The 1,153,433-nt window shown below is 38.5% G+C and overlaps 1 protein-coding gene and 1 long non-coding RNA gene across 7 annotated transcripts; one reads left to right on the top strand and one right to left on the bottom strand.

Annotated features, from left to right (window-relative positions):
* The first annotated feature begins 78,958 nt into the window (after window positions 1–78,958).
* On the top strand, window positions 78,959–168,739 carry LOC125174893 (uncharacterized). The gene is made up of 2 exons (XR_007155595.1): window positions 78,959–79,502; window positions 164,809–168,739. It is a non-coding gene; the product is annotated as an uncharacterized LOC125174893 (long non-coding RNA).
* On the bottom strand, window positions 100,563–828,488 carry RBMS3 (RNA binding motif single stranded interacting protein 3). Of its 6 annotated transcripts, none has more exons than XM_047874915.1 (15): window positions 827,731–828,488; window positions 681,569–681,738; window positions 618,182–618,240; window positions 533,310–533,401; window positions 379,344–379,501; window positions 363,908–363,987; window positions 254,123–254,229; window positions 234,436–234,482; window positions 220,316–220,412; window positions 218,022–218,072; window positions 173,938–174,048; window positions 166,471–166,518; window positions 125,412–125,492; window positions 122,173–122,300; window positions 100,563–107,042 (listed from the first exon to the last, which is right to left on the bottom strand). In XM_047874915.1, exons 1-15 carry the CDS (start codon window positions 827,803–827,805, stop codon window positions 107,036–107,038), a joined length of 1,311 nt encoding a protein of 436 aa, XP_047730871.1. In that variant the 5' UTR covers window positions 827,806–828,488; the 3' UTR covers window positions 100,563–107,035. The 6 variants fall into 6 exon arrangements, with proteins under 6 accessions (XP_047730871.1, XP_047730869.1, XP_047730873.1 ...); XM_047874913.1 differs by having other exon boundaries at window positions 681,569–681,741; XM_047874917.1 differs by lacking the exon at window positions 166,471–166,518 and having other exon boundaries at window positions 681,569–681,741.
* Between the last annotated feature and the right edge of the window lie 324,945 nt (window positions 828,489–1,153,433).

The raw sequence follows: 1,153,433 nt of genomic DNA on the forward strand, positions 1-1,153,433 counted from the left end.
AATAACAGAAATTGGCTGACTGAATGCTTCTAAGAGGTAGAGAGTTAAGGGAGCAGTCAACGATGAACTGAATTTTGCTCTTGAGACATAGGGAAATATTGATTCCATGAAGAAAATGAGAAATACAGACATACATCTAAGTTTGAGGTGAAGATAATAAACCTGACTTTAACATGTTAATTAAAGTCCAGGTTCTGTTAAACAGGACAGAGTTTTTCATTAGGGTGGTGAAAGGAGTTGAGCCAACTGGAAATATTAACCAAAAGACTTACCATGTGGGGTGCGTGGCTGGGTCAGTCAGTGAATTGTTCAACTCTTGATCTCAGGATTATGAGTTTGAGCCCCACATTGAGTATAGACATTACTTAACAATAGAATCTTAAAAAAAAAAAAAAAACTTACCATGCCACTGCTCACCTAAAGAAAAGAGAATAAGACCAGTAACCAGAATTCTAGGAAAAGAGAGGAGGGGAAGAAGTCACATCAAACAGAAGCATATGCTAAAGCATGGAGGCAATCAAACAGAATGCAAGGAAGTGAGGTGGGAAGGGAGGTGGTCATTGAAACCTAAGGGTGGAAATATGAGACTAAAGCCAGGACACTTGTTTTAGAAGGACATTGGTGGTTTTGTCCAGGCTGATGGCCATAAGGGAGCTAGAAATGGACAAGGTGCTAGTAGAAATACCTTGAAGGAAATACCAGAAAACTATTGACAATGCAATGCTGAGTCATTAGTGGTTAAGGTTACAGATTTAGACTTTGGGGCTGTTCTCATTGAGATGATATTTGACATCACTGATGGTGAAACACAACAAGGAAAAGGCGCTCCCTCAAATTAATGGGGTATAGTAGACAAATCAGTGAATGAGACTTAACAGGAGGATTCTGGGAGATAAAGGGACAACAGAATAACACCATTTACTGCATGAAGTGAAGAAAACTGCAGGTAGCTGGGGGTAGTTGACAACATCAAATACTGTTGGAAGGTTGAAGATGAGATTGTTAAATGACCATTGGGCATTGCTAACTGAAAGGTCATTTGCCACTAGTGACTTTCAAAGAGAAAATTTGAGTAACATGACTTGAATAGAAGGAAAAAGCTAAGGGATTGAGGAGGTCACAGATGGTATTAAGAGAGTCTATTTTGGGCTTCCGGCTTAATCAGTAGGCAGAGATCAAAAGTCCAAGCTATTCTAGTTCATATTTCTTGGCAACCGATGCCCTCCTTCATTTTCCTGAAACACATTTTTTTTTGGCCTTAGAATAATTGACTTCACCTTTCATTTGGTTGAAAGGTAAGACCAACGCATTTAAAAATAACATCTGATCTATTGAACCAGGACGTGAAAGAAGGTGGAAGACTGAAGGAACACCATTCCTGCCAAGGTGATGAAATAGCTCGAGGTTTCAGTGCTTCTAGGGTACATATCACAAGATGCAAGAGCTCAAGAGGCGAGAACAGGAGGGTATTTTCCAGGAATAGCAGAGTTAAGAGCAAGTTTAGACTATCAGGTTGATTTTTCTCGTAAAGGCTTCTATTTTCCCATTCAACAGTGTAAGTTTTCAACAGTAGTGAGGAGTTAGGGAGATGGAGTTGGCAAGAGATTGTAAATTTGGGGGTCAGGGAAGATTTTAATTTCCCTTTTAACCTTGTCTAGAGTGCCCATTTGGAGGCTGGCCAAGGACATATATTATCCCAGCTCCCACAGGCTCCCTCTGGGCAACATAAAATCAGATAATTCTAAAACGATATAAGCCAGACTAGTCTCTGTCTTATGTCAAATTACCATGGAAACATAGTACCCCAGCAATGGCACTGAAAAGGAAGTCCTTTAATAGCCAGTGTTAGGAAATGAAGTCAAATGAAATTTATCTTTCCTTATGTAGGTAAAAATACATGTGTATATGCAGGTGTATGCCTCTGTACATGTACACAGACCTGTTTTGCTTAGAAGATTCTTCCTCAAGAATTCTGCAGGACTAATCCCTTTTCTCCACTTGGGCATCAGCCCAAATGTCACCTCCTCGGAGCATTTCTGAATGCTTTCATCTTCTGAAATTTTCTTATTCATTCTTTTTTATTTATAGTGTCTTTCTCTCTGTGTCTCCTGTGTCTCTGACAGCGTCTGGAACATAGGAAGTGTCAGGAAATAATTGTTAAACGAATTGGGATTATGGGATGATGCTGGGGGGAGTTGAGAGAATAGTCTTTCTATTATAGAAGAGAATGGGATATGTTATAGATGAAAAAGAATATACTGAGGATAAAAGTTACCTGATACAGTGAGAACAAGAGGACTGGGTTAGCTTTAGAAGAAAGAAGTAAACTTATTCAACCCGAGGAACTGATGAGAACAAGGGTGAAAATAAAGATTAGATCAGGTCTGAGGTAAGGGGAGTGAGATACTGGAGAAATTGTAAGAAAGAGGGAATTTGAACAGTTCAAAAATTTTTTTTTATTGTTGTAACACCTCACCTCGACTAGTTTTTATGTTCTTCCTTTAGGAAAGGAGCTGTGTAGTAATTGGGGTTGATATTCATAGGATGTGGAGAAAACAGGAACCCTCTTGCTCTGTTGGTGGGAATGCAAACTGGTGCAGCTGCTCTGGAAAACAGTGTGGAGGTTCCTCAAAAAATTAAACATAGATCTGCCCTATGACCCAGCAATAGCACTATTAGGAATCTACCCAAGGGATACAGGAGTGCTGATGCATAGGGGCACTTGTACCCCAATGTTTACAGCAGCACTTTCAACAATAGGCAAATTATGGAAAGAGCCTAAATGTCCATCAACTGATGAGTGGATAAAGAAATTGTGGTTTATATACACAAAGGAATACTACTTGGCAATGAGAAAGAATGAAATATGGCCTTTTGTAGCAACGTGGATGGAACTGGAGAGTGTTATGCTAAATGAAATAAGTCAAACAGAGAAAGACAGATACCATATGTTTTCACTCTTATGTGGATCCTGAGAAACTTGACGGAAGACATGGGGGAGAGGAAGGGGGAAAAAAAAAGTTAGAGAGGGAGGGAGCCAAACCATAAGAGACTGTTAAAAACTGAGAACAAACTGAGGGTTGATGGGGGGTGGGAGGGAGGGGAGGGTGGGTGATGGGCACTGAGGAGGGGACCTGTTGGGATGTGCACTAGATGTTGAATGGAAACCAATTTGACAATAAATTCCATATTAAAAAAAAAAAAAACTAGCAGGTGCTCTTGGGTTCTCTCTCTCTTTCGTCTCTCCTTTTTCTGCAAGTAGTCCGGAAACTCGATGCTGTTTTCTCCCCAACCTTTGTAAAAGGGTTCCCATCAGGCACCCTCCTGGAATGAAACTAAGAAATGCCGCTTCTGTTTGCTCTGTTCCACAGTTCACTGCCTGTGGAAAGACCCATTAAACACCACCAATAGCATCTGGAGGGTGGGATTTTTAAATAGAACCTAATATGTAACTGTTGTCCTGTTTGGTATCTTAGATTTGGTGCATATTCAGCAGTGTACCTGTCCTTCCCTGGTGCAACAGTCCCATTCTGCTAGATTCATTCCTTGCATTGTGCCATACAGACATCGTTCTGTGCATGCATACTTATCCTCCTCTAAATTTCAAGGCCTTTAGAAACATACTATGGCTTTTAAAATTCCATCCATCCTCAATATTCCCTATACCTATAAGCCTAGAAAATGCTTTGCATATATTTTATTCTGAAGAAATGTGTCCATCTAATGAACTGTAAATAAATCAAGGTCTTGCCCAACTATTGTCTCCACTGACTCAGGGCTGTCAAACTGCAAGGGACTATTTCCATCTTGATCATGGGAGAGACTATCTCTTCATACTACCATCCCCTTTAAAGAATCCTAAATCCCTAATAGTATTAGTCAAACGTGTATATAGGGTAAAAAGAAACTAGTAGGGAATCTTGCAGTTTCCCCAAAACTAGTGACAGTGGAAAGCCATTACCAAAAGGAGAAAGAGAAAGATGTTTTCAGGCCATAGAGAGAGTATGGACTGAGTATGCGGATCCCCTCAAATTTATATGTTGAAATCTTGTCCTTAACGTGATTATGTTTTGAGGTGAAACTTTCAGGAGTTTATTAAATCATGAGGTTTGAGCCATCATGAATGGGATTAGTGTCCTTTAAAAGAAACTCTAGAGAGCTCCCTACCCTCTCCTGCCATGTGAGGACACATAGATAGATGGCCATCTATGAACCAGGAAGTGGGATATCACCAGACATGGAATCTGCCAGTGCCTCAATCTTGGACTTCCTATCCACCAGAGCTGTGAGAAGTAAATTTCTGTTGTTTATAGGCCACCCAGTCTATGGTATAATGTTATAGAGGCCCTAATGGGCTAAGACAGGCTGTCAACCAGAGATGTGATGTTTAGTAGATACCCCCAGCCACTCTACTAAAACACACAGGAATACACACCTGAACACTCTCTGATTTTCTGCTGTTACCTGCATACCCAATGAAGAAACAGAAGTCAAAGGAGCCATTGTGCATGCACCTTTCATGTCAGCCTCCGTGGACAAGCATCAAGATGAAGAAGGTTGAAGATTGGATCTGGAGGGGCAAATAGGAAATATCTAGTATACACATCCTCCATTGAGGGGTGCTTACTTCTGTTCTGGACTGGAAAAAGACTGGAATGAAAAAGACTGAGACTGGTAGAACCATTCCAAATTGAGTTATTGACACATGAGACCTACTGATTGTGATTGGCATTTTCACAGGAAGGCAATATGGAGGACAATTTAGAGGTCACTTAGCTACTAAAGCCTCTTGGCAATGGTCAGTGCTTGCTCTGGAAGTGTCTCAGTGTCATGCTTTCCTCTCCATGTATCCCTCTTCCCTACCCCAACCCCCACCCGCCTTCTCAAACCCAGGTCATTTTTCACTCACCTCTGAGAGAAAGTAATTTTTCTAAGCAAACTTGCATCCAAACTTTTGTTTTTCATTTCAGCCAGTAGTTTGTGTCTCAATAACTGAGTACTTTTTAGCCTTTGTTCTAAGTTCACAGTGGGTAACCTAGGTCGACTACAAAAGGGCCTTGGAACACACACAAAAGAAGGAATTTGTGAGGTGAACAAAAATAAACTGAGACCTCAATGCATTACCATCCACATACATTTTTATAGTAATAGTAACAAAAATGTATTTGTGTTATTGAATATTGAAGACAGAAGAAAGCTTCCCAGATGACGACATACTTTATAACCAGGGTGATGCTCTTGAAATTGAATACTAAACAATGGTGCTTGCCCCTCATGTTTATGAGTGACTCTGCATGAAAATAAGAAGACAGGAATGGTTTGTCTTTGGAACTCCCAGTATGATAATCCATGTTTAAAATTAAGGCTAAAAGTAAAACCTAAATCTTTAAATAATGGAAATTCTCTTTCTGTTTATAAATGTGGAATATGGCCATGGAAGTGATTCTCTGATTAGCACACAATTAGTGTGGAAAATAAGTAGTAGGCTGTGTTAATACAAGCATGCTCCACTCTGTCAACCAGCACCAACAGCTGATTTCCGCCATGCTTCCATGCCTGAGTTCTCCCTTTCAGTGAGTCTGAGGTACTCTTTATTCCACCACTTCTCCTTTATAATCCCTTCTTCCATTCTTTGAAATTCCACATCCCATTCAAGATTCAGTAAAAATTTCTCCCATGTATTTTCACAAAGACAATGCTATGAATTTTGTTTATGATCAACCAACGAAGACCAATATCCTCCACCTGTGTGTGTAAGGCGTTGTTTGATGTCATTCTCCTTGACAGATAAGAATCCAAGCAAATAGTCTAAGGCAGCGGTACTGAACTTGTGGTCCAGGAACCTGTAGCATTTGCATCACCTGGGAGTTGGTTAGAGGGTAAATTCATAGGTTCTACTTGGAATGATGGTAGGAAAGGTTTGATGATGATTTTCAGTGATCAGTTTTTACACCACTTAGTTCTAGAGGATGTTTTTAACTGAGAAACTATTTTCTTTTCTTTTTGTCCCCCCATTATTTAATATCTACTCTCAAAATTTACTGCCCAGCATGCAGTTCAGTGATGGGGTTAGTGGTTTCAATACAGCTTGCCATGGCCATGGGTAAAATCAGTCTGGCTTATTGTTGTTGTTGTTTTCCAATTTGATCATAGCCCTAATTGACAGAGAAAGTACACACAGATCCATGAAATATTAGAGTTAGAAGGACCAATAAAACTTCCACTGAGGATTCTGAAACATAGTCATGCAAAGGGATTTTGCCAAAGTTACTTCGTTTGAACACGAGCACTATTATATGAATAGTTCTCATAACAACCCTATTATATGAATACTGTTATTCTATGCATTTCACAGATAAACACAGAGATGTTAAGTAACTTATCCAAGACACACAGTGAGTAAGTGGTTTAAGTGACATATAAGCCTTGGCAGTCTGCTCTAAGTTTCTAGCCTTACCATTATGCTCTTCCCAAGAGGCAGGTTTCAGCTTTCTTTTTACTACTGCTCCTGAATTTTCTAAACACTGAATTCAAAATAATTAATAATCTATATTCACTTAGTGAAGTCACTACGTTAGCTGAAGTTCTGCCCAATGCTAGGCAACTTATGTGGCTGAGCTGACTAATGGCACCATACATGGGGGCTTTCAAGAATAAAAGAATCAAGGTGGGGAGTCTGCTAAAGAGAGAAGGCTAAGAATACAATATGGTGTCTCTATACATGTTGAGTCCAAAACAGTGATGAACAGCAGACAGAAGTCAAAGGTGATATTATCATAAGTGACTTTGTGAAACACTGGGCACAGACAATGCTTATATGTTGATGTTTCATTTGATGTTTAAATGTTGACATTTGACATTAAAAGGAGGAACAGTGGCGTTATCCTACTTCTACATGGATTACTATTCAGCTTTGGCAACTAAGAGGTCCTCAAGATGTCATCCTCAGAAGTTTGGAGCAATCTGGAGATGGCAAACTTTGCATGGGCATCACTGGGGTTCAGGAGCATCCTCATGGGCGCTGGAAACCTTGGAAGTCATATGGTAACATTAAGAGAAGACCAGCATGGCAAGTACCATAAGGCAGAAAATATTTTTTAATGATCTCACTTGGATTACTTGATGAGGACTCGTGGATATATTTGGGATGTTACATTCAAATCTCAGTAAGGTTTCAGTCAAGAAAACAAGAATGACTATGCATTCCAGGCATAACAGGGGTTCATGTGGTAGTGAGAAGTGTGAGAGTCAGCAAAACTACTCAGAAAGGACAGGGGAGCTATCAGAGAAATTGACACTGAAAATCTCAGACTGAAGCACCACATTTGGTAATTCCTCAACATTTTTCTTGAGAGTCACTGAGAAGCTCCTACCGTTCTCTTTAGTTGAAAAGTGGCTCATATTCTGGAGCTCACCAGGAAGCTGTTATGAATTGCATCTCCGTACGTATCTGTTTATACCCGCCTCCAAAAATGCCTTCAGCTTTCCTTCCACTTTTCAAATCAGACAAGAGTTCCTTTCACCAGCAAACACCAACCTGAGACCGTAAGTTGAAGAAGAGTCCAGGAAATATAGTTCCTACTCTTAGAGAGAAGTGGTGATGGTACCAAATTAACAAGAGAAAAGCTAGCTTAGTCTTGGAATTGCAATAGCAACGAGACTCAACAAACTAGTTAATAACTGTTGTTTTGTTTTGCTTTGAGAGAGAGAGAACACAAGCAGGACAAGGCTGAGAGAGAGGGAGAGATAATCTCAAGCAGCCTCCATGCCCAGAGCAGAGCCCAATGGAGGGTCGATCTCAGAACCATGAGATCATGAGCTGAATTGAAATCAAGAGTGGGATGCTTAACCGACTGAGCCACCCAGGCACCCCAGTTAGTGTTAATACAATGCCAGTTCTAAAGTGTCTGGGAGAAGCTGAGATCACTTATATAGAAGAACAAATTAAAAAAAAAAAGACAAAATAGTCTTGTTGTTATCTAACAATGATAACAGTATAGGTGAGTAGAGTAAATTTACAAGTTGGAAAACAATCAAAGATAATTTTGAAATCAATCAGCATTTTAAAGAAATACTATAGAAATGCCAAAAAGACCACAAAAGATTAAGCATTAGGTTGATTATGCAAAATACAAATAGAAATTTAACTTTAACTTTTAGAGTATGCATAAAATCAAGGCATTCAGTTTGAATAGATGCCAAAGGAAATGAAAAATAAAACTCTTAAATGTATTGACTGAAGAATAATTTGAAAGTGACCATGTGATGAAAATAAATTACATTTTCTCCTGGTTTTTGCTGGATGCTGAAAAGAACAGTTTATTTCAGGAAAATTCCTAGTTTAAAAACACTATTTCTCAGAACCAGGAAAGAAATATTTAATTTGGGGGCTACATGTCTTGCATTATGAGCTTTAGAAATGAATTCTAATATGAATGGGAAAAATCTGTACTCTAAGGCACTATTGTTGTTGGCATTATTCTCATCCTAGTGCATAATTGTATTATCTATATTTAATCTTTTATTCACTTTATATCTCCACTCTGATTTCTGTTGCAAACCAATATTGCCCTTTGTGCCAAGCTGAGATCTCAGATGGATGCCTATTGTTTTCTTCCAATAAGCCAAATATGTTATTTCATGGGCAAAATGGTATTGGAAGCAGCTTCCCTTGGGGAAAAAAAAATTCCAAAAGCATGCACCTGTGTTTCATCACCTCCTTGTGTGTGCAAGTGATCAAAAAGCAGCATTCTTATGTTTTTCAATCAATAGATCTTTAACATATGGGTTTGGGAAACATCTTCCTAATGAATATATGTAAGAAAATATTAAAAATTAGATATTAGAAAGCAGCTAATGCTTATAGTGTTCTTTCCATGTAGTGAGGACTATTCTACAAGCTTTCAGGTTGACTGACATAATCCTTCTGACTGTCCTTTGTGATCAGAGATGTTATTATTATTCCCATTCATCGATTAGAAAACTGAGGAAGACTTATATGCTCAGAGTCACAGAGGTGATATGTGGAAGAGTCAAATGCACACCCACGTATTTGAACTCCGCAGACTGCACTGTCACCCACGACTCTATCATGCTTCTCAAAGGAAATGGAATCGAATCAGATGTTGTCAAGAGGCAGGAAAGTGACATGCTTTAGTTACACAAGATAAAATGGAGAAATCATTTTTTTAACTCTCCCAACTAAAAGCTATTCTGCTTCCAGTTAATTTCTTTCATTTTCATTTATTTAAAAAAACTTTTTTTATGTATTTGAGAGACAGAGCGTGAAAGGGGGAAGGGCAGAGAGAGAGAGGGAAACACAGAATCCGAAGCAGGTTCCAGACTCTGAACTGTCAGCACAGAATTCGATGCGGGGCTCGAATCCACAAACGGTGAGATCACGACCTGAGCCAAAACCTGAGCCAAAATCGGACGCTTAAGCGTTGAGCCACCCAGGCGCCCCTCTTTCGCTTACATTTAAAAATCAATTGGATGCTTTTGTTTTGGCCGTTTATGTTTTGTCTATTCTGTTCTATTGATCTAGGTGTCTACTTCTCCACCAGTACCACATACTCTGGATTACTGTAGCTGTACAGTAAGTCCCACCTTATTCTTTGTCAAGAATGTTTTAGATATTCTAGGACCTATTCCCTTCTGTGTAAATTTGGCAATAATCTTAACTATCTCTTGCTAGGATTTGGAAGGAATTGCACTAAGCCTATAGATCAGTTTGGGGAATTGACATTGTTAATATGTTGAACCTTCCAGTCTATGAACACGAATGCTCTCTTCTTCAACAGAAATTTGCAATTTTCAGCATACAGTATCTAGACCTATTTTAGGGCATGCTTAAGTATTAGAACAATTATAATTGTATTGTGTTTTCATTTCAAGTTCTGCATTCCATTGTTAGTATATAGAATGATTAATCTTTGTGTGTTGATCTTCTATTTGGCAAGTTTACTGATCCCACTTGTTAGTTCTCAGGTTTGGGGGTTGTAGCTTTCTTGGAATTTTCTTGTTTTTTTTTTATATATGAAATTTATTGTCAAATTGGTTTCCATACAACACCCAGTGCTCATCCCAAAAGGTGCCCTCCTCAATACCCATCACCCGCCCTCTCCTCCCTCCCACCCCCCATCAACCCTCAGTTTGTTCTCAGTTTTTAACAGTCTCTTATGCTTTGGCTGTCTCCCACTCTAACCTCTTTTTTTTTTTCCTTCCCCTCCCCCATGGGTTCCTGTTAAGTTTCTCAGGATCCACATAAGAGTGAAACCATATGGTATCTGTCTTTCTCTGTATGGCTTATTTCACTTAGCATCACACTCTCCAGTTCCATCCATGTTGCTACAAAAGGCCATATTTCATTTTTTCTCATTGCCACGTAGTACTCCATTGTGTATATAAACCACAATTTCTTTATCCATTCATCAGTTGATGGACATTTAGGCTCTTTCCATAATTTGGCTATTGTTGAGAGTGCTGCTATGAACATTGGGGTACAAGTGCCCCTATGCATCCGTACTCCTGTATCCCTTGGATAAATTCCTAGCAGTGCTATTGCTGGGTCATAGGGTAGGTCTATTTTTAATTTTCTGAGGAACCTCCACACTGCTTTTCAGAGTGGCTGCACCAATTTGCATTCCCACCAACAGTGCAAGAGGGTTCCCGTTTCTCCACATCCTCTCCAGCATCTATAGTCTCCTGATTTGTTCATTTTGGCCACTCTGGCTGGCGTGAGGTGATACCTGAGTGTGGTTTTGATTTGTATTTCCCTGATAAGGAGCGACGCTGAACATCTTTTCATGTGCCTGTTGGCCATCCGGATGTCTTCTTTAGAGAAGTGTCTATTCATGTTTTCTGCCCATTTCTTCACTGGGTTATTTGTTTTTCGGGTGTGGAGTTTGGTGAGCTCTTTATAGATTTTGGATACTAGCCCTTTGTCCAATATGTCATTTGCAAATATCTTTTCCCATTCCGTTGGTTGCCTTTTAGTTTTGTTGGTTGTTTCCTTTGCTGTGCAGAAGCTTTTTATCTTCATAAGGTCCCAGTAATTCACTTTTGCTTTTAATTTCCTTGCCTTTGAGGATGTGTCGAGTAAGAGATTGCTGCGGCTGAGGTCAGAGAGGTCTTTTCCTGCTTTCTCCTCTAAGGTTTTGATGGTTTCCTGTCTCACATTCAGGTCCTTTATCCATTTTGAGTTTATTTTTGTGAATGGTGTGAGAAAGTGGTCTAGTTTCAACCTTCTGCATGTTGCTGTCCAGTTCTCCCAGCACCATTTGTTAAAGAGACTGTCTTTTTTCCATTGTATGTTCTTTCCTGCTTTGTCAAAGATGAGTTGGCCATATGTTTGTGGGTCTAGTTCTGGGGTTTCTATTCTATTCCATTGGTCTATGTGTCTGTTTTTGTGCCAATTTCTTGGAATTTTCTTTTTTTTTTTTTTAAATTTTTTTTTTTTCCAACGTTTATTTATTTTTGGGACAGAGAGAGACAGAGCATGAACGGGGGAGGGGCAGAGAGAGAGGGAGACACAGAATCGGAAACAGGCTCCAGGCTCTGAGCCATCAGCCCAGAGCCTGACGCGGGGCTCGAACTCACGGACCGCGAGATCGTGACCTGGCTGAAGTCGGACGCTTAACCGACTGCGCCACCCAGGCGCCCCAATTTCTTGGAATTTTCTACGTAGATCATCATATCGTCTGCAAACAGACAGATTTACCTCTTCCTTTTCAGTCTTTATGCTTTTAAAATTTTTTTCTTTCCTTATTGCAGTGGGTAGAACTTCCAATACTATATTTAACAAATTATGAGAACAGATATCATTGCCTGGTGTCTGTGCTTAGGCGAAAGCAGTCTTTGACTATCAAATCCGATGTTAACTATAGGGGTTTTGTAGATATTTTCTGTCAAGTTGAGATAATTTCTTCCCTTACTAACTTGCTAAGAGTTTTTATCATGAATCAATGTTTGATTTTGTCACATGCTTTTTATGTACTGACTGATACGATTATATGATTTTTCTCCTTAGCCTGTACATTGATTTTCTTTTTTTTTTAATTTTTTAAATATTTATTTAATTTTGAGAGAAAGACAGAGAGACAGAGCAGGAGTGGGGAAGGGGCAAAGAGAGAGGGAGACACAGAATCTGAAGCAGGCTCCAGGCTCCCAGCTGTAAGCACAGAGCCTGATGCGGGGCTCGAACCCACAAACTGTGAGATCGTGACCTGAGCCGAAGTCGGCCACTTAACCAACTGAGCCACCCAGGCGCCCGATTTTCAAATGTTGAGCCAGTTTTGCATGCCACTTGGTAATGGTGTATAACTTTTATTCATTATTAGATAAAGGGGGTATAGCTCAGGGGAGGAGCATTTGACTGCACTATTAGATTTAGTTTAATAACTTTTTCTTAAGAAATTTTAAAATCTAAGTTCTTGAGATATGTTGGCCTGTAGTTGTCTTTGAACCTGCATCTGATTTTGGTATTAGCATAATAATGGCTTCATAAAATGCATTGGGAACTGTTTCCTCCTATTTTCTGGAGGAGATTTTGCAAAATTGTTATTCGTTCTCTTTACAGTGTTTTGTAGAATTCTCCAATGAAGCCGTTTGGGTGGGTCTGGAGATTTTTGGAGAGAGAACATTCTGTATTAATTTTTTCCCAGCTTTATTGAGATAGAATTGACTATGTGTGGTTTAGTTTGGGGATGTGATACAAATGTAGGCACGAGAATGGAGTGTGATACATGAGGCAATGTTTTGCCTCAGGTTGGGATAACAGACACATCAATGTTCCACCCCTTTTATTTTTGACCACCTTACCATTTCTGCTCTTGGCAGCCTGTCTTGCCATGGCCCACACCTCCATTTTTGTTGGTGAACTGCTGTAAATCCACTCGGCCTGCGTGTAAATCTGATAGGAAGAGCTGAGAATTTATACGTCCCTTCCCTTGGAAGTCCTTGACCAATCAATGACTGACAGCTCTAGGGGCAAAAATGCACCAGATAACAACTGAGGATTGCATTTTGCATCATTTCCAGAGACTGTCCACAAGATTAAGCCCCAGTTGTAGTTGTCCATATGGGAGCCAGCTTTCTAACATAGCCTTTATTGTCTGCTTTCCTTCTCTGTATCTCTTTTCCCCTCATCCGCCCATGTTACTTGTAATTCTGACAAAATGCTTATGTCCAAATCTGAACAGAATCTGTTCGCCTCAGAATCTGTTTTGGGGGAAGCCCTTCATAAGATACTTGATATGATATGTGAATGTTTCATGCATACAGAACATAATGATTGCAAACTGACACTATAAATTGAGAACAAGAAAACCTTATAAGGAAAAACTATGGAATTTATATTAATATCTTATATTTTAGGCCCTAGATGCTTTTGTGTATGTATGTGTGTGTGTGTGTTATGCAAAAATGATCATTCTATGAGATGCATTAAAAGTAAATTTAGTGGAAATAGTGTGCTATTTCAAATCACATTTAAATGGGATATCATTCCAGGGCTCCAGCTATGCTCTTGGCTGCCTTTGGGAACTTTTGTGCAGGTCCTAGAGTGGAAATTTACTGAACATTAAACTAAAATTTTTCCCTAGTCTTTTTCCTTCCTCCTTAGATCGCATAGGAAAATCAAAAGAACAACAAAAGTACCAATAAAGAGCACTAGTGGAAAGGCAATGAGACGGCTGCTTAAAAAAAAAGTGTAAGACATTAGTTTTTTGGTTTTTGGGGTTTTTTTTTTGTTTTTTTTTTTTGTTTTGTTTTTTTTTTTGGTTTTGCTTTTATTTCTGCACTAAAATTACATGGATTACAGACTGGAAACTTGGTATGCAACTTGGTTATTTTCCATTATAGAAAATAGAAAATGTTTTACCATAAGTGAAAGTATGGATAAAAATGAAAATTCTTGGGGCACCTGGGTGGTTCAGTCTGTTAAGCATCCAACGCTTGATTTTGGCTCAGGTCCTGACCTCACAGTTCATGAGTTCAAGCCCCACATTGGGCTCTGCGCTTGACTATGTGGAGCCTGCTTGGGATTCTCTCTCTCCTTCTCTCCCTGGCCCTCTCCCCTCTCCCCTCTCCCTCTTTTTTTTTCTCTCTCCCTCACTTTCTCACTCATACACACAAAGCAAATAAGTAAAACATTTTAAAAAATGAAAAATCTTTGGGTGCTTCCTGCCCTGAGCACCCTTATATATACAAGGCAATCATGTGTTTCTTGCCGGAAAAGTAAGGATTATTAAAAGTTGAGTCAAGGAGGTGGGTAGTCACTGCAGTTTTTGGAGATGATGAGATCGTTCTTAGGGAGATGCGAATGACCAGAATGGGTTAACATTGCAAATAATTGATCATCCGAAGGGTCAACGCTGAGAGGGTAAATGTAGGAGTGGAAACAAGTGAAAAGACTTTCAGAACAAGTGGAGAAGACAAGGAACATAAGCCAAGAAATATGAATCTTGCCTCAGTGCCTGAGCCTGTGCAGCAAGAGGCTACAATGGCTTTGCCTAGAAATTCCTGTAGACTCAGTATCGGGTGGAAACTGGGATGAATGTGGATGATCTTCAGCAATACTTTGAAATGCACGTAAATCTCCAAAAATACAGATGACTTTCCTCTTACCGCCCCCCACCCCCCGCCCCGGACCTAGAGCTGTTTAACAGCAGGATTTCAACCATATGCTTCCATATCACTTCTTCCCCTTGCAACTCGGACTTTCTTCTCAAGAATCTTTTGACTTTCTCATCTTTTTTTTCCTTCAAGGTAGAATTTCTATCTCCAATATGAGTAGAATTTTTTTATTTGTATAGAACTAAAGTTCACAAGTGATTTCAAATGTATTAACTAAATGATCCTCACTGCAGCTCTCAGTAAGTACAATGGATTCTCATTACTAGTATACAATAGATTAAAAAAAGGTAACCTGTCAAGGAAATTCGTTTTAAAATGCAAATGTCTCCAGGAATCTTAAGAAAGAAAAGAACACTGGACAGGTGCTTGTTTGAAATGCAAGTGAAAAGAGATTATTAGGGCATGGAGGATAGGAAGGTGCTGGAAAGCTGTGAACTTCTTCGTAATTTGCCTAAGACCATCCTTAAGTGAAATCCAGTGCCTGAAGGCAGAATCACACCAAAAGTCCAACACTTTCATTGTGACTTCCTCAGGAATTCCCCAAACATCTCTCCAGATTCTCCGTTCATGCCTTATGAAGTTCTGCAAAAGAGGAAGAAAAAAAAGAAAAAAATTGTCTCCCCCTTGCATGTCTGTACTATTTAGGTCAGGATGATTTGGCGTTGTGTTTAATTCAATTACTATAGAAGGCTTGCTTTCTCCACCTAGTGGCCAGGAAAAGGAGATTTTAATCTCTTTGGAGACAAAACATGGCCAGACAGAAAAGGCAACAGAGCACGCAGAGTAACAGCAACTATGATTTGTTAAGTATTTGTGCAGGTATTGTGCTAAGTGTTTTATATACGTTACCGAGGTCCATATCTGGGAGACAAGAATCATCATTCCCATCACGCCGTCTTACTGAAGCAAAGAGAAGGTAAGTCACAAGGCTAACCTATGTGACTTGCCCAAGTTTACATAGTTTGCATGTGGCATAGCCAGAATTTTAACCCAAGTATGTGACTGCAAAGCCAGAGCTCTGCTTCATTAATAAGTTTGCCTCTGGAACACATGGATGCCATTCTGTGATCTTTTCTGTAATCAAGTCTTATGACACGTCAGTCACCAGGTTTAGCAGTAAGACCAAAAGACCAAATAGAGTGGGAAGAGGACATAAAACTGAGCACAAGGAACTCTAACCCGTGTGTGTGTGTATGTGTGTGTGTGTGTGTCTGTCTGTCTGTGTGTGTGCGTGCGCACACGTGTGTGTGTGTGTGTGTGTGTGTGTGTGTGTGTGTGTCCAAGGCAGGGTCTTGTTCTTTATTTCAAAATTACACTCTGTCAATTTTCATGATCAATTATAGTATTTGTTCCTCTTTCTTTGATTTGTCTCCCAAATAGAACACCTTAAAATAGAGTACATTTCAAACCAATAAAGCACACATGTAGGCCTAATAGATTCCACAGAAACCTCAATAAATAAGGGGGTTGGGGCGCCTGGGTGGCGCAGTTGGTTAGGGGTCCGACTTCAGCCAGGTTACGATCTCGCGGTCTGTGAGTTCGAGCCCCGCGTCAGGCTCTGGGCTGATGGCTCAGAGCCTGGAGGCTGTTTCCGATTCTGTGTCTCCCTCTCTCTCTGCCCCTCCCCCATTCATGCTCTGTCTCTCTCTGTCCCCCCCACCCCCCCAAAAAAAGAATCAGAGTTAAAAAATCTAGGGAACCCTGGGTAACTCAGTCAGTTAAGGGACCAACTTCCGCTCAGGTTATGATCTTGCAGTTCGTGGGTTCAAGCCCCACATTGGGTTCTGTGCTGACAGCTCAGAGCCTAGAGCCTGCTTCAGATTCCGTGTCTCCCTGTCTCTCTGCCCCACCCCCACTCACACGCTGTCTCTCTCTCAAAAGTAAACAAATATTTAAAAATTTTCAATAAAAAATCTATATATCTACATCTACATATCTATCTATATATCTATCTATCCTCCATCTATATTTTTACGTAGATTGTTCATGATTTGTATCCAATTTGCAGACACAAAACAAAATGATAGGGCACATGTGATGGTGGTTGCTTCAGATTCAGGAGAGAAAGATGAGATAGATTTCATTTGTTCAAATCATCGTCAAAACCTCTATTTTTTCTTAACGCAGTATGGGGCATGTGATAATCCATTCTGTGAGTAAGTAGGGAGATAAAGGGGGAACAAAGCTTTTCTCTCTATCCACATGAAACTTTATTGATTTGTTTGATAGCTTCTGAAACTAGCAAATGAATGAATGAATGAATGAATGAATGACCTAAGGTACATTAAAGCTAAAATCCTGAAATGTACTTACTCCTTTCCTGGATATCCTCCTGGAAATACCTTTCTCATTTTGCTAGTGTTTGATACAGAGCAATGGAGTTTCTTGGGGTGGAGATTTTTCCTAAGACAAGTTAGGCTCTTCATAAAGTAGGCACATACAATTTCCACATTGGATTGCATTCACAACATAACACTTTACTTTTAGCTTCCTCTCCCTCTGCCCCACCCCCACTCGAGCATGCTCTTTCTCTCCCTCTCAAATTAAAAAAAAAAGGCAAATCTGACATTTTTCATATTGAGGTCAGTGGTCTTCAAAGTGTGGTCTAGGATCATCAACATCAACATTCTTAGGAACCCCGTTAGATAGGCAAATTCTCAAATCTTTTTTCCCTTACCACATCTATTAAATCAGAAGCTCTGTGGGTGAAGCCCAGCAATCCAGGTGATTCTGATGTCCACTAAAGTTTAAGATCACTGCACTTTATGCAGTGATGTCATCTTCCAAAAGTGAGGGACAAGGTCTATCAACCACAGATGACATAAAGGAACAAATTATTCTCCCAATATTTTAAGTAATCCAGACATCAGATACAATCCCAGATAGGGGAAACCACAAATGAACTGTGATGAACTTTCCACCACCATGTGCAGGGTAGAATGGGTGCTCAAAGGAAAATTAAATTGAGTGGGAGAAAAATAAAATATCGCTCTTTGCACATCTAATTTTGTAGTTTGAGATTGTACCTGTCACACTGTATTGCCACTCCTATTTATTGGTCATTAAATCTGCTGAGCCCTGGAACTTGTCATTAAATCATTGCAAATCCCATCTTACTGCTGCAAAACAAAACAACACAACAATGTGTGAATATGATGGTGAGTAAGTGACCCGATCATTAAGAATGCATATCATGGTGACATAAATGCGGATATTTCATTAAAAACACATCCAATCCTCAACTACAAATCTTTACTGGGCTTTCAGTTTAAATGTAACAACATGTCCACTGTCCCCACTCTTGGGTCTTACTGACATTTTCCTTAGTATGGAGAAGATATAATTATTTCCCCTTGTGATTTACGTGTCAATGCATTTAGAAAAAAAAAGCATTTAGAAAAATGCAATCAAGTATTAAGTTATTAATTTGATTACATGGACCAAAGTTACCTCCCTTCCCCCAAACCTTAACCATCCAAAGATACAGCCTTGGCCAAGTTTTTTTTGAAAACCTTCAGGGAACTCACTCATGGGAAGTGCTTCTCATCTTAAAAATTTCAACAAGTCACAATTTTATGTCTTGTTTTATAGTATCTAGCATTTCCCCATATTTTTTCTCTCAGTAAATCCACACTAAGTCCCTGCTCACAGGGTATCATAATTCACGTTTTACAAATGAAAAACCTGTGATTTGAAGAATTTGTAAGGTGTCTTCTCTAAGATTGCAAAGTGAATGCGGGCAGAGCCGAGCCCATCTGAGAGAAAACTGGTTTCCATGGCTATGTCCTATTCTTCACAGGGTGAGTACTTGGACCAACACTCTAAGTGTTTAGTTACCTACTCCTGCATAACAGGCCTCCCAAACTGAGTGATGTAAAACAGCCACCATTGCTTACTAGTATTATTTCTCATGTTTCCGTAAGTTGATTGGGTGTCACAGAATGGCTGATGTTGGAGTCATCTTCAAAACTTCTTTACTTGCATGTATGGCACTTCAACTGAGAAGACATAAATAGATGAAGGTCAGAATAGCTGGGGCTCCCCAAACACCTCTCTATATTTGTCTCTACACGGTCTCCCTGCATGGTCTTGCAAATATGCAGCTTCAGTAGCCAGACTTCTTCCAGAATAGTTCCACCCTCCAAATGTGCATGTCTCAGAGAGAAGTGAATGAGGAGACCTAGACCCACCTGTTATAACCTAGCCTCTGAAGTCATCAAGTGTTATTTCCTACGTTTGTGAGAGCCATGTCAATAATGCCAGCTCTTATTTAAGGGGAGGGAAATTACACTCCACTTCTTAACTGGAAGAATGTCAAATATTGTACAGACAAAACCACCATAACACATATTTGAGCCAAGTAAAAGACAGCAATAAAGAGGTGTCTTTCTATGAAAAAAAAAAAGGATTTTGAGAGCATATCTACTTGGATTCTACCCTAAAGTAAATATGCTCTTCAAATTTCTACAAGTGTTTTGAGCTAATTTGTGATTATTCTCTTCATTTTCCACAGATATTGGAAATCCCTCTTCCTCTTGCCTCCCCATACTAAAATTATAAAAATGGTGTGCAATTATAAGAATCTAGAACACAATTTTCTTAAAATGGTAACTATGGGGGGGAAGCAATTATATTTCCCATGTGTAAGAGTAGGTTGTGCATCAATCCAAACTGGATGAAATCATTGGTTAAGACATTATATAAATCACTTATAACCTTAGATCCTTTTCTGACCCCAATCAGCCAGATTATTACCCTCCTCCTCCCTCAAAAGAGATTCCACATTTATTCTCTGGAGCAGTTGAACTAAAGATGTTCTGGAGTTGAGACATGTGGGAAATGGAGAATGGACATGGAACAGAACACCTGCATGTTCAGAAGAACATGAATAATAAGTGTTCTGAGGCCACATTACAAGCTGCTAGGCATATGCCACTCGAGCAGGAACTGGTAGCACCATCTGGAAAACGAGAAAGGTCCCTGAATAAAGACCTTCAGACTGACCTTTGAATGTCTCTCAGCCAAAAGCTGATGCAAAGCAATCACCTTATTTTGAAAACCATGTCTGTACTCAATGCTTCCAAATAGCTTTTTAGTGCCTGGCTCTTAAGTAAGAATGACTGTCAACCATTTGAAGAAAGTCTTTGACAGAGGAGAAAGAATCCAAAGCAAACAGAGATGGAGAACTGTGTCTAATCCAGAACTCAGATCTGCTGGGTACTAGGCAGTTTTCAAAGAGCTATCAAGACTGTGTAGCTCTTATTTTTGCAAGAAACTTGCGGCCGTCACTTCACACCCATCTAGCGATAAGGAGACCAAGACATAGGGTTTTAAATGACTTGCCCACAGTCATCGGCCAAAGTCATTAGAGAGGGGACTTCAGTTCCTCCCCCCAAAGCTCTCTGAATTCTGCTTTATGACTCTATCCCATGCTCGCCTCTCCTTTTCTAATTTTCTTGCAGTGATTATACTTCCGAAATAATTAACACATTATGTAGTGCCCTGTTTCCTAATTGCCTGTGCAGAACTCAGTTCTTTGTCATGTCTGCATACAATGTTGGGGTTCAAGTAGTGTATTTTGAGTTTAATTAGTAATTCTATTGCAATAGACTCCATCGCTTTACTTCTTCAACTGATCCAGGCTGGAAAAGATACCATTTTTTCAGCTTTCCAGGGAAATCTGGCCATGAGGTTTTATTTAATTAACCTTGGCCATTATATGCAGATTAAACCTTCCACTTTTCTAAGAGAATAAAGAAAAGAGTCCACTTGGGGATTAGTGAAGCTAGGTAAAGGCCTTTAATTGCTTCAGTGGTAGAGCAGATGACTATCCCCGCCCCCCCCCCCCAAAGAAAATAGACCTGGTTCTTCACTGGTTGGTGAATAAAATGAGAGAAAAAAAAACCTTTGTGGCTGGAAGTGGCATTTTAGTTTAGCAGGAAGCAGATGTCTCTCTTCTGAATAATCTCAGGGACCAAGAAAAGAAGGATCCCCCTGCAGGAAGTAATTAAAACTTGGCAGTAGGGATAGAGGCAGACTTTAAAAACTCCAAACCAGAATTATGGGCCAAATCTCTTGGAAGTAAGTTGAGACAGAGGCTAAGATTCACTATAATTTGTAGTAGTCAATATTGCATTTGATTCTCTCTGGAATTATTATCATTTAAAAATTTTTAACTTTTTTTTAATGTTTATTTATGTTTGAGAGAGAGAGAGAGACAGAGTGTGAGCAGGGGAGGGCAGAGAGAGAGACACACACACACAGAATCCGAAGCAGGCTCCAGGCTCCCAGCTGTCAGCACAGAGCTCAACACAAGGCTCGAACCCACTGAATGTGAGATCATGACCTGAGCCAAAGTTGGGTGCTTAACTGACTTAGCCACCCAGGAACCCCTAAAATTTTTTTTAATTTGAGAGAGAGGGTGTGTGTGAGCAGGGAAGAGGGACAGAGAGAGAGAGAGAGAGAGAGAGAGAGAGAGAGAATCCCAAGCAGGCTTCACACTCAGGGCAGAACCCCATGGGGGCTTGATCCCACAACCCTGGGATCATGACCTGAGCTGAAATCAAGAGTCAGACACTCAACTGACTGAGCCACCCAGGCACCCCTTGCCCTGGAATTATGGAGAGAAGATCTATGTGTGTCTTCAAGAAATGTGTTTTATTGACTCTAAGGTACAATCATTTCAGCTATGATTATTTTAAATCATATATGTAAGCTTAATTCTATTCATCTACTTAATTGTCAAAGAGAGGAAGTGCCTTCCAGTTTAGAATTATGTGATTATGGTACATGATTACTTTCCAATAGCACCATGGTTGAAATAAATCCTGGGAATCCAACTCAGAAAAAGTACTAATTTCTTATATTTCTATAGTACATTAAAACTTATTAAGTGTTTTGCCACCATTACCTTCATTAATCATCAAAAGAATCTTGTGAGCTCAATCTAGAACTCCCTAAATTAGGTCAGTATCAATGAAGAAAAATCTAAAGTGGTTATAGCATTGCCAATGAAATATAGGGAATAAAAATACAGCAAATGAATATATAAGATATGCATTTAAATTTTAACTTGGGTAACTAATAAGCACTTTTTTGGGTATAAGTATGTCTCATATAATATTTGGGACATATCCATAGTAAAAATGTTTTGTATTTGTTGCTGAAATTCAATTTTAACAAGGCATTCTCTATTGATTGGTCAGCCTTCAACTACAACCAACGAACAGATGTGATAAATATATTTTAAAAAAAGAAAATATTTGCCCCATATGTCTTTAGTAGAATGCCCTTCTTCATTCCTAATTAGTTTGATTAAGATCAAAGGCTGGGCATGGCTAAGACCTAGCCAGTCAGAGGGTTTCATCATCTTGGCCTGAGTAATTACTCAGTGATAAACATGTGATCCAAGCTGGACCGAATGAAGAACCCCTCCCCTTCCCCCCAAGATATTCGTGAAATTTTCTCATCTCTCATTGGATTGATAAAACCAGGATAATGCAAGGTGGTTTTTTTTTTTAATTGAAGAAAAAATAATGGAAGCAATTCAAGAGTCCACTGAGAGATGAATGGGTAAATATGTGGTATATATATATATATATATATATATATATATATATATATATATATACAGTGGAATATTAGTCATAAAAAAACGAATGAGGCCTTGCTACCTGCAACAACATGGATGGAGCAAGAGGGTACTATTCTTGGTAAAATAAGTCAGACAGAGGAAGACAAATATGATTTCACTGATATGTAGAATCTAAATAAGAAAACAAATGAGCAAGCAAACAACAAACCAAAAAACAGACTCCTAAACACGGAGAACAAACTGGTGGTTGCCAGAGGGGACATGAGTGGGGGGAAGGACACCAGAAGTGTGAATTTTTCTGAGGCAGAATTTTGGATATGATGGAAATAAGTTCTCCTCAGACCAAACTAGCTGCCTGACCTCCATACAGCTCCCAAACCATTCACCTGAGACAGAAGACAGCAAACTTTTTCTGTGACGGGTGAGATAGTAAATATTCTCACTTTGTGGGCTGTATGGCTTATATCATAATAAAGCAACATCATTGTTTTAGTGTGAAAGCAGCCATGGCCAAAAGTAAATGAATGGGTGTTCTGGTACAAGTTTATTTACTGAAACCGGCAATGACCTAAATGTGACCTACAAGCCATTGTTTGCTGACCCCAAAGAGATTCACCGAAGGGCAGGATCAAATATCAGATAGGTATTCTCAGATGATCAAAATATTCCCATGGTAATAACTCAGCCACTTCTGAGACAACTGAGAGGTTTATACTTTTTATCTCCTGGGCCATGTGCAGAGCTAGGCAGAGCCCCAGGTAGGCCAACTTATATATCTTCTTAGTTTTTGTTTTGGAATGTGTGGACTTTTATCCAAGTTTAAGTAAGAAACAGATGTTTTATGTATATTTAAGTGACAAAATACCCCATTAAAAAAACCTATTTCCCAGCAAGGACCTTTGAAGATATGGTCTAGAATTTGACCATTCTAAGGTGTTCATGTATTATTTGTATTTCAAGCTTATCCCATATTGACCAGATTGTTCTTCAGGACTGCTTATTATTTTGATTTAGAACAATTTTTTGACTATCCATTGCTGTGTAGCAAACCACTCCAAACAGTGATTCAAGGCAATAGCAATCACTTATTTTGCTCACAAATCTTTAATTGGAGTAGGTCACTGTGGAAAAAGCTCATCCCTGGAGTGTCTTGACTAGAAATTGGGGAATCAGATCCTAAGAGAGCTGACAAGTTGATGCTAGCCATCAAGCTGAAGGATGGGGTTTTAGCATGTCTTTAAATTTTCCTCCCCATGTGGCCTGTGCTTCCTCATATTATGGTGGCTGAATTCTAAATCCCACCCCAAGAAAATGAGGCAGACAAAAGTTGTATCACATTCTATAAGCGAGGTTCAGATTTAAATGTCATCATCTGTGCCGCATTCTATTCACTGAAACCACCAAAAAAATGCACTTAATTCAAGAGAAGGGAACATACACTCTAACCTTTTTTGGGGGTAAAATGGCAAAATTATGGTAGTGTAGATTGGATCAGAAATATTACAGAAATGTTTTGTAAAGGGAAAACATTAATTTAATTAGAGTTTGAATAAATGTTGCAAACAGAAAACATGTTTAGAAAATAGAATATGGCATAACACAAACAAGAGAGAGAACAGCCAAAAATGTGTGAAATAAATATAATAAGGTGGAAAAAAATGTTGACCGTCTCTTCATCCAGCGTATAAACAAAAGATCTAAAATTCATCATTTGCACTAGTATAAAATAAAAAAAGGAATGTTTCTGCTATCCTAACCATAGAAACACTCTTCAGCAAAACTTTAAAGGTCAGAATTGTATTTTATAGCATTGAATACCTTAATTCTAACTTTTCCACTGAAACAGACACGGCTTATGCAGTTCAATCTTACACTTGAAAAAAGAAAAGTTTAAGCAGCAAGAAATAAATATTTTACTAATTTGCGGAAAATGAAATCTGTCGCAAACACCAACGATAACAACAAATGTTACTGGCGGTAGGAGCATCTTTAAATATATTATTCCATAGACAAAGGAGATTATTTTATGGATGAAGAAATAATTCATTCAACAACCATTTATTGTATGACTGATTTGTAATGAGCACGAGGGGTAGAAACGTGCAGGCCAAGATGAACCTCCCAGGAATGCAGTTCAAGGGTAAAGTAGGCAAGTAGAAAACAGCTACAATGCAGGTAAAAACCATGAAATCAAATCTAGAGAATTCTAGGAAGGCTTCCCACAGGAAGTGGTGTCTAAATTGAGTCCTGGGATAATAGGAGCTAGCCAGGGATGGTGGGTGTGAGAATGATGCGCAGAGAATGGCATGTGTAAAGGCAGAGAGGCAAACGACAACGTGTAACGATAAGGAGTACATAAACAGTGTGAAATAGCTCTGATTATGTGCCTGTGGTGTGGAACTCATGCAAGGCTGTGGGCACTCATGCAACTGATAAAGTCCAATCATGAAGGGTCTCTTTGCTATGCTCTAAACTTTAAAAAGTTGGAATCATCAAAGCTATCTTTTTAAGCAGTCTTGTAGTGATATGGCCATATCTAAATTTTAAAGATGTCCCCTGCGGAGTCAGTAAGTAGCAATTTTAAAGATGTCCCCTGTGGAGTCAATGAGTAGCAATGGTCAGAAATGAGAGCCTGTAGGAAGGCAGTAGCAGTGGTGGCCGATTCAGTGTCATGTATGGGAAAGAAATGACCAATCTTGGTGAACGATTAGATGTGGAGAATAAAAGAGTTGCAAATTTTAGCCCCATGTTCTATTTACCTAAATATACTGCCTCAAACAAGAGCAGGCTGGAAATTAATTGTGGAAAAAATGCTGCTATATCTGAGATCATAAGTGGAGTTTCAAAATGCTCTGGTGGCGCCTGGGTGGCTTGATCTGTTGAGCATCCGACTTTTGATTTCAACTCAGGTCATGATCTCATGGTTTGTGAGTTTGAGCCCCACATCGCGCTCTGTGCTGACAGCACAAAACCTGCTTGGGATTCTATCTCTCCCTCTCTCTCTGTCTCTCCCCTGTTTGTGTGCGTGCACTCTCTCTCTTTCTCTCTCTCTTTCGAAATAAATAAACATGAACAAAAATAAAATTCCAGGAACAATATTGGCAATAAAAGCTTAGACTTGAACATTGGAAAAATTTGAATTTTATTTTCTTCTGTTGTATTACTTGTTTTTTGCTTGCTTATTTGTTTGATTGATTGCCTGGCTAACTGATTCATTTGTGTCTTTTATTTCAGGGAAAAATGCAAAATAAAAATTGGTTGCATTCTCCTGTACTTATGCATTAGCTTGGGCATATTTTCCTGAGTTTTCAAAATCCACTCATTAAAATAAAAATTCTCTTTCTTGAAACTCAAAAGAGCTACAGCGCTGCTATTTGAAATGTCAGGAGCACAGGTACAATAGGTCTCCTTTCTTAGCAAACATTGGAAGTCTTAATTACCGGAGTTAATTAGCAGATTTCAACTCTTAACCAGGTGAAGATGTTAAGTAGGTTTTTCATCATTGAGACACTAAGAAGGTGTGATAGACTGAACCAGTTGTATTTTGCAAGCTGTTTAAAATAGGTACATATTTTCGATTTGGCATAGTCTCAATTTATTGCACAGCATCACTTCTTTTAACCAAAAATATTCCTAAATGTTTAATTTTATTTTTACAAGCATTCCTATCATTCATAAAATAAATAACAAGTATTCCTATCATTCATAAAATAAATAAATATCATTGAATAAAATAAATAAACCCTTTCTTATTAAATTTGCAGTTTTGCTATATGATTTAACATAGAAAATTTGTGTCCAAACATCTTTAAAATTTAACACATGCAAACTAACATTTATTATGTAACTATTACGTAGCAGAAAACGTACATATATCACTTCTTTTCATTCCTCCCCAAAGCCTATAAGAATGTGATTGTAATCTTGCCTTACATAGGAGATAAAGGAGGCTCAGACATATTATCTGTTTCAGCCTCACCAAAAGTATAAGTGAAGAGAGAAAAAGATTCTTACTCAGGTTTTCTTGTTTAAGATGCCACTTTCTTTTCTCAGGACTCTGTGCCCTTCAACTTACACTCACTCCTAAACTTTCTTCAGTAAGAAGCAAATATATAAATATTCTTTATGCTTCTTTTCTCTGATTTATCATCCCTCTATTAGGGCTATAAAATATTCAGATTTTAAAATTTCACTACTATAATTTGTATCTTGTTCTCTGACAGAAATGCAATGTTGGAAGGAATCCCAAAGGCTATCTCTTCAATTTTTTGAGCTAAGGAAAGAGCTCTGCATCAGTCTTTATATGTGATTGGCTCCTTCTGCTTTGAACATTCCAAATTCTATTTTCAAGGCACCTATTGCATTTGGAAGGCTGGTTAGAAAATGTTTCTTCATACTGGTCTGAATATGCCTTCTATATTTTTTTCTCATGGTTCTTGCTTTCTGGAACTCGTATAGACTTAGATCTGCTTGATTTCTTTTATAGTGTGAAATAGAAATGGTCAGGACAACTCAAGACTCAGATAAAACAAATTTCATTAATTTTTCCTACCATTATCTTTCTTTCCAAAATCATTATCTTGGTTTCTCTACTTTCCATGACCTAGTCAAAGCCAATCTCTTAGGCTTATCACCTACTCGTCTTTGGACTTGAGGTCATTCACTGTTTCCCAAAATTGGCTTACATATTTCTGCTTTTCTCTTACCTCTTCTAGGAATGTCCTATTAGTCCATACCCTGCCTCTCAGAATCATGCCAACACATCAAAAAGTCTTTTAAAACCCCTACTTATCCATTGAGATTATGTGCATCCCTATCAAGCTAATGGGATTTTCCCTCTTGTTTAAACCTCCATAGATCTTGCATTCATTTTAAGGAACATAAAACCATCAATATTTTGTAAACAACGTGTTCTTTGCTTCTATCCATTGACAACAGACTCTGATGCTAGAAATACTATATTGCAAAGCCTGGTGCCAAGTCTTGCATGTAAAAGAGTACTCACCAAAACATATAATTGTTGGACTTTGCTGATGTAAATTCACCAAAATTTAAACACAAAAGAGAAAATACGCTTTAGACAAGAGGGAAAAGAACTGTAGCAGGTTGTCACTGTCCGGTTAGATTTTTTTGCTGTTGTTGAGTTAGCTGGTTGTGCTGGTTACTTTCTTTAAAAAAAAAAAAAAAAAAAAAAAAATTTTTTTTTTTACATTTATTTATTTTTGAGAGACAGAGAGAGACAGCATGAGCAGGGGAGGGGCAGAGAGAGAGGGAGAGACGGAATCAGAAGCAGGGTCCAGGCTCTGAGCTGTCAGCACAGAGCCTGATGTGGGGCTCAAATCCACAAACCGTGAGATCATGACCCGAGCCGAAGACGGACGCTCCACCAACTGAGCCACCCAGGCCCCCCTGTGCTGGTTACTTTCTAATCCTCCCTGTACTGCCTAGCCCATGTCCACTCTCCGTTCTTCTCTGCCTTTTTCCATGGCTCCTCCATGGTGCCCACACTCACTGGGTCCTGGTAATACTGTCTTTTATCCTTTTTTTCCTCAATCCTAGTGGTGGAAACAGCCTTTATTATGATAGTCATATCATTGCTTTATTATTTTTTTTATTGTTTGTACCCCAGTCCACACTTTTGAAAGTGGTCCTTTCATTAACGTTGTTTACTTGAACCATTTGATTGATGTTTGAACGTTGATGGGTATGTTAATTAAATTAGTAAATTAATTTTGGGGGAAAAAAGACCCATTTTCTCTCTATTAATGACAAAAAGTGTTGAAAAACCACCCCATGTTTAAGCATGGGATTTTTTCCTTTGCAAGAACATACCTAATCCTCTCAGAAATTTGAAAGCCCCATGAAGATAGTTGTCTAGAGAAAGGTCTAGGACATTTCCTAGGACAGATAAGGGTTCAGCAACAGGGAAGTTACTGTGCTAACAGGTCCCTACATCTCAAGACAATCTATAAACAAGGTTTGTAACATGTCAAATAGGAAGTCTTCAATTAGTGGCAATCCAATTAAATTGTTTGAGAAAGATGTAGCAGGATTGGGGATTTAAAAAATAGAAGGAGGGGCACCCGGGTGACTCCACTGGTTGAGCAACCGATTCTCGATATCACCTCAGGTTGTGATCTTGTGGTCATGAGATGGAGCCCCAGGTGGGGCTCTGGGTGTGGAGCCTGCTCGGGATTCTCCCTTCTCTCTTTGTCTCTCTCTGTCCCTCCTCCATACACACACTCATGCGCGCGCTCTCTTTAAAGAAACAAACAAACAAACTTATTAAAAAAAAAAAAAGGAGAGTCTGGACCCCGAATCAAGATGAAACTTGATCTGCCACTCTTTCATACCCTTGAGCCCTTGGAGATGCCCCGCCTCAACAAGTACCCCGTACCCTACAGAGAGGACATACCTCATTTGCTCCCTTACTCAATTTTAAGACCAATCAGATGGCCGCAGGAAGTGTTGTTTCAGACTTTATGTCATCATCATTTATGCGCCAGTCCCTGGAGAAGGAGTAGGGTATGTTTGGGTCCATTACACTAGAGATAGAAGAGAGTAGCTACATTTGTTGCAGAAGGAAAGTCAAAACCAAAAACGGTTTGTAAAGTAACTGCTGTCACTAGAAGCAACCGAATCCAATCCCTTGCTGTGTCCACCTGTGGTATTTCTTCAACATCCATTTTATTGAAAGGAAGTCTGGAGTGTCCTTAGACCGCTTATCCTCAACGGCTCCTCCTCTTTTTTGACTGATTTCCTTCAGGGGTGCCTGCGTGGCTCAGTTGGTTGAGCGTCTGACTTCGGCTCAGGTCATGATCTCACAGCTCTGCGAGCTTGAGCCCCACATCGGGCTCTGTGCTGACGGCTCGGAGCCTGAAGCCTGCTTCCGATTCTGTGTCTCCCTTTCTCTCTGCCCCAACCCACTTGCATTCTGTCTCTGTCTCTCTCAAAAATAAATAAACATTAAAAAAATTTTTTTTGAACTGGTTTCCTTCAATTCTGAAATCACCTTTTTATATATGTAGATCTCTTCTTAAGGACATTTTAGACCTGAGAGGGAAGAGGAAGCTTAAAAATTACAAAATCATTTAGCATTCCTCAGAGGTCTTAAACTTTTATTTCATTAATCTGTTAGGTTACTGTTTTCCATATTTTCTCCTAATAATAGAATTGGTAATATTTTTTTTCTGGAAGATTTAGGAGGGTTCCCATAGGAGGGGCTTGAGGCATCTGGGACCCTCGGGTGATTTTTTTCTACCTCACATCAACAAAAGGGATTCAGAGTTTTCTTCTTTATTCTCAGAGTGAGTTATATCATTGCCGTTGTGCTATTTTTTTTTTTAAATAGACGCTGCATTATTTCCTGAAGGAAGTTGTATAACATCAGCAAACATCCTGCTTAAAGTCTGTTTGTATAGTGTTATTTGTTTGAACTTTTTGATAAAGTAGGGAAGAATATTTGAATACAGAAAAGGAAGTTATAATTGCATTTCAGTGCAATCCCTGCGATTTCTATCAGAAACAGGCTCACCCTTGGCTGGAATAGGGACCTAGAGGGGCTCTGTAGTCTGCTTTGGGCACAGTCACGTGGTATCTATTTCCAATCACTGAGTGGCAAATGCCAGCCCTGGGCTTTAAGACCACATTGAGAACTGAACAGTTCCCTCCTTGAAGCCAAGTGTTGGAGGCAGAACCACTAATCTATGGCTATTTAGTAGGAAATAGAAGCCAAGGGAAAGGTTTGGACTTACCCTCTACTCTTTGTCTTCTGCAGTTTTCATCTTACTGCGATTAAAGGAAATGAAGCACAGTCTGAAAGCGCCCTCTCTGGCAACTGCTAACTGCTAAATCTCTCAGGAGCACATGGATAGCACTTGGTATAGGAGAAGCCATATCCTTTCTCTTCAGTTTACAAATCCCATTAGCCTATTAGCATTTCATCACTCTGTGCAGAGTTGACTCTTTCTGCGGTGGGGTGAAGAAGCAACGGTGTGCTTTATGCAGACAGTGGGAATTCTCTCCAGCCCACAGGGGCTTTGGGGTTGTCACCATCAGCTGGTGGAATCCTCCATGGTTGCTTTCAAGTTCTCTTCCTGACTCCAACTCTAGGACTGACATTTCCAGTGCGGTGTTGAACGTTGTGTTGAACTTTCATGTTCTCTGATCTCAAGGGGACCATAGTTGTCTGAGAACTATTCATGGAAAGTGGGTTGTGCAGAGAGGCACAGGCACATCAAATCTGAACATTTTCAGTCTCTAAAAGAAGGGCATATTCTTAGGATGTAAACTGTGAACACATCCAAAGCTGCTCCTCATGGCTCGAACCTTTTTTGAGATTTATAGTTAGCATTTATTCACTGAGCATAAATAAACATAGCTCTATATAAATTAATATAACTTCACATACATAAGCTCTATGAGAGCTTCTGTTTTTGAGCCTGGCTTATAGATTTACTCAATGCAACCCCTTGCATCACAATGAAATTTAGACTTGAGAGACTGCAGATTAAAATTCAGAAAAATATTCCCCCCCCCAAAAAAAGCTAGCCAGTTAATTTCAGAGTTGGCAAGTGTGAACTTGTCTAGAACTTCCCAGGTTCTTTATTTTCATTAGCTGTTGATATGGTATTACCTGGGCCAAAATTTTATTTGTTTCTTTTTCTTTTTTTTGGTGATCACATCACTGAATCCATCCTCCTGGAAGTTCTTTTTTTTTTAACTTTATTTTTTATTTTTTATTTATTTATTTTTTAAACGTTTATTTATTTTTGGGACAGAGAGAGACAGAGCATGAACGGGGGAGGGGCAGAGAGAGAGGGAGACACAGAGTCGGAAACAGGCTCCAGGCTCTGAGCCATCAGCCCAGAGCCTGACGCGGGGCTCGAACTTGCAGACCGCGAGATTGTGACCTGGCTGAAGTCGGATGCTTAACCGACTGCGCCACCCAGGCGCCCCTATTTTTTATTTTTTAAAATTTACATCCAAATTAGTCAGCATATAGTGAAGCAATGATTTCAGGAGTAGATTCTTTAATGTCCCTTACTCATTTAGCCCACCCCCCTCCCACAACCCCTCCAGCAACCCTCTGTTTGTTCTCCATATTTATGAGTCTCTTCTGTTTTGTCCCCCTCCCTGTTTGTATATTATTTTTGTTTCCCTTCCCTTATGTTCATCTGTTTTGTCTCTTACAGTCCTCATATGAGTGAAGTCATAAGATTTTTGTCTTTCTCAGACTGACTAATTTCACTTAGCATAATACCCTCCAGTTCCATCCACATAGTTGCAAATGCCAAGATTTCATTCTTTTTGATTGCCAAGTAATACTCCATTGTATATATATACCATGTCTTCTTTATCCATTCATCTGTTGATGGACATTTGGGCTCTTTCCATACTTTGGCTATTGTTGATAGTGCTGCTATAAACATGAGGGTGCATGTGTCCCTTTGAAATAGCACATCTGTATCCCATGGATAAATGCCTAGTAGTGCAATTGCTGGGTCGTAGGGTAGTTCTATTTTTAGTTTTTTGAGGAGCCTCCATACTGTTTTCCAGAGTGGCTCCACCAGTTTGCATTCCCACCAACAATGCAAAAGAGATCCTCTTCCTCCACATCCTCGCCAACATCTGTTGTTGCCTGAGTTGTTAATGTTAGCCATTCTGACAGGTGTGAGGTGGTATCTCATTGTGGTTTTGATTTGTATTTCCCTGATGATGAGTGATGGTGAGCATTTTTTCATGTGTTGGTTGGCCATCTGGATGTCTTCTTTGGAGAAGTGTCTATTCATGTCTTTTGCCCATTTCTTCATGGGGTTATTTGTTTTTTGGGTGTTGAGTTTCATGAGTTCTTTGTAGATTTTGGATACTAACACTTTATCTGATATGTCATTTGCAAATATCTTCTCCCATTCCATCGGTTGCCTTTTAGTTTTGCTGATTGTTTCCTTTGCTGTGCAGAGCTTTTTATTTTGATGAGGTCCCAGTAGTTCATTTTTGCTTGTTTCCCTTGCCTCCAGAGACGTGTTGAGTAAGAAGTTGCTGCAGCCAAGATCAAAGAGGTTTTTGCCTGCTTTCTCCTCGAGGATTTTGATGGCTTCCTGTCTTACATTGAGGTCTTTGATCCATTTTGGGTTTATTTTTGTGGATGGTGTAAGAAAGTGGTCCAGGTTCATTCTTCTGCATGTCGCTGTCCAGTTTTCCCAGCACCACTTGCTGAAGAGACTGCCTTTATTCCATTGGATATTCTTTTCTGCTTTGTCAAAGATTAGTTGGCCATACATTTGTGGGTCCATTTCTGGGTTCTCTATTCTATTCCATTGATCTGAGTGTCTGTTCTTGTGCCAGTACCATACTGTCTTGATGATTACTGCTTTGTAGTATAGCTTGAAGTCTGGGATTGTGATGACTCCTGCTTTGGTGTTCTTTTTCAAGATTCTTTTCAGGGCCTTTTCTGGTTCCATCTAAATTGTAGGATTATTTGTTCTAGCTCTGTGAAGAATGCTGGTGTTACTTTGATAGGGATTGCATTGAATATGGAGATTGCTTTGGGTAGTATTGACATTTTAACAATATTTGTTCTTCCTATCCAGGAGCATGGAATCTTTTTCCATTTCCTTGTGTCTTCTTCAATTTCTTTCATAAGCTTTCTATAATTTTCAGTGTACAGATTTTTCACCTCTTTGGTTAGATTCACTCCTAGGTATTTTATGGGTTTTGGTGCAACTGTAAATGGGACCGATTCCTCGATTTCTCTTTCTGTTGCTTCATTGTTGGTGTATAGGAATGCAACCACTTTCTGTGCATTGATTTTATATCCTGCAACTTTGCTGAATTCATGGATCAGTTCTAGCAGTTTTTTGGTGGAATCTTTTGGGTTTTCCATATCGAGTATCATGTCATCTGTGAAGAGTGAAAGTTTGACCTCCTCCTGGCCTATTTGGATGCCTTTTATTTCTTTGTGTTGTCTGATTGCAGAGGCTAAGACTTCCAATACTATGTTGAATAACACTGGCAAGAGTGGACATCCCTCTCTTGTTCCTGACCTTAGGGGGAAAGCTCTCAGTTTTTCCCCATTGAGGATGATATTAGCGTTGGGTTGTTCATATATGGCTTTTATGATCTTGATGTATGATCCTTCTATCCCTAGTTTCTTGAGGTTTTTTATCAAGAAAGGTTGCTGTATTTTGTCAAATGCTTCCTCTGCATCTATTGAGAGGATCATGTGGTTCTTGTCCTTTCTTTTATTGATGTGATGAATCATGTTAATTGTTTTGTGGGTATTGAACCAGGCCTGCATCAGACCCCACTAAAAAGGAGAACTATTGAAAAATTTCCCTGATGAACATGGATGCAAAAATCATCAACAAGATATTAGCCAACCGGATTAAACAATACATTAATAAAATTATTCACCACGACCTGGGCCAGAATTTTAAAGAAAAAGAGCAAGGATGCAGGTATAAAATGATATTTCCTGGAGGTTTCCAACTGCCTAATCTTTTCTGAGATAAAGCTTTCAAGAACCTTGGGTCAGGGTCAAATTAGTAAATTCACATACGAGGCAGCAGCCTAAATGATATGATTTATAGGAGACCAAAAGCCCTTTCTCTTCTCAGGATGTAAGCTGTTTCCCTAACACTATTGTTGCATTACTCCATTGGACATATCTTGCTCAAGCATTTTACCCTGAGAGTTCTTACAGGCCTAAAATTACCACTTGGGAGAAATGACGGATGTGAAGGAATTTTTTTTTTTAATATTGGTTCCATACAAATTTTAGGATTATTTATTCTACGCTTGTGAAAAATGCTGGTGGTATTTTGACAGGGATTGCATTAAATGCACGGATTGCTTTGGATAGTGTAAACATTTTAATAGTGTTTGTTCTTCCAATCCATGAGCATGGAATGTTTTTCCATTTGTTTGTGTCCTCTACAATTACTTTCATAAGTTTTCTGTAGTTTTCGGAGTACATATCTTTTACCTCTTTGGTTAGGGTTATTCCTATGTATTTTATTGTTTTTGGTGCAATTGCAAATGGGGTCAATTCCTTGATTTCTCTTTCTGCTGCTTCATTATTGATGTATAAAAATGAAATAGATTTCTTTTTTTTAATTTTTTTTTTATTTTTGGGACAGAGAGAGACAGAGCATGAACGGGGGAGGGGCAGAGAGAGAGGGAGACACAGAATCGGAAACAGCCTCCAGGATCCGAGCCATCAGCCCAGAGCCTGACGCGGGGCTCGAACTCACGGACCGCGAGATCATGACCTGGCTGATGTCGGACGCTTAGCCGACTGCGCCACCCAGGCGCCCCAAAAATGAAATAGATTTCTATACATTGATTTTATATCCTGCGACTTTACTGAATTCGTGAATCAGTTCTAGCAATATTTTGGTGGAATATTCTAAACCTTTCCAGCACAAGGAACCCTGCTAAGACATCTCCCATCCTTGATATCTGATCAACCTTGATATTTGATCAAGTTCTTTATCACAACTCCAACTTCTGCCTTTGATTTCTAAGTCCTTGATCTGTCTTTCACAAGAATCATGTTACATCAGTTTAGCAAGAATCTTCCTAACCCTTGGCATCTTCTCTTAGCAATTTTCCAGACCCTGACTCTTTACTGTACTTCTTGGCTATAAATGCCTGGCTGTCTTTGTTGTGTTCGGACTTGAACCCCATCTTTCTCCTCTATTGCAATACCCCATCACAATAGCCTTGAATAAAGTCTTCTTTATATTTTAATAAGTATCAGTGATTTGTCCATAACACGTGAAACAAGTATGTCAGCAAACAAACAGAAATCAGCATGAAAGGTAAATAAACTAAAATTTAGGGTGATGACAGGACTGTCAGAGTACCTCTCCTCCCCTATCAAACTTTGTGCCCTCTGTCATCCCTTAAAAAGAACACCATTTCCTTGAGATCTACCACTTGGAGGGTGCTCATCTATGCAGTAGTTTTACAGTCTACTATTTTATTTTAATAGTCAGCCAAATTGACTATTAAAACACAATAGCACATTAAGACCATTGCTGCACTGCTGGAGAAAAACAGAGGAAGAAGAAGGAAAAAGAACATCTTCTAGCTATTGGCACAAAGTAGCTCAGCCTAGTAAGAGAAGCCATGACAGAACAGAAGCAAAATATCTTTGCTTACATTAAGGACTAACATGAAAGAAAAAAAAAAAACAACACTGGTCTTCTAAAGCAAGATGGCTCTGGTCTCATTGGAAAAATTCCAACTAAATATTCACAACTTAGAACTGAAATACCAAGAGCCATTTAAGGGGAAAGATATGAGAGAAAGGTAAAAATAAGACAAACAAACATAAAAAAACCATCTCCTGTTTATTCTATTATTAGATCTGATTTCAGGAAAACCTTCAATTATCAACTTATTTTCCTATGCTCCACCATCCTGACTTGACTACTCCAAAGGTGATTGTTCTATGAGGCACAAACCACTCAACTGCATGGAACAGCTAACCCCTTTTAACAAGTTTCTAAGTTTTGATACCTGAAGATAACTAGACCTTCCTCAGTGCACCCCCACAACACCCCAGCCTTAATCTACTGGTCATTGGTCAGAACTTCTACCCTGTTTCTCACCTCACTGGTATATTCAGAGGGCCGGGGGGGGGGGGGGGAGAGTTTGCCTTAAGAGGGATCTTTTCCCAACCTCAAAGAAATCCTAGCCTTGATTTCTTGTCCCAAGAAAGATCCTAATTCATCAAGGAAGAATCTGTTTTTCACGTTTGAAATACCACTGTAGAGAAATCTGAGGATCTGATTCCTAACCCAAGATCCATTAATAACTAGCTATTCCATATGTGAAATGCCTAGGTACTTTGATATGCTGATTCCACTTCTAGGAATTTATCTTTCAAATATTCTCTGACATGTAAAAAATGCTATTTGGACAAAGGTATTAAATACTACATTGTAGCAACAACAAGAGTTATGAAACAACACAAATTTCTGGCAGTATAAGGCGAGCCAAAATAATTTTGCTACACTAGTATATTGAAATGTTTTGCAGGTACTAAAATGAATAAAGACATTCTATATACAAGAAATAGTGTTGTTTTTTTTTTTACTTTTTTAAAGTTTATGTATTTATTTTGAGAGGGAGAGAGAGAGAGAATGTGAGTACAGGAAGGGCAGAGAGAGATGGAGAGAGAATTCCAAGCAGCCTCCATACTGTCAATGCGGAGCCTGATGCAGGCACTAGATCACACGAACCATGAGATCATGACCTGAGCCAAAATCAAGAGTCAGCAGATAAACTGACTGAGTCACCCAGGCACCCCACAAGTAGTATTGTTAAGTGGGAAAATTAAAGTGCCAAAGAGTAAAGTGTCTGTTTCATTTATGTTTATATAATTATCTCTTGGGGAAAAAAATAAAATAAATAAATAAATAAAAGAAACCTATAATAGTGCTTGCTCAGGGGTAAAAACAAGTTAATTTTTATGTTTCAAACTTGGTATTTTGCGAATACTCCATACTATTCATTACCTATTCAAAAATCTATTAAAAATATAAAATAAAGTAAAAGTATTATAACATTACTTTAAAATTACTATAAAAGATAACTCCTTATTTTCTGAAATATGAGTAATTTTAGCCATATTCACACAAAAAAGAAAATGATAGACCAATCTCATGTATGAACATATTAGATTTTATTATATGTAATTGCTGATTTTTGACTATTTTTGAGCTACAAAATTAGCCATTTCATGTGGTTCCACCTAATAGATAAAAAAAATTCTAAATAAGATTTCAGCATATAGAATTCATTAATATATAAAGTATATAATATACTCTGGCCAAGCAGATTTTTTTAACAGGAATGCAAAAAGAATTTAATAACCCCAAATCCATAAATTAAATGAGAAACTCATATGATCAAATCAAAATATATTAAAACACCTTTAATAAAATTTAACAGCAAACCTAAGAAAGAGATAAGATAAGCTAGGAAGAAAACTGTATTTTATAAAGGCTATTTAGGTAAAAGCAAAAATACAAAAAGAGTAAAATTATTTAAATTAAGATCAAGAACTAGATAGGTATGTTCTTGTCCCCATTGATATTCATCATTGTCTTAGAAGATCTAAGGAGAGAAGAATATAAAATTTTCAATTAAAATTGAATAAATTATATTTTTTACTGTAGTAAAGGAAATGAATGAGAATTGTTAAGAGAATGTGGTAAGTTTGCCTAATATAAGATAAATATTCAAAAACCAACAACAAGTATCTAGAAATTAAAATGGGAAAATAAGTCATTATGAGAGGAACATACAAAAAAGCAAAATATGTAAGAATAAATTTAATAAAAGTGGAACAGGACATATGTAATAAAAAATATAAGGTGGCCTTCATTTGTTTCAGTAAACTATAAACATATTTAATTGTAAATTAATTATCAATTTTATTTTATTATATTATATATTATAATATATATTATGTGTTAATTTTCATATTATATATTATAAATATATTCCTAAGAGAAAAACATTTAGTAATAAATGTAACAAGAATGGAGAAAGATATATATATAACAAAAACTATAAATATCGTTAAAGGACACAGAGGTTTGGAAAAAATAGGAATATATTTCAGATTTTTGTAGAGCAAAAATTGTCAGTAAAAATGTCATAGAAGTGTCAATCTTCCATAGTTAATATGTAAGTGTGATTCAACTGCAATTAGAATCCCCAAAGGTTATTGTTAATTAGGAAAATAATTTTAAAATTTATATAGAATGAAGGCCTAGGAATAACTAAAGAAAGATTTCAAAACAATTGTGACAGAAAATTTGCTATGTCAACTGTCAGAACGTACAACAAATCTGCCCTGATTAAATGAACCTATGTAACATAATATTGAATAAATTCAAAAACATAAAATAATAGAAAAGATCAAAAAGGAACTCCAGTCATTTGATATGTACTGAAAGTGGCATAGCAATTCATTGGGAACAAAATGTTTCATAATTAGTGCTGACACACCTCACAATGCATCTTGGACAATATTAGTTGGTCCTCTCTTGTATATTGCATGCAAAATAAATCTCAGATGAATTAAATCATTGAATACATAAAAAATTAAGTAATCAACATTTTTACTGTTTATTTATTTTTAGAGAGATATTGTGAGCAGGGGATGGACAGAAAGAGAGAATCCCGATCAGGCTCTGTACTGTCAGTGTGGAGCCTGACGTGGGGCTTGATCCCAAGAACTGTGAGATCAGGACCTAAGCCGAAATCAGGAGTGAGACACTTAAGCAACTGAGCCACCCAAGATACCCCAGTAATCAATATTTAGAAGAAAAATCAAAGTAGTAACAATTTCACATTGAGATCATTTTAAACACGAACCCACAAATGATACTAAAGCATATAATAGATGTTTTAGGCAAAAAATATTTAACTCTTTTGTCTATCAAGGGAGATATTATTTTAAAAAACAGTAAACAAATAATAGATTTGGGGCAAACATGCTATATAGAAGAATTTATAAATGACTCTCTTTGAAATGGACAGGAGTAAACGAACCAATAGAAAATGGGCAAAAGTATGGGAACATCTATTGAAATATCACCTTATGATTTTATCTTATTTCTTAAAATAAGCAAAAGAATATAATTGGCATTTTAATAAAACAGGTATTTGTGTCTTTTCATCCTTAATTGGCCATTTGAAACATGTGTAGTTACCATTCCTGGATTCGGATGGCTCTGAGTGGTTAAATCCTTGAGATGCTCTGTGTATATTGGTATTCCTTGGAAGGGTAAATAACACCAATAGCCCAAGAGTTTTTGTGAATGGTCTGCCACTTTTTTTGTCCTTCAAAATGCTTTCTTGTCATTGATGCCCAGAAAAGATTGTATCAGGCAAAAATATTTGACCCCATTGCTCAATGTGGACTTAATTTCTTGAAAAGAATGAAGTTTGGGGGTTTCTTGATCTCTACTCTGGCGAGTGGTATTTTCCTTCTTGTGACTTTAGAAAATCCATCTAGTCAAATGACCAAAACTAAATTTGCCTTTCCTAACGTGAGAAGAAAATGGCAGACAAGTAGTAAGGGGTGGTTCCACTGAAGGACTTGACCTCCTTTGGCGATAAGAGCAGAGGATTTTGGAGTTAAGAAGATTTGTGTTTTAATCCAACATTTACCACTTACATATCGAGTGACCTTGACCAAGTTACCTCACATCTCTAAAGGTTGGTTTCTCCAGCTATGTAAATGAGGAAAATGCTAGTCCTTCATAGGATTATTGTAAGGATTACATGAAATAATGTATGTAAATCTCTTAGCAGGAAAATTAGCTGAATTCAAAATAGCTATTATTTATCGACACCGTTACTATTGGTCCAGATGTCGTAGTTGCTATAATCGTCCATGTTTTTGCTATTTAGTATATTTTAGTAAGTATGCATTTACTTTATAACATATAGTTATTTCATATGTTATATATATATCTTTAAATTATAAATTGATTTACAATTTAAATATAAATTTATATACTCATACAATTTAACAACCTTAATAGGCAAATCATATTACTGTATGAATAACAAAATTAATTATAAAAATGACTATTATTATAATATAAAATGTATTATACACATACTACACACACACTGAATACATATATCTCATATTCATATGAGACGTAGAGATCCTTGCCCGGGTTTCCTTTTTCTCGGCCAGAGTCGTTTTCCCAGCTCATGTGGCTGCTGCTGGCTATCTATTTTTCACACACACACGCATACACTCGAACTGAGAAAGAAAGAAAAAAGAAACAAAGAGAGAGAGAGGGGGGGGGGAGGAGGGAACTATTGGCATACTGATGTCATTGTCTCTCCTAAAGTCAGCCTGTCCTGCTCACCTTGACTAGCTGTTTACAGCTGGCAGGAGGAAATGTCATGTGCAAAGGCTAACTGTTCCACTATTCACTTCAGCTGGAGTCCTGGGTTGGCCAGACCTGTTAGGAGCCACAGGAATCAGTATTTGGCACCAGTGTGTTCTGGGCCAGGTAGGGGGAGGAGTGAGAGAATGATGGAGGTAACATTTGGCCAACAGCTACTATTTTGAAAGGCCAGAGGGAGGTCCTGCAGGTTTGGCTCATTTTCCAATTTTGGAAAAAGAATTTCCACGTGTGTGTGTGTGTGTGTGTGTGTGTGTGTGTGAGGTAATCTTTGTAGAACTAAAATAAATCTCTGAAAATAAAAATATAAGAAGGATCAGGATTTCATTTTTATTCTTGGTAGCAAAACATGATTCAGGATAATGATTATCTACCAGATCAAAATACAGTGCTTCATAGTTCAAAATCATTTTTATGTACATCATCATCTGACTTAATGGGACTTCCTAACATCTTAATAATGAAAGGTCAAGAGAAAGTTCCTGTCATAGCCATTTATCTGTTTGGTGTAACTGTCTATATTGGAAGTTAAGCTGAGGGCCGTGCGGGTGGCTCAGTCAGTTAAGGGTCTGTTGATTTAGGCTCAGGTCATGATCTTGAGTTTCGTGAGATTGAGCACCACGTGGGGCTCTGCACTGACAGCTCAGAGGCTGCATGAGAGTCTCTCTCTGCCCCTCCCCTGCTTGCATGCCCTCTCTCTCTCTCTCTCTCTGTCTCTCTCTCTCTCTCAAAATAAATAAGTAAACTTAAAAGAAAAAGTGAAACTGAGAGTGAACTTCGCCTGTATGGACCATGCAACCAAAAGCCATGATGTGCTTCAGTGTAGCAGCAGCAGATGCCGTCCTACTGTAGTGGAGATCAAGGGCAGAATTTGGTCCACCTTCGTCTCATTCCTCAAGATTCCTCTAAGATCTTTACCTTCTTGGATAGCTTCCTCAAATTCTTTGAGTTACCCTTATATCCCTTCCCCAATACACTGAATTGGCAACATTGAGCCTCCATAATTATCATGAAAGTGCGCATTAAGCAGATTTGGGCTTGCATACACAAAATAGTTTATGTTTGTGAATGGAAGACTTATACCTGCCACATGAGTATTTTTTTAATGTTTGTTTATTTCTGAGAGAGAGAGAGACAAAGCAAGAGCCGTGGAGGGGCAGAGAGAGAGGGAGACACAGTCTGAAGCAGGCTCCAGGCTCTGAGCTGTCAGCACAGAGCCCCACATGGAGTTCAAACCCACAAACTGTGAGATCATGACCTGAGCCAAAGTCGGACACTTAACCGACTGAGCCACCCAGGCCCCCAAGTATTTTTTTATAATACTTGGGAGAGATAGCACGGAGAAAGCTAGTCAGATGACATTTATTCCCAGAAGTAATTTTTAATATTATAGTGCAGTTTTTATTTTAACCGGTTTTAGTCAATGATCAGGATCCTGAAGATACAACCGGAAAGCAATTGCTTTTGTTTTTTCACCACTGTCCCATTCACGCTACCCTGTGATCTCTTGTTTTCCAAACACTGTAGGCAGGGGCTGGCTGAACTTCATGAGCTATTCCAGTGATTATTATTATTAATTTTATTAAGTTTATTTTTTAAGTCATTAAAAATTCCAGTGCCCCCTCAGGTCAAAGTTGCAATTTCTTACTACATTTAAAACTACCCCAACCTCTGGTCTAGGCCTCATAGTAGAGAGTGGGTCTCAACTTTCTAGCTTGCTCCTCTCTTCTTCTCTCTCCTATATTTTACCGCTCCTGCCTCCTTCAGTGGTTGGCCAGTTGGTGGAAGGAAAGATAAGGGACAGATGCACCTTACTTGTGAAGCACACTTCATACTCTAGTGCCTTCTGGGAAAAATCAACTCCCTTTGAAACAAACCTTGCTTATTTGTAAGGCATTTTTGTGGGTTCTTACAGACTCTTAAAGCTTACAGAACATTCCACTGACAGCAGCGTTTTCAAGATAACTACTTAACACTGTCCCTCACCCCAGCCACTGACTTCCTTGTGGCCCAATCCTCTCACAGGTCCTGATGGATAGAGCTATTTTTAAGACCACGCACATCTAGCTCCCTTCTGGGCCTACATCTGGCCTTCAGGATGTAAACACACATCCTTGACCTATCAAATTTTGGAAGTGCAAACCCTTCTCAGAGCACTCCGGTCTCTTCATTCCACAGCTCAGGAAAACACTCTATTTTTCTTCTCAGATTGAGATGTTTTAGTCATAAGGTACCAGCCATTTTATTCCACAGTTTCTAGGGAATATATGTCAGGTTATCTGAGGGGTTCATTCGAAGTCCCTGACCACTTATGGTGAGTGAACACCTCTCCTCCCTTACCTCTAAAACATTCTCTCTCTCTCTCTGAAGACTCTTCTACCTTTCTCAAATCTCTACTGAATTCTTAGTCTTTTTTATACTTATTGGGAGAACTAATATTGGTATAACTGGCTCTTAAAAAATGTAGCTTTATTAAAGTCTATTTTACATATAATAAAATGTACCCATTTGAAGAGTATAGGAACCAACCTGTAACCACCACCATAGTCAGAGGCAAAGAGTATTTTCACACTTAAAAACGTTCCCTCATACCTCTTGACAATTAAACCCCAACCCATCTATCTCCAGGCAAGCACTAATCTGCTTTTCTGTCATTATTGGTTAGTTTTTACCTGTTCTAGAATCATATACATGATACCTGTTCTAGAATCATAGAATGTATATATTCCTTTGTGTTTGTCTTCTTTCCCTTAACACAATGTTTCCGTGAACCATTTATGTATTCTTGCATGTTTTAGTAGTTTGTTCATTTTTTATTACTGAGTAGTGATCCATTTTTAGATACACCATACTTTGTCTATCCATTCACATGTTGATGGAAATTTGCATTATTTTCAGCTTTTAGTGCTATGAATAAAGCTATTATACACACTTGTGTACAAGTCTTTGTATGGGCATATGTTTATACTTCTTTTGAATAATAACTAGAAGAATAATTACTGGGTCATAGGGTAAATGTACATTTAGCTTCTTTTTTTAATGTTTATTTATTTTTGAGAGAGAGCAAGAGAGAGGGGGGAGGTGCAGAGAGTGGGAGACAGAGGATCCAAAGCAGACCCGGCATTGACAGCAGACAGCCCGATGCAGGGCTCGAACTCACAAACTGTGAGATCATGCATGACATGAGCTAATGTTGGATGCTTAACCAACTGAGCCACTGACTTCCCGAATTTATAAATTCTACAGATACAATCTTGTACCTTACTTAACATGAGGTTGCTTAGCCCCTAATAGTCTTAGTTCGGGGCTCTTAGTGGATACTCTGAAACAACAGGAACATTCATATTTAATTAACACATATAACAATCAACTTAACATTTTTCCCTTAAACTACAAGATTGAAATACTTGAGAAGGTAAGAATCATGTCTTATTTATTCTTTGTTCCTCCAGGTACCGTAACTGGTCACATGGTAGTGCCATAGAAAATATCAGTAGAACTAAAATTTAGTGGCTTTAAATGCACTGAACACTGCTTGAACCCCACAAATACAGTTGTGTTGGTTATTACTTCGGCTATGTAAAATTTAATGATTTAAACTTGAAGTTAGCAAAATCCATAAACCCAAGTCAAAAATGGCACTGCTATGTATCCACATTTCCTCACTGGTCAGCTCTAAGACGTCTTTTCAGTTCCCGAGATAACTGAAGTAGAATACCCCAAGTAGAATAAAATAATAAGACAAAAGGGAAAAAGAAGAAAAGTTGACAAAGGTACATTTATTTTATTTTTTCTTCCTATCTTCTGGACCTCTGAGGCTGCACCATGAGTTGGAACATGTATTAGATTTGGCACGCAGCCATTTTTCTCCCAGGCTATAATTTCAGAAAGCCTTGTCTGGGGAGAAATGACCTTTCAGCCACTTCAAAGACATCTCCTCCCTCACACCTACATGCCGGGCTTACTGGCACTAAGACAGTCCTCTCAATTAGAAAGAAGACTTCTAAATGGTATCTCCTGGGGTCACCTCAGGCTTGCGTGGGTGACCTCTGCAGCCAGAGGGAGAAATGCGACTACATACGAGTCGAAAGTTGAGTCATGAGGCTAGAAGTGAACAGGAAAATGAAAACGAGAATACCACCACATTTCAATGGAGAATATTTTCTGAATAGTGTACAGAGAGTTCTGAATATACCTGGAATAGTCCAGTTGGTCAAACAAGTGGCGGCTGGCTGTTTCTCGAGACTTGGCCCTGTAGTTCTCTGATCCCAAAGGCACTTAACCTTTTCAAAGATCAAAGGCATCCTATTTTTTTTTTCCCTTAGTTTACCTTGCCTTGTTCTTTCTTTTCTGATTTTCCATCCACCCTTCTACGGTATCACTTCAGCTTTAGCAGGGAGTTGAGAAAGGTAGTTACTGGGGAGACAGGCAATCTTACCACAATTTGATCTGTTCGAATAAGCCACCCTTTATCTTATTCTGCCAGTTGTAGTCAAATGCAGCTATTTAGTGTTCTATCACATGTGACATTGATGGGTAGAAAGAAAACAAACAAACAAACAAGGGATACTTTTATCTTACAAATGTGATGGAGGGACCCTCACCACTGATACAACTGCCTGAATTCCCCCAGGAGAGACGTTGAGAGGCTATATTACTTTACTCAGATTTCTGGTTTCTATGGCCAATTTAATCAGTGCCCTTACAAAGATTTGTACAAACAGATTTCATTCAGTGGGCTATGCAAGGAAAAGTGGTTAATATGTTAATAGGAAAAAAAGAAAGAAAGCTAGCTTAATTTTTTACCCTCCGCCATATTCTTATTTTAGAAGTGTGAAAGAATTAGGGATACAAAACTAAACTATTCTGAAAATAATGAAACATGGGTTTAAAGCTGACCTCAGGGTGAAGAGGAGGAAGTAAACTTAAAAGCAAAGGAAACAAGCACAAAGAAAAAGGCAGATTAGGTAAGACTATGCACCACTGTAAAAAACTCTGCATAAAAGACGATAAGGAATTCTAGGAAGTTGGTAAGAAAGAATATGGTAAAGGCGAATGTCCTAAAATGGCAGGGTATCATGTTTAATTAAAAAAAAGAAGATGCCTATAGAACCATTGTGTTCCGTAAAAATTAAATATATGCACATGTGTGTGTTATTGATGGTATAAACCATATATATCATGGACTTTTGTATGTTAATTCAGTGATGGTAATTGCAACTCTAGTTTATACATTCATGTATAAGATTCTATAATAAGTTTACATTGATAAAATGATGTTGATGGATTTAACAGACTTTTAATTTGGCCAGTGGTATTCAGATTTTCATTACTATAGTGAAGCTTTTCAGAACATTCTCTTCACACCTATCCTGAGCATTTCCATAGGATAAATTTCTAGAAATGGAATTGCTTGTCATAAACTTAAGCACATTGTAAAAAGCTTCCTGTGTACTCCCTAAAACAATCTCCACCAGCCCTGAACCAGATTATACTCTCACCAGCAAGGCATAACTGTGATTCCCTAAGACTCTCTATCAATATATTTTCTCATTTTATTATAAATTTTAATTTGCCTCTGTGAAAGCAAAGAGGCCTGTTGATACACTTCGCCCATTTTAATTTGGTGTTTTAAGTGCATTTCTTTCTGGGACATCTGGCTGTCTCAGTCTTAGAGCATGCGACTCTTGATCTCCAGGTTATAAGTTCGGGTCCCACGAGTCCCACATTGGGTGTAGAGATTACTTAAAAATAAAATCTTAAAAAAATACATTTCTTTTTGATCTGTGTATCTGTTAAGGATTATATTTGGCTTCATTTAAAAGACTATCCATCATACAGTGCCTTTGGTAAAAAAAAAAAAAAACCTTTTATTTTTCTCTTATAAAGAGAAGTCTACATCCAGGCTCCTTTCTTTCCATTCATCTATCCTTAGCTCAGGGCTTTTGATCTCTTGCTTACTTCCCTATTGTCACAAATGTCTGTGCCATCTCCAGCATTGGGAAAGTGCGCCAGGTATGAAGGGGGAAAGGGCAAAAGCAAAAAGCCTGTGCCTGCTGAGCTTGCTCCATTTTCCTTGAACCCATCCTCCAGCCTTCCCCCCCACACCCCTCCAGCCTCCCCCACACATACCCCTCCAGTCTCCCCCAACACATACTTCTCTAGCCTCCCCCACATCCCTCCAGTCTCCCCTAACACATACTTCTCTAGCCTTCCACACATACCTTTCCAGTCTCCCCCTCCCCACATGCCCCCTCCAGCCTCCCCCAACACACACCCCTCCAGTCTCCCAACACCACCTGTGACTTCCACTAGCTTCCTATTGGTCAGAGCTATGGCACATGGCAACTCTTGTCTGAAAAGGAAGATAAGAAGTAAAACTAGAAGTACATGTTGCCTTCCGACACCCCCAAAATTAATAAATAAGTAAAATCAAGTTTCTCGTAATGGAGAGAACAATGGATTTTGGCTAGCCACCGGTAATGTTGGCCATACTTTCAAAATATTCTTGCATACCGAAGGTAGTTTTTGTCTTTTGTTTTTAAATGTCATTTATTCTTTTATCAATATATATTTGTGAATATTTCGACAATTTTTATTTACTTTTACGATTGCTATCAAATTTTTAAATCTTTTCACTTAGAGATTTTTTTGTCTGTTTCCTTTCTGACTCTATCTTTCTCTGTGTAGATATATTAATATTGTTCACCACATTACTGGTTTTCCCCACCTCCAAGTGCACATAGCAGGGTTGTACCTCCCATTAGTCTTGAGTGGTGCCTATGACTATTTTTGGTCAGTAAGTTGTGAGTGGAAGTGTGTTTGCAATATTAAATACATGCATACATATTTTTCCCAACTGTAATCTTTACTTATGTATTCAGTCATGATCTGTCTAGGTATGATAGGCTGGATCATGCTACAGTAACAAATAATCCCCAGCTCTTGGTGGTTTAAATCCACAAAGGTTTATTCCTCCTCAAGATAAAGTCTACGGTGGGTTGACTGGGGCTTTCACTCTGTCAGATTGCTCACTGGCTCAATCCCTTCAGTGTTCAGCGACTCGAAACCCTTCCCGAGTCATTTCGCAGGCCACAGCAAGTAACGTGGGTGGATGCAAACTTCTTCAGGAATTAGGGAAATAGAGTTCTATCAGTCCCTAAAGATGGAGAGTAGAGGTGCCAGAAATTGACGAATACAAATATAGGATGCCCAGTTAAATTGGATTTTCGTACAAATCAATAATTTCTAGTATAAGCATGCCCCCATGCAATATTTCAGACATGTTTATAGTTTTTAAAATTGGCTGTTTTAACTGAAATTTAAGTTTAACTGGGTGTTCTTGGTTTTATCTAGAAACCTGAGCAGAGAATTATTAATATTTAGTGAAGAGCACGAGTAACAACTATAGCCTCGCTTTCTTGCCATAAGTTAGAGATGTGGTATTATGCTGCTTTTCCCTTCCCCGATGCAAGTTTCTAAGCATTCCAATATGCTTTTGATTGCCTTCATTATATTTCTTAATTTGTCAGTCACATTCTTGTAACAATTATAACCATGAACCTTTTATAACCAGTTTTTTCCTTTTTGTGTTAGGGTTTCATCAATATCACATCTACTGACTTTTGATGAGCATATCAATTGGAGATTTTTCTCTAGTTTGTCTAAGTTTTCTTACAATACTTCTTTATAGTAGTAGAAAATTTGCTTTGACTCACTATATTCATTAATTGAGTATAATTAATCAAATTACATACTAATTTAAGCATAGTTTTTTAAATGTCTGACCTGTTCTTCTGTGTGTTCATTCTTACAGTAAGAGGTTTTTTTTTCCCCAGCAGTGGGATTAGAGATGAGTTTTATAAAAGGTGATAACTGATGGGGGCCATTTTTTCACTCATTCTGTAAATATGGAGGAAGAAGGGAAAGTTTATTTTTGCTGGACTTCGTTTTGGTTCTGCAGCAGAATGTAGAGGAAGGGAGTGGAGAGGTATTTTTGCTTTCATTTGTTTGTTTGACTTGTTTTGGCTTGGAGTAGGGAATTTGATATCTCTGCAGAAAACTTTTCTTTGTGTATTATTGGCAACCCTGAGGCAAGCGGGCAGGCAGGGCAACCCCCTTTCCCTGGAGAGCTCCTTTTTCCTGGAGGCAGCCTTGGCCCCTCCTTTGGCACCATATGCAGGTACAGAGTGTTTGCCATTCTAGGTCCCAGCTTCCTCTAGCCTTGAGGCACTGGCAACCTGTTCCCGGGCATAAATGAAATTGAAATGTGCCTCTTTCCTCCTCCCCCTCCTCCTCCTCCCCCTCTCCCCCTCCTCCTCCCCCTCCCCCCCTCCTCATCCTCCTCCTCCCCCCTCCTCCTTCTCCTCCTCCTCCTCCTCCTCCTGTTCATACTCTCCTGCACTTCTCAGCAAGCTTTAAATTAGGGAAGGCAATGATAGCCTTTGGCTGACTATTCTTCCCATTACTTAGCATCTACAAGCAGCATGATGAGACATCAATTGTTTTTTCTTTCAAATTAGCACCCTTTGCATCTGAAGTGGATTAAGGGGTAGCCAGTCTCAACAGTTAGTCAGAGGTGCCTCATTGTGGAGCAAAAATATCCCTAGAAACCAGTGATGAGGTGCAGGACAGGCTGCTCCAGAATGCTCCACTTCAATGTGCAGATTAGTTCGAGCTGAAGACAATAGGGCCCAAGGAGATTTGCCTCTCCCTTAACTGCCTAAAATTTAGAAAGCCTAGTCCAGGAAGAGAACTATCAACCAGAGAGAGCCACAGAGTACCTGCTAGGTATGGTAAACTGGGTTTTGCTGGCACAGCCTGATTCTTCAATTTCTTCTCTGTGCCCCATTGTCTCTGAGTGGCGTGCCAAGCATTTGTTTACCAAGCATTTGCTCTTCCCATCTTCCTGTGAATTGCTCCCTTCCCCTTTGAGGCTCCAGACCCCACAAACCCCCTTCTCCTTAGCTCAGGATGGCACAAAAACCTTAATTGCCCGACTGAGTGTCGGGGCATCTCAATCTTTGGAGTTTCCACATCATATCTTTGGGGATCCTGCACGAATGAAATTAAAATTTGTTTTCCCCATGTTAATCTGTTTTGTGTCAATTTCACTATTAGACCAGCCAAAGAACCTAGAAGGGAAGAAAGGAAAAGTTTTCCTCCCCTATGCATGAAAAAAAAATCCTGTATTTATCATATATTAATAAATGCTTCTCATATATTAAAAATAGGGGTTTAAAGGGACACCAATTTACTACCCTGCCCAGTGTTAGCATGTATCTTGGTCTGGTCCTGATCTGTGGTTTTTTTGTAGAAATTCCTTGAAGTTTGAGCTCTGGGGCTGGGACCATTTTTCTAAATTTCAGGGCGGATAGAATACCTCCACTCTTCCACTTTTATATTCACTTGAACTTTCCAGTGTAGATCTAAAGATTTAATCATATGATTTTTCAAGTTGCCATACTATTTGGATCTATCTATCCACAAGCTTTAAAAATGTTGGCTTTCATATATAAACCTTGACATGCATTTCTGACCCCAAAATGAATTTGTCTGCCAAGTTGTTTAAGCTGTATTTTTTATGGCCTGTTGATCTATCTGAAAAGTCTCATACAGGTTGTCAGCATTGTAGGCAGAAGTTCTGAGCATGGCTGGACTTTGATGTTCCCAGGTTTTTTGTGTTTCATCACAAAGGTTTAAAATCACCTGAACTTGTCCTTTAGAAATGTAGGGAGTAGTGGGACAAATCAAAGAATAAGTATAGCCAGACAATAAATCCTAGCTCCAGTATTTTATTGTAAAGTAGTATATATAATACTTGGATAACTCCTTCATTCCTAATCAGCTCAAATTTCTAATTTGCAAATTGTTGTAACTATACCCACCTTAGAGTGTTCTTCTGAGGATTAATCAGTAACTGACAGACAGGAATTCTCTGTAAGTGGAAACTATCATTCCTATCCGAATTTTCATGCGGTGGTATGATTTCAGAGTTGGTTTTCACATCAGCAGGTGCACCAAAAGTCACCCAGAAACAAATAATGCTACAAACAATGGCACCAACAACTCAAAAATCCATTGGAATGGGCCTGTGACCTTGACTTGATTAACACAACTGCTGGACATTTTCCACCAGGAAGCCCCCTTCCAGCATTTAACCAATTTTCAAATCAAATAAACCAAACCATGTTCAAATTTTCCTAGATATTTGCAGATATCCAAGAGTGGCTCTGTTTGAATTTTTGTCAGAGCTGTGAGTTCTCAGAACCGTGCTCAGAATAGCTGCCTCCATGATTACATCCCGCCTTTAAATTCCTGCCATTCTTCTGTCGCGTTGACCCCATCCTCTATTGTCCTCAGGATCATCTCTTCCCCTGTGGGGGCCGTGCTCTGCCTTGGGTGCCCAGAGGACCCGCAGGCTCAGCCTCACCACCCCTTCCTAGGCAGCCTGTCCCCCATGATGCTGAACAGCAGCTTCACCCCGACTTTTCCCTGCTTGAAAGCCGCTGCTGGTTCTTTCACATCTGAGGGCACACATAATGAGAAGCACTGATTCAACCCAGTGGGAGGATTCAAAGAACAGCCTGAGGGAGAGGTCAATGAGATAGAACACAGGAGCCTTCTGGCTTCATTTAACCTTCCCTCAAAAATCAGGGGCAAGTTTCTTCCTACTAGAAGCAACATGATTGAGGTGGTACTTTTAGATATGATAAGTTTGTCCTTTGAATGATAACACATCAAAAGGTCATTGTTGAAGGCTTCCTAAAACAGGAAGGTTTGTGTGCGGGTGACAGAGGGATAATGAAAGAAATTCCTATTCCAGTAAAAGTTAAAAGAGAAATATGACTAATAGAGTCTTTAAGAAGTTATTCAGTGGCTCTCACCAATATTTCTAGCACTAAAGTTCTGAAATTATCAGATTATTAGCACCTCTTGGGAGTGAGTTATGCCTCAGGAAATTCAATTAAGAGACAAGCCCTCTGGATATATTTAGAATTTATTACAAACACGTATACATATATTAGGTGTCAAATACAAAATAAAAAAGGCTCTTGGATCTTATGTATTATGAAAATGCATACTACTTTTGGAGGAAAGGAATTAAAGCTCACCTACACACACACACACACACACACACACACACACACACACACAGCCCATTTGGGAGCTTGAATCCAGTGCCCTTCTTTCATTTGATATTAAGTCTTTAATGGATGTGCTTATTTTCTTTATCATATCCGCAAACTGCTCCTTTCCAAGAATTCCTTATCTGGGAGGGAAGCCATCCTGGTGGAATACAATCATCTTCCACCCAATCACAGAAGCCAGAAATGTAGGAATTGTCAGAAATGTAGGATTCCAAGCCATCACTGCCTTCTCCATCCAGTCATTCACCAGTGCCTGCTCACTTTAGCTACTGAATAGCTTACAGATTCACCCACCCTGTCCTCTTTCTGACATTGTTCAGTCTGTCTCAGTCTTGGCTTGGATGACCAACAGAACCCTAACTGAACACCTTGCTTTCAGGTTTGTTTCATCCAAGCTCAGCATCATTTACACATGACAGCCAGTCACTCTTCTAACACAGGATGTGGTCAAGCACTTAAATAGCTTCTTGATGGCAGATAGAGAAAACGAACTCGGCAGGACTTGATTTGGCCCTTCCTGGCTTTCTCATCCCAATTCTTATTACCACGCTCTTCTGCTATTTACATTATACTCCATGCTAAATTACCTACATGCATTTTATTCTCACATGGATCTTGCTTGCTAAGATCTTAAGTAAGTCCAACTCAGCCTACAATGTGAAGTAATGTCTTTAGCAGTTCTTTTCAGATGTCTCCAGACTGGGTCAGAAGGTTTTCTAATTTCTATGTCCTCCTAAAGCATTGTGTGTTTCTCTCTCCCGTGGTAGTTTGTTACTATGACAGAACAATCTATATATTTTCATTGCTAGACTCGAGAGCAAGGTTGATGTTTTATTCCTCTTCAGATCCCTGGATCCAATGCCTGCTTGGCACATTGAAGGATATTAACTTAGGGCTTTGCACCAGCTGGTCCTTCTGTCTTTAACACTTTTCCCAAATAGCTTCATGGCTAATTCACTCGCCTCCTTCATATCTTTGCTTAAATGTTACCTCCTCAATGAGGCCATCTCTGACAGAAAGAGGGAGATGACAAGTAGAGTTGTGATTTAAGCATAAAACTGATAAACATAAGGCAAAAAGAAAGCATTTATGTAATCTCATTTATGAATATAAATATCTTTAAAAGTGGTAAACAAAATTCAACAGCACAAAAGGAACAATTCATTCTGAACTCAGAAATGCAAAAGATATTTTATTATTTAAAACTTAATAATATAATATATAATATATAATTAACAAGTATAAGTTTTAAAATATAACTGTCTTCGTAGATGGTAGAAAAGACAGTAGTTTAAATTTAACTCTAATTCCATGTAGAGATAATTAATAAACTAGAAAGAGAAGGATATTCATTAACTTGATGAAAATATTGGCAAATCAGTAGGCAATATTATACTTGAAGGTGAAAAACTGGGGATATTCCATTAAAACCAGAATCAGGGTAAAAATGTATAATATCATTAATATTTTCAACATTTTCCTGGTAATTGTAACCAAAACGAAATCACTGGTGTATATTCAGGCTTTGTATTTCTCTTTGATGCAATGTTGGTAATGTATATGCTTCTAAGAATTTATCCAGTTTCTTTAGGTTTCCAGTTTCTTGGCATATATTTGTTCAAAATATTCTCTTATAGTCTTTTTTTTTATTTCTGTGGCATCTGCTATAATGCTTTGTCTTCTGTTTCTGATTTTGTCTTTTCTCTCTTTTTGTTGTTGTTTGCTTTTGTTTTTAGGTATTCTAGATAAGAGTTCATTGCTTTTGTTTACTTTTCAAAAAAGCAACTTTTAGTTTTATCAATATTTATCATAATTATAATACTACATTTCCTCTAGAGAAAAACATTTTAAAAATGAGAATGGCTATGTTTAAAAAAATGAAATCATAAGGATTGGTGTTAAGCAGGATTTGGCTGCTAAAGAAGAGTACAAACAATTTTTTTTTATGGAGACTTTATTTGGGGAAGGCAGTTTTTGGTTCACAACAAAATTGAGGGGTTGGTACAGAGATTTTCCATATGCTCCCTGCTTCCCCCGATACACAACCTCCCCTAGTATCCTCATCCTGCACAGAATGGCACATTTCTTACAACTGATCAACCTCCATTGACTCATTACAATCACCCAAAGTTCACAGTCTATGGGTTTGGACAAATGTGTGATGACATGTATCCACCATTACAGTATCACAGAGTGTTTTCACTGCCCTAAAACCCTTCTGTGCTTTAACTGCTCATCCCTCCCCTGCCCTCAGACCTTGGCAACCAAAGATCTTTTTGCTGTCTCCATAGTTTTACTATGAAGTTTTAATAATGAAATGCCGTAAGAGTGTGGACACACATTCATGAAGCAACGCATATCACTTAGTTACCCACTCTAATGCATATTAGAATTTAGAGCACAGTAAGCCAGGTAAACAAATAAGTGAGAAAGAGGAGAATTATTTTGTAGATATTTTTCAGAATATTGACTTGATGTTAATAAAAAAAATAAAATAGTAGAAATTGATGACAACCACAAAAAAATTTAAGTTCTCACCTTGCATCAAAGTGAACTCCAAGGTAAAAAAGAGTAGTGTTTAAATTCAATCATAAGACATATGTCTTATTATGTATCATTTAAGACTTATAATGTATTACTATATAATGTCTTATTATGTATTTATGATGTATTATTTCATTCACCTCCATAGAAGAAAAAATACAGTCAACTTAAAGATGATAGAGGAAATAAAAAATGAAAATATCTTTTGATTTAAATATTAAAAGTAAATAACTTCTACTTATCAAAGAAAACAGATAAAATTTTAAAACAAAAAATAAATATTTACAGCAACTATGGCAAAGGAATCATTATATGACTAATATAGAAAGAGCTTATACCAAATATGAATGTATGGCAAATTAAAATAAAAGCAGATAGCACTGCATGACTGCCAATAAAATATAGAAACCGTATAATCTCAGGGGTAGTAAAAAAAAATTCAAATAAAAATACAATGCTTGCTTATTAAATTGGTAAAGAGTAAAACATTCTAAAATGCAACTTCAGTAGACCATTATTGAGACATGCATCCTTGTACTTAACTAGAAGTAGAAAATTGTACACTTTTTTTGAAAATCAATTAAAACATCCCTACTCTCTCATTTAGTAATTTTCTTATTAGGGATTTGCCCTTGGGAAAGAATCTGACTTACAGATAGAGATTTATTCATTGCTTACAACAGTGAACATTCAGCAATAACTTTGGGAAACAGCTAAGAAAATTATGGTCCATCCATGAAAGGTAATATTCTACCCAGAAGTCACAAATTCAAAATAAGCAGAGGCCACTCATATAAGTGAGTGAAGCAGGCAGGCAGATAAAAGAAAACCCTATTGACAAGCCAATACCCAGTCTAAATTGGATGTTGCCACTTAGCTGCAAGTATCAATTAGGGGACATTGGCTCCCTTTCCTAGAATTTCCTGTTTTTCTGGAACAACTGGAAGTCTGAATTATATAATGTTAAAGTGTTCAACTTAAATGACTGGCAACTCATTTAAACATGTGTCTATAAGCAAAGCGAGTCAGCTGACTCAATGTAATGAGTGAAAAATTGTTTTAAGTCCTCTGTTCCATAGCCATTAAAATTAATTTTCATGGGAGACTTGTTTTCATAACAAGAGGAAATGCCCATAACATAATATTAAGCAGAAGATCAATAGATGGAAGACTGAAAACTGTCTGTAGACAAGAATGAGTAGCATTGATTCACGTCAGTCTTGCCTGCCGGGTACCTAGCGTAGTGTCTGGAACCATCTAGGCAGCTACTAAACAAACATTCAAACAGTTGTCATCAAATGAGAACACAAAGTCAACTGTAAATAAAAAATGCATAAATTGAGTGATAGAATATCTATCAAAATGCCAACATTGACTGCTTCTCATTTTCTTTATCTGGTTTTGGAACCAGTACAAGAGAGGAAAAGTACAGATTCATTCTACTTGTTAATGTTTCATTCATTTAGTTCATAAATATTTATTGAGGGTCTGGTATTTGCTAGGAACTGTTTTAGATAATGGAGATATAGAAGTGGGGAAACACAAGCAAAATAAATTCCTGCCTAATGGAACTTGCATTTTAGTTGGGAAAGACTTGTAATAAACAATGTAAATAAACTGTATAATATATTATATACTAAGTGATAAGAAACAAGAAATAAATGTTCTAAAATTTGTATCCAAGATTTGCTTTCATCATGTATGGTAAGATATGCAGACGTGGGAATGATTGTCATGAATAAATAAGTTTATACTCATAGATTCTTAAAAAGAGGAGGCATGGCATGTCATGCTGGGCCACATGGGGGGGGGGCACCAAGGGCAATCAAGAGGCAAAAAGGACAGGAAGGCAGAGAGAGGCCTTTATAGGGGTTTCTGTGGGAAAAGCAAGACAGACCAGGATAGAAAATATAAGACTGGCTGGTTTGAATACTTTCTGTGGGCTTTTGGGCAGAGATACTATCTCTAGTCTGGTACCTGATCCAGGTTGATTTATGGCAGGAGAAATATTGGCTTGATCTGCAAGAGTTTGATAAAGGTGATGGTTAGAGTTGTGGGTTCTGGATCCGTTAGTTTGTACATGCAAGATGTATTTGGGTGAGCGCCTTGTTCTCTCTCTGAAGCTAGATCGAGGAGAGACAGCCTTAATCCAAGTCAATGATATCACAAATGCCAGAGCATCAAGAATACAGAAAATTTAAAAAAAAAACATAGCTAATAGTAAAATACAGCAAAGAGAGGGGGTAGAGAATGCTGAGTGGGTATGTTGCAATGTTAAATAGGAATGTCAGGAGGGTGTCACGAGAAGACGGAGCGTTGGATAAAGTTGGTGAAGGCATGTGTGTCTGAAGGAAGACCCTTGTAGGCAGAAGGAGCTGCAATTGCAAAGGCGCTTGGGTGGGAATATGGCTGATGGGTCTAGGGTCAGAAGGAAGGCCAGAATGGCTGGAATAAAAAAAGTGCATGAGGAGAGAAGAAGAAAATGAAGTCAGAGATACTTGGCGTGGCGCGACGATGAGCTGTACTATAGACGCTTGTAGCCATTGTAAGGAATTTGACTTTTAGCTAACTGTATCCAACAATGTAACTTCTAATGGCCAGGTATGGCTTATCCCAAGAACACAAAGATGGGTTAAAACTAGAAAAAACGTTACTTAATTTACCATACAATAGACTAAAAAACTTAAAAAATGAGACTCATGTGATTCAGAAAAGGCACTTGATAAATTTCAGAACTTAGACTTAAAAAAAAATCGTCAGCTGTTTAATGTTTGGAGGGAACCTTTTCACTTCACAAAGATCAAAGATCACATGAAAATTTTATAGCATACACTACTCTTAAGCAGGAGACCTTAAATACATCCCCATAGTTTTTGGGTGGCTCAGTAGGTTAGTGGGTGGCTCAGTAGGTTAAGCGACCTACTCTTGATTTCGGTTCAGGTCATGATCTTCTCTCTCTTCCTATCTCTATGCTCCTCCCCTACTCTCTCATGCACTCTCTCAAAATAAGTAATAACATAAACTTAAAAAAAATAACTGTAAGACTGGAAATGAGAGCAGTATGCCCACCATCACTATTGCACAATTAATGCTTAACATGATTCTGAAAGTCCTGGCCAACTGTACAAAGAGAGAGAGTAACAAGAGCAATGACGTTTGGTGCAAAAGAAATAAAATTGCCATTATTTATAATATTTATTTATAATAATATTATTATTATAATATAATAATTGCTTCTAGATTTATATTTATATATTTATATATATTATATATATAATATATATAAATATATTATATATATTTATATATTTATATAATATTTATATATTATATTATAATAATATAATATAATATTATTTATAATATTTCTATAATATTATCTGCCTTCAAACATAAAAAACAGGAGTTATTCTTTTATTAAATGGAATAAGTTTTAGCACGTTGCCATGCTCACACAAAATTTAAATAAAAACTCAGTAAACAACACTTCCATAGAGAAAAATGTAAATATCTAACAAAGTGCATGAAATACAATTGGAATTTCGGGGGGGGGAGACAGTTTTTAGCCTTAGATAAGACAACTTAATATTATAAGAATGTCAATTATACTTATATCAACCTACAAATTTAATTCAATACCTTTTGACATTTATTTCTATTTTTCAGAAACTTAATAAATTCACTCCAAAATTTACATGGCAGAATAGGTACCCAGTAATCACTAAGTAATCTTAAATGAGAGAGAAAAAAGAGAAGTGAGTAAAAAGGTAGGCACATATAAATGTGGAAATTTAATATACGGTAAAGATGCACCACCGAATCAACGAGGAAAGTGTAGATGACTGGAAAAACTCTCTGAAAATCGGAATATAAAAAAACTTTTCCTCATATACCAGTCTGTATAAAACTTGATTCTAGGTAGATTAAAGACCTAAATGTGAAAAACAAATCTAGACACTCTATAGAAGAACATTTAGAAAAATATTATTGTAAACTATAGGGAGGTAATTCTGAAGCATAACACATAACGAAAAAAAGAAAAGGAAGGGACAAATGAAAACGACATCAAAATTAAGAATTACCATTCAAAACATGAGATCATGGATAAAGGTAATAGGGTAAGTGACAGAATGGGAAAAGTAATTTGCAATTTTTAAACCGCCAAAATATTAACACCTAGAATATAAAGGAAACTCATACAAATTTGTAAGAAGATAGAAAAACAAGGAGAAAATAGGCAAAAGGCAGTTTATCAGATAAATATATAGTTTCATAGAAAGGACTTCCAAAATTAAGCATATGGAGTCATAGTCCAAATAATTTTTAATTGGATAAATGAAAATCAAACATTAGTGAGGTACTGCTTTGCACCTAGAAGAATTAGAAACCTGAATGGTGCTGAGCATTGGTGAGGATGTGAACCTCTCCCACACTGCTGCTGGAAATGCGGATGGGTGCAGCCATTATGGAATGCAACCTGGCATCAGTAAGGCCAAAAATGTATGTGTATCCTATCATCTAGAAATTCCAATCCTGGGCACATGTTTGTGGAACTCCATGCTATTAATCAAATATTCCTGGCTTTCAACCTTCCAAGCGTAGTACCGTTGCACTTACTTTCTCCTCCAGCTTTGAAGGTGAGTGTAGCCATGAGATTTGCTTTGGTTAATGAATGTGAGTAGATATGAGGCATTTCACTTCTGATGAATGCTCTCTTCCCAATGTTCCAGGGATAACAGAAAACAATATGCCAAAATGGAGTCTCTATCAACCTGAATCTGTGAGTGACTACCATGAGCATATCCCGTATGCTGAGACCTGTGTTGTATCATTAGCATGTGCGAGAAATGAACTTTTGTTATGTTAAACCACTGAAATTGTGAGATTGTCTGTTACTGCAGCACAAGCTGGCCTATCACAGCTGATACAATATCTCAAGGAATATTTCTTACAAGTACATAAGGAGATTTGTGGAAGAATTTTCCTTTTAGGGTTATTGATAGTCATGAGAATCTAGAAGCAATTTGAGTCTCCATCTTTGGGAGAATGGGAAAATGTGGTAGATACAAACCCCCAAGCATTAAACAGCAGTGAAAAACAATGAATAGTAGGTGTGCACAGTGATGTGAATGGGAGTTATTAGAGAAGTGTTGAGTTCAAAAAGAAGAAATAAAATGAGATCTATAACACAATACTATTTACATAATTTAAAAACACAGTAACATGGGGAGCCTGGGTGGCTCAGTTGGTTGAGCACCAGACTCTTGATTTTGGCTCAGGTCATGATCTCATGGTCGTGAGCTTGAGCCCCAAGATAGGCTCCACAGTGAGTGTGGAGCCTGCTTGAGGCTCTCTCTCTCCCTCTCTCTACCCTTTCCCCACTTGCGCGTATGCTCTCTCTCTCAAAATAAACATTACAAAATAAACAAAAACAAAAATTCAATAACAGAAAACTGTCGATACATAATTAGGAAGAATACACACAAACAGAAAGATACACACTTAAAGATTCAGAATCATTACCAAAAGTGGATAAGGGAAGCAATGAGACTGCTTTGTGAGGATTAGAGAGAAAAGGTTAAATACACACATTATAAAAGTTATATATATATATATATATATACACATATATATATGTTATATATATATATATATAAAAGAACTTACATGGACTAATGGTATATAAAAATTATATATATGTGTGTGTATATATATATATATATATATATGTATATATATATATGAGAACTTACATGGACTAATGGTAATGATGTGACCCAACTGAGGATAATCACTAACTTAACTCAGAACCCAAGATTTGAAAAAGGAAAAAACTGTGATAAACTTACTGTCTTTACCCTCCAAATACAATGAAAGACAAATCATAAAATCAGAAGACCACTTGGTGTGATGGCTAATTTAGGCATTAACTTGACAGGGCTACGATGTCCACGTAGCTGGTAAAACATTATTTCTGGGTGTGTCTGCAAGGGTTTTGCTGGACCCACCTCACCAATGTGGGTGAGCACCATCCAGTCCACTGAAAACCCAGATAGAACAAAAAGGCAAAAGGAGGGCAAAGTTACTCTCTGCCTGAGTTAGAACATTCACCTTCTCCTGCTTTGGGTCATTAGAACTCCCAATCTTGGGCCTTCAGACTCTGACTGGGAATTATACCATTGGCTCCCCCAGTTCTCTGGCCTTTGAATTTATACTGCACTTACACCACTGGCTTTTCTGGGCCTCCAGTTCTGTCTGCCCTGCAGACAGCAGATTGCGGGATTTCTCATCCTCCGTAATTGCATGAGCCAAATTTCTTGTAATAAATCTCTTTCTGTATATCTGTCTATATCCTATTGGTTCTATTCCCTGGAAAGCCCTGACTAATGTACTTGGCTAACATGAAATTAATAATAGTAGATTCAGTAGAAGTCTGGTATATAGGAAAATAAATTTTTAAAAAGAAAACCATTGATTCTCTTTGGTGGGAAAAATACGTATTTACCACTCTTAAAAGTCAGCACTTTTTCACAATATTTTATGCGTCTCCTCCAGAATCACCCAGGAATACACTTTTTCTATACACTTTTTAAAAAGATACATTCATATGACTTCAATCATATGTTGAATTTAAGAAACAAAAGAGATGGACATAGGGAAAGGAAAGCAAAAATAAGATAACAGAGAGGAAGGCAAACCATAACAGAACAAACTGAAGGTTGTTGGAGGGGTGTTGGGGGGGAGGATGGGCTACATGAGTGATGGGCTTTAAGGAGGACACTTGTTGGGATGAGCACTGGGTGTTATATGTAAGTGATGAATCACTAAATTCTATTCCTGAGAACATTATTACACTATATGTTAGATAAATTGGATTTAAATTTTTTTAATTAAGAAATAAAAAGTAAAAATAAATAAATAAAAAGGTTATTTCATCTATGGAACCTGGTAGAATGGATAGCATAGATCTATTCACTACCCCCTCCCCAACCACCATTTCCATGAGAGGAATGTTCTCCACCCTTTGACTTTGGACTTGGCCATGTAACTTTTTTCAGCCAATAGGATGCCAGCAAACATGACACAGTCAAAAGCATGAACCGTGCTTGCATGATTGCGCTTGTTTTCTCATACCTCCACATTTGTCATCAGAGGTGGTTCCCCTACGTGACTGCTGTCTTTTCAGCTGGGCCCCAAAGTGAATACACATGTTGCTGACTGAAGCAAGTGGCAGAAAGGAGCCAAGCCCAGCTGAATTCTTAGCTTGAAATACACCTGCACAGTCAAGCCCAGTGTAAATCAGCAAAACCCCCACTAATTAGCAGATGCGTGTGTTGTTTTAAGACACTGAATTAATTTGTTACATGGCAATAAGTAACTGATACAAAAACGGACATTAATTGGTACTTAATGATGCTATTGTATTTCCTCTGATTTGAATTCACATCTTACACCCTTCAATTCAGAGTAGGAGTTCCAAAACTAGATGACTTTCAGAAAGAAAACCAAGAGTATTTATCCACATTTAGAAGCCGACTCTTAGAACCAACCAATTTCTCGTATAGTTAAAGAATCTCGGGCGCCTGGGTGGCTCAGTTGGTTAAGCGTCTGACTTCAGCTCAGGTCATGATCTCGCGGTCCGTGAGTTCAAGCCCCGCGTCGGGCTCTGTGCTGACCACTCAGAGCCTGGAGCCTGTTTCGGATTCTGTGTCTCCCTCTCTCTCTGACCCTCCCCCCATTCATGCTCTGTCTCTCTCTGTCTCAAAAATAAACATTAAAAAAAAAAAAAAAAGAATCTCAGGGTCTTCCACAAGGAAAAGTTTCATAATGGCACAATCCTATTTTATATCTTTCTGTATACTCTCATAGCATCATGTGGTTTTCCATTTTGCATATGTAATGTTTTATAATTATTTAATTAGTTATACAATTTCCTTTTATTTTTCTCTGTAATTCAAAAGCCTAACACAGTCCATGTCTTAGAGAAGGTGGTCAAAAAATAAACATTGACTCTGGGAATGGCTCACTAGCCTTGCTCACAGGCTCTTTGAGGCCATCCCCAAACCTGAGACAATATAGAACTTCCATGTGCCCTCCCAAGGAATGTTACAGATATCAGTGTCATCTGAAATACACCAAGCTTTATGCAGCCAGCCAGGAGGTTAAACCACAGGGTGATACCTTAGACAAGAGAAGGGGCAGGTAGACAGGAAATGCAGGCTCAAGTTACAGTTCTTTCACTTAGGAACTGCATGACCTTGGACAAATCACTACCCCACTCTAACTCTGTTTTCTCAAACTGTAAACCGCAAATGTTGAAGGATTCAATGGTATTTCTCTGTGGACATCCCTTGTTTTGTTGGCTCCAAACCCGATTTCTTCTGAGAACAGCACCCATCTTATTTGGTGTGCTCTTCTGTGTGCTACACCCAACCAATTCTCATAGGAGTGTCAGGTGTCCTTACTCCTCTCACCCCCAGCCCCAATCGTTAGCAAAGCCTTTCCTCTTGATTTTTTTTAAATTAGAAATGAAAGACAACAACAGTCCACACAGCTCTAGCAGTGGCGTAAAAGAAAAGAGAATGAAATTGGAACTCAAAGAATAGCAAACATGAGAGGCAGAGGGGAAGTCCTTTTGGCATTCCAGATGTTTCTGAGCTCAGTGGCATTCTTTCCCTGCCTATGGCTTGGTTTTTAAACCAAATACATCCCTCCCTTTGAGCTTAAGCTATATAAAATTGACTCTCATTCATTTAGAATCAAAATAATACAGGTCTCAAGCAAGACTTCAAGGTCTCTAGATTTTCTACTTCTAAAAACTTTAAGAAATGAACCTAAGACTTGAAGAGCCATAGATCGTTCTTAGCACACAGAAGACATTTTGAAACAGACAAATAAACCTATATCTGGTAAAATTTCTATAAAAAATGGACTTTGGTCTCTGACTGGAACCAGCAGAAAATGAAAACACTTTCTAAACTCTAAAGTACTTTATACTTTAAAGGATAACAATTCTTTTGTTTACCTAGCAGTTGTAGTCAATCATTGAAATGTAATTTTTTTCTAGTGCTATTAAGTTATTCCCTATAATTGATAATGTAGGCTGTTGTGTAACCCACCTGTGCATAAGAAATGGAAAATCTCTCCCTAAAACAAAACTCAGTCTTTGGGAGGGGGGTGGGTGCCAACACGATCAGGCTCAGAGCTGAGATAAAATACCAATGAAGTTTTTGTAGAGAAAGCACTCCAGACTGTTGCTTCAACGTCCCGACCCTGTCTTCGGACTTTAGGTAATAATAATCCAAGAAATCATGAATGAAGTGTTTCATTCTCTTCCAAATCTGTAGCCATTGATTTCTCTACCGAAGGGCAGAATGTATATATCTTCCTGAGTCTTGAGAATGTTTCTAGGGCAGATTCATTATGGTTCTGGAAAATGGCTTGTCTAGATACAAATTAGTTCATAAGGAAATTTACCATTCTTCTTTTTCTCAGTGCACATGACATCCTGAGGGTCCACCCTGAGGTCCATTCTGAAAGTTCAGATATCTTAATATGTCTGTATGTTGGTTCTCCCTTTCAATTTAGACAGTACCTTCTTCTAGTCCTGCCAGTGAAATAGCTAAAATCGTCTACAGTAATAACTTGAAGGTTTTTTTCATGCTGTTTATCACGTATACTATTCACTGCCAACGATAATTATGCCTCACAATTTCTTCCCCAGAATTTCAAAACTCAGGAAAAACATTCATCATCTAACACTTAATAAGTAGATAGCACCTAATTAGTTTTAGTATCTTGAATGCTTTAGAAGAAAGGCAGCTTATTAGTCGGAATTTCTAAACATTTAGTAAGCCTTACTATACCCTTGTGAGTGCTGTAAACATTTTAACATTTTACTACGCGTAGCTGAGAGATCCAGAGTTACTTACTGCACCACTAGACAGTAAGTTAGTAAAGCTGGGAGTGATTTCGATACCTCATGTTCAGTCCATTGCCTTCACTGCAGAACTTTGTATGATTCCTTTTAATGGTGGACAGAGTAACAGGAAGCAATCCCTAGACTGTGATGGGATCTGATGCTTGATGCAGTACCTATTATCTCCTGTGCCTGTTGCAGTTCCCTGGTCATTACAATGGAAAATATTGACAATCCAATGCAGAGATGTGTCCATTCCAAAAAGAAACACATGCGGAAGTATCAGGACTGAGTTAGAAATTCTGTTAGTAAACATTACTGGCAGAGTACCTTACCCTAATTAGCAAGCCAAACTCCTACAGCTTTAAAGCGGGTGCAAATCTGGGAAAGCTTTCAACATTTCCAAACAAATCTGCAAGATTTAGAATTACAGAAGTCTGAATCTTTCTGAAGGTGTTTCCCAGTTATCACGACAGACTGACATATCCAAAGGTCACTTTTCTATCAGCTATTTAATTGCAGTTTCATGTGCTTTCAGGCATGAAGTTCCCTCCAGGCAAAATGAGACTGATCAATAGCCACAGACCAAGCCAGGAGACTTGGTCCCCAAATACCATCCAAACACAGCACCTCGAGTTTTAAGAGAAGTTTAGAGAGAAAGAAGAAAATCAAGTGATTAGCCCTTTTCCTTCTGAAGCCCTTTCCTTCCTTTTCCTTCCTAATGTCAAATGACATTATTATTAATTTTTTTCTCTTTTTCCTGGAGAATCATTCATTGAGGACCCTACAACCAATGAAGTCAGCCAATTTCTACATACTCAAAAATCACACCAAATATGTTCTCCTATGACTTATCTGACTTCAGTTTTTTCCACGTATTATGGAATATTTCAGATAAAGAAGTATGTATAATATAATGCACTCACTATGTTAATCCAAAAGAAAATGCTACTACAGTTAAAGTCCTCTGTGTATTCCTATTCGCATCACCTCCCAACACTTCTCACAGGGATAATTGCTGTATTGAAACTGACGTTTTATCGTTTCTTATGTGAGATTCATCCATGTAGACATGTACTTCATTAATATCATTGCAGGACTGCATTCCATTGCATGAAATAGAATTCCACACCGTAGTTTATTCGTCCATTGTCCTATTGTTGGACATTACAACTATTCTCATTAAGAGTCACTAAGAACAATGCTGCCAAATGCATAAGTGTATATACATCTGCTCATACATAAGAGTAAGAGTTACTTTAGGGCGTATAACTTCTTTTTTTTTTTTTTTTTAATTTTTTTTAACATTTATTTATTTTTGAGACAGAGAGAGACAGAGCATGAACGGGGGAGGGGCAGAGAGAGAGGGAGACACAGAATCGGAAGCAGGCTCCAGGCTCTGAGCCATCAGCCCAGAGCCTGACGCGGGGCTCGAACTCACGGACCACGAGATCGTGACCTGAGCCGAAGTCGGACGCTCAACCGACTGAGCCACCCAGGCGCCCCTAGGGCGTATAACTTCTAATGAATTGTTGTGTTTTAGGTCATGCATGTCTGTAACTTCATTAGATTCTGATACACTGTCTCAAAAGTTTATACCAAGGCAGCTTTTTAATAAACTTAGAATCATCAAGCTTTTTAATTTTTCTAGTACCTATTAAATGGATCACCTTTTCAACATGTTTGATGGTCTTTCTCTTTTATGAATAGTCTTTTAACATTTTTCCCATTTTTCTCTTCTTTTTATTGATTTTAAGCATTATTTAAATATTTTAGATACTAAAAACAAATAGTCCAGATTGGTACATCAATATGGAGGGCTTTAAAAAGAAAAGTGCCCCCCAAATGTACCTAATTGAATGTCTAATGCATTTCTTTATAGTGAAAAGAATATTTGATTCTTTGAGGATGTAGAAATAAATTTGTGATAGATATATAAAAAGATGAAAAGTCAATAAATAGAAGTTTTTATTAAACTTCAGAAAAAGGAAAAAACTTGAATAAGAAAAGAAATATAAGGGGGACTGGGTGGCTCAGTTGGGTAAGTGTACGACTTTGGCTCAGGTCATGATCTCATGGTCCATGAATTCAAGCCCTGTGTCGGGCTCTGTGCTGACAACTCAGAGCCTAGAGCCTGCTTCAGATTCTGTGTCTTCATCTCTCCCTCTGCCCTTTACCCGCTCACGCTCTGTCCCTATCTCTCAAAAATAAATAAACATTATATATATACACAAAAGAAAAGAAATATGATTAGTATGCTTTTTGAAGATCAACTTTGAATAATATTTATGGAGTAGTAATAATGTAAATACCATTATTGATTTAACCAAAAAGAGTGGCCTAATTTTATGTCAAGTAGAAGGTTTGTGTGGAGGTGTGGGATATAACAGAACTTAATCTTCCTTTTCTACAGTACAAAGTGAGTAGATAACATAAAATTTTAAAAATCAAGGAATAACAGTACAAGCATGTCATTTAGAAATATGAAGAACAACAATTATATAAATCACTAAACAACTTGAAAAGCATTTATTTCTTTTGAATACTTAGATTAAAAATTAAAATTAAATTAAAAATACTATTTATATATAATAAACATAAAAATAACATAGGAAGCCATGGGAGCAGTGTTTGTATTAGGGCAACAAAATTATAAGTGGCATTTATATTCTGATTAATACTTTCCTGAGTGTCCAAAATTTCTAAAACACATACATAGTCCGTTCCTTAGAGGAAAATTGGTGTTATTGATTTTCAGCATTAAAATGATATATGGTTGACCCTTGAACAACAAACGGGTTAAGGGCACTGACCCCTGCACAGTCAAAAATCTGTATAGAACTTTTGAATCTCCCAAAACTGAACTGTTAATAGCTTACTGTTGACTGAAAGCCTAACCCATAAAAAGTTGATTAACACGTATTTAGTATGTTATATGTATCATATATTGTATTCTTATGATAAAGCAAGATAGAGAAAAGAAAATGTTATTAAGAAAATCATAAGGAAGAGAAAATACATTTATAGTACTGTACTAAAAAAATCTATGTATAAGTGGACCCACCCAGTTCAAACCCATCTGGCTCAAGGGTCAACTGTAATTATGAAGAACAAGTTCATCCTGCAAAGGACTTCCAGCAGACTGGGAAGGAAAGGAGAGGAGACTACCAGCAGAGAATGATCAGGAGACCACTGGAATTGTGCATGCCAGAAACTACAAGGGTCTGACCTAGAGAGTCTCCGTGGAAATGTTAAAAAGCTCAAATTCACATGGCGTGGTGAGAGACTGGATGTAGAAATAAGGTTGGGGGATAAGCTTTGAGAGTCTTTAAAGTTTCTGGTTTGGGCAAGTTGGGTCCCATTCACTGAGATAAGGAAGTGTAGGTGGAACTAGATGAGCTTTGTTCTGGAGATATTGAGTCCTTCGTTATACCATAACAATCCCAACAATCTAACTGCTGTAACCAACAACCCAGTTCTCAATGGTCTAACACAACTTCTTACTCTTTCCTGAAAAATGGGGTATGAATGTTCCAGGCTGTTCTCTGTGCCACTATCATCTTCCAGTGTCAGAGAAGAGAAAGAGCATAGGAGATCATGCAGGGCATCCTAGGGACCAGAAATGGAAGTGACCAGTATCAATTCTACCCATACTCCATTGGCCATAAGTCTGTCACATGGCCCCAGATAACTACAAGGAAGGCTCACAAATATGTGCCCAGTAAAATACAAAAAAGAAAGCAACAGTTTTGTGGACACATAACATTGTCTCTACTCTGACCTCTGGGTAGGAAAATTCAGGAGGCAGAAAGATGAGTTTGAATCTCAGAAGTCTGAACCAGAGAAAAGACTACAAAATTATTATATAAATAGTAGTTGGACTCCAATGAGGACACATAGGAGATGTATAGATTGAGGAAGAAAGGATAAAAATGAAACTCAAGACAATGTGTAAGTGGAGGCAGAGGAAGAGGAAAGAGGCAGAGAGAAAATGGTCAGAGAGATGGAGTTATAAACAACAAAGCGAAAATCATGTGAGTGAAGACAGGCGGTCTGTGATGCCAGACCTTACAGCTGGCAAATCAAAGAAGGACATTATGGCTTCTATTGACCTTGGCAATCAGGAAGTCATAGATTACTTTACCACAAGCAGTTTCAGCCAAAGCTTGCAGGCAGAAAGCAACAGTTGGGGGTCGTGGCGGAAATGGGAAGTGAGAAGTACAGATAACAAATGCTTCTTTCGATTCCTTAAAACGGAGGGAGAGAGACAGCAACAAGAGAAGGGGTGCATAAGTGTTGAAGACCACTGTATTTTTATTCAGCAACTATTTCATGTCCTATTTTTATTAGTCAGAAATACTTAATTGTCAAATCGATTCTGATCAATGCAACCACACTCTGTTGCTATGATCCCAATGCAAAAGCATGTACTGCTTTACTCAGACTGAATATCCATGTCAAGGGCTTTACATTATCAGTTACAACTTATCCATCTTCCTTACTATTTATGTTGAAAGGGAGCCCCCAGTTTGAGAGTTCACGTTTCCCATTAAATTGCTCTGACAGGTGGCAGTCATGAATTCTCATGGTTAAATTCCATAGGGGGAGGATTTAGGCTTTGCAGAGGACATAAAACAGTCTACGATTGGACAAGATTAGAATAAGGAAAACATGATATTGGGGGTGAGGGGAGGGGACCCAAGAGAAAAGTTACATTTGCTAACAAAATAATTCATGTCATGTGGAAGGTCTATTAGTTACATATGGAAATGACTTAGTATTTCCTTAATTGCTATGTGAGAATAGAAAGGATTATAATCACTATCTAGAGTCCTAGGGAAGATGGGTATGTGCTTTAGGCCTCAGATGCCCACCCAGCTGTAAAGCCATATTAACTCTATGAGACACTTGTCAGTCACAAGCTCATGGGATTATCCCAAGTGATTGCGGAAACTATATTAAAATCGGGGCGTGGCTTACACGGTTTAGAAGCATGTGGCTTTTTCCCCAACTTAAGCCTGAAAGCCATCCCTTGCTAAGCGTAAAAAGTCAGAGTCTGGAAACCTGATGCCTTTCTTACTTTTAATTTTTTCTCCCAGCATCACCACGACAGAAGTCCTTTGTCACAGGCTGGGAGACACAGTTAATACTCCTCAATGGCCTAACAAGAAGTAACAGGGGGAGGGAAATCACATTTTCACATGAGAAATTATGATCAGCTGTGATCCCTGCCAGCCCATGAATTTCAAATGGCGCTCCATTTTCAAACGCACTATTTCAGTCCTCATCAGCCAGTAGAAGGCAGCCGTGGGGGTTATACTTCACACGCACTTTGGCTTATTGAACACTCACAGGAGCCTGAAAGCAAGCTTTCAGCTCATAAAATTTGCCCCTCAGAGTACAAAAGGAGTACAAGTAAATCTGTCTTTCCAGGCCAGCATTTGAAGCAAACTGAAGCATTTGGCTGTCAGAGACTCAGGGCAAAGCCTGGATTTTCAATACATGGCAAGCAGGGGTATCATCTTTACTGAACAAGGCAGAGATTTGTCAGTGTGCTACTGGTTTGGAAGTGAATGGATATGTATAAATGCTAGAACCAGAGAAACATCCAGGGAGTCAGGGCCTTACTTCCTTGTAGCTTCCTTGGAAATTAGAACCTATGATAGTTTCACAGAACCCACAATTCCAAATACTTGTCCAGGATGAATCCCAACAGGTGAAACTGTTGGTGGACTTCATCATGGGGTTCCTGTGGCAAAAAGTTTTCTAAGAGCCAATTTCTAAATAAATAACCTTATGGAAGTACATTTATAAACGTAAGATTTTGCCTATGTTTTCATATTTTCCCCCATCTGGAGGGTAAAATGTCAGAAGGGTATAGAGTCAAAGTAGCGTCTCAACTATAAATCCTACCGTATTGAAAAGTCAATAATGCCCATTTATTGATCTTAAAAACCTATCCTTGGTACAAAAATATAAAACCTACAAATAGCTGCTTTAGATTATTGTGTCTATGTACCCAGGCCCTCAAGCACGGTTGCTGGATTGTAGTCTATGGTGCCCTCTGGTGGAAAGAAATCGATATCATGTCCTCTAATTCTTTAAAGTGTGCTTTAAAAGTCTGCACTCAGTTTACGCAACCCTGTCCTATGATTTCAAAGACTGCCAGGAGGTGAAAAGCCAACAGCTTTTGTTTCTTTTCTTAATGGCCAGAAAGTCTCTTACTTTTAATACTCTTTTCTTTTCTATCTTCGTTTGTCTAGAATTTGAGACTTCCGTGGATTGATTTTTGAGATGTTCTCATTTTTTTATTACATCAAAATAATTTCCCATAATTCCAATACGATAATTTGAAAAGTAGTCTTTAACAATTTAGTCTTATGATTTGTTTGGTGCTTTAACCAAATAATCCAAAATTTTCTGCCAATAAAACCGTGCCTAATTAAATGGAACCATAGGAAATGATGATGTACAATTAAGCAAATGAAACAATGACAACAACAAAGGATGATCTATCAAAGTTTGCAGTCTTGATTTACAACACATTTGCCCATTTTCACAATGATTGTAGGTTTAGGCTGTATTAATAAATAGATCCTTTCTTTCTTTCTTTCTTTCTCTTTCTTTGTTTCTGTTTCTTTGTTTCTGTTTCTTTCTTTCTTTCTTTCTTTCTTTCTTTCTTTCTTTCTTTCTTCCTTGAAGACATACTTTAGAAAATTAGAATACTAATTTCTTCACCAAAAGTCAGCCATTCCCCTTTACAGAAGGACACCCTTGAAACACAATTGAAAAAAAAAAACATATTCCTTTATGCTTCCTAGCTTAAGAGAAAATTATCTACTTTTCAAAATCTTTGAACCTGATCAGAAAGGATTCAACAGAATATGACAACCTGAGTTACCTCAGAAATGCAAAGTATGCTTTTGAGAGTGTGACAATAATAAAGGAGTTTGGCCAAACACACTTGGAAAGATTTGAAATAAATAGTATAAAAAGCTATTGCCTCCAAAACAAAAGTGTTAACCAGAGAATGTGCTAACGGAGAGAAAGGTTACATACAATTGTCTTAAGGCTCTGGACAGATAACGGCAGTCTCAGAGAAGTAAAGCATCTTGGGCCAGGTCTCTCAACAGAGAATCCACCGTGGGATAGAGCACCCGGGTCTGATACTAAAGCTTGAGCACTCCTCAAGCTGCCAGTGTTTCTGTCAATAAGTATACAGGCTTGATTGTCTTTGAACAGGAAGGTGTGCATGAACCTCTGCCTCAAGTTTAGGTACACACGCTCACAGACATGCCACTCTACCTCATTATTGATTTCATGGTGTGTGTATATGAAAAGACCATCATATTTTCAACCAGTGTGAGAGTGTTTTGAAACAGTATAATATGATGATGAGAAGTCTGAAGATAAGGGCTCACTCACTGAACAGGGTATTGATTTTACCTTGCGTACAAACCCACCCTGCCAGGCAACCATCATGGCAATGGCAGATCACTGGTCACACACGGAGATCTTAGGCCGCTAAACTTCCAAATATTATCATTGGTTCAACTTTTATGCATCTATTCTCACCCAGGAATACTTTGATTATAATATTTGTCTTTATTTTCTCTAGAAACAGAAGTCTTATCATATGGTCATGAAAATCCAGTCTCTGTAATGGATGACCAGTGTAATTTCATTCAATAAGTTAGCCTTTGGCTTTGTATCAATTTATTAATTATTTTACACATTCCCTTAGTATACTGCTGTCTGAATACATGTTTTCTACCTTACCGCCAACAGATCCATACAGATCATCCAGAAAAGAAATATATATATATATATATATATATATATATATATATATCCCATGCCTACAACATCACAGGAGGTAAAAGAAAATTAGAATCTTCAATTTACATGTAAGAAACTCAGGAGCCCACACAGGGGTGAATAGTCAAACAGAAGTACAAAGAAAAGAACAGAGGGCACTGGGACACTAATGATGGTGAAAGAAGACAACATCCTATCCTCTGTCTGTCTCTTTCTTCCTGTTTGTCTCTCAGGTCACTCTGGGGAAGCCAGCTGCCATGTTGTGAGGACACTCAAGCATCCCAGTGAAGCAGCCAACACAGTGAGCCCTCCATCTAACACTCAGAGAGGGACAGAAGTCTTCTGCCACCAGCTACAGTAATGAGCTTGGACGAGGATTGTCCTGTGGTAGTGAGCCTACAGGTCATAGTGATTAACCCACTTAAGCCACTGTTGAATTCCTGACCCCCAGGAACTGTAATATAATAAATGTTTGTGATCTTAAGCCATTAGGTTTGGGTAATTTATTATCCAGAAATACATAACTAATATATGGTGGATCAAATGGAAAGGATTAAAAGTGTCAGTCTGGGCAAAGCACTGTTTCTGAGAGAGAGCTATTTACATGGGGAAAGTCCTCCCTTGGATGCATAACGGGAAAGGGAAAGAAGAAAACAAGCTTATAAATGAAAGGTTTTACAAAAACAAAGGAAAATTACAAAATCTACTATTTGGTTTATAAAATTTAAATACTATTCCTTGCCTCCCACATATTACCCATTCAGCAGTCAACACATTTGTTCATTTTTTCCTTCCTTTTTATAGTTTGTGTTATATCTACTTCATCAGAACAAATAGCAATTATTTGCTATTCTTCCATCCTGTTCCCACCATGTTTTACTTTTTTAGAATAAATTTTATTGTGGTAAAACATGCATAACATAAAATTTACCCTCTTACCCATTTATAAGTGTATAGTTCAGTAATATTAAATACATTCACTACCATCCACATCCATGTGTCAACACTCATCCATTCATTTGTTAATGGACACTTGGATTGCTTCCATGTTTTATCTCTTGTGAATAATATTGCTACAAACATGGGTATACATCTTTGAGACTCCACTTTCCACAATTTTGGGCATATACTCAGAAATGGATTTCTGGATCATATGATAACTTCATTATAGTTTTTGAGGATATACCATACTGTTTTCATAGAGGCTGCACCATTTTACATTCCCACCAACAATTGGAACAAAGAGTTCCAATTTCTTTCTTTCTTTCTTTCTTTCTTTCTTTCTTTCTTTCTTTCTCTCCCTCTCTCTCTCTCTCTCTCTTTTGATTTACATTCAAGTTAGTTAGCATATAGTGCAACAATGATTTCAGGAGTAGATTCCTTAATGCCTCTTACCCATTTAGCCCGTCCCCCCTCCCACAACGTCTCCAGTAACCCTCTGTTTGTTCTCCATATTTAAGAGTCTCTTCTGTTTTTCCCCCTCCCAGTTTTTGTGTTATTTTTGCTTCCCTTCCCTTGTGTTCATCTGTTCTGTGTCTTAAAGTCTTCATATGAATGAAGTCATATGATATTTGTCTTTCTCTGACTGACTCAATTTGCTTTGCATAATACCCTCTAGTTCCATCCATGTAGTTGCAAAGGGCAAGATTTCATTCTTTTTGATTGCTGAGTAATACTCCATTGTATCTATATACCAATCCTCTTTATCCATTCATCCATCGGTGGACATTTGGGCTCTTAGCATACTTTGGCCATTGTTGATAGTGCTGCTATAAACATTGGGGTTCATGTGCCCCTTCAAAACAGCATCCCTGTACCCCTTGGATAAATACTTAGTAGTGTAATCCTGGGTCATAGGGTAGTTCTATTTTTCATTTTTTGAGGAACCTCCATATTGTTTTCCAAAGTGGCTCCACCAGCTTGCATTCCCACCAGCAGTGCAAAAGAGACCCTCTTTCTCCACATCCTCACCAACATCTGATGTTGCCTGAGTTGTTAATGTTAGCCATTCTGACAGGTGTGAGGTGGGATCTCATTGTGGTTTTGATTTGTATTTCCCTGATGATGAGTGATGGTGAGCATTTTTTCATGTGTTGGTTGGCCATCTGGATGTCTTTGGAGAAGTGTCTATTCATGTCTTTTGCCCATTTCTTCATGGGATTATTTGTTTCTGGGGTGTTGAGTTTGATAAGTTCTTTATAGAGTTTGGTTACTAACCCTTTATCTGATATGTCATTCGCAAATATCTTCTCCCATTCTGTCGGTTGCCTTTTAGTTTTGCTGATTGTTTCCTTCACTGTGCAGAAGCATTTTATTTTGATGAGGTCCCAATATTTCATTTTTGCTTTTGTTTCCATTGCCTCCGGAGATATGTTGAGTAAGAAGTTGGTGCAGCCAAGGTCGAAGAGGTTTTTGCCTGCTTTCTCCTCGAGGATTTTAATGGCTTCCTGTCTTACATTGAGGACTTTGATCCATTTTGAGTTTATTTTTGTGGATGGTGTAAGAAAGTGGCCCACGTTCATTCTTCTGCATGTCGCTGTCCAGTTTTCCCAGCACCCCTTGCTGAAGGGACTGCCTTTATTCCATTGGATATTCTTTCCTGCTTTGTCAAAGATTAGCTGGCCATACGTTTGTAGGTCCATTTCTGGGTTCTCTATTCTGTTCCATTGATCTGTGTGTCTGTTTTTGTGCCAATACCATACTGTCTTGATGATTACAGCTTTGTAAAATAGCTTGAAGTCTGGGATTGTGATGACTCCTGCTTTGTTTTTTTTTTTTTCTTTCTTTTTTTCAAGATTGCTTTGTCTATTTGGGGTCTTTTCTGGTCCCACACAAATTGTAGGATTGTTTGTTCTAGCTCTGTGAAGAATGCAGGTGTTATATTGATAGGGATCACATTGAATATGTAGATTACTTAGGGTAGTATTGACATTTTAACAATACTTGTTCTTCCTATCCAGGAACATGGAGTATTTTTCCTTTTGTGTGTGTGTGTGTGTGTGTGTGTGTGTGTGTGTGTCTTCTTCAGTTTCTTTCATCAGCAGTTTTCAGTGTATAGATTTTTCACCTCTTTGGTTAGATTTATTCCTAGGTATTTTATGGGTTTTGGTGCAATTGTAAATGGGACTGATTCCTTGATTTCTCTTTCTGTTGCTTCATTGCTGGTGTATAGGAATGCAACGGATTTCTGTGCATTGATGTTTATATCCTGCAACTTTTGCTGAATTCATGAATTGGTTCTAGAAGTATTTTTGGAGGAATCTTTTGGGTTTTCCATATAGAGTATCATGTCATCTGTGAAGAGTGAAAGTTTGAGCTCCTCCTGGCCGAATTGGATGCCTCTTTATTTCTTTGTGTTGTCTGATTGCTGAGGCTAAGACTTCCAATACTATGTTGAATAACAGTGGCAAGACTGGACATCCCTGTCTTGTTCCTGACCTTGGGGAAAAGCTCTCAGTTTTTCCCCATTGAGAATGATATTAGTGGTGGATGTTTCATATATGGGTTTTATGATCTCCAGGTATGATCCTTCTACCCCTACTTTCCTGAGGGTTTTTATCAAGAAAAGATGCTCTATTTTGTCAAATGTTTTCTCTGCATCTATAGAGAAGATCATATGGTTCTTATCCTTTCTTTAATTGATGTGATGAATCACTTTGATTGTTTTGCCGACATTGAACCAGCCCTGCATCCCACGTATAAATCCCACTTGGTTGTGGTGAATAATTTTTTTAATGTATTGTTGGATCCGGTTGGTTAATATCTTGTTGAGGATTTTTGCATCCGTTTCATCAGGGAAATTGGCCTATAGTTCTCCTTTTTAGTGGGGTCTTTGTCTGGTTTTGGAATCAAGGTAATGCTGGCTTCATAGAAAGAGTTTGGAAGTTTTCCTTCCATTTCTATTCTTTAGAACAGCTTCGAGAGACTAGGTGTTAACTCTTCCTTAAACGTTTGGTAGATTTCCCCCTGGAAAGCCATCTGGCCCTGGACTCTTGTTTTTTGGGAGATTTTTCATTACTAAGTCAATTTCTTTACTGGTTACGGGTCTGTTCAAATTTTCTATTTCTTCCTCTTTGAGTTTTGGTAGTGTATATGTTTCTAGGAATGCACCCATTTCTTCCAGTTGCCCATTTTATTGCTGTACAGTTGCTCATAATATTCTCTTATTATTATTTTTATTTCTGCTGTGTTAGTTGTGATTTGTCCTCTTTCAGTCTTGGTTTTATTTATTTGGGTCCTTTCCTTTTTCTTTTTGATCAAACTGGCTAGTGGTTTATCCATTTTGTTAATTCTTTCAAAGAACCAGCTTCTGGTTTCATTGATCTGTTTTACTGTTTGTTTGTTTTTGGCTTTCAATAGCATTGGTTTCTTCTCTAATCTTTATTATTTCCTGTCTTCTGCTGGTTTTGGGTTTTATTTGCTGTTCTTCTTCCAGTTCTTTAAGGTGTAAAGTTAGGTTGTGTATCTGAGACCTTTCTTCCTTCTTTAGGAAGGCCTGGATTGCTATATACTTTCCTCTTATGACCACCTTTGCTGCATCCCAGAGGTTTGGGGTTGTGGTGCTATCATTTACATTGACTTCTATGTACTTTTTAATTTCTTCTTTAATTTTCTGGTTAGCCCATTCATTCTTTAGTAGGATGGCCTTTAGTCTCCAAGTATTTGATACCTTTCCAAATTTTCTCTTGTGGTTGATTTCGAGTTTTATAGCATTGTGATCTGGGAATAGGCACTGTATGATCTTGATCTTTTTGTACTTGTTGAGGGCTGATATGTGTCCCAGTATGTGGTCTATTCTAAAAAATGTTTCATGTGCACTGGAGAAGAATGTATATTCCGCTGCGTTAGGATGAAATGTTCTGAATATATGTCAAGCCCATGTGGTCCTGTGTCATTCAAAGCTATTGTTTCCTTATTGATTTTGTGATTAGATGATCTGTCTATTGTTGTAAGTGGGGTGTTGAAGTCCCCTGCTATTTTGGTATTATTATCAATGAGTTTCTTATGTTTGTGATTAATTGATTTACAAATTTGGGTGTTCCACATTTGGAGCATAAATGTTTATAATTGTTAAGTCTTCTTGGAGTTCCCTTAATTATGATATAATGCCCTTCTTCACTCTTGTTACAGTCTTTATTTTAAAGTCTAGCTTGTCTGATATAAGTATGGCTTTCTTTTGTTGACCATTAGCATGATAGATGGTTCTCCATCCACTTACTTTCTTTTTTTTTTTTTAATTTTTTTTTTCAACGTTTATTTATTTTTTGGGACAGAGAGAGACAGAGCATGAACAGGGGAGGGGCAGAGAGAGAGGGAGACACAGAATCGGAAACAGGCTCCAGGCTCTGAGCCATCAGCCCAGATCCGGACGTGGGGCTCAAACTCCCGGACCGCGAGATCGTGACCTGGCTGAAGTCGGACGCTTAACCGACTGCGCCACCCAGGCACCCCCATCCACTTACTTTCAATCTGAAGGTGTCTTTAGGTCTAAAGTGGGTCTCTTGTGAACAGCATATAGATGGATCTTGTTTTCTTATCCATTCTGTTACCCAATGTCTTTTGATTGGAGCATTCTGTCCATTGACTTTTAGAGTGAGTACTGAAAGATATGAATTTATTGCCATTATGCTGCTTGTAGAGTTGGAGTTTCTGGTGGTGTTCTCTTGTCCTTTCTAGTCTTTGTTGCTTTTGGTCTTTATTGTTGTTTTTTTTTTTTTTTTCGTCTTTTCTCCCCTCAGAGAGTCCTCCTTAAAATTTCTTGAAGGACTGGTTTAGTGGTCACAAACTACTTTAATTTTTGTTTGTCTGGGAAACTTTTTCTCTCTCCTTCTACTTTGAATGACAGCCTTGCTGGATAAAGAATTCTTGGCTGCATATTTTTCTGATTCAGCACATTGAATATATCCTGTCACTCCTTTCTGGCCTGCCAAGTTTCTGTTGGATATGTCTGCTGCTAACCTGATCTGTCTTCCCTTGTAAGTGAAAGACTTTCTTTCCCTTGCTGCTTTCATGATTCTTTCCTTGCCTGAGTATTTTGTGAGTTTGACTATGATGTGCCATGTTGATAGTCGGTTTTGGTTGAATCTAACAGGAATCCTCTGTGCGTCCTGGATTTTGATGTTTGTGTCTTTCCCCAGGTTAGGAAAGTTTTCTGCTATCATTTCCTCACATAACTTTTCTACCTTTTTTTCTTTGTTTTCATCTTCTGGGACCCCTGTAATTCTGATGTTGTGTCTTTTAATGAGTCCTGATTTCTCTAATTCTTAAATCATGCTCTTTTGCCTTAGTCTCCCTCTTTTTTCCTGTTTCATTATTCTCCATAGGTTTGTCCTCTGTATTGCTGATTCTCTGCTCTGGCACATCCCTCCTTGCCGCCGTGGCAACCATTCGAGATTGCAGCTCAGTTATAACATTTTTTATTCCATCCTGACTACTTTTTACTTCTTTTATCTCCACTGAAAGGGATTCAAATCTATTTTTGGCTCCAGCCAATATTCCTATTATCATGATTCTAAACTCTGGTTCAGAGATCTTGCTTGTATCTGTGTTGGTTAAGTCCCTGGCTGTTGTTTCTTCCTGCTCTTTCATTTGGGGTGAATTTCTTCATTTCATCATTTTGAAGGGAGAAAAGGAATTAATGAGGTAAAAAAATTAAAATTTAAAAAATTAAAATTAAATAAATTAAAATTAAAAAAATAAAAACAACACACACACACACACACACACACATACAAAATCAAATAAATGATGCTAGATCCTAGGTGTGTTTTGGTCTGGGTGTTGAAAGGGGCTTGATAGATTAGAGTAAAAAGGGAAAAGAAAGAAGGAAAAAAAAGGAAATCATTTGAAAATTTGAAAAAATGAATACAGTGAAATACAATAAAATGAAATAAATGATGGAAGTAAAATTGAGTTTGAAAAAATTTACACAAAAGTAAAAGATACAGTAGGAAAAAATTAAAAATATTTTTAATAAAAATTGAAAATAAAATAAATTTTTTCTCTTTCTGTATTCAAGAAAATGAAAAGAAACGAAAAAGAGAGAAAAAGAAAATTGAGTAGCTGGACCAGCGAACAGACTGAAGCACGACTGAAATTATTTTCTTTTCCCCTAGAAGTCTAACTATCAAGTGCTTTATAGTCCATAAACTAAGCAGGTGGAGAGACTTGTGTTCCTGATGAGGGAGGTTGGCCCAGTTGGGCGGGGCTTAGTGTAACGGCTCCGTCCCCCACTAGGTGGCGCTACTTAGCTTCCTGGGATGGATTGTTGTGGTGCTTGTAGGTGTGTAGGCGCATGCGCAGGAACTGTAAAAATGGTGTCCTCCACTTACTCAGTCTCTAGTGCTCCCCGACCAGCAATCGCGGACCCGTCCTTTGTCTTCGGCTTCCGTCCATTCCCCGCTTTTATGCTGTCCGTGACCAAGCCCCAGGCAGCACCTCCCTCCTGAGTTTTATCTCAGATGTGGCTTTGTTTCCCAACCCCTTATTTCTGAGGGAGTGCCGCTTTGACCCGCTCCGCCCCTCTGCGGGAGGGTTTCACCAAGCCGTGGCCTTGCCGGCCACACCCAGGAACGTTGGTTCAGGGAAACCGTGCTGCTGCAGGTGCCCAGAGACTGCGGCCGGTGCCAGCCAGCCCCAGTTAAAGTTCGCGAGATAGCGTAGCAGCAGCGTTTCAGGGATTATGGAAAATCACAACACACGTCCGGCGCCAGGCTTCATCCCCAGCGACCTTGTTCCAGCACCAGCGAATGTGGTTGTTCTCCGGGGCCCACTGGCACCTTTGCCTGTGGGGAGTCCTCCCAGCAGGGCAACCGCCTCTCCCTGTGTCGCCCCAAGACCCCGGACTTGACTCTGCTCCTGGAGATTCGCCTTTCTCACCAGAGCTCCACCAGGTAACGAGCTGCAGAGTTTCAGGCTCTGTTCCCCCTGTTTATAGAGTCTTAATGGAATTGAAACCCTCTCCTTTCTCCTTTCTCCTTGTTTTGTTCAGGCCCTGCGGTCGTCTCCACTTTTCCACTTTCTCTCCAGCTGCTGTAGGGGGGTGCTTTTCGAGTACTCTCCCCCCCCCCCCCAAATCCATCCTCTCTCTGCAAGCAAAACAGCTTCCTGCCCTCAGCAGCTTCTCTCTCCCCCAGTTCACCTCTCTGCGCCGCGTACCTGCTGAGTTCTGTGGTTCAGGTGGTGCAGATTGTTGTTAATCCTCGGTCAGTTTTCTAGGTTTGTAGGATGGGTTAGTGTTGATCTGGCTGTATTTCATGGATGCGAGACGCAAAAAAAAACTTCCATGCTGTTCCACCGTCTTGGCTCCTCCTAAGGGTTTCTATTTCTCTGCATCTTTGCCGACATTTGTAATCTTCCGATTTTGTTAGCGTAGTTATCCTAATGGGTGTGAGGTTATGTGTCATTACAGTTTCGATTTGCAGTTCCCTAACGACTCGTGATGTTGAGCATATTTTCACCTGCTTGTTGGCCATTTGTAGATCTTCTTTGAAGAAATGTCTGTTCATGTCCTTTCCATGTTAAAGCACTGTTTTATTGTTGCTGAGTTTTAGGAGTTTTGTATGCAGTTTAGATGTTTATCGCTCACCAGATAGATAATTTGCAAATATTTTCTCACATTCTGTGGATTGCGTTTACTCTGTTGATAATAGCGTCTTTGTTTTCACAAAGTTTTAAAATTTTTAGTGTCAAATTTGTCTGTTTTTTCTCGTTTTCCATGTGATGTCAAAAGAGTAATAGAACGTTGACAAAGAATGTTTTAAACTTAACTACTGTGTAAAGAAGGAAATTATACTAAAGCCTATACTTTGAAAAAAGACCAGCCAGTGATTGCATCAGACTCTTAAACTATAGGTTAAATGGAACATGCATCAACCAAAGGAATAAGTGAGATGCTCTGATTGGAGGGTGATAATTTTATTTTCTTAAAAAAAATTTTTTTTTCAACGTTTATTTATTTTTGGGACAGAGAGAGAGAGCATGAACGGGGGAGGGGCAGAGAGAGAGAGAGAGACACAGAATCGGAAACAGGCTCCAGGCTCTGAGCCATCAGCCCAGAGCCCGACGTGGGGCTTGAACTCACGGACCATGAGATCGTGACCTGGCTGAAGTCGGATGCTTAACCGACTGCGCCACCCAGGCGCCCCTGGAGGGTGATAATTTTAAATGTATGCTGCAAATAAGTAAGATAAAGTTTAAATAGTTCATTGAGAGGAATCTCGAAGTTAAATATATCAGATTTCTCTTGTGTACCTCCACCGCACCCTCTCCACCTTATCTCTGAGTTCACCGTTGTCTTCAGCATAGTTCCAAATGAAATTCAACTCCAATATGTATAGCACGTATTTTGCTTTTTGCCCGTGATTCCTCTGGTTGGTCTGTCTGGAGTTGCACAAGAGTTAACACATCCTAGCACAAATTTCAACCAGCCGGCTACCGGAGCTGGGAGATGTTTCTCCTTGGAGGTCCTCAGCTGGGAAATTATAAAACTGATTATAAGTGCTCCTCAAAATATCTGCTTAGATGGAGTGGCCCAAGGTGGTGCTGAGTTGAGCTGGTGGCCCAACTCAACAGCACAATCTTTCTTTCCTTCTTTATTGTACTTTTACTGGTTCCTAGATCCTGCTTCCTAGAATCAGCCTCCAATGAACTACCTGTAAGACTTTGCTGCAGACTGGGTTTTGGGGTGGGGTAGGGGACCTAAACTAGGATAGTCATCTATCAAAAAGTTCCACCCTTCCTTAGTATCCAACAAATGTAAAGAACTTGTAAAACTCCACACCCGAAAAAGGGAACAATCCAATAAAAATGTGTATTTTTCCAAAGAAGACATATGGATGACCAACAGACACATGGAAAGATGCTCAACATCATTTATTATCAGGAAAATGCAAATCAAAACTACAATGAGATATCACTTTACACCTGTCTGAATGGCTAAAATCTACAACACAAGAAACAGCAGGTGTTGGTGAGGATGTGGAGAAAAAGGAACACTTGTGTACTCCTGATGGGAATGCAAACTGGAACAGCCACTCTGGAAAATAGGATGGAGGTTCCTCAAAAGTTAAAAATAGAACTATCCTGCACCCAGAAACTTCACTACTAGGTATTTACCCAAAGAATACAAGAATACTAAAAGGGATACATGCACCCCAATGTTTGTAGCAGCATTACCTATAACAGTCAAATTATGGAAACAACCCAAGTGTCCATTGATGGACAAATGGATAAAGATACAATGGACTGTTTCTCAGCCATAAAAAAATATGAAATTTTGCCATTTGAAACAACATGGATGGAGCTAGAGAGTATTATGCTAAGTGAAATAAGTCGGTCAGAGAAAGATAAATACCATATGATTTCACTCATATGTGAAACTTAGGAAACAAGTGAGCCAAGAGTATAAAAAGAGAGAGGCAAACCAAGAAACAGACTCTTACCTCTAGAGAACAAACTGATGGTTACCAGAAGGGAGGTGGTTGGGAGGATGGGTTAAACAGGTGATGGGGATTAAGTTGTGATGAGCACTGGGTGTTTTATGGAAGTGTTGAGTCATTAGATTGCACACATGACCCTGTACATTAACTAACTGGAATTTAAAAACATAAAGAGAAGTCCCACACTTCCTTGTAAGTGGTGGAGAAGAACTTCTTTTGTTTTGTTCTGTCAACAGCTGTACCTACAACCTGTCAGGCTGTTTTTTGCTTTTTTTTAATAATCTGTTGGCGAGAAGTCATCTTGTGTTGCTTGAGCCTCAACACATGCAGTCCTCCTTTTTGAATAATAACTTACACAAATATGCATAACACTCTTTGTGGAGATTTATAAGAAACATATTGTTCTGCATCCCGTGCCAGAAGTATGGTGTTAGAATTTCCTATGGTCATTCTAATGCTCATCCATGATTGATAACCATTGATCTAGAGAACTCAATCTACTCTCTTATCTTTGCCCTCCACCTTTTTCATGTACGCCTTATTAACCTTTCAGTACATACTAGGCATTGTGCTAGAAACTGGGGATAGGACAATGAACGGGAACAATGAACGGGTCCCTTTGGAGGTTCCAAACTTACCTTGATTGCAACTGCTTCCAAGAAACCCTTTCTGATAGTTCTACCAGCATCAGTTTTAACATTGTATTTCTGTGCCTATAAATAAGAAAATCATTTTTGATTTTCTTCCAATAGCTTGGACTCACCTTGATACAGAACTTATCACACTGCACTGAAATGGTTTACAATTCTGTTTCTTCTGCTCTACTGTGAGCTGACTGAGGCCAGGAATTGTATTCATTATTGTGATATGCCCAATAATGTTGCAAGTAAGTGAAGGATAGTAAGGGAGGACAGGAGCTAGAGAGGAAAGCAGATAGCCTGTCCTGAATGTCCCAGACATTATCCTTAACCTTGGCCTTCTGCAGCATGCTTTAATTCAGATGGAAACTAGTATCTATTTATGAGTTGGATACCCTCATATTTAATTCTTCCAACAATCTTGGCTTATACATACTATCATTTCCCCTTTAAAGACAAATAACCAGTGTTCAAACCAGTGAAGTATATCTTGCCCAAGGTCACACTTCTTGTAAGTAGAGTATCTGAGATCTGAACCCAAAGCTCTTAATGAGAAAAAGACCCAGAATTTTTCTGAACTTGCATCCATGACTGCCGGCATGTGTGCATATATGTGTGTGTAGACTTTCTACTCCATGGAAACTTTTCAAAGGCAGAAATAATATTTGTTTCATCATTTCAGTAAAAGAGTCAGTGTTAACAAAGTTACCATCAGGAGAGGAATAAATTCTTCAAGGGACTGTTCATCTGCTTCTTTTGATTTTTGGCATTAAAGGTCTCTGTAGTCCTGCTAGAAATTTTCCATCAAGGTTATTCTCCAAGTTCTTGTGGATGACTTTGAAATTTAAATTTTCCCATCATCTTCCAGAATGAAGGCTGAAGTTTAAAAGCATATTTCGTTTTTCTCCTTTTCCCTATGGCCTTCGTGTCTCCCTTTTCTCACCATTATCCTTCCCCTTATCTGTGATCTATCTGAGAAATGTTTTGCTTGTATCTTCAGCTGACTCTCTTCCTCCCATGTCTCAGTGCTTTAGGTTTCTAAAGCTGCATTTTCCCTGTGGAAATTATGCCAACTATAATTGCCCTGCACTGTTTGGGAAAGGCTTAGATTTGCTTCATAGGTTGTTTCTTTAGCCTTAATAAGTACACTTATTAGCTGGCCACAATTTCATTCTCCCCTCTGTGGGTTGTATTTCCTTGCTCGTTAATGTGTAAATCATAGATTTCTCTAATTACATACTGGTGCCTTTTCCTTTCTGCTCAGAGCTCAAAAATTAGCAAAGGGCTGGGACTCTGATAGAAATGTCTGGAATGGTTTCTTCACACACACTTGAGGATGCCACTGGCACAGAGTAAATTTAACTTCAATGTGTGCATGTTTGTGTGTGGTTGACTTCCCTGAATGTTGTTTGTCTCTGATTCAAGATTAAGAATGTGCCAGCCAGAGTGTATGGAAAAGACATACCTCAAGAACCTGAGACTTGCAAACTCAAAACTAAAAATTCAAATGAAGTAATCAAATATTTGGTAAACACTATAATAATTGTGTCATTTCTCATTAATTTCACTTATCTTGCATCTCCTTATGATCTCTCTCAGATAGTACCAATCTTTGTAGTAAAAAGCTGGAAAGAGTTTCTATTTGATCATAAACTTATTTGATTTGAATTGACTGATAGAAAATATTTGAAGCAGTTTTTAGAGAAACATTACATATAAAGCTGATTATAATTAGGGTTATTTTTGAAATTCTTCTCATGAATGAGAACCCAAAATACATTGTGTGTTCCTGCGTTAGCACCCCAAGGTGTAGTCCTGGGACCAGCAGCATTGACCTCCATCTCAGGCCACTCCCCTCCCCCTCAGCCAATCTGGACATACTGAACCATAGTGGGTATATTTCACATGTGTCAAGATCTCTTAGCGATTCCTGGTCTTCAGATTCTCTCAGTCCAGGTGCTTCCCCAGCTAGGGCATCAGTCAATGAGAAAGCAGAGACAAGTCATGTTGGTTACTCGCAGGTAGAATTCTTGACCCACATGATTATGATCAATGAGCATCATAAAGCAGCTGTTTTAGGTCACTATTTTTTAAAGTGATTTCTTTCACAGCCTTAGTACTCAAACCACTTTTTGTCTTCTGTGTTTCTACCCATTTTCTCAGAGCCCAGACTTCTTCTATGAAGTATATTATACTCCAAAGTAATTGCTGTAAATACATAGAATTTTTATTCTGAGTAGGAGTTTAAACCGTATTGAATCCAAAGCTCCCCCAATTGAGTTATTTCCACAGGTGTGTTTGCATAACATCTCTACAAATATTATTTTTTTCAACTCTTTTTACTACTTAGACTTATCCTAAGTGATACTCACCATGATATCAGAATTTTGATAACTTACTTTGCTTTTTCTAATATTACAAATATTCAAAAATAATAAAAATAAAAGCATACTTATCATTGCTTACTACCAGTGTTACATGTGTCCCAGTTCGGAAAATAATGGTCTGATAGAAACCTGTTAGGGGACAGACTCCCTTTGGTCATAGTCTAATTGTGTCCTTGGCCCTTCTCATTTCTGAACTCAAAGAAGGGAAATTATTCCACTGTTTGCTAGTTTCTTCTTGTTCTTTTGCCTGCCTCTCAAAAAGTACTTGTTGGCTTTCACACTTTGTCCGAATTTCTGCATTGTACTCATATCACTTCTACTGACTAAATTCTATACCGTGCCCACCTCCAGTTGGAGAGTCCACTTGTGATAACTGGTCCCTGGACTCGTCTTTACAAAACTTGCCCCTGCCTGAACCCAATTAGAAGGAAATAAGGCAGAAGTGACAAGTGGAATGGATTTCTATACATATAAACAACGGGATGGGTTATATAAACTGTTAAAAATACAAAAAAATTGATGTTGCAACATAAGGCAACTCAAAGTGTGGTCTAGGGAACATGTATCAGTCGATGAGCTATTTATGACTATCATGAGATGAGTTCAAAAACTGAGAATAGGCAGTTAAGACTTTTATAGTAATTTGACATTGTAATGTATTTTATTTAAAAATTATTTATTTATGTATTTATTTATTTTCACAGAGACAGAGACAGCATGAGCAGGGGAAGGGCAGAGAGCGAGAAAGAGAGAATTCCAAACAGGCTCCGATCAAGAGTCTGACACTTAACCGACTGAGCCACCCAGGCACCCCTAAGAAATTTTTTTTAAGCTGAAAAACTGGTTCTTTACTACAGATACTCTAAGAAATACTTGTATGATGAACTAAATAGAATAGAAAATGTTATTTTTTTAAAAAAATTTTAGTGTTTATTTTTGAGAGAAAGAGACAGAGTGTGAGCAGGAGAGGGGCAGAAAGAGAGGGAGACGCAGAATCCGAAGCAGGCTCCAGGCTCTGAGCTGTCAGCACAGAGCTGACGCGGGGCTCGAACTCGTAAAGGGTGAGATCATGACCTGAGCTGAGCCACTTAACTAACTGAGCCACCCAGGCACCCCAGAAAATGTTCTTTTAAGTAGATCTCAGGAAATTGTAATGGATGGATTTTTTAAAATAATACATCGACATTCTAAAAAAAATGCAAAAAAGGATTAACATCATCATATATCTATATTCTAGCATTTTTGGTCATTGAATGGTAGGTCATGACCAAAAAAATGCATACCATAGCACAAAATTATTATGAAAGAGAGTGGAGATGTTTCTTTTCCTATTCTTGGCTTTTCTACTCTTTGCTCTCTACTTGAAACTCTGTCAGAAGTTCGGCACTTATAAATGCAAACACCACAGTCTCAGCAACTTTTACAAATTGCTTCTGACTGAATTCTTTTATTAGAGAGCTTTCAATTAAATCCAGTGTTGCTGGAACATAATATTTTTAAACCTTTAGGCAAAGCATAATAAGGCTTAAAACAGAGCTAGAAACACGTTTTGGCATGCTTTGATACTAGATTACCTAAATTTCTGCTTAACAGATGCAATAAAAGATAGTTACTGCCAAGAGGCTCTTGTCTGCCTTCAATAATCTCCAAAGTGATTCTCATAGATCAAATGGGCTCATGAGATACTCAGACATGGAACCCTACTCACACATAATTGAAATTCCACTTCGTAGCCATTACCAATATGATGTAATGTAGCTGAAGGAATGATGGAATTTGATGCCAAATTTAAAGTCAGAGTTCGAATGTGAATTCATCTGCTACTTCTACCTTTACGATTGTTTTAAGAATTCAATATTAGGTATGTAAGAGCCTGAAGACAGATTTTATTTCATATATAGGGTTTTAAAGGAATCCATAACATTTTGTTTAAAAAATTATGAATGCACTTTAATGGAGGAAACAAATCTCCATTTTATATGCTATTCCATTAATTAGGAAACGATTTTACATTAAATATGCTACTCCGTTGTATTAAGACCAGCTTGTGGTTGAGATACATGGATATCATTACTAGTTTAAGGATACATTTCTGACCAAAGTAAGATTTCCTTCTCAAAGTTACTAGTCAGCCTACTTGCAATCTGGCTTTTACACAAACCCACCACAGCAGTATAAAATAGTTTTGTTCTATCTCTTGATAGAAGGTGTGTCCTTCCAAACAAGAGAGAGCACAAAGTTAGGAAACAGTGGCCCAACCTACCGCGCATATCACATATTTCTTACCACTATTCTTTGTCCTCATTCTAAAAGAGCATTCTTATATCATTACTAATTATGTTTGCTCAGACCGCCTCTTCTCTGGTCTCCGGCCAACTCAAATCCAACCGCTATGATGCAGCCAGAGTGCTCAACAGAAAACACAGATCATAGGATGTAACATCCCTTCAGTACCTCAGCAGTCCCCATTGCTACCAAATAAAATCTGAGCTCTTCAGCAATGCTCACAGGATTCTCCAATGCATAGTCTCTCCTTCCTCTCCAATCTCATCTCCCCCTTTTCTCTCTTGATTCTGCACTTGAGGGAGAGTTCCCTGTGTGTTGCAATCCCACAGGCTTCCACATTCTTCTGCTATTGCTCACATCATTCCATCTCTGATGCATTCTTTCCTTTCCTTACTCACCTGGCACATTTGGGGGGGGAGGGGTCAGAGGGAGAGAGAGAGAGAGGGAGAGAGGGAGAGAGAGAGAGAGTCTGACTCTCAAGCAGGAGCCCAATGCAGAGCTCCATCCCACAACACTGAGATCATGACCTGAGCTCGCATCAAGAGTCTAATGCTCAACCAACTGAGCCATCCACACACCCTTCACTTGGCACATTCTTGCTTGTCCTTTAAGATACAGCTGGGACATAACTTCTGTAGAAAGTCTTTGGATCCCCTCATACTGGCGTACCGCCCCATCATAACCTTTACACTATGTTTTATTCAATGGGTTGATCCAAAGTTATTACTTTTTCCCAACAACAGGGATTCTCAATATACCCTCCTCCGAGAGAATCTAGGGATACTATTTTGGGAGTCTGAATGTGAGTGGTAAAAAATTTCTTTCTTTCTTTTTACTAACATCCAACAGAAATTTAACCTTTTCTTCAATTATGATTTTAAGCAACAAACCACAGGACTGTTGGGAGTACTGTGTCACCAATAGAAGTTGAAAATAATTCCATACCCCCACACTACAATTGTTGCAGACAATTTAAAATTCCAGAAGTCATTAGACATGCCATTACATCTTATTTATGGTATTTAATGAAGATCCTCTTACATTACTGTAGCAATTCTTGTAATTTAAAAATTTGATAGTTTTCCCCGATATGCCTGTTTTTTTGTCCTTGAAAACATTTTCTGAGAGGGCATTACCAAATGTTAAAGAGGTGTTTGATAATCGTAAAATTAAAAACCCTAAATAATGCTACTCTTTTGGCAGTTTGACTGTTTTATTGCAGAGTACTAGAGAGTTGAAAACATAGATGCATATTTTTGTCAAGAATACTCAGCTCTTTATTATTTTCTTTTAATTTAAAATGTTTTTAATGCTTATTTATTTTTGAGAGAGGGAGAGACAGAGCATGAGAAGCCAAGAGGCAGAGAGAGAGGGAGACACAGAATCCAAAGCAGGCTCCAGGCTCTGAGCTGTCAGCACAGAGCCAGACGTGGGGCTAGAACTCAGGAACCATGAGATCATGACCTGAGCCGAAGTCGGACGCTCAACCGACTGAGCCACCCAGGCGCCCCAGCTCTTTCTTATTCTTTAAAACTTTTCATTAGTGTTTATTTTGTATGTGGTTTTTAAGAAGTAACATATTCACAAAATAAAAATGTAAAAAATATAAGGCTACATAATAAAAAGTCTCCTTAGGAAACTAATTTTCTTGGGGTACCTGGGTGGCTGTCATTTAAGCATCAGACTTTGGCTCAGGACATTATCTCACAGTTCGTGAGCTTGAACCCCGCTTTGGGTGAGTTCAAGGCCAGCTTAGGGTGAACATGAACCACGCTTCTCTGTCTCCCCTTCTCTCTCACTCCTCTCTCTGCCCCTCCTCACTCATTTGTGCCCTCTCTCTCTTAAAGAAGAAAAAAAAAAGGAGAAAAAGAAAACTAGTTTTCTCCTGTAGAATAAACCAGTGATGAGTTTCTTGTGAATATTTTCAGAGACATTGTATCCCTGTGGGTGTGGGTATGGGTGTGCATGAATGCAAAAGCAAAATAATAAACATATATGAAAGCACATATATGCACACACCAGATTTTTCTTTTTGCAACTCAGTTTGTGCTATACCACATGTTTTCTGCGTCTTATTTACTAAATAGTAACCATCTTTCATTAATTTAAAATTACTGTTGGAGATCAAAATAAGAACCCCTTCACATTCAATTTTACCTGTTCGTTTCACACTTAAAATAAAATTGTAATCAAAATGAAATAAAGAAAAAAGAAACCTAAGTATAGCTTACCATGCATCATCTCAAGTATTATTTTTTCTTTTTGAGCCTGAAATCTTCAACCAGAGTCTGAGTGCAATGGCCAATAAATGTAAGCAGCTTAAAGTAAATAACATGAAGCGGTGTTCTGGGCAAGCTGACTTTTTTACCGAAATACTTTAAAATTCAGCTTCTCAAAAAGTAAATTGCCCATCATTGCTCAATACCAGGGTTTATCGTATTTTCCTAGTTTTACTAATTAAAACCATTGGTAGATTATAATACGTCTCCTGAGGAAATTTAATTCAGTGTTTAAAATGGTGCAATTAAAAGTAATACAGTGACAGTGCTGGTAAAATAAGTGAAATTATAGAGGTGCCTGGATGGCTCAGTCAGTTGAGCACCGACTTCAGCTCAGGTCATGATCTCACGGTTCCTGAGTTCTAGCCCCACATCTGGCTCTGTGCTGACAGCTCAGAGCCTGGAGCCTGCTTCGGATTCTGTGTCTCCCTCTCTCTCTCTGGCCCTCCCACTCACACTCTGTCTCTGTCTCTTTCTCTGTCTCTCAAAAACAAACATTAAAAAAAATTTTTTTAAAGAAATTATACAAAATTGCAAAGTGTTTTAAATTGCATATAACAATGAGTCCAAGAAAATAAATTTTCCACTGTGAAATTTATGGTAGGTATTTATTGTCTTCTATAAATCAGTTTGCATTTTCCAGAATTTTCTATAATTATGAACAATCAGAAAGATGAGCAAAAACATTCAAATGAATCAACAAAACTCCAAATTGACCGTGCCAAAGATGCAGAGACAGAAAGGCAACAGACCAGAGAAGTTTTATGAAATAACTAAATATAGGCAGAAGTAAAAGGAAGCAAATAAGAAACTCATTCACAAAGCAGACTTGTTTATAGCAGCTGAGACTGCATCCAACTCCCTAAACGAGACGGTGAGAAGTATCGACAGAGAAGACGCCCTGTTTCAGCTGTGTGTGGCAAGCATCCCTCATAGGCCAGTGTCTAATACAGAGCCAGATCTGAGCGGGCGGGGAGGAGAACTCAGGACTGCGGCAGACAGATTTTTAAATGAGGAAGATAGACACACAGCCAAGCCTCAGGAAAACAACAGCCTCCGATGCTTGCTGAGTACTTACTATGTACCAGTCACACTTTTAAAGGTTTAACATGCATTAATTCATTTCACCTTCATAAAATCCATGACATGGGTACTATCACTTTACTCATTTTACAGATGAGAAGAGCAAGATTTTCAAAACTGAATTGTGGAAATGGGAGGCTCAAATACAGGTCGTGTGACCTGAAAGCCTGCACTTTTAACTGCTGTCTCTACCTCTGCTGCTGTGGTTGAGAGGGACACAGGGGGGATTCTCACCAGATGACAGCCTGGTTTTATTACTCAATGTGTTTAGGTCCATTTCTTTTTTTAGAAGCATAGTAGACATCTTGTGTGTGAATATGGGTGGCTGTGTGTGAAGATGATTAAGCTAAAGTTTATTTAAAAAAATTTTTTTAATGTTTATTTTGAGAGAGAGTGAAGGCATGAGTGAGGAAGGGGCAGAGAGGGCGAGAGAGAATCCCAAGCAGGCTCTGTGCTGCCAGTGCAGAGCCCCACGTGAGGTTTAGATCTCCCAAACAGTGAGATCATGACCTGAGCCAAAATCAAAGTTGGATGCCCAACCGACTGAGTCACCCTGATGCCCCAAGTTGAAGTTCATTTTAATTCATCATAGTGTATAAGACAACCTTACTTTTGTAATAACCTAACTGAATATGAGAGAACACCTAAAAATGTCAAGACTTGGAGGGGAAAATATTTCTGAAATTTTAGGTACAAGTCCTTGGTTATATAGCAGGATCTCTTAGAATGGAGAGCTGGATAGTGTGTCCCAATCACAGCTAGAAAGAACCTTCAGTCGTCAATAGACTTCTGGTTTTTTGCTTTGCATTCCCTGCCATGATGACTCCCCAATGCAGTAAGTGGATTTAGCAAGAAAATTGTCTCAGGGTGGGCTATTCCCATTAGAAATATTGGCACAGGTCTTCCCACAATAGTCTTGCCCACAGGAGATGGCTGATTTCTTCAACACCCATACCAGACGATGGAGAGTGGGACAGTATAGAGCTCTTTGTTCTTGTACCATCTTTTCTTTTTGTGATTTGTGTTTTTTGGTTTTTTTGTGTTTTTTTTTTTTGAGGGGAGTGGGTTCAAAAGATTGGAAAGCAGTTGGGAAACAGAAATTACCGCTTAGAGAGGCCAAAGGTCTTCTCTTTTTGCCTCTTCCCAATTAGCCTTGGAGTACAATGTCTCATTTAAGAAACTTTGTGTAAGGTTTTGAAATGATGAGTGAACATAATTGAGGATTCCAGTTTCAGCTCAGACATGTAGAGAGCTGGAAAGCTCCCCCACATACATCATTGACAACGTTGAAAAGGCTGAGGATTCATGACTCTTCTTGAAACCCTCCGAAAACTGAAGTCACGGGACAACCCACTAAAGTAAAATCTGGGATAACAGGTACCTGTTAAGGAAACCAGCAAACAACCATCTGTTTGCTTAGAGCAGATTCTCTGGATGTTTCGTTTCCTAAAGCTGCTGTAACCAGGAATTGCAAACAATAGAAATTAATTTTCTCATGGTTTGGAGGTTGGAAATCTGAAATCAAGGTGTCCGCAGGGCCATGCTCCTCCGAGTTTCTACAGAAGAATCTGTTCCACACCTCTCTCCCAGCTTCTGGTCGCTTTCGGTAATCCTCAGCATCTCTTGGCTTGTAGCTTTGTGTTTTCAATTGCTGCTTCTGTCCTCAAGTGACTATCTTCCCTTGTGTGTGCCTCTGTGTCTAAATGCCCCTTTTCTTATAAAGGTATCAGTGATAATGGATTTAGAATTTAACATAACCCAGTATGAACTCATCTTAACTTGAATACATTAGAGATGCTGTTTCCCAATAATGTCACATTCGTAGGTTCTGGGGGAGAGGAGTTAAACATATCTTTTTGGGGATGGAGTGGTATTTGGTTCAGCCCAGTATACCACAGAAGCCCCATAATGAGATTCAGTTAAGACTTCAAAATGAGTTGCTAAAGACCCCGTGGGCTACAGCGAGAGTGTGGCCCTGTTGGAGCTGCAGATGTAATGGGATTTGTACCTTCTTGAATGCTTTTCCTCCCTGAACTCCACCTGGGAAGATGAAGGAGTCTCTTGATAAAGTGTCCTTTGTCCTTCACGGTGTTGGCTGGGGGAAAGAAAAAAGCCTCTGCCATAAGTTCCATCCATACCCATCTCTCCTGTGGGGGAAAACAATAAAGAACAAACAAAAATCATTTTCTTTTTTTTTTTTTTCTCCATTCTAGGGGGTAAGTCTAGGGAGCAGGTCCTGGAATGGGTTCCTCTCTTTAAATTACCTCAGCCTCTGAGTAAGTACTATCTTACTCAGGTTAGTAGAGCAGGAGAGGCATGCTGCCTTGTCTCACCTGCTATTTGTGTTTGTTTCAATGCAAAGAGGCCAAATGAGGAGACTTCCATTGGTGATCCATTGGAAGAGACTTCCATTGGAGATCCTCCCAGAGGAAGGGACATGGGGCTTGCTTGCCCACTTTTTTTTCCTTCCTTGCCCCATGTTTTGTGGTGGTGGAGCCAGGATGTGGTTACAGATATGAAGGAAAGGGTCAGAGTGACATCCTTTGGGCTGGGGATGGAGCATGTGGCTGAACACCAAGCCTTTCAAGGTGGTCCTCCCCAGCATCTGTAGATGGCTCCTTCGGGGACTGGTGCTTTTTATGGAACAGAGGGTTTAAATGGTAAAGGTAAGGAAGCCTTCTACTGCCCTCTTGGCTGAAGCACCTATCTTCCCTGGTTGGGAAGCTATTAGAACAAGCCCCAGGCAAGCAGCAGAGGAAGCTACTGGTCCTAGGATGTCCCTTGTGGTACATGCTGGAGTTGTACCGGCATTCAGCTGACATGCTGGGACAGTCTGGAGAACTACACAACTGGGCTATCATTGAGAGCCTGGTAAGGCCCTCGGCCATGCAGGAAGGCATTTCAGAAGCCTCTGGTGTGCAGACCCTGAGCTTTCCTGAGACCAAACCATACTAACTATTCAGAATCACCATGGCTTCCCGCCATCTACACCACTTAGCTTACTTCCACCTCTTCTGCCACACGGAGCTTTTGCTCCAGGGGAGCCAGCCCAACCAACCACTTTCCTTCTTCAGGAAGATGTTCCTCACAAGTCAGGTTTCCCTGACCACCAAAGCTGGACAGAGACACATATCACACAACCCATGTGGCAAAGGCTCTGGAGTCACAAGTAGTGCTGAGTTCTACAACTCTACTTCCTGTGTCAGCAGCCAAAAGGTAGTGAGGTTCCTGAGCTCTAGTGACATGGCCTTCTTGTTACTCTATTTCAATAGCACTCACAAAAAGTGTCTAGAAGGCCAAACTTCCCCAGAGGCTTGGAGGAGTTCATGGAAAGGGACATTCCTCTTGCAGAGGGTCTGGAAAGCAGGTAGTGTCATGCCTGAGGTTCCTGGCCCTTCCCTGGAACATGAAGGACCTGAAACTAACCAGGGTCCCTCAACCCTTTCCACATCAGCTTCCGCCAGCTGGGCTGCAGCCACTGGATCATTGCTCCCCATCTCTACACCCCAAACTCCTGTAAGGGAACCTGCCCTCAGGTACTACTAGGTTGTAGTCTCAATTGTACCAATCATGCCATCAACCAGAACCATGTTAATGAGCAGGTAGACCAGCGTGTCCCTCACCCCTCCTGTGTCCCTTGTATGTTCCCATTAGCATCCTTCTGATGGAGGCAAATGGAAGTTTCTTGAAGAAGGAGAATGAGGATATAACTGCACATGCAACTGACAGCATGGTGCAGCTATCCCAGGGTTCCTGAGAAACTGGAGAAGAGTTTCTCCATTAACAAATATCAAAGTTAGCACCACAGTGATTCTCTGTCCAATCTGTGGATTCTGTTCCTTGTCTTAATTGTTATCTTAAGTCTTTCCCCCCATTTATGAGCTCCTCATTTTATTAAAAAAAAAAACCCATTTCTGTTACCAAGCCTCAGTAGGTTCTGGCCCTACTCAGAGGTAAAGTGTTTCTTTGGAAATGCCCTTTCTATTTTCTTGTCTCTTTCATTGTGACTTTGCCAAAAGCGACCAATCCGTGATAGCAGAATTTTAGGAATTGTCCCACCAAAGCTTGGGGAAGGTGGGATCTTCTTAGCATCCATCTTCTGAGGCTTGCTAGCAGAGCTGATGAAGAGAGCAACTTGGGTTTTTATCCTCCTTTTCTGTGCATCCTGTAGCCTCAAACTTAGTACCTAATCAGAAAGGCTTTCTGCCTCTGTGCTTGGCTGTCCTCCAACTCTAATACAACTTTTCTGGAACGAACCAGAAAACTTTTTGGCAAAGATCCCCAGAAACATCTTTTAGGGCAAGAGAGGAAGGAAATTTTTTCCTAAGCTATCAGGGCTCTTCCTCTCAGCCTCTGAGCCTGAGGAAGTATGCAGATTCCTTCCTATCTTGAATGAGGACAGGAGCCTTCAATAAGGGCGTAAGGAAATGAGTGTGGAGCTGGGGGCCTTCCCTTCAAAACCGCCACATCTATGAACAGAGGAAGAGTGGTCATTGCAATCAGGGTTATGTGTGTGTAGTGGGCAGTCATTTAAAAGTTCCTATACAACAACAAATTCCACAGAGTAATCTCTTGTTTTATGTGATACCTGTGTGGGGTTAATCACCTCACAAAGGAAGTTCCCTGGTGGCTTAGAGGCTGGGAGGTGGCCTGACTGAAGGTGGAGAGGGTAGAAGACTGCAGATGGGAAGCTGGATGGTTGTGACTGGTCTGTTTTGCGTTCAGCTTGGCTCTGGGCATGGGTCTCTGAGGGAGATGGGTCTGCTGTCTTGGGATGCATGGAGTTCTGCCCTGAATGGAATGGGTATTTGCAGGGTAACTCTTCTCTACTGTACTAGTGTGAAGTGATGGAGACTGGGCCGTGTTGCACATAAATCATTTTGTTGTTGTTAACAAACAAAAAACCTAGAGCAAAGGTATACATTTTGATAGATAAAGAAGTTCAATTTTAGAAAGGAAAAAATGTTTAGCAAAGGGTAGGCCTAAAGTGAGGATCCAAGATCTTTTCACTGCTTGTCCAGCACTTTCCCCAATATTTTGCAATATACCTGTAAGAATAAAATTATATTGGTCAAAGGCCAGGTAATAGTAAAGTTATTTTGGATCAATAATGTATCTTTTCAGGTCATATCAGTGGCCCCAGCACGATATAAGAGGCAAATCTTTGGCTTTGTATATAGCTGATTCTGAGCTTGGATCCTATCTATATTAGGAAAACATGGCCAAGTCATGTAACTTTTCAAAGCCCCAATTCCCTCAGGTTTAAAATGTGGCAGGACCAAGGCACCCAGTGGCTCAGTTGGTTCAGCATCTGACTGTTGATTTTGGCTCCCAGGGTCATGGGAATGAGTCCCGCATTGGGTTCCATGCAGAGCATGGAGTCTGCTTGAGATTCTCTCTCCCTCTCCCTCCCTCACCTTCTGCCCCTCTCCCCCACTTGCTCTTGAAAGAAAGAAAGAAAGAAAGAAAGAAAGGAAGGAAGAAATAAAGAGGCAGAACCTGTCTTGCATGATTGTGGAAAGATCAGTGGTCATAAATAATAGATGCTACTAGATTTATAAGCAGCTCAGAATGGCAGATTCCATTCTCCTTGATGTGAAAAGAGTTGAATGGCCCAGATGATTTGGGGAAAGGGTAACAGTAAAATTTTCGACCACTCTACTGAGGAACCAAATTAGGGGAGAGGCAACAGCAAGGGTGTTAGAAGACCTTCCATGTGTGTGGATGGGAGAAGGTATGACTGCGTTCAGATCAGGAAGTTTTCCGTCTACTTTGCATCAAGCCATGGGAAGATTAAACGTAATGCTCAAATAATTCCCTGATCTTATTTCATGCTAAAATGTTGTCATAAACCAGAACCTACTAGAATGTGACATCCTTGTAGACAAGAACCATGTCTTTTCTATTTATCATTAAAATATTTATGGAGTGTCCATGTGCCAGGGACTGTTAAATGAATGAATCCATGAAAAGTTATGCCTATCTATTTGGTAGCTAGATCCTTTCTTTCCAGAACAAATCACAGAGATGATTGAAACAGCAAGTTATTTCTGGGATGGAAAATGTGAATTGTGTTGGGTTTCTGTGACCAAAGTGATTAGAATGAACGCCCAATGTCCTCTTCCACAGAAATGACAAAATACCAGGCCATGTAAGATAAACATTTGAAAAAAAAATGGGAAGAAAATTACCTCTCACATTGGCATTTCCCAAAGTCATTGTAGAAGAGGAGACCTAAGAACTCAGGGGTTAAGAGTTTGGATCTGTTTTAATTTTTTTAACATTTATGTATTTATTTTGAGAGAAAGAACACATGTGTGCAAGTGGGGGAGGGGCAGAGAGAGAGAGAGAGAGAGAGAGAGGGAGAGAATCACAAGCAGGCTCTATGCTGTCAGCACAGAATCTGATGTGGAGCTGGAACCCACAAACCACGAGATCATGACCTGAACCGAAATCAAAAGTTGGACACAACTGACTGAGCCACCCAGGCCCCCTGGATCTGTTTTTAAAAGCATACTCTAGCCCTTCCTAGATGTAAGTCCATGGTTAGATCATCTAATGTTCTAAGCCTCATCTGGAAAATGGAGGCAGTGGCAGCACCTGCTGCAGAGCAGTCTTGTGAGGGTTGTGTGACCTCAAGTATGTGGGGCGTGTGGCACAGATCCTGGCACAGAACACAGGTTCAGTGATGGGGACTCTTGCTCTTACAGCCATACCTCATGTCATTGGTTCTGGTAGGAATGAGGGGTCTGGGGTGTGGGTGTGGAATCCACTGGAGACTAATTCCACAGTGCCACCTGGTGACTGCTTTATCACAAGAGTAACCTGCAACGTCCTAAGGGTAGGAGAAAATTCTTGAGAGGTAGGCAGCTCCCCCCATTTCTGAGGATTTAAATGAAAAGATAGCCTTTTGATATATGGAAGACATTTTCATCATTATTGTGAATAATTTTCACTTACTGAAAATCCAAACATAACCCATCTTCTGAGATTAAGTTTGAGCTATATTACTTTTCACTTCACTAACTTTGGAAATCAGAGAAAGAATTATCTTTCTCAGCATCCCTTTACAAAAAAGCACTATAGAATGTTAGTTTTATTGAAATTGTTGAGAATTGGAGGAACACTCACTTCTTTGAATAAGTTATAAAGTTTATAATTTGTAAACTATAAAATACATAGATATGAGGTAAAAAAAAATCATGGTTATTTAATGCACCAGGGACACCATTATAAATGTAGCTTGTTTCTTCATTCTCTGGTCTTTTTTTGTCTTATCTTTATGTTTTGAAACCAAGGATTCTTCAGCATACTTTCCAGGAAGTTTCTAAATATCCTGCAATTTGAAGTGAACATTTTGTGCATACAGGTAGTGGTGCTGGTATTATTATCTTCTTCAAAATCTGTCATTCCTAAAAAACAAACAAGAAACAAAAAGGAACCATTGCGGGCCACCTGGGTGGCTCAGTCATTTAATTGTCAGACTCTTGACTTTGACTCTGCTCATGATCTGACCATTTGTGAGTTTGAGCCCCACCTAGGGCTCTGCTCTGACAGTGCAGATTCTCTCTCCCTCTCTCTCTGCCCCTCCCCTGCATGCACACTCTCTCTCAAAATAAATAAAGTTAAAAAAATAAAAAAGAATGATGCTCTAAAAAGAACTCTGATGGAACATAAGTAAAATTAATTTAAAGGTCTTCATTCCATTTTTATTTTCTTATACTCTCCAATAATTCCATTCTTGTAGGTTTCTCTTCCTTCTTCTTCTTCTGCCAAGAAGTACAACATGAACTGCTACTCATACAGGGAAAAGTATATATGCAATACATTCTTATATCCTGACACTGGTTCATTAGCTTTTTCCATATCCTCTCTTGGATGCTTAGAGTATAAAGTATGAAGATGTCATATGAGAAATGACCTTGATGCAGTAGGAGCCTTTGTGTACATTGTCATGCAAGTTATACTAGAGGTCACAGAACAGAAAGGGTCACAGGTCAAATGCTGAAAGCAAGGGCTTATTAAATCCATTAAAAACCCATGGCAAGAAGCAAGAGGAAAGCCACGGGTAAGGTTAACTCATTGAGGATAGGGTTCAAGAGGAGTGGAAGGCCACAGAGTTAAAAGTTCTGCAATGTTCAGGGGCACCTGGGTGGGTCAGTCAGTTAAGCATCTGACTCTTGGTTTTGGCACAGGTCATGAGTTTGTACTGTGTAGGATCAAGCCCCGAGCTGGGCTTTGTGCTGACAGCATCGAGACAGCTTGGGATTCTCTCCCTGTCTCTCTGCTCCTCCCTTGCTTGTGCTCTGTCTCTCTCAAAATAAATAAATAAACATTAAATAAAAGAGTTCTGCAGTGTTCATATATCCCACCTCTCCCTCCACTACATCATCCTTCTCCACTGATTGTATGTTGCAAGGCAGGCCACAGAAGGAAGAAGCTAGTGAAATAGGCTCCATCTGAAAGAAGCAAGGGCAGGTAATTGAAATTCACCAATTTTCTGTGCCCGAGGGTGCTGCTATCTGTGCCCGACAGGCTGCTATCTGTGCCCGAGGGTGACTAGATTAAGACCTCAAAAATATTGAGTGCCTCATATTTCTTATGTATATTTAGTGTATCATGAATACATGGTACTTCATGTATATTTAGTGCATCATAAATATATAGTGTTTCCTTGATCTTTCCATTTCTATTTTTGTTCATGCTCACATACCTTACTTATTTTATGTCTTAAAGTCTATTTTATGTTTACTTCATTTGCTGTGTTTAACACATTGTATGAATTTCATTTAACTCACTTGTTTCCTTGTGTTCTGTAGAATTAGGTATTCTCGAACAACAGCAGATACGTATTACAGCATGCGATATTTGTGGCCCTTGAATAGGTTAGCTTAGATGATTCTGGGCCACAGAAGTATAGTTTCTGCTATTTGCTCACCAGTGTTCTCCATCACGTGAGAAATGGACACTTTTTAAAAAAGAATTTTTTTAAAGAATTTTTTTTTAATCTTTATTAATTTTTGAGAGACAGAGTGTGAGCAGGGGAGGAGGAGAGAGAGAGAAGACACGGAATCTGAAGCAGGCTGCAGGCTCCAAGCTGTCAGCACAGAGCCCCATGCGGGGCTCTAACTTGCCAAGGGTGAGATCATGACCTGAGTTGAAGTCGGCCACTTAACTGACTGAGCCCCCCAGGTGCCCCTCTTTTTTTTTTTTAATGTTTATTTATTTTTGAGAGAAAGAGAGCAAGCGAGCACAAGTGGGGGAGGGGCAGACAGGCTCCAGGCTCCAAGCTGTCAGCGAAGAGCCAGACACAGGGCTCGAACTCATGAACCATGAGATCATGACCTGGGCTGAAGTCAGATGCTTACAGATGCTTAACTGACTGAGCCACCCAGGTTCCCCTGGACACTTTTGATCTTGATTGACCTGGATTTAATCATTGTAGGGATACAAACCGCAGATGTCAAAAGGAATTTATTATGTATAACTCTGTATCTCCTGGCCTGGACAAAAAATGCACCAGGTAGTTGGCAGATGGCAAGAATGTTTGGAGACAAGAACTGGACTATCTCTAAAGCAGAGAGTAGGAAGAGTGTGTGAGGTTAGGAAGACCTAAATGGTCCCCCCTGCCCCCGGCCAAGCCCCTGAGTAGGGATTTTCTCAGTCCGTCGCGTGAATAGAATGCTCCTTCCTCTTTCATTTTTTTTGTTACCAGGGATGTTCTGTTTTAGGCATTCTGCTGGAATCCAGCAGAATCCCCAATTGAGACTGCTCCCTCTCAACAGTCCTTACTGTACCCCATCTCTGGAACAGTGAAGAAAAACACAACAGTCTTCTTGATTGATTTTATTTTCATTTTTTATTGAAAGCTTCATCAAAGAAAACAGAAGTTTAAACCTAACATCCACTGATCTACAGAAAGCCCAAGGAATGGGGGAAATGGTAGCTAATTTGACTGTGGTACAGATGAAAAAATTAAAAATAAAACCGGAAACACCATAGAATTACAGAACTTTCCATGACAGAGACAGCAGTACAAAATGCTCTTAAATAAAGTCAGAATTGAATGATGTTTCAGAAATTCCATGAAGTCAAATATGGCCTAAAACAAGGGTTTTAAAAGAAGCTGTGTCCCATATTTTTTAAAGAAACTGGGTATTTTATAGCAAGTACACTTTTACATGTATTTTTTTTAAATTAAGGTTCCAATTATATTCCACTTCTTTTCAAATCAATGGAAGAATTAATTTCCAGAATGGAGAAAACTTTTTCAAGCGTCTCTTTGAAATAGTTTTTATAGTTCCTGAAAAGTATGAAATAACTCATTTTTCCATATATGAGGAAATGAAACGTTTTGGGGAGGAGGACAGAGCATCTTTCTCAATAATCTAAGACCAGAGGATTAATACAAAGCATAACACTAAAGTTACACTTTGGACACTACTTAAATTTGAAATGATCAGAAAAAAATCCACTGGAGTGTCCAGATCATTCAGCCTTAATACAGTGATGCAAAATAAAAAAAATAACAGAATGATTCCTTTTTTTTTTTTTTGCCAAAGATTTAAAATAGGGATGAGTGTATATTTAACCAAGAGATGCTATTGTATTCTCATAACTCAATTTGGAGTTGACCTTTTCATCTGGTTAAAATTTCAATACTGAACGAAACCAAAACAGCTTTCTTTTGAGAGAAGCTAAATACTTTGCTACAGTTGTTGTTGTTTTTCCCCCTTTGCATTTGCAACAATACAGCCAACTCTCAATTATTTGTGGTGGATGGAAAAGAGACTTAGGATAATAAAACTCCAAGGTCTATAGTACACTGATGGTTTTACCAATGATTTTAAACTCCTTCAGTAAATCAATACTTAACAAAGAAACAGACTGATTTGAATTTGATTTCCAAATGTTTCTCTTCCACCTGCAGGGTAAAATGTTACTAAAAGGAAAGAGAGCCCAAGACCTTAATAGTTGAGAAGACAGAACCAACCTACAGGGTAGACAGCCCTTCTAAAATTGAGAGTGATTGTATTTCTGCAAAACTCAGTTATCAGGGAAGTTAACTAACTGCAGTGAATAAAGTGGAAGAGAAGTGTGACTCAGTGGCCTTGAGGTTCTTTCCACAGACTCCAAGCTCGATCTCAGCTCTCCTCCAGCTTTAAAGCTTCCTGAGTGGAAGAAGCTTTTCTTAGAATGTTCGTTTTCCCTTTCAGCAATACAAAGAAAGGACTATTGAGAAGCTATCCATCTTTTTTGTGTGTGTGACAGGGAGCATATGTACGGGGGATGACACCAAAGATAAAAAGAAGCCACCAATCTGGGGTGAGCTCCCTTGTCACATCAGAAAAGGTCCTGGGGCCACACATGAAGTCTTGTGTTTAGCTTTGTACTTTCCTGAACTCTGTACAGGCCACAAAGGACAGCTATGACCAAGTGTGCTTGAATTAAGGGACTGATTTCATATTTAAGAATATTGGGTAAGAAACATTAATTTGAGTTAGACTCCACCGTCTTCCAGTGCCACAGTGGATGTCATGTGTAACAAACTGATTCATTTCTGAGATCCCATTATCACTCTGCCATAGGAAGGATACTGTGTACAGTAGTCAATGAGCCTGTTTGAATTCCATTAGTCCCTCAGATTGGAGTGATATGCCATCAGTCTCCGTGAGCTCAAAATTCTGAAGGATGCCAGCCACAACGGTACAAAAAAACAAAATCCCATCCTTCATTCCCTACTGTGGACAAGATAATGTAGATCAAGGCTCTATGTGTGACATGTTTAAACTTTGTTATGAAGTGTGACTCCTCAAATGTGCTGAATGTTGCTTATACGTGTACATAAATATTACCCTTTATTTGATTTTATAACAATCTAAAAACACGTATCACTGAAACTCACTTAAGAATTTCTCTCTGCTGATCAGCTCATCTGTAGTGGCTTCTACATGCAAATTAAGAATGAGACTGAATTGTCAAATGTATTTTTAGTTTCCTACTAACATTGTAATCTGTCTAGACAGTCCATTGAAACTTCTGAGTTATGAAGACTGAAAAAGTGCTATTTAAATCAAAGCTTACTTTTCATTAATGGGGAGTTTAGGCTGCTGTAAAAGACATAGAGGTATATATAGACATCCAAAATATTCAAATAAAAAATTTTTTTAGGAAAAAATCTATTATTTTTTTGTCACGTATGAATTGAAATGATTGTAACGCAGTTTTGCGAGGGGTTGATGTATTCTGCACTAACAGTGAACTTCCTGCTCCATCCAACCTTCTTCTGCTCTCAGCCTTCCATCTCTAACATGAGTGCTTTTAATACCATGGGGTTTTTCACTAGAATGGGTGGAAGTGAGTCTTATGTGCTGTCGAATGTGGCAGATCTGTTAAACTCACACGAAGAATTGATTCAAGTGAAGCATGGAGACAAGGAGACAAACTAACCCTGGCCAGACTGAAGTCAGTAGATGATTTTTGTTGTGAGAATATTATGTCACTTGCAATAATCAAGACGTGCCAGTCTTGGACAGTCACCAGCACCTGCTCCCGTTACTTTTAGGTTACATAGGGTCTAAGACGTTTTCAGAAGACATGGCCATGTATTGAATCACTATGCATAATCTGTCTCCCTGACAAGACCTTATCATTATTAAAAGAAAACCCTCTGCTCCCCTGACCATGTAACTAGAGTTTGGGTAAGATAACATTTATCCCATTTGGACTGTGGCTTTGGTTTGTTTCCTGATGTTTAGAAGTCTTGGCAATTAAGTTGAAAGGAAAAATGTTAGTATCTGAATAAATGTTTGGGAATCTGATGAGCTAGAACACTTAAAAAAAAATAGAGTCCTAAATAGGATTAAAATCACAATATAGATTGCTGATGAAATTAGGATTCTGATGTCTGCATGTATTGAACACGTATTTTGGTTTGTTTTATTTTTCATAGAATATAATGCTGCTTACCTGTTGATGCTTTTTTTTTATTCCCCCAGACTTGACTCTTAAAACAATTATAGGTAGGATGACAGATGCAAATTTAAACATGTGTCATTTTTCCTTCTTCTTTTTTTTCTTTTTGGTTTGAAATAAGATATTTCCTAGAATGGCATGATATAAAAAATCCAAACATAAAACACACATGGACATAAAATGACAGGTAATTTCCTTGTGCCTGAAGTGGCTTAAAAAAATTGAGATCATTGAAATTTCATAGTTGAAAAAAATGTTTCTTAATGTATAAATAAAGCAGTAGTTTTGAATAGAAACAGGAAGTTACCTAGGCACATTCATCAGCCACATGGTAGCTACCTCTTAGCCTCATTGTTGATTGCGTAAATGAGACTTTCTTTGTATCACATTAAGGTTTTTTTTTTTGTTTTTTGTTTTTTTTGGTTTTTTTTTTTTTTTGTTTTTTACAGAAACAAAAGAAAGCATGTTGGTTTCATATTCAAATGAATTATGCCCAGGATAATCCTTATTTATACAAAGAGTTCAGAGACTGAAAAAGAGAAACAAAAAAACACAGTTGCTACACATGTTCGCTTTTACCCCCTGTAACTCAGGGGCCCACTTCTCAAAGGTAAAACTTAAGTGCCACCCTTGAAATACATGAGAAGCTGAAGGATGGAACAGAAGAAAGTATAAATCTAGGATTCTCTCTAAAGCATGGAAAACCATCAAGGATGGGTGTCACCAGATGGAATTTCTCTGTAGCACATGCTATATTTTCTTGGATACATTTTTGCCTCTAATTTGACTGCAAAGATAGGGAGTCACTCCCTAGACTCAGGCTTCTAATTCATGGGGTTTCAAATAAGAGAAATGGGCCCATTTCAGCACGAGGCCTCTGTTAACAGATCATAAATAGTGGAATATTGACAATGTCATACAAGCCAAACTCATTACTGATATTGACCTAACGGGGATATGATTTGCCTTTTAAAGCTTTTTTCATCTTTAAAAGCCTACCCTGTTTTCTTTTACAGTGCACTTAATGCATTTCCCTCCTCTTTCTGGACTAAGACAGGTTCTCTTGACTTAATTTGTGAAAAGACTTTCACCTATTTGATTCTAATGATCCATTCGGGAAGCAATTCTAGTGCATGGTTCAGTGAACAAAGTTCCATTGGTCTTAATCTCAGGTAAAACCATAACGGGTTGAACATGGGTTCCATGAGTCAAATATGCCAAGTTGTTTGTTAACTCAATTCATTTTAGGCAAAGTTTTGCATCATCTTCAATGCAAATATATCTCCTTTGGCTTTAATGATTGATCAAACCCAACTCTTTTGGTTCTTATTAATATAAATCATACAATTTCTTGATTGTCAACTAGCATTTTAAAAGCTTACCTAAATTCCACTAATAGAATCCTCAATCTTATTGGTCCTACTTGCCTCAGAGAGTTAAATTGAAATAAAAAGGTCTATTTTTGTCCTTCTTCTGACAACACCAGGGTATGGGAATACAATGAAAGGAGGCAAAAAGAAGATATCCCCTCCCCAATTGCAGAATCAAGGTGGCTGTTCATGGCAAATGATAACAAAGACTGAGGTGAGAAGATAAAACCTAGAGGTGTTGGACTTGAGAAGGAAGACTATAATTACAAATGCAGTGAGACCTTTTCAGGAGACCACTCATCACTTCACAGAATATCACTACGCTTTTTTGACAAGTGACTTTCAGACCAGTTCGGGAAGTATCTTTAGTTGAGTGTTCACATAAAGGAATTTCAACCTGTTAATCAAGTGTCTCAGCTTACTGGTGGCCATCAATACAGGTGTCATGACTCAAGAGAGCTAGTAAGGAACCAAAAAAGCTCATGGAATGAATATACAGCCATTTGGCTCTGTCAGTTGGTATCCAGAACTCTTCATGCTCAAACCGCTGAACACAGCAGGTGCAAGCGTTTGCGTATTATCAACAAATGCATATTAAAAGGAAAAACACAAACAAAACCCCTTTTTGTTTTGTTTTGCAGTATGTAAAACACCAGTGGAAGGTAGTTTAAACAAACAACAAAGTAAGAACTGGTCCGGCCATGTAGGTCAAATAAAATTTTAAAAAGAAAAGAGAAGAAAAGGAAAACAACCTCTATCTTCTGGACTGCAATAGGGTGCCACTTCATCTTTGGTATAAAATAGGCCATCCATAGGCTGAATTTGATCACAACTAGGAAAGACTACAGAAATTGTCAACAATTTCTCTATCTATTGCTTTTTTTGTTTTTTTGTTTTTTTGTTTTTTTGCACTTTTTGACCATAAGCTCCTATCTACTTAAGTTTTTTTTTTTAATGCTCTTAAGCTAGGTTTTGCAATGTGACAAGCAAAGCTGACTAAAAACTTTGTAAAGCTCATAAAAAAGACTGCAGATAAAAAGCACTAATGCTTTTGCTAGCGATCACGCTTTGTAAATTAAAAAAATCTGCATTCTGCCCCCCAAACACGCATTATTTCTAATGCAGTTGTTTTTAAACCAACATTAATAACTTTACCGTAAAATGTTTTAGCCTTCTAGAATGATTCAACACTTAAGACAAAGTTCATGAAAAGTCCCAGCATTTTCCCAATTCTTGCAGTTGCCATGGTTTCTTTTATCAACAAATTTTCTTCAAATGAAGAAAAACATTTTCTTTTAAACTGTACAGTTTTTTTTCACCCTAAAAACTCATAGTCTTAAACTTCTGTACCAGTTAAAGCCGGCACAATATTTCAATTCTTTCTTGAAATTTTTTTTAACAAGACGTTGACAGCTTGCCTCGAGAGCCTTTGACGTCCTTAAAATTAAGGCAATTAAGATTCAAGATAAATCTTACCTAAATATTTCTAAGAAAAAAATAAAATAAAAAACCAAGCCACTAGATTTAAACAAAAAGGAGAAAAGGAAAAGTAGCTTAATTACAGAGGAAGACAATTTGTTTCCATTTCTGCTTTGCCCACCTCTTGACATCTGATTTTCTGTTTATAAAAAAAAAATCTATCTACATCTTCTGGTAAGTTCTGAATTCAAATGTTCTTCCAGATAAAATGTCAACCTTCCATGTTTTGTTTTGTTGTTGGTTTTTGTTTGTTTCCTCTTCTGGAATTTTTTCCTTTAATTAAAAAAATGGCAAAAATAAACCGTCAGACCACATGAAGGAACCATTTGCACAGCACATAAAAACACTTTGTTTTCACTGGGTAAAGTAGAAAATTAAAAAAAAAAAAAAGCATTCCATCGACGCCTGTGCAAACTGGAAGCCAACTTCCTGTTCAACGAAGTTTCTTCATTCAAGGCAAAGTTTCAGACAAACATTCTTCAGTCTTGTTTATGGTCTGTAGAAACAATTGAGTAAGAGTGGTCATTACAACAAAGCATCTTTGAAATCACCTTGCGTGTGCTCTTTTCCAGTGAGATCTCTTTAAAAGATACCATGCTTTTTCAATATCCAGAAAACTGTACAGGTTTTAAATCCTGCCACTGTCATACAAATATATATTTGAGCCAGAGAGTTTGTTCACATTAAATATCAAAGCTAAGAGATGAAGAATACCTTTCAATTTAAAGTATTAAGTATTACAAATATACCCAGATAAGTGATACTCTCCATGTGCAGAAGAACATACGCCTGGCTTATGTTGTAGGGACTCAAGAAACTCTTTAATTCTGTCCCTTTAAAACTCTCACTGGGGAGTGCCTGGGTGGCTCAGTCAGTTAAGCATCCAAGTTCAGCTCAAGGTTCATGAGTTCGAGCCCTGCCTCAGGCTCTGTGCTGACAGATCAGAGCCTGGAGCCTGCTTTGGAATCTGTGACTCCCTTGCTCTCTGCCCCTCCCCCCACTCATGCTCTGTCTCTCAAAAAATAAATAAACATAAAAAAAAAGTCTCATTGGATTCATCACAAGTTCTGTCAACAAATATGTGAGCCCCTACTCTGTACCCAAGATATAGCAGTGGATTGTGTGTGTTATCCCCTGGGATTCTCCAACTATATTCACATAGCCTTATTGGCTCAATAAATAAGACAGTTAAGAGGTAATGGATTTTGTCCACTTTCCCTCTTCTCCTCTTCTTCCTTGCTCAGCTATCTCATCAAGTGCCTCTTGAGGGGGCACTTGGGTGGCTCAGTAGTTTAAGTGTCCGACTCTGGCTCAGGTCATGACCTCACAGCTTGTGAGTTTGAGATCTGCATCCCCACATTGGGCTCTCTTCTGTCAGCACAAATACTGCTTTGATTCTCTGCCCCTTCTTTCTATGCCCCCCCCCCCACCACCACGCTTGCTCTCTCCCTCTTTAAAATAAACTTAAAAAAAAAGATGTTTAATTCTTGAAAACAGGGACTATATTCTATTTCTACTTTTTACTGTCCAGGAATCTGACAGATAGTACGTACATAATAGGTGGTTAACTAGAGAAATACTCTTTTTACTATATGCCACTTTGCCAAGCCCAGCCCAAATAATTACCTCTGCTTCAGCCCCGTCTACACTGCAGGTCTGGTCTTCCAGTGGGTTGACCCTTACACTTAGTTCTTCCACCCACAGATTAGAGTTTTGTTAAATAATTTCAGGGGGCATGCTATAAAATGGTTTTTAAAACTATCTACAGTTTTAGATAGTTTTAGTTTTAGTTTTCATGTAGACGAAGTCCCCTTCTCAGTGCTTTGCAGGTTCTTGTGATGCCCAGTTGCTTAACTTAGTAAGAAAACATAGGGTTGCTAAGGTTTTACAAGTTGTTCATTATACAAGATGGATGGCTGGGGGGGTGGGGTAGGTTGTGGGGGCTAAATTCCCACCCACGGTCTGTTCCCCAAGCTGTGTAGTGTGGTGCAGGGCTGTATTTGCTCCGAGCAAGTGGGCTGTATTCAAATTCACAAAATGCCCTTAAGGATGTCTTGAGCTATATGACGATTGGACTAGGATGATCTAGGACAAAACTTTTCTGGGAACAAAACTTTTTATTTTTTTTTGGTTTGGTTTTGTGTTTTGTTTGTTTTTTGGGTCGGTTCTTTGCTCTCACTCCCACCTTCCACTCTAGTATTGTTAGGCATTTAGCAGAAAATGCCTACTTCACCATGAATCTCTGTAACAGAACGGTATCTGGACTACATTGACATAGAACACCCACACCGCTCAGGTATGTCATGTGCACTGGCCTTGAAGCATCCATTTTTATGAACTAGGCCATAGTTACTTTCAAGTTTCATAATCTTACACAAATGTTTTCAATAGCTCCTCCCACAAAGTAGTCTCGTTACATGAAAACAAATGCTGAGAAATAAATGGTTGTCCTTTGCATTTTTGTGGTTGCTAGCTGAAGTTGGAAGGGAAAAGGTGTTTGCTATTTAATAGAACCGAATTCACTCCTGGCCACCTTCTCTGCCCTAGATGAGGTGTGAAAGTGTGCATTTACATAATGTTTATGTATTGCACTGATATCCATAAAAAGAGAAGCCTTCTAAATTTCCAAGGTTGTGAACATTAGCAACAATAACATTTTAAGTTGGATGGTGAGGCTCTTTTAGAAATAACATGGGTTGCAATTTATACAGAGGAATTTATGTAAATGACAATGAGTAGGAAAATTATTTGCAAACTGTAAAGTACTGTGCAAATAGAATATATTATTATTTACAAGCTTAAAGGGCATGTAAGAATGGTAATCAAGGACATAATTTGCACACTACTGATATACTGACAATGTATAGGGAACTGATGTTCATGACAGTTCAGTTAATCTGAGCAACTGGAAGAATAAAAAGAACCGGCCATACTGAAGTTGAGATGAGGGCCTTCTAAGGTCAATGTGAATGCTGGAAGACTAGAGTTTGGCTAAATTTAAGATCACAGAGTCATTTTGAAACTTCTCATCCTTCCCTGACCTCCCACCCCCAAAGAAAGCAGAGTGAATAGATTGGGAAGTAGCAAACCATAATCTTAGAATTCTAAATTTTAGAGGTGGAAGAAGTCTTAGGGATCATCTAATGATGCAGTGGCCCCCAGGGTCATTCCTGACAGATTAGTTTCATGGGATGCCATGTGAAAAGAAGGATTCCATGGTCCAGAGTCTGGGGAAAACTGCAAAGTATGCTCCCACTAACTGGATTACCCATAGGTAAACTAAACTTATGGGTAAAGCACCAACAAAGAAGGGTATTCAATATCAAAACAAACTTGCTTTTGGAAGAATGCAATCTTTTAAATTAGTATCAAAATAATCATCATGTTGACAACATTCTGTTTAGTTCTTTAATAATTTAAGATGTGTGAAAAAAACTCAGAATTCCCAAGTAGGAAGTGCAGCCTCTTCTCTAATCTTACAGGAAGTGAGACATTTGATTTATCTGGCCCTCTAGGAGACCATGGTCATTAGCATTTGTATGGCTTTGAAGAGAACTGCAATTAAGAAAGCATTTCACTTAGGTTAGAGGGTGCTTCCCAGCATTCCTTGTGAGCACCACCCCACCCCCAACTCCTGGGAATGGTGCTAAATCCTCCCTCAGCACTAGAAACCTAATTTGTACTCTTTGGAGAACACTGATCTAACCTCTCACTCTAAAGAAGAGGACAAGGAGGCTCTGAAGGGTTGAGCGACAACCAGCAGGTGGGAAAGACTTTACATATTAGAATTTAACTTTGCTTGAAGACACATACTTTTCAAGCCTTAGTCATTTATAAGATTTCTTAAATAGCACAAAGAAAAACTGATGAAAATTTGGAGAGGAATTGGAATTTCCACAGAACTTCCAAAATAAACCACAGGTATCATGTCTGCAGATAAGAGCCCCAAAGGGCCTCTTTTAACAAGAAAAAAACAAAACAAAACATGAGTACAACATGTGTAGAAATGTTTTTTTTAGCTTGAAAAGTGTAATTTGGAATATTAAAATATTTACTGACAGATCCTAAATATAACTTTTTTATTCATATGCACATCATTCTACTTCTCAAACTTTCCTCCTGCAACCTCCTGTTGTGATGTCTGTAATTTACTTAAAAAAAAAAAACAACCTTTAGCCTAGATGTTATGGTGAGTTAGGTTACTTTTCAAGGACACTAGGCTAACCCTGGTCAGAATTTCACACCCCACAGGAGGTCAGCTATCACTTAATGAGGAAGGCCAGAGGTTTGTTTGCATGAGTACTTTAAACTGTCCTATCTCAATTAGCATCATGATCATTAGAAATGGGTTGCCTGAAGAAAGTAGTGGCATGTTATGTAGTGCAATGATGCTGGATATAAGCTGCCATTTGTGAAATCCAGAGTATTCGAGATAACGTGGGTTGGCTAAAATATTTTAGAGATCACCTCCACTCTAGGTGGAAGATACAGTGAGGCTGTAGTCCTGCCTCTCAAAATGGTCAGATCTAATCTGAGTGCATTTTTCATGTTAAGTATGTTTCTGTTACTTACAAAGAACAGAGCTGGGCCTTTATCAAGTATACAGAGCAAGCCATATTAACTTGTTTGTGCCTGCTTTCTTCTGAATGCTTCCTTGATAGATGTCTCTGTGGGTACTCTTGCATCCCTCGAACTCTTCCCAGTGAAGGTTATATAAGTAATAGAACCCAGGTGTTTACATGACCCACATGCTTACCTCCATTCCCAGTGTCTTCCTTGAATGGTTCTATAGAATCTCATGTCTTACCATAACACAGGTCAGGTTCCCTTGGCTGAAACTGATAAAAACTTGGATAGAATCGCATTAATTTCTTCCTTTTTTAAAATTTCAGACTAGCTTGTCAATCTATTTGACTTAGAATAATAACAATATTATTGTTAATTGTTAATAATTTTTGTTTTCATTCAATATTTTATTGTTGTTATCTCAAGTCAAAAAAGTTCCTGGCATATGTAGCAGGTCAGAGACAGGAAGTTGAGAATGTAAATAGGACCTGTTAAAATTTTTCTCCAGGTTTAAAGAAATGTCCACAAGGCGATGCAAACATTTTTACCATGTCACACATTTGAAATGTTCCACATTTCGGGGTGCTTTCATGTCTGGCGTGTTGCAACAAATGCACTCTGTGGACCATCCTGGAACATACGTTCCTGCATGAGTGCAAAAGAAAATTCCTTCAAATGAGGATTCCTTTACCATGACGTTTACTGCTGTAAGGACACCTGTGGAAGGTTTCTTTCTTTGGTACTTATTATCTGTGGAAAGCTCAGCATTCTCAGCCATAAGAATCCATGGCTCAAGGACATAACCATGGCATGGGGTAGTTTTAAAAATGTTTAAACACAACGCTTTACCTGGTCAGCCTCAGACTTCCTCTGATATTTCAAGGAATAAAGCTTGTTTGAGTTGACTCACTCTAACGATAGTTAAATTCCTTGTCTTTCTCTACAATTCAGGCTCTCTTTGGTTTTTATCTCATGTACCTCTGTTAGTAGCATCAATAACTCTATAGTTGTATTTGGCATTGCAAAGCCCTGTTTTCCCTTTTCCAGTTGCTTCAGTCTATCCCCTCCCAAACTCACCCCCACCCCCAACCCCATTACACACTTGCCACAGTCTTACTCAAACCTTTGTTTCCTCTTGTCTGCATCATTGCAATAATAGGACTGTTTCCATTGCTTCCAAATCCACTGTCCACCTTAGTTGGAGGAGCACTTGTAGGACAGACGACATGGCATCCAAGCACCTCAGTCTGGCATCTGATATTAGAATCTGGGTCCAGTCTGCTTTTTTACACCACTGTCTTATTCTGAATCCACTTCTCAAAGAAGCACTCTGAGCTTTCCCACCTCTGGACTTTGGCCAAGCCTTTACTACACCTGGAACACTGCTTGACTATCTGTAAGACCCCATTCGAGTTGCTACCACCTCCACCAAAGCTCACCCAGTTGAGAAAAATTAAAGGCATTCTCCTATTACTACAGTATTTATTTTATTTTTTTTAATTTTATGTATTTTTTTTTTGAGAGAGACAGAGAAAGTGAGTGGGAGTGTGGCAGAGACAGGGGAAGCATGAGAATCCCAAGCGGGGGCTCTGTGCTGTCAGCAGTGGTTCCTGATGCAGGGCTTGCACTCCTGAACCAGGAGATCATGACCAGAGCTGAAACCCAGAGCTGGGACGCATAACCGACTGAGCCGCCCAGGCACCCCACTAGGGTATTTTTATTTTTAAAGAGCCCTGTTCATTTTCTTCCTTGCAGCATACATATCCTGCCTATGTGTATACCTAAATCTCATACTAGATTGTAAACTCTGGAGGGCAGGGGTCCCGTCCCCTAGCATAGAAACTGGCATGATGCTGGATACTCCAAGTGTGAAGGTGTGTGTGGAGACTCTCACGGGCATCTGTTCTCTCTGGGTCAGGCAGAGCATTCCCTTCCTCACTATACCACACAGTAGTCACGAAAAGGTAGCACAACCCTGAGAAAGAAGAGAACATCCCATTGTGGGCTGTAAGTGGAGGCAGCTGAAGCTGACTGAAGCAGGCAGGGAAAAGAAGTTGTTCCAAGAAGGACAAGAAGGGGGAAATTTGTATCCTGAAAGCCATCCTTGAAACACATCCCTCCATACTCAGACTCCATTGGTTAGTAGACTCCTTGAAATAAAACTCAGTTGCTAGCATTCTTTCTCATAATGCCTTCCAAAACTTTCATGGCTCTCTTCGAATAAAACTGAGAATGATTCCTCTACACAAAGTCAAGTATACAAGTAATAAAGGCTCTATATAACTGCCTGTTTGACTCTGTCTCCTACAGTTCCCTCAAATTCACCACAATCCAGTTGCAGGTCCCACTCTGGACCTGTGGACTTCCTGTTTTTACTGCCTACAAAGTTTTTTCTTCAGATCTCTCCAAGATTAACTTGTAATTATCTTTCGGATCCAGGCCTCTGTGAGAGGCCTTGCCAGATACTAAGTCTTAGCTATTTATCCTGTCACTTTCTATCACAAGAATCTTTTAAAAATTTTTTTTAAACATTTTTATTTATATTTTATTATTTTAATTTACATCCAAGTTAGTTAGCATTTACTGCAACAATGACTTCAGGAGTAGATTCCTTAATGCCCCTTACCCATTTAGCCCATCTCCCCTCCCACAACCCCTCTAGTAACCCTCTGTTTCTTCTCCATATTTAAGAGTCTCTTATGTTTTGTCCCCCTCCCTGTTTTTGTATTATTTTTGCTTTCCTTCCCTTGTGTTCATCTGTTCTGTGTCTTAAAGGCCTAGTATGAGAAAAGTCATATGATATTTGTCTTTCTCTGACAGATTTTGCTTAGCATAATATCCTCTAGTCCATCCACCTAGTTACAAATGGCAAGATTTCATTCTTTTTGATTGCCAAGTAATACTCCATTGTATATATATATACCACATCTTCTTTATCCGTTCATCCATCCATGGACATTTGGGTTCTTTCCATACCTTGGCTATTGTTGATAGTGCTGCTATAAACATGGGGTGCATGTGTCCCTTCGAAACAGCACACCTGTATGCTGTGGATAAATGCCTAGTAGTGCAATTGCTGGCTCATAGGGTAGTTCTGTTTTTTAATTTTTTGAGGAACCTCCATACTGTTTTCCAGAGTGGCTCCACCAGTTTGCATTCCCATCAGCAGTGCAAAAGAGTTCCCCTTTTTCCGCATCCTCGCCAACATCTGATGTTGCCTGAGTGGTTAATCTTAGCCATTCTGACAGGTGTGAGGTGGTATCTCATTGTGGTTTTGAACTGTATTTCCTTGATGATGTTGAGCATTTTTTCCTTTGTCAGTTGGCCATCTGGACGTCTTCTTTGGAGAAGTGTCTGTTCATGTCTTTTGCCCATTTCTTCATGGGGTTATTTGTTTTTTGGGTGTTGAGTTTCATGAGTTCTTTATAGATCTTGGATACTAACCCTTTATCTGATATGTCATTTGCACATATCTTCTCCCATTCCATCGGTTGCCTTTTAGTTTTGCTGACTGTTTCCTTTGCTCTGCAGAAGCTTTTTATTTTGATGAGGTCCCAATAGTTCATTTTTGCTTTTGTTTCCCTTGCCTCCAGAGAAGTGTTGAGTGAGAAGTTGCTGTGGCCAAATTCACAGAGGTTTTTGTCTGCTTTCTCCTCGAGGATTTTGATGGCTTCCTATCTTACATTGAGGTCTTTCATCCATTTTGAGTTTATTTTTGTGGATGGTGTAAGAAAGTGGCCCACGTTCATTCTTCTGCATGTTGCTGTCCAGTTTTCCAGCACCCCTTGCTGAAGTGACTGCCTTTATTCCATTGGATATTCTTCCCTGCTTTGTCAAAGATTAGTTGGCCATACGTTTGTGGGTCCATTTCTGGGTTCTCTATTCTGTTCCATTAATCTCTGTCTCTGTTTTAGTGCCAGTACCATACTGTCTTGATGATTACAGCTTTGTAAAACAGCTTGAAGTCTGGGATTGTGATGACTCCTGCTTTGGTTTTTTTTTTTTTTTGTTTGTTTGTTTTTTTTTTAAGATTTCTTTGTCTATTCGGGGTCATTTCTGGTCCCATACAAATTTTAGGATTGTTTGTTCTAGCTCTGTGAAGAATGGTGGTGTTATTTTCATAGATACTGTATTGAACATGTAGATTGCTTTGGGTAGTATTGACATTTTAATAATATTTGTTCTTCCTATCCAGAAGAATGGAATATTTTTCCTTTTTTTGAGCGTGTCTTCTTCCATTTCTTTCATAAGCTTCCTACAGTTTTCAGTGTATAGATTTTTCACCTCTTTGGCTAGATTTATTCCTAGGTATTTTATGGGTTTTGGTGCAAGTGTAAATGGGACCAATTCCTTGACTTGTCTTTCTGTTGCTTCATTGTTGGTATATAGGAATGCAGCCGATTTCTGTGCATTGATTTTATATCCTGCAACTTTGTTGAATTCATGAATCAGTTCTAGCAGTTTTTTGGTGGAATCTTTTGGGTTTTCCATATAGAGTTCTTGCCATCTACGAAGAGTGAAGGTTTGACCTCCTTCTGGCTGATTTGTGTTTTATTTGTTTGTGTTGTCTGATTGCTGAGGCTAAGATGTCCAATCCTATGTTGAATAATGGTGGTGAGGGTGGACATTCCTGTCTTGTTCCTACCTTAGGGGGAAAGCTCTCAGTGTTTCCCCATTGAGGATGAGATTAGCGTTGGGTCTTTCATAAATGGCTTTTATGTTCTCGAGGTATGATCCTTCTACCACTACTTTCTTGAGGGTTTTTATCAAGAAAGGATGCTCTATTTTGTCAAATGTTTTCTCTGCATCTATTGAGAGGATCATATGGTTCTTATCCTTTTGTTTATTGATGTGATGAATCACTTTGATTGTTTTGCTGATATTGAACCACCCTGCATCCCAGGTATAAATCCCACTTGGTCGTGGTGAATAATTTTTTTAATGTATTGTTGGATCCAGTTGGTTAATATCTTGTTGAGGATTTTTGCATCCATTTCATCAGGGAAATTGGCCTATAGTTCTCCTTTTTAGTGAGGTCTTTGGTTTTGGAATTAAGGTAATGCTGGCTTCATAGAAAGAGTTTGGAAGTTTTCCTTCCATTTCTATTCTTTGGAATAGCTTTGAGAGACTAGGTGTTAACTCTTCGTTAAATGTTTGGTAGAATTCCCCCTGGAAAGCCATCTGGCTCTGGACTCTTGTTTTTTGGGAGATTTTTCATTACTAAGTCAATTTCTTTACTGGTTACGGGTCTGTTCAAATTTTCTGTTTCTTCCTCTTTGAGTTTTGGTAGTGTATATGTTTCTAGGAATGCATCCATTTCTTCCAGTTGCCCATTTTATTGCTGTACAGTTGCTCATAATATTCTCTTATTATTATTTTTATTTCTGCTGTGTTGGTTGTGATCTGTCCTCTTTCATTCTTGATTTTATTTATTTGGGTCCTTTCCTTTTTCTTTTTGATCAAACTGGCTAGTGGTTTATCCATTTTGTTAATTCTTTCAAAGAACCAGCTTCTGGTTTCATTGATCTGTTTTACTGTTTGTTTGTTTTTGGCTTTCAGTAGCATTGGTTTCTTCTCTAATCTTTATTATTTCCTGTCTTCTGCTGGTTTTGGGTTTTATTTGCTGTTCTTCTTCCAGTTCTTTAAGGTGTAAAGTTAGGTTGTGTACCTGAGACCTTTCTTCCTTCTTTAGGAAGGCCTGGATTGCTATATACTTTCCTTTTATGACCACCTTTGCTGCATCCCAGAGGTTTTGGGCTGTGGTGCTATCATTTTCATTGGCTTCCATGTACTTTTAATTTCTTCTTTAACTTCCTGGTTAGCCCATTCATTCTTTAGTAGGATGGCCTTTAGTCTCCAAGTATTTGTTACCTTTCCAAATTTTCTCTTGTGGTTGATTTCGAGTTTCATAGCATTGTGGTCTGACAATAGGCACAGTATTATCTCAATATTTTTGTACCTGTTGAGGGCTGATATGTATTCCAGTATGTGGTGTATTCTGGAGAATGTTCCATGTGCACTAGAGAAGAATGTATATTCCATGGCTTTAGGATGAAATGTTTTGAATATATCTGTTAGGTCCATTTGGTCCTGTGTCATTCACAACCATTGTTCCTTATTGATTTTCTGATTAGATGATCTTTATATTGTTGAAAGTGGTGTTGAAGTCCCCTACTATTATGGTGTTATCATCAGTGAGTTTCTTTATGGTTGTGATTAATTCATTCACAAATTTGGGTGATCCACATTTGGAACATAAATGTTTACCATTGTTAGGTCTTCTTGGTGGATAGACCACTTAATTACGATATAATGCCCTTCTTCATCTCTTGTTCCAGTCTTTATTTGAAAGTCTAGATTGTCTCATATAAGTATGGCTACTCCAGCTTTCTTTTGTCGACGATTAGCATGATAGATGGTTTTCCATCCCCTTACTTACAATCTGAAGGTGTCTTTAGGTCTAAAGTGGGTCTCTTGTAAACAGCATAAAGATGGATCTTTTTTTCTCATCTATTCTGTTACCCTATATCTTTTAACTGGAGCATAGAGTCCATTGACATTTAGAGTATGTACTGAAAGATATGAATTTATTGCCATTATGTTGCTTGTAGAGTTGGAGTTTCTGGTGGTGTCAGGTCTTTTTTAGTCTTTGTTGCTTTTGGTATGTATGTAGGTATGTATGTATGCATGCATTTTCATCTTTTCTCCCCTCAGGGAGTCCTCCTTAAAATTTCTTGCAGGACTGGTTTAGTGGTCACAAACTCCTTTAATTTGAATGACATCATTGCTGGATAAAAAATTCTACTTTGAATGACATCCTTGCTGGATAAAAAATTCTTGGCTGCATATTTTTCTGATTCAGCACATTGAATATATCATGCCACTCCTTTCTAGACTGCTGAGTTTCTCTGGATAGCTCTGCTGCTAACCTGATCTGTCTTCCCTTGTAGGTGAAAGACCTTTTCCCCTGCTGCTTTCATGATTCTTTCCTTGCCTGAGTATTTTGTGAATTTGACTATGATATGCCTTGTTGATGGTCGGTTTTGGTTGAATCTAACAGGAGTTCTCTGTGCTTCCTGGATTTTGATGTCTGTATCTTTCCCCAGGTTAGGAAGTTTTCCACTATGTTTTGCTCACATAACCCTTCTACCCCTATTTCTCTCTCTCCATCTTCTGGGACTCCTGGACTTCTGGGATTTCTGGAATTCTGATGTTGTTCCTTTTTAATGGGTCACTGATTTCTCTAATTCTTAAATCATGCTCTTTTGCCTTAGTCTCCCTCTTTTTCTGCTTCATTATCCTTCATAAGTTTGTCCTCTATATTGCTGATTCTCTGCTCTGCCATATCCCTTCTTGCTGCTGTGGCATCCATTTGATTTGCATCTCAGTTATAGCATTTTTTATTTTATCCTGACTAGTTTTTACTTCTTTTATCTCCACAGAAAGGGATTCAAATCTATTTTCGGCTCCAGCTAGTATTCCTATTATCGTGAGTCTAAATTCTGGTTCAGACATCTTGCTTGTATCTGTGTTGGTTAAGTCCCTGGCTGGCGTTCTTCCTGCTCTTTCTTTTGGGGTGAATTGCTTTGTTTCATCATTTTGAAGGGAGAAAAGGAATTAATGAGGTAAAAAAAATACAATTAAAAAAATTACAGTTAAAAAATTAAAATTAAAAACTTAAAGACAACACAAACACACACAAAAAATCAAATAAATGATGCTAGGTCCTAGATGTGCTTTGGTCTGGGTGCTGAAAGGGGCTTGTGGATTAGAGAAAAAAGGGGAAATTAAAAAAAAAGCAATCACTTGAAAATTTGAAAAAATGAATACACCGAAATAGAATAAAATGAAATGTTGGAAGTAAAACAGAGTTTGAAAAAATTTACAGAAATGTAAAAAATACAGCAGAAAAAAATCAAAGAACATTTTTTAATAAAGATTGAGAATAAAAATAATTTTTCTCCTTCCGTATTCAAGAAAAAGAAATGAAAAAGAAAAAATAAAGAAAATTGAATAGATGGACCAGTGAAGAGACTGAAACACGTTTGAAATTAGGTTTCCCTTAGAAGTCAAATTATGAAGTGCTTTATAGTCTGTATACTAAGCAGAATGAGAGATTTTTGTTCCTGAAGAGGGAAGTTGGCCCAGTTGGATGGGGCTTAGTGTAATGGCTCCGTTTCTCACTAGATGGCGCTGCTTAGCTTACTGGGGTGGATTGTTGTGGTGTTTGTAGGTGCGTATGTTGCATACGCGGGTGTGGTGAAAATAGCGTCATCCAGCTAGCCAGTCTCTAGTATCGTTCTCCCTGACCAGCAATCGCGGACCCGTCCTTTGTCTTTGGCTTCCGTCCACTCCCCGCTTTTACACTGTCTGTGATCAAGCCCCAGGCAGCACCTTCCTCCTGAGTTTTATTTTGGATGCGTCTATTTTTCCTGACCCCTTATTTCTGAGGGACTGCAGTTTTGACCAGTCTGCCCCTCTACAGGAGGGTTTCACCAAGCAATGGCTGGGTGCTGGCAGCACCAGGAAGGTTGGTGGGACCGTGCTGTTGCTGACACCCGGAGACTGTTGCTGGGTGACATCCTGCCCCAGAAAAAGTTCACATGATCGTTTAGCAGCAGCATTTCAGGGATTATGGCAAATCACAACTGATATCTGGCTCTAGGCTTCACCCCTAACGACCTTGACCAGCGAATGTGACAATTATCGCAGGTCCACTGTGGCGTTTGCCTGTAGGGAGTCCTCCCAGCAGGGGAACCGCCTCTCCCTGTGGCCCGAAGACCCCAGTCTTGACATTGCTCCTGGGAATTCGCCTTTCTCACCAGAACTCCACCAGATAATGAGCTGTAGAATTTCAGTCTCTGTGCTCCCCCTGTTTATAGTGTCTTACGGAATTTAAATCCTCTCCTTTCCCCTTTCTCATTTTTAGTTCAGTCCCTGAAGCTGTTTCCAGGTTTCCATTTTCTCTCCAGCTGCTTTGGGGGTGTGGGGTGCTTTCCCCATACTCCCCCCCCACCCCACCCCCATCTCGGTCTGCTCTCCGAAGGCAAAAACAGATCCCTGCCCTCTATGGCTTCTTTCTCCACCATTTTACCTCTCTGCACCATGCCCCTGCTGAATTCTGTGGTTCTGCTTGTGCAGATGGTTGTGTTAATCCTCAAATCAGTTTTCTAGGTGTGCAGGATGGTTGATCCAGGATAGTGCAGGATAGTGTTGATCTGGCTGTATTTCATGGATGCGAGACACACAAAAAAACTTCCATGCTCCTCCAGCATCTTGGCTCCTCACAAGAATCTTTTTTAAATATTTGCTTTGCAATTCTGATTGTTTGATGATTGGTCTACTGTGAGTCTACTTCTAGCGGGAAGGAAACCCAAGCCAGTAGGGAAGGCACCTGCCTCTTTTAGTCCCTGGTGTCTGGAATTCTGTCTGTCACATAGGAGGTACTATTTCAATAGTGGTTGATTTGGCGAATGAAAGAATCTTTTTATTTATTTATCTAAATTTATTTATTTTTGAGAGAGAGAGAGGGAGTAACAGTAGAGCTGTCAGCACAGAGTTAGATGGGGGCTCGACCTCACAAACCATGAGGTCATGATCTGAGCTGAAGTTGGACACTTAACTGACTGAGCCACCCAGGCACCCCAAGAATCTCTTTTATGTATGCAAAGAGCAGTAATTGTTACGAAGAAGGGTGTAGGATCACTAGTTTCCTCAGTATGCTCTGAAATAGCAAAAGCAAGCTTCACCTACTCTCCAAGTGTTTCTGGCAAATACATTAGCTCTCATTCCCACCAGTGTCTCTCATTGTGCTTCCACACATCCTCCACTCCTTTCTCACATATTATTACCCTCTGAACAGAATGAAAATATTTCAGTATGCTTGGAACAGACTATCAGAGACCAGCATGTTGTTCAGTGTGTGTTAAAGTGATTCATGTAGGCTATAGGTGAATCAAAAATAAAAACAAAAAACAAAACACAAACTGCTTTATTCTTATGAATCTTTCCTGAAAGTTGTTATGTGATAGTAATAACAATAATAATAATAGTAAAAGTTAAGTCCCATTATGAGCACATTTAATTTGGAGGACTGCCTTTAGAAGCTAAACTAGGTCTGGAAGACTCCATTACCATGATTAATCTTTCAACAACAAACAAATATCTGCATATTGAGATCAAAGAGGAATGATCAAGAAATGGGAGCAACACTCTGCAGACAGGAAGGAGCTCTTAGGAATTCTCTATCCACCAGGGCTTTGACTGTTACCTACCAATTAGAATAGTTTGCATAGCAAGACATCTGTATATAGACTGAATTTTTGTTAATTCCTTTGGTTTCAAACCTCTCAAGTTTTAGTCTACATAATTAGTCAACACAAAGCCAACTGTACTTTACAAGTGATTTAAAGATTTGCAAGAGTAATTCTGATACATGATTTTTGTTTTGTCATTTAATTCCTGAATAGGTCTCTACATTGTTTTATATTTTACAGTACCCCTTTTCATGAAGTGCTCTGCTGGGTGTTCAAGGCAACTCTGCAAAGGGAGTGTTATTGTCTTCATTTAAGAATACAGGCTCACTATCTAGTTTCAGGGGGGAATATTGGAGTTTTTCCAAAATATGTACGGTAGATTTTTTTTAATGCCCCTTTCTGTATTTAAGGCTTGGAGGTGAACTCTTACATTAACTCTGGGCTTGACCATGTGACTTGATTTGGGCTATGGGGCAGTAGTAAATACATCACAAACAGATTGAAAAGTGCTAGTCATGATGCAATTGCTTCCATTATTCAACCAACAGACAACACCCAGAAGCAGAGCTGTGAAAATGACCATCAGCTGTCCCAGGTGCTTGAGCAATTCTAGTCAAGACCAGAAGAATCACCCACCTGAGACCAGCTCAGATTGCCAACTCACATAATCATGAACTAAATACATGCTTGTCACTAAGTTTGGGATGGTCTGTATTGCCACAAAAGCTAACAGATACAACACGAGAGAATGGTTGTCAAGATGCTTGATCTTGAGAGAAAGAGTTTAGTGTAGCCCGAACTTACTTAGACTGTTGGTAAGAATATGCAGGTGCATGTTCGTTGGATGTGTCCACTGCTATCTGTTGCTGCTGACCACTGGTGTCCTGGGATGAAGGTGCCACTGTCTGGGGAGAGGTATCAGCAACAACACCCTAAGGAGGCAAATAAGAACACAAAAGCCTTACTGGCTTTAGCAAAGGGCCTTTTTCCAGATGGACAATAGGGAATATCCTTCTTCTATTTGGCTTGAACGGAATTGCACTCAGCCAAATGAAGCCACAAGAAGTACTCAAAGGAAAACCACAGCACATTTTGATAAGAGCTGAGAAATTCACTCCAATCTGTCATCAAGAAGTTTTGCTTTCAGAAGTCCCTAGAGCAGTTGAATCGTCAGAAAATCACCTTCACCATACTTAGAACTGTTTTTTTTTTAAGTTTTTATTTATTTATTATGAGGGAGAGAGAGAGAGTGTGTGTGTGTGAGGGGGAAGCGGCAGAGAAAAAGGGAGAGAGAGAAAGAATCCTAAGCAGGCTTTCTGTTGCCAGCATGGAGCCCAACGCCGGGCTCTAGCTCACTAAACTAAGATTATGACCTGAAGAAATCAAGAGTCAGACGCTTAACAGACCGAGCCACCCAGGCTCCCTCATACTTAGAACTTTTAAACCTGGTTGCAGATAGCTGCACTAAATAATAATTTATTCATCAAAAATTCATGCAGGATTCCTATAAAAACATATATTCAAACATTTCCCTGGAGTAGTGCAGTGTGTCAGGTTTCTATGATCTGGCAAAAACAGTGGACTGTGACCTAAACAGACCACCCAACAACAACAACAAAAAAACCTGCAAAAAAGCTTGGAATTCTTTCAAAGCAATACTGTTAAGTAGGCTTTCCTTTCAGCAATTTGATTTATTTTGTTTTGTTTTCGACAACATGAACTAGGATTCATTTTGAGGTTTCATAAAACAAACACAAAAATATCCTTAATTTTGATTTGCTACTTCCCTCACCTCTCATTTGTCACAGATGCCAAGAAGAAGTTGATCAGATGTCTGATTCTGAGAGAGGCACAGGTGGTTTTATTTGATACATGGTAGGAAGGGCGTCTCTCTGAAAACATTCTCTTGGTTTTACTCATAGCCTTGGACACCTGCAGGGATGTCAGCTTTCAAACATTCTTGACCAACTCTCTGTCCCTCACTAAACGTCCCTAAAATTGTTCCTTAGAATCTAAAAATTCTCCCTATATTACCTCAATCTCTTTTTCCCTAATATACTATTTGGTATTATACATTTTTCTGAACCTCCCATAAGTATTTATTTGTGTGGATGTTGGTGAATTTTCAGTGTTTTACATAGAGAATAAATAGTTGCTTTAACTTATAAGCACAAATTCAAAGCAATGTACCTGCATTTTTCTTAATGAAAGGTTGTTTTTTTGTTTTTGTTTTGTTTTGTTTTGTTTGGTAATCTCTATGCCTGGTGTGGGGCTTGAACTCATGACCCTGAGATTGAGTTGCATGCTGCATCTACTGAGCCAGCCAGGTGCCTTGAAAGACTTTTTGTAATGATAAACTTCTTCTTGAACTATAATTAGACTGTTTCCAATAAGTCACACTGTCAGATGTGTCCCATTATTTTATAGTCATCAAAATGCTCAAATTCTGTAGATAAATATATCCATATGTCAATGTAGACAAAGAGAAATGCAAACATGCTCAAAGTGCCTAAAGTATCTAGATTCATTAATTGATGACCTAGATGCTTTTTGATGGCCAAATATAGCAAAAAAAACCCTAAAGCCCAAACAAAGAAACAAAAACCCACACGTATTTTAATCACATAGTCTTTTGAAATTCTGAAAAGCCAGTTAAAACCTGTTTAATACTGACAAATTCTTTGGGGCCCACAGGTTTAGAGCACATAAAAGATTTAAAATTGGACCTCCCTGGTTTCCTAAATTACACGACATTGTCCTCTTAAACTTCTGTATTTCCCAAACTTTGGTACTGGTAAACATCTGTCACACCCCAAAACAAATATGTCAAATGTTTTGTAAAATCCAATTCTGCAAAGATTTTCCCAAACTCTGTCACTCCAGAGGTTGAAAATGTCATGGTAGACTTCCATGTGGAGGGGTGCTGACACCCTAGTTTCTGGCCAACTCATGAAGTAGCAATAGCATGGACTCCAGAGAAGTCCCAGCTGATGGGAAGCAACACACTGTGACCATAATGGCAAATGTCATCAGGAGATGGGGATGAGGGGCAAGAGACAATAATGGCTAGAACTAGAGAGAAATATACATGTCTAAGTGTTTTACCACTAGCTCATAGCTGTATGCTCCCTCCCTTTCTATGTAGCTTGCTGGCTCTGTTGAGTAAAATAACATGTACTCAACATGTTATTGGATTCAACCCAATGGAAAGAGAGAAGAAAAGGGACAAAGCTTCCCTTTGAGTCCAAAGTCCCAAAGACAAGATGACTTCATCATTTGAGGTATTCAGAACAGTAAGAATGGTGCAACTTTTTTATTTTTATTTTTTAATCTATAGGAAGTTACAAGGTTGCCAAGGCTCATTCACTAAAGCAGTGGCTGTTAGTCCTTGATACATATTAGAATCACCTGATATTTAAAGAAAAATCCTGACATCCAGTCAATACCGCAGACAAATAAATCAGAATCTGGGGATAGGACCCAGGCGTAAATATTTTTTAAAGCTCTCTAAACAATTGCAGAAAATAATAAGCAGGAAAGTTTGAGAACCAGTGCACTAACGTGAACGTAGATTCCCAAGGGATCTTGTTAAAATGCAAATTCTGATTCAGTAAGTCTTGGTGGTGTCTTCAGACTTTGCATTTCTAACAAGCTCCCTGGTGATGCCAATGATGATGTTGGTCCAGGGACCACTCTTTGAGTAACAAGGCACTAGCAAACTCATTGAAATAGTTGTCAACTTTTTTTTCTCTTCCCTATTTATGAGTATTTGTGGTTAACATCTGAGGGGGTAGTGATTTGGTCTCTGAACTTCAAATATACAAATGATACTCCCTTCTTAACTCTCTATAGCAAATCAGATAATTTTGTGTGTGAAGCAAAACATAAGCATGTTTGAGTACTTCATATAGTGAGCTTGCAATTTCAAATTTTAGAGCAGCACAAAACCACATGTCAGGATTGCTTGGGTTATAGGGGACCACAGTATACGTGGCTAAGATTTATCATCCCTACGTCTTTCTAGAAGACAGAGACAGACTTACTTCAATAGAAACAGCTGTCGGAGGCACAGGCGTGTACTGGGGAATGTAGGTCCCTTGCATAGGAGCCGCAGCAGTCATATACTAGAGGGAATCAAAGAAAAATGCAGGTGAACTTGAGATTGCAACCGGCAAGAAAAGTAGATTATCACATGAAACTGTTTTACATGTGTGGCCCACAGGCAGTGCGCCATTAAACTCTATTTTGATAAAAAATGAGGCAGTTCCTATCAGCATAGAATGGCCTTTGCTTACTGATTCAGTGCCAACAGCAGTCCACAGTATCATCCCCCTTCCCTCATTTTATGTTCTAAAACATTCTACATTAGATCCCAACATTTCATTATCACATCTCAAACATACGTTCCATAAGGGCAGGGAGGATGTCTGTTTTTGTCTTCTTCTCATTTTATTGCTAGCACCTATCACATAGTAGGCTTTCAACAAATCATTTGTTGAATGAATGAATCATCATACTGTTAGCAAACATTTCTTTTCTAACTAAAAGAAAAATAAAAATAGAGGAATAATGCAAGAACTATGTGTGTAGCAATATTAAGATTTGGTGCATGTTCTCACTTTGTCATTTTCATATCACCTTTTTTAGGTACAAATGTCATAGTATTACAGATTCTGGCAAAGTCTACTTGATGTCCTTCCCCCATTCCATTATTGTGTCACTGTCAGTATTTCCTTTTCAACTCCTTGAATTAGCCAAATGTTCCTCACTTGGATGGACAATGAAACAGTCAAACCAATTCTCACTAAGTTGTAGTATCAGTAAAACATGCATTGGGAATAACCTGCATTTTTGCATTTCAGAAAAGGAGCCCCAAGAAGATAACCTGCTCACCTACATGAGCAAAAATTCCATATTTGCATTTCTAATACACATATCCTTTGCAAATTCAACAGTCTACTCTCTGAAAATAGAATTTTCTATGGAATCAATTGTATTATGGAGCTTCTAAACTTGACCAACATCACAAAACATCAGAACCAGAATCATCTACTGAAGACAAGTTTTCTCCATTCATGAAGGTTAGAGAAATGATTTTTATGGAAAATTGCAAGCCTCCGACCCTTTATTCTTCTAAATCTGCTGAGTTCAAAGATGAATGCTATGCATAAATATGTAAAACCTAAATTACTATATTTTGTGTGCATCTTGGTACTTTCGTATCTAAGCAACATGATGCTTCTGAATCAAGGGAAATATCTGAATGGAGATGAGCTCATCAGTTGTTGTTGTTTAATATTCATGAGGAATGATAGCAATTAAGCAACTTTGGAATAAATGTATCTCCATCTTAAACTCAAAACCATCCTACTGTGTCTATTTGCTAAAAATAAAAATAGCCTTAATGAAACAACCCTAGATCAAACAAACCAACTGTTCTCTGTAATCCATATGTAGCAACTGATAACTGTGTAACACTAATAACAACTAAGTTCAATTCATATCTATGCAAAAGAACCTTGTAACTTAGACCAAGAGCAACTATTTGAAAGGTCTAGAGATATTACTAATTTAGCTTTATACTTGAAAATCACCAGAGATTCCTATACCCTATCCTCTGTGTTCTCACAGCTTCCATTACTTTTCTATTGAAATTGTCCAGACTGTCATCTCCTTAAAGGGATGGGCCAAACTTCACATCTCTGTATCTTCCAACAAACCACACCATGCCTGATGTTGAATAAATAATTGTTCAATGGCTGAAGAAAAAGATACAAGAAGAAAGCCTTCTGTTTCCAGTTATGAATCTTGCATGCCCTTCCCTTAGCTGTTAATAATTCTGGGCTAATTTCACCATCCCCATAATACATTTATATAACCTTTAAACACACACTTGAGCCAACTCTGCTCATCATTGTCCTTGTGTCTTTAAGTAGACATAAGCATCCAGGTATCCAATGGTTATCAATTTTTCAAATAAGCATAGAACTCTGGAGTTACATTTCAGCAAACATTATTCCACATCTAGAGCCCTATGGCAGGTATCTGCCTTGCCAACAAAACTGCTCTAGGATGTATTTTGGGAATAACAGTTCATTGGCCATTTCAGATAGATGGTTTGCTTATATAGGTTAATAAAGTCTTTTAACTGAGCATTCTCTTTATTATTTTTGAATGCTAGCTCAACTGAGAAAACAGCTTTCTGTTTTCCAGTGCATTTTGGCAATGCTGGAGAATGTGTCTTCTTTTGTGATATTGATGTAGAATAAAAACTTTGAGAAATCAAGTTTTAGAGCAGCCTATTTAAAGCTGATTAAACCAACCTTCCTTCCTTCCTCCCTTCCTTCCCCCCTCCCCCTCCCTCCCTCCCTCCTGGTAGCCACCTGTTCATTTTGCTTAGAACCAGTGCTCTAAGGGGCGCCTGGGTGGCTCAGTCAGTTAAGTGTCCGACTTCAGCTCAGCTCGTGATCTCATGGTTCGTGGGTTTGAGCCCCATGCAGGTTCGAGCCCCATGTCCAGCTCTGTGCTGACAGCTCAGAGCCTGGATCCTGCTTCGGATTCTGTGACTCCCTCTCTCTTTGCCCCTCACCCGCTCGCTCATTCATTCATTCATTCATTCATTCTCTCTCTCTCTCTCTGTCTCCCTCTCTCTCTCTCTCTCAAAAATAAGTAAACATTAAAAAAAAAGAACTAGTGTTCTAAGGCACATACTTTGAAAAGATCCTTCTTTAATTGAATCTCAGAAGTCTTAGATTTGTAGCAAGGGAGAATATATTTTTGCCAACTATGAATTTTTGTAAGACCAGAGCTGATCCTATGGAGGCTCATGTTCTACCTTCTGGTGATGGTTTTCCAAGATTTATAATACACTAGTAAAAGAATACCTCACTGACTAGGTATTTGCTATTGCAAAGTTAGTGGTTCTAAACTTTACAAATGGGCCTAATACATGAAGAGTGTATCCTTTCCATGAAAATAGGACATCACTAGCACTTACCTATAGGACTACTTGGATCTGTCCCTGCTCCACTGTCTGTAGCCCTCAGGAGCCATTTCTGTGAGCTAGAAATAGGGGCATGGCCTGGGTCATTTGGAGCAATGCTTACTAGTTTTCTAGCTCATGGGTTCACTCTTGTCAAACTAGAATTTTCAGGCAGCATAGTTAATGAAAAGCATTTTATGTGATTCTTAGCTAAGCTTCTTCAAATAACTCAGTAATTCAAAACCTAATCTGTGTTTTGTCCAGTAGAACCGAATTAGTATATTTTCACAACTCCCATTTTATTCAGTGAAGTTGTTAACATGGCCCAAACAGAACTGCTGAGGACACAAATTCATACTCCTCTTGTCTTTAGAACACTGCTGTGAGCTAGGCAGCATGGTTCACCCATGATCTTAGCTTAGACTGAGAAGTGAAGACCCACGTAATGGGAATAAAGCTCAGGCTTCTGACCCATGATTGAGATACTTGTCTACTTCTTTACTTTTGAAATTAAGTAAATAATGCCCTAAGAGTCTCCTTTTGATTGTTCCCATATTCAAGTTGGTTTTGTTGTTGTTGTTAATGGCATATAGAAACTGGAGATCCAATTAAGAAACATGGAATAATATGCCTTTGGTTAATATTTTTATTGCCATTTAATTTATTTTACTTTATACTCAGAATACCTAGTTTCCTTCCAGGAGGGCTACTCTGTATGTTTAACTTATTTCATAATTTAACTTACATTTATGCTGCTTCTCTGAACAGAACCAAGAGAGATTTTGTAGTATAAATGACATCAGCTCGGTTCAGTGTGTTTTGTATCTTTTAATGAAAAAAAAAATCTTTCTGGTTGCCTTGTTTTTTTTTTTTGATCACATAAAAGATAATAGAGCTTGAGAACATTATTTGGAAATTAGGGATAGGCTTACTCTAAACAAGTCAATACTGTGGAGTTTTATGCCCCATAAGACTATTGTTTCTGGATAAACTTTTGTAATAAAACTCTTCAGTAGTAGACATGTATTTCTAGGGTGAAACCTCAAGAAGTGACAGCTTTGTAAAATTAGGAGCAAATTCTTACAGGAAATGGCTACAGCTGTGTGTAAGATCAACTCTCAGCTTTAGGTAATTGGTGACAAATAACTCTGAACTTTCTCGGCAAGCACAGTTTGATTTCCTTAAGAGCATAGATCAACTACAGTCAGACTTAATAATCTAGGCTGCACAAACACTGTTTAGATCTGGATGCCTCAGAGACTTCCTTTATTTTATCCAGCTAACAAATGACAAAAAACTAAGAGAATGCCCTGTGATATAAAAAAATCTGCCCTTTTGACTTGATAAATTCCCATGGATTACTTATTAAAACCATAACAAGAATGGATGCATATCCTTCAGGCTAATGTCTTTTATTGGTATGTCTCAAAAGCTAGAAAATATCTGCAACCATTCTTTCACGACTACAAATTATTTTGCATTTTTTTATACAATGGGGGATGGGAACCACATTCCAATGAGATGATATGGGTAAAATGGATAAGTCCATACAATATTTCCTTGTTGGTAGCAACTCAAAGTTTAGAAATTGATGGAGAAATTTTATTTTCTTGGTAAACAGCTTGATTATTTTTATATATTCTAAATCTAAAAGCACTGGATTTTCACACGTAAGCTTGAAGGAGACCTGAATAGCCATTTTCAAACCCACAGAATAAATTCCAGACTCCATTATTTGTTCCAAGAAGTCTAGACACTGCATCACCAAGATAGTTATACAAAGAGAGGAAAAAAAATGGTGAAATTGGAGAGGAATTGTGTTTTTGCCTATTTAAGTTAGAACAAACTGTTTCTGTTACTGTAGAATCATTGATTATTTCCGAGGAAACAAAACTCCAAATTTTCAGTTCTGGATCTACTTTATTTTCCCCCACCAAAGAAAAACAAATATGTTTATGTATTTCCCGTGAGGAAATTTTCATTTAATAATTTGTAGAGCAAGGAATTTCCTACATTTGAATTTTTGAAATTTCCTAAAATAATTTATCACACTTGTTCATTTGGAGTCATCTTTACACTGCTTAGATTTTAAATTGGTGCTTCTATTCCTTGCCATAAAATTCTTAAAGCTGCTTAACAAATTTCAGAAAGGGGAGTCGTCCAGGTACTATCAAACCTGGAAAGTCAATAAGGATACGGGAAAGTTGCAAAAATGTGTCTCAGAAAGGAAGCTGAGCAGAAGAAAGCAGTATCATGGTAGGTAATGCTAGCAGAATGCAGTATGAATTACTTTCAAGGTCATTTGCCATAAAGTTTCTTCTAAAAAGCTTGAGGCTATAGGAAACAACCTGGGTTGGGTAAGTGGCTGGGGGAGATGCATGGTGTTGCCTCATATAGAGGTATTCTGCAGTGCGAGGGCCATGTTTCTTAGATTTGTAAAATTCTATCATCTCAGAGCTGGGGAGAATACCTGGACCCAGGATGGCAAGTTGGTATCATTTCACATGCTTGCTTTGACTAAGTAGAAATAGCTGCCTGGAGTGAAAATCTAAGAATATCTTCTAAGTCTCCATGCTACTCAATGAATGAAAGACCATCCATAGAGAGAAGGAAAGCTGGAGAAAGAGTGCCCACTTAGGGCATGAAAATCCTGGACTCCTACATGGACTCCCGCTGTGCATCCCTCCTATATTCTTTCTACTTTTGGAGAAGTCATTCTGGAGAATGACATGAATCCTCATCCAGAATAATAATAATGGATGCTTTCATAATGTTTTATGTTAGTATTAATTTATAAGGTAGAAATAACAAAGTAGACAGTTGTGTAAAATTAAATGTCCCTGAAGTGTAGGTGGAGGTGAATACAGATAGCAACATATACTTCATTTACTAGGAGTAAAAGCACTCAAGGGGGAAAGATGGCCAGTGGATGGCTTGATAAAAATGGAAGCCCAGAATTCTTAGGAGTATTATCTCACCCAGTTCTTAGGAGTATTATCTCACCCAGTTCCCAGAACAGTGCTAAACATAATCCAGAGAGAGGTGTGCATTAAACTATTCAATGAAAAATAGAGACTGTCATCATTGTAGTCTGGGGTGGTGCTGTTTTTTGTGGCACATAGCAAAGAGAGTAACAAGGAAGAGACTTAGAGGTTGTTCTTGTCTTGGAAATTTACAAAACCTCACCCCTCACAACAGTGAGAAGTAGTCCTTCCCATATAATCACACAGGCTAAGAGGCCTTCATTTTGCAGAGAATGGGATTTTCATGAATGTATTAGAAAAATCCAAAGCCCATTAGGTTTTAGCCCATTTAAGCCCATTAGATCTGTGCACAAGATCACCAAGGTAGTAATACAAATAAGATATGGTACTATGCAAATGTAGCTGATTAAGAAACTGTGTCTTAAAATTTGAACTTGAAACAATTCTGTATAGGCACCATGAATTCTTTCCACCCCCTCAAGTTTTTAAAAATATTTGTTTTAGTTGCTTATTTAAAAAATAATTATTATAATTAATGAAGTTTAGCAGGGTTGCTGGATATATGTCAATAAAAATTATTTCTATATACCAGAAGTTAAAAATGAAATCTAAAATGATACATATATAGAGAGCATCAAAAAATCAAATATCTAGGGGCGCCTGGGTAGCTCAGTCGGTTGAGTGTCCGACTTTGGCTCAGGTCATGATCTCACAGTTTGTGATTTTGATCCCCATGTCAGGCTCTGTGCTGACAGCTTGGAGCCTGGAGCCAGCTTTGCATTCTGTGTCTCCCTCTCTCTCTGCTCCTCTCCTGCTCACACGCTGTCTCTCTCTCAAAAATAAATAAAGATAAAAAATTTTTTTAAAAAAATCAAATATCTAGATATAACTTTGAGAAAAGGCATGAAAACTTCTATACTGAAGACGAGAAAGCATTGATGACAGGATTTAGATAAGACTTCAGTAAATGAAGAGATATACATCACATGCATGAATTAGAAGACTCAATATTGTTACAATGTTAATGCTCCTGAAAAGAATCTATAAATTCAGTATAATTCCAGTTGAAATCCAAGAACAATCCTGGTAGAAGTCAATAATTCACTTTAAAATTTTTATGGAAAAGCAAAAACCCAGACTATCCAATACGATCTTGAGGAAAACAAAGATGAAAGATGAATTTAGACATCAAGATTTACTAAAAAGTGATGGTAATTAAGATATTGTGGTATGGATACGTGGATAGAATGTCACCATAATGCAATTTCAGCAAGAATGGTCTTTTCAATACATGCTGCTGAATCAGCTGGATATCTCTATAGGAAAAATGATCCCTGATCCTTACCTCACACCACATGAGATAGATCAAAGGTATAAACATAAAAGGTTTTTAAATATAGTTTTCTAAAGAAAATAGCAGGAAGCCTTCATGATATTGAGAATAGCAAAGATTTCTTAAACATGACTGAAAAAGAACTGAAAATAAAAGAAACTATTGATAATTGGGCTTCATTAAAACTAAAACCTGCTAATTATCCAAAAACAGAGCAAAAATATTTATAATATATATATCTGACAAGGCTTATACATAGAATGTGTGTGTGTGTGTATATATATATATATATATATATATTCATATATATATATTTAAATATATATATATTTAAATCCACAATCAATAAGAAGACAGAACACAAAATTTTAAAAAATGAGTTTGAATAACTATTAATATACACAATAACTTAGATGAATCTCCAGGGAATTATGGTGAGCAAGAAAAAAAATTCCAAAAGATTAGATACTGTGATTCCATGTATATAACATTTTCTATATGATAAAATTTTAGAAATGGAGAACAAATTAGTGGTTGCCAAGGATTAGACATGGGGCTGGGAGGATAAGATGGCATAGTTATAAAAGTTATAAAAGTTCAACAGAAAGATTCTTGTGATACCGAAATTGTTCAATATCAATTGACTGTGGTGGCGGCTAAAAAAATTATATAGGTAAACACTGTATAGAGAATATACACACAAGATAAGTAAAACTGGGGGAATCTGGATGAAATATGTGGATTGTATCAATGTCAATTTCCTGCTAGTGATATTTTACTACAGTTTTGTAAAATATTACCATTGAGGAAATTGAGGCACTTGTCCAAGGGATCTCTCTCTCATATTTCTTACAATTGCATGTGAATCTACAAATATCTCAATAAAAAGTTCAATTAAAAAAACAAAACAACAAAAAATCATATAGTCACTCAGACACTTCAGTAAAGAGAATATCTAAATTCCAAATGGCCAGTATGCATATGCATACATAACCTCATTCACCGGTCATCAGGAAAATGCAAGCTAAAAGTATTATGATATGACACTATGCTCCTATCAGGATGGCAAGAATGAAAAAGACTGACAAAAGCAAGTGTTGGAGAGAATGTAGATAACTGGAACTCTCACACACTGCTGGTAGGAGTATAAATTGGTACACCCACTCTGTGAATCTGGCAGAATGCTGACAGAATCTCTGAACAAGCAACCTCTCTCATAGGTATGTGCACAATAGAAATTCTTTCAAATGTATACTATTTGGAGCAGCATCATTTATAATGGCTCCAAGCTAGAAATAACCTAAATGTCCATCAACAGTAGAATTAATAAATTGTAATATATTTATATTGTATGATAATATAAACAATGAAAAAAACCCTTGCTCTACAAATATGGATGAATCTCACAGATATAATTTTGAATTTTGAAAAAGGCCAACATAAAAAGCTTCATACTGTGTGATTGTATTTAAAGTTCAAAAAATCAAAACAAATCTATGCTGATAGAAGTCAGGGTTGTGGGTACTTCTGTGGAGATAACAAAAGGGTAGGGACACAAAAGAGGCTTCTCTAATAATAGGACCTTTTATATCTTGATCTAGGTAGTAGATACCTGAATATCCACCAATTTACGCTTTCTAAAACTTACTGATCTGTAAACTTAGGAAGTGTGCATTCTTCTGAACATATTTTATACTTCTATAAAGGAGTTTACAATAAGAACCAACAGAGAAAAGGAAAGGTTGATCTTAGGGGAGAGCAAGGACAACTTACCCATTTAAACAGACATGATTGAATGGATTCAGACACAAGAAGTTTGGGAGATGTGTAAGGTAATTACGTTTTTTTGCTGTTGTTTCCATTTTGAGAGAAAGATGTGAGGTGCTTGTGAGAGGTAGTAGGTTTGGGAGAAGGTATGACATGGTTGTCTTGGCCAGTGAGAACAAATGGACCATGCACAGGCAGGAAGATTTCAGGGAGTGCCGAGGGCCCATTTAAGTTGTGTGCTCATAAAATTAATGTGAAACTCAGCAGCATCGGTGGCTTGCTTTACTCTTGCCATATTCAGCTGCTCACAGGAATGGAGCAGAATGAGAATTGGATGCAAGCAGGATCCAAGTATTACCAGGAGAGGACAATGGAGGAAGAGTGAGCAGGGGAGGTGAGGACACACGAAAGAAAGGGATTGCAATGTTCTACTATGAGATCTAAGCTAGGTGTGGATGTGAGCAAATGAAGGAGAAAATTGATACTAAGTGGCAGGCAATAAGCAGGTAGGCAAGCTTAATGGTGTCAAAGAATTATTGCAATAAGGGCTGTTCAAGTAGTCATAGAAGGAAAGAGGTGGTAGTCAGAGAATTCCTGTTTGAAATTGAGCTATTATTCCAAATTGAGATTTTGAGTTGGTGCGGTGATTGCTACTAACAAATTCTAGGATAAGGGTAGAAAAAAAGATCAGCAGAAATGAGGAATTCCGGAAATGAGAGGTTGAGGTGCTCTATTATAAAATTCCAATGATAGAAATTCTTTTAAAAAATTTAATGATATATATGCTTAATTACTTATTAGCAACATTCAATAAAATTTTACTGAGCCCCTTTTACATGACAAGTTTTAAGTGAGCTTATATTATAGGGTTACAACATGCATTGGGTCATAGGACCTGACAAAACCTAGAAGAAAAAGATTTTGCTACTAACCCATTGCAAGTCCTGGGTAGTTTACTTGTATTTTATCATCTTATATATAGAAAGCTATTTAATTTTTATGTATTCATTACTGCCAATCTTACATTCACCACAGTACCCTAGAATAGAAAAGCTACTCAAATCCTTGCAAGTTGATCTTTTGTATTATTACTGCTTCCTTCTTAGTCTTTCACTTTGTGTTTGAATCTCCTGTCTGGTTATACTTGCCTTGTTGTTTCTTAACATTCTATTGTTTTTGCATATAGTATGGTTTACTGATGGTAGAGAATTAGAACTCTCTGTAAAGTAGTGACCTTTTCAAATGAGAGAAGCTATTGCACTCAAATCAACGTTTATTTAAATCAATCTCTATATTTGAAAGAATCAAGAAGAAACCACTTTTAACAAATGACCAGACCTATTATCTAGATGGTTCTTTCATAAACTTATAGGAACACAAAGCCCAACAACTAAGGTCCTCGGCTTCTCCAGACTCATTGAATCATTTCTCTAGGAAACCAGGTTTTTAAATTTTTTAAATATTTATTTTTCCACTTTGGAAATGAAAGAACTGAAGGACTTTGTCAAGAAGAGAGACAAGTGAACTAAGAAGTCCTCAATGGAAACTCTGTTGTTTCCTGTTGAAGGCTGTGACTAAAGCATTAATTTGGGCTAAGTAAAGACACGTTGAAGGAAGGGAACTGATCCAGGGTGCCACACACACTGTAAATTCTATTTGTACATAAAACATTTCCTCTCAACCATTTTAGGCCCACACATTGTGAATGCCAACCATCCCAATGGACCAGAATAGACACAACAAGAGGAAAGGTTGAGAGTGCCCCTCAATATCCTTTGAAAGAATCCAGTCTCTAAAAGAGTCAACAAACAGGTTCTTTTTTTCATCATGTTTGGTTTTCAGGGAAGAGACCTTCAGAGATGGAACTTGACCTATCCGGCTAGTTAGAATATTCAGATTAGAGTTTGATCCATATGGATGGGGAGCAAATGAAGGTGAGCAGGGAGGAAGGGGGAAAGAAAGGAAAGAGAGAACAACATTCTAAATAAGGAGGAAAGAAGAAAAAGCAACAGTGAATAGGAAACTGCACAAATAAGGTGTGAAACTATCTGAGAAAAGTTCTTCTAGGAACTATTCATATTTAGGCAAAAACAAACAGATTTACATGGTACTGCTCTATCCATGTGAGCATATTTAACTTTTGCAATACAAAAACAACAGGAGGAGTTTCTGCCAGGCTACAGATATTACCATTCTTTCCTTCAAGGATGTGAAGAGTTCAAATTAAAGAGCCAAGTGCAAAAGGCAGGAAGACTGGAGGGAAATAGACCTTCTGGTGGCAAAGTCCAGATTCTACTCCTCACCTCAAAATATGAACAGTTTGTTTGATGACAACTGTCAAACAGGGGAGAGACAAAGAATATGATTTTGGCATGAATTTCAACCCACTCTCACTGAGTTCTTAGAATCACTGTGACCCACATCATCTCACAATCTGCCTGTTCATGGTGACGAGTACTCCTCTGGTAACTTCCTTCCTCTGTGCTTTTGCTTTTCACTGTGTTCTAACCTCTTTGTATCCATTAATGACACATCTAAAACCTGTTTCTCAAACTGAGTCTGGATGCTAAATTCCTATATGAAGCCTTGCTTCCATCCCTGATTTGGAAGTGATAACCTTCTCTCCTGATGCCCAACAGCTCTTTATCTGTACTTCTGCTATAGCTCTTGGCGGTCAAACTGTGGAAGCTCCTGGAGGCACCGTGCCTGATTCATCATGGTTGGCACTTAATATGAAAGTATTAAATGAATGAGCGATTGCAAAAATGGATGAATAATTCAGCACTCTGGATGAAAAACTCAAGCTCTATAACCCACATGAGCCATACAGTTGTCCACAGAAGAGCACAGAAATCCTAATCCTCTTGATGCCTGTGATGATTAATTAACATTTGAATTGGTAATCTCTGTAAGGAAGATTACCTTCCCAAAGTGGGTGAGCATCAGCCAATTCCCTAAGGGCTTGAATGGGGGGGGGGGGGAAGTAGAGGAAGGGTGAATGCTCTCTCACTCTCCTTAAGCTGAGAAATCCATTCTCCTTCCCTCAGACATGGGAGCTCTTGGTTCTCTGGGGGGTTTTTGACTCAGAGACTTACACCATTGGCTCCCCTGGTTCAGATTTAGACTGAACTATATCACCACCTTTCTTGGTTCTTCAGCCTGCGGATGCAGACTGTGGGACTTCTTGGCCTCCACAAGTATGTAAGCCAATTCCTGTAATAAGTTAACTCTTAATGTATTTATCTATCTGTCTGTCTACCTCTGTATCCTATCTATTTATCATCTATCTATCTATCTATCTATCTATCTATCTATCTATCTTCTGTCTACCTACCTACCTACCTCCCTATCTCCTCATGGTTTTGTCTCCATACAGAACCCTAATGCAGTGTCTATGCCATAAATTAAATAGTAGACAAAATGTGCTTATTGTGTGTTTTCAAGTTTGGCATTTCTTTGGAAGCACATTATGGCATAAAACAAAGGTAATGAAAATTATTATTCAGGGTAGAGATGAGACTTTCCTAAGACCTACCAAAATTCTTTAATAGAAAGTACTCAATATTTGTGGAGACTCTTGATTAGGGCCTTCACATGCTGGAAACCCCAAACTGTAAGAAAAGGCCAGGGACACTCAGGAATCCAAACTGCAAGGATCACTTCAAGCCTGAGTGAAAACACCTCAAATGCATTCAGTGGGAATTTGGCACATGAATAGAAAACCATTGGATTTTTCAAGGAGAATACCAGAAACTCAGGGAGAATAAGGTCAGCATGCTTGTGAACAGAAGGGCAAGCGAATGTAATCTTTTCATTGCAATAGGTCGAAAGGTGACTATTAGAAATTGTTTCAATAGAGAATTAGGGAGAGAGATGACTCAGGATAGAGGAAAAAAAATCCAAGTCCCATTATTATTATTATTATTATCATTATCATTATTATTATTGATGGTAGTGAGGGTGATGGCAAGAGAACAGTTGAAGTGATACACAATGGTTTCTTGCCTGGAGAAGGAAAGAAATGGAATAGGGAAGGTTGATGGCTGCAACAGAAAAAGAGAGATGCAAGAAGGAAATGCTGATAAACAAGTATGAAGCCTTTAAGATTTCAGAGGGGAAGCCATTATGGTTAGTCCACAGTGTGTGGCCTTTGACATTGGTGACTGGAGTTGCATAAGGTGAAGGTCATTGGAATCAAGCAGGTTAAGGGATGTTGACACTATTATAATAATGAGACAGGAGTTGGAGGCAAGAGGAGACAAATGAAAAAAGGCCATGCTTAACGTGTGGGTGTTGGCAAGGAGATCAACAAAGGATAGCAAAAAGAAGGGGAAAAGACTAACTAACATCCTGTGGGTGTTGTCATTAAAAGAAGGAATTTGCACACCATGTACAAGAGGCAACAGTGATGTAAAAGACTGCTAACACCTCCTTCCAGCTCCATTGGTCACAGGCAAAAGTGAATTCTCTATCCAAGAGTGTTGTTGAAGAAAGACATATGCTTAGGACAAAACAGACTGTAGGTGAGACATGCAGAAGAAATAATTTTTTGTGAGGAGCATGAGGACATATAGGAATTTATCTTTGGGTTTTATAAAGCACTTCCAGGAAGACACTGAGGAAAAAATAGCACTGGAGGTCAGCAGTAAAAAGGTGGTCCATTGGGCAAGCAGTATGGAGTATCTTGAGAATAAAGACTATGAAGGCAGAAGCCCCAGCAGACTGAATTAGGATGGTGATTCCAGAGATGAAAGAGAGAGTGAGAAACTTATTGGCATTTGCTCACCTCCAGGTTCCAGCCTGGCTAGGTGAGATCTCAGATGGTTTCACCACCTGATATATAAATGTCTATAAGTCATGATAAAACTGTTATCTGTTGGATATATAAATATTCTTTGTTCTTTTTTTTCCAACCTACTCATTACTAGAGGCCATCCACTCTAGAGAGTTGAAAGAAAAGACTGTACATTTGAATTCAAGTTCAGTCTAAGCATTAGCAACTGTTCCCTGCATGGAACTATACAAAATGAATCTTGAAAAATGCTTTTCAGAGACAATCATCATATTATTGTTTACTCATGAGTGCTTTCACAATTTCTTTTTTTTTTTAATTTTTTTTAACGTTTATTTATTTTTGAGACAGAGAGAGACAGAGCATGAACGGGGGAGGGGCAGAGAGAGAGGGAGGCACAGAATCGGAAGCAGGCTCCAGGCTCTGAGCCATCAGCCCAGAGCCCGACGCGGGGCTCAAACTCGCGGACCACGAGATCGTGACCTGAGCTGAAGTCAGACGCTTAACCGACTGAGCCATCCAGGTGCCCCAGTGCTTTCACAATTTCTTAAGGGATAGAAATAGTTATGATTACTGATAATAACTCTCCTTATAATTGGTGTTGATCAGAAAAGCTTCTCTGAAAGATAGCCAAACCTTCCATTTATAAAATAATCTAACAGCAAAACTGGAGTTCATTTCTTCTGGTTCTGTTTGTTCTGTTTCTTGTTCTTTGTTTTTGCTGTTTTTATTGTTTTGAGTAAGTTAATTATTATGTGTTGGGGCATATTAACACATTGATACAGTATTTTTGGTACTCTCTAATTTAGTACATAAGAAATATCTTTATTTTATGAATGTGTTGTTTGTTTTACTTGCTGGCATCTAGATGTTTGACGATAAACTGATTTGGGGGTTGATTCATAGTTTACCATATTAGTTTGAGGAGCATCTAAAAAGTAAATTACCACTAGGCTTCAAATTTAGCAAAAGAATAATAAAGATAATGATGTTCGTGGTAAATATGCATGTATTCAGGAATAAAAAAAATGGAAACCTCATTTTTAGGTACAGTTGTTGATACCTATTGCCAAAGGATCTCTCCATTTGAGCATGAATATAAGATTACATAAGTATCAATATATCTTTTTTCAAGATAATTGTTACCTATTTAGCGATAGGGGTTTAGAAGTAATTTTTCATTTAAGATTTTCAAGGCAACATGCAAGAAATTTCAAGTCTCTGTAGAATTGTAACGATCAATAAAACTAGGAAATTATGTCTATGTGGTTTAGCATGATATTTAAGAAAGAGCTAAGCTTTAATCTACTATAAATCTCAGTTTTCTTGTAAAATAGAGTCAAACATTCATTCTTTAAAGGTTTCTTTATATAAATATTAATGAAATAATGCATACAAGGACCCTAGCATAGGGCTGGGTACCTACAAAGAACCTAATAGATAGGATCTGTTATTATTATTGATTTTATTTTTGTTGGTATTATCATGATGACAAAACTTTCTTTATCTTAATAGGATCAGAAGTAAGCTTAGGCAGTAAATGCTCATTTATTTTCTCATAGAAATTACATTGAAATACCTGGGTTGGACACAGAGCCCTAAAGGCATGGGTGACAGACACTTACCCTACATGAAAAGATAGTTATAAAGAGGGGAAGTGGGAAGAACTTACATTTTTTGAGAAATAGGGAGAAAGAGGAAACCTGGATGAGCCAGAGGAAATGAGGTAGGGGTAGGAGTGGGGGTGGAGGTGGGGAGAGATGCCCTTGAGCAACATGAGCCTAAGCACATAGAGGGGAAAAGCTGGTGAAATCCCCCCATGAGGAGGTAGCAAAAGGGCATTTCAAGCACAGGGATGCATCTGTACAAGCCCATTATTTAAATGCCCATCATGTGTCCATTACTGAACATGCCCAAGTGTTCACTAATGTTATTCTGAGTAGGATTTTGTGTGAAAACTGGAAAGGGGGTAAATTCACATCTGAATCAATGCAATACAGCATAGAGAGAGAGCAGACAGAGGTGCCTATAATGCCCTAGAAAAGTTTACCTCTTTCAGAAAGCTGTGTACTTCCAAAGGGTATAGAATTTGGGGTTCCAGCCAATCATATCTGATTTCAAAATATTGGGGGACTCAGTAACATCTGAATAACATTCTTAAAGAAGTTCAAATTGAATATAGTCAACCTGAAAAGGTGGAAAAGTTACCCTCAATTTTAATATTTTCTGATCCACTGGAAAAATAAGAAGGGGTTTGATCATGGACAGAGAAGGTAAGAAGCAGTTCCAAAAGAAAACTAATGGATATAGAAAGAAAATAAACAAAACAACCAGAAGTGCACTTTCTTAGGTGGTGGTATAGAGAAAGTAAGGCAACCAAAAGTAAAATAGAAAGAAAAATCAATATAGATATCACACTACTCTTAATTTTTATCTCCTGACTTTCCTTGGCCTGGTCACACTTAGTTCATCTGTTCTTGATTTCTTTATCCTAGAAGACTTTAGTTTCTATTTAGGGCCTGGAGACACTCTTTCATTAACTCACAGGCTACTATGGGCACTATTTTCCTAGAACATTAACTACAGATGTTTCTAGAATTTTGGGCCTGTTTTTCTCTTTCCTTTGACCCAAGGAATTGCGTTTCCCACATTCATTCAAAAATATTTATGAGAGGCAACTATGCTTACGCAACCTCCTCCTTAATGAATTTCATGCCCACTTATGGAAAATAAAAATATACAGGTTTGAATTTCTTTAAAATGACCCTTAATTCTTATCCAGAGGATATTTACAAAACAAGAAGAGAAATTTAAAAGGAGGGATCAATGACTAAGCTGTGACTCGAGATCACAAGATATGACAAATACAGATTCTAGAGAGTGTGATATGAACAATGACAAGAAGGAAAGTGCAGTGATCATTTTTTTTCATACCCACTCAGCATCCATTCCCACTTCTCAATAGTAACCCATATTTCCTTTGAGAATCCTTATGTCCCCCTTTCCCAACCATGTAGTTAGAATGTGGTCAACTCCCCAGCAAGTGAATTCTGATCCCTGAATGAGAGTAAACTTACAGAGCCAATGAGACTACAGAAGATGTTTACTGGAGCTTCTGGTGAAGGAAAACATTCTTGTGTGTGGGTTTTTTGTTGTTGTTGTTGAGACTTCTAGAAATGACCTTTTCTTTTCCCTGGCAGAGGACAGTGTGAGTATGTGCGGTCATTGCTGGGACAGCCACTCTGACACCATGACAGGGGAAAGGGGCTGGGTTTGCCAGATGCAAGGCTGTGGAATGTAGATGATGTGCAGCTACGAGGAAAGGAACATCATTTGAGCCATTAAATTAAATCGTTGTGAGCTGAATGTTTAAGTATTCCTGTGGTTGGGAGGTCTTATGAATTTAAAAGAGGAAATTAGGCAAAAGAGAAAATGAGTTAAAAAACAACAACATTATCAGTTCAGATAGCACTGACAAAAACAACAGCAGGCCAGAATAAGAGGTCTCCCTGCTACCTTGCCTGTTAGGCATTTTATCCTTTCTTATCCTGTCAATAAAGGTTGCTGAGGGAAACTTCTGTGACATTGGCTGTGCAACCACATTCAGTTTGCCTAATTACTTTAAATATTTTCATTACTATTTACAGCACCTCAAGAACATTTCCTAATTAGGAGACTCTAGTTAGTGGAATTTTCTCAGATCTCTGAGGAAGCTCATATGGGAAAATGGCCACCACCATTCTGCATCTGGTTGCAGCTTAATGTGGAAACAATCCGCCACAGGGCCTGACATTCCAGTACTGGGGTTAAATGTTAACACATTCAGAAATTAGTATTTTACTGTATAATAGGCCTTCTGGAAGGAGGTGAGGGAATCCTGAGAAATGGGCTCAGGTCGGTTTTGATGACACAAAGAATTGTAAGACTCGTCTACTGGATTGGATAGGCCCCAGAGATCCAAAAAAGTTCTGAGGCAGTTCTTAGAAAAGCTTAGCAGAGGAGAACATAAAGCGGAGTGTGATTTGTACTGATTCTGCAAATGCCACTAAATCTTAGGGCTATTGTATCCTGGAACTTCTTCTGCTATCGTATCACTCAGCTTTGCTACCTGACTGGATACTCCATACCTTCCCATAACTAGGTATTTAGTAATACCCAGCAACCACTCTAGATATGACTGATCCAACTCATTTGTTCTATTAACGTTCTATTTAGTTTTATTTTTTTTTTGAGACAGAGAGAGACAGAGCATGAATGGGGGAGGGTCAGAGAGAGGGAGACACAGAATCCGAAACAGGCTCCAGGCTCCGAGCTGTCAGCACAGAGCCCGACGTGGGGCTTGAACTCACAGACTGTGAGATCATGACCTGAGCCGAAGTCGGTGGCTCAACCGACTGAGCCACCCAGGTGCCCCCATTTGTTCTATTAACCTTGGGAGACTGATTTGCCTAAACTAAATCTTACATATTGCTTGTGACCTAGGTATCCTATTCCTAGCAGATAACTTGTGTAATTTCTGAACTCTAATGTTACCCTCAATACTTAATTTGATTTTTTTCCTAAGTTTTTATTTTAGTTTCAGTTAGCTAACATACAACGTAATATTACTCTCAGGTGTATAGTATAGTGATTCAACATTTCCATACTTCACCTGGTGCTCATCACAACAAGTTCTCTCCTTAATCCCCATCACCTATTTCACCCATTCCCCACACCTACCTCCCTCTGGTAGCCATTAGTTTGCTCTCTATAGTTAAGAGTCTGTTTCCTGGTTTGCCTTTCTCTCTCTTTTCCACTTTGCTTGTTTTTATTTGTTTCTTAAATTCCTCATATGAGTGAAATCACATGGGATTTGTCTTTCTGTGACTGACTTACTTCACTTAGCATTATACTCTTTAGCTCCATCCATGTCATTGCAAATGGCAAGACTTCATTCTTTTTTTATGGCTGAGTAACATTCCATTGTGTCTATATACCATGTATTCTTTATCCATTCATCAACTGATGGACACTTGGGCTGCCTCCATATCTTAAGTATTGTAAATAATGCTGCCATAAACATAGGGGTGCATGTGTTCCTTGGACTAGTGCTCTTGTATTCTTTGGGTAAATATCCAGTAGTGTGATTGCTGGATCATAGGTAGTTTTGTTTTTAACTTTTGGAGGAATCTCCATACTGTTTTCCAGAGTGGCTTCACCAGTATGTATTCCCACCAACAGTGCAAGAGGGTTCCTTTTTTTCCATATCTTCACCAACACCTGCTGTTTCTTGTGTTGTTGATTTTAGCCATGTTGACAGTTGTGAGGTGATATCCCATTGTACTTTTGCATCTCCCTGATGATGAATGATGGTGAGCATCTTTTCATATGTCTTTTGGCCATCTCAACAGGTTCTTTTAAATATAAAATGCTACATAGGAGTGAAGCAAAGCTGGATGTAATCTGGTCTTTAATAAACTTTGCAAGAAAAGCCTTCACTGTGGATTCCTTTTATTCAGTACCTTCCAAATTATATTCCACCAAAGGAGTGTTCGAAAGGATTCTTTACAGGTGTTCCATATGCAAAGTTATCTCTGAGTAAACAAGTTTAAAAAATGAGGGAATAAACCAGTTATATAGACATTTTGGTTTTTCATGGTGTGGGGGGGGAGGGTCGTTTTCTCTCCTTTCCTCTTTTCCTTCTTTACATCTACCATTCTCCCCCCCCCCCCCCGCCCCCCCCAACCCCTGCAGGACTTATCAGTGTTAAATGGGCAAATATTCATTGTGAATCTGTAAACATCTTTAGGAAGACAAATACAGTTTGCGACATTTCCTAAATGTGTAGAATCTTAGAACTTTCTTTTTTTCTTTTTTTTTTTAAGTACATTAACATTTCATGAGCCTAAGATGCATTCTCAAGGACTCTGGTTTTTAAACTTGGCTTTACATTGGAATTGTCTGGGCAGCTTTAACAAGATACTGGTGCCTAGATCCCACCTACAGATAGCCTGATTTAATGGGTCTCTGGAGCATGTCCTGGGTGTTTGGATATTTAAAGCTCCCCTGATGATTCTAATATCCTACAAAATTTTAAATCTGCTATCCTAGGAGCTGTTTGGGAAATTATGCTTAAATATGTTCCATAAGGAAATCTATATTTCACATAATGACCAAAGACTAATCAAGTTTAAGTGATACATTTAAGTTTTGTACTCTGGATTTCTATCATTCTTCCTTGGAGTTTTATCTTGCATTAAAAACAGGAAAGTAAAACAGAAACATATATGTGTGTGTATGTGTATGTATATATACACGTGTATATGTGTACATGTATATATACATATATATGTATGTACATATATATATATATATATATATATACATATGTGTGTGTGTGTGTGTATCCCCAAAGAATTGAAAATAATTGTAAAGGCACGAGATGTAGGTAAAACATATTCTTCCCAATTGTACACAGAATTCATTCTGTAGCACTGGCAAAAAGAGGGTGTGGGGATTCATGGACAGGAGGAGAGAAAAGTCCAACTGCCTTCATTTGTAGTGAGTCATAGTGAGTCTATAGACCATGAAGGTCAACCTGGGTGTGAAATTGGGGACACAGTTGAAAGCTCTGCTTTTACTTTTTCATATTTTAGAAATACAAACAGTAAATAATCAGGATTAAATGTTGCCAGTTACAAAAGAGCATTAATATCCAAGTACGGTGTAATCCTTTTGTATCTGACACCAGTGGAAAATAAAAAGGGCCAATTTAGTCACTGTTCTAATTACTACAGGCTCAAAAGAATGTGGTAGTGAGGCAGATGCTTGTTGACAGGGTATAATTGCATATGTGCATGCATTATATATGCATATATAATGCATATGAGTCTTGGTCTTTTCACAATAGAGCTTTAAGGGGCACCTGAGTGGCTCAGTTGTAAGCATCAGACTCTTGGTTTCAGCTCAGGTCTTGATCTCACGGTTCATGAGATCAAGCCCCACATCAGGCTCTGCACTGACAGCATGGAGCCTGCTTGGGATTCTCTCCGCCCCCCTCTCTGCCCCTCCCCTACTCTCCCTCTCTGAAAATGAATAAACTTAAAAAAAACACAAACACACAGAGGCTTAACATTCCTACGACCTTCCTGAAGTAACCACATAACCACCATGCCGTAGTGGATGTGCACACTGTGCCAATTCGTTTCATTTCGTTTTCCTAGGATTTCCTAACCCTATCCTCATATGCTATGAATCCTGACAGTTTGCGTATACTGCAGAAACTCACATAGGGATTTCTCGGGTTCTCCTCAAAGGGACCCACCATACTCATATTCCATTCCATGCCAAATTATGGAGTTTTTTTGCTGTTTTTTTTTTAAATGTCACGCAGAAGGAAGGAAATTGTACAAGGCAACAACAATGTATAATAGGATTCTGGAAGAAAAGAACTTGAACAATGGAGGAAATTAACGTTCTCCTTTTCTTTCCACCAGCAGTTTCACTCCCTTCCTTTGTCTTCATTAGTCTATCCTTCCCCCCCCTTCGCCTGCCTGTGGTTGGCTGACTGGCTCGGAGTGGTTCTCAGTCTTGAGTGAGCATCACTGTCACCTGGACAGCTTGTAAGAGATGTGACTAGGCCTGAGCATTGTGTTTTCACACGTTCTTAGGAGGTGCTGGAGCCGCTGGTCTAGGGCCACACCTTGAGAACCCATGGCAGAGAACTGAAAATGTGAAGTCATAAACTTGGAATCCTAGAAAGTTAGTAGACTGAAGGCCTGTTATGACTATCGGAATTTCTCACTGAGCTCACACCTTATCTCCCTGTGGGGTATTATCATTATCTTCATTTACAGATCAAAAGGCAGCTCCAGGGAGGCCACAGAGAGAGAGCACATGAAGGACGGGGCTCTAAGTGCCGATCTTCCTCAAAGCTAGGTTCATTCCTTCAGTGAACCTAGTGCCCCGCACTAGCACTGGATGAGGTACTTGTGTTGTACTGTCACCTTCTCATGTCTTCTCCTTCTGTGTGGTCACCGACAGTGGACCACGGTAAGGAAAAGTGATGACGGGAACTCACTGCAGAAATGAACACAAAAACTGCACTTCTCCATGCTTTGACAAGAGCACTTGGGTTGTATTACTTTAACACTCATTTTTTATTTATTTTTAAATTTTTTTAAATGTTTTTGTTTTTATATTGTTTTTTATTTTTTTAAAGTTTATTTTTGAGATAGAGACAGAGACAGAGAGACAGAGCATGAGCAGGGAAGAGGCAGAGAGAGAGGGAGACACAGAGTCTGAGGCAGAGCCCAATGCATGCTCGAACTCATGAACTGTGAGATCATGACCTGAGCCAAAGTTGGACACTTAACCGACTGAGCCACCCAGGCGCCCCTATGTTTTTATTTTATTTTTAAGAGAGGGAGAGAGAAACAGAGCATAAGCAGGGAAGGGGCAGAGAGAGAGGGAGACACAGAATCCGAAGCAGACTCAAGGCTCTGAGCTGTCAGCACAGAGCCTGACGCGGGGCTTCAACTCACGGATGGTGAGATCATAACCTGAACCGAAGTCAGATGCTTAACTAGCTGAGCCACCCAGCTGCCCCAATGCTCATTTTTAACACACAAATTAGTGAATATAGCAAAAGGTCTATGCAATTGATTTGCTGTGCCGTGGCTGAGTGGCTGCATTCCCCTCTTGATGAGATTACTACAGAAAGGTATTTTAGAAACTAGGCCTTGTACATGCTTATGTATTTTAGCCTCATATGGCATTAGTTCTTCAAATGAACCTGATGTCTAAATAGCTTGGGTGATAAGTATAAATGCCAGTGGTGTGAGCTTTAATGCAAACAGATACCTTACAGTATAAGCTAGGGGCCAAATAATTCAATTGAGTTTAAGGGATTAAAAAAACAAACAAACCCTCAAATCTTGCCTAAACTAGCCAAGTTCAAGGCCATCGAACAAACATAATTTCCTAAAGGAACGAAAATAACAGGGGAGTTTTATCTGCATGAATGCTAAAAGAATAATAATAAAAAATAAACCCAAACAGAATGGCTGCTTATTTTACATTTATAGCCAGTTTTATAACAAGAAAAACCAAGAGGAAAAACATCTCTTTGAGAGTAAGAAATTCAAGCAACTAAAATCCACAGATAGGAAAAATCAAAGAGAAAAGTTTTCAAAAGACAATTTGATATTTAATCCCTATGTACATTGTTAATCTGCAAGAATTTTCAGTGTCATTTAGAAAACATCAGTTAAGTTCCTTATGGACTGCTAGGATAAATTAGGACAAAATAAAATGAGAAAGAGAGACAGGGAGACAGCACAAACTTTCCTGCTAGACAAAAGGGTGCCTTGTTTGATCATGGGTGAAAATCCTATTTAAGGGAAACGAGCCCTGTGTCCAGTGGCTGGCCACCTTTCTTCAGTAAGCTCTTAATACAATAGTGCACCACTAATGGATTGGCTATGGTGTTTTTCCATTGCATTAATAAAAAAGAGCTAAAGGCCATTCTTGCCCTGATTACCAGTCACAATCAGTGTGGGGCACCTGCATGCATGTCTTCTAGGCAATCTGCAAAAGGTATGACACAGGCCATTGAAGAATTAACACGCACTCACACACACACACACACACACACACACACACACACACACACACCAAAGATGCTATGTCATTGGTACCACTGTGTTTGCAGTTGTGTGCATGTGAGGGATGTGGGCAACAAAAAGGGTCTGAAAGTACTTTCAGAAGGTGACTCTGGGGAATCAATTATAATGATGTTAGAAAGATAAATGAATATGATGGCTATCTAGGGAAAACAATTAACAAAATGAAATCTTCCAGCAATCTTCAGCATTGCTGAAGGGCAGTCATATTTCTAACAATCACACTGTGGGTTTCAACTAACATTTTAAATTATTTCATTAAGGCTCCTTTCCCCAAAATCCTATTACCTCCAAATCTTTTCACTTTTTCTTCCACCTTCTTATTCATGAGATTTTTCTATCCCATTCAGAAAGCTCTCTAGGCTTAGTTGTTAATTCAAATTTCCAAAATTTGGGGGGAATTCTGAGTCTGTTTTCCTTTTAATATTTTATTGTTTTTGAAGTTACAGTTAGGATTGTATAGGTGTGTCTACCAAATCAGCATTATTACATGTGACCATCATTTGTTCAGTCAACAAATATTTATCAAACACTACCCAGATGCTGCTGGGTCATGGGGAAATAAGGCAAATATGAGTAGTCTCTGCTCTAAAAGACTTTATAGTCTGACTCTAGAGGGAAAGAAAGATAATTAATCAGAAAATGATGATTCAGTGTGTTAAACGTTATGATGAAGATACTCTGCAGTACCTAAAAGAAGAAGAGAAAGTGCCACCTGTAAGACAAGATAGAAGGATGAAGGACACATCCAAGAGAAAAAAAAAACCCTCTGAGACAATCCCTGAAAATAATCCCGAATTAGCAAATTGAAGCGTAGAGGGAAAAGCATTAGGCATCTAGACAGAAGGGATAGCTCGTAGTTATATTTTCACTTAGGCAAAGACCCTGGAGGCTTGGTCCATCCTGGAAACTGAAAGTAATTATAACTGGAACACAGAAGTAGTGAGAGATGAGTGTGGAGAATAGACATGGGGATCATGAAGGATGTAGCATGGGCTAAGGACTGAAAAGGATGTTTTGAAGGCTGTGGAAGGATTTGAAACAGTTTTTGAAAGATGGCGCTAGTGCTTGTAAAGAGAATGGATTGGGGTGGGGCAAGGCTTGAATCAGCAGGACCAGTCAGATGGATGTCAGGCTAATCCTGTCAAGAGATGACAGTTAATTAGAGTAACGTTCTGGGGGAAAAAATTGTCCAAAATTTTAGGCCTATTAGAGAAAATTCAAGCAAGAAAATTCAAAATGTATAGCCTTCACATTTTGTCTTCCACATTTATTTGGAGTAAAAGTCAACACTGAAGCCTATACTTGAGCATGAGGCCTCATTTAAAGATTTTTACTTTCATCAAAAATTTGAGCTTTAGAAAAAGTAGAGATAATGGGAATAGCACAGCTCTTGAACTCCAAACCTCCAGGGACCTGCAATCTAAAGATGGGGGTGGAGAAGTGTCGAGGAATGTACAAATGTCTATGCTGTCAGATGGAACACAACAGGTGCGAACAGAGGACTTTGAGGTTTCAAAATAAAGTGACATCATACCTGGCCATGAAAATTGGGAGAAGATGCATGGCAGAAACACTGTTAAAGATGAGGAAGATATGAGTAGCAGAAACTGCAGGTAAGGCAGAGATGAAGTTCCAGGTAGAACGTCAGCACAGGCCAAGCAAGCAAGAAAGTGCCCACAGCCAAACACATCCCACAAACAATTATGACCAGTGAAAGAACAGAATTCTGGAGGGACATGGTGGGAAAAGCACTGGAAGGGTAGCTTGAGGATTCTACCGCGGCAGGCCTTGAACACGAAGTTGACGAGCCGTCCTTAATTCTTGCAAACTTTGAGTTGTGGCTCGTGACTCAGAATTGTACGCATTAGGAGTCTCCACTCACTTATGTAATTATAGCTCATCTTGCTCCCCAAAAGGATTTAAGGTGGCTTCCAAAACTGTGTAAAGTGTTGTAGTCTCAAATAAGTGAGAAAAATGAGACGAAGGGAAAAAAGTAAGATGAAGTGAACAGAGCTAATAAAATCTGTACCCTTAAAATTCATCAGAGTTAGTTAGCAATGGATTACATGATTCACCATGTCTATTAGGTAAGAAAATAAATCAGATTCATAGATGAATAATTCCCAGTATGGAAGCAAGAGAGAAATTTCTCCCATGGGTCAGAAAAGAGCAGATACTGTGTAGTCTAAGGAGCAAAAACTTTAAAGTAAGCAAAGCAAATTTCCAAGGGCTGTTATTATAGTGTCCTTCAAATGGAAGTTAGTGGCATTGTGCCAATGCATACTTGAGAAAAAGCTACTTTTCAGGGGGTCACTGGGACACAGAATTCCAAGTAAAACAACTTCTTCAGCTTAATGTAGGCTTATAATTTAGAATAACTAAGGAGAATGGATATACTGCAGATTATCCAAATAGTCCTCCAAACATATTATGTTCTTTTAGCCAATGTTCTGAAAGGTATGAGCGTCAGGGACTTTGGAATTATTGTACTTTTTGACAAGGACTTGCAATATAGCTTTCTTTGCTGTTGGTAACACATAAGCCCCAATGCTGAACTTGGCACTGGATAGATAGAGTCAAATTGAAGAGGCTAAGAATTTCAGAAAACCCACTCACTCCATCAAAAATAAACTTCCCACTATTTGGAGGTTAGCTTCAGGAAAGATAAGATTCTTCTCAGAAAAAGTTTAGGTCTGCACTCACAAAGAGACCAATGAGCAATCATCACACTGTGGTTATACAGTATGACACAGTTTTAACGCCCAGGTCCCTGTAGAACAATCTCTGTAAGCCATCTATCACTTTGAGTAGTGTAACATTTCTGGTATGTACTAGTATGCAAGTTTGAGTGTTGGTATTAGAAAAGTTGCCTTTAGACTCAGAGATCTAATCTGTATCCTCTCCCTGACAGTGAAAGAATAGAGTAGGGATCAGTATTTACTAAGGTAACTCTCAGTTGTTACCTTAAGATCACATCCTTGCAGATCAAGTTAAAGTAAAAATGTTAATCTCAAAGTTTATTCAGGCATTTGTGTGAAGGCTGAATAAGAAACGGAGAGGCCAGCTATTGACATTACAGTAATAAAATTAGAAGGTAGCAGTGACCCAACCTGGGCTGGGGTAATAGAATGGAATGGGATGGCAGATTCCAAGTATATTGTGAAATTTATAAGAAAAATGAAAGTTGCATGTAGGGAAGAGTGAGCCAAAATGTCTCCAAGGTTTGAAGTGCAATTGCTTGGAAGAAAAATGTCTTGTCAGTTTATAAGAGATTTTCTATTCTACTCCAAGCTCAGTTCAGTATTAAATCATGTGGTTTTCACCCAAAAGGAAGAGCTGTACTCCAAGCCACCATCAAAGACCATAGCAATCCTAAACTCATAGATACACTCAATGTTGAAAATCTTGTCTTGGAGAAACAATACTGATAATGGTTTGTTCGAACCCTAGGGAAGTCTGTGGGAGAAAGTAGACTGGGAGGAAAGATTATGAGTCTTGAATTGTGAATATGGAGTCTGGGCTTCAGTGGGCCAGCAAAGGGTGGTGTAAGTGGAAGGGGAAACTTTGGGGAGGTATCTAGAAACAAGGGCACAGAACTCAGAGGATGGGATGAACAGTAGAGAGTTGGAGGCCATCTACGTGACAGTTAAAGCTGAGGAGGTAGATGACTTCACTCAGAAGAGAGGAAAAGCAAAGTGCCCTAAGACCAGCACCCTGGGAAACAAGATAGAAAGGACCTACACCGTTTTGTTTTTGTTTGAGCAGAGGAAATACCACCAATGGATAAGTATATGTTGAAGAAGGTGTGTGTGGGATCACTGCTGTAAGAACGTCAGAGGATAAGACACAAAAACAACACCGTAGAAGGAAGGGTTAACATTGGCAAAGACAAGGCTATGACTTGACAAAATACAGGAGGACAGGAAGAGAGGGAGAATGAAGAAACAGACATTTGAACTACATCTGTGGGGGATCAGATCAAATATGGTATCCATCATCTCATAAAGGAGAAGGTAGCCACATTCTGAGCATAAATGGCAAGACTGTTTGGAACTTGAGAAGGTTGCAAAGTTTAAAACAGCTGAAGGAGGATAAATTTGAGTGGGGGTCCAGCTGAGCTTGTGAAGAAGCATTTTGTAGAGGACACAGAAACTTCCTTACTGGATGGTTGTGACAATCAAATGTAACACATCAATCCACGTTAAGTACTTAGCACAGCACCTTGAACATAAGGTATTCTTCATGTACATAGATTCATTTTTATATTAGCAGTACATTCCATATACACTCAACACTTATGATAAACAAAACACATTTTGACCTTTCTCATGTTTGTATTTACATTTTATCAAGGCCATTGAATGTTCTATTTTTGTCAGGCAACATTATAATTGCCCTTTAGATAAGGAAAGAATTTATGGAAATCTTTCAAATGATCTTTAATTAGCTGGTAGCTATTAGCAAGGTCATAGTATTCCCAATTAAACAATTTTTGAGGATTATCAACAATTATCAGACAAGAACAGTTGATGACTGGGGGATAAAAACAGAGGGAGGCAAGGGCATTTTGCAAACCTAAAAATAATTAAACACCTCCTTTTTCTGCCTAACGTGTATGACTACTGCATCATTACCAATGGCAACTCCAGCTTTCTTTGTTCCTCTCCCTTAACAGACAACACTTACTAAGACCCCCAAGCATTCACTTGCCCCCGCTTCCTGATAGCACCCACTGCAGAATAAACTGTCACTTCACGAAGCCCTTTCCCACATCATATTGTACAAGCTCGAATCTTTTAAGCCCCTCCAAACTCCCTCGTCTGAGATCCTCCATGGTTCACCTACAACTTCTCCCCCATTTTTCAAGTTAGTAAATCTAATTTGACTCTAGTTGGTCTCTGGTCTTCTTTGGCTAGTAGGCTTTAATCTTCCAGAACAAATATCTCAAAAATCTCAATGATTTTTTTAAACTAACTCCACATATTGGATTTGCTAAAGTAACTGCTCAATTAGGAATGAAATTCCCATTTCCTGAATCTGGAGTCCTATGCTTTCCCAGACCTAAGTCTCTTGGGCAGCCTGCTGGATGCAGGCAGGCACATAAAGTAATTAAATTTATGCCTTTTAGTGGCCTGCAATCCATTATGCTGAATCCAACTCGGTTTGGTTGCCAGCTGAAATATGTCCATTGCATGTAAATTAAAGGGCACCATTGGTTTGAAATCTTTTGAACTTCTTGTTTTCCATTTTTAAGGAAACTTGATGGGAAGTGGCTATAGGTTTTGATATGTAGTATCTAGGTCAGACAGCTGATGGCTTTCCAATCAATATTGTATCAAAGCTAAATCATAGTGTACCAAAGTGCACAGTTCAGACAAGTAAAAAAAGGACTGGACTGATAAGAAATAATATGCTTGTTGTGATATGTTCCACATTATCAACATGAATACAAGTTAGTGGTAGAAAAGCAGGATGTGCAAGCAATATCTTGGGTGGCAAACGGGACCTTGAAAAATCACCACCATGATTTTGGGAGGAATAAATATTTTGTGATCTGCAGCCTGACAAACAAATTGCCTCCAAAACCAGGAGATTTTGCTTTAAATGTACATTTTTAAAGGCATAGGCACATACATTTTCATGCATAATTTTATATTTATATATATAACATACATAATTTATGGAAGTTAGACTTAATATCCACATGTAATTAAAGTCCATTATGTATGGCCCCAACGTCGAAAATATTTTCTCAATTCCAGAAACCACAAGAGACTGGATTTTTCCCATTAAATAAACTGAGAAGGTTTTAGGTTGTTTCAAGTGCTGCATGCAAGGGCTACAATATATCGTTTGAAATGCGATTTCAATATGGAAAGTGTTAAAAGCAGCAGTCAAGTGGTTGCGGAGATACTCCTGGTCGGTGGAGAAGGAATTCACACAAACAATTAAGACTGACTTGAGACTACAGAATCGCTCAAAAATTCTATGCCACTTTAATCGAGAAATATGTGTTCTCTCAGTTCCATCATAAATGCCACGGTGTTGAGATCTAATGAATAGAAGTGGGGAAAATTGCAGAGGTCACTACCGCTACCCCTGCAGCCCATATCATTACAGTCATCCCTGGCATCATCTTTATATGAATCCATTCATGTTTTCCTGGTCTATAAAATAGCTCCCAGTATTATATCTATTGAAAGACTGTGCTATTAAAATTTTAGCAAATGATAAAAGTTTAAAAAAAATTTTTTTTTATTGTTTATTTACTTGTGAGAGAGAGAGAGAGAGAGACAGAGGGTGAGCCGGGTGGGGCAGAGAGAGAGGGAGACACAGAATCCGAAGAAAGCTCCAGGCTCTGAGCTGTCAGCACAGAGCCCGATGTGAGGCTCGAACTCACCAACTGTGAGATCATGACCTGAGCTGAGGTCGGATGCCCAACTGACTGAGCCACCCAGGTGCCCTGCAGATGATACAAGTTTTAAAGAAATATTTCACAAAGCTTAGGAAAAAATTAAAAACATATGATAATCATTTAATGTACTCTTTTAGTTTCACGTGCATGTTTAGGACTCAAAATCCTTAATGGTTGTTCAATTCTTTCACCTTTTTCACTTTATAAATATTATTTTTTCAGGATGTTAAAAAAAACCTTAAATTTTATTTATTGTATTGATTCAACTGATAATAGTTCAGATAATAGGGAAGAGAGATAAACCCCTCTAATATTTCTCCTATTGTTAGATATTGTAGCTTTGGTTCAGTCTCTTATGGCAAATGTAAGGTAAGTGATGCTTCAAAAAGCCTAACATACTTCTCTGAAGGCAGGGAAAGGAAGAGGAAAGGAAGCTTCAATTACTTGATATCTATTATGACCCAGGTAGGTAGTGAGTACTTTAGATCATGATCTCAATTAATCCTTATAGGAGTTTAATGCGCTATCTGTACTTAAGGAGAGGAAGAGTTAAGCTTCAGAAAATTTAAGTAGCTGTTATTGTGAAATAATTATTAAATAGTTGGACCAGGAATCACGTACACCTTCTTGGTTCTGAAAGCCACTTCTCATTATTATGCCACACTTTTTCCTATTCAGAGTTGCATGGGTGTGAATGAATGAAAGCAGTGCCTCCTGGCCAATTTTTAGATCAGATGAACACATAATCACAATCATCTTTTATTTTATCTTGCCACTAAGACTATAGCACACAAACTTCCCTGAGCCCATTAGTATTTTTTCATTTTTTTTTAACCATAAATGTTAGAGCTTTTGTATTTCCAAGTCAAATCTGGGAAGGGTTTAAATAATGAAGCACTATATTAAAAAGCACAATTAAAACCACCAGTAATCAATGAAGAGTTGAGAGCAATCAAGAGAACATGCTTGGGGCACCTGGGTGGCTCAGTCAGTTGAGTGTCTCACTTCGGCTCAGGTCATGATCTCACGGTTTGTGAGTTTGAGCCCCGCATCAGGCTCTGTGCTGACAGCTCAGAGTCTGGAGCCTGCTTCGGATTCTGTCTCTCTCTCTGCCCCTTCCCTGCTTGTTCCCTCTTTCTCTCTCTCTCTCTCAAAAAGAAACAACTACTAAAAAGAGAGAGAACACGCCACCGGGAACATTTGGAATATACTTTATCTGACTCGAAGTGCCCTGATGGCTAAGGCCAAAAGGGAAATAGATTAAGTCATGTGTTTTAGAATGTGAGTTAAAAGAAGGATATCTGTTCATCTGGAGAGAGATACTTGCCGAGGCACTGAACTCAAGCAGCAATTCATCATGTACTTCTTTATATAAGGAACATTTGGTAAAATAATGGACAATTACTTCCACTGTAGTGTCTCCAGAAAGCTAGTGATATTAAGTGTCTGTGTCATGTGTCACCCTTCTCAGAAAGAAGAGGTTAAACATTACATTTTAACTCTGAGAAAGCATTTCTATAGGGATGTGCAATCATACGGTTCAGGTATTTTGCTTTCTGATAAACTAATTTAACACCGAGTCTAGAGAAATGTTAGCACGCCTGTCAGGCCGTGTCTCTCCGGTATCAGATGTCTCAAGCCTGCCTCTGGCAAGTGCTGAATCACAGTCGATTCAGGGCTGGATTCTCTGGCAGGAACCTCGCGTGCCCACTTTATGCTGTTGATTATATGTACCAGATGTGCTGATTCCTGCACACGCAATTAGCTTCCTTTAAAATTGATCCTTGCCTCGCAAATGCTCTCTTCCTCTGCTGCCATTGCAGAGTATCGCCTCTGTAGCTGACTGGAGTACTAAGTGACACTAAGAGCTGTGGTTGGGTGTGCACTGAGCCCATCGCTGCTCCTCAAGGAGGATTCTGTCGAAAGGAGATAGCATTTTGGATTCTGCCTTCGCATGCCACGTGTGTGCAGCATTACCAAGTGGAATATTCTCTGCCCCTGCCACAGAAGGTCAGTCCTATCTCCAGCCCCCCCCAGGTCTGCCCTATGCAGTGTTAAATCTTCGCACAAACCCAGGAAAGCTTCCCTGAGAGCAAAGCTGGATACGGTACTCGGGGAAGTGGTTACCCAGGGGGAAACAGGATTAACTAGCTAGTGCTGATAGATCAAGAATGACTTCAGTGGACACCAATCAACCACAGCAGCCATGAGAATTCCAGCCTCGGTGGTGTGACAAAGATGTAAAATACATTTTTTTTTACTACAAATCTGTTGGGATGACAGATCTCTTACCTCCTCTATAAATTTCTAGAAGCATAGAATTCTAAGGCTGTCAAGAGGATATTACACAGGATATATATTTAATTTTCCTGTTTGATAATCCTCCATTGCTGGTACAAATAAGTCCCAGGAAACCAATATATGATGAGTATGTGAAAAATATAAAAGGTACTTCTAGTTTTAATACTTCAGTACCACAAACTATGCTGCACACACTAAAATACTAAGAAATGTCACTCTCAGTCTTTATCTCAACCTCTCCTATCTCTGCCTTTCTGATGTTTCATGTGCCTTTCATGAAATTAAAAAAAAAAACACACAAAAAGCCAGTTTTAAAATGAAATGTCCTTTGTGCTTATTGTGATGTCAGTCATAGCATTCAATTTGGAATACTTACAAAAACAAATTGATCAGAGCAGGAATGGGCAAACTACATAGTCCATAGGCCAAATCCAGCTTATTGACTGTTTTTATAAATAAAGCTTTATTGGGATATAGCTATGTTCATCCATTTACACATAGTCTGTGGCTGTTTCTGCCCCTATGGCAGAGTAGAGTAGTTATGATACACTGTATGGCCATCAAAGCCTAAAATATTTGTAGTATGGACCTTTACAGAAAAAAAAATAACTTGTTGGATCAGAAAATAAGGCATAAAACTTTGCAACCTTCTACCCCAACTACCTCCATACCCATTTCCCCCCAAAACTGGGTTAAATTAGTGATGTTTATACATCAGAATAGTCTATTTGCTTAAGCTCCCTTTAGTTATCAGTTACTTGAATAAAGCAATAAAAATTGTGGCCCCACAGGAAAAGTCTCTAAGGCTTTATGGTTGTAATGTAGTGAACAATATAAATGCACTAGCAGGAACGCGGTACAGCATGCACATGCCTGTTTGTCAATTACTCATCCAAAATATGTTCTGCAAACTGCTTTTATGGTGTCTGTGGCATGCTGTGCTATACGACAAGTCTTTCCAACCCCGGGCTCTGTCGTTAGATTCTATGTTCTTCGAAGGCAATGGGTACATTTCTATTTTATGCCATCTAGCCTTGCTTCCTTGTAGCGCTATAGGAGCTCAATAAATATTAGCTGAACGAGTGAATAATAAGTAGAACAAAGTCTTATTAGAATTTATTGAAAAGAAACCAGCAATTAGTACATTTAAACAAATGCAATTTTGTAATTAAAATAGATGTGCAGTATTTGAGCAAAGAAACGAAACTGATTTTCATGCATGGCTTGTAGGAACACATAACTCTGTGTCAGGTCTTTTACAGTAAATACAATTTAATGGCTAATTGTTGCTAATTGGAGGTACTAATGGACCTAATTTTTAATTAAGAGATGGAAATCATTTGTAATTAGCTCGTGGTAGCCACGAAAACAAATTTTGTTCAGAGAACAAATGGTGTTTTGTTCTCTGAAGGGGCTTGAACATGTCCCCGCCCCTAATTATGGGCTAGTTTTAGAAAATGATTCCCACCCCCCTCCCAATAATAATAGTGGAATTAAAAAAATTAAAGTGATTCCCACCCAAGAAGAGGCAGTGTATAGATAGGCTTCAACCAAATCTTTGGGAGAGAGCATCACCAATTCCAAACTACTGAGGCTCTCCAATGCAAACTGATGCTATTGGCTAGCGAAAACAGTGTGCAACAAAGCTGTGTGCTGTTTTAGCAATGAATTTGTCCTTAATCTGGACAAGTATCCCTGGGAAGGACTTCACTTTTTAAAAAAAATTTTTTTAACTGTTTATTTATTCTTGAGAGATACAGAGAGACAGAGCAGGAGCAGGGGAGGGGCTGAGAGAGAGACACACACAGAATCCAAAGCAGGCTCCAGGCTCTGAGCTGTCAGCACACAGCCCAGCAGCACGGGGCTCGAACTCATGTACCACGAGATTATGCCCTGAGCTGAAGTCAGACACCTAACTGACTGAGCCGCCCAGGCACCCCTGAAAAGGACTTCATTCTTAGAGCACGACTCCCTGTCCAGAAACCTGACTCTTAAGGACTTCGTATTTGACTGCTGAGTGTAACTATATTATGATTTACATATGCTTTTTCTGTGAAACCTCATTGTAAAGTTGTCCTGATAACACTGACTATTCTCAGCCTATTTTAGCTGGCATGTAGAAAAGATATGACAGGAAATGAATATATGCTCCATAATTGATGCATTCCTTTGCATTTTTTGGCTTCTTTTTTCTTTTTTCATTTTTCCCAAACACAAGTTCAAATTTTGAACTCTAAGGTTTTTAGAAAAGAAGAATGGAGGGGCACCTGGGTGGCTCAGTTGGTTAAGTGTCTTACTCTTGATTTCAGCTCAGGTCATGATCTGACAGTTCCTTTGTTCAAGGCCCACGTCGGGCTCTGCGCTGACAGCATGCAGCCTGCTTGGGATTGTCTCTCTCTCTCTCTCTCTCTCTCTCTCTGTTCCTCCCATGCTTGCTCTCTATCTCAAAAATAAACATAAAAAAATTAAAAAACAAAAAAAAAGAAGAATGGATTTTGTTTCTACTTCAGTTCTCTGTCCATAGCAGTCTTTTGCTTGATTTCTTGATGATGTCCTTCAGAAAAATTCAGGTAAGAGCAACTGGAATAGAAATTTGACAACAAATTTGACAACAAATGGGAATTTTCCTATGTTCCTCCTAAAATCCAACGGTGCCTAGAAAAAAAATGATGTTGTATTCTCCCGTTTTTCATTCAAATTTGCCTAAAAGAGGAGGATATTTTTAAGAGGTTACAATCATTAAGGAAAAGAAACACTACCAAGAGAACAGGTTCCTGTGATTCTGCGTGAAAATATACAGGGTAGTTCCAGCCTTCTGTCTTCAGTCCTTGAAATGAGCTCAGTAAGGTGGAGCAGAGACTTGGACAAGGAACGGTGCCTCCTATGAAGGAAATCTAGGACTCCATTTCCCAAACGGTAGCTACTTCTCTTCGACATCGCCACACTTGCCGTACCCCTGTTCTTCCTGAATTACTGTTGGTTTACTTATTTATGTATGTATTCACAGGGCGCCTGGGTGGCTCGGTCGGTTAAGCGTTCAACTCTTGGTCTCAGCTCAGGTCATGGTCTCATGGTTGGTGAGTTCGAGCTCTGCGTTGGGCTCTGTACAGAGCCTGCTTGAGATTCTCTCCCTCTCTCTGCCCCTCCCTCACTTTCTTTCTTCTCTCTCTCTCTCTCAAAATAAATAAACTTAAAAAATGTATTCACATTTTAACTGTTTACCTTAAACTTTTCCTCAGCAAAGCATCCCTTGAGCTATGTGTTTGATGGACTTATTCCACATTATTCAAATTCACATTGAACTAACCATACAGCTGCTGGAGCAAAACTATCAAGTTTGAGTCCCTGCACTCCTAAAATCATGTGAGGCATTATAGTGATACACAAATCATGCCCTGAAGAACACTGATCCAATATACTCTTCTCCCTTTAATTAGGTCTGTATTCCAAGTGTTCTGGAAACAACTTCATTCTTTAAAATTCTGAGGGGAAAAGTCTTTAGGGTTTTTGTAATGTGTTCCAGAAATGTTCTATCAATTCTTTCAGTGATGGGCCCACATCTTATTAGTATCAAAAAACAAAAAAAATTCAGGCATACAAAAGTACTTCAAAAGTGGCCTCTTCTGTTCCTACTACTTGATTTCTTTAACTGTCACCTTCACCTCATTTCCACCTTTTGGCCACTTGCTCTCATGACCTTGACTTTGCTGAGAAACAGTTCATTATCTGTAATCTGAAATCCATCTTCCCTGTTTCTCCCTCTCGCCCACCCCATACAGCCCTCTATTCTCTTTCTATTGATCTGGGAAACTGCGGTTTGTCACTCAATCACTCTCTTCCCAATATTGGCAGCACATATTGGCCTTTTTCTCACTGCAGTCAGTAAAGCCTTAGCCCTGGATTAATCCACCTGTCTGCCTTCCTGGCCACTGATCACCACAGTGGAAAATCAAACATCCTCACAGATTGGCATCACAAAAATCCATAATCTTTAGCTTCTGATGAACTTACGGTACTGCCCCTCAAACTTTGTATGTGTTGGTAATTGGCTTTCTTACTCCACAGTTTTCCAAATCTCTCTTCTCTTAGATCCTTTCCCATGCCATTTCCCACCTGCTCTCAGAAGATGTCACTTAATACTTCACATCCTAATAGTATTTATCTCATGAAAAGTCATTTCATTTCCTATTCCTACTTTTACGGACTTATAGGCACAAACATCGTGCCTTCCTCCCGCCCTCCCACATTCCCACAAGAGATGTCTGCCTTCCTCATTGACCTAGTTCTATCACTCCTGCCTTTTATGAATTACATCTTCAGACTTTAGAATGCTTTCCTGGCTTCTTTCTGTCATGACCAAATATTTCCCACCTGAAAGAATCTTAAAAAATCAGTACATCAATCAATTCCATTCTCCATTTGTTTGGTTTTATCTTCTCTACTCTTTTTCAAAGCCAAATCTGTTCAGTTTCTGGCACTTGCTACATCTACTTCCTTTAAGGATATTCACTATCTCTGCCCTTCCCCTTACCACCACCCCATTAAGTGCTCTCTATGTAACTACATCCAATGACTTCTTTTAAGGACTCATCTTACTGCACAGTCCTCTCTTGAAAAACTTTCAACTTGGGGCGCCTGGGTGGCTTGGTCGGTTAAGCGTCCAACTTCGGCTCAGGTCATGATCTCACGGTCCGTGGGTTCGAGCCCCATGTCGGGCTCTGTGCCGACAGCTCAGAGTCTGGAGCCTGTTTCAGATTCTGTGTCTCCCTCTCTCTGTGACCCTCCCCTGTTCATGCTCTCTCTCTGTCTCAAAAATAAATAAACGTTAAAAAAAAAAAAGAAAAAAAAACTTTCAACTTGCTTTGGCTTCGTTTGAAACCTTATAATCTTGGTTTTCCTTCTGTGTCTGTACTTGTCTTTCCCAATCTTTATTTTAGGCTCCTTTTTTCTGCACGCTTTGTATTTTCAAGGATCTGCCTACTTCTCTTCATTCTAAGCACATTCTCTGGGTGACGTGACTTAATTCCATGGTTAACTTTAAAAATCATCTCTAGCTAAGAGGTGTCTTCTAAGCTCCAGACACACATATCCAAATATTCATTGATTATTTCCATTTGGATGCCTCATAGACCTCTCAAGCTCAACATGTACTACATTGAACTTGGCTTCTTTCCTGCAAAACTTGATCATCTGTCCTCTGGTTCAGATCTCAGCAAATGATACCTCAGGCCATTGAGTTGCCAGGAACTTAAGGAACTACCTCAACTCTTGTCTATCCTTCTATTCTGACAGCCAGTCAGTTCATATGTCACAAGTTTGTTAACAATCCATTCTCATCTCCACAGCTTGAGCACGTGCTAATTTCATTTCATACTTGGGTTCTTGAGTTCTGATCCCCTTTTCTAGTTTTGTGTCTCTTAAATGCATTCACCACACTGTATCTAGGTGGTCATGTCAGTCTCCAACTTAACACCTTTTAGTATTTATTGCCATCAGGATGCAGCTCAAGTAACCATATCTGTTGATTTTGCTCCCATCTTATTTCTCCAGGCTTGTATTCTCTATTCCCCATCTCTCTTTGTGTCTCTGCCCCAGTGGACCATCTCTAGTTCCTTGAATTTGCCCTACCCTGCTAACCATAAGCCTTTGTATATGCTGCCCCCTTGGTCTGAAGCTTTTCTTCTCCAACTTATTTTTTACTTGGATAATCCCCACGTATTCTTATGTCTCCACTTAGAGGTTTCTTCTCCTTTTCCTGAATTCTCTACGGTATGTTGATGTTTCTCTTTGTGCCACCACAATACCTTGTAACAAGAATGATTAATATACTTGTTGCTAATAACATTTGAACACTTATTTTATGCCAGCATCTGTTCTCAGTGGGCTATGTGTCTTAACATCTGTAATGCTCACAATAACCTTATGAGGTAATTGTTTTTATTTCTTCAGATAAGTGATATAAGCTACAGAGAAGTAATTTTCACAAGGTTGTACAACTAGTGACATATGTAGATTTTTAACTCAGGCACCTTATTGAAGAATTTACAAACTTAAACATATTTGTCTATATAGAAACAATTTTGAACTGTATTGTAATCATCTGTTTGTACCTAAATTCCTAATTCAACCCTAGGATCTTAGAAGGAAGCTGTATCCCTAGCCCCCACCACAATGATGGCCACATAGTATGCTCCCGGTAAATATTATTTGAATAAATAAAAGAACAAGGTGACCTGTGACTCAAAAAGAGTCCTTGCCTAAAATCAGATTTACCCTGACCTAGCCTATTCATCCCCAAAATGCCAGGTAACTGACTACCAGAAAATCACCCTACATATTTTTGTCTCCAAGACTTTACATATCCTGTCCTGTTCCCTTTGTGTGCCTTTCCCACTCTTGTTCAACTGCTCAAGTCCTATTTGCCCTTCCCAATCCAGCTCAGAATTCACCTTATTCCTGATCTTCTTTTTAGATTCTAGATTTTGGCTCCTTCATACTTTACACATTGAAACATCACAAGCAATGACAACCACCATAACAGCAATATTACATTAGACCATGATTTTTTTTTTTTTTTACCATTGGTCCATTTTCTAGTCATCTTTGTATCCAGGTGTAGTGTTTAGCACTCAGAAGGTGTTCAATAAGTGTTTGATACTCGGTTGACTAAATGATATTAGGTTGGGTTATGTCTCTGTAGATCACGAAGCAGATGCCTTGAACTCAGATACATTATGGCAGTTGAGTCAGCTCTGGCACCTGCCAAAGAACCGATTATTTGAATTGTCCAAAATGGGCATATTGGGAGATATGAGAGGAAACTGTTACAACACCTCTGTCTGTTTTATGTGACTGGTTTGGTCAATGGTTGGACAAAGGATACACTATTTTTCAAAAGTCATTCAAGTTATGCCCACTGGATAACTGACAAACTCTTGGAAGGGAAGTCTCTTTTTATTTAGCTGTAGACCAAAGATGCCAAAGATGTCCATGCAAATTGGTAAAATGTCAAACCACCACTCCAAACTTGTAAGGGGGAAGTGACTGTAACACTCCCCACTCCCCATGTTATTATTTTCTATTACGTCTATATTAGTCTCTTCCTTCATGCTCTACAGCTGAAATGTCATCATTTTTTTTATTCTAATGATATCATATTTGGCTTTGCTAACTATTCTGTTATTGTTTTTCTGTTCCTTAGGCACACACAAAATTGCCAGATGAAGTTTCTCCAAGCACTACTTTGATCAAGTTATTTCTCTGCTGAAGAACTTTCAGTGGTACTTGTCTATGGAGTTACGTGGGAGCTCCAAGCAGCCGGGTGTCCTGCCTCAACTGATCTGTGTAAGAGCCTGACCGATGGCTGATACCTAGGAAGCGCTCTTGATGTTTCCTTTTTGTTGTTGTTGTTCACTTAGTTCTTGAAAGTGAAATCAGGAAACTTAATTGAAGGAAGTTCCAATTTGTGTCTTTCACCAAGATGAATATTAGAGAATTATCAAGAGTGGAAGCCACATGTTAAATAAAGACTCTATGCATTGAACAAAGTATCTTCTCAGGGATCCCATATCCTAAATGAAATAGGCACATTAAGATATGACAGGTAATACACTTTGGGAAAGATAAGTGATATTTAATTAATGACAATTTGTAGAGATCTTCAAGAGAAGCAAAGTGACTTTACAGCTGAAAGCTAACTCGTTGTTTCTCCATTGGATTTCTGAGATGAGTATTCAGCCATGAGCATAATTAAACAAGTCCACAAGACATGAGAAATGGATTACCCTTCAGATTCTGGGTCAGGCAAACCAGGTGGTCAAGAACACAGTGTTCTCTGCTTGAAAACTACTGTTCGGTTGCCAGACTTCACTGCCCTTTGGGCTCTTTCGTTCTATTTCTGGCCTTCGTCTCTTGCTCTGTCACACCAATGCCCTTCTTGGTTTAGATTTTATGTCCTCATCATCTAACACATCAAAGGATCAAAGAGTTCAAATCTCCTTAGGCTGCCAGTATTTTATTTAGTTAAAAAAATAAACAAAAATGAAAAATTATGCCCATTTTCCTCTTTGCAAGAAACCAAAATTCAAAATTAAGGCGAAAGCACAGAGGAGGAATCTGTACAGTTCAAAACAAAAAACGAACCTCTTCATATACATATACCCTCTTACAAACTGGACCGCTGAATTTTATGAAACAATTTAAATATTGCTAATTAAAATCCTCAAGATGCTAACGCATTCTCAAATCAACCTCTGCCACTTTGTTGTACGGATACAACATTGGCAGATTCTCTTTCAATATCCAAAATACCATTTTTGGAACAAACTTGACCTTTTGATTCATTCAACAAACAATTATATTAAGCACCTACTATGTGTCAGACACTATGCTGGGTGCCGAGCAAGCAAAATGGAATGACTTTCTGATTTCAGCAGAATTCTGGTCTCTAAAGCAGTGCTTCTCAAACTATTTTTTATTAAGCTGTGCCCTCTTTTGATAAACATGAATATCCTTTCCCCACTTCCCAGAAATTGTGACGAACCCTCCTAACAGTGAGAATCACTGATACACAGAACATAGACTCTATTTTCTGTGTATTCTTCACAGACCAAATATCTTTGAGCTTTTACTTTTTATTTTAAAAACAACATACTTATTTTCCATATACAAAACTGGATTGGAATAGTAAAGGTACTTTTTTCTGAACCACATAAACTACCCCACTCTCAATCCCAGAGCTAAAATTTAAATTCCTTGTACCCAGCCCTATTGAGAATCACTGCTTTAAAGAGTTTTGGAGAAAACCAGGCAACCTCCATCTCTCCCCTCCAATCAAATCTTAAAGGAATTAGAATTTTCCTACCTGACACAACAGCTGGTGGAGTATCATAATCCTGTCTTGGGACTGAATCTTTGAATGAAAAGAGCATGAGAGAGAATGCAATGAAGTACAAAAGAAAATAAAATAGAATCTTAGCTCTAAAACGTGGAAGTGCCCACTGTATGTCATATGATTGCCTAAGCCCCCTGCCTTGAAACACTCAACTAGGGACTATGATCCCTAGTTTATAGTTGATACAATGGTCCCCAGTACTGTCACATGGTACCTGTTGTTAGGCCCCGTTGTGACCTGCCAGAGCAGTACATGCTATCCTAGAACGCTGTCAGCTTCCTCAGTGCGTCATCATTTGGGCCCCTCCATTGGGAAATCAATGTGGCATTTTTACCCTCTCTGGTTGACACAAATGTTCTACAAAGGAGCCCATCTGGAAGGGGCCCAGAGCACAATGTGAAACGAAGTTCAGGAGAACAAAAGAACTGAAATTTTAAAAGAGATAAGTGAAAAATTTGTAGACTCCCACACTCTATGGAGACTGATGCACTTTGAGACTAGGATTTTGTTAGTAATCACTCAGCTCTGGCTCTGATACCAGTGGCTGTTGGACAAGGCCAAGGAGCTTCGTGTGCTGCAATCGTGAGAGCAGAGATAAATAGAAAAGAATCCATTCAGCAGATGATTGCCATCTTTTTCCAAAGTGTCATAGCATTGGAAGTGGCAAATAGTAGGGAAAGGTTAACTTAAACTACATCGCATCCATGTCAGACTTGCAGGTTATATGAAGCCAAATACATCTGTGTTTTGAAGATGAAACTTTGGCTTAACACAATTCTTTAAACCAAGCATCTTAAAAAAGGTAAGTGGGACATGGCTTATGGCCCAAGGCCCCCCTTCTAAAAATGGCCCCAACTCCCCTTAGAGAGGTAAACTGTGTAAAAGGGATCAGGTAGTGCTCATATTCAAATAAACTTCTAGAACATGATTAAATAAAATACATGCTCTTGTGTGACCCTTATTCTATTCACATAACCAGTATTCATTGCATTTTTAAAAACTAAAACCTCAAACTTTATTTTCCTATCTTTCCCCATTTTATCTCCTTGCCACAAAAGGATGATGATAATCCCCCTTTCAAAAGCAAATGGCATGTGAGAAGATACAATAAAACTTGGACATTGCAAGGCACTTTGGACCAGCAAAATCCAACATGGATCAAAGATTCAAATGCAAATAAACCTTGGGCATGAGTTACTTTGTGTCTCAAAACAGGTATGTGAATGTGAGTTGATCATAATAATCTCCAAATCTGGAATAAGCAGAATCATATTGAAAGGGCCTTCAAATATTTTATTCATAGTGGTAGTATTTCCTAATACCTTTAAAAAAAAACTGTAATCACACATTATTACTACGAACTAAAAAAAGTTGATTTAAAGACCATGTCACTAGTCATTTCCCAAGAATATATTTTTAACATTTAAAAATAAATCATAAAAGTAAATCATGCTCATTGTTGAATACTTGGAGAATGTAGAAAAGTAAAATGATTAAAATAGAAATGATCTCTAATCCCATTATCCAGAAATAGCCACACTTATTTTATATTTCTTACAGCCTTATTTCATAAATATTTTGTTCATAGTTGATACTCCACACGTGAAAATTTACATCCTGCTCTTGGACTTAAGATTATAAATAATACTTTTCCCATCTTAAACTCCTATAACTTCATGCTGCCTCACATTCTGGTTCATGGATGGATTATGATTTATTTAATCATTCTACTTCTTAGACATTATAAAGAACACTGGGCCAGATACTTCTTAGGTGTAAAGGCTTTTCTGTTATTTTAGAGCATTTCCATAGGATACCTTCTCAAAACTGTAACTGTGTGGTGAGTCGGCAGAGCTGTTTTGAGGTGTCTTGACTGTCCACTTTGCTGTTCAACAGACACTTTTACAAATTTAGATTTCTATCATCACACCATCAGTGATTGAGAATGTTCATTTCCTCACACCTTCATCAGCAATATGTTTTATCTTGGTAACATCATTTAACGGGTTATGTGTATGGGTCCATTTGAATATTTGATTAACTCACTGTGTCTTTAATTACTATTTTTTCATATGCTTTTTGGCATCCTGTTTCTTCCTTCATTACCCTATTCATGTTATTTGGCATTTTATCTATTGGGGCTTTGTATTCTGTTGCTAATGTATTTGAATTCAGAATCCATTTTTTATAAATAGTAAAAGCTTAATATTTGCAAATAAACTTTCACAGTATTTGACCTTCACTGAATGCGTATTTATTGTTTCTAAGACTACCATTAGAGTGCATCTATCATATGCTAAGACTAAAACAAATTTTTAAAACCACTTGCTTTTATCTGTATTTTCTTTCTTGTATCTGACCATTTTTTAATTAATCGATACTTTCCCGGCAAGTATACTCACTACCACTTATGAATTTATAATACTATTTCCTAATTCTGAGCCCACCTAATAGCGTGTGTTGCTTTTTATCACTGTCAGCCTTAATACTCCTGTTCATAGCTAGTACTTAAAGAAAGACAATCTCTAAGCAAAATTAATAATTCAGGATTTTCACCTGAGACCATTAGAATTTGACAGCAGTAAGAATGAAATGGTGTGACTGAAAAATGTAGAGAACTATGGTGAATAATGGACTACAATTAGAAGATTATCTTTGTGAGTGGCTATGGTGACACCATGGGAAACCAGTGACCTCACAAATCACCAGTGGTTTGGAGAGCACAAACACAACTGCAGATAAGGAGCCTGCAGAACAAAAACTTTTTACTTCTCTGAATAGATTCTGGTGACATTGGAAGCCACTGGTGACCACCAACTGAACAAATGAAAAGGAGATAAGAAACTTGTAAAACAAGATTGTCATGCAATTTGGAGGTTCTCATAACACAGCAAAATCCCCAGTGGTTTCTGCGAAAGCTCACAATAGACTGATAAGAAGTTATGGATAACAGTGCTTTGGTTCTATAGAGGGAATCCTGTGACAAAAAATAAACAAAAGCAGAAAAGCTAGAGAATTCTTCAAGGTCATCAGAGCCTTGGATAAAAGTTACACTGCTTGCATACAATTCGTTTCTTTAAAGGCCTGCAGATTCTGTCTAGCTTAAAAATGGGTAGAGAGCCATTTGAGGTGGCAAATGGTAGAGATAAGTTAAATAAACTACATGGTATCCATTTTAAAATTGGGGGTGATGGGGGAGTCAAGTATATCGAATTTTATGAAGGTAAAGAAAGAGGCTTTGGCTTAATATACTCCTTTACCTCAGGGATCTCAGAAAAGTGGAACATGACCTATGGCCTAAGGCTCCCACAACTGCTCACACCTTGTTTTGCAGAGTTTCAGTGAGCTCAGAACATCTGAAAGACTCTGAAAAGTTACAGGTAGGACAGAAACATTGGTCAGATAATCTTAGATTGCTTGTGGCAACATGGTAGAAAATGGATTGGAGCAAACTAGGGAGGTAGAGACTCCACAAATGTGGGGGAGCGGATGTATTTGACAAACGTCTATGGGACAGAACTGGTGGATCTTTAAAAGTTGTAAATGGTGGTGAGGGAAAAGGAAAGAACCTAGACTGAGTCCTAAGTACAGCGTTTGACTGCCTGGGTCATGGGATTAGCTTGAGAAGGAATAAGGAGCAGAAACCCATAAAAGGAAGAGGGTCAGTGGAAAGGAAGTTCAGGGAAACTCATGAAATTAGTTTGGGTTGTACCGACTTTGAGATGTCAGAAGGAGATTTACGTGGAGATATTTAGCAAGTTGTTGGTTAAATGATTTTAAAAGTCTAAGATGAGGTTAGCATTGAGGACTCAGATTTAGGGATTTTCAGCATAGAAGGCAGAGTTCAAAACCAAGAGGGTGGATGAGCTTGCTTAAGGAAATCATGTTTGAATGAGAAGTTAAAAATGAAACCCTGGCTCAGCATCTTGTGAAAGAAAAGAAGAAGCAATGGCCAGAGATGTCAGAGAGAATGAGGAAAACAGTGGGCAGAAGTCACAAACTAAGAGGACTTAGGACGAACTGGTCTGATATTCAAATATAGGGAGATTTTCTGTTAAAATGCAAATAATTAGCTTAATCTTAAAAAACTGGAAGGTGAGGCCACCTTCGGTCCTTATGTCCATGTAGCAATAACTGTCTAGAGTTGAGCAGGGGCTGCCCTTTAGGACAAGGCATCTGTGTCCCAGGCTGCCAAGGTACCCCCTCTCCCTACGACTGACTCCTCTAATACTCAGGAAGAGATGATGTTATCATTGCATGAAAATATCTCTAATTTAAAATATACTCTCCAATATAATGTGTATTTATATTGCATGACTATGGCTGTGACAAGAAGTATAGACCAAATTTGATTATATATTTCTAGGGTTTCTTGCTTGAACTTAGTCAACTTTATTCATTCATGTGACCTAGTTGGTTTCTCTGGACTTTTGGGTTTACAACCCTGAAAGAATTAGAAGCTAAGGAATAGAAACTCGAAAGAACTAAGTGGTGCCAAATGAAATAGAGCAGGCCAGAGAGTTGTTCTATGGCCTTGGTGGTGTTCTACCCCCTTCTGGTGACTTGGACTAAATTCCCACGTTATGAAGCCACCGGAGATAGTGGGGTAAAGGCAGCTCATTTGATAAGCATCTAGTGGGTATCACACTGTATTAGGTATATTACATATATCATCCCACTTAATGCTCACAACACCACTGCGATGTAAATACTATTTTCCCCCTTGACAAAAGAGGAAATAAAAGTTCAGAGAGGTTAAGAAACCTAACATGCATAGCTAATAAGGGGCAGAGCCAGGCTTTGAACTCAAGTTTACCTCCAATGCCCACTGTTCTTTCCGTAACACCAGCCTACCTTCCGAGCAGTAGATAAAACAATTGAAAAGATGCAGTAAGGTGGAGAAATTTGACTAAAAGAACCAATTAAAAAAAAAAAGAATCAATTTCAATTGCATAATATCCACTACAAATGCCAATCAAAAATTCAGATGAAAGGAATCTACGACAGCATATCCAAGTATAAGACTGATAGTTTGAGAAAAGAGTATAACAGTATTCTGGACACTAAACATCAACAGAATAGTAATGTTTTCTCTCTGCTTTTCCAGAGCCTTATGGAATTTTAACCCTTGACAAAATATCTGTTTACACAAAGTTTATGATGTACCTAAGCATGATTTAATATAAACGTGAAGGGGGCAAAGAACGAGATAAAAAACAAAACTAGAAGAAATGTAGTGTTCAAAATAAGCCACCTGCTTAAAACTTCTGCTCTCGAAGAAAGGGAGGGGGTATATATTATTATTAAGTAATTTGGCTATTACTAGCTGGGTAAAAATTATGATCTCATATGAATGTGTTCTTGTTGAAAATGCTCAAATACGAATCATACTTAATATATGTTATTGAATCAGCAACTATTGTAATTCTGAATCTATTCTACATATTTTACCTTATTTTTCAATTCTCTAAAAGATTCAGTCATATTCTCAATTAACGTAGCTCTTATATTTTTTCTAGTTGGCAAATTTGAACTTCAGCAACTCAGCTGGTTTTGCTTTTAATTCAAATGAGTAGGGTTTATACAGTGTTTGTGTACTTTGTGTTATAATTCACTCTTTTACCAGACCCGAGACTGTCGTTCAATATAGTAAGAGTGCATTACTTCACTTGTTCAGAATTTATGCTTTCAAGGAGAGGAAGGCTGATATGAAGGGAAGTCAACAGGGCGGACACGATAAACTTCAGTTTCTCCCAATAAACTTGGAAATTGCTTTGTTAGTAAATGAGCCAAGTGAGTACAAATAACACTTACACCTTACTAAAAAATATCTACCTGATGAAAATTAGCTGTACGACAATGTAGAGTTAAATGTAGTCTCAGACATGACATTTGAAAGCCTAGGTCAGAGACCTGAGAAATTATTAGATCCAACGACTGCCTTCAGACAGGTAAGGTATCATCAACTGCTTTTTAGAAGTTCAGCAGCTGAAGTCTTCAAGATAGGTACTTTGTTTACGCTAATAAAACTGAATGTCTTTATTGAAATAATGTGACTCTTTCCTTTAGGTATATGGACTTTCTTCCTATTTAGAGCAAATTTTTGTGGGCTCAGTGGACATGTCAGAAACTTCTTACATTCCAAAAAGCCTATGAGTCAACACATCTATGTGACAAGGAAGCCATTGCTTTAAGGTACCATTTCCCAAATATGGCCAGTGTACATAGATATTTGGAGATGAGGCCAGCATAACTGAGAAGAGTCACAGAAGTGGTGACTAGAAGACATGGGCTTAAAGCCACTGAGGCACATAGTCAAAGAGCCCCCATATATCACTATGTTCAGTACTTTAGCCAGATGGAGAGGGAAATTGAGACTGGAAGAGATTATTTCCCCGAAGACAGAGTGAGAGAACAGTGCTCAATCGAGGTTTGAATTCAGTACTCCCAAATCCTGGTCCAGCGCTCTTTCTATCATAATTAAGCTGCCTCAATGACAAAAAAAAAAAAAAAAGATTAAAAATATTTCTACATCTTTAAAAAATGAAGAAATTATCTGCACTAACGGTTGTACAAAATAAACCAATAGTGTCACATGAGAGATTGACTTTGATGTTTTCCATTATTATCTAAAACGATATTTAACCAAATTGTAAGTATTCCAGGTTGTATTAGACATTTTCCCTCTTCGCCATTCGGGGAGTTGCCTTTGAACAGATTTTTAAAAATCAAATAAAATTTTGTTTATTATTTCAAATGCCTGGTTGATATAAATCAAGGCTGTAATAAGCATTTTTTATATACTTTAGTTCCCTAAGGAAAATAATGGGTAGTCAAAAATATCCAAACCTATTAAAAAAGATCAAGAACAGTAGAATCCCTTCTTTTTTGTCAACATCATGTATGTCTACATATTCAAAACAAAGATAAAAGAACTGGATCGTGTCAAGTTCTCAATTACTTTTCATTGATTTAAACACTGAAAGTAAATTAACAAGCTCTATGTATTAGTCATAGTCAAGGTTGGCCCCTGACTTATGAATGACCGGGGAGTAATACATTAGCTGAAGTGGTAAGCATCTGGGAAAAGAAAACCAGGCTCAAGTGTATTATGTTACAAGTTCTAGATTTGCAGGTGCATTACACAGAGACACCTTTCCACAGACAGACATTATGCCTGGTACACTGTGTCATATGAACACGAAGTAACTCAAATTTCAATGCAACACAGTGGAAACTTCAGCCTTGTCAACATGAATGAATGTGTCCCTACGCTGAATACGCATGCACCAGGCAGCTTATTCATAATGGAACCTGAAATGTGTGTCAGTCAATGGCACGGAGCCAGTGTTACCGATAATGCCAGTAACAACAGACAGCATTGCGTCTTATTGAAGAAGTCCAAGAAAACAAAACAAAACCAACTCTTCCACTCACCGTTCCTGTTGTGCCCAATGAAAGATGATTCATCTGTTGTGTCAGGGGGCCCATCATGTTTGCTGCCTGCATTGACATAGGATGGTCCATTGTCGGCGTAATCACAGCACCCTACAAGCACACACAATGTCCATCTGAAAACAGGTTCCACAAGGAAGGAAACTTAAAAAAAAAATGAACACAGTGAACTGTCTCAACATCAAATGCGCTTGCTTTTTAATGAAAAGGCTAAGCTCAAGCATGTATGATTTTTACATCCACCCGTGCCAGTTTGTGCTTGTCTAAATAGACAGCACTACTGACCTCTTTTTCCTCACATCTGTATGTGTCTAAAATATTTATCATTTACAATTCTAACACTGAATATAGAATGTTACAAGATACCATATGCATCTTCTTTCATTGTTCTAAATACAAACTTCTCTAACTGAAAAATATTAATACTATGGAGATTATCTAGTTTCTCTTGATACTGACTAAGAGTAACTTTTGGCTGATGCCTTTATCCATGATTTATATGGTTAACTATTGATCACCTCTATCCAATCTACTATCAGGAGAATAATGCTGGCTCAGATGAGTCTCTTGACTGGATCTCTTTGAAAGACAGATTAAAATCTAACATAAATGATATAAAAATTAGACCGACTATTTTCCATGTTTTTTCCTCCTAATCTTTGACCTACTTTCTATCTGTGCTTTTGAAACAAGACAGAATACTGAACTCTGTTAAATGCTGGTCAAATGCAAGGCTGCTAAAATATTAGTGGAAAAGACAGGTCAAGCTTTTCATAAGGTGTTAGGAAAGGCCTACTTCTAGAATATGCTTTTTGATTTATTATAACTTGGGAATGCAAAAAGTAACAGACATTTTTAAAAACTTGTGTTCGTATACAAAGTTGCACGTAGATAGTAGAGCAAAGGGCAAGCCCTTTCCTTTCTTCATCCTATTTACTCTACCTTAATTGACTAGCCTGGAGAACAAAACAACATATATTTTTTTTAATTGAAAAGCTAGGGCTGGATAGAATCTTTGGGATTTCAAAGCTGTATTTTAAAGATGGTAATACAGATAGAAGCTCATGGTATGGCAACTCATTTAAACACCTAGTGGTAACAAAATGATTATGTATCTGAATGCTATTTTTTTTTCTGTAAACATTTTTCTCACTATGTGACGTTTCTCCCCCCATATAAGTGAACATTTTGAAGAACTAAAACGAGGACAGATTCACGTAGATGGCAGGATCTCAGTTCCCAAATTACCCACAAGCAAATGTTTCTTAGGACGTTTCCTCAGGATGATCAATTCCTCATGGTATGTATTATCCAAATCTAATTTCCTGACTGTATCTGTTAAAAGATCAGGTTCTCACTCATCCTTCCTTTAGGGGCTCCCCTTCGTTAATATGGAGGGAGGACAGAAATTGAGCCAAATAGTTGGAAATGCTTGATTTTCAGAGCCAACATCATTTACAAGGACATGTGCACACGAGCTAGCATCAATCAGAAAAAATATATGTTATTTTATAGGTCTGTAGCTTATAAATACGCATCCTGTTCATTTTTGTTGTTTTGTTTTGGTGTATCCATGAACTGTCATTCATCAGTACGCTTCTTGAATTGAGACATAATAAGATAAGCTTTTACTTAATTTTTCTTTTTCTTCCTGCTGCCTGAATTTCTTTAAACAAAACCACCTTACTTTTTCCTTAGAAAACAACAACACCACCAAAAATTCTGGCCCTTATTTCCGGTATTTGTTGTGCTAGACCAGCAGTAAACACTTTAAGAAGAACCTGCTCCTTCTTAAATCACTTAGGGATAAACTATAGAAAAACCTCAGAGCAAAGACAAAGTCCTAGAGCATTGTTTTTCAAGCAAGAAGTGGCATTTTTCACAACATTCTAATCCTTAGCAGGTGCAAGACTTCAATACTGTTCCCGAGCTTGAAACTTAGACTACCTTCTTAGAATTTTGCCCCTAGAAGTTCCAGCAGCTAAACTGCCACCAGCCCAGAAACCCCTCAATTGTCATCAGCTTGCTGTAGCTACATAAGGATTGTTCATCATAAATCAGAGATAAAGAACAAATTGTGTTTGGCGGAAAAACTTCCTTCTCTGTGCCCTAGAGGTGACCTCATTCTCCAGTGGGGCAAGAGGTAGACTTTAGTCTTCGTTTGGGAGGCAGTATGCAAATGAGATATGTGAGCATATGACAGAGGAGTCAAAATCCACGCATGGAAAGAATACAAGGACTGAACTGCCTGCATTTGGAATTAATTTAGGAAGGATTGTCTGGACTCCTCAGAATCCTTTCTCATCAAGTGTTTGGGGACTCATTTGATTACAGATGACACAGAGTGAGTGTTGCTTCTGTGGACAAACCAGAAACTGACAATCAAAGGGAAGAGTAGGAAGAGATTTCTCATAATTTGGAATTGTAAATAGCAGCAGTAGGCATAAAGTGGAAAACAATTAAGGGGAACATTCCTTTCCTAACCAGGCCATTTATTGCAAATAAATGAACAATAAAATAAGGATTCTTGGGGAAGGACATGTATGAACATGCATTCTTGTTCATATTCAGTAAACATGTTCAATGAAGAAAGGATTCCTGCAAATTATTAAGAACATAGATTCCTTAACAGTTTCAAAAAGAAATTTACAATCAGTGGGTAAATCAGAAGTAGGAGACAGGAACCCCTTGGAGAGACTTTACTGGGGACAGACAACTTAGAGGGTTTGAAGTACAGGTTATCTGTAATCAAGACAGGGGTCTGTCAGCCACTTTGCTCATCAGAGATTACAGAATCTCCTCTGTGTTGTGCAGGGCATTAAACAAAAGAAAACAAAACAAAACAAGGAAGAGAGAAAGAAAAAAGAACAAAAAACCCTTACGTTTCTTAAGGCAAAGCTAGTGCCCCCAACCGTAACTTTGCCTCATTGAATATACTGTCACATCCATTCTTATCCAATGCATTTAAGCCATAGATTGAAGAGGGTTTTGTGACAGATGTTGCCAACACATTAAGAGTAATTTCGTTTACTCCAAATGTATAGAATGTGCTATCTGACAGAGTTCACTTGGCAAATGGCAAAGCAAGAGGAAACAGATTTTTCATTTTAGCATCTCCGGATGTCTGGGTTTGTTCAATGTTTAAGCTGCAGAGAAAAATACTGTAACGTGCTATAATTCCACTAAAAAGCACAATGACCAAACAGCTGATGGGAATGTCTGGTCTACTGTAGCCAGTGTCTCTGTAAAAACAAAGCTGTTCACACTCAAGAGATGTGGGGCGGATCTGGTCGCCCTAGTTCTGAAATAAACAATTTCAGCAGTAATTCGGACAAAGTTCCCAAAGATCATTGATGTAGAGTAAACGTATCTGAACTGAGGCCAGAAAAGCATCCGTGTTGTGAACCTTCCGCCAATAGTTTAAGGAAATGTTAAGTCTCGGAGAGTTCATGAGTATTTGAATTTCTCAACTGAATTACAGGATCGGTGTGAAATCAGGGGAAACATGTGCAAGCTCTCCCCCCTCAAGAGCACACACAGTGGGCTATACTCAGGGCAGAACATAGAGGGCAAGGAGAAGAGTTACCTCTACGAATACACCTGTGAGTGTTAGTGTTGTAGACCAGTGCCACGTCAAGGGTGATCCGTGGCCTGGCAGCACGACCAGACCGAGAATTGGAATTAGAATCTCTGAGCTTTCGGGTCTTGAAATCTGTGTTTCCATAAGCTTTCCAGTGGCTTCTGGTGTCCCCTGAAATTTGAGAAGTGTGCTCTTGCCTATAAACTGCTACTGTATAGGCCGATGTCATAGATACAATGTAAAACGTGGTTTTATTTTATTTATACTGTTACCCGATTATTTGCTTGATACCAATGTTGCGATAGGGCATGATTATAGCCATAATAACATTATATCTTACTTAAAAATGCAAAAAGGTCAAGCCCGAATTTTTGATGAGCTGCAATGGGGCCACTGTCTGAATAATTCAAGTCTAATCCTGATGACCTGGCACGTCTCCATTTGACCCGTGTGGCTTACGCTGTAGCATATTTGAGAATTTACCCTATTTGGAACCTTAGTAAGCCTTGAGTTCGAAATCATAATAATGTAAAAGGTAAGAAAACTATTCGAATCATGTAAGTGACAAAAAAGAAAAGGAAAGAAAAGAAATACCACTCTCTTTTTTTCTCTTTCTCATGTCTAGAAGCCTTAGGTCCAACTGTTGGTGCTCCATTGCACACTCTTTTCCTATAGTGACTTGTGCAAAACCCTAAGGCTTTTTAATAGTAATCCTTCAACATGACTTTAAAAACCATGGTTTAAGGTCACTTATCTTCTTTCTCATCTGTATGTTTTCTGCTTCTCTGTCAGTTTCCAATGTTTCTAGAATAAATATGCAGTCAATTCTATGTCCACCAACCCTATTTTAGTGCATGTAAAATGGAGTGCGGAGAATAATACGAGCCCACAAGGAAACTGGTTAGCAACAATAATTTCATAATATAAATAGCATGAAGGTATATCATTTAACTTGGGGGAAAAGCTACCCAACTGCAGTGTCCTGCAATGTTGGTGTGCCACATTCCTTTATTTATTTATTTTTTTAGTGTTTATTCATTTTTGAGAGAGACAGAGACAGGACACGAGTGGGGGAGGGGCAGAAAGAGAGGGAGACACAGAATCTGAAACAGGCTCCTAGCTGTCAGCACAGAGCCTGATGCGGGGCTTGAACTCACAAATGGTGAGACCATGACCTGAGCCGAAGTCGGATACTCAACTGAATGAGCCACCCAGGCACCCCAACATTCCTTATAGTATATGTACAGATGTTTAATATTTTCATCTGTTTATGTTGTCATGTTTTTCTTGTTATTGTTTCTTTTTATTATTTTCTTTCTTTCTTTCTTTCTTTCTTTCTTTCTTTCTTTCTTTCGGCAGGTGCTTGGCATGGTTTAAGAAAGGCTGCTGCATAAAGAAAACAAAAAGGGAGCAGGAAAGGCCTCCATCTTTAGAACACTCATTAATCCTCAACTATCTTGATAAATTTCAACTGGCTTGGAGGGAGCAGTCTGACTTTTCAAACAATTGTGTCTGAACCCCAAAAAGCTGTGGTGAAGCTGGTAGACAGGACTTCAACCGTGAAAGCATTTGCAAATGACCTCTGACAAATGTTGGAGGTATGGAAAAATGGCCAATAACCATGGTTAAGCCAAAAGCCATGCTGCCCCAGGACCCCATTTTAGCATTGAAGTGCTTCCTTTTTGTTATTATTCTCTTTTAATATTTTCCATCTAAGAGGGCAAGGGTCATGTTTATACACCTTTTATAATCCTTATAAATAAGAATTGCAAGCTCTAGGTACTCAAAACAGTTTTCATGTATTAATATTATATATCAGCACCACTCATTGTTCAGTTGAATTAAAAATAGCTAACATTTACTGATTTTTTAAATTTAGATTGGTCATACTAAAGGGCCTACATCACATCTGCCTGTTCACCACTATCTTATTGCTGTCTACAGTTTGAAGCATATGATGCCTGCTTCAGAAATAGTGGTTGGAAGAATGATATAAGAGCAGAACTCTAAATCAAAGCATACTTAAAACACTACCTTGAGATTTCTAATCAAAATGGAGCAATCCAAAGATTTGGAGGAAACCTGTTCTCACAAGGGGCAGCTCGGTTTTAAAATGATGGTCTGCCTCACCGATATGTGCGTTTGTTAATATCATCAACCACCATTTCCTTAAAGATGAGATCTGAAATTAACTTGTAAAAGGTTCTAGCATATTAATAGGAATTTTTAAAATAAAAAGTATCTGTGTATGTGAATATACCAGTGGCTCTCAACAGAGGGAAATTTTACATTGTCTGGAAGGAACATTTGGCAATGTTGGGAGATATTTTTGGTTGTCACCTTGGGGAAGGGTAGTATTGATACCTAGTGGGTAGAGAGGCCACTGAAGTCACATCCTACAACACGCAGGACAGCTCTCCACAGCAAAGGATTAGCCAGCTGGAAACATCTTTAGTGTTGAGATTTAGAAACCTTGGTGTAAATGTGTATGTATGTATGTATGTGAATGCTTTTACACACACACACACACACACACACACACACACACACACACACACACACCATGCATACAAAATGAGGAAGTTGTGAAACTGCAGTAATTAGAAAAAGAGTATTAATCCACTTTCTGCTTTCTACCGCTAACAGCAAACTTTAGATTTTATGCTGAGACTTTATTTATGATATAAACCAATTTCTGAAAGATCAGACATCTAAATCGATTGCCCAAATCCTATAATTCACCAATGAAAGGAGGCAAGACTATTATGTGACTTTCAATGGCTATATGAGTATTTCTGAGTTCAAATTTATGCTACTATTTATTTTGGAAATATGGCTGACAAGAGCTGAGTTTCTCTTTCCTAAGTTAGACCCAATTCAATTGGCATAATAGTTGGACTGCTTCCTAGAGATGTGTAGCTGTGGGCTAGAGGTATCATATTTGGAAGTAGGGCATTTTACATTGCTCTGTAGTCAATTTAAAAGAGTTGTGTACATAGGTTTTGTAATGAGAGATATCTATTAACTGTAAAAATGGATTTTTTTCTACTCTTAAATATTCTTAATTTCATGTTGCTTTTTGATTCAGTTACCATTAATTGGAAGTGTTTTTTTTTAAATATGTAGTATTAAAAGACACCAAAAACCAAATTAGTTTTTTACAATTGAGTCCCCTTTAAAAGAATCCTAATTATATACCATGCCTATTCAACTGTGAATAATGGTTTCAATTATTGGTTAAGTACCTATTTATACAATAGTGTCATTCTGAATGAGAATATAAATATGTCACATTGAAGTATTTCTTACTGAAGCAGGTATATAGATAATTAGAATTCTCAACAATGCTTTACTGAATTCTTTAGAGTTTTATGCTTAAACTAAAGAAATTTGTTCAGCAGTGACTTTTGATGTTTTCAACAAGCTTCTTTAGAATTCTAATAGAGCAAGATGGCTTTTAAATATGCTACATTATTGAGAGAAAGTTGAAAATTTGAAGACTTTGGGCCCTGATGTCAAGTGGTTTTGTTGACTGTGAAATAGAACAATTAGTTCTTCATCATTAAAGATTTACACCTGGCTAAAATTATAAAAGGAATTTCATAATGCAGGTGGGCTATCATATTCTTTTCCTTTCAGATGTCTTACTTAAAGAGATCATAGTTGCTGAGCCAATGGAAACGTTAAGTGTGCATAGAAGGATCCTGGGGTCTCTTAAGTGAGTTATGATTTCAGCAGCAATGGGTGAATTGGCATTCATCAACCTTCTATTCCAATCACGTAATCAGTGCGCGGCTCTCAGCTAGGGGGCATCTACCACATACAAACATGTGTGCCATACAAATCCATGATCACAGAGATGTGGTATAGACATGACAAAACCACACTATCTTTGTGGAAAAACTAATGGTACAATCTAAACCATTCGTCTTCACTATGAAGGGCTCCTGTGGTTATATGCCTTCCTCACACAGACATACAGGTCCAAAATTAGTTTCAAGAGACTTGAGGGGAAAAAATGGGGTGCCTGGGTGGCTCAGTTGGTTGAGCATCTGACTTTTGATTTTGGCTCAGGTCATCATTCCAGGGTCATGAGATTGAGTCCCAAGTTGGGCTCTGCACTTGAGCACAGAGCCTGCTTGGGATTCTCTCTCTCTCCCTCTGCCCCCTCCCCTGCTTGCTCTCTCTCTCTCTCAAATAAAAAATAAATAAAATCAAGAGATGTGAGAAGAAAAAATTAAAAACCACAAAGATATAATATTTACCAATAATATTATTAATTATAATATATTTCACCATCTTTACTACTTTTTAAGATACAAAGACCCCCCCCCATATCTGCTCACCAAATATATTACACAGTAGAAAATTACATTAGACATATGGAGGACAGCTCTTAACCATTTTCCTATGTCAACAATGGTAACAACAACAACAAAAATGCATATCCCTTTAAAGATGAGCAGAACTGATTTTTTTGTTGTTGTTGTTGGTTGTTGTTCCACGGGTGATACGGGAGAAATCATGTCAAACCGCCTTTTCTACTAAAGTACAGCCTAGCTCACATTTTTATACCTGAGTTAGCATCTTGAAAAATACTATTTCACAGTAGGAATGTCACATGTGGAGGACACTGGTACTGCTAAGCCAATGGCGATTATAAGTTAATGTGTAACAGAAGGGAAGGAGGAAATAGGGCAATTCGGTGATGGAAACAAAATATTTCCCATTCCTCTTCTCCTCTACAGAAGCCATTTAGACTGAATGGACAATAGGGTCACCCATGCGAACGTGCCCCCCACTCTGTTTCCACATTATCTGAGCCCAAACGAAGGCTCATCTAGGTAGGTCCAGGACGTCCTTTTTGCCATAGTACATCCACTCTGTAAAGATCACATGGCTTCCAATTTACATTTCCTGTCTAGTTCCCCAAGACTATCCACATGAAGCCTCTCCCCTCCCCACACTGAAGTACTCATCTTCCTCTGACCCATCTTGCTTGCTCACCCTTGGGGTCTTTGCCCAAAGTCCTGGGCACTAACAGCAGCTTTGCATGCGTACTCTAAGATTCTTACCAAATGCTACATTCTAGGGAACATCTCTTGCGTCTGACCCAGGTTGTTGGCCATTTGTTCCTCTCTTCTTTCACAACTTTTGGCACATGCCTTGACCATGATCATACTTTATTTCTCCTCTGGATTCTTTTAACTGTGCCATTCATGATGTTTTCTGTATTTTCTAATGGTTCCAAAGCCTAGCACAGTGGAGATCATGAAACAGGTTGTAATGGTGCCGAATGACTAAATGAGCGAATGGCACTTATTTATTAGCCAAGGCTCCCACGTCTTTGAAGGGATGCAAAACAGTAACAGCTACTCCATGCTCAAATTGGACAAGAGGATTCCCGAAACGGAAGCACCGTCTTGATTGGAAACTGGATGGTCCTTAAAAATCCACCCATCCACGCTTTCCTTTAAAATGTCTCTGTCTGACCACTGCCACCTTGATGTTCTTGTCATTGAGTATGAGAATTGCCAGGTTCTAAAAGCCACACACTACCCAGGGAAATTTAATGTTGGAGTTCACCACTTGATTTCCATCCTTTAGAAGAATTCTATGTACCTGATTCAATGCTACAAAGTTTCTTTTATATATCACAGCCAAGGCACACAGCTACCAATGCAGTGTAAGCTCTTTTATTAGGGCTTTCCTGTGCCACAAACTGTTTTAAGAGTCATATATCTGCCCAAGATTCTTGTCAGACCTTGTGATGGGATAAGAGAAGAAATGCTTTATTCACTTGTACACCAATCACTTTGTATACCTCCACGTAGATTTTCAAATGCAGAGAGTTTAAGATGCCCGTCAGAAGCAGTATTCCAGGCCAGCCTTCTTCCAAATGATAAAGCAAATAGGGTTCCCAGCAGATGTCTGAATATTTATGGGCAGGATCTTTTGTCCTGGTAAAATGTTTATCTTGCTTTAACTAGCACTCAGGACCGGGAGCTGTCATAAAGCTTCTCATTAAAATCTTCTCCTTACTGACAAACAGGCCAAAAAAAAAAAAAAAAAAAACAAAAAAAACAAAAAAAAAAACCCAGTAAAAAAAAAAAAAGCTGGTTGCAAATCATTGTCAAGGTCTTGTAGGATCCTATTGGTGAGTGGGCCTGGGAAATCATTTCTCAAACCACAGGAGTGATCAAGAGGAAAAGTTGCCTGTTATCTTACTTATGGCCATTGTTTATAGTGCAAATTGCCTAAAAATGTCACAAGGCACTTTGATTTTTGTCATTACTAGGAGAATAGCGATTCCTCGTCCTGCAATTTGCTACAAAATGTACTTTATGTTGTGGTCCCTCAGAGGACATTTCTGGGCTATTTGTTTTCTCCTTTAAGACATTTTTAGGAATTTGCCTGGTTAGAGCTGGCAACGCAACCAGACCTAAGGATATGAGTATAAAGTCATGACCCTATTAAAAACCTAATTTACTCCCTTTAAAGTACCCTTGCTATTAGAACTATTGTCACTGACATGTCTCCAAGGTGGTATATATCCTGTGATGGAATGTTTTGTAATATAATTCTGAAATAAAATATGACCTAGTGGAATGGCCATATCCTAAGGTAAAATTTACATATTAGCATCCAACCAAGATACATTCTCTGGTCTGCAAGATGTTAGTTAAAAACGTAAAGTTGTCCAGTAGATGAGATGAAAAACAGCTTTGTGTTTCTATTCTTCAGTGTCCTATTTCTTGTGGACTTTGTGCCAGAAACTTAGTTACGTCCTTTATTCCACTTAGATTTTATGGCCACTTCTCCTAAACAGTAATGCTATGTTAGTAATTTTGGATTTTTCTGTTGAATGACTTCTGCTAATTAACAGCACCTGCAAAATACTGGTCTTAAATTCTCTAGTACGTTCTTCCTCAAAGCATAGTCGGCGATCAGGTAGGATCATCTGGGAGTTTAATGCGGACTCTCAGGTCTGGCCCCACCCCCACTGAATCAGAATCTGAATTTCCATAAGATCCTTACGTGAGTCATATCCATGGTAAACTTTTGAGAAGCTTTGCTTGATTTTTTTTTTAATTTCTGTGAGAGATTTATATTTCTGAAGAGATTTTTGGTTTGTTTCTTAATCAGTTTGTTAAATCCTTTGTCAGTGCACATTTGAGGGTCAAGTAGCTTCAAATAATGTTGGCAACATTAATACGCCTCCTTGTTATAACCACAGAACAGCCGGTAACATTTAGTTTCAGTTCCTCAATAGTCTCTACACGGCTTCTCCTTTTCTCCATAAAATCTCCCATACAAAAAAAAATTTCCTTTCATTTCCTATGACATGTTTTTAAGGCAACTGTCACATTGAAATCTCTATTCTTTCCAAATAATATCTTCTGCTTCACCAATGAGTTTGGAATAATGGCTATTACAGTCATGTGTTAAATGAGATGCTATAGGCCTTGTAAAGTATAAAGAGTCAACATCTAAATATTCACACATGCCATAAATATAAAGTGTTAATAAGGTATCAGAAATAAAATTCCAAAATACTGTTACTTGCCAGGCCCTGATGGAATTAACAAAAAATGCCAGTCAGTGTAAAATCAAAGTTTTTAAAATTAGTTAAAAACTAAAGTTTTTGAAAAATTTTATCATTACTTTTATTTTTGAGAGAGAGAGACAGCGTGTGAGCAGAGGAGGGACAGAGAGAGAGAGAGGGAGACACAGAATCTGAAGCAGGCTCCAGGCTCCGAGCTGTCAGCACAGAGCCCGACGCGGGGCTCGAACTCACGGACCGCGAGATCATGACCTGAGCCGAAGTCAGACGCTTAACCGACTGAGCCACCCAGGTGCCCACAAAATAAAAGCTTTTAAAATCTCTTTGTTGTCTTGCCCCTCTTCCTGAATTCCTGAATCAAATTTCCAACAGCTCACTAAATCTAGAATCACAAGCATCTCAAAACAACCGTGACCCATCCTGAATATTTTCTCTTTTTCGATTCCCACAACATGTTCTTTCTCTTCCGTTTGATCCTTGAAAAAATAAAGAAAAGTCCAGGCCATCCTTGCCTTTTCCTCCCTCATCATGCATAACAAACCAGTAGTGAGTCTTGTCACTGCTCTATCATAAATATCTCTAAGTTTCTATTCCTTCCTTTCAAGTGCTACCGGCTGAGTCGAATGCTTCACCAGGTCTCATGAGGATTAATCCAATTACTTCCCGTGGTATACCTCCCTCAGTCAGGGCATGCTGTAGACATTTATTTTTTAACATTCCCTCCACATGTTCGTAGTCTCCCACAAAGTGTATCCTGCTTTTTCAACCTAGAATTGGGGGAAAAACACCCTACATTTCTCATCTGTTACATATACATATGTGACTTCTACTAATTAGAAGCACCTGCAAAGACTTAGATTTGCAAAAGAAGGGGTGGGGAGGTGGGGGGCATGTGGCACCCATTTTGCTGGCCAGGTGGTACAGGGGTATCATGATTGCATGGGTCCCAGAAATGTTGGTCATTTTTCACCAGAGCAGAGCAGTGTGGTTTGCGGTTAACAGAGGTAGCAGCACCTGATTTCGTCATAGAACAGGAGCTCTAGAAGTTTATTGTCTGCTAATAGCATTTATTTGCTATCAGATCAGTCTATCGTCAGATTTCTCTTTCTATAGCATATTTGTGCGATAAAATATATGCTAATTTCATTGTTTGAAATTTATTTTCATTTTTATTTAATTTGAGAGAGAGAGAGAGAGAGAGAGAGAGAGAGAGAGAGAGAGAGCATGGACCAGCAAGGGAGGGGCAGAGAGAGAGAAAGAGAGAATCCCAAGCTGGTTCTGCATCATCTTTGCAGAGCCCCACACAGGGCTCAATTCCATGAACCATGAGATCACGACCTGAGTCGAAGTCAAGAGTCAGATGCTAACTGACTGAGCCACACAGGCGCCCCCAAATTTATTTTTAAAGGTAGATGTGATGAGAAACTAATAATCTATTAAAAAGAGTTCACTCAGATGATTTTATTATTTTCTTCCATTCCTGGAAGGAAAACAAATAGGACTTTCTGTCTGCTAACTGGAATTCAAATTTTGAAATGTCTGTCATCCTATGCCCTTAATGACATACCATTTTTATAGTAGCTTTCAAAACTTCTATACAAAATAACACGGGGTTGCAAACACATTAAAGTAAACTTCGGGATGCCTGGGTGGTTCAGTCGGTTGAGGGTCCGACTTCGGCTCAGGTCATGATCTCGCAGTCCGTGAGTTCGAGCCCCGCGGAGGGCTCTGCGTTGACTGCCCAGAGCCTGGAGCCTGTTTCAGATTCTGTGTCTCCTTCCCACTCTGCCCCATCCCCACTCATGCTCTGTCTCTCTCTCTCTGCCAAAAATAAAATAAAACATTGAAAAAAAAGTTGAAAGTAAACTGGGCTCCAAATGCTTTTCCTGAACTTTCAACCACCAGCGGAAATTATACTATTGTATTCAAGTTACTCAAGAGAAAAATATTCAGAATCCGTTTTCTCTCCTAGTTTTTGTCCCACCCTTTTCTTCCAGCCCTCCCCTCCCTCTCTCATTGATTATATGTGCAATCGGCAGGGAAATGAACCTTCAGCAAAATCAGCCAGTTTGACTAGCATCAGAGGGTTTCAACATACACTTTTTGCTTTATTTCACGCAAGAGCAAGCCTGAAGCCATCTGCCTGCCGCCAACTCCATCCTTCATTCCCCTTGTGGAAACAGAACCCCCACCTCATCATTAAAAGGCAATCTTCAAAGGGACATTGTTTTTGCTTATTCTCATTGTGACAGATGTTTTATATCATCTACCTCCCTGCAAGGGACTGCCCACTCTGCAGCCAGCTGTGGAAATAGCTCCTGTGTCATCTGTGGCAACAGCCATTCCATTCTTCTGACCTCACCAGAGACCACATCCAAGAACAGGAAAAACAAACAACCCCGATAACTTCCTTGAAAACACTTCCAGGGCAAATCGCTTCAGACAAGAGCTCTTTACGACGTACCGGAACAAAAGAGAGACAAGCTTATTGGAAACACTCAAATGTCACCAAGCTAGCCAATCAGGGTAATCCCCAGATTAAGGAATAAGGAAGCAATAGCATCTGTGGCCATGATTCAGCTGAAAACATCTGGTCAGCCCAGAACCACTTCAATTAGCTGAAGGATGCATTTGTCAATCATTTCGTTTCTTTTGATTGTGTAAAGTTCCCACGGGGAAATGTTTACACCACCACCTCCTCCAGCTCTTGGAAACACTGTGAAGGGACTCTTGACACATTTCTAAAATGCAGAGACAATTAACTTGACTTGCTCTGTGGTGACACTGTACCCTGATAGGAGAACATATTTTTAGGAACAGAGATTAAAAAATCCATCTTGGTTTGCTAGAAACTGAAGTAAAACTTTTACTACTAAGAATTACATCACTTTCTAATATTGAGGAGGCTGCCTAAATTACAGTATATATGTCAAAGTGTCTGCGACGGGAGAGCCTTAAGAGCCTTCTCAGGGATATCTGGCGTGTTCCGAGTTTAGGATCAAGAATATTCATTAATTTATCCATTCACTAATACCTACGGAGCATCTATTATGTTTTGTCCTGTAAGAACGAAACTTAGAGTTTAGTAAATGACTTTAATAAGCTATATTAAAAAAATGGGTTTCCAAAATGTAATTTAGACAAGGTGATCAAAGACATTAACATTTCCCACAGAAGGAAACATCATTGGTGATACCATGTCAATTTCTGTTTTCATTTGATCTAAAATTTTGGCTGGCTGATTGCTAACACTCAACGCCTGGAGTCCTAGGTGGGGCCAGCGACTTGTAATAAGGCGTTTTGTAGGTTAAACAAGTCTGGATGTTTCCCTGCAGCAGGAAGGCAAGCGGGTCCCCCGGGGCACAGTCTGAGATCAAACAGTAGGTTGAAGAAGAGACTGTGAGAAGGGAATAGTCCTGAAATATGAGGGAGAATTGTAGATTAGGACACACATTAGATTGTGTCTAAACATGGCTCAATTGTTATCTTAGTTATCAGGATCAAAAATCCCTTTAGAGGCCCAGAGTCCTAAAGTCTCAAGGGATGGATGGCTCACGTCTAGAAGAACAGCCGGCCGAAATGTGTTCATTTCTGTTGTCAATCTCAGCTCACTTACGGAGACAGCTCCTGCCAGCCTCAGCTCTTTCCTTAATGCCAGTTGTCAACCCACCTGGGAACTGACTGGTGCTACTTTGTCGTGTCATCCTCCTAAGCATTTTGCCTGCAGCCCAGAACAACCACTCACTTGACAGTTTTTAGTATTTGCATGGCAATAGGAGAGCAAACAGCTAAACCACACATTTTTTTTTTAATTTTTTTTCAACGTTTATTTATTTTTGGGACAGAGAGAGACAGAGCATGAACGGGGGAAGGGCAGAGAGAGAGGGAGACACAGAATCGGAAACAGGCTCCAGGCTCCGAGCCATCAGCCCAGAGCCCGACGCGGGGCTCGAACTCAAGAACCGCGAGATCGTGACCTGGCTGAAGTCGGACGCTTAACCGACTGCGCCACCCAGGCGCCCCTAAACCACACATTTTAAGTGGCTACCTATTCCGACTATACTGAGTATTTTGTAAGATTAAAAAAAGAAAGAAAAGAATCAAATTACATACAATTCCATGGTTTCCTTATAGGATAGACCTAACAAATAGTAACATCCAGTGTTCTTGGGAGAAGGCCTAACTTTAAAAAAAATGATTTTGACACAGGGTACAAAATTCTAACTTTGGTAAAAACAGTGAAACTTCATTGGTTTGTAATAGTTTCTGTGCTTTTTAAAACAACCATTTCTTTTCAAATATATTCATTGGGGGACATTATATATCAGGAAATCAATTATCAAAGTTAAAAATAAAAATTGTAGGGGCATCTGGGTGGTTCAGTCAGTTGAGCCTCAGACTTCAGCTCAGGTCACGATCTCACAGTTCCTGAGTTCAAGTCCTGCATCGGGCTTGCTGTCAGCACAGAGCCCACTTTGGATCCCCTGTCCCCATCTCTCTCTGCCCCTCCCCCTCTCATTCTCATTCTCTCTCTCTCTCTCTCAAAAATAATAAATATTTAAAAATAAGTAAAGAAACAAACATTGTGTTCTAAGAATGCCATAGAGGAAATCATGGTTTCACCCCACAATACTTGGTATGCTATACTGTTAACTGAGATGGGTATAAAATGATCTTTTTAAAATATTTTGGGGATAAAGGTAGTATGCAAGAAGGTAGTGTGCAAGAATTTCAGAAAAGAATTCCAGGAAAGACAGAGAACTATTTTTAATTTACCATGGTTTCTGAAAACAACAAAATGCAATGCTGAATTTGGCATCGTATTGATGCCTCGATTGTGAAGAACGGTAATCATCTTTGTCAACCTACGTCACAAAATTTTCACAGGAGTAAGAAATACGCAACCCCATTTCGAATTCCCAAACTTATCAGCAAAGGTGAATGACAGTCTAAAAAAAATGTTTTCTGTCCAATTTATCTATTTTGATCTGGTTTGAGTTGAACGCCTAAGCCTTTTTTTGGCAAGTCATTGGGGATCTTGCTTCTTATTCCTGACATGCATGACCTAATTCATGAATCGGACCTCCAGGGGTGGTGGACATTTTTCACATAGGTATGTCAAAAACAACTTAGGTCAATAATGGAACAACCAGGCTTTCTGAGGAATTCTGGGGCTAACACTCTAAAATCACGGCAAATCAGCCAAATTTGTCCATGATTTTTTCCTTAGAATCTATGAGTGGGGAGAGGCAGGGAGATGATGTGGAAAATGCAGGGTGGAAAATAAGGAAACAAGATTCGTGAATGTGGCAGCAGAAAAGTTGATGATTTACAGAGCTTAAAGAAGCAGGTGCAGCTGTCTCTAGCGATGACTTTAATTTTAGGTAGCCAGGAGCCCTATTTTAGAGAGATGTAGCCTGCAGCTACCTAGAATTTCTGGCACCTGAATCTATTCTGGGGGGATTCCCTAAGCTTGCTTCATGGAGGCATCCAACGCATTAAAATAAAATTGTACACAATATCTGCTTATTTCAATTGCAAGTACTAAGAGGGAATTAAATAATGATATAAAGGGATAGTTGCACATTATAGCTGGGATCAGCACCTGTGGCAATTATGAACGCCACAAGCCGCATGAAGCAGGTGTTACATTCACCTGTGCAGAAAGTAGCTGCAGCAGTTTGCAGGAACCAAATCAGAGATTCTGCAGTACTGACAGTTGCATTTTCCCCACATGAAAACTTCACTCCTCCTTTGTCATCTCTGACGAATTCGATCTTCCTCTGATCCCTTATTTTACCTACGGCTGACATTTTACCTCTTCTTAGAAGAGCGGCTGCAGTCACCCATGCAAATCCAATACTGACTGTATCGCCCACGAGGAGTAGACTGGTACCCACCCTTGTCTTTCACCTTTAGCAAGTTCAGAAGAAGGTCAGTGAAACCCGCTGAATTTGTTTGCAAAATATTAAAATATCAGTGTTTGACAAATTCTTCTCAGTTCTATTCATTAATGAAGGTTTTTAAACAAAAACCTCCTAGGTAGTTTAAAAACTTAATTTAAAGGCACCTAGGTGGCTCAGTCAGTTAAGCATCTGACTCCATTTCAGTTCAGGTCATGATCTCACGGTTCATGAGATCGAGCCCCACATGGGGCTCTGCACTGGAGGCACAGAGCCTGCTTGGGATTCTCTCTCTCTCCCCCTCTCTCTGTCCCTCCCCTGCTTGTGCTCTCTCTCTCTAAAAATAAATAAATAAACATTAAAAAACAATTAAAAAAAATGTTTATTTTTTGAGAGAGAGTGTGAGTGGAAAAACACTTAATTTAAAAAAGAACCTTAAATAACAAGTAGGAAATAGTCCATCTTTATTAGTAATTACTTTTTTATTTTATTTTTTAAAAATATGAACCTTTATGAAAGGGAAAATAAGGGATTATCTTTGTTGGTTTTATTTTTTAATGACTTTTTATTTTCCTAATTAGATACCATCTAATATAAGGGAATGATGAAATATTACTTTAAAAGAAACTATTTAGGTTGGGTTTATTTTTTTATTTTTATTTTTTTTAGGTTGGGTGTAATACAGAATTCTTTCATCTTTTTGAATTAATATATGGGGTTTTGAATAAAGTAAGAGTCTGGTCTTCAAAACAAAATTAAATCAAAATTATTATACAATGCTCAAATTACTTGAATGCCTCAATAATAAGCTATCTTATATGTGAAAAAATTACAAAGGATTTTAGCATATAGTTTGAGACAATGCTCTAGCTACCATAGACTTAAAGGAACACAATGATACATTTTTCGTATTGTGCTTTCATGGAATATTGTCATAGTTACCCATTACGTGCATTATCTAAGCTAACCTGTTTGAAATACAAAAGTGTCATTAAATTGATTACCTCAAATATCTCTACAATATTTATAATAATGATATGGACCATTTCTAATGATTATGCAGATTAAAAATAGGGTATATATAACTCAGACATATCATCCAGCATTACATAGTTTTGAGCTAAAAGTAATTAAATTACGGTACTCTTTGGATGAATGTGCCTGTCAAAATCAAAGCTTTTAACTTAATCATACAAACTCCTTTCTACTTAAAATATAATGATGGGGTTGCTAAAAGATTAAAAATATCTTACTCCTTAGACTAATCTAATCAGCATTGATGGCCATAGATAACTTACTAATATTTGTATTCTACATACATGAGGACACAATCATAATTTTTTATTAATCTGTCAACTTGATATGCTCTGGGTTAAATTGTGTAACCTGAAATATAAAAATTTAATGAAGAATCAAACCAGATATAATGAAATGGAATTGGTGCTAACTGGATTAAAACATACCTGTCCCTGCTCTGCCACCAACATGTGTGATATTAGAAAAGTCAATTAACCTCTCTGAGCCTCACTGCCCTCATCCATAAAAACATTATTCTATAACATTCAGGTTTAACTTTCGCGAGAGCATATATAACTACAGAGAGCCTCATAAGAAGCCAGAGCAAAGGACTCCTACATAACCTGAACAGCAGGGCATTATTCCAGAGACAGAAAACTGGAACTCCAAATACCAAAGCACCTGCTTACTGATGCCTGGAATTCTCTACAAAGTTGACAAATGTTTCATTACGTAGTAATAGAAAAAAATGCTCATACTCAAGCCCATTTACAACCTCATCCACACTAAGATACTAGTGACCCAGTACACTTCTTCAGAAGAGGTTTTGAGAAAAGCACAGCACACACTGTATTAATTTAGTTGGACTGGAAGGTGGTTTACTGTTTCCCATGGTTCTTCTCTAGGCTCCCACCAGACACGTGTGAGTGCGCACACACACACACACACACACACACACACACACACACACATAACGTCATCCTAAGTCAGAGCCCATGGATATATGCAACCAGATTCCCGTGAACCTTTTTTTAATCGAATTTATGACAAGTTTATTTTCATATCCCTTAATATACTTACTTAATTGATTTACCTCTTTCTTCTCCAATATACTGTAAGTTCCATGGGGGCAGGGACTACACCTGTGTATTCTGCACTGTATGCTTGAACATGAAACAGCATACAGTGTCTACCACATAGTGGGATTTCTATAATATTCTCTATAAATATTGTTCAAATAAAAAAGCAAAAGACGAAAAGAATGAGCTTTTGGAGTATCTAAGTATCTTGAAGTAAAAGTATTAAGGAAAGGTGGGAGAGGATGTTGGTAATAAAGGCTGGGGTGCCTAGACAAATTATACCTTCTTGAAAATTTTATCAAAATCTGGCCTTACATATTTAACATGCTTCTTGTTAAACACCTTCTTTATTATTTTATTAATTTCCAGCCTACTGGAATGCAAGTTCCATAAGGGAAGGAACCAATACTATTTTTACTTTTGTATTCCCCAAATAATATCTGGCACATAGCGGATCGGATGGCAAATATCTGATAAATGTCTATTTAATGAATGAATTAAGAAATGATTCTGGTTTCAGTTTTGCAATAAGTTTACTGCCTTAAAAGCTGATATATTTACGGGCACCTGGGTGGTTCACTTGGTTGAGCATCCAACTTTGGCTCAGGTCATGATCTCACAGCTCTTGAATTTGAGCCCCATCTCAGGCTCTGTGCTGACAGGTCAGAGCCTGGAGCCTCTTCAGATTCTGTGTCTTTCTCTCGCTCTCTGCCCCTCCCCCCCCTCAACAATAAATAAAAAAATTTAAGCTGATAATTTTAGTGTTTCAAAAGGAAAGACTGGATGAGGAATATCTACCTTTTCATTGCTATCATTCTTCCAAGGTACAGGCAATGGAAGTATTCTTGATTCTATTAGAAATATTCCAGAAGTCAATTACTTACACAATAATTGTAATTTAAAGCTCTTGAATTTCTCTTTGGAGGATTTTTCACTCTCTTGGGATTAGTAAAATTTAAAATACATTTTTCTCTAAGGAATCTCTTTAAATTTCAAACGCACATACATTTTTATGGAAATATAACCTACACACTCTGAATCATTTATACTTGTAATGTCCTATCACAATTTTGGTCAGACTTAAGTGATAAAGAAAAGCCTATTTTAGGACAAATATGCTTCTCTTGAACAACCAATAAGTATGTTTTCTAATGAAAGCAATATAAGGAACATCCAATGACTTTCAGATAGTTCAAAACCATGATTTTTGAGGAAGTTTAATTATTCAAAATGAAACAAAACACACAGTATGTGTTCTCTAATGGATATTCACTGGAGTTTATTAAGCTTCATAAAATCAAGAAGCAAAGATTCACCTTAAACAAAAGTATGGTGAGATTGAGTAATCATCAAATGAATTTGATCTATATAAGACCAAAAGTAAATGGAGAGAGAAGGAGAGAAAGATCTATCAGAGAGTAGACGAATATAAGTAAAAATAAAAGGACTTTTCTTATTGCATAATTTTGACTCTGCTGGGAAATCAATGCTGTAACAATTTATTTCATTTTCTAGGACAGCTGTAAGAAGAAATTGTGCCAGCCAGAACATTTCTCATCATATGCCTCGCCATGTGTAATAGAAACGGACATGATCAAATGATCGGGCCATTCTGATTTACGTGGGATTGTCTACATAACTTCACAAGCAAGGGTGATTGCTACTAACAGGGCAGCCTTGGTGAACCATGGCAAATCAGAATCATAAAACACTGGGAACACATTCTAGTCCATCACAAGAGAAAAAAAAAAAACTGAAGCTACATGCTCTTGCCTTAGAAGTTTGCTCCAGGTACAGAATTAAGAAGAGTCTCTTGTTTTGTTATTGCTGTTGTTGTTGTTAGAATCAAAAAAGAAAAACTTGAAACATTCTTGGGTACTGGCTCAGATATCAGTAATTAGATGGTGCAGATTGAAGGTTTATATTTGAGACATTTGATCCTGTTGTATTATAGATAATATTCCACTAAAGGGCCCTTTTGTGGATTGACTGCCACTGAATCATCATTCTCATCAATTTCAATGAAACTTTTTTTTTTTTTAGAAAAAGACATAAAAGAAAGGTAAATCTTTGAGCCACAATTCAATCTGTTAATACTTGTCTAGAGATGTGGACCTACTGGTAGGATTTCTTAAGAAAATTATTTTAAACTTTCTGCTCTTTGAAACATCAAGTAGGAAGGGGAGAAAACCCTAAGAAACAGCATGTATAAAATCCTCAGGCCATGGGAGAACGCCACAGGAAAATAATGTGTTCTTCAGTAATTTACCTCTTAAATTCCCTCTATGTAGCTTTTTCAAGTGGGCCATTTGAAACACTGGAATCCTTCAGTCACTCTGAACTCATACTTTTATGGTCAGTAAAAGTGGTTCTTCTTACTAGCATCAACCATAACATTAGAGAAAAATACAGCTGAAAACCTCCAGTGCCAAGGATAGGATAATCAGTAAAGCCTGAAATAATCTATTCCTGTCGGTACAGCAAAAGAAACACAACAAAACAAAACAAAACATTGTAGGACTCTGAAGAGCCCACCCTATTCTATGTAAGTGGTGGGAACCCTCTGGTGGTAATGGTTTAGGGTTTATAGAGTTCTTATATTCACAATGACTAACAATGAGATAAATAAATCTAAATATACACAAGCCTCCTTGGGTGTTCTTATAGGCTTGACCAAGGAGCTGATTGCTTCCTTCATTTGTTTGTACCAGGCAGGGGTGGTTGTTGCTGTGCTTTTCAAATTTTGTTGTTCTTCCTCACCCTGGATTGGTGGCTACAGAGGAAAGGTGATTTCATTAAAAAATATCTTTCCCAAATGTTATGCAGAAGTGAAATGAAATGGTTTTGCATGAATATATATGATGGTTTTTCAAATCTTTATATCAACCCCTAAACTTTAGTGGGAGTTAGATTAAATGACCTCTATGATTTCTTCGAATTTAAAGTATCTATCTCTATTTTCCAATTTATTACTGTAGTCAGTTCCCTAAATGGAAAAATCAGGTGCATATACTTTAGTTGATTCAAAAAGGCTTATGTAATATAATACATAATTATCCTGGAAATTATAGGTGTAAGCAGAATTATAATTAGGTTGCTAAATAATCTTGCTTGCAAGGGGCATAGGCAAGCACTTGATTTAGTGTATGTAAGATTAGTACACTTTAATATAATGTCGTCATATGCATATTATTCCCTATTCCTAAGTTTGAGAGCTATTGCATAGATCAAGCGTGGTAATTACCAGTTAAAAGTAAATGGATTGCTAGAAGCCTATTTATTCTCTCCAATGGGAATGATGGCTCTGAAGTCTATCACTGCCACTGCTGTATGCCAAACTGTATTTCAAGCTATATATTGAAAATCTCTATTTGGCTCCACAAAATCAACATGCCCAACAGAAGTTGCATGTATCGGATATTGAACTTATTCCTTCTCTTACACATACTAATTCCGTTTAAGGACACCACCTTCTATCTAGCCTTCGATACTACAGTGTGCTAGTGTCAGATTTGATCCATGCATCCTCCATATCCTTTCTCTTCCTCTTGCTCAATTTTTCTATTTCATCCCCTTCATACGCTTTAGTCCTTCTCCTTTTGTTCTAATTTATACCATGAATCTCAACAGGGTTTAGCCCTCTTTTCTTTCCTTTGGTATTGTAGAAATGCAACTTTGAACGTCCTCATATAAGCATTTATTTGTATTATAAGTATAGATCAGTGTTTGGGCTAAACAGTATCTATAGTGGAGATCAGCCCATGTGCACAGAAATATGTACATGGTATCCATCCAAGCTACATACATACATACATACATCTGTCCATGCAATGTAAAATAGAAACTATTCCTTGAAATAAACTCCATACATGTATTTCAAAAAGTTAAAAATGATTTTGGAGTCATGTCAGTAGAATCTAAGGATTTATACACGTAGCATATAACACAAACTTTAGCATCATGATGACTTTTTAGTATTAATTAAAACTACTTGAGCTACAAGCCTCAGGAGATAAACATCTTTATAGGAAAATAAGAATTGATTTTTAATACACACCATTGTTATGCAGGACCGGTTCTGAAGTGTATTGATTAAAAACTCCTTAAGGACAACCCTTTGATAAAAGGTCTCTTCGGTATAGAAGTTTTAAGATTATTGTTTAGAACTCAAGTTGGTAATTAGGCTGATTTCCTCTGTGCTAAATGAGAATTAAAAACTAAAAAAACAAGAATAGTATTCTTTTTCATGTGGTTAAGGATTAATCCTTTTTCTTGACAGGTTTCCCAGCTTGTTCCTAGCTTCTATTTTGTGCAATGAAGTTATACTCATGTTAAGTGATGTAAAAAGGGACAAGCACCGTGTACATTTTAATTCATGATATTATGCATAAGCAGTGTGATAGCAACTGAGATCCTTGTATGTCTTCCTTCCAACATCAGCAGGAAGGTACATTTTCTCTTCCCCGTTGAGGACATGGTTCTCCCAGCTGAATGTGTTGAGTAATTATGAAAGATATAATGGTTTGGTATTGGCTGTATCTAAAACCAGATTGATTTATGCAGATATTATTCAAAATTCTCATAATCCGTATAAAATAATGCTAATCTATCGGTTCAGTTTACTACCAAGAAGTACATTTTACACCTGACTCCTCTTGGCAACAGGTGAGACCCTACTACTGCTAACAATCATGAATACTTCGTGGGCCACTGAATGATGAAGGCCAGTTAGTCTCACAACTATCACCAATATTTTAGGTCAAGTTTGCCCATCAAGCCTCCAAAGGCACCGAACAATAGACATTCAACTTATTACATGTTTAGGCTTTTCTGAAAGACATTCTTGAGACTTCTGGCACAGGCTGAGGATAATCTTGCAGCCCCCTTCAATAAAGAGGTACAACAGACTTTATCTAGATAATACTGTAGGTCAGATGGTATAAAATCTTGGCTGAGACTTGGGAAATTTGAAAGGCCAAACAAGCTAAATGCTAACCAACCGGATTTACTAAGTGGCATTGTTATATCAAGCTAGATCATTAGAAACGTACGTATCTGGGGCTCCTGGGTGGCTCTGTAGGTTAAGAGTCCAATGTCGGCTCAGGTCATGATCTCACAGTTTGTGAGTTTGAGCCCCATGTCAGGCTCTGTGCTGACAGCTCAGAGCCTGGAGCCTGCTTCAGTTTCTGTGTCTCCCTCTCTCTGCCCCTCCCCTACTCATGTCCGTCTCTCTCAAAATTAAATAAACATTAAAAATTTTTTTAAAAAGAAACTTACGTATTTGAAGAATATTAATTTAGCTACTCTAGGCATTTCATTACAAAAATTAAAAGTTAACATTCGTTTGGTTTTTATTGAGAGTTAAGAAAAGAAATGACTACAAGAAAAAAATGTCTCCCTCTGCATGTTTAACTGCTATCTAATAAGACTTAAGGAATGGCAATAACATATTATAATTTTTTCCTTAGTATATAGCAGCAGTAGCCAAAAAACAAAAATTAAAACAAAAATGAAAACCTCTCCTAGACATCTGATACTTCCTTCTATCAGAGAATGAAACATATAATATTGTTTTTCTTTTTAACCATTTTGGGCTTGGCTTCTAAAAACTCAGGACACAATTTCAATATTCCACTGTAGTAAACTACCCATAGACAGCCTAAGCATTTAATAAATCTATTTCCTCTGCTCTGTGAACATTTGTTCCTTCTTTAACTTAACTGTGTTTTTTAGTATGTCTTTAAATCGTAAGAAACCTCAGCTGTTTTCAAACGGTGGGCAAGGTACAAATCCTTATATCTCATTCTCCCAGGGCCTGAAGAGGTGTATATCTCTTTTACTCCAATGAATATCAATATTTAAAAACAAAAAAAAGAATTGCTGGGAGAAAATTAGGTCACACAGGAAGGTAGAAGAATTGAACGTGTTCAGATCTCAAACTGTACAAGTTTCTAAATTTCTTCTTTTATTCTCTCCACGAAGCATGTGTTCCTACGTCGTGGTAAAACAAGGGTTCCTGCTTATCCTAACAAGTAGATCTGATTTTTCATCTTTTTAACAAGGAAAAGAGGATGGAGAAAAGACAGGCAGAATAACCTTCACTACCTTTGCCTATATTGATCAACCATGGCCAATAACAGCATAAACATATCACAAACACTGCATTCTGGAACTTCATTAGGGGCATTCAAGAACTCGCCAACCCTTTTCAGGCTTCCTCAAAAGTGGGTGAGAGCAGAGATGAGGAAACAAATATACCTGGTGAAAAACAGAGTTGCTTAAGCTCATATTAGTAAATCTGCAACTAAAAAGCAAATAGGATTCTGCATTATGAATGCAAGAGAAATTTTCTTAAGTTGTTTTTAACAAACCTATTGATGGTCAATGCCAAGATTTAATGATCAAATATACAAAGACAAATTTGACATCAGCATCAGTTTCCCTTAAATGCTGGGATTGGGTTAAAAGAAAATGCACACTTTTGCTTTCTTTAGAAACCTTTGTCAGCATCCTTGTCTAACAACCCATGCATACTTGTAGTGTCTCAAGATGTGCCAATGCAATGAAGTGTAGCCTATCAAAAAATATTTATAAAATTTTTTAAGTTTATGTATTTTGAGAGAGAAAGAGAGAATCCCAAGCAGGCTCCAGAGCCCAATGTGGGGCTCAATCTCACAAATCATGAGATTATGACCTGAGCCAAAATCAAGAGTCAGATGCTTAACCGACTGAGCCACCCAGGTGCCCCAAGAAATATTTATTTAGTAGGTATTCTATGCAAGAAGCAAAAAGGGAGAGATATTATGAATTATACATGCTACGATCTCAAATAATAAAATTATACTCTAGTTAAGAAGGAAAAAGTAGTCATATGCCCCAGGATATCTATCTATCTATCTATCTATCTATCTATCTATCTATCTATCATCATCTATCCATCCACCCATCCATCCAACCATCCATCCATCCATCCATCCATCTATCTATCCATTTATCCAAACATCCATCCATCTATCCATCCATCCATCATCGACCTACCCACATCCATCTATTTATCTGCTTATGATTTGAATATAACCAGATTAACTTGTTTGTCTTGTATGATTAATGAATTATCTCTTAAAATTATTCCCAAAGAAGAAATTTTTAAATGTCCTATTCTAAGATGATATCATTGGAAAATGCCTTCCACAGTGATTTCCATTGTAGTAAAAAAAAAGAGGCATATAGACATATAAGAGAATTCTGGTATTTCTTTTTAGAGTGTCAGCCCTCTCACTTTATTGTTTGAATGGACTAAAAATGAAGCATTTAATAACAGTCAAGTGATAAGACAATAATCATTCTTGGGGCTCTTGGAAGATGGGGATTCTACTTCCAGTCAGGGTAGTCAGAGAACTGGGCTTACATTAACCCAGTACAGAGATTGTAATGATTATTTTATGGCATGCAAGTGATATTAAAAACCCAGAAATGAACCCACAACTATACAGTCAATTAATCTCTGGCAAAGCAGGAAAGAATATTCAATGGAAAAAGACAGTCTCTTCAACAAATGGTATTGGAAAAACTGGACAGCAACATGCAAAAGAATGAAACCGGACCACTTTTTTTACACCAAACACAAAGATAAAATCAAAATGGATTAAAGACCTAAATGTGAGACCTGAAGCCATAAAACTCCTAGAAGAGAACACAGGCAGTAACCTCTTTGATATTGGACATAGCAAGTTCTTTCTAGATATGTCTCTTGAGGCAAGGGAAACAAAAGCAAAAATAAACTACTTGGACTTCAAAACAAAGAAAAAACTATTGGGACTTCATCAAAATGAAAACTTCTGCACAGCGAAGAAAACAATCAACAAAACTAAAAGGCAACCTTCAGAATGGGAGAAGATATTTGCAAAGATATATCTGATTAAGGATAAGGATCCAAAATATATAAAGAACTTAAAAAACTCAACATCCAAAAAAATGAATAATCCAATTAAAAATGGGCAGAAGACATGAATAGACATTTTTCCAAAGAAGACATACAGATGGCCAGCGGACACAGGAAAAGATGCTCAACATCACTAACTGTCAGGGAAATCAAAACCACAATGAGATATCACCCCAAATCTTTCAGAATACCTAAAATCAACAACATAAGAATCAAGAGGTGTTGGTAAGTTTGTGGAGAAAGGAGAGTCCTCTTGCATTGTGGGTGGGGATACAAACCGGTGCAGCCACTCTGGAAAAAAATATGGAGTTTTCACAAAAAGTTAAAAATAGGACTACGCTATGATCCAGCAATTGCGCTAGTAGGTATTTACCCAAACAATACAAAACTACTAATTCAAAGGGACAGATGTACCCGAATATTTATAGCAGCATTATCTACAATAGCCAAATTATGGGAATAACCCAAGTGTACATCAACTGATGAATGGATTAGAAGACGTATGAATATGTGTGTGTGTGTGTGTATGTAGTTTATATATATGTGTGTGTGTGTATATACAATGAAATATTACTCAGTCATTAAAAAGAATGAAATCGTGTCATTTGCAACAACCTGGATGGAGCTACAGAGTATAATGCTAAGTGAAATAAGTCAATCAGAGAAAGACAGATACTATATGATTTCACTCATATGTGGAATTTAAGAAATAAAACCAAAGTAAAAAGGGAAAGAGAGAGAGAGAGAGAGAGAGAAATCAAGAAACAGACCCTTAACTGTAGAAAACAAACTGATGGTTACCAGAGAGGAGGTGGGTGGGACGATGGCTGAAATAGGTGATGGGGATTAAGGAGCACACTTGCCATAATGAGCACTGGGTGATATATGGAAGAGTTGAATCACTATATTGTACACCTGAAGCCAATATTACACTGTATGTTAACTAACGAGAATTTTTGTAAAAACTTCAAAAAACATGCCCTGAATATTTCACTCAATTCTGAGTAGAGTTTGTGAAGGGATACATTGGGTGCCAGATGTTGGCAGTTCTCTAGAAGGCACCATGTTGAACAGCTCTAATTCATGATTAAATGACACCTTCTGTGGCATACTATTGAAGGGCATATGGATGCCATGCTTAGGGCAGGTGCAGCATTACAGGCACTTGGTAACTTATGGAAATACCTTGCACTCTCAGATGCTCACCAGATGTGACACCTGGTGTACAGACCAAAGACCTGGCTGAAAGCTAATGTTTGCTTTGCTTAGAACACCCATCTTGCCTGACACCCAACACTTGTCTGACTGAAAAACTCCTTTATTCTTCAAAACCGAATTCAGGAGTTACCTCCTCTGAGAAGTCTGTCCCTATTCTCTACTCCCTGACACAATGAATAATTCCCTACTTTTTAAATATTTTTATAATTTACACATACATTCACTGCTACCTGTAGCTAAATACATTATAAATATATGTTTTCTAACAGGACTTTGATCAAGGGGGAAACAAATTATATTAAAACAGGGATGTAAAACATAAAATAGGTCCTAACTTTGGTAAATATTCCTCTTAAGCAGAAGAAAAAAACTCTGAAGGCCCTTTACTGGTATTTGTGTTAGTAGTTTGAAAAATATTACTCTAAATTGTATAATTTTTGACACTTGTTACTAAAGTCAAAATAATGTTTTCCCTTTCCAAAGCACACCTGATTAAATTGTATGTATGTGTGTGTGTGTGTGTGTGTGTGTGTGTGTGTGTACACACACACACACACACACACACACACACACACACACTCCTCCCCCCCCTCCCCCCCCGCCCAACTCTGGTACACTCTAATTGGTTGCTTAACAAAATCCAAGCTCATCAACTGTGTTAACCATGACCCTGAATGATAAACATAGCACTGAGGTAGAAATAACTAGCTTCTTAGGTCATAGCTAAGGTTAACCTTTAAAGCAAAATAGTGTCCCAATAACATTCTGAGAGGCAAGAAACAGTGAATAATATCTTTTGCTATTTAAAAATCTCTCAATATTTGAACCTATTCATGACCATTTACTTAATGAGCATCTACATATTTCAAATACTGTGAAGGTTTTAGGTATGAATGGGCATTATTCCAATGTGTTCTGAAAGAACAAATAGTTCCAGAGACTATCTGTGCCCTTATCCTCAATCCTTCAGTGATTTCATAAGTAGTTTCTGTTGCCCTGGCAACATTTATAAAATAAATGATTTACCCTATCTCTCTATGATTGTGTTGCCCTGGTAACTTGCTGTTATCTAGTCTGACATGGATTTTATTTTAGCTGTGTGCTTGCTTTCTCTAGAGATAATCCATAGAAAATAAGCCTTCACTAGATTAGATATTTAACATTGTGTTTCTATTTAAGTACATTTAATATGCTAAATAGCTATTAAGGATGTCATGTTGTCAATAGTCTTACAAAGGGACTGGCAAATTTTGATGTCCTGATGATGCAGTGATGGAGAAATTCTAAGTACTATCCGAGGACACATTGGGGGTCATGCACGATGGAAACTTTTTCTCTTAGCAGCTGTGTCAGTCTTATGTTCAGAATGCTGTGCCTGCAGTTCTAAAAAAGTAACACGTTATTCCACAAGCTATTCTCTCCTTTTAAAGGTCCACAGTAAAATAATACCAAACCACATGTCAAAAGAGAGGTCACATGCACACATCTGGATTGTGAAAAACAATGCCGTGTTTATGGGTTATTCTAGCCACTCCTGTGCATAGGAGGCAGGGATATTGACCAGGCAATGTTTTCTCCAAGAAGCTTTCAGAAACTCTACTTGACAGATGACCATTACTTCCAAAATTATTTCTATGGATAGAAAATGACTTTATGCACAGCGACTGTGTAAAATGACATCTTCATAATGCAAAAAAAAAAAAAATTAAATATTTTCCCATTCATGACTGGTCCATCTATTCACTGGAAATTACGACTTTTTAACATACCTCAGTGACATAATTTAGCCTTTCTCCAAAGTAAACCTAAATTCCAGACAATAGCATTTGGACCATCAAACTGATTTAAAAAAAAAAAGCGTAGTAAAATGTGCCAGACTGAATAATAAAAAGTTGTTCTTCAATAGATCACAATTTACCTTTCCAATAAAATCTTTCCCTTATTCCCTAACACAAACCCATCACTTAATGCAGGCTATTTGCCTCTTGGCTCCTTGGAATAACTTGAAACACAACCCCCAATATTTTTGTGTGTTATTTTCACCTGAAATGTCATCTTTCTTTTCCTTTAACACCACAAACACCACCCATCCTTTAAACTCACATTTATGTCTTTGTTCTTCCCTGTCCTTAACTGTCATGGGCAGTGTTATATAATTGGTAAACTTAATAACTTCTCTGCTACAGATTTTTATTATTTTTTTTAAATAATGTATTGTCAAATTAGCTAACATACAGTGCATACAGTGTATTCTTGGCTTCGGGAGCACATTCCCATGATTCATCGCTTACATACAACACCCAGTGCTCATCCCAACAAGTGCCCTCCTGAATGCTCATCATCCATTCTCCCCTCTCCCCCACCCTGACATGAACCCTCAGTTTGTTCTCTGTATTAAAGAGTCTCTTATAGTTTGTCTCCCTCTATGTTTGAATATCCACAATTAGGTTGTATGTCTTAGGATGGATTATTTCTTTTCTTCCTCCCTCATTTCCAAACATTCTTAAAAATTCCAAGTTACTGATCAGCAACATAATAAGCAAAAGTTGTTATTACACAGTTGATGATTGATTTTTAATTTGCATAATATTTAACATATGTCCTAAAAGATCAACAACTGGTCATGGAGTAACTAACAATGCCAATTGATTAAGATCATGCCACTGCAAAATATAATTGTTTTGATCACTTAGCAGCTATCAACTATGTAACAATCTGATACAGCACTTCATGATTATTCATGCTGTTCATAAGCCATAGTGCATTATAGTTTTAGTCTTCTGAGAACATATCTGATAGGATTAATAAATTATTTTTAATTGAGTTGGTTGAATAAATGTTTCTCTTACCAAAACCCAAGATAGCTTCACATTTGTCTTTTTTTAAATCTTTAAAAATAGCTATGCATAATTATATTTAAAATTGTTCCAGAATTTAGAGAAATGGAATATTTCTAAATTATTTTTATAAATCCCTTATAATTGTGATATTCAAATCTGACAAAAATAGTACACCTAAAAGATAATAGCACTTAATAGTTTCTTTCATTAATAAAGACTGATGTCTAAATCATAAATAAAATGTTAATAAATATAATTGAGGTATATGGTTTTAAGAAGTCTTTATCATGACCAAAAGAAGTTTATTTGTAGAATGGTTCCACCTTATAAAACATTTACTGAAATCAGTTAAAATATAATCAATTATAAATATATTTTATTAATGTAAAATATAATAAATACAATTATTTATTTTTTAATAAATATAATTATATCTAATAAATAGTGTATCTAATTATCTAATAAATAAAATTATTTTTTATATAATATATAAAATAAATAAATAAATAAAATTGATACAATAATTTTATAAACTCAATATTTTCTCAAAAGACCATTGATTCAATTGAAAAAGAATCACTCAAAGAATACACTGTAATACAATTGGGCAAGGAAAAGGATTGTGAAACATAAATACTTGAAATGAGGTGGAAAGTAAAATTATTTTATGGCCTGGGAAACCCACGAATCAATGAAATTGTCTACTGGAAGTAATTGAAAACTTCAGAAAAATAGTTGGAAATAAAATCATTTCATATATGGGGCAGATTAAGGGGATAGATAACACCATGAAGATTCAAGTAGACATTTCTCAAAGGTGGGATAGTCTGCAAAATAGCTAAGCAGAAGCACAAGAGAAAAAAAACTGCTAGATTAAAATATACTAAAGGATACAATAACCAGATATTATATGCAGTAATTAATTATTTAGGTAATCTAGCTTTATAAGTTTATTTTTTGGATTTTTGAGAAAATTTAATCAGAAAAGAGAAAAAAATTACTGACATAAGAAAGTGGAGATTCTTAGCTGAAAATTATAGTTTAAAAATAGCATGTATTGCGTGATCTTATTTTAGTGAAAGATAACACATACATATGTGTGTGTGTGTGTGTGTGTGTGTGTGTGTGCATGTGTAGATTAGATGTATAAATAGATATAAATATAGATACAGCCAGAGGCCTGGAAAAATACACATTAAATATTAACTGGAATAATCTCTGGGTAAGAGAATATTGGTGTTTTTATATTCTAATTCTGACTCATGCATACGTTCTAAATTTCAACAATGCTTTTGAATAACTGAGATGTTTTTACTTTAAATTAACAATATTAGTATGCAAAAATATGTTATATTTCTATACACCAAAGTGAAAAATAAGAAAATACAATTTAAAATTTTCATAACTATGGTAACAAAAGTATTAAAATGCCAAATAAACATTTGAGAAATGTAAACAGCATGTATGGAGGAAAATTTACTACTCTATTAAGGGACTCAAAAGACATAAAATATTTCTTGATTAAACAACATGCTACTAAACAAAAACGAGTCAAAGAAGAAATCAACAGAGAAATAAAAATTATTTTGAGACAAATGAAAATGGAACTACAACATAGCAAAACTTATGAGATGAAGTAAAAGTAGTTAGTTCTAAGGAGCAATTTCAAACAGGTAAATCCCTACACTAAGAAAAAAGAAAGAGCTAGAATAAAGAACCTACCTTTGCACCTCAAGGAAGCAGAAAAAGCACAAAGCCTAAAGTTTGAAGAAGGAAGAAAATAACAAAAATCAGAGCAGAAATAAATGAAATATAGACTAAAAAGATAACAGAAAACATCAATGAAACAAAGAGCTGGATTTTTGAAAAGATAAACAAAGTAGACAAACCTTTCGCTAGATTTACCAAGAAAAAGAGAGGACTCAAACAAATAAAATCAGAAAGGAAAGGGGAGACATTACAATGATACTCTGCAAATACGAAGGATCATAAGAGACTGCTATGATCAATTACACACCAAAAAATAATTGGACAACCTAAAAGAAATGATAAGTTCCTAGAAACATTCATCCTATCAAGACTGAATCAGAAGAAATAGAAAATCTGAATAGACCAATTATCAGTGAGGATAATGAATCAGTAATCAAAAGCCTCCCAACACACAAAAGCCCAGGACCACATGGCTTCACTGGTGAATTCTACCACACATTTAAAAAAGAATTAATACCAATCTTTTCCAAGCACTTCCAAAAGAGAGGAGAGGAAGGAACACTTCCAAACTCATGTTACAAAGCCAGCATTTCCCTGATACCATACCAGACAAGGACATTACAAGAAAAGAAAATACAGGCCCTATCCCCAACGAACAGAGATTCAAAGATTCCCAACAAGGTATTAGCCAAATCTAACAATACATTAAAACGATCATATACCATGATCAAGTGGGATTTGTTTCAGGGGGGCAAACACAAGGCTGGTTCGATATCTGCAAATCAATGAGATATATCATGTTAACAAAATAAGGATCAAGATCATATGATCATCTCAACAGACGCAGAAAAACTATTTGACAAAATTTCGCATCCATTCGTGATCAAACTTTCAACCAACTAGGTATAGAGGAAATTTACCTCAACATAATAAAGGTCACATAGGGGTGCCTGGGTGGCGCAGTCGGTTAAGCGTCCGACTTCAGCCAGGTCACGATCTCGCGGTCTGTGAGTTCAAGCCCCGCGTCAGGCTCTGGGCTGATGGCTCGGAGCCTGGAGCCTGTTTCTGATTCTGTGTCTCCCTCTCTCTCTGCCCCTCCCCCACTCATGCTCTGTCTCTCTCTGTCCCAAAAATAAATAAAAAACGTTGAAAAAAAAATTAAAAAAAAAATAAAGGTCACATATAAGAAGCCCACAGCTAAAATGATATTTAACAGTGAAAAGCTGGAAGCTTTCCCTCTAAGATCAGGAGTAAGACAAGGATGCTCACTCTTGTCACTTTTATTCAACATAGTACTGAAAGTCCTAGCCAGAGCAATTAGGCAAGAAAAATAAAAGTCTTCTGAATTGGAAAGGAAGCTGTAAAACTCTCTGTTTGATGATGGCATGATAGTATATACAGAAAACCCTAATAACTCTACCAAAAACTGTTAGGAATAATAAATAAATTCAGTAAAATGGCAGTATACAAAATCAACATGCAAAAATCAGTTGCATTCCTATACACTAACAACAAACTATGAGAAATAGAAATTAAGAAAACAATTCCATTTACAACTTCATCAAAAATAATAATTTTACCTGGGAAAAATGTAACCAGGGATGAAATAAATTGAAGGAGACACAAATATATAGCATGATATTCCATGATCATGAACTGGAAGAATTAATATTGTTAAAATGTCCATACTACCAAAAGCAATCTACTCATTCAATACAATCCCTATCAAAGTTCCATTTTTTAATAGAAATAGAGCAAATAATCCCCAAATTTGTATGGAACCACAAAGAACCCTGAATAGCCAAAGTAATCTTGAGAAAAGATTTACTTTCTGATTTTGCACTATATTACAAAGCTATAGTAATTAAAACAGTATTGAACTGGCATAAAAACAGACACAAAGATCAAGAGAACAGAATAGAGAACGCAGAAATAAACCTATGAATATACAGTCAATCAATTCCAACAAAGTTGCCAAGAATATACAATGGGGAAAAGTCTTTAATAAATAGTGTTGTGAAAACTGGACAGCCACATTCAAAAAAATTAAACTGGATCGCTATCTTTCACCATACACAAACATCAACCAGAATTGGATTAAAGACTTGCAATAACCTGAAACTGTAAAACTCCTAGGTAAAAACATAAGAGGTAAGCTCTTTGACCTTGGCTTTAGAAATGACTTTCTGGATTTGACACCAAAATAGAGGCAAGAAAGCAAAAATAAACAAGTGGGACTCTATCTAACTAAAACCCTTCTGCACAATAAAGGAAACTAACAACAAAATGAAAAGGCAACTTATATAATGGGGAAAAATATTTACAAATCATATATCCAAACATGTAATATCCAAAACATATAAAAACTCATACATCTCAATAGTGAAAAACCAAACAATTCGATTTTTAAAATGGGTAGAGGAACTGAATGGACATTTTTCCACAGAAGAATACAAATGCCCAACAGGCACATGAAAAGATGCTCAACATCTTTAATCATCAGGGAAATGCAAATCAAAACCATAATGAGATATCACCTCACACCTGTCAAAATGACTATTATGAAAAACACAAAAGATAACAAGCATTGGTGAGGATGTAAAGAAAGGAAACACTTGTCACCTGCTGGTGGGAATATAAATTGATGTAGCCACCACTGAGAACAGTTTGAAGATTTCTCCAAAAAATAAAAAAAAAAAAACAGAATTAAATATGATACAGATATCCCACTTCTGGGTATATATTCAAGAAAATGAAAACAGGATCCCCAAAAGATATATTCACGTCCATTTCCATTGCAGTATTATTCATAATAGCCAAGATCTGGAAGCAATCCAAGGGTCTGTCTGTGGATGAATGGATAAAGATGTTGTATACACATACAGTGGAATATTATTCATTCGTAAGAAAGAAGGAAATCCTGCTATTTGTGACAACATGGATGGAGCTCGAGGGCATTATACTAAGTGAAAAAAGAGTGGCAGAGAAAGAAAAATACTGCACAGTATCACTTATACGTGAAATCTAAAATGAACAAATACATCAATCAATCAATCAATCAATCAACCTAAACTCCTAGAAACCATATAAGAAAAAAAATGTTTGCCAGAGATTGGGGGTTGGGGAAAACAGGAAGAGGTTGGTAAAAGGGTACAAACTTATAGTTATAAGATGAATAAAGTCTGAGTATCTAAGTATATGATGACTTTGAGTTAATAACACTGTATTACATAATTGAATTTGCCAAGAGAATAGAACTAAAATGCTCTCTTTCTCTCATACATACACAAAAGATAAATATGTGAGATAATGGATATGCTAATTACCAAGATGGTGGGAGTCCTTCCACAATGTATATCAAATCACAACAACACATACTTTAAGTATTTCAATTTTATTAGTCAATTATACCTCAATAGCTGGGGGGGGAGGGAGAAAAATTTTGAATAAAAGGAAAGACATATTTTTTCTTAGAAAAATTCAGTGTAAATATGTCATATTTTTAGATTTCCTATTATTTAATATATTAATTCAAAGTTATCTCAAAATTTTGGTGGAATTCTTTAAGTTGATCAACTGCTAGTAAAGTTAATCTGAAAATGTAAAAAAATAGCTAGAGAAATTCTTGAGAAACAACAACAACAAAAATGTTGGGGATTAAGTCATGTCAGGTATATATGGTATTATAAAGTGATAATTCAAATACTAAAGTAATGGTCAAAAAATGAATCAACAGAATAGGACTGAGTCCAGAAATACACCAAAGACATAAAGAGATTTATCGTATGATAAAAATTGGAATAAAATCTTTTATCAGTGGATAAAATACAGATGATTTAAATGGCAGAAGTTGTTATGACAATTGGTTACCCATTTAGGGAAGAAAGCTGGACAATAATCTCATACCATATTACAAAATAAACTCCAAAAGTAATAAAACTTGAAAATAGAATTTACTATACACACAATAATAAGACATATGGTGATACGATGTTATATGTTAATACTATCTCAATTTTTAAAAAGTTATTAAACTCAAAAAAACAAGAGCAACAACACAAAAACACTAAACAGGGTGCCTGGGTGGCTCAGTCGGTTGAGCATCTGACTTCAGCTTCATGATCTCACAGTTCCTGAGTTCTAGCCCCACGTCTGGCTCTGTGCTGACAGCTCAGAGCTTGGAGCCTGTTTCAGATTCTGTGTCTCCCTCTCTCTCTGCCCCTGCTCCACTCACTCTGTCTCTCCCCAAAATAAATAAAAATGTAAAAAAAAAAACATAAACAAAAACATATGGTGTTTTATTTATTTTTAACTTATGGTGTTTTAAATCTTATATTGAATAAGGTATTTCATGTGGGAGTCTAGATGCTATACAGTAGGGGCTGGAAAAACACAATCTATGAACCAAATGTTCATACAGAACCTGTTTCTGTAAATAAAGTTTCCTGAAACTCAGCCATGCCAATTCATTTATGTATCGTCTGCGGCTGCTTTCACTCTACAACCATAGAGAAAGAGAGCATCCAGCTCACAAAACTGAAAATATTTGTTGTTTGGATCTTTACAGGAAAACTTTGGTGAGTATTGCTCCTAAAGGAAAAACTAATAAATTCTAGACACATAATACTAAAGTTCTGCATGATGACACCAAAAAAATTAACAGTAAACGGAAAATATCTAAATTATCTATCTATCTATCTATATCTATATATATATATATAGTTTTTTACATGTATTTATTTTTGAGAGACAGAGAGAGACAGAGCACAAGTAGGGAAGGGTCAGAGAGAGAGGGAGACACAGAATCCAAAGCAGGCTCCAGGCTCCGAGCTGTCAGCACAGAGCCGGACGTGGGGCTTGAACTCATGAGCTGCAAGGTCATGACCTGAGCTGAAGTCGGATGTTTAACTGACTGAGCCACCCAGGTGCCCCTCTAAATTATCTATAACAACATTAACTGACTAATTGCAAGAAGATCTTTTAAAAATAAAAAGAGGGGGAGCCTGGGTGGCTCAGTCAGTTGAGCATCCGACTTCGGCTCAGGTCATGATCTCGCAGTTCATGAGTTCAAGCCCCGCGTCGGGCTCTGTGCTGACAGCTCGGAGCCTGGAGCCTGCTTTGGATTCTGTGTCTCCCTCTCTCTCTGCCCCTCATCCTGCTCATGCTCTGTCTCTCTCCATCTCTCAAAAATCAATAAATGTTAAAAAAAAAAAGAGAGAGGGGCGCCTGGGTGGCGCAGTCGGTTAAGCGTCCGACTTCAGCCAGGTCACGATCTCGCGGTCTGTGAGTTCGAGCCCCGCGTCGGGCTCTGGGCTGATGGCTCAGAGCCTGGAGCCTGTTTCCGATCCTGTGTCTCCCTCTCTCTCTGCCCCTTCCCCGTTCATTCTCTGTCCCAAAAATAAATAAACGTTGAAAAAAAAATTTCTAAAAAAAAAAAAAAAGAGAGAGATCAATGCCCCAAAAGAGAAATAAGCAAAAGCAAATGAAGGACGTGGAGTTCAGAGAAAAAAGAAAAATTAGTCAGTAAAGACATGAAAAGCAACTCCACTCCACTAGGACTCAGAGAAATAATAATGAAACATCAGAAAGATACTGTTCATTATTTATCACATCAACAAAGTATCTGAAATCCGAGAATGCCCAGTGTTAATTGGGGCCACGGAGAAATAAACACTCACGCTTGGCGTGCCAATCTGACTATAATGTATATCCAATCTTAACACACACATACTTTTTGTACCAGCAATCTATCCTGCAGATATTTTCTTACAAGTGCTCAATATTACAGTCTTGAGTTTATGAGCAAGTACTAGAAGCAACTTAAAGAACAGTGAATGGGGGCGCCTGGGTGGCGCAGTCGGTTAAGCGTCCGACTTCAGCCAGGTCACGATCTCGCGGTCCGTGAGTTTGAGCCCCGCGTCAGGCTCTGGGCTGATGGCTCGGAGCCTGGAGCCTGTTCCTGATTCTGTGTCTCCCTCTCTCTCTGTCCCTCCCCTGTTCATGCTCTGTCTCTCTCTGTCCCAAAAATAAAAAATAATAATAATAAAAAAAAAGAACAGTGAATGGGAAATTGGTTAAAATGCCTTTTGGTGCATTTATATAATGGCATATTATGAAGTGTTTAAAAACTGACATAGATTTATATGTGACTCATGCAATGACATCCAGGACATTCTGTTATTGGGGAAAAAGAATGCAAGTTGCAATAAAATATTTGTAGAGTAATCTAGTATAGATGTTAACAATACATATACATTTATGCACAAGTACATATAGATTTTCGTATGCATAAAAATTGACTGGATGGTGACACGGAAGTTTATCCTAGGTTTTTTTCTGGAGAATAGAGCTGATGAGTGAAGGGGTCCTAAGTGGAACGTCTTTTATGCTCTATGCAGTTATAATTTATGAGCCTAGAATTTCATTGCTTAATGGATTTTTCTTTATTTTTGAAAACTTATTGTAGAATTTTGAAGTTAAATTTAACATTGCAAAGCCAGCACTACTGTTTTTTTTTTTAACAGTAGTTACACTAAGAGACTTTCTGTGGAAATGGTTTTATTCATAGTCACTTTAGCCCAGCACTATATCTAAAAGGAGGTGACACTCAAGTTACTCCTCCTAAGCTTATTCTCATTCAGTTTGAATTCTCTTCCAGGAGAAATGGTATAGATGGGTTAGAGTCACTGTTGTTTCGATTTTGCTATGTAGTTAAAAAAAGATTTGGCCTGTATATATGCACTTACCAAGTTAACTCCTTTGATAGCAAAAGCATTTTGACTTTGTTACTTTACTAATGAAACTATGAGATTTAGGATTTTTGCTCAGCTCAGCTTTCTGAACAGAATTCAATGGATTTAGATATTCTTTCCACATTAGGTGATATGCTTTTATAGAAAACACAGCTACAGATTTATAGGATACAACCTCTAACATTAAGTCTTAGGCCTAGTCTGTTTGCTGGTAAGGGATGACCAAATCAAATGTTCTAGAGATTTCTTGAACAGCCTTGTTGCAGAGGGAAAGTTTATATTCCCTATTCAGCTATAAACTTTAGGTTTATTAATCATAAAAGTCATAATTTAGCCATGCATGGCCACAAATCATCCAATGATTCAATAGGGCATCTTGCATTTCTAAGAATGCTGTAATTAGATAACCAATTTGTAATTAAGTAAAAATGAAAGCTGACCTTTCTCCTTGAGAGAAAATAATGCTAACTATATGAAGAACAGAAGATTTATGATTCAAATGAGCCTAAATACAATTTAAGGGAACAGGACTATGCTTCTTCTTGGGAACTATCATCTTTTCTCCTTGTCAGCACAGATTTAACAAAATATCCAATGTGTTGCAACACAGGAATTTCAATTGTGCATTCATATAAGATTCCGATGTAACATGACGCTATGCAGAGTAGATATTTGGTGCAATCCATCATCTATTAAAATTCTGTCAGTGAGATGGGGAGTTTCAGAGTACAGTACAGAGCTCTGCACTGAGAAGCAGCAATGAATAAGTGATTGCACTGACAAAGTCAGCATTTTTACTTCTTTACAGCAAAAAGTGAATTCCTAATCTCGTCTAACAGTGCTTTCTCCCGAGTCTGTTCCGGGGAACAATGACAAAGTGCGAACAGAAATGCTCTTGCTGTCCTAAGTGGGGTTTGACAACTTTCCAGGGGACCCGATAAGGTCCCAGCATCCACTGACAGAACTGTTTTCTTGCACAAACACCAGAAGGATAGTTATAACACAGTCAAGGAAACTTCTTTCCCCTTGTCCTTAAGAGGGAAAGTCCTCTCAGAATCTTTTTCCAAATCTACAAAGAAGTACAATACACAACAACTTAGCAAATTAAATCTCTAAGGAAACAAACTAAAATGGCACACTTCAGTTTTATGCTTATGCTTTTTGTTCTTCTCTTGGCCCTTACCTACTCCTTTTTCTTCTTTCCATCATTTTATTTCTCTCTTACTAACCATCACCTGTCTCCTCCTCCTTCTCCCATTTTAACCATTCATCCTGATAAAGACCAGAGGCACGGTGTTCTACTTTTAAGACTTTCCTGAAGTCTCTTTGGATACAAGCCTGGTTGAAATCTTTGGAGTCCTTTGAATCAAGCCCGAAAGACAATTCAGGCTTTAGGCTCCATTTAGGAGTCTGTGTGCATTCACAGTGAGCAGGAGAAACATGCTTACACTTTGAGCTTATACATGAGATTTTCTCAAAATGGCAGAAGAGAAAACATGAGTAAGGAGAAAAGTTGCAAGCAAATAATAATTATGGGCAACATATTTGAGACATGTAGATATTGACGCCTTGAATTTATTTGTAAAGTAGGTTCTAGTTACTGACATAAAGGGCGCACCTATCAGGCCTTTTTTCTTAGTATTAAGTATTAAATGGTTTAGTAAGTAAATGAAATAAGTACCAATCCAAGCAATTTATTTGTAGCCATAGAAGCTATCTCCAAAAACTCATTAGCAAAGTAAGTTAAATAAATAGTAAAAATGTAGTAGAAACAGGTGATTATTCCTTATTCTCAACTTTCTTCCTCTACCTTTCTTCCTCCTATAACTAAATAATAATAATAATAATAATAATAATAATAATAATAATTTGCTGAGTGTTTGCTATTTGCTAGATACAATTTAGGAGCTTTAATTCATTATTTCCTTTAATGAACACAATACATAATTATTTAGGCATCAGCATGTCTATGTTACAGATGAAGCAACTATGGCTAAGAAAGTTTTATTGACCAGAGTTCCATAACAGAGAAAGGTTTCCTATCTCAAAGACCTTAACCAAGAACTCATGCTGTTAATCATCAAGTCGTTCGTTTGTTCGTTCATTCATTCGTTCATACATTCATTCATTCAAGATCTAGGTATTTGGTTTATCTGCTTTAGATTGTTTCAGTATTTTTGTATTTAAGTATCATTCAGTGATTAATTTAACCCCCATTTTGATGATGAGACTAAGACTAGTTGGGTATGGTTGTTTATGCAATATAGACAACTGGTAAGACTGTTACTGGGAAAAGAATGCTGGCACAAACTCTGTTTCCATGACACTGCTTAGCCAATTTTTCCATGTTAAACACAACAAAGTGGTGGGTGGCCCAGGCACTCGTTTTTCCAAGAAACTTCCCTGGTCACAAACATTGTATTTTAAACCAAGTGACCTAAACACAAACATGATGCACTGTCTAGTTATGGGAACTGATGAGACATCAGTGAGCAGTAGCCATAATGAGAAATATCTAAGGGGATAAATTCACACACACACACACACACACACACACACACACACACACAAATACACACACACAGCTATTTCTGGAGGAAGATGTATGAGAAATAATACCTCCAAAAATGGGGCTGAAGCCATGTTGGGATGGAGGGCGAGGGGAAGAAAAATTTTGCTGAGGTCCTGAGTGACAGACAGTGGAAATAAAGCCACATACAAACACCTTCCCTTCTACTTATAGTTCTAGAAGTTCTGTTAGAACCTTAAATATTTTGACATCTGGAAAAATATTTAGATTTCTGCCAGACGTGCATTCCTTTTGGTCACGATGAGATGATCCTTCACCTCAGTGTGAGGACTAAGCTAGCATTAGCACCTTCTAGATGAACATATTACTTGTTAGAAGGTAGTTGTTTCTTTCTAGAAAGTCTCCACTTTAGAACTTGGCAGAACTTCTTCCCTTTTCCTGTATTGGCCCAATCTATGCTATACATTGGTTTGGCAGTGTATACTGAACTTTATCGCATGAATTGGATATGAAAGTGCAGCCTGGATCCTTTGTACGGTATGATTTATAGAACATAGACCAGATGAACTCAGGAAGCCCCCAAGGTGTGTAGATAAGAGTAAATAGAGGGATTTGCAAAATACGGTCTAAAGTTCTGCTGTATTAAGCTATATAGATTTTATTCTTTAAATAAAACACAAACTATCAAAACATTAGGAGCAACATGGAATGTTTCTTATTTTTTAAAAATGGGCAAAGCTCAGATATGAAAACCAGGTGCTATGATCCTTTGGGTCAAAGAAATGGATGCCTGTGGATTTAGTTCCCTGATCTTTAATGTGTGCTACTTTGTTTACAGTTAGCTTTGAAATGGGTTAAAATGTAGCACTGCTTTGTCTCTGTACAAGAATACATTCTGTACTAGGAAGGATAACGGCAATAACAATACATAGCATATTGTATTTTAAAAGCTATTTTCACATATGCTCTCACTTGATCCTTCCAATAGCCCTGTTAATATAGTGACAGAAAAGGAAACAGAGGCGCGGGTGCGAGCATGCCCCCAAAGGATATTCACCACAGACCTTGTCACACAACTTCCTGTCTCGTGCTCTATCCATTCTCATGAATATATTGCTACTGAAATCGCTCTATTGTACTTTGACAGAGCTAGAAAACCTGGAAGACCGAGACAAAGATAAATGGAATCATTAGCCTTCAGTCTAGATTCGAATGAAATATGTAATATTTTCCCATGGGACTGATGTAATATTGTGCCACAAAATGGGAAATATAGCAAGTAGAAAATAGAGTTTGAATATTTTTAGAAGAGATTTTTCCACTAAAGAAGAAGAGAATGGCTCTAGTTAGTTAATATTAAAAATATATATCTAGCAGCCTTGCTTTCTATCTCTATATCTCCATCTATTAGTAGACAGCTTTCTTCATATTTCAAATATATTGCTTTGAGTGAACACTTGGCCACGATACCAAAAATTGCCCCCAAAGCATATCAAACAGCATCCAAAGAGAACAAAGCATACCAAGAGAAGGAAAACAGAAAGGCTTTCCCCCAATAATGGATTTAATTGTCCAGAGTTCAGAATTCCTGTGTGAAGTCGAAATTCCCCATTCATGACAAATGGCAGACATCGGCTTAGGAGGTTGACTATTTCCTCTAATAAAGTTTGTTCTCTCTCTGTCTGTCTTTCTCTCTCTCTGTCTCTGTCATCTCTGTCTTTTTCTTTCTCTCATCTCTCTCTCTAACTCTACTATCTATCTATTGTACATGCTTTTGTAGAATTTCAGGAACAGCTTTTCATCTGGAAAATACGGCTGCCTGAAAGAGGTATGAAATCTAACAAAAGCTTTACCCCAAAGCTTGTACGCATTACAAAAGCTTGCACTCGGATAATAGAAATATTTAGCCTCAGGTGACTGAGAACACTTACTGTTGGTTGCATAACGTATGGCGGATGAGGCATCCATGAAGTACTCTGGACCTATGCATCAAACAGCATTTATTAGCACAAAGCAATCACAGAGAGAACTTGGTTCTTGTGTTCAGTGGAGTCACACTAGGTCATAAGAAAGTGGAGTCCATCTGACTTTACAGCTAATTAGTGCTCAGAACTGAGGAGAGAAAGGAAATTCTTGGACCTGATTACCAAAACATAGTAAAATATAAAGCAAACTCCTACTTCATAGGAGCTGGCTGCGGTGCCCATGTGGACCAGGCTGGGCCTTGGAGCAGATTTTGAGGTTGGTGGCGGAGGCTAGAGTCTTAGGAAGCCTCAGAGACCTCCTACTCAGGGGTCAACTCCCAGGGCTATGGAGCCAGTAACAAAGAGTTGACAGCTAAAACTTCCTCTTTTACTTTCATCCATTCTAATTTCAAATTCTCAAGTGATCCCATCTTGGAAACAAATCTAAGTGGTAAAAGTTGGGGTAAGAATTAGAAGAGATCAACCAGAAATTTGGGGGGAATGCTTTGGGTTCACCCCAAGTTAAGCAAGTTTGTGATCTTTTTTTTCTTTCACGGTAATTGGTATGGCAAATAAAAATGAGAATCTGAGCCAACCAACTGTTCTGAAATGTGCCTTGTCAGCCAAATGAGAAAGTCAGCTTACACGGGCTGATGGTCACATGGAGAACCCTGTAGGACTTTGTTTTCAATACACTCACACTAACAAAAGCGCCAATGCACTTCAGGTTTAAAAAAAAAAAAGTGGTGAAAGGCGAGAATCAACAACATAGGAAATTGCTCTGATTCCTTTTTTTCAGAAAAAAGGAGCTACAGTTAAATTCCACTTATGAGCCCTCCCAAGTGAAATCACTTTTCTGTGGATATTTTATTCATGTCACCAAAGTGCTCTACACTGGGGCTCAGTGGGTGGTCTTGGCTGAAACATAGGCCAGGATTAGAAAAAATGGGTTAAAAAAAAAAAAGAAAAAAAACACACAAAAACACACATTACAACCAGGCGGGCCCTGCAGGAAGAACAAAAACCGAACAGCACCTGCACGTAGCCTCATGGGTCCCGAGGAAAAGCGATTAAGAAATCATCCATTCTGAGACCCTCTAGTGCAATTCACATGCACGTCTATTCCATTCACCCAGCGACATGGACCAGGATTCTAAGCGCAGGAAAAGAATGAAAATCATCTGCTTCAGGGGGAATCAGTTAAGGAAAAATGTATATAGTCTCAAGTCTGATGCTCTGAGAGCTGGGACCCCCTGAAATGAAGTATGTAATGGTTGAATAAGGTGAAACTTCACTGAATTGGTAGCAGTCAGCAACATGACAGTTTTACCCTTTGTGAAACCTCCACCCCCGCCATCTGCAACATACAAACACACGCGTGCACACACGTATACTCTCTTGCACTCTTTCTCTCTCCAAAGTTTGAAAAGGTGACACTAGATACCCCCCACAGGTGGCATCTATAGGCACTGTCTAATTAGAATTAGAAGAATTGTCTGAAGAACAATGTGAGGCAAAGAGAAGCTGGGAGTAACAGCATATTCGTGACTTAAGGGAATAAGACAAGGAGTTATTTATGGAGGGAGAAGTTTGACTCTTTTGATCCACCTGTGTACTTAGAATTAACTCGCTGTAACATCTGCTTTAGGACACACACTGAGTCTTGGATTTGTGTTTGTTTGTTTGTTCTTCAACCTGTGGAACCCGTGAGGTCTCTTTTGACCTGTTTGGGACTGAGGATGAAGTCAGAGCAGGAAGTAGGAATAACTTTTTACCACTTTGATGGTCCTCCCTCTTTCTCGGGGATAACGATTTAACAGCTGTCCATGTGGCTTTGCATGGACGCACAGGACAACTGTGACAAAATGAGATGACAACGGTAAAATATCCTGGAGTGAGGGAGGGGAATGCCAGACGTGTGCTTGTAGAAAAGACACAATAGGGAACAGACAACCCAAATAGCAGACAACCAACAAAGTAAGTTCTCAGTGGCAAGAAGGCTGCACTTGTGTTGGCTGGAAAGGAGCCTAATCATAAAAACTCAGCAGGAAGAATGAAGAGCACAGTGGACCTTATTCTTCAGTGAAATAGATGCAAACAAGCCCTTCAAAGTGTAGGCGACACCTTGAGGATTATTACTTTAAGGTCGGACTGAAATGTCTGAGGGCTATTAAAAGAAAACTTGCCCTGTGTCCCTTTCGCCTTTACACAGTCTACTGGCAAGAGAGACGCTCCCTCAGGTGCAGGTAAATCGGACATACCTGGTATGTGGAGACAGGGGAAGCAGCAATGAATGGCGTGAGAGATGTCTGTGGAATCATGCGGTTGGTTGCAATACTGTACGGTGAAGAATAAAATCTGCAAACAGAAAACAACAAAAAGAAGATTCATAAAGCTGCTGCAATGCCTGGGTGCTGGGTGCTACCCAGCGCCTCTGGGAAACACAGAGTTCCACCCTCGTGTTTTTCCACCAGCTGCGAACAGGAGCATCCAGGAGATTTACAGTGTTTGATTCCACTAAGAGAAATAAATCATTCTGAACAAAATGACAGATTGGACTCATCTTCTAAAATGGGCTGCACAAGCCGCTCTGGAAAACAGTGTGGAGGTTCCTCAAAAATTAAAAATAGATGTACCCTATGACCCAGCAATAGCACTGCTAGGAATCTACCCAAGGGATACAGGAGTGCTGATGCATAGGGGCACTTGTACCCCAATGTTTATAGCAGCACTCTCAACAATAGCCAAATGATGGAAAGAGCCTAAATGTCCATCAACTGATGAATGGATAAAGAAATTGTGGTTTATATACACAATGGAGTACTACATGGAAATGAGAAAGAACGAAATATGGCCCTTTGTAGCAACGTGGATGGAACTGGAGAGTGTGATGCTAAGTGAAATAAGCCATACAGAGAAAGACAAATACCATATGTTTTCACTCTTATGTGGATCCTGAGAAACTTGACGGAAGACCATGGGGGAGGGGAAGGGGGAAAAAAAAGTTAGAGAGGGAGGGAGGCAAACCACAAGAGACTCTTAAAGACTGAGAATAAACTGAGGGCTGATGGGGGCTGGGGAGAGGGGAGGGTGGGTGATGGGCATTGAGGAGGGCACCTGTTGGGATGAGCACTGGGTGTTGTATGGAATCCAATTTGACAATAAATTTCATATTAAAAAATAATAAAATAAAAATAAAATAAAATAAAATAAAATAAAATAAAATAAAATAAAATAAGATGGGCTGCACAAAATCTCTTACGCCAGGTGAGGGTAATAGTATGTTTCACCAACAGGGGGAGAAAAGCCATGGGCCTCTTTTTAGTTTGTTTTTGTTTCCTTTTTTCTTCTTTTTACTTTTTTTTTATTTTTAAGGAAATGCCATTGTAAAGCTCTTTGAGAGAAAAGCAAAATGATAGCACCAAGCTTTATAAAGATGGCCAATGTTATGTGTACACAAATTGCATCTATCTCTTCATTCAAGAAAGAGGGTCAGCTCCTAGAGAGTTCTACATAATTTGTGCTAGGCAGAAGTCCATGCACTCATGCAGAAACAGAGCTAAATATTTTCTCCCTGAAAAGAGAAGAAGGTGAACGATGTGTGGGTTGTGTCTAGCTGGGGACAGGAATATTTTCTGGATTCAATCAAGGCATTGGTGGGGATTCTAGACCTCTGGGATATAACCCAGTCCTACAGTCCTGTAGACTGTAAAAAAGCACAGAGTGTCGCGTCTTTCGGGGCCCTCTGTCAAACAATTATAAAATGGTGCTGGGCGAGATCAGGGCTTCACAAACCAGAGGAGGGATGATCCTTCTATAGATCTTTCAAAGAGAAGCTTCTAGGTACTTAAATCAGTGATACACCCATCTCTGCTCACTCTGTACCCTAGAGTTCACAAGTTACCTAATGCTCAAATTCGTCAGCAGATTTTTCAAATCATGTTCCTTCCTTCCTGTCTCACTGGTAAGTGAAAGGCCAGAGGGCCAGCCACAGAATGAAAAAGGCCAGGTTGCCTTTGATGGATTATTTCACTGATGTGAGGATAGATTGGGAAAATGGGTCTCAGGGGTAATAGAATCATTTTACTTTGCTGTACTCTTAGCAAAAATCAACTACTACTTTTGATTTTTTTTTTAAATTTTTTTTTCAATGTTTATTTATTTTTGGGACAGAGAGAGACAGAGCATGAACGGGGGAGGGGCAGAGAGAGAGGGAGACACAGAATCGGAAACAGGCTCCAGGCTCTGAGCCATCAGCCCAGAGCCTGATGCGGGGCTCGAACTCACGGACCGCGAGATCGTGACCTGGCTGAAGTTGGACGCTTAACCGACTGCGCCACCCAGGCGCCCCTGATTTTTTTTTTAAATAGCATAACTGAGGTTGGAGTTTTGGAATCAAAAGCTTCATCATCCCTCAGAGGTCACTGATATTTTGAATAGAGACTGTTACGGGTTACCATTCTAAAGAAGCATTCTATAAGCCCCCTATTGAAGGGCGAGCTGGATTTCAAGGCTTCCAGGACTCAAGGAGTACATTCTTTAATCTTAGATTCTATAAAAGTCTTCAAGCAAGGATTGGGGGACTACAGTCTTAAATTTACTTTATCCAGCTCTCGACAGGGATTCTAAGGTCATGTTCTTTTGGTTAAAAAATTGCAGCCGAAAAAAATTACTGTGTTACATATTATATCCTTACTATCCATACCCACCAGACATCTAAGTTTAAGTTGTGCAATTAAAAAAAAATTATATAGACCGCATATGTATTAGAATGGCAAAAAAAAAGGCACAAAAAGAAAGAAAAAGAAAAGAAAATCCTATGCTGACAAGGATTTAGAGAAAGTGGAATTTTCATTTGTTGCTGGTAGAAATGCAGAATGGTATGGTCATTTTGGAAACCAGGTTGTCAATTTCCTTATAAAGTTAAACATCCACATACCTTATAACAATAATCCCAGTGGTAGATATTAACTCAAGATAAATGAAAACTTACATTTATACAAAAACCCTAACGCACATGTTTATAGCAGCTTTACTGACACTTGCCAAAAATTGGAAACAAGCCAAATATCTTTCAACCGAATTGATAAACAAATTCTAGTACATCTGTCCAGTGGACACTATGAACCAATAAGGAAAGAGCTACCAATACATTTAACATGATGAATCTTAAGCCAATTATGCTAAATGAAAGAAGATTCAAAAGACTCTATATTTCATAATTTCATTTATACTACAACATGAAAAATGCAAAACTCTAAAACAAGAAAATAGATCAATGGAGGCAGGTCAAAGGCTGAGCTTGGGGGATGGAACTAACTATAAAAATGCACGAGGGAATTTTGGGAAATGATGTGACTGCTCTGTCTTGATTGTCTGGCGGTTCTACAACTTTATGCTTGTCAGAACTCATAGGACTGGGGATGCTAGGTGGCTCAGTTGGTTAAGCACCTGACTCCTGATTTCGGCTCACGTCATAATTTTATAGTTTGTGGGTTCGAGCCCTGTGTCAGGCTCTGTGCTGACAGCATGCAGTCGGCTTGGGATTCTCTCTCCCTCTCCCTCTGCCTCTCCCCTGCTCTCCCCTTCTCAAAATAAATAAACAAATAAACATTTGAGAGAAAAGAACTCACCGAACTGTACACTATAGTGACTATATACTCTATGTAGATTATACTAATAAACCTGACTTCTAAATAAAGTCAATGGATGTGTACGTAAACAACCATCCTTTCACTTCAAAAAAAAAATTAACGAGCATTTACAATGTGTACCAAAGATCGGTAAGATTCTAAAACATTCCTTAGAGTTTCTCCATTTAGCCACTTAAATTGTATCTTATCTGTACATTAATCAGCCTAAAATCTTCCAATGGCTTTTCATTGCAATGAAAACAAAATCTGAATTCCTAGTATGGGCTAGTACAAACAGGCAAACACCTATCTCTCTAGTACTTTTCTCGTACCCTCTAAACCAGCCAGCTAGGTTCCAGCCACACTGACCTTCTGTCACATGGTTCTGTTATTCTCACCTCCATCTTGGGCCATTAAACTTATAATTCCCTCTACCTGCAATGCTCATTTCCACAAGTTTCCCTAAGGCTACTTCTTTCTCAGTATCGGTCTCACTCAACTTTCTCATCTTCAGAGAGGCCTGTAGTAGCTAAAGTAGCAACCACCATCTCCAACCTAATAACTCTCTATTCTTGGCCTGTAATTTACTTTTTTTCTCCATCATGCTTATCACCATTCAAAGTAGTGATTTCTAAAAATTTATTTAGGTATGTTAAAGACTGAATGTCTGTGTCCCTCCAAAATGCATATGTTGAAGTTCTAAATTTCAGTGTGTCTATATTTGGAGATGGAACCACTTTGGAAGAAAGTAAGGTTAAATGGGGTCAACAGCGTGGGGCCCTGATCCAATAGGATTAGTGTCCTTATATGAAGAGACACCAAAGAACTTGCTCTCTCTCTCCACAAGCGTGCATGGAGGAAAGGCCAGGTGAGGACACAGTGAGAAGGCAGCCATCTACAAGCCAGGAAGAAAGTCTTCACCAGAAATCTAATCAGCCAGAACTTGATCTTAGACTTCTAGCCTCCAGAACCGTAAGAAACTTATTTTTTGTGGTTTACTGCAACCTAAACGATGGTATTTTGTGATGGTAGTGGTAGTGGAGCTAACACAAGGTACTTATTGACTCTTTGTCCCTCTAGGATGTCAGCTTCAACAAAGTTGAGGACATACTGGCTTTGTTGCCTAGAAGAGAGCCTGGGGCATAAGAGATACTTAAGAACCATAGGTTAGGGTGCCTGGGTGGCTCAGGTGGTTAAACCTCTGACTTCAGCTCAGGTCATGATCTTATGGTTTGTGAGTTCGAGCCCTGTGTCAGGCTCTGTGCTGACAGCTTCGAATTCTGTGTCTCCCTCTGTGTCTGCCCCTCCCCTGCTCGGGTGCTGTTTGTCTCTCAAAAAAATAAATAAATAAACATTGAAAAAAAAAATAAAAAAAAAGAACCATAGCTGGAATGAATGAATGAATGAATGAATGAATGAATGAATACAGAGAAGCTTAGGGAAGTAAGTAGTGATTACAGTACCGGCCAATACCAATACTTGGCCAATACCAAGATGGCAGGAGCATAGAAGATAGGTCCCTGAAACCATAGGAAGCTGAGGGGTGAGAGCCCAAAGAGCAGCCAACATCACATATTAGTAAATGCTCAGTGGAGGCCTAATCGATACTTACTTTCTAAGCATGGATAGTATTAGTAACTAGGGAAAACAAGTCCTTTTTTACAAAAATCATGAATTGCATTTAAAAATCCCCTTTAGGTCTTATCCTTGACAGATTTGATTTATGAAGAAGTGAACCAAAGGACCTATTCTTTATTCGGGGCTCATGATGACCTCACTCCACCCATGACTACTCCATGATCGCTCTACAAACATTTGTTTCTCATTTACCATGCAGTGGTTTAATTTCTGTCCGAAACCCAGTGTCAGCCTCTTCCACCAATGGAGTGAATCGTGCATCGCATTTGAGCGTGGCTGGCTTATTTTATAAAATGTACCAACTGAAGTATTAAATATGACGGCAACGAGAAGTGGATTGGCAGGTAGAGTTTATGGGGGATTTTATGGGGAGAACAGAGAGCAAAAACCTAAAGAAAACAGCCAAGTAAACTGATACTTACAAAGGGAACCCTTGGGGGAAAATTTAATGCATTTTGTTCTATCTGCTCTAATCCTATCCATCAAATAAGAATTATAGTTCATGCTTCCCAGCAAGTTCCAAATCCTGCCACTCAAGTCGGAGAGTCACTTAGAATGGAAAATGTACTGGGCAGAAGAGACTCAACACACCGTGTTGATCCCCTAATTCTGATATTCTGCAATGAGCTCTTCCCAAGACCAAACATAAACCGGACGAATTGACAGGAAACCCTAAGAGAGTCTGCTATCACACTGGCGGCTTAGAGGTGCCATATCTAAAGAAAATGCACAGAGCCAAGCTCTGTGAGAGAAGTGCAGGATGAGTTCCCAGTCTCTTCACCTCTTCTTAGTCCCTGCCATGTATCTATTAGGGTTTAAAAACACTTCCCTGTGACATTAAAAAAGAATGAAAGAAAAAAAAAATGAAAGAAAACAACAACAACAACAACAACAACAACAACATCCAAATAGATGCTCCAGGCATAGGTGTTATCTTATGGGGGAGCATGAAAGAGATGACTGACAGAATATTTTAGCCATAATAACAAAGCGAAGTTAAGTCTAAATATGTAACTTCATGTTTTTATATCTTATAATATACGCCTTGAAAATGCTATTATAGAAAATGGGAATTAATTCTTAAATGGTTTTCCTGGGAAAAGTTTACTCATTTAAGATATATAAAGTAAATGAGTAAAGTTTACTCATTTAATCTATCTATCTATCTATCTATCTATCTATCTATCTATCTATCTATCTCTATATCTATCTATCTATCTATCTATCTATCTATCTATAGATATATATATCTATCTATATATCTTTCCCCAAAATTCACATGGCATTATGTGTATGACAAGTGTTCCTTTCACACTTTGTCCAGTGGTTCTAAACTAGAAATAATTTTGCTCCTCAGGGAACATTTGGTGGCAGGATCTAGAGATAGGTCTGGTTGTCACAAGCGTGTGGGTCGGCTGCTACTGGCCTCTAGTAGATAAAGGTCTGGGATGTTGCTAAGTATCTTACAATGCACAGGGCAGCTCCCACACTAAAAATTATCTGGTCCAAAATGTCACAGTGTTGAGGATGAGAAACCTAGCCTTAGGAATAACCAGTCACTTCTGGAGAGATGTCATATGAACAAAATACCAAATGCCACAGTGGCTAAGAGAGTTAACTAAGTATGATCTATCTATAGAACGCTAAGCTGGCCTTTGCAAAACTTTATATTTTTAAGGAACGCGAAGAGTTACTTGGTGCTCTGGCATTTAAAGCAAGTGGGCTCCAGAAGTTCAGAACATGCAAGTCTAGGTCACTAATAGGACATTATCTTGCCTGCAGGAAAGTCATCTTCAGGGATTTGGCCGTCAGTAGTAATATGGTGAAATCTTATTTCACTGACAATAAAAATAACATGAATATATCAATAACCCCAGGGTAGAGTGTTTTTTTACTGTAGAAACCCACACAAAATCCTATTTGCACACGGAAATAAACAGCACCGGCTCGTCTTTCATGTCCGCAGGCAATATTGTTAGAGTCAGAACCACGAACACTATCCTCAGGGTAACACTATCGCGCAAGATTAATACGTTATTGGCCATTTTTATTGTAATACCACCATATCCTTCACATTAGATTCCTTTCCTAGTGTAATAAGATAAGGTTTCGGTATCACTTAATATCAAATGCCCATATACAACAGCTGGCAAACCAATGCTATAGAAAACATTTTTTGTCCCCAAGTCTCTCCCAAGAATACATTTTATTCAAATAAAACAATCCGAGAGGTCTTCTACACGGCGGCTCTTACTGAAAAGGGCACTGGAAAGATGGGATTTTGAATATGGGGAGTGATTATTTCCCACCTCCCCCACTCCTATTTGAAAGTGATGGAATTTCAGATTGGACTGCTAAAAAAGCAATAGGGCAGTAGTAATAACAAACTGTAGAGTTATGCCAGACGGCTCTGAAAGAAGAATAGGTAATTTTATTCTTGTAAGTTAGCCTGGAGTAAAAAGTACTCAGATTTCATTTTTCCATTGTGATCCAGACATGTCTTCCCTATAAACTTTAAAGCCTTTCACAGATGAGACATTGAACTAATTTTTTTTTAAGTGATAATTTGGATAGATTCAAGCAGATGACAGAACTGACATTTTCTACCGTCTAAATTCAAACAGGGTAGATCCACCATGGTTGCTATTTACACGTTTGTTCCTCATTAGCTAAACTTGAGCTCAACGTGGAGCATTTAGTTCAATGTCATGTTGCTGTATTAATGCAGAGGTTATGGAATTCAGAGCATATTTGACTCTCAACACAATTTAAGCTACTGCCTACAACCCAGCCACATACTCAGAAAACTCTAAGGCTTAGTACAGTGAGTACAATTTCCCTCTGTACAGAAAAACACAGGATCATAAAATATGTTCCTTAGCTGTGACATGGGACATCTCGAAGAGGAAACGCTCATGTCAATGTTCCATCAATAAGCCTTCCTATTACCTCATTAGAACACAAATGCCTCTTCCTTGTGGTTCTATGACATTAATTTTATTTTTCTTTTTGAAAAGAATATAAAAATATAAACAGTGAAAAATAAGTATCTCTCTCTCTCTCCTATGTTGTAGTACCTCAGTGCCCCCCCCCCCAGAGAATTACTGTCACTATTTCTTGTGACAGAGAATTACTGCCACTATTTCTTATTCTTTCAGAAAGATTTTGTAGAAATTAAAGTTTATACATAAATCTCATAGTACCTTGGGCTTCTATCACAGTATCATTTGTATTGTATCTTGTCTCTGCTATAATGTAAGATTTTTCCTTTTCAAATTTGCATCACTAAAATGATTTTAAACAGTGTAATAGAAAGACATTCAAAAGAAAAAAATGTTGAATTAAACTGAGTCAGCATTAAGCAACGTTTAAGAATGTTAACCGGATTAGAGTAAGTTACAACTGTATCTCTAGATACTGATCGTCTTATGTAAAATGAGACCAGTTTCCTTCCTACAGCAGGAGACATTTCTCTATCTGTAAAGTGACGGCTCTCTGAGTTAGGCTGCCAGCATGATCGGATACAGAAATGTGACTAGAGAGTGGCCTACTCTATCCTGGACATTCATATTGGATCCCTTAATGAGCTGAGTAAGTTTTCTAGATCCACTTCCACACCTCCAAGATGCACATGTTAATGCTAACTCAAAGGATGGTAGGCTGGGAACACACTTGTGGTTATCTTGACATCTTACATGCTTAGAAATTATTGTTCTAGTATTCCCTATTATTAAAATGTCATCCTATGAGGCAATAAAACCAAAGATGAACAAAGCACTTTAAAAGTCCTCTATATGAAGTATCAAATGAGTAAGGTTAATTTACTACAATTTTCCTATTCTTCCCATTTCATCATATAAAATTTCTGTCTTCTTGTTACCAACAACACAATGGACAGTCTAAGCCTTCTAAAACTCCATTCTTAACTCAAGATGTGATAAATTCATGGGCGGTTTGCAAACTTTGGGTGAAACGAGAGGCTGATACTTAAAGAGAATCAGATTAAAGTGTTACATGGGGACAGAGTAAGTTGGTGCTGAAAAGGGGAATGGCTTCTCTAATACCGATTTGCTGGGGCCAAGCAGATGTCATTGGTTACATTTCCTATTTCTGATTTAGCACAATACTGGGTTTAAACAGTCTATAAAGATGAACAAAGCATGCAACTCGCCTTCACTGAGTTAACAGTCCGGCAGGGAAATACATACTGTGTCAATGGCTACACGGTAAAAAAAGACTGCAAACATACCATGGTAATATGAAATATAGTGCAACAATAACATCAATATTTACACTGATGATTACAGTGTACCATACAGAGTTCCTTTAATCCTTACAAAGCCTTACTGTCTTCTCCATTTCACAGAGGAGCAAACTGAAGCACAAACAACTTGCCCATGTCTGGTGAATGACAGAGTTTGGATGTGCGTATCAACAGCCTGATTCTGGAGTGTGCTCTCTTAACCACTGCTTATACGGTTTCTCTTATGACTAATCGTGTAAGTAGTTCTACCTGGAATCATTTGATGTGCCTTTTAAGGGAAAGTAGTATTGAAAAAAAAGACAGACGGAAAGAAAGAGAGGAAGGAAGGAAGGAAGGAAGGAAGGAAGGAAGGAAGGGTGGAAGGAAAGATGGAAGGAAGGAAGAAAGGAAATCACTATTATCTTGGGGGCAGATATAATTCCATGAGCAACAAGACACAAAAGTGTCAAGTAGCATGGAATGTCCTGGAAGGTTCACAGAAGGTTCACGTGATTTTTAGGAACCAAATCACGGATTTGTTTTTGTTTCTGTTTTTGTTTTGTGGATTTTTCGGTGCCATTCTTGGAAGTCTGAGTTTTGTTCTACAGTTTAAACTCTGCCTAATGCTTTAAACCAGGCAGGGAGGTGATTGCTGTGATTACATTTTTATTGTCTGTTTTTATTTACTTATTTGTTAAAGTTTTTTTTATTTATGGAGCACTCACTTTTGAATGTCCCCTCTGTGTAAAGAGAGCTTTCCTACTATTCTTCCTTTCTAATCTTAGATTCTAACAAATTTTGCCTGTTGCTTAAAAATAAGTAAGTAAATAAATAAATAAATAAATAAATAAATAAATAAATAAAATTTATTTTGAGAAAGAGAGAGAGAGAGAGAGAGAGAGAGAGAGAGACTGACTGACCAAGCAGGGTAGGACAGAGAGAGAGGGAGAGAGAGAATCTGAAGTGGGTTCCACACTGTCAGTGCGGAGCCCAATGCGGGGCTCAAACTCACAAAATTGTGAGATCATGACCTGAGCCAAAACCAAGACTTGGAAGCTTAACCAACTAAGTGACTCAGCTGCCCCTACATTTTGATTTTTTTTAAATATTCAAAAAACAATATGAAAATGTTTTACAGGTGAGCTATACTAGAGACAGGTAAAAGGTTAGTACAGGTAGGGAAGATGATCGAATAAACCCAACCAGTGGCAAGAAGCAAGTGCTGGGGTAAAGATATAGTTTAAAGGTAAATTGAATTAAGTCTTAGTGACCAATTTTATCATTAAGAATATTATAAAAGAGAGAACCCAGAAACTGGAGTTGATGGCCTAAATGGCTTTAAAGTGAATTACGAATGGGGTGCCCAAGTGGTTCAGCCGGTTAAGCTGTGGACTCTTGATTTCAGCTCAGGTCATGAACTTACGGTTCATGAGATAGAGCCCCATGTCGGGCTCCACACTGACAGTGTGCAAAGCCTACTTTTGATGCTGTCTCTCCCTCTCTCTCTCTCTGCCTCTCCCCACTCACACTTACTCTCTCTCAAAATAAATAAATACACTTAAGAAATTCTTAAAGTGAATTATTAAAAAAAAAGAACAAGTAAATTTCATATTTGGTTGTCATTTGAACTTGTTTGGCTTGTATTAGGAAGCACTGATAAAGTTAATGATCTCAGTTTGGGATAGACAAAGATATCCAAGAGTAATATTACCTAATAAGCAGTTAGAAACACAGGTGATAGTGCCCTGCATCTCCTTACGAACTTTAAGTGTCAGCTTGCGTGTTTTAAGGTCCCCAAAGCAAGAGGAATGGATGAGATCAAACAGGAAAAAGACAACATCCTGAGAAAGATTAGTAAAAGTGGGCAAAAGAGGAAGAATCAGAAGAGGCCAAGGGAGTAAAAAGGAGTACAGAGCAAGCAGGATCAGCAGGGAATGGAGCTATGGGACCCATGAGATAAGAAATTGCCAAAAAGGTATAAATGGTACCAACAACGAGTTGAGTGGAGTGAGATTTCAAATGATAGAAGAACTAAAAGGGTGTCAGTCACAACAGACACATTTGGACATCACTGGGAGCATTAGCAAGGGAAATCCCAGTCAAGTTTGAAACGAGACTTCATAATTTAATAGGCATCTGAAAAAAAATACGGGAAGGGGGCGGCTGGGTGGCTCATTTGGTTAAGCCTCCAACTTCAGCTCAGGTCATGATCTCATGGTTCATGAGTTCAAGTCCCGCATTGGGCTCTCCGCTGTCAGCAGGGAGCCCGCTTCAGTCTCTCTCTTTCTGCTCCTCCCCTGCCCCCTCAAAAAGAAATAAACATAAAAAAAAAAGAAAAGAATATGGGAAGACCCTGCATACAGACAACTGAAGTTGTTTAGCAGTGAAGAGAAGGCTAAATTAGCGAGGTCACTAGAAGTGATGTCATTGGTATGAAAGAATGGTTTTCTTCTACTCCCTCTACAGGTGGAAAAGACTTGAGCATTTCTTTAAAAAAATTTTTTTTTGGATGTTTATTTATTTTTGAGAGAGACAGAGACAGAATGTGAGTGGGTTGGGGCAGAGAGAGAGAGGGAGACACAGAATCTGAAGCAGGCTGCAGGCTCCGAGCTGTCAGCACAGAGCCTGACGCGGGATTCAAACTCACAAGCCGTGAGATCATGACCTGAGCTGAAGTCGGACGCTCAACCGACTGAGCCACTCAGGCGCCCCAAGACTTGAGCATTTCTATAGCCTGAAAGGAATATTCAGTGGACATGAAGGGATTGAAGAAAAAGACTAATTGATGGCATATGGTTCTTTATCAATGAGAGTAGATCAGACGATAAAATCGGGAAGATGGGTATCCTCAGCATCTTAACTAAAATGTGTTTCATGAGGGAAATATTCACTGTTGGAAACGCTTAAGTGGGCAGCGAAAAAGGGTGAGCCATTTTTGCAACTCTTCCAATCATGTGAAGGATACCGTGTTGCAGTTAATATAAGGTACAGATAAAGATATGTCATAGAGAGGGTGATTAAGGTGGACAGATGTACCTGCAATCATTATGGCACATGGGCAGTGGCTTGAAATGTGAGGTTAAAGTCCTGCAGGAGGGAGAGATGTTCACTGTGTACTACTGTGTCCTCATAGCCTCTAACATGGCACTCCCCAAAGCTCCCCTTTGGCTGCTCAGATTAGGAACTGAAATACCTTTAGTTTTCTCTTTAGGTTTCTGATAAATCAGCAAGAATACTTGGAAAATTACGTCTTTAGAGAAGACAGTCAGATTTTAAATTATGCACCGGAAAGACCATTGATTGAAGCGATGCAGAGGGAGTGTCATCCTCCACTCTGGTCCAGGCCTAAGTCACTGCTGTATATCTAATCCTTCACAAAGAGCTTTGAGTAAGAAGGACTTTATAATAGATGTATGGCTAAATGTTACAGATGGGAACATACAGTATGCAAAATATTAGCACCTGTTGAATCTGGTTAGTGAACATATTCAATTATTATATAATAATACTATTCATTATGCATATAATTATTATTCATATATTCATATTATTCATTATTCAATTATTCAATTATTCATATAATAGATATATGGCTAAATATTACAGATGGAAACATATGTACATATATAGTATGCAAAATATTAGCACTTGTTGAATCTGGTTAGTGAACATATTCATTCAATTATTATTTCTATTTTCCATTTATGTATATACATTTCTACTGTAACTCCACATATTTTTACATGCATTTGACTCTGAAACAATGCATGTTAAGTTACAAATATAAACTACTTGGTGCATGGTATGTGTTTAATACGTGTTATTTCCTTCCATTAGAACACCTGTTTTCTGTCACCGTCACTTAGCATATAAGGCCTCGTTCTGTACCTTTTGAGTTAACTATTTTATTTTTGCAAATATACAATATGATTCTTGAGGACGTTCTTCTCTATTTCTTCTTTCTACTCACCAAGTTTATGGTGCCTTATTGGAAATAAGAAAATGCTTATTGGATAAACCCTTAAATTTCACTCCTAGAGAGGAGTTTTAATCAACAAGAGAGAAAGGACTAGACTCCTCCCTTAGCCTACCATCCATGTTTACTCTTTTATGGGAGGGTAGACTATGAGTTCCTTGAGGCAAAAGCCCTGTCTCAGATACTGTCTTTTAAGTCTGGAGAGCAGAGCACTCTGCTTGGCATACCCACTGGATGTTTACTGAATGAATGAATAAATGATTGCCTAAATGAATAACTATCAGAACAGAAGATATTTAAATCCTTTCAACATCCCACAGATTTTCATTCGAGGCAGCTGACCAAATAGAAAACAGTTTGCATTCTTTTATCCTCTACACTGATCTTAAATGAGGTCTTCATTCTGATTATTTAATGAGAGTGTAAGACAGAAAACTGAAAGCCGTGGAGAAATCCAAGATAGAAGGCTGTGAAAATAAAAATAACCAACCAACCAAAGAATAATTATTGTCAATTGCAGGACAGCCAACGCAAAGAGAAGATACTGGAAAGTGAGTTCAACCAAAGATACTCAGAATTACAGAATTTTTGAGAGGTCAGATCATGTAGTTTAAGTTTTATTTTTCAAAGGAGGAATCCTAGACTCTGTGACTTATTCTAAGTAAGAGGCTACAAAATTTCTAGATGCTTATTCAAATGAAGAGCAAAGACACAATCACCAGGTCACTAACTTGACTCTGTCTGTTACAGTGGTGAGACATGTTTGGTTTACACTTTCTCCTTAAAGATTTAAAACAAAAGAAAGACAGTTTTGAACATTTTTCTTCAGTACTGATTTCAGAGATCAAAGATACCTTAGCAATTAAAATAGAGAAAATGTGGTCTACTTACCCATTCTGTATGGCAGCTGTGGGGTCATAGGTCAGAGCCATGCCAGCCTGTATACAGGGAGGAAAGGGGAGAAATCAAATCTTAAAACACTTTTATCTCGGTGCCCAAAACATTCAGTCCACACAAATACTTTTATCTTTACTTTCCGCGATTTAAGTTTATTTTATCCTATACATTTTTCCATTCTTACTGCCAAGACTAGCATTTTTACTACCCACACATCAGAATCCACCAGCGAGTTAGGAGGTTATATTATATATCCAGACAAACCAAGGAACAATGCAGTTTGGATGATTTCCATATCTACTTCATAAACCATCCTCTGTCTAATCTGGTATCCTTATGATTTCTCACTATTGTCAAGAGCACCTATTGTACATCTCGTGGATGAAAAAAAAAAAGGAAGAATAAATCCTGTGGTCAGGATAAAAATAAAAGCTACTTAAAATGCATTCGCCCTTTTAGAAGGAAATGTTAAGAAACATTTATTTTAAAATAGGTGGTATGCCTCAGGGGTGTGTAGGTAATAAGGGGCAGTGTGCTTGTCCGATGTACTGCTAGTGCCTGTCCTACTAAGAATGGTAGAAAGGCAAGGTCATTTACACATGAGGGAAATTTTAGACCTTGTAGTTAATCAGGAGCTGCTTTCGTTCTAAGTGTACTTCTAAGAATACACTCTCACCTTTGAAAAACTAAACTTCTGTAACTGGCAGTAGTTTCAGAAAAGAATAATAAACTTCATGACTGCTAATTCACAGCCTACCTCCTTTCTTCATACACATATCACATCTAATCCTCACAAAAACCCTACGGAGTAGGCGGGAGAAATAGCTTCTCCATTTTATCGATGGAGACCCTGAAGCTTGGAGAGGTCAAGTGATTTGCTAAAGGTCACATATTTAGAGGCAGAATTAGATTGTAGCCCATGTCTTCTGATGCAGGCTGCCTTCCACTACCTATGACACTGACTGAGGGTCTGCATGACACCTGATGATCATCTCTAGCAATGTGGGAGAACTTTTTCTGTGCACGTCTGGTCACGTCACCTTCATTTTTGAACTTAAACGTTTTTTAATGTTTTATTTATTTTTGAGACAGAGCGTGAGTGGGGGAGGGGCAGAGAGAGACAGAGAGGGAGACACAGAATCCGAAGTAGGCTCCAGGCTCTGAGCTGTCGGCACGGAGCCTGATGCAGGGCTCAGACCCACTAGCCATGAGATCATGACCTGAGCCAAAGTAGACGTTTAACCAACTGAGCCACCCAGACACCCCTATCATACCATCTTGTGTTTTCCAACACTGTCTGTCTGTTTACTGCTTGTGAGTATAAACGGAATGTGGAAGGAAAATGGACTAGGTTGTTATCAGGTTAGCTTTTTTTTTTTTTATTTGAAAGTAAATCAGACCAATGTCAATTTCCTGGCTTTGATAGTACACTATAATTATATAATATATAACCATTGGGAGAAATGGGATGAAGGGTACACAGGGCCTCCTTGTACATTTCTTTTGCAACATCCCATGAGTCTATAATCATCACAAAATAAAAACAAAAAAAATGAATGAACTTTGAGGACTTTAGTAGAAGACAAGAAAAATCATAAAAACTTCAGAGAAAAGAGAGAGTTGTTTTGTGCTTGAATTTTCTCCAGTGTCGGTGAAGGTAGTTTTCCTACTGGGCTCATTGAATTCCTCAGATTTAGCACATAACTGAAATGGAAATTCTCAGGCTTTCCAAGATAGGGTCTGAAGTTCAGTATGCCCTGCTATAGTCAAGCTTAGATTACATGCATTATTTTTCCCAATTTTAAAATTGTTATTAAGATTGGTATAAAGAACAAAAGTGTAGAGCTGTATACGAATGGGACTGGCATATTGGGAGCACACAGAAATGGAAACAGAGTTTGCAAGCAAAGTTGAGATGACTTTCAGAAGTTAACAGAAGTGCACTGAGAATACATGTGTAATGATAACTGCGTCTCACTCATGTTAAAGAAACATGCAACTGATATTAGGACAAGGTAGGGGATTGGAAAATAAGAAGAGAGTAACAGAGCAGAGATAAAGATAGGCTTTCTCCCCCTCGGGAGAAACAAATGTCGTGGTGTCAAAAAGAGATCCTAAGTCTAAAATTTTCCCAAGATGGGGCCTATGCCATGTGACAGACAGGAGGCTGGGTCCAGGCTGAAGACTCCCCAGAACGGGCCTATCTGGGGTGCAGCTGATACTCCGTGGTTCTAGATCCTGGAGAGGGCAGTTGTATAAATTGCCCATTGGGCATAGAACTCTTTCTTAGAAACACTAACCTTCTTTCCCCTAACTTATTCAAGATGTTACACCAGAGGCAGAATGAGAAGAATGGGCTTTATACTCCATAGAGATATTGCTAGTTTGTGAGTTTAAGATGAAATCATACCTTCAGCCTCCTAACCACCCGAGACTGTTTAAATCCTAGGGGACTTATAGGATGCCTTTCCTAGTCAACCTCATGTTTTCCCCTTTTCCTTGGACTTATTTTCCAATAGTGCTCGGAGACCAATGCTATCATTTCTTGATAGCATTTATCATTCATTTATCATTCATTTATCATTTCTTGAATGACCAATTATCTTGAACATTCTCTTCTCGTGCTACGTTTATTTGTCCTGACAACATTAGGTAAGGACTTTTTCTCTCACCTATTACTTGAATTTCTTGTGGGTTATAGTTAACAAATCAGCCCCAACTAGGAACACAGTAATTATCAATAAACTCTACCTTTTTGTTGAATATGCATTTGATAATCAGGAAGCCTAAGCTGGCTTCTACCTACATCTGAAACCTCCATCCATCTTTCAGAAGATGGAAAAGAACTGAATAGATGGCAATATGGTTTTGTGGAAAGAATATATATTTTGGACCTAGGTTCAAGTCTTAGCTCTGTTATTTCTGGCAGTGTGACCTTGGGCAAATTATTTAACCTGTTTCAACCTCAGTTTCCTCAGCTGTTAAATGGTTAATACGTACCTCATCAGATTGTTGTGAAATTTAAATGAGATTACGTTTGTAAAGTATCCAGCACAGTGCCTGGAGACAAGACACATACATGAATATTATAAAACAAAGCAACACGTGGTGAGAGCCATCTGAGTGGTATGGATGGGTGAGGGATAGAGGAGAGAGGCTGGGGGTGACCAGGGAAAGCATGTGGAAGATGTAGAGATGAGTGGAGCCTTGAAAGACCATTAGGATTTCCATAGATGGAGATGAGAGATGGAGGCCGGCTCAGACAAAAGGAATAGCATGGAAAAGACAAAGAAATAAAAAGGGCAAGGTGGGTGACTCATCTGCAGTAGAACATTGTGGTGGGGGGTGGGGTAGTGGGAATTCAGAGTCAAAAGAAAAGGAGGGAGAACCTTGATTGTCTGGCTCCTCTTAGGGAGGCATGGGATATTTTTTGAGCAGGGCAATTACACAATCAAAGAGGGATTGTCCAATCCCAAGAAACAGCATGAGCCCCCTGGAAAACAGAGGGTAAATCCAGAGCAATAAGCAACTGGAGTAGGTACTCGGGGACAGGCAGGTGGAGAGGATCTCAAGTGCGACTGTCATCGCAAGAGGGTAGGGAATGAACACAAGATTCACCTACTTCCTGATTTTGCCTAGAGACAGTCATGTCTCTGAGCACCTTTGGCAAGAGGAGACAAGAGATAGTTTCAGGTCATATACATTTGGAACATTACGGGTAACAAAACAAGGCATGGGTTAAACAAAGGGTTGTGTGAACGTAGCCCACTGGCTGAATATCATAGCACAATAACTAACACTTGGCTGCACCTGGTTTTCATTTCATGTGTAACAGATTGTTGAGTTATAATTCTAATATAGTCTTAATGCAGATTTTGCATTCAATTTCCTTTTGTTTCTTACCACAAAGGTACAAAAGAAAATCAATTTTGCTGCCCTGTCTAGCCACCTTTACACTAAGTGAAGAACCATGAAATCATCATTATGTAATTACCAAATTTTATGGCATGTTTACAAACTCCAGAGTCACACAAAAAGTAACTTGGAACAAAACAAAAATGTCACACCACATATGGAGGGAAGTGATGTTTAATCCTGTCTCTCTGTTTCAAAAGAGCTTACGAGATGCACAAATATTTTCCATTTTTCAAGTTTACATAAGTTGTGCATTGGAAGTGTTTGCAATTTATTTAAACGAAAGGGGGCATTTTTGTCATTTTCCAGCAGCAGCTGAGTTTTTGCTTAGTATTTCAACCATAATAGGATATTTCTAGTCACCCCGGCAGAATCTATACTATAAGAGCCAAACAGTTTAGAAGAAATTTTAAAATACAGTTTGCTGAATTAAGGTATCTAATTATTTTCAATAAATATAGAGATTTCATTAAGACACATCAGTTTGACTTAGGAGCTAGATATTTGATTTGTATAACTTTAAATGATTAACAAGTTAAATGAAGAGGTAATAATCATGGAAATACTGCTCAAAATATGCTCAGTAGGGAGTAGGCATTAACACTTCAGAAAGAGTCTTGGACTGTAATGCTTGGTCTTTCCGAGGAGCAGAGGATCATGGACTGTAACAAAGCTAATGAGAAGACAGGCTGATAGAACTGATTTTATCATTTTTGAAACTATTTTTTAAATTTATTAACATTTATTTATTTTTGAGAGACAGAGAGACAGAGAGACAGAGAGAGACAGAACATGAGTGGGGGAGGGGCAGAGAGAGAGGGAGACACAGAATCCCAAGCAGGCTCTAGCCTCTGAGCAGTCAGCACAGAGCCCTAAGCAGGGATCAGACTCACGGACCCTGAGATCAAGACCTGAGCCGAAGTCAGACGCCTAACTGACCAAGCCACCCAGGTACCCCTGAAACTATTTTTATATTGTCATGTAAATGGGGACCAAAAAGTTTGAGGCAATAAACTTCATATGGACAGACATACACTGTAATTACTGGAAAATGGAAACATCAATGTGTTAGCATAACACTTCTCTTTTTTTCTAAATTCTGTCTTGACAAATGATGCATCATAATTGTATAGGTAAAAATGAATAGTCACAAGAATTTCCAACTTTCTATGATCAGATATAAGGCAACACTTTAGTATATACATAAGTAAATACTATAAGTAATAATAAATAAGTACATATTGTATATTTTAGTAAATATTGTGTACTGAATTAGCACAAGATAAGTTCAGGAAGCCAAATAAGAAAAGGATAACATAATTTTCTGGATATTATTTTTTTAAATGTTTATTTACCTTTGAAAGAGAGAGGGAGGGAGAGCGTGAGCAGAGGAGCGGCAGAGAGAGGGAGACACAGAATCTGAAGCAGACTCCAGGCTCTGAACTGTCAGCACAGAACCCAACCCGGGGCTCCAACTCACAAACCGTGAGATCATGACCTGAGCCAAAGGTGGACGCTCAACCGAGTGAGCTACCCAGGCGCCCCTGGATATTATCTTTGAAGAGTGTATTTCTCGCAATCAATGTTAACAATATTTATAACCGTCAGCGGGTTATGGTTAAAAATTCCATAAGTAAAGTAAGGTGGCTTAAAAAGTTATGTGTGTGAAAGGGTTTGAAAATTATAATGTGTTATAAAATTTGGGGTTCTGTTATTGTAGTGAAACCTCACTTAACTTTGTTTATATTTACTTACCAATATTTCTCTTTAGAAACATGTCCCTTAGTGAAGAAATCATGATACAAAATTATGTGTATGATATGGGTCAAAAATATAAAAAAAATTAAAAAAATATCTCTGACTAGAAATAAATTAATTTCAATAATGTTAAATGTCAAAATACTGGAGTGGTATAACCATAATTTTTTCCTTTCCTGTATTTTTTTTCTGACTCTTTTGTAAGCTATATATAATTAGAATTACTTTATAATGGGAAGTAACTTAAAGAAGTGTATTATATGAATTGTTCTTTGAATTGTTTTTAATTTTTAAATTCAGGAAGAAAAAAGGCATATCATTTACAAAAACCATACAGATTAGAGGCCTGACTTACGAGTAAGCCCAAAAATGTCAGGAAGCATTTAGCTTTGCTAGGTCAGTAGAATACAGACGATCTGGGATCAAATGGGAGTTGCTACAGCCAGAAGGATCAATGTGAGAATGGGAAGGAGGTCAAGAATAAATACTGACAATTCAGGGTTAATCATACGCTGATCCTAGTGTTGGAAGCTAGTAAGAATTCATAATTACAAATGGCCATACTGGCTGAGAAACTGAGGATTTCATACGCGATAGCAGAAGTGTGGATGTCCAAGATATTCAGAGGAACCGATAAAAATCACCAGAAAAACCACAACATGGTCATAACCAAGTACAGTTTTTGGCTAAAAAATAATTACAAAAATTTTTTTTAATGTTATTTATTTTTGAGAGAGAGAGAGAGATAGAGTCTGAGCAGGGAGGGGGGCAGAGAGAGAGGAAGACACAGAATCTGAAGCAGGCTCCAGGCTCTGAGCTGTCAGCACAGAGCCTGGCACAGGACTCGAACCCACAGACCAAGAGATCATGACCTGAGCCGAAGTCGGACAGTTAACTGACTGAGCCACCCATGTGCCTCAAGAAAGGATTTTAGGGGCGCCTGGCTGGCTCAGTCGGTTGGGCGTCCGACTTCGGCTCAGGTCACGATCTCGCGGTCCGTGAGTTCGAGCCCCGCGTCGGGCTCTGAGCTGATGGCTCGGAGCCTGGAGCCTGCTTCTGATGCTGTGTCTCCCTCTCTCTCTGTCCTTCCCCCGATCATGCTCCGTCTGTCTCAAAAATAAATAAACGTTAAAAAAAAAAAAAAGAAAAGAAAGGATTTTAAACCTCTTTCCTGTTTAAAAACAAAAAAAACGAACTAATCCTAGGAAACAATATGTATGCTCAGGGCAAATTTGCAGGCAGAGTGTTGTAGCACCTACTGAAAAGGAATGTGAGAAAATAGGGCAAGCGGTAGGGTTTTGCCAGCATTGGCTCTGGTGTGGTCAGGTGATTACTGAATGGTGCGTTTCCCCTGGCACAGGAAGTCAACCATATAAAGCAGGTGTCTGCTCTCGCCTGCTCAAGGCATGTTCCCTGGGCTATGGGCAGCCAGTCCCTCTCCTAAAGAGAAGATGAGGGACAAAAGAGACTGTAGACAGGACACTACCAAAGTCTCCCAAAGAGAGATATACAGTCTGGTCCTGAGATCAGACAGAAACGTCCTTGTTAACTGTTCTGTAAAGCATGCCTACCAACCTGTGCAGTGGCTCATACAATACTCCTAAGTTTCACAATTTCTGAATCTAATGGAGATATTTATTCTAAATCATATTTGGTTAGTATGCATCATTTGACCAGTGATTTTCCTCTTCTTTCAACATCCCTTTCGTTGCAATTCTGTGAGCCTGCTTTTCTTCTGACTTCTCAGAGAGCAATTTCTCCTTTGATGTTACTCGGTCCACCCTCTTCTTTCCTTCTGTACAGTAATGACATTCACTTTCAGATCCCAAGTATGATTTATGTCCCGGTGATTTCAGAATCTTGGTCTCAAACTCAAGTATCTATACTGAATTAGAGGCAGCCAGAAAACCTGGAGGACCCTCTTATCCAAGTTACTGACCAAGAGTAGGGAGACGATTATGAAAAATCATCTTGATATCTTCAGGGGTTTGTCAGGAATCATGCAAATGAAATGCAAGGAATTTATCACTTAAAAAAAACTAGGAAAATAGGCAGAGAATAGAGAAAATTCACCTCTCTTTGTTTGGGAAAAGAACATCAGGGGGAGTCATGCTGTTGTTTATACACTATGTCATCACAGTATTTCTCCTTTTTGGCTTCAGCTAAAGCATCCTAGTCAGGCAGAGAATTTCTCCCTTTTATAGCAATGAAGAAGGACAGGCCAAAAAGATGCAGACAGAATTAAGCCTGGACGACTGGAAAAGCCAATGGCTGCACAAAGAAAGCATCGTCAAAGGAGAAAGAGAAGAAAAGGTATGATGTAGCTAGCTCAAGTTCTCAAAGCTCTAGTCTGAGTTTGTCATTTCCAAAGTTAAGTTAAGCCTTTATTGATAATCATAAAATACACAAGAGAACACTACCATATTTTATGTACACACTTCTGATTTTATTTCAATCTAAATGGCTGACTTTATAGATTCCAAAACACAGTGTGTGTGTGTGTGTGTGTGTGTGTGTGTGTGTGTGTGTGCACTTCACATTTTAAAGTCTGTGAAAATTGGGGCTTGCATGATAATTGATGGCATTTGAGTTTGGCAACTTCTCTTTTTAGTGACATTTAAAATAATATTTCATCTTTAATTGATGGTATCTTAGAGTCGGTGATGGAGTGTATATACTGGTAAACCTCACTATAACATACTAAGTAGGATGAAAAATATAAAATGCTGAGGTTGCTACCAGGGTGGGTCTGTGAAGCTGAATAGGTGGGAGTTCTAGGTATCCGGCTTATTGATCCATATTCTCCCAGGTCCCTGCTGCAGTTTGATGGTATGTGGAGGTTGTAAGCTGTGGTTTAAATTTCGATGGGGATAATTCTGAGCCTTATGGCAGGCTGGAGTTGCCAGGACAGCACCAACAACTCCAGAAACTCCCTAGTTGGCTGAGGCCCCACTTAGTTGCCATGGAGACTGGGTCAAAGGTATCAGAGAACATGGAGATCAACCATCAGTCTTTCCCCTTATAATTGCTTGATATAATTTTTCCATTGTTCAGCCCCTCCTAAACCCCATATCCCTACTTTCTCCCCTAGAACATAAGTATGTTTTCCCCTACTCTTCTTTGAGAATGGAGACTAGGGCAGATGATCGGAACTCATCATCAAACACATTATATCCAAAATTACACTATTATAGGAATTTTCAAGATTTACTTTTTATCTTTAGTGATCATAGGTTAGAAAATATGAACCCAGCAGTTTTAAAATAAGAACACTTACCTGAGTTAGAAAGTCTATAAGCTAAACTACTGCAAATTCAAGTTCTTGGGCCAATGGGAAGATTTTTTTGAGATTACAAGTGTCATTCACCTTGAGCCTGCTCTCTAAATGGTCAGTAAAGCACATGAAATAAATAAGATTACATTTGATGGGCTGGCTAACAAAGTCAATCGCAAGTGTTGTAATGCATCGTAAGAGCCAATCACTTTTTTTAAGATCACATATGTAAAGTCTCTTCTTCAGTTCAACATTAAAAGAACTATTTTCAAAACCTGGCAATGTTGTTACATACATCTTAATTTTTCCAAAGTCCCATTAAAGAAAATAATTGGACAACTAAATGCCAAGCATGTTGTTATACCCAAGGGAAATCATGAACTGTATAGATCATTCTTCCCCCTTCACGGAATATGGTCAAAGATAACATGGATCTACACCCTTTTACTGCTAAGTTTTGAAATAATTCTTTAGATAAACTATTGTCTTTAAAGTATTTTTTTTATTTCTAATGGTTTATTGGGGGCAACACTTCAATTCCATATCTCTGAGACATAAATTTTCTAATGTTCAGTACTGTAAAATTAAATTACAGTCAACATGGCTCCAAAGCTAGTAGAAATGATATATTTCTGGGCCTTGTCAGGTTCTTCAGATATTTAGTAAGAAGGATGTTGACTGGTGACTGATCAAAGAGTTGGTGTGCAGGGTGCACTGTTCCAAACAGATCCAACTGAAGGCAAGAGGGCCACATGGTTAAGGTGCATTTTTGTCTTCATCACTGCTAAGAATGCCTCAAAGCATGTGCTTTAAGTAGCATTGGCAACAGCCAGTGATAGCCAAATGCTTTCATAAACTCAACAAAATATTCCTTTTGAATGTTCCTTATAAATGGGAACCATAGGGATAATCTCTTCTCTCCAGATTTTATGCAGCTTGTTTGTTATTACTTCCATAGCCATCTTTGTGCCTTTGAACATCAAATATTGTCCATATCAATGTGACCCACTGGGGTTTCTAAAGTCAAGGGCCAATATAGCTTTTTCTGTCATATGCAGATAGGTGGGTAAATAAGAATGTTCTAAGTGATAGTAGAAATAATTCAATGTGTTAGGCTGATGACTTTGTATTGCTAAGGAAGATATATGAATTTTTACACTGGGTCCAATGTTTAGTGATCTTGATGAAGTGATTACAAGCCAACTGGTCGCTCATAGACTCATTAAACTCATGAAAATAGGACCAGAGCTTTTCCAAATTCCTTAGAAAGTTTTACATTTTTGGTTGAGTAAAGAGTAAAGAGTAAAAACTGTTGTCTTTAGATCCATAACAATTGATAATTGACTCAAACACAACTTTTTACATAAAGACAGTTGGTTGCATGAATCAGTACATTATTTTTGATACCCATGGACATTGGTTTTTTAAATCAATGGAAGAGATACGGACTTGACCAGTAACTGGCTCCCACTCAGTAATAATAATCAGAAAACAAGACACAATTCTTGTTATTAGCAGCAATTATATTCTCTAAAGTCACCATGAACACTGAATTAGGAATATTGACTCATTACTCCTAGAAGAAATTCAGGGTTAGGTTCTGATCACAACATTTTCACCAACTAATTAATACACAACATTGCCTTAGCTGTGTTTCTGTCTAAAGACACCTTATTAATATTTTTGATTCATCAACAATGAACTCAAAGCCAAAGCACTATAAGTCATGCTTGCGCAAAGATGATCTCCATTTTCTTTTCATATTGTCTCCACAAGGCACAACATAGATTCCTTGCACTTAGGAACACAAGGCATCATGTCAGCACTATAGTTGGGGGCATTTTAAAAAGTGAAATCACCAGTGAAAAGCACAAACATGGAAAAATGTGGCCCTACATAAACCAAGGAAAGGACACGTGTTTATAGTGTTATAGGTTGACACAAGACCCTGCCTTGCTCAATCTTGAGAGTATGCATGTTTGGTGACTCAGACTTTTTTTTTAAGTTTTTTAAAATTGAATTCCAGTTCAGTTAATACACAGTGCTATATTAGTTCTAAGTGTACAATTCAATACCTTACACAGTGCTCTTCATGGTAAGTATACTCTTTAATCCCCAGGTGACTCAAACATTTTACTGCTCTGCACAAATGACCATGAAGCCACCATGAATGTTGATTCTGGGTTATAAACAAATTGTAGCAAGTACGTTAAGTGTGCATGCAGGGAACCCATGAATAATGAAGATCCACCGTATCTTTTTTAACTGATAATTTCATGAGTCTGAGTCTTTCAGTAAACAAAAGGAAATTTCATAAATGGCATTAGTATTAACTTAGAAGGATCCTAACAATTCCTTACACAAAAAAAATTGGTAACATTACTCTTGAAATAGATTAGGGCATTCAATAGATTATTGGGCAATAGATTACTGACATTCAGCACTAGGGAGCCATAGAATATGCAAGAAAATTCTTACTTCCCAATTATTTGTTAAATCCAGCATTCCCATCAGGACGCTGCTTTTGTCAAAGATAATTGCTTTGAAGAATGTTTGAAAGTACTTGATCATGAGGAGTATTTTTCATAGCCACAGAGGTTGTGTGAGCACTTTTTGCATTCAAAACTAATTGCCATTACTTGCCGGAATAGGTAGGTTAATAATTCATTTTCTTTCTCTTTAAAAACACTAACCATGTAATTCATCAGATCTCAATAGTGGCTCCATCTTTTCCTTGGTATCTAGCTACAGTTCATGTTTTCTTTCAATATTCTTTTTTTCTTTTTCTTTCATCTTCTCCATCCTTCTCTTTCCTTGCCAGCCCTTGGCTTTTATGATCACACGACCTTCAAGAGAAAAGTGGCTACAAATTTGAAAACCATCTAATGCCTCAGTGCTAAATAATGCTTGGAATGCTGATGATGATTTGGAATGTGATCTTATAAAAACCTTAATAAAATCTGGGTCAAAGTAAAAATAAATTAATTTCTACTTGCTTTATAATATACTTTATTAAATAAGTGAAAAATTCAGCTGGAAAAATAATATTGGTAGCAGATGTCTTTTCAAATAAATGTTGTATCATTAAAAAGAATTCCCACTTGGAAAATAAAAGAGACATGACATAAAATTGTACACCAAGGAATTAAGCATTTGAGTCATAAGAAACACATAGCAAAGCTGGCTTTCAGATTAAAATGCCCTGACTTGTGTTGATGATATTATGATAGTTATAATAGCTAATACTAGAGTGATTATAGTTTTCCAGGAACTGTGATCAGTGCTTTATCCTCGGCACCTCATTTAATCTTTCCAATCACTAAATATACACTTTTAACCATTCTCATTCTACTGATGAGGAGACTGAAGCAGAAAAACGAAAAAACTTTCCCAAGTTTGTCCCTCAGCTAAAAAACTGTGGATCTGTGATGGAAATGCTAGAGTTTCCTCCCTAACTACTGGAGTGTCTGATAAAATATGAAGAAAAGCCAACAGTATTGTGCACATCACAGATGCTGACACATGTGCTTCCTTAAATTTCAGAAGGAACTATGATCGTCAATAGTTAGTAGAGTACTAGAGAAGGATTCAAGATGTATCCTATCCCACCCAAGCTCAAGTTGCTCCTCTAAATATTATTCTCTCTGCGCCAACTCAGTACCCAAGGGCATAGGGGACTCTACTAGACAAGTAACAAGGTGAAATTTTCAACTCTGGGATGATTTTCTGGCTTGTCAATGCATATAAATCAGTTTCTCCGTTACCTACCCTGAAAAACAAACAAGCAATCAATCAGTTAATGGTTAGTAATGGGACAAGTCTGAGCTGAAGTTCTTGTGTTTGATGCATTTGTCAGTTTTATTATTTTTATTTTGGCTTTGGTTTTCTTTCACTGTTGTGTAGGTTAATAGCCAGTTATCATCAGTGATTTTAGTTCCACGATATAAGTTATATTCTATCCAACCTTTAACTGCCTACTCTACAGAGAAGATCTTTGCTGTTTTAGGTTCCCAGGGGGTGGAGAATCTGTCTGTATGTTTATGTCATGTCCATTATCCCCTGTCTTGTGCCTCCCACATAGGGGATGCTCAGTAAGTGCTTGTTTGAGGACTGAATGCTTTTTGTTTAAGCTGTTTCTTCTCCAATATTACTTTAAAAAATGTATTTCAAACAGAATTCTCTTAAAGAGAACATTTCTGCAAGAGGTAGTCCTATATTGAGAAAGTAAGAAAGGAAATAGGAAACACGAGGAGATAGAAAGGTTCTCACGGTGTATGTATATTTCTAATATACATCCAGGGCAAGGGTCACTCCCTACACTTCATTATGTCCTTGGGACACAGCACAAAGTATCAGTCATGGAAGGAACAAATGCTTTTTGACAACAAGAGTACTGATGATTATGGTGATGGAGTCACAGTGGAAATCCAGAATTATGACGCCAACTCTGCATGCATTAACTTTCTCTCAGAAAAATAAAAACAAAAGCAAACATAAAAATCAGGACATACCCTCAAGGAAAATGTTTATCTGAGTGAGAATCTAGGATGGAACTATTTTGTTATTGATTATGGGTATCTGTCTACTCAGAAATCTAAAAAGACATCTTTGTGTCAATCATAAATGGATTTAGTCGGAATGAATGATTACTCCTCATGCCTTGTGGCACAATGAGGAGGAGGCCGGATGTTTGAAATCAGGTTCATCAACTATGCCTGTACTTGGCTATGGACTTCATAACAGCACGAGAAACCCCATTTCTCCCACATGACCTTTGCAGGCTTTCACTCACTTACTGGCACTGAAGAGAATTTTTATTAATAGTAGTTCTAAATGGACAAGAGCTATAAAACTTTACAGCACAGGAGAAGTTTTCCTCCATCACTGAAAACAAGTTGATTTCAGGTCTGAAAATAGACAACCTATTATCTGGGTTATAGGTCATAACAAATCACTTGGCTTACTTGGCTGTGGTAAAACTGGAACTGGAGCTTTCAGCTCACTCATAGTGGATTTTGTAAGTGCCTTAATGAGATCTAATTAAAGCATACTCTGTCAGTTTATTCCATCTCTTAAAGGCTTTGAAATGAACATGTCCAGGCAGCGCCAGTAGCACTGCACTACAATAAGGAGCGCAATTTACATCTGGTTTGTGTGAATGGCACCCATCCCCTTGGTATTACCAAGTGCATGTACTGTATTCCTATACCCAGAGGCTTGTGTCTTGGGCAATTAAAAATGCCCTCAAATAAAACGTCTTCAAGATATAATACATCATCATGCCTTATCTAAAATGTGTTTCTTTCCTTGGGAGTAGGTGAGAATTTCCAAACCTTAGTATTCCGAGAATGCATCCCCAAAAAGCTTACTTGATTTTCTCTTCAACATAACCTGTCAACTATTCCTGGGAACCTGAGTGCTGATTGTTAACAATACTATATTAGCTCTGTTAGTTCATCTCCATATCTAGACCGTGAAGACAATCTCGTAAAATGTTTCCCCAGTAAGGAAAAATATCTTCAGAGGATCACACAGAGAGAGATTATTTGTTACTGCTCATTGCTTTGAAATTGACTCTAGCAGAGAACTGTAGATCAGATAAAAGCAAGAAACACCATTTTATTTGTTTTAGTTTTCATAATAAAAATCTTGGCGTTTTTCCACTAGACTTTTGAATACCTTATGGGGTCACTTCTTTGTTCAATTGCTGGGTCTCTTGTTTGTGTCCATAGCCAAAATATTATTTCTTTGAAGTGCAATTCCTGAAGCAATTGTTATCGATGGCGTTTAGTGACTCAATTACTATAGGACTTGTGAAGATCTTATGAAAGCTAGATTAGAGCTTCAAAGCCAGTGAGAAATAGTTTGTTTATGGTATTTGCATACTTAAGGATAATGTCCCGACATGACAATTTGGTGAAACAGCACCGTCTTCCATGATTTGACAGTTAATGTTCACTTACATTTGAAAATTCTGAAGGAGACCCAGAGGCTAGTCACAACAAATGTCAACATAAAGTAATTTCAAGGTTTGAATGACTCTCATCATTGTTGTAGAAGCATCCATCATCTTTGATTTCAGCCAGTCATCTTTACAACATAGCTGAATGTTTCTGATCAGTTGTACTTATTATTTGGGCATAGATTCCAAACAAATCTGGGGCTTTTTGGTAATCATTGGAAAAGCATTCTTTGGAAACATAGGAAGAAGCAACAGGAATTCTTCTTCATGTTCCTGATATGTGTATTTGTTGTTGTTGTTTGTTCATTTGTTTGTTTTTTAATTTTTTTATTTATCTAGAGTGGACACACAATGTTGTATCAGTTTCAGGGGTACAAAGTAGTGATTTGACAAGTCTATATGTTATGCTGTGCTCACCACACATACAGTTCCCATCTGTCACCATACAACCCTATTACAAAACCAGTGACTGTATTCTTTATGCTGTGTCTTTTATTCCCATGACTCCTGATGTATTTTTGGACTGATATGCAGCATTCCTGATTCCAGTCCAATCATTTGGGAGAACACTAACACGATCAATTTTGGGAAACATTTTGCCTGAAGTAAAGAATATGCCTTCAGATGTAATGGGCTATCTAGCTTATGAATGTCATGAAAGTCATACTGATGATACAGTGAGACCATTTCTGAGCTAGGGGTGACATTAAAAACATCTCACCACCATTATGTTGTAAGCACCGGCCAATCAGAACATAAATGCCGGGGTAGGATCCTGGGGAACTCCTGCAGTGCCAGGTAGCACCCCATTCTTGGGAGATGGTAAGACGTCCTGAGGAGCCACCAAAGTGGAAGGGGTGGAGGGGCTGTACTGATGGACTAGTGCCGGTGGTTATTTACCAAATGAAACAAATATGTTTTACTATTTTAACAAGCAGCATGGCCCTTCTGGTATATGGAAGTTGAATATGAGCCCTGTCCCTGGCTCAAGCTTCTCTGGGACGGTGGTTCTCAAAGGGTGGCCTAAGGACACTTGAGGGTTTGGTGAGATATTTTTAGGAGATCCACAGGTTCTCCCTTTTTCAATGACATGTCTGTATGAAGCTGGATTTTTTTTCATATGATTAACTCAAACAAAATATGGCAATAGGCTGGATGCTGATGCAGATACACAAATCTGGTCATCTGTTAATAACCTAGACAGTAAAGTGATTTGCAAAAAGGTAAAAGAATGCCATTATTCTAAAAAAAAATTGACTTCAAAAGATATAATATTTTTGTTAACAAGGGATGGTTTATTCTTTTTTAATGAACTAATAAACAATCATTTTTAAGAGTATGAAGGGATACTAAGACCAAAGAGTTTGTGAATAGCTATATGAAGAAATAAAATGATAAGATTTGTAGAGCACTAAGAGAAGCCTAATAGCCCCAATCCCTGATCATTCTGTTCAGAGTTTTGCTTGTCACTTGAGAGATTAATTAAGAACTTTAAAATATCCCTGTGTATTCCACTTATGCAAAAACATGTCCAGCAGCATATATTTGTATTTCAAAACCTTGCTAATTTACACTAATTTATGTGTGTAGTTTTCATTACTAGATTTTTTTTTATAAAAAAGTGCATTTCACCATGCTAAAAGGAACTGTTATGAAAATGCCACTCAGAAGAAAACAGCTTTACACAATACATTAAAATTTTAATTAGCTTATCAGTTGTCATGCTTTAGGTACTTGTAAGAGGCTTAAACATTTTAGGAGAAATCCTTTTCACACTATCATTTTTTTACCTGACTTTCAAGAGAGGCAGAGAAAACATGAGTCTCAATCTGTGCTACTATCTCAAATGCTGAGGCATTGGAATTGAAATTATCATCTTTCATTTTATCTAGGGCAACAATGGAAGGTTTACCATCATCTCATATAAAAACAACAACAATAACTGCAACAAAAAACCAAGCAAAAACAAACACCCCAAATGATCTCCTCATCAAGTTGGTACGCCAAGGGGCTATTAAAAAAAAAAAAAAAGAATGGACTTCAAGGTAAGATTTATGTCTCAACCTTAATACTGGATGAAGGAAGGGCACAGAGAAAATCTCTCCTAAGAATCTGACCCAGAGTCCTTGCTTGGGTTAGAGTTTCAATTCATGAAGTCAGAGGGGTCAAAGACCAGCAGAGAATGTAAATAGTGCTCCCAGATGACTAATGAGAGCAAATGCAAATTGTCTTCTCATAATGCCATTGATTATAAGAGGAGAACCAATTTCAGCAGTGTTAAAATGTGGAAAAACAACAACAAAAACATGGGTCTTGGAAACAATGAAATACAGTAATTAAAATTTCCTGGTGTATAAAAGTTCACTGAATATTGCTTACATAGGAATAAACTACATTACGTCAAACTTTATCAACCATGCTAATACAATTTAGCAAGTATAATGCAAGCAGAAATAGAAGCAAATATATCTATATACGTCTAAATCTATATCTGTATCTATATCATCTATATGTATATAAAATGATAGGGACACAAAGTTATCCAACATCCTTAGAGTATCTACACCTAAAACCACAATCGAGGTGTAAACATTAATATGCTTATCTCAAAACCAAAATATGTGATAAGCATATTTTTAGTGCATGCCCTTTCTTTTCCTAAGTTCTTTCTTCTGAATGTATCTACATACTTGGAATACATTTTTATTGGTCACAGGTAAATTTAATTAAGCTCCTTTGATCTTCACAGTTCAACATCAAAAGGTATAACTCTTAAAAAGCAGCTTTTGACAACAGAGATTAGGGATGTATGTTTAAAACCTACAAGTAAATTACAAGATGCTCCGGTTGCTAACGTTGACACCACAATGCTTCTGTGGCAATAGCACACATGGTCTTTACCAAGATCTAAACCCAAAGCTCTAGATTCGTCTACAGTAGCAAAGTGGCAGCTTGCAGTCTACATTTCTTTTATGTTGACTGGCTTGATCTTGAGAAATGTGTAAGAGGGGGGTGTCTTGCTGCATGCAACTGGCAAGACAGGACCTTAAGGATGTGATAAGACAGGACCTTACAGAGACAGGAACTGAGCTTTCAGTCATCCCAGCTTATCTGACTGACCGTCGAGGCTTCTTGGTTATGGTCTGCGATCCTGAAATCTCTCTCATCAGTGGGCGTTAGATTCAATAAAAATTTAAAAGATCAAATGAGTCGTTCTAGACTACAGATGTTTGGTATGGGATGGATGCCATAATGCATGCTATCAGAAATGAGATGTAGGGGCGCCTGGGTGGCTCAGTCGGTTAAGCGTCCGACTTCAGCCAGGTCACGATCTCGCGGTCCGTGAGTTCGAGCCCCGCGTCAGGCTCTGTGCTGACAGCTCAGAGCCTGGAGCCTGCTTCAGATTCTGTGTCTCCCTCTCTCTCTGGCCCTCCCCTGTTCATGCTCTGTCTCTCTCTGTCTCAAAAAATAAATAAACGTTAAAAAAAAAATTAAAAAAAAAAGAAATCAGATGTCTTCTGGGGACGATGGAGCTAACTGCTGATCACTAGCCCAACCCTAAAAACACAAGGGTCATTCCCTTTCCTCTTCCTTTTTTCAACATAACACAGACTGCCTTTCTAAAGTTGGGATATTGAAACTCTTTCCTTTTTCATTAGTTTCAGGTGTTTGATGGTGATTCTCTTTTTCATGTCTTAAAATAAAGAGTTATAGATTATACAATACTTGAACACAATTTATACTTTAAGAGGGGTTTTGAGACCTGTGTGGAAAAACTCAAAACAGACGACAGTCTTAGTAAAAAAAAAATGGCTAAACGTTTTGCTGAGGAAAACCCCACTCTCTTTTCCTTCAGTCTCAGTACTGAAAGTGTAAAATGCTGCATCAGGTGGGATGCCTCCTAAATGAGAAATAGATGAAGTGGGTGCTTTGAATAGAAATACAAAATAAAGCTCTTCTGTTGAAAGTATGGCCTTGGTACAAAATAGCATTTATTCAAGTCATTCAAAAAACTCCATTCCTTTTCACAGACAATAAAACATTCTTAGAAGCCCAGATACCTTTTCCTTGTCTTCTTACAGCGAAAATAAGCAAAAGGAATTCATTCTCAAGTGTCACTGGATGCTTACACTTGCTTTTCTACTGTTTTGTGTTAAGAGGGTAAGTGGATCATTAACTGTTAAATGCCTTTCTTTTTGTTGTGAAAAACAAAACCCTGTGTACATCAACTTTTCTTTCAATTTAAAATTTTATTTCAATATAAAAAATGAAAATGTCATATCTTATGTTGATATATACTTAGGTAAAATACGTATCAACAGATTTATTAGCATATGGAAAAATATATAAAACACATATATGTGCAATGGTAGATCCCAATAAAATAAATCGAAATTTTTAGTTTTTTCCAAGTACATAAACATTCAACTCTCATTACTGATTTCACTGAAAATATTTTTTAGGTACTATACAATTATGGATCAACTCTTTGTGGATAAGTCTTTCAGCGAGTATGTATCAGGTTAAGGTTTGGTGAAAGACAGAGGACTTATTGTAGTACAGAACTGAGGTCAATTATGAATTCCTACATTCCTCCTCAAGTAATTTTATCCTGAGCACATTAATATAGGCCTACTCATTTGCCCTCTTCCAAGCGATTTGGTTTTCTACGAGACCTGATTTCATCAGGGCCCCAAATGTCTGTCTTGCCGCCATTTTGAGGAAAGCATGGGGCTATATTACTGAGCAAAAGTCAGTCAGTACTCACTCACCTCTCCTTCCCTGGGCCAAGGCCTTCCATTCTGGGTGTATTTGCTTTGATTCTGTCGCTTCTTTTGTCCTCCATCAGCGAATTTGCACAGTAAAGGCTCACTAGGGGCTGGAAAGATAAGAAACCAATTCTACATTAGCAAATCCCCCTTAAAAACAAGTGATTATTTGAGTCACAGTAGTGCTTTGTAATGCGTATCTTTGAAGTTGTCTTGCTTCTGGAGAGATATTTGGCCCCCTTTTAGTCTCTATTATGTTGGCTGTTATTCTATCTAACTGGGCTTCGAAAGAGCACTGGCAGACCATAAAAGAAAACAAAAAATATTGTTGAAAAAATAATCAGTTGAAGCAGAAAGTGAACTTGCCTTAGAAGTAAAGAGGCGAATGTCAACTCCTTCCAGTTATGTTAATGCTAAAAACCAGACAACGGGTCCAAAATGGAGTCACTTATGTGAAGTTTCATGTCATCAGACCAAAACCTAACTTAATTAAAGTTTTGGCTCTCCCAGAAATGGAAGTTTAAACCAGTCAGTCAGGAGTCACCTGATCAGCACTGTTGAGGTAATTTACCTGATAGATCCCGGGCAATCCTCTGTAGGAAAGTGACTTTGCCATAACCAATCCATTTTTTTTGCCAATACTTTTGTTCACACTCCCTTCTGCCTATAGAAGCCTCCAATTTGCACAGCTCCTCAGAGTTCCTTTCTACCTGCCTGATGGGATGCTGTCTGATCCATGAATCCTTGAATAAAGCCAATAAGAGCTTTAAAATGTACTGTCTCATTTTGCTTTTTGACATTAGAAACTTATTCATAACCAGTATTTGTGTGAAGATAAATATTTCTCCTCAAAGTTGCCATGTTTTCACAGTAGAAACTGTAGGATTCTATTTTGGAAAAAGATCCTTAGGAGTTTCCTTCTAAAATGGGAGCTATTTTGCTAATTGCAACCAAATTAGTTTTTTTCTCATTAATCCCTGCAGTTTCAAAAAGGCTAGAAGTTGATTGTCCGTTGAACCTCTTTCACTCCAATTTCCCAGTGAAAACTAGTCAGTGTCTCAGGGAGAACAATTACTTAAATAGTAAATGAGCCCACATGATAAAATCTAGACAAAGGATATGGCCCTAACAAATGAATCCCGGACTGGGGGGAAATGTGGTGATCCTTGGTGACTTAACTAAACTTATTTGACAATTTTATAAAACACAACAGGAAGAAACTTATTCTTTGAGAATTCATGCTCTCTCCACATCCTTACTTGACTAGAAAAATTGCTGATTATTAGCACAAATATTTTTAAAACTGAATGAATAAAATAAATCCATATTGTCCTGAAAAACGTGGTCAATACATTAACATGGCTGGGAGGATTTTTGTTGTTGTTTGTTCATTTGCTTGGATAAACCATATACTAATTTGTAAGTTTACAATCTGAAAACTAAAATGGACCTTTCCTCTTCCAACCCACTGGGAAAATGTGTTCTTCTAAAATGTAATTGTTTAGGGGCGCCTGGGTGGCGCAGTCGGTTAAGCGTCCGACTTCAGCCAGGTCACGATCTCGCGGTCCGTGAGTTCGAGCCCCGCGTCAGGCTCTGGGCTGATGGCTCGGAGCCTGGAGCCTGCTTCCGATTCTGTGTCTCCCTCTCTCTCTGCCCCTCCCCCGTTCATGCTCTGTCTCTCTCTGTCCCAAAAATAAATAAATGTTGAAAAAAAAGATTTAAAAAAAATAAAATGTAATTGTTTAATGTTTGAAGGGAAGCAGAATATACCATCCAAAAAATATGTCTCTTTGGCATAAGCATTAGCTCAGGCTGATTATTTTTAAGAAACAGCAGATAGAGGAAAAGCTCTGAAAACTGACTAGAAGTTACCCTTTTGTAAGAGACGTTTACATTTATAAGGGAAATCTCCATTTGTAACAGTGTCTCCCTCTTTGTATCTGGAAGAAAAGAGTATTCTAGATCTCAAGAAACTTATCAGTGGAGAAGCGAGGCTTTTAAATCTGTGTAACAACCTTACCCTTGTTTACTGTGCTTTTTCTGGTAACCTCCCATTACTGGCCTCATTACCCCTCCCCCAACATCTTTTGTCTTTAGCTAAAGATGATATTTAAGATGGTGACTTGGACCATTTCAGAGAGTTACAAGGTTTTCCTGGATATCTCCATGAAAGAGATATACAAGTTATTAAACTTCTATTTGCTTTTCTCCTGTTAATATTAACATGTCTGTATTATGGGGGGGTCCCAGTCAAGAACCTAGAAAAGTAGAAGGAAAATTATTTTTCTTCCCCTGCATTATGTTAATTCTTTATCTCTCCTTGTATTCTTGCCTTTGACAATGTAGTGTCATTGAGTCCTCTGCCTCTTGGTCTGACCCCATGTGAATTTCTCTAGACAATGAAATGTTAGCAAATGAGGCACAAGCAGAGGATTGAAATGTTTTTAAGCATTGAGGTTTGCTTCTTTTGCTTTTCTGCATAGCTACGTGAATATGCCCAGCCTGGTCTGCTGCAGATGAGGTACTACTGTAGATGAGTCATCCCTACCATCAGAGCCAAGGCCAAAGTAGATCATCCAATGACCACCACCCGGACATGTGTGTAAACTCATCTAAAATCAGCAGATGTACACAGATAACATGCAGGTGACCACAGAAAAATGTATAAACCCAGGTGAGGTCAGTAAGGCCATCCCACAAATATGTAAGCTAAATAAATCTTTATTGTTTCCTGTCACTAAAATTTTGCAATTGATATGTTATAATCTTAATAGATAATTGATACCATTTTCCCCAACATCCATTCCTCCCCATTTCTACTCCAGCTAGGTTGCTTGCATTTACTAATCTGGATGAAGCAGAAAAAAAAAATTAAGGGATTCATGAGACTTTCAACTGTCTCCAGAATCAATAGTGGAAAAAGAAATGAGTGGGTATCTACAAATAAATATTTGAAAATCATTTGGCTTTAAGTGGCAGTAGTATTTACTCAATCCTTTAGTTTATTAACAGCAGAATTCTATTAATCAATATTGAAGAAAATGACTCAAGTAGACAGAAAGTCACAATTGGCCAGGCGAAATGAAAAACAAAATGTTTTGCCTGTCCTATAGAGCAAGCATAGAATACGTAACTCCTCCTGGCTCACAACGCAACCAGTATCATTCCTCACCAAGCACAAGTGGTTCCCAACTGTCTGCTTTTAGGAGCCTCCAACATTGGTGACTTTGGTGAAGCTACAAAAATCACACAAAGGAAAGGGTGAGTCATAAAACTTCTGCAGAAAGTTGCTGCCATCACATTGAAGTATTTAAATTCTTTCTCCAGATGAAGGACTAAAAGACTAAATGCAATAAAAGACCCTAAAATTCTGTGCTAAAGAAAATTTCCTGTGATATTCCAAAAGCATATGCGTATATATATTCATTCCTCACTATAGGGTATTTTTTCTTTTGTCATTTTAAAATTTCAAGGTATGTTCATCCATTCAAATGGGTGGTCATGCTGACACATGAGTTTATCACTGGCAATACTACAGATTTCTCACAAAAGACAAATAAGAAATACCTTAAATTTCCTGCTGTAAAAATTGTTGATTCTACCTTTTATGGTTCTTGGGATAATAACTTTCATGAGTCATACTTTGTACCATCTGAAGCAGGTTTCTCTTTATCTTCTCCTAAAATGGATCCTTTTAGTGTACATAATATACTGGTTCTAATAGTCTAGAATATGATAACAACTTCTCTTGAGGTCGTTCGTGTTTCTGCTTTAACACTTAGTTTGGGTGCATTTCAGTGTTAGGGGTAGCGGTCTGCTTCCTGGCTTCCTGACTTACCAGCTACAAGACACCAGGCACTTTTTAAATTCTTTGAGGGTAATGATGTTCCCTACCTCAGACAGCTGTGAAGATTAAATAAATTAATGTGTGAAAAGGGCTTAAAATAGTATATGGTACATAAATGACTATTAAATCCACGTTTGCTCAACTCTCACTATTGCTTAGCATCTTCATCAGCCACTGTCCATGCATCAGCTATGGAACCTGGTTACTTGGCAGAGTCTGAGTGTAGAGTGTTTAATCAACTAGGCTTATTGTTTACCAGCTCTGTCCCACTTTTAGCTCCTTGGTGGTTTGGCCACAGAACTTGCAACTGACCTCCAAGAACATCTAAAGATTTGCTCATTGAGAGGATCTGCATTTCCAAAATGGTTCTTGCTGACTGCAGCTTGTCTCTGGATCATCTGGCCACTACAGCCCAGGTTCCTCTCCTGAGTCATCACTGAAGTTTGGTTCCCATTATCCCTTTAATGTGATACAAGTCATGTTCTCTTACGTGTGTTTATATGCAATTGCCTACACTGAATGCTCCCTGTTCCTTTTTTTGTTGTGGTTTTTTTGTGTGTTTGTTTGTTTTTACTATTTTTTTGTTATTCATTTGCAGGAGATCTATTGACAGTTTAAATCCATTGAATCTGTATTTTGCTATTAGGATAAATACCATGCTGTTACACACTGTAGGCAAGAAAAAATTTGCTGTCCAGGGGTGCCAGGTGGCTCAGTCAGTTAAACATCTGACTTTTGATTTGGGCTCAGGTCATGATCTCACAGTATATGAGTTTGAGCCCCCATGTCAGGTTCTGTGCTGACTGTGCAGAGCCTGCTTGGGATTCTCTCTCTCTCTCTCTCTCTCTCTCTCTCTCTCTCTCTCTGTGCCCCTCCCACACATGGTTTCTTTCTCTCTCAAAATAAATACATACACTTAAAAAAAATTAAAAATTAAAAAAAGAAAAATTTGCCACCCCAAAATGTGTCTCTTTGGCATGTATACACACACATATGCATGCACATGCACATACATATTTCAAGATCTTTTTTGTGAAACCTTGGGAGATATGGAATTAGCAGGGCAGCATTGGCAGGAAAAGAAAAGGCTCTGAACGAATTATTAACCTTAGGATTTCTTCTACCTACTGGCATAAAGAAATTTTACAGAAGGATCCTTGAAAGAAATTTTACCAAGCAACAATATTCTAGCTTGCCGAGGATCAATTATACATAGAATTTAAGATTCTGGGTTCTAAACCTACCTTGAATATTTTCATTATTGAAAAGAGAACTTTCAAAACAATATATATATTTTTTATCTTAGAGAGAGAGAAGGGGGGTGGGTAGGGAGAGACTGAACGTGTGTGAATGGAGATGAGTAGAGGGAAAGCAGAGAATCTGAAGCAGGCTCCATGACCAGCACAGAGCCTGACCTGGGGATCGACCTTATGAAACGTGAGATCATGATCTGAGCCAAAATCAAGAGTCAGAGGCATAACCGACTGAGCCACCCAGGGGCCCCAAAACAATTATTTTTAACACTGAGGAAAATTTCAAAAGCTATAGGATAAGACTTTACCTTTCAACAAATCTTAGCCACCCTGGTATTTGAGGATCTTCATAAGCTGTTTCATTACGGATGTTAGTAATGACCTATTTATGTTTCTTGACATTGTGAAGTTGAAACATTTGCTATTACTTTATTGATTTGAAGGGGATTATGATGGGAAAGCAGACAGGGTCACAAGTTTATTAAATGAATTAAAAAAGTAAAATCCCAGAAATAAATTTTCAAATGTGTCATTAAAAAAGGATGAAATAGCCCTAATATTATCCTTGAATTTAGTTTCCCAAGGGAGGTGGTGGGAGTGGATTTCACTGAGAGTGTAAGAGAAAATACTGAATTAGATGAATTAAGATCATTTTCTGGGGCACCTGGGTAACTCAGTCAGTTGAGGGTCTGACTCTTGATTTTGGCTGAGGTCATGATCCCAGGGTCCTGGGATTGAGCCCTGAATTGGGTCCCTGCTGAGCATGGAGCCTGCTTAAGATTCTTTCCCTCTCCCTCTGATCCCCTCCTCTCCTCCTGAGCAGACACAAGCTCCTTCTCGCTCTCTCAAGCTCACTCTCTCAGGAAAAAAAAAAAAAAGATTTATATTATCATCTAGTTCCTGGTGATTTCTAAATACCTGCAAGATAAAATCCAAACTCCTCTACTAGAAGAGAAGAATTTATACCCTTGATCTTATCTTTTGCCAGACTCCTCCCACTCCTGTGGTTTAAAGTTCCCTCACCTCTGAATGCCTTTCCCCCTGCCTGGAATTTCCTTTCCCAGTTTCCCAAATACACACCCTCCATCTGGCAAACTACTAATCAACCTTTAGAATGTAGCTCCTATGTCAAGTTCTGCAGAAAGCCTTCCGTGACTCTACCTCATCTCAATTCAGAGAGAAATTACCTACTGCTTACTTGGCAGGCTTTCATAAATTGAATGTGGTTTCTGTTTGTGTTAAGTCTTTTAACAGTAATAATTAATTTCTAGGCTTGAGGTTGAAAGGGGTTATAGCAAAGGTTGGGGGGAAGTTTCTACATGCATATGTGTGTGCATGCACGCACGTGTGTATACTGTTGACAGCATTTTGCACATAGGTACACATAATACTTGAAAGTGATGCTACTCGAAGTGTGGTCCAAGTACCAGCAGCAATGGGATCAGTACTTGAGAGCTTGTTAGAAATGCAGATTCTTTGACCCTTCCCAAGACCTACTGAATCAAAATCTGCATTTGAACCAGATCCCCAGGTGATTCCTCTGCATACTTCAGTTGGGGAAGCACTGATTTGATTGGGACTGACTTTGTAAGGAAGAAGGAATGCATCTTAGATGTTAAACATGAATCCTTTGATTAATGAGATGACTTCAGTAGCACAGAAATATTATATTGTCTACAATTTCCTTATTGCGCTATTATACTACCAATTAATTTTGTTTAGTCTCTTTTCACAGTAGTTAAAATACAGACTAAATGAAGAAGAGGCCTTTGTGGAAGTGAGAGGCAGTTATAAGCCACAGATTGTAATGTGCTAGAAGACATTATGGTCTATCATGAAAATGGGGAGTATTTAAAATATAATTGTAACAATGCATGGCGATAAAGTTGCACAGTAATTATGAAGGAGTAATTACTGTTTGTTTGCTTAGTGGAGTATTTCTAGCCATCCAAAGTTTGTATTAAACATGAAACAACCAATGCATAAACCGATAAGATAATCTTATGGGGCTTACAGGATTTGCTGTTTTAAGCAAACAAACAAAAACACCACCACATATTTTGTCTAACAAAATTAATATAAAAGTTCTGTGATTTTTATCGGAAACTTAACATACTTGATTCTTCTCTTCCCTTGTGGTTTGATAGCCTTCTTGAATGTTATGCTTGGATTCCTTTTTATTTTTTTATGTATTACAGGCTTTTGATTTGTGGCTACCGTTAGGTTCATATATAATATCTTAGGCATGTAGTAGTCTATATTAAGTAGTCTGTATCAAGCTTAAGCTTGAACCCATTCTAAAGGCACTAAGTTTTTACTTCCGACACCCACGTTTTAGGTATACGATGTCTTACTTTACAGCCTTTTATTTTGTGACTCGTTTGACTTATTTTTGTAGATATAATTGATTTTTCTGTTTTTGTGCTTTAACCTCCATACTGGTTTTATAAATGATTAATCTACTACTTTTATTATATGTTTTCATTTACCTGTGAAATTCTTTCCTTTCACAATGTTCTTATTCCTGATTATGGCCTTTTTTTCCCCCCCAATTTCCCTTTTAAGTTTCTTGTAAGGCTGGTTTAGTGGTGAAATGTACGTGAAACATTATCCGGAATAGATCACAAGTTAGGCCACAAAACAAGTCTGAAAAAATTCAAAAAGGCTGAAATTATATCATGCATCCTTTTTGACCACAATAGTGTGAAAGTAGAAATCAATCACAAGAAAAAAATCTGGAAGAACAAATACATTGAGGCTAAACAGCATGCTACTAAACAATGAATGGTCAACAAAGAAGAAATGAAGAAAATTTAAAAATGCATGGAGAGAAATACAAATAAACACACATCCAGTGGTCTAAGATCCTTGGGACTCAGCAAAAGTTGTTCTAAGAGAGAAGTTTATAGCAATACAGGTCTACCTCAAGAAGCAAGAGAAAGCTCAAATAAACATACTAATCTTACACCGGAGCTAGTAAAGGAAGTACAAATAAAACACAAAGCCAGTAGAAGGAAGGAAATGATAACGATGAGAGCAGCAATAAATGATACAGAGACCAAAAAACCAATAGAAAAGAACAGTGAAACCAGGAGCTGGGGAAAAAAAACAAATAATGAAAGCTTATCATGCCTTCATTTTTACGATTCACTAAGAATGTTTTCTAACATCATATTTTACAAGTAGATATTGATATACCTTGTAGCTTCTATATATCAATAGTAGAATTCCTGTTGCCCCTTCGAGAAATGAACATTTTCAATTTTTAGCATTCAATTTATTTCAACTCTTCAGGTATTTATATTGGATTGTGGTGATGGTTTCTTAAAATCTCTCTTGTTACCATAACTCACAGGTCTGGTGGTTTAAATATTAAATCTAAAAATTCCTCACTCAGATAAATTATAAATTTTACTTCAGGAAAAATAAAAAGGAAGGGTAGGAGGAGCTGAGTAGAAAAGAAGCTAATGACAAGAGAAGCAATTTTTGGAGGTAAGCTTACAAAATCTTGGATTGAGTGAGAGAATGAGATAAAATAACCAAAAAAAGAAGAATTCTATAACTAAGTTAAAGTTTAAAATTTTACTCTAGGAATTTTTTTAATTGGTGGACATGGATTTGTTTTCAATAAAAAAACTTATTTCTGTGATATTCAGATTGACTTGTACATTAAAAAGCTGCTTCATGCTAAAGAATTCAAAAATGATACCAATTGGAGAATGTTGAACTTAGAAACATTTTTATCAAATTCATTCATTAAAAAAAACCCAAAACCAAAACCAAAAACAAAACACAACCTCAAATCTATTCAGCATCCGTATGTGTAGCAATACCTTCGACTTTGCCCTGACAAAGTAGTCACAATCTAGAGAGGAAGAAAGACAAGAAAAGGAAACTTCTAGCAGCTTGCAGTGGATACTATAATAGGAATATGGATAGGTTATTTTGAAAGCATAAAGTAGCTATCACTCTCTAGCACTATAGAATGTCCTCTAGCTGAGAAATCATATCCAATACCCCACAGTTTCACGTGTCACATGCATGCCCCCCCTTGCCCCAAGGCTGATTGCCAGATCATGAATGAGCACATGAAGGACTAATACCAGGTGTTATCTAGTCTGGCTAAAAACAGGCTTTTATTAAATGTCTAGTGAATGAAAATATGAATGAATGAGATGGACACAATGATAGGATTTAGCTGAAATACTTTTAGAACCCGTGGGACTATACAGACCCTAAGTTGTAATATGGCAGCCTGACAACAATAAATATGAACTCCTTACAGCATTTGCCTTAATTCTCCACAACCCTTAGGCTTCCTGCTATCTTATACCTAAGCAGCAACCCTCATTTCCTTCCAGGTGGCAGACAGCATGATTAGTCTGTAATGATTTGGAATAAAGAATAATGATGTAAAAATGATAGATATAAGTGTGTTTCTAAACAGCTCTATGTTAAAACCCATGTCCTTATCTTTCATGACTAATTCCAAAATACTTGCTGCAATATCCAGGAAAGTTTCACAAAAAATGTCCTCTGATTTGTCTGCAAAAGATTTGTCACTTTCTCTTCCACAAAGGCCCTATACATGATGGACTTTCTATGTATGTAGGTATGTATCTCTATTTCTATACGTATTTGTATACCTCTATCTATATCATCATTCTAGATGTAGAGTGAGCAATACCAAATTTAAACCACAATTTACATGGCAAACACTACTTCAACTTTACAACACATAATTATTATATTTTGGAGTTAGAAAGCTTTAGACCTATGGCAGTGTGGGCTATTTGGTTACATTTCCTTTTGACTTCTAACATCTTGTTTACCATTTAATTATGTTTTGTATACTATAGTAAGTTAATTGTAGTTATTTGGGTAGTTCTTTTTTTTTTAATTGGATACTTTTCAGTTGCAATAAACTTTTATCCTGGAAGGCATATACATGTATACACATGTACGTATATACATATATATATATGTGTGTGTGTATATACACATGTACGTATATACATATATATGTGTATACATATATACACATATGTATACACATATACATATGTGTGTGTATACATATATGTATACATATATATACATATATATGTATACATGTGTGTGTATATATATGTATACACACACATATATAATATATAGAGAGATAGAGTCTCTGTCATCTGATCTTAAAATTTATTTAATTCAAACCTTTTATTTTACCAATAAGGCAAGTGACGGTTTAATGAATTGTCAGCTAATTTGTGTAGCTGGTGACAAAGTCACACCCAGAATCGTGTTCTCTGGGTTTCTAATCAACCATTCTTCGACTGCTTACTTTCTGCCTGCCTTACCATCGGAAGTAAACAGAAATGAGTTTCAGGCAGCTCTTGTGATTAACTTCATAATTTGGGGATGGAGCAAAAAGACTGAATATTCATTAGGATATTATTACAGTGGTTCTCTGCCCACAGGCTATAGTTACAACTGAACACTAGGCAACCAATAAGATCTCCTAAGATGATTTATACTGCCATTTTAATGGCAGTTTGTTTTTAACAGAATAAACAAATCACATGGGTTATATTTACAAGTGTCAGACACATCTTTACTACTATCGTTTAGGCCAAAATGAGCACAGAAATAGAAACCCAAGGATGGAAATACATAAAAGTTCATAAATCTTAAATAAAGTGTGATTTGCAGGTACATTCCCAATTTTATCTTTCAGTAATGGATTAATGCTTATATTTAGTTTCAAATATAATTCTCTACTATGCACAATGGCCATACAGAAACGGGAAATGCCCCATGGTGATAATAAAAGCAGAGAATCACTGTTTGCCTAGATATAAGATAGAGAAAATCACTTTTTGATAGGCTATATTATGGCCTAAGTAATTATTTCAAGCTCACCTGTCTGTTTTAAGTATTAAAATACCATCTTTTTCTGTGTTTGTAACAATTCTCTGATAATCCTTTTCATATAGGAAGGGATTATTTTTAGGAGAAAAACCAAAACCTAAAGGGCGATAAATTAAATGAGAAAGTTAATGTCTCATGTAGATGTGACACAGAGTATACACTGAATGTTAAATTTGGTTCATTTTATAAGGAATATGACTAAAACATTATCTGTGCTGAATGAACACGATGTTTTGACACCAGGAAAGTAAAAAGGATCAGCACTTCCAAAAAAGCATCAACTTGCTTACCTACAACTGACCCAACTACCGATTGGGGGACCTCTATGCTGGCAGGCAAACCATTAAGGGAAATGTTTCTAAGATAAAGAGTCTAAGATAAAGAGTCTTTCAAAACAAGAGAATCTTGGGGCGCCTGGGTGGCTCAGTCGGTTAAGCGTCCAACTTCGGCTCAGGCCATGACCTCACAGTTTGTTGGGTTCGAGCCCCGCATCGGGCTCTGTGCTGACAGCTCAGAGCCTGGAGCCTGCTTCAGATTCTGTGTCTTCCTCTCCCTCTGCTCCTCCCCTGCTCTGACTCTCTCTGACTTTCAATAATAAATAAACATTAAAAAATATTTAAAAAAAAAAAAGCTCAAGACCTCTTCCCAACTCCCCTACTCCTTTTTTGTTAAAAATAATTTCTTCCAGGAAAATGCATAAATATATATTTATTAATCCACTTGTCTAGCTCTGGCTTTTTTGTTTGTTTGTTTTTGTTTTGTTTTCCAATTCCAAAGAGGGCACTATTGCTCAGTGTGTTGGTTTTATTGTTTGTGTACCTTAATTGTGTATGAAGAGTTTTCCATATTAGCACATATAACCCTTCTGAAATGCTTCTCAGTATTATAACATAATTATCATGCACCATAACTTATAAATGTCCATCAAGAGGGAACCCACTAAATCTCATTAAATTTCCACAATGCATGTCCATGCTCTTTCCACTATTTAAAAAATTTTTTTTTAATGTTTATTTATTTTTGAGACAGAGAGAGACAGAGCATGGATGGGGGAGGGTCAGAGAGAGAGGAAGACCCAGAATCCGAAGCAGGCTCCAGGCTCTGAGCTGTCAGCACAGAGCCCGACGCGGGGCTCGAACTCACGGACCGTGAGATCATGACCTGAGCCAAAGTCGGACGCTTCACCGACTGAGCCACCCAGGCGCCCCATGCTCTTTCCACTATTAGGAGAATTTGATGTGATGGAAGTCAGGAGCTGGGTCCTTTGCTTAGAATCCACCCAAGTGGTCTCACAAATAGTCTGAGGATAATACACATTTCATTATCTGTTGATCAAATTATTAAATAAATGCAGACAGACAAAATAACTTTTTAAGATTCCTGACATTAATAAAATTTTAAAGGATTGGAGAGTGAGGGCACAACCTTTTTCTCTTTTAAGAGAGCATAGAGTCCCAAAATTTTCATATTTAAATACAACCAGCCTTCCTACTGGAAAAAAAATAAAAAATAAAACAAACGAACAAACAAAGAATTCCAAGTCCTAATCCCAGGTGTAATTCCAATTTCTTGTAGAACTCAGGACAACTGCCCTAGGAAAAAACAAATGGAAGGAGAAAGGTAGGGAAGAATCTGATAATGAAAACCATCAGGAGTCTTCCTTGTAACCACTTAAGTTCCCCCAACCAAGGAAGGAAAGGCTTATGCACCCACAAACTGAACTCCAACTCAGGTCAAGAAAATATATCTCAATTTCCCACATGCTGTTCCTAAGCATATATTTCCGGTGCTAGAGACGGAGAGAATTCCCAAATGCAATGAACTGCATTAGTAGAAATAAATATAATCCAGTTTCAAAGTGAAAGCTGTATGTTACACTGTAGGTATCAGTTAACAAGGCTGGAGGCATCAGCTGGGAAGAAAACCTCACCTTCAGTAGGTGAAGGATTTATAAGGACAATGGCTTGAGACTAAGCTGTTTCTAAGGAGTCATTCAAGGTACCAAAATTGTGATAATTTGAAGAGTGCTTTCATGACTAAATCACTTACTAATCAATAGTAAATAAATTTAATCCAGATTTAAGAAACTGAGTTTTTCAAAAAGGTGTTAAAGACCACATGTGCTATAAACTTCTATGGATAAGTCAATCTTAGAAGTCATAAAAAAATAAATACACACTGTGGCAACCCCCCCTATGGAGGAGTTTACTGTAAAAACAATGCATACAAATGGTTCTAAAATGGAATATCTGTTTGTTCTTGTTATAGAAACAAACAGATAAAACTGCTTAGGCAAGACTACCCCAGGGGAAGGTTGGGTAACTGTCCTAAATTCATTTTTCTTAGATAGGTACCAATTCTTCTACTGGGATTGAAAACTAAAGGTATTTTATATGAACTGCTTACAGATCTTTCTAAAATGCAATCTTTATCATGTCAATTCCCCACAGGTCCACCTACCCAATAAAGTCCAAGCTCTCCAGCACAAAACACCATCCAGCTTCATCACCTAAATACACACATCTCCATTTGCACTCACATCACTGCTCCAAAAAAGGTTGAGACCTTTCACATGCTTCCAGATTTGCTTATGCTGCTCCTTCTGTCTGGATGTGCACTCTTTTCCCAGTTGATCACTCTCACAGAATCTTTCCCGACCTCTTTTCCCATCCCCCAAGTTCCCATAGAGAAAACTTACCACTAATTGTTTAATACATTCATTCAGTTTACTCATTCACCCTTGCCTGAAATTCATTCAAAATGAATTTGAATCAGTGCTACATATCATGTCTTGTGCAAACCATGAAAGATTTAGGCAGTGAAAAAAATGGACACAGTTCTAGCCCTTAATGACTTTTCATTCTGAGGGCAAAGCGCACATTAAGCGAGTAATAAACAAATCACAAGTCAATTCCGATCTCTTCCTTTACGCATTTACCATATAGACATCTAATTTGGCATATGGAAGACACCTCAGCTTACTCATGTTTACATGTCTTTCTCTACTAATTCTAAGGCCTCTTGGGGGTAGGATTTTTACTTCATTCATCTTTATATTCCAAAAGCATAATGCAATTCCTGGAAGATAGCAGATTACACACAGAGACAATTTTAGTTAAGGTTGCCTATCCCCTCCCCTGCTTTTGTAGGGCAGAAGACACCCTGAAAACTGTCTTATGGCTTAAGAATGGCAGAGAATGCTGCGATTGTTCCTTCTATATCCTCTCAGTGGGAAACATAAAAACTGCACTTTAATCTAGTTGGGCAGGAGATATAGTTCTCAAGTTTTTAAAATATTTCTACATAAAGAGAGTCTCTGAATTTCCTGATAATGCATTTAAATTTTTTTAAACGTTTATTTATTTTGAGAGAGAGAGAGAGAGAGAGAGAGAGACAGACAGACAGAGCATGAGTGGGGGAGGGGCAGAGAAAGAGGGAGAGACAGAATCCAAAGCAGGCTCTAGGCTCTGAACTGTTAGCACAGACCCCGACGTGGGGCTTGAACCCACGGACTTCAAAATCGTGACCTGAGCCAAAGTTGGATGCTTAACTGGCTGAGCCACCTAGGCACTCCAAATGATAATGCATTTAATGTTTAATAAGTCTGTAAAGGCTTTCTTTTCTTTTTTTTTTTTTTAATTTTATTTTTTTCAACGTTTATTTATTTTTGGGACAGAGAGAGACAGAGCATGAATGGGGGAGGGGCAGAGAGAGAGGGAGACACAGAATCGGAAACAGGCTCCAGGCTCTGAGCCATCAGCCCAGAGCCCGACGCGGGGCTCGAACTCACGGACCGCGAGATCGTAACCTGGCTGAAGTCGGCCGCTTAACCGACTGCGCCACCCAGGCGCCCCAAGGCTTTCTTTCCTAAAGTAGGCACTGGAAAGCTTTTCCTTATTGCCTAAAGTTCACTACAAATTTGGCTAGTCACTTCTTGGACATACTTTACGTAACTGCAGTTTGGTAATATGTTCATTTTTACCTAAAGATAATCATAATCAAAGAAGTAAATATTTTGCATTATGCACAGTGTGTATTTGCTGGGCATGATGATTAGGCATAAACATGTAGAAGTCACCAACTAGGAATATATAAAAGATTTCCTGAAAGAGAAAAAGTCATACCTGATAATAGTTTTCACAAACTGAGGACAGGTGAAGGGATTATTCATAGGATCCTTTTGCTGATAATGGCTTTTACTTGTATCTCTCAATTTTACCATTTATCCATTGTAAAATCTTGGAGCAGCTACTTAAAACTTCTGGAACTTACTTATAAATTGTGGCTGCCCCTGACTCATGCAATTGCATGACTTCCTGTTCAGCACTTAACCTCAAACCTGGGATATAGTAGCATATAGTAAATATTTGTTGAATCAATAAAAGATTGGGAGTAATTATATGACCATTAGGTAAGACGGGCAGAGGAATAGCTTTCATGAACTAGGAAGCAGACAAAATAAATGGTAGGTGTTATTAATATTGTTGGGGCACACATAAAAAGTGTTACATTTAAAGCCATTATCCTGGAGATATCCATACCTTTCTTTTGCCCACCGCCCCCCCACCCCGAAATAGTACAGTCAATTGAAAATAGACCTGAAACTCCAGAGGCATCACAGTGATGAATTTCAGTAGTGATGAGAGTTCAAAGGTTCTATTTTAGACTTTATAAAACCTAAAGTGGTAAGAAGGAGAGCTTTCTTTTTATATGGATTATGATCTGTTTTACCAGGGTCGAATTGTGAAAGACTTCAATATGCTACATTACGATAAAACGCTCTGCTTTGTTTCACTCTTGTAGACAAAGCCCATGAGAGACCCTGTCAAATTTGCCAGAAGATATAAAGGACAAAGTACTACCATTCTTTACTTTTTCCATTTCAGATGCTCTTAAAGACAGTTAGCTAACATGAAGCCAACATCTGTCTTCCTTTCTCTATGAGAATGCAATGAAATAATCCTCTTGCTAGATCTAGGAAATTGCTTCGGACTCGGATTTGGGGTATTGGGCAGATCACACTATAATGTTTGGCTGATACCCTAGGCCTTCAGAGGAGTAGAGAGGAAGTCTTCTGAAGGGGGCTTCTATCTAGAATCAATCATGTGGCTGTTCACATGGGAATATTCTAAAGCAGAATATTCATATATAAAATCAACCACCTGGTTTCTCAAATGGGAAGCTGGTTCTGAGAAGACTGGTTTTAGATGGTCAGGAGTGGGGAACACTCCTTTTTTCCAAACAGGAGAACCGATACATCCGAATATTCTCCCGATTGGCAGATATGAAAGTAAAAAGAAAATAGCAGTTTGAGATTTGATGTAAACTGTAAGTTCTAAAGAACAAATGAACGTTTGTAAAGTGAATTATATGGATGCTAATTTTGAAAGGAAATGTTTTATATCCTTGACATTGTGCTAAATGCTTCAGTGCATTATCACCTCCCCCTTACTTATCATAATTATCACAATCCTGAATGACTTACAGTTTTTTTTTCTCAACAGTGAGGGAAGAACATTAAGAATATTCATTCATTCAATACTCATTGACTGAGCACGTATGATGTACCAGGCATTATTCTAGATCCTGCAGAATTAGACCAGTGAATAAAATGAAGTCCTTACTGTCACAGAAATTCTACTGTCGTAAAGAGAGACAGCCATCACATAAGATACTTTATAAATATGACTTCATTAGTACAAAGTGCTGAGAAAAAATAGTGAAGGCGATGTAAGGGGCAGCAAGTGACAGGAGAGGGAATGGTATTTTAGATACAGTAATCTGTAAAGGTCTAGACAAAGACCTGAATGAAAGGAAGGAGCAGGCTTTGGAGACATGTGGAAGAATAGTGTTCCAGGAAAAGAGGCAGAAGTACAAATGCCCTAAGGTTAGTGTGTGCATTTGGCTCTTTGGGAGAATGGCAATGAAGTGTGGGGTCCAAGTCAGGAAAGGGGAGGGGAATGGGCGGAAACCAGAGAGCTAGGACCCCTTTTGTGCCAGACAGAGTAAAAGGGGAGCTGCCATCATTAGAAGTTAGCAGGATGATAGCAAGGGAGCCTCATGAGAAGCATCTCATGAGATGGAAATCAAGTCTCAAGGTCGAGTTGTCCCTAGTTAAGTGGAGATATTTCCATTGCCAAACCTAAATAGTTGGGTTTTATTTCTTTGGAAATCCCACTATGGAATAAATGTTTTCATTTTTAAATGAGAGTGCTGAAGGAGGGGCTATCTAAGACCCTTCACTCTAAGAATCAATGAAAGTCACTCTTATTACATCTGACTCCCAATTCTCTAGAGACAATGGGGAGCAGGATAGAAATTTCCTTTAGTTAGTCTCAAAGGAGAAAAGTAGCAATAATATAATCTCAAAGGAACCAGAGTTACAATGGTACAGAGGACGGAAGTGGAAAGATGAGAAGACGGTTCCTCTGTCGACATTCATTCTTGTACTTTCAGTGAACATTAACCAAGAAAAATGGGTCAAACATTTAATTTGTGAATGATTATGTAGCAATAACAAAGCCAGACTCTTTTATGGTCCAGTCTCTGCATGGAGTCAAGTGCAAAGACAAACAATTAAGAAATATTAAAAAGCAGTTCAAGTCAAGAAAATAGCAAAAAGATCTCATTAGAAAGTCCTTTTCTCCCTTTTTTTTCCTACTTTTTATGAATAGCCCATCTTCCCCAGGACTTTCTCAGTCTTCACAGACTCCTGTCTTTTTGCACTCCCCCCTTCACCTAGATAATCTAGGATCTAATCTTATTTCTTGTTAGTATTGTCCTGAAAGGGAATGTTGCTAGTCTGGCCCAGGTCCTTCTAATCCTTCCAAATTTGCAGCTCTGCCTATGAATTACCTTTATCAGAACAACACAAGACAGATATATAAAATATTGTCTGGGAAGCAAAGGAGGAATAAAGGCTGCAAATAGTCAGGAACTCATATTTTTTTTATCCCCAACATAATTGGTATGTCTAATGCTAATCCCTTCAGTGTCTGGGCTGCAACCTCTAGATCCTTAAATTAAATGGAATTAAGATTTTTTTTATTATGAAATAGGTGGGATTCACTCTAACTTAGCATTATTATTACAATGGTCATCAAGTGGAAATGCAGTATAAATTGTTTCCTGTTTAAAATATATAAAAATGTAGGATCTTTGTTGGTTTTGCTCTTTTATTGTTATTGGACTTTCCCCATTTCTTTACTAACAGCACAGTTACATATATACACATATGAATTTGAAAGGGAATTTGCAGCATCACCTGATGAACCCAAATGCTTTGATAAAACAATCCCTTAACCCACCTGTTTTTCAATGTGAAATGTACACAAGCATACATTCCTTTACTGGCTGGGGTGAAGGGATTCTAGGAAGTGTCTGTGTGTATGTGTGTGTGTGTGGTGGGTGTGCATGTTTATATATGAAAGACTATCTAAAAAAAGGAAGAGATTATCTATCTCATTCTGTATTAGAGGAAAAAATATTGGACATCCGTAAAAGGCTGCAAATACATTAGCCATCACAAGAGTATCTTCTGTGATTTTCTGATCAAATAAAAATGGTTCCAATTGTACTCCCAGGAGTACATTCCATCACTTGCAATGTGAAATTGAAAAGTGTCCTAGAATTGCAGTATTTCTTTCCCTTAATCACCACTTAGGTTTTAGATTGTTCTCTTACATTCCTAAGCCTGGCTTTTCAATGACACGAAACTCCCTAAACCATCCCCCTGGCAAAAAACAAACAAACAAAAACTAAAACAAAAAACAAAAAATCCTTCCAAACTGCACAATCATCTCTATATGCCTATTGTCATTTATTTATTTATTTTCAAAATAACTTCCTTTTATGAAAATTTTCAAACACACAGCAGTGGAGAGAATAGTATCATGAATCCCCATGTTCCCTTCACCCAGTGTCACAGTTACTCATTGTATACCAATATGGTTTTATCTAACATTCCTCCCTCCAGCCCCCATTTTTTGGCCATAGTGGGTTTTTTTTTTTAGTAAATTCATGGAATATATAAAGGCTTTTCCATAAAAGCCCAAGATCATTTTTTTAGGTCCCTGGACTTTCCTTGGACTTCCTTGTTGGACTTTCTAAGTTCAACAGTTGTTGGGGAACCTACCCCTGATCAAAATCTAAATCCCATTATAACTATATGCATAATTTTCAAATAAAAGAAAACACAGAATAGATACCTCTGGGCTGCCATTAAATATGAGTTATAACACGGGCACCTGGATGACTCAGATGGTTAAGTGCCCAACTCCGGTTCAGGTCATGATCTCACGGTTCGTCAGTTTGAGCCCCTATTCGGGCTCTGGGCTGACAGCTCAGATTCTGGAGCCTCCTTTAGATTCTGCGTCTCCTTCTCACTCTTCCCCTCCCCTGCTTATACTCTGACTGTCTTTCAAAAATAAATAAAGCATTAAAAAATATATATGAGCTATAATAGAGTAAGGCAGCGCTAGAACAATGCCACATGGCATAGTTCATAAAATCTAAACATTTGAACAAAGCGACTATGGCATATTGGAGAAAGATGCTGTGAATGCATTCTGATGGCTTGTCCATGTGCCCTGACTGCTGTGTAGACCTCACAGAGATGTCGTTGGAGGGATGGACTTCTGTGAGCTGTCCTTCTCTCTCTTCTTGAATGATCATCAGCAACTGAGAAACAATACATTTGGCCCTTTCATCACAGACCCAGGGAGACATCAAGGAAAAAGAAACAAGGAGTTGGCTCTAGTCTGTATTGAGAACAGGTGTCCTGGCACTTTACAAAACATGAGGAGGAAAGCCACATCCCACCTTGTGGATTTATAGTGTTTTATTTAAAACACAAAACTAAAGTGGTCCAGATTTATCCCATTTACTGAACTTAACAGATTTACTAGTCTGACTGCTTCCTGAGAAAACGAATTTTAAATGAGTCACTGATACCTCACTTTACTACCATTATGGAACCGGTCCAAGACTTAATATAGAAAATTGTAGACTTTGGCCCAGGGTAATTTTAATCTCTGCCGATAATAACAGGGCATCAGCTGCCAAAAGCAAGGCCTTGTGTGCTGAGATTGGAACTCTGACCCTGAGATACAAAGTCATAAGTAGTAAGCACAAAGAAAGATTCTGAACTTGCCAGCATTACATATCAATAAAGATGAATCAGACTATTTCTCCACACAGTGTGCATCTTCTACAACATTGTATCTTGATCAGAGAAGGTCCTCCTGCTCCATATAAACTATTTTATTGGACATGATTGAAAAGATAAAAAGAAGGCTTAATTCATCATCTTACATGGCTTCATCCATTTATCTCTCCCAAACAGGCTTTCCCAAGATTGTGTCAGGTAAGAACTTCCCTGAAATGACAAATGTATTTACCCTATGCTGCTTGTAAGCATGCATGTCATACAATATGGCCTCTTGTATCTCTCATTTTTTCCTGGGTATTACATCAGTTGGGCATGGAAGTGGTAAACTACAATTAAGCTACTTAATTGACTCAAAATTCCAACCTAGGGGGAGAAGAAAACACCTTAGTTCTTTTTCAGATAAGAAAGCTATACGAGCCTATTGTAAGTAAATACTACTCCTGCTTCTTGACTAGTGGAAGAATCCTCCATTGAAAAAAAAATTCTGTTTCTGACCCTATAGTAAAATTTATTTGTGTGGATCGATAAGTCTATTTTTATAAGTTCTGTCAAATGTTTCCTTAGAGAACACGTAGGAGCTTTCAAAGTAAGCTCTAAACTTTCTCACAACAGGGCAGGCACAGTAAGGGAAAGATACTGATTCATTCCATTACTGAATTGCATTCATAACAAATTCAGAAATAAATACAATCCTAAATTAATATTGTTACATTATTTGAAAGGGCAAAAGATCTGCATATAAATGAAAGCCAGTCAGACATCTAAGAGGCATATCAAATGTTACAGGTCTAGAATGTCTCCCTTCACATCCCTGATTTTCCATGAACAAGTCAGTGTCCTTTCTAAAGCAGAAATCAGGTCGTGTCCCTCTCCTGCTTGAAAACCTCTGCTAGTTTCTCATCAAACTTAGAAAAAAAGAATCAAACTCTTCATAGGCAAATGTCCCTACTTGTCATTATGGCCTCATTTCTAACCACTCTGACTATTGCCCACTTTGCTTTAGTTACAAGTGAAAGAATCCAGGTAGCTCTTGCTTGGGGACTTTGTACTTACAATTCTGCCAGGAAGGATCTTCCCCCCAAATATGTTTGTGCCATTTGAATCTCAGCTGAAATGCTGCTTCTTCAGAGAGGCCACTACTGACCAGAAAAAAATGAAATATTCACCAATATTTACTATAGCTTCCTATTTTAATACATCCATAGGAATTATGATTTGAATTACACAGTTCATTTATATTTGCTTGATTATTGCCTGTTTCCCTCTTCCTTGTCCCAGAATCCAAACTTCATCAAAGTAAAGAACTTGCCTATTCTGTTTGCTGTTTATCCCTAGGCTCGAGCCTATAGTGGACTCCTTCTTCTTCTTTTTTTTAATATAGTGGATTCTTGATAAACACCTACTAAATGAATGATTAATGATTGTATATAACTGCCACAAATGGAAAAACTAATATTTTAGTAGTTTATAAATGCCAGAAAGAATCAAGAAATATTATCACCATTACATTAAAAGCATATATATACAGGTATTTAATTGGTTTCAATTAATTGATAGACAAAACAAAGGGGAAAAATGCATAGTAACAACAAAAGGCATGATGTACTGCGTGGTGGCCCTTATAACATTTCATTTAGAACTTTTTTTTTTTAATTTTTTTCCAACGTTTTTATTTATTTTTGGGACAGAGAGAGACAGAGCATGAACGGGGGAGGGGCAAAGAGAGAGGGAGACACAGAATCGGAAGCAAGCTCCAGGCTCCGAGCCATCAGCCCAGAGCCTGACGCGGGGCTCGAACTCACAGACCGCGAGATCGTGACCTGGCTGAAGTCGGACGCTTAACCGACTGCGCCACCCAGGTGCCCCTCATTTAGAACTTTTAACAGTCTCATGAGGTGAACCCATTTTACAGTGGAAGAAACAGAAGTTAAGAGACTTTTTTTTAAGTTTATTTATTTATTGAGAGGAGCAGAGGGGCAGAGAGAGAGAGGGGAAGGGAGAGAGAATCCCAAGTGAGCTCCACCCTGCCAGCATGGAGCCTGATGTGGGGCTCGAAACCAGGAACCGTGAGATCATGACCTAAGCTAAAATCAAGAGTCGGATGCTTAACTTACTCAGCCATCTAGATGCCCCTAAGAGAATTTTAAAAGCTTGCGCAAAGTCATAGAGTTAGTAATGGATCCTTAATTATAAAGTGTAGTAACTCTAAAATAATTATTATGATGACAATGATGAAATCAAAGGCAATCACTAACATTTGTTGAACTTTTTAAATTATGTGCCAGGCATCTTGCTAAGCATTTTAGATGCTGTAGACCATGTTTCAAATATCCACATTCCCAGGATTTCAACGTTTCCATGTCTCCCTGGCCTATAAACTAATAAACAGTAAGTGACATAGGTCATGTTTGAGCCAAGCCTTCAGGGATGGTATGCCTTCTCATCTTTGATCCTGTGTCATCGCATCCTTGGATGTCATGTGTCCCAGAGTCACTCACACTCTCTCAGTGACTGTGTGTAACAGAGCTCCCAACAACCTAACTTTATAAGATGAACAGGGGGCGCGCCTGGGTGGCTCAGTTGGCTAAGCGTCCGACTTCGGCTCAGGTCATGATCTCGCGGTTCGTGAGTTCGAGCCTCGTGTCGGGCTCTGTGCTGACAGCTCAGAGCCTGGAGCCTGCTTCGGATTCTGTCTCGCTCTCTCTCTGACCCTCCCCTGCTCATGTTTTGTCTCTCTCTGTCTCAAAAATAAATAAAAACATTAAAAAAAAATAAGATGAACAGGGGATAACACTTCTTGGGAGTTAAGCCACTATTTGAGAATATATTTAGTAGCACTATATCATACATCCTATCTGGACCAATTCAGATACAATATCTCATTTAATTCCTAAAACAATCCAATGAAGTACAATGATTTACCTTAATTTTCCTGATTGAATAAATAAGTCTCAGTGACAAATAAGTCACTGAAAATCACACAATTAATGAGTGGATGAAAATGCCAGACTATTTGAATCCCAAGTCTGAACCTTCCAGTGAAGATTATACTCAGACACTTTAGTGGAATTTATTTCTCCAGAGAAATGGTTTAACAGTACTGAATGGTAGGGGTGCCTGGATGGCTTAGTCAGGTTAAGCATCTGACTCTTTTTTTTTTTTAATGTTTTATTATTTATTTTTCAGACAGAGAGATAGAGCATGAGCAGGGGAGGGGCAGAGAGAGAGGAAGACACAGAATCCGGAGCAGGCTCCAGGCTCTGAGCTGTCAGCACAGAGCCCACTGTAGGGCTTGAACCCACAAACCATGAGATCAGGACTTGAACTGATGTCGGGAGCTTAACCAACTGAGTCATCCAGGCACCCCTAGCATCCAGCTCTTGATTGCAGCTCAGGTTCTTGATCTCATAGTTCGTGAGATCAAGCCTGCTTGGGATTCACTGTCTCCCTCTCTCTCCACCCCTCCCCACCCTGTGTGTGCGCACACACACACACACACACTCTCTCTCTCTCTCTCTCTCTCTCTCTCTCTCTCTCTTTCAACTCTCTTTCAAAATAAAGAAATAAACAAACTTAAAATTATTGAATGGTAATATTAATCATATTGCCTTATTCTGCATAACCTCCTAGAAAAAGTTTAGGTTAAAAAACAACTAAAAGTACCAAGAAATATGACCAAATTACTCATTAGTTGACAGCAACATTTCATTTCTGTACTCTATGTTCCCTAACATCTTACATACAACCCTCTAATAACTGATTGTGAGATTTTATTGACTAGCCCCATTTTAATTGCTTTATAATTTTTAACTCCTTCATTGTTCTCCATTTTATCTGAAACCATGGGTTGTGCGAGTCCCCTTGGGAACCAATTATAGGCAAAGCAATGCAAAGAGTCTTCTCAGCCTATATCAGTAAAAATGGTCAGTTATTTTACAGTTAGAACAATATTTACATCAGCAAGGACTCTGTACCGTATCTATTCGAATTCTTCCTCACATACACAGAATTCCATAGAGTGGAAAATGTAAAACCACATATTTTTAATACGGACCAAAGGAGGAATGCAGCCACGTATTTTAGCCCATATTTCCCCCCACCCTTCAAAGGTATAAATTAACTTTCTGTGAACAGGCTAATTGAGACCGATCTTTAACATTTGGTTCTTTCTATTCTAAGATGCATAAGATAATGGCAGATGTAATTTGCTTTCCATTAATGAAGGACAAAAACAAAACCTTAGTCAATGTCCATGGGTTTGCTAAATTATTTGTATGTTATAGCAAAAGGATTTTAGTTATAAATTGTGAACAATGAAATACACCTCAGTAGCTTCTGGAATAAATACATATAAGCTAAACATAAACCTACAAACAGTATTTCAATAATTTCAGTGTTTTAAGATCATACCTATGCTGGTAACATAAAAACCACTGGGTCCTGCATGGCTTATGTTCAAGACCCTGTATACTTAAATATTAAACTAAATTTAATATTATTTTCCAATAAAGAGGGGTTAAGTACAAAGTTTGAGAGCAACTTGTTGAAAATTGGGAGCATACTTTCCTTTGTATTTAGATTTATATGACAAAGACAGGGATGCCTGTCAGCTGTTTTTTGTATATACTATAGAAGCCTATCTGCTCTAGCAAAAGAAGGGTTGAACATAAATGTGAAGTCCAGGGGCACCTGGGTGGCTCAGTCAGTTAAGTGTCCAACTTCAGCTTAGGTCATGATCTTGTGGTTCATGGGTTTGAGCCCCGTGTTGGGCTCTGTGCTCACAGCTCAGAGCCTGGAGCCTGTTTCAGATTCTGTGTCTCCCTCTTTCTCAGCCTCTCCCCCATTTATGTTCTGACTCTCCCTATCTCTCAAAAATAAATAAACGTTAAATTTTTTTTTTCAAAAAATGTGAATTCTGTATACGATCCAGTCTAAGTTCTAAGCACTACCCTTGGGTGCTTGATTCTAGAGGCAACATCTAGTGTCACAGCATACAGAAATGGAAGTAAAAAGAATGTCTTAGATTCCTATTGCTGCTGTAACAAATTTGCACAAACTCAGTGGCAAACAATACAAGTTTATTCTCTTACATTTGGGAGGTCAGACCTCTAAAATCAAGGTGTCGGCAGAACTCTGTTCCCTCTGGAGGCTTCATGGAAGCATGTTTCCTTGACTTCTCAGCTTCTAGAAGCTCTGTATTCCTTGGCTGCAGCCCCTATGCCAGTCTCTTGCTTCTGTTGTCTCATTTCCTGACACTCTGATCCTCTGTCTCCCTCTTTAATGTTTACTTTTATTTTTGAGAGAGAAAGAGAGACAGAGTGTCAGTGGGGGAGGGGGAGGGGGAGAGAGAGAGAGAGACAGACAGAATCCGAAGCAGGCTCCAGGCTTTGAGCTGTCCGCATAGAGCCCAAAGAGGGGCTGGAACCCACAAACCGTGAGATCATGACCTGAGTGGAAGTTGAACATTTAAGTCCGACTGAGCCACCCAGGCGCTCCTCTCCTCCCTCTTGTAAGAACCCTTATGATTACATTGAGCCCATCAGAAAAATCCAGGATAAGCTTCCCATTTCAAGAGATTTAACTTAGTCACATCTGCAAAGTCTCTTTACCATGGAAGCTAATACATTTATAGGTTCTGGGATTGGGATAGATATCTCTGGGGTGTTGTTATTCAGCCTGTCACAGAGGGAAAGAAATGAAAGACAAGGCAAAAAAGATAAAGGACTTGCAAATATTGACATAATAGTGATTAGCAATAATAATGATAATAATAGCAATTATTATTATTGATTCATTCACCAAACATCTACCTGAGCCATTAAATCATATCCAATAAGGTCTGGTACATGGTAGACAAACTCTAAAATAGTGAACCTAAATTAGCTACACTGGTCATCTATCCAAATGCTTATGGCCTGTCTATATTTGGCTGTTCAGAGTTAATATTAAGAAATAAGTCATATACTTAACAAAGCTTCAATGACAAGTCTTTTATTTTATATTTATTTTTTGACAAGTCTTCAAAAAGGTTTTGTCCATTAGGTTCCCTCAAAATTCAAAAAAAGTATATATATATATTTTATATTAAATTTAGTCCCAGGATGTACTTGATAATGACATAATACGGACAGTGCACAGAAATAGGCCAATTCAAAACAATAAGTTCAAAAAGTTTTAAAACATTTTGTTACTGAGAATAGATGCAAAATACTGCAAAGAATGGGTCAAAGGTAAAAGTATGACCGAAGGTCTAAGAACCGCCATTTTAAGAGAACATTTTCTCCTTATGAAGATCTTCACTTTTGCATTCATTGGCAAAAATAAGAAAAGAAGACACTAAGTGGTTGGATGAAAAAGACAAGTAATTACTAAGGTCTTCTCTTCTATCCCTCAGGGAAAATTAGGGCTGGATTTCAGATTGTGTCTCTTTTTCCTAACAAGAAAATGGACACACTTAAGACAGTAGAACAAATTTTGCCTCAGGACAATTTCAGGAATTATTATAATTTGGGAATTCATCTATTTTGATACATTATGCTAATCGCACAAAACATAATTTCTTGATGATCTTTGCAAAACCACAGAGTAGTCTTTAAAGATTTCTACATTGAAATGCATTGTATTGAGGATTTCTAATAACTGGAGACAGAGAAAAAGGAGTGCTTAATTAATGTTACTACTAGAAGCTCCCAAAATATTAAAAGCCATGGGTGAGGGGTATAGTCTATAAAATTTGGACAGTACTGGAATTTCAGATCATCAGACTGAGAAAGGTCTGATAAAAATTGTGAATGCATTGATCGGGAAAAATAGGAGGCATACAACAAACCAAGGCTGAATCTGGTTAGCATGCAGAGCTTTCTTATAAGAAAAGGAAACCCCAGAGCAATACAAATATTCATTTGCAGAGCAGTTTATATCAATAAAGCACATTCAGTAAAACAGAATACTATACAGCTACAAAAATAAAATACAGCTATCCTAGGTTAGCAGTTCTCAAAGTGCCGCCTGTGTTTCAGAGATCTTTTGAGGCATTCACAAGGTCAAAACTATTTCATAATAAAACTAGGATATTGGTATTTTCTCACTCTTCTTCTTAATTTTCATTCTCAACAGCACAGTGTAGATGTTTTAGGAGCTACATATTGTGTGATATGGCAAATGCAGAAGATATAAAAATTCAGCTGTGCTTTATTAGACCAAATATCAATGAGATTTTCAAAGATGTACAACAATTCTATCCTTACTGATTTTTTGTTGTGGTTGTTTGAACCACTAACCTAGGCCAATTCACTGTTTCTCAACAGAGATCTCAAATCTACTCTTTCTCTAACGGCTTCATATATAGAAGTACAGTTATATAGGAGGAAGAAAAAAGGAGAGGATATAAATAAGAAGAACACGTGCGCACACAAGAATGGAAGTGACATAGAAGTGAAAGTATTCCTACATAATTTTGGAAGTATATGGAATAGTAATAGTAACTGGTATGACTGTCATAGATGAAATTATTACAGTAATATTATATAGTAAAATCTTTGAAAATATTCTTTTTTTATTATTTTTCTTTGTGTTTATTGTTTATCTATACAACATTCACTTTACCTTTTAAATAATTTTTTGTAATTATCAATTTTTTTATAGTGGTTGCAAAATACAGGACACCAAGAATGCTGTAACTACTGTTGAGACCAATGACGGTTATCATTTTGTTGTATGCCTTCTGAGAATTACCCAATGATAATTGAATTATTTATGAAATAAAAATGAGTTTATTTTTATTACTTTTTAGGTTACATTTTATTAAAATTTTCAATGTTATTCCAATTATATCTCAAAATGTTTCCTCATTAATAATTTGTAGAAATATACTCCTATGACATTTTATAAGAGTTTGATATTATTTCTAGGATAATAACCTAAAAGGGGTTCTATGAATGAAGGGAGTTCTATTTTTTTGAAAGAGAAGCTGGGGCACATCAAGGAGAATATTGGCAGCAGATGTTGGTGGCTCTAAGACCACAGAAGCTTTCCTGACTCTGAGAGTCATGGCAGGGAGGCCTTGTAACAGAGAATAAATGATTAGCCCAAATGTCACTGCTGTCAGGAAATTCTTTGGGGAATGACAGAAACCTCTCAGAAATTTAAAAATGTTCCCTGCACCACACAGGAAGAAAGCCATCTGTGCATTTCAGCATCAGGGGCCAGTTAAAATAATTATTGGCTGTCACCAAATTAATGGCTACAGATGAAGAACTTGGGCTACCTGGAAGGAAGTATTAACAAATCTACTCATTACAGTTGACACTGTAGTCCTGGAATGAAGGATAATTATTCACTTTAGTAAGACCTTACCCTTTAATGAAGAGGGCTTACAAAAGATAATTCCAATAAAAGCTGTACCCCTGGCAGCCATTATAAGAATGGTAATTAACCTAAACTAGTGAATTTCCAACACTCTTCTCATCTTTGGTTATACCTGTATTCTGAAAGCTACCTAGTGGGAACCCAATCTCACAGAATTTATGGCCCTGGTTTTGTTAGATTGTTATACCAAACAAAAACATTCTAGTTGACAAGAGAAATATAAACTTGAGACTAATAGATAATTATATATGTATTCAGTCCTTCTGGTCAATTGATTTTATTACTGCATAAGACCAAGACTAATAAATTGTCAATTTGAACTAAATAATTGGCTTTATCAGAGTCAGGAGATATTCAGCATTTACAATCCTCCAATGTTAAGGTGCATCAAAATGGCTTAGTTACATGATACTCTACATGGAAAACCCAAAAGACTCCACCCAAAAATTGCTAGAACGGATCCATGAATTCAGCAAAGTCACAGGATATAATATCAAGGTTGTATTTTTATACACCAATAATGAAGCAGCAGAAAGAAATCAAGGAATCCATCCCATTTACAACTGCACCAAAAACCATAAAATACGTAGGAATAAACCTAACCAAAGAGATTAAAGATCTGTACTCTGAAAACTATACAAAGCTTATGAAAGAAAATGAAGAAAAAAAGAAATATAAAAAGAATTCCATGCTCATGGATTGGAAGAACAAATATGGTTAAAATGTCAATACTACCCAAAGCAATCTACATATTCAATGCAATCCCTATCAAAATAACATCAGCATTCTTCACACAGCTAGAACAAGCCATTCTAAAATTTGTATGGAGCCAGAAAAGACCCTGAATAACCAAAGTAATGTTAGAAAAGAAAACCAAAGCTGGAGGCATCACAATTCCAGACTTCAAGCTATACTACAAAGCTATAATCATCAAAACAGTATGGTACTGGAAAAAAAAAGAGACACATAGATCAATGGAACAGAATAGAGAACCCAGAAATGTACCCGCAAATGTATGGCCAACTAATCATCGACAGAGTAGGAAAGAATATCCATGGGAAAAAAGACAGACTCAGGGTGCCTGGGTGACTCAGTTGGTTAAGTGTCTGGACTCTTGATTTCAGCTCAGGTCATGATCTCATAGTTCATGGAATCGAGCCTCACTTTGGACTCTGTGCTGAGTGTGGAGCCTGCTTGAGATTCACTCATTCTCTCTCTCTCTCTCTCTCTCTCTCTCTCTCTTTCTCTCTGCCCCTCCCTCCCTGCCTCTCCTTCCCCTGCTTTCACTCTCTCACTTTCTCAAAATAAATAAATAACCTTAAAAAAAAAGAAAAGAAAAAAAGACAGATTCTTCAGCAAGTGGTGCTGGGAAAAGTGCAAAGCAACATGCAGAAGAATGAACCTGGACCACTTTCTAACACCGTATACACAAAGAAACTCAAAATGTATGAAAGAACTAAATGTGAGACAGAAAACCATCAAAATCCTACAGGAGAATACAGGCAAAAACCTCTTTGACTTCGGATGCAGCATCTTACTATGAATGTCTCTAGAGGCAAGGGAAACAAAAGCAAAAATGAAATATTGGGATCTCATCAAGATAAAAAGCTTCTTTCTGCACAGCAAAGGAAACAATCAACAAAACTGAAAGGCAACCAGTGGAATGGGAGAAGATATTTGCAAATGACATACTGGATAAATGGTCAGCATCCAAAATCTCTAAATAACTTCTCACACTCAACACCCAAAAAAACAAATAATCCAGTGAAAACATGGTCAGAAGACATGAATAAACATTTTCCCAAAGAAGACATCCAGATGGCTAACAGACAGATACATTCAGGTGGGGCCAAAATCAACAAAATATTAAAGAATGCATTATTACTTAAGAGTCAAAGATGCTCAACATCACTCATCATCAGGAAAATACAAATAAAAAAACCTTGATGAGACACCACCTCACACCTGTCAGAATGGCTAAAAGTAACAACTCAGGCAACAACAGATGTTGGTGAGAATGTGGAGAATGGGGAACCCTTTTGCACTGCTGGTGGGAATTCAAACTGATACAGCCACTCTGGAAAAGGGTATGGAATTTCCTTAAAAAATTAAGAATAGTGTTACCTTATGACCCAGCAATTGCACTGCTAGGTGTTTGTCTAGAGAAGACAAAAATGCTGATTCAAAGGGGCACATGCACCCCAATGTTTATAGCAGCACTATCAACAATGGGCAAATTATGGAAACAGCCCAAATGTCCATTGACTGACGAATGGATAAAGAAGATGTGGTGTGTGTGTGTGTGTGTGTGTGTATGTGTACACACACACACACACACACACACACACACACACACACACACAAAATGAAATACTACTCAGCAATGAAAAGGAATGAAATCCTGCCATTTGCAACAACGTGGATGGAACTAGAGTGTATTATGCTAAGTGAAATAAACCAATCAGAGAAAAATAAATACCATATGATTTCACTCATATGTGGAATTTAAGCAACAAAATAGATGGGACACCTGGGTGGCTCAGTCGGTTAAGCGTCTGACTTCAGCTCAGGTTATGATCTCACAGTTTGTGGGTTCGAGCTCCACTTCCAGCTCTGTGCTGACAGCTCAGAGCCTGGAGCCTGCTTTGGATCCGTGTCTCCCTCTCTCTCTGCCCTCCCCCTGCCTTGGACTCTGTCTCTATCTCTCTCACAAATAAACATTAAAAAAATAAGAAACAAAACAGATGAACATAGGGGAAGGGAAGGAAAAATAAGATAAAAAGAGAGAGGGAGGCAAACCATAAGAGACTCTTAAATACAGAGAACTGAGGGTTACTGGAGGGGAGGTGGGTGGCGGGATGGGCCAAATGGGTGATGGGCATTAAGGAGGGCACTTGTTGGGATGAGCACTGGGTGTTATATGTAAGTGATGAATCACTAAATTCTACTCCTGAAACCATTATTACATTACATGTTAACTAACTTGGATTTAAATAAATTAAAAAAAAATAACCAAACAAACACAACACTACCACAGGGATTTACTCAGCAAAATCCAAACTATGGGCAACTCTACAGGACAAATAACTAGCTTTTCAATTAAAATAAATGCAAGGAAAAGAAGAAAAAAGATGAAAGGGAAGCCTATAGATTAAAAGAGACATAAGAATCGTATCAACCAGTTCTAATTCTGGACCTTAGATGAATCATAACTACCCCCTCAAATAATGCAAAAGATAAAGAAATAATACAAATAAATGAATGAAGCAATCAGATAAAATGGTTTAGTTAGATAAAAATATGGCTTATGGCATAAAACAAATCAAAATACTTCAAAAAAGTTAAGCAAAAGTTTACAATGTAATAGGTTTCATGTTCTCATCAATTTCAATTAGACCTATTTTACAGTTTTCCATTTTAGCCTATTTTACAGTTTTCCATTTTAGCACGTACGTTTGAAATGTCCTATTCAGGTGGGGCCAAAATCAATAAAATATTAAAGAATGTATTAATTTCTTAAGAGTCAAGTGGGCTCAGCGTAATCAAGATGTTATTAATGGATAATGGATAAATTTGTAGTAGAGAGTATTAGAACTCTTTTTACAGAGTGGCCATTTTAAGATTTAAGTACTGAGAGTGAAGGATTAGACTGAGAGCTATCAAAAGCCTACTCTCCTACATAAGCTTAGAAAATGATAATTTGGTACCTCTCACATTACAGAAAAACCCATGGGAGTGATGCCTTCATCAAAGCTCTGTAGTATTTTCTTGTGTTTATAACTTGAAAGACCTCTTGCAAAACGAAGGAATGCAAAAGAACATCATTTAAAAGAAAATGGCTCACCAGATATACCCAGAAGAAACATATGGCCATTGAGACACAAAACCAATGAGTCACATCATACTTCTCAGTCACAAAATTACAAATTTGCTTTTTGGTGGCTCAGGTCATTATCATCATGGCTTTAGATTTCATATTTCCTTAAAACCAAATGTTCATTGCTTTGTTGACAAAAGATCCAGAGACAATTCTGATAACAAAGAAATTAAATAACTATTTCTATTTTGACCTCTATCTTGACCTCATAAGCTGTGGAAGCAGAGATCTCCATTATGGCAATTTTATTTTCTTTCTTGGAACAAAGATACCACTCATTAGTGGGATTAATTAAATGCATGAGCAGCGACTTCCAAACCAGGGGTACATTTCATCCAACTTTGATTCAGATATTGATCTGTACCTGTGTGTAAGAAGGACGCAGGGCTAAAAACCTTGGGAAGTTTGACGAGTTTTGGTGAATAAAATAATAATCAGGGTTTAATGTTCCAAATGTATACCATTTATAATTAAGGTATGTAGAAGGAAAGCAGGAAATTAAATTCAAACACCCATGACATAATACATATAATCCATAATAAAACCACAGTAACTATAATGGATTAAGTAATATTAATAGACAACAATAGAAAAAGTTAACAAAAAATATTACTCTATGTTCACTAGACTACAGCTTCCATTCAACAGACTCATAATTGCTGATTGTGGAGAAGAATCACTTGTATTAGAACTATCATTATAGTGTCAAGACGAAAAATTACTAAAGCTTTTTTCATTAATGATGATTGGCTCAATCTTTCAGTGTAACGGACACCATCATTGGAGGACAGCATCGTTTAAGGGTTAGGCATCAAAGCAGAGACTAGACTTACAAAGTGATTTCTCTTGCTTCTGCCTTACTACATGGCAAGATCATCTGAAATTAATGGAAGGACAAAGACCAGGCAACTTTTTGAGGTCAGACAGAATAGGTTATTTCTTCTTCTTATATATAAGTTAATATAATTAATAGATTTACCACCTAGCGATCAGCTTGGTGTTAAAGAAATAATTTGTATTTAGGCGAAAATATACAACAAGTCTTGCCTGCACCCCCCACCCCTATATCTCTCACAGCTTACTGACAGCACTTACTAAACACTTCCATATGCCAAGTATGGTGTTAAAGGCATTATGTACATTATCTCATTTTGTCTTTACCAACATCTTATGAGGAATAGCTTAGCATTACCTCCATTGTACAGCTGAGACTCAAACTTTTAGAGACTTTGGTTACACAAGCTCTTGTGCTTAGCAGAAACAGCGTCTGTCTGCCTCCAGAGCTTGAACTTTTCATCAATCTGCTAATTTTCTTTACAGTGAAGTCCATCAATAGACTTCATATCTACAATACCATTTTGCTTGTAATCACCAGTCAGTTTTAACACTAACTGAAGATGAGTAAAGATACATATTCCATCATTATTATTTCTCTATTTTTCTATTAGCCCCTGCTTCACCATTTTGAAGAATATATTCATTGAATTATTTTAAAGCGAGGTCTCACGAGATCATTAATATTAATAAAGAAAAAAATGTAGTGAGTGAGCAGAGGAAGTAGAAGACATTTGGGGGCAATCAATTATTCTAAGTAGTGTATGCCCCATTTTACAGATACGGAAACAGGATGGGAGCTATTAAGTAACCTGCCTAAACTTATTGGTAAACACAGAACTAAAGATGTTAAGCTTATATCAAATCTAGTAATGGTTGCTATACTCCATAAAGCAGATTAAATAGTGCATCTGTAAGTGTCCAAGAAAAAAATGACATTTTAATTTTACGTATTTAACATGGTACTGAATAGAGAGACATACAACTCCCTCAATAAATCTATGTTTCTTAATAACAGTTATAACAGGCCATGGTATTAATTTCCACTCCATTATTTCTGGTGTACAAAGTGATAGAAAAACACAAGGGAATATTATAGAAAAAGAAAAAAGGAAAGGTGAACCATACAATAAAATAAGCCATTTAAAGTCATACTCAGCTCATAATCACAGACCAAAGTTTGAACTTAAAAATGAATTTTTTTTCCTAATTCAAGATATTTTGCACTGCAACTAAAGGGTATTAAGAAGATAACTGTTAATAAATACAGATATTTAGATACAAAACTACTCATTCTGTTAAAAATAAATTTGATGATCATCCATTAGGAATTAAAAAAAATCCTTCTGGGTATGAGGAATATAAAGGTGATCAAGACAGACATGGTCCCTGCCCTAGTGGAGATTGCATTCTAACAGGTAAGACACACAGAATAATTAATTACACCAGTTTTCATTTTGTTGAGTTTGTGATATTTGTCAAAAAGCGTTCTCCAATGCTAATGAAATCATGTGGGCTGAGAACCCTCAGAAAGTCTTCCGTGAGGATGGGAGTTTGAGCTGAGCTCTGAAGTCTGAGCAGAAGTTAAGAGGATAAAGAAAAAGGGAAGAGGGTTTTAGGCCAATGGATGAACACATACAAAGTTATGATGAAAAAGGAAACATTGAACATTAAAAGGGAAGGAAAATGGCCATCATGATTGAATGAATGGGAAATGAGGTAGAAAGTGATGAGTGAGAAGTGATGACACTTCTAGACTCTGGTAAGGATTTGGGTGTTACAACCAAATATTTAGAAACCCTTTAAGGATTTTTAAGTATCTAAGTATTGAGGAATCAGAATGATATTTGTTTTTAAAACAGATTAGTCTGGTTCCAGTGTGGAAAATAAATTAAGGGTAACTAGAGGACATGTTGGGGAGGAAGGAGGATAGTTATTTCTGTTTTAATTTGATCTAAGAGGAGATATTCAATAAGCTATACACATTTGAAGCTCAAAGCTGAAGTGAAGACAAAAAATGTGAGAGTATTATATGGATATTCAAGCCTTATCGTAGATTCAGTTGCCTAGAGACAGAGTATATGACAAGAAAAAACATGGTTTTAAGGTCTACCTTGAAGGGTGCCATGATTTGTAGGGTGAAAAAAATAATGTGGTTACAGAGACTTAGGAATGAAGGAGGGAATGGACAATGGGTTTGGATGCCAGTGAGTAAAATGAAAACCAGAAAATGAGCAATGAATTTAGTGGCATGAGATCATTAGTGACATTGACAGGAGCTGTCACAGTGAACTGGTGGGGGTGGAAGGCAGACAAGATAGCTGATGCATGCACAGGAGTTTCTTCACCACTCTCAAGAAGTATGCTATTAAGAGATGTGGTAGATAAAATAAAATGAGACTTAGGGATGTATTTGTTTCTTTTTTGTATTGTCCTGCTTTGCTTTTAATTGAGAAAATTGATCCTACATCACCTGATGAGATGAGATGAGAAAGATCCAAAATAGAGTAAAGCTACAGGTGGTAAAAAGGATATTCATTAATGAAATTTATAAAGAATAGGGAAAGGTGGATTCCAAGGCACAGGAAAATAGAATCATAAAGGAGAGACACATCTTCAGTTTTAATGGGAGGGAAGGAGACAAGCTGTGTTCTGATGATAGATTTGTAGGTTTGATAGCGGCAGGTTGACGGAGTTCCCACTGAATGACTGCCACCTGCTAAATTAAGTGAAAGTGAATGTGATCTGCTGAGTGTCTGGAGAGGTATGGTGGTGGCAATTTCAGAAGGATGAAGGTAATTTGCAACAGCCATAGAGAATTCAAAAATGAGTTAACCAGTGAACCTAGTAAGATTTTTGAGGAAATCCAGGGACACAGCTGAGGTTGCTGATCATAGCGTTGCAATCGACTTTTCTCTCGTGATTTCCTTTGTCCATGGTTTATGTGGAGACACAAAGAAAGCAAGCAGTTAAGTCCATCCAAGGTCAGGATTTAATCAGATACCATAGGGCCACAAAGGATGACAAGCCAAAGCTAGTGGGTGGGACAAAGAAAAGGGAGGACGGTCAATGGACTGGACAGGCCCAAGGGGCTGTGGAAAGGTCATTAATTGAACAACCATGATGGAAAGTGGAAGGTTGTGAGAGTAGGATGACAGTAGGATGAGATTTCTTGATTTTGGAAGAAGAGCAGTTTCATGAGGTTGTATAGTCTTGAGTTTAATGCTGAGGGTGAATGGCTGAAGAGAAATTGAAAAGGATACTATTGTAGATAATGAAGTAAAGAAATTGAGAGGCCATGCGCTGAGCAGTGACCACATCAATTCAATACAGAACAGTTCAATATAATGGTTGTTGAAAACATCTGAAGTAATGGCAGGAACTGGGTTAGAAATGAAAAGTTATCCAGATGCCAAAAATCTTCAGTGACAGAACAAATTATTTGAAGGCCAGTAGATGATAAGTAGAGACACTTGTCTTGAGAGCTTTCAAGAGCCTCAGAAAAACAAGCAAACAAAAAATATAGTATTCACAAATAGGAGAAGGAGCAATAATCTACAAGCCAAAAATGAGCATGAAAGCCACCATCCCAGCGAGAATAAATAGAGCACAGCAAGGTTGGAGATAAAGTCGTGTCTTTGGGGGAGAGACTAAATTTAATGCTGGTAGGTGGTAGCAGAAATTCTCTGTATGAAGTCTAAGGATATAAAGTCTTCGGTGATTATGAAGCAGTGGATACAGGCATACAAGGAAAATGCAGAACAAAGTCCGGTGGAATAAGAGGGTAGACAACATGGCAAGGGGGGCAGGGAATAAATATTTCACTTCAGGTATTGACCACTTCAAGAATAAGACTTCAGGGAAGGCCTCTAGGAAAGAGGGAGCACTTAGCCTAGAATATGGAATTCCTGACCTACCAGGTTTAAAAAAAATTTTTTTTGACATTTATTTATTTTTGGGACAGAGAGAGACAGAGCATGAACGGGGGAGGGGCAGAGAGAGACGGAGACACAGAATTGGAAGCAGGCTCCAGGCTCTGAGCCATCAGCCCAGAGCCTGACGCGGGGCTCGAACTCACGGACCTCGAGATGGTGACCTGAGCTGAAGTCAGATGCTTAACCGACTGAGCCACCCAGGTGCCCCTGACCTACCAGGTTTTAAATGGCACCAGTAAGTTCAGCCCTGGAAATCTGGAACAGCAGAATCTTAATTACTGAGCTAGTGGTTCACCATCCCACCAGAGCTGATTTGGAATAACGCTTATCATATATGAAATACTACATCCTCCATTACCAATTCTCCCACCTTAATTTATTAATTTGTTAATTAAGGTGAATGGGTACTCTCAAGGTGAATCAAAAAAGTGTTACTGCTCTTTAAAGACTCTGTATCAATATATCCTCTAGAAAAGCAAGAGGCATATTCAGGCATCCTTTGGTAAATCAGGATCTTATATAAAATTTTGAAGGGAGAGAATTCCTCTAACAGATTTTCAACATTTTTGTTGTTTCTCAGTAAAAATATTTGAAGGATTTCAAATATTTATTCTACATTCCATGTCAGCAAGTTTTTAGAGAATATGATAATTAATTATACCTAATACCTAAGATTACTCATATATTTATATTCCTTTTCTATGGTTTAAAATGGCCTGTATTAAAGATCTTATTGTATGTGTTTCTTGAATTATGGATTATGTAAAAATAATTTTGAGATGTAAATACAGAATTTTCAGAACTTGAAAAGAACTTGCACATTATTTTTTTCCTCTACCTTTGTTGTGTATCTACGAAAACCGAGGTGCAGAGAGATTCCACCAAGAGGAATGGTGTCCAAGGTAACTTTAAAAAGTTAACTTTAAGAAGACAAGGACTGAGGGGCGCCTGGGTGGCGCAGTCGGTTAAGCGTCCGACTTCAGCCAGGTCACGATCTCGCGGTCTGTGAGTTCGAGCCCCGCGTCAGGCTCTGGGCTGATGGCTGGGAGCCTGGAGCCTGTTTCCGATTCTGTGTCTCCCTCTCTCTCTGCCCCTACCCCGTTCATGCTCTGTCTCTCTCTGTCCCAAAAATAAAAAAATAAACGTTGAAAAAAAAAAATTAAAAAAAAAAAAAGAAGAAGACAAGGACTGAGGGGCGCCTGGGTGGCTCGGTTGGTTGAGCATCCAGCTTCGGCTCAGGTCATGAGCTCGCGGTCTGTGAGTTCGAGCCCCGCGTCTGGTTCTGTGCTGACAGCTCAGAGCCTGGGGCCTGCTTCGGATTCTGTGTCCCCCCCACCCCTCTCTCTGCCCCTCCCCCATTCATACTCTGTCTCTCTCTCTCTCAGAAATAAATACACATTAAAAAAAAAAGGCAAGTACTGAAATCCAAACCCTTAACTTCTACTCAGTCCCCATATGGAGGATTTCATCAGCATATTATGAACAAAGAGACATGTCTTGCTCTCTAGTGTTTCCTTTTTTTCATTCATCTTTGACACCATTCAACCTGTAAATAAAGATTAAAGTAAAAAGCCTATGGTAGCCATGTTTTAGTTTCCTTATATATGAAGGTTGTTTAAAATGCACTCTGAGCAAATTCTCTGGCAGTCAAAAGCTTTCACAAAAGATCTGTGTTATTTTAAGAACGGTGTTTTTTTCACCAATCCCTGAAGAACTAGATACTTAAACATTTATTGGTACAAGGTCATTGCTTTAGTGAAATAGCTTTAAGTTAACATAAATCAACTTAGCACCTCTGTATATCCCTACTCTAAGGAAGGACAGAGAAATCTGAAGTTGAAGGTCAATTTAATTCTTGCTTGTCTACATTTATTGAGGTAATATTCCAGCTCCCTGTGCCTCTATTTCATGTTGGGTGTTTAAGATCAAATGGTATTGCAAACATTGTTGGAAATGAATACACAAGTGGCAAAAAGACTGAAATGCAATGTGTTAGCTAAACAAGTTGCTTTTGTATTTGATGTGTTCACCAGAAATAAAAATGAAAGAGTCCAAAAGCCATAATTTTCAGTTAAGTACTAAAATTCTCATCAAGAGAAATTCTCGAGGGGGCTTTCGGGACCTGTGTGTATATTATATACACAGCCACTCTATGTATTATATTTTGTCAAAGCTTTATGAACAAAGTGGTCCATTGACCACAATCAAAAGGAATTGTGTTTTGAAATATCTCTCTTTTGTTTTTCAGTGCTGGTAACAGCCTGCCCTGTATCTTTACTGCCATTACTTGTACTTTGTTGAGTTTATTTGTGGGATAAGTGTTAGAAGCATCGCATATGATCAAAGAAGAGCTGCAGATGGGATTAAAGGGGCTGTCTGCTTGATATCTGCCCCAGGAAAAAAAAAATCTATCTAAAAACCAAAATGCTCCATTCTTGAATTAAACCTTTGTCACTTCACGAGCACCATTTCATTTAGTCAAACTGTTAAAACTTAACGTTTTTAATACAGAAAAATAATCCTTTTAAGTTGCCCCCAGCAAAACTTTTCCAAAAATGCCTCAAGAGAGAAGAAACAAGGAAAGAAAAAAGATTGTCACCCACTAAAAATATCTACAGTATATAATGAGTTGATCTGCATATATAAAGGTAGCCCAAAGGAAGAGTATGGCTTGGTAACAAAATAGACTTCTACTTAACTGAAATAAGGAGGCTTTCACAAGCAGTTCAAAAATGAAGCGACATTTTTTTTATTTTTTATTAATTCCCTTGACTAAAGTAGTAAAGAGGGACAAAGAGACAGGAAGCTCCATGCTATTCTGCAAGTTCTAACCAGATATGCTAGTGATCTGAGCATGAGAAATGTGGCTGGAATGCAGTGTGAACAGAAAATCTCATTTAGTGGAGGCAGTTTCTTCTTTGTGTTTCCTTCCAGTTTGTCCTCTGCTATGAGTTTTTTGGAAATCATTCTCACACTCACATTCCATCTTTTTCTTTCTTTCTTTCTTTCCTTTTTTTTTTTTTTTTTTTTTTTTAGTATAGCTGACACACAATGTTACATTAGTTTCAGGTGTACAACTTAGTGATTTGACAAGTTTATACATTATGCCCCGTTCATCACAAGTGTAGCTGCCATCTGTCCCGATATATCACGATTAGAATACCCCTGACATCTTAAAGTCTGATACTGAAGTAGGGGACGCAACGGAAAAATTTTTTTAATCTGTTGTAAATTGCTTTCAACACAGCCGCTTTACCAAAGTGTAAGCTTTTATCAGTATCAACTCTAAGCAGATGACAAATATCGAAAAAAAAAACGTAACACGCTCAATGCTTGCTTAAAACGGCTCCTTTTTTCCCCTCCTGTCTTTACTCCCACTCTGCTTTGGCGATCTTCACAATGTTCCAAAATATAGTGAAGATAAAAAGGAGACTGTTGGGTTCACAGCTCTGGAGAAGTGAGATGGTGGATTTGAGTCAGATGGCTCAGGGAGAGGAAATTCCAGCTGAGAGATGGGAAACCTATCTGTTTTATCTTAGCAGGATGTTCAGCAAGTTGTGCATTAAGAAATGAGAAACGAAACTCCAAATGAGCACCGTGGACTACGGCACTTGGTTGCTAACAGCAGGCTAATGCCAAAAACACACAGCATTTCTTGACCCTTCTTCCCACTATGTGAGTTATTACCGAACAGACAATTATGTTTAGGATGGGAAGAAAAACAAATGCTTGAGCATGTAAACTGATTGCAGAGAATGCAAATATTTCCATTCTGCTTTGCTAAGGCTATTAAAAACATGCACAGGGAAAAAAAAAGTTACTTTTTCACAAATTAATTTTTCTCCTCTAGACTGTGCAGTTTCCAGTGCAACATCTGTTACCTTTGCTGGTCTGTGATCTGCCAGAGATCGTTCTTTTTTAAGGCTTGTCTAGAGAAGTGTGAAATTCATAAGTTTAACTCTTTGAATGTTACATAATTTTTAAGTATACATTTCTTATTTAAGGAACTAGGTCATGTTGGGGACAATACTGTAATCTATTTGAAGGAAAGATGTACGTTCTGTCCTCTTGCACATTTAGGGCTTGGAAAAGAGTAACAGAAGACAATGCAGTTAATATATGTTTTTTTCCCTTTGTTAGGAGCTACTTAGTGCTAAACACCTTTCAGAAGGGTAACTAACCATGCATATCAACCTAGCAATATATATATGAGGTCTCACAAAATACAATCAAATGATGTTATTACATTAAAACAAAATAAATAATAATGGTAATATAACTAGGAAGGGGACAGGGAAAGAGCCTTCAGAAGGAAAGAAGGGTCTATGGGAGAGCAGCAAGTCAAAGCTCCTTGGGGTATGAGGACAGTGAAATTTCATATGACTGGAAAGTGATTTCTGGAAGAATGTGGTCAAGAGATTTGGGTTGGCAGCTGAACTGTTAAGAAGTATTCAGAATTGAACTACTCCTAAAAAGTCAAGGGTAAAAGCAAGGGGAAAGGAAAGAAATGACTCACAGCTTCTGGATGCTGTGAGGTTACCATCAGGCAAAGCATTTATGATGACACAAAAGATTTAACAGAGACAGAACCTAGTTATTCCATTTCCATATGCCTTTTCCTATCCTCTTCTTGGTCTCCTTCTTCCAGTCTGCGAACTTGCTGACTAACTTGTAGTTACCTGGTGAATAGGCTGAGTTTGGATCCATTCATTATGTTTCTTTGTTTCCACTATGTGCAAGTTCTAGTATGATGTTCAAATAATATGTCACCTGTGGCCCTGGTTCTACAATTTTACCCCAGTTGGTCTAAAAGAGGTAACACGGTATGGCATTAAGACAAAGTCTCTGAATGTAAGTCCCAATTCAGAGTCCCAGCCCTGAGTCAGTCACAAAGGAGATATGTGATCTGGAGAACCTTTTCACATTCCAGGGTGTCAGCATGCATATTTATGAAATAAAGGGGAAAGATGAGATAAAACATAATAACCCTGAAGATTCAAAACTTCTATGATTCCGGGGTATTTATTCCAGTAATATATTTGCATGAGAAAGCAAGACAATAATTATCACAAGAAAGCCACTGACCACAGACTGAGAGTACTATCTTGACAGTCATATGACCTTGAAAGAATCACTGAATCCACAGGTTACATTCGCTCTATTGTTTTCACTACAAATTATTCTGCTGACCTTGACTAATGGCAGTTCAAATTCAAATAGCATGTACAAGAATCTTCAATGGAAAGTCCAGGAGAGCTCCATATCTGTGACATTATGGAAGGTTCTCTATCACTGAAGAAAGAGGAACTATTTCTAGCTCTCATGACCACATGGCCTCACTGACCACAAAAGTATGATTTGAGGTCAGGCACTTAACCTATCATGAATAAATACAATTCTTTACTTGTTGGAATGCAGCTGGGTATACTGGAGGTCTATTCTAATTCCAAACTCTGTGATTCTTAGACCACTCAACTTTCCCCTTGCTTCTCTTTGCAGTTTTGTTACAATCAAACAACTTGGTAAAGATAAGTAGCCTGGTTTGGTATGCCTGAAGAACGACATGTTTTATGACACTTTATCACTTACCACTTTTCTTCCACCAGCTTCTAATCCTTGTAGCCCTATTGCACTATAGAGAGAAACAAATCTCAGCGAACTAAAGTAATTGCACCCTCAGATAAATAGCAAAGTTAAGTATAAGTGAGCCACACAATGGACAACCACGGAAGTGTTCCAAGGAGAAATATACCAACTCCTTCCTGTTCTATTAGAATAACTTCACACTAATTTCAGCATCGGAAAATCTATCCCTGGTTAAAGTTGACACCAGCATATCTACTACTGATGGGGAAAGCTTTATATGGGCAAACTTGGAAATTAGTTTGCAATTTTGTAAGCATACATAACAAATTCCAAAAAAAAACTAGTTCAGAAACCAAACAGGACAGAAGAATCCTAGTTTAAAGAAAAGAATGCTGTGTTCGTTTTTAAAGAGATATCTACAGATTGGTGATGAACCAAGGAAACAAAAATTCACATCAAAGAATGTGTGATTAATTTCACACAGAATGTTTTTTGTTATCATCTGGGCTTTTCTGAAATTCAATTAGGCTAGTGCACCTAACACACTTGCATTATTTTCTATTTTCTCACCCTGTTCATTCTCCTATCAATACATTTCCACAGCACCTGCTATTCTTAGAATATACTCTGAGAATCAGTACAATATCACCAAGCATTCTTTTTTTGAATGGCTGTCCATTTTGACTCATTCTCATTGTTTGTCAGGGATGTAAATGGTAGAACTCCTAAAGCAGTGAACCAACTTAGAGATAAATGGAAAGATGAGAATAAGATATATTTTTTTAAATTTATATTATTATTTGCCAAGGGAGTAGGCCATTGAAATCTGGGTGTTTCATCATAGTGACAAGGAACAAAATAACAGCCTAAATGAATTGAAAGCCTCCTTGAGGGTTCACATTAGAAGGTCTGGCTGTGTTTCCTCAGACCTTGCTTGCCATTAAAACTCATGCAAACTATGCTGTTGTGTCTAACAATGTACATGCATCCTTGTCAATTCTGTTCTGACTTATCCTGTCATTACCACTTCAACATAATTCCATGTGTGTATGATTTTTCTATAAGACATTCCACATTAATTTAAACTTAGAAGGTGGTGCCTGGGTAGCTTGGTCGGTTGAGCGAGTGTCCAACTTGGGCTCAGGTCATGATCTCACTGCTCATGAGTTTGAGCCCTGCATCGGGCTCTGTGCTGACGGCTCAGAGCCTGGAGCCTGCTTAGATTCTGTCTCTGTCTCTCTGCTCCTCCCCCGCTCATGCTCTGTTGCTCTCTCTCAAATATAAATAAACATTAAAAAATTTAAGCTGAGGGGTATATAAAGAAGCACCATAATATACTGCATCTTAAATGTTTGTTTGCTTGCTTATTTTTGAGACAGAGAGCAAGAGCGAGCGAGCAAGAGAGAGAGAGAGACAGAGAATCCCAAGCAGGCTCTGCACTGTTGGCAAGGAGCTTCATGAGGGGCTCAAATTCACAAACCGAAAGATCATGACCGGAGTCAAAATTAAGAGTCAGAGGCTTAACCAACTGAGCTACCCAGGTACCCCTAAAATACAATGCATCTTTTAATTGAGGTCATTTTCTTTTATGTTCTAAAATTTTATCTAAATACTTTCATTACTTTCTTTTTAAGCCATTTTACCTTAGTGATATTTCAGAGTCAGTTGGTCTTGCCATTTATCTGCCTATCTTTTGAAGGCATCAATTCAAAAATTACAGGGTTAAAAAAAAAAGCCTGTGACATACCAGAGGCAATATGATAAATATGCCAAATATTTTCCCAATATGACTGGGAAATTTTAAGAATCAAACAACAGTGGAGTAGACCTGTCTCTTCTAAATATAACAATAGGGGCGCCTGGGTGGCACAGTCGGTTAAGCGTCCGACTTCAGCCAGGTCACGATCTCGCGGTCCGTGAGTTCCAGCCCCGCGTCAGGCTCTGGGCTGATGGCTCACAGCCTGGAGCCTGTTTCCGATTCTGTGTCTCCCTCTCTCTCTGCCCCTCCCCCATTCATGCTCTGTCTCTCTCTGTCCCAAAAAATAAATAAACGTTGAAAAAAAATTAAAAAAATACATATAACAATAGATATATGTGGGGACTCAAAAACTGGGTCCATGTTCAGAATTTCCCACCACTTATGGTTTTCCAGATAGCTGTAATGAACCTCATTGGTATGAAGTTTAGACAAATGATAAGGTGATAAGCATTCTGTCAATTAATTAACCTTCAATTAATTTTGCAATACCTCATCCAAAAGTAATAAATTGTTTTAACCCCTGATTTCTTAGGTATGCTAGTCAACTATTTCAAATATAGTGTTAAAACCTCATATACAGGTGCATTTTTAATTGTTCTAGCTATAAGCTTAAAGAAGCAAACACTTTCAAGTCATACCATTTTTTAAATAAAATGTATATCTCAAACATGTATCTTAGACACTGAAAAAGTTTCCTTCTCATACTCCCTAAATTTTCATGATACCGTGTTTCTCAAGGAATAGAAATCTTGCCTTTGAAGAAACTGCTATGAATCACTTCATCAGAAGTTAGTAAGCATCTTGGGAAGAGACAGAGTCCCAGCATAATATTTTCTTTAATGAATACCCCAAAATAACTAATACATTCTGCTATTATCATGAAAAGGGTGAGGAAAAAAAAAGAGTAAAGAGAAAGAAATATTACTTTGGCTTTCTCCTCTATGTTGTTAGGTAGATTTTTATTAATGCCTTTTTATAACTGAAAAACAGACAAGAACAAAGAACTTACTTCTCAAGGACCCTGTGGCAAGTCCATTCAATCATTCATTCTGTCACTCATTCATTCGTTCATCTAGCCAGCTGGTCACTCACTTATTCATTTATCCATTCTTTCAAGAGAGACTGCATTTTTTCCCTTTTAGTCTGGCCAATGTACCTCCTTGAAGAAAAAGCCATGTTTCTGAAGCATAGTATTGATTGTAAAAAATTTCAATCTCTGATTTGGACCAGTGCTTCCTGAGCAGATTTTACTGTTTCCTATAACCCGGTTCCATTAGCCTGGTGGCAGGTCAGTAATACACTTTCTTTTTTGATTCCATGTAAACAATTTTACTCAGAGCCATGCAGAGAATCACACTAAATCCTACTAATAATGTACAGAGAGGCAATGAGTAAGCTGAGGAAAAAGGGCTGGTCCAGGAGTTAGGAGACCTTTGGTCCAGTTTCTCCCCATTAATTCAACATCTTCAGATACCCGGATGCCACAGTAGATTCCATAATGGTTTCTTCTACAGCTCCTTTGGTTTTTTCCTCTTCCCTATAGTATTGTCTTTCTGGAATGTGCTATATTTAGAGAAGAGTGACATTTATAGATACAGCAGCACACTTTCTCTAGAGGAAGTGAAAGAAATGAGGTCCTTCTCAAACACGTTTTATCTGGAAGTCACACAGGAACATTATAGAAATGTGACATTGATTTAGGTGGGTTTTCTAGGAGCAGAGGAAGTGAAACCTATAAGGAAATGAGGGAAGCAGAACAGAGCAGGGGGAGAAGCTGAACAAGGATGCTATCCCAGGTGTGAGTTTAGCCTCAGCCTGATCTCTTGGGGAGCTAAGGAGTATGAATAGCACTACCCAGTCATCCCTTATACCAAGAGGGCTGGTCTTTTTTTTTTTTTTTTTTTTTTTTTTTTTTGGTACCCAGTGTCAGTTAACCATTGGCTGTTGACTTCCCTTAGGAGAAGGGAAGAATCTCCAAGAAATTTCTGGGGAAGGTAGTTCTCTGCTGTGAAAAGTAATTCTAGGCCATTATAAAATTGCTACTTTCTTAATCAAATCAATGAATAAATGTTTTTAAATTTGAGAAAACTTGATTTGGGACCTAAAATGTAAGTTTCCCCCCCCCCCCCCCCATTTCCCCATTTCTGGAATATCTAAAATTATAGAAATGAAAACATCTTAACATGAGATTTTAAAACTTTTTAACTAATAGAACTCTTGTAAATACAAATTCTATGTGGCAAACAAGGAAAGACAGTTTCCCCCATGACATATGTAGGTAGGCTCTTATAAAAAAAAATATTCATTTAGTGAATAAGGTAAAAGTAAACCTTAGTTGAAATAATGAATATCTTCAAGGTAAAATACATTAACAAATTGACAATTCCTTTAATTTATGAAGTGTTTACTCAGTAAGTTAAAGTAAGAAAAATGTATTATGATGTCACTTTTTGATTTTTCATTTGTGCTAATTGATCTCATTACTTGAGTTTTTAGAGAGAATGAGTACAAAAGGGGGAGGGGCAGAGAGAGGGAGAGAGAATCTTAAGTAGGCCCCATGCCCAGCACACAGCCTGATGTGTGACTTGATCTCACTCTAATAAGATCATGACCTGAGCTGAAATCAAGAGTTGGACACGTGACCAACTGAACCATTCAGGTGTCCCTGATTTCACTCCTTTTAAGAGTACTGGTTCTTATTTTAGCTTAGAGCTTGTTAATGTCTTTACCGATGGGTTATAGTAATTTTTACTTAGAATTATACATTTGTGATTTATAATACCTAGTACTCAGTTAATTATTAATACAGTTTTCAACTTAATTTCCATTTGAAAAGAAATAGTTAAATTACAGATGACTTTTTAGTTATTTTGGATGATGCCTTTACTATTTCTAGTTGATACCAAAAGTTATTTGAATTGTTTTTGAACATAGAATTGTTTTGTTCATATAAATGGACGTATAATTTATTTTTGTGGAGATTCTCGTTAACATCATTATTAAAATATCACGAATATTTAAAAAATAATAAAAGCAATTCTAAGGCAACCAACAGGGTCTGTAAGGACTTTGTTAGGTCCTCTTACAGTCCCTCATAGGGGTACTGAAAAAAATCAGATAGAAAAAGAATTATTCCTAGTTGATTTGTGAGTTCTCTGGCTTGTTCTGAAGAGGAGGAAATCAATGTAAGGCTCTGTGGACAATCCCGTGCCTAATTTTCACAGTGAGTCCAGCATTTAGCAGAGTGTGATGGTAAGTGGACAACCTTGGAAATGATTTCACTCCTCCAGATACCGTTTCTTCTTCTGTAAAATGTAGAACTCTTGCTAAGCTCCCTCTAATTTATACATTAAAGCAAGTTGTCTTCAGATCTTAAATTGGCCTCTGAGGATGAAAATTTTGATCAAGTTTGAAACCACAAAACGAACTCATAGGGTTGTGGGGCTAACATAAAATTGGGAAGTCTGATTGGTAGATCTGAGAAAGGCTCCTTTGGCAAGATGATGGGAAAGTACCGGAAGCACAATCCATTTTCTCTGTTTCATCTTTTATCCTGAGCTAAAGGAGTTGTCTGTTTCCATTACTAGGATTTTTTCTTCAAATAGAATCCAAAGAAATAGAAACTTAACACTTTATTAATTTTGGTCAGTTGAAAGATAAACTAAGACATTCTTCATTGCTCCAGAGTCTTCCAACTACTTTATCATTATTTGTTTGTTTGTTTTTATCACTGTACAGTTGAACATAGTTGTAACACAATGTCACACTAGTTTCAAGTGTACAACATGGTCATCTGATAACTCTTTATGCTGTGCTCATCACGAGTGTAGCTACCACTACAAGTGGTACCATCACGAGTGTAGCTACATAGCATGTAGTCACCATGCTATTACAGTGGTATCAAACTACTATTGACTCTTCCATAGGCTGTACCTTTCATCCTCGTGACTTATTTTATAACTGGAAGTTTGTACCTCTTAATCTTCTTTATCTATTTCACCCATCCCTCCACCTCCCCGCCCTCTAGCAAACACCCATTTGTTCTCTGTATTTACTGGTCTGGTTCCGCTTTTTTATTTATTTGTTTGTTTCTTTTTATAGATCCCACATATAAGTGAAATCATATGGCATTTGTGTTTCTCTAACTGACTTATTTCACTTAGCATAATACCCTCTGGAGCCATTCATGTTGTCATAAGTGACAAGCTTTCGTTCTCTTCCTCATTCTTTTTTTTATGGCTGGGTTATTTCTATCTATCTATCTATCTATCTGTCTATCTACCTATCTATATACATAGATATGTCTGTCTGTCTGTCTACCTATCTATCTATCTATCTAGATATCTATGTATACAGATATACACAGATATATAGATATACAGATATATATATCTATAGATAGATATCTATAGATAGATATCTAGACAGATAGACACACAAATATATATATATATATGTATACACACACATATATATAGGTATATACACACATATATAGATATAGATATATATACACATATATAGTATATATAAAATATACTAAATATAATACAAATTATATAATATATAAATATGTTATATGTAAATATATTATATATAATATAAACTTTGATATATAATATAAATGATATGTATACGATAATTTATATATCTCACATCTTCTTTATCCATTCATCTACCAATGGACACTGGGTTGCTTCTGTATCTTGGCTATTGTAAATATGCTGCAGTAAATATAGGGATGCATATATCCTTTCCAATTAGTGTTTTTGGTTTCCTGGGTAAATACCCAGCAATGGAATTACTGGATTGTATGATATTTCTATTTTTTTTCAAATTGCTTTCTAAACTAAGCTAAGGTACACCATTACTCATTTTTGCTTGTTTTACATACCTATTAACTAGTTAAGAACTTGCCTTCCAAAATAATGTAGCATTAGTTCAAATCCCAGTTCCACCAGCTATCACTTGCAAGACATTAGGACATTTACGTAACTATTCCAGGAGTAAGTACCATCATTACTTTATAGACAACACTAAGAATAGTATCTGTTTTAAGGAATTCTGAGGATTAAATGACAGAATGCTTAAAAAGTCCCATGTCTCTTACACATAGTACACATCAAAAGTTTCTTATTTTCATTTACATGTTCTTAGTCTGCTATACATTATTATGATGCTCTTGGAATTTTTGAAAAACTGAATGCTCTTCTTGCATCTTGTTATCAATTTGGCCATTTAGACCCTAACCTACTTGTCATATTGATGTGTCAACCTCAGAGATAAAGGCTATAATGGTGAATTTTAGTTATCACTACAGATACCTTAATTTGCAAAAATATTGATTAAAACGCTGGTTGTAAGTTCAACTGTCACAAGTCATGAGTCTCCTATAGTCATCACTCCTTTTAACATTTCATCGGTATGACTGTCCAATTACCGTACACACTGTATCTTTGGCTTGAAAGGATCTTGCCATGTATCTCTACAAGACTAAATCCAGCTCATCTTTCCATGCCACATCAAATACATCTCCTTCATGAAAACTTCTCTGTTCATCCAATCTAACAGGCTCTCTCCCTCATTTCATATATAACTCCCATGTCATTTTTTTTTTTTTTTTTTTTTTTTTTTTTACTTTTGACTTGCTATATTCTAGTTAGGTATGGTATTAGTTTTCTCTTGGTATAACAAATTCCCACAAATGTGGTAGCTTAAAACACAAATTCATCATCTTATAGTTCTGCAGGTTAGAAGTCTGATATGGGTCTCACTGGCCTAAAATCAGGGTGTCATCAGGGCTCTATTCTTCCTGAAGGCTTTAAGAGAGAACACAACTCCTTGCCTTTTTTTTTTTTTTTTTTTTTTTTTTTTTGCTTTGCTAGGGTTGCTCACATTCCTTGGCTCATGTCCCCATTCCTCCATTGTCAAAACCATCATCAGTGGGTCAAGTCCTTCTCATTGCATTTCACTCTGATTTTTTCTTTTGTCTTCCTCTTCCACTTTTAGAAGAATCCTTGTAATTACATTGAACTGACACAGGTAATCTAGGATAATTTCCCTATTTAAGGTCAGTTGATTAGCAACTTTAACCTTCCCTCATCACACCTTTGTAGGTTCTGGGTATTGGGACTTGGATATCTTTGGGGGGGAGCATTATTTTCCCTGCCAGAGTCATGAACAGAAGAAACATGTCCTTACAATCATTAAATTTATAACCTAGTTTTGTGAGAGAGAGATACGGGTAAGGTAAGTAAACAAATAGCCAAATAAATGACTGTAAGTAGTGATGATATTTGAAAAAGAGAGAAAGCAAATAAACTGTTAGAACATTAAAGGTGAGGGTGTATAGATGGGTAGAGCAGGTATCACTAAAGGGGTGACATTAAAACATGAGAAACAAGAGAGAAGATTGGTGCTCATGTGAATGGCACACAAGGTAAAACCAGGAAAGGCTGAGAAAGGGGAATGAAGCAGAACTTTCCAGACAGTAGCCATGAAGGTACAAAGTTCAAAAGGCAAAAAGAGAAGCTGGCTTGTTGAATGAACCACGGAGAGTTGTATAATGTAATGGGCTTGGGGGAGGGTAGAAGGTGGTGATACTGGAATAGTGACCAAAGTCATATTACTTTGATGAGATCCTGGCTTTTATTGGAAAGACCATGGAAAGTTGGTAACAGACTTAAAGCAAAGAGTTACTCTTACCTAATTTGTACTTTTGAAAAAATCTGACTCTTTTGTGAAGACTAGATTGGAAGGAGCCAAGAATGGGAGTGGGATGAGTATGGAGACACCTATAAAAGTCAAGCCATTAATGGTTAACATTTTTTTAACAGGCCATACCAAGTATTATCTAGGATGTGGAAAAACTAGAACTCACATACACTGATGGGAATGTAAATAAGTCAACTAAACACAACTGGTAGAAAACTGCTTGCAATATCTACAAAAAGCTAAGCACATGCACACTCTGTACCAAGCAATTCTACTCCTAGGTATTACAGAAATAATTCCCAATAGAAATGAGTACATGTGTTCACCTAGTGATGTTCTAGAACTGTGGTATTCAATATGGTAGCCACTGTCCAAATGTGACTATTTAAATTTAAATTAATTAAAATTTGCTAAAATTAAAAGCTTATTTCCTCAGTCCCACTAACCACATTTCAAGAGTCCAGTAGCCAAATGTGGCTAAGGCTACCATATCAGACAGTACAGATACTGAATATTTCTATCATTGTAGAAAAGTCTATAATGTGGCATGCTAGAATGTTCATAGTGGCATTCATAGTGGCATAGTGGCTAGAATGTTCAGTAATGGGCAAAAGTTGGAAACTGTCTAAGTGCCTGGCAACATTAGAATGGAAAAATTATGACATATTCACCCTAAAGGGTACTATGCAACAATGATAATGGATAATCTATATCTACAGGGAATAGTATGGGTGAATCTTACCAACCTCTTTGAGTAAAATATCAGATATAAAACAGTTCAGATTATAAGATCCCACTTATATAATGCACAAAAACAGATAAAGCTAGTCTGTGTTAAAAGTTAGGATAATAGTTATCCTTAGGGGGTGGAAGGGTGGTGACAAGGAGAGATCATGAGGGGTCATTTTGGGGACTGGTAATGTATTGCTTCTTGTGGGTGCTGCTATATTCAGCTTGTGAAAATTTATCAAGCTATTTATACTATGCACAGTTTTCTGTAAATATGTTATACTTTAGTACAATAAACTTTAAAATATAAACTGCAACTTTTTTTTTTTTTTAGAGAGACCATATGCAAGCAGCGGGGGAAGAGAAGGAGAAGGCAAGAATCTTAAGCAGTCTCCCTGCTCAATGCAGAGCCCAGCTAGGGCTCGATCTCATGACTGTGAGATTATGACCTGAGCTGAAATCACGAATCAGATGCTTAACCGACTAAGCCACTCCAGTGCCCCTGCAACATAACTTTTAATGTAAATTAAAAAGTAAATACTAATTTCCTCTTTATTGCTAGAAAAAGTAAGGTATTTAATTTCTTGATTTAAGCAACAAAATGCAATGATTCCCCCCAAAACCACACTGTACTAAGCTGTTCTTTTTCACTTTTTCAAACAGGGCATGCAAGGTACCTAGGTGACACTGGAGGGGTTTAGAGTATTTCTTACCACCAACCCCACCATCTCACACCAGAAGATACCTCACAGGTAACACAGCAGCCATGACACCATCACAGATGGACAGGAAGGGTGGTACAAATGAAGGCCCGCTAAGGTAGCACAGTGTTCCCAATGTCACATAGCAAATCAGTAATGGGAAATCAAATCAAATCCGTATCTTCTCCATGCACTCTTTTTAGTATATTGCCTCACCTTTCTACTCTGAGTTTTTGGATCCAAAGCCAATAATTTATGGCATAAATTGCCATTGGATACAATGAAAAATGTAGACACATCAAATAGAGAGTGGAGTGTTGGAGAGAAACTCAATCTAAAGCCAAAATTAATCGAAGTGTCTCGGAATCTGACATTGCTAGAAGAAACATTACTGTGACTCTCAATTTATTCCACCAAGAAAGTGCAGCGTAATATGTTTTAATGCACTTTCTGTAGGTCTGAAATGCAAGTTTGATTTGTTTTTCCCCGAAGCAATTTACTTTTAAATTCCAAAGCCTCAGACGTCATTGAAGAATGTTTTGGACTACTTAATCATGGCAACAGGGATTAAACCGAGAAACTGGCAGAAATAGTTTGTTTAAAATTAGGCATTCACTAGTCTGAAGGAAGGGAGGAATAAAACTCTCTAATACTTGCAGTCACATACTCGGACTTGGAAGTGGCAAATGGCACAGAATCTTCTGATGAATGAAGTGTGTCTAAGCAAATGTGCAAAAGAGAAGGGTACCTACTGGCCTGATAAAATGCACACAAGAAAGCCTTAAGCCCGGTGACTTAAGGATTATCTCCCTTGCATAGCTTGTAGAATGACAGTCATATATTTGAGTTTGAATTAATGACTCATGAATGAACATGTAATGGGGAAATAATGTTCCCTAGGAGCCAAGTAACAGTTGAGTTTTGAGAAGCACAGCCAGCCATAGTCTATTCTTGATTACTTATTTCAGGTTTCTATTTCCAAAGAACAATAAAAAAAGGTACACTTTCTACCAAAAGTCTGATGTGGCCAGAAGCAACGAGAATGAAAAATAAAGTAAGAACTTAATGATAAATGCAAACACTCCCAGTTATTTTTTCTTCTATGGCTCTGATGTCAAAAATCTCAGAATTAGCCTTAGTTGTCAGCCTGCTTTTCAGTGTCTCAAAAATATAAAATGTTCTTATTGTTCAGATCTTCTCTTGAAGTTGTTCTCCACTTTCCAGAGAATAATTCTGTAGAAAGCTATCCTGATATCCTGGCTACACAATACATAAAAAAAAAAGTTGTAGTCTCTTACAGATAGTTTGCTTACCATGTAATAATGAAAACATCACCCAGTTGTAAACAGAAATGATGCTTAAATTTATGTCCCTTATTTATAAGTCTGTTTGCTGGCTTTGCCGTATGTACTTAGGCATTGAGTAACTATTGTTTTGGCATGTGTTGGGGTCATGTAAAAACACTGATTATTTTCCAAGAGCTTTGTAGACCATTTTTAGATATAGAAACAAGCCTGAAAAACAGATTGAAATACCAGGAGACTTAGAGCTTACATATGAATTCATGGTTATATAGTACATATACAAACACAAAATTCTAGGACCCATTGAAAATAGCAAAAGTTATAGATAATGAATCAATAAACTTTTTATAATCTAAGCAAAATTTTAGAAAATGAGAGAAAAATCAAGTTGTGCCTAGATGCTTGTATTTCATAACAACTTTCTCTGAAAATACCTATCTATGATCAAAAGTAACAATATACTTTGGTTGTTGGGATAATGCATTTTATTTTGGTAGAGAAGTGATAAGGGAAGACATGAACATGTGTGTTTCATGTGTACTTCTGCAGGAAGCCAATCTATTCCAATCACAAAACACAATTGGTCTAGGTGCTGGATGTCCCTGGAAAAGGGCTGAAGAATCTCATGAGAGAAGTAGTCAAGGGAGAATTCCTTTTTTTTTTAAAGTTGATTTATTTATTTTGAGAGAGAGAGAAACAGAGCACACAAGCGGGGGAGGAACAGAGAGAGAGGGAGAGATTGAGAATCCTAAGCACACTCCTGCATTGCCAGCACAGAGTCTGATGTGGGGCTCAAACTCACAAACTGTGAAATCATGACCTGAGTTGAAGTCAACAGCTGGACACTTAATAGACTGAGCCACCCAGGTGCCCCAAGAGTTACTTTTTTGTGTGTATTCTCTTATACTCCTGGAATTTTGTAGTATCATGTGCATTATTTCAGAAAGTATCACTTCCACTGTCTATCCATTGGTAGTTTATCTGAATTATAGGCAAAGAACTCAGAAGGATATAATCTTGCAGATCAAACCTAACTGGTGACAGAAGAGTCTTAGGTCAAAAAAGAAAACTTGTATTCTGTTTTTATGAATCTTGAATAAATGCTATCTTTTCAGTTAGCTGGCTTGAACACAAGAGGAAACATAAAATTAAGCAAACATAAAATGGTACTTGATTGAACCACTGCAGAAATTATCACGGAAATTATCAAAGTCCTTGGCAGGAAAGGTCTGTGTTTTTCAGCCAGAAATAATTCAGATTTCTACCTTTAAAAATAAAGCCTGGGATGCCTGGGTAGCTCAGTTAGTTAAGCATCAGCCTCTTGATTTTGGCACAGGTCATGATCTCACAATAGTGAGGCAGTAAGATTGAGCCCCACATCAGGCATGCCACTCTGGGCATGGAGCCCATTTAAGATTCATTCTCTCTCTCTCTCTCTCTCTCTCTCTCTCTCTCTCTCTCCCTATGCCCCACCCCCCTCAAAAAAATCCTCTGTGTTCTGATAGTATAAAAATTAAATATATCAATCACAGTGTTTCAATTCACCATTTTCATTATCTAATATTTAATATGAGGGGTTGGGGAAAAAGAGAATAGCCTCAACCCTTTGATGCTGTCCAGATTCACCAGTAAAGTTCACTGAGATTTAAGCTATCCCTGATTTTCATCTATTAGCACATGTCTTTTGAGCTGCTAACTTAGATACACAGAGTCTGATAAGTATTCTGAATACCACTGCAGTACCTTTGGGCATCTTTTGCACATATACACAGGGAAAGAAGATAAAGAATGATCACTGCCACTATGCTGAAACAGTGGAAAACTGCAAACAAATAAATACCCATCATTAAAAGACAAGATAAACAATTTTACATTGCATGTTAAGTGAATGAATGAGATCGACATGTACAAATATAAATCTCAAAACCATGATGTTCAGAGTAAGAACATGCCAAAATATATTTTGATGCTATTACAAAATTTTAAGAAACACACCAGCTAATACTATGTATCAAGAGTTGGCCACAGTTGGCCTGTGGGCCAAATCTGGGCTGATACCTCTTCGTAAGATAAAATTTTACTGGAACACAGCTACCTCCATTCATTTACACTTTGTTGATGGGAAGAGTTGAGAAGGTACAGCAGACTATTTATGGCCCACAGAGCCTAAAATATGTACTAGTGAGCCTTTAGTAAGACTCTAGGGATGTGGTAACGGAAGATAATCGATGAGGGCAAAATGCTCGCTCCATTAGGCGAGAGGGCAGTTGTCCCTGGAGAAAGAAACAGGACTAGAACACGTGATGTTTGACTTAACACTGTCAATCCAGGAACAGGGTACAAATCTCTGATATTTTTTTTTTATTGTGTTGAGTGACAATGGAATGTATTTCCTTTTTTATTTTACTAAAATTGCCTGCTTTGAAATTTAGTTCTTCAGAATTACTTAACACAATTTTAATTTAAACTCCACTACATCACATTCTAGTTATGTAAGTTTTAGATAGTAAAACTCAACACTCATGCTTTTGAGGAAGGCAAAGGTAACTAGTATGGAGAAAATATGATTTTCTGAACCGTTAGATTAAAAATAACTACTTTAGGCTTACTCCGCATGAGGCCAAATAAGGAAGCCTATCATGTTTTCAGAGGATGCCAAGTAAATAAGAGGCGTACTGATAATTATTTACTAATCAGGTTTGGATTTCTCAAGAAGTTAATCAATATTTATGGTATGGTTGATTGACTGTAGCCTAATAAATAGTGTTTTGCTTATCCCAATGCAATCTTTGTGTAGAAAATCAAGTAAATTGAATTTTATTTGCATTTGTCAAAGCATCTATGTTTACAGATTACCATTAACAACAAAACTTTTATAAGTGCATGGTTGATATCAAAATGAAAGCCTGGATTACTGAGAAATGCCATCAGCAGCGTTTAAGTGGTATCAAAGGTCACCTGGAAAAATCAATAAGTTTTAGTAAGAGAAAAATCACAGAAAAAAGGCACATGTGAACAAAGGATATGAAAAAAATACACAACCTCACAGTTATAAAAAAATTACAATTAGGATTATATTTTACCCACTAAGTGACCAAAACTTTTAAACTGGTAGCTTAAAGAAAAGATAGAAAAATCTACTGCATATAGTTGGCAGAAGACAAGATTGATACAACTTTCCTGGGAGGTAGTTGACTAGTTCCTGCTCCAAGTTAAGTTTTTTCACGAAAAATAACAAAACTTGCATTTCAAATAAGCTTTTCATTATAAGACAGTACAACATCTAATGTTTTACTGATTGAATTATATCTTTCTCATTATTTATATCCATTTACATATCTCTGTATACGTAAACCTAAATCAAAAACTGCTAGAACACTGAACCTAATATTAAGGAAAACTTTCTGTAACAAGATCTAACCTAATACTGAGCGTTACATACACCAGGTATGTAATAAATACTCACTACATGGATGAAATAAGGAATGGATGGATGGTTGTGTGGGTGGTTCAATAACATAATGGCTTCAAGAGCAGTACTGAAGTAGTTTATCGCATCTATGATGACTCTGCTTATTTTAATATTCTATTTCTTTTCAAAATTTATTTCAGTTGGTCTATTCTCTTTCCCCATTGGCCCATATAGACCTATTTCTCCCTAGGAAAATCATCTTCCAAAATGGAAGACGAAATTGTATTAATAAACCTACTTTTCTATATTAGGTATGCTGAGCAACAGCATTTCCTGTTTCTGATGTTTTCTTTCCCAAATGCATGGTGAGTTCTACTTTCAGATTCGATCAGAAGCAATAAAAATTTAAGAGAACACACAATTACTAAATTCAGTTTCTGTCTTCAAAATACACTTTTTAAAAATTTAGAAATGCAACACATTTTAATTAAAAATAAAGAGTAAAATAAAGATAACTAAACAGGGATATTTGATATCTTATTTATTTTCCACTTACCAGTTCTTTATTCTGTACATTAATTTAGGTGCCAACTGGGGCCAAACATGACTCATGTACTCTGTGTCAATTATTATGGCTCATGAAAGATTTCTGGGTATAAAAAATAACTATTTTTAAATGTTCATTTTTTTTTTGGTAAAAATACAAAGCGCTATAAATTTTTAGCATTTGTAACAACATCTTTGTATTAAATTGTTTCCAATCACTGCAAGACCCTTTGATTTCTGGATTTGGCTTTGTTAAACTTCAACAAAGCAAACAACCGTCAAAGGAATGCTTAGAGGTTGTGCCAATTAACAAAAATATGTTGATTTTATATCCAAGTGATAATCACAGCAGAGGCTTGCTGAAATGTTCACCAACATCTGTGTTCTCTTCCTCCTGGGCATACAAACAGATTACATTTCCCTGCTCTTCTGCATTAAGAAGATTGGGTCATATGATGGATTTCGGTCCAGCGAAATGTGTGAGGGAGGATGTGCATGACCTTTGGGTTTGCAACTTAGACAATGTTCCATGCTCTCTCTATTTCTTTGCCTGCAAACTGGAAAGAAGAGGATACAGCAAAGGATTGAGACGGCCTAAAAATGATTAAGACATCAAATGGAAAAGGCCTGGATTCCTGAAAGTGGGCATTTACCTTGCACCCTGATCACATGGACCATGACATGGTTAAAAATTCACTTCTACCGAGTTATGACAGGAAACCAGTAATAGCCACAATAATAGCTAATGCACTATCCAATTTAAAGCTCGCAGTACTCTTTAATGTTCATTCTAACCCTGTTACAACAAACTCAGGCTTTGAGGGATTAAATTAATTGCCTTCAACTTTTCACCAGATGTTGCTTCAGTCGGTACCCTTTTTTTTTTCTTTTTTTGAGAGCGCACATGCACTCATGAAGGATAGAGAAAGCAGAGAGAAAGGGAGAGAGAGAATCCCAAGCAGGCTCTGCACTGTCAGCACAGAGCCCAATGTGGGGCTCAATTCCACAAACTACGAGATCATGACCTGAGCCGAAATCAAGATCAGAAGGTTTAACTGACTCAGCTGCCCATGCATCCAAATCTACACTCTGATACATAACAGTGTATTGTTTTCTACGGAGAAAGATGAGGAAGAAAAAGAAAATATGACCATGGTTGGGAGTGTTTAACACTGAAAATAGATTACAATTAAGAGTAGTTGCAAAGTAGCTGAAGCAGGTAATCTCAGGGTTTGGATATGCGTGGGAAAGAGAAGGCAGGTAGGAGGCTTTGCAATCAGGAATTACCTTATGTGACCAGGTGGATGTTTGTTCCTGCATCTAAAGTAAAGTAATGTGACCATTAAATCTGCTCTAAGCTTATGCTGCAGTTGGAGATGAGACAAAATGCACCCCTTTCCTTATCTGTGATGATAGATTTGGATTAGGTGGTCCCTAATGATTCTTGCATGCTTTTGTAAAAAAAAAAAAATCACAAGTAGTTTAGGGAAATAAATGCATATAGAGATTAAATAACTTACTGTTCACTCCTTAGTGCAAATATTGACAAATTAAATGTGATTCTACTCTAAAATTTTTTTAATGCTGGGGGTTGGGAAATGGAGATGAACAGGCATCTAATCAACTGTGCCTGGACTTTAGTACCAATACAATAGTTGATTACTATACTACTGCTCATGATGTCTTTTTTCCAAACAAAGAGATTCAACCAGTGCTTTTAAAATCTAAAAAAATAAAAATAAAAATAAAAATAAAAATAAAATAAAATAAAATAAAGATATTTTCTGGGAGCACATAAATAATAAGACCAATGAAAAAAGACAAAAAGAGCTTTTAAGGTTATGAATAACACTGGACCATACTCTCAAGTGCATCTGGTCCCAAGAAGTTATTTTAGGTTACTTTAGTCTAGTTCATTTGGGAAGCATCAAAGCTAACAGGTTCTTTTGGAAGGATTTTCTAATGATGGAAAGATCCTGAAAAATTCATCTCTATGTTTATCTATAAAATCATGAATACTTCTGAAATTAAATATTCCAGTTTTAAATTTTCTATAAATTGGAGAGACAAATGAGCATAATCTATCTATATGTTAAATGTGTTTACTCTATGACTCTGTAATTCTAGTGATCAGAATAAATATATGTGTGTGTGTGTATATATATATATATATATAAAATCATGTTCATGTAAAGATATTCTTTGAAGTATTGTTTCCAATTTTAAGGGTGCTATAGGGTATAAATGATATACATATAAATAACTTAGGCTCTCAGTAAATGGAAGTTTTTAAAATATAAATTTTTATTATAGTAAAAATAGGGAGATTGCCAAGTAAATTATACTGTATCCATGCAACTGAATACTATGAAACCATTCGAAAGAATGAGTTGGATCTATCTTACATATTGTCAACCAAAAATAAGTTGCTCAAAATATTTACATAATCTAATTCCCTTTACAGTTTAAATCTATATGTGCTTAATAAGGCATAGAAAAATGTTTGGACATATAATTTACTCCATATAGTCCTGATTATTCAATTTCTTACAGTGAGAATTATGTAAATGAAAGATAAATTTTATAACTGTAATGTGAAAACTTTTTAAAACTACAATGTTAGAACCAACTCATTGCCAAGGGCCTAATCTCATCTTGCTTTAACTAGGCATACTTACTTTCCAAAAAGCCACTTGGGTTTTTCAAGGAATACTCATTGTGAAACTATCTTCTGCAGCAAGGAGCACATAACAAAGAACTATGTATGTATTAAACATCTGCCTTCTTAAACTAGTATTAGTTACTTCTAAGTTCGTATGGCTCACTAGAAACTCCACAAAATATGGGAAATAAGATACAAAATTTGAATCTTTGTATAGCATAACACGGTTTTCAGAGGGACCGATACTTTCTTGAAAGATGTCCTAACTCATGCATTTTTTGGGCTGCTGTGCAAAGAATCTTATATAAATATTTTTAATAACATGAATAAAGTTTTTCAGAGTTGGTTGTAAAATATTTACTACATTTTGAACTGGTATCTGGCTCTCAGTTATAATATAAAATATATTAAAAATAAAGAATGACTGATAAATTTAACCTAGGCAAAAAATTGAGGACAAATGCATATATACATATATATGCATATGTGTGTACATATGGGAAAAATGTACATTGTCAAAGAAATGAGTTTGGAAAAATATACACAACCAAAAAGTAAGTAATACATTTCAATAGGGAAAACTTAATACTTAGGTGTATTTTCTACTGGTTTCTGAAATAAATAATTAACATGTTATAAAAATTAAAAGTAATAAAAAATAAGTATCGGTATATTATGAATCTGTTATTTGGGATGAAAAAAGTTTCAAGAATGATAAGAGAAATACTCATTTGCTTACTTTAATCCTTATTATTGTCTTATTTGAGAAAAAAAACTTATAAACACACACACATATACACACATACGTATATACCCATGTGTTTATATGTTTGTCTGAAATTTCACCCTGAAGAAGATTTGTGAAATGCGAAACAGTTGCAAGATAGTTTGAATATTTCAACCACTTACTAAAGCAGAAATAACCTGCTATGACATGTAAGTATATAACGCTTCCTAGGCAACACCAAGAAAACCCAGAAAAAGTTTAATTTAAATTAGAAATAAAATAATTTTAACTGAAGATACAGAGAACATTAGAGCAAAAAGATTACCTACCTCAATTTAGACCTTGCTTACCACATCTCTCTCTCTTTTTTAATGTTTATTTATTTTTGAGAGAGAGAGCAAGAACACGAGTGAGGGAGGGGCAGAGAGACAGGGGGACAGAGGATCCCAAGCAGGCTTTGTGCTGACAGCACAGTCCATTGTGGGGCTCAAACTCGCAAACCGTGAGATCATGACCCTAGCCGAAGTCGGACCCTTAACCGACTGAGCCACCCAGACACTCACATCTTTTGACTTATTCATCCAAATCACCTTGCCAAGATTAATATCTTTATAAGGGAACATTATGTTAATTACCATCAGGATGAAAAGAATAATTTCTATTGGCTTAGTGTACATTATAATCTAGGAACTATGCTATTACTTTACATCTCTAACCATAACGGCCTATTGACTCTGATAAAGAAATTTAAAATATTTCCTGAATAAGAACACAAGGAAATCCCTTAATACATTATGTTAACACCATAGTAAAATGAAATAAACAGAACCTGAAAATGTCTAACCAATGGAAGAAACACTTCAAAACCAACATGGGGGTGGGAGCAGGGAGAGAATCATTATTTTAAACAGATGCTGCTGATGCACTTTTTTTCTCCCTCCAAAATTCCTAGGATGAAAGCTCTTTTCTTCATTTACTAGAAAGCATTTCAGCTTCGCAATGGTGTTTTCACAGGAAATAGCAGTATTTTACTAATCATTACAATCATCAAACCTTAAAGAGGACTGTCCAGAAAGTGGACATTGTCCTAGTCCCTAAAAAATATGTGACAAGTTAGGAACACTCTCAGAAAAACAAATGATGTCAGCTCTGAAATTAGCTGCTTCCCATTGCCTTTTATGAAAAACAAAACAAAACAAATTCTTAATCAGTGACATAGGAGATAAACTTTTAACTTCAGTAGTGACAATTGGCCATAAGTATTGACATAGTCAAAGACCCATTACTAGCAATAAATCAATGATTTATTGTCTTATCCTCAAATAAAAAGTTATGCACACATGCACATGTACAAATGGTAAGATCCTATAACACACAAAACATAGATGCATGGAGTGTGTCTAGGAATTTTTACAATTATTATTACTGATAGATCGATAACACTAAAATAACGAGAAGTGAGGCACCTGGGTGACTCAGTCAGTTAAGCATCTGACTCTTGACTGCAGCTGAGGTCATGATCTTGCGGTTTCTGAGATCAAATCCCATGTTGGGCTCTGCACTGACAGCGTGGAGCCTGCTTGGGACTCCCTCTCTCCCTCTCTCTCTTCCCCTCCCCTGCTCCTGCTCTCCTGTCTGAAAATAAATACATAAACTTAAAAAAAAATGAGAATAGATTCTTAGATGACAAATAACCAAATCCATATTTATAAATATTTAAGTATGAATTTCTTTAATATTTTCCAAAACCTTACATTTAATATTGTTTTATATACACTTTAAACACGGATTCCTCTGTTCACTTCCAATTTGGGGAAAAGAGGACGAAACTCATTGAAGTTAGAGTATAGAAATGGAAATTTAAAGACTTCTGATATATCAGTGCTATCATCATATTCATATCTTTTTGTGGAGAAAACAAGAACAAAATCATGTGAAAAAATAGTTATACCTAAGTTATACCTCCCATGATCCAAAAATATCATGATGAAATGAAGGGAGTAAATTTCTGAACAGTAACTGAATTTTTAGGGAAGAATTTTAGGTGAATTTTTCATTTCTTTCTTTTTTTTTTAAGTTTATTTATTTATTTTTGAAGGGAGGGAGAGGGAGACAGAGAAGGAGAGAGAGTCAGTGAGTGAGAGGGAGTGAGCAGGCTGGGGCAGAGAGAGAATCCCAAGCAGGTTCCACACTAACAGCGCAGAGCCTGACAAGGGGCTCAGACACACAAACCATGAGATCAGGACCTGAGCTAAAATCAAGAGTCGGATGCTTAACCAACTGGGTCGCACAGGCACCCCTCTCATTTCTTTCATTGGTTTGCCAACAAACTTTTGGCTTTTCTGTTTTCTTTTCTCTCCTCTTTCCTTCTTTCTTCCTTTCTTTCCTTCTCCTTCTCCTTCCTTCCTTCCTTATTCTCAACTTTTGAAGACGGAGATAGTGACAAATGACTCTCTTGTGACCCTTAAGTTTTACTTTATCTTCTGCAGGTTTATGACTGTCAGGAAATAAAAGTAAATCAATAAATAAAAGTAAATCACTAGCTAGGTCTTTGAATCACTCCACAGATAAGGAAAACTAACAGGAATCCACATTGAGGTTCTTTTCTCTCGCTGTAACAAATCACATTTGTGATCAACATTTCCTCATGACAATTTAATTAATGTCTTTGATTGAACAGAATTCAGGAGGAATTGTTAATATACCTTTTTAAATAAGAGTCTTAACTTCATTAAAATACCAGAATTGCTACTGTCATCTACTAATCTTCCCCATTTCTCGGGCTTTTTATATTCTTTTCTCCATTTATGATTTAATTCTCAAAATGGCAGAACAGGTCTAACTGACAAACAGGCAATAGGATAAGCCGCACTGTGATGTCTTATTATAAGCAGTGGGGTTGATCAGATATTAACTTATTTAACCCATTCTTACAGTGATGCAGGATTAGGGAATCAGTCTTATGCTTGGGTGCTTTACTGAATAGCTGGTAAGGAGACCTGCTCCAGATATTGTGAAAAATTCTTCCCTGTAGGAGGGAAATGAATGTGTTACACCATAAGTTCAGCAATGCGTTCTTATTTCATCCCCTGTGTTTCAAATTGCGAAATCCTTCGGCATTTTCCTTTTCATTTGTCACTGGCTTTAGAAGGCAAGAGATTTCCTGGAGCACATTCCACTGCATGGTTGACAATAGCAATTCTACATTAGATACATTAGCAGGCAAAAAGAAAGAGAGAAGAAACCAAATTGGGTATAAATAATTAAATTTGTAAAAGGTCAGTGAGCAAATAGCAGGAAGGAGGAAGGCCGAGGAAGTTATGGGGCTTTGATACTCATCCACAGAGGTATTAAAATATGAACATTATCTGCTAAGATAGCTAGCAAAAAGAATGAACAAAAAAATGGCCCTGACTTGCCACAGAAGATCCTGAAGTGTGGTGATAACCAAGTGATGTCCTGTTAATTGTGCTTTAAAGGGGGGGGGGGGGGAAAGTCAAGTGATACAAACCATGCATTCCTATGTTCTACAATAAACCAGTGTTGGGATATTGAAACCATCCATATTTTAAAATACAATCAATGTGATATGTGGGGTATAACAGCTCTGACTCAAATTTTGGTAGCACTAATTTGGAAAAACTGCATTTGGTTTTAGATAAACAAAAACCAAATATGAGAATTAAAATGTAGGGGAAAGGAAGAAAAGGAATAGAATTTCAAAATGGGAAATTATTATTTTTCCCATATAACATGTTGAGAAACCAATATATTAAAATATTTTTAAATGTGTATTTATTTTTGAGAGACACAGAGAGACAGAGCATGAGCAGGGGAGGGGCAGAGAGAGAGCAAGACACAGAATCCGAAGCAGGCTCTAAACTCTGAGCTGTCAGCACAGAGCCCAATGCAGGGCTCGAACTCATGAACCGTGAGATCGTGACCTGAGCCAAAGCTGGATGCTTAACTGACTGTGTCACCCAGGTGCCCCTAGAAACCAATATATTTAGATAGCTCATACACACACACACACACACACACACACACACACACACACAGACATACGTGCGCACACGTTCATATGGTATTTTATTTCTATGGTGAGACTGAGCTACATCTAGAGATCTACGGTCTCCTTGCTTCCCATTAACAACATGCAGTGGACCATCTTTCCAAGTTGTCACATTTGCTATTTCATTCTTTTTTTCTTCTAGTTGCCTGCATAGTACTTCATTGCTAAGTTTAAAGAAAAACATTTAAAAATCACTTTTTGAATTGAAAGACATTTGAGTTGTAATACCAGGTTTTTATATTGCTAACAATGTTGCAAGAATGTCTTTGTACAAATATCTGTATGCATATATGCTATTATTTCTGTAGGACAGAGCCCTATATAGAAGATTGTAGGGTCAATAGGTTATACATGTTTTAAATGTTAATACAGCAGTGCAAAATCATCCTCCAATAAGATTTTATGTCTGGCAGAGATCATATAAAATATTTTATTTCATTTAGTTTTGTTTATTAATGAATTAGAATCCCTGCCTCATTCCGGAAAGGATTTGGGAATGCTTACAAGCCAGATTTATGCAGAGCAGAAAAAGACAGTGGCTTAGTCAGTGAGGCAGTGACATTTTTGTCATGTTGTGATATGAAAAAGCAATCCTGATGCTGACAGGTTTATGTTTTTACTATTTTATTACAGATGCTTGTAACACTCCCCACCACACACACACACACACACACACACACACACACACACACCCTTTGGACACTCTATAACGCTGTCCTCTTAAGGAAGTAAAACATGCCATTTATTTCTCTGCTTCTACAAGTTTTCCTGCTTAATTGTCCATTTGCAAATTAAAGCATATATTTTCACACACACTCGGTTTACAGCTTAATAATGCATATAGTCAAAATTGATGAATTTTGACATTTGAAAGTGAGTACAGATGTTCAAGATTCAGATATGTATAAAATTGAAAAAAAAAACAAATCCACTTCAATTGCATTGCAAAAGAATCCAAATGCTTTACAGAAACTCACTGGTAAATACTTAGTTTGGAAAATGCAATAGCATTAAAAAGCATAGCTCCTTGATCAACATTCAGAACTCATTGCAGAATGATCAGTAGGTGCTAAAAGAAACAGAATTCATGATGTGCCTGAATAAAGTAAGAGAGAATATACGCTGGTCCAGAAATCTGACGTTACCTTGTCGTAATTATTAACAGTCCATGATAGACTAAGCTGGATTCTATAAAGAGGCCTGGTGAAGAAAGTGAAGTTCTCATGATTCCTCTAGTCTTTCTTGCTCCATAATATGTGACATTTCTTTGTGGACTCTGTGTTAGGTCTTTGACCAAGTGTGAGAATTAGCGAAGCAGGTTTAAAAATTGGGCTGTCTTCCTTCATTATTCACAAAAGATCTGCCAGCTGGTATGGTCAATAGGAAATGCACAATAATCCTAAGTTTGCAAGTTATCTCTTCTACAAAACATCATACATTCTAAAACAGACTTCTGTGTGTGACTTTTGGATTATCTTTCACATTAGCCCACCTCTGTCTGTTCTTTTGCCCTAACTTAGATCATCAAGAGGACAGCACATGGGTGAGGCGTTTCGTCATTTGCCGGGTTTGAAAAACTTGCACAGGGACCAGGTGATATCAGAATGACAGGAAATAAATGAAAAAATGAATTCTGTTCTTTTAAAATATGGTGCTATTTCTTTCCTTGGGTTCTTTGTTGGAGGGTTCTGATTCTGTCTGTACGTTTCCAGTTCTCTGTTTGAGAAGAGAAATATGACACTAGGATCAAAGCTCTGGTTTTTAAAAATATATTATGCTCGGGAATGAAAAAGAACAGGCTACTTCTCAAAGTCATTCCTACTCCTCATACATTTAGAAGACAAATTAGCGCTGAAAACAGGTACTGGAGGGCAGTTAAACTGAAAGGGAGAAAACTTTCAGCCGACTTAGAATATATGTGAGGCAACAAGAAGCTCTTTGTATTTGCCGGTTGTTAATGTGCTTAGAAATCTAACAATCCAGTCACAGAACAGATAGTAAACAAAAAGGACTTAACACTACCAGCAGCTTCAGAATCGAGAATTAATACAATTCAGTATGTATCCCTGGGAATTTCAGCAGAATCTGCCACAAACATCACACACACACACACACCACACACACACACACATACACACACACACACAATGCATACACACAAACACCACAAATATACCACATACACATACACCACACACACAAGCACCACACCCATACACAAACACCATTGACATCACACACACATACACATACACACACACACACACACACACACACACACACACACACACCACATACCACACATACCACACACACTGGTCTTTCCCAAGAAAGCATGGTACACTGTAGTAAGATATGTTATTAATTAGACTAGATAACACATCTGGCATCTTCATTTGTATATTGGAAGAAGAACATCACAGATTCATTTTGTCATTTCTTTAAGGCATAAAGCAACCAGAGGTTTCATTCCATGCTCTGAAAGAGAACAGGGGCGCCTGGGTGGCTCAGTCAGTTAAGCCTCTGACTTTTGATTTCGGCTCAGGTTGTGATCTCACGGCTGTGAGTTCTAGCCCCACATGGGACTCCACACTGACAAGTGTGGAGCCTGCTGAGGATTCTTTCTCTCCCTCTCTCTCTGCTCATACTCTCTGTCTCTGTCTGTCTCTCTCTCAAATCAATAAATAAACTTTAAAAAAATAAAGAGAACTGGCTTTTCTACAGGAAAGAAATCAGAAATAGGGAACTTCCAAGAGAGAAAAATGGCCTATCTTTAGATTCTAGACATAAATATTAAGAAAATGAAGCATTATTAAAAACATAAAGGTCAGAGTGTTAGAAGTACAGCCATTGCATCCAAAGTTTTACTATTTCTTAAGAGTAATAACAGTCGAGTTGAATCTCAATTACTGGCATATGGCTTATCTAATTTGGAGAGTTTCTGTGATTGATCTTAAAACACAAACAGCCTTCTATTTTACCATTAGTAAGCTCTGGGTTATCTTTGAATTACTTGGCATATATTCAAAAAACATTAACCCAAAGAGAATATAAGTCTATGTACTGGGAAACTAATTATAAATTATTTGGGCCTGTTTTGTGACCCTGTTTTTCTCTGTTAATTTCCTGGCTCAAGTCAAAAACAGATTCTAAAAGTGGCTTCAAGATTGACATCTATGTATGTATCTTTCCTGTCAGAATTTTCTTCTCAATTAGTTTTACACCAAACATGAACACCACTAAGTCTTTTTGAAAAGAAAAGACACAGAAAAAATTGTAGTCTTGCTTTTCTTTAAGACCAGTGATAAAAAGACCAGGATTTCTTAAATTTAACCTGAAGTAATTTACATGCAACCTGGCAGTCCAAGGCAAATGAATTAACCAGGCATGAGTTTCCTTATCTGTGATGATAGATTTGGATTAGGTGGTCCCTAATGATTCTTGCATGCTTTTGTAAAAAAAAAAATCACAAGTAGTTTAGGGAAATAAATGCATATAGAGATTAAATAACTTACTGTTCACTCCTTAGTGCAAATATTGACAAATTAAATGTGATTCCACTCTAAAATTTTTTTAATGTTTATTTATTTTTGAGAGAGAGAAAGAGAGACAGAGTACAAATGTGGGAGGAGCAGAGAGAGAGAGAGGGAGACACAGAATCTGAAATAGGCTCTAGGCTCTGGGCCATCAGCGCAGAGCCTGATGTGGGGCTTGAGCTCGGGAACAGTGAGATCATGAACTAGGCCGAAGTCGGATGCTTAACCGACTGAGCCATCCAGGCGCACCTAAATGTGATTCTACTCTTAACATTACTCATTTGATAATAATACAGTAATCACCACATCTTGAAGATATACTATGGCAGCAACGGACTCTCAAATGACTTAAAAATATGTTCTCTGTTGTTGCAATTTCTCTGTAGTTTGAGATTGTCATATATATGAAATTGTGTCAATGTACCGATGAAATACATTTTCTGGATCTATTCTAAGAAACATTACAGCCCATCAGTTTGCGATCTATAAAGAGTACATTAAGGTGATGGATGTTCCTATCAACTACAGCTTTCACCTTCAACATTCTTGCCCACAAACTTCCTCTCAATAGAAACCATTCACCTACCACCTTGGTGAGCAGTGGGTGGAGGCACGGTACTCTATCCCACCATTAAAGATAATTCTTTACATTTATGCAATACTGTTGAATTTTTTGTGAAGCATCTTCACAGTCATTATCTAATTTCAATCTTAGACACAAAGAAAGCAAACTAAAACAAAAACCCAGGAGGTTGAGATGAAGACCAACAGTCCTTCAAGCATGGTGTATACAGTGCAAATGAACCACAATGGGTTCTTAAAATTATTTGGACACTGAGCTCCATTGCTGTTTTCATGTAAGATACACTGTAGGTTTGGTTCTTGATTTGGTTTCAAAAAAATTATGTTATCCTTCATTAACAGGCTTACTATTTATACAAGTTTTTTCAATATTAAGACTATAACACCACACTTATTTATTTTGGTTATAGGTGAGGTGGGGGAAAGGGATCAAACAGGTGAGTAAATAAATAGGGAGATATTAGGTGGGCAATTCCAGAGCATTCTTCTCTTGACAAGCCCTGTAATAGATTCAAGTATTGTGATGTGGAAAAATGTGTACGCGCCCCAAGTATAATTCCCATAAAATGTCTACTGGTCACCACTAAAACATTTTTTTTTTATAATTTAACTTTACTATTACTTAAAAATAGACAATATTGAACATACATAAACTGTTCTGGCTCCTCAAAAAACTAATATTGCAGTTTTAAAATTATATTATAATTACTTATGAATATAAAAGTATGTATTATAGTATACTTCTAGTTTATAACCCTTGAGATCTGATGATCTTACGCTGTAGAGATTTTTTTCACATAAATAGGGATATGGGTGATTGCCAAATAATGAGATAAGATTTTCTGTAGAAACGTCTCATAAATTATTTTATTCCTTTGATTCTGTATCACTGAAACTGTATTTGCCACTCCCCACGTGTGTGTGTGTGTGTGTGTGTGTGTGTGTTTAATAAAAAAAAATATTAGAGAAATTGTTGGGGAAGAAAAATTCTCCTTCTACCCTTCTTGATTCTTTGGCTGGTCTAGTAATCAAAGCCACATAGGATAATTTAACAAGAGAGAATGAAATATAATTATGTGTGCACAGGTCATCTTAAGAATATGCAAACCCAAAGACCAGTCTGGCAACTGAAGCTTCTATGCCAGCCTGAGCTAAGGAATGGGATAGGGACCAGGGGCTTCAAACAGGAGAAGGATAATTTGCAGGACAATAAGAAGAGCAGATGATTGGTGATTAGATGTTTGCCCTGTCATACAGGGAGGTCATTCAGGTAAACGTTATCTCTGATAATAGCCCTCTCTCTGAGTCAGGTCCCTTATCTAAGTTCTTTTAGGTAGTAAAGAGAAAGAGAAGCTTTTCGTGAATCTGCTGGGTCTTGATTGCCTTCACCTGAAAATAATTCACATGCCAAAGTGGCATATACGGGGGCCACATACTCTGCTCTCCTTCAAAAGCAAGTTCCTTGAAAGAGAGGCCTCAACAGAGTGTCTTCAACTGCTAAATTGTTTCTGTCCCTTCCTTTCCTAGTCTTAACATTTCTAAGCTTAACACATTACCACATGGATGGGGAGGGAGACAACGTTATAATGGTGAAAAATATTATCTCTTTCTCCAAAACCATTTAGATCATCAGTTAACAGAGTTCAAAAGCATAGGGAGTGAATAAAACTGGAGATTTTTTTCCTGCACTGCATGGGATGAGCTCACATTGATTAATTTTTGAGAAGTTATAACTCATTAGTATTCTCTGTGCTGGCTTTGATTCCTAGATGTCATTCAGTATACCTGGTGCATCTATTATATGATGTGAGCAGAGGGAACTAAAAGGGACATGCAGTGACTACAAATATGGTTACAAGTGTTCATGAGGAACATAGGCTGTGGGGAAAAGGTTTTAAACCATCCTGGCTAACACTGTCCACATAGTCGGTGATGTAATGAGAGCTCTCAATGGGCCCATTGGCGTGGAGACGCAGCTAGTAATAAAGCACAGACAGTAACAAAATTCCAGGGTCAGCTTTATAACAGCTTTTATTTTGCTTTCCATCAATGTAAATTTCATATGTAAACGAGTGTAGCTCATTTTAATGAAGTGTATACTTTAAATGTATTAAAATGAATTATTCAAGGACACAGCAGGAAAGCAACAGATGTACCCATCTGAGGGGGGTCATGCTTAGTTTCACTTGATGAATGTTTGTTTTGTTGCTTTGAAAAATTAATGCAATGAAATATTTAAAATGAATAAGGAGGTTTTAAATTGACTTGGAGAAAAAGAGTTCTTTCCTTTCCGATTTTTCCCGATGTGCCAGTGGCATTAAGTAGGATAGTATTAACATAGTTTGTCGTGATGTGCTAAGAAAGTTGCAGGGAATATTTAAGTGTAGATATATGAGTACCCATTGTGCATTTAAAGACAAATTTTGAAATGTGGAAAATTCAAGCATATGCTCTCAAATAACTCAGAAAAAAGTTAAGAGTTGACAGTTTTGAAACTGGTTATATGGTTGAGGAAGACAGGATTACAGAATATTAGAATGGCTTCAACCGTCGGTGTTTGAAATTCCTTCAGTGATCTTCTCATGTTGGAACATAGTTTAGCATTAAGTCAACTCCCTTTATAGATCATTGAAAGGCATTCACCATTATTTCCTTAATGGAGATTGGCTTCCCTGATTGGTAAATCAAAGGCATTTCTTAAGAAAAAAAAAAGCCTGAAATATTTGCAAAATACTTAAAGAAGTTACAGATAAAGATAATAACAAAATCTCCAACTTTAAGAATCATACCATCCAACATGCTTAGAAAAAGAGAAGAAAACAAAACAGAGGATACACATCATTACAACTGATGTCTTACCGAAAACGTGTATTTAACAGATTATGGTTTCAAAGACCCAGATGATGAACTACTCAACTCCACAGAGTTTCAAAGAATTCCGCTGTTGCTACAATATTTGATGGTACTCATTTGACAGCACTTGGTTATTATAGCACAGACACCAGTTTGCATCTCTATGTCATTTGTGTTACTTAATTTTAAATAAGCTAAGGTGAGGGTTCTATAAAACTAAACCTTTTTAAGTTTCTCTTAAGGCTTAGTAAAAAGTATAATATGTAGGCAGCAAGCAAATGTCAGTCTTAAATTTCAGGTAACTACTTCATGTTTCATGTCTGTATATGTTATGGAATTTTTGTTGCCAATGCACCAGGAGACAAAATTGATTTCTGGACAATGTTGACACCTCTCCCTTCCTCTTTCCATTCCTTACTCCCTCGCTCCCGCCTTCTCTCTTTTTTTTCTTCTTCTTGTACCTCCAAATGAGATATAAAATCTAAAATTCAACTTAGATTCCTCATACGCCTTTCTGGACAAATAACCAGATTTATTTTGAAAATTTTCATTTGCACCAAATGTTGCCTCTCTCCCAGCAATAAACACCCTGTTTGACAGCTCTCTTTTTAGACACAAATATTCTAAGACCTTGCAGAAGATTTAAGCAGCATGAAATATTTAGCCCTGCAAGTTTAGATGTTCTTCAAATTTTCAACAATCCGTTTATGAAACTAGTCAAATGGGACAGGGATAAAGCATGGCACAACAGAAACATTTATTAGGGTCAAAAGATTTTACTCATAGTCTAGCTGTATGGCCTTAGCCAAGTCACTGTAACTTTTATAGATTTTCTTCTTCTATCAAAAGCAAGGTAATAGGTAGTATTGTACTAGATGATTATGCCCTAGAGATAAAATCTGAACTCTTTAATGTGCACAGTCCATCACCTCTGACCCCCATCTTGCCTCTCCAATTTTCCCACCACAGATAGTCAACGCTCCAGCCTTGTTAAAATTTCCCCCACTTGTCAATCTCACATGCCATTTCATAATTTCATGCTCCCTCCTAATGGAATAATCTTCTCCAATCTTTCCCCCTTCTTAACCTAGAAAACTGTCACTTACCCTTTAAGAAACAGTTTATATAACACTTATATGTGAAGACTTCCTAAGATTATCATAGTACATTCGTCATCTTTCTCTCTTTTATTATCATGGTCTATTTGTTATATAAATTTCCCACCCCTCTGGAATTGACTAGTATAGGAACTGTGTTTTATTCAAATTAGGGTGGCATATAGTAGATGCTAAACATAATTTAATTATTTTCTATAGAACTCTATTAATTTCTATTGAATCAATTACTCAGTGAAGCAGTAAGGCAGAATGGATTAAAATGGATTATAATGCAGAATTATAATGAGCTTTCACAGGTCATATCTCTGTCTCCACTACCCTCCTCTCTCCCAGTTTACAAAGGAAAAAGATGAGTCCAGAAGACGTCAAGAAATGTACATAAGATATAACTTCCTAATGATGTATCATGGATGAGAATCTAATTCCACTACCATTTATCTATTACTTAATTCAGCAAACATTTGTTAAGCTTCTACTAGCCATACAGTTTAAGGTTAGAGCTATAACAGCAAATAAAACTGAAAAGTTTTCTTGATCTCATAGAGTTGCTGCTCTAGTGCAGGAGATGGGAACTAATTAGTAAGAAATCCAACCAGATATGAAATTGTATGTTAACAATGATATAAGAAAAAAATAAGATGCACTATTTTATCTTGCCTGTCATGTATGAAGTTAGCCAGAAAAATAAAAAGATGTATTTTATTTTATTATTTTTTTTAAAGTAGGCTTCACGCCCAGTGTGGAGCCCTATGAGGGGCTTGAACTCATGACCCTGAGATCAAGACCTGAGCTGAGATCAAGAGTCAGATGCTTAACCAGCTGAGCCACCCAGGTGCCCTCAAAGACATTTTTATTTTATTTTATTTTATTTTATTTTATTTTATTTTATTTTATCTTATCTTATTTTATTTTATTTTATTTTTATTTTTTTGTATGTGTGTTGAGAAACTTAAATTTATTTCCATGATGGGGCTGAAGGATCTGGAGCTAGAACCTGGTCTCTTGCCCCTTTCCCTCTTGTCCCATCAAAGACATATTTTAAATGAGTACTCAGCTTTAAGGTTTACAGAGATGCCTCTGATGTGCTTCCAAGATAGAGTATGAATTTCAGGGGGATCCAGACTCCCACTTTCTGTGAGAGCTCACACGCTCATTTATCTTCTTTAATTCCCCTCCCAGGAACTCCTGGATTGTTGACAAGCATTTACAATCATGGCAAAAGACAGAAGTACCAGCAAATGCTATTTTGTTCACTAGGCTTCTTCTGCCCTTTTCTCAGCCCCATCAAGACAACAACTCAAATGATGGAAGAGGCAAGTAAAGAAATATTCTCTGTGATAACACACGTGCAGTCTAGCGAATTCAATGGAGTCCAATAATAACAAAATTAAAAATGTCAACAAACAACCTACAGCCTCAAATGAATAGCATTCACAAGTTAAGAATGGAAGACAGAATTGTGCTGGCATAACGTGTATGTTTTTTAAAGGGAGCCCTTTGGAAAAAACAATGAATTTAATAGATTCTTTTTGCTTCATCCCCTTTAGCGATGTTGTTTTGCTCTATGCCTTGCTCATTATCCCATGTGGGTGGCTGCATACCAGGCACATGGCCATGTGCACATACACACATAATCACATAATGAATCTCCCAAACTGAAGGGTTTCAGGGCAGTCAAAGAATCTCTTTAGAAAAAGGCAGTGCTCTCTAGGCTCAGCTCTAGGCTCGTGATTCACTTGTGGCCTCAAATTGTTACAAAGTCCTGTGCCAGAAAATCCATTTGCATCAATGATCAATGGCCAGATCATATGATGCTGTTTCATAGAAAGGGCTAAGGGACAGCTAAAAGGAGTTTCCTCAGTAGGAGTGGTCTGTCGACAACATTGGAGGGTTGAATAAAATTCTACATTCACTGTGAAGGACCAAAAAGTGACCACACATCTTTGACCCAGATTGCAATCACATTCCTCAGACTAAGTAAGCCTCATAGAATTCAATGAGCTCATGGTTCTCAACTGACAAATCAGTTTGATTGAAGGGACTTGACTCACTTCTTTACAACTCAAGGAGTTGGAGTTTACTGCATGTTTAATGAACCAAAATTATTTGTAGTAGGTGCTTCAAAATAGAACACATGTCTAGGAGCGCCTAGGTGGCTAGTCAGTTAAGTCTCCGACTTAAGCTCAGGTCATGATCTCACAGTTAATGAGTTCGAGCCCCGCATTGGGGTCTGTGTTCTTTCTCTCAAAACGAATAAACATTAAAAAAAATTAAAAAGAATAGAATACATCTCTAAAGTTAAGATAAGACATCATATCCATCTTAAATGAGAGAAGATGCAGTTTAGAGAAATGAATGCCATCTACAATTACTTTTTTAGAAACTGTAAATGTGACATGCTCTTTTCTTATTTAGTCACTAATTTAATGATTAATTCAACACATACTAAATTATTTGCCAATTATCATTCAGACGATTAATATGCAGCAATGAAAAAAAACCTGACAAAGAGTCTTGCCTTCCCCAACCACTGCCCACAAAAGCTAACATTCTAGGCCAAATTAAATTCTAAACTCACTGGGTTTGTTTGTTTGTTTGTTTGTTTTTGCTTTTGCTTCCAGGAAGCTCAATTACAGTTCATTTCAGATCTTGATCTAAACATCATCTCCATGCTTTGAAGACAGTTTAATATCCCTCCTGTTATTACACTTTAATATGCTTTGCTTTGGCTCCATTTATCCATATATTCTATTTTATTTGTGACTAAGTAAACACGAATGTGTTTTTGTTAAACTTGGAAGTTGCTGGGGGTATAATGATACTTTTTAACTAAAGAGCAAATGATCAAAGAGAACAAAGTATTTTTCTTCCATATTTTCCTGTTTCATTTGGCCAGACTGATTCTGAAGTCAGATCTTAGCTGCTATCAAATCCTGGCCTGGCCACTCACTATGTGATTGAGGCAAATGTTTCCGATACTCTGAAATTCAGCTTAATGAGAAATGGCAGAAATTAAGGTGTAGATTTTTGCAGGGACAAGACGTAATGTTCCATAAGCACTTAGAAAAGTGCTTGGCGTAATTAGTGTTTTATCAATGTCAGTTCTGTTTTCTTCCACCTTTCTCTGTTTTATTTTAGTGAGCAACAGTTCCTGCCAAAGGGGGATGGGAAACATGCAACGATGCTCACGTATAGCAGGCCAAAGTGGGTTTTCTACCACAAGAGACCTATTACAGCCTCTGAGCATGCTGAAGATAATATATGAAGATAAGATAAACTCACAATATACTGAGTTCCTATAGCCACCATTTAAGCAGTAGCTCACCTGTGCTTATTCGTAATTATGAACACACTATTTAATTGGTCTTTAAGTATATATTATACATATGTTGTAAGAGCCAGCAACAATGGGTTTTACGTATCAATAGCTCGTTGGATTTCTAAGAGAAGCTTCTGGAGTAGGCACCATTATTCCCTTGATGCAAAAAAGCGACTTTGCCCAGGGTCACACAGCTGTGTGTGTGTTGGTACCATGGTCTGAATCCATGGTTGAATGTCAGTACCTACCTTCTGAGTCATGAACTAGGACCACACAAAACCGAGACAACATTATTGAGTCTGTCTGTGCTTGTTCAAGCTCTTGACAGTAAGTATGTTGCCTGTTTGGGTTGGTTTCCAATTAAAGAGGAAACACAAGCAGAGATGCAGACACGTTCAAACTCATGGAGGCCTTCCTCAAAACTAGAACCAACCCTTTATTTAGAAAGGAACATAAACTTTCCACAGAGGTCCATTTTATCTGTTGTCAGAGACTCTTGCTTAAGAGTCAGTGCTGGAGTTACAGACCAACAGCCCACAGATGAGGTTCGTTGGGGCTGCCAGAAACATTTTGGTAAACTGATTCCTGTTTCAGATAAATGTTTAATACACACCCATTGAGAGAACACCCATAACTCTAGCCTTACCCCCCTAAGGAGTGCTTGGAGAGTGTGTATACTATTTATTTATTTATTTATTTATTTATTTATTTATTTATTTATTTATTTATTCATTCATTTATTTACTTATTATCAGTTTCCAGAGAGTTCTTGCACACATGGCACTTCATCATCATCCTTGGAGATGGCCATAAATTATTGAGAGACCCTGCGTTTTCCCTTTGCATCACCCTTTGCATGCACACACACATTCTCAACCAAAATAAGTCAAAATAATTGCTTTCTTTAATCCTTTCCTACATTCCCTCATCATTTAAAAATGAAAATGTTTTCTCCAGGTAATTCTTTTTCAATTTTTTAAAAGAGCATCTTTAAGGGATTTAAGAAATAATTTACCTTCCATGTGGCAGAGAAGCTTTTCTTAAGAGAAAATTTTACAGGTTGTGTGAAATTCCCTTGGAGAATGTCATATAAACAGAGGATTCAAGTGAGCACGTGGCACCACCACTGGGGCTTAGCACAGTGCCTGGTGCAGACAAGGGGCTCCAAAAAGTATTTGCTGGACAAATGAGAGAAGTATGTGCATGCATGTGTCTAGACAAAGGGGAAGAAAAAAGTCAGTCCTCAAACACCAACGTGCAGGCTGATGTTTTCCTCCCTTATTTCTGATCTACATGTAAATCAGCAGAGCAATGAAGCCAACAGTGAAGCATAGTCACGTTTATTAACTGTGTTCCCGACAAATGAAGCATTGTCATCTCTGCCAGGGAAGTGGAGTGGCTCCACCAAGCCACAAACAAACAAGCAAACAAAAACTGTGAACGAGGGTCTCTGACACTCACAGACCCTTCTCTGTATCGTATCAAAGAGGTGAGCCACAAGCCTAAATCTGATCAGGAGATTTAAGTTTTTACTAAGCACTTGGCCAGAGTCAGGTATTTTAATGATTCTTTATATGATCCTTTTATTGAATCTTCAGGGTGTCTACAGTGACTCTCAATCAGAAATACACATGAGACTCTTCGGCTACTTTGAAAGCATTTTCCATTTTTTTTCTTCCTTAATAGATGATGATACCAGCTATTTGCATCTATAATGTTCAGTAAAATCTGTAATATTACTTACCTCATTAATCAGAGAGTCGCCTGAGATTCATTCTGAACACCTTCATTTCCCCCAAAACTAATATGCAATCTCTCACCAGGTCCTGCCTCTTCTACCTCCAAAATGTAATTGTAAATGTAATTAACAATATGTAAATATAATTTGGGATATGTCTGTCTCCACTGCCCCCCAGGCCACCATTAGCTCTTTACTGTGCACAGCAGCAGCCTCTAATGGTCACCCTGTTTCCACTCAGTTGTTTAGAATCCAGTTTCAAGACATGAACCAACGCAATCTTATAAAGATATAGATTGTCCTATCTCACTCCCCTGCTTAAACTTCCAGTGCACTTAGAATCTACTCCTGGTCATCAATAAGGTCCTAAGGCCCAATGCTCTGACTCAGCCCAAGACACGGCCCAGCTCTCTCGCTCCCTGTGCACCAGGGTTGCAGTGCTCAAACACCTCCCCTCTCCTGCCTGAGGCACTTTGTACATGGGTTCCTTGTGCCTGTAATGCCTTCTCCCTCCCACTCTTCACCTGTCAATGTCCATTTCAGGTCTTGAATTAAATAGTCAACTCTAGAAAGCCTTTTTTGATAACTAAAATAGGTTCTATCATATTCTCACTCATTGTATTCTGTTCTTTTCCTTTATAGACTTATTTAAAATGTATAATTACACATTTGGGGGTTATTTGATTATTGACTGTCTCCCATCCAGACAGTAACCTTTATGAATTCAGGAACCGCAACTATTTTTTTCGGACCATGTTTCTAGTTCCTTGCGCTACATCTGATTATTTGCTGAGTAAAAGCATAAAGTCCAGCATGGACAGAGAGTTTCACTCAAGTGATTTCCCAAAATACTTCCTTCCTTTTTTTAAAAAATTTTTTAAAGAGTGAGAGTATGAGTGGGGGAGAGGGACAGAGGGGGAGAGAATGTTAAGCAGGCTCCAGGCTCAGCGCGGAGCCCAATGCAGGGCTTGATCCCACGGCCCTGGGATCATGACCTGAGTTGAAATCAAGAGACAGACGCTCAACTGACTGAACCACCCAAGCGATTCCCCTTTTTTTAAAATTGTCTTGCCTACTTTAGAATGTAATTAGGGCTGCTAATAAGGATAGCTATCTCTCACTCCAAAAATCTTAATGGCAGAATTTAGGAGGTGCTGAAGCAAGGTGGCGGTAAATAAATAATATTGGCCTCTATCTGTGATGAGGATTAGGGTAAATATTATTACGATACCAGATATTTATTGAGTGCTTACTTAATAAATATGACTCTATATTAAGGGCTTTACATATATATCCTCATTTAACTTAATAATTCTATGAGGTAGGTGCTATCATTGTTCTCATTATATGGAGGAGGAAACTAAGTCACAGAGAGGTTATGTTTTCCAAAGTTCATACAGTAGTAGGTTGTAGAGATGGGATTCTGATCCAGGCAGTCTGGTTCCAGAGTTTAGCTCATGTTGACTTCTTTCCAGAATAGCCAAAAATATGTGCACATGACAGTAGAGGGCAAGGCTAGGAAACTGGGTGTCAGGGACAAAGCAAAAGCATGAGGAACCCTACATTTCAAATGAAGGACTTCATATGAAGTATGAGGAACAAGAAGTCACATATATGAACTCCTTTCTTAGAAACTGAAGTATAGTTTGGATTACTTATTTTTTGACAAGTGGACCTGAGACTAAGAAAAATAAATAATACTCATGGAATGAAGCCAGGAACCTTGGTTTGGATATTCAGTTACTTTTGTCTCCTCTTTAACCCTCTGCCATTTTTAGACAGAATACCAGAGGCACAAAAGAAAAATCATAGCATTCTGTGATAAACAACAATGATTATGTAACAATGAATCTATGCATCTATTTTTTTATTTTAATAAATTGATTAAAAGGTAGAGCTCATTGGTGTTCTAGTCAACTGAGTATGTTTAATAAACTACAATAGGATTTAAGACACATTTGGAGATTGAGATTTATTATTATCTTTATATAAGAGCATCTGGTCATTTTAGTGAAAAAATAGATTAGTAATGATTCAGTGTAGGCATACCTATCATATGCTATTGCCCATTCAAGTTTCCTATTTATGTGCCCAAGATAATGTGATATAAATGCAAAATACATTGTCCTATCTGTCACTGCTTTTGTTAGAGGAAATCTTTACTAGGATACCCACAAATAAGCTTGAGTGGGCAACACGAGGATGTCTTAAGAGAGGAGAAGAATCTGTCTTGGCTGACAGATGGAGTTTCAGACAGGAGTAGAGTTTTAGTCACTTAATGTACAATCTCTAAGTAAGAAAATTCTCCACTCTTAATGATGAGCAGTAAAATCTATTCTTTATACACCGGGCCTAGCTCAAAGCCATCTTCGAAAAATGGATTTTCGGGGGGGGGGGGGGGGGTGGGGGAAAGAAACAACAAAAAAACCCCAAACAAAACAACTACTGAGAAGCTATTCAGGTAATGATGTCACCTATGTACACAGCCATTTGTTCTTTTTATCATCTGTTTGTTAGGGTTTTTTTAAATGACATCTTGAATCTCCAAAGATGATAGATAAGAGGTTTTTAAGCAGCATTCCAACATCTTTGGTCAGTCACTTTCATTTTGTAACACGGAATTTCTGTTAAAACAGCAATACATAAAAAATAGAATTGACTTCAAGGCTTTAAGATGTGAGATCAATGCAGGAAATGGAAATGAAATTCTACTAGGGCGGCATTTACATAACAGCTTTCTTTGAAAGGAATCAATGTTATTCACCTATTCACCCCACTTGTATATGAGAGGCTTTTTACAAAATAAATAAATAAAAGGACTTCTAAAAGCAGGATTTCACAAACACGCTGGTACAGAGGAGTAGGATGTACATTCTATCAGGAGGTGGGGTGTGAGGGTTTGCTCTGATTTTCTTCCCTGTCTCCCAACAGGTCTAAGGCTCAGGGCAGGGGAGGAACCCAAGCAAAACAAACAGAAAGGGTCTGTGGAGGGCAAGGTCTCAGGGGACATTACCAAAAAGAATGAAAAGCTTTGAAAAGTAAATGGAAATCAAATCTGTATTTCAAAGATCATGCAATTTGGGAAATTTCACTCAATATCAAAGTAAATATGTTTTACTATTTAGGCTATAAAAAAATCTCAGTATTTTCAACTTTAAAATCTCTGTAAATGATTCAAAAAGCAAGAAAATGGGGCAGGCATAAAAAAAAAAAAAGCAGTCCTTTTGAAAATTAAGTAATTCTCCTGAATGCTTCATCTTCCTGTAGAACACTTGGTAAATCACAGTACCAGAGAAACAGAGGAGGAGGGAATCCAAGCCTGGGTCATTTTGGAGAATCTCCTACATCTGTGTAGGCTCATTCCCAACAACATACTTCTGAGAGCTTTGATAGTCAATGGAAAATAATCAAGGCAGGATTTTCTAATGACTCTACAAGGAGCGTGGGTTACAGATTACTCATGACTGAATCATGCTCTCTGGAAAGTCAGAGTCCAAATCCACAAAGCACATTAATACATCCCATCTACATACACTAAGGGGAACTATGCAATGTGGTCCGCATGACGGCCTACCCTACTTAACAAAAGACCCTTCGCAAAATGAAGTTGTGCCATGCCAGTGTTTTCATTCTTTAAATATGAGATTTAGCCTTTATAGCCCAATTACCATTTGTTTTGGTACAATGCTTCAACTTTCATACACGGCTCTTCTTCAATCATTTGTTTTTAGAATGAATTCTTTAAATTGTGTTTGAAATGCTGGGCAAGAAATGCCTTCTGTGTGTCAGTGTAGGAGAGAGATATTGATTTTAGTAAAAATGTGTTCACAAAACAGAAAACGATCTCAACATGGTTCGTTTTTCTGAGCCTGGCCACCTGTAAATATTCAAAGTTATAAGACATTGTAACACCTTGTGCCATTAGGAGTCTGTCTTGGGAGAGGTAGAAAATGGATAGCATTGGCCACAGACTGGAAGTGACTTAAGTTCCATTTGAAACCACTCTGGAACATGTGACTGTCATTTGAAGTGGGTGCCAGATGGTGTCATAGTTTTGGTAACAAGCACTCAAAGTTGAAAGTCTCCTCTTGAAAACAATGGGTTTGTCTCATTTAAAATTATAAATGAACAAATCATAAAATGACCATATATTTTTGAGGAGTAGGTAAAACATAAATTCTAAAGTTATTATGAAAAAATAGGTGGGTAAAAACAAACAAAACACACATGCACGCATGCCCCCCCCCCCCTCCTCGGTGTGTTATTAAAAAGAAGAGAAATGTCAGAGAAATGCCAGGGTGGTGGTGAGGCTAGCTCTTCCATATTAAAATATCATATAAAATACTCATTATTAAAGTTCTAAGTTAGCATATGATTTGACAGGTAGATGAATAAAAACAGTTGAAAAAACAAGGAAATTTAAAAATATCACATGGTTATTTAGTAGATGAAAAATGTAGCATTTGAATTCAATTAGAAAAAAAATGTATTATTCAATAAGTGGTGTTGGAACAGCTGCCTAACCATAAGGAAATAAAGGAAAATAAAGCTGGCTTCTCTGTCTTACAATTCAAGCTGAAATAAATTCTAGATGATTTCAAGGTTAGCTTTTTAAAAATTGTAGAGAAAAAAATGGCATTTTAATATTTTAGAATGAGCATTATTTAAAATATATATGTGTGTGTGCGTGCATGCATGCGTGTGTGTGTAACTTTGAAAAAAATGGGACATTCCAAAATAAAAGCCCACCATGAGTGAAGGCAAAAGATAAGTGATTTGACAAACACCAACTTTCTTTAATGCAATAAAGTACCTACAAATAAATAAGAAAAAGGCTACCAGTCAGGTTGAAATATGGGCAAATGACAGGAACAAGAGTTTAAAACAAGAAAATCTCAAAGCCGTAAAGACATGAAGACATGTTCAACTTTAGTTCACATTTACTGCTATTTTGATTAATACATGGTAAATCTTCACCTATTATATTGGTAGGAAAAAGATTCAGAGTCACTGTGTTGGCCAAAGTCAGGAGATGACTTCTTATACTGGCTGGTGTAAGTGTTACTTAGGACACCGATAGGAGGAGCAATTAGACAAAATTTATCAAAATTCAATAAGCAAGCATGCATTATTCTACCTAGCAAGTCTGCTTGACATGTTTTTCCTGTAGTTATGCTTGGATCTATGTGAAAATAGGCACAAACATAAATTTTCTTCTTTTGTGCTATTTGTAATAGTAAAGGATTGGAAACAGCATAGATATCCATAACCTAGGAACTTGGACTATTTTTATAAAAAGTATTCCACATCTATAAAATAGAATACTATACAGCCATCAAAAATGGCAAGATGGTTTTCCTTGTACTGTTAAGAATGAACTCCAAGGTACACTGTTAAGTGAAGAAAGTCAAGGTTTAGAAGAAATGTATACTTGCCACCAATGGAGTGAAAACATAAATGTATGTTTGGGATTCAGGAACCATCTCTGGGAACATAGGAAATGCAACACACATTCTTCTGGGGGAGGAAACTAGGGTGGCTGGGCCACAGAAAAAGGAGAAACTACTTTTCACCGTGAAGCTTTTGCATTTTGTAACTGTTTGTACATACTACCAACTCAAAATATAAAACAAACCAAATGTACATTAGAGAATTTGTCACAATGACACTTTAAGTTTCTCGGTAGCATAAATGGCTTCATATTTTAAATATAATTACATAAAAGACAGCAAGCAAGTCAAGGATCAGATGATGATTACCTGACGCAGATAAAATTCAGGGTCCACTCCTAATTAATGTCACCAACATAAAACAAAACAAAACCACAAACAAAACAAAACAAAACAAACAAAAAAACCCCACACTGATTCGGCATTATAGATGGGTGCTTTATTGTATTCAGTTTCCAGAAACTCATCGCAACCCAAATGCTCTTCAACTGGAGAATAAACAACATATAAAGTACAACAATTCAATGAACCACTCAACAACAAAAAACAATGAGCGAATGACAGATTCAACAACATGCGTGCATTTTAAATGCCTTATCGTTAGTGAAGGAAGGCTGTTTCCGAAGCCTATACACTATATGATTCCATTTAGAGAACATTCTGGAAAAGGTAAAACTATAGGAATCGAAAAGAAAGCTGTGGTTTTCAAAGGTGAAGAGGAGAAGGGACGGTTCCATAGCAAAGGGGCAGCACAGGGGAGTTTCAGGAACTACCCTGGATCTTGATACAGTGCCCTAATAATAGAGCATTTACGTTTTATAGAAAGCTGGCAAAATAACTGCAAAGTAGATCTGGAAAACAGAAAAAAGGAATAGCTAAAAATTAAATAATCATCATTTGAAAGTAATAGCTAGAGCAGGGACTTGTTTTGTGAGATAAAATATTTTATAGGGATGCGTCGGTGGCTCAGTCGCTTAAGCGCCTGACTTCTTGATTTTGGCTCAGGTTCGATCTCACTGTTTGTGAGTTCGAGCCCCATATTGGGCTCTGTGCTGGCAGTGCAGAGCCTGCTTGCGATTCTCGCTCTCTCCCTCTTTCTGCCCCTGCCCTGCTGGCACTGTCTCTGTCTCTGTCTCTGTCAAAAATAAATAAACTTAAAAAAAATATGTATTTTATAATGACTGGATACATGTATTTGTATGACTGTTCTGTAAAGCAAGCACTCATATCACAGGTAATTAAACTAGTTAATATAGAAAAAAGGTGATATAAACTAGTATGAAAGAAACGGATTCATTTCTAAGGGCTGTTGGGATACCCGATTAAATAATCAATTTAGATACTTATTTGATACCAAATGTGCTAATGAGCTAAATGTTGGGAAAGAGTTACATTAGTGAGTGTTAATGAAATCTCTTACATTTAAAGTGATTTTTCAAATGTTTGTTTTTGAGGGGCGCCTGGGTGGCGCAGTCGGTTAAGCGTCCGACTTCAGCCAGGTCACGATCTCACGGTCCGTGAGTTCGAGCCCCGCGTCGGGCTCTGGGCTGATGGTTCAGAGCCTGGAGCCTGTTTCCGATTCTGTGTCTCCCTCTCTCTCTGCCCCTCGCCCGTTCATGCTCTGTCTCTCTCTGTCCCAAAAATAAATAAACGTTGAAAAAAAATTAAAAAAAAAAAAAAACATCAAATGTTTGTTTTTGAGAGAGAGAGACAGAATGTGAGTGGGGAGGGGCAGAGAGAGAGGGAGACAGAATCTGAAGCAGGCTCCAGGCTCTGAGCTGTCAGCACAGAGCCCAAGACGGGGCTTGAACCCACAAGCTTTATGGGGTTGGATGCGTAACCGACTGAGCCATCCAGACGCCCCATAAAGCGATTTTTTTTTTAAAAAAGGAACAATGGAAAACATGATTTCTCGTAAAAAATAAACTATTATTGGTAAAAAAAATGGAAGTCAAAGTCAAACAGTAAGCCCCAGGAAAAAACTTGCAGGCGAAATGCAATAGATGCTTAATATACCAAATGTAGAATGCACTTCATTACAACAATAGGTTTAGATCAAATTCATTATTATTTTTTAAAAATCTCAACTGGATAGAACATACCCCCGAGTAGTTTAAAATCATACCCAGCGAAACCAAACCAGCTTCACCTAGTTCTGTTCAATTCAAAGGGCTCATCAAGATCCGGTCTGGTCATCTGCACCTGATTTTAACCAGCACTAATTAGCTCTGATCAATTTAAACTCAAATATATTGATTGGAATTTTTATAGTATCAAGAATTTCCAAAGGCATCAGCTTGGTTCTGCTTAGTGAGGATCTTCCAATCTCTATCTTTTGATGTCCTCTAGAATATTTATTGATCCTTCTCCTCTAGGTGACACTGATCATTCCCTCTTTTTACTTCCAGTCCCTGGCATCTTTATGACACCTCTTCCACTGTGTGCTTATCCCTGAAAATATATCCCTATGTCTAGTCCACACTCAAATTAAAAATATGTGCTTAATGGAATGAAGAAAAAAATCACATGTCTACTAGTATAAAGGATATTGAATTGCCACAAGGTAAACTAGGCTCTCAAGTATTCTACGTTTTCTGTGTCTTCAAATCATTGAACTATATGGATTTTTCTACCATGTCATTAAGATTTGATTTTTTTTTAGCCTTAATCTAGGATTGCTAGGATTGTTTTCACCCCAGTAGATATTACTTTCTTTCATGACTGAGATTTGCAGCCTCTTTGTAACCACAGGAGGAATTCTATTCAGTTGTCTGAATTAGGTACCTGTGATAAAAGTTGTCTGAATTAGGTACCTGTGATAATTGTTTTTCTAAGTGGTACTTCTCAGCCTAAAAAAAAAAAAACACAGTAATGATAGCAAGACATTTTCTCTCCAGTATCTCAGGAATGAAAGGAATAAAAAACATGATCAGGTTCCACTTAGTTTCCATGGCTCCTTTGGCCCATCCAGTGAAAGGATAGCATATAGAAGGAGAAAAACCTTCTTCTCACTGAAGCTTCTTAATAATGTGCCTTTTCTTCTGGACCCAGCTATTAACACTTATATACAGCTCAAAACAGAAAAAAAAATTCTACAGCTTAGGTTTTGAAGAAAGATTGTTTCTCCAAAGGAAGTTTCTACAAATAGGTTACCTTTTCTTTACAACAAAAGAACCACTTATCAGACTCTAATACAGAAACCAAGTGCATGGCTTGCTGAAGGTGATAGCCAAATATTTCCACTCTTCTAAAAACCAGAATGAGTATGAAAGTAAGCAACTGAGTCTCCAGGAAGAAGGCTCTGAATAGACTAAAGGAATGAAACATTTAACTCAATACAGAATGGTAATATTCATTCTGTTTCGCAAATAAGGAGGAAACCTGGCCCCCCATTTGGGAATGGAGGGGAAAAACATGACTGGGAAGAGCTACTGGATTTCTTGCTGATCTCTTCTCCTATAATACTTCCCCCCTCCACTCAAGAAAATTAGAAAAGACATTACGATTCAGTATAACCAATAAGTAAATAAGTGTAACCTAAATAGCTCTTAGTACTTATTAGGCACATGACAAGAGCTCTATTTAGTCTAATTTATTTAATCCACAGTCACCTCACAACAATAGTACAGAAAGGAACTATGATTACTTCCATTTTACCAATGAGGAAATTGAGGCACAGAGGGGTTGAGTAATTTGCCCAAGGTCACACGCCTAGTTAAGTGGCAGAACTACATCCTGGGATCAATGAGCCCACTTACCGGGTCTGTGTCTGGGCAATTTACATGAATTCTGTAAGCGTCAGTCTCCTCATCTAGAATGGAGCAGTGTGCTTTCCCTAAGGGCACTTTGAGGATGAAATAGAATAATACACACGACACTGAACACCATGTTTGGCATATAATAACCCTTGTCTTTTCTCCTGGCACTAAAAATGTTCATTGCTAAGACGTGGAGACAGCTGAACAAAGATATTCTCTGGCTCTAACTCTATCTTTTGTTCCTTCAAGCTTTATAGAGGCATATTGGACATGTAATGTTGTGTAATTTTAAGGTGTACAAGGTGTCGATTTGATACACAAACTGCAAATTTGATGCATGTGTACTGCAAAACATTTACCACCCTAGCATTATCTAACACCTCTTCTGTCTTTTAGGAGACTTTGGTGTCAAAAATTGAAACTGAAGTAATCACGTATAAAGAATAACAAGAGAAATACTCTACAGGCAGACAAAGAGCAGAAAGACAAATATGGAGAAACTGGAAATGCTTCAGTCTTGAAGTTAAAACAGGAAATTCAAAGACAGAATTGATCTTCTCTGCAGAAGTCCAAATAGTGTAAAATAATTCTACGGAATCCAGGATGAATATTTTTCTGTGCCAAACCTGACAAAGGCAGGAAGAGATTAACAATGCAAACAAAACAGCTTGATGAAAATTTTCTGAACGAATGGATGACAAAGGTCAAGGGGAGAAACTCTTGGTGCTATTGATAAAGGACTTCATTAAGCCCTCAGGGAAAACGGGTATAAATATTTATTCGAACGACAATTCAAATCAATATAAAGGTTAATGAATCCATTCTGTCCATGGCACGGGCACTAGAGCCCCCATGTGCTACAAGGACACAACCTGCAAGCTTTAGAAAAAGAGACCTTTAAAAAACTACAGCTATTTTCTGCAATGATTTTAATCAGAAAAAAAAAATAGGTCGAATTGCTAGCTATAGAATTAATTGTAACAACCAATAGGATAGTTGGTATTCCACCCACTTATTTTATATTCTTAATGTTTCTTTTAATTTCCAGAGGCCATTGCTTTTTTTGTTTTTGTTTCTGCTTGTTTGTTTTGTTTGTTGTTTTTTGTTTGTTTGAAATTCTGGAGACAGGAGCAATGGAAAATAAGAAGTAGAATGGAAAGAGAATTTAATCTTGAGGAGAAAGAAAAGGATTCTTGTGCTTTTGAACACTGTCTTCCATCCCCAAAGAAAGCTTTTGACGTTTAAATGTTTTGCAATTTACGAAGAGGAAGAAATGTAAAAATATTTCTATATGGAGTCATCATATTTGACGATTTCTGCATTCATTTTACAAGCATTTACTAATTGAATGCCTTATTAGGAGACAATTAAGATAGCGTTAAGAAATCACACTGGATCGGGGCGCCTGGGTGGTGCAGTCGGTTAAGCGTCCGACTTCAGCCAGGTCACGATCTCACGGTCCGTGAGTTCGAGCCCCGCGTCGGGCTCTGGGCTGATGGCTCGGAGCCTGGAGCCTGTTTCCGATTCTGTGTCTCCCTCTCTCTCTGCCCCTCCCCCGTTCATGCTCTGTCTCTCTCTGTCCCAAAAATAAATAAACGTTTAAAAAAAAAAAAAAAAAAAAAGAGAGGTCGGCGGCAAGATGGCGGCGTAGGAGGACGCTGGGCTCACCGCACGTCCTGCTGATCACTTAGATTCCATCTACATCTGCCTAAATAACCCAGAAAACCGCCAGAGGATTAGCAGAACGGAGTCGCCGGAGCCAAACGCAGACGAGAGGCCCACGGAAGAGGGTAGGAAGGGCGGCGAGGCGGTGCGCGCTCCACGGACTGGCGGGAGGGAGCCGGGGCGGAGGGGCGGCTCGCCGGCCAAGCACAGCCACCGAGTCTGGCTTGCAAAAGCGGAGGGGCCTGACGGACTGTGTTCCCACAACAAGCGCGACTTAGCGTCTGGGAGGTCATAAGTTAACAGCTCTGCTCGGAAAGCGGGAAGGCTGGAGGACAAAGGGAGGGAGAGCTGCTGAGCCCCCTGACAACAGAGCTCAGTTTGGTGGGGAACAAAGGCGCTCGCCAGCGCCATCTCCCCCGCCCATCCCCCAGCCGAAATCCCAAAGAGAACCTGTTCCTGCCAGGGAACTTGCTCGCTCCGCGCAAACACCCAACTCTGCGCTTCGGCGGAGCCAAACCTCCGGCAGCGGATCTGACTCCCTCCCGCTGCCACAGGGCCCCTCCTGAAGTGGATCACCTAAGGAGAAGCGATCTAAGCCTGCCCCTCCTGCCCCCGAGCACCTTGCCTACCCACCCCAGCTAATACGCCAGATCCCCAGCATCACAAGCCTGGCACGGTGCAAGTACCCCAGACGAGCCACACCACCCCATAGTGAATCCCGCCCCTAGGAGAGGGGAAGAGAAGGCACACACCAGTCTGACCGTGGCCCCAGCGGTGGGCTGGGGACAGACATCAGGTCTGACTGCGGCCCCGCCCACCAACTCCAGTTACACACTACAGCACAGGGGAAGTGCCCTGCAGGTCCGCACCACTCCAGGGACTATCCAAAATGACCAAGCGGAAGAACTCCCCTCAGAAGAATCTCCAGGAAATAACAACAGCTAATGAGCTGATCAAAAAGGATTTAAATAATATAACAGAAAGTGAATTTAGAATAATAGTCATAAAATTAATCGCTGGGCTTGAAAACAGTATACAGGACAGCAGAGAATCTCTTGCTACAGAGATCAAGGGACTAAGGAACAGTCACGAGGAGCTGAAAAACGCTTTAAACGAAATGCATAACAAAATGGAAACCACCACAGCTCGGCTTGAAGAGGCAGAGGAGAGAATAGGTGAACTAGAAGATAAAGTTATGGAAAAAGAGGAAGCTGAGAAAAAGAGAGATAAAAAAATCCAGGAGTATGAGGGGAAAATTAGAGAATTAAGTGATACACTAAAAAGAAATAATATACGCATAATTGGTATCCCAGAGGAGGAAGAGAGAGGGAAAGGTGCTGAAGGGGTACTTGAAGAAATCATAGCTGAGAACTTCCCTGAACTGGGGAAGGAAAAAGGCATTGAAATCCAAGAGGCACAGAGAACTCCCTTCAGACGTAACTTGAATCGATCTTCTGCACGACATATCATAGTGAAACTGGCAAAATACAAGGATAAAGAGAAAATTCTGAAAGCAGCAAGGGGTAAACGTGCCCTCACATATAAAGGGAGACCTATAAGACTCGTGACTGATCTCTCTTTTGAAACTTGGCAGGCCAGAAAGAATTGGCACGAGATTTTCAGGGTGCTAGACAGAAAAAATATGCAGCCGAGAATCCTTTATCCAGCAAGTCTGTCATTTAGAATAGAAGGAGAGATAAAGGTCTTCCCAAACAAACAAAAACTGAAGGAATTTGTCACCACTAAACCAGCCCTACAAGAGATCCTAAGGGGGACCCTGTGAGACAAAGTCCCAGAGACATCACTACAAGCATAAAACATACAGACATCACAATGACTCTAAACCCGTATCTTTCTATAATAACACTGAATGTAAATGGATTAAATGCGCCAACCAAAAGACATAGGGTATCAGAATGGATAAAAAAACAAGACCCATCTATTTGCTGTCTACAAGAGACTCATTTTAGACCTGAGGACACCTTTAGATTGAGAGTGAGGGGATGGAGAACTATTTATCATGCGACTGGAAGCCAAAAGAAAGCTGGAGTAGCCATACTTATATCAGACAAACTAGACTTTAAATCAAAGGCTGTAACAAGAGATGAAGAAGGACATTATATAATAGTTACAGGGTCTATCCATCAGGAAGAGCTAACAATTATAAATGTCTATGCACCGAATACCGGAGCCCCCAAATATATAAAACAATTACTCATAAACATAAGCAACCTTATTGATAAGAATGTGGTAATTGCAGGGGACTCTAATACACCACTTACAGAAATGGATAGATCATCTAGACACACGGTCAATAAAGAAACAAGGGCCCTGAATGAGACATTGGATCAGATGGACTTGACAGATATATTTAGAACTCTGCATCCCAAAGCAACAGAATATACTTTCTTCTCGAGTGCACATGGAACATTCTCCAAGATAGATCATATACTGGGTCACAAAACAGCCCTTCATAAGTTTACAAGAATTGAAATTATACCATGCTTACTTTCAGACCACAATGCTATGAAGCTTGAAATCAACCACAGAAAAAAGTCTGGAAAACCTCCAAAAGCATGGAGGTTAAAGAACACCCTACTAACGAATGAGTGGGTCAACCAGGCAATTAGAGAAGAAATTAAAAAATATATGGAAACAAATGAAAATGAAAATACAACAATCCAAACGCTTTGGGACGCAGCAAAGGCAGTCCTGAGAGGAAAATACATTGCAATCCAGGCCTATCTCAAGAAACAAGAAAAATCCCAAATACAAAATCTAACAGCACACCTAAAGGAACTAGAAGCAGAACAGCAAAGGCAGCCCAAGCCCAGCAGAAGAAGAGAAATAATAAAGATCAGGGCAGAAATAAACAATATAGAAACTAAAAAAACTGTAGAGCAGATCAACGAAACCAAGAGTTGGTTTTTTGAAAAAATAAACAAAATTGACAAACCTCTAGCCAGGCTTCTCCAAAAGAAAAGGGAGATGACCCAAATAGATAAAATCATGAATGAAAATGGAATTATTACAACCAATCCCTCAGAGATACAAACAATTATCAGGGAATACTATGAAAAATTATATGCCAACAAACTGGACAACCTGGAAGAAATGGACAAATTCCTGAACAACCACACTCTTCCAAAACTCAATCAGGAGGAAATAGAAAGCTTGAACAGACCCATAACCAGCGAAGAAATTGAATCGGTTATCAAAAATCTCCCAACAAATAAGAGTCCAGGACCAGATGGCTTCCCAGGGGAGTTCTACCAGACGTTTAAAGCAGAGATAATACCTATCCTTCTCAAGCTATTCCAAGAAATAGAAAGGGAAGGAAAACTTCCAGACTCATTCTATGAAGCCAGTATTACTTTGATTCCTAAACCAGACAGAGACCCAGTAAAAAAAGAGAACTACAGGCCAATATCCCTGATGAATATGGATGCAAAAATTCTCAATAAGGTACTAGCAAATCGAATTCAGCGGCATATAAAAAGAATTATGCACCATGATCAAGTGGGATTCATTCCTGGGATGCAGGGCTGGTTCAACATTCGCAAATCAATCAACGTGATACATCACATTAACAAAAAAAAAGAGAAGAACCATATGATCCTGTCAATCGATGCAGAAAAGGCCTTCGACAAAATCCAGCACCCTTTCTTAATAAAAACCCTTGAGAAAGTCGGGATAGAAGGAACATACTTAAAGATCATAAAAGCCATTTATGAAAAGCCCACAGCTAACATCATCCTCAACGGGGAAAAACTGAGAGCTTTTTCCCTGAGATCAGGAACACGACAAGGATGCCCACTCTCACCGCTGCTGTTTAACATAGTGCTGGAAGTTCTAGCATCAGCAATCAGACAACAAAAGGAAATCAAAGGCATCAAAATTGGCAAAGATGAAGTCAAGCTTTCGCTTTTTGCAGATGACATGATATTATACATGGAAAATCCGATAGACTCCACCAAAAGTCTGCTAGAACTGATACATGAATTCAGCAAAGTTGCAGGATACAAAATCAATGTACAGAAATCAGTTGCATTCTTATACACTAACAATGAAGCAACAGAAAGACAAATAAAGAAACTGATCCCATTCACAATTGCACCAAGAAGCATAAAATACCTAGGAATAAATCTAACCAAAGATGTAAAGGATCTGTATGCTGAAAATTATAGAAAGCTTATGAAGGAAATTGAAGAAGATTTAAAGAAATGGAAAGACATTCCCTGCTCATGGATTGGAAAAATAAATATTGTCAAAATGTCAATACTACCCAAAGCTATCTACACATTCAATGCAATCCCAATCAAAATTGCACCAGCATTCTTCTCGAAACTAGAACAAGCAATCCTAAAATTCATATGGAACCACAAAAGGCCCCGAATAGCCAAAGGAATTTTGAAGAAGAAGACCAAAGCAGGAGGCATCACAATCCCAGACTTTAGCCTCTACTACAAAGCTGTCATCATCAAGACAGCATGGTATTGGCACCAAAACAGACACATAGACCAATGGAATAGAATAGAAACCCCAGAACTAGACCCACAAACGTATGGCCAACTCATCTTTGACAAAGCAGGAAAGAACATCCAATGGAAAAAAGACAGCCTCTTTAACAAATGGTGCTGGGAGAACTGGACAGCAACATGCAGAAGGTTGAAACTAGACCACTTTCTCACACCATTCACAAAAATAAACTCAAAATGGATAAAGGACCTAAATGTGAGACAGGAAACCATCAAAACCTTAGAGGAGAAAGCAGGAAAAGACCTCTCTGACCTCAGCCGTAGCAATCTCTTACTGGACACATCCCCAAAGGCAAGGGAATTAAAAGCAAAAGTGAATTACTGGGACCTTATGAAGATAAAAAGCTTCTGCACAGCCAAGGAAACAACCAACAAAACTAAAAGGCAACCAACGGAATGGGAAAAGATATTCGCAAATGACATATCGGACAAAGGGCTAGTATCCAAAATCTATAAAGAGCTCACCAAACTCCACACCCGAAAAACAAATAACCCAGTGAAGAAATGGGCAGAAAACATGAATAGACACTTCTCTAAAGAAGACATCCGGATGGCCAACAGGCACATGAAAAGATGTTCAGCGTCGCTCCTTATCAGGGAAATACAAATCAAAACCACACTCAGGTATCACCTCACGCCAGTCAGAGTGGCCAAAATGAACAAATCCGGAGACTATAGATGCTGGAGAGGATGTGGAGAAACGGGAACCCTCTTGCACTGTTGGTGGGACTGCAAATTGGTGCAGCCGCTCTGGAAAGCAGTGTGGAGGTTCCTCAGAAAATTAAAAATAGACCTACCCTATGACCCAGCAATAGCACTGCTAGGAATTTATCCAAGGGACACAGGAGCGCTGATGCATAGGGCCACGTGTACCCCAATGTTCATAGCAGCACTCTCAACAATAGCCAAATTATGGAAAGAGCCTAAATGTCCACCAACTGATGAATGGATAAAGAAATTGTGGTTTATATACACAATGGAATATTACGTGGCAATGAGAAAAAATGAAATATGGCCTTTCGTAGCAACGTGGATGGAACTGGAGAGTGTGATGCTAAGTGAAATAAGCCATACAGAGAAAGACAGATACCATATGGTTTCACTCTTATGTGGATCCTGAGAAACTTCACAGGAACCCATGGGGGAGGGGAAGGAAAAAAAAAAAAAAAGAGGTTAGAATGGGAGAGAGCCAAAGCATAAGAGACTTAAAAACTGAGAACAAACTGAGGGTTGATGGGGGGTGGGAGGGAGGAGAGGGTGGGTGATGGGTATTGAGGAGGGCACCTTTTGGGATGAGCACTGGGTGTTGTATGGAAACCAATTTGTCAATAAATTTCATAAAAAAAAAAATAATAAAATAAAATAAAATAAAATAAAATGTTAGAAAAAAAAAAAAAAGAGCTCAATCTAAAAAAAAAAAAAAAAAAAAAAGAAATCACACTGGAATCATGAGCTCACCTTTTTTTTTTTGTTTTCTTAGTTCAATTCAGTGTCTCTGTTAAGCATCTCCTATGTTCAAATGCCAGGCATCGGAAGAGACACAGGGATTCAAAAAAGCATAATTCTGCCATCCAGTGGGGTAAGGTAAGTATACAGTGACTGCCATAAGAGACTACATATCACAAATGGACAACTACTGTAGGAGAAAGCAATTTGATGTGATGTCCTGAGAGTTAAGAGTGGGGGTGAGGAGTTGGGAGGGTTAGAAATTAGGAAAATCTGCATGAAAAATATATTTAGTGGTTAGCAGGATTTCTTTGGGAAATGAGGGTAGAGAAAGGAAATTCTAGGCCCTGTAAACTGGAGGTACAAAGATATACCAAGAAATAATTATAAGAGGTTTGTGATTATACATGTTTTTGCAGTCCTTTTACCTAAAGTAAAGACTCTCTGCGTTAACAAGACCATGTTGGTCCTATCAGAAGTGTGACAAGTGTTTATGGATAGGGGAGTCACTAGAGCAAATTTCAGGTAAATATATATCTGTTGCTATACTATATTCTTTCCAGTCATCCCAGAAAACTATGGGGCTCCAAGCTGGACATTTTCCATTAAATGGATCCCATTCGAGGCTGAAATATGGCAGCTGTGGGCAAATGGTGTAAGATTGGAGGGTGGTCTTTACCTAGCAAAAAGGGTCCATGTACCAGGTAATGCCCATCCACGACTATCGTTCATAGACTTCCACATTTAAATGTTATTTCCAGCCTAGAGAATAGATTTTTTTTTTTAATTTTTTTTTCAACGTTTGTTTATTTTGGGGACAGAGAGAGACAGAGCATGAACGGGGAAGGGGCAGAGAGAGAGGGAGACACAGAATCGGAAACAGGCTCCAGGCTCCGAGCCATCAGCCCAGAGCCCGACGCGGGGCTCGAACTCACAGACCGCGAGATCGTGACCTGGCTGAAGTCGGACGCTTAACCGACTGTGCCACCCAGGTGCCCCAAGAATAGATTTTGATGAATTGATTTTCATGATGCTAACAGGTGCTACTAATAGCAGTAATGTCTCCCACTTCCTGCCAGAACTTCTGTAGAGCTTTACAAAGTTAATCCTGGTAACACTTTTGTAAAGGAGGCACTATAAACATCGAATGCAAACAGTGGGTTCCACGAGGAACTTGACAAAAGGCTAAATAACTTGCTCCAGGTCAACAGGTAAAGAGACAGAGCCAAACTCTAACCAAACCCATCAGTCTCCATAGGACAAGATGGTATTCTCGATGGTACACGTTCTGTCACCACTTAAATTCAGAGGAAGAAGAGTATCCCGGCCATGAGGCTCTCATAGAAAGCACAGCCCAAGCTGGATGGGGGTTGTTCTTTAACAGTGTATAGACCCAGGAAAGACGTAAAACACTTTCCTTGAGTTGAGAGAAATGAAGAGGCTGTCGAGGGGTATAAGCAAATATCAAATTATGTCTTTTCAAAACCAATCACAGGAGAAATTTTACCTTAAATTTTGTCATCTGTTACATGGATATGTTGGGTTAAAATCATAACAAGTTATGAAGGATGTCTAGAGGGTGCTTTTCTTAGAGGTCTGTCGTACTAGGTTAAGATCACAGAAATCATGATCTAGGGACTACCTAATCAGAGACTTTACCATTTCTGAAAAACAAATTAAGACTTTCTGTGAACACTAAGTACATAGTGTTCAATTAGTTACATGTTAGTGTTTACAGTATCATAACTATTACTATATTAGTATTATTACTTATTACAACTAGCAAACCTGGAAGCCTATATCCGAGATGCATCCCACACAGAACTCCGTGGTGCGGTCCAGCCATGAGATGAGCGCTGAATGAAATTAGCAGTGAGCAAAAGAAATGACACAGAACAGCTCTTATGATGAGAGCTCCCATGTCCTACCTGTGGTTAGCCTTGTGGCTCTTAGATATTCGCCTTAAACTCTCCCTAAATTCTGGTAGACTCACGCACCACTCACAAATTACAGTCATATGTCCGCAATCTCAGCGTAACACACATGCTGCGTATACACAGTTTCCATAAAACATTCACATAGTCTGTCAAACTATATATTGTTTGCTAATAAGACGGTCATGTAAGTGTTCAGAAGAATAACCAATGACTCTGTATCTCAAAAGACCCCCACCAAAACAAACATTCACTACAGCTTCAGTAATCTGCATGCTTGTTTTCGAAAAACAGTAGTGTAGGGGCACCTGGGTGACTAAGTTGGTTAAGCTATTGACTTGATTTCGGCTCAGGTCATGATCTCCTGTGGGGTGAGATCACGTCAGGGCTCAGCACTGATCTCCCTCTCGCAGGCGCTCTCTCTTTGTCTCAAAATGAATAAATAAACTTAAAAACAAACAAAATAAAACCAGTAGTGTAATTCATTATTTTTTAATTCCTCCACTGAAAACAGCTGTCTAGAACACATCCAGGTGTGCAAAATAAGTTCAGAAAGATGAGAGGACATTTTATTTATTTAAAAAAATTTTTTTTAATGTTTATTTACTTTGAGGGAGAGAGAGACAGAGTGCGAGTAGGGGAGGGGTAGAGACAGAGGGAGACCCAGAATCCGAAGCAGGCTCCAGGCTCAGAGCTGTCAGCACACAGCCTAACGCAGGACTCAAACTCACAAACTGCGAGATCATGACCTGAGCTGAAGTCAGACGCTCAACCGACTGAGCCATGCAGGTGCCCCAAGATGAGAGGACATTTTAAACTTCACCTTTACCCTGGTTATTTTCCTTAATCTTTTCTAATTCTGAGAAGATAAAAGGGCTTGATTCTGAATTTCTGCTTTATATCCGTGGCAATCAAAGTTGTGTCTGTTTGTTTATTTGTTTTTGTCTCAGGACCTCCTTACGCTCTTAAAAATTATTGCGGACCTCAAAGAGCTTCTGTTGACACAAGTTATATCTATTGATATTTGCCATTTTAAAAATCTAGTTAAAATAGCAATAAACCCACCATATGATAAGTGACACATTTTTATTTTTTTTTAATTTTTTTTTCAACGTTTTTTATTTATTTTTGGGACAGAGAGAGACAGAGCATGAACGGGGGAGGGGCAGAGAGAGAGGGAGACACAGAATCGGAAACAGGCTCCAGGCTCCGAGCCATCAGCCCAGAGCCCGACGCGGGGCTCGAACTCCCGGACCGCGAGATCATGACCTGGCTGAAGTCGGACGCTTAACCGACTGCGCCACCCAGGCGCCCCTATTTTTAAAAAATCAAAAATTAAATAAAAATAAGTGTTGATTTGGTTCATATTTTTGCAAATCCCTGTAATGTCAGGTTTAATAGAAGACAGCTGAACTCTCATATCTGCTTCTTCATTCAATGATATCACACATCACGTAACTTCTAGGAAACTCCACTCTATACTCATGAAAGAATCCGAGTGAAAAGGGAAATAATGTGTCAGGATTATGGAAATATTTTGACCTTGCAGACCACCAGAAAGGATCTCAGGAACCCCATAGTCTGAACCACTGTTTGGCTCAAACCAACCATGCCATCTTAAAGTGATTGCACATAAAATAGGTTAGTTTCAATATTTGGCTTTAATGCTTCTGTACTTTAAGAGCTTTTGTATGAAAACCTCATTATCTTATATACTGGTACAATTTTGATTCTTTTGAATGGACCTTTATCAAGACATACGATTAGCCAAACCATCCTACCAACCAGTGGTCTACTCACTCACAGGACATGGGATTGCAATTCTATCTACCCTTGCAAATGTTTAATCAGTAGTCAACCTGTCCATGCTTTTCCCAGAGAAGCCTATTACCCATCAATAACTGCTATCTCACTTGGAGTGTGTCTAGTGCGTTCATCTTCCGGAAAGCCAAGGAGACTTTGGAGATAGTGTATGTCATACTCTGGTGTTCTCATCAGGAGCAAAAGAACTGGGGTATAGATACCCCAACACCAGTCACACATTAAGGGCTGCCTAACCACAAGAATGTAACTTCCTAGGCACTTCTGACTCTCTTTTTGATAGGCAAATAGGCTGCTGCAACCAAAAGCCAGTCCACCTACAAGGACAGTGGGGTGCTGGCTGACGGCCATCAGGCAAGCACCCTGGGAGTGCTAACACCTGCTCTAATAACAAACAGCGAGAAATTAACTTCGACTGTGGATTCTATTTACTTTCGGGCATTTCAGTGACTCAACTAGTGTAGCTGTTTAATAAAACTTCTGGTCCCAAATAAGTCCCACTCTCAGTTCACGAGGAAAAGGCTATGTTTTCACACTAACAGCCTCCTGACCTGCTTCAGGGTTGCAGTACACCTTTAGCTGAGAAATACATTTTTTGTAAAGTCACTGAAAGTTTTTTTTTAACACCTTAAGTAGTAAGAATTATCTATGTATCTTTGTTAACTGATAATAAGAATCTAGTTACCTCCCTAGATTTTTATTTGTGTCTCAAAACTAAGTTTTCAGATGGGACTCAAGAATTAAGAGCTTCAGGATACCCTTTATTCTGTGGGGCAATAAGTTGGGAGTAGGAACATCATCTATGCTTTAGATATAATCATCTAAAACTTATAGCTGATATCTGCTATACAACCTCTATGATCTCTTCTAAGCCATAATAATCTTTCAATAGCATGGGGTGCCTGGGTGGCTCAGTTGGTTAGGCATCTGACTTCAGCTCGGGTCGTGATCTTGTGGTTCATGGGTTCAAGCCCCGCATCGGACTCTGTGCTGACAGCTCAGAGCCTGGAGCCTGCTTGGATTCTGTGCCTCCCTCTCTCTCTCTGCCAGTCCCTTGCTCACACTCTGTCTCTCACTCTCTCAAAGGTAAATAAACATTAAAAAAAAATCCTTCAATAGCAGGAACAATTGAAAGCAAGTATTAAAGTTAAAACCTAAGAGATACACATTTGCATGAATTTAGATTTACAAGTGGTATAGTTTCCTTGGCATATTTTATGGAACCAGATAGTGTGAATTAACACGTGATTTCTTTGAGTCAAAAATAATGTGCTCTGAGATCTAAGCACCCACCCCCAAAGACTCTCTTTTAAGATGTCCAACAGTCATCCATTTTATATATCCTGATGAGAAAGTACAAAGAAACTGTAAAGTCAAAATAATTAACAAGATAGATTTTCCCCCTCTGTTTAACATACACACAACCCAAATGAAACAAAGAAGATGAAAAATAGGAGAAACTAAGAAAGTTCTCCAGAGGCTGTCTTATAATGTAATTTAGAAATAGGGTGGTGATACTCAGTTGAAAGAACTTCTGTATTAGTGTATTAGTTTTCAGTTGCAGTAGCAAACTAACAAAAAACTTAGGGGCATAAAACAACACAAATTTACTATCTTACAGTTCTGTAGGTCACATGTCCTACACAGACCCCACTGGGCTGCAATCAGGATGTGACTAGGGCTGAGTCCCTCTATGGAAGCTTTAGGGGAGAATCCAATTCCTTGCCTGTTTCAGCTTCCAGAGACTGCCCACATTTCCATCTTCAAGGCCACCAATGGTGGGTCAGGGCCTTCTCAGACCACATGACTCTGATCCCTTCTTCTGCCTCTCACTGCTGTTCTTAAGGACCCTTGTCATTATATAGGGTCCACCTTAAATAATACAGAATAATTTCCCTGCTTTAAGGTCAGTTTATCAACAAGCTTAATTCCAAATGCAGCCTTAATTCTTCTTCACCATGGAACCTAACGTATTAACAGCTAGTGAGGAATAAACAGAGATATTTGGGGGAGAGGGAGCATTATTCTGTCTACCCCAAGCAGTTATTTACTTATTTAACAAATACTTATTAGTACTCTTCTGTGACAGGCATTGGTTAGACGCTTGAAACATAAATAGCAAGGTGCAATCCTTGCATTGAAAGAGTTGATAGGCTAATTGTTTAAGGGTAAAGGGAAAGATAAACATCAAAGTCCTTTCTTAGAAAAATGTATAATCTAATGGGACAGATGTGCCTTTGAAATATATGAAGTCTTAAAAAAAATGATCACAAGCATGCCAGTTTCCTATGAAGGGGTTTTTTACTGTACTGAAAAATGACTAAAATAATAATAAATGAATTGATTCATCATTCCCAGGCTTAAAGAGGTAAGAAATCAGAGAAAACAGTTGTCAGGTAAACAAATGATGGCTGGTTCAGGGCTTGCCTAATGAATGTCTTCATGTATATTCCTCTTAAAACATTTTCTTAAATTTTGCAGACTTTTCATTGTAAATATTAGGTCATAAATAATGAGCTGTGTGCATGGTAGGCTTCTTGATGGTTACTGGGACAGAGTGGCAAGTATTTAATTCAGGATACCATCCATTTATCCAAATTTGGCTAAAATGCACTTTTAAATCAATCCTATTAAATGAGATTCTAGATTTAGAAATGCACTTAATTATTCAGAGCTTCATTTCTATGGCTTGTGTCTTAATTGGCCGTAGGCCACTCAACCCTTCTGCTTGCTAATAGAACTCATTCGGACAGACACTAAATGGTTTAACGCTCATTAGTGATGCTGACAGAAGGCAAAGCCCAACAACATCTTTGAAATAAAATTTAGGTTTTGCAATTTATTTTTTAAGTTTTTACTGTGAAATCTTTAGTGCAGAAATTTGGAAGACCTGAATGGATTATTTTGGAAATAAGAGATGGAGATGGTTTGTGACTCTGGAGATGCGTAGAAAACCTCTTCATTCTTCCTCTCTATTGAAATTATAGTTGCTTTAAAAAATCAGATTCTGGAGCCAAGTGGCAACTTCAGACACACTCTGCTAGCACTTGTTGGTGCTTATACGTAATTATGGAAAATACATGGCCAGCAAAGCATAGTGACCATATTGTATTGATTAAACACAATAGATTTTTCAATATTGCATTATAGTAGGAATAATAAGCCAATGTCGTACTTCCTCTGGGCAGGGAAAAGCAACATTATGTCAGCATAGAATAAGATTGTCTGTTTATTCTCAAGATATTCACTTTTTTTTAATGTGAAAAAGAGAAAAAAGAAAAAGGCAACAAAAGGACAGCGTGGGAATAGTGCTTAATTAGATCCAGTGGTGCAAAGTTCAGAACTAGACCTAACTTCAGTATAAGTTAGGCAGGACCATTTGCCATGTGAGAACACAGAATTAATCATTGTGCTGTCCAAGAGTCAATGAGTTCTTCAAAGAAAAAAACATTTAGACTGTCAAGATAATACCTTAAAAAGCAGTCTTGGAAAAAAAAAAAAAGAAAAGGCTTTTCAAAAAGTGACTAGAGTCTTTTTCCAAGTAAGTTTCCTTTTCTCATGAATATTTAGCATTCTCTCTGTATATTTCGATATACATGTGTCACAGAAAACTTTGCTAACAATTAAGACAAGATTCGAAGGTTTATCTCAATGTTTTCCTCCAAGTTTGATGATGCACAGAAGCTGTGTATCAACCCTACACCCTCAGGAAGTTCATCAAAATGAATACAAGCATGAGGGCCATTCAATTCGTGGAATTGTACATCAACACCAAAGAACATTTACCAAGAATCTACACTGAGTTGAGCAATAGCTCTTGAAGCAGCAAAAATAGAAAAACAAAAACAACAAAAACGAACAACACCACCACACCCCAGTGTAAACAACTCAGAATGAAATAAATAGACAAAAAATTACCTCAGTACTGCTCACACTTTCCCACCTGCTCCAGGGCAGATTAGAACTTCAGAGAAAGTCAAGGAAAGTTAAGTAAGTGAATCTCCAGTGTTGCTGAAAACTTCCAACATTCTAATCTGAAACCTCCAATTGTCCAGCTAAAGATCATCTCTGTTTCCCTTACGCCAGCTACAGCCATCCTCACACTGGACCTCATTATCAATGCCTACCACTCCACATTCATCCAGGACCCAAACCTTACAGGTTCCTTTCTCTGTGGCCCTAATTTTCTATGCTTGCATCCCACCTCCACTTTGCTGGCATTTTGACTATTGTCTAGTCTTCCATTCTCTCCACAATTTCAGCCACCATCCACCTCTTCCCATCCTCAGTTATTTTAAGGTCAGCCACGTCACTGTGTCACTGGTGGCATTTTGTCCTTACCTTCTTCCATCCGTCTCTTGTTTAACTGAATCCCGGAATACCATGTATCTACTACTATTCATCTTTATCTTCCTAAGTATGTGGTACATAAGTGCTGGTGTTAAAAAAAAAAGTCACTAAAACAACGTATTTTGTCTATCAAATTCCCTTTACCACTTTAGCCCGTCTGTCTTCTACAGTCAGAATTTTTTTTTAATTTGTTTGTTTTTTGTTTTTGTTTTTTTATGGAGGCAAAGAGAGCAAGTGGGTCAGGGGCAGAGAGAGAGGGAGAGAGAGAAATCCCAAGCAGGTTCCAAGCTGTCAGCACAGAGCCCCAATGTAGGGCTCAAACTCATGTACTGTGAGATCCTGACCTGAAACCAAGAGTCGGATGCTTAACCAACTGGGTCACCCAGGCACCCCAATGGTCAGAAATTTTAAATCAAAATACAGTTCCCCATCACAATTCTGGGAACACCTACCTTAATTTGACTTTTCCCAAATCAGAGCTTGGGACAGGGCTGTAGTTTAATTGGGAGCTGACACCAGGAAGAAGATATAATACAAAGGGAAAAGAAAGGCAGAGATGAATGAAAAGCCAATAAAAGACATCTCACTGAGCTTGTGTTACCACTGTGGACAACCCCCTAAGGAATCTTGCAGAATGTGACTCGGAATAGTCCCTCCAAAGGATGAGAGGCTCGATCTTAATCACTGACTCCCATAGCTCATTAATTGAGGGTTGTCCCCAGAAGTGATAACTCTCCCAAAGTTTGCAGAAAACCTATGCTGCATTGGGTGAGCTTTTATAGATATTGCCCTGAGGTAGAAAGATGGAGAGATTCAGTAGACGCTCGAGATGGAATGCTTCCAGGGTGAACAGAGGCTGCCCACTTCATCTGCAGCTGTAATCACGTGGGGGGAAGAGGTGAGCATGGGCCACACTAGCCACTGCAATCCTTTCTAACCTTCTGAAGATGAACCCTTTACCTTCCCTGTCAGGCTTCTCATTTTCCACATTTAGCAATTTAATCATCTTTGCCTACTTTCTCCCTTATCTAATCAGTAACCAACTCAAACTTTCACAGTATCAAATGTGGCTCCGTAGGAAGGTTGAGAAATGATTGACCAAGTCTACATCAAAGAATTCATACAGATTCTAAGACTCTACTGATGATGTCATGGTCAGGCTACTCTGCAAAGTTCACTAATAATACTCCAACAGTGTTTCATCATGAGGCAACTAACTATGTATTTGGTACCTAGAAATAATCAAGAAGGTATCCCTAACATTATAAATGAGAGGCTTCCCAGAAAGTAGCTTCTGAATATGGCAAACATCCTCTTATTAATGAGAAATCTAAACTGACACCCAGTTGGGGATTGCAGTATTTACACAGTTTATCATGCCAATGATGTTTTGGTTTCACAAAGATGAAAAGCTCAGAGGTAGGCAATGCTTCAACCAAGTAAAACCATAAAAATATATTTTTGCTAAAGTGGATACCACAATACTTTTCTATTTTTTGCCTCTTACACAACTACCATATTTGTTACATCGGTGCTTAAGAGACTGGTATCACTGAGGAAACACTGATTGTAAGGGTCTGCAACATCCTCTGATCAAAATGTGCATACTATTGCTCAACTATTCAGAATTTTGTATGTCTTTAGGTGAATATAAATTTCACTTAAATACATTGCTAAGATTTTACTTTGGGGAAAGTTTTAAATTTAAACAAATGACATTTATTTTCATGTTCTTTAAAAAACAATTAACCAGACCTTAAGTATTTTTCCTCACATGCTCCCTTGAAACATACATATATATCCACAAACATACACATTTTTCATTTACATAAACACAAAATAGTACAATTTATGTCAGAGCATCCATAAGGCACTTTTATTTATTAGAAAAATATGATTCCTCTATCATTCATGCGGTTGTCTAAATTTCTGCTGGCCACAAGATTTATTACAATTAAAAACATCTCAAAATATGGTGAGCTCTCTCTCTACCTTTTCCTACTTCTTGAAGTTCAATTGGGGCTAGAAATAATCATGTAAAGAGTAAGAAAATCATACCAAAAGTAGATTATTCCATTTTCTTCTGCAAAGACTGCTCCACTGATAGGAACATGTGCTTACAGGCAAAAGTCTAGTTTGAGAGCAAAACATGATTTATTTTTCTACAAACTAGCCTGCGTGTTCCATTCATCAATACATGTCCTTACACGTGGAAGCCTTTCCACATGGTGCATCACTCTGCTCCGGGGGCTCTTTGGAAGCGAATCTTTCAAGTTTGTGCCCTACAGATCCCCGAAGTGTCTGGGAACTTACCCTTTGCTTTTGCCAGAGGTTTGAAAATGAAATGCTTTGGGCCTGCACAATGTTGCTATGCAATTCATTATGGGACAAAGAAACGTCTGGGGTTAGGCAGGCAAGCAACTAATGATCCTTCATTTTGTCCAGAAAATATCAAGATCGATATGTAGGACATGCAACATTTATGGAACACTGTGTTTTCTTTTCCCTCTAGGGGAAGGAAAAAATACTAGATGATCACTTTCTGCAAGATGGCTACATGATCGACGCTGGCCTCTCCTTCCTACCTGCTAGTAGCAATGCAGCCACCTGATCTTTGTTAATTTCCTGTACTGTATATACCAGAATTTAAATAACTTGATTTTTTGGCATGCATAGTTTGCTTCATTGATCCAGGTAACCAAAATCTGGAGACAAGGTCATAATCCCAAGAGAACAGAACTGGTTGAAGGCTCTCATATGCATCAACGATCCGTGATGTATTCATTTAAATTAAATCTTTTTATGAACAAAACGGAGGAGCCCAGAGAGAGAAAGCATGAACCAAAAGAAGATAACTGCAGTTTCCTTCCAACTCACATAATCTGTCAGCAGGAATCAAAATTAAATACCATCATAAATCATAGTTAATGAATAAACTGTTTCTAGACTGACAAATCAAAATGGAAGCAGCAACATAAATGTGGTCAATGTTATATGTCCTTGCGAATATCCCTAATGTTTTTAGAATTTGAAAATCAGAGTGATGCCAGAGTTTTGGGTTGAATTGGATTTGTTTCTTAATCTCTTATAGAAATGACCCAGTAGGGGATTTGGAAACTAGAGGATCATCTCAGGAAAATAATTAACTTTGTATCTCCTTTAAGAGAAATCATCGTCAAGGGTAACAGAAACCAATATGGCACAGTATTTGCCCAGTGACATGTAGACATTTCCCCCAAGTCATTCCTAAACAGAGAAGTAAAGAATACAAATTTGGAACCAATTGTTTTCTATTTGTTTACAGTAAGATAAAAGCAGGGGTCTAGTATAGGATGACTGACTTAACATGCAATCCTTTCTATAGCTTTCTTAGAGCCTGAGAATCTCAGGTGATTATTGGATCATTGTGGGGCCATCAATCACACATCCTTAAAGCATTACATTGAAATCTTCAATGTGGGTTCCATAAAACCACAAACTTTTAAATTCAAAGATACCAAATCTTGATAATGTAGAACACTGAGATTTTTCTAATTTTGTGAATTCTACTTTAGTTGCAGGTGGGTCAGATCACTTATAGGTGGTTTTAATTAGTACACCCACAAGCAAGGACGGTCTCTCTAAAGCTATGTTAGGATTTAAAAAGTTAGGAAAGTGGTCATTTCTTTTGAAAATATCAAAGGAATCATTTCCAATTTGATATCAGGGTTCATAGTGACATCCCACTTGCAGTCTTCAAGATGGAATAGAAAATTGGATGAAGATATGAGTTTTTGAAAATAACACTTCAATCATCCACAACAAATAAGCAGTGAGGACCAATAAAGGCAAACAGCATACACTCATGTTTGATTTTACCCAGTTTGACTTAATAAATGACCCAATGAGGGCATTTTACTCCTGTACTTAAGAAAATACCCACATTTTGCATTATGTCTTATTTTATTCCATATCAAACTTAAATACCAAAGATGAAGTATCTTCTGTTAGTGTTGAAACCTTTATTAAACTTTGTTTGACTCCCAATGCATAAATAACCAAATTCAAGTACTAATGATGATTAATGTCATATATCTAATTCTATTACGTGGAGTACAAATCCGAGAAGCATAAACTTGTATCTTTAAGAGTTTTATAACTGAGCACAATTATTTTGCCTCTTGTGTTCCCATGAGATAAAAGTGAGTGAGAAACTCATAACCAAGTTCTTGCTATTCACAATGTTTCCATTGGGTGTAGCTATGATATTAGACAGGTTGATATCACAGCCTGCGTATTCAGGAAGGATGCCCAGACATTGGGGGATTTATAGTGACTTTCTTTGTCTGTATCATTAAATTCTATTAGTCAGCTATGTTCTATGGGGAAAACCAAATAATACAGTTTCAAATCAATCAAGTCAAGAAGGATTTCAATGTCTTTTTCTGAAAATGAATAAATGTAAAAAAAAAAAAACAAACCCTGAGATGTGATAAAACTTGAGTCAACAATAATTTCTACATAATTTGCTTATTCTTAATTTTTATATAACCATCTAATTCACACTTAGTTTAAATGCCTCCTTATAGATAGGCATCTGTTGGATAAAGTGGATAAATAAGGGGAGAATCTTCTAACAATGCAACCCCTTTATTCAATGATGGGTCTGAGTAGTGTCTTAAATTGCCTTTTATGCTAAAAGGAAAAAAAAGAAAGTATTTCTCCTCAAATGCAAGGGCAGATTACATGCTGAGATGAAAACTGCTAACTCTTTGCTTAACAACACCATATGTCTCCAATTGGATCATAATGCAGTTGGTTCTCAAGGGAACGTTATGCATGGAAACTAACCAGATCGAGCCACAGGCTTAGCTAGCTGTGTGTGCACTCTCTGATTAACCAGAAGATGCGACTTTGGATTTTCCAGATTATCTAAGTGAGTGTCTGAAGGGCCTTTCTCCTTTCCCAACACCCTCCCCGAACGAACCCTGACTCGCATCCCTCTACAAAAATATTTCTCTTTTTGTTCAGATTTCCTCTTCCGTGTAACCTCAATACATTTTAAGGAACTGAAATGTTCAACCCCTGAACTCTAACCATGGGTTTTAAATAGTGAATACATTACATAGCAAACATTATAGAAGCCCAGCATAAAAAAATCAAAAGGAAACTATTATAAGACTGGAGAGGTCACATTTCCCCCCTGAGAATCACCAAAAACAAAAGAGCAACCAATAGACCAATATGCATTACTCAGACATTTCTTTATCTACTTATTATAATTCTTTCTTTTTAGCCCTATGTTCAATCTCTAATAGTTTTATGCATGAGTAAGATATATTTTAAATTTACTTACTTGTTATTAAACACTTGCCATATATACTACTGGCAGATTAATATCAGGTTGAGGCATTGCTAGCTTAAGCCCTAACACATAGGATGTATTCAATGCTTTATGCTGAGTGTAATCTTTTAAAGCATACATTTATATCATCTTATGATGTACATAAAAGCTTAAGAATTTTGCCATGGCCAATGTGAAATGCCCTGGCAGAGTCAAGATTGGTGCTTCTCAAACTATCTCTGATGAAGGGACAATTTTAAAAAACATTCAAAATGTCAGTAACTTGATATGTTTTTAAATATGAGATTATGCATTCAGATTTCATGGCAATGTCAAATTGTTACAAAAGTTTCTAAATGCTTACTCTCCCTTTCTCTACCCTTCTTGTGATGAACCGGTAGGAAATGTCTGGATACTGGCATCAGTCTGTGTACTCCATGGTGACTATCACTGTTGAGATACTATTGACTATTGAGATACTATTGAGATACTATTGACACTGTCGAGATACTATTGAGATACTATTGATCATATTGATGATCAATAGAAATCATATTGATACCATTGATCAATAGAAATCATATTGATACATATTGATACTATTGATCATATTGATGATCAATAGAAATCAAGATACCCACATGAATGACAGGAGTCCCAAACTGCCTTCACTTGAAGTGCATTTTACACTATGATTTGCTGTGTTTTTCTTCTAATTCACTGTAGGCAATCATCAGCAGAGATTCCAAAGAAAGGCCAGAGAAGAAACACCAAGAAGGCTTTGGTAGTTTTGAGAAGAGGAGTTGCTACATACTATTAAAAAACACAGTTACCAAAGCAACCTTTCCTTTCCAGTGACCAACCAAGGGCTTTCCCATGTACTCCTTCTAACAATAACAATAAGCCTAGACACAATTGCATGATTACTTAATGGTATTTCTTACCTGGGATGCCTGGTGGTGTTTTCAGATATTTTCCATTAAAATGTTGAATTACCACTTCACATTTTTCAGTAGACTCCATTCTGGAAAAGGAGGTAAACAGGAGATCATATACTTTCATACAGTTGTGCAGTTCTGGAAGAGTACATAAAAATGAAAAGGAAAATAGGCAAGCCGTGGAAAAGCTTGATTTGAGAATTCTACTGGAAGGGTCACCGTGACCACCATGATTAGGTGACAGAGTATCACAAACTCGCCATTGCTAAGACTATGATTTACTGCACTGAAAGTTGCCTTGGTGGATGGCTCTGTGCGGAGTTCTCTCCCAGAGGTAATACTGAGGCAGTATCTTATGTAACCCACAGAACACTGTCTGACAATTGAAAGTGCTGTAAATATCTATGGAATGTCTGAGTTAGCAAACCTGAAAGATAGGTCTTTTGGTTCTTCACAGAGAAGGCTCCGAGGCTTACATAGATGAACTACCTTGCCAATAAGGGGCAGAGTTGAGATTTTAACTAAGGCTTGTCTAACACCAAAGCTGAACTGCAGCTACTAAGCAATTGTGCTGAGGACTCCACAAAACGAGTTGACGACATGTGCTGTATTTCCACCGCCTGCAGTGTAGAGCGATGATTAATATGGTGGTATTATCAGCATCTTTGACGCTTTTATTGAAAATGCACTGGGTGAAGGTACAAAAGGCAATCATTAGGTGCCCGGAATGTGAGAGGAGAACATAAACACGTAAACTTCAGGTCCTGAACTTCCTTCATTTTGAATTTTGGAAAGTCCTCTATTTTCTCATGCTAGATATCACGATCCCTAAACTAGGTTTCTGGGGCCAAATGTTGCCATCTCACTTGCAAGCTAATGACTGAGCATTTTGAACTCTACCACCCTAATGTCAATATTGGCAGGGTTGCCCTATCCTAAGTAGACTCGGATTGGCAACATTTTCTAAATAATTAACTATAGTTGGGCTTTATTATTTTATGACAGTGGATGGGGAAGATAAAAATTAAAGGGCTGGTTCTGATGAAAGCAAATTAAATCCCCCAAACAGTACACTAGAGGCAAATACAAATTTGAAAAGCAGATCACACACATATGAAAGATGTGTATGAAATGTGTGAAATTTGTCTAAAAGGCAAAGTATAATTTTGGATTTTATGCTATTATTCATATGAGCTTTCTTCAAATGGAGCCCTTTAGCTCAAGTTATAAAACTTTCCTACACCTAAATTTTCTGTGTGTTTTCAGGAGCATGTTACATGCAGAGGAAACAAGATAAGGAAAAAAAATATGCAAGCAAATGCCAAATAAGTTATACAATTATTATAGTTACAGGAATTCAAATGTGAGAGGGATTCCAGAAACCAGGGAAACACTGAGAAGTGGGCACAGAACGCCAAAAGGGCCCTTAGAGAAGTCATGAGGGCAGGGGGCTCGCCTGACCCTGCGTCCTTTTAGAGGAGGTGAGGTAAACAGAACACTGTGCCTGAGTGGAAGGTTCCAGGGGCGTGAGGACACCAAACTCTCAGAGATAAGCTCAGAGATGCAGACAGAACATCTGAATTTTCAGGTTAAAGAATTCTAGATACTATCAGGAGCATGTTCCAATCGGGGGCTATAATTATTTTCTGATTCAAAATTTAAAAAAAAAAGATCTTTTCTGACATACATTCCTATGAGGCATGGGATGGAGGCACATTTTTCTGTATTGATACACATGGCAAATCTCTACCTACCAAGCAACAATGACTTCCCAGGTATGAGATGAGTACAGAACGACAGAGCCAAAAATTTAGAAGAAGCCTGTACTTGGTTTAAAACTCTGCTGGCACCATCTTGGAATTCTTAGTGACTTTCTAGTTAGGGGTCCTGCATTTTTATCTTTCCCTGGGTCCTACAAATTATGTAGCTGGTCATGGTATGACAAGAAAGTACAGGAAACCAATCTGACTCATTAGAAAGTGCAGGAAACAAATAGGTTATTATTCATTTATCAAATGATCTGATGGTTCCACATAGGCGTGATTTTATAGAACATCTGAAGAATGAATCAATTTTATGACTCTTTAAGCTTAATAATCTACAATTTTCATAAATAAAAATAAAAACAAAGAGAGCATTTTATTTACTGCTTAATCACAACTTCCCCCAAATCAGATGATATTTGGGGTTAGGAAAACAAGATGAATCTTTCTCCATTCCAAATATTTAGCAATAGCTAAGTACAATTTTCCTAACTCCTTCAAGGTTTTCTTTTGGTGGAATCTTTTACAGTAAATCTTCCAACTTGTTATTGTTATCATTATTATTATTATTATTATTTTGGAAGTAGGAAACTTCCATTTCTAGGAACAAAAGAATTCTAATTTTGCTCTTTCTATCTTCCCACAGGATCTACTCTCTATTGTCTCTTAGGAACAATAACCTTCCCTCCTACCAGAGACATGAATGGGAGAGGAAATGTAAGCCCTTAATTACTACAGATGTTACTTTATGGAATTTTTATTCCAGGAGAGCTACAGAATGAAAAGCTTATACCCTAGAGCCCCCTCCCTGCTCAATCTCTCTCTGGATACTCATCTAGATAAAAGGCAGTTAAGAATCTAAAGCTTGGTTGCATGAGTCCTACAAATCAAATCCTTTCTCTTTGTCTTAAAATGACATGGAATTCTAAATGAAGACTAAACTAGATTGGGGTGTGTGTGTGTGTGCACAGGCTTGTTAATTCTATTTAATGTGTTTTAGGAAATACAGAGGAAGCCAAAGTAGAAAATCGGGTGGCTCACCCACTCTACCCCCCTAAAGTATTTTTGCTCTGGATTGAAAGCCTCAAGTCTTCCCTTTTGGATTCTAAGTATGATCATCTTTTCTTAAGACTATTTTACAGCCATATCAAGCCGGATGGGGGCTGTTTCTGGTAACACAAAGACAGCGGCGTAGATTGTTCACTTTGGCTTCATTCAGATTTAACTAAGTGAATGTCTGCAGTGAGCCTTTAGAGACTCTCGTCTCTGAAAGAATAAATGCAATAAAAGTCTGTTTTCTGTAGCTGCCGGCGCTTAGTGTCAAACCATGTTATGCTGCACCACCCAGCAGTGACAATTTCATTTTAATACACGGGGCACATTTTAACAAGGCAAAGCAGTCCCAGCAAAGGTGCAGATAGAGGAGCTATCAAGGGAAAGGCTCAGTGTTCCTCTTGCATTTTATGTGGGAACAGAACAAAAGTGAGGCTGGAGCTCTAGGGGGGAAGATACTGCATTTGAATAGCCACCTTTGGAAGAATGTGTCCATTCTCTTCGCAAGTTCACAATTAGCCACTTTGAAATGCCAGCTCAAGCTATCTGCAATCTGGCCCACGCTTCAGTTGAAACTGACACTAGCATTATGAAGTGAGTTTGAAAAGGCAGCATGCCAGACAAAGCTGCCTTTACACGTCGCTTTCAGACGGGCCACTGAATCACTACAACCACATCTATTCTTCCCAGGCGGTACCTGAACCCCCTTGAGTACCTCGGGACAGCTCGCGTGCCAGGCCAACCATTCACCCGAAGATACATTAATTAGGTTCCTACAAGGCTCCAATCATTGTATAAAGCTTCAGGGTTTTCTGTTAGGTCTGATGTTTAAATATAAATACACATTAAAGGTCCCGTTTGACATTCTTTCTTGTCTCAGTGCCTAGGAACCTGGCTTCAGTGTCATTCAAAACAAATCACAGAATTGTGATTAAAAAAAAAAATTCTTTTTTTTTTTTTACAACAGCTACTAAGGGGAACCAGTTTCACAGCCAATACAATTCCCACAGGCAAATTACATCAGAGGAGAGCTTGATCCAGTATTAGTAGAACGTTCTGGGTCAGACTTAACACACCAAGGTGGAAGAGAACTTTGCAAAATCATCTGCAGCCTATCTATCTCACCTCAACAGAGCATCTCTCAGTTTATGATCTTGAAGCAATAAGCATTATTAACCATATATTTAAAACAAATCCACCCCGTCATTTATTTTGGTTAATTAGAGGTTTCCGCTATTGTGAAATTTTTGTGGTTTTGCAATCACAGGGTCTGTACAAATTATTGGCAACTTAGAATATCCAACATTGCAAGCCAGTCATCCATCTAAATCCGGTTGGAGTTGCGCAAAGGGTCAATATCAACAGATTTTTTAAAAGTACTAAAATGTGCACTCTTTCTGAGATTTCAAAAATAAATTACATCATTTACTGCTTCGTCTATTGTAATGGAAAGAACAACAGTTGAGTCCCAGGAACAAAGATTGAGTGAATGAGCTGAATTTTCTTCTTCGTTTTTGCAATGTGTGCTCTAGTTTGTGCAATCTGTGCTCTACCTGCCAGGTGCTTGACATTCTTAGGATGCAAGTGTCATAAATACTTAAAAACGAAGCAGAGTAGCCTCCTCCCATTGTCCTTTGCTGACACCCAGGCATTTGGGTGATGTCTTATTCAGCATTAAAACACATTCCTCTTAGGATACGGAACTATGGATAATATTTGACTAATTAAAACCCACTCCAGAGTTTTAGAATCACACAATTTCAGGACTAGAAAGAGCCATGGATATCAACTTCTAAATTGTACAGATGAAGAAACTACTACTAGTTGCCTTTTCTAAAGAGTAGTCAGTGGATGAGCCTGAAACAGAATCTTTGTCTCTTGACTCTCAGTTCAGATGGCTTACCTGGGAGATGTGGAGCTCCATTGCTGGCCTCCCATCATCTGATTTCCCGTACTTGTCTACTTTAATGCATCCTGATGCTGGAAAGATCTTGCTACCTCCATTCCGTTCAACCTCTACTAACTGGCCTGTGATCTAATGTCACAAGAAGGGCACTTCACATCTTTGGGAATCTTTCCAAAAATCTATACATAGTATGGATACTGTCATGAGAAAAACATCAGATAAACCCAGATCTGGAGACATTCCCCAGAATACCTGGCTGGTACCACTTAGGAAAAACAAGGAAAGTCTGAAATTGTCACAAACCTCAGCTGACTGATCAGGCATGATAACTACATACAAAAATGGTACCCTGGATTGGATTCTAGGACAGAAAAAGGATGTCAGTGGAAATATTAGTGAAATCCAAATAAGTCTGGAGTTTAGTTAATAGTTATGTACCAATGTCAGTTTCTTAATTTTGACATATGTACCATGGTAATTAATGTAAGGTGTCAACAATGGGGGGAAATGGGTGTGGTGTATATGGGAACTCTTTATTACTTCTGTAACTTTTCTGTTAAATTAAACTTATTCCAAAATAAAATATTTACTTAAAAATGACTGTAGGGGGGCACCTGGGTGGCTCAGTTAGGCATCCGACTCTTGCTTTCGGTCCAGGTCATGATTTTGCAGTTTCGTGGGTTCAAGCCCCACCTCGGGCTCTGTGTTGGTAGCACAGAGCCTGCTTGGGACTCTCTCTCCCTCTACATGCCCCCCCACCTCTCCATTAGTGCTATCTCTGTCTCTCTCAAAATAAATAAATAAACTTAAAAAAAAATAAATAAAAGTGACTGTAGGGGTGTCTGGGTGACTCCGTTGGTTAGGTGACTGACTCTTGATTTTGGTTCAGGTCACGATCTCATGATTCATGGGTTTGAGCGCCACAATTGGGACTGGCAGCACAGAGCCTGCTTGGGTTTCTCTCTCTCCCTCTCTCTCTCTCAGCACCCTCCCTCAAAATAAATAAATAAACTTAAACAAAAATAAACAAAAATGACTGTACATTATAATTATTACCAAACTATTTTTAAAAATATCCATTCTGGGCCCAAGCCCAGGAGATTCTAACTTAATTGCTTTGGCATGAAGTCCAGGGACATATTTTTCAAAGTTACCCAGGTGATTCCAGTGTGTAGCTAGGGCTGAAAATGACTGTTCTGGAGCTGTTTGTCAATGTCCCAAACTGGATGTTTTGTCTGGACTTCAGAAAAGTTCTAAAGATTCTGAAATGGTTGTCAACATTTAACGACTGGGAGACTTCACATGGAAATCTGGATTCCTGATTCCTCTTGAAAGGTAAGATGATCTATTCCATGTTTTCTGCATTGGCAACTAAGGTACAATAAAAATAAATTTAGACTTTGCCCCTGGTTTCTGACATAGAACTCCTAAACTGGTGGTGATAGCAATATCCTTTGTTACTTATAATGAGGCCCTTTTGGCTATACCTGAGTTTATGTTAATGAGATGACTCAAGACGGGACCCCTAGATAGATCCAGAATGGGGCTGATCACCGCAAAGACCAAATGATTGGAGGTTTGGAGACTTCAGCCCCACTCACCACCTCAGGGGTTGGGAGAGGGGTTAGAGATTGAGCTCAATCATTAATGGCCAGTAAATGAATCAACCATGCCCATGCAATAAAACCTCCATAATAACTACTAAACAACAGAGTTCAAACATGAGTAAAGTGTTTTCATGAGTTCTGTGGTTGTTCTAGTGAATCATCAAATCTGAGGGGGTCAAGGGAACCCATGACTATATAGTTGGCTTGGTAGAAATGTGAGTAGCTCTTGCTATTTGGGGCTGGGGTCTGAAGTGGGGACAGTCTTGTGGGACTGAACCTTTAACCCATGAGTTCTGATGATAACTCTACAGAGTTAGTGTTAGAATTGAATTCAATTCAATTGTTGGACACCCAGTTGGTGTCAGATAATTGGAGAATTGGTATGGAAAAACAACATGTATGTGTTATTAGAAAAAGCCACATGTTTAGTTTGAAAAAAAAGACATCATGGCAACCATGAACTAAAGTTGAATAGCTGCTTTCTTTTTTTTTTTTAACTTTAGTGTTTATTTATTATTTTTGAGAGAGAAAGAAAGAGTGTGAGCAAGGGAGGGGCAGAGAGAGGGGGAGACACAGAATCCCAAGTAGGCTCCAGGCTCTGAGCTGTCAGCACAGAGCCTCACACGGGGCTCGAACTCATAAACCACAAGGTCATGACCTGAGCTGAAGTCGAACTCTTAACTGACTCAGCCACCCAGTCACCCTGAACAGCTACTTTCTTTAAACAGAGCCAATTTGCCATCAATCCTACCAACCTCTATCAACTGCCAATGTTGAGGTAAAGTAGCAGATGCTTAGTTATCGTTGACTACTTTTTCTTTGCTTTATTTTTTTTCATTAGTGAAGTCCAGGGGAAAGAAAAATAGTGAATTTATCCATGAGTTTTCTGTTTGCCCCTCTTTATGTCTTCTCTGCTCTATGCCTCGAAGAAGTGATCCATCTATGAACAGTATTGTCTTAGCTCTTTTATGTGATAACTTTTCATGGGGTTCAGCCACTGGGGGCCTGGTAGGAGTAGAGAGAAGTCTGGCCAGCTCCTCCCTATTCTCTCTTTGCTTTGGCACTATCTCTCTGGCCGGGACTGCATCTCTCCCAGTTTCCAGCTGCTCCAGGCAGCCCCTTCTCCAGGGCTCTGGGTCTTGCTGGCCCTGGGAGCACTCCTGTACCTGCCTTCAGCTGTCTCAGGGCAGTAAGAGCTTCCTTCTGGTCATCTCTGGGTTTCTCAACATCCTTTGTCAGATCCCTGCCTTCTCCCCACACTTTTGTAAATACTGCTTCATTCTAGTCTCTTTAGATGAATCATTTGGGGTGAAATTCTGTGTGCAGCCAGCATGCTGATGGCTATGCCATAAAACTATCAACGCTCGAGGAACAAAATCATCCTGGAGGCTCTGTGTTTCAAGAAAAATGGAAGGGGGAGAGAAAAAAAAAAAGGTTTCTTTTACACTCAGTCTGGGAACTGCTTGTTTCTTAGATTATCTGCCAACATCCGGTGGACACCATAACCTAAATCGGTCTTTTACCCATAGGTTAATGTTTTCAAAAGAAGTTTAGATAAAGAAATGAAAGAAAATTACATTAAAAGCCTTAAAACTGAGATAAAGGAGGAATTGATAAGTATAGTATGTTCAGATCTAGAAAAATCCTACCACTAAATGCCACTGGAATTCATAATCACTTTTAATCAATCTCTTTGAGCTGCAGGCACATTTGATTCCTAGATATTATTATCTGTTATATATCTTTTCTGTCCTCTATGAAATAGTAGCTTTGCCTTTTTTCTGTTTCTTAAACATGCCAAACTTGGCCCTACCTCAAATCCCTGATTGCCTTTTCCCTTTGACAGGATTCCCTATCCAACCTTACCAAGAGCCTCTTATGCTGGTTCCTTACCATCTGTATCTCAGCTTATATGCTGTAGGGGAGCAGCAATGGTTACTGCTTCCAACTTCAATGTAACAAAGTTCTCCAATTTTAGTTTTACATGAGTAAACAATATTCATAACTCTCCTCTCATCCCACAGAGGATGATCTTTGGGATCCAGTCATTTCGTTTCATAATGATAAAATAATAGAGTATATGTTTTCCCTCCTCTAAATTTTTATAAAGCCATGAGTTGAGTCCAGGAGATTTCAAAATTATAGATGATTTGATGCAATTTTATTTATTTGCTTGTTCATTTGGTTAGTTGACTGGTTGGTTGGTTGGTTGGTTGGTTTGGGTCTTGAAATCCAGGGCTCTGAAAACATGGAAAAGAAAGCAGCAGAATGTTCTGCATGACTATCTCTAGTCATGATCATGATTTACTGATGGTGAATGAAGACAAAGAGACAATGGGTACAAACAGTACAGTACAGACAATGGGTACAATGGGTACAATGGATATAAATGAAGAAAAACAAGATGAGAACAAAGATCAAGAAGCTGACGGATGGACCAGGAGTTTACTCTCCAGTGGATCACATTTGCTGGCAATTAGGTGAAGAATTAAAATTACTGAAAGGAGTTGGAGCACTTGGGTGGCTCTGTAGGTTAAACATCTGATTCTTGATTTCTGCTCAGGTCATGATCTCAGGGTTCCTGAGATTGGGCTCCGTGCTGCCAGTGCAGAGTCTGCTTGGGATTCTCTCTCTCTCTCTCTCTCTCTCTCCCTCTCTCTGGCCCTCCCATGCTCTCTCTCTGTCTCTCTCTCTCTCAAAATAAATAAAATAAAGGTATAAAAAGTAACAAACAAAAAATAAAGTTACTGCAAGAAGGAAGAGCTTTTATTCTCTTCAATCTTGGCAAACACCATAACCTCTTTTTGTGCAAACACACCTGTGGTTTGGAGACCACTAATCACTAGATTCACACTTTAGAGATTTTCTCAGCTCACATTTGATGTCCTTGTTCCATACAGGTTTGAGGTAGTAAGGGCAGAACTATTGCCAAAACAGCAAGGGGGGAAGTTTTAACACAAAGATGGACTCAAGGTAGATATGATCAAAACACATAGTTAACAATGAAAACACAATGAGATAAGCTTGATGGTCATTTTACAGGATCATATATTTGCCTACAAAAGAAGCATTGGTATTTGCTTTGTGATCTTTTACATTCCCATCTTTTCATTATGCTTACTCTGAATCAAAGTTCCTCATATTTCAGGAGGTGGGAGCAGATAGGGAGCAAGAAGTATCAGGGAGTAAAAGGTAAATCAATAAAATTGTCACAATATTCAACACTAAGAAAAAACACAGAAAGAATATTTGGAGCCTGATTCTTAATAATTCCGGTTTTTAATAATCAGGCTGGCATCTGTCTGCCTATAACCACAATTATTTATTTATTTTTTACTTCATGAAAAGAAAGAACTGAAATTATTTAATTGGAAAACTCGTTCATTCAGTATGGAGGAGGCAGAACACAGGGCTGGCTGCCCATATGTTAAAAGTCATTCAAACAAAACTCCATGAGAATCAAATTAAGAGTACTGAGGAGGGGTGAAAAATACTGCAAAATACAAAGGTCTCTGTGCTCAGCAGTCTCACGCTCTTTAGCTCACCAGGGGACAGTAAATGCATTTCTTAAAGAGGTTCTATGTTCCCAGATGTTGAAGCCGGATTAATTGTGAATGTTTACCCCCCATCCCTTCTGCACTTTGAGTCATTCTTCACCGGCCTCACATAACACTCTCTCAATGTGATTTTTGTTAGACAAATGGTCTCATGTTTCTGGGAATGGGAAACGCATAACGTGAACACACAGTCATGTCCCTCTAGCCTCAGGCTGATTTATGTGCTGATCCTCACCCTGGAAGGCAAGGTAGTCTGTTGGCACCCGTGAGCTCTGCAGCAGTGGGTCTGACTTGTCTGACTGTCAGCATTCCCACCATAAACTGCTGTTTTTAGAGGTTTACGACTTGGCTATAAAATGTTGCCTAGAGGGCGGTGGATCTTGCAAAATTGTTTTAAGTTACAAGAGAGTAGAAAAAAAAAGAAAAAAAAAAACCCACAAACATAAAGAAACATAAAAAATAAAATAAAATGTCTATAATTTCAGACATATATCTCATGCTTCTGGAACTTTGAAAAGGCTATAATTGTGCTGTCTGTGCACCCTACTGGCATTCAAATCTATGCTTTGAAGTTCAGTGTTTTAAATATAAAATGAAGATACTACCTTTACTTTGAAGAGATGGTTATCAAAGCAGATTAGTGTATAGCTTGCAAGTAAAATAATAATGGTGGGGGGGAGCTTTCTAGTTAAAGAATTTTAGGATCTCTTGCACATGAAACAAGGACCACATCTGGTGGTCAGAAGTGACCACTGGTAATATTCAAAATGAAGCCTTCTGAAAAAATTTATTCAGGTTATGTAAATTGAGAGAGTCATAAATTCAAGAGATATATCCAATTTACCAGGCACAATTACATGACTACTGCTCTTCCAATCAAATAAGCATTTTCTTTTAATAGTGCCTGTGGCGCTGTGAACTTTTAGAAGAAACAATTTGTAAATCAATAACAGTTGAGCTGATTTGACTGTAGTTTGCTCTAAAATTCCAAGACACCCATCTCAGAAGTGGCTTATTATCATCAAATGCTACCTCCCTGCAAACCCTTATAGTCAAAAACAAACAAAAAACAAAAACAAAACACTTGAAGTGATCTCATTTGTTTATCATCAAAAATTCACTGAAGATCAATCATGTGTCAGACAACATTCTAGGTGCTGGGACAGGCATGAAGAAGAACACAACATGGTCCCTACCCTTGAAGAACAGGGAGGGAGGTGGGTTCATGACTAGTACATGTGAGAAAGTGCTGCATTGTGATAGATGTATCAACAGGAATCAACTCCATCAGAAAAATTTCTAAGAATGAAGTCCAGCAGTTTGAGATTTCGCAGGCCTTCCAGAAGATTTGAGAACCAGTCCTAATGCCCTAAGGCTATGCTCTTCCAAGTTTAGAGAGCACGAGAGTCACCTAAGACATCGATTGTGAAACCCCAACCAGCCCTGCTCATTGCTGATTCAGTAGGTCTGGGATAGGGCCCCCAAATTGCATTTCTAATAATTTCCCAAGCAATGCTGAGGTTTCCGTCCTGGAAACTAAACTTAGAGAACCACTGTCCCAAGGCATCCATTGCAATATAATCCATTAAGTTCTCTCACTAACTGTGCACTATCTTGGGAAGAAATGAGAAAACAGTCACTCGAGTCATCTCTGTTTTGTGCTTCAGAGACAGAGCTCCAAATGAGAAATGGTGGCAAGAAAAAAAAGGGATATTTAAAAAGGAGGAGGGGCGTCTCTTGATTTCGACTCAGGTCATGATCCCAGGGTTGTGAGATAGAGCCCTGTATCAGACTCCGTGCTGAGCATGGAGTCTGCTTAAGATTCTCTCTCTCTCTCTCTCTCTCTCTCTCTCTCTCTCTCTTTCTCTCTCCCTCTGTCCCTCTCCCCAACTCATGCTCTCTCTAAAAAATAAAATAAAATAAATACACACACATACATAATAAAAAAACAATAAATGAATAAAAGAAGGAATACTTGTGCAAGAGTTAATTTGTGAATGATCGTGCTTATTGAGGCAGTAGCCACAGTGATTTGAGAAAATGCAGAGCAAATGTCCAAGTGTGAGGAAAGAGGAATTTGGTCAGACTCACTTACCTATGATATAGCTAAGATTATTTTCTCATGTATTCAAATTAGGTAAATTATGTGGGATCCGCACCTTGGGATTTCAAGTCTAAGACACACGGAGAATGAAATACTGATCTTTCATCAGTTTTATGGCTTCTTACAAAAGAGGCAGGGCCATAGTTTCTTTTGATTTCTTAGGAATAAGAAATCACTGCCTTGATTTGAACCTATGTTTTCCTTTTCAGTTCATGTGCTAACTTTCTGAAACTGGAAAATACCATGATTTAGAGTGTGGAGACCTGAGTCTCAGTATTGGAATGTGACTGATAATTCATATTCAAAGCTTAAAGTTTTAAAATGCTACTGCTTGGGGTTTAGTCATTGGGGAACTCCATAGAAAGGTAATTACGCTAACCACCCTCCACCCATCCATCCTTCCAACAGTGAAAAGGAAATATGATTTACGCAAATGTTGAATCCAGTGGGTGAAGATACAAATTAAATAGTGAATTTATTATGGTTTTGATAAATTTTATTTGGGAACACAACTCTGACAGGAGCTGTGACATGACCATCTAACTTTGGAGGCTGGAGTTAGAGGTCAGTAAAGGGTTCTTTGAAGAAAAGACATTTAGGCCAGTATCTGGAGGATAAATATGCAGAAGCCAGGGTAAGAGTCACGACAAGTGTAACAGTCAAGAAGGGTTTCTTGTGCCCAGCATACAGGGCAGGAAGAGAGAAGGCCAGGAAGTCGAGTGATGTCACGGACAATGATGTCAGGAATGATGTCGGCAAGGCTGGGAAATCCAATCGCTCAGGCCATATGGAGGGATATATGGAGGCCATATGGAGGCCCCTGACATGTTCATATCTGTATTTTAAAGAATCATTTAGAACCTCTCTATGCAAAATGCACCAAAAGAGGAAGGCTGCCTTCAAAGCAGGCATAACAGAACAATTTAAAATTCCCACTTTCGAACCCTCTTGCACTGTTGGTGGGAATGCAAATTGGTGCAGCCGCTCTGGAAAGCAGTGTGGAGGTTCCTCAGAAAATTAAAAATAGACCTACCCTATGACCCAGCAATAGCACTGCTAGGAATTTATCCAAGGGATACAGGAGTACTGATGCATAGGGCCACTTGTACCCCAATGTTCATAGCAGCACTCTCAACAATAGCCAAATTATGGAAAGAGCCTAAATGTCCATCAACTGATGAATGGATAAAGAAATTGTGGTTTATATACACAATGGAATATTACGTGGCAATGAGAAAAAATGAAATATGGCCTTTTGTAGCAACGTGGATGGAACTGGAGAGTGTGATGCTAAGTGAAATAAGCCATACAGAGAAAGACAGATACCATATGGTTTCACTCTTATGTGGATCCTGAGAAACTTAACAGGAACCCATGGGGGAGGGGAAGGAAAAAAAAAAGAGGTTAGAGTGGGAAAGAGCCAAAGCATAAGAGACTGTTAAAAACTGAGAACAAACTGAGGGTTGATGGGGGGTGGGAGGGAGGAGAGGGTGGGTGATGGGTATTGAGGAGGGCACCTTTTGGGATGAGCACTGGGTGTTGTATGGAAACCAATTTGTCAATAAATTTCATTAAAAAAAATACAAAAAAAAATTCCCACTTTCCCTCAGTTCCTAAAGAAAACAAAACTTTACAGGTTTTTACTCTTTTATGACGACATATACTATGATTATAGTTTTGCCTCTTACAATGTACATTACTGGCTTCTGCACTAAGAAGAATAATCTTCACTGTAAGCAAACTGAAAGCATATAGGAAAGACAAAAGTGAGAGAAAAGATCAGCCCAATCTCTGGATTATACGCTGAACTGTGCCTCCCCCTGAACCAATTCCTATGTTGAAGTCCTAGCGCCCAATAGCTCATACTGTTACTGGATATGGAGATAGGGCCTCGTAAGGGTGGCTCCTCATCCAATCTGATTGATGTCCTTTTAAAAAAAGGAGATTAATACGTAGACACAGAGGGAAGACCGTGTGAAGACAAAGGGAAAACAAGGTCATCTATGACAAAGCGAGAGGTCTCAGCCAAACCTGCTGGCACAATGATCTTAGACTTCTCTGGCTTCTAGAACTGTGAGAAAATAAATTTGTGTTGTTTAACCCACCCAGTCTCTTGTATGCTTTATGGCAGCCCTTGCAAATAATACACTCTGTACCAAAAGCCCCTTGTTAAAAAAAAAAAAAAAAGTCACCATAGGAGCTTATACACTATTCAAGATTCATTACACTGGCAAAATTCAGAGCCCCAGGCAATGTGATTAGCTCTGCCTAGATGACACAAAGGAACAGTTGCGAATGATCTGGAAAAAGTGAATGCCTCAAGGATACATTCAAGCCAAGGAGATTTTCTTCCCTCTGCTTACTTGTCTTCAAATCATCATGCATCTTGTATGTCTACCAGTCTACTAGAACATGGTGGGGAATCAGAACTTTAACGCATGGTCCATGACTTCTAGGAAGTCAAGTTAGACATCAGTTCATAGTTAATTTCCAATTTGTTATCTTTCAAAGTGGGTTAATAAGAGTTGGTTTGGAGTGGTGTTCCACATAATGGCAGGGTTCGGTATAAAGGGACACACCTGTCTACAATGGGCTGACTTCCAGATGACACGAACATCCATCCACTCATCCATGTGAAGTCAGCTGGAGACCCATAAACACACCAAGCCATGGAGTCACAGCTCTTACTCTCATTCTTTGTTGTTAAGCAGTTTCTTTCTCTCTGAGGTTTCTTGAGCTTTGTTTTTCATGAAAGCACAGCAGGTACAACCATTTTAACTCTATTCCTGGCTGAGATCTTCTTTTGTAAACATTCCCTTAAAGTTAAGATGAAAACTACTTTTCCTTTTCTGACAACGAAAAAAGTACAATATTCTTTTTTCTGTGCTGTGTAAAACATCAAAACCACACAGCTAGGGCCTCTTAAATGCAAATGCCCTCCTGACCCCCCTTATTTTTCTGGGTTCCTTGGGACTTTCCAACAATTCCTGTTTCTCAAATTCTTTCTTCTCTTCCTTCTCTTGACTGAGAAATTCTATCGTCTAATTCTTTGGAAATCAATGCAAAAGCATTTGGATGCTTTGTTCACCACATGGGCTCTTTAGCTTTGGGGTACTGGGCATTTATTACCACTAGCAGAAATTGGCAGCATCTGATTTTGCTAATCTACAGGCATAGAGAGAACTGGGAATTGGGTATGCATATCATTATGACCCAAGACACATATAACCATTCTATGTACATATTTTAGCAAGCACAACATATTTATAATTACAATGAAATTCTTTGGAGCGAGGCCAAGATACAGAGTCGGTTTGAAAAGCTACTTTTTTTGGAGGGGGGGGAAGGGGTAAAAACGTTCTATTGCTGTGGGCCTTATGCTAGAAAGGAACGGAATTAAAAGGGAATCATGAGGAAAGACAAGTAACACACGCATGTAACAAGTGTTTTACCTGGCAAAGCCAACGCCTCTGCTGACTCCATTAGCATCTCTTAGTATTCTTGTGGAAATGACATGTCCAAAGGGTTTCAGCATATTCTCAAGCTCCTGCTCATCCATAGAAATGGGGAGATTTGAGATGTATAGGTTTGTTGGGTCTTGCTCTTGTTGCTAAGGGGAAGAAACAAACGCATTAAGTTCTGAATACTGAAAAACTTATTCCACAAATGGCTAAACTTTTGCATGAACGGCAATATAGATTCCAATCTCCAACACACTCTTGAATGTTCCTTTTCTAAGGGTGCTACCTCTTTTTCGTGAATTCCCTTCCTGTGGAGTGTTTCTTATAGAAACAATGTCATAAATGAAAACCAAGCTTTCTATTCAGCCTCCTTAGAAACGAAAAACAAACTTTTATTGCAAAGGAACTAAGGAAATGTGTATTCTCTTTGATTACCACTAACTACCACTGTTACTACCCCTGTGTCAACCACCATCACCACTAGTTACTAATGTTGCACTCAGTGAGTGCTTACAACAGGGCTAAGCATTGTTATTCATAGTTAATGTGCATTATTTGAATCAACAATAAATATGATTGCTACCATTTTGCAGATGACAAAATTGATCCCTAACTTGTCCAAGTTACACAGCTGGTAAGTATCAAAGCCAGGGCTGAAATGTGGGGCTATCACCAAAGTCTATGGGCTATCACCAAAGTCCATAGGCTTCACTGTTCAGCTGCCTTCCACTAGACCCATGGCTGCGGGAGGAGGGGAGTCACATCAGCCTCAGCATCATTGTGGAATTTGCTAAACATGAAAATCCTCAGGGCTTACCCCAGAACTACTGAATTAGAAACTTTGAGGGTGGGACAAGCAATCTGTGTTTTGACAAGCCCTCCAGGTGATTCTGATGACTGCTCAAGTCTGGAAAATGCTATTCTACACCATACATGAATATTTATACATGAATGAGATAATGATGTCTATCATTTTCTAATCCAACAGCAATAGTGCTAAATAAGTTTCCTTAATAGAATGAGAACCCAAACAATTGCTAGCACTATCTCCATGTGTATGGACGCTCTCTATTTCACACACTGAATTAATGTTGGAATATAATTGTATATACGTTTCAAGATAAAACAACTGTAAACCTGCCATATTATAACCATATCAAAATATATCATATATTTAAGTGCACCGTTACATTTTAACCAAAGCAACAACCTTAACTTCAAGGATAAGTGAGATTACATTAGAAAAAAAAGTCCAAAATCTATAGGAAATGACATATGTAATCATAAAATATCTTTTGTGAAGAGATACTACATTCTGTAGAATATGTGAGGTTTTAAGCATGATGAAAAAAATACAATGAACAAGATTCCAAGTATTATTTCAAGTCAGAAAACCAGTTTTGGTATAAAACAAAACTATTGTTTTTAGTCTTGTTTTTTGTTTTATTTGAGAGACAGAGAGAGTGTGAGCAGGGGACGGGGCAGAGAGAGAGAGAATCTTAAGCACGTTCCATGCTCAGCATGGAGCCGATGTGGCGATTTTTCCCACGACCCTGGGATCAGGACCTGAGCCGAAATCACGAGTTGGACATTCAACTTATTGAATCCACCTAAGCTACTGTTTTTAACTGCACTAAATATTCATACAGGTCATAATATTTTTATTAAGCTTTCAGATTAATAAGTTCTATCATTAGGTTAATTTTTTAAAACATAGTTTAGTTTCCAAGCTTTTGTATCACCATGGAAAATGGTGAACATAAACATAGAATCAATCAGAAAAAGACAACACAGCTTCAATATTTAGGAATAGTGTCAATGCAGAAACTATGCAGCTGTAGTCAGTCTCTTTCTCTTCCTCTCCCTCTCTCTCTAACACACACACACACACACACACGCACACACACACACACACACTAGCGTGATCCTAGAGAGAAACAGAGATGATATTATCTGTTATTCATTCCTAAATGGTCATGATTATGTTTGTTTTTTGGTTGGTTGTGTGCTTTGCTGGGGTGGTGGAAAGAAAAAAGAAAATAAAAAGTCGTGTGTCAGATATGTTAATAAAGAATCTTATGCACATACAATGTTTAAACTATTTCACTACCCACCATTTAATTTTAATCTTTATATTATCACTCCAAAGGTAGCTTGGCAAATATCATTATATTCATTGGATAATGAAGAAACGGAGCCATGAAGATTCATCATCTTGCCCAAGGACAATCTGATAATTAGTGACAGGGTTGGAATTAGATTTAGCAACCGGTTTCCTATCTTCCAGCTCAGTGTGTTTCTCACTAGCCCAGTGTTTCCCAAGACTCAATCACCTGCATATTACCTGAGAAATTTTTGGCAGCCATGTATATTTTTTTATTTGCTTTCTTTAAATCAACATACCTCTGGCCTTAAATAAGTTCATTTAAAAAGTAATTTATGTTGCTACCAAACTAAAAAGCTGGTATTACCTGGCATACATAAATTACTGTAAGAACAGGAAACAAATCAGTGTTATTAAATTATAGCTAGATGCTGTTTGTTTGCAAAAGGCATTGACTCTCGTGATTGACTTTTTCTGTTACAAATGAGATGCGTAATTAAGACAGGAGTGAAAAGCATGCTAACAGCAGATGGATTCTTTTTGTTCTGGGAAGAGTCAAAATTGAGACAGAATTCCAAAAAGAATAATTTTCTTATGATGCAATTTCTGGACCCCACACACCTAGATTTGCTTAAGTTCCATGAGAGAGACATGTCCCACAGATTGGGAGTTCTGACATTAACCCTGAATTTCTCAGAGGGGGCACACGGTAGTCCCATGAATAGGTTAGAATTTGTCCAGTATTCTTCACCCCTTTGTCATCGATGAGGCTAAATAACCACAACCAGCCAATCCACTATCCCAGGGTACTGTACAGAACTTTTCATTTTCTCTAGGCAAGAACGTATTAGTTTATCCTGATGCAATTTCATTTCCAAATTCTCCAAGTGCAGAATGCAATGAAGCTTCTCAAAATCATGTGTGATAATCACGCAGAGCTTAGTTCATAAGGGGGTGGTCAGTAAGCTATTTTCTGAATCCAAATTCAAACAGCAAGGCTAACTCCTTAATTTGTATTCACAGAAAGAATATAATGTTGGGCAGTGTTATTTATTAAGTAATTCTGTCCTTTGAAATTCAGTATTAGTCTTGAATATATTTGTTGACTTGACAATAGAATTTAACTTCCGCATAAAATGAATTTTAGAGTAATACGTACACTCCTATTTTTACTTTTAATGTTATCTATGTATCAGGTTTATGTAAATTGATGGCAACTTTCAAAAGCTTCTTTGGCACTATGAACTACTAAAGAGCACCTGACTTTTAACTTTTCAGAAAAAAATTCTCATGTGAGAATTGAAATCTAAAACAACTTCAAGAAAAAAAAAATTTTTTTAACTTTTTAACTTAAATTTGCATGATCATTTAGTTCGAGAATGGACCTTAGGGGACATATTCTTCAATCTGATCATTTCATAAATGGCAAAAAAAAAAAAAAAAAAGTTAAAGGGGCAGTTATAACTTGCTCAAGTCCACCCAGCTAGCAACAGGCTAGAAATAGAACCCTGGTCCTCTTTACCTGACGTGATGTCCTTACCAATTCATGACACTGCCTATTCTCTTAAGAAACAACGAATAACAGATAGCAGGTTGTAGTTCAAAGGAATTATTAGTACAGGCAAGAGTTAATACCTCTGAATTCCCTATTTTATTCATTTTTGCTTATTCATCAATTAACTTTAGCTATAGAATTAATTCTATCAAAAAAGAAAAAAAGTTCATGGCATTGGTCAGTATTTTTTACACACTCACAGAATGAATATCCTGCAATGTAAACTCATTTGTAAAAGTATATGACTACAATTCACATACATATTACACTGAATTGACCAGGTCACCAAAAGTAACTCCCCATTTTTGGTCTGCTTCTACACCTTTTCATGCAAGGATTTCTTGATTTATTATTAAATTGATTTTATTATTAAATTAAATTATTATTTAATAATGATTAAATTAAATTATTATTACTTATTATTAAATTCATTTAATTTTGTCATGAGATTGTGAAACAGCAAAGTATCCTCTCCATTATGAATGAAAGCAGAGACCTGTCATTTCACTCGAGAATATGTAAATAATTCATTTCTTCCTGAAATGACTTCCTTTTTCTTGCATTTTTTTGTATATGTAAATTGCCAAAATAAGATTTATTGGCACTCATTGGCTCTTTAACAGTAAGACAACTTCAGAGTTTCAGAGTATTTCAAGGTGGCTAAGGAAATGAATACAAATGGAGGATAATAATGGTCGCCCTTATCTAGATCAAAGGTTACATCTGTTGGGGAAAATCACTGTGAAGAAAAAATGTGATCACTGGTTGATCCATTAGTTGCACGTGGGCAGTTGGAGGCTCCTCACCCCCTCCCCTGTCCTTGGAATGTGGATTCCCCTTGCTTTCTCCACTCCCAGAGGCTGCTCCAAGGACACAGCCTTGAGATAATGATGTGAGGATGAGACCATCTGGATGGTATGCGTGATTGAACCCAGTTAAGGCTTTCATATAAACTTTTCAGATTTGGCAAGTGGGTAGAGAGATCTAATCATTTCATCACTGCCCAAGGTAAGCCTTGTATGCAAGTTCCTTTTACTCATGAAACCTGCCACTTACCTACCTGACTTGACTCTTTCCTTCCATCTCTCCCCATCCTCTGAGTACTGGGACCAGTTTCAGAATACACCTTGGAAGCTCCAAAGGAGCTTGTAAACCAACAGTATCTAGAGCTGTTTTTGGATACGCATGATGGCTGTTACATACACATGATTCTGAAAAAGGTAGTTAGTAGAACAAGACTTCAAAACTTAATCTGATAACACTCAGACTTGAAACTATTTAAATATTTAGGAAACAGCTTTAGCATTAGAGACTTTAGAACAATGTTTATTAAGCCATCTGGGGTGAAGACTGTTTTTATTTTCAATCTGTGATGGAGCAATATTTGTAAAATACAATGAAAATACATTAACAGAAAATAAAATAAAGTTGAAAGGTATGCAAAATAAAGCTGCTTTTTATTATTACATTTGATAGACCAAAATTACATTTGAATTAAATGTTGTATTGATGTGAAATTGTTACATAAGGTTTTAAATGCTTACTTACAATTTCTGTTACTTATTTCATTGTGAGCAGTACCATTTTGTGGACCAAACTTTAAGTAATAGTGTTTTAGGGGACTATGTTCCTTTTTTTTTCCATCACAATATAATACCCTATAGTTATTAGTTTTTGTTTACTTTGTACACTGTCAAGTCCTATTTTTAATCACAAAATTGTGTTACCGATTTATAGTCATTTTTGGACAATTACACAAACATGTCTCAAGATGAATTATCTGAAGCAGGGGTGACAGAACATCCAGAAATATCCTGAGGAAGTTTGAAATAACTTTAAAGCAACCATGTGACAATATAATACTTTAAAAATATGTTGGGAGGGATGTTCATACAGACTGAAGATAATAATATATTACCTTACAGAGAGCAGAGTTTCACAGTATTCAAAGTGGTTCAGGGTCATTTTATTTCATGTGGCCCTTTGTACTAATCCCACGAGGTAGGAAAGGCAAGCAAGAGTTATCACCTCCTTTCTACAAATGAAAAAACTGGTTCTGATATCTGGGAAGGGTGACCAAGGTCACATGGCTTAGTAGGCAAATAAACAACATCATAAGTGGTACTTTCTGACTCTCGATCTGATACTTTCTACTAGACTACACCAAGTCTGAGGATTGCCTAGAAATACTGCAATTCAATGGGTCTCCCCTATAGAAAGGAAAATCAATGGGGAGACGAAGGAGAAATTTTTTTAATGGAATAGTCTATTTTAAATGTTGTAGCAATTTAAAAGTTAATAACATAAACTGTTTTCTCTCACCCTGAAACAGAAGCAAGGAGTCAGAGCCTCCCATGTAAACAACCGGCCTAAAGGCATCAGAGGTTTTGGAACTAGTTTACCACTAACTTTGTATAAAGTTGTCTAGTAATATTCTCAACACGTTTGGTGCATGGCTGTTGGAGTTGTGGCACCTCTAGACAAGGCCTGGAGGAAGCCTACAGTTCTGGCCATATTTACTTCAGAACCATACATGTATCTCCTGGTTATTTTACATGCCAACTTCCCTGTGCCACGGGGGGCGCAGATGGTTTGGTCAAACATTATTCTGGATGTATCTGTGAGGATGTTTTCTGGGTGAGTTTAACATTGGAATTCATTGACTGAGTAAAGCAGACTGGCCTTCTAATGTGGGCAGGTCTCATCCCCTAAGCTGAAGACCTGAACAGAACAAAAAGACTGAACTCCTGAGTTAAGAGAGTATTCCTCCCATCTGAGGGCCTTCAAGCTAGGACCATTTAATTTTCCTGCCTTCAGGCTCAAATTGACATGATGGTTCTTCCTAGGTCTCAAGCCTGGTGGCCTTCACACTGGAACTATATACCCATCAGCTCTCCTGGAGCCTTCTGCTTGATGACTGTAGATCTTGGGGCTTGCCAGCCTCCATAATCATGTGAGTAGATTCCATATAATAAATACATACATACAACATATATGTATATGTTATAAATATGTATCTCTCCTATTGGTTCTATTTCTCTGAAGAACTCTAATACAGTGGGTTGTGTCAAATCTGTATTGCTATGAAACAATAAGGACACATGGTCAGCTCTGACCTTCACACTAGGACTGCTGTACTCCTTACTTGCAGAGCCATGGCCTTTGAGAGAGGCACCGCCTTTCCCTAAATGCTCCAGAATCCTACATCTGAGGTAACACATTAAAGAACAAAGGAAAAAGTAAAGAAGGTCTTCCAAGAAGTAGGCTTTTACCCCTACATGGTGGCTAATAAACTCTGTCCTGTTTGCTAAGTGGTGAAGGGTGTCACCCTGGGTTTTCAATCACCTTCTCCCTCCACTAGAAGAGAAAGGGTGATTTCTCTTCCCCTAGTTTCCCATGGTGATGGAGTTGGAGGAGGATGAGGCATATCAGTTTTTCCTCCCAAGGCACCAATAACAACAATTTCCCTAAAATAAGAATCAATAAGAACAGTTTCTATAAGGAACACATGTTTTAAAAGAAGCACTTAATTATTTCAGATTTAATGCAAGCATAGCATTGGCAACTGGAGTTCATGTCCTCAAGTTCAGCTGGAGGGTTTAATTCTGGAAAACAAACTCGGCAGAGGCCTGACTGAAACCATGCCAGGTGCTTAAGACAACCTGCACCGCTGGTCATTTGCGCTATTCTTTAAGGCTTTTATTTCTAGATCAATTGAGCAGCCTCGAGTTGAGATGAGCAGAGAATGATTAAATGAGCCTCTCGAGTCTTTATGACTGAATTTGAATTACCTGTGGTCCTGGAACAGGTGGCCAGATTGGATTCCTGGCTTTCCTTGACTTCTCCCTCCACATGCACCTCATGAACTCGAGCTCAGTACCGCCCGTTATCAGCCCTGACGTGATGGTTTCTCCTGTGAGAAAATGCTAAATTAACATATTACAATATTGAGATCTCTCTATAGTTTTATTGTAATATATTACGGTATCACAAATATGTATGGTTTTGTACTCTGGGTCCTGACAGTCAGAAATTAGAACAGGAAACCAAACTATAGAGAACTACTCAATATTGTAAACAAATCGCACCGCGTTTTCTCAGAGTCCAATCCACCTCTCTGAATGGGTTCTCTGGGATGTCTATTTTATCAGCCTGTTGTGAACTCTGGGACAAAAAGTCATCGCTTTATTTGTTGACAATGACTATGATCCTCTTTCAAACAACCGGAAGCATGGAAGTGGTGTGAACACAGCTATACGTTTACCATGTTATCCTGTTACTTTCTTCTGGAATATCTGCCACGACACATATAAATAGAGAGCAGGGCAAACCATTTTGTATCTTCTGCCTAGGACGTGGCAGCTTAGATTTGCTGAGGCTCACATGAACACGTGAAATATACACGCATGTATCTCTGAGATGTAAAGATGCCAGGGATGTAGAGTTCCACTCGAGGGCAACCATTCTCATTGTCTTCCATGTAGATGACAGCCCCAGAGCACAACGCAAGTGGTCACTCTTAGAACTGTGCAAGAGTGCTTGCGTGGCTAACACCATGTCTAGGAAATTTTAGGGAGGCCTGATAAAATAAGGATACCCTGTTAAAGGTGAATTTCTGATAAATTACAAATAACTTTTTTAGAATAAGTATTCACACATATTGCATGGGGCACACCTATACTATAATATTCACTGCTACAAGGGATTAACATTACTATCATATTATGTAAATTATTTGCTGTTAGATAGAATTCATATTATTACTATTTTATGGTAAAATAGTATCAAATATTTCCTTATTTATTGATCTATTAAAGTTTATTTATTTGTTTTTAGAGAGAGAATGAGAGAGAGAGAGAGAGACAGCATGAGCAAGGGAGGGGCAGAGAGAGAGGGGAAGAGAGAGAGAATCCCAAGCAGCCTCCACAGTGTCAGCGCAGAGCCCGGCGTGAGGCTTGATCTCACAAATCTTGAGATCATGAGCTGAGCCGAAACCAGGAGTTGGACACTCAACCAACTGAGCCACACGGGCACCCCAAGAATTTAAGGATACATGACACTAAAAATTTAGTACAGTGCCAGCTACGTAGGGGAAATTCAGTAACTCATTATTCTTTCTATAATTACGATTAAATTAAAAATAAAGAAATTTAGGACATGGCAAGAGGACAGTCACTAACTAAATGTAATCATGTATATAAAAGAACAATTATTACTATTTAGAACCTGTCCCTCTGCATTCCTCACAGGTGCAAACTTACTAGACATTAAATTATGTGGAGGTGGATATGTCCAACCGAAAGGGAGATCCTTAAAATGTGGCTACTTATCAGCAAGAGAATCTAGAAATATATCATGGTGGGGAAGGGTGAACAGAACAATGCTCCTATCATTTATGAGCTAAAAAGATTAATGATTTATTACGAGGCTCATTAATCAAAATCGTATGGCTTTTTTTTCTTTCTTTCTTTTTTTTTTTTTTTAGGGAGCAATTCCACTGTTCAAGTCAATTAGCCCACCAAAGCTATTACACCAAAGAAGCTGGAATGTTATTCAGACTTCCCTGGGAGTATTTAGAGTATAAAATAAATGCTATTATTCAGAAGATACCAAATTGCTAAGCTTCTTAAATTCATACAATTGGGAACCTGCAGTACATTAAAATACTGAAACTCATTAAGAGTCTTTTCTTCCCAGCTTTAGAGTCATTGGCATTCTCAGCACAGTTAAGAACAATAAAAAGCTCCTGGCTTCCTAGAAAAGAGTGGCTTGCACTCCTCCAGCTCCACTTCAATGAATCACTGAGGCAGAACTGGTGCCCAGCCTTCGAGACAACATCAGCTCCTGCTGGATTACCCTAATACTTGAATAGGACTGGAAAATGAGCTAACATGCTACATTAAGAGGAGAGAAAAGAGCAGCTAGCTTATAGCCATCATTTACCTTCGTTAGCGCTCTATTCAAAGCATTTGAGCATAAATATACAAAATGTTAGTAATGATTTAACTCATAAAATAAGAATCGATGAGTCTCTGCTTATATAAGTGAATGACTAATGAGGGATCCTTTAGGCAGAATGGAAACTAATAAATGTAGAAGGGATGTTGGAATTGCAAAATCACCACTCGGCAGTCAGAGTAATAATAATTGACTGATCTAAGAATGATCAACGATCAGTGTATGGCAAAAGAAGTGAGTGAAAGTTTGATGAGAAAGAAGAAATGGACATAATCTCAAAGAATTTCCCCCTAATCTCAAAGACTCTCCCCACCAAATATTTATTAATTACAAGGGGAAAATAGTAACTTTTCCATGGAGGTACTTAGTAGCCATTACTTTAAATGATCAAAGTAGCATCACCAAAATGGGAGAAGTGAACACCACGTGCCTCCTCATATGATGCACTAGAAGGCATTCACTGTGGCATTCATTCCACCAACGCATGCCCGGACTCTACCCATTGGAAAATATCAGACAGGCCCAAGTTGAGGGACATTCTATACAATAACTGGTCTGCAATCTTCAAAATGTCAAGACGAAGAAAGACTAAGGAACTATTCTACATTAAAGACACTAAAGAGACACAGTATGTAAATGTAACAATTGATCCTGGATCCCACCCCTGTAAAATGTGTGTTTACTATAAAGAACATTAGTGAGAATTGACTAACGTCTATTGATTAGACCTTTTTAGTGTATCAATGTTAATTTCCTGATTTTGATCATTTTACTCTGTAAGAGTGCCCTTGTTATTAGAAAATACAGTTGAAGTATTTATGCATAATGGGGCATGATGTCTGTAATTACTCTCAAGTATTTTAGAATAATGAGAATAATATGTATATATTTATGGAGAAAATGATAAAAGTAAATGTGAGAGATGTTTAGTATATGGAAAATCTGGATAAGAGATTATACTATTTCTGCAGCTTTTTGTAAGCTTGAAATCATTTGAAAATAGAAGTTAAAACAACTGCAAAAATAAAATAAACAAGCTATTACTCTTGATAGCTAAAATCCCCCCAAAATAAATATTCATCTTAAGTACTTCACCTTATAAAAGAAACATAAGGCAGTACACATTCTTTGTCTTGCATTCAGACTTACTCCCTCAAGACAGAGAGAACAAAAACCATGGAATTCAGCATCTGTGTCCCTTGATACAAGGTGATTACCATACTCAACACCTTGGACAGTGTCCATTTGTCCAGCTCATTAGCATACTTTTAGCTCATGGTCTCTGCTAAGAGTTTTAGTAATATATCTGCTTGGGTGTTTGAACAGAGACAATAATGATGGAGACTCAAACTAGATCCCAGGAATCTAGAAAAAACAGTGCATAAAAGGAGAGTGAGATGAATTCACTTTTAAGTATAGACATAATTCTCCTCCAACACCACCATGCTTCCTAACACCCTGGCAGATTTTCTTCTCATTATGTAGCCTATATATGCAGTATCAGGATTATTTCCTCCTTCATATACACGAAACCGATGATTTGGAGAGTAACTTGTAATTTCACACACAACATGGGGTGAGTCAGTGGTCACTCAATTTGAATAATGCACAGATTAGTGAGGCATCTGAGGGCAATTTTGCCCCCAGGAGACATTTGGCAATATCTGGAAACATTTTTTTTTGTCACAACCGTAGTGAGGGGGCTGCTCTTGGTATCCCACAACATACAGGAAAGCCTCTTACAACAAAGAGTTATCTGTGAAAGAAAATATCTGTCTGGCCAAGGTTGAGCATCCTGGTATCAACCCCTCTAAAGAGAAAAAAAAAATGTATACATATACACATATGTGTGTGTGTGTGTGTGTATACACAATATGTACGTATATGTATAAAAATATATATATATACACATAATATATATGTATATACACAAAAATATGTATACATAAACACACGTGTGTGTATATACATGCACATATAAATACCAGTATTAGATGTCTATCACTCTATATTAGTAGATATTATGTTTTATATAAATATACACAGTAGACTTCCAGCTTTGACTTGGTTGTTTTCATTAAAGAGAACTCAAATATATGCAAATGCTTAATTAATGAGGTAAAAATGCCTCTGTTTGTAGCTCGTATGCAACTAGTAAACCAAATACACTTTAAAATTGCATAAACGCAAAGTTGCATAACCAATACAATTTAATTAAAACATTAATTGAGTATCACGGATGATGTTGCTTGCAACGTGAATATGTTTTTGACTGCTGCACATCAAATATTTTTGAAATTCATGGGCTATGTTCTCTTTGCCATGTGACACTGTGATCCTTCACCACTTCCTTGTATTTGCATTACTATAAAATCTTCATCTGGGCTTAGCTTGCCAGGCTAACAGCTTTCATGTGGCTTGAAAGCATCATTTACTGATTACATCTGCCTGGTTCTTTCCTCATCAGTCCCAGACAATGACAGTAGGCCTCTTTGGCACAATGTGATTATAGACATAAATACAGACACAGGCAGTGACATCAACTGGTCAGCCAGATGATCTCAAATATGCTTTCATAACCTTTTAAACTTAGAGTCATAGGATGGAAATCCCCAAGTTTGCAAATTCTCATAGGGAACTCATGAATCCTTAAGAATCACTTCCATGGACTTTGTTGAGAAAGATGCCAATACAATGAAAAACCACCAGGGATTTCTGTGGCCAATCTGGTTTCAGACCCAGATGTATTACTTGCATATTAGCTACAGGGAAGCATATATATACATTCATACACACATCCTGTAATTCTGGGCTAGTGAGTTCACTTCCTTAAGCCTTTGTCTCCTCACCATTTAAAAGGAGGATACTGCTACCATAGAGTTAAGGTGAGGGTGAGAGTTACAAGGACACTTTATAGATGTTACTATTATAGATGTTAATATCTATATCTTCTCCTCCTCTTAAGCTACCATACACATTCACTGGTTGCCTGGCTATATTTTCTTCTCAAGTAAATGAGAAACAAGATAAAATTAAGCACTTGAGGAGGCATGTAACCGTCAATTTTAGAAGCCTGTATTAAAGAAAGCACTAAATAAAAATGTACCTATTTACAGGTAAAGGTATTTAATTTATTAGCTATTCTGTGAAAACTACCTTATTTAGCATACAGCAAATCAGAAATCAAAGAAGACAGGTAGAAAATGGGCAAGAGAACAGAAATCACAGCTTCCTTTTATGTTTTTTTTTTCCATTTCCATTTTATTGTGAGCATTTTAAAAAGTGCCAGATTATGACTGACAAAGGTTAAATATGATCAGATTTACACAGAGAAAGGATTGATGAATTTCAAATTAACTGAAAGGAAAACATTACAAAATCCATAGAATTCAAAACATTTTCCAGGCAGGTGGAAAAGCCAAGTTCCTCAGGCAGGAAAGAGCTTCCTCTTCATGAGGTCAAGGAAACAGGCCAGTGGATGGGACACACTGAGTAGGTGGAGGCATGAAATGACAATGTGAAGGTATGTGGGGGCCATCAGTTGGGCATTGTAGGCCATGCCGAGCTGCATGATGGGAACTGGGATCATGTTCTTATGTGTAATGGGAAAGCACTGAAGAAGTTAAGGTGGGAGTGGGGTGGGGAAAACATGACCTGATTTGTTGAAAAAATAAATCTGGAAGAAAACGGAGAACTACGAAATAGGGTAGGGTTCCCATTAGGTGGGAAGCTTTTGCAATAGATCAGGAGAGTGATTATGGATACAGCAGTGGAGATGATGGTAAAGTAGGTGGTTTAAACAAAATCTGTTTTTAAGGTCAATTCTATATACTTCTGCATGGCTGCAATATGAGGAATATGAGAAAGGAAGATTCAAGGATTATCTCAGGGTTTTGAGATTTGCATCTTCACCCGCAAAATTACTATTTATTGTGGAAGAAGACATGGAGAGCCAAATTTGAAGAAAGAAATCTAGAACTCTCTTGGATACTTTAAGTTTAGATATCTACTTAGTTTCAAGAGTAGTGATGGTGTACAAATATAAACACCCAAGAAACCTGGAATCTCCTAAATCCAATTTTATAGACTAGCATGGCCAAGCACATTTATAGAACTAAGAAGACAGGAAACATATTTTCCTTGCAAGCAAAGGAATGCACACATCCGATCATAAAATATTACTTCAGAATCCAAGGCATCTGAATGATAACCATGCCCAAGATTTTCTCGGAGGACAGAGAAGACTTGCCCAACCTCCCAAATCAAGTCTGGAGCTGGAAATTAGATTCTCCCAGCTGCTGATTCAATATGTCTGTCTTTAGGAAAATTTTCCAGACTCTTATAAGGAATATTTTCACAATGCACAAGTTCCCTTCAAATTATTTAGTTGTGGAACCTTGTAGTCAAAGCATGGCTTGTGCATCAGCAACCGTTGGTGGTTAGAAATGGAGAAAGTCAGGTGCTACCCCCGACCTGCTAAAGCAGATCTGTATTTTAACAAGATCTGCAGGTGATTCATGTGTACATAAGAGTTTGAGAGGCACTGTTATAGAAGTTAAATCACTCTTGGATTTAGGGAGGATTATTTAGCAAACCTCTAGATTCACACAGTAAAATGAAGACAAATACTGGCATTGTTCTCACTCAAATGATCATCTAGCCTACTCTAATATTCAGTGAGAAAAGCTGCCATTGAAAATAACAAAGTACTGTGGGCATGAACTGACTTGGAAATGTATCCAAGGTACCTTGCTGATTTTTTTTAACAAAGCTAGTTAAAGAACAGTATGCAGGGCAGGATTGTAGGTGATGCTCTATGGTCATAGGGCTCCACAGCACACCCCCTCGGCCCATCTGACTACAACACATCCAGCTGGACGTTCACAGGCACCACTGCCAGTCCCATGACAAGCAGGTGCTGGGGGTCTCGCCACTCTGCCTTTTCCAAAGCTGCAGAAGGCTGCTCAGTGCACATAGGCATAGCCCAAGGTGCAGGGTAGTTCACAGCCTGGGGACAAATTCCAACCAATGGGGTATGGAAGTTGAACAATAAAAGCTTCAGCCTCCTCGTCTGATGTGCATTCTACATGGCTCCTCAGAGTTCTCCAGCAAAAATGAGCTCCAATCACCAAAGTCTGTTTATTAGAACATCCCTTTTGGACTTTTCTCCCATCTCCAACTCATATTCTTCATTCCTTTACTTCTATTTTGTGGATCACTTCCCAAGTAAACTAATCAAATCCTTGTCTCAGAATCTGCTCAGGAGGAAGGAAACTAATGCTATGTTTAAAGTGTATATAATACAGGGGCATTTGGGAGGCTCAGTTGGTTGAACATCAGACTCTTCCCTTTGGTTCAGGTCATGATCTCATGATTTCATGAGTTCGAGCCCTGTGTCGGGCTCTGTACTGGCAGCCTGGAGCCTGCTTGGGATTCTCTCTCTCTCTCTCTCTCTCTCTCTCTCTCTCTCTCCCCCCCCCTCTTTTTCTGTCCCTTCCCCACTCACACTGTCTCTGTGTCTCTCAAAATAAATAAATAAACTTAAAAATATTTTTTAAAAGCGCATATAACACAGATATGTTACAGACACAAGCATACGGACAAATGCATGTCTATGCACGGGGAGAGATGAGGAGACTTATCTAGAAAAATGATGTTGGTCTCTATGGGTAAATTTACAAGGGGCTCACATTGACATTTCTGTAGCATTATGTATGATAACTATTATTTTACATTGGATGCTATTTTGATAAACTTAAGAAAAAGGGAAAAATGGAAAACATCAGGAAGGGGCCTGTACAAAAGAGAGATAACACAATCCAGTGCATATAAAATTATATACTAGGAGCTGTCATTTTTGATTGTCCCTCTGTGGCTTTCCTTTCCCAAGAGAATCTGACTGATAATGACGATGGGTTCCTTCAGAAAGAGTGGTTCTTCGTCATTTTTATGAATTTTTTGTCCTGAGAAATACAAAGTGTCTACGCCAAATTTCAAAATCAAGGATCCTGAAAAGACAGTATATAATGAAGAGATCTAATCAGGTTATTATCAACTTGCCATGCAGTGAAATCATTTTCTGCCTCTCTTCCTTCACTTTTGAAGTCTGCGCTAGAATTACCAATTCTCAAGGTTATTGCTCATGAGGTGAGTGAGAGCACTGTAAGAGTTCAGGCCCCACATTTTTGTGTAGTCTTAACGGGTCAATGGCCTCATTACCATACACATTCAAGAATGGTGCTAACTTCCCCAGAAATAGGAAAATATTTTTTTAAAAATCAGCCATGTATTAGTTCTAATTTAAAAGACACAAACCCAGATAGATCCCCAAAGCTGGATCTCATGATTTTGTCATAATTTTCATTTTAATGCTAGTAATTTAAAATTCACATTTGAGGAATACATGGGGTGGGGAGGAGGGCAGAAGACAAAGGAGAAGTGAGAATGTGATTATTACAAAAATGAAGGCATAAGCTTCGTACAATGCATGGCAAAGGAAAAGAATATTGACTGGAAGTGAACAAGCGTATGTCAAAAACCAAACTAAACCACAACTATAATATCAAAAGAACAGTGTGAATAATGTGCAGTGAGTAACAATACTAAGGATGACTACACTTTATTAAGCTCTTCCTTTGTGTTGAGCACCATGCCTTGCATTATCTCTAATACTTATGTTTAGCAGTCACAGTGGGTATTATTGTCATCACTACTTTAAACATGAAAAAATGGACACTATGTGAGGGTAAAGGACTGATCTAAAATCACACCGTGACCAGAGTTAAGATTCAAACAAGACCTGGGACTCTGGAGTCAAAGCTCTAAACCGATAGCAGATTACCACCAATAGCATAACTTGTGCCAGCTCAAAATATCCAAAAACATGTGCCTTAAAATCAAGTGCTATGGCTGAAATGAAAAGAAAAAAATGATATGCGTGAGATACACATATATTGATAATCACTTCTTGCTTACTATACCAGCCATAAACATGACTTGCCATGAGAGAAACAGATTAGGAGATACTGATCCATATTTTGTTAACAAAACTTCAGCAAACCAGAAGCTACTAGGACATGTGGAACAAAGAAATTAATGAAAAGGAAACACATACCTACTTTTTTGGCCTGCTACCATCACAGAATAGTACTTAAAAGCAAAACTAGAAAAAAAACCCTAAATATCCTACAAAATGGGAAAGCTTAATTTACTATATTTCCATAAAATGGAGGATCTTGTGGTTATTAAAAATGATTCTCACAGAAAGCTTTGATAAAAGAAAATATCAATGTCATAAAGTTATATGGGGAAAGCAGGCAAAAAACAAAAAAAAAAAATGTGTTGGCACATAACACATTTGCACAGAAAAGAACCAGAAGAAAACATCAACTTTTTAATAATGGTTATCTCTGAGAGGGGGGCATCAATAACACACTTTCTGTTTCCTTCTTTCTTACTTATCTATGGTTTCGAATTTTTTAATATAGAAAGGATAAGATTTGTCACATTACCAAAATAACAAACTTAATATAAATTCAGAACTGAATTTCTCTCTTGTTTGCTTTCAGAAAGTCATGGATGACTCCTTTGCTTTTCAAGAACAATGCAATAATCAAATATGTTGACCCAGTTATCTCCGTCCGGATATCTTTATTCTGGTAGCTGTGTGAAGATGTCTAGAGGATACACTTCCAGAAGTAGAATAATTAAAGGGAATACAGATTTAATATGTTTTAGGTAATCCCCCCAAGTTGTATCAATTTATACCTCTGCCAACTGTATTCAAAAGTTTCATTTCCTCACACGTCTACTCTATCAGCATGACCCATCTTTCTAATCTTTGGCAACCTATTTGCTGAATTTGAGGGGCACTTAAGACTTCTGCTCTTAGAGTCATTGAAATTCAAACATTATATTTCAAGATCCTTATTTTTATGTATGTATGTATGTATGTATGTATGTATGAAGGTAGTATGTGGATGTATTTATTTTACTTCATAGGAATTATAAGCCAGAACAAAAGATGAAAAAGGCATGAAAGGGTATTCAGACTGGTTTGGGATTTGTGCAGGGGAAATGAGCCTACATCGAAGAAACATGCACAAATAGGATAAGGCATCTGATGCAGTAAACTGAACAATTCCTTCATCGAACACTCACAATGCCCCAGCAGGTAGTATACTTGCAAAAGAAATGATTTGTTACTAGAGAGCTGAGATCACGGTTTTACCTTTGACCTTGAGACTGGGTTTTCACTTCTCAGTTAACAAGTCTGTAAAACAAAGGCCGGTGACAGAAACAGCCACTCAGCAGGCAATGATGAGTAAGGAATCTGCACACAGAATGTACAAGGGGCTTCTCCAAGGGAAGATGGTGCCATCATAGCGCACTACTGAAGTGTGTCTCAGTCGCATGATTGGAAGACAATGTGCACTGATTTCAGCAAAGTAACAGCAGGGAGACGCATAATTTTAGGATGATCTACACGGCTTATGCTATAGGTAGAAATTTTGGAAAAGTGTGGAAAGTAGAGCTGCGAGGAAACACAGTATGGCCTACAGAGAAAACAGGGGAGTTGAGTCAGAAACACTCATTTTCCTAGTTGACCAGTTGCCCAGTCTCTCTGAATTTCATCTGTCTCCGCCATAAATGAAGCTCGTTCTACCAATATCATGGAGCTGCTGGGTGAGACAGGTGAGGACATTTATGAAATACCCGTAAGCACAGTGTTTGACATATATGGGCAGCTCACCCAGCCCCTGGATTTCACACAGTTTCGTTAAAGAAATAAATGCTTGACCGGAGGCCATTATTTTACAATTCACAAAGGACAGGGAAATCACCTTCTGGAAAATGCTCTTGAAAACCAGCATTTCAAACAAAACCACTAATTGGGCAGATGTAGTGTGGGTGGGGGTGAGGGACACGGAAGAATGGAATTATCTTCAAGAAGTTATGACTTTTAATTGTTTCCCCCCCAAAAAAAAGATTAAAACAATTCGCTATTATCTATCTGATGAAATGACACAAGATCCCCTTGAACTTTCTAACGTAGAAAATATACAGAACATCTACCTAAATAAACAAACCTAGCCCAAGGAAGAAAGATTTGCCTTAAGGCTGTAACTTCTGCTATATTTATCATGGGCTAAGTTTCAAAAAAGAGCCTATTCAATGCTGCCCCCATTTCTTCAGAGCTATTACCCGAGTGCTTGTGTGCATGTGTGCGTGCATGTGCGTGCCAAAATACCTAAAATTACTTTCTATGACCTAATCCTACCTGATATGTTGAATGGAAAAAAAAAGTAAGATAAAGTAACCTACTAAATATACTTCATCTTTGTGCTTCTAGGAAGAAGAGAGCTGAATATCCATTCTCATCTATACCTTGTGTTCCCTCCCCTACGTGCGATCCCTACCAAGGTTATCTTACCAAATCTCATGAGTTTAAAATCCAACCCAGGTCCACCTCCACTCCTGTCCTTTCCTTTCATCTCTAGACTCCCATCCCCAACCACCTACTGAACATTTCCATTTGTATGTCTCACAGGCTTGAGACATACAACTCACTCCTGCCCCAGCTCACTGCTTCCCAGCCCTCCTCACTTTGTAATGCTAACTCTTCCAAGGCTCAGGTCACAAAACTTGGAAGTTATCCTTGACTCTTCCTTCTTTTATCTTTTGCATTCCATCACTGACCCCTATTAATTCTACTTTCAAAATCATTCAGAATTCAACGGCTTCTTCCCACCTTTACTGCTGCCCACTGCTCCAGTCCACTGTGGTCTCTGTGCCGGGTTATTACAATCACCTCCTAACTGGTCTCCCTGCCTCCACCCTTGCCCACCTATACAGTTAATCTCAACTCAGCAGTTCCATAGATTGAGTAATCCTTGCTAAACTGTACATTCGGTCATATAAATTCCCTGCTCAAAATCTCAAGGGTTTCCATTTCAGAATAATAGCAAATGTCCAAAAAATGACCTAGAAGCCCTAGTCTACCATTTCTTCTGCCTCTCGCTCACTCTACTTTAGCCATTCAGGCTTCCCTGATATTCCTCACACACTCAAGGAATTTTTCTGCCTTAGGACTTCTACACTTGGGGTTTCCTCTGCTTAGAATCATCTTGCTCCCAGAGTATTGCCTGGCTCTCTCCTTCACTTCCTTCAGATCTTTGTAACAATGTCACCTCAGAGAGGCCACCCCTTAGTATTTTATTTAGAATTGCACACAGATATCTTTACCTCACTCCCTTTACATGCCATATTTTCCTCTAGAACAATACGACTTACCATATTTTTCTTATTTTGTTATCTTTCTCTCCTAGGATAGTATAAGCCTCATGGAGTAGGATATATATATATATATATATATATATATATATATACATACATATGCATATATTTGCTTTATTCATTCATGTGGCCCTGGCTCCTATAAAATATCTTGGCACATAGTAGGTGCTCAATAAATATTTGTTGAAAAAAAGAATTGATTTTTAGCAAAGTTTTGGAGCTGGTTTCACTGCTCTAAAGACAGTGTACGTGCTTAGAGGAAGCAAGGATACGGTGTGTGAGCATGCATTAGGGGAGGGAGCCCTTTCTCATGTTTTTTTTTCCCTAGCATTTAATTAATTTATTTGTTTGTGTTTGTTTACTTAGAGAGAGAATGAAAGAGCGAGAGCGAGAGAGAGAGAGAGAGAGAGAGAGAGAGATTCCCAAGCAGGCTCCCTGCAGTCAGTGCAGAGCCCAATGTGGGGCTCGATCTTGTGAACTGTGAGACCATGATCAAAGCTGAAATCAAGAGCTGGACACTTAACTGACTTAGCTGCCTGGGCACCCCTCTAGCAGATTTAAAGAGAAAGTGAAGTGGAGGGGCAAGGACTAGAGAATTTTCCTATGTCAGAAATCTAAACAAGATACAAGTATGATGATTATTCTCACTTTCTCGATGGTATACATCTCTTTTGCAGAGTTAGTCTCCTCTCGAGAGGAGGCAGCATAGGATGTGGCCATCTAAGTATGTGGTATACTCACAGAATCAGGAAGAAACAAGTCCTCTAGGGACTAGGCTGCCTGTAGGTTTGCATCAGTCTCTTTTTTCACTCTAGGACTGATATACCAGGGAGCCTAGGAGAATGGCACAGTACATCTTATATTTCTCTTCAGTGTGAAGGACCTTATTATAATATCTCTTAAGGGTTTTAATAACACTTATATGGGGTCAGTAGGCAGACACCTGAGCCAGGAGAGGCTGAAGAGATTCTACCAAGGCCTGGATGTGAACATTAATGAAAGAGACGGGAAGAAGAAATGCCAGGCAATTGATAACTTTTCTACAGATTTTACCAAAAAAATATGCAATCTGTGGTACAAGGGGATTTGCTTGAATCGCAATATTTAATAAAAGCTCAATACTCAGTATTATCTAATAGATATTTGTAATAGCAACCTGTCACGAGGAAGGTTATAAGTTTCACTGTTGCCAAAATCACATCCTCATAAAAAAGTTAGGGATGACTTTAAATCTCCCTTTGTGAAAAACAGAAAATAGCCTTCTCCTAGATAATGAGCCACAAAAAACAAATTAAGGGGGAAGTTTCTGATCCTCTAAGCTGTAGGCTTTACTGTGAGGGAAAAAATACTGTATCATAGTTAAGCACATACAGAGGAGAAAAGGAACAGCAAGAATATAGTGCTCTTATTCACAAGCCACCCAAAGATAGAGGAATTTTTTACTCCTTTAGTAGTTATGCTAGTATTTACTTTTGCATTGATAAATAATACACTTGGTTTGCCTGATTACTTTCCTTACTAGGGTTGAGCCACACAATCACAAAAGACAATAGTTAATCCTCATTAAAAACATTTTTTTACATTTATTTATTTTTGAGAGACAGAGAGAGATAGAGCACAAGTGGGGGAGGGGCAGAGAAAAGGGGACACAGAATCCAAAGCAGGCTCTAGGCTCTGGGCTGTCAGCACAGAGCCAGAGGCGGGGCTCAAACTCACAAACCGTGAGATCATGACCTGAGCTGAAGTCTGACACTCAACCAACGGAGCCACCCAGGTGCCCCGATCCTCAATTTAAACCTTTCCAAAGTTTACAATCATCCGTCCTATTTATTAGACTAAGAGTGAGGCACGCCAGAGGTTAGAGCCTTGTACGGAGCCATGGGAAGAGGGTGACCCTTGGAGGAGAGAACTGGATTCCGGCCTGGCTTTTGCCTCCAGCTCATTCTGAGACCCTGGGTTAGTCATTTGACCCCTTTTGGCTCTGGAGTTTCTGCATCTGCTTGAAATGGTTGGATTAGGTGGTTTCTAAGGTCTCGTCCAGTTCCAAATTCCATGACTGTATTCATCAGGCAACCTCTTGGGCCATGCTTCAGGCTCCTTCAAAACCAGGAATGCAACCCAGTTATCCACATTCAGGCCAAATCCACAGACACAAAACATCGAAACTCTCTTCCCAAATATATTCAGGACCGCTTAGAGTGCCAACAAATGTGGAGAAAATCATTTCCAGGAAAGTCTAAGTGATGTGTTCAACAATTGGCCAAAATTACATGTTAAATTGGTAGAGGTGGGGGTCATGAATCTAATCCAGCTCCAATAAATAGGAAGATGACACTAAGCTTTGGACAGGGTTATAATGAGGATTAGTTCTTTGTGGAACTGGCTGCTATCCGAGCTAATGTGTTGAGAAGAATGACCCAATATTTGGGAACGGTCATGGAAAAGCTTAGGGCTTAACATCTTTGTGTATTTAGCTGTATCAATTGGGTTAAACATACTGAATACAACATTTTGGGGAAAAAAAGATTGGAAATAAAAAAAAAGAAAGTAATCATTTACATGTTTTAGAACACTTTAAAAACCATATAAAGCACATATAATAATCACTGCTACTTATAACAATGGAAAGTTCTTCTGGGTCATGTTAATAGGCAAATGCATGCCTCAAATCCTGCTTTTTTAGATACCACTTTATGTTGACCCATGCATTTTTTTAAATAACATTTTATTATTTTCAAGGCAGAGATAAGGAAAAATGTTTTCTTTAGAAGAAGTAAATCCCTTTTATTTCAGAATGTCCTCAGGTTAAGAAGGTTAGCAGCTCATGGATAAATTCATTAAAGCAAATTATAATAAATCATTCCCTAGAACTCATATTGCTTGCCTCTCTTCCCACAAGAAAATAAACACCATGAAAATAGATACAATGTCTGTTTTCTTTACTATTTTATATTCAATGCCTGGCACAGTGTCTAACACCTAGTAGGTTCTCAACTATTTTTTGATGAATGAAGTAATTTCCCTTAGCATATATTATAATGGCTATTATATAAACAATTCTTCACATTGAAAAATAGAGAAATGGAAGCATTCCCATAAGGCATATAATTACATTCAAGGCCAAGTAATAAAAAATATGAAAGGGGCAGCCTGATTCTACTTAGAAGTCTCCAAGGAGAACAGTAACTCCTTAAACTCAGTTTCAGAGGTTCCAAAAAGACCCCAAAAAACCAAAAAACAGTGACGTGCCTAGAATGGAAGTTAAACTGCATGAAGAGCTAACACACTACATTTTCACTTGAAGCTGAATTTTATTCCTTTTGATGACACAGAGCAGCCATCCACTACTGCTCAGCATTTTGAAAAGAGTACAGATGTCAGAGGCAGGCTGCCTGACCTTGAATTGTAGGTACACTACTTTCTACTGTGTGACCTTTGGTGACTTACTTAGATTTTCTGAGCCTTAGCTTCTCATAGGTTTAACGTGAACTTCTTCACAAGACTTCTGGAGAAACAAGGAGAAAATATATTTGAATCACTAGAATAGGCCTGGCCAAAAAATATATGTGGGGTGCCCGGGTAGCACAGTAGGTTAAGCGCCAGCTCTTGATTTCAGCTCAGGTCATGATCTCATGGCCCTGGTTGGGCTCTGCATTGACCGCGTGGAGCCTGCTTGGGATTTTCTCTCCGCCTCTCTTTCTGCCCCTCGCCTGCTGGCACACATACGTGCTCTCAAAAGGAAGGAAGGAAGGAAGGAAGGAAGGAAGGAAGGAAGGAAGGAAAAAAAGATACATGCAATGAAACATAGCTCTTACTATCACTAAGATACCATTATTTACTACCGACTAAGGCAGAAAGAGAATGTTTAAATTTAGTTTCCCTAATGAGTATCTCCCTTCAACGAGAAAAAAGAAAAGTCCAAGTAAATTCATAAAGTCTGAGTCCTTTTTATGCATAAGTCTGAAAAGGCAAAGAAATAAAACTTCCAATAGCAAATGGGTAAGCTTTTAAAATAAAATTGCTTCGTTTAAAATTTTCATACATGCAACAAACAAGTTGGAATAGGTAATGTCAATTTCTCACATGAATCATCCTCTTCTATTTTACTTGCAATTGCTAAGGAAATTATAAATGCAATGTGAGAAATGGCAACTCATTTTCCCCCAAGTGCCTTTTAACTCTCCCTTCACTCAATTGACTCCACATTCACTCGACTGCTTTTCAGTCTTCTTTGTGACTGATAAAATACCAAAAATATGACTTTTATGGAAGATACTATTTTATCTTGATGATTATATATGATTACAGCTTTCTTAGAGAAAGAATCAAATGTAAATATAGTCTTCTTTTCAATTATCCACAGGCAGTTTATTTAAAAGTTATATTTTTAAATGTGCATTATATGAGGCATTTGTATTCAAATGTAGGAAAAAAGTACTTAGGAAAAAACATAAATGATGCTGGATAATTCATTGTTTTAGTTTTTCTTGGCCACCACTGCCCTCCATTGCAGATAATTGAATTGGCAGCATCAGTGAGTACTGATAATGAAGGCAATAATTCTTTAAAATCTTAAATCAAAAGGGTAGAAGTTTTTTTTTAAGGAAAAAATTCATAGGACTATGCACATAACTCAAAAACTGTATAAAGTATGGGGCGCTTGGGTGGCTCAGTCAATTAAGCATCTGAGTCTAGATTTCAGTTCAAGTCATGATCCCACCGTTCATGAGTTCGAGGCCCGTGTCAGGTTCCACACTGACAGTGCAGAGCCTGCTTGCGATCTCTCTCTCTCTTCTCTCTTCTCTCCTCTCTCTCTCTCTCTCTCTCAAAATAATTATATTAAAAAATACTGTATAAAATAAAAACAAAAATTGAACAACAACAAAACTTGTGCATACGCTAAAGCCAATATACATCTCCCTACATAGAATATAGTCTTTTGATTTTCCCCAATTGTGTAAGAGCTGACAACTAATTGCAGATGTAAAGATACAGGCTTGGGGCCCTTCCTTCAACTCATTCACATAACCTTTCTATCATTTTAATATTAGTTGTGAAGTTGGCTGCATTGCTAACAAGACTTATCAAACACAAAACAGGATTACAGTCCTGTAAGATCACTGGCCATTGTAACTGCAAATAATCCAGTAAAGAATCCTGGATGTGTCTAGCTGCATGTTGGCTGCATCTTGGATCCCTAGGGAAGCTGACCCTGACATGGAGTGCAGAAAGCATCTTGTGTATTAAGGAAAGGCTCTGGGATTGCTACCTGGAAAAGGGAATGCAACGAGGCCTGAGTGGACAGAAGGAGAAATTGAGCCATGATGCATGCCTTACCTCAGATGGCCCCGTGGGAGCTCCAGAGCTAAAATAGCCCTTGGTTGTTCCGATTTGAGCCACGGCGGTCAGGCATTAACACCACAATACTGATCAGCCTTTGGTGGTGGTCCACCCCAAGAAAGGCATGACTTCGGGCCAAGTGGCCCCCTGCACCGGAGCTGACACCTAAAGGTTATCTATCAACAGTACTCCCAGTGGTTGGTGCAGTAAGTTCTTCACTAAAGGGGCATTTGGGTGGCATGTCCGGTGTCATCATATCCTTACATACCTCCAAGGTTAGTTAGCTCTCTTACTATGATTGCTGATAGATTTAGAAGAAACAAGTGTAGGGGATCCCACCCATAATTCTTAGCTTCTCATGAGAGGTGAGTGGCTTGTATCCAGCCCATCCCATCACTGATGCAACAGTGGTTACTGCTAGAATCATCCCAATCCCCTGAGACTTCCCTTGACATCTCAGTGGGAATATCAAATCTAGATAATGACGATGAACAAGAAATTAAATTTGCACAGCTTTTATTACATTAGCAAGGAAACTTATTTATTTCCCATAAAATCTGATTGCAACTCTGTAGGGATTACCCTACTTATTATTTTATTCTTCTCTACTAGAACACCTGTTGCAGTCAACAATTTGAGTAAATTCTTAACATTCTTGCCTACATTTAGAACCCAAACTAGCCATGCCTCCAAAGTAGTGGCTACTTTTATGTCTCAAGACTTAGGTCAGTGACTATTCAATAACATAATCAGCAGGCTTCCAAACTTTCCATTTGATATCTAAATGAAAAGAAGAGATAATCACTACTGAAGGTCATATTCAATTTATCCTCTCGCCTCTTGAATTCTAAAGAAAGGGCGCTTTAGAAATTGACCTCCTTGTATAAAGTACCATCTAAGACTGTCAAGTGTTAAAGAATTAAAAACAAAAGCAGCATACGTTGCTGTCAGTCAGGAGGGGCTTTGTTCTTCCCTTTACTGTAAAAGGCATGATGCTCTCTGAATGGAAGGAGCAATCAGCCCATATCAAGCCTGCCACCAGGAACATCTGACACTGTCACACTAGAGGGCCATCCCACAGGCTGGGCCAATCACTGGATGTTCAATGGAACTTAACAATAACACACACCACAATAAAAGTGTCCTGGAAGCATCACAGCATATGGCTCTAAGCTGTTCTGTATTTCGTAGGATTTCTAAAATGAAAAACCTTGACCTGTCTTCTCTCAAATGCGCTTACTGGCACTTGACAGCTTTCCATTGCTCCCCTTGTTTGGCAAGAAACACAGTAAGAAATTGTCCCAATGCGGAGAGAAATGGCAGGGGACCAAAAAAGAAAAGTGTCTTTGATTTCTGTAAACACGAATTGTGTCTAGTTTGGCCTTATGTGAGTCTGAAGAATAGACAAAGAAAAATCAAGGGATACTTTTTCATATGGGAAAAAATAGGGAAAAAAGTCAGCTTTCCCCCCCCCAAAAACCAATTTACTGGTTTTTCTTGTTAGATGTTTCTTTTGTTTTTATGTTGAAGACAGTGATAATTAGCTCATTGTTATACTTATGAAAAGCCATTTTAACACTGGACTATATTTCTAAAGCGAACAGGTCCAGGAAAGACCTGATTAAAAAATTAGAATTAGGAAAAGACCTTTGGTTTAAAAAAATATGGAAAATGTCATTATTAATCCCTGATATTACATCTAAATGTTTTAGCTATGAGGATGAACGTGTTTATTAACTCAATCAGCAAAATCTACCTGGGCACAATAGTTAACTCTGGCTTATTTCACACAGCTTTCTTCATTTCTCACAATAATAATCTTTAAAAGAGAAACTGCAGGCATTGCCATAATTTGTTGCAAATATCTGTGATAAAACGTTATATTTTATGGTTATTTGTGAACAGAAACATTAATACAGAACAACATTTTCCAGATGCGAAAAAGCTACCTTTCATGAAAGACATTAATTCTAAGCAATTCCTTCACGTCTCCTGGATGCTTTAACCATATGAAGGAAGAGACAATTCCTACAATATGCCTTACTTGAGTTTTACGCAACATGCCTCTCACCATTTATTTGCCATCTCACAGAGATGCAATGGTGCCCTCTCCGAGGTCTCAGAATTCTTTCAAGAACAGATAAGTGGCAAGCTATCTGATCCAAGAAAATAGATACGAGGTAACTCTGGGATTTCAGTTTTCCTATCACCGTCTTCTGTTCTTAGGATGATATGGAAAAGCAATAAGAAAAATGTCCTATACGTAAAACTTTTAGGGAAAAATACATGAGCCGCGTTAGTGTTGCTAAAGCATCTCTCTGTTAGATACAGAACATTTAAATGATGGTGACTGACTTTGTGAGCGTTCTTTCCATTCATGGCTCCATCCCTGAAGATCTGGAAGTGTTTCAAGATGTCACTGGTTGTTCTGCATGAAGATTCTCTGGTGGGAGAGTGGTGTAGTGGGGTACGTGTTTTCATACTGTGTGAGCTCTGCCAGATCCTGAATCTAAGCTTCACTCAGACTTCCATGGAGATGTCTTTTGGAGATAGCTCCCCTTCACCCCAGTGCTGCCTGTGGGATAAACAATGAGGCGTGGCAACTGAGCCTGCTCAGACCTGGAAGTCTTCATTATGTGTCACTCTTGGTTAATGTCATGACAATATCACAGCACTTCTTCCAGAACACAGCAAATCAGGAGAGATACTTTAGTCTTTTCAGAGACTTTACTAGAGGTGGGGGAACCGTAAGTATCGATGCCGAAAAACAGAATATTGGGGTTATGCTATAGAAAGCAAGTAATTATAAATGTCAGGATGAAAGTCTCTGTGAGAGGGGTTTTCATGACAATTTTAGGCATACTGTGGATTAGTGTTTATGATTTATCTTCCTGACATCAAGTGGCAGAATTCTTGCAATCAACAGCATATGCTTCCATTGTACCAGGGACCAATTATTCTGTCACAACAGACTGGAAGGCTTCAGCGGGTGACATCATGTCCTTGGAGCTTCAATGGCTGACAATTGCTAGAACCGGCTTGATGTGAATGACAGTCACGGAAGGGAATGTAGAGCCCGTGCTGGTCCACCTGCTGCTTTGTTGAAGAATGAGGGAAAACTCAGCCAGTACCCCTTATTCTCTTGTTTTCAGGCAGTAAACAAACCTGAAATTAGCATAATTCCTTCCGTGAATAGTAACATAAACTGTGTGCAGTGAGAATCATCCTAATTCTCAAATCTGAATAGTAACACTAATACCTGAATCTCCATCCTCACCATAACCTTGTGATGTGATTATACTTCTCTGTGAATTAAGGTTGGCTTAGGTTTGATTCCATGTAGGTAATGACTGAAGAAAATGTAAAGGGTAAAACAAATGAATTCTAATTATTCACAACAAGAAAAAATAAACTCTGGTAAATTATTGCATTAATTAAATCCCATTTTTATTTATTTATTTTATTTTTTAATTATTTTTTTAATGTTTATTTATTTTTCAGAGAGAGAGACAGACAGAGTGTGAGCAGGGGTGGGGCAGAGAGAGACAGAGACACAGAATGCAAAGCAGTCTCCAGGCTCTGAGCTGTCAGCACAGAGTCCAATGTGAGGCTCGAACTCACAAACTGTGAGATCATGACCTGAGCAGAAGTCGGGCACTTAACCGACTGAGCCACCCAGGCGCCCCTAAGTCCCATTGTTAAATAATTACCATGTGCAATTTCATGGTTTCAATCTTTGTGCTTAAGGGCTATAATTAAAGGCTCTCTTATGCTCTGGAGGGACTTCTCTGGCCTCAAAGAAAAAGAAGAGCTCCTACAAAATGTGATTTGTCATGTTACAAGAGCAGAAAGGGAGACTAATATGAACTTCATTTGCATAATGTGCCACTTTTAAGGACTGTGTCCTGATCCAAAGGAAAAGTGGGGGGATTTACCTCATTTACTTGTTTTTGCATGAAAATTACTTTTTAAGCTTCATGCAAAATACTAGATTTAAATGAGACACGCATGAATGCAGGTGCTAGGAAGTCTTTCAACTCCTTACCCTCCAGTGTATTGGGATTGCCATTCACTCTGGACATGACTGAAGAAGCTATTTCTTCATTTGGTGAGTCAATTAGCCCCTTTCTAGCTGAAACCCACTGTGTAGTAACAAACACAAGGGAATTGACACCAAGAAGCATGTCCCCTTGGAAAACCATAGGGTCACCTTTTAATATAGCCAGTCGTCATGTGACAAGGGTCTTGCTAACTTTACACATTTGGAACTCAGCTCTAACATTGTCAAGCAATGGTCATAGCTAATGAATGTCCTGTTGGCCTCTTCTATAAAAAGAAAAATTCATCTTTATGGGTAAACTCTGCGAACTCTTGGGTACAGACAGAGTAGACTGGAATGTTCCTTTTTTTTTTTTTTAATCCTGTCAAAAATCCAAATTCTCCACTCGGATCTAACATTTTTTATTGTAGCAAAGTGTTCTTCATTATTCCATTTCTAGCAAGTCAATCACTACACAATCGGTAAAAACTCACCTTATTAGGTTAGAGTTATCAGATTGAGAGTCAAGATTCCAGATGCCCAATCTTATTCTGAAAGGTCTGTATAAATTTTAAATATTCACTTAATTTTTGCCTCTGTTTCAATGTATAAAATAATAAAATAAAATAAAATAAAATAAAATAAAATAAAATAAAATACATCTGTATGTTCCAGGAATGTATTGGCATATATAGAACTTTTCATTGTATCGGTGTACCCAGGAGAGAAATATAGATGCGTTGTGCCTTTCCGTGAGGAAGGCAGTACAGCCTGAAATGGATGCTGGAAGCAAACTACCGGAGTTCAGGTTGTGTTTCTACAACTGCCAAGTTCTAGGCTGCAGAAGTGTAGTTCAACCATGCTTTGGCCTAGTGTTGGTAAGTGTCAATGAGGACGATTATAATAAAGACATACACCTAAAGGAGTGGTTTGAGAGTTAAATCTAGCACCGACACACTCATAAACATGAGTCATTATTAGCCTCCCTAGGGGGCTACATCAGTCTTGTCAACCTTCAGGTGTGTTACTGAGTAATTCATTCTCTTGAGTTGCAGGAAGTGGGGTTTTAGGTTGTTTGGTTTTTGTTTTTAGGGGGGTGACATTCCCTAGTTAAAATTTTAACTTAAAATAAATTTTTTTCATATTTATTTTTGAGAGAGAGAGAGAGAGAGAGAGCAAGCGAGCGGGTGCAATCCGGGGAGGGGCAGAGAGAGAAGGAGACACAGAATCTGAGGCAGGCTCCAGGCTCTGAGCTGTCAGCACAGAGCCTGATGTGGGGCTTGAACTCACGAACAGTGAGATCATGACCTACGTAGCTCTCTAACTTCTTCACCCTTGTCTACAGTAAAATGGTCCCTATCCCCAGCACACACACACACACACACTCACACACACATAGACAACTCATGACCTCTCCCTGTATCCTCAGGACAGATTACTTACAGTTCCTCAATTTGCCTTTTTGTTTTTCTTCTTTCCCTTTTGAATCTCTAAATCTTCCTGCAGAATATTCCCTCCTTCCAGAACCCCCTCTCTCCTTTCCCTTGGCTAATTTATACCTTTGTCTTCAATTTTCCTGGAACACAGTCCTAAAATATTGTGTTATGATTCCTTCCTCTGTGCCTACTTGTAACTTACTATAGTATTTACCACACATAAAGTTCTATAATTATAATTATCTTCCCTGTCTAACCTCCTAAACTCTAAGACCCTTGAAAACAGGTATAATTTGCTATTCATCCCTATACTCTTAGAGCCAGCCAACCAAGTATCTGCATAATGAAAAAAAAAAAATGGGTACATGAGCCCTGCAAAGGATGAAGGAAACATGTATTCCAGGGAAATTCTGGAGCCTCATCAGGTCTTTCCCATGACCTACATCACTGGAAGAGCTTCAAACACATCACAGTTTGGTGTTGATTCAACAGCACATGGGGTAAAATGAGGAAGAAGCCCTTACCGTTGCTGCCTTCACTGAGATATTACTCCCTAGCCTATCACAACAAAGATCCTCTACATTTTGAAGTTTAACTGTAACCCACCTAAAATAGACCTAAGGGCAGATACTGAACTGTTAGAAAAAACTGTCCCTTGGATCAAAGGGCTCAGAGGGGAGAGAGGATATCCAGAGGCCACCTGGTCCGGTGTGTAGCATGTAAGTACTCATGCTAAGTCCAGCCCCCTTGTTCGATCTCACAGGAAGTAAAATAAAATACTGGGCCATGATCATCCCTTACATAAGTGCTTTTTGAAGAACTGTACTATGCAGGCACCAGCAGCAATGGCTCACTGGGGCATCTGTCAGGAATGCAGAGTCTCAGGTCCTGCCCCAGATCCACCAAATCGTCATCAGAAGGAGGTCTCGTGCACGGAGAGCATCGGCATACGTGGAGTGCTGTTTACATTACAGATCACAACACCTTTCCTTATTGGCAGTGTATCAATATGTGTCAGAAAGCGTAATGTGTCTATACAGTATAGAGAAGTTGTTAATTATAATCTGACAGCATTATGCAGGCATCAAGATGATGTTCATTGAGAATGTTTTTGAAAACAGGTAATACTTAAACCACAATGCTAGCTGAAAGAAGGCTACAGGAGTCTACATCTTTACAACAATCTCTGCTTTTAGGGTTGCGGGTTTGTGCAAACAGAACGAAAACTGGAAGGAAAGAGGTTCATAGTGATTAACCTTTATTCAGTGATTACCCGAAGGTAATCACCTTTGGGTTATTTATAGGTTATTTTTATCTCCATCTTTGCACATTCTGAAGTTTAGCCATTAGGAACTGGCGGTGCATCAGAATCAAAAGTTACTTACAGAAAAATTCTTTGTGTATGCTAAAGGCTCTTCCTTAGAGCAGTATTTTCATAACAAACAGCTGGAAACAAGTCAATTGTCCACCTATTTTGAACTTACTTATGAAACTGTGATATATTCACAAAATGGAAATCCATGCATCTGACAAAAATGAATGGGGGATGTTGACATGTGCTATTGTAAAGGGAGTGCCAGGACATATTGTTAGGTGAAGAAAGCTAGATGGAGACAACTATGAATAGTATGCTATCATTTGTCTTTTACAAAAATGGGGATGGAGTGGAAATACACACACATTATTTTTGCCTATAATAAAAAAAATAAAGGATAAGCTGTAATTTAAAAATATATTTATGTATGGAAGGAAGGAAGGGGGTGGAAAGGGATACAAATAAGACTTATTTGAATATACTGTTTTATAAATTTTACTTTGGAACCATATTATCATTTTACATAATTATCATAAAAATTAAATAAAGCCGTCACACACACACACACAAATGAAAGTAAAATAAACAAACCCAAGGAGGATACAGTTAGTGTCATAAGCACACAGAGAAGATCCTTACAAACTGATTTGAATAGACAGTAATCTTGCTACAAATCTCAATTGGGATATACCTTAAGGGAAATAAACAAAGGACTGCAAAAATAATTTAAACTTTCAGTATCATACTGTGGGTAGTAAGATTTTGTTGTTATTCTAATATTCATTTTGCAAAAGAAAAAGAAGCTGATAATGTCCTTAAAAACTAAAATTTTTAGGGACACCTGGGTGGCTCAGCCGGTTAAGCGTCAGACTTTGGCTCAGTCATGATCTTGCGGCTCATGGGTTTAAGACCTGCGTGGGGCTCTGTGCTGACAGCTCAGAGCTTAGAGCCTGCTTCAGATTCTGTGTCTCCCTCTCTCTCTGCTCCTCCCTCACTCGCACTCTGATTCTGTCTGTCAAAAATAATAAACAAACATAAAAAAATAAAAATAAATAAAAGCCAAGATTTTTAGAAAAGGGATATAGACACAAACTCAGTGAGGTTAAACACACACACACACACACACACACACACACACACACACACACACAAATAGTCCTGAATTTGAATTGGAAATGTGTTTATGAAATCATGATGTATTTTATCTTGGGGAAAAAAAAAATCCTGTTTCTGCCCATTAAAACAATGACCAAACCAAAAGCAGTGAGCACATTGAGTGCCCAGATTTTGCGTTTTAATTACCATTTTCCACTTACTAGCAAAACAACAAAACAAAACAAAACAAAACAAAACAAAACAAAACAAAACAGAACAAAACAGAGATCTTTGAAAAATTAGCTGACTCTAAGGCCAAATTAGGAAAAGTATAAAATCAGTTCAGCATATCTTGCCCGACCTGGAAGCAAATAAACCAAGAACAGCAGGATTGTGTCAAAAAGACTGCCATGGACTGAACTGTGTCCTCTCAAAATTCCTAAGTTGGAGCCCTCACCCCCAGTGTGATGGTAGTTGGAGTTAGGGTATTTGGGAGATAATTAGTTTCAGCTAAGATTCTGAGGGTGGGGCCTTCGTGATGAGATTAGTGTCCTCAGAGAAAAAAACGCCAGAGAGCTTGTATTTTTTTCTCTCTTTCTCAATGTGAAAATGTACCAAGAGAGATGATCTTCTGCAAGCCAGAAAGAGGGCTCTTACCAGAAGCCAGCCATGCCAGCATCCAGATCTCAGAGCTTCCAGCCTCTAGAACGGCGATAAATAAATTTGTTGTTTAAGCCACCCAATCTATGGTATTTGTTATGGGAGCCAGAGCAGACCAAGAGAATGACTCAGGAACCCATATGAAGAGGTTTCCAAGGGTCTCCTCAAGTGACACAATTTAAGTGTCAGTAAAAGATATAACTTGAGTGAGTGAAAACCCAGCAAATATATTTATTTCCATGAATTCGCAATGATCTTCAAAGCAAGATACAACAAAACATAACGAAAAGAACTTTACTGGTGCCCTTTCCAAAATTCTGCATTTGACTATAAAAGACTTAAACATGTATCCTGCCTTTTACATAAACTGTGTTACAGGGTCACTGAACACTTGAAAAGCAGTAGTTTCTTTTTACGCAATTATCCTGTCTAATAAATGAGAAAGGAATAACAGAATTAGAATATCGCCATTTTGCCATTCCTAATGGATTAGTAGATCCTGACAATAATCCTCAAAGGTTGGTACATCACATACAAAGAATAATGACACAAACCAAACATTACATCCCTCTTGATGGAAGTGCATTCCACTACTTACAAAGTAATCTTTCCCAACCTCAAACTTTATATATCAATTCACAAGGATCATAGGGTCTTAGGAGCATATAAAATGACACCATGGGGATGCTATAACAAAATTCATACTGTAGCAAAATCTATAGGACAAGTAACTTGGTTTTTTTTGTATATATTTAAAAGAAAATAGTTTGGTGCAGGGGAAGAGATGAAGAGATGACCTATATATCAAACAAGATTTAAGAGATATTTCATCTAATCACATGTGTATACACTATTTACATCCTGATTCAAAAACTTGTTTGAAACCTTTGAGAGAAATTATGAATACTGAACATTTAATGATAGTAATGGAGTATTAAGTTTTAATGTTGGCATTGGGCTATTTTTAAGGGCTTTTATAAAAAAAAAAGGTTTATTTATTTATTTTGAGAGAGAGAGAGAGAGAGAGAGAGAGAGAATCCCAAACAGGCTCCACACTGACAGTGCAGAGTCTGATGCAGGGCTCGATCTCCTGAACCGTGAGATCATGACCTGAGCTGAAATCAAGAGTCAGCCACTTAACCAACTGAGCCACCTAGGCTCCCCAAGGGCTTATATATTTTAAAAATGCATGCAGAAATATTTACAGATGCTATAATATATTTACAATTTGCTTCACAATGATCTGGAAAGAAAAGGAATGGAATTATAAGTGAAACAAGATTGGCCATAAGTACATATTAATTGGGTGACAGGAGCAAAGGTCTGCATTACACTATACTCTCCACCTTTGCGATGTCTAACATTTTTATAATAAAAATGGAAAACACTTAAAAACCAATAGAAAAATGAGTAAAGCATGTGGATCTATAACTCTCAGATTTGAAATGGCTAATAGACATATTTTTAAAAGATTAATATCAGCATACAAATTAAATCAATTAAAATCAGAACTTAATTTTTGCCTATAAATATAAAAAAATAAAAAGAAAGTTAAAAAATGAGATTCTGTGTCACTTGATCTACTAGTCTAAGATACGGAAACAAACCAAAACCTTAGTTTCTTCTATGACACACTTGCCTTAGCAAACTGCTTCTGAAATAAGATGTCAAGGCCTCATTAGGATTGGGATAATGAGTATGTTGAATACAGTTTAGAGCAAATGTCCATGCTGTCACAAACCTTGGTCCTTAAATAATCACCTAGGTCCTTCTCTAGGGTCTACTTTTTAAGCATTACCTTATATAATTGCCAGTTTCAAATCAAATTTGTTGAAAGTGAGATATTTTTCTCTTTGTTGCTGCATGAGGAATGGCATGATTCTGAAGCCTTAGAAGACACTATAATGAAGAGAAATGTGAATTACCCATACTATGGTAATGGGTGGGAAGAAGAGAGAGAGGGAGAAAGAGAGACAGGTTTAAACTATTTTGAATCCTTAATCTTTCCTCAAAAAACTACCAGAGTACAGACAGTGTAGCTATAGAACCAGGGACTAATGGAGATTCAAAGAGTCGCATTCATTCCTGTGAACAATGGAGTTGTTCTTTTGGTTTGTTCATTTATAGGTATGTCAAGGTCATTTCATTACATTATATCCGGCTCCATCCCATTAAATACTGTATCTAGAAAGTCCAACACCACCATTCTTATTTTGCCTAAGCCAACTATAGTAGCATTTGAAGATAGATGTTTTATGATATTCTTTAATATGGTGATGTTAATTCTATACAACTTTGTTGCAACAAAAATGTGTAATTACATGCAAGCTGTCAAGACAATAATTAAGAGTAGGCTCTGTGTATTGAATAGAATGGCCCCTCCTTAATAAATATTAGATATACTAGAATCCACATGGAGTTCTTCTCAAATTTTTAATATTTTGAAAAAAATGAACGGGAAGACTTGAGAGATGGTATTAGAAAATGATTGTACTTATTTTTATTTAATGTGTTGTTAGAGACACACAAATTCTCTTCATGCTCACGTGAAACTGTTTCACTTAAGCCCACATCTTCACCAAGGATCCATAAAAATAGGCACATTTGAATAAGTAAACAACGGAAAGCATTGTACCCAGGAGAAGTCAAGTTTTCTCCAAATATTATAATTTTCTACTTACCAAATTCATGACAGTGTCCATTATATCCTGGCTATAGAACTTACATGAAAAAGAATCTGGTTTACAGCACTTTCAGACACAAACTGTTCCAGTTTTATTATTCTAATAAAAGCAACGGATTGTTGATTCTCTATTTTCCTCTCTCACCAGGGATTACATTTTGCGAAGGTTGCATTTGCTGTGTATGTAGAATTCTATGCATTACTCAGAACTTTCTGGACACTTATAAAACTGAAGCCCTGTGGCTATAAATAGAAAAACAGGAGTCTGAAGAAGGAACATTAATTTCCTAGGAATGTAGGCACAGTCACAAGCCTGTCCCTTCAGGGAGCCCGCATAAAATGAAGCACCAGGTATGAATATTTCTGTGTTGCTTTTCCCCCTTCGTTATTAAGACCGAGGTGTACATGGAACATGTCAGAAGAGTAACAATTATCAGCAATGTAAAAAAAAGACAAAAGCTGGCAGAATCTGCAAGTGAATGCGCTACTAAGCAGATCAGGTAGCAGAGTAGTTATCTAAGTTTTCGTATAATAAGTTTCATTCTTTGTGAAGCAGAATAATAGGTTAAAATAAACCCTGCCCTGGCAGTTCATGGATAACATATTGATATGCAAAGTAGTTCTGATGGGTAGATAAAAGAATGCAAAGAAAGGGAATCAGGGTGAAGTTCTGGTCATGCTCCCCCAAAGTTTCAGAGAGCTCAACAAGCACGGTGGGGGGGGGGGGCAAAACAGAGAGGTAGCTATGCGGTGTGCTCATTAAGAAGCAAATGTGCAAGGATTGATGGTGTAGAAGATGTCTAACATGCCATAGGCGCATTATAGCTTTTGTTTACCAAAACTAAGTATGTTTCTACATCAAATTGCAACGTAAACCCATTATATCCTCAGGATTATATGTGTAAGAAGGATCTCATTAAAACCTCCCCAAAATCATACCAATAGTACTCTGTAAGTAGTTAAAACAGGTGCTTGGGTGCCCATTTATATTCCCTCCTCCTTTCCACCACAGGGGACACAGGAGCAGCATTTCCTTCTATAAGGACTTCCTTGGCTGGCCAGAGCTACCTTGTCCTGCACTAGCAACCGAGAGTGCTGGAAAACTAACAAACCAATATGGGTGGCCACTAAGTACTGACAGTCAGGGGTTAATGGATAAATACCCTAGTTTCCTTGCCCCTCGGATGTACTAATTCAGAGGTGTGCATCCTGCTTTTGGTTCACAGAGTTGCCCTACTGGGACTGCGCTCCAGTCACCTACATGGTAGTTGGCTTATTGAGGTCCTCTTCCTTGCCAATCCCCCACCCCCACAACTCCACTACTGGTGTTTCCTTCACACCCCAAATAAACTACTTAATCTTGAATCTTTACCTCAATGTCTGCTTCTCGGGACGCCCAAGTCAATGCAGTAAATACCAAGTATTATAAATGATGTGATCTTATATACACATCTAGCTTTCCATCTTCTTGTGGCCTTTGTTCAGGAAGGAGAGGCCAGCAGTCACCTGTGACGCGGTGTGGCTGATATAACAAAAGAACTCTCCTTCCCAGTTCTCAAATAGTGTGTGGCATTGCTTCTCAAGGGCCTTTCGGCAATGAAACTTAATTGCTGAGTAGTTTAAATGATCTCAATTAATTAGCTTGCAATGATAATGGCAGCTATCATTCATATAGCGCTTACTATGTTCTCTTCTGGTAACTACGTGCATTTATTTTACCTATGAGACAGGTACTACTGTAGTCCTCGTTTTAAAGACGACACAGCTGAAAGCCTGACTCACACAAGGCTGCACAGCTAGTAAGGGCCAGAACTAGCCTGAGAAGCCAAGACTGCTCAAGTTGGATATCTGCAAACTTCCATAACCAAGTGTCCCCATCCATCTTGATGCTGCACATCAAGACCCTAGGGTGTTGTTTCACAGAGGACAGAAAGAATATTTTAAATGTCAGTGCCTTGAGGATCTTCATCTAAAGCAAGTAGGAAGACAGAAAATGGAAATCCTAGAGATAGGTCTTGGTTTAGGAAGCACATAGTAGCCAGAGACCCCTGGGTGCTCTCTTTTGTCCCATCACCGTCTTGCTGCTTAGTCTGACCAGCTCGGTCAACAGAAGGACAGAAAAGAAATAAAACTCGAATTGAAAATTAGTAAAACTTTTGCTGTGGGAACTGGTTTATATTTTGGGGGGGAAACTATGTTTGGGACTGTTTGTGAAACTAAATTAAGCAAGAGTTGGCAATGTATACAAAGCAGAGTTTGTTCTCCAGTGCTGCCTACATACAATTTCCTAACAATAAAAAGAAAATTCATTATCTGTCAGTAAAAGTTAGTGATTTCATAACTTCCTGGAAAGACTGTGATACTTCATTACTGTTAGTTTTTCACATGAAATTGTTACCTGAGGACTGTCTGAGAGTGTTAAAATATTGCACTGGGGAAGAAAGAAGAAGGCAAGAAAGGGAATCCAGCAGAATAAACACTCTTGAAGAAAGGAGCTAACATCTCAAGTCAAAATAATAATGAAGCATACACTCTATATATGGAGTGACATGTCCCTTCCTCAATAAACATTAGGATTAGCATAACTGACACCACATTCTAAGAAATTAGAAGAGAACTTACATTTATGAAATTCCTACTCTATGTCCAGCCAATTGCTCACATTCGTTCTCTTTTTTTTTTTTTAAGTTTATTTATTTTGAGAGAGACAGTGAGAGAGTGCACAAGCAGGGGTGGACAGAGAGAGAGGTAGAGAGAGAATCCCAAGCAGGCTCCACACTGTCAGTGTAGAGCCCAACTCAGGGCTCAATCCCGTGAACCGTGAGATCATGATCTGAAACGAAATCAAGAATCAGAAGCCTAACCCACTGAGCCACCCAGGCACCCCACGCCCACATTAAGTAGGTACAACTTTTATTTTTTTGGTAAATTAAAGATCATCTGGCTCAGACCTGAAGCTATGTTATCTTGTCTTTTACAAGCCTGTCCTATTTATGTTTTTTGATATTAAACTTTTGTGCCATGAGATCCTAATATGCACGAATCCCACTTTGGTAGGAGTAATAGGAAAACACAAACAGGAAGCTGGAATCATTGGTGTCCTCTGACCACGGGTATTGTCTCAAACATAAACCACTGCCAGACTTGCTCTCAAAATGAAAAGATGTGTGACGAGGCAGTGGGAATCACAGTGGGCACTGAAAGCTTCCCAAAGGCCTGAAGCAGCAGTGAGTAATAGCAGGCATACCTGGGTTACGAATAATCACACCAGGAAAGTTCTTCCATATACTCTGTGCCCAACAATTGTTACCTGATATAAAGTCATCTGCCTTATTTTCTTGTCATTGTTTTGTATGCGTCTTTTTCACTTTGCTAGATTTTTAAATTCAGGGGGGTGGACTGGGCAGGAACAGTTGTTTCTGGTTTTTATTTGCTTATTCCTCAGTAGCCACAACATCTAGGATGGTGACTTCCATAGAGAATGAGTCTGGAACATAACTGAACACTAACTTTAGGCGAATCTTGTATAACCTAGAAATTCAGAAACCACCCGAATTAATTAGAATTTAAAAACACAAGTGGGAAAGTACTGTGGCCCCTTGATTTTATGTAAAGATTTCCAGACTAATTTTTGCCAAACTAAAAATTAAGTTTGTTTGTTTATTTATTGAGAGACAGAGAGAGAGAACAAGAGAATAAGTGTGGGAGGGGCAGACAGAGAGAAAAGGAGAGAATCCAAAGCAGGCTCTGCACTGTCAGCGCAGAACCCGATGTGGTACATGGGGTCTCAAACCCACAGACTGTGAGATTATGACCGGACTGGAAATCAAGAGTCAGACGCTGAACCAACTGAGCCACCCAGATGCCACAGAACAGAGTACTTCTAACTAGTTCTATAGTAATAACTTTTTAATAAGTAACTGAGTCAGCCTTATAAAATGTTTTTAAATTATTTTATTCTCACAGATCAACAGTGGTAATCAGAGATTTCCCTTTCCATTATAGGTACTTGTCTTCCCAAAACTGTATATATACTATACCTGCATTTATATAAAACCTGATCATAGATGAAGGAACAAGGATTCAACCATTTGGGGTATGTTAATGAATTGACTGAAAATTCTTTTTTGATCTAAATACTCTAGGATATGCTTTTGAAACACAATGCAATTAGACTTTTCTCTGTAGATCACTTCTAATAATTTCAGTATCTCATGTCAAATAGCTAACACTGGTACTCATTTCTAGAAAGCTACACACAAATAGATATCCCCATCAAGGCATTCACATGTGTATGTACACATGCAATTAGTAAATGTCATTCTTCCTCAGGCAGTGCATTACCTTAAAATATCTTCCTAAACATGCAGAGAAAATTATAATCATGAACCTAAGATCTATATATTAGTCTAAATTTGCCTTGTTTAGCATTTAACATCACAAAAATGCATCCTAAATGAATGTTTTCTGGTGAGTGGTTGCCTTTAATTCATTCTAAATTTGGGGGGAAAAGAAAAGAAGGGCCTTGTACCTTTATCACATCAGATGCCATGTTGATCTGTCATGTAGGAAAAGCATCTCAGCAGAACATCACTTTAGTCTCAAGGTGATTTTGCAGAAGTGCTTTTAGTCATTAAGCAGAATGAGTTACAGTATATGCTTATGGAAATATGCATGTGAATCATGATGTCTAGTCAGTGACTTAAACTATATTGAATGAAATGATCTTGTAAAGCATCCTTCCATGTCAAAACAAAAATGAGCACAATACAGCTTTTATAAAGCAAATAGAAGTACTGAAACTGAACACTGATCACTAATCCTAAAAAACAGAGAGCATAATTATTTCCAATGTTATACTATGTTGTCTTTTTTGTCAAAGACCCATCTTAACATTCAAGCCCTATGGAGTTACCAGCATATTAATTACTGTTATGCAGAAGCAATACAGCTTATTTGCATTTGCATGTAGTTTGCATTAATATCATTAGGGGATCTATCTAGAGGATCAGAGAAATGACACTATCACATACCATCTTCTCTCCTTCTGTTTTGCCATTGAGGTCTGAAAAAAAAGCTATGGATCACATTGAATAACATCTAAGAAATGATACGAGGGGAATATAGTCAGTTATTCATTGGGCTATCAAATAAGTTCTCTTAGTGTCGAGGTTAAAAGAATATATTGAGGTGATTCTGGTACATTTCTCTTGTTCTGCTTTCCATTTTTAATGTCAACCAGTCAGGACACTCAAGCATACTCACATTCAACTCATTAAAGCTTTAAATGCTTACTGTTACACTTCATTGCAAACAAGGTGCCAGACAATGAACATTGACAAGTAGTACCAGAATGCTAAAGATTATGCCTTTTAAAGTCTTAGCAAGTGGGGCTGAACGGTTAGATATGCAAAATAAATTTAAAATGGGACATATGGCATTTTAAATAATATAATGAAGGGCCACACATAAATACAATGCTTTTTGTTGTTGTTGTTGTTGTTGTTGTTGTTTTTAATTTATTTGATTGCTACCAACTTCTAACAGCTATCCAGAGACTGCTAGTAGGAAATCCACATTGTTTTATGTTGGAGAGAAAGATGGTTTCTATAGATAAAAACATGCCATTTGCTTTCAACAAGTGTCGTTTCCATTAGATTTAACTCTAGGGCAGGAGTCTGAGTCTTTGCAGAGAAACCAGATCAAAAATAAAAATTAACCTGGTGGGTATACTTCTTACATGACAGATGAAAAGAGACTCAATAAATCACAAGTGTCAAGAATTAAGCCATCTTGTTTGGTTTCGTTTTTTTCCTCTGAGGTATTTCTGTGGGACTTCTTGACTTTTCTTCCTTAGATGAGTGGAAATGAAGAATCCACTAAACAAATGATTGGCTATTGTAAAGAACCACTTGATTAGTGTTGCCAGAAACCGACAAACAAGTCATGAGAGAAGTAACATGAGCACACACTATTATTTCTTAATAGGAGAGCAGACACAGAGGTCATTTTTGAGCCATATTTTGGGTCAATCATATCAGATGAGAAAATTATACCTCAGATCAAGGGCAGGTATTTTGGGAGGAGGTACAGAGCCCTAACCATTTGGTCCATTTTCTTCTTGGTGCTTTTGTGGCCTAGAATGGTCTATAAATACAAAAGAAAACTTTTGCTCTGCAAAATACTTACAGGAACTTATCCCTCAAGATTAATGCTGGATTCCCTACATTTTGATGGAAGTGTCAATACAAGACTGTGATATCAAAATATAACTGGCATATTTGTGTACTATCTCTTCCTGCCTGTGATTCTGTACAGTTGAACTTGCCTTTCAAACCACAAGATAATAGGACTCCCTCTGGTAGATCATCTTTTCTGGTACCTAAACCTGTACGCATATATAAACTTTGCCAAACGTTGCAAGTGGAGAATATAAAAACCTTTTAAAATAGATGCTAATTATGAAATTACAAAAAATATTCCTATTCTTCTGGATTGATACACAAAGGGATTTTTCATTTAATGACCTATAGTGACATAGAAAATATCTAGAAGAACACTCTTATCTACTCAGTGTTCCCGTGTTAAAACAAGTCCAACTATAAAAATTTTAGCAAAAGGGCAGAAAAGTAAATGTAGGAGTTTAAGAACAGGGGACAAAGGTCAAACTGTTTAGAAAAACAAAATATCAAGCTGGTATTGAGTGTGTGGCATGGCATGGAAGTACCAGTATGGAAAGTACAGAACTGGAAAGAGGGAGGACTCCGGTCTTCTCAAGTTTCTCTTCAGTACAGCGCTAACTAGTAGCAGTTACTATCAAAACTCTTTTGGTGATGTGAGTACAGAAATCATTTAGCACTTTAATATTGTCAAAACTGAGCATGACAATATACAGCCGATTTCAGGGGCTCCTGGGTGGCTTAGTCAGTTAAGCATCTGACTCTGGCTCAGGTCATGATCTTGTGGGTCACAGATTCACAGAAGCCCCGCTTTGGGTTCTGCACTGACAGCTCAGAGCCTGGAGCCTGCTTCAGATTCTGTGTGTGTGTCTCTCTCTGTCCCTTCCCCCATAGGCTTTGTCTCTTTCTTTTTCTCAAAAATAAACATTAAAAAAATAAAAAAAAACTAAAACCATCGAATATACAACCAATTTCAAAGAGAGCACACATACAAAAATCAATTGATTCAAGATTCCCGGGAGGTGAAGGGCAATTTGAATCAGTTATGAAAGTAAAACTGAAACAAAACAAAACATATTTATGGCATTTTACTTTCTCTCGATCATCTCTATCAACATCTTACAAGTATTAGTTATGCCATTCTATGGGTCATAAGAGATGCAAAGAATAGAACTCACACTCCCAAAGTGCACTGGAGTATCAGTATCTTAAGCAATGTGCCTCACTCCCAGGTTGGGGGGGGGGGCAGTGGCTAGGTTATCAAAGAAGCAGTCATTTTATAGCACCTCCCTGTCAAGAGATTCTCATCATGATGTAAAATGAGGCTGCAAAGACAAAGATTGCTCTGTAATAAAAGTTATTTTCTGCCTCTTTCTTGGTCTAATAACCCAGAAAATAAAATCATTTGCCTACTGCTTCCCCTCAAGGTAAGCATTCAAGTTAACCAGTACATATAAACAAACTCTATTGAGGGATCCACTTTGCCAGCTTAGGATAAAATATGTATATGTTCCACCTGGCTTCCCTCATAAAATTCCCCTAATGAAATGTTGTAAAGCCTACAAACCATCAACTCTTGTCATATGAGTAAAATTAACTCCTTGAGAATATCAACTCTTTTATTTTCTTATTAGTCTGATTTTAAATATTCAAAATGTACAGGTCAAGAATTAAGCTTCAGGCTACATTTTATCAAAAGTTAACTTGTGTATTTTAAAAACATTATAAAGAAAAAAGAATCCTAAAACATTTCCACCTAAATCCTTCTCTATAGGCCTGAAGAACATAGAAGCAATGACAGAGACAAGATGTAGATCCTCTTAAAAGTAGGCGTTTTGATTTATTTTAAGGCAAGAAAAATAACCAACGGGCATTCTAAAAGTAAGTTTAAATTTATAAAGCAATCCATCCTTAAAAAAACACACACAGAAACAGTACTTGAACCAAATTCACAAACTCTAAGGGAGGCAGGAAACCAACATAATTAAAACAAAGATTAGCTCTATGAACTTTAGTACAGAGTTCATAGATAACAGAGCTATGAGACTGTCCCACACAATGCCTGAATCATGATCTCTCCACAAATTCCTGGTTCTCTGATTTCCCTTTTCACAGCAAATATCTCTGTAAATCTCCATCAGGAAACATCCTGTGACTTTCTGTTCCTGACTTGACCATCTCCATTAATCAACATACAACATCTTTAATATATCAAACTAAAAGTTAAATTAAAATTGTGGGGAACCATACCGTTCCAAAAGATATAGGTGGGAATGTATGCAGCCTTTAAAAGCATTCTAATTTGTGGACAGGAAAGTATCCCCTTGTTTGTCCTCTTCTAAACTGACAAAAGAGCTCTTATCAATAAGAATGCATTATGCCCTTCACCTTGCAATAAGGATTTTAGGGAACCACTGAAGAAGCAAATGATCCCTTTATCCTCAAGAAAATGGAGAAATGAAACAAATGCGGCTGAAATCATTGGAAGACTATTAGTTAATTGAGAATATGGTACTACCTATGTATAATAGGAGGTGAAAGAGAGCTGAAGAATCTATCTTGTCAAATAGAAAGATGACCCTTGCTCTGAGAAAAGCACCATGTAGTAAGTGTGAATCTAAGTGAAAACAAAATTCTTCTGAATGTTCCATAAAACTGATAGTAATTATTCTATCTACTCCATGAAGTTTCCTCAAGTACCATTAAATAATAATGTGACTGTTATCCCTTCTGGCAAGGAAATACTAAAACACCTTAATCTGGATGTATTCCTTTTTTTTTTTTTTAATTTGAGAGAGAGAGAGAGAGAGAAACAGAGACAGAGGGAGGGAGGGAGGGAGGGAGGGAGGGAGGGAGGGAGGGAGAGAGAGAGAGAGAGAGAGAGAGAGAGAAAACAGGAAAGAGGCAGAGGAAGAGACAAAGGATCTTAACCACCCTCCATGCTCAGCATGGAGGCCGACTAGTGGCTCCATCTCAGGATCATGAGATCACGACCTGAGCCAAAATCAAGAGTCAGAGGCTCAACCAGCTGAACCATCCAGGCGCCCCTGGAAACATTCTAATGTGTGTATACATTACTCTACATCCCACATACTCAACTTCAGTTCATGGGGCTAATAATCCTTTCAAAGCTAGCTGTCACTACAATTAAATGGGCAGCATACCCTTGATTATCTTTCACAACTTATTTTTAGCAAATTACAACTGTAAAAATATTGGTATTTTCCCAGCAGCCTCTAGACTGGGAATGTAAAGTTGGATGGCCCCAAATATTTTTCCTCCAATCAATACTTTTACAATAAATGTTTTACATTTAAAGAAGAAACATTTTCCCATGTTTGCCAACATAGCATAACACCAAAGCCTTGTATCTAATTATCAGTTATCATTGATGTAACAAAAAATAATTAGCTCAGTGCCTGTATAATGAAATAAAATGGGGATGAAATTAAGACACCTCATGTCAAAAATGAAACACATTCTTTGCTCTTGAGTTCTGAACTAAATGTCTTTATGTCGGAGGAAAAAGAAATCCTGCAGATAACAATGTTCAAACGCCTAGATGACTTTGTCAAAACTAACTAAATAACATGATACATGTTGCCTATGACTGAACTCTTTGAAGATTCTAGCCTTTTGATTATTTGCAGATGATTATATGGCTTTAAATATCCAGGTCACAAGACAGATTCTGAAGGGACCGGATTAAACAGAAAGCTAGCTGTTCCGGGAACTTAGAAAAATCCCTTTATGTTTGGTGGCTTTTAAAACCACTTCTACTATCTGTAACTGTGTTCTCAATTGACACAATTTACAAGATTCTGCATAAGGGTGTAAGTGAGACCTGAAAAAGAAAGGAAAAAAAAAATCTGACTCAAAAAGAAGCCACGCATAGTGAAAATTCACAAAATATGCTGCACTTTCAAAATGGATGACCTCATTCTTTCCTGGAACTACTCTGAATGCAAAATAAAACCAATGATATATATATTTGTATGTATTGTGTAGACACTTAACCACTGCCTGCCATTTTATGTCAGAGAAAGAAAGATAATGGCCCCTCGTAAGGATAGTAGGCCTCTAGTCCTTAAATGCAAGAATGAATTTGTTTCCCCCACACCCCAAAATATTGTTGCACACAGAAACTGAAGGGAAAATAAGACAATAAACATTTAAAAATTAACTTGTCTAAAGTTACTCCCTATTACTTTGGAGTTTGGAGTTGTGTAAAATAAAGGGAATGTACACGTACACATGTAACAATCATTGGTTCTTATATTTATTTTGTATCCTTCCTTGTAAATTCATCTTTACTTAAAATATTAGAGCTGTTCGTACTATTCTATCCAACAATGGATATACCAGCCTCTTCGCAGACTCCTTGAACTTGCAAAGATGGAATGCAACAGTTCTTGATATAGACGGACTCCAGGAGATGACGTTTCATTGGAAATACACAAACGATTAGATTAAAATGTGCTCTTTAAGGGAATAGAGATGTAGTCAAGATGGAGCAAGTGAGAGCTCAAGGAAAAAAGAAAATCTCCGCTGTCTGTCTAAGTAGCCAGAGAAAGGCTTGGGATGGAACCTTCCTGAATATGTACTAAGTGCCAGTTCACAATCACTTTTCGGTGTTGCCTGTCTGAGGTCAAATGTGCTTGACCGGGCAGAGTGCTTGCCTCTACCTCCAAATGAAGCCCTGGAAAGGGATGGCGATGCCAAGCCATTCCAAACCGGGCCCCCTAAACTCCTTTGGAACGAGTGCTGGTAAAGTTCATCAGAGGGAAACCCACTTTAGAAGTCTTGTTGATTGATCCAGCTGCAGAAGTGGGGTGATGATGGCACCGGTAGTGATGCAGATGGTGAGGGTGAGGTGGGGTAACCGTGACAGGGAGCGCTCATGGAAGGCTTCCAGGAAAGGTCATTGGAGTTCCTGTCATAGTGAAGATGTCGGTAAGACCTATACAGGTCCTGAAATGATGCATAGAGGCCTTTAAAGAAAGTTCCTTAAACAAACAATTATTTCCTGGCCATCATTCCTCCTAGTTCAAGATCAAGTTCTGTGGTTCATGTCTATTGTTTGTGCAAATGATTTCTTTCTCAAAAGATGTATACACCTTTTGATATATCTACTTCTCTGTCCATCTCCACAGCTAAGGGAGGGAGACAACCAGCACTCACCTATCTGTGCCAAGTAGTGGCTAAAGAACAGTTGCAACTGCTTTATTTTTCTTTTAAAAATCAAATGGAAAAACAAACAAACAAACAAGCTTAGTTTTGGCTTGAATGGATTCCCATGGGACAAAGAAGATGGGACTTGGAATAGAGGTGAAGCAGTGGCCTGAGTAACATAGTGAATGTATAAATGGACAAACAAAAAACAAAAAAAAACCCAGAAACACTCTTGTTTTTACTCTTGTGACTAGTGAAATCTAAAGAAAGTTATACAGACACACACATACACAATAAAGGGAAAATTTAAATCTAAGAAAATAAAATACACAAAATAAACCTAAGAGAATTCTGTTGGGGTTTACCAAGAAACACAGACAGTAAGAAGATAAGGAAGTATTACCCCTTAAAGTACACAAGACAAGCTTGCTCACCTTACAGTGTGTGTGTGTGCGTGTGTGTGTGTGTGTGTGTGTGTGTGTGTATGTGTGTGTGTAAAAATGAACTTTAAGTTTTAACTATTTGAATTTTGGTCCATAGTCGTACATACTTAAATTTTTAAAAATTTAAAAATATTCTCTGATGTCGGAAGCAATGCAGGATAATGGCATTTGAATTTGGGATAATACATAATGTTAAAAAAAATGTTACTCTATGATAAAAGAAATAGAAGGATGCAATTATATGTGAAATATAATATCCCAGCACTGATGAGAAAAACTTTTGCTCAAAATTGCCTTTCTCTAGCAAACAAAAAACTAACAAAACAACTCACTGCATGAAAAACAGTCCTTCTCTAACTCTCCAGATGTAATTCTATACATAGTAAAATAAATCCACTGGAAGTGACCTTTTACCAACCACGGCTAGTTTTATTGATTCTATGAATACTATAACCACACAGAAAAACTTCTTATCATATAGCTACCTAGAGAAATACATGTATATACTTCAGTTCACAGATCTGTATGCTTCTGAAAACCTCACCTATTTTAAATCATTAAAGTGCATTATCATATGGCATTTGAAATTCCTCGGTGTCAAGAATACCAGAGAAATGCATCAAAAGGCAAAATCTAAATATTAGGACTCACCTTCGAGGAGTGAGTATGGCATTTATTTTATTTTTGAGTTTTGAATGAGGGACCGACCACCCAGCACAGCCTCATACTATTAAAATTGCTGTCCAGGATGTCATTAGGTGTATATTTTAATGCACTGAGAAAATTCTGTGTGATGCAATATTCAAAATAGAGAAGGCACCATACCTTTAACACATCGTGTGACTAATTAATTGGCGTCTCACAAGAATATACTTTGTGTCTCGTTTTGTTTATTACACTATTCACACCTTCCCTGGAACAGGTAGTTCTCTTCTCTGAGAGCTGCATAAATCTAGACAGGAACAAACAGCCTCCATACGACTGACACCCAAACTGTCAAGCCAGCCGCTCAGGTGATGGTCATTCTATAAAACTGCTTAGTCATTCCTGTCCAGCCCTGGGATGGCCAAGTATCAGCTGCTGAGAGGCCATATCATGAAATGTTAATTTGGCTCTTAAAGATAACATGCTTTTAAAAAGTGATAAGAAAGAAAAGTTGAGCTGGGTTCAGACAGACTGTCTCTGTTCCCAAGTTCTGAAAACGCACTCCCAGAAATATTTTCTGTAGCCTTATCAGCAGCAACATTCCTCAGTAATCCCGATGAAATAAAAATTTTCTCCCGTCAAGGAGGTGGAGTATGTGTGTGTCTCCCCCTGTGTATTTCTGGTCAGGAGTTAATGTGAGACTTGGTGAGAAAACATACCCTACAGGCATGTGCCCTTCAACTTCACACTTCCCCGAAGTTATTCCTTTAGCTTTGCTCTCATCTGAGTCCTCCCCCACCATTTCTTCCCCGCCGCGGCTGTTCAATTTGCAGCACATTTATGGATGCAATCTTTATGAGGCCTGCCATGTGAAATAAACTCACGCTCTATTCTCAGCATCCTCCTTTCTCTCGTATATCCCCCTTGGAAAAATGTGATAACCTTTGTTTTCGAAAATACTACTGACTTGTGGGTGTATTTGCTTTGAAAATTGAGTCTTTGAAAATGATCCTGAGCCAAGCAACTCACACTTGGGGAACACTGCAGTGAAGAGACAGATCACACAGAGGCTACGAGGAACAAAACAAATCGTCTTGACATCTGCCGAAGTGTTATAAATAAAGCCGGCTAGTAAAAAGATGAAAGCAAAGCTTGATTCTTCACCCCTCCATCCTGCCCCCACATGCTAAGAATAATCTTGATTGACCCAGTATCGCTTTGCTTCTTAGAGAAAAGCAGTAAAGTTGAACTGGGTGTTATTATCCCACAGCAGCAGTGATTCAAATATTCAACTACTTACACTTTTACACTTTGCAAGAGGAAGAGTAATTCGTGGAGTGTATCAGCCTTAAGGCAAATAGTGACACATTTGCATTCTTAGTATGGTAGAATACATCAATTTCTATCTCTTTCTCTCTCTCTCTTTTTCTCCGTCTCTTTGATTCTTTTTTCCCCCACCAGGAATTTTTAAACCCCATCTAGTCATCCCTTTTGTGATTAGGACTGTTGGCAAAGGAACACTAATTATTTTAATAAGATACAAATATGAACTAGGACAGAAACATTTTGGAGTGGAACTCAGTGTCCTTCTATCCTTGTCAGTGCCGGGTTCAATCTAGAAGAGTTTTTGGGTGACTACATGGAATAGTTCAGGGGCAGACTCAAATCTAGCATATAAAAGGGATGACATTCCTGAGGTTACTTTCCAGCTCCAGCTTCTACCTGTGGGGGACATCGGTAAGTAATTGCAGTACCTTCCCACCCAGTATAGGCATAGCTTCGGGATCCTTCTTGACACAGCACTCCCAGCAACCATCAGCCATTATCAATGAACTAGAGCTGGTTTGAAAAACAGCATCTAATTGCCTTCTAGCATCTGGACATTCTTCCTTAAGATCAGTAAGCATGGCAGAAGCTGTGGATCAATCAGCATGAGTCTATTTACTTTCATTGGAGGTGGTCTTGAGGGAAGCTGGTTAACTTCCACTCCCATGTATCCTTGTATTCTTCTACTAACTGTGAGGAAGCATTAGAAATTTTAAGAAATCATGAGCTAAGTGCAGGGTATGTGAGATGGCAATTAGACTGAGCAGCATGTCATTTTCATTAAGCAAGTGGGTAGAGAGAAGATAAACATGTCAGCCCCCTCAGTTACCATGTGGAACCTAGGGGACCCTGACTATTAAATTAAGAAAAGGATCAGGTCTAGCAGTATGTACACATTCTTTCAGACATATGCACATTAATTAATTTTAGTGTGATGGCAACGCTCTATCTGGGCTCTGGGTTACACAGGCGGATACATTTGGCAAAGCTCACGGAATGGTGTACTTAAGATTTGTGTATTTCATCGTATGGAAGTTTCATCCCAAAAGAAGAAATACATTGAACTACAGTTAATGACATGCGTGTTGAGTGCTTAGAAGTGAAACACACGGATGTCTGCAACTGATGTCTTATTGAAAAAAAATGATGGATTAATGAATGGATAGAGCAAAGGGTATTAATAAAGCAAGTATAGTGAAAGAGTAATTGTGGAATCTAGATAGTGAATTCACTGTAAACTCCTCTCCATTTTCTGCATGTGTGAAAATTTTCATAATAAAGTGTTGGGGAAAACTACAACATATTCCTAATCTTGTTGTGAAATGCTCGAGACCTGGCTGTCCTTTTACCTGTTTCTTTCTGACTAGAAGTAAGACATAGTTCAATTAAGTGAAACGACTTGTTACTGAAATGTCTTGATTATTCTACTTCACAAAGAAGCACTGGGAGGCACCTATGCAACTCTAGCCAGGAGAGAAAAAGACCTAATATTTTCCTCAGACTCCACTATCCTCATCACATCCAGAACAGGAGAAGTGGTCCACACCATGAATCTTAATATAGCACTTTTGCTAGGCAAAGCATCATTCAAATGTACATATAAAAACACACTTGGGGGGACGTGGGTGACTCCGTCCGTTAAATGTTCAACTTTGGCTCAGGTCATGATCTCACAGTTTTTGAGTTTGAGCCCCACATCGGGCTTTGTGCTGACAGCTCTGAGCTTGGAGCCTGCTTCGGATTCAGGGTCTCCCTCTCTTTCTGCCCCTCCTCTGCTCACGCTCTGTCTCTCTTTCAAAAATAAATAATAAAAACACTACAAAATTAGACACACATACACACACTCGCCCACCTTGATTAGAACATCACCGACCTTATTTGTCCTTTTCTTTTTTGCCCCAGAGCACACAGACATTTATGCTGACTTGGCAAACCATGGCTGATAAACCACTGCTTTGTCAAATCTGCACTGGGGATTTCAGATTCGAAATGATGGATATTGTGTGGCACAAAGTATTAAAACCTTGGGTTTTTGTAAAACAAGTGCAGAGAGCTCAGTATAAAACCTATGACCACTGGCAGAATGGAGGATGCAACGAAATTTCAATTATACTTCTTTAGTGGTTTAAGAGCAGCTGGACATGGCATGTTGAAACAAGGGCATTTTTTAACAAACAGAATTAAGAACAGAATATTTAACCTACACTATTAATTCTCATAGCAATGTGAGAGCTAACATGCCCTGGCAATAATTTATAACACAACCAAATATATATGTATATATATAGATAGATAGAGATATATAGATATATATAGATATACATAGATACACACACACACCTATACACACCTATACACACACACACACACACACACACACACACACACACACACACACACTGTGATCTTTCTTTCCCCTCACTTGCTCTGATCTGGCTTTGGGAACTCGAAGTCCCAAGGATCGGGATGATACAATACGGCAAATGAGCATCAGTGAGCACACCGCAATACACTTCGAGGGGTCACTGCTCAGCTTGTGATTCCATACTTTTTAATTTCCGTGTGCAAACAATGAACTGAAAAATGGGAAAATCCATTTGGCCAGTCTGAGCTATAAATTAAATCCTTGATTAAATTTTGGCAATTACATCTCCAGATTGTTTCCATTTCAACATTTTAAATACACTGGAATGAGCTTCTTAATCACGATCTTGGCAAATCTATTGTATGGCAAAATGGACTCTAATAAATACTATGAAGAGGTTAGCTGGCAAATAGAAAAACTGAAGAAACAAATATTTTATCCTGCTTTTAAGTTGTCTGCATATAAGCATAAGTTGCTAAGAGGCAGAAAGTAAGTCCAAGAATCTCCTGCATGTTCTTAACCAGTTGCTTTTGATTGCTTTTGAGCAATTAAAATCAGTGGTTCTCAAACTTCATTATGCATAAAAACCACCCAGAGGGCTTGTTAAAATGCTGAATCCTCGGACTCAACTCCCCAGAGACGGATTGAGCTGGTTTGGGTGGTACTCATTAATTTGCATTTCTTTTCTTTTCTTCTGTAATTAAGGTATAGTTAATATACAACATCATATTAGTTTCAGGTATACAATGTAGTGATTCAGTAATTCCAGTGCTCATCAAGATAAGTATACTCTTCATCTTTTTTGCCTATTTTGCTCATCCCCCACCCACCTTCCCTCTGATAACCATCTGTTTGTTCTCTATAACTAAGAATCTGTCTCTTTGTCTTTTTCCTTTTTTTGTTTCTTAAATTCTACACATGAGTGAAATCAGATGGTGTTTGTCTTTCTCTAACTGAGTTACTTTGCTTAGCATAATAATACCCTCTAGCTCCATCCATGTTATTGCAAATGGTGAGATTTCATTCTTTTTTAATGGCAGAGTAATATTCTGTTGTATCTACATACCACATCTTTATCCATTCATTTATGGATGAACACTTGGGATACTTCCATAACTTGGCTATTGTAAGTAGTGTTGCAATAAGGGTAGGGGTGCAAATATCCCTTTGAATTAGTGTTTTCATATTTTTTCGTAATATACAGTCGAGTGATTACTGGATCATAGGGCATTTCTATTTTTAACTTTTTGAAGAACCTCCATAGTGATTTCCACAGTGGCCACACCAGTTTGCATAACCACCAACAGTGAGTGAGTTTTCCTTTTTCTCCACATCCTTGCCAACACTTATTGTTTCCTGAGTTTGTTTTTTTTTTTTTTTTGGCCATTCTGACAGATGTGAGGTGATATCTCATTGTAGTTGTGATTTGCATTTCCCTGATGCTAAGTGATGTTGAATAGCTTTTCATGGGTCTATTGGCCATCTGGCTGTCTTCTTTGGAGAAATGTCTGTTTATATCTTCTGCCCATTTTAAATTCAATCATTTGGCTTTTTTAGTGGTGAATTGCATCCGTTCTCTACATATTTTGGATATTAGTCCTTTATTGGATATGTCATTTGCAAATATCTTCTCTCAAGCAGGTTGTCTTTTACTTTTGTTGGTTGTTTCCTTCACTGTGCACAAGCTTTTTATTTTGATGTAGTCCCAATAGTTCATTTTTGCTTTTGTTTCCCTTGCCTCAGGAAACATACTTAGAAAGATTTTGTCAGGGCTGATGTCAGAGAAATTACTGCCTTTGCTCTCTTCTAGGATTTTTATGGTACAGTTAGATTCTTCATTCATTTTGAGTTTATTTTTGTGTATGGTATAAGAAGGTGGTACAGTTTCATTCTTTTGCATGTAGCTGTCCAATTTTCCCAACATCATTTGTTACAGGGACTATCTTTTTTTCCATTGTATATTCTTGTTTCCTTTGTCAAAGATCAATTGACCATAACATTGTCAGTTTATTTCCTGACTTTGTATTCTGTTCTGTTGATCCTTGTGTCTATTTTTGTGCCAGTATCATACTGTTTTTTTCTTTTTTTAATGTTCATTTATTTTTTGAGAGACAGAGACAGAGCATGAGTGGGGGAGGGGCAGAGACAGAGGGGGGAGTCACAAAATCCAAAACAGGCTCTAGGCTCTGAGCTGCAGGCTCTAAGCTGTGAGCACAGAGCCTGATGTAGGGCTTGAACCCACGAACCGTGAGATCATGACCTGAGCTGAAGTTAGATGCTTAACTGACTGAGCCACCCAGGCACCCCAGTACCATACTGTTTTGATTACTACAGGCTTGTAATATAATTTGAAAATTGGAATTGTGATACCTCTGGTTTTGTTTTTCTTTTTCAAGATTGCTTTGGTGATTGAGAGTATTTTGTGGTTCCATACATATGTTAGGATATTTCTTCTAGCTCTGTGAAAAATGCTGTTGGTATTTTCATGGGTATCACATTAAATATGTAGATCACTTTGGATGATACAGACATAACAATATTTCTTCTTCCAATACATGATCATGGAATATCTTTCCATTTCTTTGTGTCATCTTCAAATTCTTTCATCAATGTTTTATAGTTTTCAGAGTACAGGTCTTTCACCTCTTTGTTTAAGATTATTCCTAGATATTTTATTATTTTTGACGCAATTGTAAATGGGATTGTTTTCTTAATTTTTCTTTCTGCTGTCTCATTGCCAATAGATTTCTGTACATTAATTTTGAATCCTGTGACCTTACAGAATTCATTTATCAGTTCTAATAGTTTCTTGGTGGAGTCTTTAGGATTTTCTATATATAGTATCATGTCATCTGAAAATAATAAAAGTTTTACTTCTTCCTTACTAATTTGGATGCTTTTTACTCTTTTTTGTTGTCTGATTGCTGTGGTTAGGATTTCCACTACTATGTTGAATAAAAATGGTGAGAATGGAGATCCTTGTCTTATTCCTGACCTTAGGGGAAAAGCTCTCAGTTCTTCTCCATTGAGTATGATGTCAGCTGTGGGGCTGTTTTTCTTTTTGAATAAGTTCTTCAGTATGTTGAAGTATGTTCCTTCTAAACCCACTTTGTTGAAGGCTTTTATCATGAATGGATCCTGTATTTTGTCAAATGCTTTTTCTGAATTTATTGAAATGATCATATGGTTTTTATTCTTTCTCTAATTGATGAGATGTATCACATTGATTGATTTGTGAATACAGAAGCACCAGGAATATGTTCCACTTGATCATAGTGAGAACTTTTTAACGTATTGTTGAATTTGGGTTGCTAATATTTTGTCAAGGAGTTTTGCATCTATATTCATCAGATGTATTGGCCTGTAGTTCTCTCTTTTTGTGGTGTCTTTATCTGATTTTGGTCCCTGGGGAATGCTGGCTTCATATTTGAAGTTTTCCTTCCTCTTGTATTTTTTGGAAAAGTTTGAGAAGAATAGGTGCTAACTCTTCTTTAAATGTTTGGTAGAATTCACCTGTGAAGCCTCTGGTCCTGGACTTTTGTTTGTTGGGGAGGTTTTTGATTACTGACTCAGTTTCACTGCTGAAAATCAGTCTGTCCATCAATGTAAGTGGGGTCTTAAAGCCCCCTATTATTATTGTATTAGTTGATTATTTCCTTTATGTCTCTTATTAATGGTTTTATGCATTTGAATGCTCCTTTGCTGGGTACAAAATATTTACAATTGTTATATTTTCTTGTTGGATTGTCCTCTTTATCATTATATAGTGTCCTTCTTTGTCTTGTTACAGTCTCTGTTTTAAAGTCTATTTTGTCCAATATAGACTTTATTTTCACATCCATTTGCATGATACATATTTCTCCATCCCCTCAGTTTCAAACTGCAGTTTTCTTTTGGTCTGAAGTGAGTTTTTTGTAGGCAGCACACAGATGGGTCTTGCTTTTTAATCCATTCTATCACAGTATTTATAGGTACATTTAGTCCATTTATGTTTGAAGTAATAGTTGATAGGTATGTATTTATTGCCATTTTGTTTCTTGTTTTGTGGTTGTTTTAGTAGTTCTTTTCTGTTCCTTTCTTCTCTTACTCTCTTCTCTCACAGATTGCTGGCTTTCTTTAGTGATATATTTGGATTCCTTCCTCTTTTTTTTTTTGCATATCTGTTACTGATTTTTGATTTGTGGTTACCATTAGATCTTTATATAGTATCTTCTGTATATAACAGGCTATATTAAGTTAATGGTCTCTTAAGTTTGAACTCATTCTTTTCCCCTGCCCCTCACATTTTGGGTGTATGGTATCATATTTTCATCCGTGTGTGTGTGTGTGTGTGTGTGTGTGTGTGTGTGTGTGTCCCTTGACTGAATTTTTATAGGTATACTTATTTTCAGGGCTTTTGTGCTTCCTACTTTTCTTATCCTTACTTATGGTCTTCCCTTTCCACTCAAAGTCCCCTTTAACTTTCCTTTGAGGGGTGGTTTAGTGGTCACGAATTCCTTTGACTTTTGTTTGTCTGGGAAACTCTTTATCTCTCCTTCTATTCTGAGTGACAGCCTTGATGGATAGAGTATTCTATCCAGGGTTACAGACTTTTTTAGAGTATTCTATCCAGGGTTACAGACTTTTTTTCTTCCTTTCAGTCTTCTGGCCTGCAAAGTTTCTGTTGAAAAATTGACTGATAGCCTTATGGGGTTTCCCATGTATGTAATTGTCTTCTTCTCTCTTGCTGCTTTTAAAATTCTTTATCACTTTAAATAAATATCACATATTTTTTGCCATTTTAATTGCTATTTGTCTTGATGTGGACCTCTTGGATTGCATTTCTTGGGGGAACTCTGTGTCTGCTGGATCTGCATATCTGTTTCCTTCCCCAGACTAGAAAAGTTTTCAGCTATTATTTCTTCAGATAAATTTTCTGCCCTCTTTTCTTTCTCTTCTTCTGAGATCCCTATAATGTGAATGTTATTATGTTTCATGGAGTCACTGAGTTCTCTAGGCCTATTCTCATTTTGCAAATCTGTTTTTTTTCCCCCTCTAACCTGTTCAGCTTGATTAGTTTCCACTATTACTCTGTTCTCTAGGTCACTAATTCATTATGCTTCCTTTTGCCCATTTATTCCATCTAGTGTGTTTTTCATTTCATTTATTGTGTTCTTCATCTTTGATTATTTTTTATCTCTTTGTTAATCATCTCACTGATGTCCTCCACTCTTTTCTCAAGTTTAGTAGGTATCTTTATGATCATTACTTTAAATTCTCTATCAGGTATGTTACTTATCTCTGCTTTGCTTAGGTCTGTTCCTGTGGTTTTTTCCTGTTCTTTCCTTTGGGATATGTTCCTCTGTCTCTTCATTTTGCCTAACTCTCTGTGTCTGTTTCTATGTGTTAGGAAATTCAGCTATGTCTCTTGAAAGTATGCTCTTGAAAGTAATGCCCTTATGAAGAAGTCCTACCTGTAGTGCAGTACAGTGTCCCCTGTTCACCAGAACCTGATGTTTCAAGGGTGTCTCCTATGTGCATTGCACGGACCCTGCTGTTATGTGTCGGCCACTTTTTCCTTCAGTCAATTTGTCTGCAATGGCTCTCTTTCTTTGCCTGTTGTGGGCAGCTTTTGTTTCCTGTCATATTAGTAGACCACCCTGAGGCTACCTTGAGCTTGAGTTGAGTCAGACCCGGTGTTCACCAGAGACGCAGTAGCACTAAACTGCAGGGTGTTTTCCCTGTGTTATGCCCTGAGAATCTTTCACTGGTTGGGAGGGGGGGGTGCAATCAGACTAACTGCCTGTCTCCATTCCACTGCTGGGGCCAGAGTCTGACTGGTGGGTGTGGTTATCTTCTAGTCACTCTAGGACATAAGTCACTTTGGAGTGGTGCTGGCCCCTCTCAGGGCTGCTTGCACACAGCCAAGCTTGTGGCCTTGGTTTGAATGGGCTCTCGCCAAGAGCATATTGGAGGGGTTGCAAAGCACAGTGCCTGTAAGGTCTGCACACAGGTGAAAGGGGACGTGTTGCTGCCACTGGGCCCATGCCAGTGGGGATGGAGTATGCAGTTTTAACAAGGTGCACACTGGTCTGCCTGGAAGTGAGAATTACAACTGTCCCTGGGACTGGGGCCGCTGGGATGGATCTGCAAAGCTTACTTGGGCAGGGTAGGGTATATAATTTTAACAACGTGTGTCATCTTCTGTGGTAGGAGGCCCGCCTCCACTGCTGCCATTGGGACCAAATCACCACAAAGCACATGGGTCTGGAGATGGGATGTTGTCAAGATTTACACATCTTCTAGGGGGCCAGCCCACAGGGCAGAGACTGAGGCAAACAGGATTGGAATGGACAGATCTACCAAAGCATGGTGGGGTAACTTGGGGCTTGGTGTAAACAAGTTAGACAGGGAGCGTTAGTGCTATGCTGGTTCTGGCAGATGTCACTGTGTTTATGCTGGGGAATAGTGAGGGAAATGGAGCCTGTAAGCGCTTTTGTTCCTGGAGGAGTCTCCCAGTGAAATCTGTCCCTCAGGGACAAGCTCTGAGATGAGTGAACTACTCTCCCTCCCATATGCTTCAGACGTTTTTCAAACTACAACTTCCAGTATTTTATCTCCATGGGCTGTTTGTTGTGCTGTCTCTTTAAGGGCAGGGACTCAGCTTCCACTTGCCCTCTATGTTCTCTCAGAACCAAGCCCTGCTGGTGTTTAAAATTCCAGGCTTTGCGGAGACTGGGTGGTTCATTCAGTTAGGAGTCTAACTCATGATTTCAGCTCAGGTCATGGGATCGAGCCCCATGTCAGGCTCTGTGCTGACAGCAGGAAGCCTGCTTGGGATTCTCTCTCCCTCTCTCTCTACCCCTCCCCCACTTGTTCTCTCTCTCTCTCTCTCTCTCTCTCTCTCTCTCTCTCTCTCTCTCTCAAAAATAAATAAATACACTTAAAAATAAAACAAAATAAAGTAAAATAAAATAAAATAAAATAAAATAAAATAAAATAAAATAAAATAAAATTCCAGGCTTTACGTCCCAATGGGTAAAAGAGTTCATGAAATTTGGCCCATCTAGTTTTCAAAGCCAAATGCTATGAGAATCTATCTTCCCTGTGCTTTATGCCCTGGTGTGACTGTTTCTTGCCCTTCTCAGCTATGTGGCTACCTCCCTCCCATGGACTGCTCAAGGTCTGTTTAGCTCCCCACTGCATCTCTATCCTTCCTGCGCTCTTCGATGTGTCCTCTTCTCTACCTTTATTGTGGAAGTTGTTCTGCCAGTCTTCCAGTCCTTTTCTGAGTCATCTACATTGATGTGGGTGTTATCTAGTTGTATGCAGGGGACCTGGGATGAGGTGAGCTTAGGGACCTCCTATTCTGCCATATTCCCAGCATCCCTCCAAATTTGCATTTTTAAAAAGCTGTCAGGTGATGTTGGGACCATTTGGAGCAACACTTTTCCAACATTTTTGATTTGTGCAAGCACAACTAAATGGTTGTTGTAAAGTTCAGGAAATAACATAAGATACCCATAAATCATTTGTCCAGCTTTTAAAGATATCCAGAAATGTGACCTCATCGGATGAAGTAATAATCAGTTAGTGGTTTACAGCTCCTACTGAGGGTTGGATTTCAGTACAATGGAGAGATACATGGGCCCCCAGACTGCACATACTGTACTCTTTCCCTGCTGAGGTAATGTTAACTCCTTGCCCCTTGAAGAACCCCATATCCTGTCAATCCTTTACCCGATGTCAATCAAAACGTTTTTTAGGAAACTATCAGCTAAATCATTCTCTTTTCATTGTTGTATTACCTCATGGATGACAGAATACTTTGTTTCCTAATCGAAACAATAACATTTTAATCATGGAAATTACAGCATCAATCCCTGAGATAATGGGAAGCATTGACAGAGTAGGGGAACAAGTAGCCTTTCCTAGTCCCTGAATATCACAAGTGGATGGCCCCTCCCAATAAGGAAGTCCAACCCTCCTTTCACTGTCTGGAGATTATTCTGATATAACTAAAGCCAATTTTCTTTGCCCTATAATCACTAGAGACAAAGAATCTCAGCTGGTTATTAATCTCATCTGTATCACAAGTAGTAGAGTACTAAATCTCCCCTCTGACTTTTCTTCTCCAAGCAAAATCCTATCAGCTTCCTTAGTGTTTGGTATAAGGTCTGCTTCCTAACCCCTAATGATATTATAAATCTCCTTTAAATTCTCTCAAAATTGAGTGCATGTAAGTACTTGAAAGCCAAGTTCCTATGTGAAGTATGTTTTAAACCCTTTGTCTTTACCTCTCTCCCACCATCCCCGATCCAGTAGAATATTTTCTATCAACCAAAGTTGCAATGAATCATGTGTTGAAAGGGTTGAAGAATGGGAGAGGGGGCAGGAAACCCTTAACACTGGCTTCACCAGAGCTGAGAATAGGGGCAGGATTGCTGCCAGATTATAATCCTGTATACATTAATTTTAATTGAGCTCTATGGATGCTTCTAAATAAATAAAATGACAGTAGGTAGCACTTCTATTTATGGTTCGCATGTAACTTACTTATAGCTCTGGCTAGGTTATTTATTTAATTCTTGCTACAATTTTGTAAAGAAACTGAGATTCACACTTTCGGTATTCTAACGGGTCACAGAGCTAGCTGGTTTGTGACTGGGTTCCAGGTGGTTTTGCCATAACCATCCTGGTCATGGACACCTTTGCTGCAAATATTTTTGTCACAGACATTTTTGTCACATAACTAATGGGCCATAGAAGATAATTCTGCCATAAAAGATAAACTAACTGGTTGATAGTTTGGTTTCATTTCTCCATTGACGAATTGACCACCATTGACAGAGTGAAGGTTTTGAAGCTACTAGTTGTCAGTTTGTTTTCATTTCTACACTGACAAAATCCTCAGTTTTATATTATATAAATCTTAGCTAGCCCTCATGATGATCTATGCAGTGACAGGCAGGTGTGGCAGTTTTAAAATGGTAGATGGTAACAACTATGTATTCAACACAATAGAAAATATTGTGATAAAACTTACTGGAAGCATGAAATAAGAGAGTTGCAAGCCTATATTGCATACTATGTTGTCTTCGTTAATAGCATAACAGTGAAACTATCATATTACCATGAGACCAAAAGTCACAATGAGACCAAAGCTCGGTTATAAAGGTGTTATAGAATTAGCATTTCTTCCACAGTTTCTATAGATCTTTGGGACGTCTTTCAATGCACACGTGACGATATGCCAAGAACAACAGTGAGGAAGGCTTTCACAGTGCGACACAAAGCTGTTACCAGTATGCATCCCACTATTTGGAAAACTGATACCTCTCTTAATGAAGGAAGGGATTAATAATTAATTTTATTATTTTTTTATGTTTCATTATGTCCTTTTTAATGTCCCTCTTTTATTTTTCATTATTTTATCTTTGACGCAAAATTGCCTTATGGCAATTTCATTAATTTTTTTAATGTTTCATTATGTCCTTTTTAATGTCCTTCTTTTATTTTTCATTATTTTATCTTTATGACAAAATTGCCTTACAGCCAATTAGTTACACGGTCAAAATGCTTGCGGCAAAGATGTCTATGGCAAAGATGCTACGGCAGGAAAAAAAAAAAAAAAACTAAAAAAAACCCCAGACATGATGTGACAGAGCGGTAGTTCAAATTTGGCCCAAGCCCCACTGTGGGGTTTTTCTTATTACACCACACTAACCTCGAAAGTGCAACATGTCTTATCAGATTATCCTTTGTTGTATCTAGTTTTCAAGAAAACTGTCTTAGATTGCCTGTGGAAAAGGGCATGTTTTCTAGAAAACCCAATAAAATAAAGAATAAAAAAATCTGGGAAGCTGAGTGGATCTATAATAAAACTGAGAAAACACTACAACTCTAGACAACAGATGTTGACATATATCTGCCAAATGCAGAGAAATTTGGAATGGGAAGTAGAATGCATACTCCTGAAAACAAGCCACAGATATAGTGGATGAGCTTTAGGAAAACCACGGCAAACAAAAACACTCAAAGAGTTAATTAAACATTTCTAATATGATAATAATAATAATAATAGTAATAAAAATAACTTTCATAAACATAAATCAGAATGGAATACCACATTTTAGGAAAAATGCAAAAGAAGTGATGGCATTTGGATGTCAGGGATAGGAAAAGAACTTTTGAGACATCCATCCTGAAAAAGAAATTTAGCAATCAGGTAGAAAATCAGACTAATGTAGCGACACTAACACCAAGGAAGAAAGAAAAAAAAAAAAAGCAAAGCAAGCATAAACAAAACAAAACACTTCAGTGCAATGACATTTGAAGGGAGAAAATGACTTACAAATTTATACCAGTATAATTATCATTCATGAATAAATGTAAAAAAAAATAGAGATTCTGAAATGTGTACAGACATTAGACTATAACACTCATGATGGTTTCTCTATAAACTACAAGTCTATGGAGTTCAGAAAACTGTGATATAAATAAAATTGTGAATTCAAGAACTACATAGCCATTAAGCCATTATATAAAACTACTGAAAATGAATACTGATTTTATTTGAATGCAGAACTACTAATCCTGAATGATTTGGGTTATGATGGTTTTATAATAAAATGTAAATATTACAAAGTTGTAAAAACAGTAATATAAATAATTGAATTTGGAAACTGGAGATGAGAGGTAATGGGGGGAAATAAGTTTGCTAAGTTTCTTTATTTTTAATAACTGTCTAAATTATACACGTATCTATGTTTTAATTTTTAAGAGCAACCTGTAGAAGAGGTAAAATAGACTCAACACTTTCCAAGTAATCAGAACATGCAAGAATAGCAACAAAAAACAACGAAATGCATCGCGATACAAAACAAGTAAAACAAAGTAGGCCTTTAAAAACCGGATACATAAAATTGTGATGTTCTATTGAAAAACAGCATCTTTGAGTAGAACTTTACTAAATAGCATTCAATAAAGGGAGTTCCATTTATATTATTGCCAAGAGTAGACATGGATCCAGGCCTGATTTCTAGGGCTATGATAATGACTACCACAAACTGTATGACTTAAATAACAGAAGTTTATCGTCTCTCCGTTATGGTGGCTACAAGTCCTAGATCAAAGTGTCAGAAGGGTTGGCTTTTTCTGGAAGCAGTGAGTAGGAATCTGTTCCCTCACTCTCCCCTACCTCTGGTGTTTTCTGGGAATCTTTGGCATGCCTTCGGGTGCAGAAGTATCACCCCAATAGGCGCCTGTGTCTTTTTTCTTTATTTAGTCTTTTAATTTTTTTAATTTTTATTACTCAAAAAACTTTAAGTTTTAAATTTAGCATTATGGCTCTGTGCTTGTGTCATCAACACTTTCACAACAATTTCATGTTCCTCAATGCAGAAAGCATCCTTGATCCTGTCACAGATATACTTAGTACACACGAAACCACCAAAGGCCCCATTGACTTTTTTTTGTTTTCATTTTATGTAAACTCAGAGGAGCTTTAGGTCTCATGGACCAAACTACCTGAAGTTGGTCTGGGCACATGCCACATGTAGATTTTGGTGTTTTCCCAACTTTTTTGGTATAAAGGTAAACAATTCTATTACTAGGGGTTCAGGATAACCTAGTTTTGGTTAGAGGACATATTGTAGGACAGCCATATATCAAGTGCTGGACCATTTTAAAACAATTTTTTAAATGTTTATTTTATTTTTGAGAGAGAGAAGCAGAGCAGAAGTGAGGGAGGGGCAGAGAGAGTGGGAGACACCGAATCTGAAGCAGGTTCCAGGCTTTGAGTAGTCAGCACAGAGCCCCATGTGAGGCTTGAACCCATGAACTGTGAGATCATGACTTGAGCCGAAGTTGTACACTTAAGGCACCCCAAGTGCTGAACCATTCTGAATGCCACTAGACAATGACCCCAGAAGAGGAAAAAGAAAACCCCACCTTATTTTCACATGGTGTTTTGTGTGCATTGTTGTCTCCAAACTCCCCCTTTATATACAGATATCACTCATAGTGGATTAGGGGTCTGTCCTATTCCAGTACGACCTCATCTTAACCTAATTACATCTGATACAACCCTATTCTCAAAGAAGGTCACAACCTATGGTACTAGGGAACTTGGGTTTCAACATTTGAATCCCAAGGGGACAAAATTCACCCCACAATAAGGTCCTTTTCTGCCTCTTATACAGTTGGAAACGTATTAAATATTATTTCCTGTTTATGAACATTTTCAAACATTACCAGAGACCAATCAACAATTACAAAGCATGACTTTGCAGTCATTCTGCATTAAAGAGATCAGAAACTGGCAGGAAAAAAAATACCCCAAAATAATGCCAAATGGCAGGCTAAATAGCCTTATATAAAACACTGTAATTTGAAGCTTGGCAAAGAACATCAAGGCAGAATGTCTTCAGAAAGACAGCTAAGCATGATTCTATGAAAGGGCACTTGCCACTAGAGTCTAAGTGAAACAATGCTGGGTGGATACTGATGTGTTCAGTCAGCTCCAGTAAGAAGCCAGTCCTTTTCCTTGGGCATGGTTGGTTTCAAAAATGAAAACAAAAACACGAGCACTGAGTATGGGAAGGAAATAAAAAAGGAGGAAGAAAGTGGGATGAGGAAAGAATCTAGAATCATGTCAAGGCTTAACAAATCACCCACAGAGCCCTCATAATGGTCTGGGAGCCATTAATCTAATACTACAGTGAGATCTCTGTTCTCAAACTGTTAATTTTTATCTGCTGGCTACTCTGGACTCCCATTTTAGTAGGTCCTAAGGGAATTACAAAGACAGTAAAAGTGGTCCTGAATTTCCTTTATTTTGCTGAGCTTACTAACAGTGACTACTAGGGTCAGTCACTAGAGTGACTCTAGGGTCAGAACGCTAGGTTTATTCCCAACAAGCAATCTGATCTTGGACAAGGTACTTAGATAGATGGCTTTCTGTGACCAAATTTTGTCAACAGTACAGTGAGGCAACTCATGTGAGGCTCAATATTAAGGCATGAAAAAAGAGTAGTGTCATAGGTTGGTGTCCCCAGAAGCAGAGCCTAAGACAGATATCCAAGTACATATGGTTTACCAAGGGTGATGCAAGGAAAAGGAAGCATGAGAGAGAATTAGGAAGCACTGAGCAAAGATGTGGTCTCAGGTGAAGCCCAGCCTTGGTCTCCTCTAAGGAGGGCTCTGCAGCACATTCCTCACCATGGGCTTGAGACAATGGGGATGGCCTTTCATACTTCCATATCAACCCATCAGCTCAGCACCTCCCCCTGAGTGTGTGAGGCAACTCCTTTCAGCCCAGGGAAATTGTCAGGAGATATGGGTAGTTGTGAGCCAGTAGCAACCAACACTCCCAGCAAGTAGGGAAAAGCGATTAACCTGGCACAGGGGAAGTAGATGGGGCACAACAGTATCCCAACAGTACCCAATAGAGGTAGGGATTTAATCTTCCAACATCATTTCCTGCCACTGCTTTGCCTTTACTTTATAACGAACTTTCTTCCTTTCAAAACTTTAGTTCCATAGCTGAAGAATATTAAAAAAGAAAAAAAAAATCACAGGTAGAATGCCAAGGATCACTTAAACTCTGACATTCTGTTTTAAGATGTGTCCTCCTGCCCGTGTGGGTCATTTGCCCCTTTTCTTTCAGCTTCACTGTGTATTCATCTGCATCCCAGGGGCTAGGACCCTGAAAATGACATTTCCTGGATTTTCCAGCTGACTTCTGGTTAGGTCTGCCAATGCCAAGAACTAGTGGGAGCCCGGAATATACAAGGAAGCAAAAATTCTTTATGTCTCATGGCTTCTGTGGGTGTCACCAGCATCAGTGGCCAACTATAGGTTGCAGCAACCTTCAACAGCTCCCATTCAGCTGCTACCTCAGGGACTACTGCCTGAAATGGCAGGGCCAGCCTGGGCCAGCAGGTGCATCTGGCTGCTCTTGCAGCAGGATCGGCAGCAGTTTCAACTGGAGCAGAGTCTTACAGCAATGCTAGAGGTAAGTGTGCCCCTGTGACCTGCTGACACCACCTCCTAAGTTTTATCTGGCCTGCTGAAGGGGTAATAGCAGTTTGTTGCTCAGTTACTTCATCTTCTTTCCTTTCTTCCTTAAGTCCTTTTAAGTTTTTTTTTTAACTTTTTTTTTTTGTAAAGAGTTCTTGTATTAAAGATCCTTAGTCTGAAATACTTAGAGTGGTTTGTTTTTTTTTCTGTCTCTATTCTGACTGATACGATATCAAACATTATGGTTAATAATGAGAATGACATCAAAGACACAGAATAGGTGGTTAACTGCATAGCTCCAAAACAACAAAGGAAACATCTTGCGGGACATCTGGTACCCTTACTCTGATAGGTTACTCTTCGTCCTATTTCCTAAGTCAAAATCTATATGGATGTGATTTAAAAAGAACACTTGTTTTGCTTCATGTTACAATTTTTCATGAATATGATTTGCTATCCTTAGAGGATCACTGAAGATTTATATTTAATGTTTACTTTTTTTTACCTTTTATCTTACAAATTTAAATTGACAAATATGAGTGTACAGAATTCTGCAGATAAAAAAAAAACCCAAAGACCAGAGAAGGACCATGTCAATGCTGGAGATGTTCATAATTAATGTTAATGTGTGCTAGTAGAGTGTCACTGCAAAAGGCTTTCCTTCAGAATCTTGCCAGTTAGTATCTTCAGCATAATTTCTTCTATGACAGAAAATGTGTATTTCGCATCATTGTCCACCCCCCAACAACACATAGCGCATTATATGAAATATTGGCTCTATGCCTATTTACTGGAATAGGATCAATCTTTTTTGTTTTTTTGCTTTTGTTTTGTTTTGAGAGAGAGAGAGAGAGAGAGAGAGAGAGAGAGAGAGAGCGCACACACACTATCAGGGAAGGGGCAGAGGGGAGAGAGAGAATTTCAAGCAGGCTCCACATCCAGGTCAGAGTCCAACTTGGGCAAGATCTCACGACTTGAGATCATGACCTGAGCTGAAATCAAGAGTCAGACGCTTAAGGAACTGAGTCACCCAGGTGCTTCAATCATCATTTCTTAACTATTTGCATCAGAGTCACCTTAATTCAGACGTCTGAGATGGGGCCAAGAATTTATATTTCAAACAAGTTCACAAAAAATACTGATGCTGTTGGTCTAGGGTCCCTGTGTTCAAAACTTATGGGATAGATTATAAAATCTCTGCAAGTTAAATATGACCAAATGATGGATTCTCACCAAAGAAAAATAGGTATTTTCCAACCTAGGTCAATGTCAGCCTGATAGTAGGTAGAGAGCTTTAGTTTTCAAAAGTATATTCCATCACATACAGAAAGCCAGACCTCATTCATTCATCACCAATGTTTTCCACCTGTTATCTTTCCAATTTCTTTGGGAGAGAGGGAACAAGCACATTACCCAAGTTTTGTTGAGGCGGAAAAAATATTTGGCTAAGTATTAATTTACACATCCAGATAATTTCAACAACTGGCTTACTGAGTACAAGATAGGGCTGTAAAACTTTTTTGCATTCTTATTTGCCCTGTTCAGCACTAGCAGGATAATCCCTGATCTTAGTAGATCATTAAATTGAACAGATCAGTAGGGCTTAGGTAAATGATTGAACTGCAAAGCTAAAAAATGTTTTGAGGGCTAATAATTAATATTTATGATGGTCTAATTCCTATTTGTACAATGATGCTAAATATTAAAACTATTTCTATACGAAGTAAGCAACTTGAATGAAAAATGTTCTCTTGGCAGCCTTATATAGTTATTAGTAAAAAAAAGTTATGGAATAATGTCAGCGAGGCAAATGACATATGTTCAATTATATTAATATTCAACTAATAGGGAGAATGATTAAAAGATAGAACTGACTTTACATAATCATTCTCAATTGTGTGCCATTCATTTTCATTCAAGTATAAAAAGGAGTCAACCTTTCCTCTGTTCCCTATTTGCCATGCCAGATTCTAGAACCCCAAAACACACATTTCTACTGACATAGTGAAAATGTTCGAGAGACCTGTGAAAATACAAAATGCATTAAGTATGCATTTATTCACTCATCAAACACATATTGAATACCCACTAGGTGCCAGGGGTGGTTCTGTGCCCTGGGCTTATAGTGGTGACAATTACAAAGATCCCTTCCCTCAGTGAAGTTTCATTCTAGCAGGTAGAAATAAACAATTAAAAAAAATGAGTTATTTAATATATTGTAAGCACTATGAGGAAAAATAGCATGGAGATCTAACACAACAAAGACAAGGTGAGGATAGGAAGTACTGGAATAGAGGTGATATAATTTTCAATAGGGTATTCAGGAAACTCCTTTTGAGAAGGTGACATTTGAACTAACACTTTAAAGAGATAAGGAGGCAAATGAAAATTTGGGAGAATTACTGGTCCAGGAAGAGGAAATGCCATGTGCCTGTGCTCTGATACACGAGTATGCCTGTGGAGCTCCCAAAACAGCAGAGAATCCAGAATGAGTGTAACAGAGTATGCAGGGAAAAAGGGTAGGAGAGATGAGAAGAGGGTTAACTATAGACCAGCAATAAATATTCTAAGGCCTTGTTGATTATTCTAAAGTCTGGCTCCTACTCTGAGTGAGATGTGGAGCCATTGAAAGGAATCTTATTAAACATTAGATATGAACTGGTACTTTCAGATAATAGCACTGGTATTTAATTAAGATTAGAAACTTTATCTGTATTGCACAGTTGGAAACTTTCATATAGAATCCCTACCACAGTACCAGATATGAGTGAATAATTAATACTTTTTTTTCTTTTTTGAGCATTTAAAACATTTGAAATGAAAAAGATCAAACTGCTTTTAACTGGTGACCAACAAGTTGTTCTCAAAATGAAATGGGTTATGAGTAAGTCATAAAACCACAAAGAAGAACAGAGAACTTAGTGCTTACTTATTTAGATCAACTGTTTATGCTGCCATCAGTTCTGTTTGCAAAGAAGAGGCTACTATCAGAATGTTTACGTTCAGGATATCATTCCTGACAAACTGACTATTTTAACCTGGGAGGGACAGAAATTGGGGAGGAGAGGAGGAAAAAGAATCCTAAATTGTTGAAATATTTCTTTCATGTAAAATGTTAGGATCATTAAATCTAACTAAGGCTAAAATGTGTAAACTATTTTACTTTTAAAATATATTAATGTCTTACAAAGAAAAAAAATGACAACTCAATTATGACAAGTCATTGATATATAATGGGTTCTATTGTCTTCTGGGTGATGTAGAATTTATTTGTTCTCCAGTGGCATTGTGTTAATGAAATACCAATAAAATAGGAAAGAAAAGGTTCGATCCACCAATCCTTTCATGCACAGATTAGCTAAATATTTAGCTCCTGTTATTTATCCTACCAGAAATCTGGTAAAAGCTGGTTTCTAACAGACTAGAAATGTCTTATTCTGGTTACTAGGGTCTTCACCAGTTATTGTAAGCATTTCTTTAGCTGGTATTACCTATAGACAGGTGACTTCCACAAAGCATTATTCTGCACCATTACTTCTACTCTTCCTACTCACAGGTGGGCTTTAAATACTATTCCTTTCTTTTTCCTCTAGCCGGCTTAGATAAGCACCTTCATTCCTTTTTTTCTTTTTTTCTCCCCCCCAATGGATTTGTGCATTGTGCAGAAATCCACAATGATTGTAAAGGTGGCCTGTATGAACTCTTTCCTGTTTGGTGTTCAGAAATAACATTAACCTAAATGTGTTCTAAACGATGCTTCAATCCACATGTACAACTGGGCTTCAAAGTATTTAAGTATCTTCTAACATCTATGGCTCCAAAGAAACAAACTATTTTCTTCTGATCTGAGGCTATTATCAAGTTGATGTTTGGTTAAGTGAGATTTTCTAGATTCAATTCCATGTCCCTGAGTAATGCTTTATCATTCCACTTTCATTGGGCTAACGTATTTAAAAAGAACCATTGTCTTAACTTTGAAAAACAATGACCAGTCATAGAAGTATATGCAGGCTAAGAGTAACCTTGATGAACAAATATACTTGGCATCCAATTCCCTCAAATATCATATTTCTGGATGGAAATAAGAGATATCATCCTCTTCCAGTCTTAAAATTAGTGAAATTCATGGTCAGAGTACTAGATAATTTCACCATTTTCAAGAGGGCTCATACTTACTTATAGATCAACCCAATTGCAGTATTTAGTAGAAAACTTTTCACAGATTTTACTTTAAAATTTCTATAAAAATTTGGAAATTGAATCCACAGAAATCATCCAGTTGAGTAATTAATCCATTCATTCATCCAAAATATTTATGGAGCTCCGGCTCCTCCAGATACTGAAGAAGTGGCACTGGGAACATAGCCATAAACCAACAAAGACTTGCTTCCAAGGAGCATATGAGCCAACCAAAACTTTATCAATCTCTTTAGCTTAAATATGATTGTTTTAAAAAAAGAAAGAACCTATGGATATCACAGATCATAATAGATTCTGAGGAGCTTCCCACTGATGCCACAGTGTGGTCAGCCTAATCACAGGAGTTGTTAGATCAGTAGAGATCTCCTGAGGCTATTGGAGCTTTTATCTCCAAAAACTGCCCCTGGTGACTATCCAGTCTTTAGCTCATTAACTGACTCCTCAGTGCTGTTGTATATATTGTGTTATTCCAGCCTCCTGAAAGACTTTTTTGTCCCTTTTGGCAGAATGTTATCAAATTATTAGGAGAGTCAGAAAAAAAACTTCATTAAAGGCCACAATTATGTCTTCATGCTACTTTGATAACCAAAACCATAGAAAATTATTCCTTCTTCGTGTACTCTGAAATGGTATTACTGATAATGTTTACTACTACTACTTACAATCGTTAGATATGTTAACATTGGCTACTAAGAAATTTTAGGAGTTTTTGGCCATTCGTGTATTTCATAGGATATGACAGAATTAAATCTCTCTCTCTTGAAATGTTCATGGGGGTGTTTAAAATCCTAATTCATTCTTTGTTTATTACATTGTAAGTCACAAGGGGGAAGTGTGGAGAGACAACATTAATTCAACACACGTTTTTTGAGTACCTACTCTATGAGAGGCATTGTATGACCAAGGCAGTTAAAGAAAATGAGGCACAGCTTTTGTCTCCAAAAAACGATCCATCAGGCAGGAACCTCTGCCTCCAAGGACTTCTCTGTCTTCCATCTTGGTAGATAACAAACTTATGCCAACAAAAATCCCAGACATTTATCAAAACCAGCTCAGATTTATATTCACAGCTAAATATATTCTTGGAAGGGCCAGATGTTTTATATCATTTATATTAATAAATAAAATGTAAAGATAGTCCAGCACAAGCTTTCTATGATCAACCTATTGGTGGATCACTCCCTTTTATTTCTGTCTTTTATACTTGAGTTCCCATGGAGAAGAAACCTCTAGAGGGGCAGTTAAAGGAGTGAGAAGAATCACAAGGGTAGAAACCAAAGATTACACTTGTTTGGAGATAGGCAGAGCCATCAAACAATTAGTATTGCACCTTGAGGTGCGAAGCATCCACTTCTGATCCTTATTTCCCTGTAGTGCTGGAATTTTGTGTGTCTGCAGTTTGCATTGACAGCTTGGCTCCATTATTAACTTTTGGTCACTTTACGAATGCTTGCTTGTTTTTCACAGTCAGATTTTTTTTTTAACACAGGAATCTGGGTTTCCTCTACCATATACATTGGAAATGGGTTGGTTAACACATATAAGGCACTGCCCATTTTTCTAGAAAAAAAAAACCCTTTTTATTTATTGTCAGTTAATTTTCACATTCCCTTCTTTACAGTGCTTAGAAATAGGTAATATAAATTGGCACTTTTGTTGAATACACTAGGAGATGGCAAATTGCATAAATACGCTCCTTCAATGCTTTCAACTCTAAAAGTGTCATGATTCCTGGGGTGCCTGGGTGCCTCTGTCAGTTGAGCATTTGACACTTGATTTCACCTCAGGTCATGATCCCAGGGTCATGGGATTGAGCCCCACGCTGGGTTCTTCACTGAGTGTGGAGCCTGCTTAAGATTCTCTCATTCTCTCTCTCTCTCGGCTCCTGGGTAGATCAGTTGGTTAAGCGTCTGACTCTGGATGAGCTCAGGTCATGACCTCACGGTTTGTGAGTTCGAGCCCCACATCGGACTCTGTGCTGACAGTGCAGAGCCTGCTTGGGATTCTCGGTCTCTCCCTCTCTCTCTCCTCCTTCCCCCACTCATGCTGTCTCTCTTTCAAAATAAATAAATAAATAAATAAATAAATAAATAAATAAGTAAATAAATAAACTTAAACAAAACAAAACAAAACAAAACAAAAAGCTTCTCTTTCTCCCTCTGCCCTTCACCCCTGCTTGTGTTCTCTCTCAAAAAAAAAAATGTGTCATGACTCCATATATATATATATATGTATATATATATATATATATATGACTAATTATGATCACATTTATCATATGCCTTTCTTTTCTCCAATAATATGTGCATTGAGGGTAGACAGTGGCTATGGTACATTGTGATAAGTAGGGGCTGAGATTTTGGTAAGGTGGGAGTTCTGGGGTCCTAAACTGTGGAAGCTCCCTCAACCACCTCTCTGGGTCACAAGCACTGTACCATTCATTATGGACATTTATCAGGACACACGCAAGGAGAACAAAGGGAAAGATGGGAACCAATCCTGTGTCTTCAAGTCCAATAGCAGGCCATTGGCAGCAGCAGCCAAAAGCTTAACACAGCCTTAAAACTCCATTAAAACAAAGATAGGTTTATTTTGAAGGGGGAGAAGAAAAACGGAATATATAAAAAGATGATCAACAAAAATTAAAGGATTCAAATTCTGAATAATACATAACTCTTCACAATGACATACATTAAACTGGACAATACGTTGCTATGTGGACAATTCGGGAGAAAATATGGATGCTACTAATGGAAACAGTAGTGACCTAAATTAAGTAATCTGGAAGGAATCCCCAGACACTGCTCTGAAAAAGAGATGAAACAAGCTTTACCAGAAACATTAGCCAAAAAAGGCTAGACAACTTAAAAGCCAGTTACTGTCTTCCATTTCAATTTCTACAAGAAAACAAAACAAAACAAAAACAGCAAATAAAGCAGAATATCAAAAAGTCTCATTAATATTGAAGCATATCAATCTTGTATCATTGGCCCTTAAGACCACATTCCTGGCCCATACCCATTCACAGAGCTAATTAGCCTTTGACAAAGATCCTATTTCAAAATGTACACAAATGGAAAGTTTCAAGATAGTAAAACATAAATAAGGGACAAAAAAATATTCTGTAATAAATTTCTTTCCATAGGCAGTAGAGTGTAGTGGCTAAGAGCTCTATGAACAGACAACCCCGATTTGAATTCTAGGCACACCAGCCTAGGACACAAAGAACAACGGCACAGGACACAAAATATGACACGAATGAAATTTTGGATCACTTCTTTTGTTCTTTACACATCTGGGTCAATATCATGTCTTGGCTCATCGTCACTTACGGAAGCTTGTCAGATATTTTGCATTATGAGGAGCTCTTTCTCATCACCTGCCATGAATCAAATGACCATATTTATAAACAACTGATAATCCATACTTAGATAAGTATACAACTATAAAGCTTAGCTCCTTTATATTCAAAATGTGTTCCATGGACCAGCAAAACCAATATAGTCTAGAAACTTTAAGAAATGCACACTCTCAGGCTCCATGACAGACCTAAAGGACCAGAATCTCCATGCTAACATGGTGTTCAGGAGACTGCTATTATCATGGCATTTTAAGCATTGTTTTAAACCATTTTTCTCTGTAAGAAGATGCCTGTCTTCTCTGTGGCTTATCAAGTGCTTTGGACTTGCCATGGATTGTCATAAACTCTTCCCAAGCATCATCTTATCGATCCTCATAACATCATGAGTTCTATTTCTGTTACTGTCTTCTTTTTACAGAAGAGGAAATGGAGTTTCAGAATTTACTTGCTGAGAGTCACAGACAAGAGTTGGTGTGCCTAGGATTTAAGTCTGGGCGGTCTGTCTACAGAACTCTTAGCCATTACACTCTATTGCATGTAGATAGATAATTACCATAGGGTATTTTTTGTCACTTATTTACATTTTAGTATCTTGAAGCTCTCCATTTTCATGGATTTTTGAACAGAAGCTCTGTCAAAGGTTAATTAAGCCTATGCTTTGCATAGATTGCCAATCCCCGTGACAAGCACCTGCTTGGGTGGATATGTGTGCATCTTTTCATTATCATTTATCAACCATTAACAGTCACACCTTATAAAATGTGCTAAAAGAGGAAGATCATTTGTATTGTTTTGTGTGCATTGATTAGTATTGACTGCCTACACTAATCAAAGTCACTATAATTTCACAATACTTAATCATTTTATTTTTACATCACTCCAGAGACAACCCACCCCCCGTGACAGTTTCAGAATAAAAGAAAATTAAAAATAAACGTATTTTTGGATTTCTACTCAGGCATCAAAAACTTCCACCACAGAAGCCATAGCTAAGGAAATCATAGTCACTGTCAGTTCTTACTGACAACAGAGGTATTCAAACTTAAACACTCTCAACACTCAATGGAGAAAAAAAATCCCCCTTCAAAGCAGTAACATGGAGAATGATGTATTTAGTATACGGAAGGAACAGAAAGACCAAACAAAACAAAACCTTCAAAACAGCGTACAAAATGTTTGCCAGAAAACCAAGAAGCTAACATGCTAGCTGCAGAGATGCAACAGAATGAAAGGGAATCACATTATCTTCAGCGTTTTGTGTTAAAGAAATCAACCATATACGTAGCAGATGATAAAATGAAAGGACAAATGTCAGGCTTGGCAGGGACTACTGGCTGATCAAAATGACTTTCTCTTCATGCGGCAGACTTGACTACATTTCCCAGTCACTCTTGTGTGGCAGCGTGACTGTGGTCTAGCCAAGGGAATGGGAGCCAAAATGGTATGTGTTACTTCCAGGCTTGGCTCCCAGTGATCTTCCAAATGTAATTCACTACATTCTTAGCCCACTTACCAGCTAATGGGGAGGCCCAGAGGGTGAGGGAGCCATAGCATGGAAGAGGCCTGGTTTTCTGAATTATTATGTGAAATGCCACTCACCAACCAAGTATGTGAGAAAGAAATGCACTGCTATTGGGTTAATATAATAATGTTGGGTATGTTTCAGTGGTTAGTCTACCCTAACATACTAGGTGTGTGAGAGTCCAGTGGTAAAAAGACAATTGGATTAGAGTATAAAAGTGGGTTGTGAGCCACAGCCTTCAGCTCACCTGCTATTTCCCATCCACACCTGCTCACCCTTCTCCAAAAGATAAAAATTCACAAACTTGCACAGTGAGGGGTTTGCTCTCTTTCAAATTACATTGCATACTGAGTCTATAGTATCATGCAGACAAAGTCTCAGCATTCCCAACGCCCCTTCACAGTTCACCACAGGAGACAGTCATGAAGAAATGCTTTCAACTTCTCCCTCCCTGGTTCCCTCTTTCTAACTCCCTGCAGACGGGGAGCTAAATGGTCCAACTCTCTTTCCATGAAAGCTCACATGATTCAAGTGCTATTAGTATTCATCAGCCATCCTTCTTCCACCCAGCAAGAGGCACTTAACCAAATGACCTCATTAATCTTCACATGCGCCATGATCCTTGATCTTTCAGAGGCAGAATAACAAATGCTCTTATCCCTATTTCACAGATGAAGACACTGAGGAAGAAAGAGTGTGAGGAAAAGGCTATGGAATAGAACAAAAGGGCTGTGGTTTAATTGCCACATGAAGAAAAGTATATGGATCTAGAGGCAGCACCCTAATCTTCTGAGGCCACATGGTCTATGAGGCCAGGTTTTGGCCAGTACTACCTTAAAAAATAGCTGCTAATGTTTACATGTCACACACACACACACACACACACACACACACACACACACCCCAATCTGCTTATTTCAGCTTCTCTTAGAAAATCATATGTGGTCACACATAGCCCATGTCCCCACATCTCAGAAGAGCTTACATCTTCACCTAAGTAGTGGTGTCCCCCTACCCTCCAGGGTACACTCTCTAATTTGCTACAGTGTCCACATGACAACCTTGTTGCCAATAATCTCTGGTGACCCTGAAGGTATATGAGCCTGTGGCTCTATATTTCCTATACATCACTGAAGAGTTAGAAATCTAGATTCTTCCATCACCAAATTCCTCCCTTGCTACCTCCTAGTTTTATCACGAAAACAATGGGTTTGAAAGAATCAGAATTGGCATTATACACAGTGTCTTTCCTGTCCATCTTTCTTATACTTTCTTTTCAGTATTGTGTCTACAACGGCAGCTGTTAAAAAGAGGGGTGGGGCAGAGCCACTAGCTAAGTGGCACTCGCAAAATGACCCACTGCCAATCTCCCGTCTCACAGGGATGCAATGCAGGGAGGAAGACCACTCAGAAGGGAGGCGAGACAGCACAACCTCACAAATTCGTGAGCTCAGAAGAGTAAACATGTGCTGAATGAGTGAGTTATAACAAGTTTTATGAAGACCCTAAAATTGTGGCTTCACCAAGCCAACCTTGGAGTTGAGGGCTAAACAACTGTTGTTCTGTGGAAAACATTAGATGTTCCCAAGCATGGTATTGGAGTCAAGAAACTTGACTGGGGCCAAGTCATGAAAAGCAGAACGTGACTGGATGATTACAAGAGATATACTGTGGTGTTTGCTATCGGTGGTTTAAGGAGTAGCTGCAGTGCTTATTGGTGAAAAAATGTACCCATAACTGACATGGGGCCAATACCACAATGAAAGTGTTATGCCTGCGAGAGATGATTATGTTAATTAAGGTCTGTGTACAATGACCACCTAGAAACCCACAAACATACATTCTCACTCATCTCAGGTCATGATCCCAGGGTCCTGGGATGGAGCCCCACATTGGACTCCACACTGAGCATGGAGCCTGCTTACGATTCTTTCCCTGTCTCTCCCTCTGCTCCTCTCCTTCTGTCACATGCTCTCTCCCTATATAAAATTAAAAAAAAAATTTGCTATTCAATACCTGTAGCCCTCAAAATAACCATGCAACGTGCATGTGCTTATCCCCATTTTTCAAAGGAGGACATACCACTTAGAATGTAGGTAATGAGCAACACATCTGGAATTGAACACTAGGTTTATATGGATCGAAATCTTTGCCATAATGCCACTATCACAAAGATTTCTAAGCAAACTGTAACAAGTTATTCCTCGTGAGCACTTTTCTTCTTCTTTTTCCAAATAATAAATCTTTCCCAACCAGTATCTCCAAATATTTTATATCTTCTCAATCTACCCCTTCATATGGAATTTGAATTTAGAAGTTGATTTCCGGTCCATGTGTCCACCTACCTAAATCCTACTGCTATCTGTTTCCTTGCTTCTACAAATTCTCTCTTCTAACCTTCATGTATGTTTGGTCCAAAGACAATAGGCTTTGCAATTTAGAGGTCGGCCTCAAGAGGAGAAAATTAATACCGTGAAGTCTGCATTTCCTTAGAGTTCACAAATTCACAAGAGAACATGTGGTTTTTTCCCTGGGAATCTCTGAATTTCAGAGGGCTTCTGTCTTAAAACAGACCCGAGAGATATTTAAGAAACAAAATTCGAAATATCTTGCCTATTCAAACACCATGAACCACTTGTTTTTTTTCATCACTTGATCTAGACAACATCCCCAAAGAACTTTCTTTGCAAAATTATTTTGTCTCTTATTCTACCTATATGAGTAATAAAATTCTGCCACAGCCTCTTAGGAAACTCTTTTTTACACGCATGTCAAGCATGTAAATTGTAAGGTCTCTAGTAGGGGAACCTAAAACCACTGATTTGTGATTAAATATTAAATGGCTGAAGTAGGCACAGAAATTTAAAATTTCGTTGGTTTTCTTATCTAATCCTCTGTTTATCTGAATTCCATATATTTTGATGACCATATATTTTGGTCACCATATATTTTGATGACCACCCTGGTGATATCTTAAATAATTGCCATTTATGTGGGTTTTTGTCTTTCTCTTTATTCCCTCTCCCAACTCCCTACAAGGATATGACGTTGTGGAAAATTTAGAGTTTGGTAGAACTTTTTTACTAACACAGGAATATGTATTTATAAAAGCCAGATACGATGGCATTGCTGCTGAGGAAGTTAAGACAGCATTTGTCTTCATGTGTTTCGGATGTTTTAGGAAGATGTTGGAATTTGGAAACACTTGCAATTTCTACACTTTGCAACTGTTTGGGATCAAAGATCTGGCATCTTCTGACCACTGTCATCAAAAAAAAAAAAAAAAAAAAGGGAGATTTTCTACTGTCTCCAGAATTTTATGGCCAGTGATGATCCAAACTAAAAGAAGAGAATGTAATTTCTTATTTGTGTATGATTGGGCAAGAGTATGCTAGAGTAAGTTTTTAAGTTGACTTAAAAAAGAGATCAAAAATTATCATCTACTTTTGAAAAATCCTAAATAAGTACTCTAAGTGAAATTATAGTGCTTATTCTTAGAACGTATTCAAAATCATGATATGAGACATGGTAACTCGTATCTAGGCTTGAGTTGAATGAGATTTTACTAAGCTACCAACAACTCCACCTGTCATTGCTATAATCATTCAGCTCTTTTCTTTGAAAGGGAGAAGCTAAGTAGTCAATAGGGATTACATCACTGCAGGACTGGGTGAAAAAGGTCCTTATTTAGGATTATTCAGAAGATTGCCATTTTAGGACTGACAGTGGTCAAAAACTAACCAACTTTCAATCAAAATTTGTATCAATGTTTATATATGTGCACTTGTATATGTGTGTTTTATTAATTTTGAAAGCTAATATAAAAATCAAAGTGAATTTTCTGCTTAATTTCTGATTTTTCACATGTAAATCATAGGTGAAACTTCAACTTTACAGTTATCACGACATGTGATTTTGGAAAGCTTTCTTCAGTTGTGCCAAAACCTACCTTTCCACCTTGTTTAAAGAATAACAATCACCTTCAACACCTTTAGTTCCCACTCCACAATAAAGCACACTGTTTTCTTTTGAAACTGTGTTGAGTATGTTTTCAGTTTTCCCCGATTTTTTAATCATGAAAATTAGACACTCATGATATGTAAGTAGCACATCCATTGTGTCTTTCACGTATCAGTCTTCTCAAGCCAGTTGGAGGCCTATGCAAGAGTCCTAGTCTGATTTTTTGTTCCCTCAAATCAGTAGTCTCTGAGGCAGGGGAAGCATTTGTTTCTGTGCCAAAAAGCTTGTTATGAAGTGAGTTTTGTAGCCTTTCATGTGACAGGTTGGGAGCCTATTGGTTTGATACTGTAATAAATTGATTTGGGTTTTTAAAAGGCAATATCAAAAGAAATCAACAACAAGGTAGTGGGATTTATCCTGGCATGTAGAACCACATCAAGATTTCAGGTTCTGTAAAATAAATTGTGTTTATACCCTGGTGAATAAACTATCATTCCTAAACACAACATGATGTTTAATAAATATCTGAAATGCACTTAAGACCACTAGATTTAGTGAAGGATTAGAAAATCTCACAAGAATATAGATTTAATAAAATGGACACTTCTAGGGAACATATCTGAAAGGCAACTTCCGTGCTGCCTTCTAAGAACTTAAGCAGTTTCTTACCCAGTAATCAAGTTGCCTTGTCTAATTCGATTCATTTGTCCACTGGGAAAATACCTTATCAAACACTACATATAATTGATACTTTGTCTGCCATAATGGAACTCTCATTTCAAGCAGAAAAGGCAAGGGTGTGGTTGACGTACTGGGGTTGCAAATATTGACTAGACTTCTTCTAGAAAAGTTCAAATACACTAACTTTTCTGGGTGTTTCCTTTCCTATTAGCAAAATGAGAAAACCGTTGGTCCTTTTTAACTTTCAGACAATGTCTTCAAAATAAAATCAAATAGAATGCATGTAAGGAGGCTAACCTAAATACAACGTAAACCACTCTCCTCTGACTAATCCGTGCAAAGCTTACATGACTGACTTGCCGACCACAAATCCACTCTGATGGGAGTGGCCAAGGGGAAACGGCCTTTCTGAACAGGAGTGCTGGTCTTGTGCCATGTGTCTCTACCACCTTGATGACAGTGCTAGAGTTCAAGGTGGAGTCCGTGGCATCCACGGGCAAAATCATAGGTTTGGTGACAGACCGCTCCGAGGATTTCCACGTTGGATCTTGACTGACACACTCAAATTTATCTTTTAGGAGTATCTGAATACACACAAAAAGGTAGTCAAAAATCGCTTTTTGGTGGAAGAAAATACGGTGTGTGGACTTATCCTTCTATCATGAATGACAATGTGCCCTTTCCACCCCTCCAGTTTCATAAACATTTCAGACTGCGATGTTAATTATACTTGAATTGATAACAATTAATTGATTACAAATAAAGTTTAAAAAAAGACTAGCTTCTGGTTCAGAAGCAAACAAAAATCAAACCAAAAGAACGAAAATAAATTTAAAAAACCCACTTCAGAATGGTAGCCTCTGAGACCCAGCATGACTCTGCAGCTGCCAAGAAGGTTCATTACACTTCCTCAGTTTCCATATATGCTTATAATACACACCCATCACTCACGCCAGCATTTCTTTTCCTCACAACTTGTAAGAACCCAAGATATACACAACTTCACAGGCCACAAATCTTACATTTACTCTACTCACCTACCTTGCCCAGTTAGCCAAACTGATGCTAAGAATGTGCTTGTAGGAGTTAAAAAATGTCCCCTGTTACAATTGGATGACACAGTCAGAAATGTACTGATAAATTCACATGACATTTGGGCAACTCTGAATGGGAGAAGCCACACGGCAAGACTATCTGCACTTCAGGAGGGATGTGGTCTTTTTATTTATTTGTTTATTATTTTTTTAATGTCTACTCACTTTTGAGAGAGAGAGATAGAGTACGAGTGGGGGTGGGGCAGAGACAGAGATGGCGACACGGAATCTGCAACAGGCTCCAGGCTCCCAGCTGTCAGCACAGAGACCAACACGGGGCCGGAACTTGGGAACGATGAGATCATGACCAGAGTTGAAGTCGAACACCCACCCGACTAAGCCACCCAGGCAGCCCTATTTTTTTTTTTTTGAAGGTTTATTTACTTTTGAGAGAGACAGAGTACAAGTGGGGGAGGGGCAGAGAGAGAGGGAGACACAGAATCTGAAGCAGGCTCCAGCCCCTGAGCTGTCAGCACAGAGCCTGACATGGGGTTTGAACCCATGAACCGTGAGATCTGACCTAAGCTGAAGTGGGATGCTTAACCGACTGAGCCACCCAGGTGCCCCAGGAGGGAGAGAGTCTTAATGATAGTCAGGAGTGAGAAAGAGACATGTCTTCACATTTATTGCCATGTGAATAGAATGTCAAAAAATAAATAAAATTAAAAATTAATTTAATTAAAAGTAAAGAAAAAAACATGGCAACACGTAGTGTTTACAAGAAAGGAAGGAGGGAATGAGTGAGTAACAGACTAACAGATCATGAGAGCCTTGGACCAAACAAGTTATGTTTATCTAAAATCACAATCAGCTCTAAAGCTGGGGACGAGCACAAAGTCATCATGTAAGTTAGGCCCAAAGACCCAAGGGCACCTTCTATATCTCACAACAGGGGGTGAAGTTGCATTGTTTCCTAGGAGATTTCCCTAAAGTTGGGAAGAATGAGACACCTCTTCTGTACTGGGTGTTTCAGTGACATGAATTAGTCTCATATGCAATTGAAAAATAAGAGAAGGATGTAAGGGTAACATGAAAGCCTTGTTGGTTTTTCTGAGATTCTTCCAAGCATGTTAATATATTGAAGTGACTAGGAGTAAGCTTTCTTACAAGAAAAAAACAAAACAAAACAAAACAAAAAACAAAAACAAACAAAGAAAAACCCAGACATCTTGAGATGCTTAGGGAAAAGCTAGGAATGCTACAGAACTGCTTTCTCTTATTGCAAGGTATTTTAAAAGCTTCAAGAACCTTAGCCACTCCCGGATTCCAGACTTAACAAGACTGTGAGATAACAAAGGTTATTTTAAGCTACTAAGTATTGGGGGAATTTGCTATGTAGTGGTAGATAGCCAATATGGGGGTGGCAGAACTTCACTGCAAATGGAACAAGTGGGCAAAGTTGAATGATGAGTCCAAGTTTTCAAAACAGTTGATGGATGGGAGTGCATTCTGGTTATAGAGAAAGCACGTGCACGGCTCGCTCTGGGAAGTGCGGTAGGTTAAACATTGCTAACATGTACAGTGTTTGTGGAGAAAGGTAGCAGACAAGACAGGAAATGTAAGCAGCAGGACATTCACAAGAGATTTGAGGATTTAAGAAATATATCTAATAACATATATTTTAAGAGACTGGAAAATTGTTGAAAAATTACGGCAATAGTTCAGTTTAAAAAAATTATTTACCTATATATCAGAGTGCTATGAAATTGCCAAATCTTACATTTCAGGTTTGTCAAAGCATGTTTTTGAAACAGGTCACCTCCTGCTCTGAATACACAGCTGGAGAGGAGTCAAATATGCACCTAATCACCCCAGGTTCTGGAAAATTCTACACTTTTAAAGACACTAGTGAGTTTCCTGCATTTGTTTCCACACTAAATTATTCCGACACATTTGGTTATTCTGAAGCCCCTCCCCCCCCCATTTAGAAACCTGAGAATGGAATATTCAGTCTTCCTCTTTGTGATTGTCTCATAGGAAAACTTTGAACCTTAGACAAGTGTTCTTTTGGAGTTTGATGAGTCCCAGCTTTCAAAGAGAACACGGAGAGCTAGAACACTTCTTGGCAAGGGCCACCACAGCCTCATGGACATTCAGGTTCCAGAACTTGATAGAAAAGAGAGGAAGGATGCTTCAGAACCTGATATTTGCACTCCTTCCCCCTCCGCCCCAAATCCTACACATGTACATACACACACACATTCACAAGGAGGAAAAGAAGTGCGAGAGATAGCTGACCTGCCCCAAAGTGTCTTCACTTAACCCTAACCAAGTGGGAGATTCCAAAAACAGAATATCTAGCTTAAAAGGCACACTTAGGGGCACCTGGGGGGCACAGTTGGTTGAACGTCTGACTTTGGCTCAGGTCATGATCTCACAGCTTGTGAGTTCGAGCTCCCTATTGGGCTCTGGGTTGACAACTCTGAGCCTGGAGCCTGCTTCAGATTCTGGGTCTCTCTCTCTTTCTTTCTCTCTCTCTCTCTCTCTCTCTCTCTCTCTCTCCCCCTCCCTCCCTCCCTCCCTCCCTTCCCCACTCACACTCTGTCTCTCTCTCCCTCAAAAATAAATAAATATTTAAAAAGTTTTTTTTCAAAAGGCACTTAAACTTAAAAAAGGCATTTAACTCTCCTCCCTTCCCTCCCTTGGACAATATCATTAAGACAGAATTGCAGGAACATGGAAAGAGAAAGGAAAGGGAAGGGAAAGGAAGAGAAAAGAAGGGAAGAGAAAGCTGTAATCACAGGAAGGGAAAAGGAGGGGGAATAATGAGCTCTTACCTGGTATGGTGTAGACATGGCTTCATATGAAAGGAAAACAGAATAATTGCTAAGAAACTTTAACCAGTAGTTAGAAGTGAACACATTTGTAAGAGTCATTAGGTGACATGTTAAGAGCTGTGAAATAAAAAGAACTTTCAAGTGGCTGTTTGCCCTGTTCCTTTTAAAGAATTTAATACGACGAACATTTCAATGATTTCACTTAATTGCAATAAGAACTCATGATGGGGGCAATTACAAGTGTGTACCTTCTGAGAGTCTCAGCCACTTTTATTGACTTTGCTGTTTCTGGTATTGAGCCTGGGACTGTATGGCCATGATCGCTCTCTGCCTCTAAGTCAATGTAGACACTCTCCTTTGCCAGTTTATCAAGTATTCAAGGAAGCACTATCCTGAAGTGACAGAAATGTTCTATACCTGCACTCTCCAATCTGGAAGCCACTGTTTACATGTAGCTATCGAGCACTTGAAATGTTATTTGTGCAACTAAGAAACTGAATTTTAAATTTTGCTAAAGAGTTAATTTACGTTTCAGTTTAAACAGGTACATGTGGCAAATGGTTCCTCTACTGGGCAGCACAGATTTAAGGAAACATCAAATACTTTTATAAAATTCCAATGCATGCCCAACAAGACTGCAGAAATAGGTCAGAGCTAATGTAGGACTTTGCAAGAATATCCAAATTTTAGGCCATGACAAAGGATCGTGTAAACAGACAGTATACATTTAAACCACTATATCAGGATTAGAGGAAGGTTTGGATAATGGCCAATAATAACTCATCCAAACTGCCAATACTCTTGGTATTATCAAAGATACTGAATGATGCCAATATGGAAGACATGCCATCCATGTTGCAAAACATCAAATATCCCCTTAGACATTTTCAATTGTGTAAGAAAGAGAAATGATCAGAAGCCTGAAGCAGACTGTCTCCAAACTAAAACATGTTACATTAGTCGACTTTTTAAAAAGAGAAACCAAATCAAAGGTGATAGGAAATAAATAGTATTAAAATGGTACAGTAAAATGGAAGATCCCCTCAATGGGTCAACACTTGGAATCATTGTCTCATTGTGATTTAACCAAAGTTCAAAGTCGAAAGAACTCTTTGTGCAGAAACGAACTTGATCGAGGACAGGCTGATAATTCATATATGGCAATAATGGAATTTATTATTGTTCTTTATATAAAGACCCTTTTGTCCTGGGACATTCCTTGGACAGCATCAGAAACCCTGGCAATGAATGAATAAGACACAAAGCTGAACTTTTACAAAGCTCAACTCATTCAGCAGGTATTAATTTGAACAGAAGAATCAACAGTGTATACTGATTTGCAGGTCACAATCGCTTGCGTAATTCAAGATCTAGGGTTTAAAGCAGAAAAAAGAGTGCTACGTTTGCAAATACCTAGAGGTTTCACTGCTCAGATAAGCTCTTAATATGCAGCCTCCTTTGTGTATCTCCTGCATTCCTGAATCATTTTAACTTGCATTGAGAAATAGCCTTGAGAAATGTAAGAACTGATGTTCTTTTTATTTCTGCCAATTATCTACTAAGAGATGCTGGGACCATTACAAGACATCACTATAACATCATTCTTTTTTTTTTTTTCTCCTCATCTTGATTCTGTAAGAAGTGAGCTGTGGTTAAGCAACCTTTCTGTTGGGATTAGCCGCCGTGGCATTAATTTCCCATAAATGTTTTCACGTTCTCAGATGAAAGTTGTTAAATAAGGTGATGTCCTATTGACATGTTTAGATGTAATTTCTCTTTGGTAAACATTTCAATTAACGATCTAGAGAATACACTTCACCCGGACCGAAGTACACATTCGAACTCACGGAAGCGCGGAAGAAAGGCCCCACGGATTACACTTCAGATGCAACTCTATACTTTCATCCGTCCTTGAGAGTCCAACAACTATACAGCTCGCAACAGTCTAAAACTAGGGTTTATTTATAGTCTTATTGAACTACTCAGATTAACTCATATCAATAGTTTCTGTGGGACCCGAACCTGGAACACATGAGGGGACAAACATAATTAGGAAAAGCAACAGTGACTCTGAAATCAGTCTGCAGGCCCCACCCCAGACACCCCAGCCTCCAGGCTCACATACTTCCGACCCCAGGCCCACATATACCAGCGATGCAGCAGCGGTCTCCTTGTGTGCTGAGAGGCATACCCCGACGATACAGCCCCTAGGGGGTGTACAACTCCCACAACCACAGGAATAAAAACATTTTAAAGTCCATGGGAAGTTTCATCGGAGAGAGTGCAAACGGTGGTTGAAACCTGTTCGAGATGGCAATGCAACAATTTAACACAGCACTCACGTTTCCTCTTTTTTTTTTTTATGGCGTTACACCTCATGTGTTACGTTATGGTGGCTAGAGGCTACTTGGGAAGCCCATTCATCACAGAAAACTTTGGGAGAAATTACGATAGGTGATAAACCTACTGGTGACTGGAGCTTCCCTCTGTTAGATTCAAATATTTGGATTCCAACTGGCCAAGCAGTGATTATGCAAAGTTGGAGGAATGTCCAAAACATAGGACTAAAAGAAAAAAAAAAATGCCTGGTATATAAGTATAACGATTTTTCAGAGATGCCTCAATTTGGGCCTGTCAGAAACCAATGAACTTGAAAAACATTTTGATTTGTAGAAATAATATGAAATTACCCTAAATGGAGGTTTTCAGAGAAAGAAAATGGCAGAGTATTAATTAACGTGCGGCCACATGCTCTCTTGTTCGTTAGACATACCTTTTTTCTCCTCTTTTTTTCAATCTTTGTATTTCCTATTAAAATTGTGATTATGAAAAGGTTGTGTGATCAATATTGCCTACAGTTTGACATTCAGTACCACTGACTGAATATCAGTTAACTGTCTCTTTTCTCTTGCCTTTTCTCTCTAAAACCTCTATCACGATAGAGAAATGACACACAAAATAGTTCACAAAAAAACAGTGCTTTCGTTGTAGAAAGGTAACTTTTTCACGCCCCCCCACCCCACCGACTGTGTAGCGTTCTTTAATTTATTCCTGCATGAGAAAAGAAGCAAATGGATCCAAGAATTCAACCCCCTTCTTCTGCTGTTGCATTCCGAAAGGAAGTTCACAAGCTTGTCAAACTTAGAACTTGAAGCTGCACTTAGACCATCTTCGTAATGAAAGGAAAGGCAGGAAGGAAGGCGGGAGAAAAAGAACCCTGAAGAACCCACTTTGGGGGAGGTCAACAAAGAAATCACACCAGCATGAAGCTCCCCAAACCCACGCAGACCAAAAACCTTGCTCCTAAAAGCTCCCCATGTGTGGCTGCTAATGCACAGGAAATGTGATTAGCTGCCTGAGAAAGGCCTAGAATTACTCTCATTCTGACTAGATTACTGGATAATTAGATTGGTAGCACTCTTCCCTGACTGTGGCTGTCAGATTAAATCTGGCTGGTTCTCGTCAGATAACTGTCATGTCCCACAATAACAAACAGAGGCTGACACAGTGAGGGCTTTTTAAATGTTCAAAGAAACCAAAGTGCCTATTTTTTTCTCAATAATAAAACATGAGAAATGTTCAATGGACTTCAGAGTTTATTCAAATTGTCATTATATTTAATTAAGAAAATGCTACCAGACGAAGCCTGGACAGACAGGCTTCATCTGTGTTGGTAAATGGAAATCACCGTCTTTGGGATCTACTGATGGAAAATCAGCCTTGAATTACCCAGAGAGCGAAGCGTGTGGTTCTGTTTTAATGCTCTGAGTCTCTAGCCCTTTACTGTTCCAATGAAGTTAAATAAGATATGTTGAGCCCCATCTCGGAGCAGTAGTTGAACCTCTGAAGCTCTTCTCTCTTCCCTTCCTTGACAAGCACACACACCCTCTTTACTGTAATGGTTGTCTCCCCAGTTACTCCTGGGAAGGAGACAGAAGAGAATCAGAAGGAAGATACTAACAGGAGAAAGCACAAAAGCCCCAGGTTGCAGAGTTCCTACAGTCTTGTCCTGCTGTCCCGAGTGACTGTGTTTTATCTGTTAGGGAAGCTAGGTTGTGAGTGATGCTTCCCCAGATGTGATACCCTGTCTCTGGCAGGAGATGGGAGGAGGGGGGTGGGATGTGATGCTTTTAGGTGGCACACCTAAAAGCATATGTTTTTATTACATTTATATGTGGCAAATATTAGTGATTTTCCAACTACGATAGAAAGTTTCGTTTGAAACATAACTTGAGAAAATAAACATAGGAGCTCAATTTAAGGGAAAATAGCATGCAGATATGCAAAAATTGCAAATGTAAAGAAGACTGAAGGTTGAGAAACACAGATGTAAAAGAGAGTGAGCCTGTCACTGTTTGCATACTCAACACATGAAAGCACTTATGGTTTTTAATAAGGGAAAGTGGAGTTCTTTAGCTCTTTGAAATATTCGAGAAATATCAGTTCCCTCTGGGTGGGACTTGTCAGACTTCCTTGCTTTTTTTGAGTCCATTTTACTTGGGAGAAGGACAGCTACAGGAGGGATCCCCTGTCTTCTAAAGCTTAATGTGCATTGTCAAGGGCCCCAGAGGAACAAAGCAAATTTCAGTGGCCTTCATCCTGCTTAGATATCATCGAATTTAGCTTTCCTTATCTGTATACTCCTCACCCCAGGCAATGTGCCTACCTGAAGTAGTAGGGACTCAGTAAGTGTCACCTCAGTGAATGTGACAATTTAAGAAGTAAAAAAAAAAAAAAATCTTTAAAACATTCAAATACTTATGTAATATACACGAAAAAATAGCCATTTTTTTCAATCTCAATAAAATATAAGCAAAAGCATTAAAAGCCATTGTTGTTATTTCTGGCAAAAAAAGAGAATGTACCTATTGTTTACAGAGAACATTTCATTTGCTATTAGAAGTGATGATTGGCACAAACTTTCTGGAAGGACTTTAGCAATACATAATAAACATGTATTAAACACATAATAAAAATATACCATTTGGTTCAGCAATTCCCATTGTAAACATTGATTCTAAGGGAATAATTATAAATATGCACAAATATTTAGTTATAAGAATAGGCAGTGAAGCTTTCTTTAAAAACAAATGATTTGGAAACAGCCTATGCAACAATATGGTATCATTTCTCCCTCCTTCCCTCTCTCTCTCCCTCTCTTAAAAATAAATAAACATTAGGGGCGCCTGGGTGGCGCAGTCAGTTAAGCGTCCGACTTCAGCCAGGTCACGATCTCGCGGTCCGCGAGTTCGAGCCCCGCGTCGGGCTCTGGGCTGATGGCTCAGAGCCTGGAGCCTGCTTCCGATCCTGTGTCTCCCTCTCTCTCTGCCCCTCCCCCGTTCATGCTGTGTCTCTCTCTGTCTCAAAAATAAATAAACGTTGAAAAAAAAAATTTAAAAAAAAATAAATAAATAAACATTAAAAAAGCAGGGGGCCTGGGTGGCTCAGTGGGTTAAGCATCCGACTCCTGATTTTGGCTCAGGTAATTTGTGGGATTGAGGCCCATGTCAGGCTCTGCGCAGAGAGTGGAACCTGCTCGGAATTCTCTCTCCTGTCTCTTTGCCCCTCCCCTAGCTCGTGCTCATTCTTTCTCTTTCAAAAATAAACAAACATTTAAATGATGTATGATGCTTCCTCATAAATGGAAAAACATGTGGTCCCTGGAAGTGGTGCTTTGGAAGTACATTTAATAACAGAAATCATTTAGTTTATATAAAGTTTAATCATTTGATTATAATGCAATACGTATAAGAGAATCTTCTTTGGTATATTTTGTTTAAACAAAGAAAGATGAAAAGTAACCAAAATGATAGTACCTCTAGCCTTTGATGTAAACATTTATATGATATTTATTTCCTTCTTAATGCTTTTTATTTTTCCAGAAGTTTCTATTATGAACAAATACTAATCATAGTTAATGTAGTTTGTAAAATTGGGTACAGATTATGCTAAGCCCTTTACATGCATTAACTCGTGTAATCCTCACAAAGCCTTATGGAATAGAAAGCATCATTATTCCCATTTACAGATGGATAAACATACTGCAGAGAGAGACTATAACTTACTCAAGGTTACACAGCAGTAAGGGGCAGAAGTGGGCTTCAGACACACTTTATCTGACAACAGAAACTGTATGTTTTGGGCTAAATACAATACTGCTTTGTAAATATTATTTTTTTACTAGGGAAAACGTCATCTTTAAAAGAAGGGAAAGAAGCCATGAGTCACTGTATGATTGATAGCAAAAAGAATAGTACAGATGAATATAAAATCATTAAAATGTTTTTTCCAACTTTGAACCCATGGAATCTATACACGATCCAATAGTTCAGTGTAAATTATTTTGTGTAGAACCTAGGGATTTGGTTGTAATTATGACTGACCAATAAAGGACTTTCTAAAATGTTAAGTAGTATAACATAGCTCTTGGTGCTGTAGGATTTTTAAAACAAACAAAAAAAATTAATGTTTATTTATTTTTGAGAGAGAGACAAAGAGAGTGCGAGCAGAGGAGGGGCAGAGAGAGAGAGGGTAACACAGAATCGGAAGCAGGTCCAGGCTCTGAGGTGTCAGCAAAGAGCCCGACGCCCGGCTCGAACTCACGAACTCACAAACTCACAAGTCTTTGTGAGATCATGACCTGAGCCCAAGTCAGCCGCTTAACTAACTGAACCACCCAGGCACCCCATGTACTGTAGTATTTTAAACTGAGTATTAGGGGCGCCTGGGTGGCGCAGTCGGTTAAGCATCCGACTTCAGCCAGGGTCACGATCTCGCGGTCCGTGAGTTCGAGCCCCGTGTCGGGCTCTGGGCTGATGGCTCAGAGCCTGGAGCCTGTTTCCGATTCTGTGTCTCCCTCTCTCTCTGCCCCTCCCCCTCCCCCGTTCATGCTCTGTCTCTCTCTGTCCCAAAAATAAATAAACGTTGAAAAAAAAATTAAAAAAAAATAAACTGAGTATTAGCTTTGGCTTAATTTCTACCAAATTTAGAACTTCTCTGTTGACAAACACCTGCAAATTATCCTTATTTTTCCAAAGTTTGATCATTGTTTCCCCTTTGTTCTATAGGTAATATATGCCCAATGAAGGAAAGCAGCAAAACAAGACATAAATCACTTTTAATCTCAACATACCGTGATAACCTTTTTTGCCTCCTGCCATTCATTCTTTAGGTCTTTCTCATAGCGTGTACACACACACACACACACACACACACACACACACACACGTGCTGCCAAAGTGTCAGCTGCATGGGACTACCCAGATCCTTTAGATTTCTGGTGTCACTCTTGTATTTGTGCACATAACAGATGGCTACACGTTTGCATCTGTTATACTGCATCATTCTGATCTGCCAAGGTTTTCTTCTCTCGGCTCACATCAGCATGCCCATGGAATGTACGGGTGCCTTTTCTCTTGAGTCCTCTGGAGCATGTGCACTGAAGGTTAGGGCATGGGAAGGGATTACGTGGCGGTTCAGGGCTGTGCCGTACAGCATAGGGTTTAACTTTTAATAGTGGACATCCCTGGCCTATGTGTCTTGCTTATCCTCACCATCTGGAATACCTCACTGAATAATCACCTGACCCTACAGCCTTAGTCTCTTGCTCACTCTCCCTTCCTTTTCCTTTTAAATGTACCTGTCCTTGCCTAAAGGGATACCTGAGGCACTTCCCTGCAATCTTTTCGATTTTGCTTTGTCTCATGCTCGTCCTCCTCTCAAGCAGTCACTTGGCCTTCCCTCTTACATCCAAGTATTTTCCTAAATGAAAGGAGGACTTCTAAGGGCAGCTTTTATAAATGATACTTTTATTTCCTCCGTGATGCTTTCTGATAACACTGTCTATACAGTTTTATATTCTGTTTATATGTCATTAAGTATTTTATGGTGAATATTTCCTTATTATAAATTCTTTAGAAGCAGACTATAACAGTTAAATAAAATCTTACATTAGTGATGTAATACTGAGATGTTTCCAAAGTTTGCAGAATGATAAGAATCACCAGGGGTATTTATAAAAAATATATACACAATTTCCAGAAACTTCCCCGTGGAAATTTTTATTGGATAGGTCTGGGATAAAATCTAGGAATCTGTACTTTTTACTACAGAAATATCTCCAAATGATCTTTCCTGTACATGACCATTTCCTTTCTCTTATATATGAAGGTCATTTCCAACTTTTTATAAAAGTAGATAAATAATATTGAATTCTGTAGCCTTTCATGCCCAGATTAGTTAAATCTTTTAGAAATTCTGCTGAGGTGGACTATCTAAGCATTCCCCAAATGCCACTCAGTCTTCTTTCCCCTAGTTTGACTGTTTCTTACAGTGGCATTTTTGCATCTTTACTTTACAGACCAAATGGAATAATTAACTTTCAGGATATCTGTGAGCCTTCAAAATAAAAGACAATGAGGGAAAGTTAGCTCTTGGGGCAGGGATTGACGTGATTCATATTTCTTAGCAGACAAAGGAATCTGAAAGTGTTTTCAAATTTCTCAAATTAAAAAATGTGATTTTTTTTACACTGATATATATTAAGAAAATTTCTAAGTTTGGAGTAAAATCTGGTAAGCAACAAACTCTGGATTCATTTGCAACATGAGGAACAAACAACCAAATAGTCTACTCTAATTCGGCTCAACATAAACTAATTTGGTAATGTCTAAACAGTAGTACATTTTTAACCATTTCCTACCATTTTTTTTTTGTCAAGAAATGTCTAGGAAGAAATTTTAGAGTAGGAGAAACTACAGACAATATTGGCCTGTCTCTTTTCTGTGCAGATCTTTGCAGACTTCAAATGCTTTACAAATCATTCACTTGAAAGGCAATTGAATATTTAAGGATTGATGCTATCTTTTAGTTGATCCAGGATGAGACAAGAATTGGGAAATATACTCTAATAGTGACTATGAGACACCCATCAACAGCTTCTGAGATGTGCTGGGTACCAGAAGATGATGACAGATAAACTATCAGGTAATTTTGCAGCTGCAAAAGAAAATCTTGTAAGCCACATGATCCAGGGAGATTAAATGAAATTCTCAGGATAATATCAGAGTATCAAAAGTTATGAGTTACAGTTTTGGTAGATTAATGATTTTTAAATATATATCCATCACCTACTATGCGATAGACTCGTCATCTACTGTTGGATTGAATTTTAATACACGGTCTTACTCTAGAAGCATCATAGGCCCCCTGATCTTGTCTTGGCAAGTTTTCCAAGACAGTTACAACAGGCAGAAAATTACTACTATGAAACTCAGAAACATTTTGTTGGCAGTCATATTAAAATTATGTTTAGACTCTGATATCTTTTGTCTGCTGGGAGTTGAGGGTGGTGACTTTATCTTCTGGTGCTTTCTAAGAACATGCCCAAACTGCTTAGCATATTCATGTGTCCCTTTACCTACATGTCCTAGCAAAATAAACCTAGTTCTCTTAGACAGGGTATCCTTTCACAATCCATGACTCCTCTGAATGGTATGAACATTCAATAAAAGATGGATAGCTGTGTTTTATTTTTGTTTTGTGTTTTTGTTTTGCTAGTGGCAATGCATAAAGAAGACGGGCCCTAACTACCTATCGGTGGCTTCTTAGGGGTCTTTAAATATTTATGGTTACCTAAACTAAATAAATAAATACGGTTTTTACATTTTTTTTGAGAGGGAGAAGGGGTAGAGAGATAGAAGGAGAGAAAGAGAGAGAGAGAGAGAGAGAGAGAGAGAGAGAGAGAAAGAGAGAGAGAGAGAGAGAGAGAGAGAGAGAGAGAGAGAGAGAGAGAAAATCCCAAGTAGTCTCCATGCTGTCAGCGCAGAGCTCGATACAGGGCTCAAACTCACAAACTGTGAGATCCCAACCTGACTGACAAGAGTCAGACACTTAATGGACTGAGCCACCCAGGTGCCCCTGTTTTTGTTTTTTTATTGCTGTGAAAGCTATTACTTCCATTTTATGGAGAGAGAAGTGGTCTGCTGTAGTATCCATATTGTTATGGGTGTACTAAATGTTTCATGAATACATCCCGGTAATAAACGCTCCATAATGAAGAAACGAGAAACGAAAATGAGAATACTGAGCTAGTCCGAGTTCCTTCGTGCTTCCCACTTCTACAGGAGGAGAGCTTCCTTAACTTGCCTGGTGATAAGAACAACTTGACATTTTTGTTAGAAGTACAAAACCCAGGGCATCACCCAGGCCTTCATGAACAGAATCTCCAAGAGGAGAATTTTTACTAAGCACATTATCTCTTATAACCAGGTAATTTTTATTTTTTTTTAACATTTAAAAATTTTTTTCCAATTAATGTTTATCCCCAAGACAGAGAGAGATAGAGTGGGAGTCGGGGCAGGGCAGAGAGAGAGAGAGGGAGACACACAGAATTCTAAGCAGGCTCCAGGCTCTGAGCTAGGAGCACAGAGCCTGACGCGGGGCTCGAACTCACAAACCATAAGATCATGACCTGAGCTGAAGTCAAACGCTCAACCGACTGACCCACCTGGGTGCCCTGTAACATTTATTTATTTTTGAGAGAGAGACAGACAGACAGACGGACAGACAGACAGACAGTATGCAAGTAGGGGAGGGGCAGAGAGAGACAGGGAGACATAGAATCTGAAGCAGGCTCCAGGCTCTGAGCTCTCAGCACAGAACCTGACGTGGGGCTCAAACCCAACCAACCGAGCCACCCAGGCGCCCCTAAACCAGGTAATTTTTTAAATGCTGAATTATAGAAAACATTGGAGTTCTGAAAAGGTTACATTTGAGAAAGGCATAATGAGAAAGAACCCTTTCATTGCTCCTAACCCAACCTTAATGAAATTAACTTGATCGTTGTGTCTTTGGGGGCTGGTGGTGGGCAGAGATCAACCGAGGTTCCAGGAGGGTTTTAAGTTTCTGCCTCTGGAAACGTAAAATCACCAAGAAATCCAGCCAGCACAGAGCTCCTGTTTGCCCAGCCTTCACTTGCACAGGAGCCAACAGGAAACTGCAGTCCCCAGGGATGTCAATCTGGCATCTCTTCGGATCAGCAAATTAAGTAGAAATAAACCCACAAATGAGCAACATGAAAAAAAAATCAAAAGCGCTGCTTCCTGCTGAAACAAACTTTGAGTGGCATCATTGAAATGAAAGGCCAGGATGCTCCTGCGGGAGAAAGTTTTCCCAGCTTTAGTAGGAGTTTCCACGAGGCTAACAACCTGGGGCTGAAATTAGAAATGGTTGCATTTCACACGTATGTGATAAGTTGCCTGATGACTCCCTGAAATGACCCGTCTGCTACTTCAACAGAACTTGGACAAATAGTTTGCTGCTATTTCTATACTGACAAATCTTTTATGCTTGGTTCATCCAGTTACTTTACTCATTAAAGAAAATAAAAGCTAATTAAAATGGGGATCCATATACCTATTCAGAAAATCGCCTCTTCTAGCAGAAAGACTGAAGTAACTGTGAATTCATTTACCTCCTGAGGTCCTGCTGTGCAAATACGTTTACACTAGAGGTGACACTCACATTTTAAGCATTTCCAACACAAATGCTCACACCGAATCTCTTTGCTTCAAATACTCGACCTGCCAACCAGAAGCCTATTAAATGCTTCACATTTCATTTCCAAGGGGGAAACTTGTTGGGTATTCCATAATCCAAAAGCCAAAACAAAACAAGACAAAATAACAATGAAATCCTAAACTCGGTCCCACTCCTTAACACCCCACCCCCTCACGCACACAGTAATAGTTGTAGCGACAGAGCATTCATTTACCAGTCTTAGTGAGTTTGATTTCCTTTCGGAAAATTTTTATTTGCACTTTACAACTATCATTAACTTCAAAGGATACTGACAGTTCTCAAGTTATTAAGTTAAAAGGCAGCCAACTTTCAGCTGGAGTCACTGCAAATTAATTCTGTCTTACAAGGCCACACTGGGTCATTTCCTGAGCTGATGGTAATAAATAGCCCTTATTCTAATATAAAAACAAGTAAGTTCAGTAATGCTTTTCTGATTAAAATACTCAGAAGTGGGCAGGGCCTAGACTCCGTGGAAACCACAGGTGATTTTACAGCAGCCATGGTAGAAACTGGTATTTATCTATATAGTGTACATTCTCGCTTTCTTCTTAACTGACCAAAGGGTGGGGAGTGTGGGAAACACCTGATTTTTTTCATGGCAGCAACAAAGTCCCCTAAAAACTTGCATTTCCCAGCATCCCTTGCAGCTAGGGTGGCTGAGTGACGCTGACCAAACAGGACCCAACAGATTCTGGCTTTTTTTTTTTTTTTGGAGAGTTTTTCTTTCTAGCTATAGGTGTTGTTTTTTCCTTGCTTTCTTCTTTTTCTTTTTTTCCTGTCTGGGGCACAGGGAGGGGGTTTGAGACACAACATCTTGCAGAAGAAACCTGAGATGTATAACTCCTTAGAATTACACCTTAAAATAACCACACTTTAAAAGCTACTAAACTTAAGCTTTACGAAGACAAGAACCACATGTATCTTGTTATGTATATATCCCCAATGCCCAGAACATGGCTGACACAGAACCAAATGCTTAGAAATATTTGTTGAGTGAATGAATACATTAATGAAGTAACTAATTAATGTGGCTGTAGGGAAGTGAGAGAGGGGAAAGCAGGAGAAGATAAGGGTCAGAGTGATATGTAGAACTCTTCACATCAGCCTGTGAAGGAGATTGCAATGATGCCAGCTTTTACCCTGAGTGAGACAGGGATCCACTGTGTGGCTTTCTGCAGGAGAGGGCCATGATCTGACCCAAGAGTCTTCAAGGAGCTCTGTCATCCTTATTGGGAATAGATGTAAGAAGGCAGGACAAGGAACAGAAAAACCAGGAGGCATAGCAATCCTGGTCAAATACGATACTGGCTCATGCCAGAATTTTACCTGTGCAGAGGGTGAGAAGTAGTTAGATTCTCGAACACAGTTTGAAGTTAGGCACATGAGGATTTCCCAATGGATTGGGGTGGATTGTGAGGGGGGTGGGGAGATGAATGAAGCTGTCTCTAAAGTTTTAGGTCTAAGCAACTAGGAGAGTATAGCTGCTATCAATGGAAATGGGGAAGGGTGCAGAAAGAGCAGGTGTGTAGGGGGAGACTGGGGTTCTGCTTTGACATTTTATATCTGAAATGTCTAATAGTCACCCAAGTGCAGATGTCAAATAGGTAGTGATATCGAAAAGAGTGGAATTTGAGAGAAAGGCTTAATATGGAAATACAATTACTGGGAGTCAATAGCATAGATATTTTAAACCGTGAATCTAGATGATATCAATACCATAGTGAGTGTAGGAACTTCTGAAGGTATTTATTTATTTATTTATTTATTTATTTATTTATTTATTTGAGAGACAGCGAGCAAGCGAGTTAGGGAGAGAGACAGAGGGGGAGAGAGAGAGAAAATCTTAAGCAGGCTTCATACTCAGAGCAGAGTCCAATGTGGGGCTCGACCCCACAACACTGGCATCATGACCTGAGACAAAATCAAGATCATACAGTCAACCAAAAGAGCCACCCAGGCAGCCACCTCTGAAGATTCTCAAATGCTAAAACCCTGGAACCAGCAGATGACTAGTAAAATTTGTCTGGCAGTGGTTGATAAGATTATCTAAAAGGTACATAACCTAGGGGCGCCTGGGTGGCTCAGATGGTTAAACATCTGACTCTTCATTTCTGCTCAGGTCACAATCTCATCGTTCATGAGTTCTAGTCCCACCTCGGGCTCCACACTGACAGTGCCAGGCGTGCTTGGGATTCTCTCTTTCTCCCTTTCTCTCTGCCCCTCCCCCACTTGTATGTACAATCTCTGTCCGAAAATAAATAAGCTTAAAAAAATAAATTAAAAAGTACATAACCTAGAGGTAGAGAGTCTTTAGAGGCACCTGGGTGGCTTAGCCGGTTAAGCATCTGACTTTGGTTCAGGTCATGATCTCATGGTTTGTGAGTTCAAGGCCCACATCAGGCTCTGTGCTGACGGCTCAGAGCCTGGAGCCTGCTTCAGATTCTGTGTGTCTCTCTCTCTGCCCCTCCCTGCTCATGCTCTGTCTCTCTCAAAAATAAATCAACATTAAAAAAAAAAAGATTAAAAAAAAAAAGTCTGGTTAGAATGCTACTAAAGTAATCTAGGCAGAAGTAGAAGAAGACCAGAACTAAGGTGGAACTCAATGTACAAATATTAGTGACAAATTGAATACTCAGCAAGGGAAGGGAAAAGGTGATGTTTTGGAAGAATGCTTATTTTCTTTTCAACCTAAATGAAGAGGTTGTATTAGAAAAGATTATTTTCTCAGTTGGGACTACCACAGAAACAGACTTCAAGATAAGGATTTCAGTACAAGTAGATTATTGGCCAGATGACACTAGGAAACACCTAGAGGAGGTAGGGTAGTAAATCAGGGAAGGAAAGGAAGTGAATAGAGTATATTATCAAGTGATTCTTCACTGTGGGAAACCAGGAAGCTCTGAGATGTGGTGTCGAACACATCCCTGAGAACCATCCCCAAAAAGGGGCACCTATTTAATTATTTGTTCTCCCTTTATTAGTGGCTAAGAGCTATGTTCCAGAGAAAAGCCTGCAAGTAGAGAGAGCCAGGTGTTTGCAGAAAGCTGCCTTTAGTGTCTAGAGGAGCACCAACAGCATCTGCTGGGTCACTAAACTGCAGAAAAAGAAGGGGAATCTGGCTTATGAAAACAATCCATGATCTCTTCTCTAGATGAGAAATGGGTCCATATTAACACAGGTAACTTCACATAATATATCTCTGCGTATTAAGACAATTCCAAGAGTGGGACAAAGTGCTATAATGCCCAAATGCCCAGTAGAAACATCCACCTCAAAGAGAAGCAGCATCAAGGAAAGAATATCTCTTTCTCCCTCTTTGGTATATCCACAATGCCTAGTGCAATGCTATAATACTACTGGTGACCATTCACTGTCCAGTAGAGCATTTCAGTTACCGTGTTGATATAAATACTTTCCTTTATCAGAGGCAGCCATGAATACCGCAAGTGTTAACACATTGCTGTAAAATTTCTTCATGAAACATTGCGGGCTAGTTGTCTCTGTATTGCCCAATGCTCTTGGAAAAGTGTGAAATTATTGAGACTATCAAATGAAGTCTTTGCATACCCAGATCTATTAATATTCAACAAATGTGGATTCAGAACACCATTGTGTCCAGTCTCAATCCAGCTAGGAAATCAGCCAAAAGTACAAATTGGATTTCTCTGTCTGATTACAGCAATAAAGCAAGGATTCTGGGTGTTCATCTGTGAGCTAATCTCTCTCCCTTACTCCTGGGATCTCAAGAAGATTAAGAATTCTCCCTCTGCTTGCTCTCTGGGTAGGGGTCTATGGCTCAAGGAAGTTTTCAGGTCACAATCAGGTTTTGGATATTGGCCAAACTACCAACTGCTCAAGAAAAAACAAGTCTGGGGGGAAAAATGTCCTTGGGTCATTTACAACACTGAATGGGAATAACAAGATAACAAGATGGTATTTAGATGCCCAAGACAGCAAACTTGTATTTAGCACTAATTTTGATTTTGGATTCCAAAATACAAGACACCAAAAAGGAAACAGTAATATTATATTACATAAAAATAATGTGGTAGCCTCAATCCCCCCCCCCCCGACTCATGATGCTCTTGTACAAAGTTCTCAATTTAAAAGCAGATGGTGAAGTTTACAGTTTCAGTTGGATGAATGACAAGAACAAGCCCATCCAATCTCTAGAGTTGTTATCTAGGGAAGATATGGAAAAATGCCTTATGCTTACTCTATTTATTTTCCCTGCTATTATGCTTTTATCCTTTGTACAAATAAGTCCCTTGATAAGGTTATCTGTAGGTTAAGTAGAGAACTGGAGTGTCAAGGTGTATTTCTAAATTTGACCAAAAGTTTCAAGTAGAAGGCTGACTCTTTTATTTCTTCCCTCTCGAATGTCCAAATTTTCAGATATCTATTTCTGAGTATTGATACAGGGGGCTAAAAGAAGCTGCTGTGGTATGAACTGTCTGTGTCCCCTTGCCAAATGTGTATGTTGACACCCGAATGTCTGATGTGACAGTATGAGGAGATGAAGCTTTTAGGAGGTACTTAGGTCACAAGGGTGGATTTTCATGGATGAGATCAGTGCTTTTATGAAAGAGACCTCACAGAGTTTCCGAGAAGCTTCCAGCTCATGAGGACACTGTGAGAAGGCCCTGTCTATGACCCAGGAGGAGGACCCTCACCAGAATGGAACCATGCTGGTGCCTTGGTCATGGAATTCCCAGCCTCCAGAACGGTGAGAACTACATTCCTACTGTTTATAAGCTACGCAGTCTGTGGTATTTTGTTATAGCAGCCTAAATGGACTAAGACAATAGCTATGGATAAAAGGATATGAATTTGACAAAAGAGGCAGAGGCAGAGATCACGCTTCAGCAGGATGAGTATGCGGAAAACCTGTAACTTATTTCCCTGGCACGTGTTCAGATATGATTTATAGAAATACAGTACACAATTCATTTGGAGATCTTTACCGAATTGCTTTCAGCACACAGTAAATCTCATTGGGATAAAAATGAAAACAGTTATACCATTTATTCAGAGGAAAATAAAAAGTGTCATTAGAAAACTGTACAAAGTGTTGGGAAATAAGCAGAAAAGGAATATGCACGGCCTTGCTCTTGTACTGTCCAGAGAAAAACCTCTTGAATTCAATGTTGGGAAGAATGCACATAAAAATCCATTCTTTGCTTGTTAAGTTTTATACATTCCTAAATCTCATTTCAGAGAAGTTACCTTACAATGTCTCTAAAATGTGCAAAGACCCACTTAGTCATTTCCCTCTGGCTTTTGGATAGAAAAATGCTATTTACAACACTGAGCATTTTCAAAGCCACCACCAAATCCTCTTTATAATTATCACCCAAAACACTAGCTGCTCTAGACAAGGAAAGAATAGAATTCCCAATCCCAAGATACATATGTGCCCAAGTGTTTAGCAGCGCTTAGTTTTGAAATGAAAGATAGAATTTGAAAACCTTCTAGTATGCCAGCTAAAAGAAAAAAAAAACACAAAAAACAAACCCTTGTCAGTATCAACCACTAAATCTTAAGTAACTCTAAAGCATATTCAGATGGAAACACTCTTTTACCATTTCGTATAGTCTCTTTTTCCACCAAGACTATTTAAGAACTTGGCAAACAAGAAAAAAAGAACTTAATGCAGAACAAACATAATTCCATATATACATATATATATATATATATATATATATGTGTGTATGTGTGTGTGTGTGTGTGTGTGTGTGTCTGTATATACACACACACACACACACACATAGATAGATAGATATAGATACATTTTCTTTCTCACAGTGGCTATTTAAATGGTTAATAGCCTTGGGACAGTTGTTACCTCTTTGGATTGTCAGGTTGATGTGGAATCTACTTTACTGAAACCACAGGAGGAAGAGTGTTGTCAAAGCATATGCCCAGGCTCTGAACTGAATGAACTGGCTTCACAGAGAAATACAGCAGACACCAGTCTGTACAAGATTAAGAAAGCATCTCATCTCATTACGATTCCTTTGCAAGGAGGTGTAACGAACAAACTTTCCTCCCCACCCATTTGCTCTTTTGGGTAGTGTGTGCATGCACATGCATGCATTTGTTGCTCTTCTCTGTGGCTGGGAAGTATTTTTGGAGGTGAGGGGGGCTGGAGGAATGTTGGAATGGGGAGGGAGGAGAGTCAGAGGATAATTGCTTCTTGCTTACCATTCGCCCAGAGTAAAGAAGTTTTGAAAAGTTAACCTTGCCTCTCCTCGCCTTTACTGTTTAATTTGCACAGATCATTAGCAAGAGAAAGGTGCTCTGCAAACAGAACAAAATAGGTTTTCAGATGGACAAATAGTGATTTACAAGGACTCAGAAAAAACATGCTTAGACTGGGCTATTCATTGCAGAAGATCTCATTATAAGCGAATCAATAATCTATTAGTGATACTAGACCGGTGTGATTATTTTGGTTATGGTCAACTTTTGTTCTAGTGGGATTCTGGTGTTTGACCTATCGTGTATCAACATGCCTTACTGAAAAAAAGTAATAACATTCTAAAACCACTGAAGAAAAATCTCTCCTTGCATTCCTACAAATGTTAATCACAATCTTACATGGGAATTTGAACCTCTTATTTCCTCTGGGATTGAGCTATCAGGTCAGTCAGTAATGTTTACTATTTACAATGCTTTATCTGATGCAACCCTAATAACAAAGAGACACAGACATGAAATGGCAGGACCAAATTTCATGTCTAGAGACAGAAAATGTGCACAAATAGAACTTGGGAAGCTTATTATGCATCACTTTATCATACTGCACTGGAAAAAAGTTAAGACCTTAAAAAACGCTCTGGTTTTTATATGATCATATATATTCATTTTAAAATAACTTATTATTTGTTATCTCTACAACAATAGGTAGAATACAATTAGTAGAGCTAGAAAAAGTTTGGGACTTTCTGAGTCAGTCCTCTTCTCAATCAATGCCAACTTAACACCTTAAAAAATGCTCAGTTTCCTGAGCACTGGAGACTATTAAGTCATGAAGTCAGGCTAAAATTTAATTTTTTCCCTGCCCAATGGGAGGTGTTAGAGAACTCTGGAAGAAGAGTAAAATGATGGGTTTTGGAACAAAGCCAAAAACAAGAAAAGTTCTTCTGCATTCATTTTGTTGCCCAGTATTTTTGTAAAAGCTTCTGTGAAAGTACTATTGGCCTGCAGTATTTTTTTTAATTGTCTGAGCGTTAAGAATCATCAAGAGTGATAATTAGAAGTATAGATTTCCAAGCCTAGATCTTGGAGATTTGGATTCAGTGGGTCTGACTGGGGCTCAAGAATCATATTTCTGACCATAAACGTAGGTGATGGTGTACATATGATTAAGCCAGGAGCTTTGTTCTATTGGTATGATTCAGAAAGAATTCAGCAATATTCTCTGATTAGCCAATTTCTTTGCTCTTCCTTTTTCCCTCCTATTCTTACTAATTTGCATGACAGTGAACAAGAATTTAATGAACGTTCTGTACAAGACAGGCACTGTACTAGGCACTGGGGCAACTGGCAGTAAATCTGTACCCAGCTCTTGCTTCTGGACTGCTCATTGTCTGTTTTTGGAATGATAAAAATTTATAACAGCATAATATGCATACGAATCAGTGGTGATAAACTCAACTTCTGCAAAATTCTCCCAATTTGAACAGGAGCTATTAGGAACTTTACAAGAGATTCTATTCTAGGAGAAGAGGGAAAACAAAACTAAACAGCACTCAGGGGAAGTCCTACTTTACATTTTGTAAAAGGGGCTAGAACCTGTTTCTTGCTCCATGGGAAATGAGATTCCTTTTCCAGATCTATCAGAAGTTTGCAAGGTTAAGAGGCAACAGAAATCAAAAAGAAAAAGAATAATACCGAACGTAACCAGTGACCTCCAAGTTTCAGTCACTCCCTGGGAGAAGCTATATACTGCTTTTAGTTTCTGCCTTCCTATCTTTTTCTGTTTCATAAAATGAAAAAAATGATGATTTCCTGTGACTTACTATGAGTTTAATACAGAATCAACACCAGGAATGAGAATGCTAATCCTTTGGTTTGAAGTTTCAAGACTTGTACTGGAGGTGGAAGTCTTATTACGCTTACAGTGGAAGATGCATGTTAGTCTAAAACAGATAAGAGCCTTAACAGGGCAACTGCATTTTAAGCCATGATTTACTCTCTGACTTAACATTTGTTTAAAAGTTGGACTGAAAGGGGGTATAGGGAAAAGAATAAAACCCATTCTTTGACTTACTGCTGATAGACCATTTGACTTTAGCCAAAAACCAAATTCTTGATAGGAGGAATAAAAAACGAAAGTCAACAACACAACCGTGGATAGGTTCTTAGATAAAATATATTCAAAACCCAGCTATTTGATGGTACCCATCATCTTCAAAACTAACCCACTCATCATTAAAACATAACAACTTTATCAATTTTAGCTAGCAGGCTCCATGTGGAACTGTCACATATAAAGTATTCAGATGCATAGAACACCAGTTTAAACTAAGCTTTTGTCTGACAAAAAATAAGAAAAAAAATTTTTGTACCATGACTTAGAGCACGGACATTTGTTTGTATTCATTATCCCCGTTAATCCTTTAAGACGTGTTACAGATGAGGAGACTGAATCTCAGAGGAGTTAAATACTTTACCCTCATTATAACAGCTGGTCGATAAAGGAATATGAACTTAACTCTGCCTGGCTGTGAAATCTATGTACTTTCCACTCTGAATTTTTTCAAGCCTTTGAAGTAGAAGAAAGAAGACAGTTCACATCATGAAGGTGTGAATTACTTATTTCATCAATTCTAAAATGCACATTTCCCCCCCACATGTTAATGGCTCTGAAATTAATGCTCCTTACAGTAGCTGCCAGCCAGGTACAATCAGGACAAGGCCATCATTGCATGCATATGAGCCTCAAAACACCCAGTGTGGGTGATATAGAAGAAAATGTCAGAGACATCAGTGGAGAATCCTTCTAAGGAATGTACATCACCAACATCCTTGATGGCACACAGGAGCCTTCTGTTTAGGGAAAAACATGGAGTATGACAATTATTTTTATTTATTTATTTATTTATTTATTATAATAAATTATAATAAATTATAAATAATTTATAATAAATATAAATATAAATAAAATTTATATAAATATAAATTATAAATTATTTATAATAAATAATTTTATTTATTTATTTGTTTGTTTGTTTGTTTTGAAAGAAAGAAAGCACGAGCTGAGGAGGGGCAGAGAGAGGAGCATAGAGGATCTGAAGCAGGTTCTGTACTGATAGCAGAGAGCCCAACTGGGGTTCAAACTCATGGACCACGAGATCATGACCAAAAGTCACTTTGGCCAAAGTCAGATGTTTAAGAGACTGAGCCACCCAGGTGCCCCTGGAGTATGACAATTCTTAATCATAAGGTTATTCAGAATCAGATTCTCATTTTGAAAAAACTGTTTAGGATTACTTCAACAGTTTAATTTACTTATATTTTGCTTTTTTTATAAATGTGTACAAATGATTTCAAAAATCATTTAGGTGAGAGTGGACACGCCTGTCGTGTTCCTGATCTCAGGGAAAAAGCTCTCAGTTTTTCCCCATTGAGGATGATGTTAGCTGTGGGCTTTTCATAAATGGCTTTTATGATGTTTAAGTATGTTCCTTCTATCCCGACTTTCTCGAGGGTTTTTATTAAGAAAGAATGCTGAATTTTGTCAAATCCTTTTCCTGCATCGATTGACAGGATCCTATGGTTCTTATCTTTTCTTTTATTAATGTGATGTATCACATTGATTGATTTGCAAATGTTGAACCAGCCCTGCATCCCAGGAATGTATCCCGCTTGATCATGGTGAATAATTCTTTTTATATGCTGTTGAATTCGATTTGCTAGTATCTTATTGAGAATTTTTGCATCAGATGCTCAACGTCACTCCTCATCAGGGAAATACAAATCAAAACCGCACTCAGCTATCACCACATGCCAGTCAGAGTGGCCAAAATGAACAAATCAGGAGACTATAGATGCTGGAGAGGATGTGGAGAAACGGGAACCCTCTTGCACTGTTGGTGGGAATGAAAACTGGTACAGCCGCTCTGGAAAACAGTGTGGAGGTTCCTCAAAAAATTAAAAATAGACCTACCCTATGACCCAGCAGTAGGACTGCTAGGAATTTACCCAAGGGATACAGGAGTACTGATGCATAGGGGCACTTGTACCCCAACGTTTGTAGCAGCACTCTCAACAATAGCCAAATTATGGAAAGAGCCTAAATGTCCATCAACTGATGAATGGATAAAGAAATTGTGGTTTATATACACAATGGAGTACTACGTGGCAATGACAAAGAATGAAATATGGCCCTTTGTAGCAACGTGGATGGAACTGGAGAGTGTGATGCTAAGTGAAAAAGCCATACAGAGAAAGACAGATACCATATGTGTTCACTCTTATGTGGTTCCTGAGAAACTTAACAGGAACACATGGGGGAGGGGAAGGAAAAAAAAAAGAGGTTACAGTGGGAGAGAGCCAAAGCATAAGAGACTCTGAAAAAAAATGAGAACTGAGGGTTGATGGGGGATGGGAGGGAGGGAAGGGTGGGTGATGGGTATTGAGGAGGGCACCTGTTGGGATGAGCACTGGATGTTGTATGGAAACCAATTTGACAATAAATTTCATATATTAAAAAAAATCATTTAGGTAAGTCTAAAAGACCTATATGAGAATATCCTACGCTATAAGATCATGCTGCCATCTTAAAAGGTAATGTTTTTTCTTTCCTTGTGATATACAATAATTTATATTAAATTAAATAAAAAGATTATTCAGACCTTTTAAATCTTTTAAATAAGGAAAGTTGAGGGAAAGGTGGTTGCTAATGTACTTGTTTCAACTCTTGGTTGGGGCGTCTGGGTGGCTCAATTAGTTAAATGTCCGACTTTGGCTCAGGTCACGATCTCATGGTTTGTGGGTTCGAGCCCTGTGTCGGGCTCTGTGCTGACAGCTCAGAGCCTGGAGTCTGCTTTGGACTCTGTGTCTCCCTCTCTCTCTGCCCTTTCCCCACTCACACTCTGTCTCTGTCTTTCAAAAATAAATATTGAAAACAATTAAACTCTTGTTTACCCTCTGATGGTTGGGGTATGACAAGTGCCAGGTCTCTAGAGAGCCCATGTACCTCTCTCAAGTTTACTATCACTGAGATCCATTACGAAGGGTGGGTAGAGACCACTAGTTTGAGGAGAGAATCACTGGCATATCCAGTTCCATGGGAGGAAAGTCTCTATCACTCCCTTTCTCTGGGGAAAAATGTTTCAGTTGCATTGACATTAACTGTGGAATCAACCCTTGTTTTACTATTGTCTTGACAAAAAACATGGACTCATGGAACAGCTGAGGCAGTCTTCTCCATTTCAATAACACTGCTGAGCATTCATTAACCCAACTACAGTTGAGCTATGCTGGGAGTTCTCACTTATAAAATATCCATTACTCCCTCAACATCCCTCTGAAGCAAGGGCAAGTTCTAGGTCCTGCTTTGTTCCTGAACTCTACTATGTGAGGACCAGTGGTGAGTAAGACACAATTTCTAACTAGTAATTATGTAAATAAGCAAACAAGATAAATCATTATCTGCAGACAAACATACAGGAGAGACAATAATGGGTGCTCAGGAATGCTTTCTCTGGCTCCAAGGTTTAATCCCTTAATCTCAGTGCCGTAGGATTAGGATTCGTTTCCTCTACCACACTTGGTGATATTTACTAAACATTGGTATTTGCATCCAAATCTACTGATACTATACTTTGTATTTTTTATTCCTCAAATTGATGTTACTATTACAACGTTTATATATTCCCACTGTATTGTTCAATGATTAGCAAAAGAGAGTGGTCAAAATACTATTCATGCTCTAACAATGAATCTGCTTGGCCACTACTTGGGATAAATAGTTATTTTCTAATGTTTCAGATGTAGGTCACCTGCAACAACTTATTCTCAAATTGTATCTTCCATGGGCTAGAAGAGCGAATTAAGAGAATGGAGAGAGTCTGATCACCTTTTGTTAAAATTCATAGTTTTCTACCCTAAAGCAAAAGTTTCTCTCTCACATTCTTTCTCCTTGGAATCACACACTAATTTTTGATAAGGGGGTGGACCAAAATTAGTCTTCCCATTTTACCAATGACCCTTGGAACTCACAGACATCAGCTAATTTGTCCAAGATCCAATAAGTAGCTAATGGCAAAGCTGTTCACCCTACAGGACAATGTAGCACACAAAGATATTCAATTTTGTTTCCAGATCAAGAAAGTTGCCATTATTTCCTCTTACATCAAATATCCAGGCCTATGTAGCCATGCAATACACACATCTTATTATATTTTGAAGGGCTTTTTGCTATTTTTTATCACTCAAATCTGTAATTAGGTGAATATTCTGAAAGTGCTCTTTTCCCAATGACTTCGGAGAGGGTGCAGGGGGCACATATGCCCAGGATGACTGTCTTATATATCAACAAATGAACTGGTTTATTGACCTTCTTAACACCTGGACAACATATTTGCCATTCTGGAAGAGTTTACACTTTGTCAATTAAGCAGGGATTATTGGCCATAGATCACAGAAAGCTGTCGAAGCTGATGAATGGTGGATCTACAAAGGCTTCACCAAGAAAAGATGTCTTATCAAACCGTCTTTCCCAAGGATGAAAGGTTTTGCTTAAGCTTGCTTTAAGTTGATTCCATGGCTCCATGGGGTCTTGTTACACCAACACCACAGAGATGTAAACAAAACAACTGTGTTTAGTAGTGTCAGAGTTGGCTTTCAATGCTGAGAAATGTAAATAATTTGTAGTCAATAGTCAAAGCCAAGGGAAAACCTGATAGGATCAAGAGATATATCACTTTCCCTAAAAAAATATCATACACTGAACATTCTTCAGGCATCAGAAGAATATGTTGATATGTATTTATGCTTATATATTAGCTCTATGTATTCTTTTAAGTTGTTAAATGAAGATAAGAGGTACATAACTATTAGAAACAAAAATGGACTCTAGCTTGGGGCACTTGGGCGGCTCACTTGGTTGAGCAACAAACTCTTGATTTCAGCTCAGGCCATGATCTCAGAGTTCATAGGATGGAGCTCTGTGCTGACAGCATGGAGCCTGTTTGGGATTCTCTCTCTCTCTCTCTCTCTCTGTCTCTGCCCTTCCCCTGCTCGTGCTTGTGTTCACTTGCTCTCTCTCTCTCTCTCTTACAATAAATAAATAAACTTAAAAAAAATGACTGTAGCTCTTTGGGACTCTCAACATCGTATATTGTCCTTTACTCTTATCTCCCTCTCTGCCCAGTAATCAGAGAAAGAGTACAGAAGATAATGCTACAAGACAGGAAGAGGAAGAGAAAGAAACTCTGGTTAATTAAAGACTAATAGATGTTCACAGGCCCTATTTTCGGGATATTCAAAAGTGAATTTTCAGTATTTTCAGGATTTCTAGCCCAAATGTGAAGGGAATAAGCAAAGGTATTTAACTCTTTATAGCCTTACTTTATACGACTATTTTTTTTTTAATTTGGAGGGGATAGATTTCTCTATCACTGACCTAAGGAATAAAATTATGAATAGATTGTTTGTAGTCCTATTTAAAATAGTTTAAAAATGCTTTCTGGAAACCATCATCTGAAATGATTACTATACACATTGTGGCTGAAGTTTAACTGTGGCTCATCATACATGCTTAGTTGAGCATGTTTATAAGTAACTTGGGGTACACTCTGGAAGCTTTTTTAAAATGCGGGGTCACAGAAAAAAGTTAGACAGTGATGTATCTTCTGGGACTCGAGGATTAAAACAAAACAGCCTACAATAATAGTCACACTGACTGCTTTGTTTCATAATTTAAGTGAACTACACTCTACAAAATTAATTTACCGGACATATCATATAAACTTATCTATTCATTCCAGCAGATAATTTGAGAAAATGTTGCAGTAACAGCCTGTAAAACTTGATCTTCATTCATATCCTATGGTCCATTGTCATCCAGCTACAAGTCTATCAGTCCATTGACATCTATTGTGAAGGAGGCATTTCACTTTCCAAAACAGTGATGAAGGGCATTTGGGTTATTTTTCTTCTAGCTGAAGTTTTCACTGTTTCTTTCAAGCACAATTCATGTGCTTTCAGTGTAGCCCTTCAAAAAGTGACTAGTGTAACACAAAGAGTCATAGACGAAAGGAGGGAGAAGGAGAACTGTTTTGTATGATGTCTATTCATTATCATAATGTTCAGTGCATATTTAATGGTGGTGTTTTTATTACGTTATGACCAGCTTAAAATTGGTTATGTTAAAATAGTTTATTAACAAAACTCAGAATTCCTAAAATAGTAGATTATCCCATGAATCCTAACAGGAACTTTATAAAGTAGGGACTATTTTTTTAACTCCATTTTACAGATGTGGACACCGAGGTCCAGAGAAATGAAGTAACTTGCCAAAGTTTCCACAATAAGTGGCAGAGATGGAAAATAAATGTGGCTGTTCTGGCTCTATAATCTGTGTTTTACATCACTACCCATTGATTTTCCATGAATAATAATACTTTGATGGCACTTATTATTTATATAAGCTTTAGGTTCCCCCCTAGGCACTTGCTAAACATTTATACCTTGGGTGCTTCCATTCCACTGTGTGGGGCAGGAAGGTTAATAGGTTAATTTCATCGTACATGTCATCTGGTAGTTGATTGTTCTACTGGATACTGGATTTGTGAGTCCAATTTTTAAAGCTGTCTCCCAAGATCTCTTGATTCATTTGTTTTATGAACTATATTTAGATTCATATTGGAAAAAGCTAATTGCACATGCACAGTCTCAAAAACATCACCTTGCCTTCCAGCTCTATTCTGATAATACACACTGCTCTCCCAGGCATGATCACATTATCCTATGTGCTGCTCTTACTTCACTGAATTATTACTCTCTAAAATTATATTGTATTCTTCTTTTTTTTTCAGGTTCTGTTTCCCCAGATATTAGCCCCATAAAAACAGAGACATTACCTGTCTTGTTCACCCAATCACCAATACCTTCTGCATGGTTCCTAAATCACAATAAATATTTATAGAAAGAATAAATGAATATATTTATTGATTTTTCCACAGACTATCAGAGCTAGAAAAGTTTAGAGAGCATCAGTTTCTTTTGTATCATAAACTAAGGAACTATGGTCTGATAAATAAAGAACATAAAGCCAAATCTTTGTTTTTACTTCATCTCTAGAAACTTGCACAGTGCCTGGCACAAGACAGGTGTTCTGTAAATGCATGCAGATTTTACTATGGCAGATCCCAGGCTAGATCAGGCATCCCAGCTTCAGGATTTGAGCTGACTCCATAAAGTACGTTTTCTATTTTTCACAAGTATGTGACGTCTTTTCAATCAGGATTTCCTCTCTTATCTGAGAGATTTTCTTTTTCTTGTAAAAATGGCATAACACTTATACGTTACTGCCTTGACAAAGTAGAATGCTTGAACCAGGCAACCTTAATTTTGGCCAAATCAAATATGATTTTCAGTATTAAGTTGTCAGGAGACTTTTCCAAAAGGTTATAATTTGTCCTCCCAATTAACGGAGGTAAAACGCTAGTCACTTTTACTTAAGGGTTTAATAAAAAATACTATAGATACACACCTACTTTTTGTGTTTATCATTCTATTGATGACTTAAAGGACATCAGATTGAATCCACAGAGTTCATGACAGTCAAGAGCCCATGTTCCAACCCCACCTTACCCACAGATCCCTAAGCATCCTTCTGAAATGGATACAGTTTTCTAAAGTTCAACATTTATAATTGCATGAGTACCTATAGATTTATGTTTCTATCCCACCTTCCCCATGTTTTTGGAGTAGGTAGGAGTTTAAATTTCTACTCCACTATTTATTATATCAGCTACATTTAAATAAGTGGAATTAGCATGCTCTAATTCACCCAATAGAAACATAAAGAAGCAGTCATTTGGAGCAGAGACATGAATAAATAACCCCATTAAGACTTAGCAAAATAAGGACAAGAGTTTCAGAGAGCTATACTGGCTTAATTCCCACATGGGCTTGCATTTTCCAGCAGCCCATAACAGTTATGGGTCCCCTGAATGTGACAGCAGCATGCTTAAAAATAAACAATATTAAAAATGAACAAATAAGGAGACTATAGATGCTGGAGAGGAAGTGGAGAAACGGGAACCCTTTTGCGCTGTTGGAAGGAATGTAAACTGGTGCAACTGCTCTGGAAAACAGTGTGGAGTTTCCTCAAAAAATTAAAAATAGATCTACCCTATGACCCAGCAATAGCACGGCTAGGAATTTACCCAAGGGATTCAGGAGTGCTGATGCATAGGGGCACTTGTACCCCAATGTTTATAGCAGCACTTTCAACAATAGCCAAATGATGGAAAGAGCCTAAATGTCCCATCAACTGACAAATGGATAAAGAAGTTGTGGTTTATATATACAACGGAATACTACTTGGCAATGAGAAAGAATGAAATATGGCCTTTTGTAGCAATGTGGATGGAACTGGAGAATGTTATCTTAAGTGAAATAAGTCAGGCAGAGAAAGAGAAATACCATATGTGCTCACTCATATGTGGATCCTGAGAAACTTAACAGAAGACCATGGGGGAGGGGAAGGGGAAAAAAAGTTACAGAGAGGGAGGGAAGCAAACCAAAGAGACTCTTACTACTGAGGACAAACTGAGGGTTGATGGAGGGTGGGGGAGGGGGAAAGTGGGTGATGGGCAGTGAGGAGGACACCTGTTGGAGCACCCAGTGCTCACTGGGTGTTGTATGGAAACAAGTTTGACAATAAATTATACTAAAATCAAATCAAATCAAATCAAATCAAATCAAATCACTGGACTCCAGGAAATTACCATGCCAGTCTCACTCGTTATGAGTCAGGTAAAACTAAACTCTCTACTGGGAAAAACTGGTATTCACTATGTTTATAACCTGAGTTTCAGACAATTGCGTAACCGGAACCTACTCCTTAGGTTATAGAATGACCTGTTGAGTTTTTGCATCATCCTGGAGAAGCCCCTTGGCCTCTTGTTTCTAAGGCCAACCTGAAAGTCTCACTAGTGCCAGTGCCTGAATTATGTAGGCAGTCATGGCAGATACTTCCATACGGAGGTCTGATACCATTGAGCCTCTTATTTCCTCTACTATATTCATTTATTTTTTTAATTTAAAAATAATTTTAATAATTTTTTTATCTTGTAAAATAATACCCAGTTAATGTAGAAAATTGGAAAAATAAGAAATGTAAGAAGTGAACCTGATAGAATCACAGGTCAAATTTTCATATACATTCTTCCAGCATTTGAAATCCATGTACACATAAATGCACATGCAAGGATATATGTGTGTGATATACTTTATTACATTATGGGGCTCATGCTGTATATATACTTTATGTTCTATTTTTATGTAAATTACACGTGTGAAATTTTGCATTTATAACAACTTCATAATATTTCATTTTATAGATGTAATTTTGTTTTTTGTTCTTAATTTTTTTGATGTTTATTCACTTATTTTTGAGAGACAAAGAGACAGAGTGGAAATGGGGAAGGGGCAGAGAGAGAGGGAGACACAGAATCCGAAGTAGGCTCCAGGATCTGAGCTGTCAGCACAGAGCCTGGCTCGGGGCTCAAATTCACGGACCCGAGCCAAAGTTGGATGCTTTACCAACTGAGCCACCCAGGTGCACATGTAATCTTGTTTTTAACCATTCATCTGTCATTAACCTGAATCTCCATTAACAAAGAGAATAGCAGAGTTGAAAATAACATTTATACTATTGAAGAAATAAAAAAGGAGAGCACTCAAACAAAACAAACAGAAAAAGAAATAAGAGACTCTTAAATACAGAGAACAAACTGAGGGTTGATGGGGAGGGAGGGTGGAGGAGAGGGGGAAATGGGTGATGGGCATTGAGGAGGGCACTTGTCGGGATGAGAAGTAGGTGTTGTATGTAAGTAATGAACCACGGGAATCTACCCCCAAACCAAGAGCACACTGTATACAGTGTATGTTAGCCAATTTGACAATAAATTGTATCTAAAAAAAAGAAATTGGAATAAAAAAATAAGCAATATTAAATTTTTTGGACTTGATAAACATATTGAGATATTAAAATAATTGATGTGTGTTTTACCACAATTTTAAAAATAATAAAATTCGTTCACCAAAGTATTTCTCTTTTTTCAAATTCTTTTTTTAATGTTTTATTTATTTTGGGGAGAGAGCTAGAAAACGAGCAGGGGAGGGGCAGAGAGACAGAGACAGAGAGACAGAGAGACAGAGAGACAGAGAGAGAGACAGAATCCAAAGCAGGCTCCAAGCTGTCAGCACAGAGCCCAATGTGGGGCTCAAACCCACAAATTGTGAGATCATGACTCAAACCGAAGTTGGACACTTAACTGATTGAGCCACCTTGGCGCCCCTCACCACAGTATTTCAATTGTGAGTAAAGACACCCAATTTAATTCCCTGAAATGATGACCTTTTTAATTTTTTTTTTAAGTTTATTTACTTATTTTTGAGAGAGAGAGAGGGAGGGGCAGAGAGAGAGGGAGACAGAGAATCCCAAGCAGCGCCATCAACGCAGAGGCCCATGCAGGGCTCGAACTCATGAACCATGAGATCATGACTTGAGCCAAAATCAAGAGCTGGTCACTTAACCAGCTGAGCCACCCAGGTGCCCCAATGACCTTCTTAAAAAGAGCAAACCAGTTACCTTAGATTACTGAAAAAAGCAATCCAAGCAGCCAGGGTCTGGCTCCTAGGATGACTTATTAACTAACATCTCTAAGAAAAAAGTTAATTAAGCATCCTCTTCCTCCCTAAATGAAAGTTGTTGAAAGAATGCCAAAGATAACTTAGAATTTTGTTAAAGATAAAATTTTAATTAAGCCCCATTGTTTTAAATGTAGACATGGAAATTAACTATGCAAAGATAAGATACTTATAGATATTTTGTGATTAATTGATTTTTTACAGCATTTATATTGTAAACAATCCACTTCAGTTAACACCCTATATCATATGAGCTTTACCTGAAATTATTTTAGATATGATTTAAGGTGACTGGTGACTGATAGCTGGCTTCAATGAAAAATGAGATGCCAAACATAAACTCGAACATGTGAAAGATCACCAGTACTGAAAGCTAAGACTTTTTCAAAAATCATACAAAGAAGTCGTTGGAAAATAGTCAGTAACATGGAATATGTAACCCTGAGTCCATGAAAAATGTGTTTTAATACCCTAGAAATACTAGTAAGGGGCATGTACATGGATGCCCATAAAAATACGAATGATGATATGCAAATCTAACTACTCAAGGGCCCAATTTAGAAGACAAAATGTCATGGTGGCCAAAGAGTGCATCATTAAATGCATTATTAAGTGGTATTTTCCAATTTTTCCATTTGTTTTCTGAAACTGTTAAATCTCTCTTCACCGTTATTTACCCTTATTTTTATTTATAGTACAATTTTCTCAGAGCTCAAAAAGTTTATTTGCATCCAGCCAATTTTCATTTTCTAAGAACAAGTTCATAGACTTTGAGTAAATACAACCGAGAGGTTGAAATATTCAACAGATAATACCAAGAAGGCAAGAATAAATAGCCTTGCTGGCAAAAACACTTCACTGTATTGGAACGTACCACATTCAGCAACTTAATTTAAGTTGGGTATAACTTAGATCCTATCCAAAGGGGTTTGTTACAGGTGGTATGTTAATAATACAGTTAATAATACAGTTATAATACAGTATTTTTAGTATTATTATAATACAGTATTATTATAATACAGTATTATTAACAGGTGGTATGTTAATAATACAGTTAATAATACAGTTATAATACAGTATTATTAGTTAATAATACTAAGAACAAGTTCATAGACTTTGAGTAAATACAACTCAACATACCACAATTTCTTGAGAGCTTGAAATATTCAACAGATAATACCAGGGAGGCAAGAATAAATAGCCTTGCCAGCAATAACACTTCACTGTATTGGAACGTACCACATTCAGCAACTTAATTTAAGTTGGGTATAACTTAGATCCTATCCAAAGGGGTTTGTTACAGGTGGTATGTTAATAATACAGTTATAACACAGTATTATTAGTATTATTATAATACAGTATTATTAACAGGTGGTATGTTAATAATACAGTTAATGATACAGTTATAATACAGTATTATTAGTTAATAATACAGTCCGGGAGCAAAAACTCCCTATTAAGAAATCCTTCATCATGGAAATGTTGGCGTGTTCACTGAATCAAGTGAATTGCATTTGATAACTGTTGAAGGTTAACTAGAGCAATGTGCCCATTGTATAGATGGATATACTAAGGCCTGGTGAGACAAGAGACTGTCCCAAGGTCAGCAGAAAGTAGGTTCCTTCTATCCACTGCTTTCTCCACTGCCACACTGCCCACCTGGTCTTTATAAACATCTCCCAGGCTCATGCCTCTAACAACACGAGCAAAGCACAAAAGAAATAAGTGCATGGCCCTCCCCATCAAAACCCTACAAATACCATATCTAACATTGTGATTTAAGCAATCTACAACTATCCTTAATCCTAATAAGCACATCATAGTTTACTGAAGGAGTTTCTTTTATTTTTTCCTGTTCTTCCTTTTTTTTTTTTTTAAGATTTTATTTTTAGGTTATCTCTGGACCCAAGGCAGGGCTCAAACTCACAACCCCAAGATCATGAGTTCCACACTTTACCAAGCCAGCCAGGTGCCTCTCCCTATCGTTTTTTAAATAAAATAAAAAAATATTTATATGTGCATTTTTTTTTCTCACAGGAAAACAAACAAACAAACAAATTAAAGCACCATCCAGCTGCTTGCCATAGTCTGCAATGATAGGTATTTGCTAAAATTATTGTGGTATTTAAAAATGCTTGTTACGTTATCGGACATTCCTGATAGAAATCCCTAGAAACGAAAATATTTTTCGTATTATGCATCACATGAAAATAAGCCTTTATCTGTCTAAAAGTTGACTCTTTTGGACTAGAATATCTTAGACATCTCATCATTATGCCATCATCCAACTGCTGGTCACAAAAGACCAGGACTATTAAGAAATGACAGGGTAGGGGCGCCTGGGTGGCTTGGTCGGTAAGCATCCGACTTCAGCTCAGGTCATGATCTCATGGTCCGTGAGTTCGAGCCCCGCGTCGGGCTCTGTGCTGACAGCTCAGAGCCTGGAGCCTGTTTCAGATTCTGTGTCTCCCTCTCTCTCTGCCCCTCCCCTGTTCATGCTCTGTCTCTCTCTGTCTCAAAAATAAATAAACGTTAAAAAAATTAAAAAAAAAAAAGAAATGACAGGGTAGAGGAATTTGGGCTTGGCTCTGTGGTATTTTTAAAGAATATATTTAATTTCCTAAATAGCTAAAGATTCGCATGCTTCAAAAATTCAAGACGTATTAGGAGGTGTTCTGTGGAAAGCCTCCCACTCCTGTCTCCCATTTCCCATCACCAAACAGGTGGCCAGTATATTTACAAAACAAAACAAAGCAAAACAGGTGCCTGGGTGGCTTGGTTCATTGAGCTTCGGACTCTTGATTTTGGCTCATGTCATGATCCCAGGGCTGCGGGACTGAGCTCTGCATTAGACTCCATGCTGAGCATGAAGCTTGCTTGAGAGTCTTTCTCTCTCCGTCTGCCCCTCTCCCCAACTTGCGGGCTCTCTAAAAAAATTAATAAATTAAATAAAATAACTTTAAAGAGGCAAAAACCCACAAAAACTTGTTAAGATGTTTACAGCATCATACAAGAAAATACAAATATATGCTCCCTGCTTTTTTATAACATAACAAATGGCTTGCATTATTTAAGGAGCGGATATATATACCCACATATACATCCATCCATCCCCACTTATGACTACCTCAGGTAAGACATTAGAATGTTATTGGTAACCCAGAAACCGCTGTACTCTTTCCCCGTGATTACCTCTACACCTAAAGGTAGCACCTATTCTGATTTTCTCTCCTATAGCTTAGTTTTAACAATTTTTGGCTTCATGTAAGTGAGATCATAGTGCACATCCCTTTTTTGTGTCTGACATCTTCTAACTTCACATACATGATCACATCTAATTATTAAATCAACTTTGTAATATTGACCATATCATCCCCCTTTTATAAATCACAACAACAAAGTTCAACAAGGTTGAGAGACCATAACACTAGTGTCAGGGCTGGGTCATCTCCAACATTAAGCCTGAGCTCTTGTGGGCAGTGGAGTCTTGCAGGAACATTCTTTCTCTTCTAGTCCTCCAACTTTTGGAAGGATTACCAGCGAGTGACCTTAATGTGGTCTTCCTCACTCACCTATCTTCCTTCAATAAGCCATCTATCCAACTCTCCACCCATCTAGTGACCTTGCTGCCTCTAACATGTATTGCAGTGAGAATAAAAGTGATTTTCGAGCCTGACAAATGTGCAGGGATCCATCTAGGAGTTAATATTTTTAAAAACTGAAACTTTCTGAAACTTCTCCACCTCTATATTTTCTCCATCTATCAGCTTGGATTTTGAATGATAAACCTAGGATTTTTGTTTTGTTTTCTCTGGGCTTGGATTGGTCTGGTCTTTTGGCTTTACTATTACACAATCTAAATTTTAAATATTGTCTCTTCTATTTAATTGTTTCTAATTATTATTTTTTAATGTTTATTCATTTTTTGAGAGAGAGAGAGAGAGAGGGAGAGAGTGAGTGTGTGTGTGGGGGGGGAGGGGCAGAGAGGGAGACAGAATCTGAAGCAGGCTCCAGGCTGTGAGCTGTCAGCACAGAGCCTGACGCAGGGCTTGAACCCAGGAACTGTGAGATCATGACCTGAGCCAAAGTTGGATGCTTAACTGACTGAGCCACCCAGACACCCCAATCATTTCTAATTATTAAATGAACGTGGCCAGTTAACTATAAAATCTATTCTGTTTATTTCCCCAGGAATACAGAGAACAAGTATACTGATTTTAACAATCTCAAGGGACATAGCAGGTAAGCTTATTTTGGAATGGGGAAAGACATCATCAAGTGTGAATGTGCTGTAGGGACAGAACAGCTACAGAAGAGCACAAGGACACATGTCGGGGAGACAGAGGTGGCCAGTACCCTGACTCTGGAGGTGGCCTCACAGTTGTATGCACCTATCAGAATGCATCGATTTGTATATTTTCAATGGATTCCAATGGATTTGTTGTGCATAAACGATACCTCAATAAAGTTGACTTGCGAAAAGAAAACTGGAAGAGAAGATAACTGGCTTGATTTTTCTCCACTCCCTCTCCCCCTCGACCACCTCTCATCTTCTCTTTGCGCTGTCTTGTCTCCTCACCATGTTCACACAGGAGAAACCTCAGCTCCAAGCGCTCAAGCCCGTTTTCCCCAGCCAAAGTTGCTTCAGTTCCTTAAACCCCCAATCTGAAAATCCACAAAGAAACTACTTATGGCCCATTTTGAAAATTACGGTTACCTTCTATCATTCTATAGCTTTTTATCATTAAAATAAGCAAAACATAAAGATACAAGACAGACTTTTCATGTACCTGAGGGATTGATAAGAGAAAATAAAACCTGACTGTTGTTCTAGGAGTTTGTCACTTTCTGTTGACTCTCTCTGGGTCACCTAGGAAATAGATTTTAGAATGACAGAACTCTGTGTTTGCTGCTGAAGATGGCAACGAGCTGTATGTCCTCAATATATCTAATTTACAACAACACCTAGGGTTTGGATAAAACTTGGTATTAACTCCATGTGTGACCCACCATTGAACACTTGAACAGTCAATCACTCTGGGCCTCAGTTTTCTCCCTTATAAATGAAGATCTGGGAATAAATGATCTATAATATCTTTAACTGCAATAAAAATAAATCCTTAAAAAATGCTGTGGCCCTGAAACATAGGCTTTTGGTCCGGCAATTCAAGGCTGACATTCTGTTCATCCAATATAATATTTGCTGTAGGAAAGTTCATATATTATATTTATCCTAAAAATGTCAAATATGTTAATTATTTTGTTTTATTTTATTTTATATTATTTTATTTATTTTGAGATAAAGAGACAGAGAGAGCTGGGGAGGGGTAGAAGGAGAGGGAGAGACAATCTTAAGCAGACTCTGACACGGGGCTCAATCTTACCACCATGAGATCATGACCTGAGCTGAAATCACGAGTTTAATGCCTAACACACTTGAGCCACCCAGGCACCTCAAATATGTTGATGTAAAGCTTTAATTTAAAATTAAGTTAATTTAATATTATTTTGTATAATATTTGGACTTTGTTAATACAGATGTGTGCACACTATGTATATACATCATGGTAAAATCATAAATCTATAATTTAGTTAATATTTTCATTTCTGTTACCTTAGGCTTATCAGATACATTATTTAAAACATAAAACTTGATTTAAAATATATCTTGCCCTACTGCATTCTATCAATGATATGTATGAAAAGCCATCTATGCCACACCTCATTTTTTAGTTTATTTTTTAATTTATTTTTTAATTTTTTTAATGTTTATTGATTTTGGAGAGAGAGAGAGACAAAGATCATGAGTGGGAGAGGAGGAGAGAGAGAGGGAGCCACAGAATCCAAACCAGGCTCCAGGCTCTGAGCTGTCATCACAGAGCCTGATGTGGGGCTCGAACCCACGAACTGCAAGATCGGGATCTGAGCCGAAGTCTGACGCTTAACCGACTGAGCCACCCAGGTGTCCCAAGGTTTGTTTTAAATTGTAGTTTTTGGGGCGCCTGGGTGGCGCAGTCGGTTAAGCGTCCGACTTCAGTCAGGTCACGATCTCGCGGTCCGGGAGTTCGAGCCCCGCGTCGGGCTCTGGGCTGATGGCTCAGAGCCTGGAGCCTGTTTCCGATTCTGTGTCTCCCTCTCTCTCTGTCCCTCCCCCGTTCATGCTCTGTCTCTCTCTGTCCCAAAAATAAATGAACGTTGAAAAAAAAAATAAAAAATAAATTGTAGTTTTTGTTGTTGTTGCCAATGATGGTCCAGGTATTTCATATAGATAATCTCATTTAATCTTTTTTAAAAAAATATTTGCTTATTTTGAGACAGACAGAGAGAGAGAGAGAGAGAGAGAGAGAGAGAGAGAGAGAGAGGGAGGGAGAGAAGGAGGGGATGGGACAGAGAGAGAGGAGAGAGAGAATCCTAAGCAGGTTCCATGCTGCCAGAGCAGTCTGACATGGGGTTCGATCCCACACACCATGAGATCATGACCTGAGCTGAGATCAAGAGTCAGATGCTTAGGCAACTGAGCCACCCAGGCACCACAATCTCATTTAATCTTGAAAAATTTCTATGACATAGATTTTATTATTATCCTCATTTTACTGTCAAGAAAGTCAAGCTCATGGAGGCTCTTAAAATCTCAAAGTCACAGGCTTCAGACTTAGACTTTGAAGCAAAGTGATCTAATCCCAAGATCTGAGCAGCTCTCATCTTCCACAGCTGTTTGGAAAATCCATCTTTAATTGCTTTTGATTTCCACATCAGGTAGGACAATCCAGTCATGGAATATTATGGTGGCAATTGCCTCTAATTAGAACCATTTATCAAAATGTGGAAGGAAAATCTGGACTGGAGAAGAAGGTGGCAAAACTGACTCAGTTCAAGGTCAAAGTTGGTTATTAATGTTCAATGCCATTGGGTACAATTATTAAATTTCCCTGAGATTCAGTTTTATTTTTAAACTGGGATTAGACAATTAGATCTCTAAAGTACATATCATCTCACAGAATGAGCAACTTCCCATTTGACCTAATACTTTACGTGGGGAAATAATTTTGTCTGAGCATAGTGATGTTCTGCCAGAGCCTTATAGAATATTCATTCAAATAAATGCAAAGCATTTTTATTATTCAGAAAAAAAAGATCACTTTGAAATAGATCTATATCAAAGCCTCATTCATAGTTATTTTCTCAGAGCTTTGTATCAAACATTTGGCTGATTCACTTTTGCTGATATCCAGTATAGACATTTAAATTATGCCATCTTTTCAGAAATGAGGCATGAGCACAACCATGGAGCATTTCCCAACAGATAAACAAATAAACAAATACACTGATGATATTTCAACAGACCCAGTCTAATTGATAGGAGATCTAATTGTTGCTGACTAGGGCTTGCTATATGACCTGTGGGGCCCAGTGCAAAATTAATATAAAGGGCCCCTTGTTCAAAAATTGTTAAAACTTTCAAGATGGAGACAACAGGGTATTAATCATGCATGGGGCACTACTAAGCATGAGGCCCAGTGTGATTACATATGTCTCACACCCGGTGAGTGTGAGTGTTGTTAGTGTTGGTGCTAACAAGGTGAGAAGAAGAGAATATGAAGTTAAAGTTGACTGATCAACTTTACTATAACTATAGTAAACTTATACTATATATAAGTTTATAAGTATACTATAACAAAAAACTAACCTGATCACTTTACTATAAATTTTAAAATAATATGATTACAAAAGTTGTTTGCAATAGTTTTTTGTTTTTTGTTTTTTTGGTTTTTTTGTTTTGTTTTTTGTTTTTTTTAGACTTCAGTGAAGTTGTATGTTTGGAAATGGCATTCTTCCCTTCAGCCTTGGTTTATGGTATGTGACTACTGGTCAAAAAATTAAAAGCAATCACGTGCTACCAATTAAACCAATTTTGTGACTTCCAGTGTAGCTTCTGCTATTTGGGTCTCTTTCATAGTTTCTTTTTTCTTCCCCCAAAGATCAGGCCCTAAAAAGTCTTCAAAATATCCCACCTTACATGACAGCTTCCATATTTGGGTGAAAAGAAATATGTGGCAAAAATTTTGTTTCATGTATTATGATAAACTACTAATATTTTTAATACATATGCCCATGGATCCACTTCTATGCATTTATCCTATAGGTATAGTATTACAAGAACACAATCATACACAAAGATGCCATTATTACATTATTATTATATCACAAGACTGGAAAAAATATAATCATCAATAGAGAACTTATAGATTAGTTATGGTATATCCATGATATAGAATTATACACAGTGATTTCAAACAAAGATTTATGTATACTAATATGACAATGTGTCGGAGGTATATGCCCAAAAAAGTTGCAGACCAGTATCTACAGGTGTATATTTCATAAATATGAAAAAAAACATATGCACCTATTTATACACTTTTGAGATTTAAATAGACATTGTTATTATTCATAATAACAAAAATAATCAATGGTTAATTTCACATGCTTCTTCAATAAGATAGGTGCTCTTCTAAGCTTCAAATACCAGTGAATCCTCATAGCAACCCTAAAACATAGGTATTATAACCATTTTTATAATACAAAGGAGGAAATGAGGAAATTGAGGAGTAGAAAGGGTCAGTAACATGTTTAAGGTCACACAGCAGGTATGTGGGTCCCCGGAATTAGACTCCAGACCTTGCACCCATAACCCCTGAAATGTCCTATGTCTCAGGTGTGCATGCTGGGAAAGGTACACCTGTGTTTGGATATGCACAGAAAATGTCTGGATATATACACGGATGCTGTCAACAGTGATCACCTCTGGGAAGGATGAGGAAGGAGGGCTTACTTTATGTTTCATAACTGATGGAACTTTCAATTTTGTATATGAAAATATACTCCCTAAAAATATTTTTTAATGTGCAATATGTGCAAAACTTGTGGTCTTCTGCCCTGAAGCCTGAACTGCAGAAATTTGAAGTTGCTTATGAGAGCTTCTGCCCTCTAGTTTTAGCTGTTGAAAAGATTAACTTGGATTACAAACTTATAAAGATTGTTTGATTTGCTCAATAGTGGGGTTCTTCTGGTACCTATGATTGACTTTTTACTGCTTTGTAGAGAATGCAATTTCATAAAATACACATCAAACTCATCCAAATAACCAGTCATTTAGCAGTCTGTTTCGTGCACTCATGCATTCTGTCATGTACTGTGAGCAAAATACAGCCGAATTTGATCAGGCTGCTGTTTATAATTTAAGACAGAGACCTCTAAATGACTCCTTTTTGGTATGTTTCTGAAAAGGTCAGGCACTAACGTGTTTTACCAAATAAAACTCAGGTTTGAAGAATATGCCTTCTAAACTGATTTTTACTACCTGGACTGTAATAAGTTTTACAGGGCTTCTTTGTTAAATTGCCCTGACAATTTCCATTTCCAGTTGCTTCAATCATATTAACAGAAGGTAAAGTTCACAAATAGTAAAATATGTCACTGCACTGTGTTTGGATTTTCAGAAATAGATCACAAAGCTGACAAACACAGAAGACATAATGTTTGGCATTCCAATTCATGTTTGGTTGGCATATCTCATTTGGGGCAGGACAAGACGTCCTACCACAAACGGAAGTATCTCATTACTCAGGAAATAAAACATGTTTGGACCAAAGACTTGACAATTCCTATTAAATATATCAAAAGCATGATGGGATTTTTTTCCCCAAAGAAAAGCAAAAAGGTCAGGGATGTGGGGTAGAAAATATGTGTGTAGAAACATTTGTTCTTGTATAGTTTAAGAAATATATGTGTGGAATTCCACCAGAATGCTTGACTCGTTTACAGAATAATTTCTCCTCCCAAAATACGATGTCCTGCTCTATCCGTAGCTGTGCTCTGCAAAAGTAGGAGCAGGTAGCATTTTCTAGGAAATTTAAGGAAGGCCAAATGATTTTTCCAAGTTCATTAATAGACTGACAATCTATTATTTATGTTATGAGTCACGATATATTTCTTGAGCCTTCATATACCAAACATGGGGCTAACATCATGGAGAGACCAGAAGAAAAGAGGCTATCATTTGACAGGATAATCATAGAAGGCTGAGAAGACTCAAGGACAGGACATACAACTGAACACAAGTGGAGGCAATGTCCCTCAAAGCGGTCCTGAAAGAAGTGTCATCTATGCAGAGATCTGAAAAACAGTTTTGCGTTACTTCACCACGAAGGGTAAGGGTAGGTGGGAGAACGAATTTTATACATAAGCCTGGACTTCAGAAAGAACATGACAAATTGTGGTGACTGCTGTATAAAATGTATTTCTTGTGGGCATTTAGCCCTCTATTACTCTGCCCCTGTTCTCTAGCTGATGTTTATGCATTAATCTGTCATATTCATTCTAGACTGTACATGTATTAATGATAGGGTCCACATGTGTCTTGTATCTGCTTTCGTCAGTTAATATTCCATATCCACCTTGGTGGCTGTCCTCAGATAAAGAAAATAAATCATCTAGAAAATATTTAAAATAATGTTTTTAAAAATAACTTTAGAATGGGCTTTGATCCAAAGTAAGTTTGAATTTTTTAAATTAACATGTCTACTTATGATTTGAAAAAAGCCAAATTTTTAGAGCTGCAAACATGCAAATAGATGAGGTCGAGTAAAGAGAAAAGCTCCATGTGCACCTCTGAGCAAATATGCACGAATAATCCTTAGACATATGCAAGGTTTTGAGAACAATTTGTTTACCTTTTTTGTGCTTATGTCCTGTCACATCTGATTTGAAAAAAACTTTTCACATACTGATGCTGACATATTATTTTCAGAATCTGAATTACCATGGCTTAATAAAAAATTTAAAAGCGCAGCATTCCTTCTACAAATCTCATTCATTCAGTCACCCATTAACTCAATAAATACTTATTCATCATCTACTATGTGCCAGGTCTTTTGCTAGCTACAGGAGCAACATCAGGCCCCTTTTCTGCCAGGGTCTGCAGAAAGTGAGATGTGAAATGCCGTGGGTTTTCCACTGATGGGTACTGGCATGGTTTGTGAATGGTTGCAATGGTTGTTAACATACTGAAATGCTTCCATACTTCTTGAACAATAGTTTGTGACTGAACCACCGTACCCCATCCCTGCCAAGTGTACCCAGACTCCTAAAAGCTGGTACAGGTAAGAGGGCATCTGGGAGATCCTCTCTAGCGCTTTGGTTGGGGTCTGGACTCACTGGTCAGTGACAATGCTTTCTGGCAATTCAATATTGTGACTGTCACCCTTGCATACAACCCTAGTCATCCATCCAAACATAGTTTGAGATGCAAGCACTCCGTTATGCCAACACTCTTCAGTGAATGCTGCATAAAAAGAATATGAATGAAACTTACAAAGAATACATAAAGCAAGCATTCTATTAGCAGACGAGAAGACTCCTGGCTGATTCTAACATTCTCCCCCACCAACAAGAAACTAGGAACAAAGACATAGACACACACACAAAATTTGCCACTAAGCACACTGAATTTCTATGGTGACTTGGGGAATACTTGGATCTGTTGCCTTTTACTTCTGGTTAAAGTGTCAGTTAAGCAGCGCTTCCCTCATCAGTTCTGGTGACTGTCTTCAGATGCCTGTTCTTGCCTTGACCACATTCTTCTCGTAGCCTCAGCAGCTTCACACAGTTTATGTAGACATCCAAAAATGTGTGCAACTTAGCTGAGTGACACGCATAAGCGGAAGACGACATTCTTGTCGTCCAAACAATAGCATAACAGAAGCAAAACACCAAACCCAAGGAGATTAGCTTCAGAAGTTTTCCACAAAATTGTGTAGTCTTGACTTTGAGCAGCATATAACTCGGAAACAATCAAACTAAGAATGTAAGAAGAAATGTATCCTGCCTTATCCTTTAATCTCCTATGAGAAATTTTACTCTCAGGGGCGCCTGGGTGGTTCAGTCGGTTAAGCGTCCGACTTCAGCTCAGGTCACGAACTCACGGACCGTGAGTTCGAGCCCCGCGTGGGGCTCTGGGCTGATGGCTCAGAGCCTGGAGCCTGCTTCCGAATCTGTGTCTCCCTCTCTCTCTGCCCCTCCCCCGTTCATGCTCTGTCTCTTTCTGTCTCAAAAATAAATAAACGTTAAAAAAAAAAAATTAAAAAAAATAAAAAAATAAAAAAGAAATTTTACTCTCAGTCTTTAAGGCTTTTTTTTGCTAGATAATTTTCAATTATTTGATAGGAAAGACTTAAATTTGAGTTTAAATGGGGGTACTCTATCAAACTTACGAAAATGTTCCCACAAATATTAGAAAAGCTCCTAAAAAATAACCTCAGTCTGGATGGCCATTTCATGGGTATATACATATTCTCAGTTGTTAGAAGTAAATGGTTAAATATTTACAGGTAATGTGATGTGATGTCTGGGATGTGTTCTAGTGGTATGAGGAAATTGAGAAAGGGCTTGGCTGAAATGAGATTGGCAGTAAGTAAAAGCTGAAGTTAGGTTATAGACGTGTTGAAGTTCCTTATGCTATGTTTGCCATTTTCTCTGCTTTTGTATATTTTTAAAATATTGTATGATAAGGGTAAAAATATAAAAAAAATGTACATGCCTATATTTTTCCACAGAGCTTATCTTTTCCATAAAACTAGCAGCAAGACATTAATATGTGAATAATAAACTAAAACTTATAAGTAACATATTCAAAACAATTAATTGTTACAGATATCAGTTTTCATATGATGTGATTGACAACTTCAGGCAAGGAATAATGTGGAAAAGAGGAGTAAGACATGGAATTTCTGAAAGTGAAGTAAAAAGGTAAAATGCTTAAATTTTCTATCTAGTAAATGTGTGTGGAAAAAAACAAAAAAACAAACTTCAAAGTCCAGAACAGTAAAAATAGGCAATCTATTTTTTCCAATTTTAAGGTAAATAGAAGGTGACTTCAAAATTAAATTAAATTTTAAAAATTACTACTTTAACATTTACCTCTTTCTACTCATAAATATAGAAAATTTGTACTGAGTTGACAAAAAAAAATTTACAGTATCTTGGAAATATATCCAAAACAGCAATTTTGGAATCCCAAACAGATGTTTGCCATTTTCCAACACATCTTAGCACACAGACTTTAATAGTCCATTTATGTTGAGTCAAGCTGTGAAAGAAATTTTTTCTTTTCCCTTTCAAATTATTTTACTAATTTATCTTGTATGATTTGCCTCTTGCTTGGATTGTATATTATAGAAAAGTTGTGTTACTTGTGAATGAGTTCTGCTCTAAATTAATACAGTGGAGATTTTTCTTTCCCAATTTAGAGAAAAAAATTGTACATTGATGGACAGAACGCTTTCCCCCCATGTATTTTCCTTAAACATTGGCACTGGCAACATTTGTCTGCAAGTGAGCTCTAGAAGATGAAAGAATGAATAAACAAATAGAAAAGGAATAGTACAGAAAAACTCTGAAACAGATGTGAATGTTTAATCTGGCTGCTGGTTTTTCTCATGTCCACTTATGCCTGGTTATGATGTTAGATTGCATACATAAAATACAGTCATATGTTCTGCTCATAAAATCAACCATAGTTATTATAAAAAAAAAATACACATGGCGGCTTTTCATAGATGCTTCGTACTTCAACAGTCTACGAACAGATTCCTATGATATGATCAAACCATCTCCAGCTCCAGGTCTGATGCAAGATTGTACCTGTTACTGAAATCCTCTGGGATCTAGGAAGATTTGTACTGATGTCCAAAAGAAGTTAAACTCACTCAAACACCCTCGAGAACTCCTTTGGTGTGCAGATGACCTGGCCAGAATTCTATCAGCTTGTAAGCCTGGTCCTGATCCACATCCATTTGCCTATCTATACCTCGTTGTGAATCAGGTCCCAACAATATGGTCTTTAACCATCAATACATGACCACCCAAAAGGAGTGCCGGAACACCACTGAGTTCATTTTGAACAAAAAGTAGGAGAAGGACAGTCATTCCTGTTCTAATTTATCATTACACAACCCAAAGATGACAGAGGAAGATAACCCATAACCTCATAGTACTGGTGGATGATTTAACAAAATTCCTCCTCACCTATAAACTTTTAAACCTGAACCTTGTAAACTTTTCACCAAAGCTGGTATCTTAACTCCTAAGATACCTAAACACTGCCAAGCAGCAAAAATGGAACCTGCCTTGTTTTATGTCCTAACAAAACGAGAAAGCGGGGCAAACAGCAAGACCATACAACTTACCTACACTGCAAAACAGATCAGCTCCTAACTAGTTATTACGAAATCTTTGGAAGTGCAATGAGCATGCTAACAGTCGTAGAGTAAAAAGACATATATCATCGATGCCCGTACACTGGACGTTGCACATTATGCCCACCCATGAAAACAGAATTAGGGAGAATATTGAAAAAGGATCAAAAAGCTGCACTGGTTTTTCCCCCCCTGTAGCATCTGAACTTCCAAGACAGACACTCATGTTGTAGTCTCACTAGTTCATCAACTTGTGAGTCCACATTAGATCATCTTCCATTTTTACTCTCTCCATATTCTTCTTGGCTAACCCTTGTTATCTGCATCCAGTCTCAATCTAATTTCCTCTTCTATAAGGGTCTGCCACGAAATACATTGAAGTACATAGGGGGTTTCTCAATCCACACTGTGATGTGGAATCACTGGTTTTAAGAGTAACATAGAGCTTTTAGGAATTCACCTCATTTAGAATTCTGGAAAAGACAAAGAAATTCCTGTAAAAGTACACACTATTATTCCACAGATTGAAATGTACAACAATCTGGGAATGGAGTCTTGCCTCTATTTAAACACTGCATCCTTAAGCTCGTGCATTGACCTTTTTACTATCAGGTCAGGTTAATGTCATCAACAATTAAACATTTGTAGTACTTTTCATTTTTTTCCCCTTCAGCTTAAAAATTTGTACTCTGCACAGGTGTTCCACTCAATTTACAACTTGTTTTTCAAATTGCATTTTAAAGAAGGAAAAGTAAATGAGGATAAACAATTTATAAGAAAATATAAGCAGAATATAAATGTTATGCTAAAAATATTTAGAGAAGAAATAGAACCATAATCTTCAATGCAAATTATAAAAACTATAATAGGGAAGTTGTAATGTATACACTGAGGGAAAAGACCTCAGAATCAAGTCACCCACGTGAAACTAAAAGGGAAAGAAGGTCTTTACGAGGTTTCTTTTGCTTTATTTTGGGAGAGTATTTCAGCCTCACCAATATGCCAAAAGGTATCTGAAAGCACTTGAATTTTAATTTATCATTATTTTCTATCCTTTTTGAAAGACAGGCTGGTACACAAATGCCAATCCGATTTTGACTCCTCTAGTGATCTACCCCTGAGGGAAAACTAATGATCTCTAACTACTGAGACAGATCTTAAAAACATAGACAGGAATTTTCTGGGAAAATCCTAACATTCATAACAAATTATCCAGAAAAATCTTAATCATACATGATTTCAGAACTCTAATGGAAGGAATTTTTAGCGATCAAAATTGATTATTTGGACCCATTTGCAGGTACTGCAGTGTAATAAGTATTTTAATCAGTTGGTCTCTGCTTTTCGGCAGACTTAATTGTTCAGCCTTTGCAAGAAAATTAACTTTCTTGGAGTCGTCCAACAAAAATGTGATGGCCCACCATGAGCAAAACTCTCAGGGAAGTATGGAGATGAATCAGGCATAGACTCTGGCCCCATGGAGAACATGGTCATAGGACTACAGTGAACAATGGAAGAGCTGAAAAGGCTTCAGGCTGAACTGTGATAGAAACTCAAAAGGAAGGAGGTATGACACATTATTATTGTTAACTATGACATGTCATTGAATGTATTAAAATGTTAATTTGTTTCCAGTACATAACCATATAGTTCACTGTCATTTAACAAGGTGAAATATCGTAGATAAATAGTAGATAGGTGGATGGATAGGTACTATTTTATTGCCAACTACGATCAGAAAACGAATTGAGGACCATGAAATTAAGTGGGATTTTAAAAATGCAGTGATGACACTGTGATAACCTGGCATTATCATTCTAAATAAGGGTTTGCCAACCTCAACATGATTGACACTCTGAACCAGGTAATTCCTCATTGTATGTGTGTGGATAGCGAGGGGTGGGGGTTTGTGAGATCTTCCATGCAATGTAGGCTGTTTAGCAGCATTCCTGGCCTATACCTACTCACCAGATACTAGTAGCAACCACAACCGTGACAACCAAAAATGTGTCCAGAAATTGAAGCTGAGAACCACTGCTCTAAATCATCCTTCAAATGTGAATTTAGCTGCCACTTCCTCCGGGAAAGGATTCCTGAGCATCCCAGATAAAACGTATTTTGCCTGCACTGTGTGTGTATACCTCTAGATGACTATACTTACGTACTTACATGTGCCTCCCTATATACCTTAAGTTTACTTTCACCTGGAATTGTGTTTTATTTACTGTAGGTTCTCCACACGTAAGGCACTCTACGCATATTTGTTGAGCAAATTAAGGAAGAAAAAAGGTAGGTAACTGAACTGGCCAATGTAGTGAGGGAGGGCTCTTTCATGCCTCACAGGCTGCCAGTAGATGCCAGTAGCACCCCTTCCAGTAGTGGCAAAAATGTTTTCAGACATCTCCCAGTGGTCCATTGGGGGTAAAAATGGCCTCTGGTTAAGAACCACTGCACTGAAAGATAGTACAGAGAAACAGTCACTGTTTAGTAAAGTTCAGTTTTGTTAAAAGGAAAAATAAGTATTGGGATACTTTCATTACCTTACTCAATGAAAATAATTCAAATACAGTCATGGTTTTAGAGTCAGATATGAGATGGGATCCTGACATCATTTGGCTGTATGACTTTAATTAGGTTAAACTTTTTGAGCTTCAGTTTTGTTTTGTTTTGTTTTGTTTTCATTTACAAACCTGGGAAAATGATTACCACCATCTAGAGTTCTGTCACTCAGCAAATATTTATTATTCCCTGATACCTGCTGGACAGATGCTGTACTTAGTTCAGAAGGCACACAAGAGTGGGAAGAACTATTCTAGTCTTTGTACTTATGAATCTTCTTCTCTAGAGTAGGAGAGGGACTGTATCCACAATCTCCTACCATATAAAATTTGAATTACAGATTGTGAACGATTCTATGAAGTTATATGAGATTCTATAAGAACATATAGAAAGAGCAGATGACCTATACTGGGAAGTCATTAAGATGTCCCTGAGGAGCTGACACCTGAATTCTAGCTTGAGGGATATGTGAAAGCTAACTTTGAAAGGGGGGCAGGAGAAGAGCGGAGAAAGTAAATGAGGCAGCATGTGAAGGCACAATAGCACACAGCTGGCTGATGCTCTGTAGAAAACCAGTGACGCAAGCAATGGATTTTAAATAGTCAACACCATCACTGACAAAATTAACAGATAGCAGGAGGACATGAAGCAAACTGGCGTCTGATTTCATATCTTTCTTACAACTAAATGCTATTCACAATTCATTATACAGAATTCTAACTAAGATATGTGACGATATTGTTAAAATAAAACTATCTTTTTGTAGTATAGAATATTGGTGCCTTGAACATTTTCATTTTCTGGGTATACAGTTTTCCATTGTATTGTATAGTATGGTTAAATTCATCAGTTAGGAAACAACATGGATTAGCACATAGTCCAGTTAATAAAGCCGTACTACTATTCCACTGTGCTAACAGTCCCTTAGAGAACCCTGCCATCAGTTACACAAATCATTTGGCCAGGAATGGAGCATTTACCATATGTATGAGTTACTAATTTCCTGGATTTTATCAGCCATTAGCTGGTTTCCTGTGTCCCAGCAAATGCTGAGGTAAGTCTTGATTGCCAAGATTGCACATTTCAAACATTAATCCATGGACCATTTCCTTCATCTAAGATATACTAACATTCTATCTGTAGTTCTATTGTCAAGTACATATGAGAAAAGGCCAGAAAGTTCAAGTGAAGGGAAATGTGTAAAAAAGAAAAGCCAACAGTCTACTAGTGTAATTATGTGGGTGAAACTCTTTATTAAAATTTTGGGAATGTGTTTGGCTCCAGAGTGAGTACTATGGAACAGAACGAGTTACCAGGAAACTCCCACAAAGCATTTAGGGATTTCCTTACAACACAAAGTGTGTCCAAATGCATAACCATTGTCCTTCCTTTCCTTCCTGGTCTACAAGTATTGCTCTTTGACTAACTAGAATTTCCAAGTTGGGGAAAGAATACGCCTTATACATCTTAACGCTGCTCAGAACTTCCCTGCTATGTCACCACCACCTCTCCCTCTATTTTATCTTGGTGACCTCAAGACATTAAACAAAAATTAAAAGGTGAACTATCAGACAAAAAAGACCGAGAGTCTGAATCAAACAAGTGACCAGAGCATCATTACTTTTCGCTGTCAGTACTTGAATCACTGACTTCTTTAATGGACAGGATACCATTACTAATTTATTTACAATTAGAAATTATTTGCACAGTGAAACATCTGAACAGTCTAATGAGGTAGTCTGTGTTTACTATCATGAGCGCTACTGACAATATGCTATTTAGGTGAAGAGCTGTTCTTAACTTTCAGCATTCATACGGAGACTTCACTATTTGTCCTTGGCATATCATTCCGTCACTCCAAATATTTTTGGATTCTCTTTATGTTCCCTTCTAGAACAAATATCTGTCTCTAAATAGAGACTGTTCAATGACCTTCAAATTTTGACAAATGATGTCGTTCATTTAATCATAGACATCCATTTAGAACTTAATAGTTCACTGGCTATATTACAGGAGAGGGGGAGCAATTTCATAATTTCAAACATGTCATAACATACTTTTATCATGTTGAATGGCTACAAGGAATTATTTTCCTATCATAGTTAAATTCTGTCATGCAAACATCAGAATGATACTTTCTAGGTAAATATTTTCTAGTTCAAAAACACAGCATTGTGCAAAGATAATCTTCATATGTTTATGTATATTTACATATTTACATGCATTTGTTATATGTGACATATAACTGTGTCAAATGCATATATATGTTACATTAATTACATTATGCTATTAAGGCAGGCTCAATTGTCGCAATGAGTCCCTCATTAAAGAAGATTAATTTCATTTGCTTTTGATCAAGAGAGTTCTCATCATTATTCATGCTCTGACAATCCATTAACCAGGACATGTTCCCTGAATACTCAGCTAGGTGAATTCTTTACAAATAACATTTGTTGTATATTTTTTGTTAGATATTGTCATTTTTTATTACAAAATAATCATTGTTCTTTCTAGAGAACTGGAAGACACAGGTGTGCTTACTGAAGAAAATAAAAATCACTGTATTGTCTATCTAGAAATAACCATGGATAAAATTTTAGTTTATTTCCCCTTTTTTGGGTATGTTTTTCTATGCAAACATAGGGTAATATTAATGATCATTTTCTACCTGGTTTTCCAGTTGGTACTATACTATAACTGTTTTTCTCTTAAGATTAAATATGCTTCAGGAAACACCATTTCAGTGGATTTGTCATAACCTATCAAACTACTACTCTATAAAACCTATGTCTACCAGGATTATTCTTTCCTACTTGATATCATTCAAATTTTTCACACTTAAAATTTATGCTTAAATGGCCTCAGTCTGCATGCTGGATTTTTTAAAGCTAAGTATCTAGGAAGAAGTTCATAATTTAAACTCAACAAAGTAATTTCTGGAAAACTCAAATTCACATTTTAGCAATTTGGAACTTTACTGAAATATTATATTTTAGTTTTAATTAGTACAAATTTCATAGTAAAAATGATATATTTTGCTTACATTTCTTTAATTACTAGTAATATTTATGATAATTTATAATGTTATTGGTCCTGTGTATTTCTTCATCTGTGACTTATTTGCTTGTATCTTTTCTTATTTATTATATAATATATATTATATTTGGGTTTTAGTATATTTTCTGAGATATGTGTGTGTGTGTGTGTGTGTGTGTACATGAAGATATCAGCCTTTTGCACTTCAACTAGATAGTCTTTCTGTGGCTTCATTAAGAAGTATGAATATGAAGGTATGTGGTCATACCTTCAACAATGAGTAACCATTATCCATTGTCTTTTGACTTTTAACCCTATGGTAAATATGTGAAGAGAGCTAATTTTTATTTCCTTTTCAGTTAACCAAGTGTTTTCCCCCCTGCTTTATAGATGTCTATACATTTTTGAAATTTATTTTGTTATTATTCCTTTTTATGTTTATGTATTCTTGAAAAAGAGAGACAGAATTATGTATTCTAGAGACAGAGACAGAGTGTGAGTGGGGGAGGAGCTGAGAAGGCGGGAGACGCAGAAATGGAAGCAAGCTCCAGGCTCTGAGCTGTCAGCACAGAGCCTGTTGCGTGGCTCAAACTCTTGAACTGCGAGATCATGACCTGAGCCCAGGTTGGACGCTTAACCGACTGAGCCACCCAGGTGCCCCCATACGTTTTTATTTTTAATTTTAGCTGTTTAAATTATGCCAAAACATCCTTAAATATACGTCTTTTCTTTTTGCTTGGAATTTGGTCAAACTTTCATGGAATATGTCCAACTTCCATGAAGGGACATACCAGCTCTGGAGAGTGGCTTCAGTTTACATATTTGGTTATTGCTTCCATCTCAGCTACCCTTATTTCTTCTTCTGGATGATATATCAGCTGTTACGTTGGATCTTTACTCTCTAGCCTGCATGTATAGCATATTCTCTCTCTCTATAATTTGACTCTTTTCTCCCCTGCAAGTTGAGAGAGCTTCATTAATCAGTTCTCAAGACACTGACTTGATTTTCTATGGTCTCACTTCTGCCCCGAAGTATCACCGATATAGAATTTAGTTCTGCAATGCGCTATTTTTTCTTCGGAATATTTCCTCAGTTCACTGTATACTGTTCTTCTCGTCTTAATGTTTCTGGATTTTATCTTACTAAATATGCTCAAATTTGTTCCCTCCTTGTAGATTTGACTTCTTTTACAGCATCCTTGCATCCTCCAGAGAAGCTGATCACAAACACATGAACAGCTCAGATATTGCAGGTTTGGTTCCAGACCACTTCAGCAAAGTGAATACTGAAATCAAGCAAGTCAACTGATTTTTTTTTTTATTTCTCAGAGCATGTAAAAGTTAAATTCACACTACTCTGTAGTCTATTAAGTGTACAATAGCATTAGCCAAAAAACAAAAGCAATGTACACACCTTAATTAAAAATTACTTTATTACCAAAAAATGCTAACCATCATATGAGCTTCCAGAGGCTTTTGGCCAGGGAAGGGACATGCCTCCATGTTGATGGCTGCTGGCTGATCCGGATGGTGGTTGCTGAATGTTAGGGTGGCTGTGGCACTTTCTTAAAAAATAAACTTTGCCGCATCAATTTACTCTTGCTTTCATGAATAATTTCTCTGTAGTATGTGATGCTGTTTGATTGCATTGCACCCATACTAGAATGTCTTTCAAAATTGGAAGCAATCCTCTCAAATCCTGCCACTGCCTTATCAATTAAATTTATGTGATATTCCAAATCCTTTGTTGTCATTTCAAGAAACCACCGTCTTTGTTCATCCATAACAAACAACTCATCCATTCAAGTTTTGTGAATGAGGTTGCAGCCATTCAGTCCCATCTTCAGTCTCCACTTCTAATTCTAGGCCTCTTGCTGTTTCCACCACTTCTGCAGTAACTTTCCGCACTGCAGTCTGAGCCACTCAAAGTTATCTGGGGGGTTGGAATCATGAAATCATACTTTCGTAAATCAGTAGTTTATTTCCTGGGAGTTTAGAATATGTAGAGATTTTTGTGTGCCATATCCAATCCAAAGTCTTCCCTAACAGAATAAACTCCTACTTTATTTGATATTGTATCCTTAAAAAGGGGTGATATTTCCTACATTTCTGATTAGGGCTGCTTCTGAAGCCAGATCCCTAAGGATACATGAGTGGCTGTATTCCTGGCAGCACGCAAATTAATTTTTGAGTGATAAGGATTTCAGTGATGTCTATCACTTTACCAGCAATTTACCTTTGAATTATAAAATATCTTAGTCTAGAGGTTCCTGCGTTGCTCAGTTGGTTAAGCATCTGACTCCTGATTATCAGCTCAGGTCGTGATCTCATGATGTGTGAGATCAAGCCCCACATTGGGCTCTGCAGTGACAGCACAGAGCCTGCTGCAGATTCTCTCTTTCCTTCTCTCTCTCTTCTCCTCCCATGCTTGCTTTCTCTCTCAAAATAAATAAACATTAAAATTTTTTAAAGAAAGAAAATATCTTAATCTAAATTTTACTTTGCACTGGACTTATCAAGCAGTTCTGTTTAGTTACCTTAAATGTGAACACCAGGAAAGACAGTTTATGTTTGACATATGAATATAATTTCCACATAGATCATAAAAGTTTAAAATCTTTCATCAGTGCAAGAAAAAAGGCTAAATGTTATTAATATAAGAAAATGAATCTTAGTATAGCTTCATCCAAGTTTATCTCTTTTATTGAAATGTGCAAAATTGCTAAAGTCATTTTTCCAGAGATGTTAAAAAAAAAGAATTTCAATAGGAAAAGGAAGTCTATATTTATTTTGAATTTGATCATTTTTCTGAAGTTGAATATTCTTTTTGTTTGGAATACCTCTTAACATGGAAAAGGAGTAGATAGCTTTGCTTGCATAGGTTGGAATGTCAACTCCCACTGTTCTGGCCAAGGGACTCTGAATGCCATGGTGTGGTTGAATAATTCAAATAGTGGGTAAAATGTGTGTCCTGCAGGTGGAAAGGACCATCAAGTTGAACATGATGCCTAACTCATTCACAGCACTCAAATTTCCATTTTTTCTTCCAGTGAAATGCATTTGTGAATAGTTCCCATAAATGTCTAAGTGATACAAATCATAATGTAATAAATACAGGATGCACAGAAAGCCAGACATCACAAAGACCTATCATTCAATTACGTTATTGTTTAGCTTTAGGCTCCATTTTTAAACAAAAGACAGACATGCCGTGGAGCTGTAAAAGATTTTTTGTATTTATTGAGTAACTGCATGGAAAAATCATAGCTACTTGTGATAAGTAATCATCTTTTAAAAAGATATATGCTTAGTGGATATATATGGATGCATATACACATATGCAATGTATACCCACTTCATTTAAGGCTTCTACAATGTAGGAGTTTCTGATTTTCATTTTCCAATCCCTGATGTATGTTTTCTCAAGAAACAAAGATGTCCATCTTGTCCCATTACCAGTGCCACCAGCACCACCATTCCCCATCAGTAGTTGGAATGATTACCTTCAGCCATTTTTGGTGGGCTCAGGGATTACATTCTCCCAGATAATTGGTTAGGACTCAGTTAAAGAAATATCCCTCAGCAAAAGTTAGTTTGCAATCACAACAGTTTATCAGAAGTGAATTGTTACAATAACCTATACTGATTATTCATTCATTCAACAATGATGTATTAAGTTCCTACAATATAAATCAGGAACTCTAACACACACACACACACACACACACACACACACACACACACCCTCTGTGTGTTCCTGATGGTGGTGAGAGTGAGTTTGGGTAGACAGCTACTGAGCACACAGAGAAAGCCAAACCCAAATCTGTGGGCCAAGAAGACACCACAAACTTGGGTTTCACCTACACTCTTGAGAAACCAAAAAGGAGTCTGTCAGCACCTAGGTTGGTGTGTTGTAGTTTCCAGAAGAGGCATACAAGCTTAAGAATTCTGCCACAAGAGGGAGCAAGAAGCATGGAGCAGGCATATTCAGAGAAAGTCTAAGGAAGCCTCAGAATCCCTAGCAGGGCTAATAAAAGGTATTTCCTCAGGTCAGTCAGTAAAGACTAGAGGAGATGATTGCCACTCCAAATTCAAGGAACATAAAAATCAAGGAAACATGACACCACCAAAGGATTACAATAGTCTTCCAAGATCTAACCCTAAAGATATGAAGATCTGCAATTTACCTGATAAAGAATTCAAAATAGCTGTTTTAGAGAAGCTCAATGAGCTACAAACACAAAATGATGGGGCACCTGTATGGTTCAGTCAGCTGAGCTCTGACTTCAGCTCAGGTCATGACCTCACAGTTCATGAGTTCAAGCCCCACATCAAGCTCATGGCTGTCAACACAGAACCTGCTTTGGATCCTCTGTCCCCCTCCCTCTTCCTCTCCCCCACTCATGCTTTCTCTCTCACAAATAAATAAAACATTAAAAAAACACACAGAAAGACAAAAAACAAAACAAACACACACAAAAAGGCAATTCAACAAAATCAGGAAAACAATAACTGAACAAAATGAGAAGTTTACAAAGAGATATAAATCATTAAATACAAACTACACAGAAATTCTGGAGATACAGAAAACAATGAATGAAGTGAAAAATTCAGTAGAGAATACCAAGATCAGAATGGATCAAGTAGAAGAAAGAATATATAAAGTAGAAGACAGGACCTTTGAGATTATCCAGTTGAAAGAGAAAAACAACATCAAAAAATAATAATAATGAATTTTTTAAAAAAGTGAGGGAGCATTTATGAACAATAGAAGACCATCAAAGAAACAATATGCAAATTATTGGAGTTCCAGAAGGAGAAGAGAGGGAGAAAGGGGCAGAGAGCTTATTTAAATAATGACTGAGGTCTTCCCAAATTTGAGGAGAGATTTGGATACAAGTTCAGGAAGCTCTTGGGCCCCAAACAAATGTAATTTAAAGTGATATTCTCTAAGACACATTATAATGAAACTGTCTAAAATCAGAGACAATGAGAACCTTAAAAGCAGGTAGAAACAAAAGCTTGTAACTTATAAGGGATCCTCCATAAGATTATCAGTGGATGTCTTAGCTTAAACCTTACAGGCCAGGAGAAAATGAGATGATATATTTAAAGTGCAGGGCAGAAAAAAAAAGCCAACCAAGAATATTTTTTTTTGATAAAATTTTCTTTCAGAAATGAGAGATTAAAACTTTCCCAGACAACATAAGCTTGAGGTAGTTCATCGCCATTAGACGTGCATTAAGAAATGCTAAAAGGAGTTATTCAACCTGAAATGAAAGGACACTAATTAGCAACATGAAAGCATGTTACTTTCACTGGTAAGTGAAATATGGTAGACAAGACACTGGTAAACTTAAGTATACCGTCAAATTCAGAATACTTTAATATTGTAATATGGTGGTGTGTTAACCACTTAACTCTTTAAAGGTTAAAAAACACAATAATTAAAAATAATTGTAATACAAATACAAATATAATAATTTTTTAGTGAATACACAGTATCAAAAGAGGTAAATTGAGACACCAAAAGTATAAAAGGAGAGAAATAAAAGATTTTTTATATGCAATCAAAATTAAGTTGTTATCAGTGTAAAATAGACTATCATATCTACGAGATGTTTTATGTAAGCTTCATGGTAACTACAAAACAGAGTACAAACACAAAAGATAAAGAGAAGATAATCAAAGTGTACCACTGCAGATAATCATCAAGGAAAGGCAGCAAGAGAGGAAGAAAGGAATATGGGAAGTATACAACAGCCAGAAAACAATGAAGATGATATTAGTTAAGTCCATATGTTATCAATAATTATTTTAAATGTAAATGGGTCAAATTTTCCAATCAAAAGGCATAACATGGCTGAATGGATTAAAATCGAGAGCCAGCTATAAGCTGACTATAAGAGATTCACTTCAGTTTTAAGAACACACATAAGCTGAAAGTGAAGTGATGAAAAAGATATTCAATGCAAGTGGAAATAAAAGGTGAGCAGGGACATCTATACTTACATCAGACAAAATAAACTTTAAATTAAAAATGGCAACAAGAGAAACTGTTAATTGAGACAAGGTCATTGTATAATGATAAAGGCATCAGTTCATCAAGTAGATACAACAATACAATAATAGTAGGGAACTTCATTATTCTACTTTCAACACCGGATAGATCATCTGGACAGATAATCAATAACGAAACTTCTGATTTAAAATATACCTTAGATCCAAAGGACCTAATAGACATATACAGAATACTCTACACAATAGCAGCAATATACATATCGTTCTTAAGAACATACAGAACATTCTCTAGGATAGATCATATGACAGGTTACAAAATACACCTAAGAAAATTTAAAAAGGTTGAAATAATACTAAGTATCTTTTCCAACCATAATGTTATGAAAATAAAAATCAATAACAGGAGAAAAACTGGAAAATTCACAAATGTGTGGAGATTAAACAACATACTCCTGAACTATCAATAGGTCAAAAGAGAAATCAAAAAGGAAATAAAACATATCTATCTATCTATCTATCTATCTACATCTCTCTCTCTCCCTCCCTCCCTCTTTCTTTCTCTCTCTATAAATGTATATATATATAACCATGTATATATATATATATATAAAATCGTGTATATATATATATATATATATAATCATATATATATATATATAGTCATATATAAATGCATATATATAACCATATATATACATATATGTATATACATAAAACCATACACACACACACAATTTTGATGAAAGAAATTAAAAAAAACACAAATAAATGAAAAAATATCTCATCCTTATAAACAGAAATAATTAATGTTAAAATATCCACACATCTTTTAGTGTGGAGATAAACATACCAAAACCTATTGGATGCAGCAAAAACAGTTCTAAGAAGTTTATATAAATGCCTACATTAAGAAAAAAGAAAAATCTCAAATACACAACCTAACTTTACACCTCAAGGAACTAGAACAATAACAACAAAATAAACCTGAGTCAATCCAAGGAAAGAAAAAAACAACAGCAACAACAAAAACCAAGGCATATAGATGAAATAGAGACCAGAAAAGCAACAAAAAACATCAACAGTACTAGGAGCTAGCGTTTTAAGAAATATATAAACAAGATTGACAAACCTTTATCTATGAAAAAAAGAGACCCAATAAATAAAATAAGAAATGAAAGAGGGCACATCACACTTGATACCACAGAAACACAAAAAAAACATAAGATACTACTGTGAACAATTATATGCCAACAAACTGGGTAACCTAGAATAAGTGGATAAATTCCTAGAAACAACCAATCTGCCAAGACTGAATCAAAAAAGAAAGAAAGAAAGAAAGAAAGAAAGAAAGAAAGAAAGAAAGAAAAGAGAAAGAAAAAGAAAAAAGAAAGTATGAACAGACCAGTAACAAGTAAGGAAACTGAATCAGTAATCAAAAATGTCCCAACACAGAAAAGCCCAGGGCCATATGGTTCCCCTGGTGAATTCTATCAAACACTTAAAGAATTACGGCCTAACCTTCTCAACTCTTCCAAAAATTTAAAGAGACAGGAACACCCCCAAACTCTTTACTAAGGCAGCATTACTCTGATACCAAACCCAGTATGAATTATGTAAGAGAAAGAAAACTATAGGCCAATAACCCCGATACATACGGATGTAAAAATTCTCAATAAAATGCTAGCAAACCAAACTGAACAGCACATTAAAAGAATCATACACCATAATCAAGGGGGATTTATCTTTGGTATGTAAGAATTGTAAATGTAATACACCACAAGAATGGAATGAAAAATTCACACCATCATTTCAACAGTTGCAGAGAAAGCATTTGACAAAGCAATATTCTTTTATGATATAAACTCTAAACAACATGGATATAGAAGGAATATTCCTCAACATAATAAAGGCCATAAATAAATGATAAGTTCACAGTTAACATCATATTTAATGGTGAAATGCTGAGGAATTTTCCTCTAATATCAGGAACAAGACAAGGATGCCAATTCTCACAAGTTTTATTCAACATAAACACTGGAATTTCTAGTCAGTAATTAGGCAAGAAAATGAAATAAAAGGCATCTAACCTGGAAAAAAATAAGTAAAGCTGTCTCTGTTTACAGATGACATGATCCTATGTATAGAAAATCCTAAGGATTCCACTGAAAAGCTTTCAAACTAAAACAATTTCAGTAAAGTAGGTAGGATACAAAATCAACATACAGAAATTGGCTTTTCTATGCACTAACAATGAATTTTCTGAAAAATAAGGGAAACAATCCCATTCAGAGTAGCATCGAAAGGAATACAATACTTAGTAATAAATTTAACCCCCAAAATGAAAGATCTGTGGACACTGAGAGCTACAGCTTTGATGAAAGAAATTGAAGACACAAATAAATGAAAAACCATCCCATGCTTACAAACCGAAATAATTAATGTTAAAATATCCATACTACCCAAAGCCATCAATAAATTCAATGAAATCCCCATCAAAATTCCAATGGTATTTTTCACAAAAATAGAAAAAAATCCAATAATCATATGGAACCACAAAAGACACTGAATAGTCAAAATAATCTTTTTTTTTTAATTTTTTTTAACGTTTATTTATTTTTGAGACAGAGACAGAGCATGAACAGGGGAGGGGCAGAGAGAGAGAGAGGGAGACACAGAATCAGAAGCAGGCCCCAGGCTCTGAGCCATCAGCCCAGAGCCCAACGCGGGGCTCGAACTCACAGACCGTGAGATCGTGACCTGAGCCAGTCGGACGCCCAACCGACTGAGCCACCGAGGCGCCCCAATAGTCAAAATAATCTTGAGAAAGAAACACAAATCTGGAGGAATCATACTTTCCAATTTTAACTATATTACAAAGCTATGGTTATCAGACAGTATAGTACTCACATCAAAATAAACACATACACCAGTGAAATAAATTCTAGAGCCCACAAATAAACACTAGCATTTAGTCTGATAATCTTTGACAAGGATCCAAGAATGCTCATTGGAGAAAGTACCTTCTCTTCAATAAATAGTGTTGGGAATATTGGATACTCACACGCAGAAGAATGAAATTGGATATCTATATTATGCTACTCATAAAAATTCACTTGAAATGGATTAAAGACTTAAACATAAATCCAGAAACCATAAGACTCAAAAATGGATATATGGGTTGTAAAAGCCCTCTTTACAATCAGGGGTTAATATCCAAAATATATAAGCACCTCATGTAACTCAACAGTAAAAGAAAAAAAAACACTTTATTTAAAAAATGGACAGAAGAACTGAATAAACATATTTTTCCAAAAAGAACGTTAAAATGGCCAGTAGGTCCATGAAAAGATGCTTGACATCACTAATCATCTGGAAAATGCAAATCGAAACCTCATGAAATATTGCCTCACAAATGTTAACATGCCTCACATGTTAAAACAGCTATCATCAAACAGACAAATAATAAGTGTTGGCAAGGATGTGGAGAAAACCCTTGGGCACTGTTGGTGGGACTGTAAATTGGTGCAGCCACTACTTAAAATAGTATAGAGTTTCTTCAAAATAGTAAAACAATAGAACTACCATATATGATCCTGCAATCCCACTTCTGGGTATATATTCAAAGCTAATGAAGGCAGGATGACAAGAGATAGCTTCCCTTCCATGTCAATTGCAGCATGTACAATAGCAAAGGTATAAAAACAACCTATGTGTCCATGTATGAATGAAGGGACAAAAGAGATATGGTGTATATATAAAATGGAATATTATTCTGCTGCGAGGAGAAAGGAAATCCTGCCATTTGTGACAAGTATAGAACTTGAGTGCATTTTGCTAAGTAAAATAAGTTCAGATGAAGAAAGACAAACACAATACGGTATCATTTATATGTGGAATCTTAAAAAGCTGAATTCACAAACACACAGCATAATGGTTGCCAAAGACTGGAGGTTGGGGGAAATGCCTCCAAATGTTGGTCAAAAGATACAGAATACCAGCTATAAGATAAGTAACTTCTGGGAAACTAATGCAGGGCCTGGTGATTCTACTTAATAATACTGCATGACATCCTTGGGAGTCTCTCAGAAGGTAGATCTCAAATGTCTTCACCACAAAAAAGAAATGGTAATTATGTGAGGTTATAGTGGTGTTAACTAATCCTACTGTGATAATCATTTTGCTATATATGAACGGATGAAGCCATAACATTTTACACCTTAAACTGACACAGGGCTTCATGCCACTTATATCTCAATAAAGCTGGGGGATAAAAAGAAATCGAATAGCCAAGCACCACTAGACTAGAGAGAAACATTAGCAGCTTTACAATTTTATTTGATAGAACAAATCTTGGGAACCCAATAGGTTTGGGTTCAAATCTAGCATCACCATTGACTACCATTGTGAACTTGGGTCATCCCTTGTTTCTTCATCTGTAAAATGGAGATAATAATATCTACTTCACAGGATCCTAGTAAGGATTAAATAGTACAATAAGTATAAAAACACTTATTTACTAGCAGCAGGTAGAGGGTATCACTCTAAGTGAAATAAGTGAGACAGAGAAAGACAAATACCATATGATTTCACTTATATATAAAATCAGAAACAACACAAACCAAAAAAGCAGACCCATAAATACAGAGAACAAACCGGTGGTTGACAGAGGGGATTAGGGCTGGAGGGTTGGGAAAAATGGATGAAGGGGAGTGGGAGGTACAGGCTTCTAGTTATGGAATGAATAGTTCATACACAGGAAAGGTTTGGTGTGGAGAATATGATTATATCAACGGTATTATAACAGTGCTGTATGGTGACAGACGGTAGCTACATGTGTGGTGAGCACAGCATGATATAAAGAGTTGTCCCGTCACTATATTGTACACCTGAAGCTGGTTTAACATTGCATGTCAACTATGCTTCAAAGAAAAGGAAAGAAATGCAATTTCCTTTACCCCATACGTGTTGTCTGTTTCCTTGCCTCTTTTAGAATAGACACAGTTAAAGGCCTTGCAGACAGTCCCACAGCACGCCAGTGGTAAATGCAGAAACAAGGTAGGTCACATCTGTCAGTACTGAGGGGGTTTCTCCACGCTAGGATGTTAAACCACTAAGAATAAATATATAACATGGATTTCTAACATTCAAATTCATGCAGTAATTTTCTTTAAGGTACACTACAAAATAAGATAGAGAAAGCAATTAGAGTCAGCTAGCCAGGGAAGCGTCCATCCCTTCTCAAGGTATTTTCATGTGGTAGGAGAATGGTGTAACACTCCTGGCCTTTTTCTTACTTGTTCACTTACTTAATACTCCCAGATGGGAGGAGTAATGATTTACCTGAATGGTGAGTTCAAGAGCAAGAACTCAGCAAGGGTGACTCATCTTCTCCCTCCATTCTCATGATCCAACAGACAACACATTCACTATATTCTTCTAGGTCTACTGCCATAACCCACCTTTATCCCTTTGCGGGGAAGCCCATACTTCTCCAGCACTTGCTGTAACTAGATGGGATACATCTAATTTTGGCATTCACTATTTGAAGACTCATTTTTCTCATATACCTAAGCCACAGTTTCCTAATGCAGTCCTTCCAGTAATTGAATCAATAGTTGTTTGTTTTTTTAATTTTGATGTTCATTTATTTTTTTCAATGGGATCAGAATCTACATGGGGACAAGGTGATGCTTTTAATTAGGTCCCTTCAATCCACACCAATGCTGACCGGAGACAAGATCTTTTCCATCCAAATTTAAGAACAAATGACTAAAGCCATGAAAGGAGATTGTTCATTATTACTTCTAAACAGTATATCAAGAAATGAGCCATGGATTGTGATCAGCCTGTGGATACATTCTGTTCAGAGGTAGGACAAGAGTTGATATTCTTGCAAATTGAGGAGAACTTGTAGTCCACAGATACCCTGCAGTAAAATCGTATCTGGACGCCTGGTACAGACCTCGATTTACAACCCAAATTAAGGTAAATTTTTTCATTGATTTTTGTTTTTGTCAAATGCTAGGAAAGAAGGAAATTCTATTAGAGCACAAACCCACCATTTCACCAAAGAAAATATAGTGGAGTCCTCGCAGAAGCACTGGGTAGCACCCACCACCTGATTATGTAAATCGTTTCGTAGAAGCTAATACAAATATTTAACTGCAGAGGATTCTACCTCAAAAACTTTAAATAATTAACAAATAGGATTAAGATCAACCCTGACAATTTCAATATTGGGTTTTGTATCTCTGCATTCAGTATTAGGATTAAAAAAAAAAAGGAGCCAAGTCGTCATAGCCAACAAAGCAGACACTCACAAATATTTTACAGCCATGTAAAAGACCAACCGCTAGTATTTCTTTTACTGACAAGTTCAAAAATCTCCATCATGAGGAAAATAATACTCCATGTTTGGGACAGATGTTCTTCTGTTGGAAATGTCTTTCACAAGAGCATGTGACACAAAGATTCATTTTAGGAAATGACACAGAGCAAGGTTTTCATTACATGGCATCAGTCATCCAAGAGTAATGAACTGTGTTAAAACCAACATTGGGCTGCCATTCTTTGGAATTACAGTTATTTAAAGAACATCTCATAACAGTGGTGTAGGGTATCTTGTCATATCTTTATATCCACCAGCACAACAGAACCACAGGATGTGACGAAGTATTGGAAGGAAATATGTACAGACTCAATTAGAATTTGGTTCTCATGGAAAATAACTTCTGAGAAATGCACCATTATTATAGATTGAAACCAGAGACTCCCACAAAACAAATAAAGGAGGAAGTAATGGTGATATATCCGACTCTTCCATTATTGAGAAGTGTGGGATAGAGATAACAAAGCCCAAACATGCCAGCTCGCTGAAAAGTCTGCTTTATTTTGAATTACTATAGAAAATTTTTTCATAAAAATCTCTTGTTATGCGATTATACTATAATTTGCTCTCTTCCTTTCTTTTTGATCTCTCTTCAGATACCACCTCATCAGAGAGATTTTCCCTGACCACTCTACTCAAAATGTGTCTCGACCCAACCTTCAACCACCATCCTCATCTCCTATATATTTAGTATCCTTAACCTCTTTTGATGGTCATAGAACCACTTCTTTCTAATCTATTGTAGCTCTTTGTTTATTTTCTGCCTTCTACCAGAAGAATGTGATCTTCATAAAATGTTGGTTCAATACCTTTAGTATGTAGAACAGCCTTGGTACCTAGTAGGTATTCAACATAAATGCACTGAAAAACTAAGAGAATTAAAGACATTTCTGGGGCGCCTGGGTGGCGCAGTCAGTTAAGCATCCGACTTCAGCCAGGTCACGATCTCGCGGTCCGTGAGTTCGAGCCCCGCGTCAGGCTCTGGGCTGATGGCTCAGAGCCTGGAGCCTGTTTCCGATGCTGTGTCTCCCTCTCTCTCTGCCCCTCCCCCGTTCATGCTCTGTCTCTCTCTGTCCCAAAAATAAATAAACGTTGAAAAAAAATAAAAAAAGAAAAGACATTTCTACCTAAATTATAGGCTATATCCCTTATCACCCCGAGAAACGTTTTGGGATATGGACAAATGATAGTAAATAGGCTTCTCTGATCCCCTGATTTTGTTGAAAAAACAAACAAAACAAAAATGCCTGGACATTATTCTTGGGATACTAGCATCCCCAGACAGCACTTGCCCATCATTATGTAATGTGTTGATCGACTTTCCCACACGGTCTCAGGAAGCAACATCAACCCTATTGGCTACTGAACTTGCCTTTAAACAATTACTCTCTCCTTCCCACATAAGAAGTTTTGAGAAGCTTCCTTGTTTGGCTGAATTATGTGTAGGCCTGACCCCACTGTGAGGACCCATGGACATCAAATAACCTGCTTGCTCTCATATACCTAGAGATGGTAAAAGCAGAGGCTCTTAACAGGGCCTTTGATGACAGGAGTCTGGCATGTGCCTGTGCTTTCATAAGAGTAGCTTTGGTTGATAACAAGCCACATCATGAGGCTAGCAGTCAAACTTAAATTTTTTTTTCTAGAATATTCTATAAAGTAGGCCTTCTTCCATTAACTAAAATTCTCCTATTAGAATATAACTGTTAGGATTATGTAATAACCACAGGGGTAATGTATTTTCAACTAATTTTATGCATATACATATTTGAATTTACAGAATCATTTTCCTATATTGATTTTTTAATTTTTATCTCTCTTGATGTCAGATGAATAAAATTTCATTAATTTTAATTTTTTTCCTTAAAGAGAACTACTATTAAGGTCATTGATTTATAGGAGAGAATTCCTTTCCTCTGGTCCCAATCTAGTTCTCCGCCATAGTTGACATGGGATTTAAATACTATCCCTGATATGCTTAACATCCTCTTGGACACTTGGTCTCTTTTGTGATCACTTAGCTTTGATTTATTCTACATATCCCACAGTGATGGGAATCACCTTTGGTAATTGGAATGGCAGTGCTAAGAGCAGACCTGATAAAACCTTTTTTTAAGGGGCCTGAGGAAGGGGCGAGTCCTTCTCTGTGGGCTATTCATTTAGAAAGAGATGTGCTCTGTTTACTTGAGTTTGAAATTGATAGAAAATAAGAAAGAGGCCTGCTAAACTTGAGATAACTCAAGGTTTGGCTGGTAATAATTGTTGACTGTTCAATATGTAGAGCCATTCCAGAATCTCCAATTCTATGTCCAGGAAAACTCAGTTTCTAGAGCCATATAGCCCTCTAGTGAGGCCTCCGTGACACCAGGAAGAATAATGGACAAGAAAGATCTCTCTAGAAGGCAGACAGGGATTATAAGACTGGCTAACCAGTGAACTTACTGCACTGCAAAGCTAGAATTCTATTCCTGCCCCCCAGTAATCAGCAATTGCAGCTGGTTACCCATTCTCTCTGTTCCCAAACAGTGGTCTTCCTTTAGTTTCATGTATCCTATTTTTTCTCTATTGTTATATGCTGTGGAAGATGGGATAGATAACCTGTCTTTTAAGCTTATGAGTGCTAAGCCAGGAGAGGCAGCCGTGTCTGAGCCTGTTGGGGATGACGGCATCACCAGCTGTGATTAGAGTATGAGGCTTTGAGGTATGCTCCTTTGAGGAAGGAATGAACGCATGCTACCCAAAATGTATAAATGGGAAGAATGGTGTTAATGGATGTTGGACAGCCAAAAAGATGAACTATTCTTAATTTTCTCTACTAGAGGCAACAAAGCTAAATTATTCATAATCCTAGGCTCTTTTGCAGCTAAGGAGAAACCATATGACTCAGTGTGGGCCATTATGATATAAACACAAGTTCCTAAGTTAGGATTCTGGGAAAGCTTTTAAAAGGACCAAATCAGTCAGAATGATCCATCAGCTTCAGATTCTTTTGTTTTTCCTGGTTAAGATGGATAGCATATCTGGGCTTTAGAAACAACATATGCAGGGGTGCCTGGGTAGCTCAATTGCTTAAGCATCTAATTTCAGCTCAGGTCATGATCTCATGGGTTCATGGGTTCAAGCCCTGCATTGGGCTCCATGCGGGCAATGTGGAGCCTGCTTGGGATTTCTCTCTCTCTCTCTCTCTCTCTCTCTCTCTCTCTCTCTCTTTCTTTCTCTCTCTGTCTCTGTCTCAAAAATAAACATCCTTGATCCTTGAGGGCACCCCAATGCATTTGCTCTTCATTGCCTATCTATGGCCTTCTTATTAATAAGAAAATAAACACCTACAAGGTTAAGCTATTCTTAGATGTTTTTGTTTCTCAGCTCTTTTTACGCTTACAGAGACACATTCCTTAGCCAATGATTTTCTTCTAAATACACTGAAGTTGGCAAGAACAGTAATAGCCAATATCCTTAATCCAGGGCAATCCAGTAGCAATCCCAGGAGAAGGACTAAATATTAAAAATCCAGAATAAGAAAGAAGTTTTATTCAACTTGATTCTCCAACACCTAGCACAGTGCCTGATACTTAGCAGGTAGTATTTGCTGATGTTATTTATTTTATTTCCCAAAAAACTGTTTTATAATGACATACCACTTAAAGCAAACATTAGAATTCATAGAAGGTTCAGTAACAAATTTGAATTTAATGAATAACAACATTCATTGAATAATTAACATTTATTGAATTCTTAGTGTAATCTAAGCACTATGCTAAATTCTTTGTGTATTATTTTAATTAATTCTGACAGGCATCCTTAGTTCAATAATGTTAAGTATTATTATTATAGAGTTTCAGAGATATTTAAATTATTTAGCCAAGGCCACACATTCAGGTGGTATCAGAGCCAAAATTCAAGGCTAAGTTTATCTCTCTCCAAACCTACACTCAACCACTATGTATTACTAGAATATTCTAAATCTGCTCTCTTCAAAGGAACATTTTCTTTGATCCCTAAAAACTCTTTTTCACAGAACAGCAAGTATACAGAAAATGTTAGTTTGTGTTAATGGCTATACATTATTAATCAATTACCACTTACTGGATGATTTATTGTTTGATTCTTCTTATTTGACAAATCAGTTGAATTTTTCATATGCACACACTGGAATAAGTTAGCTAGAGCGATTCCCTTGGACAGCTTTGTGAACACTCCAGGTTGCTACTGGGAACCTAGATTATTTGTAGCCTTTTTGCTTTAAAATCCTAGAGTCTTTAAAATGTAGCACCACAACCTGCATGGTAGGATATTGATAGGAACAAGGATGCAGGAGGCGATTCAGTAGATACTTAAATGGCAAAAAATATAGTGCAAGTTTCACACACCCTGCGGACTGCAGGTTTATATGATAATAAATTATAGTTATCACCAGGACAAAGGGAAAAAAAAAGGCCATGAAATCCAATAGCTCAGTGAGAAATCTGCTAATACAGGTGGTCAAGCTTGTTCCATTTCATTGTCAAAGGGAGGCTATTTATTTGCTTCTGGGTAGTTAAATTACAGAGCCATTTACTGCTGAAAGTTTTCTAGTACGCAGATGTGGATCTAAGGCTCTGGGCTTTAGATTCAAAGTCTGAGAGAAAAATAGAGGAATAAGAATTTACTCCACAGACAGCATAATTGATAAGGGAGAAATCTTTCAGCAACTCCAGAAATAAAATAAGTGTTTTTAAACATTCTGATTGGAATCTCCTTACATTGAACATTGTACAGTGAACATCGGGGACAGGCTGAGGGCAAAAACGCTGGCTATAATGAATAACTTTTTAGAAGCTCTTTAAAATATATTCCCTTTGATAGCCTCCTATTTAGGTAAGAGGTCAGTGATTGGTGTACGTGTGTGTAAGAGAGAGTGAGATAGAGACAGAGATTCCTTGTGTACCAGAATGCTCAGAAACAGAGGGAAAATAGCCATGATGGTTCTTCAGTAGTTGTAAAATCAATGCCAACTTTCTTTGCCTGTTGTGCAAGAGGATAGGGATTTTTATCCAACAAGTAACACTACACATACATTTATATATATTTTTCCCAGAACATTTCCAAAACTTGTTAGTCCATCAACAAAATAAATCAAAGATACTCCAATAACATTTTCTTCATAAGCATTTTTATAATGATTTTCTTGTCAGTTGCCTTTCAGTCTATCTGCCTGTCTCCAGCAACTATATTTTACCACTTGTTTCCTGGGTATTAGATTGCTTGCTTAAGTTGCCAGGTAACTTAACTCTTTGCCAAGTACCCCTTAAACCAAGACATGTATATATTTCCCTTATTAATTACAAATATTGATTTCATCCATCTTAGTTCATGAGCAAATTGGAAGCTCCAGGCACACTCTTGATGAGGAATACGTTACACAGCAGAAAGAATTCAAATTCCAATTTATATAGCCTTGAAAAACAACTAATGTGTTGTAAGAGGGCTATGAGTCCACCAACATAATCTATGTGGAAAGTACCTACAACCAAAGATTAACAGATATGAGTGGTATCAGCTTACTAAAAGATATCTGAAGACAAAGAAAACCATATACCCTACCTCTGGTTATCTCAGGTTGAAACTGAAAAATATTATAAGGGGATGTTAGCAGTCATAACAAGATCATAGGAGCGAAAATTTGATGACTTGGTCTTATGGGGATAGTTGAATTGGCCCCATACATGAATGTGGCCCAAATGCATTAGGTCTGAATTTCATGATCTGTTGGCTTTTTTAGCTGACTTTTGAAAATCCAGAGACAAATTAATTCAATAGCAGCAATCAAAAAATTATTTAAAAATTTTAGGTGCATGTGAATAAATCCAAAATGACCATTAATTGGAAGCAAATACGTAACAAGCATCTATACGCTATAAATAATTTTCTTAAACTTTTTATTTGAAAATAATCATAGATTTACATCAAAGTGTAAAGATATTATATGGAGATCCCATTCACTCTTTACCCAGTTCCCTCCAAGTTTATCTTACATAATTACAGCAAAATATAAAAACCAGAAAACTGACATCGATATGCATGTATAGTTCTATGACATTTTAACATACATGTATAATATTCTTGTAATCACCACTGCAATTAGAATTCAAAACTATTTAAAATGATCGTATTTATTTTCTTGAGTATAAACATGCATTATGATTCCAGTGAGAAAGATCCAGACTACTGTTTTACAAAACAACGAATGTGTATTGAAATTTATTAATATCTAGGAAATTATTATCCAGTAAAACTATACATAAAGGTCAAAGTGAAATTCTAACAATACAGACAATGTATGCTTTCTTAAAAAATGTTTATTTTTGGGAGAAAGACAGAATGCAAGCACAGGAGGGCAGAGAGAGAGAGGGAGACACAATCTGAAGCAGGCTCCAGGCTCTGAGCTGTGAGCACATAGCCCCATGAGGGGCTCAAACTCAGGAACCCTGAGATCATGACCAGAGCCAACTGGAGGCTCAACCAACTGAGCCGCCCAGGCACCCCCCAGACAATGTATGCTTTAACTGAACTCATTTCCTTACATAGACCAGATAATCTCATGATTCAGCCATCAGCTGTCCCCAACATAACAGTAAATAATTTTTAGCACAGTTTAACAATGACAACTTGCTGAGAATTATACTACTCCCAAACTCTTCACTGATGAAAGCCCTAGACACACACACACACACACACACACACACACACACACACATACACGCTTCCTTTTTCAGGCAAAACAGAGCACTTTACAAGTGCCCTTAATGTGCTAATGAGGTCACCATAACAAAAGAGCATATTAATAAGTATACACAAAGAAACAATGAAATAAACCAGCCAGGATTTTCCAAACCAAACCTATTATAAGGCGCCTTGCCTTCCCTAACAACTAAATGTAATTCAAATCATTGCAAACTCCAGTTCTGATTCAGCTCACAGCCGTGGAGAAATAGACGATCACAAAAGAAAACAAAATCTAAACGTCAATCTTACCTTGGCCATCTGTGCCTGCACGCCATTTGCCTTGAGAGACGCTACTGCTTTCTGTGCGGCTGCAGGACTGTCAAAATCCACAAAACCGTACCCTGTGAAAGTACAATACCCCTTGTTAGTACTGCATCTCTATCATACAGGGGGACGGTGTGTTTGTGGCCACGCTTTCATTCATAACTTCTGGAATAACCATAAAGGCTCTCAAGCCATTGGCCTTCATATGTCAGGAGAGATACCACGATACCATTAAATGTAAAATTGTAAGTCTCTTATTTTCTGGAGATTGGGTATGCAGTCAGCCATCTGATTTGGGCTAATTGGACGAGTAAGGTAATACATTATTTAACCATGACCCTCTTCAATGAATTTGCGGCAAGGATGAGGAGGACAAAATGCTGAAAACGATAGAAAAGTCTATATCTGAAGTCAATTTTCAAAACCTCAAAAAAGCTCATGTTAATAAAAAGCCTCGATAGATCAGTTTATTCAAGTGATTACTCACAACCTCTACAGTGCCTGGCACCCAGTAGACATTTAATATAATAAATGTATGTTGACTGTGTGAATGAATGAAGGTTGCGAATGTGAGTTAGGGTCTCAACCCAGTTCCAGCTGATACGTAAGCCCATGCTAACTCACCACAGAACCTTGTCTCACTTGATGACAACATCTTTTTATTTAAGTTTATTTATTTATTTTGAGAAAGAGAGAGAACAAGCAAGTGGGGGAGGGACAGAGAGAGAAAGGGAGAGAGAGAATCCCAAGCAGGCTCAACTGTCAGCACAGAGTCTGATGTGGGGTTTGAACCCACAAACTGCAAGATCATGACCTGAGCCCAAATTAAGAGTCAGACACTTAACTGAGTGAGCCACCCAGGTACCCCTCGATGACATCTTAAATAAGACTTTTTCACTCTTAAGTGATGTGAGATTGAATAATTAAATAGTCAAGCTTCTTTTTTTAAAATATTTTTTAATGTTTATTCATTTTTTAAGAGAGAGACAGAGCATGATTGGGGGAGGGCAGAGAGAGAGGGAGACACAGAATCAGAAGCAGGATCTGGGGCTCTGAGCTGTCAGCACAGAACCCGATGTGGGGCTCGAACTCATGAACCATGAGACCATGACCTATCCGAAGTTGGACGCTTAACTGACTGAGCCACCCAGGAGCCCCTCAAGCTTCTTTAAAAATAATTTAAACAGTGACCGGTGTCACATATTTGTTACTGAAGTATAATCTGAAAAAGGCACAGAAGTTCCCTCTACTGTTCTCTGCCCTTGTGCCTGTGTAAGTGCATATACAGAGTGAGGTCAGGGGAATAGCTAGAATCAATGAAACAGAATCAATGGAAAGGCGATTCTGTAGGACCATTAACTAGCTGATATTAGTCTGGGGCTTTAGCCTAACTGTAATGTCAGCTGCCCTAAGAACATCTCAAAATTAGAAAGCTCAAGCATGAGTATGAGGGCAGCTTTACCTGGCATGTCTAACAAGCCCATCATACGTATCCTCTTCTTACCTGTCAGTCACGGATTTGCTCTGCACTCTCATGCTTGTTCCCCAGAAGTCTGGAGGTGAGCAAGCCTAGTAACCATGCTCTGGGACCCACCCCGCTATCGCCCAAGAAGAGCGCAAGGGAATTCAATTACCAAGTTGTTTCTTTTAATTAACTTTTTAATTTTCTCCCCTCGAATCCCTGCTTCTTTTTCTCCCTCCCAGCATGGTATCCTAAAATGAACTTGTTACACAGCAGTGTACCATAAAATGCTCTTGAAAAGCTGGGCAGAGAAGCTGCGAAGTTCGTGTTTCTAATCCAAAGGGAAGCCCGCTCTGTAAGTACTGCTAATTCTTCTCTTCCCACAAAATTCAAACTATGTGAGTAATAGCAGTCTTGCCACCCACCAAGATGAGTCAGATAGGGGAAAATAAAAGCAGAAAGAGAAAGGGGGAGAAAAGAACAAAATAAGTCAAGAAGTAGGGTCAGGGGAGCAGAAGGTAAAACTAAAGTGTAGATATTATCTCTTATGTATCAATGTGTCGTGCTGGGTGGTTGACATGTTGATAACTGGTGAAATGATAACTTCATGTATCACTGGCCTCGTGCCTATTCATGATACATGAAGAAACAGAGGCTCAAGCCAAACGGCACAAATACCCACTAATTTCAAGCTGCCTCATTGCCAGGTCCAGGATTTGAAGTGAAGTCGTCATAAGCCCTTCCCAAATGCACCACACAATGAACTACTTTATAACCCCACTTTGCACATTCTTTAGAGTAGCCCCTGAAGCCTACCGGGAAGAGGACACAATTCTTGAAAATTGCTTGATTTTGAAGTTAGGACACAGAACAAAGCAGTTCCACAAGTGGATTCAATGCGGTTCATTTAGTCCGTACATTTATTAATGGTTGAATTTCCAGTAGAACGGGCTAAGTGATTTTGACAAGGCACCCCCTTCCACTAAAGGCTTTGGTCAGTTGTCCTTATCGATTCACATGCTCATTCTTTCATTCAATAATGAAATTCTGGGGTGCCTGGGTGGCTCAGTGGGTTGGGCATCTGACTCTTGATGTCAGCTCAGGTCATAATCTCACGGTTCGTGGGGTCAAGCCCCACACTGGGCTCTGTGCTAACAGTATAGAATCTGCTTGGGATTCTTTCTCTCTTTTCTCTCTCTGCACCTCCCCTGCTCATAGGCTCGCTCTCTCGCTCTCTCTCTCTATCTATGTCAAAATAAAGTTAAAAATTTTAATTAAAAAATGAAATTCTATTTCAGGCACTTTGCCAGGCACATGAACACAGCAGTTAAAAAGAATGGTCCTACTTCTCACCTTTGTGCATTTTTAGATTTGAGAGATGAACAGGAAACAAATAGCCACACAAATGAATCTACAATTACCAAACAGCAGAACTGTCTTGAAAGAAATGAAAGCATATAATACAGAATCTGACTACTGAGTGTTCATTATTCAAAGTCTTAGGGAAGCAGTGGCACAAAATGATTTGCATTTCTTAAAATATCCTGGCTGAAGATCGAGTTGTTGTGGGAAAGGTGGACAGCAAGAGTGTCATCGGGAGAAGAGTTAGGGGCTATCACAGCAACCCAGACAAATGGCGGCTGGTGATAAAATGGAGGGGATGAAATGGATGGTTTGAATTATATTTTGGAGGCAGAATTAGCAGGACTTGATGATAGCTTGGCCGGGTTGGAAGTAGGGGAGATATAGACAACAAGGATTACTACTGATTTTTTTGGCATAAGCCACTGGGTGGGTGGAGATGTGATTTACTAAAGTGGGGAGCCTGGAAGAGCATCCAACAGGGGAGAAGGAAAATTAAAATATCACTTGAGTCAGAAATGTCTGTGAGACATCTAAGTAAAAATGTCAGAGAGCAGTTGGATATATTAGGCTAGTGCTCAGAAAAGAGGATAGGATTGGGGATATAAATTGGGAGGTCAACAGCATAAAGATGTGATTTATAGAGATGGAAAGAGACAAAAATGCCTAGCGTAAGTAGAAACCAAGGACCCAAGTTTGGAGCTTGAACAACTTCGGCATTTAGGTGTCAGGTGGGAACAAGAGATTGCAAAGGAGAATCAGAGAGGGAGAAGGGAATGAAAAGGGAAGAGGATGTCTCAAGAACAAGGGAAGAAGCTGTTCCAAGGAGAGAGAAATCAGCTGTCATGTGTCACTGACGGTGTAAGTGAGATGAGGGCTTGCAAATGTCCAGTGTGCTTAGGAACGTGGGAGTCATGATCATGATTTGCTTCAGGCAAGTGGTAGGGACTGAAGCCTGTTGGGTAGTTAAAGAGTAACAGCAAAGAGGGAGAGGGGGAGAGAGTGTTTGCAGGTCTCCTTGTTATCTTGCTAGGAAGGAGAATTAAGAGATGGTCAGCGAGAGGGTGATACAATGTCAAACGAGCTGTTTTGGTTTAAGATAGGAGATACCAAGGCTTTTAACCTTCACTGCACACTAGAATCATCTTGAGAGATGAAAAAAAAATACTAGTGTCCATTTCTCACCCCCAGGAAAGTAAATCAATATCTTTGGTAATATGGCCCAGGTGTTTATACACACACACACACACACACACACACACACACACACACACACACACAATGGTGCATGTGTGTATGTGTATATGTGTGTTCCTCAGCTGATTTTAGTGGGAAGCCAGGGAACTACAGAGTATTCATTCAAGGCATTCAACAAATACTTATTTGTTGCACCCACTATGGGACTGTTTTTGGCAATTTCAAATCGGGATAGGAATGATCAAACAGAAAGCAAAAGATCAAAACTTCCAGAGGGCAAGAGGATAATTTATAGAATAATGTTGCTGAAAAGTGATGGAGTGAGAGCATCTAGAACATATGTGAAGTGCTGCCTTTACTAAAAGAGGGATCTTTGGGGCACCTGGGTGGCTCAGGTCCAACTCTTGGTTTCGGCTCAGGTCATGGTCTCATGGTTTGTGAGTTCGAGCCCCATGATGGGCTCTGTACTGGCAGTGCAGAGCCTGCTGGAGATCCTCTGTCTCTCTGTCTCTTTGCTCCTCCTCTGCTCACTCTCTCTGTCTCTCTCAAAAGAAATCAATAAACATTAAATAAAAGAGGGATCCTTCCCTTTACTCATTGCAACTTGAAGGAAGAAATAAAAGAGATCACTCTTGGTTAATCATTGTTATTTATTATACGTAGCCAGTCATTGGGACTGTACTTAACACATAGCGTGTGCTTCATAAATATTTGTTAAAGTGAATTAAAAGCATGTGTAAAAGATGCTAATACTTCACGGACTACAGTGGGAATTAACCAATTGAAATGTCTACTGATACATTTTGACTATAAAGAACAATACAATGCCAAGTGGTCCCAGTCTGGCTCGGCCATGCTCCCACCCAGCCAGGCAGCCGAGGTGTTCAGGACTCTGCACCTCGGTTCCAGCGTGGCTTCTCCTCTAGCTTCGTCCCCTTCCTTCCACCCCAACACATTACACACGATACGACAAAATCACAATGCTGATCTCCAGGGCTCAGCTCCAATCTAAACAGGAGAAATCTCTGTGAGGGTATGAGACACCTGAGCTTTCTCTGAATCAGGGAGGGAATGAGTGAACTTTTAGAAGAATGTGTTTGTAGAGCCGTCTTGCCCACAAGGAGACACAGTGGTGTCTTTGTAAAAAAACACCTCCTCTACAGAAGAGTCCACAACAATAGAGGTGCCCAGATCCCGTGACACAAAGTTATAAAGAAAGAATAAGCCACCAGATAGGAAATACTTCACTGAGCTATGTGTTTTCCACACATATCTACTCAATTTAACTAATTAAAATGAAAAGTTCAGAGGTAAAAATGTCTCAAGCAATCCCGGAAAACACTCCGACTGTAGAAATACGCATCGCACTCCTGACGGCTCATACTCCGGGCGACCAGAAGAACAAAATAAAACGCAAGGTTGCTCCTAGAGAATCATGACGCATTTCCTACAAAAGAAAGCAACTTCAATTGGGTTTCAGTTTGCTTTCCTTACTGACAAGTCATCAAGCCTGGGACCCCTGCACCTACATGTGGAGAGGGGCAGGGTGAGGAGATGAGTTCAGCTCCAGCTAATAGCGCTTTGCGGTAACTGCTAACCTCCTCGAGGAAACACTGGTGAATGGTCACCATCGGAAACTCCAGCCCAAGTGGCTGCAAGTGCACCAGTCTCGCTCCCTCAATTACATAATTAAGCTTGGCAACAGGTTCAAATGAATTAAAGCCGAATGTGGCTGTTTTCTCCACACACCCCTGTCCTTGTTTTTCTTCCTTGTCGGGGGGGGGGGGGGAGAAGGCGAGCAGTTCTGCAATTAGCGGGAAGCAGAGCAGTGAGAAAGAACCAGCTCCATACTAATTAGGTCACTCACCAAACGCACTCATTCCATTGGCAGATAGAATCAATGCTTTCCTGAAATGCTTTAAACTTGGTGTGTTAATTTAAAAGTTTTACTATTTTTATCGGTCTGCAAGCCCGGTGGCATAAGAGAAAAAAAAGAAAAAAAATGTTTATGTACACTCTTAGACATTGTAACTGAGTTCTACGAACAACGGATTGGCCCAGAGGGCTCTGGTTTCATTTCCTTCAGTGCATTTGTAGGCGACTTCTCTGTGACCTTTGCCATTCAACCAGACCGCTGTGTGGCAACCCATCTGAACGGTGTTAAAAGTCTCTTGACCATCTTCAACAGCCTATTTGTACTTCTCCGGTGCTGCCAGCTCTTTGAAGTTTCTACTGCAACTGCTTACCTATCTATCAACACCGGGGTTGTACTTTCTAGGGTAGGGGGAGGGCAATGTTCAAACCAGAACTCCTCGTTCGGACCCATGGTGGCATCTCGCCAGCTGAGGGAGATTTGCTCTCAGAGTGAACCCTATGCCACATTTCACAACGTTTGCATTGCTCTTCCTCTTCAGAATGGCTGTCATGAAAGCCCACTTGAAACACAGATGGCTTGATGTAACACCCAACTTCTTTCAGAGATGATCCAGCTGTGAGTCAAATGCGATTTGTAAACGGAGTAAAAATCTAGGAACGTGTCTAGGCATTACACGTTCAAGTGAAGTCCTACTCAAATTTGACAGTGGAAATGTTTAAGAGTTGCCCTCCCATAAATTCCCCCTCCTTCTGTTTAGACTTAACAATAATCTGCGGCTGTCGTGTCTGAGCTCAGAGCAGAAAACCTGAGCCTCAGGTAGGGAAGGTGAGCAGCAGGACGGGAGGAATGCTTTGCAGGCTTCCTACAGGTCCCGTGGAGTCTAGGCTACCTCCTTGCCTCTGCATTTCTGCTAATTGCTCCTGCATCTCTAAAATGTTGAGTGATGGCTGAATGCCTTTCCTTTTATTGTGCTTCCTAAGTCACTGCATTATGTGATCAGAGAAGGGTAGCAGGGTAGCAGTGATGAATTCTTGATGACTTGTATACTTATAATACCAAACTAACCAGAGACCCCGGTCATTACTTCAGTATCTTCTTTGCAGCAATTGTATAATGAGGCAAGGGTTCTATGGAGGAACCATAACAGCCATCTGGCCAAACTCAGATGTATGAAAACAAAGGCAAAAGATAAGTCCTGCTAGAATGCAAAAGCCAGCAACAAGAATGCTTATTTTGAGGGAAAGAAAATCTAAGTCATCAAAATCTGAAATCACCTATGCTTTGAAACATCTTCAGAAAGTAATTTGGAATGATTTTTACACAGAAAAAAAAGCACGATGTGTACTTCCTCTGCAAAGGGCTGTGGCCCTCAGATATTTAGCAAATAGAGGTAAATAAGAAGGGAAATGGTGTCCTTTATACAGTAAACAGATTGCTTCACTACATTCCCCTGATGTTTGAGCTTAATTACCTAAACATTCTGATATTCCTGTGCCAGAAACACCAAAATGAGACATCAGTGTTTGGAGCAGGATTTACCGTTACGGGGAACATTTTTTAATCATGATGTGACTTTCCTGTTACTTAATTTACTAAACGTCTACTATGTGCAAGAGAGATAGCTCGCTAGATGGTGCAGAGAAAACAAAGACACTCTAATGAGGTCCCTCCCCTCAGGCAGTTCAACGGTCTAGTCGGGTAGATAAGGAAATTTAAATACCATAGAGACTCTTCTTACACACAGAGGGTTATGTTAGGTGAGCATATGAAAAATGCCATGTTTTCCTTCAATATAGTATACGTGGTTCTGCATCTACAATTCTGCTCTTGGAGCTCAATGCCTGATTCAACACGCCCAAAGTCCTTCAATGAGTTGCATGATGGTAAAATTACCCACATTCTAAATTTATCTATGTATGTATTATTCTACCTCTCTGTTGGGCATTTTTGTGCACAGCAGAAATGAATTAAGTTAAATACAAATGAATTATGGAGAGGGATTGGCACCACATAAAAAGTGAAAGAAAAATGCTAGTATTCGAACATGGCAAATATTTCTTCCAGGTGGGGGCAAGCTCAGTACATTTTGTGCACAAATGACAAAAGGGAGCACCGGGAAAAGAAATTAGGTCCCACATGGCCTTTCCCAGCAGAATAGAACAATTATGAAGACTGACAAATTTAGGGAGCAAAGTACTTAGTAGTATGCCACTTAAAAATGGGACACTTTCTCATCCCATTTATGTTGCACAAAAAGTCTTATTAAACCAAACACAAATTCAAATCCCAAAACTCACTTCCCGACTCACCCCATTCAATTGATTTTTAAACAAGAGAAATTGCTTCTTTATACTGAATAAAGTCAAAATTAAGATCAGGATCATCATTTATGGGCTTAAAGAGATCGCTATGCTTTATTAAGATTAAAGAAACTCACTGATTTGCCAAGGTCTTCGACTAGACCAACCATTATTTTATTATAATATTGCAGAGATTAAGGAAGCAGTCTGCTTGGCTGCAAATGGGCAGATTAACCTCTGTGAATCATCTTGCAAAGTCTTCCTTTGCTAAGAGGCAGTGTTCAAGGATACACAGAAAATACACATCTTGTCTGAACCATTGGTCCTATGTGTCTCTGCGGTCAACAACAGCGGGAGGTACAAATGTGTATTGCAGTGTAGCTGCGGGAGCCAGCCAGGGTACTGGTAAAATAATTCCACTGAGTTTGTAACTATGATGGAAGCAAGCTGTAACTGAACACTCTAATTATAGCTCTACAATCCCAGTGCACAGTAGGATAGGCAAAACTAACTATGATTTCATTCCTGAGTGCCCATCCTGCCCTCCCTCTCCCTGCTCTGGTCCTATAGACATGTGGAACTATAGACTATTCCTCCATCAGAAGAGCAGAGATGATTGTCAGAGAATCCATGGGAGGACAATCCCATGCCCCCAACCCGCAACCCCGAGGTGTTTCAATGCACACTTTCAATGGCTCCAGTTAATGGCCTAAGAAGCATGTGGGTAGTCTTTTACATCCTTCTAACAGAGACATCACGTGACCCACAGCCATTCATCTTTAGAGGACAGATATTGTAGCAGAACCATCCAGAAAGATGTATTAGGTAGCTTAGAGCAAAAAGGAAGGAAGAGTAAGTGAACCCTATATACAGGTCAACTGTCTTTAAGATAAACATGTATTATCTACAAGTCTGTTTTTGTTACACTGGACATCTAGATATTCGCTCCACCAACTTGTCATTTCATGTAAATTTCTGCACAAAGCCTGGCGTTCCTTTAACCATTCTTACTTTCCTGGGAAAGGCTCCATGTATGATTTCCTCCTCCCAAACCTTTGACAAAACTCACTTTGAAACCCTCAGGAAGCTTCTGTTTAACAAAAGTCATGCATTTTCTAATTTATACCCATATTTTACTGGATGCAGTCTTCAGTCATGTGGCTATAGGCTTTATTCCAAATATTTTAAGTAAATGTCCATAAGTACTGTCCCTATCACTATGAGAAATGGTGTCTTTTACATCCTGTTAGACCCCAAATTACTTCTTTTTATCCCACCTGATGTAACAAATTACAATTCTAGTTTTGTATTCAAATTTTAAAAATAAAGAAACTTAGGTATATATATATAAATGAGAGTAACAGAATGCATGGGGTAATAAATAAATAAATAAATAAATAAATAAATAAACTAAAAAAATCAAGCCAAACAAAATAGTATTCACTGAAATAAATGTAAATCCCTTTCTGCCTAGACCTTAGAGCTATGGTCTACCTTCCTGAGAAACTTTCTTATGATTCCTTCTGATGTTCTAACTTGAAATATCCACCAAAAATAATTCTTGAGCTCTTACTATTATATGCATTAGAAGCACTTAGGGATTTATAGGGTAATAAAAATTATTCTTGCTATCAAAAATCATGAAATGAAAAATATTTGTAGTTAAGATTTTGTAAATGGCTCCCCAACTGTCCATTCCCCCCGCAAAAAAATAAATAGTAGTGTTATTTTCTTCTAATTTTAAAAGTTATATAATTTTATTGAGGAAATTTCAGTCAATATGGAAAGAAATTAGCCATGACGCCACAGCTCAAAAGTAAACAAACTGTTCATTTACTTTTTTTCTTTATTTTTAACCCACGTGGTATCAGATTATGCAGTTTTATAATCTGCCTTTTTTTTCCCTCTTACTAATGCATGTGGCTACCATTCCTGGTCAATATATATGGATTGTTATGATCCCGTTAATCATTATTTTCAGCATCCAATTGCCTAGCTCTTTCTTAAAGATTTCTGAGCTTTACATAATGCCTTAGCCAACTGATTTGCAAAACTGATTTTATGCCAACATCTTGAAAGATTTTTAAAATTAATAAAATCAGAATAAGCAATACTCTTAAAGCCTCCTAGTCATTAGTGACTTTTCCTGAGTTTTTTGTTTCTTTGAAAGTTACTTCAAAGAAACACCCTAAATGCACTGCAAACCAAAGATATCAGAAGCCAGTTAAATCAAATTCAAACAATGCCCTCCCGAAACACAGGAGTAGGAAGCCCACTTTCCTTCTCATTGCAATTAGGCTGGACTCATCTCAAAGGAATTTTGGAAATACATCGGTACCTTATGAGGCACAATTTCAGATCTGTGATTCAGAAAGGATGCCAAGAATTTGAATGGTCAAGCCATTATACTCATGATTGCTCATTTATTTAGAAGTTGAAAGTGAGTTTTTTTTTTTTTCTCAACAATGAAAGATATGTTTTCCCCCAGGAAATTTTACTGTAATATGAAAACTGGTATTCTGGCTGATGGCACCAACTCTTCTGTGTCCCTTTCATAGCTGCTGATCCATAACTTACAACTCAGGTCTCCTCTCTTAGAGACAGAACTCGCTTGAAGAGTTTTAGCTGCCTAAAGACAATGGGATTTCAATGATCCTAGGACATGCTGGTTAAATGAACTTTAGAGAACTGCGACCTGGATGGTTAAGTACAATGTCCTAACTAAGGTCAGGACCTGGTTCACTAGGGAAATGGCACTGTAAGTGGAGATCACAAAGGCTTTTCTTACTCTACCTGTGGTCTGTGGACGGGCAGCAATGACATCACTTGAGAGTTGGCGGAAATTCAGCGTCGTTTGCCCACTGCCAATCTACTCAATCAGCCTCTACATTTTGACAAGATCTCCAGGTGATTATATGCACATTAAAGACTGAGACACCCTAGTCTCCAACCGGCCACTCCTCAGGTCTGGACTGCACCTCCTCTGCTTGTAAAATTGCAGGGAAGATGGGGATCTTCAAGTCATCTCTTCCAACCTCTATCTGGTCTGCCAATATCTGTACAGTCCTGTGCCAAGCGCTCTTCAGGCTCCACTGGACAGTGCTGATGTTAAGAAAAACACAGTCCCCAAGGTGGCTAACACTGGACAACTGTATTTAACAGAGAGAACTGTTCGGTGTGACTGAAGGACAATTATGCCAGCATCATACAGTCTAGGTTCAAATCTTATCTCTTCTGGTTTGAGAGCAAGGAGTCCAAAGGCACAGAACACTAAACCAAAATTAAGGGTAATAATAATATTACATTAATTATATATTGGCTCTGGGCAATGAATGAATTCAAAGCTCCTGGCCTAGTGCCTAAGGCATCCTCTCTCTCTCCAACTCCCTCACTTTCTTAGATTGTGCTGAAACCAGGCACCCTGATGTAATCCACTGCCTTAACTGCATTCTAAGAGCCAAGCCAGACAAGTGTATTCCCTTCTTCACGTAATAAATCTCAATGTTTTTAAAGACAGCAGTCTTTTCCTTGCTTGTATTTGCAAAATTAATATTTGGAAATGCAGGATCGGGGCTATTTTTATTTAATAGCCAATTTCAGAACAAGTACATGCCCTCCTTCTCTCTCTCTCTCCTTTATGTTTGTCCTTCAGAGATAGACCTAATTCTGTTTAGTTACAAAGTTCAAATTGGCCCTACATTAATATATCCCCTTAAAAAAGCAATGTTCATTTGAGGAAGCAGGTAGCCAATGTGAAGAGTGATTATACAATAAATGTATTATGCAAATTCCAGTGAACATTTTATGCACACTGGATAAAGAATCAAATTAAAGTCTCATAACCCTTGGAAAATTAGAGTTAGCAAGCACAGAGGTTGATTTGCCCTTGAACACAAAAACTGCTAAGAGCAGACATTCCCCCATCATTTCCACAAAACTGAACCATTTCTGAAGGTTTCAGATTAAAATAAGAAATCCCCTAGGAGTCATAAAAATCAGCTATTTTTACAGAAATAATTTGGAGTTGCAATTTTAAAGTGTTATGAGTTGGAAGGAATTGGTGAACTTCTGTGTCATATTTTGAAAAGCTAATATTCCAGGGAACCGGCCAGTTGAGAACACGCAAAATTGCATAGGGAGAGGGGACGCGGGAAGGGGAGAAAAGGCTTCTCAAGAATCTGCACAGGAGGGCTGATTTACAGAGCTTTCCCTATAAGAGCCCAAGAGTGGCAGTTATGCGATAGACCACTATGCTCCTTCGATTTTCCTTCACTCGAGGTAATAATGGGACATAATAGCTGCCTTCCTATTACACTGTCGTGTCCACTTCTTTGCGGCTTGCCAACACTGATTCTACCGCTGGCCTCTCTACAGAGAAATAATGGACCATTAAGAAGGAAAATGCAGAGAGGGTCTGTACAGCACTTTCCTATTGGAGAACAGAGAAACTATCACAAGCATTTCACTAAATCAATAAGCAAGTATAGGTGTGAAGGAGGTAGGTCGAAAACCCATTTTGCCCCCAATTTTTACACATGGAGCCAGGATGTGGGCTCCAGTGCCAAGAAGTCTCCATTCATTCATCAACCTCTGGAAATCAATGTTGTTTCCTGTTCATCCTTTTCGGGCACCAGGCAGGATGTAAATATGAAAATAGTGCTATTGATTTAACAAGTGCTCAGTGAGGTCCTTTTATGAGTCCTGAGTGAGGTAGATGCTTTGCGGGGGTGGGTGGAGAAAAAGACAAATGAGACACAGATTCTCTCCTAAGGGAATATGTGAGCCCAAGGAGAAACAGCCAGCCTAACACTGAGATGCTCATTAAAGGCTGTACATGGTGTGCTTGTCACAACCACCAAAACCTATAGCGCATAACGTGATGGTAGAAGGAAAGCTTATGTCTGAGTCAGGGAGAGATGACGGAGAAGACAAATTTGAACTTCTTAAAAACCGTTCTTTTTTTTTTCTTACTTTATAACTTTTTAATCAACTTGATTGAAGTATAATGTACACATAATAAATGCCCATTTCAGTGTCCTGTTTGATGAATTTTGCAAATATAGTCACTGTCGAATAGCAATCAAGATATGGAACCCCTTTATTCCCACCCCCAGAGCCCCTCATGCCCCTTTAGGGTCACCTCCCCCCGCAGCTCCTAGGTCCCAGCAACCACTCATCTGCTTCCTGATGAATTTTATGGATGCATCTGTTTTTTCTAGAATCTCATACAAATGGAAACATTTTCCTTTTTTTTTTTCTGTTTTTGTTTTTTTGCTTAGCATGATGATGAAAGGGAAATGGCATCCTACTTTGAGCAAAGACTTAAAGGCAGGTAAAGGGTAAGTTTGAGAACTTAGCAAGGACACCTAATAGAGACCAAAGAGCAATTTATAAGGAGATGTGTGAAATAATAAGGGACACATAACATGACTGGACCATGTATTATGTAGAACTTTTGAACAATTTTATATCGAAGCTCATGTGACCCTCCTGCTCCCTCACTATACTCCAGCTACGCTGCCTCAGGATTGTTGTACCTGCTGTTTTCTCCTACTGGGATATCTGACCATCTTCCAGACTGTATAGAAGCTGGTTTCTCTCTCCCCTCCATTAGTCTCTATCAATAGATGTTCCTAATGTCTTTCATTGTACTGGGCACAATCTGTAGGTTAATTCATTTGTTTATAAGATGATTGTGTTTTACCCCAATGGACTGTCAGTACCAAGATAACAGAGAACTGAATGATTTTGCTCAGAACTGGACAGATGAGCACGGGACAGGTGACACTTTATGGCTCATATTAGACACTGAAAGAGTGAGTGAGTGAATGAGTAAATTCATAACAAAAACTTCTGCTTTTATCCATTCACATACAAAACTTTACGCGTTGTAACTCACATAACTCTTTTTTAAAATTTTTTTTAAAGTTTGTTTATTTTTGAGACAGAAAGAGAGAGACAGAAGGCAAGTGGGGGGCGCAGTGCAGAAAGAGAGGGAGACACAGAATCCGAAGCAGGTTCCCCGGGGCTTGAACTCGTGAACCACGAGATCATGACCTGGCTGAAGTTGGACACTTAAGCTACTGAGCCACCAAGGCGCCCCAACTCACACAAGTCTTTTTGACAAACAGTTCTTCACCCCTCTCCTCCTAAAATGCCCTTTCATTATTACACAATTTAAGGAGCAAGACAGAGTTTTGTAAATTCGCAACACCAACCCTAACGTCGCAACACTGGCCTGATTTGTGTTTATGCACTTGTGGGGGGGGCGGGGACAAGGAGACAAAGTATTTAACTTCCAGAGAGACCTGCAAGATGTTGGATGTAAAAGGTCACCATAACTAAAAAATTAGTAATCGTTACCTTAATAAGGCAGGATTCTCTTTTGTCACTACGTCAAATGTGCACTGAAAACAAGGATGGCGAGTGTTTGGGTGTTAATGCTTTGGCTGTTTTTGAGGAATTGGAGTTGTATGCTATAGGGTTTTAAGGTGAGGTTGGCACAGCACGGTTTTCAGATCAATAAATGACTTTGTGTCAAGGGCCTGCTGGTTGCTTGTCTAGTTTATTGTGACTTAACAAAAGAGCTCGGGAACAATATTGCTCAGCAAAAGAAAAAAAAATTAGGGGAGCTGATGGCTCATCCAAAAGCGACAGAAAAATCCAAGATCAACTATGTTCACAAAGGAGTGCAGTCGAGAGAATGCCAGGACTCTTTAGTGGAACAGGGTAATTGTAAAAGTAGCGAAATCACTGTTTTCAAGTCATACGTTTAGAAACTTGACCTTGGAAATGTTTTCAAACACACAAGGATTCACAAACAGTGACACAAGCCAGTGTTTTGTTTTGTTTTTTTCTGACACAGGAATACCACACTAATAACTCATTTTCTATACCCTTCTGAAAGCTCTCCTTTCACTCTCCCCTAGGGTCTTTTAGCCATTTACCAAATACCACATACAAGAAAATAAATGTTTTGACATATAATTTAAGTTTCATTCCCCAAAACTGCTGGTGAGGGGAGAATAAATTTCCATCTTCTTCATTTTATATTAGTATCTTCTGCTGATGAACAGGAAGCTTGGAATTCCTCATGGGGTTGAAATACACATTGAAAAAAAAAAGATTGGCCTAAGAGAGTTTGCTTTTTTTTTCTTTATGAAGAAAGAAAGGATGAAAATAATAATAATCATAATCGTCATCATCATCATCATAAGATTCAGGGAAAATCCTGATACCCAAAGCATCCTCTTCTAGGAAGAAAGCAGCAGACTTTCAGTAACACCAGATATTTTGAGATTGATTTTTTTTTAAGATATTCCTTTCTTGGAAATGATAGAGGTGACCTGTATCTAGGCCCAAGCTGATGGCATTGTCTTTCCAGAAGCTGACAAGCCTTAAGCTGAACAACAGGATGATTTCCATCCTGAAAAATAAGGCGGGGCTGCAGAATAGTAGTTCAGCAATTTTCCTGGCAAGTTTCTGTAAGGTGCTTTCAAAGTTCTGGCTTCAAGTAGACAGAATAGTCCATTATCCAAAATATCAATATAAATAATTTGCATAGTACTAAAAACAAAAGCATCATATTCTACGCTGTGCACTAAATTTTTTCACACTTTATATCATTGAGATCTCATAGTAGCTTTGTAAGTTAGGTACCCTTACTCCAGTTTTGAATACGAGGCAGTCTAGTCTCCACTGAAATGTTCTCATTGCAACACACCATGAATTGAGTCAGCGTTGTCAAGGTATACAGCTGGTACTTAGGGCTAGAGGCTCCTCCTGTGTTAACAAGGAACAAAGACGTAAGAACTTCCATACTGATATATCCTGGCTGAGAGTTCAGATAGGTGTTGGTTCACTCCCGGGTTCTCACCACCTGCAACACTGCCTAAAATGTAACAATGATCAAAAACTACTGGTTGAATGAATGAATTAATGAATGGCCTTTAAAAGGGTGAGGGACAGACCCAGGACTGTCACCAGTCTAGGAGTGCTCTTGGGAATAGGAGATACCAGAGATTATGGGTAGAAAAAGCAGTCCTCTACAATGATCTCCTTTTCTTTTCCTTTTTTAAAAAAAAATTTAATGTTTATTTATTTTTGAGAGATAAAAAGACAGAGTGCAAGCAGGGGAGGGGCAGAGAGAGAGGGAGACAAAGAATCCAAAGCAGGCTCCAGGCTCTGAGCTGTCAGCACAGAGCCTGATGTGGGGCTTGAACTCACAAACTGCAAGATCATAAACAGAGCCAAAGACGCTCAACCAACTGAACCACCCAGGAGCCCCTATGATTATCTCCTTTCCTAGAGGTTTCTATATCATCTCACAGGTCAGTATCACAAGAGACCTGGTCCTGCACTATCTGTCTTGGATCAAACTGTGAATCAATAACCTTATCAACACTTTGACTTTGTTTCTTCTACCTCCCCCCGCCCCAGCCCACACACACCCCTTTTAAAAAGGCTTTTCTTCCAGACATGTATTTGTCCTTCAGTCCTTTAAGTTACATTTTTAAGCCCAATACACAAGGAAACTATCTAGGTGGGTGGTTGATCTCTGAAGAGTGGCTTCCCCTGAAGGAACCATATTTGTAAAATAAGATGATTTTCCCTAGTGACTGATTTGGTGTTTTGCTCAAAGGTGACACACACTCATGATGGATGATAATGGGCCAGAAGAGGACTGAGCCAAGCTGTGATATGTGCACAACGTACGATCTATGGAGAAAGTAAAATGGTGGTAACAACAGACCCTCCTCGTAAGGAAATAAAACCAAAGGTAGATCTTCAACACATCTAACAGTATACTCGGAGTCTATACCCAAAGAAAGCTTATGCCAAGTAGTATAAGGTGAGTTGGAAGGAAAAGAAATAGTTCCTTGGTTGTGTGGACAGAAAGAGAGCAAGTGGTTAAGGTGAGCTTCTGGAACATCCCCCGTAGGTGGTAAGTCATCACATTACATAGGTCACTCTGTACTGAAGCTGTCATGGCTTCTTCCTTACAGACCAATGGCCCACGTAATAGAGTCAGCCCAGAGATGTCATCTCTTTAGGTTACACAGTCTTAACTATATATCTATATATCTGTACCTATATCTATATCTATATATAGATAGATTTCATTGCAATTGATTTAATGTTTGAAATTATTTAACTCAATTCAAATTTGAGAAACTTCAGATAAGAACATGATCTCAGCCTCTGTTTAACAATCACAAGATTGGGTGGCAACGGGTCCATGTGAAAACAGCTGACTGTCACCGAGTAGGAGATGCTACTTTTGGTCTGGTCATAATTGCATCAGTTTGCCATAGTGCCCATCTACCCACACTTACTTCCGTTTCTTGCCTGGAGGACCCCTGGCCAGTGCAAACAAACAAAAATTAGACCCAAAGCTGGATTTCTCTACTTTTTTAACGTTTATTTATTTTTGAGAGAGAAAGAGGGAGAGGGACAGAGAGAGAGAGCACGAGTGCAGGAGGGGCAGAGAGAAAGGGAGTCACATAATCCGAATCAGGCTCCAGGCTCTAAGCCGTCAGCACAGACCCCGATGCAGAGCTCGAACTCATGAGCCGTGAGATCACGACCTGAGCCGAAGTCAGATGCTTAACCGACTGAGCCACCCAGGCACCCCCCAAAGCTGGATTTCTGATAATCTAACGCTCGCAGCTCTGAAACCTGAGAGTTACAAGATAATGGAATAATAGTCAAGGAAAAAAAAATTTACACAGGCTTCTCTCCGTTGTCACTGAATAATACACTATCTTCCCCATACACTGGGCCAGGCTGTTTCTAGGAATATGTGTATGTGGATTTCAACTTCATGTCCAAATATATGTCACAGAGAAACAACTAGCAGAGCAGTTCGGTTATGCACTTGAACTCACGCCAAATGGTTTGGTGTCAAATCCTGGTACTTAGTGTCCATATCTCCATGTCCTCATTGGAAAATGGGAATAATTAATAGCGGATTGCAATGATTAAACGATTTAATGCATGTAAATCACTTAAGACGGTGTCTGGAACACTGTTAAGTGCTATACTGTAAGGTAAACCGTTTTATTATTATTTCTTGTCAGTAAAGACCTCAGATAACTTTTGATTAAAAACCATACTTTTAGTTACTTTAGCCGTTACAAAAAAGAGTGTCCCCAAATAAGTGCTGCTTGTGTGACCTCAAGGGATCAAACCAGTGTTTCTATACGATGAATAAACAGCCATGGTTAATTAAATTCTATTCTCTTCTAAGTCACTAAAAGATTCATCTACAGTGTAAACCTAATGGGGCTATGTTTCATTTTCTGTTTATCAAAGGAAAATAGGAATGTTTTTAAAGTATTTTTATTTTTTTTATTTTTGTTAAGTTTATATATTTTGAGAGAGAGAAAGAGCACTAGCAGGGGAGGGGCAGAGATACAGGGAGAGAGAGAGTCCCAAGCAGACTCCCTGCTGTCAGTGCACAGCCCAACATAGGGCTTGATCTGAGGAACCATGAGATCATGACCTGAGATGAACTCAAGAGTCAGACGCGTAGGAGAAAGAGGATCTCTTTTGCACTGCTGGTGGCAATGCAAACTGGTGCAGCCACTCTGGAAAAGAGTGTGGAGGTTCCTCAAAAAATTAAAAATAGAACTACCTTACGACCCAGCAATTGCACTATGAGGTATTTACCCAAGGGATACGGGTATGCTGTTTTGAAGGGGCACATGCACCCCAATGTTTATAGCAGCACTAGCAACAATAGCCAAAGTATGGAAAGAGCCCAAATGTCCATCAATGGATGAATGGATAAAGAAGATGTGGTATACTCTCACCACTGTTGTTTAACATAGTGTTGGAAGTCCTAGCATCAGCAATCAGACAACAAAATGAAATCAAAGGCATCTAAACTGGCAAAGATGAAGTCAAACTTTCACTCTTCAGAGATGACATGATACCCTACATGGAAAACTTGACAGACTCCACCAAAAGTCTGCTAGAAGTGATACATGAATTCAGCAAAGTCGCAGGGTACAAAATTAATGTACAGAAATCAGTTGCATTTTTATACACCAATAATGAAGCAACAAAAGAGAAATAAAGAAACTGATCGCATTCACAACTGCACCAAGCCATAAAATACCTAGGAACAAACGTAACCAAAGATGTAAAAGATCTGTATGCTGAAAACTATAGAAATCTTATGAAGGAAATTGAAGAAGATACAAAGAAGCGGGAAAATATTCCATGCTCAAGGATTGGAAGAATAAATATTGTTAAAATGTCAATACTACCCAAAGCAATCTACACATTCAATGCAATCCCACCCAATCAAAATTGCACTAGCATTTTTCTCAAAGCTACAACAAATAATCCTAAAATCCGTATGGAACCACAAGATTCTGAATAGCCAAAGTAATATTGAAGAAGAAAACCAAAGTGGGAGGTATCACAATCCCAAACTTTAGCCTCTACTACAAAGCTGTAATCATTAAGACAGTATGGTATTGGCACAAAAACAGACACACAGACCAATGGAATAGAATAGAGACCCCAAAATTGGACCCACAAATGTATGTCCAACTAATCTTTGACAAAGCAGGAAAGAGTATCCAATGGAAAAAAGATAGTCTCTTTAACAAACGGTGCTGGGAGAACTGGACAGTAACATGCAGAAGGATGAAACTAGACCACTTTCTTACACCATTCACAAAAACAAAGTCAAAATGGATGAAGGACCTGAATGTGAGACAGGAAACCATCAAAACCCTAGAGGAGAAAGCAGGAAAAAACCTCTCTGACCTCAGCCGCAGCAGTTTCTTACTTGACACATCTCCAAAGGCAAGGGAATGAAAAGCAAAAATGAACTACTGGGACCTCATCAAGATAAAAAGCTTCTGCACTTCAAAGGAAATAATCAACAAAACTAAAAGGCAACCGAGGGAATGGGAAAAGACATTTGCAAATGACATATCGGATAAAGGGCTAGTATCTAAAATCTATAAAGAACTCACCAAACTCCGCACCCGAAAAACAAATAATCCAATGAAGATATGGTCAGAAGACATGAATAGACACTTTTCCAAAGAAGACATCCAGATGGCAACAGACACATGAAAAGATGTTCAATGTCACTCATCATCAGGTAAATACAAATCAAAACCACACCTCACACCAGTTAAGTAGCTAAAATGAACAAATCCAGAGACTGTAGAGTATGGCGAGGATGTGGAGAAACAGGAATCCACTTGCACTGCTGGTGGGAATGCAAACAGGTGCAGTCACTCTGGAAAATATTGTGGAGGTTCCTCAAAAAATTAAAAATAGAACTACCCTATGACCCAGCAATAACACTGCTAGGAATTTACCCAAGGGACACAGGAGTGCTGATGCATAGGGGCACATGTACCCCCATGTTTATAGCAGCATTTTCAACAATAGCCAAATTATGCAAAGAGCCTAAATGTCCATCAATGGACAAATGGATAAATAAGATGTGGTTTGTATATACAATGGAATACTACTTGGCAATGAGAAAGAATGAAATCTGGCCATTTGCAGTGACTTGGATGGAAATGGAGGGTATGCTAAGTGAAATAAGTTAGACAGAGAAAGACACATACCATATGTTTTCACTCATATGTGGATCTTGATAAACTTAACAGAAGCCCATGGGGAAGGGGAAGGGGGAAAAAAGTTACAGAGAGGGAGGGAGGCAAACCAAAAGAGACTCTTAAGGACTCAGAACAGACTGAGGGTTGTTGGCGGGTGGGGGAGAGGGGAAAGTGGATGATGGGCAGGGAGGAGGGCACTTGTTGGAATAAGCACCAGGTGTTGTATGGAAACCAATTTGACAATAAATTATACTTAAAAAATAAAAAAATAAAGTGATAAAGTAATAAAAAAAGATGTGGGGTGTATGTGTGTATATATGTATGTATGTATACATATATATATATACACATACATACATACATACAATGGAGTATTACTCAGCAATCCAAAAGAATGAAATCTTGCCATTTGCAGCTACATAGATGGAACTAGAGGGTACTACACTAAGCGAAATCAGTCAGTGAAAGACAAGTATCATATGACTTCACTCATATGCGGACTTTAAGATACAAAACAGAGTGAACATAAGGGAAGGGAAGCAAAACCAATATAAAAAGAGGAAGGGGGACAAAACATAAGAGACTCTTAAATATGGAAAACAGAGAGTTGCTGGAGGGGTGGTGGGAGGGGGGGTAGGCCAAATGGGTAAGGGGCATCAAGGAATCTACTCCTGAAATCACTGTTGCACTACATGCTAACTAACTTGGATGTAAATTAAAAAATAAATAATTTTTTAAAAAAGAGAGACGCTTAACCAACTGAGCCACCCAGGGGTCCCTAAAGTGTTCTGATTTTTTGAAACATAGCATTCCATATTAAAATATTTGGTTTTCATCAACTCATTGTGAAGGAAATGCTTGCACTCATTAAGACATTTTAAAAATATAGTTGATATAATAAAATGACCATCTTTAATTCCAGTCACCATAGGGGGCCTTCTCTTTCAAAATCATAGCATCTTTTAATTCTACTATATGTTCCTAAACAAACTATTTTGGGGCACTTGCTATATATGCATTTTACAATCTTCACATGAAGATAACGAATTTAAATTCTATTAATGATTTCTTCCTTATTTCAGAGACTTTTATTTCATGTTTCATCTTGGTGATGTATGTATGTGTGCTGGGAAGATTGCTGTTTACATGTGAGTACCTTCCATACTATTTTCATTGTGAAGTTATCAAGTATTTCCAATTATTTTTGCATATTTTTGTATAGCTCATATAGTTGAAAATCAACACTCATGAGAAATTCTATGATCTAACGTAGGAATGGGATGGAAGGGAGCCTTTACAGTAGGAAAAAGAAAAAAAAGATTCTTTGGCAGAGAAAATAATTAATTATAAAATTCCAGATGGGCTCTTCCTTTTGGCATATACTATTTGTTTGGAAATGCAGTGTCATCAACTTTCAAAAAGCAGGAAACTCCATCTGGTATTTGTATGTTTCTGTGAGAGGATGCTTGGGTTCTTTCATTGTCAGTTTTCACCCACACTGAACAAAATTCTCACTCTTAGCTATACAGTCATCTATGAAAAGTGACTTAAATCTTTTTGAAGGCTGAAATAAATGAGGAAGTGGTGAATTAATAGCGGGCTGAGATGGGACCCTGTAAAATAAAATACCTGTACACATCACCAAGTGCCTTTCTCCCAGTAGGCACTTCATTTTGCGAGCAAGAAGAGAGAGAATCCCAAGCAGGCTCCACAGCCCAACACAGGGCCCAACCACAGAGTTCGTTTCCATGACCTGAGTCGAAATCTAGAGGCAAGCACTCCATCGACTGAGTCACTCCAGCATCTCCCCTAGTAGGCACTTTTAAAGTTTGCTCAGGAATACTTAAGGAATGAGAAATATAACTACATATAAATAAAGATGCTAAGGGCCTTTGTGAAGGAAACCCTTAGTTTAGGTTCACCAACAGGAAAATATTAATAAATAAGTATTCAATATGTATGAGCCAATGATTCATTGATTTATTGGTTGCATTCATTCATTCATTCATTCATTAAAAAAATGTCAAAGAGTAGCTGACACAATTGTATGGGCTCCTTATTCTGTATTTTCTGCAAAGTTTTATGGACACATAAGTTTGGAAAATAATGTAATGAGGAATATTTAACATTGAGACTTTTCAGAGCCTTTAAAATGCTAATGTGAATCATCAGATTTTAACAAATGATAGATGTGATGAAAGCTTCCATGGTATAATGACAGAAGAATTCACAGATGGCATTTGACTCAACAGAACGGGGGAATTGATAGGAACTGCACTGAAGATGCAACATTTGAACTAGGTATTCAGGAGAAATTATTTTCCTTTTCCTCAATTAATTATTAATTAATATTAATTAACTACCGCAAGCTCATTTAGAAAATACAGAAAGTTCAGGGCACCTGGGTGGCTCAGTCGGCTTCATCCAGCTTCGGCTCAGGTCATGATCTCGCAGTTGGTGAGTTCGATCCCCACGTGGGCCAGCACAGAGCCCACTTCAGGTCCTCTGCCCCACCCCCCTTTCTCTCTGCACCTCCCCCACTTGTGTGCACATGCTCTCTCTCTCTCAAAAATAAACAAGCATTAAAAAAATTTAAAAGGAAAATACTGTAAGTTATAAAGATGAAAATTTTAAAAATTAACTATTAAGGGTATGGTCTAGAGATAATCACTAACTATTTTTGGACTTCCTGTCATGGTTTATTTGACATTGCTGTCTCTCTTTTTAAACATAATTCTTCTTATAGTTAAAGAACATGGTACATAAAGTCTTATGTGAGGACTAATCTGTGCAGTACTGAAATATCGGGATTTTTCAATAGCACTATAATAACTCTCAAAAATATTATTTCAGTGGATACAGCCATGTAATCATTCCACTGTAGATGAAAAATTGTGTTATTTTCCTTCCAGAATATTAGTTAATATAAAACAGGGGTTCTGAGTGTGTGGTTCCTAGACCAGCCACATCAGCATCACTTAGCAAATTATCAGGACCCATCCCAGACCTACTGAACCAGAAACTCCATGGAAAGAACCCCTCATATAAATAATTTGGATTATTATACCTTTATGTCAGTCTTTGCATCTAGTCGGGATCATCATTTTTATGTCTATACACAGTTCATTTCAGTTTATAAAAATTCACACTGTTATACACTCAGTGTTTAACATGCTAGACACATAGTAGGAGCTTATATCTGTTAAATAATGAATTAAACAATAGCTTTTCTACATTTGCTTCACCATCCTTTGGACTTTTGTGATGTCAATAATTCTATGATGCCCAATTAATACCAATCCTTTTATTTATTTTTTTTAAATTTTTTTTAACGTTCATTTATTTTTGAGACAAAGAGAGAGACAGAGCATGAACGGGGGAGGGGCAGAGAGAGAGGAAGACACAGAATCAGAAGCAGGCTCCAGGCTCTGGGCCATCAGCCCAGAGCCCGACGCGGGGCTCGAACCCACAGACCGCGAGATTGTGACCTGAGCTCAAGTCGGACGCTTAAACGACTGAGCCACCCAGGCGCCCCAATACCAATCCTTTTAGAGATAACTTGGATATTTCTTCCAGGATGCTTGTCATCCTTTTTCTTTATAATTAAACACACACACACACACACACACACACATATATATATATACATATACATATATATATATATATATATATATATATATATAATCAGGATATGTGTCTCATTCTCTGAATAGTTTTGCCTAGATCATGGCAGACGCCTGCCATCTTTGCCCTCCCTTTTCTCTCAAACCCCCAGATTTGGAGAAAGGTTCTTCACTTGTGTCTTTCATTATTATCTTTGTTCCAAATAATCTAGTGTCCTTCCAAAACATTTATAATTGTTTATTGTATCTCTTTCATTTGTCCTGTATATCTGTCATTTCCTTTGATATCACTTTCTTGTGTTTTTCTTTGTGCTATTAGGGTGCGCGCGCGCGCGCGGAGGGGCTGACTCCAATGTGATTTTAATTCTGCAATTCTTGTTCTTGTCTCTGTGCGTCTGTCCTTTATCTCACCGAGCTCCCATTTCATCCTAGCTTGTTGCCTTGGCCTCACATCCTGTCCTCTTTTCATTTCATCCTGTTGCCCCTTCATCTCAGCTTATTCTATTTTGTGGCTTTCTTTTCCTGTTTACCAAAGGCAATGTCTTCTTAAATCAGATTAAGTATGACAAATAGTCTTCTAAATTTTTTCTGGTTCCCGTTATAAATAGCGTCCAAAGGTCTGCTCTTCCTCTTGTCTTCACGATATTATTCCCCTTCATTTTGTGATGGGATGGCTGTTGTGGGTTACTTTCTTTTCCCTACTTACCCAAAACAAGAAGCAAATTACCCAGAGCTTGCATTGATAAGTAGAGTTAGTGAATTTCCCTTGGTTCACAATGATTCTTTAACTAACTGGGTTACAAATCCAGTCAGGTCTATACGTGGATTGTAGCTGGACAACCCCAATGTCTAACAGTTTGTGTGGCTGTCCTGGGCAGAGGTCAGCACTTTCACCTCTCTGTTGTTTATGGAGTCTCTGAACCAAGCAAACACAGTAAAATCTGCAGTTCCTCGTATGTCTTCTCCCTATGTCTCCCTTTCCATCTTCCTACAGATAGCATCTTACTTAAGGGAACTAGACTTCCAGACAGGGCTTGGGCTCAGCAGGTCTTTTTACATCTTTGAACTGTGATTGTTCCTTGTGTATAGAAAGAACGAGGTTGGCAGAAATGATCACAGTGCCTTGGGTACCTTCAAACACAAGAGCTGCACAGGTAGCCTGGTTTTGCTATTCCTATAAATCTTATTTACTGGAACTGTATGCCATTTCAGGTTCTTGGGAATGTTCTGTTTCATTATGCTTATCCCTCTCAGGGCATATTTGCACAGATAGAAAATTTATTAACCCAGAATATATCTTTAAAAAGTTGACTATAGGAAAGAGATACTTTATGCAACAACACTATTTTTGGCTTCCCTAGAAGTACACTTCAGGACAAGTATTTATATGAAAGTCATTTATTAAGCAAATGCTACCAGAACAACCTGTTTTGGAGTTACAGAAGCAGGCAGCAGAGAAGAAGCAAATCAAGGGTATGATTTTGGACAAAGTTTCATGAAGAAGAGCTTCAACCTAACTTTGCAGATGGATAGGGAATGTATGTCACACCTCAGAGTTGTCCCAACCCAAGCACGTGAATTGGGTTTTCGTATTCAGGCAGCAAAGGGTCACTGGGTATCTGGCGGAAGGGAGCAGCACTTTGGCTCTCTGCACCTGTACGCAAAGTAGCATTGTAGCTGAGGGCAGTCCCAGGAAGAAGAGTCCCAGATACTAGCAGTTGGAAATAAGCATCCCCCTGGGGAGATGTGTGAGAACAGATAAAAGAAAGGCAAGGGCTTCTGTGCAGAGAACTTGACAGTGTCCGTCTAAACACCTTGCTTATTACTGTTTACTCCCTTACCTCTACCCACCCCACCCCCCACCTCCAGAGGCAGTAAAAGCTAATTACACCGACGGAAAAGTTGTTAACTCCGGCCGCAAACTATCAAGTAACAGTGCATTGATTAAAAAATGGTTCTCAGGTATAATTTTGTCCTCTAAAAGCAGAAAACATTTACCCGGTCATAAGCTTATTCTTTACGTAAGTTTATAGTAGTGGACAGACTACTTCTGATTGTGGCAGAATAATAAAACTCACCCTCCAAAATTCCTAATGTAGCCAATCACTTTCCATATGTCTTCAAACTAAAACATGTTTTCACAAGTGATATATTTCTTTTTAACATTTATTTATGCTTGAGAGACAGAGAGAGACAGACCATGAGAGGGGAAGGGCAGAGAGAGAGGGAGACACAGAATCTGAAGCAGGTTCCAGGCTCTGAGCTGTCAGCACAGAGCCCACCATAGGGCTTGAACTCACAAACTGTAGAGATCATGACCTGAGCTGAAGTCGAATGCTTAACTGACTGAGCCACCCAGGTGTACCTACCAGTGATATATTTCAAACGTAATCCGGTTTTATGGTTCTTATTGTTTGTCGAGTACTTGGTTTAGCTGTAATAGCTAGTGTGTAAGAATTACTATTATTACATTACTTCTGAAAAAGACTTTAGAAAATATGTCTTGTTCTTTTAAACAAAGCATGTTTTTAGAGCAGTGACTCATCCGTAAGTCTGGAATCTAAGTGGTACAGTAACAACAGCCTGGTGTCTTGTTGTATGCCTGAGTGAGGACAAGGGTAAGTGCAATCCAAGAAAGGAGGCAATGGGAGTGGGCATCGAATCCCTCCCTAGACTGAGAAAAATAGCGTTAAAATGCAGAGTGGCATCTAAAAGCCCTTGATTGCTCATACAAGTGGGGATGTTTCAATAGATTTGGTAAATGAATGCAAAATATTCCAAAGTGTTCTAATTCCTCCTGATCCTCAAATAGACAGACAACTTGGCCTATGTATTTCACCTGGGTTTGGAGTTCCAGGTCTGGATTTTGCTTCTCTGTTTATAGATAGAGGAAGAAAACATAAGAAGATCGTGCTGACCCACTCACTGTCTTTTCAAGGTTTGAGATAAAAAGTCACTTGGAGGGTCTGTCTAGTCTCCTTTGTGGAATGTCACTTGGTGAGAACTTAATTGTTCTATATGTAGTGCAGATGCATTGACTTGTAATCACCAAATGCTATACTTTATTCACAACCAGATTGGGAACTCAAAAGTGCAGATTGGGAGGAACTCAGCACTGATTCACCCATCTTGCCTAAAGTAGGCTCCGATTTGTATTTGTTGGATAGATGGATAATTTTAAATAGATCTTAATCTTTAATAGCCCCAGGCCTAACACCCTGCTGGATGATTGCATATACATGAATTGAGAAGAAATGAAGGAAAGAACAAAGAAATGAAATAATAACTTAATAAATTTTCCTTAAACTAGTGCAGTATCTTTCTAACTAGAGCACAAGTCCCCTGTCTATCTCTCCAACCAATACATTTTTCATGTTAATGCCAATGACTTCTTCTGAAGCACTAACATAATGATGGTATTCTTCTGTTCAAAAGCACCTTTTTACTTACAGAAGAATTCAAACTTTTTAATATGGATGCCAAACTACTGGAAAATATGACTCTAAATTATCTTTTCCATCACCTCTTCATCTCCTATAAGCCACTGTAGCAGATGACTCATGGTTTCTTATGTCTGTAATTACTTCTACATCCCCTTTTCTTTTGGCTCAAAATTCTCTGATCATCTTTTTCCCTTGTATAAATTTTACTCACCTTGCAAAGCCTAGCTTAAAATCTTCCTCCTCTATGAATCTTTCCCTCCTACACAGTTAGAAATAATCACTCCTGTCTCAGCTCTACCATATCACTGGCCACGTTTTATTATGTGGCCACTCATTGATATGACTGTGCCTCACTTCCACTGAGGCACAGATTGAGTATTATCATTGTTATATATGCCCTTTACTCTAATATGAGCCAGCACTGACTGCTACTGTTTACTGAATTGATTTTCTGAGTTCAGAGTTTTAAAATTTATAATATGATTTGATAGGGAAAACCTGGAAACAGGTTGAAAGTCAAATAATAAGAGAATGGTTAAGCAATTTAGAATAGAGCAACTCACTGGAATGGAATCTTGTGTTTCTATTAAAATGATAATTGTGAAAGTTAGTAGCCACCTGAAAATGTTTAGGCTATAACGCCAAGTTAAACAAAAAATAATGAAAAACATATATGTACCGTAAATGTGTCTATGGAAAATACATCTGCATATTAAGAAGGATAATAAAGCAATTAGAAAAACTACAATTGATACCTTAGCATGCAATAATGAGATGTACATTTAAAACCCCCTTTATTTTTCTTATAATGACAGTTATGCCTTGGAAATGAAAACAAAACAAAACAAAAACTCATAATGAGCTAGGCTTGGTAGAAGGTTAAAATAATTATAAAATGTTCAAACATTACAAACTCAGAGACTGTATGTACAGTATAATGGGATGACAAGCTGAAACGTCAAAATTCACATGGTGGATTTTTCAGGCTATGAGGAGGCAAGTGCCTGGGGGGATAATGTTCTTTTTCATTGGGTTGACCAGTTCACTTGATATTCTAAGAAAATTGCTCTACGTTGTTTTCCATCTGAGCACGGCATATCTATATTAAAGCACATTAAGACACTGGTAACAGCTAAAAATGTTACTAGTATATATGTACACATGTTAGTTGTAGTGATGGGCCACTAGATGTCCCCTTCAGGACTGAGGGGCTCACTTCCCTCACTGAAGTTCGTGGCAGCCGGCTGCCAGATGAGTCCACCTCTAGGCAGCACCCATAGACCAAAACAGCCACCCCTGGCCCAAGGTCATACCGCCACCCCCACCAGAGCAGCAGCCTGCATTCAGACTCCTCAGTGTGAAAGGATGTAAAAAGGCCTGGTCCCCTCTCCCCAAACTGAGACAACCTAGAAAACCATTCCAACTCGAGAGCTTCCCAGGAGATCAAAGTGTCCTCAAGGTCTGGTAACAACCCAACTTCTCCTGCTTGTTCCTCCTTCCTTCACTCCCTACTACTGTTGACACCAAGGGGACTCCCCGATGAACTTCTGCCCACAAATCTCCACCCCATAGCCTCTTTCCAGAAAACGTGACGACCTCAGGCAACTTTTTTGTAATTAATTCTGGGGCGCCTGGGGGACTCACTTGGTTGAGCATTCGACTTTGGCTCAGGTCATGATCTCACAGTTTGTAGTTCTGAGCACCGTGTTGGGTTCTGTGCTGACCGCTCAGATCCTGGAGCCTGCGTTGGATTCTGTGTCTCCCTCTCACTCTGCCCCTTCCCTGCTCACTCGCTCTCTCTCTCTCTCTCAAAAAAACAAAATTAAATAAAAAATAAAATGTTATAAGTAATTCTGTCTAAAACCTAGAACGTTGAAAATAATCAGATATAGGAAAAAATGTGTTCTGTGAGGTATTCTTTGGTAATTTGCAAATAAAATCAATGTTTCTTTCATATTTTCTAAGAACTTACGTGTGAAAGCACAGCGGGTGCCAAGCATTTCACAGATATTAATATGCTCAATGTTCATCATAACCCTGTGGGGCTGATACTGTTCCCTCATCAGGCTTTTCTGCAGTTGAAAACCTAAGCCCTAGACAGTGACTTAACCTGCCTGAGGTGACACCACTAGTTAGTGGTAGAACAAGGTTTGGGACTCAAGGGTGTGTAACTGCCAGGTGCTGTTTCTCTCTCCAGAGTGCAGTGCCCCAAGAAATAACACGCAAAGAGAACACTCAGATTTCCCATTCCCATTTGGTATCCTGACCACCTAGACATAAACAAAACTCTTCAGTTCTGAGGTAGTAAAGCACTGTGATTTTTTCCCCCTTTTCTTCAGATGATATCCAATAAAAATTGTGGGCAATAAGTGACTCAAAGAAAAACCATTAGGATAACACTACTGCTATTCGCTGTTTGCTTAAAGATGGTGATTGTTGCCTCTTATCACCAACTAACTTCATTCTCATTGTGTTTTAAAGAGAAATAAAATGATTCCTGTGCACGCTTCAGAGATTGCCAAAATCAGGTGAAAAGAAGACGAGGCCATTTTCAGAGTCATCCTGGAGGGAAGATTCTAGACTACAAAGAGTATTTTTTTTTAACGTTTATTTATTTTTGAGACAGAGAGAGACAAAGCATGAACGGGGGAGGGACAGAGAGAGTGGGAGACACAGAATCTGAAACAGGCTCCAGGCTCTGAGCAGTCAGCACAGAGCCCGACGCGGGGCTCGAACTCACGGACAGTGAGATCGTGACCTGAGCCGAAGTCGGATGCTTAACCGACTGAGCCACCCAGGCGCCCCTACAAAGAGTATTTTTAAAAAATGTCTTTTTTTTTATTTTTGGTAAATGCCTGCCTTGACTATGGCTGCCTACTCAGAAAGGGTGAGTGTAGCAATTTAGATCTTACAGCAAACCTCTTGAGACTTTGAAATAATAACTACAGCCTCCAAACAGGGCAGGAATGTGAAACATGGAGATAACATGGTCCCAAGCACAGAAATATGTTTTCCTTGTGATGTTCTGACCAGACTTGTCCACCAACCCTCACAAGAGTAAACATTCCTTTCACTACCCAAAGCCATGCTGGGCTGTGTCAAGATTTTCATTTTCAATTTCAATATTCAGAATGCCATCAATTAGCCCCTGAAATATAACTATAGTTTGGCATCCCAGGATAACAGAAAGATTGCCAGGTAGTGTTTCCTTTTTTAAGCATTTAAGGACCTGAACAATGTTTTATTTGTAGATATTGCAAATATATCTCATTAAGTCAAATGACAGTTGGGTCAGCAGGTGCAGCAGGTACTATGGAGTAGTGAATGAGAACCAAAAGCTTTCTGTCTTTCTTTTCCAGGAGCAAGAAGCCTATTTTTACAGTGGTATGTATATCTTTCAAGATGTCTGTGATGAGAATTCCTTTTCTATTCGTATTTGCTGAATGTTTCTAGAAAAGAAATAGATTTGTATGCTTCTTCAGATTGCAATTGTTGGGTTACTTTTTAATTTTTTGCAAAGTAAAAGGTGCTTTTCTTTCTCTTCCAAGCTGTCTCCTATTATCCCTCACGTGATTCAGTAACAACTACATATGTCCCCTGCAAAGAAACTCACTGCTTACAAATTACTGAATTCACAACAAATATACAAGGTAAAAAATTAAATATAATCAAGACTGGTTATTTTCTTTATCCCTATACTATCTTTGTAATTTTTTAAAAAAATTATTTTTTAATATTTATTTTTGAGAGAGAGACAGAGACAGAGAGACAAAGAGAACACGAGCAGAGGAGGGACAGAGAGACAGGGAGACACAGAATTGGAAGCAGGCTCCAGACTCTGAGCTGTCAGCAAAGAGTCCAACACAGGGCTCGAACTCACGAGCCTTCAAGCCCTGATACCATGATCTGAGCCAAAGTCAGCCACTTAACAAACTGAGTTAGCCAGGCACATCTATAATTTTATTTTAAAATCAACCTCCCTTCTGGCAACTACCAGTTGTTCTCTGTATTTAAGACTCTTTCTGTCTTATCTGTTTGTTTGATCATTTGTTTTTAGAACCCACATTTAAGTGAAATTATATGATATTTGTTTTTCTGTATAGCATATTACTTAATACCCTTCAGGTCCATCCATGTTGTTGGAAATGGCAAGATATCATTCTTACAGTTCAGCCATATTCCATGTATATATATATATATATATATATATATACACACACACGTATATATACATATGCATACACATACAAATATATATACAAATAAATATATATGATAAAGATGTGATCTACCTATCTATCACATCTTTATCCATTTGTCTTTCAGTGGACACTTGGGTTGCTTCCTTATCTAGGCTACTGTAAATAATGCTGTAATAAACATAGGGGTGAATGTATCTTTTCAAATTAGAATTTTCATATTCTTTGATAAATACCCAGCAGCAGAATTATGGGATCATATGTACTTCTATTTTTAATTTTTTGAGGAAATTCCCTACTGTTTTCCACAGTGGCTGCAACAATTTACATTCCCACCAAGAGTGCACTAGGGTTCCTTTTGCTCCATTTTCCTTGCCAACACTTTCTATTTCTTATCTTTTTTGATACTAGCCATTCTGACTGGCATGAAGTGATACCAACGTTGTGGTTTTGATTTGCATTTCCCTAATGATTAGTGATATCTTCATGATTTTTAAGGTATATATCCAAAAGTTCCAGAAACTTTGGATTTCTTAAATCTGATAAGACCACCCCCCATTTTTCTTACAGCTGGTAGCATAAACTATTAATATAATATGGGGATTTGCCATCTACTTTTGCAGGCTATAAATTATCACTCTTGACAAATTTACCTATAATGCATGATGCTTTTTCTCCCAAGGTTTCTAATCATCTTCATAGCATATCAAGTGTCAATCTAAAATTAAGTCCTCTTTTTAATAAGAGAACAGTAGAGATGATGAACAAACCTTGAGAGATTTATATTACAATCAAAGTGTTATCAGCAGAATGATCTCTGGCTTTCTTATCTCCAATGTAGTATTTATACCATTTGCCCATGAAATGCCCGTTCACTTTCCCTCAGCCTGTGTATTCAAGTTTTAGTTTAGATTCCATTCCCAACATGCCACATCTAGTGGAAGAGCTTGTTTCTTCCTTTAAAAGCACACAGCCCTTCCAGACCTTTCTGCTGCTAGGTAATCACTCTCTTCCCTTTACTAATGTACAAGTATCATTGGGTGAATGGAATGTTGACCTTTAGCGGTCACCAATTATCCATGAGCTATCCTTAATTCCCAGTGTCCACTGCAGTCAGACTGATGCCATGTGACCTGTTCTGGCCAATAGACTATGAGCAGCAGTGATATATATATATATTGCTTCCAGGCCAAAGAAGATAAAGTGCCAGTATTACCTTCCCATTATTTCCCCCTCTTGGCTGCTGTCACCTTGGAAGACACTTGCTGAATTGTGTAGGGCTTCCAGATAAAATATAGGGCTCCCATTTAAAATCAAATTTCAGAAAGACAGCAAAAAATTTTTAATGGAAGCATGTCCCCAATATTGTGTGGGATATACTTATTGTAAGAATTATTATTATACAAAATTATGATGCTATTATACTATAATACTACCCACTTTATACCAGTATCGTATTTATTATACAAAAGTATTATACATTATATGGTGGATTATATTATTATACTATTCACATATTGAAAACACATACTATATTATACTAATTTGTTTTAAACATTGAACTTCAGATTAAAATCAAATACTTTTTTTACTGTAACTATGTGCCAAGTATTGTCTGGGACATCCTTATCCAAAGAAAAGTATCTAGCTGAAATTCAAATTTAACTGAGCATTCTCTCTTTTATGCTAAATCTGGCAACCCGATGAAATACAACATCACAAAGTTGAGGGACGCTTGATCTCTGATTTACTAGGTGAAAAAGAGGGTCTGCTGATCTGCCTCAGACCATGTTGGTGGGAAATTAATGGTCTCCAAGCTTAATTGCACCAAGATTAGGGATGTAAATGTCATTGCTACAAATCCTAGGCTCTCCTGACTAATAATACAGCACCAGTAGAACATAAAGTTTGAAAGGGGGTATGAGACTAGATATTAGAAAGCTCAACTGGTAAGGGAGATGTTTTTATTTGACTCCGATGTGTTTGGGAAGCAGTGAATATTTAGGGTACAGACACCACCAGAGCTTTGCTATTTGTGTGTGTGTGTGTGTGTGTGTGTGTGTGTGTGTGTGCATGTGCGCGCCAATGGATAAGATAGAACAAGCACCAGTACAGAATAAGCAATAGGATAAGAGAGTAGGATGTAATACGAATGCTGTCAGAGAACTTGGTTGTTGGGCCAATAAAGCTAGAGACATGATTTTAGTACCTAAAATCCAAGAATCATATATTGGACTTTTTTTCTCCGTGGCCTAATACAGGCACCAGGCTTGGTAAACATTTCATTTATTACTGCTAACTTGAAATATTTTTTGACTATTTTGAAATATTTTTCCTGGTTGATGTTTGTAAAAATCAATCCAATGGCATTCTCTTTTTCTCTGTGACCTAAAGTAACCAGGCCAAATCTGCCTTTTGCTCTACTTTGCTTCTTCTCTAAAACCAAGGACCAATATATTCCTTCTCCCTAAATCTTGTATCTGCCAGATCCCACTGAGAGCCACCAAAAGGTGCAAATTTTAGCTGTGGGAAAGGAAGAACAAGGAAAAAGTGAGGAGGAAGAAAACAGAAAATGAAAAAAAAAAAAAAGAAATGTGAGTATTCATACAGATGCTGCAGTCGAGGAGCGGATGGGATGGAAAGAAAACAGAACAGAAGCAGGAAGAAAAAGGGAAGTTTTGCCCCACGTACACATCTTTGTTTCCCTAATCACTCCTTTGGCAATTTATATCCAACAGGAAGAACTTGCTCAAATATGAAATGACTTTGACTCTCATCCAGCGGCTTTCACGTATGAGAGGTTTGCTATGAAAATAATAATCATCGGCCAAGACCTTCCATATCTATAAACATCCGATGTTCTAGAGCTTGGCTAGTGTCTTTTCTGGTTCTCGCTGGCGCCAACCTCATGTAAATAATTTGCTTAGTAAACTAGGAGGATTTTTTCCTTTCTAGAGTGGTTACAGAATGGGGAATAAGATGCCGGTAGGGGGCAAGGGGTAGTTACATGCACTGGAGTACTTGTAGTTCTGATACCAGATGGCAACTTTGGAAGCGGACAGATGACCCTTGTCTGACGTGATACAGTTTTTCCTTTTTCTTATAAAGTTTTGAAAAACTTATAAGAACCTCTTCTTTTTTTTCCTTCATTAACTTTTTATTACTGGATCTCTTTCTTGAGAAAAAATTCAGTCATCAAACAATCTTATCTAACAACCATGAGTCAAATGGGACTGACTCTACTCTAGCAGATCGGTATTAACTACTCTCTGCAAGGGTTTAGACTCAAATAAATGCCAAGTATTTTCTTGAAAATGTATATTATTTTCAATTATTCTTTTTAAATTGGTCATTTTTGTGTCTTGTATTTGTGGCCAGTGGAACTCTGAATTTAAAAAAAAACAAAAACAAAAAAACAAGGGGCACTTGGGTGGCTCAGTCAGTTAAGTAACCGACTTCGGCTGAGGCCATGATCTTGTGGTTTGTGGGTTCGAGCCCTGCGTCAGGCTCTGGGCTGACAGCTCAGAACCTGGAGCCTGCTTTGGATTCTGTGTCAACCTCTCTGTCCATCCCCCCACTCATGCTCGCTCTCTCTCTCTCTCTCTCTCTCTCTCAAAAATAAATAAATAAAAATTCAAAAACAAAACTCAGCAATAATGATAATTTTATATACATGTATATCAGGAGTAGACAGTTTTATATTTCTTTCTTTGCTAATGGAATTTATAATATGAGGGGATGACACTATATTTCAACTGTTACTGCCAATGACTTATGGGAGAAGAATGATAGACCAACTGCTCAGAATCTTGTTGAAAATGAAAAGCAGCAAGTCATTACCATTACTGATCAATAGGGAAATATAAACCGTCACCCACAGTAACTGAATGACTTTCTGAATGGCAATGAAGATGAAGAAGGGAAAATTCTGTGAAAAATGTAAATGGGGTAGGGCACTAATAAAGATAAAATTTAATGAGGTAATGACATCTAAACAAAGTATACTTTGTTATTATTTGAAGGCATTGTCTAAGATTTCTAGATACAGGCAGTACCTTCTGAAATTATAAACTTGTTATCATCAATTATCTCTGATTCAGGTAGGAAAGAGGTGTCAAAGTCTCCTAGGACACCCTCAGTTCCATTGAGAAAGAGTGTACTCCAGTGAAAGAAACGTTTATTTCCTGTTATTTAAGCAGAGAGCCCTGCCTGTACCCCAGCCTGATGCCATTCAGGACTAGCGAAACCACATCTACCCGAAGTCACCACCATTGTGCCGCTGGCCCAGATACATATTTACGTTTTGTAAAAAGTTAGTTCAGCGTTTCAAAAAGCCATTTTTTTCCTTCCTGAAATGGAAGGTAGGCACATCAGTTTGTCTGTCTGAGTGACTGACTGATGGAGGTACACATGAGAAGTGGTACAGGGCGGACTGTTTTGCATACTGCGTCTTTACCATTGTTCGGGCATGCTTTTCTCATAACGTAGTGTCAGACAGCTGGGGAGGCTACATAGCAAGTCCAGTGAGGCAGCAGGGCGAGATGATTAGATCACAATCTATCTGAGTTCAAATCCTAGCTCTGCCCCACGACTAGCAGTGAACCCGTTGGCAGTGCACTTGATCTTTCTATGCCTCAACTACTTTGCCCGTAAATGAACAATAACGAATAATAAGAGTACCTTTTAGGATTGGCATGGCATTAAATGAACATATATATACATGTATATGCCACCAAGGGGTTCCAGCAACATGCTAAGCACCAAATAAAGCCTTTTCTAAAAAGTTGCTAATGTTTTCTGTCAGTGTGTTTTACTCTGGTAGAATTCGTTGCTACCTATGGGACAAAGCTCTTCTTAGGAAAACTGACATTTTGGACAGACAGAATGCAGTGATAAAAAGTGTTCATAATGAGAATATAATTTTATAGCTTAAATAGAAAAACTTGGGAGGACCACAGATCTGGGGATTTGGACTTCCAAGCTCCTCTTTATCCCCCAAAACTCAATTCATAAGTTATCTTAGAATATTATACAGCAAACTTGTAAAATACATCCTTCTCCAAGAAAGACAAAAACAACAACAACAAAAACACAAAACAAAACAAAAAAACCCCTTTTGATTGGCAGTGATCATAATGGTGTTCAAAGACAAGAAGAAGTTTTGGTGTTTTTTCGGACAAGCTAAATAACCCTGGGTTATAATGTTAAATACAGCAAGCTACTCCTTTATAAGTGAGTGTGGACAGTTATGGATATCTTCAAATCAGCTGCAATGTCTATTTCTTTGAGCTTCTGAGAGTCTGAATCTCCCCTGTAAAAACTAAACAGATTGCATTAGAGGATTTATAAGGATATACAATATTTTAAGATTTTATTAGAAGTATCTAGTCCATCATAATTGAATAATCTTTTTTGTATTATACTTTTTTTTTTACAAATTGTAACACCTTTGCTGTTTTTATTCTGATCATGAAAGTAATACACTAAAATGCAAAAACATCAGAGTACTAAGAAAATGAAATTACTTCTATTCTCGTTATTTAAAGATAGCATCAAGTACAGAATCACATCATACTTAATGTTTTATAGTTTCTTTGTTTTCCAATTAGCAAGGTATTATGGATATCATACCATGTCAGTACAAAGAAACACATGATATCATTTTAGTGGTTAATATCTCACTGTAGTATCTTACTCTATGGACAAACTATAATGAACATATAGTTTATTTCCTACTGAAAGGCTTATAATCTGTTGCCCCTTTTATGCTATCAAACACAAGTTACAATAAATATCCTTGAAGATAATATATTTATAGATTTTTCCAAATATTCCCTTAGGATAAATTACCAGAAGTGAGAATTCAGTGTCAAAGGCCAAGGACTTTCATAAAGTCTTTTGATATGGCCTAAAAATTGCCCTAAAGGGTTGTATCAGTTAACAAACCACCAGTACATATAATCAGAGGTCAGCAAACTACAGCCATGGATCAAATCCCACCCACTGCCTGCTTTTGTAAATGGAAATTTTATTGGAACACAGGCATATGCATCAGTATAGAGCACAAAACAGGCCCTTTATAGAAAATGTTTACCAACCATTGATATAGACCATTATTTTGCCATGATGGGCTATCATCAAACACATACACACACACAGATACACACTATTTTCCTCCTTTCCCTAATATAAAAATATTCTCGTCAGTGGGATTTTTGGTAATAGGAAAGCACTGTCAATCTTACACAAAATTGTGAAAACTTAGCCTAATATCTTTGTTTTCTGGACAATGGAAATTCACAGAGTATGCCTGAGGCAAGTAATGGAATATAATTACTGCTGTGATCAACTCAGGTGCTTGGACTCCCACTTAAGCGATCTTTCTACTACATCCAAATGGTTCAAAAAAGAAAAGAAAAACTTGTGAGATAAGAACATTCAAGGGAGTTTTTCTACTGAAAACGCAAACTTGTTAGATTTTTCCTTTTTTTAATTTTTGTTTACATTTATTTATTTTTGAGAAGCAGAGTGAGACAAAGTGTGAGCAGGGTAAGGGAAGAGAGAGAAGGAGATAAAGAATCTAAAGCAGGCTCCAGGCTCTGAGCAAGCGGTCAGCACAGAGCCTGATGCGGGGCTCGAACCCACCAACTGTGAGATCATGACCTGAGCCAAAGTCCTATGCTCAACCGACTGAGCCACCCAGGCACCCCTCAAACTTGTTAGATTTTTCAAGAGAGCGTGAAGCAACTCTATTTCATCATTAGTGAAAGAAAATTCATAAAGTTTCTAATGAATTAATACATGACCTCCAAGATCTTTCCGTTCCTCTATTTTCCTCTATTTTCTTTTCTTTCCAGTACTTTTTCTGCTTTCCACTACTTTATGTGATTTGAAGCTCTGACAAAAATAATACTGAATTAATGATCTTTAACCTCCTGCCTTTTACAGTCTGGTTGGAATATTAAGTTACAGTGTAAGACAGCATTTCATTGATTTTTTCTTCCTCCTTGGCACACTGTGTTAGGGCTACAATGGTAACTTGGCTGATAACTCTCTTAGCATATTATATATATACACATACACGATGGTATATAACCATTAAAATATATATATATATATTATACCATTTATATATATATTATACCATTTATATATATACCATTAATATGTGTATTATACCATTAATATATATTAGCATATTATGTATATATATCTTATAAAAAAGTATTCACTGTTTTCATAATGATCATCAAAAATAAGCTATTAAGTATCAATAGGATGGTGAATTTGACATTTTTTAACATTATAAAAGTTGATATTTTTCCACAAGTTATCCCAACAATTATATCTCATTTGTTTTAATAACTATGTATATCTTCTATTTTAAAAAGTATTACTACTTCTCTAGAAAATACAGAAGAGTCTGAAAAATGAGTATCTCACAGTTTCTTTAAAAAGCGCATTACAGAACACATCTTAAGTAGTATATTGCAACATTTACTGTGACAAGGCAGAGAATTAACTGATTGATTAGGGGTCCTTTTATTTATTTGGTAAACACAAATTGTCATATTATATGTGATTTCTTTTCCAAACATTTTCCCAACAAAACAATCTAAACGATTCTAATACTGTGGTTTTTATTAGCCACTTTTTCTTGTTTCAGTTTTGTTTTCTGTTGTTCCCTCCAGTTAAGTTCAGAAAATGTAAACCTTTGCCCAGTATGTGCAGCAGGACTCGGGTTTATCTTTGAATAATAACACTCATGTCTGATCCAGAACTTGACAAACAGGCCTCTCAGAGATCAAGGAGAAACATGGTTTTCAATCTGTTTGTTGCCTTTCCCCCTTGTGGTGGGCTCTCCCCTCTGGAAATTTTCCCCTCAGGAAATTTTCCCTCCTTCAAAGATGGGACACTGTTCAGAAGGTTCTTTCACACAGTGAACGTACTGAGGCATTATCATTTCTCTTAAACTTAAGTCATTTTAAAATATTTTTATTGCTTCTGAAAACTCATATGGACTATTAAATTTTACCTTTACCAAGGAGAGGGAACAGTGTTTTATAGATTACTTAAGAGATTCTCTGATCTTTTTTACAAAAAGCAAGAAAAGAAGCTTGTCTTTGCCATAGATGCCCCAGGGGGATGCTAAAATAACAGGAATGGAGAATTATTCAAACTTTACAACTGTCAGCCAACCTAGAAATGGCTCAACACTTATTAGAGGGAACAGGGTAGTTAACAGGGAGAAACTGTCATCTCTCTTGCCATTTAAAAACTGGGGGTGTTAATTCCTGATTCGGGGCAAAGAATACCACCTACTTGTTAGAATAAGTGACAGGCAGTTGGGTACGTGAGACTGTACTTTGGAGAGAGATCTGAGCTTGGGATACATTTTTGAGAGTTTTTCACAAATAGTTGGTACTTAGAGCCTTATTTTATATTCATTCGGTGCTTAAGAGCATGCAATTTAGGTCCATCCACCTAAGGCAGTTAGAGGTGGCACCAGGGGTAAACCCGGTTAGGCCATGTTCATGTCCCTGAAAGCCTCACAATGGCTGTGCAGTCTTCTGTCTGTTTCTCAGCTCATTTCGCTGAGATCATGTGCAAGCACAGGCAATTGAGTGAAGATGAGTTGCAAGCATTTGCATGAGAGTAATAATGCAATTTGGTAGAGTAGGGAAACACGTCTGAGAAACTTCACAGACTGTGAGGAAATTGATCCCTATGTCAAATGGAGATGAGCCCAAGGCGGCATCTCTACTCCTTCTGAAAGAAATATTAGGGGTACGCACGGAAGTTTTCTGCTCCCGGGCATCAGCCCAGGCCCATGGCCACGTGTCAGTGCCACCATTCAGAGTACTGGCATGAGGAGGTAAATCCAACCTGCCAGGGTACAATTCCGGGTCACAGTTCTACTTGCTAATTAAGGCAAGTAACTTAACTTCTCCAGCCTTGGTTTTCTCATCTGTAAAGTGCGGATCATTATCTATGTTGGAGAGCTAGGACAGAGCTACACTGAGATCATGTATATAAAGCCTTGCTCCCAGAGGGCAACGCAGATTAAGAGCATGGGTAAATGTGAGCTAGGAGGAGAACTGGTAGAGGCATTCTAGATACTACTCAGTATGTCACAAACACAACAGAAAGATTAGGTGCAACTACTGATTGTTAACAAATGTTGAACAGAGTCTTATAGAGTGGAGGCAAATGAAAAGAAAGTAAATTAACTGCCTAATGGAGGCTTCAATAAAGGTGACACATAACCAAATTAAAGCAAGAAAGCTTCTGCGGTTATACATACCAGAGAAAAATACAAGATTTATATTTTCCCTGCACTTTGTATATGGGAAGCATTTATTCTTGTTTCAAGTCATTTTATCTTTAAGGAATAGATGGGATATTGGATCCCATATACTATATTTTTATAGTATAAAAATACTAGGAAGTAGAGACAAAAGCAAGATGTTAAGGACAATTTAGTTGAACTGAAAGCTAAAACATAAAGATATTTTGTAGTTAATTTAAAACAATTTAGGGACAGGTTTTTTTTAACAAAACATTAATGTTTATCTTTATTTTTGAGACAGAGAGTGAGCACGAGCAGGTGACAGGCAAAGAGAGAGGGAGACACAGAATCTGAAGCAGGCTCCAGGCTCTGAGCCATCAGCACAGAGCCCGATGCAGGGCTCGAACCCATTAACCACGAGATCATGACCTGAGCCGAAGTCGGATGCTTAACTGACTGAACCACCCAGGTGCTCCAAGGGGCAGTTTTTAAAATGTCTTTCGTTTTCACTGTGAATGAAACCCAAAGAAAGGGACAGACTATTAATAAAGAGATATCTAGGTGAGACGCAGAGGAGCACTTGAAAGATGAGTGTTGCTAAACCTTTGACCAACCCTCCAGGGAAGAAGATGAAAATTTCCTTCCCTAGAACTCGTTTAAGGAATAAACAGTTACCTCTTGTGAATAATTCCAAAGTAAACTTGGAGGGGAAAAAAAAGACAAAAAATCTGTGATTGTCTTTTAATGACTATAACTGAATATTGAAGTATTTGAGAATTTTAATGACTCTGAACTTTGTGCATGTGGGGCACTCCCAATATCTTGGCAGTCTTTAATAACGCTTGGAGAAAACAGAATAACATTTCACCTTTACAGAACACAGTGAAAGCCAGCAATTAAGTCAAAAGGAGCTCCAAGGAACTAAAGACAAGGCACAGAGTTCATGTATAAAAACCAATCCAGGTACTTGATACCTAGACGACCAGATTGTATTTATTCTTATTTTACTCACAGGTAAAAATTAGCTTGGTTATCTGATCTTTTAAATTCCTGAGCATATTAGATGTAACAAATTAAAAGAAGCTAAAGATGCCACAGGGTTAGAAAAAGGAACAGTGTGACTCACAATTCCAAATGCACAGGGGGCTGAGTCTACTCGTGTAGGACAAACATTCTAGGGGCCACAGAAAACCCCAGAGTTAACACTGCATTAAAGCAGAATGAAGTCTCACATCCTAACTTGCTAAAAGAGTTATTTTTATGTGGCACAGTCACCTTAAATAGGCAAGAAAGAGTACAATCCAATCTGAGAAAGATTTTCATCATAAATAGGTACTTTTATGTTTTAAGAAACAATAGCATGTTTTGTTTTCAAAAGGGTAGACCCTCAGCTTTGGAAACCCCCGTATCCATTATAACTCATTTCCTCCAAGTTCCCAAGTAACTACAGTATTGGCTGTGAAATGGAACTAACTGAATCAGGAGTCCAGATTTCTGTCATAATTTCTGTGAATATTCCATTCATTCATTTGTGTATCTTATTCCTCTATTATGTAACCTAAAATTTGTGACTGGTGGGAAAGGAAGCATAAAAAGTGAGGAAAATGTTGCTTTCATCTTTAGCATCAATGTTTGAGATGGTACGGTGATGATCTTAGCTATTTTAAATATATTTTGTCTGGGGCGCCCGGGTGGCTCAGTGGGTTGAGCATCCGACTTCGGCTCAGGTCATGATCTTGCGGTTGGTGAGTTCAAGCCCCACACGGGGCTCTGGGCTGACAGCTCAGAGCCTGGAGCCTGCTTTGGATTTTGGGACTCTCTCTCTCTCTCTCTCTCTCTCTCTCTCTCTGACCCTAAATCTATTCTCTCTCTCTCTCTCAAAAATAAACATTTTAAAAATTAAAAAATAAGTAAAAAATAAATATATTTTCTCATGGAATCTCAATAACCTTATAATTTAGCATTCTTATTTTATAAATAAGAATAATAATAAAAACCTTGATAGTCATGGAGGTCAGAGAACATAACCAAGGACACACAGCTGGGTATGAATCCAGGTTGGCTTGACATAGTACTACCTGCATTCCAGGCAGCAGCTGCCTTTACTGACCATAAGGACTAAGTCAACCAAAGTGAACCACTGGCTGCTTATTACCCACTCTTTATAATAGGATGGCATTTGTAATGTTAATACTGAAAAAATCCAAAGCCTGTAATGTGGAAACATAAATCTACCCCTAGTACTGTTTTTCAGGACCAAATTCAAACACACTAGCTTCTAAGCCACTCTTATTAAATAAAGAACACATATTTCAGAATTTTCTGCCAGAAAACACTTTGGCCTCTCCTGAGCAACTTCCTCAGTTGTAATAAGGATAGAGATGTTTCTTATTTATGTTCCTTTTTTGTTCGGGTTACCAGGAAGCTGGGCATTCAATAATAGTATATATTTCCTTCAACTTGCTGTCAATGCTGGTGGTTTTCTAGTATTGTATTCATTGTAAAGCCAATGTTTTGGAAAGTTGCCTCAACTCTTCTGTGGGAAAATCCAGGTTTTAATAAATTGTACAAAGGCTGAAACAATTTATAAATGTGTTTATGTATGTGATGGCAACATAAACCCTCTGGTATTTAGTTGATTATCTGTGCATCCACATTTATCTTTATTCAATGTTCCTCAAGTAAAATCCAATGGAAGTCTATAGTGTTTTTCTCTGATATGTGATGAACTGCCCAACAACGTGAATCATACATTACATTGAAAGCATATACATAAGGTCAATATGATGGGTACAGGCTACTTCCCAAGTATCACAGAATTATTTGCCCTCTGATATCCAACAGTTGTAAAACTTGGTTACACACACACACGCATGTGCACATACCCCATAGAAAGACTGAAACCTTGCCAGTACACTGTGTTAATAGTCAGTCATGACTTAACAATGTGAGGAGGAATGAAGACAGTTCAAACTCAGACTATCAAGAGACAGACTTTGTTTTCATCCTCATGGATGGTTCTATCCTCATGGATCCTAAGTGGTTCTTTTGAAGACAGCACAAGCCTTTCTTGAAACAACTTTCATCCAAGCAATTCCATTTAAAGTGTTTGGGTAACTTCTTAGGAGTCCATGGTATTTGCCAGCATAGACGGATTTGAAATCGTTATTGCCAAGGTGGCAGATTTGAAAATTAGAATGTCTATCTATTAAAATACTACTCTTATCCAACTAAAATAAAATAGTATCTCATCTACTCAAGAGAATTTTGGGCCAAAGTTAGGGTCCCAAACAAGCCATTTCAAATTTCATTCTAAAATCATGTCTGCAGCCCATTCTGCTAACATAAATATATTTTCAAATTGGAAAAAAGAGAAATTACCTGCAAAAGTTGTAATGGGAGTAGCAATTCAGTGATAAGTAACTTACATGCTTTACCTTTTTACTAGAAAAATGATCTTTTAGCCACATTCCCCCATGTGCTGGGTTTGTCTTTCTTATTTCTTATCCCATTCCCCTTCAGCAAAATATCTAGAAATACGCTTTCCTTTATTGATACAATAACCAATCAAAATCTAACTGGAAAAAATATATTTGGAAATTTTTGAAAGCTCCCATTCCTTGTGTTGGCAAGAAAGAAAGCACACATTATAGTAAATATAAAATAATAATTCTTATTTTCCTTTTCCTCACCTTGTAGTAGTATTATGGATTACATGTTTGGGTTCTCCTAAAATTCATAAGTCAAATCCCTAACTCCCTGTGGGATGGTTTTAGGAAACAGGGCCTTTGGGAGATAATTAGGTTTAGATGAGGTCATAAGGGCGGGGTCCTCATAATGGGAATCACTGTCCTTACAAGTAGAGAAAGAGATGGGCAAGGTCTCTCTGCCATTAGAGGATTAACCAGAAGACAGCTGCCTGCGAAAGAGGGCCCTCCCCAGACACCAAATCTGCCTGCACCCTGATCTTGAGTTTCCCAGCTTCCAGAGACATGAGACATAAATGTTCGTGGTTTAAGCCACCCGGTCTATGGGATTTTTGTTATAGCAGCCCAAACTGACAAGGACAAATAACCCCTCAAGAACCAACAGTTTGTGAAAGTATTAGTACACTATCTTGAAAGTCATTTTAAACTATATCACTGAGATACACTGACCAACAGTTTTAGGTCCAGCCCAACCTGCCTATTTCTGGTTATCACCTGCATTCTGGGAGAAACTGCTTTTGTCATCCTAAGTGGTAGGAGAGACAGGCACAGAATGTGACAATTCATTTTCTCTCTTTTTCTATTTACAATTTAGGGTGGTGTTACAGTGAAATAATTAATTGACCTGCCCAGAGAACAAATAAATCACACACTCAATATGCTGCTTGGGATTTGCAGCTCATTTCTGCAGGACTGCTGTGCAGCGTGGCTAACGTATGAGGTCGGTAAGCTCTTCTGACATGTCTCCAAGTCTTCCTGAGCTCTTGCAAGGTTATGGTGGTGAAATATGACAGAGATCGCGGCACAGTTACAATAGCATATGTTCCAAATCAGTAACCAACGGAACAGAACGCATAACTACAACAAAACAGATACAAGTATTGCAAATGATGAGGAAGGTAAAGAGAAGCAATCTTAATAATTACTCAGCAATACCATAAAGGGATGCTTGGCGCATGCTGTGTATGTGTGGAACATGCATCTCCACCAAGAGATTCTTGGCATTGCCTTTATCAGATGGTCTCTATTTGGGAAAATAACACAAATCAGAAAGAGATTTGAGACTATCTACCAGGCTAACTTTCCAGGCCTTTTTACTTCTCCTTGTTTAGAAGTTCAGAGATCGTTCCTTGGCAAGACTATATATGTCTAGCTAATTCTGTAAAGTTTCAAAGCTTCAGATGAGAGTTAAAGAGGTATAAGATTAGTGTACTTCGAGACTATCAGGACACCTCTTTGTTACTTATTCTCAAATGTACGTAATCAAATGTTACTGGCGCATCAAACCAACAGACTATGTAGAGACCAGAAGTAGATCGCTTTGCTACTAAGAGGAAACTAATTCTCATAGGATCCTTGCTTGAATTTTAAATCAGCCTGTGACATGTGTCATGCAGTCCAAACCCACTGTGATGAATACTTCTTGATCAGTTGAAATTCAACTGCAATTTATTAGCAATAAAAAGAGAGCAATGACATCAACCATTGATCTCATACTTAAATGCCTTATTAGATACACATCTGTTTTATGGGTCTCACAAATTCTTAACGACTAGAGTATCAAGGGGAAGTCTGTAGAAGGGACTGTGATATAGACCAGAATTTTGCTCTGATGACTCTAGATACAATGAACCTCCATTATCCTGAACTTCCAGAGACCTCCAAAGAGTAGAAAACGTTAATCAGGAGAACTGCATATCCAAAGGGCAAAATAAACTTAACTGGAGATGACAATTAGCCCCTTTTTAACCAAAGTCAAAGAATTTTGACAGTGGCATGTAATGGAAAACTTTTACTGGAAGTGATCTTACAATTTATCAAATGAAATTATAGAAGGATGCATTTACAATCTCATGCAAATTGTCAAGATCAAAATAATCGTTAAATGGTATTTCTAAAATCTATCATGATTGAGTCGTCACCATCTCGGGCACACACGTCTTTGCTATATAAAGACGAAGTGTTTTGCTGCTTTAATTCAGAATTGCTCTCAAAACCCCTATGGGAAATGATCAAAACCCTATGAACCCCTTTGACAATGGAATGTCCTTAATAGAGAACCACTAGGTAAATTACCTCACAAGTTGTGTGCTAATTTGTCTCATTATATGCAGCCAGTTTCATTCATAGGAATAAAAATCACCTTTGATATTTAGTTTGGTGGTTACCATAAACCCAGCAGCTAACATAAATGATCATATTGACTGGAGTTCTGTTTTCTCAATTTGTGCTGAGCTTTCATTTCTTCAAATGCTTTCATTTAATCAGTCGTCCCTCTCATCAAATAACTTTAAACTAGTTATTGTGTTACAGTTATAATTCTTGACCAACTTTGCCTGATGACATGAGTGGATAATATATCAGCTTTTCTGCTAATAGCTGTGGAACCATACTCAAATGTTGATGGATAATCAAGGCTACTTTAAAGTATAATTAATATGACACCATCCAGAAATATCTGCTAAATATCTTCATGATCCCAGAGGTTAAACAATTCTAACAAAATCTACAAATCTGAAACTAGCCACTTTACTTTGTTTTAGTTTAGTTTAGTTTAGATATTTATCTTGAAAGACACAGAGACCACGAACAGGAAGGGGCAGAGAAAGAATCCCAAGCAGGCTCTGTTCTGTCAGTGCAGAGCCCTATATGGGCCCTCAATCCCACAAACTGTGAGACAATGACCTAAGATGAATTCAAGAGTCAGATGCCCAACTGACTGAGCCACCCAGGCGCCCCTGAAATTGGCCATTTTAAATCTCATAATGCCAATTTGAGGTGCAGAGAATCTCTAGAGGACCTTTTCTTACATTCAACAGATGTGGACTATCCCCCACCGCTGACATGTCTATAAGAAAGGCATTTTTTTGTTTTCTTCCTTATTACAGAGTATGAATTTGTATATAATTACAGAATGAAATATTTATTTAAACAATGAAGTAAACATGTGGCCTTGCTTCACTTACAAGGCAAATGTGAAGGAAAAACTATTTCTTAGTTGCCGAATTTTGGAGGCACAGGCATCTAGCCAGCCCCTCCTTTCTCTGTGAAGAAACTTCAGATTTCTTGTTTAAGCATAATAGGAGTTTCGGGGGCACCTGGGTGGCCCAGTCGGTTGGGCAAGTGACTTCAGCTCGGGTCATGATCTTGTACTCCATTGAGTTCAAGCCCCATGTCAGGCTCTATGCTGACAGTTCAGAGCCTGGAGCCTACTTCGGATTCTGTCTCCCTCTCTCTGTCCCTCCCCCACTCGCACTCTATCAAAAATAAAATAAAAACATAAAAAAAAACTTAAAAAAAAATAAGAATTTCATGGGGGCGCCTGAGTGGCTCAGTGAGTTGAATGACATACTTCAGCTCAGGTCATGACCTTGTGGTTCATGAGTTCGAGCCCCACACTGGGATCTCATCATGGAGCCCGCTTCAGATCCCCCTCTCTCTCTGCCTCTCACCCACCCCCTTGCAAAATTAAAAAAAAAAAAGCATTAAAAAAAAAAAGAACTGACTGAATTTCAAAGTAGAATGTGCTTGTTGGTGAAGGCTTGCTTATTAGCATGTTGCTGGGACATGGCCTTTTTCCCCAAACTGCTGAAAACAAAGACAACTATGTCCTTTAGAAACATTTGCTGCATCTACAGGTGGCAGGTGATACTATGTGTAAATGAAGCATAACGTAGTAGGATAAATAAGGAACTAAACTCATCAAGTTCCAAGAACATCAGCCTGGACTCATTTCTTAATTTGAGCCCTGGTGCTTCATTATGCTTGCATTTACATTTCCATCAATAGAATGAACATGAAAATATAACACATTTAGGAATAACTTAAGGAATGACCCATAATGTTGATCAAGAAACACTTGGTAAATATTTGCTAGGCTTTTTAATCACAGGACATTTGATGCTCGGCAGAGTGAACAGATCAGAAACAGATTTTCTTAATCTCCATAGCAAGAACTGAGCATAAGTATAAACTGCAAAAGGGGTATTTAATATATAATAGGAGTTAAAAATAGCTGCATTAAAATGAAACTGACAAGAGGATATGTAATCCAACCATACGGGCCTAAATGCTTCTGGTTTGTGATGACTTCATGATTGATTGGTATAAAACAGAACCATTTAAAAACTCAAAATAAGAAAAAGGTACCTGAGAGAAAAGTAATCGCCACAAGCCTCTGAGGTAGTAATTTTTCAAATGAAGTATAAATAGAAATCCTAAAATTCAGAAAGCAAAGTTGCATAGGCATCCAGTGGCTCAGTCCATGCAAAATATATTTTAGGATCCAAGCGTCTCTGATTTTTGTCACTGCACACAGTGAGAATTAGAAGGGCATACACACACATGTGCTTTATTACGTGCCGTGAGAGTGATTTTGGTGTGTTTGCACTATCAGTTATTTTAATTTCTTTGAGAATCAGGTCTCACGCTGATTTCTTAAGAGCTTGGGAATTTTTCTCAATTTAAATGTCATGAAGATCCATAGTACGTACAATAGGCGCAGGGGCTCCAGTGCTGGGAAGCAGGAAGTCTGGACCTCCACTCACATAGATCCCCCAGACTTAGAATGGCACCTAAGGCATCTCTATTGAATCCTGGTAGTTCAAGGGGCTTTTGTCCTAGAAAGAGCATTGGGTAATAATAGATCTGTGGAAGTATATGTATATATAGCCACACATGCATATATAGCCTTTCAGTCTAATTTTCATTTTGTAGATAAGGAAAATGAAAGCTCAAAGTTAGTACATTAAAATCAAAAAATAATCATCAATAATGAGAGAGAAGGAAAAAGCTAATGCCTGAACTATCAATTGATACTATGCTAATTCCAGTTTCCTAAGACTCAAAATGGCACTCTTTCTGTTATTCCCAGGAACAGCGTAAACAGACTGAAGACCAAAATAGTTGACCAGGCTTCCAGGACAATGTACAAGTAATGGAAAAAGAGGGAGAATACTAGGGAATTGCTACATGACCAAAAGCAGTATACAGTGATCTCCAAATGAGCTAGCCAAGTGTAGTTCAGACTCTAGTGGTCCAAGTTCTATTTTTGTTCTTAAAGTTTGTGTTCAAATTTGATAAATGCTGAGAGAGACAGAGGATTAGCATCGTATTCATTACCAGGACAACATGCTGCACAAACAGAGAATTACCTTTTCCTTGCTGCCTCAGCAAGAACGCTTGAGATGCCCAAACACCAAGGGAAGGGCGCTTATTAGCAACAAAAACATCAGAAGCCGCAACAGCAGACATGTGGAACATTAGTGTCTCTTACTCTATAAATATCCTCGCTACAAAATTCAGCTCTGAAACAGATCACAAGGTTTTCTTTTCAAATTATATTATTTATGTCTCCTCATAAATGAAGTGGAAAATAGAACAAATGAGGAACAAAAAAACGCATCCCTTTGTGCAAGCATAAAGGTGGGCAGTATCACTGTGCCGTCTGTAGTTTAAATAAAGTGAGATGAAAACAATCCAGGTCAGCTCATGCTGGAAGCCTATCTTCTGCAGTATAAGAACGGATTAGAGCTTCTCAAATTGTAATGTGTATACAGTCACATAGGGATCTTGTTAAAATGCAAATTCTGAGTCTGTAGATTAGGTTTGGGACTGAGATTTTATATTTCTGGACAGAGTCTTAGATGATGCTGATGTTGCTGTTTTTTAGACTGCATGGAGACAAGGGATGGTGACAAAATATGCGATACCTTCCCTCAATGGGATGGCATGGTTAAATTTTGTTTTTTTTTTTTTAGTTCTCAAAATTTAAACTTTGAGTTCTGCAAGCATATAAAGAACCCTAGGAAAAGTAAACTATTAAGCTCTACAGAGTAAAAAAAGAAACATTCTGATCTAACCATTTAGATTCCATTTTTTGGACTAACAAGACACTTTTATTTTAGGATTAGGGATACATTCATTGAGATCAGATCATTAAAGAATTTTCATAAAGCATTTCCCAAAATCATCTGTGTCTAGCCAAATTATTTCATAATTTTTCATAATATTTCAAAATTATCAATTTTCTATGAATAGGATCAAAATATTTTAATTTTAACATTACTGAAAATATTTACTGGATAAGTTATTTTTCATGAAAATTTTATAAATTATATATATATACACACACACACACACACACACACACATACATGTATTCCATAAAACATTTTATCACTGTGAATATTCTTTTGTGGTTATTACTTTAATACATCCAAATTTGGGGGATGAAAATTTTATAATTTTGAATTTGCTCTACATTATTTGATTCTTCTAGAAAGATTATGATGTTCTATTGTCAGCTTTTGTCAGAGTCAATTGTGTTGATTAAATTCTACACAAATATTTACGGTAAATTTTATAGACGACGAGGATTTGCATTTATTTTTGCAGAACAAATGGCCAAAGAGGGGAAAGACAGTGCATCTGGAAACACAATAAGGTTAGCTTGGAATCCATGAATTCTGAGGAAAGGAAGATTTGGAGAGTTAAGAAGAAAAATTAAATTTTAAGAGCATGTAGGGCAAGGGGAGCTTTAGCAGAGGGTAAGGAAATACTGAAAGCCAATAAAGATGTTGGAATGAAGAAAAAAAAACTTTACTTATTATCCAACAAACATACCCTCTACCCTACATAGAGTATCAGTAACTGAATTCAGTTCTCCATTCACCTAGTGTGTAAGTTCCTTTTCAGATATTCCCTTTTCTTTCTTCATAAATACCCATCAGCATTCGTGAAGGGTTAATGGAATGCTATATACACCGTCATGCATTTCATTTACTCACAAAATCTCATAACTTCACAATGACAGTATTTATCACTGTGCTTCTAGTCCTAAGATAAAATAAAATAAAATAAAATAAAATAAAATAAAATAAAATAAAATAAAATAAAGTAAAATAAAATAATAAAATAAAATAAAATAAAATAAAATAAAATAAAATAAAAACATTTCCTTTTTTTTTATGAAATACATTTAGGGAATTCATCCTTAGACCTCACTGAGTCACCCGCATGTATAATAATCATGATGTTCAACTAATGTTCCCCATTAAAATGCCTTATATGAACATTGAGAAAAAGCAGGCACTTATTGGGATGAGCAATGGATGTTGTATGTAAGCCAATTGACAATAAACAATATTAAAAAATAAAAATAAAATAAAGTAGGGGCGCCTGGGTGGCTCAGTCGGTTAAGCGTCCGACTTCGGCTCAGGTCGTGATCTCGCGGTCCGTGAGTTCAAGCCCCATGTCGGGCTCTGTGCTGACAGCTCAGAGCCTGGAGCCTGCTTCGGATTCTGTGTCTCCCTCTCTCTCTGCCCCTCCCTCCATTCATGCTCTGTCTCTCTCTGTGTCAAAAACAAACGTTAAAATTTTTTTTAAATAAAAAATAAAATAAATAAAAATAAAGAAAGAAATAAATCAATAAGAGAATAAAAGGCAATACCAAAATAAAATAAAATAAAATCGAAAAAAAGAAAATAGGTCACTATATGCTGTATTTTAAATTAAAAAAAAAAAAGAAAAGGTGTATGGGAAGTATACTACACTCTGCATATCTTCCTGACTCCTGTTGATGCTCTCTTCATAAAAGAAAAGTTCTTTTTTGGATTCATATTAACAAGGCAGCTAAAATAATAAGATGCATTTCCATGGTTTCTTGCATCTTCAAAAAAAATAAATAAAGTTGTGACTTAATAAAAAATTAAATGTATGCAAATTAGTGGTCATCTGTTTCCTCCTTTCTTCCTAAAATTTGGCATCTCTCCATTGCTCTTCACTCACACAGTCATAGCTTATACGTGTGTTATTTCTAGCACAGTCATTATTTGCAAGATTAGATCCTGTGAAAGAAAGGCACCAGTCATGATATGGCTTCAAAGTTTTCTATCCCAGAGCATATATTCACTGGTGCAAGGAAGTGCCTTAGATCAATCTACAGAATCTCATGAGCTCATGTTTTTCCACTCTCATCATCAATTCTAAACTATGAGTAGCAACTTAATTCCAGATTTTTTTTTTAATTTTCTCAAGAACAAAATGAGGGCAAATGACTACTTTACCACCAAAACTCTCTCTGAAGAGCAATCTTCCAAAGTTGTCAGACATTTTCAGTATGGCCCTCTATCATAGGGTGGTTTTGTGTCTCCACACCAAAAACACTTGAATTGGAAAACAAATTTTAGGGTCAGCATGAAATGTTTCTGAAAATCACAAGTGTATGATGATTACAAAAATGCTATTGATAATGATTTGAGGTTAGGGGAAGTCTAAATGACCAACCCCTCAATACCATAAATACTTGAATAATGTGTGTTACTGTAGTTGGTATAAATTTTTAGGATATAGAGTACCATATATAACATTTAAAAGAAAGATACGTGTGAAATTTATTTGAATTTTTGAAAGTTTAAGAAATGGTTAATATTTCTTAATTACTTGTCCTAATTTGTTTATACTGATTTGCAATAATGATTGTGAAAACAAGCAACAGTGCTTGAGTGTTTGAAGAGAAAGAGAGAGTGAGAGAGCGTGCGTGCCCGTGAAGGGAAGGGGAGGGGGAAGGGGAAGGGGAAGGGGCAGGAGAGGAGAGGAGAGGAGAGGAGAGGAGAGGAGAGGAGAGGAGAGGAGAGGGAGGGAGGAAGAAGAAAGACACTGAAAATTTAACAGGAAGATCATACTTGATATTTCTATGGGGAAGTTCTAGTCACAAATCAGGTAATGTCTTTATGTTAAATCAAAATAATGGTCAATGATTGTTATTTCTCTGAGTGACATTTTGCCAAATAAGAACCAACAGTTAAGAAAAGTGCTAAAACCCTAGGGTTCTAGATGGATGTAGACTTTTAAGTGGAAACTGTGATCCTGTGCACACTGAACACCAATCCCCCAGTTTCCTGGGTGGCACTGATTGGGCTGGGCAAAATTTCAAACCTAGATTCACTGCAAATATCTGAGTTCAGGTCAAGTGCTCCCTGGGTCTGCCACTTAATTCACCTGTCAGCGCCAACATACTAGATCTGAAGACAGTGCTCTAAATCCAACTTTAGGACTTGTTTAAAAGGGCTTTGATAGATTTGTACCAACCACACAGTAACATACATGATTCAGATGTCAAGATATGGAAGAGGGTGATCACTCAGACCATCCCTGACCTCAAGGAACATTATCAAATGGAATTTTCTTATTTTTTTTAAATTTTTTCATGGTTACTTATTTTTGAGACAGAGAGAGACAGAGCGTGAGCAGGGGAGGGGCAGAGGGAGAGGGAGACACAGAATCTGAAGCAGGCTCGAGGCTCTGAGCTGTCAGCACAGAGCCTGATGCAGGGCCCAAACCCACAAACCGTGAGATCATGACCTGAGCCAAAGCCAGACGCTTAACTGACTGAGCCACCCAGGCACCCCTCAAATAGCATTTTCATGATAATTTTACACGTTTAATTTTCATAAGCATTTTATACTTACCCTAGGATTTGTTTTCCACTCAAGTTAGGAGTATGATTGATGAAAGCAAATAGTGTAATTGTGCCTTTTAGTATTGTGGCTTTGGTGTTACCTAGCGGAGTTCTCATTTAAGTACCTACTTCCCCCATCTTTTTTTTTTTTTTAACTTTCCTACTGATACCATTTGAGAAACAAGGATGTCAGTCACTGGATCACCTGGCCTTCAAATCCTTCCAGGTCAGCTGGTCAGCAGCAAAAGCTCTCCCTTTGTTCTACAGGTCAAAAAAATGCCCTGCACTTCTCTACAAACAGGTATGATAAAAATGTACTTATTGCTACATTTAAAGTATTATTATATGTATTTTATTCCATTTTGGACATCACCTGTTAAGAGGACCCCGGCAACCTAGAGCCCATTAGTAAAACAGTAATCATTACTGTTGAAAAATTTGGAAACCAGGCAAGAGGAAGAATGGTAGACAAATCTACTTAGCATGACCAGACAGAAGAATAAAAGAGGGACAAGCAGGAGGGATGAAAGGGAGAGAATGAGAGAGACAGAAAAACAGAGAAGTGGAGGGAGGGAGGAAGAGGATGGGATGGGGAATACGTTAGCTCCGTCAAACATCAGAAAGGTCACGTTAGACCTATTCTGTTTGCTCTAAAGAAAAAAAAGTCTAAGTGTGAAAATTACAAGAAGGCCAAGTTCAGCTGTCCAACAAGTCTTGCGAAAGTGACATGGCTACTGCTGAAACTATTTAAGAGGCTGGCTGGAAAACCTTCCTCAGGACTGGTCAGAAGATGCATTCCCCGTAGTGGGTCTGGGCCAGATCACTGCTTTTCCAACCTTAATTTGCACATGAAACCCACTGGGGGTCTCCTTAAAATGCAGATTCCTTCTAAAAGGTCTGAGGTGGGGCCTAAGATTGAGTATTTCTAACAAGCTCCCAGCTGATGCCCACACCTCTCCTCCCTGGAAGACACTTTGACTAGTGAGGGACCCGATGATCCTTGAGGTGTCGACCCACCGGAAATAGGAGCATTTCCTCAGCCAGGCAGTGAAATAAAGAAACCCACAAGTCAAGAGTTAGCTACACTTCATGCTCAAATTTCATTGATAAAATAACTAAACCGCCCTGTCTTTTTAGCGGCGGAAAATAGCTGGAAAACAACACTTGAGAGATAATAGCATAAGCACTGGGATAATGATACTAAAATGCCCTCAAAGAAAACTGGCAGCCGTTCCTGATTCATACCCAGCATAGACAAGTGTGAGGAGCTTGAAACCAAATGTCACCGCTAATACTGAAATTGGACCCTGCCAGCTAATAGCATGTTCACACAAGCCAGTGTTTAGGGGACAAAGATTGAAGATTGAGGAACTCCTTTGATGAGACAAGGATCAGGATATGTTGTATCATCGAGCCATAGTGGGAGTGGAATTGCACACCAATACACTGAGCTGTTCTGTCTTCCTTTTGACCTTTGGACTCAAGCAAACCCAAAAAGGAAGAGAGAATTGGCATTTTGGTTGCATCTCCTGCTACTTTTAATCAGCTGCAAGATTTTGCTGCCCTTGAGAACACTGCTCCCTATTCTGTGCGAATAGCTTGACCAGGGGCCAGCTGAAAGGCTGTCACTCGGTCAACAGGAAGTGGATGTGGACAAAAGGTCCAAGTTTAGGAATGCCTCTCTGGATTTTATTTTGATATAGAGCCTCGTCCAGCTCCGTCCTTGCGGCCAGAGCCAGAATAAAAAATGTGCTCACGGACTAACTGTGGGCTTTTTAAAAATATTTTTTAAAGTCACAGTCCCCAAAACACATACACAAAAACCCAACAAGAGGAAAAACAAGAATGCAAGAAGGGAATATGAATGAATTCCTTAACTAAATGTGCTTGTTACGTACATTTATAATACATGTTTATTAATATTTTGCTCCCTGAAAGAAATTCATTCTTCAGATATTCTCTTCTACTCTCTGTGGTCACATGAGGCCATTCTGAAGCATTTAAAGGGAACCGCTCATATCTCGCAGTCCAAAATGTTTTGTGAAATCAGTGTATACCATGTGCATTTTAAAGGAGCATCACCACCCCTTACTCACTGTAAGGAGCAGCCACGTTTCCTTTATGTCTGTATGCTTTCATGTTGTAAACCACTGAGTTTCACTGAAACCTGTGTAGGCTTTGTGGCTAGACAGAAACAAGTTCAAATCCTCTTTCTGCCACTTGCTGGGTGTGGTCCAGGAGGCTGAGCTCCCGTGTGCTGGAATTGGACGTGATAACAGGGGAAAAGAATACCCTAAACTCTGGGTTGCCCTTCTAGGCTGTGTTGAACATCTGAGTTGTTCCATTTCTATGCAAATAATCCCTCTGTAGGTACTGCCTAGAGGTATTTACTTTTTCTTAACGGGACCTTGATTTTCTAACATGTTGAGTCTTATGAAACAGGTAAGACTAGGTTGTGTGAAGATGGAGATAAAAAACATTGCGAACTGACTACACGCCCAAACTCATGACCTTAAACTTTCATCAAAGAGATCAACAAGAGGTATATTTGGTAAGTACACAAGGTTGGCTGCATCAGCCTTATGTATCTGGGTTGTTAGAAGGTTCTGGGGCTAGCCTATCTGGACTTAAGTTCTGATTCTGCCACTTCTGATTGTAGCTTATCTCACTTAGACTCTGGTTCAGTCCTTTACTGATTGTGTGCCTCTCCTCACCTCATCAGATGAGTTTCCTCATCTGAAACGTGGGGATAATAATAGCACTAGTGTTACAGTGAGGATAAATGAGTTAATCTACAGAAGGAGCTGAGAATGGGGCTCAGAACAAAGCAAGAGTCCCACATTTTTTTATTCCATTAAAAACAGCAAAGAAATTTGTCAGCACACGTTTATACATCATGGACTCAATATTCTGGCACTTCAGTTCAATAAGGAAGCTTACAACCATGAAGAGGGAGATTGTTCATAGGAATGCAAGCTTGCTGAGGGCCGGAGCTCTGGCTAGACAGATTACTGCTGTATTTCCAGAACCTAGCACATGCCGGACTCAGGGCAGGAGACCACTATGAAGAAGTGAATGAGCAGAGATCCAGGAGCTATGTTTTGCTGACTTCCAAAGAGGGAAAAGACCAATCAAGGCTCGAATTTTCGGATTCCGACAAATAATTAAGTAACAAGAAACAATAAGAAAGAAATATACTAAAAAATATCGGAAAGGCATAGGATTATAACATCTACCTATGAATTAGGCACTATTCTAGCTTCTGAGGCTGCTACAGTGAACAATTTTGGCATCATGTAGCTATCTGCTAGTTGCAAAGACAAAAAATTAATATGTGCTACTTGAAACAATTTAAAATATTAAGTACAACAAAATAAAACAGAATGCCAATGTTACAAAAATAATAAAGTGGGGTAAGAGTGAGAAAGTGACAGACTGTTATGTTAGATAATAATGTCACAGGATGGCCTCTTGAAGACATGACATTTGAGCAGAGACCTGAACATAGTCAGGAGAGACCCCAGAGCCTCCCTGGGGAAAGTGCACTGCAGGCAGACGAAACAGTTAAGATTAGTTTTGATATGAACCTTGACCTTAGCAGGTAATACATTGTGATTCCTTCCCAATTTAGAGGTCTATGACATAAGATTCTTTAACCTCACTGAACAAAATTAAACACCAATGAATTCTGATGGAAATACAAAAGGACAGAGTACATGCATTTTGCAATCACAAAGAAATTAGCACTTAGTGTGTTTTGCTGAGAAATAACAATAAAGCATAATATACCGTTCATGTTACTCTGTGCACAGTACGTACGTATTCTCTGAACTGGAGGAACTAATCCTCCCAGAAGTGTTTATCAAATTAAACTACTACTTTGACCAACATAAAGATATACTCTAGTTTTTCTCGGCTTAGGTTGCCTAAGTTTGTTTTGCATAAATCTTTACAACTTGTATTCAGCCTTCTGTGCTAATGGTATTTATTTGCCTCCTTGGAAATATCTTCTGCAAGATAAAGCAGATAAAAATTAGGATTTCCCTAGGTGTGGAAAATCAGTACTGTCCAACGGAAACACAATTCATGCCACAAATGTAATTTAAAAATTTCCAGCAGCCACATTAAGAACTGTAAAAGAAACAGATGAAATTACTTTGATATATTTTCTTTAAACCAATTTATCCAAAATATTATCATTTTAACATGTAGTTAATATTAAAATTGTTAATGAGATGTTTTGCATTATTTTTTATTACAAAACCTGGTGTGCATTTTATACTCACATCTATTTTATACTCCCATATTTCAAGCACTCAGAAGATACACTTAACTTAAGGCTACTTCACTAGGTCTAGATCATGACTAGATGGCCACAGAATGAAAGTGTCATCTTCATATTGGGACTAGGTGGCCAAATTTAGGGGGGGAAAAAAGGTTGTCCAGTTAAGTTTAGATTTCAGGTAAGCCATAAAGAATAATTATATTGAACATTTTTATACTAAAAAACACTTACACGGAGCATACTTGTACTAAAAATCTATGTTATTCATTTGAAGTTTGAATTTAATCAGAGCGCTTGTGTTTTATCTGGTAACTCTAATCAGAACAGAAAGGTAAAGATTTTGACCACAAACTCAATAAATCACAGAAAAAGTTATCCTGAGATAAAAACAACGACCATACTTTACAATGCCATTGTAAAACTTCCATTATTATATCAATACAGCAATTTGAACGTATTTTGGAGGAAAAATTTGGGTGCCAGTTTGAGATTTCAGCCGTCCAAGCTACCCTATCTGATCTAGCTGACAGGAAGTTTGAGAGCAAAGGAGGAAATCGGCAGATAGGATTCAAGCAGCCAAAAACCAGCCAGCCTGACAGTCGAACCAGACTGGAGTTCTGTTGATTCACACTCTCATCTGAGGAGAATGACATAGTACTGAGTCATTTTCAAACTGTGGCCCTTACCTAAGGGATGACAGAAGTTCTTGAGGGGCTGGGAAGCAAGAGGCATATAGTTTCTTCACCAAGTCTTCAAATTATGGTACTCCATTTTTATTTGTTTCAGATACATGTTCATCTAATATTTTATTATATAAAAAGGTTTAAAAATCAATAGTTTCTAAGAACATTCCTCAATTTCAGAATTCTATCGTGGTGCTTAGATTAAACATGCATACGTGCTTTCAAATTATTGATGTGGCACAAACACAGTAACAATAGTGTTCGTGGTCACCTAGGTGGCTCAGGTCGTTGAATACCTGACTTCGGCTCGGGTCATGATCTTGTGGTTCGAGCCCCGCATGGGGCTCTGGGCTGACAGCTCAGAGCCTGGAGCCTGCTTCAGATTCTGTGTCTCCTTCTCTCTCTGCCCCTCCCCTGCTCACACTTTGTCTCACTCTGTTTCTCAAAAATAAATGAATGTAAAAAAATTTTTTTTTAAATAAAAAAAAAAGTAACATTAGTGTTCATAGCAAATCAAAGAAAAAGTTCTCATTGTCCTACGGCCCACTCAAATTAGAATAGTTTCCTTTTTGTTGCCTTCCTCCAGTCTCTTTCCTTGTGCATGTAAGTATCATCATTGCAGAAATGCATTTATTCTCATTTTTTACTTAATATTATATCATGAGAATTTTCCCAAGATGCAAATGTCCTCACCATCATTACGGTATGCTAGTATTCCATTCCATAAAAAAATTTTTCCTTTAAATTTCTTTTTTGGGGAGGCTGCTTCCCAGTATTCACTTATGACTTTCACATCTACGCATTTGAAAAAAAAAAACCACAAAAAAATCTGTGTATTTTTGCCTACTCAGCATCTTTTCTCTGACACTAGATCTCTGAAATTCAACAGCCCTCAATGCAAAACTGGGGAACCTTTCTAATATTGTTCTTCTCTTTGTTCCTTTTGCTTCAAAACGAGTGAGCCAAGACAGGTGTCCAGGACAGAAACCTGGAGGTCATTCTAGACTCCCACTTCTCTACCTTCCTATCCTCTACCCATCCTTGCCATCACCGGACTTGGTCAAACTTACCTCACACTTCTTGAATCTCTTAAATCTTCTTTATTCACATAGCCCCTCCCTGATTCCGCCCTCATCATTTCTCACATATACTAATACTTCTTGTCTTGGATTAGTTTCTGTTCCAAGATTTGTCCCCAGCAGTGTAAAGGCCAAGGTAAAATATCTGTGGAGCCTTGCAACATATGGACAAATTGCTTCCTAGAGGAACTGTACCAATTTACATTGCAACTATCAATGGGAGGTGTGACAATTTTATTGAAACGTAGTCAGTTCAGGCTATTATTTGGAGGGGGGGAGGGTGGGGGGACACAGACATATATGTAAGCCCACTGCTCCCTTCCCATCTCTGTACTGCAGTCCCTCAGCAGCCTTGCTAACATAGGTATCACTATCATTTTCCATTTGTTATCTGCTGTTTTTGTGAACATAATAAAATCTTTACGGGAGAACTGAATACTTTATTTGTCGAGACACAATTAAAATGTCATCTTTCCCACCTTATCATACACAGTGGATAAGTGGACTCCAGCCTTCAGCAAATTGCAAACTGTGAACAAGCTTACCAAATCTTACCAATTTTGAAAGATGAACAAACACAAGTGTTGAAGTGTGTCGACAAGATGAAAATGGTCACTTAAATTTAGACATTTCCCACCAGGGTGAAAAGAGAGTTGCTAATTTAACCTGAAAACTATAAATGTTTTCATATCTTCTTCTGTTAAGGATGCATCTTTAATAATGGCCTTCTTTTACTATGGAAGAGGTCAAGAAGACATATCTGTACACATTTATTAACAATGGAAACCTTTTGTGTTTTTCCTGAGGCATTTTCATTATTTGTATGTGTTCATGCATGGAACTGGCTAATGTATAGCCTAAACTAAGGAATGGACACAGCAGTTAGATATCTAGGAGATCTATGACATCAGCCCAATACCATGACGACAACTCATAAAAGAGTTGTTCTGTTTTTAAAATTCACTTCTAAGTGGCAGTGGGTCCACATAGGAAACCTGGATATGTCCTTAGTATTTCTCCAAAATGAACCACAAGGAATCTGCCTGAGTCCTTGAGAGTGTTGGAGCCAGCCTCACCCAATGGTCTATGCCTGGTAAGTGTCAGACGCATAATGGTCATCAAATATACACTTGTGGGTGCATGAATGAAAGCCCTGTTCTCAGAGAGAGAAGAGAGGCAAGCGCTATTTTTAAAATGTAGGCACTGCAACGTACTGTTACTAATGTACAACAGGCTTTTTTCCTACCCTTTTACTTACTCCCAGATGCTCTGTAAGTTACAGTTTTGCAAAAGCTACAAGAATGGATATTTAAAACAAAACAAAACAAAACAAAACTAGGCCATGTAGAAGGATTCTCAGAAACGAGAACTAAAGCATAAGATTCAATGTTTTCACTGAGAGCTTTACTCATGGTATGTGTCAATGTTCCCTTGAGGTGTCTTATCCTCAAATACCATTTTTGTTTTTTAGTAGATTTTAGAAGTGCTCTGACTTCTGTGTAACCTCTTCTCTTAACGCAGCTGGTCCCGGCAAGAATATGAAATCAACATACACACAAAGGTAAGAAGTACATGTGTCAGTATGTTCAGTTTTTCAACAACTACTGAACATGAACAGTGATCTAATTGCTGACCCGGTGTCTCCTCTGTAGTCTTGAGTCTTGTTAAGTTACTTAACACCATCAACTGTTTCTTTTTAAAAATGCTACCCCTTTACCTTTTAGGACGTCCTGCCCTGTCCATTCTTCTGGGTTTTCTGCTTGCCCTTAAACACTCCCTCTCCTTAGTCTTCTGCGATGTGCCACCCCATATTTTTTCCTTCAGTGATTTAACCAGCTTCTGTGGTTTAGATGATCCTGACCCTCATATTATCATCTTCTGACCTTTAGGTCTATTATACCAACTTAGCATTTTTTTTTTTACAGGATGTCCTAATGGTATGCCAAACTCAGTATATCCTGAATCAGATGCATTATTTTGTCCATCAAAATGACTTGCCTTTATTCCCCATCTCATTTAAAACCACCATCAGCGACCCAATTGCCAAAGTCGAAAACTACAGTCTTCATTGATCCCTGCCCTCTCCCAGCCCACCTCATCTGATTGGTGCCCAGGTCTTCCCGATTCTCATTTTTAACCTGTGTCTCCACTTTACCTTTTCTACTCGCAAAGCCCTCTGTCCATGTCCTCTTAAACTCTCATACAGACAGCTGTAATATCTACTTTGACAGAATTCTCTTCCTACCAGCACTCTATTTTAGTAATGGTTGGCAATGTGCCCAGCTATGAAAACTGCAATTTCCAGCCTCACCTGAGTATCATGAACCCATGACTGTGTTACAGTTTAGGGCCAATGATATATAAGTGGAACACTCTTGAACAAGGCCACATTCAACTACCACTCGTCTTTTGCCCCTTAGCCTCCTTGCATTCTTCCTGCCTGGAATGCAAATGTAACGTTAACTTGGAGCAGCCATCTGAAACCACAGGCAGAAGAAGGCATGAAGATAAAAGGCACACACTAAGGACAGGTGAGCCCTAAGTCCCTAAATGATGGAGTCGCCATATTGGCTTAACTACCTGCCTTCAGTCTCTGTATGCTACAAGGAAAAATACTTTCAGTCACTGCTCAGCATTTTTAGCTGTTATGCTAACAGAGGAATGCAAAGTAAAGGGTTCATCCTCTTCGCCCACATCGCTTTCCTACTCCTCTGTCATTCCCAATTTCCCGTGATAGAATTGACTTTTCAAAACATAGCTCCGACTGCATTATTCTCGTCTGCCTATGAATCTCTCCTGGATTCCCATTGGCTTTGGGATATGCTCTTTACTCTGGCTTTTATTCAAGAAACTTCACAATAACACCTGAGCTTGCATTTCAGGCTGTATGGCTTACCGTTCCCATACACGCAGGCCCTGTACTTTTAAGCCATCAGAAAATGCCATGCATGTCTACAGCTTTCTGCCTCTGTCATGCCCTCTCCTCTTCTAGGTAAATCTTTTTTTCTTGCCATCTCTGCTACATAAAGTTCCATTCATCCTTTAGAGTCAAGCTCAAGTATCACCTCCTCTCTGAAACATTCCTCTGTGCTTTTTCCAAACTTAACAGTTAAAAGCATACATTGTGGCACTACATGACACAGGCTCTGTAAGTTAGAGACTGAATGATCTCAAGGGGTATCCTCATCTGTGAAATGCCAGTAACCTTGACACCTACCTCACAGAGTCGCTGGGAGGGTTAAACGAGTTAAGACATGTGGAGTCATTAGAAGAAGATTTGACATGCATAAAGTGCTCACTTGTCATTAGATATTAATATTAGATATTAAGCTCATGGTATCTTTCAGTTATATGTATAAAAATAAGGTTTTAGTTTATATATATATAATACTACATATAAAGGCAATATTGTATATGAAAGCAAATATATATTTACATATTATATATAAAATCAAATATAGTTTTAGTATGTGTGTGTGTGGACACACACACACACACACACACACACACACACAAACACACACACACACACACACCCCTTCCCTATTTCTTATCCCTAGTGCCAAACATGGGTTCTATCAAAAATAGGTATTTGACGAATGTTGGATCAAATCAAATTACTGTACAGTGAACAAGTGTTATGCATAAATCCCATTCGGTGTAAACCTCAGGACACTAAGGTTCGTGTTAATGTGCTGTATATGCTAAATTAGAAGACTATTACGCATTCCCATCAAATCCAAGACTTCTGAAAAGAAAACCATGAAGATAGAGGAGCAACCACCTCCACAAAACTATGAGTGACTTTAGGTTGGTATAGAATGAAGTTAATCTCAGCAACGGAGCCTCCAGCTTGCAGGACTTCCCACAAAGCAGATACGATACAGGGAAAAACATTTGTAGTAGAACACAGAATTGTGTCTATTCCTACTCTTTCAGCAGTTTTTAATTCAGAGAACAATCCTGGAATTTTTCAAGAGTGTAATAATCACTCTCCTCCCTATCGTGTGTACCCCACCACTATGACGTGCTGCCCATTCTTGCCTGCTTCATTCAATCATTTAGCACTTCCAGACATGGCGGGCACCACGTTAGGCACCAGAAATACACAGATGAATAAAATCCTAAAGGCTAAGGAAGGTAGCTGAGGGCATATAACATTTTAGAATGATGAATACCATTCTTTTCCCCCCAGGGAAAGAGCATGATTGTGTCAAAGAAAGTTACAGGTGTTGGATTTTGAAGCCACATCCAAGCATTTTATTTTTCTCAAATATGGAAAAGCAAGGAAAGAAGAAAAGTGTGGAATGAAATTAGGAAAGGAAGAAAGCATTTTTATACACTTGACTGTGAGATTTTATTTCAAATGGAAGGCAATGAAAAGGGGAAAACAAGTGGTGTCTCAAAGAGAAGTTTTACAGGCACCCTGCACTCTTCTCCTACAAACTCTGTCTCCTTCTCCCAAAAGAAAAGGAAGAAAAATATATAGAAGTTACTAGAAGAACCAAATAAATCCTGGCAGGGTAATTAATGAATGCCAGGTCAGTCACCCATGTGAAAAAATAAAATGTGGCAAGAAATCATGGCTTTGTCAAGAACTTTGAGGTTTTTAGACTGGAAGCAATTTGTACAATGACTATTTTGACCATACAACTTCCTAATCTCAGTTCCCATAAAGTCTGGGTGGGGGCCAACTGGAATGGTTCGTCTCAGCTGCACAGATATCGTCCACAGAGGAAATAAAAGGATTTTAAACATTGGAGTCATTTCCTTTGGTTCTTAGCTCTTTGAGGGAAAAAAAAATCCTTTCGGTCAGTGATATCTCCAGCTCAATTCCTGCAGCCTAGCTTAGAAAAATAAGAAAATCTGTTCCCTGAAACACTTTCCAATCAGACAAGTACAGGTCTCAACTCAAAACATTTAAGTTCAATAAAAGACTTTGCTTTGCCAGAGGGTTCTAGGAAGACTAACGCCTTTTTAAGGTTCAGACTGCTCTCTAATGAGTTACATAAAAATCCGCAACCAGTGTAAATGTCAAATGTGAAAGGATGTGTTCAGGAGAGAGACCTGTATAATCAAATCTCGAGTCGCTCCTTTGGAACTGCTGCTGAGGGGTCTCGGTGAAAATAATAGGGCCCATTTATGACACACAGCACAAATGGTAATAGCAAGTTACCTCTCAAGTGGAACCTTAGCAGCTTTGGAATGGTTACCTGAATGTGTTGAGAGCAGAAAAGCAGCACTTTCCAAATATATCCTTCAGCTAAGGACTTTTGGAACTGCTGCTAAGATTATAAAGAAAAGATGGATTGTCAGAATACTCCTCTGCTCATGTATGTGTGTGTATGTGTATATATATATTTATATACACGTGTGTGTGTGTATATATACATATATATATGTGTGTGTGTGTGTACACACACACACACACACACACACACACACACACACACACACATATGTATTCTAAATACCAAAGCTGGAGACCCAGCACCCACAATATGGCTCACATGCCACAGAATTTGAAATATTAGACAGTGTTTGTCCAAGATCAATCTACGAGGAACAGGAAGTATTCTAGCTGTCCCCACCACTGCTTTTGTTTGGTTTACTTTGTTCTTGTTTTTATTTTCCCGGCAAGGTCCTTGGTATTAATTCTCAACTCTTTGGATCAGTTTCTTGGTGAAAAGGGACTTTACAGCAGCCTGGGACAAATATAAGTGGAAACGTAAATAAATAGAAGTATACCTATATCTTGAGATCAAATCTTCAAGTTTTAAGACTGTTGAGGTTACTTATTCCAGGAATATTTGTGGAGAGGCTTACAGATTTTAATGATTAAATTTAAGAAGGACTCATGCATTATTACAGTCTCTAGATAATGATTTAATTCCAACTGCAATGCCAGGTGAATCAAAATTCTTCTTATTACAACCCACCACATACTGCAGCTAAAGAATAAATTGCTTTTATCAACCCTTCTCAAATGCTCATATCCCAAACTTGGACATATGTGGTACATTTATTTATTAACCAGCGTAATAGAACAATGGCAAAGCAGTCCTCCACTTCTTAAATAATCCTGAGGACTATCTGTGGAGAGATAGGGAAGACAATCCTTCCATGAGGTGGATTTTCCCATTTTCTTCTTTCTCTTGCCTTTTATTTTTAATCAATCTGAATGAACAGTTAGAAATTATATGAAAAGGGAAGCCTTTGCTAACTCTATCAGAAACATCCGATGTTTCTGAAACCAAAAAAAAAAAAAAAAAAGAAAAAAGAAAAATATTACTACCATAACATAAGAATTTTAATTGCATATAAATTTAAACCAAATGTTACTGGAAAAGTTCACCTTTTACTTTCCAACTTCTGCTCTCCAAGGAATTCCAAACTCAGGAGCACAGTGTCAGCAAAGTGACTCTGAACATGAACAGATATGAAATTTCTGTTTTCAGTTAGTCTTGTGACACATGTGTTTTTATTCTTTCCTAAGACACAGTGGGACCCCTCAACTTTTAAGTCATAATATGAAAATCCCATTTTGTTATTATTCTTATAAACGGTGAAATGATTGAGCAATATTCTCCAAGTAAGGGCAAACTGGGTGTTATTCTTTATATATGATGGTCTTATGAGCAGAGCCCATAATTTCTACTTTTTTTTGCCTACCGATTCAAACTCTTTTTCCATGTTTCCCTTTATAACCAACAGCAGACATTAGCAAAGTGTTGGGCTAAATATAGTGTCAAAGTCTTTTGACATGGGATACTCAGTAGACCAAACACAGAGACTCACAGAGGCACCAGTTCTCAGTAAAAACTGTTTTTCACATACGCCATAACACTAAATATGACAGTCACGCAAAATACCCAAGCACAGAACTAATTTTCTGCTGTCTTCTGTTCACACACAACAATGCATTATTTGAACACTGTTAAATTTGACAGTCAAACTTATTTTTAGAAACCAATTTTTGACTTTAATCAACTCTCTGTCTCTCTTGAAAGACTTTCTCCTTTGTCATTAACCAAAAGGAACCTCTAATTTTTTTCCTAATAAAATGTTTATGAAATACATAGAAAAATCCTGGAACATAGTGGGAGCTCAGTGTCTCGTGGTTCTAAACAACAAGAGAAATGCATGGTGTCTGCTAATAATTTTTCAGGAAAGAATACAGAGGGTGTTCTGGGGTGAGGGGATGGATTGAGTAAAGACCCCTGGGTGGTGTAAGCATGATATATTGGAGAGAAAGTCACTGACCTGCTTGGCATTAAAGGTAACTGTTGAAACAAAATCAACAATACTCTGGGTTGATCCATATTATGGAGGTTCTTTAAACCCATACTGAGGAATTCAGACTTAATGGAATAACAAGTCACAGACAGGTTTGAACCAGGTAAGGGACATGATTAAGCACTGCTGAAAAAAGGCGATGAATCTGCCAGAGTACCGAGTCCAAATGTTCTTACCAAGAGCTCCTGCTTACTGCAGCTGTTTGATAAATGGCTACAATTTGTCCCAGTTTCTAATCACAAGCCAAATCACATACATGATGCTTTCTTGGGACTACATCCATGTAGTGAAAACCTAAGATGTGGTTAAGCCATTCGTTATTTTATTCTTCCAGACATTCCCTGGATAACTATTTCAGGTTTCAAGCATGTGCTAAGCATAAGTGAACCAGGAATGAACAAGATACAGTCTTTAATTGTTTTCCCTTTTTTTTTTAAGAGAGAAAGAGCACCCACAAGAGTGGGGGGAGGGGGAGAATCCCAAGCAAGCTCCACACTCATCTCACGATCATGAGATCGTGACCTAAGTCAAAATCAAGAGTCAGATGCTTAATTCACTGAACCACCCAGGCACCCCTTTATTTTTTTTCCCTGAAGAAGTATATAATTTTTAAAAAATTTTTATTTCTCAGGGGAGGGGGCGGATGGGGCAGAGAGAGGGACACAGAATCCGAAGCAGGCTCTAGGCTCCAGGCCATCAGCACAGAGCCCAACGAGGGGCTCGAACCCCCCAACCGCAAGATCATGACCTGAGACAGAGTCAGATGCTTAACTGACTGAGCCACCCAGGCACCCCAGGAAGTATATGATTCTTGCTCTTGATAGGCCCATGACCTAAAAGGAACATGAAAAAGAAAAATCACTGGTCATATCCAGTTTGTTAAGTGCTGGCTGGAATGTTTTGGAGAACAAAGAGCGTTATTAAGGGATATGGAGAAAGAATACTTGAGTCAGCTTGGGCAGGGGTGGGGGCAGGAAGACGGCTCTGAAGACTAGTGTTTATCAGCTCAGTCTTACAAGTCAAGGAAGAGCACAGAAATGGCACAGGAGAAGGAGGACATACGAGACATTAAGTGGCCAGGCTCTAGAACAAAGCAAACCTGAATTCATATCCCCTATTTGCTATTTTATAGTTGTGGGGACTGAGACAACTTTCTCGTCTCTCATGTCTATAAAATGGGGAGATAATTATAACAGTGTGAAATAACACTTCCATAATACTTCTAAAGTTCTTAGCATAATTTCTGCACATGTACGTGCTCAATAAATGCCAGGCTGTATTATTAGATGGGGGAGGGGTGGTGGTGGAGGATGTTTCAAGCAAAGGGAATAGGTGCCTCAGTGCCTTTACGTGGGGCATGTAAACCGGTACGGCTGGACATGTAGAAAGAGATGAGAATTGACCGGGGCCATCAGTGTTGGCCACATGGGTTGGTCACTGTACATCTACAGGAGTTCTGCTCACAAGGACTACAATGTGAATGTTCCAGCAGTCCCAGAGTCGTACAGGGCTCACATCATCCAAAAACCGTACTAGCTTTTGTGTTAGAGACTAGAGGACAGGCCAGATCATAAAAGGCCTTTATTCTATGATAAGTAATTAGAAGTTTTGTCAGTTTGTCATCTCATTGCAAATGATTCAGACCTCAAAATTGACACAAGTGACTGAATTTTAGTGAAGATGTACATCTTTAAGTTTTCTCATTTTTAAATAAATGAGTGTTTTTTTCTTTTGCATTTCAATACTGTTAAATTATGCTCACACTGCTCATTTTTGTAGACAGCACAATTCCTCTTTAAATATGGGGATTCAGAAATCAATATATAATCATATATAATCTATAATCATAGTTCCATGATTCCTTCAAGTCCTTAGCTTTCTGAATGCACTGTTTTTATAGAATTCTGTTCAGATATTTAATACAATTTTGTAGTTTACTTTTATTTATTGATTGATTTTGTTATCCTTTAATGGATTAATTGAGAAATACTAACTAGCCCTTATGATTTGCTAGGCTTTGGTTTTGTAGATATAGTGAAGTATGTTTACTCCCTTGAGAAAGTCAGAGTCCAGAGAAGACATAAATGCACCAATAATTATATCTATCAAGCAAAAATATCTTCAGTAGTGGTCAGACATCATGTTTTGACCTAAATGTTACCAGAGCATACATAGATTTTTCTACTTTTCTTTTTCCCAATTAACATCATACTGCACGCTCAAAATAGTATTTCTTTGATAAAAAAATGATACGATTAAGTTTGTTTGCTCAAAGGGTTGGGAAGGTTAGTGACTCTTGAAATGTAGTCATAAAAAAAAAACACGTTTGCTTTTAAATGAATCTATTAAAAAAGAGGCATCTCCACTGCCCCTCTAAATTAATTTTTTTTCTTGGTTGAATTCTCATGGGCAAATGATCAATAATTTCACCAATTATCAATAACTTCCACTTTGTTTGGGTTCGTGTTCTATGGCTTAAAAAGATCCTAAGGTTCTGTGCACTTTAAGTGGGCTTCTGCTCCCTGAACCAAGGACACAGTAAGTCTTAGTGACGCACATATTACCCAGGAGGTCATTTTTTTCCCTGCTGGCTGGGACAGCGCCGACGTATGTGTGGCCTGGATAAAACATCAGTCTAGTTTCTGGCTAAAGAGAGGGAAGCATTTCCTCTCTAAACTTAGAGACCAAGTTTGTACTTCTGGAGTGTATCTGAAGGTCATAGCCTCTGTGTTTCCACATGTGTGCAGTCGGCTAATGAGGGCTGGGAATTCTGAACACAACCATCTACAAATTGTTTAGAGAACAAAGCCCAGATGAAACCATTTGCCACACACAGAGCTTCAGGTAACGTTTTGCCTCTTGAGTTAAATCTCAATGAGAAAGCTTTACGTGTCTTTCCCATTGTTTGTCCAAAAAATTCAAGGAGCTGGCAATGTCAAAGCAAAGTGGTAACCATGGAGGAACAAAGGGGCGCCTGGGTGGCGCAGTCAGTTAAGCGTCCGACTTCAGCCAGGTCACGATCTCGCGGTCCGTGAGTTCGAGCCCCGCGTCAGGCTCTGGGCTGATGACTCGGAGCCTGGAGCCTGTTTCTGATTCTGTGTCTCCCTCTCTCTCTGCCCCTCCCCCGTTCATGCTCTGTCTCTCTCTGTCCCAAAAATAAATAAACGCTGAAAAAAAAAAAATAAAAATAAAATAAAAAAAAAACCATGGAGGAACATGGATGCCAAGCCCTAAAGGATGTTCTAGTTTCCACTGCATAAGGAATTCATAGCCGCCTACTGATAACAAACTTCAGATTGAAAAGGAATCCAACAAAACATACTCGTGTCCTAAGAGTCACTTGATTTTGATTACAAATATAAAATGGCTGCCTTGCTGTTACACTACATCCTACAAAAATCCCATCAATGAAAACAGACCAAATGCAGATGACGCTGCTGGAGAAGTAAAATAATTCTCTCAATGGTCCCAGTAATGAGGACTTAGTTATAAGATCAGCATCTGGAAGTAGAACATCACTCCTGAGACACATAATTCTCAGGGACTAGGCAAGAAAGAAATGGGAGTCAGAGTCTAAACATTGTAACAATTCCAAGTCAACACTTGGGCAAGGGATTCTAGAGTGAAGTCAAGGGAGTAAAGCATGTGCCTAAATAGTGCTGTTCATGAAACTAAACACAGATGCTTCAAGTTTCTTTAAAACACAAGGGAATGAAAGAGCAGGCAACCTTTGGGTTGGAGTTAGAAGCTTTAAGGCAACTTGGGACAATAGAAAACTATGTGGCTGGGGGAAGAACCTTTTGAGAAAAAACAGACTGAAAGAGGAAAAACTGACACAGGCATGTGTGTGTTTTGCAGCAAGATCTGGTTTGTGGATAAATGCAAAACATTCAAAGCCTTTTTGATCAACCTTTTAGAATCCAAATAAGAAATTAGTTGTTTGTCCCTGGGTTCATCCATCAAGGAGATAATGACCCCAAAACACTGTCCACAGCTAAGTGCAAACTATTTAAAGGAAAGAGGGGAGGCTGCGTAAGTAATTGGGATGGAGTAGCCTCTTCAGAGGTCTTAACCTTATCCTCATGAGCAAACACAGGAGGCAAGCCAAACAGAACTTAAATATGATGAAAGAGAGCATTTGCTGTGAAACTCTACCACATAGGCTCCTCAAGGAAGCACACAGCTCATTCTGAACCCTGCAAGGAAGGGGGATTATCAACCACACTTTGTCTTCCTACCACCGCCCATGATCCTGTGATCTTTTCCCACTTAAAACTGATTAAACTGCTGCTCACTTGAAAGTTAACACAGGTAAAAAGGCTAGACATTTGTCAATATAACTTAAGTGCAAAATTGAAGTTAACAGAAAGCCATATTCAAAATAAAAAAAAATGGAATGAAACAAAATGATCAAACTATTTTCAAAAGACGCCCGTGCTTTCAAGGCATGGTCTGCACACTCTTTTATAGCTATTGTTAGTAAGTGACAAAACAGAGCGAGAGCCTCCAGTAAATACTGTTTACAGTGGGATAGAACTGGATGGGTAAAAGGTGTTGTGTGTTTTGTTTTTGTTTTTTTTTCAAACTGTCCACCTTGACACGAAATCAAAACATTGTCCCTGTGTCTACCTGTCATTGATAACATCCAGGACCATGTACTGGAGTCTTACTTATGGGGATTATTTTAAAGTAGGGAGAGCAAATAATGGAGGGCTAGACTTTGACCAACTTGTATTTCAAAGCTGTAGAACGTTGGGAAAGTTCTTCAGTATCTCCAGGTGTGCTTCCTCATCAGCTCAATGGGCACAGCAATAATTCTTGGAGTTATTTGATACCCATGCAAGGAGGCATAAGCTGTTGAAAGTTGAAGAACGTGCATGCCTTCAGGGGCCCCAACAGGTACATGTGTGAGTGAGGGGAGCTGGTTTTAAGACAATTAACAGTGCTTCAGCTTCTACTAAATGTAAGAAAGGATTCACATCTAAATATTCTTAAGCAGCATCATAGCTAAACATTCCTTTAGACAAATTTACTCTTTCAGTGAATGATAGGAATGTTCAAAGAGACTTACAGACTCCAGTATGCTCAACTACCATTTGACCCAGTCTGAGTTGCACAGCATATTAGTATACATATATCTTCTGCCCCCATAACCACTGCTTACCATATTTCTGAGGACCCTAAAGCTCGTCATCAACTCATCCCCCCAGCTCACTGTGGTAAGTAAGCAGGTCTTTTCTCCTGGGCAAACAAATCAAAGACACCATTCCTGACCCTTACTTTTAGAATGCTTTTTTTGCTTTGTTTTGCTTTGTCTTGGTTCTTTGGTGTGTTTATTTGGTTCACTGATTGATTGGTTGGTCACTAGGTTGGTGGGAAATAGGTTGAGGAGTTTACTTCCATTGCTTAAGGGAATTCAGATGGGAAAGATTAAAAAGTGGCCAAAGGCTGATAGGCCTGATAGCCTTTGATGCTACAAAAGACTACAGTGTAAGAGAGGTACTAAAAGGCTTCCTCCCCAGAATGATAAACTATGTTCTGGTTTTCCACAGGTATGTATTTCTCCCAGCTCATGTACCACACTGGTTTTTTTATTGTCTACAAAAGGTCCCTTGTAAACTGAAATCACCTTATCTGGAAAGCTATACTCTGTATACTTTAAAGAAAATTTCCTTAACAAGAACAGGGTCGAAGAATTGGCTCTTGTCTAGAAACTTGGGGAAGACATAGAAGAATGATAGGCTGAACGAAATGACATGGAATATAAATAAGATATATCCAGTTGTAATACGGGTGCCTGGGTGGCTCAGTTGGTTCAACAACTGACTCTCGATCTCAGCTCAGAGATCTTGTGAGTTTGAGTCCAACATCAGGCTCTGTGCTGATTGCATGAAGCCTTCTTGGGATTCTGTTTCTCCTTCTCTCTGTTCGTTCCCCGCTTGTGCGCTCGCTTGCTCTCTCTCTCTCTCTCTCTCTCACAATAAATAAATAAACGTTAAAAAATATTTAGTTGTATTAATAGTTGACATGAATAGTTCACAATTGGTGGCAATACAATGATGCAAAGTATAAATGTTATTTTTTACACAGATTTCAAGTCTACACATACTTTATCAATGCTTGAACTTGATATCAAACCTTTTATTTGATAACTGCCTATGCAAAGCTAACTCAGTGTGACTTGTCTTACATTATCCTCCCACAGTAGAGAAAAACCACAAAGAACCTGACCACTATCTAAAGCATAACAGCTTCCCTAGGACTTCTTTGGTTTATGTAACATAGTGGATGCTTAGTTACATACCAGTATAGTGATTTCACTTCAAGCTTCTTTTAGTGAAATTACATTTTATTAAATTTACACTTTATGGCAAATCTTTAGATAATGGTTTTTAACATTCTCTTAGGGATGTAAGCATCTCTTAAATATTTTTTTGCCTCCGTCTCCACACACACAAACACACAGATGTAAGGACATGCATGTGTAACTACGTATACATAATAAATATATAAGTAAATACATTAATATATAATAACATGTATGGGTGTACATCCATTTCACCTGGAGTTATTCTCATTTGATTCAAAACAATGATTAGACATTGAAATAGAGTTTCATACGAGAAATTTTGGCTTCTTAAGTTTCTCTTTAGTCAGGAAAAAATTTGCAAACCATTTATCTGATAAGGGGTTAATAGTCCAAATATATAACAAACTCAGAAACAAACACACAAAGAACCCTATTAAAAAATGGGCAAAGGATCCGAAATTTTTTTTTCCAAAGAAGACACACAAATGGTCAACAAGTATATGAAAAGATGCTCAGCATCACTAACCATCACAGAAATACAAGCCAAAACCACAATGAGATATCACCTCACACCTGTCAGAGCGGCTGTATCAAAAAGATAAGATATAACGAATGCTGATGAGGATCTAGATAAAAGGAACCCCTATATGTTTTGGGGGGAAATGTAATTTAGTACAGCCATTACGAAAAGTAGCGTGGAGGTTCTTCAAAAACTAAAAACAGAGCTATTGTATGATCTAGCAATCCCTCTTCTGGGTGTCTGTCCAAAGGTTATGAAACCAGTACCTCAAAGAGACAACTGCAACCCATGTTCATTGTGGCATTATTCACAATAGCCAAAATATGAAAAATACCTTAAGTGTTCATCAACAAATGAATAAAGAAATTGTAGTATAGAAATACAATGGAATATTATTCAGCCTTAAAAATAGAAGACATCTTGCCATTTGTAACAACATAGATGAATCTGGAGGACATGATGCTAAATGAAATAAGCTAGCCACACGAAGAAAAAGCAAAGAAAACAATGATCTCACTAGTATGAGGGATCTAAAAATGCCAAATATTTAGGGGCAGAGAGCGATTATCAGAGACAAAGCACTGGGGGAAATGGGAGATGTTTGTCTAGGGGTACAAAGCGGCTGCTGTGTAGGAAGAACGTGTCTAGAGATCTAATGTACAGCATAATGATCATAGTTAATACAGTACTGAATATTGGAAAATTTGTAAGTAGACTTCAGGTGATCTCTTCACACACACACAAAATTACTATGTGAGGAGATGGATGATATGCTAATTAGCTTGACATAGTAATTGGTTTACTACATATAGGTCAAATCATCATAGTGTCAAATGAATATATACACTTTTTATTTTGAAAAACAAAATTAAGGGCACCTGGATGGCTCAGTCAGTTAAGCGTCTAACTTTGGCTCAGCTCCTGATCTCACGATTCATGAGTTTGAGCCCCGGGTCAGGCTCTCTGCTGTCAGCACAGAGCCCACTTTGAATCCTTGGTCTCCCTCTCTCTCTGCCCCTCCCGCACCTCAAAAATTAATATTTTAAAAAATAATAATAAATAAAATTGAAAAAGTTTCCTCTAGTCAAATCAGTAGCGATTTCATCATCTGTTTTTAATGAAAATATACAGAATTAGCCATAATTTCTTTAAATGTGATATATGAAATTAAAGATTTTCCGATCCTTAACCCCTTGTCACTCAAAAATACCTCATGAAATCCCTTGAGAAACTTTTTTAATAGTATTGTTTTAAAAAGCCTCTACATTCACCTCACAAAATTCTCTTTTTGAGAAAAACATTTTTCCTTTCATTCATTCCTTCAATGATAAGGTATACTTTCCACTTCACTTATCTATTGTAATAGAAGTACCCCAAAGACATAAATTCCAAGGTGCCTCAGAGTATGTTTCTCTTGGAATTTTATCACGCGACTTCGGTACAGTCTCAAATGTGGTTATTTTCCACATCGTCCTTAAGCCCAAAGCTCAGTATGTTCTTTAACATTGCTTCCCTCAAATCTTTTGTTTCAGCTCCTGCTTTTCACATAGTGGACAAGCCCTGAGAATGTAAACAGCTGTGATATCAGCAACATCTTATTATTTCTTCTTGAGAGAAACTGTATCTTTGTCAGTATCATAGGGAGGTATTCCAAAGATGCTTCCTGAACACAGGTTTCTTCCAAAGGGCTGACGTAAGCTGAATGGCCAATAGGTCTACCTGGATGTCTAGTAATTAAAATGAGCTGCCCTTTTCTTAAGAGAAGTAGTTCAAATTAAATGCAGACCCGGCCTTTTCTCTCATTCCACAGCACGGGAGGAAAAGACGCCAGTGTTTAAAATGATCATATGAAATAGAGACATTGTATCACCAACATTTTACAGATAAAGAGACATTTGAGCTGACTTAGAGCCACTCGCAGAACCGTAATAAATGATACATTCACCTTTCAAATTCAGTTTGCGTTTTTAGAGTTCCAGGATTTTTTTTTAGCCATATGCATAAGTTTTTCTCTTTCATACCCCAGGGTTCTCATTTCTTTACTAAAGGAGAGAGAAAAAAAATAGCTATTTTAATAGCAACATGAATAACCAATGAGTCAATAAGAACAGTGACAAGGATCAAATCAGATGATGATTGACCTTACCCTAAATTAAATATGCCTTCACTGTGATTTCAAAACTAAGAAAGCAAGGGTCTTTAGGGTTTTTTTTTTCTTTTTACCTCTGAACTTGTGACATGATGGAGTGAACAACATAACAAAGGGTAAATAAAGAACCTATTTTTTTCAGGTTTCTTTTTCAGAACCTATTCAACTCAGAATGAATTCCACCACCTGCTACTGTGTCAGAATGTGTTTGTCCTCAAAGACATAAGGTTTGTAGGCCTTGAAAAATCCTAAGGACTATCATATAGCTACTACCAAAATGTATGAAAGAAACATCCGTTAAGTACTTACACTTTCTGCTATGAACAAAGCCAGGCTCAATAAATATGTGTTAATTCACAAAATACACATTCCTTGAACATTTTAAAGGTACTCAGAATTACATTAAATTATGTAAGATATGTAGCAGCTCTAGCCAGTACGGTTCCAATGAGAAGAAATCCAAGTCCAAGGCCACAAGAAAACTTACCTGATGTACCAGATACATTACAAACATGGTTCCACGTAACTGTGAAAAATACTTTTTTCATTGTAAGGTAACTTCATTTGACAACTGAGGAAACGGATGTTTAGAAATGTTACGTAACTTGTCCATGAGAACTAAAATTACTAGTTGGAGATTTTCTCAGTATATACCTCATTTGGAAAATCCCTCAAGAACTAAGTGGGGTTTCTTTTGGAAGACCTACGTATTTTGAAATCCTATATTTGAAAGGATATTTATTTATAGGGTATTACAAGCTTACATTTATTTTAATAAACTGGACAAACACATATATTTTCCATTATAGATTATATTTTGCACATTATTTAAAATGTATTACCATTTTTTATTTTGCATATCCTTAGGAAATCATTGAATGAAAACAGAAATTCAAATAAGGGATAATTCCACCTCATAAAATAAATATTCTCAGTTAAAATGCTTACTTTTAAAGAGTAACTCTAGGAAATTTGTGTATGGGTATGCCTTTGGTACCCCTGTTTTTTTTTCTTTCAGAACTATAGAACATATACCCCTCCACGTTTATTCTTTCCATTGATGCAACATCAAAGGCTCTCAAAGAGAAAGTCTCTGGAATCTAAGTAACTACTCTGAACTGTACTATTTCCTCAATAACTTAGCAACACAAAATAAGTCCTGTGAGAACCCTGAGGAGTTTTATAATATAGACTATAATTGTAAAAACAAGAGTGATTAGATTGCATAAGATCTTTGACTCCAGATTTTGCTTAGAGATGATAGTATTGTAAAGTGTTTAAGTGGGAGGGAAAGAGTCTGCTGAAAACTTCTTGAGAAGGTTAACTGAGGAAGAAATAACTGACACAGACTAGCAGAGGTAAAAAAAAAGAGAGAGTATTTTATGTTATTAACAAAAGTCGATTTCTAAACATAGGGAATGAAACACAGAAGCAGGAAAGCAAATAGAATATCTGAACAAAAGGATTTCTGTTAAGTTAAAAAGTATGGATTAGTAAAAGTCATGTTCAGGCTATGGGAGGAAGCAATAGGACTGCACCATTTTACATTGAAGCCATTTTAAACTTCACAAAAAAATGTTAATTTTTTTGCCAATAATGTAATTTCTGCATGTGCAAAGAATTAGGAAAGTAGGTTATAGTAGTAAATGCTGCCAAAAATAATTTTATACTTAAAACAGCAGGATTACCCACTGTATCTAGTATCTGTGGATAGTTTTTCTTTTGCCTACTATGTATATTAACAGTGATTACAAGCAAATGCTGAGTAAATAGACAGCTATAAAAGACCTTTGAAGAAACGTGTAGTTGTATGACTCCCAAATATAAGATAAGTATATATTTTGCTTTACATTATTTCAAAGACTTCTTACACAGAATAACAACAACAACAACAACAACAACAACAATAATAATAATAATAATAAAGAACTCTCTAAAATACTTAATCTGTTGAATTGAAAATGACAGGATTGGAAGGATTATTTTTAATAGGAGAAAACATCTTTAGTTTTGTTGTCTACATGAGCTAGAGACAACAAATGGAGACCATTTACCTTCAGAGAAGTTATTCTTTCCAAACTATGGCTGTAACACTATAAAAATGGGGATTTTCTCAAAAGACGTCCAGGGTGAAAATGTCACGTAAAACGTACCTACAGGGTGATTCTAAGTAAACCTGAGGTACTGACTGAAGTTAGTAAAGTTTCTACACAAACCAACCTTTTCTGAAATGAAAATAAAAGTCAACATCAATACCAAATGAATGTTTATATATATTGTCAATGCCAATATATGCTTATATATGGATTACCTGTGATTGGTAGTAAAATTAATACTGGAATAAATTAAACTTCACAAAAGAAGCTCAGGGAAATATCACACATTTCATTTTCCAAAGGGAAATGCAGTTGTCTAAATACAGATGATTTTGTCTTTTTTTTTTTTTTTGTAACCTAATCCTATTATTTGAAAATTGAATAAATGTGTTTTTCAAGTCATTTTGCTTCATGGGCTTCCTGCTCAGTAGACTGTGAGTCCACCTAGGGGAGGTGCCTATTTCTCTCAAAATGTAATTCCTTAGTCTCATACATTTCACAGAACATTTATTTTAGTTTGCACTGATTTGTGGAGATAACAGGTACTGAAATGAGGCTTTCCATAGTGTTTAGTTTCTTCCTTTACTTGCTTTGTTTCTGTGTGGACAAGCCCAGGGTAGGTATGCTATTTTCTGGAAAGCAAATAGTTCCATTTACACATATACCTTCTACCCAGGTGCATGTCCATAGGCAGAGGCCGCCTCACACCCTACAATGACTTTACACAAAAATATGACAATATATAATATCTCCTCCTTCCTCCAGGTTCATCGGATTTAATACAGAAATACATACTTCCCTCACTTGCTATATAAAAACTCCCTGTCAGTGAATAAGGAAGTAAATGATAAATAAATTGAATATTTCCAAATCTGTCCAAGAATATGGCCTTATACTCAGTTACATAGAAATGTGTTTTTTTTTTAATGTGTAACACAGCCATGAATCTAGAACTGCCAAATGGATTCATTCACACCCCTCCTTGAAACCATTTAAGACGGTTCTATCCCTCTCTATAAAATTAGCAGAGCATGCAGAATTATTTTTCTTACACAAGAAATAACAATTTATGATTCCATTTAATAAAGAATGAATGATGTCCTCCATGGGTGAGTTCAGAACTTTTAGATACTTGTCTTCAACTTTGATTTTAAGGGCCCAATGAAATGTTAAAGGCAACATAAGCTTCCATAAACATAATTCAACCAGCTTGTGACAACAAAGGCAGAAGGGAGTATTTCAAACTCTTAGAAGTTGGTGTGCTTGGCACAGGCTAACTACACTTATATCCTATGGCTATTAGGCCTGGAAACTTTCTATGGAATATCCATTACTCATTCCCTCTGCTCTGAACACATAGCCTGTCAGAAAAATGGTGTGGGGAGGGGTTCAGAGGAAACCAAACTTAAAAAGCAGGAAAAGGCAGAGACAAGTAAATTCATTGAAGATTTACACCATGTTTTCAATGGCTTCCTTCATTTAATGTTCCCTGACTTTTTAAATTAGCAAATATACTTGACCCGGAGGGAAACACAGGGAGGAAAACAGAAGAACAAACAAACAAATAAACAAACAAACAAAGCCCTGCAAATCTCTGTGACTTGTACAATAGCTCTTATTTGGTCCTTGCATTTGAGTATCTGAATGAACTGTGGTCTGCTTTTCATTACTCTCCATCTGGAGCTGTTGCCTGCTTTGTTCAGCAATTTCTGGTCATTTTGGCCTGACGGTGACTGTTGTGTTTTATGTTGCCATATTTTACAGAATGAAAGCTGCCACAGCCACCACCCAAGAAAACAATCTTGAAAATGAGAGGTTATGTTGAAAGGGTTCTCCTTGACCCCTTCTGGAATAGAGAGTAAGCACGATTCTCTGGGCCTGCCTACTGTTTGTAACTTCAGGGTGTGAGTGGGATACAAGTAGGGAACAAAAGCCTTTCTTTCAGATACTAAGATAGGGTAAGCATCTAACATTGGGCTAATACATCAAGGTTCATTTGGATGCTTTTTCTTTTCATCTCCAAGGAGACTGGGGCATTTACTTCCTCACACCCCACTAAATACTAACTTGCATGTAAATATGCTGCTTGTGTAACAGCTCGTGAAAAATTGAACTCATATCATATCTTTAAAAGGAAAAATAAATAAATCCTGTCTTCCTAATATTTGGTTTTAATTGCATAGCCTTAGTCTGGAGGCAAAGTTGCAAATGATTCGGAAGGAAGTGTCTCAGAGAAGACCAAATCCAATTTGCATTCTCTAATGACAAGCTCCATGCTGTTAGTGATTTTGTTTGAAAAAGCCACCTCATCCTTTCCATCTCCTTCCTTGAGAAAGCCATGGTCAAGAAGAACTCAATTTCTGCACATTATGAAAAACAAAAACAAAAACAAAAACCATAGCATTCTCTCCCAATCCATTGCTATTATCATCTGACATTATTTTACAAAAAACAAAGAAACATATAGTCGTAGGCTACTAGTAATTCACAAAAAGAACTATCAAATATATATAACTGAAACCAGATCATTGTTTCCAAGAGTTGTTTTTTGTTTGTTTTCTTTGTTTGTTTTGCCTGAAAAGGCAACAAATTTGGAGAAACATAAAATAATAATCTATCACCCATATTCCCACCACCTTAAGACATTTTTTTTTTACCATTTCTAGTATTTCATACCACAGCTGACACCAGGTATTGTTGAGTGCTATCCATGTATACCTCATTTAATCATCAACTCAGGCCCTATTATTATCATCATTTTATAGATGGGGAATTGAGGCACCCAGCAAAGTTGAGTCATTTACCACAGGTGGCACAGCTACTAAGTGGAGAGGCGGTGTTCAAAGCAGGCCCTGGCTGCCCCACAGATATAAAGATAAGGAATACTTAGTCTCAAATATTTACTTAGCTCCATATTTATTTTGCACATTATTTTGTATTCCTCCATATTCATGTAACTTCCTATAATCAATATGTTCATAATGTGACATAGTTTAAGTCTTCTTTCCTATCATTGTAATGCTTGGATCAGTTGTATATGCTCCATAAGCTAGAATTGGGAGGTTGCCTATATTTGTCCCAAGATAGAGAATGAAAGAGGGCCAAGCACGTGCATATTTATACATTCTTTAAAAATCTGTTTGAATACGATATGTGGGACAACAGTCTCCTAGTAATTACTAGTATCAATAATATTCCCTTTATTGTTCTTTCAACACTGACCTTTTAAAAAGACTCTACCAATTTTAGATGATACCAGTGAAGACGGGTGAACCAGGCACACAGGAAGCAGCACTGGATGGCCTGCGTGAAATGACCTCAGCTTCCTGAGTGCATATAAGCTATCATTACTTTCATTTGCACACTCCCAATTGTTTCCTAACTCACCCTGAGGACACTGCTCCTTTGTAGCCCTCTCGACTTTTCTTTTTCCTTCTAATACCTCTTCTCCCAGTGGACTATAGTGAGGAGTCCTCCTTGCTCCTATGGCCATCTGGTTTCCCTCCTACCTACATCTCCAGTTTAGAATCCTTCATCACAAAATTTTATAACCAGTGAATCTTCATTTTCACTATGGTCTACAGATGCCCAGTATCATTGCTCACACCTTCTGGTTTACTTTCCCCAAAACTATGCCTGCTTCAATTCTTGGCGATTTCAATAAATATTTAGATGGTTGTTTCAACGTCTCGTTTATTCAGTTCTTTGAACTGCTCAACGATGTCACATCTTCCTCCCAACCTCAGAAATGTGCTCCCATGTTATCATTAACAACTATAAACAATTTTCCATAAATATAATTGCTGCCTCTTCCCAACTGCATGTAGTTTGTATGGGTGACCATTTCAAGGGCCAGAAAGGAATACTCTAAATAAGACTCAGAATACCATTAAGATAGTATTTTTCCTCAAACATGAAAGTGACAGTAGTATCTTTCTGACCAAGAGTGCTTAACTTTTAGGATACCCACCTCCACGTGCTTGATGAAGGTTGTAATTCAGAATCCCTACTGTTAACCCACAGACTCCAAATGCTGAGGCCAGAAAAGGCAACTGGAGACTTCTATCCATATTATGTATAATGACCATATATTAACTCCACCTTTTTCACACCACCCTCAAGGCAAAAGGTCTAACAGCCCTCTGCCCTCCCATGAAGTCATCTTTAGCTTCCCTTTTATTAAATGATCTTCCTAGGTGGTTCCATGGTTCCCCTCTTCCTTCCTTCCTTTCTCTATCCTTTTCCTCCCTCCCTCCCTCCCTCCTTCATCTCCTTCTGTATTTATTAGTGCTTATTATGAGACCAGGAGTCCCCAAACTACTTTTTAAATGCATATCACAATGAATAAAAATATTTTGTATCAGCAAACCCAAAATTTACATACTTATATGCATAAAACATATGTATTTGTAAAATTAACTAATATGTTCTACACCACACAGAGAAAGTTGATCTAAAAACAAAGAGAGATATATTCTAACATTTCCTTCTAGCATCCCCAGCTGAGAGTTTAGCATTGCTCTACAACACCTCACTTTGAAGATAAACTTTCAAGATTACACAGGTCCTGTCTTGAGTTTAAGCCTCCTTGGAGGAAGAGACAGAGAATGAGGGAAAAAGAATTAAATAAGTAGTTACAAGAAAATGTGGACAGGGGTGTTAGGAGTTTCCATTCTAGTTATGTGGGTCTGCTCAACTACATTCTGAAACTCTTTCTTTCAAACACAGACCTTTCCCATGCCCATCCATTCTGACTTGCCTTTATAAACTTTCTTCCCCCAAAAGGAATCTCCACCTCCTCCTCTCACAGTTTTGTATGTATATCTCCAATATAGATACCTCCGTTATACTTTCAGGTACTTTAGGCTGATACACTGACTCTAATAAGTATGTTACGATTCGTTTCTTCATTTTCTTGTTGGTTTCCTTTTCAAATTGAACTGTTAGATGACAGAAACCATATCTTACTATTTTTTGTCTTGTAGTACCTAAGCACCTAGCACATTTGTGACTTTACGGGAGACATGGAATGCTGTTTGTTTGTTTGTTTGTTTGTTTTTTAATTGCTGAATAGAACCTGAATACTGTCACCCAGATAGGCTGGGAAATATCTTCAGTGTATGAGTGCCTATTCCTAAAACATATGAACATTACATCTGTATGTGAAATAGGGGCAGTGTTTAGAATGATCGTGGCTCTACCATACTTCTGGTATTATAAGAAAGACTGGATTACAGGAACAACAAATAACATATGTTACAAGAAGCATTCCAATTTCCTAGTAAGAACTGAGTCATGCGAGAGAGACCATACAGATTTCACAAATAATATAAAATGCAACTCATGAAAGAGTATGGGATTCCCAGACATGAGGAGACATGAGTCACAGATATAGTCAAATAACTTCAGAAATGTTTGTAGGGGGGAAAAAAGCCTTAATAAGATACCAACTCAGATCCCGAGAGATGCTGACAGCAGAAGCTTAGACACAATGGGCCCACCAGTAAATTCATTCCTAGTCAACCAATGTCACTAAAGCTTTAAGGAACAGATAAATTAAAACGTGCTTTGCATGGGGAAGTTCGCCCCAGAGTTCCTCATTTTTATATAGGAAATCAATTTGCATCACTGATGATATCATTCAAATCAGACAACCCCAAGTTGTTAAGAGGTAATTTAGTTTTACGCTGAAGCAATTTGATACTTGTTCTGATTTGTGATTTTCATTTTGTTTGTTAATGAAAAAAATTAATGAACAATGTTACTAGAAATACGACTCATCAAAGCCTTGGCATTATTAAAGAGGTTTGCCATATTCTGTACATCGTGATCATTGTGCACCTGGTGTCTGGACTTCTGCCTTAAAGGAGACATCAATGGAACAGGCTAGGCAAGAGCCCAGGGTATAGATGCCCTTACACATACCTTTGCACTGATTTGTGTTTTTGTCCAGAATTGCCTTTGTGGATACAATTTTTCCATACCTGACAAAGAGAGAGAGAGAGAGAAATTCCACGTTATTATAGCCCAATGAAGACGCTTAAAATACCTTAAAGAACGTCGGTGCACACACAATTGAGCAGGAATAAACCAAGAAAACAAGCACTGTACTCCCATTTCACACCTGGATGATCACTTTTCACCAGTTCTTCTTTATAACTTGAGAATGTGCTTCCCTACGTAATCACTGGGTTGAGCCTTCAAAAATAAACCTGTCAGCCTGTCATAGGTGGCTGAAAGGGGGTTGTATGTGATTGTGATCAAAGTAAATCACACTGTGGATTGCTGGAGAAAAGCACAGACCTTGGCCCCAGCTTGAACAGGGCTTACATCCAGCTCTGGCACTCACCTAGCGTTGTAACACTGAGCAGTTCAACACAACTTCTCCAAACTGGTTTTTTTTTTTTTTCATCTGTAAAAATGAGAATTGTAATACTTCCCTTTCAGGATTTGGGAGAGGGTTATATTGAAAGATTAAGAGTTTCTAGCAGTGCTCCTAAGATAAATAGGATTTTTTTTGTTACTAAAAATATATAGTGTGAGTTGAGACTAAAGACTGAATTTTGAATTCTCAATACCTGCCACCATATGTAATAGGAGCTCAAAAAATGTTTGCTATAAACAAATGAATGATACAGGTAATCCAATGGTAGTTCATACAACAATGAAGTTTCTACCAAAAATACATATAAGCATATTCATTATCCTATCATCTCTTGCAGAAGACCTAGTTTAGGTTTCGTTTTTTAAAAGGTGGTTAATATGGAGAATGAAATTCAATCTCTTTAAGCCTGTTTCCTGAGGCATAAATGATAGAACCAAAGAAGATGGCTTCTAAAAGCCTGTCTTTCTTTAGGATTCTATGAAGGATGCTTCTCAATAATCATACTAACATGGAGAAGTTATAATGCAAATTTAAGCAACAAGTTTACTAACTACTCATTTTCATGTTCAAGATTTCAGCCATGTCACAAAATATTTGGCAAGTTTTCTTGTAATTCTGTGTTCCTAAGCAACTGTGAGAATATATGACAAATAGTAAATATCCCATGGAGTAATAAACTAGGTTCCCCCTCACCACTGTTTCTTTTGCATTTATAATCCCCTTATTAGGTCATTAACTCCTTGCAGTATTTTGGTGGTTATTTATTAATATTCTAATGTTGATAATGTCATTGTACTAGAAATGTCTTTGCCTCTTTTCTTTCCCCCAGATGTTTTGACCAAGGATGAATTGAGGGTCCTCTAGAAATTTACAGAATTAATTTCATTATGAAAGCAATACCACTGATAGCTTTGAAAATCATTCCAATAGGAGCCAACCTATTAACAGGTCATAATAGGAACTAGAATATACTTAGATGAAGGGGTCTGAGATAATTCCCACCAGTCACTTCCATGCTCGCGGTTAAAGTCAGCCAGACTGGCATGAAGCTGTCCAATAATGAACTGAATAGATACTGTCATCATAATCCTGACATTTCAGCTACCACTGCATTTTCTACACCACTACAACTATAACTCTATAGTTAACTAACTCAAAGAGAGCATGGCTGAGAGTATCTACTACTATTTTGTAGATATAGAAAGTATAGTCTACGAAATCAGTAATTTGATCAAAATCACATAATTTGTGAAAGGGAGGGAACTGAATATGGGATTCTTAAAATGGGTACAGTGCTTAAGTACTACATCATCTGCCTCCAAAACAGAGAAGCTACATATATCGACTTTTCTAGTTTAATCAACCTTCATGTTTTTGAGAATTCGGGTATTAGACCCCAAGGCAATAGTGGTTAATACGTTGTGGCGACAAACCGCCAAGGCTCACATCGCAGTCCAGCCTGGGTATATCTGATTGGCTAAGTAAGCCTTAGGTGTGCTTTGTATCATTTCTCTATAATTCTATAAATCCATTTATTTAAACATTCATTTAGACTATTATGTAAAATTATGTACATCTACGTATAAATATATAAAATGATTACAATAGTATCTAGGGTTGTTTTCAGGGTTAGGTAAGGTTTACTTAAATGAGGATAACGGTGGCTGGTACAGAATAAGTACTCATTAAATATTAGCTCTTCTTGCAATTATTTCCTCCCTGTTATCTGCTACATAAAAATGTCTCTAGTCCTTGGCATTCTCTGATGTTGATAAGAAATGGAAAGGGTTAAAATTCTGTCCCAAATGACAGCTTAAAATATTACTATGTAGGGGCGCCTGGGTGGCGCAGTCGGTTAAGCGTCTGACTTCAGCCAGGTCACGATCTCGCGGTCTGTGAGTTCGAGCCCTGCGTCGGGCTCTGGGCTGATGGCTCAGAGCCTGGAGCCTGTTTCCGATTCTGTGTCTCCCTCTCTCTCTGCCCCTCCCCCATTCATGCTCTCTCTCTGTCCCAAAAATAAATAAACGTTAAAAAAAAAAATTAAAAAAAAAAACAAAAAACATTACTATGTAGACTGTCAAAATCTTACACTAAGAAATTTGGCAGGTAAAATTATTTACTAAAAAGGTAATTTACATTTACCCTTTATATTGTTATTTTTAACGTTAGGGATGACATTACTATGTTCTCACTGTACTTAACCATACAAATACCCCTACAGGTTTAAAGCTTTTGTATGTTTGATATGTATTCCTGAAATGTCTATTACTTCAAGTCTATTATGTTTTTTAAAGTTTATTTATTTATTTTGAGAGAGAAAGAGAGCAAGTGAAGTGCAGAGAGGGAAAGAAAGAATCCCAAGCAGGCTCCGCACCATCAGCACAGAGCCCGACTCGGGGCTCGATCTCACAAACCATGAGATCATGACCTGAGCTGAGATCAAGAGTCAGGTACTTAACTGACTGAGTCACCCAGGCACCCCACGCCTATTATTATGCGAGCCCGCTTCCTCCAAAATTCCTCATCTTCCAACTGACCACCCTCCCCCTACCCCCCAACCACCAACCAACACAGTCTCTCCTTCAAGTTGTATTTCAGCCCAAGAATTTCTCTTTTGGGAAAATAACCAGTAAAATAGTGTCATATTTGAACTGTCTTTCAGTCCACAAGGGTTCAAGGTATCTATAACTGCACCTACTAATGACAATAATGCTCGCTAAACTTAGGCTATTCGGGCAAGCAAACATTTGCAAGATTACACGTATCTTTGTGTAGAAAACAAAAAGGGAGAAGAAAGGGAACATTTGCTGAAACTTTGTTTCCACACAAAGCACCATTAATACAGTATGGAAGAAGTAAAAACCAGAGGAAGAAAAAGAATTTAGAACATTTATAACCATCTCACATCAGGCACACAAACCCTTAAGACAAAAATACTTCTTAATTGGTTTCTAAAGCTACTCCTGAAAATTTTATATATAAAGTACCTTCCAAATTAAAATTTAGCTCTCTCTTTTAAAAAGGAAATTAAAAATTACTGTATCTCATAGTGAATTACATCTCCCAATGGGACTTTTAGCCTATGGTGTGCATACTGTCCTAGTATAACAATATTACTTGGATGTCTTTCTTTTCCTTCATTAAATGTAGAATATGTAAAAAAAAAAAAAAAAGCTATCTTTTTTTACAACCAAGAAGGAAAAGAAAAAGAAAAGAAATTATTTCTCATGGAAAGCATCTGTGAGTATTTAAAAAAAAAATTAATGTTTATTTTTGAGAGAGTGTGTGTCAGCAGGGGAGGGGCAGAGAGAGAGGGAGACACAGAATCCGAAGCGGGCTCCAGGCTCTGAGCTGTCAGCACAGAACCCTATGTGGGGCTTGAACTCACGAACTGCGAGATCATGACTTGAGCCGAAGTCAGACGCTTAACCGAATGAGCCGCCCAGGCGCCCCTAAAGCAACATTTTCCTAAAACAAAATTTTATGTCCCAGTATGCATTATAATATTACTGTAAACGCAAAGTCACACACACACACACACACACACACACACACACACACACATCAAAAAGCAAATTACGCTATTTCTTGATTTCCCTATTCCTAATTATGCTCCAGGCGAGGCTTTCAATAGTGCCAAATCTCGAAACAATAGGACACAACTGAGCATATCTGACTCAGCCACTAACCTGAATAGAGCTAAAGGAATGTAATTCCTTGGCTCAGTTACAGTATTCTGCATTAACAATTATTTCACAAAGCTGGGATATGCTTTAAACAACAAGAGAAGGTATTTAATGGGCCATTGGTTCCAGTTCGTGTTTGAACTCTCACGATGACAAACAGGTACTTTCTGCATGACTGGTGCTGTATTCTCCATGCTCTGCAAAGTCAACATCTGATGGAGGTAAATAAAGTGTAGACATTTTTTTTAAGACCCAAACCACCGTAAACAGAAAAGCCACCAATGTACTATACCTGTGAAGAATTCTATTCAACTTTTCTTCCTGATCTTTTGTCAAAGTAACTAATGGACTACAGTAAAAACTGCTGTATAGACTAATGATACATTTTTACACACTCTGAAGAAAAAGACCTATGTCTGCGGCAAAAGGTATTTCCAAAAGTAAATTATTTCATTTATTTCCTCTTCCTCTTCTTTGGGTTTAGAGAAGACTGTTAGTATTCATAAAGTCTTTCTTTATGACATCCCTGAGTAGAAAGCAGAATCTGGTATACAGAGAAAAATATTATTTAGCTAGAATTATTATAAAAATTTTAATTTGTAAAATTAAGTTATTTTTTAAATATAAATTCTATTTTTAAAATATAAAGGAATTATATCTCTAGGAAGAGGCTATTTCAAGAAGATGCCTGGAAATAGACAGCTGAGCACTGACACAATGTGCCTTCTGGCTCCAGAAGCTTTCAGACAAATCCGATCCATTTTTCCATGCTTTCATTTCATACAGCTAGAAGAGATACAAGATTATCCACAGTCAACTTCCTCCAGGGGGTTCAACTTCTTGAGGGAAGCACATAAACGAAGTGAGCACATTCAGTATCTTCTCTTGGCCAATGTGTGAAGCCCCTAATTCACGGTGCTAGGATGCTTTTGGACATAAGATATGTGACTCCATACAATAATATCTGCATATTCAACAGCTATCGTGAGTGCCCACACATTCTCCAAATCCAGCCATGTCCCAAGGAACATGTTCTTTCTATTCTAAGAGGACTCTGTAATTACAAACAGTAGTCATTCCACAGTAACTGTCCCCTGATTGTATTTTATGTATTCATAACTGAGTGTTATGTATTTATGTATGTGTTGTCTATTAACTCACTTTTACTATAGCTTGTCAACTCAAGTTTTACATTTAATTTTTTAAAGAATACTCAATTCTTTCTGGCATCTACTCTTATTCTTAAACAGCATTTGGGTCAAACTATTTGTTGATACACTTGATTATTCCACAGGCAACCCTAATTTGAACTAATAGCATTTTTTATTTTCCAAAGTTGAAAAGAAAATAGAGCTATTATGGGTCTACTCTTCGTGCATTATGAAGACATCAAATTGGTGGTATCTTTCTATAAAGAATTTATTTTTAAATCCTTTTGCTGAATCACCCACTGTGTATATTAATTCAAAAAAATACAGGCAAAGACTGAAAATAGAGTCTCCACAGTCAATTAACTCCCAGCTAACTCATTTTTCACATGCCTTCTGTATTGATACCAGACTCGAAAAAGGTACTGCATTTATTTAATGGATGAAACATTATCCTTTCAGAAAATGTGGCTGTTTGTCTACTTCTTGATGGTTCATTATTTGGCATTTAGGGATGCTAATGGAGTATATCTATGGCTTTAGGGATCCAGGAGGAATGTGGTGGGGCTATGCATTTGATGGGCCACGTCAACCAGGTTTCATCTACAAAAGAAGTCCACAACTCACTAATATTCTGAAGCCTTAGAAAGCTCAATCTACCATCGAGAGGCCAATGCCAGCAATAACTGAGTTAGGCTGAACTATGTCCCCTCAAAACTCATGTGTTGAAGTCTTAACCCCCAGTACCACAGAATGTAACCCGCATTTAGACAGAGAGCCTTTAAAGATATAATTAAGGCAAAGCAAGGTCATTTGGGTATCCTATGACTGGTATCCTCATAGATTAGGACAAAGATAGGCACAAAGGAGAGACCACGTGAGGACAAAGGGAAAAGATGGCCATTTGTAAGCCAAAGGAGAGAGCCTTGAAAGAAACAACCCACCAACATCTGGATCTCCTACTTCTCACTTCCAGAATTGAGAAAACAAATTTCTGTCGTTTAAGCCACGCAGTGTGTAGTATTTTGTTACGGTAGCCCCAGAAAATTTATATAATAATGTCTTCTCCAAACCCTGGAAAGCTTTGGAAAAGGCTTGAAATGAGAATATTTAGACCACTCTACTCCTTTAAAATCCTTTGCTCAATGATTTTGTAGTTGGTCCCTCCAAGCCCTAACCTAACACTTCCAAACTCTTTGTCACCCAACATACGTGTGGATAACAGAGGCCAAGAAGTATCCCAGCATCAGCTAGTGCAGGGAACTAATAATCTAGAACCCGGTTCTTGGTCTTGTAGTCTGGGCATTCTTCTCCTCCCCTCCCTTCCCCAACCCAGAGATAATAAAATTCCTGCTTGAATCATGGATCTATACCAAGGAGATTTCACAAGTCCATTGTGCAAACTAAAACGTCATTTATTAACTAATAACTTGAGAATAACACATTACAAAGAACACAAAATAAGACTTTCTAGCTGGGAAAACTGAAGAAAACTTCTCAGAGGAGGAAGTGTTTAAAGAAAGGGCAATGCTTTGGCAATCAAGCTTTTTATACTTCTTAGGGATAATAAAAGCAATTCTAAAAAAAGAGTTTTAATTTCTACATCATTGTATTATTTAGTAAATTACTATTTTCACACTACAAACAGTTTCACCAAAATTCTATGGCTACAACACTACATTTACAATCTGACCGACTCTAACACAATGGTCCTAAAGGAAGGTTAACATGCACCAGAGTTTCTTGGAGGGCTTATTAACACAGACACTGCTGGCACTACTCCCCAAAATACTGATTCAGTAGGTACAAGATGGGTCTAAAGAATCCGCATTTCTAACAATCCCAGGTGACGCCAGGTGATGCCAATACAACTAGACAGTCTTTTGAAAACCACCACTTCAAGAGAATGGCACACTAACAGCAAAGCACGTGTGGTTTATTCTCTGCAAGACTCCAGAGACTAAGGGAGCTTTCTGCAGACATGGAAAATGACTTTCAAAACTGCAAACATTTGCTTTTGATAAAATGATAGCCCATGTTTAAAAGACAGAACAAAATTTTTTCAGAGTTTTTGCTTATATACATATATATATGTAATATATATATATACACACATGTATATATACGTATAATACACACACACACACACACACACACACACACACACATATATATTTGGAATTTTTTCAGGTACTTTTTAGAAAGAAGGTCCAAAGAAAACACATGGGAAATGTCTATGTTAACTCTCTTCCTTCACCTAAAATAACTAGTGGCTAATCAGTAGTTTGATTGAATTACAGTGCTAATTTAGTAAGAGAACTGGCAGATAATGATTAGAACTGTTTAGTGCTTTTGCTCATTAATTACAAATGGTTGTAAACCCAGAAAAGATTTACCAGACCAACAATGAATACTTTCAAATTCTAAAATAAAACAAAACAAAATCATTAAGCTCCTGGTTCTCAGAGTTAGTAACTCTTGCGCAATGCTTCAGATGACATATTTACATTAAATATTTAGGGTATATACCCTACCTTCTTGGTGAAAACTTGTGAAAAAGTGGTTTCGATGCAAGCAGGATGGAAATGACATCTTTTGGGTACTTTCGGCAACCGATCATAGCACATTTCAGCGTGTTTAACATCCTTTAACATTTGGTCTGCTAATGTGGAAAGACAATGGGCTTTTGTCTAATTAATACGGACTTGAATATGAACTCCACCACCCATATGATGTGGAAAAATTGCTCAATGGTTCTGCCCCTCAGTTTTCCTGATCTGTATAACGCAGTCACTAATACCTGCTTTGAATAGTGACTGTAAAGGTGAAATAAAGTAGTATTAACATTCCTAGTACAATGTGTGCATGTTGACATTCCTTCTGTTCCCTTACTAAATCCTGCTTTCTGCTTTGTTACCTACATACTTACTGTATAGCATAAAAACGATAACTTGGATAACATCTCTCTGGGTGTTTTGTGTGCTTTTGTTGTTGATTCAAGGGAAGGAACTCTATGCCACATGTGGGGCACAAATTCAGGACCCTGTAATCAAGAGTCACATGCTGTACTGACCAAGCCATCCAGGTGCCCCTTGGATACTCTCTCTTGACTCTTTGGAAGCCAACATGGTCAGGTTAAATGCTTGCTGAAGCCCCCTTAGGAAGCACATGTGTTAGCATTCATATGGCTTGTCATTTATATTCTGAGTCAATTCACAATTTCTTCTTCACTTGCTCATTCTCCTCCTGGCAATACCTAATGACTTGCTTCACCCACACTCCAGTCCCAGCCGTGTCAATGCTGCCTCCATTACCTCCTCAAAGGCTTTGCCTTCTTTTTTTTTTTTTTTTTTTTTTTTTTTTTTTTATGAAATTTATTGACAAATTGGTTTCCATACAACACCCAGTGCTCATCCCAAAAGGTGCCCTCCTCAATACCCATCACCCACCCTCCCCTCCCTCCCACCCTCCATCAACCCTCAGTTCTCGGTTTTTAACAGTCTCTTATGCTTTGGCTGTCTCCCACTCTAACCTCTTTTTTTTTTTTTTTCCTTCCCCTCCCCCATGGGTTCCTGGTAAGTTTCTCAGGATCCACATAAGAGTGAAACCATATGGTATCTGTCTTTCTCTGTATGGCTTATTTCACTTAGCATCACTCAGGTATCACCTCACGCCAGTCAGAGTGGCCAAAATGAACAAATCAGGAGACTATAGATGCTGGAGAGGATGTGGAGAAACGGGAACCCTCTTGCACTGTTGGTGGGAATGCAAATTGGTGCAGCCACTCTGGAAAGCAGTGTGGAGGTTCCTCAGAAAATTAAAAATAGACCTACCCTATGACCCAGCAATAGCACTGCTAGGAATTTATCCAAGGGATACAGGAGTACTGATGCATAGGGCCACTTGTACCCCAATGTTCATAGCAGCACTCTCAACAATAGCCAAATTATGGAAAGAGCCTAAATGTCCATCAACTGATGAATGGATAAAGAAATTGTGGTTTATATACACAATGGAATATTACGTGGCAATGAGAAAAAATGAAATATGGCCTTTTGTAGCAACGTGGATGGAACTGGAGAGTGTGATGCTAAAGGCTTTGCCTTCTAACCTTCCCACCATTGTACTTAGTCTACCACCCCTTAACCTTGGCATTCCCTGCCTGTCACTGCTGTTAGCTCCTAGTTTGTTCATGTGCAGTTGACTGTGAACAATACTCCACTCCTTGTGCTATTTTGTCTTCAAGAACTCAATCCAAGTCGCAAGGTCTTCTCTACGTGGTTTTTAGATTTGAGATTTTTTTTTTTAATTTTTTTTAACGTTTATTTATTTTTGAGACAGAGACAGAGCACGAACAGGGGAGGGGTAGAGAGAGAGGGAGACACAGAATCCGAAACAGGCTCCAGGCTCCGAGCTGTCAACACAGAGCCCGACGCGGGGCTCGAACTCACAGACCGCGAGATCATGACCTGAGCCGAAGTCGGACGCCCAACCGACCAAGCCACCCAGGCGCCCCAGATTTGAGATTTTAAATACCTCCTTTATCAGAACAAAAGCCGTCTTGTCAGGAATTTGGGGGTTCCCCTTTAAAACCTCTCTTGGGGTGCCTGGGTGGCTCAGTCGGTTGGGCGTCTGACTTCGGCTCAGGTCATGATCTCGCAGTCCGAGAGTTCGAGCCCCGCGTCGGGCTCTGTGCTGACAGCTCGGAGCCTGGAGCCTGTTTCAGATTCTGTGTCTCCCTCTCTCTGACCCTCCCCCGTTCATGCTCTGTCTTGCTCTGTCTCTCTGTATCAAAAATAAATAAACGTTAAAAAAAATTTTTTTAAGTAAGTAAATAAATAAATAAATAAACAAATAAATATAAATAAAACCTCTCTAATTTTCATCCTGATGTGTTCTATCTGGTTGACACTCATTTCTGTAGCACCTTCAATGGGTCAGCCCCTGTTCTGAGCTCTTTAGATATATCCACTCTTGTCAATCATCACTACAGCCTCATGAGAGAGACTCTACCACTACCTATGGTTTATAGATGAGGACACAGAGACAGAGACACCTAAGTAACTTCTCCAAGGTCACATGACTAAGAAGCAGCAAAAGCAGAATCAAATCCCAGGCAGCCTGATGTCAGAGCACACAGTCTGCCAACAATTTAATCTGCTGTCTCTCAGTTCCAGTGCTTCCTATCCTCTCTCAAGATAGCCTCACTCCTCCTGTTCTCTCCTCCAACTCCCATTCATCCCTGCCACACCTTTCTCTGGCCTGTTTCCCTATATATCACCTATGTTTTTCTGAAACTTAACCTTCTTCCAGAGCCAAGGCTCTTTCCCCTCTGCCTTCCCTTGAACATTTGCAGATCCTCTCCCTTCTACATAGAGGCTATAATCAGGTTTCTCTCTTTGCATTTCTTGCCAGACTTTTCTGAAATGATTGCTCTGCTCATGCTACCTCTTTCTGTTAATTATCTAATTTTTTTTTTTTTACTTAACTCCTAAATACTGGCTTTTATCTACTGAGACAGAACTTTGAAAACTAACTAGTAACTTCTTAATAAATAAAATTACTGTTATCATCATCCTTGACTTCTCACTATCATTTAGCTTTTTTGTGGGGGGGGGGCAGATATAATTTAGCCCTCTTAAATACCTTCCTCTTGAAATATTCTTTTCTTGGGTCCAATGCATTACATTGACATGGTTCTTATCTTCCTTTCTTGCAGACAGTTATCCCTTGATTTACCTTCTTCACTTTCTCCTTCTCCCACTCCACGTTCCTAAAAGTGGGTGTACCTCATGCTTACCCCTCAGCCTACTTGTATTTTGGTGCTACAGTATATGCTACGCGGTAATTCTCAAAAATAGCATGCATCAGAAGAGTCTGTATGGCTTCTTATAACTCTGGGCCCCAACCTCAGAGTTTCCAATTCAGCTTCTCTGGAATTGTGTGCGATCAGGCACAAGAATTTGAATGTCTTAACACTGAAACCTCAGCAGAGACTCTCCAATTAGAGCCATTTGATTTTCCCCGTTGGGTGTTAAATGGTCATCTCAAATGACACAACATATTCTGTTTTCTCCCTACTCTGAAAACATTTCTAGGGAAGAAGCCAGCGAGGTAGCAAACTGTTCACAGGGTAGAGATTACAAAGAACTGGAGATCTCCAGCCCAGGATGAAGGAGCATCTGTTTTTCATCTGCAGCCATTGTTACCATGAAGGAGTATGATCCTGATGCTGCTAAGCTTCCTGATTTTTTTCGAAAGAAACCTGGATTTTCTAGCAAAATTTTTCAAAGTTTAAGCCTCAGCGTTTTTGTAGAAACAATGTGAAAGCCAAATAAAACCACTCTTGTAGACAGACTTGAACTTGTAGACCGTCACTTTGTGATGTTAGCACCAATGTCTTCCAGCCTCTCCTCTCTCTGAATAACATAGGCCCTTCAAGGGTAAACTGCACGTTCTGACTTTCTGGTCTACTGGCTGTTTTTCCCAAATCTGAATAGTTGTGCTTACAGCCAGCATATAATCACATCATCATCATCATCATCATCATCATCATCATCACCTCCACCATTATTTATTATTACTATTATTTTACTGTTGTGTGACATAATCTTCTTGTTCTCTATGAGGTTGTCTCTTTAACCAGACCTTGATTTTTCAGGGGTCAGGCTTCTCTGATCGTCTTCAAAATACCCAGTGTAGAGCTTGATGCCTAACAATCCTCTCTGAAAAATCTGTTGATTTTTAAGTCACTTTTACGGTTCTGCCAGTGTTTTTCTACATCAGAAACACCAATGAATGACGGGACTACCCTTATACACAAACACGTATGTTTCTACCATCAGTTGAGCACCTGCTACATGCCAGCCACTACACAGAATATATTAGCTATTTTATTCCGAATTCTCACAACTACCTAAGAAGTCAATATTAGTATTCTGATTTTTTAAAGATGAAAAGAGAAGGTAGATGTATTAAGCTACCTGCTCAAGCAGACACAGCTATTGAATTATACTGATTACATTTAAATTCAGGTGCATTTGGCTATAAAACCCTTACTCTTTCCTTGATATCGCCTGGATACGAGTCGGTCCTCTGGCCTGCCAAAGGGCCACAAAAAGATTTTTAAGTCTTCTGCAGATGTTGGACATGATTAGTCCCCTGAATGGCAGAAGAATGACCCACATTCACTGGAGATAGTATAGCTGGACATTCTTCATTGATTGTTAAAACTCATTTCCAAAGAAACCTATTCCTTAAAGAAGCTTGTGACTTCACAGCATGTAGAATGTTCTAGTAGGACTGTGAATCTAGTATCAACTGAATGCACAATGAAAAACAGCATCACAGCAAAATTTTGCTGTTTGGGAAAGATATCGAACCTCAGATTCTGAAAATTCTGGCATTATCTATGCCCTCAATAGTATAAGAGAAAACCGTATCAGATGTGCAGCATACGTAACCATTTTGAGGGCCATATTTCAGAAGTAGTGGAGTTGAGCTGTTGAGAGCACACTCTTGGTTTCCGCGGTATCCCCTGGTACCAAAGAATGTAATCAGGTTCTCAGAGAAATTTTGTGATGGTGCTGATTGCTATTAAAGTAGTAATTCCCAATCCTGCCATTGTCACTTAGCTTCATTCTAATTCCCTCTTAGATTTTCTGTGTCACTACCCTCACCCTCCTCATCGCAACTTGTGTGACATCTTTCTTTTGCCTATTCTCTCTTCCCGAAACAGCTAATTTCAATTTTGGTTATAATCCAACAGACATTGAGCATATTCATATTAGCCAGTGCACTCTATCAGCAATTGTGTTGATGACAAAAATACAAAATGCATTGTATTGTTCTACACTGTAACTCATCCTGTCCTGATATTGAGGATGAGTTACTCATGGGTAGAGAATAGGTCTTACTCATTTTCTATCCCTGGCCTTACACACAGAACTCACTCACTAAGTGTTTGGTAGATGAGTAAACAAATGACTGAATACTGCAGATCCATCATCAGATAAGACAGTCAGGATGGCAATGGGAATCAAGTTTATCTGGGCAGAGATATATCTCCCACTTCTCACGTAGCAAAGTATATATCCAACTGATGATGCTACATCACGTTTTATATCTTATGTTCAGCACATTCACTGCCTCTCATTCAAAAAGAGAGTGGGCTGTAACATCACTCAGGAGCCAAACTAAGACCTAGTTTTAAAGTCTTTACTGTAAAGTGTTTTATGGCACTATATTATTTGAAATCTACAAAGAGACCCGAAGAAGAAAGTGACATAAAATACTGAGAGACAAATTTCATATAGTACAGCAGCTGCTGTAAGGTTTTAATGGATACACAGCTTTTACTCTTGGAATGAGGAAGTGCCTAATACAGGGGACTCCATAGCAGTTCCCAGGGAGATTTGTCTGTAGAAGAATGATGGTCTTGAGCTGTCTGTGGAATCTTTCTGAGCTTCATCACTTTCAAAAATGCATTTCTGTGATTAAGTAATACAAGATTGCCACTGAGTCATTTAAAAAAAATCAGAACTCACAATGGACAAATGGACAAAACCATACAATGTAGAAAGAAGTGGGGCGAGGAAGGTAATTTTTTTTAAAGCTCACAAATGCACAAAGCAGAAAAGATGAGAATCAAGCCCAACTTTCAAGTAATTCTCTTATCCTTAATTCTAAACACTTATCAAACAAAATACCCAAGTGGATAGGAACACAGCCTTTTCTTTTTTTGTCAACACATCCATCTCTGCATTAAGTTGTGAGAAGTATATTGGACTAAGCGGCTCTGTCACTCTCCAAGATTCAGACTCTGTGGATCAATAGCAGGAAGCCCACTGTCCAATGGATATTCAAATAATTGATAACATAAATCAGTGGTGCTGTCCAATTACCTATGAGAGGATTATGTGCCTTATAGATTCTCTGTATTATCCATAGCACTTTTTAAATTATATGTAATATACATCTAACTAGCACATCAGGTGAGTGGGAAGACGTAATAAAAGAATGCATGCTAAGCCTTTTATCTTAGTGAAAAGCTTACAGTAGATATTCAAAAACAGTACTTGCTGGGTGATGATGAATCTCTCAATTATTTAACGGTCAGAAAATTCAGACTGATGTATAAATAGATTCCAAAAAAACATAATTAAGAAAGTGAGTAGATGGCAAACTTTGTTTAATTCAGTGACTTCTGGTTCATTTGTCGTAACCCTTCTCTTACTGCAAATGTACAGACACACAGCCCTGAGTGCCTGCCTTTCATTCCACTGGGGAAATGTTTTGCATGAGAAAGAACACACCTATGGCACTTGAGAAGGTCATGGGCTAAAGGGAAAACACAAAAAAAATCAGCTATTCGTCATATGAGCAATGGTTACAGATGTGTATTACATAATAAGAATTCGCCTAGATGTATATATACAGACAAGATGTGATATATTCTGCTCAGAAGGTGGCCGCCTCTTCACTTGCCTTAAAGTTAACTACTGGTAAGCCAAAGTAAAAGTCGATACATTTAGATGGCATGTATTTTTCATATGCATGAGAATATAATTGGTTCCACTTTTCTTAACACTAAATGTAATGAAAAGCCACATTTCACGCTCGTAAACCTGAAATTCTATTAATAGTCTTCAGCCCACACCTCACCTGAGTACTGACATTTTAATAAGTTGATTATTTTCTCCATTTTAGAGGGAATATATCTCATAAAGTCAGATTTGGAAAATGTAGGAAAAAAATAGAAAGATGGAAATTATTCATTATTTCAACACACAAACACTCTATTTGTTAATATCCTTTTCTATATACATTTGTTCTGATTTATGTGTTTCATATAACCAATCAACTTATATAATCTTATACTTGGCACTAAGACTTTTAAGGACTTTCTATATGATTTTTAAGAATAAACAATGTATTTAACATAAAAATCCTTTCACTACTGTTAGAAAATGTTAACCACATCAGACACACACAAACAAGCAGGCATGAAAACTAGTGGTGATCCTCACTGGGTGGTTTGTCATTTATATACTTAAAAAGGAATCTTTATTATCACCAACTCATCCATTAATTATCTTATTTCTTTAGTGACTAGTTACCAAGTACCAAAGAATACCCTCAGGAATGTAAAGGTGACAGCTCATTTACTGCATTTCTACTCTCTTGGTTTTGTTTCAAGTATAAGTATCATCATTCCAATGTATGTTCGCATAATGAGAAACTTTGAAAGAATGAAGGTGTGGGCAGCTGACAGCTACTAACGAAAACGTCTATCGGCTATTGTAGAATTAGTATTGCTACAGGTATCTTTTGAGCTAACATTCACTGTTCCCTCCTAGAAATTGCATGTTTCTCCAAAAAATAGCATTAGAAAGCACAGAGAACTGTGTTTTGCATACGTGTGTGTATAGAGGGGTCCCTTTCTACAGCCTCAACAGTGAGGTCACATAGAAGGATGTAATCTTGTTTGAGATATCAGTAGTATTTCTATTTAAAGTTGGTGATACACTGAGAGTTCATTCACTGCACATAAGTCACATGTCTTTGAAAGGTGCAGAGGAATCTTTGACACTGTCGAACTTCAAATTCCTATTACATGGCAGCTGAGTATTTTGAAGAATTTACTACAAATTACATTTTAAAACACAAGCAGACATTTTAAAAACTGAAAATACACATCATTTTCGACATCATTTTCCATATTGTACTCAAAGATTTAAGTTTGGGAGAGCCTGGGTGGCTCAGCTGGTTAAGCGTCGGACTTCAGCTCGGGTCATGATCTCACAGTTCGTGAGTTATAGCCCCGCAGTCAGGTTCTGTGCTGACAGCTTGGAGCCTGGAGCCTGCTTCGGATTCTGTTGTCTCCCTCCCTCTATGCCCCTCCCCTACCTGTGCTCTGTCTCTCTCTCTCTCAAAAATAAAAAAATAAACATTATATAAAAAAAAATTTGTGGGGGCGCCTGGGTGGCGCAGTCGGTTAAGCGTCCGACTTCAGCCAGGTCACGATCTCGCAGTCCATGAGTTCGAGCCCGGCGTCGGGCTCTGGGCTGATGGCTCAGAGCCTGGAGCCTGTTTCCGATTCTGTGTCTCCCTCTCTCTCTGTCCCTCCCCCGTTCATGCTCTGTCTCTCTCTGTCCCAAAAATAAATAAACGTTGAAAAAAAATATTTAAAAAAAAAATTTGTGGTTAGTCATGGATTATTTTTTTTTAGATTTTAGTGTTTATATCCATATACTGTCTTGCTTTGTGTTACATTTGTTACAGTTCATAATACTGAGTTTATTATAATTCAAATTAAAAGTAAATTATATATACATAATTATATATATTATATAATAATATATAATAATTATAATTATATATATAATATAATATAATATATTTTAATTATATATCATTTAAAATAGATGTGATTGTTATATGTTATGTATAACATATATGTGTATATGTATATACATATGTATATACATATATATGTATATATATGTATATGTTATGTTATATGCTAACTTAGGTAAATATATTAATAAGTATATGAATGAATATTGAATATGTGAAAGATGATTTATAACATGTAAACATGCCTGCTTGTTTGTGTGTGTCTGATGTGGTTAACATTTTCTAACAGTAGTGAAAGGATTTTTATGTTAAATACATTGTTTATTCTTAAAAATCATATAGAAAGTCCTTAAAAGTCTTAGTGCCGAGTATAAGATTATATAAGTTGATTGGTTATATGAAACACATAACATATATGTTATGTTATATGTTAACTTAGGTAAATATATTAATAAGTATATGAATGAATAGTGAATATGTGAAAGATGATTTATAACGTAAAAGATGTAAATGTTTTTTAGATGAATATAAATCATGGGATTAAGAAATTAATTATTATCTCATTTATTTGTTCATTTTTAATTTAAATCCAAGTTAGTTAACATGTGTATAATAACGATTTCAGGAATAGAATTTAATGATTTATCACTGACATTTAACACCGAGCACTCATCCTAACAAGGGCCCTCCTTAATGCCCATCGCCCATTTAGCCCATCTCCCGACCCAACACCCCATCAGCAACCCTCAGTTTGTTCTCTGTATTTAAGAGTCCCTTAAGGTTGGTTTCCCTCTCTGTTTGTATACTATTTTTGCTTCCCTTCCCCTATGTTCATCTGCTTTGTTTCTCAAATTGCACGAGTGAAATCACATATGTGTCTTTCTCTGACTTATTTTCCTTAGCACAATATGATCTAGTTCCATCCATGTTGTTGCAAATGAATTGTTGCAAAAAGAATTTCATTCTTTTTGATGACTAATATTCCATTGTATATTTAAGAAATTATTAGGGGGACCAGGGTGGTTCAGCTGATTAAGTGTCTGACTCTCAGTTTCTGCTCAGGTCATGATCTCATGGTTTTGTGAGTTCAAGTTCCATGTCGGGCTCTGCACTGACAGTGTAGAGCCTGCTTGAGATCCTCTTTTCTCCCTCTCTATCCTCCCTGCTGCTCACGCTGTCTCTGTCTCTGTCAAAACATAAACTTAAAAAAAATTTTTTTAAGAAATCATTAGTTGTAATTGTGAAAACTCTTGCTTGCCTCTCTCTAGCCCCATTTTCTACACTTTCCTTCATAGATATCCCTACTGTATATTCTGTGATAAAATATCCCTTGCTTTCCTCTATTGTTTTAACATACACATATCATGTATATCATTTAGTTTTGTTCATGTTAGAACTTTACTTAAATGAATCATAGTTCACATATATTACTTCAACTTGCTTATTTTCACTTAACATTTTCTTTTTTTTTTCTTTGAGAGAGAGGGAGGGGAGAGAGACAGACAGACATAGAATCTGAAGCAGGCTCCAGGCTCTGAGCTGTCAGCACAGAGCCTGACGCGGGGCTCGAACCCATGAACTGATCTGAGTTGAAGTCGATGCTTAATCGACTGAGGCTCCCAGGGGCCCCAACATTTTCCTTTCTTTTTCTCACTTAACATTTTAAATTATTAATTTAACTATGTTGTTGCAAGGGACTGTGATTCTTTTGTTTTCACTAGGTTACAGTGTTCCTTTGAATAAATAGGTAATAATTTGTTTATCAGAGGCCCTGTCCATTTTCGCTTAGGCTTATCTATACACATCTTTTTATGTTTGCCATTAAAAACACTGCTGTTATTAGTGGTTTCACATCTATTTCCTGGTGCGAACATGCAGCAGTTTTGTGAGGCTCTATGCTCAGGAGGGGGATTGCAGTGACATGCAGAATACATGTTGTTTCCCAAAAGTGTGTATCACCAGAACAGTAGGTTCTTCACAATCTTACCAACATTTAATGGTGTAGACTTCTGTAACATTTCCTAAACAAGTGAGAAAATATTATCACTCTTTGTAAGATTTCCAAATTTTACGGGTTACTAAACAATGCATTAATGAAACTTGATGGGAAAATGTAAATTAGGCAAAATTTCCAGGCATACCTTTTCCACTCTTTGTGAGAATCAACATGCTGTAACTTTACTGAGTCATGAATCAGTTCCAATACATGGTATTATTTTTTAGGAGAGGTAATGTTTCTAATGTTATATCCTATTATGTCCCTATAATTCACCACGCTTTGAAGCAGAATCTCGGAACTGTCTGTATGTATGTGTAACTTTAAATATATACAGGCTAGAATAGCAACTGAAAATAACATGATCTAGGGAGCATCCATGTTTCCCAATACTTGTTCCTTAGAAGGTTCTGTCCACATAAGATTTGGGTCATTCTAAGGCAATTTACATTAGGTCTGGAGAAAATGGTTCTAGCCCAGAAAACGGACTCCATATGAAATAAACTAAATAAATAATTGAAATAACTCAAATAATAAGCATTCAACAGTCAAAATAAAACTGTGTTTCCTGGTGTTGCCATAGAGACAAAATTAAGAGCTGAAGTAAATGTTTCTCTTATTTCAAGTCATTTCTCAAATACTACGTAAGCTATTATAGTTCTGTCTACACAGGAAAGCCCAAACCCAAGTCCTACAAAGTTATTGTATTGCACCAAGTACTCAGGATCAGCCACTTAACTTATTCCAGATTAGGTGAACATCACACGATGTTTCCCCAAGTGTAATGTCTATATAAAAAGTTGAGCCTTCCCGGAGGGAACATATGGGTATTGTGTACAGTTATCTAAACAAGCTTATGTTCTCTCAAGCCACAAGCCTTCTGGGGGATCTGCCACCACAAGAGTCAGAGGACCTGAAGAGCTTCGGGTTTATCCTTCCTTTTCGAAGGATGGAAAATTTGGAGAACATCAACAATGTAGCATGTAAACTGCTGGCAAACCCATCAATTCACTGTAAAACCACAAAATCAACAAAAGCAGTCCGATTTACGGGCTCTTTCATGACCTTCAAGTCACTTCCACTGTCGTATACATCTCTGTATTATACACACACAGCACTACGTTAATGTGGAGCAAAAGACAGCTGAAAGTACTAACAGCATTCCTTGAAAGGTTCAAGTTTAGTTAAAAGGCAAAGAAATTAAACATTATTGATTCCTCTACCCTGACAAAATTCCTAATAAACTGTCAGTTCCTTAAGTTAATAGTATCATATCTGTGTGTGTTTTTTTAAGCCCAACTTTTCCACCTCAAAAGATGTTACATGGTTAGGTCTCATGCTTTATGACCTTGCTATTCAAAGTGCAGCCTATGGAGCACAGACTCATCACCTTGGAGTTTCCTAAAAATGCAGAATTTGAAGCCCTACCCCAGAACTACTGATTTAGAATCTACATGTTAGCAAGATCCCCAGGGATCTCCTATGCACATCACTGTCATAAACCCACTGTTTCACGACCCGCGCCCCCACACACGGCATGCGATTCCATACGTTTTTGTTGAAACTAAGAGCTACAAGAAATTAACTTTGTATTCAGAGTCCAGATAAATCTCAAGTTGATCAAACTCTGCATTTGCCAATGTTAACTAGCTTAAAGATAGGTTGGAACTTTACGGGAAGCTCCTGCTTTCCTCTTCTTTCGCAAGACTGTGTACAGCTTTCAGCTGATACGTTCTCGCGGTCTATAGCCAATACATGCAGATGATGCACGGTATGCCAGAATTTAAGTAACAGGCACTTGGGTCTCATCTGGTGAATCCTGTACTATATGCAGGGGAAAGAAAAGCCTGACTTCAAGAATGTGAGAACTCTTCAGAAATTTAACTATACATTTTTCACTTGGCCTAAAATGTACCCATGGCCTTTGGTCAAACAATATCAGAGGAATCTAGTGGAAATGGGATATGTGTTATCAAGTCTAAATCAACGCCAGTCTTAGGTAAGTAAAGGCTTAGGGACATTGAGCCAAATTTCTCTGGCACCCTATAGTAGTATCAGTAAATACAATGGCAATAAAACAATTAAGCAAACATTCAAACTGCACAGAGAGTTAAAATTACAGCGCAATTGTTACCTAAATCACACATTAAGAAAAAAAGAAAAAAACAAGACCAACCATGTCTATATATAAACAGAGCTTTAATTTGTTATTGTGCTGAGCTCCATGTGTGTGCCTTGCGTCTGACAAGCCGTTCAGCCTCCTGCTTTCTTAAGTAGGTTTTACTGTTAAATTACGGCTAGAATTAACCAACATGCCAGTACACCATGATATTAATCTCCCAAGTATTCAATCACTTAACAATAGCATCATTATTCTAGAGAACTCTGCTTATTCACTGTTTGCGCATGTTTTCAGATGTTTCATTAAGAGCAATTTTATTTCAATAGAATTCAAAAACTGTGCAAATGAATGATCTAAAAAAAAAAAGAGAGCCTTAAATATTTAATCTTCCAAAAGGATGTCAAAAAAAAAAGAGGATAATCAAATAATTACTAGGTTGGTGAAATCAAACAATTATTTAAAATTAAAGTGTTCTGGAGAGTTCATGGAAGGGGCACTGAAAGGAGAATGTGAGATGTGGAGGCTGACCTCTGCTTTTCAAGAGAAATCACCAACTTCCAGGTATGTGTCCCGTCAGCTGCCATAATTCAGCTGTGGTTGCAATAATAGTGTTGTGTCTCCTTCTTATGACATATCTACAGCCCTTAATTGGCATTGGTGTGCAGAAATGAGTATAATCAGTGTATCAGAAATGGCTTTCTCTTCAGACTACTGATTTTTATAGTTCATTAGAAGTATTTCTCAAGAGGCATTCATATTGAATTTTGACTTCCAGAATGACCACAAAGGAACAGTTACAGGCAGCGAGTGAGGTCCTGTGGTGAAGTCACGCTGATCCCTGAATTATATCCAAAAGTCGTGAGCCCAGTGTTTCCAGGACCTGCTGCTTACACAGCTGTTTAGACGGCCCAGGGCAAACCAGAAAGACCAACTCTTTTTCTCCTAGGCAATTTTGCCATAATATGCGCGGATCCAAATTGGGATGAATTTTAGGAACAAAATAACAAAACATATATGTAAACTACCCTTCACGTGATTTCAAAATCTGTATGGCTGAAAGAATACTTAAAGAAAGGTTAGAAAGTCAATAACGTGAAAAAAATAAATTAAAAAAAATTAAGTCAGTAATATGAGCTAGTTGCTTTGGAAAAATAAGTACTCTGAATAGCAATGACTCTGTCTTGGAAAACACATTTTTTTCAAACTTTACATAAAATATTCCAATGAAAGAGATTTGTCACTATATAGATGCCTGAGCCTATAAATACAAAGTGTATATTTTGAAAGGCCTCCAGGCTCGAGGGGCTCACTAACTATGCAGGAAAAAAAGATTCAAAGGATATGCACATTCTCCACTATGTTGATCCCAAATCATAAAGCCTTTTAAAAAGATAAATGGAGACCACCTAACAGGCCAGGGATAATAGAAGCCATTTCTCTGGAGGAACAGGTTAATTAATTATTATTAGTTATTTAAGTGCTGTAGTGTTCCCATCTCTAAGAATACACTTGCATGTTAGAAACAGTTATTAAAATGTATTGCCAAACTACTAATTGTCAAGCGTCATACCAAGAAGCTGGCATGGTTGTCACCAACAAATCCACTTGCTGACATTTATGTCTTATATTCACGTGACTTCTACTGTGACTTTTCAGAAAGCAGGAAAAAGAAATGGCTGGCTTTGTATTTTCCACTCCCTATCTCTAAAGCCCTTTGTGTGATCTCCATGTATCTTGTAGAGAATGGAAATTATGCTAGATAGGTAAATGAAAGTGTTTATCATCATCATGTTTATCATTTACTATTTATCTGTGCTTTCATAACTATATATCTGGCTTCTTCTATGTTCCAATCATTGTCCTGGAATACAGAAATGAATCAGACTTGAGCTCTGTCTCCAAAGTGCTTACCAACTAAAGCAGGATCACAGACACAAAAGTAAATCAGCCCAATGTTGCGTTAGTGGTACACACGTGGTTAAGACTGAAGGGCACGGAATGACATATCGTCATGCAACAGGGCAGGCATGGGTGTTATCTATGCTGGGAGCTAGTAATAGGCTGGGGATGAACTGAGGGAGACAGGTATCACAGGCTTCCCAGAGGAAGTGGCACTTAAGCTCCATCTCAGGGATGTACATATTCATTTTCTACCCAATGAATAACATTCCACCGGTGATGTTCATCAACAGCCTGTGGACCTAGTAGTCATAAAAAACCGGTACTCATTAATGGGGGCCTTAGAAGATAGACACACACAAAGAAGTTTCATGACAAAGGTCCTGGCTTTAGATTGCTTCTAGTTCTGTTGAGGGGTGACCATGGCCTCCAACAATTCATTGGACACCCTAGTCAGGATGATTATCTGGTCTTCTTCAAACTCAATTTTGTTATTTTTTTAAATGTTTATTTATTTTTAAGAGAGACAGACAGACAGAGAGCAAGTGGGGAAAGAGTAGACAGGGAGGGAGACACAGAATCCAAAGCAGGCGCCGGGCTCTGAGCTATCAGCACAGAGCCTGATGCGGGGCTCAAACTCACAAACTGCGAGATCATGACCTGAGCCAAATTCAGATGCTTAAACAACTGAACCACCCAGTTGCCCCAACAATTTTGTTATTTTAAAGGAGAGGGTGGAGGGGCACCTGGGTGGCGCAGTCGGTTAAGCGTCCGACTTCAGCCAGGTCACGATCTCGCGGTCCGTGAGTTCGAGCCCCGCGTCGGGCTCTGGGCTGATGGCTCAGAGCCTGGAGCCTGCTTCCGATTCTGTGTCTCCCTCTCTCTCTGCCCCTCCCCCGTTCATGCTCTGTCTCTCTCTGTCCCAAAAATAAATACGTTGAAAAAAAAAAATTTAAAAAAATAAAGGAGAGGGTGGAGGTGCTGGGAAGCAGAGGAGAGCGACCTTCAGCCTGAACTCTACTATCTTGAGCAAACTGTTCTTCTGACAGCTTGAACCAAAACAAACATCTTGCAGTTGACCACTCACCCATTTTAGAAGGGGGGTTAGAGACCTGTCCATTGTTTTTCACCCATTCAGGGCCTCACCTCCTGTGTCCCATCCTGACTATAACCATAGACTTACTCAGTTTTCTTCATCTTTCTTTATATCTTTATATGTTAGAAATTCTTAGAGCCCAGGGGAGTGATCAAGCTGATTTCCTCCTCAATTGTGGTCCATTTTCACACAAGTTATTTAAGGGCTGTAAGTGTCCAAGAAGCAATAAGATCACTATAGACTTTTGAGGGTCTCAAAGACCTCAATTACGCATTATGTAGAAAACATTTCACTGGTCAATGAGGGGACCTGGCTGGCTGTCAATTCTGCAGTGTACTTTCACATGTGGAATGTAAGGTGGGGCAGCATCTTGTCCCTTAAGAATACTTACAGCAACAGAACACTCTATTTACTTTGCTTGCCTAACTTCCACAAGATGGCATAATGCAGTGTGCAAATAAAATAACACTTTGGGTGATACGGAATAAAAGAGGATGAAGTACATCGAGTCTTCAATGCCAACCAGAGAATTTCTAAGTAATGAGGGTGTCCACTTCCACTCACGTTACCCTGGACTAACACTAAGTGTCCCAGCTCTTGTGACCTAGAGGGGGAGTTGCTGTAATTCAGAAATATAATTCAGAAATTCACTCTGTCAGGGAGGGCCTTCTCTGAGGTTCCCCACGCCCGCCACTCCAGCTTAAGTGAACTCTCAGAATACTCTGTGCTTTTCCTCCATAGTTTCTAGTAGCTTCATGTCCCCTCCTTCATTAGACTTAAAGATTCACAGGGACATCATCCTATCTATACTGGTGCCCTTTCTCAACACCTAACACAGCACCAGTCACATAATAAGCACTTGCTAAAAATTTCTCGAGTCTATATCTAAAAATCTGTAGCTATCAGGGAAAAAAAAAGGTTAACTTTGAAATTCCGATCTTCGTTTTCTGAAGTCATTTTGTGTTTCTATGCAAAAGCAATAATCAAAGAGCTCTCGTTGGTAAATCCATCCTTCTAGCTTATGGATTTATCATCCTCAACAACCTAACTGTGGTAGCAATCTATGATTATACATTTTGGCACAGCATCAAAAAGTAGCTTTACTGATACTGCTAAATTAAGAGAAACAGGGATGAAGTAGGTGTTATATCCATCCCAAGGGCTGGGTGACATTGGGAAAAGCAGAACAAGTGGCATTATCCCAGAAATAACATTTAAGAAGCAACCAAGAAAAGCGAGATGTAGCAGATCTACAGCTAAAGACAGGCATCTACCAATAATTGCGTCTAGACTGCCCAGAAAGCTTAATGAAGGGGCAACAGAAGTAAATGAGAATGGGATATACCACCCAATTAGGAGGTGATATATGATACTGTATGAGCACAAAAGTAACCAGAGATTTATCAGTAAGTATTTGGAATTAACAAGATTAAATGAATAAATAGCATAGTTTGAAGACAACTTCTCCCAAAAGGAGGCACACAATCTAAAGTTGATGTGAACACCACTGAGACAGGATCTGTAGAGAAATGGGATTTAACTGAACAAATGAAGCTGTAATTCAGAAATAAGATTAACAGTGGTAATTAGGACAGAATCTTCCTGCAGTGTAATTCTTTATATTTTATCATGCACTTTAATCATCCAGTCTCATAATATATTATCACTCCGTTTTCAAGAGAAAGAAATAGATACTTCGAAATTTAATTTGCCCAAAATTCACAAGGCTAATATGTGGCAGATCTGAAATCAAAAGCCTAGACTCCCTTTTATATTGAAGCTTCCTGTTGTCACAACTCCAAATATTAAGGATTCACAAATATTTCACAGCAGAGAGCAACACTTCCTACTTCTATATACATTATCTCAAAAGCTCCTCCTGCACAACGTTGCAATAGGACCGAGGTGTATGCTTTCCAAATCCTTGTGTATCAAAGCTTGTTTCTGCAATTGTAATAGCTTCTTAACACTTTGAAACTGCGTGAAACTAGGGATGTCATTTTGTTGTTGTTGTCATTGGTGTTCCTGTCTGCATCATAAGCGTGTCCTGGAGAGAGGGGCTATGGCATGGGAAGGTTGCTGAAGATCTGGAAAGGTAAAGCCGAATGAGGCTTTGGATTTCAGGAAGGAAGATGAGAAGACAGAGAAAGGAATGGATGTGATGGACAAGCTTCCCTCTCTGAAAGCAGAGACAGATTTCAGAGGGTTGGGGAATCCCTACAAACATCAAGCATAATATACAATGAAAGGGTTCTATAAAGGAGTGGAGGGCACCTGTTGGGATGAGCACCGGGTATCGTATGGAAACCAATTTGACAATAAATTATATTTAATATAAAAAATAAAAAATAAAGGAGCCCTCGGATGATTCTCAGTTAAAACGAGAAGTCCATGAAAGGAAGAAGAGAGAACTGGATGTTACATAGAAACAACAGCAATACAATGAGAACATCAAGATAGGACATCTGCCGGAAACTTCAGGAGTTCCATTGGAGATGATCGATAGGAAGCACCATTTCTGGACTATTTTGCACTGGGGTTCTCGGTTAGGGAAAATCAACTTTGGACTGGAGAAGTTGGATTGAACTGATGGCGAGATCATAAAAGAAAGATGAGACTACTGAGGATAAGTCCTCTCCCAGATGAATTAAGCGATAACAGGGAGAATAAAACAGAATGACCACTGCTAAGAGAGTTATTTAAAATGGAGCTATGAGGACATTGAGGAGGTGGGACTGAGGCACATCGTCTGTCTCAAATTCTTGGAATTTTTGCTGCTCTCAGCTAAAAGCCAAAGCATCTGCTATTAGGACATACACGGACTTTCTTCCTGACACTAGCCCTAGCAACCAATTACACACAGACCAGTGTAACTGTAGCCATACCAGCACCAATCACCTTTTCTTCAAGCAACTTATGCAAATCCCCTCCTTCCGCTACAAAAATTGTAACCTTCTGTCTCTCTCTGGAGCACTTTTTTTTTTTAGGTTAATCAAATCTCCGTCTCCGGGATTGCAATCCCTAGAATCCCAAATAAATGCACATATTTTATTTCACAGCTTGCAGTTTTGTCTTTCACTGGTTGACAGGTCCATTCAGGGAGCAGGTGTTAGGAAACTAAGGTGGGCCAGGTGCTCTCAGAGGTCAACCAATATAAATGAGTTAACTCCTGGGAATCACATACTGTTTCTGTAAGTCCTTACAAAGTTTATGTCTCTAACCCTGATCTCCCCTTCCAGCACTATGCCCAGTTCACCAACTGTCTCCCATGTGGTGAGTAGAAACGATTAAAACTTTCTATTTGCATTTAGTTTGAGTTAAAAATATAAAAGGAATTGGGGCGCCTGGGTGGCGCAGTCGGTTAAGCGTCCGACTTCAGCCAGGTCACGATCTCGCGGTCCGTGAGTTCGAGCCCCGCGTCAGGCTCTGGGCTGATGGCTCAGAGCCTGGAGCCTGTTTCCGATTCTGTGTCTCCCTCTCTCTCTGCCCCTCCCCCGTTCATGCTCTGTCTCTCTCTGTCCCAAAAATAAATAAACGTTGAAAAAAAAATTTAAAAAAATATAAAAGGAATTAAGCATCACTAACTACAGTAAGCATCACCAAACATTTACTATGTAGACGGATACCCAGCTCCTCTCTCAGTTCTTATGTAAGTTATTCAAGTGTCACCTAGGGCAGTGGTACCTCAGAGTGGGCTCCATAGATCAGCAGTGGCAGAATTCAGGGGCCCATTAAAGCTGCAATTCATGGGAGTCTTGGGTGGCTTAATCTGGCTCTTGATTTCAGCTCAGGTCATGATCTCACAGTTCGTGAGATCAAGTCCCACATTAAGCTCTGTGCTGACAGGGTGGAGCCTGCTTAGGTATTCTCTCCCTCTCTCTCTCTCTCTCTCTTTCAAAATAAATAAATAAACATGAAAAAATTTAATGCAATTCATATCAGGGAGCTCAATCAGTTAACTTGATTTTTTGAACTCACAGTTCGTGGGATCAAGCCCTGCTAACAGCACAGATTCTCTCTCTACCTCTCTCTGTCCCTCCCCCTCAAAACAAAGAAACGTCTTTTAAATTCAATTCATATTAAATTTGTGAGGCAATTTCTCCTACCCCAGACTTTCTGAATCAGAATCTGGGGAAGGGGCAGGAAAAAAAATGGGACATAACAATCTTTTTAAGAAATTCTCCAGGTGATTATTAAACACACAAAGAAGCATTTACTTAAGGTATGTGAAGTCTCCTGTGGGGATATATCATTTATATTTCATTTTATTCTGATTCATATTAGGAAATCGTTTTAATCTGGGTTCAGTATATGCAGAAATACAGATATACAAATACATGAACACACACGTGCGATAAACCTTTCAGGAAATAAAATGGTTATTATGTGTAAAACACTCTGATACGTTGTATTCTATTCTATTCTATTCTATTCTATTCTATTCTATTCTATTCTATTCTATTCTATTCTGTTCTATTCTATTCTAATTGTTACCCATCTGACTGATCTCGGAATCCCTTGATTGTAACTAGCACATTGGAAAATACTATTCTATTGTGTATACTCAGAAAAGACTTTGGGACAGTGGACAGACTTCTACCAATAGTGTACTGATTTTATTTGGCCGGGAGAAAAGACCCAAGGGCACTGACAATTACCTTGTCGCATTTGCGAGGCTGTTATCCTGAAGAAGAATTAGTTTTGTGCTGTATGGCAAATGTATTTTGATTTGTTACAAGAAGACACCTCATAAACCATGAGGGTTGATCAACAGTGACATGATATATATCATGAGGCAGTGAGTTCATCTCATTAGAAATGCTCAAGCTAAGCTATGGACCACTTGGCAGTTGGGTTTCAGATGGAGCTCAAGCTTTAGAAAATCCTTTTCACTTAAACGTGTTTTAATGCCCACTCAAACCCTGTGATTCCATGGTTCTTTCAATTCTGGATTCTTGCTTTGCATGAACACATTTCTGATCTAAATTTTTTCTACCGCATTGACTCAAAGGGCCTGCATGACAGAAATGAAATGCACCTAAGGCAGACGTGTCTGAAGTTAGAAACGGTACACTTCGCAGTTAGCACACTGCTGTGATTATTCCCTTCCCTTTGGCTCCCCTCTCGCCTCCACAGTCTTCATGGCCTGGATGGTTGCTCTAATCACTTTTTATTCCCAGCACCTATCCCAGCAGCTTAAACATACCTGGCAATCAGCAGAAACCCGCTGAATTAGTTAAAGACTGGATGAATGAACATCTCTCATGATGATAAGCGCTGTGCCCAGGAAGCAGAGGACAGTTTATAAGAATATAATTTGCCTTTATGGCATCCTAAACAGATAGGTAACAAATAATGCTAGTCCTTACTTTTTTTTAGGTGAACGTTACGTGTTCATGTAATTGTTCAGCTGGTAGTAGGACAAAAAGAGAATACATATCAAGTCTTCAAATGCTAAACAAGCTCTGCCTGATGGCACTCGTAATGAGAAGTATTCTCATGGCTAATAGTATTGCGTGATATGGTATGTAATTAAACCGTAAAAGCATGTGGGGAGGGACGGCGGTGAAGTTTAAGCCAAGCAACCCAACTTTGTCAATTTACTTATTAAAGATAATGAAGAAAAGATGATGGGGGTTTATCAACGGACTTTGGAAAGTGGCCGGCACATAACAGGCTGTCAATAACTCATTGGTCTGTGGGAACAAATGGCTTGTGAGCTCCACCTACACATCCCGGCAATCTCCACCACCCTGTGTGCCTGGTCGTGAATCCATTCGATTTATATGGCAAATACAGAGTGGTAAATAAGATACAGTCTTTGCATGAAAGGAGCTTACAGTCTAGTTGGAGGGGAGGGCAATAATTTAAATATGTAATTGTAGAGGTGCCTGGGTGGCTTAGTAGGTTAAGCGTCCAGCTATTGGTTTCAGCTCAGGTCATGATCTCAGGGTTTCATGGGTTCAGGCCCGCATCAGGCTCTGTGTTGGTAGCACAGACCTTGCTCGGGATTCTCTCTCTCCCCCTCTCTGTGCCCCTCCCACAGTCATGATGTCTCTGACTCTCTCAAAATAAATAAGCAAGCTTTAGAGGTACCTGGGTGGCTCAGTCAATTAAGCGACCAACTTCAGCTCAGGTCATGATCTCACAGTTCGTGACTTTGAGCCTTGCATCAGGCGCTATGCTGACAGCTCAGAGCCTGGAGCCTGCTTCAGATTCTGTGTCTTCCTCTCTCTCTGCCTCTCTCTCTCTTTCTCTCAAAAATAAATAAAAACATTAAAAAATTAAAAATAAACTTAAAAAAATTTTTAAAGATTTAATTGTAATACAACATGGGTTAATTAGTTAAGGACTAAGTATAGGATCCTATCCAAAAATTCAGAAAGCCATCTTGTTTAATCTGAGAGGAATCAGGAAGGTCTTTTTAGGCAAACTGTGATGTAGACTGGTACCTGAACAGGTGGGTAGAGCTCACCTAGGTAGGAGGGTGAGGGGGTAGGGAGAGTATTCCAGGCAGAAGTAGCAGCAGATATAAAAGTCTGGAGGCAAAAGATGGCGTGGCAATTATAGCGAGGTAAGTTTATTAATGTTAAAATAGCGAGTGCACGGTGACAGGTGCTAAGAGTAAGGCTGGAGAAGAAAATGGAGAATCTAGTTGATGCTGAGCGGCCTTTAAGACATACAAGGACAGTAGGACTACTTGAAGGGCTCTTGGCTTACAGGTGACATTATCTGGGTCACATGACGTGAAGCTAATAGTAACTGCAATGTGGAGTACAGACTAAAGGGTCTTTGTTAAAGGCACAGGGAACAATCAAGAGGTCTGTTCAGTAAGAGACAGCAGGACCCTGGTGAAGACAGTGGTAGGGAGGATGAAGGACAGAGGATGGACAAACTGAGGAGAAATGCAGGAGGCAGACATGACAGGGCTTGGCAACTGACTGGATGTGGAGGTGGAAAAAGATGAAGAGTTAAGCATGTCTCCCTCTGGTTTGAGTGAGTCCATCTACCTCTATGCCAACATATGCCGTATGCTGCACCCACGAGTGAACCTGGGCTGCAGTGTGGCCTTACGGGTGCCCTGTGATGGCCCATTCACAGCGCTGCCTCATCATAACACGAGGCCATCTCAAAAGGTATTTTCCAGGGGGTGCCTGGGTGGCTCAGTCGGTTAAGTGACAGACTTCAGCTCAGGTCATGATCTCACAGTTTGTGAGTTCAAGCCCCACATCCGGCTATGTGCTGACAGCTGGGAGCCTGAAGCCTGCTTTGGATTCTGTGTATCCCTCTCTCTGTTCCTCCCCCACTTGCTCTCTCTCTCTGTGTCAAAAATAAAAAAAGATTAAAAAAAATTTTAATGAAAAAATTTTTAAAAATTAAAAAAAAAAAAGATATTTCCCAGGTCTACTCATCTGATTACATCTTTACCACACTATTCTGTCTCTGTCACTCTTGTATAAGAGTTGTTTATATGCTTGTTTTCTTTTTCTTGTGAGAAATTTTTTTAATTTTTTGAAATAAGGGTTTATTTATTTTTGAGAGAGAGAGAGAGAGAAAGAGAGAGAACATGAGCAAGGGAGGGGCAGAGAGAGAAGAGGAGAGAAAGAATCCCAAGCAGGCTCCACACTCTGAGCACACAACCCAACGCGGGGCTCGATCCCAAGATCGTGAGCTCGTGACTTGAGTTGAAATCAGGAGGCAGATTCTCAACCAACTGAACCACGTGGGCAGTTGTGACAGCTCTTGTGAGAACTCTCAAGCTCTACTCTCTTAGCAAGTTTCAAATAGGCAATACAATATGATTAATCATAGTCACCATGCTGCACATTACATCCCTATGGTTTATAACTGCGGGTTTTTGCCTTTTGAGCCCCTTCACCCATTTCACCAACATACACTTGCTAAACTCCTGTGCTAGGCTTCCCTTTACTCCTGTATTTTTAGGGCTATGGCAGGACATTTGCCTTGCCAGCTATTTCTTCTATCACTTCCCACACACAAACACTTGGTTTTTTAATTGAAAATACTTAAAGATGCAAAAGCTTAATTTTTTCTTCTGAGTTTTCTCAAATACTTATGCATGCACACATGTTTGAGTAATGTCTTGGAAGTACAACACCTATTTTTTTTCTATTAGAAAAAATCTATTAGTGGGAAAATGGTCATTACATTCCTATGAATCTTAATGAATGCATCCTTCTGGTACTGTTCATAATCCCACATAGGATGAATAAAAAGATGCATGTACTATATCCAGTGGTACGCAGAGGATTGGATAAATTGCACAGGGAAGTTCCCCAGAGTGAATTAGCATCAATAATACATGAATATCTATATTCTATTCTGAGTCAAGCTCATTGCTGCTACTGAAAATCTATTGTGCAGATAGTTGTGCTGAGGATGTGCCTTTATGCATCCAATACTTTATTTTTAGTTAATATTGCATTAACTTCTGTATTAGAGCAGATTATAGGGGGTGTGGAGTATCTTCTGGAAAATGCATTTTTTGTGAAAATGGTCTCATTTTTCTTTTCCGAATTAAACACTCAAGATAAATATGGAGTGCTTTGGCTGCCACATAATTTTAAAATAAGATCCACTTCAAATAAAATTTCCTAATCACTACTTATAAAACACTCCACAGAAACTATTTTTTCTAATTCTATACCCTACCACACACCCAACTTGGATTAAACAAAATGGTGACTATAATATTAAATATTCATGATACACATATAGCTGATCCTCATTATTCATAGATTCTGTATTTGTGAATTTGCCCACTCATTGAAATTTATTTTGGACTGGGGCACCTGGGTGACTCAGTCCATTAAGCGTCGGACATCGGCTCAGGTCATGATCTCACAGTTCATGAGTTCGAGCCCCACATAGGGCTCTGGGCTGACAGCCCAGAGCCTGCTTTGGAGTCTGTGTTTCCCTCTCTCTCTGCCCCTCCCCCACTCAAACACTGTCTCTGTCTCTCAAAAATGAATAAACATTGAAAAAATTTTAAGATAATAAACATTGAAATTTTTTTTAAAAATGAGGGGAGGCCTCCAAATCAACACTTGTACAGATTTTATAGTCATTGACGAATATGTGCAATGAGGTGAAAATGCATGTTCTCAGCTGACGCTGAACAAGGCTATGTTCTGCCTTCTTGTTTCAGCTGTCACACTGTAAACAAGGGTCCTTTTGGCAGTCTATTTAGTACCACATTTTTTTTTTTGCCATTTACAATGACCCCCAAGCATAGCGCTGAAGTGTTCTGTAGTGTCCCTAAGTGCAAGAAGGCTACAATGAGCTGTTAAAATAAAATAAAATTGGAAGCCAGGCTTGAAAATCCCCCAAAGCAGACAAAACCATTTGAGCCATGTAAGCAAAACTAAAGCTAGCTTATTTCGTGAAAATGAGTGTAACGTAGGTTACTTCTTGTAAATGCCTCTGATAATCATAAAAGAAACTTAAGCCATCTTCCTAAAAATGGTGTAAGATAATCACTTGTAACCAATCCTCTGCCGTCTGGAAACCCCCACTGTATTAACCAATCACTGTAAAGGTTAAATGACTTCCTCATTTTCACTTTATAAGCCATCCTATAATGTCATGCTTCTGAGCTTCATATCAGTTTCGAATTTGAAAGCTCCCAGTTTGTGAACTATTCTTATATGCATAATAAACTCCTACTAAATATGGTTTTACTGATCTGGTGGTTTAATTTTGCTATTTCTGGATTCTTGACAGTGTCTTGTAGAAAAAAAAAATGTGTGTTGGCAAACCTTTATTCAGGCATGAGTTATAGTGCTATTGCCCACGAGTTCAATGTTTTCATGAATGATGTTATGTATTAAATAGGTGTCTTTAAACAGAAACCTACATAAAACAAGGCTATGTATTGATAGGTCGATGATGAAAATGTTGTGATCAGAGTTTCACAGAAACCTAACTCTGTATTAGGAGCAATGGTTAAATATTTGCTAATTCGGTGCTCACAGTGACTTTATGGAAATAACTACCACAAATACCAAGAATCAACAATACTTTCACATCTGGAAACTTAAAAAAAATTCTTGCTGTAAATGGTGATAATTTCACTTCACTGTATAATTTAATGTCACTGAAATTAAAAATACATACAAATATAGAAAAGAAATAGTTCTCCCTTCTGAGTGCTCCCTTCAGAATCTAGCAGGAGAGATGACTAGCTATACACGAACTAGAACACAGGGTGGTAAATGTGATAACGCCTAAACAAGGTGAAGTAGGGATATAGACGCACGCTGTGACAAATAATTTTGTGATAATTGGGGAAAGGATATGGAATGCATGATGCACTGTACTTGAGCTGGTTTCTTAGGTGTGAGGGGAGTTCAGCAGATAGATTAGGAAGGCGATGGGGAGAATGAAGGTTCCAACACAAATTATCCAATTGTGACATCGCGAACCAAAATGCCCAACTGACAATGTGTTATTTTGACGACTGAAATGGGTCTCTCAATAAAAAACGCCATTGTATCTATTATTATGAAATTATTTTTTGAGTTAAATATTCATTAGTTAAACTATTAACACATTTCTCCTTTATACTAGGTACATGAGCTTATTACTTCGCCTGTGAACCACACAGCCCTGAGGACCGTGGTACATGGTGAGTTTCAACAACATTGATTTTTGGATAAAAGACCAAATAAGGAAAAACAAAAGGCAGTGGACCTGATAAAAAATAAAAACAAAAGGGGAAAAAAAATTCAGAGTCACAGTATAACATTGGCACTATGTCCTATTCTATTTACTTCATCTACATTAAGCGATATACATGCTAATCATATACCTGATTCCAGAAAGTGATCAAATGTTAGGAATAAAAGACAAGCTTCATAGAAAGTATCCTGTTGGTACTTGTCCTGTGTGGTGAGGCGGGAATCCCAGCAATTAAACACAACGGAGTCCTTGTTCCTCTGTGCCAATATTTTTAATAGATCCACCATTGTAGTATACTTCAACTTTCCCCGGGAGAAATCACAGGCATCCTTTGAAAGATGCTGAGAATTACCCGATGGCTATGTTCAAATTTTCAGACTTCGTTTTGAACCATTCTGAATAGCTCTCCAACTTCCAGGGAATCAACATGGAGGGCACAGCGCTGCAAACTGCATCATGGTGTCTGTTAGAGAACAGTGGGAAAATGATCTTGCCAGAGTCCCTTCTCCCCACTCCCACCACAACAAAAGAAGAAGGATGAGTGCTTTCCAAATATGCTGCGCCCAACTCCTGCTAACTCAGTTTAAATTCATCAGCAGCTGCAGCAAACTTGCAGATGGTGCCAGACCCCAGGAGGGGAACACCTACCGGGAGACGGGGCCTCTTGAAAAGCTGTGCTCTCTCCTGTCCAATAGCCTAACATCAACTATTCTCAAGGTCCAGAAGTTCTGGCAGAAGAAGACAGTGAAAAAGCCCAAGGAAGAGATTTTTTTTTTCCACTTTGGAAACGCAGAGAATATTTAGTAAGACCCTGCTCACCCATTGCTAATGTTATTATACTCGTTGATTATGGTTGTATCTCCTGGGCCAGTTTCTCCTCCCTCTCACCTCCTCCCGCCTGCTTCCTCTTGACAAGTTTGCTCACCAGGCCCCTCAGTCTTCACGATTTTCACAAAGGACAGCACAAAATAGATGCCAGCGGGGCCAAAGGCAGACGCCAGGAGGCTGTCACTTCTTCGCCCCTGGCTTGAGTGGAATGCCAGCAGCTCCTATTGATTCTGCTGTCTTCCAGCCAGCCTCCAGTGAAAGCATGCCCCGGCCAGTGCCCCCGCCGAGACGGTCACAGCTGCCAAGTGTTCCTTCAGCTTTAGGTGGTCTATAAGCATCCCACTCCAGCCAGACACCATAGCTCAGGACCCAGGCAGGACAATCTGCTGGAGATCACTCTTGCCAGGGCAAAGCCCATCGTGAGGCACGGAGGGAACGGAGCCAGAACGAGCCTCCAGGGTTCAGTCGCTAACTGGGTTGGAGGATCTGGCACCAGAGTCAAGGCCCTAGGCACGCTGCTCAGATTCACTGCAATAACCAGCTGCTTGTCTGGCTGCTTGTTGCCAAAGAGCAATCTTGGCGTCTAGCCATCGAGCTGGCACCACGACGGAAATGCTACAGTTCAATAGTTTTCACCAGGCTGTGCCAACCCAGAGATACAGAGCACTTCCCTGCCTAAGATCCATTCCAATGGTATCTACTTCCTGTGAAGGTTTCCATCTGAGTTTTCCCTGCCCGAGTGGAGCGAGAGCATTCCAGAGAAAATGGCTGAAAAGCAAATGCCACATACTAACATTTCTCTTCCAAATGAGTTAAAAGTAAAACATTTGAGATTAGCTAAATGTTCTGTCCCTAAAACAGCTGCCCTTATCCCTGAGGATAAGCAAGCAAGAGAAGCAGTAGGGATTCCAGAGCGTTCAGTGTAAACGCCATGATTATGAAGATTTTCTCCCATTTATAAACATGTTAATAGCAAAATTGCATGTACTGAGTTGCTGCATATCCGGGAATCCTTTAAAACATATACAGGCATACCTAGGAGACATTGCAGGCTTGGTCTCAGAACACTGCAATAAAATGAATATCACAATTAAGTGAGTCAAATGGATTTTTTGGTTTCCCGGTGTATATAGAAGTTATGTTTACACCATACCGTAGTGTACGAAGCGTGCAACACCATTAAGTCTAAAACCAATGTACGCACCTTAAATTTAAAAAAAAAAATGATCACTAAAAAATGCTGCCATCATCATCTGAGCTTTCAGCAGGCATAATCTTTATGCTGGTGGAGGGTCTGGCCCCAGTGTTGAGGGCTACAGACTGATCGGAGTGGCGGTTGCTGAAGGCTGGGAGACTGTGGCAATTTCTAAAAATAAGACATCAATGAAGTTTGTCGCATTCCTTTCAGGAATGATTTCTCTGTAGCATGTGGTACTGTTTGACAGTATTTCACCAACAGTAGAACTTCCGTCAAATTCGGAGTCATTGGTCTCAAACTCTGCTGCTGCTTTATCAACTAGGTTTATGTACTCTTCTAAATCCTCTGTTGTCATTTCAACAATCTTCACAGCATCTTCACCAGGAGCAGTTTCCATTCAAGAAACCACTTTCTCTGCTCATCCATGAGAAGGACTTCTTATCCTTTCATATCGTTATCATCAGATTGCAGCCATTCAGTCCCCATCTTCAGGCTCCACTTCTAATTCTGATTCTCTTGCTGTTTCCACCACATCTGCAGTGACTTCTCCTGCCCTTAAAGTCATTCGTGCTGGCTGGAATCGGCTTCTTCCAAACTCTTGTTAATGTTGATGTTTTGACTTCTTCCCATGAATCGCAAATGTTCTTAACGTCATCTAACATGGTGAATCTTTTCTGGAAGGTTTTCAAGTTACTTTGCCCAGATCTGTCAGAGGAATCACTATCTACAGCACCTGCTGTCTTATGAAACGTATTTCTTAAATAATAGGACTTGAAAGTTGAAATTACTCCATGAGCCATGGGCTGCAGAATACATGTCATGTTAGCAGGCATTTAAATGACATCATCTTACTGTACATCTCCATCAGAGTTCTTTGGTGACCAGATGTACTGTCAATAAGCAGTACTATTTTGAAAGGAGCCATTTTTTCTGAGCAGTAGGTCTCAACAGTGGGCTTAAAACATTCAGCAAACCATGTCAAAAACAGACGTGCTGTCATCCAGACTGTGTTGTTCCATTTCTAGAGAACAGGCATAGGAGATTCAGCATCATTCTTAAAGGCACTAGGATTTTCAGAATGGCCAAGGAGCACTGGCTTTCACTTAAAGCCACCAGCTGTATTAGTCCCTAATGAGACTGTCCTTTGAGGCTTTGAATCTAGTCATTGACTTCTCCTCTGCAGCTAAAAAAGTCCTAGATAATGCTAGGTCCAATGGTCCAAGATAAGGCTGTGTCCTCCACACTGAAAATCTGTTGTCTAACGCAGCCATCTTCATGAATGATCTGAGCTAGACCTTCTGGATCACTTGCTGCAGCTTCTACATCAGCACTTACTCTTTCCCCTTGCATTTTCTTGCCATGGAGACAGCTTCTTTCCTTACACCTTATCCACCCTCTCCTAGCTTCACATTTTTCTTCTGAGGCTTCCTCACCTCTCTCAACCAACAAAGTATTGAAGAGAGTGAGCACCTTGCTCTAGATTAGGCTTTGCCTTAGGGGATAATGTTATGGCTGGTTTGATCTTCTATCTAGACCACTGAGACTTTCTCCTTGTCAGGCAGAAGGCTATTTTGTTTTCTTATTATTTGCGTGTTCGCTGGAGTAGCACTTTGAATTTCCTTCAAGAACTTTTCCTTTGCATTCACAACTTGGCTAATTGTGAGGTGCAGGAGGCCCAACTTTTACCTGTCTCGGCTTTCAACTTGCTTTCCTCACTAAGCTGAATCGCTGCTAGCTTTGATTTAAAGTGAGAGACAAGTGGTTCTCCCTTTCACTTGAACACTTGAAGGCCACCATAGCGTTATTAATGAGCCTAATTTCAATATTGTTGTGTCTCGGGGATTAGAGAGGCCCAAGGAAAGGGAAAGAAACAGGGGAATGACCAGTGGGCGGAGCAGTCAGAACACACATGACATTTATCCACTAAATCTGCTGCCTTATATGGGTGAGCCACCCAGGTGCCCCAAAGTGACGCAAAATAAAACGAGGTATGCTTGTACCAATGTTTAAAAACATTTTCAGACTATATAAACTTCAACAAGAAAAAAAAATGAGCATTCAAGCTTAGTTTCAAAATTTTGCATCCATGTTAGCAGCTCCTGAGAACCTTAATTAAGAACCCGGCTCTACCTTTAGACTTCTTCTGTTTAATATAAAATACTTGATTTGAGCTACTCCCTCAAGAAGTGCCAGTGCATTTTTCTCTCCATTTCACTGCGTGTTTATTACCTGTTTTTGTAAACTACAACCTAAATCTTTATTGGAAAGTCAAACAAACAAAGGTCATAGAATGTGGTGACACATAAATGATGACTAATTCCTTTGGCTCAATAGCCTGTTTCTTCTCTCCAGCTCTCCTGGACTGGTTTCAATTTTTGCACAAAATATATGGAACAACATTTGGAGTTTACTCACCCATTGTGTTACTAATACTGGCTGATGGGCACTCTCAGGGTCAGAAAACTTAATTGTTCAGCATGTTGACATTTGGAATCATAGAGCTCCCTTTTTCCAGCTGTTGTAAGAAATCTGATCTTTGGCATAGATTTTATAGAAATTGTTGATTCTAGGTAACAGAATAAACTCTATGAGGATGTCCATTATTAGAGCCAATGTCAAGGGCTCTAAATATAGGAGGCAGCTAATAAGCCACCAGCCTATCTAATGTTATTTTCTTTGTATTGGTGCAGATTGCAGGAAAGCATGTCTAAGCTTTGTCTGTTTTGGACTGATCCACATACCCCTGAGGGTTGTTGCCCACGAGACAGAAAACAGAGAGGTAAGTAAGTTGAAATTCAACTAGGAGGGACACTTTCCATTAGGGAACTAAATAGTGTGCAAATCACGGTCAACGGCTATTAGCACCTTGCAGAAGAAAATCCCCGAGTCTGCCTGACGCCATGCATAAAGTACAACTTGACATCCTGTAAACATAAGCACACCTGGATTCAGAAAATATGTTCTCTAAAAAACTCATGGTCTAATTTGTCTTTGTTGGCCTAAACATATGTCTCATAACACTATGCAGTTGAAGATTTTCCCCCCTTTTTCAAGGGGATCAAGCAAATTGTACTTCCACACTTGTGAGTCATATCATGATTCTTTCACAACATTCACATAGGATATGTTGCAACAACATGACTGGTCTTTTGTCTGTTCACTCTCTTCTGATGTCCTTTATTGCTTTGTTGTTGTTGCTGTTATTTTTAAAAAATCCAAAGAGGGGAGCTAGCACTGATTTTTGCCAGTACCTAAGACGATCTCCTATAAGAATTTCTTTGTTTCACCTTCTTTGCCATCAGCTACACCCCTCCAACTGCCTGGCTCAGCATTTTGCAGTTATGAGAAGGTCAGTCTTACAGTTTTAATATTCAAATGAGTATTAACACAAATTAGCTATTCTGAAGTTTGATTCTATAGAATGCAATTTCTTCCAATTCTGTCTTAAGAGGTGAAAATTATACAAGGTTAGGATGTAAGGAGGATTCATTCACAGTGCCTGGAAATTTGTCCCAACAGTGAACACTTCATGCCACAAATTCTTAGAAGCCACTTGACATGTGTCAGGAATTGAGCTAAATGTTAGGGAAACAATGGTGAAGAAGATACATTCCCACTCCCAAGGAAATTACAGTCTCCCAATATAAAATGTTAATAAGCATATAGATGCAGTGTGTTTATGTGTGTGTGGGGAGATATGTGTTGATGTCTACTGGATTTGGAAAATTAGCCACATTTCCAATTTGCCCCACCATTTTTTCCATACATATTAAGTACATGTTTTCCATATCATTTTTTAATTTGATTTTTTTATATTTGTTTCCTATTTGTCACCATGGTTTAGGCTTAGGGCATCTATCTTTCACCAGGTTCTAAAATTACCTCTATGAATGAGGCATCGGGAACAAAAGATGAGTAATATATTTGCAGCAATTTCCCTGTTTTAACAATTAGTATTAATACCAAGCGGTCTTGTGCACAAAGGCAACATGGGACTTTGAATTTAGGTGAAAATGCTGTCATTAAAATCCAGGTAAAATTGAATGTCATACTGGAAAAGACAAATCTACTTGCTAAGTAAAGACTGATTAATGCTTTGGTACATACTGTTCATTAGCAGAAAGCAGGGCTCTCAGAACAATGGAAATCAAACCATTATGTGTTTTATAACAGAAGGAATCTGGAGGTCATAACGCCAGAGGGGCAACTGAGGCTCAGGCAGATAAAAGAACTTGCTAAGCCATGGAGCTCTTTGGTGACAGCCAGGAAGAGAGAGCTTCAGGTCTCCCAATTCCCAGCTGCTGCACTAATGGCCAATTCTTGGCAATGTTTATCTGGACCAAATTCATGCCTTTCAAATATATTCTCGACCATTCCTTGTGGGCCATTTGGGACCTGAGGAGAAGGGTAAGCACCCTTGAGTTGAGAATCTCCTTCCTTGGGCATGCTGGGCAGACACTAAGCTTGCAGCAGCTTTTTTCTTTTTGGCCCTGTCTGGGGGGCTGTGCTTCCCCAGCTTCTCTCAGTTTGCCGAGAAAACTCTCAATTGAGGGAAATAGCATGACATATGCTACTAGCACTTCTGTCAACACAGGGATGTGAAATTGGAATTCTACAATGACTGTGGTAAAAAAAAAATGAAATGGAGCACATCAGAAACCCGAATCTTGTGTCATGTTGCACTGAGCGTAGCCTCTCAAACTGTCACATTGGTACCAAAAAACAGGTGCATGCGATGCAAGATACAGTCAGAAGTTTTCTGCAATAGAACACCTATCTTTGAGCTGTGTTGCGATAAAGTTTAACTCTCTTACCTTATACTAAGACAACGGCCCTTTTAGTATTAAAATGAACTTCTGGGGGCACCTGGGTGGCTCAGTCAGTTAAGCGTCTGACTTTGGCTCAGGTCATGATCTCATGGTCCGTGGGTCCAAGCCCCGCGTCGGGCTCTGTGCTGACAGCTCAGAGCCTGGAGCCTGTTTCAGATTCTGTGTCTCCCTCTCTCTCTGCCCCTCTCCCGTTCATGCTCTGTCTCTCTCTGTCCCAAAAATAAATAAAAACGTTGAAAAAAAATTTTTTTTAATTTTTTTAACGTTTATTTAAACGTTGAAAAAAAATTTTTTTAAATTTTTTTTAACGTTTATTTAAACGTTGAAAAAAATTTTTTTAATTTTTTTTAACGTTTATTTATTTTTGAGACAGAGAGAGACAGAGCATGAACGGGGGAGGGGCAGAGAGAGAGGGAGACACAGAATCTGAAACAGGCTCCAGGCTCTGAGCTGTCAGCACAGAGCCCAACGCGGGGCTTGAACCCACGGACCGTGAGATCATGACCTGAGCCGAAGTCGGACGCTTAACTGACCGAGCCACCCAGGCGCCCCGAAAAAAAAATTTTTTTTAAATGAACTTCTGAAAAGCATGTGCTAGTGATACTAAATGTATGCCATTAGGTCTATGTGCCAGTAAATAACAGGAAGCAGGCCTTTTGTTTCGTATCATTCACTGTTTGAAAAGATCAGGGGTGCCTGGGTGGCCCAGCCGATTAAGCGTCCAAGTTCTGCTCAGGTCAGGATCCCATAGTCCATGAGTTCGAGCCCCTCATCAGGTTCTGTGCCAACAGCTCAGAGCCTGGAGCCTGCTTCAGATCCTCTGTCTCCCTCTCTCTGTGCCCTTCCCCACTGACACTCTGTCTCTGTCTCTCTCTCTCAAAAATAAAATAAAAACATAAAAAACAAATAAATAAAATTCAAAGCTGTTAATGCCTTGTAGACCAATCCTCCTCTATTTGTTATTTAACTGCTTTTCTAAATCTGAAAGTCTGGGAATTATATGATTCTACCTGGAACACTTGGCATTTCCACAGCGAGAGTTGGAAGGTACAAAACTATATTAAACAGCATTTATATCACTGACAATCAGGAAACAGTAACTTCCATTTGAAACACATTTTTATACGTTCAGATACTTTATCATATCTTGTCTGAAGAGTTTTTCATACTTTATTTAAAAACGAAGGGGTGTCTACGTGGCTCAGTCGGGTGAGCATCCGACTCTGGATTTTGGTTCAGGTCATGATCTCAGTGCTGTGGGATTAAGCCCTGTGTCAGGCTCTATGCAGAGCATAGAACCTGCTTAAGATTCTCTCTCTCACTCTGTCTCCCTCCCCCACTTGCCCTCCCATTGTCTCTCTCTCTCTCATAAAAAAATAATAATAATTAATGAAAATAAAATAAAATAAAATAAAATAAAATAAAAACGGAGAAAGGATACTAACACAAACAAACTGCATTTGCTGACGTGTTTCCCTCCAAATGAGACACTCGACACTATTTAAATAACTATTATGCACCAGTTGTACATTATAGGTATGTTGCTTTGGCAGTTTTTCCAAGTCATTAATTAATTTTGCTGCAGCGGCTCTGAAAGTCATTCCGTCAAGCCCACTGACAGGCATTTCTGAGACTAAAGTTGGCAATGTTTTGGTGTCACTAAGAAATGGTGTGGAAATAATTTTCCTCCTCTCCCTACATCCGTAGGCATTGGACTGACACCCAAGTTCTAGAGCAAGTTTTGAGAAAAGGGGTCTGGTTCTACAATGATGTGTTTATTCCAATAGTGATACAAGACAAAGAGGGAGAGAGTAGGCTCTACGGCCCAGGTCTCACTTCCCATTTGGTCACTTGTAGGATATGCCAGTAGTTACACAGAGCTTCAGATGACCTTATGTCTCTGTGCCTCAGTGCCCTTTGCTGCAGAAGACAATAACAGTAGCTCATTGGAGATGGAAGAGGCTGGTGATTAAATTAAATACTTGCACATGGCAGTTTGATTTTCCTGGAACTGAGGGGTTCCCAGGATGTGGGACTTTCATGCTGAAACTGGGAAAGTCCTGGACAAGCCACAAACAGCTAGTCACTCTACCTGCAAAGTGCTCGTTAACAATATATGTTACGGAACACTCACAAATGTCAGCTCTCACTATAATGGTTGCTCTTTTCACTGGAATTCAGATAAGCCATGAATGCGAGTGCATTCATCTTCCACAGAATTAGCGTGAAGTTGTAACCTAATAAATACGACCCTTTTGCTTTAGAGTTCGAGAAAACAGAGTCACATCCAGAGGCCGAGAACCAAGCACTGACTATTTATGTGAAGGCCCTCAGCAAATCCCTTTCCACTCAGACAAAATGATCCTGACACGAAAGCATTCCCAGGAAATATGCTTCCTTTCCCTGTCTCAGAGGTGCCACTCATAATTAGTGCGAGATGACTCTTCTTTTCAATTTTGAGATTAGGGAAGCCTTTTATAGTTCCCTGATAACCTTGTTTCTAGTTCTTGCTTGAACCGCTTACAGCCTTTGTCTGGTTTGTGGTCATGACAGTACCATAAGGACACTTTATCCAATAAAGCACACACGTAAGTGTAGCGATCGCAGAGGTCATTGCGTGACTGTGGCATCCTTTTATGTTGAGACATGCAGATCATCTATAGATGACACCTCTGGCTTGCCCAGTAATGTCAAAGCATGAATCAGTAAAACAGGTCAGCTCTTTATCTTAAATTTGGTTGTTTTCCCAAGATTCCTGTGCAAGAATCAGCAAGACTCCATTTTGCAGGTAAGGAATCAATGTCAGGCTCGATGCCTTTGAAAACTCTTGTGGAGAGGACAGCAATTACCAAAACAAAGGTCTGTATCCTGAGTGATGAAGGCAATTGTGTTTACATAGGTAAAGTCTAGAAGTAAGAACCACACAACACCAGAACTGGAAAAAACAAACAAACAAACCCACCCAAAAAACGTGGGAGAGTTTCTTGATATATAAAATTTTAGTACAGAGCTGGAAATCATTTCAACAAAATGACCACCAGCTTTACACAAATGTCCACAATCTGGGAGCAAAATCGATTTCAGTTTATATTGGGAAAGTTCTCATATGGCTAGCACTCACTGAGTGCCTTTTCTATACTAGGCTTTATTTTAATGCTTTCTGTGTATTACCTCACCCAATTCTCTCCACAATGCTAAAAGGGAGGTGCCATTGTTAGATCCGTCTTATAGAAAGAGAAACCGAGGAACAGAGAAGTAGTGTAACTTCTCCTAAGACACATACCTAATAAATGACAGATTTGAGACTTGAACCCTGAGTGGTTCCTCATAATCATGTAAAGAGAACAAAGCTACTTATACAGACAACTAAAACAACAGGCTTTCTGTATTTTCTGAGAAAGAAGTCAACCTACATCAAGTTTGACATGTAAGAATGGTTCAGGAAGTTGCGGCAAGATGGCGGCTTAGGAGGACGCTGGGCTCACCGCACGTCCTGCTGATCACTTAGATTCCAGCTACACCTGCCTAAATAACCCAGAAAACCGCCAGAGGATTAGCAGAACAGAGTCGCCGGAGCCAAACGCAGACGAGAGGCCCACGGAAGAGGGTAGGAAGGGCGGCGAGGCGGTGCGCGCTCCACGGACTGGCGGGAGGGAGCCGCGGAGGGGCGGCTCGCCGGCCAAGCAGAGCCCCCGAGTCGGGCTTGCAAAAGCGGAGGGGCCGGGCGGACTGTGTTCCGACAGCAAGCGCGACTTAGCGTCTGGGAGGTCAGAAATTAACAGCTCTGCTCGGAAAGCGGGAAGGCTGGAGGACAAAGGGAGGGAGAGCTGCTGAGCCCCCTGACAACAGAGCTCAGTTTGGTGGGGAACAAAGGCGCTCGCCAGCGCCATTTCCCCCGCCCATCCCCCAGCCGAAATCCCAAAGGGAACCGGTTCCTGCCAGGGAACTTGCTCGCTCCGCGCAAACACCCAACTCTGCGCTTCTGCGGAGCCAAACCTCCGGCAGCGGATCTGACTCCCTCCCGCTGCCACAGGGCCCCTCCTGAAGTGGATCACCTAAGGAGAAGCGATCTAAGCCTGCCCCTCCTGCCCCCGAGCACCTTGCCTACCCACCCCAGCTAATACGCCAGATCCCCAGCATCACAAGCCTGGCAGGGTGCAAGTAGCCCAGACGAGCCACACCACCCCACAGTGAATCCCGCCCCTAGGAGAGGGGAAGAGAAGGCACACACCAGTCTGACTGTGGCCCCAGCGGTGGGCTGGGGGCAGACATCAGGTCTGACTGCGGCCCCGCCCACCAACTCCAGGTATACACCACAGCACAGGGGAAGTGCCCTGCAGGTCCTCACCACGCCAGGGACTATCCAAAATGACCAAGCGGAAGAACTCCCCTCAGAAGAATCTCCAGGAAATAACAACAGCTAATGAGCTGATCAAAAAGGATTTAAATAATATAACAGAAAGTGAATTTAGAATAATAGTCATAAAATTAATCGCTGGGCTTGAAAACAGTATACAGGACAGCAGAGAATCTCTTGCTACAGAGATCAAGGGACTAAGGAACAGTCACGAGGAGCTGAAAAACGCTTTAAACGAAATGCATAACAAAATGGAAACCACCACAGCTCGGCTTGAAGAGGCAGAGGAGAGAATAGGTGAACTAGAAGATAAAGTTATGGAAAAAGAGGAAGCTGAGAAAAAGAGAGATAAAAAAATCCAGGAGTATGAGGGGAAAATTAGAGAATTAAGTGATACACTAAAAAGAAATAATATACGCATAATTGGTATCCCAGAGGAGGAAGAGAGAGGGAAAGGTGCTGAAGGGGTACTTGAAGAAATCATAGCTGAGAACTTCCCTGAACTGGGGAAGGAAAAAGGCATTGAAATCCAAGAGGCACAGAGAACTCCCTTCAGACGTAACTTGAATCGATCTTCTGCACGACATATCATAGTGAAACTGGCAAAATACAAGGATAAAGAGAAAATTCTGAAAGCAGCAAGGGGTAAACGTGCCCTCACATATAAAGGGAGACCTATAAGACTCGTGACTGATCTCTCTTTTGAAACTTGGCAGGCCAGAAAGAATTGGCAAGAGATTTTCAGGGTGCTAGACAGAAAAAATATGCAGCCAAGAATCCTTTATCCAGCAAGTCTGTCATTTAGAATAGAAGGAGAGATAAAGGTCTTCCCAAACAAACAAAAACTGAAGGAATTTGTCACCACTAAACCAGCCCTACAAGAGATCCTAAGGGGGACCCTGTGAGACAAAGTCCCAGAGACATCACTATAAGCATCAAACATACAGACATCACAATGACTCTAAACCCGTATCTTTCTATAATAACACTGAATGTAAATGGATTAAATGCGCCAACCAAAAGACATAGGGTATCAGAATGGATAAAAAAACAAGACCCATCTATTTGCTGTCTACAAGAGACTCATTTTAGACCTGAGGACACCTTTAGATTGAGAGTGAGGGGATGGAGAACTATTTATCATGCGACTGGAAGCCAAAAGAAAGCTGGAGTAGCCATACTTATATCAGACAAACTAGACTTTAAATTAAAGGCTGTAACAAGAGATGAAGAAGGACATTATATAATAGTTACAGGGTCTATCCATCAGGAAGAGCTAACAATTATCAATGTCTATGCACCGAATACCGGAGCCCCCAAATATATAAAACAATTACTCATAAACATAAGCAACCTTATTGATAAGAATGTGGTAATTGCAGGGGACTTTAATACACCACTTACAGAAATGGATAGATCAACTAGACACATGGTCAATAAAGAAACAAGGGCCCTGAATGAGACATTGGATGAGATGGACTTGACAGATATATTTAGAACTCTGCATCCCAAAGCAACAGAATATACTTTCTTCTCGAGTGCACATGGAACATTCTCCAAGATAGATCATATACTGGGTCACAAAACAGCCCTTCATAAGTTTACAAGAATTGAAATTATACCATGCTTACTTTCAGACCACAATGCCATGAAGCTTGAAATCAACCACAGGAAAAAGTCTGGAAAACCTCCAAAAGCATGGAGGTTAAAGAACACCCTACTAACGAATGAGTGGGTCAACCAGGCAATTAGAGAAGAAATTAAAAAATATATGGAAACAAACGAAAATGAAAATACAACAATCCAAACGCTTTGGGACACAGCAAAGGCAGTCCTGAGAGGAAAATACATTGCAATCCAGGCCTATCTCAAGAAACAAGAAAAATCCCAAATACAAAATCTAACAGCACACCTAAAGGAACTAGAAGCAGAACAGCAAAGGCAGCCTAAGCCCAGCAGAAGAAGAGAAATAATAAAGATCAGAGCAGAAATAAACAATATAGAAACTAAAAAAACTGTAGAGCAGATCAACGAAACCAAGAGTTGGTTTTTTGAAAAAATAAACAAAATTGACAAACCTCTAGCCAGGCTTCTCAAAAAGAAAAGGGAGATGACCCAAATAGATAAAATCATGAATGAAAATGGAACTATTACAACCAATCCCTCAGAGATACAAACAATTATCAGGGAATACTATGAAAACTTATATGCCAACAAATTGGACAACCTGGAAGAAATGGACGAATTCCTGAACACCCACACGCTTCCAAAACTCAATCAGGAGGAAATAGAAAGCTTGAACAGACCCATAACCAGCGAAGAAATTGAATCGGTTATCAAAAATCTCCCAACAAATAAGAGTCCAGGACCAGATGGCTTCCCAGGGGAGTTCTACCAGACGTTTAAAGCAGAGATAATACCTATCCTTCTCAAGCTATTCCAAGAAATAGAAAGGGAAGGAAAACTTCCAGACTCATTCTATGAAGCCAGTATTACTTTGATTCCTAAACCAGACAGAGACCCAGTAAAAAAAGAGAACTACAGGCCAATATCCCTGATGAATATGGATGCAAAAATTCTCAATAAGATACTAGCAAATCGAATTCAACGGCATATAAAAAGAATTATTCACCATGATCAAGTGGGATTCATTCCTGGGATGCAGGGCTGGTTCAACATTCGCAAATCAATCAACGTGATACATCACATTAACAAAAAAAGAGAGAAGAACCATATGATCCTGTCAGTCGATGCAGAAAAGGCCTTCGACAAAATCCAGCACCCTTTCTTAATAAAAACCCTTGAGAAAGTCGGGATAGAAGGAACATACTTAAAGATCATAAAAGCCATTTATGAAAAGCCCACAGCTAACATCATCCTCAACGGGGAAAAACTGAAAGCTTTTTCCCTGAGATCAGGAACACGACAAGGATGCCCACTCTCACCGCTGCTGTTTAACATAGTGCTGGAAGTTCTAGCATCAGCAATCAGACAACAAAAAGAAATCAAAGGCATCAAAATTGGCCAAGATGAAGTCAAGCTTTCGCTTTTTGCAGATGACATGATATTATACATGGAAAATCCGATAGACTCCACCAAAAGTCTGCTAGAACTGATACAGGAATTCAGCAAAGTTGCAGGCTACAAAATCAATGTACAGAAATCAGTTGCATTCTTATACACTAACAATGAAGCAACAGAAAGACAAATAAAGAAACTGATCCCATTCACAATTGCACCAAGAAGCATAAAATACCTAGGAATAAATCTAACCAAAGATGTAAAGGATCTGTATGCTGAAAACTATAGAAAGCTTCTGAAGGAAATTGAAGAAGATTTAAAGAAATGGAAAGACATTCCCTGCTCATGGATTGGAAAAATAAATATTGTCAAAATGTCAATACTACCCAAAGCTATCTACACATTCAATGCAATCCCAATCAAAATTGCACCAGCATTCTTCTCGAAACTAGAACAAGCAATCCTAAAATTCATATGGAACCACAAAAGGCTCCGAATAGCCAAAGGAATTTTGAAGAAGAAGACCAAAGCAGGAGGCATCACAATCCCAGACTTTAGCCTCTACTACAAAGCTGTCATCATCAAGACAGCATGGTATTGGCACCAAAACAGACACATAGACCAATGGAATAGAATAGAAACCCCAGAACTAGACCCACAAACGTATGGCCAACTCATCTTTGACAAAGCAGGAAAGAACATCCAATGGAAAAAAGACAGCCTCTTTAACAAATGGTGCTGGGAGAACTGGACAGCAACATGCAGAAGGTTGAAACTAGACCACTTTCTCACACCATTCACAAAAATAAACTCAAAATGGATAAAGGACCTAAATGTGAGACAGGAAACCATCAAAACCTTAGAGGAGAAAGCAGGAAAAGACCTCTCTGACCTCAGCCGTAGCAATCTCTTACTGGACACATCCCCAAAGGCAAGGGAATTAAAAGCAAAAGTGAATTACTGGGACCTTATGAAGATAAAAAGCTTCTGCACAGCAAAGGAAACAACCAACAAAACTAAAAGGCAACCAACGGAATGGGAAAAGATATTTGCAAATGACATATCGGACAAAGGGCTAGTATCCAAAATCTATAAAGAGCTCACCAAACTCCACACCCGAAAAACAAATAACCCAGTGAAGAAATGGGCAGAAAACATGAATAGACACTTCTCTAAAGAAGACATCCGGATGGCCAACAGACACATGAAAAGATGTTCAGCGTCGCTCCTTATCAGGGAAATACAAATCAAAACCACACTCAGGTATCACCTCACGCCAGTCAGAGTGGCCAAAATGAACAAATCAGGAGACTATAGATGCTGGAGAGGATGTGGAGAAACGGGAACCCTCTTGCACTGTTGGTGGGAATGCAAATTGGTGCAGCCGCTCTGGAAAGCAGTGTGGAGGTTCCTCAGAAAATTAAAAATAGACCTACCCTATGACCCAGCAATAGCACTGCTAGGAATTTATCCAAGGGATACAGGAGCACTGATGCATAGGGCCACTTGTACCCCAATGTTCATAGCAGCACTCTCAACAATAGCCAAATTATGGAAAGAGCCTAAATGTCCATCAACTGATGAATGGATAAAGAAATTGTGGTTTATATACACAATGGAATATTACATGGCAATGAGAAAAAATGAAATATGGCCTTTTGTAGCAACGTGGATGGAACTGGAGAGTGTGATGCTAAGTGAAATAAGCCATACAGAGAAAGACAGATACCATATGGTCTCACTCTTATGTGGATCCTGAGAAACTTAACAGGAACCCATGGGGGAGGGGAAGGAAAAAAAAAAAAAAAGAGGTTAGAGTGGGAGACAGCCAAAGCATAAGAGACTGTTAAAAACTGAGAACAAACTGAGGGTTGATGGGGGGTGGGAGGGAGGAGAGGGTGGGTGATGGGTATTGAGGAGGGCACCTTTTGGGATGAGCACTGGGTGTTGTATGGAAACCAATTTGTCAATAAATTTCAGAAAAAAAAAAAAAAAAAAAAAAAGAATGGTTCAGTAATTGATATCATTTAAGCATCTATCTCCCCGATTCTAAATTTAGTGTGGATATTTAAATAAATAGAGGTTGTTAGTAAACGAAAAACAATATTTAAAAATTATTTAATAGAAGCACTGAGGAAAGACTTTTTAAATATATAATTTGTAAGAAAATTTAGTTGATAAGAACTGATTCAAGCTACACCAAATTCAACTTGTTGATTTTCAGCAATTAAGTCTAAGTGATATCAGAATACCATTCATATAGACACATTGACTGAGATGATCAAATATGTTTTAAACCACTTCATTACATTCAAAAGCTAAAATGCTTGGCATCAATTTGAATTGAAACTTTCCATTTTATTTTTTAAAATATATTATTATGCACTACAACTATGTGTTTTAAAATTTGTTTTGCAGTATACTTTAATTTTCACCATTTAGAGCTTAAATGGTATATATTTACCCTCATATTGTGAATGTTTATAGTATAAATACACCACTAAACAATGACTAGCAATGATAATACAAAATACTACATGATAATAAAAGGATTCACTGTTACATAGAGATAAATAAGACAGGAATAATGTAAAAACTAAAATAGGTGCTTTGTTTGGATACAGACTCCTTAAAATTACAAGTGAGCTCCACTTAATTTAGCCCTAATACATATAAATATGAATGGCAGAATTTTTTTCTCACTGTATAAGTGAATAACAACTAGCATTTATTAAGGGTTCAATATGTATCAGTCACTAATAGACTCAAATGGGCTAAATGATTTGACCAAACTTTCACACCTAGTAAAAGGCTAACTAGAACCCACAACTGATTCAAAATTCTCTGTTACTCTTATGGTATGATGCTACCTCCTTCCTTTCTTAGTGATTTCAAGTTGTGACTTGTGTAGCATATGTTTATATTTTTAAAAGCTTTTGGGATAATGGAAATATTTTACATCATGACTAGTGTGGCAACTACATAGGTGCATATATTTGTCAAAACTCATCAAATCCTGCACGTAAAATGAATGTATTTAATGTTATTTCTCAATAATGTTGATTGAAAAACTAAAACAACAAATCTACTTACAAAAAATTTAGGGGCATATTTATGATGTCATATACTCGTTCATCAAGAAGACACCACAATGCTAGAGATGTAATGAATATGATAACGGGTAAAAAGAAAAAAGTTTTTTTTTTTTTCAAATGCTCTTTCTAAGAATAACTTGTAATGATCACTTACTTGCAATCATATGATTAAATGACATATACAGATCATACTATTGCCAATTTTCAAATGACTCTCTGTCACTTTTAAATGTGACAAATACACAGATATGCTTTGTGTGTTTTTCATCAAGACCCTCTAATATTGTGCCCCCAAAAGTCACGGGTTGCAAAAAGAAACCCGCAGAAAGACTCCAGAGGCAAAAAGAAAAAAAAAAAAAAATCAGCAAACAGCAAACACCATTCAGTGAGCCCGGATTACTTTGCATTAGGTATGGAATTAGCAGTCAGTGGCACACTATGATCTGCTTGACAGCTGGAACCTGGTGGCTGAGGCAAGAATAAATGGTTATTTCCTGCCTCAGCAGCACTATTGAGTGAGTAAGCACAGTATTGATCCTTATTTGGTTCCTTAAATGCATGTGACTCAAGTTATCCTGAGGCTTCCCTCCAAAACTCTCCTTGGGATCCAGACAATAAAAGAGCTTGTTATTGGAAACCTTTCTTCTTTCACTCCGGTGGAACAATTTGGAATGCAGTATCTGAGGGGAACGCTGCTTTCTCTGTCTCTCACCATGAACTTAAAGTCTACCTTAGAACAAGTTTCATAATATAAGTCCAATACAATCAGGAAAGGAGGAAGAAGGAGAGAGAAAGAGAGTTAGAAGCAGATAGAATAAATCACAAGATGACTATTTAGGTATAGTTTGGGCACGAAGGAGTAAAAGGCATTGTTATTTGGAAGGATTGTCAGGTAATGACCCTGGAGAAAGGCCCACCAAGTAGCTTTCATCTTTAACTCCCCAACAAAGACCACCCTGCTCAAGCTTGCCAATGCCTCGATGTTGCCAAATCCAAATGTGACTTCTCTGTGGGTACATTTTTAACGTCTCAATAGTATTCAAGAGCCTTGATCGTTCTGCATTCTTGAAATACTTTCTTTCCCCAGTTTCTAGATCACACTCTCCTGCTTTCCTGGTTTTCCTTGATATCATTGCTTATTCTTTTATAAACTCTTTTTGTGGCTTCTCCCCCCTCAGAATCTCAGAATGTTGAGTTGTATGACCATTTTTCTTGCTGTGGACATACCCTGTGTATGAATCCTGGTTAAGAGAAGAACTATTAAACCAAACTCCTTTATTTAAATCCTGAACTTGCCAACTAGCAGCCGAGTAACACTGGGAAAGTCACTTAACTTCTTTGTGCCATTGGCTTCTCACCTATAAAATGGGGGTTGTCGTGACGGATAAGTGATTTAACACATGTAATATGAAGTATTTACATGTAACCTACTTAGAATAATGTTTAGCACATATTAGGCACTATATGGTTAACATTAGCATATGTTTAAATGCCACTTATAATGCTTATGACTCCCAGTCTATATTCTTACTCCAACCTCTGCTTTGAAAACTAGTCATCTATCAAACTGCCAACTTGTATCTCATTTTTCTTTTGTTTTCTTTTTTTTTTCTTTTTTGTCTAACAAGATCTCAAAAATAACAAGATTGGGAATTCTTGACTTCTATTCACCCAAAATTGTTCCCTCCACAATCCTCCACGTTTTATGAAATGGCCCTGTACCTTTTTTTTAGATGTGAAAGCCAAAACTTGAGGAATTATTCCTAATTTCTCTTCCTCTAACCACCCTGCCATATCAGTAACTTCTAGAATCAGAAACTTCTATCAAAATCATCTCCAGAATATATCCCAAACCCATCACTTCTAACCTCCTCCATCACAATGATTCCACTCCAAGCCATCACTGTCTCCTGCTTGAACTTCCACAATGACCTCCTTGCTTATTTGCTGGCCTCTTCCCTCCTAAACCCATAAAATCCATTCTTTACAGAGTAGCCAGAATACCTTTGCAAAATAATAATAACAATAATAATAATAATAATAATAATAATAACAACAATAACAATAATAATAAATTAAGACAAAATCCAATTTCCATACTCTGCTTAGAAAATCTTACTGATTTAGCCCCGGCGTGCCTTTTTTGCTTCATCGTACCGTCCTTACCTCCCTTAATCATTGTTCTTTTGCTGTTATGATCTTAATGTTCCCTGAATACACCAAGCTCATTTCCACCTTGGGACTTTTGTACAAGCTTAAATCTATCTGTGATGCCCTTCCTTCTAAATATCATATGCCTGGCTCCTTCTTGAAATTGAGAGTTCATCTTAAAGACATTACCCAGTCTATAATGACCTCCCAGTCATTACTTACAATCTCCTTTTCATGGCATTTCAACCTTCTTTTCATGGTAGATTCTAATGTTTTCTTCTTTAGTTAATCAATTTATTTTTCATTTTTTTAATGTTTATTCATGTTTGAGAAGGAGATAGTGCAAGTGGGGCGGAGCGGGGGGGGGGGGGAGCAGAGAGAGAGGGAGACACACAATCTGAAGCAGCCTCCAGGCTCTGAGCTGTCAGCACAGAGCCTGAAACAGGGCTCGAACTCACAAACCTTGAGATCGTGACCTGAGGCAGAGTTAGATGCCTTAACTGAGTCACCCAGGCACCCCTAATTATTCATTTATTATTCTCTCCATCACAATGTAAGCTCTATGCAGATATTTCACCAGTCCTTAAGTTATCTGCAGTGCCTGGCACATAGATGGCATTCAATAAATACCTTTGGGCTAATGAGTAAATAAGCCTTGGCAGTAGTGAAGCAGAAGAGGTGTTGGATGTCATAAACACCAAGCAATTGAAATCTATGTATTTTGGCAACTATTTCTAGGTTGAAGAAAGGAGTAACTTTAAGATCTTTTTCTCTTTATTTTGTCTTTTTTTTTTTTAATCTAAACGACTGGGTGGATGGTGGTGCCATTCACAGAGAAAGGGAATACTGAAGAAGGAACAAGTCTAAGAATAATCATCTTTGGACAATGAGTTTGACAGCTCTTGTAATACAAACTTGGAATCTTTCAGAAATAATGAGATGTGGATGTGGGACTAAGAGAACAATCCATGGGCTGGAGATGTAGATTTCATAATCATCAGAATAGCTGAAGTTATTTAAGTAGACTTTTTAAAACAAGAGAAGAGGGGGTCCAATCTCTGAAAAACAGAAAAGCACTTCAGAGTAAGGCAGATGAAGAGAATTTGGAAAGAAGAATCTCCAAAAGATAAGAGGAGACCCAAGAAAGAGGAATATGATAGCCAAGGAGGAAGACCATTTCACAAATAAAAGAGAGGTAAACAGAGTTAAATAACAGAGAAATCAAATAAGGTAAGGAGTAAAAAAAAGTCAGCCATACTTGGCAATTAGAATAGCAATGGGCAAACTGAAAACCTAGATGCCACCTGAGCTTGCCAAAGTCCTGCCCTTAAATTCCAAGTCCCTCAGAATTTCAGGCACTCATCACGATATCTGCCTCGAATTCTAATTCTCCCAGAGCTCCAGGCCATTACTTGGCCACCCAGAAGGAGTTAATCATACCCTTCCCCATCCCCAGCTTTTTGGTGCTGATACCAACAGAGTAACCTATGTTAACTGGTGCTCTCAATGGTTTCATTCTTGGTTTTATTTCCCCTGTTTCCAGGATAAATAGGAAAAAGTATTATCAGATATCAGCTATTTAAATAAATATTTTAGAAGAATCATGGACATTCAGCAGAATCTTCTTCATCCAAAGTAATAAAAAAATAAAATAATAATAAAAAAATAATGAAAAAGTGGTCAGTGAATCAGTGGGACCATAATTTCCAGGATGCCCCCAAAATGCTGTAAGATTTACTAGATATGTTCTATAACATATAGACTATAGTCATCAAGAAAAATGTAAATATATAGAAGCTAATAACATGAGTCAAAAGAGGAAGAGTTCCTTAATCATCAGTTAAATGAAAATGTTATTAAAAAATGGAATGTTAAAGAAACGTTTGACAATAAAAATCGTGTGAAGAAAGAAAGCGACGTCCTTCCAAGGACATTCTTATTTTATTTATTTTATTTTTTGCTTCAGAAAGAGACAGCGCCAGTGAGGGGAGGGGGACAGAGGGAGAGAGAGAGAATCTTAAGCAGGCTCCATGCTCAGCACTGACAGAGCTCAACATGGGGTTCGATCCCACAACCTTGGGATCAGGACCTGAGCCAAAATCAAAAGCCAGTTACTCAACTGACTGAGCCACCCAAGTGCCCCCCTCCAAGGACATTCTTTAAAGTGCTCATAGATCCCCATTTCAGGGCTTGACTTTCCATGCATAAAACTAAAACAAAAAAAAATCTCATTTTTTAATTGGAAAATCCAATTCGCTCTGAAATTATCTCAACAAAACTTATTTTTAAGTCTTCTAGTTAAATGAAAAAAAAAAATTGGTGCCTCCTATGAAATTTCTAGAATCTATGCAAGTCAGAGTGAGGGAATTAAAATAGAAGATTAAAGTATATTCTTTTTATTAGCATGATTTACTCCAGGGGTTTCCAAACTTTGCTACATTGTAGAATTACCTGAGCAGACTTTTAAATTTTTTTAATGTCTATTTATTTATTTTGATAGAGAGGTGAGTGCCCAAGAGCATGGGAGAGGCAGAAAGAGAGGGAGAAAGAGAAAGAATCCCAAGTAGACCCCACACTACCAGCTCAGGAGTGGGGCTCAAACTCATGAACCATGAGGTTATTATGACCTGTGCTGAAATCAAGAGTCAGACGCTTAATTGACTGAGCCACCCAGGTGCCCCTACCTGAACAGACTTTTAAAAATCTCAGTATCTAAGCGGACTATCTAAATCTAAGTATCTAATCTTAGTATCATGAATTAAATCAGAATCCAGGTGGTAGTATTTTTCTAAAGCTCCTCCAGGGATACTCACGGGCAGCCATGGATGTGAGAACTGGAGACTTATGCCACCCTCGTTCATTAAATGAATGTTTACGTGGTGATGAGGAAGAGCTGGGTTTGAATGCTGGTAGCTCTGTAAATTTGGACAATAAGGCTCCTAACCATTTTGAGCCTGAGTGTACTCAACTATTACTCGGTAATTATTGCTCTCACTTCATAAAGCTATTTTGAGCATTAAATGAGGTAATATTAAAAATGTACAGTGTGTATGTAGTACACAATAAATGTTGTCTATATGTAAACAATTCCTTATTAATGATAATTGTCTATTAATTACAAACCAAATCCTATGTCGGGTTCAGAAAGCATAGTTGGCAAATATAATTGTACATAAGCCTGAATTAATATATGCAGCCAAGTTTCAGATCTATGCTGAGTCAATTCAGACATCTACTTTGGACCTTAAAGGCACTCTCTCATTTAAATTACACAAAGGAGGGTTCAAAGATCCTCAAATTCACTTCGTACTCACACCTGCCACCATACAGATTTACGACGCCTCAAAAGCAGCTGCGTAATTTGAGTCTGGCTTTCAGGAGAAAGCTACTAATAAATTTCCTTGGGTCTTATTAGAGGGAACTTTTAAATCTTCATTGACACGGTAAGAAAGGACTAAAAAAAAATGTCCACTCACATTTTTCTTATTTACTCCGTTACTCTGAAGTGCATGATGATTGTTTTCCTTCAGTTGTATCTGCACAGTTTGACAGATTTCTGTGACAAGGTTACTTTCAAATTGATAAAAGGTTTGATTGTGTCGGTGCATTTGTCAAAACTGTCTGACACCATGTATAATGGACTCTGCACCCGGAGCCCGGACGACACTGGAGTCTGCTCTAACTGTTCAGCGTTTTCCGCACACACCGTAACGAGACGTCCAACAGGGTTGGGTGAAAGTCGGGGAGATTAGCTTGGGCAGACCCTCAGCTCTTGAGCTCCAACACTCCCACTTTGTTCTCCTGGCTTTTCATTCCGGGCATTTCCGCTCTCTGGTTAAATGCTAAAGTGACATTTACAGCTTCATTATAAAGGGAGCAATGCGAGGGTGTCATAGCTTTAGCAAAGAGAACGTTTACAGAGAAAAATGAAGGGCAGGAAAGCGGACTCCCTGGTCTTCTGGTGATGATTAGAAATACATGCGTGCCTACCCAAGAGTTTCCCTCCTTTCCCTTCATTCTAGCGGCCTTACCAAGAGCAGGCTCACTTTATAACAGAAGAACAATTCACTCGATATGCACACAGTGTTGTCATTAACAGATCAGTTAATGATGTAGAAGTGGGGGCGATGGACAGCCGTTGATCAAAAATCAGGCAATGCATTGATCAAAATTTCTGAGTCTTGAGGATGATTAAAGATATTGTACAAGTGGAAAATATAAATACATCATGATTTTTTTCCATTTAAAATTCTGTTTATTATGTTAAATATGTGGTTTTATTTTTTTTTTAAGAACAATTTCACTGTGTTTCAAGGGCATTGTTTACAATTGTATTATAGAAGGTGCCAATTTTTTGAGAGAGGAAATATAGCTTAAAATGCAAAAATGATTATATCACCAAAATTTTATTTGGTCCAAAAGTTGCGATGCTCTCTCTTGCTCACTTCCTCAGTCTCCTAAGCCAACTCTACCTTTTCCTATTTCCATCTCCTCCTCCTGAAATAAGTGTAAAGGGCATATAATCCAAGTATTCCACACATGATCTCCAACAGATAATCCACCCCATGAATATAACTGCATAATTAATAGAAGTTTTTGGTTGCCATTATATTTGCCTTTAGTGCTCTTACTACTGCAGCCCTTAAATGCTTAATAGTATGTTGATGATACATTCATGACTAGGTAAGCAAAAGAGATTAGCTAAAAGTCACGGATGTGGGTCGTCTGTGCCACTTCACTGTTTCTTTCAGAGTTCATTTGATTAATTGTCTCTCAAGTCCTTGTTTTTTAACAGAAAAGTAAATGCATACGAAAACAGGCGTCTTTCACCATACATAACTGTTCTACCGTCACCATTACCGATTCTCACACTTTCTTCTCTGACTATAAATCATTCTTCTTCCACCTTGCGTTCCAACTATTCCTACTACGATCATCCCCTGATCTCATGAGATGCCTTCTTTCCACTCTGTACTTGGCAGTTTTTTGAAACAAAAATCTAAGTCACCTTCCTGTTTATGACAGTTCAATGTTTCCTTCCGTTGCTCTTCATATAAAACAAATTTCCTAACATGATCCAGAAAGAAATCACCTTATCCCATATTTCCACATTTCCAGCTCATTTTGCCCTATACTCGGCCTCCCCCTCTGTTATAACTCCACGGGCTTTTTTTTTTCAGCCCTTTTTCTTGCCATGCTCCCTCTACCCGTTGGTTCTACAGACGTGAGGCTCTTTCTCCTGGAATGCTCTTATCTTCTTTCCTCATCTAGTAAAACCTATTCCTCCTTCTGATCTTACCTCAATGGTCACTTCCTTGGAGAGTCCTTTGCTCACTGCCATAACTAGGACAGATCCCATGTGACAAACACTCTTGGTTCCATGCTCCTCTCTTTTCTTGAATTTATGCTTGCAATTTTATATCAAATATATGCTTATTTAATTGATGTCTATTTTCCCTAGTAAAATATAAGCTCTGCTAAAGCCAGGCCTTTATCTAAATGTACCCACCACTGAATCTTTAGCACAGTATCTGGCATGCAGCACAGGTGCTCTGTAACTATTTCTTGATTGAGAACACAATAGAGTTCTTTGAGATTTCTTAAGATAAAGACATTACAGCCTTTAACTATAGTATCTCCTATAAGACACACAATTCAATGTATTCATTTAAAACAACTAGAGGGGCGCCTGGGTGGCTCAGTCAGTGGAGCGTCTGACTTCGGATCAGGTCATGATCTCGCAGTCCGTGTGTTCGTGCCCCTTGTCAGGCTCTGTGCTGACAGCTCAGAGCCTGAAGCCTGCTTCAGATTCTGTGTCTCCCTTTCTTTCTGCTCCTCCCCCACTCAGGCTCTCTGTCTCTCAAAAATAAATAAACATTAAAAATATTAAAAAAAAAAAGTGGGGGGGCGCCTGGGTGGCTCAGTCGGTTGAGCGTCCGACTTCGGCTCAGGTCATGATCTCACGGTTTGTGAGTTCGAGCCCCATGACGGGCTCTGTGCTGACAACTCAGGATCTAGAGCCTGCTTCGGATTCTGTGTCTCCCTCTCTCTCTGCTCCTCCCCTGCTCACACTCTGTCTCTCTCTCAAAAGTAAAAATAAAGATTAAAAAAAATTTAATACATGTGTATATTAAAAAAGAAATACTAATGGCCAATGTGAGAGACCAACTCTACAAGAGAGGCAAAGGGATTTTACAAGTGACCTGCATTGATCTCTTACCACAGGTGTCCCTACACATCAGGCCATACCGATACAGCTGAATCGACTCGGGCTGTGACCCTGTCAAAACTATAAAAGGGGATTAGTGAGAGAGAGAGAAGTATCCAGGAGCACATTGTACCACTAAATAATAATGAGGATCTCAACGAAATATCAGAATTTTAGCATGAAAGAAGCTTAAAGCATTATCAAGTGGAAACCCATTATTTTATACATAAGGGAAACCAACATTAGGGTGAAAACAAGCCATGAGTCCAAGGCCACACCCTCAGCTGATGGCAGAACCAGGGCTGAAAACCTGATCTCTTGGTGCACAGCTATTCCCATTGTATTATGTGGCTTGATCACATCAGTTCCTCAAAATTCTCTAGGAAAAATAATCTGAGCAATAAACTCCAGGTCCAGACCACTTCAGTAACTGTAGAACCCACAGACACGTTTATAATAACAACAGCATGGGTCCAATCTTATTACCCAGCAAAAACTAACATGAACAAGTAACCAGCACCCTCTGTGCTCTTAGCCTTCTCTAAATTTCTCACATGCACGTAAGAACATTAACACAACTTCTTTCCTCAAAAATAACCTCTCTGTGTCACTAAATCTCTTTCCTGAGTTCAAAACACCAATGCAGGCTGGGGCACCCAGGTGGCTCAGCGGGTTGAGCATCCGACTCTTGATTTCAGCTCAGGTCATGATCTCATGGTTTGTGTGTCTGAGCCCCACATCAGGTTCTGTGCCTGCTTGGGGTGTTCTTTCCCTCTCTTTCCGCTCCTACTCCACTCACATGCTCCCCCTCTCTCCCAAAATAAATAAACTTGAAAACGACAACACCAAAACCACCAATACTGGTTTTTAGGTAACACTTCCATTTATCTATTTCTGGCAACATTCTATCAAATGTGGACACTGACACAGACATCTGTAGTATAATGCTACATCAGTGGTATGTTCGTAAACCAGCTCTCCGAAAACATAATATACAATTTAAAAATCTTATTTCTAGGGCTTGTTGGTTCTTCTGATGTAGATATGCCCATCATGGCTGTCTTCAAGCCACTGAGTCTGTAAGACATCACACACAGAATTCCTGAATATTTAACAATTGACTCTAATGCACCAAAGGCAGTACCGGCATGCCACTGGAAGTACAGGGACACCTACAGATAGTCAAAGTCAACCTACTCTCTTGTAAGAGGAGACTGAGGCTCAGAGAGTAAATGACTTGCCCCCAGATCACACAGTGGCTGAGTGGGCTTTAATACACAGGATTCTACCTCAGCTACCTTCATAAATTAAGTGAAACTTTCCGTATTAGACATAGTCAGTGGTTTTCATATTATTGAAGAAAGAAGTGCTTCTCAAAAGTAAGCAGCATATGGGGCACCTGGGTGGCTCAGTCGGTTGAGCGTCCGACTTCGGCTCAGGTCAGGATCTTGCCGTTCAAGGGTTTGAGCCCCGTGTTGGGGCTCAGAGCCTGGAGCCTGTTTCAGATTCTGTGTCTCCCTCTCTCTGCCCCTTCCCCGCTCATGCTCTGTCTCTCTCTGTCTCTCATAAATGAATAAACGTTAAAATTTAAAAAAAAAGAAAAAAAAAGTAAGCAGCCTCAACAATGCCAGAGAGACTGTTAGAAATGCATATTTTTAGTCTCCACCCCAGGTCTAGGGACTCTTTACCTTTATCTTTATCTGTCTGTGCTTCACTAAACTCTTTGAGTGATAGGGAGCAATGAGAAAAAAATCTTCCTTAAATCCATCAATATTATTTTTGTAAATGAGATCCCAATAAGAGTCAAAGATAATAGCTGTCCCTTTTCCTATCAGCATCCTTTAAGAGATACTTCTGAAGGTTTTAACATAAAGACCACAATCTTTCGCATTTACAGAGTCCTTACTCTTCAAAATAGTTTAGATTTTTCTAACAACAGGAAAAAGTTGAATTATTTACCTTCCCATTCTCCACCCCAACCTTTTACTGATCAAAGCCTAACCTACACTTCTATGCCTTAGCCCTAGCACATTCGTTTTGCTTACACAACTCCCTTTAAATATTTATTTGTCAAAGTTTTGCTCCACCCCGTCACAAATCGAGGTAGTCAAGAGCAAAACGGCTCTCCCACTGTAATCTACATATTGCTTTGCCAATTGATTATCCAGTTATGTATTTGTGTTTTGGTTTATCAGCCACTTCCTGGTGTTTTGCTATTTGTTCCCAACCTTCAGATCCAGAACAAAGACAAATAAATACTGTCTGCTTTGTTTTCCTCTTCCAATATTTTAGAGGTTGGAAAATTTACAAAATAAATATCCTCTCAACCTTCTTGTAAAAGCATTGCAAAAGAGAAAAAGAAGAATTGAGTAACAGTTTCCCAAATTTAAAAATACCCAGCTAAGGCACACTCAAATGACCAACAGCTGTACTGATATTACTTGAAAAATAATCATACAGCAATCTACAAATACAGGTCCATGAGTTGCAATTCAGTATTCCTTATTAATTTTATTTGGAGGGCACACGTAAGTATGTGTATTCTATTTGCACAGAAGTAAGACTGTTAATAACCTAAATGTTCATAGATAATAGATTAACAAAAACACTTTGGAAGGGCATGTTCGTCACTGCCACATTTCCTAGCAAATCCAAAACTACTTGGTGAGTATGGTTCATGGCCTTGGTGGGAAATAGCTTCACTGGATGTGGAAGTGGATGTTTTCAAGGAAACCAAAGTACTAGTTTTATAATTCCCCAATTACCTGGTCCTGGCTGAACTTCTATTTACCGAGAACTGGTCAGAAAAGCTTTGCAGCACAGGAGGAGGCAACCATCCTGAAAGCAACTGTTTCTAAATTTTCAAGATTGCCTTCGCTAATACTTCCACCCCCAAAAGCAGCTACCTTTATGAGATTCATTACTGATCCCACCAGCCACAAGGGGTCTGCTTGCTCGTCATCTTTTCGGTCAATACATGCATATCAGCCAGCACTCCCAGGTACATCTACTCAGGGACCTCCACCCCACCTCTAAAGGAAAGAACACCAACTCCATTCGCTAACATCAGCTGGACTTAGATTTCAAACTTAAGTCCCATTTGTACGGTGGAGTCTACCTCACTGAGGCACCAATAAAGGGGTGTACCGAGCGCAATACCGAGTCCTATGTGGACTGAGCCCACGTGAGCCAGCGCGGAGAAGAGGAGCGGCGTGGAGAGCAGAGGGCACTTACGGTTGGCACAGCTTGATTAGGTCCTGGTCAGTGGTGCCTGGAGGAAGGCCTCGAATGTACAGGTTGGTTTTACTCAACTGTTCCCCGCTGCTGTTGCTGCTGCTGTTGTTGCTGCTGCTGTTTGTGCTGGGGCTGGGAGGTGCCATGGGGTGGGGAGCTGGTGCATAGGACTGCTGGAAACAGAAAAGGCTGTTACTGGAAAAACAAAGCCAGCACCTATTCACAGGCCAGCAGCGCAGCTCGAAAGCAATGCAGGCTTCTCGGCCTCTCTGATCCACACATGCACACACATTTTTATATCACTACCCTGTACGCTTTTGAGAACATCATTCCCCCCACTCTGGACCTGCACTTGGATCGGCATAAGTTAGCCCTAAATGGGGCAGAAAGAAGTTCCCAGGTGCTCCTGACAGTGGCATATGCCTTCTGAATCAGTCCCCTGTGATTTTCCTTAGAGGTGTAAACTCACACGCTACCTCCCTCCCCACGACAATAACGTAGTTTGCTCTTGGCACCAAAGCTCTGCCCCTAGCTCACCTTTAACGAGCCACATGTCTTTGCTTTGTCTCCACTCCTTGTCCCCTCCTCTCCAAAACACAAAACCGAAACCAAACAAACAAAAAACTGCCTCATATTGTTGCCCTCCCCATCACTCTCCAATATAATTCCTGACACACAGGAATCACTCTATGAATAGCGAATCTAGGAAGGGCCAAACGGACGGATGAATGGACCTCATCCTTTTCTACCACTCCCAAATCTGCTTCTTCATGGCGGACGTCCCGTGTTTTGCGATACTGAGCCGCCATTCTCTCGATGCAGTCAAGATCCCCTTTAGGTTACTCTAGTCGAGGGTCTCAATCCAGGAACTACTGACAACTTGGGATAATTCTCTGCTGTGGGGCCTTTTGTTCATTACACTGTACGTCCTACATTGCTCATTGTAGGATGGTAGCAGTAACCTTGTCCTTTACCCACCAGATTCTAGTAGCAGCCATCCCCTAGTTGTGACCACCAAAATTTCTCCACACACTGCCAAGTGTCCCCGGGGAAAGAACCACTGCTCTCCCCCGGTAGAAAATCACTGCTCTAACTTGTCAAACTGTTTTCTAACAAAATAAAATGATAAAATGATCCCTAGCAACTGAGAATATACAATGTGAATATACGTGCTAGAATTAGTAGACACGATGCTCATTATATACTTCATTTCTTTGTCAAATGGGCCTATCTTCACAAGTTCTTAAATTACACGGACTGAGTCTGCATTCCCGCTGTGTCTCTTACTGGCTGTGTGACCTTTAGATGGTGCCTTCGCCTCTCTAAGACTCAACATTCTCATTAATATGAGGAGGATAAAAATACTACTCTCAGTAGTATGTCACAGGGTCTCTATATAAATTCAATGAGCTAATGTAAACAAAATGGTTCCTGGAAATTAGAAAGTGCAAAATAAATGTTAGCAAAAACAAAAATGCAAGAGTAACAATAATAACATTTGTAGCTCACATCTGTCTTGCCAGTAACGTTAGGCTATATAACTATCCCAGATATTCTCAGTCGTAACCTAGAATGTTACCTAAAGGTAACACCTATTAAGATTCCAGTGGGGAGATTTTGGGCTGAGTTTTAACCTGAAGACACATTAGCTGTTCTATCAGGGGTGAAGGTGTGTATTTAACAGATGGCAAGTAGATGCTTAAGAAATACTTAGTCTACAACATATACAGTACAAATTGAATGAACACAGCACTTAGCCCACAGTGATAAAAGACCAAGTTTTAGCAGCACCAGCCTTGTTTCTTGCTATAATACTCGGTCTTATAATTTTCAGAATGATCAGATTTGCCCCAGTCCATATTTCCAAGTGGCTACAAGACAATGCCTCTTAGCTACAACATGTCAAATGAAACTCATTATCTCTGCCCTCTCACCTCCCAAGTCCCCACCCCAGACACCCAGCACAATGACCCCATTTCTCTCTGGTGTTGCTGACATCCATCTAGCCCCCATGCTAGAAGTCTTGGGGTCAGCTTCACTTGTTCTTTAATTCTAAATCTCGAAATACAGTCAGCTACCAAATTTTTGGACAAGTTTCTAGAAGCATCCTTTTCTCTGAATTCTCACTGCCTCCTAGGCCGGGATCTGGTCCACCTTGTGGATCCACCATATCTACCATCTGGCTCATGCTTTCCTCTTAGGGAGGAAAGTGGAGGAAATATAAGTCAGATGGTCAAATGCAAAGGCACACTGGTCTAGAGTATCCTGGGCAGTTCCTTTAAGGAATGGGGAGGTGGGACAGAACCCAGAGCCTCCTTCTTTGAAACAAACATTTCAAGTAAACATTAGGTATTACTTAATCTGCTACCAACATTTTTAATGTGGGATTTTACAACAAACTACACAGGAGAATACTTTCTGTTCCCAATGTTTGAAAAAAATGACATACATCCATTGCCTTTTGGAATTTAATATCTGCATAAAGCTGCATGAAGTTTCTTGGCTGGCATGAAAAACTAGTCCGCCTTGACCTAAGAAATCCATTTCGCTCCGTGGACACCCCATAACACTTAAGCTCTATCTCTTTACATGCCCTGCACTTAGTAGGTTTTAACACATCCCTGCTAAAGTAATGCCCTGGTCCCTGTACCTCCCAATGGGACAGATGAGATTTATCTTTCACTTCCCGCATGTGCTTTATTTTCTTAAATTTCGCAGGGCTTTTTAAAAGCTGTTTGTTACCACTTTCACCTCCCCTCTCTCCAAATTCTTTGAATTCCATTCTGTACTCAGGCTTCTTTTAAAATGAGGCTTTGTTAAAAGCAGTTTTCCCCCATTGCATAGCTTTTAAAACTATCAGGGAGCCAAAATAAAATCATATCTTCAGCTTTATGTATCATAGATCTGATGGACCAGCTCAGACTGAGTCCCTGAATGATCAAATAAGAAATTTTCATCTATAGGATGGTCAATATGTGTTTACTTAATTATCCACCCCCCGCACCCACCCTTCATAGCCAGAATATCATTTAGTAAATTGCATGGTGCTTAAAACAATAAATGTGCCCTCCAAAGTGCCCAATGTATTTACTAGGAAAAAAAAATGAAACAGTCAAAAGCAAATCAAAGCTGGGACGACTATAGGCTACTTGTATGCATGGAAATGAGGTATGTAATTTACAAATAGAGATCCAAACACCAGCCTGTTGTGGAGAAATGATGTATTTCAAAAGCCCTTTGAAAAAAAATACACAATCAAAAGGGGTTATCTGTGTCATATTCTTGTTTGTGAATTCTAGAAGTTCTGCTGAGGCGCACCTGGGTGGCTCTGTCAGTTAAGCATCCACCTTCAGCTCAGGTCATGATCTCACCCTCCGTGAGTTCGAGCCCTGCGTCGGGCTCTGTGCTGACAGCTCGGAGCTGGAACCCGCTTCAGATTCTGTGTCTCCCTCTCTCTGACCCTCCCCTGTTCATGCTCTGTCTCTCTCTTCTCAAAAATAAATAAACATTAAAAAAAATTGTTTTAGAAGTTCTGCTGAAAGAGGTAGACTTTCTCAGTGTTATTGAACCAATCAATCCAGAGATTTTAAGACGGAATGCCTACATTCTCACTACTCCTTAATATTTCATTTATCTGCTGATGATATACTGAATGATTCAGGTAGTGGTTTGCGCTGTAAATCATCCTTTGGTTTTAAGAATTATAAATTCCCTCCTCTCCTCCCACTTTGCAAACACACATCTTTTAATCAACAAAACATTGGCAGAAGTCTCCCGTAACGTCTGACAAATGCACAGGCCTAAATGAATTAATTTGTGAAAAGCAAAAGCAATGTTGTGTGCCCTGGTACCAGAGACAAATGACCACACTACAGCATCTTTACAAAAAAAAAAAAAAAAAAAGGAGCAATAATCTTTAGAGGTGAATGGGTCACAGCAACCACTTTCCTAATTAAAAGTGGCTCTGATTCCGTCCTCGATTCTTTGTCTTCAAATGGATTTGGGACTTTATCATTGATTAGCTTTTAAATCATTTTGAGGCACCCAGGAAGAAATGTTTAAATGTTAGTAAAAAAAGAATTTATTTTCCCTCAGATAAAATGGACTTTGCTATATTGCTCAAAGTCATACTTTATAAATCCTATTTAGGAGCGGTGAGGACTTACAGTCCAGGGTTACTGAACACTGTTACACGGTGCCGTAGCAGGGCAGGGAGCTGCTATGAATCTGCAGTGTCAGCTTGGTTAGAACCAGTGAAAACGGCAGATTTTCAGAAGAGGACCTTCAGATGGCACTCTGATGGAGGAGGGAGATAGGATTTCTCTTGAACCTGCACACGCTTGGCAAATATGCAGATTTTCCTCAGGTGTTTATTCATGGTCTGTTGGGACCATGGTCTGCTGGGAGGGTCTGTTAAGTATCATGGGATGGGGGTTGAAAATCTCTAAACCACATGTTGGGGCTACTACATCAGTGGATCAGTACCCAGTGTTTTCTTTGGGCAACTAAACCAAATGACTTGACATCCATTTTAGAAGATAACGATTCTAATAATTATAGGTAACATTTGTTGCGTGCTTCCTAATAGGCATTGTATATAACCACCCAATGAGGCAAAGAATATTCTTCTCAAACATAAATGAGAAAACCAAAGTGCAAAATGGACAGATGACCTTCTCAAGGTCACACAGTGGGAGCCCCACTTTGACCCTAGAAAGTTGGACTCCAGGGGCCATGCAGCCCCCACCAGCACAACAGAACTTCACCTATTAATGACATGGGCACCAACACAAATGGCTTTTTTGCCATCAGCTTTGGAAGAAGGCATGAACAAAAGCTCTCCTGCATCCAAGTATACGGGGGAGAAATCGAACAAGGATGGTAAACAGCATCTAGTCAAAATGGAGGTTAATAAGGCCTTTCCTCTATCAGAATTTAAATGAAGTCCATCTTAAAATTTAATGTCAAAGGGGAAGAGACCATCAGAAGCAAGCAAGGTGATGAGTTTTTCAAATAACATCAAACAAATGGGTTCCTTGGTCAAGATTCAGGGGATGTTATTTGATAACAGGAAAATGAACCGGCTTGCAAATCATCCTACAACAGCTGATTCATTTAGTGTGCTTTGTTAATATGCCTCATTTTTCAAGTTTGAAAAGTGAATCAACCGGGTCCTCCTACATTCTTCTAAAATGTGTGATTTGTGTATATAGGTTTGGATGGAGGTTGGTTGTGCTTTTGACCCCTACATATTTTGGAGGTAAACTGGAGAGGGATATGAGTTGTAGTTTTATTTGTTTCCTCTTTTTTTTCCCCAGTTTTATTTTAACAGGAAGTGTTTGATACGTTCAATAAATGCTGTTCACATTTCAAGAGGGTAAAGTAAATCATTAAAAATCATCTTTTATACGGTATGAAACATATTAGCTGAACATGTCTGAAGGCAGGGATGTAATATACACACACCAGCCAGACCATCTTAAGCCAGGGTCGCTACTGACATTTTGAACGAGGTAATTCCTTGTCGTGGGGCTATATTGTGCATTGTAGGATATTGAACAGCACCCCTGTCCTTTGCTACTAGATGGCAGGTGTACTACCCTCCCCCCAGGGTGTGGCTACCCAAAATGTTTCCAGGTATTGTCAAATGTCCTCTGAGGGTAAAAGTGTGCCTGGTTGGCAATCACTGCCTTAAACAGATCCAGCCCCTCTCCTTGAAAAACGAATACCAGCACAGGACCCAGAAATGGAATAATAATAATAACTCAATGGCCTACAACCTACTGCATTGAAAAACCACATCTACTGACCCAAGTTCAACTTCTTATCCCCAAGTATATACGGCACTCATCTCTGCGTGCCTCTGCCCTCCGTCACTAAGACATTGGTACGCCGCATTTCATTTGCAGCAGACGAGGTCTGAAACACGCTTCTTCCTCTTATTGAAAACATAACTCTTTTACAAAGAGAATTTAAAATATTTTTTGCATGCAATTCCCGTTGGCTGGGAATCACAGGGCCTTGATGCCAAACTGCAGTCAATTCTATTCCCGGCATCTGGTTGCTGGCAGGATCCTGAAGCAGTTGGTCTGGTGGTTTTTTGGAGTAGCCTTGGACTCCCTCACACAGCAGTCTGTTCTGCTGATGGTCTCCCCAATTTGTTTTTATTCATCTCCAGTGCAACAGAATTTGTACTCTTTTATCCACTCAAGGGTAAAGCCCCGGATAAAGTCTCCCATGGGATCGACATGCCAAGTCTTTTACTATCCAAAAATGAATACAAACCACATTCCTGTCTTAAATCATACATTATTTAGCCTGCACGTACACATGCAATCCATTGCTCGGTGGATTAACACTGCTGCAGGCTATTGAATTCCTCTCCCAGACAGTATAATTTCTATATAACCTTGCTTCTGCACACCTCGCCTCTAGTGGGAACACAATACGAGCAAGTAGACACGGCAAGAATTGCAGCAGTCACTGGAGTGCCTATCATAGCCTTAAATGAGGATGTGCGTATTGTCTATGCAAGCAATAATCAATGCAGCTAAATTAATATATAAGGCAAGACATGCAATTTTAGCCATGGTTTCATGAACCACATATATTGACGCTTTGTGGTTTTATGCTGGACAACTGCCCCTCCATTGGTCTAGAATACAATTATAGAAAACAATGGTTCCAATTCCACCTTTCATAACAGAGTTTGGTGAAAACCTGCCCCACTTCTCTTTTCCTACCCACGGATCAGACATGGAAATGAGCAATAAAGGACAAGACTCCTCACAAAAGGCAATCATTTGCATATTCTCTGTTAACAGTTTTTGGTAATAGCCACTGTCAACAGTGGTGGTGCGGTGTTTAAGAGCTCCACATTGCCCTCTGAGAATCCTGCTCTACCCCTAACTAGGCACTTAAACCTCTAGTCACGGGTACAACAGGAATTTCGATGATCTCACCTAAGACTGTTGTGAGGCTTTAATATATAAATTACACATAAAATATTTAGCATAGTGCCTGACACAGAGTCAATACTCGATAAATACTTGTTGATCTTATCATTTTCATCAGCACCATCATGAGGCAGATCCTTAAAAGAAACACTACTCTCTCAATCCTACTTGGAGTAGTTTACCTTTAAGGGGTGCTGCCAGAGTCAATCATTGATTTTCTAAGCATGGGAGCCACTATTCTTGAGATGAAACTATATCACCAGAACTGTGGTTTGTCATTTTCATCAAGAACCAAAAAGTAATAACTAAGCACTGATGAAACAATCATTGTGGATTGAAAGGCTAATTAGTTTCAAGGTATTTCCAAATCACTACTGAGGTATTATTAAAATTCTGTTAGGATGAGATTCACTTTTGCTGTAAATATTAGTTTTTAAAAACCTCAGCAGATTGCATAATCACACATCGCTCTGTGCTATTTACAAATAGGATTAATCTAAAGTCATTGAATTCCATTCAGAGGTTTAAATATTAAATGACATTTTAAAATTCATGGTACTTGCAAACACAAGTAAACTAGTTATTGTTCATTACAAGCACCTATAAACCAATTTCATTAACAAATTTACAAGCTAGAGGAGAGTGGCTGCTATAAATGATGCCACTGGCCTTTTATAAAGATTGCTCAGTTCTCCAAATGCCAGTGACATCTGGTCTTTGCTCCTATCCATCTTTTAATTTGGCCAACTCGTGATCTCTTTAAGGAAAAATAAACAAAATTAAAATATACTCAAAATTTAGCTCAAAATATAGCTCAAAATTTGGGCTACTTACACCATTCATGTAAAAGTTCAAGTCTACACTTAGAAAATAATCCCAAACAGCTCATGATTCCAGTATTAATAAGGATTGATTCCTCATGCAAAATAAATAAATAAATAAATAAAATAAGCCATGATTGGTACCCAAGGTGGAGATTACAATGGCATCTATACCACAAATAGTAATGGTTAGAATTCCCCAGAAATATCAAAGTGACTGTAAACCCTGGATGGGGCCTCTGTTCTGTTTGTCCCAGGAATGTCTCCGAGATCAACTCAAACACTTCCTTTTGTAATGAGCTAGAATCACCAGGACAAGACTGGAAATCCAGAACAGGTCATAACTGCTTGTGGAGATCTCTAGGATAGCCAATGGTCAGCAACTCAATTCCTAATGCAATCAGAGATAAAGAGGAGATCTTACAGTCCAACAATTACACTCGGGTCACATTCTTGTGCCTTACATATTTACTTAATTTTTTCATCTGGTTTTTCCCCATAATCTCTATTTTGACTATTTTCTTAGTTTTTGCAATATTCTATGCTTCATAATCCAAGAATGTTTCCCTAAAACTACGATCAGTAATATCGCCAACAATTAGTTGTCCTAGCTGTATCATGTATGCTATCCAAAACAGAGAAGCACAATTCATACAACTTAAAGGGCACCACTGCAAGATAGGTGGACCTCGAACTTTATTGTGACTAAATGAACACTCTCAAAATTTTCTTCTTCAATGAAAACAGATATAATGAACCATTTCCACTCATTCCACTTGACCACTTTCCATATAAACCAATCAAATGACCGGGTTGGTTACTAGTAGCTAATGGGTGATAGAAATGAAGCATTTTGTTTCAAACCATGTGTAGCAATAATTGCTATCAATAATGAAAGGCCATCCGGAACATCAAATGGCATTAAGGCTCTTTTGATACACTAAATGATTCTGTCCAATTAAATCAGAATTCACTTTTTCTGAAAGTAAATCCATGTTGACTTAAGAGCAACTCAATAATAGGATAAAGAACAAGTGCAGTAAACCCTTATTCCTTTATTGAGGCTTTCCTACTACTTCCAAAATATCTCTCCAGTCCCTATCTCACCCTGTTTTCCTCGATTTCCCAGGGCTCACCCACATTCCTTGCCACACCATGCTCCTATCTGAATCTATGCCTTATTTTGTCTTCCTCCCTTCACTTAGAATGCCTAGTCTGCATTCTTATACCTTCTACGGTGACTCTAAAATGTATCTTATAAACTGGGGTACTTTGGAGAGCAAAATAGGGAGATGTTGATAATTATATCAGGACACAAGGAATCAATTGAGACCGTCCAAAGAAACTTAGAACATATGGTCATTTATGATTATTTTCTATGTATCTAAATCTCACATATTCATCTAGAGTCACCTGAAGTTCCACCCCATTTTGTAGCATTTCCTGTTATTATTTTAGACCTATTTCATTTACCCCTCTTCTTCGTTTCTATATAATTAAATATCCACAGAAGGTTATAAAATATTTAACAAGAATAGCAATGACTGATGTATAATGAATATATAATATACATGAGGCATTGTTCTAAGAACTTTATATTAATTGATTTATACTTTTGGAGGTATGTATATGGCTACCCCCATATTGAAGATGAGAATACAGAGTTTCAATGACCTTTAAAGGTTGTTCAGCTACTCCGTGACAAATTCAGGGCCTGAAGTAAGGCAGTCTGTACTCCGGTTAATTCCAGATTTAACTCTAAATATGTGCAATCCAATATGGTAGCCACCTGTCCCACATAACTATTTAAATTTAAATATAATTGATGTGAATTAATTAAAATTTTAAAACTTCAGTTCCTCAGTAATACTAACCATGTTTTAAGTGTTCAAAAACACGTAGCTACTGGGGCACCTGGGTGGCTCGGTTGGTTAGGCGTCCAACTCTTGATTTCAGCTGAGGTCAGGATCTCACCTCTCATGAGATGAGCCCAACATCAGCGTGGAACCTGCCTGGGATTCTCTCTTTCCTCTCTCTCTGCCCCTCCCCATGCTTACACACTCTCTTGTTCTCAAAATACATAAATAAACATTAAAAAATAAAAAAAAAGACATGTGGCTACTAGCTACTATATTGGACAGGAAGACAGAACATCATCGCATAAAGTTCAATTGCACAGACCTGATGTAGCTCATTCTTACAGTTACCACGCATCATCTCCCCAGACTATACTGTATATCTACAGTACCTAAATGTGCTGAGCAAAATAATGGTCATGGTTTCTGTGCTGCTATTCAGAGTTTTTTTTGTTTTTTTTTTTAAGTGCGATTAATCTCGTTTCAGTAGAGAACATATTTAAGTTTTTTCTCCTTCAGGAGTGGGTCTTGATTTTGGCATATAAAATCTATCAACTGATACCTTCCTTGACCAAAAGTAGAAATTATTAAAAGATATTCCCAGAAAGTAAAATATAATGTGTGGGAAGAACAAGATGTGATGTGGTTCATTTGTTTTTAATCAAAACCAAAGTTTCATCTGTATTATAAAATTTCTTAATCTCAAGGAAGAGAAGCAACAGAGATAAATTGCTGTTAGAGAATCAATGTCTCTGTCTTTGGGATTCAAGCTTCGTGCTTGGGAGGAAGTTCTGCATTTTTAATACATCATCTACTTTACCTACATATCCTAAAAGAATAGCACCCTTACTAACCACATAGTATGCTATGCTACCAATCTTATTTCTCTCTAAACTGAACCGGGGGAGGGGGGGAAGGAGAATGCTTTCTTACAGCGAACTACAGAGGCAATTCAGCAAATTCATAAACAATAACCTATATTCCATGACATAAAATAGTTATGTTGTTTTATTAGCCAATGCATTCATATTTTATTGATGTAGCAAAATTAAGTGTAAACAGAACCTATGCCTCAAAAGTCCTAAATCTAAGAAATTTGGACTATAAAACACAATAATTTCCTCGAGAAGACAATGTTGGGACACAGATCAAAAATGCAACAGCAATTAATAGAAGCAAAATAATTGCTTCATTATAAAAACTGGAAGGAGCACTTGCACAGATAATTTTCTGGGAATATAATTTCAACATTTATTGTGTATGGGTCTATGAGATGATAACTATGAGAATAAATTAATGCTCAAGTTCACCCAAAGTGATCCTATAATAAATGAATATTAGACATTTTATATTGTTAACTAATTTATTATAATTTTCAAATCAGAAACGCATGAGATGTTTATACATTCAGACTTCTATTTGTAACCTGTATGGAGACTCCCTTTTCCGGTATATTTTAAGTCAGTCTGCCACGTACCTTAGAGAATGTTAAAAAATTATATAGACATATCCAATTTCTAGTGCATCCTCTTTGTTTTGTGATTACTGGAGATTCATTTTGCCTAGTGATAGTTTCCGTAATCAAGGAAATGAAGCATCCATAAGAAGACAGTACTGCTTTTCCTTCTCCAAATTACTCTTATTCTTTTTAAATAAGTGACTGAAAGTTCAGAGACCGCCAAATAGAGGGCATCTGCCCATGATTACTACACTCTCCAAAGGCCCAAGAAGAAGAAGGGAGTATTATTACTGCACAGTGACTAAGAGCATACATTCTGAAGCCATCCCACCCAGGGTCAAATCCTGCTTTACTACTTTTTTCTCCATATGGCCTTGGCCAAGTTCCCTAAACACTTCTGCCTCAGTCTCCTCATCTGTGAAACTAGGGATAATAACTACCTCAGAAGACTGTTAGACATTTCAAATGAATGCTTATGTATAAAGCCAGGCACACAATAAGCTCTCTAAGGGCGCTTACAAGTATAATTATATCAATTCTAAAGCATTTTACAATAGCCATTGTTATCATGAACAATAATGCTTTTTTGAAGAAGAAGACGAAATTTTGGTTGGTCTACTGAATGACCTAGCAAACTCTGGTTTGCCTAGTGTAAAATCTTGCACTCCAAAGTAAAAAGTCCATCGATGCTTGTCAAACTGCAACTCTCTGGGTTGAAAAATCAAGAAATGCCATTCTTCCATGAGATATTAGGCTCAGGTAGTACTATTTGAGCTACTGATACTGATTGCCTTCAGATAAACTGATGAGAAGACTAATAGAAGAACTTCTTAAGACACACAGAAACTTTCACAAGGGAAGTCATTCTTAGCATAAACAAATTCTAGGAAAATAACTACAGATTGTGAAAGTACTTATTAAAATAAGACATATGTGATTGCCAGTGGAACCAGCTTATATCAGTGAAATAACACGCTACTAAATGTCCATGTGCTTAACTGAATTGACTTTTACATACAGAAAATAAACTATACTAATTTCATAGCTTCTAACTCTAAAAATAATTAGGTTTTTAAAAATTGTTGCCCTGCAAGGATATTCCGTAGGTAAACAATTAGTTAAACCATTTATTTAAGTTTAATTGCCTCCCTAATTTCTAATAAGTTGTATGATATGTGCCCTAGGGTAACTGAAACAAATAGTCTATAGAATAAAAATGGGATAGTCATACATGTATATATTCCAAGGTATTTACTACACATCTCCAATATTCCAGAAAATTATTTTGTTTTGTTTCGGTCTGGAAAATGTTATGTATACTCTAGCAAACAGACAGGAAAGCCTTTTCTAAAGTATAACCACTAAAAGAGTTTTCTAGGAGAGACCATTCCTCTGCTTCCTCAAGAGAAGACTCAAGAGTTTGTTTTATTCAGTAGAGCAAATTGGCTGGGGTGGGGGATCAAAACAGAAAACTCTCTTGGAATTAGTGCTGATATTCCAGTTCTCTGAGGAAAAAACAAAATCCAAAGCTCTGATGTATAACTTTGCTGAACTTTGTCACGTGACTACTCCTACAGGGGCTGATTTTAACCTACTAACAGTTCAACAACCAGCTCACAACATTTCTGAGAATTTAGTGAGCGTCTCTCACACCAGCCACCTCAAGCACCCTACTGCATCACAAAATGGATGTGACCTTAGTTGAAATATTATTTAATGCTCCCAACATCCCAGAAGACATAAACAAAGGAAAGAGTTTCTTTGCCTGAGTAGTAAAGAAGCTAAGAATGCCCTGGGAAAACAGAAAACAAATTTCCTGATGTCTCTGTCGCAGCTGCTAGGACCAGAGAACAAACACCATGTGGGAGGGAGTATGTGGGCAGAATGTGTGGACTGCTTTAGGAAATCTCCATGATCTAATGGAAGAACAGTAAAGGAAACAGAAGAACTTCTGGAAGGAAAAATAGGACTCAAAGAGAACCTTTTCGTTCATTAGCCAATAAAGAACTTCTTAAAAAGAAAGTATCTTTATGTCGTCATTCCTTGAGGTACAAACACTCGCGTCTACTTTAAACTCTTTGAGGGCAGAACATTAACAACATGGATTTGATCATATCTTTACTAGAATCACAACAGAAACATGTAAGAAACTAAACTATGCATCCTCATCAAAGCAAAAAGCATAGCATTAACTAGTAATGATAAAAGCTGTCTCCGTGAAATCATCATATCAAAAGTTTTATTAACATATAAATGTCATATATATGTATATGATTTAAAAATAAATATGCCATCACTCTACTTAAAACAAACATCAAATAGAACCCAAAATTTCAGCTGATAATGGGGAAACAAATTGTTCAAGTTTATAAAACATGCACAATGTAGCAAAAGCCTAGAATTACAGCTCCTTATAGATTTGGAAATGGAGAAAAAACAATTTTTTTTCTATACATAGACTTCCTAAGGCTGCTGGCTTTAAGAATTTCCATCCAGTGGAACTGGAGGGTATTATGCTAAGTGAAATAAGTCAGTCAGAGAGAGGCACATATAATGATTTCACTCAAATGTGGAATTTGAGAAACTTAACAGACGATCATAGGGGAAGGGTAAGATAAATATGATAAAAACAGCGAGGGAGGCAAACCATAAGAGACTCTTAAATACAGAGAACAAACTGAGGGTTGATCATGTTGGGGAGTGGGGAAAACAGATGATAGGCATTAAGGAGGGCACTTGTTGGGATGAGCACCGGATATTGTATGTAAGTGATGAATCACTGGGATCTACTCCTGAAGCCAAGACTATACTGTATGTTAGCTAACTTGAGAATAAATTTAAGATGATGATGATGATGATGATAATAATAATAAATTTCCATCCAAAATTTTGACTTAAAGGAAGGATCTAATTAAAGTTATATTATACCAAAGAAAGACCAAAAACTTCTAATTTTTGATAACTAATACAAATGTAATCCATACTCCAACATGTGTAAAACAGAACTTAGAATTCATCGTGTAAATTCAACCGTAACATATAAAACGAAATATTATATGAGAAATGTTTTCAAAGAAAATATCCAGTGACAATTACTCCATAAACTCCTTAAGAAACAAAATTAGAGGAATAATGAGGCAGATGAGAGTAGCATAAAGTTCTCAGCACAAATAATTGAAAGATAGAAAGCAAAGATACAGAAACTTGGTATGCACAAAAATGTGGTCTATATTTACGTCTATTAAGTATGAAAGGGGCACCTGGGTAGTTCAGTTGGCTAGGCGCCCGTCTTTGGCTCAGGTCGTGATATGGTTCATGAGTTCGAACCCGCTTTGGGCTCTGTGCTGACAGTTCAGAGCCTGGAGTCTGCTTCGAATTCTGGGTCTCCCTCTCTCTCTCTTCCCCTCCCCAATTGCTCATGCTCTCTCTCTCTCTCTCTCTCAAAAATAAACATTAAAAAAAATTTAAGTATAAGAGAAAAGAGTACCTGGGTCCAATGCTAATTCTTATGAGAATGTCACTTTCTTTTACTGTAAGCTATGTTCTTCATAATAGGTAAAAAAAAAAAAAAAACATATTTTATTACTCAGAGTGATTAAGTATCAGAATAAATAGAGTTGTGGAATGGTCAAATTTTGCACCCAGAGTTTTCCAAGCTAATAAATGGAATTAATTTGATTGCTTTTTCTTGTGGTTTTCAGAAATCAGTACTACTAGAGATAAAAATGAGAAAAGGGACTGATAACATGGAACTTTTCGTACCAGCATTGTGACTTATGCTTTACCAGTAAACTCATTTTTTGGAGTGGGGATATTATTTATCCAGTGAAAACAGACGTCCATTGGTGTTATGTTCTGATTTCAACAGAGGAAGGTCAAGATTCCCAAAATGTAGGCTACACCACAGTGGCAGAACTCCTTAATATCCAGTAGCTCCCAGTGTGAGCATAAAGAAACATGAGATCCCACCCCTAACACACCCACACCTGCCCAGAAGCACTGTTTAGAGGATTATAATATTCTACAATGTTGACTGTCTATGCACTCTGAGGCTGGCTAAGTTATGTGCAAAGGCACTTTCCTTTTATTTATTTGCACTCCACTAGTCATTAGTTTAAATCAGTATCAAGGCTTTTGGCAAGGCCAGTTAGCATCATATGTTGGTAATCTGAGACAGACAGACACATCTCTAATCTTGGTCAATGTTTCTCTTGTGGACACAACCTTCGATCTTGTGTGAAGACAGAGATAATGACAAAACAACAACAACACATGTTTGGCACTTGTTTTCACTTGATTAGAAGGCTGAAAATGGCATGAGTCAATGAGTTCCATTTGCTTTCAGCTCCTTATTACTCTCCGGCAGGTCAAATAAAGATATGACTTGTTTATGAATCAAATAAAAAATAAAGATTATGTCTGTAGCTGATACAGCAGTTCTTGTGACCAATCAATATCCCCATATTGTATCCCTACCTAATCTTACTGATTATTAGTTATTGAAGACATGGAGAAATTGGGAAAATTAGGAAATTTTCACTGACAATCCAAGTGTGTTCATTATATAAACTTAAATTTCAGTGAGGGTTCTTCCTGTGAACTAGAACACATCTTATATGTTCCTTTATAAAACTGAATAAAAATAATTATTAAACACTTGTTTTGCTGGCGATGAAATATTGATATCTAACAGTCAATTCCTCTCCACAAGCAGTAATTCTAGATCTTTTGTGTACTTCTGAAAATATTTTTCTCAATGAAACTAGTTATAATTCCTGAAATTTTCCAAATGGAATGTTACATATTGACATCTTCCTGACTTTGGTATATAGTCTACTGTGTTTGGACTTGAACCACAGATCTCGGATCTGAACCAGTCTTCAAGTTCTACTTCAACATATTTCTCAAAATCTATGCTATGCAGAAAATTGAACATTCTTTTCGTTTTTTTATTTTTAATTAACATTTGATTGATATACAATGGTACATTGGTTTCAGGTCTAAGAAGGATTCTTGATGAGAGAATACTAAGACAGTCCACTAATATATAAGCCACAAAGATATTCCCTAGTTACAATAACTGGAGAATTAGAATATCATAGAGCTAAATGATTGAAGATAAAAAGTCTGAACACCACGAAAGTTGACAGTAACAGATGCTTTCTTAGTCTGTTGGGACTCCTAGAACAAAGTACACTACAGACCGGGTGGCTTATAACAAGAGAATTTTATATTATTGCACAGTTATGGAGGCTGCAAGTCCAAGATCAGGGTGCCAGCATGGTCAGGTGAGAGTACTCTTCCAGTCCCCAGACTTCTCATTGTATCCTCACATAACGAAAGGGACCAGGAGGCTCTATGTGGTTGGTCTCTTTTATAAAAGTACTGATCTCTTTCAGAAGGGTTCCACTCTCAAGATCTGAGCATCTCCCAACACAACACCCCCTCAGTACTATCACCTTGTGCATTAGGATTTCACCACACGAGTTTCTCATGGGACACAAACATTCAGACTGCATCTGAGGCTTAAGTCCAACATGATCTGCATGAGGCCATGCGAGGCCAGAGGTTACGATCATGGACTTCATAAAAATTAACATCTGCCCTCCAGCATAGGGACAGATCCAGGTTTTGCAAGGTTTTGCAAAACTTACACAATTTGAGGACTTCATTTAAAAAAGAATAAAATTTATGAATATAAAATAGCTATAAAAGTGAATATTTATTTAGAATGAAAAGAGGGGCACCTGGGTGGCTCAGACGGTTAAGCGGCCGACTTCGGCTCAGGTCATGATCTCACGGTCCATGAGTTCGAGCCCCGCGTCGGGCTCTGTGCTGACAGCTCAGAGCCTGGAGCCTGTTTCGGATTCTGTGTCTCCCTCTCTCTGACCCTCCCCCATTCATGCTCTGTCTCTCTCTGTCTCAAAAATAAATAAACGTTCAAAAAAAATTAGAATGAAAAGAGAAGTGTCAAGAAGTCACCAATTTTAAAAGCTGATAACACAAATATCAAAAAGATGCTGAAAATAACAATATTAACTTCCCAACACACTTCAAAAAAACTTTCCCTCTTTATTTTTGCCTCCATACTCTTTGATTGCCTCATCATATGGCAGCAGTTTCATTATATTTTCTGTAGAGAGAATGAAAAATTCTGTGTGCCCTCTAGTGCTTGATAGAAATGTATTTTTTTACTGATAACTTAGGACACTTTTCAGTTTTCCAACTCATTAATGGTACTGGTTTCTAAATTGTTAAGATAGGAATTTGGGAACTAAAAATCAGGAAGAATTTTGCATAGACTTGTCTTGTGCTTTAGATCTTGTAAATCTTTTTTCTCCTACTTCCCATATACTTCCAGTGTTGGGCACGAGAGGCCACACGCCTATCACCATAGGACCTTGTGACAGCATGTTCCTGCCACAATGCCCGGGTCATCAGTACAGCGGGCAGCCTGAGCTTTCGTGGAAACCATTCTTACCACAAAACAGCTAGTGACAATACAAACATGTATCTCATTAGATCCAGACTACATGCATCTTCCACCACCAGCTGACAAAAGGGAAAGTGCAAATGGGGAAGCCAAAGTGGAAAAGGACAAGGGTCTTAACCAGCTGTGACTAAAATAGCTTTGTCTCTCAAAATTCCCAAACCTGTTTCGCCATGTGAACACATTGTTAGGCAATGGAGGAACGTGGCTTTTGTGGGGGTTAAAGTTATACAATTTGGATGGTGGGTCACGGGCCATTTTTAAGCAGAAGACTACAAGATAAAGATACAAAATTAGATAGAGAATCACTGAAAGGCCGGAGGAAAGGAGGATCCCTAAAGTTTAAATTTAATCGGCTTCCAGGCAAACCTACCGCCTTTGATTCCTTAGCCCACCTTTCCAGCCACGCCCCCACCTCTACCCTATCCCAACAGGTGATCTCCCATTTTCAAAGCAAGTACCTTCTATGATCATCTGCACCCATGCTTTTCCACTTGCTATTCTTTCTGCCTACTTGTAGTCCACGTACCCCGGTATCCTTTTCTGGACACTTCTCCCGATGCCTCACTGAGCTGACGAGCACCATCAGGTGTTGCCCCAGGTCTCGGCATGGACATTTCCCCGTACGTTATGCCTTGCATGTTCAACTTGAAGTTAGCTGTCATTTTTCACAGATCAATTGTGTATTGGTGACTTAACATCTGGATACATCTGTTTTTTTTATTTTCATGGCTCTGTCTCATTCAGGCACCAAGTCCTGCTTATGCTTCCTTCTCAGTGTCTCACGCATCTGTCTTTTCCATTCATTTCACTGTTTCTATTCTTGTCTGGGAGCACTTCACTTCACATATGGACTAATGTAGCAGTCTCCAAATTGTGTTTCCTGTTCCCATATTCCAAATACTCTGATCTATCCTGCATGCAAGCCGTAGCTTTATCTTCCTAAAACAAAAATTAATCTTCACACTTCATCCCCATGTTAAAAACAAAAACAAAAACAAAAACAACAAAAAAGGAAAATCCTGAAAGGCTCTTCATAGTCTAAAGATCATTTCCTTAGACTGACATCCAAGGGCTATAGATCATTTTCACAAAGTCTCCTTGACCATTAGCACACAAAAATATATATTTGTCTTTCCAAATGTTCACAAATTTTCCTGTCTTGTGTTTGCAAACCATATCACTTTATTTTTGCAAATTTAAAATGATGTGATGCTTTTTGCTGAAAAGAGAAACTATTGCTCTCTGCACATCTGAGTACCGATTAGTCAATAAAGAATTTCATTTCCAAATTGCCAATTTCTACAGCTTGCTTGTTTTTCACCAAAAATTCCAACACAACTGGGCACTTATGAGAGCCCCGTTGAGGAATATCATCTCCAAGGGTAGATATATATTTGCATAATTTACATTTACAAAGTTGCCAGCTATACACATCTTCATTAAGCAGGAGAATGCTCCAGTGTGACCGCTTACATCTAAATGGCCTGGGAATTGTCCTCCTCAGCATTCATCAGCCGTCCCCTCATTTTATTCTATTAGGAGGGAAGGAAGAGCAATGCAGACTGATCAATGTGCCAGTGAGTTTTATGGCTGTATTTTAGAATGACCTATATTAAAGGAGTTAGGCAAACGTAAGAGAAATTTACTGCTCACAGGATAATGGCTCTCTGTAGCGTAAGGGTGTCTCAAACATGGCATATGCTTGCTTTATTTACACCCCGATGCTTGACTGATCATCTTTCTCATATTTTGCCTTACTTTTGAAAGCACGGATTCCCTTGCCTTATTGATCTCTTTATACCCTTATCATTTTTCCCCTGAGTTATTTGGCATGATGACAGTAGTGCGTCGCCAAGGCTGATTTAACATCATCTCCCAAGTATGCAGCACTGAACTCAGAGTCGAATATTTTAAGGCTGAAACATGTAACACATCTGTCAGGCAATGGTACAAATACAGTCACTTGTCAGAACTAATGAATGAGGTAATCCAGAGTATGGATAAATAGCAAGAAGATGGAAGATGCTAGAAGCTATGGTTCGCCAAAAAGCATTTCTGAGTAATTAGATTATTTGAGGAAGAATGATGTTTCTTTGTTTTCAGTTCTAACTCATTTTTGCTCCCGCAGCAGACCTTGGTGGTAATACCTAGAGAATGCAAAGTGCAGTAAGAAGCAGAGTCAGCGGTTCACACGACAGTGGGGAAAGTGGGTGGCCCTTTGACTGTGGTCTATCTCATAGGAACGATATATTTCTCCCTACTATTTTGTAAACCTGGCTTAACCAGGTAGTGCCTCTGCACTTGCTTACAGTCCAGTCTGTGTTCATTTTTGCAAAAACCCCATTATCGGATGGGACCAGTCACAGGATAAACCCAAAGAGTACGGGGATGTTTCAACAATGATGAGGAAGGGACCAAGGCTGCCAGTCAAAAGTAGCTCACCTTAAAATCTTTAAAGCATTGGGGCGCCTGGGTGGCGCAGTAGGTTAAGCGTCCGACTTCAGCCAGGTCACGATCTCACGGTCTGTGAGTTCGAGCCCTGCGTCAGGCTCTGGGCTGATGGCTCAGAGCCTGGAGCCTGCTTCCGATTCTGTGTCTCCCTCTCTCTCTGCCCCTCCCCCGTTCATGCTCTGTCTCTCTCTGTCCCAAAAATAAATAAACGTTGAAAAAAAAATTAAAAAAAATAAATAAAATCTTTAAAGCATTATCAACAAAGAGAAAAGAATGTCCCAAAGTTGGTTCTTCATATGGGGTGTATGGATGTCCATTCCCGAAGGGGGAAAGGTGTGGACGTATTAATAGGTCTAGCTGCGTGTAATTACAGAAGAGAGGACAGCATGGCCACCTGTGAGGGCAAAGGTTAAATGAGGGGAACGGAGGGAAAAGGACCATGTCCCTGATGCACGCATTGATTATTCTAATGGGAAGGAAGTGTCCAACTTTACACAGGATCCCCTCAGTTATTTATAACCAGGGGTGCGACATTTTATGCAGTGATTAAGTCCCAAGAATGGGCCTTGCACACCCAATTGCCTTCATCAGGAAGCGGAGATGAAAATCTGACACCGAGGACCCAAGATAAAAATGATCTGGAAGTCCTTCCAAGTACCATCTCAATAAAACTTACCACTAACCTCAATGAACCCTGCATTTCCCTAGAGTCCTACTGTACTGCTATTCCCACTACCGCTTTTGATATCGCAGGTGACACCAGTGTGACTACATACAAACAAAACGCTACTTAGAAACATTTGAGTCTGTAAATCTTTATTAGGATATGAACACACTTCATACTGGTACTCTTTCCAAGACTCGACTGGATTTCTCCTGATTTTTCGGCTGCAACTCATTCTCCAACAAGAGGAGAGAAATTATATCAGTGTTCAGACAGGCCACTGAGCCTCTTCCCTGCAATCTAACCTAATAGTGGGATTTGAGAATGTTCTGATAAGGGCATTTCACACAAAAAAGGAATCTACTGCGTCCTGATCTATGCTGTTGCACTATATGGTATGCCCTCCTCCTGGTTTCCCAGTAGCAAAACCTATTTATTCTGACTCAAATTTCACCTCCTCTGAGAAACCTTTATCACAGGCAGATTTATCTCCTCCCTGCTCAAGGCTCTAGGGGACATTTTCCTCATGCCTCTGCTGATGATAAATATTTTGTGTAATATTTCATCCTTCAGTAGCTGTTTCCACCCCTGGCATGCTGGAGAGTTGAGGACAGGGTGTGCAAAGAGGCACTCCCTCTGATCCTCAGCACTTACATATATACTTACGACAAGTCTTTCATTTGGTACTTAATAATTTGCTGGATGTTGAATGTTACCGTAAGTATCTTGTCAACAATGATTATTCTTGAGAGATCCAGGGATAATCCAGAAATTGAACCCCTAATTATATTCTTAGTTTTAGTAGATAAATGTGTGTTGCATTATGTGGTTGTGAAAACATGGCAACTTGAGGAGAGGTTATACTTGCCTTTCCACTCATGAGATCCTGCACTGAGAACAGAAAAAGGGAGCTATGGAAAATACAACTCCTCTTTTCTTCTTCTGTAGCTCTCTGCCAAATATCTGCTAGCCTGCTGCTTACAGACACAGCCACAGCAGCTGGGCTACCCCAAAAGAAGTAAGCCTGATGGCTTATGGAAATATATTTGCTCATCACTAGCTAAGGAGAACACACTTACTTTTTTTCAAACATAGGACAGTCATATATGTCTATCAAAACTAATGCAAGTGAACTTCATATTTCAGGTCTCCTATACATGTACAAAGTAAATTTTGCATGCTACAGAAATACAGAAATGAAGAGTGATTATAAGATTTTTGCGAATACATGTAAATAAAGGTCTTGTCTATTATAAACTAAGTTTATATATATTTGGCTTCAATTTTTATTTGCCAATCAACTTTGAGACTTAACATTTTTTTAATCTTGATTTTTATCAGGGTATGGAATAACTGCTACCAAATAGTCGCCCAACTATTTCGGTAAATAATTTGTTTCTTAGTATCACTTTCTTTGATGGCTATGGAACACACATAGGCATTTCTTTTTGCTTCAGATCAGATTTGTGTCTTTGAAACAATAAAAATTCCAATCAATTCAGTTGCTATTTGCGAATGGTGATGGAAAAGATCCATTCTTTGCTGGAAAAGAAATATATTTGTAGCAAATAGCCACCAACTCTAGTAGAGAAAATTATTTGCACACTGAACAGGGAAGCTGCCAAAGCGAAGAACAGAGCATCTGCTGTGGACAAGGGTATAATTATCTTGCTCTTCCAAATACCGTTGGGCATAAAAAGTTTTACTCTCTCTCTGGCAAGATGCTCTTCTCAGACTTTTAACAAAACACTATTAGCAAATAATAACTAGTCTGGAAGTCCTGTCAATGACAACAGTACGTCTTTTGGACCCTCTCCTGAAAAATAGAAAACAGGGTCTATCTGATAAAATGGTGAAAACCCTTCAAGTGTCAAAAGGATCATAAACATCAGCTCCATCCTGTCGAAAACCTTTCATATACCTACATACGTTGTTTGCCACAGACTTGAGAACTTTTCAAAAGAAGAAATGCTTTATCCTTCTGGTTCTAGATTATAATTTATTGCACATTTCTATGAACTATTTTCTGTTCCTTAGTGTTTGCTTTTCACGTGTATTGGGATATTCATTACTTTTATGCCACCTTACTTTCATCTAAAAGAAATAGAAGTAGATCTTTCTGGTAGACCAGAGGGATGAAAGAAATCTGTTTTTGATGAACAGATATCATTATCAAGGAATGGCTGCTCTTCAGATTCTGTTGCTGCCACTTCTAACTTTCCCCTTGGGGGTTTCAACCTGTGATGGGCAAGAGACTTGAATCTACTCTCAAAACTGTCAAAGAAACGGAGGTTGGTCTTCCATTCCCAATTACTTGCATGCATTTGTTGTGTTGTCTTCTTTTAAAAAGAAGGAGGGGATAGGAATCACGAAGCTATTTCCAACAAAGGCCCTTAATAGGCAGGCCTGCTAAAACAACACCATGCCACGGTCTTTTCCAAAACTTTCCAGCAGCTATCAGCAACAGCTGACAAGCTCCAGCTAATTTAAAACTGTACGTTCTCTCCTGAGAAGACCAGACCACACACACAGTATTGAAAAACACCCAGTGAATACCATAATTTCCCCAACAGTGGGCTCGTCATGTTCCGTCTTCTGTGCTTAAAAAATAATGTAACCTTTTATTGATAATGAAAGTTTTACCAACTATTTGAATGGTAGTCTTAACATTTTATTCTTTGGGAGCACAGGGAAGTAGAGATCAAATATTAACGTCAATAAAAGAAGCAGAAGTGACAACTTCCTCCAAGGTTAGTGGTACCAGACACTGGCACAAATTCATCCATCTGGGTGTCTCAAGGACATATTCCCACATGAGAATCCAAGAGGGAAAGTGTCACAGAACTGACAGATGGGCTTCCCTTGCCTAGATCATCCTAATGGAGCTTTGAGGCAATTTGCATACTAGCTGTCAGTGACACAGGTGTGTGTCAAGGACTTAAGAGAGGCTAAGAGCAACCTTATAGAGGATACAGCTTCATGACCAATACATGCTTGCATTTGTTTGTTCAGGCTGATAGGTGATATCTGTTAAGAAGCCTGTAGTTTAATGGCAGCACTGTTGATTTTTGTGTTTTTTTTTTCATTTTTCTTTTTCCTTCTGAGTTACAGTCTACAGCAGTTCAGCGTAGGTAAAAACTAGAATAATTTTCATCCCAATAAGAGATTAATACTGGAGTCCTGCTCTTTGTATTGGTGAATCACACCCAAAATAGCATTCACATGCATTCAATTTTCATTACATGTACATTAAAAATATTGGCTTGATTCTGGTCTTATGGTTAAAGATTTAAATGTTGAAAAGTTGACAGCTGCCTGCCTCTATCATAATCTCACTATCTGAAATGAAGAAAACAGTGGCTGCCAAAGCCAATGTAAACATTCCTGATGCTCATCATATTCTGGAAAATTTCACCTGTCCCCTAATCCTTCAACCCACCAATGGCTGTGCATTGAATCCTGAAGCTAATTAATTAATTAAAGTAGCAATGCATTACGTGTCAAATATATCATGCTCTTGCAACTTGCCCCTTTGACCTTGACCACATAAATTATCTGCCACTTTGGTAGGCAGGCACATTGGTAGCTCCAAATGAGCCACAGCTTCTGTAATTTATACTCCATTACAGTGCCCTCCTTTATTAGCTCCAAATTTGCTGTAAGACTTGCTTTGACCGACAGATATCCACAAGTTTGCAACAAGCGGATATTGATGACCACTTGTACACTGGGGCTTATTTTCTTGAGATGCTCCTTCTTGGAACCCAGCCACCATGCTGTAAGGAAATGATCTCAACAGCATAATTTCTTGAAGTTGATTTATCCAGGTGAGCTTTAGGACGATAACCTGTACCCAACGTAAATAAGACTATGCTAAGCGTTAGGATTGAAACGTGCAATTTCAGTCACAGAATGTCCTACAAGACAGAGAGACTAGCTGGAGAGGCCCTGCAGGATTAGACACCATAGGGAGAAAGAGGCCACGTAGAGGAGAACTGATGTGCCCCAACTGAGCTGCCCCCACAAAGCTCTCACATAAATGGGTCTGGACAAGTGAATGTAGCTGGTACCATGTAAGCAGAAGGTCTGCTAGGTCAGTGGAGAGAATCATGACATTATTCAGTAAGCCAAATAGCTTACAAACAGCTAAATAAATAAATGATTAATCATGATTATTTTAGACACTTTGTTATCTATTGCGACTTGTTATGCAGAAATAGGTAAGTGAAATAGTCACTTTAAAAACTGCAACAGTCATGTGAGGAGATACTGATGGACAGCTAACTAACTTGCTATGTGACATTGAATCTGCCAAAGGCTGTTTTCTCCTCTAGACTATGAACAAGGTGAACCAGATGACCACAAACTTCCTTCCAACTCCAAGACTCTATTTCATTCTGTAGTGGGATTAGAATAAAGGTTGGTAGTGACCTGACTGCAATAATAAACCAATTATATGACACTACACCCTGAGAAGAAGGGTTTTAGGTGGCCGCCATGGTCTAACATAAACCTACCATGTTAAAAACAAAAACAAAAAAAACATTCTTTGTTAAAAAAGGTTTCTAGCTCAGCCTCATCATAGCTGAGCACTTTGATGAAGATTTTTCAACTCTGCATTGTGTATATCCTGAAGAAGAATGACAAAAAAAACACACGCACGATTGTTTAGTATAGCGATTACATGATATGATGCGATGAATGCTTTTCAAGAGCTAGGATCTGCTCTTATAAATTCATTGCACGATTCAGAAAGAAAGGAAATAAAAATATAATGTATTATGATGATATCAGAGAGACAGAGACCTGTACCTATTTACACATATAAGACTGCTAAGGTCATGGGGTAATTTAAATACCATTATCAAATGTTCACTCTGTACCAATTAAGGACCAAGAATAAGGTTACGCTTGCTTCTTTTTTTTTTTTTTTTTTTTTTTTTTTAATTTTTTTTTTTCAACATTTATTTATTTTTGGGACAGAGAGAGACAGAGCATGATCGGGGGAGGGGCAGAGAGAGAGGGAGACACAGAATCGGAAACAGGCTCCAGGCTCTGAGCCATCAGCCCAGAGCCCGACGCGGGGCTCGAACTCACGGGCCGCAAGATCGTGACCTGGCTGAAGTCGGACGCTTAACCGACTGCGCCACCCAGGTGCCCCAAGTTACGCTTGCTTCTTAAGCTTGGGAGGTTTTTTCTGAAACCATCACTTTTATAGTGTGTGTGGTGTGTCACACACTGTTGCAAACATTTTACAGGTGAGAAAACAGAGGCATAGAGAAGATTAAATGCATAGTTGGCATGTGGCAGAGCTGGTCGCACAGTACAGGCAGGCTGGCTCCAGACTCTGTATTCTTTCCATAAACACACCGCTTTGACCCATACCAGAAATAAACCCAGGGTCTTCTTGTTACTTGAACCAAATTCTGACCAGGTGAGCTAATTACTATGAGAGTTGTATTAAAAGAGTCAAAAAATTATATCAGAAACTCCATTGGGATAGGAAGGTATCACAGAGAGAAAACTCAAAGACCAACTTAAGTCAGAACAAGTCTGTAATTGCAATAGTTACTAAACAGAAACCTTTCATTTACTCAGCATTCAAAAAGTCAGCAAGAAGGACTGCTTTCCTCCAAGTTCTTCAATGTCTCTTCTTTCCATTAATAATGTGAACTGTCCTCTTATTGCCTGATGTAGAATGTTTATACAAACACACCCGCACAGAATCCTAACAACATAACTTCATTATGTGGATTGGTCCACATCGGTTTGGGGGACACTGATCTGTGTTAACTGCAAGGAAGGCTATTTCAGCCACAGAAATAGGACTCAAGTGGGCCATTTCAACCACAGAAGCCAGTGAGATGCCCAAGTCGAACTCAAGCATTTCTAGGGTGAAAACAAAGAAGGTTTGTTGGAATGTTTAAGTGCCTGGCTAAATGGTTGGACCCTAAAAGTATCTTTGTAGATTCTTTGATTCTACATAACTTAATCACATTTAGGTAAGTATATTGCATCTACCCATATTAAGATTCTTCAGTGCTGCAAAACTCGATCAAATTATGGTAAGTATATTGTATCAGTCTATACTGAGATGCTTTGACTATGCATATTTTAATCAAATTAGGATGAGTATATGGATGAGCAAAATTGCCCCTAATCTTCTGCCACAAAGCACAATCATAGAGAACGAAGGTCCTGGAAACTGCTGAGGTTTGCATACGTGTTTCCTCAAGGTCCTGTGAGGACCTTGAGGGGAAGTTATTGAACATTTATGAGCCTCAGTTTCCAAGCCTGAAAAGTGAGGGTAACTACTATACCAGGCTTCCTAGGGCTGTTGTTATGGCTGAGTGAATTCAGTGGAGGCAAACCACTTGAAAAGGTTTCTCGTATCAAGTGTATGGTAATTATGAGTCATGGTTATCATTTGTACTGTACTTGTTTATAAATTTATTATTGGACTGCATTAAAATCTACATCAGTTCACCAAAATGTACCAGGCAGTTTTTGCATGTGAGAGCTTCAACTTCAAGACACTGCGCATCAGATCAGCATGCGTCCGTGTTTCATAAAGATGATGTTAAAATGGTGATCGAACTTAGAATGTTCAGTCCTTTCTTCCTTGCCAAAAGAAGCCTGGCTATAGATAAAGGATTATAATAATGACAGCAAATCTGATTTTTGTATTCAAAAATTCTGTTCATTTTAGCTATAACTCCACTACTTAAATGAAAAGAAGTGGGGTTTCAAAGGATGAGAATGAATTACTAGAATTACTATAGAAATTAGACACTGTCTACTGTCTACTGCCCAACAGAAAGTAGACAGTCAATGAAAAGTTAAAATTCTGTTGCATAAGACAAGATTATTAAGCTACAACAGTGTGTGTGTGTGTGTGTGTACACACAGATAGTATTTTCTCAACATGGCTGAGGGTCTAGTTGAGGGCTAAAAACAATAGTTGCTAATGCCAAGCCCAGTGTTGGCTCATGACATGTGTATGATAAATATTTGTCGAAATATTGAATGACAAGGCAAGGGGGTAGAATTTAACAAATCAAGAACAAGTAATGTTTGGCTTGGTTATTCGGAGGGAATTGTGATGTGACTTAATGAGCCAGACCACCTTTTATTAGGACACAGAAAGGGGCTTTGGGTTGTCATTTCAAAAGTCTCACGGTTTGAAAAGAATACATTGCTCTGTGTCAGTTTTAAAGATTACAATCACAGCTTTTAGCACAGATTTCATTTTTTATAATAATCTCCTTAAAAATCACTGAAAATATCACCCCATCGTGTAATTTGTTTCTTTCACACTGATGGCACTCCTACTGTTTAAAACTAATTGCTTTTTTACATTATCTTAAGGTCAGGCTCAACAGAATGAATTTGGAGATAACATAACTGTGAGCCACAACTGTTTAGCACACCAAGAGGAGATCACAATGCAGAAAGAATGTCTCCTTCAGAAAGGCACCAAAGATAACTACTTTAATTTGCCTCTAGGCAAACATCAGAATGACTGACAGTATAACTTGAAGGTTTGTTAAACATAGTCTGGGTGTTTATTTGCATCTCTCCGGAAGATAGTCTAGAAATTACTTTTTATATTTTTTATTCAACAACTAACAAGGATATACAGCATGGGAAAATTCATGTCTGTGTACAGTTGGAATTTTTGTGGCTGATATTCAAGGACTGTTTTAATCTATCTAATACACCTCTTTCAAGATGGCAAATAAGTTCAAAAGTCGTGAAATATCTTCACCTTTTCCCAATACTGGCTAGTCAGAAAGTCAAAACAACAGTCTATTGTCCAAATTAATACTAGGTCACCAGGTGCACCTTGAATGACTGCAAATAGAGCCCAAACAGCTGAATTTTCCCCACTGTTGTAGGTGACAGACGAAGCAAATACTTGAACAGGAACCAGACAATTTGCAGACTGAGCTAAGCAAGATGTGTTTCAGCAAGTGTGTGTGTGTGTGTGTGTGTGTGTGTGTGCGCGCACGCGTGTGCGAGTGTACGTGTGTGGAACTCATTACTCAAATTAGTACATACTCCACCTTACCCAAGAAACCTTATGACCACATGTGTGGCAAATGGTACTTACAATATAGTATATAGCACAATGATGATTACTGTGAAAATGATGTGTCCTATCTGATTTGCCATAAAATTAATTCTTAAAAAGCAGACAAGAGTATTTATGAATTCAGATGTTTGGGCTGGAAAATTTTCTTAAAGTCATTTAAGAATGAGGAATTCTTCAAAGTATGACCTGGCAAATAAATTTTCTGTGATTTTTTTTTTAACATAGGCACAGGATCATACATGAAGTCTGGAAGTTAGCTTCCAAGGATATAAACAATGGTTTGGTTCTCCGCAGTATCTGTCTTCTCAGGGAAACTTCTGACAATCTTGAATTCTTAGAAACAGCATGGGGGCTTCCAAATAACTTATTCATGAAGAACACTGACTTTCCCATTAAGATCTAACTTTCTTTTGAGAATAACTTTCTAAAATCCATGACGACCTGCATTTTGGTCCTAGAATTTAAAACACGTTCTTGAAACATAAACCCCAGGCACAAAATGACTAAGCACAATCATTTACCCATGGTTATTGTGACTTGTAACTCTAGATAAATGCTTCTTCCATTTCTACTTTTATTATCATTCATTAACATTCAGAGAGGGTAAGGGAATGGGGAGTCGTCTAGCATTACAACCATTCCACAGTCAAACAGATATCCAAGACCACAATATTTAACAACTTTTGCAGTTACATTTTTGTTGCCATCTGGTGGGCATATATTTTTTCACTACAAGTATGGGGGGCAGAAGAGAAAGCTAACGTATCTACTTTGCAAGTATTTTGACATCTTCAGAACTGGCCTATTTGTACTCAATACACATAGCTCTGTTAGCGAAGCAAATTGAAGATTTATCACTCACGGTTGGCCTGACAACCCATCATCACTGTACCACCTAGAGCACTTGGGGCCACAAGGGGCACGGGGATTGGGAGTGGGGGGAATCACCAGAATGTCTAGAGCTACCCAGGCAGTGACATCCTTCTTTACAGTAGCTGTTAAAGACACGTCACTATTCTGAAAATAGTGCTGCAATTATGTGACAACTTTGCAAAACTATAGCCTGTAAACCCTCAGATAAAATATGGCCTTCACTCATCTATAGAAGTGGAGCCTAACACAGATCATTTCAGATGGTGGACTGTACATTTGACAAAGGTCTTCTAAGTTTTAAAAAGAAATTATTATCAAAATAAGGTTGTGAGCATAGAATTTCAGCAATCTGATATGTCCCCACTTTCTTTTATCAGTGGGGCAAAGAATGTCCAAGAGGTAAAATCACCATCCTCCAAAAGAACAACAGAGGGCTCTAAATCAGGGTTACTCAGTATGGTCTGAGTACTGGGTGTCAATCTGCAAACTGTGACCGGTCAACCACAAGGTTAACTGCAGAAATTGGGAAAGGAACTTAATCATTTAAAAAAATTTTTTTTGAAGTTTATTTATTTTCGAGAGAGAGCACAAGTGGGGGAGGGGCAGAGAGCGGGAAATAGAATCCAAGCAGCCTCCAGGCTGTGAGCTGTCAGCACAGAGCCCAAAGCGGGGCTTGAACTCACAAGCTGTGAGATCCTGACCCGAGCCTAAGTCGGATGCTTAACGGACTGAGCCACCTAGGCGCCCTGGAACTTAAATATTTTTAGGCCAGTCTGACACTGCCCCAATATCCAACTGTCTAATTTTATACTAGACAAAAGTTATCCGTCTGCAAGGGATCGATCTCCATCTAAGAGTGGCTGAGAAGCATTGCTGGAAATTGCCCCTCTTAACCCCAGGGTATTGGTCTCTCGGCTACACCTTCATGTTCTTCACCCTGACCTAATCTATGACGGCACTGCATAATCCAGTTAGGGAGAATGTCATATCAGACACAGATTTAGGTCAGTAGAAAAGAAACAAAAAGTGAATTCACATTTCTATTACCAAGAAGTTTCATAGGGAAAGGAAAAGTCACTGAGCATTTTGGGAACTACATAGCACACTATCTCAGGGACAGATTTTTATACTTTAATTTTCTTATTATTTATTATTTTCCCAAATTAGGGGCAAAGCTAAAAACTTGTTTCCCTATTAATAAAAATCTTTAATCTCGTATCTGTGATGAGATTTTTGACACCGATAGAAAAAGGGAAAACAAAAAATGATGGTTTTTCCTTAACTTCAGTTGTAGTTCATTTTCACATCTACTTCATTAGCCTTCCAGAGAATTTACACCGACCATCCCACTGCCTTAAAACAGAGCTTTCAACAACCCTGATATGCCCTTCCAGAAATCCCATCACCTCTTCAAGTCTGCCCTTCCCTGTGAGGCCCACAATGCCTTGGGACTCAGGTTAGAGATGCAGTCCTTATAAGTAAGGATTTGTAAATCCTAGATTAGTCTCTCCCAGCTCAGGTAACCAAGGCGACGGGAAGACGGTAAAGGTGGCTACTTGAGTAGCTCGAATCCACCTACCTAAATCCAGATCTGGTTTTGGTACTGCACGATATTACCCCCTTAAGCCTCACCTCAACTCAAAGTGACAGTAAGCTCCACATATTTGGCTGAAAACAAGCAGATCATAAATAGGAGACCAGTATCTTTTGGGAAAAGAAAGGCACCCATCAAGGTCATGCGCATTTGTTTATTTTTTTTTTTTTTTGACCTCACCTCCTAAACCTTAGTTGAGGCATGGCCAGACACTTTCCCGCCAGGACAAGGAAATATATCTGAATACAGCTGCAGTTCTTGGAACTATAGGAAAGTGGACACGCATGCTTGCTTCTTTGAATTTCTAACTTTGCAATCTTTTATTCAACTTGGGAACAGGTCATATCTGATTGATTTATCACCAACAGCTCAATCGCCTCTCCCTTTTATCCCCCTATCTTAAAACATTAGAGAAGCCTCTTACACTTTCTGTCATTGCTCAGGGCCTTGTACAGATTAAATGCACAGTAAATAAACAGCATTTTGGCTCGCATATGATCTTCTAGTGTCTTTGGTCTCCCTGTGTTTGATCTGCTGAGTTACTTTGTGCCAGTAAACTCTAGGTCATCACCACAGCCCTCAGTCTGCATTCTTTATGGACCCAGCTTGAATATTCTCTGGTGTAAAGTTCTGGGCCACAAAATGAAAACTTCATACAGAGGTCTGTCCTTCCTCTTGAAAAACATAAAATCGAATCCCAGTCCCAAATCAGTAAAGAGGTTACATTGTTGAAGTCAGTACAAGGTATACAGAAGGTCTCTCCAAAATCTTCAGCTCTTTGGCCAATTATGATTCTACTCTAGAATACTGTGAAATCAAAGCAGAAAACATTTACAAGATCTGAGAAGATCGATATCGCTAACTCACTGCCATCGCTATTAGAAAATAAAAAAGACAGTCAAAGCACATCTCAAAACTACTATATGATGTTACTCACACTTTTGGTTGTGTTGGAGAAACCTACATCACTGCTTAATGTGTTCATTCAACGAACACTTACTGAACACAAACTCTCTGCAGGGAATAGAAAAATAAATAAGACACAACCTCTTGAAATATTCTGACTGATTTCAAGGATAGGTGATTGAGCTGTTTGTATGTTTGGCTTAATATGTGGTTCTGTGAAGTCTTCAGTATGACCTTGAATTCTGTTAGCTATTCCAGATGGGCACTCTCTTCATTCATTAGAGTAATTTTTCCTACATCCCTCTCTCTTAACCTGAGGGCAAGATGTTTACTATTTTTTTCACACATATATCTATATATTACTATAGGCTTTTGTTGTTGTTGTTGCTATTGCCAGTGCAAAAGTCAACCCTGTGGCATAAAATAAACAACTGAAAGTAACAGTAATGTACATGTCTCAACAACTAATACACAGCAGCTTGGTGTCTGTGCTGTTATCTAAATTACAGTGTAGGCAGCTTTGCTAATGCCCTTGACGTTTAAAATGCTTTACTCTGGGGCAACCCGTTCAAAGCTGTCTTTCTCAGAGGTAATTTCCCTTTTCCAGTTTAAAAAAATTAACCATCACGCCAAGACCATGTAGCGGCTGTGTGAACACTGACAATGATAAAACCTTAGTACTAGGGTTTTTCGCTTAAGGAAGCTTCTCTGTTTAACAAAGTTCAAGGAAAAGTAAATGCAAGTTCATTTGAGGTATAAGCAGTAGTTGAAAGGAAGGCAGACTTCAATCCCTAATCTTCATTCAGAACTTCACACTAATGCCAGTCTACAGATCTGTGTCCCAAGACACAGATCTATGACACCCAAGTCATTACCGCTATTTAAATGAAAAGCCACATCATCTTGCCGTATCTTTTCTCCTTAAAACTTGCTCAGGGTTTAAATAAGCAGTAGTAAACAAAAGCGATATTCCTTCCTAAAGCTCTGCACCAACGAAGGGATCAAATATCTTCTCATGATGAAAAGGTGCATTGTTCTGAAACCCCCCACCCTTCTCACAAACTTTAGACTGAAAAGGTAAATACAATCAATGTAGGACACGCTACTCAGATTACATTTTTCTTTTGGAGAGATAGACATACTAGTTAACTTCATTTATCAATGATCTGATGGAATCTTACTAAACTATATTCATACCATGTTAAATGATGGAACATAAAATTCTTAATTATAATTTACATGGGCTGTTTTTGACAATGAGTGACAGCTATTTCTGGAAACTTCTATTTATTTATATCTAATTCAGTCTATTGTTCACAACAGGTTTTATTTTTAGAGCATTTTAGGTTCATTGCAAAACTGGGCAGGAAGTGCAGGTAATTCCCACTTAGCTCCTTCCCATGCACACCCACAACCTCCACCGCTATCAATATCCTGCACCACAGCGGTTTATTTGTTACAATCAATGAACTACACTGACATGTCATTATCTCCTAAAGCCCATCGTCTACATTTGAGTTCACTCTTGGTGTGGTACATGTGGATTTTGACAAATGTATAATGATGTATATCCACCACTGCAGTGTCATACACAAGAGATTCACTGCCCTAAAAAATCATCTGTATTCCACCTACATTCCTATATTCTGTGTTCATCCCTTCCTCCCTACTGGAAACCACCGATCTTTTTACTGCCTTCTTAGTTTTCCTTTTCCAAAATATCATATAATCGGAATCATATCGCATAATTGGGTTTTCAGCTTGGCTTCTATCACTTGTTAATATACATTTAAGTTTCCCCCAAGTTTTTTCATGACTTGATAACTCATTTATTCTTAACACTGAATATTCCACTGTCTGGATGCATCACAGTTTACTTATTCATTCACCTACCAAAAGACATCTTAATTGCTTCTGAGCTTTGGAAATTATGAATGAGACTGCTACAAGCATTTTTGTATTTCATGTATTCACTTACATTTTCATTTAACTTTATTTTTCTTAATTAGCCTTCCATTATAGATCCTGTCATTATTTTTGGCAGTGCCTTATTGATTTCAGGTTCCTTAACTGTAATTCATGAAATGCTTCAAATACTGGTAACATTTACCTTCTACAGCATAAAGAAATGGCGAACTGTTAGAACTAATGAACAAATTCAGTAGAGTTGCAAGATACAAATTAACGTACAAAAAGCAGTTGCACTTCTGCACACTAACGAGGAAAGAGCTGAAAGAGGAATAAAGAAAACAGTTCCATTGACAATCACATTGCAAACAATAAAATACTTAAGGATGAATTTAACCAAGGAGGTGACAGATCTCTACACTGAATACTGACATTGATGAAAAAAAGTTGACAAAAATAAATGGAAAGCTCATGTTCCTGAGTTGGAAGAATTAATATTCATAAAATACCCATACTACCCAAAAATGTCTGCAGAGTCATTGCTATCACTATCAAAATTACAAAGGTATGTTTTACAGAAACATATATATATATATATATATATATATACACACATATATATATACACACATATATATACACACACATACACACACATATATATATACACACACACATATAACATTGTATATGCATATAACATTATATATACATATATGTATATATGTATATATATACACGTATATGTATATATGTGTATATATATGTACACACACACACACACGTACATAATCCTATAATTTGTGTGTGTGTAACCATGAAAGACCCTGAAGGGCCAAATCAATCTTGAGAAAGAACAAAGCTGAAGGCATCACATTTCCTGATTTCAAACTATACTTCAAGCTATACCAATCAAAACAATATGGTACCAAGGAGCCTGGATGGCTCAGTCAGTTAAGTGTCCAACTCTTGATTTTGGCCCAGGTCAGGATCTCACAGTGGTGAGATTGAGCCCCATGTTGGACTCTGTACTGAGTGTGGAGCCTGCTTGGGATTCTCTCTGTCTCTTTCTCTGTGTCTTTCAAAAATAAATAAATAAAACCTAAAAAACAAAACAGTATCATACATTAAAAGAGAGACATGGATAATGAAACAGAATAAAGATCCCAGAAATAAATCCATGCACGTATGGTTGACTAATATTTGATAAGGGAGTTAAGCGTACTCAATGGAAAAGAGACCGTCTTTTCAATAAATGGTGCTGGAAAACTAGATATTCACATGCAAAAGAATGAAATTAGACCTTCATCTTGTACTACTCACAAAAAATTAACTCAAAATGAGTTAAAGACTTAAATGTAAGACCTTAAATTCTAAACTCCTATAAGAAAACACAGGGAAAAAACTTCCTTGATACTTGGGAATAATTTTCTGGATATGACACCAGAGGCACAGGCAACAAAAAGAAAAACAAGCGAGTGGACTACATCAAACTAAAAAGCTTCTATATAGAAAAACAAAGAAAAAAGCCAACAAAATGAAGAGGCAATGTAAGTAATGGGACAAAAATATTTTTAAACCACGTATCAGATAAGGATTACTATCCAAAATATATAAAGAACTCATATAGCTCAATAACAACAACAAAAAATTAAAAATGGGTAAAGGACTTGAAAACACATTTTTTCCAAAGAAGACATGCAACTAGCCCTCAAGAACATGAAAAGCTGCCCAACAACACTAATCTACTCATCAAAAGCTAAGATCAAGTTACTCATCAGTTGAGATCAAGAGTTGCAAACATAGCTCACTCTCATTCCCTCGTTCTATTTGCCCTGCTTCTTCTCTGAGTTAAGAGCAATACTGATTAAATCAATATCTCATTCCCAAACCTTCAGTGGTCTCCAACTATACAATGAATTGCATAGATCTTTTCTTACCTTGGGATTCACTGATTCTCTAAACTTCCCAGTACACTACTCTCGTGTTTATAGTCTGTACTCCATGGTCCAGGCAATGGAGCCTTAGGATTCATTGGAGCCTTCTTCTCCCTTAGGATTTCAGGATCTTCCTCCTCTTATTTCTCACCATCACCCTCACCACTTCCCTCTGTAAAACTTGCACACATTCGCCAAGACCCATCTTAAATTAGAAAAACAACCTACATGAATGGAGAATAATTCCCTAGTCTGGCTGAGCAAATACGGGCCTTCAGCTTGTTCATCCCGATACACACTTGTTCCATTTGGGGCTACTGATTATCTCCACCTTGTCTAAAATCAACTAGTGTACTTTTCCCAATTGCCACTCAATTGTAAGCCCTTTTACGGCAGATGCTTTGCTTTTAGTGTTTTTTTTTACGGATTTTTTTGTTTAATTTTTTTGGTGGCTAAACACACATGACATAAAGTGTGTCCTTTTAACAATTTTTTAAAAATGTTTATTTTAAGAGGGACAGAGAGTGTGTGTGAGCAGGGGAGGGGGAGAGAGAGAGGGAGAAAGAGAATTCCAAGTAGGCTGCGTGCTGTAAACACAGAGCCTGACATGGGGCTCTGTGGACCAGGAGATCCTGTGGACCAGGAGACCATGGCCTGAGGTGAAATCAAGAGTTGGAAGCTCAACCAACGGAGCCACACAGGCACCTCCTACCATTCTAACTATTTTTAAGTGTACAACTTTTTGGCCTTAAATACATTCACACTGCAATCCAACTATCAGTGCCATTCATCCCAGAACTTTTTCATGATCCCAAGCAGGAATTCCGTACCCGTTATACAATTAATCCTCATTCCCCTTCCTGCCAGCCCCCGGTAACCAGTATTCTACTGATGGTATCTGTAAACTTGATTACTGTAGGTACCTTATATAAATAGAATCATATATTTGTATTTTTTAAAAATGTTTATTTATTTTGAGAGAGAGAGAGAGAGAGACAGAGAGACAGAGAGAGAGAGACAGAGAGAGAGGGCATGAGCGAGCATGAGCAGGGGAGGGGCAGACAGACAGGGAGACAGAAAATCCCAAGGAGGCTCTGTGCTGTCAGCATGGAGCCCAATATGGGCTCGATTTTGGGAACCATGAGATCATGACCTGAAGCAAAAATAAAAATCAGATGCTCAACCAACTGAGCCACCCAGGTACCCCAATATTTGTCTTTTTGCATCTATTTTATTTCACGTAGCATAGTATCTTCAAGATTCACCCATGTTGTAGCTTGTGTCAGAATTCCCTTTGAACTTAGTTGATAGCACCTAAGGATTCCTTGAACTCAATGCAACTATTTACCTCAAAATTAAATAAAGACAACATTTGATTGTCTTAGTAGCTTATCAAGCTTTTCTCCCTAGAAGGGATGGAAAACAAATATTAAAAATTATTATTTATTGCTGTAGCTGAACATTCTGCTTGGTGCAACAACCTTTCTGATTCCACATTCACAAAAACGTGTGCTATACTTTTGCTCTATTTCTCTCAAGCCTGAACACAACAACTTACATAGTGTTCAACCCTCAGACTCTTTCCCCCTTTATAAACTATCCAACACAATTATTATTTTATGTGTATATAATATATATTCATATATACGTTCATATATATATATATATATATATATATATATATAATTTTTCCTCACTCTTCTCTTGGGCCATGTGGCAAAGACAGTTGGTTAGCTGATTCAGTCACCATCCTTCATCCTACTTCTCTCCCTGCCTAGCAGCCTTGCAGCTAGGAGTGGCTTTGGGACAGTTCTGGCCAACAAGACATAATTGGAAATTGGCTGTCTGAGTATTTGCGAAAAAAAAAATCTAACTTTTCTAATCAAGGTAATAGAGTCAGCTGGCTCACATAATTGGATTTTGTTCCTTTCCCTTTGGCTTTAGTGAGGCCTTGACCATGGGCAGGATGCAGGACACTGATGTAATCAGGGCATGATGCCTGGAGTTTCTGCAGCTATTTTGAGACCATGTGGCTAAAGCCAACATGTTATGGGTGTCTCAAACTTTTGAGCATCTACTCACTCCAAGAGTGCTTCTCTTAGCCTTCTTTTTTTTATAAAAGATAAATAAACCTCAATTTGTAAACCTCTGACAGATTTTCTTTTACTCATATCTAAGATATTTTATTTCTTAGTCAAGATGCTCAGTTAAACTGTACCTAAGCAAACAAATGCAAGAAACAGATTTTTGTTAAAACCACTTTCGAATGCAAGTGCTTTACTAGAAAATTATTACTGATATGAACCTGTGAGATGGAAATATATGTAGATGATGTGTATATATACATGTTTATGTGTATACCTTAATGTATATCTAATGTGTGTGTGTGTGTGTGTGTGTGTGTGTGTGTATATATATATATATATATATATATATATATATATATATAGTGTGTGTGTGTGTATGTGTGTGTGGAGAGAGGGTGGGGGGTGGGGTGGAGAATGTAGGACTACAGCTGTTTGAGATTTGGGCTCTGTTTATTTGTTCCAAGTGATTACAACCCTGTAATTTAAGAAAGGAAGTTAATAGTGTTGAGGACAAGGAAAGGGGATGAGGCCAGACTAGAAGAAGAGAGGAGGCTTGATATAGGAAGAAATGATTTTCCAAGTTGGCATTCAGCCAGGAACACTGCCTAGACTGGCAGGCTGGGAGCCCAGGGAACGGAAACGCCTTTCTGAGGAGAGCTACAAAGTGAATCATACTCTCAACAAACATTTCCCAGATGTACAGCAGAAAATCGTAACAAAAACACCGAAGCCGTCCACTTCAAAGCTGAGTTCCCAGAGCCTAAATCACATTCTCTCCTTTATAAGTGTCCTCCTGCATGTCAACGCACCATAAAAAAATAGACTGGTGAAGATTCACAGTTCTTGGTTTTATTCATGCCATGTAAACATTTCTCCGGTCACTTGACACTTGCAGCACATGGCATTCTGGGAAGATAGGGGGCTTTTAAGCACTCAGAACACTATTTTACCACTTACCCATCTTGACAGCATTGCCAGAAGTCCTAGTCACAAACTGTCATGATGGGCAAGGACCATGTGTTTTGGCTGGAATCCTGCCAACAGGAAAGATCTGAGAAAGATCTTTTCATCTGAAATTCAGAAGAATTTTCAAATAAAAAAATAATAATTCTGGCTTTTGCCAACCCAAGATCTGGTTATTATCAGCTAAAAGATGATCTTATTTAGAGTGATAGCTAGAACACGGTTCTAAGGAGTGCAGTTGATGAGGCCTGGCTCACGGGTACCTCACCGGCTACTTCTCGAGACTAGCGAGACTAGCCTCACTCGTCCAGGAGCTCCTGCACACAAATCCTGTCCATCTGCTTCCTAATGCAAAAGAGCTCATGAAAAACTATCTTGCAGTTGGAGAATGAACCCCCTCCCCCCCAACGACTGAAATGAAGCAAGTAACATTTCTGACTAAAACAACATTAATATCACATGGGACAGCATGCTGGTCATTGTAGGGGTTGTTTAACCTGTGTAATCTCATTCTAATCAACAAATCCTCAGAGTTGGGATTGTCTTTACCTCCATTTGATGGATGAGGGGTCTCTGGTTCAGAGAGGTTGACTTACGATGCTTAACCCAGCTGGTAAGTGGTGAAGAAGGGATTTAAACTCAGGTCCATTATGTCTAAAGACTCTCTACTCTCACTAAGGGAACTAAGAGAACTGATGTATACAATTCCCCCCAAGGCCATGGGGAGATTTAAAAACAATCTCTCCCACATCCTCCTTCCTCACCACAGTTTGAACACTTGGCCATCAGGGAAGCATTTCAACTATTTATTCTGTCACTCAACCCACAGCACGACCCTGTAGCTATGGGATTGCATGCTTCTAGCTCTCTTGTGGCTAAAGTGGAGAAAAGCTTGGAAGAAAAGATCTCAAAGAGGTGGGTGAGGGCAGAAGGGGGGTAACAAGGGTGGAGAAAGGAGAGGAAAAGGGAGACAAGTAAGGGAGAAGAGTTTGAGCATGGCTGTCTTCAGTGATCTCTTGTTTCTCTTGAGGACGAAAGTTCATGTTACTCCCTCATTCCAAAGTAGCCGAGGCCAACTACTGCAGTGTACCCATGGCCTATAGATGGGAAATGTGGCGGAGAACCTTCAATACAGTTACCATTTAAGATCAAGGCCAACCTTTATGGTGGCATCCTCACAAATTGGAGATTTACTCTAGTTTACAGAAAAGAACCTTGGCGTATTAAGAAAACAATATCATCAGTCTTTAAAAGTGAATACATCCAACTGTAAACCATGGACATTTTTCTTAAAGAGTGCTATACTCTGAGCACTTAAGCAGCTTCTAAGACCATATAACAACCAAAATCTTAGTAAATGGGCACTTTGCAGCCAACGCACAAACGCATAATATGCCAAGTCAATCTGGCAATTGTGTATATAAACATGCATTTAAAAAGCATCAGTTGGTTAACTCTGTATTCCTCCCCTTACAAAGTGATTTGAAGTGCATATTGAATTTGTGTTTCTAACACATATGGGGCCCAGACATTTGAAAATGAACTTTGCACAATTTCATTATTAAACACTCAGCAGGCTTCAAAGACAACTGCATTTCATTAATAATAAATAATAAAAAATGAAAACGCGGTAAAATATTAACATATCAAACACCTCCGTATTGCTATTTTTATGCACAAAACATCTTACCTTCCCAAGAGACTAAGTCCCTGCCTGATTGTAAGTTAGGCATTTAGCAAAGAAAATAAACTCTTTCAGAAGAGTCAAGAAGTCTCAACTACGGCACTAAATGGTAATCTAGAGCTCCCTTATTTTTTTTTTTTTACTATCATATTTGGAAATACAGTACTTCCAAACACAGAAAGGGAGCAAAAATAGTACCAAGAGTATCCACAAATACCCTTATCCTTTCCTGAGCTTTATCGGTTACATTTTTTCCTGTTTGCTTTAAAATGGCTATTCTCTCTGCCTCTATCTGTCCATCTATTTATCTGTCTCAAAACATTTTTTTTTCTCAATCATCGCAGGATAAATTTCCCCTAAAACCTTCTGTGTGACTTTAAGAAAAGGGCATTCTCCTATATGACTACAGCATACTAGATCCCACACCGATACAGTACTTTCATCCAGAGCCAGTATTCTGATGCTGCTGTTTGACCACATGGCATGCAGAGCATTTTCCCACGGTACAGGAGCCTGTAGCTGTGCATTTAACTGTCCTCTTTCGCCTCCTTTCACTTGGAACTTTACTTTGGCCTTTTAATTTTTTTCTTTTTGTCATTCATGACACTGACAATTTTGAAAGACAGTTGCTTTGTTTTGTTTTAAAAGTGATCTTTATTTTGGATTCATCTGATGTTTCCTTGTGATTAATTTCAGCTAGTACATCATTCCTGGCTGGAACATACGTGCGTGATATTGTGTCCTTCTCAGGGTATCATATCCACAGGTCCGTGATGTCCACTTTGCCCTCGTTGGCCATGTTGATCATCCAGCCGATGTGTTGGCTGATTTTTCCATTGTATAGTTACTATGTTGTTGTTGTTGTTGTTGTTGTTTTTTAGCTTACAACAAATAATCTATGCAAAATCATAATCACGCATCAAAATTTCTTCCCTAGATTTAGCATCTCTTGATACTTCTTTACTTTGATCTCAATATGATGATTTTCTCATTCTCGTTTCCCTCCTTGTTGACCCCATTACTTGTCTCATTATTTATGTAAAAAAAAAAACACAGTGCAGGAATCATTCAGTAGGAATTTGATCATAGACAAGTCACTGATGTCAGAATCTATGTTTTAATATTAAAATAATATCAATGATTTTTTTAGAAAATGAAAATGGCACATGAATGTACATTTGAAAGTAGAATATTTTATAAAAATATAAGGTGTTATTAAATACAAACATGCATTTATATGTTCCTGGTTGTTACAACAATGGGAAATGTCACAGCACTTTCTAGTTTTAGGGGCACTTTGGCATAAGTTAACTTATTTTCACCTAATGAGAATGCTGAGAATTAGGTAAAACAGGTATTACCCCCATTTTCAGATGAGGATTTGACCCTAAGTGTTTGTGACTTCTGACTCGGTGTTTTTCCCATATCCTACATGCCTTTATACAAAAACCTCTCTCTCTCTCTCTCTCTCTCTCTCTCTCTCTCTCTCTCTCTCTCTCTCACACACACACACACACACACACACACACACACACACACACGCTCACTCACTCACATACACTCAGATCCACATTTATGTATTTATTGCTAATATATGAGCAATAACTAATTCCAGAAGCCTGGTATGGAACAGTTCCAAGGGTGGCTAGGGAAAATTATGGTAGAATGTGACCAACCATAGAGAGGAGTGGGGCTCTAGGATAACTGGATCCTGATACTTTTCACATTTGAATTAGAAAAGAGCACTGAGGATTTGAAAGAATTGTGCATTCTTTACAGGCAGACCCCCAGCTCTACATACAACTGGACAGAGAATACTGAAGATGGGAGGGGGGGATTGAGAGCAGAGGCGGGAGGGGCAGTTTGTAAGTTATAAAAGGGTGGTCTGAGTAGACTTGATTAAAAAGGTAACATCTGAACAAAACCTTGAAGGAGGTGTGGTTCTCTAAGGGAAGAGCATTTCAGACAGACAGAATAGCCAGTGCAAAAGAACTGAAGTAAGGCCATGTCTGAGGATCAGCAAGGCGGCCACTGAAAAGTAACAGGAGATGGAGTCAAAGAGACAAGAGGTGGGGACATGATCAGGAAGGGCCTCAGAGGACAAGGTGAGGACTACAGGCAGTCATCAAAGGGTTTGGGGTGTAGAAGTCACATGATCTGACTTACACTTGAATAGAGTCAATAGCATTGATGTTTTTGTTCTCTACTGGTCTTGTTAAATATGATAGTATTAACGGAGTATCTGGGTAGCTCATCATCCAGCAACCCTTCTTATTTTCTCCTTATCCTATGTTTTCCATTCCATAATTAATTTACTTTTTTGTGTGTATACATGTGTACATCGGTGAAATGTGAAGTATATACCTCTTAAACCAACTCTACCCGAACTCTTCAATCCTTCAACTTTCTCTGCTGCTTCACCCATAGTAATTTCAACAGGCCCACTCCTTGTCTATATTACATTATAGTCTATTTATTTACATATTGGTGTCATATCCTAGATCATGAGTTCCTTGAAGGTAGTCCCAAGCACCTTTTAATTCTCAGAATCCAACAGCTTCTGGGTCACAAACTAGGTCTCTGTAATGTTGAGTGAATGACTACACAGAGAGATCGGATATGCCTGTGCATATGTTCACACAGTATATTATAAACTATGGAAAAGATTCTTTTCTGCTAAGAGTTAGATAAAAATATATCAACATTACCAAAAAACAAAACAAAACATACAACCAGATTGTTTTTGAGCATTGTCACTGAAAAATGCTAAATTTTAAATCAACTTTCAGGTTTCTACAAAGGAAAGAAATTTTTCAAGTGAAATATTTTAAAAGGTTCACCTCTTCTGAGGCAGCATTAGATGCAAAGTGACAGGGAGCTTAATACATCCCCTTATACATATTTTCACATAAATATATATATTGGAAGCTTACAGTTCAAAGTGTCATGATAAAAAAAAAAGGGACTCATATCCTCGGGATGCTGGACTGTTTCATGCCCATCTGAGAGAACTGTGCTTCAAAGATGTAGTTTCACCTCTGTGATGTCGTTTTCACACATAGACCAGCAAAAGTTTACTCATTGTTAAAGAAATCTGTGGAAATAATGGATCCTTCAAAGAAAGGAGGGGAAAAAAGTCAGCAGAGTGCATTAGACCCTTTGCTTTGGAACAACAATTATAATATGGAAAAGAGAAAGTTCCTTTACGGTTTCTCTGCAGACACTGCCATTTTGCAACTGTGTGACAGTCAACTGCAGTACAGTGATGCCGGGCATGACATTTTTCGACTTCGGTAAAGGTTCAAGCAGATTCTCTCCTGCTACCCTTGTCATCCAGACGTGCAGTAATGACTGATCACGTTGAGGCAACTAACATTATGTAACCTTACTCCCACTGTGGTGTCATGGTTTGTTGTTTACAATGTTTTGTTATCTGTAATTTTAATAGATAACTCAGAAGAATATCATCTACTAGGCAAGATTTAAAAGCTTTAAGGAGGATACATTATTAAATTATAATGAGTAGTAAATGTGATTAAATTACATTTAACTTATTCATAAATTCACTTTGCAAATACCTTGTAAATATTTATCGGCTGACTCCTATAATCCAGGCACTAACATAAGAAGTGCGATACAAGGATGAAAGACACAGAATCTACTTTCATGATTGATACTTTCCAACTACTTGAAATAGAAAATTAACCAAAAACAAGATAACTTCTGATATGGTAATTCACATTTCTATCTGATTATGTCAAAGATTATAGTCCACTTAATCGTTTCTTTATTTTTCTCTTTATTTTCTTAATTCAACCCCATTTATCACAGTTGTAACTCATTTATTATGCTAAACATCAGTCCCATAGCTATTCTTCTCATTTAACTGTCAATGGGTAGCACAATGCCATTACTTTACATTTCTATAGTTTTATTAAAAAAATAATTTTCCATGTGTATATGTTATACCTATATATTCTATATGTAATTTAGAATTCTATGTGACATAGAATTCTATGTTATGTATAGAACATATTGTATACTTGACATATATTTCTCCCCGCTTCTTACTATTATTCTCTTATTTCAAATAGGTCTTCCACAAAATGTAATTTCCTTAAGGGGATAACTTCATAGAAGTTCTCTCCTTTACAATTCCCAGAAACAACAGACTCTAACAGTCTGACACTGATAAGTCACTGAACATTTCTGCTCTAAGGGTCCTCAATCACCCTATTTTGTTCATCCCACTTTATAACTAAGAAAGCAGGGAATGTAAAGTTGAAGTGAACATCTTTTTCCAAGGACCTGAACCCTAACTCTCCCTCCCCAAGCCCTTCCCATAGAATGTTCGCAAATATAATTTGGGTCACTCACTGACATCGGACTTAAACAGCATTCCAAGAAAAGTCCTGTGGCCACAGCTAACATGATATCAACAGCAATGATAGCTTTTGTGTCTGTGTTTCTTCCCATTTCTTCTGATCTTTCAATAGATCACCTGCCTTTGCCATACTTGTACTGAATAATAATGTTCCATCAGTTATAATCCAAAGAAGTTTTAATAAATATTACGAGGTTGGATGGCATGACAGAAACTCAGAAGGTTAATCAGAAGGTTTAGGAAATTCTGACTTAAAGGGATTTCAGCAGAGATTTTTACTGAAGTACCTTTGAGAACCTATGACATACTAATATACCCTTACTCCCCAAAAAGGTTGTGTAAGTTGTACTCTATACATTCAAAGGCATGACTTTTTCACCCCTATGAAAACACCTTTAATATGGAGATGCCTCCATTAATTGAATCATGGCGTATGTGTTGATAATTTTACAATCAGTATTGTCTATATTACAATCAATACCATCTTCGAGTTAATAAAATACATTACCAGATGATGTCTCTGCCTTGCTTATTTGACTGATTTTTTTTTAATCACAAAACAATTCTTTAAATATGTGGCAACAGAACATATTTTGGGAAATATTGTGTAAAAACCAGATTTCCCAAATCTATTTATTTTAGAAGAATGACATTCCACTCGGAATTTGGAAATCCCCAAGCTATCAAGCAAGGCTGGAGAAGTGGGAGCAAAGGGATTTTTGCAATCTTCAATTTTCAAAAGAATTTCTGAAATCTCCATGGCTTTATTACTTATTCAGAACAGAATCTGATATAAAGCCTTGCAAACATAAATCCAAACTTTAGTTTTCAGCAGGGGTGGTACCAACGGACCATTCTTATAGGAGTCCTTTATGATCTCTCCATCTCCAAGAGCACTCCCAGTGCCCAGTAAGACCTACCAAAGCCATTGCAAACACACTGTCTCCATAAAGACAGTGTGCCAGGCATTCTCTATAGCAATTGTCTACCTCCTTCTTCTGCCAGGATCAGATTCAAACTCCCACCCCCATTTCCACGACTCAGTTCTGGAGCCTTTATTTACTTATTTTTTTTTAATATATGAAATTTATTGTCAAATTGGTTTCCATACAACACCCAGTGCTCATCCCAAAAGATGCCCTCCTCAATGCCCATCACCCACCCTCCCCTCCCTCTCACCCCCCATCAACGCTCAGTTTGTTCTCAGTTTTTAAGAGTCTCTTATGCTTTGGCTCTCTCCCACTCTAACCTCTCTTTTTTTGGAGTCTTTAAAAGTAAGGACTCAACCTCCCCATGGTGTGGCCCCAAAACAGCAGGAAACCAAACAAAACCACAATCTTCATTCAGTAGACAGGCATGGAGACTGCAACCACCTAAAAAGGCCGGGGATTATCGTTCCTGTTTTATTTGGGACCCACTTTTCTAGTCTTCACCAGTGTCTGTCACTGTAGAGAACGTTAGAACCAAGAAAGACACATATGCTAAGCTTCTCTATCACTACCCAATTCAATGTAAAACTCACATACTGAGTAGACTGAAGATGCTGAATCAAGGTAGTGAGGGGGACTGCCACGCCTGGTAATCTGGCCAAGGAGTCAGAATATGCTTACGGGCACCCAGTCCATAAATAAATTATGCCTGAGGATGTTTGGAGGGCTGTGTGTGTCCCTCAGCAGTTCAGTCAATAGGACAAAGCACTCATTCAGGTACTTAAACACCAGTGCACAGGCAGCAAATGCAGAGCCAAGTGCAGCTCTGTAGCCAGAGTCACCTTCCCCACGCTGATTTCTTTCTTATTGAATTTGTAAACTTATCAGGGAGTGGGATCACTGTTGCAGAGATCTCAAAAGTATGCTGTTTTAAGACAAAAATTAAAAATCCACGTTAATGGTAAGGAAGGGAAATGAGGACCCATGGCCAGGGAACATACCTGGGCAATCAGAGGGCAAGGACAGACAGTGAGAGCTGGATCTTTCAGCAATTTTTTTTTTTTTTTTTTTTTTGGTCTACAGGGAGAGTCAAAGTGATTCTGTTACTATCACTTTACTATTGTTCCTGAGGTAGGAGAATTCTCCAAAAGGGTTCAATTAAATGACACTTTTAAATAAACAATAATAATAATAATCAAGAGAGGATTTAATTTTTCATTAAGTGCTATCCCCTCTACCCAAGCGCTCTCAAATGCTCAGGCCAGGACTGTGGGGAACTGCCTAAAGATGAGTCTGCATTAAAGAGAAGGAGACATTTAGTCCATATGCTTTTTCTGTAGGGACAAAGTAATATCTTGTTGCGGTAGACAAATTTTGCCACCCCACAGACTGGGGAGGAGCAGGGGACACAAAATGGTGTTTACTCAATGCTTGAATTCTCTACTTATGGTATTTCTTTAATTGGCCTTCCTCAAAAGCAAACCGGGGTTAAATATTGCAGTAATGAAAAAGACAAATAGTCAAATCTAAGCTCAAATACTTGTTATTCATTCAACAAATATTTATTGTGCACCTGCTATGTGCCATGTGTTCTTTTAGGTGCTAAAATCCAGCAATGAACAAAGCATGTAAGTGTGCTCCTTCTTGAAGCTTATATGCTATTGCCAAGAATCAGATAATAAATTATCTATTTAGCTGCCTCCCTACCTACCTAACAGAATAAGGTATATGGAAAGTTAGGAGTAGAGAGAAAGGTGGTGTATATACTATTATACACATACATACCTTATATATATTTGAAATATATACACATACACATATAAGTGTGTGTGTGTGTGTGTGTATAAATAAGTAAGTATATGTGTATATGTATGCATATAGGGTATAGTTTGGTTGTAGAAGTTCTCTCCAATGGGGTAACGTTCCATCAGAGACCTGAAGGAATAAACAGATAACTGGGGGTGTGGTGGCAAGAGGGTGTGATCGTGGTCCTCTTAGCACAAGGCGTATGGTGTGGCTAGGGTGAATTAGTTAAGACAGAAGAAGGCAAGGCAGAAAAGTAGTAGGACTTCATAGATGTTTATAAAAACTTTTGCTTTTACTTTGAAAGAGACGAGAAACTTTCAAAAAGCTTGAAGCAGAAAAATTACATTAACTGATATATATTTTTAAAGGTTTACTCTGGGTGCAGTGTGAACAGGCCATAGGGAGGCAGGGATATAAGCAAGGTATTAGTTTAAAAGGTATTGTAATGGGGTGCCTAGGTGGCTCTGTTGGTTAAGTGTCCAACTTTGGCTCAGGTCATGATCTCATGGTTCGTGGGCTCTGTGCTGACAGCTCAAGCCTGGAGCCTGCTTCGGATTCTGTGTCTCCCTCTCTCTGCCCCTCCCCTGCTCGCACTCTGTCTCTCTTTCTCACTCAAAAATAAACATTAAAAAAAATGTTTTAAGGTAGTATAATAATATAGGCAAGGGATTACTTTGGTTTGAACTGGGGTTTTAGAGGTGGAAATGGTGGGAAACGGTTAAGGAGAGCCATAGGTATTTGCTGATTAATTGTATATAACATGTGAGGGGGGAAAAATACAAAGAGGAATCAAGGTTCTACCTGAGTCAACTAGAAGGACAGAGTTGCCCATTATTGGGATGTTAAGGACTGAAGGCAAAACAAGTTTGAGGGGAAAATAATGACTTGTTTTGAACATGTTAACTCTGGAACTCCTATTTCGTATCTAAAATGCTGGTTTTCCATTTCCTTAGAAAGCCTGGAGGTTAGTTGAGAGGTCAAGCTTAGCAATACAAACTTTGGAATAAGCAAGATACAGAGGATATTTAAAGATGTGGATTTTTTTTTTTAATTTTTTTTTTCTCAACGTTTATTTATTTTTGGGACAGAGAGAGACAGAGCATGAACGGGGGAGGGGCAGAGAGAGAGGGAAACACAGAATCGGAAACAGGCTCCAGGCTCTGAGCCATCAGCCCAGAGCCTGACGCGGGGCTCGAACTCCCGGACCGCGAGATCGTGACCTGGCTGAAGTCGGACGCTTAACCGACTGCGCCACCCAGGCGCCCCAAAGATGTGGATTTTGATGAGCGTTTAAGGAAGTGAGTGGAGGTAACAATACCCAGAGATCCCAGGACCGAGCTCTGGGGTCTGCTAAGACTGAAACAAGGCAAACCAGCCAGGGCAATGGAGAAGAGGCAGCTGGAGGGCTAGCAGGAGCACAGAAAGAACTGTGCCTCACAATCCTAGTTTTAAGAAAGAAGGGTTGACCATATGTGTCCAATGTTGCCAAGAATTAAAAGTAAAATGAGAAATGGGAATTGTCCATCAGACTGGCAACAGGAGATCATTGGCAACACTGACAGGATGTGTTCTGTTGGGGTAGTAGGGATGTAAACATGGGGGGTGCCTTCACCAGAGCAGGAAGAGGGCAAGTGGAAACAGTGATAAGCTGATGCAGTAGGCAATTTTGTTTTCAAATGGGGCAGAGATCAGGCAGTCACTCAAAGGAAATGGAAGTCAAGAGCTTTCCCCTTTTTTCTTTCCTCTCAGGATGAGAAACATTATAGCATGTTTGTGCGGTGACCGGAATATAATTCCATTGGAGGATATTGTGGTCATAGCATTTTTAAAGTTTTCTTTTGTTCGCTTCTGCTTTCAAAGAGCAAGCAAAGTTATCAGCTGGGTAAATATGGAGGAGAGAGGAGAGACAATGTACAAGCTGGGGAGCAAGAGACCAGGGAAATCTAATAGGTTACGTAGTAGCACTAAAGGCTCATTTGAGGTGACAGTGAGTGGTCATGAATGTAAAGTGAGACCAGTCAGCATGGTAGAGTATCTTTTCTCCAGCAGGTTCAGTTGTGTGTGTGTGTGTGTGTGTGTGTGTGTGTGTGTACACGCGCATGCGCATGCACAGGTTAAAACAGAGAGAGAGAGAGAGAGAGAATGAGAGAGAGGATTAGGATTTTATTAGCATAGTTCAAAGGAGGGAAAGTGGGACAAGGATGTTTATGTAAGTATGCAAAAGAGTAAAAATGGTTTTCCATGAAAGCTAAGCACAGCATGGATGGATGTGGGGACATGAAGAGAATAAGCAACAAGAAAAAGAAAGCAAAAGAAAAGATGAAAAATGCAATGACTCATAGTTCTTAATGAAATCTGAAAAAAAAAAAAGTGTTGGAATCAGAATACCCAAAGTTATGAGTTGGAAAACAGGAAGAAAGGACCCATGACAAGGACCCCTGAAATTGGCCTTATGGAGGGTTTTAGTAACTGGTAATGATAAGGTCCAGGATATGGCCATTGAATGGGTAGCTAAGGTAGAATAAAGAATAAATAAATAAGGTAGAATAAAGAAAAAAAATAAGGTAGAATAAAGAAGGAAATTGTTGGAGGACAAGATGGCAAGGAACTGAGAAGCCAAGTACTAAAATCATCAAGACTATAACAGGGCTCATAGGGGATCCAGTGAGTGATCTGGAAATGAAGGGTAGTAACTAAAGAATGGAGAGGTATGGAGAGTAGTGGGGGATATGGTTTGAAGATCTGATCGACTCAAAAATGAGGTTTCTACGGTACAGGGAGCAAGAGTGATCTGAAAATGGCAGCAAGGAAGGTGCCTGGGCACCAGTGGGGGCTGCTCCCCAATTTGAAGTGGCTTGGGGAAGCAGTGTCTTCTGAGATATTCAAGTTTGAATTTGAGTGAGAAAGGGAAATTAAGAGTTCAAGAAAAGTTTGAGGAGGGGCGCCTGGGTGGTTCAGTCAGTTAAGCTTCTGACTCTTGATTTTGGCTCAGGTCATGACCTCATGGTCATGAGATGGAGCCCTGAGTCTCGCTGAACATGGAGACTGCTTAAGATTCCGTCCTCCCCCCCGCCCCCCAACACCTCTCTCCTCTCTCTGATCATGCTCTATCTTGGAAGGAAAGAAAAGAAACAAAAGAAACAAAAGAAGGAAGGAAGGAAGGAAAGAAAAGAAAAGAAAAGAAAAGAAAAGAAAGAAAGAAAGAAAGAAAGAAAGAAAGAAAGAAAGAAAGAAGCAAAGCTTGAGGATAAAAGCAATATTGTATATGACTGTGAGTTCCAGAGGACAAAGCCAGGATCTGAGTGTTAACCAGACAGTCTTGGGTGGCTTGTGGTAATGGGATTAGCCCTGAAGTTCTGCTGGGCATTAAAAACAACTGTGGTCATTCGAACATGTATTCAGGGATAACACACTGCCAAACAACAACAACAACAACAACAACAACAACAACAACAACAACTAGCTTATTTGTCTCCAAAAGGAGCATGTCTTCTGATCACTGTCTTCCTTGATGGCAAGCACTATATACCATCAGCCAATGCTGATCTAACCACTCAAGAGTATTTATTATTTAGACTTCACCTCTTTCCCTCCCTGTCACATACAGGACACAGGAAGCCGATTGTCAGAGCTGGGGAGGTTTGTTTTCCAATACATTGCTTTCAGCTTTTTTTCTTTTTTCTTTTTTTTTTTTTTTAACCTCAGGAGTTATAAGATCATTTTTCTCCGCTTCAAGAGCACTGACTTGGACAGCTGGAATTGTGGTGACAAGGAACGTACGCTAATACTTTTTCATTTAACCAGAACAAGGTAATCTGAGCCAACTAAAAAGCATTTCTCTCCTCCCTGCACACAACACGGAAGAATGTCAGGGGCCCCTGGGAGTAAGGATGCTTTCTGCCCAGTGGTCGGGGGAGGAAGGAAACTGCCTATTGGTTTTCCAGCTCTAAATCTCTGGAATGCTCAAGTCTCTTTTCAGACTTTCTCATTTAGACTCGGACACCAACACAGACTCACACTTGCTATATTCACAGGGTGAAAGCATCGAATTATCATCCTTGGTAGCAAAAGTTCTCTCCCCACTTATTGAGACGGGTTGTTCAGTAAAAAGTTCTGGACCAGAAAGCAGTAGTCGTGGGGCTCTCTTTTACTACCCTACCTTCCTTCAAATCCTGTCACATCTTATTCAATATGTCTGGAGTCTTTCTGGCTTATCTGTTTTGTTGGATGTGTTTTTACTTTTCAAGCAAAGTGAGAATTCCCTCTTTGCACGTAGATACTTCTCCATTGTAATTTTATAGTTACCAACCATCTCAGGGTGACAGTTTACTTCAAAGTCTGGTGGGTTTCAAAATAGTTAACATGTGTTAGTCTTTCACTGTGGACTAAGAAACATGCATTTATCTTATGCAATCCTTCCAGTAAGTCTAAAAGGTAAGTAATGATATTTCCCACATATTATGTCCCCAGGATCATACAGTTAGTGAGTAACACGGTGAAGACTTGAACTTGGGTAGTCTGATGCCTGATCACACAGACTCTTGGCTGCTATGATTCACTACCAGATATTGGTCTAGATGCCACATAATAAAGCTGATTAAGACAACCAACCTAAAGGAGCTCAGGGTGTAGTACGGATTTAGATATTTTATACTAACAATATCATCCCACCCCTTGACTCTAAAGTGCATATCTGCACATAACAGGTTGAGTCTGAATCACAATAAATTTAACTAGCTGTCTGCCTTGATTTTAAAAACACGTCTGTAGGCTGAGAGGGACCTTCTCAGCAAATCAATTTACAAGTGTCATAGAAGAAAGATCATGTTACGGGAATAACTTTCTACGGCTTTCCCCCCCCCCCCCCCCCTCCATCTTCTAGGGTGAAGTGGCACGCACAAACATGGAGAGCCAAAGATGTGCATCCAGAATCAGAGGAAGACCACAGCAGGGCAGCTTACACACTGTAGCTATTTCCACACAAAACCAACAGCTGTGAGAAAAGCCTGGCCTTTTCCCGGAAAAGTAATACTTCCACTTATGTTTCAATTGTTACTGATACACACAAAACTGAAACTAAAACACAAGTTTACTTTTTTTGCAGAACAAAAGCGGTAAAACCTATCTGGGCAGAGATTAGCTTCCCATTGTAGGTAGCATCCTAAAAATAAAACGCATTGCTAGTTTTTAATATGATTACATCTTTTGGTGCTTTCTTGACAGAGAGAGAGAGAGAGAGAGCACATATGTGCACACATGAGAGCAAGCAAGAGAGAAAGGAGAGAGAGAATCCCAAGCAGGATTTGTGCTATTAGCACAGAGCCCAACGCAGGGCTTGATCTCATGGTTTGTGCGATCATGACCTGAGCCGATACCAAGAGTTGGACGCTTAACCTACAGAGCCACCCAGACACCCCAAAATGTATTGACATTCTGACAGAATATATCATCTGTGACATTTTAGCCCTGAAGTTTGCTCACGGGGCCCGCAAGGCACGAGCAGAAGTAAAGACATACTTCACTAAGCCATTCCCCTTGACAAACACACCTTATACCTTACATAAGATGACAGGTCCATTTTGTTTTGTTTTCTCATCAGTTGGGTCACTAATAATGTGTTTGGATGAGTGTGTATGTATAGTTGTTTCTGGGGTTTTTTCATTGATCAAACACAGATTTTGTTAGCTTAATTACATAGAGTTAGTAAAAGGGATGAGGAAAATAACACAATGCTTTCTATCTAGACTCTATGTTAAAATTGTAAAGAATGCTTTTGCGATAGTTTGTTTAAATGGTGGTAGTATAGAAAGGGGGTATAGATGGGAAAAAGTCCTGAATTACCACATATATAGAGTCTACAGGAAAATTACAAAGATATTTTAGTAGTTCCATTGTAATTTAAGTCCTACCTTCTCAAGGCAAAACAGTGTATTATTTCTAGAACCTCAATGACCACAGCAGTCATCCAATAAAAGTCCTTTGAATTTCAGTGCTCCTGAGAGTTAACAGAAGAATTTTTAACACTTCAGAGAAGACCTTCTCCTCTACCATACACAGTGGGCAAACTTCTTAACTGAGGCATTTAGGCGAAGCAGCAAAAGACAACTTGCAACCTTGAAGGTGCAGGAAGTAGTATTGAGGAAGAAATAAAATACAAATTCAGACTTTTAACACATACGTGGTTATATGGGTGAGACCATTCGTGTCATTGTAGAGCAATTACTTCTGTATCCCTATTTACTGACCATGGAACAAACTACTGAAAACAAATGTCTTCTATTGGAATAAGTTGGTAGTTTATTTGAAAAGAAATGTTCATTGTTTTGACTACAACAACATGAAAACTAAATATCTTCCCAAAAAATTCCACATTTTCCTTCTGTGTGCAACTAGAATGTGGAATCATCTCAACTTTTGGAGTATTGTAAGCCTTTGGAATGTCTTTATCAGGGCTCTGATTTCATTCAAAATTGAAAGGGAATGCTCATCTAGTAACAATATTCACTTATGGTTTTTTTATGAGAAATTTTTCTGATTCTCCATTGGGAAGAAGGGAGGCAGGGAGGGAAAGAGAGAAAGAGAGAGGGTGGGGGAGGGAGGTTTCTCTTGCTTGGACCGTGGACACTGTTTTGTTTAAGAAAGGGAGAGGAATCTGGTCTCAGAGCCCACACAGAATACCAAACACATGAGGTGACTTGATAACAACAAAGACAAAAATGGACACATCACTCCCACCCAGGTACCACATGTTTGATATGTGATCCAAAGAAAGTCAACTGCTGAGGAAAAAGATACATCTCTCCAGTTAGAACAAGGGAGAGAGATATGATTTAAGGGTTATATTGTATTAAAAGATAAAGATTTCTGGACAAGGTGCTGCTGGCACTGATTTGCTACATAAAATTAAAAAAAAAAAAAGAACAAAAACATTACTTCAGTTCCTTTCATACTTTTTTTCAAAATAACACATCTCCCTGTCCCCTACCCCATGGAGGTGACATTATGAGAATCCATTCAAACCTCATTATCAATCCCATTTCTCCACACTGGTAGGTTGTGTCTAGAAGACTCAGTTACTGTCTTCGTAGAGAGAGAAAGGCAGTGCATACCAATGGTCCAACTGACACCATGTTCAAGTCTTCTAGCCCACTTGACCAGACATGAAGTCGGTAGGTATTTACACTTATCCAACCTTGCTTCTCCCATAGACTTACAATGTCTAGAGGTGTCACAAGATGGCAGCAGGAAAGTGACCGTCATACTATGGAACCCAAAGGGCTACTTGGCAGTGTTAGCAGAGAGCAGGAGGTCAAATGACCTCTTCCCCTTATGGACCTTTCTCTCACACTTACTTCCTTCACAGGCCCAAGAGGTAAGACACAAGGCAATGACAAATGACACTTTGTGCATATGATGTATCATGTGGAATATCAAGAGACAAGGGAGAGGAGATTTACTACCTTGTGTCATCTCTGGAAGCACAGCATATGGTTCAGGGCTGTGCTTTTGGCACTATCTGAGGTGAAGGACCATCTCCCTCCCAATCCATCATGGGTCGGTGTGTGGTCCTACAGTTCACGGCTCATACACGGCTCGTATCGCATGCAATTCCACCCCACTTTCACAACACTCAGATGGGTCTGTACTTTGTTCAATGAGACATGACCACTGACATGACCGACTGTTCTCAACTTCTGTATTTATTGCATACCAGTGAGAAGCAGTTCACTGCCTGGCATCACACGGTGGAGACGATGGGATTGGGAGTCCCAATGGCCTGACTTAATCTCAGCTCCATTGCTTACTTACTAATGTGTGTGACCTGGGCGATTTACTTCACTCCTCTGTGCCTCAGTTTCCTCATCTGTGAAATGGTGACAAAAACAATACTTACTCTATTGGGTTGTTGTGAGAATTAAAATGAGTTAAAATATGCAGAGCTGCTAGAACAATACCAAGCACAACGTAACCACTGTATTAGATTTTATTTTTATGAGGCCATTTTAAGCCCAAACCCAGCTAGCTTTGCAGCCTGTATACCTCAAAATGTGTAGAGCAATGTGTAACAGAAAATGTCAGCATTCCTTGTCATTTGTCAGAACAAACCACAGTTCTGATGAGCTAGCATGTTTTCAAAAGCATAAGTACAAGATATTGTTGAAATTAATTCTACACACACACACACACACACACACACACACACACAGGTGTCATTCCTCTACCAAAAACCCAGCTGATTCCCAGTATTCAACAGTCTGTAGCTTTGCTGAATGGCCCTGCGTGATATTACACCCACTACTTATATGGGGCCTCTTACCCAGTATGTAAATACCCGCCCCTCTGCTCTCTGTTCAGGTCCTCAGACCCTTTTGATCTATCTCTCTATGAGAAGTGCTCTTCTCTGGATTCTGTAAAACTAATTCTTTCTATTTCTCCTGGTCTGAACGAAAGCTCGTCTCTTCATAGTGCCCTCCCTTGACTACACTGCACGAAGTCCCTCTCATGTTGAAGTTATTTATTTATGTGTCGTGTGTCTACCTCAGTGTAGTTTAACAATGGCCACGGTCTTTACTGCTGAATGCCATATCCAGCTTGACACCTGGCAAGCAGTCAATATTCAATAAATACGTGTTGAATCAATGAAGTACATTTCTCTATGAGTCCAAAATAAAATCTAATAATCTTCTTTTTATCATTTTTCCACGTCACTCTCTTCTCCACCTTCAAAAACACATTTCTCTGGTTTGTCATTCATTGAGCATTTACTGCATTACAGGTACCTATCGCGACTCTCAGGTGCAAGGGGACAGAATGAGACACTGGGCCACTGCTCTTAAAAAACTGGAAAATAGGGGCGCCTGGGTGGCGCAGTCGGTTACGCGTCTGACTTCAGCCAGGTCACGATCTCGCGGTCCGTGAGTTCGAGCCCCGCGTCAGGCTCTGGGCTGATGGCTCAGAGCCTGGAGCCTGTTTCCGATTCTGTGTCTCCCTCTCTCTCTGCCCCTCCCCCCGTTCATGCTCTGTCTCTCTCTGTCCCAAAAATAAATAAACGTTGAAAAAAAAATTTTTTTTTAAAAAATAAAAAAAAAACTGGAAAATGAAGTAATGAGCAAATAACTCTTACAAAATATGTCATGTGCTATTGTGAGGGACCATGTTTGTACGTGTGTGTGTGTGAGAGAGAGAGATGTTCAGGAAACACAGAGGAAAACACAGGGAACAGAAGAAGGAATTTTAGCCTGGTGCATTCACAGAAGGCTATAAATGTGAGATTGAACCTGCAGAGAAGTCTGTAGGTAGACAAGACAGAGGGGATACTCTGGAGGTAAGAGAAAGGTGAGCCACCAAACCTGTTTTAAAGAAATCATAAAATCAAATGAGAGATCTTATTCTAAATCCCAAATGAGCTAACCTGGAAAATGAATTTTATACATTGCTACGTAAATGCATTTTGATTTTGCATATTTTCTCTTTTTGTTTTAATGTTGATGTCCTGCTTAACGGCGAAAAATGAGATTAGAAAAAAATCATTTAAGAGTTTTATTTAAATTTTGCTTTTACATAGACAGAAGCTACAACCAAATAAGATCCGCAAGTAAAAAGAATATATATCAGGAGAAAACTTACTTATGTTAAAAATAATCATCTGAACATATGCATTTGCATGTTTATCACCTTTCTCTGTAACAGCTAGTGCCCCTTGCCTAATCAGTAAAGTATAAACAATACTTTACAGCTGAAGGTTGATACACTTTTCAAAATTATCTCATCAACATTATCTCACTTAATCCTCATAATACCCCTGTGAGATAGACAGACAGGTACTTTAATCTCTATTTCATAGACATGTCAGCTGAGAAAGAAATGTTAAGGGACTTGTCCAAAGCTGCAAAGCTAGTTAGAGGCAGATTAGAGATAAAATCTCAGGGATCTCTCCACTATAACTTTTGGCTTTCCCTGGCAACCCACGCCCCAAAAGGAAAATCAGGACTTCTGTGTACTGGGGTTATAATATTTAAAATGGGATCAATCTATAAAACACTAATCAAAAATACATATAGGGAGAGTCGCTTTTAACGTAGTAAGTTACTTGCTGAAAGACCAGACTTTAAATACTCTGGTACCACATTTAGGAATACCTCCACTCTCTTGCTGATGATTAGAGTGAAGCTGTTAACACATATGATTCCGAAAATGAACACTTAACCCACTGGAGGGACCATAGGCCATTTTGCTCCATACCTGTCTTGGTGGAGTTGACTCTGGTGGAGGGCAGGGGGGTGACCGCCCCAGCTGCCGTGATTGGTTGGTTGTGAGGTGAACATATAGAACACACATGCTCCAAGCCAGGTCAGTGACACTCCTCCTGGGGCCTTTACTGAAACTATTGGGAAAGAGTCCCTCTCTGTTTTGCTTGCCTCTGAGGATTACGCAACCCTGAAGCTGGGCAGTCAACACGAGGTGAGGGAGGAATAGCTAAGAAAGTAAATACAGGCGAGTCATGCAGGAAGCCAGGTAACAACAGGAAGAGGCTACTGACAGGGAGGTGGAAAGCAAAAGTAAATCTTAGCTTTTCCTGGACCTGTAGCTTGCAACCTTGCCTCCATATTAGTATCAGTGGAGAGCCTTAAAAGCTCCCAATGCCCAGGCTTCACCCCAGACTGATTAAATCAACCTTTGCTTCTATTCATGTTCCTGTTCACGTCCATGTTCAGCACAACTGACGAGTAGTGGTGCCCCGAGGTCCTCTGGCTTTGGCAGAGGTCTGCTGCTAGAGCAGGAGTTGTTCATTAACCACCAAGAAATGAAGGCACTAAGAAAGAAGCCAGTGGAGAATAGGTAAACAGACTGATTTTAGCATGTAGGGTGCAGGGTGTAGCGCTAGGGTGTAAATCTTGATTTAACACCTTGTGCCTTTTTAACTGGTCCTGTGAAACCTTCCAGGTCACCGCAACTTCTGCTGTTTTACATGTGGATGGGAGTACCGGCAGTCGAAGTGGTGACTGGGAAGCCAGTTTCGAGCTACCAACGTCACATCACAGAATACAAAACATACAAGTAACTTCAAGAGCATAGGTAACAGCAAAACAGTAAAATGAAGCTGTAAATTTTGAGTATTTCCGTGTTTTAAAACATAATTCATTTAATTACAGGTTTCTACAATACCATTTTTAATAATGACTGTGTTTAAAATCCAGCTTCAAAAATTCCTGGAAATTTTTCAAACCAGCTCTCACAAGCCAGTTGGAATTATCTATAGGATACCACAATCTACAACTTAACAGAGGGATTCTCATTAGAAAGCAACTCACATTTACCAAAGGGCTATTTATGTAGACGGTGAACGACCCACCTCCACAACTTGGTATCTTGTTCTTGTTAACTTCTGCCACTTTGGAATGGTTGTTACACTCAAATGTTTACACCCTATCGCTATCAAATGGAGGGAAGTCAAAGTAGTTAGAGCCCCGAGACTCATATATTCTCCCTTCCCTGCACACCCATTGGTGTCCCATCCAGCAATAGACCCTGTTTCCCAGCAAGCGTGCACAGCATTCTAGGTTCTTTGCCCCTGTGCCTTGTGTCCAATGCTCCAATGCTGACCGCCCACCCAAAAGCAGAATTTTTGTCTTCCACATTCCCTAGGCAAGAAACTAATATACCATTTGATTTGCATCATTGTGCCTCCAGCCCCAAACATTCCACAGTCATTTTTAATGCTAAAAAGGCTTTGATTACTTCTGAGAACACTACCCACCCCTATTCTACCCTTTTCAAACAGCAAAGCCTAGAATTTCATTTCCTGCAAACAGGCACTCAGAAACCAGCTAGATGAATATCAAAGTGCATTCCCCTAAATGACGAGCCCGCTTTCCAAAAGGATCCCTCAAGGCTCAATTACTTGCCACTTCTTTGCTTGGTTTCATATGTTAGCATTCCTTCCCAGTCTCTAGCGCAAATCATAAGGACCTTAACCACTGATAACAGTCTGCAAACAGAGAAAGTGATCATTACCATTTCTTTAACCAACACCAAGGGTTTCCTTCCCACAAAGTCTGGGGGCCAAGTCTGACTCTTGTTTCCCTTTTACATCTTTTAGTTAATTGCTTCAATTTGTTCCATTACCATTCACTTTCTTTTAGTAAATCACAATTATTCATCACATATGTGCAGCCAGGAGGTCGGGGAGAATACCCAGCTGGTAATATTGGGAAGCCAGAATTTCTTTTAGGGGGAGGATGATGCTTGGCATGACCCAACGTTGTACTCCCTCTATTTTCCCCCCGCTTTCAGAAGCTGATCCTACCCAGAGTAATCGTGCTGAGAATTCATTGGATTGCATATGATCATTGGGTTCTGGAAGCAAACTGTCAGAAGGAATTCAAGATTAACACACAAGGGGGCCATGACATCACCACCACATGCATGTGGCTTCCAGATAGGATCTCTAATATGAGAAACCCCATACACCATACACCGATCCACAAAGTAATTCCAAGCATCCTGCTCTATGAAATTAAGAATTCAGAGACAGTTACGTATGCCAATGCCTTGGTATTAGTCTCACTAATTTTTAAAATTTATATTTAGGTTTACTAAGGTATAAACGTGAAATAGAAAGAGCTAACATAATTGAGCACTTAGTATATTTTGGGCACTGTTCTAATGACTTTAAGTGCATTTTTTTTTTCCTCACTGAAATATCACAATAAGGCTGTGAGATAGGTTCTGTAGCCATTTCTATTTTATAGATAGGTAAACTTGAATACAAATCTTTTTTGCCTTTGTTTTTTTGTAATGATAATTCCAGGCAGAGCAGACATCTCAATTAATGGTTTCTCTTTTCCCAACCCAAAAGAAAGATGTGCTTGGTCCGTCAGAGACATTTAGTATTAGAGGATCGACAGTAAAATTGAGAATGAGACACGGAAATCCAATACTTAAAACACACTGCAATTAAAAACACAAATAGGATTATTTCATTGCTTATCAGTTCATGAAGACATCAGGAATTAGAGATGTCCACAAAGCCATATCTTATTTTATTTTCTTACAATAGTTTCCAACTTAGATTTCTGAAATATTCCTGTTTGATTGTTCACTAGATACTGTCTTCTTGATCAGAAGGATTCCATACTGATACTTTAGCTAACTTATTACAAACAAAAACAGTCAATAATTCATAAAGCTCCTTTCTTACAAAGAAAAATATTTAATTTTTTCTCCCAAAGTAAAAGCAATATTTTGGTAAGTGTTCACAATTAACTATAATACAACTGTATCTGTATGTTAGTGGTAGTCACTGGAAGGCTGTGTGTATTTCTATGGTCTCCCTACTCCTCACTATATGTATTTTGGCTGTGGTTTTCACTCTGTGATCTAGAATGGTGATCTGTTAATCCCTTACACCTAAGAGAACATCGACACAGGTTTGTTACTTACAACAAGTTGAAAGGATTAATAAGTGAGGAAGGAAGCAAGGAATCTTTTAAAGGGGATGAAGCTATGAAAAGCAAATTTGCTGGCTTGACTGCCTCTCACCTCCAGAGTATTATCTCCAGCTTCATTCTGGACCTTTTCTGCAAGAACTAGATTAGATGCAAAGCCTTCCTTGAATCCAGTGTGATAAAATTATTTGCCCCATCCCCTCTCATGCTCTCTCTCTCTCTCTCTCATATGCACTCACACATTTGTGCGCACGTTCACACAAACAGCTGGTAACATCACTATCGTGTTTTAATACGGTTATTTGTGCATGCTATCTATCACTCAGTTCCCTCAAAGCAATGACCATGTATTTGCTCCCTCAAAAAGCATGTATGTGTTTCCAACATAATTTTTCAGATAGATATTCAAATCCCATCTTGGTGAATAAACTCGCCTGGCGTTATTACACACACATTTCTGCTCTCTCAACACCAGTGAATGCCCCCACCCATTGGAAAAACCAATCAAATGTCTCTGTTTCCATTTCAAAGATGAACTATGTAAACTCATCACCTGTACCTGCCTTTCCTGCCAGTCTACAAGCCCCCTCCCCTAAGTCATCCAAGTAAACCCTCCCAACCCTAAAACACTAAGTATGTTGAAACCATTCTTAGGTTGGTTGACAGGAACACAGGTGTAGGTGAACCATTCTATGAGAGAAGACCATTCCCACTCCACATACAAAACACCAGCGTTTTCTCAAAGAACTGTAAGGACACGGCATCTGGGGAATGCCGATTTAGCTCCTTGCTAGAGCTCTGAGCAAACAAAGGTAGCAGAAAAACAAAAACATGAAAATGGTATCAGCAATTATGGCATTCAGACATTTGTATACCTCTCTTTTAAAATGTCAGCTTCTCCTGACAGCTGGATCCAGCCACTGGAGGTAAGAAATGTTTCTATTTGTGAATCCCTCCAGCCTCTGCCATGTAGGACGACTTCAAACAGCCATCAGTAAACAACATTCTCATCACTCCCACCCAGACTGAATTCTAATCAAGGTCTTTTAAATGCCATTGAACAAATCTATATACTATGGATTGTTTCTTGTATGCCTCTGGCCAAATGCTATTCACTGGGTCATTTATTATTTTTAGAAAACCAAACAATCCACACTAATAGTATAAATTATAGCACATCTAGAAGCAGGGTCCAGGCATCCTTGGTGATTTAATAATAGAACTGAAAGAAGCTTTTAATTATTCCTCCTCTGGTGATTTATTAGACAGTCTGAATCTAGGGCTCGCATGAGTGGAAGGGCCAGGTTTATATCACCATTAACCAATAGGAAGGATCGCATCTGAACATGCCTTAAAAGCCAAGTACTAAAATTCAAGGCGAATGTATAGTTGAGTCCAAAGAGAACTAAAATATGGAAATTAAAAGCCCAACCAGTTATCAAAAGCAATATGTCTACCAAAAGACAGGAATCGTAAAGCAGGTTATTAGACCTGAAAATGAATGTCCAACCTGAACAGCACTTTTGATAAGTGTTCATCATGTAAATTGTAAGTGAAGACATGAGATGCAGGGTCAATTATGACTCCACACAAAACAGGTTCATAGGCTCAACAAAGACCCGTTGAAATCCACAAATGATGCCATAATCTACTTGCCCTCTCTTGAGAAAAGTCCATCAGGAAGGTAATAGAGGAAATAGTAGACAACTTGGCTTTTCAAGTTCTTTACGTCTGTAGACGAGTCAATTTTAAAAAGACTTCCCAGAACCACATGTCATAAGGCTTGTCTATCCGTCATCCCTGAATGTATGAAAGGAAAACCACAAAGTCATTTCTCTGGGCTATTTGTTAGAGAGACATAATTTTAGGCTTCAAGAAAATGACATCCGAGAAAAAAAGCTGGATCTCGTGTCTTCATTGTATCTTCAGATTAATTAAGCCAGAGCCTTGGAGGTTTGGAACTGAAATTTCAGACAAGCTGCTTTTTTACTGAAAACAAGTTATCTCGATAAATCAGGGTTGAAATTGTGAAATGCGATAGGAAGGGCTGCCTTTACAGTCCTCACTGTCACCATTTGGGGACCACTTTACTGAACACAAAGAAGAATTTCAGCTACATTTGTTCCCAGGTCCAATAATCCATTCCATACTAGCCCCCCCCCCCCATATTTGTCTCTTTCTTGTCACTAAGTTCTGGATTCAGGGGCTCTCTTCTACCAGTTGCCCCTCTATGGCCACCTTCCTTGATGTTACCCCAGCCATCACCAAGGAAATTTCAACAGTTCCGTTAATTAACCCAACCTTTTTCTTTATTGCTCCCTCTCCCCTCCCTACCTTCAACCAGTATGTGTGTGTATGCACACGTACGTACATGTGCGTGTTTATTAAGGAGGGATAATATGGGTTAGGGACAGTGGCTTAGAACATTTGTGAAATTGAAAAAAAAAACTAATACAAATCAGAGATGTCGCAGATTCAAGAAATTTAAACTTAAAATGAAGCTTTCATTTTCATTAACAGCATCTCCTAAACTTCCATTTTTCAGTAGTGATGTGAATGATAGCTCAGACCGCAACTTTCAGATTTCAGGAATTCATTCCACAAGTATTTATTAAGCTCCTCTGAGGTGCCAGGCATTGTACTAGGCAATGGGGATAAAGTAATAATAAATGTGCTCCCCAGCTGTAACTCCAAAGAACATAAATCAACCTGCTCTACTGTTAGCGTTCCACATTTCAATAATAGCAGTTCCATCCTTCTGGGTAAACAGGCCAACTACTAATAATAGAGTCTGCTAGTCCACAGAGTTGAACTGGTATCACTCCACACACCCATACACAGACCTAGGTGGTCTTTTTCACCAAATGACACCATGTTAGGCTCCTGTCTACCTTTTAATGGCAAGGTAGTTCAGGCTGAAACCTTCCTCTCTCAATAAAGTTAACTAAATGGATGGCACAGAAAAGTCCCACATCTGTATATAAACATTTCGGGGTGAACTAGGTGAGGGCAATCAGGAGTACATTTGTCTTGATGAGCACTCAGCAATGTATGAAACTGTTGAATCAGTATATTGTATACCTGAAGTGAATACAGCACTGTATGTTAACTACACTGGAATTAAAATCAAAATAAATACTAAACTGATTCTTAAAAAGAGACATTTTGCAATTCTCTAACGCAAGCTCCAAATCCAAAAGAAAGATGCAGCACCGAGTCTCTTATTTTCATCAAAGTTGACATCTTGATCGTTATTTTATGTGTTTTATGGGTTTCCATATCATCCTCAATTTTTTTTTCACTTATTGACTTGGAACAGAGGAAGAAAGCATAATAAAGTGCATTATTGTCCTTCCTGGTTAGTAATAATCTGGTTGTAGAGACAGTGCTTGACTGTCTTTAATTTTTCTCATTTCACAAAAAAATATTTGATTAAGAATGGAGGATGATTGTTTGCGTTTACAAAGATAGCCTTATCTTTCCTTCTAAGAGACATATATGTTCTTTATAGGCGAAAAAAAAAAGGAAAACCTAGGAAGTCAGAAAGAAACAAAAGGCAGTTATATTCCTATCAAGCAAATACAACCACATTAAAAAAAATGTGTATACTGTAAGTTTTCCTATGCTTTACTTATCGGTAAATTAAATAGCATTTTCCCTGAGTATAAAGATAATACATGTTAATAACAGAATATCTGCAATATAGGAAATTTTATAAACCATAAATACATGATCTTATTCTAGCAGTGTTAATATTTTGATGCACTCCCTTTCCACATCACTTGACATGTTTTTCTCTCCTCTCTCTTCTGTCTCTCTCCTTTCTCTCTTTCACACACACATACACATTGTATATCGTTTTCTTAACATATCACAATTGTTTCTCAGGTTGCTAAATGGCTTTCTTGCACCTACACTTTAGTGAGATCTTGTATTTCATCATATAGATGTAAACTAACAGACTGCTTACATATCTTATTACAATAAGATAAAATCATTTACCTATTGTAATTATTGATCAGATAAATATCACTTTTCCTTTGAATTTACATTATAAGTTTATTCATAAAATGAAATACCACATCAAATTTTTAAAGTATGGTGAAGACTCGTAAGGATCATACATTCAACTCAGGAATAATGTTTACACAATTGTTGCCATAGGATATATACAAATTTATAGTCTTTTTCTCTTTTAGATTTTTCATGTGTTTCAAGTACCATTTTATTTTCTGTACAATATTTCTCCCACTGTTGAATATCTAGGTTACCAATTAACCTTCACAACTGTTTTGATTACTTGATCAAGGATCAAAATGCTTTTCTAGTAAAATCTGACTTCTGTTTTTATTTTTAAGGTTGTAGATAAGGAAATAATGGCAAAGATACCATCAAAAAGTGACAGAGCTCAGCTGCATAAAAGATAAAAGAACGCAGAGGAGTCTAATTTTATTTGTGTCAAAATAGTTGGTTTGCTATGGGGTGTTTAGAAAATTTTTGTCCCCCAAAATACTCAATTTCCTCCCATTGAGTTCAGAAACAAAATTTGAGGACATCTTTCGTTAGACTCCCAAGGGGTTTTTGTTTTGTTTTTGTTTACTATTTCTCACATAGATCAATATAGACCTATGTGATCAGGTAATGCCTTCATTCAATGATAATAAAATTGTCACCTAAATAAACTTATTTTTAAATGATTTTCATATTTAAGGAAATAAACCTAACTTCACCAACATTTTTACAGAGTAAAATGTCCCAAATTTCACCTGTCCCAAATTTAGATGCAAACTACAGTGCAGAATGTTCTTAAAACTGAACCAATTGGTGGTTCACAACTCTTATTTCCTATCCTCTGTCCTAAAATTATCATCTGATAAGAACCGATCCACAACTTGCAAAAATGAAGGAGACAGCATTCAAGAACTGGAGAAAAGTCTAGGGAAATGATGGGTTCATGAAGTTTAGAAAAAAATACAGGGAACTAGTGAGTAGGAAATTTAGCAGCTAATTTGTTCAGTTTGTTTTTTATTTGTTCTGGGTTCCGCTCAATTCAGGAACAGATAAAATACAGTAGATGGTCCATATATGTAAAGACAGATGTGAAGGAGAAAGTTTTGAAAGGAAGCCCATGGCAATAGACACGGCATCCTATGGAGAAATAAAGGAAAGGCAGAGAGAGGTAGGTAAGACATAGAATATCTTTTCTAAAGGTACAGGCGAGAAGGAAACAGCATATAAAGAAACTGAACACAAAGAAATACTATGACTTTTTGTTTCATACTTATTGCCTTTAGGTGTGATATTCTTTCTCTAATTTTAGTCCAGAATTATTTTTGAAGATCTACATGTTTATCACCACTTTTAAGTATTGTGTTTTGTTTTGTTTTTTCCTTTGATACAAAGAGGGGGATTCACCCAATCTAATAATATCTGAATAATAGGAAAATGCTTTATTATGTTAAATTTCTAAACTGAATATCAGGGGCGCCTGGGTGGCTCAGTTGGTTGGGCGGCCGACTTCGGCTCAAGTCATGATCTCGCGGTCTGTGAGTTCGAGCCCCGTGTCGGGCTCTGTGCTGACAGCTCGGAGCCTGGAGCCTGTTTCCGATTCTGTGTCTCCCTCTCTCTGACCCTCCCCCGTTCATGCTCTGTCTCTCTCTGTCTCAAAAATAAATAAACGTTAAAAAAAATTAAAAAAAAATAAATAAATAAACAAACAAACTGAATATCAACTTCTTAAAATCTTTAAAGCAATATATACAACAATATGCCTTTCCTAAATCTTTTTGATGACTTTATTCAAAACAAAAAAAAAAAGAGCTCAATAGGAAGTTTACATATTACTGTTTTCTGAAGCCTTCCTCACAAATATTGTTTCATTTGGTGTGGCCAAAGCCTTTTCCAAACTCTCTCTGCTTGAAAATTGTAATTTAATGCAATTATTTCCATACATATAAATAGGCTCTGTTAGATGATCTTGATATTGGTATTAATGGAAGCTGGAGTCAGATTCTAATACAAAATATCAAAAAGTATTTTATGTGATCTTCCATTTTAGCCCTCGTGAAGTCTATTTTCATTAATTAGGTCTTATCTTTTCACTGAGCTCTTAGAAATTGAGAATAAGTAGGACTGTGTAGAGCTATTGCAATCCAAACTCCACAAATTATTTTAGGCATCAGTGACTCCATGAACTCATTATGCTGGCAAAACTTTGGAGGAAGGAATAGGTCGACAATCCCAATACTTCAAGCTACAAGAAAATGGAAAAAGCATAAAAGGAATATGCACCTGAAGCTTAGAAAGCCTGCGTACAGAGAAGTTTAATTTATTATTCTAATGACTTTCACAGCATGAGACTCTCACCAGGAGACACACGTCTGTGCATCTAATAAGGCTGCAGAGATTGGGCTATTCCTGAAGGACTCTCATGGCTGTTTCCAGAGCATCCTTTCATAGATGGGAAAATATAAAGTATGTGAAAAAGGCTCAAGACAGATACTATCAATGCTGTTTTGCTGCTAGCTACCTACACATATACTCGCCTCAAATGAAGCCAATTTTGGCCAGCAAGCTCCAATTAAAATATTTTGGTTTGTTTTCACTAAATGGTTCTTAGTAGTTTGCTATTGAGGCATGAAAACTCCTAGGTATGACTGGAAAGGGCTGCTTAGTTACAATATATAACTAGGTCTGCAACAAATAGATCCCTCAAAGTTTGTCCTTCTCTATTTTATCATGCTCTCCCGAATCCTACTTCTTCTCCAAGTTATTGCCAAAGCTTCCATGTGGCTGAAAATGTTTGTGGGCATATACCCATCAATCTAATCTTTTATATAATAACATGATCATTGTATACGCATTGTTTTTCAGGGTTTCTTTGTCACTCAATGATGTGCCTGAGATTTTTAAATATCATATATGTAGCTGTATCACATTTAACCATTCCCCTCCAGTTTGGACATTTAGTGGTTTCCAACATGACTACAATCCCTGTTTGTACATCATTTTGTACACGTGGACATAAATCCTAACAGAAATGCTGAACCTAAGATATGTCGATTTAAATTTTTGATGGGTATTTCCAAATGATCATCCAAAAAAGCTTTTCTGAAATAGATTTAATAGTATATGAGAGTAACCATATCTGCTCAACATTTCCCACATTAGGTGATATAGATCTTATTTTTTCATACACTTGGTAACAACCACAAAAAAGATTTCTCGTTGTTTTTCAACTGGAACTTAATTTTGTGATAGTACGTGAATAGTTTCATTAAATAGAGAAGCTTCAATCACCCTTTTTACACTTTGATGTTTTACAATCCCTGAGTTAGAGAACTTCTATTTATATTATATTATATAGTTATCAGGTCTTGTTAATATTTTTGTGATTATTTGGAATGAAGATACTGGTCCACAAAGTAGCAAACCAAATAAAGAATCATCTATTTCTAATTCTTCCTAGATTTATTTCTGAACAAATGTATTATAAATTAAACATGTTGCATCACACTCCTTCTGAATTAAGTAGTAAGTTAGTAAGTTGTCTCAGGGATTATAGTGAAGTACTCCCTAGGTTAAGGCCAGAGCAGAAGGACAGGTCAAGTTCAATCAAAAAGGCCTGGAGGGTAAAGGCATAAATCAGAATTGGATGCTGAAGCCATTATCAGAAGTTTGGAACAGATTTGTATCCAGGCCAAGACAGCTTTAAGGACAGGTGAGAGTGAGAACAAGTTTCTATGTGACTCAAAGGAATCATTTACTTATGACTTTGTACACAGTAGGATCTCAAAAAATATTGATGATGGGACTGACATCCCAAATGGAGCTCTACCCAAAGGACTAAAGAACTGCAGTATAATGGAGTTGCTCCTTATCTGGGAGTAAATTCTGAAGTCAGTATTATAGCACAGATAGAGTCACACTTAACACTTAAATACTGTACCCCATTTGCACAGCACAGTATATAAATGGTTTAATATAGAAAGTAAGCTGCAGCATTTTGTAAATAACCATATGGGATAAAATTATGACTATACCCACTGTTTTTTTTTCCTCCTTTTGAAACTGGGCATTTATATGTAAATACTCATGTGTAAGATTTTGCAAAGGCTGCACCCAATGTAAAGCCAACCTTTTAAAATAAATTTTCAAACCAAATAACATTCAACATTTCTTGAATATATTATTTAGTCCTCCCAGCAGCTTAATGCAGTAAGTGCTATGATTAACTCCCTATTTACAGGTGATAAAAATGGAGTCTCTTATCACATTGGAGGTCTTAGGTATCTAAACACATGTACATACTCACTGACACACACACAGACACACAGACACACACACACACCTTTCCCAATAAGCCTTATTCATTATGTAAACTTGAGACTGATCACATGAATATGCACAAATTACCAAGGTTTTGAAGAGCCATCATCCTTGAGAAAGGTTAATTCACTTAACAATTACGGTGGCCATGCTATTTTACTATGTATATGCAGCAACAATACTCAGGACAATCATGCATGCTTATTCAATACAATGAAAGTTACTACAGTCACATTTTGGCTAGTCTTGACAAGTGGAAGGAGGTTAACCAAGCATTCTGAAACTAAAAGATACTATTATTTCTTCAGAGAGTTCACTGGCCCAATAAACTCCCTTAAGAAAATATTCTCTTGAAGGATTATTATGATCTAATTGCTTGACAGCTGGGTGCCACAGAATCTGCCACTGGGACAACAAAACCTAGAGTAAAACTATTTTCCCAGCACTACTTAATGGAGAGGGTTATGAAACCATAGCACACAGTAGTCATTCAAGAGAAAGAGACAATGCAACAGAGCTGGGAGAAACTGTTGGTGTGAGACCTGTTTCTCAAGAATAATCTTGAAACACCCTTACATGTCTGTAACACTCCTTCACTTGTGAATTCAACTTGCACTGGTCTTAATTCATCAGGACTTTTCTCTGGATGATATACCTACCATGTCGCCAACTGGTGGACCTTACAAAAAAAAAATAATTGTGATCACAGTTCTTTCTAGTAACTTCTGCCTTTAGGAGGTTCATATAAAGTTCGAGGACAGTAAAACTAAGCTTCTGTGATAGATATCATCTCAGTGCTTGTTGCAGGGTAAGAGTGGGGTCACTGGCTAAAGACGGGGGGAGATATGGGAAATTTCTGACAGTTTAGAACTGTTCTATATCTTGGCTGAAGTGGTAGTTATGGGTATCTTTGGGTAGTTATTTATCAAAAGTCATTGAACTGTACACTTAAGATTTGTGCTTTTTTGTTTAATGCAAATTATCCTTCAACGTTAATTTCCATCAAGATTTTTTTTCTTTGGGAAAAAAAAGGAATTGCCATTTATCCAAATGTTGCTATGATGAGTAGTGTTTTCTTTTTTTGTTTCTGGGATATGACAAACATGCACTCAAGTTTCCTAATTAGACAAGTGTAATCAGTGATGACTAGAGCTCCCCACCCCACCCCCCCCCGTAAGAGTTACCTTGTTTGGCTGAATGAGTGAGTGGGGTGTTAGGAAGCTCCACATTATTAAGAAATTCTAAAATGCACTGATGACAACTGTGAACTGAGCAGTGTTCCATATGAAACACAAGGCTGGTTTTCTGTATTGCTTTTCCTTAACCAAACTTCTTCATATTCTCAAAGTTTATTATGAAACTTATGTATTAGGGAGGCATAAGAAAAGTATTATAGAGACAAAATTTTACTTTAAAACAACAACAACAACAACCATATGTATCCCCTGTTCCATGCCAGGCATTTTATATCACTGGGAATAGAAAGGTAGACAAGATCAGCATGGCTCTTTATTCAGAACGTATGCAGTCTGGCAGGAGCCCCTGCCATTAAATGAGTGATTACAGCACAGAGGTGAAGAATGAGATGGAACCATTGCGGATGACAGTATAGACCCTGGAACCACACTGCCTGGTTCAAATCCTGGTTTGCACTTACAAGCACAGCCTTGGACAAGTTGCTTAAATGCCTTGTGCCTCCAGTTTCCATCTGAAAATGGAATGGATGATAAGTGTCTGTTTCATAAAGTTTTGTAAGTTAAGTAAGGTGATATTTTTAAAGTTCATGGAACACAGTCTGACAGACAGTAAGTGCTATGCAAGTAACAGAGACACATGTGGCCGCCAAAGGGAAGCATAATTGGCCACCACTGGCATTGCCTAAATAAGCACGATCCAGGCAAGAGTGCGTCCTCTTGGTCAGTGCCCACTCTGTCAGTATCCTGATGATGACAATGAATGCATCCCGAATACGGAGCCAGACGCTGTTCAAGTAGCATTATCTGTCCCTTTTGTGTTACCTCTATACAAGTCCCTAAAAGCTTGACTCTGTGTATAGATATAGATATAGATGATATAGATACAGATGATAGAGACATAAATATAGATAAATAGATAGAGAAAGACCAAGTAGGAACAGAAAAACACACAGAGACAAAGACACAGAAAGAGATAAAAAGATCTGTGTGAACATGAAAAACAAGGACACGGTCTGCTTTGAGAGCCATAGTTCATACCACAAATGAACAAAATTTTATTAAGGCATGAATTTTTGTGGGCATAAAATACTTGTGGAAATTAACACACACACACACATATACACACATATATGTATAAAAAAAATATATATATATATATTTACCCACACCTATGTAGAATTAAAGAGAAGAAGCAAATGTTTCAATGTGTGGGTATTTCCTAATTTTTTTTTAAATTTCCTAATTCTATAGTCTGGATAATAACATCAAGAAAAGTGGAAAATGACAATGGTTAGTCAACAAGTTGTAAGAGCAATTTTAAGAATAATTGTGTAAGAAAATTTTCCATTAAGTAAAAATCAGTAACACAAACAAAACAAAGAAACAAACAAAAAGCAAATGAAACTCCCTCTCACTCCTACTGGAGATTAGAATTACTGGTGATGCATCTGGACCGAATGTTAATCGGTGTACACATTGCCTAATGTGATTTCCAATGCCACAGAGTCAGATGAAGAAATCACCCATTTCTAAAGGATTTTTGGCTCGCACCTAAAATAATGCTGCATAGGTCTATCAATGAGATTTGGCTAATAATAAACTGAATAGGTATTAAATTATAAGAGTTGTTCTCTCTCTTTCCTGGTTTATAATTTTATCTCCTAGAAGTCTACATGCCCTTTGGTAGAAACTTCCAAGCAATCATTAATTATGTTGTTTTAAAACACTATTGGCTGTTTTGGGTTCCTTAAGTTGTGATATATTAGAATCCCATTACCAAAATCATCAAGAGAAAAATACATAACTCTGTTTGATTTGCTATACAGAAATTCCATGATGAATAATTAAAACATTCCCACCAGGACTTCTAGTTTCAAATGGCAGAATGAAGCATGATTTCAAAATTTTCCTTCCCACAAACCTAATTATAGTAAGTGAAGGAAGGAGCAGAAATGCCCAGCTGCATTCAAGCAAAGAAAGAAGCTGATGGCCATTTAAGAAATAAATGCTTCTCTGTATCTATACTTCTTAATATATAAAAAGGCACATAATTCAATTCCAATATTGATACTAAAATAACCTCAATAATATAAATATCTACTTCCTGTATACCAATACACCACACACACACACACACACACACACACACACACACACAGCCCGAGTCAAATGCCATCATCATTGTTAACAGGGAAACAAGAATTGGTCACATTACAATCAAGAATATAAGAATAAGGGGCATCTAGGTAGCTCAGTCGGTTAAGTATCGACTCTTGATTTGGGGTCAGGTCATGATCTCAAGGTCATGAGATGGAGTCCCATGTTGAGCTCCATGCTGACAGCACAGAGCCTGCTTGAGATTCTCACTCCCTCTTCTCTGTGAGTGCCACGCGTGCTCTCTCCCTCTCTCAAATAAACATTAAAAAAAAAGAATGTAACAAGAATGTGCTATAATTTTATACTGCTCTGAAGGTATTATATCATGTAATCACATAAGAGAAAGATAATGTTATAAAAACAGAATATCAGGAGACATTTATCATGAATCTTAGGTGATACAATTATTCCTGAAGAAAATCTAAGACTATCAGTTTTAAAATATATTAGGAACACTAAGATAATTCTGTAAGGGAGTGATATATAAAATTATCGCTTCAATGTAGAAAATATATGAAGAAAGAAAATAATTTCTACTAGTAAGCAAAAATATTAAATATTTGATATAAATCTAAGAAACTCATATCGCTATGTGCAAAAAATTTAAAATTCTATCACACACAAAGCATATTTTGGTGAATAGATAGGCTATGCACTATAAAAGGCACACATGATAGTATAAAAAGGTCAAGTTGTCCAAAATTAATCTATAAATACAATGCAGTCAATTAAAATACCCATAAAATAATGTGTGTATGTCTATGAAAATTGACAAAGTGTTCATCTTTAAAAAAAGACAAAAAGACTTGAAGAAAATTTTTGGAAATAAAGATTAAAGATGGGAGAATAGCCCTAAGTGGTGCATAACTAATTACAAAATGATAATTACTAAAACGTATTTTGGAGGAAGAAGAAATGGATTTATAGTATATGGAATAAAATTAGAAAAATTCAGGGATATAACCAAAACATATGGAAACTAAATCCATGATACAACTACATTTCAAATCACTGCAGAAACAAGAATTATGCAATAATTCATCTTGGGACTATAGGCCAGCTGATTATATTTTTTAAATTATATATACTTTTTAAAATTACATATTTGCACAAGAATGTGTATACATATCATACATATGGAATTGTATGTATATATGTATCTTACCCCTTACCCTTAAATATAAAAGTAAATGTAAAAAGCCTAGAAGGTGGGCTAAATTTATTCACAGTCTTGGTTTTAAGAAGATCATAAAAACCTAGAAGGCTCAGAAGAAAAAAAAATGTTAATATTTTACTACACAAATATTTTAAAGTTCTGTTTGGCAAAAATGTCATAAAATCATGATGCTTAAAACAAATTGGGAGAGTGTATACAATGCTATTCAGATACTGACGTTATTTCCTTAATTTACAAAGAACTCAAGAAGGTCAATAGAAGACGTAGAATCCAAAACGAAAAATCTGTGAAGAACAATAAGTTTCTAGAGAAAATACACACATGATGGATAACTGTAATTTCACCTCCTTCATAATGAAAGAAATATATAACAAAAAAATGAGGTCATATATTTCATAGTTCAGATTGGCAAAATATCTGGAAGTTCAGCAGTCAAAAAGCTAGCGAGGTTATGAGAAAACACAGACTCAAATACTGGTTAAAGTATAAATGTGTGCATCATTTCTCATGGGCAACTTGGCTATCTCTACAAACAACAAAACTCAGGGTTCTTTTAATCTGGTATTAAAACTCTTAGGTACTTATCCTTAGGTTCATAAAGATACATGCATAATAATGTTCATCAATCATTGCTTCTAATAGCAATAAAAGCACCCAGCTTTTATGTATGTAGTAGTATGACTGACTACATATCATGTCATATCATCATTATAATCTTATATCCTATCTCAACAATAAAAAATACACTATTGCTATTAAAAATAATGGGATATACCTGTAAGAAAAAGGTAAAGAAAGGTAAAGATGTATGGCAAAGAGGAAAGAATTCAAGCAAGTTGGTATCTGCATATCTATGATGATAACTTTATATAAAAAATGTAAATATAAACATGTATATAATATTCCCTGGGAGAACAGGCAAGAACTGTTAAAAGTAGACAGATTTGGAAAAAGGAAACAGGATCAAAGATGTTTTCACTTTCCTTTCCTAGCTTTCCATACTACAATGGCCTCAACATGCACATGTATTTTGGTTTTGTTTTATCTTATTTGCTGTTTTGTTTTTCAAAAGGCATCATATTCACGTGGATCATGGCCCATTATTGTTCCTCTTTATATATTATAAATATAATTATGTACATATAATTATAAATATAAATATATAATATTTATATATTATATTCCATAATATTAAACAAAAAACATACTAGTTATTGTGTTTCAAGTTATTTCTCCAAATAATCAATAATCATCCAAAAGAAACTAAACTACTTTGCATATGTGATAATAAGTTTCATCCTAGAGGAGACCATAAACTTTGTCCTAGGATCAGAGGGTTTTAGTTCTACCCCTCCTTATGGTCCCTGTACCATCTACTATAATACCTTACATCCATAAGATAGGGGAATTTCGTCAAATGAAGACATTTGAAGATAGAATTGTTTTCATTTATTTTATATGAAATAAATTCATTTATATTTACCTATAGAATTTTCTGTTCCAGGTACATGTATCCAGACCTAGAAACATTTGTGAATAAATTGGCCGTCTCTGAAGTGAACCAATCCTTACTTAATGGATGGTTCAATTTATAAAAATAAATAAGCAGGGGCGCCTGGGTGGCGCAGTCGGTTAAGCGTCCGACTTCAGCCAGGTCACGATCTTGCGGTCCGTGAGTTCTAGCCCCGCGTCGGGCTCTGGGCTGATGGCTCAGAGCCTGGAGCCTGCTTCTGATTCTGTGTCTCCCTCTCTCTCTGCCCATCCCCCGTTCATGCTCTGTCTCTCTGTGTCCCAAAAATAAATAAAAAACGTTGAAAAAAAATTTAAAAATAAATAAATAAATAAATAAATAAATAAATAAGCAACTGTATTAACTACTAAGAATATTCATCCCTTCATTCTTAGCCACAGTTTTATAATGACAATTGGTTTTAAATCCCCTTACTTTTAAAAATGTTTAAAATGAACAGCTAGAATCATAGAAATAAATAGGAATTCACTGGGTAGATTCACAAAGAGAATGGAATAATATAAAGTTCTGAAGGCTATTAGAATTTAAATCATTTGTAACAGTACGTTAAATTCGATTTTTTGAACAGAAATACCAGGATACAATGGATAGTAGAGAGCTAAGTAAGTCATAAGGCTCATTCAAGGCATTTGAAAAATGTCAGATAGCTTGACAGAAAGCTGGCCAGCTGGCCTCAGTTGTACATTGAGGGTTTAAAAATGGTGCTGGCCAAGGAAGCAGACATGGAAGAAGGACTTATGGCAAAGATGGGTTTGGAGAACGTTGTTCTGTGCTTCCCCCTCAACTCAAGTAAAGACAGACGAGCTTGAGAAGCACCCCTCAAGAGCTCAGTGTGCTCCCTCTGAGACAGCAGGGCCAAATAGACTGCTTGGTACTACTCAGGAACTTCAGAGGACACAGTGCACAGCTGATAGCTGCTTTGGGCACAGAGCGAGAGTATGGGTACATTGGGATTGACCCGTACACTGACTTCGTTAAAACCCAGGATGAGGGGCGCCTGGGTGGCGCAGTCGGTTAAGCGTCCGACTTCAGCCAGGTCATGATCTCGCCGTCCGTGAGTTTGAGCCCCGCATCGGGCTCTGGGCTGATGGCTCAGAGCCTGGAGCCTGTTTCCGATTCTGTGTCTCCCTCTCTCTCTGCCCCTCCCCCGTTCATGCTCTGTCTCTCTCTGTCTCAAAAATAAATAAACATTAAAAAAAAAAATTAAAAAAAAAAAAAAAAAACCCAGGATGAGCGTCTTCCCTGGACAAGATGACAGTTACAGAGAAGACAAATTGAGAGGCAGTCTGAAGCCTATGTGTCTCCTGACCAGGAGGACCACTGGGAGACTAATGAGACTCTTAAGAAGAGAATTTACAGACTGCACCCCTTGGGGGCAAAGGAGGGAGAAGACAGCTGGAGAAGAATGTATCCTTAATGTCACAGTCATGCTTTCCAACATTTATAGCAGAAGCCTCTGAAGACACAAAGAACATACTCAAATAAGAAAGAGAGTTGGTAAGAAAATGGAAGGCCACCTCGAGACAGAGATCAATTAAGATCCCCTCCCCTTCCTTTTCTCACCTCTCCTCTTCCCCCTCTCTCATTTTGACAGGAGGGCAGAGTCAGAAATGAGAGTCCACAGGCTGAGGGAGGAGGTGAACTCCTGGGGGAGAAAGACAGACAGGTACACCACGTTTCTCTCCCTACTGTCAAGAGTGCATTCTGCGGTAGACTGGAGCTACAGGAAGGGCTGCGACTTAATGTTAATCTGCATTTTTATTAAAGATTGGTTATTGGATGGAAACTGCACATTCTCATGTCTGAAACCAGCCTCCATTTGCTACTTAAAGTCAATCCTGCATCCCTGGGACCTCAATTAGGAGGATATTGGAGCTCCGAGAGTTTAAGATTTTTGGTTTTGCCAATTGCTACTTATTAATGAAAGCTGAAACTATAAAACTATATGTCCATTATTGTTTTGTACCTCTTTTGAAAAATAAAGAGTGATTTGATTTGACTTTTTTTTTTTGTAAAGGAGTGGAGTCAAGAGTGTAAAGTTCCCACGGCCTTAGGTCTACCACAAATATGCACTGCTATAATAAAGCCTGTTGATGAACTGCATAAATTAACTTTCATTTTCTGAGACAGTAAATGCAGTGTTTTGTCTGACTATATGCACCAGGAACAATGCAGCATTTTATAGCATTCCTTTTATGCATCACCCCACTTGCATATTATTAATATTTCTTGACTAGATTAAAAGTCTTGGAAATGATTTTGCCTGAAATATTGTAGTTCAATATTCCCTTTGGGGAATTAGTTTCAGCCTTAATTAGCTTAATTGACAAGGCAACTGAAAGACTTCAAATAAGAGGAAAACAAGAATACTGAGGGGGGGAAAAAAAAACCCAAAACTTTATTTATAAAGAGACCCTGCAACTCACGGTACCGCGAGTATGCACAAATCCGGAACACTCACATATTGTTGTTTAGTTCATTACATTTCACATTTACTGTCAATCTTACCCGGTGCAGTTGTGTTTTTTTTCCTAAAATGTTTTGAGTAAGTTATTATCATGATCACTAACTTTCATAAGGCCAGCATCATCTTAAATAAATGTTTCTGTGCTTTACATGGCTAGAAATTTATCACAAACGTTTGTATCCTCTCCTTCTTGAGGGTGGCTATCAGAACGTCTGGAGAAATAAACTGAAAATTTAATTCTGTCCCCACCCTCTACTCTTCCCAAAGTAAACCATTTGAGTTGTAATTCCATCCACCCTAGCTTTGGACTTGGTTCATGAATTTCGGAGGTAAAATCTTTGTCACAGCCTTGGGAACTGTGTGGAATCCACATAATTTACTATTTCCTGTGATTCGTCAAAATGCCATGCTTCCCATGAGACCATTTTTTCTCTTTCATGAACGAACACACACACACACACACACACACACACACACCATAGATAACTTTAATTATCAAGAATATACAAGACAGACTATAATTTAAAAGGATTACAAGTGTGTTTAGTCTTATTAAATTAAAACAAACATGTTCCTAGACTACCTTTTCCCTATCAATTTTAGTTTGCATCCTGCATGCCACAAATGGAATCTATTTATTAAGTATCTAAAAATTACAGGCCTAGAATGAGTGCACTTACATACCCATATCTGTCACTTGAAGGACATTATACTTAAAAGTGCTAGAAAGTTAACTTCTGCTTCATAAAAAAAAAAAAAATCTGAAAGAATTCCAGATTTTATTTTAAAAAGAAAATGAAGTAAATTGCAGGAATTGGCATGATGTTTATGGCTTCCCCACTTTCCATCTCTCTCATCACCCTCCAGAGTCCTCATATTTCCTTTTGGGCACCAACGGAATTCCCAACATTCTTGGTGAAACTCCTTTTTCATGTAGCTGAAGGCATTAACTGAAAATCTACCACTAGGCTTTATGGAACACAAAGAAAAGGAAAATCGGAAATATGGCAAGAACTTCTTTTTCGTATACTCTTAGTTAGAAAGTTAGTCAACAGCTATTGAGATGTGAGGTTTGCAGGCCAAAGGAATGCTTATACAAAATGCTTTCTTTATACACGGAGAGTGCCAACTCTATAATATCAAATATTCGCTTTTCTGGAAGCTAAGGAAAATTTTAACCAAGTTGTCTATACAGAAAGGCCCGAAAATATGCCCCTGCCGAGGTTTGTAAATAATCTTAAATCTGACTGATCCGTGATAATTCAGATGCTCTGGACCTGTAAGATTTGATTGCCTTTCCTAGAATTCACAGGACATCAGAAATGGTCAACGAAACCGAAGCACAGACTGGAAACAAAACGTCACGGTCTTATCTTTTTGCCATGTTCTAAAGCATCATTTAGCTGCTTCAGCACACACACAAATATTGAGCCCCTACTATGTGTTAGGTCTTCTGCTGGTGTTTCTATGTGCTTGTGTTCCCCTAAAGTAGCAACAAGCAAGTAAATACGTGGTCCTTTGGATTGAGAATTAATTTACATTAATATGGGAAACTTCTTGGGGCAGCTGGGGGTGCTCAGTCAGTTGAGTGTGCAACATGGGCTCAGGTCACCATCTTAAGGTTCCTGGGTTCGAGCCCCGTGTCGGGCTCTGTGCTGACAGTTTGCTCAGAGCCTGGAGCCTGCTTCAGATTCTGTGTTTCCTTCTCTCTCTGCCCCTCCCCCACTCGTGCTCTCATTCTCTCAAAAATAAATAAATGTAAAAAAAAAATTTTTTTAAATATGGGAAACTCCAGGTGTGCACAAATTTGTTTCTGAAACATGGCTGTGCCCATAATCCCACTCAGCAAATTTGCAAAATAGGTGTAGGTAAGAGGCCTAAAGATTTACGGAAAAACCATCAATATAAACGTAACTCATAGTTTTCAACTCTGTACTAACCTTTCTATAAAAGAATGACCCAATTTTAACTGACACCTTCACTTTTCCATCTTCTATAACAAAAAGCTGGCTTCCCCTGGCTGTGTGTATGGTCTGAGGGTACGACCAAACCATTTCTTCTAATTAGTTTGAAACACTTTTCTTACTCCAAATTAATCATTTTAACTATGCCATCAACATCTATGTCAGAGCTTCAATCAAACCTCTTTCCTTAATGGCCTCCTCTCTGGCCATGGATTGTCAGCCTGTCCCTTAAAATGTCAGGCCCACGCATAAGTCTGATGATATGCATTTTCAAGGAGACAACTAAGTTGCATTAGAGCATGCGGAGCTTTACATTTGGATGAGAAAACCACATGCAAGTCAAGTAAAACACACAGATGAAAAGAGCTGTCTCGTATGAAAGGGATTCCTATGGAGGGAGGCATTTGATGTCTTTCAGAGGAATCCCCATAAAAGCAATAGGAGAAATCCAGGTTTTAGGGAAAGCATAACTGAAGGCCAAAAAGCTAGACAGAAAGAGCCTTCCTTCAAAAATGTTAGACTATAAGACTTCCTGTTGCCAGACATTCCTCACTCAAGAAAATGTAAATCTATAGCATTTCTGCGACAGAGTAGATAAAACCGTGCGTTTTCACGAGACGATTTATTCATCCTCGGTCTTTCTGTTCCTCTCAAAAGGAAAATTATAGACAAGACTGTCAGGTAGAATTCACTGGACAAAGCATGCAAATTGCAGCCCATTCATTCATGAGATCATTTAAAATAATAAAGGAAGTCCAGATGAATGAGGAGACCCCAGGCAATAGCTCACTTCCACCATAACTAACAAGTTGGCCTTGAAGGAGAATAGTACAGCCGTAATTTAACTTCAGGGTCTTTAACAAGACAAATATTGCTGCCATCACACTTGGCTAAGTGGTGTTTGCAGGATGGTTGAAATTCGACATTTGATAATTAACCATCTTAGTGCCCTTTGAGAAAAGACTTGTTGGAGTTGAAACTCCCGAAGAAAAATCTGCAGGTGCTGAGCCAGGACTTCAGAGACAGCAGCCACTGAGGGTGTCTGCGTTTTCTGGAGAAGTCCTTTAAGGAGAGATTGCAAAATAATCTATTGTATTCATTTCCTCTGTGATTAAATGTTGACGAATTTAAATTAGCCTTTTTTGGGGAGGAGAAAAAGGGAAACACATGCACGAAAATCCGTTGGCTAAAGTGACTTCCAGAGAAGCAACAATCACCATCTCAATTTCCATACCCTGTGGTTTAGGTGCCAAATACAGGCAGCATATACAAAAGAGAAATGTTACCTTTCTAATGGGTAGCCTGGTCGCACATAATAGCTAATTGATTTTGGACTGCATTTAAGACATTAGCCTCAACAAAGGGAATACCATTTATAGACACAATAGTCCTTATGAAACTAAAAATAGTAGCTATGATTGGGAACTTGCTCTCTACCAGCAGTTCCCAAAAGGAGTCTCAGAATTGCTGAACTGAAACAGAACCAAGGACAATTTCAGTTTGCCCTGTTTAGTTAAGGAAAATCTAAGTTTTTAGGAGAAAGTGTCTGTTATATTTTCTAGGAATCAAACAATTGCTATTGTGTGATAAAGCGCTACAGACCACAGTGTGTTGTGATAGTATTCAAAGCTATTTAGCACTCCATGGGGCCTAGCACAGTACCTGGTTCCCAGCATGCCTTCAAAAATAATGGATGGTAAAAATGAAAAGAAAACGCTTCCATTTACAAATATGAGGGCATTTGGTTTCTTCGCTCTAATGGAAGGAAGGAACAAAGAACAAATGAAAGAGAGGGAAGGAGAAAAGAAGGGAAAGAGGAAGGACAAAAGGAAGAGGCAGAGGAAAAGAGGACGGAAGAAAGAAAATGTGATTACTTCTGTCTGAGATCAGTACTGGCAGTAACAGATTTGGATAGGAAGAGACCTGGGCTCACCTTCCAGCTTTTCCACCCATCATTGCGTGACCTTGGGCAAGTACGTTTAACTGCACACTCCCCATGCCCTTGTCTGTGAAGTGGGGGCATAGCTTATGTATGGTTGCAGTACTGTTCTGAGTAAGTGCATCATTGTAATAAACAACAAAAACACTGGAGACAAAAGGACCTGTGTGCAGGCCCGTTCCGCTAGGTATTACAGTAAAGGAGGGAATGGGAAGGATGGTCTCACTTAAAATCTAGCCTCCGGCACTTACCAGCTGTGACCTAAGGATCCGAGGCGGGAGAAAAGTTAAATTTATACCCCTATAACTGATTCTTTGTTTTGTGAAAGAACCATTAAAAATAGAGGTGTTTTTGAGGAACAATGAGTTAGTACCAGCCTTCTCTGCTGCTTTCAATTCACCAACATCCCTACCAAGAGGGAAGTGATATTCCAATGGGGGAGAAAAAAAAATCAGCATCCGTTTTTGAAGGGAGGAAAGCTTTTTCTCTGACTTGATACAGTGTACAAAAGAAAAATTCTTTCATAAAAAAGAGGAAAATACTAGTCATCCACTTAAGAGGAACTATATATAAAATATTAGAGAGGTAAAAGAAACTTTCGTGTACTAAATTTATTTTACAAGTTCCTAAACTCACTCACTGAGACTACAACACTGAAGATTTTAAATTGCATTGTTCTTCTTTGTCAATGAACGTGGTTTATTTAAGCTTAGCAACATTTATCAGTATTCCTGTGACTAGACTTCAGCAGGAAACACATGGTTTCTGTAGAAAATTGACTACATTTTAGGAGAAAAAGAAGCCTCAAAACACATCTTTTATGTTCATTTCCAAAAGACAGTTCGGTCAGACCAAAATCATAACCTCTATCGGACTCACTGCATATTCGTAAGTTGTGTTTATGTGTTACTTGACCAGATAAAAAAATATGGATGCAAGCATACGAATGAATCTAGTTACATCTACAGATGCAAACTTTTCACCATTTCAGAAATTGTTCTCCTGAATAGTAACTACATGAGAAACCAGTTGCACTAAAATTCTTCCCTAACAGCCCAGCTTTTAAAATAGCGTAAACATGTAATACATAACATTCATCTGATTAAAATCTCAAGTCTCCACTTTAACACAAGCCAGTAAATCAACTTTTCCACAAGTCAATTAGCCCAACAAAACTTTTTACTGGGTTTCCAACACTTTCTTTATCTTACAAACTCAGGCTTCTTATATTAGAAATTTACAGTGAGAAGGAGCTTGTGGGGGATCTCCAACTGTTCCTCAAATGCATAAACTATTTCTACAGTGTGTAAAAAGTGCCTGATTGAGTCACAATTTGCAATTTTTTTTTGTTTGTTTATTTTTAGGTGAGAGAGAGCAAGTGAGCTGGGAAGAGGCAGAGAGAGAGAGAGACCCAAGCACTCTCCACACCCAGCATGGACAGAGCCCTATGTGAGCCTTAATCCCACGACCCTTGGATCATGACCTGAGCCGAAATCAAGAGTCAAACACTTAACCGTCTGAGCAACCCAGGTGCCCCTACAATTTACAAATTTTAACATACACTTACCTACGCAGTTGGCCAAAATAAGAGTAGAATGTAAGGTTCAAGGTTATCATATTTTTGACAACTATGGAAATAAATTCCTCACACATTTGGTAATACCTCAGGAATATAGCTCATCAATCCATTGTGTTTTTGTGATATAAATCTTAAGTTAGCTATTTATCGCACGGTTATCTTTAAAGATATACTTTCAAAGATACTTTTTTTCAATGATTTCTAATTTTCAATACTTTATACGAATAGGAATGAAACTGAAGCACAGACTAACAACAATGGATAAGGCACAAGTAAGTGAATTTTTTTTTGCACATTCCAAATCCAAAAATAAATCTAAAAATATACTAACACCAATAAAAGATTCACCATTTTCTATCCATTGGAAATTGCTTACAAAGTTGATTTTACAATGGTCAGCTTTTCACTATACCTGTGAGTGGTAGAGAGAACTAGGTCTCAAATCCCCTAAGTCATGGGGATAAGCCACTAAGTCAGCTGGCAAAGAAGCCAAGCATCTATTTTCTGTTCACATTTGAAGCCTCCATTCTTGAAAATGACTCAGAATTCAGCACAGTCTCTTCTCATTTTATTACTGTGAAAATGTATCTCTCTATCACACCAGAAATTATTATTACTTTAAAGTTCTTAAGAATCACCAGCTACCCTAACTGTAATCCCAAGAATTCTATCTAACCAAACACATGATATTTTATGAAGGTTAAACAAGACGGTTGAAGTTACAGAGAAATGAGGTGGGGGGACAGAAATATCTCTTTGGTTTTAATCCAATTAAATGAAATTCAGTTAGCTGTTTTTGTCATGGTCCCTACAATGAAGAGCTGAGTTCTACTTTAGTTTACTTCCTTGTTTGAGGGTAGTAATTATTTTAGATGGTGGGAGTTGAAAAAACACTAATTGTACACACATTAAATAGGTAGAGACTTATACAGAATTATAAACTACTTAAGATGGATGTATTCTGCTACTTACTTAAGGGTAGTAACAGGAGGGGGAGGCAAGTAGAGCTTTCATTGTCCAGGGCCATAACAAAGCTAGGGTCATGTTTGCAACATTCTAGTCTCTGACGGATTCCTGAAGAACTGAGCAAGCTCGGGCAAGTCACTTCACCTCCTTGAACTTGGCCAACCTGGGCATTTATTGCATGGCTTACTAAATATAAAAGAGGAGGGACTTAAAGGGATAATAGAATAGAAACACTTAGAAAACTTCAAAATGTTTTACTTGGGATGGTAGGGTGGTATGGAAAAGAGTATGTATTTTAGAAGCAATACAGACCTTCATTCAAACACTCCAATGAGTGAAAATGGGCAACATAACAATTTCATGGAATCTCTTTCTTTGAAAAAATGTTAATAATAGCTACTTTAAAGAGCTGTTGAAAAGCAAATGAGAGAACATAGGAAACATTTTCATTCTCTGGTATTTCTTTTATGAAATTACTAGTTCTAAACTTAATGACTTCTATCAAAAGTGAAATATTTCACTGCTTATTTATTTACTTTAAACATGCCTGTGTGCAAAAGCACTATCATTCTATTTATTTTCCCCTAATGAGCCAAAGGATTATTGCTAGTGGTGACCTCTTCTATTCACTGCAAGAGTAGCAGGGCACTTATGACAATGATATCTCACAGGTGGCAAAATAATTAAACATAGAAGAATATGATCAAATAAAAACAAGAATGATTTAAAAACATCAAATAAGGATAGCTTTTCATCTATTCAAAAATGATTCATCTTACTCTATTTTGTTGAAAAGACATCGATAATACGAGATGATCAAAAACACAAAATGTACTTCATTTGCTATTATTTCTGTTATGCCACTTAAAACACTGATACAATTATCTCACTAAGGAAAACAAAACCAAAAACAAAAACAAAAACAAAACAAAAAAAACAAAGCACATAAAGGAAATGGAGATAGTTGACATGTCCTAAAAAGTAGAGTTGGTTTTAGGAGATTTTGTGATAAGATCAGCTTTGTCTCGATATGATAGATTCAGGCAAAAGGTATGCTTTTCTTCCAAAAACACTGACTTTTGAACAGAAGAAAAAAATTGGCATTTTGCCAAATCTCACTAGTACAAACTTAGGAGTTAATGTCAGAAAGAATGAATACAAAGAAGAGTCAGATTTTGAGACACATTCAACTTTCAATTTCTTTGGCCGAGAGAAGGTATTTCTTCCATTCTCAAAATTGCCTTTTAAATCAAGAGAGAATTGGAATACATGATGTTGAAAAATCTCATTCTGTCATAAGACAGCACTCCAGTGGTGAGGCACAGCAGTCAAAAAAAGGGGGGGGGGCATATTTTGGAAAAATTAGTAAGGGAAGGCAGCCTTCATTGGCTTGAGGCTTATGCATGAAGCTCCTTACTTATAAAAGATGCCCCCTTTGGTTGCACTGTCTGCTTCTGCCATCTAGAAATTCTTAGCAATTTCTTTTTTTATTAAGTTTCTTTATTTATTTTGAGAGAGACAGTGCGAGTAGGTGAGGAGCAGAGAGAGAGAAAGAGAGAGAATCCAGAGCAGTCCCCGTGCTGTCAGCACAGAGCCCAACGCAGGGCTCAAGCCCACAAAACTGTGAAATCGTGACCTGAGCTGAAATGAAGAGTCAGACGCTCAACCGACTGAGCCACTCAGGTGCCCCTAGAAATTCTTAGCAATTTCTGAACAAGAGGTCTCACATCATCATTTTGCACTGCACCCTTGAAATTATGTAACCAGTCCTGGGGGAAGACAGATAAACTCTGTGAAATCTGTTCCTACATGCGGTTGACGTTCCTCTAAGGATGAGGCCCATCACGTGGAGAAACACTGCTTTGACAGAAGAAATCTGTCAGTAAAGACGTGTCCTCAGCAAAGATGCAAGATAACGTCTATGTCCAGCCCTGTCTCATCTCTCTGCACCATCTCGTGCCTCGGTGATCATCTTCTTAGGTGCTCTTATTTTCCTCTTCCCAGCAAGCCACAAAATGTGTGTCTCACCCTCCCTCCCACTCAGCATAATATGAAATCAGAGCTCTGTACTATTCTGTGATTCTAAGTCAACAGTTCATACTTTCTCAAGGCATTTCTGCTTTAGGTCTTCCTCTAATTTATTCATTTCTCCCCCTCACTGTAAAAGGAATTTTTGGCATCTATGATTTGTCAGGAACATATTATTTTAGATAGAGGCTTTTTCTAGAATTCTTGGAACTGTAGCTGGGAGGCAATTGTTAATTTAATACCATTGCTGCCCCCCCCCCCAACCACCACAGTAGAAAGATGTGCCTTTCCTGACATTATCCTGTTCTTTTTAAAGAAGTGCTAAGGTTTACTTGAGGCCTATCTATTTCATGGTGAGGCTGAGTTAAATAACAGCCATGAAGCTCCCCTCTCCCATTGCTTAATAATCATGATTAACGGCTCTGCAACATAGCGTTCTCCAGCCATTTTTGGGCAACCAAAGATCAGAAACGCAGATCAGAAATTCTGCATCTGTGACGACCTGCAGCCACTTCCAGGCACTCACATCACACGGGAAACACTGACAGAGACAACAAGTGATCTCTTATTAGGCATACTCCGAAGCCCTTGCCCCCAAGATTTTTCCATTTGCAAATGCCATTTGTCTTAGTCTTTCTTCAGCCAGACAAGGATAATGACGTGAATTTAGTGTTGGTGAAAAGGGAATTCAGGTCTAGAGCTTGAGGAACGAGGCCCCCCTACTTATCTCTGGAAGAATTATGGCAGGGGCTATGAAAGCAGGCTCCCCCAACTAACTCATCCTGTTCCACAATCCTGCCCAGGAGGGATCATAGGCAGGGAGAGAACAACCAGAGTGAAAGGATGGAGGAGGCTTCCAACCTCCAATGGCTGACCTCTCAGTGGGGCGTGCCAACAAAGATGCCAATTAGTAGTAAGTGTGGCAGAGACAAGCAGGGGAGGCAAGCATTCGAAATTAAGCAAGGAAAACACTCTCTGAGAGTCATATCTAAATTGATAATGTTAGGCTGCTGATCCAGAAAGAGGTGACAAAGTTGGCTGTGAACTACACTGGAAGTGTAGACTAATGGCTGATACAGTGGTTATTTAATGACTATATATTTAAAGTGCATTAAGTATGCAAAAACAAAAATCTAAGCTATCTATGTAATAAGGGAAGAAGGAAGAATACTAGGCAAGCAGGCTGGCTGTATCTTGTAATAGTATATTCTACATAAAGAAACCAACAAGTTATTTTATTTTTATTTTATTTTATTTTATTTTATTTTATTTTATTTTATTTTATATATAGAGAGAAAGAGAGCGAGAACACAAGTGGAGGAGGGACACAGGGAGAGAAGGAGAGAGAGAGAGACTCTCAAGCAGGCTCCAAATCCAGTACAGAGCCCAACATGGGGCTCAATCTCATGAACCGCGAGATTATGACCTGAGCCAAAATCAAGAGTTGAACACTCAAGAAACCAGCGACTTTTTTTTTAATGTTTATTTTGAGAGGCAGGGGGGAGAGACAGAGAGAGACAGTGTGAGTGAAGGAGGGACAGAGAGAGAGGGAGACACAGAATCAGAAACAGGCTCCAGACTGAGCTGTCAGCACAGAGCCCGACACAGGACACACACCGTGAGATCATGACCCGAGAGGAAGTCGGAGCTTAACCAACTGAGCCACGCAGGTGCCCCAAGAAACCAGCACCTTTTAAATATTAGTGTACGTCAGAATTAGCTGGAGAGCTTTGAAAACACAGGTTTCTAGGCCTCACTGACGGTTTCTGATTCCCTAGGTATGAGAAAGAGTCTGAGAATTTGCTTCTCTCACACGTTCCCAGATAATGCTGAAGCGACCAGTCTGGGGACTTCACCTTAAGAACCACTACTCTAAACCTTTCTAGAAGAGACTCTTCTCTAGTTTACCGAGGCTGCAGTGTTCGACTGCCAATTACTCTTTTTTTGTGCCTCACGTGGTGCCAGTCTGTAAAATATGAAAAATTTTGTTTGCTTTTCTAAAATTCACAGATGAAGCATAAAACACATTCTAAGACTCATTTATGATATTTAAGATGCTGGGTTGAGATTCTGTATTTTAGCTGGCATATAAAAATGAATGGAAACCAAAGATAACATAGAGGTAAAGCTTGTTCAAAAAGCTTCCAGAGGGCCAATCACTAGGCAGATATAAGGTGGAAGGACCTTAGGTTTTGACCTACAGGTTTTGTTCCCAGCTCCTTCCACCTTTAAGTGGCCCTAGGGCTTGAGCCTATTACCGAATACTGGGGGGCCTCGCTTTTCTCATCTCAAAAATGGGGAGGCCAAAACACAAGACCTAAGTTCCTTCCCCGTGTACCATTCTAAAGTAGGTCATCGGGCAGACCGTGGAGCTGTCTGTCTTTCAAATAGCTAGTTCTTTCCTAAAGGGACTGATCAGGTACTATTTTGTATCATAAATGTAATTTAGAAAAGATCTACCTTGCAAAATATGCCCCTTAACTATGATCCTGGAAACACAAAGCACTGTTAGAGACACACGGTATTGTGAGGTTGCTTTGTGTTTGTGCCTTAGATTTACAAGGTGGTTTTACCATCACATCAGCGCTTGGTTCTATGCAGCTGCATACAGCATCAGAACACACACACAAATCTAAAACATAATGTTCTCTAGCATATTCCTAAGGACTATAGATCACTTGGGCCACACAAGTGACCATTTCCCTAATAGGAAAAATAGTTTTGATCAGCTGGGAGACTGTTTCCACCTATTTTTTATCCGCTATTCCTAGGATAATATGCTAGACGGCTGTTAATACTGTGATAACGTCTTCATTAATATATAAACACCTCTGTAAATGTCTAGCAACTTTACAATTTTAAGAATGTAACAATAAAATTATAGCAGTTTTCAAAAACACAATTTCAGGTCTTCTAAAACTCTATGCTTTAAAACAGCAAATAGTGTTAGAAGGCTAGGAAAAGGAAGAAGGTACACGGGATCTTAGCTTAATTTTTTTCTAATTATTCAACTATAGATTTGGCCAAAAAGATCAAGATTGTGCTGCCTTTTCCTCTGCTAAGAGTGAACACACACAGAGGCCAAGTAGATACTTCCAGGCCTGGGTTGCAGTATCTTTGCTAGTATTTATCAGCCAGTTCACCTTCTGCAATTTGCTAAACTTTCTGAGCTTCAGTTTTCCCAGCATACAGTGACTTATAACTTCTTTATAGGACTAAATGGGAAGATGCATATAAAGTTACTCCCATGATGCCCAACAGTTGGGCAGTTGTTGTTTAGTAAGTTACAGGAGTGGTTATACTTCTTAGAAGGGCTCAGCTCTTCCTAGAAGGCAGTCCTCCGGTCTGGGACTAAAGTCCTTGCCATCCAGGCCTGGTTGCACTTCAGGCTGTGAACATGACCTCACAGGCTGGCTGTGTGTTTCTTCCCATAAAACTGCATAAGCAAAATCAGCATTGACGTGTGTCAGCAGACCTTGATTGCCCACTTCATTTGGATTTTTGTATTTGAGTTTGACGTGAAGGTTGACTTTTGAAAAGGGTGGTGCCTTGCTAACAAACACAAGTGCTATATTATATTTTGGATCCGAAAGCATCCTTCAGCAAAACAGGCTGTACATGCACACAAAAGTATATCGACTCTTAAGCCTGAGAAAATTAACAGAAAGCCTGTTTCAAACTGTGCTTACTGCACCAAACATGAAGAAAATGTCAAAATATTTTTTCTTCCTTGTTTGAGCACTATTTTTAGATGGTTTTTGAATAGAGAACACATATTTGTTAAAGACGCCGAATTCATTCCAGATGAAGGCTTCGCTATGAAGTTCCGGGATGCAAAAGATCTGGTTTTCCTTTGTTAAGAAAAACCAGAAAGGCTGATCAGCTGAAAAATCAAGGTTAGCCAAGCCCAGGCCTAAGAACCTCCATGAATATTTTATAATAATTTTAATACATTTAGAACAGAGCTCCCTTCAAAAATAAAACAGAATAAAAAACAAAATCAAAAGGGCAGGCAAGAGGAGGCAAGGAGGAAGGGAGGGAGGAGTTGAAAGGAATGAGGGGAGGAAGAGAGGGAGAGGGAGAGAGAGGGGGTGAGGAAGAGAGGGGAGAAGGAAGGGAGCAAGGAGCAAGAGGAGGACGCAGGGAGAAAGGGAGAGGGGGAAGGGGAGGAGGGAGAGGGAGAAGTCTTCACAAATTTCACGAATGTACTTTTTGGTCTCTTTTGACTCTATTTAAAGCCTTCCCCCAGGAAAATGCACCTCCCTGTGGAGCTCTGAGCTGGGTAGCTGCATGGGTCTGCCTTTGGAATGCTCACACTTCAGACGTGACAGACGTTGTACAATGAATGGGCAGTCCCAGAGTTACGAGTTTCTCCCACATACCAAATACATTAAGTAGCAGTGGAGTGCTTGGAAGAAGTTTGGCACGGGGCCACTCTGTAACAGGAACTTGCTTGGCAAAGAGCGGCTTTAAGCACATTTGCTGTGTGCATATTTCTAGCAATTTCTCTCCCTTCTAGCCCTTTGAAACTGACATGGGTGGGCCAGTTTTTTTGAGGATGTCCACCGCTGAACAAAATGCAAAAGCCAGACCTTCTCGAATTTGCTACACGGGCTCCCTCCACAATACCTGCTAACTGATTCTCCCCCTGCTCGGGCCAACATGCATTATATGGGTACATACTACATGCGATTCTCCTGTGTGGTGAGCCGAGCCTTAAAACGTCATATTAGTAAGCATTATCATTGGAGGTTAAATCAAAATATGATTGCCAAAAGGAGGTAACCCTATTCTGCTCTATCACAAAAACTGGCAAAATCAGATAGGTGAGGCTTCTGTGGGAAGAATGCAAGCATCTACAACCCTGATCGAGTAGTCTAATTGTAGCAGTTAACCATTAAAAAAAAATGTCAAACATAACTGAGAAGCAGACTTATTTTCCAGTTTATTAACAGCAAGAAAAGGCAGACCTATAGTCAGGAGGATAATGCTTGCTATTAAAACGTAACTGATGAATGTTACAAAAAGAAAGAGTATTTGTCATGAAACAATGCTTCCATTGTAAAACAATTCCAACCTATGCGTGAAAGATTCCAAACGCTAGTACAGCATTCAATTTGATACTGGAGTTTTATCATATTATTTCATGCGAAGAAGAATTATATACTCAATCTGTCTGACAGCCTTGCATATAAAGAACAGTTTCTGCATGACAAACGCCGTGAGCTTATTAAGTTACCAATATACTGCCAAGCCATATTGTCTCAGCGACAGCAGACCCAAAATATTTTCAAATGATTGTTTAAAAGGGCAATGCGGGAAAAGCTCGAACAACCACATGTTCCGACTTTAATAAGAGTCACAATTGCAGGAACATTTACCTTATATCTAATTAGAACAAATCATCCCTAAGCCTCATTTAGCCCATATTTAGTCTGTCACAGACTTTTATTTTTTGAGATAGCTGGAAATATTAGTTTTTGATTTATCATCCACTGCCTCACAGCTGCAAAACAAAAACAAAAACAAAAACAAAACAGAACCAATAACAAAAACAAAAGCAAAACACTATTAAAGTGGATATAAAAAACAGGCCACTCTTTCTTTCTTAAAAATATAGAGACGTGAGAGTCGTCACAAACTTTCTCATATGACGGATAAAAAAAAATCTTAAATAATGCAAAAGATGACTTTAAGAAAATATTTAATCAAAATTAGGAACAGAAAGCAATCCAAGCAGACCAGCCTCCTGATTTTCTCATGTGAGCTTAAAGACATCATTACTTTCAATCTCAGAATGAATGAAAGCCACTAAATTATATTTGCATTGCAAACAGGAATTGTGAAAATCCTGGATAATAATTATCCTAACAAAAACAAAAGGATGGGACAACAGGGACTCTACTATTAGTATTAGTAATGAGGACACTGTGAAGGAACACTTACTAGGTGTCCTGTCCTATGTATTTGTATGCTATGCCCTGACTATGGACTTAGGCATTTTCAATATAATTGTTCTTATTTTCATTCTCACAATAACTCTCTAATATAGTCCCATTGCACAAATGAGAATAATGCACAGAAGTGTACAATTTGCTCAAGGTCATGGGGCTTGTAGATACAGATCCAGGTCTCTCTGATTACAGAAGCACTGAGCTCTTCGCTACTCTTTTGCCGTATTTCCCAGCTCCACTGGATAAAGGGAAGTTTTCCTCATGTAAAGGAAAACTAAATAGGGTTGTCAGACTACCCCATGAAGAGCTGTCAGTTATATCAAAGATCATAGCCTAATCACACTAAAATAACAAAGACTACTTTGCTTCTCTGTTCTTATTCAACAGCTAGGTGAGGGACACTGGACTTAGTCACGAGAATCACTCTTTGTTGAAGATTTTAAGATTCACCCACCTCATTTGCCAGGGAAATTGCAAACAGAGGACAGGGACTATCGGTCAACTGCTTTAAGTGTAGCTTCATTACAAATTTAAGAGTTAAATTTTCCAGTAGATTGAAAGTAGTTTTGTTCTGTTTTGATTGCCCTCCTTGTGTTGAGAAAGAATGAGTGCATGTAACAGAATTGTTTTTTAATGAATCTTTTCTATGTCGCCCTCTGACTTCTTTAAGTCACTTACCCCCAATGAATATTACATGTGCTGACACTGTGTTCTATTGTCACTGCTTCTTAATTGGGTAGAAAACCTTAAATGAGTCCTAGATGTCAATGGCCACTGACTATCTCACCTTCGGGCGAAAGAATAAAGGAAATGATCTACCGGGTAGTGTCATTCCACGAAAGGGACAGACAACCGATTTAAAGATACACCGTCTTACAGTTTTAGAGTTTGCCAAGACTGTTGCCTTCATTTCTCTCAGATATAAAAGTAGTATATGCAAATATCACTGTACATATAGATTAAAAAATTTTTAATGTGTTTATTTATATTTGAGAGAGACAGAGTGAGTGAGGGAGGGGCAGAGAGAAAGAGAGGGAGACACAGAATCTGAAGCAGGTTCCAGGCTCTGAGCTGGCAGCAAAGAACTGATGCGGGGCTCGAACTCACAGAGTTGTGAGATCATGACCTGAGCCGAAGTCAGATGCTCAACAGACCAAGCCACCCAGGCACCCCTGCTATACATATAGATTATATACTCACACACATATACAAATTTAAGAGGATGACAAACTGAAAAATAAAATACACGGTGGGGTACCTGGGTGGCTCAGTTGGCTAAGCATCTGTCTCTTGATTTTGGCTCAGGTCATGATCTCACAGTTAGTGAGTTTAAGTCCTGCATGGGGCTCTACACTGACAGCACTGAGCTTGCTTGGAATTCTGTCCCTCCCTCTCTTTCTGCCCCTTCACTGCTTGCCGTTTCTCTCTCTCTGTCTCTCTCTCTCAAATAAATAAATATTAAAGAAAATAATTTTTTTTAAAAAGTACTGCTCATTTGGTAAAAGGTTAGGGTCTCCTGTTACTGAAATGTTTTGATATTTATTTACTGTTATAAAAATTTTCTATATTTTAGAGAGGAGCTAAGAAATTAATAACAAGCAAAAGCATATGCTAGTCTATCAGGGTATGACATCATCTTAGAACAATGTCATTATTTAATTATACCTGGAATTCTCATTTCAAAGTCAGCCTGCTAATGATTGCAGGAACATGCAACATAAATACAACTTCCCGATTTATTTTTCAGTGTTATCAATTATGTATGTGGAAAATAGGTTTTTGTACTCACAAAAAATAAGGTACCATATTTGTCTGATCCTTGTTTTCTTTATTCACTATTAATTGGAAAAAAATTATGGAGCACCAACTGTATGCAAAGCATATGTACACAGAGTGTAACTGGATGTTTCAGATATTCATTTAAAGCATTTAGAATGGAAGAAGACATGGACACCACAATGAGTATGTTCTTCCAATTTCAGTAATAGCTTCTGGAACATTCATGACCACATTCATGACCAGACAAGCTGTCCTTGGTGCCCCTAAGGCGAATTCAACATTACATTCAGGTCAGCTTTCATTCTTAGGAAGATATTCACTTCTAAGATAAAATCAGTTACTCAGTTAATATTCCCAAAGTATTTGAGAGACACATACCCACAAAAGACGAGAAAATATGTTCCATTTGTGGATAAAGACCCAGGGGAAAAAGCAAAAGGAGTTGAGAGGGTGATCATGACTCGTTCTTGTTTTATCCCCAAACGCATCGCTTTCTTTCTACTTTGCCACTGGTCCATGATTATTCTGACATTCTGGTCAGTTACTGGCTTGGGGATATAAATTTTATTGGGCTTACAAGAGATAAATCAGTATTTCAGGAACTGAGTTGAATAAACTGAAAAAGAAAAGTGGCTAATCAAAGCAAACTGACCATAAGTACTCCACCACAAACATAGATGTACTTAAGTCCTTTTATCAGGAGGCAGCAAGCCTGGGGCTTGCTTAGACAGCTCTGGAGAAGAAGAGAACATGCAAGTGGCTTGTCAGGGGTTCTGATAACCAGGTCATACCCAAAGCATTCACAGTCTACTTGGAGAGACAGATTCTGTAATTGGAGCAAGAACACAATACCGAGCCTGTGTTCTAATGAACAATAAGCTGATTCCAGAAGAAACACAAAAGTGACGTAGCACTTGAGGAAAACACGATAGATAGATAAGATAGATAGGCAGATAGATAGATAGATAGATAGATAGATAGATAGATAGATAGATAGATAGGTAGATAGGAGCCACTTGGGGTTTGACTACCCAAAGTAAGCTTTGTGATTTCAGAAAACTCAAAGCAATATTATGGAAAAGCCCCTTTCAATCTTGGAACAAAACTTAGGTTTATCACAAGAAAAGCATCTAATGGACATTTAACCACATGAGGCTGAGGAGTCTGACTACCACATTCTGGGTAGGTCACAGAAGAAGGACTGATGCCTTGAGTCTGATTCCTTACAAGCCAAGTCCAAGATGAGGATGGGCAAGATATATCAAAGTGCTCCCAGGATAAACTGATAAGGGCTTGGGGGTGGGGGCATAACAGGGAAGGGGGAAAGGCCAAGTAAGAATAGTTTTTCTAGTGAAGCACTAAGGAGGTAGCTTCAGTTTGATCCCACCGGGGAACTACAGACTGCAAGACACATGTTTAAGTTCATCTCAACCTAAAGCCAAAGAGCTGGGCTTTCAACACACATCAGAGAAGACATGAACTCCTAGGCACCTCAGCTCTCCCACTGCCCAAAAGCAATCTTCTGAAGAGAGTCCCAAGTTCTGGCCAGCACAAGCAAAGCATCTAGAGACTGGGTAATGGGTGCTCAGGAATGGTAAAAGGAAGTCAAGGAGATATGGGTACAGTGCCAACAATGCGTAGTGCACAGACCGATGAAAAATGGGTGAGGATGCTCCTTATCCAATCAGCATGCCCAGTTTTCTTCCGGGTCAACTCCTGGACCACGGCCTCCTAGGCCAGATCCATCCAACACCCTTGTTGCAACAGTAGTGAAAACATGCCAAGATAGCCCCCGAATCATTGCATTAATCTAAAATGTTACAATTAGAGCACGTAGGAAGAGATTCTTCTATTGGCTGCGAAATTCATATGTCTGCAAAGCAATTTCATCCCAGTGGCACAAGCAATTCAATCACCACCCTGGTGCTGCAGATTTAATAGCTTAATTTTCTATGGACTGACAACGTCCATCCTAACAAGCCCCTTGCGGAATGCCTCAGGACAAGGCTGAACAACACATCATTTGGTGCTGTGTGCTTACATAATTATTCCTCCTCCAGAAGCGTTTCACAGGGTGGGCAGGGGAGAATGAGTTAGCAGGGGAAACTTAGGCGCTGCTTCAATATTTAGAGAACATAAGGTATTATTATAGGATTAATAAGCAAGGCTAGTTCAGCAATAGGGAAGGCTGCCAAGGGAGGCTGTGGAATTGCTATCACTGGAGATAATGAAGGCTGAGAATAGATACCCACCCAGAATGGATTTTATAGACAATAACAATCTATCCCACCATTCTAGAAAAGTAGATGTACTATGTGTTTCACTGTAGGTCTCCTTCCAGCCCAAATGATTTCATAAATTAGATAAAGCAGTTTAGTTTAAAATATTACTTATTAAGTATTACTTATTCCAAAGTGTACCCAGCACAAGAGTGGTTGAACGCAGAAGCTATTGAGTGACAAACATAACTGGAATTATAAGCCACACCGGCACCTATAAACAAACGCCCACTCTGAAAACAGGGCAATGAGAAACCAGGAAGGCAGATTTTTACAGTGGAGAAATAGAGACCAAAATACCACATAGTGATAGACTTGAACTTCAGGTATTCCGGGCCTGAATAAGCAACAGTTGTTAAGTGTTGAGTTTGTGCTTTGTTCAAACACTGCCTGATGTCTATGATGTGCAGACTTTTAGCTCTGACTGCCTAGTCTATATTCTGATGATAGTGTCTAGGGACGCCATCGAGGATGATGAATCTCACAAAGATTAGAACAGTTACATAGGGTGAATTGTTCTAGAAGTTGGAAGAATGAAGACATTTTTAAAGTATCCTGTGAATGTGACAAGGGGTTCAATTTTTCCAGATCTAGTCATGGTTTCCTTAGGTCAGAAACAAAATTTTTAAATTTCCATGAGAGAGTAGAGGACCAACTCATTACTCAGATGCTGTGTCTGTGGTTAATTAGGAATTATGCCTGCTCAGGACATGGCACACTGAAACACTTAATTTTCCTTGAATTAGTGAATTGAGACAATAATAAATCTGCCTAGTCAATACAGTGAAGTGGCCGCTGGACAAGGGCAGGGCACAGGAAAAGAAAGTTCTCTAAACCTTGTCCAGTTTGCTATGATGCTATTCTGTGATCCAACTCTGAATACATTATTTCTTCTGGTTTCTTTCTAAGTCTTTTAATAAATCCTCTTGCTGGGGTACAAATTCTGTGGTTTTCAGTGTATATACATTGGACACATGTTGACTATAGAATCTGCCATGATTTTTAAATTTTACATTCTGATATTAGAGAAACACCATAAATTACTGGAACCTCTCAAACACCTGGCTGTCCAAATTTTAATTATACATGAGCTCTGGAGAATCATATATACATTTTAAAGCCCGTATGCTTACACTCGTATATGGTTCCTAAAGATGTGGGCGTGGCTATGGTCTTGAAACCAGAAAGCATTCTCTTCAAAAACCTAGAGAAATTTTAACTGAATTTAAATGGAAAATATATATAATAGCTTAAGGAATTAGAAACCAAAACCACTTATGTTACCCACATACTGGCAATGCATAATTTACTTTTCAGAATAATGAAATAATATTGATTTGAATTTCAGAAAATTGATAAAATCATGACCTAGTACACATTTAATAAAGATACCCAGAATGCATTTTGTAGGCCAAAATGAGTATTTGTGGATCTGAATAGTCTCACATTTTTCAAAAACATTTATTCAGTTGCTCTTATGTCTAAAACATTATATTAGGAATTGAGGATACGGTAGTGAGTTGAAGACTGTCCTCAGCTGGATGGGCTTTTGTATTGCTGAGAAATGCAGACTAAGCAAATAACCATGTAAAGAAATGTGAATTCACTTGAAATTGTGACAAGGAAGCAATGTCTGAGCACCTTCCCGGAAGGTGGGGAGCTGACCCAGCCAAGGAGATCAGGAAAGGCTTGTATGAAGAAGGGAGGGCTAAAGTGAGATTAGAAAGATAAACAGAAGCTAACATAGTGAAGAAAGGAGAGAATACTTTTTAGGCCATGAGGCATTAGCTGCCAATACACTTACCTAGAGGCTGGGAAAAGAAGGATACCTTCCAGAGCTCTTAAGTCTTTTAACTATTGCACGGGGCCTGTGGAAAGCAACAGATCAACCCTAATTCTGGGATAAAGAACTGGGTGGTGAGGAAGGGTGGAATTTAAAAGGAATTGCATAATACTAAATGTATTTGTGTTGTTTATCCTCATAAGCTTCTTCATTTCAGCGTATACACACATCTATGGTAAATAGAGACCTAGCACTTCCAACAAATAATCACCATTTCATCTTTCCTAAAGACTTTTCATGTCAACCTTCAAAGTCATGCCCACTGTCATATACTCCTGGTTTCAATGGAAAATTTGCTCATTTTCTAAAACTAATGGACAATAGCCAAAGATTTTACAGTATGACTAAACCACTGGAGAGTGCTACATTGCTTGAATGGAGGGGCACTCTGAAAAGAGTTGAAGGGCACTGCTCTGTATGTGGCCATTAGCAAGACATACTGATGTTATAATAGACTAAACCAGAGTAGGTCCCACTAAGTTAGCACACTGCTAAATGATGCCATTTTCTTCTCTTCTTTGATCATGAATAATCATTTATTGATAAAAGAAAAAGGAAAACACCCAACAGCTAAGATGCAGGGACTGATAGTGCATTCTCTCACCCTCTAAAAAGCACTCCAAAGTGATGAATAACAGTTCTTTGGTGCTAATTGGTTCTGTTTCTCTGGAGAACCCTGGCTACTACAGGCTGAATTTACCCAGGAGTAACATGATCCAAACTGCCTTGTAGAAAGATAAATTTGGTAGCAATGAGGACGTTAGACCCAGAAGGAAAGCCTGGAATTCAGAGTGACTTCTCAAAACAATACTATAATCCCAGGAGCAGATTATGAGGGCTTCATCTACAGCTATGTGCAAAGGTAATAAAGCTTGGATGGAAAGGTAATTCAGGAATAGAATTGTCACACCTCACATCTTGTCACCAAGGTGGCCCAGGAGAACGAATGAAAGCAGACTCCGAGGGTTTCAACAGCGCAGAAGAGGAAGGTAATAATACTTTAAGGGCCTAAGAGCTCAGGCAAACTGGTATTGGAGTTTCAATGCCTTAACAAAGGTAAACATTCTATTGAAATATATGAAATTGCCAACAGTCAATGTTTTTTGTTCATCAAAATGAAACTTTTAAATGGCTCAAACCATAAGCAACTAATACGTGAGAAGGACACCCATGATTTTGGATAAATTATAGCAGTTGTGTCAATTCTTTTTTCTTTCTTTCTTTTTTCTTTTCTTTCTTTCTCTCTTTTTTTTTTTTTTAGCACTTAATGGATCAGTGGTTTTCCTTCATTGACTCTGAGTTTGACTTTTGAGGATGATATTATCATATTTAGTTTTTTGCATGGATAATATATTAACATATTTTTAAAATTTAATAAATCTGAAAAGGTACAGCACTGAAATCTTCTCTCACTATTTCTCAGGCCATCCGCCCCCTGACACTCATGAGCAACTTCCTGTGTTTCCTACACAAATTTCTTTGTTTATTTACTAGTTACAATTAAAAAGCAAAAAATAGAAACTTACCACCCCACCACCACCAACCCATTTTTCTCCCCAAAAGGAAATATAAAGTACAAACTGTTCTGCACTTTGCTTCTTTTCACTTGACAAAACGTCTTGGAGATATTTCCAGATTAATATATCAAGTGCTTCCAAATTATTTTCTGTAGCTGCACTGTGTTCCATTATATGGACATGCCATGGTTTCTTCAGCATGTCCCCACTGATGGACATGTGAGTGGTTCACAACCTGCTGTTGCAACCAGCAATGATACAATCCACCGTCACTGGCATGTGTCCTTTCACCTGTGTGCAATTAGATGTGTGGGCTAAACCCCACCCACCCAGCCACTCCCCCAGCTGAGATCCAGTTGTTAGAAAAGAAATGAATGGCACAAAAACAGACACATAGACCAATGGAATAGAATAGAAACCCCAAAACTAGACCCACAAACGTATGGCCAACTCATCTTTGACAAAGCAGGAAAGAACATCCAATGGAAAAAAGACAGCCTCTTTAACAAATGGTGCTGGGAGAACTGGACAGCAACATGCAGAAGGTTGAAACTAGACCACTTTCTCACACCATTCACAAAAATAAACTCAAAATGGATAAAGGACCTAAATGTGAGACAGGAAACCATCAAAACCTTAGAGGAGAAAGCAGGAAAAGACCTCTCTGACCTCAGCCGTAGCAATCTCTTACTCGACACATTCCCCAAAGGCAAGGGAATTAAAAGCAAAAGTGAATTACTGGGACCTTATGAAGATAAAAAGCTTCTGCACAGCAAAGGAAACAACCAACAAAACTAAAAGGCAACCAACAGAATGGGAAAAGATATTCGCAAATGACATATCGGACAAAGGGCTAGTATCCAAAATCTATAAAGAGCTCACCAAACTCCACACCCAAAAAACAAATAACCCAGTGAAGAAATGGGCAGAAAACATGAATAGACACTTCTCTAAAGAAGACATCCGGATGGCCAACAGGCACATGAAAAGATGTTCAGCGTCGCTCCTTATCAGGGAAATACAAATCAAAACCACACTCAGGTATCACCTCACACCAGTCAGAGTGGCCAAAATGAACAAATCAGGAGACTATAGATGCTGGAGAGGATGTGGAGAAACGGGAACCCTCTTGCACTGTTGGTGGGAATGCAAATTGGTGCAGCCGCTCTGGAAAGCAGTGTGGAGGTTCCTCAGAAAATTAAAAATAGACCTACCCTATGACCCAGCAATAGCACTGCTAGGAATTTATCCAAGGGATACAGGAGTACGGATGCATAGGGTCACTTGTACCCCAATGTTCATAGCAGCACTCTCAACAATAGCCAAATTATGGAAAGAGCCTAAATGTCCATCAACTGATGAATGGATAAAGAAATTGTGGTTTATATACACAATGGAATATTACGTGGCAATGAGAAAAAATGAAATATGGCCTTTTGTAGCAACGTGGATGGAACTGGAGAGTGTGATGCTAAGTGAAATAAGCCATACAGAGAAAGACAGATACCATATGGTTTCACTCTTATGTGGATCCTGAGAAACTTAACAGGAACCCATGGGGGAGGGGAAGGAAAAAAAAAAAAAAAAAACAGGTTAGAGTGGGAGAGAGCCAAAGCATAAGAGACTGTTAAAAACTGAGAACAAACTGAGGGTTGATGGGGGGTGGGAGGGAGGAGAGGGTGGGTGATGGGTATTGAGGAGGGTACCTTTTGGGATGAGCACTGGGTGTTGTATGGAAACCAATTTGTCAATAAATTTCATATAAGAAAAAAAAAGGAAAAAAAAAGAAAAGAAATGAAAATAGAGGAAAACTCAGAACAGATTCTTAAAACGTGAGAAAGAAAAGAAAAAGAAGGGGATAATGAGAAGAAAGCAGGCAGGCAGACTAGGACAGAGGAAAAGAAGGAAGGAGTGAGAAACGAGGAAAAAGAAGAAAAGAATGAAGAGAGGGAAAACCTCTTGACCTCTGTGAGACAGTAGAAGGGAAGTGATTAGACCGTAGTGCAGGGGTGGGGGGTGGCTAAAGAGAGGGCACGTGGGAAACTCAGGGAGCTCTACAATGCTGGCAGTACATAACAAGGAAGTGCCTCTTCCTGTCCAAACAATCCTATCCACTACAGCAACACAGAAGAAAGAAGTTCCGAGGCTAAAAATACAGCAGGCATCTCTGCACAGAGCCCAGGACGTGGCCATTCCAGGTTATTCAGCACGTGAGACACAGAGGGAAGAAGCCACGTGTTTTGAAAAAGAACCAAATGCGGAAAAAGAACCAAATGCGTACAAAGCCCTGGTGCTTGAGGCAAATGTAAACAGTATTAGTCAAAACTGTGCATCATCTATAAATAGTTACAAAGCCTTAACTCTAAGAAGCTCTCAAGAGCAACTGCAAGTTGAAAAGGGACACACATGGGATCCAAGAAGTAAAGAAGAATCCCGACCGGACCAAAATGCTGTGCCTCCCTGTTCGAACACACTGACCGATGGTTCCAACTGGCTCCCACCTGAGGAAGATGAAAGGCTGAAGTCAGTGTTCATGACTTACTTTTAGAAGTGCACTGAAGTCCATCACATAGTAAAATCTATGTTATTCCCACTTCAGCGGGTTTCTTTGCCCTCTTAATCAAGTCCAGAGTTAAAAATTAAAACAAAAATTAAGAAAATAAATCTCTAAGTATTGAGGAGGAGAGTGATTTATCTTGCAGTGAAATTATTTTCACACAGAGTAGGCAAATCCAAGGAAACGGGCCCCATTTCAGAACCCTGTTTCAACAAGGGAAATGCCTGACTGGGTGTGCTATTTTATTGGCTTTGATAGTGTTTTCCAAAAAAGCCTACAACTGCATACTGCCTGAAAAAGCTCATTTTGTGCCTGAAGTTGTTGCTAGGCTTAAATGGAAGTCATGGGGGATATGATAAAAAAAAAAAAAAAAAAAAAAAGGAGTCGGATGATATTGAGAGATGCTAAATAGGTGATTTGTAAACTTTCACGTGGAACTCATCCGTCAAAGAAGGGGCACACACTTCAGAAGAGAAGGGAGGAAGAAAGGAGCCAAGAACACAACAGACACGTTACATATGACCTCTGACTCTGTTTCTTTCTATCGTTAATTTTACTCCACATGCTGGAGCTAAACGTGCATTTCAAGTCATGTAAAGATCAGGATAATACAAGTAATATCGAAGACAAATCTCAGCATTTCCCAACTTCCACTTACTCCAGTCACAAGTTGGCCAAATTATCAACAGTGCTCTGTCTCCAAATTCAAAAGATTAAAGGAAAAATATGACCTGGTGTACGGCTTTCTATTCCCTATGGTAATTGTAGATGATTCTGTTATTGCAAATTCTATTATACTATGTGCTCCTATTACAAAAATCAATTTAGTATGGAAAAAAAGAAACTGAGGTATATTTCTGTTTTTATTTAGAATAAAAATAATTTAGACATAAACCATTCTTGTATTGTCATGATAATCAACAACACACATGAAACAACTGATATCAGGGCAGCACCCCCAAAAATGGAGATTTCACAAGTGACATTCTGTCGGAGCCTCATTCTTTCTTGACTTGCTCTTGACATTAACAGCACCAACTTCTGCTCGGTGCTAAAGGATAAGACTAGAATATGATGTTCTCCATGGTGATGCCAAGTCCAGTTCTTGGCACACTGGATGCACTCAACTAACATCTATTAGGCAAACGGATGACTTCTAGCAAGAAACATCAAAAACACAATCTTCAAACAATGGGCTGCTCCAGAGTTGTAGGTAACCCCACAAATTCTCTACTCTATTCAGCCTATGGCATAGGGGTGCTACTCTATTTAACGTAAGTAGCTAAAGAGCTTATTGCAATCATTTCTAAACCCTGTCTGTGGTTTGGGGTTTAAGTACTTACTAATGCTCACAGAAATTAACTTCAAGGAGCTGTCTACAAATCTTTTGCATATAGTGGCGGTTCCTTATTTATTTCCTGAAATAGAGAAAACGGCATCTGGGACGCGGCCATTGTTTTTTTACACACATGAAAAATTATTAGCATGGCAACTGAATTTATATCAACTGGGTAGTTTAAGAGAATTGCAGTCAAGAACAGCAAGACTAAGATTTTCTGTTCACAAAGTGAACTCCTTAGATTGACCAGATCTATTTGAACGTTAAAGAATGAACTTCTGAAGCATGTCTATGACACATTAAGTGATAAAAGTTCCAGAATATTACACTATTTTAAAGCATTCAAAGTGAGGGTAGCTTAATTAGAATTCACATATTTATATGTAAATAAAGAAAACTTCTTTATTTAAAAAAAGCAAAGAAATAGAAAACATTTTCAGTAGATTATAAACCTTTTAACTTCTCATATCCTTTGGGCTTTGTTATGGTGTCTAGTTCTTGGTGGAGATACAGTAAATTTTGGTTGACCCATAAAAGGAAGGAGTTACAAAAAAAGGAAAGGAAGGAAGAAAAATAGAAAAGAACAGAAAACACTTCACAGAGGGGTATCCTGTAGAGAATTCGATAAAACTCTAACCATAGTGCCTACAGAAATCACTGTTAATTATTTTCCCACTTATAAACCAATGTATTAAGCAGTTTTTCTTCTTAATAGGTAAACACTTAGAACCACTAAGTATTACTGAATAAAGGGGCACAGTGTTTAGAAAAGGAGAGACAAATAATTCGGGCTCCGTTGGTGTAGCCCTAAGCTGAACACCTCTAGCCAGCTTGGTTGTTTTGACCCTCATAACTGTATAAACTGCTTTCATTTTGAGTCATGTAACTGATTATGTGTATTTGTGATGGAGCGCGAGTTAAAAGGCAGGAAGCATATGGAACACTGATGTTGAAATCCAATTTGCGTTCATCTTACATAATACATCAAGACTATTCTAGCATTTCATAGTCAATTGTAAGAAGAAAAAAAAATACACGTTGACCTATTTCCAATTAGGTCTTCACTTATAAGGGATAAAAACCTACACATGCCAGCAACATGTAACAACCTGAGAAAGCTCACAACTGAAATTAACACCTTATCTCAGCACTTAGAAACAACTTCGGAGGGGGGCCTGGGTGGCTCCATTGGCTAAGCATCTGACTCTTGATTTCAGCTCAGGTCATGATCTCACGGTTCATGGGATCAAGCCCCAAGTCAGGCTCGGCACTGACAGTGCGAAGCCTGCTTGAGATTTTCTCCCTCCTCTCTGTCTGCCCCACCCTCTCCAAATAAATAAATAAACACCGACAAAAGAAATAACATATAAAAATTACAGAATTTAGCTACACAAAGCACACTGTAATCTGAAATCTTCTTGTGGTCAAATTATTATTATATTATCATATTTTTCCCACATACAATTCTTTTTTTTATTTAAATTTTTTTTTCAACGTTTATTTATTTTGGGGACAGAGAAAGACAGAGCATGAATGGGGGAGGGGCAGAGAGAGGGAGACACAGAATCGGAAACAGGCTCCAGGCTCTGAGCCATCAGCCCAGAGCCTGACGCGGGGCTCGAACTCACAGACTGCGAGATCATGACCTGGCTGAAGTCGGACGCTTAACCGACTGCGCCACCCAGGCGCCCCTCCCACATACAATTCTTACAAAGTTAACTTTGCGGTAAACGGACAGGGTAAATCATTTGTCAAATAGGAAACAGTAATGAATACTACCGTAAATGTTATTTCATTTTCTTACGCACTAGGCAATAATGTAAAAATAATTACTTTTAATTCCTAAGGAAGTTCTAAGGGTTAAATATTTCAGTGCAAAGGACTATTACATAATAAAAGTTTGGGAAACATTTGTCTGGTACAATAAAACTTAATGCAAAGGGACTATCTGGAGGCTTCTTAGGTTGTAAATGAAGGAAAAGCTTTAGGGAATTCTGTCTTCAGATTCCTGCCCCATCATTCGGCATCTGAGTTGGCTAAGTACTTTCAATACTAACTCCATCTATCCCTCCAAATTTCCTGGCACTGCAGGGCAAAAGACAGAGCTCAAAGACTTTCCCAAGATCTTAAAAATAAAAACCACTGGAGACAAGATCCATATTCTATCCTTCCTAACTTCACAGTCTATTCTTTTCAATATGCCACATTCTATTTACCTCACCTTTCTGTGAAAGGGTATTTTCATTTGGCATTCCAGTATCTCTCAGTAGCTTTGAAAATAAAAACTGCATTTATTCTAACTCTTAATTCATAACTAAAAACAATATCCTTTCTCCAATGCCTTTCTGGGAAGTCTGATCTGCCTGAATAGCAAAGCCATGGCATTGCTAATAAGCAGCTAACATAAAATAGAAAATCAACCTGCTAGCAAATGCTTCCTTTAAAAATATTTCTCTGTAAGTGAATAAAATTCTCTTTGATTATTATTTCTAGGGATTAAGCATCTCCAAGTGACGCATGGTCTATCTGCATTTTTCTCTCTGTGACAGCCTAAATGCCTCCATTTATGCACCTTAGAATGTTTCTAAGAAGGAAGATTATCCAGTTTATTAAACAATGAATGTCTCCTTTCACCTTTGGAAAGAATGTTTGTGACTGCAAGGAGTTTGGCTTTTAAGAGTTAAAATAAGACCGGGCATTCTGAACCTTTCAGAGAACTCAATTTATAAAATCCTCCTGTTTTGTAGAAACTCTGCCCCTTCTCACCCAATCAACTGTGGTCTCATCTGAAAGGATTCTGGCATCTTGTACAAATGTGATCTAGATACACGACTGGAGGTCTCACGTGAGAAAGCATAATCCCAATCCATGGACGTATAGGAAAGGTCTTGATGAAGTAAGTTTGTTACCTCCTTTTACAGAGGAGAGACTCAAGTTCAGAAAGTCTGGATGACTTGGGTCCAATCTCAAAGACTGTTCTGGTCAGTACCAGGTTTAAAACCCGAGTCTCCAGAATCTCAAAACACATGTGTTCCAACCCCCCCTCCTCCGACGTGCTTGTCAGAATATTAGTGCAGGAGGTTTAAGAGCACAGGGTTTTGATGGGGAGAGGGTATGTACTGGCTGAGTCATCACCTCCTCCACCTCCCTGACAGCATCTCTACCTCTTTTCATACATAACTGAACTAGTATAGATGAAAACAAAGTTGTTCCTAAGAACTAGGCAGGCTGAGCAGGCTCCCAGAACTCAAGAGGGGAAATACAATCGAAATGAGATAAAGAATAAGATATTCTCTTACCAGTTGGTATATGAATTACATTTAGGGAGAAAGCCTGCCTTTACATTGAAGGGCATTTCCCCAATGCCATCAAATGCCCCAAATGAAGGAAGAGTTTTGTGTCTGTATGCCATGGGGTCAGCATGATGCCAGGATGCTCTGGATGGGCAGGGTGAATCCTTCCCTTAACCTACACCACTTAGTTCCACGCTATGGTGTCACATTCTCAGCTTAGCATCTCAACCTTTTGGTATCTGGCCTCTGGTTCTACCCTTAACTTCAACACCTACCACCTACCCCTCAGCTGCCTTCAAGCCATGCTGAAATATTTGTCATTACGCAAAATACCTGGTGATGTTTCACGACTCCTGGACTTTTCACAGGTTACAATGTTCTCATTGCTTCTTTAACTAGTAATCCCGCTTGTTCGTCAAAATTCAGTCTAAATATGGCTTCCTCCAGGGGATTTTCCCTGAATCTGATTTTGATGCCCTTATGCTCTCCCAGCATTCTGTTCATGCTTCTATTATAGCACTGATAAAAATGTAATGTAATCATTGATTTGCATATTTATTACTTACTATAAGCCTCTGGAGGTTTGAGATCTTGTCTCACTCAACTTTGTATCCCTGGCACGTCGCACAAGACCTGGCCCATGGTTCGTGCTCAATAAATGACAAATGTGTGAAGGAATTAATGAAAGGCCAAAAGACAGCAGTTACCCCATGACTGCCTACATCAGTTGTGACTTTGGGCAAATCACAAACTGTATCTGATCATCCAAAAGTCATCACTCAGAACTAATTGTTAATCAGTGTCAGGGGACAGCATATTTCATGGAAAAGAGTTCTTGCATTTGATGAGTTAAAACAATGACCACCTTGCACTTTGAGGTCTTTAAAAAAGTAAGATATCAGCCAGTTGATGCACAAGGCCGACCGCTTTTTTCTTATGCAATATGTGTCCCTCTCTGTATGACTACCGCTTACAGTATCCGGGGTAGGGCTTTTGGCACCTTCGTGTGACAGCGTTTCAACTTGTAACTCGTGCCCAAGTGAACTCAGCTGCTGTATCCCTAGTTCACAAGATTCCTGACCATCTATTTTATAAACCTAAGAAAAAGTTAGCTAAATTAAGCCATGAGGGCTTATTTTAAGATGGGTACTGCAAAAAAGGCAAACTTGTCTTTGAAATATAGTAAAGGTACCAAATTGTTACGAATGTCACAAAGGCCTGATTTTTCCAGTTGGATTGACATGAACAAGAGAAAAAACAGGAAATTAATACTGAAGGCTTGCTGGACAATAGAAAAGCGTTTAACAGGATCCCAAATGGGGTAATTTGATCTGTTCCATTATTATCTTGTATGAACCTACAAATCAGAACAGGAAAAGGAATTCTTGAAAAAAAAATTAAGATGAAATTGGATACTGCATTCATCACGGAAATTCAACTATAAAGAGGTTAAAGCTGTCCTGTAAACTCCAGATAAAAGGCTCATAACTCATTTCCACTGGAGGGTAATAAGACAAGCTGTTCTTTCCATGAGTGGATGGAACAAGTATAGTCTTGTACGAAGAAAACTAAAGGTGAGTACAACATTCCTCTGTTACCTCTGGAAGATGAACTATGTAGTTTAAGTGATGTGACACCACTGTTCCTTGACCTTTTATAGTCAGTAGGGAGAAGGATTTCTTCTCAAATCTTTAGATTGCAAATATGTAATCTCTTTCACATTGTATAATTTGTTCTATTCCTGAATCATCGTGTCTAGTTACCTTTATTTTCATGTGTCTCTGTGGGGGGGAGGGGGAGGGAGTGTATTCTAGATATTTACTGATTCTTGTCTCTTCTTTGTAATTAACAATAGTTTGTATATGTTTTGGCCCTATGGCTTCTGAATGGTTGCAAATTCATTATGCATCTCTTAGCCTATCATGCCAAGGATAAAATGAGTGGGATTTTCAACTATAGATGATTTACAGCTCTTAGGTTCAGATAAAGCCTAAAACCAGAGAAAGAGACTGAATAAAGTCATCATGCTACTACAGATCTACTAAAGAGATTCAGGAAACACAATGAAATATAAGGGTAAAACAATTTACAGATTTCCTTCACCAGATTGTGCTTGCTTTCGGAATACATCATTTTTCAGAGCTATGATAGCTTAGTTTGGGGGGCCAAAAGCAAATTAGCAACTCAGATAAACCTTTTTATTTGAAAGATTTTTTTAAAGTTTATTTATTTACTTTTGAGAGAGAGAGTGCACATGAGCAGAGGAGGGGCAGGGAGAGAGGGAGAGCGAATCCCAAGCAGACTCCGTGCTGTCAGTACAGAACCCAGGACAGGGCTCCATCTCATGACCACGACATCATGACCTGAGCTAAAATCAAGAGTCTGACATTTAAACAACTGAGCCACCCAGGCACTCTTCACATAAACCTTTTTAATATCTTTTTTTTATGTTTATTTTTTCTGAGAAAGAGAGAGAGAGAGTGCAAGAGAGAGTGGGGGAGGGGCAGGGAGAGAGGGAGACACAGAATCCAAAGCTGGCTCCAGGCTCTGAGCTGTCAGTTTGTCATGGGGCTCAAACTCACAGACCGTGACATCATGACCTAAGTCAAGGTCTGAAGCTTAACTGACTGAGCCACCTAGGAGCCCCCATAAACCTTTTTTAGACAAGAATAAATGTCACAGTACTCAAACTGGATAGGCTTTCTTTTTGACCTAACATATTTCTATCTAGAATTTTTCATCTTGTACTGAGTTTTTTCTACTCTTTTTATCTCTAAAAACCATTGTGGAAAAAAAAATGAATGAATTTCAAAGAATCAACTAAATATGGCACATGAGCCAGGGAGTGATCAAAGTATAAAAGTGTACACCAAATTAGTCTTAAATTTTGTTTTGGTGTGTGAATATATCCAGTATTTATTATTCATATTAGGACCACTATAATTTTTTACAGGTAATAATGGTATTAGTATTTTTCATTCATTCAACATGTATGTCTCGGGTCAAAGGAATTAAAGCTTAAGTCACATGCAAGCCTCATTTCCAAGAAGCATAAAGTTCAGAAGAGAATATTTTTAAAGTTCATAATAGCTATTAAATCATGTGACTCAAAATACAGTGGTCAGTAAAATATGGCCCAGGGGCTGATCACCTATGTTTGAAAAGGTAATTTTATCAGGACACAGCTGTGGCCATTTGTTTAGGTATTATCTCTAGCTGCCTTTACAGTACCAGAGCAGAACTGAGTATAGCGGAAAGTCTACGTCCATCAAATCCAAAATTTTAGCTACTCCTTTACAGGAAAGGTGACCCCTGGTGAAGGTGATAATAACCACCATTATAAGTTAAGATCAAATGACAAGACAGTTCATAAAAAGATTATTTACTTTTTTTTCCTTCCTCCCTCCCCCTCTCTCTCCCTCTTTCTTTCTCTCCCTCTCTCTTTCTCAGTATTCTCCAAACCCAGTACAGAGCCCAGCACAAGATTTGAACTCACAACCCAGAGATCAACACCTGAGCTTAGATCAAGAGTCAGATGTTTAACTGACTGAGCCGCCCAGGAACCTCAAGGGTCACTTATTTCTTTACCAGTGAGGTGTCATTTGAGATGAACCTTGAATTAGGGGTGAGGATTTTGACCGACAGAATCACTGAGAGTAGCAATCTCTAATAAAAAAAGAGGTGAAAGACATACATACAAGATATACTGCCATAGTTAGAAAACATCAGGTTGTACAGCTTGATTACACGATGAGCTGCAGGAAGTAAATTCTAATGGAAGTCCCATTTCTGGTATCCAGCTCATTCATACCAGCACAGCCATGCCAGTTGTTTATGACTAAAGTCAGTGGCCACAGCACCATTTCTGAGGGCTTGTCACCAGTTCTTAAATATTGTGAATATCACTCCTGGTTTTACATATCAAAACCTATGAGATGCAGCCAACAGAGTCTTCAAAGGAAAATTTATATTTAAAATCAATTTCTCATAAATAATAACATAAAGATATAGCATTCATCTCAATAAACAAGAAAAAGAACACCAAAACGAACCTAAAGGACCCTCACACACTGTGGGAAAGTATGACAGAAAGAGGGGGGAGGGGAATGCATTTATGTTGATCTACAGAAATGGAAGTGTCCCTTTGACTCAGCAATTCTGCCCCTAAAATTTGATTCCGTGGACGTGCTCCTACACATGCAGCAAAATACAGTGACCAATGTGTTCACTGCAATGTGTTTGTATAATCAAAATTGGAAAAAATTTTTTTATTCACCAAGTTTAATGCCTAACGATACATCATGATTCTACAATACTGTGAATATGAGAATATAGTTATGTAGATTCACATGTTCTTATAAGAAAAGGATATCGATAATATAGGGTAGAAAAAGTAAGCTATTGAGCAGTATCTATGGCCTTACCACAGTTCTCTTAAACATCGTACTTTTGTATATGTATGTAACTCAGTGTGTGTGTGTGTGTGTGTGTGTGTGTGCATACATGTGAAAGGGAGAAGTAAATATGATGATGACGATGAAGTTTAGAAGTACATACTGAAGTGTTAAGAATGGTTGACCATAAACAATCCACAACAGCCAAAGCAATCTTGAGCGAAAAGAACAAAGCTGGAGGCATCACACTACCTGATTTCAAAATATATTACAAAGCTATAGTAACCAAAACACCATGGTTCTATCGTAAAAGCAGACACCAAGGCAAATGGCACAGAATTGAGATCCCAGAAACAAATTCACCCATTTATGATCAATTGATCTTTGACAAAGGTACCAAGAGCATACAATGGGGAAAGGACAGTCTCCTCAATAAATGGTGCTGGAGAAAATGGAAAATAGACCCTTATCTCACAAGATATACACAGGTCAGCTGAAAATGGATTTAAAACTTAAATGTAAGAAAACTGTGAAGCTACTAGTAGAAAATATAGGGAGCTTGACATTAATCCGGGCAAGGATTTTTTGGATACAATCTGAAAGGCATCTGCACAAGAACAAAAGTAGAAGACTGGGATTTCATCAAACTTTTAGCTTTTGCACAGCAAAGGAAGGAACAAGGTGAAGAGGCAGCCTATGGAATGGGAGAAAATGTTTGCAAATCACATATCTGATAGTTAATATGCAAAATATGTAAGAAACTCAAACAACTCCAATAGCAAGTAACCTGATTAAAAAATAGGCAAAGGATCTGAATAGATATTTATCAAAGAAGACACACAAATGACCAAAGGTATATAAAAAATACTCAACATTATTAATCATCAGAGAAAGGCAAATCAAAACCACAGCAAGATATCACACCTCAAGATAACCCGTGTTGGTGAGGATGTGAATAAGAGAGAACTCTAGTACACTGTTGGTGGGAATACAAATTAGTAGCCACTATGGAAAACATAGAGGCTACAGAAAAATTAAAAATAGAATTCCCATATGATTCAACAATCCCACTTCTGGGCATATAATTAATCAATTGATCAATTGATCAACTTGATATCCTTTTTAATTTTTTTTTGAGTATAGTTGATACTCAATGTTGCATTCAGGTGTACAATACAGTGACTTAACATGTCTATATGTATATGTTATACTATGCTTACTGCAAATGCAGTTACCACCTGTCACCATACAACACTATCACAATATTAATAATTATATGCCCTATGCTGTCTGTACCTTTTAGTCCCATGACTTATTCATTCCATCTGCAGTCCCATGTCCATTGCAGAATTATTCACAATAGCCATGATATTTCTAAGTGACCATAAACATAGGAATGGACAAAGAAAATATGGTGTGGGTGTGTGTGTGTGTGTGTGTATATATATATGTATATATATATATATACACATACATATATATATGTATATATATATACACATATACATAAATACATTTATGTATGTATGTATACATATACACAAAGAAATATTATTGAGACTTTAAAAAGAAGGTAATTCAGTCATTTGCAGCAACATGGATGACCCTGGAAGACATCATGCCACTTGAAGTGGTCAAATATTTATTTGAAAGATGTATCAGGGGCACCTGGGTAGCTCTGTCAGTTAAGCATCTCACTCTTGATTTTGGCTCAGGTTATGATCTCAGGGTCATGGGCCTGAGCCCCTCCCTTAATGGGCTCCATGCAGGGTTTAGAGCTTGCTTAGGATTCTTTTTCCTCTCTCCCTGCCCCTCCCCAGCTCTCACACGCATACTCCCTCTCAAAAAAAAAAAAAAAAAAGAGAAATCATTTTATGATCTCACCTATAAGTGGAATCTAAAGAAGTCAAATTCATAGAATCAGAGAGAAGAATGGTGGTTTCTAGGGCTGGGAGGTGGGGCAAGTAAGAAGATGTTAGTCAAAAGGTATAAAGTTTTGATTATGCAGGATGAATAAGTTCTGGGGATCTCGTTTACAGCATGGCAATGACAGTTAACAATATTGTGTTGTTTACAATATTAAATCAATATTGTGTTGATTAAAATATTGTGGGTATTTAAAATTTGCTGAGAGAATAATATCTTAAATATTCTCACCACGAACACACACACACACACCACTTACACACAATTATAACAATGTGAGGTGGTGAATATGTTAATTAGCTTGATTGTGGTAATCATTTCACAATGTCTATCAAAACATCATTTTGTACACTGTAAATAAATACTTTTGTCCATTATATTTCAAAAAATATGGGGAATAAAAAGGATAGTTAAATACTACCTTTGGGTAGTAGAGTTGGAGTGAGGAGCATTTTGACGTTTTATTCTATATATTTCTGTTTGATTTCTTTTCAACCAGGATATTATTCTTTCGTAAGATAGATCGACAACACTAGAACATCTCTGTTCATATACAAGAACATCTTTGAACATATACCTCTCTAAATACAGGCCAATTAGATGAAGGCGTATGAACACATTAAGTTTATTGACAAATAATGCCACATTGATTTTCAATAGTATAAACAGAGATTAATTTATATGTTTTCTTGCTCAAGTCAAATTTCAAGTTTGATTCCAGCAAGAGCTATGATTAGACCAGGAATGGTCACGCTCCTCAGCCTCAAAGCTTCAGACTATAAATATTCAAGCTTTCTCTTTGTGATTGCAGGCACTGAGAATTTTTCCCAATCCTGGATTCCCCAGAGTCAAATGAGATAGAGGATCCAATGCTCTTCTGGCATATTTCTTACTGATTTCATATGCTAGCTACCAGCATCACCTGACCACGCAAAAGCATACAGCTTTTATTATTAGTGGCACTTTAGGAAAGAACAAGTCTAATTCAGAAAAAATCATGTTTGATACATGAAGTTAGGGTTAAAATAATTCCTCCAGTTCATAAAACTCATTTTGAAATAAAAGTTGGATGTGAATTTAAAGTTGAGGTCCCTGACAAGCAACTTCCCGGCAGGCTTTGAGGATACCATGTCTGGTCCCTGCTCCCGCCCCCCCCCCCCCCGCCCCCCACCTCTATGCACCCTGGGGGAGAAAGCAGAATGCAGTGCTGAAACACAGTGTGGTAACTAAACCAAGGTCAGGGCCCTGGTCTCCAGACTCTTAAGAAACAACTTTATCCTCTAGATACCTTTCACGAACCTCATCCTATAGCGGAGTGGTAGAAATCATGGACTCCAGAACCACATTAACTCCCTAAGTCTCCTGCCTTCTAGCTCTGGGATCCTGGAAAAGCTACTTATACTCTCTGTATCTCAATCTCGTCATTTGTAAAAGGAGGATACTAATAGCGTAGTAAACCCTTGTCATATCATTTTAAATAGGATCTGAATACTCAATCCCATAAAATATGAGAATGGATTATTGTGAGATTAATGAAATGACCAGAGTTAGCTGCCTGGCTAAGAGTTCCAAGGATCCTGGAAACAACTACCAGTCATACTACATACTACTGAATCTGTAGGATACAGTATCATGGGATTTTACCATCAAGCAACTATGAAGACTGAGTTAATATATAAAATACCTAGAACAGAGTCTAGCACTAAGTAGCCAATACATATAATGCTGGCTATTATCACTGTGACTGCATCTGTCTCTACTGTGACCCCCACGGGGCCACTGCTACAACACTACAAAAGAGACAAAACCAAAGGAAGAGAATTTCCCAATGACCAAGCAGCAAGACGATGATAAAAAGTAACAGCAAAGTGATTTCCACGTATTTGTTCAAGGGTAATCCCTTTAGGTTGTCCTGACTACTCTTTACTCATCCTGAATTCTCCCCTTGCCAAAAGCTGTCAACAAATAAACTCCAGGAGGGAACAGGGCCAAGATGTGAGGCTGGCATTCAAAAGAGATTGGACTTACATTAAGCATGCTATCCATCTATAAACCTATCACCTGCTTAGGACACACTGCCTGCTCTAGAGACGAAAGCTATTTTTCCAGCAGGCATCATACCGTTTTAACAAAATATCATCGACCTGAAGTTTATGTACCGTAAGCTGTCGAATATTATTCCTGTGAAGGGGCTTTAGGATTCCTGAGGAGAGAAAAGTATTGCATGTGGCTAGCAAATTTGAGAGGTGGCAGTGGTTCACATCATCCTTATTAATGCCATGACATTTAACGTGACACTGTTGAAAGTAAATCTTGTCATCACAGACACCAGTGACCTGTTCCTCAACTTTCCATGTTCAAGGCAGGAGTCCCAGACTGGAATTTGGAAAAGCTGGCCACCCAGAGCTTTCATGCGCATGGACATGAAAACGAGTCTTGGCCAATCTAGCTGTTGTGGAATTAACTTCATTCATCTACTGGAGGCAGCAGTTTCATAACACCATGGCAGAAAGAGAAAGACATCAGGGCTGAGGGCAGGGAGGGCTTTTATGTGTTTCCTACCTCTGTCTTATTGTGCACTAAACAAGACCAGATGTTTCAACAAAGAACTGAAACCAGAGTCATACTGCGTTTGATTTGTGGGACCACCCTTACTTGAAATGCCAGCTCATCATTCCAAGGTTTGAAAAATGATGTGCATGAAAAGTGAGATAAGAAATGTTGAACATTCCTTCAAAAAAGTAATTAATTATACCATCCACAGATGGTAAGGAAATGCCTTCCAGGTCGGCATTGAGAAATGCAGCTATTACTTGCCAAAGGGTTAGAACCAGGGCGTATTCTCTCATCCCTCCCATGCGTCTGTCCTGGAACCACGGGGCAGATGAGAATGGCATGGGAGGAATAGTGAGGTTAAGGGAAAAAGCAGAAGTGAACCCACAACAGCCAAGAGACAGAGTAGATCAAAAGCAAGAGATTTGGGGATTATCTAAAGTGTCCATGGTTTCCAGGGAATAGCAGTTCAGCAAAAGGTCAATACAGGGAGTCACAGCAAATGCACGCCTAGTTTATGGGAAGTCAACCCTGTGCTTGTAGATATGCTGGTGTGGGGGAAAGATAAAGAAGGAGAGAGAAGGGAAAAAGGAAAAGAGAGAAAGGGGTTGACGGAGATGGAGGGACAGAAAGAGAGATGTGGAAATATACAGGGAAAGAGAAAAGACAGACACAAAGGCAGAGAGAAAAAAATAGAGAACAGGAAGAAAAGAATGAGGAAAAACCAGTGATTTGAATTTGTGGTCATCTCTTAGGGCCACCACCATTCCACTAACGAATTGAGCTCTCATCAATTCTCGATTTTCAAATTGTTGAAATTTGAATTTGCCTTCCCCTGGTCATTCCTTTTATGTCTCTATGTCTATGTTAAGCTGAAAGCAGTTCAAGTTTTTAAAAATAGAACACTTACTCTTAAAAAAAATTTTTTTTAAAGTTTTTTGGCTCCTAAATATAAGTTAATTACTTTAGCTTACATTCAACCAAAGAAATAGAATGCTGGAGAGGGGGGAAAAAAAAAGATAACTGGCTGTTTTGGATTTTAAATTCCTGATAATTGCCTTATAAGTAAGAACATAACAGTGGAGGTATTATTCTGCAGAAGTCTATGTGGTCACAAAGTTTGGGAAATGGAGGGTTCATCAAATTTAAACAGGTTTCCTACCTTCAGATTTTCTTAAAGCCCCAAGTATAGCAATGGGCACTGGGTTCTCCACAATGTAGATAAACAATACAGTTTTTCCCAAACTGACTTGATCAGAGAGTCCTTCCTTTTTCAAAGTACACCTCACAGCACAAGTGTATTGTGGAACAATACACTTTAGAAACCTCTCATCCAATTCAAGCCCTCCTGTTTCCTCTATTCATGCCTTCTGCCAGCCAGATGTATATGCCATGATTAAGCAAATCTCCCCAAATGTATGTTTCATTGCAGTGTTTCCATGTTTATTGCTCTATAGTGGCTGCCAATGGTCTACAACTGTGAATCCCAAACTTTCCCCAAACACGTGAATTAAATGGCCACCCCAGGCATGTATGCCATATTTATTCTCTGGTTCCACATATCTCCTGGCACGACACCAACTTCCTTTGGTGGTTAGTCTATCATAATAGGAGATGCACATTTGGAAAAGCAAGTACTTATTCCCCAATCTAGCAGTCAGTGTCCATTACAATCAGACCTCAGCCCACTTTTCTGTCCTGTGTCCTTCCTTCCTTGATGCCTGGCTATGGAGCATAAAGCAGTCTACAGAAACTGTTATTGCATTCTTCAAACCCAGACTGATCAGAGATCTCCACTTAAGAGAAGAGAGACATATTAGAAAATGGGAGAATGACATTCTCCTGCCACAGATCTCTACAGATAATAAGAGAACCTAACAACAGCCTCCAATCTGTTTGCATACAAAAGGTAATGTCTAGCTTTGCTTATTAGCTCTGTTCATCAACCAGCACCATGCCCAGCAGCCCATTAACCTAGGAATCAGGGATATAATGTGAAAAGGAATGGGGGCACCCGGGGACCTTAATTGGGTAAGCCTCCGACTTTGGCTTAGGTCATGATCTCACAGTTCACGAGTTCAAGCCCCTCATCCGGCTCTCTGATGTTAGTGCAGAGCCCATTTCGGATCCTCTGTTCCCCTCTTTGTCTGGCCCTCCCCTGCTTGTGCTTGCTTGCTCTCCCGCGCTCGCTCGCGCGCGCTCTCTCTCTCTCTCTCTCTCTCTCTCTCAAGAATAAACATTTAAAACAAAAGAAAAAAAAAACAGAAAAGGAATGACTATATCTTGGAGCACAGAAAAGGCAGCGCTCAGGAGTGATAACACAATGGCACTGTGGATATAGGACATCAGACACTGATTTGGACTCGCTGGGAGTTGGCCTAGTAGAAACTAAAAGGTTTTATGTTTTGTTTCAGTTTGCTTTGCTTTGCCTCACTCTTTATCTAATGACAAAAACTCACTGGAGAGAAAACACTAGTTAATGTACATAAGAAAAATAGAATAACACATGACCTTCAGAGCCATAAACATAAATAAATATGCCAGATGCTGTTCCTCCAAGTGCTACAAGACAGGTAAGATTTCCTTACATCCATTTACCCCAAGGAGTCCATCTTGAGTGATTTTCCCTCCAGCTTTAGCCTAATAACAATGAGGGAAGGTGTGGCTGGGGGGAATGACTCCTAGCTTTCCTTTGTTTCATGTTCCCAGGAAGAGAAAATCTTCCCACAAAACAAACAAATAAATCTTAATGTTAAAATGTTCACACACAAATATGGCTTATAGGCCTTTCATTCTTCACCATCATCTTTAGAATTTCATGAAAAATCAAAGGCTTTGAGAAAAATACAGAAGCCTAAAATCTTGGAGTTGAGGGCATTTGAGAATTTCAGTGGAAAGCATCCAATTCCACTGCATGCGTTTCCTGTGCATTTAGTAATAGTTTCCTCGGTTTCAAAATTCCTTAATTATTGGAACTATAAAGCATGAAGTTCTACTAGGAAGAAAAATTTGCCTTGCCTCTCCAGATGTGACCTCTCCCAGGCCCCCCTGGCTCGCTCACAGAAGATGACCTACTTTATTGAGATTAAAGTTTTCAGACATGATCCATTTCCACTTCATCCCAATGCAAAATTTATCTTTGTCCTCATCTGCCCTTTTTTTCCTCCTTTCTTGTAGGAAGAAACGGTTATGGATTAGGTTTTCTAAGGCCAATTGTCTCACCTGTGCCCTTGATCTGTTCAGTATCTGCCACCTGAACCCAGGATATATGTTTATGGCTTCCCTTGCCCACCTCCGAACAACTCCAATCCTTCATTGCTGCCTCTTCCTTGGACTGAGACCACATATACACTCAAGCCTCCCTACTTCAAAATCACCTTCCCTCAGTTATGTTATTCCACATTAGTATCTGCCCATCTCCTAATTTTCAACCTCAAACTTCTAGAAAGAGTGGCCCATACCAGTGCCTCTGGTTCCTCAGCTCCCACTACATTTCCAAACCCTGCTTCACCTGTCCTCCATCTGAAACTATTTTTGTGAAGGTCAACAATGACCTCAAGTTCCTAAGAGCCACGCATTTTTTTTCTCGGACTTCAAATACCTTAAAGTCTTTCCAGTGCATAAAATCACTAAATACTGGTTTTGATATTCACTTCTGATTTTGATTTTGATAAATCACTTCTCTGGTTTTGATATTTCATATTCCCTTTGCTATCATGATAGTCATTTCTGTTTCTTCCATACCTCTAACCAATTCTTGTTCTTTCACTGACTGTCTCCTTAACATTCCCTAGGATTCTGTCCCTGATTTTTTTTTCTATCTCTACAATTTCCATTCTAATCTTGTGTCTTTCTTCTAAAACTGATGCTGATCATTCCCAAATACTAGCAAAACGATGATACCCACAGTACCTACCTTATAAGGGTGTGGTAGAGATTTAATGAGTCAGTACAGTGCAGTACAAAACCCTCAAAAAAGTGCTAGTATTTTCTGGTTTTGCTGGTTTTGATATCATTAAATTTGAATCTTTATTCCAGATCTTTATTGTGATCCCCTATACAAATCTCCAACAGACGTATAGGCAGCTACAGACCAACAAACACTTCCAAATTCAATTTCAAAATGTAACTCACTGTCACGTTCCCGCAACTTTTACTTCCTCTTTCAGATGAGGATGTCCCATCTTCAGTGTTATCACAGAATGAAGCATTGGACACACCTTCGAAACCTCTCCGTCCTTAGCCTCATTGATCAAATTACCACCTAGTTTCTGCTAATGCTACCTCTACAATATTCTTTACTTTCAGTAAAATTTCCCAAACCCAGAAGTTCATGACGTGTTACCTCGGTTACTTCTATAACCTCGGACCTGACCTCCTCCTGCTTCCCAGCTCTGTCTTCAGTATCTCCACCCTAATCAATACTAAAATTAACTGTTCAAAACCACTGTCTAATTATATCACATACACGGAAGAAAAGATTATAGCTCATGATCTTCATGAAAACATGCCACAGTCGTTACCAAGGCATTCAAGGTGTTCTAGATTCCTGACCAAACTTTCTCATTTTTCTCCTCCCTATTTTCCACCACTATGTTCTATTTCTCTCTAGTGCATACTTTTCAACTGCAGACTTCTGACCAAACCATGCCTTCAGACATTGCCACGCAATTCCACAGATTCTTTAAAATACATCTCAAATAACATGCCCTCCATGAAGATTTCACCAATGCTTCCAGACAGACAGACTCACTAATCTCTGGACCTGGTGGGTTTCTGTACCTACTGTAGGGCCAAACAGATCCTACATAATATACTCCTGTCTTAAATCCCTTCCTAAATTATATACTGATGTCTTATTTAGTAATTCTTCCCCTTTATTCATTCAGCGTTGACTGAGTGCTTTCTATGTATCAGACATTAAGATAGACTCTAGAAATGCAATGGGAAAAGAACTCTTCTCCTCCAGTAAGCCAGCCTTTTCGACTTAGCAGAGTGCTTGGTACATGGCAAGGAGTGAACACAAATGTGTAAAATGGAATTTTCCCTAACATCACAGGTGAAATAAAGGCACCATGAATTCAAACACTTCTCCAATTATCTATTACAAGTTAGAATTCTATCAGGAGATGAACTCAACATTTATCAGTTTTAAATATTCATTCCAGTTGCTAGAACATACAGTCTCACAACTATAAAAAAAAAAGTTTTATATGACTTTACAGTTTTAGAAAAGTGCTTTCACACAAAAACTTGGGTTTCCTGTATATAGGCTTACATTTTTAAAACAGCAAAGGATCTGATAAATTTTGAGGAAATTGAAGTCAAAGGCAAAGTGTGAGTTGCAATTTTCTTGATTCACATAATTTACCTATTTCTGCACTTAATGACTTATCCATTCACTTATTGATTTAGTCATCTAACAGAGTGTATTTAATCTGTAACAGTAAATATATTATGTGAATAATAAGAGTACTCATCAACCAATTGTTGATTTGTATTCTTTTTCTATACTCCCAGAAATTACAGACAAACAATTAATTTACAAAAGCGTTTATCCTCTACATTAGTAGAATGAAACTACCAGATTATTGTAATACTCTTCTTCCCCATAGAGGGCATGCTCCTCGTTCAGTCGTCTTAAAATCCCAAAACCAAAGAGCCATTGTCTACTTGTTTAGCACACTACATGTGGTTTCTTATCTGTTCTGCTCACGCTTCAACTTTGCACTGAATATCAGAGTCCCAAGGAATCACAAATAGTGCACTATGATGAGTCACCTAAATCCTCTTGGGTTTCCTTGATCATTCCCAGCAAAGACCTGACCTCCAGAAAACCCTCTCCCGATATAGACCACCACCATCCTAGCATGCGAAGATGTAGGCCCTACTTTATAAAGAGAGAATCCCATGCCTACTGGTTGTCACACCAGCTCTACAGGAATTACTCAAAATCTGACTAATACGCATGCAATGATAATTGCTTCTACATGATGCAAAAATATTTATGCCAGAGAAAGCTTGACCTTCCTCCAATCCTCCACTTCTGATTTCCTCAGATAACCCACAATGCATTGATCATTTCTCTGACCAGTTGTAGAAAGGATACTAATGCAGTTGGGGGCATCTGGGAAGGGGAAGGGAGTGAAGATAGAAAGGAGAGGATGTGTCAAGGCTGCCTGTCTGATGAATGAGATGGAGACAGTAAAGGCAGAACCAGCAGGCACTTTAAACAGGGTTTACAAATGTAACAGTAAGTATATTTTTCTAACTGGGTTTACTCACAATTGTATGTTGCTTTTTTCCTTCATTTAACAAATCAAACTAAAATGTGGCCTCTTGCTTTCCCCCCTTGACTATGTACTGTACAGGCGACAAAATGACTAAGACTCAATGAAGGACAATGAATGCCCTTTGATAAGCAACTGAACCAAAACCATACCCCAACAGGAGATTGCTTTTCCAATAAGCACTGGGGTGCAATTATGAAGGTGAGGGAGAATGTTTGCTGGACTGGCAAAATCAGATATCCACGCCATGCAAACTTCAAAGCGGAGCTTTGTAAAGGTCTAAGGGAAGAGCCAAGAAATAAGTGTCAAACAATATATGGGCAGGGGAGAGGGTGCGTATGTGTGCGTGTCATTGCTTCTTCGTGTGTCTTTTGAACAACTGATGAAAGCTCCCTGTTTGGTTGAGGTTCATGCTTCCTTCTGACTGCTCTGACTACTGAGCTCCAGCGGGACCCGAACTCTGGATCTCTACGTGTTACTGTTTTGATAAATTCCTTCAGATGCTTTTAAAATGAAGTGCAAAATTTCCCCCAAACAATTTCTTTTCAAAAACCACTTTACTTAAAGAGAACATGGGTAATTCATTTCAGGCCCCACCCATCCACTGGTAGAATGGAAATCCAGAGACAACTTTAAGGATCAAAGGTGAACACACTGTTTGATCTCATGCTCAGCTCAACTGCTGGTGCTTCCTGTAAAACTATGAGGATTTCAAGGCTGTGGCAGGCATAGCTAGCAATTACCAATGTCTTCCTGGTGAAAAAAAGTTGGTGAAGCTGGCCCATGTATGTGAGGTAAGGATATGCTGTTGTTATCAGAAACAAAGTAAGCATGATCTTGACATATAATCTGGTGCAGAAACTGGGAGAACAGAGCCAGATACAGAAATAATCCTGAGAGGCAGCTTGTTACTCACTCAACAAATACTTATTGAGCACCTACTATGTGCCAAACATTGTTCTGTGTTCTGGGGATACAGCAGAGAACAAGATAGGCCAGGTCACTGTTCTTGTATCATTACATTTTAAGAGAAAAGTCAGATAGTAAACAAATAAGAAAGAACACTATATAAATATCTATATCTCTATATCTAGATGTGTAAATATAGAGATGTGGATATTTATTTATTTATCTCTATCCAGTAATGTTAAGAGCTCTGTGAATTGCAGGGAATTAAAACAAGGTGAAGCAATGGAACTCCACTGGGGGATGCTTTCCAACTGAGTGGGCAGCAAACACATTTAAGCTGGGATCTGAAAAATAAGAAGAAACCATTCATGGTAAGATTGGGCAGGATGAGAGGGGCGGATCGAGGCAAAGGCAACAGCTCTTGCCAAGGTCTTGGCATGTTGGAACAATAGAAAGAAGGCCATTGTGGCTGGAATATGAGAGGGTGAGAGGGAGAGTGGTGGAGGTGAGGTCATAGTTTGGGCAGGGGCCAAGTGGGTGGTGTGTAATAAGGGCAGTCTGTAAAGGGTGAGTTGAGATGATGTTTCAAGAAGCAGCCACTGAGGATGTGCATTAAGATAGTGGGAAAACCAAGACAGATAAGTCAGTGAAAAGGCAGATGTGGGAAGTTGGGGAGTGAGGTAAGGGAGGGTTTCAGGTTACTGGGCTATAGCAGAAGATTAGATTTCAGTTAGGAGGAAGAGGATGGATACGGACATTGCTAAGGATCCAGGACCTTACCATGAAACAGCAGAGAGTGCCCAGGGACCAGTAATGTTGGGCAGGGCAAATGACTAGTTGGTGAGCAGGGGTAAGGGGCAAGATCTACAAAGACTTGGGAGCAACATGGCCGTCTAGAGGTGGCCTTGCAGGGAGTGCCAGGGCCTTGCCAGTGCTCATAATCAGATTTCCACAACTCGTACTTGGATGGCTAATTTATTTCTGGGATCTTCCAAGTCGTGAGCTAGAGTTGTAATAGCCCTCTTACATTTCTCAAGATTGGGGTAGACCTTTGACTACCGGATTGGATCTCAGTGGCTCCAACTGCAAAAAGTTGAAGAAGGCAGAGGCATGGCTAAAAAGTGGGGAATCCAGACATATTCTCCTAGTTATAAAAAAGTTTTTTTTTTTTTTATTTTAATTCCAGTACGGTTAAGACACAGTGTTTCAGGCATACAATATAGTGTTTCAGTGATTCTATACATTACTCAGTGTTCATCATGATAATCCCAATCACCCATTTCACCCATTCCCCCACCACCTCCCCTCTGGTAACCATTGATTTGTTTTAAATTCATCTTTGCTTACACTTTTACCACCCATTCTAAATATCAGTTTAATTTATAACATGCTCCTTAAGATTCACTGCCAATACTCAAGTATATACCAAGCCCTGTATATCAGGCAAGTTGCATACATTTTTCCCTAACTCTTGCAACCAACTCTTTTAGAGAAGAAATAACTAAACTGCAAAAATGACAGTAAATTATTAGAGTCAAGTTTTTATAATCATTTTTTCCCATTATATCAGACAATACATAAAAGCAAACAAATGTCGAGAGTTCCCTATGAAAAGGAATAAAAACTTTCTTGATTCCCTTTTGTTAATTAATGAATATTCGGGTGTATGTTTTCAAATGTATGGCTCCCATGCAATAGGTCCACAATCCATTCAACCTTATTTAGTGCTCTGATACATATTTTCCCTCTGATATGTTCTTAAGAATATATTCACGTCAACAGGATTTACTCTTTGAGGTTTTTATCACCAAGTGTCATCCTGTGCTACAAAGGTTAAAAAGAGAAATTCAATAAAAGGGAAGTTCACTTTTAAAGTTAAGCAAAACAGACAGGTTTTATAATGCAGATATACATTTCTTAAATTGAACTAAGAAAGGGTCCTAGAGGTTAAGGCTTGATGGATCCTCACTCTAACATTAGCACCTGAACCCAGGGGCAAGCACCACACTTCAGACTAAGATCACAAAGGAGAAACACCCCACCAGGCTGTGAAATATTTCTGAACAGTGAACCTAGCCTTTTGAATCATGTCAATTGCCAGGTTCAAGAGACAGTCTGATTCCAATGGAAGGTTATGGCCTCAACTTCACAATGAAAGGTCTGGCCCTGATGACTTCAAAGTTCCTTTCGGTTCTATACAATTCTCTAGTTCTGTTTCCTAGTGAATGAGCAAATGAACAGCAGGTAAAATGCTCAGAAAAGCAGATGTGTCTCCATTTAGGCAGGGACATTGGCTGTTTACAGGACCCACCATTTGACTGTCTTGGTGGGTTTATGGTGGTCCGTGTTGTTCCCCCAGCTCTGCAGATTCAAGAACTGGGCTTTCTCAGCACACAGGGACATGACCAGTATCCTGGAAAGAGACTCTACCTAACCAACCCACATAGGGATACACGAGAAGGCTAATTTATCAATAGACAACAGATAGTCTTATGATTAACATGTTCATATTTTGCAGAAATAAAAATACAAGAAATTTGCTAATAAAAATGCCAATTAAAAAAGGGGGGGGGGAATGGACAGAAAAAAGGAGTCTCTAGACCAGCATGAGGTATGATGAAGAATCCCAATCACGTAGCAAGAGATCCCTTGTCTACTGGCAACCAAGTTTGTTTTTCAGGATTCAAAGTTCCTCTCCCTTGGACAGGGGAGCTCACATCTGATACTTCTTTTCTCTCTTTCCTTCCTTTCTTCCTTCCTTTTTCTTTCTTTTATTTTACACATTCTTTCTTTAGAGCACTTGAAAAATCACCAATTAAACTAGCTATTCATATACTCATGGAATATATTGTTTTTCAGCATGTACTGTTAAAATCAGTGAATTTTCAGTCTCCTAAGGCAAGCTAATTTCTCTTTTTGCCACGATCCGGGGACAACACACTCTGTTCCCCTTGAAGTCTTTTCCCACCACTATAATGAAAGTCCGACACCAGTCTCAAGAGAGGTAAGTCACAAAAACAAATTTAATTATTTAAATTACACGCAAATTAAAATCTAGATAAATGGCCATGTAGTAGACAGCAATAATCAAAAAAGCCACCATCACTAAATTTCAATGGAGTACTTGGTGATATAGTTGGATGCGTCTTTGTGTAAAGAGCCTCATGGAAAATGAAAACGGCCTTAAAGTCACATTTCCTAGAACAGTATTATTTAACCTGTGCTTTGCAGATGGGTCATATCAGCATTCCTGTGGAGATCATAAGAAATATTTCTTGGGCCCCACCCCAAACCTATTGAGTCAGAACCTCAAAAACAATACAAACAAAAACCAAACAAACAAAAGAAGACAACATAAATCAGTGTCTTAACAAGTCCTCCAGAGGATTCTTATGCATGCTAACGTTTGAGAACCAGCGCCCTAAAATACAGCTCAGGGAAGAAACCCCCTATTAAATAATCAATTGGTCAAACAAATATACATACATACATACATAAATGGAAATCAATCGTAGAAACAAGCACAGAAACAAATGAAACATATCCAACAGTCTCACTCTTTCTAAGTAAATCTTTGCAAAAATGGGACCACACAAAAGGGTCACTGGGACAAAACAGGAAGTGTGTGGCACAGGGCAATTACATGAAAGGATAAAATGACACCTGGAAAAGACAACTTCAGACCTCAAGATAGGTTAAGTTTCTGTGAGCCCAGTACTATAAACTCTCTGAGCTTTGTCAGTCAAATATTCTTGCTAGCAACTAATTCTTTTCTTCACACTTGAAAAAGCCCCATCATGCCGAAGATGGTCTTAAACCATAAGTAGGAAACACAGGGCACAGACAGGATGGGAGAACGCAGCTCTCTCTCTGTCATCCCCCTCCACAATGATGCTTTGTCCTCACTCTGGGGGACCTCATCCACACTTACCACTCCAAATGTCACCTTCATGTAGATGACACTTAAATGTGTTTGCCATAGGATTCACATCTTGCTTTACTTCTTTCTCCTTGCCTAAAGCACATCTTCATAGGGGTGTCCCACTGTCACCTCAAAGGTATCATATTTGAAACAAGATCGTCATCATTATCTTCAGAGGATTCTCAGACACCTTTCTCCGGTCTTAATGCCATCTACACCACACTGGCTTTTCTCTGGTCCCTGTTGTTCTCTGCTTTCCTGTCTATGCCCACTCTGGGTTAGCTCAACTTCCTAAATGTAACCTTCCTGCTGCACGGCATCTTGCAAAATACTAGTATTCAATTCAAAGCATTCCCAGCTCCTTTACGTTAGTTCCCTCTCAATTAAACAGTTTTCCGTGGCTTTCTTCTACTAACTGCATCAAGATCCTTACTTGTTGGCATGGTTTCCTCTTAATACATTATTATTACTTCTTGGAAACAACTGAATTTCTAGTGTTAATTACTTGCAATGATCATCGGTTCATATTCAAAAGCATTTAAAAATGCTTCTAACCTGGGTGGCTCAGTTGATTAAGCGTCTGCCTTTGGCTGAGGTCATGATCTCATGGTTCATGGGTTCAAGCCCCACGTTGGGCTCCATGCTGACAGCTCAGAGCCTGGAGCCTGCTTCAGATTCTGTGTCTCCCTCTCTCTCTGCCCCCCGCCCCCACCCAACTCATGTTCTGTCTCTCTCTCAAAAATAAACAAACACTTTAAAAAATACAGAACTACCTTTATAAAAAAATTTTTTTAATAAAAATGCTTATAACTCTAAAAATCCAGAAAAACCCTTTCCTTTGTTGTTTCTAGGAACAAATAAACACAGACACAAACCTACACATGCACACATATGTACACACAGATTTTAAAGATAGGTTTGGAACCATATTATAACACTTTTATAGTTTTTAAAACCTAACAATATGTCATTTCCTCTAGTCAATATATCTATATTCATTGATTCCATGGCTGCATAGTGGTTCTTTGTAAATACATAACACCATTTATGGAATGCACTCCCTATTGATGGACATTTAGATTGCTTACAATCTTCTCTATTAAAAGCAGCCCTGTAATAAGCACCTTTGTGCATATATACTTTGAGCAGGCATTTCTGTAATTAGACTTGCTGTATAATAGGGCATGTACGTATTTAAGGCCTTTGATCCATTATGCCAAACTGAGGCCTAAACTCTCCTTATCTGTTACTATTTCCCTAATTATGACAGTGTGTGGGAATGGCTGCCTCCCTATACCTCTATCTACCCTGGTTGTTAGAATATATTTAACTTTTAAAAAATCTAGCTGGTGAAAATAATATCTCACTGTAATTTTAACCCTCATATCTTTGATCATTAGTGACATACTTTTGAATGTTTGATAGCTAGTTCTATTTCTTCACTTACGAATTTTTATCCCTTTTATTATGGGAGTCCTTTCCTTTTTTTTTCTTATTCAGTAAGTAGTAGGAGCATATTTTTATATTTAGAGAATCAAACCTTCGCAATATAATGCAGCAAACCTTTTTCTACAAGAGTATTTATTTGCTCATTATTGTACACTATGGTAGGGTTTTTCTCGTTGAAAATGTGTAAATACTTCTCTAGTCAAAATGCAGGAATCTCCTAAAAACAAAAATGAAGTTCCAATCTGTCATTATTTTCACTTAAGGTTTATGCCTTTGGAATGAAGTATATGAAACCACTCCCTGTACAATGATTAAATAATTATTCCCTTTTTTTCTTTCCTGACCTCTTAAGGCGTTTCTGTAAGGCTATATACTCTGGCTATCTTAACTGTTTCCTCTCAAACTCTCTGTTCCAGCTAAGTCTGTCTGCCCACTATCCTGTCTCCCCTCAATTCCAACAGCATGCCTGTGTTATGTTCCTACCTTATTCTAGCAGGAATCCCTCCCATCCATCCCCAACTTTAACCAATAGGCCATACGTCCAATTCCTTTGTCTACTTCAAGACTGACCCAAGACTCTCTTCTTCCTTCATGGCTCTTCCTGCCCAAACAGCTCTCATCTTTTCTTTTCACTGTGAGTCAATGTCACACAATTTAGCATTTAATTTTTCCCTCTGTGCCATGTGTCTCCTCTGTTTCCTCAAATAAATTAACTTCTGAAGAGCAAGAATAACATTATAACCTCATTCTGTCTTGTCCAGACCACCCTATACAGGGCCAACCCAAGAAATAGCTCCATGAACATGATGCATTGATATATTTTATTTCCCATTCTGAAATTCCAAGTTCCAAATCCCTTCTTAATAACTCTAGGATCTGAAACAAATGAACACAGAACTGGACTGCAAGATATTGTCATTCAACAACGCACACTGAAAAATCTTACTTCCCTCTTTTACAAAACTCCTTCAGACGGAAAATACACAAAGGTATAGGAGAAAGCAAATGTACTCAGTTACATTTGTACTCAAATGTACAAATATACTCTGGTTTTTTGCCTAAGTCAATGTTGACATGAAAGTAAACACGTGAATAAGTAAGAAGCAAGCAAATACTTTACAGAAAAAAAAAAAAAAAGCCAAACACCTTGAGGAGAATTTCACTTTTATATTTTTTCCCTAGTTTTATGTCAGTGCCTTTGGAACTGAAAGTGAAATGTTATTTTGAAATTAAAAAGTAAAAAAAGAAAACTGTAAGAGAAACATAGATAAGTATGGAGTAGGTTTCATTATACTTTCCTGAAAATGATAAAATCAGTTAAAGGATATTTAGAGAGTAAAGCCATCTGTTCTTTCCTCAGTAAATATCGAGTAGCACTGACTATGTGAAAATCATTGTGGTAGGACCAGAAAGGTCCTACCAGAATTATTTTCTCTGGTAGCTATTGAGATATACTGAAGGCAAGAAAAAAATGGTTTAAGCTCCAGAGAGTGTCTATCAGTGTTATTAGAGTTTAGGAAATGGAGCAGCGACTTCCATGTAGTTAATTGATATTACTTATTGAGCACTTACTGAATGCCAAACAAGGATCGAGGGTCACAGAGCTTGAAGACCTTTGAGATGGCCCTTGGTTTTTGAGCATGAAGAGCATGGTAAGCGTGGCCATTGGAGTTAGAAGGAGATTAACACAGGGGTAATCTTTAAGGTTAGTAATGCTACACGTGAACAAGTTTGAAAGATATTTGAAAATTCAATGTCGGCTCGAGAAAGTAAAACAAAACTCAGTCCTTCCATTCCCCAATGAATACTCTTGAAAATTATCTAGATAAAACCCAATACCACACCCAGAACCAGTGCTGACCTCACCGAAAGCATTTTTAAACATGAGGCTTAGCTCTAGGGAAGCAAGAGCTGACACTATAAAAGCTGGCTGTCAGAAAATAACACCCCATTCCCTCCTCTAATTTAGTTACTTTAGGGGACAAAAGGCACCCTGGGAACTTAAATGAGGAAAGTGCAAGTATTGTGAAATACAGCAATGTAAAAACCAGACAATTCCCCAATAGATTCATCTCAGACTGCGGGGTGAGTTTTCTACAGAGCGCCGAGACAGGCTTGCATTGCTTTCCAAAATAAAACGACAATAAAAAAAGAAAAGTTCATGTAAGAAGTCTGAAAAATATTGGAAGCGGAGCTCTATACATGATTTCAATCCAGCTGATTGCAGAGATGGATGCCAGAGAAACACAATGGAAGTGCAAAGAAATGTTTCAATGAATAGCATTGATCTGAGCTATCGCAAGGATTCGTCCTCCATTATCCTCATGCATCAAGTCAATTCCGGACCTTTCAGTCACCCTCTCCTTACCATTATCACTAATAACAATTGCTTGGCGTTAATGGTTCTTATTTATATTTTACCATCTTCATAATACGTTAATATATTGGCATTCTTTCCAGAACACTGAAACACATTACTAGTAGTCTAATATTGATCGTCAAGACATCTTATCAAATAACTAAATATTCCTGTGATGGGAAGAAATGGCAGGAAACTGAAATGTGAAAAGGTAAGGAAACCCTGGGGAAATGGCATTAAAACAAGTTCGAGAATAAAAGCACTGGCCTTCCAGAACTTAGTCTTTTCACCTGACCAAAGTGCTGCTGTCATTTCTGATCATTAAATTCTTTTTCTAGACTTTTTAAAAATGCTCTACTTGCACCAAATCTATATGAAGTATGGTACACTGTTGATTTTCAAGCCTGGTGAAAAATGGTGAGAATTCTATTTGTAAAATGGGAAAATGCTAAATTGGCTCTGGCATACTGAACCATAAGCTCCCTATCCCACCTCGCATACATCAAAGTAAAAGAAAAAAGTCATCCTAGCATGACTTTTTTCATGTTTAGGAAAACTCCAAGTTTCCAAAGAAGTACACGAAACTTGGCCATCAAACTCTGAAAGGTGTACTTAGTTCTATGAAATGTGAGTATGTGGAAGAGAATTAAGTATTAGAAATATGTGCCCTTGATCTAACTTTGCCGGTGGAAAACACAAATGGTGAAGCTGTATGGTCTACTGACTTCTAGACAGATTTTGGTCAGTAAGTATTTCGAGATAAGTCCAGTATAGCATCTCCTATAGGTGAACTTTTGTTTTATTCTTTCTTTTGACATATTTTGACTTTAATTAAAATTGATACTGGAAGTAAGAAACAGGACAAGTACAGGGGAAAATAAAATAAAATCAGATTTCACCTAGATTGATTAGATTTTCCACAGTCACTTTTTCCAGCTCAATTAACGTACCATGACATTTCCCCTATGGTCAAGTAGCACCAAACAAGTCCAACACATAAGGGCTATCACAAAATACAGTTTGCAGTGTTCCCGAGATAATAATGCAAAAAGAAAAATCCTGATGCCCAAACCTTTGGGCAAAATATTTACTCTAGGACAAAAATGCTTCAATGGGATTCCAATCAAATAGGAAGATTTGGGCTGCTTAAAGCTGTTGTTGTCTGCAGTTGTTCCTTCAACTTAGAATATGAGACGGCAAAGAAAATTAGCCTGAAACACAAGCACAGCCCACAAAAAAGACAATGGCTGAGAAGCACTGAAATGGTAGCCCTGCTGATCCCAGGCACCTGTTGGGATCCCAATTCCGGTGTCACAAGGAAAATAAGACATTTCTGCTTCTGCCGAACAGTGAGACATTCCCTTCCAGCTCAGACCTCAGTCAGGAAGACCGTCTTCCCACCCAAAGGAGATTATAACCCTTATCACCAAACCACAAAAGGGCAGCCTGGTCTTGCAGAATGCAGGGTCTTTGGTTTAGGAATCCAAGCAGAGAGGGTAATCCTTGTGTAAGAGGAAACTCATCAAGACATTTTTTTTAGTGTTGAAAGGGAGTGTTCAAAGGGAAGCAAACCTGCTTCAGAAGATCATTGATTCCATCTTCAAAATTCAAATGAGTACCTTGTACATATACTATAGCATTCTTCATAATGACAAAACAGTGGCCAAAAAAAAAATCATGCCCATCAATGAGTATCGCATGCATAATATGTGGTGCAAAAAAAAAAAAAAAACAGACGTATGTCTAATGACTCAGTGAATATGTCACAAAGTATGCAATTCATTCAGAAAAGAAGTAAAATAACCTGATAGGTATCATCTCATGTATCACAGATATGATTGTATGTTTGCATGGACATAAAGAATGCCACAGAAGGACCCGTGTGATTTTCTTATCAATATTGGTTATGTCTGAGAGTTCTGACAGAATGATGTGTTGTGCTGAAAGAGATTACTAACATTCATTTGACATTTTGAATGGTTTCATTAGATGAAATGAGTAGGATTACCTTGCAAGAGAAAAATTTACCAGGTGTGGAGGAATTGCATATATAGAAACTATATTTTGCGAAAATGGTAATAAGAACATTGACGCAAGAAAAAAGAAAAAAAAGCACATAACAAACAGAAGAGGATCAGGGCAACTAGGAAAAATCAAGAGGCGTCCAAACCAAAAACACAGTTTGTTCCCTTAACCACAACTAGGTTACTGTTCTCATACATTCCTTGGTGAGAAAGGCTTTGAAGTCTTCATCAAAATCCCATCTTATATCATCTATCATTACTTTAGACATATCTTTAAGCCTCCTTAGTTAATTGTACAGGGAAGGTATATAGAGTCCTCTTTCCAAAGTAGGAATTTTGGCATTCTTGTCTGATCTTCAAAGTGGTCTTTTCAAGTTTTGAGTGAAAAAAAATCCATGTCAGCATTGTTGTGGACCATTATGTGGCATGGATAGATGATGTATGGCTAATAGACTCAAGATCCCCTGAATAGTAAAGCGGACAAAGAAGGAGAAGGGCATAACACTCCATCTATCTCCTGTCCCCTTGAGCTAAGTTCACCTCCTCATATGTCCAACTTTCTGCCAACCCAAGAGAGGAAGCCGCATACACAAGCTGATATTTTTGGCAACTGCTCAGGAATGGCCTCTCTTACTCCCTCCAAACCACCATCACTACCATTTAGTCCTGACCTACTTGCTTACTCTCATCCCCAAGTTCCAAATACTAGCTACTCAGACTGCCTTTGAAATCCACTCGGCCCCTCCCTGCATTGGCACATACTCGGATGCTCTTGCCAGCATCTTGGAATGCACACTGTGGCAGTTTTCCTGTGCTTTTTTTTTTTTTTAATTCTTCTTCTCCCCCCTCCCTTCTCCTTCCTTCCTTTCTTCCTTTCTTCCTTTCTTCCTTCCTTTCTTCCTTTCTTTCTTTTTCCTTCTTCTCCCCCCTCCCTTCTCCTTTCCTTTTTTCTTCTTTTCTTTTTCTATTGCAGTTTCTGGCTTAGCTCACCTCTGCTATCATAGTGTGTCCCATGAGCTAGAAATGTAAACCAACTCCAGCCAACAGTCCTAGGGTGCCTAGCCTGGTGGCCCACTTGTTTCATGGGGTGGGGGTGAGGCAGGTGAGGCAGGGAAAGATTGCATCAATTTGTATATGTCAAGAAAGATGCTTTAACAAGACTTACTTCTGATACGCAAAATGCCTTTGACACAAAGCATCACTGAGATAAAGAGCAACTCTGGTTTTCAGCAATGGACTAATTCACAAGACCTAGATTAACACATTCTGAAAACCTTTCATTGTGAACTCAGTCTGCACTGCATTATGCACTCAGTGGCACTCTATTGGCCACTGCAGGACACTCACAGATTAAGACCCCATGGCCCTAGTCCACAGGGGTTCAAGACTAATCCTGACACAGATATGAGGAGTACAGGTGTATTCAAAACGCCAAAAATAAATTTATGACCAAGCACAGAAGGAAGAAAGTCAAAACCCATTCCCATTCTACCTTGCAAAGAAATGAGGTGGGGGGAATCAAGAACTAAAAACGGCAAGAGGGACAGGAAGCTAAGTGAACAGGAAGGAGGATATAGAAGTTTAGCAGCTAAAGGCAAGGAGGCTAAGAAGGGAAATAAATTCATAGCTGAAAACCTGAGATAGGAGGAGGAAACTGAGCAGGAATGGGCAAGTGGGAAAGAAGCTGTGGTACAGAAAGAAAAGAATTAGTTCCCCAGGAGGGACAGTCTGGGAAAGGCAGGGAAACGCAGACAACTTAACGTGCAAGCAAGGTCACGTCAGACAGTCATCCTAAATGGAACAGGGATGGGAATGTGAGGCAAATGAACTTGGCAGAAAAGATGGCCTATGAGTAATAAGAATAGCTAATCTTTCTTGGACCTCGATTGCCCTAAACCCCTCAGTGGCCATGTTGAAACCCAGACTCTCTTTTCACCAGGACCCAGGATTCTAACATATGCATGTGCTGAGAGTATTGCACACACATTCTCAGTTCAACTCCTCTGTGGATCTCTGGGTCATTCATGGCCCACAAACAGCACTCCTGTCTGGTGAGTACTTTGCACTGTGTGGTCCTCATGCCAATACAAGTTTTCTGGTTTTACCATCTATGCTGTTTCTCCTCCTCTCAAAGCCAGATCCTTTCCACACTGAAAAATGTATATTAGGAGCTTCACTCATGATTGTATTTTCAAGTATGGATGGATGTCAGAGGAACATTTTATACATAGAAATCCCTAAATATGTGTTAAATTTTGACTCCAAAGACTTTCTGAAAAATACTCCTGTTTCCAATCAAAAACATTAATAAAGCTTTTATCCAGGTTCTGAGAACTAGTGATGGGAAGTCAGAACAAATAAAGTGCTTGGAGGTTACTGAATGCCTCAACATGCAAAACCCAAACAAAGCACTAAGTTTGCTCTCATAAGCATTGATTTTTTTTTTCTACAAGACACCAAAAGCCTCAACTATATGACTCTTCCATATCAAGTTCTATCTTCACATTACAGTTTTCCCTAACGATGGTTCTTTGATTTGTAAACTGTATTTTCCTTGCCAAAGAGTTCTTATTGTTTGCCTTTGGAAAGGAAAACATATGGTCAAATTCCAGAAATTTGAAACGTAGAATAAGATCTTAGCCTTTCTAATTTCTGTTTCTTCTTCTCTTTGTTTTCTCTTTCTTGGGGCCTCTCATAAATCACTAGTTAAATTAAAATCTCAGAACTGCCATTTTTTTTCCACCATACTATTGACAGCCTTATCACTGAAAGCTTTGAAGATCATTAGAAATCCCACAGTATAAACAATTATTAAGAAATTATTTGGGGGGGAAATTAGAATCAATTGATCAATAAGATTTCTAAAAGATGCTATCAAAAATAACAGGAAAAAGAGGGTGGGTATCTAACTTGTATAATATATTATCAATATACCTCAGATCATGGGAAGACAGAGTTCTTTTGAAAGAAATGGAAATTATCAGTTACCTGTACTTCAGTGAGACTTGTCTCTTTTTTACTACCAACTAGCAGAAAAGAAAAAAAAGATATGGAAAGAACACATATATGTCACCTTGAGACCACTTTGCCTCTCCACATTCCCCCTGGTCATTCAGCCTCAGTGAAAAATCAGAACCATTGAAATAATCCTTAAAGTTTCCAGAAGTGTGTGAGTGTGTTATATGTGAGAGAGCTAAATCAAAACTGATTCCTTGAATCTGCTAATGAAATTCAGTGAGATCTAGCCAGAGAGCTGGGAAGAAAAATTGAGTAATTAGGTAGAGAATCCAAACATCAGGTGATTATGAGAATTCTCCCTGGAAGATTGGGGAAGGGAATGAATTTTTAGGTACGAGTATATGTGTGAAGTTAGAGAAAGAAAAAAAGAATCCTTCTCAAGTTGGGAGAAAATGATCATGCCCTGGGCCTGGGATCCTGACTGTCTTGTATCACTGGGACAAGAATGAATATGAAGGAAGCTATCACGTGAGGCTCAGGGCTGAAGTATCTTCAGTGTGCCCAACACCAGTGCACGTAATGATAGATCTGGTTGGAGGGTGCACACATGTAGATACATATGTTCTGTAAAAAGTACATGGATTCCATAGGGCTAAGAGGGACCTTTGCACACCAAGAGAACAACTATGGACCCTGAGAAACAGGAGGAGGTGGAAGTTTTAATACACACAGCAAAACCATGACCCAATTTCCAGACAGAGGAATTTAGAAAGATTATGCCATAAAGTACATATTATGCCATTGATTTGCCTCCTGCCTGTACCCTTAAGCTGGAAGCCCAGGGAAACACCTGTTACATCCAAGCTCTATTTCTTTCCAATTGGTAAACAATTCCACCAATTGCACAATGAAAAAAATTCTGTGAACCTGGCACCCAGATCTGGAACTCTTGGCTGTCCTTGCTGCCAAAGGTCAAACCAATGTGTCTACTTTTGACATATTTTGGCCAAAGAATGTTAATGACATTTTCCGATACACTGTGCTGTTCTACCACGTGTCCCGCCCCGGAAATTTGGGATTACTAAAATACAGAGATATCTTAAATGCCAAAAGGCCACGATAGGTAGAGACATGGCCAGCTTTTCAGGCTTTCTGACCACTGTAGGGACCCACAAAAACACTGACAAGATGAAAAAAATGCATCACCTCCAAACTGAAAAGAAAACTATGAAACCAAAGTAATAAACATTTGTTTACATATCAACAAAATACAAGTCACTGTCAACTCTATTCATGGTTCCACTTAGTCCTTTGATAATCTTTGTACTCAAGAAAATCTGCATGTTAGATGCATACTCCTGGATGCCAGATGCCAGCCACAATTTCGCAGGCGAGATAAATCTATTTACTTGCACTCGAGTTTGGGCAGCAAAATTATAAAAGCTCTTTAACTATTTTATTGCAAAAAACAAAAGAAATCTATTTTGATGGGGAATATTAATGCCCTTTAATGTCTGTTAAGTTTGTGAGATGGGGGCTTCTAGGACTGTCCAGAAAATATGAGAGTTTTAAAATGACCTTTCACCTTTCCCATTGTTAAAGGAAGCCACTAAACTTGGAGAGAAATTCTTCCATGGTCATTGACCTATCCCTTCTGATTTTTTTCCTTTATCTTTTTCCAGCCTATTAACGAAGTTAAACACGAAAACAAGAATAAGGCGGGAAGGGAAAACTCGCTATTGTTATGATGAAATCAAGTTGTCCTAACAGATAAATAAGGAAGTTTGAAGGCAGTGGTTAATCTTTTGGAATAAATTTTAAAAAGAACATCAGAATTTTATTATTTTCAGAATTCCTTGTCTTAAATTGAAACACAATATCTTAATTTCTAATGGTTCAAGTCTGAATTGTCATGGACAGCAACAGACAAGAGGCCTAGGGGCTGAAAGCCAAGACCAAGGATAATTCAGGAGCCGTCACAACCCTTCAAGAGACTGGCGCAAAGTTAAAAAACAAACAAACAAACAAACAAACAAACAAACAAAAAACTGTGTTTTTCTCATCTCCTGAGAAGAAAGTAAACATCACAGGTATATCGTATGGTTTTTTGTATGATACACTAGAAAACAATCTCGGAAATTTTATTCCAAGCGTTGTACACAATCCTTCAAATACTTCATCTACTCGAAATTACTTGGGAGTATAAAAGTATGTTTGCTTGAGTGTTAAGTTAGCTTAGCATAAGCGATATTCAGGGTGCCACTGTCCAGTTTGTGTGAGTGGTTAAGTTTTAAAAGGGGCAACTGAGAGTTTACAAGACACTGATAATAGTTTCAGCTATGACTCACATACATAAGAAAAGCCTTCAAGGTATCTTAACCAGTTCCAGAAACCCAGATAGTTAGCATTCTGTTTTCCATTTTCCTTTTCATTAAATCATCATCAATCAGCAATATGACTAAGATAAATAGACAGCAGTACACAAGATAAAAATAGAAAGACTTCTCAAAAATCCTCCTTAAATTCTATGCATGATCCATATTCAGCTTGAAAACTATCAGCTAAGACTGAAATAACCAAAAGATCATATCTAGCACATAAAGTGTGATGTACAACAATTTCTTAACAGTACAATATAATGATAGGAAAGCTAATTCTGGAACAAATTAAAAATCAGTACCCCAAACCATTACTACTGATATTTAGAATATAGTAAGATTTGTTTGTTTCTTCCATTGTGCCTTACTTTCCACACAACAGGACAGGACATTATAAGGGTTGCCTTGACTATATATGCATTCAAGTCTATTTTTTCTATTTGGTTATCACTCATAAAAACAAAATTCGAGGTTCTACAAACTTTCATGAATGCATCTAACAGGGACTTTTTTGAGAATAAGAAGGGTACCTGGCAAGAAAAAGAGGAAAGGATAACGGTCTTGCTTCTGTGTCCTGAAGATGTTATTCCTTTCCTCATATAATACCATACGCTATAGTTACTATAGTATTTATTTCCCATGCTTTAAAGGGTACTATTTAGAAATTTGAAGGATTTGCAAACTCCAGTCAAAATAGTGTTTCATCTATCGATTGTCATTTCCACATTGACACTAGCTCCTGGTTTCATTCATAAAACTAGGGGTATCAGGACTTTAATGAGGCAATCCTACTGCCTTCATTACCCCAACTGGTTAGGCCAAACATATGCCTAACCATTCAGTTCTTATACAACCTGCAGAGAGGAAGTTAAATGAGGAAAAGTAAAGCATCACACTGTCACCATCAAGGCTTTGGACAAGCTCTAATTTTACCCAAAGGAGAAAACTGTAACCACCACAACAAAGACGGCAACGGCCATGATAAAATGATGCCTGTCATTCTGTCCCACCCCTGGGAATTGCTCTCCACCCACTCCCAGGTGATGGATGTGTTTCTCTGGGTGCACTGGGTTTAGATGTGGCAAAGGATGCAGACAGTTAAATTCGTCAAATCACCAAAGTCGGCAAAGCAGCATTTGATCTGCTCTGGAGAAAGCAATGGGGGGCTGAACAAAAACTCACCAATGGCACAAAACCAAGGTCATCTCCCAGTACCACGAATGCATCAAAGCAGGCTCATTTATCTCAAAAGTGAGAGTCACAAATGCTAAGCCTGGAAGAGATCTTAGAGAACCTGACCTAGAAACCAACTCGTTGACACACAATTCAGAGAATTCCCTCCCTCCAAAAACAAAACAAAACCAGAATCCATGTCTTATCATTTATTATCCATATTCTTGAAATTTGTTACCCATTAGACATCGATGTTCTGAATTACAAAACTTTATCCGTATAGCTGATTCCACATGGTATATACTTCCTGACCAATAAATCTATATGAAAAAAAACCAAACATTTAAAATGTGAACAAATTCTTGGCCTATATATATCAACATGAAAAACAAAACTAAACAGAATCCAAGTTACCTCTCTCAACCCTTCCTTTTTTTTTCCTTTTCCAAGTTGCTTTCTAGTGTCTGAAATCTGAAAAACGGGCACCCCTATACACTTTTTCAAGGACCTGAAAACAATGACTTACTAATAAATCTTTTATTAGTATTAGTATCCTATAGATTTACAACTCTAATAAACTCACGATTATCATTTTCATGAATAGTTTTTGTTTTTGTTTTTTTTCCAAAAACTCGGAAGTAAAACATCCCATAAAAAACAGACCCAAAAGTTGTGTCTCTTTGTGTAATTATGCTCTTTTTCACACAGGCCACAGAAGAGCAATATGCATCGAAAACCAAATATCCTATTTTCAAATATCTTAAAAAAAGAATCACACTGTTATCTATTTTGTTCTTTCTAAGTTACTGGTCCTTGTTACCCATCTTCAGGGATAAACAGCCTGAAAATTTTCTTACAATAGCTCCACAGATTAAAGTAGCAAAAAACAAAACAAAAAAAACAAAAAACAAAAAACAAAAAACAAAAAACAAACAAAAATAAAAACAAAAAAAAGCAGGAGAAAAACAGTTGACGGTTTCAAAACAGAAACGAGAAATTTCGCTTTGGCTCTTTGAAGGCGGTGCTCCTTGGGAGTCATGATGCCCCTTCCAATGGCACTGGTTACAGACCCTTCAGTAAATATGGGTTTTCCAATTAAATGGCACTCTATATTTAAAAACTGGTATCATATGTCTGTCTCCATCTTCAGAAAGTGTATGTTTCAATCCTGTCCAAGGCAGTTCTAGCATTTTTACCACTACTGCAAAGACCAGCATCGCGTATCCTCGACACAGGTATTACGACACACAAGTACACTGTTGCCCTTGTAGTTTCATCTGCTCTCTTGCTGTGCAAAAGCTATAGCATAAAGAAGTCTATTCTCATATGCTTTTGATATTACACTATTTAATCACATACAGCTGTGGCTTATGAGACTGTTACAAAACACAATTTTAATGTAGTACTCGAAGCCAATTTTGGATAAACATCAACCATTTACTCTGAATAAGAAGTCCGACACTAGAAAGATTTTCTCTTAAAGGAAAAGACTGGTTTCCTTAGAATTTGGCATGGGCATAATTGTGACGGAGCCCTCTCTCTGCCAAAAAGACTGATAATGTCAAAAAGGATTGTGTAAAAATCATATTAGTGCAAGAAATGAAGCTTTCCAGAATTCTTGGAGCCAGAAAGACCTGAGATGAACTTACATCCTCCTTCCCTTCTTTTGCCTCCCTCCTTGCAAATCACCCCTACCTCCAACCCTCTAATAGATTTAATTACTTCATAGAAATAATGTTGAGTTTTAATTTTATTATTGAGAGAAAGCAAGAGCAAACTGCATTACAAAGATACTGTTAGAACAAATTTACATGTTTCCTTTGAATTTGGCATGATTCTGAAGAAAGAAAACACATGAACTTTTTACATATTTCCTCCATCTAAGTAGGCACTCAACTTAGTGAAACAATGACTATATTATAGAAAAGACAAACCCAATGATAATAAAAATGGGGGGGGGAGTAAAGAAAACAAAACAACTAGAAAGGGAAAGTGACCCCCTATAACTATTTTTCTCTTACTTAAAACCAATTAAAATTGTATACATTCTAAAGAGAGACAAGATTCATCATAGTTTCATATTACCACCTTACCCCCCACCCCCTTGAAGCAAAAGAAATATTTGGAGTTGTACCTAAAAATTCTCTTGCTGGAAGATTTTTAGAAAACCAGTTTTGTATGTTTCAGGCTTTCAAAGGAAAACAGAACTTGGGAGTTTTCAAGGCTGTTTTAAAACTGGCAAGTTACCAACTCTGGCTATCAATGCAAATCTGAGGCAGGAAGTACTAAGGAAATTCTAAACTCATTCCCTCCCTCTGCAAGATTTTCTACATTTTCATGTGCAAGAAGTATGTTAAGGGGTTGTTCTGTTTTGCTTTTGAAGGATTTGTACGTTTACATCTTTAAGAATATCCTTTGCCCCTAGGAGCCTCTCTCTTCCTTCACCTCCTCCTTAGTCCTTTGTGTTTCAAGTGTTTGCTCTTTCTATGGCACAATCAGTTGGGCTCTAGCTAGACTTTGAGAGATGGGCAGCTGTCCAGGCTGCAGATGGTTAGAAACTCAGCCTGAAATCGGTGTGCAGTTGATGAATTACTCCTTACACCTGACCCCAACTTCACACCATGCTCTGAATACAATCTGAGTACCACCAGCCAGAAAAACCCTATAGGGTCCCACAGTCTGAACCCATTTCTGTAAGATCTTCAGGGGGAGTGGACGGCCAAAGAAGCAAAAGCAGTGGGCTGATGGAAAAGCAGCGTGAGTAGAAACTGTGCCCTGGATTGGTAGAAATGTCGTGACCTGGTCAGGGGAAGGAAACAGAAGGAAGGACAAGCTTGCTGTGGGTGCCTGGACGAAGTTTAAAGTTTTGGAAGGATGACCCAAGTTTTCGAAGCATCATTTATGAGAGAAATACCTATTTCTCAGCTGCAAAATATTAGTTCGCCGGGCTGTGACCATGTTTCACTCTTTTTACTTTTCCTAGTTTGACTAAGCTGTTTTGCCAAGAAACCGCCCCAAAGTACCTCAAATTCAGATTGAAATTCACCCTGGCTCTCACAATGCAAAAGCAACAGGTTAGCTACTTTGAATGGGCTAGAACAAAATTACTGAGAAATATTAGGTTACAACTCAGTCAAACATCATTATAGATATTATCATTAAGCTCATGAACCCTTTTTTGGTCCCCGTTCTCTAAAATCTGCTTATTATTCTGGGTGGCCTTCAAACAGCAAATTTGTTTTGATGAAGATTTTTTTTAATCCAGTTATGTCTCTTATATAAATATTACAACATGTCACCAAGATTTCTTCTTTACTGCTTAACCAAAACCAACGTTTCTTTTTGAAACTGGTTCTTTCGAGAGGAAAAGAAAAATGGCCAAAAGAAAATTGACAAATGACAACTTTGAACGTGAGGTCTTGGAGAGTAAGCATTCTGGAACAACACTGCTGCAAGGCATAGCTAGCCACCAGTCAGCCACTGGTTTTCATTTAACTTACAGGTACATTTTTCTCATCTATTGTTTTAAGCATTTAGAAAATTATTCAAAGGGAGAAAAGCATAAATGTCTTACTATTATTATTATATTTTATTTTTAAGCAACAAAGTTAATGGATTGGTTCTAATTTGGTGGGAAATAAGAGGAGCAGAGAAGGCAGGGAAGCGTCTCAAGTTTTTCTAAAACTTTAATTGCATTTGAGGAAACAGAAACATTTCCATTTATTTAAAAATCCTACTTTCATTTTGTTTTATCATAATAAAACAGCAGCTATATTCAATACACACATTGAAGTAAAAGAAAACGTTCAGTATTTTGCACTTTCTGAATGAATACAATAAATAGTGAACCTTTCAGTTCTGTAACGATCCCATAAAGATTTTCCAACCCAAAATAATGTCAGTAAACAGCTTTTGTTGATTAGTTGAAAACACCTGAATTTAGACAACAGCTTAAATTATGATGTCACCAGAACATGACTTTTATTGTCAACCACAGAATTCTATTTTTATCAACCATGAGTATTCCTTATATACCAGCATCAGTTTAAACAGCTATGATTTCAAAAATGGATTATAACTATAACCCAAGGCTGGAAGGACAGTAGAATCTATGAATTCCACCTGGGCTTACCAAATAAACATGAGCAGCATGCATTTCCTTCAAAAGTATTATAGATTAAATTTTAAGATATAAGCATAAAACAAGCCAAAAAAATGATACTGAAATAACCTAGTTGTGTTCATGTTACACGGGGGCATGATGGTACTTTATTACATAGTGTTCATGCTGTCAGGAAGCCCCCACATTTGAAAATATGATTGACCCTTCTTCCCATCCCCTGTGCGCCCACGTTTCAAACCAGGGCACGTTTTCACATCTTCAGCTTCCAGGAATGTTATTAATGTCTGTCATTTCAGAGCCACCGTAACAGCATTCGACAACTTCACAGCACTGTCGAAATTTTACAACATAATAATCAATATGAACTACCAGGATAGCCAAAGGAGCTGATCTTATATTCCCTACCACCCTGATCTGATTACCCAAATATCAGCTCAGGTCACCTAATGGATCTAGCTTCTTTAAAAATGTTCCAGAAGTTGATGGCTTTGACTAGCTTGAAAGTAACAAGATCCAGATGCCGCCTGTCTACACAACACTAAACTACACAGGACCCCAAAACAGATTGTTTTTAATTCCCTCTGTATTTTTTAGGCTCTCTTCTTTTCTGTCACTTCACTTTTCCTCTTTATCCTAATCTCTCTCTCTCCTTCTCTCCCTCCTTCTCTCTCTCTCTCAAACACACACACACACACACACACACACACACACACACACACACAAACACACACTTCCCATCAGTGTAGCTCATCTAGCATCCTGTCCTTAATATAATACGCACATTATTTCCTGATGGTAATAAGTTAAAAGAAATCTCAAGCAGGAAAGCAATTATTTCATTATTCCATTCATTTTTATCTGAAGTTTCTTTTCTGAATATACTTCATAGAAAAAAAAAAGACCCAAAAAGAAAGCATGAATTTTGAAACATTTGGAAAAATTTAGCCAAATGAGTAAAAGGGATGGAATGTCCGATATTTTTCATGGAACCCTTGAGTTTGTTGTTTTTGTTTCTTTGGGGGATGAGAAATGACTATAAATTTCCTTTTTTTTTTTTTAACTTGTCCTTGCTTTGCCATTTCCTTAAGGAAGGCAGGCAGCATTCTCTACCCAATCCCCCAAAGAGTTAAATCTCAAGGCACTGGAGCAGGAGGGCTGGTCTATTTAAGCAGCAGCAGCACAAACTAAATGCTCACAAAGGCAAAAAGCAATGTGAGTCGACCTTGGAGGGGCAGGGCGAGTCATAGAGCGATTGAAAAAGAAAGGAAAAAAGCAACAATTTTTAATGTAATTCTGAAAGTCGGCTGCCTGGTCTGGTTTACAAATAGGCATTGTTTGATGAGACAGAATAAATAAGAGCTAACTACAGCATGAATTACCAAACACTAATCACATCATCGAGTCCTAGTGACAGCACAGATCACTCAGGCACGCCTTGTTCACTCTCGGCATATTTATTTATTAAGAAGACAGCGGAGTCTGGCTAATGCAATACAAAATAATATCATCCATATAGAAATATAACCCATGCGTTCAAAGTGGTAACTACACCAACATCCCCCCCACCCCAGTCAAGTCCAATTTAATTGACAAATTGGAGCAGTGATTTCACACCTGAGAGTCTTTCATGTCTGAAGTGCAGGATAAAGTTCACGGCTGGCACTGCCCACTGCTTCGTTACGTGGGCTTGCCACTGGCCCCGTAATGATCATTTGAGCACACACATAAAGATTCAAGTATTTAACCAATTCACGTCCAATTATCATCAGTTACATTGCATCCCGTTTCAAGACCCAGGCCTCCTGATGGCAGCCAGCACAGAAAAACAGAGCTTCTAAAAGTAAAGAACACCTATGGTAAAGCTCCAAAATTCAGTCTCTAGCATCTTGCTCATCCTCGATATAAAATAAAATATGTAAGGCAAATAAAACACACACACACACACACAGACACACACACACAAAACACGCCCAAACAAACTCTAAAGGACTTTAGTCAGCTGTACTATACCTTCCCACAGCCTTCTTTCATTTTATACTCAGCGATTAAAAGTTTGAGTTGCCCCCACCCTGGTGTGTCCTATCCAGTGGGAAAAACCCTTTTAGAGCCACAAACAAAGAACAGCTCACCAGAAAAGCCCCTGAAATTGTATTCTTGTGCCTGATAATCACTGTTACGATCTCCTTTCTAACAACCCTGTCCATCTGCAAAGGACTTTACTACGGATATCAGGAACATTTTCATGTTGCCAAATAACAACAAAAGAACACGAGCGAAACTATTATCTCTCCTAAAAGAGAAAGCCACAATCCCGGGCTTGCTTTCTTCTTATATTCTCCTCTGCCTCATTAACTCCCTTGGTATGTTACTAATTTCAAAGAAGCAGGAAGAGGTGATGGGGAAGGGGAGGTAAATAATAATTCACATGCCTGTCTATTTCCCATCCCAAGTGCAGAAGGATACCACACTGATTGCCAGACTGTGGGTCGAGCCATACCTTGGTTTGGAGATAGTGAGGATAGTAGTAAGTGTACTGGGGGTACATTTGTGGCTGATCCAGGCGTTTGCCCATGTAGCTGGAATCTTTATCTCCGAGGCAGGGAACTGGATGACAGGGTATAGTGCCCCAGGCCGAGCTTCCTCTTAAACCACTATTCCTGACAGTCTCGATGACTGATGAGGCTTCAGAAATCCCTCGTCTTCCACCACTCGCTAGTTCCAACACAGCAAGAATTTAAAAAAGAAACACACCAAAAAAAAAAAAAAAAAAAAAAAAAAGGAGGGGTATCGGTAGGAAAAAAGACCAACAGACACAGCCTCCCCAGATCTTGCCTTCCTTCCCCCAGCTGCCAGGGTCCACTTGGGATGAGGCAGTTTGTTCTCTACCAGGCTGTCTGTAGTGATGTCAATTGCCAGCGTTTGTAAAGAGAGAGAGAGAAAAAAAAAAATCAAAGTCCTTTTAGCACAACTCCGAATCCTTGCAGATCAGCTTCCTGTCTCCTGTTTGTCTCTTTCCCCACCTTAAAGAAAAAGAAAAAAAAAAGAAAGAAAGAGAAAGAGAAAGAAAGAAGAAACAGAAAAAAGAAAAAAAAAGAAAGAAAAAGAAAGGGAAAAAGAAAAAGGAAAAAAAAAAAAAAAAAACCTCGCACAGCTTAGTTGCTGCTGTCTCCCTCCCAGAGTGACATGGTGTTCGGGGCTTGTCCTGTCCTTTCATTCACTTCCCCTCCTTCCAGCCGGTGGGTGGAACCGAGAGAGCCTCTCCAGGGAGCAGCGTACGCAGTCCAGAAGGCTGCAGTATTTCCTCCAAGAAAAAAAAAAAAAAAAAAAAGGCTGCTTCAACCCCTGCTGCAAGCAAAGTTCCGATTCCCTCTGCTGGCTATCTCGAATAGCAAAGCAATTTTTGCAGCCAGCTGGCTGCCGCTGGAACTGAACCCGGGGAACTCAAATGCAGGCGGTGGATTATTTCTTATCCTTCCCTTCATCTACCCCCCCCCCCACAAGAGCTGCCTTCTTTTCTTTTTTTTCTTGCCAAGTTGCAAGGTATGCTACCCTGCTAAACAAAACACAGAAGACCATGGGAGGGAAGACGAAGAGAGAAAGGAAGAGAAAGAAAAAAATAATAAATAAAGGCAGAGGGACAACCCTTGCTGGTGAAAATGGAAACAGGGTGTCTCAGATGCTTTCAAAACCTGTTAACATATAAAGCCAGATGAATCTGAGACCCGGTTCAGAAACTCTTCTTGGAGGACACGGAGAATGAAAAGTAGCGAAGAAATTGTAGAGTCTACTCCGGGACTACTGTTCGATCACAGTGACTGACTTACTAGAGCAGAAATGGTCACTCTCAGTCTTACATCCATTTTGTAAGCATCAAAAGAGGTATCCCACTAGGTTGACGGGTGTCTTTATAAATAAAATCACTGGTTTTCTCACTGTCTATCTCTTTATAATTATTTTGATTCATGAGTGCATTAATCACTTTACTGATAACATCACACACACACAAAAAATCATACTTACTTGGCAGAGTTTTTCCCCACCAATAATAAGCAGTATTCTGACAGGTCTATCAGCTATTACATTAATAATACAAATTGTTTCAGAGAAAATATATTTCCTTTAAGGGTCTCTTTTCAAGGCAGACAAGGCTAAAATTAGACATGCCAGCTGTGTTTTGCTGTGAGTGCTCACACATGCCCAAAGCGTGGGCAGACCAATATTGAGAGCCTCTCTACTTTGTCAAACCAGCTCTGTTCTCCCCAGTCCAGAGTCGCCTTTTCAGATAAGAGGTTCCTGGTATAAATCCAGCTTCTTAGTGAAGAGCAGAGAATTCTAGCCCAATGCACAATATGGTGTCCATCCGCACACAAGTCCCGCCACCCTTGAGGTCACTGGCTTCCACTCAGGGGTCTGGTTATTGGAAGCTGTGTGAGTACATGGACGTTCCTTGGAGAAAGATAAGGATGGTGGGCAGCTTTATGTTTGACTTTTGCCAATAACAACAACCAGAAAAAAAGGAGAGAGGGTTGGAAGGTATGTTAGGAGTCCTGATAGCAATATCATTGAGAGAATTAAATCAACTCCACCAACATTTAAATGTGTTATTCAGGCCTCACTCATCCCATCCAGAAAGTGGAAATACTGCCAACTTACCTGGCCGAAGGCTATAAACTAAATCAGATACGAAATCAAAATTACATTGACTTAAAAACCATTCAGGGACATCTCATTGCTCAGACAACAAAGCCCTGACTCCTTGGAATAGTTTTCAAGGCACTTGAAAACCCAACTTTATTCTCCAGACTCGGATAGTCAGCTCTGCCCCTCACAGTCATAGTGAACTGCTTTTGAACCAGAATGTGCTCTCTCAGGGCCTTCTGTTATCTGCTCTGCCCTAGGGTGGTCTTGCAGCTCCATCCTTCAGCTCTCAGCATGCGTATCAGCCCTTCAGAGTAGCTTTACCTGAACCTCACTTCCCTACTGCACCTTACATTTGCCCTAATAGAATGCTTAGCCTGGCAACCGCCTGTTAGTTGCATGTTTGTTTCTTCTATTATGCCCTTAAAGCCTCAGGAAAAGCAGGAAAGTACAAGGTCCCATCAATCTCATTCACCTTCATATTTCCAAAACCTGCCATGGAATCTAGCACAAAAAAGGGTGCTCTGCAAATGTTTGAAAAATAAGATATCTTAAATACAATAAAAATTCTAACCCAACTCACACACTTCTTTCAGTACATTTCAGTAAATTTCTAGATGCAGGGGATAGAGGGATAACACAGATCAGAACAATGCCCAGCCCTCATAGAATATATATTCTAGTGAGGGAGATAAAGTGATAAGCAAGCAAACAGGCAATATAAATCAGGTAATATGCAGTGCTGTTGAGAAATATAGAGCTGAGTAAAGAGAAACAGAGTCACAGGGATCCTTCCTTCCTTCCTTCCTTCCATCCGTCCTTCCTTCCTTTCTTCCTTTATAGGGATTCCTCTTTAAATGGAAAGTCAGGGGTCACATGGGTGGCCCAGTCAGTTGAGCGACCGACTTCAGCTCAGGTCATGATCTCACAACTTGTGGGTTTGGGCCCCATGTTGGGCTCTAGCTGACAGTTCAGAGCCTGGAGCCTGCTTCAGATTCTGTGTGTCCCTCTCTTTTTGCCCCTCCCCTGCCCTCTCCCTCTCTCTCTCTCAAAATAAACAAACATGATCGTAAAAAAAATTTAAATAGGATAGTCAGGAAATGCTCACCAAGAAAGAGCTCTGAGGTTAAAGGAAGGGTGGGAACCACACCCTGGGTGTTGTGTACCAAGAGAGCCCTTTTTATGAGGGCCTGGGCTCCCACCCAAACTGCCTTGGTTCCAGTTCTGCCTCTGACAGAATCACTCTGCCTCCTTTTCTCATCCATTCAATGTCACACCACACACTTCATACAGCTATCATGAGAATTCACCCAGATTAACATGCCATGCATTTGTAACACCTTGAAACATACTGGATCTGCTCAATAAATGTCAGCCTGCATCTGAAAGATCATTCCAGACAGAGATAACAGTAAGTACAGAAAGCCTGGCAGCAAGAACATGTCTTTAAAATGTGTAAGAAATGGCACAGAGGCTGAAATGGAGCAAGCAACAAGTAAAGATTATCAAAGAAGACTGGAGAGATACCCTGGGCCAGATCACGTAAGTCTTAGTGGGCACTTAGTGAAGAAAGCTAAATTAGTTAATAGTACAGTCAGTACTCTATCCAAATATTCGGATTGTAGAGCTAGTCATCTTCAACTATAGAATGCTGTCCTCCAAATGACTTAATGAGGTTCCTCCAAATACTAAGACTTACATGATCAGGATCCTCAATTGCTTCTGGCAATTTTACCACTATGAACAAAGGATGTCAGTATTCTTTTATTAATAACTGGCCTACCTATGCCCTGGAGGGGAAGGATTGGTGACTTACTTACTTACAAATGAAAGGCCAAATAAGTAACTCCTCAGCCCAAGCTACAGCTCACTTATTACACGTAAAGTTCCCAGCATGTGTTGATGATATCTGCAATTTCTACACAAATTGCCACTTTCCAAAATGCTATTGTATTTCATTGGATTATTGCTATGTCCTGGGCATCAACTATCATTAGTCTAAGCACATTCACTGAACATTTAAAGCTTTTCTTAAATAATGCAAAGACAGTTTACCACTTGTGAGAATTGTAAAACCTGTGTTTTATTTTTTTTATTTTTTCTGTTAGAGACACCAGTAGCAATCGCAATCGGGGAAGCAAGATACTCATGTCAGAAATAGTTTTTATATCATGTCTGCTCTGTTGGAGCAGTAGTGCTTTCCATTTAAATGATCAAGTTAAGGTAGGAGGTAACTAATTTAAGGCACTCTCTAAATCAGAAGCCAGCTGTGTCCCATTTGCCAACTAACAAATTTTGTACAAATCCAAGAGCATGAGTAAACCACATCAAAGAGCATGGACTCTTACAAATTCACATGATTCACAATACAGACTGGAGAGACACTCATTTAAGACAAGTTCTTGGTTAATAGGATAGAGACAACATCTCAGACACACAATCCGGAGTTAGAGAAATGATGGTCCTGGAATGAGGGTCAATTGGGTAGAGATGGGAGACTCTCTTCTGGTTGCTCTGACCTATCCACTCAAAGAATAAATGGGTCCTCTCTTTGGCTGATTTATTTTTTAAATGACAAAGACTTAGTCAAAAGCAGAAAAAAAGAACAGTAGAGAGATAAGCAAATAATAATTATTATCATTATTATTATACTACCTTTGAAAGCTATATACTACCCTATCTACAAGACATTCATGCACTTGAATAAACTAAAACAAACAAAAGCACAACTTGGTATTTCTTGCTCTCTTTATTCAAATTTGGGAAATCCCTTTCCAACACAACAGATGCCAACAGCCTATTAAAGATAAAAGTAAGTTTAAAAAAAAAAAAAGATAAGATGGTAGATTACAAACTCCAACAGAAGTGATACAATTATCTTTTCTCCTATCAAATACTTATCCATTCTTTAAGAACATACTTGAAACAAACCAGAAGAAAGAGACGACTAGTGATTCAACCATTTGTGGTCCAAATCTGAACGATAATTAAATGTAAAATTTTAGTGGAGATAAAGACAATAAAAATTGGCCTTGGAAGAAAATTTCAAGCTTCAGGACAAAATTATAATGGGCTATATTTCAAGACAATCCTGTAGAGAAGCAAGAATAATTTAAAACAATGAACATTATTTAAATCAACAGTTTTGCTTAAGCATCTACTATGTGCCTAAATAACCAAGAATACCAATATAAAAATTATCACCCTTGTCTTCAAGTAGATTTAGTATTTCAGTATCTATGAAAAATCAGCCAGTCAGAAATGACCTAAATGTTTTTCGTCATATCTGAATACCTATTTCTAACAATAGTTATCAAATAATATTAACTCGACCCAATTTTTTGAAGTACATTCTTTATTATAATTCTAAGCAATGAGAGATATACATGAAAACTCATATCTAATTTGCTTTTATTATCTTTTTAAAAATACTTAACACTCCTCTCTCTCTTTACACATACTTTTCATAGCCCTTAATACCGTGGTAGTCACATAGGTTTCTCCTTTACCACTAGGATCACCAAGACTCACACTTCTCCACTTCATTGAAATTAGGCATGACCATGTGACCTGCTAAGGCGAATAAAATCAGAAGCAGAAGTAACATGTGTATGAACTTTTAACTGCTGCTGTTGGATTCATCAGCCCACTCTTTCCTGATGGAAGCATGTGTTTATATGGAGAAAGCATCTTGGAAGGCTTAGAACAGTTGCCTTGAATGGTCACCTGGACCAGCCACTGACTTGTTATGAGCAAGAAATAAACCTTTGTTGGAATTATGCTAATGAGGTTTGGTGACTTACCACAGCATCACTTAGCCTACCCTTTGATTCTATATTTGTTGATTTCCTTCTTTGAGGATCCCCTCTACTAATATTTAAGGTCCCAAGGGCAAGGAATTTACCTGTCATGTTCACTGTTTTATCCCCAGCACCCAGAACAGGCTTTGGGATTTAATACACATTTAATAAATACTTGTTAGGTAAATGAAAAAAAATTTTCATCTAAAATAATCTCATTTATCTGTCAGTGGTGAAAGTGCAATACTTTATGAAATAGAAGGGGAAATAAGACATACACTCAAATGTAAAAAATGTGCTAAGTTTTCTGGAAAGAGAACTGCTATAAACCTAACTACTGAATGTTCAGAGGAGGGGAAGGGTTTTCTGCATGGAATATAAGGCGTGGGCAGTAGGTTAAGAAACACTACTTACGAAAAGAAGAAGGACAAGGAGAAAAATGAGATAAAATATAGATGGTCTACTATATACTAGACGCTGTGCCAGAAGTTTATGAATGCCTCCTCAGTTAAAACTCACAAGTACCTGGAAAGTGGGTATAATTTTCCACCCTTTATAGTTGAGCAAATTGAGAAGGAAACGTTTTACCTATGCTATCCAAGTCATCCAATGATAATATGATAAAGGAACATCCCTAACCCAAGTCTGTATAAAGACCAAACCCAGCTTTTTCCCTCAGCATCATTTGATGGAGATCTGAAACATTTTATTCTAAAACTGGATAAGATAATCTTTGTGTTTACAACAGAAAACTCACAGTATATATAAAAGTCCTAAATAAGTCAGTGTGTCTTCATAGAAACAGATGGTGCAGAACAGAGAGAAAACTGGAAAGAAAGAGCATGGGCTTCTATGAAATAGCATAAACTCTATTTGGACCACAGACGTGATGGTTAATTGTATGTGTCAACTTGGCTAGAATATAGTGCCCGGTCGTTTGGTCAAACACAAGTCTAGATATTGTGGTGAGGTATTTTTTCAATGTGGTTAACATTTAAATCAGTAGACTTTGGACCTCATCAAGATAAAAAGCTTCTGCACAGTGAAGGAGACAATCAAAAAAAAAAAAAAACAGAAACTAAAAGGCAACCAATGGAATGGGAGATGACATTTGCAAATGACATTTCAGATAAAGGGTCAGTATCCAAAATCTATAAAGACCTTACCAAACTCAACACCCAAAAAACAAATAATTCGGTGAAGAAATTGGCAGAAGACATGAATAGATAGTTTTCAAAAGAAGACATCCAGATGGCTAACAGACACATGAGAAGATGCTCAACATTGCTCTTCATCAGGGAAATACAAATCAAAACCACAATGAGATACCACCTCACACCTGTCAGAATGGCTAAATTAACAACTTGGGAAACAACAGATGTTGGCGAGGATGTGGAAAAGTGAAACCCGTTTACACTATTGGTGGGAATGCAAACTGGTGTAGCCACTCTGGAAAACAGTATGGAGGTTCCTCAAAAAATTAAGAATAGAACTACCCTATGACCCAGCAATTGCACTGACTAGGAATTTATCCAAAGGATACAAAACCGCCCATTCGAAGGGGCACGTGAACCCCAATGTTTACAGCAGCACTATCAACAACAGCCAAATTATGGAAAGAGTCCAAATGTCCATTAACTGATGAATGGATAAAGAAGTTGTGGTGTGTATGTATGTATATGTATGTGTATATAATAGAATACTACTTGATGAAAAATAATGAAATTTTGCCATTTGCCCATGTAGACAGAACTAGATGGTATTAAAATGAAGTCAGTCAGAGAAAGAGATCATATGATTTCACTCATATGTAGAATTTGAGAAACTCAACAGATGAACATAGGGGAAGGGAAGGAAAAATAAGATAAAAAAAGGAGAGGGAGGCAAACCACAAGAGACTCTTAAATATAGACAGCAAACTTGGGGCGCCTGGGTGGCGCAGTAGGTTGAGCGTCCGACTTCAGCCAGGTCACGATCTCGCGGTCCGGGAGTTCGAGCCCCGCGTCGGGCTCTGGGCTGATGGCTCAGAGCCTGGAGCCTGTTTCCGATTCTGTGTCTCCCTCTCTCTCTGCCCCTCCCCCGTTCATGCTCTGTCTCTCTCTGTCCCAAAAATAAATAAACGTTGAAAAAAAATATAGACAGCAAACTAAAGGTTGCTGGAAGTGAGGTGGGTGGGAGAATGGGTTATATGGGTGATGGGCATTAAGGAGGGCACTTTTTTGGATGGGCACTGGGTGTTATACGTAAGAGATGAATCACTGGGTAAAACTCTCTCTACATAGAGATATACTTAATGGTTGTGGTTTTTTTGGAGAACCCTGAGGAATACAACAGGCAAATAAAATGCACATGATCATGACCTGAGCTGAAATCAGGAGTGAGAAGCTTAACTGACCGAGCCACCCAGGCACCCCCAACTTAATTTTTTTAACATCAATTAATTCTGCCTTTGTATTTCTCAGTTCCTCATGAATTTATTTGTAAACAACCTCTGTCAGCTTGCTTCTAATATGCTATAGGCACAAGGATTTTTAATTTTATTATTGTTTTTTTGTCTATCACTATGCTTCCCTATCTATTTCGATGCAAAGAATTCCACTCTTTGCAGCCCACTGAGCCAATTCTGTCCTGATGTAGCTGGTGGATTCTTATGGCCTTCTTACAAGGACACCTTCTGTCATGACTTGTGTCAGCATTAGACCAGAGCTTTGGAAAATGCCAACTAAAAGCCTCAAAGTAGGGAGAGAGGAGTAGCTGCTTTGTCACAGGAGAAACACATTTTTTTTTTTTTTTCTAAAAGGAATACCATTACCTTGTATTGACCATCCAGCTTCCAGCTGCCAATAGCTAAGCAAGTCAGGTCAATATGGCCAGATTTGATTGGCTGGGCTGATTCTTCTCTCTGGAAACATCTGCAGAAGTCCAGGCCAAAGGCTAACACTAAATAGAATCACTATGTTGTACATGTGAAATTAATATAATATTGTATGTTAACTACACTTCAATTAAAAATTTTAAGGGCTCCTAAGTAGCTCATTCATTTAAGCATTTGGCTCTTAATTTCGACTCAGGGCATCATCTCACAGTTCATGAGTTTGATCCCCACAGGGGGCTCCGGGCTGACAGTGCACAGCCTGCTTGGGATTCTCTCTCTCCCTCTCCCTGTCTGCCCCTCCCCTGCTTGCTATCTAGCTCCCTCTCTCTCTCTCTCTCTCTCAAAATAAAAATAAATAAATAAATAAACATTTTTTAAAATTTTTAAATGATTTTAGAAAAACAATTACCAGTTAAATACAAGATACCCATTTAAACTTGAATTCCAGATAAGTCATGAATATATTTTTAATACAAGTATGTCCCAAATACTGCAAGTATGTCCATGGGACATGGTATGTCCCATGAAATATTTGGGCCATACCTGTAAAAAGTACTCATGGCTTGTCTGAGATTCAAATTTACCTGGGTGTTATGTATCTTTCTTTACTAAAGCTGGCAAACAATCTTAATTGATGCACTGAGAAGGTTTAGAGGCCTTTCAGAAGACACAAAAAGTGGTAGAGAGTTCAAATTTAATGGCAACTGGCAATGTTTAATATTTTCAATCCTTTTTACACTCAAACCAGGTAAATAAAAAAATGTCCCCAAATGACGTCTCCTCTTAGGAGACTTAGATCACAGCCGTGTCCCTGATAGGAATCCAAACACTATTCCAGTATCTCTGGTTTTGTTATAATAGCAAGCTTGTTGTTGTTTCTTTTTCTTCTTTCACATGAGGGATCATTTGCATTTTTTTCTTAAGTTGTTATTCAGCCCAATAAAATACCTGCCAAGAAGGACAGATGCCCAGATCCCATCCCTGACACCAGAAAGTTCCAACCTAGAGAACCAGACAAATGTGCGAAATACAAGAGAAAAGGAGATCAAGGACAGCGCTCCCCCAAGCGTGGTCTAGGAAGTGCTGATGTGCCAGCACTCCGGTGTCCAGGACCAGCGTGTACAGGATCCAAAAATAAGTGTCCAGCCACTTTACAGTCATTTGTCAGAAGAATTTTATGTATCGTTTCCAAATAATAAAAGTTTGGACATGTATTTTGAGGGTCTGTTTTTTTGTACTTCATTTTTCTAGCAATTTCTATCGTATAGTACAGAAATATCAGCTAAGGTCAATTAGAAATAAACAAAAACCTGTGTTTCATGACAGAGAGTTTGAAAAGTGCTGATCTAGAAAATATACAGTTGTCTTATTTCCTTTCATTTCCATTTGCACATTTCTAGTGGTGGAAAAGTTGCATCGATGTGTTTTCTGATTGCGATACAAGGAATAATGAAACTCACATGAACTACAAAGGAAAAACGTAATTCCCTCAAATGTACTCTTCTTGTGTTCCTAACTCATTCTCTTTTCGTTGTCTATTGCTTATCCTCTAACCTACAGTCAGCCCCCCTGACCCCAAAGGCAATATTTAAGAGTACCAAACCGAAAGCCAGGACACATGAGGCTTGTTGGTTGTTGACTGACCCTGCCCACATGGATTCCCCAGCCAGAGCCCCATGTGTAAAATGCAGGTTGTAATGAGGTCATTTAAGGTCCCTTTCTGACTCTGATGCCAGGACGCACTTGTTGAACTAAGATGAGACTGTGCCTTTTTGGCTACGGGGTTCCACTGGCTGGCCCCTGGAGTGGATGGCAAGGTTCAGGCCAACAGCACAAGCTCGACACGCTTCAGCCAGGGGCTTTGTGCAACTCCCAGCCATTCCCGGCAGCTGCAGGCTGGGAGGCCCCAATTCCAAAAATAGCCCCACAAATTATGATTTGCCTTCTAGAGATGACATCTCTGTGAACAACACTAAATCGCGGCCATACGCTTAGCCTGACACTTTGGCCAGCGCCTCAAAAACAGCTCAATCCCTAGAAGTCTAGATGCACCATCCATCCCACCCAGGGGGGGTTCATCCTGAATGTTTATGCTCATGATGCAGTCAGGAAACATAATTATTCGTTTTTCTTTAAGGAAGTTTATGACCGAAGGTAATGGGGGGAACATAAACGTACTGACTGTTTACTGAGACTCATAAATGCTAAGAACACAGACAAATAATTGTCTCTTGGAGATTTGTTCTTGTGGTGTAGAATCTTCATTTTTAGCAATTTAACTACTGAAAGTTTACCCACCTTGAGGAGAATTATTTAGTGGGAAATAAAACTTAGCACCTATTTCATTCCCTGCTCCAACAACTTTCTTCCTTTCAGAAAACTGCCTTTCACATAAAATGTGCAGAAGGTAGCTTGTTATATAGGGCTAGTAAAACGAAGAGGTAATTAGTACAAGCTAAACCTCTAAATAATAATGTCAAGTCTTAACATTTGCAGAGCTCTGGATCAACATTAACTAATAACTTCTCTGTTTTCCTCTGTGAGAGATAAACTTTGTTACTCACAAATTATCAAGAAAGAAAAAAAAAAACAAGAAATCAGTTCTGGCCAATTATTTAAAAAAAAAATAGTAAAGCTCAGGTCAGAATTTAGCAAGGACAATCAAATGCTTATACCCCTTTCTGGTTCACAACAGTGCTCATTTATGGGTAGGATGGGCCACTGGTCAGACTGAGCTCTTCTAAGGAGACCTTCCAGAAAGGTTTGGTATTGCAGGGCAGGGGAAATCAGTGTGAAGCTACTGGGCTTTTGGACTCCTGATCTCCTACCTTAACTGACACAATGACAGATACATGGTGGCGTTATGTGTGTGTGCAGTGGGGAGGGGCAGAGATGCTGCAAGGAATTCAGTGTGTAGATGGACTGCCCGTAGCTTCCTCCCTCTCCCTGCAGCAGACAGCTGTGCTAAATTTGTCAGTTAGCCCTGCCTCACCCCCTCCAGCAGTGGTCATACTGTCAGATTCCCAAGCATGTTGCCTCTTCAAGCAAAGGAGTTAAAAATGAACCACTCCAGGAGTGTTGAGTGTCCAACTTCGGCTCAGGGCATGATCTGGCAGTTCATGAGTTCGAGCCCCATATCGGCTCACTGCTGTCACCCTGCCAGCACAGAGCCCGCTTAGGATCTCTGTCCCCTCTCATTGCCCCTCCCCCACTTGTGCTCTCCCCAAAATAATTAAAGAAAAAGTGAACCACTCCAACGAAGGGAAAAAAAAATAATGCTGAATAAGACCCCTTACCAGCTCATCTCTTTTTCTTTGTCTCCACATCCAGTGGGAAAGAGAATTGAGAGCTCGTCAGGATTGCCTGCATGGCATCAAACAGTCCCTCGCAGGGAGGGTACAGAGAAGACTCTCCGATGCCTTGCTTGGAGAAATGGCCCACAGGAACCCCGGGACAGCACATCCCCAAAAAGCAGCAGTTGGAAAAGGAGACATCTGGCCCAGAGATACCTCTCTCTTCTCCCTCCCTTAGGCTGAAAACACTGAGTTCTCTCGGTCTCTAAAGGAGGACAAAATATTGAAAGGAATGTAGGGAAGCCAGTCTGTTTCCCAGTGTAAATGGACTCCCATTCCAACCACGATCTGGTGTGAGTGCCCATGCCTCATCTCTGACGAAGGGATGGGGAGCTTGTGCCGATTCCTGGGTTCATATTGGTCTGGAGATTAAAACTATCTTCTTTGCCATCTTGGAAGAAAGGTACACATGTTACCAGGGACAGGGAAACAGGCAGGGACCACTGTGCTAATGTGGACCTATGGATCCCATGGTTCTAACAATGTAGTCACCATGATAGTAGCTGGTAAAGGCTGCTGTCCAAATCCAGCTTCTTTATTTTTGCTGAAAACTTTAAAAATTACCTTAGTTTCTTGGTAGAGAAACAATGTTGTACCAAGGCCCCTAGGAAAATCATACAGCATTATTCCATAAGGTCATAATGGGAGGATCTATCCATTCTGACGAGGGATGAATGTATTGGATTCACTATGTTTGGTCTGGGAAATCTCTTTTTGTCAAATCCAGGATAACCAATTGTCCATTACATACCACGTCCTTGCTAAGAGAAGCTGGTGTAGAAATATTTAATCTCCTCATCCATAAACATTTCTTTCCTCCCAGAGCAGGAAAAGGCTGATCTTCTCAAGGCCTAATGTTATTTATTTTCCAGTGAAGGAATATGATTTTTATACCAGGTACTGTTTTCCCTTAGCATTTTTTTTTAAATGCCTGCCTTTTCAACGACTCCTAGAACTAAGATCCTGACCACTTGCCCTTGTTAAATATCTAGTGATCCTTTTCCCCAACAGATGGGAAGGGCCTCCTGATATGCCCCTGGCCTAATTTCAATTTGGGTAATTGCATTCTGTCGACTTGAAATTTCCCCACCAGTTTAATCTGCCTGGGATATGATGCCTCATTCTCGGTCCTGAACTGCCTGGCGTGCCGTCGGAGGCTGGGGGACAGCTGGTGCATTCCACCCCAGAAGTGGATGCATTTTAGTGGCAGGTGCAAAGGTTTTCTTCAGCCGAATACAAATTCTAATGTAGGAACAAGCCTCATGGATGCTTTTTATTTTTTCAATGAACGTAACTTCCATGAAACCGAAAAATATGAAAGCATCCAAAGCATAAATATGAATCGAGAAGAAAATACACTTGCCCTAAAACCAGTCTATTGTGTGATCATTTTGCACTCTGTGAATCTTATAATGCTTCTACATTTGAATGTTACCAATAAGGAGGAATAATTCACCTAAAAGCAGACAACCATTCCTCTTCTGAAAGGATTTTATACACACACACATGGGCGCGTGGGTATATGCACACATCCGTACACGTATGTATAGGTGTGTGTGTATGTGTGTACCCCAGCTCTTACCTCCTTCTGGGGAGTCCTTTTCAGTTCGGACTAAAACAACTTGCCCCACAAAACCACCACATTCGGCGTTCCATGCATACCTCATTTGAGTAGGTAATACATTTAATTGTAACGAGCTTATCGCTATCCATTTCTGTTTCCCCAGCACCTAGGACATAATAGGTGCTTAATAAATAAATATACAGACTACATAGGTCAAATCTAATTAGTCTTAAGCTCTGAGCCCCAAAATGCTATTTCTAAGCACTGCAAGTCAAAGTGTATTTTTTCAAGGTAACCCAAGAATGCTAGTGGCCCAAAGTCTCATTCCTTAGGCCACCTCTGCTCTAGGGAACGGTTGTGGGCAAGCACAGACTCACCTTGCAAATGCCGGCTATTGGACGTGGTGGACTGCTGAGCAAGCACAGGCTGAAGGTTCGGGGTGAGTACACCGAGGCAACACCCAATCAGTGGAAAACAGGAGCTAGTAGAGAAATGCTCCTGCCTCCAAGCCTCCAGACAATTCTGGAAGCACGCCATACCCTCTCAGGACACCTCCGTAAAACTGAACCCCATTGCTCAACCTCAGCTTTTGTTTTTCCTTTTTCTGCAATCTTTTTAGCAGTGACCTTGATAACGTGCCATTATAATGGACTTTTCTCCATCCCCTCTCACCCTGCCCCACTCCTGCTTCAGGGAATTACATCTCAAACAAACTACCTGCACCCTTGCCTCAGGCTCTGAATTTGGGAGGACCCAAACTCTAATGACTTAGGACATCACCATACTGACAGCCACACCACCAGACTATCCACAGAGAAACATACAGAGGACCTATTCCTCCACCATTTATTTTCTTTCCCTCTCATAGGATGAATAAGCCATACACCAAGACCACCTTAATATATTTTGGCTAACAGATTACATGTTATACTTAAGCCAGGAGAAAGGAGAACCAAGATTGTGATGAGATGTATATTCTAAAATACTAAGCATTTCAGCTCTAAATATACTACCTTACCAATGACTCAGGAGCCATTCCCAGAGTCTCATAATTAGTAGGACAGTCCAGATTCTGCCTCATTTTAGCCTCTGCAGGTCACCATAAATTAGCTTAGAGGCCCGAAGCCTCTGTATGACTCAAGCTGACTTGAATCCTAATTTGTGCCCTGCGGAAATCTTGGCAAAGCCATCTGCATGCTTGAGTCTTATGCTGTCTTGGCCCTCGGGGAAAAAAACACATTTGCAGTTGCCCCTGCCTTCGTCCTCCTTGTTTAGGGTAGATCATCAGTGGGTGGTGTCCCAAACGAAGAGTGGACCTTGATGAAGCCTGGGATCCAACATGTGATGACTATGCACTTCATGAAGCCAAGGGTAGATTGCCACAGAAGAGGGCCAGGCCACCTCTGAGTTGACCATCTCATACTCACTGGAGGGCTACCCTGTTGGCCACACCAGAGAGAGAAATGCAGCGGACAAATGGACTGCAGGGAATTCTCCCCAGTTTTTAAGATACTAGTGTTTAGACCTCCGGCTTCCATAAGGTCAAACTGAGGTCAGAGCCTGACATAGCAGCCAGAGTGAGGCAAAGGTAGACTGAGGGACCAGAGTCTCTCAGTCCATGGAAAGGACTACAATACTTTACAAGTTGTATTAGAGAAGGCCCATGGGGTGTATGGATCGTCCTTTGAGTTCCATAAAATTAATGATTTTTTAATCTGACTGTAAAGACTCTTTTTCATTATAAAATGTTGAAATGAAAAACTGTATACGAACAAGGGTATAAAAAATTATATTACAAAAATTAACATATCTAGCCCTATCTAATCTTATTACACAGAGGTAGCTGCTTTTAGTATTTACTTTATTTGCTTCTAGCTTTTTCTCTATGAATAATGAGTATATATTTCCTTCTGTTCATGTATGTGAGATCTGGGTAAAATATTGTTATTTTTGTGCACTTCTTTCTTCTGACAACATATTGTGAGCATTTTCTTTGAACACACTACCTAATGGGATATAATATGTAATTATAATATTTTCTATTTCTCTACTGATAGATGTGTAGGTTGTTTTGATATTTGTCATATGTCATATATAATTCATATGTATAGTATATCTAATATGTTTTGAGATTTCTCCCCTTTTGGTGTGGATTCTGGAATTCCCTTCTACAGCAAGAGGCAGATACCCATCAGTGGGTAGTGCCTGGGTCATGCATGTACCCATGGCAAGCCATCTTCCGTGTGTTGATATCTATCCTCTTGGTCACAAGATGACTACAACAGTTTGGGCCACGTTATCATCACACCCCCCCCCCCCCCCCAGGATCCTCAAGTAGCTTGTTTTTCCTCTGGTGCCTTTTAAAAGTATAAGAAATCTTACTAGGAGCTCCTGTCCCCAACAGTCTGCTCCTGTGTTTCAGTGGACAAAATGAGTCACATGCATTGTCTTAACATGTTCACTGATAGGGGCGAGAGAACTGTAATTATTGGCTTAGACTACAGAACACACACCTCCCTCTGAGCCTAGAGGAAAGATCATTGGCTCCAAGCAAATGGCAGCATTTAGCTGGAGAATGGAGTGTGTACCCTAGACCAGGTCTGCAGTCCTCCTGTAAAAAAGGGGAGATTTAAATGGGGATTAATTTGGGGAGGCAAGACAGAATTGTCTTCGATATAAATTAAAAGTGTCTTGTTATCTCTCAACCTGTATTATCACATTCTTTTCCCTGATAACATTGTCTCTCCTTAATTCACCACCTAGACACTCCTTTTTAATCAAATTTTTGCTGGCTATCCCTGAATCTTCCAAGAAGTTCACTGGAAAATTAACATAACAATGATAATGAGCTTAAGGTCTTGCTCTCCTTGGGGGCATTTCTGTTCTAAAAGACAGTTCTGGAAGATATGAACATCTTCAAGATTTGTAAGAACAAAGGAATAACGGTAGCACGGCAGGCAAGACAGGATTCAAGATGCAGTGTGATCCTACTACCACCTCGCTCATGCCACCATGATCTACTGCTCTCCCTGTTACATCCACAATGGCCTCCTTGCCGTCCCTCTAGGAGGCCAGCGTACTCACACCTGGGAGCCTTGCAAGTTACTTCCGTCCACCTGAAACAAGCTTCCTCTAGATAGCCACAGGACTTGCTTCCTGGCTTCCTAGAGCTCTCTGCACACGTGCCACCTTATCAAAGAGGTTTTCCTTGATCATCTATATAACATGGCACTTTCACTTCATTCTTTATCCTATTACCCTACTTTCTACATAGTTGGCCTTTAAAAACCACCTGGCATGGTATGTATGTGTTTGCTGTCTTCCTCCGAAGCAGATAGTGAACTCGAGGCTAGAATTGATGTTTTATTCACTGTTAATTCCTCTGAGCCTAGAACAATGCCTTAAAAAACACAGGCATTCCCTGTGTGGAATGAATGGATGACTAGATGGAAGCTTTGGCAATGGCAAATTTAGATGGTCATTCTCCTCTTGCTTAACCTGCATCACAGCAGAAGTCAAGTGGGACCTAATCCCGTGTAGGCATCTTTCTCTATCATCTACCAGTGATGTCCTACTTTCCTCTAGGCAAGGTCTTCATTTTGCAGGATGAGCTATATCGGTCTTGAAATCTGCACAGTATCTATCTTTCTAATATGAAATAAAAGGCAAGTCCCAACTTGGAGTAGTAAGACACATCATATAACTTGCAATACTGTCTAATTAACAAAATGTGTTTCGATTCTGATTAAAATTTATTTTGCGTGCCAGAAATGGTCATAAAAACATATCTCAAAGCCAGAGGAAATAAGGCAATATATTTATCCATTGTAACTTAAGGAGTAAATTACCAGGGAGCCTGGGTGGCTCAGTTGGTTAGGCATGTGACTTCAGCTCAGGTCGTGATCTCACAGTTCATGAGTTCAAGCCCCGCATCAGGCTCTGTGCTGACAGCTCAGAGCCTGGAGCCTGCTTCACAATCTGTGTCTCCTTCTGTCTCTATCCCTCTCCCCCTCATGCTCACTCTCTCTCTCTCAAAAATAAATATATTTTTTTAATTTTTTAAAAAAGAAGTAAATTACCTTATGACTTGGAGCTTCCATTTGATGCTGTAGTACACACACACACACACACACACACACACACACACTCACAGTTTCAGAGACTTTCAGGTTAAAAGGGTGATATGAATTCGTGGACATAATCACCCACGTGAAACTATGAAAAAGTCTATATTCGAGTTCAGAAAAGGACACACCGGAAACCATGCATATGTACCAGAGAACAGTTGTGATTGCTGGTCGTTGTGGTGGTAAATACATCAGATTGAAAGGGAGGCAACCACACGACAGTCACAGGGAAGTGAGACAACAACCTATCTGAGATAAATATTAAAGACGTGCCAGCACAGCCTAGTTAACACTCACTGTCGGTGCAGAGACAGTGGTGGGAGTGCATATCTGGACCCCACTGGCATCTTGGGGACAACGATGAGACAGGGGAAACCTTCAGGAGCAGCTCCCTAGGCCTGTGTTAGGTGAGCATAGCCCAGTCAGTGTAGGAGGGGGATGAGGACAATTTTGAGAAAGAGGTACGGTACCCACGTCTGGCCAAGAACAGAGCTCTGACCAGCTAAGTCTTGGCTTCCTCACCAAACTTGGGGACCAAACCCTTCGGTGAATCTCCCAAGCCAAGGGTCTCTGCAGTGGTAAGATGAAAGTGTAGCAAACATAAGCCGGTCCCTTCTCTGAAAGACTTCTGCAGGCTACCACCCGATCTCTGAGAGAACCAGCCCGATTCTCAAATCTGTGTATTGGGTAATATATTCTATTTGTGGAATGCTACATAAATTTTTCTTAAATATCATATTCTCAACTAATATTTAAGAATTAAGTAGAATATCCTTATGTCATGATATATGCTATACTAAATGAAAGAATGCATACACTAGCAGGTGATAGCGGTTTATAACCTCAAAATATATGTATAGCACACACATAAATCCACACAAAAGTATAGAAAGATATACTCCATAATGGTAACAAGGAAAAATAGAAGTTAATTTTATTCTTCTTTCTATTTTATATGTTATGGGAAAAGAAATTTAATTGGCCATTTATTCCAAATATATCCAGAACCTACACACTATTCACCACTGCTAACACCCTGGTCAGAAACACCATCATTTTTCACCTGGATTACTGCACTAGGCTCCTAATAAGCTCCTGGCTTCCATTCTCATAGTCTATTCTCTACACAGCAGCTGAAAGTAAGCTTTCAAAAATGGGAGTCAGATTCCTCGGCTCAAAACTCTCCAAAGGTTGCATATCACGCCCATTCCATAAGTCTCTCTCTATCACTTTACAGGTTTCTCCTGCTATTGCCCTTGTACCGACCTAGTAAGATCATGTTTTTCCAGTTTTCAGACTTGCCAAACATTCTCCTCTCTTTGCATAGGCTGTTCCTGCTGCTCAGAACACTCTTCCTTTCTGTACCACCGTCTTCAAGTCTTTAATGTTCTCCTTCACAAACAGCCCAGCCAAGGCCCCAAACACCTGCCTCCTCCCCCTGCTGTTGCCAAAATTCCCTAACTCCCCTTCTTCTTCGGGCCACACTGCACAGTTGGGGGGGGGCATAAGTCTCATAAAATTGAATGTGAATCATCCCCTCTGACGCTGTGTGCAATGTGAAGACCCCACTTTAATTTGCTGTCTCTCTCCTGCTGTGAGACTGTCTGCTCCATGAGGGTGGAGTAACTATGGTAGTTACTGCTATCACCTCAGTTCTGAGAACAAGGCTGGCACTTACCACCCACTACTGGATGAATGAATCAAAGGAGAGTAGAAATAAAAGTGATTTGTATTTTCTTCTATAAATGACTTCTAATTTCCCTATTTTTTTTTTAATTTTTATTTATTATTGAAGGAGAGAGAGACAGAGCACATGCCAGGGAGGGGGAAGAGAGAGAGGGAGACACAGAATCTGAAGCAGGCTCCGGGCTCTGAGCTGTCAGCACAGAGCCCGACGTGGGACTAGAACTCACAAACCGTGAGATCATAACTTGAGCCAAAGTCAGACACTTAACCTCCTGAACCACCTAGGTGCCTCTTCCCTATTATTTTTAAAACCGGAAAAAAATATTAAAAACAAAAATATATAATTGTGCTTATTTCATTTCTCTTGTTCTTAGGCTGGAAAATCAATTTCTTCTGGACTCAAACTAAAGAACAACTAAAGAACGATATCTGTTTAAACTATTGTTGAATCGAACATCCAGTAAAACATATCTAAGCTCTGTAGTCATTTCCATGGGTTCTCCCCACTCCCACTGATTTTGGTGCAGTTTCTGATCAGTCACGATGGTAGGAGATGACCCAATTTCATTACATCTGAAGCTATTCAATTTTTCTGTGATACGATTCCATCATGGGCCAAGTCGAATGGTCCAACAGAGAGATGCTCTCACATTCTCTTAAAAGGTTATCCTTTGGGCTTTCTTTTAAGATATTGTTTCTTAGGAGAAAAATTGAAGCTTATATCTAAGGACAAACTCTATGATAAAACTTTTTCTCGGTTCCCAATCCTCCTACACTCACACACGGAAAGTTCTGAAGACCCAGGCTTACAACTCTAAAAATGTTGATGATTATAAGTGAATTTCAACCTATCTTTAAATCTGCTTTTAAGCATCTTTAAAATGAGTTAGGCATTAACCCTTTAAAATTTGATCATTTGTAAATATCTCAAAGCTGACTCTCTGCAAATGGTAGATAAAACCAATCCAACCAACAAAAACAATAAATGACTTTCACTCTTTGCCACTCTTAGCTTTATTTAACATTGCAGCAATTTCCTCTGTAATAAACAACTCAAAATCGAGCAAAGACATACCAACCAGCGAGGAGAAAATGAATCTGGTCAACAGAGATTTGGGACCTACCTTTAATCCTTTAATAATGGTCCAGAAAATAATTTAATCTCTTGCTGTTATTTTGTAGCTGGCAATTCAACCAAAGACATCATTTTGTCCTCAGCAGGGGCAGTCATTTTTACGCTAGCCTCTGTGGATAGCTTTATATAATTTATATAGTTTTTAATTTTGGTAATAGCAACTAGCTGGCTAAGGCAATAAGCCCTTTTTAACACAGACTAAATAAAGAAATCTCTCATATTTCAATTAACTAACTGAACCAAATCATAACGAGTATGACTGTTTCATTTCATTTGGCTGTTGCTCAAAGAATGTTCACTTAAAACCTGTTTCGTTGTTAATATTTATAATGTCCACACTAATATTATAATTAATACTATAATGTTCATACTCATATTGGAAAATTAAAAAAAAAAAAAACACCAATCTGTAATAGAATGGCCATTATACCAACCAAAACTCTTGTTTTTATGGAATTAATGGTGTTGTCCTTGGCTTTTTACCTCTAGAAATGTGAAAGAGGCCAGGGAAACAATGGGTAGGGATGAAAGATTGTGTGTCATACAAAAGTACACGGGTGGCCCCATTTATTAAAACATCTTGTGAAACTATCAATAGCCTCACTGGTTTTATGTCTCATGCTGCAGATTTTTAAAATGTGCACAAGATAACTCTATCTCCAATACTGTATAAACCATTCTGGCCAATCATAGTAGTCATTGAGTAACTATTGATAAACGTAATACATCTTTTCTCAGGACACATGACTGTGTAGGAGAACATCACAGAGCTACCCTCCACTAGATGTAAGTTTCAAAAACGTCGAAAGATTCCATCAAAAGTCCATCCCTGTGATCAATTTCCAAGCACATATAATTCTTACAGACACTTGTATGTACTATAATAAAGTTAGTAATAATCATTTTAAATAGTCCATTATAGAATTGTTTTCCAAGAAATTAAACTGATTCCTAATACAATATTATAAAATTCTAGATATAAACTTCTTCCTACTTGTCATTTGGCCGTCAATATTTCCAAATTTCCAAATTTCATGCAAACTTTTTTTTTTTTTCAATTTACATTTCCACATCTCTGAGAGCAGGCTGTGTCATATAATGGACGATAAGAAAGTACTGCATTATAGTTTAATAGGAAGCATTTTGTTCTCTTTCCTGGTTAGAGTAATAGAACATAAAATGATGATGTGTCTGGTAACCATTGCTTCTTGAATTCAATGAAATATAGGAATAGACAGTGTTTTCTTGGCTCACTAACTAGATTTATTGTATGATACTATACCTGGCTGAAAGTTGGTTTAACATACTCCAGGATAGACCACTATCCTCACACACGAGGTACTTAGCACTTCGCTGTGGGGGAGGGGGGTGGGGGGAAAAAAACCTCTCAACAAATGATAATAACTGCCTTCTTTGATATGAAATATCTGAGTATGTACAGCAGATGCTGTTCCTGCCCCTGCTGATCTCCTTTACCAAGCTTCTGTTCCCATGCCCTCATCTTTTCTCGAGGTATGCCCTTAGCCTACAGGACCCACCTCACCCAGAGTAGCCTCCCTGGGGGGTGGCTCCTGACCAGTGGTAGAAAAGTTTGGCTCCTTTGCCTAAAGGCAGGCAATGCTCCTGTTCCAAATTTTCCCCCTGGGACAAGGCTAAGCTGGACTTCTAAAAGCACACCCTTATCTAACTTCTCCCTTGTCCTACTCAGCTTCCTTGACTCCCTTAAAGGTTTTTTTCATGAGCGCACTCCTTCAATAAATCACTTACACAAGAATCACAAGTTCTTCTTGTAGACAACGCTTCCTAAGAGTACATTTCCTCAGGTTTCGGCAAGATGTGGCATTCCTACTGGTTTCAATGAGGCATTTGGCCAGCATAATCAAATGAAAGCAACCAGTTGAACCTTGGGGAACCATACTTACGTATTTACAGGTCTGCCCTCAAGGTCTCAGAGGTGAAACAGATATGTAAATAAACAATCACAAATTAGTAAAATGCACATATATGAAAGGTGCTATAGAAATATAGAAGAAAGAGTCAATACCAACGCCTGGGAATTCACTGAAAGCTACATTGAGAGGGTAAGATTTGGATTCAATCACGAAGACATGAAGGTGACTGAGATTTCCTCAGGTAGACAAGGGGGTGGGGGGAGGAGGCTGAACCAGAGAGAAAATGCCATGTGTTAACAGAGGTCTGAGTAACCATGTTGTGTTCACAAATCTGCAAGTAGTGTGGTATACAGGGTATAAGCTGCAAATTGGCACACTGCATATATGTGTAATGTACATATATACATTACACACACATAGAATTATATACAATTCATGATCAATTACACAATGGAGAACCAGAGAAACATTAAGTAGGAAAATGACATGGTTAGGTTTCTTTAAAATTTTTTAATTAATTGTTTCAAAAAGTTTATGTAAATAAAGCACAAGAAAAAACTCAAAAGGTACCAAAAGATATAAACATTGAGTTTGACAAAGAAGATTCTAGCAGCAATATAGAGAGCATATAGGAACGGATCTGCAGGAAGAAAGTTCGGAGAGTTAAGGTGCCAGAAACTCTGGACACTAGGAAGGGGCAGGATCTAGAAGAACTGATTTGTAATTAAGTCTAGTCATAAGCACGCAGATATGTGTTGGGGTCATTCTGTTTCTTGCACTTAGTAGGTGAGCAGGCACACAGACAGACCCCATACACCATTCAGGATACATCAGAAGGTACAGAACACCATGTGAGAAAGGCAAGAATAAAGTCTCACTCATGGGTCAGGCCCTGTTACCAGCAACAGGTCCCTCGGTGAAGAAAAGATTGTCTCATGAATGTTTCTGAATCTCCCTCTGTAAAACCATTCCCATACAGTTGATATCGTGCATCTTTTCCTTATATTAAAGGGACTTGTGTTCTTTGATTTCTCTGTAAATCACCATTATGCTTTTGACAGGCACACAGCAATCCATTACAATATCCCAGGGAAGAAGTGATAAGGGTCTAAGACAATGATCTAGGCAAGGGAAGTGGGGGGGGGGGGGGGGTAGGAGGGGACACTGTAATATTTATTTGGTAAAAATAAAATAAAGGCAAACTGGCTACTCTTTGAAAGTAGGATAAAGTAGAAAATGCTTATTTATACCATCTTAAAAGTCCTCACGCTTAGAAATGCCTCAGTGTTAGCCCACTAAAATAATTTTGAACAGCCTGTTGTTTGTTAAACCACAAAAGTGTATCAGTTCACAAAACTCAATTCAAGAGAGGCAGATAAGGAAAAGGGAAATAGAGACATAAACAAAAGCTATCTACCTAAACCATAAAAGTAAGATACGAACGTTTAGCTAGATTCGTAAACGAAGAAAACAAAAAAGGTGCCATTTTTCCCTTACAAGATTTCATCATTTAACTATGGGCGTGGTAAGTACAACCATGAATCATAGCTGCTTGGCATTGATGCTATTCTACTCTTCTCTAGGATAGGCCATTATGCCATTGCAGTTAAGAAACCAGGTCCAAGTCCAGCCAATGGGGAAGCATCATCTTAGGTCTCCAGTGACACCTGCCTCTTGCCAAAAATTAGCAGTCTCAGCTGTGAGCTGTAGCCTCCTGTTAGAAAGTTTTGTTAGTAACTTTTCTTGCAAGCACAGTGGGAAAAGGGAACGAAGATACTGTCCTTTTGACCACAAGGGTGTGCCTGGGAATTCTTTCACTCCTGAATCGAATGGGAGTAGACACATCCAGAGTTGGTCTACCCATCCCCCAGCTCCTATGCATATCATCTGCTAGAGGCTCACAGTTACCCTGCCTCCAGGTAAGTACCCACAGTCCCCACTTTCCAAGGAGAAATATTTTAATACGACTTATGCTCCAGAGTCCCTGAAGGTCAGGACAGAGCTGAGTGCTTTCACCTGAGAGCACATCACTGCTTGACTCCTCTCCCTTCCCTATTCTGCTTCCTTCACTTCCTTTACTTACTTGTTTGTTCCATTTGCCTCCTGAAAAGCACTCTTATAATACATCACTTAAACACAAATCTCTCCCTCAAGGTCTGCTTTTAGGAAACATGACCTAAAATAAAAGGGTTAAAAACAATATGGCTGGTTTCAAACAAAAATTGGCAACTGAGAATTTTTAGCAAAAAAAACCAAAAAAACATAAACAAAACAGAGAACACTATTCAGTGATAATATTCATAATCCTACCAATACTGGCAAAAAGAGATGCTTATATTTTATTAGGTCTCAAAATAACATGATGGTCCAACAGAGAGGAGTTATGTAGTAATTACCCGTGACAACAGCAACATCACATCAGCGAGGCAGACTAACAATTACATGTTGTTTTCCTTGGAATTGTATTGACAGTGATACAACACTTGTACCACATTGTTATATTTGTATGCCATTAAGTATGTGACCTTGAAAAACAGTTGCTTAATCTTTCAGATCCTCAGTTTCCCTATCAGCAAGGTAAGTTTAAAATGCCGTCCTCCTATAATCATCATGAATATTAAATGAGCGTCTCCTGCGAAGCAATTAGCATAACACTTGGCTCTTTCCAAATATTAATTTCCTTCCACTTTCCTACCGTGTCACCATCAATTAATATTTCTTTATAACGTACTGACTGTATTGTGCCCTAATCAACACTAAGATTTAATCTAAGTTTATTCTTTTATCATTGTTCAAGGTGATGTGATTAGTATGAGTGACTATTTCCCATGCTTCTAAAAAACAAAACATGGGACACTGATGGGATTAGCTCACTTACTGTAGTGGCTATCTGTGTTTTTGCCTGCCTAGCATCTATCTATCTATCTATCTATCTATCTATCTATCCATCCATCCATCCTTCTTCCTTCCTTTTCTTTCTTCCTTCCTTTTCTTTTCTTCCTTCCTTCCTATTTATTTACTTATTTATTTATTTATTCATGGTGGTGGTGGTATGCTAATTCTTCCCTGGGGAAGTCCCTCTGTATTTCTGAATTTTTATTAAAGATGATCTCCTACCCATAGGAGGGCCGGGCTTCTGATTACAGATGAATTCCTACAAAATCAACAATGCACTATCCCACAGAGTATGTCCCGGTATCTATTATTAATCTGCCAAATGGGAACAGGGTGGCAGGAGATCCTGAGTCATACCAGGATGATTCTCACTGTTCAGAGAAGCATCCCTTCCAGACATGCCTCCCTCCATCCCACACATAGCACCAATTTGCCATCCCACCCCTAGACTATATGCAAGTATGCTTAGATTAGGTAGGCAGAGAAGAGACCAAAACCTCTATGGAACTCTTAGCAGGTAGCTCCTGGTCCATGGAAACGTAGGCCCATGTTATTCTGGAGACCAGGGACAGGTTCCCAAGGTGCCATGACATTCTCAGGACAGCTCACTTTGGTGTTTAGCCACTTAGAGCACCAAGTTCTCCTCCCCAATCCCTACGTTTAGTCTGTCTCTCTCAGAGAAGCTCCTTCAGGTCAAGTTCGTACCATTGCAAACTTATGCATTCATTGAATAGATATTCATTGTTTGGTGGTAACGTTCAAGGCTCCTAGGTGGACTGAAAGATAACATTGGTAAGCAGAACTGTCAAAATCTTCAATTTTATATCTGGGTATGGGTGACCACAATGGTCAAGAAGCAGGTAAATAAGTGGACTAAATTGACAATTTCAGATAGCCATGAGAACTATGAAGAAAATAAGTTAGGTGAGTTGGTGGAGAGGGACCACCCTTTCTGCCAACCATTTGGTAGTGACAGAGGGTAGTTAAATTTAGTTTTTGTGGTTAGGAAGGGACTTTCAGGGGAGGTGACCTTCTTGTCTTTGTGTCAAAGAACTGTAGAAACTGACTTAAATGTTTTGAGAAGAGCAGAGGCCACCAAAACACGCACAGTGCACTAGTTATCTTAGCACATGTGTCCCACTGGCCTGTATCCATCTGAAACACAGGAACCCAGGACACCTTAGTTTAAAAAAAGAAAGGGCTCAAATCTTCTTGAATGCCACACACTTTATCTAACTTGTGGTTTGCTTTGTAAACATAAGAGATAAAATGACGTGGTTACCTGAATGCTTTGTTCCTTGAGAAGAAATCATTCTCTTTTTTTTCCCCCCTTTGGCATATTGATTACTCATTAATCCAGCAAAACAAAGGATTAATTAATCTCCATGGTTCAATGAAGAATAAATTAGCACAGTTTAAAATGGGCCTGATTCAATATTACAAATTGGAGGAAATGTTCCACACACTCTCTCTCCATTCACTTCTCCAAACCTAATCTCCAGAGAACAGTATTGGAAGACTGAATCTAGTTTGCATGATATTTCGTATTCTGGCTCCTTCTTTAAAATTCAGTCCCTTGAAATAATCATTACTTTCCCCAAACCCCACTTTAAGTATTTCCAAACACAGAAACAGCACCATTTTTTAAAAGTGTTTTAGACATATTACTTATCTGAAACAACCTTTTCCTTTGTAGAAAACAATCTGAATAGCCAGTTTTTCAAAACTGAAAATAATACAGCAGCCACATACATTCAGGCATTTACATAATTGTCCGATTATTTCTCCCGGCACATGAAAAAGATTCATACATATCATCATATTCAGTCCGAATGCTTCCGTAAACTACAAAACATGTGTAGGTGCTGTCTCTGAGCATCCTCAGGAAAAAAAAATGGTGTGTTTTCTAAAGTCATCTTTTTTTGGTTCTAAATTGAGTTTTTTCAGAGCTATAAAAGAAATCCAATGTCAGATGCGCAGAATGCATTAAGGGGTAAGATCTACACTTGTAAAGAAAATGCTGCTATTTGAGACGTCGATATCTAAGAGATGATATCCCCTTGCAGTGCCCACTCCCCATTTTTTGTTGTTGTTGCAATTACATTAGCTTAAAGGCATTGTGCATGTAGAATCAGCCCCCAGATACATAGCCAAAATTCCTATTAAGAGGTAACATTTGAAAGAGCAGAGAATGAAAAGCGGTAAGACTCGTCTTGGTCGCCTATAAGCATATCTTTATTGTTAGATATTCTAAGATAATGGTTTCATTTTCTGCTTCTCTCTTTGATGAGATTATAAATAATTTTCAAATATGGATTTTAAGGTAATAAATGAAAAACCGGCTCTTTTCTGTAAGGATCAAGAAACCAAAATCTTATAATGTATTAAATCCCAGCTACTAGATATTTACTTCTATAGTATAGTATCAACATAGCATAATATAGTGTCAAGAGGAAACTATCTACTTATTGCCAAGGCAAAGTATACGGTGTGTGCTAATACAGTATGGTTGAAAGAGTTCAGGACTGGGAATTAATGTATGTGGTTTCTCATTCAGACTGCCCCTCCCTACTTGGCCTAGGCAATTCCTGCATTCTCCAGAGGCCAGCCTCCTCACCTGGAGAATAAGAGGTTACATCAGATGGACTATAAGGTCATGTCCAACTCTACAGCTGTATGACTCAATAATTCAGCTGACTATTCCTGACGACATAGTTAAAATGACATTGGCTTTAGATCCTATATTTAGAGACCAGGTACCTTTGGCAACATAAAGCTTTTAGGGAGCCAAGCTGGCAATGAGACTTGCAAAAGGCAAGGGGAAGCAATGTTGTTGCCGGCAAAGAGCCATGGATTGTTACGTATCCAAGAGACCCCAAACCATCCCAGGCCATGCCCGTGGTCACAGTGACCTGGAGACCAGTACTTGGGAGAATTCTTTGAAAAGAAGGATAACACTTCACTAAAACGCTACCCTCTCTCTGACTTTGTTGTCAGATGGGCCTGGGATCAGAACACGTGCTAAAGGCTGGGGAAGACTTCTGAACACCTCCATCTTCGCATGTATAGAATGGACAGTGAAAAACATACTCTGAGTCTTTTTGTGAGCATTAAATAAAACAGTGATTGAAAAGCACGTTGTAATATATCTCTTCTCATTTTTAGCAGTTTTTATAAACTCCTCTGACCTTCAGACAGAAATGAACCTGCACTGAGGCTCACCTACCCCATATGTTTTAGAAACACTAAATCATTCCAACAGCAACCAAAGAATTTCTCAGTAGGTAACAATTTACTTGCTTAGAGTTAAATTCAAGTGTTTTGTTTTATTAAAACAAGCAAAACAAAGGTAATAAGGTTCCATTTCTGCTTTTAGCTGAACATTTGTATGAATGTAATTATAGCTGTGCTCCATAAATCTGACAGCCATTTTCAAACCCGATTGGTAGATTTTATGCAAGTATATGCACAGCACATTATGCCGCACTGTTTCAGTTACAAATGACACATAAATACAGCAGCATGAAAATTTAGAGAACCACTTGGAGACCTGCAGAACGCCAAAAAACAACTCCAATATACAGACTACAAGCCCGGAATACCCACGGCCTTGATGTCTGTCATTGGTCATGCTGGGCAGGGAAGCCTTTGCCTTCTGATCTAATCAACTTCAGAATGATTGTGAAGCCAACAGCTGTGTCAGAGCAATTGGAAAAACTGATTCAGAACAAAGGGGAAGACCCATCTCTCTAGGACATCTCCCTCCGGAACATACGCTAAGCTTCAGTGGAATGTATAAATATTTCATTCACTATTTTGTACTACATTCCTCCCATGATTTATACGTCCAAGCCATTACTTTTAAAAGTACATTAACGTACCCTTTTAACGGTGCCTCCTCTGACTGCCCTCTTCCCTTACTTAATGAGCTTAGGGGGATTAGAACCCTAGGCAGAATCTATGGCTACTCTGTGTAACATCACAGGGTATCAAAATATAAACTCATTTACTTTCAATTTGTAGAAGTGTACCTTCCGGCAGGACAGTTGCTATGTGGGATGTTTTCTGTTTGGGGCTTTCTTTCATGTATGATATTGGAGAGGGACAGGGTGGCTTCCGAAAAAATGGCATATGGATGTAATGAAATATTGCCCTTCTAATTTCCTCTGGCATCTGAAGTGAACAGGTAGAAATGGGGGGAGAGGCATGCAGAGGAAGAGTAGGAAGAGGAAAACTGGTGTGAAACCACTAGAAAGAGCTGGAGGTCCACAAGCTGGCTCACTAATCCTTTTACAGTCTCACAGTTGGGCCAGTGGATTCAAGTACATAGAACTGACAGGATCCACATGGCCTCCTTCAGTTGCTGACTTCGGTCTCTGCAAATTATAACAAACTCCAGAGTGGGGTGTCTGGGTTGTTCAGTCAGTTAAGCATCTGACTTCAGCACAGGTCATGATCTCGCGGTTTGTAGAGTTCGAGCCCCGTGTCGGGCTCTGTGCTGACAGCTCAGAGCCTGGAGCCTGCTTGGGATTCTGTGTCTCCCTCTCTCCGTCCCTCCCCTGCTCACACTCAGTTTTTCTCTCTCTCTCAAAATACAAATAAACATAAACCAATTTTAGATATAAATTAAAAAAAAAAAAAGAAATTCCAGAGTTCAATTGGATTGGGATCAATGCAATTTATGATTAAGCCTGATTTGGTGATTTTTACTTCCTAATAGTGACTTTACTTAAAATTTAGAAAGATGTGGGCCAGGACACTACTTAGTATCCTCTAAGTCGGGAAACATAGGATTTAAAATATGTTATTTCCATGTTTTATGGGGTTCCTGGGTGGCTCAGTCAGCTAAGTAGCCGACTCTTGATTTCAGCTCAGGTCATGATCTCACAGTCGGTGGATTCGAGCCCTGTGTCAGGCTCTGTGTTCATTGCACAGAGCCTGCTTTGGATCCTGTCTCCCCCTTTCTGGTCCTCTCTTACTTGCACATGTGCTCTCTCTCTCTCTGTGTCAAAAACAAATAAATGTTAAAAACAATTATAAATAAATAAAAATGTATTATTTACATGATTTAATGATAAGGTAACTCTGATTTGTGGCGCCTGGGTGGCTCAGTCAGTGAAGCGTCCAACTCTTGATCTCACCTCAGGGCTTGATCTCAGGGTTGGGACTTCAAGCTGCACACTGGGCTCCAGGCTAAGTATGGAGCCTACTTAAAAAAATAGTAATAATGGGGCACCTGGGTGGCTCAGTCTGTTAAGTGTCTGACTTTTGGTTTTGGCTCAGGTCATGATCTCATGGCTTTGTTGGTTCAAGCCCTGTGTCAGGCTCCGTGCTGACAGCACAGAGCCTGCTTGGGATTCTCTCACTCCCTCTCTCTCTCTGTCCCTTCCCCACTCACGCTATCTCTGTCTCTCAAAATAAATAAATAAACTGAAAAATTCTTTTGTTATAAAATTTCAAAATGTTAAAATAATGAAGATGATGATGATGACAATGATGGTGTAACTGTGATTTTTCTTAACCTCCAGAGAGTTGAAATAGCTAAAAAATTAAAACAAGGGGTCAATTTCATCTGGAAAAAAAGCATAATACACTAATTCTTTTTCCTGCTACCAGATATTTTGGGTACCCTCAAGTGTTCCTGTGCCCCTAAATACAACCAGAGCTGCAACGGTGAAGAACAAATGCTTCAGAATGTGTTTTCATTTCTCTCGTTCAATCAAAGGTTCCTGTCCAGGTAGGTCCCTGCTCAGTTCACCCTCGTGTCCATCCTCGCAACCCGCACGCCCACTAGAGAGGTGATTGGTGCACAGATTGTGTTTCCCGAGCTCCTGGGTCTGCTAGCTTCTGCCTGGGTTCCATCTGGCCAGAGGCTGGATAGCAGGGAGAAAGACGATGTAAGTCATTCCCTCCTTCTTCTCTGCTTTTGGAGCCTTCTCCATCAGCAAGTAGCTTCTCTGTAGTTTCAGCTTCTACAAGCTGCCACTTCTCTGGGGCTCCAGCTACATAACATTTTCCATTCACCTCCATGCTAGCATTTGACGATAGCTTCCTGCCATTGATAATCTCACAGAGCCCTGTTTGGCTTCTAGTTCTTTTGTCACTCTCTACACAATTCCCTGCAACAATCTCCTTTTTAACAAATAATTAGCATGGATTCTGTGCTTCTGGCTGGCCTCTCACTGACAGAGCTCAGCAGCAATTTATAGACTATTAATTTTTCTTTAGTTCATTCAACATTTGTTGAGTACCTACATGCAGCAAGCACCATCTGAATTGCTAGAGGTACAGCAGCAAATGAGGCAAACAGCATGTTTGTTCTCATGAAGCTCCCTAAGTTTCAAGAAGGTGGACAGTAAACTAAAATGTAAAATAACAGATAATAGCAAGAGAAATGCAGAGAATGCAAGGTAGATGATGTGAAGGTGAGAGACGGAGTACAACTTTAGCCTGGAGAGTTACAGAAAGCCTGACTGAGGAGGCACCAGTCGAGCTGAGACGCGAAGGACAAGAAGGGAGCAGCTATGTCACAGAGGGGAAAGGAGCACTCTAGGCAGAGACAGAGAAACGAGCTGGAAGGAGTTTGGAATGGTTGAGCAACACACAGGCAAGGGAAGAAAAGCTCAGGAGAATAAGCAGGAGTCAAAGATGGAGGTAGAAAACCCGTCATGGAGGTAGGAGTTTGAATTTTATTTTTCTATGTGGGTTTGGAAGCCATTAGGGAGTTTCAAGCAGGGGTAGGGAGCATGATTTCATTTACAGTTTTAGAAAATTACTATGACGGCTTTTGTGGGAGTGGATTATGGGAGGGCAGGGGGGAAGGCTTCGAGATGAGTCTTCTCTATTGCCAGAGCACCTATCATGGTGGAGGTCAGGCTAGGGCGGTAGCAGGAGAGAGGGAGGCAACGTAACTGCTGTCAGAAGGGAGAGCTTATGGGATCGTTGAACAGAATGTGAGCGGGTAAGGCTAAGGCCGAAGAATGAAGGATAACCGTGATTTTTTTGGTTGAGCAACTGGATGGATCCTTAAACCAAAATCATTCGTGATCATATTTTTGTCATCTTACTCTAGTTAACTTTCTTCTCTTGGGAAATATTCATATATAACATAAACAAGGTATTGGTTTCATTCCCCAACATTTCATTTTGAAAATTTTCAAACCTTTGAAAATTGTACAAGGACAATGCTATGAACACCCATATGTTCCCTTACCCCTATTCACTGGTTTCAATATTTTGCTACAGCTACTTATAATGCTTTCTCTCTATGTAGCCCCACATATGTATATATATGCACATAGTTTTGCTGAAACTTTTAAAAGAAAGTGGCAGACAGGACACTTTCCCTCTTGATTCTTCAGGACATATCTGCGAAGAACCAAGATGTTCTCCTGTAGAGCTAGCCTATTTTCACTTCCAAGATTTTTACTTTAATGTTATACTATTATCTAACATGTAAGTCCTATTCACATTTCCCCAAATGTTCCCCCCCACCCACAAATTGTTTCTTATGCCCCTTATAGCACCCCCCCACCAAAATCTGGTATCCGATAAAGAATCATTCAGTTCTCATGTCTCTGTTGTCTTCTTAATCTAAAAAAAAAAACTCAATCTTTTTGTTTTGTTGTTGTTGTTTGTTTCATGATCTTGACTTTTTTAAACATTTCAAGCCTGCTAAAATGTCCCTCAGTGGAAATTTGTCTCTTTTACCAACATTAAAGACAAACTTTACTTGGTGGGATCACTACAGAGATGATATTGTGCCCTTCTTAGTTCATCAGCCAGGAGACACATGCTATTATGGACCAGATAAGTTTGATCACTGGGTTAGGATGGTGACTTTTTGGTTTTAATGAGTACCATTCTTTTTGTTTTTGTTTTTCAATGTTTCTTTATTTTTGAGAGACAGAGTGCAAGTGGGGGAGGGGCAGAGACAGAGGGAGACACAGAATCCAAAGCAGGCTCCAGGCTCTGAGCTGTCAGCACAGAGCCCGATGTGGGGATCAAACCCAAGAACCGTGAGACCATGACCTGAGCCAAAGTCAGATGCTTAACCAACTGAGCCACCCAGGCGCCCCAACCAATACAGTTTTAATAGCCCTTACCACCTGTTACAATCCTTATCCAACTCATTAGAGAAATTTCTCTTTGCTATTTAAAATATGAGAACAGCCACTGTATAGAATGTGCATAAAAATGTCCACCCTCATAAAGGTGGATGGCTCTCTGGAAATAGAGGAAAAGTAGCAACAGCGATAGTGAAAGAAGGCCATATGTGTGTCACCCATCTTAAACAAGCAGCTGTAGCTAGTTTCTATTAGCAGTAACTCTTGGGAGAAAAGTTAGAACATAGTATGAGTAGAAGATGATATGCAGATCTATAAATGATCACCGAAAGTGAGTTCCTCCATGTATTATGCCAATAATTTGCTTGAAATAAGTGCCACAGGCTAATTCCATAAAAGAAAATTTATGCAAATATCTGTGCCAACAATATGCTGGATAGTCTTCCCCTTGTCTTCACAATTAATCCTCAGGAAAAACCTTGCTTTTTCATACATGTAATAAAGATTCAGAAAGGTTCTCTAGGGGCACCTGGGTGGTTCAGTCGGTGAAGCGTCCAACTTTGGCTCAGGCCATGATCTCAAGGTCTGTGAGTTCGAGCCCGGCGTCGGCCTCTGTGCTGACAGCTCAGAGCCTGGAGCCTGCTTTGGATTCTGTGTCTCCCTCTGTCTCTGCCCCTCCCCTTCGCATGCTCTGTCTCTCTCTGTCACAAAATTTAAAAAAAAATTTTTTTAAGAAAAAAAAAAAGAAAGGTTCTCTAACTTTCAATAGTTCAAATCCTCAAATTTAATTCTCAAAATTAATTCTCAAAGTTAACATATGCCAATTTGCCATTTGAATCTTTACCAACGTTACTCTAAAACACATGTACTTTCCAGCCAAGCTTTGAAGGTTCACACTTCAGACTTGTAAAGTCATCATACTTTTCCTTGATTATAATCATGAAAAGGAATGGGAACAGATGAAGAAACAAATTAGCATAAACAAACACTTTGTTTTTCTCATAAATGAAGGGAAAATGGGAAAAGAAGATTTTTTTTTCCTTCCAACTATAATACCTTAAGGGAAAATAATAAAAAATAAATAATAAAAATAAATAAAATTACCTTATGGGAAATAAAATTTTTTTAAATAAATAAATATGGGTAAAATAAATAAAATAATAACCTATAATACCTTATGGAAAAAAATAATGAATTCCAATGAGAATTGGAAATATAACACTGTGGTTAAAAATCTCAATATAAGTTACAATGAAGTTATGTAATGATTGTAAGTGTTACTTTTAAGGAATTTTTCATAGCTCTCTCTGTAAAATTCTTTCCGACAATTTTTAACCCATGTAAGGAATCCTTGATGGTTGGTTGGTATTATTAAGTTCGTTTAAAGTCTCAGCACTGTGTACTTCAATCCAAAGACACTGACTGATCTACGGTGAAGAAGGTCTATAGAAAATTGGTCTGTACAATTGAGGGCAATGGAAAAATTGGCCAGAATAGTAGATACACAATTCTTTGCAATTACTGCAATGGACCTATACATCATTTACTGTGGAGAATAATAGTAACCACTGAGTGGTCAATGTAAAAATCCTGAGAGGAAGTGGGATTGAATAAGATAAGGCTCTTATCCTTAAGTGCCCTAAATTCTGTTTAGCCCTTAACTTTTTGATCTGGAAATAATAGCAAGAACTATTTCAACAAAGTTTCTTTAAACACACTGCATTGAGCCTCAAAGTTCCCCCAATCTGTCACATTACTTCCATTTCTTTAATCATCCTCAACTTCTGCAGGAACTATGCCTTCTAAACAGTGGTAAAAGTGAAAGCCTTGGAATAGATAAATGAGATGAATAAGTATTTTCTTAGTGCAATCAGTTTGTTTGTTTGTTTGTTTTTTATATCACTTTCTAGCATGCCCAGAGTATTACCTCATGATGAATGCAACAATAACAGGCTTTAGGCAAAGAAAAAAAATTGACCCTTGTACTTCAAGTTTCCTAACCTTTCAATGTTAGGAAATTATCTGCTTGAGAGTCCTTTGATTTTGCTTATTTTGACTGTTTATCTTCCTTAAAGCATTAAGATCAGTGAAGAGATAAAATGTTTATAAAATATTAAGTATTTAATTTTAAAATATAGGAATTTTCCCACAAGGATCTCTAATTCTTTAAAATATTGGCTCTCCAGTTATCATAATATCTCATTTGATAAGCAAAAGGCCAGGGGTTTTGATATTCAAGGATAAAACCCAGGTATGCAGAACATTTGAATAAAACTCCCCAGAGTGACATAATAGAATGACAGCATGAGAGAATAAGAGACAAAGACAGAGAGAAAAATGAATACATTCCTGAATTTCCCTTCATTCTGAACTTTAAGTTACTGAATTCCACTCCTTTTAGCCCCTTTTAAATATTAATAACAATTGAAAAAAAATACAAGAACATGGAGTGGATATCTTTCAGGAGAAGACAAGATATTTGGGTTCTAATTTGGCTCTGAAACGATCTACTTCTATGAATTTGGAAAATTCTCTGGTACTCTTTATGCCTCTATAAATGAAGGGGTTGTACTAACCCCTTTCCAGCTCTAAGATTTCACATCCCCATAACTGGAAAGTTTACAGAACTGTTTTTCTCATAGCCCATTGCACAAGGTTCTGGGTAGAGAGGATCTCTATCCAACACACCTTTAATTTTCAAAACAATACTTAGACTGCTTTCTATACATTTATTTCTTAACCTGTATCGGGGGGTGGGGTACCCTTATACAGAAAACAGCAAAAAAACCTCCCATCTCATATCTTGCAATAACGTTAATTTGGACATAAGACTACTGGCAACTGCCTCTTAGACCCTAAAATTCTGTCAACTGGCTGAGCTAGTTCACCTCAAGTATTTCATTAAGCTATCATTAATATGAGTAAACATTCTGTGCTTCTGAAGTTTTGGACCCCACTTACAGGGCTGTGTTGGGATTTTACTGATATGTCTGAGTCTATGTGTATATGTTTATCTCAGCAAATATAAAGTCAAAGGTGGTCATTTCCTAATTTGTGGTTTCCGATGAATTTTGTGCTAAGTATAAAAAGATTTTGAACTGTCAGTGGAGGGAGAAAGGTTGCTATTTCAATGATTCCACTGGATGTTCTGGATGCCTCCACATCCTTTCTGTTGCTGGAGTATTTCCTGATCAATGGTTTCACACCCACAGGACAGTGGCCTGAGAGTCCCAAGAAAGCCATCACAGAAAAGCCATCAAAGAAAGAAACATATTCAGATGGAAGGAGTCAATTCTAACACCTAACCGTAGGAAAATCTCACAGACACAATGCAAACGGGCCCTCTAAAACAATTCTCCATCTTAGTTCCTTTCTCAGCATTTTTATAGACAGGATTTTTTTCTCTCCCCAGTTGAACAAGAAAGAACAAAAGTAGATTCCCCAAAGGAGGAATCATTCGTACTAAGTTTCTTTATGTAGGTCACCTCTGATGTGTTCTTGGTTGCAGTTCAACTGCTAAATTTCAGATGTCAGGCTTTCAGTTCTGATGGTTCTGCACATAAATTCTATTGCTTTCAAAAAGAGTAATTGTTTAAATTCCCCGTTTGAATATTGAAGGAAACTATATGTTTGACAGATGTTAAATACGTTCAGTTATGTTAGGAGCATGGTACAAAATGCTAAAATATTTTACTCTGAGGTGTCTCTGTGTATGTACGTTTTAATATGAGAAAAGGAAGTAAATGTTTCCCATTAAGCAAGTGTCTAATTTAAAGACAGTAACCACACCTATATTCAAGTAGATTACAAACGTATGTCCTTTGTGGTGACCAGCCTCTCACATACAAGGCCCGTTTTCCTAACTTTTCCCCTTCTCCAGATTTCAGTCTAATAGATATTGCTCGATGAGCCCTCTTGCTGTCTGTTCTAACTGTCATTCTTTGGGTTCAAGCCTTTGGCAAGTCATTGTTTACTTCCAATCCCATAATCCATCCTCTACCATCAGGTGTTTCTAAGAAATACATCTTGCCAATCCACCTCTGCTTAAGAACCTTCCTTGTTTCCTCACTACCTATGGGAAAAAAAAAAAGTCAGACACCCTAACGTGGCCTTCAAAATCTCTGATAACCTGTTGCCAATTTCATTACTCAACCTCATTCATCTGTGTGCTTATTTAATCATTCTCAATACAACCAAAGTGCCCTGCTAAAATACCCGTTGGCCCACTAAAGTGGAAGCTCCACAAGGTATAAGGTTCCTTTATTTCATTCACTAATGTTTATTAAACATCTAGGCCAGGCGTTAGGTAGATGCCTAAGATTTTTTTTAAGTTTTTTAATGTTTCTTTATTTTTGAGAGAGAATGAGAACAAGCAGGGGAGGGGCAGAGAGAGAAGGAGATAGAAGACCTGAAGTGGGCTCCGCGTTGGCAGCACAGAGGCTGACGCGGGGCTCGAACTCATAAACCGTGAGATCATGACCTGAGCCGAAGTCGGACACTTAACCGACTGAGCCACCCAGGCGCTCCTTAAGATTTTTCTTTTTTTTAAATTAATGAGTTCAGCAATACTTGCTGAGTACTTTTTACGTGCCACATAGAAGCCTGGCATTGCGAATCCAGCAATGAAAGTCATTATGTCTATTTTTAAGGAATTGGCCGGGTAAATTTCCATGGATGATGACTTCAGTGTGCATCTGTGACTAAGAGTCTGATTTCTATGGCGATTAGTATATTTAAGCAGCACAGTCATAGTCCATTAATCTCTCTTTCTTTTGCAAACTAAGGATTCATTTAATGTTTATTAAATAAATTAATCTAAGAATGTAATTAAAACTGAATGTCTGAAGGTTGTGGTAGGCAAATAATGGCCCCCAAACATGTCCAGATCCTGGCTCTAGGAACCTGTGAATACGTCACATTACATGACAAGGGAACACATTTGCAGATGTGATCAAGGTTAAGCACCTGGAGATGGGAAGATTATACTAGATGATCCAGATGGACCCAGTCTAATCGCATGAAGAAGAAAAAGGAATCAGAGATATATAAATTGAGAACAAGTCGTCTGGGCATTGCTGGCTTTGAAGATGGAACAAGAGAAATAAATAAGAGCCAAGGAATGTGAAGATCTCTCAAAGCCAGAAGAGCTCTCAGCTGATGGTCAACAAGAAAATAGGGACTTCAACCCGCAACTGCAAGGAACTAAATTCTGCCAGAAACTCAAATAAGGAAATGGAGCCTCCAGGAAAGAATGCAAACCTCCCAACTTTTCTCTTTTAACCTGGTTAGACACTTATCAGACTTCTGACCTCACAAAACTGTAAAAGAATAAATTTGTGTTGTTTTCAACCAATAAGTTTGTGATAATTTGCAGAAGTCGCAAATCTCGAAAGATCAGCCAAAGTGAACCTCTGACATGGGTCCCCATGACCAAAAAGAAAATAACTATCTTCAAAATTACGACAGTACAACCTCAACATGTTATGACAAAGAACACAGACACAGAAAATTAGCTATGTTTCCAGATAAAACAAAAGGGTTTTTCAGTAGCGGAATTTTGGTAAAATCATTTTCCAAAATGATAATGACTAATTGGATCATCAGAAATAGCCTTAGGACTTTGAACTGTACTCTGAAAAAAGCTATACACATGTAACCTTTGGAATGTGCTTTCAAACTTTTATACCCCTTGAAAGCTAACTTTGACATCAGTTAGAGTTTTGAGTTACAATGTTCCTCTCAGTCCAGAAAGCCCCAAGAAAAAAACACAAACAACGGTCCAAGAATGGCCCTTTGAAAGTAAGGAAGCCCAAGGGTATCAACTGAAAAGGAAATTTCCTTAGCCATGAAAGCACAAGTTGGCACAAGGCTGTCATTTGCATCCATGTAGATTGTCCTCCACATAATGGGCAGGTTGTGGCTAAAAGTCAGGCCACAATTTGCTCACAAAGCCATGTGCCTTGGCACGGGGCAGTGACTTCTCAGCACAAGGGCCCCTGGACAGCAACACCTTAGTGCCAACCAGATGATGCCCAGCATATCTGGGAAGTTGTGCTGGGAAGTTGTGCTATGCAGACCCTGAACATCTTTTCATAGTGTTCCTGCCAAGAATTGTCCAGGAAGGCTGCTTTCCCCAAGAAGGGTGGTATTTTCTAATTCTTACAATGGTATCACGTGTGTGAACGGTGGCTCTGGCTCAGCCTGAAAACACTGGGCATATTTGTTTACTGTTCATGTTATTGTAGCCAGATTTTTAAAAATAATAATAAAATAAAAAGAGGCTAAGATCTGGATTTACAAGTGTTACAGGAGCAGATGAAAGTGGAGGTTATAAGTCTCTGTTAGAACTAAGTCCAATGACCCAGTCGAAGGAGGGTCACAGAGATTCGGAGCACAGTGACACAAGGCTTTAATTAATGTTCTTGCAAGGACAGGCACACAGTGTGTCTGATGGGGCAGTCACAGCAGACAATTTATCTCCTAGCACACAAGCCCCGTCCCTGGCTCCTCATTGGCTGAGCACTACAGAGGTTACAGCCTTACCTGGACTCGCCTACATTCATGTAAGGCAAAGAGTGGTCTGACTGGAACAAATGTCCATCCCTTTGAGTTGACTCAGAGACTTTCAGTCCCTCCTCCTTTTGTTCTTCCCCCTCATGCTCATTGCAAAGGCTGTGAAAATAAGCCCAAGAAATGGAGAGAGGCAGAAGAACCAGGAAGTGAAATGTCTAAGGGTTTGGGACTCCATTGTTGTCAGGGAGGGGAGGGGGTCATACATATCTCCAATAGGTTGTATTGTACCTATTGTTAATTAGACAGCACAGCTTTTATTTGGTCTTTCTGAAAAGGAATCATCTCCCTTATTTCTCATAGTTCTGTCCCAAAAAGAAACAAAAGATAATTGGGGGAGTTTTAGGTACTCACTACGGTGCATACTACACCTTATGCTCAATCTAGAAGGCATGAAAATAAAAAATTCACCCGGAACCAGTTCTGTCCTCGAACTGTGGACTCCCCTCCAGAATCTCCCTGCTTTGGTCTCTCTTCAATGCTTTCAGTTAGTTGTTCTTTATATTTTGCCCAGAGTTTATATTTGTTATCTACAGAAAGCTTGGTCTAATAGGAGTTTCTCTGTCATACTGGAAGCAAAATTCCTCACAAGCTTTACTTTTGTCAAATGTGTCCAGATGTTTGGTTTGCCCAAAAATGCTGATCATAAATAGCCCTACCATATACTTCAATTTTCTTCTGAGGCTCCAGATTTAAGCCTTTGTCCTGGCATATCATCCAGTTTAGCATTTGTACTAAACTATTCTAGCTTCGACAACAGAAAAATGTAGTCACCCTACACATAAGCAAGAACATCGTATGTTCCAGAAGACAAATCAAGCCTAAGAAGGACTCCTGAGATAGCAAGAAAAGTTTGCTTCCATACTTATCTACCTTTTACCCAAGGAGAAAACACTACGTTTGAAGACACCCTGGGGACAGTAACCTATTTCTATGTTAATTATGATAATACTCTGCCTAAGCACTCTTTTGTTGAAATTTAATCCCATTTTCTCTCATCTTGTACTTTGTATAAATTGATAGTGTGTTCTTTTCTTCCTTAAAATTACCCTTTTATACTTAAAGAGACTTAGGAAATCACCTCTTAGCCAAATCTTCCAGGCTGAGTACCCCCAATACCTTGTTCTCCAATCAGAAGTACTATTTACCTTCATTTTAATCGTTTGATTTGCCGTCCTTCACTCTGAACAGCATTCCAAATTGCTTTTTGAAAATATAAGCCTGACCCCATGACTCAACAACCCCATTCACAGGTACATACTCAAGAAGAATAAACGCTGTGTGCATACAAAGATTATGACAAGAATGCTCTTAGAAGCCTTAATCCCAGGATCTGTCAACAGAAGAAAACAGATAGACAGTTTGGAAGACATCCAGGCAATGAATACTATTGCAAAGTTATGAAAATGAAAAACAAATACTAAATGAAAAAAGAACACGGATGACCTCAAAAACATACTGCGTTAAAGAAGTCAGACTATGAGGAATGCATTCCATGTGATTCCACCTCCATGAAGTTTAAGAGCAGAGAAAACTAACCTATGGATAGAAGACGCATCTAACTCTGTGTGTGTGTGTGTGTGTGTGTGTGTGTGTGTGTGTGTATACACACATATACATATATATATTAGACATTATAATATGTATTATACATTATAATATGTATACATATACATATGTATAATATATATATAATATGAGGGGGTCTGTTCTGGACTAGAAAAGGGATGGGGGAGCTTCATGGAGAAGATGGAAATGTTCAATATCTTGGTACGGGGGGTAGTAACATGGGTACACATTTAAAAATTCATCAAGTTGTAGATATATATAAGGTTGTGCTTATATACACATAAAATGAAATACATATGAAAGGAAGCTGAATACACCACCCCAAAATATGCTACTTTGGCACGTGGATTATTATGAGCCGAAGGCAATCAGGACCCAGCTGACCAGGGAAACAGTTTTACCTCTCCCTTAACTACCTAAAAGAATTTATACAGGGGGCCGGGACCAGAATAAAATCTATTACCAGAGGTAACTTTTTATCTGAAAGACCTATCTGCATGGCAGGGCAAACTTCTAATTACCAAATAGCTACTCTTCTTATAGACCATTGAATTATCCTCCTCCCTTTTGAAGACCCAGGCCCCTGCCTCATTCCTTAGTTCAGGATGGTATATAAGCCCCAATTGCCTGACTTGCCCTGGAGTCTCATATCCTTGGTCCCCTCATAGGTACGAAATTTCATTTGATTTTCTGCTATTAATCTGCATCATGTTCATTCAATTAGCAGACCAGCCAGAGAAGGGAAAGGGAAAAAATTTTTTTTGTCCATTACACACACATACACACACACAAACACACACCTGTATTTATGCATAGATACATGTGTGGATGCATGTGTGTGTAAAAGAATCAAAGCCAAATATCATTTCACAAAGACAGCCCTCAATGATGAAAGGCCCCCAAACTTAAATCTGTAGCTCCTGTCTTCCCAGCTTCCTAACAGGACAGAATAGACACAACACACCGATTTCCTAACAGAAGGAGCATATGAAGAAAAAGCCTCAGGGACTCCTGTAAAAATAAGGACTGTTTTATAGCAGATACTGGAAAACACCAGCCAGACACCTCCAAGTGGGAAAATCCATCTAATGGGAGAACGCTGTCCAGAGATGGTTCGTGTCATATCTGTGAGTAACGTGACAGTCATCAAAAATCAGTAATGAAATACTGTAATTTGACTGAGTGCCATATTTCTGGGCCCCTGACTTGAAATAGCAGGTTACAGGAGTTGTTACAAACACTGACAAAAGAGCAAGGGCTTTGACGTAGGAGAGCTGTGGAAACATGTCAATCCGATCTTTGCCTAGCCATGACCCTATGAAATGTTGTAATCCTCTGAGGGTGTCTGGTTGCCTCATCAGGAAAATGGGATAATAAGCAGAATGTCATAGCATTCTCTGAGAGGAGACATAATATATAGGAAAAAATATGTAGAGAAGAAAAAATAGTAATACCTTAAAATTTTCATCTGTAGAGAGTCTATGAAATGAATGTAGAGTTATCTCTTACCAATTTGATAAGCACTCTTACAGAAAATCCTGGATTCCACAAAAATCATTGCTATCCCGGCACTGCATGAGGCTGGTTAGAACATCATTCTGACAAGAATATGGGGGCTTGATGGAGCCTCACAGGAGTCAGTCAATTTCAATTTGGGCCATGGTCAGTGGCCAAACCCTTAGCACAAGCCAACCCTCTGTTAATTCTAGTCTCTGGCCACAAGTAAGAACAGATGTGAGCACATGAAAGGACCACTACAAATCCATCTATCAAGTCCAGAGAAACGATTCAAGCTATGACTTCCTCACTATGGGTCAGTTATATCGCCATTCATCAAGAACACAATTTCTTGTGCCCAGGGAACACTCGGGAGACTCTAGAAATGGCCGGTTGGAAAAGTTTGACAAGGAAAGAAATAGCTCAAGAAAGTATATGGATTGCACAACAGAGCTGCTGCCTTTCATTTTCTCCCACCAACCCCACCCCAAAAAAATTGAGGCATCTGGCCAGTGACCAATAAGAGAACTGCTTATAACTGCTGATAAAACAAACTCATTTGCATAGTTTCCCATCTGTTGGAGACAGTATTACTGTGGCTGTGTATCCCACATGCATCTGTGATAGACAGGAACAATGAAAAAAATGGTATATCTGCTGAGCAGCTATGTATATCCTCTACTATGAGTCCATGATTTGCTTCCACTGCCTTTGCTCCCTGACCCAGAGACCTCTAGTCTTTTTTTCCAAGAGATACTTAACTGACTTTCTTAGGGCAAATTATAATATTTGTTCCTGATATTTTTGAGGTATTATTTTCTAACTCAAAAGTTTTCACTGAGCATCCATTCAGGGCCTTTCAATACGTTTTTCCATAAAATATTTGATAGGAAAAACTGCTTTAAGAGGAAGAAACCCTGGACAAGGAAGTTAGGAAAATGAAGCATATACAATTTACAATATCTATATCCACACGAGATAGGACTCAGTCCTGTGGCTTTAAATAACATCTATAAGTGGATGACTTCTAAATTTTTCATTTACTGCCCAGACCTCCCCTCAATTCCAGACTTAAATGACAATGGTGGGAACAGCTATAAGTATTTAGTGATTAATATATTTGGTTTTATGTGTTTGTATGTGTATGTGTGTGTATACACACAGTGTAATAATGATTTCAGGAATAGAATTTAGTGATTCATCACTTACATATAATGCCCAGTGCTCATCCCAACAAGTGCCCTTCTTAATGACTATCACCCATTTAGCCCATCTCCCACCCAACACCACACCAGCAATGCTCAGTTTGTTCTCTGTATTTAAGAGTTTCTTATGGTTTGTCTCTCTCTCTGTTTTTGTCTTATTTTTCCTTCCATTCCCCTATGTTCCTCTGCTTTGTTTCTTAAATTCCATACATGAGTGAAATCATATGATATTTGTCTATCTCTGACTTATTTCCCTTAGCATAAAACACTCTACTTCCATCCACGTTGTTGCAAATAGCAAGATTTCATTATTTTTGATTGCCAAGTAATATTCCATTGTATATATGTGGAGGTAGATACTATTATTATCATCATTTTAAAGATTGAAATTAGAAGCACAAAGAGATTGGGGCACCTGGGTAGCTCTGTTGGTTAAGCATCCAACTCTTCGTTTCAGCTCAGGTCATGATATCATGGTTTGTGAGTTCGAGCCCCACATCAGGCTCCATGCTGACAGTGCAGAGCCTGCTTGGGATTCTCTCTCTGCCCCTCCCCTGCTTGCATGCTCTGTCTTTCTCTCTCAAAAATACATTAACTTAAAATAATAATAATAATAATAATAATAAGCACAAAGAGGTAGAATAGTATTTTCAAAGTAATACAGCCAGCTAGTATGTTGAACAGGCAGACAGGTTGGTTCAAGATCTTACCTCCATCTCCATTTGTGTTCCTGGAAATTCCATTCAGTTGTCTAACAGTCACCTCCAACTTAACAGCTCTAACACTGAACCCCTGGCCTTTACCCCACAACTTGCTCGAAGCCCGGTCTTCTCCATTACTATAAATGATGACTCGACATTTCCAGCTTCTTAGGTCATATACTTTGAAGTAATCTTCAATAATTTCTTCCACATACCACATCCAATATAGCAATAAATCTTGTCACATCTATCATCAAAAATATCCAATATCTGCCCACATACCCCTGCCTGTACCGCTAATGCATTAGTTTGATCCAACTTTCCTTCCACCTAAATTGCTACATGAACCTCAGATAGTATCCCTGTTTCTACCCATGTTCCCCCAAAATCCATTCTCCAAAAGCAGTCACAATGGCCTTTCTAAGATAGAGTCACATTATACAACTTTTAAAGTCTACTGTTTTCCTATTGCATTCAGAGTAAAGCCAGAGTCTTCCTGATGGCATATATGCCCCACCCAGTGACCTCTCTGACCATAACCATTTCTCTCTGCCTCACTCACTCTTCAAATTGCCTTCACATTCCCTTCAGCCACAAGGTCTCTTGTTGTTTTTCAAATACTCCTCACACTCCTAGATCAGTGCCTTTCATTGGCTGTTCTTCCCCTCTGTGCTCATGATCCTGACTGCCCCTAAAACCTGATCGTCACATTCTCAACAAGCCCCATCCTCAATGAAGGTTTACCCATCAACATCCACCCTCCTTCATCCTCCGTCCTTGCCCAATCTCCTTTCTTTATCCTACTTTTCTTTTTTCTCAGCACCTGCCCCTTTCCAATTCAACGTATATTTTACTTCTTACTTTATTTTTGAAGCCCATCTCTCCCAACCAGTGTATAAACACCATGACATCTGAAACCACTGTTACTGCCATATTCCAAGTCCCTAGAATACATGCAGCCTGCTAGACTTTTAGACAATTAAAGGCTTGCAGAAGCCCTCTGTAAAGATTACATTTTCTACTTAATCTAATTCTTTTTCAAATTTAATTGATCACAGACCCATATTTTCCATAAAAATCCTATTAAAAATCTCATGGCATTCCTGCTTCAAGGGAAAAAGTTTGGTGATGGCTATTGTAGAAGATCCAGGAAGAACATACGTAAAATTTGTAGGCAGTTTTCCAGGAAGAGTCAAAAACACTCACAATATAAATTGATAGAATTTAAATTGATGCATATATAATCACCAAATAACAGTCTCTGTTGTTATGGTAGTGTTTGCAGGAGGCCACACAGAACGGGAATATAACAAATAAGATCTTTTACACATATTTGCTGTCAAGTCTTACTGTCGTGCTGATAAGCCTTCCTGAGTGATTCCAATAATATACCTCCTATTGTGTTTTAGATCAATATTTTACAGTAACCCCCCAAAAGAGTCAGATAAACTGAGGGATCATTGACAAGAAGTAGCAGGCAAGGGAGAGCCAAAAACACTACTGACATGGATTACACAATACATTTAATTCATTCTTAGGAAATTAGGTTTAATTTTTAAATATAATGTATTAAACACTCAAGGAATATTGAAGGGCAAGAACTCTGGACCAAGAGGCATGGGATTCGTTATGGTTCTGCTTACTAGTTGTGAGGTTTGGGGCAAGTTACTTCACCCAGGCTTTAATTTCTTCATCTGTGAAATGAGAGAGCTGTAATAAGCATCAGATAGGTTTCAGGTGTAAGTTCCTTTATTTCCGTTTTTTTTTTAATTGAAATCTGGTAAGAGGTAATAGTCACCAATAATTTTTACAAAAGAGAATCATGACAATTATTAGAAATGTCTTTTCACATGATTCCTTGGTAAGTATTTGTTTATGATTTTGGTTGTTAAGGTGTAACAGTGTAAGAATGGGTGAGTTTGAATCTGCATAGGAGCTATGATAAGCCATGTCAAGCCTTGTGTGTTTAGCCACTGAGTGTGTGGGTTTGTTGCTGCGGCATGATCTAGACAGGTTAAAGTATTAGATAACTAATTCTCTCTATTCAGATGGAGAAAAGAGGTAAAATGTGTAATGAGTCACAGAGCATGCTTCAGAACTTTTGAAATGAAATATATCATTCAGTTTTAATAAAGTATATCATTTTCAGGTAATTCTTCAAACTCAGGCTTGATTAGATATTTGAGATAAATTTCATGGCAACATCCACAATTGTAATCTCTCTGGTTTTGACTCCACTACTAAATAAAATGGGGGAAATAATTATAGAATAATGGACTTCAAAATTAATTTTTAGCAAGCAAGAAGGTTTACTTCTTTGACCTCAAGGGCCCTCTTCTGAAATAGCCACATGTCAATGACTACATCATGACTCTGGAATAAGTGGAAGGCTATTAAAGAAGATATGAATATATACTTCTTATGCTCCTTGGAAATAAAGTGAAATTGTCCCTTTTTTCATAAAAGAACTAATTTGTAATGCAATTTTAAAACATTTGTAATTTTTTCAAATGAAACGCCTGAGAGGAAGAATCCATCAGATTTCACACCTCAACTTTTCCCAGACCTTACTTCCTATATGCTTGGAACATGATATGAGATTCACCCAGATCACCTTCTACATCAGAGCATATTATCAACTCGTGGAATTTTCTGGACACTGAGATATTTCACATATTAAACACTAGAAAGGGGTAAGAGAGTGAAAGGATCATCAGTAGCCTCAAAAATCTCACTATCTACTGAGATTTTTTTCCTCAAAAGAAACTGACCCATGTTATCTACTGTCATTTAATCTTAGAAAACCATATATATATTTCTGTGATATTGCTATTCCAAAAATGTAATGCCAAGAAAAGAAAACTGAGGCCATAATAAGTGATAAGTTAAAAAAAAAAAACACTAACAAAAAAGTCAAAGATGACCTAAATAGAATGGCATACCATGTTTGTGAATTATCAGATTCAATATTATGAAGCTGACATTTTATTCCATACTGATCTAGTTCAATACAAATTTAATTAAAATTTCATCAGGATTTTAAAGTAGAAATCAACAAGCTGGATCTAAAATGTATATGGGGGCGCCTGGGTGGCTCAGTCGGTTAAGCGGCCGACTTCGGCTCAGGTCAGGTCATGATCTCGCGGTCCGTGAGATCGAGCCCCACATCAAGCTCTGTGCTGACAGCTTGGAGCCTGGAGCCTGTTTCACATTCTGTGTCTCCCTCTCTCTCTGACCCTCCCCCGTTCATGCTCTGTCTCTCTGTCTCAAAAATAAACGTTAAAAAAAATTTAAAGAAATGCAAAACTCATTAAGATTTAAAAAAAATTAAAAAATAAAAAAATAAAATGTATATGAAAACGCAAAGGAACTTAAAAAACAATTTTGAAAAAGAGAAACAAAGTTGGATGAATCATGCTACAGATTTCAAGACCTACTATAAAGTTACAACAATCAAGATAATGTAGTATTGGATAAAGGAAAAACATATACATAAATAAAGCATAATAAAGAGTCCAGAAACAGAGCCACATATATATGGTCAATTGATTTTGGACTAAGGTTAAAGGCAAATAAATGGAGAAAGGATAGTCTTTTCAACAAATGGTACATACACAAGCAAAAAAAGAACCTTGACCCTTACTTTGGACTCTATACAAAAATTAACTGCAAATGTAAAACCTCAGTCTACAAAGTTGGCACATGTATAACAAATCATCAAATTGTGCACCTTAAATATTTATAAATTTTGTCAAATATACCTCAATAAAACAACAATAAATACAAAAATAAGTACATGGGAGATAATTCTTGTGACAAAATTGCTTAGATACAACACGAAAAGCACAACACATAAAAGAAAAAAAATCATGAATGGTCTTCACCAAAATTAACAACTAGGGGCGCTTCAGTGGCTCAAATGGTTAAGCGTCCAACTCTTGGTTTCAGCTCAGGTCATGATCTCATGGTTCAGGAGTTCGAGCCCTGCATCAGGCTCTTTGCTGACAGTGTGGAGCCTGCCTGGGATTCTCTCTCTCTGACCCTTCCTGACTTGTGCTCTCTCTCTTTCAGAACAAATAAACTTAAAAAATTTAAAAATTGCTTTAAAAAACTATTTTTTGAGGGGCGCCTGGGTGGCGCAGTCGGTTAAGCGTCCGACTTCAGCCAGGTCACAATCTCGCGGTCCGGGAGTTCGAGCCCCGCGTCAGGCTCTGGGCTGATGGCTCAGAGCCTGGAGCCTGTTTCCGATTCTGTGTCTCCCTCTCTCCCTGCCCCTCCCCCGTTCATGCTCTGTCTCTGTCTGTCCCAAAAATAAATAAATGTTGAAAAAAAAAATTAAAAAAAAAACTATTTTTTGAAAGACAAGGTTAAAAGAATGAAAAGACAATTCATAATTTGAGAGAAAATATTCATAAATCACATATGTGCTAAAGGACCTACACGTGGAATATATAAAGAATTTTAAAACTTTTACAATATATAAATAATATAAAAACAATTTTGGACAGACACTTCACCAAAGAACATATATAGATGGCATTAGCACACGAATAAGCTCCTGAATAGCTTTTCAGCATCATTTGTCATTAGGGAAACATTAATGTGAAAAACCCCACAATAATACCATTATACGTTGTTAGAGTAAGAGAGAAAGAGAAAGAGAAAGAGAAAAAAGAAGAAAGGAAAAGAAACAAATGAAGAAAAGGAAGAGAAGGAAAGGAAGGAAGGGGGAGGGGAAAGGGAAGGAGGAAGGAAGGAAGGAAGGAAGGGGAAAGAAGGAAAGAAAGAAAGGAAGAGAAAGAAAAGACAAATAACAGTATTAATTGTTGGTGAGGAAGCAGAGCACATTACTGGTGACAGTGCTGAATGCTACAGTTACTATGGAAAACTGGCAGTTTCTTATAAAGTCAAATATACTTTTAGCCATATAATCTAGCAATCCTGTTCCTAGGCATTTACATAAGGGATTCGGTTTACATTAAAAACAACAACAACAACTGTACAAACATTTTTATAGCAGCCTTACTCAGAGTTGCAAAAAACTGTCAACAACCCAAAGGGCCCTTTGCTGGGAAACTGTGGTATATCCACACTATAGAATAGTAGTCAGCAATAAAAAGAAATGAACCACTGATGTATGCAATAAAAAGGATAAATTTCAAATTCATTATGGTAAGTGAAAAAATCCATATATAAAATCCCACATATGGTATCATTTCACTTATATAAAATTCTGTAGAAGACAAAACTGTAAACACAAAAGAAACAATCCTACCAGGGACAGGAAGTGGGAAGAAGGTTTGAGTACAGACGAACATGGAGAATTTGGAGGTGATGATGATTATATGACTCTATTTTTGTCAAAACTCACCAAACTGTAAAATAAAAAGATGACTCTTAGGGGCACGTGGGTGGCTCAGTTGGTTAAGCATCCAACTTCAGCTCAGGTCATGATCTCACGGCTTGTGAGTTTGAGCCCCGCGTTGGGCTCTGTCCTGACAGCTCAGAGCCTGGAGCCTGCTTTGGATTCTGTGTCTCCCCCTCTCTCTGCCCCTCCCCCACTTGTACTTGTCTTTCTCAAAATATACAAACATTTAAAAAATTTAAAAAGATGATTCCTACTGTATGTAAGTGACCTTAATACGATAACTAATAATTATTCATCTTCAAATCTAGCCCTTCCATGAATGTGTTCAACACAGGGACACAACAAATCTACTAGGAAAATTATTCTCCTAAATAACAAAGTACTATTATTAAAATAATTGAGCAATTCTAGGAGTAAAATTTAGGAAGCAAATGCTAGGGAGTTTGGAAAAATGAAAAAAGAGGTATAAATACAAGTCATAGTAAGACTTTGAACGTCACCTAAAATAAGATAAGGAGGCAAATGTCCCTCCAAATCAATTTATTCTAAACCTTGGAAATTTATTTAGATAATTCAATGAAAACTCTTCTGTTCTTTAATGTATGGATTACACACGAACAGATAATGAACTAAAGTCTGTGAATCTTGCTGATAAAACATATTATTGCTGTCTAAGAACTCCATAGTTGCACACTGGTTTTGAAACTGGAGAAGGTATAGTAGGGGAAGTACAGTAAAGAAGATAAGGCTAATGGAGAGAAAGACTGTGTGTTAGACAAGAGCTATCTGATCATGCTCTTTTCCTTATCTGAACCCTTCTCTGACACTGTGCATGCCACACCTCATTATATACAGGATCACCGCAAACAGAAGATGAGGTACAAGGATAAAGGACAAAGTATTCTTAAACAGAGAAAGGCAACTCTGTGTAATCGAAAAGCTTCATCTCTGCTTGAAAGGTAACCATTATCCTGCAATCCTCTCCTATTTTTATTGGATTTTCCAAGTCATTTATAAGCATGGATTACTCAGTTTTCAAAGGAGTCATACAGAAAGAATTATGCTCTATGTGTAATATAAATGTTATATTCATAAATAAGCAAAAAAAAAAACAAGATCCAGGAATATATTTGCTTCTCGTAACAGGAAACCAGGATGTCATGTTTAACATTAAGAGCTCACTGGAAAAAGAAAGGAAAGTGTAAGGAAAAAATACCAAGAGGCTCCTCTTTCTAAGCCACACTATTTATAAATGCTCTTGAAGCAACTTGCATATTGTATAACCATGATGTCTAAAATCACAATTTGCCATGAGTTCTATATTTAAAGAAAAAAAAAACCCTGGTGTTTTGTCGGTTCATATTCAATTAGTGGAAGGCTTCTCTGGACAGATGTTGGAGTTTTTTTTCTTCCAAATTCTTTCACTTGAAGACATTTCCAACAAAGCGACACCCTACACACTGATCAAGCAAACCTTAACTTCCTTTGGGACATGACACTATGTTAGTCAGCCCTGGCTCATACGATAGACATTTTATATAACCAAATGTGGTTCACATCCTCTGATACTCACTAGATCTCCTCAAAGTGATCCTCTGTGCAGGTGATTTAAAAATATTAAATTCTTATGCATGGTTTCAATCAAATGTTTTCTTGAAAGAATAGAATTTATGTATATGGTAAAAATGCAATTTCGATATTACTTCATTATTCATTCATTAATCCATTTGACTAACGTCTACTGAGCACCTAATAATATATTCCAGGGACTATTCTAGGAACTGGAGCCAAACAGACGTAGGTCATGCTCTCTAAAGGGGTAGAGAGACAATAAGAAACACAAAACAAACAAAATAAGAAAGGAACAAAGAGAGAAGATAAATACATCCGCTGGCAAGCTTGGAGCAGTCTGGTTTCAGCTCTGTACCTATGCACCGCTAAAGAGTTTTATTTTTCACATTGCCAGTAAAATGCACGCAAAACAAACCAAAGATATTCTGCTTATACCTCTTCTTATGATCATTGTTGAATTCAAATGAGATTCAAATGTGCTGACCTGTCACAGAGTTTGCAACAAATCACTCTGAATTATTTTAATCTTTCATCCAGGACTACTAAAAATTCTGTTCTCTCCCATGCTTCCACATTCATATAGATAATAAATTAGATGATTTCCATTGTGTTATTTTCGTTGTTTGAATTCAGCTGTGTATATTTGCTCTCCCACTCCCTCCATCTACTCTTCAGTAAACAAGAGAACCCCTAGCAAAACAGCTTGCTCTTGGAGACTCACAGGCTCATTGTATTAGAATAACAGAATTACAAGAGGATTAAGTAACCAAAACGGATCAATATATATTCCGGTTCTGGTAACATCAAATGACCTAGATGTGTTCACCCTCTTCCACCTTTCCTGTGTCCAATCCCACAACCCAACCTCATCAAAGATGAGGAGGTGAGAGGAAGGGAATGATGCCTTCTTTAAATCAGATATCCAATTTGTGGCAGCTTCTGAAAGCTATCACAGAAATGCTCGATTTGACCAGGTCAAATTTCATTTGTCGTGTACTTTTATCACTCTCAAAGCTGGTGCAACGTGTTTGCAATAGAAATAAGGAAAACAAAAATGAACTGCCCCGTTGGCTTGTCAGATTAAAAAAGTGGATTGATTTTACACCTTTGAAATAAGCCGCCTGCTCCAAGGCTCTCTCTTCTACTTTTTCTGTTTAAAGATTCGTGTACTCTTTGGACTCAAAGAGAAGCTTTAGGTTGGATAAATGTAGAATACAATTCGATCCACGATGATGACAGCACCTAACATTTACTGAGCACTAACTATGTGCTAGGGATGGCACTAAACGATTTGTGTCTGCTGTATTATTTAATACTGAAAACAACTATTATTTATAATTTCTCATTCCTTTTTGTTTATTAAACTACTGTCATCCTACTGAACCCTGTACTTTTTCCCAAGCCATTGTTTTCTTCATTTTTTATTCACCTCGATCTCATGGTTCATTATTTTAAAAATGCACATGGCAGGGCGCCTGGGTGGTTCAGTCGGTTAAGTGTCTTACTTGAGCTCAGGTCATGATCTCATGGTTCATGAGTCTGAGCCCCACGTCGGACTCTGTGCTGACAGCTCAGAGCCTGGAGCCTGCTTTGGATTCTGTGTCTCCCTCTCTCTCTGCCCCTCCCCTACTCACACTCTTGTCTCTCTCTCCTTCAAAAATAAACATTAAAAAAAAATTTTAATGCACATGGCAAGCCATAACCCTCCATGCCACACCCTTGCATCTAGAAAACTAAGCAAAAAACCTCCATATGTACATTTACATGTGGTATACACACACACACACCCCTGAGTAGCTGAGCTCAGGCAAAGTCCCACAGAAAGACAGCTGGGTTCCACTATAAATTTATGATTTATAAATCATAAATGCAACCGAACTCAAATGCAAGCACAGCACTGGCTGGCAATCATAGTCCATTTCTTTGGTCAACTCAACTTTCCCATTATCTGCAGCCACAACTTCAATCTTTTCTATTCTTCTCAAAGATCCAACTTCTAACCGTCTCACTCTTCCTTTCCCCCTTAATCTGAGAAGACGACTTGGCCTTCTACTTTAGTGAAAAAAGTCAAAGTGAAAGAGGGAAAAATCCCTCAGCTACCTTCTAATAAACTATAAATGGTACGGCTTCCTTTTTCTTTGACCTGCAAGATCCCTCATGTTACTGTAGAGGGGGCCTTCCTGTCATTTAAGCCCAGGGAGCCCAGTTATTTCTTCCATTCCTGTCTTCCTCTTCCTCCCCAGAAACTTGTGTGCTTCCTTTCTTCTGTGGGTCCAAATTTTTCTCAACCGATCATGCCCATCAAAATTTAAATATGTTCATGTCTCTCCCACTTTGAAAGAGTCCCTTAATTCATTATCCCAAACTCTTCATATTCTCTTTCATTTAACAGACAAACTTTCCACAACAGTTGGCTTCATATTCAATATCCATGTCCTTAATTCACTTGACACTGGATTCCAACCCCCATGAATAGAAACAGCTCTAGCTAGGGCACTGTGAGGTAGGTGAACTGCTCATTTTACACAGGTAGCAATGGTGAAGCTGAGATTTCAACCCATGTCAGTTTGATTCTAGAACCCAAAGTCTTAATTGATAAATTAGACCACACTTTAAAAAAGTAGCCTACATCCATCCAAATTACATACACATTAACCTTTCGACCTAACAATTTCAGTCTTGGACAGTTACCTTATATGAATACTTGCACACCTCAAAAGGGCATACATACCAGATCATTCCTTACTCATAGCAAATATTTGCAAATAAATATGATGTCCATTAACAGAGGGCTGGGCAAATAGATTATTCTATATAGACAAAATGGAATACCAGGCAGTAGTGTAAAAGGAGAAACTCTCTAACATATAAAGATTTTAAAGACAAGTTTTTAAAAGTAAGGTGAAATTTTATGCAGAGTTTGCATAAAAATGATGGAAAATGAGAATACTTATTCTTATCTGCCTATCTTTGCATAAAAGACACAGCACACACAAATAACAAAAAAGGATCACCTTATGTTAGATGTTAAAAAATGGCTAACAGGAGAAAAAGATAGGAGTATGGCATCACAATATACCTTCATATATTGTCTTGATTTTGAACCATGATAATGTGATAATTACTTAAAAATTAAATTTTAATTTTTGGTGTATTGTTTTACTATGATGAATTTATGAAAAAAACTTTTAATATTCAGATATTATGTAAAACATTATTAATATGATGGGTTTGACTTATGAACTTGCTCTATCACATCACTCCCTGTGGCTTTTCCGACAGCTTCCTCCTGCAACCAAAATAAAATCAAATTCTTTATCAAGGCCCACAAGCTCTACTTAGAAATTTATCAAAATATATTCAAGAAATTTCCCAGAATTAAAATATGATTTTCTCAATTAAAGAAAGCTTATCGAGTCCCTAGATAAATGGATGAAGAACATCCACACCAAACCACATCACCGTAGAATTTCAGATGTGTATGCAGCATTGGGAATGCAATGTCATCTGATTTCTGAACATCAACACTCAAAGGTAGGAAACAATGGAGAAATGCATTCAATATTCTAAGAAGAATGATTTCTAGCTTGGAATTCTATATCCAACCAAACTGTCAACCAAATGTGAACAAAAAATGAAGCCACATTAACGTCCCCCATAGTCCTTTATGGGAAATGATTGGAAAATACATACCACCACAATGAGAGAACAAACAGAAAGCCAAACTGGAGACATAAGGCCGTGGATCCAATGCAGAAGAGAGAGGAAGGGGATCCAAAAGACTAGTGTGCAAGGAGATCAGAGGAAGCCAGTTCTGTATTGGTCTAGAGAGCCACTAGGCAAATCAGGACAGGGGACCTACCCAAACAGCAACAGAAGCTTTACTAACTTCAGAGTACATAAAAAATCCTACAAAAAAGAAAGTACAATTTTAGTACAAAAAATTGCTCAGATGTGCTATAATAATATGAACACTTAATACTCATATAACTAAATGTTAAAATACTGCTCTATTAGAAAAGATGTGGATATGAATGGGAGTGTGAGAAACGGAGTTGAAGCGTCAATGTCTATAGTGGAAAAATGGTGGCTAATATCCAAAATCAAAAATATCAAGAAATAGAAGGATGGTCATATTATTGAGAGCTGTTGAGATAAAGATTCAAGGAAACCACAGGAAGATTTCCAAGTAGTGGTCTGTGGAGGCAGGAAGCAAGGACAGAACAGGCACCTGCTATTTTCTCTCATTTTCTTTTTAGAAATACTGGATTAGCTAAGAACATGAATAACTATAATAAAAATTGGACTTTAAAGAAGAAAGAAAAATACCCTTAACAACTAAACTTGAAATCACAAATAGTCAATAGTTAAGCTTCTGTCATAGTTAAAGAGAGTGAAAGGAGAAATTCAAAGACTTATGTCTTTGGCATTCTAAGAATGATATAAAATTAATAAACTATCTGCTCAGATGTACAATTAATATTCTTAAGGGGAAAAGATCAAGAGTTTGTTCATTCTTCACAGCTGTTTTCCCATTCATTTTCCATTCTTAGCAAAAACTCTCACTAAAATTAATGGCAGTTATTTGAGTGGAAGTAAGGATAATATATTCTTCTACAAGCCAGGAAGTGCTTAGTGAAAATAATGGGAGAAGGGATTATTGCTGAATTAAAAATAATTCTTAATGGCCACCAAGCATTATTAAAAATGAAAGAGCATTAAAGATCTCATTATTTTGCATCATTTTACCACCTTTGATGAGGGAAATGACACTTTCAAAACTTTCTTAAGTTCACAAGTATTTATGTGTTACTAAATTTTAATTTTACTGGTAAGACATGCTACCATTATTTCATCTGTTTCATCTATTTCATCTATTTATATATTATTAGTGATCAGGGACATTTTATCACCTCTAGGTTTATTTAAATCATCAATAAACTCAACATTTTAGCTACAATATTATTGTACTATATGATTTTTAAAAATTACTACTCAATTTCTTGACTTCCGTGCTCAACGATGAAATAAAAGGACTGCAGTTACTGTAAAAAAAAAATCATTTTTCTTCTAAATTAACATGCGTTAAATAAGTTCCTTCTTAGGCGTTGTGAGGGTTTCTGGTTTTGTTTTTGTTTTTTTGGTTTTTTTTTTTTCTGGTTTGGTTTGAGTCACAGTTTGCTATAATTGAGGCTTATTTCTTTTCAAAATAAGATTATTTTATTTTTACTAAAAACATTTTCTAAAATGTTTAGTTTTGGAAAATACAGAAATATGAAAAGAAAAGGAAATAATCAGAGCTCTCTCTCCTGTTGCTCTGAACACTGATACCACATGTTATAATGGGAGACCTTTTATTAGCTTAACTCCCTGAGATATTATTTAGAACACTGTTCACTGCCAATTAAGAAAAGTAGGACTAGCAATAAATAAATCTTTTTGGCATTAAGCCACTGAGGTTTCAGGAATATTTATTACTAGAGTAAAAATCCAGCTTATCCAAGTATTCTACCCAACCCTAGCCCCAGCAACCTCTTTAAAGGGGGGTGGGGGAGGAAGAAAGAAAGGAGAGAGGAAGGGAAGAAGGGAGAGAGGGAGGAATACTAGGTATCTGGACCTATTTGCTTGATAAGATCTTCATGCTAACCTACCAAGGCCACATACGCTAAAGAATGAGAAAACTTAAACTCTATTCTAATTGTAGTACTACAAAAATAACCCCAAACCAAAAACCTCTGAGAGAATGTGGCAGACTCTACTAAAATTATCAGTGATTATAATAAAAATAGCCAACATTGGCTGAGAGAGTATTTTCTCAGATTCAGTTCTAAGCATTCTGCATATGTGAACATATTTAATTTGCACAAAAATTACGAGACATTATGTGTGCATATATATTATATATATATTCCTTTTTTTTTAACAAATGAAAAAACTGAGACACAGAGTGGCATATAATTTTGCCAAGGTCACACAGCTAGTAAATAACAGATCTGCGATTTAAGCCTAAGAAGCCTGACTTAGACTTAACCTGAAAACTATGTTTTTATCCACCAGACTATGCTGTCTTACCAGTGACTGGAGGAATTCACTTCTTCATATGAGAAAATGGCACATTAATATGGTCAACTATAAAGTAGATACAGATATAGGATATAATAATTTATAGGCTACTCAATTCCATTACTTACATTTGCTTTTAGCTTTGACATTCTTATGTTTCTGGCATGTTCTCCTGCCAGGGAATAGATTGGTTTTCAAGACAAAGCAGTAAGTGGCACAGGCTGAAGAAGATGGAGGAAAAAACAAGAGTCTGTCCCTCCTGCCATGCCATCTTCCCTTGGGAGAGAGGGGAGGGTGGATGTTAAGAGCTTTAATGGCCTAAAGACCTCATTTTGAATGCTGGGTGACTTGTTTTATAAATGGAGGAACAGAGGCTCTATGATATTATTTCACCTTGGCTTCTTCATTTGTAAAATAGCAATTGTAAAGCCCACCTCAGAGACTTACTGTGGCGTGAAATCAAGATATTATAGCAGGTGCTTGTCACAATGACCAGCCCAAAGAGTGGTGAACAAATTGCTAGGAAGACACCATGTAACTGAAACTGGCTGGGCAAAAGGGGATCATTGGCTCTTATGACTGTGACATTAAATGGGAGTTGAAACAAAATCATCATGATCTCTGTCTTTCAGCTCTGCTTCCTTCTGAAGCATCTCCCTCTCCGACACATTCAACCCTCACAGAGGCAAGATGTCTGCCAAAGGCTCTTGGATCACATTCTACTTTATGAGCCACCCGGAGCAAAAAGAAATGCCCCTTTGTCAGGGGCTCAAGGAAAAGTCCTGAAAACGCCTGCACTCAAGACTGCCTGGTTCTGTTTATGCTCTACGCCTACTTCTGCGTTGTGCCGAGTTCTGATCAGCCCGATCTGGGTGTCCTGCCAACTATGACGACAAGGAATGGGATCAAGTCTACCTGAAATACACAGGCAAAAGTAATGACGGGGTAGTCGTCCAAAGTGCGGGAAGGGGAAGGAATGGATGCTGCAGAAAAAGAACAGTTAATGTCCACTGCAAGTGGACATTTCTCTTACATTGTAATTTATAAACAGACAAGGGAGACATTCTAGATAGTCAAGTTCTTCCTGTCAAGATGAATTGCTGTTCATTGGTTAGACCTTAGAATAGTGCCAAGACAATACTGAGATGTATTTATCAAAAGTAGGAATGTCAGCAACAGTATGATTGACAGGAATGTAATTTTTACAATATGAAAATACTTAATTTTGACCAGGTCAAGCAAACTAAGCATTTTAGGAGTTAACGTATTTATTTCCATCTATTAAAAAAAAAAAAAATAGAGGGGCGCCTGGGTGGCGCAGTCGGTTAAGCGTCCGACTTCAGCCAGGTCATGATCTCGCGGTCAGTGAGTTCGAGCCCCGCGTCGGGCTCTGGGCTGATGGCTCAGAGCCTGGAGCCTGTTTCCGATTCTGTGTCTCCCTCTCTCTCTGCCCCTCCCCCGTTTATGCTCTGTCTCTCTCTGTCCCAGAAATAAATAAACGTTGAAAAAAAAAATTTAAAAAAAGATAGAAATGAAAATCCTTGGAAGTACTGCATCTGTATGGTATGGGACATTTTATCCCAGCTAAATGCCATAGCCCCTAGTTAATTTGGGAGGAGTCCTCCTTCTTCTTTATAATGAGATACTTTTTTTAAAGAACTGTCTTCTTCCTAATCATATTTTAATGAGCCAGGCAACTTAGGTATACACACAAAAAAGCCAACAATTCACAAGGCTGCATAGGGTTCTTTGGAGGGCTAACCATGACAGGCCAAAACATGTCAGGACACTATATTGGGCAGCTCTTTTCTGTTGAATACTGGAATGGCTTGGAGAACCACGGCTACATAAATAGATTTTTTTTTTCTAAATTTATGTAAAAACAGTGATGGGAAAACTAGAGCCTGCAGGTCAAATATTACCTTCCACCTGTTTCTGTAAATAAAGTTTTACTGGAACACACCCATGGCTGTTTCTGCATTGCAACGGCAGAATGGAGTCATTGTGGCAGAGGCCATATTGGCCACAAACCTAAAATGTTTACTACCTGTCCCTTTCCAAAAATGTTTGCCCAACCCGAATGTCAAAAATATAGGTAAAGCATATATATGATTCCAGGTCAAAAATGTCTGACCCTGTAACATACAAACACAAGATGTTCTTCTTCCTAACTTGATAATGTTACAGCCGCAGTCCCTACAAGTCGCCCAGAGCATCTGTGTTTTTAAATGATTTTGTATTTATCTTGCTAAATCATGAAATATACATTGTTATTTTAAAATTGCACAGAGGCTCCTCTGGGTCCTGAGATAATTTGAAATCTAATGATAAAAATATTTGGTTCTAAAACATAACAGTGATATTTGAGGACAGAATGCCAGGAAACACCAATATGATGTTCTGATGAATATTTATGAGAACCTCCACCTGGCCTTCAAGTTTTCCATGCTTCAGTGCTAATGTATTTGTGTCTACATGGGGTGTGTGTGTGTGTGTGTGTGTGTGTGGAAGGCTAAGGAAAAGGAGAACCATTCTGAGCCCAGCTCTAGAAGAATAACCAAATATACTAAGACCAAACTGGTAACCCCCTTCCTCCCTTTTAGAAGTCCTGATTGCAGATCACCTTTGGGTTCTAACTATAGAACCCTCGTCTAATTCTTGCATCACTCTTTATTCATGTCATTGTTTCCCCTCTTTCCTGAAACATTTTTCCCCCATTTCTCTTAGATCATTTCCTTCAGCACACAAGCATGCTGTCTGTATTAACTACCTCTGGTTTACACTAATTTCTTTCATTATCTTTACAATAACACCATTGAAAGACTTTTCTATGTTTGCCCTCTTCAATTTCCCTCTTCCATTCTCCCTTGAATCCATTCCAATCAGGCTTTATGGCCCCTGTTCCCCACACCACTGAAAAAGCTCTTTTCAAGCCACCAAAAACCCCTCATGTTACTAAATATGACATTCAATTTTCAAGCCTTATTTGCCCCAAACTTTCAGTAAAATTTACAGATCTATGAATACCTTTCTTTGTAACACTTTCTTCACCTGAATTCTGGGTTATCAGTCTTTCCTGGTTTTCATCCTAGCTCCATGGACATTTCTTCTTGGTCATTCTGACTGGTCTTAGACTCATCTTTCTAATTTCTAAACATTAGACTGACCCTAGGTTCATTCAGCAGACCTCTTTTCCTGTTAAACTTCTCCTCTCTTTCTACACTTACATGCTCAGTGAACTTATCCAGCCTCATGATTTTAAATACTATTGTTGTCCTGACTAAGTGGTTATTAAGTTTTCAACTGGCAGGGACCACAGCATGTTGTCACTGTCTTGCATTAGAGCTATACCAGCTCTGTTTCCCTCTCTCACAATCTAGTCCATAGGGATAGACCTCATTTGTCTGGAAAGTCTATAGATCACCTCACTGGTCCACTATATGGATGGCAACATGCTGATTGGACCTGGAGAACAGAAAGTAGCAAGAAGCTTAGAAGCCTTCCTAAGACACATGAATAAATGCCAGAGCGTAGGAACAAAAACACAGAAATGAGAGGACCACTACGTCTGTGAGCTTTCTGGGACTCCAACGGTCTGAGATACTTCTTCCAAAGTGGAAGACAAAATGCAGCAAGTAGCACTACCTAGAATTAAGAAAGAAACATAATACTTTGGTATCTGCAATTTCCAGGCAAAACATATCTCATTTCAGGGTGCTGCTCCATACCATTTAAAGGATAACTTTAAGGTTTCTAATTTTGAGTGGGGCCCAGGACACGGGTAGCTTCTGCTGCAGTGAAAGGTGCTCTGCCTTTGGAGACTTATGTCCTGGCAAGTCCAGTGGGGTTTACAGTGCTTATAGCCAGTCTGTGTGTTTCATAGATCTGCTGGTAACCTTCAATAGAACAATAACAGTGTAGACTTCTACCCTAAGGTTTCACAGCAAAGGTTTATCCTATTCTACAGATAACTATTCTCTTTCTGAGAAACAAATCCTAAGTTGCCATTGGGCTCCCACAGATACTGTCCACTTGACTATGATCTGGAGCAGGCCCTGAAGGAAGAAACAAGTCGTGTGACCAAGTAATTTAGAGAGTGCCTACTCCTGTTGCATTGCCTCCCGCTGCTCAATATATATTTAAGGCTTCAAGGGAAGTTCTTATGAAAAGTTTGAGGATAACAGGTCGGGTTTGGTTTGTGGCATGGTAGAGTGAAAGCAACTGGAAATAGATTGTTGTAGGATCCCTGCCCGCTCCAATCCAGCTTAGTTCTTAAAGACAGAAGTTACAGAGGAAGTTACAGACATCAACAGCCTTACCCCAAATGAAACGCAAAGCCTTTACCTTGGCTTGTTGGTCTCTACCAGATGTTCCCCAGAAACATAGCAGACCTCATCTCTTACCCCTCTCCCACCATCAGACCATGCCCAATGTTCCCAGAATACCTGAGCACCATCCCAGTGCAGAGCCACTGCACGTCTGGGATCTCCACTTGATCTACTCTTCAATTTCAATGTAGTCTCTACTGAAATGTCCTCTCACTCAAGGGCCTTTCCTGAGCACTCACTGTGAACATCCCCATGTCATTTCCCTGTAACCCTTACCCTACGATATTTTTCTTAGCATGCACCACCACCATGTGACATATCAAACCTTTATTACCTATTTGTTGAGATTTTTAAAATATTTTCTTTAAAATATTATTTAATATTTACTAAATCTATTATAATATTTAATTTTATTGGTTTCTTAGGTATGTATACACGTATGTATGCATTCATGTATTTTTCTTCTCCCCTATCCAGAATGGAAGATATGCAGAGGAAAAGAGGTTAGATATAAGGTCTGGGATACAGTACACAAGAAGATGCTTTCTTATCTAGCACCACCCACGAACCCTATATTCATTTTTGAAGCAATCAAGGGATTCACTGTTGCCATATGTTCAGCTCCTCAATATATCTGACCTTGGTAAATGAACACAGTATCAATACAGCTCTGGATCCAGCATTCAACTAGTGACACACACTTTATCAAGGCAATGCCTCTCCTACAGTGCCAAATGGAACCCTTGATGACTTTTTTTTTAACGTTTTCAGACTATTTACTCGATAACTCTGGGATCAGAAGCCAAAGGAAAGGGATGAACTACTAGTTTCCCATCATTATTGAAAGGCCAACGATTTCCTGTCAGGATTATCAGGTTGTCAACCCTCTGGTCTATGTTTTAACTTCCCTCAGAAAACGTGCCATCCTGTGCTTCTATCCCTGACTTGAGCGAAATCGCAGGCTAGTTGGTGTCACAGAATGAGGTGATACATGTGAGTGCTGTGGGTACATCTGCTTTCTTGTAATATTGTTTTCGATAAAAAAAAAAGATGCCGACACATCATTAAAGATTTTACCGCAGTGATTCCACATGTGCATGTTCTTCAGAGGCCTAACAAGGATGCACCTGCTGTATCTGACAACTATCAAAGTTCTTTTGTAACTCCAGTCTAATGTAAACGATTTAGAGAAGGAATGGACTTTGAAAGAATTTGAGGATAAATTCTCAAATTTATGAGGAGGTGATTTATACACCAGCACAGGTTGCTGGTTGTCCCTCCTATCTTTTCTTTTCACAATGTATTGGAATTTTGTGGACGCGTGGCCATCAATATAAAAATTTGACTTTTCAGTCTCTCTTTTGCAGGAAAGTGCTGCCATGGGACTAAGTGCTAGCCAATGGCTGTGAGATGTGACACACCAACTTCTGAGTTATCCTTTGACATTTTAGGTCATGGAATATATTCATAAATTGCTTAAATTGCTATCATATTAGGTGTCTGTTACAACTTTCAAACTTGTATCCCATATACCTAGAATGCTCTGACAGACTCAACACGTTGTTCATTGACCACTTCTGTATAATACAGTAGAATCTTTTTTTTTTAATTGTTTATTTATTTTTGAAAGAGAGACAGAGTGTGAGCAGGGTAGGGGCAGAGAGAGAGGGAGACAAAGAATCTGAAGCAGGCTCCAGGCTCCGAGCTGTCAGCACAGCTGGCACGCGGGGCTGGAACTCCATGAGATCATGTCCTGAGCCTAGGTTGGACACTTAACTGACTAATCCACCCAGGCATCTCTACAGGAGAATCTTTAAGAGCACAGGCTTGGGACGCCTGGGTGGCTCAGTCAGTTGAGCATCAGACCCTTGATTTCGGCTCAGCTAATGATCCCAGGGTCGTGGGATCAAGCCCCACAGAGGGCTCTGTGCTGAACGTGGAGCCTGCTTGGGATTTTCTCTGCCCGTCTCTCTGCCCCTCTGGGGCTCACGCATGGACAAATACACACTCTCTTGCAAAATAAATAAACTTACAAAAAAAACAAAAGGGCACAGGTTTGAGTGACTCTGTGGGTTTGAGTCCTAGTTCACTAATTTTTGCCTGTGGAACTTTGGTCAACTGACTTTACCTCTCTACACTTTATCTCTTCATGCTTTCAGTGAAATCAGAACAGTACTAGTGCTATCACTAGATTTGCTGCTAAATGCGATGAGCTTAACATGTTTAAAACAGAACCTGACACTCCATAAGCAGCACCTAATCTTATTTATTTAGAAATGGCTCAAGGTCATCATTCCTTGCGCCAAGTTCTCATCATCTCAGTGACGCTTTCCTTGTGTTTCACAAATTCCATTCTCTTAGCATGCAGTATGACGATTCCCGCTTGACAGAGAACAGCCTTTGCTAAGAAAATTTTCTTAAAAGCCCAGTCAGGCTACATGAGTTGGCTGAGGAGGAATGAATGGAGGCTGCTGCCAGATTTAAAAATATATATATATATTGGGGAGCCTGGGTGGCTCAGACAGGTAAGCATCTGACTCTTGATTTCTGCTCAGCTCATGATCTCACAGTCTGTGAGATCGAGCCCCACATTGGGGTCTGCACTGACAGCATGGAGCCTGCTTGGGATTCATTCTCTCTCTCTCTGTCTCTCTCTGTCTCTCTCTCTCTCTCTCTCTCTCTCTCCCTTCCTCAAAATAAATAAACTTAAAGAAAATATTTGATTACTCTGCAGAGAGCCAGGAGCGACATTTCTTTGATGCCAGGGGTGTAGGAAAAAAGGATGGTGCAAGCTAGGAAATTGGTGGGAGACTGCAAAATCTGTTATCCCCCTGTAGGGTCACAAGATACACGGTGAACTTACTCAAGGTCAGAGAAACAGTGCAATTACACATTTGTTAGGAAATTAATGATGGAGCTAAGGTTCTCCTATGAGGAGAAACATACGATGAAACGTGATACAGAGTGAAATAAAAACATGACATGGGATGAAACAATCTGTGCAAGAAGGGAGTTACTTGTAAGAATGAAAAAAATTTGAAATTTGTTAGCAAATAGTCTAAGGTAATCTTTAGGTTCTCACAATGCTTGGACAAGGGCAATCAAGTTCAGGTAGATCTTTGCTTGCAGATGCCCGTTGCCTTCCTACCATCTTCATCCCAGAAAAATGGACCACATTCTCCCCGGAGTTTCCATTGTACCATTGACATACTTCTTTTCTATCAGCTATGACATTGTACTGAGTGTTGCTGTTTTTATTTTTAAAATGTTTTTAATGTATGTTTAATTTTGAGAGAGCGAGAGAGAGAGAGACAGAGAGAGAGCACGAGTGGGAGAGGGAGACACAGAATCCGAAGCAGGCTCCAGATTCTGAGCTGTCAGCACAGAGCTCAATGTGGGGTTCTAACCCACGAACTGTGAGATCATGACCTGTGCCCAAGTTAGACGCCCAACCGAGCCACCCAGGCGCCCCCCCTTTTTTTTTAATACACTTTGCTCCAATATTAGAATGTGAATTCCTAGTGGTAGGGACTATGTTTTATTTATTTCTATAACGTAATATCTTACAAAGAATGCAAGTCTTTATTGAACGAATGAAATAAAATAATGGCTTTTAGTCACTTTTCTATTCACGAATAAAGAGGAAATGATGGTAGATACAGCCATCTGTGATGAGTGATGATATCTGCAAGACAGAAAAACTGCAAGTATCCCATCATGTGCCTATTGCGATGATCGTAATGGCTTGCCGACATTCCGTCAATCAAAAATGTCAATGGCTAATCACCTCTTAAAAGGCAGATGTGATTTAGTGAGAAGCGCATTGAATTTATGCAAAATATCTCCTATTTATGTAGTTAACAGTATTTTATTATAGGTATCAGTAAGAACAGTTTAGGTATCTTAGAACCCCAAATGGGGTAAATCTTTAATTTCTATACTATATCATCTCCTACATAGATCATGACCTTATAGTTCCATGAGCTTTCCAGGTTCTCTTTATTTACGCAGTATTTTAAAAACAATGGAAATCTTGCTTTAAAAAAAATACTGGAATATATACTAGTCATCTGGGAGTGGGGAAGGTGAGAAATTTGTAGGAAACATTTAAAGGATGGGTAGATGATGAGAACAACAATCTCTCAGCAACACTGACTTTTCAAGGAATCAGCATATTTTGACCAACTAGCATGTGGTTAACATCTTGTATTTCCAACTTTATAACCATTATGTGTAATTACACACAGATCAATCCATTAGTTTACATGCAGGTAGTGGGAATGTTCACAAGGAAGGAAACAATAGGAAGGGTAAAACAAAATTCCAGGGCAGTGAGCTCTTCTGTGAATGAAGAAATCTGACTTCTTGGGCCCCTGTCCCTGCCAACTCCAAATAAAACCAATGGAGGCTGTCAATTCAATAATTATCAAGTGCACTAACCCTGATTTTTTCACTATCCTCATTTTGAAGCATTGCATTTTATTTTTTAATATACTTACACGGGGAGTCCGTTTGGGGCCTTTGATTTTAAAATCTGATAGAGTTCATTTGTGGCAGAGTAAATGCAAATAAAATTCAAGTCAACTTGGAAAGGACAGTATGTGTGCCTTATGAGCAACTTGTGGGGAAAGCAAGTCCCACTGTAGTAGGCACAGGAAAATGTCATTTCTATTGATGGATGGCATTTCTTTGCAAAGCTGTTTTGCTCAATAAAGTGGGCAGAGGTATGGCAAAGCCAAAATTTTAAGGTGGTGGACACAGTCTTAGATACGTGAGCAGCAAATGTATGGAAGATGTCAGCAGACACAAAGGACAAAGGTGGTTGACAAAGCTGCATGAAGAGTACAGACATCTGATCAGTTAGCATATATTGATTTACTTTTAATCTGCAGGAGGGCTTTTCATTTATAACAACTCACTCACCACTGCCACTTAAATACAGAATTTCTAAAGTCAGTTTTAAAATTCTTACTGACTCCATAGACTCTGCCCCAATCACTCACCAGTTGTGTTTGGAATCGTTAAAGATGTGCAAGGCTCTTTAGGGTCAATGAACATATGAAAAAGGAAAGAGTAGGAGCTGATGGTGAGTAGGGAAGGAAGGATTAATAGGAACAGGTGCGGGAGCATGAAGGAAAATTAGCCCATGACCTAGAAAGAGGACATCTGTAAACCCAATGGCACCAGGAAGAAAAGAGATTGGCCACAATCCATATACAAAAGTCAGATTTTTTTGTTTGCTTAGCTCACATTGGTAGATAAACGGTTACCAAACCAGAACCACTAATTTGCTAATTTGTGAGGCCCCATATTTTTTTAAAACAAATCTGTGCTTACAACAATACCAAAACTCAAAACGATTAAATTATAATGTAGGATCTTAATCTGATCAGTTACTTTTGAAGCCTAATTATATTTGTCCAAGTGTAATTTGAAGAACTAGAACAGGGCTTTACAATATCCTGATTAATGATGGCATTTGCTCTGGTTTTCCTGTTCAGCCAAATTATTCTCATGAAAAGCATAACATCTGATCTTGCTTGTAATATCTATCAGCTTCCTGACACTGGGTCGGTTTCTAGTCTTTAAACCTAAGTTTCCTCATCTATAGGATGATTACCACAGCCTCTGTCTCATAGGTAATTAATAGAATTAAATGAAGTGATGTTGAAAGAGTTTTGTCCACTGCCAAACATAATTAGCACTCAAGAAATGTTAGCTGTGCTCCTGCTATTATCATAAGGTTCACCTCAGACACAATGTGCCCAAGGAGAGAATGCTCCCATTTGGAAATATACAATATAAAAAATAAGGAGATCTGCTCAAGTGCATGCCTCAAAAGCCAGAATTGCTGCCCACCTGTCACCCCCCGCCCATACACACACACACACACACACACACACACACACACACACACACACACACACTGAACTAATATTTACTTAATTCCCTTCCCCCAAATCCTGAATCATCTCGCATCAGCCACTTCAACCTCCTGTATCTTGGTATCTATGATGTTATAGAACATAATGCTATGTACTTGACGGCATTGTTTTACTAATTACAAAGTAACGACTTTAAATAGTTTCGAAAATACCAACTATTTATGCCCGACTAAATGGATACTGACCTAGAAACATATTTAGCAATTATGAATAGCTTAGAAAAAATAGAGAAAGAATTATTTAAATCTTCATCATATTGCTAAAGATCTTCAGATTACAGCCTACTTATTCTGATTAATTTTATTATCTCTATCTAAACATGATAAACAGATAAAATAATATGCTTTTGAAGTTTATACTGACACTAACAAAATATGTGAAATAAACAGTGCAATAAATGCCAAGCACCTGTTTTAATATAATAGGTTTTCGTGTGATTTTTCTTAAAATTGCTGGCTTTCTTTGGCTCTTTGGGAATTGTTCTTATCATGAGAACATAAATTCTAATGTCTGTTAACAACAGATACTACTATGGTGCATTTCTTTTTGAAATATACACAAATAAAAAAAAATTAAAGGCATAGCAATAGTTTTCTTTACGCGTGATTTTCAGGAAAAGCTAACACCTACTCTCTAACCATCAAAGAAAAAGAACTCCAGGGAAGCCAAAAGGAAATCCATTTTTCAGCCTCAAACAAGGGAGAAACCATCTGTGCTAAATCATAAAACAAATGCACTGAGAGTTTATATCAATATACACATGGGAAGGAGGTTATTTACTCTGTGGAGGAAAAACCCTTGTTATATTTAATCATGTGAATTTCATGGGCAAGTAGACATCTACACCATTTTAGCATTTTCAAAAAACACTAAGATTCTCATCTTAAAGAAATACAATCAACCCACTATCAATGAAACTCCTCAAAGAGAGCCAAGTTCAGGAACCTCCTTATCTCTATCCCATAATGTTCCAGATAAATTCCGGAACAAAAAGGAGTATTAGAAAATGAGTTGCTCAGTTATTCAAATCTTTTCATGTTAATTCTTTCTCTCTAGCAATCTTTCACATTTCAGGTGGTCCCTGTCTTATGATGGTTCAACTTACAAGTTTTTTATTTTATGTTGTGCAAACATGATGCCATTCAGTAGAATTTTATCTTTCCCAGACTGGAGCCGTGCGATGGATCCCCTCTGACGCTGGTGTGGTGCAGCCACAGTTCCCGGTCAGCCACAGGATCGTGAGGATAAACAACCAGATATGCCTACAACCCTCCGGTACACATATCTTCTAGTTTTTACTTTCTGCACTATCAATTAATTGCATGAAATACTTAACACTTTATTATAAAACAGGCTTTGTGTAAGATGATTTTGCCAAACTATAGGTTAACATAAGTGTTTTGAGCACGTTTCAGGTAGGCTGGGCTAAGCTGCAGTGTTCAGGAGGTTAGATGCATTAAATGCATTTTCGACTTAAAATATTTTCAATTTACGATGGGTTAATTGAGATGTAACCTCATCATAAGTTGAGCAAGATCTATGTTCTTTTTGAACATTAACGGATTCTGCCTTGAACTCTCAAAGGTCTAACACCAGATTAGCTAAAGAAAATTGGCAAAACATTGAAAAAGGTATTCTGGAAGGTGTAATCATTGTCGTTTTTATTCAGGTTACCGATAAAATTTTGTTCCAATAGATAGGTTTGCGTATCTGAGCAATACTCAAATAACAAAACCATTTCTATACTTGAATTCAGAATGAGGCCAGCCTTGAACTCAACCAAAGGTGTTTATGGCTAGACGTGATAAAAGGCCATCATTATAACTCCATCATATAGCAGGACATCCCAGGAGAGCTTCCTTACTAAGTCACACATTGTATTTCTCTGAAATACTAGACTTGTGATAGAGAGAAAAAAAAGAGAGGATTTTCTGAAAAGCAATTGCAATATGATTCAAACTAATTTGTTGCAGATGAAGAGACTGACTTTATAATTAATAAGCATTTAAGTTGAAGATTCCACATTCACAGGGATTTTTATAATCAATATTTTAATCTATAGTGTTAGCTTAAGTGGGAGTTTTGTTGCCTTCGTGAGGGCAGAAACTGGTTCTCTAATTTGAAAAGATTATGGAAGGAAGTACTTCCTAGAATTGAAACATTTCTCTAAACAATTTAATAAATAACAAAATTTCTCTCAAAGTTACACCCAACACTAGAAGTAGCCTGTCTTGTACAAATTGAGAGAAAAATGGAAAGACAGAGCCACAAAGGAAAATTGTAAAGTTTTAGAGATTTTATTAAACATGAGCTAAATGTATTTCAAGAATTCTAAATGGGCTGTGTCCTAAGATTCTACATAAATGAATTCTGTACCCATGGTCTACATTGTATTCATCAAACTCTGTTACATGCTGAGATAAGTCTATAAAATATATTCATTCTTTGTATTTAAAACTTCACGCCATCAGAATAACTTTTTATTTCTCTACTGGTCTTTATGAATACTTTAATATTCATTTCTATTGTGTAAATGAAAAGCCAGCTTGTCATTTGACTATATGCAAGATTCATAAAGTTTTATTTCTGAAATAACATCACTTCTAAATTCCACTCCTCAATGCACTGTCAGCTTCCGTTGAGTATCTGACATTCTCTCCCATCGTGTTTATGATCTGCAGATGTCGAACTTTGTTTCCCCACCTTGAAAAGTTGGACAAACTATCCCAGGGAACTTTTCATTTTTCAGTCAACACTCAGGCAGCAGGTATATACTGAAAACTTCCTGCGTAGCAACCAAACCACATATTGAATACCTTCTGTGTAGTTGCTGAGAATGCAGGGCTCAACATACTGGCTCCGTGGTTCCTGCCAATATAGTATATACTGCAATGAGGGAGACACATCAGAGGGGTGTCATAATGGACAACAGGCTGCTAGGAGAGCAGAGGAAATCTAATGTGTCCAAGGTAGCTTAAACTAAGCTTCCCATCCGCATTCCCCAAACACAGAATCGCCTTTATTGTTCACAAACATTGAACTAGTTGTTAAAAGAACAAAGCATTGAAGTTGAGGCTTTTTATCCTTAATAATGTGAATATTGGTAAGATAGCACTCTGATTTGGGGGAGGGGGGGTATTTTCCTTTTTAAATTCATTTCTTCAACTTTTTATTTTAATAAGGTTTTGGGTAATTTACTAAATTTAATCTCTAAGAGGAAAACAAAGGGATGCTCCCACCTCTACTTCCTTCTCCTCATCGTAACAAACATCAGTAACTGATCTCAGCTCTTGCTATAATGAATCAAAATGTGATATAATTAAGAATGCACTGTCTGGAAGAAGGGAACAACAGTGGGGATGAACAGGCCCGGGGAGAATGGAAGAGTAATGACAGAGATGGAGGAGGAAGGATGGGAGTAGCTGCATGATCCAAGAATGCATGAATGAATGTATCTCTGATTCGGTCTACACTTTAAGGTGCTCCCTTGATTGTAGAAGAATTACAGGGAGAACTTTGAATGAAGCAAAACGAGAGACAGCGTAGAAGCTAGGATGGCCCAGGCGTGATGGAGAACTCAGAACAGAAGGGACATTAGAGGCGCCTGGGTGGCTCAGTCAGTTAAGCATCTGACTTCAGCTCAGGTCATGGTCTTAAGGTCCATGAATTCAGACCCCGCATCAGGCTCTGTGCTGACTGCTCAGAGCCTGGAGCCTGCTTTGGATTCTGTGTCTCCCTCACTCTCTGCCCCTCCCCCACTCATGCTCTGTCTGTCTGTCTCTCTCCCTCTCTCTCTCTCTCTCTCTCTCTCTCAAAAATGAATAAATGTTAAAAAAAAACTTAAAAAAAAAGAATAGAAAGGACATTCACAAAGAGAATGAGGGAAACTTTACAGTCAGGATACTAGGTTGAATCATAAAAATTGGATTCAAAGAATATTAATGTTTTCCCATTAATATAATGGGAATATTTACTAAGTGATTTCACCTGTTATCATACTTTGCATACAAGAATACCAAGACAGCATTTTTAACCTCTCCTTTAATTTTTTTTAACGTTTATTTATTATCGAGAGAGAGATAGAGCATGAGTGGGGGAGGGGCAAAGAGAGAGGGAGACAAAGAATCTGAAGCAGGCTCCAGGCTCTAAGCTGTCAGCACAGAGCCCGACATGGGATTCAAACCCACAAACCGCGAGGTCATGACCCGAGACAAAGTCGGACATTTAACCAACTGAGCCATCCAGATGCCCCCCACCCCCAAGTCAGCATTTATAAATGATTTGCCCAGAGGCAGCCAACAAATAAATGGCAAGGACAGACACAAATTTAGGTCTTCTTACACTATAGTCTCAGCTCATTGTACACTGTCATCCTTACAAGAGAAACTAAGAAAGGAAGATGCTACAGAGAGGAAAGTGGGGTATCAGCAGAGATTACGTGGTCTTAATGCCTTTAGTTTTCTTCTTAAAATATTACTCAACTTCTTTCAGCCATATGGAGTATTTACAACTGTTGAATCTCCCATGAAAATAATTAGAGTTTTCCCTATCCTTAACAAAATTAAACAAAACCTTTTTTCCTAATTTTTTGAATTTTTCACACACGACTAAAAGAAACAGGAAGAGAAGGGAGACTTTCTATCCTGAGGTGTACATGTCATGTGACAATTTCAAAATTCTACCAAGTTTCCACAGTAGAAATTTTCCACATACAGCAACACACTGCAGGGTTCCTTGTTCTTGGGCAATCCCACATCATTTATGGAACACGAATCAGTGGACAACTCTTCCCCACATGCCTCATGTAGAATTACTTTTATACCCCAGGGTTTGAGAATGAACTTATCTCTGTCCTCTTTAGACAGACAAAAGATGCCATGAGTAAAAAAGAAAATGAAAGGAAAAGGAAGGCATTGAAAGAAAAGTGAACAATAGGGTTAGAACAGGATTCTATGCTATCTTTCATCCTTAATTGGTTGAGGATTTCCAGTGGTCTAGGTTTTCAGGGAAACACAGAGTGACAGTGATTTCACCTATTTTCTTTTAATGTTTATTTGTTTTTGAGAGAGAGAGAGAGAGAGAGAGAGAGAGAGCGCGAGCGAGGGAGGAGCAGAGAGAGACACACACACAGAATCCAAAGCAGGTTCCAGGCTCTGAGCTGTCAGCACAGAGCCTGATGCGGGGCTCAAACCCACAAACCGTAAGATCATGACCTGAGCCGAAGTCGGAGGTTTAAGCAACTGAGCCACCCAGGTGCCCCGCAATTTCAACTATTAATCTATGCTTCAGATTAAAATCCAAATAAAATGGCTAAACTTAAGGTAGGGGCACATTGAACAAATATAAACTCTAAAAATAGAAGTCTAGATGTTAGAACAAAAAGCCAATGGTTACCAATAGGTGCACTGAATAATTCCATGTGTTAAATATGGAATATGGTTGCTATACATTTCAGCAGAGTATTTGAGAGCAGTATTTCTGTAGGAAATGACCTGCATTAATTTTCACAAGTTTCCTAACATCACAATAATTTCGTAATTGACAACTATAACTGTGACTAAAATTCTTAGTATAAGAGCAAAGTACATTTATTCTAGAAAACTTAAGTGAAAAATATTTGAATGTTTCTTTATGAAATACACATTGGCTTTGGGACAGTCTCAAAGTTTTTGAGTTGTCAGAAATTTGAAGATGGCAGAGTACATCTTTTTGCATCATTTCATGCATTCAGTAGAAAATAAGTTGTCAGTATCAATGAAGAACATGATTAAAAGTATGCCTGTGGAGTCAGACTCAGGTGTAAATCTGACCCTGATTTTCAAAAGCTATGGGATCCTGTAAAAGTTACTTGAACAAAAGTTACTTGAACTCCTTGAGAGTTCATTTCCTCATTTAAGGAAAAAATTATATTCATTTCCCAGATTTGTTGAAAGGATAGATGAGATTACGTATCCAAAATGCTTATCTGAAACCTCTGTACATTAAATAAGGAAAAACATCCAGGACCCGCCTAAGGTACTCTCCTCTCTCCACTCTCTTCACCCATCCCACTCCCAATCTCAGTCCATAAGCTTGAGCCACACTCGCCTTCGTCCTGAGCTCTGAACATGCTAAACCTGTTCTGACCCTGGTCTTTTGCCCTCTTTCTGGAAATCTTTTTTTGTTTGTTTGTTTCCTAGATCTTTGCATAGCTGACTCTTTTCCTTCATTCAGGTCTCAATGGACTTTCATCTCAAAAGAAGATTCTTTCTCTCCTCATGCTCCTTAGAAGAGCCCCCTTCCCTCTGCTATTCACCTTGAATCCCATTTGCCTTAGTTTTCTCTACTGCACCCATCACTACCTCTAATTTTTACTAATATGTCTGTTTTCGTGAGCGTTGTCCATGATTCTCTAGCAGAATGGATACTTCATCTGTCTTGTCTAGTGCTGCAGCACACTTGGGAGAGGCTGGCTTCATGCTCACCAAACATGTTTTCTCTTTTCCAAGAATCATGGCCACATTTCCCAGCATTCCTTGCAACAGCACGACCACATGACTGAGTCCCAGTTAATGGAATGTGGTGGCAGTGATGTGAGCCCCTTCAAGGTTGGAACCCCAAAGACCTCCCAATTGTCATTCTCTATTCTTTCCTCCTGTCTTCCAGGTTGGATGAAGAAGATCCTGGAGATGGCTCCAAGGCTCTAGTGTCTTGCAAAGTTGGGAGGTATAATGAAACTAGAACTCTAATCAGCTTGGAAAAGCTTCACATGAGTAAGAAAACAGTTTCTCTGTCCTTTAGCCACTGAGATTTGGGCATTTCTTTGTTACAGTAACCAGCCATAGGAATACCTCAGCAAACATACTACAGGACATGGAAAACTGCCTGACACATAGTAGGTGTTAAGAAATGAATTTCTGAGTCCCGTCAGAAATTCCTACATTAAATCCCTAGTCTCCAAAGTGATGGTATTTGGCGATGGGGAGTTAGGGAAGTAATTAGGTAATTAAGTCATGAGGGTAGGGCCTTTATGATGGGATTCATGTCCTTATAACAAGAGGAAGAGAGGTGTTTGGGTGGCTCAGTCAGTTAAGCGTCTGACTCTTGCTTTCAGGTCAGGTCATGATCTCATGGTTCGTGGGATCAAGCCCCACATCAGGCTCTGTGCTGACAGCATGGAGCCTGCTTGGGATTCTCTGTCTCTCTCTGCCCCTCCCCCACTTGCACACACCTTAACTCTCTCTCTCTCTCTCAAAACAAATATTTAAAAATTTTTTCTAAAAAAAAAAAAAAAGGAGTGGGGGGAGGAAAAGAGATGTCTGTCCACCCACTCTCCTTCTCTCCCTCCCTGAGCAGGCACTGAGGAAAGGCCATGTGAGCACACAGAAGTTGCCCAGCTTTAAGCCGGGAAAAGGGCTCCCACTAGAACCCCACCATGCTGGCACCCTGGTGTCAGACTTCTGGCCTCCAGAGCTGTGAGTAATAAATTTCTGTTGTTTAAACCAGTCTATGGTGTTTTATTATAGCTGACTATGCCGGCAAAGGCAGTAGGTACTCAATAAATATGTAATAAATATTGGCTAAATAGCACAATATTTAAATTAATGGCATTATGTACCCTCCTATATCAAGTCTCTGTCGCTAAACTATATTCGCTCAAAGTGGGTTGAAGAAGAAATCATTCTCTGTGGGAAGCAATTCTATTCAGATGTTGCTTGAAGATCTCCAAGGTGTACATATTGTTAGAGGTTGAGGAAACGACACCTCCCGGGCTCAGAAGTTTTCGTGAATATTAACAGAAAGAGAAAATAAAGTGATTGCGGTGTACAGTGTTAGTCATTCCCTGCACTGACATTTCCTGTTTGGGATCATAAAGGGAATATGAAGGACTCATAAAACCCTAAATGAATTATGCCATAAATGTTAACTGCCACTGGTAACAGTGTCGAACGCGACTCAAATGCAGTACAACCACAGAGAACCCCCACGACCTGGGAGTGAAAGCGAAGCCGATGTCAGATCCCAGGATGTGCCGTTAACTATGCGCCCCGACACCCCCCCCCCCCCCCCCCCCCCGCCAAGGTTATATTCTTACGCACGTCTGTGAGGAAAAAAGCTTGGCCAACACAAAGTTGTATTTGTTTAAATAAGACAGCTCGCTTCACATCCTAAAGAGACTGCTTCATAAAACATTCCTATGCATCTTAATTTTTAAATCCCCAAATGACAATTATTAGCCTTCAATCTACGACCTTTCAAAACAAGCCACATGTCCAAGTATGTGACCGCGTGAAGTCCATCATACCCTTAGGCCTTGATAACATCACCTTTTGGGAGATTTAAAGGGACTCATCATCTCGATTTAAGAAGACGACGACTGTGAATTCAGCTCTATATTAGAAGGCAGGCAAACTAAAAATCAAGGAGAACCATCAATTACGTTAAAAAGTGTTTCACAAGAGTGGTTTTGAGTAGATTTCTTGAGTCGTGTACCATCTCGATTTTTCATCCTTTTCTGCAGATGCCTTTAAGAACTTTCATTATTTGTAGTACCGTATGGGCTCAAAGGATTCTAGCAATTGCCATCCAGTGGACTGTTTGCGTCTGCAGATGGAATACAGGCACCCAGGCCATTCAGAGTTGGTGAACTGGCTCCATAATCCCTGCATTGAATCACTGCCAAATATCGTGGCATTTGAACCCCAAGGATGTGATTATTAAGCTTTAGGGCAGTAATCCTTTATAACTGGAGTATTAGAAAGAGGCAAGTACAGAGGTTTTAATTTTTAAGAAATACTGTGTGTGTGTGTGTGTGTGTGTGTGTGTGTATACACACACATACACCCGCACCCACATCACCCAGGTTCACAAATGGAATACTCCCAGCAGAGTGGAGGTGCCAATGCACCATCCCAAATGTTCCTTCTTATCCTGAATTTTGTAAGTTTCTTGGGTTCCACTTATGATTTTCTTTTAACATTCTGTCACTAACATTTAAGCGTATTTTTGCTAAATGCCTGTTCTCTGGAATTGGGATTAGAATCCTAAATATATAACAGCTGTTAAAAGAATTTTTGCCATCATAAACTAATAAGCATTTTGTTGTGTTTTATTTTGTCTAGTTGACATCTGTTGAATTAAGACTGTCTAACATGTAATGGATCAGAAAATATAACACTGGGGAAAAAGTTTTGAAAATCTCTTCTTACTTTAAAACACCAAATCTAAAAGATTTCAGGCAACAAACCCAGACAAATCCATTCATTTTTAGCATGGTTATATTTGTGATTATTTCAGGTTAAGTACAAATCAACACAAAAATATCCATCTTCAGCTGATATGAACGTAAGTTTATCGCCTTTATGATGAAATGCAATGCAGTGAAATGGCAAACACTTCTTCAGTTACACTGCTTTATATTTTCATTCTACTTTTATTCAAGGAAGGTGTTAATTCATAAAAAAAATTATAAATTGTTCATAAACACTTGGGGAGATTGTTGGCTTCAGCAGTGATGAGAGAAATACAAATTAAAGCAACAGATACCATTTGCACCCAGGTTAACAAAAATCTAAATGGCTGATAGTATCCAGTATAGACTGGACTGTGGTAGAACATATCTTTATCAACTTAGGCAGGAGGGCAACTTTGCAACTATTGTTATCTTTTTAGATAAAATATCACTAGTCAAACAATTGTGTTTTCCTGAAACAGTACTAAAAACACAATCTCACCAATATATAAGGATATATATACATATGTACACAGAAACACACACACATATATATACACATTGTACACATATGTATTCTATCATTATGATAATAAAGAATAATTGGAGATCATCTAAATAGTCCTCAATAAGGGAAGATTTACATTCTTCATTATAAAGCCATATTATTATATTTTATGCAGTACCTAAAAGGAAGATAGATTTCTGTATTTCTAGTGAGGATGGGATGCTCATGATACATTGCAAAGTGAAAAAAAAGGAAGTTCCACAAGAGTGAGCATAATGGACTTCCACTTGGCCTCAACCAAATTCTTTGGCCTCAACCAGATTCTTTCAGGGGTAACATTGTATTCGTTCCAAAGAAATTCCTTGATACACTTGGCTGGGGTGGAATCTGAAGTCCCAAAGGGACCTGAATAAATTAGGCATTATTCTTTCCCAGAGAACTTCTTGGTGGCTCCATAGGTCATGCAGACAAAGAAGAGAGGAACAGGAAGATAGATGGGATACATGGCAATATCCCACATCGAATGTATAACCCCTCTTAATCATCCCTCAAATTTCCATTGCAAAAAATCTTAAAAGAATTATTGAGGGTAAGTTTCTTATAAAAAGAAAAAAAAACGTCCTCTTTGTTTTAGTCATACAAGAAAGGGACAGAAAAGAAGAGACACAGCCATAATCCTTCTGGGGAAGCCACAGCCTTGTGGTAAAAGAAGAAATTTATCAACACGCAAAAAGCACTATCCATTAAAAAAAAAAAGACTGATTACTTTTCTACGTTCCTATTAAGATACTGTTCATTCAACATTTCTCCAAAGAAGACATACAGATGGACACAACAGACAATGAAAAGACACTCAACATCACTAGTCATTAGGGAAATGCAAATCAAAACCACAATGAGATATTACCTTGTACCTATCAGAATGGCTGAAATCAAAAACACAGGAAGTAACAAGTGTTGGTGAGGACCTAGGGAGAAAGGAACCCTAGTGCACTGCTGGTGGGAATGCAAACTGGTGCAGCCACTCTGGAAAAAAGTAGGCAGCTTCCTCAAAAAATTAAAAATGGAATTACCATATGATCCAATATTTCCACTACTGGGTATTTACCAAACAAATATGAAAACACTAATTTGAAAAGACATATGCACTGCCATGTTTATTGCAACATTGTTTACAATCGCCAAATTATGGAAACAACCAAAGTATCCATCAATAAATTAATGGATAAAGTTGTGGTGTGTAATACACACACACACACACACACACACACACACACACACACACACACACACACCAGAATCTTACTCAGCTATAAAAGAGAATGAAATGTTGCCATTTGCAGCAACATGAATGGATCTACAGGGATTATGCTAAGTGAAATGAGTCGGAGAAAGACTAATACCATATGATTTCAGTCATAAGTGGAATTTAAGAAATAAAGCAAATGAACAAAGGAAAAAAAGAGATAGCCTCTTAACTACAGAGAACAAACATGGTTATGGGAGGGGGCAGAGGGATAGGTGAAATAGAGGAGAGGGACTAAAGAGTACACTTCTCCATGATGAGCACTGAGTAATGTATAGAATTATTGAATCGTTATATTGCACACCTAAAACTAATATAACTCTGTATATTAATGATACTGGAATTTTTTAAAAAATTTTTAAAACTTAATGTTTATTGACTTTTTGCAAGAGACAGTGTGTGAGTGGGGGAGGGGCGGAGATGGAGACACAGAATCTGAAGCGGGTTCCAGGCACAGAGCCTGGCACAGGGCTCGAACCCATGAACCGTCACAAGACCATGACCTGAGCCAAAGACAGATGCTTAACTGACTGAGCCACACAGATACCCCTAAAAACCTTTTTAAAGGAGTATTTTTCATCAAAAGAAATCAAGAAAATATGAAATGTAAGAAACAAGACAGAGCTGCAAAAATCTTTAACTGGCTATATAAAGCAACTCTACAAATAATAAGGGAAAAGACAACTATCTTACAAGAGAAATGAAGAGGAGGTAGGACAGGCATTCTGCAGAAGCGGAAATAAGAGACACTTCTGGTCAACCATAAGTTGCACTACAACCACAACCCAGCATTGCCTAGACAACTTGAATACACCACACCAAACCACCCAGTCATTCTACTCCTGGCCATAAGCAACATGTGTCCCGGGCATCAGGAACTCAGCAGCTTTGCTCATTGTAACAAAAACAAGAAACATCCCCAAAGTCATCAACCCTAAAATGGATAAATCAACTGTGGCACGCTCAAATTTCACAATACAACAGTAAAACTCAATGAACTACAGCTAATCACACTACAAGGGATGCATCTCAAAAACACAATGTTGAACAAAACCAAAATACAAATTTCCAAAATACATATAGTGTGTTTTTCATTTTGATGATGTTTAAGTACCTATATTTGGCAAAGCTATGAAGAAAGGCAAGGAAATGCTAAACATGAAATCCTGGATTATGGTTCCCTCAGGGAGTTGAGAAGGAGACTCATATTAAAGGACATGTGGGAGCTGCAAAACTATCTGTAAAGTCCTGTTTCTAAAGCTACATGTTGTGTCCAAAGGTGCATATTTTGTTAGAATTTTTTTGTTATTATTTCCCTATTGTTTGTATTTACATACACATCTAAGCTGAAGAGCTACTGAAGGACAGTAAGCATCCACCACCAAAAAGTATCTGGAAGGATAAACGGCTACCCTCTGAGCCTAGGAAAGAAGGAAACTGGAATTTTCACTTTAATGTGTATTCAAAAAGTTTGGATGTTTAGGGATGCTGGTGGCTCAGTCAGTTGAGCGTCCTACTTCCACTCAGATCATGACCTTATGTCTTCCGGGTTCAAGCCCCGTAATGGGCTCTGTGCTGACAGCTCAGAGCCTGGAGCCTGCTTGGAATTGTTTCTCCCTAGCTCTCTGCCCCTCCCCCACTCGCACTTTCTCTCTCTTTCTCTCTCTCTCAAAAATAAAATAAAACATTAAAAAAAATTTTTTAAAGACGTTTGAACGTTTATCCCAAAAGAAGGCACACTAATTCTGTAATTGCAAGGAAAAGCCCCAGCCTTAATGGGTCTTTGCGCACCACTGATTATGGAGCCTCTCCGGTGAGCCAAGCAGGTACCCTGATGTCTGTCATCCAAGGTCACTGCCTGCAGTCACCGCAAAGCTTGGCATTAGGAGGCAGCACTGAAAGTCCCTTCAAAAAAGTGATTGATAAAATTTGCCTTCCGTAAAATGGTGAGGGGACCTCATCAGAAGCATTTTTGGTTTTCAGCTTAAAACTTTTTTTTTTTCTTTTCAAAAGGGATTCATTACAAGGGAAGCAGATTTTTGCCTCCCCCCTCCCCCGCCAAAGACTCAATAAGTTTATGTTTAGGAGTCTTCACTGACATAGATAACAGATAAAAGAGAAATCTGGTAATTTTTGTTCAGCCTTAGCACTTGGAACAGCACCGAAAATAAGCCAAAACCGTTTCTTCTTGTGTGTCTTTTGCACCAATGAGGCCACTTCCTTCCACGCTCATCCCCTCTAAACACTTACTTCTCATATATCAGATTCCTTGTTTAAAGAAAGGTTAATTTCACCCCAGTGGTTATAACCAAATTGTAAATGTGGCAAGATCCCGTGCTGCCTACTAAAGTCTTTGAAAATAATTTATTTCTATAAGGTAATATTTTATCAGTGATTTTAAAATTAAATGTTATGGTGCATTGAATCAACTTTCATGTTAATTTTTAAAAATCATCAAGCCAGAGGATTTTTACAAGTCAAGCTTACAAGAGCGGTCGGGGTTAGGACTGAGCAGAGGGAGATCCTGACTGCAGCTCCAAGCATATCGTACAAAACCCAAATTTCTATGCAAGAGGTATGGACTAAGCCGGGATGGATGGTGGAATCTATTTCCCAAAACACCTGTTCTGGATACTTAGAATTAAGTAATGTCAAGTCATGCATTATTGAGATGAGGCAAGGGACTATCAGAAAACAGGAAAGGAGACCATCATGGCTAGGAACCACATGAAATGTGCCAGAGGAAACTCCAGCTCTTCCAACCATGTGCGAAAAATAAAGGTGAGGAGAGAGAAGCAGAACAGTATTCTCCATTTTATATGGAAACATTGCCTTTGGGGAGAAAAACCACATGAAACAAACACTGTGATCTTAGGCTTCACTACAAATGACCAACTCTGGGCAAACTTGTAATGTCTTATCGGTCTTGGTCCACTAAAGCATAGATGCTTAACAGCGAAGTACAGAGCAAAGTTGAAATTTCCAGGGAGACATAAATAAGTCTTCATGTACCTGAGGGGCTTTCAATAATTTGAACCTTCAGTCCCAGGGTCTAAAATAAAAATCCATTCCAAATAGTGCAAATTGGGAGTCTGTCTGTAAGCCTTTTCTAATGATAAAAATAAAAATTGATTTTTTTCCTATTTAAAAATATTTTTTTAATGTTTATTTCTTTTTGAGAGAGAAAGAGACTGCGGGGGGGGGGGGGGCGGGAGGAGAGACACAGAATTTGAAGCAGGCTCCAGGCTCTGAGCTGTCAGCATAGAGCCCAACGCGGGGCTCGAACTCACAAACTGTGAGATCATGGCCTGAGTCGAAGTCAGGTGCTCAAAAGACTGAACCATCTGGGTGCCCCATTTTTTTCCTTTTTTAATATAGTTTCTATCTATTAACTGATTTATAAAGGATAAACTTGTGCTAAACAGCTTTATATGCATTATCTCATTAACTTTTCACAATGACCTCAGGAAGTACCTTATCATGTTCCTACTTTAAAGAGAGAAAAGACAGAGCCTATCTCCCTGACAATGCTGATCTACAGCAGCATCAAACTTGGAAATACCTACTGTTCCAGTTACCACTGCTGAGTAAGAAACTATCCCAGGTTTAGTGACTTAATACCACAACCATTTCCAATGCTCATGGTTCTGAGGGTCAGGAATTTGGACAGAACACAGTTTGTTTCTCATGGTTTGGATGGGAAGGCACAAATACCTGGAAGTACCTCAAGCAGCTAAAGAGTAGAGTCATCCGGAAGGTTCTTCACTGACAATTCAGGCAGGGGGGCTGAGAAGACTCAAAAGCTGGGCTCAGCCGAAACTATTGACCAGAGTACCTCCACAAAGCCTCTCCCTTGTGGTTGGGTCTCCTCACCACATGGTAGCCGGGTTCAGAAAGGTAGTGTACTGACAGCATTCAGAAACTAAGCTCTTCAAAAGAGCCAGATAGAAGCTACATGACCTTTTCTAACTTTGATCTGCAAGGTGCTACAGGACCCCTTCCACCACATTTACATGGGATTGAAGTGAGTCACAAAATTAGGCCGACTGAAAGAAGAGGGTGGGAGAATGGCAACATCACACTGCAGAAATTATTGCAGCCATATTGGCAAATAGAAATGTGCACCTCTACACTTAGACTTTTTATCAAGACAGTTAACATTCACCTACCTTTTTGAAGCTATTGCTCGCTGGATATTATGATTTCTGCAGCAAAAGAATCCCAAGCAATAATATTCCTTAACCCAACTTCAATAACGGTAATGTTATTATCTGCTTTGTATACGTAGTCTTACAGGAGATGGTGTGTGTGTGCATGGTGGGGTAGAGATGGGTGATAACCTTAGAATTGACATAATGTGAAAGAGATACAGATGTGCAGAGATACATAATCTTCTGGCCTTTGGAGAATCTGAGCAAGAATTGGGGCAACCAGAGTTCTGAGCTGTGGGAAGCTTCTTTCACTATAATCAGACTCCCTCCCCCCCCCAAAAAAAAATTTTAGGAAAAAAATACTATCGAGTAGTGAACTTCAAACTGTTCACATATTCCTATAACAATTTTGAAAAATTACATACCCTCTTTCCCATCTCTAAGTTATCTAAAATTTTTATTATGAGTTTAAATAATCACAAAGGATGTTAAGTTCCAGACCATGATACACTATTCTTTTCTCTTAGCACAGAGATATATGTAGAGCTTGGAAAGACTGGAAGCCCCATGGTTTATGGTGCCTGATTAATCATTACATGAGGTGTCTCCTTTGTTGGTGCCCCCCTGGGAAGTTTTTATACCTCGAAGCAACAGACCAAAATAAGATTTATGTGCAAGAAATATACTTTCTTTTGTAAAGCGCTATGGTACGGAGACCATATAATGTATTTTCCAATCCTGACCATTTTTGACAATGAAAAGGGACACTATTAACTACTCTAAAAAATAAGCATAAACCAGGAAAATGGGGATATATGATGACCCTAGCTATGAGAACACTAGGAAGCTATCAGGGAAATCAGTTTACAAAAGAGAACTCCTGGAAGCTGAATATCTGGTCATTATATCACTGATAATGATCCATTTTCTGTACTCTTTGAAAAGTTTTCCATAGCCCCAAGAGTTTGTATAGATCTATTATTAAGCTAGCATCCAGCCATACCAGTCGCTAAAGTATTGAAACCCTGCCATACACATTATTCAACAGAGGAACAGTAATTGGAATAACCAACAAAAATAATCAATAATCCAAATCTGAGCATTTGTGTTTCATTTCAAAAACCACACACACACACACACACACAAGCAAACTGTGATTCCAAGACAACCTGGTGGCATGGGTACTGGACACGGAGCTCGGGAATCCCTTACAGAGGACCTGCTATTTATTTCCAAAGTTGGTGGGCAGCACGGAGGCATAAATATCCTTATATAGCAGAAATGAGACTTGCAACTTCTCCCAATGTCTTCTTTAAGCTTCCAAAAGAAACGTTTGTCATTCCCCATGGGGAGAAGTAAGGGCTGGGTCCAGAAGCTGATAGTAGGGTTACTGACAGCCATGGACACACAGTTGTCATGGATATAGACAGCAAACGCCTTCACTGCGGGATAATGTCCCCTCTGACAGGTTTGTGAGACCTGTGTTTTATTTAACAATTTACCTTATGAAGAAAGAGAGTTGGCCCTGTGCTTCGTAAACAAGTTTCCAGGAAGGGAATCTCCTGGAAACCTATTCAATGACTAAAAAAGAGAGTCCTCTAGCAGGACAGTGCTGTGTCTCCACCCTCTGTCTTGCACCCGGCTGCACACCCTTCTTCCTCTACCTGACCACTCTTCTCGTGAAAGAGAGACAGGATCTAGAAGCTTCCACTACCTCCAGGCAGCATCAACCTCTGAGCATACTCCTACTACTTTTTTAGGTTCTTCCGCTCTGCTTTTCTTTAGCCCTTTCTGCTTTGTCTCCAGTATGAACCGGGCTCTACCTGGTCACTGGCTGGTGGTTGGCACAAGTGGTCTCCTGCTTCGCCTCAAGGCGGGTGCAGCGGCATGTTGTGTCTCCTCATCAGAGAAAAAGAAACCAATACGCAGGCTCCTGACCTCAGTAGTGGAGATCAGATCACTGCCATCTACTTTTCCTCTTTTCCCACTTCCTCCGTCCCTCTCTCCATCTCTGTGGAATTACCCACATGATGATATCATTTCAGGTGAGAAGAAAAAGGCCCAAGTGGGGAGCAAATGCAGGGGGAGTAGACAACCAGTACATGAGGCAGCCCAATGAGTCCCCTTCTTTTGTGATTCACATGATTACTTCATGGCTAAGGATTCACACGTTGTGGGAAATATGATGTGATTCCCTACATCAAGTCAAGGAAGCAAACAGAATTGTCATTTAGCTGCTGACAAAAGTATCAAATGAAAGTTCAAAAGCAGCACATCAGTAAGTATACTACTGGGAAATTATTAGAATGATTTTATGAATGAAATATATTACAAATAATATGACTAGGTAAGAAATTCACATGATATACCATTCGCTTCCTTAGACAATAAAGAGTATGATATATATAATATTTGACTTATATTATCAGTTATACTGCTGCACTGCTGGAATATTTTGAACATTGCATTTTACCATTTTATATCCCATGTTGAAGAGACCATCCTAGATGCCTGGACATGGTTTCTTCATTTACTAGAGCAGTGGGTTAAACATGAGTAGAGGTTTAATAACCTTGTATTCGCATTTTCTTTTTACATATGTATTGGAGTGGTTCTCAAGGGGATACTTATCACCTCATTTTGGAAGGGGCACAACAGTGGATTTCAGAAAAATCAAACATGTTAGTGAATGTGAATAATTCTGAATTGCCATAGGGTATCCATTTCTGTCCTCTGTCACAAAAAAAAAAAAAACCAAAACACAAAAAACAAAAAAACCCTTCTCACATGATTTCCCTCAGTGAGAAGGCTCATCCATTTCCGGAAACTCTAAATAATTACCTAATGGTTAAGAAGTTAGCCATTAGACACTATATTATGACTGTGGTAGGCTGAACAACAGTCCACCCAGATGTCCACAACCTAATCCCAGGAACCTGTGAGTGTTACTTTATATGGCAAAAGGAACTCAGCAAATGTCATCAAGTTAGGGATCTTTAGGTATGGAGATGCTCCTGGACTATGTGGGCAGGTCCTTAAATGGAACCACAGTGTCCTTGTAAGAGAGGCAGAGAGAGAGGTGGTTACAGGTAGAGAGGACAGTGTGAAGAAAAAGCAGAATTAGATTTGAAGATGTTTTGCTGGTGACCTTCAAGATGAAAGAAGGGCCCATGAGCCAAAGTATGCAAGGGAGGTATCTCTGGAAGCTAGAAAAGGCAAGAAACAAATTCTCAACTAGAAGCTCCTTCAACATCTTGATTTCACCTCAGTTCCAACATCTTGATTTCACCCAGTTCCAAACTCCAGACTGCAGAAGAGTAGATGAGTATTAAGCCCCCCAAGATTGTGGTGATTCGTTTCAGCAGCCATAGGAAACTAATACAGTGATGTATCACAGGGCTCTGAGAAAATCCTTACTTGGTCAGGGAGAGGCTGAATGTTTTCTAAAATTCTATAGGTTGCCAATTTCAAGTTAACTAGCCAGGAAGGTATCAGGATTCCTCAGTAGCAGGGAGGAGAAAGGGAGAGAGAAAGGGAGCTCCTTGAGTCATAGCTATTGACTACACAAACAACACACTGGCTGACTTCCTTTAGCCCCAGGAAATGGGTTAGGAGCCCAGAAATCCTCAAACTAGTAACTCAGAAGAAAGGGCCAGAATCTCACGAGGCAGGCTGAGCATTTATAGCTTCATTAAAGGCTACTAAATTTTATGACTCAAGAAAATCACTGGCAATCTATTCAGACAAGAAATGTTTTTGTGGTTTTAACCACAAAACCTCTGTGGATCTTATGGCTGCATGTCAACTATGGAATCTACTCTCACATTTTGGATCCCAAAATATTTCTCTGGTTATTTGGCTTGCAATAGGGACCTTAGTGAAAATTACAAGGTGGTCAACATTTCTGGATGTTGTCAGTATAACCCAGCTTTCGGCGAACCTGTACACAACTTCTGGTTCATTTTCAAAGGATACAATTCCTTTTCCAAGATGGTAGGAGAGCTCAATGGTTCCTGGTCGTGGAGTCAAGAGTTTAATGCTATCTGATCAGGCATGGGAGGAAAATTTGAAGGAAAAGTTTAAATGTTGGAATAATGGAAGAATGTCAAGTAGGCCTTAAAATTAAGAAGTACAACACCCATGACTATTTTTTTTAAAAGAATTTTCTAGTCTTTTGCTTCTACTTTCCACACTTTACTCTCAGCAGGATGACAAAAGAAAGTATCAGTTTCTGGATTTTAAAGCACAAAAAATACCTAGACATCCTGTAATTATCCTAATGGTTTCCAAGATAGGACAGCACTATTCATTATTCCTACCCCCAGGACTGAAATTGAGTTTTATACATACAAGTACTTCTCTGAGGAGTAACATGTACATTTAAAATTAAAAGATTACAAAGAGTTCTATAAGGGGTAAAATCACTGTCCTCAGCATGTAAATAAAGACAAAGGGACTCAATGGCAAGGAGTATAAATATATTGTATTTAATGTAGTGGATAAGACTACTTGTTGGAGGCTAAACGGCCAACGTTTGACTCTCAGGTCCCACTACTAGGTGTACAACTCTGGGCAAGATTCTCGATTTTCTGAGCTTCACTTCATTAATCTTTGAAATAACAATAATAGTACCTACCACCTAGGGCCATTTTGAATATATATACCTATATAATACCTATAAAGGTGCTTAGTATGGAGCTTAGAAAATATTAAGTGCTCAATAAATATCAGCTACCTTTACATGACCTTGAGGCCAATATGAACATGACTTGAAATATTTCATTAAAATATGTTTGTCATAATCTGGCTTGACAAATAATGGCTGAAAAGATAATGAGACGTTTTAGACGTGGAACTATTTACCAAAGGAAATTTTATTGCCAAATATATGCAACTTGTTTTTTATTATGAAAAACATATTTCGTAACTATTTTTATTGTGCTTTCATAATAAAAACCATGTTGCATATATTTTCAACATAAAATAGACTAAAGGATATACATGAAAAAGCTAATCTTCCTCTTACCGCAGAACTTCAATTGTATTCTACAGAAGTAACCACATACGTATATGCACACATGTGCATGTGTGTGTGTGCGTGTATGTGTGTAAAATACTCTCGTAATTTGACTCCTGGATTTCCTTCTTGTTCCTCTATCAGGATTTCCTCACCCAGAGGCCTGAGGGAGTCCTAAAACAATTAAATTATGTCATATAATTTCCTTGCTTAACATACTCCAATGGCCCAGTGTACTTAAATAAAATACAAACTCGTTACTCTGGATAACAAAGTACTACCAGCTCTCACCCCTGTCTTTCTTTCTAACTTTATCTCATTCTGTTTCCTTTCAACTAAGCTCCAGAAACACCGGTGTTCCCTCTGTGTATACAATGAACATTCAGGCTTATTCCCGCCTCAGGACCTTCATACTGCCCCCTCAGCCTGGAATGCTCTTCCTCCTGAACTGTGCATAGCTCTGTCTCTTTTTTATACAGATCGCCGATAAAACCTGTCCTCCCAACTTCAGGACATGGCTGACTATACAGCTCATGTAAGCATTCAGTCATTCTTTTATCATTTCAACCAATTCTGAGCCTCTGTGTAGCATCTAACACCACTGTACATTTTTTTTTTCTCATTTGTTTGCTTATTTTTATTTATTCATATGTTTACTTAGGTAATTGCTAGCTTCTCGGTTTCCTAGGATGGAAGCTCCTGGACAGCAAGACTTGGTTTTGTTCACTCCTGGGCCTCCTTCACCTAGGAGGATGCCAAAATATAATAAATTCCTGATAATGTTAAATACACTTTTGTTGAAAGTTAATGAGGGTTATTTAGGTCCCTTTTCCATGTAATTTCAAAAATGTTGCTACATTGTCCTTGCACATACATCCTTGTACATGTCCAATCAAGTGCCAAAAGTTTAATTACTGAGTCAAAGCTATATGCAATTTAAATTTTGATCGTTATTTCCAAATCACCTTTTAACAAAGTTATACCAATTTACATTTTGAGTAGATTCCTTCAATCTTCTTTAAAGTGACTTTATGACACGATATTTAAGATACATTCTCTCATTTTGAAGCTCAGGACACTCTATAATTCCATAACCTTGAAATGCTAAAAGGATAGCCCAAGAGCAGGCGTCTACGGCGGTCCTTTGGGATGGCTGGAGAAATCGCATCTCTAGTTACTGACAAGGAAAGGGGCTACTATGAGAAGCATACGTGACTCCCTTCTGAAGGTCTCTCACTACTCAAGTCTTATGTTGGAATTTTTAGCAGTAAACAGAGGTTTACTTATCACATGCCTCATAATCTCTTCCAGGTACACAACTATAATTTATGATAACAAAAATCTTAGTTTATGAGGACTGGATTGAGCTGCAGGAAAACACAATGGCAGAAACAGGTACCTTATTCTAAAAGGGTCTCAAATCCCATGAGTTTACTCCTCTCCACTAAAGGCTTATCTATCCTGCCCTTTGAGTCATCTATGCCAACAAGCTCAGATTCTGTGTAGCAGAAACTGGGAATTACTCTACTGATGGATTTATATCTCTATGTTCATACCTATTTAAACCATATCAACAAGGCCACTGACAGAAGTGGGGACATACAGACGCCAGTGACTCCTCCAGGCCATTTTGAAAGACATCCTCTCCCAGTGCAAAATCAGCCAACTAAAGTCATTGGCAACAGCCAGAAGGAAGCCAGAAAACAAATCCAGTGTCATACATATATTCAGCCTCCACACCAACGCACTCCAAAAGGTCTGCCAACCTATTTCACCTAGAAATACCTTTAAATGCAACATCAAAGTTCAGCCAGCATCATTCAGACACATGTCATTTGAACTTAAGATGCTCTCTGTTGTTCATCTCTTACTCAACAGCAGCATATTCTTGCCTTACAAGAGTTACAGCATTGGAGAAATTGCCCAATTAATAGCCAGATACCAAGTCTGGGTTCCAAATGTACCTGCATAAAGCATCCAATTTGCTAAATACAGAAAAACGGGGTACTTACAGCAGGGTGTCCAGTACAATAGGTGTAGCTGGCATGGGACTGATAGTGCAAGCTTGCTCTTGGAAAGGAGTATGTATTCCAGGCTGGTTGGCTGCTGTTCCACTGAGAGCTGAAGCCAGGGCTCATGGTCACGCGTGACTTACTAGTTTGATAGGCTCTCACCGTGGAGCTAGACTATCAAGAAGAAAGAAAGGCAATGTAAAGACAGCTCTTCATAGAACCCAAGTCTACTATATATAGCGGCATGCACTCTGGTATGACCGCAGCACAGGTCTCCGCTGGTTAAGGAAATGGCTGAATTATTTTATTTATTTATCTGTTAATCTTTATTTTTGAGAGAGAGCGAGAGTGAAAGAGAGCGCACGCATACGCGAGTGGGGGAAAAACAGAGAGAGAGGAAGACACGGAATCCAAAGCAGGCTCCAGGCCCCGAGCTGTCAGCACAGAGCCTGACGCAGGGCTCGAACTCACAGACCACCACCTGTGCTGAAGTCAGATGCTTAACCAACTGAGCCACCCAGGTGCCTCAGGAAATGGCTGAATTCTTAAGAGGAGGCATTACATATTGTTGTGACTAGGATACAAGTATTTTCTCACTGTTAGTTTTAACTGGATCATGAATTTTAACTGGATTAGCAAAAACAGGATTTTTTCCCCTCACTGCGACATGCAGCTCCATCGGTCAGCAACGAGATGTGTTTTAGCGGCAATGGCAGCAAGGATACTGTCAACTACATAAATGTCCTTTTATCACAGCATTCACCTTAGCAATTCACTGCTCGCCTTACCCAAATGCAGTAAACAAAAATCTTGGTCGACGAGGACTGGATGGAGACATATTGGTCCCTAACTCTAAATGGTCTTCAAATGCCACGAATCTATCACTTTCCTGTGGGAGGCATCAGCACAAATATGCACAATATTCCGTGTCACCACTGCACTACCCAAAGGCAGCAAAATGAAGGACTTGAAATTGTCATTTGCCCCCAACCAGCCATATCAATGTAATTAAAAACAGAGAAACAGGAAACTTTCCATCAAAATGCCAAATGTTAAATATATGTGTTTTCTCATAATTATATGTAGGGTACAATGAACTGAACACAAAACGCACTTGCATCTTCTTTCTTTGTCCTCAAATGACCAGAGCATATAAGGGATACAGTAGTTTCTTTTCACAGAACACTTTCTATCATCAAATTGCCATAGCTACTTACCCCAGTAGCACAGTAACTTGTGCACTAAATTCTATTTATAAATCCATGGGCACGTGCCAACTCAATCACTGGGAAAATGTGCTAATCTCATTGCCATTATATTCAGGAAACCTAGTGGGAAGAAACTTCTATCTGCAATTGTGTTTTCCCATTAGGCTGGATTTTGATACCACTAGAGACTTAGAGGAATGACTTTTCTGAAGACAAGTTTGGGCATCTTGAAGTAACTGAAAGAAAGGAAAGACCTTGGCAACTGGAAGGCACTAGGCAGGGCTGTGTCACAAGAGCCTCAAGATATTTGGAAAGGGAAAAGAAAACTGAAACCAATGATTTACTGGTAAACAATTTAAAATATTTAAACCCAAACTTGGAGGATGTACCCTTGTTGAGGTAGACAAGTTTATTTGACTATCTGTCTCCACTCTCATTCTCAGCCTGCCCATGTATGCTATCCAGGTGTTCAATAGTTCAATGAGATGTACAGGTACAGCAATGCAAAGTTTATACACTGCTGTATAACTCCTTGGGGTAAAAACCTGTTGGAGAAGCAATAACGGACTGCTATAAAATTAGGATTTTCTTATGTGGTCCTAAGTATGAATGCTCTGTATTTGCATTAGAAAACATGTTATTTAGGGGCACCTGGGTGGCTCAGTCAGTTAAGCATCCGACTCGGCTCAGGTCATGATGTCGCAGTTCATGAGTTTGGGCCCCGCGTCGGGCTCTGTGCTGACAGCTCAGAGCCTGGAGCCTGCTTCGGATTCTGTGTCTCCCTCTCTCTCTGCCCCTCCCCTGCTCATGCTCTCTCAATAATAAATAAACTTTTAAAAATTAAAAAAAAAAAAGAAAACATGTTATTTATATGATATATACTACCCTTCAAAGACTACATGAACTCACCTACGAAACTACCTTTGGACCCAAAGGTGTCTTGGTTTCTGCTCTGCATCTATGGTCACTAACATTAATCACTCTGACTACTCAGTTGATTGTATAGGTAACTCCTTCAAGGCTAAATATGGTTAGTTCCGTTACCTGTTTTCACATTAAGATCAGCTCAGGGACCTTAAAATTCTTGGAAATTGTGTATACATAAGTTTATAAATACTCTCATCTCTTAGTTTAATTATGGTCCTACATAACATCTGTCTCTGTTCAAGGATTTTATTCATGGTGGTCTTCCTCCTGCAAATCCTTTGTTCTCCCTCCTTTACAAAACTCACACTCAAGTTACACCTTGTACTTGGTTCCATTGTAGATGCCTCTAGCTTACCGTCCTTGCCTTCTGGCTCTCACACAACCCTCACAGTGTGGCTCACACACATTAGCATGTGATTACGTTGTTTTGTATTGTTCCCTCTATATGTAAATTTCAGCTCTCCAACCTGGTTGAGAGTCTAATGAGGTCAAGATCATGAATACTGCCTTTTTGGCAGCTTAAGGAGTCTTCATCTTCCTTGACCTTGGAAGGCTCTAATAGTGTTTATCTCCTGATCACTGCAATCATCTTTTCCTTTGACTCCTTGACCCTTCTGACTGTACCTTCCTGTCTCACCTGATTCCTTATCTTTCTATTTGCTCTCCCTAAATTAGGTTTTTTGGTTTTTGGTGGGGTTTTTTTTTGTTTTTTGTTTTTTTTCTTTTGACCAGGGGATAATTTTCAGTTCTGTGCTATTCTTTCTATTAACTTTTCTCCTTTGTGATCTTATTCGTGGTCAAAGCTTTAAGTATTACTTCTTAGAAGACGATTCTCTGATGTAATTTAATAGTATAAACTCTCTCCCAAATCCTAGTCCCAAATCTTAAAATATCTTCTGGATATATATGTATAACTATCAATCACCACAAATGGAACCAAAGTTTAAATTACTGTGTATAAAATTAAATGAATTTATCATTTTATTCTAAAATTTCACCACCCCACAAGTTCTTTATTTCTGTGAATATTATGGCATTATTTTGAAACCAACTGCTTTCACCCTTTAGAATGACTGTGACTCATTTATTTGTCCTCCAGCCCATTATCAGTGCCACCCAATTCTATTGAATCTCTTCAGTAGGTCTTGAACTGATGTTGTCCTTTCCATTCCTATTACAAATAAGAGTTCTAGGATTTTATCAGTTTATATCAGAGTCACCAAAACTACAATAACCTTTTACCTTAAGTTTCATTTAACCCTCTACAATGACACTAGATTAGTTTTCCTAGAAACCTGATTTTATGGTGTTACTCCCTCATGGAAATGGTCAGCGGTTCTCCATGCCCTATAAGACAAAATCCAAAATTCCTAGTCTCGTTGCACATTCTTTCTAATTTGATCCTAGCCAACAATGTGAGGCTTATTTTTTGCTCCTTTCTATATAATCTCAAGCTCTGGATAGATTGCTACTTCAAACAACATGTGTGTGTCTGTCACACCTATCTCCTTCCTAGAATGGCCTCCCCTTCTCTCAGTTCACATGACCCTAGCAGACTCCACCTTTTCTGAAAAACCTATTTCAACCCTTGGCCACCAACCCATAGGGACTTTTGCTTCTAAAGGGCACTGACATTACTGATTTTCTGCCATATTCATCTAGCTCTTTCATTTGTGTGGTACCCAGAAAATCAATGTCATGACTTCATCAGTATAATTCACCAAATACCCTAATTTGTCTCTCACATGACAGTTCATACGTCCCAACATACATCTTTGGGGATAGGTGCGTCGATTGTGTTTCTTCGGAAGGAGATCACAATGCAAGAACTTGAGTGTAAGTAGTTCATTTGGGAAGTGATTCTAGAGAAAATCAGTAGGAGAATAGGAAATATGACAATCCATTTGCATCATTGAATCAGTCTTTACTGTTAAGAATTCTGTTCCATTGGGAGGCGTTGGGAAACAGTGTAGACTACGTTTCAGAGTTATCTTACTGAAAGGGGAAGGAAGCTGGAATACTTAACCTTTGATTGCCATTCATCATTGGCTAAGGGCTGTTCCTGGGAGCATTATCACCCAGCATACCTGGCCTGCCCTACACACAAGCCAAAAGGAAGTTCTCATGTAGAAAGTCCCATGAGATTGTGGAAATGCTCTGAGAAAGTAAGTACCAAGAAAGTATGGACAGAGCCTCAATAGCATCGATGCTAGGTAGATGACTCCTTGAAATTCTTTGCATCTGCTATATAACCCCAGACATTTGCATTTTCCTTTTGCATGACTGACAGCAGGGGATCAAAAATATTGGTCAAATTGGCTTAACTACACTACCATTAAGGACTTGAAAGGAAAACACACAAAAGAAGATATTGGGATGGCTGGTGAGCACAGTGAAGAGGTGCTCAAAATCAGGAGTCATCAGAAAAATATAAATAAGGTACCAGTTTATACCCAGGCAAATGGCTAAAACTAAAACCACTGAAACCGCTAAATGTTGGTAAGGTTATTGAGGAAACGAAACATTGTCAGGTTAAAATGGAATGGCCTCTGTTTTGGTAGTTTCATAGAAAATTAAGCATACCTCTAGGAGTGCCTGGGTGGCTCAGATGGTTAAGCGTCCATCAGCTCAGGTCATATCTCATGGTTCATGAGTCTGAGCTCCACATCAGGTTCTATGCTGTCAGCACAGGGCCCACTTGGGGCCTGTGTCCCCCCCTCTCTCTGCCCGTCCCCCATGTGTACTCTCTCTCTCAAAAATTAAATAAACATTTTTAAAAAGTAAGCACATTTCTACTTATGACCCAGCAATTCTATCCCTAGTTATATACCCCAGATGAAAATAGATTTATACAAAAATACCTTTATAAGAATGTACACAGCAGTCTTGTTCATAATAGCCCCAATCTGAAACCTATTGAAATGTCTATCAACAGGAGAATGGTTAAAAAAAAAAAAGTACATTCATATAATGGAATACTACTCAGCAATAAAATAGAACAAATGTCTGATATACACAACTACATGGATGAATCTCAAGATTGTGCCAAATAAAAAAAGATCAGGAGTAGAAGAACAGGCATGTATGATTTCATTTATAGGAGGTGCAAGCTGAGGAAAAAATATAATAATAGAAATCAGAAAGTGGTTGCTGGGGGAGTGAAAGGGGATTGATTAGAAAGGGGAATAATGTAATCTTCTAGGGTAATGGAAATGTTAGCCATCTGATCTTCGGTGGTCATTACATGAATGCATACATTTAGCAAAACTCATCAAACTGAACCCTTGAGACATGTGCATTTTATGCTTTACTTACATCTCAAAGAAAAATACACTGTCACTGCAAAAGGCTGATTCTGAATTTCCCATGGATATGGAGGCTACACATGATCCCATGATCTAAAAGTCCTAATTTTCTAGACCCCATAATTGGCTCGTCTGAGCTCCCTCTCTTTCCCCTTCTTGGTGTACTCCGTGAGAGCAATGCCAGGGAGTATCTAACAGCCAAAAGGCAGGCAGCCAGAGAGAAGAGCAAAGAATCTGGATAAAGAACCTCTGAATAACCAAGAGCTGGCAGCATCATCTGGTGTCTGCCAATAGATCAGGGGTCAGGGCTGTTGGAGCAAGAAAAAATGGAGCACAGCACAAAAGAAGGGCCCTCTTACATGTTTCCAGAAATTACAAAGCTCCAGGGAACACTTGCTGTTCTCTCTACTCAGTCAGCACTAGCAAACAAAAGGAAGATAAAGGGAGGGGCAGAAGGAAGCTGCACTCAGAGGAAAAAAAAAAAAAAGACAGAAAAAAACGCAATGAGGAAGAAGGGAACGGCTAGAACTAAGATTTCTGGACACAACTGCATGTGTCCTACAAGGGGATATTAAGATAATGCATTTATATGCAATTTACTACTTATCAGACACTGCTCTGATTGTTTTATATTTACACTCTGACAACTCATGTGCGCTCATAACAACACTATAAGGTAGCTACTGTTATCATCTGCATTTTATAGGCAAATAAATGATGCAGAAAAAAATGAGATAATTCAAAAATGTAAGAATACAGAACTACTAAGCAGTTGAGTGGATTCAGATCCAAAGGAGGGTCCTGTTCACAGCTATTCTATCCTTACACTATCTTAGTTTGGATGATCTCTAAAACAGATTGTAAGGCAAGGAAGGACTGGTCTGGTTTTGTTTTGTTTGGGGCAGGGGTGATAATTACCAAATTCAGGAGGAGAGGAACAGTGAGACGGGCTCAAAAAACGAGGACAAACTATTAAGTGTACACTCTTGGGATCTATGCTATAAAGTAAAAAGCAGTGGGTTCTGCTGAGACCTCTGAGAAGTGTTCAAAATGTCCCCCAGAATCAACCACTGAAAGCTGAGAGGCTAGAATACTGGTAGACTCGCTTCTGTCCCACACTCAGTAAGGGTGGCCCTCTAGGAAATGATCACACCCAGCCCTTTCAAGCTATGTTTGGACATGAGAGAATAAACTCTCTTGGCATCAAAGGAGGGCCTGGGGCAGAGAGTGGAGAGACCCACAGGTAAATTCAGGTGGGATGCTGTCAGTACTTGGTGGATAAAAACTCTCCATCACCGCTGGGTTTGAGTTGAAATCAAAGATGAGCCAGACATGGGGTTGAGAGAATGTGATGTGGTAACCAGTGGCAGCCTCTGCAGCCACCTGTCCACCTCTCTGAAAGTAAAGCACTATGGTAGTAACCACTGCAGCAATGTTTATAGAACACTTGAGGCTATGTGTGTTTTATACACAGTCTCTCTGAATCCTCAGCATAATCCAATGGCCGAGGCGTTATTATCCACCTTTTGCTGAAGCAACAGGGGCATACAGAGTTCAGGCAACTTGCCTAAAGACACACAGCTAATAAAGATACAAAGCTAAGAAGTGAAGATTGAAAGGATACAGAACTATGGTTGATTACGTGATTAATAAATTGTCCTCTCCAAGAAATAAGGCTTAGGAGTGAAGCACATACACCACTCTGAAACAGAGATTAAGACAGAAACTATTATAGGTAAAAGTTGACGTAAATATATAAAGTCAACGATCCAAAAGAACACAAAGCTGTTGTGAGATGCAGGCAGGCGCACCACTCACTATTCTGCAAAAACACCTCTCCCTGTTGGTAAAATCATCACATGGTAATGCTCTAAAGGTAACTTAAGTTCAATAATCAGTGATGACACGAGAACCCACTCCAACTGCCCACATACGCCTCCTTTCAAAGTTGCTCTGTGTCCATTAGTGGATGGCCTCAGCAGGAAGAAATTATAAGGTAATTCTAGAGATACAGTCAATAAATTTAGATTGAAATTTCTTTAAGTATGTTCCAATGGTAACCTAAAAGTACTGCTATGATTATCTCAAGGAGAACTTCTGTTCTTTATAATGAATAATTTTGAAATATACAGAAAATACTGTATGTACTAATAGAGCAGAGTCCTATAATAATTATTGCAGTAGAGGTGTTTCACTAGTTTGCCAGCCCAACAGGTCTTCCTGGAACACAGCATATGCCTATACGAACATGGTTATTCCAGGTGACACAACCCACCCCCACACAACCCCGCAACCTGAGTCTGGTTGAACCAAGTAGTCACCTGACCCAACATGGGCCAATGAGATGACTTCTCCTAGAAATATGGAACTGCCATTCAATGACTTATAAATCTCCACTGGACATGTGAACTGGGAAGTGATGTAAAGGAAGAAATGGGGTTTGGTTGTGTGAATGTAGAAACAAACAAAGCCTGTCTGAGGGCGAGTGAGGGGGGCAGGGGAGAAAAAGAACCTATGCATAGGAACAGAGACAAGAGGTAAGTGACACTCTTGCTTAAAGGAGATGAAAGGAATATTTCAGTTCTGGATGACTTGTAGTTTTTGGCTCTACTCTTGCAACACTTGGCTGTACTCCTGATCCTGAGTTCCATAAGATATTACCATATCCAGATATTAAATCCCTCCTTCCTGCTTAGGCGATCTTGAGAAGAACTTGCAATTAAATGGCCACTGACTGTGGGACATGGAAGGAACAGATGTGCAGAAAGAAGTGGGTTTGAGACCATGTGATTTGGATGCGGAGAGAGGCCAAGGGCTTCAGGCCTGTACCATGTTTCATGGAAATCTTGTGAAACATGCCAGGGACTCCCCATTTGTCTTCACTCATTGGAATGGATTTCCCTTCCCAACAACAAAATCCTCACTTTTTAGACATCGGTACTCTTTCTCTCTGTCCCTGTACCTTCATTTTCACCTGTAAAGTGTACTTATTGTTCTTCTCCTTTGCCTTTTTAACTCAGCATTTCCAGTTGATATTAGGGATTCAGTGACACTTCACTGAAGATTCCATAGCAGGCATCATATAAGTAAACATAAAAAGCATGAACCAAGTATTACACATAAAAAAAGATATTTGGGGTCAACCAGTTAGCAGAGAACATGACAAAGTATGTGTGAGAGATGGCGATCGGCAAACTGTTAAAAACTTATTCAGAAATATAATCTACAGGGGCGCCTGGGTGGCTCAGTCGGTTGAGCGTCCGACTTTGGCTCAGGTCATGATCTCACGGTTCGTGGGCTCAAGCCACCTGTCAGGCTCTGTGCCGACAGCTCAGAGCCTGGAGCTGCTTCAGATTCTGTGTCTCCCTCTCTCTCTGCCCCTCCCCCACTCATGCTCTGTTTCTCTCTCAAAAATAAACATTAAAAAAAAACTAAAATAAATATATATATTTAAAACCTATATCTAGCTTCGACTCCTAAAACAGGGCTAGAAATGGGATCCACACCTATATTTTTTGTAATTATTTTCTTCCCCCAATTGTTCATTTTATTTTTAGCATCAAGTCACCAACATTGAACTAAGAGAGAATGAGAAAAAAGTTCATGCACACATATATGTACGTGTGCGTACATACAAACTCATATATATCCATACACATACATACATTTCTTAAGGACCCACGATGAACTTTTTAGTAAGCAAATGTCAACATGAAGTTCACAGAGAGGCTAAATGACTTCCTGTGTGTGTTTATTTCCCTGCACTGCCCCTGAGGAAGTCTAAAAAGAACAGTTTCTACCCAAAGGCTCTCCGAGTTTCAATAGGTTTTTCAAAGTTCCCTCCCAGCCCCTGCCCCAAGCTAAGGATTCCCGCTGTGAGGTTTCTAAAGATTTCACTTACAGCCAGCTGAAAACAGAGCCTGAATGGACAGTAAAACCCACACCAAGCCTCTCTTTGCACCCTGTGTGGGGACAAGTGGCTACTTTGTTCATTTACAAAGGCTGGGAGAGAGAGGGAGAAACTGCCCCTATGGTATAAGAAGCTCCTTTCAAATAAATCCTTTTAAATGGATCTAAATCGTGACACTCAAAAGGAAGGAGGCTACACAAGCAATTGGGTAGCAACTTCTAAGTCCTCACACCCCTTCCCCCACCCCCCCACCCCCGCCGGAACAGAAAAAAGTTTTCTCTTCTCTGACGGATTATCTTTTGTAACATTCCTCAAAGATGAGTCTCTCGCTCCGTCTCCACAGATTTGCTTCTCTCTGAGGAAAACGAGGCGTTTCTGTTGTTGTTATTGTTGCTTCCCTGACACGGGGACCGTCTTTATTTTTCCAACATCGCCTCTTCCATGACTCGTAAATATAAAGCATCTGAGTGATTTGCTCTGCTTACCAGAGGCCCTTTTTATAAAATGATCACAAAACAGGGTGCTTTCTGGCACTTCACTCTATTGTTATTGTCTGGCTTCGAAACTTCAAAGGATGGAATGTGACAGAACATTCTGTATCCTCTGCAGACACATTTGAGGGCTCTCGCCGCTCTGGTGGGATCCCAGCCCCAACTGAAGGCTGTCCTGAGAGCAGCAGATCAGACCAGGTGACTCCTCCCATCCCTGATATCTGATTAGACCCGGAAGTCACCAGACCCATCCCCACAGGTCAGACGTTCTCCTAGACACCAGGAACCGCCACTCGGTGACTAGTGAACCTCTATTGGCAGAGACTAAGAAAAAACCCTGAGCACTATTAAGGACTGATTATTCCAAGGACTCAGAGTCCTTTGGAGGTTGGAAACAGGGTTCCTGGCATGAACGTACACGGAGAGGCAATTTCACATCCTCTCCGCTGCTTTCACGGAGGAAAGCAGGAGGAAAGGAAGTGAGGAAAGGAATTGAGGAAAGGAATCAGGTAAGTCACAGGACATCAGCTAAGTCTGCTCTCTCCCAGCTTTTTACCTTTGGGAAGTTCCCACACCCTTAGGATGACTGGCAATGCCATGTAGTTCTTGCTAAGAGGAGAGATTGCTGGGATGATGATTTTATTTTATTTTTTTTCCCTTCTTTCTTCCCCAGATCACCTCAACTTTTATATTCCCCCCCGTGCCTGATGAGAGTGGCCACAGGACCGGGCTGCAGCTGTAGATGCCAGAGACAGAACTGGTTCCTAAGCCGGCCGTTGTTACTATGTTTTTAAACATTTATGTCAGGGGGCACTTGGGTGTCTCCGTCGGCTGAGCGTCTGACTTCGGCTCAGGTCGTGACTTCCCGGTTTGTGAGTTCGAGCCCCACGTCGGGCTCACTGCCCTCAGCCTGTCAGTGCACGACCCGCTTCAGATTCACTGTCCTCCTCTCTGTGCGCCTCCCCTGCTTGCGCTCTCCCCAAGGCAAATGAATGTTTTAAACATTTGTGTCGCAATTTCTAAGGGCCTGATGGAACAGGATGTGCCTTTACCCCACCTGGCATAGCTGGAGCTGACGGCGAAGGCGGCTGTGTTGCCGGGTGGCGAAAACAGCCCACGAGTCCCGCACCTTTGCCACCTTACACGCTCTGCCCAGGAGCGGACTGCCGCTAGACTCAGCGCCAGACCAGCATTGCCTGCAATCTAGACCAGCACGGAACCTAGGAACCCGAAGTGCCTCCCAAAGGTGGAACCGTTTGCGTAAAAATGCCGAGCAGAAGGGAGCAGTAGCTGTAGGTAAGAGCGAATAAGTGCCTGTGCCAAGAGGGAAATCCAAGATTACACTCACATGTGGAAGGAGGCTGAGAGCAAGAGATAGTATTGTCTCAGCTCAATGGTAACAGATGCCTGAAAGGGTGAGGCCATGGGTTTGCTGAGACCACTCCTGCCTTGGGGAACCCGACCAGGCCAAACGGAACCCCGAGTGGCCTTGTGCACAGAGACACTCTTCCTATCAGGTGATGATGAACTGGACGAATTATTAATGACTACATGCAATTCTGACCACATGCCACTATCTTTTGAGTATGCTGTGAGGAGTCTGTGGCCAGAGATTTGGGGTGGGATATGAAATAATGGAAAATATATACATTGGTTTCTGTCCCCGGTTCCTAGCACAGATCTCATAAAACCCTTGTAATTTCATAATGATTAGAGAACCAGGTGCATCTTTTGTTGATATTTGCTCTTTGACCTTGGTTCCTGAGACAGAACTCCTCCTTCTCTAGGGATTTCCTGGGTGATGGCTGGATATTTTGTTCTCTAAGAGGCAACTCTTGGAGAACCCCTGGATTGGGGTGGGTCACCAGAAAGACCAAGCCATGACTAGATAGATGTTACTGCTAATTATTACAGAATTAAAATGCTACTACTTATTTAAAAAAAAAAAAACAAAAATACATAATCTTAGGGACTAGAATTTACAAAGGACTTTTTTTTTTTTAAGTTTATTTACTTGAGAGAGAGAGATGGAGGGAGAGGGAGAGGGTGAGTTGGGGAGGGGCAGAGACAGAGAGGGAGACAAAGAATCCCAAGCAGGCTCCACACTGTCAACACGGAGCCCAACACAGGGCTCGATCTGATGAACCGTGAGATCATGACCTGAGCTGAAATCAAAGTCAGATGTTTAGCTGACTGGGCCACCAGGTACCCCTAAAAGCCTTCTTTCCTTCCCTCTCTCCCTTTTTATTTCCCCCTTCTCTCATTTCCTCCTTCCCTCCCTTCCTTTTAGCCTTCCTCTCTTTCTTCCTAAATTGATAGGGAAAAATTATGTTCTAAGATGGCAGATAGGACTGATAGGGAGATTCCAGTCCCCACCCAAAGACTCCCCTTCTGGAATATTCTTCCCACCCCACTTGCTGCGTGCCAAATTACTACTAATGTGGAAGTAACAGGCTAGAAATTGTCCCCCTTATTTGTGCTCAGTGCTCAGACCTCTGGAGAGTGATATCCTCTGAGCCCGTTGGTGTGAAATAAACATGCCTTCCAAGATCTCCAAGTGCTGCTTCGTTCTTCCACCGGGTGATCCAGACCAGGCTTCATAACATATTTAGTTCCCTGACCAGGAAACCCAACCACACTGACCCATTGTTGACACCGATTTGGGAAAATGGTGAGGCCATGAAGGAATGAGGAATCACAACAGAGAAGGTGCACCCTGCCTGATATTTGGCAGTCTCCCACTCAGTCGCCTCAGGCTGGCCCCCATCCGCTGTTCCCGCTGGACTCAAGACTTTGTAGGTGAGGATCTGGGCCCGACGTCAGATAATAGTAAGGCCTGGGGTCCCTGACCCAGTCAGACCCACCTGTTGGGGAGGAAGGGGACCCTGATCACCTCCCAGAGACCTTTTAGAGGTCTCGCAGGAAGGGATTCCCAGGGAGGGAATGTATTAACCTCTGGTCTGAGTGTGTGAGTGAATGTGCAGGCCAACCTGGTCCTCCAGTTGGGACTGAATCTGCGCCTCCACAGGTGGGCACCTTTAAGGTCCCCAAAAGCCCACAGAGTATGAGTGGGCCCGTCTGCAATTCCATGGCAAATGGCATACAGTCTATGGCGGTATTGGAATAGTTGCCAATCATTCAGTCATAAAACTGAGACCGCTACGGCTAAGCATCACCTAAGTTCTTTTGGGACATGCCCAGACAGGCATCTGACTGGTCTCCTCGTTACAGGGGGCATCCCTACCGCTCTGTCTTTGCGACTCCATCTCATGGGAACATTATGGGGTCAGACAGAGCAAACCCACAGTTCTCAAAACTATGATCAAGAACTTCAAAAAAGGAGTTTTCGGGACACTATGGAATTAAGATGACCCCCACAAGTTAAGGACACTATGTGACTTGGAATGGCTCACTTTTGGTGTAGGATGGCCCTTGGAGGGAACCTTAGATGTCCCATGTTCCACTGTGTTGGGTGTTATGTCAGCAGAGACCCAGGTCACCCTGATCAGTTCCCATATATGGACTCTTTGTTAGGGATTGCCCAAACCCCTCCCCCTTGGTTGTGACGTACGTGCAATGAACAGGGACAGGCTAGGGTCTTATTTGCCTCAACAAAGTGGCCCAAGGAAGGTCAACAGAAGTCCCAACCTCCACAAATTCTCACCAGTGATCCAAAGGAAGAACCAGTCTTGCCCCTGCCATATGCTCCCCAGAGACCATCAACACCAACCCCCCACCCCACCCTCGTTCCAATACTCGCCACCTTCAGTCTCCCCACCACCTCTGGACTTGGCAGATATATTACCAGCCCTTCTCCACTACTCATCTCCTCAATTAGAAACATATCACACCATCATATTCTGAAAAACCACAGGCAATGATAGACTTAATGGAGTCCCTCTTTCAGAATGTCCTACATAGGACTTCACTACAGACAACAAGTCCACATCCACCGGTACCAAGAGGCTCTCCTCTGGTGGATCCGAGCAGGGGCTAAAAAGCCCATGAATATGACCAAGGTATCCTCAATCACCAGCAGCAAGGGGAATCCGCCGGGGATTATCATGAGAGGCTATGCGAGGCTTACCGCATTTATACCCCATTTGATCCCGAGGCACAAGAAAGCCAACAGATGGTAAACACCTCTTTTGTGGCCCAAGACCCCCAGATATCAGAAGGAAGCTCCAAAAATTTGCAGGTTTCATCACCCAGTTAATTGAGGTTGCTAACAAGGTCTATATGAACAGGGAGGTCACTGCTGAGAGGGAAGCTGAGAAAAAGATGAGAAAAAAGGTCAGCCTCCTCACCACTGCTCTGAAGGAAAAAGATGACAAAAGGACAAAGGAGCTCCAGCCAAAAAAAGGGGGGGAGCCCAGAACCTCCTTAGCAAGGGATCAATGCACCTACTGCAAGGAGAAAGGGGATTGGAAGAATGAATGTCCCAATCAGGGAAAGTCCCAGAAACCCAGTCGATATGCAAAAGAACTCTGCGGAAAAGACCTCAGGAGCTTAGCAGAAAAAGATTCAGATTGAGGGGGACCGGGACCACTTCTTCTTGGCCCCCATGAGCCCACGGTCAAAATGAAAGTAGGGGGCCAAACTATGACTTCTATGGTTGACACTGGGGCTGAACATTCTGTGGTCACCTTCCCCCATGCACCCCTTTAGTGAGAAGACCACAACCATCCTCGGGACCACAGGGAAATGGGCAATGCAACAACCCTTCTGCCAAACCTGTCAATGTGAACTTGGGGGGCCACACCATACGGTATGAGTTCCTCTACATATCTGGGAGCCCTATCTCTCTCCTCATCTGGGATATACACTCAAAGCTGGGGGCCCAAATAACCTTTGAGCCAAGGGGATGCACCCGCCTCCTATTGGATTCAAGACAAGAAGAATCAGGCCCCCTTATAATGGCAATCACTACACCAAGAGAGGAAGAATGGTGGCTATTCTGCACCCCGGCCCAACTGAGCGGCCCACCTGAATTCAGGACTGCCTTCTCCACCGTATGGGCCAAGCACAATGCCCCCCTCCCCCAGACTTGCCCACAACCGGGCCCCTGTCATTGTAGACTTAATCCCAGAGGCTCAACCGCAGAGACAGCAGCAATACCCCCTCCCACAAGAAGCAAGGGCAGGCATCCAAGAAGCTGGCATTCTGGTTGAATGCCAATCACCCTGGAACACCCTGCTCTTGACAGTCAAGAAGCCGGGAGGAGGGTACCAACCAGTTCAAGACCTATGAGCTATCAACAAAGTGACTGTCTCCTTGCACCCGGTGGGCCCAAACCCATACACCCTCCTCAGCCAGATCCTAGGCTCTGCCAGCTGGCTTACCTGCCTAGACTTAAAGGATGCCTTCTTCTGCCTCCGTTTGGCCCTCAAGAGCCAACCCTTGTTTGCCTTTGAATGGACCAAACCAGATACAGGGCGTCAGATGCAAGTGACTTGGACGCACCTCCCACAGGGGTTTAAAAACTGGCCTACCATCTTTGGGGAGGGACTGGCCAGAGAACTCACTGGCTTTCCAAGGGAGGCCACACACAGCACCCTTCTCCAGTATGTGGATGACCTCCTCCTTGCCAGCAACATCCGAGAGAATTGTACAGAGGGAACAAGGGCCCTCCTCCAACTCCTGCCGGACTCAGGGTGTCACGTCTCATGGAGAAAGGCACAGATCTGCCAACATCAAGTCCAATACTTAGGCTTCCTCCTCACACAAGGAAAAAGAACATGAGGGCCAGAGAGAAAGAAGGTCATCACCTCCCTATCCCAGCCCCAAAGAAATAGGGGGCTACGAAGATTCCTGGGGGCTGTGGGATTCTGCCAAATCTGGATTCCTGGATTCTCAGCAATAGCAAGACCCCTCTATGATCTCTCGGTAGGGCCCTGTCGAGAACCCCTTGTCTAGACAGAGGAGGCTGAAGCAGTCTTCTTAGAGATAAAGGCTGCCTTGAGGCAGGCACAGCCCTTGGCCTGCTGTATATAGAAAAGCCTTCTAATCTCTTTCTGCACGAGAAGTAGAAGGTTGCCCTCGGGGTTCTCACACAGACAGCTGACCCTTGGCAATGGCCAGTAGCATACCTGTCAAAGAGGCTGGACCCAGTGGTGGCAGGATGGCCCCTGTGCCTTAGGGCACTAGCAGCCACAGTTCTGCTCTTTAAGGAGGCAAATGAACTCACCCTGGGACAAGAACTAAATGTCAACGGCCCTCATGCTGTCATGTCTCTCATGAACACTCAAAGACACTGCTTCCTCTCTAGCTAGCTCAACTCTTGGCTAGCTCAACACCAGGGGCTCCTCTGTGAGAATCCACAGGTTACTCTTGAAACAGTGTAGACGCTGAACCCTACAACTTTCCTGCCTTCTGAGAAAGGGAAACCAGATCATGACTGTTCTGAGGTAACCAATGAAGTATTCGTAAGCCACCCAGATCTGCACGACCAGGCCCCATAGAACCCAGACCTCACCTTGTTCAGTGATGGTAGCAGTTTCATTACATAGGGTGTTCAAAAGGCAGGATATGCAGTGACAACCACAGATGAAGTCCTAGAGGCCAATGTCCTACCTGTGGGATGGTCAGCACAACGGGTTGAATTACATGCCTTAATCCAAGCCCTCAGCATTAGGAAAGACAAGCGAGGCAACGCCTACATGGACTCCAAGTATGCCTTTGCCACTGTGTACCTACATGGGGCAATATACAAGGACAGGGGTCTCCTCACTGCAAAAGGAAAAGCCATCAAAAATAAGGAAAAAATACTAAAACTCCTCGAGGCCATCTGGTCCCCCCAAAAAAGTTGCAGTTCTACACTGCAAAGGACGCCAAAAAGAAGACAACCCTAAAGCACCAGGAATTCGCATGGCGGGTAAGTAGCAGCTGATCGGGAGGCAGACAATATCCCCTCCCTTACTATAGCCCTGACACCCCTAATGGAGACCCCTCTACCAAAATATACTAAAAAAGAAAATAAATGGGCTAAAATTGAGGGGGCCACCCAGACCAAAGAAGTCTGGTGGAAACTGCTAGACGGGCGCATCTTTGTCCCAGCGGCACTAGTCGGCGAATACCATCAATGTGTCCATCTAGGAAAAACTGCATTAGAGGCCCTCCTCAAAAAACGCTATTAAGCTTCACACGGCTTACCAGCCTCAAAGTTCAGGGAAAATAGAGCAGATGAGTCGCACCCCCAAGGGAATCTTAGCCAAGTTATGTCAGGTAACAAACCTCCCATGGCCAGGCCCGATGCCCCTGGCCCTCCTGTGTGTCCGTTGCACACGAGGAACTCAAGGTTTCTCCCCTTTTAAACTAATATATGGGAGGCCCCCTCCATGTCTAGGGAGTCTCCCAGGGAGCCTACACCAGATAGGACATAAGGGAATAAGAGAACAACCTCAAGCTTTAGGGGCCATCCTAACTGAGTCACAACAATAGAGAGGGCCCCATTCTCTTTAGCATCCCCATACACCCCTTCTCACCAGGAGACTCAGTCTGGGTCAAAGACTGGAAACAAGACCCTCTCAAAACACCGGACTGGGCCTCATACCATTATTCTGCCCACCCCTGATGCCCTCAAGGTCACAGACATCACTCCATGGGACCACCACTCCAGAGTCAAGAGGGCCAATCCTGAGGAGCCCCAGACTTGGAAGACTGACCCAAGTGCGACGAACCCACTCCAATCGACCTTCCGGAGAGTCCTAGATTCTTAGGATCTTCAGCCCTGCCCAGCCACACCCCAGAAGCTGGCTACTCTACACAAGGCAGAAGCTTCAGGAACTGCCCATCTGATAACTTAACTCCTTGCCATCGGATTGGCAGAGGCTGCCCCAAATAGCTGGGGAAACTGAGAGGTTCCTGTTCACACTCACCTTCCTCTTATGTGTAGGATGTTTTGTTGGTATTGGTTGCCTCTAATCTGGGCCCATTTGTAAACCTTCAGCCCTAAGGCCCAGGCTAAACTAGCAGTGTTGCTACCCATCCTCCCAGGGGCAGAAATAGCCACGGGGATAGGGACTGGCGTAGGAGGCACTGGCTCTTCTGTGGGACTGAGCTTCCCGGCAGGAGTTGCCCTCCAGAACAGAGGGGCACTCTACCTCCTCACTGCCGAGAAAGGGGGAACCTGCATCTTCCTCGGAGAAGAATGCGGTTACTGTGTAAACCAGTCAGGAATAGTCACAACCAAAGTCAGGGAACTGAAAGAACCAGCCCATAATAAATGAAGATGATGCCCTCTAATACAGCCTAGATCTGTTTAAAGGGGTATCGAAGGGGGGAACGATAGGGAAAAATTATAAGATGGCTCACAGGACTGATAGGGAGATTCCAGTCCCCACCCGAAGACTGCCCTTCTGGGTTCTTCTTCCTACCCCACTTGCTGCGTGCCAAATTACCACTAATGCAGAAGTAACAGACCAGAAAGTGTCCCCATGCTTGCGCTAAGGACTCAGACCTCAGGAGAGTGATCTCCTCCAAGCCCGCCGGTGTGAAATAAGCCTCCTGCCTTCAGAGATCTCCGAGTGCTGCTTGGTTCTTCTGCCCAGTGATCCAGACCAGGTTCCGTAACACAGTGAGATCAAAACAAAATGAAATGAAACAAAACAAAACAAAATAGAAAAATCAACCTAGCAAAGGTTAATTTCTTCATAACTGAATAATTGATTCCAATACTTATTTTTCTTCTCCACACTAAAAGTCACTTTACAACTAATTCCTGGCTCAGTGCACATTCAATGAGCCCAACAGCAGTATTACTTCTGCTTGCGTGTGCCGAAGTTAAAGTCACAAAGAACATCCCTGGGGGACAGTCCCACGGCCCCACAGTGACTGCGACTAGAATGGGCTGATTGCCCAAAACGAAATTAGCCTACAAAAATGACAATAAGATAAATGGAAAACGATTCTTACAAGTCTTTTAATAGCTTACACATCAAGAGGTAAGCGAGTTCATCTGTTTTAAGAGGAATTTCAATGCTAGAGCATGAGTGACGCTGGGGCAGAAGCTAATCATCTTATCTCTACCACGTCTAGCACCCTACAGATGCTCCACATGAATCCTCCATCCATTCACTCACTGAACACTTACTTAACGAAGGCCTACAATGGGCCAAGTATTGTGTAGAGGCTGGGACTACAACCATGAGAACGGAATCACTAGAAATGAATAATTAGCAAGGGAGACAAGTATTTGCATAAACATGCAAACAGTGATAGAATTGTGTTAATGGAGGAAGTGGGCAGTGAAAACGAAGAAAATATACCACAGGGGTCCCAACAATAATGTGGCAACAGAAGAGGATGTAAGAGAAGGTGTGTGTACTGCTGGGTGTGAACTGTAAGAAGTGATATTTAAAATAGCTTCTGGGGACACCTGGGTGGGTCAGTTGATGAAGCGTCCGACTTCGGCTCAGGTCATGATCTCACAGTTCCTGAGTTCCAGCCCCACGTCGGGATCTCTGCTGTCAGCTCAGAGCCTGGAGCCCGCTTCAGATTCTGTCTCTCTGCCTCTCCCCTACTCATGCTCTGTCTCTGTCTCTAAAATATAAAAACAACAACAACAACAACAACAAAAAAAAACCTTAAAAAAATAAAATACAATAGTATCTGAAAGATAGAGAGGAGTGTTCAGATGAAAAGATGGAGGTAGTGAAACAATGGCGCTGACTGTGTGAAGGTTTAAAGCAAGAAAGAGCAGGGTTAATGTGGGAAGTTCAGTGGGTCAGGAGTTAAGAGAAAGAACAGCATGCCCTGAGGCTGTTCTGGGGAAAGGCTCCAGGAACTGGAAAAGGAAAAAAAAAAAAAAAAAAAAAAGATCCTAGAGAGAGAGGGAAGGCACAAGTCCAGAAGGATTTTAGGAGTTTAATTTTAACTTTTTAAAATTTATTTTGTTTATTTTGAGAGAGAGAGAGAGAAAGAGAGAGAAAGCAGCAACAGAGGAGTGACAGAGAGAGAGAAAGACAGACAGACAGAATCCCAAGCAGACTTCGCACGGTCTGCAAGGAGCCCATTGCAAGGCTTGAACTCATGAACCATCAGGACCTGAGCCGAAATCAAGAGCCACATGCTCAACCGACTGAGCCACCTAGGCACTCTTAGGAGTTTAACTTTTGACCCAAGAACAAAGGGTAACTAGTGAAATATCTTACTAAGGTGGGTGAATGATTGGATTTGCATTTAAAAGCAAATTGTCTGGGGTCTATGGAAAATGGATGGGGGTAGAGTCAGACCAAAGGGTGGGGCTGGATTAGGAAGGGCATTCAGCAGGTGCAGACAAGAGGCGACAGTGGCCTGAATCAAGGTGGACATGAGATATATTTAGTAGAGGCTGTAATTAGGACTTTTTGAGATGAGCAGTGGGGGGAAAGGTGTGAAGAATCACAGGTAATTCCCAGGTGACAGATGATACAGATGATACTCAGGGAGCAAACTAAGGTGATCATCCTAGGGAAGTAGGGTCAAAGATCATGCTCAAAGATCATAAATTCAATTTTGAACATAATGATGTTGAGATATCTATGTGTCTACAGCGTAGAGAACCATGGGTCTAGAGTTCACCAGAAAGTTCTAGGGTGGAGACTTAGAAGTCTATCAGTAACTAAAACCATGCAAGTGAACTGAGTTGAGGCAGCAAAAAGCTTAAGGCTTTCGCCAAAGCTATTGGTATAAGTTTTAGGTGATGAGCTAATTCAATTAAGCCCAGTATCTAAAAAATTAATTCCCATCGGCCGAAGATGTAAGGAATGGCTTATTAGTGGAAAATTCTCTAAGATTACTGCTTCCATGCTGCAAAGTATGGCAAAGGACCAGGAATAGTTTGCCCTTGGCATCAAGCTCATTCTAATATAGTACCTTTTACTGAGTTCCTACTTCAAGGGACACAGACGATGGGAGTTTTCATTCTAAAGCAAACAATGCACTCCATGAAAATCAACACAGATTGAAAAACAACAAAACAAAGCAAAACTGGACAAGGACTCAGAGAAGGCTAGAGTCACAAATGAATCTTGGTTTGTTTTTTGTTTGTTTTATTATTATTACTTTAATGGTAATCATTACTCAAGAATTGTCCTACCAAGCACACAATTTCATTTACAATACCCCTCCAATGCATCCTCTTCAAAAAATACTGCCAGAAGTTATGTCTCCTTAACATTGTTAGTTTATACTATAGGATGTTAACAGGTATTTGTTACGCACTATTCCATCAGCTAATTAAATCACAGGTATTTATTGTTAATGTGGGCAAGGCATCATGCCAGGTCCTGCAGAAAGCACAAGGAAGTGACAGACGGTCACCCTGAATAAACTTTCCATCCATTTGAATGTATCAACAGATACTCAATAAATAATTATTGAAAGAACTGCCCCTGCTCAGCTCTTGTTATCAAAATCACTTTCAAACGTTCTACTGAAATTTGAGGTACTCTGTGAAGTCTTACCTAATGCGTAGTCCTTCAGCAGATAATTGCTCCCTCACCCTTGTTATCACATCACTTTGGAACTTATGTTTATCTGTGGGAAGCAGGTGTATCTAAATTTCAAAGTTTCAGGGGGCACCGATTTTGGCTCAGGTCATGATCTCAGGGTTTGTGAGTTTGAGCCCCATGTTGGGCTCTATGTTGACAGCTCAGAGTGTGGAGCCTGCTTCAGATTCTGTGTCGCCCTCTCTCTGCCCTTCCCCCCTTGCGCACACACGCTCAATCTCCCTCTCTCAAAAAAAGAAACATTAAAAATTAAAAAAATATATATAATAAAAGTGTTAGAATATGTGTTTATGTATATATTTATAGCCTACCCTATCTCTCACACACAGACACACACCCACATGCACACACACACATTTCAGTCTTTTAAATCAGGGGTTGGCAAACTTTCTCTGGTAAAGGGACAAATCGTACATATTTTAGATTTGTGGGCCATGAAATTTTAGTAGCAATTAGAAAACTCTGGGTAGGGTAAAAGCAGCCATAGATAGTATGTACAACAATGGGTATAGCTAAGTCACAATAAAATTTCATTTGCAAAGATAAACAGTGAGCTGGATATGGCTTGACATACTTTACTGAACCCTGTTCTAGACTGTGAATTTTTTTTAAACCTTTGTACTTTCCCAAACAACTACCAAAATGCTATTACATTAAACACTGAAAGGAAAGGCTTTGAATCAATTTATGTATTTCTTTATATGATTATAGAAAACAATCAATTTTGAAATTCCAAGGGAGGAAAAGCTCACCAAGATGATGAATCTGCACATTGATGAGACTGATGGGGAAAAAGAAAAACATGTTTGGGTAGAAAAATTAACATATCAGTATTTTGTTCCATGTACCTACAGAATATCCAGTTGGAATTATCCAACAGAAACAAAGATGAATGGCTCTAAATACAGAGTTAGAGAATTACAGGCTAGCAAAGCATATTTTTGACCATGCTCCAAGACAAAAGCAAAATAGCTGAAATTATTTTAAAAGACGGTATTCCCAAGGCACCAAGTAAAAAAATAAATAAGTAAATAAAAAGAATCAGAAGGCTAAGAAGAAAGACCTGAGGTCACATATAGGGAAACGTCTATTTTCAAGTATGGGACTATTATGGATTGCATTATCCCCACTTCCCAAATTCAAATTTTTGAGGCCCTCATCTCCAACATGGTAGTTTTTAGAGATGAGGCCTCTGGGAGGTGATTAGATAGATGAGATCATGAGGTGGGCCCTCATGATGGTATTGTAATCCTTATAAGAGACACGAGAGAGCTTACTTCCTCTTACTCTCTCCATCATGTAAGGAAACTGTAAGGCAGCCATTTAAAAGCCACAAAGAGCAGCCTCCCCAGGGAAGTGAATTGGCCTGCACCTTGATCTTGGACTTCTCAGTCTGTGAGATTGTTGGAAATAAATTCCTTTTGTTTTAAGTCACCCTGTCTATGATATTTTGCTATGGTAGCTTGAGAAGATTAATGCAGGGACAGAAGAGAATGCTGGTTAGTTAATACGAACTAGCAAATTCACCTTTAAGGAAATATCACTAATGGAGGATAATTATCTTTTTACAAGTGTTCTGCAACCATATCTCACTCTATAATCCTAAACAAAGAACTTTCTAAGTTTCTGTTTCTTTTTCTCCAATGCTGCCACTAATCCAATTCACTCTAGTGGTAACATTCACAAATATGAGAAATGTGCTTAAAGGATTCAGGTGTATACATGTAAAATCCTATATATGTGTAAATACATACTACATTGTATATGTGCAGATAGACATCTCTTTTTGTGATTATAAAATAGGTATGATTCACCTAGAGCTGTACATCAGAGCAGTTTTCTTCATCTCTTCTCTTCCTTTAGACATAATCTAGCAAGAGTGTGCTCAGTAGTCTATGTAGCTTCCTAGAATAAGGGAGGAATGAGTAGCTTCTTAGAAGAGTATCAGGGAGGGGTGCCTCAGTGGCTCAGTAGGATAAGCGTCTGACACTTGATTTTGGCTCAGGCCATGGTCTCAAAGTTGTGAGATCAAGCCCCACATCGGGCTCTGCACTGGTAGCAAGGGGCCTGCTTAGGATTCTCTCTTGCGCACATGCTCTCTCTGCCCCTTTCTGCTTGTGCTCTCTCTCTCTCAAAAAAATAAACACTTAAAAAAATTTTTTTAATGTTATTTATTTATTTTGACACAGAGAAGAGAGACAGCACAAGTGGGGAAGGGGCAGAGACGGAGGGAGACACAGAATCTGAAGCAGGTTCCAGGCTCTGAGCTGTCAGCACACAGCCTGATGCGGGGCTTGAACCCACGAACTGTGAGATCATGACCTGAGCCGAAGGCAGACACTTAACTGGCCGAGCCCCGCAGGAGGCCCTATTTTTTTTTTTTTAAAGAAGATTATCAGGGAAAGGTTCAAGTAACCTTTCAGAGAAACACAGTTTAATTTGTACGTGTGTATGTGTGTGTTACAAATACCACATACATATACACAGAGTGAATGAGAGAGAGATCCAGAGACAACACTCATCATTGCCCAGAACTTTGTGCACATTATTTAATTCATCTCCACAACAACGATGTGTGAAGTCATCACTGAGGACTCTGGGGCCGGAACAAGTAAATGGTGAAAACTAAGTTTCAAAACAAAGACATTTCCAACCCCCGAACACATGTTCTTCATCATCTTTGCTACATTGCCCTCTACTCAATGGATAAATCTCAGAAGCAGAAGTAACCAAAAGGGTTCCTCTCTCCCACTCCCCCCCCCCCACAAAAAACCAAAACAAAAACCCCAAAATACTTGAAATAAATGAGAGAAAGAGACATAAAAGACAATTTATGGGAAAGGGCCCTTGAATGTCCTGTTTCCCTTTGAGGACACACTGTGTGAGGGAACAAGCTGCTGTCTGTGAAACAACCAAGACTCTTGAGAAGCCTGTCCAGGAGCCATTGTTTTCTAATGCTCTGACCTCTCACTAATCCGTTCTCATTGGCAATCCCTATAATGTCTACTGACACGATGAGGAAGGTAGCTGGCCTAAAGGTCATTCCCTCTGCAAGCACAGCAAAGGCCAATGGAAGGCAAGTCGATGAAAGTCTAGAATATCTGCCTGGAGGTTGCAGATATTAATAGGAGGGAAAATGGGAGCTTGAATGAGGAGCTTTAGTGGTTGCAAGCTGCTTCAGAAAGAAATTAGCTATTGTCTAAATGTTGGAATAGAATCGAAAGAGGAGTTTCAGTGATGCCTGTCACTAAGCATGTAGCAGATGGGGTCTCTGTCGGCAAGGAGGGGGTTTAGCAGAAAAGAAGCTCTAAGAAAAAGAGGAGTTGTCAGATCTTGAAGCAGCTCTGAGACATCCAGGTAAGTGTCTGAGAAACACCTGGAAATCCAGCACCTTACTTTTAAAGTTGCCGTGGTGACTAGGAAAGATGGATGGGGATTATCTGTATTTCCACAGTCAGAAACTGCCAATGCTGCAAAAAGTTTGCAACTTACACCTCAGTAACCCTTTCAGGCAAAAGCCTTGATTTGCTAAATGGACTTTGGAGATTTCACTTTTTTTTTTTTTTTCTTCGTCTTTGGGATGCCTGCATAAATACAGCAGATTGGGTTTTGTAGGCATAAAAGGAACCCTGTGGCTCAATTAAAGAAGCTAACATCACATTTCCTGTCACATTGGAAGTCCCAACTTTGTAGGCTAAAATCCATAAATTAATATATATATGTAATATTGTATCTTCAGCATATCATGGTTAACATTAGGCAAGTCCTTCACACTTAAGTTAAAAATAAAAGTCTTTAAATTAAGTGGCATATATTTTAGTCTCACTGAAAATATCACTAATGTGAATATTATTGTGTAAATCTCCAGACAATTTTATTCTCTCTAGAAGCTTCACACAGGAACATAGACAATTTTTGTGAATACTTTTGAAACACTGAACTTGTGTACTTCCCCACTGCCCACGCCTACTTGATCTGTACTTCCAACAACAACTATGAGCTCCATCATTCCGACCCACCAGCAACCAGCACTCAGGTTTGGTGTTCACATATGTTTTTCTTTTTTTAAAATTTTTTTTTTTTTTTCAACATTTATTTATTTTTGGGACAGAGAGAGACAGAGCATGAACGGGGGAGGGGCAGAGAGAGAGGGAGACACAGAATCGGAAACAGGCTCCAGGCTCTGAGCCATCATCAGCCCAGAGCCCGACGCGGGGCTCGAACTCCCGGACCGCGAGATCGTGACCTGGCTGAAGTCGGACGCTTAACCGACTGCGCCACCCAGGCGCCCCCACATATGTTTTTCTAAATGCATTTCAACTTCATAGGTATTGTTTTTTTTTAATTCTTCATTTTAACTTAAGATTTTACATAATTTACATGATTACATATTTACATATAAATTTACATATAACTTATAATTTTACATAATTTACATGATTATTACATAATCACCACAGCTGTTGTTATGGCTTTTAAGGCCCTACCTGGACCTGAACGTCCACCACTGATCTTTCTTCCCATTCAACCCCTTAATCACCCTGCTTCTGTGCCTCCCTGCTGTCACTAACACACACCCGGCAGGCTCATTCCCCAGAGACTTGGTACCTGTTATTCCTTCATCCTGGAAAAAACTTCTCCCCACCCCCCCCCCCCCACCTCCACCCACCAAATCTCATAGGTGTGTTTTTTTTGTTTTTTTTTTTTTTTTTTTACGTTTATTTTTGAGACAGAGAGAGACAGAGGATGAACAGGGGAGGGTCAGAAAGAGGGAGACACAGAATCGGAAACAGGCTCCAGGCTCCGAGCTGTCAGCACAGAGCCCGACACGGGGCTTGAACTCACAGACCGCGAGAGCATGACTTGAGCCGAAGTCAGCCGCCCAAACAACTGAGCCACCCAGGCGCCCCTCATAGGTGTGTTTAAATGTCATTTGCCAGAGATGCTACTCCAACCATCCTATATAAAATGGCACCATGCTCATCCCTCTCCTGGAATGTTTATCTCCTCCCTCATCCTATGTGGTAGGCAGAATTCTAAGATGGTCTTCAAGATCCCCACCTCCTGGTTCACATGCCTTGCATAGTTCCCAGAACTGTGAAAATGGATTTTTTTTTTTATCCCTAATTAGGTAATGTTATATGGCACAGTTGATTTCACCAAAGGAAGATTATCTGGGTAGACCTGACCTAATCACACGAGTCCTTTAAATCTGGGTCCACAGGTCCCAGATAGAGAAAGTCAGAGCTTCACAGCAGGAGGACCTGCTGATCCTGCTGATGTTGCTGATGTTGAGGGAACAACTGCCATCTTGTGAACAGGACCACGTGGCAGGACAAGCTGGGTGGCTTCTAGGAGCTAAGGACAGCCTATTGTTAGACATTAGATTTAAAAAGGGATCTTAGTGCTATAAATCCAAGGAGCTAAATTCATCCAATCATCTTAATGGGCTTATAAGAAGACCCCACAACTTAGACGTGGGAGCAGCCCTGGAAGCCATCTTGATTCACCCATGTGAGATCCCAAGCAGAAAAGCTAGGTATGCCATGCTGGATTCCTGACCAAAAGAAACTGTGAGATAAATTTGGCCTACTTCAAGTTGTTTGGTTAGTGGTAATTTGCTAGATAGAAATGGAGAGCAAATCCATTTTCTTTGGATTTTCTTTTCATTTTCTTCAAAGCACTGATCTCCAACAGGCATATTATATATTTACTTTTTCTCTTTATTTATTATCTATTTCCCTTCACTAGAATATAAGCTCCACGAAGCCATGGACTTTATCAGTGTTGTTCACTACCTCCTAAAACAGTGTCTACAACATAATGGGCCCTTACTGAATATTTATTGAATGAAGGAAGGAAACTTTGTATTTGAAGAGGGTGGATGCTTGCTTCGAAAAAAAGGCATAGGGGAACCTAGTGTCTGATGGCACTGAAAGAGTGGAAGGGCCCCTTCCCGAGGCATTGGTTCTTGTCCCGTTACCCTTTTTAGCATCTCCCCTCGTCTCCCACTGCCCTTGGAAATAAGATGAAGTGTACCCTTCTCAGCAAGAAGACTCGCCTATTATCTCTAAAGCAGGTGCCAGGAAGCAAATGCTGAATTTGCCAAAGGACTCCTAGGAAATCTCAAGAACCAAAATGAACTCCCAACTGAAATGCAAATTAAAACTATGAGAAGATACTATTTCATGCACATTATGACTTCTATTAAAACACACACACACACACACACACACACACACACACACACACACACACACAAGGGCACCTGGGTGGCTCAGTCGGTTACGTGTCCGACTTCAGCTCAGGTCATGATCTTGAAGTTCATGAGTTCGTGCCCCACATTGGGCTCTGTGCTGACAGCTCAGAGCCTGGAGCCTGCTTTGGATTCTGTGTCTCCCTCTCTCTCTGCCTCTCCCCGACTTGTGCTGTCTCCCAAAAATAAATAAATGTAAAAAAAAATTAAAAATGAATTAAAAAAACAACAAAAACAAACAGAAAATAATTGCTGATGAGGATATAAAGAAATTAAAACAGGGTGCCTGGGTGGCTCAGTCGGTTAAGCGTCCGACTTCAGCTCAGGTCATGATGTTGCGGTTTGTGGGTTTGAGCCCCATGGCAGGCAATGTGCTGACAGCTAGCTCAGAGCCTGGAGCCTGTGTTCGGATTCTGTGTCTCCCTCTCTCTGTGTGTCCCTCCCGTGCTTTTTCTCTCTCTCTCCCTCTCCCCCTCAAAAATAAATAAAACATTAAAAAAACTTTTTAAGAAAAGAAGAAATTAAAACACTTATACACTGTTGTTGGGAATGTAAAATGGTATAGTGCTATGGAAAACAGTATGGTGGTTCCTCAGAAAATTAAAAATAGACTCACCAAATGATGCAGCAATTCCACATTTGGGTACATACTCAAAATCACTGAAAACACAATCTCAAAGAAATATGTGCACATTCATCCTGCATTACTCAGAATAGCTAAAATGTGGAAACAGCCAAGTATCTATTGACAGATGAATGAATAAGTAAAATGTGGTTTATACATACAACAAAATATTATTTGGCCTTAAAAAGTAAGCGAAGTCTGACATATCCTGCGATACAAATGTACCTTGACAACACACTAGAATAAATAAGCTAATCACAATAATATGAACATATTTAATACCCCTGAAATGTACACTTATGGATAATATAGTAAATGTTATGTGTATTTTGCCATAACTTCTTTTTTTTTTCAACGTTTATTTATTTTTGGGACAGAGAGAGACAGAGCATGAACGGGGGAGGGGCACAGAGAGAGGGAGACACAGAATCGGAAACAGGCTCCAGGCTCTGAGTCATCAGCCCAGAGCCCGACGCGGGGCTCGAACTCACAGACCGTGAGATCGTGACCTGGCTGAAGTCGGACACTTAACCGACTGCGCCACCCAGGCGCCCCTTGCCATAACTTCTTAAAAGGGGGAAACCCTCTATAAGTCATTAAATATTTTTGAAAAGTCAGCAGCTAGAATGATACTTAAAATTCAAAAAATAGAAGAACGTACACCCTGGGAATCAATGCAGAGAGGGAATTCAAGGTTAAAACCAATAAAAGGGGAAAAACGGATATTTCATATATATCAGGGAATAATTCACCCCAAAGATGAAACCTTAAAAACCTCAAGCATACAGTATAACTAAAATGAATTTTTAAAAGCAAAAAGACAGCGCAAGGAAAAGTAGACAAATGTACAGCTAGCATTAGAAAATTTAACTTGTCTTCTTAAGTACCTGACAGATCAAATAGATCAAAAAAATTTCAATGCTATAGAGAATTTAAATATAATAAGAAACCAGAATAAAAAACACATATATATACACACACACATCTATAATACTTGGTGCCCTAAAACTAGAATACAGATTTTCTTATAAGTCGTATAATTCATTGACTAAAATGGACTATGTCTTAAAATACCAAAAAGAAGAGATCCTATAAATCATTCTCAGGGGTCATAATGGAAAGAAAGTGGAAATTAACACAAAAACAGCTCCCTCCTCTCCTCCAAAAATCAATGAAATAAAATTAAATAAAATAGAATGAAAGACTTAATGAAAATTATGACTCACACCCAATAAAAACTAGAATTTAATGAAACTGGAAGTCAGTTTCTATAAAGCTCAGTAAAATACAGAAGGAAAAATACACATGTGAAATTAAGATCTTTCAAAAAAAGAAAGAAGGTGAAAGAAATCAACTTGACCAAAAAAAAAAAAAAAAAAAAGCACAAAGAAACCAACACTGGCACTGGCAGGTGGTGGAGAAGGGAGCAAGTAACTAGCAAGAAATGGATAATGATTTGAATAGGAAATAAAAGAAAGGTAAGAAAAGGAAGGAAAGAAAAGTTATGTTTAAGTCTATATATTATTGGGAAATAGGTATTATATATTATGTCTACTATTATTGGAAGTAGATTATATGGAAGAAAGATAATCTCTACCTTTAAAAGTGTCACTAGATACAAATAGATTTAGGGGTGGGTTGTCACACTTTTATTTAAATTTTTTTTAATATTTATTTAATTTCGAGGCAGAGAGAGAGGGAGACACAGAATCCAAAGCATGCTCCAGGCTCTGAGTTGTCAGCACAGAGCCCAATGCAGGACTCAAACCCACAAATGGTGAAATAATAACCTGAGCCGAAGTCAGACACTTAACCCACTGAGCCCCGAGACCCCAGGTGTCACACTTCTAATAAACATATCATCTATCTCACACACATACGATTATATTCATAGATATACATAATCCAACAAAAGATAGAAGAAAATAGAAAACTACCCAGAATATTATACAGGTTGGTTGGATAGGCAGCTGAAATCTAACTCACTGACAAACATGAATTCAAAATTACTAAAGTACCTGTAAACAAATTAATCCAGCTATACTCTTTCTGTTCTATCTTGAGCACATCAAGATAAAATAGAGGTTTCAGAATAACTGAATGAGCCCATCACAATCTATCTATTGCTACTTACCAATTGCGTGACTTTGAGCAAGTCATATGACCATTTTGTGTCACAGTTTCTCCACAAGTAAATGGTTGTTCAGGAAACGAATGAAAGAATGTATAGCACCTGGAACAGCATCCGGCATAAAGAACTCAATGATCGTTAGTTAGTCTTTGTTATTGTCGTTGTTTGTTATTAGCATTACATCAATAGCTGAATAAGAAAAATATGTAGCATTTTTATCATTGAAAACTCTCAACAAATTACAATTCATAGGAAACGTACTTTGCCTAATAGTGATATCTATTATAACACTAAAAGAAATGTCATATATTATGGCTACATATTAGAAATGATCCTATTTTATTTAGCAACTAGATAATGATTCTGCTACTTGTTCATTAGTGGACTTGATACGCTAACTAATCCATTAACATAAGAAAAAAGGTCATAAATTAAAAAAAAAAACTCTATGTCAAGATAACATGCCCATCTCCATAGGGGTTAATTTTAAAATTATAGACATATGAAGAGATTTTAGCAAGGTGGATGGATTCAGAATCAAATTGCATAAATTAATAGTTTCCTTGATGGTGAATCTATATTCACTATATCTGATTAGAAAACTTACTAAGAAGAAGAATCTAATTACAATACAAAATAAAAAAGAAGAAAGAAAATCCCAAGCAATAAATCCATCAGCAAGTATGCAATGAGTTTATAAGACAAAACTAAGATACTTTAAATAGATCTTAACAAACTGATAATAAATAGAAGAGAAAAAAAATAGAAGAATATTCAAACAATATTAGAAAAAAACAATGAGTGGACACTTCTCCTAGAAATGTAAAATGGTAGTGTCAAGGGTGACCAATTTTTAAAAATTATACGATATTGGGGCGCCTGGGTGGCTCAGTCGGTTGAATGTCCGACTTCGGCTCAGGTCACGATCTCACGGTTCGTGAGTTCGAGCCCCGCGTCAGGCTCTGGGCTGATGGCTCAGAGCCTGGAGCCTGCTTCCGATTCTGTGTCTCCCTCTCTCTGTGCCCCTCCCCCATTCATGCTCTGTCTCTCTCTGTCTCAAAAATAAATAAACATTAAAAAAAAATTTAAAAAAATTATATGATATAGGCACAAAAGTAGGTAAATAGATTATATAGGAACAGAGGAACTTGAAAAAGCCTATGTGTGCATAATAATCGAGATTATGACACAGATGGTATTTCAAATCCTGGAGAAAATAATTTAGTATTGAACAACTAGTCTAAAGACAATTGTCTATATTGTTGTGAGAAACAATTAAAATAGGATTATACTTTGTCATTAAATACACATGCACCCCCAAACCTCATGGATTAAAGAACTAAATTTTGTGTGTAAACACAAAACTTTAAGAAAATAAAAAGTTGAAGAATTGGCCTCTCTCCATCCAAAGTAAGAACAATCCTGAAGTGTTGGCTGCTAGCACTCAGCCTCCATGACTGAAAATTCTTTTTGAGTTCTGGTCTGAGATGAGGATGTGGAAGTCTCCTGAATTCACCTCCCAAGGAAACACTGAATCTACAGCTCTGCAGAAATACAGAAACGAATCAGTGACTCCTACATATTGGACAAACAAGAAAATACCTATGCAGAAATGAATCTTGGCCTACCCTCACCTACTGGGAGCCACTAAGAACAAGGAAGGGGACTTGGACAATCATCACTTAGTAAGTCTAGTTTGGTATGTGAAACAGATATTGCCGTATATTGCTGGGAGGAGTTTAAAATGTTACATCCATTTCAGAGAACAGTTTGGCAGTTTAAATTAAAATATTTTATATTCTATGGCATCAATTTCGTTCCATTATATTTCCATAAGAGAAACAAACCCACAAATGAACAGGAAGCATGTACAATAATTTTGACTGCAGAACTATTTTTAATAGCAAAGATTAGATATCATCTAAATGTTAATGAACATGGAAAATTAAATAATTACATTCTACAGCAGACTGTGTTAGCTGCCCATCCATCAGCCATCCCTTTCTTCTTCCTTATAACCAGAACAGTTATATTTGCAGTGATATGTGAAGTCTGAACGAGAGATCATTAAAAATCTAAGCTGTGATAACCATCCGGCTCCCCTTTGCTGGACACTCATGTTCCCATCCTCCCTTTGCAGCTGGTGCGGACGTGACCCAGTGTTGGTGGCTAAGATGTGGTGGGACGTTTGCTGAGGGTACAAGGCCTCTGATAAAAAGGAAAGCTATTTTGTCCTAGCCCTCTTACTCTTTTATATGAACAGATGCCTAGACAGAAGTAGACAAAATGTATAAGGAACGAGGCTGATGTGTGAGGATGGTTAAGAAAGATAAAAAGGGGAGCCTGGGTGGCTCAGTCGGTTGAGTGCCAACTTTGGCTCAGGTCAAGATCTCACAGCTCTTGAGTTCAAGCCCCACAGTGGGCTCTGTGCTCACAGCTTGGAGCCTGGAGCCTACTTCAGATCCTGTGTCTCCTCTCTCTGCCTCTCCCCCAATCAAACTCTGTCTCTCTCAAAAATAATTATTTAAAAAAAATTTTTTTTAAAGAAAGATGAAAGAACCTGTGCCCCTGAATAATATTGCCGACCTTTTAATGCAACCCTAGGAATACCTACCTTTAGTTTTCTTCTAAGTGAAATAGCAGATGTCTATATGGTTTAAGCCACAGATACAGGAGTTCTGTCACTCTCTGTCAGAGGTCTCCATTAAACATACTATGGAGGAGTGCCTGGGTGGCTCAGTAGGTTGGAGCGACCAACTTCAGCTCAGGTCAAGATCTCCCAGTTTGTGAGTTCAAGCCCCACATCAGGCTCATTGCCGTCAGCACAGAGCCCACTTCAGATCCTCTGTCCCCCTCTCTCTGCCGTTCCCTTGCACATGTGGACACTCGTGCGCATGCTCTCTCTCACTCGCTCGCTCTCGCTCTCTCTCTCTCTCTCTCCCCGCCTCCGAAAAATAAACAAACATTAGAAAAAATGCAATGGAATACTATGCAGTGTGTGTGTGTACATGCACGCACACACACACACACACGTTATTTATTTTGAGAGAGAGAGAGAGACATAGTACAAGCAGGGAGGTGTAGAGAGGGAGGGAGACACAGAATCTGAAACAGGCTCCAAACTCCAAGCCGTCAGCACACATCCTGACACAGGGCTCAAACCCACGAACTGTGAGATCATGACCTGAGCCAAAGTCAGATGCTTAACTGACTGAGCCACCCAGGCGCCCCTACTATGCAGTACTTTTAAAGGGAATCATATAAATCTGTATGTACTGATATATTAATTGTTAAAAGCACTATATATACACACATAATATATGTATATATTAGGAAAACACTTATGAATGTGTATATGCCTATATATCTGCATCTACATAAATTCTTAGCGAAAGGTCTTGAAAGCATACACACCAAAGTGATAACTGATACTGATGATGTCTGGGGACCTGGACCAAGTTGGAGATGAAGGTACACGTGAGGATCTAGTCATTGCGATTATGATTGCTTGTACAACTAAAAGTAAGTAACTAAAAAGTTAAGTGAAATAAAATTATTCATTTTTATAAGTTTATTTTTACTTATTTATTTATTGAGAGGGAGATAGAGAGCAAGCAGGGTAGGAGCAGAGAGGGGGAGAGAGAGAGGCAGGGAGAGGGAGGGAGAGACAGAATGAATCCCAAGCAGGCTCTCTTATCAGCACAGAGCCCGATGCAGGGCTTGATGTCACAAACTACAAGATGACAACCTGGGCCGAAATCAAGAGTTGGGAGGCTTAACCAACCTGACTGAGCCACCCAGGCGCCCTGAAATAAAATAATTTAAAATAAAAATAGTAAAGAGGTGAAATATGCATTTTATTGATATAAAACTCTTATCGAAGTGCCGCAAATGGTCATAACTTGGAATAAGTCATGGAGGCAAAGTGCCTTTAGTATCTATTCATGTTTAAAGTGTATGGGGAGTGCAGATATAAATGGTATATTCACGTATCTTCAACTGTCCTTTGAAAAGTGGATTTATTTGTGGTAAACAAACAAAGATACTGGGAAATACATGCCCTAACCATTTAGAGATACATGGGAAACAGATGTTTCCACACACAAAATGATTTATTTCTATACAGATGATGCCACGGAAGATCTTATGTTGTCCTGTTGTGTGGCGAGTACATTATGAAAGAGAAGTACAGCTTTGCTTTGATCCATAAAAACTCTCCCACAAATGGCAACCCACAATATTTTCCAGAATCTACCACCATAAGATAGCAGATGGTGATGGTACAAATCGCAGAAAATTGTTAAGACATCATTTGTTGAATACATTACAACATTTATTCATAAGACTAATAATGGAGCTAGACAGACATTAGCAGATAGACAAGAGAAAAAAATGTACGCTCGAAATGAGATTGAAATGAGATAGAAAGCCAACTGGCATGATAGATCAGTAAAGCCAGGCCAAGACTTTGTGAAAATATGGGAAACTTTAATTTATAAAGAATTGAGGTTCTTTCTCAAACTCTACCTCAGTGTAGAAGGCTAGAGATTTATTCAACCTTCATTGTACACCTGCTATGTGTCAAAGATTGTGCGGGGTACCTGAAATTCAAAAATGAAAAGGTTTACATTTCTCTCTTATGGAATTACCATCTAGCTGTTGCAACTAAGAATACCAGTGTGTGATGAATAGAATATTACCGAATAAGCAAGGTAGAAAAAGTGGCCCAGACTGGGAATAATTAACTCTGTTGGGGAGAGGAGGAAATAAGGGAAGAAATGCTATAGGCTTTGTTGACTGTGTGGGGATCAATCACGAGGGTTTAGGAAACTGAGAGAAACCAGCCTTTACTGATGGACAAGGAAGAGGGAGCCATGGGGACCTGAGTAGGTAGCTGGAGCCAAGTTTGAAGTGCTGGTAATACTAATGAAAAGTGCCTGCCCAGTGTCCTCAGATGTTGGGAAGCAACTGCGGTGACATGGTGAGACTTGCATTGGAAATGTTCTCTGGGCTGGTGATGTAGAAAGATGGAAGACGGCTGAGCTGAAGTTGGAGAGCCCAGTTAAGAAACTCCTTCAATTACTGCTGGTGGGAATGCAAACTGGTGCAGCCACTCTGGAAAACAGTATGGAGGTTCCTCTAAAAATTGAAAATAGAACTACCCTATGACCCAGCAATTGCACTACTAGGTATCTATCCAAGGGATACAGGTATGCTGTTTCGAAGGGGCACATGCATCCCAATGTTTATAGCTGCACTAGCAACAATAACCAAAGTATGGAAAGAGCCCAAATGTCCATCGATGAATGAACGGATAAAGAAGATGTGGTGTGTGTGTGTGTGTGTGTGTGTGTGTATATATATATATATATATATATATATATGTATATGTATATGTAAATGTATATGTATATACACATACACACAATGGAGTATTACTCAGCAATCAAAAAGAATGAGATCTTGCCATTTACAACTGCATGGATGGAACTAGAGGGTATTATACTAAGCAAAATTAGAGAAAGACAAATATCATATGACTTCACTCATATGAGGACTTTGAGACACAGAACAAATGAACACAAGGGAAGGGAAGCAAAAATATAAAAACAGGGAGGGGGATAAAACATAAGAGACTCATAAATATGGAGAACAAACTGAGGGTTACTGGAGGGGGTGTGGGAGGGGGGATGGGCTAAATGGGTAAGGAGCATTAAGGAATCTACTCCTGAAATCATTGTTGCACTATATGCTAACTTGGATATAAATTTTAAAAAGTAAATTAAAATAAGCAAACAAACGAATAAATAAATAGAAACTCCTGCAATGGTCAAAGCAAGCAACAGATTAAAGCCTGAGTTCATGCACCTAGTTGGTCTCAAGAAGATTTGATGAAGACAATAATCTGAAGGATATGTCTACTATGTACACTTCAAAATAAAAAAAGGAGATACGAGACAAAAGGAAGGAGAAAAGAGTCACTAAAGAAGAAAAGAGCATGTCCATGGCATAGCAATTCCAGTGTCAACAAAGGGTTAAATTTGGGATTATCAAATCTCCCATCTTCCTTGGTAGACACCATTTTCTTTCCTGGTTTCTGTATCTTAATGACTCTCCTGGAAATTTCTCCTTTCCCTTTTTTTTAACAGCCTGATTTCTCTATGAGTGACCCACACCCCCCGCCTTGGATTCTCCTTTTTCCATCAGCTCTTCCCACATTCATTCACAGTGAATAAATCTCTTCTGAAAACAAAATTAGTCATTCTTGATTATATAATGCATTTTATTTTTCCTAGCTATTTTATGTTTCTGTTTCTTTCCTAATTAATGATATACTTTCTAGAGGTCAGTGAGTTATAATAATTTACAAGCATTTTGGTACCTAGCAAATTGGTGAGCTCAGAGAAGTATCCAAATTAAGAGCCATAAGGAACCTAAAATCACCTTATGAAATTCTCCTGTGCCATAAATGAGGAAACACTCAGAAAGATTTAGTCTTACTTAAGAATATACTGTTAGAGAAAGAACTAAGATTAAGACCTTGGAATTGATTTAGGTCAAGCATTTTTTGAGAGCCTGCTACCTACCGGCACATTTTTCCAGCATTTCTGTATCAAAGGACACAAGGAAATCAACTGGATTTTCAAGCCAGATTGGTCTTCTAATAAGCTGCTCATCTCACTGGAAAGGTAAGCAGCTGAAATCTGTAGCAGACGCTGCCAGGCAATAAGCAAGCCTGACTCCCTGGGTTGTGCTGAGATCCACCAAGACGATTGCTAATGGAAGATGTAAGAGATATCGTACTTGAAAACTCCAGCTATTTCCTAACAGCCGAGAGAAGACATGCACTAGATGTACCCAATAAAGAAATGGAGTCTGAACGTCTTACAAAAGTGGTCATGACCCAGCTCACACAAAGTTCCAAACTAAAGGAAACAAAGAGGGCACTGTGAATCCTAAAACGCTAAGGATATTCCCTCCCTCCCTCTCTCTCTCCCTCCCTCTCTCTCTCTCTCCCCCTCCATTCCTCCCTCCCTCTCTCCCTCTCTCCCTCTTGAAAGCAACAGTTAAACTAATTGCAAAGAACTTCAGGTCTTGCACTCAAATTAAATATTCATAGAACTCCATTTATGTGCTGCATTTAGAAGTTAAGAGACTTCAAAACCCTTTCTGCATTCCCAGTAGTCAGCTAATCCATTAGAAATGTGATACCCACTCTAACCCACAGTAACAGAGCGCCAGCCCAGGCGGCCAGCTGAGCTTGGAAGCTTTCTCAAGAGCTGCAAGGCAGGGGTTTGAGGATGCTAAGTCATTCTGGCAGTAAATCTCTGGCCCTTCTCACCAGTAAGGTTTATCACCAAGCAGTTGAGCAAAAGAGAGAGATGCTAAGGGGAATAATGGGGGGGGGCAGTGTTTCATGGTGACAAAGACATTATTTTCTTATTTGGTAATGACAATTGATTCATATGTGGCCTGGGGGAACAAAAAAGATCTAGTGCTCAAGGAATTTAAATATTTCTTTAAGCTGAACTTGCTTATAAACGTGTTTACACAAAGATTGCTGGGTGCTGTCTAGACAGTTGGCTTCCTTCCCACTGCGCATTTTGTCGGACAAGGGTCAGTCAAGTGCGGGCCTGTGGGCTACATTCAGCCTGCTACCTGTTTTTGTACGTAAAGGTTTATTGGAACACACCATGTCTGTTCGTTTTCATATTATCATGTATACTAGACAAGAGAGATGCACACAACCAAAAATATTTCCTACTTGACCCTTTGGAGACAAAATTGCTGGCCCCTGCTTTAGAAAAATATCCTTATTATAAACAAAGTTCAATTATTTAGTTGAATTAAGCTACATGTGGCTTCATTGTACTTAAATATATTAATTAACCACCTACACAAACATATATAGTATTAAGGAGGTGAAATGGAGAATTCAAAATGTGAGAAATTGCAGAATTCAGTCAAGTGAAATTTTTTACAGTCTGCTTCATCTGAAGAGGCACAAACGGAAGAAAGTTTTTAAGCAATACAATGCAACGCTTAAAGAGTAATCGTGTTTTTGATTCCGTCTCCTTGAATTTCCTGCCATTTGTCAGCATTTTCCGAACCTACTGGTAGAAATCACATTTTACTCTCACGATTCCTCCCACCCAGGGGTGGGGAAGAACAATTCCTGGTGACAAAAGAAATTGCTTGGGTGAAATCTGTTATAGACCAGATGGGCTGGAAAGCTTGATGGAAACAATCCTTCATAACCTCTCACTATCCTCTGAATGCTTTCTTATTTACTCAGAGCAAGCCTTCCATGGCACATAAGAAATGCATATGTTGCCTCATTTATTATTTACCTGACATGTTGTTAGCAACTGGGGTTGGAAACCAGCTCAGGATATGATTTCTTAAGAAAAGACCAGGCAAGGGGACCCGAAGACTCGGGCCAGCATGGTGACTAGGTATGTAATTCTTACTGGAGTTTTCCCAACTCCTATCCTTTTGGAGATAAGAGCTGTTAAAAACAAACAAACAAATAAATAAGAACACTGAGGTCCTCTGTATATATGGATATTCTCTTGCATGCCAGAATCAAAGATGAGCGGGCAAGCCAACCCTATTCTCACCAGGCACAAAAAGAATTGTTCAAGGGAAAAATAATACTTATTCCTTTGCAATCCTAGAAAGCTAACTTCTTAGATAATCTCCTAAGAGCCACCATGGTCACCTCTTAGACAGTAGGGATGTGACTTTTTTTTTTTTTTTTTTTTTAATGTGTATTTATTTTTGAGACAGAGAGAGACAGAGCATGAACGGGGGAGGGTCAGAGAGAGAGGGAGACACAGAATCGGAAACAGGCTCCAGGCTCTGAGCTGTCAGCAGAGAGCCCGACGCGGGGCTCGAACTCACGGACCGTGAGATCATGACCTGAGCCGAAGTCGGCCGCTTAACCGACTGAGCCACCCAGGCGCCCCGGGATGTGACTTTTTATAAACTTATTTAACCTGACATTTTAAAATCACAAGCAGTTATCATCATGCATTCTCCTGATCTTAAGATCACACATCACATTTCTTAAGCCCTGTTCAGTTCAGCCTTTGCTAATTTCCTACCATATGTGAGGACACTATGGTTCCAAATATGAATACGGCATATACTCTGCCCTTGATAAGTTAATAGTTTAGTAGAGGAGAAGAGATTTCAATATGCTGAATATATATTCAACAGATCATTTTAATATATTGAACATAATTTTCTCAGATCATTTCAAAATAATACATTAAAACCTAAGAAAAGGTTTATAAATTGTAATCCTGTCATTAATAATTTCCTCCCTAACTAGGAAGCAGGTGCACAAAATAAATGAATTAAAGATATGCATTAGAATAATGCTTTTCATCATTCTTTGTTCTCTGCCTGAACATTAGTAAGACCGAAAGCTCTAAATGCAAAGAGGAATAAATATTCACCTGAACACAGCTTTCAAGAAGAGATGGCTCTTTGTTGACTTTTTATACCAGAGGGCTTAATGGATTAAAAGCTCCTAAAGAACAGGAACTATGAGCTGAGCATCTTTGTACTTCCCACAGCATTTTACACAACATCGAGTCAACAAAAAGAGATGCCCGAGGTCTCAGAGTGAATGAATGATAAAATATGGGTCTGCTTCTCAAGACCTGTGACTCTTCACTGTATCACCCTTGGGCCAGTCCTGATGATTCAGAAGAGGAATCAAATCCCAAGTGATGGGTGCCATGTGCCCACACTTTGTATGCCTCCTACCCAGAGACCACCTATGCTTGGCATTGTATAGCTTCTCCTGCAAAAGGAAGAAAGAGTTTCCATGCTCCTACCACCCAAGTTGGCAGAAAACCAAGAGTTTCTCACCACACATCATTCCAATGTCTGGCTTCATTAAGGGCTTTGGTTTCTTGCAACTTTTCCCCTTAAAGCTTAGTGTTCTCGTTTCCTTGGTTTTTACTATGTTCTCATAGACTGAACTGTAAAAAGATTGTACTAAAAGCCATACCTGCAGTTGCGAATACTTTTAGCAACTCCTTAAAGGAGATTCTCTCTCCCTTCCCTTCTTTCTGTTTTTCTTTATCTTCTGTGCGCACAAGCACATGTTTATGTGAAAAAACAATGCTTGCCCAGTGCAGTTATTTGTGAATAGTTCCATTCTCTTCGTGTGCTGATCTGAATAATATGAGATAAAGTTGAAAGGTGGAAATAACCAGGAGAGGAAAAGAGTAAAATGTCAAAATATGAACAAAGGTAATTTAAATACTATATATGTCATTATTAATATAACAGAAACTTGATAAATTTTTAAAAATTACATTGAAGGAGTGCCTTGCAAGCAATTCAGGAACATACACATGATCTCTCCAAGTTCAGAGATTCACAACATTAACTTTATAACTTGTTCCTGCTGGTCCACATTTTTTATTTATTTTTTTAAATTATCTGAATCCCTTTCAGTTAAAATAAAGATGCGGGCCCAAGAATCTGGGGTGAAAAGTTCAGTGTTAAAAATATCTTATTTGTCACTACTCCTTGTGTGCTTAGAGACCAGTTTTCCTTAGTCTGACCAAGAATTAGCTTTTTGAAAAAAGTGAATTCTATTTGTTTCTTTTCACCCAAATAAATATTTACTTATAAAATCACATATTTAAACAAAGAATTCAGACACTTCTCAAAAATGCTTTTCATATTGCATCCCATTGGTCTTATCCATCTAAAATTCTAGAAGGCATTTTCCTATAATTTAATTACTATATTAGAAGTGATGGTATCTAAATCGTTCTTATTTTAAGCTCTTCCCTAGGAAGAGCAGAAACTGAGGCCTTATACACAATATACATTTTATAAGAATGAGAAAGGTCTCCACCAAATATGAATTTATTTTAAAAATATTTTAAGTTTATCTTGAGAAAGAGTGAGCATGAGCAAGGGAGGGGCAGAGAGCAAGAGAGAGAGAGAGAGAGAGAGCGAGAGAGCGAGAGAGAGAGAGAGAGAGAGAGAGAGAGAGAGAAAGAGAGAATCCCAAGCAGGATCCGTGCTGTCAGTACACAGCCCAATGTGGGGCTCAAACCCAGGAACCGTGAGGTCATCACCTGAGCCGATATCAAGAGCTAGACGCTTAACTGACTGAGCCATTCAGGCGTCCCCAAATATGAATTTATTTTTAAAACAATGTGGCAAGAACATGAGCTTCCTGCTCAAATACAACTCACAAGTTGTATTTGGAGTTCACTTCCAGATGAATCAATCAGGTGCTAGGAGGATTTAAGGCCCAGCTCATAAAGCCTGTAGAAATAAAAAAGCAACCAGGCAATAACCTAACAGAGGGGCCCGCAGCAAAGCCGTCAGCCAGTGCTTCTCAACTGGGGATGAGTTTGCCTCCAAGGGGACATTTGGCCATGCCTAAAGACATCTGTGATGGCCACTACCAGAAAGGGGATGGGGAATGCTGCTGGCATTGAGTAGACTGTAGCAAGGGACGTTGCTGCATACCCCACCACGCACATGACAGCCCCAACACAACAAAGGGCCTGTCTGTCCTAAAATGTCAATAGTGCTGAGGTCGAGAAACCCTGTACTAGTCCCAGGATCCATCATCTTTTGAGAGTTGCCATACTCTATTATTTCAAGAAGTGTTCTTGCTAAGTAGCATGGATTCATCCTATAAATGGAAGCAAACAAAAATTAATTTTCTTTTTACTATTTCCGCAACACCCCTTAATATAACTGGAGTTCCCACTGGGTGTTGCGTAAGTAAGGCTGTAGATTAATGATCCTATCTCAGAGGTGACCCAGTTAAATGGAGACATTTTGGCCCTTCTCAAAACATTTGGAGGGACGATATTTTATTTCGCACGCCACTGCCAGTTCCTCAAAAGCCTTAAAAAAATTCAAGTTTAGAATATATAAGATCATAGTAAAAGTCAGAAATAATACAGTTTTTCATCTCTAAGCAGAGAAAGGGTATTTTAAAAAGGTAAAACATTCTTTAACTTTGATCTTATCTTCTTGGGGAATTTTCCACATCTCAAAGTCTGGGGGTAAAGTAACATATTAGGTTAACAAAGTGCTACTTCTTTTTAGCCTTATGAAGTGCACTACAGCGGACAGCCAAGGACCAGCAAGCAGCTTCCCAATGTCATCCATCTCCTGCAGGACTGGTAGAGCCCTTAACACGCTAATGAGCCCTATGAATCTCTAGCGGTACATTGTATCCCATAGGGTTTCCTAAAGGACTTCCACCATAAAACTCTTTATTTGGTTCCATTTTATGGAACTACAATTCCAAACAGCATAGTTTAAAAGTGCTGGAATGATAAACCTGTTCTCTTCCCAATGAAATTTCCCTCCACATGGAATAAAAGCCGTGGTCTTAACTGGCTCATCTGATGGCGAGCTGCCTTGTCTCTCATTTAACTGGACCAAGTCAAGCCCTTGGAAATGCAGTTCATTGGGTTGTTCTAATGGATATGGATTGGATATTTCTCTTACTCTTTAACAGCCAAATGGTCACATTCTATGAAATACAAAACACCCTAGGCATTGCTGAACTGGTGGGTTTTCTACGTTCTTTCTTGTTTAAAGAAACATTTCCAATGTATTGCTCTGTATATACTTAAAGGGGTGAAGCCACAGAAAACACAAGGATACATATTATTATGACCTTCAAAATAGCACTGTTCTTCCAAAGTCAAAAAGACCAGGGAAGTTTATATAAATATCTAGAAAAGTAGAAGTACAGGTGCAATGAGACAGTGTTTAAAAAAGGTTAATTCAAAAAAAAGAGGATTTTTATTGAGTAGGATAGATTTTTAACCCCATATTAGACTGAGTAAATCATACTATTTTTTCTAAGTGTGCTGTCCTTCACTTCTATGATAGCAACACTTGCCCATGAACAAGGATATACCCCCTGAGGCACATTTTCAACTATAGGGAAGGACTTATTTTGATTCACTCACATTCTTTCCCTGATCTTATCAAGAGTAAGCATTTGCATGGCTGCTGTTCACATTTCAATATTAGGTCTATTGCTGTTGAAGAAGTTGATCCATGGTAAATTTGAATCCATTGGTAAATCCAATAACCTCATTTTATTTAAAGTAAGATTCTTTTTTTTTCTAAGTTTTTATTTATTTATTTTGAGAGAGACAAAGACAGCATGAGCAGAGGAGAGGCAGAGACGGGGGGGGGGGAGAGAGAGAGAGAGAGAGAGAGAGAGAGAGAGAGAGAGAGAGAATGAGAATCACAGGCAGGCTCTGCACTGTCAGCACAAAGCCCGATGCGGGGCTCAAACCACAAACCATGAGATCATGACCTGAGCTGAAACCAAGGGTTGGATGCCTAACCTACTGAGGCACCCAGATGCCCCTAAAATAAGATTCTTACTGACTGAGTGAATCAGCCACATATAAGAATATAACCTCATTATACTAGACAGTATATATCTAAATATATATATATATATATATATATATATATTTTAATATATATGATATATGTATAATAAAATAAACATGTATTTATTTTAATAGCATAGGTGTTTGTATTCCAATATGGCCACAAAATTATACTAGATAGTATATATCTGAAATATACTTATATATATTTAAATAATGTTTTTAATATTTTTTTTTTGAGAGACAGAGCACAGGTTGGGGAGGAGCAGAGAGGGAAGGAGACACAGAATCCAAAGCAGGCTCCAGACTCTGAGCTGTCCGCACAGAGCCTGATGCAGGGCTCAAACTCACGAACCGTGAGATCATGACCTGAGCCAAAGTCACACACTTAACCGACTGAGCCAACCAGGTGACCCAAATACACGTATATATTTTTAATAGCATAGGTGTTTGTATGCTAAAATGGCCACAAAATTAAAACTTGCCCTCAAATCTGAGACAGTACCAAAGGAAAAGGAGCGGTGCAACAAAATTACATTCAATTCAATTTTTTTTTCTTTCTTCCAAATACAGAAGTCCTGAGATGGGAGCAAATAGATGATCCCTTCTTTCAAAGAGCTTACTTGTAGTTATTTTTCCTCTTTACCAATTATAAAACTGTCTCTATTTTGGGCAGTCTCTCTTTCTTCCTCTCCCTCCACCTCTGTTCTCATTCATTCACTCACTCAACATCATTTGAACACCTGCCAGGTATTTGAACAGGACGAGAGTAGTGTAGTGGCATTAAACTCAGACCAGAAAAAACATTAGAAAATAGTGGAAATTAATCTGATTCACAAAAAACTGCATCAGCAAATATAGACTCAAGGGACCAAAACAACTACTCTGGGACAAAGAGCTATGTTGCAGCTTAATAAATATTTTCAGTACTTCACTAAACCTCCTTTTCATATAACTCAGGGGTCAGCAAACCACATACAGCTTGAGGACCAAATCCAGAGGGCTGCCTGTTTTTACACTACTCACAAGCTAAAAAGGTGTTTTGGAAACATTTTTTTTTTAATGTTGGGAAAAAAATAAAAAGAATAGTAATATTCTCTGACGTGAAAATAACATGAATTCAAGTATCACTGCTGTTCATACTAAAATTTTAGTGGAGTACCACCAGGCCCATTCACTTGTCTACTGTCTGTGGCTTCTTTCCTGCGAGAACAGCAGAGCTGAGTAGTTGTAACAGAGACCTGATGGCCCACGGAGCCTAAAATTTTTACTATCTGGCCCTTCAAAGAAAAGATTTATCAACCTCAGATATAACTGGCCTGAGAAAAGCATTATGTGTGCACACTGTAACTTCAAATTCTGTACTGCTAAAAACAACCAATAAGAGGTTTTTCCATTTGTCTACCAACATGTAAAATAGGTCAGAAAAAGAGAGGCTACATGCAAGTACATGGGAAGAAGGAATAAAGGCATCACAGTAGTCTATGATTTTGTAGTAGGACTCTGGGGTATAAGAATAAAAATATACCCAAGAATCACCAGATAATCCATTTATCCACTCAGATCAGCATTGTCCTGATCCTACTAAAAAATACTAAGTGTGGTTTACATAATCAAGTTTAGAAAGAATTAAGAAAGAAATAAGAGTAATGAAGAAATTTAGAAACTAAATGGAAAAACATTAAATAAATCAGGATAATTCACTGACGAGAGAATAAAACCATGGGGCAATTTACTAGTAGCCTTTGAGGCTTAAGGAAAGCAAGGCAGAGACAATGATCATGACCTATAATAAAAGGCACTGAGCTTATGCATTAGGGAGACTTTTCTGGCAAAGCATTTTGTTCACATGGATCTGAGTTACCTAGAAAGACAATTGGTTCTTGAAGTCTTCAAGTCCTGGAAAAAACAAAAACGAAAAAAGACATTCATCCATTCTATCCTTTAGGGGAAAAAAAAACGGACTTGTGGCACCTGGCTGGTCAGTTGGAGGAGAGTACAACTCTTAGAGTCGTGAATTCGAGCCCCATGTTGGGAGTGGAGATGACATACATACATAATACAAACTTTTTATTTTTTTAACTTTTTTTTCAACGTTTTTTATTTATTTTTGGGACAGAGAGAGACAGAGCATGAACGGGGGAGGGGCAGAGAGAGAGGGAGACACAGATTCGGAAACAGGCTCCAGGCTCCGAGCCATCAGCCCAGAGCCTGACGCGGGGCTCGAACTCACGGACCGCGAGATCGTGACCTGGCTGAAGTCGGAGGCTTAACCGACTGCGCCACCCAGGCGCCCCTACAAACTTTTTAAAAAATTGGCTTAAGTAAATAAGCTATATTAAGTGACCTCTTGGATACTTGGACTTCTGATTATTCTAAGGCTATTTCTGCAAATCTAAAAATGTTAATTTTCTTCAAAAAAAATTTTATGTTTATTTTTTTGAGAGAGAGAGAGAGAGAGAGAGAGAGAGAGAGAGAGAGAGAATGAATGAATGTGTGGACAGGGGAAGGGCCGAGAGAGAGGGATACACAGAATCCGAAGCAGGCTCCAGGCTCTCAGTTGTCAGCAGGGAGGCCGATATGGGACTCGAACTCACAGACCTTGAGATCATGACCTGAGCCAAAGTTGGACACTTAACCGATTGAGCCACCCAGGTGCCCAAAAAAATGTTAGTAATTTTCAATAGCAGTTGGAGAAGGAAAGGAGAGGGATGAGCACATACAATGAAGATTACGGTGTCTGCTGGTTGTCCCCATAAAATAGGGGTGGGATGGGGTAAACGTCTCCCTAAGTAACTTTGCTGCATGAGCTCTAAACAACTCAGATCAAGATTCTTCTTGTCAGAAGCAGCGCTTTTCAAACAGTACTGATATTTTTGGCCTCGATTTATACCGATCAACAAGCATATGTCTGTAGGGATTAAATTAATTAGAGGAGATCTGCTGGATGATGTTCAAAGACAATAAAATTCCTCAAGGTTTACAGGCCATACAAGTTGGAGCACAAAGTGGTACACCTTGGGGGAGGATTAAGAGAAACTAATTTTGTACCCGAAGGACTGTCATTTTCTATCCCCATGCAAAAGGGAGACTCTGCTTCAACACGTTTCCAGTCGGAGAACTAGGTTAATGCCTATATAGTTATGTGTGTAGGGAAACAAGTCCTGAAAGAATAAACTGAGAAAACTGAATTACATGAAGAAGTATGAAGTATAAAAGGCAAATAACCTCTTTAAAAAACATTTTCCGGGGCGCCTGGGTGGCTCAGTCGGTTAAGCGTCCGACTTCGGCTCAGGTCATGATCTCGCGGTCCGTGAGTTGAAGCCCCGCGTCGGGCTCTGTGCTGACAGCTCGGAGCCTGGCGCCTGCTTCGGATTCTGTGTCTCCCTCTCTCTCTGACCCTCCCCCATTCATGCTCTGTCTCTGTCTCAAAAATAAATAAACATTAGAAAAAAAAATTTTTTTTAATAAAAAACATTTTCCAAATTCCAAAGAAAAGGAAGAGGACATTACACTGTTACTTTCCTTTTTTTTTTTTTAAATGCTCTAAAAACAGGATAAGAGAATGGTTTCACTTAATTAAGCCATAGGATAAACTTCCAGATGAAGAACGAGATTAAATCTTGAGTCAATTATTTCAAAAGCTCAAGACTCTTTGAAAGTAGGATTATCTCCAACCAGATGTCTACATGGACATATAGTCCTTCCATACCCAGCAAACAGCAGAGATACTACTTGATAAGATTTCTTCCATCCCAGACAACCTGCTGAGTAGATGAACGAAATGGCAACTTGTAATTTACTATTTATGGGTTACTCAAGTCCAACTTGCATGAAGACCTCAAACACTTGTCCCTCTCCCATTAAAATCATTCAGGGAAGGGCCCCTTAATTTGCTTTTCTACCAAGTTCCTAGGTGATGCTCCTGCTGCCGGCCCAGGGATCCCACTATGACAATCACGGGTCTAAAGCCATCTCTGTTGTCCTTTCATACAAATAGAAGAAAGCCACCAAAGACCCACTTCAATAACCTAACTCTTAGCCTGCCATCTCTGAACATGAACATTTTTTACATTATGCTTAATTAGCACCTTCTATAAGACTTCTGTGTAATTAGCTACCGACAATACAATCAAGTTTTGTCATCACCCAGTCTATTCAAGAAAAGATACAAAGCATCCAGTTCATCTAAGTCCTGTGAAATAAAATTACATGGAGAGGAGTATTTATTTGGCCAATGGCCAAAGGCTAAGATTCTACCTAGGTCCCTCAACTCTTAGTGCTACAAATTCAATGAAAACAAACACACACAAAGCTATTCCAGATCGCAGCTGGCACTTCAGAGTGTTCCATAGGCAGTGGAAAGAAACACAGAGATATAATGACACAATTTAGAAAGCTTGATTCTGAGATTGTAATTCTGAGAATGTGAAATGCAACAAGCTCATCAAGACCTTGAACATACCAAAGCATTACACCAACATGTAGCTATTGCAAATACTACCTTCCCTATTGGTTCTGATACACCCAGGGAGGAATATCCCCAATTTTATTTTATGTTAGTAATTGTTTACAATGGTGTTCAACCTACAAAGTACCATCTCAAAGAATGATTCCTTTATCCAGTCAATATCTGAGGACTAGTTAATAAGAAGCATAGTCTTATAGAAAAGATACATTCGAAGAACATTCTTAGTTAATTGTGTATAGATAAGTTGAATCATTTTACATGTAGTAAGCGTCACTGCTATAGGAAGCATATGCAATAAGTCTTTTAATTGAGCTAAATAATTTGAAGTTAAATAATTTAACTATTTAACATTGGTAACTTTAGGTTTGATGTAGCAAACTCAGCATGTGAGAAATTGCGGCGCAACAATTTTATGCTCTTTGGTGCATAATCAACCTTTGCTTTCATGAAATTTAGCCCCTATTATTCATATCACTTGAGTGAGGTGGGGGGGAAGAAAACAACAACAATAACAACACAAAACAGGCAAAGACCAAAGGAAAGGAGAAAGAGGAAAGGAAAAGAAGGGAGGGAGAGAAAGAATATTCATTTTCTCTTTAAATGGTAGGCGATTTTAAATTCCATACTATGAGACTGCTCTGTGAACGTTTAGCATAAATAACTACACACACAAAAGCTGAGGAATTCATGAAAACCAGTGAAGGCTGTTAAACACACACAATATCTATATTGTAGCACAAGTACCAACCAACTAGTTATTTAGTGAAGGTTAGCCAGCTATGGGGAAATGGGAAATTTTTTAATTTAAATGAATGTTATCTTGAGGTTTCCAAAGCATTTGACTTCCAGTTCTTGTAGACTTATGCATATTAATACCTCGTGACCAAAATGCTACAGAGCCCATTCCATAAAACATATTTAAATGGTTATACATTCCCAAAGTATTAAGAATTACCAACAACTATTAAAGGGCATAACTAGGTCTGAGTTTCCCTGAATTCTGTAAGCATACAGCACATCCATTTCAAAGGCTTGGATACCCAAAGAAGTGTAATAACTCTGCTAACTAGAGAGAAGACATCTCACATAAAGTGAAAACAGACTGGCAGATAGTAACACATGCCCCGGTTGTGAAATGCAGTTGAATTTAGAGCTCCATCTGTTCCCAGACTTGAAAAGTCTGGGGTTTTCTCAAAACCACCACAAAATATTTGTGTGTTGTACCAACAGAATGCAGACATTTTATAAGCATCGGGCCAAATAATCATTTATAAATAAATCCCCATCTTTATAACCCAAAAAATAGAACACATGCAGTAAGAACCTGCCAACCCTGGACACAATACCATTGGCCCCTCATATATTGTCACAGTTTCTCTTTTTAGATGCATCATACATCTTATGAAAATGGAGTAACAAGCAAATAGCCAGTTTTCCCAATCTGCAAGGATATTTTCAGGACTTTGCCCTTGAAAAAGGTACCTTCCTCACCACAATCATTTCAATCACTTTCTTGCAAGAAAACACTGCTTGGAAAACATCAGCAATCTAACATCAGGCAAGTTTTCCTCCTTGATAATAAATATGTTAGTTTGGGGCAGGCTCACAAAGAATCCAGACAGCTCTGATCTGGCCCTATTCCAGCAGTGAAGCGTCTGGTGTGGGAGGAAAACCATCAGATGTCTTTCAGATGTGTACTTCTATCTACCCCTACTGTCTGCAGCTTGAAACAGAAGTGACGGCCATTAAAGACCTGTCTTTTGGGCACTGGGGTAAAACGTCTTTACTAACCACAATGTCCAGTCAGCTGAGAACACGGTGTATTTATTGAGGAGGGACGTTTTGAAAACGTGTGGCATATGTCAGGTTAGATACCAGATAATTACTAAGCCTTATAGGCCACTCTTTGTCAGGATTCATAGCCAGAATTCTAACATTAGTGTGCATCTCCAGTTTCTTTTTTGCAATTTACATATATTCCCCAGGAGAGCTCAAGATGGTGAGTGTGGTGCTAGACTACCAACTTATTTTATATAAGTTTCATGTGTCAGGGCTCAGCCAAAGCCCCGAAATGGGGCATTTGGCCAGCTTCCCCATAGATGCAGTAAACAGACCGAAGGAAAAAACAGCGGTGCTTCTACAAAAATACCCTACGTCACACTCTGGAAGTAACAGAAATTAATGTAATGCTTAAGAGGGAGTGTGTGCATGACCTATTCTAAAGCACAAAGAGAGCAACATTTAACAGGGGATTCTTGGGGCACCTACACGGCTCAGTTGGTTAAGCATCCAACTTCGGCTCAGGTCATCATCTCACGGTTCACGAGTTCAAGCCCCACGTCGGACTTTTTGCTGACAGCCCAGAGCCAGGAGCCTGCTTTGGATTCTGTGTCTCCCTCTCTCTCCCGCTCATGTTCGCTCGCTCTCTGCCTCTCTCTCTCAAAAAAAAATAAACAAACATTAAAAAAATAGAGGACTCTTGAAGCTATTGCTGGTGTAGATCCTTAATCTGAGTTACCTCTGGATATCTAGAAATGAAATGCCGAAGCATTCATCATCAACTCTGGTGACTGCAGGGCCAGGGTGGTAACCTGTAAGCAGCATCTAGTGGCAGAGAGTAAGGGGGAAAAAAAAAAGGGAGTGGTGGGGCCTCTAGCCAACTCCAGAGAGACTGAGATTCTCATTCCATTTTTCAAAAACATATCTGACACTATACTCTAGCAGGTGAATTTACCTACCATTTTGTGTTCCAAAATGGACACTGGGGTAACTGAGTGAGGTTAGGAAGACTAGCATCCAGCAGCAGGCGGGGCAGAGTAGAGTTACCTGCCTTCACTACCAAGCCATGGAAACGTTTCACAGTAAATTAGGTCATTTACAGATCAGGTGAAGAGTATAGCTGTGGAAAACAGGACATTTAAAACAAAACACAACTTTGCCTATATGTGATGTGGGCTGTATTTCATATGGGCTGTAACTTATGCTCTAGTAATTTACTGAGTTCTATTTAAGCCTTGTAAATTTGGGGGAAAGTGCCTTAAAGATGAACCTTATACGTGTTGCATTATAAACGCATTATAAAATACGCGGTGACTCGGCAGGGCAGAAAGTTGTTGGAGGACTGGGGAACATTCGCTGTAGATGAGTGGTGGGGTCATGGGCAAAGAGGCAGTTAAGAACATAGTAGCATTCACAGAAGAAGCCAAATGTTAAGAGATGTTAAGGCAGTCACGTTACAGGTAAAGTAGCCATGTCCACATCACAAGACTCACAGATACGCCAAAGAATCATGAGAACATAATGGGCAGTAGACAGGAATGAGTGATGTTCATGGAGTAACATGTTGTGTGGAAAGTGCCCCCCTGTGGCTAGGGGCAGGGCTTTGATGACAGATGCTGAGGTTGGAATCCCAGTTCCCTCACTAGCCGTGTGTGACCCTGACCAAGTCAGTTAACTTTTCGGTAGCTCATTTTTCCTCCTCTGGAAAATGGGGATGATAATAAACGTAGGGCTGTCTCACAAGATTTTTATGAGGGACGGAGGAGTAAGTATTTGCAGAGCATTTAAAACCCTGTCTGGTATAGACTTTCATGTCGCCTAAATACAAACATGTTGGGTATTTTACAAACATTATTTTATCACATCCCATCAACAAATCTGCAAGATAACATTGTTCCCTAGATGATTTTTTACAGATGAAGAACTGAGGTTCCGATTCTATCAGGAACCTTCTAAGGATCTTGGAGCTGGAAGTTGGCAGGGCTGGGATTGGCATCTCACCTTCCCCCATTATGTCATACCACCACCAGCATCAGGGCATGATGTGTGGTGTCACATTCCAGAAGGCTGCCTGGCAGCATTCTCTACATTGGAGTTTCTGTTCCTAACAGTGTCTTTCCCTGATCACTACTTACTGTAAGAAACTGACCAGACCCTCCCCAGGACTGTGAGAAATTCTGTTTTTTTTGTTAAGTTTATTTATTTACTCATTTTGAGAGAGAGAACATGAGAGGGGTTGAGGCAGAGAGAGAGGGAAAAAGAGAATCCCAAACAGGTTCTGGGCTATCAGCATGGAGCCTGACACGGGGCTCAATCTCACGACCTGTGAGATTATGACCTGAGCTGAAATCAAGAGTCAGATGTTCAACTGACTGAGCCGCCCATGCTCCCCAGGACTGAAAGAAATTCTCAAATCATATCTAGCCATGTTGGGAATTAGGAGATAGGAAGGGAAATAACTTTTTCATGAATATGCAAATAAACTTTAAATGACATCTGCATATTTTTAAAAGGCACAAAGAGTAAATATGAGCCTCTGTGGCAGAAGGAATGGATGTTGCATATAACTTTGTGGTGCCTATCATCTTAACCACTGTGAAATAAATATACTGTCCGTGCCTTGATATTTTTTTGTCAAAATGTGAGCAACTCCAAGTGATGCATTAGAATAAAAGTTAAAAAATAAAATAAGAGAGACGGAGAGAAAGTCATGGGATTTTTTTTTTTCAATAATCATGAGAAACCAAGGTTCAGATTTGCTTGCATAGGCAAACAGACTGCCCAGAGCTCTAATATCACATATGGAAATCCCAAGTTCTGGCGTGCATGCATGATGGACCAGACTCTGGAAAAATCTCATGCCAGGGAGAACTGGGGATTGTCAACCATTCATGTCGAGATTGGAATGTTACTGTCCCATTAAAGTTTCCAAGGCTTTTCCCCGAAGAAACTTTACAGGCACCCGGGGCAAACTTTGCCCAGAGCCTCAGGACTCAGAAGGCACTCAGAAAGCAAAGGCTTCTAAAGAGGGAAGCGAGAAGTAAATATATGGAGGAAGAGAGAAGGGAGGAAAGGGATTATATAAAGCTGTTTGGAGGTAAGCTTGAACAGCTGAAGGACAGAATGAGAGAAACAGAAGCAAGAGAGGGAGATGGTAACTTTTAACACACAGCTGCAGCAGGGGAGCAAAGGAGGAAGATCATGAACTATGGGGTGAGATGTCATGCAGTGGAGTCCTCAGTGTGGGGGGACAATGGCACTTTTAAAAGAAATTCTCCACATTTCCTACTCCAAGATGGAATATTCTTTAAAGCACAGAAAAATAGGACTGAGAGAGGTAGGGGAAGGCCTATGGTAATTCATTTCTTAGGCCTCTGCTTCCCTCTCCTTACCCCACGCCAGTGGTTTTGGGTTTCCTCCCAGCATCCAGTAAAGAGGAAACAAACAAAAATGCAGGATCCATGTGCAAGCGCTTTACCCAGAGTTCAATCAACCCACATGTCACTCAAATGTCTGCTCATACCCAGTGTCTAAAGTGTGACATAAAAGGAAAAAGAACTCAAGGGAAGGGGGTGTCTGGGTGGCTCAATCAGTTAAGCATCTGACTCTTGATCTTGGCTCAGGTCATGAGCTCACAGTTGTGAGGTAGGGATCCATGCCCGGCATGGAGCCTGCTTGGGATTTCCTCTCCCCGTCTCTATCTCCCCGCAACCCTCTCTCTACTTTCAAAAAAAAAAAAAAAAAAGAACACGAAGGAACCAAAACCAAGGTGTCCTCCTTGCTTCTCTAGTTCGAGCACCATTTAATTTCTGCCTTTCTTCAAACCCTAAAGCCACACCAAGGAGATGCACTGATAATCCCAGCACAAGGGCGGCACGTCTCCAAGAGTCCAGATTCTCTTGGGCTTCGTTCTAAGAATACCCAGGGACAAGGTTTCCAGTCACACCTGGGACTAAGGGAAAGAGGAACAAGATGGTCTTAGATGTTGCTTGTCAGGGATTACCCCTACTGCCTCAAGCAAGAGCTTCCAAGCTGGATTTGACACTGAAACCGCGGTTTCCGAAGATGTTGTCTGGTTGCTGTATGATGGGGGAGGAATGGTGCTGCTCCTGTCCCCTCGCTCTGACTTCAAAGCCTGCCTATTTGTGACATTAGCAACTGCTGAGATGAAAGCAGCAAGGAAATCAGTCTGCAGTGAGTGGACTGGGGCTGGCAGTTATATGTGTCGCTTTTATCCTGAATGAGGAGACTACAGAGAGAGATACAAATGATTTATTGTACACTGAGCCAGACAATCCTGACTTTGAAAGGAAAAAAAAATAAAAAAGCCCAACAAGTATATGTTTCCCTCCTCTCAGAAGATTCTATTTTGATGAAATGGACAGATTCCACCAGATTCCTCACGTGTTTGCTATGTGTGTGTATATGTTGCGACAGGAGGACTTTTGGCTGAAGTGTCTATTGCATAAAAGACATGACCTCCAGCATGTTTTAGCTTATTAGTTCTCAAACCCTGTTGGATAGCATGAAATTTAATTTTTTGTCCCATCATGGGAACTGGGAAGAATTGAGATCCTAACCATGACCTCACATTCCATGAAAAATAAACTTCTGAACCAAGTGTACATGTTAGCCAGTTCTATTTTAGTTGCATATGAGAGAAAACCCCAAAACTAACTGACAGTGAAAAGAGAAATTATTGTCTCTTGTAAATGTAGAGTCCAAGAGGAAATCTAACCTCAGGCATAGTTTGATCCATGGTCTCAGGGAGTGATACAAGCTGGTTTATCTCTCCATCTCTCAACTCAGTTCACTAAGTCCATATCCATATTTAGGCTTCTCCATCAAGCAACCTCATGACGGCAAGATAGCTATCAGTAGCTTCAGTATTTTACCCTTACAAGCCTAAATCCAAAGGAGAAAAAACTCTTAGCAAAAGCTCCATAAAATCCCAGGTTTCACTATGATTGGACTGACCTGGGTCACATAACCACTGAACTAATCACTGAGGTTAGGGAAGTCCTGGGCTCAGAATAGTCAGGCCTGAATTACCAATCTCCCTCTTTGAGGTCCATATAAATCTCATAAACTGAAAAACTGAAGTTTTTCGGAGGGAAAATGTGCTAATTTTACCCTAAAATTAGGACATGGAATCTGGACAGGCATAACAAAAAACACACACTAATTCACAGTGGAATATTTGAGAGATTTGTTGCTAACATATGAGTGGTATTCCTCTCCTAGTACTCAAAGGTAAATACGTGGTCACAGATTCCAAATCGTTTTTTAAAAGTATGGAATAAAGTTTAAATTTGAAAAATTATACTTCTCTGTAAATTTGCATTAATGATCTATTTTTTTTAATTTTCCTAGCTGAATACCTCTATCCAATTTGTTATACATTAAGAAGAATGTTGTTCAATGCCTTCAATACTGGTTTGTCAATGTATTGCCCTTCTTCCACCAACTGGGCCAATGTCAAGCAAAAGAGACTACAAGACACAATCACTATTCTCCTTGACTCATGCCCTAGTAGTGACCAGTCACCAAGCTCCTCCATATACTGGATCTGAGCTAAGTACTTTCAACAGAAGTCTATAACCCTCAAACCAAAAACTATGTTGTTTTAACAAAGTCACACAGCTGATAAATAAAAGAAAAACAATTTGAACCAAAATTGGTCAAATAGCCCCCTAGGCTTTTTCTCTTGTGCTAATAAGCTGCCTTGCATTCGCTGAGTATGATTCTACCAGGTAATCTTCTTCTGTACTTTGAGTTTAAGCTTGTCCCCATTTTACCAGTATCAATCTTAAACCTACTTGTAGATATCCAGGATGCTGTTCCTGAAGCCCTGCTGATCATGGCTGCCTTCTCTAATAGTTCCGGGGCATCTTAGTAACTGAGGCTTTCCAACACTATGAGTATGAACAGACAATTACACCCTGTTACTAATTCTATTCAGGTCAAGTAGGATGAGCTATCCATTGCTGAATACAACATGTGCCTTTTCAACCTCATTCCATTTTCATAGTGCTCACTTGGACAGCCTTCTAAATTTTCCATCTATGAATGTCCATCCATCTCTATCTACAAAAACCTTAGCCATTAGAGATTTAGACATTGCTATGAGACATTACTATTAGAGATTAGACATTGCTATGGTCTTTTGGAAAGATAATTTTGAAATATACATCAGAACTCTTGAACATAAACATATCCTTTGACTTAACAACCCCATTTCCTGGGATTAATCTAAAGAAGATAAAGATGTATGCATGGAGCTAAATAAACAAACAAGAACACACATATTGTAGCAATATTAATAGTGGAAGAATTGGAAACAGCTGAATTTTCAATGTATTCATGTCCATGCCAATAACAGCCACAATGTACAGGTTATAAAACAGTATGTACAGATTGATCCAATTTTGGAAGATATGCTGATCGGCCCTTCCAGATTTACTCATGATCCTCTCTATGCTGCTCTTTGTGCCAGAAAACTGGTTTGTATGCACTGTTCAGTGGGCCCTTTTGATCTCTACTTCCAATTGGGTTCAACCAGTAGGCAGCTCTGGCCCAATATCTGACACATGGGGGAGAAAGGAGATCAGGGTGTTTATTTTCTAGATTCTCTCCCTGTGAAGTTACTGGAACTGGCTAAGTGTCTTGAATGAAGGACAGCGCTGCTCTCAAGGTAGAAAGTTTTTCTCTATTCTCTCTCCTTCCAGGTTCCAGTAATCACAGCCTCCCTTTATCCCTTCATTAACAGGCCTGGGGTTAGTAACAGCTCCTTCACTATTACTAGCCCCAGGTTACTGCACCACCCCTGTGCTTCCTCTATGTTTACCCACCCATATAATTTGACCATGCCATCTGTTTCCCATCAGGACCTTGACTAACACAACACCAATACAAACATCCTCACTCATAAAAGGGATAGAAATCTTACAATAATATACCGCCAACAGCCAGCAATGGGCATCTCACAAGGTGGTGGTATTATGAGTAATTTTTATTTTTTCTCCGTATGCTTTTCTGAACTTTCCAATTTCATATAATCAATATATAATACTTTCAGAATTTCAAAGAACCACAGGTATTATGTTCTTACAAATCTAACTTATGACAAATGTCAGCTCTTCAATACATTTCGCCCTGATCATCTATACCCTCTAAACTTGCCACTCTCTAAACTGAATTTTTCCACCACTTATTTTCTATGCTATCTATATGACGCTCATAACTTCCTAGCAGTGAGGCTCTTTTTAAATGTGCATGTGTTTATGTATACCAGCCTTACTCAATGAGGGATTTACAAAAGCACAATTTGTATATAGCACTTCTGTTTTCTGAGATTAAAATCTCAAAATTTGGAGGGCAGGGGCCAAGCTTTATGCTGTCTCTATTCCCTACTGTACCTATTACACAGTAGACAATCAATAAACATGGATAGAATAAATGAAATCTATACAAGAGATTTAAAATCTCATTTCTGTCATTTCAACTTCCTTCCTATCAACTTTCCCTCTATAAGCAATAAAAATGAATCATTTGAATTCAATTTCTCTACAGATCCATCTTCTAGAGAAAGTGCAAATCAGGAATGAAATAGCTTGAGGCAAGCAGTCTGAGGGACTGGGGAGAAACAGAGGGTTGGAAAAAGCCACTAAGAAAGCACGATAAGGAGTTCTTGGGTAATCAAGAGGTGGCTAAGTTTTACGACTAAGCTTTCTCACTAATAACAAATCTTGAGATTTTAGTTTGAGACCTCTAAAAGTTACCAGTGCAGGAAGAAATCAGAATAACAGTATTTGGGTCATAATTATTCATTGCAAAAAAGAAGGCAGCTAGACTACAATCAGTCTTACAGAGGATCAAATTGTGACCTGATTCCTCAAAGCACCATTTCTTACTTGCTATTTCTATTTTCCCCAACTTCCTATTATAAAAAGAGGCAGTGAGTCTAATTAGGTATTTGAATAGTCACCAAATACAATCTTCTAAGTTCAATTTCAGCAATTGTAGAACAAGGTACTCCTGTGAGAGTAAAATGGACCCTACAGGGTGGCTGGCCAGAGTGACAGAAAGTTTCCACCATCCTTCTGGAGGAATCCTTACTGTGGTCTCCATTTCTGAAAATCCCAACCTTATTGGGCATGTCACCACTTCCATGGTGGTGGCAAGTTAATGGGAAACAGTTATTGAAACAGGATATGACATGACCAAAAACACAAACCTGTGTCTCTGTGCCTCCTTTTTCAGAGATTCTGAGTGGTACCCTGCAGTAAAGCAGGTGAAACACAGTGGAGACACAGTACATCTGACTAATTTATTTTCATTGACTTTGACCATAAAAAAGGTAGGAACAACTTGTTTTCAACATCCCCAAGAAGTTCTGGATCTTGCTGTCTCATAAAAATGTATGTTATCGCAATCCAGATTCACATACTGCTTGTCGCACCCTTGGCCTAGAATACAATTGCCTTTCAATGTTTCCCAGACCACATGTTGGTTGCCACCCAATATGTGCTTCCATGTAGCTCTTATTATTAAAATAACATTATCAAGAGGGAGTTTCAGGACCAATGATAGGAAATGAACATGTCCAGATGCCACCAATACCTCTGATTCATTATCTTGAGCTCCACTGGTATTCCTGCCTCACTCCAGTTATCTTGTCTGTTTTCACACGTTATCTACTCTCCTGAATTCAGTGAATTAAAGAACGCATTTCATTTCTACCAAATGAATACACAACACAATGTACATTTCTTTCTGTAAACCATTTACTAAATACACTCACTGTACTCAGCTCTTAACTGATAGATTCTGTACTCAAATACAGTAAGTTTCTTTCCTAACTATTCTTATACATACATTACTGCCAATAGGTTGTCACTTTTCCAAATCAGGGATACCCCAACATATAATTCTCCACTGCCCCCCTCAGGCATGCAGAACTCTCAAGTTTCTCTTATTAAAAGCTGCACTCAAAATCCTATCAACTAATTCACACTCAACTATAATAGTATATACATCTTGCTAGATTTTTCTAGGTCTTTCTAGATTTTTCTAACCTAAAATATAAAATATTTAAGTTAAGAGGGCAAATCTCTTAAGGAAGAATTTCAGGTACTAATGGCTGGTGCTGGGTTGTTGAGGTGGGAGCAGCGGTGTTTTTAGAGGAACAAGTTCAGAGTTTTCCCAACCCTGGCAGGTAGGCTCACAAAGGTCACATGTCAAGCTGCCCTGCATAAGAATAAGAGCAGTCACAGTACTGCTATTATGTGCTATTATACTACATTTTTTAAGTGTCTTTTCTTTTCAGAGTTGGGATATGAATTTTAAAATTTTATTTCATGTTCACTGCAATTCTATGAAACAGCCCTGTTATTCTCACTTTATGGTGAAGAAACATAATTTGGTCAAAACCAGCCAACTAAACAAATGGCAGAGTGGGAATTTCAACTCACAACAGGATTCTCAAACCCATGGTCTTATCTGTTGTAGTCTGATTTTTGGTGGTCTCAAATAAATTGAACTTTTAAGATATTTACTGGACAGACTCATTTTTGCCTCCATAATTTCTTGTTTTTCTCAGTACTCTCTGATCAATATCATGAGGTAAGGTGATAATTGCTTTTGAACCTCTCACATTTTTCAGCAATCCCATTGTTGATCTGGTCATTTTTAAACTCCATGGAAAGCTTACGTGGGGTAGATGTTTCCATTAAAGTTATTTTTTTTCTCCCTAACCCCTTCCCAACTAATGAAAAAAAATATGTGTGTGTGTATATATATATACACATATATATATGTATATATATATATACACACATACATATATATATATGTATATGTATATATATATTGAAGGGGACATTAAAGCTTGCATTTATTCCAACCTTATTACTAATCAAACAGAAAAAAGGAAAATGAATCAATGAGATACAATTTTGCATCTGTCCTAAGTTGATGATACTATGGGAGGATGGGTGGTTTCAAACAATGCTGGGATGGATATAAATAGATAAAAGTTTTGTGCAGAACAATTAGTTAATATAACCCAGGAATTCCACTGCTTTGAACTTGTTTTAATTAAATAATTGGACGCACATTCAATAATTCATGTGAATATCTGTCTTTGTATTAGGAAAAGATAACCTAAATATATGACAATAAGATCAAAATAAATAAAGTTTGGTACATCTATAGGACAGAGTAATACACAGCAACTATAATGCTTTCTAACAATTCTAATGGAAATGAAAACTTGGAATACTTAGTGGGAAAAGCAGGTATAAAACATATGCTTTACATACACTTAAATTTCTGACAATAACAGATATTACACCAAAGGATTCATTGTTGTTACAGCTAAGCAATGGGATTGTGAATAGTGTGCTATTGCTTTGTTATGCATTTTTTAACTTCCCTCAAATTTTCTAACAATTACTTAAAAGAAAAATAATTTCTACAATACAACTCAAGATAGAACTTTTGCTTATAAATAGTAAGAATGATATACTCCTCCCTTTGTTTTCAACCAACTTCTACATTTCATAATTTGGGGTTGAGTCCTTTCAACAGATTCCTTATAGTTTGATGTATATTTCTAATAATCTCAATTCTGGCCTCCACCAACTTATCTCCTCATTATTAGCTACTGACCCCAAGGTATAGCAAAATTAGTATAATATAATTAAACGATTCAAGGCCAAACCTATGAACTTGGAATAAAAAATGTAAATGAATGCAAGTTTCACTCATCCTTTTCTTGTTACAAATTCTTTCTAGTAAAATGCAATGTGATTATTAAATTGTGTGGAGTGGTGAACAGGGTGTGGCTAGTATTCTTAAAAATTGATGGCAAAAATACAAGGAACAATGGGAAGAGGAGAAATTATTATGACGTGATAAAGGAATTATTTAATGTCGAATTTGCTGCATATAGCTATGATTTAATGTTGCACAAGAAAGAGAAAATGCTAAATCTCAGGAATTCAGGTCTACATCAATCAGGAACAACCATGATAGGCCCCATTAATCCAAGTACAGTCCCTTAAAAACAAATAGATCTTTACTTCCATACCTACCAGTAGTAAAAAGGAACATTTATAGGGGCACCTGGGTGGCTCAGTTAAGTTAGTTAAGCATCTGACTCTTGATTTCAGCTCAGGTCATGATCTCTGGAGCCCCTGAAGTGGGATTCTCTGCTTGCAACTTTCTTTCTCCCTCTCTCTCCGCCCCTTTCCACTTGCACATGTTCTCTCTCTCTCTCTCGAAATAAATAAGTATATATTTTCAATAGGAACATTTATAAACCATGAATTGATGATATAGAGTGTACATTCATAAGATGATACACAGTCACTTGTTCACTAATTGATCCATGCATTCAAGAATCCATTGAGTAGCTACTATGTGCGAAATCCAAATTAAGGTTCTAAATTGGTCTCTACAGCAACGAATGTGTGATGGGTGGTACCACTGGGGTGCTCATCGATCATGAGATTGTTGAACCGCATTACATACCCATGGAATCAGAATTTCTGGGGGGGGGGGCGGGTCCAGGGCCCAAAAATCAAAATTGTTACCATGCTCCTTGGGTGATTCTTATGACCATTACTTTTGAAAATAGTACATTCTTTTGTCTTGTACAGACACAATTTGTGTGTGAAACCTATTCAGCAGCAATGCAAAGATGGTTGTGAGCAAAACTGAAGCAGTCAAGGATATTAATACGGTGACTTTAGTGCTTTTGTCAATTTAACATTATTATGAGAAAGTACCTTTAAGTAAGTAACTACAAAATGTTACCTATGGTCAGTCAGGAATATCGTGCATCATTAACCTTTCTTTAAACTAGCACTAGATTTACTAGAGCAATGGCTGACTCAGAATACAACTAAAATAAAAATGTTTATTCATACGAAAGGAATGAGATATTCTGAAGTGTAGTTTCTGAAGCCACAATTTGAAAAGCTATGGAAGGGAGTAGGACTTCTCCATAAAACGAAATAGGTAATGCTGCATTTAATTTCTGGGGAGATAGCCTGCAGGCTCTGAAAAGCAAGTAATCGATATTTAGTTTAGAAAAGTCAGAGGGGCTGTCATTTATTGAGAATTTACCATGTGACAAATAGTACAGTAAGAGCTTTAAACGATCCCAATGACCTATCAAATCTAAGAGGTACACATTGTTACTTCATTATCCCCACTTAAAAGATGAGTAAACAAAGGCACATGGAGATTAAACACTGTTTAAGGCACAAATCAATAATGCACAGCTTCTGTACAACATATTGTTTAAAAACTTAAAAAATGAGTCTGTAAGGAAGCAAAAACCAACAACAAAAATCTCATAACTTGATAAATTAGAGAAGAAGAATGAAAAGAATTGAAAAATAATACTGATGGATACAATCACACAAGGATTTTAATTGTGTACCATTGATCAAGGATCACAGAACCAGAGTACTAATGGAAAAAGAAAATTCCATTTTGTCCAACTGCCTCTACTATAAATAATGCATCAGAGCTCTCAAGAGCTAAAGTGATTTGTGACAGTTAAGCTCTGAATCCAGGTGTCCAAACACCCATGGAGAGAGTGTCGGACCTCACCCTCCAATTCATGGGCCCTAGAGGTCTTTCTTCAAATCACTATGTTACTCAGATGAACCTTACAAAGTCAGCACATTGGAAAGTAGATAAATTTTTAATTTAAAAAATAATTTTCCCACTATTCAACAAGAGTGGAAACGTTTGAAATGTTGAAGTATATAAAAGTACCTAAAAGCATGTATTTGGCTTCCCATTTTTGCAATCAAACCCAAGCTCACGTTCTGTCCAACCCTTTGTCTCTATTCCAAGCTCTTACTTCCGTATGTTATCATTGCCATCATTATTATCTTTATGTTCCTTGTTTGATACTTCAGCCTTACAGATTCCTTAGCTATTGGCCAACATTCTTCGTTGTCTTCTATTTGGAGTAACAGACTTGAGTTCCCAGTTCATTAATGGTTCTTACAAACTGTAACAGCTTGGATGAACTACTTAACTATTGAGTCTAAATTTCCTCACCTTTAAGAGTGAACATAATAATGTCTAGTTTATAAAGTTGTGAGAATTAAACCTAGGTTAAAATATTGACCTTATTGACTAGTGCAACAGGTGCTCAAATTATAAATGACTTTTCCTCGCTTCCTCCACCTAAATGTTTAATTTCATCAGCTGCCATCATTCTGGGAGGGTCCCATTTTCCCCTCCCCCCCCCACCCCACCCCGGCCACTTGCCCTTTTTTGTGCCTCACAAAAACCTCTTCAGTTTTGACTTTCTAAATTTCACATTTGAGTGTTTTTCTATAGTTCTATGGGTCTTTAAAGAGGAAAAGGGAGAGACAGAAATAATGAAAGTGAGCAATTTAGCTGTCAATGAGTTTTTCTCATTTTTTTTCCTTTTGTTTCAACGCTGTCTCTTTTCAATTGTTGCTTAAGATAAATCCTGTTTATTCTGTTCTTATAATGCATGTTGCTATCTGAGGTATCAATTGAAAAGAGGGAATGCTTTCTCACTGGCAATAAGCTACAGAAACATCTGTTAGAATAACTGACTCTAGTCATGTTACTGACAGGAGATTGCCACCCAGAGATTACTGAAAAGAAGGTATTTTTTTTAGAAGTCTCAACTTTTGTTGTTTTACATAGCGGTGTTCCCTCGAAGTGCTTAATTTTCCAAGCCTCTTCTTTCTTAAAATAATCACCTCCCCAAACCTTTGGAATAGAAATTATTTTAAAATTCACACTGTTGAGCTATAGGGATGAAAGAAAGATCTGAGGGCTTGAAAAGAGAGAAAAACATGTGCAAAAGGCAGGGGGTAAGTCACGGAATCACTTATAAAAGAGACAAAATTATAGAAGTACCAGAGTGCGGAGTCAGGGGCTGAAGTTTTAAAAATAAATTTTACCCTCTATAAAACAACATCTTGCTCCAAGTGAAGACAGCCACGTCTCTGACATCACTGATCTCATGGAGACACAATTTATATTCAGCTCTTGAACTCATAATTCTAGGTAAAATTTCAGCTATATTCATCTGTAGCCAAAGACATGGTTCTCAATAGCAAGTGTAAAATGTGTAGTCAGACTTAAGGATATGAACACCCGACAAAAAAAAAGTGCTTTTCGTTTCATAACCTGCAATCCTAACCTCAGAGTGGACTCGGTCAGAGAGAAACAATTATGAAACATTGAATTAGAACCTTTTTAATGATATGTATATAAATATTCATTTAAGGCAAATGAACCTTCTTGGCAGATGTACTGAAAACCTGATTGTCCCAGGCCTGCAGCTGGCCGGGGAGTCTGTGGGAGCAGGGTCAGGGAGGCATGCCTTCCTTCCTGTCAGCCAGCTCTTGTCTGCAGCTGAACAGGACAGGAGGGCTTTGAAGGGAGGGAGGTCTGTGACAGTAGGGGTGACTTGGCGGTTTCTCAAAGGTCAGGTACACAAATACAGCCAAAATTGTGTCTTTTCTATGCTGTCGTTAGCTTCAAAATGGCTCATAATTTCAGAGAACGTTCAATAATCTTTTCTCCTCACTGATTTGTTAAGATGTTTCCTAGGCACCTACTGGACAAAAACAAAACAAAACAAAAGAAAACAAGGCAGATTAGGTCCTTAACCTCATATAGCTTATTTTCCGTTTGTTATACTTTATTGAGCACTTACAATCAGCCATGAGCTAGACAAGGCACTAGGTAGTATGGATTTAAAGATGGAACAAATATTAAAGATGGAACATTTATTAAATATTATGGAATATTTGGATAATATGGAATATTTATTTGGATATATTTGGATAATATATTTGGATATATTGGATAATATTTGGATAATATGGAATATTTATTAAATATTAAAGATGGAACAAAAGATCCCTGTTGCCAAAAGGCACATGGTTAGGTTCAGTCAGTAGCCTTGCCTGTAAATAATAACTCTATGGTGAGATCAATGCTAAGAGTTGTCTGTACAAAGTGCTTCCTAATTATCTAGATAATGGAAACAGTGCTGGAATCCCTCCCACGTTTCTAATATTTTAAAGAAAAACTGCGTTTGTTAAGTCTCAGTAAGCTGCTTAATTTCTGAAATCTAGGAAAACAGATACTCTGGTAAACTAAATTAAATTTTAGTCAACTAAAATCATTAATTGTAAACAGAGAAAGTATTATTATACTTGGCCCTAGTATCTACATTTTCTCTATTGTGATGAAATACATTTTAAAATGCATATAATAAATTATCATACCAAGGCTTTCATCGAAAGGTATTTTTCCCATTGCTGGTTTAAATAACAAAAAGGTTTATGGGAATGAAATGTTAAGGTAGGAAAACTTAGATATTAGATGTCACCTATTGATCTCCATTAAATTGTTTTTCTCAGGACCCATGAATTTCCTATAAACTGTTAAAGGAGATCACAAGAGTATTAGGTCAAATACGGTCTGTGGTAGGTTTCTGGGTTTATGAAGTACGTAGCAAAAATAAAATGCTAAAATTCTGATTAAAATAAAACTTATATAAATGAAGGTTTTTGCATTAGTTGAGTTTTCCCCTGCAAGTAAACGTCAGTCCCTCCCCCAAAACAAAAGCTAATATTAGGGATGTAAAAAGAAAAATCTGGGGCCTTAATGTTGCATTGTATATAGTCCTATGTTCTATAATTTTTATAACTTAATAGGCAATGTGCACAGTCTGAAATGACCTTTATAAAGATGATCCCACAAAAAAAACTAATAAAAAAAAGTTTTAATAATATCTGCTATACTTACTATGGAAAAGAAGCCAATTGCAGTTTTCCATCAATTCTAAGGTGCTAATAATTGCATGATACACATTTTATAAATTATATGAAAAGAGTTAAAAAGCTGCCAATTAAAAATAGCGCAAGGTTTTATTATCACTTGGAATCTTTATACTTGTTGAAAGAGGTCCATTAGATTTACTAAGATACAATTTTAACTCTATCACTCTTATGCTATCATAAAAAGGAAAATGTAAGTGAACTAAAAGGCCTCGTAATATTCTATCACACCCCGAGTCTGAATTTTCTGTATCACTTTTCAACTCAGAGATGTTGCTGCCCGTGTTTCTGCACAGATCTCATTATCCAAACTGACAAGAGGGTTAGTGATGTAGGTTTTCTTAAGACAGTGTTCCACTAGTGTCTCTGAGCTTTTCGTCCAAGATTCTGACACCGGGTCTGCCAGTTGTGGTGCTGACTCTTTCTAAATCTTAACAGAAGGTGTTATTAGAAAGTTTTAAGGCAACAAGCAGAATTCAGATGCTCAATTAGTCCTCCTCAGACAGTGTGTGCAGAATCAAACACTGAGAGCTCAAGTAATATAGACGTGTCACTACGGATCCCAACCAAGTAAGTGCTTGAGCAGGCAATACCCATTATGCCAAGGAATGGCCTGACAAAGAGAGATCGTGGGGGGTCATGGTTTTTAAGGCTCAGTCCAATTTCAGAGAGGTTAGAATGTGAAGACGTGCACCTTAGAATCAGTGAAATAAAGTAACCCCCAAATTAAGCCATTCACAATAGCACATTTCTCTGACATTCTCAGGATTTATAGATTAATATATAATAATATATAGTGTTTACATATTAAATTATATATCAATCATAACACAATAATGTATCACAAGATACTCCAAGTATTATTATCAAAACTGATCTCTAGCCTTTGTTATTCTGAACAAAAAGAGGAACAATGGTGTCCTAAGGGATCAAAACAGCAATCACTAATAATATAAAGAACATTTAGCCTGAGTAAAATATAATCATGCATTACTAAAGGCACACAAAATAGAAGCCAGTTAAAAGGAAAGACTCTCTCCCCTCATCCTTGACCTATAAAAACACTGAAAAATGTGGAACTGGGAAGAGCCAATGAAAACAGAATAAGGAAGGGCTTTAGGGTGGAGAGGCTTTGCTGCATTTTTTTTTGCAGAATGCCTATGAAAGAGATATTTCCCTCCTTTTAAACCTTCTGCAAAGAAACACTAGTTCCTGAACAACGCTATACGGAATTTATAAAAGGAAGAACATCCATTTGCAATAACAGGACAATGTATATGACACACAGATCAGGGCACTGTCCAAAATGAGCATACGTGAGGGACTCGGCCTGTGTTTAGATTCCAAGATGCATACTAGATATGGACGAAAAGCATTCTTTGCCCATTAACAATACTCTTCTGACATCCGTACTGAGTAGATCACAGAATACAGAGGTTTTAACTTGTTTAAAACTTCTAAACTATCTCAAGGGCAGCAGCTCTAGTACCTTTACATTTCTACATCACTGATAATACATGCCGCATAATTAACACTTAATGATTTGGTCCATCAGATTAATTTTGCAGGACCATAATGGGTATGCACAAGAATAAATGAAGGATGAGGTCAGAAAGAGGAGTTTAAACTGGTAGGCCTGTTATCATGTCTCCTTAATAAATGTTAGTGAACGTGCCTAATTAATAACCCAAATCCTCATTAGAAATTCATTCAAGTGTTTTCTGAACTGGCAGGGATTTTGTGGAACTTCCCTCTTGTTCCAGCAAACAATGCTGTAGTCGTTCATATGGTTTTCAAATGTAGAGATGTGAGACATCTAACAAGCAAGAGGAGTTGATAAATGTGATTACATGTGGAAATGCACAAAATAATTTCATATATGCAGAGCTATTAAATTTTCTTAAGTCAAAATGAGGGTACTATTATATTATATATATAATTTTATGTGATATACAACGAATAGTCATACCTTTTCATCTATATACCTCTATCCATCTATTCATCTCCCTGTCTTTATCAACCTATCTGGTAAATCATGAAGGGGTATAAACAGTCCTACATGGTGTGACCTCACTCCTACTTCCTTCTTCAGGCATATGATTCTACTGCTTCTAGCACCCTAGGCTCCAGCCATATACCAACCTCACTTCTAGCATTTGGAGCTATCTGCTTTCAGACCGTGAAGCCTTCATTCGTGCTGCTTTCTCTTTGAATACCTCCCTTGTTGGCTGACAAGCACCTCAATATGCTTCAAATATCATTTATCACATTACCAGTGGTAAAAAGGAAGCCACTGGAGTAGTGCTTTACATTGGGCCATAGTGATGTGAGGTTTATAATGTGAGAAAGAGTTTCCAGTTGTATTTGTTCCAGACATTAAAGTGGTTATTTCATTTGCAAACAAAAATGACCATGAATACGATAACATTTTGAATGTATTTTCTGCAGACTGGGGCTACAGAGTTATCGTTCTGATACGCACATTTTATTTTAGCAGGCAGTCCTCATGACAACCGATTAAGCAAAAATCCTCAAATAGCTTCTCATATTTATCTTCCAGGCCAATAATTCAAATAGTGAAAAGTATACCATGAAGGTGTTAGAGAAAAATTTGGGCCTCCTCAAGATCATTACTGATGTAATTACTGCCTTAAATAAAATCACTAAAATATTTGAGAAATCAAATTATCTTCAAAACTGCTAAAGTAGTTATCACAAACTACTATGACAGAAATAAAACTTTTTTTCTGAAATGTGATATTTGGCAATTTATTTTTAACAAATCTTACACGTGTCTCCAGAAGAAAGCTCTAGCTATGAATTAAAATTAAACTTATTCAAAGCACAAATCTAGGATATCATAGTTAATAGAGTTAGCCCTAATAGAACATAAATTCCAGCAGTGAAGAAGATGGAATTCACAAAATGTACTTGATGATTCAAACAATCCCAGATCAAGGTGACGAATAGACTATATACATACATACACACACATATATATACATATATATATAAAAGATATATACATATATACACATATATATAAAAGATAAATACATACATATAAAACTCTTTTAAATCAAAGTTTGATTTAAAAGAGTTTTCTCTTTTAAAGAGAAAGAGAGAGGGAGACACAGAATCCAAAGCAAGCTCCAGGCTCTGAGCTGTCAGCACAGAGCCCGATGTGGGGCTTGAATCCATGAACCGCAAGACCATGACCTGAGACGAAGTCAGACGCTCAACCGACTGAGCCACCCAGGCACCCCTATAAATGACTTTTACAGAGCTTTTTGCTTCAGCAAAATCTTTTTAAATTAATAAAGGTATCAATAGGTATCACAAAATAAATGCCATTATATTCGCAAGACTAAATTAATTCATATAAAGAATGTAATAGTAATGAGCCTATCTTTTATCAAGCTTCCTGAAATGTTTTTAAAATTTCATACATGAACATTTACTTCCTAAAAATGTAAACATTTCAGAAGATGTCTATCTACATATTAACAAGTATAACTCCTTTTTCAATTCTCAGTTCCACTAGTGACCTCACCATCCTCTCTTCATGGAGTTGGTGGTAACCATTTAAATGCATCCATGCAGAATATTAAGCTATTTATATTATGTATATAATCTGTGTCTGTCCATGTTATCTCGCTCATGTTATTCTGCCTTGTCTCAAAAAATGCAAAACAATTTTACATTTCAGTATACATGGATACTAATAAATTGTTTGAAAAGCTGTTGAGTATCTTGTGAGCCAGGATGGATGTCTTAGAATTTGCCTATTTATTGGTCCCACTGTCGGTTGGTTGAAATTTAGATTCTTTCCTAATGTCAACTGTTATGAACCATTTTACTGTTATGCATTCTATCTTCCAACATTGGTACAAAGTACACCCTAGTGAAAACAATTAAAAACATTTGATAACATGTTGCTAACATGTTCTTGAATGCATTGATGATCTGCCAATAAAGTAAGTTATACCACACTGAGGTTAGAAGCGAAGTTTAATCTTGTGCCATGGACTTTATGTCTGTGTCCCCCCAGAATTCATACATTGAAACTCAATCCTCAGTGAGATGGTATTTGGGGATGGAGACTTTTGGAGGCAGGTCATGAGAGTGAAGCCCTTATGAATGGGATTAGTGCCTTTATAAGAAGTAACCCAAAAGAGATGATATCTCTTAGCCATAAGGGGGTACAGCAAGAAGGTGTCCATCTGCCAACCAGGAAGAGGGCTCTCAACAGGAACTGGATTGGCCAGAACCTTGATCCTTGTCTTCCATGCCTCCCAAACTTTAAGAAGTAAAATTCTGTTATTTAGGCCACCCAATTTATGGTATTTTTGTTATAGCAGCCTGAACTAAGACATCTGGTCCATACCTTATGAGAATTTTTCCAAACTATGAATCTGACCATCTACAGAAGACAAAATCCAGGGCCTTCTCTCAGTGAGACAGGTAATAGGAGATACTATATACAATTTAGAAGCTGAAGAGTATACCCTCGCTCATAATGGTTAACTGGTCAGAAACTGTCAGTTCTTCCACGAAAATGACAGAGACAAATAAAATATCTTTCTGGGGAAAAAAAATCCATCCTGAAATTTAAAAAAAATCCACAATAATAATTTAAAGAGAAATGAGCATCTTTGACTTCCAGTTTCCAGTTCTGGAAAACTGGAAATCACCCCTCTATCTTAAGAAGTAAACCAAAGACTGAAAAATCAAGTTTTCTTGCAAAACTCTACACTAGCAATAAACAATTGGGAAACAAAATTATATAGATATAAATATAGACCTATAGATATAGGTATATATAGATAACTGGCAATGCAGTGGGAGTGCAGCCTTCCTGCAGAATGAAGGAAGAAATGACTTGCACATTAGCAACGATGGCCTCAGTAGATGCTCCAGCTGGCTCTACAAATTCCAGGGGACACTGTTCCTTCTTCTCTTCCACGCGTAAGTGTATTGAACAGTGGCATTAGTAATTAAACTCTGAGATACTTCTGTCTTTGCTCCCTTGTACTTCCCCCTCTTTTGTAACCATTACCTGTATTAAATTCCTTTGGTTTGAAAATACCTGAGGTTTCTGGGGACACTGACATAATTTCCCTATACCTTGGAACACCAAGATATTTACTAATTCAGTAAGCTCACTGTTTCTCTAGTATACTTTACCAAGCCTCTTCCATGGTCAGCCTTGACATGAAATAGTGTAAGAATAAGTTGTTTTAATGTTAAGCACATTTGTCTCATATTAAATACTAATCTGATCTTATGTCAAAAAGATACATCTAGACAAAGAAAGGTAATCTGAAGACCAGTCTTAGAGAAAGAGTCACCAGATATAGTCTAGATTTATTAAAGTCAAATCTACTACAATGTGAACCTAAGTATATGTGTATAGATTTAAAAATATGTATAAATATATTTTCATGTATATATGTAGATATTTCATATACATGAAGTTATCCATGTTATTGGTATATTAGTCTATATTTAGCACTTATTCTTTCAACATTTTAAGTTATATTCATGTAAAATTATCACATGAACTACCCTTAAAATGATAATACTATTTGACTGTGAGGGAAAAGCCTATATTATCTTTCCTTATTTCTTTCTTTCTAAAGCCTTAAAGTCATGATTTTTTTTTTAGAAAATTGGCTGACTAGATTATTTCAACATTTCTATGTTGAGTCATTCGAACATATACATCAAGCCATTTTAGCTTCCTATTCAAACCCCATTTTTAATTCTCTATGAGAATAGTTTCAGCTCTGAGGCCAAATAAAGATGTAAAACAGTCCTTTGTCAAGAATAAAAAGGAGATTACCTCATCAACGAGCTATGAAATAACAGAACTAATTTAACTCAGATAATGGGGACAGTTTTGGGAACAAGGTGGTAATGAAGTTACAAAAGTATAGAAAATACAATATTAAAAAAAAAAGTCACAGAAATAGAGGTGGATGAAAAGGAATGCATCAATTTTATTTTGTAATTGCCTTTTATTTTCTGCTGAGGGCTTTACCTCCCAAAGGGGTATATAAGTGAGGGTCACTGACTTTCATAATTTTTACTAAATGTAGTGGCATATTCAACGAACTTATACATTTGGAAACAACCATGTATTTAAAGAACTTAGACAATAAATTTAACAATGGAAAATTAAATTATAAGCATGGAACATAAAGTTCCATTTTTCATGACTTATTTTTTTTTTTAGACCAGTATTAGGTTCACAGCAAAACTATGGGGAAGGTACAGAGATCTCCCATGTGCCTCCTGCCCCTACACATGGCCCTCCCCTATGATCAACATCTCCCACCAGAACAGTATATTTGTTACAATCAATAAACCCACATCAACACATCATAATCGCACAAAGTCCATAGTTTACATTAGGGTTCATTCTTGGTTGTACATTCTACATGTTTAGACAAATGTATAAGGGCATGTATCTATCATTATAGTATCATAAAGAGTATATTCACTGCCCTAAAAATCCTCTATGCTCTGTCTATTAATTCCTCTCCTATTCTGAACCCTGGCAACCATTGATCCTTTCACTGTCTCCATAGTTTTTCCTTTCCCAGAATGTCATATAGACTTCTCAGATTGGCTTCTTTCTTTTAGTAATACGTATTCAATTACTTCCAGGTCTCTCATGACTTAATAGTTCATTTCTTTTTATTGCTAAATAATATTCCACAGTCTGCATACACCACAGTTTTTTTATACACTCACCTACTGAGGACATCTTGGTTGCTTCCAAGTTTTGACAATTATAAACAAAACTGCTAGAAGCACCCACGTGCAGGTTTTTACGTGGACATAGTTTACAAATCTTTGGGTAAGTATCAAGGAACGTGACTGTTGGATTCATGGTAAAAGTATGTTTTGCTTTATAAAAAACTGCCAAACCATCTTCCAAAATGATTGTATCATTTTGAATTCTACCAGCAAAGAATAAGAGTTCTTGTTCCTCTGTACCCTCACTACCACTTGGTGTTGTCAGTATTCTGACTTTTGCCCATTCTAATAGATGTACAGTGATATCTCATTGTTTCTTTAATGTTCATTTACCTGACGACATAAGATGTGGGACATATTTACATATGCTTATTTGTCATCTGTATATCTTCTACGGTGAGGTGCCTGTTAAGGTCTTTGGCCTAATAGAAACAGTGGTTTTTCTTGTTAATTTTAAGAGTTCTTTGTATATTTTAGATAATAGTCCTTTATCAGATGTTTTTTGGAATATTTTCTTCCAGTCTGTGGCTTGTCTTACTCTCCTGACATTGTTTTTTGCAGAGAAGTTTTTAATTTTAATAAAGTCTATCTCATTAATTCTTTCTTTCAAAGACTGTGCCTTTCTGGGGCACCTGGGTGGCTCAGTCGGTTAGGTGGCCAACTTTGGCTCAGGTCATGATCTCACGGTCCGTGAGTTCAAGCCCTGCGTCAGGCTCTGTGCTGACAGCTCAGAGCCTGGAGCCTGTTTCAGATTCTGTGTCTCCCTCTCTCTGACCCTCCCCCGTTCATGCTCTGTCTCTCTCTGTCTCAAAAATAAATAAACGTTAAAAAATTTTTTTTTAAATAAATAAAAAAAAAAGACTGTGCCTTTCATATGTCAAAAGGCATTGCCACAACCTAGATCATCCAGTTTTTCTAAGTTGTTTCCTAGGAAGTTTACGGTCTTGCATTTTAGATTTCAGTCTATGATCTATTTTGAGATGATTTTTGTGAAGGGTATAAAGTGTCTATATTCACTTTTTTTTTTTGCATGTCATTGGTCCAGTTGTTCCAACACCAATTATTGAAAATACTATTTTTGTTCCATTGTATTGTCTTTGCTCCTTTGTTGAAGATCCATTTGGCTTTATTTATGCAGGTCTATTTCTGGGCTATTCTGTTGCACTGATGTATTCTCTTTTACTTTGCCAATGTACTATCTTGATTACTGCAGTCTCATAGTAAGTCTTGAATTTGGGTAGTATCTCTCCTCTAACATTGGTGTTTTTGTTTTGTTTTTTCCTTTAATACCGTGCAGGCTTTTGTGGGTCTTTTGCCTCTCCATAAACTTCAGAATCAGTTTGTTGATATCCACAAAATAACTTGCTGGATTTTGACTAAGATTATATTGATTATAATCAATAGATAAGTTGGGAAGAACAGACGTTGTGACAATATTGAGTCTTCCTATCCATGACCTTGAAATAGCTCTCCATTGATTAGTTCCTCAATTTCTTTGGTTAAAGTTTTGTTGTTTTCCTCATGTAGGTCTTGTACCTATTTTGTTAGATTTATACCTAAGTATTTCATTTGGGGAAGTACAAATATACGTGTAATGTGTGTTTAATTTCAAACCCCACTTTTTAATCGGTAGTATATATTAAGGAAAGTGGTTGACTTTGTATATTAACCTTATATCCTGTAACCTGGCTATCATTACTTATTATTTCCAGTTCTTGCTGCTGGTTCTTTCAGGTTTTCTACATGGATGATCATGTCATCTGTGAACACAGTTCTCTTTTTCCTTTTCAATCTATATTCTTTTTTATTTTCTTTACGTGTTTTATCGAATTAGCTAGAATTTCCAATACAATGCTGAAAAGAAGTGGTGGGAGAAAAGATCCTTGCCTTATATCTGATCTTAAAGAGAAGTTTTTCACAATCAAGTGATGATTTTGGAAGTTTTTTGTAAATATACTTTATCAGGTTCAAAGCTCCATTTTTAATGGAGTCCACTTTACATGGTGGTCCACTTTACATGTAAGAGGCTTTTAATTTGCTTGCTCTTTACAACTTTTCAAAAATTTAAGAGTTCAGAATTCACATCATTTAAATTTTATTTGTTAATTTAATGACTTCTTTAGAAGTTTGCTAAACTCACATTATCTTAATTTTAGGTCAGATTTAAACACAATTAAAATTAATAAACTAACAGAAGTCATAATTTAATAAGGAAAAGCAATGGGCTTACAATGAGTATCTTTTGTAGACCCTGTACTCCTATACATCCTTATCATAAGCATAACTTCAGGTCAAAATACTTTTGTTCACTCCTTAGTCAAGGACATTCACTACTGCAGTCAAGATGGACCTACAGTATCTTAGGAGTTAAGGTGGTGGTACAGTGGGATGCTGAAAGGCTGGCTCTGGAGCCAGTGGGCATGGTTTCACCCTTGTCCTACTGCTTACTAGCTATGTGACTGGGAAAGTTATTTAATGCTCTAGTTAAGTGAAATAATATCTACTTCAAAAGGATTAAATCAGTTATTATACATAGTTCTCAAAACGATGTCTACAGTATAGCATATATTGTAAGAGTATTACTATTATTATTAAATGATGGGGACTAAAGTACCTGCATAAATAATTCAGGTAAAACCACCAAATCACCTAAGTTTTCAGACTTTACAACCTCATATTAATATGATCAATGTAGAAATTACATAATATCAAGGTACTACAGTGATTGGCTAAAAAAGCCAACTTGTGTGGCTGCGGGAGATGAGAGAAACTGTACATGAATTTAACCAGCTATGAGCTCAGTTATTTCTTCTGCCCTGGGTGGACACAAAGAAATGACAATTTTAAAGGTTAATTGATTTCTCTTAACCTGTTACCAGCAATAAACAAACAAACTAGACCAGGATCATTTCATTTATGTGGATAATCTACATCTCCCTCTGGGAAAGTTAATGAATTTAGGAAAGAGAAAGAAAATAAGAGAAGTATTGACCCCCTTTCCCAAAGCAAAGTGTGCGTCAAACATATTTTCCCTTGCTTAGTTCTACAGTGTATCTGCTTCCATAGCCGGACATTTCTTTTACGAGGTACAATAGGAGGTTAATGGATCAAATGAGCAGATGGTAATATTCTGGAAAATAATGATAATACTTACACCACCGCCAGGGTCTCAACCCTGCTGAGTGATATGGTAACTCAGCAGTGGGGAATTGTTCCTGGGGGTACACAGACAATCTGTAGTGTTGCTTCCATTAAGTGGCTGAATGATCAGCTGCTAAACACATATACACACACACAAACACACACACACACACACACACACCCCTCACACAAGAACACATTTTGTGTAATACACTATTAAAAACAATTCTTCTAAAGAATGCCCAGGGACTGTTAACTCTTCAAGTCACCAAATGTCTAAGGACCGTCACCTACATGCTTAGTAATACTGCAAAGTACTTCTCAAAATGTTATGCTTAAAAGTTCATAAAATAATCTTAGACATTGTGTAAGCAATGAAAAACATGTTGCGTATTTATTTGCAGTGCATAAGAAAAAAAACTTCTCAGAAAAACCATAATTTCATAAATATTGCTTAAGATAAAGTGAAAGTAGGAATATACGTTTTTAAAAAATGTCGCAGGGGAGGATCAGACAAGTTCACTTAGATGCGCTCCATCCTAAATCTCCAATAAAATGATGGTAAATAGATGTTTTACAAGAACAAATCTCCAAGGATGAAGGAAGAGAAGAAAGAGCAATAGCAACATAACTGATGATTTGAAATCAGAAAGACTAGGGAAAGCTTGTGTACTCAGTCCTGGGAAGCTGAGTCTGGTGGTAGCACACTGAGGAAGCTAAGGAACAACTCACTCTTCACCGCAGAACTCACACAGATCAGGAGTTGGTAGTACAGAAACTTCTAGCAGAGGAAGAGACAGTGGGAAAAAAAAAACTGAAGATTGCATTGCAACTTTGCTCAAAAAGAACTTCGATGTCCAGATTCTTTCTTATACTTTACATAGCCAGGCAACTGCTAAGGACACACCTCTGCAAAAGACAGGAGGATTCAGGTCCAAAAATGAATGAATGAATGAATGAATGAAAAACGAATGAACATGTCTATGAGCAATAAGGCAAAGATAAAGGCAGAGATACTTTAGAAAAACAGGGAATAAGTGAAGGCTTACATATGAATGATGAGATTACAAAAGACTGGAAAATTCTTCCTTGGTGATTTTGACCAACCTGACTAAATGTAATGATCCTGGGGTTCCCTAATAAAGAAGCCCGGCCAACCCACATTTGAAAATTATCATCTGCATCTAAGAATTTCCAACCACGTTTGGTACCACATCGTTAAGTTTGAACAGACAGAAAAGGATAATCAGATGTTTTGGAAACAAACAAAAACAAAACAAAACAAAAATACACAAAACAACAATGAAAACAAACAGAAAAACAATCGGGACAAAACAGATGATGCACAGAGGAAACAACTTCAAAAATATTAGTATCTTCTGAGAGAGAATAGGAAATATTTCATTTATGAATCAATGACTGGATGATATAAAAAGAACATTTAGAGAACTAAATGTGACAATAATAATCAAGACAGTATGGGGATATGTCAAGAATCATAAAAGCAGTACGTGCGTGACTAAAGTGGGGTTACGTGTATGGCCTATTATACAATTAGATTTGGGCCATAAAAAAGGTGCCATCTGCAGTATTATTGGTGCTGGAGAGTATACATCTATTGGGGCCCACTGGAAGGTTCCTTGAGGGAGGAGGGGTGTGCAATGAGCCATCAAGAGTATCTACTGCTGTGACAGGTAGAGATGGGCTCAGGACTCTCCTTTTAGAGAAAATGGCAGTGACAAAAGAAATTTTTAAAATGTGGGAGCACCATAAAGAGAAACAGAAAATATACAAGAGTCATGTATTTGGAGAAAAGAGGGATGGAAGGAGAAAACTGGAAAGAATAATCAGTAAATTTTGTTAAGGACTGAATAAGAGGGGCCTGGGGCACTTCCAGATGGAGGCATGTAACAGAGTCAGTAGTGTGGCAGTGGAATTCTGGAAAGAAGTCAGATCTGGGGATAACCACTGAGTTATTCATATGGAATATTATTCTACTTTCCTTCTTTCCCTCCTTTGCTTCCTTTTCTCCAACAAATATTTACTGGACCTGTAGATCTAATAAGGTGAATAAGATCTCTGCACTTACAAAGCTTTCATTCTTACAGGATGAAGGCCCTAAATGAGATTAAAAGAGAGAGAAACACAGAGAGAGAGAGACCCAGAGATAACGTTTCCAAGTAAGAGGAATATGATACTGAAGACAATGATGATAGCAACATTTCTATAGTGTCAGACTTGGTTTTAAGCATTTCTTCCCCTTACTACTCAGATGTGTCTGCAAACCAGCCACACCTATATCACCTGGGAGTCTGTCAGAAATACAAACTTTCTGGGGGCGTCTTGGTGGCTCAGTAAGTTAAACCTCCCACTCTTGATTTTGGCTCAGGTCATGATGTCACGATTCCAGGGATCTAGCCCTGTGCTGGGCTCCAAGCTGGACAGCGAGGAGCTCGCTTGGGATTCTCTCTCTCTCCTTCTCTTTCTGCTCCTCCTCCACTTGGGCACACTCTCTAATTAAATAAAATCACTAAAAAAAAAAAAAAGAAATACAAACTTTCTGGTGCCGTCTGAAATGACTGAATCAGAATCTACATTTCATCAAGATTCCCATTTGATGGTACATGTTATAGTATTAGAAACACCACATTATGCAGTTTTGTTCTATTTTTGAGAGACAAAGCATGAGCATGCACATCAGCAGGGGGAGGGGCAGAGAGAGAAGGGAACAGAGGATCTGTAGCAGGCTCTGTGCTGACAACAGTGAGCCCGATATGGGGCTTTAACCCACCAACCATGAGATCATGACCTGAGCCGAAGTTGGACGCTCAACCGAGCCACCCAGGTGCCCCATTACACAGTTTTTCCTCAGTAAATCTACATAAATCCATTGAGGTAAATATTATCACTGGCTTCATTCTAAAGATGAAAAAAACTGAGGTATGTTGGCGTTAAAGAATTTGCCCAAGATCGTTAGCTCGTAAATGCCCAAGTTGGGATCTGAAGCCACACCATCTCGCTTGGGTATCAATGCTCAGAATCACTACGCAATATAGTCTCTCACTGTTATCAGAGCACTAAATTTTGGCAAAAACTCTTATGTTTAAAAAAAAAAGTTTCAACATTTTCTTTATTTTTGAGAGACAGAGACAAAGTGTGAGCAGGGAAGGGGCAGAGAGGCAGAGGGAGACACAAAATGTGAAGCAGGCTCTAGGCTCCAAGCTGTCGACACAGAGCTCGAACCCAAGAACTGCGAGATTGTGACCTGATCCGAAGTTGGTTGCTTAACCGACTGAGCCACCCAGGCACCCCAAAACCTCTTATATTTAAGGACAGAAGCATAGGACAAGTATTCTAATTGCTAGAGTAAGGAAAGATTTATGAAGAAAACCAGAAACAGAAGGGTTTAAGAAATATTCGAGTTCATAAAGGAAAAGATCACAAGCCACTTGTTCATCAAAAAAAGATAAAGTCCAGTCCATTGAAGTTGCCGGTTAGGAAGTTAGTGATGTTCAAGAGGGGGGTGCAGGTGAAAGTCCCAGTGCAAAGCATGGGGGTGGCGCTGCCTAGGAAGTGATGAGCACAGACTTCTCATTCAAAAGCAGCTCCCAAAGGGCACCATCGGTGTCCACAGTAAGACAAGCAACTGACAAAGCAAGAGAATCAGTTCTGCTGAACGGGAACATTTTCCCTCACCTGGAGGACTAACGCCCTACCCCCTAAGGTTCACTCCTCTTTCCAACACAACCTCACAGCTAAATTTTCTCTCTCCGGTTTGCTTATACAAATGTCAACCTGAACATCTAAGTTAAAGGGATTTTTATTGGTGTTGAAGCATTGCACAGATTAAATGAAAGAGGGAAATATAATCTGCTTCTGTCCACAAATCCACCTTAGTAAAAGTGTGGGGAAAAGAGGTTTTCAGCAACTTTCTGATCTATTTAAACTTCAAAACACTTTACATTATAGCTACTCTCCACATGTCTGCCCTTCTCCTGCCTCCAAACTTTAGTATGTTTCCCAGTGAAGTTTAAAGTCAGGTGAAAACAATAGTGAATAGCGTTTTGCTGCTGTGCCCCCTCATATGCTAATTTTGCAGGTGTGCGTGCAACCTTACAGTGCTGGGCTCCTCGTGTTCATTTTGGAGACATACCCTTTCTTCTCTTCTACATGTAAATATGTTAATTTCTGAGGAAACTATTTGTGATATCAGGGTGCTAGACGCCAAAAAAAAAAAAAGGTCTTTTAAAATGCTGCATTCATATTGCAAACAGCAATGTCACAAAGAAGTCTGCTGGAAATTACGTCATTCACCGGCATAAGAAAACAGTAAAACAAAGTATTTTGTGGGTAGAATGATATATTCTTAAAGCTACAATTTTTTTCCAGCTAACATACTTTAAATATCTATGGATGATGTGAATTTTAGGCAGTTAATTGGTTTAACTGGATTAATCCAATAAGAAAGACAGGTGCATCCTCGAATACTTCATTTCTTGTCCAACACTGAAACTGTCAGGACCTTTCACATGGAAGAGGGGTAGGAAAGCTGTGGTCTATTGGCCACATCTGTTTTTGAAAATAAAGTTTTATTGGAATACGGCTGTGCCTATTTCTTAATGTTTTGTCTATGGCTGCATTTACACTATAATCACAGGTTTGAGAAGTTGTAATCTATACCATAGAGCTAATAATTCCTGAAATATTCACTATGGACCCTTTACAGAAAAAATCTACCAACACCTAGGTAGACAATATAGAGGGGAGACATGGGACAGAAGACAGAGTACTGGCTATGAGACTTTTTCTTTTTCTAAAATATGGACTAAAGTTTGTAAAAAATAGTTGTCTCAACCCCCCACATTTACCTCCAATTCCTTCCAAAGTCCTAGTGAAATGTTAGTAGAGATATGCAAGAATAATCCACCCGTAATAGCAGAGAAAAAGGAAGTATGTAATCAGCAAGCCAGAAACTTTGACAAATTTCTGCAAGACAGCAGTTAGATGGGTCTTAGTGATATAAAAGTTAGACTAGCTAAGAGACAAAAGAGCCTGCAGTGGAGGTGGGCACAATGCTTCCTGGTGGAGTCCCCCAGAGGCCCAGCAGATAGAGGGAGTGCAAGCAAACTTGGAGCAGGAATTAGAATGATTACTTAAAGGACTTATTATGGGGGGGGGCATCTGGGTGGCTCAGTTGGTTGAGCATCCAACTTCGGCTCAGGTCATGATTTCCTGGTTTGTGGGTTCAATCCCTGCGTCGGGCTCTGTGCTGATGGCTCGGGGCCCAGAGCCTGCTTCAGATTCTGTGTCTCCCTCTCTCTCTGCTCCTCCCCTGCTCACACTCTGTCTCTCTCAAAAATGAATGAAGATTTAAAAAAAAAAGACTTACTATGCACAGACTATGCATAGTCTCCCCCTTCAATTTCCTATTCTGTTCAGTTGGCTGCAGCAATAAATCCCTTTTTAAGCCTCAAGTAGGACTTTCTTATAAGAAAAATTCATCTCTCAAGGGTCCATTAGCGTGGTTAGGACTAGAGAGAGATATAAAACAAGTATAATGTCACTGGACCACTGGGGTAGAAAAGGAAAGGCAGCTGGATCGGGAGATGGGATGTTTCCCCATGTAGGGGATATTGGACGTTTATGACTGCTCTGAATCTCTCAAGCACTTTCTCTACTTTTCATGGTCCCCTATATTGTGAATACTGCTTCCCGGGGTACAATTTTTAAAGCCCTTATTTTCTACCCTACATTGCAACTAGAATGTAGATATATGACTAGTTCCCCAATCGGTTGTATCCGTACAAGACTCCGATTTGGGCGTGACTACACAAAGAAGCGAGTTGGGCATAGGGCGTGAATTTGGGCTCTACAGTGCAGGTGACAGCTGTTCCCCAATTAGGCCTCCTTCAGTGAGGTTCTTCCAATTGTTTGTTTGTTTGTTTGTTTGTTTCTAAGGGTTTCTCCTAGAAACTGAGCCTCCAACTCTCTTCAACAATTAGCTGAGTTATTTAATATCTCTTAATAAATCCCTTCTAAATTAAACTAACTGAAGTGGATTCTGTGTTCTTCACCTAAGAATTCCAGCAAATAAAACCTTGAAATGAAATGTTCTTTAGCTTGGTGCCAGTGGTAGCCCTGAGCCTGGCTATAGGCTTCCTGTCCACACACCCCTAAAGCAAACTCTGTACCAGGACAGGTTCTTACCCCTACACAGATTCAGCCTTCTCTTTAAGAGTAGGAGACTTTGCTTGACAACCACTAAAGAAATGCGGGCCACATAGCACACCGTCAATATAGTTCTTCATTGGTAAATATGAATAGTCAACCAAGGTTCACTTGGTATTGGAGGAAAATTCCCAACTTCAAAGAGGGAGATCAAAGTGGATGAGAGAAGCATGCACCCAGAGGGTACAGATATAATGTGCTTTCTAATGCTTTTTTAAAAACGCTATTTATTTGCCTCTTAGAAATTTGAAGAACGAATCATCTGTAATAAGACAAGCACTGTAAAAAACGATCAATTAGACAGCAAGAAAGAGATCCAGGAAATGAATAAAATGGTTGCAAAATAAAATGTAGACTAAAGAGACTAATAACAGAATGCGAACAGATATACGACATATTTATAGTAAGTAATATAAATTCAAGGAAAATCCCTAGACCATGGTCCAAAGGATAAACAAATGGGAAATATTAGAGGAATGTTAAGATACATAGGGGATAGATATAGAATGTCCAAGCCTAATCTAAAAACCAAAGATAAGAGAACAAGGACAATAAAGGGAGAAAATAATCAAATAGAAGAAAATTTATCTCAAGTCTTCAGAACTGATGAAAAAATTTCAGGCATACAGATTTTGATGATATTTCGGCACTCCACTGAAAGAGTATTTTAAATCACCCCCAAAGAAAGCATGTCAGCTGTAAAAGAATAAGAACCAAAATGGCATCAACATTCTTTCTCATCATCAACATTTCATATTAGGAAAAAAACAGAACGATAATAAGCATCAATTAAAAGTGACATGGAAGAATTCTTTCTAAAAACAAAAGCAAAACAAAAATAAACAAACTTGAAAATCTATTTCAGCCAGAAGAGGAATCCAACAGAGAGAAATCATGGCATCTTAGAAACAATGGAACAACTTTAGAAGTAAAGTGAAAAATAACAACAACAATAAAGAATCAAAGAATGGCAGTCAGGAGGCATGTGGGGGTTTGGGTAAAGAATGTCTTCAGGAAGAGTCTCCACTCCATGGATGTGATAGTAAGATGAAGGTATGTGTTCTCCATCAACTACAATAGCAAGACTATCAGAAACTAGGCAAAAAAACCCTTTAAAGTCATGTTCTAAATATGGAGCAAATATGGGGTGTCATCTTGTGTAACCAGTCGTGTATAAGAATGAAGAATACACATTTGACACATTCTCTTGAGATCAAACTTTTTTTTCATTTTTTATCCTAAAATTAATAATACTAATATAATCAAAATGTTTTAAATTCTATGTATAAAATTTTCAAAGTTTTATATCAACTAAGGGTAAACATTGAAGAATTAATTATGATCATAAAATGAGATGTAAAAGATGTAGTTCTGACATGTTAAGATTGGTAGGAAGAGGAGGAGGAGAAGGAGAAAGGAGTGGGGGTGAGGGGAAGGAGAAAAGACAGGACAGGGAGACACTTCCTTACATTACTTCTTTATATTACTTAGTAGGACAGTCCAGAGTGTAGGATAAAGAAACACTGGGTTAAGTATATTAAGTACAATTGTTAAAACAATATTATTAATAAAAACAGAAAGTAGAAGGAGTAGGGGAGGATATCAGAATTAAAATTGCTAACATTCCTAATTTTTCTTGTCAGGCAGTCAACAGAAACTGTATGTCTTCATCAGTTTAAGATGCTATGACAAAACATCATATACTGGGTGACTTAAACAACAGAAGTTTCTCACAATTCTGGAGGCTGGGAGATTCAAGATCAAGGTGCCAGCAGATGCAGTTCTTGGTCTTTTTTCCTGGCTTGAGGAAAGCTGCCTTCTCAGTGCACCCTCACATAACACAGGATGTTCTAGTGTCCTTTCATCTTCTTACAAGGCACAAATCCGATCGTGGAGAGACTACCCTCATGACTTCATCTAAACTCAATTACCTCCCAAAGGCCCCACTTCGACCTTCAACATAGGAATTTTTGGAAGACACAAATTTTCAGTACATAATACTCTACAAACACAGTAAGTCAATGTGTATCAATTATACTTTGTTAAAAAAATATCAAAAGCATATGAATTAATACATTTATTTTAAATGATTGGACTAACCACCAAGAAGGCTCTGGAAATACTTCAAGACGTCTTGCGGTGTTATTTAAAATAGCCAAGAAATGCAAACAACCCAATTGTCCATTAATAAATGAATGGATAACAAATACAATGGGATATTAGTCACATGAAGAATGGAATCTTGCCATCTGCAACATGCATGAAACAAGAAGGGGTAATGCTAAGTGGAAAACGTCAGTCAGAGAAAGACAAATACCATATGATTTCACTCATATGTAGTATTTAAGAAACAAATGAACAGAGAAAAAATAAGACAAACAGAAAAAGAGACTTAAATACAGAGAACTGGTGGTTACCTGAGGGGAGGTCGGAAGGGTGAAAGAGGTGAAGTGGATTAAGAGTACACTTAACTTGATGAACACTGAGAAACGTAAACGATTATTGAATCATATTGTACACCTGAAACTAACATAACCCTGTACGTTCATTATATTTCAATAAAAAATAAAGACAATGGTCTCTAAGTAGTGGCAGTAGAAGTAGAAATTCAACAGAGGAAAACTTTTTGGCTTTTAATTTTTTAACTTTCTGTGTTGTTGAAATATTTTTATACTATGTACATGCCTTATTTTATAACTTAAATAAAGCAGTGAAGTAAAATAAAAGCCATATTTTTGAGAATAACCAGAGCAAGATTTAGATATTTGAAACTGTAAAGACCAAAAAACAACATGATTAGGATATTTATCATAAAGATGTAAAAAAAAAATAAATTTTGTTATGTTTGGGCAGCCAACAATACAGTTGACGCTTAATCAACACAGGGGTTATAGGTGCCAACTTCCTACCCTCAGTCTAAAATTCATCTATAACTTCCAGCTTCCCCAAAACTTTACTATTAATAGCCTACTGTTGACTGGAAGCCTTACCAATAACATAGTCGATTAACACATATTTTGTATCTTATATGCATTATATATTGTATTCTTACAATAAAGGTAGAGAAAAGAACATGTTATTAAGAAAGAGAAAATACATTTCCAGCACTAAACTGTATATATAAGAAAAATTAATGTGTAAGTAGACCAGCACAGTTCAAATCTGTGTTAACTCAAGCATCAACACAGATTTATTAACACAGATGATAAAAAAAATCCCAAAATGTTTTGTTATACATTTTTTAATGTTTATTTATCATTTTTGAGAGAAAAGCAAAGAGAGAGACTATGAGCAAGCAGGGGAGAGAGAGAGAGAGGAAGACACAGAATCTGAAGCAGGCTCCAGGCTCTGACCTGTCAGTACAGAGCCTGATGTGGGGCTTGAACTCACAAACTGCCAGATCATGACCTGAGCCAAAGTCAGATGCTCAACTGACTGAGCCACCCAGGCGCCCGTTATTACACATGTATATCTTAGAAAAATATTGTGAAAGTTGACAAGTCTCAAGGTGTACTGACATGAAGAAAATTATTCCTGGGTGTCTTGTTGGGTAACAATCATATTCCATCTCTTTCTAATAAAAACCAAGCTTCTTTTGTGACGTTTCCTATTTTCTAAATCATTTGATCTACTATCCCCATTTAACATCCTCAATCCATTAATATTACATCTTTCTTTCCAGCCATCAGGCCACTCCTACCTTCATTTGCATCCTTACGTAGTTTAGAGCCCATACGTGATTGTTACATTCACTGACTTCTAATTGCTCCCAATTCCCCTGTGGCTTTCTACTGTCTTCATGGTTTCTCCTTTATTCCTCAAAGACTTGGGGGTCCTGGGTTCTCTCTTTTTCTTTATTCCTCCATTTCTGCCATCCATCTAGATATAGGAGTCCATGTAAATGACCCATCTAATATGGCTCCTTTGATTCTTGACTTTCTCATCTCCAGTGACTGTTTTCCTCCTATCACCTCAGCCACCGCATCCCCACAGTGAGATCCTGGACTTCCAACACTTGAAACTGCTCAGTCTCCAAAGTCATTTGTTCAATCAGTCCACTCTCTCTAACAATAAGTTTAAAGGGGGAATGGATGGATGTAGCCTTTTTGTCCCTTTCCCCCTTCCTGCTGGTTGAAATGGAATACCATCTTGGACCAGAAAATGGAAGTCACATGAGAGAGAAGATGGCATACCAAACAGAAGAGGTCTGCAGAAACACTATCAGTCTCAACTGGAGACCAAGTAATTTGAGAGAGAAAGCTTATATAAGCTTTTATCATTTTATGTCTAGGTCCACTGAAATTAGATTCCAACTTGCTGATATCACTATAAATTCTTGGTCACCAGTTCAGGTGGTTACTCAACACTACTTGGCAAACTTAACATCATTTTTCTAAGAAGTTCTCTCTCTCACACTCCATAACCACCATTCACTGCCTTCTTCCCCATCTCCACACTAATTTCTTGCCTCATACTTCTTAAATACTATTAATATTGCTGTCAAAGCTACTAAATCCTTACTCTTCTTTTCCTTTTTTCTTTCCAATAACTTTGAAGGAAGTGAGGCTCCTGCTAGCAAAGGCCAATCCCTCTATGGGTGCCCAGATTCTTCCTTTCTGCCACCTCAGTTTTCCCCTCCTAATTGCATTTTCAGCCTCTCCTTCTCCCTCCCCACTGCCCTCTTTCCTAGTTCTCTGAAATCAACATTTTAACTTGCTCCAATTGGTGTCAGACTGAAAAAACAACACCCTCCATGCCACCTCTCTTTCTAGCTACTGTTCTCTCTTCTTCTACACATGCTGCTCATCACATTATCTGTACACACTATTACTATTTTCTCACCTTCTATTAAGTAACCAACTTCCTTCAAAGGCAGTGCAGTACTTCAAACCTAAGAACATTGCTCTTGATAAGAAAACATGCACTTGAAAACAATTTTAAATCACTTAAAATAAACCTTTTGTTAATGCTGATATCAAAAATAGTAACAAACAGCCTCCAATTAATAGCCTTTTTTTTTTTAAATCTTAAACTCACTTGACCTGACATGACTATACTTTCTCTTGACTACTTTGACAACAAAGTACCCTGGCTTTTCTCCTATCTCTCTGGCCATTTTCCATTTCCTTTACCAACCCAGCTCCTTCATATTTGAAAGCTCCCAATTCTTTGCCTTGTCAGTAACCCTGCATTTTGATCTCCTTCCCTCACCCTCTCTTCTTCTCTGTGAGAGAAACTTTTATTCACCCTTCAGGTGTCATTTAAGTATTATGGCCTCACACAAGGCTTGTATAAATTCCCAGTCAAAAAAAATGTCTGCCATGTTTCTTGTGAAGTCTCTGTCTTTGGTAATCTTATATACTCATTTTTGATATTATTTATGTCAGGGCTCACACTCTACCATAAACTCCATAAGGGCAGGAACAGTGTCAGTGTATTCATCACTCTATTTGAGTATAATACATGGAAGAGGTTCTAGAATTATCTCTCGAAAGAATAAATAATTTAGGACTAGGAACATTTTCAGTTACCTCTACCATAATGCAATTACAGAGAAAGGAGACTCTGTAGGTACACTACTGTTGGATTCATTTTCCATTGTTTTCTCCATCAAAAATCAACAATCATTTTTTTTCTTTTTTGATGGGGGTAGAGGGAGAGTATATTAAAAATCCCTCTACTTTTTGTTCAACTTTATCTGTCAACCTAAAATTGCTCTAATCCATTAATTTAAAAAAATAAGAAGGCACCCAAACTTAGTAGTTAATAGCATGGGCTGTAAGTCAGATGGCTAATTCAAATCCCAGCACTATCATTTTGGAACTGTGTAACTTTGGGCAAGTTCCTTAAACTCTTAGGACGGTGTGTTATATTTTATTTTGTTGTAACATTTTAGTCATTGCTGTATCCACAGAACTCAGAACAATGCCTGGCATGTAGTTTGTACTCAGTAAGTACTCAACAAATGAATGAATGCACTTTTTAAAGAGACCAAACAAACATGTCTCAACTGCAACTTTGCACACAGCTCTGCAACAAAATGAAAGGTCTCTGTTTACACAACCCACATCATTTCATCAACTGCAACATGGACAGCCAGAGACATCCATACCAAATCCTCATATGCTAATATTTTCTTCAATTCATGTTTCTCAGTGTTTCAAATATCGTTTCTCCCTAAATCCACCAAGTTTCCCCATTCATCTAGGTTCAATCAAGGAAGCACATCTTGTGAATAAAAATGGAAAGGTATACTTCATGTCTTCATGGACAAAAATAAGCACCTCAACATACTTGTTTGCTGTGATTGGTAAAACCACAGTCTTTGATAAACACCAGCTGAGTATTAACCACTTAGACTAGTCTTCAACTTGCAGAAATCCTTGGTACCATCTCAACTTAAAATGTCTCAGCAAAACAATCTACTTACTGCTATTCTCTAGTAATATCATGTGTAAGAATCCCAGGAGAACGGAGAAAAATAATTAATGTCTCTCTCTGGAACTTAGAAGGAATAGAAGAGCTACAATGCAGGCGATTGCCAAGACCAAAAAGCATGTTCCGCAAAACTTGGCAAAGGAATCCAAGTTGGCAAAGGAATCAAAACATTCTTACTATGCAGGTTGGGATCATGTTGAATTCATGTCAACAAATAACAGTTCTCTAAGGCCCAGCTCAGCAAATTTATGTTCTTAAAGAAAAGCAATGTGCTATGGACGGTACAGTTATATTAAATGCCTTCAAGTTCGTGCAGCACATGGTGAACATTTGTTCTGGTATTTCAAAATTGAACACAGTTTTTTCAAAGTTTTACTTCTAAAGTGGACATAAATCAAACTTCCAGAAGAGGATACAATTCATTCTATTTAAAATTTTAACCCTTCTTGTGGAAGGAAAAAAAAAATTCATGCAATGCAATCATAGTTAGATCATTAACTACTAGCCTTGTCATCAACCTCATCATCAACAGATATTTATTGAGTATACACTATGTGTTGGATGTTATGTTAATCTATGAAGACAAATTTTATTATCTATAGTCAAAGATGATAAAATATGGTTGGAAGAAAAGGAGTTAGTACTTGTCTGTTTATTCCTTCATTTATTTAGTTGCATAGTCATTCTGTCTTTCATTCATTCACTCTGTAGTCTCTCCAATTTGCCAAACGCTCAACCCGGTGCCTGGCATATAGAGGTGAACAAAACTGACATTGTCTCAGCCCTCATGGAACCAGATATTCTACTGAGCATTTTACAAATGTTACCCCACTTACTTAAACCTCAGAGTTACGACTACCAAGAAACTGTTTTCTCCGTGGCAAGGACCATTTGGTGGTCGCTGAAGATCCACACTTTTCCTATATTTTCTTGTCCCCCTTGCAGGTATGTTAGGCTATGTGAAACTTCTTATTTCCACCTGTTCTCTAGAATTAACAAATGTCACTTACACGCGAAGACCATTAAAGCTGTTGTGCTCCCTCCATCTCTAATCACCTACTTACTTGTGCCTATGAAGGCCACATTCTCAAATGGTTCTGCCACAAAATGGAAGGGGCCTGCAGCACTGGTTAATAAATGGAAGAAGTTGCCTTGGGAAAATCACTGGACCTGCACAATAATATACATGAGCAAGAAGAAAAAAACGCGTATTACGTTAAGCCACTGAGACATCCGTTTAGTTGTTACCACAGCAAATCCTAACTCGTACACCTTCACTCTTCCTAATCATAATTCCTAAGATTCTGAGATCCACATTGAGATGGAAGCTGTTTGTCTCATGAATCCTCAGGCATTTTATTGGTAATTGGTCATCTCAAATGTCAAAGTCCAGAATTGTGTGGGCAGTGTTGAAAAAAAGATTACCAGGAAAAATAGCCGCTTATCTGAGGAGTTTCTATTGTGTCGCACAATGTTATCTCATAATCTTGTAATCCAAATTGTTCATATCCATAACTCTTAGCTCTTCATACCATAGCTCTAATTCCTAAATTTATATACCAACTGGGATAAAAAAAAAACTATTCACTTTTTTCATCTCTATGCTATTTTTACATAAAGTCAGAACAAATTCAGGAACTAGAGTCAAATTTGCCTATCAAGATATTTGACTCTAATTAACTGGGAAGATAAGATGAAATGAAAGCCAATATGCACCTGTTTGATCATCCAGAGTGATAATGCCTTATGAAACAAATCAGCCAATAGAAAACTTACCGACATCTCAGACCTACTTATAATGAGAATCATAGGTCTATACGATTATCCAAATTATAATTCAATATTCAAAATACACTTTTGATGTATGCAGCATTATTTCACATTTTAGCGATAAGGAAACTGAGGCTCAAAGAGGTATTACCTACCTGGTGAATAGATACAAACCAGGTGTACCCAACTCCTTTTCTAGGGTTTCATGTAATACTGAAGAGGATAAAAGCAACGTGAGAAGAAATGAAATATATCTGACTCTGTTGGCTGGTTAACACAGCAGCCATCCCCAAACCTATTTCCCTGCATCCACTAATGGGGCTAAAAAAGGTAAATATCTACTTTGCCAGCCACCCTAGCAGCCACCTGTCCAATGAAACATAGAATTCTAGGAGGTATGTTAGAGAAAGTTCAGATTTCCTAATGACTGAAATAGAGCAGCTGGTGAAGCCACTGTCCCTTCTTCCTGCTCTAAGCACAGATGTGAGGCCTGAAGACAGAGCAGCCATCTTGCCATGAACAGCAAGCCAAGACACTAAAGATAGAAAGCCCCTTGATGACATTATCAACCCACCGTACCAGCTCTGGATTACCTACCCTTAAACTTACAGTTATATCAGATTTAATAAAGGAAGATACAGAGAGAGAGAGAGAGAGAGAGAGAGGGAGGGAGGGAGAACTTTTTAAAAAATCCATGTGTATTTACTGTATCAGTATTCTACTGTTATGTCACAAACCATCCCAAAACATAGTAGTTTCAAACAGCTGCCATTTATTAACGCACGACCAGCAATTTGGGCTTGGTTCAGTTGGTAGTTCTTCTAATTTGTCTTGGTTCATTCATGTGGCTGTCCTCAACTGGCAGCTCAACTGGGGCTGGATGATATGAAATGATTTTACCTTGCCTAGACGTGCATGGTGGCAGTCAGCTGGGTCATGTGTCTCCGGCAATTTAGTCCAGACTTCTTCACACAGTATCAGTATTACAAGAACGCTGGTCTCAGAGCACAAGTTCTGTTAGCACAAGTTGTGTCACATTTGCTAATGATTAACTGGCTAAAGCAAATCACATGGCCAAGCTCCGAATCAGTGTGGGAGTGGACTACACAAGTGTATGCAAACAGCGGGGGGAGTGATTCACTGGCAGCCATTATTCTAATAATCTATCAGTTTGCTTTATGTTATTCGCATCCTTAATATTAACAGATTTTATAGCCTGTGTGACAAATGAGTGTCTCATTCTAAATCACCCAATCTTATTTAATATAAACTACCATCGGTATTTCAAATTTTATTTTCTCATATCTCTATGGAATGGATCCTTATCCACCTATTTTAATGTTGGAACATGTGGCTAAGACATGCAAAATCAAGAGCAAACTCTACTAGTTCGTTGGTGGAGCAACTTATCGCCAAGGACCTCTTGGCTCTGTAAGCAGTGTTTATTTATTTGTTTTTTAGAAAACGTTTTATCCCTCAGCTTTACTGAGATTAGACCAAAAAAAAGCTATATATTTAAGGTTAAGAAACTGATTTTTTGATATACATATACATTATGGAATAATCACCACAACTTAAATATCATATCACCTGGCATAATTTTTTTGGTATGTGTTAGATCACTTAAGATCTAGTCTTTTAGGGGTGTCCGAGTTACTCATTTAATTAAGTGTCTTGACTTCAGCTCAGGTCATGATCTCTTGGCTCATAAGGCTGAGCCCCGAGTAAGGCTCTGATCTGTCAGCACAGGCTGGAGCCTGCTTCTGATTCTGTCTCTCCATCTCTCTCTGCCTCTTTCCTGCTTGTGCTCTGTCTCTCTCTCTCTCAAAAATAAATAAGCATTAAAAAAATATAGTATTTTAGCAATCTTCAAGTATATTATATAATATTGTTAACTAGAGTCAAATTGTTGTACATTAGATAGAACTTATCCATCTTGTGTAAATAAAACTTTATACCATTTGACCAACATTTCCCCATTTCTCTCTTCCCCTAGCTCCTGGCAACCAGCATTCTATTCTCTGTTTCTATGAGTTTGATTATTTTAGATTCTGCATATAAGTGAGATCATGAAGTATTTGTGTCTGGCTTAATTCATTTGGCATTAATGTACTCCAATTTCATCAATGTTGTTGGAAATGGCAGGATTTCTTTCTTTTATAAGAATGAATAATTCTCTGATGCTCCTTATGGGATTATTCACAATAGCCAAGATATGGAAACAATCTATATGTGCACTGATGGGGGCACAATGATGGTGGCTCAGTCAATTAAACATCTGGCTCTTGATTTTGGCTCAGGTCATCATCTCACAATTAGTGTGATCGATCCCCATATCAAGCTTTGTGCTGACAGCGCAGAGCCTCCTTGGGATTCTCTCTCTCCCTCTCTCTCTCTCTGCTCCTCCCCCATCCTCTCACTCTCAAAATAAATAAACATTTTAAAAATATATAAATAAATAAATTCCATTTATGGATGAATGTACAAGGAAATGTGATACACACACACACACACACACACACACAAACACACACACACACACATTATTCAGCCTTAAAAAAGATGGAAATCTGTAAGCAGTGTTGACCTTCCAGCAGATAGCTAATGGCTCATAAAAGATAATGGAAATGGGAAAACAATGTGGCAATGACAGATGAAACTTCCCAAAGATGAGGAGATCACATACAAACTGGAGTAAATGGGTCAGGAAATGTGAACAGTCTCTCTCACACTGTAATTAGCAGAAATTATTCCTGCTACCTAAATAAGACTGCAATATTATGGTGTCATGAGTTAATTTTGAACTTAAAAAGAGATGCGTGGAACATATGTGCATTTAGCTAATAGAAATTCTATATTCTGGAAGAAAAAAAATGAAAATAGCAGTGACTGGTTCATTCAATCACCTGCTCGGTAAGTACAGAACTTAGAACTAGATGAGATAAAAAGCAGGAGTCCTCTGGCTCAACTCATGCTACGGTGCATCATTCAGAACATGGAAGTCTTGGAATGTAAAATTTTTTTTTAAAGAGGAAATTTGCTGTTGTGAAATTTCTCTCTCTGAATATGTACATATTTTTCCTTTTCTTTCTCTCTTTTTTTTTTTTTGGCTTATTCACAGACTTTAGGATGTCTAAGCTCTGGAATATAGTCACTACCAAAGTGTTCTAAACTTTCACTTTACTTAGAATAATTTTTTTAATATGCCATATCATGCTCTATGTGGTGAATTATAGCAGCCAGGATATTGTTAATGCCACTGCTACCACTAACTTTGCTCTCCAACCCAACCTTATTTTGGGGGAGGAGTAAAAGAAAGGAAGTAAAGAGAAACATGAAGGAAGTATCTTGCTGCTAACTCTGTTCTCATAGTTCGACTAAAGACACTGAAATGGCAGGGAAAGATTGCATTCAAATCTTTCATCATGCAAAAAAAGGGGGGGGGATATCTCACATTTGTCTGACCCAAATGCTAATGTTTAGTCTCTTTGGCAGGGTCTATGATTGGCTCCATATGTTTCCACAATCACAGACACTGTAAGGTACTTCTAGTTCCTTTTCATTCACCCAATTTGTCTTCCATCCCGCCCCGCCACCAATCTTCTAAATTTTCTGACATAGTCAAGGAGTAACAACAGACTTTCCAAATGCCCTTTCCTTTGTTTTCTCTCTAAAATCAATGTCACTGTCATCTCTGCAGGCACTGTGGGGTAAGGAGGGACTTTAAATTTGTTCTGAGAGTATTTAACTTGGCTGGAAAGACATATTTGAATATGTGGTAACTTTCAGACTGACTTTCTACAGAAATTCCTTTCATTTTCTGACAAGAGGACATTAATGGTTGCCTCACAGTCTTAAACTTGCAAGCTAATACTTTCGATATTTAGGAATTCATATGGAATCATAATAAATTCAACCAAAAATTTCTAGGAAGCCAACCAATAGAAAATGCTTTTCAAAATGGCTGTAATTTTCATCATAGGGTAGGAAACTGGTCAGATGGAAAATCACTTCCCAATATAAGATATTGGCAAATATCACTTTTTCCAGAATAACCTATTCTCCCCGAATAGTTTACCAAAATGCTATGGAAATTCAGGCCTATGCCTACTGAACATTACGGAAAACTCAACTTTTGTTTAATGTTGTATGTAAACAGGATACAGTTTGAACAATGAAATAGAAAGCAAAAGGCTCAAAAAATCTCTGTCACAGGGATAACCTATTTCAGGGCTCTACTTCTATTTACAAAGTATTTTAGGAGGGAAGTAGATGTTGCGGGAAGTGCTGCAAGCTTTTAAGAAAAGAAGCATTAAAATAAAGTCACAAAGCTGTTCTCAAAGCCAGAAAATTATCTTCTCATGAGGAAAAAGAACCCAAATAGTCTTCTCCGCTTTTCATCTGATGGAGCTTGACTGAACTAACTCGAAATTCAGATTGAGAGTGTAGATGCTCCTGCTTGAAAAGTGAGTAGCTGGTAAATAAATCTCATGGAGACTACAGAGAACTGTTACCAGAAATAAGCTCACTTTACTTAGGACTATGCAGAAAGTTTTTTTTTTTTTTTAATGCTCAGCAAGTTGAAATGACCTGAAGAGATAGGAAAGCTGTCTACTCTACTCTTCAGATAAAACACAAAAGCAAAGGAGGAAGAACCATCCACTTCTACCCAGTCACAGAGTACAGAATGACTTTCCTCTCAACTTGTCCATTTGTTTCTCCTAGAGTGATGAAAAGTGCAAAGTTCTGCTTAGGTTTGGTGTGACAGCCAAATCAATGGGAACCATTCGCTGTTTTTAAATCCCATAAAAGAAGGTTATAGCTCCTGACCATAAACCTGTGTAGGTCCTGGCAGGCTAATTTTTTTCATGGAGACAGAAAATGTTCCTTTACCTTTATAAGAAAGACCATTTTAAAGAGCATTTCATAGCTACCAATGATAATTGTGGATAATGGGGAAAACATTGCACACATTATTTTCTACAACTTATTACTTTCATGTATTGAAGATTATGAAAATTATACAGTTATTTTTGTTTGCCAGTATATAATTACCAAATATCTCTCCCTCAAATGCATATTAACAGACACAAATATATATACACATACAAACATAAAATAGACATTTCTGCTCACAAACTTGGAACGACATACACCTTCCTGCCTAATTTCCCTTTGATTCTCCTATTTCAAGCATGCAAAATACGTCACTGGCACGAAAGACCAACAAGTTTCATATCGCCTGCCAACTCTCTTCCACTGTTAGTGTCTGTCTAGAGCAAGGAGTTGAGAAGGATAGTATAATCAACTGGTCACGACCTCTTTGGTAAGAGCTTACCTATCCCATTTTAGATGGTATTTCCTACATGTTTTTTGCTTCAAGAGAATGGCAATACAGACCTCAGAAGAAAACCCATCAAATAACCCAAACCGGCAGGTGTGAGATCTATTGGCGTTTTGGGTATACAATGGTAAGAAGAAATGTGGAAAAGCAGGTACATCCTGTTAAGATGATCCAATCGGTAGCTGCATCGTTCAGTTAAATATTTATTGGCTTATTTCATCACAGTTGAACCCTTTAGACAGACCATAGATATTTAGTTAGCACTGGCCAACCCACTGTGGTCCCTGGAGGCAAATGTTTGTTTGCAGGGTCAATAATCACAAAGAAGTTACACTTTCCTGTCTACAGGTAATGAATCCAGAAACTGTCTCCGAGCCTGACAGTCATTTTAACATCTTAAAGCAACAACTCTAACAGGGCTCAGGCATGGTCAGCAGGGCTGTTTATTCCCTACAGAGCTTACACTCTCCTTAAAGAGCACACTGTCAAGGGTGTAGCGTTTTCACAATCAAGATGACCTTGTTGCATAAAAAGGAGGGATGGGGCCCCTCCACTGCTTTGGTCTTTTCTCTCTAATGCTCCATAGGGTCCTCCAAGTAAAAGTCATAACCTTTTATGACTTCATCTGGAGGCCACCCATGTCCAGAAACTGTTAAAGAAGGTTAACCGCACTGGTCCCTGGAAGGGAATGAATGATGGCTAAGAGGGGAAGGTACAAAAAAATCTCAAGTTTTCTAACTTGATGACCCTACACTTTAAAATCATCAGTTGTTAACAAGTTGTAAGTTTGTTGACATTCAGGAGAATTACAGACTCTCAGTATTTTATTTTGAATCATAAAGCCATTGAATATTAGCATATCAAAAAACTAAGTGGTAACAGCAGGGAGAGAATTCCTTAGGTCTACAACTCTAATCCTCATAATAAAGATAACCCAGACAGAGTAAAGACAGTTTGGCATTCAAACTACGTTTATCATTCCTTACATTTTTTATAGGAGGGTTTCTATCTTGGTGGTATGCCTCCCCGTACTTAGCTTAAAAACCAATAAAATATCATGTTTTGAGAGCACTGTGGTTATACAGCCACCATCTCAGCGTTTGGCTCTTGGTAGGTTTTAGATCAGTGGTAGTCACTATTATTTTATCAACTTTCATGCCAGGGCAGAAGGTAAGCTACGTATCTACAGAGGTCCCTGAGACCTGCCCCAAAAAGCTTCCTTAACCAGGTTTTAATGCCATACGAATTCATGCCAGAAATTAAGTTCAGGTCCTCTGACATAATCTAACTTTTTAGATTTTTTTTTTTCCAGATCATATCATTCTTCTTCTTATTTCTGCATCTAGAATAGTTCCCTTCCTTCACTTGGTGACCTTCAACTTGTCTACTATTCAGGAGTCAACACAGAACCCACTTCTCCCAAAAAGCTTTCTCCTTGCCACCCTCTTTTCATCACTCAGCGTTGATATTACTTTTCGTTTATGTCATCTCAGTCATACCTGTATCATAATACCCACCACAGTTGTGATGTCACCCTTTGTTTGATGGTCTTCTCCCTATAGTCCTTAAAGGCAGGGACCTTGAATTTATATTTACAGTGCCAGACATGTAATGAGTGTTAAAAAAAATGTAAGCTGAGTAACTAAATGTCAATGCCCTTTTAAACAATATAATCACATTCTTATTCAAGTTGGAACTTTCCTGATCATTTATCTAATGTCTTTGTGAAGATAAAGAATAAAAGATGAAATCTACAGAGCACTTAATACCTGCCAAGCACCACACTATGGAACTTATTTATAGGATCTCATTAACTCTCTCAAAATTCCTATAGAGAAGGTTCTATCATGATGACTATTTTACTTTTAAGTTTATTTTTTTATTTTGAGAAACAGAGCACAGGCGTGAGAGCAGGGGAGGGGCAGAGGGGGGAGGGGGAGAGAGAGAGAAAATCTGAAGCAGGCTCCATGCTGCCAGCACAGAGCCCAAAAGGGCCTGATCTCACAAACTGTGAAATCATGACCTGAGCTAAAAATCAAGAGTTGGTCTTTTAACCAACAGAGCCACCCAGGCACCCCCATGATGACTATTTTAAAGAAGGAGAAATTAAGCCCCAGGAAGCAAAGGTAACTTGTCTAAGAATGCAAAATTAGTAAATGGGAGAATCATGATTTATCTGCTCTGACCCCAAAGTTCTTTATTTAGCCACTAAGTCACACTGCCTTCTAGAAAATACCCCGGTTTGTAATTCCACTCGTATTTAAAGTCAACAGCAGCATGCATTAAAATATAAGCCTACACAGGCTCACACACACACATGCCAACAAAATGCTAGAAAGTAAATGAATACATGATGACAGTACTACAGAATTCAGCATAAAAAAAGGCCTTAAAGGCAATCCCATTCAGGACTAGTTTCAGGACTCGTGAATTCTGAAGGCATCTCAAAATCTGCAGGAAGCTGGCAGATGGTAACTGGGAAGGTTTCTGATGATGCTAACTTGCCTTGATTTGATGGGAGGGGGAAACCCACACGCAGACAATCTAAAGGAACTCCAGATGGACTCCAGTGTTTTGGGTGAGGAGGCAGATTGATGGCAGATGAAAATTAACTCCGGAAAGACAGAAATAATATGTGTCAGCAAAGCATCAAATCAACTTTCAGGTGCAGCGTTCTGGATTTTATTTTTTTTAACCTAAGTATAAAAAGTCAGTTCACAGCATCCCACTGTCACAAGAGCATAACATGTGAATTCAAGGGAGTAAATATCACGGAAGGATAACTCTTTCCTTGTAACTTGCATCTGTCAACAGCTGGGCTCTACACTGACCAAATGTTCTACGGAGAAAATAGTTTGGAGATATTTTGGCGTTACTTTGATGATGTTCTTCACCGTGAAAAACCAATTTTCAAAAAGCAAACAGGATGCTGGCCAGAATGTGAAAAGGAAGAGAACCTAACATCGTGTTGGAGAATTACATTTGAGTTCACTGCCTGTGCCTTCGACCCAGAAGTTAAACAGTCCTAGACTGGAAGTTAATAATCTTTTTCTATATAAAGAGCACTATATGCCCCAGAACCCAAGGACCTTCAAAGACGTACATTGGGAGATGTGGTAATACACGTAAATTGTAGGAGGTGACAAAAATAATATTTTTAGTTTTAGTCGTGGAAGACACTCAAGTTCTATTTTAATATTAACATGGAGGGAGGAAGGGTGAATCCTGTTTTCTGTTTTCTTCTGTCTTTCTATGCAGTTTTACAAAGCAAGAGCTAGGGTCACAGAGAGGTAATTGGCAAGTAAACAAAACATATAAAAGGAAATTTTTCCTCTCTGCGGATATAATCGGCTTGTGGCATCCAATGTCACTGAAGGTCAGAGTGGCAAATACTGTGGCTGGAGTTAAAAAGAAAAAAGCTGCAGATTTGAAAATCACCAGTGACAATGGCAATGGGGTAGCTAAGTGAGCGGTGATCAAACCCCAAGCCAAAATAGGTATGAATACCCTTAGAGGTCTTGTTTAGCCTTGATGGACTGTCCCTAAACTGGAAGCCTGACTGGGCTGTGGATATTAGAGGTCAAGTACTGCTCCCCTGGCCTTTGTTAGCAGCATTGGAGGCACACTGTATCACCTCCAGCATCAGAGAAGTGACAAGGCAAGGGGCCTTTCCATCTTCCTGCTACTTCAAAGATTTTTTGTTTGTTTATTGTTAACAGACTTCCATGTTATGTATGAAGAGTAGTCTTTCTTACTAGTAAAAATTTAATACTTGTTAAAATCATTTAGACCATGAGTTGCTCAGGAGTAGATTAGAATTCAAAGGGATGTTTTTAAAGAAAATATGTGGGGCTTCTTTTATTTTTCACTACATAGCAATTTCTGATAAGATAGAGTTTATCCTTCCTCTTTTAGAAAGATAATTTTGCTACAAATGTCCCATTTTTAGCACTCATGACAGAGTACTATTTTCCATGGATTTGGGTTTTAATATTAAAACTACCTGCAAAGGTGCCCGTGGCAGGTAGAATAATGTACCCCCACACACACAAAGATGTCCATGTCCTAATCTTAAAACGTCTGAATGTATGGGGTGCCTGGGTGGCTCAGTCGGTTAAGGGTCTGACTTTGTGTCACTCACCATCCATGAGTTCAAGCCCCACTTTGGGCTCTGTGCTGACAGCTCAGAGCCTGGAGCCTGCTTCAGATTCCTTCTGTGTGTGTGTCTCTCTCTGTCCCTCCACCACTCGTGCTCTCTCTCTCTCTCTCTCAAAAATAAAATTAAAAACATAAAAAACAATTAAAAAAAAAACTTCTGAATGTATCAGCTCAAATGGCAAAGGGGACTTAGCAGATGCAATTACAGATCTTGAGATGGGAAAATTATCTGAGATAATTTAAGAGAGCTTCATGTAACCATAGGTGTCCTTAAAAGGGGGAAGTAGAATTGTCAGAATCAGAGAAGGCTATTTGATGGCAGGAGTGGAGAGGACAGAGGGAGAGATGGAAGGAGGGAGGTAGGGAGGGAAATGAGATTTAAAGAATCTTTGCCGTGGCCTTGCCGATAGAGGAAGGGGTCACACATGAAGGAATGCTGGCAGTCTCTAGAAGCTGGAAAAGGCCAGGAAATGGAATCTCCCCAAGAGGTTCCAGAAGCAATGCAGCCCTGTCAACATGTTGACTTTGCAATGTCGATCTTCGAGAAATGTAAGATAATACACTTGTGTTGTTTTAAACCACTAAATTTGTGGTCATTTGGTAGAGCACCGATGGGAAACAAATACAGACTCGGGCACCGAAAGTGGGCTGCTGCTCTAAAAAGAACTAAAAATGTGGCGGTGGCTACAGAATTGGGCAATGGGTAGAGGCTAGAGAATGTTGAGGACCATCACAGAAAGAGCCTAGACTGCCTTCAACTGACTGTAGATAGAAATGTGGACATAAACGACTCTGCTAGTAAGGACTCAGATGAAAGGGGGGAGCACAGTGGAGAAAATCTATGTTTTCTTAAAGAATATTCAATCATTGTAAACAGACTGTTGGCACAAGGGTGGAATTAAAGGCATAATTACCAAGGCCTCAGAAAGAAATGAGAAATATGTTATTAGAAGCTGGAGCAGAGAGGCTTCACGTCATATGGTGGCAGAAAGCTTAGCTGAAATGTGTCCTGCAAATGCAAAGTCCAACTTCTAAGTGATACTTTAGCTGCAGAAATTTCCATGCAAAGGTACACGAAGGTATGGTCTCGTTTGTGTTTGCCGTTTATAGTAAAATGTGAAAGGAAAGAAAAACACTGAAGAAAGAACTTTTCAGCAACAAAGCAAAACAAAATCCCAGGGCTGGATGATTTTGGAAATCCAGTCAGGATTCCACAATAGTGTGATTTTAGAACTTGTGAACTTCAGGACTGTCAGACAGTAAATCTATGCTGTTTTAAGGGGCTGAATTTGTGCTAATGTGTTACGCCAGCAAAGGAAAATTAATGCAAAGGTCAACATGAAAAGTCCCAGATGAATGAAGAATATGTTTATCTGGGAAGGACAGCCCCTGAGACACAGGATGCAGTGGGTGAATCTCCTTGAGACTAATACACGCTACTGCCCTCCTTCTTCATTCAGATATGGTGAGTCTAAATGCGTCCAAGGGGCACCAGCAACTGCAGCATCGACAAACCACCCTAAACTTGGTGACTTACACACCACAGTGTACGATCTGTCATAAATCCAAGGGTTATCTGGGTGGTTCTGATAGGCTCACTCGTGAATCTGGTCAGGTAGAAGGTCCATGAAAGTCTGGCTGGTCTACAGTGGCCTTGGCTGGGATGATGTGGCTCCTTTCTACACAGTATCTTATCCCCCCAGCAGACTAACCTGCTTTGTTCTCACAGCAGTGACAATCTTCCAGAAGAGAAACCAGAAGCATGCAAGGGCTCTTGAGGCCAAGACTCTGACTGACATACCATCACTTCCGCTGATGAGACCAGAGAAAGCCTCCCAGCCAGTCCTGGTTAAAGGGACAGGGCTATAGACTCCACCCCTTACTGAATGGAGCTGCGAAGTCCTCTTAAGAGAGGTTACAGTAAGGGGTAAATACATATATATATATATATATTTTTTTTTTGCATCAATACACCACAATGCTTATGACAAAAACAATGGCATATGCCTGTAAGACATCCATTTTTGAAATCATGCAACTAATAGCATGGCCCAGAGTCTCAAGAGGGAGGGAGGAGAGGAGGCAGAAAGAGAAGGAGCAAAAGTGATTCAGTCATATGCTCAAACTATTCACCGGTGGCCAGGCCAGAGAAGACGACAAGAGCTTGACTGTCACCCCTACAATGGAAATGAGTCCCTGACACATGTTTTACTACTGCTGGGATGGCTCGTCCCTTGTCACAAATGCAAAACTGCTCTAATTATCAATAGCATCTGCTATTTGCAGAAATAATCTTCTGGCAAATCAATTATCATTATTAGGCTTACTTCAACTATATTTAATCATCTTTCTTTTAAAAAGAATTAACCTAGGAATGCCTGGGTGGCTCAGTCGGTTAAGCATCCGACTTCAACTCAGGTCAGGCTCGCGGTCAGTGGGCTCAAGCCCCGCATTGGGCTCTGGGCTGAAGGCTCAGAGCCTGGAGCCTGTTTCGGATTCTGTGTCTCCCTCTCTCTCTGCCCCTCCCCCGTTCATTCTCTGTCTCAAAAATAAAATAAACATTAAAAAAAATAAATAAATAAAATAAAAAGAATTAACCTGTATCAGCAAGGAGGTAGGCGGGGGAGGGGTGAAATAGCTGATGGGGATTAAGGAGTGTAGTTAGTTATGAAGAGCGATGGGTAACATATGGAATTGTTGAATCACTGTGTTGTGGACTTTAAAGTACCATAATATTGTATGTCAACTAACGGGAATTAAAACAAAAACTTAAAAATTAAGAAAAAAAAAGAATTAACCAATATAAGCAACTCTTAAACAGAAAAAAAAAACAAAAAACAAAAAAACAAACATATGTATTTGGCCTGAAAGTCAGTTGAAAGTGGACAGGGATTTAAAATAAGATCCATCGGGTGCGTGGGTGGCTCAGTCAGTCAAGCGTCTGACTTCAACTCAGGTCATAATCTCACAGCTCGTGAGTTCAAGCCCCGAGTCGGCTCTGTGCTGACAGCTCAGAGCCTGGAGCCTGCTGTGGATTCTCTATCTCCCTTTCTCTCAACCCCTCCCCGACACATGGTCTCTCTCTCAAAAATAAACATTAAAAAAATTTTTTTAAATAATAACAACAAAAAAGATCTAGCCTATCACATGTTTAATGTCCTAAAAACTATATTACACACTAATGTAGATAAATAAAGACCTGAGTGACACCCGAGCGAACTTTTTGTGCCCGCACGTAATAATTACTACCTGGTATCACATACTATTATGTATAAATGCTTTAACAGGGAAATTTGTGAAACCCTAGAAATACTTCTACCCAAAAGAAAACCTCGGTAAGTCCTGTCTTCCCACTCTCACCATGATTTCATAAAGAATAATTCATGGGGCGCCTGGTGGCTCAGTCGGTTAAGCGGCCGACTTCGGCTCAGGTCATGATCTCACGGTCCGTGAGTTCGAGCCCCGCATTGGGCTCTGTGCTGACAGCTCAGAGCCTGGAGCCCATTTCAGATTCTGTGTCTCCCTCTCTCTCTGCCCCTCCCCTGTTCATGTTCTGTCTCTCTCTGTCTCAAAAATAAATAAACTTTAAAAAAAGAAGAAGAATTCAGGATGTACTGGCTAGATCATCATCAATAGACAATATTGTAGAAATGCTTCAAAGATCTCTCCTAGTTTGAGAGCTGAGTGCCACCTAAACTGATTCCAATTTTATTTAGAACTTTACAGGTGGAAACCATATTCGTTCAAACTATTACAACCTACTAGTAAAAACGGTCTTTGGCCTACACTTAGTAAGCAATATGCAAGGCATTTTAATAGAAGCTACCAATTTAATCTTCACAACCCATGAGGTAGACACTGTTGTTCCATTTCAAAGGATCGCATGCTTTATGTGTGGTTGTACTGCAACTGAGCTGTAAGGTTACGATTCTATCTGAAATCAAAATAATAACATTTTCGCTTCCCTATACTGCCTCCTACACCTAAGTAACAGTGGAAGGAAGTGACACATTAAAAAGAACAATGGGTATTGAAAGCAAAGGTATATCCCTAATGGTAATGCCTAGGCTTTTTCCAGTGGCATACCCTTTAATGGGCTTTACCAACTCTTTTTGGATCCCTACTGCCTGGGCACATGTGGATTTGCACCCCTTTTCTCTTATGGTTGGATGGGGTCAAGGGACTAGTTCTGGGAACTGAGGTGAGAGAAGTGACATGTGAGTCACTTCTGAGGCATAGGATTCCATCTGGATGGAAAGGCAACCGAAGAGTCCCTTCATCTCTGGACAGTAGTCAGTGATGTTAAACACGGTGGATGATCCATAAGCGTGGGTTCCTGTGTGACTGCAATTGAGAGACCCCTGCTACCCATGATAGGCAGGTACTATGAGCCAGAAATAAACCTTTGCTGAGTTAAGACTCTGAGATTTGAGGGTTGTTGATAACAGCAGCATAATATGGTATAGCCTTACTGATACACATGATGTTCATTTCTCTCCAAGAGGAGACCCTTTGTAGGTTGCACTATGTCCATACACTATTCTGCCTGTGAAGAGTAACAAACTAACCTCAGCATCACAATAAAACACAGTCAGCGTCCCCAGACATGCCCAGATATAAACAGAACTAACCAACGCATGAATAAAATAAGAAGGAATTTACAAGTTTAAAAAAAACCAGTGAACATGAGGTCATTTCTTTTACTATCAGTGGCTTTTTTTAATTTCCATTTTGTCACAGACCAGTAAGTGATCTCACCATGTGAATTCTATGATCCCACAGACTAGTTCATGGCTAGTCCACCCCCTGTGATTCGGTATGCAAATTTAACAACACACAACTATTTGATGAAATGCACATTATCAAATTGCTATAAAAGTTTCTAAAAGTTTACTTTCAATATTTTTACCTACATCACTGCAGATTAGTAATCAAGTGTTTATAGTCCTTCACCAGCTCAAGTAACACTTAAAGTAGCACTGGTTAATTCAATACAACTTCCTTGGTCTGTCTTGAAAGTGAGCTTCGCAACAGAAAGACAAATAAAGAAACTGATCCCATTCACAATTGCACCAAGAAGCATAAAATACCTAGGAATAAATCTAACCAAAGATGTAAAAGATCTGGATGGTGAAAACTATAGAAAGCTTATGAAGGTAATTGAAGAAGATATAAAGAAATGGAAAGACATTCCCTGCTCATGGATTGGAAGAATAAATATTGTCAAAATGTCAATACTACCCAAAGCTATCTACACATTCAATGCAATCCCAATCAAAATTGCACCAGCATTCTTCTCAAAACTAGAACAAGCCATCCTAAAATTCATATGGAACCACAAAAGGCCCCGAATAGCCAAAGGAATTTTGAAGAAGAAGACCAAAGCAGGATGCATCACAATCCCAGACTTTAGCCTCTACTACAAAGCTGTAATCATCAAGACAGCATGGTATTGGCACAAAAACAGACACATAGATCAATGGAATAGAATAGAAACCCCAGAACTAGACCCACAAACATATGGCCAACTCATCTTTGACAAAGCAGGAAAGAACATCCAATGGAAAAAAGACAGTCTCTTTCACAAATGGTGCTGGGAGAACTGGACAGCAACATGCAGAAGGTTGAAACTAGACCACTTTCTCACACCATTCACAAAAATAAACTCAAAATGGATAAAGGACCTAAATGTGAGACAGGAAACCATCAAAACCTTAGAGGAGAAAGCAGGAAAAGACCTCTCTGACCTCAGCCGTAGCAATCTCTTCCTCGACACATCCCCAAAGGCAAGGGAATTAAAAGCAAAAGTGAATTACTGGGACCTTATGAAGATAAAAAGCTTCTGCACAGCAAAGGAAACAACCAACAAAACTAAAAGGCAACCAACGGAATGGGAAAAGATATTCGCAAATGACATATCGGACAAAGGGCTAGTATCCAAAATCTATAAAGAGCTCACCAAACTCCACATCCGAAAAACAAATAGCCCAGTGAAGAAATGGGCAGAAAACATGAATAGACACTTCTCTAAAGAAGACATCCGGATGGCCAACAGGCACATGAAAAGATGTTCAATGTCGCTCCTCATCAGGGAAATACAAATCAAAACCACACTCAGATATCACCTCACGCCAGTCAGAGTGGCCAAAATGAACAAATCAGGAGACTATAGATGCTGGAGAGGATGTGGAGAAACGGGAACCCTCTTGCACTGTTGGTGGGAATGCAAATTGGTGCAACCGCCCTGGAAAGCAGTGTGGAGGTTCCTCAGAAAATTAAAAATAGACCTACCCTATGACCCAGCAACAGCACTGCTAGGAATTTACCCAAGGGATACAGGAGTACTGATGCATAGGGGCACTTGTATCCCAATGTTTATAGCAGCACTCTCAACAATAGCCAAATTATGGAAAGAGCCTAAACGTCCATCAACTGATGAATGGATAAAGAAATTGTGGTTTATATACACAATGGAGTACTACATGGCAATGAGAAAGAATGAAATATGGCCTTTTGTAGCAACGTGGATGGAACTGGAGAGTGTTATGCTAAGTGAAATAAGTCAGGCAAAGAAAGACAGATACCATATGTTTTCACTCATATGTGGATCCTGAGAAACTTAACAGAAGACCATGGAGGAGAAGAAGGAAAAAAAAAAACGAGGTTAGAGTGGGAGAGAGCCAGCATAAGAGACTCTTAAAAACTGAGAACAAACTGAGGGTTGATAGGGGGTGGGAGGGAGGGGAAGGTGGGTGATGGGTATTGAGGAGGGCACCTTTTGGGATAAGCACTGGGTGTTGTATGGAAACCAATTTGACAATAAATTTCATATATTGAAAAAAAAAATAAAAAAAATAAAAACCTCATGTGGAGTGAAAAAAAAAAAAAAGAAAGTGAACTTCGCATTTGCACCACTAGAACCCCAGTGTTTTCCACAATTGGTTAAGAAAAACCTGACAGGGGCACTTGGGTGGCTCATTTGGGTAAGCATCCGACTTCGGCTCAGGTCATGATCTCGTGGTTCGTGAGTTCGAACCCCGGGTCAGGCTCTGTGCTGACAGCTCAGAGCCTCGGGCCCACTTTGGATTCTGTGTGTGTGTCTCTCTCTCTCACAGTCCCTCTCCCTCTCTCTCAAAATTAAATAAACATTAAAAAATGTTTTAAAAGAAAAAGCTGACATAAGGGAAAGTGAATAGTACTGGCTAGAAACAAGATGAGCACTCCAGAGAGCATTAGCAGAACTTCGGTGATGAAATGAACAATCTGGATGCTGAAGATCATAAATATTTCCCTTAGCCAAACTTAGTAAGCATTTTACTAATTCCTACTAGGAAAGAATTAATAGTTAATGTCAAAACATTTTACGTATTATTTATAGTTCATTGCACAGAAATCATTCTCAGAGACGAAATAAACTATACACAGTTTTCACTCTCTAGGGTAGGTCTGGTGTGCTCAGGTAATCTTTGGTGGTCTGAAAACACAACTGCAGTTACAAGAGTGCCAACAAAATTACACAGATAAATCTGAACAGCCGACCCAAGAATGACAATTGTTATGAGGATTCTAGTTCCCACTCTGAGCAGACAGAGCAAAAACAACTTAGGTAGAAAAGTGCCTAGCTTATTCCTGAGCATGCTACCCATTAGGATTTTTATTTTAAAATCAGTCTGTATGTATACACGTACACATGCCCACAACACATAACACTCCCTCTTTACATCTACGTGTATTCACAAAGTTTTCTCAACTTTGGTACTGCTGACATTTTGGGACTCTTCTGTGCATTGTAGAATATTTACAAGTATTCCCAACTCCACCCACTAGATGCCAGTACTATGGCCCCCATTTCAAACCAAAAATGTTTTCAGATATTTCCAAGTGTCTCAAGGGGGAACAAACTGTCCCTGGTTGAGAATTGATGATATACACACACTATGTATATACCTGTCTCAGTCCTTCTGGGCTGCTATAACAAAATGCCATACACAAAATAGCGTATAAGCAACAGAAACTTATTTCTCACAGTTCTAGAGGCCAGAGGTTCAAGACCATGGTGCCAAAATGGTCATATTTTGAAGGTCATGAAGAAGGGTTCTCTTCCTGGTTCATAGCCAACATCTTCTCACTGGGTCCTTACATGGAGGAAGGGACTAGGGAGCTTTTGGGGCCCCTTTCCTAAGAGCATTAATCCCATGCATTAAGGTTCCACTTCACAGCATAAATGCCTTCCGAAGGTCCCACCTACTAACACCATCACTTTGGGTGGTTAGGATTTTGATCTATGAATTTGGGGAGGGCACAATCAGTCCATAGCAATATCATTTACCAAATCATATTATTAATTTCTTGGGGGAACTCACACAGGTCCATTACAATTTATTAAAAAGCAAACAAATATCCTCTTTTCATGAAAGCAGAATGGGACAAAATATTAAAGCATTACTTAGTCGACACGTTCTGCAAGTGATTTCAAGGTCCGTAAATCATGTCCCCGTGGGGTTTTGAGCACACTCCATCAGGCAATGGTCTCTGTGAAGCCAAGTTCCAAGTATCACTCAAAAATTAGGGCTAGGTATAAACTACTTAAGTTATTCAAGGCTGACGGGAAGGGAAAAATAATGTCGAGACATGTGGGCTGTGCATCTACATTCCAATATGTGGGAAGACATTCTTTAACTCTCCTCCCGGGACTGGAGGCGCTGCACCTTTAAATGGAGCCAGCTGCAGTAACCTGCATAACTCTCATGGAATGTGGAGTGTTCTGGGATTCTGTCTAGTCAGGTCTCTGGCAGGGCTGGGGCAGCTTTGTTTGTGGGCAGGAGGCCTCCTCACATTTCTGTTACTTTATCCTTAAGAAAGTTGCCATGGAGACTGGCATGGTGATGGCAGTCAGCCAGCAGAGAGTTTTAAGTTGAAAATGTGCACGCACACTCACACGCACGCACACACACACTCAAGTTCTTACTCATACATATTCCCAAAATAAACACATCTTTGTCTGTACGTAATCAACTTTTAAAAAACACATTTAATGTCACTGCCTATTTGGGTAAATGGCTAAACCATTGTCTCTTTTCTAACTTGCCCAAAGAAACACCACCAGATAAAGAGCAGTTAATGAAGTAGGAAAATAGCACCTATTAAAAGTAATCCATCACAGCTCATGAACACCCAGCTAGTAGGCATCTGATTGCAAAATCTGTTTTCTTGGAAAAAAGAGTCATGGAGAGAAAAGTAAAAGGATACAGTAAATGAAGAATTTATTCTTCATTTGGTGAAAACAAATGTGATTTAGCTAAATACTATGAAAAATGGTCCAACATGCTATTTTATTTGCACACATGATATATAAAAATAACATAAGGCTTTGCAGATTTGGTTTTTAATTTTAGAAGAGTGGCTAAATCGGGACTTTCTTTAGGAATCTGAACAGTCTCAGATCTTATCCAATATCTGGCACTTGGAGCACTTTCTACTCCAACCTTCAACTCAAGGTATTTTGTCAAAAGCAATGATAAAATCCTGAAGTATGTCTAAGTTGGTAAGAGAGAAATGTGAGAAAGTCATAAATCCTTCACAATACCCTACAACAGCATCAGAAGTTTGTATTATATTAGTGCATAAATCACTTAGTGTTTATTCGAAAAGTATGCAGTGTGTGCTTAATACAACCCAAGTTTCTATATGTTTTTTATGCCAGCACAGACAGTATGCAGGAAGGCATCTCTGTAATTTAGATTATTGGGGAGAAGACCATGCAAACAAGCCTTCAAATCCGAAGAGAAAGTGAGAGGAAAAGTTTGCAAGATGAAACTCTCCTTTCTGCTTCTTACAAAAGTACTATGGACTGTCCAAAGACTGGGAGCTTCTATGCATGATCAACTGACCCAATCAGACAGCACTGACTAACATGAACTCTACGGTGTCTTTTTCCCTGTCTCCCCAAAGAACAAACTCCCTTGGAGATACTGCTACCTGGGCTTGTTTGTGCCCCTGAGGAGCTGACCAGAAGCAGTTCACTTAAGGTAGCTGAAGCTTTGTTTCTGAGGTTTGGGAACACTGCACATGGTCACTGCATAGGTATTAACCCCAGTGTCTTACAGGCCTCCGGATGACCCACTGGAGTTTACATGGCCCTTTTGCTGCTCTATCAACATAACCTGCTGAAACCACAAAGAAATTATGCGGTTAATAGGGCTGTTACGCACCACGTTAATACTATTCAAATCAGGTCATGGTTGATGTGTTAGCAACATCACAATCATCCACCCCCATTTGATTCCCCATTCTCCTTGTGTGATGAATGACATAACATAAAGTGGGAATCTAATGTATCCAAACCGTCTCTTTCTATCATCCACAGTGACATCACATGTTTTCTCCCACATGTGACATGAATTACATGAAATTTTATCATTGTGTCAATGACGACCCAAAATACTGAAAGAAAACCAATTAAATCTGTATTTTTTCAATTTTAAGGCAAAGGGGGATGCTTTGCAATAAAGGATATTGCGTTTTTATTTTAGAGTTCAGAATAAACAGGCTTTATTCTGTAAGAAGACAATTCTGACTCTATTCATCTGTAGTATGTTGACACGTGTATCCGTCTAAGCTCAATTCTTACAGAGTCCTCAAAGGCATCTTAGTAAACCTGTTTAAAGCTGAATTAAAACGCCCCCACCCCCAGGCCCAGATTCTGCTAATGTTTGGCATTATTTTCAGCACAAATGAAGGTAAGAATGTTCAACGAGGGCTGACGTTTAACTTTTCACACATGAAGTGAGCACGGAGATTACAAGTCTCCAATGACACCAGGAGGCTTTGACGTTCCTTCAATTAAAAGACTTGCAAGTATAAAGCATATGAAATTTGCTAAAAGGTATACCGGGAAAAATGCAGAAAGGCAAAAAGAGTAATTTTCTTTCAGCGTCACAAGTGCATAGAGTATAATTTTCCTCCATTGAGATAAGGCAAAAAGCAAATGGGTAGACACTTTATCACAAATCATCTAGTTTATACAACTAAAGGCAATTTCTTCCAGAAGGCCTATTAAGACTGGAGCCATTTCCAACATCTATGGTTCTGTTGATAACCTTGGAGATCCCTGGGATCAGGGTTTTGATTTTGTGCTTCATTGTTCTGCTCACCCTCCCACCTGCCCCACTTTTAAACGTTTCTCCAGATCCCCAGCTCCAGAACCCAGACTGAAGTCTTCTCTCTCTAGGCCACATTTCATCATCTTTCTCTTTGTATTGAAACAACACATTGTATGTATTGAAATGCCCTACATTCCAATCCCCCAGGGCTTGGTCCTCCATCTTCTAAGACAGTGCCTAATTGTGCGATAATCTAATCTAAATATATTCTAATGACTCAGAGTGAGTGGGTGACTGCCTGCCTAGGGCTCATCTATGTATCAGGCCCAGTGTCAAGGGTCCAGAATACTTTCTAGAGACCTACAAAAACTTCTTTTTTTATTAGAAGAAAAAAATGAACACTCAGGTCACACACAAAAAAAGGAAATATCATACAGTATTAGTATGATAATTTGTCTTTTCCCCAAGAGTCCTAAAATATAATTTTTAACATGGTTTCATGGATGAAGGGGCCCCTGAAAGTCATAGTGCGGAATTTTTGAAGTCCAGTGATTTATGCTCTGGACTGATTAGTAACCCCCCTTTGTTAGTTTCTCTATGTTCTGGCTCCCATTTCTAACTCTTTATTAAACAATTTTTATGTGACGCAAACTTCCTTCAGAAAGAAAAACAAAATAGTGTGACACCAAGATCTTATGAGATGATTTCTAATAACAATCTGAGAATAATCAAAATGAAAAGCCTAATCCTCACAGAATCTGATGGAGGATTGTCAGGTCTACAATATACCCCCTCATCAGGATAGTAATGATGATGATAGGTCACATTTGCAGTACTAGGTATCTTCATAATCTTTACTGCACATACAATGAGAAAATCCATCTTTTTAAAATATCTCCCCAAATAGTGAATAGTGTGGCTCCCTGAACCTTTATGTCCAATTTCCTATAGCCACCCTTATAAATTCCAGGATTATTATAATATTTTTTATTATTATTTTTGGATGGTGAGTCATGAGACTACATGAGGGCACCCTCATGTTTAAACATTTTTGGAAACCATGTTATGTAAGAATGCTAAAGACATTTTGAAATTCAGCTCATCAATCTTTCCTCTTATGTGACAAATGATATACAGTTCCAAAATACAAAGCAAAATAATAATCAAAAGGCAAAGGGAAATCAGGGACACGGGCAAATATGAATATTTACTTTCATCAATGAGCATAATTCATGAGTCACTGCAAGCACCAGAAACTCAACTTCCTATATAAAAGAAGAGAATTATCACCTCATGGTTTCTAGGGAAGGGCTCAATGGTCCCAGGAAGGAAGATATTCACAAATGGTTTTGCAGACCACTGGACTCAAGAACCAGAATGCCTCCATTATTTATTACCTTTATTTTTTCTGCTTCTCTATATGTAAGAGGATCTCAAATTCACAAAGAAAGTTAATGACAGGGTTGGGATTTTTAAGCAGTTTTTTACTCACTCTGCTACACAGAATGTTTGGTACAGTGGAAACGGTGAGTGAATTCAGGGAATCACATAAAAACTTAGACATTCCAGAAAGTGCACAATCATTAATTTTCTGGACCTAAACACAAACATGTGATTGAAAACAGCCAACAGAGCATCAGGTATCATGCAGTTTGAGACAGGGGTGTACATTCCCTCTTTTTTAAGTATAGCAGTTTTTTTCCATGTTTATGTGCTCAGTACTTAGTATTTGTCAACAGGTATTGGCCTGTGATCAGAGGACGGGGCTTTGGATATGAGTTATACACTGCATTTGAAAAGTACTGGAAATCTTATGTTCACATGAATAGGAAATTAAAGAACAAAGATATAGAATGTTAGATCCCCAAAGTTATTATTTTGGTACACATGTTTTCTAGAAATGGTCCTTCTCTGAGTTCCAGGACCTAGGTCTATATTTGATGACAATATAAAACCTTAGTAATGAATTGGTTAATCAATGCCAAAGAAATGTTTTCATCAGGACTAAAATAGTGTTTACTATTAACTTAATTATCTTCATATTTTATGGAACAATAAAGATATGTCAACCATATGAACAGGTTTCCATTTAAAGAAATTTTTAAAGTTGTGTTCATTTTTAAAGGTAAGTGACCAATCATTTCTTAAATAACCAATTAAGATTTTTAATTTTTAAAAGTCAACTCTTGTGGGACACCTTGGTGGCTCAGTCAGTTAAGCGCCCAACATCAGCTCAAGTCTTGATCTTGTGGTTCATGAGTTCGAGCCTGACATCAGGCTCTGTGCTGACAGCTCAGAGCCTGGAGAATGCTTTAGATTTTGTGTCTCCTTCTCTCTGCCCCTCTCCCACTCATTCATTCATTCTCTCTCTCAAAAATAAATAAGCCTTAAAAAAATCAACTCTTGTATCCCGTTAACATAATCTGGTATAACTTCTTGTCAGTCTCTGAAACATCAGCAAAGTCAGTGGGACCCATATTGCATTGCATGAGGCACTGGGAGCAAAGAAAAATCCTCAGTTACCATGCTTGACAGAAAAAGGACAGCCTCTCAGTTACTATTTACACTTCTGAGGGTTCTCTTTCACATTTTCATTTAGTTGGTTGGTTTAGTTTTTGTACTGAAATTTAAAAACAAATTTAATGCAAGAGAGCTCAGTGAGTAATATGGGGCAAAAAAGTATTTGTCACTGGCTAGTAGCAGAGACTCAAAGAATTAAACTGATAAAGACCATTTCAGTAAATGTTGACGGCAAAACCTGATTTTAAGTTTGACATCCTTAACACTATAATCTAAGTATGCTTTTATATTTATCAAAGTAAAATATAATAGCTTCCACATCTGATCTGTCATCATACTATAGAAGTATTTGTACGCAGAAGGGTGGAAATTTCTTTCTTTCTTTTTTTTTCTTTAAATCCGTTTCCTCCCATGATAGCAAGGGTATAATTTAGATTACATAAGTAATGATTTTGCTTGAAGTTAAATTACTGAGCATAAACCAGGACTAATTTTTTTCCCCTAAATTGATGTATTTGGGCAAGAAAGCTGCCCTTTTACTTTTTTTTTTTTTTTTTTTTTTTTTTGCCAATGTAGGAGGGATTAAATGTTAATGGCTGCAAAAAAGTGAAGATTGTAGCCCAGTTCCTACTGAGGAGGTATTTTAAAAACTACTATGAGCCTTCTCAAAACACATACACTATGGGACCAGAACTTGATGCCAATTCCCCCTCACTTCAGTGTACAGAATTATCTTTGGGGTTCAGAGGCAGTCAGAAGGCAGAACAATCCTGAGCAAATGATAAGGGCCACAAATCAAAGCAGGAATAGGAGGAGAATGGTCACTGGAGGCCTTTGCTTAGGGCCAGACCTCATCACAGAGCATATTAAGTTTGACTTAAGTCTGCTCAAGACACTAGAGAAGGAATAGCCTTCATGGGATAGTGAAATGGGGAATGGCTGCTGTTCAAAAACTAATCGCCAAAGTGCCTCCAACATAAACTCTGCTGGGGTAGGGGACCGCATGGGACCAAAAGCCCAGAGGAAGGCTTAAATGTGAGGAGTTCATTCACACATTTGAGGTGCTTTAGTTCAAAAGGCTAATAGCAAAGCTTATATTCTGAAGGACAGCTCACAGCTCCTAGCCATGTGATAGGCATGAGATTAAAAGATTATCAATTAAATGAACATTTGAAAAAGTGATTAATCTCATGAGTCACCAGGAATGCGAAAAATACAACCACAATGATGTACCTAAACACATAAACTAAGTTGCTAAAATTAAAGACTGACAATACCAAGTGCTATCAAGGATGCACATCCATATAACCCAGCAACTCCAGTCCTAGATGTATAGTCAAAAGACATGCATAGGTACGTATATCAAAGGGTTTGTTCAAAAATATTAAGAGCAGCATTATTGGTAAAAGCCTTAAACTGGAAGAAGAGCAAATGTCCATCAAAAGTAAAAACATAAACATGGCATTCCATGGAATATCTTACAGTAATGAAAATGAATGTGCTGATAGGACAACAGGCATGAATTGCATGAACAAGATGCTGAACAAGAGCCAGACAAAAGAATATACTCTCTCTGATTCCATTGGTTAAATATCAAAAACAGGTAAAATTGATCTATGTTGTTAGAAGTCAGGATACTGATTACCTTTGGTGTTACGTCCAGGAAAGGGGCATGAGGAAGATATGGTGGGCTTTTGGTGCTAATCATGTTCTAGATCTACATCTAGGGTGCAACCTAATATGGGTATGTTTACTTAGTGAAAATACATCAAGTTATACATTTGTACACTTCTCTGTATTTATCTTCCATTAAATGAAAATTATAAAACTATCAATAAGTGTCATAGGCAGGTTGAGGAGAGAAGACATTGAAATGAAAGACAGTGGCAGAAAGATGCCTATAAAATGAGGGATGTGAGCTGGAATGCAAAGGTGTTGTCTGGACCAGTTCTACAAATACTGGCCAATAGCCCGCCCTCCACGAGAGAATTGGCAGCCTTTATTTTTAACTGTGCTCTATTTGTCATGTTCTCTGTGATCATGGGCTAGCAACTTGAATTCTCTAATACCTGATTTTCTCACCTATAACATGGAAGTATCTTGTGACTTTATTAGAAAGATTAAATGAAAGAGGAAAAATGGCCAGTAATGCACTTAGTATAATTCCTGGTACATGGCTGATTAACAAATATAGGTTCTTTTGTGACTTCTTTCTCTTATCCAGTTAGCTTTCATGAAAGACTGCTTGAAAATAGAAAAATAAATACCTCATTTTCTCCATTTGTTAATAACAGCATAGGAAATTCTTTTTCACATCCATATCGGTGAACAAGGAGGGAGATCTGTTATTGCAACAGGGAAAGGAACATGGCATGGGTGTGGCCTCAGTTTCTTAAACTAACCAGATTACAGGGAAGGATGGCCAACATTTGAGACAGTGTCCAAAGACCAATGTTAAAACAAAGAACTGCATCTCAGGGTTGGAAAGGTAGAGTCGGATACAGAGAGAGAAAGATAGGTTCTAGCAATGAAGAATGAGTAATAATTGAAATTTATTTTCCCTAGCCAAATCTTCTTAACCATCACCAGGGAGAAGATCAGTTTGCACATATGGAAAAAAGATCCACTGATCATTTTGAAAAGAAAAAAAAAACAAAGGAAAGTTTATAATGCTAAAGTCATTTTGGAAAAACATAGAGTTAATCAACAGCAGGATGTATGGATTCCAAGATGGATCTTATTGTAAAATAACCTGCTCTGGAAAATGGGGTGGTATCCTTGGCTCTATTCACAACTCTTTTTTTTTTTTTGACATACAACAAAAGTCTTTGAGTGGAAGAAAATGCTAAAGTATAGCATTCTAAGAGTGGGAAAGTGGCTAACAAGAAATGGAAGGGAAAGTCAATTCCCTTGAAAGAGAACGCACTGCCTGAGGAACCAGTTGGTTACCAAGTCGCCCCACCTAGGAGAGCCGTAAAGGAAGACACAAAACTGTGAACATGCTTACATGTAGGTCCACAGTTCAACACTCTGGGACAGGACACTTACTTGGAATAAGAAAGGACGATGGACATGTTCTCAGCTTGGGGGAAATTAGAATGTGAGATAACTCCCTGACTCCCCAACAAGCTCCCTGCTCTTGAGAAAGGGGTCCTTGAATCCAGAAAGGCACAAATGAAGGGGGCAACCATGACAGCCACCATGATATGGCAGTGCAGGTATAGGTAATAGGCCCTTAGATTTGATGACAGCCAGACCATAAGACCACTTATTATGTCCAAGGTGACAGTGCTTTACAATACTTGTCTTTGAGTTTTCGGTAAACACTGGGACAGAGCTAGAATTGTAGCAAATGCACGGACAAGAATCAGCTGTAGAGTGACACCCCACCGCCTTGCGCCATTCCAATTACACACAGTTCTGATTCCTTGCTTTATGGCTTCCGCCTCACTGTCCAAATAACAAATCAATAATTCCCATAGCTGACTTGACTGGTTTTCCTCAGCGTCCTCCTCCTGGGGTTGGGCTTTAAGTACAGAGAGACACAGCTGTGTGTTCCTCACTCATGGGCCAAATCCAGTATACCGACTTCTTTCTCTTCATTCACTAACTCGGTGATTCAATTGGAAAAGTGTGACCAAACCTGCCTAGCCCAATTTGTGCTTTATAAACCAGGTTGTTTATTGCTAATGTTCTGTTACTCCCTGGATATGTACAGATTTTTCCTCCTAATTTTGGTCACATTACTTTAATAGAATCTGAAGCTAGATTTAGTGGTTGTGACTACCATGACTACGGGTATGGCTTTTTGTTGTCTCGGATTCTTTCTTTCTCTTCTTATTTCTCTGTATAAATAAGTATAAGGAAGCTGTTATAAAATGTCTTCAGGTGGATTTTCATTTACCAATGAATGGTGACAATTATAAGGTCATTTATATTTCAACTAGTAAAACAGAAAACATGGGTGGCACACAGGAAATCAGATACCCTATTGCTTAATGAAATGTGCCTTCTTCCTGCCTCCATTCATCCATCTCTTCCTTTATCCCTCCTTCCCCTTCTCTCTCTCTTCTTGTCTCTAACATATGGAACAAGCCATCTGCATCTTCTGATGGGATCCCAGAAGTCAGAGGTAGAAAAACTACGGTCCATGGAAGAAGTCCTCTCAAGTCTTTATTTCCATTAGCAAACATTTACTTGCACAGTGGTCCTATGGTATAACCGAAAAAGTACAGAACTTGAAGCCAGAGAACCTATGTAGCTACCCCAGGCCATGTTTACTTAACCTCTGTTAATTGTTGTACCCTGTATGGTAATTTTAATAGGTCACAGAACAAAGTGGCTGTGAAAGAGGGCTCTTGAAGTCTCCATACCTGAGTTATAAGCCACTCATGAACTTGTACTTTCATTGTGACCTTAGGAAGTTACTGATAGCAGTTTCACCCTCTGGAAAATAGGGATGATAACAGTACCTACTGTATGGGGTTACGGAAATCAAAAAAGTCACGTTCTATAAAGCACACAGTGCCTCATGTAAAGAAAGAGCCCCGTCAATGATATTAGTAGAGTACTCATAAAAAAAATTCACAAAGTGAAAGGTGTTATCAAAATTTTAGTTCTTCAGCACCTGGGTGGCTCAGCTGGTTGAGCGTCTGACTTCAGTTCAGGTCGTGATCTTTTCACTCTGAGTTGGAGCCCCACATCAGGCTCTGTGCTGACAGCTTGGAGCCTGGAGTCTGCTTCGGATTCTGTGTCTCCCTCTCTCTCTGCCCCTCCCCCGCTGGTGCTCTGTCTCTGTCTCTGTCTCTCTCTCTCTCTGTGTATCTCAAAAATAAATAAACATTTTTAAAAATTTTTAGTTCTTTTAAATTTTTTCATGGGAGACATTGAACAAAGGCTGGGTATATAAAAAGATAAAGAACAACATACTCGTGTCCCAGCCCTAAAAATAATGGTTAAACTGATAGTGACACAGGATGTATTCACACAAAAGTAATTATCAAGATCCAAGTGCAGACGATGGGCCAAATTTGTCTTTCCAACAAATCCATGCTGTAGGACATGAGATGAGGGTCCCATGGGAATACACATGGCAAGTTCTGAAGCTTGCATGTGGGATTGGATCAGAGAGAACATTATGACAGAACAGCAGAATGTGGGCTTCAGGAAGCTAGAAGGAAGAAGAGTTTATGTTCAGAGGCTCTGGAGGGCAAAAGGGTAGTGAGGAAAAAGGATGAACTCAGTGTGTTATCTTAGAATTATTAAATAGGCAGGGATATGTAGGGAAAAGGTAGGCCCCAGGAGCCACAGGAACAAGGGAACATTTATGAAACAATCCTCGTGTGCCCATTTGCTTGGGTGCCATGAATCATCCCCTACAGACACGATGTAAATCAACTGATGTGTATGTGTGCATGTGTGTATGTAGACATGTTTCTCTCCATGTATTTCTTGTTTTGTGCACCAAACCTTTCTTAGGGAATGTAAACTGAACATGCAGTCAGGTCATACTTGCATGGCCAAAAAAAGATACTATCTTAGCAAATGACTTAAATACACGTAAATCAAGTATTTCCAAACCACATGAATTCTAGTAAGAGTAAAAATACAAATGGAGACATCAAATCAGTTGAAGTTCTCTTTTTTAGCTATTATGGTCACACGATACATTTTAATTCGAATAGCTACGATTTATCAATTATCAGGAAGACATTAAGCACAACTGCATACACCTTTTATCTGTTCATTTCTTTGTTTGATTTTCCAAACAATCCTCTGAGATACAGCCCATTAAGACTATTACCCTATCAGGGAAACTAAGACAACGGTGAACAGTATTACACAGCTAAGAACGGGGCAGCACTGGAATGGGCAATCAGGTTCTGGAGCCCAAATTCCTATCCACCTTGCCAAAGGTATATGTAATAACCATCCATGTACCCTGGGAATGGTTAAACACAGACTCCTGAACCCCACATCCAGCAGTGGTGACTTAAGTCTTGGCTAGGGCCTAAGATTTTGCATTTCTAACAAGTTCCCAGGGATGCCGATGCTGTGGTCTGTGGATCACACTTGGGCAGCATCACTCTGTATTATGTTATTTCAATTGTTGGATAAAAGAAAATGAAATAGCATGATGTGAAAAAGTGATCTCTCATTTTCAAAATGTTTAAAGTTCATTCCAAGGCAATCCTCCCAAGCACTGCTATGAGTATTATAGATTTAGTTCACAAGTGTAAGCTTGTTTATTGAGCATGATAGAATATTTGAACCTATACCAGTATTTAGGATTCAAGCTTTTTTATTTTTTTCTCTAAATTATCCCAGTATTTCCTCTCTTTATCTTTCCTGTATTGGAAAACAACTTATAGGCTTAGCGTACTAATTGAAACATATCAGTAGTGTAAGGCACTTAATTTACATTACAGGAGACAATCCACTTGGAAACATTGAAAGCCTCTTTTGTTATACTTTATTGCAACAGTCAGAATCCAGAATGAGAAACAAAATTCACAAAAATTCGTTAGGTGAACAAAATTCACATAAATCATAACCATCTTCAGTGTCTATGCAGAGAGAAGAAAAGGAGTTTCAGTAATCTGGTAGGAAAAAAAAATCTGTTTGGTTCCCTCATGGGAAAAGTTCTAAATGTTGAGGAAAAAAGTGAATAATGCAGACTTCTCATTCTAGTAAAAGATGCAGGGGCGCCTGGGTGGCTTGGTCGGTTAAGCGTCCGACTTTGGTTCAGGTCATAATCTCACGGTCTGTGAGTTCGAGCCCCGCTTCAGGCTCTGTGCTGACAGCTCAGAGCCTGGAGCCTGTTTCAGATTCTGTGTCTCCCTCTCTCTCTGCTCCTCCCCTGTTCATGCTCTGTCTCTGTCTCAAAAATAAATAAACGTTAAAATAAATTAAAAAAAAAAAGATGCAATAGATATACTGTTTCCCTAGTCTTCCTGCTAAGTACAACCAGAAAGCCTTAATATTACATACAAAATAAACATAATGAGATTTTGAAAAGCTGAGGGAAAAAGGCAAACCAGCCAGGAACCCCAGAACCTCCAATATGACAGAGTGGTAAATTCTCCAGACTTACTTTCTGCTTCATATATCCCAGACTTAGGACTGAAAAAGCCAGTGACTCAGAAACACCAATGGGTACAGGAACAACAAAACAAAACAAAAACCCAAAGCCTGCTCTTTATATTCAAAAAACAAACAGAAACAAAAACAAAAGCAAGAAACCAAGAAAGGGACAGCCCAGTAGGACAAAGGCTTTCAGACAATAACTACTTGTACCAAACAGGGACAACTCTGTGCCTACCACTAATCTCACCAGCAAAGGTTGAGCAGGGGACTAACATTTCTACCCTCTCCAGGCTGTTTTGAGGCACGGGGTTCCACCAGGGTGCTATCAGAGAACACTGAGCAGGAAGCTGCGACTTTCATTCTAGCCATGTGGCAATGAGGCCACACCTGTGTAGTATCAGTGGAAATGAAATGGTTTATGGACTTTTACCCCATCAGCAGTAATGAGGTGTTCCAGCCCCCTGCTGGCACAGTGTCACTGGAGGCCAGGTGGAATTAGGACTGTCACCACCACTCAGAGGCGAAGGTCATCCCATTCTCATTGTGGTGTCAGTGGAAGCTACGAGAGAAGCAGTAACAAGTCACTCTTGACCCTCACAAGCAGGGTGGTATCAGCAGAAGCCTGGAGAGTAGTTAGAACTCCTATCTTATCCAGCACTAATGAGGAGCCTCTCCTAGGGGGTAAACAGAGGCTGAGTGGGGAACCTGGATTTCTAGCCCTACCCGGAAGGAATGAAGCCATGCACTCCTTCGCCTGTTGGAGCAGTGCTAGAAGAAATCAGCTAAAACAAAAGGTATGAATCAGATCCCGAGTCTCACAACAAACTATACAAAATGACTAGGTTTCCACCGAAAAATCACTGGTCATAACAAGAATCTTTCAAACCTCACCCTCAATGAAAAAATAATCAGTAGGCACTAACATGATAGTGTTAAGATGATAGGAATGTTAAAATTATTGACAATTTTTAAAAAATTTTTTTAATATTCATTTATTTTTGAGAGAGAGAGCATGAGCAGCGAAGGGGCAGAGAGGGAGGGAGACACAGAATCCAAAGCAAGTTCCAGGCTCTGAGCTGTCAGCACAGAGTCCGACTAGGGGTTTAAACCCACGAACCAAGAGATCATGACCTGAGCCGAAGTCAGATGCTTAACCAACTGAGCCACCCAGGAACCCCTATCTGACAAAGATTTTAAAGCCGGCATCATAAAAATGAGCCTATGAGCAATTATGAACACACCTGAAACAATTTTCTAAAATCCCACCTAAGAAGAGAGAATATAAAAGAGAACCAAATTGAAATACGGGAATTGAAACATGCAATAACTGAAATAAAAATCTCAATGGATATAGGCTCAGCAACAGAATGGAAGGAGACCGTGGAAAAAATCAGTGAATTCAAAAATAGAATAGAAATTATCCAGTTTGAATAACAAAGAGAAAATAGATGGGACAACAAAATGAATAGAGCCTCAAGGAACTGTGGTATTATAAAAATGAAGATCTAACATTCATGTCATCAGAGTCCCAAAAGGAGAAGAGAAAAATGATGGAACTTAAAAAGTAGTCAAAAAATAAAAAATAAAATAACTAGAAACATCCCAAATTTGGCATAAAAAAACACAACCGTGTGGATTTAAGAAGGTGAGCAAACCCCAAACAGGATAAATTGAGGCCCAGATAAACCATAGTCAAAATTCTGCAAAATGAAAACCAAGAAATCTTGAAAGAAACAAGAGCGAAATGGCACCTTCCTGATAGCACAAAAAACCAACGAGAGTGACAGGCGATTTCTCATCAGTGACCATGGAGGACTAAAGGAAGTAGCACAATATTTTTTAAGTGTTTAAAGAAAAGAACTGCCAGCCCATAATTCAAAAGTCAGTGAAAATATCCTTCAGGAATACACAGGAAATCAAGACATTCTCCAACCACGCAAATTAATCAGTAGACCTAACCTAAAAGAATGGCTGATGGAAGCTTCGAAACAGAAAGGCAACGAAGGAAGAATAAAAGATGGAGTCGTGGGACATGAAGAAGGATAAAAGAATAGGAACAGTAAAACTATGAGTAAATAAAATGCTCATTTCTTCTCTTGAGTTTTGTAAATTATGTTCGATGGTTGAGGCAAAAATTGTAATACGCTCTGATGTGGCACTTTATGTATAGAGAAAATATTTAGGGAAATTATATGATAAACTGGAGAGGATGGAGGGCAATAAAAGGATGTAGGTAAGGTTTCACTCAAGCTGGTGATTTATACCAATAGATGAGTTATGTATATATAATGTAATACACAGAGTAATCACTGAAAAAGCTCTCCAAGACAATGCACTCACCATCACTCCAGATAAATCAAAATTTTATTTCAAAAAATTTTCACATAGCCCACAAGAAGGCAGAAGAAACAGAAATAACCAAAAAAAAGGCAGATTTAAGCCCTATCATATCTATACTTATATCGAATGTAAGTAGTCTAGGTATACTAATTAAACTATAGAGATTGGCAGAGTGGATTCAAAAACATGACCTGGCTATATGCTGCCTGTAAGAAATTCATTTTAAATACAATCGTATAGAAAGATTCAAAGTAAAAGGATGAAAAAAGATATATTATGCAAAAATTAAACAAAAGGAAGCAGAGTGTCTATTTAGCATCAGATGATTAGACTTCAGAGCAAAGAAAATTACAAGAGACACAGAATGACACTGAATAATTATAAAAGGGTCAATCCATCAGGAAGACATAGCAACTCTAAATACACACAGCAGAGGTACATAATATGTGAAGCAAAAAATGATGTAACTGAAAAGACAGATTTAAATATATGGAATCTTCAACACTACTCTCTCAGAGATGGGAGTATTAGCAATACAGAAAACCTCAAAAAACAGTATCACTCACAGAATCCAATCACATTTATGGAGAAGCTTTTCAAGTTTCTATGGAATATATACCAAGATAGACTCTATCTAAGGGAATAAAATAAACCTAAACACATTTAAAAGAATTGAAATAAGTGTATTCTCTGACCCCAAATGAGTCCAACTAAAAATCAGGAACAGAAAGGTAACGGGACAATCTCCAAAGACTTGCAAGATAAACAGCACACTTCTAAAGAACCCATGGGTCAAAGAAACCTCAAGGGAAATTAAAAAAAAAAAAATGAACTTAATGAAAATGAAAATACAGTAACAATATTAGTGGGATATAACTGAAGTAGTAGTGAAAAAGAAATTCATAGCGCTAAATTTACACATTAGAAAAGAGGAAGTGACACAAATCAATAATCTAGGCTCCCACTTCAAGACTCTAGAAAAAGAAAGCAAAAGAAAGCCAAAGAAAACAGAGGGAAAGAAATCAGAAAGTTAAGAGCAGAAATCACAGAAATTAAAAACAAAACAAAATAAAATGACAGAGGAAAGTCAATGAAACAGAAAGTTGGTTCTTTGAAATTATAACATAAAATTGATAAATCTCTAGCAAGGCTGTTAAAAAAAAGAGATAAGACACAAATTACTAACATCAGGAATGAAATGGATATTACCACAGATTCTATAGATATCAAAGGATCATAAGAGACTACAAACAACCCCACACACATACATTTTAGACCTTAGGTGGCATGAAATAATTCCTCAAAAAACACAAACTACCACAACTGACCAAATATAGACAATTTGGATAACCCTATCCTTATTAAGGAAAATAAATTAATAATTTAAAAACTTTTCCCCAACAAAATCTCCAGGCTTCTACATGGTATTTAGGAGGGAACTGCCACTAGTGATCTCCTAACAAAGAAGCATAATTCCAAAGCAATAGCTTGTTTCACTTGATCATTGATCCAGACTCTTCAGGAAACCACAAATGGCTCTTGATAACCCTTGGAACTATTTGGAGCTATCTGTATACCTAACAAATGTTTCCATTTATTTATGCTTTATGTCTAGATTTTTATTTCAGTTAAGGCTGGGTAAGGGATGGGTAATTCTATACTGAAAAGCTCACATTCTGTCCTTGGCAAATAAATACATTGTCAATGAAAAAAAAAAAAAGTAAAGCAAGCATATCCACTTTCACCATTCTTATTCAACACAGGACTGAAAGTTCTAGGCAGTGCAAGAAGGCAAGAAGAGGAAATAAAAAGCATACAGATCAGATACTAAAACATACAAGTATTTTTATTTCCATAATGTGATTGTTTACATAGAAAATCCCAAGGAATCTTGGGGAACTAGAACTAATGAGTGTATTCAGCAAAATCTCAAGGTAGAAGATAAACATGTGGACACCTGGGTGGCTTCGTCAGTTATGTCAGACTCTTGATTTCAGCTCAAGTCATGATCACATAGTTCATGAGATCAAGCCCCATGTCAGGCTATACACAGGCAGTGTGGAGCCCACTTTGGATTCTCTCTCCTCCTCTCTCTCTTCCCCTCCCCCATCTTGCTCTCTCAAAATAAATAAATTTTTAAAAAGGTTAGGCATACAGGAATGCAAGCTGGTGAAGCCACTCTGGAAAACAGTGTGGAGGTTCCTCAAAAAACTAAAAATAGAACTACCCTACGACCCCACAATTGCACTACTAGGCATTTATCCATGGGATACAGGTGTGCTGTTTTGAAGGGACACATGCACACCCATGTTTATAGCAGCACTATCAATAGCCAAAGTATGGAAACAGCCCAAATGTCCATCGAAGATGTCCAAAGAAGATGTGGTATATATATATGCAATGGAGTATTACTCAGCAATCAAAAAGAATGAAATCTTGCCATTTGCAACTACATGGATGGAACTGGAGGGTATTATGCTAAGTGAAATTAGAGAAATACAAAAATCATATGACTTCACTCATATGAGGACTTTAAGAGACAAAACAGATGAACATAAGGGAAGGGAAACAAAAATAATGAAAAACAGGGAGGGGGACAAAACAGAAGAGACTCATAAATATGGAGAACTGAGGGTTACCAGAGAGGTTGGGGTTGTGGGGGGCGGATGGGCTACATGGGTAAGGGGTACTAAGGAATCTATTCCTAAAATCATTGTTGCACTATATGCTAACTAATTAGGATATAAATTCTAAAAAATAAAAAATAAAATTTAAAAAATGATAGACATACATAATCAATTTTATCTCCATATGCTAGCAATGAACACATAGACATTGTACTTAAAAATACATCATTTACAATCCCTCAAAAAGTCCTTCGAATTCTAACAAAGTATGTACAAGGCTTGTATGCTAAAAACTATTCAATGCTGATGAAAGAAATTTTAAAACTCATTAATTGGAAAGTCACACAATATTAATGGATGGGAAGACTCAACACAGTAAATGTATCAATTCTCCTCACACTGATATACAGACTTTATGAAATGCTGGACTTTTTATAGCTAGATTTTTGTAGTTGTAAAATTTTGAGGACCATAAACCAGATTTTTTGTCTTTATAAATCTGGAAATATACAATATATTCTTCCGATTGAAAATGTACCACCCTTTCCTCCATACATCATTCAAATTCAAAACAAATAAAGTATAATGAAAGAATATTTATGTATATGCCAGGGAATGTTCCAAGCATGGAGAAAGCACATGGGAAAAATAGACAAGGTCCCTGCCATCAAGGACCTCCTTTTTTTTTTTTTTTTTTTGTCTGTTTAATGTGACTTTTAAGACCTGCTTCCTTTGGGCACAAGTGAACTCATTGAGGTATTTCAGCTTTATTTTTTTTTTTTTTTTTAAACTTGCTGCGGCAACTTTTGTTTCATTAGGGGTACAAAAGTGTTAGAATCAGCTTTATTATTGAGCCAATTTTGAAAGGCACTGGAGTTCAGTGGAGTTGAAGAAAGAGCAGTAGGACAATGTCTACAGTCCATTTACAGATTTACAAAAGTAAATTACTAGAGACACTTTCAAGGGCACCACATCTCTGAATATTTAAATACACCCACAACAGGGATTTGTGTTGCTGTCTAACATGCTAACTACAGATGAATCCAAGAGCCTTCTAACATTGGCATATTAGCTAATCAAATGTATCTTGGTGGTTACCACAACGAAAGTATCACAGGTTTGGCATCTAGAATCTGCTGGACCCAAAGCTCAACTCATACTCCTTATTCTGATAATAATATTAAATTTCTCTCTTTCCTAGTGTTCGTATTGTCACTTTTTCTAGAAGTACGAAAGACAGTTCACAAATGGAAACCCCATGGTGCCTCAGAAGTAGCCTAAAATTCACCTTTTCTTTACTTCACCTGAAAATACTGTTTTAAGAGCTTCTACATACCAGGCATTATCTAAGCACTTTATAGTCATTAACTTATTTAATCTTCATGATAAGTCTATGAGATAATCTTTGTGATGAATCCAGTCTTGCTGTCATCTTACAATAGGGAAAGCAATGTGGAGGGAGATGGAGATTAAGAGACCTGCCCAGTGTCACAGGGCGAGTGATTGGTGGAGCCTAGACTCACAGGCCATGCTCCGAATGCCATTCTAACTCATGGTCTCATCAGTACAAGAACCTCATTCTGACTTCATTTCAGATCTGCCTCCAATGACTAATTTTTCCTTACTCAAATTTTACGTAGATCTCTGTTTGATCACAGGCCATGTATAACCATATTTACAATCAGAAAACAGAAACTGATATGGAATACATCAGCCAACTTTTATTCCTCACATGGTCAATAAAGAACATTTAGTCACTTTGTATCTAATAAGAAATATGGCGAGAGAGGTCTTGGGACTGGAACTGGGTTTAATTGGATGAAACAGTTTTAGAATATCAATTTAGCACTGTTTCTAAATGGGTAGCAGAAGCTGGGGTCCTTAAAATTATCCCTTGAAACTTGCTGATAATGTTTCTTGTGTTTATTTGTACAACTGAATGTATATCAACATAAGGTCACTATCCCCTTTGCAGGATTTTCATATTCATTATGGTTCCTTTCATGTGTGCGGTCTTAAATGCTAATGGAATTTAGTTGGGCAATGATAATAAAAAGACAATAATTGCCAACATGTTCATGGCAAAGAAGCCATAATTCCATGTTTGTATCTTCCTGATATCACTAAAGAATGCATCCTGGCATTGAAAGCAATTTGTTGTGTTGCGGGGGGGGGGGGGGAGGGGGGGGGGAGGTGCAGACCAACATTTGTTAATAATTTGCTTGAAAAAAGAAATTAAGATTAATCTAAGGCTGTTCCAGTGTCATTTTCCCTTACTTCTTGAGTGGTGGGGAAGGATTAAATTGGAGTTCGTACTTAACCAACAGCCTATTTCACCTATGCTGTAGTCCACAGGGAGTGCACTCTTAATAGTTGTAAAAATTATGCATCATTGCAGTGCTTGTGAGTTGTGATTCTAGAGTTAGTTTTGCTTTCGTTTTAATTTTCCACATGGGTAATTTTTTAATAAGGAAGAAGGCAAAGACAGATGAAGAAAGCTGGAGAAGTGCACCCACATCTACATTTACATCTGTGATGAAAGGATGCTGTGAAAATTCGTCAATAATGACACAGTCACTACGACTGTGAAAGTAAGGGGAGACACAGGTGATTGTATAAACCTGGCATTTAGTTGGACTGTAGAGGAAGACAATGTTTCTGTGTTTTGGGTGATTTTGTTGAATCAATTCAATTGTTTTCTAGGAGATCTTCAGATGTTGATTGTATTAAGACGTCACCCATTTTGAAAAATGATTCCTCACATCGATAAACTCTTGAATTGATGCTATCAGGTCCAACTGAGTCAAAAATATCCAAATGGTCACTTAGGTTTAAAAGATCTATAGAAACATTTAGCCTGGTACATCTTATTTACTTAACACAAAGGAGAAATGTCCATTTCAGAGAAACGGTTACTCATCCACTATTTATTCAAAAATCATTCCATAAATAGCTATCGAGCATCCACTCTAAGCACCAGATATTCGGTTCAGGATACGCACCCAGGGGCAGGAAATAGAGAAGGAGAAGGCAGAGTGAAACAGCATGAATTTTGAAAAATGCTACCCCAAATTTAAATTCTAGGCATGGAGAGTAAAATGACAAGATTAGGCCATGTATGATCAAGTGTCTGATGAATGGCACACAGTAAATCAGATAATAATTAGCACAGGAACAGAGGGGAATTTAGCATAAAGGTAACAAAGTTCCAACTTTTGGATCCCTCACTTGGAAGGATATTCACTCCTTCAACTTAATTTGCATGTGTCATTTTAAAATGTTTTTTTTCTGAAAGAGGGCCCAAGGGGCACAAGCTTCAGTGCCCACAAAGTCTAGATCTGCCTCTGTACAGGAATTCAGAAAGGCAGAAGGACAATTTTCTCAAGATCTGTCTCAACAAAGATGCCTTCTTTGCATCTCTTTATAGATTATTTTGGTCATGGCTAGTGGTTATTTTTGTTTACTGTCCAGTTGGTAGCCTTTAGGATCTTTAAACAACTGCTTTGATTTACAAAACATATTCTTTCTTGGGGCACCTGGGTGGCTCTGTCAGTTAAGCGTCTGCCTCTTGGGTTTCGGCTCAGGTCATAATCTCACGGTTTTGTGGGTTCTAGCCCCACATAGGGCTCTGTGCTGACAGCACAGAGCCTGCTTGGGATTCTTATTCTCTCTCTCTCTCTCTCCCTCCCTCCCCGTCTCCCCGTTTCCCCCTCTGCCCCTCCCCTGATCACACTGTCTCTATCAAAAATAAATACACTTGTTTTTATATGCTAAAGTAAAATGGTTTAATTTCAGCTGGAGCAACTTCAGAGGCCAAGAAAAATGTCAATATAAATAGATATTTTCTTATTTTTATGTCTAAAATTACATAACTTTCCATACCTTGAATTTATGTCACCCCATAGAAAACAAAAATCAAATTTGTATTATTTATATTAGTTATATACCAATATTAAGTACTATCCATCATGATTTCCCTCTCTCTCTCTATATATATATACAACATCCACTTTGTGCATGGTCTAAAAATAAATAAACTTTTTAAAAAATGTTTTAAAAATATTTTCATTTTCTTCCCAAGAGAAACGTGGGGCTGTCCTTCAAATCTGAACCTGAAGAGAGACCCCAACACACATCTCTTTCGGAAAAAAATTAAAAATATCTACAGAAGAACAGGTACTGGTCACCAAACCCAGAGCCCAACTCTTTCTGGAACCAGCAAAGGAATTCAATAGGGATTCCAAAGAAAGTCTTGCTTGTGGGTAAAGTGTAGAGTTATACCTACCTCATTCCTTATCTGCCCTCAAATAAGTTAGGAATAAGTACCAGAACCGAAGGGCAGGGCTGAAGAAAGGGAGACAGAATTTCATCACGCCTTTTTTGAAGTTTATAGGAATATAGGGACAAGGAATCCAACTGATCATCACAAGATATTAATGTAAATTTCATGTATAAATATATACGTATACATTTAATCCCAGTAAATTTATTATTTTATCTTATGGCTTCTTGACTTTTTGTCTTTCTTAGAAAGACCTCACATACACTGACCATTTTTTATTCTAGAATTTTACAGTTTAATTTACACATAACATGCTGATCCCCAAATGATTTTAGCATAAGGTTCTAAATAGGTGTTCAGCTTCATTCTTTCTCTAGGTGTCTAATAAATTTTACCAAAAGAATTTATTTAAAAATTTGTTCCCAGTGATCTAAAATGCAACTTTAACATACACTAAATTCCCAGATACATTTGGATCTATTCCTAGAAACTCTGTTTTATTCCATCCATAACACTGCATCATTTATCTATGCCTAAGTATAAATTATTGTAAATATTACAGTTTTAAAGTGTGTTGAATATTTGTTAGGATTATTCACTCACTGCACTTTACAATTCACAATTCCTTTAATTTTCTTTGCTATTCTTGGATGCTTCTATTTTATTTGAAATTCTGAGGTGTGGTGCTTGCTTTGTTTTTATGGAACTAAATTTACCAATATGCTATGTATTTCCGCGGTCTTTAATCATTAATTCAAATCAGATATTTGCTTTCAAAACCTATTACCCATCTCTGACTTTTCTTCTGGGCTTTAAAAAAATCATCTGTCTAAATTGCTTAGAAAATCTTTACGACTCACGCTGCTATAACGTAGGTTTGGTTATAAAATGCCTGCCAATCAAATCCGTCTCCCATGATAAAGGTAGGCTCGCTCTTACTTAATCTGGAGAGCTTAAAATGAAGGTGTCATCCTTGTCCCTCAAAACCACTTTAATAATGGTCTCCTACTGTTACAGAACTCAACCAGCTTATTGAAGTCAGCTGTTTTCTTGAGAGCTCCATTACCTGTGGCTGTTTTCATCCACACACATTATTAAACAACAACAAGCAAAAGCAAAATTCTCTAAATTCAACCAAAGCAAATCTTTCAGTCGAAAACAAGTGCCGTGATTTAAAAATAAAAAGAATTGCACCTCCTTTTATCTTATAGGGGTTCTAAAAACTAACCTGCCACTAGTTGCATCCTTTATTTGCTTAGAACAAAGACTGATATTAATAAAGCATTGTGATGTGTTTGCTGATCTTACAAAACATGTAGATTAGCTTAGCTATTAACATTATCCTTACTATTCTTGACTCAAAAAGGATGTGATGCAAATATATTTTTATTGAAGGCTACTAAAAACTAGAAGTAAAATTAATGACACAAAGAAAAAGTTTTGCATTACTATTTGCTGAGAAGCTTCCTTCTTATCTTCTGTTCAAATCTGGGCAATATACGAAAATTACATTTCCTGGCTTAAACGGCAGCAGAATCAAAAAGCAACATGCCCAGCACAGGGTTAAAATATGCCATTTGTTTACCCTTCTCATTAATTTCTTAACTAACTCTCCCACAAACATCAAAAAGATCCATTTGAAAACTGTGACTTGACATATAATAAACCCAATTAAAAAACACTCACACACAGAGATACATACACACACACTTACACATTTGTGCAGCTCCTAATGGTGCCAATAAATCAACTCAAAACTATAAAAAAGTAATTAGGAACAAAGAAATGACCTGTCTTGATGTTGCTTTTTTTCTCAATATGATTCTAACTCGATTATACATGCATATCTAATTACTACATCTGATGACCTATGGTCATAGCTTGATTTCTGTATTACAAATGGCCTGACATTTAATTAGTTTGTGTGATTAAATTATGTAAATATCTACATGGTGACCAAATGATTAAAACTTTTTTATACCTCCAGTTTCTCAGCACTAGAGTCAATTATATCTGCCTACATATACAGCATGTGAACAAACTGACACAAAAATCCAAGTGAAAAGAAAGTTACAGTTATTCAAATTCAGATTGAAAGCTATCTCATTGAGCACATCTTACAAGAGGTACAGTGGGATGATGTAGGACTTCAATCACTGCGAAAACTTCAAACCTAAATTATTATAACAAGGACAGATCTGGTGAACCCGTTTCTCCAGTTCTCATTTGTTCTCATTCCATTCTCTTAGGAACTGATGGCTCTTATATGTATGGGTGTGTGTATATTATAAGAAATGATTCATTTATATAAAATTTAGATTAAATTTTGGTGATTGCTATCATGATCTCAAACTTATTTCTGTTTTTATGCATCCCAGTCAACCACGGACTCTTCACAGATTGTCATCTGAATTGTGACAGTTCTACGCTCACAGCTTTGGTACAAGCACCAACGAATTCAGGAGTTCTGAATCTCTGCAAAATGTGGAATTGTTGCGAGTCCCAAGCAGACCTGAAGAATAGGAATGGGAAAAGAATCCCCACTCTCGTTCATATAATCGAGTTGAATGAAGCAGGGAACAAATGCTTCCTCTTGAAACATATCTTTATTTTTTTTTTAACGTTTATTTATTTTTGAGACAGAGAGAGACAGAGCATGAACAGGGGAGGGTCACAGAGAGAGGGAGACACAGAATCCGAAACAGGCTTCAGGCTCTGAGCTGTCAGCACAGAGCCCGACGCGGGGCTCGAACCCACGGACCGTGAGATCATGACCTGAGCTGAAGTCGGACGCTTAACCGACCGAGCCACCCAGGCGCCCCTAAACATATCTTTATTAACAGAGGGGATCCTTTTGCCATGCTTGAAGCATGTTCAATACACCTGTGTCATTTATCATTACCCCATCCATACGAAGGCAGAGAGTACAAAGGCTCCTAATTACCCAGAGATAGTAAGGAAAGACAAAGAAGTTACACCAAAATCTACCACCAATCCTGAAATCACATTTAGCCAATGCATTCAATAACTGCTCCACCAGACATTTTTTTTTTCCATTACATATCAGACCAAATTTAACTGACACTGACTCTCATGCATACAAAACTACTTGGTTAGAAAAAGAAAACTTCACAAATTTGACTTTGTTGCATAGTAAGTTATTTCCTAAACTGCTAGCCATAGGATTATTTATTAGGATTAAATGATTTATCTTACAATCAGCAAGTTACTTGATGAAACCTCCATGTCCTCCAGAAGGAAAAAGCATATATAAAAGTACAAGTAGACTGAATTTCTTTTCTCCTAGTTTTATAGAGAAAGTGCTCAGATTCTAAGGGCATCTGGGTGGCTCAGTCGGTTGAGTGTTTGACTCTTGATTTCAGCTCAGGTCATGATTCTAGGGTCATGGGATGCAGCCTCGCATTTGGCCCATGTCGGGCCCCTGTACTGAGTGTGGAACCTGCTTGAGATTCTCTCTCTCTCCCTCTCTGCCCCTCCCCTGCTTTCATATGCTCTCTCTCTCAAAATCAATAAATATTTTTTAGAAGTGCTAAAATGCTTCAAAGAACCAATATCTGAAAACAATGTATATAAGCAATCCAGAAATTAATCTGTAATCAAGGAAAGCCACGGCTGTAAAGGAGAGAATGATGAAAAAAGTGGAGCATTCATAAGAGAGAGAAAGAGAGAGAGAGAGAAATATGAGCAGTAACTTCAAAGAATAACAGAGATAAGAAAAGAAAAACAAGGTATGATTCAACTAAAGGTTATAGAATTAGAAGGCAGAAATGACTTAAAAGTAATAAATCCTCAATGGGAACTCAGTGTATTTAAAATGAAAAAAAAATAGGCCTCTAGCTCAAGATGGATGAACACCTACGTATGCCTCACGTCCTTCATGAAATACATATAAATAGTATAAATACAGAAGACAAAACAAACTTATAAAAAGAATAGGAATGGAAATCCCCATCAGGCAAGAGATGTTAACAAACTCCAGAAAATTACCAAATACATGAGGCAGTAAAGTAGGGACCAGCTGGTGATCCTTTTCTATAAAGGGTCAGAGAGTAAATATTTCAGGCTTAAAAGGACCATACCCTCTTCATTGGAAACACTCAATTCTGCTCTTGTAGCACAAAACACCCATTGACCATATCTAAAAGGATGGATGTAGCTGTGTTCCAATAAAACTTTACCAAAACAGACAGCTGGCCCATGGTTGTAGTTTGCCAACCCCTACAACTAAAAACACTTTTACGGTCATGGTATTCAATATTCTGATCAAAGACTCATAGCTTCTAGCTGAAAGATTCAAAAAAATGTGAAAATACAGATAAGAAAATTTTCAAAGACCTCACTGGGGAATAACGGTGCCAGTTACTCCTCCTTTAATCCTCAGGACACATAAAAGTAGGCAACTTGGCTCTAATCCCTAAGGAGAAGAATGAGAAGGTTCTTCCCTAAAGAAATTGTGTGATTCCTATCCGTGGCTGTTGATACCTTAAATAAAGCCCTCTTCTCCTAGCATTTGGACCATGCTTATCCTGAATTCAAGTCCAACCTCATATGTACCCTGTGCATCAACTCAATCGGACTGCCCACATATGGAAGATGCCCATTGTGAAGCGGATGAAATTATCCTATCGTGAACTAAACCCATAACACTTACACTGCGTTAAATGCGAACAAGTAAGCCTAGGGGGCTTGGTTGGTTAAGCATCTGACTTCGGCTCAGGTCAGGATCTCACAGTTTTTGAGTTTGAGCCCCGCATCAGGCTCTGTGCTGACAGCTCAGGGCCGGGAGCTTGCTTCGGTTTCTGTGTCTCCTTCTGTCTCTTTCCTTTGCCCACTTACAATCTCTCCCTCTCCCTCTCTCTCTAAATAAACATTTAAAGAAAATGTTTTTTTTAAAGTAAGCAGGGATCATCAGACATGAGAATATCTAACAGAATATGAAAGACCAAATTGACCCCAAAGTAAACAACTCATATAAGAAATTAAAATTAAATTTAAAAAAAAGGATTGGGGCACCTGGGTAGCTCAGTCAGTTAAGCATCTGACTCTTGACTACAACTCAGGTCATGATCTCACAGCTTGGGGGTTTGAGCCTCACTTTGGGCTCTGTGCTGACAGGGTGGAGCCTGTTTGGGATTCTCTCCTTCTCTCTCTGTCTCTCCCCCATTCATGCTCTCTGTCTCTATAAATAAATAGACTAAATAAATACAGGATTCAGTATACTCCTCGAAATCTGAGAAGACGTTATACATCTTATAAAAACGAAAATTAGGGACAACAAAAGAGTTTCTAAGATTAAAAAAAAATTTTTTTTAATTCAGTAGCATGGCAGAATGATAACGTCAAATAGCTACATAAGAAAATAATTTAAAGAGGAGGAATAAGGGCTGACATTGGTGAATGTCTGCACATGCCAGGCATTACTGCAAACATGTTACATATATTAACTCTCTTAACCCTCTACATTACTAAAAGGTAGATTCTATTATTTTCGATTTACAGAAAAGCAAACAACCACCTATTGGTTTAAAATATAAAAAAGGTATATCCAATTCAAATGGTGTGAGTCTGCTCCTGCATGAGACATGGAGAAGTAATCAGGAGCCCAATATTAAACTATCAGGAAGTTATTTAAGTAAGAATAGGGGGGAAAAAAACCACATGAACAAGATGAAATTATCACAGAAAGAGAAAAATTCTTTGAAGTGTAGAAAGAAATGAATTTTCAGTTTTAAAGGGCCAAAGAATCACTAAGAGGAGGATAAAAACAAGTCTTCGACTTGGAAAAATTCCCATTAACTTGAAACTTCAAGGTTAATAAGGAAATCTTTAAAAATCTATTTAAAAAATTCCAAGTAAAACATCTAACCCAGTAGGACAATCAAGGAAATTCTCAGGATGACAGCTATACAAGAGGCTTAGAGAACATCGAGTCCTGAATGAAGAAAGAGGACACAGTATTTCTGAATTAATTCTCTATGGAGAAAAGAGGAATTCAATAATGTAAAACATGACTGAAACTCCAGATTAAAGGTAAGCTAAATGCACATCATTAGAAATTCTAGAAAAAAAAGGAAAAAAAATTTTAATGTAAAAGTCACACTATAAATAAGATTTGTTTCTAATTTTAAAACATATGTGATTTCCCTGTAATTCTTTATGCTATTGATTTCAATCAAAATGCCGCTATCATTAAAGACTCTTCTCTGAGGGGCACCTGGGTGGCTTAGTCAGTTGAGCATTTGACTTTGGCTCAAGTCAGGGTCTTACGGTTCATGAGTTTCAGCCCCACATTGGGCTTGCTGCTCTCAGCCTGTCAGCTCACATTCTACATCGGATCTTCTGTTCTCCCTCTCTCTGTCCCTCCCCCGCTTGCACCCTCCCAAAAGTACATAAATACTTTCTGAAAAATGAATATTCTCTGAATGACTGCTGTAATTTGAGGAGATTTGTTTTTTTGACCCATTATGGTCAATTCTCATAAAAGTTCCCTGTATGCAGAGAATGATTATTCTACACCTGTTGTATACAATATTCTTTTTATATTCATTAGGTCAAAATTGATAACTGTTACTTTAATCTCCATTGATTTCTAAAAGAAATTAAAATTATAAATTTGTCTGTAGTTACTTTTTGTCAAAAATATTTAATTGATTTGGGGACCCTATAACATAGCTTCGCTGCATGAGCATCACTTATTTCTCTGGGACTCCAAATAGAAGTAGGACATAGATGATAATTCTTTTAATGTTCTCGTCCATATTTTCTATCATTTTGTATTTCTATGCTTAAAAAGCTGTTTAACTTTTTCTGATCTATTTTTTTCATTCACTACTTTTCTATGTCCAATCTAATGTAATATACACACTGAATTATTTCAGTTATTGTGCTGTTCAGACCTCAAATTTTCATTTGGTACCTATTCAAATCATCTATTTTATTTTCTACAGTTCCAATTTCCTGTTTTATTTATAACTTTGGCTTTTGTTCTTTGAGCATACTAAGCAGTCTGAGCCTGACAGTCTCAAATATCTCAAGTCTTTGCGAATCTTTCCATTCTCTGCAGTTTCTGCTGGTTATTATTCATGGTGTCTTACTCCTTTGAGTGTCTCATTACCTTTGACTGTGTCTTGGGCATTTTATTTTTAAAATGATTCATAGGAATAATTTAAGGCATGAGATGATGACAAATCCCTCCAAACAGGTTCTATTTTGTTTTGCTTTGGCAAAGTGTTAAGATTTCCACTAGTCTGGGATGACTTTAATCAACAGATTTCCTGGATCACCTAGATAATGCAACTCCAGGCCACAAGCTTATTTCCAAAGTCTACCCATATCCTAAAACACAGCCTTTGGGGTCTCTGCTTGAAGTGGAAGTGGCTTTTAGTTTGACAGGTCATTTTTGGTTTTAGAAATATGGAAATATAAATATAAATATAAATATAAATATAAATATAAATATAAATATCCATAGGCCAAAGCAGATTTATGTGCTAAGCTAATCCATCTGGGTCCTCACTCTCAAGATTTGGCCTAAAATGTCCTTAGAGTCTTCTTAGTTCTTTGAGGTTTTTAAGAATTTTTAAATATATTTTTATCTAATACTTTGGTTGTCCTGAGCAGGATGATTGGTCCAAATTGCTCTGACAACCTTTCACTAAAGTTTAAAGTATTAGTATCTCATTGATCATATTTCCTATTAACCAGTAACTTTTCCTGTATATAGACAATTACTATAGTGTTCTATGCCCATGTCTCAGAGGAAAAACGCACAGCACAATGCCAAGAATTTTTAAAAAGCCAAATTATTTTCTTGTACATTTTAATAGCCTTGATCAGGAAAATTATGCATTAGTTTTGGTCAATGACCACTTAAGAACAAAATTATTCATTTATAATCTGGCCAAAGGTCCCTTGAGTGAGCCAAGGAAGTAAGTCAATGGGAAGGCTACAAAGTCAGATACCAGTCAGTATGCCCTCAAGTACAGCCTATTCACAAAACCTGCAAAACCTCCCCATTGGCTTAGTCAAGCACCCACATTCCAAAAACAGGAAGGTAGTATAAAGAATCCAGAAAACTCATAGGTGTATAACCAAGTAGAAACCAAGAAAGCGGTAAGACTACAGGGTCCCACCCTGAAAATAAAGTCTCATCCCTAAGAGGGAATGAGTCTAGACAACAGCGTGCTACACTGTCCCAGAGTTCCCACATGAACACGGTCTGTCCCCTTGGCAGTTAAATGATGTCCATACGTCTTCATATTTTAAAAAGATGGTGAAGGATTTTGGATAGGCCTCATCAGTAGTGGACTGAAAAATATCCATTATTACAACACAGAAGAAACAGAAATTTACTTTCTGAAGACAGAAGGAAACCTGGCTTGCACAGGTCTTGTTAGAATAAAAGAGTATAGGGCACTGAGTGGTCTGCAGGGATCAATGACCAAGTGCCAGATGGGATAGTCTTCATCTCTGTTAGGGCCAAAATGGACAGATATTAGCCTAAAATAAGATTCACTCCTGGGGCACCTGGGTGGCTCAGTCAGTTAAGCATCTGGCTCTTGACTTCGGCTCAGGTCATAATCTCAGAGTTTGTGGGTTGAAGCCCCACAAGCATTCTGTCTCTCTCTCTCCCTCTCTCTCTCTCAAAATAAACAAACATAAAATAAATTTTAAAAATAAGATTCACTCCATCCTCTATGTCTCTAACATATTAAGTGATCCCTTCAAATTGGGAAACATACTCAGTGGTCCTGTAAAATGTAAAATCATCTTTTAAAAATGAAGTAAATTGTATAAAACAACATATATCCTTGGCTCATACGTTATCTTTGACTTCTCTCTCATTCCACACTCCTGTGTTGTATTAGTTTCCTAAGGCTGCCATAACAAAGTACCACAGTTTGGGTAGCTTAAACCACAGAAATTTGTTGTCACTCAGTTCTGCAGGTTAGAAGTCTCAGATCAAGGTGTTGGCAAGGGTTGATGTTCCTTCCAAGGGGTAGGAGGGAAAATCTGTTCCGTACCTCCCCCTAGCTTCTAGGTTTCCTGTCAATCACTGGCATTCCTTGGCTTACAGGTTCATCATCAATCTGATCTCGGTCTTCATCTTCACATGGCTTTCACCCTGTGAATCTTTACATAGTCTTCCCTCTGTGTAGATCTGTCTCTGTGTCCAAATTTCCCCTTTTTATCAGGGCATCAAATTGGATTAGATCCTATCCTAATGACCTCATTTTATATTCATCATGTCTGTAAAGACCCTATTTAAAAATATGGTCACATCCTCAAGTCCTGGGGACTAGAACTTCAACACATCCCTTAGGGACACAATTCAGCCCATAAAATATGCCATCACTCACTTTCACCCCTACCCCTAACTACCACCCCATCTCTGGTCCTCACATGAGAAAGTGAATGAGGACATAAATTTGACACATTCTGTGATGATCAAAGAAGGAGAAAAGTTAGGTTTGAAGTTTTTATTTCTTTAAAGGCATACATGATGAACCCAAGACAAGTGGTAATAATCGTTCCATGATACCCATTCTCTGACTCCTGACCAAAATGTAAAAGTAAAAAGTAGGTAGATTTGGGATCTGCATACTGGTACGATTGCCAAATACTCTCTAAGTTGAACAGAATCAATTGGTGGTTTCACTTCCCCCACAAAAAACACTTGATAAGCCACAGAAGACCAACAAATTTCCTTAAGTCTTGATTCCCATGGCTATTTGTTTTGGTGGGAAAAATAAAAATACAGAGTCAACAAGACTGAGACTATGGCTGAACTGTAGCAGAATGGTGTTGGCTACTCAAGACGATGAGGGTTAAGAATGGGGAGAAGGAGAATTTGGGGAAGATAGCCCAATAGCCACCAACAGGTCTCACTGGAATTAGAGATGTTCAACTATTTCTGAAAAATGAGGCTTGGCTAAGTTACTTTAGGCTAAACTCCCCTACGCCACCAGCTGAATGCCTAGCATTTAGTTGAAGAGAAACATTGTCTTCAAAACGCCGCTTTTTATCGCTCAGTTTCACCTACAAGCAATGCAGTTTTGCCTCTGTCCTCTATCACAGCGAAGAATCCTGACTTATTCTGCCATTCTATAAGCCCTCTACAGTGGCTAACACATAATCTAGCACACATTGGGCTTTCATAAATCATTTAAATAAATGTATATGCGTCCATATACATTTTCCATCATTTCAAACTGTGACCCTTAGGCAGTTCCTACATTGAACTTCTTGATGAGTTTTACCTTTGAGAACATTTATTTTCCCTCTTTCCTCATTCAGTTTTCCTTGTGTCTTTTAGTGAATTCAAAAGATTTTTCTATCGATGAGGAAAAATGAATAAATTTTAGTATTTGAGCTAAAAATGGCAAGGAACAAGGTTTTTAATGTGGAATTAACTAAAACGCTCGTATCTTGTACACAGCAGGAAAAGTACACTGCATTAAGCACTTCTCCTATTTATTTGTTTACTTATTTATTTAGAGTGAGCGTGCAAGCAGGGGAGAGGGGCAGAGGGAGACAAAGAGAATCTTAAGCAGGCTCCACACTCAGTCAGGAGCCCGATGCGGGGCTCGATCCCACAATCCTGGGACCATGATGTGAGCCCAAAATCAACAGGCAGATGTTCAACCGACTGACCAACCCATGCACCCCACACTTGACTATTTTAATAGTACGGGGGTAGATACAGCATTTGTAATCTTGAAGAACTGTACTTGTTTAGGGGCATGGAGGCAAACAGATCAGCAGATTTTCAATTTTCAATTTTCAATTCAACCAACAACTTCTACTTCTGGAGCTTCTGAACCTGTCTTTTTCAGAGCATCCAGATAAACTGTTTCTGGAACAGTAACCATCAGCCAATCTCCCAGGCTCCAGGTAAACTGCTTCTGGAACAATAACCATCAGCCAGTCTCCTAGGCTCCCGGACATCTAGGCCAGATATTGGCAAACCATGGTCCATGGGCCAAATCTAGCATTTGCTCTTTTCTGTCAATCATTTGACAGGAAAACAGCCACCCCTTTCTGTTTTTTGGATTTTTCTAGGCTGCTTTTGGGCTATAACGGCATAGCCGTTATCACAGAGACTGGCTGTCTGGCCGGCAAAGCCTGAAATACATACTACAATTGCAGGAAGTGTTCACTAACACTGACCTCTGGTTCAGACAATACCAGATGCACTTAATTTCTTTTTTCCTCTTTGTAGAAAAATCCAATCACCAAATGATGTTGCTTAAATGGTTTTTTGGGGTTTGTTTTTTTTTTTGCTTATCTATATATGAACATGCAAAACATCAGTTTTGAAGAAACTGGTTAGTATGGAGTTAACCCTCATTGGATGAAGATTATCTTAATTGCCTTCTGAAACAAAGGAATAAGTTTCTGCCAAGGCAAAAGTACAACTTTATTAGAAGTCTCCAATTCCATTCAAAAGAATCCTTCTTAGAAACACCTTTGCTTTTGGGGTGCCTGGGTGGCTCCGTTGATTAAGCCTCAGGCTTGATTTCAACTCAGGTCATGATCTCTTGATCATGAAATGGACTCCAGGATTGGGCATTGCACTGAGTGTGGAGCCTGCTTGGGTCTGTCTGTCTGTCTGTCTGTCTCTCTCTCTTCCTCCCTGCCCCCCTAAAATGAATATTAAAAACATGCTTTTTGTAGTCATGTCTATGCTCTCATTACATTGAAATCTTATTCCAATAGATTATTTTACCCCGCCTCATGTTGAAAATCAGGTTATAATCTTATGCCTTTGTTTCCTCTTCCCTCTTAGCTTGCTCTTTATCACTTTCTGTCAATTCCAAACATCCTCATTTTTCTTATAAAGTACTCCCATCTATCCACTTCAGAATTAAAATGAATTTAGTCTCTCGGTCTCTCATTAATGAGGATGGCTTTCTCCTGCCTGTCTCCCTCCCTACATGTTGAGAGGAAAAGATGTGTTTTTACATTTTTTAAAACTATAACGTTAGAAATCAGTCCAGCCAACTGCCCTTACACAATCTTTCATTTTAGGCTCCACGTGGAAGTTTGTGATGTGTTTGCCCACAGACGGCTGCCAAACTGGGTGTCTTCTTTTTTACAGAACCATAACCAGCTGTGTTAGTATGGTGGAGGATGTCAGACAGCTCCCATAGGATATAGTTTCTTTACTCTCCTCAACTTTGGTTTGGGAAATTAGTTTTGTAATCATGCTAAGAAAGAAAAAGTGGCTTGAATCTCCTTTCTCCACTCACTCCAGCAAAGTCAGACTGGCCAAGGCCCATGAGTGGGGCTACGCTTGCAGAGCAGGGGACCATGGGGAGATGTGGTGAGTGGTACAAATGGAAGCAGCTCAGCTCGGGGACGGGGACGGGAATCTGGAGAAAGTGGGACAAGCGTCTCCTTGCTCTTAGGACCCACAGGGTGAAAATGGCTGCAGAGACTGTCGAGAGGGCAGTGTGAGAGTCATGTCTGGGCTCACAGGAGGAGCAGCCCAACTCAGGAGACAGGTGACAGGGACTTCAAAGCCCTGAAGGACAGGACTTTTGTGATAAATCTGGTGAACACCGCTGAAAAAACACCCGGTCCCTTCCCAACTTTTGTAGCACTCAAGAGACCAGAAGACGTAAAATCTTGTACAGCCTGGGAGATCACCCCCAAAATGGCTGAGACGGACTTTCCTACCAGAGTGGCAGGGGGTGGTGCCTTAGAGCAGAAGAAGTATGATTTAGGAAAGAAAAAAAGGAGGGGATGTTTGGAGCTGGAACTACTGTTTTGTCCACTTGGAACCCCAAATGAGTTAAATTTCAAGGATAAATTGTACCAACAATGCGGTAATCTAATCTCATTTGGCAACAAAAACTACACTATCTAATAGATTTTTAGCTTAGCCATCTAGAGACTTAGATTCAAATACAGTACTCAATAAAAGTAATTACTTTTTTCAGATTTGTGGTGCTTCTTGTACTTAATCTCTTTGTTTCCATTACACATTTACTTGCTTTATCCTGAATTGTACTATTTTGTAGATTGTTTTGTTCAATTTATAATTTGCCTCAAATCCTGCTTAAAAGCTGAATGTGCACGCTAAATGAGGGATTGATTCAAGTTCCTTAGTGTCACATTTCTTTAGAATTTTGTTCTAACTAATCTAATCCCATTATAATATAGAAAAACATGTTATACCCCCAAGGTGTTTCATGTAGCTTTAGTTGAAATGCTTTTTCATTACAATTATTCCATGTAGTAGAAATAAAACAAAATTTGTTTTTAAACTAAAGTCACTTTTAAGAACCCAAATGGTTCAATTATGTACATTGTCTAACCAAGATTACAGTTACACCATAATTTATCAAATTTATTCATTTGTGTCCCTTGAAAGCATTTTCAATTTTTGAAATATTTCTGGAAAAATATAGAACATACAGCATGTATGAGAGCTAACAATATTATTTTCTATTTCAGCTTTATTTTTTTGTAAATAAGAAAAAAATTACAAATACAACTAAGGCTTTACCATACCTATCCATTTCAATTATCTCCCTCTTTCCTTAAAGTAGGCATTATACGAAAACTGGGCCATATCTTGCTAACACATACATCTCTAACTACTTATGTCTCTATCCAAAACAATGTATAAAATCACCTTATCTAAACATAACGTAAATGGCATCTTAATGTATATGGTGTGCATTAAAGTTATTTTTCTAACGATTAAAACAATATTTGAAAAGTATTGATGCATTATTTTAAGAATTAAATACTGTATTATAGCATTTTCTCAAGAGTTAGGTGCTTTAACGTGTGTGTGTGTGAGTGTGTGTGTTTCAATTCAGCTTATCACTTTGAGGTAGTTGTAAATTCACTTACAGCAAATAATACACAGAGATGTCTGTTTTATCACCATAAGGATCCCTTGTGTTACCCTTTTATACTACATCCTCCTCTCTCCATGCTGATACTCTAAACTCTAAACTCTGGAACTACTCATCTGCTCTCCATCTCTATAGCTTTATCATTTCAAGAATGTTATATACATGGAACAATATAGGATGTAATCATTGAGATTGGAGGGTTTTTTTTTTTTTGCACTCAGCTTGCCTCCTTATGGCTCTCTTGAGCATTCATTCATTCATTCATTCATGGTGTTGTTGGATATATCACTTTATATGGTTTCTTAGTGGTTTCTCCAGAATATACATATATACATATATGGATAAATGTAGAAAATCATAATCTAACTAGTATCAGCATTGCACTACTGGAAACCTTACTACCATTTAGGTCCCTTTACCCTTCTCACTTTTAAATATCACATCGTCTTGAATAGCAGGTGGTATTATAATTTTTATTTCAATAATCAAATAATGACTTAGAAAACTCATGAGGGAAAGAACAATCTATTATATTTACCTATATTTCTGCTCTTTTCATTATTTTTCCTTCCTAATACTCCAAGATTTCTTTATTTATCTGTCCTTTCTTTTTGAAAAGCCTCCTCTGGTCATTCTTGAAGGGTAGGTCTGCTAGCCAAAACTCCTCTTAATTTTCCTTCATCTTAGAATGTCTCTATCAACACTTCTTCCTGAAGGACAGTTTCACTGGCTATAGAATTTGCAGTTGACAGTTCATTCCATTCAGCACTTGAAAATGTTGTGCCGTGTCCTTCCGGTCTCTGTGGCATCAAATGAGAACACAGCTGTCGTCTGAACTGGTGTTTCCCTGTAAGTAATATGCTGTTTCTCTCTCACTGCTCTATAGGCTTTCTTTGCATTTAGAAGTTTAATAATCACATATCTTGGCATGAATTTCTCTGTGTTCATCTATCCTACTGGGTTTGTGCAACTTCTTGAATCTATAATGCTTATGTCTCATCAAATCTGGGAAGTTTTCAGCCATCATTTCTTCAAATACACTTTCAACATCATCCGCTTTTTCCTCTCCTTCTGGAACATCCACTTGAAGGTTGATGCTATTGTTAATTACCCCCTGAAGCGCTGTTCTTTTTCTTATTTTTCAATTTTATTGATTTGTCTTCAAGGTCACTCACTCATTCATCATCTCTACTCTTCTAGTGAGTCCATACTTTGAGTTTTTAATCTCTGTTTTCATATTTTTCAGCTCTTTAATTTCCATTGTTTTTTTTTTACCACTTCTATTTCTAGTTGGAATTTTTCTATTTTTTCTTCTGTTTTTCTATCATTTGTTTCAAGAACATTTGTAATTCCTGACTGAAGCATTTTTGTGATGGCTGCTTCCAAAATCCTTATTTGATAATTCCAACATCTGATTAATATTGGTATTGGCAGGGTGCCTGGGTGGTTCAGTCGGTTGAGTGCCAATTTCAGCTCAGGTCATGATCTCACGGTTTGTGAGTTTGAGCCCCACGTCGGGCTCTGTGCTGACAGCTCAGAGCCTGGAGCCTGCTTCAGATTCTCTGTCTCCCTCTCTCTGCCCCTCTCCTGCTTGTGCTCTGTCTCTCTCTCTCTCTCTCTCAAAAATAAAATAAACATTAAAAAAATAAAAAAAATATATTGGTATTGGCATGAATTGATTGTCTTTTTTCATTCATGTTGAAACCACTATATTCCAGGTTATTTTCTATTATATCCTGAATATTTTCACTATAAAATAGACTCTAAATCTTATTTAAATTGTTTAAAGATTTAGGCAGTCACTCTGTTTAGGCTTAGCACACAGGTGCTGGCCTATTTTTGTGGTCTGTGAATCTGATTATGGTACCATTTTCTGAGGCTTTGTGATTCTCTTTCAGTCTGACTGGATACTGCTGGGGTTCTCAATGATCCCTGATGATGCATCCTGAGGGGTCAGAAGGTGTTTCCTCATGCAAGAAATCCTGTAGGTGGTGAATGAGAATACAGAGCCTATCCCAGGGTAGGCATCCACAGTGGGACTCCTGTCAGTGTCAGCTGGCCACCCAATGTCTCTAGGCATAGGGAGGATCTTTCTAGCCCAGAGAGAACTGAGAATGATTCTCAAGGCAGGTACTTGCTGTAATAGGTGCACCCCATCAGTGCTACCTGCTGCCCATTGTCTCTAGGTTGGGGAAAGTATTTTCCAGCATATGGAGAAGAGGATTCCTGGGCTGAGCACTTGTCATGGCAGGATCTGTCCTATTTAAACCAGCCAGCTGTCCTGTATCTCCAGGTAGAGGAAGGAAGTCTCGGGCCCAGAGGGAAAATAAAGTACTTCCCCCACACTATTTATTATTGTCAAAGGACTCCCAATAGACTCTGAGCTTGCCTAGTGTTGTCAATGGGTCTCCTTTGCCCAGAATAGTAATGAGGCAACTGGACCACCTTCTACTGCCAGGTTGGGGATGGGGAGACATAAAGCCTGGGTTGTATTCTGCTCAGTGAATGGCGGTAAGATGTCTTGCTGCTTGCTGCTGTATTCATCTTCTAACCCTAGAATTTCTAATCTCTTTGCCTTCTTTCTACTTTTCAGACTTATTTGGCTGTCTCTTGTAGGATTTCCAGAGTTGACAGTAATATTTCAGGAGAACCAGGAGCCATATTATACAGAAGAGAAGTCTGGATTGGTTTTCACACTGTAAAAACTAATCTCCTAATCATATTCTATCAAGGGATAAACTTTTGAGATTTTTTTAAATGACAACTATTTCATAAAGAAATGACAAATGCTGAAATTTATAAAACATTTCTTACTAAAAGATTATTTCAAAATAGGTATTCTCATAATTTCCTAAATGAAATCAATAAAAAACTTTAATATCTGCAGGCCATTCTGTTAACAGTGTCTTTTATGTGATAACTATAGGAGCCAACTGGGCTCATTGCAGCCTAATGCACTAGAGCCTTTCATGTTTGTACAATCATTTATCATAACAAATAATTAAAAGGAAAGCCTCTACTAAACTTACATAATATATTGCCATTATGATGTCTACTTTGTAAAAAGATTCAGTCTCAGGACTATAGAAAAACATAGAAAAGCCTTACGACTTTTCTGCATATCTAAAACTGTTCTGAAATAAAATATTTATTTTGTATTATTTTGTTAGTTTTTAATGTGCCTTTGGCTTTATGAATGGACCTCAATGATTTGGGGGGAGTAAAAGCTACCTGTTCCTTTGGTCAGAGCAACATAAGTATTCAAGCTAATGTAAAACTATTCTTTAATTAGAACTGAAAACTGAAAGTTGACACTTTTGTTAATGTTACTGTTAAGGAAACTAAGGCCATTTTCCCTCATTTTTCTTCTTTTAAAGATATGGATAATGATACAAACCGTTCGTGTTTTGTTGTTGGTTTTTTGGGTTTTTTTGTTTTGTTTTGTTTTGTTTTGTTTTGTTTTGTTTTAGCACTGGGCAGGAAAAACTCATGAGAAATCTAGAATTTTCAAGAGTTAATTGTGACTTGAATAGAGTCTTGTAATAGAGATGACCCCAGCACAGACCCAACAATGTCACCAGGAAATACAGGAAATTGAGATTTCTACCTTAATGGAAAGACCTGCCAAGAAAGGTATCTTCTTTTAAGCTTAAGGATAAGGGAATCCCATCACTACTGCCTCACTCATAGGGGAAAAATAAAGTAAAAATTACTGAGAAAGCAAAGTCTTATCTTGGAGTCAGGTGACAGGTGTTAGGTCAAGACAAGCACAGAAAACTGGCTTATATAAGGACCCAATATTTGCACTCATCCAAGGCACAAAATCAGGCTTCTCCATGGTGAGTTGATGAACAGTGCAAGAAACAGGCATCTACACTGCTGAACAAATTCTTCTCGCTAGATTATCTGCTAACCTAGGAAGCAGGAGGAGCCACTTAGAACTTACAACACAAACCACAACCCAGACACGTTCCCAAGAGTCGATGCTCAAACTGCACTTACCTATAAATCCCTAACTGTTGTTGTGAATTATCTACCAACTATTAGGTTCTCTATGAAACATTCTTGAATGTCAAAGCAAAGTTTGCTTATTTTCATCTGTTTTTATATTAAGAGCAATGATTTATTTTTTTCTCATTAATGTAGCAATGATGATTCTTGAAGCACAAAGTTATTACAAAATAAGTTGTGGAGCTGGAATTTACGAGAACTCTGATTACAGATAATGATGTCCAAGCTCTGTGAATGACAGTATGGTTCAGAGCTGGACAATCCTTACAGATTTCTCTACCATCAACTGATTTCCCCTGTGTTTCTACAAACTTTACACACTTCTTTTTTCCAACCAGTTTGAACCCGAAGTATAAAGCATGTGGTAATTGAACATTCTTAATACACAACTCATGATGGTGCCTGATAAATGGTACTGGTCACTTACTAAATCATAACGATGAAGTTCATCTCTGGGAGGTTATGTTGAAGTGACAATTTGAATGTAACAATAGGACTTGAGAATCCAGGCTTCATCTTAAATGTTTAAAACTTCATTTCACTTTATACATAACCCAATATACACTTCCATTCTTTCCATTTTCCCTTTTCTTCATTTCTCCTTCATTATTTGCTTTTTCCCTCCTCTTTTCTTTCCTTTTCCTTTCTTTCTCCCTTCCTTCATTCTCTTTCCCTTCTTTCTTTCCTTCTGTCCTTCCTTATTTCTTTCTTCCTCCCTTCCTTCCTATCTATCTTTTCCTAAGGAATATTCTCGTGGTTCCCTAATGTATGTTTCAGAAAGTACATTTTTCTCATTACAACCTTCTGATTATACATGCAGGCTAAGAATTTATCCTACCAAGAATAATGTTAAAAAATAACATGCTGAATGGTTTTTATGTATTATAATGAAAAACAGGAATATAGGACGAAGGAAAAGTTCAGCCATGAATGAATAAACAGATCACAGAGCTTGGAATAGAGACTCTTATTTTGCTATCACAGAAGGATACTTGATTTGAGAATCCACCAGAGCCAACCCATTTGCAATGTAAGGTCAAGTTACTCTACAGGGAAATTATTCTTGTATCCATGATTTAGGCCCACTTAACACATTCAGTCAGAAAATTAGAATGTTCCTACACTTGGTTCTCTGCAACAGGATAGCCTTCATCTGTGGAGAGCACTGTAATATGCACTTGTCTACAGGAAAAAAAGCCCATTCCCTGCCTTCTTAGAAATAGGAAATAGTAAATCTTGGAGCATTTTCCAATGCCTGAAGGTGGTAAGTTAGCTCCTTTAATTCAGACTTCCAAATACCAGTTGGGTTGTTATGAGTACAATGCTGCATTTCAGTGCTGAAAGACCATCTGCTACTCCTCTGGGAAATATACTCTCTACCCTCCAAGCTTGGAAACGAAGCTTTTTTCTCTTCCTCAAGCCTGCTTCCAGCCACACAGTTATTTCTGAGGCACTGGAGTGGACACAGTATCTAGTATTGTTAATACTGGGTACAGTATTGTGCAGAACATGCTCACCATTTGCTCTTCAATACGCTCCAGCTTATGAGGCTCAGGGCAATGGAGAACATGCAGCTTTTGTGACTTTTGCGGAAGTGTTGGATGTACATTTATGTGAGTACAATGCGATTATCTTCTTGAAGATTCAATGAGTTTCTTAACGAACAGAGCAAAAAAGGGAAAAAAACAAAACAAAAAAATTGCTTCAAAGTCATTCAATAGAAATGACTTCCAAAACAAAATGCCTGGTGGAAAGATGCAACTACAATTCACTTGTTCAATGTTGGGTTACTGTATCAAAGAAAAATGGAAAAAGTACATAAATCATCTATAAAGCCAGATCAGCCTAGAAAATGAGGTAAGAATTAGATGCCCGGAGCCTACCCCCATTCAGTATGACTAACTTCAGAAATGTTCACAATTGCCACAGTTTGTTAATTGCTACACAAGAGTTATCACATTAATGCAACTCGGATGCCAAGAAGGGTTTAAATGAAGTTAAATGAGTAAAGCACGCAGAATGCTTTTCATTGTTCAGGCTTATGGGTAGTCAGTGAGTTGTATAATTGGGATCTCTAATGTTTCCAGCTCATTTAGTCTTTTACTGTATTGTGTGAAGTCAACAAACATCTGCCAAAAAAAAAAAAAAAAAAAGGTGCAATAGCCCAAATTCAAAGATCTTCAATGCAAAGATCAAGTAATTTTTCCTCCCATTCAGAGTTTACTTTCTTAAAAATAAGACCTGTAGAAAATACACTTGTTTCTGCTTATTTACTTTTATCTAACTGCCACAATAGCTAGCACTTTGCTAGTCAAAATATGTTCCATAGACCAGCACAATCACCTAAGAGCTTGTTAGAAATGCAGAATACCCAGCCCAGCCCATATTTACAGAATCAGAATCTGCATTTAACAAGATTCCTAGATGATCTGTATGCAAGGTAAAGCTTGAGAAGCACTGAGCTAAACAATAACCTACATGAAATCAGTAAAGGACAAAATATGTAAATATCTTACTTTTCAGCAGGTAGCATGAGTCTTTTTTCTGACAAACATTCATCCTGAGTTGATAAGCTCATGGAAGCTCTCTTATTTTATTGTCTCTTAGGGTTGCTAACTGAATGTGAACAAACTGACTACAGACATATTTGACATTTGCATACTTGCAAAGTTGTGATAAAAAAGAAGAAAACAGGTAATTCGTGTACCAAAGCCCTTTTGCCTCTTTTTGTTGTTAGATGTAATCTTTTACTGATAGGGCATCTAAAACTTTACTTAGCGGTGTACTGGTATATGATTAACATTAGACTGTCCATTAGAAGAGATAGCTCAGATTCAAAACGTTTGGTGATTTCTGGTGTGAATAGTCCAGCTATGGCCAATTTAAAGTCACTACCATGGGGTCATGTGACTCAGATTCGGAAAGAAAAGTGCACAAGCAGCTGTTCCAGCAAGTCTGAGGCAGTTCTGGCTTTCTGCTACACAGACACTCAGAGCTGGCCCTTAGCTCTCCTTAGAACCTCAAGGCTTCAGAACCCAGCTGGAAACTTCAGGAAGGAAACTCAAGGCAACCAAGCAGAAAACAACGTTTGTTTCATTCTTGCAATTCCTTTCCTTGGTTCCAACACCTGGTCTGCCCGTCTAACCTGGCTTGCCCTTGGATCCTCTCCCTTTGTTCCCATCCTGTTACTGGCATCCTTCTGCAGTTCTCAGTTTTCTACCAGTGGCTCAGAACTGTGCCGGCGTGACCTACTGTTCATGATCAGAATCTCAAGTGTTATGGCTTGTAAATTTTTAACTGATGGTAAAGTATACAAATTCACCAATAATTTCCTTTTCTGTATATATCAAAGCATTTCAAACTCCTATTCAAAATCCATTCTACCAATATTTCGTGAACTTTTTCTTTTAAAGTTTATTTATTTTGAGAGAGAGAAAGCGAGCACACATGCATGGGAGCAGGGGAGGGGCAGAGAGAGAGGGAGAGAGAGAATTTCAAGCAGGCTCCATGCTATCAATGCAGAACCTGGCATGGGGTTCAATCCCACCAGCTGTGAGATCATGACCTGAGCCAAAATCAAGTCTGATGCTCAACTGACTGAGCCACCCAGGCACCTCCCAGTGAAACTTTTCTAGTGCTAGCAGTGTAATAAGTTCTTGAAAAGGAGAAAGGAGACTGAAAAACAGCTGGGATCCTGAAGGCTCGGGTGTGTTTTGCTGGTGAATTTCACTCATGAAGTGAGGCACAGGGAGGAAGGCAGGGCTCTCCTTTTTCCTATGTGAAAGGAAAGAGGCTCCCCATTCTAGCCCCCTCTCTCAGGCCCAATCATCTACTGCTGTCCTTCATTCAGGAGGCAAAATACCTAAAGAAGATTCTCAATCTTAGTTTCTTTAGGAATTGCTCCTTTGCAATGACCAAGTTAAGCTAAGCAAAACTAGCCGGGGCTTTGTGATGAATTGGTGGCAGATGTGGCCTGGAGGGGCAGATCTTCACAAAGGTGCTTACAGGAGCTGCCTGAACCTTATTACCACCCTTGCCTCCCACAGATGCCTTCTAAAACTTACACATTCTCACGTCAAGCAACCTATGGAATTCACCTAAGAAGTGAACAGCCACTGGCTACAAGAGAAGGATCAAATCAGATACAAGGAGGCCTACGCACGGCTGAGCGTACCGCCCTCAATTCTGAAGTTCCGTGTATCTTAACATGTCAGTTCAGTTTTTACTTTGCTTTATAGCCCTCAATTTTTCCCCCCCGAAAGTCCGTCTATTCTATGTGGCAACCACAACACATTTTTAAGTTTTATTACATACTGATACTGCCTTCTGCTTATAGTTTTTGTCAGTTTAAGAAAAATCAGGAAAGGTTAATGTCAGATGATTCAAAATTCAGCAATTTTATTTTGTAAAAATAAGGACGTGCAACTAGCAGGTTTTATTTTATCTGAATCAAATACAACTCCCAAATGCCAATCATACAATCTCACATAGGAAAGTTATCTAAACACATATTAACATTTAAAAAGTCATTTGTTTGAGAGTGTAAATTTTAAGACCTCTCCACAGATTGAAAATACCTGCAGAACTGCAACTGCACAATGGTACTTGCGATCTATATACAGAACACGAAAAAATAATTATCTTAATAACATAATCATGTACACAGAGGCAGCTCAAACACATCCACTGCATAAACAGTGACCTTGCATTTATAATAAGAATGCCATGCTTTTGCTGGTGACAACTAATGACCACTCAGCACAGGTTAACGGCATGGCCCAGCATGCTATTTTGTATTAGTAATTTTAATTTATCTTAGTGGAAATAGGGATGGAAAGTACATACCAACATTTCCACCTTGAATCTTACCTCTCAGAATCTTAAATATCCTCTTGTGTTGCCAGTATCTCTTGTTTAGACTTATTTACTACTGAATCATTAATTACGTTATGATACACTGAAATAATTGGTAGATTTGTAAGTATTTAGTTAACATATTTTGAAGAACACTTGGGCAAGGTCCAGGAATGCACTTGAATTTCAATGCTTAAAATTACCCTCAGAACTGAGGGATAGATTTTCTTTCTAAAATAATGAGGTTTAATAACATAATTATTGGGCAAAACCCAAAACAAACACCTAGAAAAATATACAACAGCAAATTATATTTTTATGTATGGCAAATTTATTTTGAAAGAACTTTTTAAAAACCTCATTAAGCTGTTTTAATTTGAATGCCTAAAATTAACCTTAGGAGAAAAGAATTTATTTTATTTATAAATAATGAAGAAGAATGGATATCATAGCTGCTGGAGTAAAAGCAACTTAGATCGAGGTCTGCAGAAAACATAAGAAACCATTAATTATGGTCTCAAAAGAATGTGACTTAATTTAATTTACCTAAATGTTGCATATGTTATGCTTGTGCTCTACAGAGATTTTTAACATTAAAAGAGTCGTTTTATAAATAACAGAAGAGACTGGGGCGGTATGTCCAAAAAAAATTAAGGTAGCATTATTTAACAAAGAATTCATTACCATGACTTGTGTTAGTAGAATTCTGAAATCATTTCCTTCCCCCATAACTTTGTGAATCTCAGTCTTGTATGACAAATGTACATGAGGAATGTGTTTGGGCCAAAATTTAGTGATATAGGAATCTGAAGCACCATCCACTAACCACATAACTACACAAGATACAAAACAAAAGGTCAATTATTTTATTTATTCTAGAACCCTCCTTCATGTTAAATCATCTACAAATTAAAAACTAATGGATATCACCAATAGACACAGAGAAGTGGAAACCACTGCATTTTCTCCAACAATCGTGAGTACTCTGTTGTGGTTTTTTTGGTTTTTTAATCAACACCTAAGTTCTCCCAGGGTGGCAGGGTCCCAGCAGCCACAGAAGCTCTCAGACACAGAGGAGGCTTCAGCACTGAACCTTAGCTGCTCTCTGTCCCTGCAGTGATATTTTCACACTGGAAGCAAGTTAACCAGTGGCAGCTTCACATAAAGTCTGAAAAATGCTCCATCTGACCAGGCACAGTGGAAAGAGGCTATGGGTTAAATAGGACCCTGGGATAAAGCAATGAGACAGCAAGCCTAGCACTTTAGAAACCAGAATTTGCCAACATCAGAATAAAGGCCAGGTCTCTACGGCCAATAACAGCATGTGGGGATGTGTTTATATTCTCTCTCCTTCCCAGTTGAAGGAGAATAAATAGTAAACTTTGAACTTTGAAGGTATTCCATTTCTTACACTTTAAAATATTTGCTTCCTTTGTCTCCATCCCAATGCTTTTTTTCCACATTTTATTACATCATTTCTCTTTCTTTCACTTTTGTCTAGATCTTAGGTCTCAGAAGCACTTCACATTTTAAAAAAATCACTGAGGATTCCCCAAGAGCTAGCACATATACGGGTTACACGTATCAATATTTACCATATTCAAAATTAAAACTCAGAACTTTTTCTAAAAACACAAGTATGCACAAGCACACATTCTACTAGCTGCCACAGCAATGCTGTCACACATTATGCAGCCTCAGAGAGCTCCGGTGCACACTTGCAAGAGAATGAAAGTGAAAAACATAAAAATCAACTGGTGTTACCAGAAACAGAGTATTGACCCTGTGGAGCTCTGAAAGGGGACTTCTGGGGATCTCTGGAAAGCAAATTAAAAACTGCTGCTCAAAGTAAACAGAAGGCAAAAAATCAGAATTGTTTTTATCTCTTTCATGTCAATTTCTACTCTTCCTCTGAATACTGAAAAACAACGACAAAGGTGGACTTCACCACTTGATTTCCTAATTATCGTGTCATGGTACTCAAGACCGCATAGCGTTGTGTACCTATCAGAAGAGGACTCATTGAACCAGCTATGGGTGAAGGTGTGGGGAAAGCGGAACATTTCACACCACTGGTAAGAATGTAAAATGATACAACTACCACAGGCAATCAGTTGGCAGTTTCTTTAAAAAATTAAACATATACCTGCCATATTATATACCTATTATGCTCCCAGGTCTTTACATAAGATAAATGAAAGCACACAGAAATTACACATGAAAATTATAGCACCGTTATCTGTAGCCATCAAAAACTGGAAACCACCAATGTCCGTTAATAAGTAAATTATGGCATATCCATATGGTGGATACAGTACTCTACAATAATGATGAATGAACTCTTGATATATACAACTACATGGTCGAGTTTTAGAATAATTTTGCTTAGTGAAAGAAGCCAGTCAAAAATAGTCCATTAAGAGAATGAAAAGCCAAATCACCAGACAACAATAAATCTTTGCAAAATGCATTTCAGATAAAGAATTTGTATCCAAAACATTAAAATTCAACCAGAAAAAAAATAAAACTCAGTTTTAAAAATGGGCAAAGGACGTGAACAAACAACTCACCAGAGAAGATATAAATGGAAAATAAGCAAATGAAAAGATGCCCAATGTCATATGTTGTTAGAGAATCACAAATTAAAATGACCATGAGATACTACCACACACTTATCAGAATGGCCAAAATCCAAAACATTCACACCAAATACTGGAGAAGGTGTGGAGCAAAAGGAAGTTTCATTCATTGCTGGTGGGAAAGCAAAATGGTAAAGCTACTTTGGAAGACAGTTTCCTTACAAAATTAAACATACTCTACTATAGGATCAAGCAATCACACCCCGTGGTATTTATTCAGAGGAGTTGAAAAGTTATGTCTACACAAACACCTGCACATGAATGTTCATAGCAACTTTATTCATAATCGATAAAATGTGGAAGCAATCAAGATCTAAAATAGGTAAATGAATAATAAAACTGTGTGGTACATCCATACACAGTCATAAAAAGAAATGAGCTATCAAGCCATGAAAAAACATGGAAGAACCTTAAATGTATACTGCTAAGTGGAGAACTTTAAATGTATATTGCTAAGTGAAAGAAGCCAATCTGAAAAGGGTACGGACTGTGTACCTTCCAACTATAGGACATTCTCAGAAAGGCAAAACCATGGAGACAGTAAAAATATCAGCGGTTGTCAGGGGAAGGAAGGAAGGCAGGAAGGTGGAGCCCTGAGGATTTCCAGGGCAGTAAAACCATTATTCTGTATGATAGTATGTAATGGTAGGTACATGTCACTATACATTTCTCAAAACCCATATAATGTACAACATAAAGGGTAAACCCTAATGTAAACGATGGGCTTCCATTAATAATAATGTCTCAGTTTTGGCTCATTAGTGGTAACAAATGTGCCACACTAACGCTATACGGCAAAAATAGAGGAAATTGGGTGGCGGCTAAGTGGGCATATTTTCATATGTACTGTACTTTCATATGTACATATGTACTGTACTTTCATATGTACATATGTACTGTACTTCTTCCTCATCTTAAACCTAAAACTTGTCAAAAATTCTATTAATGTTTCAAAAGTACAATATATGATTCCATTTACATGAAGTTCTAGAACATGAAAAATAATGTATGTGGCAGAAAATGGAGCAGTAGTTGCCCGGAGATAAAGACGAAGAGAGGCGGGGCTTACAAAGGGGTGCAAGGAAACCTTTGAGGGTAATGGACATGTCCGTTATTGACTGTGATGATAATTTTCTGGGGACACAGATATGCCAAATGTATCAGATTTTATACTTTGAATATGTATAGCTTATTCATGTTAACTTGCTCTTCTAGCCATTTCCCAGATGATGCTAATAATGCTGGTTGAGACCACACTTTGAGCACCACTCAGAGCCAATGACACACAGATTAGACAGAGGGCAACTGTCCCCACCTTGGGCTGCACTTTGGAATCTACTGGAGTCGTTAAAAAACAGAGATTCTGACGTCAGTTTGTGGTGAAGCCTGGCTTGGGGATTTTTTAAAAGCTTCTTCAGTGATTCTCACTTAGCTAGGATGGAAAGCAATTAGGATAGGGACACCTCAAAAAACACTCTAGTTCTACATCTGGATCGTTTGTAACAGCAACCTACCAATAACCAAAAAATAACTAAAATGACTCCACCAATAATGTATACTTGGAAATTCCATTAGTTTTATTTGTGTCACATATAGAATTTTTGATACATCTATTAAAAAGAAGAGTTCGTCAATTTAGGGAGCATTAGGGGAAAAAGATGGGAATTATTTTGTTGGCTGCAAATAGCTACAGTTTAATATTTAAATCAATCAGTAAAACATAATCTCTAAAAAAATAAAATCATCTCATGTCCTTTCCTTTCTGTGAGTTGCTACATTTTATGAGGTCACCAAAAAAAAATGATACAAGATGACAGCTGATCAATTTATGATTTAATTATTTGGGGGATGGGCTGGGTAATTTTATAGTTCATTTTTACTAAATGAATGTTTTCCCTTCCTGTAAGACACCTTTCAATTTAAGTTCTCTCATGTTTCTTTAATGATCCATCGACTGGATTCTTCTAGTGTCCAACCTCCCATCCATACATAAGAACCAGTGCAGAGAGAAACACAGGGCTGAGGGAAAGAGACTGTACCCCAAACCCCAGAACTACTCATTTATGCTTCTATCTCCCATCTATAGGCACAAACTGAGTGTGTTTGTGCATGAAGAACATAAGCTGTAGTATCTACTACCCAAGTTAGCCTCAAAACCTTTCCACTATATAACCCATTTTTAGTTCCTGAAGGATTTTTCCTAACTCGCTGTCCTAAAAGGTTGCTCAGGCCACATCTTATAGAGAGAACCATCAGATCTTCAGTGGCCTTAACATGGCGATGCAAACCTCCCTAGATAAACTTTTGGTTGGCTAATAATACCGCTTTCAATATACTAAACAGAATTTTATCAGCCATCTGAATCCTCATCAGTTGTAGTTTACCCTAAGAGCTATTGGTGCACCTAACTAAATTCCTCAATTAAGGCAACCCAGGCTTTTTTAAGTCAAGCCTGAAGGTAATTTTATAAAACAGTGTGTGTATAACTGATTAAGCAAATATGTCACTAGTCCGACAAACAACAGGAAGCTCAGGAGAAGAATATTTCAAGACATTTGTAATTTAGAATCACATTGAAATGTGATTCTAAATTTAGGTGCAAACAATTAAAAGTATATGGAATTCATATTGGCATTTATACTCTGGTGTCAAGGAGCTACATTATTTTGTATGAACAAATCATTAGAGTCAATTTTCAATGAAAACACAAAGTTCCTTTGATGACCACTGAAGTGATGTCTTTATAAAAAAATAGAATTTAATGATCTCAACAGCCAGCTTTGGCAATCCTAGAACTCCATGCTTAAGTTCCAATGAGGCTCTAACTCATCCAGTCTTTTTCAAGTTGTTCCAATAAATGCCACAGTGATGAGGCAGAGAGTGTATGGAAGAGGCCTCCAGGAACACAAGCCAAAATTACACCCAAAGCTGGTACTATGAGCATATTCTTGATCTCATCTCCTCAAGCATATGACCGGTTTTTCAATCAGAGAGCTTTAATCCTACTTCTCCCCAACATCACACACTTCACGGTTTTAATCTATACAGCAGTACCCCACCAGAGCTGCAAAGTGACAGATTTCAGATGAGCTATGTCCTATAAATGGCTATACAGAGCATAAGTGGTAAAGATATGAAAAAGGATATAGTCAAAGGAATCCAGATTCTGGTCTATTCCTACCCTTCAGCACTGATTCCACTTCATCACCAAATATAGATGATAATGCCAGCTTTAATTCACTTCCTATGTGCATTACTCTGACCTTCTGGGATACCGATATTAAAAACCAGCCATGGACTTACATTAAAAAGCAGTTATGGACTTTCACATCTGATGAGAATACAAAGTCACAAGGTAAGTTTGCCCCCACTCCAACAAAACAAGGAGCCAGACAATATACAAAAACAATGGGCTTTCCCCAAAGCCTGTAAGAGAACTGACATCACTGACTAACTTTAAATAAAACAAAAAACCCTATTGAACTAAGTCCAAAATAAGACTAGCCTTTTCCTGAATAGAAAGGAATCATGCCTGCTTTCTTCCGTAGTTGAGGTAGAAGAAAGAAGACGCCATCTTAAGTGGAGGTAAGCAGAAAACGGCTCAGCTTTCTGCAAATTTGAAGGCTATGTGTCAGCTGGCATGACTCCTTCACACGGAAGCCTCAGAGGAAATGGAAGACTTGACAGCCCTGCAAATTCTTTCACACAGGCCTTTCTGAGTGTTCGTGACAAAGGCTGGGGACAGGGCAGGAGAACTGAGAATGATAGTGAAGTCTCAGGGCGGCTCAAGAGAAGTGAAGGAAATGTTCCAGGCAAATTGGGCCTGACAACTGAGTGCCACAGTTGTCCACCACTGGAAAAGAAAACGTACAGCTGAGAGAGCCCCTTTGCACACATACACCCACTAGAACTGTTTGAATAGAAGGGCGTATGTAGGAGGACTTAAAAGGCACACCACACCGACACTGGACCCTCCATAAATAACAAGCAGTGGCTGTCTGCTGCTGAAAGAGGCTAACAGAGAATCACTTGAGGTGAAAATGCACTGGGATCTGCTGAAGTATGAAAAGTAGGGGAGAAAACCCCACAACTGTACCCAGTTTTAGCCATATGCTACTAAGGATTTGGGGGACACAATTGGTCACACAGTGTGCATACACATGACCTACTAAATTCTGACAGAACAGAATTGAAACAAACCTGTGGTGAATAACAAAGCCCAGACACAGCTCAACTGATGACTAAATTGACTCACCCTATCATTCACCCCCACATGCAAATACACACACCACAGCTTGACAGAAGAGGAGCCATGGGGCTGTTCTGGGCTTAAGTATTTTCTTCAGTTTCTACTTTTTAGGTTTATATACACTGTTCAGAAAGCAGTAAAATGCAGGAGAGTCATGAAAAGGCAAGAAAATAGAAATCATGATTGAGAGGAAAAAAATAGTTAATAGAACCAGAGTGCAAATAGCTTATATGTTGAAATTATCCAATAGGAACTTTAAAAGAACTATAATGGTCAAATATGTAGGGGAAAATGTAGACAACATATGTAAGTAGATGGGAAGATTAAAAGATGAAAACTATAAAAATGAGCCTAACATAAATGTGAGAAATAAAAAATATAAAACCAGAGAAATTATTTAGATGGGATTACCAGCAGACTGGACACAGCCGAAAGAAAAAAAATCTGTCACCCTAAAAACTTTTCAAGAGAAGTCCAGTACAAAGAGAAAAAAAAAGAGTAAAACCTACAAACCATACTTGAGACCCATGAGACAATATCAAACAACATGTGCGTAATTGGAGTCTCAAAAGGAGAAAAGGGAAAGAATGAAAAAGAAGACCTATTTTAAATACAATAATAAAGAATTTTCCAAAACTAATGAAAGATATTGAAATCCACAGATACAATGAGCTGAATGACAGCAAGCAGAGTAAATATAAAGTAAATCACAAAGAGGCAAAGAAACTCAGATCAAAGCCAACCCTAAGGAAAATCTAGAAAGTGGACAGAGAAGCACAGACATAATACATGTAGACAACAATGATAAATAATGGCTGATTTCTCATCAGAAACTACCGAGGCAAGAAGATAATGAGAAGACATCTTTAAAATATTGAAAGAAAAAAATGTTAACCTAGAATTCTATATCCAGTGAAATGCCTCTCAAAAATGAAGGAAATGGAAATGGAAACTGGTGCAACCACTAGGGAAAATGGTATGAAGTTTCCTCAAAAAATAAAAATACCACATAATCTAATATTCCATTTCTGAGTATTTATCTGAGAGAAACAAAAACACTAACTCAAAAAGATATCCGCATCCCTGTGTTCACTGTAGCATATTTACAGTAGTCAAGGCATGGAACCTAATTGTCATCAGTGGATGAATGGATAAAGAAAAGGGAGTATTATTCAGCTATGTAAAGAAGGAAATCCTGTCGTGTACTATAACATGGGTGGACCTTGAGGGGATATGCTAAGTGAAATAAGTCAGACATAGAAAGACAAATACCATATGATCTCACTTTTATGTAAGAATTCTTTTTTTAAATGAACTCATAAATACATAGAACAGATTGGTAGTTGCTAGAGGTAAGGGTGGGAGCAAAATGAGTGATGATGGACAAAAGGTATAAACATTCAGTTATAAAATAAGTCTGGGGATGCAATGTATAGTATGGTTAACTAGAGTTAATAATACTGTATAGTATACTTGTAAGTTGCTAAGAAAATAAATCTGAAAAGTTCTTATAAAAAGAAAAAAATTATAATTATGTGTAGTGATGGATGTTAACTAGACTTTTATCTATAAGATATATATCATATGATATATACATCAAATCATTATACTGGACACCGGAAACTAATATGTCAGTGATAATTCAATAAAAATTAAAAAAAAATAAACCAGTTAATTTTTACCAACAAAAGTAAACAATCTACTCAGGCATCATCTTTCCTAATGAGTTCTAACTTAAACATTCTGTTTGGCTTTTCCCATGTCATATTACCTTCAAAAAAATGGAGAGGGGTGCCTGGTGACACAGTCAGTTAAGCGTCTGACTCTTGACCTCAGCTCAGGTCATGATCTCATGGTTCATGAGTTCAAGCCCCACATCACGCTCTGTACTAATGGTGTGGAGCCTGCTTGGGATTCTCCCTCTCCCTCTGTCTCCCTGCCTCTCCCCAGCTTGTGCATTCTTTCTCTATCAAAACAAATACACTTTAAAAAATTAAAAATAAATTAAAAATAAATAAAAAGTTAAAATGGAAAAATACATATCTGACAGACAAAAGCTGAAGGAATTCATCTCCAGCAGATGTGCAGTATAAGGTTAAATCTTCAAAAATAAAACAAACTATGGGCTATATAAAGTAAAATTATTAAAATTACTGTAGGGTATATAGCATATGTGACAACAAGAACACAAAGTGTGGAAGTGTGGTAATTGGAAATTTACTACTGTAAGTTCTTATATTGCTCGTGGAGTAGAATGCTTGCCAAGGTAGACTATGATAAATTCAAGATGCTTACTTTTCATCTCTAGAGCAGGGATTGGCAAACTTTATTTGTAAAGGGCCAATAGTAAATATTTTAGTCTCTAAAGGCCATATGATCTCTGTCACAACTGCTAAATTCTACTATTGAAAAAGCAGCCATATATAAGTAAATGAATAAACATGACTCTGTTCCAGTAAATCTTTATTTACAAAAACATATCCTGGATTGGCCTACAGAATATAGTTTGCTGACCCCTGTTCCAGGACAACCACTAACAAAAAAAGAGATACATAACCAAAAGTCAATAAATGAGATAAAATGGAATATGAAAACTTACTTGATTCATTCTGGAAAAGCAAGAAAGTAGTAAAAAGCAGATAGGATAAGTATAATCCAGACACCAAGATGGCAGACTTAAACCAAAACATATTAATGATTAGACTGAATTAAAGTGGAGTAGCCACTCTAATTAAACTGATATACTGGAGTATAAAGATATATATATAAAGAAACACCCTTTAAAGATACAGTCAGGTTTCAAAATAGAATATAAAAGATATACTACACTATTACTATAAGAATAATAGCCTATATGAATAGGAGTTAAAATAGACTTCAAGATGTAGAGAATTATTACCATAGGCACTTCTTAAAAAGTTAAATCTACATCTTTTCTATAGATGCATAGAATGCATATAGTTTTTCATAATATTTTCTTATAATTGCTTGCATTTCTGTGGTACTGGTCATTATTTCTCCTCTCTCATTTGTGAATTTATTTATGTGGGTCCTTTCTGTTTTCTTTTTGATAAGTGTGGGTAGGGGCTTATCAATTTTATTAATTTTTTCAAAGAACCAGTTCCTAGTTTCATTGATCTCTTCTACTGTGTTTTGGATTTTTTTTGTTTCTTTCTGTGTCATTTATTTCTGCTCTAATCTTTATTATTTCCTTCCTTCCGCGGGCTTCAGACTTCATTTGCTGTTTTCTTTAGGTGTAAGGTTAGGTTATTCTTTTGAGCTTTTTCTTGCTTCTGGAGGTAGCCCTGTATTGCTATATACTTTCCTCATAGGACCACTTGCACTGCATCCCAAAGGTTTTGGACCATTGTGTTTTCATTTTCATTTGTTTCCATGTATTTTGTATCTTTGATATCCTTCTTGACCCATTCATTGTTTAGCAGCATATTATTTACATTCCATGTATTTGCGGTCAGATTTTTTTCTTATGGGTGACTTCTAGTTTCACACTGTTGTCGTCAGAAAAGGTACAGGATATGATTTCAATCTGTTTTGCATTTGTTGAGGCCAGTTTTGTGACTTACTATGTGATCTATTTGGGAGAATGTTCCATATGCATTTAAACAGAATGTGTATTATGCTATTTCAGGATGGAAAGTTCTAGATATATACGTTAAATTCATCTGGTCCAGGGTGTCATTCAAAGCCATTGTTTCCTTGTTGATTTTCGGTTTAGATGATCTGCCCAGTGATGTAAGTGCGGTGTTAAAGTCCCCTACTATTATTGTATTATCAATTAGTTCCTTTATGTTTTTTATTAATTGTTTTATTATTTAGGGTACCACGTTGGGTGCATAAATATTTGCAACTGTTATATCTTCTTGTTGGATTATCCCCTTTATGATTATATAATGCCCTTCTTTGTCTCTTTTTACAGTTTTTGTTTTAAAGTCTAGTTTGTCCAATACTGGTATTGCTACTCCAGTTTTCTTTTGACATCCATTTGCCTGTTCTATGTTTCTCTTCCTCTCTCCACTTTCAATCTGCAGGCTTCTTGAGACCTAAAATGAGTCTCTTATAGGTAGCATATAGACAGCTCTTATTTTTTAATTCATTCTGACATCCTAGGTCTTTTGATTGGAATGTTTAGTTCATTTACATTCAAAGTAATTATTGATAGATATGTATTTATTGCCATTTTATTATCTGTTTTCTCATGGTTTCTGGAGAGTTTCTCTGGTCCTTTTTTGTCTTTGTCACTTTTGGTTTCTCCTTTGCATTCAGAGTCCCCTTTAACATTTCTTGCAGGGCTGGTTTAGTGGTCACAAACTCCTTTAGTTTTGTTTATCTGGGAAATTCTTTCTCTGTTCTTGTATTCTGAAAGATAGCCTTACTGGATAGAGTATTCTTGCCTGCAGATTATTCCCATGCAGCACTTTGAATATATCATGTCATTCCCTTCTGGCTTGACAAGTTTCTACTGAGAAAACTCCAGGTAGCCATATGGGTTCTCTCTTGTAAACAAGTTAAGGATTTCTTTTGCTGCTTTTAAGATTTTTTTTATTTATCACTATTTTGTGCAAATTTAATTACAATATGTCTTGATGTTTGCCTGCTTTTGTTGATTTTGATAGTCCTCTGTGCCTCCTAGATCTGAATGTCTATTTCCTACCCCAGATTAGGGTAGTTTCCTGCTATTATTTCTTGAAATACATTTTCTGTCCCCTTTTCTCTCTCCTTCTTATTCTGGGACTCCTATAATATGAATGCAACCCAGGGATCTTATTCTTAGGTATTTTATTCAAGAAAAATGAGAACCTATATCCACAAAAAGCCTCATACACAAATCTTTTCAAAGATTTATTCATAATAACCCAAATATGGAATAGCTCAAGTACCCATTAACAGGTGAACAGGAAATTAACAGTATATTCTTATCATGGACTACTTAGTAATAATAAGGAATTAAAACTAACATTATTCTGACATAAAGACTTGAGAAAGGAAACAGTATATAATGTACGATGATACTTCTATAAAGTTTTAGAAGAGACAAAACTTACTTTCATAGAAGTAAGATCAGTGTTTGTTTTTGGAAGGGTACTTGACTCAAAGGGCACAAGGAAACATTCTGGGGTGATGTAAATGTTTTCTATCTTGACAGAGATGGGTCACATTGGTGCATTCATTTGTCAAAATTAACCAACCTGCATACTTAATATTTTTGCATATACTAAATGTAAATTATACCTCAATAAATTTGACATTTGGTTATAAAAAGCATTTATACATGACTATGAAAATCAGTAGGCATTTATGTTAATCAACTATAGTAATATAAATATTCATTTGCTATTAAACTGTTTTCAGGTCCAATCCAAGAAGAATATTTGCTAATTAGGCTTTCTGCTGATAAGATATCAAACATCCTGGGGTATTCCATTACCTGAAAGCAGTGGGGTAAAACATACAGAAACATGTAGCATATACTAGATAAGCAACACAACATTTTTCTTCCTCCTTTCCTAAGATGAGATCTAAAGGGAACATGTCTTATCCAAAATATCATGAGTGTAACATGTATAGTCCCTTACCTATTTGAGTCACATATGGCCATGAGCTATAACAGCCCTCTTTCAGCAACCGAGGTAGCCACCTCCAATGGATCCAACTTAACACACACTTTGAAACTTGTGTGTCACCTGCACCAAACTATGAAATGCAGCTCTCAAAAGCTTACTGTATTGTCACAGACTGGGCTACGGCAGGATAAGACGGTTCTGGTCAAAGTTAGACTAGACTAGACCACTTAGTGGAGCAATCCGAGGAGAATCCTATGATAAGTTAAAGACGATACCCTAACCTGGCTGGTCAGCATGGAAACAGTAGAGGCAATGAGGAGGATAGAATACCATCGGATAATGAAGTTGAGTTCAATGACCAGGAGTTAGGCCCAGAGATTAGAGGTGAGAGAATGAATCAGCCTCAGGACTTTAAAACCCAGTCCAGGTTAGGGGGCCCAGGTAGGAAGTGAAATCTGTGTATAAGAGAAGGTATCAGAGAGTCAAGCCAAACACGACTTACCAAGGAACACAGATTTAGTTTCTAAGAATGCATTGGAAATTGGTTTTCATTATACATTACAGTGTACTCTTTTAATAGTTATTGTTGGGCTGATGGCCTAGGAGAGTTTCCTATTTATATTTCTAAGCATATAATTTAGGGGTTTCGGTGAAGGAAAGAACAGAATATGATGTTTGTGATTGAAATTGAATTTTAATAAAACTGTCTCTCTGGGTTCTGCTTAAAATGCTAATTTGCAACTTCTGCTCTTGATGAAGTAGAATGAAGAACAAGGCTCCCAATGAGAACTAGGAAAGGCAGACAACATACCAAAACATCTGTCTGTAGGTAATGGAACCTGCCAGAAAGCCAGGACTGCAGAGGCCGAGATACTGGAAAGAAAGATCATTGAGTTGAACCCAACTTTCTACACACTGCTTCCCCCCCTGGGTTATTTGCCAATTCCTGGTACCGAATGAGAAGCTAATAAGGCTGGCAGATGTCAGCCACTAAATGGCAGAGAAGCCAGCAGAGCTTTTGACAACCTCATGGTGCTGCCGAGACAAAAATGACATTTGGAGCTGCCAAATTAGAAGAGGTTGAGAGGCCAGGCGTCTAAGGAGAAGTGATCCCAACTCTCAGCACAAGGTTTGCCCTGGAGGTATTTACTGATTCTAAAGCTGTGCTGGACAAAAATACCAAGAAGCCAAATAGGAAGACAGACAAGAGCTGAAAAGCACAGAGGAGTGGTTAATAGAAAAACGCTAGAGAGATGACCATGGACTTTACAAATTACCAAAGGAAAAAGACCCAAAGAACTCAGGTTCTAGGTGGAAGAATACCTGAAGGGCTAAAAGATAGGAGGGTCTGAAGCAAAGGTAGACCGAGTCATATAAAAACTACAACCCAGCCTTGAGCCTGCTCAGTCCCTAGCTAAGGTGATGCCCCTGTGCTCACATCAAAGTATCATCTAAGTAAAAGGATAACATCCTGAGCCTCCACAGTATTTCAAACATGTGCTAAATATTCAACAAACCAGTACCAACTATTAAAACAATGAGACCAGGAGCAAAGCACACAGACACAGAAAAAGATATGAATACCAGAAAATACAGATCTGATGGTAAAATAATTAATTGTCACAAAAATCAATGTTAAGGTCAAAAATTTCACTGGAGAACTGGAATCTATGAAAAAGAAACAAACAAATTCTAAACATAGAAAATAAAATAGTGATGCGCCTACAAGTCAAGGAATACCAAGGACTGCCAACAACCACCAGAAGCTAGGAGACATTTTTTTTTATTACAAGCCTTAAAAATCTAAGCTATATTTTACAAGTAAAGCACATCTCAAGTGAAAATTTTTTCAACTGCACTAGACATATTTCAATTATTCAGTGACCACATGGAGCTACAGATGACCATATAACATATTAGCCAGTACAAGTCGATGCCAAAACCAAAAGTAGGTAAAGCACAGAAACATGTGCAACTTCCTTGGACATATTCTTGAACAAAAACAAGTCAGATTCAAAAGGGGTGTGTGTGTGTGTGTGTGTGTGTGTGTGTGTGTGTGTGTATACATATATATACTAAGAAAAGGCAAAGGTGACTGGTGGTCATAGAAGTCAAAATACTGATCACTTCATGTGGGAATGGTTTTGACAGGAAGGGGCATGAGGGAACATTTTAGGAGTCTCCTCTATATCCTGACCTGTGTCGTGCGGTACACATAAAGTCAAAAAGTTGTATACTTAGAGTGTGCTTTCTGCAACTAGCATAATGTATATTATATCCTGTAGTGTGTTGGTTAGCCAGACTTCAAGGGAGGGGGGAAGAGGAGAAGGAAGATCTCACAATTTGTAGAATATGCCATCCTCCATTATGCAGGTGCCCCAGTCATGCCCAACTTTAAGCCTCTAACATGACCTCACTAAATGTGAAATTGAAAGAGATACGCAAACTCAGCTCTTACAAGTTGATGCAAGCCAGTTCCAGCACGTGCACCTTCATATACAAGTAAAATGAATAAATACGTGAAGGAGCTGGGGTGTGAACAAAAGCAGTCAGAATAGAGAGCCCACTCTTTTGATGACTACCCCTACACAATACAAATCACCGTGAGGAGGAGGAGGAGGGAGGGGGGAGGAGCTCTTCTTCACGAGGCTTCTGAGATGCTCAAAGAGAACCCCAGTGGAGATGTTACTGACACAAGGCACACGTAGGCTCCCTCATCCTCTGTCTCTGGCCCCTGCATGTGCTCTCCTGCCCGGTGGTGCCCTGCGCTCAGCACACCCGAGCGGAGCTGAGGGAGGACAACCGCGTGCGCTCAGGAGGGAGCTTTCTCTTCTTCTACACGACGCAGGGCCCAATGTGCTGTCAAACCCAGGAAATAATACACTTGAAGATAATGAAGTGTATTAGACAACAATACCAAAGGCAATATTGAAGTGTCAAATAAAACATGTACCACAGTAAAATAAGGCAGATGCTCCTGGGCTCCTGGCTTGTTCATAGGAGAATATATATTAAAACAAAAATAAACAGCATGTGCTTCACTGAGTCTCTAAATTTTTACATGTTTGCGGTGCAGGAAAATTCACGCTGAGAGTCACCGTTTGCACTTCCTAACCTTTGTTAGGACTCTATGGCCTCAGTGACACAGTGCTGCAAGCATGTGAAATTAATTTCCTGGTTGCATTGGCTCAAAGAGATGCTGTCCTTTAAAGGTTATCAATTAATGAAAATTCTAATTCAAGAGAAACACGGGGCCATAAAGGGCCTGGATTCTGTACAAGGTGGCCTATTCTGGAGGGCAGTATGACATCTGACCCAAGGCCTAGTATGACACACAAGAAAGTGAAAACAGTGGTAGCAAGGCCTTTTACAATTATCGAATGCCATAAAACAGTGTCACTCAGGGGGAAAAAAAAACATTCTGATTCCACTAGTATAGTTGTTAAGAGGCAAGGCCCAGGCATGATTGACTGGAGGTTGCATTCCCCTTGTGCCAGTGACTAGCTGTGCAACTTTGAGCAAGTTTCTTAACTTCTTTGTGCCTCAGTTTCTTCACTGAAAAGGGGGATTATAATAATACTATCACACACACGTATAATCTCAAAAATAAATTACGTAAAATTATTTTGATGCATATTTTCAAAACTCATCCTAGAAGATTACGAGTACATACATTTCTAGGCCTTCAAGTAAACTATAGTATTTATCTAAACTTTAACTTTTAATTGTAGATTTTTATCCATCCTTATTCCAAAGGAGTCTCAGGTAGTTTTTTATGGTATACGTAAGATGAAAGATTAAGTATCAAAATATGATCATGTGAAACTATGAATAAGAAAAACAAGATGAGGACAGGTGTGATATTAACATATAAATACTCATTCTTTGCAGCTGAGCATTTTTACTTTGTAAGAAGCCATATTCAAGTTTTATAAATATCTAGACAAATACTGGATTAAGCAAACTGATGACATGAATGAATCATCTCCAATCCCTTTTGAAAGTTGGTGTAGGATGCATAACAAATGAGTGAGTTAATGACAGCAATGAAAACTCATGTCGATAATCCATGACATGGACGTGAATAATTAGATGATGACTGTATTAGTAACATGGGAATAATTTTCACTCACATGGACATAAAACTTTAAAGTCAATGAGTCTTCAACCTGAAAAGGAGAATTACTATTCAAGTAATTATTACGATCTCTTATTCTTTTGTTTTTTCCTGTCAGAAAATGTTAATATCTGGGTCCTCTTGTACCCAAAATGTTCATTATGTGTTTTTTGGGTTTTTGTTTTTTGTTTTTTTTTTTTCTATATACACATCTAAAATTAGTAGTTTGGCCCTTTTGTAGTGCACAATTCTATTTCTAAAAAAAGTTAAGTGGACTCTTAGATAATGCTTGTATAGAAGAAGGAAGTGGTAACCTCCAGAACCAATCATTAACAATGGTAAAGCAGACTAACAAAACCAACAGCCTTTCAGTGTCTCTAGAGAGGTCTCTCCAAGATGGCAGCCACGAGCCACAAATGGCTAAAGATAAATTAATGAAAATGAAATAATATTGAAAAATCAGTTCTTCGGTTGGACTAGGCATAATTCAAGTGCATACCTGTCCGGTGGCTACCACATCGGGTGGTGCCGATGTGGAACGTTCCTCTCATCACAGAAAGCCCTACTTGACAGTGTGACTTGTAGGATATAAGTTCTCTTTGACCAGTGAAAAGACAGCTCATTTGCAAGTATATATGTAAACTGATGGACTGGAGGTCAAAATGTATTTTCCAATAAAATCATGATCACAAATGATTTCCAGGTGAATCCATAACAGTCTATTGAGCCTTCAATTAACTGAAATCGTGCAAACTGACAGTGCAACAGTTGTGAATAAATCTACTGCACACTTATAAGTAAACGGAACTGGCAAACAATAGCACTGCCTGAGAGATAGTGCTTTATATCCTGTGAATGCCGTAGTGAAGGAATAACAAGTTTAATTAGACAAGGAGGCGTCCATCTAAATAGGGAATTCTATGACAATTTGTTAAACATATTCTTCACCTTCCCACTAGTATTAGGTGGCTAACAAATCATTCTATATTATAATTTGGCTTTGAGTCACAACATAGTGCTTCTTTTCCTTGATACAAGGAGATCACTGCCACCAAATGTGCATATATCAGTTTAGGTATTTGTAGTCTGCCTTCAGAACTGAATTTTAAAGAGGAAGAAGAAGGGAGTAAACAATCTTTCATCAATTAAATAAGCAGGAGTAGAGAAGGGAAGGTTAAAGGGGTTGCAGCCAGTATTTGTTTGTGGTCAACACTTTACATATGTACATTATCTCATTAAAAGTGCCTGTAGGGACAAGTGAGAAAAAAGAAGAGATAAAGAACAAACTGAACTGTACACAGAAAATGACACAAGAAATAAATTAAAGGATAAGATTAGGGAGAAGAAAAAGGTGCAATAGACCAGACATGTATAAAACCCTGCTACTCAAAGTGTGGCCCATGGTCTGGCAGCATTGACGTCACCTGAGAGCCTTTAGGGGGATGCAAATTCTCATGCCCCACCTTAGACCTACTGTATTATAACCTGGGTTTCAGCAAAACCTCTAAGTGATCCATATGCACACTAGTGTTTGACATGTGGACAATACCTAGGAAACCTCTGAAACAAGCCACTTTTATTGCTTTGTAGGATGTGTCAGACATTGTCAGCAACCCATCCATCAACCATTCCCCAACTCCTTCTCTCTCACTTGCCTTCTACTAATGAAACTAAAAAAGCCAGACACTTTTCTTCCTTCCTTCCTTCCTTGAAGCAAAAAACAGCAATGACCACCAGGGGGACAATGAGGAGTGATGAAATGTTTATTGAATGGCATCTGGTAAAGATTTTCCTACCTGATAAAAGCAGAGATAGTGAGGCGAGATCTTTTGGTCACTTCCTAACTTTCTTCAGCTAAGATTGCTGCTGTGAAGATACAGTGCTCAGAACTGAGATAGATATTTCATGACTGATAGAAGACATCCATCATCAACTTACTAAGAACAGCTAAGTGGAGTTAGAAAGAGCCAGAGTCCTTGATGACATCATGAGCGACCGCACCAACCAAACTGGCCACTTTTGAACTTCTTGTGCTTTGTGAGATAATTAAATATTCTTTTCCCTAAGTCACTGTTCTATTACTTGCGTCTGAAGGCATTTCTAATGGCCCCTGGTCACAGAGGTGTTTGAGGAAGAAAGAGAAAGGCAAGGAACTATCTATTCTATATATAGGAAGTTCATACAGTGGGTATCAAACCACTAAAAGGAATCAAATTTTTAGTCATATCGTAAACTTGATTAAACCAGTGATTTCAAATCTCAAAGTGTTAGGTGTGTCTTTTCTCCCATAAGGAAATGACATGATAGTTGGTAAGTCTGTGATACAGGCTTTGTTTTATAAATGCAGTATGTGACTCACACTTGAATTCCAGTCTTTTTTAAAATATTTAAAAATTTAAAATATTTTAAAGAATGATTTACCTAAGTCAATGATTAAAAATGACAAAGTCTGCTACTTTTTTGTTAAGCAGGTTACTTTCAAATTTTACTTATCTCAGATTGTGTGCCGTTACCACACATTCACCATACCTCTCAAAACTGGTTAAAATACAGAGTTTCAGTCCATAGATAAGGAGATCACTTATAAGTGATAAGTGATAAGTAGATATCAAAGTGATGTATGAAATAAACAGCTTATATTTTCTCCAAACTTCTCATGATTAAAAAAATTAATCAAAGAATATCTCCTACCATTCTCCTTCCTTTCCTCCGATTCAACAGTCTTGTTTGCAAGATGAATGGAAATTTCAGCATCTATTTCTGTTTGGAATTGAAATTTTCTTTTTCTTTTTTTAATGTTTATTTTTGAGAGAGAGAGAGAGAGAGAGAGAGAGAGAGAGAGAGAGAGAGAGCAGGGGAGGGGCAGAGAAAGAGAGAGAGAGAGGGAGACACAGAATCCAAAGCAGGATCCAGACTCTGAGCTGTCAGCACAGAGTCCGATGCAGGGCCGAAACTCACGAACTGTGAGATCATGACCTGAGCCGAAGTCGGACGCTTAATCGACTGAGCCACCCAACACCCCTGGAATTGAAATTTTCCATGACAGTTCAATCATATCCTACCAATATAGGACAGTGATGTTGCTGCCACTGTTGCAACAAAGAGAAAGTGCAATAAAAGGCATGAATTACCAGAACTTGCAAAGACTAAAGTTTAAGTCTTCTAGTTATTGGATACAATGGAAGAATATATTGTAACACTTGTGGATGAAAATCTTTTATGAATCTATCAATGCATTTCCTTCTTTAACACCATGATGGTAATATAAAAAATCCTTAGATCATTGTGAATGGTCACAGACATACTAATCAATGATGTTCATGCTACAGAAACGTTAAAATAAAAGGTGGATTGGTTTGAACTTGCTGTTTATGGATCATAGGACATGCCTTGCCGAGATACGTGGGCATTATTTTTGGATTTTTTCAATTGTTTTTAGTTAAAACTTTTTTTCTGTGAGGCTGTCATTAATCTCTTCTCTCAAAAAATTATAAGATCATATCTAACAAACAGTTTATGTTTTTTAGAGTTTTATTATTTTGCAATAATATTTTTTACAATACACTCAAACTTAATATACGCAAGGCAAAGCAGTTCTCAGATTCTAATGTGCATGTAAATCACCTGGGGATCTTGTTGAGTTGCAGATGCTAATTCAGTAGATCTGGGGTTGGGCCTGAGATTCTGCAATTCTCACGGGCTCCCAGGTGCTGCCCATGCTGCTGGTCCACATGACATTCTTTGAGTAGCAGGGTCTAACATCTTACAGTTCACAAAGTGCTTTAACTTATGTAAACTCATCGAATTCTCAGCCAGTCCCCACCATACCGATGAGTAAGAAAAGTAAGTTTCTGAGAGCTTCAGGGTCTTGCTCAAGACCGTAAGTCATAAAGTTGGCACTTCAACCTACACGATCTGAGGCCCTTTCTACTTCAAAATAGGACTTTCCCCTCTGCCTCTCGCAGGTGAGGCATCCAGTCGTCTGGAGCAGGTAAGAACAAATTCTGTAGCCCATCGGTTTATTCACACTAATTACATCAACTAATTTCACAGAATACCAAAGAAGGATCAATCTAGCTTTACTTACGTATCAGAATACATTGTAACTTGGACTTTAATTAGACATTAGAATGTGACACAGAAAGAAATGCCCATTTAAACATACTGTGTGCACTTAGCATGCCAGCTTTCTATTAAGCAGAAGTTAATTTATCTTCAGATTGGGGGAGAGAAGGAGTGGTAAACAGATTCTTTGTAATTCAGAAGATGCTTCTAGGGAAGAAAAACATTAGGGTTTCATTCTCTTCCCTCTGTTGTCCTCCTTTCCTGTTTCCTTATCTTCCCCCCTCCTTCCTTGTCCCACTGCCTACACATCTATAAAACCCTTTAGGATCTGATTCCATTTTTATGATTCAACTAACTGAAAAAGCTAAAATCCCAACGAGAGTCTGGGAGCAGCAGAAAATCTGATTATTTGGAGTGCTGTTGGCTAGCTCATGGCATACATATTTAAGGCAGCATCCTGCAACAACCATCCAGAAGGAGCATATGGCAGACCTCTGTATGCAACCATTATTATTCAGTCATTGTTCATTATGTTTGAATTAACAGTGACAGCACACATCATACTTATTAGATGATGTTTCTATTTAATTCCCTATTATCTATTAAAATCTCTCTGCTCTTGCAGAGAGAATACACAAAAAAGTCACGCATAGAGACTCAAGGACCACCCACATATTACTTTAGAAAATACAGTTCTAAAGAGTTGACTCTAAAAAGCAACACCACCAAATCAATATAATAACAGCATACTTCCGGTTCTGACCAGAGTGTTTGTAGGAGAAAATGAATTGGTGTTTTTTACTGATCTGTGAGCCAAACTGCATTCCTTCTTAGAGAGCAGAGGATTCGGAGTGACCCTCAGGTGCAGAGCGGCCAGGTGGAAAGATGGCTTCAATATGCTCTTGGATGTCATTAATATAAAAGCTCCACCAGCACTGCCACTTTCTGATTCTACACAGCTGCTATTTTGTTAACAGCTCTAGTAGCCAGGAGACTGGAAAGAAGGGCCGATATAGAACAGCTCCAAGACCACTGCCTTTGTGCCATATTCTTTAAATACTGTCCAACTGACACTGTGTAGGAAGGTGGTGAAAAATTAACTGCCAGATGGCCATGTAGGAGTTATCTGAGCTAAGGTCTCAATCCTGTGGGTGAGTTCAAACCAGGAATAGAAAGGGCTTTCTAATGGGGTTTTCTGAGTTCTTAAGCCTTATCATCACCTATTCATCTCTCACCCCATGTGACCACCACCATGGGGTTGGGATACATCCTGTGCTGGGACCACCGAGGTAGACTCCAGTGTCTATTTGGGTGTTTTTTGGTTTTGTTTTTTTGCTTCAAAAGCCTCAGTGTTCTTCTAACGTTATAAGTCACCCACTGATGCAGCCACAGCTGTAAGCACTGTTGGGGATTTCATTCCCATCCGGAGACTTCTCCCCCTCCCCGACTTTGATTTGATTAGGGAAAAACCAGGCTTGCAGATCTAATACTTGTGCTCACTATGTGACAGAATGAGAATCAAGAACTGTAATTTTTGAGGTTTTTCAAGGTTCTGTTTCAAGCCTATCATAATGAAATAAGATGAAAATATTCATTTTGGTCATTTTTCTGATTTCTGAAGTTTATGAGAGACTGGTCATCTCTTTACCAAGATGGGCAAAACCATACAATGAATCACAGTGGGGACTGGGGCACAACATGTGAATACACCCCTAACTTAACAAAGGCAAAATGAGTTCATTCCATTTAGATTTCATTAACTCTAAGTGAATACTGTTTTCAGGACTGATTATTCTTTATTGAAAACAGAATTACAAAGCTTTCCCTCAGCAGAAAAACTGAGGCAAAGATTTAATAGTAGCCTAAAGACGAAAGAGCCATTTACTGAGTGCATTTTGTTTAAATTAAAGTAGTAAATAATCTATTCACTGCTCAGGTTCACTTGTAAATAACTGACTGCCTCTTCTGACAATAAAAACGATTATGATAATATCCTGCATGTATTAAAATCGTTTTATACTTTTCAAACATGTTCCATATGGATTAAACCACTTCTAATCCAATAAGCATTCATAAAACATACATGTTGATGTCATGTGAGTGTTCCCCCCAGAAAGATAGTGTTGAAATCCTAAACCCCCAGCACTTCAGAATGTGAACTTATTTGGAAATAGGGTCTTCACAGAGGTAATCAAGTTGAAATGAAGTCATTAAGGTAAGCCCTAATGCAATATGACCATATCCTTATTAGAAAGCGGGAAATTTAGATACGGACAGGCACTGAGGAAAGATGCTATGAAGAAACACAGTGAAAAAATGTCTATCAATAAGCCAAGGAGCACCTCATGCTACTAGAAGGTAGGTAACTTCTGCTCATTTGAAGTCAATCTTTTCAACTGTTTTTCCTTCTTTAATGAGGCTTCTCTTGGAGTGTTTGGCATGGCAGTTGATTGGTATGCTTTCTAGACGGGTGAGCTATGGTTCCAAGAATGCTGATTTTCTACATTTACATAATGAGTATTTGGGTAATATGACTGTATACTAGGGGAAAATACTTGCAGAAGCAAGTTCCTTCTTTCTAAGTGGGTATAAATGTACTAGTTTATTCATCATATAGTTATTACATACTTATTATGTGTCTGGTACAGTAGATGTAGGATCTTACGCAAAACACAATTTCACGTAAACATCCTTATAACCAGACCTGGCAAAAGAGTAACAAAGGTGTCCTTACTACTCCCTCTGCTAGCAAAAGGAAGAGTCCACCCTCGCCCCAGAAAGCTTGGGCTAAGATTGATACTGCGGTGGAAGAATTTGGCGTATTCTCCATAAAAATGCCAATGTTTTTATTGGGTTTGACAAATGATAAGATTAACTAAGCTATCATTATGCCATTACTTGATAATTTAATCAAGTATTTTTATCATCGTAATAATACCTGACTTTTGTGTACCAGAATCATTATGTTAAAAACTGGTCTAGCACTTCCTCTTTTGATCGTTACGACTACCACTGGGTAGATACCACAATAACCCCATTTTACTGATGAGGAAAGCTAATGCACAGAGAGGCAAGTTACTTATTTCAAGAGGTCACAGAAGTGATAAAATGTGGAATCTGATCCCAAAACCACCAATGTCTGTTCACAGAACTGACAACAGAAACAGAGAACACGCATGTATCCGTTGACTAGGCTAAACTTCAGTTTAAACATCCACCTTCCCATTTCATGGAATGATCCCTTTGATCCATACTTTCTCAAAATCCACATCCCGCCTTTATTTTACAAACTCTAAGTCCGAGAGAGTAACAGTGTTGCAAGAAAAGGAAAAGAGCAATAAAAAATACACACAGGGAATGTAGATCCCTCAGGATGCGAATTCCATCCTTCAAGGAAGTCACTCCAGAAAACAAATCAGTAGTTCAATAGGAGGAAAAAATATGTATATATGATCACTGGTGTAAAGAAAATAACAGATGGCAAATGAAATCTTTAAAAATCTAATGCTGATGAATAAGAAACGAGACTGAAAAACAGTCTCTTGTTTGAACCCTCAACAATTTTCTTTCCAAATACAAATTCTCCTGTCAATGACAGAGTTTATACCAAATTTACCACCAAATGTGAAAACAAAAACAAAAACAAAAATGGAAAACCATGGCATCATTGAATGAAGAAGTGGAAATGACCTTAGGGGGTATGTTGAACCCCCCTACAGAGGCTAAAACCTCAGCTCAGAGTTCAAAGTTGATAACATTAGATGGAATTTCTATAGAAAAAATGCATTAGTTGTTGACAAGGGAATTTTAATAATGTCTGCCCAAAGTATTCTTTTTTTTCCCTTCATGCATTCTTCTCTATGTGAGGTCTGAGATGTTTATTAGTTCAAGTAGTTCATAACTCTATTAAGAACATCGAATGCTAATAGATTTTTGAAGTTGAACCATCTGCCTCCCATCACCAAGAAGATCCTTCTTCATTTTGGCAATGAACCCTTTCCAGGCTCTTTCACATACGCACCACATGCCAATACAGCATTTTTTCCCCTCATAATCTTAAACACTGTGGCAGAGACCATGACCCCATGCCTTCTTCCAGAGCACATAGGCAGAGTACTAGCCACTATTACAGTTAGGCGGGGGCCGCCTCACTGACTTCTGGCCCATAATATGTAGCTTGAAGAAAGAAAAATTATTTTAAAGCATGCTTCATATTCCCCCAGCGTCTCTCCTCCGTCAGTGGTTATGTTGGGAGTTCTTTGTTCCACCGGACATAACCTCTATATGGAAACATTCTAGGTCACTGAGTCACCACTTGAAAGAGCTACTTGGGAGAGTGGTCATATTTTACTATGTGAAGCCACAGAGATTCTAGGGTTTGTTGCCATAGCAGAGCCTAACCTGTCCTGACTAACACAGAGAACAGCTTTCCTTAGATGACCGTTCACAAAGCTATGCTTTTTCAGAACTCTGGCTGTCCTGCAACACAAGCACGTGTAATACTCCATGTAATGAGGGTTTTGATATCAAATAAAATATCTAAACGGGGCTTACATAACGGTCTTTATTTTCTCTTTCTCTGGGTGTCTCACTTCTTTCTTGTTGCCCCCTTACACTGGGAATCAATCTGTATCATTCTGAGACATCAGCACCATGTTTCCCAGCTACTACATACTTAGCCTTCTCCTCCATTTCAATCCTCTACCAATAACAGGACACAAGCCTTTGATCTCAGATTCCTCTTATTCAGTGGGCTCATGTTTACATTACTGATTTGATCCACTGGACATCTACTGAGTTAAAGAACTCTAACTTACCAGGATGTGTTATAAACACAGACTGTAACTGGAATTCATGACCCTGCATACATGATGAAGATACCTAATCAAATATCCATCAGTTGGTATATCTTTCCATGTCTTCTCCAGGTGTAGAAGGAAACAAACCAACAAGCCAACAAACATCCTTCACATTTGTTGGTTAAATAGGACCACTAGAAAACAGAACTGTATTTTGCCTTCATGTTTTCCCTGGAGAGGTAGGTTTTATAGAAATGTGATCTCCTAATGGGAGACTCTATTAATTCCAAAATACTGAAAGCAATAGCTCCACCTAAATTTTTTCCTTCTGTGTATAAAGTGTTGCGATATCATGAGACTTTTAGGACACAATTCCTTTAAATTGGAATTGAGTACTGGATCAGAGACTCATTTCTCCTATTCCTTTCACAGTGTCTTTGCTGCACAGTTTGAGACACTTGTCAATGGTGACGAGAAAGGAAAGGGGCTGATCTAGGAAGAGTTCTTAATTGAGAATGTCTAGATTTGAGAATAGCCTGCTATACTCAAGTGGACAGGAATCACACACTCCACAGCACCTCCTAACATCTGGAGACAAATAGTTATATGGTCTCTATGTTCCCATTCTAAAGCAATACAGTCATTACATGGGGGAAAAACTTTGTAGCAGTAAGGCACCGAAAAACAGCCCAAAGGCAGTGAGAAATGTATGAAAAGGACATCTACTTTCCCATAAGAAATATAGCATAGAAATTATCTTTGAAGATATGCAAAGAATTGCCTGAAGGACTAGAAGCTTTTATCTAGAGAAAGGTGGGAGGAGAAGGCAAAACTGAAAGAATTCTCACGAAACTAAAACAGTGTGCCCAAAAACTATGTGTGAAGAGGAGCTTGGTCACTTAAGGAAACTGCAGTGGCTCATTACAGCAAGAGCCAAAGAGCACAGCAGATGATGTCCTTCATTTACAACTTACTGGTTCTTAGTTAACAGTTTTAACCCATCATCCTATCCTAGTCAACAATTATCTACACTGTCTCTTGAATCCTTCCTTTCAATTCTGATCAAATAAGAGCTCTTCTTCAAACAACCTTTTCGAGTGGATGTTTAGCGTACCTTGTGGATGCCCAGAAGCTTTGAATAAACTTGCTGGTTTGGTAAATTCCTCACTTTGTCAATCCTGGTCGAAAATAAGAGGTTACCTTTCTGTATAAAAGTCTCCCGTTCACAGTCTTCTCCAAGTTGAATATAACTAAGAGCATGCCTATCAAAGCCAAACACTGAATTAGAAGCTGGTAGTACATTCCTTCTGGCTTAAATTACTCCCAGTTTCCAGGGACAGCAGGTGAAGCAAAGTTCTGTGCTAATGCCTCATGTCCAGTATTAAAGTGCCTGCCATGGTATCTCCACTTAACCAGTTTTGACTGTTGATTTGAAACACTGGCCATTGCTAGGTGATCCTGACACCTCCTAGAAATTATTCTCTACAAATTATTCCTAGAAAGTATGACCTCATTAATCAACCATACTTACTTTTTGCTTAAAACACTAAGGACTAATTTCTCTTGTTTATAACCAAAACTGTGTGGTGGACATTGTCCATATCCTGCTCAGATTCCATTCATGAGTGCTGTGATTCCTTCTCCTGGCTTCTACTTACTTTGGTTGCTGAAGGTAACTCTTCCAACTTTCCTTAGAAGGACTGCCCTCTGACTATAAAACTGCTTTGTACATAGGCACGAAGAAACTGAAGCCCCCGTAGGCAAGATCTGGCAAATGACTGACAGGTGTAGGAGTATGAAAACTACGGTCTTAGTTTGCCAGGGCTGTCATAACAAAATATCAGACTGAATGGTTTCAACAGCAGAAATTTATTTTCTCACAATCTCAAGGTGTCCATTGGATTGGTTCTTCTAAGGTGATGTCCTTGGCTTGTCTCTCCCGTGAGTCTTTACATAATTTTCCCTGTGTGTGTTCCTATGTCCTAATCTCATTTTATAAGGACACCAGTCATATTGAATCAGGGCTTGCCCATATGACCTCATTTTAACTTAATTACCTCTTTAAGGACCCTATCTCCAAACACAGTCACTTTCTGAGGTAAAGGTTATGACTTCAACATATAAATTTTAAGGGTGACACAATTCAGCCCATACAATGACCTCACTTGTCCCAAGGAGACAATGACAAACAATGACACATGACTTAAATTTCAGAGACCCTCTGAAGGATAGGGCTAAGGTTTGAACTTGGTCTAAAATTATACTCTTTCTTAGACTTCCTTCCCTTGTCTGGTCTGCCTCCCTCCAGCCTTTACTCGTTTTTCCTGGGAGCATTTCCTTAATAAATTGCTTGCAAAGGGATTCTCATCTCACGCTCTGTTTCTTGGGAAACTGACCTATTACATAATCCTGAATAATACCCCTTCCTTTGCTCAGACAATATCCCATCTGGAAAAAAAAGTTTCAAGAGGATATGCACAGCTTCCTTAAAGCATCAGGAGGTGATGTCAATGGGAATGGAGAAGTAAAGATTTCAGAAAACACTTTCTTCCATAAAACCAATGAGCGCACTGGAAAAAAAATTGTCAAGGAAATCACCTGTTTCAAAATCCTGGAAATTAACCAAAGGCTTGCAACAATCTGGGGAACATAAACTCAAGAATCTCAGTAGGAACAGAGAAACGACAGCATTTTAACTTGGTCTATTTCTATCCCCCCTTTCAACTTTGCGACAGCTTTGAAAACCAACAGCCTTGCAATCAGTGAAAACTAGTATCTTAACAGCCACTGCAAGTAACAGAACAAAGTTGGATATACTCCAAAGCCCAACTCCCAGAGAAATGTTGTCATTATTTGATGTGTCTGCCCATTCCCTGGAAAGCCATTCTGACAGGGTTTGCTTTCATTTGAACTAGCTTAGAGCTCACCCAGAGCAAACAACTCTTCAGTACATCATAATAAAACTATCAAGTCCAAAGACAAAAGAGAATCTTGAAAGACCAAGAGAGAACCCATCACATGCAAGAGATCCTCAATAAGACTAATAACTGATTTCTCATCAAAAATCATGGAGGCCATAAAGCAGTGAGATGATTTACTCAAAGTGCTGAAACAAAGACTGTCAACCAAGAACTGAACTAGCAGTTTTAGAGAACCAAGAAATCTATATCCAGCAAATTATCCTTCAAAGAGTAAGGAGAAATTAAGACATTCCAAGGCAAACAAAGATGGAGAGAACTGGCCATTAGTAGACCTGTTCTACAATAAATACTAAAGGGAGTCCTTCCCAATGAAATGAAAGAACACTACATGGTAACTTAAATCCACATAAAGAATTAAAGTCACCAGTAAAGGTGACTACATAGATAAACGTAAAGGATGCTATAAAGGTATGCATTTATTTGTAATATTTTCCCTTATATGGCAAAAATAAAACTACCTAAAACCATAATTATAAATCTGTACAGATGGGTACACAATGTAAAAAGATATAATTTGTATGACAGTAATAGCACCAAGAATGATGAAGAGGGTGGAGATCTATAGGAGCAAAGATTTTTATACGATTGAAATTGTATTAATCTGACTGCAATGTTATAAATTAATAGGTTAATGTTAATTTCTAGGGCAAACATTAAGAAAATGAGAATACATTTAATAAAATAAATGACAAATCTTGCCATTTGCAACAACGTGGATGGAACTGAAGGGTATTATGCTAAGTGAAATAAGTCAGAGAAAGACAGGTATCCTATGTTTTCACTCATATGATGATCTTGAGAAACTTAACAGAAGACCATGGGGGAAGGAAAGAGGAAAAAATCGTTTCAAACAAAGGGGGAGGCAAATCATAAAAGACTCTTAAGTACAGAGAAACAACTGAGGGTTTATAGGGAAGAGGGGAAATGGGTGATGGGCATTGAGGAGGGCACTTGTAGGATGAGCACTAGTTGTTGTATGTAAGCAATGAATCATGGGAATCTACTCTGGAATCCAGCACACTGTATACACTGTATATTAGCTAACTTGACAATAAATTATATTTAGAAACAAAAGTAAAAATAAAATTAAAATCAATGACAAGTGAATTAGAATGGTACACTAGAAAAACCTAACACGATAAAATAGTACAAGAGAAAATGCAGAACAAAAAAAACCATTAAGGCCTATAAAATAAATAGCCAAATGGAAAATGTAAATCTTAGTTTATTATTATTTCCATTAAATGTAAATGGAACAAACATTCTAATTAAAAGGCAGTTTGGTGAAATGTATTTTTTTAAAAAAAGGAAAAACATGATCTGACTACACGTAAATCAAAACCACAGTGAAGTACCATGCCACACTCACTAGGATGGCTATCATAAAAAAGACTGATAACAACAAGTGTCAATGATGTGGGGAAATTGGAATCTTTATACATTGTCTGTGATAATGTTAAAGTGGTACAGCTGCTTTGAAATACAGTTTATCAGTTCCTCAAAAAGTTAAACATAGTTACTCTATGACCCATGATTCCATTAGTAAGTATGCACCCCCCAAAATTAAAATCCTATGTGCAATTAAAACTCAACAATAAGAAAACAAACAATCCAGTTAAAAACTGGGCAAAAGACTTGAACAGATACCTCACCAAAGAACATTTACAAGTGGTAAGTAACCATATACAAAGAAGTTCAACGTCACGTAGCATTAGGGAATTGCAAACTAAAACATTGAGATTCCCCTGCACACCTATTAGAACAGCTAAAACCAAAATGTGGACAATAATGTGTGAGGATATAAAGCAACACAAATTCTCATTCTTTGCTGATAGGAATGTAAAATGGTACAGCTACTTTAGAAAAGCATTTGGCAGTTTCTTACAAAGCTAAATCTAGTCTTATGCAATGATTCAGCAATCACACTCCTACCTATTTATCCAAATGAGTTGAAAAACTATGACCATATAAAAATCTGCACATGAACGTTTATAGCAGATTATTTCTAATTGCCCCAAATTGGAAGTAACTAAGATGTTCTTCAATAAGTGAATAGCGGTATAGCTATACAAAGAAATATCATTCAGTGATAAAAGGAAATGAGCTCTCAAATCATGAAAAGACATGGAGGAAATTTAAATGCATACTGCTGAGTGAAAGAAGGGAGTTTGAGAACACTACAGACTGTATGGTTCCAACTATACGATATTCTAGAGAAGGCAAAACCATCAAGAAATGTAAATAGATTAATGGTTGCCAGGAGTTTAAGGAAAAGGAAGGAGAGAAGGAGAAAGCAGAGGGGAAAGAGAGGGAGGGAAGGAAGGACATGGAGTACAGGAGATTTTTAGGACATTCAACTATTATTTTGTATGATACTCTAAAAGTGGATACATGACATGCATTTAGCAAAACCTATAGAACATACAAAAAATAAACTTTAATGTAAATTATGAAGTATAGTTAATAATAAGGTATCAATATTGGTTCATCAGTTGTAACCAATGTAACCATACCAATGCAAAATGGTAGTAATAAGGAAAACTGTGAGTGGTGGGGGAGTGGGTGTATGTAGGAACTCTCCATACTTTTACCTTAACCTTTCTGTAAACCTTAAACTGCTCTAAAAAATAAAGTCTAGGGGCACCTGGGTAGCTCAGTCGGTTAAGCATCCGACTTCAGCTCAGGTCATGACTTCAAAGCTTGTGGGATTGAGCCCCATGTCAGGCTCTGTGCTGACAGAGCCTGTAGCCTGCTTTGGATTCTGTGTCTCCCTCTCTCTCTCTGCCCCTCTCCCACTCACACTCTTTCTCTTTCTCTCTCTCTCTCTCCCTCAAAAGTAAATAAATTTTTTAAAAATTAAAAAAATAAAGTCTATTAATTTTTAAAATGTTAAAACAAACACTTGTATATAAGTGTCCATAGCAGCATTATTCATAATAGCAAATAGTGGAAACAACCCAAATGTCCATCAACTGATGAACAGCTAAATGAAGTGTGGTATATGCATTCAATAGACTATTATTTTGTCGTAAGAAGGAATGATATAGTGATATACGTGACAACTGAAATAAACCTAGAAAACATTAAGTGAAAGAAGTCAGACACAAAAGGGTACATATTTTAAATCTGTCTACACAAAATTTTCAGAATAGGCAAATCGAGAGAGATAAAAAGGACATTAGTGGTTGCCAAGGACTAGGGAGTATTGGTAGCCATATAACTATGTGAATATACTGAGATTCATTGAATTGTACACTTTGAAAGGGTAAATGTCATAGCACGTGAATGACATATCAATTAAAAAACACCAAGCATTAATCCACTTTGTCTTTGACCAAGTGTCTTTCATTCTTTGAAGGAAGAAAATACATGTAGGAAACATAGTATTGTTCAAAGGTCTAAAACACCACTGTGCTAAATCATATGTCCATATAATCAAAAGTGTTTTTAACCTGACAAGTAAGACCATTGTGTTTTCTTATTATCAGTGTTTACATTCTCCCCTGCCTCCCCCCACCTTCACTCTAACGCATGTATTTTGGGAACATAAAAAGAACTTGAAACATCTTTAACTAATCATGAGTGGCCCTAGAGCACTATCTTCTATCAAGAATGACATCTGTGATATTCTAACTTATTATTTGTTCTTCATTGTCTCTTCAAGTTAAGCTGTCTTTATTAGAGGGCTATTGTTTTGAGCTTTGAGTGTGTTTTGGGAGACACTGAATCATACCTCACCTCTGCCCAGATACCCACACACACACAAACCTCTAGCATATTCTTATTTCACGTGCTAAAATACAAGAAACATACAATGAAGGCAAGGCATTGTACTCACAGAACTTAATGCCATGTCGACAATTGCCAACATCTACCCACAGAGAATTTCCAAAAGCTCTGGAAACAAAATTCTTATTTGCAAAATATGCCATATCAGAGCAAAGTGGGGCCAGACAGCCTTACAGAATCAGAAAAAACTCTATTTGCTTTTTTCTCATTTTATCACCATTTCAACTCTGTGATGTAAATTTGACAGGCATTTTCATCCCCACTTAAAAAAATAAAGACTTACACATCAAGAGGCTGCATTGTTCATTTTGGGCCAGAAAAGAATTAAAATGTATCCTGATTCTCTCACGCACTCGCTAGAAGAACACCCCCTCGTCACTCATGTTGGGGCTAGCAGCCCATTGAAAAAGCAAGGAAAATCGCTCTTTGTAGTTAAAATGCCCGAGAGAATTTTTAAATTAGGTGATTGGGTTTTGCAATTCTAGAACTTAATTTGGAAAGAGGAATGAAAGAAGTTGTGCAGAGAATGGGATGGAAGCCTTTAATGGCATATTTGTGTAAAATATTGTAGAGGGAATTACCCGTGAGTTGCTTATTTGAAATCAAATAAATTTCTTTAAATCACTCTCTTTTTCTTTTCCTTAACAAATCCTGTATTGGGAATGATTTTGCAATCTCCACAAAGTAATAAAATGCAGTCTATCAATCTATGTGCAGGCGACAGCACACTAAAGTAAGCCCTCCTCCCTGCAGCATGCACACATAGGCATGCATGCACATATGCATTCACGCAACGTCCTTATTTCGTGGGCTGAAGTATGTTCTCTTCCAGCATGTGCTTTGCACAAAAAAAAGAAAGAAAGAAACATGCCAATGCCTCGGTAGCAGAAGGAGGGCTCCCGAGGTGCTTTTGCAATAAATTCAATACCTACTCCTGTTAGAGAAAATTGCCATAAACTACCAGGTATCATGTTTTGGCTAAACCATCAGTCAGTCACATTTTATAGAAGTGTATTTACTATCTAGCACATTTCTTGAGATTGCCCAGGTTGCTTATAAATGTCAAACAAGGTTCACATACTTACCTGTATTTCTCTTTAGCAAGTGACAGCAAAATGCCCTCTCGGTGGCATCCTGTACATGTGATTTAGCCAGGGAAGCAAAACCAAGAACCAAGACGTCCTTTACCCCACCACGGTAGCGCTGCTGAACAAGGAAAATCTCTACTTGCTGTCCCTGGGAAACAGCACCAAAACAGAACATGGAACATGTCTATACGATGCTACCAGCTGTGCACGCAATCAACCCTTAATTAAACATTACTTAAGAGTAATAAAACTAGGGTCACCACTGCCATTTTAATTTCAGTGGAATTGAAAGGCAAACTCTGCCAACTATGAGCCGTTTCGTTTTGTTTTCATCAAATGTTCTTCTCTAAGATTATACAGCTAATGCAGCCTAAGTTCCCATTCCTATGAGAAGAGGAGATTAGGTAGGAAGGCAATCAAGAACGACTTTAATGCACAGAAGACTACCTACAAAACTTTTTATAATGTTCCCCCTTCTTACAAAAAGAAAGTAGATTTTGCCCTCTGTTTCCTCATCTGTAAAATATTAATAGGAATACCCTACCCAAAAAGCTGTTGTGAGGACGGGATGAACAACATACACAAACTGCCTAACAGTCTTCTAAGACAGCACCAAAAGCCTGCGTGCAAATGCCATCTAAACTCATCTCTATAATCTTCCCAACGAGAAGGATGAGAGTTTCTAAGAGGCCTCTCAGTTCCATCACTCAAGAATTCCATAAGTGTGTAACAGAAAGGAAATATTGTTTGATTCCTCTCTCCCAACAGCTCTCATGGACGCTACGTTTTTCTTTTGCTTCTTGCTTGTTTTGACGATCCACCCTAACCTACCATACCCCCATCGTCACCACTAAAAAAAGAGGAAGCAAAAGCAAAGTTTCAAAATGATGAGCACCTTGACCCTTTGGGCTAAGTTTAACAGGCATTTAGTCATCAAGTTATTTTGGCACATGAGTGGACTCACATATGGAAACAGAAGACTCCTTTTGTGGAATTTGAGGAAAAGCTATTAGCTATACAGGATTTCACTAATATTTTTGGCATTTCAACATAGAACTCCAAATCTTAGGTATATGGAATCTCTAAGAATTCTATTCAATTTCGGTGAACTTAAATATTTTATTGTTAAAGGGCCATTTTTCTTAGATACACTGAAAGGAAGAAAAAAAAAGTGATGGAAAATGCTGAGTCACTGTAGAAGACAGAAAGGAAAAAGAAATAAATGCAGAGACCTGGACACAGAGGCATACCTCTGATTCAGGCTGGATCTAAGAGGCAGCAACAGACTGCAGAACCAACAGATGTGATCCAGTTCCCTGTGACCTCCTTCTCACTACCACCAAAGGAAAACCAGCATTCAGGTGAGCACGTTCAGCCGTGTAGGTGAGTGGAGATCCAATCTATAGCAAGACAGGAGCCTGAGCCTTTTAGAGAGCGTTGTCCCAGGTCCAGTTTCTGAGTGCTGTGTAACTTTGGAGAAATCCTTTAACCTCTCTGAATCAGTGCAACATACAGCAAGCTACCAGTTACCTCTGTAGTTCAGATAAACAAATAATTTTGCATGTGCAAAATTAAGTTTGGAGATTCTTTTTTTTCATCTTTAAAGTCATTTGGGAGAAGAATGGAGAATGGGAAAAAGAGGTTTTAGGTCATACAATCTGAGTCCATTCATTCATTTATTCTTTTGTTGTTGTTTAACTTTTTTAAAAGTTTTATTTATTTGAGAGAGAGACAGCATGAGTGGGGAAGGGGTAGAGAGACAGAGAGACAGAGAGACAGAGAGAGAGAGAGAGAGAGAGAGAGAGAGAGAGAGAATCCCAAGCAGGCTCTGTGCTGCCTGTGCAGAGCCCAACGTGAGGCTTGAACTCATGAAACTGCGAGACCATGGCCTGAGCTGAAATCAAGAGTTGGACACTTAACCGACTAAGCCACCCAGGTGCCCCCATTCATTCTTTCAATTCTCAAGTCTGTATTATATGCTTACTGGGTACAAGGCATCAAGCATCTCATAGTCAATAAAAGCAGACATGAAGCTATGAAAAAATACACCAATAAAAATAAAGCTTCATTTCTGATGAGGGCAGTGGCAAGATGAGGGACCAGGAGAACTGTGGCAGGTGCTAACTGAAGTTATGCATGTGATGAGGTACAGGCGGAAGAAGATGGAAGCAACAGCACCCAGGCTTGGTCCTGAGTAATCACAAACCATAATTATCTAATCAAGGAAGACAAGCCTCCAAGGACAATAAAGTCTGGAGAAGGAGGAGGGATCGAGGATATTAATATTGTTGAGACCCGAATAGGGTCTCTCACACAGGTAGTCATGGTGAACACCGAGGAATGCAGCTGACAGGTCAACTCTAATACCAGCTCTGAAAGAGGTCATTCCACTCCATGACAAGGATGCCACTAGCACCTGAAAGAGGGTGGGCGGGCAGGGGCATATTTACTTCTATTAGCTTTGTAACTGTGAACAAATCTTGAGACCAATTTGAGCCTCAGCTTCTCTAGCTATCAAAATGGAGCTAACCATCTACTTTAGAGAGAACACCACAGAGTTTAGCAGAGTTTATGTCCACTAAATATCTCGCTGCATGTTCAAATTTCATCCAAGAAAACTGCTTTCACGGCACTAATTCAGATTTAACTTGCCCTCGAATTTTTCTTGGTGAGGTTAATCTGAATAACAACCATGAAATTTACTCTTATAGTCACTTACACTGTAACAGCTTTTAGGTAACAATCTACATAAAAATGTAGATATGCAAGCAAATAAAATCAAAATAAAACACCACTGAGTAGGTAATTCAGAAAAATTATGTAATAGACTTCAGGGACCCATTTTGGTGTTGCCATCATTTAAACTTTTTTTTCTTTGCCATCAGGGTCTGAATCAAAGTTGCAACTCGATACCTCACTACCCCATTCTTTTGCAAAACTGAAAACAAAAGCTTTACTCAGATTCCTTCCTCTAGACATTCTCCAGCAAATAAACAGCATCCTCAGAGCTACATCCTCTCTTGCTCCTGCTTCATACGGAGGAACAGGAGTCAGCAACACCTTTAACTCCATGTCTGTTATGTACCAATCACAGAGTTAGTGGCTTTACACACATCATCTCATCTAAGTAAGCATCCCGTAATTCTGCCTCATAATTATGACTAATCTCAACAGAAGCTCACTGAGGGTAAATAACTTGCAAGGACAAGGCTCGTACATGGTGCAGCCAGTCTCTGAAATCAGATCTCTCTGATTCTAAAACCCTAAGACTTTCATTAATTTTTTCCCAACACAATAGTGTAGCAATATTTGGGAGGGGGAAGGGACAAAGAATCATCCAACAATATTCACAGTAAAGGAGTATATTATCTGTAGATAGTAATGCCAGACTTAGCAAATAAAAATACAGGACACCCAGTTTAATTTGAATTTGAGATGAATGACCTTTTTAAATTTTTTGAGAACCTTTTTTTTTTCTTTTTGAGAGAAAGAGCAAGCATGAATGGTAGAGTGAGAGAGACAGAATTCCAAACAGGCTCTACCTCCAGTGTGGAGGCTGACACGGGGCTCGATCTCATGACTGTGGGATGATGATCTCAGCCAAAATCAAGAGCTGGATGCTTCTTCCCTACCACCCTCACCCTACACACCTTGACTCATCACTACCCAAACTGTTCTATAGAATGTCAGCACCCCATGAGATATTAAAAAGGCTGGTGGATAATCTTCAGAGAGGGCCACGGTTCCTTCCTTCCGTCTGTCCGTCCTTCTAAGCTCACCTGGCCTCATGAGGACGTTAAGTCTAATTTTCCTCTTCTTGAATCTGGGTTGGTCTTCAGCCTTGTTTAAGCAAGAAACTATGGCACAATTGATATTTTGGAACTTCCGGGTCTGAAATATTAGAAGGCTTGCAGCTTCCCCCTGGGTCTCTTGCAATGTTCCCCCTTTAGGTGCTCTGAGAATGCTCCTTCACAGAAATCCTGTGAAAACCCATAGCCATGCAGAAAGGACATAAGTAAGTACTCCTACTGACGGTCACAGCTGAGCTCTCAGGCAACAGCCACCATTACTTGCCAATCATGTAAATGTCCAGGCTGGTGAAATCTTCAGGTAACTCCAGCCCCAGCCTCTAGCTGCAACTGCATAATAGACCCCAAGCAAGAACCACCCAACTGAACCCAGTCAAGTCTAAACTGTGAAAGATCGTCATACACTATTTAAAGCAAGGGTTTCTTTGCCAGACAGCAGTAGATAACTATGTAGAGAATTCTTATGGGATTCGAAAAAAGGGTTCCGCACACTAACTTGGAAAACACTGAAACCATATTTTTCTCTTGGAAATTCACAGTGTATAAATCCATAGCAACAGTTCTGAAAATCTCTGCAGAAAAGAAACTTTAATTTTTGTTTAACTCACTATTTCTTAAATGTACCTGGTTACATAGTTCATTCTCTATAAAATTCTCATTAACATTTTAGAATAAAAGTGTTCTTGGAGCTCGGTTTAGGAAAATCTGTACTATTTCATGCTATCTCCCATCAAAGATAGTTATCTGATGGAGCTGTTGTTTCAAAACAAATGAAATGACAAATCTTGCTAATGGGATATACTCTATAAGGCAACTAAGATGTTCAACTATTTTGATTATATAATGTATATGGTAGTTCCATTTGCTGAACAACAAACAGGGATATACATTCTAATCAAGAAGCATACTCAGTCGGTTAAGCATCCAACTTCAGCTCAGGTCTAGATATAACGGTTCGTGGGTTTGAGCCCCACATGGGGCTCTGGGCTGATAGCTCAGAACCTGAAGTCTGCTTTGGATACAGTGTCTCCTTCTCTCTCTCTGCCCCTCCCTGTTCATGCTCTGTCTCACTCTGTCAAGACTAAATAAACATTGGGGCGCCTGGGTGGCTCTGTCAGGTAAGCGTCCGACTTCATCTCAGGTCATGATCTCACGGTCCGTGAGTTCGAGCCCCACATCGGGCTCTGTGCTGACAGATCAGAGCCTGAAGCCTGCTTCAGATTCTGTGTCTCCCTCCATCTCTGCCCCTCCCCCACTCTTGCACTGTCTCTCAAAAATAAGTAAAAGATTTTTAAAAACATTTTTTAAAAGAATAAACATTAAAAACATTAAAAAAAAAAGTGTATACATCCAGGAAAAATGGGAGGAATATTTGAAATTAAGATAGTCTAATCCAAAAACCCTGGAATGCAAAACAGCTGAAGCAAAGGGTTGCCTTTATTTTTCATAGGAAGGTCTCAATATAGAAGCCATCTATTTAAACAAAAGCTAGAGACTTCAAATCAAAGTTTCACTTTACAGTTTGAATTGCTTGGCTTGGCCACAGCTGACAATCCAATTCAATTTCTTACTTTAAACTGTGCTGCATAGATAGAGCTTTACTTGTAAAATAAATCACAGTTAAAGTACAGGGAATATTTGTCTCCACCCATTTGTCTGAAATAGATCTTGAGTAATAAAACTATAATTCTCTAGCATTTTCTGACATATATACCAGTTGACATATTTTCCCTCTTTAGTTCATGATAGTAGGCTGAAAGGTATTTTTTTAACTCCTCATTTATCTTCTTTTAATAAATCATAAAGATAGCATATTCCTTTGCAGGTTTTCTTAAATATGAGTGTTTTTAGAGTCAACTGCTTGAAGGAAAAGACATTTTTATTTATAGATTCAACTGAGATGAAAGAAAGTAAAAAGCTGTATAAATAAATTGCTACAAACATTGCCTTCATTTTAATGTAGTTATCAAAGTACAACAGGTATTTACAAGGAAACACTGCACAGAGAAAAGGTAAACACATGAAAGGAACCAAGAGAGATGTAGATAAGATGAATCTGTGGCCTTGCTATTGTATTTGGGAAGCTTATGGATATAATTCAATGGAAAGGGGTCAGGACAGGCCATCAACGGAGAATGAGTTGCTCTTCACAAAATGCTTAACTGATTTCATCCTCTCCAGTTCATTTTACAGATGGAGAGACTCAGGCTCAGATAGAAAGTGAGAAGTACCCTTGGGGGTGTGCAGAGGCACATTCACCAGAAGTAGCACCTTTTCAAAAATGTTCACATGACCCTTAAGATAGTTTAAAAAAAAAAGTTAGATGAACTTCCAGAACTTGAGCCTAAGGACTCCAGAGTAAGCTAGTATCCCAGCTACACTATTCCTGCCAAAAGGGTCCTGGGAGAGGTACAAAGAAACAGCAACAGCATCCACCCCACTGCAGGTCATGAGTTCTAAATGAGTAAACATATGTAGAAATCTGATAGCAATACCTAGAATGCTATAGGTCATGATAAAGTTAATTCATTTATCAGGGCCCCCAAATCCCTCAGGAAAAGTGCTCCACTGCTTGTGAGGCCCCATGCTCCCCCAGTCCATGGACAATTTCTCCTTGGATAAAGGACAAGCTCAAAAAAAAAAAAAAAGGTTAGATGAAACAGACTGAAACACACTACAGAATCATCAATAACCAAACTATAGGAAATACAGCACACAAAGGGTTTTGGTAAGTGTGTTTTTGTTTTTCCATGTGTTCTGGGAGTTCCATTCACATGGAAAGGTAAAGGAATCATCCCTGAAAACATTCAGTGGACATGTGTGGCCTTAAGGAGAGGCCCTACCCACCCTACTTTCCTTCACGGAACTTACTGCCAAGATTGCTGAACTTGGTTACACCTATATAGCAAATCAATTCTTCAAGTTCATATATCTTTCCAATCCAACAGTGGCATATTCCAAATGTATAACCAACCTCTCTGATTTTTAAGTCCCATTATGGCTCTTAGTTACATGTGGCCAAGAGGAATATGGTAAACAGATCTAGGTTGTCATTGAGTGATGAAAAATAAGGTATAGGTATGTAAAAGTAGAAGACAAGTAATCAAAAAAGTCTATATGACTTTATACAGTATTAAAATTCCTAAACTCCTAACTTACAATATCTCCCCAAATTTTTGTTAGACCAACAAGAAATAGAACAAGACCAAGGCCTTCAATAGATCCCTTAGGGTAATTTGGAAATATAATTATTCTTTACACACACACACACACACAGAATCACATATGTGCATGTCACCATGGAGAAAAAGAAAATACTCTGGTCACCAGAGTCAGTTCTATCCCTTGGTTTAAACTGTGAAGGACAACCATAAATAAACCAATTCTATGACAGTCATAACTTCATACTCTTGACCTGACTCCTCCTTGAGAGGAATTTTGAATTTGCCTTTTTTCATGTAATGATTGTATGTGAAAGTCTGTTATGACACGCATTCTTCCATGTTTTTCCAATTCAATCCTCATGACAATCCATAGAAACTGGACCCAACTGTAAAGAAAACCAAGGCCAAAAGGATTTCTCTGACTTGCTAAATGGCACAGATACTTATAGGCATGCAAGCCTGGGACTTGACATGGTTTTTGTTTTCACTATTAGTCAACAATTCTTGAGCATTTCTCAATTTAGGTTTCTCTCATTTCCTTGCACCATTTCTGTATTTAGTTTTATAGTGATAACACCAGTTAACTCTTAGAGCTATATGAGATCCTTACGGGAAGGTAAAAAGGAAAAAATCTGAGTTTCTGAGACAGAAGAGACACCCAAAAAAAAAAAGACTAACTATACGGCAGATGGATGGCAACCGCACTGAAGTAGGAAGTGGAAAACAGGTATACACCTAAGCAATTTCAGAAATGAGTGGAGACTGTTGGGTTAAAGATAAAGGGAACTGCATCTAGGCAGGGTACCGTAGTTTATAAAGTTTCTTCTCATGGGAGCAGGGGTTACCAATTCTGCAATCACTGTACACACGTACTGGGATGAAACATACAAGCAAATGGATCGTGGGCAGTGACTGCCAGTTTTCTCACTGTTCGAGTGGAAGGTTAAAGACAAGCAAGGGGAGGAAGCCAGAATGAATCAAGTGATGCTGGATTAGAGCTGGAGACCTCAGTATGAACTCCTGTTTACCTTAATACAGATACAGATGGATAAATACGAAAATAGTTATTCATGAGTGTGTATACAGGCGTTAGTAAACATATGTATATTTCCAAGTTCTGTTTGCTGAGCGGGCTTTAAAGCAGTGACATCCAGTAGCAATGAGTATATCTAGTGCCCAGATCTTAGTTTCTAACACCATTTTGTGGTACAAGGAATCAGGACTACTTGGAGAAATGGCTGATGCCAGGGCCAGGGCAGGGAATATACAAGATGAGCCAGGAGAACTCTGTAGTGTCAGGTGGTAAGGGAGTGCTCATAAAAGGATGGCAGTATGTCAAAGGGGCACAAGAGCCAAGTGAAAGTTCTCTCAGTGGCCAAAGCTGGAACAGTTTGAGTAACAGAAGAAAAAACATAGTTGCGGTGCCTGGGTGGCTCAGTCAGTTAAGCGTCCGACTCTTGATTTCAGTTAGGGTCACAATCTCACAGTTTGCACAATTGAGCCCTGTGTCATGCTCTGTGCTGACAGTGCAGAGCCTACTTGGGATTCTCTTTCTCCCTCTCTCTCTCTGCCCCTCCCGACTGTTGCTCACTTGCTCGCGCTCTTAAAAAAAAAAAAAAAAAACACCTAGTATTGGGTTATAACAAAATATATAAAGTAAATATACACAAGTCCATACTGATATAAATTATTAAATAAATAAGGAAGAAGAGGCAAATCTCCTATCCATCCCAAATAATTTATATAGACATTCCCTTTCAGGGTAGTGGAGCATTAACACCCTTCTCCCCCGACTCCAAGTGTGGGCTGCACTTAGTGATTTCCTTCCATAGAGTACAAGACGAAAAGGAAGGGAGAAGTAACTTTATAATGAAGACACCAATTCCAGCTAGGTGAACAAGCTTAATAGCATCATTAAAGAGCCATGTTGACAGCATGTAATTTTGACATGATATAATGAGAATATTCCATGGTCTTCCTCCCAAGAACCCATAATCTCAATCTAATCAGGAAAAAGTATCACACAAAACCCCACTGACAAACATTCTACAAAATATCTACCAGTACTCTTCAAAACCATCAAGACCATCAAAAACCAGGAAAGTCTGGGAACCCACCACAGTTTAAGCCTAAGGATACTAAATAAAATGTGGTATTCTGGATGGGATCCTGTGACAAAACAAACAGGCCATTAGGTAAAAATGAAGAACATCTAAACAAAGTATAGACTCTAGTTAATAACAGTCTAAAACTACTCATTTATTATGAAAATGTACCATACTAATATAAGATGTTAATAATAGGGTTAACCTGGTGTAAGGCAAATGGGAACCTTCTCTAGTATCTTTCTCAACTTTCATGTGAATCTAAAACTACTACAATGTTACAAATTATTTTAAAAACCATACACACAGCCTCCAAATGGATTTTTTTTTAAGTCTTGGTTTCTCTGATGGTACTCTATGAATAATTAATTCACCAAAGACCAATATAGCATTCACAACCAACTCTTAAAAACATGGTCCACTGAGGGGAAGAAGGAATGGCATGGATATTTCAAAACATAAGATATTTAAAATTGACTTTATATTTGCTGAGGAAGATACTGAGACACTATCTTATCTGATTTCCATTCTTTATTATATTTTGCTTTACCTTACGCTAAACTTACTTGGCACCCTGAATAGTCACCAGTCGGTGGTGGGAAGCAGTATTTAAGACACCATGGACGGGGGTGTCTGGGATTTAAACATTAACAGATGATCAGCCTGCAAAGTGGGCAAGCCACATATGGATAAGGAGGAGTTAGTCATATGCTCAAAAACTTCCAGTAATTCCAGATTCAAGAATCCAAGGTTAAAGTTGTCTTTTAAGTAGCACACATTAATTGCAGATTCAGGCACTAATTAGAGGGTTTCCTCAAGTTGGCCAAAAATTCATAGGGCATGGGAAGCAGTTTTTCTACTTCAATTCTAAACAGCACAGTGAATGAATATAATAAAAGAACTTAACCCAGCGTGGTGCAAAATAAAAGAGTCTCTCTGAATGAATGGCATGAGGATTTGGAGGAGGATGGAGGTGCCACGGCAGTAGGGAGGGAGGGAGATTAGAAAATTATACTTTATATTCCAATCACTTTAAGAATCATGGCAGGTTTTGATCTCCTCAATGTCCAATTTTTCTCATTCCTAAAGAGAGCAAACAAAGCAAAAGAAAACAGCCTTAGGCCCCAAAATAGCAGGTCTCAAACACTGAAAGCTATGATGCATACAACACCTTACGGCAACCCGCTGTGCATGATTTCTGAGTATCAGCAACACGAAGCAAGGGGATAACAGGCAAATGAATCACTCCACGGTCACCAGTTAGAAGCCGCTTACCAATCTCAATTCGGTGAGCCCATTCAGGAGGCTTGAGAAGTTGCAAACTTTATATACTAATGACCAACAGTTACAGGGAGAAGTTGGTTGCCCTGTCTCAGAGTAGGTCAGGTTTTTGGAATGATTTATCCTTCAGAGTTCTCCAGGGGATCAAGCTCAGGTTAGACCTCAACTAAAACCACATCTTTGCCTCAATTCTTCCTTATCTTACCTGGATTTTCTCACTTCCTGCAAGATTTCACCGGCAAGTGGTCCTTCAAAAAATATTTGCACCAGAATCCCTCTCTCGACCTCTACTTCTAGAGAACCTGACCTAAGTTATCCCCAATAAAAACTTCAAATGATAATAATTTGCAATACCGTCAACAACCACAAACAGAACAGCACAATAGCAGATTACATTTACTCAGTGTTTATTATTGCCGGATGCTGTTCTAAGGGTTTTATAATAATTCTCTCTTTTAAACCTCACAGAAACCCATGAGGTAAGTGTTATTACCCCCATTTGCAGAAGAGAAAATAGAGGCTCAAAGATATAGTTAGAAATATATATACTTGCCTAAAACCATACACCTAGTAAGAGGTAAGAGTCCCAGGTACTCTGGCTATAGAGTCTGGACTCTTAACTTCTATTCTACTCTAATTCAGGTCCTCATATATTTTAGATATATTCACACAATTCTTCAAGTGAATCTATTTGATGCGAAATTTATCATCTTAAGGTCCCAGACATGTATCCTTAAGTAACTAGTTTAGCTTTGGCCATGGGATCTAAAGAAAGTGTGAAGAATTATGGCCTGAAAATACATTGTGGACCATCTGCCGACATATAGAGTGCTGGGGACACCACAGAGAGTGAGGGGGCCCCCCATCCCCACCTTCAGTAGAATTTAGACTGCAGAAAGTCAAAATCCATGGACAGACTTTAGAGTACTTCTGTTTTATAAACTGACTTAAGGAAAATTAGGTGGATATTCCTGAGCTGCTGGGGACCCTGTGCTTTATTTGAGTTCATGACCCCGTAGGTAAGAATCCAAAGGTCGCATTTTACAATGTTGAGCAGGAAAGGACTTAGAATACTCCCCTTTTTCTCTCCTATCTCCTCTTCCCTGTGAGTGCAGCTGCACAGGGCACCTCAGAATCTAGAAGGCTGCTTCTGCTTACAACAGCCAATTAGAAAGCAAAAGGCCAGCAAAGTCCTGCCAGAGACTCACCGTGCCCTGGACAACTTCCCACGTAAACAAAGTGGGGACTCCTTTAAAGAAAAGATGCCCTTAGCTTTTTTGAGGGTGAGAGTGATCTTCCTACAAAACCACAACCTTTCCCTGGCCTTGAGTTCCCCTTATGCAAAACTCAAGTATATGTGGTTTTACTTCTGTATAACCTTTTCCAGCAAACCCACAAGAATTTGGGTTCCAGTTTAAGTGATTTGCCAATTACTCCAGTTGGGGATAATTAGAAAAAATAGAAACCAGGGTTTACAGAGGAAGAAGGAGGGAACTCAGAAGGCAGAATCAGGGTAGAAATTTTGGCAATAAAACCTGGAAAGAAAGAACAGAGGAAAAGAACTTTAAAGCAGGGCCGGATTAAGACTTTTAAGGACCAATGCTAAGTGAAAAGATCGTTTTAAGCTCCTCTCTATATAATTCAAAACAAAAACTTTACACCCTATACACTGGGTGTAACATATGCCAAAACTAAACTCGTTTCTCCTGAGTTTTGTTTCTGTTTCATTGTTGTTGTTATTGTTTTAATTGTAAAAGTCTGGAGAACTCCATAGCAGCTGCACACCACCTATCGTTTTGGAACCTTTGCTTGGCCAGCCCCCTAAGATGCCTGCTGACTATTGCTCAAAGCAGCATGAGGTAAAATGAAATCTAGGTCTTAAAACTAAATTCTTGTGCCTATTGGAAGGAGAAAAACGATGGTATGTGTGATTGTTGCTGATACTTGGCATAAATTGGTATCTGACAAACCTGAGCATTCACATTATTCGCCATTTTAGGGGCCAACGAAGATGCTAGAGTTAGGACAGAGAGAGATGGAGGCAACAACTTTTGTGCTATAAAATTCTAATAAAATCTCAAAGGTATTGACTATCTAGGAGAAATCCTATACACAGAGGGGATAAAACATCTTGAAGTGTGCTCATTGTTGGCAACAAGATAAAGCGACTCTATAAGCAAAACCAACAGTCACCTGGAGCACTGAAGTTTCATCATACTCATTATTAAAATCCTGAAATATGCCTCTACTGATTGTGAACTAGGTGATGCTCCCAGCAACCTCTACTCCCTTAGCCCTCCTCAGGAACTCCAGGAACCACAAGCTTTCCCAAGAGCCAGCAACAAGCACCCAGACCAGGTCAGATCAGTGTCCCCTCTGAATGGACAGTGCTCCTCCCTCATAGCATACCTACCTATTAACATGACACTGAAACCATAAGCCAAGGAGATCATGACACTTTCCTAGCAAATAAGAGTAGAAGAATGGACACGAGGAGGATAATGGCTATTATAACTCATTTGTAATAAATGCATTTTAAGAAAATTCTAACTTCCTTTTATTTATTTTTATTTTTATTTGTTTTAAATCCAAGTTAGTTAACAAATAGTGTAATCATGATTTCAGGAGTAGAATTTAGTTAATTCATCACTTACATATGACACCCAGTGCGCATCCCAAAAAGTGCCCTCCTTAATGCCCATCACCCATTTAGCCCATCCTCCCACCCAGTATCCCTCCAGCAACCCTGAGTTTGTTCTCTGTATACAAGAGTCTCTTATGGTTTGCCTCCTTCTCTGTTTTTATCTTATTTTTGCTTCCCTTCCCCTATTCATCTGTTTTGTCTTACATTCCACATGAGTGAAATCATACGGTATTTGTCTTTCTCTGATTTATTTCGCTTGGCATAATACACTCTAGTTCCATCCACAATGTTGCAAACGGCAAGATTTCATTTTTGATCAATAATATTCCCTTGATGTGTGTCCATCTTTATCCATCTGTCCGTGGATGGACATTTGGGCTCTTTCTATAATATGGCTATTGTTGATAGCACTGCTATAAACACTGGTGTGCATGTGCCCCCTCAAATCAGCATTTTTGTATCCTTTGGATAAATATCTTATACTCCAATTGCTGGGTTGTAGGGGAGTTGTATTTTTAATTTTTTGAGGAACCTCCATACTGTTTCCCAGAGTAGATGCTCCAGTTTGCATTCTCACCAGCAGTGCAAAAGAGTTTCCCTTTATCTGCATCCTCACCAACATCTGTTGTTGTCTGAATTGTTAATTTTAATCATTCTGACAGGTATGAGGTAGTATCGTTGTGTGGTATTTGTATTTTCCTGATAAGTGATGTTGAGCATCCTTTCATGTGTCTGTTAGCCATCTGAATGTCTTCTTTAGAAAAGTGTCTATTCATGTCTTTTGCCCTTTTCTTCATTGGATTACTTGTTTTTTGGTTGTTGAGTTTGATAAGTTCTTTATAGATTTTGGATACTAACCCTTTATCTGATATATCATTAACAAATATCTCCTCCCATTCTGTTGGTTGCCTTTTGGTTTTGCTGCTTGTTTCCGTCATTGTGCAGAAGCTTTTTATCTTGATGAAGTCCCAGTAGTTCATTTTTGCTTTTGTTTCCCTGGCCTCCAGAGACATATTTAAAAAAAGGAGGTCAGAATTTTCAAGTTTGTTTGTTTGTTTATTTATTGAGAGAGAGAGAGAGAGAGAGAGAGAGAGAGAGAGAGAGAGAGAGAGAGAATATTCCAAGCAGGCTTCGCAAAATCAGTGCAGAACCCGATGCAGGGCTGAAACTCACAGGACCATGATCATGACCTGAGCCAAAACCAAGAGTCGGATGCTTAATTGACTGAGTCACCCAAGTGCCCCCAACTTCCTTTTAATTCAAAGTTTCTCAACCATACTTTTCTTACTATGGGGTTTTTAGGACTCTAACCTTTATAGTTGGAAAGACCAGGGTCTACTTCTAAAACTTGTAATAGGTAAGTAAAGATACATTAGGATACATTAACCTTTACTCATGTAAACCGCTCCAACATGGGGCAAGACACTGTCCATAATTTCATTCAACACAAAACTGTTGAGGCCCCTCCTCGCTGGTGCTAAGAATGAACCTACAAAGAAGATCCACCTATAACTCTCCAGAATTTACTGTCCAACAATCCTAGCACATTGCTCCCTCTTTAGAATCATTTCACCTTTACAAATTCCCATGGGAGAGGGTTTTCTGGAGCAGAGTTGGCTGAAAACCTTTCCCATTTTCTTGTAGTGAGCATATTTAGCCTATTGGGACTCACATACAGATGGTTCCTTAGTCATTCAGAAAAATGGTGTACACTAAGACTAGGGACATGTGTTTGGTGAATGACAGGCAGGAGCAACAGAACCATAAAAACTTCGCTGCACTTCAAGAAGGTTTTTTTTTTCATGTGTGTTTGGTTCTCCCCTCTTCCCTTCTTTCCTTCCTCCCTCTTCCCCTCCTCTTTCCTTCCCTTCCTTACTTCCTTGCCTCACTCTTTCTTAAACATCTACCTCTTACCTATGATCTTACCAAAGTCTCTCTACTTTGAAAGAGATTAAGAAAAAAGAAATGAGGCAGGGAGAGAGGTTCTGAGGGAGGGAGGAGAGACAGAATAAGGCCTTAGCTTGAATTTTAGTTGTCACAGCCGAGGGTTGTATGGTAATATTGAATAACCTCTCTGCTTCAAGCTGAGGAATTCAACTCCCTTTTCTGGAGATCTTTTATGAAGGGCCATTCCTCTTATGAACTTTTAGTATCTGCATTAAAACCCTCCTCATATCCCACTGTCAGTACATCATCTCCCTAATAGATTGCCTTCTGCTTGGTAATACCTTGTTTAGTTTTTATTTTCTAAAACTACACTTTGGAGATGAGACAGTGGAATTTTAAAAGATATTACAAAATTAAAATTTCTGCCTGTTGCAGTTTCTAGGAACTAAAGCCGATCCTCATCAAATTATGCTAATTTACTGTATAGTGTTTAATTAAATCTTACCCCAGGCAATCTACTTCCAGGGTTTATTTTTACAGCTTAGAACTTTCAAACATGAAAATGCCTTTCAATTTAAATTTAAAAAAAAAAAAAAGAAAGAAAGAAACTATTCACTGAAGTTCATTAGGAAAAAAATTTTTACTTTATATCCTGGACTTAATTCAGCCTCAATCCCCTTCTCATTTTTACCCTTTGTCTCTTTCTCTTTTCAGGAAAACAAAAATGCTTCTTAGTAATTCCCTCCCTCTATCCTGAGTAGTAGATAGTACATCTCTCTGTGAAATGGCAACCTCTTTTCACTGGGCCATTTCCCAGGCAGATTGTGTTCAGCTAAACGTAAACATAAGTGACTGGGGATAAGATGGGATCTCTTTCCTCAGGAAGTGACAAGGGCTGTGTCGCTGCAGCTGAGCACGTGGGTCTCAGTGCCACCTGCACCCCAGGTCCACTTTCACAGGAAAAACAAGCTGACGTTCAACAGGCTTCCTCCCTCAGCTCTTACCACCCGCACACTTGGGATGAAGTTCGTCTCTTCTTTCATCCTGACTCCACCACACGGCCCTGACTGCATCATCTGCCAACTGATGATAAAGAACCTTACTTTCTACATTTTCCCTTGTAGAAAACCCCCAGACAGCCAAGAGCTGCTGGAAGCTTACAGAACTTCTGCTAAACCATCACACAAGAATGTCACACCAGAACCAGCCAAGATGAAAGCTTCTAAGCTTTTCCTCCAACCAGGCATTTTTTTTTGTCCTTTTGGAGAAAATATTACATCTGTATGTTATGACATTGCCCCAGATCTTAAGGAAGCCAAATGCTTTCAAATCATTTTGCAGAGCAAGTACTAGAATATCTTTATAATTTTCCATCATTTCTTATTGGCCTTTTCCCATCGAAGTCACCTAAGCCAAAATATTCCTTCACCCTTTGCTGTACAAATTCTGACCTCAGTTATGTCAGAGACAGGAGGAGCAATCTCCCATATATCAAATCCACTCAACCTCTCTGGAGCACTTGTGGTAGGCAGCCTCCAAGATGGCTTCCAATGATCTCAGCCTCCTGGCATTCTCATCCTGTGCACTACCTCCTACACTGTACTAGGGCTGGTCTGTGAGGTCAGTGATGTACAGTAGAAATGATGGTATGCCACTTCCAAATTTAAGTCATAAAAGACGACATCTTCCATCTTGGATACTCTCTCTGATCATTTTTCCCAGAAGAACCCACTGCCATCCCATGCAACACTCAGTCTATGGGAAGTCCAGGTGGCAAGAAGTTCCACCCAATAGTCAGTGAGGAACTAAGGGCCGTCAAGATCACATAAGTGAGCCTGGAAGGAAATCCTTCCCCAGTTAAGCCTTCAGATTGAGACTTCAGTTCCTGCCAACATTCTGACTGCAATTTTATGAAAGATTAAGCCAGAACCACCCAGTTACCCAGATTCTTAACTCACAGAAACGGTGGTGTTTTATTATATGTTCATTGTTTTAAGCTACTAAATTTAAGGTCAATTTGTTACATAATAATGGGTAACTAATATAGAAATGTTAACTATCCTATCCTTTCCTCTTCTGGTATCTCAATCAAAGTCTGATTAGGAAAGAAATCACTTGGTTATTTTCAACAGAGTGACTCAATGCAGGGGATTGGTTATAAAAGTGATAGAAATGTTGCTAACTCAGGGGACACTTGGGTGTCTCAGTCAGTTATGCGTCTGACTCCTGGTTTATTCCAAGTCATGGTCTTACTGTTTGTGGTTTTGAGCCTCACATCAGGCTTTGTGCTGACAATGCAGAACCTGCTTGGGATTCCCTCTCTCCCCAACCCCCTCTCTCTTTGCCCCACTGTCCACCTCTCTCTCTAAAAATAAACAAACTTAAAACAAATGTTGTGAAGGAGAGGAAGTGAGAAAACCCAGAGATTAGCAGCACCAGGCAGCCAGGCCCACCCTTAGACTAGAATGACAAAAAGAGAAGGTGGTGTTACCAGAGCCTGCAGACCACATTACTCTGTAATACTCTAATACTGTCCAACAGGACTTGAGATGATGGAAATTATCTATATCTGCATCTCCCAATATGGTAGCCATCAGCAACCTATGGTTACGTAGCACTTGAAAGGTGGCTAGTGCAACTTAAGAAATGAATTTTTGTTTTCAACTTTACTTAGTTTAAATTTATATAGTTGCATACAGCTATATATGGTAGGTAGTGACCATGATATTGCACATTGAAGCTCTAGAAGCTAAAACCACAGTAGGCAATTCCCTTGAGAGCAAGAGCACTGGAGGACACGCAGCTGCTAAGGTGCTACCTGAGCAAGAAGGGCCAGGAGAGAGTGAGTCCCTGACGTCTCTCATCCCTCTCCAATTTCCTCCCTGTCTCCCTGCTAATATCTGGTAGGAAGCAGATGCCAGGAGCCAGCCTCCCTGTGGGATATACAGCACAGCCAGGAGGAGGTATTGACTTCAAGGAAGTGACATGCTCAGAAGAGAAGGACTTTACAATATCTATAGGCATATACCTTTCTCTTGATAAAGGAAACACCACCAACTTCTTTTAGGTTGCACAGCAGCCTTGGATGCAGCCCTGGGACTTTGCCAATCAAATCTCTTCTCCCAAACAAGTACAGCACTCTTCTTAAAGGAATTCAAGCAATTAAATGTCTCTTCATCTTGTTTTAGGTGACAAATTGGTTATTGTGTTTTCCATGGTAAGCTGTAAACTGCCATATTAGACTTATACTGCTACATAACAAATCAACCTATATTTTAGTGGCTTAAAACAACATGTATGTATTATCGCACAGTTTTCATAAAATGGGAATACAGGGAGAGCTTAGCTGGTTCTTCTGTTCAGGATTTCACAGGCTGTAATCAAAGTGTTGTCTCATCTGGAGGCTCAACTGGGGAAAAATCCACTTCCAAGTCCATTCAAATCTCAGAAAGAATTTATTTCTTTGCAGCTGTAGGCCTAGGGGCCCCAGCTTCTTACTGGCTCTTTTCTGGAGGCCACCCATAGTTCCCTGCCATATGACCCTTCCTGTAGGCAGTTCACAAAATGGCTATTTGATTCTTCAAGACCGAAGGAGATTTCCTCACTCCAGTATGCTAAGAGGGACTCCTATCTAACAAAATATAATCAGGGGCATGACACCCCATCACTTCTGCCATGTAACACAACCTAATAAAGGAATTGACATCCCATCACCTTTGCTATATTCTATTGGTAGAAGCAAGTCACAGCTTCTGCCTGCACTCAAGGGGAGTGTTACTCATTGGAGGTTCACCTTAGATTGGGTCTTCCATACTGCTGGAGAACAAACTCTATGTCTTGCTGATATTTGATGTTATATTCTTAACAAACATCATAGTCCCAGCACACTCGAGTTTCTTAGTAGTTTCTTGGATTAGAAAATCCTACTTCCAAAAAATTGGTCCATGAGGATATGTTGACACTCAGTATGCAGCAAGATGGGAAATACATGAGCAGCAGGGTGGTACTAAAGATTAACCATCTGCTTGACTAGAACACATAGTGAGATTCCCAAACCTGACAAAACAAACTACCTAGACCAAAGCACAGACACAGTAATCACTGCCTAGTTCAGGAACATGGTGGAAGATAGAAGTCATGCATAAACAGCTGTGTCACAGGTCAGGATGCAGATGGACTTTATTTGGTTCATATATAGTTGTTTTAAAAAATGAATTAGTTGCCAACATCTTCTAATCAGGAAATTTCACACTGAAATTCAGATTCTTTCTTCTCTTGAAATTGCCATGAGCAGCGGGATAGGACGGGTGGCTACCCCTCTTTAAACACAGTATGTGTTTAATCAGTCAACCCTTACCCAGCCACCTCCAATCAGAAGTCATATGAGTTTGCAACCTCTAAGATAATATAACAACGGGTCCCAGAAGGTGAAGTAGGTTCAAGCCCCAGAAATACAGGAAGTGACCAAACTTCAGAAGTCCATTACAGGTTGCTAAGATGTGGAGAACACCGACCAAAGAGATGCTCTATTAAGAGAAAAGCCAGCCTAAAGTTGGAAAAAGACTCAACAATCTTTACAGAGGAACTCAGGATAGGGACACGATAGAAGCCAGTTCTACACAGAGGCTAGCTAACGAAGCACCTTTGTGCCATAGAATCCTATGTTCAGAACTGAGACCTTGTAGGATAGTAGGAAATGCACAAGATTCAGGGATTCTGCCTTGGTGCCCTCACTCACAAAGCAGTACACTTGGAAAGGGGACTTAATGCTCCTCTCCCACCAGAGGAGTAACTCAGAAACTAGACATTGGACCTAAGTCAACAACTAGAAATTTGAGTGAATTCTATGAAGAGATGAGGTAAAGGGCTGGGGCTGATAAAGAGATTTCATTCCGCTTAATTCTTCAAGGATAAGACTCCAAATTTGTTTCAGGAAATGTTTATCTGGTTTTGTTAGGAATTAAGGTGTTAAAGAATCTGTCTCCTGCTTCGCTTAAAAACAAAATGTCACCACTGAATCTCAGACATATTTAAAATCATGAATGTAGAGCTCCGGGAATAATTAGCAAAGAGTTTCTACCTCAAAGGAGAAATTGCTGTTTGTATGAATTTTCCCAAAGTGGCGGACAAAATAAATTACTCTTCTCTGAAATCTTTTTTTTCTTTCATTTTCTGTCATTTTCTTCTTCCACCACCTTTCCTATTTCTTAGTCATCTCCTATTTAGATGTAGGAAAGGATCAATGTCTTGCTAGTAAATTTCTGAATACTTAAAGCTTCCTGTCAGTGATTTGTTTTTTTGGTTTTTTTGTTTTGTTTTGTTTTGTTTGTTTTGTTTTGTTTTTTTCCAGAGGAGAGAGCGCACAAGGGAGGGGCAGAGAAAGAGGGAGAGAAAGAATCCCAAACAGGCTCTGAGCTGAGAGCTGGGGCTCTTGGTCTCACAACCGTGAGATCATGACCTGAGCCAAAATGAAGAGGCAGTCACTCAACCAATTGAGCCACCCAGGCGCCCCTAAACTTCCTGTCAGTGAATTCTACTGCTTGGTACAGTCACTGGTTCTTAGGATGATTAGTTGAAAGTACCATCCACTTTCACCACTGGATGCTCACAGAGAGATGTGGTTTGTTCTTGAATCACAAACTTCTCCACCACGCCTTGCAGCAATTCCTATTCTTGGTTTATAAAGGGTCTATGTACTGACGAAACAGAGGGGTATCAGGATCAACCATGATGATGGAGGGGTCCTGTTGAACAACTACACAAAGCAGCAGCAGTCAGGAAGGTCTCAGTGGAGGTTAGCAGGAGCAGAGAGCAGCCCTCCCATCTCAAGGCTGCCCATACCAGGGTTAATTTCATATGCCAAGAGTGGCATGTATTTAACCGCTAGTGCTTAGGCATGCCACAACCTACAGAAAAGCCAAATGAAACTTCTCCTGAGAAACATATAGCCTGGAATTATGACGGAGGTGAGAGCAGTCTTGAGAAAAGAAGAAAAGAAATTCAGTGGTAGGTAGAGATCTACCCTTGCAGCAGATGAAGCCACCATCCTTGATGCAATTATAAGGAATACAGGGCCCCCCATTTCTTCCCCAGATCTCTGGCTGTCACGGACTCTATTTTCCCTAGCCCTCAACCCAGTATCTGCAAGTCCCGAAGGTTATTTAAATCCTCAGATTCTTTTTTTTACTTCACTCTTCTTGAAAACCTTCATTAATTTAAAAATTCATCCAGCTAAATTCTTTAAGTAATGGCTCAAGGATTGTTTGCTCGTGAACTCATCAAGTAAGAGCTCCATGCATGTTCTGTGAAGGAGCTAGATGGTGCTCCTCCGGGGAAGGCGGGGTCTCCGGTTTTGATTATCACACCCTAAGGGACCGTGTCCCCTTAGAATTTCTGTCCTTGAGGGCTGACTTTATTGCCTCTCCATGGAGCATATCTCTGGCTTTAAAAGCAAGCTCTGAGTACTAGAAGTCTGGTAAGAAAACCTCCGTTTCTGAATCAGTGCACCACCCTGCACCATTAATGCTCCCTTGAGTACCTGCTAAGTAACCAGGCATGTCTAGCTCTTTTCAGGGGTACTAGGTTCCAGCTCATAAACATGACTGAAATCTGGTTGCAAATATACCCCAAGAGTTCAAAGCTGATGCTGCAGACACAGTAAAACTCTCTTGTCAGCCAGGCTCATCTGTTCCATTAGGGGTGGGGCTGGGTGGGAAGGGACTACAGTGAACCGAGTTGTTCTGCAGTTTAAGTGAAAGAGCTCTTGAGAGGAAGGATGGGTTGGGGGTGGGGGCAGGGAGGGCAGGAAACACCACTTCCTTTTACAAGGTAGACAGAGGAAGGGAGATCCAGATTGCTATACATAGGTACATAGCCTCCTCACACTCTGTGACCAACACCATGCTGTGAAGCCTACTGCCCCTCTCCCCGTCTCTGGAACAGAATCATATAAATGTAGTGTGTAGCTTGGGAGAAGATCCAGATCAAGGTTTTTCCCAGTCCCATTTTCATCTTGGTGGTATCCTGGAAAATGAATGGAACAGGAATGATTTATTCTTCTTCCTATCCTAACCGCTGCTGGTCTACTTAATATCTGGTTATTTACAAGATGCTATTAAACAAGGCAAAAACATATATATGATGTGGGTGTGGGGTGTGTGTGTGTGTGTGTGTGTATGCACGCGCACACACGTATAAGACAGACACCAAGTCTGAAGATGACAAAGTGAGACTAAAAGCCATGCACAATTCCAGTTCTTACTGAATAGTCTGGTTATATACTGGGGAAGTAACATAATTCCCCAGCAACACTCATTTATTTAGCTAATCAAGTTATAAATTACAGATAAAATATTGACTTCGATCTATAGTTACTGATGTGACTCTCTAGATTTACTGTTAATAATAAATGAAGTTGCAAAAAATACATACCGTGTGGTCCAATTTCCAGAATAATGAAACTCAAAAACACAAAATAGAACCATACATGTATTTATGGTTTAGAAATACAGTGAACAGAGACCTATCTGTTTTATGCTAAATACTTCTGTATTTGTGAAAAATACATGTCGTTGTTACTTAAGTAATTAAAAGTAAATATACTAATAAAGAGGACTTTACAAAGCCATTCTGGAATCAATTTTCTTGGTATGGCAATGACTACAACCCATCATGCAACAACTGATCAGTGTCATTTAAGTTGGCCACCAAAACTTCTCTTTACTCTTATACTCAATAGACTATTATCTATTTAAGACATTCAACACTTATTCTTAAGTTGTAAATCCACATTTCTTTGCTTCCTAATGAAGCCATTAAGCACATGAAGGCAAGAATCTTGTCTCATATTTTATTATGTTTCCTGTCCTCCCACCACCTGGTTCATTGTTAATGTACATAATAAATATTTGATAAATACCAGTTGAATTTAACTCCCTCTAAGTCTCCTTCATAGGCGCAAGATTTAATTGTTGTAAATGTTTAAAAAGATAGACTACATACATCTAGGAATACAAACATCTCCTTAAAATTTATACCTTTTAGTGAATATGCTCCAAGCCATCAGTTTGAATTATGTAGAGACAGAAGAGGACAGGGAGGGGAGGAAGTACTCTTTTAACAGACTGGTGCTCTGGTCTATAACTGATCACTATGAGCTCTATTTTCTGTGCCTGTGTCCCTTTAAAAGCCGTTTTGAAATAGCTGTATTACTAAGGTGTTTTTTGTTTTGTTTTGCTTTTTAGAGTTAAGAAGGAATAGATAGAAGACAGAAAACTTTTGAGATATATGGACAAAATTAAAAATATAAAATGTGTTAGAGCATTATCAACAAGGCAACATTTAGAAGCATACTAAATGTCAAAAATAGATATAAATAATTAAAAAGATCTCCACCTCAGAGAATGCTGCATAGACCTGTTTCTGAAACCTAGTTCAACATAGTAAGTGGAACCCATATTTTTAGGTTTTCCCCCACCCCTATTTCCTACAGAAATGAATAGATGAGGTTAAAAACAGGGGAAATGTTACTCTAGCCCTGGAAATCAGGTAAGAGTGGTATTTACAAGCCAAACATTTTAAGTTACTAAGTAAAAATAACAAGGTCTAGTACAAATCAGACTATGTAAAGGAATAGGAAAATAAAATCACACGTGAAAAATTAATGAAAGGGACTCCCATCCAAAGTGAAAATAAATGTTTAAAATATGGCAAAGAAACATATACAAATCAAAAGTAATCTCTGAAATCATGTGAATAAATAGTAATAATCTAGATTGAAAATCACAGATAATTCTGAACAAAACTTGGAGTTTGTCCTCCCCTATATTCCCCTCCTGGAAAATTAAAAAAAACAAAACAAAACAAAAAAAAACACCACCAACAACTTTCTCAACGTACCACCTTAGGTGGCATCAATATTTTTTTTCATTCTTAACTTAAACTCAGTTGTGTGTGTGTGTGTGTGTGTGTGTGTGTGTGTGTGTGTGTGTGTTACTCATTAAGGTTTCCTGGATGGCCAGACTTGGAGGTAGAAGAATTAAGAGCTAGAAGAAAATGTGCTCACAATCTCCTTTATCCTAAATATGAAAGGCAATTAAATTGAACGTTCAACGCCAAGTTCTTGAAAAAGAACAAAGTCTTAAGTACTGTGTATGGTCAAACTAGAAGACAAAATGGCACCACCTAATCTCTGACTTCTGGTCCCAGAGGCAGAAATTCTCATAGATCTGCATTCATCATGCAGATCAACTGGTGATGGATACAGGACTGAGTGACCCTTTTGGACCATGGGGTTTGGCTCTCCAGACGTGCTTATTCCTGGAAAAGCCACAAGATCAAGTCAGTTCTCAAAACATCCTTGGAACATCCCACATGTTCCACTGCATGCCCAAGGCTCAAGCCGTACGTGGGACCCTCAGGATTTAATCATTAACAGGTGCCCATCGCTCAGCAGTCCATGTCTTTTGAACTCCTCCACAACCATGTTGCGTACTGATTCATGTTGCCTCAAAAGCTCTATTATTATTGGCATCAGGATTTTATATTACTTAAGGAGACAAAGTGTGTAACATTAATAACTAAAGCTTTCTTTTGTTGAAAGCTGTTTTTTCTTTCCTATCATAGTAGTTTATCAATAAAATTACTAGATTTTATTAGTATTATAATAAAACTTCTTAGTACTCATAAAAAATAGTTTGAACAATTCAATGAAAATAGAGGTAAAGGGAGGGATTTAACATCGTTTAAATTGATATAATGCAAATTTAAAAATCATGTTATCAAAGACTGTGAGAAACTCTTACAATACTCCTAATATACTCTAAGTAAAGAATGTTAAAAAGAAAACTACAGGCCCAAAATGGGATCACTTTAGTTAGGACCCCAAATCAGTAAACTGGGGTTAATACCCAACCTGGTTGCAATTTCAACCTCCCCCAGAAATGTAGTTTTAACAAGTCAGTCAGAAATATTCTGATGAATGCCACTGAGTCTGCCACAAGAGCCCTCTTCATCACCCAGAGGAAGATGAGGTAATCTGCCTACGACCCTCCACGTTACCATCTGAAGGAAAGTTACTTTGTCGAGGACAGTCCTTGCTTTTCTTTTGCTTGTAACTTCCTTGCCCTATCCTCCCTTCCTACCAACACCTTTCTTTTCATACAATTCCTTGGAGCTCCCTTCTACTTGCTCGATGGGATACTGTCCGATTTGTGAATCATTTAATAAAGTCAATTAGATCTTCAAACTTATTTGGCTGACTTTTGTTTTTTAACAAGAGTACACTGTCAGTTTTGCTTTAAGAAAGAGAAAAGCAATTTTTTGTATATGTTTCTATTTAAGTATGTATGTGTACTTGTGCTCATGCATATATACACACGCACAGATATAGATGTATACATACAGGTTGACAAACGATATGTCCACGATTAGTCATCTCTAGATGCTAAAATTACCTATTACTCACTTTCTCTAATGTGTCCAAAATTTACTATTATGAACACATCTTAAATTTGCAAAGACAAAGTAATCATTTTAAATTTAAAAAGCTTAACAGAAGCAACAAACATGAACAAAGTTGTTTTACTTGTAATAGATTAGAATTATAAATTCTAAAGCAAAGGGTTCAATACAAAACGAACAAATTTTCAGGACGTCTCAATCAATTTCATTTACCTAGTGAATGATTTTAGGATATACTTGTGAAAGATCCTTCATTCAAGTCAGTATTTTTGATAAATAACAATACTCAGCAAGGTTCAATCAGTCAATATCCTACTCTGAAAGTTTTTGGTTTTTGGTTTTGGTTTTGGTTTACACTGAAAAGACTCCTAAACTTACGGCCAGAGACTGTAATTCAAGAATGTATCTGATATTTTCCAACCGTGTAACTTTGAGGGTCACTTAACATCTCTGAACCACCCAATGTCCACTAAGTACAAAACCTTGTTCCACATTCTCACTTCTTCACAGGATTACCGTGATGAACTGAAACAATTTTGGAACTTTGTATACAATTTTATAAGGAGAAATGTATTAATTTAGCTGTCTAGAATCTTTGGTATTGGCACAATCACCTGTAATGGCTAATGGCAAATCATAGCAAGCAAATTAATCCTTAAAGAGCTTCAGATTTAATGAAGGAAAAGAAAACATTTCCTAGCGCATCACCCAAGACACCAAATAAATGATACAATGATGGCACAAAGTGAAAGGTAAATACGATTCTGTTGCCCACCACTCTTGTACTACCAAATGGTGAGAAATGACTTCCATGCATAAGTTTGTAGTTCAGATCATAATCAATATAGGTTAGCTCATGAAAAAACGCTTGCTTCTAAATCATTAATATTTTGAAAGTCAAAGAATTAATCATCAGAAAATCGATCACTAAGACACAGATTCAAATGTGGCTGCAAAAAGAGTCACACAGTACCTATCTAGCCAAGATCATGTAGCTCAAATTGTAACTGATGGTCGTTCATTTTTATGAGACTTTAGATTTTGTAAATAGTCTTTGATTGAAAATAAGATGATTGCAATGGAGTATAATAACAGAATATAGTCACTGATGATAGTACATGAAATCTGACAACAAATTGAAATACTTGGACGAATAACAGAGGAACAAGTACTGTGGCAACAGATATAATTATGATGATAACATTATGTATCAAACTAATTCTTAAAGGGCAAGTATATATTTGTAGGAAGGCTATGTAACATGCATATATAGAAGTCTACGAACAGTAAAAAAAAAATTCTAAGAGCTACATAAGGCATTAGAACAAAACAGTTACCAATTGATGAAGACAAATATTTAATCATACAGATGCATAATGTATCAGAGATGAGTCATGTAGCAATTTTACACAGTACAAAAATGATTAAAGATGAAAGCAGAAAAGAATATTTAGGAAATGGCAATTGTCCAATTACTGGAATTTCTGCTCATAAACTATTATTATACTTTTATTACACCCAGTTATCTGGGGTCCTATCATAGTTTGATGACAGTTTGATGACTACATTATTATACCTGATTCTCTAAATAAAAAATGACTATCCTAGCAATGGAGAATTGAAATGTATTTAACACAAAAACATAATAAACATTTTCTTATTTTATTTGCTTTTGCTTTTTAATGGCTCCCTCAGAACTACGTAACAAAATAATATTAACATTATCTCCATCATACACAGAATTCAGGTGAAATTTGTTTCATTAACTCTAGACTTTTGTTTGACTTTAGTTTGACTTTTCCTATTAATTAGAACATATTTCCCCCAACTGTAACTAGGACTGATACTGTAGTAAAAAGTAAAATAATGTAATGGAAGAGACAGCCAAAAGAGATCCAAAATACATAGGGATTTACATAAAGAAAAATGGCATTTCAAACTCTTTGGGAAAGAATTTATCGGTACTATGCTCACTGCACAAGCTCTATCTTAGGTCTATGGTACCTACTCAGCCAAGTGACTAGCGTATAGGCAACAACCAGTTTAAAACAAAAAACAAAAAAACTTTATTGAGGAATTCAGTAAAAAAAGTTTGAGAAAAACATTGGTTAGTTTTCAACCACACAGAAATTTAAGACTATAAAGAAAAAATCAAAATAACAATTTTTAAAACTGGCAACTGTTTGGGGTGGCTGAGTGGCTCAGTTGGTTGAGTGTCTGACTTGGGCCTGGGTCATGATCTCACCTTTCTTGAGTTCCAGCCCCGCATTGGGCTCTGTGCTGACAGCTCAGCTCAGAGCCTGGAGCCTGCTTCAGATTCTGTGTCTCCCTCTTTCTCTGCCCCTCCCTTGCTCACGTTTTGTCTCTGTCTCTCAAAAATAAACATTGAAATAAAAACTTTTTGATAAAAAAATAAAAAATAAAACTGACAACTGTTCTAATCCGTTCAGCTTTGTATAAGCTTTACAAAGCAAAACAAATAACCAAAAAAAATAAAGAAGAAACAACATATGGTGAAAAATTCGGATAGATCCAAATACATAACAATGAAAAAGTCTGTATGAAAGAAAAAATACAATTAAAAAAATGATAAGATAGGGTAATATAAGTCACATGTTTTGATAAGAGTTAGATTTTGACAGGTGAGAAAAAAAATTCTAAGATAAATTAGCCAAGGATATCAATAGGTAAATTACAAAATAAAGATAAATGGTCAATAATCCTGAGAAACATTTAAGCTCATTAGTAATAAACGCAAATAAATACTATAATAAAATGACACTTTAAAGACTTGCCAAAGAGTAAAATAAAAGATTAATAATTAAGATGCAATCTTCCCAAAAGGTAATCAGAAAGCATAGATCAAAAGCTACAAAAGGATGCTGCATTTTAAACTATTATTCCCTAATTACTTCAAATGCTTTATCAAATACACACATTAATACTGATATAGAAGACAGTTCTATATAATATATACAATACAAACTTGGGGGAGCAAATGTAGATGCCTATGACAGATATAATAGATTGCCCCCCACATCCTATTCTCCCCTTCTTCCTTTTGTAATATCACCACTACTCTTCTCCCCAGGTTTTATCAGATGACATTTGTATAAGGAAGTAACTTGTCTTTCACATAAAGGGCAAGGACATGGTGCTCATGAACCACACAGAAGAGGGCAAAACTCTTGAAGCTACAAGAGAAACAACATAGAAGAAATTTGGACTTCTAAGGAACCTAATAGGGCAAAGCCACTCATCACAGCCAGGCCACCTGCCTATCTCTGAACTCCACCAAGACAGAGGAAAAAAATCTCCTATTGGATGTGAATGACTATAGAATGTCCAACAATATAGGATTACCTAAATAACTTCATTTATTTGGTAGAACACTATTCAGCTACTGAAAATCACATGCCTTTATAAAACATGTAAGAAAGGGCTAAATGTGGCGTGCCTGGGTGGCTCAGTTGGTTAAGCATCCAGTTCTTGATATCAGCTCAGGTCATGATCTCGCAGTCATGAGATCAAGCCCTGCATCGGGTTCTGTGCTCAGCAGAGCCTACTTGGATTGCTCTCTCTCCCCCACTCTCTCTCTTTCTCTGCCCCTCCTCCACTTGCACTCCGGTGCACTCTCTCTCAAAATAAATAAACGTTAAAAAAAGAAAATTGGGTAAATTCTCATGGTGTGGAGATTATTTAATAATCTAGCAGAAGCTGATGAGTAAATAATAGATATAATAAAATGTATTAACATCTCAATGTAGAGATTGAAAAAAACATGAGTTAAAAGAGAGAAGAGCAAAATATAACCATGGCTCTAACTAGATTTTGGGAATACAGATCATTTATTTTCCTGATTTGCCGTGATGTTTGAATAGAATGTAATAAAACTGAGTGAAATGTTAAAATAAAATTCCGATAGAGGAATTAAAATCCTACAGTTGAATGAAGAGATGCTTGTACCTGGATATTTAAAGAGTGAATCCAGAAGAATAAAACAGTTACTTAGAAAGGTCAAGTGCTTTGTGCATAGTGGGAGCTTAATACATGTTTATTAAACTGGACCCAAGCAAATACATTTTCCATGAGACCATTTAGTAGCATTTTAATGAACTCTTTTTAAAATAGCAGGTTAAAGTTTAGCTATAGTTTTAAAATTTGCCACTATTTATAACATATACAGCAACAGTTCTAGGATTTTGCCATGAATCTATTAATTTTTTTCACATAAACTAATTCTAATAGGTACTTAACTTATCCTTTTGTGTGGCTTAAAAGCTGATATGATATTAATACAAAAAGTGCTGTAAGCCATTCAGCTTGTTTGGGCAGAAGACTGAAACTTACTGAACGTAGCCCCTGAAATGGTTCATGGAAAGGTGGGCAAGTGAATACAAATGTAAAACAGGAGTTCACACAATGTCATAGGTGATACGGAATTACGAATTCAAAAACATAGGACAATCTGTTTTTTCATGCTGATTTCTTTACTCCTATGCTGTATTTTTCTATTGAGTTATTTTAAATACAAAAGTTACATAATAGTAGACAGTTCCACAATTTATGTTTCTGTCTAAACTTCCCACCCCAACTGATCCTAAACATTGAAAATATATTTTATTTTATTTTATTTTTAAGATGTTTATTTTTGAGAGAGGGCTCACACGTTCAAGCAAGGGAAGGGCAGAGATAGGGGGAGACAGAGGGTCCAAAGTAGACTCGGTGCTGACAGAGAACCCCATGTGGGGCTCAAACTCATGAACTGTGAGATCATGACCTGAGCCAGTCAGACGCTTACCCAACTGAGGCACCCAGGGACCGCAGAAATATCTTTTGAAACTGTCAGCCAATGACAGGTACAAAGAAACTAAAATTCTTCTCTGGGGATTCCATTAAACTTTTAGATGACCTGATTTTTCAGTGGCTTTATGATGAAGACAGAGACTAGAATGAATAAATTCTTACTGTCCCAAACACAAGACAAAAGGTCAAGGTTTCATCAGCCCTTATCCACATGACTGTCAGTTTGATCCTTAAGGAGTCAATTCAGACAATGATGGGTTCGTTGAATACCCCTAAGTAGAAACAGCTACAATTCAAGTTAGCTCTACCCTTATAGTGACACTTATGTGGATTCAATTAATAGGTCTCCAAACAAAACAAAAGCAAATGCCCTGAGGTGGCAGTTTATCTCCTGGTAGAGATAAGATGACCCTCACAGAAGATGATTCTTGGCGAACATTCTTCTATTCCCTGAATCTTATATTTTAGAAAAATATTTGAGAGGAGATAAACTCCCACCTTAATATGCACGTCTTCCTCTGCCTCATCAATTCCTCAGGTTTCAGGACAAATTTCACTTGCTCCGTGAAGCCTCATGACTCCCTACCTCTCCCATGCCACAATCTGGGTTAGATGTTTTGCGACATCCACTCTCATCATTTCTCACCATTTTATCACAGGTTTGGCAATTTATTTATCCATACTCTTAATTCCATGGAGAATGGAACTATTTCGATCTTGTTCACTGTTTTATCCCCATCAATGAGCACTATGCCTGGCAGAAAATAGGCACTCAATTGTCAAATGATTGAATGCATGAATGAATAAATGAATGACTCAACCAAGCAATGAACTGATGAATCAAGTAATGAATCAATCAATCAATGAATCAATGAATCAATCAATCAGTGAACAACTAATGCCAAAGAAATGAAAGAGTAAGATGGACCTGCCATTTCTTCACCTGCTCTCCTGGGTCAGGCCTCTATTTTTCATTTGAGATCTAGCAAGTGGTTATTTTATCATCTTCTCACTGAGCTTCAGGCCTCCCTGAACACCAGTTACTACCTCTGAAGGCAGAACCCAGACTCTTCGCTTTTTTCTGCAATACATATCCTTGCCTTGTTTATGACATCTTGAACAATAAGGAGAAAAAGACAGTAGTATGTTTGGCTAATTTTCCAAAGGTCCGCGAACTACCCCTAGCTCTTAAGAAAGGGCTTATTTTCTTGGCGATATGTTGGAGCTCTATCAGCTAAAATCTATGAGCGTGGAATGTAGATAAAATATGTCAATATATTATGCATATCAGAATATGCAGCAACATACCTTACATTATTTTCTAGATGTTAGATAATCTCCACATAAGAGCAAATTTCCACAGACCCAATCTGAAGTAAATTAAGATAATGATGGGAAGTTAGGTGAACTTAGTTGCGGATTTGAACCGTGACTATTGCTATCACTTTCCCCATCCACCAGCTGGGTTCCCTGAAGTCAGAAAATGTAGTAGAACAAGGAAGATGTATTGGGAACTCAAGTGCCAACAGTTGCCTTTGGCTCAATCACAGAGTTGAGATCATAAATTTGTACTGCTCATCCAATCTCCCCATTATAAAATTTACAGACTATTTCTTCTTTATATTCCAAACACTTTGCCACCCAACTGTGGTCCCCATCTGGCTGCAGCTTTCTCTGTATCAGTCCTGATTTTCTGGTTGATGACTCTAGTATGGAAATTGTTTTTGAGCAAAATGTTACATAAAACAGTCTCAGCTGCTGAAGAAATTGCTCTAAAATATCCCATTTTAATTTGTCCACCTCAAAAATCTAGAAAAATGGAAGCTTAATTTCCAGCATCCCAGAAAACTCAAGATAATTGTATTTTCAAGTAACAATTGAGACGTGTTCAGTTCAAAATCTAGCGTGATTTTTTAAGAAGTGGGAGACAGGCAGAAGAATGGATCCAGGCTTGATGTTTAGTGTTAATGGTTTATTGTCATCCTAACTTGCTGCCCGGTCCCTACCATTCCGCCAAGCTGCTACCATTGAAGGGGTGTGCCTATTTGCTAACACTGGTAAGCATGCATGTTTTAATGATTCTTTTAGAATACACTTGTAAGAGGCTCCAAAGAAAGAGATCTTATTACATTCTACTGGAGACAATTGAAAACTTCAAATATATTGGAACCTTATTAGTAGAGAAAGCTCTCAAAAAATGAGGCCATGTCTGCACATGAAGTGAGAAGAGGAAAATTGAGGCAATTACCCTGATCTTTTAGGATAAGACAAACATCTCAGCTTTATATGTCTACCCACAAAGCAAAAGCTTGCTTTTCTTTCTTTTTTTCCTATTTTCTTTTTCTTTCGTCAAGCATGAAACACAGAGATGACTGTGGCAAGTTCCCATTTCAGCAAATCTGCACTAAAACAAATATAAATGCCAGACATTTCAATGCCAACTGGAACTTGCCAATTTTGCCACTCTTGTGGGGAGAGAGCAGGTAATGAGCATAGGAGCTTCTGGTCTCCCTTACTACCTAATTATCACAGTACTAAGCAGCTCTGGACTAGGAAGACAAAGGGAGGCAGCTTGTAATAGCAGGAGATCTTGCTCCTTGCCTGGGGCACTGGCTGTGGGAGATCTAGGTGCAAATGTGAGCTGAGTTATGCCTGCTTTCCAATCCCAGTTTCTTAGTTATTAAGCAATGGTTTATTCTCTGGGCCTCCACATCTCCATCAGACTAATGGTACCGAACTTGCCCCCTGGTAATTACAAAATAACATAAACAAATCTCTTAGCACTGTACCCAGAGAGAGCATGGGCTTGGTAAACACAACTACTGGTCGGAGTTAGTTTGGGATGGAGTCCAGTAAGAGTCCAAATCCTATACATGTGTGCAAGTGCTTCTAACACACAAATACATCAGCTTTGGGGACCGGCTAACCCTATATCATAAAAACAGGACTGTCCGAAGGCCTTTGTTAGCCCAGCACCCTCGTGTCAAGAGACCTCAGTTCCTTTCATTTATAGCACATTCAGTGTAGCCACACCCAACATAAAATACAAAGTGGTCTGCTGCAAATACTTGGAAAGAATGTTTAATTTTTGTTGAATATCAATTTAAATTTAGCTGTGACTTAAGTCTCAGCAACCGTCACTATCCTCTGGTGATCTGAGTATAGTCTAATCTAGAATTGTTTTCCAAATGTAATACAATGTCATGACAAACTTAATTTCTGAGGATTAATATAATAATTAACATATTAATTTTGATTAGGACCCTTCCTAAGTGAGAAGAAAAACTCACGATTACTTGTTAAGAGATTTAGGTTGAAGTTCCAGCTGTGTGAGCTGAATAAATCACTTGGCCTTTCTTTATGAAAGGGTCATGCTGTCACCGTCTCCACCCCCTCCGTCCACATGTTGTCATGTTCATGTGAAAAACAGTATGTGTAGGTGCCCTGGGATGCATAGGAATAGGAGTACTTAAAACAACAAATGGAACAAAAGCAACAATAGCAGCCTCAAAGTTAAGTCTAGACTCTTTTTCAGTTTTTCTACACCCTTCGTATTAAGTCCTAATACAGAGCATCCTGGGTGAAAGGCCCTCCTCTAGTATACCAAGAAGAAAAGTAGCAGAACTAGGACCCTAGTGGTTGTAAGTCTTGCCTCAGAGGTGTGGCCCAGGGAGGTCCATGCCACACTCTGTGACAACATTCCTTTCCTCTGCAAAAGTAAAAGCCTCAGGAGATGGGGGGGGGGGGGGGGGGAGTGTCTTTTGATAAGAACCCACCCTTCAGTAGCCATCCACATGGCTCAAGGAAGGGCCCCACAAGTCGCTTGCTCTGGCTCCCTGGAAATTTCTGTGGCTTTCATCAGAGTCATGAAAGTGAAACGAAGCCAGACATCTTTCCAGGGCCAAAATGGTTCGGAAACAAAAATACGCCATGCAGCAAACCCACCTAAGCCAAGGCAGCTGAATAAGCACCCAGCTCACAGCACAGGAAACCGTACTGCCCTGTAAATAAAATTAACGTAATGAGACTCTGTCGCCATCCCATGTCTGAGCTGAAAAGTGATTTCTGCCAAGCCCTGTATCCAATCAGATAACCATGTCTCTGAATAAGCATGAGACTTTTAACTAGAGGCTTTTCGATGGAAATTTGGAGCACCTATGCACTAAAATATTTTCTTTACGATCAATCTCCCTGAAGAATCATAGCACAAAAAGGACTTTTCCCGTTCTGTAACTTTAGTAGCTAGTTACTTGCACCAAACTATTTTAACCGAGGAATGGACAGAAGAGTGACCACCTACCAAAGGAGGCAGGAAGGGAGGGAGGGAGGGAGACAGACAGAAAACCCAAAAGAGACAGAAAAGTTTTCACCGTCCAAAGTACGTTTCCTACAGCCCCCCCAACTACTAAAGAATGAATGATTTAGATAACCATCTCTATTCCCTTTGCAAGAGAGAATCCAATGAGAGTGGCTCTCAAAGGATTTTTCCATGAGGAAAGCAAATTCACTCACAGAAACCAGAAGAGGAAAGAAAATTGTTACAGGTATGTCACAGCCTTATCTCAATAAGCTTGGCTGTGTATTTAGATACTCGGTTGAATTAATATGTCCCACTAAGTAACCTTGCCGCCTCCTATTGCCTGCTCAGTGAACAAGAGAGGCGATCAACTGCAGGTGACGATACTGTATGTGTTCCTTATTGCTGGAATCAATGACTAATCCTGCATGGCTGGAACGAATAAAAAGGTAGGAAGCCTGCTCTGACTGCAGAACGCCTTTCACAATATTTGCATTGAAAAACTTAATAATACGCTCAGCCATGGTAGTCAACGTTCCATAGAAATACAACAGACTAGCTAGTTGACCCCCTACAGATTGCTTAATTCAGCCCTGCTCCATGTATATCCCTCTGAATGCGTTCTTCTATAACTCTGTGTTTAGTAGGCTGCCAATCTTTTCTTTCTTATTCTCCAAGGGAACATATCAGGACACTACCTACTGTGGACTCCAGTGAATGGTCCCAGCTGATTGTCTTAAGTGAGACCTAGAGACGTTTTATGGGTACCAGAAGGATGATGGCTGGGAACATGACAAATTTAGACCCACCTGAGTACATAATTTTAAAAGTTTATTATCTTGAGAAAAGAGAACACGCGTTTGTAAACAAGCACGAGAGAGGGTGGGGCAGAGAGAGAGGGGGAGAGAGAGAATCCCAAAGAGGCTCTGCACTCACAGTGCAGAGCCAGATGTGGGGCTCAAACCCAGGAAACAGGAGATAGTGACCTGAGCCAAAATCAAGAGTCAGACGCTTAACCGACTGAGCCACCCAGGTGCTCCTCACCTGAGGTCTCTAATTTTAAAAATTTAGCTTTTGGAAGCAGTCCTCAAAGTTTAAAAATATAACTTGTAATAACTTGCAAATAGGCTGGATAGAAGAAGTAATTAGACACACACACACACACACACACACACGGCCCGAGTTTGGTTTTCACGTGTAGCTGTTTTGTTTTGTTTTAAAAAGTTATAAAAGGAAATTCCTCAAGTGTCTGTTCTTGGGTGGTCGGAGGTAGAGAGTGGAACGAACTGTGGCTTCTTGAGTATTCAAAATAAATCTCACTATTCTATAGTGACATGAGGTGCAGCGGTAAAAGTCTGTGCTCTGAATCATCATGACAAGTAACTCTCTACACCTGTCTCCCCACCCATAACATGGGAATGCTATCTATCAGAATTTTTCTGAGGATTCAGTGAGATAAAGCACATTAAGTGACTGTAAATGTGTCCCACAAAGGGTGAATATTCAATAAACTCGGGCACAATTAGTGTTTTTTAATTTTTTAATGTTTATTTATTTTTGAGAGACAGAGAGTGACAAAGAACAAGCAGGGAAGGGACAGAGAGAGAGGGAGACACAGAATCCAAAGCAGGCTCCGGGCTCTGAGCTGTCAGCACAGAGCCCGACACGGGGCTTGAACCCATGAACTGTGAGATCATGACCTGAACTGAAGTCGGACGCCCAACCGACTGAGCCCCCCAGGTGCCCCACAATTACAGTGTTAATGCAGAGTGTAAACTTTGCCAAACAACATTACCTACATGCTTCAGCTGTGAAAGCTGAAGCTAACAATCTGTGTGCCTAGAATTAGAATTCAGATACAAAATTCTCGTTCTGGTTATTTAAAAACATACTAAAATGTGCTGACTTCAAAGTTCTTACTCATTGTAAACTAATTCTGAGGGGAGTTAAAAATCGAAACGTTTGAAGACAGCACAAAGCAACAATAGTAGCCACTGGTCCTGATATGTATACAGTCAACCCTTGAATAATGTGGCGGGGTTGGGGGTTGTGGCACTGACTCTCACAGAATTGAAAGTAAATGTGTAACTTTTGACTCCCCAGACACTTAATTATTAATAGCCAATTGTTAACCAGAAGCCTTACCACTAACATACACATGATCATAACACACATTGTGTATTGTATTCCTATAATAAAGCTAGAGAAAAATATTAAGAAACTCATAGGAAAAAAGCCAAGTACAGTAGCGTACTGTAATTTTTTAAACGTCACATGTAAAGTGGAGCCATACGATTCAAACCTGTGTCGTTCAAGGGTCACTTGTACGTGTCACTGGTAACGTCCCTCTCAGCCAAGACCTCCGTCAAAGAGCAGTAAGCTAAACGCATTTCTTCTCCTCACAAAGATTCGGTCTACTACCTTCACCCAGCCATTTTACAATACAAGGGTGATTTTTCAAGATACGAAAATTTAGCTTTTGGAGTTAACAGCAGAATCTACAAGGTCAGACTACCCTAGAGTTAGGAGTCTTTCGACTACCATTCAATTCAACTTTCATTCCGTGTAAAAACCCTTACCTGGAGAGCTGGCGGTTACATATCTGAACACTAACCATTGTAAGAGCTCATTGCCTCCTAAGGCTTTCCACTCCAACTTCGCATGATTCTAATAGTTTAAGAAGTTCTTCAAGCTGAACTGCATTCCATACCCTTATAACTATTTCTACCACCTGCTAGAACAATGGAAAATGAATCTCTTTTCTCTTCTACATAAAAGCCCTTTAAATAAAGACTGTTATCTGGGTGGCCCTAAAATCTTTCTCCCATAAGCCAAATATCCGCAGTACCATTAGAGAGGTGTTTTTTTAATTGCATGGAAATTAAAAATTGTGTTTTAATTTCATGGGAATTCTCTGATCGCTCTTCCTCTTGGCTTATCAATGAATCACCTAATAGATAACCACACTCTGATGTGAGCGGAAAAGCACAATTTGGGATGGGTCCATCAGCTTCCTTGGACCTGACATTAACCTGAAATTAATACATTTCGAAAAGAAATGACAGTGGTTAATAGCTACATCATTCCTGTTCCCGTGTAGGTGATTCGGTTTGTATAAAAACCTGCTCATGTTTACCTTAACAGTAGTCCAGATAGGTCTCCCTCTCTGTTCTTTCTTACCTAAACAACTGAATTTGAATTTCATTATGTTTAAATTTTTTTTTAACATTTATTCTTCTTTCAAAGAGTGTGAGCAGGGGAGGAGCAGAGAGAGAGGGGAGCGGTGGGGGGGGGGGGGGACACCGAATGCGAAGCAGGCTCCAGGCTCTGAGCTGCCAGCAGAGCGCCCGACGCAAAGCTCCAACTCACTCACTGACTGTGAGATCATGACCTGAGCTGAAATCAGACGCCCAACCAACTGAGCCACCCAGGTGCCCGAATTTCATTTTGTTTAAATGAGATTGGGTTGGTTTTGACTCTTTGGCCCAACTGGCCTACCTCATACTGAATTCCAGATTTATTATGTGATCTTCAGGCTGCAGGGATTTGCCTAGCTTTTCAGTCCACGTCTAAGTTTTGACTAACTTTGTGAAAGGGACAGGGACAAGGGCAGAACAGCGAGGCTGGGTGTTCCTACACCACCTCAGAGTAAAATTTAATGACCACGTTCTTTATTGACAGCTTTCCAATTTGTCTACAGGAAATCAGTAAAAACTGGCAAATGTCTTGCCCAAATTAATGAAGACCTAGATATTTTAAATATCACTCAATTTACCAGTATAGTAATTAATGTATCAAAAAATAAATCAAGGGTAACTTGTACGCCTGCCCTTTGGGAATACAACCTGCAATCTAGTGGTTGCCCCTTTTCTATGAATTCACAAATCATTTGTTATTTATTTGCCCAAGTTTTACCCAGAAATTGGTGTCAAATTTACCAGCCTTCCATATCCATAACCCATTTCTTTTTTTTTTTTTTTTGTAAATTACAGAGTGTATATTTTCCTCAAGGATCCTGCTTACTTCCTCTTATCTGCTCTTTAAGTTTGTCCCTTTCTTCAAAGAACAGTTTATCTGTGCTTGATATTAGAAATCATTTGAAGTATCTGAGTATCTTCTTAACGTCATCATTCCTTTTCTGAAATAACACTACAGATTATAGATATATACTATTAAATATTTACTTCATATTTACATTATATCACAGTAAAATAATAAATACTTATTACCATTTATTCTACTTTCCAGTTTGCCAAAAATAAAGTCAAATATAAATTTTAAAAGTTCTAAAAAAGAGAAATGAAAAAAAAAAGTCTTGTGTATTCTCTTTTAAAAATCAAGTTTATTTTCTTTTCACTCCCCCACATAATAAAAAATTCTGTCTTATTTATGCCATTTAGTTTTTTGTTTTGTTTTGTTAAGGGAGGAGCAGAGAAAGAGGGAGACACAGAATCAGAAACAGGTTCCAGGCTCTGAGCTGTCAGCACAGAGCCCTAGGCGGGGCTGGAATTCAGGAACTGTGAGATCATGATCTAAGAAGCCCAAGTTGGATGCTTAACTGACTAAGCCACCCAGGGGCCCCTTATTCATGCTATTTGTTAGCATTTTACCGTGTTGCCCAGAATATTAATTTTGCCTTTTTTGAGGTGAATATAGCTACATTATGATTTGGGAGCAGGGAAAGGGGAGGTGGCCAGGGGAGAGTCTTTTTCCAAGACTGAAATCCATATAGAGTTTTTAATTCTTGACAGAATTCTTACATATGCCTTTTTTTTCCCAAAACTTTGAGTATTTCTTTAAAAAAGTTTTGTTCTTATATTTTTGTATTTATTTCTAGTTATAAAAAATGATTTACATGGCCTTTTAGAAATTCATGAAGAAAATTATATAAGAAAGCAAAACATTTTTATATGAACACACATCCGTATGTACATACACATGTATATACATATGTGCATATATACATATGTATATTTTGTATTTTTTCAACTTAAGACTGCATTATGATTTTCTTATATTAACAGAAATTATTTTATAACTTAAAAGACATTACATTCTACCCTACAGACATTCTCCTAGTGTTGAACATTTAACTTTTTGCCAAGTTGTACTATTATAAATAATGCTGTGGTACAAATATTTATATTAATCATTTTATTTTAAATTATACCCATGTTAAAATGGAATTTTCCTAGCAAGAATAGCACTTTTTAAATACTATATAATAGGATTTAATTTTGGTATGCCCTTCAGTTAGGGAGAACATCTTTTTTTAATGTTTTTTTTCCCCCAAAAGGGTTTGTATGTGGGTGGCAAATTTCTGCATTCTTACTCATGAAATAATATAGAGTTTCTATTAACTACATTATGGAAAATAAACTGGCTTAACAAAATTCTTGGATTAGATTTCTTTTACTTCAACATTGGTAAATACTGTTTCATTGGTTTCAGGAACATCCTATTAAAGTCTGGTGACACTCAATTTCTTTCCCTTCATAGATGCACTGGGATTTTTTTCCCCCAAATATAGATTATTAGAGGATTTTTCTTCCTTTAAAAAATATTGCCAAGATATACTGCGTTTAGAACCCTCACCTTCCACCAGTCTTTCCAATGTACATTTTCAGAACCATTTTCTTTTCCAACCCAGAATGCTTCCTTTAATTATATCTTTGGTGTCACTTCCAGTGGCCCTTGGTTATTCCTCAAGAAAACTTGTAATATTTATGTTCTCCATTTGAGACATTTTAACCTTTTTGTTTTATTCCTCTTTGTTGGAGCACTGTAGGTTTGTGGTTTTCCTCCATATCCCTAATTTAATGTATGTCGTTTTTCACAGAGAGATAAATGTCGAGGGAAGGAGTGAGAAGTTGCCATCACCAGCTGCTAACCAGATAAGATTTTAAATTAAAACTGTAGAAATATTTTTAAATCTTTTATATCAACAGCATCTCCGTTAACACATATTAATACCTTTCCTCAGATTATTCACAATCATCTGGCCAGAAATGCATTGTGGGACTTCTTCTCTGTCCCTGGAGCCATGTATAATTTTATATTATCTGACCATGAAAGCACATTCTTCTGGATTCTAATTTCCAAGAGAGAAGATTCACATCTGTTACGTGTCATATCTACACCGATAACTAACACACTATCAGGTTTGTAAAACATACTCAAAACCTACTATTTGAAGGACATACTTACTTTGCATAGAAAATAAACATCTACTTTAATTCCATGATACTATTGAACTATCTATGTTCTAATTATTGATCCCTTCTGGGGTTCTGATTTCTGACTTAACTAGATGCTAAATGACCCATGGTTAAGGACACAGCCTTTGTCTTCGAGAAGGTTACCAACCATTAGGTAAACAAACAAGTAAACTAAAAACTGAGATGAAACCTGGGGCTGAGTAGGTCATAAAATGTTAACAGAAATCCAAAAGAATGGAGGTGGGGGAGGGCACCTAAGAGAGCCTGGCAGAACATGGTCAGGAAAGGAAACTCTCCTTATAATCTTAAACGGAGGCTCTAGGTTTAATACTCTTTTGAGCTTGCAAAAACATTCCAAACACTTCTTTTTCAGTCTTTATCACACACACTTGAAAAGCTCATAATCTTCTTTTGTTTGACCAAAAAAACTCAGCGTATCTGTTCCTCCTATCATGGTGAAGTTCAAAATATGTTTGTTTTCCTTGGTACCAAAAAGAGTATTCTACCACGTAATAAGAGGTTGTTACATGCTCGCAAGATACAATATGTATTAAGGCAAAATAACCATCTTTCAAGTGATCTTTGTTTTGATCTGTAGAGGATTCATTGCTGAATTTAGGGAAACGTTCTTTCCCCAAGTAATTGCAATATCCATCTAATTCTAGCAGAAACAAACTCTTGTCATTCTGCTTATTCACACACCTACGTGAGCAAATGTAATTTCCTTGAGATAAAGTATGTTGGCTGAATTGGTAAGAAAGAAATCGGAAAAGTAATTATTCCAAAAAAAAAAAAAAAAGGAACAAAAGAACCGTAGGCCTGCTTATTAGTTCTCTGGTACAGCGCTATGTTTTCAGTTGGGGAGCTCATGGAAGTGTACATCTTCTGCCTAGCTTGGAAAGAAATAAGGAAAAACCACACAGCTTATGGAGGTACAGATATGTACAATTTTCTTTGAGGCAAATGCTATAGCATATAACCATAGTTCTCTACATTTTCTTCCATCAACGTGAAATGATAATAAATCAACTTGCTTTTTAGCAGCAGGCACAAAACAGCAAAGATGAAAGCCTGACCTTCCATTATCTGCAACACGGATTTTGGCTGGCCAGTTTCTCCTCTCCTCCTACCTGTATACAGATTCTCACTTTATCAGACTTAGAAAGAGAAACTGCTGCAACTATAGAAGCTGCCAAAGACTCACCTTCCCAGCTCCCTTTGTCACTAGGGAGAAGGCACAAGAAAGCATGAGTCCTACATCACATCAGACATGAACATGTCTAGACTCTGTCTAGAGTGGATCACAGGCAGCATCCAGCACCAGGGGTGATGACAGTTCAGGATGGTGTGCTGTTACTCAGTGGGGACAGCCAAAGTGTCCTTAGTGGAGTGATTCAGTCAGTGGGAAGGATTGGTGGGGTTGTCTTGCTTCCATTTACTTCTTCCTTTTTGCAACCTGGCTTTCCATCCTTCCAGGCAATTGAGTGAGCTACCTACTATAGTATTTTTCTGCTTAAATTACCCACAAATAAGGTTTTTTCCCCCTTGCCACTAAGAACCCCACTAAATACAATGGTCTTACCAATGATACTAATGCCCAGGATTCTATTATTGCATCCAAACTAATCCATGGCAATTCAGCTTTTTATATACCTGTCTTCTGTGAGGTTCTCGAGGGCAGGCGTAACTTTGTTTTATTTTCCCACCACCCATAACATCAGTCCATCACATAGTCCCTTTAAAGTAGGTACTTGAAAACCGTAAAAGACTGAAATTCTCAAAAACTGAGAATAAACTGAGGGTTTATGGGGAGTGGGAGGGAGGAGAGGGTGGGTGATGGGCACTGAGGAGGGCACCTGCTGGAAGGAACACTGGGTGTTTTATGGAAACCAATCTGACAATAAATTTCACATTAAAACAAATAAAGTAGGCACTTGAAAATGTATGAAAGTGAACGTTGCCATTAAAATCCTTTTATTGCTTCCCACTTAGGTAATTAACCTCATCCTTTTAAACCGAAATGACCACACACCCTCCCATGCCTATTCTGGGAGAGTTTGTGTTATTTGTTTGTGAGTTTGTCTTCTTGATCAGACTATTAGCTTTGGTGTCAGGACTGAGGTCTTAGTTAAATTTGGATCCAGTATCTGAGGAATAAATTATTGATGAACATGAACACAGCTAACCAATAGCAGAGCCATGACTAGAAATCATGTCCACCGGCTCTTGCCCCAGCCTCCTTCCACACTCTGAAGCAGCGTCACAACCAACACAAGAGTACGGTTATGTCACCACCTTGGCCTATTAGCACATAGAAGAAATCCTCATATAAAACACTTACTCCAGTTCTCTGTGGTAACCAAACAGGTCCCAGGAACTATGGAAGGGGACTAAGAAAGCTTAGAGTACCTGGTCCTAGAAAAAGCTGGTTGAAACTATAAAGTCTGAAACAAAATAATTATCACTGGCCTTATAAGAATGTCTAGTATTTGGGGGTACCTGGGTGGCTCAGTCGGTGAAGTGTCTGACTTCGGCTCAGGTCATGATCTCATGGTTCGTGGGTTCGAGCCCAGCATCGGGCTCTGTGCTGACAGCTCAGAGCCTGGAGCCTACTTTGGATCCTCTGTTTCCCTCACCCTCTGCCCCTCCTCTGCCTGTGCTCTCTCTCTCTCCAAAATAAACATTTGGAAAAAAACGTCTAGTATTTTATATATGTGTATACATATTGTCTCCACTGATCTCAGCACACTTGAGGTAGGTGTAAGTATTTTTACCATCCTAACCTACATACTGGAACACCTCCTATAAATTAGTCCCTCCAACCCATCCTCTTAGATGATCAGCATTTCAGGCAGCCAGACGCTCAAGTTGTGCCACAGGGATTATATGGAAGATACTTCCTTCGATATCCCTCTTGAGCTAACGGTCTCTGCCCTGCTGTCTTGAATGTTTATTCAACCTCTCCACGGTGTGGCACAGTGCAAGGAGGGCACCGGCTACTCCACTCACTACGTGTGTCCCTGGGCAAGTCACTGAACTTCACTTTTCCTCGGTTTGCCCTCCTACAAAGGTGGGTGTGCCCCCTTGCGGGGACTTATTAGGCTGTGAGTAGAAATTTTATATCTTAATGCATAAAGCACTTAGCGGGTGGCCACAGAAGTCAGTGGTCGTTATCATCGTGGTTTTTTGTCAGGTATTGCGTTCAGTACTTTACCCAAGTTATTTTATTCAATATGTACAACAGTTTCTATGTAAGGTACCATTCTTATCCCCATTTTGCTGAGGGAGAAATTGAGGCTCAGAGCGGTTAAGTAACCTGTATCAGAGCTCTCAGTCCAGGATTCAAAGTGAAATTTCTCTACTCCCAAGACCACCCACTTAACTAGCACACGCCAGTTCCTTTCCCATCATGTGCCTCCTGCCTTCTCAATGTACTTTCACTTCCTGCAGATGGATGGACCCACTGCACCACAGATAATGAAGTTGCCTTCCAGCCTGTCACTTCATTACTCACCAAGCTGAATCACGGCCCTGAGCTGCCCCTCCTCTCCCACATCGGCCCACACCGTCCCCGCTCTCACACCGAGCACGAACGCAGTCTCCTTTGGCCCCGTGAGGAGTATGACAGAACCTCCCAGTGTATTTATCAGAAGAGCCTTAAGCTTTTAATAAATGGCCATTTCAGAAATACAATTTCAGAGATCTCTTGGAGGCTATAATTGGAGATGGGACTGTCACTAGAGGCGACGGAAAGCTGACTGCATTTCTCTGTCCTCTTGCGTTCCCTTCAGGTACTACGTAAAAGCAGTAAAAACTAGCATAGCCATGCCGAGAGCTCCTGAAGGGTAAGCCATTTCTTTGTCACTCCCTGCTATAAGGTTGAGGCCATCTTTACAACGGAAATGCCCACTGTAATGACTCACTGGTGGCTTCCTAATGGCCTGTTTTATTGTTAAATGTCTCATTTTACCTGATAAATCATTGTACCATTGCATCAATTGTGTGTCACTAGGCTAAAAACACCTTCACTGCTGATCCTTCCAGAAACAACAATCCTAACCCACACACAGTCCTTGTTTTTTATTCTGCATCCTAGATTAGGTGACCTGCCTGCAGACTTCAAGCTCCTTAGGGTAGGAGCTTTTTGGTATTTGTTCAACACGATTCATTCCATGAGAAAGCTCTGTGTACCTTCAGACTAGTGTATAAATAAAGCTACCTGAGAAGCAAAGCAAGAGAGAGCCTGGAAAATGTCATGTTTCGAGAAATTGAAGATACAACTGCTCAATGAATCTGAACATCACATTAATTTTAAATTAAAAATAAACGTGTATTTTTAAACTGATAATTCACTCCAGAAGAGGCGCTGTTCTCTTCATTGTCAATGGGCAGAAAGGCTTTCACCAGTAAACACAATTATATACAAAAGAATAACTTATACAAAAAGAAGGTCTTCAAAATTAGATTATCTCTGCCTTTGGACTGAAATATTGTGGATCCAATAAGATGATCTTTATGGAAACCTGATCACGACATGAGGGGAAAGTAATATGCAAGACATTATATCTAATTTTTTAATATTTACTTACTTTTTTTTAATTTTTTTTTTCAACGTTTATTTATTTTTGGGACAGAGAGAGACAGAGCATGAACGGGCAAGGGGCAGAGAGAGAGGGAGACACAGAATCGGAAACAGGCTCCAGGCTCTGAGCCATCAGCCCAGAGCCCGACGCGAGGCTCGAACTCACGGACCGTGAGATCGTGACCTGGCTGAAGTCGGACGCTTAACCGACTGCGCCACCCAGGCGCCCCAAATATTTACTTTTGAGAGAGAGACACAGAGCACAAGAAGGGGAGGGGAAGAGAGAGCGGGAGTCATACAATCTGAAGCAGGCTCCAGGGTCCAAGCTGTCAGCACAGAGCCCTACACAGGGCTCAAACTCACGGACCATGAGATCATGACCTTAGCTGAAGTCAGACGTTTAACCGGCTGAGCCACCCAGGCGTCCCAATTATCTATAAATTTTTAAAGTTTTTTCAAATGGTGTATCTTGTTGCCCTATGACAGCTCCTGTATAGAAAAATGTAAATTAAATTTCCTAGATTTGAAGGGCCATGTGCTACTCTTTTTGTCATGAGACAAAAAGAAATTAGATAGCATATACATATGAAGGGCTAAGTTCCTCCAGTATTAGTCAGAATAGGATAGGTCAGGCTACAGTAATGAACCAGCTGTGTATCTCCATGACTTAACACATACTGTTTCTTGCTCAGAGTTCTCCATAGTTCCATTGGCTCTCCAAACTAGGACCCTTCTAAGTATTAACTCACGGTTCAGTTTACTTCCATCTTTTAACTACACCATCTGGAACACACGGCTTCCAGGGTTGCCAAGGCAGGCAAAGAGAAAGTTGGAGCATGGCATGGGTGATTTTCACTGCCGTTATGGGCTGAATTGTGTCTCCCCCAAATTCACATGTTGCAACTAACAGGGGGCTATGTTTGGAGCCTTTTATATTTAGACCTTTGAGGAGGTAAGTAATATTAAATGAGATCATAAGGATGGGATCCTCATCTGATAAAGATGGTGCCCTTATAAGAAGGGACACCAGAGCTCGCACTCTCCCTCTCTCTCCCCTTCCGTGCATACACAGAGAAAAGGCCATGTGAGGACACAGAAATCAGGTAGCAATCCAAAGCAGGAAAAGAGCTCTCACCAGAAACCAAATTTGCCAGTATCGTTTATAGCAATTGTGAGAAAACATGTCTATTGTTAAAGTCACCCAGTCTGTGGTATTTTGTTATGACAGCTTGAGCTGACTGATCATACCAATGTATCATCCAATGCGACATACATTGACTCCAATGTGACATACATTGTATGTAACCAAAGGCCATTGGTGACAAGGAGGCAAACAGCTCTGCCTAACCGCATGGAGGCTGCAAAGTTCTGTTTCTCATACGCCCTGAAGGAAAAGGGACCTCAGGACTAATGAGGGCTAGTAATGGCTACCACACCTCTGTATACGTTCCCCACAAAGACATGAGACCAAAACAAACTCTGGGCTGGGGAGGGAGACAGACAGGATTTCAGAAAAAGGAGGGCAAGAACCAATAAGAAATTAGTGTCATTTCCATCTCTCTTGGAATTAGCCAAAAAGAACAGAAAGTATATGAAAGGAGTCCTCTTGAAATTATGGGTAATTCGGAGAGGAGACAGCTTGACTAGTTTCTATTCCAGAGATTTCTGAAAGCAGGAGCTTCCCCAAAGTATCATGTATTTTCTGAGCACAAAGAAGCCACAGCATGGCATACCGGAGAAGTGGGATGTAGCTACGACCCCCAGCATTGGGTTCGCAACGGCTTACAGGGGTAAGAAGATTGAAGCAGAAATTCAAAAGCATGTAACACCCAAAATGGGGAATAAAGAGAAGCTCAGATGGCAGAGTTAGCTGGTGGCCCAGAAGTTACACTGGTAATGAGAAGAGCAGCTCCCCAAAGCTCTGCTCTACAAGATAGAGTTAACAGTAGGAGATGCTGACACAGAGCTGGGATTTATGGCTTCAATAAGGACAAGGGGATTGCACAATAGCAGAGGCCGTGTGGCATTACTTAACAGACAGAGGCAAGATGGATGAAATTACTGTCAGGGAAAACAAAGCCAAAGTGGCAACCAGGGTATCTTGACCCACAAAGATCTGTAACTACAGCTAACAGACCCTAGGATTCCTAGGAGCAGGATAGATGTCTAGCAGTCTGTGGCATGTCAGCACATCCTCTCCTAGGTAAAGAACACATTGTCACAATTTGTACTCCATAGCTCTAAGAGATGTACAGCATTTGATGGGTCTCTTTGAATTTTAGAGGCAGCTTATATCATACTTGGGAATATTGCTATGAGCCATTTATCGGGTGACTCAGAAAAGGCCCGGTTTTTAGTGGCATTCAGAGTAAGAGAAGATTCGGCAGCAGGTCCAGTATGCATTCGTCCTGCAGCTCAGGCCATATGACCCAACAGATTTAATAGTATTAGAGGCATCCCCACTGAATAACAATGTAGAGTATAGTCCTTGACAAGCCTGAATAGAAGAGTCAAGTGCATATCCCTTGGGTTCTAGAATACAGCCAAGCCTTTTGCAGGAGAAACTACTCACCATTTGAAAAACAGTTCTTGGAGTGCTAAGGAGCTCTAGCAGAGTCTTAAGAGCCTGACCACAGGACACCAAGTAATTATATGTCTGGAACTGCCTATTGTGAACTGATATTATCAAATCCATCAAATCATAATGGTAGATGGCTACAGCAGCAATTCATCGTATGATGGAGATACCACATCCAGACCAGGCACAAAGAGGTCTTGAAGGCATGCATAACTTACATAGAGAGCTGGCCCAGATTGCTAGAACTATTAAGTCATACTGATGCATTTCTCTCAGCTCCTATCTTATAGCCACAGGGGTACACAGACCCTGTGGATCAACTACCAGAGGAGAAAAACACCTAGGTCCTAGTTCCCTAATCAATTACTCTGCACGTTGGTGCTGGCTGCATATGCTGCCACACCAAAGCCCCAGTCATAGGTGGCCTTGATCAAAGTGGTGAAGCAAAATCTTTCCAGTAGGCAAAGGTGAGAATAGGACATGAGGTCATTTACTTCGTATGAAGAAAGAAACCATCTGTCCTGGAACATAGATTAACACCAAATTCTGAGCACTGCTAAATGACTTATCGGTCAGTTGTCTGGAAGGAATAAGAGACAAAAAAAAAAAATGTGTGCCAAGGCATGTGGGTGAACCTACTGGAGGATACAAAGCATGCTCATATCTGGGCTTCATACTATAGCTTACTATAAAGTAACCACTGCCTCCAGAGGTGGCACAAAGGACCGTTATGCAGTTGTTATGGTGGCAGGAATGAAGGCTATGCATGGCCAAACAGCATGGGACACCTCTTTCCAATGTCACTGCCGAATGCCCAGCCTGCTAAGAGCAGAGTCTGATGCTGAACTCTAACTATGGAATTATCCCTGGAGGAGACAAACCAGCCACTCACAGGCAGATTGATTTATCAGGCAACTTCTACCTGGACTTTTGCTTACTGGAATTGATACCTACTGCAGATATGGGATGGTCTCCCTGGCTTATAGCCAGCAACAAAGACTTACAGAACACCAAATTTGGAGCAACATATCCTACCAATCAACTAAAAGACTTTTTTTATGGCTATGGAAGTACAGCAATGGGTATATGATCATTTGACCCACTAGTCCTACCATATATCACATCACTCAGAAATAATCAGCCTAATGGCAAGATGAAATCTCAAATAAGGTCCACTGCAGGAACGACACCCTTTCAGTTTGGGACACTGTGTTCTGGGATCTGGAATTGAAGCAATGGCTGATGAACTTGGTGCCGTGTCTCTGAAAAACAGAACCAACTGGCCAGAAAAATAAAGGGTAAGATAGAAAGTGCTCTTGATGTCCATTTCCCAGTTTGGGGAATTTGTTCTTCCTGTCCCTAAAACATAAGGCTCTGCTGGATTGGATTCCACCGAACCTGAACTTACAACTACCACCTTGCCTTTTGGGCCTCCTCATGAAAGGAGAACATCAAGCAAGGGAAGAAGTTACTATATTGGAGGTTTTAATTGATCCTGTTACTATGAGGAGTTGCTACTGTACAATGAGGGGTCAGAAGGGAGGACGTATGGTACCTACGGGATTCTCTGGGCCATC

The sequence above is a fragment of the Prionailurus viverrinus genome, chromosome C2, assembly GCF_022837055.1.
Source record: "Prionailurus viverrinus isolate Anna chromosome C2, UM_Priviv_1.0, whole genome shotgun sequence".
NCBI lineage: Eukaryota > Metazoa > Chordata > Mammalia > Carnivora > Felidae > Prionailurus > Prionailurus viverrinus.

Excerpts from the sequence above, each read along its gene's own strand:
- RBMS3 (XM_047874913.1), bottom strand. The coding sequence starts at position 827,805 with ATGGGCAAACGCCTGGATCAGCCACAAATGTACCCCCAGTACACTTAC. Across the intron at positions 618,241-681,568 it reads CTAATCAAGCTGTGCCAACC|GTATGGAAAAATTGTATCCA; the intron begins GTAAGTGCCCTC and ends TCTCTTTGTCAG. Across the intron at positions 220,413-234,435 it reads ACAGCTGCCATACAGAATGG|ATTTTATTCTTCACCGTACA; the intron begins GTAAGTAGACCA and ends TTCTGTTTGCAG.